This window comes from Pristis pectinata, chromosome 4 (genome assembly GCF_009764475.1).
Source record: "Pristis pectinata isolate sPriPec2 chromosome 4, sPriPec2.1.pri, whole genome shotgun sequence".
NCBI classification, from domain to species: Eukaryota; Metazoa; Chordata; class Chondrichthyes; order Rhinopristiformes; family Pristidae; genus Pristis; species Pristis pectinata.
In genome coordinates, this window is record NC_067408.1 from 86,398,829 (window position 1) to 87,357,573 (window position 958,745).

The following is a 958,745-nucleotide window of genomic DNA, read 5'->3' on the forward strand; positions in this document are numbered from 1 at the left end:
GAAGTTTTTTTCAGTCTAACACCAAAATCAAAACCAACGACCCTACCCCAAAGCAAAAATGAGAGCAGTCCAGGTTTAAGCACTGATAATCAGCATGGAACTTCCACACCTAATCGAATAATTTTTCAAAAAAGAAGCCTTTGATGAACAAGCTACACAGGTTATTGACAATGATAGCAAAGAAACTGATAGGAAACAGTGGAGACGAGCCATCCTGAGAGCCCTTCCACAGAGCAGGGATTTGTACATTCACAGCTAGATGATATGAATAAATTTGAGATTGCTCTCTCAAGCAAAGACAAACTAGTTCAACCCCGCAGGGACAATGCAAGGAAAGTGGAAGATTAGAGAAAGAACTTAATGGCTCAACTTGTACCACAGATTCCAAAACCTATCAGTAAGTCATTCTGAAATTATTACTTTTATTCCAAATATTATACAGTGTTTTGGAGAAATTCTGTAACCTACGATCAATGGAGATTTTATACATCTTTTCTGAAGTAGGCTTTCTCTTTTGATTTCCTGATCTGACAATTGTTCTATGTATTATCAACCAGGATATGGGTGCATTCTGACCCTAGATTTTGATCAGTGCGGTTTCTTGACGAATGTTGAAGAACTATGAGTGGAGTTGTAAGTGTCTTGTCCCAGTCAGTTTTCTTTCACTTTCCCAATATTATGTTTAGGGAATTGACTCTAGAATTGTCATGGGAAATCCTTCTTGACTATATTTGAAAATTGGAGGTAATTTAACCCCACCTTCCAGCTGAGAGCCGTCAGGGTCCACCCACATGTTATTGCTCTCCATTCAATTTAAAGGACAACATAAACAGAGCCCGGTTGCAAAGCCAGCATTGGATTCCACATATCAATTTACAAGTTAGCAACACTTGCATTTCCAATTAACACTTGCAATTCCACTGTATCAACATGATCTCAGCTAAAACTAGTTCTTATTGCCTTAACTAGGATTTTTAATTCAGTGAGACTGAAAACAACAAGATTTTCATGCAAGCATAATTTAACATAGAAATTCTGAGTTGCTATCAGTGCTTTTCCACACAATGTTCTCCAGCGTCAGAATCAATGGAAATCATTAGAACAGGCATGACTTTAAAGTTTTTACAAACTGGTGCTGCTCCTAAAAACCTTAAGTCTTGCCTTTAATTACATGAGGATTAAGCGATTTTATTTTTTGGAGGTACACCAAACCATTACTACTTGGCAAACTCTCTGGAACTAAAATATTTTTATGTACATGTTTTGTAATTTTATCTCATGAATATTTCAAAAACCTAAGGGATTCTAAAATTCAACAAATTAGGTCATTTATGAAATCGAAGCACCTATCTTGATCACATATTTGAGTTTTAATTTACGCCCCACAGCTACCTCGATTACAGCTCCTCCCACCCTGTCTCTTGCAAGGACGCTATCCCTTTTTCTCAATTTCTCCACCTCCGCCGCATCTGCTCCCATGATGAGGCTTTCCACTCCAGGACATCTGAGATGTCCAACTTCTTTACTAACTGTGGCTCTCTACCCCACCCCCACCACTGTGGTCGAGAGAGTTTCATACCCATATCTCTATATCTCTGCCATTTCCTGCACCTCTGCTCTCACTCCCACCCCTCCCAGACCAACAGGGATGGGGTCTCCCTTGTCCTCACATTTCATCCTACCAGCCTATGTATCCAAGACATCATTCTCCGCCCTTCCACCGTCTCTCAACGGGGCCCCACTACCAAGCATATCTTCCCCTCCCCAACCCTTTCTGGCATTTCGCAGGGACCGCTCTCCTCTATGACTCCCTAGTTCACTCCTCTTCCCACCCTGGGAACTTTCCACTTGCCCCTGCATAGGTGCAACACCTGCCCCTTACACCACTTCCATCCAGGGACCAAAAACAGTCCTTTCAGGTGAGACAGAGATTCACCTGCACCTCCCTTAATATCACCTACTGCATTTGGTGCTCCAAGTGTGCCTCTTCTATGCTGGTGAGATCAAATGCAGACTAGGTGACCGTTTTGCAGAACACCTGCACTCCATCTATAACCGCGATCTGCATCTCCTGTTGCCAGTCATTTCAGCTCCCCCCACACACTATCGTAGATATGTCAGTCCTCGGCCTCCTCCACTACCAGGAGAATTCCAAGCACAAACCAGTGAAATAGCACCTCATTTTCCATCTTGGAACCTTGCAGCCTAACAGCATGAACATTGAATTCTCCCACTTAAAGTAATCCCCCACACCCACCCACAACCATGCCTCTTCTTCTCTTTACTAGCCTATTTCTCTTTTCTTCTAACCCCCCCCCCCACATTTTTCCCTCCTTACCTTTGACCCATCCCCTGGTGGATCTGCTCTCCCCTCCTGCCCCGCACCTGCCTATCACTATCTTTTACCTGCATCTACCTATCACCACCTTGTGCCCACCCGCCTCCCCTCTTTTGTTCACCTATCACTGCTCTACTTTTCCCTCCTATATATTGGGTTCCCCTTTTCCTATCTTCAGTCCTGAAGAAGGGTCCTGACCCGAAATGTTGACCACCTGCTCTTCTCCACAGATGCTGCCTGGCCTGCTGAGTTCCTCCAGCATCATAATGTTTTTGATCTAGATTCCAGCATCTGCAGTCCTTGCTTTTCTCATTAAAAACTATCCAGTTTGTTTGTGGTCTGTGAGAAATCTGTGATGTATGTAACCCAAACCTTACTCTAGCCAATACTGCGTAATAATAAAGAAGAGGGACAAATCAGTATTAATGAACTTTTTAAAGAAGACGATTTCTGTCCTTTTGCTGAATGTTGTATCCTTCAATCATGCTTAACAATGGATTTAGCTGGATTATTGAAATTTGATGTGGGATCACTAGCAGCATTGCATTCTGCATATTTTAGGCATGCAAAAGCATTGTATCTAAATGCCCTTCCCAATGTGGAAAGTAGTACACATCCTACAGATACAATTATATGCATCAGTTGCACTTTTGGAACCATTTTGGCACCTGTAATACCCAAAACGTGCCAAGGACATAACATTTTGCAGCCCTAGTTGCTTCCCCTGTTCACAAAGTTTGCAGCTGCCTTGTAGAGGCCCAATTTCACACTTAATTGACCATAACTTGTTGGAAAACACCCTGTTAGAAAGCCATTGTGCAAGCATATATCTGGCAAATTACTCGCAACAATATTTAGCCCATTCTGATTAGTCTATTAATCACATTTTTACATTAATTCAGTTCCATAATATTATGTGCAGGTGGGCTGGGCATTATTCTTGAAATGGAATCTATTAATTCATTTGCTGTAGCAGTCTCGTATTCTCAGAATTTGTGGTGTTTTGGGAAATGATCAGAATGTTATGTAACTTGTTCAGTGGCATTCTATGGACATCTTTAGAATGACTTCTGTTTACTTTGAGTGAAGGAGTTATGGTTTTGGTATGCCCACCATATCAACAAAAGCAGTACATTTGTACAGTGCCTTTAATATAGGAAACTATTCCATCAATCATTAGAAATATTTAAAGTGGAAGTAGATAAATTTTTGAAAGATTGGGGAATTGAGGACAATGGGGAACTGGCACAGAAGAGTATTTGAGGCAAGTGTATATCAGCCATGATCATGTTGAATGATGGGGCAGACTTGAGGAACCAGGTTGCCTACTCCTGGTCCTAATTTGTTGTTCTTGTGCATCAAAGTGAAACTAGACATATACAGACCCTGGGCTAAAGGAAAAGATATTAAGGAGCTTAGAAAAAGGGTTGATCAGATACATTAGTGAGTTTTAGAGAGATTATGGGTAGAAAGATTTAGAGGAGGAATTCCTTTCTTTTTCAATCTTTTCATTAGTTTTCAAATTAATACAGATTAATATATCAATGTTTATACATGTAATACAAAGATCAGGAGAACAATCATGACATGGATAATCATAAAGAACAAAAAAGTATTTAAAAAATCTGTAGCTCCAATGATCTGTTAGTGAATGAATATAATATAAAAGAAAAAGATTTATTATAAAATATAGAGGGAGGAGTTCCATAGCTTAGTACATTGGTGGTCATGCCTTCAGCCACACATCGAACAAGCAAGGGAGTGGAGGCTTAAGAGGTATACAGTGGTCAGAGAGACCGCAGGGAGAGCAGATTACAGTGATGGGTGAGGTTAAGACCATGCAAGAGGTTAAACATTAGCAATAAGTGGGAAATGAGGGCTAGGTGAACAGTAGCTAATGTAGGTCAACAAGCAGAAGGGTATTGAGAAAACAAATTCCTCTTCATCTCTGTCTTCAATAGATAACTCATTTCTTGTCAAGCATTAGTCCTTGGTCACTATCTTCCTTAATGTATTTATTAAAAACCTTTGTGTAAACTTAATATCCCTCAAGTTTACTTCCACATTTTTTTTAACTTTTATATATTTTTGCTGCTCTTTATATCTCTCATTCATGAGATCTCCACGAATCTTTGTAACTGTGCAAGAGTCAACATAGTCTTATGAAAGGGAAATCGTGTTTGACAGATTTGGTAGAATTCTTGGAGGATTTAACAAACAAGGGAGATAAAAGGGAACCAGTAGATATAGTATATGTGGCTATCCAAAAGGGATCCATTTGGGTGCCACGTAAAAGGTTATTGCACAAAAAAAAACAGGTTGGAGAGAAGAAAATGTAGTGGCATTGTTGGGGGAAATTGGTTAAGTATCAGAAAACAGAGTTGGGATAAATGGGTAATTTTTGTATTTAGCAATCAATAACTAGTGTGGTGACACAGGGCTTGGTGCTGGGGCCTCAGCTATTTACAATTGATAATGACTTGGATGGTGTTACCAAGTATACTGTAGTCAAGTTTGCTGATAATATGAAGATATTGAAGGTGAGGGAAAACGCCAAGGACCTACAAAGGGATAGGGAAGTCAAGTGAGTGAACAAGAAGTTGGCAGGGGGAGTATAATGTGGCAAAATAAGAGGTTATCTGGTAAGATGATTGAAAAAGCAAATAATTATTTAAATCGAACAAGAATATAAAATATTGCAATGCAAAGGGACCTGGGAACCTAGTACCTGAAGCACAAAGGGTTGGCACAGCAAGCTACGAGGAAAGATAATGGATTGTTGGCTCTTACTGAAAGGTGTATGAAATATAGAAGTTGGGAAACACTTACTTAATGGTGGATAGACGCAAGGGGATGTTTAGCCTTTTCTTTCACCTGTTTCTTGTGTTCTTGTAAGTCTTCTCCTTTAGTTACATACTTTCATCTTTCTACTTGCCAAATGTTCCTTAATAACACTGATAGAGCTCTTGCCTTTAAGGTGTCTGGAGATGTCTTTGTACCAAATATTCCTTCGTGCACCTCTCTGTAGTGCAGCTAGTGGAGCTGCTGGCTCAGTTCCAGTAACCAGGCTTCAATCCTGATCTACAGCGCTGTCTGTGTGAAGTTTACACACTTTCCCTGTAATTGCATGACTTCCTTCAGGTGCTCTGGTTTCTTTCTACAACCCAAACATTGTGTGGGTTGGTAGGTTAATTGACTACTAGTTTCCCCTAGTGTGCAATTGAGTGGTGGAATCTAAGCAGATGTTAATGGAAGTGTTGGGATAATAAAAGTGGATTATTATAAATGAGTACTTAATGGTCACGATGGATTCAACTGGGGTGAAGGGCCTGTTTCTGGCCTGTATGACTCTGACTCACTGTTCACCTGTGGTTCTGTCTATTAACAGCTCCAGTTTGAGCAATTATTGTTTTCCCTCACTCAAACCTACCGCTTAAGCCTTGGGTTGGTGACTCACCCTATTCCTTTTCAAATCCCATGTTAATTGCAGTTGGGTGTTTCCCTACAATTGGATTATTTACTAATTCTGGCTCATTATTTATAGTTAAATCTATTATGTATCATCCTCAAACTGATTCAAGGGCATATCGTTCCAGAAAAAACTGGCTCAAGAAATTTGCTACCTTTGGGATTTGAAATGTTCTGTCTGCTTCTTTCATTCTGTCAAGGTTAGCTTCCAATTCTAGTCAATAGACTTGTTAAGGGAACACTGTCTGACTAACTCTTTGATGACATAACAAGGAGTGTCAATGCGAGCAATGAGTTTGAGACTGATCATTAAGAATTGTTAAAACAGCCTTTCATACCAGTGCAGACTCGTGAAGCCATAACTTGCTTCTTCAATCAACAACAACTTCAATCTTAATCCTAAAACTTGGTTAGTTGAAAATGTTTTCAAGAATGGATTTTAGTCATTCAGAGGTCAATTTTGTTGACATTGCTCCCACTTCTAAATCAGGTGTGCAGGCAAACAAGAATATGGATGTCTAGGAATTATAGTCCACCCATTTTGGTGAACTAAATAGGTGCTGTATGGTAGCACTAATGCCCAATTGGGAAAATATTTATAAATTTTTGAACAGTTTTTAGGGTGTTTTTTTTCCCATGAATAATGCTCAAAAACTTTAACCACACCTCTTCTAACTTCATCTGCCTGCCAAACTCCATCGTTGGCACACTGACCACTGGGAAGTGAGTCAAACCTTAAAGAACACACCTCATGGCAGCCATTGTACAGCAGAATAAAAGGTTACCATGGAAGTGAGGAGAAATGTGTTTTGGGTGGGGTGAAACATCATACACTCCTTGTGTCTGGAAACTTTCCACACAGTGATCTGGCCCAATCAACTTCTATACTGGATGAGACCCCAAGTCATTGGGAGGGCAGGCAATCACAGCATCTGGCACTGATGTGCATAATATAGAGACACCCTGAACTTTGTCAGTGATGGTTGTGGGCAAAAGTGAAGCACAGAAAAATAAGTCTGGCAAAGGTTAGAGGCAAAACATTGATATTCCAGTGAGAACTCTTTAATTTGTGATATCTTTCAACTTGCTGCTGGTTTGCTCCTTGTTTCACTGTCAGTGAAAAACACAGATCATAAGCCATACATTACTAACCAATTTCTGTAAGTAGAAGTGGACCAGATAATTCCTCATGCCAAACAAACATCAGGCATGCATTGCAATAGATGTGCTGTGGCCAATTTCTAATGGTTGTTAATCAACCCAGAAATTATCACAAGCATAAACTAACATGCACAAAATGACTATTTATACACGAAATTATGCATAAACTAGATTAGCAGGAGGGTAGGATCTCAAACATCAGGGAGGCAAATGAGAGGCTGGAAAGTGATGCAGAAGTCGGTGATAGCAAGTTGAATAGGCATGACAGGCAGGAGAATGGCCGAGAGCGAGGAAAGGCTATTGAATTAAATTGCATTTATTTCAATGCAAGAGGTCTTACAGGTAAGGAGGGTGAACTTGGGGCTTGGATAGCTATGTGGGGACTAGGATATTTTAGCTATTACGGCCACATGGCTAAGGGAGGGACAGGGCTGGCAGCTTAATGTTCTGGTATACAGGTGCTTTAGGCAGGATAGAGGTGAAGGGAAGAGAGAAGGGGGAGTTGGATTTTTGATTGAGGGGGATGTCACAGCAGTAGTCAGAGATGAAGTTACTGAAGGATCATCCAGTGAGGCTTTACGGGTGGAGCTGAGAAATAAGAAGGGGATGATCACATTGTTGGGATTGTACTATAGACCCCCAAATAGTCAATGGGACTTAGAAGAACAAATATGCAGGGAGATTGTGGAGAGTTGTAAGAATAATTTAACTTTCTTAACGTAGACTGGCACTGCCATACTGTTAAGGGCTTAGATGGGGTGGAATATGTTAAGTGTGTTCAGGAAAGTGTTTCCTTGGGCAATATATGGAGGGCCCTACTAGCGAGAGAGAAAAGCTCAACCTACTCTTGGTGGGACAGGTGACTGAGGTGACAGTGGGGGAGCACTTTAGGACCAGTGACCATGGTTCTATTAGTTTTAAAATAGTTATGGAAAGGGACAGAACAGGTCTACAGATTCAAGTTCTAAATTGGGGCAAGGTGACTTTTGATGGTACGAGACAGGAGCTTGCAAAGGTTGATTGAAGTTGGTTGTTTGTGGGCAAAGGGACCACAGGTAAGTGGGAGGCTTCTAAAGGTGAGATAGAGCTCAAGGTCTGCATGTTCCTGTTAGAGTGAAGGGCAAGGCTGGTAGGAGTGGGTGACAAGGAATATTGAGGTCCTGGCCAGGAAAAAGGAGGAGGCATGGGTCAGGTACAGACATCTGGGATCAAGTGAATCCCTGAAGGAATATAGGGAATGCAGGAGTGTACTCAAGAAGGAAATCAGGAGGGCAAAAAGGGGGCATGAAATAGGAGAAAATAGGCAGAGAAGATTAAGGAAAAACCAAAGAGATTTTATATGTGTATTAAGGGGAAAAAGAGTAACTAGAGAGAGAATAGGGCCCCTCAAAGACCAAAGGGGACATTATTGTGTGGAGCTGCAGGAGATGGGCAAGGTCCGTAATGAATATTTCTCCTCTAGTTTTACCGTGGAGAAAGACATGAAGACTTTGGAACTAGGAAAAGTAAATGGGAAGGTCTTGGGGATTGTCTGCATTACAGTAGAGGAGGTGCTGGATGTCTTAAAAGGTATGAAGGTAGACAAATCTCCAAGGCCTGACGAGATATATCCAAGAATACTGTGGGAAGCTAGAGAAGAAAATGCAGGAGCCTTGGGTGGATACTTGCATCATCGTTAGCCACAGGTGAGGTGCTGGTAGACTGGAGGGTAGCGAATGTTGTGCCTTTATTTAAGAAGGGCAGCAATGAAAAACTTGGGATCTATAGACCAGTAAGTCTAACATCTGTGGTAGGTAAGTTATTGGAGAGGTTTCTGAGGGATAAGATGTATGTACATCTGGAAAGACCAGGGTTGATTAGGGGTAGTCAGCATGGCTTTGTGGATGGGAGATGATGTCCTACCAACTTTATTAAGTTTTTTTATGATGAGGGCAGGGTGGTAGATGTGGTTAGGATGGACTTTAGTAAGGCCTTTCATAAGGTTCCACGTGGTAGGCTGCTCCAGAAGGTTAGATCGCATGGAATCCAGGGAGAGCTGGCAAATAGGGTACGCAGTTGGCTTGATGGTGGGAAAGCAAAGGGTGATGGTGGAAGATTGTTTCTCGGACTGGAGGCCTGTGACGATTGGTGTGCCTCTGGTCGGTGCTGGGGCCATTGTTGTTTGTCACCTATGTAAACAATTTGGATAGAAATGTACTAGGCATGGTTAATAAGTAGTATAGTGGACAATGAAGAAGGTTATCAAAAATTACAAGGGGATCTTCATCAGCTAAGTAAGTGGGCCGAGGATTGGCAAATGCAGTTTAATTTAGATAAGTTTAAGGTGTTGCATTTTGGAAAGTCAAATCCAGGTAGGACTTTCACAGTGAACGGCAGGGCCCTGGGGAATGTTGTACAGCAGAGGGGCCTTGGAGTACAAGTACATGGTTCACTGAAAGTGGAGCACAGGTAGACGGCGGTGAAGAAGGCTGTTGGCACACTGGCATTCATACATCAGGGCATTGAGTATAAAAGTTGGGAGGTCATTGTGCATTTGTACAGGATGCTGGTGAGGCTGCACTTGGAGTATTGTGTTCAGTTTTGGTTGCCCTGCTATAGGAAAGATGTTATTAAACTGGAAAGAGTACAGAAAAGATTTACAAGGATGCTGCCAGGACTTGACGGACTGAGTTATAGGGAGAGGTGGACTTTATTCCTTAGAGCATAGAAGACTAAGAGGTGATCTTATGAGGTGTATAAAGTCATGAGGGGCATAGATAGATTGAATGCACTCAGTCTCTTTCCCAGGGTTGGGGAATTAAGAAATAGAGGACATAGGTTTAAGGTGAGGGGGGAAAGATTTAATAGGAACTTGAGGGGTAATGTTTTTACACAAAGGGTGGTGTGTATGTGGAATGAGCTGCCAGTGAAAGTGGTTGAGGCAGGTACAATAACAACTTTTAAAAGACAGTTGGACAGGTACATGGATTGGAAAGGTTTAGAAGGTTATGGGCCAAATGCTTGCAAATGGGACTAACTTGGATGGGACACCTTGGTCGGCATGACCAGTTCAGCCAAAGGGCCTGTTTCCATGCTGTATAACTCGATGAATCTAAACGCATGCAGAAGTGGGTTCAATTTCTAAGTTTTTTTTTAAACCTTTATCTGACTAGTAGTAAAAAAATCTCTGAATGGCTTGTGCTGACCTTTGGTTCCAATGAATGTTCCTTGATATTAGCAGCAGGCTAGTGCCTCAGAACTATAGCACATGGAACTCAGCTAATCTATTATTAAAGGCTTTTTCACTTAATACATTATATTTGTTCGTGTGTAAACAAAAGACTTTTCTTTTAAACTGAGCCTCCATTATAAATATTGCTGTTTTATTTCTTTGTATAATGTTTTGACATAAAACACCATTTCTGCTTGCTGAATTTTATTCCTAGCACCCCAATGAGATTTAAAGCAGTCCCTGGAATGTTTTTGAAGAGGAGATAATACATTAGTTTACAAATTGCATAATAAGCCCTTATTTCCTGTGTTCCTCTTCAAGACCACATTGCACGTGTCACTCCATACCATAAGGGCAGCCGCTACAGCATTTTAAAACAAAAATGGCAAAAGATGGAAATACTCAACAGGTCAGGTGGTATATGTGGGGGAAAAAGAAGTTAACATTTTTGGTCAATGACCATTTATAAAAATAGTTGTGATCGTTCGGTGCTTCATAGATATTTCAATTGGCATCAGAGTAAAATGTGATTGTTATATTTGAAAAGGGCAAGATTTAACAAGAGACTGGGGTTTGGGAAGGAAGTCACTTTCCACAAAATACCCATCACAGTTTATTATTATTGTTACTTAACATTTTTACAATTTTTCTTGTGTTGAACAATTGAGTCGGCTAACCCTCAAAAGACCTTTTAGTGAGGCCTTCTATTGGTACTTTCATTTTCAAGTCAAAAGATTTGTTTATAAAATCCCCTCTGATTTCCTCCAGCATTGAGATTAAGATTTCAGTTATGAGTTGTGACATATCAGTAATTTGGTTTTCGTTTTCTTTTGGTTTAATACAGCATTCCAAATTGTACATAAAACAGCTTTTTTGTATTTTGTTCTTGGAATATGGCTGTCACTGACACGGTCCCATTTATTGGCATCAAGGATTCAACTAAGTGGAGTTGGGCTGGTTATGTGTCCTTTGTCATTATAAACACTCTCACTGCCCTGAAGAGCATTAACAAAACGTGGATTTTTTCTAAAGCTTGTACTGTTTTTTTGATGCTAGCCCTGAAATTATCATATTATTTTAATTGGTTTTCAGAACCTACCATGGATCTGAATTCATCTCTTCCATACTGCTATACCACTATCATAGGTGACCATTTACACAGTATGAAAGTACTAATTTTGTTCAATTTTCTTTCAACTAGAAAACTACAGAAGTTCAGTGGAACTATTTTAACGGAAAGAGACGTAGATTCAAATAAGAAAGCTGTTGATGAGAAAAACCCAATGAAACTGCAAACTACAGTTGATGAATGCAAAGAAAATGATCGGCACGTTTTAGAAAATGGAGCCAATGAATCAGTTAGTTCTGAGAATGGACAAGATGCCTCTCTTACACCAATCATCACTTATTCAACTTATCATGGAGCAAGGAGGATGAGAAGAAGGAGGTCTCAGAAGAAAGTATTTAGACCACTAAATGCCACAATCGCTGAAGTAGATGAAAAGAGTGCCATTTCGTTGGTTAATCAACAAATTACAAATCCAGTGAAAGAAGAAACTAACCAAGATAACCAAACCATGACTAGGATCCAAAGGCCTTTAGTGGAAAAGATACCCTTAACGAATCATGACAGTGAGAAGAATGAAGCCCAATCCAGAATCCACACAGCAAGATTTCCATCAAACGAAGTTGAGTTTGTGACAGACATGAACACAGAAAATGAAATACCTGCACAACAATCTTCTTTCACTGGCATTAACAGAGAAGTAGAACTGTCTGGCCAACAAAAAGAAGAAACAGCACTGAGAACAGACACAATAAACAGCACCAAGAAGCAAGCATTACAATTGGATACATCACTGTCAAATGCAGCTGGCAAGAGTTTCAGAACTGATTCAGGGGAATATTGCACTCTAACAGGTTCAAAGTTAGATGATACAATGAAACAGACTGAAAGAACTGAATATGTGGGGAAAGGCCTGACACAGGAAACAGCAAATGATGCTCCTGCTGCTATAACAAAAATTGTCTCTTCAACAGAGCCAGTGAAAATGGTCCACATGAGCAATGAGGTAGATGGGCCCAAAATATTACTCATTGACCCTAGTGATAAATGTGATTTGCAATTGGAAGATGCCAGTAGGACTCAAACAAATGAACATCTAACAGTGTCAGGAAAAGATAATGTAACAGGGATATCTACTGGGCTTTTTACAACTAACACAGAAAATGTAATAGAGGAACCATCAAGGGAACATGGTCAAACACAAAGGAAAGCAGAAACTAATATTAAACATGTAAATGATGAGCAATGTTCTGAGGTTTTGGAAAAGCTAATGAGTAAGAATTCATCTGTTGCTGAACTAATGAATGAAACCAAAAATAAAGACAAAGGTACTAGTACTAATATTGATGGCAAATTAACAACGACATTTGAGTTAACAGGTGAAACTGTCTTTGCAATTACTTCAGAAAAGGCTTCAAGTGTAATAAATTCAGCTGGAGTTAGAAGTTCTGAAGCCATTTCGACTATCGAACCCCAGACAACTGCAGAAGGCAACCATATACAGACAGAGAAATCATTCTACATTCAAAAACCAGACCAGTTGTTTAAAATTTCTTCTGAGAAAGAACATGATCCCATTTCAGAATTGTTCCTCTCTAATCAGGCCCCTTTGCCTGAACCTAAGGTTTCTAGAGAAGCCAGGCTCTCCTTGTCTAATGAGAGTATCTTCTACAGGTACTATCAAGAATCAGCAAATTCATTATTAGGTTCAGACAATAGACATTCACTTACAAATAGTGAGATTATTGCAGAGTCAGCCTTCAAAGAAAATCAGTTTGTTGGGGAAATGCAGGACCAGGGAAAAACATCTGATTTTATGAACTCTCAGAATGATAACAATAAGAAAGCCAAGGAAACAAATAGCATGTACAGCCCATCAGAAAACAGCCTGTGGTACAGATGTTTTCAACAAAGTTCTGGCTTGTCAAACATTGGAGGAAATGCACAGTCTGACATAGATGGTGAAACACATCTGGGAAACACACTGGCCAATGAAATTGTGCACTCAACAAAGCCATTTGCTTTGGTAGTGAATTCTGCTGACGGAGTAATTCAAGGCACTTCACAGGAATATGCACTAAATGATTCCAAAGCACAGAGTGAAGAAATAGCAAAGAGGATCAATACCAGTGAAAATGAGGACTTGAGTGTGCCACCTTCAGTCAAACCAAGAGGCAAGGAGTCCACTTTAAAAATCAGTGCGCAGGACAAAGAAGCCTCCGTACAATCAGAAGCAGAATTAATAAGAGATGTGTGCACAGTGGATGCATCCAATACTCAACCGGTAGAAACAAATCGTGGTGACACTTTGAAAGAAAGATCAAAAGAAACTGCAGGAAAGTTGATATTTTCAGCAGTACAAGAAACACCATATATCCAACCAATTACCACAGATATCAAAGAGAACATCACTAACAAGGATAGGGTTTCAAATCTAATAACAATTGTGAATGTAAAGGACACTATTGAAGATGTTGATTTGAAAGAAAATAATTTGGCAGTTGACCACACTTTTGAAGAGATACCCGTGAAATTAGAGGAGAGAGGACAAGCTGATGGTGAGAGAAGGAATGAAAGGGTACAGCCAGAGAGGTTAGAGGAGTCTGGAAATAACTTGATACACAGTGCTGGAGGAGAGGATAAAAGTTTGCCTCTGATAATGCAGGATAAAGTTTTTGAATATGTTCCGTCACTCCAGAATGCTGCTAAGAAAGACAGCTCAGTGATGATTAAATCACACGAGGAAGGCATGAAATCAGTACCTGTATTGCCTGTGGGCATCAGTCTTGCACCGAGACACGCTGCTGAAAATTTAACAAATCAGGAGGCAAGTACAAGTCTTACCACAAGTCCAGAATATGCAGTTACAGAATCGTTACTTAAAGCAGATGAGGACAAAGTGATTGATGGTCAGATACAAACACAGCAGCCTTTAGAAGAAACAGAACTGAGAGCTGAGCTGAGAAACACTGCAGATGGTGCAGAAGATTCCTGGCCAGAAACGTCTTCAAAAATGGCCTTTCATAACGCAGATTCCGTGGGCCAGGAATTAAGAGAAAAAGTATCGGAGCAATGTAGTATTATTGATCCAGCACAGAGTACAGCTATACTGAGATCTGATTCCGCAAACCTGCCCCAATCAAATGACTTCCAGGGCAATTCAGTTGCTGACTTTGAAAACAAATTATCAAACTCTGAAGAAGAAAATTTTCAATTGCGTTCTGTCCACTTAGAGATATTGAAGTCCACACAGTCAGGTGATCAGAGAGACTCTGTAAACCAAAACACAAAACCCAAGAAAGATGGAACAAGGACAGTTTTTGGAGTAAAAACCATCTCCAAATATCCATTACTAGATTTAGTTAAACCAATAAATGAAGTGGGAAAGGAAATGATTCCAAAAGTGGTACTGACCAACAAGGAGACAGAAGCAAACACCCAGACACTTGGTACAGCCCAGGTGCCTTTGCCAGACTCTGGGGCAGCTTTAGATAGTGATATTGACTCAGCCAGGCCATCAGAAGCAAACTCAGCTGTGGATCATCTGTCTTCCCCTAAAGCAGTAACCCCACATACCCAGCACAGTAATACTGTTATCAGTGAAGGAGGTACCACAATAGAAACAAGCTCGCATCCAGTAACAATTCCGAGCTTAAAGGATTCTGCTGAAGATGTTGATTTTAAAGAAAACACAAAGAACTTAGTTGCAAACAACACAGCCAAAGAAATACCTGAGGAATTGCTGAAATCAGTGCAACTTGAAGTGCAAGAGGAAGAGGTGATGCAGTCAGAGATACAACAGCAGTCTGAAAATGACACAATGTTCATTGCTGAAGGAGAGAATAACATGAATGACGGTCTGATACAAATACGACAGCGTATACAAGGAACAGAACTTAGAAGTGAGCTGAGAAACACTGTGGTTGGTGCAGAAGATTCCTGGCCGGAAACAGCTTTAAAAATAATGCAATCAGACAATGCAAACAATGATACTATGGGTCAGGAATTGATGGGAATAGTCTCAGAGCAATGTAATATTATTGATCCAGCACTGAGTACTGCCATATTAAGAACTAATTCTGCAACATCAATCTGTTCAAGTGATTTTCAAGAAAATTCAGTTGCCGATTTGGAGACGAGTGCAAAACATGCCAAGAATGAAAATAAATTTCAAACCGTTTCTGTCCAGTTGAGTATAACTGGGCAGAGTGAGTCAATTGACCAAGAAGAGTCCACAAATCAAAACACAAAGTCAGAAGATGGAACAGTTTCTGTAATAAAGCCCAGCTCCAACTATATAATACCAGAATTAATTAAGCCAGTGAATGAAAAGGGACGCAGAATGGTACAAAAAATGGCACTGACCAGCAAGGAGATAACAGCAGACACTCAGATACCAGGTGAAACCCAGCTGCCTTTGCCAGACTCTGGGGCAGTTTTGGAGAGTGACTTAACCATTCGGTCTGATGTAAACTCAGCTGTGGATCATGTGTCTTCCCCCAAACTGGTAATATCACATACTGAGCACAGTGGTGTTGTTATCGGTGAAGGAGATACCACTGTAGAAACCAGTTCAGATCTAATAACAATTACTAGATTAAAGGATGCTGCTGAAGATGTTGAGTTAAAAAAGAATGAAACTAATGGCAATAATAATGCCAAGGAAATACCTAAGGAATTAGTGAGGACATTGCAAGTTAGTGATGTGCAAGAGAAAGAGATGATGCAGTCAGAGAAACAAGAGAAGTCTGAAAATAACAGAATGTTCATTACTGAAGGAGAGTGTGAAGCCTTACCTCTGATAACACAGGGAAGTATTTCTGAATACATTCCTGCAGTCCTTAGTGCCTCAACAGCAACCGAATCACAGGAGGAAAGTTTGACATCTGCACCTTTATTGCCTGTGGACAATGACCATGCAACTATGGAGCCTGATCCAGAGCTAATAAATTATGAGCCAATCACAGGTCTCTTAAATCCTACTTCGACAATTAATCTACCTGACGTCACAGCATTGTTACTTAAAGCAGATGAGGACAAAGTGAGTGACAGTCAGGTACAAATACAGCAGCCTATAGAAGGAACAGAACTGAGAAGTGAGCTGAGAAACACTGTGGTTGGTGCAGAAGATTCCTGGCCAGAAACGTCTTCAAATGTAACAAAAATGGCCAATCATAACACAGATTCTGTGGGCCAGGAATTGATAGGAAAGGTTTCAGAGCAATGTAATATCATTGATCCAGCACAGATTAGTACCAGATCGAGAACTAATTCAAATTATTTTCAAGAAAATATATTTGCTGATTTTGAGGGAAGTAAGTCCAGTCAGTTTACTGAACATAGTGATTTCACAAGCGTAGAAGAGACTGAGCGAATTCCTGAAGTGCAAGCAACCTCTGACCTTGAATGTGTACATTTAACTGATAAATCTGATGGTGATGTTATGGAATATATTGGGGAATATATTGGAGAATATCTTGACAATGAGAATGGAATGGAACCTCAAGGTTCAGAACAGGAAGCATTAATCCTAGAGACATCATTGAGCCATAGCTTCAGAAGGAGGAAGTTTTATCCTTTTGCTTTACCACCAATATATGAAGAACAGGATGTGGAAAGTGAGGCAACAACAAAGACCTCTAACGTTACCCATTCTCTGACTTTAGAAGCACAGTATAATGCTAATGAATCTGTTGCAACGGTTCTTGAATCTGCAGCAACATCATTAAATATGATGCAGAGAGAAAGTAAACTTCCAGAAGTTGAGGAAGGTAAAGAAAATTCAACCAGTCCTGATTCTACTGGAGAAGTGAGCACAACAGTCTCCAGTGATCATTCGGAAAAGGCAACCAAACTTACTCAAGACAGAAGTGAGGAACAAAATTTGCCTGTACAGATACAAGCAGAAGTTTATGTAGTTGATTCCAATACCTCCCTGAAACCAATGCCATCTGCAGCAGTAAGTAGTCTACTCTACAGCTATTTCCAGTTGTCTAAAGATGACTTTGAAAAGGTTAAACCAGCATCATCGGATATGGCTGCTGAAGTACCAATTCATTTGCAGCAGAAGCTTCTTGAAGATGTAGATGTGTTAAAATATCCATCAGATTCAAAGGTAAGACACTTTAAATTCAGTACAGGACGCAGTCCCTTGAAGTAATTTTCTCTTTCCCTATGTGGACCTTCCTGAAATGTGAACAATCCGCAGCAAAAAGAAAAAGATCATAAATTCTTCACTATCTTTTGTCAGTCCCAATGTTAAGATTACTGCAAAGAGTCGTGCAGAGGCAGCTTAAGGAGACCTTCTCTTCTAAAGTTTCCTTATTTGGTTGCTATTTGGTGTTTTTTTGCATGGTTATGTATAATTGAGGAGTCGTAGACATGAAGCTGTCCACCACCAAACCTCTTCACTGTGTGCTGCCTCACTTGTGCAGCACTATGGTACTCCCCAGTACTTTTGAGTACATTGCAATTTGTTTGAAATATTTTACATTTATCACCCTGACAATTTGAATGTTTGTGCAAAATACTGCAAATGACACATTAAGCTTTGTAACTTATGAGCCTTTCTTTTGTCCCTCTTTCTCTTTGATATTTTCTCCTAGGCAGTGCACCATTTTTTTGGTGAGCCTGCTGAGAGTTGACATTATTTAAAGCTTTTGACAGTTACCAATAGCAACTGCACAGATGGTGTCAGGGCCGATACATCTGTAGATTTTCCTTTCTTTGCTCCAAAGAATTGCTTCCATGTGTCTTTGTTACTTGGGCAATGATCTTTGGGTAACTCTCTCCTACTGGGATGGTGAGAGTTAAATATATTTAGAATATTAAAAGCTGAATATTGATAGCTCAGTAACTAAAATCCATTGGGTTATGTTTATCCAAGATTCTACGTATTGTCTAATGTGCCCATAGGCTGTGCTTGTTTAATTGTATTTCATTGCATTTATCCTATGAGGTCTCTAGATGGAATGATAAGATCAACTACCATTGCTAAATTCAACACATAATCATCAAATATAAGCTGTTCTTTGGAATTAGTTAATATAAAGTACCATAATAGGTAGTAACAATTAAATAAGAATATCACACAAGTTTTTTATCAATCCCTGCCTTGAATATATTCAATGACTGCCTCTACAGCTCTCCAGGGTAGAGTATTCTAGAGGTTCACAATTTTCTGAGAGAAAAAATTCCTCGTCATCTACACAAGAAGTGGGCAAACAATGACTTCTGATTCTAGGTACCCCCTTTAGGGGAAACATACTCTCAGAGTCCCCCTTTTCTCTCAAAATCTAATGTTTGAGGAAGGTGGTCTCTCATTCTTCTATACTCCGTTGAGGATAGGCCCATCTTCTTCAATCTCTCTTCATACATAACCTCTCATCCCAAGAATCAACTCTGAGAACCTTCTCTGCATTACCCTTAATGAAAGCACTCTCCCTGTAAATACAGAGACCAAAACTCTGTACAGTACCGCAAGTGGGGTCTCAACAATGTTTTGTGAAGTTGCAACAAAACTTCCTTATTTTTACATTCTATAGCTCTTGCAATAAAGCCCAACAATCAAATAGCCTTCAAAATTACTTATTATGTCTGAATGCTAACCTTTTTATGTTTAATGTATTAGTAGTCTTTATAGTCTTGCTAAGCTTAAATTATAATTTGTCTTTTCATTCTTCCTTCTGAAGTGGATAACCTTACATTTTTCTATTATACACCATCTGTCAACTACCTGCCTACTCACTCAACCTATATATAAATGTCTGTAGGTTGGGTCCTCATTGCTTGCAAATCCATTAATCTTCATTTTAGCAAATTAGGCTACAAAGCACTCAGTCCCTTTACCAAATCATTAATATAGATTGTATATTAGCTGAGGTCTCGGTATTGGTCTCTAAGGCACCCCCCAGTTATCAATCCAAGTATCACCCATTTATCCTGACTGCACTGCTTCTTGCCAATATATTACCACAACCCCATGCACGTTTATCTTGCAAAGTAATCTTCTATATAGCATCTTATGGAACGTCTTCTGGAAATCCAAATCCACAATATCTACTAGTTCCCCTTTATCCCCCTTTGTGTTACATCATCAAAGAACTCTAGCAAGTTTGACAAAATCAATTTCCCTTTCATTGATCCATCCAGACTCTGCTTGATTATCTCATGATTTTCTAAGTGCCCTGCTTTTTTCTCCTCAGTAATGGATTCCAGATTGATCTTCTTTTGCTCATTCTGCTTCCAAAAAGCAAAGCCTGTATCAAGGGTCATATCCTCCCAGGTCATTGGGTCAAGCCGGGCAGACTGAGTATGATTTTTGATGCAGTCCTTGTCATGGAGTTTGGAATGACTAATCTTCCAACTTTGTTTCTAAATTCACTCTAACTACTCTTAGGCAGTGCATGACATGGTCAATGCAGATCATTTGTCTCTATGCCAGCATAGTTTCAAAAACTTGGCATTTACGCCGGTTGTATTACATCATCATTAGAGATTTTTGTCAGACCATTTCATTTCCACTGTGCAACATAGGAGACATTATTGCAAGCAGTTAACTTAACTGCTTCCATTATATAAATATATGATGTGTAACTGTACCAAATACATATCTAAAGTACTCAGCTGGTTAAATTCATGAGTATCATTTACTGCTTATTGTTGTAGTGTCCTGTTAAGAACAAAACCTTGAAAATCAACCCAAGGCCAGGGAAGGTAAGTCAATTCTTTTAAAAAAAAAACAAACTGAAAAATTAGATCTTTCAAATGTTTCACTTACTAATTAAAAGACCTTTTCCTATGGTGATTTAGATGGTTATTTATGATGAATTAAACTTTCATGGAAACAAACGTGAAATCTTTACTGATCAATCTGATGCAACAAGCTGGAATTTTTCGGAAGGACTCTCTTTAAATGTTGTCAGAGGATGGTAAGCAAATTATAATTTTGCCTAGCAACTAAGGTACCAGTTTTAGTTGGTTAAGGTGCATTTATCTAATTTGTTCACAAATTCCAACTTCGTTTCCTTACCACACTTTGCCCATCCATGATGCTCAGAATATTATCGCTGTTCCAAAACTTAATTAAAAGGGTTCTGTTTGTACCATTCCCTCTTTATGTCCTTTCACTCTAGTACAATGGTATTGTCCTTAAGGCTACTGCCATTCCATTTCTGTTTTTATTCCACTTGAATCTTATACGTTTGTCCCAACTGCAGCCAAGATTGACATTTACACACGCACACACTTACATACACATTTACACACACATTTTTACTGCAAGATTCTAAAATTCCACAACCACTAACACAACACACAACTTATCATCGTGTCACTAATCTTTGCCAGGTACTCACTGTTGTCCACTGTTTATCTAAGTGAGTTTACAGGCATTTTTGCAAACAAAGAGTTAATATAGGAGTGCATCTCAACAATGTTACTTGGTTTCTTAATTTCAGGCTAATGGTCTAAGTTCAAATTCTCACCACACCGGTTGAAATAGGAACTTATTTCAGTTTATTCTCTATCATATGCAGGACAGCAGCACCATTGTTTTTTTTGTTACAGGCATTGTTAATGGAAAAATGGTACATTCAGACCCAACTACTTCTATCAAATGACACTGAACTGACAGCCCCTCACTGAATAGATAACAGAGGGAAACCTTTTTCTTAACATGTCTTGTTTATCTTTCCTCATTCCAGTTGGATAATATATGAAAAGCCTGAATTTCAAGGTCAATTGCTTGTCTTAGAAGAGGGACAAAAGGAACTTAATAAACTCTGGGATAATAATAACATTTGCTTGGATTCTACACAATCAAAAATTGTGATTGGTTCCATTAAAAGGATTATAAAGGTGAGTTGTCCTCTCAGTGAAAAGAAACAGAACACTGGGTAAGCAGTCTCTCACTTAACAGATGAAATGATAATATTTCCTGTCTATGCTTCAAAGAATCAGTCTGAAGAAACAAGTATGGAAGTTTAGATAAAATGAAAAATGGGGAAGTTATTCAATAAGTTTTGGTACCTGTTGATAAGGAATATATTTGACGAGTAAAACAAGATTGCACCTTTCTTTTTAAAAAAAAGCACAGTGTGAAGCTAATTGATTTACTCTGAATTGATCCTCTTTTTAAAAAAAGTGCAACCAAAAATAACAATAATTCAGTTTGAGAAGTGTAAAAAAAAATCAATTAATCTTTATGCAGTAATCCAAAGAAAATGGTGATTGGAAAAAAAACAGTATTTTCAAGAAAAATGTTTCCCATTTGGAGCAAAATAATTAAGTTACTGCAACAAAAAAAACTTAAGGATGGTCTTCTTCCTAAAGATTATAGATGTTGAATATTTCTCTTTCCAGAATCATTGCATTCCAGAGATTGAAATCATCCAAGAACCTCAGCAAGGTGCCGTTAACGCTTACTTTAACGGTGAGGTAGCCTCCTTAGAGGAATGTAGAATAACGCCCACTGTATCTTCTCTTGTTGTCAATTCAGGAATGTAAGTGAAACTAACATAGTTGATTTTTTTTTATATATACAGAATATTTTTCATTCCAGACAACTTGTATGGGGTTTATTTCTGTTCATACTAAGCCTCCCTGCACTGCAAATATAAAAGCATCGAAAGCTCAAAGTTCCTGTCCTCGTTTATCATTTAACTTTTATTTGGAATTTCCTTCAGTGGCATAACTAACAATTGAAACCAAAACTTGCATGTTACTGCACTGATCAGCAATCTCATTAACCAAAATGTAAATAAACAAGCAGTTTACATGATACTAGGTACTTAGCTATTAGTGACAGAACCTCTTACAGGGGTCAACCGACTAGGTTATCTTGTTGGATGAAGCTGTGATTGATTCAGTCCAGATTCGAAGAAAGCAGATGAGAGTTGATCCACAGCAGTTCTGAGGCAAAGGGGAACAGTGAAAGAGGAAGTACAGTATATATTTTTTTCAAAATCATCTACAATGCCTGACTCCATTATTTGGATTGGGATTTGGTATTCTAAGCTTTTCGGCTTTATTACAAATTTCTGGCTTGTGGGACACAGCAAGCACCATTGACTCATGCATGAAATGGAAGTTCACAACTTCTACCATTTGTGTTTGTTTCTCAAATATAAATAAGATAGGATACTACAATGTTATGCATGATTATTATAATACAGTATATGTAAAGCCTTTTTCACTGATTTTTCCATTTAATCATATTCAAAATGTTTCTTTTACTAGTTGGCTTGCCTATAATAAGTCACATTTCTGTGGCCCCTATACCCTGCTCGAAGCTGGTAACAAGCCAGTTCCCGTATCAACTGAAGCAAAATCTAATGATATTAAATCACTACGGCCTCTGAAAATGGTGAGGAAATGTTTTATTAAGATATTTACTTGGAGTTTTATAAATTGTGTATTTAATCTATTTTAACTCAGCTTGGTCGATGGTGTTCTCATCTTTGTGTCTAAAGATGTTGGTTTGAGTCCAGTATTTTGTATTTAAGCCCATTATCTATACCAGCAATCCAGTTGTATTGTGGTTTGAATTAGAAATTAAACTGAGATGTGAGCCTGTCTGGGAAGGCACAGTGGATACTAAAGAATCTGAAGGAAATTCTTCAGATTCTAGTTTAGACTGTAGATTTCTGACTTTAGCAAGGCCTTTGACAAGGTCCCGGATGGCAGGTTAGTCTGGAAGGTTAGATCGCATGGGATCCAGGGAGAGAGAACTGGATGCATAATTGGTTCGATGGTAGGAAGCAGACAATGATGGTTGAAGATTGTTTTTCGGACTGGAGGCCTGTGATTAGTGGTGTGCCACAGGGGTCATTGTTGGGATCTTTGTTGTTCGTCATTTATTTAAACAATTTGGATGTGAATGTGTAAGGCATGGTTAGTAAGCCTGTAGATGATACTAAAATAGGTGTTATCATAGACAGTGAAGAAGGTTATGAAAAATTACAGGGGAATCTTGATCAGCTAGGTAAGTGGGCCCAGTATTGGCAAATAGCTTTCAATTCAGATAGCTATGAAGTGTTGCATTTTGGGAAGTTAAACCAGGGTAGGACTTCGACAGTAAATTGTTGGACCCTGAGAAGTGTTGTGGAACAGAGGGACCTAAAAGTACATAGTTTGCTGAAAGCAGTGTCACAGGTAGGCAGGGTGGTCAAGAAGGCAGTTGGTGAGACTGCACTTGGAGTACTGTGTACACTGTCTGTCAACCTATCATAGAAAGATATTTAAACTGGAAAGAGTGCTGAGAAGATTTACGAGGAAGCTGCCAGCACTCGAGGGCCTGAGTCATAGGGAGAGCTTGGGCAGGCTATGACTTTATTCCTTGGAATGTAGGAGATTGAGGGGTGACCTTATAGAGGCGTATAAAATCATGAAGGGTATAAATAGGGGTGAACACACATGGTCTTTCTCCCAAGGAAGAAGAATTAAAAACTAGAGGGCATAGGTTTAAAGGTGAGGGGTGAAAGATTTAAAAGGGAACTGAGGGGTAACTTCTTCATGCAGAAGGTCGCTGCATACATGGAATGAGCCTGCCAGAGAAAAGTGGTTGAGGTAGGTATAATAACACCCTTTAGAAGAGATCTGACAAAGTACATGGATAGGAGGGGTTTAGAGGGATATCGCAGGCAAATGGGACCAAGCGGTGGGCGTCATGGTTGGTATGGATAAGTTGGGCCAAAGGCCTTGTTCCGTGCTGTATTACTTTGACTCTAAGTTACAGTAAGTCAATCATTCATCCTCTCAAGTGATGTCGCAAAAACAAGTTAATTTATCACTCATTTTATGCTTGCTTCGGAGTTCATTGATTCATGAAAGGCAGAATGTCTGTCAAATTAGCTTCATTTGCATGTCAGTCATTATCCTTTACAATTGTACATCAGGTAAAGATGATTTGTAAATTGTACATTTTAAAACAAAAATATAAGAGAGCATGTCCGTTCATAGAGTCACAGATCAGACAGCATGGATACAGCCCTTCGGTCCAATGAGTCACCCATCTCATCCCCAATTTCTGCATTCGGGCCATATCCCTCTAAGCCCCGCCCCTATTCATATTCATACTTTCTTGGTGCGTTTAATCAGAAGGGAATTAAGTGTGATGCACTTCACTGTGTGTTTCGATGTACCTGTGACTAATAAAGAGATCTTAATCTTGTGTGATCAACAAGTAATGTGTGAGATGTATTACCTTTAATAAATTACATGGATGTGATTATGACATCACAGAAAACCAATTCCATGCCCAAGAACATTCTGTCCTAATTGAATATAACTGGGGGAAGATGTTAAAAGAACAATTTGTTTTTGCTTTAAAAAAGTGGTACAATAAAACACGTGAATGTTCCAAAGTGACATTTATTTTAATATCCATTAATTTACCAAACAATTAATTATCCAGGAAAAGTAACAGGCTAAGTGCATTTCTAATAGCTCTGAAACTCAAAGGGTAAGATACTAGATAACGTTGCTCCTCACTCAGGTAAGATATCTTTATTAGTCACATGTACATCGAAACACACAGTGAAATGCATCTTTTTGCGTAGAATGTGCTGGGGGCAGCCCGCAAGGTTCGCCACACTTCTGGCGCCAACATAGCATGCCCACAACTTCCTAAACCCGTACGTCTTTGGAATGTGGGGAGGAACTGGAGCAACCGGAGGAAAACCCAATGCAGACACCGGGAGAACGTACAAACTCCTTACAGACAGCGGCTGGAATTGAACCCGAGTCGCTGGCGCTGTAATGGCATTTCACTAACTGCTACACTACCGTGATCATCCACATTATGTAGCAGGGAGATGGTTTGGAAGTAGAATAAATATTGCAGAAAGATGATACTCTATGCTTCATAGTCTTGTCATAGCTTATTCTTCATCTCAACCTGTTAAGAACCTTGATTCTGTTTTATTTAAGAAAATAAGATTACTTTTCCTAATTTTTTTAGGGTGGACTAAAAGTGGAACGCCCTATGTCTCCCAGGGTATGTATGGATCCATGGATGTCAAAATAAGTCACACACATTACTTGAAGCACCACAGTACAAGTTGTTATGTTTCGATGACTTGCTGACATTTATCGCTACTGAAACAAAAAAAGACTGCATTAGAAATCAATTTCCGGTTCTTTCAGATGCATTTTAATGGGTTGGGTTATTACTGACTCTGCAGAAGTCTACTGCTAAATCACCTTTGCAAAATCAAATAGTACTTCAGTGCTTTGTAGGTCACTGCTGATTTTGAAGCAGTAAACAGGTGAAAATGAACGCTGCCTTGTATTTTTTATTCTGCACGCATGGGTATTAAGGGTGAAATAAACGCCACCGTTGCCTGCATAAAAGCTCAAATTATTTACATTCAGTGGTTTTCAATTTGGTCAACACACTCTATTACTGAGTGTGCCTGAGGTTTATTCAATTTGGCAGTAGAACTGCACAGCAGTAATGAGATCCTTTGGAACACGGGAAACTGGAATCCAGATAAATTCAGGTCAACACTTCAAGATGAAACCCTGACAGGAGGGCAAAAAACTGGTAATAGGACAACTATTACAAAAGTACAACTAATCGTTTCATTAGGCTGTTGCATCTGATGATAAATGCAAAATAAAATTCTGGTTATTAAAAAGGCAATGGGGACAATGATGGTTTTATTGTTTTCTGGATAAAATGGGTAAGTTTGGGGAATGATTTTCCTTATCTTCTGGTTTGAATTATAAGGTCCAGGTACAAGCAGAAGATTTTATCTGGTCATAATTAAGGGCAGATGTTTGAATATTCTTTCTAATCCAGTGGATGAATCTCTACTTGGTTCTTTGCCATCTCAAAGTTGGTATTTATTGTAAAGCAAAAAACTGCAGATGCTACAAATCTAACACTTAAACACAAACTGCTGGAAAAAACTCAGCAGGGTGGCAGCATCTGTGGACAAAGAAACAGCTAATGTTTGGGGTCAATGACTTTTCAAAAGAACTGGTGAAGTTTTGATGAAGGATCATTAACCTGAAATGTTAATTTTGTTTCTCTCTCCACAGATACTGGGTACCCTCAACACCTTCCATTTTAATTTGGTGTTTATTAGATTTTTTTTTAGCTTTAATTGTACTATCCTCACATTGCCAACCTTTTCAAGAGCTCTTTTATAAAAGAACCTCATTCTGTCACTGAAAGTGGCATTCATTAGAATTTTTATTATTGTGAAGTACAAAGCGGGCATTGATCTTGAATCTGTCTTCTCAAATGATGTTAAATGTAGTAAATGCTGTTTCTTATTTTAGATTGTAATATTTGAAAAAGAAATGTTCAATGGACATTTCAAGGAAATTTGTAAAGACGTACCAGATTTGAAGAACATTTGGGAGAATGCTACAGACCTGAATATGGATAATTTTAGTGGAGCAGGCTCCGATACGTGTAATTGGTGGAGTGTGAGTAAAACTAGGTTATGATAAATAGCTTCAATGAAAAAAATGACCAGTGTTTTCAGATGTGCATGTGTTGTACATTCCATTTTTTTAAAAAATAGATAACTGCAAAATGCAGTGAATTTTCTTTTAAGTAGCTTTATTTGTTTGTCCACAATTGATAGAAGTATCAATGACATTCAATGATCTGGAAGAGGCATTGGGCTTGACACATGGAACTGCCTTGAAAAGCTGTATATTTGATAGAATAATATAAAACTTATTTCATTGATGGTTTGTATCTCTGTTCATTGATATCTCTGGCACTGTTGAACTTGGTCACTCTTCTGCCCATATTAATTGGGAGTCTTATCAATTCATTTAGTTAAAAGCAAATACAACAGCAATAATTTAGCATGGGTATGTTGCTGGGTACTTTGTAGTAAGTTCCTTCTGTCAAAAGATTTGCAGGGAATTTTTAAAAAGTTAGCCCTTGTCCACGTGGGCTGGTCTTAATTTCAACAAATGCAAGTCATTGATAGATGCAATCATATTTGAATGCTTTATAATAAATTACAGTGTTGTTTACATACAACATGTTTTGTTAAACAACATCTGGTAATATGGGTTTATTGGTGGAAACTCTGAAATGTTTGCATCTCTCTTTTTTTCCCCAATGTTAAATATTGTTAGTTGTCTGAATGAGGATGGCAGAGAAACAAGGATAATTGACTGGAAATGTCCACTAAAATTTTACTGTGCTACATTTCATTTGTTGTAGAACAAAACTATTTAATCGTTGTGGTTGAATACAAAAGGATGTGCGTATGTTGCATCTGATCAAGTAATTCATTAAGGCTTCTTTTATTTTTTCTGACTTTATCATGTAGTAATTAAAATAACTATTTAAATTTGCATTTTAAAAGTTAAGGAATGAGATATGAACGATCAGATTTGAAATATGAAATGAATCTTCTGAACCTTACAAGCAATTCCCATTTTGATGATATAGCAATGATCTATTTCACTTCTGTAAACACTTACATTACATTCATGCATTGCATAATATATCATTAATAAAACTAGCGGAAAATTTTAAGGAGCATCGGTGTACATTAGGATATGTCTAAGAATTTAAAGATGGCTATCTTATTATCCCAAATATCAAATAATCTATCTTGGTATGAAGAATTTTTAGAAAAAACATCTTTACTCATTGAGTAAGGAATATCTGCTCTCACACCTATGGCAACTTTCAGTTTTGACACGAGTATTATAATGGTAATTGTGTATCAGCTGTACTTGCCTGACCTTCCTTTATGGCTTTAGTTGCAAACCAAATTGACCAGTGGCACATCTACAACTGTCAGTATCAGTGTCGTGTTGAATGTAGTTAAGTCCCCGTCACTTTCACACAATTCTAAAAGGCAAACTATCAACAAATAGGTCAAATATCCATTTGTTCCTTGACACAGAAGTCCAATCAGTTCCCCTTCATCAACACACTCATTCACCTGGCTGAACTCATTCTCACATTGAACAATTTCTTCTTCGACTCGAATACTTTTTCCAGAGTAAAGGAACTTGTTGGGCTCGAGTATGTACCTATCTTTTTGTGGCATGCATATTACCGTCTTTCAGTCCCACTTGGGCTCCCTCCCTCAATCGTTAACTGGTACATCAATTGACTACATTGATGCTGCTTCCTGCATTCATACAGAATTTAGAAATGTTATTACTTTTCCTTCCAATTCCCACTCTGCTCTCACCTACACACTGTCCATCTCTGACTCTTCCCTTTCTGAATCTCTCTGTCTCGATCTCAAGGGATCTGCTAGCTACAGACTCCCACAGCTATCCTTCCTCCCACGCTGCCTCCTGTCAGGACTCCACTCTGTTCTCCCACTTCCCCTCTCTGTTGTATTTGATCTGATGCTGAGACTTGCTTCACAGCTGTGCCTGACATGTCTTCCTTCTTCCTGAACTGTGACTTCACCTCTACCATGGTTGGCAGAGCTCTTGACTGCAACTCATCTACTTCCTGCAATTCCCCTCTCATCATCTTTCCATCTGGACAGAGAAAAGCTAGGGTTCCTGTGGTCCTTCTACCTGCATTCATTGATCATCCATTGTGATTTCAATCAGCTTCAACAAGGTTCCACCACCAGACTCATCTTCCCCTTCCCCCCTCTTTCAGCATTTCCATGAGACCCTTTCGTTTGCAACGCCTTGATCTGCTCATCCATCCCCACCAACTGCTCCTCTTCTTATGGCACTTCCCAGTGCAAGCACAGGAAGTGCAACATCTGTACTTTTACCTCTTTCCTTCTCACCGTCCAAGACCCAAACAGTCCTCCAAGTGAAGCAGTGACTCACTTGTACTACTTCCAATCTAGTGTACTGCATTTGGTGTTTACTATACAGTGGCATGCAAAAGTTTGGGCACCCCTGGTCAAAATTTCTGTTACTGTGAATAGTTAAGTGAGTAGAAGATGAACTGATCTCCAAAAGTCATAAAGTTAAAGAAGAAGCATTCCCTTCAACATTTTAAGCAAGATTATTATTTTTGTTTTGTACAATTTTAGAGTGAAAAAAGGAAAGGAGCACCATGCAACAGTTTGGGCGCCCCAAGAGATTTGACCTCTCAGAAAACTTTTACCAAGGTCTCAGACCTTCATTAGCTTGTTAGTGCTATGGCTTGTTCACAATCATCGTTAGAAAAGGCCAAGTTATGCAAATTTCAAAGCTTTATAAATACCCTGACTCCTCAAACCTTGTCCCAACAATCAGCAGCCATGGGCTCCTCTAAGCAGCTGCCTAGCACTCTGAAAATTAAAATAAATGATGCCCACAAAGCAGGAGAAGGCTATAAGAAGATATCAAAGCGTTTTCAGGTAGCTGTTTCCTCAGTTCATAATGTAATTAAGAAATGGCAGTTAACAGGAACGGTGGAGGTCGAGTTGAGGTCTGGAAGACCAAGAAAATTTTCCGAGAGAACTGCTCGTAGGATTGCTAGAAAGGCAAATCAAAACCCCCATCTGACTGCAAAAGACCTTCAGGAAGATTTAGCAGACTCTGGATGGTGGTGCACTGTTCTACTGTGCAGTGACACCTGCACAAATATGATATTCATGGAAGAGTCATCAGATGAAAACCTTTCCTGCGTCCTCACCACAAAATTCAGTGTCAGAAGTTTGCAGAGGAACATCTAAACAAGCCTGATGCATTTTGGAAACAAGTCCTGTGGACTGATGAAGTTAAAATAGAACTTTTTGGCCGCAATGAGCAAAGGTATGTTTGGAGAAAAAAGGGTGCAGAATTTCATGAAAAGAGCACCTCTCCAACTGTTAAGCACAGGGGTGGATCGATCATGCTTTGGGCTTGTGTTGCAGCCAGTGGCATGGGGAACATCTCACTAGTAGAAGGAAGAATGAATTCAATTAAACACCAGCAAATTCTGGAAGCAAACATCACACCGTCTGTAAAAAAAAAGCTGAAGATGAAAAGAGGATGGCTTCTACAACAGGATAACGATCCTAAACACGCCTCAAAGTCCACAATGGACTACCTCAAGAGGCACAAGCTGAAGGGTTTGCCATGGCCCTCACAGTCCCCCAACCTAAACATCATCGAAAATCTGTGGATAGATGTCAACAGAGCAGTGCATGCAAGATGGCCTAAGAATCTCACAGAACTAGAAGGCTTTTGCAAGGAAGAATGGGTGAAAATCACCCAAACAAGAATTGAAAGACTCTTAGCTGGCTACAGAAAGTGTTTACAAGCTGTGATACTTGCCAAAGGGAGTGTTACTAAGTACAGGCTATGCAGAGTGCCCAAACTTTTGCTTCAGGCCCTTTTCCTTTTTTGTTATTTTGAAACTGTAAAAGATGGAAATAAAAAAAAAGTAATCTTGCTTAAAAATATTAAAGGAATATGTCATCTTTAACTTTATGCCTTTTGGAAATCAGGTCATCTTTTACTCGCTTAGCCATTCACAGTAACAGAAATTTTGACCAGGGGTGCCCTAACTTTTGCATGCCACCGTATGTTCTGCTCTGCATTGGGTGACTGCTTTGCAAAGCACCTGTATTCAGTCTGCATGTGTGACTCGGATCTCCCTGTCGCTTGCCACTTTAACTCTCCGGTCCACTCCCATTCTGACCTCGTAGTGTTTTAACGATGCCCAACATAATCTCGAGGAACAGCACCAGGCCTTCCATCTGGGCACACTGCAGCCTTCAGGATTCAATGTAGAATTGTACAACTTAAGGTAATTTGCTTTCTTTATTTGTATTGGAACTGGCAATTTCTGCTGCAAGTTATCCATCTGTGATATTGGCTGTTTTTCCTCTTGCCATGAGCTGAGCATGTCCTACAGCCCTGCATGTCGCACCTTTTCAAGTTCGTTTGTTTGTATTCTCATCTTCTAACTGCTCGCATCCCATGACTTTCTGTTTATTTTCTTCCCCTCTGATTGCCCCGCTAACCCATCGGAATGACCTACAATTTATCACCATGGCAACCATAGCCCTCACCCCCCGCAACCTATCAGAGATATTCCCGATGTCCCAGCTTCTCTGCAAGTTTAAAACTAACTTGATTTCTCCCTTCCCAGTTCTGTTGAAGGGTCTTGCTAGTCTATTTCTCTTTCCATAGATGACGCCTGACCTACTGAATGTTTCTAGCATTTTCTGTTTTTTTATTTCAGATTACCAATGTTTTTTGATTTTTCAACAAATATTTCTTTCCTGCTGACGTACTGTCTTAAGCACTATTTTAATTGATTCATCTTTGCCATCTAGATGGGTCTGTTATGAAAAAGACTGTTACCAAGGACACCAGTACCTGCTGGAGGAAGGAGAGTATGAGGATTGGCAGGCATGGGGTGGATTTTGACAGTGCGGTACAATCAATGCGGTATATTCTGGCTGTGAGTTACTGATTATTTTAACGGTTTGACATTAATTAACTGAATACCAAATGTTATCTCCTATTTAGCTCTCCTTCCCATGCTGACACCTCACTTCACCCTGATCTGGGAATTTAGTTGGTCTGAGCCATACCCTGACTCCTCCTCAGGTTTTGGTCATTCAAGGATGTTTCTTCTTCTTTAGATAAATGGTCTCTCGAATGAGCTTTAGATGGCAATGTGAGCTGAGATACACAACATGATTACTAATTTTTAGTAAATGCAAGAAAATCCTAAAACAACATGTTGTCAGTTTAAAAATATACCTCAATTTCTTAATGCGAGTTCTAAATCGGTCATCAATTTTTACTTTCTTTTTCAATCTTTTTATTAGTTTTCAAATTAATACAGATTGATATATAGCATCAATATTTATACATGTACTACAAAGAGATCAGGATAACAATCATAGCATAGATAGTCATAAAGAACAATAAAATATAAAAAAAATCTGTAGATCCAACGATCTCTTAGTAAATAAATATAAAAGAAAGAAAAAGATTTATTATATAAATTTTAAAAAACCCAAATCAGTAAGAAAAATTGTAAACAATATAAACTAAACTAAACAAAGAAAATTTCAAAAAAAAAAACAAAAAAAAACAAAAACTGGGCTAAAATTTTTCAGTAGAAACAGAGCAATATTATGTCGTCAAGTTCGTTCCTCCAAGTTGGAAAGTTATTGAAAGGGGATCTACATCATGTGAAAATATTGAATAAATGGACTCCAAATATCTTCGAATTTAAGCGAAGGATCAACAGTACCACTCCTAATTTTTTCCAAGTTTAAACATGATATAGTTTGAGAGGTCATCAATTTTTAAACAAGAAATATACAATTTTGAATTGATGTTAATGATCTGCTATCCAAATGGAAATTCATCTGAAGTTTTTGTTTGCTGCTTATGCTTTTTATTAATGACATAGAAAATGCACTTTCATGTTGCCTGTGTCTTTCTGTGTATGCCGATAGCTAATTTATTATTAAAGGACCTTGATATTATTGGTTATATCAATGAATCCAGGTAGTGCTAAATCATTTTTAAGAAGTATTACTTTTGAAGCTATTATTGTAAACAGATGCACCTGCCAAAAACAGGTCACGTTTTATCTGAATCCCTGATCTACACCCTACTTAATTTCATGCTCCATTGATTGCCAACCAGCTAAAACTCAAGGGGATTTAGTTTGGGTGTCAGATCTTCATCTGCCCCGTTCTAATTAGGTTAAAATCAAGCTCAAGTTTGATGACCACTTTCACACTGACAAATAAGTAATATTTGAGAATGTAATGAATAATTAATCATCTGAATTAATAATCATGTTATGTAGCAGCTGTTGAAAGAGAAACTGAGTCAATGTTTTGGGTCCAAAACTCATCATCAGGATATTTTGACAGAGTTTTAAACCTGAAATGTTCAGTTTGTTTCTGGTTCCACAGAAGCTGTCTGACCTGCTCAGGGTTTCCAGCATTTTATGTTTTATGTGCAAAGTAGGATCCCATAATCAGTGAGATGAAATAACTACACGATCCATTGTTTGTTATATTGATTGAATCTCAGAACTGGAGTGGATACAAGTCATTCTCAGTCTTGGGGAACTGCCGATGCATTCTGATGAGACCAATGAGGCCGATGACAGAACTGCAGATTCTTCTACAGATGGGGCCCAGTAGAGTGAGCTGATAGAGTTTTTGAGGTGGTGCGCTCCTTTTGCCATTTTTGCATGGTTTCTGTCTGCTTCTGATGACTGCGGTTCTCAGTATAATCCTGAATGCTCTTCTCTATTATGAGTGGCTGTGGGCCAGCGATTGCAAGAGTCAGTGGGAATTTGCATATTTTCAAGGAGGCTTTGAGTACAATCCTTAAATCTGTTCCTCTGTTCTCCCATGAGTTCAGAATAGAGTGCCTATTTTGTGAGTCTGGTTTCTGCCATGAGAACAATAGAAGTAACTAGAGTAGAGTGTAACTCGGGCCTCCCTCCTGCGGGTGGTTGCCAGGGATACTGGTTCACTTATCTCCTCAGTGGATTTGTGAAAACAGAATTGGTGGGATCTTTCCAGTGCCTTGAGATGCCTGTTGTAGGTAGTCAAGTCTCAGAAGCAGGAGGAACTGGGATCATTGCTGCCTGGTAGACTATGGGTTTTGTATTAGGCTTTAAGTTTTGATCTTCAAACACCCCTTTCCTCAATCGGCCAGAGGCTCTGCTGGTGCATTGATGATGTAATTCACTATAGTCTTCAACTTTGCTGTGAGGCAGTTCCTAAGGTATGATATGTCTTCCAGGACCTCGCCATGATCCTTTATCAGAGTCATAGAGCACAGAAACAGGCCCCTTGGCCTGCCAACCATCAAGTACCTACCTATACTAATCCCACTTACAATGGTGTTGCAGTCTGGGAACAGGTTTTGTTGTGGATATTGAGTGTCAAATCCACCTCGCATACGCTTAAGTGAATGAGTCAATTATGGCTTGGAGCTACCTCCGAACTCGCACAAATACAAGTCTCATCTATGTACTGCAGCTTACTAACTTGGATCTTGTGTATAGTCACCATCAGTTAAATAGCTCTTAAGATTAGTTCCACTCTCACAGGAAGTTTTGTTGGAGGTGAGCTGAGAAAATGTTCAGAGCCGGAGCAATTCACAGCCCTATTTGATTAAGTATGTTGGACGGGGCAACCCCCATTCTTCTTCAATTGGAATTATCTTTAACATGCACTTAAAACAAAAGTTTAAAGTGTCTTCCAAAAAATGTATTCTCCAAATGGAATAATTATTGTGTAAAATATAGAATAATTAGTTGTATCAACAAACAGACCAGCTGGAATGAAGGCTATATTTGCTTTAGACTCAATAACAAAATTCCTTTGTAATAAAAATCCCGTTCCATTTTCCTGTGTTGTGATTAGATAGATGGCCTAATAAATAACATCATTCTGAAGAGCAGTAAATTCTAGAAAAAGGTCTGCACAGTAACGACAATCGCTGCCAAAGAACTGAGAGGCCAATTTAGATACCTAATACAAACGGTAATTTATTTTGCCTTCAACTTTTTTTTTAAAAAAGGTATATGTTTAAGTACCTAGTTAATATTAACGTGAAGGCCATACTTGGTGAAATTCTTCAAGAACATTGACAATGACGTAAATTAAGTTGATGTGAAGGGAATACTCTTTCAAGTCATTTAAAGTCAACTGTATTGTTGTGAGTATGAAGTCAGATATGTGGGTAAGGCGGATTTTCTTGCCAAAATGATATTAATGAACCTTGTATGTTTTAAGACACTATCAGCTTTTTATTCCAGACTTGATAAGTTGAATTTAAGTTACTCAGTTAGCTTTTTGAGATTTAAAACTTGCATCTCTAGATCATAGCTGTCCCTTTTGGATTACTAGCCCAGCAACATAACTGTCATAATCACATATCTGCCCATCCAGTTAATTCACTACATCCTTTAGGGAAGGAAATCGGTCCTTATCCAGTATGGTCTTAATACATCTGTGATTAAATCTGCTCTCTGAAATGGCCCAACAAGCCTCATGGATTCAAGAGGCAATTAGAATAGGAAGTAAACGCTGGACATTACTCATTCCTTTTTCCCTGCACATAACAATATTTTAACTGTTTTTCAACTAGGATTATATGAAACCTGAAGTCACTTTATTTGAGGAAGCAGACTTAAAGAATGGCAACAGCATCGTTCTCAATAGTGCGGTTCCAAACTTGGAAAGTAGAGGATACAAAACAGTAACTCGGTCAATTAAAGTCAAAAGTGGAGTGTATGTACATTTTCAATTATTTTGGCATATTATAATTGATATTTCATGAATTAATTTCATAATTAAATCTCAATGTTTCACTGTTAGGTGGGTGGCCTATCATGAAGAACACTATTCTGGAGAGCAGTATGTCCTAGAGAAAGGAGTGTACAGAACCACAATAGCTGGGGAGGATCAGACAAGCCAATCAAGTCCTATTCGCCCGATACTGCTGGTAACTTATTTTCTGTTAGTTTAAAAAGTGAATACTTGTTAAGTGCCTGGTTACTCATGACTGATGAATTCTTCAATAACAATGCCCATAATATAAACAAAGGAAATGCAGGAAATCTGGAAGGCATAATGTCTCAGTTCTATACATGAAATAATAGAAGCTTAACAGGTTGGGACTCTCATTCTCAAAAAATGGGAAGACTGAGACTGAAGACTGAGGTTTTTGAGGTTACAAGAAGGTTTGATGTTTAGACATGGAGATGCTTCTACCTATAGATGACACCAGAACAACTAGGCCTGAATATGGTGACTATTAATAAATCCAGTAAGATATTCAGGAGAAACTTCTTTACGCAGAGTGGTTAGAATGTAAAACCAGTGTTAATCTACTGGTCAAATAGGCACGGGGGGGAGCTATCAAATTTAGAAATAAGGCAACCTTATAGAGGTAGAGAAACAAAGGACTGCTGAGGCTGAAATCCAGATGAAAGACACTATGATGCTTGGAGGAACTCGGCAGGCCAGGGCAGCATCTGTGGAGAAAAGCAGGCAATCAATGTTTTGGGTCTGGACCCTTCTTCATGACTTCAGCAGTCCTGAAGAAGGGTCCTGACCCGAAACATTGACCGCTTGCTTTTCTCCACAGATGCTGCCTGGCCTGCCGAGTTCCTCCAGCATCATAGTGTTTTTTCAACCTTTTTATAGAGGTCTTACTTTTAGTTCTAGAAAGAACATTTTATAAACACAGAAATCTAAAGAATTCTCTAATTTAAATGTTTAACATAATAGTGGCCCATGGTGATGTAGATGTCACTATTTTATTAATAAAGTTTTTAGAAATCAGAAGAGGCCTGTGGTGACTTTGCATGTTTACTCAACCTTGCTCACAGACAAATTTACACAGGCAGGTTTCCATTTTAACTGTTGGCATAGAAATAAACTAAGAGCAAAATGTATTGCTTTCAAATGGGAACAAAATTGTATCCCCTGAACATCTATTTTTAGTTATTTATAATGATAAAATATTTTATTATTAAATATGAAATATTCAATAATACATTTATATAAAATCATGATAATAATGTCAGATGTCTATTCTAGAATTCAAAAAAACAATCTGCTCTGTTTTTAAAATTCAGCCAATTTTATCCTAATTGATCCATCAATGTTTAAAAGGTGTTTTATCAAAATAATAAAATATTCCTTCAGTTTGACTGAAACAAATACTCTATGAATTATATTACAGGAAGCTGTTGGAGGGAATGAAGCACAGTTTCAGGTAAAATTTGTTGCATTACATTATGTAGTATGAATATTTTTATCCAAAATCTTCACTTTATTGCAGTTGCTGGCACTAATTTTTTGAAATGAGGCAAGTTCCCTTCATCTGTTCTGCTCAATTGCAATAGTGATGTGTTGACTGGTGTCAACATCATAAGTATTAGTTAAGGAACCTTCTGAATGTGTTGTGGCAGTATTCTTTTATGCATGATGATATGTTGTTGGTAAAGGCACCTGGAAATTGCTCTCTTCAACACTCTCCTCCTTGGTGGAAGCAACACGATTCTGCTTTACTTATGGAGGAATCTCAAAGGTGCTGATTAGAAAGTACAATCAGTTGCTGATTTATATGGTTACATGTTTTCCTAATTTGTCTTGAACAGAATTATCTGATTTGCAGGATGTTGTGGCAATACTGGAGGTTTGCAACACTTACGTGACTTATTTTCCAAAATTATCTTGATCCCACTCAGAAAATGTATATGTTTAATAAATTATTTACTGCTTTTGCATTTTATACAAAAAGTGTTCTGATGTACTTATCATACAAGAAAAATGGCCAACTAAGCTGAAATGGAAAAGGATTCCTATCCTGAATCATATTTATTGAAGTAAATTACTGTTATCAAATAATATACTTGTTTCTAGATTCCTATTTAACATAGTTTCTTGCTACAACATTGTACACTTTTGAGCCTAGTATTATGTTGATAATAACAAACACATTAATTTTCTGTGATATTCTCTTGTGTGCTCTTTGAAGACCAAGGTTAAAGCCAGTTATTTTAACTATGTTTAAGACCAACATTAAAATAATGGATGAAAGATTGCTAGAAATGTTCATCTGAGAATAAAGGTAGCAATTGGAGTGTGTCCCAAAATTAATTTGGTAATATAGTACAGTATCAAAATAGCTTTCCACTGTAATCTTCATTAGGTGGTTGAGCACAGATGACCAATGAAAAAGTTAGTGTCAGTCAATCAGGGTGAGTTTTTAATGGCTTAATAAGTAATAATCACTGCTGAAGAACTATTTGGACCCTGACAAATTATGTTTACACATTTGGAGTGTCATTTTATCATAATAAAAATTAATGCAGCAGACTTCAAAAAATAGAAAAAGAAAAACAACTTTAATGTATTTCATTTTTTTCCTGTTTTTACTTTTTGTTTTCCAGTTTGTGTACAAAAGTGAACTTGTATTCACTCGGTCACAAATCCTGCAGTCTCTGCGGATACAACTAGGTGTAACTATATGAGAGTTGAATAACAAAATGCATTCCTTTTGCCACTGAGAGGAAAATCCTAGCCATTATGTATGAATAAGGAAATACAGAAAAATAAATTCTTTGAAAGATTTTTTGAAAAACTACTGTTATGCATCTATGTTACAGATCCAAGCATACAATGGAATTGACTTTCAGGGAGAAAGTGTTGAATTTGTAACAGAATTGCCCAGCTTACCACCTTTACAACCAAATGCATTTAAGGTTCTTCGTGGATGGTAAGATTGAATCAAATGCAAAAAAAAAAGTAAATAATTACTGCGATGTGTTACACCAGGGCATAAATGCAGAATTATCAATCTTCTGTGTCTATTTTAACCATAAAAATTAGGTACCCATCCAAGCAGTTGTCACCTTCATTTCAAAAAGTAATTTCTCACCTGACGATGCGTGGTCAGTGCAATGTTTGTAAAATTGCTCTGCTCAGGAGGAACATCATTTCCTGATTAACAAAAACAGGTTTTATGGTGCCAATGGGAATAGGTCCTCTCCAGGGACTTTTTTCTATGTTATATGTCAATGTTAGAGGATAAATAGAGTAAAATATGTAAGGCCTTCAAGAGAAATTATTTTTACAATATGTGATACAGTATTGTAGTGGGGGGGTGGGGTTCAACAGATTGGAAAAGTATGGATAAACTGAAAGGGAAGGAGAGTGCAGGAGAGGTTAATGAAATCTCCAGAATAAAGAATAAGACAGTAAGTTTAGAAAGGGATAAGAATTTCACTTCAGGCCACATGGAGACAAATTTGAGAAGAAAGGTGGTGAATACAGGACTGAAGGTGTTATACTCGAATGCAGAAAGTACACAAAATAACGTAGATGAGCTTATAGCGCAATTAGAAATCGACTGGTATGATGCTGGTGGACATCACATATTTGTAGTTGAAAGAAGATCAGATCTGGGAGCAAAACATCCAAGGATACACATCCTATCAAAAAGACAGGCGGGAGGCAGAGGGGGGTGGGGTGGCTTTGCTGGTAAAAAATCAAATCAAATCCTTAGCAAGAAGTAACATAGGATCGGACGATGTAGAATCCTTGTGGGTAGTGTTAAGAAACTGCAAGGGTAAAAAGACCCTGATGGGAATTATATACAGGCCTCCGAATAGTAGCCAGGATGTGGGGTACAAATTACAACAGGAGATAGAGAAGGCATGTAAAAAGGGCAATATTATGGTGATCATGGGGGATTTCAATATGCAGGTAGATTGGGAAAATCACGCTGGTACTGGATCCCAAGAGAAGGAATTTGTAGAATTGCCTACGAGATGGCTTTTTAGAGCAGCTTGTGGTCAAGCCCACAATCGAAAAGGTAATTTTGGATTTGGTGTTGTGCAATGAACCAGATTTGATTAGCAAGCTTAAGGTAAAGGAACCCTTGGGAGGCACTGATTGTAATATGATGGAATTCATCCTGCAGTTGAGAGGGAGAAGATAAATCGGATGTATCGGTATTACAGCTGAGTAAAGGTAACTACAGAGGCAGGAGAGAGGAGCTGGCCAAAGCTGATTGGAAGGGGACCCGAGCAGGGATGATGGTAGAGCAGCAATGGCAGGAGTTTCGGGCAGTAATTCGGAAGACGCAGGATCAGTTCATCCCAAAGAAGAAGAAGCATTTTACAGGGAGGATGAGGCAACCGTGTCTGACAACGGAAGTCAAAGACAGCATAAAAGCAAAAGAGAGAGCATACAATATTGCAAAAATTAGTGGGAAGCTGGAGGATTGGGAAGCTTTTAAAAACCAACAGGAGGCAACTAAAAAAATCAATAAGGGGAGAAAAGCTGAAATATGAAGGTAAGCTAGCCAATAATATAAAAGAGAATACCAAAAGTTTTATCAGATATATAGAGTAAAAGAGAGGCAAGAGTACTCATTGGACTGCTGGAAAATGATGCTGGCGAGATAGTAGTGGGGAAACAAAGAAGTGGTGGACGAACTGAATAAGTATCTTGTGTCAGTCTTCACTGTGGAAGACACCAGCAACATGCCATAAATTCGAGAGTCGGGGGCAGAAGTGAGTGTAGTCGCTATTACTAAGGAGAAGGTGCTTAGGAAGCTGAAAGGTCTGAAGGTAGATAAGTCACCTGGACTAGATGGACCAGGGTTCTGAAAGAGGTAGCAGAAGAGATTGTGGAGGCATTAGTAGTGATCTTTCAAGAATCACGAGTCAGGAATGGTTCCAGATGACTGGAAAATCGCAAATGTCACTCCACTCTTTAAGAAGGGAGGGAGGCAAAATACAGGAAATTATAGGCCAGTTAAGCCTGACTTCAGTGGTTGGTAAGATATTAGAGTCCATTATTAAGGATGAGGTTTTGGGGTACTTGGAAGCTCATGATAAAATAGGCCCAAGTCAGCATGGTTTCCTCAAGGGAATATCTTGCCTGACAAATGTGTTGGAATTCTTTGAGCAAGTAACAGGCAGGATAGACAAAAGAGAGTCAGTGGATGTTGTTTACTTGTATTTTCAGAAGGCCTTTGACAAGGTACAGCACATGAGGCTGCTAAACAAGATAGGAGCCCATGGTATTACAGGAAAGGTACTAGCATGGACAGAAGATTGGCTGACTGGCAGAAGGCAAAGAGCCTTTTCTGGTTGGCTGCCGGTAACTAGTGTTGTTCCGCAGGGGTCGGTGTTGGGTCCGCTACTTTTCACGTCATGTGTTAATGATCTGGATGATGGAATCGATGGCTTTGTGGCCAAGTTTGCGGATGATACAAAGATAGGTGGAGGGGCAGGTAGGTAGTGTTGAGGAAGCAGGGAGTCTGCAGAAGGACTTGGACAGGTTGGGAGAATGGGCAAAGAAGTGGCAGATGGAATACAGCATAGGGAAGTTTACAGTCATGCATTTTGGTAGAAGGAATAAAGGTGTAGACTATTTTCTAAACAGGGAGCGAATTCAGAAATCAGAGGAGCAAAGGGATTTGGGAGTCCTAGTGCAGGATTCCTTAAAGGTTAACTTACAGGTTGAGTCAGTAGTAAGGAAGGCAAATGCAACGTTAGCATTCATTTCGAGAGGACTAGAATATAAAAGCAAGGATGTAATGCTGAGGCTTTATAAGGTGTTGGTCAGACCACATTTGGAGTATTGTGAACAGTTTTGGGCCCCATATCTAAGGATGTGCTGGTGTTGGAGAGTGTCCAAAGGAGGTTTACAAGAATGATCCCGGGATGAAAGTGTTAAGGTATGAGGAGCGTTTGATAGTTCTGGCCCTGTACTCGCTGGAGTTCAGGAGGATGAGGGGGGATCTCATTGAAACTTACCGAATACTGAAAGGCCTGGATAGAGTGGACATGGAAAGGATGTTTCCAGTCGTGGGAGAGTCTAGGACCAGAGGCCACAGCCTCAGAATAGAAGGATGTCCCTTTAGAACAGAGATGAGGAGGAATTTCTTTAGCGAGAGGGTGGTGAATCTGTGGAATTCATTGCCGCAGACAGCTATGGAGGCCAAGTCGTTGGGTATATGTGGAGGTTGATAGGTTCTTGATTAGTAAGGCTGTCAAAGGTTACGGGGAGAAGGCAGGAAAATGGGGTTGAGAGAGAAAAATAAATCAGCCATGATCGAATGGCAGAGCAGACTCGATGGGCCGAATGGTCTTATACAGAAAATGTGATATTCATACAAAATGTCGTGAACTTTATTTTCCTTCTCTTCTCTGCAGCTGGGTTCTGTATGATGAGGAAGACTATAGTGGCTGTCAGTACGTGTTAGAGGAAGGTCACTACCCAGACCTTGATTCCCTGGGATGCCTGTCAGGCAAATCAATCAGATCTCTTAAGCCCATCATTTCTGTAAGTGAATTTTGTAACCTCTCAGTGCTATGAATCAATATCTATACATGTTTCACAACCAGGCTGACTCTCCACAGTCAGTTCTACCATGGCTTGCTCATCTGTCCTTTTCCACATGGGAAGTAATTGTAGGTTCCTTTTTATCTCTTTCAATTTCCCATTCCATTTTCCTTCTCTCATCAACTTTGATAGCAAATAACGTATGGATTCTTTTCCTCCAAAACTCCTTGCTTCTGCTTCCTTGGTTAAATATTTTGGCAAAAGTGCGTCATGATGGGGGGAAAATATATTCCAAAATTTCCAATGGACCCATAGATTACTATTACTGATGCATGACAGAACTGTATTTAAAGAGTCAAAAAAAAACACCAAGAGACATATAAATCTTCATTTGGATCCACTGCTTAGGCAACTGACAACATTTCTGGCAAGCAACCAATGTTTTTTTTATGTGGATTTCATAGACGTATCAGGTTTAAAAAGGATTACCATTGTTGATTAGTGTTCTGTTAAGTAGATAAGGAAATGTGGTTTAGATACTTACTTATAGGTCCCACAGCATGGAAAACAGAGCACTCTCTTGTGAGAATGGAAGGCCAAGAATCTTCAAATGGCAGGAGGTGGTGTAAGACTGAGGGCATCTTCATGACCAGAGCCCGAAAAATGGCAATGGTTTCTGTTCAGAGATGAGGGCACGGAGAGACAGGTCTGTTGACACCCAAACACAAAGCCTAGCCCAGAAAGCATTGCTTATGACATGGCACCCCAACTGCCCAGGAAAAGGCAGGATTAATGTCAAACACAATTCAGTGGCCTCAAGTTTGATCATTGTAAATGAAGCATAACGAGCCATGGAAGAGCTAAAATACTAGAATCTTCACATCAGACATAAACCATTGGGAAATAAAGGAACAATAGCATACTTAAGTACATAAGACACTTCACCGAGCTAGTCCCCATCTTTAGCAAGATGCATAGCTCTTCCCGAAGTTCACTGGTCCTTAACCCATTTGAGTATTTTGAATAAAGCAGAGATTGCTGGGTAGCTCACTGGTAAAAGCAGTCTCATGAGGCAATGTGTTTTTAATGATGATATTGCTAGCAATATATTTATTTCTCGTTCCTGGTCAAACTAAGATGGTGAGCTTGGGCCAATTTCTTCTTGAGTCATTACAACATGCATGGTAAATAAGATATCTTTATTAGTCACATGTACATCGAAACACACAGTGAAATGCATCTTCTTGCATAATGTTCTGGGACAGCCTGCAAGTGTTGCCACGTTTCCGGTGCCAACATAGCATGCCCACAACTTCCAAACCTGTACGCCCTTTTTGGAATGTGGGAGGAAAACCGGAGCACCCGGAGGAAACCCACGCAGACACTGGGAGAACGTACAAACTCCTTACAGACAGTGACCGCTGGTGCTGTAAAGCGTTACACTAACCCCTACACTGCCATCCCATTGAGTTATTAGATGGGGAATTTCAGAATTTTGACTGAAAATGAAATTAAAATAATCCAAATGAAAATGCAGCAATTGGAGGTGATGGTGTTTCTATGTATTTATGTACCCAAGTGTTACGTGAGGAATGCATCAATGATGACAGCAATGAATACTAAGGGAATTTTATCCAAGTGAACTGATCCATTTCTTATAGAGACACTGTTCTACTTGATATGACTGTTGACAACTTCTTCCATCACTTTGAAGATGATTACTTTCAAGTTGCTACAGTATAAATTAACTGGCACATTTAACCACATACAACATACATTTCTAAAATGCCTTTAATGTAGTTAAAATGTTCCAAGGCATCAAGATTGCAAAATTTAGATTAAAATGACCAACTAAAATTATAAGATCTTATGCAAAGCTCCAGCAAAATTAAATGTTACATGTTTAATGATAAAAGACATTAAGGTGCTATATTAAATGTAATTACTTTACAATTTGCACTTGGTATCATAGTAAAACATACTTTTTGTGCTTAATTGTTCTCTTTTCATCTTGTATATCTGTAGCTTTCAAGTAAAATCAACTCAGTGTGAACCTATTATTTGTTTTAGGATTTTTCTACACCTTCTATTGGCTTGTATAGCCTTGATTCATTTGAAGGTCAGGAACTGATTCTTACAGAAGGTGCCAGTTGCTTGAAGAAGATAGGATATTATCAGTATCCAAACTCGGTAAAGGTGAACAGTGGAACGTGAGTAGGCAAACTACTGAATGCGATTCAGATAGCTGGAAGGTAGATTACTTCTATTCTAAGGATTAAGTCCAGAGAAAGTAGTTGATTCTGGTTGAGATAACATCTTTGCAGATAAGCAGAATGATTTGAAAGTTGTAAAGTATTACAGTAAATCCATGGAAGATTTACACAACAGATGTCACGTGAATAGAGAGTCAAACAGTTGCATTTTTGAATATTATTTGTGGCATGTAGAAGAGGACATGAATTGATGCTAGCAACCAGGTAAACTTCTGTGATGTATGGTAGCACAACTTCCTCACATCTCCAGCAACTCTGGTTCAATCCTGAACTCTTGGTGCTGTCTGTGGAGTTCCCTGGGTGCTCTGGTTCCCTCCCACATTCCCAAAGATGTGCTGGTATTGTAATTGGCTACTGTAAAATACTCGTAGTGTTGATGGATGACAAAAGAATCAAAGGGGAATAAGTTACAGGAAAACAACAAAGGGTATGGGATTATTGAGATTGCTCTGTTCGTGGATTCTGTGAGTTGAGTGGCTTCCTGAGGTGTAGTAGGTAAACAAACTATTTATTCACTTAAATTATGTGTGATGTATAATTTTTGTGGAAACTCCACAGAAATGCACCCTTTTATCTGTCAAATTCTCAGGGACAGCTATGGTAGTTTTGAAGCGGAGTAAATGTTCCACTTTGCACCAACAACAATGTCACTTAATTTCAGTCCACAACTCAGCAGAACACCATTCACTGTAAAATGTAATATTTTCTACTCACCATCTATTTTTTGCTAATTACCATCAAATAAGTAGGGTTTTTAAAGTGGGAGACTGGAAATATTGATACAAATTAGCTTGAAGCGGGTTTAAGTGGCAGCACTCCTAACTAAATACCACAGGATTAATGTAACTTCAAATTAACTTATTATTTCTAATGCACCTATTGTGCATGCAAATAGCAAGATTGCAGCAGGAATCCATTGGACTATATCTGTTGTGAAACCTTCACTGGCCCATTATAACAATGGGCCGATAGTCCACATGCCTCAGACCTTCTAGCCTCTGACTCCTCAATTAGTCACTCTGACCCCTGGGCCCTCCTGGACTAACGCCAGACCTTTCCATCTCAAGCCACAGTGGCGGAGGCCAAACCGATTCCACCAATATCCAACATCTTCCCCCTAGTCGTGCCACTCCACCCTTCTTCACCTCCCCATCACTTCCACCACTCACTACCCTCTTCATGCAACGTCATTGTTCAAAAGAAGTTATGATTAGGTGTGGGTGATATACTTCACAAGAGCACATATACTCAAAGTCCCAGCTTCTATTCACAAACCTTCAAATTATATTGTTTGCATCTAATTAGATGGATAGGCCTATGAACATGCCAACTTTAGAGGGAAGCAGTTGGTTTTGCAATGTAGTGAAATAACCAACTGGAATAAATTCAGTGGATGAAAACAATTGGATCACTTCATCCTCTAAAACAGGTGAGATGCCAAGCTTTGCAACTTAAAGTATATAAATGATGTGACTAATTTTTGAGTTTTTGAATTCTATATAAGTGGCATTCACAAACATTTGAACTCTGACAGTTTTGACAGCCAAAAATCCTTGGCTGTGGCTTAAATAGCTGTCAAAGTATTTCTGTGGCATAGTATTTGATTTATGGCCAGTGGATTCTGCACTTTGCAGGGATTTGCTGCTTGAGGCAAGCGTGAACCTAGCAGGCAAGGAGACAATGTTAACTTTGGTTTCAAAAAGGTGACATTAATTGTGTTGATTCAAGTAACTTAGAGGAAAATATATCCCATATCACCGATAAAACTTTAACTTTTAGTGGATGGTAAATACATTCTAACTTCCTGATAGTTCAGATGGGTGTGTGTAATATCAAAATGGCTAGGAATAGAACATACAATCACAAGGTACAGAAAAGTATCTGGAAAAAATGTTTGTGTTGTTTTTTTGGCATCATTTCAGATTTGGAGGTGGGGCAGCCACTTTCCACTGCTTTACACTTCCTTAACCCTTTGCTTTATTACTACATCTCTTGTACACACGAACTACTGTTTAAATATAAATAATTACTGAGACTTCAAAACAACATAAGACCATCAACATTTGGAAAACCACATACTCCTTATTTTCTGTATTAATAGAATTTAAGCTACAACACCTAACAATTTGATTGAATGTGGTAAATTATTAACCCCTCTATTACCAAAATACAGATAATATTTTGAATCAAATTTAACATTCTGAAACAAGAACTCAACTAGCTTGAATCAATTCTAGTCACTCTGGACTTTAAAAAAGCAAAACTAATTTACTTTGATTTAATTTCTTTATCAACACTTGCCATTGCAGATCATTGATCCTCATCAGCGCCACACCTTACTCAAAAATTCAGCACTTAATTATAGTAAGATGGGAACAAAAAAACAGGCCATTTCATTACCATTTGTACTGCTAGGATAACATCTGAGGCACAGAACAGTCACCTAGGCTGAGTGAGATGAAAGAGTAAATGAAGTCAGCCTCGATTTTTTTTTCTAGATTCTGGCCTCCTCCCTCTCAGAAGAAAAAAAAACAGCTGTCTTGACCCACACTCAAATTTCCTCAAAACTTTGAACCACTACCTTGTCATTTGGGAAAGAAACATGTAAATCTGTGCTGATCTTTCTGATTTTTGTTTGAATAGTGGAAGGAACAGAGAAGTTCCCATAGTGGGAAGGGGGGGGAGGTGGTGGTGGTGGTGAGAAGGGGAAGTGGAAATTAGGACCATGGTGAAGAAGGGATGTAATGGATGCATTAGGGAGCTTTGTTTAATAAGTTTTTTTTTGATAGGATTTATTTGTATAGTCCAAGAGCAAGGTTTGAAGGACTAATTAATGAATAAATGTATAAGTATCAATGACCATTTGATATACAGTTAAATGCCATACTGAATTCTCACTTTATGCTATTCTTGTTTCATTAGCCCATGATGTACTTCAGAATTAAAAACAAGGCAACGAGAACATTTGTGACGGTTTGTGGAGACTCAGCAAACCCAAGGTGGTCTAAGTTATCTGTCTGTTCTTACAATGGTAAAACTACACAGGTGTGGTTTTATTGCAATGGACTTATTAAATCCAAGGTAGTGTACCTGTAGTTCTACAACTATTCCAGTTACACAAGCATTCTGCCGTATTACTAGAGAGAGAAAGGAAGAGGACTATTGTTACATCCCTTAAACCATAAGGCTGCTGTAAACAATAATTCAGATAATTCTATTGATTAGTGAAAATATTTAAATGACTATTCAACCAACATTATATCATTATAAAACAGGATAATTTAATAATTAAGTGCAACAATATTTACGCTATTGTCCCCAGTGGTCACCTGTTGTTTTGAACTAAAGCTTTAGGCTTCGTGCAAAGTCCAATACCAGAGCACATTTGGGAACCTAGCCAACAAACACAGGACTTCCCACATTTGTGCAGTATTCCAAGTTGCCAAAATTACTGGACTAATTTTTCACTTAACATCTTAAAGTTAATAATGATCTAAATTATCTACCTACAGGCTAACTATGCATGCATAGACATCATTGGCGGTCAAGGAAAACCTGGAACAAAAGTAAATCTTTGGACGGAGCATGGGCGTAATCATCAGAAATGGAGAATCAACAGCAATGGAACCATTACTTCTTTTCTGGATTTAAACCTCCGACTTGATGTTAAAGGTAATATGTTACTTTATCTAAAGAAACAGGAGACTCAATTTTCTACCTGGAAAAAAAAAGGCTTAATTTTCAATTTAGATATCACAAACTCCTATTTCCAACTTTCACAGTTCTGATACAAGATGATAGACCTGAAACATCACCTTTTGTTTTGTCACCACAGCTGCCTTGTCTGCCAAGTATACCAGCCGTTTCTGTTTTTATTTCAGATTTCCAGCATCTGCAGTTGTTTCTCCTCCTTTTGGATCATTACCACTTCTCTTCCTAGAATGCCCACCTTGAAGAAGCCCTATTCCTCTGTCAAGATTTCTGTTTATTCTTTACCTTATTCACCTTCATTAGTTTCTGGTTGCCACCCTGTTTTTGATAAGGTATTTATCAAAACTCACTTTCATTGCAACATCTCTTCCTCAGTGAACATCTCCGGCTCCCACTTAATCCACATAGATTCCAACTAAAATTTTATCCTTCACAATTCTGATTCAACCTTTATTATTAACAAATTTGAGTTATTCAGCCTTTCTCAAATCACTGTCAGGCACTGCCACAACCATGCTCTTTCCTGCCTATTCTCTCTAGCAGCACCCAATTACTCTGAAAGCTATCCTGATTTCCAGTTCCATTTCAATCTTCAAAACATTTGGTGCTTTAATAAAAGACTTTCTTCCTTCCATCCAGGTATCAAGGAGTGCAAATTTCAGAAGCACTCTAATTCAACATTCCTCTAGCTCCTCCTTCACCTTCACTTTAACTTTCCTTTAAGCCAATGTCTCGCTTCACTGTTAACCCTTGCCACATTTTCACCATCCCTTCCAATATTCTCTTCTCTGAACCCAATTCATCCTCAACCCCCTATAATCTCAACCTCTATGTATTGAGAAGCAGACATAATGTCGAATCCTTCCATTGCCTTTTGCCCTCATGCCCATTTCTTTGGCCAGCATTCTTCATACCAGTCATTCCCATCTTCAGAATTTCCAATCCACCGAGACTGTTCCCTCCAGTTTCTTAACCTATGTAGATCTGTTCATTACAAACTGCTGGCATGAAATTAACCACTTCAAATTTTCCACTCCACTTACTCATTCTAATCCACCTGCTTCTGAACTTGCTCACTTGGGACCACCCAGGCACTGTCATCAAGCCTGCTGACAAAGGCAGTGGGGGTGTTTAGCCGACTGACCTTCTACCTTGCAGGGGCTGAACACTCCTTTTGAACGCACATCAAGCAACTGTTTCCCAGTCACTGATCTCATTTCTTCCCTCCACAATCTCTAATCTCGTAGCCCCCCAACCACACACAACTACCACCTAGATATCATAGAAAATAAGACAGTGGGGGAGATCATTAGGACCATGAAGTTTTTGGCAGTCAATAAAGAACTATCCAGCCTAATCTCGTGTTCCATGCCATGGACTTGATCTGTAGGTCACAAAGCTCTTCAAGTGCACATGAAGGCAGTTTCTACCTTGAGCAGCCTTTTAGGCAGTGAGTTCAGGACCTCCTACCACTTTCTAGATGTTTCTCACCTCCCTTCTATCAATTATCTTAATTCTATGGGCCTGATTGCTGACAGCTCTAAGAGAAATAGATGCTTTCTATTTATTCTGTCCAGACTTCTCATAGTTTTATATACCTCAATTAAGTCATCAGCCTCCTCTGTTCTAAAGAAAACAACCATAGCTTATCCAATCTTTCCTCAAAGCTACAAATGTTCAGTCCTAGAAACATCCATCCATCCTTGAGGTTTGCATGTACTCGAGTCCCAGTAGACCTATCATTTCAGGCTATTCCTGTCCTGCAGAGCAGTGGTGCGGGGACTCTCTTTGTACAGTCTTTTCCCACTTGTATTCATAAGACTTCTGATTTCTTCCACCATTTGGAAAATTTCTTGGCCCCAGCTGGCTCATTTTCACTCCGGATGTCCCAACCTCTCTACAATTCCATCCCAAACCTGAAGATAACCTTCTTCACTTGGCTAAACTTGTATATTGAATAACTTTTCCTTTAATTCCCCATTTCTTCTAAATAAAATATGCAGCTTTGGAAACTTATGGATGTAAGCTATGCATGTCTTTGTGTCACATCTTTTAATCTTACTCAAGCCTGCTTTGTCCTCTTCCTTTCTGCTACATTGGCAGTGTGAAAACACAAAAAGCAGGAGCAGAATGAGGGTGGGTCATTTGGCTCCTTAAGCTTGCTCTGCCATTCAACAAGATTATGGTTAATCTTTTATTTCAAAACCATTTTCCTGCCCCTCTCTATATTCCTTACTTCCTCTAACATCCAGAAATCTGTCAATCACTAGAGTGAATGCCATCAATAACCGAGTCTCCAGAGGGTGAATTCTGTACCCCAAACACCTATGAAGAAATTTCTCATTTCAGTCTAAGCCCTTAGTTTGGGACTGGTATTGGTTTATTATTGTCACTTGTACTGAGGTACAGTGAAAAACTTTTCTTGCATATACCGATCATACAGGTCAATTCATTACACAGTGCAGTTACATTGAGTTAGTACAGAGTGCATTGATGTAGCACAGGTAAAAACAATAACAGTAGAGAGTAAAGTGTCACAGCTACAGAGAAAGTGCAGTGCAATAAGGTGCAAGGTCACAACAAAGTAGATCGTGAGGTCAGAGTCCATCTCATTGTATAAGGGAACCGTTCAATAGCCTTATCACAGTGGGGTAGAAGCTGTCCTTCAGTCTGGTGGTACGTGCCCTCAGGCTCCTGTATCTTCTACCCAATGGAAGAGGAGAGAAGAGAGAATGACCTGGGTGGGTGGGGTCTTTGATTATGCTGGCTGCTTCACCAAGACAGCGAGAGGTAAAGACAGAGTCTGAGGGGAGGCTGGTGTCCGTGATGCGTTGGGCTCGAGTCCTACTTTGCTTAGCCATGGGAAACATCTTCCCTATGTCTACCCTGTTGAGCCCTCCTAAGCCTTTGCATTGTCTCAATGAGGTAAGCTCATTCTTCAAAACGCTTGGGATAGAGGCCCTGCATACTGATTTCAGGACCTACTGGTGAATCCTCGTTACACTCCCTCAACACAAAGTATATCCTTTTTTAAGATGACATCAAAATTGTACACAATATTCCAAGTGTGGTACTATGTAATTGTAGTTGGACATCTTTACTTCTGTATTCAAAATCTCTTAAAGCCAAATAGTATATTTACCTTTACTGTAATTGTCTGCTACATTTGCATGTTAGCTTTCAGTGACTTATGTACAGATTGGGAAATGTTGATTTTCAAAGCAATCTATCTACTTGGTATTTGTGAATAACCCCACATTTTTCCATAAAGTGCTCCATCTGCCATGTTACTCACTTGCTCTGCTTTTCTACATTCCTTTGCAGCCTCTTTACATTCTCATCACTATTCCCATTCCCACTAGTTTCTTGTTATCAGCAAAGTTAGAAATGTTACATTGGACTTCCTTGGCCAAATCATGAATATAGATTGTGACTTGCTGGGCCAAGCACCACTCCTGCAATAGTGCTTGTCACAACATTGCCAAACCCAAGGACACATTTATTTCCTCCCCTTTGTTTCTTATCTATTAAACAACTCTCAATCTGTCCTAATCTATTATCCCCAATGACACGTGCTTTAACCTCCAATGTGGAACCTTATCAAAGCAGCTTGAAAATCTAACACCAATTCCAATGGTTCCCCCTCATCTACTCTGCTAGATATATTGCTCAAACATGATGCTCTTAACATAATTCCATGCTGCTCTACTCAATCATGCTTTGCAACTTTCTTCATGTCACATACTTAATATGGGGGTGGTGGAGTAGCACGGCAGATAATTCTGCTGCCACGCACTTTCTAGCAACACAGGTTCAATTCTGACCTTGGGTACTGCGTGTGGGTCTTTTCCACATTCACCCTGTGTCTGCATGGGGTTTCTACTGCATGCTCCTGTATTTCCCTACCCATCTGCCTGCCCCTCAATCCCAAAGATGTGCTGGGGGTTAACTGGCTACTGTAAGTTATTCATGGTGCAGATGAGTAACAGGAAAATCAAGGGGGAATGAATGGATACATCAGAGAAAATAAGTTACAGGGAAATAGATTTGGGACGGTTTGGTGGTGCAGTTAGTAGAACTGCTGCCTCACAGCTCCAGAGACCCAGGTTCCATCCTGACCTCTGGTGCTGCCTGTTTGGAGTTTACACATTCTCCCTGTGACCACAAGTGTTTACATAGGTGCTCCCACATCCCAGAGACTTCTAGGTTGTGAGGTAAATTGTCCCTTGTATATGTGGATGGTAGAATCTGAGGAGATTTGATGGGAATGTGGGGAGAGAAAACAAAAAATTAGATTAGTACGGCTGGAAGGGGCTGAAGGGCTTCACAAGATAAGGGAGCAGAAGCAGGCCATTCGGCCCATCGAGTCTGCTCCAAGGAAAAGCTTGTTTCTCTGTTCTGTGACTCTATAACTTACTGAGTTGTTGGCCATCTTAGAAGTTTAGCATAAAATATTTTTTCACCTTGCATTAAATCAAACACTGTTGTCTGTATTTTCCTTACCTGGAAATAAAAACTGCCTGGATATACAACTCTGCTGCTGCATAAAAACACAAATGGGCAGAGGTCTCTCCTCCAATCTTTGATTTGGTTTTTGCAAGATCAAGTGAGACTTGCACAGTAGGTTAAATCATCAGTGTTCCCAGAAACAATTCTATGCTAAGGTGATAATTTGGTATAATTACTCAAGGGATTATAAAAGATAACTCCTATATTTGGGAAATTAAAGAAGTAACCACAAGATAGAAACTCTTGCCCTCTTAAAAGAGAAGACCAGAGATAAACTAAATTGTTGTTCATTGCATACCAATTTTAGTATCTACAAACAATTTTTGTACTATTTTTCAGGTGGTGATTTCAATGACAAGGATAACGTCATTTTAAACATGGCAGAAGAAGAACAACAAACACAGTTCTGGGACATTGAAATGCTGAGATGAGGAAAACAGACAAACAAAAATATTGTTTGGATTGAGCAATTAAAACTGTAATCATTGCCAAAACTAAAAGCCTAATGCCTTTCAGGCAATTTAAATTTATACAGTTGAGGTTATTTCCAAGCCAAATAATCACAGCTGAGTAGCACCATTCTTTTGGCAAACAGATACTGCACTGGAGAGAAAACAATTGCACATTTACTTGCTTATTCTCCACTTAAACTAGAACTGCTAATTCATATTAATCAATCAAAGAGTCACAGAAAACACCACCATTCTCTACAATGCAACTTAGTGTTAAGGGCAAAGGACACAGATGTTTCCTTGAGTCCAGTATAATTTGGAACATTATTACATTGAAATCTAACAGTAGGTTCCAATGTAATCCAACTAGAATTTACAAGGCCCCAAATCAAAATAACCACATTTGAAAATGCAAAGCTCACTGCATCAGTATAAAAATCTCTATTGCATTGATAAACTCTATGTAGTTTGACATTTAACCTTATTTTTTTTAAGTATGTTAATTTTTTATACAACTATAGCTTCAAATGCTAAGGCTTACCTTGGATTAATGTTAATTTGTACTGATTTTTAAATTATTGTAAATAAGTAAAGATTGTATTTGTATTATGTTCTTGATCAGAAAAAACGGGATCAATATGTGGATGAATGTTTTCATACCAATTAATTCTCTAGGAAGTTTACCTGCCAGTTTCCTTGTACTTTAGAATGGAGGGAGAGAGAGGGAGCAAGCGAGCGATATGATATTTCATCTGCCTCAAATATATACCTGTGCCCTAGAGAAAGCTGACTCGGGTGACGATGTAATTCAATGTTAAATTTTAGCTAAGGTATAATAATAGATCTCTTGAACCACTGGATTAAAATATTAAAACGTTACCAGGAAATGTTTGATTTTCTTTACTAAACACAAACTAGAGCGGTCTTATTTTCCTCAGAATTAACTGGTCACTATACTTAAACATTCTCCCCATTTTAATCTGAATTTATCTGCTATTATATAGCCATTGCATCAACAATGCATGAATAGAACCTGCCTGAGAAATACCTAACCACTCCATTCTTTAGTCCCTACCAGTTTCCCAACCCAAGTCTCCCTCTTTGCATGTCCTTGTCTACCCACACTGGTCCTCAGCAGCCAACTGTGACCACCACCTTTTTTTTTGAACGACTACTGATCATGCAGGTCCCAATGCTGCCCCACTCCCCAACCCACAATGGCTCCAGCCTTCCTTCCTCTATGACATCCAAAATGGTAGAAGAAAGGCCTTTCAGTTGCAAGCCTTAAGCAATAGAATGAATGTTATAGCAGCGTACTCCAAACAAAACATCCATTGGTTTGCTTTATACCACTCTATTAATCAATCTAAACATCTGACATTCAAGTTTTACATTTAGTTAAACTAAACAACAGGGGTCGCTATAAAGTAATAGTAAAGCACACACAAAAGGTACATTAACAAACAATGATTTTTTCAGTTCAGTTCTATATGGGGGGGGGGAAGAGAAGAAATCATTAGAATTATTTTGTTTTATTACATCTTGGATTATGTTAATCATGGCAATAATGAAAAGGCCATCAGCTAAAACATGTATGAATATCATTTTATTTCCTAGACGTGGCATAAAATCTTGGGATTTTTGCAGCAAGATGAACATTCCATAAAATTAACACTATAGAAATGAAAGTGTTTATGTCACAGTTAAAAGGCACTCAAACCACAATGAGCCAATTCAAATGATAGTTCATTGCACTTCAATTAACTTTTCTGTCCACAAACACAATGCAAGATTTTCTTTTGCTTCATTAGAGTCTACCTTGAGATCTCGCACAAGAATAGTGTCACCAATCCAAGTTGTTTCAGTGCCTCCAAGTGAGAACAAGGAAATTTCAAGCCATGGGCCTGCATGGAAGCAAAACAATGACAAAATGAAATAACTTTTGACACAACTGATGGTGTTATTGGTGCAAAACCAAAAATAGGTGATACAAATGAAGAAATGGAACATAAAGTCCAAGTAATGACAACTCTATTTCCCACTGAAAGTTGGTGTTTTTGTTGGTACATGTGACAATAATAAACCAATTTACCAAGGTACAATGAAAAACTGTTTGCTTGCCATCCATACAGATCATTTCATTACAACAGTGCATTGAGGTACTACAAGGGAAAACAATAACAGAATAAAGTGTTACAGTTTCAGTGAAAGTGCAGTGCAGGCAGACAATAAGGTGCAAGGCCATAACGAGTTAGATTGGGAGATCAAGAGTCCATTTTATTCATACTAGGGCACCATTCAATAGTCTTATAACAGTAGGATAGATGTCCATGATAATCAGAGTTTACACTGTCTCTCTTACCTCCCTCAAAAAAAAAGCAGAAATAAAAACACATGACAAATACACCAATTTTGAGAATGAAGAACATTTCATTTTATAGGCAAATAGGTGCAATTCCTCTTGTTAGAATGATTCTGGGACTAGAGGGCTTGAGTTATAAGGAGAGGCTGGATAGACTGGGGCTTTTTCCCTGGAGTGTAGGAGGCTGAGGGGTGACCTAAGAGATATACAAAATCATAAGGGGCATAGATGGATGGACACACTGTCTTTTTCCTGGGGGTAGGGGAGTCCTAAAACTATAGGGCATAGGTTAGGAGGGGAAAGATTAAAGGGGACCCAAGGGGCAGCTTTTTCCACACACAGGGTGGTGGATACGTGGAACAAGTTGCCAGAGGAAGTGGTAGAGGTGGGTACAATTACAACATTTAAAAAACATTTGGACAGGTATATGGATAGGAACAGTTTAGAGGATGTGGGCCTAATGTAGGCAAATGGGACTAGCTCAGATAGGCAACTTGGTCGGTGTGGACTAGTTGGGCCAAAGAGCCCATTTCCATGCTATACAACTCTGACTCATGATCAAACAAAGCCTAACAATTTGATTGCCTTTTTTAAACAAACAAGAATACTGCATAGAAAGCTGAAATTCACATACTATCAGTGAAGCAAGTAATACTATATCCTTTAATGAGGCAGGATGTCACCGAAAGGAACCTCTGGATCTTTTCATTCAAACAGACAGATGCAAAAGTTGCCATCGGTTTTACATGAAAGTGACATTAAGCCTTGACAGTTTGGCTATCAATACAAATGCAAATTCTGTGCTAATGTGTTCCAGAACTAAGGGACTACTATTACTAGACTCAGTAATGAGTAATGAGCTGTGTTTAGTTAACAGCCAACAGTGTATAAACATTTATATAAGTTATGCCAATAATATAATTTGAGTTTAATGTTACATTTGACAGGGGAAAAACCAAATTAGTTTCCAAGATTCTACAAGGCCAATTTCAACAATCCATAGTTACCCAGGCAAATCTGTAAATGGGCAAAATAAAAGATTAATGGGAGATGCTTAAAAAAAGCAATGTGATAATACCCAAGAAGCAAAATAGAATAAATAGAAACACATAACACATGGCCAACCAAAGAGGCAAGGAACAATGTAAGACTAAAGGAAAAAGCATCAAGGAATACCAAGAATAGCTCATGTCCTTGCAAAGGGGAGAGATGCAAATGGCGACAAAGCAGTTAACGACAAAAAGAGAGGCTGAAAAGAACCTTGCAAAGAATAGCAAAATAATTTCAAATGATTTTTAAAGGAATGTAGGGATCTTAAAACCTGACAATGGTAATATTATAAATAAGGAAATGATATACTAATTAAATTACTTAGCTGTAAAAGAACAGCATGCTAGATATCCCATAAAAAAACATTGTGGATTTTGTGCACAGCAGCAATTTAGGGTAGAGAGCTCATTGGTTGTCTGCCCTCAACGACCACTCATACTTGGTGTGGATCTCTGGTGCACTTTCTACTGGGAATCAAGTTTCCAGCTGATTAGCAAGTGCTCAGAGCACACAAGGCCTTTACAATTGGAACCAGCAGGCCCAATCGCTAAATTGTTTGAGTGGCAGTTAACTCCCACTAACATTAAAAAACACTCAAACATTATTAAAAATACTAATTCAAAAATCCAAAACTAAAATTAAAAAACACAGAACCAGAAAACAATTAAATTCATTTAAATCAACAATTAAATGAAAAGGAAATTACCTCTCATACTTTATTTTCTCCCAATAAAATTATTAGGCCATCTGGAACAAGTAGATCTCCCAGCAAAGTGCAGGCCATTATTAAACCACACCTGGATCACTGTGTTCAATTCTGAATAGAACACCTTAAAAAAGGATATAATGGCCCTGGAAGTAGGTACCGTGGGGATTGCCAGATTGGTACCAGCACTCCAAAGACTAAATTTCTATGTGGGATTTTACAACTGGATTTATGTTCCAAGAAAATTTAGGAGATTTAGGAGTCATATGATTAAAATTTTAAAGTTATGTAAAGTCATGAGGCATAGGATCCATGGACTGCATGGATTCAGAATTGGCTTGCCCACAGAAGGCAGAGGGTGGTAGTAGATGGAAAGTATTTTGCCTGGAGGTCAGTGATTGGTGGTGTTCCACAGGGGTCTGTTCTGGGACCCCTGCTCTTTGATATTTTTATAAATGACTTGGATGTGAAAGTGGAGTGGTGGGATAGTAAGTTTGCAGATAACAAAAAGGAGGTGTTGTGGATAGTGCAAGAAGGTTGTCATAGGTTAAAACGGGATATAGACAGAATGCAGAGTTGGGCGGAGAAGTGGCAGATGCAGTTTCAATCTGGAAAAGTGTGAAGTGATACACTTTGGAAGATCGAACAAGGGGAATACAAGGAAAATGGCAGGATTCTTAGTGGTGTGGAGGAACAGAGGGATCTTGGATCCAACTCCATAAATCCCTCAAGGTCGCCATGCAAGTTGATAGGGTGGTTAAGGCAGCATATGGTGTGCTCACCTTCATTAGTTGGGGGATCGAATTCAAGAGCCACAAACTAATGTTGCAGCTCCACATACACTGGTTAGGCCACACTTAAAGTATTGTGTTAGTTCTCATCGCCTCACTATAGCAAGGATGTGGAAGCTTTAGAGAAGGTGTAGAGGAGATTTACCAGGATGCTGCCTGGATTAGAGAACATGTCCTATAAGGAAAGGTTGTGTGAGCTAGGGCTTTCCTCTTTAGAGCGACAGAGGATGAGAGGCGACTTGATAGAGGAGTACAGGATTATGAGAGGGATGGACAGAGTGGATAGCCACCACCTCTTTCCCAGGGCGGCCATGGCCAAAACCAGAGGACATCTGTTTAAGGTGAGTGGAGGAAAGTTTAGGAGAGATGTCAGAGGTAGGTTTTGTTTTTGTGGCGGTAGAGGCTGATACAATAGGGACATTTAAAAGACTCTTGGGATAGGCACATGGATGTTGGAAAAATGGAGTGTTATGGGCTGTGTAGGAGAAAGGTTAGGTTGATTGTGGGGTAGGTTTATATAGGTCGGCACAACATTGTGGGCCGAAAGGACCGTACTGTGCTGTACTGTTCTATATTCTGTATCAAGGAAACTTACGGCTGAGAGATAGCTTATTTCCATTAAATGTGGAATTTAAAGACTAGGGGTCAAAGCCTAGAAAGTAGTGACCAACCTTTCAAAAGTGAAGTTAAGCAATGCTTCTATACAAAAAGGGGATAGAGGTTTGGAATATGCAAATCTTGATGCTAGTCTATGGTTAATTTTTGATCAATGATTGACAGATTTAAATTAACTAAACAGGTTAAATTAACTACAGGTTTAAAAGGATATGTGGCAAAGGCGGGTGGAGTTTAGCCACATCAGCCATGATACCACTGAATGGCCAAACAGGCTGAAGAGGTGAAACAGCTTCCTCTTGTTCCCATGTTTCCCAACTTCTATTCTTGTATTATCATGATTCACTTTCCACCTTTCCAATGTAAGACTTGTGTCATTTTAAGAAACTCTCATCACATCAACAGAAAGATATTCCAACCTGAAAACATCCTTCTTCTTCATTGTCTTCAGACCCCATCATGTGGTTTTCCCGGCTATTTTTCAGCGAATGATAAACATAAACCATCATTTCTCGAGATTCATCCTGAAAAATCATTGCAACAACACGAATTACATATAAAATACAACTTCCATATTTGGAGTAATCCTAGTTCCGAGTACCTTCCCTTTCTCCTATCCCTTCCATGCACTTTTTTCCTATCATCCAACTTGTTTGTATCCGATGAAATGTTCTTTATTTCCATTACTAACATCGGTATTACAACCCAAAGCCCTTTATGCAAAAATTCTCTCCTGCTCTTTATCTTAAGTATTTTACGATTAATATCTAGGTCTTCTTGTGGACATGTCAAGCACTGGAACCACACTTTAACTAATCTGTCCTATCCCTATTTAAACACTTGTATCAAATCACAATTTAATCATCTTTTATTATGAAAATAATGCCAAATCGTTTTCTTAACAAAGGTTTAAGTACTTTCTCTATTGCACCTCAATTTTCTGTACCTTTTACTATTAAACCTCAATGTTCCATTAGCTTTCTGGTCATCTCATTTGAGTGCTGTTTTTAACATCCATGAGGGCAATCCTACCAATCAATCTGTTCTTTTGCATCAGCCAAGCTTCACCCATTTTATGTCTAATGGATTAATTTTTTTGGACCAGCATGCATCCCCTAATATTTATACTTCCAGTTAGCATCTTTTATTCCCCCATCCTACTTCTAATTTCCTTTTACCCAACATATGTTTCTGAAATTCCAGTTCAATGCTTCTAACTCTCTCTTTCTTTCAGTAATTTCATTTTTAAGTAATTGAAGATTTGAAAGCTTCCCCACAACACAAAAGAAAGCCAGTTTGTAATTAAGCGAGTTACCCCTCAGGCAAGCCATTTACCGAATAGGCCCATGACAAGTTTCCACACTCCATACAACCTTCCCCACTTTTGATGATCCAACTCATCAATAAAATCCCTTTACTACTACCTCCCATTGTTATCTAGCTTCATCTTTAATTGCATCTGTGCTGTTCACCACAACTACCCCTTGTACTGTAGTATTCTAACCAGTCCCTGGGCAAAAGAATTTCTCAAAAATACTCTTGTAGACTATTGGTCCCTAATTCTGGTCTTTCAGGCAACTGGCATCCACTTTCCATTAACCCTGAAGATCTATATCAATTACCCCTCAATGTTTGTCTTGAGAAAAGTAAAAGACTGCTGAAGCTTTCCTGATAATTAAAACCTCTTTGCTTTGGTGTAATACTAGTAAAGATTTTATTTTGTGTATTCCTCATGTTTTTCCAAGTAGTATGCAACCTTCTCATTACTCCTACCAAAATGTACCACCTCACACATCAATCATAAAGTTAACTTGCCAGTGCTGCATGCCCATTCTGGAAGTTTAATACCTTCCTGTACTTTGTCATTTTCTATTGTATTAGCCACCATCCTCAATTTGGAATCATCACAAACCTTGAAATTGTATTTCATGTCTAAATTGTTTAGATAAATGATAATGAATAATGGTCCTAGTACCAAATGAAATACCATTTCTTACCAGACTGAGTAATTTTGTTTTTAAACACAGAACCTGCTTTGTTTCCTTGCTAGTCTGCCAATTATTTTTCTATTTATCTCTTGAATTCACGTGTTCTAATTTCAATCACTTTTTTTTATATACATAACTCTTTTTGAAGTTCTTTTGGAAAACCAAATACACATACTCCCCAGGTTACATAATACTTGAATTACATAAATTCAACCTTAAACAAAAATTCCTATGCGAGTTTTTTTTTAAATGGATACACAAGCAGCAACTACTTACAGCCACTTGGGTAGGACACATGGCTCTCTCTCCTGATGCAGTCTGTTTTGGTGACCATATTGCTCAATTAGTTGAAGCAATTTCAAATGTTGCTATTGCAACCACTAATAAAGTTGGTAAAAAAACATTGTGCTATCATACTAGAGGAGAAATTTGATATAATGGTGCAATTTGAAAAATGGACAAATGTAACTTTCATTTTGCCTTTCCTGTGTATTGTAACATCCACTGTGAATACCACAATGAAGGACGAAGAACATGCGAAAGGCTCAACACCAATGAAATCCATTGTGATTACCAACCTATGATCAGGAGTGCTTTCAGAGGGAAAATTAACTCTGTGGGTACAAGATCAAAATTAATGCCACATGCCACTTAGCCTCATGATGATCTAGAAGGCGGCTTTATGAAGACTCGATAGCTAAGCGTGAAACAGAAGGAGCTTTTGGGCCAAGTCATGGCCAGTTTCATCAGTTGAAGGTTGTACAAACCTACATAATGTGAAAAAGGTAGAGAGACTGCTAGCGCTGATGTGGAGGCAACCAAAGAATTTCCAAAAATGTTGAGTGAAATTGTGAAGTAGGTTATTTGCCTGAGCAAGTTTTGACTCGACTGATTTATTTTGGAAGGAAGTGTCACATTGCACATACATTGCAAAGGAGAAAGCAATGACTGGCTTTAAAACAGACAAGGATCATCTAACTCTGTTTTGGGGATGGGGGGGCAATGCAGCTGGGGACTGCAAGCTGAGATCCTTTCTAGTGTACCTGCTGAAAACCCCTGGGCATTGAAAAGGGATTAGTCAGTGTTCTCTCCCCTTTATATAGGCACCTAACAGGAAGGCCTGGGTTAAGGTTGTGTAACTGATAGACACAGAGTTTATTGCAAAGGGAGGGAACAATGGGAAGACTTGAGAAATTTTGGAAGGGCTGCAATAGCTACAAGGCTATCAAGAACATTGAAGCTAAATCATTTTACATTCAGCTTTGAATAGGATTCGACTATCTTTCCTACAATTGAGCTCAAAAATTTAGTCCATAGCCCTCTAGTCACTCTTATAACATTATACAGCAAATAGCTACTGTGATCGCTAAATTTTTGGCACTGTTCCTTTTCTCAAATGAACGTTTTTAGTTGGTAATAATGACCCAGTTATGGCTTCTCTAACTTCTATTAATATCCACAGATGCAATCTGTTTGGGAAAAGGGGTCTGATCCACTCCAAGTTTATTAATTCATCAAACTCAACTCATCTCATCTCAAATACCTTTCCATTATTTTTGGCATCAATTACAGTAGTTGCTCAGGCACAAAGCAAGGCAAAGTAATTAAAATATTTTTCCATTTTGTCATTTTCATCTACAATACTACCTATATGCCTCAGCAGCCCTATGCATATCTTGATTTTCCTCTGATTTTTAGACATTCATAGGACTTCTCAAACGTTTTAATAATTTAGTTTTGCAATTAACTATTACCTTTTTAATTGCTTTGTCTTTACCATACTTGGTACTCTCTTTCCTCATCTCTGCTTTTTGCCCATCTACTTGTGAAATCTGTTTATTGGATAACTAATCTTACATTTATTATCAACTAAGGCACATTCTTAAATCGCCTACATTCATTTTATATTAGTTATAAACAAACACATTCACTGGAACAGAATTCACTGCATCTAATAAAATTAATTTGAAAAGATAAATATTAGATAAACTCATTTCACTGGGTTTTGGCAACATTAACATTGGTAATTCTACCTTTGTGTACTAGAATTTGTGCAAAGTGATCTGGAATGACATGCTAGTATTTAACCTGAAACCAAAAATGAGACAGATACACAACTATTGTCTATACTAACCATCCTTTCTTGATCATGTTCAAGGCAAAATCATAGTATGGTCTTTAAACCTTAATCTGATTTGATCATCAAGTTTGGGCAGTTTTCCAGCTGGAGGAGGGAAAAAAAGTTACCATAAATAACTGAACGCACAGAATATCCAACCAGCAGACAAGATGGCACCATATATAAAAAAATACACCAAAGCAGCATGATTTAAAGATGACAATGAATTGAAATATTTTTACATTGCTTATTTTGTTTTGCTGCAAAATTGTAATTCACAAATATTCCTTATAACTTTAAGATGTACATGATTGTACAATGATATTTCAAGACAAGCCAACACAGTTGGAATCTGATCCATTGGAAACACAGTTTAAAGCAAGTGTAAGAAAGTTCTGGACAGAAACTTGTAATTAGGGGTTAAGACTTCATTGTATAGCAGTATGTGAAGTTGTTTTTCTCTAGACCATAATTAAAGGACAGCCATTTACTTTATCTTAAAGTCTTCACTGCAGTATCTAACTGTCTCTGATATAGAACAGTGCAGCATAGGAATAGGCCATTCAGTCCAACAAGTCTGCACTGACCACGATGCCAATTTAACTAATCCAATCTACCCGCATATGATCCGTATCCCTCTATTCCCTGCCTGTTCACGTGTCTGTCCTAAATCCCTCTTAAAAATTGCTATCGCATTTGCTTCTACCACCTCCCCTAGCAGTGCATTCCAGATACCTACCACTCTGTTGTAAAAAAAAAACTTGCTCACACATCTCCTTCAAACTTTCCCCCTCTCACTTCAAACCTATGCCCTTTAGCATTTGATGCTTCTACCCTGGGTAAAAGATTCTATCTACCCTATCTATGCCTCTCATAATTTTATATATTTCTATCAAGTCACCCGTCAGCCTCTGACACTCGAGAGAAAACAATCCAAGTCCTCCAACCTCTCCTCACAGCTAATACACTCTAATCTCAGGAAACATTCTGCTGAACCTCTTCTACACCTTCTCCAAAGCCTCCACATCCTTCTGAGAGTGTGGCAAGCAGAATACCACACGATAACCCAAATGCAGCCTAACCAAAGTTTTATACAAGCTGAAACGTGACTTGCCAACTTTTCATACTCAATGTCCTGACCAATGAAGGCAAGTATGCTGTACTTCTTTACCACTCTATCCACTTGTGTTGTCATTTTCAGGGAGCTATGGACTTGCACCCCAAGATCCTTCTGTTCATCTAAAGGCCCTGCCATTTATGTATACTTTCCTCTTACATTTGACCTCCCTAATACAGATTAAACTCAATCTGCCATTTCTCTGTTCAAATTTCCAACTGATCTATATCCTGCTGTATCCTTTGACAATCTTCCTCATGTCCACAACTCCACCAATCTTTGTGTTATCTGCAAACTTACCAATCAGACCACCTACATGTTCATCCAGAGGTCCAAGCACTGATCCTTGCAGAACCCCACTGGTCAAAGACCTCACCACCCAGAGAAACACCCCTCCACCACTTCCCTCCGTCTTCTATGACCAAGCCAATTTTGTATCCAATTTACCAACTCACCATGGATCCATGTGACAATCTTCCGGACCAGACTAACACAAGGGACATAGTCAAACACTTTACTAAAGTCCGTGTCGACAACATCCCCTGCCCCACCCTCGTCAATCATCTGTTTCCTCCTCAAAAACTCGAGCTTAATTCCAGAGTTCTACATTTATTATGTTTTAATTGTTTACTGGCATTAGTCCCAATTTTGCCTTTTACCAACCTGAAACTTGTCCTACTTTTCTGATTTAACTCAAAATAACTTTCTGGAATTACCTTTATGTTGCTTACCTTCTCATACTTTCTAATGACACCCTTTCAAAGCCTGAAAACACCACAGCCTAGAAGTTCAATTGCCTACAACGTCTTACTGTAAACACAACTGATTTTATAGTTTGTAGCTTCAAAACTCAGTCTATAGCTTCCATGCACATGAGTGGGGAAGGTTGTGCCCTGCCCATGTTGGAGCTGGCTGAGTCTACAACCCTCTGTAGCCTCTTTCAATCCTGTGCATTGGAGCCTCCATAGAGTGGTTATTCTGACTGGTTGCATCACCGCCATACCAAGCAGTGATGCAACCAGTCAGAATAACCACTGTACATCTGTAGAAATTTGCAAGTCTTTGGTGACATACCAAATCTCCTCAAACTCCTAACGAAGTAGAGCCGCTGGCATGCCTTCTTCATGATTGCATCACCGTGTTGGGCCCAAGATAAATCCTCTTAGATGTTGACACCCAGGAACTTGAAGCTGCTCACCCTTTCCACCACCGACCCCTCAATGAATACTGGTGTGTGTTCTCCTGACCTCCCCTTCCTGAAATCCACAGTCAATTGGAGCTGACCAGATTTCATTACAAGTTGTTGGCACAATCTGGGTGGGCAACAAACCCACGTTTGCCTCTGCTTAAAAAACAAATCATTGCTGCAGTAGTGGTCACCCTGAGCCTCCAGCAAGTCCAGGAGATAGAGAGGGCCCCCAAGGAAAGGATGGGTTGCCAGAGAAGCCCAAAAGGAGTGGGATGCAGAAATGCTCCAACCATGAGCATCTTTCAAATGTGTTCCTAGCTCCAGCTGACCGAGGAGAAATGCATCTGACGGCTCAGGTTTGCTAAATTAGGGCTAACAGAACTACTACCTACTGCAGGGAAAGTCAAGCACTCATGTCTGAACTGTTCTGGATCATTCCAGGCATCCGCAACTGATATTGATCATATTTTGTTGTATACTGCAGCACATATGACGTCAAGGACATCTGGTATATGAGGTGAATTCATCTCCATCTCTGAGTAACAGGCATAATGAACACATAGATTTGTCAAGATTGCAGGCTTTTCAAATATGTGGAAAATGATAGAATGAATTTTAACCACCTGAACCCAGAGATCTTCAGGAACAGCTAAGGCCATCACTATCTGAACATGTAAGTAGTGGGAGATCATCAGCAGAAAATGCTATCATACCATGCATCCTGGAATCTCATATGTCACCACAAGCAGTCCACTGCATATGCCACCTTTCAGTTGCTTTGTCAGAGAAATGGACAGACATCATCATAGACATCTTAACACATTTTCCTATTCAATGCTAATGACTCTAACGCATTTTACATTAAATATCATAAATGTTGTCTTTACGCAATGTGCATGATTAAGGACATTTACTGTTGTAATACTTAAAGATCTTTGATGCATATGAAGCATAAAGGGGGAGAAAAAGCATTCATTTTAGTTTTTGACATTTTCATAAGTATTTACAAATATCTGAAAAAAAAAATCACAGATGGAAAGCCATTCACATGTCGAAGCTAAGCATCACCTTGTGTTAAACAACCCGATGTCTTGCTTGCATATGGAGGTAACCTGTTTAAAATAAAATCCTTTCTCATTTCTGATGATCTGGTTTCTTTTCCATTCTCTATCTGATCTGCCAATCCTCGGAGGAATCCACTCAATTTCTTTACTGGATTAGCTGATGAATTCATCTGCTATAAAACACAAAGCAGGAAAGAATCTCAACTTCACATGCTTCCTTTTCAATACATAAAAGGTCCAAAAGGACTTCACAGAATATCATTTTAGAAGAGAAAAAAAACTTATTTTTTTTTTAAAAAGAGAGAACAATTGAACAACATAGGATTTCCCACAAACAATAAAAGTGATAATTGAACAGTCAACCTAGTTTTATCCTGCTACTTCAAGGATGAGTATTGGGCAGGACATAGGGTTAGAAAACTCTTTGCACCTTCTTAAATATTGCATTTGGATCTTTCACATCTGCCTTAGAAGTCAAGTAGCCCCTCAGTTTTGCCGGGGTCACCATGGTCCAAGCTTAGGCCAAATATGGACCAAACACACCTGAATTCCAGACATGGAGGTGAGATTGACTGTCTTTGACATACAAAATGAGTATCACATGGCATCAACACTGCACAATGTTCCATTCTATTCACAATTCCTCAGCAAATTAAGTAATCCAAGTATGCAGGCTGCAAGATCATTGTGGGCTTTCCCTCAGACAATAGCTCTAAGAGTCTCTGGCATTCAGCAAAATGTTACCATCAAGCAGGTCCAAGTGTCAACTACATTACAGAATTCTCACAGACAAAAAAAAAATCAGGAAGCAAAAATCACACAACTGTTAACCTATATTTTAGAAAATTTCAAGATGAGAATAAAGATTGGAAGATAAAAAGTTAGGTTAAAATTGAAATATTAATCTTATTAACAAAGGAGAAATCTTACAAACTATTTGAATTTTGAAATATTTATCCAAAGGAATAACGACCCACAGATATGTTATTTTAAGAGCCAAGAGCTCGTTGCGAATTAATCAACACCTCATGAAATAAAGACTAACCTTCTCATGGGACTTTTTTTTAACTGCGAAGATAGTTTGTAGATATCTATTGTTCACATCACTGACTTCTAAAGATTACTGTGGAGAATCGTACTACACAGTTCTCTTTGCACAGGAGGAGGAAAACACAAAGTAAGCCCGGACTTCCACGTCAAAATGTGCGTGGAAATAATCTGGAAGTTGCCGTCAATTTCAAGGGGTAATGACAAATAACGCTGATGGCTTAGCCATAATTACAATGCCAAAATTTGTATTAATATTCAGCTTAAATGTTATCACAGTTGCTAATGTCTGGCCTGAACAGTTTCAGCATAACCGGTGGAGATATACCCATTTTGCAACACATAAAAAGGGTTTTAGTCCTTCAAATTTCATCTCAGAACATGTATGGAAATGTTCTAGCCATCACAATGAGATTGGTCTCAGATCCAACTGGATTAACTCCTTACATATATAAATTTGTTGGTTGTGGGATCCTAAACATAAAATTCACGTACAAATGGGAAGAGTTTGCTTGGTGCATCATCCACATAATTTTACCAACTCTCATCTGCCTAATAGCAGCCTTTAAACCCTAAAGCTTTAAACCCTAAACTTTAAACCTTATTTTCATCTGGACTGGAGCAGTATGTCACCTGGATCCACAAGAACAGAGTCACCCTCGCTCGTATGTCAGAGGTCCACCCTTCCCTCTGGTGTTCATCTCCCACCCACGAGCACCAATCTGGCAGATGGGTTTACAGGACAGCCATCTGATTTCCTAAATTTCTCAACCAAAAGAAGTGCCTCGTTGAGGCCCACTGCTAGCCCTTGTCAGTTTACATGTTGTAAGGAAAGAGTTAAATTAGCCAAAAGTCGTTTCTGATTCCTCCTTAGTATGTGCAGTAGTGTGTAACACAAAATGGCGTCAGCTCGGAATGTGGGAATGTTTTGAGAACTTGTGGGGGTACAGATGCACATCCTTGATATTTGACACTGGTGAAGAATGTTTTCTTCTTTACAGACCTGTTGGCTCTGTTTCTAAGTGTTTAGGCCAAGGGTCGTGAGTGATAAGGCTGTACCACTAAGGAATGGAAAAGTACTGGGGTAAAAGTTATGTTAAGTTTTTGAGGGGTATAAAAGGGGGCACCTTCTTATTGCAAATCTGGACCTTCCCTTAGGCTGGGTTGCAACTGGTGCTAAGACAAGGAGAGAAGGCAGCGTGAAAAGCTGTCGGACACCTGAGGCTCCCTCCAGCATTATACAGATCAGTTCATTGATTGGTTGGTAAGTATTATTTGCTTCCTTCTGTATTTTAAGTATTCTTCTTCCTTTTTGTATTTTATTTTTCATACAACTCTAATAAAGTAGTTTCTATAACCTTTAACACGTGTACAGTGCCTCCTTTATTTGCAAATACCTCTTGCTGCAGAATCAGGAAAGAACAAGGAACAAATTTTAAAATATTTTCGTTACACATGTAACGAAGTTTGACTTCAGCCCCAGGCCAGCAAAGCAGTGCACAGAAAAACTTACTACCATCTTCTTGCCAATTTTGTGTCCAAATCAAATCTTAAGACATAGACTATGTCGCCAGGACAGCATTTTCCAGACAAACCAATCATAAGAAAGGCTCTGTTAGTAAAAATGTATTTCGAGTATACATTACAGAACATTAAAAATGACAGAAGGCAGGCTATTGTTTTAATACCCATGTTCTCAAATTGCATGCAAATATCCAAGAAAAATAATGAATGTAAAAAAAAGTAATTAAAAGATTATTACCATAAGATATTGCCTAGGTAGGCCTCTGGACAGTTCAATATCTTCTTTCATCGAATCATACACTAGCCAAGGAATCACATCTAGTAAATAATCTCCCCAGGTACTGCAATGAGAAAACATATTTTTAAAATCATGCTGTAAATAAATGTGTTAATTGGTATTGCACTAATGAAATCCAATAGTAAAGCCTTCTGTGGAAATAGATGGAAACCATTTCCAAGCATCCTGGAAAACTGATGAAAGTAGTTTCAATTATTTTTTTCTGAATTTCCTTTGCATTGAATGGCAGTGATCACATTTATAGTTCTTCAAAATAATCAGTATTTCGTTTTGTCAAATTTAAATTTTATGCTATCAGTTATAATGATGATTTTAAGAATCTTACTTTCAACTACTTTTCAACATATGTGTTATCATTTTTGGCATACACATTACCCTTAAAAAAAACCTTTAATAGTGAATGATTTCCTCCACTTTTGCTTTAGGCCATAATTTTGAGATGAATGAGAAGTGAAAAAATGTAAGGCACTGCACATTAATTATATGTATATTTTACTTTGAACTTTGGTTAAAGTTCCTAATGTTAAAAAAAAAATGACAGGGAGAATTCACATGAGAGAAAAGTTATATATTTAAAAAGAGAAAGTCAAGGTCATAGAGCAAATTTAATGTTTTGGATGAAAAGAATGTGACAAAAAGGATAAAAGCACTCCAGCTAATACCGCTCCCCTTGCTAGCTCATCACAGCCCTGCAAATTATTTCACTTAGATATTTATCCATCTCCCTTTGTAACACTATAATTGAATTTGCTTCCACTACTATTCCTGGCAGTGCAGTCCATTCCTGACATTATAAAAAAACAGGTCTTCTCATGGCACTTTTGTTTTCTTTATATATCAATCATCTTCATTCCATAACCCTTAGTTCTTGACCCTTCCACAAATGGGAACAGTATTTCTCCATCTACCCTGTCTATACTCTTCTGTCAGATACAAGCTCCTTTATTTCAATGAGAATGGACCAATGATCAAAGACAAATTAAAGCAAAATGGTTAAAAAGTTAAAATTAAAATATTTTACTATAAAGAACAACACATTTGTAATAAGACAAACAAATGACACAAATTGAGTTGAATGAGTTTGATTTGATGGGCATCATAGAGACATAGCTGCATGATAACCACTGTTGAGATTTAAATATAAGAGTACTTTCCATTTAAAGAGATCAGATAAGATGGAAAATGAAGAGTGGGCATTTTAAGCTCATCAATCTCTTGGATCTGAAAGTCAGAATGTCAAGATTTTATGAAAAAAAACTACAGATGGAGTGGTTAAATTAAGTGATTCCCCAAAATTCTTGACATTTTGGGAACAACCCAGAAAAAAAAAGAGTGAATGTAACACCGCTATTCAAGAGGGAAAAAGGAAACAGTAAACTATAGACTATTTACGCTGACTTCAAATTATCAGAAAATTATTAAACACAAAAACAGGGCACTTGAAAAATTATAAAATGATTATGCAGAGCCACTATATATGAAAGGTAAACTGCATTTGACAAATCTAATGATTTTTTTTTAATGATATAACTAGCATGACGTATTAAGGGAAAAATCAGTGGGTACAATATATCTTGATTTTTAAATGTATGCCAAGAAGATTGTTAAAATATATATTGTTTCACTTGGTTGGGATAACATTAGCTTGGGTTAGTGATAGGAATAAGCAGGTAATTTTCAGGTTAATCAGCTACCTATAGTGGGTTCCCATAACAATCAACACTGTCTGCTCAGGTAATTACGGTTCATATTAAAGATCTAAATGAAAGGACAGAGTGCAACAGATCCAACTTTGCTGACAATACAAAGCTGAATGGGAAAGTGAGCTATGCAGTGAATGGAAAAATTCTGCAAAGCACTATATGAAAGGAGAGATGGTTAGCACTTCCCTTGACAAGTTAGAAAAGGGCATTACAACACACAAGTGATTAAGACATTGTCAGCCACCAGACCATTAACCAGATTTTGGGTAGTCTCAAAGCAGTGACCTATTTTTGATTTTGTTTGCAACGTAAACTAAGAGTCTGCAAAGGTACATAGATGGGTAAATGGAGTACAATCCATAAAAGTGTGTTTCATTCATTTTGGCAGTAAAAATTCTAAAAATATATATTAAATGTTGTGGAACTAGTGGTGCATAGGAGTAACTGTGTTAGGATTCGTAAAATTAGCATGCAAATACAGCAGATATACAGAAGACAAATAATTTGTTGGCCTTTATTTTTCATCATCATTTCGTATTTTTCGCATCTATTAATCATCCCTTGAGTGTTGAGTAGGGATGACTGGGAATTTGGACCCAGCAACAATGAAAGAATAGCAATACATTTCCAAGTCAGAATGATATGTGACTAGAAGGAATGTCAAGGTGCTGGCGGTAGTAGTTGCTGTATAAAGGTACCGACAGACTTGACTAAGTAACTGAAGTCCACACTCTAGCCTGGATAAGCTGGTGGTGAACAAAATGAATGATTATAGTTGTGTACAGTTTACTTCATCACCCAACAAAACCACATCAGTCTCCTGTCATTTTCTTGCCAGACTATCATATTCCTTAAAATCCATTATCTCAGCCTTGAACACCCCAATCAACTGCACTTCCACAACTCCCTGGGACAAGGAACTCCAGAATTTCATAACCTTCTGTTAAAAAAAATCTCAATTCTGCAAACTGCAGCGAGTACCGGATAAACACCATTTACTTTAGGCCAAATCTTAACTCCAGGAAGATTGAACGTTGAGTTTCAGCCTTTCACCTCCATCTCCAGAAACATCAGCCAGTGAGTCCAAATCTGAAGGGCATCCTCTCAGGACAAGAGGTCAGATTAGGACTAAAATGAGGATACATTTGTTTAATCAGAGTATTGCATATCCTTGGAATTCTTCACCCCCAGGTACCACAGACACTTAGCACCAAGTACATCTAAGAGACTTTGACAGATTTTTGGAAAGCTTACAACAGTGAGCAAAGAAATTTTACTTCAATTCAATCATCATCTACCTTGTAAATCTCTCTCAGAACCTTGAAATGAGATCACTTCTCAATCTTTATCAGCCAGTCTTAATCATTCCTCATAGGACAACCTCCATTCTGGAAATTAATCTGGATTTACTGATTTGATTCCCGAGATGAAGTGGTTGCCTCACCAGGATAAACTATATTCTTGCCTTCAATCACTGAAGTTTGGAAGAATGAGAGGTCTTCTCATTGAAAAATGATATTCTTTAAAGACTGGACAGGATGAATGTTGAGAGACTACTTCCTCCAGCTTAAGAGTTTAAATCTAACAAGCATCATCTCAGGATAAGAGGTCAGATGTTAAAATTAGGATAATTTTCCCTCCTCATGGAATTGTTTGAATTTTATATCCCAGACAGCTGTGATGCTTAGTTGTTAAGTACATTTGAGATAGATTTTAGGACAAAGGGAATTAAGCAACATGAGGATCTTATCAGTTAAGTGCCCTACAATAATGGTTTACCCATGATCTTATTGAATAGTAGGAGGGTCAAGGGGTTATGTGCCCTACCTTAGCTTCCATTTTTTTGTATTATAACACTCAAAGGAAAAAAAGATAAAATTTGGTAACTTCATGTACAAAGCTTTAATCAAAATAGAATGCTCTTACTTGTTTTGGTAGGTACTTATAGTAATGTGGGTAGAATATGAATCTCCAGCTGGGGTATCTGCTTGGTGGATTGTTCCTCTGGGAAAATATAACAAATCACCTGGCTAGAAAGGAAGGAAGCAAAAGGACATTTTTATTAGATCACATTTTAAACACTCTGCACAAGTCAATGAATAATAACGGACATTTTCCTATTTTTGTCCAAGCAGCTTTGTTTATACTTCTAATTTTATGGTTACATTCCATTTTCTCTCCATACCCATTGTGACTGTTATAACTTGTACTTGTATAACACTTATTATTTTGTTAAATATCCCAAGTTATAATTAAAACTAGCTGATCGTCCTATCACAAAGTACAGGAACATGGGAAATGTGGTCAATTCCATAACCATTTAATAAGCTCCTGAATGTCAAGGCTGGCTCTTGAGTGTTATATTATACAACTATTTTCATGATTACTGATTTTAAGAATTCACTTTAACAATTAATAAAACTTAGATCTGACCTGGTGGCCCAAGGTGATCTGAAAAGGTCTTTCAGTCTGCCAAGTTATTAATAGTCGCATACATTGTGAAAGGTATTTCTCCTAATTTTATATAACCCCATTATTTTCTTAAGAAACTGAGTTAAAGACATTAAATGATAATTAAGTAGCAACAGTTTCAGCAATTGATCATCACGGTTTCACGAGTTTTGTGCTTTACAAGGGCAAAATGTGTAAATAAACATTAGGTGTGGTACTTTAGCAGCAATGCCTAGGTCACGAGTTTACATCTCACAATGGCAAGATATGAAACTAAATTCAAAGTGGTCTTCTTCTGAGACAGTCCCTCAGAGTTGAGGATGACTTGTTCTTGCTCCAATTCAGCGGGTTCTGGAGCAGTTGATGAAGCCTATGTGGGACGTGAAGGCACCACCATAGGTGGAGCAGGAGGGAATATACTGAGTAAGCAGGTGGGTAGTTTGGGAGGTGGTGCAGCCCTCCTGCCATTTACCCTAGGCTTCCGCATGCTTCCAAAGGGTCTCGAGATTCTCAATGCCATGTTGAATGCTGCTTTTTAATCAGAATCAGATTTATTATCACTGACATATGACGTGAAATTTGTTGTTTTGCGGCAGCAGTACATAAAAATCTATAAATTACAAAAACAAATAAAGGAATAAAGTGCAAAAAAAAAGGAATAATGAGGTTGTGTTCATGGGTTCATGAATGGTTCAGAAATCTGATAACAGAGGGGGAGAAGCTATTCCTAAATTGTTGAGGTCAAGTCTTCAGGCTTCTGTTCCTCCTGCCTGACGGTAGTAACGAGAAGAAAGCATGTCCCGATGGCGAGGGTCCTTAATGATAGATGCCGCCTTCTTGAGGTACTGCCTCTTGAAGATGTCCCCGATGGTGGAAAGAGTTGTGTCTGTGATGGTGCTGGCTGAGTCTACAACCCTCTGCAGCCTCTTTCGATCCTGCACATTGGAGCCTCCATACCAGGCGGTGATGCAACCAGTCAGAATGGTCTCCACTGTACATCTGCAGAAATTTGCAAGAATCTTTAGTGATATACCAAACCTCCTCAAACGCCTAATGAAGTAGAGCTGCTGGCGTGCCTTCTTCGTGATTGCATCAATGTCTTGGACCCCAGATAGATTGTCTGAGATGTTGATGCCCAGCAGGAACCTGAAGCTGCTCACTCTTCCACCGCTGATCCCTCAATGAGGACTGGTGTGTGTTATCCTGACTTCCACTTTCTGAAGTCCACAGTCAGTTCCTTGGTCTTACTGACGCTGAGTGCGAAGTGGTTGTTGCGACATCACTCAACCAGCCGATCTATCTCATTCCTGTAAAACTCCTCATTATCTGAGATTCTACCAACAACAGTGGTGTCATTGGCGAATTTATAGACAGTTTTGAGCTGTGCTTAGCCACATAGTCATGAGGGTAGAACTAAGCACAGATCCTTGAGGTGCGCTTGTGTTGATAGGCAGCGAGGAGTTGTTGTTATTGCCGATCCACACTGACTGTGGTCTCCCTATAAGGAAGTCGAGGATCCAGTTGCAGAGGGAGGTACAGAGCCCCAAGTTTTGAAGCTTGATTAGTAGTACCGAGGGGATGATGGTGTTGAACGCCGAGCTGTAATCGATAAACAGTAACCTGATGTATGTCTTGTAGTTCCCTAGGTGCTCCAGAGCAGAGTGGAGAGCCAGTGAGGTTGCATCTGCTGTAGACCTGTTGTGGGAGTAGGCAAATTGCAGTGGGCCCAGGTTCTTGCTCAGGCAGGAGTTAATTCTAACCATAACCAACCTCTCAAAGCACTTCAACACAGTAGACATGAGTGCTACTGGGCAACAGTCGTTGAGGCAGCTCACCCTGCTCTTCTTGGGTACTGGAATACTTGCTGCCCTTTTGAAGCAGGTGGGAACCTCAAACTGCAGCAGAGAGAGGTTGAAGATGTCCTTGAATACTCCAGCCAGTTGGTCGGCACAGGTTTTCAGTACCCGGCCAGGTACACCATCGGGGCCTGACGCCTTGTGAGGCGAGGGTTCACCCTCTTGAAGGATGTTTGGACGTAGGCCTTTGAGACAGAGATCAGAGGGTCGTTGGATGCTGTGGGGATTCGCACAGGTGTAGTGTTATTATCCCTTTCAAAGCATGCTCCTTGAGCAATCATGGGCCAAGAATTCCCTAGGGACTGTGGAGATGTTATACTTTACCAAGGAGGCTTTAAGAATATCCTTGAATCATTTCCCTTTACCATCTGTGATCTCTTGCTCAGAGCTCAAGGTGGAGTGTCAATTTTGGCAAACGAAGTGGCCTGACATTAATAATGCCAAAAACAAATTAAATACTGTCACCATCACGAGAGAATTAATACTACCAAACTAATTGGGTTAAAGGCTGATACACTTCCTGTTCCCAATGGCTTGCATCCCAGGATCCCAAAAGAAGCGACTACCGAGATAGTGAACACATTGCTGCTCAAAAAAAATCCTTTGTTTTCCATTGTCATTTGTCACATCACAGATAAATAAAATCACAACAAAGAGAAAACTAAATTGAGTATATTTTGATACTATTAATTCTTTACCTTTAAAATAAACTCATGGGTTGGACTTCCAATTCGGTCTTCAGCTTCTGTGCTATATTCACGAGCTAAAGGGTTAGTGGGTTTGTAAAGTCGCCAGTGCTTCTCCCCTTCCAGCTGTAGAATAAAGACCTACCCACACACAAAATAACACACAAGAAATTTAATTAGTAAAGTAAAGCATTACAAAAATCTTCCTAAAATATACTACCCTTTAAGAAGAACTTTAAAAAGCTCTTCCACTTTACTTTCCTCAGCTCATAAATGATATTTTGCTGTTTTCACTATGGTGGGCCAAAGGGCCTGTTTTGTGCTGTATGGTTCTATATAAAATACTGGAATCAAAAAACACAAAATGTGTGCAATGGATGCCTGCACATGCATGCATACACACATTCATGCACACACAGACAAAAGAATATGTAGGAAGCAACGAATGGCTCACCAGAATGATTATCTATGCAAAAAAATATTATGAGCTGGCCATAAAATCAGTTGTTGCAAGAACACAATAGGATACAAATGGCCTAATTATTTCTGTTCAGAACAATACAAAGCAGATATTTCTTCAAACAAAATATGATTTATTTATTTAAAATCTTGAGAAGAGAGCAGCAAAGTAGCTGTTAGTCATACCTCAACATCGTCATAATGAGGTGGGAGACCCTGAGAACCTGGAGGCGTGATGTAAACATTAGACCCAACTAATGAGCCAAAGAAACATTCCAATGTTTCTTGGATCCTCCACAATTCATCCTTAAAAGAAATAAATAAAATATGTTCTTTGCACTAAAAAAAGGAAAGTTATAACAACTAACAATAAAAAACTTATATCATTCAAATAGTACCTTAAATCTTTGCGGCTGGTGAAATTGTATTGTAGCTTTCTTCTGTTCAAAGTCTTTCTTTAATTGAGCATGGTTAACCTTTCCATCTTTATTTAAAACTTTCTTTTTACCATTTATACAGCGACAGAAATTAATATCTCGACTGTAGAACACATCATTGCTGCAGATTTCCTTTAAATCATCAAACTTAAATAATGATTGGTAGTAAGCAGTTACTGAAGGATCATTCCTCTGAATTAACAGTGGCTTCTGCTCCCAATATTCCCCAAAGAATTCTTTATTACTAATGGGAGAGATCAGACTTTCAAATAGACTGTCAGGGCTCTGGAAGTCGAGAACAGTGCTGGTAACATCTGAATCTAATTTGACTCTTTTGCAATTATTGGGATCATCTTTTTTTGGTTTTCTACAAGCCTTCTTGAACATTTCTGCATGAGAGAGAAAAAATAATGTTAGCTATCATTTTAAGTTGAAAACAACCATTTTGTGGAAATCTTACTGATTATTTTAGCATTAGCTTTAAATGATGCCAATTAATTTAATTAAAATCAGAACTAAATTCTGATATTAATTAAATTAATTGGCATCAATTAGAGCTAAGAATACTGAACAATCTGTGATATGATAAAACAGACATGCTGGTGTTTTGAGCATAAATCTGCCTTACACCAGAAACACAAACAGGTTCATTAAGAACAAAAAGGGGCATATACAAATTAAGACACCAACTCAGAGACGGTGACATAGAATGATGTGACCAATCATTTTAATACTGTTATCTTGGTACACTATTCAGATATCCTCAAAACACCACAGGAATCGCAATGCATGATTAACCTATGTCAACTGATTTGATTATAGACAGCACACAAACTTCATGCTACTCAGCTGGCAGAAAAATGACTGTATGCAGCCGGGGCTAACTATAACTGGCTGATGCATCACCACAGGCCCCAAATTCTAACTTTCTACCATACCTAAAAGCTAGCCTGGACTGTGAAATGGAATGGGAGCAATCACAGGCAGCTGGACAAGAAATTAATAGAACCCAGAAAATGCTGGGAATACTCACCAGGTCAGGAAGCATGTGGAAAGAGAAGTAGAGTTGATATTTCAGGTTGATGAGTTATCTTTGTGAAAGGTCACTGACCTGAAAAACCAACTGCTGTTCTCTCTCTACAGATGCTGCCTAACCTGCTGAACATTCCCAGCATTTTCTGCTTTCATTTCAGATTTCCAACATCCACAGTTTTTGCTTTTCAAACAGAACATGACCTTGGCCTGTGAAATAATGAAGGATAGTAGAACATGAGAGATATGGAAAGTGACAGAGGCGGCCTCCATCTATACAAAAGGCAGAGATTTTTTCTGTGGATCCAATGCAGAAGTCTGGACAAAAGGAGTGGTGCAAAAAGTTCAAGAGTTTACACAGGTATCTTGCTCAGTGATGCACCTTCTAATACCATATCCTACCAACTGCTCCACCATCTCCAAATGTTCAAGCCACAACACCCCTATCACTCATATCTACCAATGATCATTAACCCTCAGCACTCACACCTTACAATTACATGCAGTATCATTGCTAGCCTTAGACCTACATCCCACAACTTACATATACTGTTAACACCGACAGTTACAATGATCAAATTGTTTGCGTGACATTCGCCAACATACCAAGCTGGCTGCATCTTCACATTCAATTCTCTTTCAGAATTTTCTCTGATTTTCAAGCAACAGATGGTGGAAAAATGCACCTCATAATTTCTATTCCCTCTGTGCATCACAATTTACCCTTGAGCCTTTCAGATACTCAGCAACTCCAAAGTAGCCAGTAAGGGAATAGCAACACATACCACCACTGGATTTCACACTGTAAATCAATATCCAAGACATTTGCTCATAATTTAGATAGCAGACAGGCAACCTGCTGCAGGTAAGTGTGTGAACTAGAGTGGTTGCACCCATGGCAGGATGCAAGTGCCACCTTGTCAGGATACAAAGTTTAACACAAGTTTTTCTGCAGAAAACAGCCTTCTACCGCCTATGTTACAGGCAGTTGGATAGAGCATCAGGGTAGTCAAAACCACAAAGAATACACACACACACACGGAATGTACTAATAGGGTTATTAGTTTACATTTGCATCCAATGACAGAATTTCACTTAAATCATATTTGTCAATATTTATTTTGTGGTGGTTCAGAAGTGCATATACGTGCATCAAACAATACCTTGGTCTCCAAATGCACACAGAACGTCTAAGCAATATGAGCTATCAAGCCTAATTCTGCACTTCATGACTTTAAACAGTGCAAATAACTGAGGAAGTGGGATCAGAAGTATAGAACAGTTAGAGAGATGGAACTCCTAGTAGTCAGGTAAAAAAGTAGTTTGAAAATAGGATGAGGCTGAGTCAACATAAAGGAAAGCTGCAGGGCACTTAAAAGAGATGAGATACTATTCTTGAAATTTAAGTTTGTGCAAGGTTAATGACAGGGAGTCCAGTGGGAATATTTTTGTATTCATTTTAGGGATGGCCAACACATGCAAGGCCAGCATTTAATGCCCATCCCTACCCTTGAGAAGGGAGTGTTAAGCTGCCCTCTTGAATCGCTGCATTCCTTCTGGTGAAGGTACTCCTACAGTGCTGTTGAGCAGGCAATTCCAGGGTTTAGACTACCAACGAAAGGATTGCTGATACATTTCCAATTCAGGATGACAGACAACTTGGAGGAGAAAACTGCAGGTGGTAGTGTGCCCCTGTCCCTGCTGCCCTTGTCCTTGATGGTAGAGGTCACATATTTGGGAGGTGCCATTGGAGTCGCCAGAGCAAGTAAATGCAGAGCATTTTGCAGATGATACACTATGCACTGGTGCTGTAAGGAATGAATGTTTAGGAAGTTTGATGTATACCAACTTTATGGGTAAAATAAAGCAGGCTGCTTTGTCCTGAAATGGCATCAATCTTCTCGAGAGTTGTTGGTGCTGCAGTAGCCCAAACGAGAGGAGAGTATTCCATCAGGCTTCCGATTTGTAGCTTCTAGGTGGTGAAAAGCACTGAGATGGCAGAAGGTGAGTCACTCAATTTGGATACACTGCCTCTGACCTGCTCTTGTAGCCATGGTATTTATGTGCTTGCCAAGTTGATTTTCTAGTCAATAGTGACCCCCCAGGATATTGGTGGTGGAAAGCTCAGCAATAGTAAGGCCATTGGATGACAAAGAAAGATGGTGAAATTCTCTCTTGTTGACAGACACTTGCCTGATACTTTTTTGTGGCACGACTGTTACGTGACATTTATCAGTCCATAGTCTCAGTCTTACTGCATGCTGAGGAGTTGAGAATAGAACTGAACACTGGGGCAGCACAGCAATTAATGACACAACTGCAGAGTTCCAGCAATCCTGGTTCAATTGTGACCTCAGGTGTTGTCTGTGTGAAGTTTGCACAAAATTCCCTGTGACAGTGTAGACTTCCCAAGGTTTCCTACTACATCTTAGGCATGCTGCTTGGTAGGTTAATTGGCTACTCCTAGTATAAGAGTTACCCCTGGTATAGGTTGTTAGCAGGATGATCGGAAGGGAAGTTGATAGTCACGAGAGAGAATAGGTTACAGGGAAGTAAGTAGGGATTAAAGGGAATGCTGAAAGAGTCAGTACAGACTTGATGGATTGAATGGCCTCCCCAGGTCACAAGAAAAAATGAGAAACATTTTGTAATCATCAGTGAACAACCCCATTTTTGATGTTCTAAAAGTCATTCATGAAGCAACAAAAGATGGTTGCACCTGGGACACAACCCTGAAGTATGCCTGCAATGATGTCCCGAGGCTGGAATGATTGAATGATTCAGCAATATTCTTTTGTATAGATTCCATCCATTAGAATTCAAAGGATGATACAAATGACTTGACAAGAGACCACACAAAACCATTTCCTTAAGTTGGAGGTCATGGCCTGCTGAGAAGATATGCATTGCATGATGCAAATGGCACAACACGGGTATTCAGGAAGAACTAAGAGATTGTGGAAAGCGAGGTCACAGGAAAAGAGGTTAATAGATGAGAGGGATTAAGAAAGAATAGAAATGGGAAGGAAGTAGTCTTGGGATAGAGTGAACGTTCAATCGGGAAGAACAGAAACATATGGAATGAGAGAAAGAATGCTCAGAAAGGAAAGAGAGAGAGAGAATGCATCACTGGCCTAATGACAAGAGGGAAGGGAAGGCAGAACCTTTGAGCATTGTGCTTAAAATATGACACCATTCAATCACAGATTCATAGTCATAGAGCATAGAAGCAGGCTCTTCGGCCCATCTGGTCCATGCCAACCAAGATTCCCATCCAAGCTAGTCCCATTTGCCAGCATTTGGCCTATATCCCTCTAAACCTTTCCTATCCATGTATCTGTCCAAATACCTTTTAAATGTTGTTAATGTACCTTCCTCAACCACTTCCTCTGGCAGCTCATTCCATATACTGACCACCTTCTGGGTGGAAAGGTCGCCCTTCTATTTCCTATTAAATCTCTCCCCTCTCACCTTAAACCTATGCTCTCTAGTTTTCGATTCTCCAACCCTGGGGAAAAGACTATCTGTGCCCCTCATAATTTTTATACAACTCAATAAGATCACCCCTCATTCTCCAATGCTCTAATGAAAAAAGTCCCAACCTGCTCAACCTCTCTCCATAACTCAGTCCCTCAAGTCCCAGCAACATCCTTGTAAATCTCCTCTGCACTCTCTCCAGCTTAATGGCATCTTTCTTATAAGCAGGGTGACCAAAACTGAACACAATATTCCAAATGCGGCCTCACCAATGTCTTGTACAACTGCAACATAATATCCCAACTTCTATACTCAGTGTCCTGACAGATGAAGGCCAGCATGCCAAAAGCCTTCTTCACCGCCCTGTCTACCTGCGACACCACTTTCAGGGAACCACGTACTTGTACTCCTAGGTCCTCCTGTTCTATAACACTCCCCAGGGCCTGACATTCTCTTGTCTTCCTAAAATGCAACACCTCGCACATCAGAATTAAACTCCATTTGTCACTATACACAGTAATAACATTTAACATGCATCCCCCCTATGAAAATAAAAACAAGACTAAATTGTGCACATGCGCAAAACACCATTGGTGTAGCCTCACCTGTGGCTGGTGGTGTGCAAGACAACATTGTGGCTCTCCTCTCTTTCTGAACGTCTCCCTCAATGGCAAGAAGCAGGTCTGGCCTGGCCAGAGCAGTTTATGTCTTCATGATATTTATAGTAATATAGGAACAACACCCAGCAGAAGGTCATCTAGCTCCTTAAGCCTGTCCCAGACTGTGCCTGATCTGTGACCTAGCTCAATGTATTTGCTCGTTTTCTGGCATTTTAGGTCCTTACAATAGAATGCACAAAACTATTTCCTTAAGTTTGGAGGTATTTGCCTGCTGATTAGACATACAGTGCATCCAGTATACCGCCCCTGAGGTCTTTTATCATTGGTCGAGACAGTGTAGTAGGATGGAACTTAAAGGATGAACTGAAGTCGTGGTGAACTATCGATTGAAGATGGGAGGGAGTAAGAGACGGTTTAAAAGACATCCGAGAGGACAAGAGGCGGGGGGTGCGGGTCAGGGACTGGCGGGGTTCGTTGCACAGAAGCCACCGGCGGCGGGGACTGAAGCAGAGGCCGCAGCCACCACGTTACTCTCCGTTCGGCATCGACCTCCGTCTAATCACTGACCGCGTCCTTCAGACCCCGCCGGCGTGCACCCGCCTCCAACCACCCCCACCCCGCCGGCGTGCACCCGCCTCCAACTACCCCCACCCCGCCGGCGTGCACCCGCCGCCTCCGCCCGCGTGCACCCGCCGTCCCCCCCCCCCACCCCCGCCCGCGTGCACCCGCCGCCCCTGCCACCGGGAGCCCGCCTGCCCCCACCCCCATGTGCACCCGCCCCTCCCACCGGGCGCCCCGTCCCCACCTGTCACCCCTCACCCTCCACCGTATCTTCCGAACGGTGACTGAGATCGGAGTCACTCTCCGCAGCTTCCGACAGACACCAACCCCAAAGAAATGTTCCGTTTCCTGCCACAAGACTGCGCTGAATTCGGTTGGTCCTCGGCGATTTTTTTCCAATGTTGAGAGGATAAAACAGTACTTTGCGGTCAAAAGATAACGGGAGTGGTGCCATTTAAAACGCTGGGTGACTTGTCTTCGATTTGGTGTTTAGTGTAATAATAATGACAATAATAATGTAATAATCATAAAGTGAGACGGCACAGAAACAGGCCGACCACGTCCATCCTGTCCATAAAGTTATCTATCTATACTATTGCCATTTACCAGCGCTGGCCCGTAGCTCCTGTGCCTTTGGCGATTTAAGTGCTCATCTAGATGCTTGTCAAATGTGGGAGGATCCAACACACTCTCATGTAGTGCATTCCAGATTCCAGCCACCTGGGTGAGAAGATTCTTCTTCAGATCCCGTCTGAACTCTTACCCCCTACCCCCAAGCCTGTATCCTCTAGTTTTAGATGCCTCTCTTATGAGGAAAAATTTCAAAATATCTAATCATCCATACCTCTCATAATTTTGTATACCTTTTTCAGGTTCCGCCCCCACACCCCCACCCTTCTCAGTCCCAAGGAAAAAGATCAAGCCTATCCAATCTCATAACTGAAGGACACTGTATTTTGCTTTTTTTAAATTGAACAATTTATTTTCAAGTTCAAAATAAAAACAGAATATGTTGGAGATATTCACCAGGCCTTTCATAACCACTCACTGCAGGACCCAGAGAATAATGAACATGTGAAATCAAACCTTCCCCCACTCTTCAGTCCAGCTCCATTGATTTACCCAATGAAACTTGCTTGACATTTTACGATTCTGGCATACTTATGTCTCTTCACGGACTTTTCCTGACTTGCTGTGATTTCTAGTAGATTCTGGGTGTATCATAGCCATTGGTGACATGACTTAATTTACAGGTATGATAAACATAATAACATGAGAAATGGGTGTCAGAAACAAGCCATTCACCTCCTCAAGCCCATTATGCGATTCAACAAGATTGTGGCTGATCTGCAACCTCAAATACCAGTTTCCTGTCTGATCATCATATCCTTTGATATCCAGAAATCTTTTGAATATAATCAGTGACTCAGTCTGCAGGCTAGAGAATTCCATAGACTTACTAGGTTCTGAAGAAATTTCACCATCTTTCAGTCTTAATTATAGGGCTACAGAGATACCCAAATCTACATACTCTAGTAAAACGAGGCACAGTGAATACCTGAGATATGTGATTCGGACAAGCAAATAAATATGAATTGGTAGAAGCAAGGTTCTGGTTTACAAAACAATCAGAACCTTAAATAGACAAGGCCCAAATTCTCATGCAATACTCTGTTTTATGATAAAACTAAAAGTAATGGTGAACCTGTGACACCTTAGAATACTGATGGGATGGAACGTTCTCATTTTTAGTTTCATACATAAGTATTGAGTCAACAGAGAGTACACAACAGATTCACCAAAATGAAGCTGTTTTCATTAGAGCAAAGTAGATAATTTTAAATTACTCTTTATGAAATGATGTAATAAGGTGGCTAAGAAATGTCTAAAATAGGTTATAAAAATGTAAAGATTTAAGGAAGATGTGAATTGAATGTAGACAAATGAGGCAATGGAATGCAACAGTGAAAAAATAACATTTAATATTTTACATAGGTATGAAAGAAATAGGTAATATTAATGATGAAGGGATCTATATGAAGGAGAAATATCAAGACTAATTGATAGGAATAAATGGCCTATTTCCTTCTGGAGGGCTCATACAGCGAGGCCATATGGGTAGAGCTAGGAACAAGAAAGGTGCAATCACTACGATGTGTTTATCTGTAGACCTTCCAATAGCCAGCAGGTGATAGAGGAAGAGATATTTAGGCAGATCATGGAAAGATGTAAAAACTACAGGGTTGTTGTAGTGACTAATTTTAACTTCCCCAACTTTGACTAGACCTGGCAGAATTTGTTAGGTGCATCTAGGAGGGTTTCTCAAAATAATATGTAGACAGTCCAACCAGGGAAGGGGCTGTAATAAACCTTGTACTAGGGAATGAGCCTGGCCAGGAGATCGAGGCTTCAGTGAGGGAGTATTATGGGAACAGTGATCATAATTCCATAAGATTTAAGATAGTTAAGAATAAGGAGAAGACTGTTTGTTGGGCGAAAGCACTAAAATAGGGGAAGGCTAATTACAATAGTATTAGGCAAGAACCGGGGAAAATAGATTGTGGGCAGCTATTTGGGGGTAAATTCACATCTGACATGTAGGAGTCTTTTAAGGGCCAGTTGGTTACAGTTTAGGACTGCATGTTCCTGTGAGGATGAAACGTAAGGATGGCAAGGTTCGGAAACCTTAGATAACAAGAGATATTGTGAGTTTAGTCAAAAAGGAAGCATATGTAAGATGTAGAAAGCTGAAATCAGAGGCCTTTGAGGAATACAGAGGAAGCAGGAAAGAATTTAAACAAGGAGTTAGGAGGGCTAAAAGGGGCCATGAAATGTCCTTGGCAAGTAAGATTAAGGACAATCCCAAGGCATTTTATAAGTACATTGAGCAAGACGGTAGCTAAGCAAAGGGTAGGTCCACTCAAGGACAAAGGAGGGAAATTAGGCATGGAGTCAGAGGAAGCAGGCAAGGTCCTAAATGAGTACTTTGCATTGGTATTCACCAAGGAGGACATGGATGATGATGAGATTAGGATATGTTATCAGGATCAAGATATGTTGATATTCTAGGGCAGTGGTTTTCAACCTTTTTCATGCTGCGGCCCCCCAGAACATGTCCTTGTTAGACGGCGGACCCCCAAAGCCTACAAAATCAAACAATTGATAATTCATGCATACAACACTTAAATTTCTGCACATAGGCCCTATTGAAATAGTGACTATTTCAATCACCGATAATTACCAGCGGTGTTTTTCAGTGTTCAGTGCAACTTTGCACTGCAGAGTTTGTCCAAACGTGGTGGTATGGGCGACAAACATACGTGTATGTCATCCTCAATATTCAGTCTTGATCTGTATTTGGTTTTCATGGCAGTGACTGCAAAAAATGCTATTTCGCACAAGTAAGTGGTTGCAAATGGTAACAGAACATTCATGGCTTTGCCGGACAGCAGTGGATACTCCTGGGAACATGCTGTCCAGAACGACAACAATGACATTCAGTTGAACTGCAAGCTTAAAGTCCAGTCAGATGACAGTTCAGCCAATTCTTCTTGTTCACGTCCAGTTAAATCAGTAAGCATGCATTCAAACGGATTTCGAATCCAATCAAACATGCTCATGTCATCGTCGCCGAAATACTCATGGAAATAATGTGACAGCTGTTGAATATGGTTCAAAACGGTGCTTGCAATGGCCTCTGTCTTAGTCTCGTTCACTGTCAGAAAGTCAGCCAGCAATGGAAACATATCATAGACGCCCTTGCTCACATCTTCCCTTCCAGATACGGAGTTTTTTTCTGGAAGGCATTGATTTTGTCATGCGTTTTCAGACCATTTGAGCCAGGTGATTTAAGCTGTTCAAAATGTTGAAAATATCTGCAAGATAAGCTAATCTGGCAACGCATGTCACATCTGTCAAGAACTGTGGCAATGATCCATTATGCTCATTTAGAAAAATGAGCAGTTCATCTCGCAATCCATATACACGCTGCACAACGCGGCCTCTTGACAGCCATCTGACTTCTGTATGTAGCCACAAATGCTTATGGTCGGCTTCCATTTCACGGCATACATTTTCAAACAAACGATGATTGAGCGGCCTGGCTTTGATAAAGTTAATGATTTTAATGCATGTGGAAAACACATCCACAAGATTTTCATCCATATCCTTTGCAGCCAAAGCCTCACGGTGAATCATGCAGTGGGTTGCTGCTACATGTGGAGCTACTTCCTTCACTCGTGCGACTAGACCCAACTTCCGTCCCGTCATTGCGGCAGCACCATCCGTGCATACTCCAATACACTGTGTCCACGCCAATGCCGATTGGACAAAAAAAGTGTCAAGCACACGGAAAAGTTCTTCACCAGTTGTACGCCCTGGGAGCGCCTTGCAAAACAAAAAGCCTTCCAAAACCTCTGCTTCCCAGCAATATCTAACATAAACCAACAACTGCGCAGCACTGGCAACGTCAGTACTTTCATGGAGCTGAATCGCAAATCTGACTTGCTGGAGACGTGCTATCAGCTGGCTCTGTATATCTTCCGCCATATCACCAATTCTTCTGCTTACTGTGTTATCAGACAGTGAAATGGCTTTCAGTTTTTGACTGGATTCTTTTCCCAGTACAACTTTGCACATATCTACTGCTGCAGGCAGTATAAGCTCTTCTCCAATTGTGTGAGGCTTTCTGGAACGTGCTATTCATAATGCTACCAAATATGATGCGCAAAGAGCCTTCTCATTTACAGTGGCGCAGGCTGTCATTTTGCCTTTCTGCTTGAGGTACAGCTCCTTTTGCCGCTCAAAATATTCCTTCGGTTTACTGGCAATATCTGGATGCACTGTTGTTAAATGGCGCTTCAATTTCACTGGTTTCATTGCATCGTTGGACAGTGTTTGCAAACACACAACACAGAGAGGTTGGTCCGCATTTGTCCCTACTGCAATGAAGCCATATGAAATGTATTCTGGATCGTACTTGCGTCGTTTTCTCTTTTGGTCACCCTTATCCCCTTCGTCATCAGCATCTTCCAGTTTCTGGTCAGCTTTTCTCTTCAGAAATTTCTCCATACTCAGCAATACACGCTGGACAGTTTAATTACTATTACTGATAAACAAAATTATCAAAACTAATCTAAAATTTACAGGCTTGCGCACTTTTCGTTTAACAGTGATGTCACTGTGGCGTAAATGCACGGTAAGTAGGCAATATTATTAAGGCACACCAACAACGTCACTCAGTCTCACTAACACTACAGTGCACAACAGAATAGTAGTGAGTAGTGAACACTACTGACTACTCTGATTACACAAATTGAATATTAAGCGGCAGCTTACCAGAAGGGAACACCGTCTAAATCTCTCAGATTGTCACCTATAACAGATAGAATAGATATGGCCGATTTTATGAATATTGGAAAACTGGAGCAAGCAAGTAAACTACGCCTTTGTAACAGGTCGCTTTTCCATTTTTTTCTTGGCTTGCTCGCGGACCCCCTGGCAACCCGCTGCAGACCCCCAGGGGTCCGCGGACCACAGGTTGAAAACCTCTGTTCTAGGGCATGTCGATATAAAGAAGGAGGTGTTCAGAGTCTTGAAAAACATTAAGGTGGATAAGTCCCCAGGGCCCAATGGGATCTATCCTAGGATACTGAGAGAAGCAAGGGAGGAGATTGCTGGGGCCTTGACAAAGATCTTTCTATCCTCTTTAGCCATAGGCAATGTCCCAGGAACCTGGACAATAGCCAGTGTTGGTCCTTTATTTAAGAAGGGCAACAGGGATAATCCAGGAAATTATAGGCTGGTGAGCCTTACGTTAGTGGTAGGGAAATTATTGGAGAAAATTTTTAGTGACAGGATTTACTTGCATTTGGAAAAGCGTGGACTTACTAGGGATAGAAGTGATGCATTTAGGGAGATTAAATGCCGGAGGAAAGTATATAATACGTGGCAGGACCATATATAATACGTGGCAAGGTCCCTCTGTACATCATAGCTGCCTAAAAGTGGCAACACAAATGGATAGGGTGGTAGGAAGGCATGCGACAAACTTACCTTCATCGGTCAGGGCATTGAGTGTAAAAGTTGGCAGGTCATGTTGCAGCTGTATAAAACTTTAATTAGGCTGTTGACCATGAAGGAATTAATGTTCTGTAAAACAGCTAACTGGAATGAGTCAAGGACAGTGGAAAATGACAAAACAAATGTCTGTTGTTGCCATGTGGTGGAAGGAATAGAAGCCACTATTTTGTGACTGTTCTTGCAACCACCATTTTGTGAACTGTTTTCTGAACAAGTTCTTGCTCAGGGATAGTGGATGAAAGCAATTGAAAGTGGACACAATGAAGCCCCTACCGATAACTAGCTGCAGACTTATGGAAGAACAGTCTGTGTCTGGGAACTGAAGTAACCTGAGCCCAGTGTCCAACTTGAGCAGGCTGTAACTAGTTTAAAATGACCTGACTCAGGGAAAAGCAAGGCAATGACATCAGAGGCAAGGTCCTTATTTGGGAGAAAGCAAAGAGGAAATGCTACCTGTAGCCTTGGGCCAGAGACAATGAAAAGTGGATACAGGCTAGCCAAATAAGCCGGAACCAATGGAAATGAAGCATAATGGTACAGAACTGATAAGAAAAGAGAATAGTAATGAAGGATTTTGGGTGTAGAACAGTGAGAACTCCAGAGATTAACTATTGCAAGGAAGAACCCACCCATGCCAGGGGCAGGGAGAAGGATCAATCGTTTGCTCAACAGAAGATCTCCAATTTTAGTGTTATATGTTGGAGTGATAGTCTGGGTGAGTACTGGTACAGGAGGAATAACAGCATTCAGAAACCTAAGTCATTGGCCCAGGGTCAATTGTAACAAAATACCTAGTTTACGTGGATATTTATGTTGATACAATAAAGTCCTAGTTTTGAATAAATTAAGATTTGTGTGGTTATTTACCTAACCCAAGTAATTGACCAGGGTAAGGGTCAACAAGGCTGCATTTGGAGTATTGTGTGCAGTTCTGGTTGCCACACTCTAGAAAAGGTGTGGATGTCACGTACCAGCAACAAAAGAAACACACTGAGTCATGTATAAGTGTTAAAAACTATTTTATTAATAACTACTTATGATAATAAGAAAGATAAAAGTAAATATGTTAGAAGTAAAAATGTTAGATCTTAAACATTAACCCCAAAAACTAAACTCGAAGTGTGTGTGTGGCAAATTCCCAAACTCCAAGTCCGGGAATAGTTCTCAAAGTTCAGTTCAGCAAGCCGTAAGGTGAAATGTGAGCAAAGGCCTCTTCAGTAACCACTGTTGACTAGAGACAAAACGTAGAGAGAAAATAGAGACATTACGAAATCCAGATGTTCCAAAATGGAACCCATACGACACCTCAGTGTCTACTCAGCAGTGACTACTCCACCGCTTTGTTCCGAAGCATCTGCCACCCCGAAAGGCACTGGAATCATGGCCATCCACACAAATACCTGTTTCCCACTACAGGTTAATGACAAAGTGGACTCCACTGCTTTGTTCCGAAGTATCTGCCACCCCGAAAGGCATCCGAGATTTGGCCATCCACACAAATACCTGTTTCCTTCTACAAGTTAACGACAAAGTGGACTCCACTGGATTATTCCAAAAATCCATACATGGATTGTAGTGATAGACACAGTTAGTGTTTCTCATCCATCGACAGAGACTAGCAGGCTGGTCTCTCTCTCTCTCTTCTCCTCTGACTGACTCCGCCTGTCTGCTCCAAAAACATCATTACGTCCTTACCTTCTGTTGACATAAGCACACCACACACACACACACTACTGTGCTCTATCTTGGAGGGACATTCCCAATAGTAACCTAGTCCGTAACATGGAGGCTTTAGAGAGGGTGCAGAAGAGGTTCACCAGGATGTTGCCTGGACTGGAGTGTATTAGCTGCAAGGAGACGTTGGACAAACTTGGATTATTTTCTCTGGAGCATTGGAGGGTAAGGGGTGACCTAATAGAAGTATATAGATTATGAGAGGCAAAGATCGGGTAGATACAATCTTTCTCCCACGGTGGAAAAGTCAAATACTAAAAGGCATAGGTTTAAGGTGAGAGGGGGAAAATTTAAAAATGTGCAAGGCATATTTTTATTGCAGAGTGGTAGGTGCCTGGAACATACTGCCACATAAGGTAGCAACATTTAAGAGGCCTTTAGACAGACATATGAACAGTCGGAATAGAGGGATACAGACCACTTGCAGACAGATGGGATTAGTTAGATTGGTATCATTTGAGAATAAAAATGTTTTTCCTTTATTTGAGGAAGTCCTTCCCAAGAATTCAAATCACACCCTATTTTTCTACAAAAGACCTCAAATTTAAAACATCAACTTGTTTAGATTTCTCTCCCCAACCGCTCCCGATAATCAGAAGTCCCCACGCCTAATACAATTCTCATAAATTTATTCTATAATCCCTCATCCCTGAAACAATTCAGTAATGTTTTTCCTAACTGTGGGAAGGCTAACAGTGTAACTAAATTTATATTTTAATTGTGACAATGATTGTGTATTTTTTTTGACAGTTTCTCATAAGATATTGTCATTTTACATAAGAACATAAGAAATAAGAGCAGTAGGCCATCTGGCCCATCGAGCCTGCTCCACCATTCAATAAGATCATGGCTAATCTGTCCGTGGACTCAGATCCACCTACCTGCCTTTTCCCCATAACCCTTAATTCCCCTATTATGCAAAAATCTATCTGTGTCTTAAATACATTTAATGAGGTAGCCTCCACTGCTTCCTTGGGCAGAGAATTCCATTGATTCACTACTCTCTGGGAAAAACAGTTCCTCCTCATCTCTGTCCTAAATCTACTCCCCCGAACCTTGAGGCTATGTCCCCTAGTTCTAGTCTCACCTACCAGTGGAAACAACCTTCTTTCCTCCATCTTATCTACCTCTTTCACAATTTTATATGTTTCTTTAAGATCCCTTCTCATTCTTCTGAATTTCAGCGAGTATAGTCCCAGGTGACTCAATCTCTCCTTGTAGGCTAACCCCTCATCTCTGGAATCAACCTGATGAACCTCCTCTGCACCACCTCCAAAGCCAGTATATCTTTCCTCAAATAAGGAGACCAGCACTGCATGCAGTACTCCAGGCATGGCCTCACCAGTACACTGTACAGTTGCAGCATAACCTCCTTGCTCTTAAATTCAATCCCTCCAGCAATGAAGGCCAACATTCCATTTGCCTTCTTGAGAACCTGTTGCACCTGCAAACGAACCTTTTGCAATTCATGCACAAGCACTCCCAAGTCCCTCTGCACAACAGCATGCTGCAATCGTTCACCATTTAAATAATCTGATCTATTTTTCCTTCCAAAGTGGATGACCTCGCATTTACCAACATTGTACTCCATCTGCCAGACCCTTGCCCTCTCACTTTAACCTATCTATCTCTCTGCAGACTCTCCGCATCCTCTGCACAATTTGCTTTTCCACTCAATTTAGTGTCATCAGCAAACATAGGTACGCTACACTCGGTCACCTCTTCCAAATCATTAATGTATATTGTGAACAGTTGTGGGCCCAGCACTAACCCCTGCAGCACCCCACTCACCACTGATTGCCATCCAGAGAAACACCCATTTATCCCAACTCTCTGCCTCCTATTGGTTAACCAATCCTCTATCCATGCTAATACATTTCCCACAACTCCATGCATCCTTATCTTATGGATAAGTCTTATGGATGCGGCACCTTATCAAACGCCTTCTAGAAATTCAAGTATATAACATCCACCTGTTCCCTTCTAGTCTCTGCACTTATATCCTCAAAGAACTCCAGTAAGTTTGTCAAACAGGATCTGCCCTTCCTGAATCCATGCTGCATCTGCCTGATGGAACCATTTCTATCTAGATGTCTCACTTTTTCTTCCTTAATGATAACTTCAAGCATTTTCCCAACTAGATGTTAAGATAACTGGCGTACAATAACCTGCCTTTTGCCTTTTTTTCTATATAACAGTGGCGTGACATTTGTTGTCTTCCAATCTGCCAGGACCTGCCCAGAGTCCAGAGAATTTTGGTAAATTATCACAGGTGCATCTACTGTAAACGCCGCCATTTCTTTCAGTACCCCAGGATGCATCCCATCAGGACCAGGGGACTTGTCTACCTTTAGGCCCACTAGTTTGCTCATCACTACCTCTTTAGTGACAGCAATTGTATCGAGTTCCTCACCTCCCATCGCATCTATAACATCTCTATTTGGCATGTTAGACATATCCTCCACCATGAAGGTGGACATAAAATTGTCGTTTAAGGCTTTGGCCATTTCCACATTACATTATTAATTCCCCTTCTCATCTTCCAAGGGACCTATGTTCACTTTAGTCACCCTTTTCCACTTCATATAATTATAAAATCGTTCACTATCTGTTTTTATATTTTGTGCTAATTTACTTTCATAATCCATCTTCCCTTTCCTTATTGCTTGCTTAGTTGTTCTTCATTTTTTTAAACGTTTTCCCAATCTTCCAGTTTCCCACTACTCTTAGCGACATTGTATGCATGAGCTTTTAGCTTGATGCCTTCTTTTATTTCCTTAGAATTTATTATTCAAGCTTTAAACAAGTTCTGAACTTCAAGCACTAATTTCTAAAATACACTTTTGCATTTTGTTCAATTGCTTTAAAGGAAGGCAGCAACATTTACAATATTCATGAAATATCTGGATGAGCAGTTGAAGAGCCATAACTAGCAAGAAAATGGATCAAGAGCTGGGAAATGGAATTAATTTAGAGTCTATATTTTGCAAAGAGTTGATGGGCCAAATGGCCTTCTTTATGATCTAAATATCCATGGTTTTCCTGTGTTGTACTGCCCTTGGTCAACTTAATGCACCCGAAATGTTGGAACAAACTGTTAGTTTACTTCCATAAATATTAATGTGGTTAATGCAAAAAATTCTGCAATATCAGTCTTGGTTGCAAGTCAAACAACCTCAGGTCACCTCAAGAATAGAGTTATTCAGAAATCAATCTTTATTTAAATTACATAGTTTATGCAGTTCCACAGTTTTAGAGATATCCATTATTGGTTTATAATGACTGGTCATCAATACTAAACTGCACAAATGTAACTTGCAGCAAATGACTTCCTGTAATGTTGATTTGTATGGGCAAATGCTGTAACTTACTGCAATTTGAGTGCAAGACAGGAACAAATGTTGTGGCACAGCTCTATGCACATTCCAGAACATCATAAATGGTGCAGTTTAAGTCTACCTTTAGTATATCTACTAATTTTATCCTTAATTACAATGACCAGTTATAAATCTCATCCACTTTTTCAGAGCTCAAATTGATTCAAGATTTCACTGGCAAAACAAATAGAAACAACAATAAGCCAGCACATTAAAAATCAGACTGAAAGCTGCACTGCTGACTGTACTTTGGCTTCTACTGTAACAAGCCTGAATTGCCAATCAATCCAGTTAATAAATTCTGCCTTTAATAAATTCTTCTTTACAGCTATTAAAATGATAGCTGCTGCTTTTTACAAGACAAAATTTATTGTAGTAGTTCCCCAAAAGTATATTGACTGTTACTAAAATAAATCAAAAGGATTATACTAGTCTACCATTTAGAAACTTTTTCTTCTTCCCATAGCAGAATATCACGTTTGTCTTGATTCTCTGTCAGTCACATCAGAATTAACACAGATCTGCGTATTTCCAAATACGGTATTGTTGTCCATGCCTTCAGGGAATTCCAATTTCTCACAGATCAGCTGTTTTAGAGGTAAATACTGCGAGATCTCGTTCGGATCAGTGAAAAGATATTGTGGAACATTCTGAAAAAAAATTTATTATTTATGTCTGGAGAGCAATCTATAGAATGTCCCACCAACCCCATCCAAAATGCTGAAAGTACACTATGGGATGCTAACATATGAACACATAATATATTCATTAATCCAGTTTGGACTAAATGGATTAATACATCTACACAAATTACAAAGTTGAATTCCATACTAAAGGGCTAAGCATTCATGTGTTATTGCTGCACATCTTAATTTTAGGGTCAATTTATAATGGGTATTTAATTGACCCAAGTTTTAAAAGGTACAGAAAGCTGTACAGACCACAAAATATTCATTAGTTCTTAACTACAAAGAACTTATTCAACAGCAGGTTTACATGTGCACTTCATGGTGCTCTTTGTCAAAATATGAATGCTGTGTAAAAGGTTTTCACAATTCACTTGCAGATGTATCTTTTACAGGAGGATTACCAGATTACTGCTTAAAACTGGGGGTGGGGGGGTGAAATTAATTCAATTCCCTCAAAGTCTGCTTTTGAAGATGAATTTAACAATCCAGACTTACATTTCAGAATAACCAAAGCAGAAAATGAAAACAATTTTGTAATTTACTGATGCATTGCCAACTGTCTACCAATTCATGGGTTATTCCATTCCAAATCCCAAATATTTGAAAAGTTACCTGAAGAGCTGAAATATAACTTTCCCGGGAGCTGTACTCAGAAAGAAGGTAGTTTTTGTCAGCCTAAGAAATAGAAAATGGGTTTAAGTAACTAATATTCTTTATTTAAAAAATGCAACAAGCTTTTATAATTCTTTACTTTTTAAACTTTATATTGAGTTTTTGCAATTTAGAAGAGGCTGGTTTCTTTTTAAACTGCAAAAGACTCCAATGCTTAAATCCTCTTTTTTTTTAAATCATGTATTCTTTTCCAATTGTTATTAAAACTGAGGTACAAAGCATGGGAGTTGTGATTTCTTATGAAAATATTATGCCTGGACCATCAACATTTTTCCTTCTGCACAGCAAATCGAGTATTCCTAAAATATTCTGCTTTTCTTCCAAATGTTCAGCATCTCAAACACTTTATTTTGTATTTTGAGTTCAATGATGAGTTAGAAATATCCTGGAATTTGAAAACTGGAAAATACTACTTAAATTTTCTCAAAGTAATATAAACTACTTTTTGAAAATCTTGAGACAATAATAAATAAAGACTATTAAGCCCACCCTAATTTATCTATACTGATCAAACCTACATTATTCAACCATTTCAATTTTTTCAAATGATCTCACACATTTCTTTGTCACTACTCTAACCAGGGATTTCAGATAATGGTGAACTCAAGATTAAAAACACTGAAGAGCTAAACAAAAAGTACTATCTTAAAAAGTCACATTTTTAAAAGTAAAATAGAAGACCTCTCAGAGCATGCAATAAAAATGCCAAAAATATCATGTACCTCTTGCAAAAGACCAATCTTACCCATGGCAAGACCTTATGGCAGAGTAGGACGTAAAACAAAATTATAGCCCAAATCAATTAAGTGACTGAGGAAGATAGTTTCAGCTCCAAAACTAGACAATTAGGTATTTAAATAAAGGAAACAGTTATTTTTATTATGCATAGCAAGTTCCCACAAACACCAATGTGATAACAACCAGATGATCTGTTTTAATGTAGTTGATTTAGGAACAACAGTTAAGACACTGGGATAACTGCCCTGATCTTCTTCAAAAATACCATGGGAATTTTTTTGCATCCAATTGAGAAGTGGTGCTAGGTGATGATACAAAAATAATGTATCAGCAACATATAACTATCCAATCCAAAGCTGAAAATAACCAAATATTCTGTGAAAAATAGAAGAAAGTGTACCAAGTTAAAATAGTTATGGGGACATTCAGTGATGATCTGATTAAAATATATATGTCCCAATGATACTTCCTAATGGGCAATCCATGAAGTATAATAGAGGTTAGTGTAACGCTTTACAGTGCCAGCGTCCCGGGTTCAATTTCGGCCACTGTCTGTAAGGTGTTTGTATGTTCTCCCTATGTCTGTGTGGGTTTCCTCCGGGTGCTCCAGTTTCCTCCCACATTCCAAAAACGTATGAGTTAGGAAGTTGTGGGCATGCTATGTTGGCGCCGGAAGCGTGGCGACACTTGTGGGCTGGCCCCAGAACACTCTACGCAGAAAGATGTATTTCACTGTGCGTTTCGATGTACATGTGACTAATAAAGATCTTATCATTAAGAATGAGTGACAGGTTTGCATATTACAAACTTAAAATTGCAGTCTAAATGCATTAAGGTAACTAATCAGAAGTTCGTGAATTCCTTAATTTTAATACTATTATACTACTGAAGTAGATGAGTGAAACAAAGTTATTTATCCATTCTTACCTCATGATAAACTCTCGTGTCATTTGTCCGAATGAGTACACCATCAACTCTCAAGAAAAACCTCAACAAAACAAAGAAACTAGATGGCATCACTCTCTGGAAGAGAAAGATGAATTAATTGATCAATTGTACTACACACATCAATCCCAATTTTCTAAGCCACAAGAACTTACTGAGCAATTTCATATTTATTTTACATATTTGATTTATAGTTTTGCAAAAAATCCACAGAAAATGTGTTTTGTAACAAAATTAAAAGGTATTTCAATAAAAAAAATTACCAGCAGAGAATATATGACACCCTTTAAACATATGAACACAAGGTGAACCGTATCAATTTTTTTAACTGCAGAATAAACTGCCTGAACAGTCTTGTCTCCCTATTTTCTTCAAAACAATCTTGTCTCCCTATTTTCTTCTAAACAGAACTTTTTAAAAAGTGCATCTTTAACTGGTCTAATTGTTGCAACTAGATTTTGTTTCAACAGGATAAAGATATCTTAATAATTAATTGGGAAAATACCATACACAGAAACTTGAGAGAACAAGTTGACAAAGTTGTTGAAAAGCATAACGATTCTTAGCATCATAAATAAAAGGCATGGCTGCAAAAACTTAGTCATACTAAAGGACAATTAAAATTATTAAGAAGCCTCAAGCTAGTTAACACCAACACCATATGGTTTATGGACATGATATAAAATGATTTCTACCCATAAAGAAGCATAACAAAAATCATTAGCAGTTAATAAATAGATTTCATTGTTCTGGTGCTCTTTGCAGAATAAGCAACAATTCTATTTTCAGCTTTCTTTGCATAAGGGATGATTAGCATTTTTTTTCCTCAAAAGGAAACTCATATAATACATCTTACCACTTTTACACTCAACATGGAAACACCATGATCATGAAGTTCATCTTCAAACAACAAAACTTCTTCAAAATACATGATTTGCTCTCTTGCTTTCAATTTCTCCAAATCAATGCGTTCAGTTGTGGGAGTGACCTACAAAAGAGATGAATGTATACCATTCATCCAACTAAAGAATGATGATTGATTGTTTAACATGTTACATTTACGTAGCACCTTTAACTTACAAAACATTGTAAGGTGCTTCTCAAAAGAAATAAACAAAATTTGACACCACACAGTTAAGGAGAAATTAGGACAAATGGCCAAAAGTGTGTTCAAAAAGATAGATTTCAAGGAACGTCTGACAGAAGGAAAGCAGTGGGGAGGTAATACCAGAGTTTGGGGCCTTGGCAGCTGAAAGCACAGGCACCAAGGTAGAAAGATTAAATTCAAGAAGCCTGAAGGTTTGATCAGAAATCAATGCAAGTCACCAATCACATTGTGAATGGGTTAACAGGATATCAGGAAAGTTTAAAGATGCAAGAGACTGCAGATGCTGGAACCTTAAAAAACAAACTGCTGGAGGAACTCAGCAGGTAGAAGTAGCATCTGTAGAGGCAATGGAATAGTTGACATTTTGGGTTAAGACCCTGCATCAGGACTGGCTGCTCCATTTAACTGATACTCAGGTTTCCGCAGATAACCTGATACAAGGAAGAATCAAACAGTGATTTGGAGGTAGAAATTGACAGAATAGGTGGTAGCCTGAATGCATAGTCTAAAGCTCATCTCGATCAAAAATGACAGCATGGCAGTGAACAATTTTGTTCAGTTTCATATAGTTTCCAATAGCTATGGTATGGAGTAGCAGTAGGTACCACATAAAATGGATTCTCTTTCCATTACTGTGATACTGAGTATCATGTGGAAAATAATTTTGTATTTTGTAAAGACGAGAAATATGAAGGGCCAAGGAGTAAGGCAGTTAAAGTAGAAATCAAAACAGAAAATACCGGCAAAACAGCAGGTAAGGCAGCATCTGCGGAAAGGGAAAAAAATTAACATTTCAGGTTGATGGTCTTTCATCATTATCTTAGCATCACATTAAGTGACACTGGCAAAAGCTGCTTATTTTACCAAGTGTACTCATCTAACAAGGGAACAGTCTTAAACATCAGTGACATAATAAGGGGGTTGAAGTTAACAACTTACCTTTAACTTTAAATTGTCACCAAGTAATGTTCCTTTATAGTTTGTGGTAAATGTCCAATCATAAGGTTTAACAACCTTTGAGTGTTCAGAGTCAGCCCTAAGATTAAAATATTTATGTTGTTTCAAAATAATGCAAAAACTATCAATCATTCAAAAAAGTCAAAATTCAAAATGATATCCCTTCTGAAAATCAGAATGATCATAAAGTCCACAATATAATTTCTTAGTTAAATTTCTCATTAATAAAATTAAAATCAAGTGCTTGTTTTAATGCCTGAAAAGTAATCAGAAACTCCAAATGTAAATTCAGCTGTATTTAATCAAACAAAAAATGAGCAATCATCATACTGCCAAAAACAAACTCACCTTCTGAACAAAAGGACAGCTGTAACACTTACAGTATTTCCTCACCTGCTCTCCTGCCATGCCTCTGCACAGGCTACCTTAACTGTACCATGCCCATTATCCACTGTCCTTAAGGCATCTGTTGCATTAAATACAATGCCAAATCCACCAGCATGTTGAACCTTTAAAACATTATCACCAAACAACATCTCCGGAAGGGAATGCATCTTCATTTCCTCAGCTAACCTGTTGGTTAATCATTCAGATTATATTATGAAAAGCTGCATCATTAAAATGTATTCACACAAGTTCAAAGGTCCATACAAACTCACAATTAGTGGGGAGAATTAGTTTTGCAGTTGAGTATAAATTAATTTAAAAATCCCATGGACTCAGACTGATCTGCTTCTCTTAACATGAATTTCATTAAGTATATAAAAAGATTTGACTAAATTCACCAAAATGATGGCTAAACACAACTTCTGTGCAAGTTTAATTTTACGTTTTATTCTACTCATATTCCACTATTCTTCATCTACAATGGCCAAAACAGTAAACTTACAAGAATTGACAAAAGGTTATAGCAAGTATAAGCAACTTAATCAAACAAGGTTAAATTAATTCCAACCTTGTCAATCAGGTCATTAAAGTATCCAAAGGACAGATTTAATGTACAGGAGGTCAAGTCCAGTTGTTCTGGAGTTGAATTCAAATTTTAGCACATACCAGCAAGCATGGAAAATAAAGGCAATAGAAAATAATGGTCATTTATCAATGTGGACAAGTTTATAGATTTCTTGAAAACGGCAGATGAATACGCACTACATTCATCAATACTTGAATATGCCGATCCAGGATATTAAAATACTTTAAACATAACAAATCGATACAGTTTAAAAAAAAAGGTACTCATTTCATACTTTTCAATATCCTTTGATTTCATAATATGACTTTTGTTGGCAGTGAGCTTCCATGGTCCAAAGTTAAACTCTTGCTTGCTGTTCTTGAAACTTTGTGTTGTCATAATGGTCAAGTGCCAGCTAAAATAAAAAATCCACAGTAACTACTATGAGTTATCTCAATTATACATGTAAAATTATAATGCAATCAATAAATTCTGTACTAATATACCTATTATGTGATTACAGCAATGGACATTGAGATAAGGAAGATTCTTGTAAGCGTACTAAAATAAGTTTGATGTAAAATTAATTCAACCTGACTTTACTGGGTTTTGCAGAGCTTCTTTTCCGATAGCTGAATGAAGAAGCTGTTTGGGCAAAGGACTTCAACTTCCTGAGTACACCAGCATCAGTCTCTGTAAGTACTCGACCCGAAAACTCCAAAAATGTAATTTCAGACTGTCCTCTCTCTAATTCCAAGAAATACCACTATCATTTGGAACTAGGTGGAAGCAAAAGGCATAAACCATTGTTTAAAATAAACAACTGGACTCAATTTTAAAATAATCATCCTCATGTTTAAATAGATCTCTTGAGATGAGATCGATATGAATTGTATGAAAATATCAAAACAAAAGCGCACTTTAACTTTATCTAAAGTAATCCCAAAAGGAAAAACAATGATTCTAACCATCTCCTCGTCTCCTGCTCTTTGTTCAAATTGGGACAAGGAAAACTATAGATTACCACTTACTGCCCTCCCTCACTTGAAGAATCAAAATTCCTCCATATTACACAACACTTGAAAGAAGCATTGAAAGTACCAAGGACATAAACAGTGCAGGGGACTTTAACATCTATCACCAACAGTGGCTCTGAAGCACCATCACCCACTGTGTCCAAAAGGATTGAGTTTGCAGAAAGTGGTGAGCCAGCCAACACAAAGGATGAGCATACTTCACCTTGTCCCCACACTACCTGTTGCTGATGCATACATCCATGATAACATTGCCAGGTGTGATCACCATTGATTCCTAAAGTCACAGTATGGGCACCCTCCATTGTGTTGCGTAGTGCTCCAGGTCTTCCAAGTCTGTTCACAAGCAGTCACTTACCTTCCAATCCAGGTGAATCTGCTCCAGGTCTTCAAAGTCTGCCCAGAAATCACTTACCTTCCAGTCCAGGTGAATCTGCTCCAGGTCTTCCAGGTTTGCCCTTAAGTAATCACCAGGTGGCTCCACGCCACGACTGACGAATCACAGCCACTTACCTTGGAAGCATGGTAAGAGGGCCGGGCTGCAGGTGAGGCTGAAACAGCATGGATACAAGATTCCCCCTCTCCAGCAAGCTACGAGCTAATGTCCAGGCCATTGAGAACAAATTTGATAACTAAAGGCAAGACTGACCTACCAAAAAGAACTGAGGGACTGCTGTGTGCAATGTCTCACCGAAATGTGGCTTACACCTGCTTCACCTGACTGTGCCATACAACCAGAGGGCTTCTCAATCCACCAAATGGACCATACAGCATCCTCAGGCAAAGTTAGAGGCGGAGGGGTCTGCTTCTTAATAATTCGTGGTGCGCAGACATTACGGCCTGGCACGCTCCTGCTCACCCAACCTGGAATGTCCAACGGTGAAGTGTCGACTATACTACCTGCCATGGGAGTTCACTTCAGCTGTCCTGATGGCAGTCTACATCCCACCCCAGACGGACATGAAGACTGCACTCAATGAACTCTGTGGTCAACAGCCTTGAAATAGGATACCCTGACTTCAACCAGGCCAACCTCAAGAGTGTGTTACCAAAGTACTACCAGCACATCTCCTATTCCACCAGGGACCCTAACACCCTTGCCCATTGCTATATAACCAAAGATACCTTCCAAGCCACCCCTCGCCCTCACTTTGGAAAATCAGACCACCAGGCTGTGCTCCTTCTCCTTGCATACAAACAGAAACTGAAACGGGAGCATCCAGTACAGAGAGTAGTGCAGTGCTGGTCTGAGGAGACAGATGAGCTTCTGTGTGACTGCTTTGAGTCAGTGGACTGGTCCATGTTCAAAGATTCAGCTGCTAGCCTTGATGAGTATGTCATTACCATCACGGACTTTATCAGCAAGTGTGTTGAGGACTGTGTATCAAGACGACAATACAGGTGTTCCCAAACCAGAAACCATGGATGAACCAGGAGACCCACTCCTTACTGAAGCCGAGGACTGCTGCATTCCAATCAGGTGACCCTGACCTTTACAAGAAATCAAGATACGACCTCCGTAAAGCTATTAGAGATGCCAAGAGACAATACCAGTTCAAAATAAGAGTCCCAGACCAGCTGTCAGTTGTGGCAGGGCTTACATGCTGTAACGGGCTACAAAACAAAGTCGGGCAGCATAGTCAACAACAGCGCATCCCTTCCTGATGAGCTTAACGCATCCTACGCACATTTTGAACAGAAAGGAATTGGTTTGTCACCACCCACCCTGACAGTCTCCAATGCAACTGGACCCATGGTCACCGTTGAGCACGCAAGATCAGTCTTCCAGAGTGAACCCGAGGAAAACATCTGGCCCAGATGGTGTCCCTGGCCGTGTCCTCAGATATTGTGCTGATCAGCTGGTGGGGGTATTTGCAGAAATATCTAACCTCTCCCTGCTTCAATTTCAGGTTCCCACCTGTTTTAAGGCCACTATCATCCTGGTACCTAAGAAAAACAAGGTAACATGCCTTAAAGACTACTGACCAGTGGCTCTGACATCCACCATCATGAAGTGCTTCAAGAGGCTGGTCATGGCACACATTAACTCCAGCCTCCCAGTAAACCTCGACCCACTGCAATTCGCCTACCGCCGGAACTGGTCTACAGTGGACACCGTCTCCCTGGCCCTACACTCATCTCTGGAGCATCTGGACAGTAAAGACACCTCCGTTAGACTATTGTTTATTGACTATGGCTCCGCCTTCAATACTATAATTCCAAGCAAACTCATCACCAAACTCTGAGACCTGGGACTCAACACCCCGCTCTGCAACTGGATCCTTGACTTTCTGACCAACAGACCGCAATCAGTGAGGATAATAGGCAGCGACACCTCTGGCACGATTATTCTCAACACTGGTGCCACACAAGGCTGCGTCCTCAGCCCTCTACTCCCTATATACTCATAACTGCATGGCCAGATTCTGCTCTAACTCCATCTACGAGTTTGTAGATGATACCACCGTAGTGAGCTGAATCTCAAATAATGATGAGTCAGAGCACAGGAAGGAGATGGAGAGCTTAGTGACATGGTGTCATGACAACAACCTTTCCCTCAATGTCAACAAAAGAGCTGGTCATTGACTTCAGGAAAGGGGGAGGTGTACATACACCTGTCTACATCAACGATGCCGAGGTCGAGAGGGTTGAGAGCTTCAAGATCCTGGGAGTGAACATCATCAATAGCCTGTCCTGGTCCAACCACATAGACGCCACAGCCAAGAAAGCTCACCAGCGCCTCTACTTCCTCAGGAGCCTAAAGAAATTTGGCACATCCCCTTTGACACTCACCAACTTTTATCAATGCACCACAGAAAGCATCCTATCTGGATGCATCACGACTTGGTATGGCAACTGCTCTGCCCAGGACCGCAAGAAACTGCAGAGAGTTGCGGACATGGCCCAGCAAATCACAGAAACCAGCCTCCCCACCATGGACTCTTTTCTATACCTCTCGCTGCCTTGGTGAAGCAGCCAACATAATCAAAGACCCCACCACCAGGTCATTCTCTCTTCTCTCCTCTCCCATCATGCAGAAGATATAGGAGCCTGAGGGCACATACCACCAGGCTCAAGGACAGCTTCTATCCCACTGCAATAAGACTATTGAACGGTTCTCTTGTACGATGAGGTGGACTCTTGACCTCACAATCTACCTTGGTATGATCTTGCACCTTATTGTCTACCTGCAATGCACTTCCTGTAGCTGTGACACTTTACTCTGTATTCTGTTATTGTTTTTACCCTGTACTACCTCAATGCACTCTGCTGACGTGTAAGATTGATATGCAAGACAAATTTTTCACTGTACCTCGGTACAAGTGACAATAATAAACCAATACTAATAGGATAGAATAACACAGATCAGGCAATTCCAGACTGGGCATCAATGAGGTGCAGCATTCAATCAACAGCAGAAATTGTATCCCACCACAATCTGTAACCTCATAGCTCATTAGCATCAAGCCAAAGCACCAACCGGACTCTATAGAGAGGATGATTATAACAGTACCAAGTGTAGCTGAAACTGAAGTTCCAACCTAATGAAGCTACAACACAAGACCATCTTTGTTTTACAGGAAAACAACAACACAATAGCAGAGCTAAGTGATTGCACAACCTGTGGATCAGATCAATGCCCCATAGCTGTGCCATATGTAGTCAATGTTGGTGGACATTTAAAACAGCTGAGAAGAGGTGGTGGCCCAAGAACATCCCCATCTTCAACAATGGCAGAGCTCACCATACGAATACCAAAGAGAAGGCTGGAGCACTTGCAGCCATCTTCATACAAGGAGATGATTCAAGTCAGCTTCTTTCTGAGATCCCGACCTTCACACAAAAATCAATCTTCAGCCAATATGATTCACTCTGGGTGATCCAAAGCAAACAACTGAGTGCAAGGACCAGATAACATACCAGCAATGAACACTAGTGGCAGCTCCAGCTCAGATGTTTCAGAAGAGTTATAAAAAAAACTATTCAACCATGTAGAAGTTTGCCCAGATGTGTCCTGCTCACAAACAGCAGGCTAAATCAAAGCCAGCTAGTTACCTGCCCTGCAAGTCTGTGGTTAATCATCATTGAAGTGATGAGAAGAGTTCTGACAAACTGCAATTATTCCTCATTAAACTATTCGCTGATGCTTAGTTTGGGTGTTGCCACACACTGTTTCTTCCACCATGCTCTCAAGTGCAATCTCCTGACAGGAGGCCAGCCTCCAGCAACCCACAGCTTTTCTGATTCTGCCCCGTCAGCTTGGCAGCTTGCAAGACTTCCATCCCCACCCACAGGCTCATTGACTGTTAGATAAATTGGTCCCTCAGATTCCTGTGCCATACCTTGCATCTTCCAAGAGAAAAACAAAGTGCCAAATGGCTCAATTGCTTTCCCAGACTTGGCAATTAAGCTTTGTCCCAGCCCAATGCTGATAGGACACAAAGCACTCTTGCTACTTTTAGCTTCAAATAAAAATTACTTTTGTTACCTTTTTGGCAGCAAAATGAAACTAATCATTGCTAGGATTTTAACCAAAGCGTGTCTTTGGAATGTCTGAGGAAATGGAGCACATGGCAAAAGCTCGTGGGGGTCACAGGGCAAATGTGCAAACTCCAGACTGGCAACATCCAAGGTCAGAATCAAGGTCAGGTATGCCAACTTATGTCAGCACTGGTTTAGAGGGCCATGGGCCAAATGCAGGCAGATGAAACTAGCTTGCTGGGCAACACAGCTGGCATGGATGAGTTGGGCCGAAGGGCCTGTTTTCATGCTATATGACTATGACTCTATGACACTGCCTGAATAACTGGTGGCAAGGGTCATATGCTCACTGAACGACTGGGTGATTCCACTAGGATATTTAGTTCTAAGGAGAGTTCAGCATCACAGCAAAGGCCCCTGCTGGATTAGAAGGATGTGGTCCAATCGAAAAGCCTTTTTAAGTGTTGGCTGTTCCATAAGCAACTGTCACTGGGCCATCAAAAGATATGTCCAAATATAAAGGAACTGATCATTAAATATTACATCAACACTACTGATAAAGGTCTGTCATTTTCACTATATTCTCTCTAATGTGTTGGCAGAGCAGTTATTGTTGTTCTTGGTTTGCAAATTTAATGTCCTACATAAAAAGATACAGTGGCACAGCATTTAAATGGTGTTGTCTCTGAGCTCCAGAGACTCAGGTTTGATTCTGACCTTGGATGTTGCCAGTCTGGAGTTTGCACATTTGCCCTGTGACCCCCACGAGCTTTTGCCATGTGCTCCATTTCCTCAGACATTCCAAAGACACGCTGATAGATTAATGGGCCACTGTAAACTAACCCTTAATGTAGGCAAGCAGCAAAAGAATGAAAATAAGGGAGTTGATTGCTATGCTAAGTGACAGCATTGTAATTTATAGGTAGATTAAGTATATTCACAAAAACTTCTAAAAGCTCATCAGTGGGACATTAAAACCTTATTGCACGCTGAGCTCTGGTTCAGCGTTACATCCAGTGACCATGCCAGCAGAGTTAATTCAAATCCACTTTCTGCATAGATTGTTCCCAAGCCAGGTACTACTGGATTCTTCACCATCCAAGTAGTATCCAATAACTGCTGCCTTTTTACCCAAATCCATGAATGCCTTCAATTTTATAAAAAAATTCCCCCAGCATATGAACAGCACCTCATTTACAACCTGTCTTCTGTTCTCCTCATATCCATTGCTATTATCCTGGTGTTATGGCTCTGGTTCCTTCATAAATGCTATACACTAAGCTACTACATGCCACACACTCTCCAATTTTTCCCCACGCTCTCCATTTTATTTCAAATCACATACTCAATTCCACAATCTGTTGTTAACTGCTTCACTCACTGTAGCTTATTCTCTTTAATCATTCTGAAGTTTGCTTTCTCTTCTCTTTAGGCTATGTCTGCCCCTTCTAATGCCACTCTCATCTCTTTATGTCTCCTCTGTTCTTTCAATACCCCATTCCTCATCATCTCTCGCATTTCTTCTCTGCTGTACCTATTCACCACCCCATCTTTTCACTCCTTTTCCCCATCACTCCTATTGCTCTCCCCTCCCACCCTTCCTACTTCCACACCACAACTCCTTCAACTCTCCCAAATCTTCCCACTCCTCCCTCATATCCCTTCCCCTCCCTGATCCCCGCACATTCCCTCCCACTTTTCCCTGACACCTCTACGCTCCCTCCCTCTCCTCCCAGACACCTCAATGCTTCCTCCCTCTCCTCAATTCCCCCTCCTCTCCTATTCTACTCCCTCTCCCCTCCCTGATTCCTCCTCCCATCCCTAAAACCTCTCACCCTTGATTCTCCCTTCCTGATTTCGGGACTCCTCACCTCCCTAATTGCATCCCTCTTGACCACCCTCCCCTCCCCAACTGCATCCCTCTTGACCACCCTCCGCTCTCTCTTGCCCTCCATTCCCTCTCCCTCACCTCTCGCACTCAGGTCCGTCGCGCCGCCACTGATCTCGTGTTTTCCCCAGGCCGGATCCGCCGTAATTCCAGCCCGACATCACCCCCAGACCGACCGAAAGTTCCGCTTTCTCACATTAAAGGTCCCAGCAAAAAAAAGGACAACTTCGTCAGGAAATAAATGAAAGTACATTTAAAACACTTTACTCGTTGGCTTGCTCCTGTTTGTGACTGAAATTATGAAAGACTCATTGAGTAATTAACTGAGGTCCTTCTGCTTAAAGTGTCCGTGGGACCGGAATCCGAGTAAAAATGTTTCAGTGCTAAAATCCAGGGGGTGGCAACATTGTTGTTATTTGATCAGAAACAGGACTGTTGAAACGGAGACGTAAAAAAGGTCATTAACCTGTTAACTCTCTCTCCACATATGCTGCTGTGTATATTCAGTGTATTTTGTTTCATTTCAGATATCCAGAATCTGTAGTATTTTGTCTTTGCTTTATTGTTCTGGAGAGATGAGTTTAAATCCAATTGCGGCAGTCGGGGGTTCAAGAAATGAACCATTTATGGATTAAAAACGATGACATCAGTAATCGTGACCATAAAATTACTGGGGGTTTTTTGGTTTTTAAAAAAGTGACGTTCATTAATGCCCTCAAGGAAGGAATTCTGACACTCTTACCCTTTGCCATGCGTCGAGACCCTTCATCTAGACTAAAAGAGGGAGGAGAGATAGTCACCGCACCGTCCGTCCACCTTGTTATACTGGCTATCTCCCTTCCATCTTTTAGTCTAGATGAAGGGTCTCGATCTGAAACGTCGACTGTCCATTTCCCTCCATGGATGCTGCCGGACCTGCTGAGTTCCTCCAGCGTTTTGTGCGTTGCTCCAGATTCCGGCAACTGCAGTCTCTTGTGCCTACCATACGGTTGCACTCAGATCCCCCTGAAATCCTCTTAGTTCAGGGGCATTAAGGATGGAAAATAAATGCTGGCAAAGCCATAAAAAATCGCAAATAATTCATTATCCCAGCGATCAATCTAATACTTTGCTGTGTCAGGGGAGTAGCCATGGTCCCGATTCAACGAGGCTCTTTCCATACCGTCTGAGGGTCGTCCAGACATTGCAAGAGAAATGTACACAAAACTGGCCCCTCTGAGATAGCAGCTACCTTAAGCATAACCCCAGGCAATGAATATTGAGCAATTTCTCACTGCTCATTCTAGGGAGTACCTCATAAGAGTAGTAAATTGAAAGCTGGAACAAGTAAATTAACTGGTACAAATCCAAGAGGTAGTTGCTGGTGAGCAGAATGGATTTTTAGTGCAGTTACTGGTGAGTACTATTGTGGAAATAAATACAGTTTGGTCAAATGAGTTAATTGCTGTGGTTCCTTTCAACTTTTGGCACTTAGATGACGACTGGGAAAACAGAAACTTCTGAGCGAAGACATCTGGCAAAAATCTTGGAGAATAAGAGGCTTTTTGAGGGTGTGAAGAGAAAAACAGACAGTTGTGAAATTAATTTTGGTGAGTGGTAGTTCTCAGTTATATTCATCCTATTCTAGATAATGCTTCTCCCATTATCCTTACTCTCATTCCTCATGTTGTGGGGTTACAGATGGTTTTCTTATCATAATTGTTGTCAACAACAGGTTCCAGAAGCATTAACTGTTTCATTGACAGGACAGGTGGTTGGGGAGTTTGGAGAGTGAGAAACTCCTTCTGCCATTTATACTAGGCCAGCAAAAGGACCTGAGGGTCTCAATGTCATTCCAAATTCTCTTTCTCCATTATGTGCAATTATAGGCCAGGAATTACCACGAGTCGATGGGGATGTTTCACTTTTTGAAGAACATCCTTAAATAGCTTCCTCTGTCCACCTTGTAATCTCTCTCCACCTGATAGTCTCTTGCCATTATAGAGTGGAATGTCTGTCTTAGGGCATCTGGTGTGTTTCTCTACAGATGATAAGGCCCACCCATTAAAGCCAACTGAGTGTACTTGGAGCCATAATGCTGGGGCTTTATGATTCAGTTTGATTGACTTTGATTCAGTTATGGCTGTGAATTTGAAGGAATTTCCAGAGACTCATTTGGTAGGACCTGTCCAGTGTGTTGAGGAGCCTGGTGTAGGTAGTCCATGACTCAGAAGCATACAGGAGGGCTAGGATCTCTGTTGTCTGGTTGGCCATAATCTTTGTGCTAAATCTGAGGTCTTGATCTTCATACACTCTTTTCCACAAATGGTCAAAGGCTGTGTTGGTGCAATAAAAGCTGTGGTGAATTTCATCATCATTGGCTGCCTTCGTTGAGAAGTGGCTTCCAAGATGTTGAAAGTGGCCCATGTTTTCTAGGGTCTAGTTGTGGACCTTTAGTATTGCAGGGTGACTGCAGTAGAGACGGGTTCATAGAGGACCTTGGCTGGTGATGAGAAAGGCCCTCTCCATCAAAATTTTATGTGTGGTTGACATATTGGCTGCACCACTCACCACCCTCATGACGGCTGCAGGACGAGACCAATGCTCATCTCATTAGAGAATGTGTCCTTGCCAGGAAGGTCTCAGAAGAAATGCAGAGATCCTGCATAACACAGGATTCTGTCCAGTTTGAGCTGCCCCAGGGACAAACAGTGAAACCATCTATGCTGGGAACTATCAATGAAGTGAAAAACACCCTCTGATATGTCTAAATTCACCAGTGTTCCAGAGCAAGGTGTAGTCCATGACTGAGTCCTGCAAACTGGCACACTCAAAGATCCAAGACTATATGCCAAGGGATGTGCTGAAGCTGGGTGTGGCAAGGGCTTTGTGGGGAAAGACCACAGTTTAGGGCTGCCCTGTCATTGCGTACATATTAATTGAAATATAAATTAAAGCTTCATGAACTAATAGCTTTAAGTTTTAAATGAATGATAATTGATGACGTACTAATGTTAAGTAATAGAAAGACATGACTCACTATGAAAATGTTAACTTGAATGTTCTGTATTACATATTTTTGATTTTTTGGAGTAAAGGATATTTTGAAGAAAAAGCTTGTATAGGTCCTTTGTTGCACATGTTTAAAGTAAGGCCCATTGTCTCAGTATGCATCAGTGAAAGAGTCAGCTATGATTTGGAGCTCTGCTTCTGAATGTGGGCATACACAGACATTGTCTGTACACCGCAGCTTGATGACTGAGGTTGGAGTGACCTTGTTTCTAGATTGAAGGTAACATAGATTGGACAGTTTCTCATTTATACTGTAGAGGTAAGGTGCAGTATTTCACTGAGAAAATTAGGGTGATGAAGCAGTTTTGCTTAATTCCAGTCTGTACTCAGATGGGCCTCTTGTTGAATTGTTGGTTAAGATCATGGCTAGCATACCATTGTAAAGCTGACATTAGAAGTATGATATAATGGAGCCCTTCCTGTTGATAAAAAGGAATTCATGTTAACCTTTGAGATGCATGTAAGTTTTACTAATTGTTCCCTGCACCAATGGGAAACAAAATCAAATCGATATAACTGCAAAGCTCTTCCTACTTGCTTCTTTGGTTACATTAGGAAGGAAATAAACTGTGAAGTTCCCCTTCAGGGAACACCAGTGGTTTTACTGATTGCTGTTATTACTTCTGCACAATCATTAGGGTTCTATTACTTTGTTAATAGAGAAACATACAGTAAGTAGAACTCTTTGATGCTCATTTAATTTCAAAGAAATCAATGGGGAATATTGATATTGGGTGGGCTTTTGAATAAAAACAAAATGATGATGTACCATTTTTTTAGTGGTTTGCCACACAAGTGCAAGTTTCTGTATACCTGTAAAAGAAATTCCTTAAATATTTAAATTTTGATGGTCAGGGCAGACTTGGTGGGCTAAAGGGCTTGTTTCCATGCAGTATTTCTCTGTGACTTGGATATCTGCCCCTTTACTCTAAATCTCTAAGCTTTAATCTTTGGTTAAGTCAGACTATTCTCCAATGTAGATTCATTTCTATAAATAGTCTGTCTCCGTTTTTGGGTAGAGATGAAAACTATTTTGGCACTTTTCAAAGAAGTTATGGAGTTCACTTCATGTTCTAACTGGCCTCAACCACTACAACAAAAACAGATTAATTAGTCTTCCTTCTAACCTTCTGGGGCTTTACTGCATACAAATCTGCTGCACATGTTTTGCTTAATGACGGGAACCACACTTCAAACTTAACTTATTGCGTGTAAAGTGCTTTGGTAGGTCCAGTGGATATAACAAGATGTTCTGTAAATGCAAGTTTTTAACTAAAACCTGCATAAGAATAATTGGCTAACCTTTAGTAAGAAATACAATACAGCACCTTATGCTTGGAAATTTATCTTTTTCTTTAATTTAAGAAAATGTCCATGAAATTTGGTATAATGTTCACATTATATACAATACAGAATATAATTCAAGCTTACATTCTGTTCTTTATTTCCAGTATAACTATCTTGAGAAAATCAACTGTATCAGATTCAAAAACAAATGAGAGTTAAATGGTTTGTTTCACTTGTCCTCCATGCTGTCATGCATTTGTCTACATGTGACTTCCATTGAGTTCTCTAATAGCTTCAGATCTTTTCAAGAATGTATGGTTATAAAAAAGTTTGTAACATGGCAGCATCCTAAAAATTACAATATCTTCTCAGAAAGGGCCAGAAAATAGTAAAAACTGAAGTGCTGTTTCCTGTATGATGTAACCTACCATTAGTTCAATATAATATTCTATGATCAAGAAATCTTGGAGCACCTTAAAATGGGTACTGCACTTCTAGACCTCTGCATACAATCCAGAAATAATAAATGATTGGGAATGATTAACGTTTATGAAAATAAGCACCAGTAAATGAAATTAAAAACAAGAAATGCTGCAGGAAATAAAACCCTTGAGTAAGTGTCAATAGCATGATTGTTCTTTATAATAATTTCGGCAACGTTCCCCTTAGTAGACTTATTTCTTCTTAATTGTTGACCATCTGGATTTGGGCTGGATGCACGTTCACTACCTTCAGTGTTTGGTACATTTAAGTGAGCATCAGCGTAGTGTGACAGATCCAGCTGACTATCATGGTAGCAACCATCGAAAGCCATGATTTGCGTCTGATTCAACCTAAAGGAATCTGAAAACTGAAAAATAATAATTCCTTTGTGATTCATGAAGAACTGAGACAACTATGAAAGCTTGATTATTTGAATGCATAATCCTTTTCTTAACTGTAAATCTGTTTACCACACTTATTATGTGTGTCTTCAGCTCTATAAATTTACTTCAATAAAACCAAATTATTTCAGTTTTATTTAAAATCAGCTTCTTTCCTCCTTTCCATATAATGGAGAAAAAAAATTCCACAAATGTTGTAAGTCCATTCGACAGAATTCTGGCCAGTGAAGTGATGAAATTTCTTGAGATGATCCTGGTTAGCTGGTGGAACTATGTTTCTGTATTTTGTTGATCAAATCTCAAAGGGAGTGTTTAAATGATGACAGATAATTATGGCTAACATTAATAAATTGATTAAGCATTAGGGTCTGGATTTTGTTGGTAAATGCCAGCATTTGCCCTAATGAATGCTAACAAATTCAAGGCTACCACCTGCTGAAATGCACCAGGTCTGGCTCTGGGAAACTTGGTGTCCAATCTTGCATTGGCTTAGATATGGTGCTGCATCTCTTAGCACCTTCATTTGTATGGTGATTTTAAGGCTGCAGGGAAGAAAGGTTACATGAGGTGAGTTACATTTTCTTTAATTATTTGTATTAGCTTTAAGGTTTTTAACTATTTGAATGTTTATGAGTTTTAAATTGATATGTTTATTTAATAATATTAGTTTATGAAGATCAGGGACAATCAGGAGCATTGAAAAACCATGGCAACTGTGACAATTGGCAAAGTTCAAGGTGTGGCTTTATTCTCTGTTAAACATTTTCAAGTGAGTTTCATGGATAGCACATGCTCTGCTATACTGCCAGAAGTTCAGGATTTCTTGCTGGCAACTGATGGGTTTCTGTTATCTGTTCTGTAATTTCTCCTTGTCCTTTTGAGTCGCTTACTGCTTTCACCTCAAAATTTTGAATTGCATCCTTCAGGATGAATATCACTGTATTGGCACTTGCAGTGTTGCAGACATTTTTACCTTGTACAATTCTGGTCTAATCCACCCAAATTAATCCATCCATAATGTGAAATGTGTTTGTTATTATTATACTGGTCTCCAGAAGCTTCTCTGGAATAAGTGCTTTGCCATTCAGATAATTGATTATATGTACCTGCAGCCTGGTCCATGGATGGACCTGAAAATCAATGTTCATTTCTTGAATAGGAACAGAAATTAATGGGGGTGAATTACCTTGGTCGTCATTTTAAGAAGGATAGCGCTGGAAATAGCATCATTTTTCCACTGAAGTCTGTGTGCATTTGACTGGTTAGTATTCTTTGTTACAACATGTGACTGCAGATCTTCTTTTGACCTTTATCTTCTTTTGTGATTTTCTGTCTTTCTGCAGTTGTTCTTTTTTTGCCCCATGTACCAGTGATTCTTCCATTTTTTGCCCAGTGTGTGTCTGTAGTTCACTCTCCCTGTTTCTATCTTTGTATCTTAAATTCTTTCTTTCTGTTTCACAATTGTTTTTTGTAGATAGTACACACTACAGCCCTGTCATGGAAGAGTGAATGTTTAGGGTGGCAGATGGCTGCCAGTCAAGACAGCTGTTCTTTCCTGGATAGTGTTGGGTTTCTTGTGTGTTGTTATAGTAAAACTCTGATAATCCGATATTTTGCTTTTTGTATTTCTGTTTCTTTATTGTTTGCCATTTCTGCTCTTCTTTGGGTCTGGTTCATCGTCATTGTTTAGATCAACTCTTGCACCCAACGATTATAAAGCAACAGCAAAGCATTTCTAAGTAATTTGAAGGGATAACTGTAGATGATGATGTTTCCAAGTCAGCTGTCTATGTCTTTCCTGATGATAGGGTTAAGGGATTTGGGACATGCTTTGGAGTAGATTTGACGAGTACCTGCTTTTTGTAGATAGTGAATACCACAGCCCTATCATGGAGGAGTGAATGTTGAGGCTTATGGTTGGCTGTCAGTCAAGTAAGCTGTTCTTTCCTGGATAGTACTGAGTTTCTTGTGTTGCTATGGTAAAACTCTGATAATCTGGCATGCTTGGAATCTTAGTGATGTCAGACAAGCAGATTGTCCAGACTATTGCATGTTATTCCTATTAATACCCCCAAACAAATTTTAATTCACTTCTTTTTGATGTCACATAGTAACATAATAAATTTCTCAGGTAGGTTTAAAGGTAGTGCTGGAAACAGGACCTAGTCATTTTAAAGAGAGAATGGGAACTGAGGACCCAGACTGTACCCAAGGTCAGGACTGAACTTTGGGTCACTGGCGCTGTGAGGTAGCAGCTCAATTAGCTGCTCCTCTGTGTCAAGCTGCATTCATTCAGGCAAGTGGAGAGTATTTTATCACACTCTTGACTTGTGGTTTGAGGGCGGTGTGAATCAAGAGATAAGCTACTCACCTTCCCAGCTTCTCTTTTGCCCTTTTAGCTATGCAATTTATGCAGCTGGTCCAGTTAAGTTTCAGGTTAATCATGGCCCTGGGAAGTTGATGGTGGGCAATTCAGTAATGGAGTTACAAAAGGTATTGAACATCGTAAAATCCTGAGCGAACATCCTCACTTCTGTCCTTATGAAGTTTATTGAAGCAGCTATTGTTGATTGGACCAAGGATAATGCATGAAGGAACTCCTGAACAGAGCTCTTGTTGCACTGATGTTTGACCTCCAAAAATCAAAATTTCTTTTTTAAATGAGTTGACTCCAACCAGTGGGTAGATTTGGGCAGACTTGAAATGCTGTCAACTCCAGACCTCATATCCTCTTCATTACCAGTATGCTTTAGATTAACTTTACTATCAGCTACTTCACAAGCAGATTGAATCACAAAATACAATATCATTCTCAAACTTCTTTACCCCTCCATCACTACTGTGTTCAGCCATGTCTCCCCAGTTCACAAAAAGCAAAGTCTCATTTGCCTCACAATACTGGACTCCCAAATCGTTTAACCTGACTCCAGAAATATACACTGCTTCTTCCTGTGTCCAGCACACTATCTGTGTTCATCTCAAAATCCTTTTATGGCCCCTTTCTTACTGATTTTCTTTCCTATTCTCCTGTGCTACTGGTTAATTTTAGTTGATTTAATTTTGCAGACTTATAAAGTTCTGCATTTGATGATTTTGATTGAAATATTCATAAACAGTAGTGTACTACTGACTGCAGCAAATACTGAGCCAGACAGATAAAATCAGTTGAAGAAGAAAAAACATAATGAATTTGCTTCATTTGCATTTTTTAAGATTATCCATGTGTAAGACAATTAATAATGATGTTTCCTATTTAAATAGAAATTAATAAACGAGGAGGATAAGATTGTTGGATTTTATAGAATTGATTTAAGATGTAATTATTATTGTAAAATGGATTGTGCAGAGCTCCATTAGCTTTTTGCAGTTTGTTCTAAATGTATTGCCACTGGGAAAATAATTCTGTCATATTTTGTCAAAATCACCACACATACTGGATGCACATACTGGAAATGGAAAATATATATGTACAATTTATGAAGTGAACTTCTAAAGAACTTTATCAATCTCTATTTTGCATACACTATTTTTAAAGTAAGATCAACCATCTTACCTTCTCTCTCTGTTTCATTTTCATCCTTTCTTCAACAGTGGTTATATAATTTACAGCTGCATATTCAATTATAGAAAGGAAAACAAAGAGAAAGCTGACCCATAGGTAGACATCCACAGCTTTAACATATGATACTCGAGGCATAGATGCATTCACTCCAGTTATAATTGTCGACATTGTCAGAATAATTGTAATTCCTTTCAGTAAAAAAGAAGACACAAAGATTATCGATGGTACAAAGCTGACAGTAATTAAAAGAACTTGGGCCTAAACTCTGGCTTGAATCAGGAGTAGGGAGTGTGTGGATAATCTACCCATTGCAGGAATCTCCAATTCTTTGGGGATTTTGTCCTTTTTCTTAATCAATTTATGACGGTGCCAGTTAAGACACTGCTACAGTCAAGAACTTATAAAGTATGTGGTCTTGAATCTTGTGTGACCAGCAAGAATATACATATAAAAATCTAAGCATATTTATGGGATGAGTATACAATGAGTATAGTATTTTAGAGAGCTCTTTCAAAAGATATGTACCAAACCAATTAAAATTGTAGACAGTTCAGGATAATGTATTAACATAAAAAATGAAATAATTCCATTTCAGTGCAAATGCATGGGATTTCCCCAATGCCACTTACACCTAGACTATTACCAGTTTCTGCGATGATGTTCTTGATTGGGAAGTTAAGTTTAAATTTTCTGCAGTGCCTACAGAATAGAGAGTGGAACATGTACACTGTTACTTCATTTTGATAACTTATTCTAAAAGTGTCTTACTTCTATTGCTGTTTTTCCATTATTTTTCAGTACAGGAGTTTTACAATTAGGAAAACCATTTCAGATGGTTGGTCTATGGCAGCGTATAGGGCAGTAGGAAATGTGAAAGCCTGAAAAATCACATGTCATTGAGTTTGACAGCACTTTTATTAAATATGGTGGTGACCTTAGCTAAAAGAAGAACACCAACTGCCTATCAGCTCCAGAAATCAGAATATCTAGTAACTCTGGACATGGAGCATCTAAATATTCAGGTGTAAATCTACACTAGCACATTTCTGGGAAAAATGTATTGAACTTGCTTAATTTGATCTATTGCTTGGGACAGAGCCAAGAAGTAATGTGTGGCTGAAAATTAGATGATGAAAACCTTTTTGTAACACTGGTGTAATTCAGTCATGGGTAAGATTTTTCATAAAAATACAGCTCAATCCCTTTTGTAACTTGATTATACCAAAAATTATAAGTAAATTTTGGGATGATAATTTCTTTAGATCTGGAGAGATATAATAAACTTTATAGATTAAGCCTGATGAAAGGTAGTAGAGGAAAATATTTTATTCTTTTAAAACAATATCCAGCAATCCACTTATAGAGGAAGGAGAGGTTCAGTACCTAGCAGCCTAGTGACATGTTGTATTAGAACACCTTCACACTCCTTTATAATGAAAATTCAGATTCACAGAGTTTTATGAAACTTCAGTTCAAATGTCCTGCTTGTCATTGAATATGAACCTGAAATTTATCCTTAATTTCAAGTACTCTCAAGCGATCCGTAACAGGAGGGTTTTAAAACTGAATTTTATTTCAGGGCCTTTCTGCTTATCCTACTATTTTGTCCAAATATATTTGCTAAATTAGAGCAATTTCATCCTTCTCTTATTCAGTAATGCATATTTTTCTGACTCTGCACTATCCCAGACCCAAACATTTAATTCTTAAGAACATTAAGAAATACAAGCCATGTTTTTACCCATTCATTCAACCCATCTATCCTCCTGAAGCCTCTCTGCAATTCCTCACCACCCACACTACCACCTACCTTTGTCTCATTGGTGAATTTGAATATATTACACATGAACTCCTCATGCAAATTATCAATATAGATGGTGAACAGCTAAGGCCCCAGCACCATTCGCTGGGGCATTTCACAGCATCCCAACCCCAGAACATACCTGTTTTTTCCTACTGTTTTCTATCCATTAACTCTCTCTCAAGCCATGTCAGTGTATGACCCAAATACCACGCACTCTAATTTCATTAAAAAATCTCTTACTGATGGCCTTCGTAAAGTCCAAGTACACCACACCAATTGGCTTACCTTGCCTATTGTGCCTACTACAACCTCAAAAAACTAATAGCTTTTTTAAATGTGGTTTCCCCTTCATGATTACATGCTGACTCTGCCCAATTTAACTATTACTTTCTAAGTGTTCTGTTATCACTTCCCTAATAATAAATTCCAATATTTTTCTTTCCTACTGGTGCCTTGCTAATTAGACAATAGTTCCCTGCTTTCTCTCTCTCTCCTTTAAATAGTGTGGTTACATTTGCTACTTTTTAATCCATGTGAACCATTCTAGAATTTTTGTGGAATTTTGCAAGATGACAGCCAGTGCATCTACCATCTCCACAGTCACCTCCTTCAGATCCTTGGGTCCTGGAAATCAATCATCCTTTCTCTAATGCTACTTTTTTCAACTGCTTCTCATTTATTCTCGATCTGTATTTTGCCACTATTTCCCAGAGGTTTAAGGTGTCATCTTCCTTGAAGGTAGATGCAAAATAATTATTTAACTTCTCTACCATTTTCATATCCCCCAATATAATTTCCCCTGTTTCAGTCTGTGACAAACCCATATTAACTTTTGTTCCTTTTTATATATCTATAGAAGCTCTTACAGTTTGCTTATATGTTTCTTACTAGACTACTTTCACACCCTACCTTCCTTTCCTTATCAACACCTTGATCCCTTTTTGCTGAATTCTGAATTTTTCCCAATTCTCAGGCTTACTGCTTTTTTTAAAAACATCATTATATGCCTTTTACTTTGATCTATGAACATCTTTAACTTATCTTGATATCCACAGCTGGAAACTTATGATTTTATTTTTGCTTTAAAATGGATACTTCTAAGCTTTGTATTAATTCTTTAAAATTATTGCTTGTTTACTGTCATACCTTAGTTTCAGATTGAACTAAATCACTTTCAATTTTTAAATAAAATTCTATCATTACAATCATTGCTCCCTAAAGGCCCCTTAACTACCAGTTCCCCAAACAAAAACCCTTTATGATTACACAATGCTAGATCTAAGCTCGCCTGGTTCCCCTATATATCTATCTACCAATCCTACTTTTTCATTTTCTGACCTTGCATCTTCTTTGAAAGGACTTTCAATTTTGCCTTTTTACCATTTTTCCTGTTCTCACTCTGATTGGAGGTGTACTCTGATGCTTGTTAATACTGTCCCTTCCTCCAAGATTCTGATTATCATACCATTTTGCTGCCTTGAACTATTGCTTTGCCCTTTCACTTTAATTTTCTGAATTTCCCATCTCAACAACTCCCCTATCACCCTTCCATTATTTTGATTTCAATTTGACACTGATCCCAGCTCAACAGAAGGGCTTCCTTTCTCCCCTAAACAATTGCCAGTGCCCTATGGATTGAAGCCCATTTCTCTCATAACAATCATTGAGGCATGCTTTCAATTTTCTGATCTCATTTATTCCCATACCTTTGCATCATTTCCAAGACCCTGTCCCTGTTTCAGGATCCCTATTCCAGCCTTGTCTCCAACTGATTTTCATATTTTCACTTTTGCAATTCAAGTCAGGAAACAGGCATAAGAAGTGAAGCGATTCTAATTACTTGAAATCAGTTTGACTGTAGGAATCAGCCTCAGTGCAATTTCTAATGAATGACAGCATCCAGAACAGAATTGGTTATAATTTAGAACCCACTGGCATTAAAATTTGAAACATGTTCGATATGATAAATGGAAAAATCACAGCCAAGACTGTGGGAAGTCTCCTTATGATTCTTTGAGGTAAATTCTTGCACATTTCATCTATTGTCCATTCTGACATTGGCTACATTGATATCCTTTACCTTGATAAGCATAAGAAGAAAAATAAATTACCCAATGAAACACGAGCTGGGACTGCTCTTCTGTCAATCCAGAAGGAAACCCAAGACAACATGACCATTAGCATGGTTGGAAAGTAGGTTTGTAAAAGAAAAAAGAAAATGTGCCTCCTTAGGATGAAATGAATAAACAATCTGTTGTACCAACCTGAGAAAAAAAAAGTTACAAAGAAATTATGGTAACATTTTCCTCGCACACATTCCTGTTTAATATTGAGCCAGAAATAATTTATCAAAGTAGGGTTAAAGGTTTGATTGTTAATGAGAAACTAATACTGTACAATTTCCAGCAACAATTTTATAAAAGATGGTATGCATTGTTTCAGTTTATGAAATAAATCAATAGATCTGAATAAATATGATAATTTTATTTGTTAATTTTGTTCGTTTAGAATTGCAGAATCATTCATTAATATTAAAATAAACTTAATGACTTTTCCTGTAATTGCTTACATATCTGCCAGTCAGTCATTTTTTATGTAGGTTTACAGAATATTTCTGGTCCTATTGTAATTGTAGTGAGAATGATGAGGTTCTACTAACTTTTTTTCATAATACAATTTTAACTTCTATCAATTAATTTTTAAAGCCACGTCAAAACAGGAAGGACAAACACATTCAAGAATATGTCAAGTGTTTTGTCTTATATCTATTGAGGGAAAAATCATGAAGAAAATTTTATGTGATCATGTTACCATTTATCAAAAGAATGCAGATGATGCAAAAGGCATGAATTAAGAAATATGATAATTATCACAATTCTTTGAGGTGGCAGATGAGGTAAATAATGAAGCCAGTCTTGCAGCAATAACATACTGGGTTTTTAGAAAGGAAACTATACCAGGTTTTAAAGAGATTAACTAAGTGGAGGAGAAAAATTTGTTACAAAGAGCTGTAACATTCAATAGACTGTTTTATAAATAAATTAATGATTGCTTTAGCCATAGAGAGGATATAAAGAGGATAAATTATTGTCTTGGGAGAAGTGACAGACAAAGTTCTTAAGTTCCTATTCATAAGTATCATGGTGAAAGGTTTTCATTATCTTATAAAATTTGCTTAAAACACAAATGAATGAGGCTAGTACAAGATATAACCTTGAATAACCAAGTATCCCAGCCAATATTTCAGCCAGCCAAGATGCCTTCAATTAAATTCTAGTAAGCTTGCGATCTCCTAATTAGCAATAATTAATCTTCCACAATAACCAGAAGACCAGAACACAAGAACTCTCTACCAATTACCCGAAACTTCCTACTAATTAATCTAAACCTTCGCCCTCTGGTTTTATATACCTCAGTCAAGCTATTAATTTAATTATGAAATTGGACTGAAGTGGTGGACAGTATACCTGCAAGCCCTTGGAATGATTCTGTCTTACAACCACAAGGCAGTTGCTTTTCTACTGATCACTTGAGCAGGATGTGCACTGAAGCTGATCGAGAACCAGGAGATATTATCTCTGGCTAAGGAGTCAATCATTTACAATTGAGATCAAGTGGAATTTCTTATCTCAGAGGCAATGAATCTTTAGGATTCTCTGCTCCGTAAGATCATGTGGCCTATACCTATTTGTTATGTTTTTAATAGTTTTCCAGTTTCTGGGTTTTTGCTTAAGATGCTAAACAGAAGATTTCTTGGATTTAAGTTTCTGCTGCATTATCAACTCTATGCTGAAGTCCACTGATTGCTCCATCTTGTGTTGAACTCCACTGCTGTACTGGCTTCCTGGGCCAAGCTGCACTGTTTCATTGAACTCCTGATGTTATATTATTCCACTGGGCTGGATTCTTGCAGTTCCATTCCCTTCATACTGCTGTCTCATTTGCTTCTTGAATCTTCATTCCCTTACAGGCCACTGAACTGGACTGCCAGCTTCATTGTTGCACTCTTTCATGTTCATTTCCCACATCATGGTGGTATTCTTACCTCTGTGACAGAGGATTCTGGGTTCAAGTCACAATCCAAACATATGGGTACAGAAGTTCAGGTTGGCATTCCAGAACAGAACTGAGATAAGTACTGCTGCCTCAGGAGGATGTAAAAGATACATGGCACTATTTTGAGAAAGAGCACTCTATCTGGTCATTTTTATGTTACTGTTTCATGAGCTTTTCACATTGCCAATTGATTACCTATTCAACAACAGTGTCCGTGCACAAAAGAAATCTTTTCATCAACTGTAAAACATTTTGGGATAACATGAATGGTGCTATATAAAGGATAAGTCCTCAAAAGTTGAGCTAGGTTTATTTCTCAGATAACTTGGAGCTTAAGAATCTTTATTGATTCTGCCATAGATTTCCCCTTCTGGCGGCTATTTGTATGTGCATTTGGTTTACCTATCTAGCAGCCTTCTCCCTTTTGTTTCAGAATTTTATTTCCTATTCTTACTTCTTCATCTTGTTCATTGTTTCTTTCATTTTACATTTACATTGGAATTCCCCTATTCTTCCTTTTTTTCATGATTACACCTCAGCCTATAAATTTTCTCACATTGCTGTCCACAGTTCAATTCTCTCTTGAATGAATGCATGGTCCTTCCTCGCATTTTACTCCTAAATCTGCTTCTGACCAATGATAGCATCTCTTCTGTTTCATCCTCTGTTCTAGGTGACCATTATGCTTATTCATTCAGCATTCTGTACTAATGCCCAGGCCTGTATTTTTTCCTGTGCTTCCACTATCACCTATAACTATTGGTAAATAATTAATCAGTTTCCTACTATGTACAGCCCTCCTGAATGTTTTGTTTATCACAAATTATCACCTTTTCAAAATTGAATCTTTATGTCATTCTGTGAACAACGACCTGGTTTATGAGCAGCCATTTTTTTTCTACTTTAGCTAGTTAAACATTCAATAACCTCCACTTTAGAAACTGCTGTTGAAGTCTCATAACAATTATTGTTAGGTACCATTAGGATCTAGTGAATGTTAGGTGAACTCCCCAAAGTATTACAGCTTTGTACCTTTCTCTCCATCAGAAATTGGGAATGATAGGAGAGCATTGAAACAGAGTGATGGAGAACAATACACAGAGATGAATGACTGGAGTGCAAAGTTCAAAAGCAAGAGTATGAAACAGATGGGGTTACTATTCTGATGACTGGAGATGTTAGGATGGACTTGATGCAGATTCTGAAGGAATAATAAATTTGTAATAATGACAGAAGCTCACCAGTACTGCTATAAAAAGCAAGTCCACTTGAAGCACGAAATTCTTCTATGAAGAACTGAGCGAGTAAAATCTGCTCATCTGTTTTAAGTGGTTCATTTTCATTCTTCCAGTGAAGCAGTAGATCTTTTTCATTGTAGGCATCTGCAGGAAAATAAACAGATATGATCAAACCACAATTAGACTGGGGATCACAAATGCAATAATTTTGCCTCTTCTTTCAATGCACTGGGACAATAGTCACAGCAACAACATATGGAAGGAAAGTACTAGTTGGATTACCATTTGCACGTGATTAGCAAAGTCTGATCTAATATAAAGGGCGTTCATTAGATCTTCATAAAAAGATTCAGGATTGATATTGTATTTTTTCATATATGACTAGATATTGCCTTTGAAACTCAAACAATCAGTGAACCTGACAAGAACTGACCATTCCAGAATGTGTTTACTGTTCTTGTTTTTAAAACCACTTTCATAAATCATCATAGCCAATACAAACATAATTAGGCAAAGAGAACATTTTGCTTAACATAAAAAATACTCTGCTTTGTAACAGATTTTTGTTAAAGCCAGAAATATTCCTTTGTGCAAGTGTTGTTCGAAGGGAAACCAAAATAAAAATATTTTGTTACAGATAATAATTACTGATGTATTTGAGAATGCCAGACCCAAGTAAATTAACGTGCTCTCCTTTGGCTGACAAATTTTATATCTGGAATATTTTGGACAGTGGGATTCATGGCAGTTTTTGTGCTATCCCAATGTTACTGAAAAATTTGAAGCATCCCTACCATCTTCCCAGTTGAGATCAGTTAACTCAGTACAAGTAAGGCATTACTTCCTCATGCCTATTATTCACTAGTCATGTGAGAGTTATTCAAGTCCTAGTGTCCTGGTTTTCTAAGATTAATTATAATTTCAGTTGTCAGCTGGTGCATGGTCTTTGTATAATAATATCCTGGTCTGTGGAGTGGCAGAATTTGGGGTCACCCGTGCAAGTGCCTGCCCTAACTTTCTCAAATAACTTGATTTTTCAGGGTAAGGCACCAAATAGAGGCCTTGGAGGACAAAAGGAGAAATCAATGTAAACTCGTTTCACTCTCAAACTTGGATACTTAGATCATAGAGCTGTATATGGAAACATGTACCTCTTATCCTCACAAAATGCTGGAGGAACTCAGCAGGACTCTGAAGAGTCCTGATGAAGGGTCTCAACCCAAAACGATAACAATTTATTTCCCTCCATAGATGCTACCTGACCTGCTGAGTTCTTCCAGCATTTTGTGTGGGTTGCTCCAGATTCCAGCATCTGCAGAATCTCCTGTGTCTGAGTGTGCACCTGCTTATCCTGGCGGACCAGGAGTAATGAACGGGTCAAGTTACTTAAAAGGAGAGAAAATTTGCAGCTGACTTAATGATACAACAGTGATGCTGAGATTTTTTTTACATTTTATCATCATACAATGAAAGTTCATGAAGATGTTTACTGAGTTCTTGCTTCCTAATTAGTCTTTGTTTTCTGTTATCTCTTCAATGCAAGTAAATGCACACCCAGAGAAACAACCAAAAGAACCATGCATTTTATCCAATGTCACATGCATTTTGATATGATTTATATCATATTGATTCCCTTTAAAAGAACTAATACACATTTCAAAACAATTAATGAAGTTGGTATCCTTTGACTTTTCCAGTATTTGACTGAGACATACTTTAATTGAATTCAATCTTCACTTGTCTGTGAGTAAAAGTAATAAAGGCAGTGATGGAAAGAAAGCAGATTTCTGACTGTGGTGGTTGCATACAACAAGAAACAAAACCAATATTTCAGGAGCGATTTAAATGTGTTGAAGGAAATAGCAAAGCTGGTAAAGGTTAGCTAAATAACAGATACTTACAACTTTCCAGTTCAAGTGAGCAGTTCTGAGTATCAAGAGGAAAGTTGCTAAAATCCATTGAACACATAGCAGTGACAGTTGTCCTACAGAAAATATTCATGATAATAAATAATGCTTTAATTTCATAAACATCAAAACAATTTGAAAAGCAGACTTACAGATTCTTGAGTTATGTTTGCTAAATTTGGTAATAAAGTTTAAGTTTAATCAACCCTAAAATATCTATCCAGTTTTGCCTTTTACTGTTAGTGTAGCCAATTGGTTAAGTGTTATTTATGGTATTTAATGCTCATCACTGATTGTCCCTGAGAACATGGTGGTGTGTGATCTCTTGAACTGCTGCATTCTGTGTATTGAAATTACAATGCTGTTAAATCTGGACTTCCTGGAGTTTAGTCCAGCATCAATTAATAATTAGCAATATTGAATGATGTTTGACTTGAAAGAGAAGTTTCAGGGAATGATGTTCTTAAGCACCTTCGTACTAATCATTTTGAATGGCAGAGTTTGGGCATTTGAGAGTTGATGTCAATGAAGCCTTGTCAAATTGCTGCAATGCATCTAGTTCATCTTGTAGATAGTGCACACTGCAGCCATGCTGTATGATGGATAAATAAGATCATGGCTGATCTAGTCTTGGTTTCAGCTCCACTCTCCTGTCTGTTCTCCAAAATCCCCAACTCCCCTATAGGTTAAAAATCCATCTCTCTCAACCTTAAATAAACTAAATGCCCCAGCCTCCAGAGTTCTCTGCAGTAGAGATTTCCAGTGATTCATTACCATCAAAAAGAAGAAATTCCTCATCTCCAACTTAAATGGGTGACACCTTAGTCTGAAGAAGTGGTACCAGCCTCTGGATTTCTCCACAAACAGAACCTTCCTCTCAGTATTTACCCTGCAAAGTCCTCTCATATATATTTCAACAAGAGCACTATTTTCAATATCAGTAACCCAGTTTCAATAAGTCCTGGATGGTATCAAGCTTCAAGTGCTGTTGTAATTTAATTTGTCCATGCAAAAGGAGAGCATTCCATTACACGATAGTGTAGCAGTTAGTGTAACGCTTTAACAGTGCCAGCGACCCTGGTTCAATTCCGGCCACTGTCTGTAAGGAGTTTGTACGTTCTCCCTGTGTTTGCATGGGTTTCCTCCGTGAGCTCCGGTTTCCTCCCACATTCTAAGGACGTACAGGTTAGGAAGTTGTGGGCACGCTATGTTGGTGCCAGAAGCGTGGCAACATTTGCGGACTGCCCCCAGAACACTACACAAAAAGATGCATTTCACTCTGTGTTTCGATATACAGTATATGTGACTAATAAAGATATCTTATAACTTTGGATTTGTGCCTTGGAGAGAGTCGAAATATTTTGAGGAGTGAGGAGATGAGTCAATTGCTGTAAAGTATCAAAACTTTAACCTGGTCTTGAAACCACAGTATGTATACAACCAGTTCATTAAGTTTCTGGTTTCATTGGCTCCCAAGACCCCAGATATTTATGAGGAGGACTACAAGCATCGGGTATACCTTTAGATTTTCCAGAGCCAGTGCAGTGTTCAGTGCCACAATGTCAGCCCAGTTTCAATCTTTCCTTTTGTAGCTATTTTTAAACAATGGAGTGGCCATTTCAGAGAGCGAATGCCATGAGCCGGGTGTCACAGGCCAGACCCAGAAAAGCCAGTAGATTTCCTTTCCTTACAATTATTATTGAAACAGAAACGCATTTTTCAATAGTTTTGTGATGATTGTTAATGATACAAGATCTTTATTCTAAATGTATTTGACTAATTGGATTTAAATTCCCCGGTTGTGGTGGGATCTGAACTTGTATCGGCAGACCATTAACTCGAGCCCCTGAATCACTAGTGCAGTACCTTAATCACTATATTGTCAAACCCCAGGTCAAAGCAATTATTTGTCACTTAAAATAGAATTAACCAAAATAATTTAAAATTATGCATTTTTTTTGTATCGTTGAAATGTTTCTATATATTTTATTTTGCTTCTTGTATTGAATCAGCTTGTTTAGAATAGTAGCATTTTAATATTTTCTCAGAAGAGAAGCTTTACTATATTCAGTGAGGTGTGACAATAGATATTCATGGCAAATAATACATGCTAACTGATCATCTCCTTAACAAATACCAAGCTGAATTGCTACTCAGGTCAAGAAGCAGGAAAGTTTTCTAATGATTCCAAATGCCACTACACAAAAGATCCTAATATACCCAAAAGATGGCGCATGGGTTCCTGTTTTAGATTGGTGCTATGCTTGGCAGGCTGCATAAGAGAGGTGACAAAAATAGCAGAAAACCATAAAATAGCACCCTTCTACTCCTCTAACAAATGTTTTACCTCAGGATGTTATTCAGTACCTTTGGATCACTGGAGAATCCACCTTTCAGCATTAAAAGATGCAGTGTCCACATGTCTCCATTGTGCTATTGTGGACCATTGGTTCATTTTCCATCTCCACCAAAATTTCTCCTGTGGAGTATTGCCAGACTTTATAAGCTGTTCCCAGCTCTTAAAGGCAACCCCTTATCAAGCGTACTGCAGATCAAGTTCTGTGGGAAAGCTCTCCTTTTTGCTGGAAACCAGTCAAATATAGAGGTGAAGCTTTGATCACAAAATTTGATACAGCATCTGAGTTATGTACCTGCACTTTGAGCCAAGGGAATTCCACATTTTTTCTCTGAATCAAAAATTGGACCTTTAGCACTTTGCTAAAGATGCAAGTAGTCCGATTTCTTAATTTTAGCTTAGTCTGCAATTAGTTCAAGGACTGATTTGAAGCAATATAATGAAAGAACAGGTGAAAGTGTTTTATATAATTATTATTTTTTTGCTGTAATTTGAAAGACTGTTGAAGTAACAGGAATTGAGCAATGCTTTAAAATGGTAGTATAATTTGCACTGTGGGTATGTTATCTGGGATAAAATAGTACGGGACTAATGTAATAGAAGATAGGTTTTCTGTTCTCTTGACATCAAAGAATAAACCACTTGGAAGGCATTTATGGAAGGAAAACTTGCTAAATCTGAATATGTCAAATCCATCCTCAAAAATACAAGCAAATTTTATATTAACAATACTTTACCTTAGACTGTAGAGTATGTGGCCATCTGGATACACCCTTAGCATGATATTCTCCATAGTGGTGTCATGTATGAAAGATCTCTTAGAATGAACAAAAAATACATCTGGAACCCAAATTTTCTTGACTAATCTTCCATCAAATGTCATACTTTTGTTGTTGGAACTTGGAAAAGCAAGTCTGCCATCTTTCCAGTAATGTCTTAGGTACAAGGTCATCGTAAAGTCCTAAGGACAAGAACCAAATACAGCCATGTGCATAAAGACTGTAAGAAATGAAGATTATTAATGCTGGTGCATGAGCCATCTAATGGGGATGGGGGGACAGTAAGCAAGAAAACATGATTATCAATATCTTTTTTAAAAATCACTGTCCCCTTATACCAACTAGTCCAAATCAAATAATAATTATAAAAGTGAAGTACATTGTGCTGTACCATACAGTTACTGTATGTACTGCTGTTTTATTGCAAATAGCTGAACCTCAGGCTTACCATATCAACTTCAGAAATGCTGTCAATGCTTTCAATCTGGACATCTATACCAACTCTTACTGCTGGTCCTTAAAAAAAAAACAAATAAGGGCAAATAAGTTGAATTTTAAGTTTTTTAAAATGTTTTAGTTTCGCATGTTCCAAAAGCAGCTGTTGTCCTACAGTGTGTGCCTTGTTTATTTTTAATAATGTGAACAAATAGGTGTTGCCTGATAGGGTGCTGGAGGCAAACTCATTGGGGGCTTTTAAGAGGAGCTTGGATGAGCACATGAATGAGAGGAAGATGGAGGGATATGGGCATTCTGTAGGTAGGAGGGATTAGCTATGTCGGCACAGCATTGTGGGCCAAAGGGCCTGTTCTGTGCTGTACCGCTCTATGTTCTAAATAGCAAAAAACATGCAGATGTATGAAATCTGAAATAAAAACATAAAGTACTAAAAACATTAAATAGGTCAGATAACATCAGTATAGAGAGGAATAATTTGATGAACTTTTCAATTATGGTCAAAACTAGAAATTGGCACTAATTTTGGCATTAGTGTAGCAGAAAATGAGATGAAGAATGAGATACAAATACGGCAGGCAGAAACTATGTTCCAAAGAGCGTAGGGAAAGGTACACATTACTCGGAACCATAGGGTTGCCAGAACGATAGTTTTTATTTGGAAGAAATGTGTGGAATCAAAGGGGATGTTGTTCAAGGGAAGGACAAGTTCAGCCAGATGAAACAGGATGATGCTGGATGGGATCTAGTTGTCCAAGGCAGTATTGAACAGCCTACAGGCCATCTTAACAGAATAGATTTGTTGAGGATCTCAATATCCAATTCTGAAACTATCTTGGCTGCCTTCTCATAACCACTCAGTTCTTCATCTCTGAGAGGGGTCTGTCTGTGAGGAATTTCACATGATTCTCCAAAGCATTTGTCTTTATTATGGCTATCCCCTGTACTGTTAGGTTACTGGATTCTTCTTCAACATGTCCAGGAATCTGTAGGCCAAGAGCCCAAGAAGAGAAACCTATTTTCTCCCTTGAAGAACTTTCTCCTATTTGATTTGAGGATATCATACCTCTTGTAAACTGAAGCTTGTGATTTCTGTAGCCAATATACCAGCATTCAGGAGAGAAAAGCCCTCTGGGGTTCTGTCTTCAGCAGGTCGTGAAAATGTCACAGTTCTAGGCAAGTTCATGAAACCTTACTTAATTACAGTTCTAATATCAGGCCAACACCACTCTGATGTAGGGCCTTGACCCAAAATGACAACCATTCTTTGCCTTTGCAGATGCTGTGTGAGCAGCAGTTTATTTATTGCTCCAAATTCCAGCATCTGCTGTCTCTTGTATCCTCACACCTCTGCACTATTCAGCAATCCTTGCACGTTGCAGTGATCTAGAAGCTCCCTTTAATTAATAGGTGTAAAGGTTTGTGTTTGATGAGACAAGAACAATGTTTGAACCTTGCCATACACTCAGATAGTCATGCTTCTTGAGTTGCCACCTCAACAACTTCCTCATTTCTAATTATTTGTGCTTCCTTCGTTAATACTTCTTTACCTTTATTCTTTAAATACCCTGGTATGAATATCTCTGAGCAGGTGCCTCTGATAGATTGATGATATACAGACCCATCATGTTGTATGATATTGGACAACACTGATACCTTCTATTTTATTTCTTGGACACACAAAAATGAGAGAAATATACATTGTGATAGTTCAACAGCAAAAAGCATTACATACAGATGACATTGCATGAACATGACACTCCATGTTGCTGATCTACAAAGTTTCTTACCCTAATGGTTAATTGGCAACTTATAGTGGGACCAATACTTAAAAAGAGAATACTAGTCATGTGGTCATACAACTCTTTCCAGCATTCCTTCATGTTCATCCTCAAAAGACTCTACTTTGACTATCCATAGACCTTCATCCTCATGGTAATGGCCCATGGATGGGAAAATTCCTTGAAACTTTCTTCTTCGACTGAACCTTTGTGTGCCAGTCACATTGTGCCCTGAGGTTGCATAGGAGTGAATGCACTGATGCCAGCCAAAATGTTCAGCACTACAAATGCCATTTTACATTTGTTTGTGATGGAGATAGCCTTTTCATATTAAACTTTGCACTTTGCCTATCTGTTCGGAAACCTATGAAGATGGAAATTCTGCATATTTTGTCAAGTGCTCATGCAAATGTTTTTGAGGCAAAGCATATAGAATGGTAATCATCCTTTACTATTCTTGCCTCATTAGGAGTCCTACCAAAACTCCAATTTTCTTCATGTATAGCTTCCAAGATTGGTGTAAATCAAATCATATTCAAATCTTTGCAACATAAATTCCCCTACACAACCAATTTTGTCCATTCTGAGCTCTTGGAACTCGTGCATTGAGTACATTAAAAAAAGTTTGAAAAGCTGACCTCTGAAACACCTGCCTTGCTCCAGTGTCATTTTGATCATTTATTACAGATTTCAGGCCTCTATGGTGTGTTTAAAAACTCAGCCCGTAGAAATTGAAATTGAACCAGCATTATGTTAACTGAGAATGGGATTGCAAGTTTCAGTGATGGGGGGAAGAAGAAAAGCAGCAGCGAGATATTTGCATTAATTATTTACTTTTTCATTCAACGGCTTAAAAACAGAAAATGCTGAAAATATTCAACAGGTCAGGCTGCATCAGTGGGAAGAGAAACAAAATTCATTGAAATGAAGGGTCTTTGACCTGAAGTGTTAATTTTGTTTCTCTTCACATACATACAGCCTGACCTGCTGAGTATTTACAACATTTTCTGTTTTTAATATACCGTAGATATATCTGCTGTTCGTCATGCACACACTCTTAGGCCAAGCCTCTATGTGCCTAAATTGTCCGAGAGCTCCTGCATAGTTCTCCCCCCGGTGGTTGCTGTATGATTGGTGGGAAGTTGCTGACTTAGAATGGAGGAGGTTGCAGGTGGGTGTGAAGGACAACCCCAAGCATCTCAGGGTTCAGAAGATGCCACTTCACTTGACCAACAGGCAACGCCAAGGCCACTGATGAAGAATGATGGGTGAAAGGATAAATGCTTTCATCATATGAGAAGTTGCAGGTCTGTGATCATCAAGAAGACAATCCAAAGAATCTTCCTTCATAGGATCCAGGTCCTTGGAACTAGGTTCCTGGCATCAAACATCCTCTGCAGCCTCCTTGACATATGCCTCGACAGTTCTTTGGCCCATTAGGATGTAGACATCTTTCCTGTCATCCATTTTGTCCACCATTGCCTCTGAGGAATGCAGAACTCACTCCTTTCCAATGTTGGCCATAATTTTTTCCAAATGAGTTGCAATCTGTGGAATGACTTTCAGTACTATTTTCAGGCAAGAAATATTGCTCTTAGACCTTGATTCATATGTTGCCGGCCAACTCTAACTGGTGCTAACCACTCCAGATATTGAAGACCGCCTATCAGCCTAAAGTAATAGTTGCATTAGCACTGGCCAATTATTCCAAATTCTTTGAGCTACTTCCACAAGCTGAATCAGGAGCAACCAATCCCACACTTCAACTGTTTTATAGGACAATATAATTTCTTCATGTGCAAAAGAAAAAATAAATATTTGTCAGAATTGAACCCAAAATAATTTTACAAAATTGTTGAAATTAATAAAACCAAATAATTTATAAGGCATCTATTTTGTTTTTATTATTTGAGTATACTTGCTTTAATTAATACCACAGTTGTTTAGTTTGTACTATTTTGCTATTTATATCAGAACTAAAATGCATTTGCATTTAGTATCAGAGATTATGAATTGGATTACATATCATTATAACATTGGAAAGCTTCTCATGTCTATTATTTAAAAATCTATTCTGTTCTAGAAATGAAAGAAAACATTTATATAGTGCCTTTTGAAGTGTAGACACTGTTACAAAATAGGAAACAACGGTCTACTGCACACATGTTCTCACATAAAGTAATGTGATAATGACCGGTTCTCCTTAAAGTTCCATGGAGATAAATATTGGCCAGGAAACCAGTGACAACTCCATTGTTCATTATTTATACAGTCACATGGAATCATTTATATCCACCCAAAATAACAAACAGGATCACTGTTGAATATTTCATCTGAAAGACAGCATTTCCAACAGTGTTGTACTTCCTTAGTAATGCACTGCAGTGAAGGCCTGGATTTATGTGTTCCCATTGTTAGAATGGGATTCGAATTTAAAACTACCTGACTCAAATGGCTCTAAGCACCAAAAAGGTTTTCCTTGTTTAAATCACCCTTCAAATGCCTTGACATGTTGTGTTAGTTGTATTTTAATGATAAGCAATTGCTCCCAAATCCAGTTATTTTTACTTCATATCTGGGAAGTTCACAATGCAATATTGCCATTTAAATTGGCCACTCCTTGTATTCTGTGAGCCATAGAAAAGACAAATTAGGTGTCAAATTAGGTGTTATGCTTTCAAAACCCAGGTAAAATAAATAATAGGATAGAACCACAGTCACACAGTCATAAACTACTGAATAGAACAGGAAAATATTTTACAAAACCTACCTCCAAATCCAGGTCTCATTGCAAAATCATGGTCATCTATTCGAAGGAGTTGTTCAGATTTTGTTAAGTGAATTTTGGTTGAATCTGATCTTTTGCTTTCCGGTCGACTAAAGGCAAGTAAGGCAAGTTTTTAACAATGTTAAGAATAAAGCATAAAACTAACTCTATTCAAAAGCACTGGATATCGGTTATTATATAAGATAAACGAAATGAGTTTCAGAATCATTAGAAAGCACTAACTTTTCTAATAAACCCTGCAAATAGAAAGCCAAAATTGTAGGGTGTGCAAGTGATGTCAACAACTGACACTGACAGGATAGGGTGGAACAAGTAAAATGAAGCCTTTAATCTACTGATATACCTTACACAAACACATGCACCTTTATCCAGGAGTTTTAGATAGTGCCAATGAAGAAGTGACACTGAATAAACTACAGAGCAAGGAATCCAGAGGAATAAGACAAGAGTATACCACCTCCAGTGTATAAAGAAAGCTGCCCATGGCTTCACTCATGGAACCCTGCTTTAATTAATGCTTGTCTGAAATTAAGGATAATCAAGGAACATTTGGAATGAAACTCAAGGAATGAAACTCAAGGAACATTTGGAATGAAACAATTGGAAAGAAAATCAAGCTAGTGTAAATAGGGGTACCAATTCATTGTCACCTTTCTTGTGTACTTGCTGTAGATCAGTTTCCACTCTCCCAGTTATTTGATAACTGATCAAATAACTTGACATGACAATTGACAGCTGTAACTGGATCCCACAAACTTCATTCACTATAATAGCATTGAAGACTTCCCTCACTGCAGACATCTGCTTCCCTAAAATATGTGAAAACTCTGCAGCCTAAACCAATAAATAATCAGTTACCAGGACCAATATGAGGGCTGCTATTTCTTGGGGATTCCAGGATGTGACAGCAGCTAAGAAACCAGGTATGCTGCTAGTCAGATGTGACTGATTCAGGACCTGGTAGAATGGAGATGGAAAGAGTGATTTGTGTAAAGCTGTTGTTTCTTATAGCAAGTAGCACATTACCAAGCATGCTGACTTTCCCTTCAGCCTATCATGCCCGTACAGAAGGCAAAACCAGGTCATTCATGCAAAAAGTTCACACTAATAGGTCTCTGAGGAGCAAATTGTCATTATGAAAGTATTACTTAAGCTTCATAGAACTTAATACAATTGAAGCATTCATATGATGTTAGCATTTGATACTGGATAAGAAAGGTTTAGAGTGATATGGACCAATTGCAGGCTAATGGGACTAGCTCAGTGAGGTACCTTGGTTGGCTTTGACGAGTTGGGCCGAAGGGCCTGTTTCTGTGCTTTATAACTCTATGACTCTTTGACCTGTGTGAAAAAGGCAAACGACTGTGGTCTCTTTAACCTGGAAAACTAATAAACATCAAAGAGTTTAAACCAGGAAGTGTATATCAGAATAGTTACTTCTGCGAAATAGAGGGAAAGAATGATGGGATTAAAAGGGGTTAAGAGACAAAAAGTAGAAGAATGTATATATGTTTTATCTTTGTAAATATCCATTTATAGTCAAAACCTGAAGGAATGAAGATTGTAATGAAGTAATTAAGACTTATATCATTAAAGCTTCCCTTAAGACCCCCTTGGGCAAGACCCAAGTTTAGTGGATATCTATTACACAATTACTGTAACTTTATGCCATTCAGTACTTTGCAATGCCCATGCTTCTCATTGACCCAAGGGTGATTTGGCATTTCTGGAGGGTCAAGCCACTCTGGCAACAATTTCTACATTTGACTGCGGTCATTCAGTTGCTGGAAGCTACCAACCACATTGTATTAATAATAGCAAGACTGTTGGTCTTTCCATTATTTCTAGTCCATGGAGTTGGTTGTCATGAAGGAAATGGTGCACATATTTCTTCCATCTTTATTCTGGAAGATTTACCTTAGAGTTGTCTCATGAAAGAATGATGGAATATGTAGACATAGTGGCAAGTTGAAGGTCAATGAGATGAAGAATATAAAGCACAGCAGTTCAAAGTACACTTCAGCTGGGGTACTCTTACCTCTGTGAACAGGATGGAAACTAGACAGGCAACATTCAGAGTTAATAATGGACATGCATGGTTCAGAGTTAGGTAGCAGTGATGCACTGAAGATCCATCATTTGAGATATTTATTCAGGATGATGAAGACAGTTACAATAGAGAAAACAATCTCATCTGAAACCTATCCTCACTCAGCATTCTAAGTCAATAAAATTGCTGCAGAAGCTTCCAGCTGAGCAATTTACGTAGGGCAGTCTTCATAGAGCTGGAATATGCAGACCCGCTGTAACAAAAGTACCCAAAATCAACCCATGCTACAAAAAAATGGCAAAACTGATCAGGTGATTGCCACTGAACAACAATGTAAGGAAAAAGCCAAGATGGGAAATGCAAATACTTAAACCTTTTTTGCCCCTCAGAAGGCAGCTTACCTTTCCTGCTTGACCTCCTGAGCTGTGGGCAGCTGGTGCTGTTTCCTGGTGTGACCGGCACTTCCAATCTCCATCGCCACTGGCAGCAGAGTGAGAAATATAAGCTCCCAAAAGATAAGCATAGCTTTTACTGCACGGGTTTCCTACACACAGAGACAACCAAAGTAACTCAAGGCGTCATGTCAATGTAAACAGACTACCCAAGAGATCCATCAGAAGAGTATCAGCCTGTCTGAAGATGGGGCACATTTCACCTTCTCAGTTTCTATTCGCCGATTCTGGAATCCGCTTTTAGTCCGGCAGGGAAAATTCTTCTTAAAACGCAAAATAAATTAAATAACCTTACAGAATTAACCCACTCTGATGGCTGGCTGGAATTGCCCTTTCTTATGATTCGGGCTTACTATTTTTGTTTGAAGATAGTCATTTTTTAAATCCGACTCCAGGGCTGGACCCAAAGATGAATGCACGCAAAATGCATTTCAGAAAATGAGGGGAAAGGAATGACCTTAATTCGTTTTAATCCTCTTTACCGCCATCCAAATACGATGCCAAAAAGAGTCCAATAACAGTGAAATCTGATGAAACTGGAAAGGAATCTCTAGAAAAGCTCACTGGGCTCCTCCCACTCGTTTGGAAAAATTCGGACACGAAAAAACTTGTAAAAGTGATTAGAACCACCAAATGAACCCATCCCATTTAGAAAAAAATCGTCAGTCGTACTTCATTAAGAAGACTTATTTTTAAAATATTTAATGGGCAAGTGTATTTTATGTATCCTATTAAATATTCTTGTGATGTTGTCATAAAATAATACAAATAACGTTGCAATATAAATTGTGTTGTTATAAATCGCAAATAGCATAACGTCAGCATTGGTTTATACAGTTATTGCTACATTTACCAGCACTAATCCCCGGGGCTAAAACTGGAATTAGGCAATTGCTCCAAATAATCGCGGATCCAGAAAACCTTGAAATCTTCAGAATTGGGAAAATCTATTTACTTTTGATGATTGGAAGGCAGTTAACTGGTGGCCTGGCGTGATTATATAAAGGTGAAAATTCCACCAGGCGACGGGGATTTGGGACAAACTGATTTAATTCTGCAGATCTTCCCAACCCTTTGGAAAGGAGAATTAATAATAAACAGCTTTTCACGAAGCGGTTTGGCGAGGGGAAAAGATCGCTGACCCCAGATTAAGTGCTCACAAAAGGCGGAATTCTGCACTAGTATTGACAATTAGGGGCAGACCCTTCTGTCCCCAAAATCGGCCGCAGGAGTGCTCGGTGGGTTTAAACTTGTCAAAAACAGGGAGGTTCTAAACAAACTGCTCCGAAAGAAGCAACGAGTCAGAGAGAAGCAAGTGGGGGTTTGCCTTACTAAAAGAGCGAGAGGATAGCTGTAAGACGAATAAACAAGGTAAAAGACTACAACAGAAACGGAAACATGCGAGAGATGCATTGAATAAAACAAAGTATAAACGCTGTATAGAAATGGATTTTTAATGCTCGACTGTAAAGGGAAACAAAAACAAGAAATGAATAGGAATATGTAATCGGAGAAAGGAATACTTGCGTTTTATATGCTACCTTTCATACTCAGGTGCCCCAAAGCACTTTGCAATTAATTAGTTTTGAAGTACTGTACAGTCTTTGTTGTAAAGTAGTAAACTTAACAGTGACGCAGCATTTGTTGCCTCACAGCGCCAGTGACCCGGGTTCGACCCTGACATCAGGTGCTGTCTGCCTTGAAGTTGCATGTTCTCCCTGTGACTGCGTGCGTTTCGCCAGGTTCTCTGGTTTCCTCCTACATCCCAAAGATGTACCAGTGGGTTAAATGGCCATTGTAATTTACATCTAGCGTAAGTAAACGACTAAAGAATCATAGGGGATTTAAAGGGCACGTTTGAGAGAGAATGAAATTTTGGGTTGCAGGTGAATAAGAGAGGGAATGGGACTGATGGGATTGCTCTGCTGGAAGCCCTGATGGGCCGAATAGCCTCCTTTTGTGTTGTAATAAGTGATCTGTTTTGTGATCTGGTTCCAAGGAGATCTAAAAACATTCAAGTGAGTTTTAGATATGATTTGATAAAGTAAAAGCAAACGTAGGTCTGTAAGGAAGCAGTAGGCAAATGGGAGTAAATAGTTCAGCCAAATAGCCAGAATAGACATCTGAAGCAAGATGCCTCCCAAAATGTTGTATGATTTTATATGATAGAAACATATGATTTTATATTTTAACAAGAATGTGAAATATTAGAAATTCTCAGCAAGTCAAGCACTAATTATGGAAAGAGGAACAGCTTAACATTACAGATCAGATATTTCCAGCATTTTCTATTTTTATTGCAGATTTCCAGCAAAGGCAGTATTTGTCTTTCATGTTAATGGTCAAATGCCTGATAATGATGGACATAAACGCAGTTTCTAACCAAGGATAGTTTGTTATTAACAATGCATCTTTTCTATTTCAAATAATTTAAAATTAATAAATTGCAAGCTGTAGATCTCTTATAATATTACTCAGGGCCTTTCTTCATTGCGTTAGGAATTCCTAATCTTGCAAGGCAGCTCTGTGGTTGAACAGTAAATGAGAATATCGTGGATTTTTGTAGTAGCCTCAATCAGTGAGACTTGCTTCATGGGCATAGCCATTTTAGTGTAGCTTTTGTTGCGTCATCAAATGGCATTACTTGCGATTTCTGCTTCCATGTAATCTGATTTCACTTGAAATCCAAACATTCTGTGTCCACTGTTAATATTCTGATGGAACGCATCACCAAAATTACTGATAACACTTGTTGTTTCCATTTTGGTAACTAGTATTTAAAATGTGGATTGAAAGTATTAACAATCTCTCGTATTTAACCACCAAAGAGGTTAATAGTTTTATTAGCAGTTCTGTAGATAGGCTGACATTTTCCAGAATAATCAGCTACAGAAGATTCATTCATCTGTGTGTTAAAGCTTTTCCTGAAAGGAGGTTTACAGCAGATTCATTCAGGGTGCTGCTTATTTGTAATCTCTCTTGTCCATCAGTTAATGATATGGATATATAATAAAAACATAAGAAGTGGTAAAATGCCTTTGAAACATAAATTATTTGTATATATCTTGGTATAATTACCTTTGCCATTTTAAATGCTTTACATGCATATATTTATAAACATAAATACCTATGCTTTGTAGTTAGTGCAAATTTCATATACCGGATGTTGGCATATTTAAACATTTGTAGTCATATCATTCAGCCTGAGTTCTCTTCAGAGCCATTTTGAACTAAACAGTAGACCTTTAAGTTGCCTGAAAACCTGCATGCTTGCAGCATCTCCAAGTTTGAACGTTCGACGTGACATGTTGTGGGAAGTAAATGCACATATGCAAAGGTGCGCAACACGTAGCTTCTCAAGGATGACTGGTTCAGCTGTTCATCTTCACAATCCGACATCATAATGAGTAGGCAATCTGGCCCTCAGAACCTACTCTATCATCATTAAGACCATGCTTAAAGACATGACCATATTTCCATTTTCCTGCACAATCCCCAAATTGTTTTGATTCCTTTAATATCCAGAAATCTATCTACCTCTGTTTTGAATAAGCCCAATGACTGAATGCCACAGACTGTTGGGGGTAGAGAGTTCCAGAGATTCACCACTCTTGGAGTAATTTCTCCTTATTTCAGTCCTAAATGGCTTATCCATTATTCTGAGACCATGCTTTGGTTCTAGATTCTACATCCAGGAGAAACATCCTCCCGACATCCACCCTGCCAATTCAAAGAGATCACCCCTTAACTCTTCTAAACTTGAGAGAATACAGACCTAGACTACTCAATCTATCCTCATGCAGCAAACCCACCATCCCAGGAACCTGTCAGATGAACCTTTGTTGCACTCCCTCGACATGAGTGCATCCTTTTTCAGGTTAGGAGACCAAAACTGAACCCACCAAGGCCCTATATAATTAGAGTGCAGCATCTTTATTTCTATACTTATAACAAGGGCCAACATACTATTTGCCTTTCTAATTGTTGGCTGCACATCCATGTTAGCATTCAGTGACCTGTGTACAAAACTCCCAAGTCCTTTTAAACATCAATGTTCCCAATCACTCACCATTTAAAATTGCGCTGTTTACTTTTCTCGTGCATGAAAATCATGAGTTCACATTTCCATCTGCCATGTTCTCTCCAACTCATTTGAAATATATTTACAATATTCTTCCTGCTCACAATCCCACCAAATTTTGTATCATCAGCATTTGGTCCCTTCAGCCAAATCATTGGTACAGTCTCAGCATAGCTGGGACCCAAGCATGCATCACTGCAGTACCCAACTAATCACAGTCTGCCAACCTGAGAAAGACCCATTTATTTCCATTGTTTGTTTTTTGTCCATTAATCTGTTATGAAGCCATGTAGCATGTAATCCCTCATTCCAAGTGCTTCAACCTTGTTGACCAATCATCTGTGTGGGACCTAATCAGAAGCCTTTTTAAAATCTAATTATACTACATTCACCGGTTCTCCCTTATCTAGAGCAAAAAAAGAACAAACTGCTGGAGGAACTCAGCTCCAGATCCCAGCATCTGCAGTCCCTCATTTATTCTGCTGGTTACACCTCATAGAATTCCAATGGATTAGTGAAGCATGATTTCCCTTTAATAAATCCATGCTGACTGTGTTCATTCCTAGTTTTCTTTTGTATGTGCTCTGTTATTACATCCTTTGATATAGATTCCAGCTTTTTTTCTACCTCCGATGTTTAGCTATAGGTGGCATCTGTTAGTCTCGCGAGACCATGGATCTGCGCATGGAGAGTCTTGCTTCAGTCGGTAGTGGTAGAGCAGTGTCTGTTGTGACCGTAGAGGCCTACACGAGAGTGACAGTCTCGGCTGCAGCAACTGCACTTGAAGGCGCTGTCCTCCTGTGTTGCTTTGCTGCTGTTTTTCCGGTGATTGCGCTTTTCTTCAGCAGCTAGCCTCAGCTTCTCTTCTCCTTGTTTCAGACCTCTGTGTAGTTCCAGCCTCCAGTGAGAGCGATCACTTGCAATTTCTTCCCACCTCTCGACATTCATGTTCAGTGACTTCATATCTCTCTTACAGACATCTTTGAAGCGAAGATAGGGCCGTCCTTGCACTCTCTTGCCGGAGGCCAACTCCCCGGGCAGCAGGTCTTTTGTGATCCTCCCATCTGGCATGCGATGTACGTGGCCCAGCCAGCGGAGACGACATTGTTGAAGCAGGGTGAAGAGGCTGGGTATCTGAGCGTGGGTCAGGACCTCGTTGTTGGTGACTCTGTCAGTCCACTTGATGTCCAGGATGCGTCTCAGGCTACGAAGGTAGAAGGCATTAAGACGCCACTCCTGTCTGGAGTAGAGGCTCCAGGTCTCGCTGCCATAAAGCAGCGTGCTGAGGACGCAGGCCCTGTAGACTGCAACCTTGGTGCGTGTTGTCAGCTTTCTGTTCTGCCAGACTCGCTTTGCCAACCTGGAGAATGTTGAGGCTGCTCGTCCGATCCGTCTGTTGATCTCGGAGTCTAGGGAGAGACTGTCCGTGATGGTGGAACCAAGGTATGTGAACTCGTGGACTACCTCCAGCTTGTAGTTGTTGATGGTAATGGCAGGGGGGTGCTCAACACCTTAACCTAAAACGTTCGTCTTCTTCAGGCTGATGGTCAACCTAAGGTCCTGGCAGGCTCTTGAGAAGCTGTCCATGAGGCTTTGCAGTTGCTCTTCAGAGGGTGTTGCCAGTGCCGCGTCGTCTGCAAACAACATGTCCCTGATGAGAACTTCACGAACCTTGGTTTTCGCCCTTAGCCAGGACAGACTAAACAGCCTCCCGTCCGATCTAGTGTGGAGGTAGACACCATCTGTTGATGTTCCAAAGGCGTGCTTCAGCATGACTGCGAAGAAAATGCCTAACAAGGTGGGGGCAAGCACACAGCCCTGCTTCACACCGCTGTGGATGTTGAAGGCCTCCGAAGAAGAGCCGTCAAACTTGGTGTCTCCAAGATTGTAATACTAACAGATCAGTAATTCTCTCTCCTTCCTTTCTTAAATAGTGGGAACACATTTGCTGCCTTCCACTCTGCAGGCACCATTCCACGGTCCTTAGAATTTTGGATTATGATAACCAGAGCATCCCTAATCTCTATAACCACCTCTTTCAAAACATTGGGATGTAGATCATCAGCCTTCAATCTCATCAGCTTCTCTGGTACTATTTGTAACTAAAAAAGCACAAAACTGCAGATGCTGGAAATCTAAAATAGAAACAAAGTGCTGGAGAAAGTGCTCAGCAGGTCAGGCAACATCTGTGGAAAGAGAAACAATTAATGTTTCAGGTCCAGGACCCTTTATCAGAACTGGGAAAGGGAGACACCAAGTTAGTTTTTCAGTGGCAAGGAAAGCAGGTGAGGGTGGGTAGAACAAGAGGAATATCTCTGATAGGTGAGACATCTTCAAGAGGCGGTGCCTCAAGAAGGCGGCATCCATCATTAAGGACCCTCACCACCCTGGACATGCCCTCTTCATGTTACTAACATTGGGGAGGAGGTACAGGAGCCGAACGGTCCATGAACCCATGAATACAACCACGTTATTCCCCTTTTGCACTATATTTTTGTAACTTATAGTAATTTTTTTGTCTTTATGTCTTGCATTGTACTACTGCCACAGAACATCAAATTTCACGACATATGTCAGTGATAGTAAACCTGATTCTGATTATATAAAGCATTATATTATTAATATGTTCACTAAACACCACAGTGATATGGGTCATGAAGTAGAAAGTGTTGGAAACAGTTAACACCTGCATATTTCAAATTCTAATTTGGCAGTATCTTTAGTTTAGAAATAATCTGTAAAGGGTAGATTCTTCTCCATGTGAAAACAGATAAAAAGGAAAGAAGAAAACTGAGATAAACCAATAAAGTTCCAAATTTTCAGCACCAGAGGGTGCTACCACATACACCCAGTGACATCCAAAACTAAACAGCCGCTGGGTATTTCAGTTCTCAAAATTCATTAATCATCATTCCTGGCCGGTCAAATCTTAGGAACATGACATGTTGGGATGTGCAGAATGAAAAACCATGAATTCCTCCAATGGTAATACATATAATCAAGCCTCCCATTTTATTTCTTCAAGCAATAACAAGGCAAAGACAAAAGAAGATCCATCTTAAGAGTAGTAAGAGTAAAGGATTAAGATATTTTTATTAGTCACATGTACATCGAAACACACAGTGAAATGCATCTTTTTGCATAGAGTGTTCTGAGGGCAGCCCGCAAGTGTCGCCACATTTCCAGCGCCAATATAGCACTTTCCTAACTTTCCTAACCTGTGCGTCTTTGGAATGCGGGAGGAAACCAGAGCACCCAGAGGAAACCCACGCAGACATGGGGAGAACGTACAAACTCCTTACAGGCAGTGGCTGGATTTGAACCCTGGTCACTGGTGCTGTAAAGCCTTACACTAACCGCTACACTACTGTGCCTGCCCGTCAAACATAACAGCCAAAGCATGGAAATGGATAGCAAAATGCATTCAAGGGAAAATTTGTTGCATAAAATGGGAAGAGAGTTATCAAGCCAGTGAGTGGTGAGAACAAAGGTGCAATGCGTTATTGTGTAAAATTGCAGTGGTATCATTGCCATCTTGGGAAAAGCTTCTGTTTTATCTCAAGTAAAGAGCAACTAGCAGAACAAACATGAGCAATAATCTAAAATATTATTGCTGTTTGGAGCTGCTGTTTTGAATGGCTGTAGTTATTATTGAAATAGTACAGTATATCCTATGCACAATTTGTTTACCCTCAAATTAGATGTGACAGCAAGCTACAAGTTGTGGCATATTTCCAATGCATACTGAGCTTGTTTCCAAAATGACGGGTCAAATGCTTGTGACTTTTACATCGGAGTGCATGTTGCTGTGTAGCTGCAAGAATTTAAAAGAATGTGTCTTGATACCTGCTTGCAACAGTACTATAGCTACCACTATAAGGGGTATGCCAATGGAACTGGAGGTTGCTTGTTTGACAATCTGGATACAATTGCAGCAGAAGTATTGAAAGAGAGTAAGAGTGTAAGGTCACCAGAATGTTTCATCTGATAATTCCAGGAAGACGTATTTAGAACATCTTCTGGTAAGAGGTCAGATTGACAGGGAGGGATTGAAACATTAAGAAAGGGAAGCTAAATGAAACAAAGAGAAACAAATGATGATATGAACAATGTTCTCTAGACTACAGCATAACATCAGAGGCAGACAATTGACAAGCAGTCCTGTCCCCTGCAAGAGATTGTGAAATGGATTGTGCTGGGAAAGAGAAAAGGTGAGAATCTAATTTTGAAACAAATTTTGAAGTACGGTTAGACCAAAGAACAGGAAAGAACAGTTGTGAATCTGAAACATTAACCCTGCTTCTCCCTCAAGTGCCTATCTGATCAAAGTATTTCCAGTACTTTATTTTGATCTGAGATAAAGAAGGAATTTGATCCACTCTTGTGAATGCAGGGAAGAAGGGTATCAGAGTAAAAACCTATCGTAGCTGTCACATGAGCCATAAAGAAAGAGGTGACTATGGCTGTAGATTGCCTAAGGAATACTTGAGCTCCTCCCACCTCTGTTGATAGTAGCAGTAATTCACCTACTCATAACTCACTTCCCATACATTGTAGTCCACTACTGTACTGCTGCCGCAGAACAACAAATTTCACATAATCCAAGTCAGTGATAATAAATCTGATTCTGATTCTGATTCAAAAGCATCATTTACATATGGATATACTGTGTGGCCTTTCCCAAAATATCCATCAGACAACACTATTCTAAGCAGAAATAACCAATGGGGTTTCACTTTATTGCAGGGCAGCCAAGAGAAATTTGCAGCTGCAGGGATATGTCTGTAATCCTTTGACCACTTCATGAAAGACCAGCACAACTAGTCCATTCATTATTTTCCTACAGAGTGAAAGGCTGCAAGTTTTGCAGGACCATCTGGAATAGTCAGTATTGACTATTGAAAAATATACATGACAACATCTAGGAGAAACAGAAGTGATATCCAGCTGATGTTTCTCATTGGTTTAAGGATATTTATGATACTGCTGTGATCTACTAACATCTGGTAACCAGAATCCTTTCGCACTAAGTAGGACAAGTTATATTCACGTCCCAGAGATTATTTCCCTTCAGAGCACAAGGGAGCAGTTCATGAGCTTTCATTAGAATCCTTCATCTTTTCAATTTGTCCAGACACCCGTATATAAAAAATCAGACAAGCAGCACTGTTCATTCCAGAATTTGTGGCCCTGGTGAAATCAACAGCTCTGTTCTCAGGTTTTATATTTTATATTTTTCATTTCACCAATCAGCAGCTTTCTATGTTGGATTTTCCAGCCCTTATGAGACGCATTGAAGAGGGTTTTTTGACTGGAGCATCAGTGGCATAAATGACAAATTCAAATAATGGTTGATTTAAAATGTTTGTAGAATGAAAATTGGCCAAAATGGGACAGAAAGAATAGAGACAGAAAAATAATAGTGATTCGACATAACATCAAATTCCAATTATTCTCTATGTGTAAATGCAATTATTACGGTTACAGTATCACTAGAATACCTGTTTGATCTTTAGTTCCTGTGGCTCCCTGTTGCCTATCATTACTGCCTATCTGTTGCTTGTATTTCTTGAGGAATTACATATTATGCAGTCAGAAATGGGTTTTACTAACTGGACGGTCTTTTGGAGTGGATTGATTCCATTCAGGTTTCTGAGTACAGAATTTTTCACTTATGAATTGTTTAAAAATATTTGCTGTAAAAATCATTATAATACAGGATTAATATACAGTATGTGAAGAGTAATAAATCCAAATATTTCACAAGAGTTTTGCATTCTATATAAAATACTAAAACAAAATACTGCAGAATAGTAATGCTAATAAATAGATGTTTCTTCAGAGTAAAGGTGGAAGTCCATGATATAAGAGCATAAGAAATAGAAACAGCACAAAGCCATTTGGCTTCACATACCTGCCTCATCATTCAATAAGATCATGGCTGATCTCTTACCTCGGTATTACATTCCTGCGCCAACCACATACCCCTTGATTTTTCTGAATATCCAAGAATCACATTCCATTATATTTTCATCTTCCATGTTCTAGACACTCAGTCAGCTTATCCATATCGTCTTGAACCCTTCTTACATCCTCTTCCATAGTCACCTAGTTTGGTATCATCAGCATACTTGGAAATATGATACAGACTCCTCAGCCAAGTTGTACCTAAGGAAGGATATACTTGGAACAGAATGAGTGGACCACAAGCACTGGGGTGGGAGAATGGGGTGGGGTGTTGTCCTATCAGGATAGATTAAGCAGACTGGACCTATATTATGTTGAGTTTAGAATGAGAGGTGATCCTTTTTGACCTCACAGAATTCCAACAAGTTGACTGAGTAAATTCAGGGACCTGACTGAGTATCTGAAACCAGAGGTCACAGTCTCAACCGCAGGGGTCGGCCATTCAGGACTGAACCAAAAAGGAATTTCTTCATTCAGAGGATAGTGAATCTGTGGAATTCTCTACCTGAGAGAGCCATGAAGGCTCAGTTGCTGGCCTGAGGACAGAGATCAATTGATTTTTGGATATTGAGGGAATTAGGAATATAGGTTTGGTGCAGGGAAGTGATGCTACAGTAGGAGATCAGCCATGATCTTATTGAATGGTGGTGCAAGCACAAGTGGCTTAATGACTACTCCTGCTTATTTATCTTATGTTCTTATTCCAGTGGAACTAGTTCTGCAGTATAAATCATGTCAAATCAAGTTTGTTGTCACATGCACAAGTACACGTATGCACAAGTGCAACGAAAAACCTGCTTGCAGCAGCATTACAGGCACATAGCATTATAGACGCAGCGTTCACCAAGACAAACATAACATAAATTATACAAATTTATACAAGAAAGAACACAATTAGAACAAAAAGATGTCCATTGTGGTGCAAAGTAGTCATAGTGTTACTATACCAACGCAGTGATTAGGGTTGTGCAGGTTGGTTCAAGAACCAAATGATTCTTGAATCTGGTGGTGTGGAACTTCAGGCTGCTGTACCTCCTGCCCAATAGTAGCTGCAAGAAGATGGTGGGGGTCTTTGATGATAGATGCAGCCTTCTTGAGCAGCGCCTCATGTAGATACTCTCGACAGGTGGGAGGAGCGTGCCCCTCATGTATTGGGCCGAGTCCACAGTTCCTGCACACTCAAGTTGCCGAACTTCCTTACCTTCTAAGTAGAGACGCTGGCGTGCCTTCTTTGTAATTACACCTATGTGCTGGGCCCAGGACAGGTCATCGATATGTTAACAGCCAGGAATTTAAAGCTGCTGATCCTCCCCACTGCTAATCCACCAAGGTAGCCTGGTGCATGTTCGACCTCCTTCCCCTTCCTGAAGTGAATTACCATAAGCAGACATATTTCAGGAAGGCAGATTGTTTTATCTTTCCAGGTTGCGCATTTGAAAACATAATGGATGGCTAGTTCTACTGCTTATAGGCAAAGAAAGGCACCTTAAAGGTCTGTAACTCTGGAACATGTGGTTTTGGTTGTGGTTGGGAAAAGAATACCTCAGAAAGCTAAGCTTCTCCCTGAAGGTTATTGGACAATATGTCAACAGTTGGCTGAGGACAAGAAGAAGCCAGAATGGTTTGCTTCATTCCATACCAACTGGCTAGAATTTCTTTACAATTGGATCCACCCAGGCAGCACCGGGTAACATTTTGTCACATTAGTTAGGTTGCTGAATATCATAATGTCCAAGTATATTATTGAAGCTTTTTACTGGATAGCTGTTCAATTAATATCTTTCTCTGTAGAAGAAGCTAAGGAGAGAGGTTCACCATTTTCCCCCTGTGAATATGTCAAAATTCATACACTACTTCGAAAGCTATGAAGTTAATCAGTGCAGTTGATGAATGTTGTAAAATAAAGCAGCCTTAGAACAAAAGCAAAATGTTATAGATGCTGGAACTATGAAGAGACGTTATGAACTGAAAGATTAGCTGTTTCTGTCTTCACTGATTCTGTCTCAGTGGCTGAGCAATTCCAGTACTTCTATTTTTATTTTAAATCAAATAGCCTGTTTCTCTACTGTAAAATTCTATGAAATTTGAATCCTAGTGCTCTGCTACTGCTTGCCCTTCTCCCCCCTGCCCTGCCCAACACCCACCCCTACAAGCATTTCCTACCTCTGCAATGTCTTTCTAACCTGCACATTTCGATGTGAATTTTCCATTTATCTCCAACAGAGATCCTCTCCTCTCAAAGATTCTACCTGGCATCCAACAAATTCTTTGATACTGATATGGTTTTTTGTCAATATTCTTCACATTCTTCCTTTGATTTCCTTAAATCTATCTTGACTTTTATTTTCCAATATTATCTTTCACTATTTACCATAATTGTGGATCTCATTGTCCCCATTCATTTTTATTTGTTCCTAACTTCCTTATTTAGCCATGACATTCTGAAACTTGCCCCTTTTAAATTTATTCTGTACCTTTGTGATATCCCTTTAAAATATGCTACTTTTGGTCAATATTACCAGTGTATAATTTCTTTCCTGATCATCTCAGGCACCTCTTTTCTTTCATGCTAAATAAATTAAAAATACACATAAACTAAATTTGTTATATATTTATAAACATATGCAGCTAGAAAAAAGTTAGAAGAGGCAAATATGCAATACTCTTGTGATATGCACAACAAGGGTTTAAATACAGGCTCAAGGTGAGAAAGTGGGAGGACAAACAAATGAAATATAATTACACATGGTGAACATGTAAAATAAGATGGAGACACAAAAAGTCCTGCAGATGCTGGAATCTGGAGCAATGCACAAAAAGTGGTGGAAGAACTCAGCAGGTCAGGCAGCATCTATGGAGGGAAATAAACAGTCGACATTTCAGCTGAGACCTTTCACCAGGACAGGAAAGGAAGAGGGCAAAAGCCAGAATGAGAAGGTGGGGGGAGGGGGAGGAGCACACGCAGGCAGGGGATAGGTGAGTTCAGGTGAGAGGGGGAAGATAGGTGGGTATGGGAGGGGGAGAAGATGTAATAAGCTGAGAGGTGTTAGGTAGAAGAGGCAAAGGGCTGAAGAAGAAGGAATCCAGTCGGAGAGGGCAGTGGGCCATGGAATAAAGGATGGAGGAGGGGAGGGGAGGAGATGGGCAGGTCATCAAGGTGGGGGAAGGGAGCCACGGGAATAACAGAAGACAAAGAAGTGGGGAGGGGGAAGAAAAAGGAGTGGGGTTACCAGAAGTTAGAGACATCGATGTTGAGGCCATCAGATTGGAGACTCCCAAGGCAGAATATGAGGTGTTGATCCTCCAACCTGCATCTGGCCTCAACGTGGCAGTAGAGGAGGCCATGGATAGACATATCCGTATGGGAGTGGGATGTGGAATTGAAGTGGGTGGCCACCGGGAGGTCCTGGCTGTTGCGGCGGACGAAGCGAAGGTGCTCGACGAAACGGTTACCCAATCTGCATCAGGCTCGCCGATGTACAGGAGGCCGCACCGGGAGCACCGGATGCAATAAATGACACCCTTAGACTCACAGGTGAAGCGCTGCCTCACCTGGAAGGATTGTCTGGGACCCTGAATGGTGGTGAGGGAGGAGGTGTAGGGACAGGTGTAGCACCTGGTGCGGTTACAGGCATAAGTGCCGGGGGGTTATCAATGGGGAGAGATGAGTGGACAAGGGAGTCGCAGAGAGTGTGGTCCCTGTGGAAAGCGGAGAGAGGGGGTGAGGGGAAGATGTGCTTGGCGGTAGGATCCCGTTGGAGGTGGTGGAAGTTGCAGAGACTGATGTGTTGGATGTGGAGGCTCGTGGGGTGGTAGGTGAGGACAAGGGGAACCCTGTCCCTGTTATGTAGGGGGGGAGGGGGTGAGGGCAGACATGCGGGAAGAGGAGGAGATACGGGTAAGGGCAGCATTGATGGTGATGGAAGGGAAACCCCGGTTACTGAAAAAGGTGGGCATCTCTGATGTCCTGGAATGGAAAGCCTCATCATGGGAACAGATGCAGCGGAGGCAGAGGAACTAGGAGAAGGGGATGGTGTCCTTACAAGTGACAAGATGGGAAGAGTTGTAGTCAAGGTAACTGTGGGAGTCAGTGGGTTTGTAGAAGATGTCTGTGGTTAATCTGTCTCTGGAGGTGGAGGCTTTTACTTCCTCCAGTACATAAGCTCTCTCCAAACCACACTCTCCCCCAACCATACCCTGTTGTTCCACCAAACCCTGGTCTCCTCCCACTAGCACTAGCACCAATAGTCAAATACTTGAAGATTAGTTCCTGGTTGATGCACAGATTGTTGATTCTTTTTACACCTTACAGCCATTTGTGAAGTCAATAAAGTGTGACAGAAGCAAGAATTTTGTCTTCAGCAACAACCTTTAGCTCCCAGATATGGGAAGTTGGGGTTACCACTCCCCTTGGGAAGCAGCGTGTTTGGGGAATGGGAAGGAACCTGGTGAGGAGGGAAACCTGATGGGAGAGGAAGGAAGGGACTGGAGAAGAGCCCTCAGCAAAATGCCCCTGGCACCAAAGATGTTCAGGGAACATTCCTTCTACATCCAGTTCACTGAGGAGCATTGTGTCAGGTATCTCCATTTCAATAATGAGGAAATATATTACATGCTGCAGCCATTAATACACATTTCCAATGGATGCAGCATGATGATCCCAGGGATGAATCAGATGGCCAACCCCAGTCCTCTTTCCTGAAAAAAATACAAAATGCAAATTCTTCTGACCCTCTAGTGATACAGTTTGCACAGCAAGATACACGAAACTATGCTGCACCTATTGAACCTGAAGCAAGAGTAATAATCAACAAAATAATAGTATGAATACTTAAACAGCTTTAAACCTACAAATGGACTACTTGCCTCTTAGATGGAATTTGAATGTCACTGGGGTGCTGAAGTGACAACACCCTAATTTCAGCTTACACCAACCATGCTGGATCAGTGCCATGCTGTGCACTGTAGATCGCTCAAGCAACATGTGGCATTTCATAACTACTGGTTAGTTTTCCTTGCTATTTTCTGGCTCCAAGATATTTGTAACAATGTTATTCATGTCTGCTCTCTGTGTAAAGTATCCTGAATATTACAGTTTAATTAAAATGAAGATTGGATATGTTCAACATTTTATTGCATGGAAGCAACATTGTTCTTTGTTTATAACAACAACGTCAAATGTAGTCTAAAAATTGCATCAATATCCCTGGATGTACAAAATACCAAGAAAACACTTATGACTTTTTTTCTATAAGTAACCCATTTCTATCTATAACATTGGCTTAGGATGTTTTTTTTCCATGTACTTGAGTTTTTTTTTAATGACAGTCCACAGTTTACATGTTGCTTAATACTCTAATTAAGCTGTAGCATAAGGCTGTAAACACACAGCCTGACTGGTCAACTGATCAAAGCCCACTGGGCTCCTACCTGTGAAGAACAGTTTGAAATTTAGTGGCAAGAACCAAAGGCTTGACAAAAATAGCATGGGTTGGATTATAAAGATAAATTCACTGTTTTGGTAGTTAAGGAACTGGTGCAGTTCAGTAAGTGAGCAAAGCATAGGAAGTGAGCTGTGAAATTCTTGATGAGTAGATGATTTTTAATTCATTTTTTGGAATCTGGGCATCACTGGCAAAACTACCACTTATTCCCCATCCCAAGAATAAGTTCTAGTGGCACTTGAAGCATGTGTCCATGAAGCATGAGCAGTTGGGTTTTGTGAATTATTTCAGTAATTATATTGAGTTGATGCTGCCTAAGATACCCTGAGCAGCATCATACGTATTTTAGGCAGAAGGATTTCAGGCTCCTCATCTCATTCGAAACAGCCCTTGGGTGATTTGGAAGAGGGAAAAAGTTTCGGGTAGCTCTCAGGAAACATGTGAAGTGAGGGTGGTGGTGGGGAAAATACCTGCACTTCTGAGCTCTGTGAAGGTGGGGTGGGGGAGGAAGGTTTAAGATGTCACTTGCATGGCAGCATTCATTGCAGGAAGCATGAGCTGAGCTGACCCTAACATTTGCTCTGCTGAGGGCACCTTTATTCCTCTGAGGGGATTTAAGACAGGGGTAGCATCCTTGTTAGCACATAAAAGAGCCCTACTCTTGTTAATGATGGCCATTTGGTCTCCTAAGTTTGTTTGACCACATTATAGCTTTGGATGGTTTTCAGATACATTTGAAGTGAAAGGTATAGTCCTGCAAAATTAAATCATAAGACATAGGAGCAGAATTAGGCCATTCGGCCCATCGTGTCTGCTGCGCCATTCGATCATGGCTGATTTATTTTCCCCTCTCAATCCCATTCTCCCACATTCTCCCCATAACCTTTGACGCTGTTACTACCTTTAAATATACCTAATGACTTGCTTTAAATATACCCAGTGACTTGGCCTCCACCGCTGTCTGTGGCAATGAATTCCACAAATTCACCACCCTCTGGCTAAAGAAATTCCTCCTCATCTCTGTTCTAAAGGGTCATCCTTCCATTCTGAGGCTGTACCATCTGGTCCTGAACTCTCCCACTACTGGAAACATCTTCTCCACATCCACCTCTATCGAGGCCTTTCAATATTCGGCAGGTTCAAATGAGGTTCCCCTCATCCTTCTAAACTTCAGTAACTATGGGCCCAGAGCATCGAACACTCCTCATACATTAACCCTTTCATCCCAGGGATCATTCTTGTAAACCTCCCTGGACTCTCTCCAATACCAGCACATCCTTCCTTAGATATGGGGGCCCAAAACTGCTCACAATACTCCAAATGTGGTCTGACCAACGCCTTATAAAGCCTCAGCATTACATCCTTGCTTTTATATTCTAGTCCTCTTGAAATGAATGGTAACATTGCATTTGCCTTCCTTACTACCGACTCAACCTGCAAATTGTAATCCCATTTTTCATCCAGAAAATAGGTGCAACAGAAATCTCCTAACAGTTTAATAGAATTCTTTCGCAGCAAGAGTCAAAATCAGAATGGAAGCAGTAGAAATGATAGCTTCAGAATTAAAGCCAATTTTGGTCATAAATAGTATATACCTCTGAAACTCATCGCTAGGTTGAACATACTGTGTGTGGTTTCATACAATCTGATTTAGTCTAAATTAATAGGTGAGAAAAGGCATGCTGTCAGTGACAAGGAACTAGAACCTAAAGTGGGCACTGAAAATGTTAGCTTTAGTTGTCTTGAACTTAAATTGGACAGTATTGTGGCCTATCTTTGTGGATGCTTGGCAAACAAGCCACCAGCACAGTAGCGGACATGTATTGAGGGCAGTGATTAGACTTGGCTATCATCAGCATGTATCCAAGTGTCTACCTTTGGAAGTTGTAACTGTGATAGAATATATAAATGAAAATGTAGGTCCAAAAGAGTCATCGAGGAATGCTGGAGGTAAGATTGTGGATGTGAAAAGCCAAGCAGTTTGGCTGTTTTCGTTATTTGTGGAAATTGCTATATTAGCAAGACAAAACACAGATTTTTGATCCTTCATAAATGTGTTTCTTAGAAACCCAAACTCACTGAAATATACAAATACGGATGGCACACAGCACGTGTATATACTTTGAGTTATTATCTTTATTATCTCAAGCGACTACATAGAAAGAAAATGCTTCGACTCCTATCGCAGTTATATGCTGAATATTTTCACATACGAGTAACGCCCGACTTGGAAATCCAATATTAATGGACAGTGCACTGAAATTTACACAATATAAACAAGTCTGTATTCTTTCGCCACCACTCTTGTTTTACTGAAGTATTTTTTTTGCATACGATTATCTTCTGGCCTTGATTTATCGACATTTCTAACCCATTAACTGATTACAATGAAACACGTAGCGAAGACTCGTCCTGTAGACTGTCTGGAGGCTCCATGACTCCCTCTACTGGAACATCCATGTATGTGGTTGTCGAACCACCCCTGTCAGCAGCAGTTTATCTGCAAATAGCACTGGAGGCTATGGAAGCATTCTGCTTCTCTCGTGGTTATTGAACCATTTCCCTCACCCACTTTCCTTTCGAACGAACGTGTTGAGGATGAAACCCCCGGGCGGAATCTTCGTCTCGGTGTTTCTCTTCGCCGCCGAGATGATGGCAGCCTTGTATCTGAGCAGCACCTACAGATCGGCTGGGGACAGGATGTGGCAGGGGCTCACACTCGTCTTCGCCCTGGTGCCATCGATCCTGGTCCAGTTCACGCTAACCTTCGTCCACCGGGATGTGAGTAGGGATCGACCGCTGGTGCTGCTCCTGCATCTGCTGCAGCTAGGACCTTTCGTCAGGTAGGCCTTTCAGTCAGCTGGAAATCAGCCTCATTTACTGGATGCCGGGCAGCTTCAGGGAACGGTTGTCTCTCTGAGTACCAGTGATGGTGATCGGGACAGGGCCCGGGATCTCTGAGGAGAGATGCTATGGATCACACTCGATGCATCGTTCTCACCGGGGCACAAGTATTCCGGTTCCTGCTGTTCGAGTGTCTCCGTGGTGTCAATGTCAATGAACATCCATGCCAATTAACTGGGAATAGAACCAACATCATTGACCAAGGATGTGAAAATAGTTGGCTTCACTGACCAAATTAACGCATTTTCCTCTGTAGCGTCATAACAGCAGCACATGTCGCACATACAATCTGCAGGGGAGGGCAATCAGCGGGAAAGGAGGGGTAAACTGAATCTTGTTTTTGGCAGATAACAGGACGAATGGCAATTATTTCATGGGTGTGATGCGGGGGCGGGTGGGTAGGGGCGACCAGGAATGAAGCATACGAGGTGAATAATGTGGATGTGTCTCACAAGGGCACACTGGACTCGCCCCTGCATTTACATTTCAGAGACCATTAGGAAGATTAGAAAAGATTAGATGCTTGAACGTGTGTATTAAAGGTTGTATTGAAAATCATCACACTACTTTTATTTTAACAGCAAAAGCACTAAGCGCCCATATACTTAATCGTTTGCTATTGTTCATTTTAACCGTTGAAACCAGGGTAAGGACCATTCACTGTAAACTGAACAGTGATGCATAATGCAGTGTGAATGCTGCACAGTGATACTTCTCCAAACTGCCGTACCTCCTTACTGAAACATTACGTTCGACCTTCTCCTTGATTTTTTTTAACATTGCCGCTAAAATTCAGAATTAATTCTGTTCATCCACCTGTCAGGAGACCGGTTACAGTTCCCCGTACTCTGCCTTTCAGGAATCAAGCCTCATGGGCTTGGAGCAGCAAGGTCTTTATCCATTTGAAGAATTGACCATTAATATAATCCTGTTCAGCACTTATCACTACAAAGCACCTTACTACCCGGATATTAGTTTTTTTAAACGCCCACTATTAATCGCAAAATGCATTTCTAGAATCGATCACTGAGAATGTTTCTATAATGGAGGGGTTAGCGTCGATATTAAGCAGTAGTGCAAAATAATTGATTTTCACAGTGATCATTGAAATATTTCTGTTTTGTCAACATTTAATCTTTGTTGTGTGTTACTCCGCAACATGCGCATGTTGTGCAGGCAGTCATCACGGCGCGTTTATCCAGGCCTGCCTCAGCATGCAGTTGCCTTGGCCCTCTGCCTTTTATCTGGTTCAGCTGATAGCCTTGGGTTAATTTTGACGGAATAAGTAAAATTGACATTTTCTTTACCAATATTTCATTATCCCCAATGCACGATTATCTGCATGATTATCTGATTATCTACCTGTTATCTGCATTTAATCGGGGCTGCAAGTAATAATGAACAAATTGTGCGATTTGTATTTAACCGTATTGGAGAAAGTTTGGCTCGCTATATATTTATAACCCCTTCCCCCCTCCCCCCGCTCTGATAACAGAAAATATTAATTATAAAGGGGCCTTAGCCATTCACATCTTCACCAGCCGACAGAATGGTTAAACAACAAAGTACCAGAAAAAATATACGTTGTATTACCTATTCATAAATTACATGTATTTGCTTCCACTAATTAAATTTTGTTGCTAATCCTCCTCTTGCTATATGTCAGTAGACCCTACAAGTCATCAAGATCAATGAAATTCTCTTTGAGCAATAATGGTTGAGGAGTTTGAGAGACTGTGTTTTGAGGGAAAAAACAGGGTAAAGAAAGTGGAATACATTAGTCTTGTGGGAAGAAGGCCGCACCATTGTCAACTGTAGGTCTATGGTGAATATTTCTCAAGCAATATTAACTCAAAAGTATCTACTACAGGTGACTCTCTATTGGAGAATGAGGGAGTATTCCTGCACAAAACCACAGCCATTGAAGACCTAGTAAGCAGCTAACGTTAGAGCGAAGCAAGAGTCACTTAAAGTATGGGTATGAAAGCTCAGGAAGTGATCTTCTGCCTGTTTATGAATAGACTGAGTTTATGATATAATTATTTAAAGAATTTAAAATCATTCATTATTGCTGGGCCTGAATTTTGGAATTCCCTACCCAACAACACTTCACCGTACTTTCGCCAGAAGGATTGCAGTATCAAGAAGGTGGCCTGCACCACCATCTCAAGGGTGATTAAGGATGAGCAATGAATGCTGGTCTTGGCAGTGGCAGCCTGTCTTGCAACATAAATCAAAAGCAAATATTAACTGAAGTATTGATAACATGAAAAGTTCATGAAAACTAGATGTTAGTTGGTCCTTAAAACAGCCAATATTAAAACCATCCTTTCAAAGTCCACAGAAAATATAAAATTAAGACTGATTAATTAGTGTGATGCTATTAGTTAAGCTCAGGCATATGGATCTCACAAGAGAAATGGTATGAAGATTTAATAACAGAAATTACATATGCAGAGAGTCAGCAATGTTCCTATTTTAAATTGTTTTAAAGATTCTTTATAATCCAAGTTTGTCTAAATTGAAGGAGCTTCTACAAATAATTATAGAATCTATGTTTCCATGTTGATATTGGTGAAATGCATTTGCAATAAGCCAGAGAGTCAGAGCTATACATATAGTGACCTGTATCTGACCTGTGGTATCATAGACACAATCCTTTATCTCATTATAACACTCATAGGTACACACTTTAAATAAGAAAAAAACATTATTAGTATTAAACTTCCACTGTTTTTAGCTGGCACATACAAATAGAATAAGCTGATGAAAGCCAATTATGATGCAGCAGAAATGAGTAGTAAGTCAGTCATTTTTTGAGGTAAATATTTATGGAGATAGGAAGCTGCTGAATGCTGTTAAAATTTCAGGATCATTAGCAAAGCAGCATGATTGATGGGTCTGACAATCTACTGGAGAATCTCCACTTTTGCAGTCATGTAGCACAAAATTAAATCAGTACTTGGTATTACAGTAATCAGTTAGCAGTGTGCCTCATGACATCCTCCTGCCAGTGAAAAGTAGAGAAAAACTTGGATTTTATAATATTTTACCAAATTAAAAAAGTGTTAATGTACTTTCTGTTTAATATTTTCAGATGTCTTGAAGCTTTTTGCATCTCCCTCAATGTTGGTAAAGTCGAAGAATCTTACGTCAGTATTACCAAAAGAAACAGATGAAAAAAAATGGCTCTTCTGAAGAAATTGAGAAAGAAGTGGGTCAAGCTGAAGGCAAATTATTCACACACAGAGCTGCCTTTAACCGGACTTCAGTGATTCAGGCTTCATAGGCTCTGCACCTCAACTTACTCTTCAGCTGTATGTAAGCATAAAGCAACAGATAGTAAACTCCTGGGAGAGGTGGGTATCATTTGAAATTCATAATGTAGGTTGGGCCCACTCGAAGGGATTACTTTATTTGGTAATGTATACAAATACAGACAACATTGTTTGTTTCAGGCACTTAACTAAACATAACTGCTAGAAATTGGACAGGATGCGAGTTTATCCTGTAGAAACAGGTATTCATAGTGTGTGTATGAGGCCTCTTCAGTGTTACCTAAAGGGGACTAATCTGACCAGGTTCCAGGCTATAGAGTCTAATGCTGGCAACATGCCTTAAATAGGTTTACTTATCCTTGTAACTTCAATTAATAAGATATCTTTTTGTAAAAAATAGCTCTTCTTTGGGCTTCCCAATTTCCTGAGGATACAAACCCCAACTTCCCACCTCCTAACCACTAAACTTCTGCCCGATTTCCCCTGATCACTGGCCAGCTGTCTGACCTCACCCTCTGCCACTGATCTCCCAGCCTGACTATCACCCCAATCCCCATACCCATCTCTCATCCCTAGCTTTTCCTAACCCTTACCAATCACCACAGCCAATTACAAATCTTCTCCACCTATCCTGGTGTTATATCCTTGATCCCATCCTCAGCATCCAACCCCCCTCAACTACCAGGTATCTCTCTCCCCCTTGATCCTCCAACATGACCCAGACCCGGACTTGTCTTACTTCCTTTGGGTGCCCTACAGTAATGGAGTGTCAGAAGGAAAGCCCTTTGATGGAATGAGGCCTGTTTAATAGTGTGCAATGTCCCAGTAACAAGGATGTGACAGGCAGTCATCAGTCACACCCATTCTTTTGACTCTTTGTGAGTGGCCTGTGTCTTGTACAAACACATCTTGTGTCTCCTTGTCTAGACCTTCATTTGCTAATGGTTGCATTTACTCTTCTTCACGATAACACAGGCAACAATAACTTTGGGAAAAAGCGAAATATTGCACATGCTGGAAATCTAAAATTAAATCAGAAGACACTGGAAATACTCAGCTGGGGAAGTAGCATCTGCAGGGAAAGAAACAGAGTTAATGTTTCAGGTTCATGACTTCATCAGAACCGGAAGAAGTTAGAGATGAAAGAAGTTTTAGGTTGCACAGAAAAAGAGTCGCCCAATATGCAACAAAACAGTAAGTGCTGGAAATACTCAGCAGGTATACGGAGAGAGAAGCAGAGTCAGTGTTCGAGGTCGATGACCTCTTGTTACCAATCCATTACTCAATCAGCATTTGGTTTCCCTGGTGTAGATGAGATAACATTGCGAGCACCAAACACTAAATTGGAAGAAGGGTAAGTGAATCCTTGTTTCATCTGGACAATTTGAAGAGAGGAGATAAAGGGCAGAAGTTGCACCTCCTGTACATGCTGTAAGGCATTTTATCCAACTAAGAAGATATTCTGTGACTCTTTTCTACCTGCTTCAGAAGCATTAGCTAAAACAACATGACCAGTTGCACATTCAGATGATTGGCATGAAATTTATATAGTTGGTAGTAACGGCAGAGAATTAAAACAGTGAAGATGAAGACATGTCATCACTCAATTTAACTCTCCGAGCCACCAGCTCAGACACTAAAACTGCACAAATTTTACAGATTAGCTCAGAGTTGGGATGTCTGCATGGTCTCAATTTTAGGCTGATGTCAACAACTGCTGTAGTCACAAAGCATGCCCCCTTTAAGGGGCCTGTTCTGTCATTAAGAACTGCAGGGTAGAGGTCTATTCAGGGTTTAAGATTAAAACCCAGTCCAAGCAGGGCCAATCTGTCCCCAAGAAAGCCTGAGGACTTAATTTTATGGATACCCAGTATGGCCCAACCTGAAGTTCGGATTGAGTATCAGGCTGCACTGCAGGATAGAGTTTGAGCTGTACTAGCACCTCACAAAATTAGGACTCTGTAAAAATATCAAAGCAAATTCTGATGAAGGACTTCTGACCTTAAACGTTACCTCTGTTTATCTTTCCACAGATGTTGCCTGACCTGCTGACTGCTTCTAGCATTTTCTGTTTTTATTTCAGATTTCCAGCATCTGCAGTTTATTGAATTTCATTTACTTATAAATTGACATGGCCCACACGCCCAACATCAGCAGCTTGCTTCTGGTATGTAAATGACACCCAATTTACAGCAGTCCTCCCCCTCTGGATGCATGATCTTTGCACTTGCAGCACTGAGTCTGAACCCGGAAGTGGGACCCAGAGAAAAATCCGTCACCGAAGATACTGATAACTGAATTCTACCACAGTAAAGATATGTTGATATTTACCAGTGGGAGGAGGTTCTTGCAAAGTGTAAGCACTGGCATGGACCAGTTGGGCCAAGCAACCTATTTTTTTTATTATAGATTTTGTAAATGACCTGAGAAATAGACACTGAGCAAATTAGTTTCTTGACCTGTGATTTTATTATTGAGAGAAGCCAGGATGGGAACATGACACATATAAATAGGGTGCAATTTTAACAAAATTAGTTCATTGCTTTTGCAAATGGATTATTGCAATAAAAAAAGTGGTATTGCAACTGGCTTTTCATGAGTTTGGTGGACCTAGTGCTGAGGTCAGTTCAGGTCAGGACGTAGAAAAGGTTCAGTGGAATAGTCCCAGGGACGAGGAATGTAAGTTATGTGCACATAGTGGAGAGGCTAAGGTTGTTCTCCTTAGTAAACAGAAGTTGAGAGGTCATTTGATAGCAGTGTTAAAAATCACGAAAGGTCCAAACAAAGAGAACCACAAATAAAACTTTCCCATTGGCAGAAGTAGAGAATCAACAAAAAATCGGGGGTGATATGAGGGAAGGCTTTATCAAATTGCAAGTAATCATGAAGTAGTGGGATGTTATGTTGCAGTTGTACAAGACATTGGTGAGGCCGGATTTGGAATATTGTGTTCCGTTTTGGTTACCCTTCTACAGGAAAGATGCCATTAAGCTGGCAAGAGTGCGGAGGAGATTTACGAGGATGTTGCCGGCACTCAAGGGACTGAATTATGGAGAGAGGTTGAGCAGGTTGGAACTTTTTTCATTGGAGCATAGGAGAATGAGGAGTGATCTCATAGAGGTGTATAAAATCATGAGGGGCATGGATAGGGTGAATGCACACAGTCTTTTTCCCAGCATTGGGGAATCAAGAAATAGAGGGCATAGGTTTAAGGTGAGAGGGGAGAGACTAAATAGGAAACTGAGGGGCAACCTTTCCACCCAGAGGGTAGTCCATATGTGGAATGAGATGCCAGAGAAAGTGCTTGAGACAGGTACATTAGCAACATTTGAAAGGTATTTGGACAGGTACATGGATAGGAAAGGTTTAGAGGGATAGGGGCCAAATGGGACTAGCTTAGGTGGGAATCTTAGTCGACATGGACCAGTAGAGCCAAAGGGCCTTTTACCATGCTGCATGACTCTATGACTCTATGACTCTATGATCTGGAACTCACTGCCTGAAAAGGTGGTGGACGCAGATAAGAATTGGAAAGATACTTGATAGAGAAGAAGATTACAGGGAATGAGCTGGGGAATGGGACTGACTGGATTGGTCTTGCAGAGAGATGCTACATTCTTGCTGGACCAAATGGCTTCCTCACAAAGAATCAGATGATTCTATATTAATGCTCCTAGTAGCCTTTTTTATTAGGAGTGGCTCTTTTGTGGAAGTACAAAATTTCTATTAAAGCAGGACCTAAAATTTTTAATAACGATTTGGTTCTGCTATTTTGAAATTAGATTAAAGTATATCCAGAATTAAGAATTGTAATTTCTGAATAGAGTCATCTTATATATCTACTTCTTCTACATTTTAATTCTTTGGTGGATGAAATTCTATGGTGATTCTCCTGACTGTCCATCATAGCTTCAGACAAAGTGAAAAATTCTCAGAAAGAATCTAAATATGGTTAGGCTGTTTATCTCAGTTTTCTTATCTTCCAGTTCCAGTGGACAATCAGATGAAATTTTACCCCTAAATGTCTTTGTTTTATCTGCCACCTTACTTTTTGAAAACATGTAGATTGTTCATTGCATTTTATGCATCAATACGCTCTGTTAGTACCTCAAGAATTTTATTGAATTTGACAGTGAGATTTTAATACACTTACATGAAAATTGATTCTCGCAACCCTTGCAAATTTATGGTTTGTTTTAACTCTATCTTCTAGCATGTATATAGACGTTACATATCCTGTTTCATTTTTAGGAGTATTAATGGTTATTTCCCTGCTCACCATTGTATATGGAGCCTTGCGGTGCAATATCCTTGCTATCAAAATCAAGTATGATGAATATGAGGTACATGTGAAGCCTGCAGCCTACATTTGCATATTCCTGTGGAGGAGCTTTGAGATTGCTACCAGAGTTGTTGTTTTAGTCCTCTTCAGCTCTGTGCTACAGATTTGGATCCTTCCTGTGGTTCTCTTGAACCTTTTCATATTTTTCTTCTATCCGTGGATATTATTCTGGAGCAGCAAATCACCTTTCCCTGAGAACATAGAAAAAACATTTACCAGAGTAGGTACAACAATAGTATTATGTTGCCTTACATTTCTTTATGCTGGCATTAATATGTTCTGTTGGTCAGCAGTTCAACTCAAGTTAAATGATTCTGATTTAATTAATAAGTCACAGAATTGGTATAGACAAGCTGTGTACTATATGTTTCGATTCATTGAAAATGCTGTTCTTATTCTCCTATGGTATATCTACAGAACTGATGTGTATAGCTACATATGCGCTCCTCTGTTGGTCATGCAGTTGTTAATAGGGTACTGCATTGCAATATTTTTTATGCTTGTATTTTACCAGTTCTGCCATCCATGTAAAAAACTTTTTACCTCCAGTATTTCAAAAGGAATACTAGCTTGTATTCATTTTACTTGCTTTAGATGTGATTGCTGCAAATCTTCTGAATCCACAGAAAAGGCTGTCTTGGAGCCAAACCATGCTAATGATCAGGAACAGGGCCCTGAACCCATCAGTAAATGTCAGGGTTAGAAGAAACTTCAAAATGCAAAAGAAACGGCCTTTTCTGTTGGATGTTTGTATCCACGTTGTATGGACGTGTCTCAGACAAATTCTGCAGTTTATAATTCCCATAAAAGGTGGGTGTTTTGCCATGTTTCAACTGCTTCACATTTCAGTGAGACATGAAAGTAAACTTAGCAATTCCAGGTTTCCAGCATGAAGCTCTACCTGCAAGAGGAGAGGTCTCGTACATCCAGACATATTTGATACAACTAACAGGCAGAAATTAGTTGGCAATGTGACCTCAGTTTCCACAATTTTCTCTTCTGGTGCTATCCTGCAGGCCAAACATTTTTTTAATGCCACATCCATCCAGTGAAAGTCAGCTTTCATTTTAGGGGTCAGCTTATAAGAAGTAATTGATGAGAAAATATTTCTCTGCACTTTTAGTTGATATGTATCAGCAGTAGAAAATGCTGACTTTTACATTGTGTATTTGTGATAAATTTATAAAATCCAGATTTCTTGGTTTCTGAGAAACATTCTCTTTAAAATGATTTGTCTTTCTGCTATCTTTAACAGAAGCCTTAGCCTTTATTTTATTTAGTTAAAATATAAAGTACAAGAATGTAGTTTTATTCATAATCATTTCTGCACTGTTGTTTCTAAGATTTAGGGTTCTTATTAAAATGTGAGAGCTCCATGCCAAAGTTCTTCAAAGAATATTCAAGCAAAGTATAAATAATAATAAGGGAAATTTTGTAATTTCAGTATGTGCTTTCAAGTAGAACAATAAATGCATTTAATAATATGTAAATTAATTATCTAACTTTTATTTTCAAAAAGTAATTAATTGCATCAAAGTGCAATCGAACTTTGGAATTTAACATCTAAACTGTTTGTTGTCTCTGCATATTTATTTACGCATGAGAGACAAATTTAATTTGAGTCAACACTCACACTTGAATTTATCAAAGAGGTAACAAAATGTATTGATGAGGGCAATGAAGTTGATGTAGTCTACATAGAATTTAGTAAGGCCATTGACAAGGTCCCACATGGGAGACTGGTCCAAATGGATCCAGTGATCAAGGGCAAGGTGTCAACTTGGATCCAAAAGTAGCTTAATAATATGGGGCAGAGAGTGATAGTGGAGGGTTGTGATTGGAAATCTATGACAAATGGTATACCACGGATCAGTGCTGGGACCCTTACTGTCTGCTGTATACATTAGCAGTTTGGATATGTAGGTCATATGGTTTGTAGGTTTGCAGATGACATGGAAATTAGTTGTGTTGTTCATAGTGAGGAGGATAGTCCTAGACTACGGAATGATATTGATCTGTTGGGCAGAGCAAAACGAGATGGATCCTTTAATCCTGATAAGTGTGAGGTGATGCAATTTGGGAAGACTCATAGGGGTAAGGCATATACAATGAATAGTAGCACCTTAGAGAGTATCGAGGAACAGAGGGATCTTGGTGTACAAATCCAAGGATCTCTGAAGGTGGCAGCACAGGTAGGTAAACTGGTGAAGAAGGCAGGGATACTTACTTTCATTTGTCAGGGCATAGAATATAAGAGCAGGAGCATTATGGAACAACTTTATATAACATTGGTTAGGCCATTGCTGGAGTACTGTGTACAGTTCTAGTTGCCACACTAGAGGAAGGATGTGATTGCACTGGAGAGGGTGCAAAAGAGATTCATTAGGATGTTGCCTGAGATGGAGTGTTTCAGTTATGGGGAGTGACAAATAGGCTGGGTATGTTTTCCTTAGAGCAGAGGAGGCTGAAGAAAGACCTGATGGAGAAAATTATGAGGAGCATAGATAGAGTAGATAGTAGGAAGCAGTTCCGCAGAGCAGAGATATCCAGAATTAATGGGCATTGACTTAAGGTAAGAGGTAAGAAGTTTAAAGGGGATCTGAGGAAGAACGTTTTCACCCAGAGGGTGTTTGAAATCTGGAACGCATTTAAAAAATATCTAGACAAGCACTTGAATGACCAATTCCTAGAAGGCTTCAGACCAGGTACTGGTAAATGGGATAGGTACTTGATAGTCAGCATGGCCAAAAGACCTGTCTCTGTGCTATATGACTCTGTGACTCTATGACTCCATGACTTACATAAATGCAAAGCATCGAACATGGGCATTAATAACAGCACTGGTGTGCCAACCTAATTGCCTAATAGTTTCTTGTTTTAACAGGACATCAAATGTTCTTGGGTTGAACATACCTTATATCATTAGATTGTGTTTATTGAAATGGGCTGCACAAATCAGATAAGTGGGCAGTGACCTAACCTATCACTGGTACAAGGAAAAACTAATGTAAACTATCTTTAATAAGGTTAAGAATGCTTTAACAAGTTAGAGTAAATCACTAGAATCAATATTGTGAGAAAAAGGTTGTAAATCTATTCACCTTATTTTCATTACATATTCTCTTAAAAATAATTTTAAGTGACTGAAATCTTTTTTGGATAAATGCATAATGCAACCTTAAATAGTTCAACCTTAGGGCATCTTCCCAAGATGCTGGAGTGCAAGATTCCAACACATCTGTGAAAACAGAGAAAATATACTACTTCAAAGACAACAAAAAATCTTGTAAATATTTGCAGTGAAAAGAAGATGAATTGTAAGTGAAATTTGTATATATTGATTTTTTTTGTTTGTATATATTTTTCAAATATTATTTCAAGTGTTCCCAAAAGTTGCTTCATGTTACGGATGCTCAACAATGATGTTAAATAAAAGGATGCATAACAATTTTGTATTTTTGTGTGGATTATTTTTTACATTTTATGTAAGAATAAATTAGATACTTAAATCCTGCAGCAGCACTCAAGACTCTCTACTCCACCATCAATAGCAAACTTCCAATCAGTGGTGCTACAACAGCAATTACGATTATTCAAGTTACATTCGGGGTGAGAATAGCAGGAAAGCCAACTGAATTGAATTTAGTAAGAAAATACAAATCATAGGCCCAGTGTTACATGCACTAACTTGTGAAATGTTCCACCTGCTGCACCAATCAGCTTCTACACTTCTTGAATTAGATCCCTTGCATAGTAAGATATCCACTGGAATTTCATCTGGAGTCAATCCCTGAACATTGAGGAGTTCTATGATTTTGAAAAGTACCATCTGAACTCAGTATATTGTTCCCCATTGACATAAAGCGCTCTTGTAATGCCGTGTGATGTTTGAAGGAAATCTTAATTCTGTTGCTCTCTGTACAGGAAGCGGTAAGGTTCAACTGAGTGTGAGCCATCTCCAGCTGTAGAAAGAACAAATATAAATTAGACACTGTGTACTTTGATAGTCAAATCCTGTGAGGTACTGTTCCTCTCAATAATTATTATTGTGGCTGACCTAGATGCCAGATCCTGTTGCAAAGCTAAATTATTGATGCCATCCTGCATCTCCAGTGGCTGCTGTGAACTATCACATCTGTCCGTTGCAAATATTATTCTACCACCTCAAAGTGGATTGTGCCATGGCAGACCAGGCCACCACTGTCTTTCCTGGTCTTGTATATTTCTGTGTGGTTTTAGACTGGCATCCATGCTCTCCCCTTGGGAACAGGCATCTTGCATTATTGAATGCTTCAGATTTGCATAGCTGAACCACAGACTTCCATTCTATTGAAATGTAATCTCTATTCTGCTTGCATGTAGCAAAAGCAATTTAATTTTAATGAGGAATGTTGACCTTTTTTTATAGATTGGAATAAGCTGAATAGTTAACAGCCAACTCTTAAAGGGACAAACCACAATACAAACAGCACTCTTTGAGTTACAAGAGAGTATTGCTACTGAATGATTGGATGCTCCAATGATGGGAGGACAGTGGGAGAATACTCCCAAGGAGTCAAGGAGACCCGAATGGCCTGATGAAAAACTCTGTCCATAGGATGCATTGTCTTTGTGCCATGGAGACCTTCCAGGGTTACTGCTAAGTGTTCCTGGCAGGTTGTTGCCAAAGAGGTCTCTGTAAGGATATGAATACAGTCTGTGAATGCCTGCACATTGTGGAAACCTGCAGTAAGGTAAGACAGAAATTGTCCTTGGTAAACTAGGCAAACTTGGCAATGTGTAAAACCACAATTCATTGGGAGGTATTCAAAATAGACTATAACGAAACTCAGCATCAACTTACAATGATAAGAACAAGAGGACAATAAAAAAAACAAAAGAAATGCAAATAAAAGGGAAACAAAAACACATATTCCAGCAACTGAAAAATATATGAAAGAAACTTTGAAAAGCAAAAAAAAAGCTGCAAATAAAAACACAAAATGCTGGAGACACTCAGCGGGTCAGATAGCATCCGTGGAGGGAGAAGTATAGTAGATAATGTTCCAGGTTGATGACCTTCCATCAGTTATTGACATGAAATATTAACTCCATTATACAAAAAGAAGCTTGCAAGGGATATCAAATCAACACCAATTTTTTTTTACAATTAGGAGAAAAAACATGGCAAGGGGCTTTGTGGAAGCTATTCTTTATCAGGATGTCAGCACCTGTGGTCCCACCACTGCCTTCCTGTCAGTGTCCTTGCTGTATCCTGTTATCATAATCCAGGATATGTTATCGGAGTGTTCTGATAGTCTGCTCAATTGGCATGTGGATAGTATGACAGTCATTATATGCACGTTTGTCTCCAGCAGGTGGATTTTGTGGATTATAGACTGGCACCAGGAGCTATATATCGTTAGCAGGTAGATGATTTTTGGTGATGAAAACCAATGTATTCTGCATTGTATTCTGTATTATGTATTGAGCTGTCCTACGTATGGTCATGGTGGATCAAATGCAGATGGTGCAGCAGACTGTTGCAGAATGATTTGCATGATGCAAAGAATATGGTCATGCACCAACTGGATTTTGAGGTTATAAAATCCCTTCTGATTGTGTACACCTCAATAATTCATATCAAATTTACTCCTTAGTAACAGTAAGGACAGATTGCCTTGCCATTACTTCTACTGCAAAATCCACTCTGCTGTGGACCATCAAATCAATGCCATTAATTCTATGCTCCACACAAATGTTGTTCTTTCACACTGACCACATCCTCTTTCCTGGTTATTGTCTCAGGGTAAACTGGATTGCTATTTCATGCAATTCTATCCCAAGTTGAGATCACAAACCTCTTTACAAAAAATAGCCCCATTTCATTTTGATAACATTGGTTATTTCCCCTCTACTTCAGTCTACCTCAATTAGGTCAAATCAGAAATCCACCTATCTACATCAATCTTCAAGTTTGCAGAACCTTGTATATTTGAAGATTCTAAAATAGAAAAATATGAAAAATGTAAATTGTATATTGACCCTTGCATTAATCCTTTCATGAAGAAAAGGCACATTTATTCCACAGCACTTTCAGTGATAAGGTTTACCTTTTATGAAAGGTCACTCCCTGGAAATATTAACTGTTTCTCACTTCACAAATGCTGTCTAGTTTACTGCATTTTCTGTTGTATCCCTGCTTCTATTCTTTGCGATCTAAGATTGCATCACACAGATGAGAATACCCAGTGCAAGTCACTATCTTTCCACACAGTGGCACTGCAAACTCATTCACACTCAGGATGTTCTCAAATATATAAAATGCTTTCAAGTGTCAGGGCTTTTTAAGAGAATTTATGGTGCAGAAAACAGAGCAGAACTCTTTATAGAAATCTCAAGATACCAACTTCTTACAAATGTTTTTATTCACGGGATGTGGAGTTCTATGGCACTGCCAGCACTTATTGTCCATCCTTAATTACTGCTGATTGTGGAGGTGGTGAAGCATCAAGCACTTTGATGTGCCCAGAGAATGTTACATACAAAACTGGCCACATGTAGAAGTTTCCTATCATGAAGGACGTCAGTCAACCAGGTGAGCTTTTGCAACCATCCACTAGTTTCATGACTGAGATGGGGAGCTTGTCCTATTCAAACATTGGACACTCAGAGGCCCTCGCAAATAGCCTGCAAAACACCCACCTGGATTACAACCACCTCCATATTTTGAATGTATTTACTCTCCTACCTCTGATATCAAACTGATTAACCTTTTGTTATTTGGTATATCCCTTTAACCTTTTATAAATAATGCTGAATGTCCCCTAATACTCCGGTAGGATGTCTGCAGTCAGGACCTTCTCTATTTTCATCAGCTTAACAGCTCAAATCAACTTCATCCAAGACTGTCAATTTATCCATCTTCAACAATCTTATAACCCTCAGTACTTCCCGTCTCACAAGATTTATCCTATCCAAAATTTCATATTCCTGCTCTTTCATTCTTTTTCAATCTTTTTATTGAATTTAAAATTAAATTTCAAATTAATATACATAACATTAGTGATTATACACATGGTGCGAAGAGATCGGGATAGCAAATAACAGTTGACATATACACTCACAGGGAGTAAAATATATAATCTGAACCTCCCAGTCTCTTACTAAGTGAGCCTGATACAAAAGAATTTGAAAACAAATTTAATTGTATGAAAAGAGAACCCCCAAATTAAAAAGAATAATAATAAACAAAAGCAAACCAAAAACTTCAAAAAAAAAAGCTGGACTGTTATTTCTTCGGTTAAAAAAAAACATTATTATGTCGTTAGCTCCGGTCCTCTATATTCAAAGGTTATTGAGAGGGATTCAAAAAAGGTCTGCTTATATCATATGGAAATACTGAATAAATGGACTCCAAACTTCCTCAAACTTCCTGCACTTTTACTACAATGTTTGTGTTGTCCCCTCTGTAATGTAGACATGAAAAATCAGAGATACTCACAAATATTTAATCCCTTTGACAACCTTGACAACCTGTATCCCTGGGAGGGTGGGCCTGAGTTAGAGTCATAGAGTCGTACAGAACAGAAACAGGCCCTTCTGTCTGACTTGTCCATGCCAATCCAGATGCCTATCTACACAAATCCCATTTTCTTGCATTTGGCCCCTATCCTCCTATTTCTTTCCTATCTTTTACCTGTCTAAATTCTTTGCGAATGCTGTGATTGTACTTGCCCCTACCACCTCCTTTGGTGACTTGTTCCATATACCCACCACCCTCTGTATGAAAAATTTGCACCTTAACCTTCTTTTAAATCTCACTGCAAGTTCTCACAAGTTCTCACTGAGTGGAGTGGCAGAGCTCGTTTGAGAGACAGTGTGAACTCCTCCTGCACCTATCTAATATCTGCTCTTCTTTGACTACATGTGGGATCTTTAATATGCTCCTGGCAGTGATTGCTTCAGTTTTTTGTCCCTCATTTCAACACAAATGGCTTTATATGATGATCCTTCTAGAATATTGTAACTTCTCAAATTGGCTTTAACCAATATTGTAACACCACAAAAACAACTCCTTCTCATTTGAAAATCCTGAAACCAATAACATTGGGTGTCATTCCTGGCTTTCTTTAAGCCAAGTTTGGACTACACCCACTTTACTCACTCGATGACTAACATTCAAATGTATGTCATCAAGCATCACCAATTTCTTTTGTTGTCTAGTTTATCCATCTACTTTTCCACTTATTCTGCTTATGAATTCTCTGCTTCCAGTTCCAGCTTTGCATCTCCAACTTGCACAATGTCCAATCCACCAGCACATCCATGGTTACTGACTTATTTGTATGCCTGGGTTTTCGTGCTTCAGTGAGTTTGTCCTTGTTTAATTCAATAATCTCCAGCCCTCTGAGACATTGATGTTCCCCAGTTTCTGGCATTTTGAGCATGCATCCACAGATTTGATTGTCCTACCACTGGTAGCCATGCTTTCAGCTACCTAGATAATAAGCTCTAGAATTCCCTCCCTAAATATCTCCACCTCTCTATCTTTAAAATCTTCCTTAAATCCTAACCCTTTGACCAAGGGATTGCCTTAAAATCTCCTTAAGAGGTTCTGTGTTAAGATTAATCATGCCTTTGTGAAGACTCTTGGTACTTCATAGGGTGCCACATAAATACAAGTTGTTTGAAAGACAGCAGCCTTCCACTAACCATGTCACAAGCATTGGGCTAGGACAGTGTTGGAGCAAAGTTTCTTGGAAACAGGCTTTGAGTGAATCCATGTGGTTGATTATATTACATTTCTATGCAATATGGCATGATTTCATTTATTTGGTACAGGTTTTTACTTCGGGATGGCTTTTGATTTTTTGCTGTGGCTCTAAAGGTCAGTGAGAGAGGGAAGTGTGGGACTCTTGGTGAATGGTGAAATTACAATTTAGTTAATTACTCAAAATATTATCTCATGAGCAGCCCAAGCTGGAAGATAGCTGTCTTCCTTCCTCATTCTCCTTAAAGATATGAGCCATGACCTCAATGGATAACATGTGACCATGACCCACCCTTGGTTTGCTGTTGTATTTAAGTGCTCCTGATAGACCAAAGCCAGATAAAGATTTGTGACTAATGCCAGGCGTCTAAGGTTTGCAAGACAGGCATCTTCACCTGCCTACCTACATTTACAATGGGCTGGTAATTGGAGGGATTTTTAGCAGATGACAAAAAAAACATTTTTTCTTCTCTGGTGAAATACCATGACTTGAGTTTGAGAGATTACAGTAAACTTAATCTAACAATTGACACTAAGAGCTCTTTCCCTTTTTCTCAACCCATTCAGCTATGAGCTGAACCCTACATGTACATACGGCCACCCCAGGAGTCATTCCACTGACAGTCCAAAGCAGCTCAACTTCTGATGACTGACCAGGTCACCCTTCCACAGACTGCAGCTCCCATCTCATTGGTCGACTACCAACGTCTGCTGGTGAGTGGCCAGATCTCCTTTTCTAACTGCAGGACCCCAATAGCTGAAAGGTTTACCGTCAAAGTAGAATCCAGGTGTCAGAACAGCTGGAATGGCAGCTTTCCTTTGATCCAAGTTTTGCACTACTCCTGGACGGAGTAAACAGACCAGATCTTTGGCCCTCCTATCTAGACAGGAGACAAATGTTTGATGCAGTTTTTAATGTTACAGGATCATTATTCCCATGTTTCTTTCCAGGTGGTCAAACACGATGTCAATGGCTACAATGGGATTTCACTTCGCTTTTTACGTCAACAAAGTTTCAAGTGAATAGAGAGTTTCAATTAAATTACATATTCACAATCAGGTACATTCAGGTGAGGAAATAAAAACATTCCCAGTATATATTCTTGATTCATACATACAGCTCCAATGTAGCAATTTTGTTTATTTGCATGACTGACGTGTTTTTTCTGGTTTTTTCCACAAATACCTCCTAACTCGATAGGTTTAGATAACCTGGAGCCAATTTTACACCAGTGTTGTAAATAGCACATCTCTGTGGACAGCCATCTCTCTCTCTCTCTCTCTCTTTCTCTCTCTCTCTCCTCTCTCTCTCCCTCTTCCTCTGTCTCTCTCTCTCCCTTTCACTCTCTCTCTCCTCTCTCTCTCTCTCTCTCGCTCCTCTCTCTCTCTCCCTCTCCCTCTCTCTCTCTCTCACTCCCCCTCTCTCTTTCCCTCTCTCTCTCTCTCTCTTCTCTCTCTCTCTCTCTCCTCTCTCTCCTCCTCTTCTCTCTCCTCTCTCTCTTTCCCTCTCTCTCTCACTTCCTTTCTCTCTCTCCCTCCCCCCCCCTCTCAAATGATCCCTTCAAATAGCACTGGCAGGAATGCATGCTATGGTTCTGAATGCATGCTCCCATGTGCAAGGTGAAGGGACAGCATTAGCTGTAGCATGAATTTCCAATATTGCAATGTGGCATCAATTCAGGACTGCACGCTCATTCTCAGCATAATCCATTGGCTCTTTACTGGCCTGTCAGACAGTCACTGCACATGTTCTCGCCCCTAGACTCAGACATCACGTCACCACAGCTATTACTTCAGAATTGTAGGGGTATTCACACTGATCGAAACAAGTTGTTCTATGTTGTGCCCGATTTATCACCTCTGGAATCAATCTTTGGCCTGTGCCATTTGAAATTCTCAGTGAGCAGAAGTGGACACATTGCTCAATCTGTTTGGCTTGTGCCATTTGAAATTCTCAGTGAGCGGAAGTGGACACATTGCTCAAGATGTGGTCTGACCAGAGCCCTGTGCAGTTTGATCTGGATGCTCACTGACCTTTTTTTCTGAAATTTAACATCCTGTTGATTTGGTTGAATAACAATCTCTGCTGATTGAAAAATTGAAAGTTTCAAGCACCAGTTAAAGTTAACCTGCGTTCTTCGCAGTGAGCCTGCAATTCAAAGGGAGAAGTCACTGTAGCTGTTGGATCTGCTGAGACCATTGGAAACAGCATGGTTTGTAACAGTCAGCAAAGGCCAGCCATGAAGGGAACACGAGAGCATCCATCAACAAGTTCAAGTGCTGCACTGGGGGGGGGTGGGAAAGAATGGTTGAGAGACGTTCCTTATCTTCCAGGTATTGGTGCACAGGGAACTATGGTTAGAGGGAGAAGGGACACAGCAGTTACATGCTCAGAAAGCAGTGGCAAGGAATTACAGAGGAGGCCATTGCAATCGTGCAGTGCAGGAGGATGTTTAATGATCTCACACATCAATCTATCTCTTAATGCCATATGCTATACACTGCACTTCTAGCCTCAATCACTATTCAGTTCACCAAGCTTCTACCATTCATCCATTAACAGTCTCTCACTGACTCATACTTAACTTGCATAGGCTCCATTGCACTCTCTAGCATCATTGCAAATCTCAAACCCAGATTTACAGCTTGCACATATAGCCTATTAGACAATCAGGTCACCTGTAACAGCTACACAGTTTGCATGATATTTTCTCGCCATCCATATATTCATTCCATTGAACCCCATCTTCCTTGCATAAAAATTGTAATTTGGTCCTTTTCCCTTTTTACCTGCCTTATGATTTAATAATTTATTTATGGTCATGGTGGTCATTTTAACATTGTATGATATTGTGCAATGGATGATGATGAATCATTTGCTTTGGGAATTTAATTGTCATCTCATATTTTACACTGTTGCCAAATGTCAAAATTGCTGCCATAATTTGTTTTTGCATTGTTGTTAGCCAATCATATTAATCTGAGAAGACAACAGCATTTCAGTGAATTGTTGAAATATTGTCATTGAATTCTTTCCTGTCCCCAATGATGTTACTATAAATTCTATTCCTTGCTATCCTATAATTAGAGTTGCAACACTGCTTTAGATGTGGTAGTTATATTAAACCTCTGTAACTTTGCTATTCAAGTGAATTGTCTACAGATAAAATTGCTTTCTTTGTTCTAATTTTAGTTGCTTCCTTTTTTTCCCTGCACCGAACATAAAGTAGTTGTAATGTGATCGTTATTTACAAGGTATTTTCAAATTAAGTTTTTGCTGAACTGTGCAAATTTTGGACTGTATATTTTGTGGAGGGCAGATCTAAGGCCAGAAGGCACCTCCTCCCAATAGCTAAGTAGAGTAAATATTGCTATCGACGTCAGAATGGATCTAAATAATGAATTTATACACTTGAGTCTTTAAATGAGTACATCACAGTTTATCTCTGCTTCTTAAAAATCTATTTATGGCTTTCTCTTTTTATGCTCTACAAATTATCCTTATGCCCAAAAGCATTTTTTATCATTATACTATTTTACAAAATATTACCTTCATTGCTATTACTAATCAAAAAAGGAAAAATAATATTGCCTTGAAATGAATCAAAATCAGAATCAGGTTTACTATCACTGACATATGTTGTGAGATTTGTTGTTTTGCAGCAGCAGTACAGTGCAAGGCATAAATCATAAAAATTGCTAGAAGAGGAATAACGAGGTAGTGTTCATGGGTTCATGGACTGTTCAGAAATCTGATGGCAAACAGGAAGAAGCAGTTCCTGAAACATTGAGTGTGGGTCTTCAATGGTAGACCCATGGCAGTAACATGAAGAGGGGATGTCCCGGGTGGTGAGGGTCCTTAGTGATAGATGCCGCTTTCTTGTGGTACCGCCTCTTGAAGATGTCCTCAATAGCAGGGAGGATTTTACCCATGATGGAGCTGGAAATGACCTTCATTTGTGCTGAGCTCATGGTGGTCAGGTGCCTTAATGGTTTCTGGATCTCAACAAGTATCATGGTGGACAAGAATTCAAACCCCATTCGTAACAACCTCAGAAATTATGCCAGGATTGTGCACTACCTCTCCCTCAGCACTGAGCAGCCATTAATTGTGAAGTCAGCAGGAGGATACTCCAGTGCAATAGACAAGAAGCTAGATGTTGCAGAAGATGCATCCTTGCCACCTGCCCAAATCCCAAGTAGGTGGAGGTGGGGGTAGAGAAGAAGTTATTTTGACAGTGTTTGCCTGACTGAGACCACTAGTGAAACTTCTGTGGAGGCCAGTATACTTCACATTATTGGAAGGATGCAGCACTCTGTAATGTGCTATGAATATCTCCTTTAGGTTCTTGCCAACTCATTCTTTCCTGATACTAATAGGCCACTCTTGTAGATGCAATTTGATGTATCACACCCAGAGCACATTGCTTCCTTACTTCCCTCACAGGTCCCTTCAAATGATCCTAACCCACCCAGCCGCTACTATCTCTTTCTAGAGCTGTCCAGTTCTCTTCCCATTGTCCTAGAAACAGTGCGAACCAGAGGCGTACATGCACACACACACACACACACACACACACACACACACAACACACACACACACACACACACACACACACAGAGAAATTTATCCTTACTTTCTCTTATCTGTCTGTACCCCGTCCAAACTAGATAAGATCTTGTTCAACTCTATCCTTGGACCTTGCTCCAAGGATAATAAATCTAATGTATCCAGTTTAATCCTGTAACTGAAGATCCTCATCCTTGGTATCATTCTTCTCTGTAGCCTTTCCAGGACTTTCACATCCTTCCTAAAGTGCAGTAACTAGAATGATGCAGTGTTAATTGTGATCCAACCAGTGTTTTATGAAACTTTAAACTCACTTCTCCACCTTTTCACTCTGCACTTCTATTTACGAAATCTAGATTCCCATATGCTTTGTTTAATGAAGTAGTCTTGACCCAAATGGGGAAGCCTTACACAGCTATGGGACTTGCAGATATGAATGATGTTACAGAAGAGGAAGGTGGGGTAGTGGATGGGTGTGGGTAGGGACAAGAACAAAAGCTGGTCCATAAAGGCACTGTAAAAACTTTGTCCAAGCTATGCTGCTGACTTAGTCAACTGTCAAATGCTACCAATATATCTGAATGTCTGACATGTAGAAACATACAAAATTTTCAATAGCTGTTAACCAATCAAAAACAAAAATAAAGTTATTGAAGGCAAACATAAATGGGAAACAAAACACTTAAAAGCTGAAATTTTAACAACTTATTAAATCACAAAATGTAAGTTTCCTGATACATATCTTGCTCCATTTCTCCTTCACCTCTGTTTAAATGAACTGAGCCATCCTAGTGCAGCACATCTAACCTGGCACACATTTAGTAGGCTGAATGGCCACAACATCTGTTGTTGGACTCTGTGAGATGAACAAGCGTGAAGTGTAGTCAGGAGTAAATATCCAACAGCAACTTACGAATTCCATGGGAACTTTGAACTTGATGACACAGGCCACCTTTCCAGCATTCCCAACAAAATCCACCCCATTAAGTACCCCCTGGACAGCTCAATTGCTCATAGAACATTCATACACAATATCTCACGGGCAATGGTTGTGTGAACACAAAATTGGCTAGGATTCAGAAAATGGAGAGTAGTAGAGTTATTTTTCAGACCATTGGTATATATAAACAATGTCCCACAGGATTTAAGTATTAGGACTTCTATTCTTTTTGACTTATATCAATGAGCTGGACATGGATATACAAGTAATAATTTCAAAGCTAGCTGATGAAACAAAACTTAGAAATGGAGGAACAGTGAGGAGGAAATGGAACAAACCTCAGAAAGGACATAACATAGACAGATATAAGGCAGATTAACAGAAAATGCTTGAAATACTCAACAGGGTTAGGCCTCATTTGTGGGAGGAGAAAGGAGCATTAATGTTTCAGGTCAAAAACCCTTTGTCTGAACTGAAGAGTGGTTAACAAAGCCCCTGACCACATCTTATCCACTTCCTGTGGCTCTACTCTCACCACCTCTCCTCCAGGACAGAATGAGGATAGAGTTCCCCGGTCCTCACCTTCCACCCACCAGCCTCCTCACTCAACGGATCTCTGCAATTTCTGCCACCTTTAAAGGGATTCTATCACCAGACACATGTTCCCCTCTCTTCCCCTTTCAGCACTTTGTAGGGACTTTTCCCTTCACAATTCCCTGGCCCGCTCTTCCGTTCCATCAACCACTCCACTTCTAAAGGCACTTCATCTTGTAACCGCAGGCAATGCAACACTTGTCCTTTCACCTCTCCCCCCTCCCACCATCTAGGGACCCAAACAGTCTTTCCAAGTGAAACAGTGATTCACATTTCTTCCTATCTAGTGTACCCGCATTTGGTGTTCACAATGTGGTCTCCTCTACACTGGAGAAACCAAACGCAGATTGCGTGATCACTTTGCAGAGCACCTGCATTCAGTCTGCAGAGGCGTCCCTGAGATGCCTGTTACCTGCCACTTTAATTCTCAGTTCTACTCCCACTCTGACTTTTCAGTCTGTGGCCTCCTATGCTGTTACAATGAGGCCTAATGCAAGCTCAGGAAACAGCATCTCATCTTCTGTCTGAATCAGAATCAGGTTTATTGTCACTGACATATGTTGTGAAATTTGTTGTTTTGCAGCAGCAGTACAGTGCAAGACATAAAAATTACTCAAAGTTACAAAACTAAATAAATAGGCACAATGTAGCCTTTTGGACCCAATATTGAATTCTACAACTTCTGGCAACTTGACTTTTCTGTCTGTATCAATAGACAATAGACAATAGGAGCAGAAGTAGACCATTCGGCCCTTCGAGTCTGCACCGCCATTTTGAGATCATGGCTGATCCTCAACAATCAATATCCTGTTCCTGCCTTGTCCCCATATCCCTTGATTCCCCTATCTATAAGAAACCTATCTAGCTCCTTCTTGAAAGTGCCCAGAGAATTGGCCTCCACTGCCCTCTGAGGCAGTGCATTCCACAAATTCACAACCCTCTGGGAGAAGAAGTTTTTCCTCACCTCTGTCCTAAATGGCCTAGCCCTTATTCTTAAATCATGCCCCCTGGTCCTGGACTTCCCCAACATCTGGAACATATTTCCTGTCTCTATCTTGTCCAATCCCTTAATAATCCTGTATGTTTCAATCAGATCCCCTCTCAATCTTCTCAATTCCAGCGTGTACAATCCCAGTCTCTCCAACCTCTCAGCATAAGACAGTCCCGACATCCCCGGAATTAACCTCGTAAACCTACGCTGCACGCCCTCTATAGCCAGGATATCCTTCCTTAAACCTGGAGACCAAAACTGTACACAATACTCCAGGAGTGGTCTCACCAGGGCCCTGTACAAATGCAAAAGTATCTCTTTGCTTTTGTACTCAATTCCCCTTGTAATATAGGCCAACATTCCATTAGCCTTCATCACTGCCTGCTGCACTTGCTCCTTCACTTTCAGTGACTGATGAACAAGGACTCCTAGATCCCTTTGTATTTCCCCCTTACCTAACCCCACACCATTCAGATAATAATCCGCCTTCCTGTTCCTGCTCCCAAAGTGGATAACCTCACACTTATCCACATTAAACTTCATCTGCCAAGTATCTGCCCACTTACCCAACCTATCCAAATCACCTTGAATTCTCCTAACTTCCTCTACACATGTCGCACTGCCACCCAACTTTGTATCATCAGCAAACTTGCTAATGTTATTCACAATGCCTTCATCTAAATCATCAACATAGATCGTAAACAGCTGCGGTCCCAACACCGAGCCCTGTGGCACCCCACTAGTCACGGCCTGCCATTCTGAGAAACATCCATTCACCCCTACCCTTTGTTTCCTATCCGCCAACCAGTTTTCTATCTATGTTAATACCCGCCCCCCAATTCCATGAGCCCTAATTTTACCCACCAATCTCCTGTGTGGCACTTTATCAAATGCCTTCTGAAAGTCGAGGTATACAACATCCACTGAATCTCCCTTGTCTATTTTCCTGGTTACATCCTCAAAAAACTCCAGTAGATTAGTCAAGCATGATTTGCCCTTGGTAAATCCATGTTGACTCGACCCAATCCTATCATTGCTATCCAAATATGCCGCTATTTCATCCTCAATAATGGACTCTAGCATCTTCCCCACCACAGATGTTAGGCTAACTGGACGATAGTTCCCCATTTTCTCCCCCCCTCCTTTCTTAAAAAGTGGGATAACATTAGCCATTGGACATCTGTATCAGTTGTCCATCTGTGATATTGGCTCAGCTTGTTTTTTCTCCCTTTTTTTTCAACTGGAAGTAGAGGACATATTGGACTGTCTTCCTGCCTTTCACAACTCCTACATTCTTTTATCTATATTACTTTTTCTATGTTCTCACTCTCCAACTGTTCTCATTCACTCATTGACCAGATAACCTTGTTCACAGTTTAGTCCCATGGTCACTCCAGTTTTACTCTATCAGAGACATTCCCCCTCCCCCACTTTCCCTGCATCTAACTAAGCTCCTTTTGCCTCCTTCGCAATTTTGATGAAGGGTCTTTGACCTGTACTCTGTTTCCCTTCCTCCAAATGCAGCCCTATCTGCTGAGTATTTACAGTATTTTCTGTTTTCATTTCAGTTTCCAGCACCTGCCATTTGATTTTCGTAAGGCAGATTAAATTTAATGCACAGAAGAATTAAATGATTCATTTTGATTCTTTCTGCTGCTTATTGATCAATATTAAGCCTATTTGTGCAATAATGAATCAGAAGGAACTCAACAAATCATCACTTAGAGACTCACTTTAGTTTTTTGTATTGTATCTAAATTAAGCAAAATAATTAGATGTGTTCATTTCACTTCATGTTGAATATAGAAGGACATTGGGTAAGTCAAAGATAGAATTCTCACTTCCTTATATGCTTGGTTAAATTAACGTTGAGCTAGTGAGTTGACAGTTACTTCAAATATGGGTAACTGCCTGGTGAATGAGGGAGTTTCCATCTTTGTGATTGTAAGTACTGCAAATGGTAAAGCAATGGGGAAGTGTTCGAGTGTATTACTTACCAATTTATTCTTCAAATTATATTAGTTGTTTAGCAATTTTGACATTTTGTAGGCTATGGAAGCAACATGTTTAATTGAAATATAAATACGAGAATGGTGATTTTGCTGATTCAATTTTTTCAAAGCTAACAGTGGTGGATTAAACTCATTGAACCTGTAGCTGTAATTTTAGATGACTTTAAAAGCAATGCTATACTTTCATATGTACACAAATAAAAAAAACTGGACAAACTACCAGTGATGTTCAAAAATTTAATTGTTCATTCTTCAGAAACTGAAAAATGACCACATAGAGAAGTAATTATAAAGTTGCTCAGAGTGGTGTTCTCATTTAGGAATAATTTCCTTCCAATGTTACTTTAGCTAATTACATGCATATTAAATATTTAGACTCAAAATATTTCCTTTAGATGTGCTCTAGGTAAAATTGATTTAATAACAAATAAAATGTAAATGTGTGTTGAGGCAAGAACAAACAGAAAATATATTCAATTGAAGGTAATGTTAGCTGCTTTATTTTGGTAAAGGAAACAAGCTCTGTGGTTGTTGTTATATAGTGAGTGCCAAGTATTTATTGTTGTTATCTAACTTTATAGCATTTATATTTTCCTTAGCAGTTATGTTGCTGATATAGTAGCCCTTAGACCTAGACTAATAACAACAGAGAATTTGAGATCGATTTCACTAAGGTATCTCTAGAGTTCAGTTAAAAGGTTAAAAAAAATCCTGAACTTATTGGATTTCCACAAAAACTTAACCCATTCACTAATGCCTTTTAAGGAAAGGAACCCTGCAGTTCCTGGTCTATATGGGACACCCGCCCTCAAACCAATAAGCTTGATTCCTAATTATCTTTTGAAGTGATTCTGAAACCATTCTCATCAAAACTGTTACAAAGAATAACAAGGAATGTACTGCTTTGTATTAGGAAGATACCTCCTCAGGGTAATTAGGCAATAATGAACAAACTTGCCAGCAATGCACAGATTGGGAGCTATCATTTTAAAAAGCTCTCCTATTTTTGATTAGCACTACTACTATATCACACAGGAGTGTGGAGAGCTTTATTCTATAAATGTTCTAATCTGAAGTGGACAGATTTCAAATTTATTAAAATGAGTTGTGCTAAATTTTTGGTTTTATTAATAACACGTGCAAGTAATGTAAATGACTGCACAGTGAAACAAGAAGTTTTTCTATTTTTATTCTGGTTGCAATTTCTGAAATTAACTTTTGTATAGTAGTTTGTAATGATATGGTCATTTGAGGAGGTGATCTCCCCCACAAAAGTATTAACATTGAATCAGCATTCAATCAGCTTTGAAAATTCACAAATTTTGGTGGCAATGGTTAATTTTCTCACCAATTATCATCTATATTAGCACTATTAATATTTGATCTTCGCCACAGGATGTGGTTTAACAGATATGGGACTGTCCTAATAACTGGCAGTGAGAGACTGCATAAAGGATCTTACACTTTCTACTTTCCTCCTATATACTGCCACCAGATTCAAGTCGTAATCTCTGAAGTTTCTTGTTTGATCACTTTGATGAATGAACATCCTGTCAGGAGTGCATTGTTGATCCATTTATGTATTTTAAGAGGCATGTCAGGAATTGAGATGTTAGACAAAATTTTCCAAGCTCTGGAGATGCTCTTGTGATTTGCCACCAAGATGTGCACCAGATGCAAGCACAGATCTGGTGCAATACTCAATCAAATTTCACCCTCAGTTTCAAACAAGTTTTATATTTCTGAGTAACATAAGATGCTTGGTGTTGCTGCTTATTAAGATGAAAAATGGGTGTTGTTGTGTCTTTTGAATCAAATTGTTTGATATATATATTATCCATCTACTACATTGAAGTTCAAAGCTAAAGGGAAAATGTAATCCATCCTGCAATCTTTTTAATTTTCTCCTATCCCCTGCGCTGTGTCTTATTTGTTATGACTGATAGAGTTCTCAATTAATGTTCAGTCTCACTCAAAATTTTGCATAATGGAAGAACAGTCCAAATTCACTGAAAAATTTTTGCAATTTGAGTGAATTTGTAAGTTTTTAGTTCTTCCTTCCATTTAATCTTACACTCACGTGGTTCAGCCTGATGTATATGATTTATCAGCAAAAGATTATGATATCAGTTGAAGAAGCGTATGGTGTTATCCATGCTATTCCAGTGAAGACCTTAATACTAAAAAACACTGTTCATTTCAGATTTATTATCACAGCTACTTTGGTTCATTTTTTTTTTGTTTTTTTGTTCTTTTGTTCTAAAAGGATTAAGGATGCTGGCTATATTAGGCTTATGTTACTTCTAGTACATAAGATCAAGGATCATCTAGTTGAAGCACTTAAGACAATAAAAGGAGCTCATTCAGAGAAATAAAGATAATGAAAATAAAAGATAAGGAGAACTGATTTCCTTTTGTCCAGAACAAGGGATATTTTTTTAAAAGTTGGATCAGACCATTCAGAGGTGATATCAAGGAGCATTTTTTCACACATAGCAATCTGAAGATGCTTTTTCCAGAGTATAGGTTCAAAACAAGAACATTTCAAAATTGACTGATAGATTTTTAGCCACCAGGGGTGTTAAGCGTTACAGAACCAAGATGAGTTCATGAAGTTAAGAGACAGATCAACCATCATGAAATTGAAGGGCAGAAGGACTTGGAGATCTGAATGACATATCTGCATCCCTACGTTGCTAGAACCGTCCTTAGAATGCTAAAGTTGTACACGTCACTGATAGGAAATATAGCTTACACTTAGATCCAGATATCAGCATGAGAGAATACTAATGTCTGAAATTTACATTTAGTATTTTTCATTAAATGGAATTATGGGTGCTGTTGGATTTATTTACGCATATTCTCAGCAATTAAGAAATACATCCCTAGCCAGTAATTCTGGAGACGCTGTTGAATCACATTAGTCTACTACATTTACCTCTGAATTTATTCCATTAATTTTAATCCAATGAATTTCTGAGGCAGAGCAGAATGTGCTACAATAAGCACGTTTAATACTACCAACTGTGGATGAATTTGTATAATAACACTATGCCTAACTCTGACCAAAACAGGTTGTAAGGATATGATCTGCCTACATTTCACAAAGTCATTTTACTTTAACACTTGTTTTGTTTCGTCATTATCATCTGCAGTTCAGAGTCATGGTTATTTTTATTAAGTGTTGAATTGGATAAGTACCTGCGTGAAAATGGTTGATTTTTAATAAACTAAAAGTTTATTTCATTGTTGGAAGTCCCGTAAGGTATGGTACTATAATTTGTATTATTTGTTAAGAAACCTAAGGTAAATCCTCATCAACATTTAAAAAGGAAGTCAAGAAATGATGCATGGTGAATTCATGATAACCAGTTTGAGTTTTATAGAGCCCAATGATTTCCTGAAGGAAGACAGGGGAGGATAGAGAGCGAAAACCCACTCTCTCAGTTTCCACGGTTCTCGAAGGCAATTGCTGGCAAAATGCCTGAGTTGCTGTATGTTGTGTTAGTTTTTCTGTTGCAATACCTGGACATGTATTATTGCCTGAACCAAGAGCTGTGAAGAAAACTGGACAGGAAAGAATGTGACACCACGTGTCCGATTATTCCTCCACTAATTTAATGAATGGAAAATTCATGGGATCTGTCCTGATTGTCAGTCCTCTCAATTTAAACCTGTCCACCATCAAGATGATGTTCTTCGCCTTGCTGGTATGGATAATAACCTGCCGCACTGGGGAAAATGGCACAGAAGAAGGGTGTCTGATGTAAATGCGAGAAGTTTCTAAAGGAGTGAGAAAGTTGAGAAGATAGACACCATGACTGTAATAATACCAATAGAACAGAGAGAGAGGAAAGAATTTTAATGGAAATGGAAAGAGTGAAATTAATTTAAAAATATAATCTTTCCCTTGGCCCAATCACTGAGGCATAGGAATTACTTCACAGAAGGAAGCAATTTGATCTTCACACCTATGCCAGCCAAAAAAACTTACAAGCTTAATCATATGCCCCAGTCTTTGGGCCTCAGTTTGTACCCTTTGAAGATTATTTCACATCAATCCAAAGAATTTTTAAATGTGTGAATGGCTCTTCCTTCACCACACTTTTAGGTCAGGTGGTCCAAAGTCCCCATCACCCTCTGGATGAAAACACATTTAACCCAGTCCCCTCTAATCCTTCTGTCAATTACCTTAAATTTATGTCCCCAGTTATTGATCTTATAAAGGAAATAGGTCCTGCCTATCCATTTTCTGTAGGTTCCTTCACAATTTTATACACCTCGGCTAAATCTCCCCTCAATTTTTTCTGTTCTGATGTAAACACCCAGGGTGGTGTTTCTTCCCTTACAGGCAGAACTCTCCAGTCCCGCCAAAATCCTTGTTAAGTTCCTCTGTATCCCCTCCAGTGTTATCACATGCTTCCTGTAATATGGTGTTCTGAACTATGCATAGTACTCAAGCTGTGTGACACTGGGTGTGTTCATTTCTCTTCTTTTGCAGCTAGTGTGGCTTGGAATAAATGCATTTCTCTTCGTTCATTACTTTTTTGTCTATGAAGATGGACAAAAGTTCTATTACACACGAGAGCTTGGTTGGGTGAGTTGGCATGCCTTTGGAAGCTATAATCTTGGGCTGTGGTTTTCTTTCCACAGATCCACTGGAACTCATGTGTATTTCTTTTAATCCACTTAGTCTGCTCTGGCATGGGCTCGCGCACCTGCTGCGTGTTTGAACTTTAATTGCATGCTGATCCTGCTGCCAGTCTGTCGAAATCTGTTATCATTCATGCGAGGATCCTGTGGGGTAAGAGGCTAAACTAAATTAAGATTGTAAAAAAATACTTATCTTTTCACTATTTTACTGTGTTTCTTCAGGTTTTTATGTCACATGTCATTTCTCATTTTGAGAAGGTCGGCCTTTAAGGAGTCTGCCAATGGTATTTTTGGTTGGAAATAGCCAAAAAGAAGCTCTGCAGGATTTATTTCAACCTTTTGTTGCATAGATAATTACTGTTATGCTGGTAGTAAATCAGTTACCCTGCCAAGTCAGGCATCAGCTGGATTATCCAACTACATAATGTCTCACATGAAATTTGGAAATTGCAGATAAGGTGCTGTGTTTGCTCTTAAGGCTCAGCACATAAGAACACCACAATGCTGCACCAGTCAATGAAAATCAAAACATACTGCAGATGCTAGAAATCTGAAACAAAAACAAAAAATGCTGGAAACACTCAGCAGGTCAGACAGCATCTGTGGAAAGAGAAACAGGGTTAACATTCCAGATTGAAGTGCAAGTGAATCACTAATTCACCTGGAAAGAGTGCTTGGGGCCCTGGATAGTGGGAAGGGAAGAGATTAAAGGGTGCGTGTTGCTATTGCATGGGAAAGTGCTATGAGAAGTAGAGTGCTTTGTAACCTCTGTGCTCATTTAGTGTTGCAGACGCACTCTCAGAAGACAACTGGACAGAAACATCTCCTTTCACAAACTAGTAGCGTACATGATTGCTCTGCATACAGGTAAATTATAGAGAACTTCCTTCTGCCATTCTAGCCAATGCATAACCCTTGTTATGTCTGGGTTTTACTTTTTCCTGAGTTGAAGTCCAGAAATCAGATTAAATTGGTTTCAAAAATTATGTACATTTTCTGGTCAAAAGTTAAATAGAATGTACATAATTAGAACATATGGGATTAAATCATTAAAGAATTTTGGAAGGAACTAATCAAAAGATGTTCACTGAAGATAATACAAAAAGAACTGTAACTGCACATCAGGAATTCTCCTGCATGGAACCACACCAGGTCATGTGCAATAATTCAGGTGAATGAAAAGATCAATCTTGTCTGAACATTTTTGAGGACTATGATTGTAATGTGTCAACATTAATACTTAATACTTTTAATAGAGAAGAATCCTAAACTCTGATGCAATTTTGGTGGTTCTGTTATCTGATTGAATCCTGAAATCAAAAACTGTAGCTTTATATGTTACAGTGAAAGGACTGACAGTATTATTAAGACTAGTATTCTAGTCGTCAGTTCAAATAACAAAGTGAGCAGGTCTGAGTTTTGATATCACTATAACACTGAAAGAAGAAGCAGTGACCTCAGTTGTACTAGAATTCCGCGACGCCAGACTCAGTTAAATGCTGTTTTCACTGTCAAGATCACTATTACCTTGGCTCTGGAATTCAGTACTTTTGTCCATTAACATTTCAGATTGAAGAAGTGCAGGTGAATCACAGCTTCACCTGGAAAGAATGCTTGGGTCCCTGAAGGGAAGAGATTGTAAGAATTATGTGCATTGTCTGGTCATTGCTTTTGATTGTCATCCGCATAATTATGTTAACGTTTTAGAGCTGTGGTCCCGGTTAAACCCAGTCTGAAGAACAGTACCACTCGATAGCACTGTTGATGACAACCCCTACCCCACCCCCGTTGCACTCCTGATGATTAAGTGTAGACTTTGGGGTGATAATTAGCCAAGTTGTATTTCCCTTGCTTGTTTTTGGAGACAAGGCACAGTTGGACGATTTTTACATTGTTGGCTAGTTGCCAGTGCTGCTCTATACTGAAATTCGGGCTCACTTTTTGTCAAGGATTCCATGAACATAGTCCTTTCCTTGACATCAGTTGGAGAGAATTAAATTGACCAAGTCTGGATTTTATGATAGTGAGGATTTCAGGAGAAGACCAAGATGGATCATACACTTTCTGGCTGAAGGTGGTTCTAATCATCTCACCCACGTCTTATGCACTCACTAACTGAGCTCCACCATCTTTGAGGATGGGAATGTTCCGGGAGCTTCCTCTTCCATACATGGTCATTACCATTCATGAATGGATATGGTAGGACTGCTGACTTGCAGAACCATCTTCATTCAATGTCTGATGGTCGATTACTCAACTTCCATAGCAACACAAATAGAAGCAATCCAACATTTGGGTGCTGCAATAGAATTTCAGACCTTTTTTATGGAAGCCCAGCCTGTTGCCGTAATGGCTCTAGATGCTCTGCTCAAAGGGGTTTGAATTCTTTCATGGCATACCAGCAATCTGCCCTAGAAACTACAAGGGTTGCTGAGGCTCCACCACGGGAGAATGTTAGGTGCTTTGGTGAAGATACACTGGACTATGATGGGTCAGACTGTGCTGTTCTAATTGATTGTGCATGAGATTTGTTTGTATAAATGATGTAAACTTTCAGTTCAGAACTATGTCCTGAGCTGGATTCATTGACCATTGCTCTTTATTATCAGTCTAGTGCGGCCAATGAACAAAAACTAATCCCGTTGATTTTGATTATCATTCACATAACTCAATATTATACAGCATTATAACAGATTGTGCATTGTTGCTTCACAGCCATTCACATCATTGCACACTTGTTCAACTTTGAGCGGTTTATGGACAGCCAGCTGGGTAAAAGTGGACGACTCAACACTATCTTATCTGAACTGGGAGGCAATGAAGGTTACCTGAATCCAATTCGATCCAACACTACGGTAATGTTCAATTGTCTTTTGATACCTTAAGGAAGTCACAGAAAATTCACCATATATAGTGTACAAAAGGAGAATGGAAAAAATGTAATAGCTACTAAACTAATTTCAGCAGAAAATGTACAAAGGAATAATTGGGTCTTAATTTGACCACAGTCTACCATTTCTTCCTTCTCAAGACTTTGCGCATGTACTTGGCTGGCGGCACCTTTTCAGAGGGCCAGATAAGTGTATATTTCCGCATCATGTTTTAGTTCTACTTTATGTCAAAGTCCACGCATTTGGCCTGAGACTGGCCAGAATTCACCTTGTTTTACTAGGACGGGTGCAGTGGTTTACAGGGCTGTAGGAACAAATGTGCTTCAGTTTCAGCAGCACTTGATTCCACCTGTGAAAGGCAGTGATGTTGCCACAATGTGCACCTGAATACAGAGGTCTGAGACCGACCAATAAATTCCAGGTTGCTGATATTAATTGACAGCTTGTCACATTGAAGGGGATCAGAATTAAGATGCTTGCTCCTTAGCACCTGGCCAGAAATATATCCTAGGGAGCAGGAGGGAGCTAAGGAATAATGTGAGCAAATTACAATACTGTGGAATTAAGTCAGCATATTTACTCATCTGTCATATTTTTTAAACATTGTAACAAGGAATTTTGCTCTGCAATATAAAGCCCATAAGGCTCCCCAATCATGTATGAAGCCCAGTGACTCTTACAGGTAGCCGTCAAGGACACTAAAACAATTCTGACTCGCTATTGGGAAGGGCACCAGTAATACTGGTGCCGTGTCATCCACTTTCTACCCTCACACTGCTTTATCTTGCTAAGCTGAACTAGATTGGATCGACAGGAAACATTGGGCTTTTATTTTTGCCCTCACATTCATAACTTTCCTTTTTGCTCTGCTTTTGTTTCTCTTTTCTTTCTCTTTTATTTTAATCACTGGTCAACATGTCAGTTGCAATTAGTTGTCTTTCTTTTCTAGAATCCTACTGAGATGGCATTCGTAACGATAGCAGGGCTGAGTGGGATAGCCATCACTCTGGCTCTGATACTTATGATAACATCGTCAACAGAAATTATCAGGCGATTGTACTTTGAGGTCTTCTGGTACACCCACCACCTGTTTGTGGTCTTCTTTGCTGGGCTGGTGATTCATGGAGTTGGGTACGTTGCATATATGGAAACTGAATAGCTCTTATAACAACTGATATGCTGTATTCATTTCAGTAAATCTCTTTAAAGTAATACATATACAGCAGTAGCACATTTATACCAATAAATGCTGAAGGTTTCTTTGCTGAGGAGAATTGGCAGATCAAGATCCAGCAACTTTTATCATTAACGATGTGAAGTTTCCACTTGTCATGCCATGTAAGTAGCAACCTTAGGGAGGTGCAGTGCAGAATTCTCTACCCCAGTTATGACACAGGGCCATTTGTAAATAGGGTCACTGTCGTGGCAATTATTGTACAGAGAAACACGGAGCCTGACAGATGAGGGAGCCTGATTTCAATAGTAATTATAATTAAAGATAATTATGTCATTGCCTTGGGCTTTGGGAAATTTTCATCAGCTGACTTAACTCATTGTAAAAGACACAGGAATTTTGTCTGCTGCATTTAACCAATATGTTCACTCAGTCTTCAGGAGCTTCAATGAGGCAGGAATTTAATGATGGAACTGCAAATAGAAGAAAGAAAAGCAAACCATCTGGCTACTGTGAGTGGCTGTTTGTGGCAGTGGAGGTGCAATAACCAGACAGAGAATCGGATGGGTAGGCAGCAGAAAAGCGATAACGTTTTACAGGGCTGCCGGTCAGTTAGGTTGCACCACAAGAAGGAAATAAAGACTGTCACACTGCACTTTAACAAATTTCAGTGTCGTAAGGAAATTACAATAATTAAAGCCTCCGTGTATATTATCTATAAGCACTATTGTTAATAAAGCAACCAATTTGTTCACAACTGGCTACCACAAGCAGCAAAGCTGAAGGCTCAAGAACCTATTTTGTTGGTGGCATTTGACAAATGAATGTTGGTTAGTGTATTGAGTTTAAAAAACTGCAAGGTCTCACTGAAACATAATCTTCTGAGGAACTGACAGGAAGATATTGAAAGAAGTTTGATAGGTTGCTTAATACTGAGATGAGGTCAGATTTCTTTACACAGAGGACTGTGAATCTGTGGAATTCACTCTATTGAAGGGCTGAAGATGCTGAATTTTTTAAGCATATTCAAGTCTGAGTCTGATTTATCTTTGGATAACAAGGGAATCAAGGGATATGGGACCTGGCATGAAAAATGACACAGGCAGAGAATTATTTTACTAAATGGAAAAGGTCTAATGGGTATTATTCAGGAGAAAATTCAGAGAGAAAGAGGCCTTATTTAATTTGCCAATATTACGTTCCATCAGTAAATCACTGGAGTGTCAGATTGTATTATGTGCATGGAACCTGAAATGAGCCTTATACATTTAACCTTCAGATTGTGAACAGTTGTTCTCAGGTGAACAGTTAATCACTAGAGTATAATAGAACAACAGTCATGTTATTGAAAATGCTGCATAGCTCCAGCAACCCAAGTGTAATCTTGACGTTTGTTACTGTCTGTGTAGAGTTTGCATGCCCTCCCCGTGACTATGTGTGTTTCCCTTGGGTGCTCCAGTTTCAGCCCACATTTCAAAGACATGATGGCAGGTTAATTGGCCATTGTAACTTACCCCTAATGTAGGCAGGTGGCTCTCCACTCGGCTTTGGAGCACCTAGACAACAGCAAAACATACGTTTATTGATTATAGCTCGGCATTCAACACTGTTATCCCCTCAGTACTAATCAGCAAGCTTCAAAACCTGGGCTTCTGTACCTCCCTCTGCAACTCGATCCTCATCTTCCATATTGGGAGACGCCAGTCAGTGTGGATTGGTGGTAACCTCTCCTCCTCACTGACAATCAACCCAGGCAGACCTCAAGGATGCGTGCTTAGCCCACTGCTCTACTCTGTCTACACTCATGACTGTGTGGCTAGGCACAGTTCAAACACCATAAATTCGCTAATGACACCACTGTTGTTGGCAGAATCTCAGATGGCAGTGAAGAGGCGTACAGGAGTGAGATAGATCGGCTGTTTGAGTGGTGTCACAAAAACAACCTTGTACTCAACGTTAGCAAGACTAAGGAATTGATTATGGACTTCAGGAAGGGGAAGTCGGGAGAACACATACCAGTCTTCATTGAGGGGTCAGCGGTGGAAAGGGTGAGCAGCTTCAAGTTCCTGGGCATGAACATCTCAGAGGATCTATTCTGGGCCCAACACATTGATGCAATCATGAAGAACTCCTTTATTAGGAGTTTGAGGAGATTTGGTATGTCACCAAAGACTCTTGCAAATTTCTACAGATGTACAGTGGAGAGCATTCTAACCGGTTTTATCACCACCTGGTATGGAGGCTCCAATGTGAGGCTGCAGTGGGTTGTAGACTCAGCCAGCTTCATCACGGGCACAACACTCCCCACCATCAAGGACATCTCAAGAGGCAGTGCCTCAAGAAGGCGGCATCTATCATTACGGACCCTCACCAACTGGGACATGCCTTCTTCACGTTACTACCATCGGGGAGGAGGATTACGAGCCTGAAGGCCCACACTCAACATCTCAGAAACAGCTTCTGCCCCTCTGCCATCAGATTTATGAATGGTCTATGAACCCATGAACACTACCTCATTTTCCCTCTATTGTAATATTTATTTATTTTTGTAACTTATGGTAATATTTATGTCAATGTCTTGCACTGTACTGCTGCTGCAAAACAACAACGTTCACAACATATGTCAGTGATAATAAACCTGATTCTGATGTTGATTCTGATTCTGAGGATCAGGAGGAGCTGATGGGCATTTGAGAGAGAATAGGTTAAGGGAAATAAGTGGAGGAATGAGGCTGCGTGGGATGCTCTGGGAGCTGGCATAGACTCAATGGACTGAACAGCCAGCTTTGACAAATAATATGAAAGTATAAACTCAAGAATTTAAAAGAAACTGAAATAAAAAGGTGGTATAAGTAATATGTGAATCATCATGTTTACTTACATATGCTGTCCTTATCAGGCCTATAATTGACCCCTCTGAAATGTTTCAGCAATCCACTCAGCTCAGAGGTAAGTTGCTCTGGCCTCAGCCAGCAATGCCCACACCCCACGGATAAATACATAGAAAAAAAGACCTGATACCTGACCCTAAGATATGAGATCCATCTGATAGACTTAAAAGAAAAAAAAGTGGGGACAAACAATGACAACAGTTTATATTAAATATGGCTGAAGACCTTGCGGGGTCTTGTTGACCCTCCGAAAACTGCCCACGCCAATTTTTCACTTTCAATTGGCAAATGGCAGCAGCAAGGCTTTTTATAAACAGCAGACAATAAGTAATGACTTCTTTGTGCATCCACATTTAATTGAAAAGTCAAGCCCAATGCCTCTTTAATACTTTATCACAAGCTACCTTTTCTTTCAGGCAAATTGTTCGCGGTCAAACAAATGCAAGTCTGAGGGAGCATAATGCCACTTACTGCAAGGACAAATATGCTGAGTGGGGAACTGACCCAAACTGCCCTCTGCCTAAGTTTTCAGGGAATCCACCAATGGTATGCATACATTACTTCACTTTTAGTACAATAACATCTCTTTAAGACAATTTATACTAATCCATTATACTGCACTTTCCTACCAAACCAAATTGATGCTTTTATAGACATGGAAATGGGTGGTTGGTCCGATGGCTCTGTACGTCTGTGAGAGATTTGTGCGGTTCTGGAGATCTCAGCAGAAGGTTGTCATTACTAAGGTAGGTATTTCTTTAAAAGAAGTTTCTTGGATAGCCTGCATCCTTGTCATACAAAATTCTTTCTACAGTGTGTGAAAAGCATGAGAGTTCCTGAGGTAGAACTCTTGTTATTATTTCTAAAGTAGAAAACTCTACAAGGAAAGTTGTGTTCTGAACTGCCCAATGCATCATGTTGTGGAATAGTTGAATCTGAGTTGCCATCACAATCCTCCTCTCACTGGGTGCATTAATAAAGTCACGATGTCCTGAATGGCTCCATTTTAGTGCTTCCTCACATAAAGCGCAAGGGAAAGCAGAGGGAGAATTTCCTGTGGCTTGTCTCTTCCACCTCAGAACAGTTTTGGAGTGGAATTTGAAGAGATCTAGAAGCAATTGGCCAATCTCCACTGCAAGCTGGGAAGCTATAATACTTGAGAACAGAGAATGAAAGATATCTTTTCAACAAAGAAAGAAAACAAAACTGGATATTAAAATACTCCTAACAGTGCATAGTAAATACAATCAATTATTATTTTATATTAAAAGTATTGATAAACTGATGCAAATTCTTTACTATTGTATTTGTCTTAAATAAAGGCTTTATATAAGTGAATAGAAATTGATCAGGCATTGCTTGCTTTTGTATTTAATCCTAGAATTCATTGTCCATTAATGCTGTGGTATATCTATCCGCAGGTTGTTACTCATCCCTCCAAAGTGCTGGAGCTACAGATGAAAAAACGAGGCTTTAAGATGGAGGTCGGCCAGTACATTTTTGTCCAGTGCTCGAAGATTTCAAGCCTGGAGTGGCATCCTTTCACACTGACCTCGTCCCCAGAGGAAGACCACTTCAGCATCCATGTGAGACGAGTGGAGACTGGACAGACAGTCTGTTCAAAGTATGTGGTGGAGATCAAAGGAATTCCAAGAGGCATGGAAACTCCCCGGTGGGTGATATATCTATTTGAAGCTATATCTGGCAGCCAATATTGCATTTTATATATTAACAGAATCATTCCTTTGAAGTCTAATTTAATTAGTGGTAAGTTAAGTTTAATTCCAACTGACAGTCAAGTGGGATTTTAATTCACACAGCCTGGTTGAAGCCTAGTATACCATGTCATGAAATGGTACAGTCTGAGTTATTACCTGCAGTTCTTATCATTTGAGTGCAGAAGCCAAGTCATGATGTTTTAAGAGGCCCATGTAAAACTAAATTAAATGAATCAAGGCCAACACTGGGCAGTGGAGGAGGCCACCTAGGTCAGACAAATGGCTCAGTAATATATGCTCACAGACGCCTATTGGCCAGAGCAACAAGGTGGTCACTTTAACCTGAAAAACCCCACCCAAATAAAGAGGAGGAGCCAAGAAGACAACTTTCTTTCTCTGGGACCCTCAAGGTAAGCCAGGAGCTCTGCAGCTCTGGACACACCTCTGGAATTCAACTCTTCTATTTATGTTTGAATCAAGACTGTGATGAGGTCTGCAGCTGAGTGGTCCTGTCAAAAAATGAACAGAGCTTGAGTGAGCAGGTTATTGGTGTGAAGGTGCCACATTCCATCACTATGGTGATGAGTGATAGCAGACTGATGGGATTGAATTTGCCTTGATTTTTCTGAAAGGATTCTGTGAGATAATTCTTTGTCAGTTAAATCTCAATGGTGTAATTCACTGGAAGAGGTTGTCAAAAGGCACATCTAGTTCGGGAATGTAGATCTTCAGTCAGGAAGATCTCACATCCTTAGTTGAATCTAATACTGTTTCTTCTTATGCTGAGTGGGGCACATTAAAGGAACCTGATGTAAATCATTCACTCTGCACACGCTTCGGTCTTGTCTTTGGCATTCACATGCTGGGCCTTGTGGGTGTTGCTGATGGAGAGGTTCTTGGATCCTCCTCCTCCCCTAGCTGTTCAATTGTCCACTACAAGCAGTGTTAATTGTTGATATGTGTTCTTTTGCTTCAGTATTGCAGTTGACGGCCCTTTTGGCACTGCCAGTGAAGACGTCTTTCTGTACGAAACCGCTGTTCTAGTTGGAGCAGGGATTGGAGTAACTCCCTTTGCATCTATTCTCAAATCTGTCTGGTACAAGTACACTCACTCTGATCCAAATCTGAAACTGCAAAAGGTAATGCACGTTGAACACATTGCTTTTGAGAGATTTCCTTTGTTTGCAAGAATTGGTTAGCAGAATTTATCTGATGCTTATTTTGATTCAATGATGTATAAATTAATACAAAAATAAGCATTTGACAGTTCGATGCACAGCTGATGTAAAATAATGCAGTAAGGAAGCGTTAGTGCCTCTGGCCAGCTGCTCTTGCTCTATCCACTGTGAATTTGAGATTATCGGAAATTCTGCTCTCTGGGACCTGGGATCTGAGTTTCCCGAAGCTTTATGGGCAGTCAGCTCACCACCTCCATGTCAGCTGAAGTTTGCCTATCCAGGGTGATTTCACATTTTTAATCTTGCTCAATAGGCTTGCAGGTTATTGAACTTCAAGTGCAAAGCCAAGTACGATTGACTTGAAGACTTCCCCCTTCTACCCCTTCCACCCCCCACCCCCCACCCAACAGCCAGTTCCCACTTTAAATGGGAACTGAGGCCCTGTTTCTCACTTAGTTTTCACATTAAAGGAACTCCATTATTTGAATCAGTTACATATTAGATGCTGAGCTGTAGAATACTTTAAAACCAAGTCAGCCCCAATGTTGGTGTTGGTGGCTCATTGAAGCCATGACCCCAGATTGAGGACTGTATAGTCAAGTGAGGGTGCACAAACTTTCCAATTCCATTTTATTTGTGATTAAATTCAACTGATGTCATAAGTTAAGGAGATCACAACAAAGGTCTTCAATTTAAGGAAAATTTGTGCAAACCACTGCTCGTTCATTGCCAAAAAACTGAAATATCCAATAATTTGAATAAAAAATCATAAACAAATGTGGTAAAATGGAAACGTAGTAATTAAAATTGGAATAGTTGACTAACTTACAACAAACAGCTTTTATTTCAATGGGAAGTAGAATATTACCATCTAGAGGAGCCAGTAATAGAAAGAAATAGCTTTATTCCCCTTGATAGTGTATGATGCTTAATCATTATGTAGGCATGTGCTTTGTTTTATATTGGGGAACATTGTGAATGGGAGGCTGTGGAAAATATAGAGGTAAACCACCTTTAAAATATTTACAAATGAGCAGTAAACATATGACCATCAAGTTTGGAGGTGGGATAATGACTCTCTCCAAGTCCAGACCTCTCCAGGGCAGCTAAATGTTCCAGTGAGATGTCCATCTCTCGGACTTCGAAGTTTATTAGATTTATATTTCTGTTTCAATTCCCTGTGTCTCCAATCAGTTTTGCGTTTTACCCGTACTACCTATTACTATTCCTTTACTAGCTTCATTAGTGCAAATTTTAATTAGATTCTGATGTCTCATAAGCCACATTCCCAGCTAGATTTGGAAGTGGAAAGTATAAAATCTATTATTGCTCCTGTCACATGGGGCTGTTTCAGCTGTTTCTCTCAAAGCTTTTAGAGCCAGATTCTGAAAAAAAAGTCTATTATACTTTCTTCCAACCATAATCATGTAACCGAAATTAAATCAATTCATCTTCCAAGCATGCTGAAAACCTTTGTTTACCTTCCCAATGTCCTGTGGCAATACTCTTCATACAAATGGGTTATTGTTATGCCTATTAATGATGAAATAAGGACCTGCCAGAAATATCCTTACTTTTTTTGTTTCATAAGACTTATTTAGTCTGCAGTAAATGAAAGCACCATTAAAATAAATGCAAAGTAATAACAGAGTGTTTTTTAGTTCAGTTAAACAACCAAGTAACAGGAGGTGGGAGGTGGAGAGGAGGGATGATATGCTAACAAGGAAAGCAGTTGTATTTTGGTTAAAGTAAAAGTGATGCTTATTAGAAGTGGCAGTTATACTTGATGGAAGAGCAGAACAGATTCATTGGAAGTTTCTGTGGCATATCAATCTACACATTTCATCTCCAATAATTGACAGTTAATGCTGTTGGAACAAATAGAAAGGTGGTGCAGTAAATAAAATTAAACTGTGGGATGGGAAAAGGGATAGATGGGAAATATTATATTGATAAATATAATTTATTATATTTATAAATTATAATATAATATAAATAGAATTGCAATTCAACAGAGGACAAATTGCATAGCAAACACTGAGTAAATTTAGTGCTATTAATTTTTCTTAGATCTATTTCTACTGGCTCTGCCGAGAAACCAGTGCTTTTGAATGGTTTGCTGACCTCCTTCAGTCCCTCGAGTCTCAAATGCTTGAAAGAGGCAATTCCAATTTCTTGAGCTACAACATTTATCTCACTGGATGGGATGAAAACCAGGTAATCATTTATTAATTTTACCAAACTCATTCAGCAGCCATTATCTTAGAAATCTGGATAAAAAAGCTCAAATCTGGAATCTAGTTTATCTCTTCCTGTGTTTACGTAACAATCAATCTGGAGAGAATGTGAGGAGATGTGGTGATATGAGTGGCAAGTTTTTCATGCAGAGAGATAAGTGTCTGGAATGGGTTAGCAGGGGTAGTAGTGGAAGCAGGCAGTTTGGTGGAGTTTAAGAGTCTTTTAGATAGACACATGAATATGAAGGGAATGGAGGGATATGGATGATACACAGGAAAAGGACATTTAGTATAAATTGGCATAAGATCGGCACTTCATCATGGGCCGAATGGCCTGTCCAGCACTGTACTGTTCTATGTTCTAATGAATCTGGCCCAGAGTTGCCCCTAAAAGATTCACCAAGTTGCATGGTGCTGGCCACATGATAGGAACGGACCCTAACTTAGTCCAGGTCAGCAGGACAGCAATAGAAACACAGTAGACAGAAATAGAGCCTGAACAGGTCAGACCTAAGTAGAGAACAGCGAGGGCTCCTGCTGTTATCTATGTACTGAAACCTGGCATATATTGAAATTATCAAGTATTTTTTTTCCTCTAGTATGATATCAAGCCTATGTATAATTCACCACAATAAACTTTAAATTTCAGTTGTTTAGCATTTTTTACTGTTGGAGGCAATTTGTGCTGTAGTGTAATTTCCATTTAAGGATTACATATAGATTAGCATTTTTGAGCGGGACGCTTGAAAAGAGGTGAGTCTCTGTGCCTGAGCTGGTGAGTTTCACCTTGCAAGAATCTAAGCAAGGCACAATTGCAAATAGTTACCTGCTGATTGGCTTATCAACAGCAGCAAATAAAGGTAAGGCAAGTATAAGCGTAGCAGCCATCGTGTGAGTGGCCAGTGTTAGAGTTGGGAGCTGAAGCTTTGGTTCAAGAGGCTTCGGTGAGAAGAGGCGAAGGTAAGTCTCTGGTAAGTTTCTTTCTTTCTTCTCTCTTTGATTTGGTGTTTCCTGTAGTGCAGAGTAGTGAGAATGGCTCCAGGGTCAGTGATGTGCTCAGCTTGTGAGGAGTGGGAGTTCTGGGAGACATCCAGTCTCCCTGATAACATCTGCACGAGGTGCATCCAGCTGCAGCTCCTTACAGACCATGTTAGGGATCTGGAGCTGCAGCTGGATGACCTTCGGCTCCTACAGGATACTGAGGAGTACATAAACAAGGGCTACAGGGAGGCAGTCACTCCGAGGCTGCAGGAGGCAGGTAGCTGGGTGACTGTCAGGAGAAGGATGGAGAATAGGCAGATAGTGCAGAGCACCCCTGTGGCTGTTCCCCTCAATAATAGGTATACCACTTTGGAAACTGTTGGGGGGGGTAGGTGGCCTACCAGAGGAAAGCTGCAGTGACCAGGTCTCTGGCACTGAGCCTGGTCATGTGGTGTAGAAGGGAAGGGGGGAGAAGAGGACAGCGGTATTGATAGGGGATTCCGTAGTAAGGGGGACAGGCAGGAGATTCTGTGGACGTGAGACTCCTGGATGGTATGTGGCCTCCCTGGTGCCAGGGTCAGGGACATCTCGGATTGGGTCCACAGCATTCTGAAGGGGGAGGGTGAACAGCCAGAGGTCGTGGTACATATTGGTACCAATGACATAGGTAGGAAAAGAGATGAAGTCCTGAAGAGGGAATATAGGGAATTAGGTAGGAAGCTGGAAAGCAGTACCTCAAGGGTAGTAATCTCTGGATTGCTGCCTGTGCCATGTGCCAGTGTGGGTTAGAATAGGATGATTTGGCAGATGAATGAGTGGCTGAGAAATTGGTGCTGGGGGCAGGGTTTCAGATTTGTGGATCATTTGGATCTCTTCTGGGGAAGGTATGACCTGTACAAAAGGGACGGGTTACACCTGAACTGCAGGGGGACCAATATTCTTCCAGGAAGGTTTGCTAGAACTGTTGGGGAGGGTTTAAACTAGTTTGGCAGGGGGATGGGAACCCGAGTGATAGGTCAGAGGATGGGGCAGTTGGTGTACAGGTTGATACAGTGTGTAGAGAGACTGTGGGGAAGGATAGGCAGTTGAAAGGGCAAAATTGCAGTCAATTGGATGGACTGAAGTGTGTCTACTTTAATGCGAGAAGTATCAGGAACAAGGCTGATGGTACGTGGAACTATGACGTGGTGGCCATTACAGAGACTTGGCTGTTGCAAGGGTAGGAATGGCTGCTGGATATTCTGGGGTTTAGATGTTTCAATAGGGACAGGGGTGGAGGTAAAAGAGGTGGGGGAGTGGCCCTGCTGATCAGGGACAGTGTCACAGCTGCAGAAAGGGAGGATGTCCTGGAGGAATTGTCCACTGAGTCATTGTGGGTGGAAGTCAGAGACAGAAAGGGAGTGATCACTCTATTGGGAGTATTCTACAGACCCCCCAATAGCAGCAGAGATGCTGAGGAGCAGATCGGGAGGCAGATTTTGGAGAGGTGCAAAAATAACAGGGTTGTTGTCATGGGTGATTTCAACTTCCCTAATGTTGATTGGCACCTCCTTAGTGAAAAGGGGATAGATGGGACAGAGTTTGTTCGGTGTGTACAGGAAGGATTCCTGACACATTTTGTGGACAGGCTGACAAGAGGAGAGGCCATACTGGACCTGGTACTAGGCAATGAGCCTGATCAGGTTTCAGATCTCTCGGTGGGAGAGCATTTTGGAGATAGTGACCATAACTCCTTGATGTTTACCATAGCCTTGGAGAGGGATAGGAGCAGACGATATGCAAAAGTATTTAACTGGGGGAGGGGGAATTAAAATGCTATTAGACAGGAACTTGGCAGCATAAATTGGGAACAGATGTTCTTGGGGAAGTGCACAGCAGAAATGTGGAGGCTGTTTAAGGAACACTTGCGTGGGGCTCTGGATAGGTTTGTCCCATTGAGGCAGGGTAAGGATGGTAGAGTGAAGGAACCGTGGTTGAGACGAGATGTAGAATATCTTGTCAAGAGGAAGAAAGAAGCTTACCTGAGGTTTAGAAAGCATGGATCAGACAGGGCTCTGGAGAGTTACAAGGTAGCCAGGAGGGAGCTTAAGAATGGACTTTGGAGAGCTAGAAGGGGGCGTGAGAAGTCCTTGGTGAGTAGGATCAAGGAAAACCCCAAGGCATTCTACACATATGTGAAGAATAAGAGGATGACTAGAGTGAGGGTAGGACCGATCAGGGATAAAAGAGGAAACATGTGCCTGGAGTCGGAAGAGGTAGGGTATGTCCTTAATGAATACTTTGCTTCAGTAATCACCAGAGAGAGAGACTTTGACGTTTGTGAGGATGGCGTACGACAGACTGATATGCTAGGGCATGTTGATGTGAGGAAGGAGGATGTGGTGGAACTATTGAAAAACATTAGGATAGATAAGTCACTGGGTCCAGATGGGATATATCCAAGGTTTTACGGGAAGCTAGGAAAGAGATTGCTGCGCCTTTGGCGACGATCTTTGCGCCCTCACTGGCCACAGGAGTAGTGCCGGATGATTGGAGGGTGGCAAATGTTATTCCCTTGTTTAAAAAAGGGAGTAGGGATAACCCTGGGAGTTACAGACCAGTGAGTCTTACTTCAGTGGTGGGCAAATTACTGGAGAAGATTCTTAGAGACAGGATTTATGGGCATTTAGAGAAGCATAAGCTGATTAGGGACAGTCAGCATGGCTTTGTGAGGGGCAAGTCGTGCCTCACGAGCCTGATTGAATTCTTTGAGGATGTGACAAAGCTCCATTGATGGAGGTAGAACAGTGGATGTGGTGTACATGGATTTTAGTAAGGTGTTTGATAAGGTTCCTTATGGAAGGCTTATTCAGAAGGTCAGGATGCATGGGATCCAGGGAGATTCGGCTGTGTGGATTCAGAATTGGCTCACTCATAGAAGACAGAGGGCGATGGTAGATGGAGCATATTCTGCCTGAAGGTCGGTGACCAGTGGTGTTCTGCAGGGATCTGTTCTGGGACCCCTGCTCTTTGTGATTTTTATAAAAGATTTGGATGAGGGTGTGGAAGGGTGGGTTAGTAAGTTTGCTGATGATAGAAAGGTTGGTGGTGTTGTGGCTAGTGTAGAAGTTTGCTGTAGATTACAACAGGATATTGATAGAATGCAAAGCTGGGCTGAGAAGTGGCAGATGGAGTTCAACCCCGATAAGTGTGAAGTGATACACTTCGGGAGACCGAATTCGAAGGCAGAATACAAGGTTAATGGCAGGACTCTTAGTAGTGTGGAGGAACAGAGGGATCTTGGGGTCCATGGCCATAGATCCCTCAAGGTTGCCACACAGGTTGATAGGGTTGTTAAGAAGGCGTATGGAATGTTGGCCTCCATTAGTCAGGGTATTGAGTTCAAGAGCCGCGAGGTGACCACACTCAGAGTATTGTGTTCAGTTCTGGTCACCTCATTATAGAAAGGATGTGGAAGCTTTAGAGAGGGTGCAGAGGAGATTTACCAGGATGTTGCCTGGATTGGGGAGGATGGGTTGAGCAAGCTAGGGCTTTTCTCTTTGGAGAGAAGGAGGATGAGAGGTAACTTGATAGAGGTGTACAGGATGATAAGAGGCATAGATCGAGTGGCCAGTCAGAGACATTTTCCCAGGGCAACAATGGCTAACACAAGGGGACATAATTTTAAGGTGATTGGAGGAAGGTATAAGGGGATGTCAGGGGTAAGCTTTTTTACACAAAGAGTGTTGGGTGCATGGAATGCACTGCCGGCAGAGGTTGTGGGGGCAGATACATTAGGGACATTTAAGAGACTCTTAGATAGACACATGAATGATAGAAAAATAGACGGCTATGTGGGAGGGAAGGGTTAGATAGATCTTAGAGCAGGATAAAATGTCAGCAAAACATTGTGGGCCGAAGGGCCTGTACGGTGCTGTAGTGTTCTATGTTCTAAATGCCCAGAAGTAATCTGAGCAAATGTAAAAATTGACTCAGGTCACATCTGCAGATTTGAAAAAGTTTTGTTATGATCTTCAACAGACATCAGCAATTTCAAACTTCCCCAAATGTTACAAAATTGAAAGTTTCCAGTCATTCAATCAGATGTCAAAATCTGGTAAATGTTAAACCACAGATAAAAATACACATACAGTATGTAGATTTGAGAAAACTTTGTTATATGGGAAATGCTTTGATTGTATTACATATACAAGACATATGTCAAAGAATCATAGAATGATTTGAGTAGAAAATTGGCGAGATCCACAAGGGAAATAAACTTGCAGGACCATGAGGCCAGAGTGAGAAGAATAATTGACTGGATTGGTCTACAGGAAGGTGACGTGCATTCAATGGGCCAAAAGATCTCCTTGTATGCCATAAAGGCTCTAGGGAAATAAACAATTAAGTCCATCATACCTGTGCCAGTTCTTTGAAAGAACTGGCCAATTCATTCCCTCAGCCCATATCTTTCACACCAAGATCTGCAAATTAGACCTCTCTGAGTGCATGCCCAGTTGCCTTTTGAAAATTCTGCTTCCATCACTTTTTCAGGGTCAGCACGTTCTGATCTCAACAACAACATTGTTGAAAAAAAAAATTTCATCTACTCTAGTTCTTTCGCCACTCATTTTAAGTCAGTGAGCCCTGGTCACCAAACCACTTGCCAGAAGCTTCTTTTCACTCACTCAGTCAAAATTACTCTCAGCATTTTGGATGCCTCTTTTAATGTTAATTGCAAACTCTTCTATTAAACTGTGAATAATCCCACCTTCATCTCTCATCATGACCAAAGACGTACATTCTTTGTAAATTCACCAATAATCTTTCAATGCCCAGGTATCCTTCCTATTGCGTGGTCCAGAATGCAACACAAGATTTCATCCGAAGCCCAACTGGAGATTATAAAACTGTGTAATCAATGTACCCTCTTACACAGCCAGTACCACAAACTTCTACTTAAGCACATTGTCAGCTTGTCCCACCACATTTGAAAGATTGTGAATGTCCACCTCCGTGTGCTCTATTCTTTTATCCTTTTAAAACAGAGCCATAATGCCCTCCATGTTATTCCTCCAAAAGTACATCACTTCAGACTTACATGCATTAAATTGCATCAATCACATATTGACCACATCTCCAGTGTATTTTCTTCTTCCTGGTCTGTTCCTATTTGCTTCATTATTTGTCATTTTGCAAAGTTTTACATCATCTGTACACTTCAAAATTAGATTTCCTTATACTGATACCTGGAGAACTTCATAACTTCTGGTGAGCCAGAAAAATATCTCAAGAATGTTACACTTTCTCTCTCCCTCAGACAATTACTATTGCCCCTTAATACCATGTGTGATTATTTTCCAAATAATTCTGTTATTTATTAACATCAACCACCTTTCAAAATTCCATATTAACATCTACTGCTGTATCTCTTTTACTTTATCAAAGAACAAAATCTGATTAATCAGATACCATTTATTACAATTATGATTTTACTTTGAAAGATCTAAGCAGATTGCTTCTTATTAATCTATACTTCCCAAAGTGAGAATTAATTAGAAGCACAGTGGTCATTGTGTACCTCTGCTCTCACAAGGCTTTTTTCTTTAGCTCTAATCAGACCCTTTAGCTTCCCTTTTAAGTTACTTTAACTGTGCTTTCACTTCGTTAGTGACAAAGGATCTTTAGCTTCCCCTTTGTTACCTGCTAACCTTTTTCTCTTATGTTCTATTTGCCCACATTGCAGCCTCCTTTAACTGCTCTTCTGTGCACTTTATATGCTGCCCAGATTTCTACAGTATTTTGCAGCTAAGCAATTGACACAACTAAACCAGCTCATTTTCAGTTTCTTTTATCAAACAGAATGAATTCGGTACTTGAACTCTTTAGTATGTCATCTCTCTGAAATATTTTACTCTTGAACTATACCATTGCGGCCATCAACCTTTACTCCTTCCCTGTAACAAACTTAAACACTTTGTAGCCAGCAATGTTTATTGCACTCCTTCCTAGGTTTAAGCCAGGTACTGCAACTAATCATTATAAATTTGTGCCTAAATTCCAACATTGACACACAGACCCATGCTGGTTTGTTTTGCTTTATTTTCCTTCAATTCCTGCACTTTCTACACTCTTCTCCATGTCGCTGCTGCTCGTTCCTTCTAATTTACAATGTACCATGCTTCCCTTCTGCATTGCTGAGTACTGGTTCCCCTGACAAACTATCTAAAACTCTCCCTCAGAGCACAACTTTACCGCCCCACAATGATATTAAACCTGGATCTGTTCAGGTGCAACCCACCTGATTGGAGGATCTTTCCTGGCTTTGAACTGGTCCCAATGCCCAAGGAATATAAAGCAATCCCTCCTGCACCACTTTTCCGTCTGGGTATTCACTTGCACCATCTTCCTGTTTCTGCACTAAACCTCAGTAATCCAGAGATCACCAGCTTTGAGGTCTTGTATTTACCATTTTATCCAGCTTCTTACATGCAGGCCTGCTGCACCTCAGGTTTTGTTCTTACACATGACATTGGCTGCAATATTGGCTTCTATTATTGGGCCTCCTGTTTCCCTTCCTCTCACTGGAAGTGCTGCATCCATTCAAACATGCAAGAAAAGAAGTCATCTTTTTGTTGATCGGTCTTTAGCTGAATTTTTTTATTGATCTAATGACGTATCCTTGTACATCTGTTAGATTGTATTGGCTTATAGGAACCTCACAGATTATACTCCAAGTAATATAAAATGAAAAGGCTGGTCCAGTGTTTCTGCCTTTATAAAACTTCATGTCCAACATGAGGAAAACATGGCAGATCTGAGAGCTGACAAGTACTATGTTATAATTGTAAAAGTGTTAAAAATACACCTCAGGTAAATCCAGATGTGAGAGAGAAAAGAATAGGTTGGTACTTCAGGTAATGATGCTCATCAACTTTAATTTTGGATAAGTTGTCACGTTTTAGTCCATTAGAGATTCAAATAGGGACTATTATTGTTAATGTCAGTACATGAATGATTCCACTCTTTGCTATTTTAACCAAATAAAGTAGAATTTTATATTTTACATGCCTTATGGAATTGTATCACTGATCAAATAATACATCCTCATATCTCTATTAATTTACTTACTGTTGTGCATTATTACATTAGTGTTAACCAAGTATATACTGTTGGATAATTATGTTGTTGCTTGATGTAGTGGCACTCACTAATTCAGATGCCAAATGATACTTTTACCACTCTTAGGCAACTCACTTTGCCATGCACCATGAAGCCCAAACAGATGTCATCACAGGACTCAAGCAAAAGACGTTGTATGGGAGACCAAACTGGGAGATCGAATTCAAAAACATTGCAACCAAGCATCCAAGGTAGGAGTAGTGGGCAGAGCAGCTGAACCTGAAGTACCTTACTTCAATTTTGACATTTTTAAATTTTGTGACAATGCGAAATATAGAGTTTGTGAAGTGGGTTGGTGACACAATCTTTTTTTACTGGTGCTCTGGTTGATACGAGAATTTGAATTGAAACTCCCTCTAATTAATCAGCTTGGATCTCCTCTTCACTGGCTAGACATTGATATGTGAATTACTCACTGCTGTAGGATATAGCTGCAAGGCATCAGGGAAAGTGTGGACATGACTTCCATTTGACCCCTTGGGGAACATAAGCTGGAAAATGACAAAATGCATTAGATAAAACCACATTAAGTTTAAATATTCCCTTTAAGTACTTGGTCGTAAAAAAAACAGAAGATAATCAATAATGTGGTGATGTCTACTTCCTATGAATGAATAAAAATAATTGTCATGGATTTAAGACTACTTTGGATTCCAGACATAGTGTTGTGTATGTCTGGATGTCACTAATATTGAACATGCTATATTTATTGGCTTTGATTTTTAAAGTCAGCATCCGTGCTCATTACTGTTCACAAAGAAAGATGTTCACAAATATCTCACTGTTTCAAAGGCAAGGATTTCCCCTGCATGATGTCAGTTGTCAGGCACCAGCTTAACCGGTTCTCCAGCATCCCGCAGCAGCAATGTCATCAAACAGGCTGAGCAAATACTCATATTAAAGGATACTTACTGATTATAAACCAGGAAAAACCAAGAAGCTTGAGGAAAGGACAATGCAATCTGCTTGACTGGCACCTCATCAACTACCCTAAACATTGATTCTTTCCACCACTTGTGTACATGGGCACTGCCATAGTTACTTGTCCAGGCTACTCCGACAGTACCATCCAATCCAGCCACCTCTACTACCAAAGAAAGATATGGGCAGTAGGTACATGAGAACAGCACCACCTAAAGGTTCTCCTCCAAGTTACACATTATCTTGACTTGGAAATATCTTGCTGGTTGTTTGCTGGATCTAAATATGGAACTCCCTGCCCAACATCACTGTGGAAGTACCTCCACCAGAAGGACTGCAGAGGTTCAAGAAGGCAGCTTCTCAAGGGCAATTAGGGATTGGCAATAAATGCTGCCCTTGGTGACAACCAGATTCAGCAACGGAATATTGAAAGAAAAGTAAAAAAAGCACAATTTGCAAATAGCATTTTAAAGATTTTAAACACTGGACAATCCTCATGAGGTTAAGTTAGTGGGACAAAAAAAGAAAATTTTTTAAATTAATTGTAATTTGTAATATTGTTCTGAGGCACTGACTGTACACATAAAATGAATATCTTAGAGCCAGATTAAAAAGTAATAATTATGGCTTGGCACACCATTTTCAATTTATGCAATGAAGCATAATATTTTCAGGGAGTATTTACAGTAACAAGTTGTTCTTAAATACCTGAAATTGTTGTCAGATCACTGATTTTTTTTTAATGAGTATACTGGAAGAGGCTGGAAAATGACGTTCCCAGTTGAGAAGTAGGGAGTCATTGACAAGAAGGTATGGATTTATTGAAATGTATTAACAGGAGACAATGCAGCTACAAAATCTGACAAATTTAAAACTTCAATGATGTTTGCAAAAGAGAGAAAAATAACAATGACATCTGCTGTAGTCGCTGATTAATTTTTTTAAATGCATCTGAGTGCTAGGCCCTGATTTCTTTATAAGCAGTGCCCAAGTAATGGTTCATGCCAGCAACAAGGAAGTGGAGAGAGGCTAAGTTCCCCTCCAAGATCCACACTAATATGACTTAGAAATATGTTGCCATTACTTTATCATTGCTGCTTAAGAATGAGAATGCTTCATGTCATGAAGCGGACCTTTCTTGTATCAGAAATCCTAAGGAAGGGTCTAAAAATTTTACAAAGTAACCATTTTACCATTCTGCCTTAAGTTGACTCCTGGTCTAAATATTGTAGGTTCCAGTCCAATATTAAGGTGCAACATAAACCTTATTAAATTTCTAGTTCATTATGAGGGAGCTTTATATTGTCAATATTGTTATAATGGCGGCACGGTAGCGTAGCGGTTAGCGCGACGCTATTACAGCGCCAGCAATCGGGGTTCGATTCCCGCCGCTGTCTGTAAGGAGTTTGTACGTTCTCCCGTGTCTGTGTGGGTTTCCTCCAGGTGCTCCAGTTTCCTCCCACATTGCAAAAAGACATACAGGTAGGTTAATTTGAGTTTAAAAAATGGGCGGCGTGGACTCGTTGGGCCAGAAGGACCTGTTACCACTCTGTAAATAAAATTTTTAAAAAATTAAAATTAAAAAAACAACTTCAGATGAATTTTTAAAATGGAATCCACCTCTCTGCACTGCATATTCGATTTGAACATAAGCAAGAATATTTTCCCCCAATTTTCTGCCCCCGCCCCCCCAATTTTCTGCCCAACACTTTTTCCCTTAATCAAACCTTGTCAATAGCTACTAATGCCACAAGAAGGTTACCACAAGGATTGGTGCGTATGGCCCAGTTATTCACAATCTGTATCAACAGTTTGACTGAGTGGAAGAAATGCCACATTTCCAAGGAAGTAAACATAGCCCATATTATTGTTTGCCCAAAATACCATCCAACATGGCAGAGGTATTTTAGGCAAAAAAAATTAAATGAAGGCAGAAGATGAAATAAATAATGTTCCAAAGATCCCACTAAACGAAGGCATAGTTAGGGCACTTGCAGTACCATACTGCATTCCTTTCATTTGAAGGAAGTGAACTGAGTCAAAATTGAATTTGCTTAACGAGACAAGGGAGCATGTTGGTAATTGGGGGTTGGTTGGCCTTTGAAGGAGAAAACAATGGGCTCTCAGACCGTTGTGGTGGACGATAGTGGTGTACAGCAATTGGACTCCTCTCTTGTCAAGGATGTGTGTTCTCTAATGGCTTTAGCCTTATTCAGGTCTCATCCTGCAGCACCTACACTCTTCTCAACAGTGAGGTCTAGAAATTCAATGCTCCCAATTTCTCAGACAGCAGCATTTTCCTATTCCTACTCCACCTCCTCTTGACCCATCTTTTGTTTATTGTACTATTAGCCGTGATGTTTGCCTTTTATCGTTATTCCCCTTGTCCTTTAACCTCTCCTGCCTTCCACCCTATCACAGACCTTTCCTCTACTCCCCTTTCCCCTGTCCCCATATTTGCTTTATACCTGTTACATCTCTAGGGGATACTCTTTTCCCCAATTCTGATGAGAAAGGTCATCGACCTGAAATGTTAGCTGTTTCCCTCTCACAGGCTCTACCTGTTCTACTGAATACCTCCAACATTTTCAGTTTAGATACATTTTCGACATCTTCAGAGCTATAATGAGCAGGAATGCTTTGAGAAGTATCCTGAATTTCTGTTTTAATTAAATAGAATGCAGAAATAATGATCTAATTAGAAAAAAATGAAGCTTGTTTTTTAAAAAAGGAAGTCACTGAAAAAGTACCTTTTATGTTACAGCACCAATGTGGGAGTCTTCCTCTGTGGGCCAGCATCTCTAGCCAAAACCCTAAATAGGATGAGCATTGCCCATTCATCTGGTGATCCAAGAGGAGTACATTTTATCTTTAACAAGGAAAACTTTTAAGTTCTGGCACCAAAATATTACTTCTGAATTCAGAGCAGGTTTTAACCTCTAGCAATGGACCTCACCAAATGGCAAGACATGAGGACCACACATCTATATTGACGAGTTTTTCATCAGTTTCTTAAAATAGCTCATATCTAATCTTTTTGTTTGTTTTATGCTTGTGTTGTATCCCGTACCAAAGGCTTTGGCATCATAGTTCCAGAATCGTCATTATCTCTATATAACCTACGTGGAAAAAAAATACAACTTTAAGATATTTATCTACTCTTAACTGTGTCATAAACATGGACTCATGGTCTTGTGAAATACTGTGTGAGAGAATGGAATTCAATTGATTATAGTTTGTGGATTTGAAGTATGCTGTACATTTATTCGGGCTTTCATTGTCTGTAGAAATTTGTGGATCTTTAGATCAATTCAACCCAGATAGGAATCCCATGTTCTTAGTTCTCCTGGATGCTAGTTTCTGATTCTTCATGCCCTCATGTGGGGCAACTCAATCAATAGGACAGAATGGAAATTCCATCACATCATGCCCATTTCCGATACAGTATCAACAATCTTCAAAGAACATAACCTAAGTGCACTCTTCTTGTGCACTTTAAGCAGGTGACATAAGCAATATTCCTGATATTCATCTAATATTTATTCATATAAATCTGCCCCTCAAATCTGAGCCCTGTTTCGAGAGGGAAATCATTTCGGGTGATGGAGATGTACATGAAGTCCACTTTGTATCATATCTGACAAAGTCAAGAATCAGAAATTTTGAAGATAAAGGTTTAGTAAACCAAACAGAACAATATAAGGGTATCCAAAGTTTGTGTTATGTGGAGAAATGACTATTTTTGTTTTAATATCCCACAAAATATAGGCTGGCACTATGTTGTACATCATAACTTGATTGAACAAATTGTATGGATATTTACATATTGTATAAACTTGTTTAAATCCTTTCAGTAATGAAATCTCAGCTTTTAGAGCATGCAACAATTTTCTTTAATATAGCAGGATTCTTCACTGTGTGGTCTCAATGAATAGAAGTTAAGAAACGTGGAAATAAAGTTCTTCCAAAATGCTATTATTGTTATTGATAAGCAAGTCTAAAATAGGAAAATGATTGCCTATGATTTCTTAGTGTTAACATATGACAGGTAATCTCAGTCATTTCTTCTAGACATGTGGAATGCTCTTCAGTCCAGCCCTACTCAGACACCTACCCTGACATTTTTCCATAATATTAACTTACTGCTCTTGAAGAGTGAATTAATTTTGTCTTAAATTTCCACTCCTCTCTTTCCCTTAAGAATCCTTTATGTAGAATTGAATATAGATCAGTACTATTTTCCTATCACTGCTTAGTGTAATTCTATAAAATATATTATTAGTGCTATATTTAAAATCCTCAATCAATTTACAGTGAAAACCCTGGAGCTAGGAGTAATAGGAGCTAGGATTAAGCCTGCTTCACCCTTCACCATTCAACATGATCATTGCTGTTTATCTACTTCATCACCCTGTTCTTGGCTTCTCTCCATAACCCTTGATCCTTTTGGCATTAAGAAGTATACCTATTTCCTTCTTGATTTAATTTAATAACTTAGCCTCCACTGTGTTCTGTGGTAGAGAATTCCACAGGTTCACCATAACCTGTGTGAAAAAGAATCACCTAATTTCTTTTCTTAATGACATAGTCAGTATTCTGATATTGTGACCCCTGGTTCTGGCCTCCCCAGTCATTAGGAACATCGCCACTGTATCTAGTCTGCCTGGTCTGATGGAATTTTACAGGTTTCTGTGAGATCCCCTTTCATTTTTCTAAACAGTGAATATAGGTCTAACAAAATTTCCAGTCAACTCCTTATCTTGAAATATAAATGCAAATTCCTCTACAAGGGATAAAACACACATTAGTCACTAACTTTAGAATTAGTCACTAATCTCTCATTTAACTACAGTAAACCACATTTGCCACTCGTGCAACTGGTTTAAATCACCTTGTGTGGCGACTCACCGTCTAGTCGGGCGAACCAGCTCGGCAGTCGGGTCGCACGGCGTCGGAGCGACGAGGCCCAAGATGGCGGCGGGCCTCGTCTTTCCGAGCGACGGGGAGAACCCGCGCGCGGGAAAGTCCTGATGACGTAGGACTTACGTCATTGCCGGTTTTTTGGGCGGGAGTTTTTCTCCCTTAAAGGGCCCGCACAAGGCGGGAAAATAAACCAGTTCTGTTTGGCAATCCTCCGAGTAGAGTCTTGTTTTATTCCGCGGTAGCAACCGCTACACTTGAAGCCTTTTTTCTTCCTCCTCATAGCTCACATTTCCATACCCCCAACCACAGCACAGCACCAACTGTAATCTAGAAATATTACATTTGGTTCCCTCATCCAAATCACTGACAATTCTATGTTTACTCAATTCTACACTGTTCCCAAATCCCAGGCTTACTACTGTTTCTGAAAAATTTATATGCCTCCTCTTTGGATCTAATCCTGACATTAATTTCTTTTTCAAGCCATGGTTGTGTTGTTATTTCTTTTGTGGTTTTGCTCCAGAAAGGAATGTAGAACTGTTGCAGTTCCTGCATTTGTTTTTTTTTAAATATTAGCCAGTGCCTATCCACAATCAAGCATTTTAATGAAGCTTCCTGATTTATAATAGCCACCTTCCTCCTCATACTTCTATAGTTTCCTTTGTTTAGATTTAGTATCCTAGTTTTGGCCTGAACCACCTCACTTTCCATCTTAATGAAGAGTTCTATCAATCTATGGTTACTCTTCCCTAAAGGACCCCATACAGCAAGATTATTAATTAACCCCTTTTCATTGCACAGTACCAGTCTAGGATAACCTCTTCCTTAGTGGACTCCTCAACTTATTGTTCTAAAAAAATCTCTCACATATTTCAAGAATTGATGGAGACATGATAGAGGTATATAAAATATTGAGAGGAATAGATAGAGTAAACAGTCAGCGCCTCCTTCCCAGGGCATCAATGCTCAAGACGAGAGGGCATGGCTTTAAGGTTACAGGTGGGAGGTTCAGGGGAGATGTCAGGGGGAGGTTTTTCACCCAGAGAGTGGTTGGTGCATGGAATGCACTGCCTGGGGTGGTGGTGGAGGCAGATACATTGGACAGGTTCAAGAGCTTGTTGGATAGGCATATGGAGGAGTGTGGGATGGGGGAATATGCGGGAGGAAGGGGTTAGGTAGTGTGAGGGTGGTTTGATGGACGGCACAATATGGTGGGCCGAAGGGCCTGTTTTGTGCTGTATGGTTCTATGGTTTTAATCCCCCATACCATTATTGCTAATTTGTTTTAGCCAGTCACCATGATTACTGATTCAATTAATATCAATAGAATATATCTAGAGTATATTTCCTCATCCACAATTACCTTGTGGTCTCCTGATATCACAATAATACTATGGCATATCAGCACTGTGGAGCACTCTCACAGCAAATTTATCTTTCAAAGAGAGAAAGCTATCTGGATCAGAACAGGACTGAGGGTTATTTAGATGGGTATCAACTGAGATGTTCAACTGATCCCAAGCTGTTAATATTCAGGAGGACATCTTCTATTTGAAAGGCAATTTGCCCATAACCTAAGTTACTTGAGCAAGGTAATGGAGGGTCTCTACTAGTCATAGAATTGTACCCTGGCAAAGCATTAACAGATTCAGAGAAGAAGAGAAAATGCTCAAGGGAACTGCTTTAGGAGATAGTTTCCTGAAACAAATCAGTCAATATGCACTTAAATCTATAGTCTCAACTGATTAGTCAAAATTAACAAAGAGATTTGCTGTGATGGAAAGTACATTACAGCGACCTAAAGATTGGTCATTGGAATTGTACGGATGATTGTGTAGGTTACTTAATTAGTTGGAAATGAATTAAAGTGATCAATTAAGTTCAGCTTATGTTTTTAATGCTCTTCTGATGTTTCAAAGTGGCTTGTATTAATAGGAATCCCACTTACCAAGTCTAATTGACTGGAACCCTGGATTTTAAGTAAGAAGTAACCTGATATTTTATGCATTTTAAATTTAAAATATTTGCATAATCAACAATGGATGGTGAGCTTGTATCACACTCATTGTCAGCTCTTTGACTCTCTCTCTTGTACTCTCAGACAGATTGAACAAAGATTCATGGCAAAGGTTTCTACAGGGGATTTAATGAAATGAATTTCTTATCCTAAGAAATTCCATTTGAATGTGATTTAAAAGCACTTACAAAAGCTTTCACTATATACTTCTTAGCATAAGGTTCACTAATAGGTCTGATAGAAAGATTGTCTTTTTTCTCTGCACAACTGCCACTTAAGAATAGGGTTTGGACATATGCAGGTGCTTTTCCTAGCAACACACAGCTAAAAGTGGCATGTTTGACAGAAGTGCTAAAATATTCTACCTCCTTTTGAACAATAAAAAGTGGTTGTAGATTTTACAGGTGGTTAATAATAAAATGCTAATTTCATTTTATATGCTTTAAAAATAATTTAATATAAAAATAGCACAATTGCCGACAACTGATATTTCATATGTTTATAGAAAGATGTGAAAGTAGCTATTAATTGTAATTTTCCTGCAAGCAAAGTAATCTTTTCACATTGCATGATGCCATAAGTCAAAGTGACACAGATTTCAACATAATTGACAATTTTCTCTGAGGCAAAATGACTAGCTTTTCAGTATTAGTATCTAGGAAAAGGTTCAATTGCACACGGTTGAGAAATGTGCTTTTTAAAAATAATATCACAGTGAAATCTGGGAGATTGAGGAAGAATTAGCACCCCATCTTTGCTCTCTATAACACAATAAAAAACACATGTAGCGGCTCGCGTAACGCTATTTGTATATTTCTCCCTGTGTGTCTGTGTGGGTTTCCTCCAGGTGCTCTGGTTTCCTCCCACATTCCAAAGACATATGGGTTAGGAGGTTGTGGGCATGCTATGTTGGAGCCAGAATCGTGGCGACACTTGCGGGCTGCCCCCAGAACACTCTACGCAAAGATGCATTTCACTGTGTGTTTCGATGTACATGCGACTAATAAAGAAATCTTATCTTATTTCTGGAAGGCTTGGCCTGTGAAGAATTTACCTGTAAAACAAAGACCCTAATACTTATTTTGTTAACATTTAGTTACAGGTTTCTGCTTTTTGAAATAGAGTGTTGGCTTTTATTGCAAAGGGAAGGTCTTTCTACAGCTGTGCAAGGCATTGGAATACTGGAGTACTGCGTTCAGATTTGGATTCCCTATTGAATGAGAAATACACTTGCATTAGAGGCAGTGCGGAGAAGGTTTACTGGGCGGATCCCCAAGATGAAGGGGTTGTCTTATGAGGAAAAATTGAGTAGATTGGGCTTACCTCAAGGATGAGAGGTGATCTCTTAGTAAAGTGTAAGGTTAACATGGGAGATGCTGAGAGAATGTTCTCCCTCTTGTGGGGGAATCTAGAGATAGAGAGCATAGTCATAGTAAGGGGTTGCTGATTTATGATACAGGTGACGAGAAATGTCTTCTCTGATATATTTGTGAATCTTCGGAATTTCCTACCCTGGGAGCTGGGAATATTTTCAAGGCTGAGATAGACGTTTGATGTGCAGAGAAGTCAAAGTTAGGGGAATCAGACAGGAATATGGAGCTAGGTTACAATCATACCAGCTGTGATCCTATTGAACAGAGAAGCAGGATCAAGGGTTTTATGGCCTACTTATACTCCTTTTTTTTAATCTTCTTATGTTCTTGCTTAGCAGTGTTTTGCTAGATGATTGCCGGCATGGGTCAGTACTAACACTTTTATATTTATGTCATAATGATTCTCTCTCTGCATCTCTTTCCTTGCCCCCTCACTCGTATTGCAGTCTGCCTTGCTCTCAACCAAACTTTCTCTAAGACACCCTCTGCTTGTTTCGCTCCATTGATACAACATTCTCTACTTATTTTCTGACTCCCTTTCAATCTTTCAGTCCTATTTCTCCCTCATTATCACTTGCTTTATCTCCCCCTCTCTCTTTCCCTCTGCCCTCTTTGTATCCCTCTCTCATTATGCTTTGTTGTACAATAACAAAGCACAGAAAGAAACCATTTAACACATCATACCATGCTGGTTTTTAGTTCTTTAAATTTCCCTGCCAATACCTTCAAAATCCTAATTATCTGATTCTTTGAATGTAATTGTTTAATAAGAGCATAAAAATATATTCGCACCTGTTCTGATATTCAACAAATTTATTGTGTTTTCTATCCTGAACGTACATCCAAAATATTCATTTAATACCTTACTCTTTTTTTTTAGTACCCTATTATCATTTCTCCTCCCTCTCTAATATCTCTTTGTATATTCTTGCAAACTGTAAGTCTCATTTTCTATCTAAACCCTCTTCAAGTTTTTGGTTATCTTTTGCAGCTTTGTCAAACTCTTCCAATCGTCATGCTTGCTACCTTTCTTGACAAGGTTTTGGGTTGTTTCTTTTAATGTAATACTATTCTTAACCTCTTTCATTTGGCACAGGTAGATAACATTCCTTTCTGAATTATACCTTTCTCAGCAACTATACAGTTTATTTGTTAGAAAATATGATTTTTTAAATGTTTAACGTCTTTTCTGTACCACTATACCTTCAAATCTAATTTCAAAATCAAACTTGCCTCTTGTATCCATGTATCTGCCATTATTTAAGTTTAAAATACTAGTATCATAAAACTTATTAAAAACCCATTCACATTGCAATCCCCTTTTCCCTTACTAGGAGATTATAATTAATTAAATCCTGAATAAAAATATTCATATGATTAAGGCTGTAGAGATAGGGAAGGCCAAGATTTGAGAACAAGGATATGAATTTCAATACCAAGTTACCATTGTAGAAGGAGCCAGTATAAGCCCATGAGAACAAATTATTGATTCTTTCATGTATTCATTTTTCAGTATATGGAATCATTAACAAGGCGAGCTTTTATTCCCCATTCCAAATTTCCCTTGAGATAATGGTGGGACTCACCTTCTTGAATTACTGCAGTCTTTCTGACGAAGATACTCCCACAGTGCTTTTGGGTAGGGAGTTCCAGGATTTAGACCCAGTGACAAGGAGGGAGTGGTGATACATTTCCAGGTCAGGATGATGTGCAACTTGGCGGGGAATTTGCAGACAGTGGAGTTCCCATCTGCCAAACGTCCTGTTCTTTGTGGTAGAGGTGACAGGATTCAGAGGCACTGTCAGAGTCGTCTGCGCAAGAAACGGCAGTGTATTTTGTAGATGGTGACAATACTGGCATTGATGGGAGTGAATGTTTAGGGGTCTGGTTGGAATAGCAATAGAATGGGCTGCTTTGTCCTGGATGGTGTCAAGGTTCCTCAGAGTCGGTGTTAGTTGTCACAGGATACCCAATCTCCGACCTGCTGATGTAACCGTAGTATTTATGTAGCTGATCAATGGAGATATGTAGATTTTTGGTGGTGGTATCTTAGCACAGGTTGGACACTGGCACTTGGTGGCAAAAATATTCCTTGCCACTTATCAGACCTCCTGCCAGTGTAAAGCATTTCCCATCAACCAAGGTAAGGCAGAAGGATTTGTTCAGTAAATACAACATTGAAGAGATTACACCATGAACAGCAAAAACAACCAGAATTCGTTCAATGTATGTAATTTACTTTTTCAATATGAAGATATGCCTGAGGCCACATTTCCAACGGTGTGGTAAGAGGCAACTTGTTATACCTTCAAGTATGCCTGGGAAGCACAGCTGAAAACTGAGATGGCAGAAAAATGAATATGAATATCAAAGTAGCAACAGTTCCTGCAGAACATACATTTCAGAGGGAGAAATATGCTTGGTGGTGGGATCATTGCAGGTCTTGAATTTATAAAAGTTGATTTAGTAAATGCTCAAACTGATAAAGTTGAGAATATGGTGAAGGGGTACTTTGGTCTCCCAAGATAATGGGGAAAAGGATGATAACAGAGATCTGGAGACTGGAGTGAGCACAATTGAGTGTCAAGTCAACTGTCAACAAGCAGAAATCTTAGCAGAAGAAATTAGGAAATTGGTGGATGAGATATTTCATAATATTTTTATGTTGGAGGAACTGCCAAATGTTAAAAAACCTGATCCAAAACTAAAATGTGTTTCCTAAGCATTTTTAGAGAATCTTTTAGCCTTTGAAAGATTTCAGTTCCATTTCTTTAACTCTGTTTAAACAAGTTTTAGGAAAGTGAAAGCTGTTTTATCGATTTGTGGATAATAAAATTGAAGAATTCTCATGGATTAAAAAAAAGCATAGGAAGTTATGATGTTGAAAATTTTAAACAAAATTTTGCAACATCATAATTGCAAATTTCTCAATAATCTTTAAAAATATTTCTGCATTAATCTTATGATGAGACTAAAAATTTACCAGAAATCACATTGATTCAAATTTCAAAAGATGACTCATTTCCATTCTTCTATGTCCTTCAAATACTTCTGGAAAACACAAAATCAATCCCCAAGGACTTTTCTTTCCTTTTACATGTATTATTGAGCTATGCAATCCATTCAATCTCCCTCAATTATCACTGGGATCAGGCATAGTCAATTTTTACTCGACCAAGCTATCTGAAGGTTACTAGCATTGGGGGGAACTGTATCCCATCAAAATGTGTGGGCATCATGAGTGGGGTACATTTTTTTTAAATGAAAAAACACTCAAAATAAATTGATAAAATAAATGAATACATGCCCATTATTGAGAATAATCAGTGAGAATAAAATAACAGGAAGCTGGTGGAAGTGTGATTGGGAAATACTCCTTTACTGCACTGTTGAATTCTACAAAGTTAGTTTAGGTGCAGTGTGCATCAGGTAAGAGGGCACAGATTACATTCATCCAAACAGATGAGCCAACAAAGGATTGTGAAAAAGAATTGTGCAAACTACATGTACAGCATTCCCTAACTTTTCATTTGAAGATCTGTAATCTGTGTGCAAGACAGCAGTGTCCTGACCTTTATCACTTTGTAGATGGGAATAGAAAATAGCATCAATCTGACCAGGTGATAAGGATCTGAGCCATATCACCTGATCCCACTGAGCTTGAGGTACACCTAAAAAATGGAATGGATGCAATCAAATAGTAAATTAGTATTTCATCCAATCGTATTTTTTGATCCCAAGGCCATCACCTTCTTTGCTGCATATTGGTTGACAGAAACTCATATTGTTTATGATCCCTTAAACATTACACAAATAATGAAGTAATCCATCTTTTCCAATAAGTGTAACATTTCATCTTGTTCTACCTAGATACTCAGTAAAAGTCTGGTGGACACATAACAAGGCCCCACAATTTAACAGTGTCCTACCTCACTCATCCCTGTATCTTCTGTTTGTATATTATATTTTTATTTTGGGTATGGAAAGAATACTTGGGAATGAGATATGGAGGGTTGTTGGGTATGGAAAGAATACTTGGGAATGAGATATGGAGGGTTGTTGGGTAGGAAGGGGAGGTTAATAACTGAAATGGAACATGGTCAAAGGAAATTAGGCACTGTAAAATGGGCTATTGTATGCTATACTAATTTCGTTCTCTTTCTGACGGTATTGTGAAGAAACTATGAACAAAGAAAAGTTGCATGAAATAACTATCAGCAATTAACACAAAAACAGAACTCATTTAAGGAAATGAAATTTTTTTTGGGGTAGTACAAGTTTCCTATTTTTGATACTATACAGCTGTGGTTACACAGCTAACCACTTCTTGTTAATTCTTTCCTCGAACATACTTCAGCTGTTTGCATGATTGGAATGAGAACAATTATTTGTCTATCAACTGTCAAATAAATCCCTGTTACTTTAGCAATGTAAGCTATTTATAACCTACAACATCAAAAGACTATGTAAGTAGGTTAAGAACATAAAGCTTTGTCTTCCGATGAAAGGGTTAAATATTTTGCATCTATTCCCTGTAAAATCTTACATTGTCTCAACCATACTCAATAACTTCTCTCCACTGTGTTCCTCTGCAGAAATAAAAGTATAAATTCTTACCTTGCTACTGATGTAGTTGACCTTGAATTAGAAAGTGCAAAGGAAATGAATCTTAACTGTAACCTTCTGTTTATAGAACAAGAGTCTAACAACTGAAACTGGTGAATCTATGAAAGTAAAATACTGGTGATGCTGGAAATCTGAAATAAAAAATGTGGATCTGCACAGCTGATTAGTAAGAGTCCTCGGAAAGAGAAACAGTTAATATTTCAGGGATGATGTTTCATCAAAATTCATGAAGTCATACAACACGAAAACAGACCCTTCAAATCACCAAGTTGACCATTGAGCACCTGTTTACACTAGTCCTACACTAATCCAATTTTATTCACCCCACATCGACATTCCTGCAGGCTGCAGTGATAGTGAATGTATTGGTTGAAATCTACCAAAGTTCCCCAAGTTCTGGAGAGGTCCCAGAGGACTAGAAAATTGCAAATGTAATGCCACTGTGCCAAAAAGGGGGAAGATATAAAGCAGGAAATTATAGGACCATTAGTTTAAAATCCATCATTGGGAAAATGCTGGAATCCATTATTAAGGAGGTAAAAGCAGGATATTTAGAAAAATCATAAGACTATCAAGCTAAGTCTACATGGTTTTATGAAAGGGAAATCGTATTTGACAAATGTGCTAGACATCTTTGAGAATGTAACAAAGTGGAAAGAGGGGAACCATAAGATGTAATATTTTTGGATTTGGGACAGCATATAGACAGATTCCAGACAGATAAAGTTCTGTATAAAAGATTATCAAGATAATCATGGGATGCTGGGTAAAATATTAGCATGGAGTAGCTAACTATAGGAAACAGAGACTTGGGATTTTTTTTTGGATTGTTAATCAATAACTATGGGGTGACACTTCAATCATTTTAGGAGACTCAAGTGTATATATAACCTATATGGATGATTTTGGATGAAGGAACTGAATGTACTATAGCCATGTTTGCTGATGATACAAAGATGATAGGTTAACAAATTGTGAGGAGGACACAAGGAGCCTAAAAAGGGATGCAGATAGGTTTTAAAAAAAGCTGGAGATCGAGTATAATGTGGGAAAATGTTTTTCCACCTTGCAAGGAAGAATTAAAAATCAAATTATTATTTAAATAGAATAAAACTACAAAATGTTGATGTACAGAGATTCTAGTTCCTGGTACAAAATGTTAGCATGAATATGCAGCAAATATTGGGGAGGCTAAAGGAATGTTGGCCTTTATTGCAAAGTGTATGATGTATAAAGGTAGGGGAGTTTTGATGTGACTTAACAGGATCCTAGCAAGACTACACCAATATTAGTCCATACAGTTTTAGTCACCATATCTAATGAAGGACGTGGTTACATTGGAGGGAGAGCAGAGAAGGTTCGCGAAGTTGATTTGCATATGAAGGAAGGTTGAGCAGTTTGGGCCTATACTTATTGGACTGTAGAAGAATGAGAGATGATCTTCTTGAATCATTGTGGAAGGGCTTGACCGGGTGGATGCTAAGACAATTTTTCCCCAAGTGGGGTTAACTAGAAGTAGGAGGCATAATTTCAGAATCAGGGTTTGCCATGTCAGATGGAGATGAGGAGACATTGCTCCTCTGAGGGTCTTTTGATATTCTCTGCCCCAGAGAGTTGAGGAGGCAGAGTCATTGAATACATTCAGCCAAGGATTGTCAGACATTTAAACGATAAGAGGGTTCAAGGAGTATGTGGAGCAGAAATGTGTTGCTGTGGCTAAAGATTGGATCAGCCATGTTCTTATTGATTGGAGGAGTAGACTCAAGGGACAACTGGCCTTCTGCTCTTTATGTTCTTGTGTCAGGGTGAGTAGTTCTGGTGCTGATTGCCTTTCTGACCTCAAAAGTCTCCTCCATTCTTGTAGCATAAAAACAGAAAATGTTGCAAAAGCTCAGCAAGTCAGAGGACATCTGTGGGAAGAAAAATAGAGTTAACATTTCAGGTCAAAGGCCCATTGTCAGAACCGGACAGGAGTAAAAAGAAGCTTGTTAAGTTGTAGGTCAGGCTGGATATGTTCTCCACTCCCAGAGGAAAGAAAAACCGGGAGAAAAGCTTAGCCAATTATCATATGGATGATACAGAGAATTCAAGTTATCTGAAGTTGCAGAAATGGTTTAGAGTAGGAGAGGGATGGAGATTTTTTTGTTTGTAGTGCAGATACTGAGGACATTCTGTGGCTGCTGTTGTCGGGAATTATGAGGCTGGCTGTAAGGTGATGATTAATTAGAGCTTTCACTGCAGCGTCTTTGAGTTGCTATTATTTGGTAACATTAAATTGCAACTCACCACCCCTAAACTTAAGAAAACCCCTCTGTGGGCTTAATTGTCTCAAATTATTGGTGTGTGCCTTTTAATGAATCCAAGGGTGTAATTTTCAGCAAAGCTTAGCTGATAGTGTTGTAATCATGCTGTAAACATTATCAGTATCACTATCATGCACCACTATTAACAAGAAAACAATGAATTATGTTATCAAACTGCATTAAACTTAAACAGAAATAGTATGGGCCTGTAGGAAGCAGAGATGTATAATCAAAATCAGAAAAAGTCAACTTCAAATTGGATTACTATGTATGTTAGCTGGGAAAAAGATGTTCAGTACACTCCTGTTAAACAAATGACTATTTACTTCAGTTCATGTGTGCCAGGAAGAAGACAAATGTTACAATGCAAATACATAAAATGAGGGTACTTCTGCATTTTTGCAGCATGAGCTGCATAAAAAAAGGGAAGACTATCCAGGGAAGGTCAAATCTAGGGGGAACAAGGGCAAAGGCAGAATACCAGCAATGGAAAAGGGCAGTTTAGGAGATGGAGCAGAAGCACAGTTGAAAACTCTGCTGTGGCGAAAACAAGCAGCACATGAACCATCTGGAGTTTTTGTATCTGCAGTTTTTTTTTGATTTTCGTGAACTACCTACCTTGGCTGCGCATATTTCCTGGAATGGCGTCCAGCAGGTGGAGTTGGTGGCAGGGATTCAAGCCTTCCCTATATTTTGCAAAAAGTTTCTGCTCCTCTGATATTAAACTTCAGAAAAAAACTGTTAAAACTACAAAACAGTGGAGTGATGCAGCAGCTGTTTCATAGGTAGACCTAGCATCAGCAAACATGCTCTTTTAAATGATATCACCAAGGTAGAATATAGACAAGGAACAGAAAGGGACCAAGAATAAATCTTTGAGGAATTCCAAAGAATGAAAATTTATTTAAATGGAGTGAACTGCAAAATAGTGCCCTACAAAAGGGATTTGGGTTCCTTGCATATGAAACACAAAAGTTGGCATGCAGATACAACAAATAATTAGGAAGGCTAATGGAATATTGGCCTTCATTGCAAAAGGTATGGAATTTAAACCTAAGGACTTCTTGAGGCAACTTTACTGGGACTGAATCTCAAGTACCAGGTAGTCTTAGTGTTCATATCTAAATAATTATACATTTGCATTGGAAGGAGTTCAAAGGTTCACTAGGTTGATTCCTGGAATGAAGGGCTTGTTGTGTGAAGAGAGTTGGAACAGGTAGCACCTATACTTGTCAGAGGTGAAAAGGAAAAAAAAACTGCAGATGACTGGAAATCGGAATTAAAAACAGAAAATGCTGGGAACACCCATTGGTCAGGCATCATGTGAGAAAGGAGTCAGCATTTCAGGTAGGAGATCCTTCAGCAGAAGTGAAAAAGTGCAGTTTTAAGTTGATGGTGGGAGGAAGGTGGCGTAGAAGGTAGCTAATTCTTTCCACCAAGACAGCTAATGTTTGCTATACGATTTTCTAAAGAGCATTCCTGTAGATTTCCCACCCCATAGCCCAAATATTCGTCTTTCTCTGTTTCAAATATTTATCAGAGAATCAAAGATACAGTAAGGAATCCATTCTGGAAGTTAAGTTAGCAGGTCCCGAGGTAAACTGTGCCAGTGGCACCCATTCCGCTGTAGCTTTCATGTTGTGCAATATCCTGTTACAGTTCCATTAGTCTTTTTATTTTCCTCAGCAGATTAAGGAACCCAATGTAACTTTTATGGACAAATGAAAATATTAAAAATTAACCTCTGCTAAACTGTCCCCTAGTAGGAATATCTTGTTGCATATAACAGAAAATGCTGAAAACACTTGGATCAGTCAGACTGCTATGTTCTCAGCATTTTCTGCATTTAACATGGATTACAGGGAAACTCATTGGACATATGGGATTGATCTGATGGGTGGGCATAGACTAAATGAGCTGAATTAGCTTCCTGTGAGAAGGAAATATGGAAATTTCCAGCATTTGCAGTTTTGATTTCCACTTAATTCTCTCTCAATTTACATGCCAAACTGCTAAATCTTGTTTAAGCATAATTTTCAAAAAGAATGAAGAATGGTAAACAAACTACAATAGTCAAATAATCCAAGCAAGCAACAAACTTTGAGAAACAGCAGTTGTAGGACTGTTCAGCAGTGTCACACTGCCGAGGGACTGCAGACAAGTACAGTGCCTGTACATTGTTAAGCAAACCACACCCCAAGATGGACCTGCTGAGAGTAAGCAAATTATTAAAATTAAACTTATTAAATTTCTTGCATTTAGCTTATTCTTTGAAAATAGAACTAGAAAACTTTTGGATTGGCAAAATATTCCAGTAAAGTCAAAACTTTTGGCAGGGCTGAGGGAAGATGCATTATTGATACACCAAGGTTGATTTTGTTACCCAAATTAAACTCAGTTGGTAATTCAAAAATTAAACAAACCACGTATCAGTCTTGGAGCTATACACATTGAACAGTATAAACCATGGTACCAAAGGAATGGGCAAACTCAGCCATGTTTGGATCCCAGCACACTTTTGATCTAAAGGATATCGAGTTAGTTCGATAATATCGAATACAAGATAAACCTGAAATTTGTATAAATGTACACCAACAATTCAAATGAAAGTTGAGAACACAAAAAATTGTATTAGCAGTTAAGATAGCCATTATAAGGGTAATAATTTTAGTATCCTTATGTAATTGTAATGTTTTCAGTTTGATGGATGAAGCTGGCTGATCAACATACGATATCAGTAAACACTTGGATATTGCTTCAAACTGCGCAACAATTCCAGCAAGGCCCAGGGCTGCTGCTAGGAGACATCAGAGCTCCATTAAATATCACCTTCCGGAGGGAGGAAAGAATATTGGGAGAGGCTACAAGTTGCACTTGCAAGTTTAACACTGTATTTTGACAAGCAGCAGCAGTATATTACTGACTTATCCACAACTGGGTATCCTCAAAAAAAAGAAAAAATTACATTGAGAATGGCAAAAGGAAATCCTCCAATGTTGGCATCTTGTTAAATAAATATTTTAAAGCAATTTCATTATGCATCGTAAGATCATCAGCCTACACTAAAAGTGGCCTTAATGGAAATAACTTCTGACTACAAGTACCATGACATCCATATCTTTCAGGAATAACAGGAATACAGTCAGAAGTTAAATAAAAAAAACTTGGCATCACCTGGGAATAAGTTTATGGGCCCACTTTTCCTAGCAAAAAAGTCAAAAGGAATAGCAGCCAATCGTCCAAAAAGTGAGAGTATACATGATGCAGATGTTGTACATGAAAAAAAGACTGGTCACTTGTCTTCATTTTTTTTTATTGAGAAATCCAAGTTTCTTAATGTTATCAGTGATACTCTAACTTCGCCATATAACAAAAACTAAAAGCAGCTGTGGTGTTCCTTTCCAAGGTCACTGCTGCAGCTTTTGTAGAATATTTGAAATAGGTTCAAGTAAAAGCACATGCTAGATCAAGGTACAACCATCAGTGAACTGAAGTAAATGCCAATTCTTGTGGTTGCAAGATGAATAAATGTTCAGTTATCATCTATACAAACTTAAATGAAAATACATCAATACATATTGCAAGCTTATGTAGTTTATGGCTTCAGCAGAAAACTATGTACAGAAACAAAGTAAACCAATGTATTTTAAAGGTAATCATAAACATCCATAAATAATCAGAATGCCATTCTTTACAAAATAGCAGTATTCTAGGTTTTATTATTTTGCAGCAAAATAGCACTTAATTACAACATAATTAGCTTTATGCTTTTAGTCCCTCAAAAGCTTTATCATTGTATTACACATCTTCATTCAGATTGCAAATCTAGACCTCTAGGCACTGCCAATGACTGCTGGGTTTCCAGCAACAACCGGAAACGATGGGTTATAAGATCTGTTGGACAGTTAAGACTAATCACATAAATACAATACAATAATGGAGCAAGAATTTAGGGAATCAAATGGCAAAAATAAATATGATGGATCAGTCAAGATTTAAGGATCAAAATGACTATTCTTTAATAACTCTGCTTTTGGCTATATTAACAGGAATTAAATGTTTAACATAATTTAACACCTTTTGTAAGGCTACACAATAAATGACTTTTTGTGCAAACTAGCCCATGTTCTTGCACGTGACTTGTATCAAAGTCAGGTTAATTTTGACAAATTGTGCTGTAAAAGCAAGAATTGACCAGTCTCTCATATTTACAGAAAACAACATTGCCGATGACAGAAGTCCAAAACAAAAGTACAATTCATTTAGCCAGTTAGGCAGCCTCTAGGGAAGAGAAATAAAATTAGTGTTCTGGTTAGATCATTCATCAGAAACTATTTTTCTTTTTCCCAGCTTTGCAAAATTCTCAATGAAGTTCTCTATAAACAAAATGAAAACAGGATTAAAATTTAGTTTAGGATAATTCTGTGCATTGAAAAATTCAAATGTACACCCTTTTCAATGTATTTACAAAATGAACAACAAAATACTCCACATTTTGAACACATTTAACCCAACTTTAATCCAAATGAACTGTTTAAGTTGTAGTCCTTCCTCCATTCAATATTTTATTGAGTAGCACTCTTACAGATGGAGCAAACCTAATCTCCTTTGGTTGCTTTGGTAAGAGAAAACATCAACAGTTTTCCAACCAAGTTAGTTTGAACAGATTCCTTTTGAAAAGGCTCTGTAATTAGACAGTTTTATTTATGGAAGAACTTAAAGTTATGTTTTAATTATAAGCAATCATGCATCTATCCAAGCAAAAACATTGAAACTATTTTAGTGCATCAGGCCTGATACAGTTTGATGACACAAAGCAGCACAAATATCCTGTTTTATAATCAAATCACCAGTGCAGGGCTACAAATCCAATTTAGCCTGCAATGATATTGGGACTGACTGTTTAGTGCTTAAAACATGTAACTTTTACATTGGTAGTGACAGTTACAAGAGACCAATCAGATAGAGGCAGTTGGGAGTGACTCAAGCACTAGATTTCAGAGTCCCAGGATGTTTTTAAACACCCATTGAATTCAAAAAACAAGTTTTGTATTGTCAACAGTCAGAAATTTGAAACTTCATTCTTGGTCATAAATACTCAGCAAATTCATTGCTGCAATAATAAAAAATGGATTTTATTTGATTGTTAAATTTTGTGGAAACATTAGGCTCTAAATATGACTTTAAAGATAAACAATGCTAAAAAAATGCAAATTCTGCGATACTCGTATTTTAACATAGTAGAGGAAATAGTCCAATACAATATAAATGTTCAGAACTGTGAGAGTCAATTAAGCAAGAGATAGTTACTCAAATTGACCCGGCCAGCTGCCAATTAGAATACATTTTAATACTGCACAGCTCACTCAAATGCCAGAGCAATTATGAAAAAGTAACAATTTAATACATAAAATCTCAACAATACCATTGCCAATTCCTGATATAATTCAAGCAGATGCTACAGCTGGTAACAATGATGTTTTAAGAGTCGCAAGTCCACTAGGAACACCATAAATTAAGCAAGATATTGCCTTAAGAAACTGGTTGCAGCTTTAATTCATACTCATATACATGCTATCATAACTTAATCACAGAATATATGTTAGCCCTATATCACATATAAATGGTCTTGCTTTTGTTATGTGCATCTTCTTTAAGACTTGTTACCTCGGAAAGATGATGCATACAGATTTTCCTTTACGTCACAGCATAATGCTGACAGCAAACACGCTGACAACACAATACATGGTCCTGTTTTCCCATCTCACGGTGCAGCTTCCTGCAAAAATAAATGCATTTCTGAACAAATTTACAGTCTACATATTAAAGCCTCACAGAATGCCTCTAAAATGAAACCTCAAACTGACATTCTGCATTAATTTAACAATCAAATTGAATCACTTTGTTTTCTAACTGATGCATTAATACTTTACCAACTTTCAGCTTTACTACTACTAGTTATTAACTCTCAAAAGTAGAACATAGAACAGTATAGCACAGGAACAGGTCCTTCGGCCCACAATGTTGTGCCGAACCAATTACGTTAGTAATAAAATGCCCAACTAAACTAATCCCTTCTGCCTAAACAGTGTCCTCATCCTACCATTCCCCTCACATTGATGTGCCTATCTAAGAGCTTCTTGAATGCCCTGTCATATTTGCCTCCACCACCAACTCCCCAGGCAGCACATTCCAGGCACCCACCACTGTTTTTACTGGCCCTGACATCTACCTTCCTCTCAATCCCTCCACTTTCTGACCTGGTGCTCTGGTTCCCATCCCCCTGCCAAACTAGTTTAAACCCTCCCGAGTAGCACTAACCAACCTCCCGGCCAGGATATTGGTTCCCATCCAGTTGAGGTGCAACCTGTCCTCCTTGTACAGGTCACCCCTGCCCCAGAAGAGGTTCCAATGTTCCAAGAACCCGAAACCGTGCCCCCTACACCAGTACCTCAGCCACTCATTCTATTCCGGCCCTGATTAGCATGTGGCACCAGGAGTAATCCAGAGATTACTATCTTGGAGGTCCTGCTCTTCAGCCTCTTTCCTAACTCCCTATACTAACTGTGCAGGGCTTCTTCCCCCTTTCTACCTACGTCATCGGTGCCAACATGCACCATGAACTCTGGCTGCTCACCAACCACCCCTCCCCCTTGAGAATTTTCTGCAGCCACTCTGAGACATCCTTGACTCTAGCACCTAGGAGGCAACACACCATCTTGGTGTCTCTTTTGTGGCCACAAAATTTGTCTGTCCCCCTATCGAGTCTCCTATCACCATTGCTCTGCCTGACTTCACCCTTCCCTGTTGAGCCGCAGAACCAGCCACAGTGCCACTGACCTGGCTGTTGTTGCTGTGTCCTGATAGGTCATCCCTCCCAGCAGTATCCAAATGGGTATACTTTTTGCTGAGGGCTATGGCCACAGAGGAACCCTGCACTGACTGCTTACTCCCCTTACTTCTAGTGGTCACCCATCTATCTGGAGCCTGTACCCTGGGTGTGACCATCTTGGTAAAAGTCTCATCTATGAGGTTTTCAGCTTTCCGGATGATCCTGAGTACATCTAACTCCAGCTCCACTCCCTAGACCTGGTCAGTCAGAAGCTGCAGCTGGGTGTAGCCATACAGATGTACACTAGAACATTATGATCGACTCCCACTGTCTATTACATCTTTGTGGACACAGGCAGAAGTGAAGGCTATGAGCATTTCAGTTTCCAGTTACAAGCCAGGTCTACTTAGACTCCAAATGTCAGCATATCAATTCACAGAATAATTTCCTTTCCTGCAACGCCTTCAAGTTACAAAATACACAACAGCAGGCACTGACTATACAAAAAAAAATCAGAAGAACTCATTCTTATGACACAGGAGGCCATTTAGCCCATCGAGTCTATGCTGGTTCAATGGCATTCACATCCACCCACTTCCCTGTAGCGTATTTTCCTATATGTCTTTATAGCCCAAGGCCCGACTTGCCGTTTATCAAGTGATAAATTACACACTCCCACTACAAAGCAACTACTACCGAGCCTTTAAAGTTTTGTTCGTCACTTCCCATAAAGCAATCTGAATTGAGTGGTAGCTACTTGTGATTCTGAATGAACTGACATTCGTTCACAGCTTCTTTAAGAAAGTCAATGAGGCACATTTGTTAACTATGGTACCAATTTCTCTTTCAACCTTCACTTTTGGTCCTGATTTGTAACAAAAATGAAATGCCACGACAGAAAGACTTACCATCAGTGCTGCTGTCCCAGTAACATGAACTTGCTGTGTGGAGACCAGCCCCACTTTTCTGCATTACTGCACAGGTCACTAGAATTACCAATAGATTAGAATTTCAGTGAGATAATTCTGTTACGAGGAACATTTTCCCCAGAATGTTGGTGGTAATTATATTTAAAAGCTAAGCTGATGATAACTTCCATGATAAGTTTATATTCTCAGGCTGTAATGTTCATTGGTGATTGCCCCAAAGTAGCAGATTGGATAATCTTCTGAAATTACTGGCATTGCTTTAATAACATCCATCATTAAGAACGCTCACCACCCAGGACATGCCCTCTTCATGTTACTACCATCGGGGAGGAGGTACAGGAGCTTGAAGACTCACACTCAACGATTCTGATAGCTTAAGCTAGAGAATTGATTTGGGACAATTTCCCAGCATTTACAGTGAGGACCATGCACACTGAACCTGCACAATCTTATACTGGTTTGGGAGCAACAACTCCATTCATTCAAATGGAGAGTAAAAGGCTGCATGGGAGCAAGACACATGTTAATTTTTTTAACTCAATGTTTTAAAATTGTTAGAATTATGTTTCAGGCATTAGAGTTTGAGATTTTTAAAAAAAACATTGTCTGAATTTAATTTTAAGAATAAGTGTAGGCCATTTGGCTTCTTGCGTGCTCCACCATTCAAAAGGATCATGGCTGATCATTTACCATTACCTACATTCCTGTAGTAACCCCATCATTTATTGATTCTCTTAATATCTAAAAATCTATCATCTCAAGTATACGCAGTGATCAAGTCTCTATTGTCCTATTAGGTGGTACAATTTTAGTGAAGAAATTCCTTCTCATCAGTCTTGAATGTTTGATCCATATCTTGACACCATCACCCTTGGTTTTAGGTACCCAGGATGAAATTTATTAGATAGCTTGGAAACATTATAATAATTACAGTATGTTATTGCTACAGATTGGTGCAATGTATCCCATGGTCACCTAATCACTCTCACTGAGGTCTATCTACATTTGAGGGCACAGGTTTAAGATGTTGGAGATTGAGGGGATCCAAGGAAGAGATTTACTCCCCCCCCCCCCCCCCCCCCCCCCCCACAGGGAGTGGGAATCTGGAATTCGCTCCCTGGAAGTAATGGTGGAGGCAGAGACATGTAAGTATCTTGTTGAGCACTTGAAGCACTGAGATAGATGGCTATGGGCCAAGTTCTGGAAAATGCACTTAGCATTCACAAGTTCTCAATAGTCAGCATGGATATGGTGAACCAAAGGGACTGTTTCTGGGCTGTATGACTATGACAATTCAGAGCAAACATTGCCTCGTGTTAAATTGGTTACCCTTTAAGAAAGGTCTAATTTTTCAATATTTCTGAGATTTCACAGCAAGCCAGCCAGGGGCAAAAGCTTAGATGGCTATGAAAGATTTTCAGCTATTTCATGGGTAGGACTTGCATTAGCCCTACCACATTATTTTGCAGCAAGTACTTGCCACCACATAAGGCAGTCGGTCATCTTGAGAGTGCCAGTTAATAGTAGAGGATCCACAGATGAGCTCAGATTTACCAGAGCAGCAAAAACAGATTGTCACCATCAGCAACTTCCGGCCCATAATATTGTGAAGATACTTGCTACAAGAGCAGCTTACTCCAAGACATTGCTAGTAGTAATGCTGACTGCAACCCATTTAAAATGCATGGCTAAGTTAGCATAAGACTTCAAAATCTATGACATTTACAACTTCCACAAACTCATTTCCAAGGTTCATGTCAACATTTATTTATTGAGCCAAACAAAGATTTCTTGTAAAGAAAAATAATTCTGTATAGGACAAGACAACCTAACTGTAGGAAGTTCATTTGAATTGTTGTAGAAAAACTCTATTTCTAAAGATTGCATTAAAGCTTATGACAAACTGCTTAAGTGCCATACAAGTACATAAGCATGCCTATCATTCATCTCATCAGCTGGAAATAACTTAGCAAAACATTTGATTTGTAGTGTAACAACAATGGACAAATGCACCCCACTGCATCCTACCAGATCTATTCAGCCAGTAAAAAAAATTGCTTGAGTATTAATATATACTCAAAATTCTAGAAGCTTATGTACAAAATAACCAAATTCTAACTATAAAGTTAGCAAGAAAATGTTGCATATCTCTCCCAAATCACAAGGTCAGCATCACATGGTACCCTGCATCTGTATTATATTTTTAAGTACAGAATAAAGTCAATAGATGGTTATCAATAATGCTCTCATTATGTAGTCTTTTACATGATTACAGAATACTTACCAATATATTTATATGGCTTTCCCATTTTTACCAAATGCATCAGGGATTGTTCAACTACAGCAGCAGTCCAATGATTGATCTTGCTGTGATTATAATCAACCCCTCCAATAATATTGTCGATGCACTGAAATTAAGATTTATAAAGTTAAACTGTATTTCTGCTAACATGTTTTATGCATGGCTGCAAGTGATCGAACAACTAAATGATGACATTTCAAGGATAAAAAGAGAGCACTTTGCAGTAACACTAGATGTAGATAGGAACACCGTTCAGGAAGTTTCAGTTGAACCATCCAGGAAGACTGCACAAGAATTACTAGCAACCGAATACAACTTTACAATGCCTTTGAAACAGTATTTGGATATTCAGCTCCCTTATTACCAACTTTTCTTCTGAAGAGAGAATTCTTGCACAATGTGTACACAGAACCCCAAAGGGCTCGGAATCATAAGCACAACATGATTAATAATACCCATTGAAGGACTGGCTGCAGACATTATTCAACAAGACAAAAATGTTGGTCTGGGTACAGACTCTCCTGATAATAACCTGCTCTTTATTGACTGCAAAAATGATCAATTTCAAATGAAAATTAAGAAACTGTAGATACTGGAAATCTGAAATAAAAACAGAAAATGCTGCAAAACACTCAGGTCAAGCAGTATCTGTGGAAAGAGAAACAGCTAAGGTTTCAGGTTTCCAGCTTAGTTTTTTAGTTCCAGTTTTAAGTTGCAGACAGGGTGTTGGAGGGGCACACAGACAAAAGGAGTTTCTCCAATAAGGTAAAGCCAATATTACCTTGACAAACAATGTCATCAGGGACAGTTAGAGAGCGAGAGAGCGAACCTGAACAAAGAATATAAAAGCTATGAAGTGAGGGGACTTAGAAAGTGAGAAAGGAAAACAAAAGTTCCAAAATACAGAGCAATACGACATACCCAGGTGAGGCTATAATCACGGAGAGAGAAAAACTGAACCAGTATCAGCATTCTCTATCTGGGGACATTGCAGCCTTCTGGAATCAATGTTGAATTTTACAACTTCAGGTAACTTACGTTCCCTGTCAGTCACAGAACTCACCAGTCAATCTGTGATATTAGCTCAGGTTTTCCTCTCTCCATTAGTACAGCTCGAGCCGCTGAGCCTGCCTTACTGCTCTGCATTTTGTAACTTTTACCATCTTTTATGTTCACAGTTGCCCTTATTTCACAACTTTAATGTTCCTTTGTTCAGTTTCTCCAACTGCCCACAATAAGCCACTGACTTGATGATATTTACAGCTTCCCCCCCCTCCCCGAGAGTAATCATACCATATCACTTTGGAGACACTCCTATCAATCCCTCCCCCACGCTCTCTACAATTTTAAACCTACTTGTCTCCTCTTCCCAGTTCTGAAGAAAGGTCTTCAACCTGATACATTAACTCTGATTATTCTCCCGCAGATGCCACCTGACCTGCTGAGCGTTTTCTACTTCAAGTTCAAGCAAAGAGGTGCGAATCAGCTTCAGCACTAGAATACATTGGCCAAACACTTCTAGGTCACTCTTTAAAACAGACACATAGAAAAACGACCTGCACAAACATACCTCTTTGACGACATTGTTAGTTTCATCCACGTTGAAGGCAACCTGAAAATAAACGATTCGGTGATAAACAACGAATCAGAAGGTTTCACATTCCGAGGAACCAATTTACTCTTTGTAGACTCGGAAATATGAATTAAAGCACTACAGAAAAATGATGGGTGCATGCAAAAGGTAATCTCTAGGCTGAGCATTACAGAGGGGGTGGGGGTGAAGAGTGAGGCGGGGAGGGAGGGCGATGCCCAGCAGAGGGGCAGCTGGGAGTGACCCCAACCCGGGACAGGGCCCAGGGCCGCCCGCTGCCGTCAGCTCCCAGCCACCACCGTGCCGCAGCCACTCCCAGCTTCAGGTGGGAACCCAGCCACAGCGAGACGTTACCCGGGCCTCGCTACCGTACTCGCCTCATCAGCGGCCTGGAAGTCGTCCATCGCTGCTCCCTGACAGCCCCACCCGTCCGTCCGTCAGTCCGTCCGGCACCCAACCCAGCTCCGGCTGCAATGGGCGGTGACGTCAGCCTGGCAGCCACAGCGCTATCCAGCGGCCGACCGGTGCAACTACAATGGAGGAGCCCCGCGGGGAATGGGGAGGGGGGGGGGGGCACAATTGCGTCATCTCCTGGATGGGAGAAACCCGCAATAAAACAAGGCAGGTGAACCTAATTAATATCTTGCTGGTTAGACGGTACCTGGAATGCTCTGGCCTCCCACCACACAGTAAGAGATGTTGGAAAAGGTGCAGAGGAGAGTTACAAGTATAATTCCCATTTTAAATAATCTTAGCTTAAATAGCTTCGATGGTGTTGGTCTACTTTGAATAAAGGAGATTACTCCACTTAAACAATGTGGGAGAACCAGGGGTTATGAGTTTAAACCATACATGGACTAAATGGGAAGTATTTATGTTCACAGAATGAAAAGTGTACCTGAGGTCTATTGATATTTGGTGAATGCCACTCTGCTAGTGATATAGATTTGGATCCCTTCTTGACTGGGCGGAGATGGCATCCTAGAGAGGATATGCATTTTTATCGATAACGTTTGGTCTGTGTGATATTCTGGACCAATTTCAGTCATTTGAGAGAGGATCTGAGTAATTTTCCAGGATTTCTTTTGCCTCTGTTGTGGAAGTTGCACCTTTTGAGGTTGGGTCAGTGATGTATTTGGTTGCACTGAGTAGAAATGTATTTACTATGTTTAATTAGCCATCACTGTTTTTTTTATTTTGTATACTAAAATTTCAATAAATCAATTTTAATCACAAGAACACAAATATGAGCAGCACAGTGACTAATGGGAGGCGCTAGTAGAGCCAGCCTCGTAGCACCAGTGATGGGGTTCAATCTTGACCTCCAGTGCTCTCTGTGTGGAGTTTGCACATCCTCCCTCCAACGACATGGGTTCCCTCCAGGTGCTCCAGTTTCCTTCCATATCCCAGAGACATATGAATTGGTAGGTTAATTGGTCACTGTAAATTGCCTCTAGTGTGTAGGTAAGTGGTAGAATCTGGGGAAAGTTGATGAGAATGTAGGGAGAATAAAATGAGATTAATGTAGGATTAGTGTAAATGGCCAGAAGATTGGTGTGGACGATGGGGCAAAGGGCCTGTTTTGATAGTGTATGTCTATGTGACTTTATGAGAAGAAAATAGGAGAAGGAGTAGGCCACCAGGCCCTCAAGCCTACCCCACCATATAATCATGGCAAACTCCGCTGGCCTCAGCTCCTCTTCTATGTGAGTTCCCATAACCCTCAATTCCTTGATCTTTCAAATAATTATCCATCTCCATCATAAATATTTATGATCTGGCTTCCACCATCCTCAGGCAAAAAATTCCAGAGATTCACTACCTCTGACAAAAGAAATTTCTATCTACTTTAGTTTTAAATGATCTTGCCCCTTATTTTGTTGCTATTTTCCTCTTGTTCATGACTTCCCTGTGGTGAAAACATCTCAACATCTACGCTATTAAGCCCCTTTTGGATCTTGAATAAAGTCACCTTTCATTCTTCTAAACTCCAAGGAATACAGACCCAAACTGTCTAGCATCTCTCGATCAGACCTCTCATCCCAGGAATCAGCTTGGTAAATCTCCTTTGGATTGCCTCATGGTCACTTCACTTTGCAAACCATATCTCTTAAGCAGCCAGCCCCCTGCTGTGAGCCAACAGCCTGTGCTCTGTAGACAGTACTGTTTGTTTATAAAGCTGTCCTTTTAACTTCACACTCATTTCTGCTTGCAGTTTATGTTAGGAACTGAAGACAGGTTCTTGTTTGAATTAATGTTTGCTATATTCACATAATTCCATAACTCCTGAATCCCTAACTCACCTTATTTATTAATAACTTCGATACTTCTTAGATTGTCCCTCAGGATTGAGGATGACTTGTTTCCATTCCAGACAGCAGGGAAGATTGGTAAAGACATTGGGGCAATGACACAGTTTCACATGACACCATTCTGCACTGAGATTGGTTCCATTGTGGATGTGTTGGTTATGATCAAGAAGCATGAAGCAGACGTAAGATGGAGATGAACTTCCTGAAGTTGGCCATACTTGAAGTGCCTGTTTCCATGCTGTACATGTCTACGACTCTATGGATTAGTGTTAATTTTCATAGCGACAAATGTGACTCTTAACTGCCCTTTGAAATATGGAATATAGAACACTACAACACAGTACAGGCCTTTTGGCCCACAATGTTGTGCTGACACTTTATCCTGCTCTAAGATCTATCTAACCCTTCCCTCCCACATAGCCCCCTATTTCTCTATCATTCATGTGTCTAAGAGTCACTTAAATGTCCCTAATGTATCTGTCCCCACAACCTCTGCAGGCAGTGCATTCCACGCACCCACCATTCTCTGTGTGAAAAAAAATTACCCCTGACATCCCCCTTATACCTTCCTCCAATCACCTTAAAATTATGTCCCCTCATTTTAGCCATTCTCGCACTGGGAAAAAGTCTCTGACTATCCACTTGATCTATGCCTCTTATCATCTTGTACACCTCTATCAAGTCACCTCTCATCCTCCTTCTCTCCAGAAAGAAAAGCCCTAGCTCGCTCAACCTATCCTCATAAGACATGCTCTCCAATCCAGGCAATATCCTGGTAAATTTCCTCTGCACCCTCTCTAAAGCTTCCACATCCTTCCTGTAATGAGGTGACCAGAACTGAACACAATACTCCAAGTGTGGTCTGATCAGAGTTCTATAGAGCTGCAATATCACCTCGCGGCTCTTGAACTCAGTACCCCGACTAATGAAAGCCAACACTCCATATGCCTTCTTAACAACCCTATCAACCTGTGTGGCAACCTTGAGGGATCTATGGATGTGGACCCCAAGATCCCTCTGTTCCTCCACACTGCTAAGAGTCCTGTCATTAACCTTGTATTCTGCCTTCGAATTTGATATCCTGAAGTGTATCACTTCACGTTTATCCGGGTTGAACTCCATCTGCCACTTCTGAGCCCAGGTCTGCATTCCATCAATATCCTGTTGTAATCTACAGCAACCTACTATACTATCCATAACACCATCAACCTTTGTATCATCAGCAAACCTACTAACCCACCCTTCCAAATTCTCATCCGAGTCATTTATAAAAATCACAAAGAGCAAGGGTCCCAGAGCAGATCCCTGTGGAGCACCACTGGTCACTGACCTCTAGGCAGAATAAGCTCCATCTACCACCTCCCTCTGTCTTCTATGGGCGAGCCAATTCTGAATCCAAAATGGCCACTCAGGGCAAACAGGAAAGGACAGTTAATCCCATTCAAGCAAAACTCACATCCCCTGAATGAATATTTAAAAAAATGTGGCACCACCCCTCCCCTTCCATTTCAACTAACTCAGCCCAAGAAAGGACTGAACAAGACCTTTATGTTTGTATGGTTCAATATCTCACTAGGTATACCCATTCAACTAACATGGTTAATCCACATTTAAAAAAAAGTAGAAAAATTTGATGCAGAAACAAATCACTTTTACTGTAAAGTTCTTGAACACGATTTCAGTTTCTTGGCTGTGCAGAATTCCATTCAAATGAATCTTGACGTGCTCCATGTCTTCAGGACTTAAGTGATTGTCACACAGAAAAATAAACAATAATAGCCACTTTTGTTCATAATCATTATAAGTTGTTTAAAAACTTTATTGGGCAATAATTATGATTGATAATAAATGTTAATTACATAAGACTAAATCAAACCCAATCTTATGTCCAACTGTTTATGAGAAAAGGGCATCAGGCATACCTTTCTGCTGTTACAGTTATGTCAAGAAATGAATAAACACAAAGGGAGACCTCACCCTATCCAGGTCCATTGAAAAAGTGACAAAAATTGCTGCCTAACACCAGCAGAGGGAGAAATTATAATTACTTTGAACAAAACTAAAATCCATCAAAATATTTTATGCATATCATTCAAATCCTAATCACTGTGTGCACTCCCCATAGGCAACTACAGTTATGGAAGTCCTTATTAATCACTGACTTCCAATACAATTTGCAAATTCTCATTCTCTCAGACTGTGTGTGTGTGTGTGTGTGTGTGTGTGTGTGTGTGTGTGTGTGTGTGTGTGTGTGTGTGTGTGTGTGTGTGTGTGTGTAGGTAATACAGTGTAGTCTTTCACAACCTGTGCAGAAAGAAAACTGTTAATTTCCATTTCTCCCATCCCCTTTCTCTTCCCACTTTGAAGAACACAGCACTGGACTGTGTACCAAAGAGGACAATACGGGTGTTCCCAAACAGGAAACCTTGGATAAACCGGGAGATCCACTCCCTACTGAAGTCAAGGACTGCTGCACACAAATCTGGTGATCCTCATCTGTACAAGGAATCCAGATATGACCTTTGGAAAGGTATCAGGGATGCCAAGACCAGCCGTCAGCAATGGCAGGGCTTACATGCCATAACAGGCTACAAGACGAAGCCGGGCTGTGTAGTTGACAACAGCGTATCCCTTCCTGACGAACTTAACGCATTCTATGCACGTTTTGAACAGAAGGGGAGTGCATTGTCACCACCCACCCTGACAGCCTCCAATGCAACAAAACCTGAGATCATCGTTGAGGACGTAAGATCAGTCTTCCGGAGAGTGAACACAAGGACAGCATCTGGCCCAGATGGTGTCCCTGGCTGTGTGCTCAGATCTTGTGCTGATCAGCTGGCAGAAGTATTTGCAGACATATTTAACCTAACCCTGCTTCAATCTCAGGTTCCCACCTGTTTTAAGAAGACCACTATCATCCCGGTACCGAAGAAAAGCAAGGTAACATGCCTCAATGACTACTGACCAGTGGCTCTGACATCCACCATCATGAAGTGCTTTGAGAGGCTGGTCATGGCACACATCAACTCCAGCCTCCCAGACAATCTTGACCCACTGCAATTCACCTATCACCAAAACAGGTCCACAGGGGATGCCATCTCCCTGGCACTACACTCAGCTCTGGGGCATCTGGACAGTAAAGACACCTCCGTTAGACTATTGTTTATTGACTACAGTTCTGCCTTCAATACCATAATCCCAAGCAAACTTGTCACCAAGCTCCGAGACCTGGGACTCAACACCTCCCTCTGTAACTGGATCCTTGACTTTCTAACCAACAGACCGCAATCAGTGAGGATAGGCAGCAATACCTCTGGCACGATTATTCTCAACACTGGTGCCCCACAAGGCTGCGTCCTCAGCCCTCTACTCTACTCCCTATATACTCATGACTGTGTGACCAGATTCTGCTCTAACTCCATCTACAAGCTTGCAGATGATACCACCATTGATACCACCGTATCTCAAGCAGCGATGAGTCAGAATACAGGGAGGAGATAGAGAGCTTAGTGGAATGGTGTCATGACAACAACCTTTCCCTCAATGTCAAAAAAACAAAAGAGCTGGTCATTGACTTCAGGAAAGAGGGTGGTGTACATGCATCTGTCTACATCAATGGTGCTGAGGTCGAGAGGGCTGAGAGCTTCAAGTTCCTGGGAGTGAACATCACCAACAGCCTGTCCTGGTCAAATCACGTAGATGCCATGGCCAAGAAAGCTCACCAGCGCCTCTACTTCCTCAGGAGGCTAAAGAAATTCGATTTGTCCCCTTTGACTCTCACCAACTTTTATTGATGCACTATAGAAAGCATCCTATCTGGATGTATCACGGCTTGGTACGGCAACTGCTCTGCCCAGGACCGCAAGAAACTGCAGAGAGTTGTGGACACAGCCCAGAACATCACGGACCCCAGCCTCCCCTCCTTGGTCTCTGTCTTTACCTCTCGTTGTCTTGGTGAAGCAGCCAGCATAATCAAAGACCCCACCCACCCGGGACATTCTCTCTTCTCTCCTCTTCCATTGGGTAGAAGATACAGGAGCCTGAAGGCATGTACCACCAGACTTAAGGACAGCCTCTACCCCACTGTGATAAGACTATTGAATGGTTCCCTTATACAATGAGATGGACCCTGACCTCACGATCTACCTTGTTGTGACCTTGCACCTTATTGCACTGCACATTCTTTGTAGCTGTGACACTTTACTCTCTACTGTTATTGTTTTTACCTGTACTACATCAATGCACTCTGCACTAACCCAATGTAACTGCACTGTGTAATGAATTGATCTGTACGATCGGTTTGTAAGACAAGCTTTTCACTGTACCTCGGTACAAGTGACAATAGTAAACCAATACCAATACCAATTGCTGGTATCAGAAAAATCAGTAAGTGGGCATTTAAGATTCACACATGATACTACAAAGTACCAACCTGTGATATAGGATGCTGTAACATTCGTGTATTTTGCCACAATGTCCTCTTACAGCACGTTTAAAAACAATTCTCTATATTGTGCAATGTTTAAAATTTTGGATTTTTTTCTCATATGAGAGACAGGGGAATTGCTGAAGAAAAATCAAAGTCCACCTAGTTCACTTCCTAATGTTCCAGCTGCATGGTTCATTGGCTGTGAAGCTGTTTACCAAAGGCACCAGGTCTATATCAACCATATAATTTCACTGTTCTGAAAATATAAAAATAATGAAAGCAAATCAGTGACTCCATTTCTATCGCAATTTTAATTGCCATTGTCTTCATTGGAAATTGGGAGATATGTAAATTTGCCTTTGCTCATTGCATGCAAGTCAAAATCTGTCCCAATTTGTCTATAACATGTAAGTCACAAGGAAAATCTGCCACCAGTGAAAACCTTTGGAAACCACAGGTTTGTATTCAACCATTTCTAACATCCTACACTTGGCATATTTCATAATGATCATTAAACTGTACTCCAAACTATACTACAAAATATAATTTATTTAAGAAAATCTGTCTAATTTGAATTCAAATTAATCAGTATATCCTCAAGGAGACTGTTGAAATAGAGTTTCTGCTAATTAATTTTTAATTTAACCCCACTTGGAATACAGGCTTCGCCTCTGGATTTACACTTCTGTGCAAGATGGAACAGCTTTTCATAAACTAAAATACCTTTTCCCTTTAGAATCATAAGATCAGCAATCACACCAGCAGCAGTGGGAAAATGGTCAGCATACATAATTGTTTCTCAAAATCTACACCTTTCATCTGCTCAGTAATTCTAGTTGCTCCCTTCTTCCCTCAGGAACAAGGATAACTTGCTTCCTGAATTCTGAGGAGACTAACGAATCCTATGCAGCATCTGTGGACTCTTCCACTGTTGAGGCAGGTGATGCTTGGAAGGGTGGGTAGTAGAGGCTTGATCACTGGAAGTATTTTAAGAGGAGGTGGATAAATGTTGGAAAGATTGGGGAATTGAGGGCCAGGTGAAACTGGCACAGAAGAGGAGCTGAGGCCTGTGATTATATTGAATGGGGGGACAGGTTTCATGGGCCAGGTGGCCTACTCCTGCTCCTATTTTCTTATGTACTTGTATGTCTGCGATTGCCGAGAGTTGGTTTTTAAGATATGAGACATGATCTGTCTTGTCTAGAATCTCATTGTGGATCTGGATTGAAGGGGTTGGGAGGGGGTGCTGGGCAAGGAGGTTAGCAAAGGACCTTTGTCTTGTAGATGTTTAAACTAACTCCCATCCTTTTGTATGTTTTGGTAAAGGAATCAACAATGGTTGGGAGCTTAACCTCTGTTTGCTCATCCACATGTGTTTTCTATGTATTGTAACTGTTGACTGAAGTTGAAGTGATTTTGGTTTGAATGAAGGCATCAAAGGTTGAATAGTTTATCTCATATCCTGTTGATTAACTCCACTCCAGTGGGGAGTTTGTTGTTGAAGTTAAGTATTGCAGAAAAGAAGAATGAGAAAAGAGTTGATGTGATGATACAGGCTTTCTTGACCCACTCAGGACTAGTGTTGGGGATGTGTTGGATTAGTTGGGAGGATGACAACTTGCACTTCACTGTGGAGCAGAGGAATGGTGATAAATATTTGGATAGCCAAACTTAAGAAGGATCTTCCATAATTTCTCTCTGTTGATGGGGTCAAGGACTTTTATGAGGTCAAATAAAGGCTATATACGGTGATTGATGCAGCTCCCAACATTCTTCTTGAATTAATGAAATTCAAGATCATTGTACCTCTCTTGATGGACAGAAACCACATTGCAAATCTGGAAGGATCTATTCATACACTGGGAAGAAGCAGTTGAGGAGGATTCTTGCAATGATTTCCCCTGTAAAAAGCAGCAGGGAGATTCCTCTGTAATTATTGTAATTGGCCTTGTCACCTTTCTTGAAGTTGGTGACAACTACTGTGCTTCTGCAATCCCCTGGCATGATCACCTTTTGGTAGATGAGAAAGATAAAGGCGTGTATTCACACAAGAACTGCTTGCCTCATGTTTTGTTACCTCTGCCAGGATAATGTCTGTTTCAGAGGACTTGTTTCTGCTGATTTTCTTTTCATTTTATATTCTCCCACCAGCTTAAGGTATTGACACTGTCCTCAAGTCTACTATTCTGTACAAGAATACTTAAAGATCTAATAATATAAATATATAAATTATCCCCTTACATTAGAATTTTCAAAACAATAATCACATCATTTTTCTCCAGAAGGGAATGTCATGTCTAGGTAATTGCTTCTCAAAGTCCAATCCTATTATTGTCTCTGTACTGTTTGTTGCTTTCATCTGTATCATCTCGGTCATTACCATATGAGTGCGGTGACCAAAACTATGCACACTATTCCAAGTATGGCCACAGAAGTAATTTATGAAGTAGAAGCCTTATGTCAATATTTCAGTTCAACGTTAACCTTCTAATGCATTGTCATATTTGATTTTTCTTCTCAGTATCAAGCTTTTATTGCTGTCATCCAGGAAACTCACATCTCCATTATTTTCCATAAATATTATTTATTTAAGTGTAAACATAATTGTTTCCTCAATTTTTGACACCTAAGGGATACGCTCACCATTGAACTTCATCAGTCATTGTCCACCCAGGTCCAAGTATACTCAGAAACTCTCCCGTTCAGCTTTGAGAGCTACTTTTCTGATATTTGGCTACAGCACTTATAGACCCAGCTATAGATTATATATGGAAGTTATTAAATATGATGTGATCAGTTTTTAATTTATTTTCATGACATTACCCACTGATAAGCCATTACTCTCTTCATGCCATTGCCATTAATTGAACAGGATTGCTTGATTTCAGCTACTGCAATTGCCATCTTGAATTGATTGCTGAAATTTCTATGTGAGAAAGGAGTGAATTTTTTCATTCTTCAGTGTTCTCTTCATCAATTCCATTGGCAAGTTTCATTTTTTTTCAACTTGACATTAACTTTGAATCCTGGGACAAAAATAACATAATTCATAGGAACATGGAATCCGAGTATCATGAGCATGTCCTGCCATACAATTAATTCATGTTTAATCTGTTTCAAACCTACCTATTTGGTTCTGTAACTCTTAGTATATAATTTAACAAAAATCTGTCAATCTCAATTCTGAAATTTTCAGTTGATTTAAGTTCAACAGCCTTTGGAAAAGAGTGTTACAGATTTTCACCCTTTGTGTGGAAGAATGCCTCCTGTCATCACTTCTGAACAAGCTAGGGTAATTTTAAAGTTATGCCCCTTTGTTCTAGAATTCCGTACTAGGGAAGTAGTTTCTCTGTGTCTACATTAACAAATCCTTCAATCATCTTAAACACTTCCATTAGATCATCCCGTTATTCTAAAAGGAAGAATACAATCCTATTCCCCAATCCCCAGCACACCCTTCCTCATAAATAAACCCTTTTAGGCATATGCAATAGTGGTAAATAGATACACTGCACCCCTCCCAGGCCAGAATATCTATACCAAGATGTTGTTGTCAGAATAGTATTCTAATAAGTTCTAACAAGAGCGTTGTATAACTACAACATTACTTCCACCTTCTGCAGTTCATATCTGCTTGCCTTTTAAAAAATACACTGACCTGTCTTGGATTCCTACACTGAACTCCACCGGCTACAATATTGCTTAGTCTATCAATTAAACTCAATCAATCAATTGCAAGGAGTTGAGTTACATTTTGCTGCATTGTGTTCTGTAAATAGTACACAACTCATTGTAGAGGGAATGAGTGCTCATGAATGTGATTGGATATCCATCAAATAGGTTGCTGTGTCCTGGATGGTCTCATTAAAAATGCATTTATCCAGGCAAGTGTCATCAATATACTCCTCACCTGTGCCTTTTTAAACACAAATGACTTTGTGTAGTCTGCTAAATTGGTTAATGTAGGACAGACAGCTTATTTACATTTGGTGGCATTTGAATTGCTATACTTATGCAAATAAACTATTTGCATGATGAAAATCAGGAAGTGCATTCCCATCTTCCAAAGACTAAGAGCTGCATAAAGTCACATGTAATGTACAGCACAGATGTAGGTCATTTAGAATGACTGGTCTGTGTCAATATTTATGTTCCATGTGAATCTCTTTCCACCCCTCTTCAATGGGACTAACAGAAATGGACTAACAAATATTTTTTAAATGCAATACACTTTCTCATTATTGTCACTGATTTTAGGTTCTTGCAATAAGGAGTGATACTTATGCTTCTGGATAAGTTGGCCATCCAGCTTGTGCACAAAGGTAGAGGAATTGGACAAATTTATCTGCTTCAGAAAAATAACCATGTGTTGTACTAAGCATAATGTTCAAAGAGAAGGTTATACACTTCTACCTTATGCTCCTAAAAATAATATCCTGGAAGCTAAAGGACATGGTTAACCTCTTGACAAGAAAATAAATAGTCCTGGCAACTATTCTGTGGCAAATTTCTACCAGTTTAAAAATGTTCTGAATGTCCTTACTAAATCTAGTTATATGTCTTGTGGGTTGCTTCTGAATATGTCTTAAATAACAATGTTGTTAGCAAAATTAGAGGGAAATTGGTCATATGACACAATAGTACCACTTAAAATTACTTGCATGCAGATTACTATATTTGGATGGGTGCTTCTTGCTGTTGGCATCAAGGTTTTCTCATGATCTGGCATTTTTTATATCCTTTTATGGGATGTGAGCATCTCTAGCAAGGCCTGAATTTTTTTGCCCATCACTAACTGCTTTTTAGCCACCACCTTAAATTGCTGCTCTCCTGCTTTTGAGAGTATTTCTGCAGAGTTGCTGTGTAAGGAGCTACAGAATTAATCCTAGTCACGGTGAAAATATTGGCATAAAACATCTGAGTCAGGATGATGAGTGGTTAGAAGAGCAACCTGCAGATGTTGGTGGTCCCAGTGCTTGTGCTTAACAACAGAAAAGTTCCAGTTTTGTGAGGTGTTGTCAGAGTAGATTGGGCGTGTAATTGTAGTACATTTTGTCTATAGCACATACTACAGCTGTGCTTAACTGGCATTGGGAGAGATGAAGGTTTAGTGCAATGGTTGAAGTGTTATTGATCTGGGCTAGTTTGTCCTGGATGGTGTCTAGCTTCTTGTGTTGTTGGAACTGCACTCATCAAAGCAATTGAAGAGCATTTCATTATGTTCCTAACTTGTGCCTTGTAGGTGGTGGAAGAACTTTGGATACCCAAAAGGTGAGTCACTCACTACAAAATGTCCAGCCTCTAACCTGCTTTGCTAGACACCATATTTGAGGCTACTGGACATAAGTTTAATGGTGATGCTATTAGGATGTTGATGGTGGGAAATTCAGTGATGGTAATGCCATTGAGAATCCAGAATTGGACTCTATTTGATTGAAGAATATCATTGCCTGGCACTTGTGTGATGCAACTGTCACTTGTCAATTATCAGTCATGCCTGAATGTAGTCTAGCTCTTGCTACAAGTGGGAAAAGGTTGCTTAATTTTCAGTGGAATTGTGAATGGAATTAAACATTGTGCAATCATCAGTGTACATCTTCACTTCTGACCTTATGATAGAGGGATGATCATTAACGTAGCAGCTGAAGATGGTTTGGCCTAGATCACTGCCCTGAGAAACCACTGCCCCACAGCAATATGCTAGAGCTGGGAAGGTAAAAGTCCAGCAGCAACAACCAAGGTTCTTTCTGCAAGGTTTCGACCAAGGCTCTAATGAGGTCCTGATAAAGCCCAACTTCAGCATCAATAAGCAGGTTATTGCTGAGTAAGTGCTGCTTCCCAATAGCTCCAATAGTAACATCCTCCATCACTTTTGTGATGATTAGAAGTAGCCTGATTGAACTTATATCTACCTTACCATGAACAATTCATTACACAACCCTAGAAATTTCATGTAATGATAACTGTTCCCAATAAGCCATTTTGACTCATCCTGTCAAAGATACTCCATTTGTACAGGAATCTAACTTGCATTTCTTTCTTTTCCAGTTCTGATGCATTGTTGCAGACCTGAAATATTGACTGTTTCTCTTTCCAGAGATGCTGCCAGACCTGTTGAATTATTGCAGCATTTTCTGCTTACGTTTTGAATTTATCCTGCTTTTGTGGACTGATAGACCTGGATAATTTTCCACATTATCAGGTACTAGAATATCTGGAACATAGATTTCAACTCTACAGCTGGAATGTTTTCCAAGCTCGTAGACAAAGCTACGTATATCCAATGCTCTCAATTTCTTGAGTAATACCAATTTCTTGATACCAAGTAATGGAATTGCTTCTGTGATTATAGGATTCTTAGGAAGAACTTGAGAAAAATTATATAAACAGTTAATAAACTAAACTACCTAAACATCAAAAATTCCAGGTTTGATCACCAATCAATGCTATGTTCGCTGATCTCAGCAGGAGCAGTTGTTATTATTTATGAAATTAGTCTCAGAACCCCTTGTTGGTGGGAAAAATGGTAGCCGAGAGGTTTCCCTTCTAGTTGGAGAGTCTGCACAGATGGATATTGTTGATAATCTTTCTGATTTAAAAAAAAATTGCATCTTCCATCTAGTGGTAAGTAATTGGGCTGACATGGATAGATTGGCCATTTATGTGAGATACTAGAAGTGTGCAAAAATAATAAAGGACTATAAAAAATGTATGGAGTTTCTTTGCTTATTGGTTCTTTGCATGAGGTGACCCCACCCTTGGCTTGGCAAACAAAAGTAGCTGCTGGATCCTTTCTGCATCAGGCAGCTGGATGTGTATGAAGTCCTCTTCCATTTGTGCAAGGATATATCTGGGGCAGGGTTGGGGTGGCAGGGGTATGGAAACCCCCAGGACCCCCAGTTAGCAACATTAAACATGAGCACATGTAGGTGTATGTATATGATGTTGGTGTGTAACATGTTCTTCTAGAAATGGTCAAATTTAAATCCCTGCACACCCTAATGTGGCATTATAGTCACTCATGAAATTTCTTCTTAAATAAGTTTAATTCACTGCTTTGAGATAGGAAAGTTTACAGCTGATAATCATTCTCATAAATTGCTAATTAAAGATTTTCTCCTAAATCTATTTTGATAAAGTTATCTGAAATGATCTCCATTCTTTGCAGGCATTCTACAAGTCGTGTAATGTTCATTGGAAGTCTTCTAACACTGAACTGATCCTGAATGACATACGGGTATCATCTGAAAGGGATTTGTTAAAAGTTATGGTACATAGCAACCGATCATTGAGACTCATGCAAATGTCCATTTTGGATGGTAAGAATCGTGTAAATTTTAGTGCTGTGTGGTTATTGTTTACTCCTTTATCAGAATGCAGGCATCACTGTCATGGTCAGCACTTATTGCCCATTGCTAATTGCCACCTTCATGCACCACTGCAGTGAAGCTAGTTCTTTTGGATAGGGAGCTCCATGATTTGGACCTAGCGATGATAAATGTGTGTTTCCGAGTTAGAATGGTTTGTGATGTAGGGGAACCTGTAGGTGGCAGTGATGATGTTCCCATTTACCTGCTTCTCTTGTCCTTGTTGGTAGAGGGATTATCTGCAATGTATTTGCAGATGGCATACACTGCAACCACAGTATGACAGTAGAAGAGGGAATAAATGTTTAAGGTGGTGGACAGTATGCCACTGAAGCAGGCTACTTTGTCCTGGATGAAGGTGAAATTCTTGAATGTTGTCAGAGCTGTACTCAACATAGTGTTTCACCACCTCAATAATTGAAAGGGAATAATACCCTTGATTGATGCCCATATTTTAAGTCTTTATTTTACATGTACATGTGTGATATGCTATTCTGCTTGCATATTACTACAGTCCAATATTCATGAAGTGATGTCCTATCTGACCAACCATCCTGGATTTCCTTCAAAGCTACTGATCGCAAGGTTTTGTAGTGTGATATAATACCGGTCACATAATTTACCAGTACCTACATTCTTCTGTTGAAGGTGTGATCGGGTTCTGGGAAAATTTTTTAGCACTGGCTGTATCTTGTCATTGTTTCTGTCCACAACCCAGCACTATTGTTTAGAATGGAGCTTTTCTGCCCAAATTTAATTTAAACTTTTGGTAAAGTTCTTAAATATATTCAGTGAATTGGCCTCAACAGCCTCCTGCAGTAGTGAATTCCACAGTTTCAACATATTCTAAGTGAATAAATTTCTCCTCTTATTTCAGTCCTAAATGGCTCGTGCTGTATCCTGTGACTGTGATCCCTGGTTCAAGAGCCTCCACCAGGGAAAACGTTCCCTGCCTGTTGAACTGTGTCAGTATTTTGTATGTTTTTCTGTGATTTCCTCTCGTTCTTCTGAACTCTAGTGAATACAGGGCTACCCAATTCAATCTCTTCTCATATGATAGTCCAACTGTCCCACAAAGGAGTCTTGTGAACATTCATAGCAGTCCTTTGTAGGAAAGGAGACCAAAATTGCACATAAGATTCTAGGTGTGGTTCCATCAAGGTTCTGTATAATTGAAGAAGGCATCCTTGATCCTGTATTTAAGACTTCTTGCAAGAAAGAACAACATACCATTTGCCACCTTAACTGTTTGCTGCATCTGTGTTTACTTCACTGCCTAGTTTACAAGGACACTCAGATCCCTTTCTGCATCAACATTTTTCAATCTTTCACCATATGTATATCACTGTTTTTGTGTTTTCCCTCCCAAAGTGGATAATTACGTATACTACATCTACATATGTATTTGTCCACTCACTCAGCTTGTCCAAGTCATGTTGAAGTCCCTTTGAATCCTCCTCACAATTTGCAATCCCACCAGTTTCATGCTGTTAGCAATATTACATTCAGTTCCCTCATCCAGATCCTTGATATTGTGAATAGCTGAGACCCAAGCATTAATTCTTGCAGTATCCCAAAAGTCACTGCCTGCGACAATGATAAAGACTCATTTATTCCATCTGCCTTTTCTGTTAATTGATTTTAGTTTAAAATGCATGGCAATATTACCCCCAATCTCACGTGCTTTAATTTTGCACACAAACTTCTTATGGTCTTCTGAAAATTCAAGTATGCCATATCCACTGGTTCTCTTTTATCTCTTCTACCAGTTACACCCTCAACAGCTCCTGTAGGTTTGCCAAATACTGATTTCCCTTTCATAAATCCATGTTGACTTTGTCTTAATCCATTGATATTTTCTAAGTGTCCTGTTTCACATCCTTTGAAATTGACTTTAGCAATTTCTCTCCTATTGATGCAAGGCTAACTGGTCTGTATTTCCCCGCTTTCTCTCTCCTTTTTTTAATTAACAGCGTTAAAATTTCCAGTCTCTAATCTGCAGAAATTGTCCTTAATCTACAGAATTTTGGAAGACAACTGACTCATCCATTATTCCTATGAATATCCCTTTTCATACTCTGGCACACAGATTTTCAGGGCCTGATTTATTGGCTTTCAGTGTCATTAATTTCTTCAGCACTTTTTTTTTTACTCATATCAATTTCCTTTAATTCCTACTTTTCATGAGACTCTTGGTCTTGCAGCTTTCCTTGGAAGTTATTTGTGTCCTTCTTCTGTGAAGACAGAGCCAAAGTATTTTTTAAAATTGCTCTGCCATCACTTTGTTCCCTATTATGAATTCTCCCATTTGTAAAGGACATTTTTCACTATTCTTTTTACATCCTTTACAAAAAAATTTTTCTAGATGAGTATCTTTTCCACTTTTCTGAAGCATTCATATTGTGAGCCAGCTTCCCAGCACTGTATACATTCTATAGTTAACATGCAACTTTTAAAACTGTTCTGGTCATTGTGGTCCACCTAAATAGTGTGAAGTCCCTTTAAAGAATCACTACCACTATGGGTTAATACCTCTAAGTAAAAGTGAAGTCAAGTTGTTCGAAAAATCTGTGTTTTATGAAGTGCCAATCACAGGTGAACTAAGAGTACAAGTGCTCTATTAGTCTGCTGATTCACCAAATCACAGGTGCACTTAAAAAAAAAGCAAAAGGAAACACACGAGTAAAAAAACTAAATTCTTGCAGCTAACCAGTGGCCCACTCAACAGGGAGCAGTAGATATGTCCTTGTCTTTAGAGCCTTGAGTTTGTTGGTAAATGAAAGCAGCTCTTAACAGAACTTCCAATATTTCCACCGCACATAGTCTCCTAAACTGATTCTCAACCTTGACTCTCTACTCCCATGGCATTCATCTGCAAACATTTGTTTACACCTCACAGCCTTGTTCCTCAACCAGGTGTTTGTGCTTATCCACATTAGCTCTCATTTCCACCAATTACTGTTCAATTCTTTTAATGACCTCCCTCTTCCCTGTCTCTATGAATGACTTACTTCGTATCTTCATCCTCACCAGTCACTTTGTCTTCAACCATCCAAGCCCTATATGCTGGAACACCATCTCTAAAGCCTTCTGCCTTTCCGTTTTTCAGACCCTCTCCAAAACATGACTCTTTGACCAGAACTTTACTATGTGAATAGGAGCAAGAGTAGGCCGCTAGGCCTTCTTGTAGTTTGCTCCATCATTCAACAAGATCATGGCTGATCTAAATTAACACAATTTTCTTTCTCTTTTCCATCTTCTTTGATTCCTCTAATATCCAAAAATCCATCACAGCCTTCCACAGCAGAGAATTCCAAAGATTCACCACCCTCTGAGTGAAAAATTTCCCATATCAATCCTAAATGGCCTTCTCCTTATTGTGAGACTGTGACCCCTAGTTCTAGACTCCTCAGCAGGTGGACATATCCTCCCCCGTAATCAACTCTGTCAAATTTTGATGTCTAAATGAGGTCACTTCTTATTCTTCCAAACTCCAAATGGAAGCCGAGCCTACTTTTCTCTTCTCATGATAGATCTATCATCTCAGGAACCAGAGTGGTGAACTTTTCCTACACTCTGAAAATATTTAAGCTGTATTTTTTTTTAAGTAAGAAAGATGATGAGGCCAAGATTGTTCACAATACACCAGGGTGGTATTCCCAAGACCCCATTATATTTGCAGTAAAGATATCAATGAAAGCTGATACACTATTTGCCTCCCTGATTGTCTGCAGTGTATTCGTAATAGCCTTCACTGACTTGTGTTCAGGGCTACCCTTATCCCTTTGAATACTGACCGTTTCCAATCCCATCACCATTTAAAAAAAATACTCGCCATTTCTGGGCTACTGACATGGAAAACCTCATCTTATTTCCCACTTCGTACACCATCTGTCATTTTGTTGCACAGTCACTCACCTTATCGATATTCTCTTGTAGCTTCTTTGTATACTCATCACTACCCATATTCCCACTTACTTTGGTGTCTTCAGCAAACATGGTAATGTCAGAGTTGATCAACTCAGCCAGATCATTGACATAGATTGTGAATATCTGGGCTCAACCACCCATTCTCTATGCTGTCCCACAAGCTGCAACCTGTCCACTCAGTAAACCCCTATTATTACTGCTTGATTTTTATCTGCAAAATAAATGCTCAATGCACACAAGTAGATTACCCCACCTCATGTTCACGCACTCTTTGTTCAGCAATTATCTGTGTTGGGAGCTTATTGCAAGACTTCTGAAGATCCAAATACACCACATCCACTGGTTTTCCTCATCTACTGGAATGAACTCCATCCTCAAAGAACAATAGATGTGTTAAACGTGATTTCCTCTTCGTAAACCCATGTTGATCCTGCTCAATCAGTATTTTCAATTTCTAGAATCTTCATATTTTATACAGTATCTCTGTAACTTTCTAAATACAAATTCAACACTGAATATTGTTAGTGACGCTGAAGAATTGACATTTGGTTGTAAACACATAAAATGGTGGTGAATTTCTCAACAAAGTATCTTATTGAAGTGTTGAGAATCATTGATCATCTGTAATTCACTATACATTCTGGAACTGCATTTGGATACTAACCAGTGAATGATCAATGGTAACAGGAGTGAAATTTATACGGAAGGCTTGTCAATGATCAGCCAAATTCGAATTACGGAACCAAGTCAGGTGATTTAAGATACTTTAATTGACTGGCTTGAGGGGTAATTGAAATCGGAAGGTTTCTGTGGATTAGTAGGTTGTGTCAATTGAATCAAGTTCTTTGTGTGAAGTATTTGATCAAATTCAGGAAATACTGTCTTGATGTGACAAGAGGCTAAAGTTTTGAGCCTTTCAGCAATATCAGTAGAATTGCTGGATTCCTGCAAGTCTGAAACTCGCCACAGTAGCGGTGGGAAGGACCCGCCCCTTTTAAGGCAGCGATCTCCAGCCCTGGAGGTTAATGTTCGGATCAGTGCGAAAGCAGGAATACGGAAGAGTAAAACACGATCAACAGCTGCTTCAGCCAAACCCCCGAGATCTCCGCCAGTGTCATAAGCACTTAGCACTGAGCCGAGCAGCAGTGAAAGAGAGCGCTGGATCCCGTCTCGGTGCCTCGCCATGAATACCGCGCTATAAGGTGAGACACCTCTGTATGGAAACTGGGTACGACTTGATTTGTTAGTGGAAGCAGCTCTTGCACAAGACGCATTGGTTTGTGTCTACTTCATTCAGGGTGTGGAAAGCTAAGTGTGAAGCGAAAGGAAGCAACGTGATCCTGCTTTCGCAGACAGCATTGAGATCGGAGAGAAAATTGGTGGCAGGGTTATGTGGTAAACCTTGTACAGTCGAGTTCAAGGCTGAGACATTCGGAATAGATGGATTTTAAACCATGATACAGTGAGTATGGATCTGGTCTGCCCCTTGTGGCCGTAAACATAATTTCTGGATGGATGAATGAATGGTCTGTGAGCACAGCTGTTGTGAAGCAGTCCCGAATTGGGGTAAGGGTGTTCCCTGGGGGTTGTATACGTTGCAGCGGCAGCTTGTGAGTCCGTATGGGGGAGAAGAATGGGGTAACTGGGTGTAGGAAGGAGGTAAGATGCATCTTACCTGAATATTGTCGGGTTTTGGTAGGATTTTCTTTCGGCTCCTCGGTCATTTTGAATATTGCATATGTTAATTACTTAATTCCGTTGCGATCTTTTGGTTAACATTATGTTGTTCAACGCTGTGCCTAGACCTTGCCTGTTTGCGTACTGTGGGGGTATTGATGCTGCAGATTGAGTATTGATCCCACTGATGAGCTGCAATCGGAACAGTGTAAACTCATCGAGTTTTCGTGTTTGTAGTTTTTCTTGCTGCTCTTTAGCATTTTCCTAGCTTGTCCATATGCCAAAGGCAAGTGGAGTCTTTATTTTTTTAACGTCAGTATCATTTTAATTTTGTTTTGCAAAAAAAAAGTTATCCCATTGAAATTGAGGCTAAGACTAAATGTTTATACTAACCTGTTTGTCAGAAACTGAAAATTTACAGAAGTCCTTCCTTCTGTTTCTGTACGGATAAAATCCAGGTTGTGTTTTTGACTGCAGAATCTTGATTTAAAACTCCCTAATGCTCTTTGTATGTCCTTCAATACATGGGGGAAAATGCACTGTATTTTCAGTAGTCTTGTTTCAGATTTCCAGCCCTAGTAGATTATTTTAACAATAACTCATTAATTGTGCAACACTTATTAAGTAAGAGTCTGTTGCATATTAGCATACAACGTCCATAGATTTGGGTTCAAATAAATATGCTGCATGCTGATTTTGCTGCACAAAGCTGCTTTTTTAAAAATTTTTTTTAAAAAAGCAAACAGAGGTTGCAATTGTAGCAGGTAGCATTGAACCCCCCCCAGTAGGTACTAAGAGCAAAATGTACTGTAGTTACTTGAGTTGCTCTGAAATCTCACAGACCTCTGACCTGTACTACTGGGCACCACCAGGGCAATGGGCACATATACCATCATCTGTAGGTCCCCTTCCAAGTAATACACTATCCTGATTTGGAAATGTATTGCCTTTCCTTCCTTATTGCTGAACATAAATCTAGAATAGCATACCCAAAAGCACTTAGTAGCTTCACCAGAAGGATTACAGTTGTTCAAGAAGCTAGTTCAGTGAATGCTTGCCTTGGCCACATCCTGCAAAATGAGTTTCTTTTTTTAAAAAAACAAGGACAAAACTTTTAATTGCATTGCAAGGGAACAAATTGAAATTTTCTTTAAATAGTGGCTATCTTTGCATTTGAACCCTTGTGTGCAAAAGGGAGAGATTATAAATCCTGGGACAGAATTTTGTATGGAGCAGAAATGATGTGTGAAGTGCTACTAATACCTGTGAATTCCTCAGATTCATGATATTAAATACTAAGATCCTGCTGTAGGACCTATAATTCTCATGACTTAAATGACATAATGTTTGGTATTTGTACAATTTGGCACCATTAAAACACTTAATATATTAAAATGATTACATTATTTTTTATGTCAGTCATTCTGTGGATTGTAGAAACAAGGTTATAATGTTGTAGTTCTACTACCTTCTCAATGCTTAACTCTATTTCCTACATTTAGTCACTGGGTGTGTCACCTCCATGCTGGAATTGCTGAGCTAGCCCTACCAGTGATGGTTTCACTACATTTTTAATGAGGGTAAATAGTCTAGTGGCATGAAGCTTGTCTATTTTTTTTGGAACAAAAACCTGGGAAATAACAGAAAGGTCAGGGGCATATAATCCTCAAATGGAGTTATCTCTATTAGATTTTAATGTGCCTACTTGTCAGCTAAACTGTTGATTCATTAATGAATCACAGTACCATGTTTGCTGACAATTTAGAATTATCAAGAAATCAATTAGCCTTGCATTTTTAATATAGTTTTACTCAAGGGGCATTTGTTCCATTAGCATAAAATAATCTCTTTCCCTGGCTATTTAAAAAAAATAAACTTTGTGGTCTCTGTGTACAGCCATAAATCAGACCATTCCAACTTGAATCAATGTCGGGGGTGGGGGGCGATGAAGCCAGCTAAAACAATTTAAAGTAGTGGGTTATGCAGTGCTGGAAGCCCTGCATAGAACAACTGCAGTTACCCTTGTAAGTATCAGCAAATTTGGGATTTTTGTTGGAATTGTAGAAGTCCATAACTTGCTGGGTGACCTTTTATGATTTCCTGGCCACACTGCCACATGCTGGGGAATCAACCCACTAAACCTGTGCCAGTTAAATCTGGTATAGAAGTGTCAAACATTCAATTGAATGGCTGTATAGCAGAAGGCTTTTAATTAAATAACCTAAAATACTTCATTTATGTGTTCCTTATTTTAAATTAATAAACATTTTTATATTCCTTTTATTAATCTTCTAATGTTTGTGAATATCAGGACCATTAAGAGAGTCCAAGATGTTGGCAGCTTTCATTCGTGGGATTAAGTTTTTTGTCAGCCTTTCCATGGACAGCTTCAGGTTTGGTGACTTGCAGGCCTTGCCATTTTTAGATCGAGAGTTGCCTTTCACAAATCCATCCTTCTGGATGTGAAATGGCTAATATTCACCTCAACAGGTGAAGTGTAGTTGGCCAGTCACATTGGGGAAAATACTGGGTTAACATTCTTGGTTGTTTTCATTTCCATTTACTTTTTTTAAAAACAGTACCTGCACTGCACAAAATACTTCAAATAGTGCCTGTATTTTGTGCCATTGTTGCAATGCAGATAACATGGCAACTCTTACACACAGAGATCCCATAAGCCACAATAAGACAACTGACTTGTTCTTGGTTGAAGCAGTGTAAAGAGAATTGCCTTGTACTGGACTGAGAGTTGAGCTCATTACCAACCAAGCTCCATATTTTTCCCCCATATGATTGCCAACATATTCTTTGCTGAACATTGATTAACTTAAACATCAAGGATGAGGAAGAAGTTTGAGCTTTAAATCTTACTGATTAAGGAGATAGAACAATTTACTCTGTTTCTCTCAGCAATGTTATCTGGTTACACTTTCAGAAATCTGCCATGCAAATTTTTATAATCTAAATGACAAGGGGAAACTCTTACAGCCGAGGTTGAATGTACTTGCACAGAAAATTATGGCATATAGCTTAAGTTTTAAAAGAGGGATTGTTAATTCCTGTCTCTTCTCCTGAGAACTTTCTGCCAACAGTGTACTACCCTTGCTTGGATAAACCTACATGTTTAGTACGCCTTGCCTTTCCATGCCAATCCTTGTCTTAAATCATGAGCCTCTGTGTAGGAGCAGGGCTTTGCATGATGTAATGTCATCATGTAGGTGGACCAAAAATCCAGTTCGTGAAACAGCCTAGTGAATTGTCAAACATGTCAATGATCTGAATGCTTTCAAATCTCCGATCATTCCAAAACATTCAATAATATTTACCAAACTATTAAATAAATGACGTGACTAAATTTAAGATTTTATAAAGTAAAGCACTTACACTTGGTGCAACAAACAATCTGCTGGAGGAACTCAGTGGGTTGAGCAGCATCTGTGGAGGGAAAGGAATTGTCAGCATTTCCGGTTGAAACCCTGCATCTGGATAGAGGGGGGAGTAGCCAGCATAAAGTGGAGCAGGGGAGTGGTGGGATGGAGGGCAGAGGTGATTGGTGGAACAAGGAACCTCTCCTCCAATGGTTCCCGTGATCACCTTCCTTGCATATCAGATTCCAGCACGCGCACCATTTGTGTTCCTGCTTACCACTGTCCAGCGGCTGTCTCCAATTTCACTCTCCCCTCCCCCCACTTCCCTGCTGGCTCCGTCTTCTCTTTTTTTTGTCTAATTCTATCTATCGTCCTCTGTCTCCCAACTTCAGCATTCCCCTTCCCCCTACTTGGCTAGATTTGCCCATCATCCAACAACTCTATCCCCCTCCCTCCTCAGTCCACCAATCACCTCTGGCCTCGTTCTCACCACTGCCCTGCTCCACTTTATACTGGCCATTTCCCTTCTCCACTCTGTCCTGATGCAAGGTTTCAACACGAAATGTCAGCAATTCCTTCCACCTCCTTCCCACGCCACCCCCCCCCCCCCCCACAGGTTCTGCTCGACCTGCTGAGTTCCTCCAGCAAATTGTTGCTCCAGGTTCCAGCATTTAGTCTCTTGTGTCACCTAAACACTTAAATGTCTTCATTGTTTAAATGTTGAAAGTAAATTTCCTACCTCTGTCTCCTGCAGCTATTCTTTCTCTTTGAAATGAATGAGCTTACTATTCCTATGACACAGACTCAGCGGAATTAGCCATTTAGCCCATTGAGTCTACTCCACCATTTGATCACGGCTGATTTATTTTCCCCTCTCAACCTCATTGTCCTGCCTTCTCCCTGTAACCTTTGACATCCTTACTAATCATGAACCTATTAACCTCCGCTTTAAATATACCCAATGACTTGGCCTCCACGGCTGCCTGTGGCAATGAATTCCACAGATTCACCACCCTCTGACTAAAGAACTTCCTCCTCATCTCAGTTCGAAAGGGAAGTCCTTTTGTTCTGAGGCTGTGCCTTCTGGTTGTAGACTTTCCTGCTAGAATGCCTCAAAGAAGCATGTTACAACTTTACTGCTTCAAATATGCAGATAGTGTCCATTGATGCCATCAATCAATACACAACCCAAGATCTGAGGATTTTGTGGGTTGAGCTTAGTGAACTGGGTTTCTTTTGACCTTTTCTGGCTTCCTAAGGGCCTTGAAGTGCAGGATTCAGTCTCTGATTCTGCATTAGGGTACACAATCCTGACTTTTTCTGATTAAATGCTTTTTTCTGTGATCCCTGCAGAAGAAAGCTAGAGGTGGCAGGTGATGTTTGATATGAGGGGTAGTTTGATATGCCACCATCATTAAGATCTGCAAGGCCTCTATAATCCCTAGACTAACTGGTATAGTCACCAGTATGTTGTCAGTAAAAATCAAGGCCTCATTCAGTCTCCAAAAGAATACTTCTTTATCATTGGAAAACATATCAACAAACCATGGGATGAATTTATGTCCAGCCAGGTTTTAAAACATTAGGGCAACTTTGTCAGATTGAGTTTTATTTTGTTGGCAACTCAGGACAATGTGTACATATCCTCTAAGATAGTATTTAAGGATGAACCTGTTGAGCAGTCTTTCAGTGCCTCCCCCAGTTTCCTGCATTCTCATGTCAACTTTGAATGTAAAATATTTTTAAGGTGTATGTAGTGCAGTATACTGCTTAGAATTTCATACATTAATCTAGTTTGAATCTTGTATTGAGGGAAAAGAATATCCAGTTTTGGAATTTTGATGGTTGATAAATTTCAATTGCGAATTCCTTTCTTATAATGCCAGAATTTTGTATATTATGTATAAGCATGTAGATTACCTTTGAACAACGTAATTTTGAAACTTAAATGTAATGGTATGGCAGGAGCAATACCTATCTAAACTAGGAAAGATGCTTGTTTTTTTTTGAAATGTTGTATATTGGTGGAAGTAGTGGAGCAACAAAGTGCTGGAGGAATTCAGTGGGTCAGGTGGTATCTGTAGAGGGAAATGGGCAGTCAACGCTTCAGGTCGAGGTCCTTTATCTGAAACCATGCTCCATTCCTGACTCTGACCAGTTGATGTAACCCTCGGGCACAACAAAGCACCACTGTTTGGGGAGCAGTAAGCTGGTAATTCAGTGCTGTCATTTGTATTTGTGGACCCACATCTAATTCTTTGCAATACGGTATTTGTCAGAGTTAGCTCTCAACGTTAACAGTGAATATTACTTGGATTTACAAAGATTGAGATACAGATGTCACCAATCTTTTTAAAAAAAAATGCACATCTACAACACCAGTAATGGAATTTTTTTTTTGAAGGGGTGCTTCTGGGGTACATGATCTCAAAAAGAGCAAAACCTTTCTTGAGTAAAATTAGGCAACACCTGTACACAAATAGAAAAGAATCTTGCAACTTTCCTCCATAAATTTAATTGATGCCTGATCAGTTAGTTTAAAATCTGAGATTTAAATAGCTTTATATTCACCGAAGTTATTAAGGCAAATGGAGGAAAAAAAACGGGTATATCAAGAGATCATAGTTCAACCATGACCTCATTGAATGGTGGAACAAGTTTGAGAGGCTAAATCATTCCTTTGCTTTTATGTTCTAGCTTTGTTTCTATGTTCTAGCATGCAAAAAATCAATGGAAGATTTGTGCCTCAATTCAGTAATATCTAATGAAGGACACCAGTGGAGAGTGAAGCTGCTTGCATTTTCTTGCTGGCAGACTGAATGGATTAGCTTACTTAGAGGACATGGTTCTAATTGGTTTTTGCTTTACTTCCCTGTGTAAATCTAACCATCAGAGTGTGCATGATGCAAAGTTTCTGAATTATTTATTTGAAAGCCACTGCACAAATATCTTAATTTATGATGTGCCTTTAATGAGAGATGGTGTGGATTTCTCATCGATAAGACCCTTGTAAATGCATTCTGTGGAAAAGGTATGATAGTGGTTGCATACATCTCAACTTTTGAAGGTTTTGTTTTAAATACCAGGGAGAATGGAAACCTGCAAAGAGCAATACCCAATGTAAGAAACATCTTGCCCATTATTGATTTGACGCAAATGTTGTCAAGGTGTCCATGTGAATTGAAATTGAAAACATTCATGGTTCAGTATATTTTAAAAATATATGCAAGTCACAACATGACACAGCTTACCCTTTTATAATAGCCTTTGTGATGATTTGATGATTCATAGCCATGCATCTCACCATCCCTGCGATCTGAATTTAACATTTGTGATGCTTGTGAAGCACCAGAGCATTGCATGGATTAATCCCCAAACCATGGAAATGCTAAAGGAAAAGAAATGATACAATAAATTATCTATTCATTTTACTGCTTGCTAATGTTCCACAGCTTGATTTCTCTGATCCACATTGTAGTTGAGAGTATAGATCTTCACTATCAAATAAAGGTCAAGGTGACAGGAAGTCAGAAATAGTCAAAAACTCCTTCAGCAAATACAGTTGTTAGTCATGCTATGACGTCCAAACAGTTCCACTATTGTTTATTTGAATAGTGAGGTGCCCAGCAGTGTTATGTAATATACTTTAATCATACCAGGCTATGGGCACTGCCTGTTGATGTTTTGTGATGCAAAAACATAGCCCAGATCAGTCCACATTACATCTCAAAAATCAAGAATTTTTGGAACAGCATTTATTTGTCAATGAGTATCACTGTCACTGCCAGCATTGTTTTCTACTGACAAAATTATTTTGAACATCAATATGGCCTTAAATAAACAACATTTTATTATTGTGGTTCTACATCTAAGGTATATTTTGGGTGTTCAGTTAATCTGACAATGATTACATGGGAGTTTTGTTTATGACCTAAGGCATCACAATTATTGAGCTCCATCCATGGAGGGGAAAAAAGCACAAAGAAAATGAGCTGGGAAAGAAGAAAAGTTTCATGTGCTCAATTTCTAAGCTTGTGGTAAAATCAGTTCTTCTAAAGTTATTATATCCCCGATCTGTGTTATCTTTCCTGTGAGTGTCATTGACTTTTTTTAAATTATTATTTCAGTCGTAGCCCAACATACAGGCAGGGACTATAAATCTTTTAATCCAGGGGGAAAAAAGATTTAGCTTGCGGCACCCAATTTTGTATGGAAAAATTGCACCAGCCACTTTGGGTGGTATTCGTGTATTTATCTTAGTAAAGTCCAGCTTATAAAACTTGTAACAGCTTATCCAGTGTATATCATAAATCATGGAAATCTTTGCATGTAAGAAGGCCATTTGGCTGATGGTAACTGCTGATTATTTAATAGATTTTATTATGGGTGTTTTTGGTGCATCTGATAAATTGGTGCATTCATTTTAATTTTAATTATGCTCCTTAATTCTATCTTGCCCTTCAATGGACTGTTCTGCATTGTTATATTTAGTTATAAACAAGAATCCTTCCCATTGCTTATTATTAGTACTACAGATTTCCATAAACAAGTATGATTAAATATTTTTCCATGATTTTAATAATACAAATAGTATTTTTTTAAAATCCTATTAGTAATTGTGCTTTTTGAAAAGCCAACTTGTGATTCATATCAGACTAAATTTGCATTTGGTCTCAATGATTTTGGAAGGGCTCATCAAATCCTAATTAGGACAACTATTTCTCTGGAATTTGTTTCCTTAATTAGCTGTATCTTAAGTAAATTATTTATCACTACCTCCAATTTTTATTACTCTATTGTTCCAGAAGGACCTGACATTTTGTCTAGAGTGCAGTATTTAATCTATGTTACTGCTAATAGATGTACTGTATTATCAATTGAGAGACGTCTGTGATTGTGTTGTGAGTCAGATCCCTCTTGTTCTGTAGTAACACCAGACTCTCATGTGCAGTGACCCTCTTGCATTGAAGATGTGTTTCCAGAGAATTAATCAAAATTTAATGTTTTCAGTGAGGACATAGCTGAGCAGTATCAGTTACACCAAAATTGACAAGCTCTTTTTGCTCCAGTGGCTATGATAGTTATGAACTTATCAGTTGGGACAGGAGTAGATAATTTGGTCCCTTGAGCCTGCTCTTCCACTTATAAAATAATAGCTGATGTGATTGTAACATCCATTCCTTATTGACCACTTACCTGTGGAACCACCCTCTTCCTTATCAAGAATTTTCCATTGCTGCCTGAACAATAATGAAAGATTTATGAACCTATTTTGAGAGAAGAAATTACACATCATCTGTCACAAATGGTCAACTCCTTATTTTTAAACAGTGACTCCATAGTTTTTAGATTCCCCTGCAAAGAGGAAGCACCCTCTCCATGTCCAGCCTCCCAAGATCCTTCAGGAACTTGTATGTTTAAATCTTCCAAACTTGAGCTGGATCATCTTGTACCTACTATTCATTTGGCAACCTGCCTAATCCAAGATATTAGTAAACCTCTGAATGGATTCCAATGTATTAGTATCCTTTTAATTCCCTTGCAGAAATGATTGATTTATTTCTTTGGTTCAGCAATAAGTTATTACATTACGATTAGAACAATTATAAGTGGTTGTGTGAGAAGAGAATAGTACCAGTGTGTAAAAAGGAAGAAATTTATGAGCAGGGGTGGGAGATGCCAAATATTTCCAAATCATTGGTTTTGGAGATGATTGGGGAAAAAAAACTGCAGTACTTTAGCTGAAAAGCAAAGATGCAGATAATATAAATCTGAAATAAAAACAAAAGCTAAGGATATTCACCAGATCAAGTATCTGATTAAGGATCATCGAACTGAAACATTTACTCTTTTTCACTCTCCACAGATGCTGCCTGACCTGAATATATCCAGCACTTTCTATTTTTATTGTTGCACTTTGAAATCTTGGAGTCTCTATGAGATTGTTTGTGTGTTAAGATGCTGTTGGAGAAATTAAACTTTTGGGGAGGTGGGCTTTATAGTACTGGAGGAGGTTACAAAAATGGATATGCTAAATGTTGCTGGGTTTAAATTTCTTTACAATGTGAATTGGGGATCTCAAAGCTTTTTGTGGGTTAGTAAGCAGAGGAGTGGTGTGTGTGGAGGGGTACGTTTCTATAGGAAGGACACTATTTAAATGTGTTGGATGAAAGGGCAGGCAGGGAACCACAGTGAAGAGCTAATGAAGGAATTAACTTCAGTGATATATTGATTGAATCAATCTTTAATGGATAGTATTTGGAGTAGGGATCTCCTGCTAGTTGAACAGGATGCAAGTTGGTTTGACTGCAGTGATGAAAAGATCTATGGAATGTAAGGTATGAGGAAGAGAATGACCTATAGAAACAAAGGACTGCAGATGCTGGAATCTAGATGAAAAACATGATGATGCTGGAGGAACTCAGCAGGACAGGCAGCATCTGTGGAGAAAAGCAGGCGGTCAATGTTTCCGGTCAGGATCCTTCCTCGGGACTGAAGATAGGAAAAGGGGAAGCCCAATATATAGGGGGGAAAGGAGAGCAGTGATAGGAGGACAAAAGAGGGGAGATGGGGTGGGTACAAGGTGGTGATAGGTAGATGCAGGTAAGAGATAGTGGTGGGGAGAGCAGATCCACTGGTGGATGGGTGAAAGGTAAGGAGAGAGAAGCTAGGAAAGGGAAGAAGAGAAGAAGCATAGTTGGTGGGTGGTTGTGAGGAAGGGGGAGAATTCAATGTTCATGTAGTTAGGCTGCAAGGTTCCAAGATGGAAGATGAGGTGCTGTTCCTGCAGTTTGCACGTGGAATTCTCCGGGCAGTGGAGGAGACCGAGGATTGACGTATCAGTGATAGTTTGGGAGGAGGAGTTGAAGTAACTGGCAATGGGGAGATGCAGATTGCGGTTACGGACAGAACACAGGTGTTCTGCGAAATGGTCACCTAGTATGCGTTTGGTCTCTCTGATGTAGAGGAGGCCACCAGTGATGGAAATTGCTCCTTATCCAGATATTGGATAAGCAGTCTGAGGTTGATCATGTGTCTACTGTTGACTGTCAGAGGCAGCTGATGTAAATGAAAAGAATGTTATTTGATATTTTTAAACATCGTTAATGGTAAGTGAATATTTTTGGTAGGGTCAGCATTTATTGCTCATCACTACTTGCCTTTGAGAAGGTAATGGTGTGCGTTAACTCCAGGAGCAATTGATTAAAGTGTGCCTACGTTGCTGTTTGGTAAGGAGTTCCACAGTTGGTCTCCATGATAAAAGATTTGGGATGTTTGTCTGAGTCAAGATGGTGTATGATTTGGTGACATTCCCTTGTGCCTGCGGCCCTTGCCTTTACTTCCTTGGGCTGTTTGGGTATGGAGAGGAGGAGATTTTAAAAAAAACTGACTGAAATTCACACCGGGGAATTTTATTGGTTTCATCTTTAATTTGAGGGTTTTTTTTTTATAAATTCTCTCACAACCTACTGCATGGTAGGCTGCTCCAGAAGGTTAAGCCACATGGGATCCAAGATAAGCTGGATGATTGTATCCAAAATTAGCTTGGTGATTGGAGGCAGAAGGTTGTGGTGGAAGGATGCTTTTCTGATTAGAAGTCAGCAGCTTGGTTTTTTTTTGCTCTGGATTCTAGCATCTGCAGTCTCTTGAGTCTCCATAAAACACCTAAGTTATGATATTCTGTTGTAGTTGTATAAAACTTTGGTTAGGCTGCACTTGGAGTATCATGTGCAGTTCTGGTTGCCCCATTACAGGAAGGATGCAGAGGCTTTGGCAAGGTTGCAGAAGAGATTCACCAGGATGCTGCCTCGATTACAGTGTATTAGCTATAAGGAGAGGTAAGACAAATTTGGATTGTTTTCTCTGGAGTGCCAGAGAGTGAGGGGAGACCTGATAGCAGTTTATAAAATTGAGAGGCATAGATAGGGCAGGTAGTCGTAGTCTTTTCCCTGGATAGAAATGTCAAATACTAGAGGGCATTGCTTTGAGAAGAGAGGGAGAAAGTTTCAGGAGATGTGTGAAGCGTGTTTTTTTTACACATAGTGGTAAGTGCCTGGAACACACTGCTAGGGTTGGTGCTAGAGGCAGATATGATAGTGGAGTTTGAGGCATTTAGACAGGCACATTAACATGCAAGGAATGGAGGAATATGAATCATGTGCAGGCAAATGGGATTAGTTTCATTCTGCATCATGATTGGTGCAGATATTGTGGGCAAGAGGGCCTGTTCCTGTGATGTACTGTTCCATGTTCTATATTTACTGGTTAAGCTGCCCTTAGAGTCTTGTGCGCCGTTCTGGTCGCCACACTGTAGGAAGGATGTGACAGCTCCGGAGAGTGTAGAGGAAAACTTACTAGGGCGCTGCCTGGATTGGAGGACCTGGGTTGTTGGTGAGGCCATATTTGGAGTATTGTGTACAGTTTTGCTCACCCTGTCATATGAAGGACATCGTCAAGCTGGAGAGGGTGCGGAAGAGATTTACGAGGATGCTGCCTGGACTAGAGGGCCTGAGTTATAGGGAGAGGTTGGCCATGCTGGATCTTAATTCCTTGGAGCAAAGGAGAATGAGGGGTGACATCAGAAGTTTATAAAATCATGAGGGGTATGGATAAGGTGGATGGTCTTAGTTTTTTTTCCCCCAGTGTTCAGGATCGGGGAATCCATAACTAGAGGGCACAGATATAAGATAAGAGGGGAGAGGTTTAAAAGAGTAGTGAGTACCTGGAATGGGCTGCCAGAGGAAGTGGTTGGGGGGGGGGTACAATTGGAAAATTTAGGAGGCATTTGGATAGGTACATGGAGGGGCTTGGAGGGTTATGGGCTGAGCACGGGCAACTGGGACTAACAGGGAGGATGCTGTGGTCGGCATGGACCAGTTGGGTCGAAGGGCCTGTTTCCACATTGATCTAAAATTCTAAAAGCTTTGCATTATAAGTATAATCGCACAGGAGATCATTCAGCCCATGGGATCCGTGCTGACTCCCAGGGGAGCAATCCCATTAGTCTCCCTGCACCTTTTATTTCCCTATACCCCTACAGCATTTTCTTGCTCTCAAATGCCCAGCAACTCCCTTCTATCATTTTTGCAATTAGCCTAACAGCAATATCTTTTGCATAAAAGGGGATAGAGGGCACAAAAAATGGTGAGGCTGGGCAAATTTTAAGCCTTCTAACATTTTGAATTCTGTGCATAGTTGAAGTCAACATAAATGTTTTAAATTCTGGAAAAAAGAGATGTGGGGGTAGAATTAGGTGACTTGTGAATATGGCAATGACTTGATTCTGTGCTCTAATGTTCTGTGTTGAACTAGTCAACCCACAGTCACTAGTCTTAATCCACTTCTGCTTAGTCATACTGCATTCCCCCTTTCTTGTCCATAATCCCTTTTGGTTTGGTATTACTAAATGTGACATAGCTTGAACATGGAATTCAAACTCAATAACTTAGTTGAGTAAAATAGCTGTGGTTGAGGCTTATGACTGTTGAACTAGTTGTGCAGGTTCTTTTGACTTGAAAGGGCAAATGCCAAGACTGCACAATACATTGTGCCTGCAGAAACTACAGAGAATGCATCAGGAGTACCACCGCTGGGGTAGAATGAGGGTAGCTCATGGGAAAGCCACAATCTCCAAGTTTCTAATCAACTTGCATCCCATCCACATGTATACAAATATTCCAGTTTATCAAATTTACCCTCATTGTCACTAAATCAGAATCCTGGGACACTCCACAGTATAGTACCTCTGAGAGCACCTCCACAGATGAAGTACCGCTATATAAGAAGGTCATGTTCTTGAGGGCAATTAGGGATGAATAGTAAATTTTGCTAGCAATGCCCACATGCCAGGTATAAATCTTTTATTTAAAATAAAACCACTAAGATGCTGGAAAAGTGATTCCAAAACAGAAAATTGTGGAAATACTGACAATTGTCAGAGGGGCCATTTTGCCACCTCTACATGTGCTGAGTATTTCCAGCATTTATTTCTCTCATCTCTATTTAATGGTACTTGAATGTTACTAAAAGTAAAGTTCCATTAATCTTTAAATGGAAATATTTGGGTGTGAATTGTTAAATATGTTAAGTATACTTTTAACAATTGAATACTACCTGTAATGATTTTAAAATATATTGTGCAAAATAGTCAGAACAGCCTAGCAGGTTTTACAAGTCACAGGAACAAAATCTGTACAGAATATTAATGCCCATTATTTGATATTCATGGGTGGTGGGGTAAAGTTTATTGTTCTTGTATCCCAAAGAGCCATTATTTGAAATGCTGTGTCGGCTATTACGTTGGATAATTAGAAGCATTTTGTGTAAAAACTGCTCTGGTGTACATGATATCTTGCCTTATTTGTTCAATGGATTCCCACAGATCACTTTTTATAAAGAAGAGAATATATAGTATGTTGATACAGCAGTGAATGTGCCATCATGCTAAGCAATGGAAGAATAATATGCACATTTTCACTCTTAACAACAGGAGATCAAATTCCACTGAATGTGGTGTTAAGAAAATGCCGTTAGATTAAGTTTCAAGTGGAATTCTAAGAGCATTACAGTTTGAAGATCTACTGTAAGATAAATAGTATAACAACAAGGCCTTAGGACCAGATGGTGTTCCTGGTAGTGATGAGCATTGGTCATGGGTGTATGATTTCATCATCCATATCTGGGAAGAGGAGCAGCGTGAATGCTGTAATAGTGACCACTTCAATGTGTCGGATTGTGGTACATGCTATCAGCCATAAGGAAAGCCATTGCCAGGCTCCTTGAGTGTCTCCTTCCAGTGGCTGATGAATTTTTCTTAAATCACCATGTGGATTCTGTCCATCCATCAGAACAATGGACATGATCTGCACCACATGGAGACTCAGAGAAATATAGGGAGCCATAGCAATCCAATTTTTGCGATTGTGGAACAAACTTTTCAGTTTCTGCTTCCCACAAGAAATTTATATCCATTTACATTTGCTTCATAATGGCTAGGATGCTAACCAATTGGTCTACAACAGAGACAATCTCTGCAAAGACTGGTGTTAGACAAGGCTCAGTCATTGCCCTGATGCTTTTCGCCCTTTTTCATGGCAGTGTTGCACCTGCCTCCATCAAACTTACTAAAGGAGTGGAACTTTTCTTCAGAACCAACATGAAACTTTTCAGTGCACAGTGACTGCATTCCAGAACCAAGGTCACCCAGAGTGTTGCCTGCATACTGGAACTCAACTAGTATTTTACCATGCCCAGAGGCTGAGCTCAAGCCATCATTGATCCATTCACTGAAGCAGGTGAGAGCATGGGATTTGCATCCAATGTTCACAAGACAAAGGTTAAACATCAGTGATGAAATTCACCATTTCCTTCATCTTTGTTTGATTTGAGAGAGTGTTTTTAAGGATTGATTCTTTCACCAAGGACCTTGTGCTAGGTCCATCAAGCAGCCAATGTCATGCTTCTGAGACCTGGATTACCCACAGCAGGCACAGGAAAGATGCCATCAAAGATGCAGTCTCTGCAAAATACCCCACCACATCAGGTACCTCCTGTCTAGTCCGTGATTCCCAATTTGACCTTGGAACCCACAAAACTGAAAAGGAAGCAAGTCATCCTTGATCCTGAGAGACTGCTTAAGAAGAAATGATAACAATCGTTATGATGTCGTCAGGAAAAAATTATCTCCTTTCCTCTTTAACATCCCTCCCCACCTCTGGTGTATCACAACTCATTACAAGGGAAACAGCAAGAAAAAAAAAGGCAGATTTCCCATTGAAAGAATAGTTAATTCCATCAATAACTGTCCTGTTTTCTATTGGTCGCTTAGAAAGGGCATAGGCAACCTGGTTCGTCAAGTGTCATGTATGCATTTGTGTGGTGGTCTTAAACTTTTACATTGCCATCTCACTGTGGAACTTGGATAAAACAAATTCAATGTGGAAAGTGTTCATTAAATCCATGCAATTATTGGTCTTCCCTTCCTTTACTTGAACTGAAACTGTATTAATCAGATTTTAATGCAGAAAATTAAGCAGAGCTAGCTATTCTATTGCACCAAACCCATTTTCCTCAAAAAAAAAAAGGCATAAGAGCCTAATATGGGAAGTAGCAAATGCATACGTCTCGGGCTGAGAGCACCATCCTCTATTAGGTCCACAGATATAGGGGGTAGATGTCCAAACTGAAAATAGAATATTTACAAGAATGCACAAAACATGAGAAAATTGGAGCAGGAGTAGGCCACTCGGTTCTTCAAGCCTGCCCTGCCATTCAGTATGATCATGGCAGAGGAGCCAAGGCCAGCACAGATCAGCCAAGTTCCCATAACCCTCAATTCCTCAATACTTTCAAATATTTATTTATCACCACCTAGAATTATATCTATTGATCTGGTCTCCAGTACTGTCAATGGCAGAGAATTCCACAGATTCACTACCCTATGAGAAATGAAATTTCTCCACACCTCAGTTTTAAATGACTCGCCCCTTTTTATATAGCTATTTCCCCAAACTGCCCATCATCTCTTGATAGGGCACCACTCTCATCCCAGGAGTTAGCCTGCAGGCCAAGACTCCACACAGTATTCAAGGTGTGGCCTCAGTAACACTCTATGAACTGTAACAAAACTTCCCTCTTCCTGTACTCCAATGGCTTTGCAATAAATGTACCATTTGCTGCCTTAACTACTTGTTGAACCCTCCTGTTAAATTTTTTGATTCATGCTCTGGAATGTCTATATCCTTCTGAGTTTTACTCATTTACAGTCTCTCTCCATTTAGATATTCTACCTTTTAAATTCTCTTTATCAAAGTGCATGACCTTGCACTTCCCCACATCAAACTCCAATTGCCATGCCTCCATACAGTCACTCTAAATACCACTGCAGAAACTACAATACAAATAAAAAGTAAATAATTGAGGGCCAAGAACCAATCCCTGGGGTACTCCACTAGGTGCATCTCTCTGGCCTGAAAAGGACTCATTTATTCCAACTCCTTTTTTCTGTGATGGCCAGTTTTCAGTCTGTGCTACCACACTTCCCCCAGTACCATGGGCTCTTTATTTATGCACCAGCCTCTTAAGTGGCACCTTGTCAAATGCCTTTTGAAAATCTAAATACATGATGTCAACAAGTTTTCCTTTATCACTTATCCTTGTCATATCTTCAAACAATTTGAGCAAATTTGTTAAATGTGATTTGATCATGTTTGACAAGTTTTGATTATATTCAACTTTCCTAAATGAGTAGTTATTTCCTCTTTGATTATTGACTCTAGCATCTTGCCAATGATAAATATTAAACTAACTGGTCTATGGTTGCCTGCCTTCTATCTTCATCCTCTTTTAAACAAAGGAATCACGTTGGCTGTTTTCCAAACTTCTGGTATCCTCCATGAACTCTGAATAAGTTCTGAAAATCTTCAATCAATGGGTCCACCATCTCTGCAGCCACTTCCTGCAAAGCCCTTGGATGTAGGCCACCAGGTCCCAGTGCTTTATCCACCTTTAGTCTCATGACTTTCTCTAATACTTTATCCTTCTGTGATTGGGATTTTTCACCAGTTCCTCCCTGTTAGTTGAAATTAACCCACCTTTTATCTTGGGTATATTTGCAGTATCTCCACAGTGAAGACTGATGCAAAAAAATTTAATGCATTTCTTCAACTCCTGTTATTATTTCACCAGCGTCCTCTTGAGGCTCCACACCAATTTTAGCTGCCTTCTTCCTGGTTCAGTATCCATAGAAACTCCATTTATCTTAAAATTGCATGTAAGTTTTCTCTCGAGATAACTTTCCCCATTCTTATGAGCTTTTTAGTCTTGCTGCTGGACCCTTGTAACTTCCCAGTCCTCTGGTCTTCCACAGCCCTTGCCACTTTGTATGCCTACTTGTCAAGTTAACATTATCTTTGACATCCTTTTGTGAACCATGGATTGTACTTATGGAATCCCACTTTCTAATTGGGATAAATTCCTGCTGAGTGTTGTGGATCATCTGTTTAAATACCTGCCACTGTTCATCTACTGAACTGTCTCTTAGCTCATTATCCCAATCCACCTTGGACAGCTCCACCTCAACACCATTATAATTGCCCTTGTTTAAGTTGCATATGGTGGTTATGATCCTACGTTTGGAGTGTTATCATGTTGTGGTCACTGCCTCTAAGAAGATCTTTAACCACATGGTCTTTTATTAATCCTTCCTCATTACTCATGATCGAACCTAAAATAGCCTGTTCCAAGGTAGGTTCTGTAATTCTTCTTGCCAGTTTGGTTCGTGCAATCAATATGTAAATTACACTTGGTTACCTTTTTTAGTATTCAAGGCTGCCAAAGTTAGTAGGCACTGTCTGCTTTCCATCACCATCTTGGTATCTCCCTCAACAAGTAACTTCCATTCTTGTGAATATTTGGGTTGCTTTCATATAATGTTTACTTCACAGTGGTCTATCACCTGGTTTCTTGACAGTAGTTGTGATTTATTCATGTCGCTTGTCCTCTGTGGTTTTATTCCAACCAGGCCATCAATTTTCAAGTTGCACGCTGTCAGTGATAATGAGAGACCAGTTCTTGCCTCAGACAGTGAGCAGCTGGAAGAAAAGGAAAAAATTAACCCTTCATGTTCTCATTAAGTCATGTGATTTTTTTCCCCCATTTATATTTATACAAAAATTGCCAGTGTACAAGAGGAAACAGCACTGTATGCAGTCTTTATAACTTGAGAACTCTACATGAATATTTATTATTTTAATACTGCAACTTTTGACATGTAACATTTAATTATCCTGTTAGTCATTCTCTGGTTGCTCATCTAATCGTTTTGACATATTACTTGGTGTGTGTATTACATAGTAGAGAAACAGGCTAAAAGAATATCCTTTTAAAATGCATTGCAGAAAAAGAAATGGAATTTTTTGAACAGATTTTGAATTCACTGAGGCACCACCTTCTCCCAGCTGACCTCTGCTTAAAAGATGCAAGAATTGCAGAAGCCACTGGGAGGACTCACCAAGATGAGGCCCTACCCATAGGTGCGGGCTTCTGGTTTGCAGGAATGTCATGGAATAGATGAAGTGAGCCCTATCCATGAAATGAGGCAATTAGTTCTCTTCCCTCCCCTTCCCCAACAGCCAGAAATGTCAGAATAGAATGTTGACATTGAAACTTCTATTACCAGTTGAACAAAAAGAAACAAACTTGAATCGCACACATTTGAAGTCTTTTTTTAAATTACCAAACCTCTACCAGAAGCACTCTCAGGTGCTCCCTTTCAAATTCACACAGTTCCACAAAATCTTGATATTGAACCCCAGCCCTCTTTGGGCTAAAATAAATAAATTTTTCTGTTATCTTGTAATAAGAATCCATGGAAGGCTCTCACTGGACCTCGGCCATAGAACAAAATGGTTTGCTATCTCATGACAGCATTTTTCCAATTTCCTGCTCTCAGCAGAAAGCCTAGGTAATCAAGAGTCCATGTTGGAAATTAAAGTATGTCATAGAATTGTACACACAGAAACAGGCCCTTCTGCTCACTATGTCCATGCCAACCTTTTGCCCATCTACACTTATCCCATCTGCCCACATCAGGACCATATCCTTCTATGCCACACTTATTTAAGTGGCTGTCTAAATGCTTGTGAAATATAAACATCTGTTTCCACCACTTTCCCTGGAGGTACATTCCAGATATCAACCACTCTGTACACAATAGAGTTATTTCTCTGTATGGCTTGAGTTGTAATTTTTGTTTCTGCCTCAATTGCATTTCTTCCTCTCCCTCAAGATTTGGCTGAACTAAGCTCCTTGGCATTCTGAGTTTTCTATGCATTAGAAACTCAAGTTTTATCTGCTTTTGAAATGTGGCATCATTCTCTAGCAATGTTTGCATCCAGGCAAAGGCTGATGAGTGGCATTAACATTCATGCCATGAAACTGTCAAGCAATGACCATCTCCCTCAATAGAAAGTTTAACTACCCACTTCTGATATTCATTGACGGTACCATTTACTCCGTCTGTCGACCCCCTGGGGGTCAGCTTTGACCAGAAGCTCAACTGGACCAGTGTATGAATGCTGTGGCTACAAGAGCATGTCAGGGACTGGGTATCTGTGAAGAGTGACTCTCCATTATCATTTGCTAAGATTATAGCTGATCCTCCATCTTAATACTATATTCCAACTCTCTCTCCCCATATCTATTGATGCCTTTTTGTGCCTAGAAACCAAATTATTTCCTTAAATGTATTTAGAAAGTTGATTTGCACTGCTTTCTCTGGCAGAGAATTCCACAGGTTCACCAATGTCCTGTGTGAAGTAATTTCTGCTTATCGCAATCCTAAATGTCTTCTCCTGTATCCTGAGACTGACTGCGCCCCCCCCCCCCAACCGTTTTGTAGAATTTTACATTCTCTCTCCCTCTTTTATTCCCCCCAACCAAACCCCCTTCACCAATGCCCTCCTCACACACCACATCCAGAATGTGGAGCCACATCAGAGTTTTCTACATTTAGGTGAATGAGAGGAGAACTATTCTCATCAAAACATCTAAACTCTCGTGAGTGCTGGCCTGGTTGACCCAATCTCTTTTCTGAGACAGTTCTACCATTCAAAGAATTGGTCCAAATCTCTGATGCGGGGTTTTGACCCGAACCATTGATAATTCCTTTCCGTCCCACAGATGCTGCTCGACTCTCCTCCAGACATTTTTTTGCTCCAGATTCCAGCATCTGTAGTCTCTTGCATCTCCACTGGATTGCAATACATTGGATGGTGATCTTAGTATTCTACCAAATAACATCCAGAGACATGGCAATTTTCCAACCAAGGTGAAATGTGGGATACTGTTTGATTGGAATTGTTTGACAATAATGTCACAAACTTGTCACACAATATTTAACCTAAGAAGGTGTCAAAACTGCTGCAGTGAGACAGTTTTTAATGAGACAATGTAGCTGCTGGCAGTCTAGCCTGACTTGTGATTCCTGGTTCTCAATTTGTAGCTCTCCATATCTTTGAATGGTTTAGGAATTGTATAATCCTGTCTTTTTTTTCCCCAAAATAAAATGTACTTTTTTTGCTTTCTCTGATTTGCTAATGTATTATACATTTCAGAATGCATTTCATAGGGACAAATGACTTTCTTGCTCTTAGAAATTAATGCTGGTGCCAAGAATGCACCTGCAGAACTAATGCTATCAGGTTACTTGCTCTTTTAAAGCATCCATACGTTCAATGAATTGAAAGGCTCATACGTGTGATTGCATTCACTAAGGCTGCCAATGGAACGAGCTTGAGTCCTAACAGCTATTTTGTCCTCTTGGGCCACTCCCACCAAAACCTGATGACATCAGACCAGATTATGTGAGATTTCCCTGCCGCAGACTGTAACTCATTAGGCTAACTACAGTCTTTAGTAAAATTCCCATGCTTCAGAAAGTCACTGTACTGGCCACACTGAATCTACCCTACTCTTCTCCAGGAGAGTTCTGCCAGCATTTTCCCTCATCCATGTTGTTTACCCCTTCTGTGTGGAAATTAGCAGGTATTCTCTCCTTTCTCTACACTTACCAGTAGATGCTTGGTCAGCCATCATAATGCTCACCAACACTGATGGTGTTTCAAAAGTGGAACTGTGATCATCAACTATTTCAGCCCATGGTTTAAGTTATCTTGGGCTGGCTTTCCTGTTTTTGAAAGATCTCTGGAGGGGAATGGATAGAACAAAGAGAAAATCCTTGATGGGGTGAGGCTAAGGTTCCCATGGGGATAATTTGAGTGCATTGGTGGAGAGGAATTGGCTCACCTTCTATTCAAGGAAGAAGCGGAGGACCCTCGGACTCTCCTGATGTAGGATGGGAGATGTGAAGAGATCGTGCTTCCTGGATAGTCTGAGGGCTCTCTGCTCTCTTGAACAGAGGCCCAACCAGTTCCCCTCCTCCTCCAGTCATTCATATGGCTGAACTCATTCCCACATTGAAAAACCTTGTTAACTCCCGTTGCTTTCTCCAGTTCAAAGGTGTAGTTATGCGAACTTGCATGAGCCTAAACAATGTTTGCCTATTTGTGGGATACATGGAGCAATCTTTGTTTTAGTCCATTTTGGGCCATCTTCTCCACACTTTTCTCTAGTATAGTGATAACTGCATTGGAGCTGCTTCCTGCACAGAACTAAGATTTCATTACTTTTTCTGCCAGCTTTCTGGATCTCTCCATCTCCATCTCAGGGGATAGGCTGATGACTGACATCCATTCAAGCTACTTGCTCCCATCCTTCTCCATGTAATGACTCTAATCCTTTCTCCCTATTCCTCCACTTCTCTGTACTGTTATTGTTTTTACCTGTACTACCTCAATGCACTCTGTACTAACTTAATGTAACTGCACTGTGTAATGAATTGACCTGTACAAATGGTATGCAAGACAAGTTTTTCACTGTACCTCAGTGCAAGTGACAATAATAAACCAATACCAATATTAGCTCCCAGTGATATGACTTTGCACAAAGGTGTACTTTGGATGTTTCTTCTGAACAGCGACTTTCCCTCTGCCATAATTGACAGAGCCCTTGATTGCATCTTTTCTATTTCCTGCACTTCTGCTTTCGCCTCCTCTCCTCGTGGACGGAACAAGAATAATAGGTTTCCCTTATGGAAAGATCACAACGGCTCTGCCATGCAGGCCTCCAGTTAACATAGCTGACCCATCCATCCAATGATGTCCCTGTAACCCAATCTGCAAATTTAAAGAAAGGTCCTATTAGTTTTCAATGGGTTATCCCTTCTACAAAGTTAAAATGGAACCTTTGCAAAGAATAGGAACACTGATTTTGATTGTCTATTTACTTGGTTTCTGCCAGGGCCATGCACTCAAAATGCTGTTGGTTTAAGCAATGTTTTGAAAATTTGAGCAGGTAATCTAGGTTGCCATATAATGCAGTACTTGGCGAAGAGTGGTAGATGCTGTGTTCTGAATGAGATGTTAAGCCAGTAGTGTATTTACTCTTGGGTGGATAATCTAACAATGTCTGTTCTGTGGAAGGCCCTCTGGTATTGAAATGTTTTGGAACCTCCCTTAAAGGCTTAATGTAATTGCTATTTCTTTTCCTCCCTTCCGCCACCCACACCCAACTAAATGCGCAATGTTTTTCCAAAATCTATAATTGCACAATTTGCTTATTTTCAGTGCTAGTCCAAATTTCTCTATTCAGCTGCAGAGCCCACTGTTCATAGTACACAAAATAAACTATATAATCTTTTTTGTGTAGTCAGCCCTTTTGATTAGCTTGGGATCCTCCCACACACCTCCATGCCCATGATTGACTTGCTTATCCCTTACTTAGAGTGGCTTTAATATTCTCCTCCAAACTCTCTCCTTTGTTACCCCACTATTGACCTTTACTCAACAAATAACACATCCCACAACTTCAGCTGAATTTAAAAGGAAAAAAAACCCTTTCTTTATACTTTCCCACAATGCATAAAAAGCAATTGATTTTAAATGTTAGAGAGAAAAAAAACTAATTGGAGTGGTATAGGTTAACTAAATATTGAATACGGTCTCAAATTCTTTTCAAAACATTGAAAATAAATATTAAGCAAGGTACTCCATATCACTCTCCCCTATTAATGTTGTCATGGGCAAATGCAGCATTGGTTTATTTCCCCAACTTGTTCATTTATCCACTCCAGATCCAGTCTGGCAACTATGTCCTTTAGAACTTGGCTGTAGATAAAATACTGTATGTTGCATAATATTGCTGAAGTACGTGGATAGTTTGAAGATTTTGCATGCAAACGGAGCAGTTCTCTGGCATAAAGTTAAAATGCAAGCTGAAATCGATATCTTGTTGGTTTCATCGTGCTCAAGAGGGAAGAGCTGCTTCTCTACTTCAGCAAATTTTAGTTGGTTTTGCTGCAAGCACTATCTCCAGCTTGCTCCACTTAATTGTCTGCCTGGCTCAAGTCACCTTCTAGCCTCATTTCCTGTGTTCCCTCCCAATTTGCTGGTGCTCAACCCTGGATTTGGCTTTGGCAGCACCCAGCAATGAAAGTCTTCTCTTTTTTTAAAAATAATGGTGGTAGAGGCATGATTTTTTTTGCCAAAGTCCACTCAACTCATATAATCAGATGATGTTGAGCTAGAGCCAGGCTCAGCTGCAAGCTGTCTGCTAGTCATAGTGACTGATATATTAAAGAAAGATTGAACTACTTTTTCCTTTGCACTATAAGTATTGAAAGTCAGAAGTGTATGAGTCAGTGTATCTTTCTGAGCCTGAGTAACAGGTTTGATTACTTGCATAATTACTTTTTCCTCTTATGAGCATAATATCAAAGGAAAATTTACCCTTGTACCTACCTTGTCGCTGTTTTTGAAGGGCATTGGCTCACACTCAAGTTTGAGAACTGCGTAACTTGTCTGTTGTATAGTTCTATGTCTAAAAAAACAAAATCAGGAGAGTTTGGAGTGAAGGATGTGACTCCCTAACTACTTATTCCCCGGACATCCTCTCCGTAAAAGAGCATTGCATTAAAAAAAAATGCATTTTCTTTTTGATTCAGACTGAAACCCAGTAGTGCAATAAAAATCTGGTAAATCCTTTTGAAATTTAAATGCTGATATATTTTATCCCTTTCAGTAATGCTTTTAATCTGCTGATCAATGCATTTGCATTGAAATCTTGACCATGGATCAGTGAATGTATTTAAAATAAAGTTTGTAATTTGCTGTGGCAGAGAACCTGATAAGATCTGTCATTAGTTAGACTTGCAATTTTTTTTTGAAACCCAAATGTAAATGGCATGGCAAATTGCGAGAAATAACAATGGAACAGTGAGAGATAACTGGGTATCTGAAATATGAATCAACAGAACCAGGAATATTATTAAAATGCATGGATTGAGAAGGAAATGTTAATTAGATAAATTCCATGCCAAATCAAGCAGAAACATTGAGCTGTGAGTCAACAAAGGAAATAAAAGTCAAATAATAATTTTTTACCACATTTAAAGTCTCAGAACAAGGGAGTACACTCAATAGTTCTCTTGTATGACAGTGGGATTGGCCAGGAATAGTCAAGTCTCCATTACTTATGTGCTTAAACTGAAATGAATAAGGTGGTGAATTTAGTTCATGATGTGCAAATAAAACTTCACTTGAACAAAGGAGAGACAAAATGGACAATGGCATTTCTGCAGAGATATTGGCAGAACAAAATTATTTGGACAGCAACTTCTGATTATTTGAATCAATAGCATGTTGCACTTTGCCTGATGATGCTGTATCACTGTTTGCAAATAATGATTAGAATACTGAGCCTCTGTTCAGACACCAATATGGCCACTGCTTCCAAGCCCCTGGATACATTTTGCACATCTGAAGTGTTTTTGTCATGCACAGTTTTTTTTCTTAAAGTTGGGCATTCATTTATCTACATTAACCTGATGTGATGAACGTTTTAAGCTCCTGCCACCTTTTGGGTTTATAAGAGTTTTTTTAAAATGAGTTTTTGCTGTGACACAGATTTGAAGCTCTTTTACTAACAGAAATTGCTATGAAAACTCAGTAAGCTTCATACCTCAGTAATATTAAGTCAATTTAAGTATTGCTTTCAACATGCAGTAGGGAAACCTTGTTAGGCTGCTATGGTTAGATTATCTAATTCCATCCTTGCAATTTCCAGTAAAGGTCGCTTATTGCACTTAGGAGCAGGAAGTGTTGAGTTTTGCCATCTATTTTAGTGGACAACTTGCTAGTAATGGTTCTTCCTTGTATATGGACCTGTCATAACAATTCAGTTGAGAAGTACATTGTTGTGATGTGACATTGAACCATGTGGACTCCAGCTTCGATCACATGACTTGGGTTATATTATTACAGATTACGGAGCCACTATTACTGGTCATAGCTCTTGAATTTGGGAAGTTCAAGATCAACACTGCTTTTCCTTCCTGTTTAATGAGCTTTGCTAGGAATTCAAACTATTACATGTGGAGTGAGCCCAAGTATGACTGTAGTGTAATGCTCTCAAAGCTGAAAGTTACTGTCAATGTTCAATAATCAATGAAAGGTAGTCATCTACAAGAGTGAGTTTCTCTCCTTTTTAAGTACACTGTATGCATTCCCAGTAAAATAACATTTCTATTGACAATTCCCCCAAAAGCCACTTGAGCTTAATTTCAATGTCAATGGCACTCTAGGCATTGAACTACAACTGTAATATTGTGTCCAATGCAAAAGATGTGATGATCCTAAAAAAGGGAGCAGAAAAGGTTAGTGGGACTGATTCCAAGGAAGAATAATTTGAACCAGGCGATTAACCTAGGGTGGTTCTCAGAACTAAAAGTCAAGAGATTTTATAGAAATGTACAACCAGTCATAGTTCTTGAACTGGAAAGGACAGTATCAACACTGCTTTCCATTCCTGACTGATTTAGATAGGGTGAGTAAAAATTATTTTCATTAGCTAATGGTTCAAGAACTGGTTTGGGGGTGAAGATTGGCGAAGAGATGTAGGAAAAAGATTTAATGTGCTTGGCAAAAGATTTGGAAAGTTGGGGTGGGGGGGGGGGAGGGGTTTGTGGGAATGATGTTCAGGAATTCTCCAGTGGGCCATCTCTGTTGCTGGCTTGGCACCATCTGCCTGTCCTGTACAGATCTGCCAGAAACATTTCCTGTAGATTTCCAACTATGGCCTCCTGCTGCAAATTCTGCCCTGCCCACTGGCTTAGGTATCAATCGAAAAGGGTATCAGCTGGGTCTCTTATTTAAATAAGTCTCATTTAAATGAGACCCCAGTATTGAAATCAGTAGGGTATCTACAGCTCCAGTCTTGCAGAGTTGATCGTTTGCTTTCTGGCTGCAGCCCACAGCTCCACCCCCCCCCCCCCCCCCCCCCCACAACCCCAATTGCCAAGTTAAACCCTTATCTCACAACAAATAGCAGGAGATTTTCTCTAAAACCATATATCTGATTTTGCTAGTCCTTCCCTGTACTGACATTGGTTTGATCAAACAGTTTCTAAAAGTGACAGCAAGGCCCATTTATCCACCTCAATGCATTATTTCAATGGCTCAACCAAAATAAAAAGAAAACTTGGCTTATCACTTTCTGCCAATAAACTATTTTCTCAAGAATTTTTAGCATCAACCATCAGTTTAAGTGATTTTTGGGATTCAATACACAGATGTTTCTTATCCTTGCAATATGGTTATGATTTATATACAGTAGCTTGCTAAGTGAATCATTGTGAGAACACTGGATTTTTTTCTACTGAATTGAGCGAATTTCCTGAGAGAAATGATTCATGGAAATAATCAATACTTAAATTGGAAGAGAATTAAATCAAGTGTACAATATGAAAATAAATCATTCAAAGTTCATGATTTTTAAATCCTATGGGAATGCTTGTGTAGAACTAACTAGGTCAGATCAGTTTTATGACAATGAGATCCATACCTTGATGGCATTTTAATGCTTTTCTTTTACTGTTTTGAATTCTGTGTCTTCTCAAGCCAAACTGAATGCAACACATTAAGTGTGGCATTTGTTCTTATGAATTGACCAGATTGTTGTGTGTAATTGACACTTGAATCACAAATATCTGAACTGAGCATATTACTGATATGGTGTTGTCAATTCACTAAGTCAAGGAATGGGATGACCTGATTTGTCTTATTTGTCAGCTTTCTCATTTCTGCTGTATGGTCAGCAAAAGCACCCAGCAGCACAATGTCGCATTGGCTTATCGTCACTTAGCTACAATTGTGCAATGTGGCATATGAAGGCATAACACTGCAGTTGCTGGAAATCCAACAGGGAATTGTTGGAAAGTTGCAACGAAGGATTATTACTGTGAAGCATTAACTCTTTTTTGAGAGGCCACAGATGCCGCTTGATTTGCTGTGTATTTCCAGCATATTCTAGCAAAAAAAATGTTTGTTTTAATTTCAATTAGAATGTCCCACTAAGTCCCAGGTGCATAGTTATGAGCTAAATAGTGGGTAAGTGGAAAGCTGCAGATCTCGTATGGTGTTAAATCATGTACAATCATGTTCTCATTGACATCAGGTTAAGTGCATCAAAGGGGGTGCTGAAGAAATCCAGTCTTCTGAAACCAACCTGTAACCTATTCTCTTCCAAAAACATCCATCTTCAACCTCCCTATTCCACTACTAAGTACTTTTAACTTAATCAAATCTTCCACATATGGGTTTACCTCAGATAGAGCTTGTTTGATTCTGTATTCCAACTGGCTTTCCTGTGTTTTCCATTTCTGATTAAAGTCATGACACCCATGCAATTGTGAAAAGGGTAATCCATTCCCCCTTGTCCTTCAAGCCTGTCTACAGCCTTTAACTATGATTGCCCTTGCCACCCACTAGTACTCCTATTATCAGGTAGTTAAATGTGAAATAATTTTGTCTGGCTCATTCACAACTGTCTTGTAACGAGACAATTTCCAATAATGGCTTCTCTTCCAACAACTACACCATTGCCTCTATGACGTGCATCCAGACTCTGTCTTAAATACATCACTGCTCCTCCAGTGGACTGGAGGGAGAGTCTAACAGAGTGATCAGTCAGATGTTCCAGCTGCTGACCTCCAGCTCATTTCAGACTTGCTCCTTTCACTGTGCGTGCAGATAAGTCAGATGTGCTGAGGAGTGAACAACCATCACTCGGTAGCCTGAGGCTAATTTATTTGTTGTGCTTGCTCTCCTTGTGCAGTTGAATGTTTTCCTTTGTGGTTTGTGACTGGACACCTTCATCACAGAGAGACTTTAGCTTTGATGGTTTGAAATATGAGCTGCTGTTGTTTTGTATAAACATGTTTTCATACTGTAAAAGTCTAGTTGCACAGCACGCTGCTAACCTGGTTAATGTTCGTGTATTTCTCATTTATAGAATACAAAACACGGGCTGTAGCAGGTGTGATCAGACTGTTTTTCTCTTTAGTACACAACACCTTTGCTTTTGGATAAGAAAACATTCAAAAACTTGGGACAACGTTCAGAAATATTCTTGGTTTGTATTCAAAGACGTTTGGAAAATCATTGTAAGAGATAGCCAGAAACAGGAAAGACCATTTTGGTTTTACTGGTATGAAGGCATCTTGGCAAAATGGGTACACTGCACATTACACCAAATTCCATTCATTGCACCTTTTCACTGGTAAGAAATATTACCTTTTAAGTCAGGTTTTAGCATGTTAAATTCCTCGCCATCTGCAACATGCTAGTCAAGAGTGAAGGAATACTCTCCAATTGCCTGGATGAGGGCATCTCCAACACACTAAGATGTAAGCATGCAGCTCCTTAAACTTGTTATGCTACCATCTACCTTTTGATCCATGTTCATGGATATCCTTGTTATCAAAAAAATCTGTTGATGTAGCGTCCATAGCCTATTTGGGGCAGAGGGTGTTAGATTTTTTCCTGTCCTTTTGTGAGTTTTCCCTTGATGGAGTAGCTCAACACTGTGGATTCCTCCTACAGGTAAAGAGATGAGCTTTCTCTATTTCTTGAGTTTAAACCTATTGAGGAGACTAATATTGCCATCTCCACACCAACTCAAGCATTTTAATTGCAAGAGAATACAAGTAAAGTTCTTTACATTTTTGGGAATACAGTATGGACATTGCTGACAAGGTTAGGGTTTATTATTCCTGCTGTATGGCCTTTTGTAAAGGTAATTCACTGCCTTGAACCACAGGTTTTTTTTCTCTAGTTGTTGAAGGTACTCCTGGTTCTTTTAGATAAAGAATTCTTGGATAGGCCTAATGGCAATTAAGAAAAGCCAATAGTGAATTTCCAGTTCTGGCTGGGTGATATGTGACTTAGAATGGTTGGGGGGGGTTGGTGGTGTGGAATTTGCAGGCTGTGACATTCCAATTTGCCTACTGGCCTTGTCCTCCTCGATAATGGAGGTCACAGGTTGGGGAGATGCTGCTGGTGTAGCCTAGGCAATAACTCTGTAAAACTCCAATAATCCATTATCCCATTATGTTCTGAATCCCATTAGTTCAGCATCTGTTGGAAAGTTTATTGTACTACTGTATAACATTTTCATATTTCTGTAATTAAATAGAAATTGATGCAAGTTAAGAATCAAAAAAGTTATCTTGAGCATATTGTGCTATATAGCTGTATTGAGCATATTGTGCTATATTGCTGCTACCAGCCAGAGGATAAAGTTTACAAGCACAAGTAGAGATTGTGCTGATGTGGACATGATAACTTATAACTGAAAGTTGACAAAAAGGTCTGACAATAGGAGAAGAGGTTCTGCACACAAAGTGAATGAAGCGCAAGATTTGTCTGAATGGTAAGCAAACAAAATATTTACTTTTTCAACAACTATTCACAATGAATTATATCAACACATTAAGTCTCTGCTTGTCATGTTGCCTTGAGTCATTCTCTGTGTATGTAGATTTTTCTGGAAACCATAGTCTACAGTGATGTGAATTTCATTCTCTAGCCACAGATACCAAGCCTCCTCTTGGCAGTTGGCTGAAATTGAACCAGAAGGAAAATTGATAAAGATTTATTGATTATCATTTCTTGTGCTCTGCATTCCCTTTTTCTTCAATCCCACCTCTTAAGTGCACCTTCCTTCTAAGTAATACATACCGAAATGTATCATCTTGTAGCAACTCACCGCACCGGCATTCGAACCGGCTGCCGACATCGCGACGTCGTCGGAGGCCCCGATCCAAGATGGCACGGGGCCCTCCTTCCCCAGCGTTGGGCTGGGAAAGCCCGCGCGCGGGAAGGTCAAGTGACCCGCACGTGATGTCAGCGCGGGAACTGTAGCGTGGAAACTTTTCAGCTGTTAAAGGCGCACCGCGCCCTGGTCGGCATTAGACCTCTGATTTTGAAACCAGCGACTCTGTGTCTTCATTTCATAGTGTGTAGCTAGCCGCTACATTGGTGACCCCGACGGGCCCAAACGTTTTTGGACCCACGATGCCTGCACGGCAAGAGATACAGGCAGTAGCCCTTCAACTGCCCACCTTCTGGACCCTCCAGCCCCGTGTCTGGTTCGACCAGGCCGAGGCCCAGTTCCAGGTTCACCGGATCACCAGGGACGACACCAAGTACTACTACATGGTGGGCACCCTCGACCAAGACACCGCCACCCAGGTCAAGAATTTCATCCAGGTGCCCCCGGAGGACGAGAAGTATGATAAGTTCAAGACCCTCCTTCTCGAGACTTTCGGCCTTTCCCGACGCGAACGGCCACCCGCCTACTTCACCGCGATGGGTTGGGCGACAGACCACCCTCCGCGCTCATGAATGAGATGTTGGCCCTGGCAGACGGGCATAAACCCTGCCTGCTGTTTGAGCAGATCTTCCTGGAGCAGTTGCCTAACGACATCCACCTGCTCCTGGCGGATGCCGATTCCAGCGAACCCTGGAAGGTGGCTGCCTGGGCGGATGTCCTTTGGCGGGTGAGGAAGGAGAGCGGGGCGTCCGTCGAGCGCGTTGCCACGCCACGTGCCCAGCAGGCCAGCCACCATGCAGGTTTCCGGGAAACGCCAGAGCCAGCCGCTGCTGACGGCTACGGTGGCTAGCCACCCGGATAGCCTCTTGCATGTGTGGGACAGGCGTTCCGGATATCGGTTCCTAGTGGACACTGGAGCCGAAGTCAGCGTCGTGCCTCCCACTGGCCGTGAGATTCGCAACTGCACACCAGGACCCACCCTCAGAGCTGCCAACGGCAGCGCCATTTGGACCTTTGGTACCCGGTTGGTACACCTCCAGTTCGGCACCTGCAATTTGGAGGTTCATCCTGGCTGCCGTCGCGCAACCACTCCTTGGGGCAGACTTCCTTTGTGCCAACAGTCTGCTGGTTGACCTGTGGGGTAAGCGTTTGGTACATGCCAGGACCTTCCAAACATTCTCATTGGGTGTGGCCAAGCTGCCAGCCCCATACCTCGACTCAGTCACCATGTCGACCAACGAGTTTGCCAGGGTCCTGGCAGAGTTCCCGTCCGTACTAACGCCCCAGTTCTCCTCCACCTTGCCCAAGCACGGCGTCCAGCATCACATCCCCACCCAGGGCCCTCCCCTCCACGCCTGCGCCCGGTGGCTACCCCCGGACAAGCTGCACCTCGCGAAGGAGGAATACAAAAAAATGGAGGAGCTGGGGATCATCCGCAGGTCGGACAGCCCATGAGCCTCTCCGCTACACGTGGTCCCCAAGGCAGCCGGAGGCTGGCGGCCCTGCGGCGATTACCGACGTCTCAACGACATTACTACCCTGGACCGGTACCCTGTGCCGCACATTCAGGACTTTGCTGCCAACCTACGTGGGCGGTCCATTTTTTCCAAGGTCGACCTAGTCCGCGGTATCACCAGATCCCGGTGCATCCGGACGACATTCCGAAGACGGCGCTGATCACACCTTTTGGCCTCTTTTGAATTCGTCCGGATGCCCTTTGGTCTCAAGAACGCTGCTCAGTCCTTCCAACGACTCATGGACGCGGTCAGGCGCGACCTTGACTTCGCCTTCATATACCTCCACAACATCTTGATCGCCAGCAACAGCCTCCAGGAACATTTCACGCACCTCCGCCAACTCTTTTCTCGCCTGAGGGAGTTCGGCCTGACCGTCAACCCAGCCAAATGCCAGTTCGGGCTGGAGACAATCGATTTCCTGGGTCATCGGATCGACAAACACGGCGCCACGCCCCTGCCTGCGAAGGTCGACGCCATCCGCCATTTCGCCCGACCCACCTCCATCAAGGGCCTGCAGGAATTCCTCTGTATGGTAAACTTTTATCACTGGTTCGTACTATCCGCAGCCCGCATCATGCGCCCGTTGTTTGCTCTCCTGTCAGGCAGAAGCAAGGACATTGTTCGGTCAGAAGAGGCTCACACCGCGTTCGTTGAAACCAAGCAGGCCTTGGCAGATGCGGTCATGTTGGTGCATCCACGCACAGACATCCCGACTACCCTCACGGTCGACGCCTCCAGCACAGCGGTCGGAGGCGTGCTGGAACAACTTATCGAAGGGCGTTGGCAACCGCTGGCGTTCTTCAGGCACCTTCGACCACCAGAGCTCAAATATAGCGCCTTCGACTGCGAGCTGTTGGCGTTGTACCTGGCCATCAGACACTTCCGTTACTTCTTGGAGGGCAGGCCGTTTACTGCTTTCACCGACCACAAGCTGTTGACCTTCGCCTTCCACCACTGACGTCTGCCATCTGTCGGGGAAAGAGAACGTGGTCGCGGATGCACTGTCACGGCCCACTATCCAGGTTTTGTCCCGGGGGTGGATTTCGGCGCCTTAGCGGAGGCACAGCGAACGGACATGGAGATGCCCAGCTATTGCACCGCAGTCTCGGGCCTGCAACTGCAAGACCTTCTGGTAGGCCCCGGTGAGCGCACCCTGCTCTGTGATATCTCCACGGGTAGACCCCGCCACATCGTCCCAGTTGCCTGGCGCAGACGGGTGTTTGATGTCATCCACGGCCTTGCACACCCATCCATCCGGACAGTAGTCCGACAAGTTCGTCTGGCATGGCCTGTGTAAACAGGTTTCCGAATGGGCCCAGTCCTGCACTCACTGCCAGACCTCAAGTACAGCAGCACGTCAAGGCCCCCTTGCAGGATTTTCAGCCTACCCACCAGAGGTTCGACCATATCCATGTCTACCTGGTCGGCCCCCTTCCAGTCTCCTGAGGAGTGCGGTACCTCCTCACGATTGTCGACCATTTCACCTGCTGGCCTGAAGCCATTCCCCTCACAGATACCTCCGCCCAGTCCTGCGCACAGGCCCTTTTGTCAGCTTGGGTGGCCCGTTTCGGTGTCCCGGCACATATCACTTCAGACAGGGGAGCTCAATTCACCTCCAGCCTGTGGTCTGCCGTCGCCGACTTGTGGGGTTCCCGGATCCACCTCACCGCTGCCTATCACCCGCAATCCAATGGGCTGGTGGAGAGGTTCCATCGCCACCTGAAGTCAGCGCTCATGGCCTGCCTTAAGGGGCCCAACTGGGCAGACGAACTCCCCTGGGTCCTGCTGGGGATACGCACTGCGCCAAAAGAGGACCTGCATGCCTAGTCTGCGGAGATGGTCTATGGCACGCCCTTAGTCGTCCTGGGCGAGTTCCTGCCAGCTCCTCGGGGGCCAGAGGACAGACCTGCCATGGTGCTCGACCGGCTGCGCGAGCGGCTTGGGAGCCTGGCCCCGATTCCCACCTCGCGACATGGAAAGGTCCCGGCCCTTATGCCGACTTCTCTCCAAGACTGTAAGTTTGTCTCTGTCAGGAGGGGCGCGCACTGATCACCGCTGCAACGGCCGTACGAAGGGCCATTCCGGGTCGTCAGGAACAATGGATCTACGTTCGTGCTGGACATTGGGGGGCGCGAGGAGGTGTTTACGGTTGACTGGCTGAAGCCGGCTCATTTAGACTCGGACCAACCCCTGGTGGTACAGCGAGCGCGGTGCCGGGGGCAGGCCACCCAAGTCGTAGTTTATTTCATTCCCGTTTCCGCGACGGTATTGCCGGTTCTGGGGGGGGGTGGGGTTGTTATGTAGCGACTCACTGCACCGGCATTCGAACCGGCTCCCGACATCACGACGTCGTCGGAGGCCCCGATCCAAGATGGCGCAGGGCCCTCCTACTTCCCCAGCATTGGGCTGGGAAAGCCCGCACGCGGGAAGGTCAAGTGACCCGCGTGTGACGTCAGCGCGGGAACTGTAGCGCAGAAGTTTTCAGCTATTAAAGGCGCACCGCGCCCCGGTCAGCATTCGATCTCTGATTTTGAAACCAGCGACTCTGTGTCTTCATTTCATACCTTGTTTTTCTCTCTCCATTGTCTCTGCTACCTGACCTGTTGAGGGATTTCTGAAATTACAGAAAATACTCATGATTTTTTTTACTCCACATCTCCCACTATAAGGTGGTCTATAAACTATATCTGTTGGTGTGATCTTTGTCCCTATAAACTTTTTTGTTTTTCGTATAGATGTGTTCCTTTCACGGCTATTGTTATCCCTAATAAGTACCAGTTGGCCCTGTTTCTTTATCTCACTAAATGTATGTACCCTGTGATATTCCCAGTCCTAACTTTACTTTAGGGACCTGTGGTCCCTAAAATGTCTGGTCCCTCCCAATTATCTGCAGCTTACCTTTTTTTTATTATGGGTGTTGTGTATTGCAGTACAAATAGTATAACTTCACTAGAATTTCTTATTATATAGTTAACCATCTTTTTAGACACTTGTTCTACAGCTCTATTTGTCATAAATGTCTTCCCTTGGGCTATTCTTTCCTATGCTCTTTTTATTTTGTTTACATTTTTATTTGTTTACGGGAGCATAGCGGTTAGCGCGACGCTATTACAGCGCCGGCGATCAGGGTTCGATTCCTGTCGCTGTCTGTAAGGAGTTTGTATGTTATCACGTGTCTGCATGGGTTTCCTCCGGGTGCTCCGGTTTCTCCCACATTCTAAAGACGTACGGGTAAATTAATTTGGGTTTAAAATGGGCGGCGCGGACTCGTTGGGCCGAAAGGGCCTGTTACCACGCTGTAAATTTAAAAAAAAAATTTTATAGATTATCTCTGAACATATCTTGCTACTTATCCTTTTCAATTGGATACAGGTCCTATTCCACTTCAGGCTCCATTAGTGCAACTCCTCCTTGTCCCAGAGCTGGTGCCAGTGTCCCATGAAATGAAACCCCTCTTTCCCACACTAGTCCTTCTTAGCCAATGAGTTTTCTTCTGATCTAATGCTGGATCTTGACCTGAAACATCGACCAACCCTCTGCCTCCGCAGTGGCTGTCTAACCTGCTGAGTTCCTCCAGCAGTTTTTTGCTCCAGATTACAACTTCTTCTGCAGCCTCTTGTGTCTCCCTTCTTCAGATCTATTGGCTTGCTTAATAAACCAACAATTATTACCTTCCAAAGCTGTTTTTCTTTAGCTTTTTAGAATCTCATTTGTAGCAGAACCTACTCTCCTTTCCTACCTATGTCGTTGTCAGTCACCATCTGACAATGCATCCAGGCAAGTAATAAACTTCAGACCTGATAGAAGTTTATAAAATTATGAGGCATAGAGTAGACAGCTAGTATCTTTTTTTTTCCCCCATGGTCAAAATGTCTAATACCGGAGGGCATGTATTTAAGATGAGAGGGGGTAAGTTGGAAGGAGATGTGCAGGACAACTATTTTACACAGTATGGTTGGTGCCTGGAGTGTGCTGCCAGGGGTGGTGGTGGAGGCAGATACGACAGAAGCATTGAGGCTCTTGGATAGGCACATGAATATTCAGAGAACGGAGGGATATAGACCATGTGCGAGCAGAAGGGATTAGGTGTCAACAGCTTAATTAGTTCAGCACAACATCGTGGGCTGAAGGGCCTGTTACTGTGCTGTACTGTATTATGTTCTATTAATCACACTCAACATGGTTCTACTTTATCAACACATGCATATATTGATTACTTGCATGGTTATATTTACTTTCTATTGCTAGGCTGAGATGTTGCCCGCACACTATAAACAGGCCAGATTCACAATGAGGGGCTTTCTTGACTCCTGTCCTAGATGTGGGGGATCGCCTCTTTTGATGGTTGGTCTCTGGAGTTGTCATTGCTGATACCTTGCGAAGTCTTCATGTTCTTTCACATACTCTCCAGATGCCTCCTGTTTTCATTATAACTTCTATGGCTATAAATCTATCCTTTTCCAGATAATGTACTTGTTTTTCCAACTTCTTTGCCTATTATCTCCACTCCCCACCTTGAGCTTCTCTCTCAACTTTGCAGTCCCATTCATTCTTAGAGCTCAACAAACAAGATTCATCTTGTGCAACACCTAATTACTCGAGGTCACTCCATGTTTGTCAAAGCTCTGAGTGTGAACTTTCAACCCAGCCAACTCCCTGATTGGAGAAGCTCTACTCCTACAGCCTGTTGGGATAATTGACATCTCTCTGAGTCTATGGCTGCTTAGACTGCAACAAATGGATTTATTCTCTCCCTTTCCAAATTCTAGTCCGGGCACTGGGCAGGTAACACAGCTTCTGGGCTTCTCACTCTTGGCTTCAGAGACTGACACAGGTTCAGAGGGCAAATTTCCTGGTTTAAATGCACGGAAATGGATGTTCCACTCCTAAACTCACTAGAATAAGTCCACAATTGAAGCATAATTAGAAGGACAGCAGCAATTGTCAGGTAAGGAAGTTCAAGATTTCAACATAATGGATTCTGTTTCAAATAGAACTGGTTGTTGTGTAAATTTTTGACACCAGCAGCCCTCATTTCACATTGGAATTTGGGTTTGGCTGATGCCCAAAATCCATTCACAGGTTTGAATCTGTATCTGCTTTATCTATTACCTTGGGCCCATTCTCAATGTGTAAGCATATGATGAGCAGTAGCAGGCTGACTGAGCATCTATGCCGGGCTTGGGTTTCAAGTGGATAATTGAGTGTGGATCCTTGGGTGAGTTTTCTGGAACAAGTACCTGGACTAGTTATAGTGGAGGGTTACATATCTTGTGATAGGAAGGGCCACTAGGCATGAAGGGATCTGTGTCTGCCCTTTGTGTAAAGCCTTGTATGTTGCCCTCACTTAAAAGTGGATGCATAATAGCTCCCCAGCACTGGAGCACCAGCTGGAAGGCCAATGCTGTGAAAGCAGGAGTGTGATTCCTGACTGAGTTGCCTATTGCCAGTGCTGAAGGTGCTATGGTTTTCACTAACTACCCCAGAAAAGGAAGTATTTAGCTAAAAATTCAGAATTGCTTACTGTTTGGTTGCTTTATGTATTGGAGTTGAGTCCAGATATTATGTGAATAAAGGGTTACATGCAATAGAACCTAATGGTGCAATCCAGGGTTACCATTAAAAATAAACATTCAAATACTAAGGGCCAAAGCTACAAAGAATACTTAATCTGAAGAAATATTTAAAGGGAGGACATAGGAGGAACTAGTAAGGCTTGCCATTTAATATTTTGAGTCAATCAAGAAACTGAGAAAAGCCAATTAGAAGTTGCTTCTGCAGTTCCTTGCTTGGTTATATTATGTTAATCTTCTACCATTCATAGCCAGAGTATGTTTTGAGCTAAAATGATGATGGCAGTGGAGTAGGCCTTTTGAGTGACATGTCTTCTTTGAGAAAGCTAAATTAGAATTGAGCTTGGAACTCTTTCCAAAACCAAATAAAAGTCTGCCTGATTCAAATGGAGCAGTGGTCAGTTCACGGTCAAATTTACTATTGCACTTTTTAAAAGTCCATTTTAGCATATGAACGAAGTTTTACCATGGAGGAAGGACTCGACCAGAGGTCTAGAATCAATAAACATGCCTTACTTTGAATAACAAAGTTGGTTTGATGCATTCATGCTTGATAGTAACTCCCAGTAGACATGTTTATTGTATCATTGTTTTTATTACACATCTCTTCTGTTTATTGAACATACAAGCCATCAATGGTATGCTTGCTTGCTTCTAGAAATCAGACTCCCATTCATTTACCATTAAAACTGTTTCAGGTAGGATTGGCAAAACTGGACTATGGCTAAATTTGACCCATGACAACTCTTGTCTTCGCCCATTGAAGATGACCATTCTTGAAGGGGAAGCTCTGACATTCCTGGACTGTGTGTGAAATGGCATTGGCACTTTTTGCACCATCTGCTGTTAGAGCAGAGATTATGAAGGAAGTAGTTTGGACAGATAAAAACAAATGTCACAATGCCTCTGGATTGAGAATCAGTGTAACAAAAAAATAAGGACAGAGGTTGATTCTTAAGAGAAGTGGGAGATGCTTAGGCATGCGATGTGGGGAGGAACTGAAGCTGTGATTGGGTGCTGGGGTGGACGATGGGGATAGGCAATCAGTACTGAAGGGAATTAAAATAAGGCACTTACCTGGAGGAAGAATGATTATTCTGATTTCCCAACTAAATATTATCAACTGGATGAAAGACTCTCTCTTCGGTCTGCCCGAAACTTGTTGGTCTTCCAGTACAATGAGATGTCATAAGAGAATGCTGCCGACTGACGCATTCCACGCTGCAGGAGTACGTGCTCCCAAACAATAAGTTTGTATCATCCCAGGAGGCCACATGAGTGGGAATGGTCCTGTGTACACAAAATATGCTAACGTTGCTAATATAGTATAGAACCAATAACACTGAATGTATAGACACAATGAATGCAAAGAGAACCACACACTTTTTTGTACTTGTGTATATATTTTTTTTAATGAATAAAGTTTATTTTTGAAATAAAAAAAACTCCTGGAGAAATAGGCTGCAGCCTTCTGGTTAAGACCTGCTGAAATATTCTCGGCGGCCAGAGGACTTTGCATGAGTGATGTGAAACAAATAGATCTGTGCACTTGCATATCATGTGCACACAAGTAGCTACTACTTGTTTGATTCAAACCCAAAAGTTTGAGCACTCCTGGTTTAGAGGCGAGTGTAATATAAAGAAAAGGCAAAATTCTTAAGTTCTGTTAGGTGATCTTATCATTAATATTGCAAATGAGTGTTGGTTTTATTCCAGCAATATTCCAAGGTGTGTAATATTCTGGACCATGTAACAATGCTGACTGAGGCACATAATTACGAAGTATTAGATTCGTGTATATATTTTTAAAAAAGTCTATTACTGCAGACATGAATATTAGTTATCCCAGTATGGGAACATTTTTACTCTTCTGTCTCATTTGGTAGCCTCTCCTTGCTCTGACCTGCCCCACCCTTTTGGGAATCTGATTCTTGTAAACCCTGTGGCTAATCTACCTTTGCAGTTGATAATACCTCTCCTCTCTGTCCTGGATTTGCACTGACAATTTCAGTTTTGAGTGGTGTTGAGAACAGACCAAGTATTGAACTAAGTATATGATGCTAATCTCAATAGATTAGGAGCAGAAATGTTGCTACAACATTTTAGCTGCAGCATTTAATGCAGATAGAATATTTGTACATCAGCTGCTGCATTTGTGTTCAATTATGGAATTTTATTATATAGAAAACCAAAGCAGAAGATTTAATTGTTGAACTGTTTGGAACCAGAGGCTGTATTTACATTCCAGCATATGTAAATTGGTAGCAACACAATGCTGGAGGAACTCAGCGGGTCAGGGAGCATCAATGGAGGGAAATGGACAGTTAATGTTTTGGTTCAAGACTCTTCATCAGGACTGGAAAGAAAGGGGGCAGAAGCTGGTATACAAGGGGGTGGGGTGTGGAGCAAGAGCTGGTAGGTGATAGGTAAATGCAGGTGAGAGGGGGTTGGTAGGTAGGTGGGGGAGAGTGGGAATGATTTTAAAAAGCTGGGAGGTATAGATGAAAGTGACAGAGCTGAAGAAGATTGGAATCTGATAGAGGACAGTGGACCATGAGAAGGAGGGGAACCGAAGGGAGGAAGGTGTGGGTGATGGGCAGATTGAGAGGGTGGAGGAGGGGAAAGCAGGGGTGATGGGGCCAGTGGGATAAGGGAAAACAAAGAGGGGACATGGGTGAGAGGTTACTGGAAGTTTGAGAAATCTATGTTCATGCCATCAGGTTGGAGACTACCAAGGTGGAATATGAGGTGCTGTTCCTCTAATCTGTGTCTAGCCTCAACATGGCAGTAGAGGGGGCCGTGGACAGACGTGTCGGTGTGGGGATGGGAAATGGAATTAAAATAGCTGGCCACTGGGAGATCCTGGCTGTTATTGGCAGACAGAGCAAAGGTGCTCAAATTGCATTGGGTCTCACCAATGTAGAGGTGGGAGCACCGGATGCAGCGTCGACTGTCTGTTTCCCTCCACGGATGTTGCCTGACCCTCTGAGTTCTTCCTGCGTTTTGTGCGTTGCTCCAGATTTCCAGCATAGTCATAGAGTACTACAGCACAGAAATGGGCCCTTTGGCCCACCTAGTCCATGCTGACATGATCTTCTGTCTAGTTCCATCTACCTGCACCTGGACCATATCCCTCTAAACCGTTCCCATCCATGCACCTATCCAAACGTCTCAAATGTTACAATTGTACCTGCATCTACCACTTCTGCTGGCAGCTCATTCCACACTTGCACCACCCTCTGAGTGAAGAAGTTTCCCCTCAGATTCCCCTTAAATATTTCACCTTTCACCCTAAACCTGTGTTGTCTAGTTCTAGTCTCACCTAACCTTAGGAGGAAAAAGCCTGTATACATTCACCCCATCTATACCCCTCACAATTTCTCTTACCTCTGTAAGACTCCCCTCATTCTCCTGCACTCCAGGGAATAACGTCCTAACCTATTCAACCTTTCCCTGCAACTCAGGTCCTCAAGTCCTGGCAACATCATTGTCAACTTTCTCTGCACTCTTTCAAGCTGCTTGATATTTTTCCTGCAGGTAGGTGACTAGAACTGCACACAATACTCCAAATTCGGCCTCGCCAACATCAAGTACAACTTCAACATAACATCCCAACTCCTGTACTCAATGCCCTGATTCATGAAGCCAATGTGCCAAAATCTCTCTCATGACCCTATCTACCTGTGACACCACTTTCAAGGAACTATGGATCTGTATTCGAAGGTCCCTTCATACTACCCATACCTCGGAGCTCTACTATTCACTGTACTAGTTTGTCCTCCCAAAGTGCAACACCTCACACTTGTCTGCATTAAATGCCATCTGCCATTCTTCAGCCCATTTTCTTAGCTGGTCAAGATCACAATGCAAGCTTTGATAGTCTTCCTCGCTGTCCACTACACCCCCAGTCTTGGTGTCATCAGCAAATTTGCTGATCCAGTTTACCACATTATCATTCTAAATCATTAATAAGATGATAAACAACAACAGACCCAACACCAATCCCTGCGACACACCACTAATCACGGACCTACACTCAGAGAGACCACTACCTACTACCACTCTCTGGCTCCTCCTGCTAAGCCGATGTTGAATCCAATTGGCTACCTCATCCTGAATGCCAAGTGATTTAATCTTCTGTAGCAGCCTCCCATGTGGGACTTTGTCAGAGACCTTGCTAAAGTTAATGTCAACAACATCCACCACCTTTCCTTCATTGACCTTCTTGGTAACCTCCTCAAAGAACTCTATAAGATTGGTTAGACATGACCTACCACGCACAAAGCCATGTTGACTATCCCTAATCAGGCCCTGTCTATCCAAATACTTGTATATCCTGTCCCTTAGAATACCTTCCAATAATTTACCCACAACTGATGTCAGGCTCACTGCCCTATAATTTCTCAGTTTATTCTTGGAGCCTTTCTTGAACAACAGAACAATTTAGCTATCCTCCAGTCCTCTGGCACCTGACCCATGGCTCAGGATATTTAAATATCTCTGCCAGGGCCCCTGCAATTTCTGCACTAGCCTCGCACGAGGTCCGAGGGGGACACCTCGTCTGGCCCTGGGGATTTATCCACCTTAATTCACCTCAAGAAAGCCAGCACCACCTCTTCCATAATCCGGATATTGTCCATGAGCTACTGTTCTTTTGCCTCAGTTCTATAGTCTGTGTCTGTCTCCAGATTAAATACAGATGCAAAATATTCGTTTAAGATCTTCCCCATCTCTTTCAGCTCCATGCGTAGATGACCACACTGATCTTCAAGAGGACCAATTTTGTCCCTGGCTACCCTTTTGCTCTTAATATAGCTATATAAACCCTTGGGATTCTCTTTCACCCTGTCTGCCAGAGCAACCTCGTGTCCTCTTTTTGCCCTCCTGATTTCTCTCGTGTTCTCTTGTATTTCTCATACTCCTCAAGCACCTCATTTGATCCTAACTACCTATACCTGATATGTGCCTCCTTTTTCTTTTACTAGTGCCTCAATATTCCTTGATAACCAAGGTTCCCTTGCCTTTTATTCTAACAGGAACATATAGATTCTGTACTCTCAATATTTCACTTCTGAAAGTCTCCCACTTACCAAGTATCTCTTTGCCGGAAAACAGCCTATCCCAATCCACGCCTCCCAGATCCCTTCTGATGCCATCAAAATTGACCTTACTCCAATTTAGAATCTCAACCTGAGGACCAGTTCTATGCTTCTCCATAATTATCTTGAAACTAATGGAATCATGATCACACGATACAAAGTGTTCCCCTACATGCACTTCTGTCACTTGCCCTGTCTTGTTCCCTAACAGGAGATTCAGTATTGCTCTCTCTCTAGTTAGGACCTCTACATATTGATTGATGAACCTTTCCTGAATGTATTTGATAAACTCTATCCCATCTAATCCCTTTACAGTATGGGAGTCCCAGTCTATATGTGGAAATTTAAAATCACCTACTATCGCAACCTTATTTTTCTTGCAACTGCCTGCTATCTCTCTCCAAATTTGTTCCTCTAAATCCTGCTGACTATTGGGAGGTTTACAATATAGTCCCATTAACGTGGTCATCCCTTTCTTATTCCTCAGTTCCACCCATATCGCCTCAGTAGATGAGCCCTTCAGTATGTCCCCTCTGAGCACTGCTGTGACATTTTCCCTGATGAGTAATGCCATCCCTCCCCCTTTTAATACCTCCTTCTCTATCATGTCTAAAACATTGGAACCCTGGAACATTGAGCTGGCAGTCCTGCCCCTCCTACAACCAAGTCTCACTAGTGGTTACAACATCATAATTCCACATGCCGATCCATGCTCTAAGTTCATCTGCCTTGGCTATAAACCTCCTTGCATTGAAATAGATACATCTCAGAATATTAGTCAAACCATGCTCATCAACCTGTCGATTTCTGTCTCTGCTTGTAGGCTTAACATCTGCTTTCCCCACAGCCACTCCACTTGCTGCCCTGCCACTCTGGTTCCCAATCACCCCATTCTACGCCCCGCCCCAAGCAGCACCAGAAAACCTTCCCGCAAGGATATTGGTTCCCCTCCAGTTCAGGTGCAAACTGTCCTGTTTGTACAGGTCTTGCCTGCCCTGGAAGAGATCCCAATGGACCACGACTTCTGGCTGCTCACCCTCCCACTTGAGAATGCTGTGGACTCGATCAGAGATGTCTCTGACCCTGGCATCTGGGAGTCTTGTTCTTGTCCACAGAATCTCCTATCTGTTCCCCTATCTCTACTCCACTCCTCTTCCCCACCCCCCCGCCCCCAAGCCACAGATCCAGACTCTGTGTCAGAGAACTTGCCACTGTGGCCTTCATCTGGTAGGTTGTCCCACCCATACCACCACCAACCCCCCCCCCCCCCCCCCCCGCCCCCCCACCACCACCAACTGTATCTAAAATGGTATACTTGTTATTGAGAGGAAAGGCCACAGGGTGCCCTGCACTGACTGCCTATCCCCTTTCCCTCTTCTAACAGTCACCCAGCATCTGCAGTCTCCATGTAAATTGGTGATAAAGATCACAAGACAAGGGAGAAGTAGGCCATTCCGCCCATCGAGTCTGCTCCATGAGCTAAACTAAAACTATTCCTATCTAGCCTCAATTTCTGGCCTTATCCCCATATCCCTTGATACCTTGACTACCTATCAATCTCCTCCTTGAATGCCCCCAATGATTGGGCCTCCACAGCTGTCCATGGCAAAGAATTCTATAATTTCACTACCCTCTGGCTAAAGAAATTTCTCCTCATTTCTGTTTTAAACCAGTACCCTCTAATTCTAAGTTAAATATAAGAGCTCATTTAAATATTATTAAAGAGAAATCCTTCGTGGCATTTGCCTTAAAAGAATGCAAGTTACATTTTCAGACGTCTTCTTTGCATCTGTGTTAAATGCAAATTTAGTTGCTTGTTACAGTTTTTAGAAATTTGGGTTAAAGAGCTATATAAATAATAGGGGAACATACAGAGCTGCAAGGAAAGAATGGTGGAGGGAACACAATAGCTCTGTCAAAAAGCTGGCATAAACATAGTGAGTTGAATGGCCTTGTTCTTCCTATATCATTCAATGATTTAAAGTGGAGTGGAAAGGACACACACGTTTTTGCTTGCAAGCTGGAAGGCCATTTTCATTGCACTTCACTGGTTGCCCAGCAATGGTGGTACTGGGTCTTCAAGTCACTGCAGCCCTTTACAACATTATGTGAGGAGTTCTATAATTCTGACCCAAAAGTGGTGAAGAGCCATAATTTGTATGTCTGAGCCAAATTGATGTGCAACTTGGAAAGGAATTTGAAGTTGATGGTGTCGATAAAACTTCTCCTTGTGGTTAGAGGCTATAGAGGAAGAAAATGCTCTAGCAGTTATCTCAGTGAATTGTTGCAGCCCATTTTGTTTTTTTTACACATTGGAATTGCTATATGTAGTAGTGACTCCAATAGCAAGGACACTGGTCAAATAGACTGGTTTGATTTGGATGTTCAAAATCTTGAATATTTTGACTGCAATTAACCAAGTGAATGCTGAGGTTGAAAGTAGATATTTTGCAGTTTGTTGACATGCAGTTTTGCACCATCTTTTAAGATTGTGAAGAGGTCTGGATCCAAATGTTTATGGCAGAATTCTAAGTGGAGTTGCTTGATGCCTTTTATTGATGGTATGGTAATTGGTGGGCTGCACTTTCTTACATTTTGAGCATTGACAATTTATGCCCGCAACAATAATTTGCGGGTCAGTGAGGGAAATGTATGTAAAGTATCCATGACTCTATAATGTTGAATGTTATCTTGCATTTACCCATGATAATTGCATCTAATTTTCCTATTTCTATTAAACAATATGTAGTCTGACTTGGCAGGTAATATGCACATTATCACACTTCAGAATCACTTTTGCATCATGTTTTTGTGCTGCTCATTGTCACAGACATTTTTTAAATACATTTATTAGACACTTGCCTGCCAATGTGGAATCTGGAGTAACAAACACTATGCTGGAGGAACTCAGCAGGTTAGGCAGCATCTGTGGAGGGACATCCAGTTGAGATGAAAGGTCTCGATCTGAAACTTTGACTATCCATTTCCCTCCACATATGCTGCCTGACCCACTGAGTTCCTCCTCCAGCATCTTGTTTGTTGCTACATTTATTAGACATTTATTTTACTCCACCTCAACAGGTCTCTTTCCATAGGGTTAATTTCCAACCCTGTGTCTTTGACAATGTCAAGTTAGAACAAGGATAAAGCGTCTTCAACTAAGCATGAATGTATGAATTTTTCAGAAGATTTTATTGACTACATCTATGAAATAACTTGTGGTTTCTGCTTCCTGCACTTTTTAAAGTGGTTTTATAGCTGGTTTAATAAATGTGCTTTGGTTCCGCTTCTCTAATAGCCGGTTCTTGATGGCCTGCTTCCCTATCCAGAATTGCCCCTCCTGGTACTCCCCATGCTGAAAATTAGTTGGGTCTAAAAGTCTCCCTGACCCAAACCCATTGTGTAGGAGCTTGATGTGGTCAATGGCATGGCCTGTGGTATTCGTACCCAAACTATCCTGAAAACTTTGACAGTCAACAAAACCCCACCCCCAGCTTTGTCAGTTGCAAATAGTGAGTGGTTTTTTGTCTTGACATTTAAAGGCACTTGAAAGTAGTTTTAAAATAACTTTAAAATTTAATTATTAGGAAAACAAAAGGTTAACTAAAACCTTCTTAGAAATAAATATTTAAGAGCATCAAGTAAATGAGACCTAATTTTAAAATCAGTCACTGACCTACGCCTTCTGACTGGAGTCTGTACAACCTCCCACTAATTTCAAGGGAACCTGGGATTCTTCTTGCTATCACCAACCTCAAAGCAGGACAGTTGCAACAAGACTGGAATCTGCTGCGAGACTCTAAGTGGGGTCCAATGGTGGAATGAACCATCAGATTCAGCCTTCCAAATGTGTCAAAGTCCAGGACCTCTGAATTTGCAACATGTGGGGAAAGTGGAGTTTGGTTGCTGTTTTACCAGCTAGATGAAGCAACTACCGGCTTTGGTCAGCAAGATCTGGCCCAGTGTTTAGACATTCTTCTATCACGTTGATCTGTCAGTCAAATGATGTCAAGATTCTTTTCTGTAACTTGAACGCCAAAGTAAGATGTTTATTCATTTCAGGAATGTAATCCAATTCTCCCATTCTTAAAGGAATGGATTCTATTTCAGTTAACTTTATTTTCATTCTAAAATGATGTGTTCTTTGATTATCAGGACAAATATAGCAGGCAGTTAGTTCCTTTTAAAATGCACTGAGAAATTCATTAGCACTGGAGAGGTTAGTAAATCAATGCACAGTGCATCAACAATTACAATTCAGTCACATCTAAGGGCCAAGTAGTCAGGCACCACTGAATCAGCCTTGCATGAGGAAAGGCTTTTAAGCTTGCACACCCAGGACTGGCTGAAAGTGTGAAGGAAAATTTCTTAAGGCTCTGTCCTGGATGCGAGATAAGTTGCAGGAGAGGGGGTGAAGTCAAGGAGGGACAGAATTGGGGATCCAAAGGTGAGTTGTGGTAAAGGACTGCTGCCTGTAATCAGTGATGATGGAATTTGTTGGGGGGGGGGGGGAAGAGTGGGGGCATGTCAGTGAGTCAGACCATGGGTGGGGTGGACATGGGGTGAACAGTGGGTGGATGGTCAAGTGATTGGAGTGTGGTGTGGCTGTGATCTAGTGAGTGAGGAAGTGAAAGGTGAGGACAATGGGAAGTCTGGGGAGCCAGTAAGTAAATAAAGGACTTATTGCCAGAGTTGGGTACAGAGTGCTGGGTTGGGACTTGCAGAGGGCAGCTCCTTTAAATCATTACTGCAGGCCTATGGAGGGTTGTGAGTGCTCAATCTCGTGTCCACACCTATCAGTCCAAATAGTGTTTACGCGGCTGCCTTATCAGGTTTCCATGGTGTGACTTGACACACAAACCAGTGTAACTACATTCCAATCTAGGAAACATTGGTATTCCTATGCAATATGCTGGAAAAAATGTGCAACTGAATTTCTACCAGGATCTTTTGTTGAAAGGTGAAATGGGTATTAAGTGCATACCTGTTAGACATCGTTGTTTGGAAAGTTTCCTCCTCTGATGTAGCAAAGCTGCCTTGGTGTTAAAATTGTTGGCAGTCCCTCACTGCTGACAAATCTTTTCAATGGATCAGTTATAGGTGTGAGTATTGATAACGAAAAGCTTTGACCTTTGAACCACAAACTCTGGCAGTAGTCGATGGAAGGGTCAATTTTTTATGTGGGGTTGCCTATGCACATCAGTAACCACATGGATCTTAATGGAAAAGAAACTTGTATCCAGTGGCAAGGGGTAGTGAGGCCATTGGCATTTCTCATCGGTTACAACCTTTATCCACCTTTTGCAGCAATTGAGGAATACGCCTTAATTTGTATCTGCTATTGTTGAGGATTTTTGTTGATATCTGTTCTTAATCAGGTATCTGACCTTTTGCTCTTATTGCATGGATGACCCTACCAGAGGTTTATAATTCCCAACAGTGTCACTGAAAGGGTCATCCCATGCCATCCCTTCAAAGTGGGAGTCCATGGGGTACCTGCTGATTTAACACGGATTAGACATAATTTTCCATCATCATTTACCTCCTGAAGTACCTACAGTGTCTTTCAGACCATTTCCATTGGTGTTGATTTTTCATGTAAGCAGTAGATCTAATTCTATTTGCTACTTTCCAATACCTCTCTGTTTTGGGTCTAGAGTTGCTAAGTCAACTTGCTTGGAGGTGGAGGATGTGGGCGAGGTCCTAAATGAGTACCTTGTGTCAGTATTTACCAAGGAGAAGGAAGCAGAGGATAGGGAGGTCAGTGTGGATCAGTGCTAGGACATTTTGAGATTAAGGAAGTAGTGTTAGGTCTCTTGATAAACATTTTGGGTGGGTAAGTCCCCTCGGCCTATGGGATATACCCTAGGTTATTGAGAGAGGCAAGTGGTGAGATTGCTGGGGCCTTGGCCAAGGTCTTTGTGTCCTCTTAGCTACAGGTGAGGTCCCAGAGGACTAGCGAGTAGCTAATGTTGTTTCATTGTTTAAGAAGGGAAAGAGGGATAATGTTGGTAACTATAGACCGGTGAGTCTCACATCAGTGGTAGGGAAGTTATTGGAGAGGATTGTTAGGGATAGGATTTAGGAGCATTGGGAGAGCCAAGGCTTAATGAGGGACAGTTAACATGGTTTTGTATGGGGCAAGTCATGTCTTACTAACTTGATTGAGTTTTTTGGGAAGGTGACAAAGGTGATTGAGGGTGGAGCTGTGGGTGTCTAATGAATTTTAGTAAGGCATTTGACAAGATCCCACATGACAGGCTCATCCAGAAGACTTAGATGCCTGGTATCCACGGTGACTTAGCCGTTTGGATTTAGAATTGCCTTGCCTATAAAAGAGAGGGTAGTGGTCAATGGAACTTATTCTGGCTAGAGGTCACGACTGCAGGTGTTCTGCAGGGATCGATACTGGGACATTTGTTGTTTGTGATATATGTAAATTACTTGGATAAAAATGTAAATGGGTGCATTAGTAAGTTTGCAGACGATACAAAGATTGGTAGCGTTATGGATAGTGTTGAAGATTCTCAAAGGATACAGCAGAATATAGATCAGCTGCAGATATGTGCAGAGAAATGGCAGATCAAGTTTAATCTGGCTAAGTGTGAGATGTTGCACTTTGGGAGTTTAAGTGTAAAGACAGTACACTGTTAATGGCAAGACCCTTAAGTGTTGATGTACAGAGGGATCTTGGGGGTCTAAGCCCATAGCTCCGTGCAGGTGGTTTCAAGTTGATACGGTAGTAAAGAAGGTATGCAGTATGCTTGCATTTGTTAGTTGAGGTATTAAGTTCAAGAGTCAGGAAGTTATGTTACATCTTTATAAAACCCTGGTTAGGCTGCATCTGGGGTATTGCATTCAAGTCTGGTTGCCCTGTGTGCAGGCTTTGGAGAGAGTGCAGAGGAAGTTTACCAGGATGCTGCATGGATTAGAGGGCATGTGCTATGAGGAGAGATTGGACAAACTTGGTTTGTTTTCTCCAGAGTGGCTGAGGAGAGACTGGATAGAAGGTTTATAAGATTGAGGGGCATAGATAGAGTAGACAGCCATATCTTTTTCCAGGTCTAATACTGGCAGGCATGCACTTAAGGTGAGAGGGGATAAGTTCAAAAGAGATGTGTGGGGCAAATTTTTCACAGAAATTGGTGGGTGCCTAGAATGCACTGCCAAGGGTGGTAGTGGAGGCAAATACAATGGAGGCATTTAAGAGGCTCTTAGATAAGCACATGAATATGCAAAGTATGGAGGGATATGGACATGTAGGCAGAAGGGATGAGTTTTAATTACCAGTTTAGTTCGGCACAACATCATGGGCCGAAGGGCCTGTTCCTGTGCTGTACTGTTCTATGTTCTGTGCAGACCTGCTTGCCTCTTTCAAATTGAGACCAAATAGTTTGGACAGTCTTTTGTGGAGTCATTGAGATCCAACATCCAGATCTTTCCAGGCACTTTTTTTTGCCAAAGTTAAAACTTGGCTCAAATCTTTAAGTTTAAGGGGACCTTAAGCAAGCAGATGGGCATTGAATGATTTCCTCCACAACATAACGTTCTCCATTTCTGCATATAGCTTTTCTTATCTATTTACATTCGTACATTAGTTCCAACTTTTTTAATTGGCCTTGTGATTAAAATTCATTTTTCAATTTACAAGAGATTTTTCTAACGATTTAAAGATGATTTGTTAAATGGAATAACAAGATTCTGAGTAATGATGGAATTCCTTTCGATCTCTGTCACAATTCTAAGAATGGCAAACATTGGAATTTAGTGAGCAATGCTATTAGCTAGGAATTTAATTTCCATCTCCTCTTATGCAAAGTTGTTCAGCTACATCTGCATTTTTTTTGTTTCCTCCATGGCATTTGTTCTGAGAACGTCTGGTTGGGAAAGGGTGGAGTCTAAGCTTCAATTTTTTAATGCAAAACATGACACTTACAGCAGAATCAGATACTGCTGTGCAATGTTACCAGAAGGTGAAACATTTGAAGTATCAGCAATTTGGTCCACTGACTTATCAGAGATCATTAGTAGCAGTGTCAGTGGCAGCATTCCTAACTCCATGATTTGAGATTATGGATTGGACCTTGTACTAGGTCTTGGGCATACGATCCAGACTAATGATTCAATTAAGTATGGAGAGTGGGCTATGCTGTTTGACATTTTGGATCACAAATTAAATGAACTTTCCCCTACCCTCGTGTAGATGTGACGGATCCTAAAGAAGAATCTGAAGGGGTCCTTTTTGTGAGTTAGCTAATACCCTTCAACTATCACTGGCAAAGTCTGAATACCTTGTTACTTACCTCATTATTGTTTGTAGAAAATTGGCCTACAACTCTACACCTGACAATACACAGGGAAGTATTTATTTGGCTGTGAATTGCTTTAGGTTATAGAAAACGAAAGGCATTGTACATATAAAAGCTTGATCCTTTTTTTAGTGCTTCTTTCACCTTTTTCTCATCGATGCCAGTCTTTTAAACTTAATCACTGAAAGCCATGGTGACTGAGAAATGTGTTCCCCATCAGTAGGAAAAGACATTGTAGCTCCTACAGAGGTCAAAGTGGCCTGTTTTCCATTTATTGATTCCCACAATATTAAATGCTTCCTATTCCTGCACTCATTTGGCCTCCTTCAATTTTGATTGTTACATTTTTGGCACGTCCAAAACAGATATGGAACATTGGAGGGAGATCTTAAGTAACGTGACAAGTTTTGGAAATTACCTTTTAAAAGTGTAAATGTTAGAATATAAACTGACAGAAGGTACATGCAGATACAAGGTTCTCAACAAACTATTTATTGATCTCCAGTGACGATGCTTAGGATGAATCAGAGGAGTTGATGTTTAAGAACAAATAAGGGTGTTACCATCACAGATAGCCATAACATCGTATTTTAATTGTATGCTGGAATTTAAGGCATCAAAACTAGGAAAGTTACTGAAGGATGTGCCAGAACCAGAAGTTTTGAAAATTCTTGCGATGCTACAGTGTAAAGTCACTATAAACACGAACTTTATGTACATGCATTATTGACCTCTCCAGATTAAAGTTGCAACGTATTGGGTAAGAATTTCCATTTTGCACAAAGGGTGAAATTTCATTAACCATTATTGATATTATTAGTTTTGGCACAAATGCGTAATATGCATGTATTAGTATCCCAATTTGCAGGAAACTTGACTCATGGGTGGCATCATTGTGCCAATAACAATTACGCTGTGAATCTGCATTTCTACCACATATTGAGCCCAGATGACTATCACAATGATATGGTCCTTATCACCATATTATGGCCTTGTCTTTCCCTCTACTATTATACCTTCTCCTCCCAAGCATTTTGCTTCGTTCTATGACTCTCCTTTTTAAATTTGCACATCTTTACTACACTCTCCTTTGGCTTGTGTTTCTCATCACAAACCTCATCCCTGGTGACTCTAAACTCCACTCCAGGTCTCCTTGCCTTCATTCCACTGAAATGTTGCTCTTCATTGTCCCACTCCCCATCGCCCCCCCTCCCCCACCATCTTGCCTCACTCCATTAACTTTCCTGCACACTTTAAAAGGTGATGTTTTAACTTTCTCAGTTTATGCAGCCTCTCTACAAGGCCACCTGTAATCACTTGGACCTCCCCACTGAATTCCTCCTCTTCCTGCTAAGCCCAGTCTTTGCCCCAGGAATAAACTTTTATCTTTGTCATTTAAAATTGTATTTTTAATTGTCTGACCTTTTGCCTGTGTTTTTTACATTTAAATATATCCTTGCCTCTCTACCTTTTTGGCAGTCTTATTTTCACTACATCCCTTATTGTCTAGCATCTCTTCATTACCAGCTAGCACTTCTTGTATATTTTGCGTCTCTGTCCTGCTCCTTCCACTTTCACCACTTTCAATAACATGCGCGATAAACTCGTGGATTACTACCATTGGGACCATCTGTTCAATTGCTTTGTTATCATCACCTACTTGCACTTGTAAAGCTTTTAATGTATTAAAACATCCTAAGGCAGATCCGACCTTTCCCCTTGCACACCAAGCCAAACTGTTTTCCTAAGGTTCTCTCCTGCCTAGCTCTGAACCTGTACCTGTGGCTCCCTCTATTTCTCTTGTCCCTTTTGAACAGCTCTTTAGACATGAGATTTGACTGAAATGACCAGAACTTTGCATTAATAATTGAAAAAATTGACTGGTAATATTAATAATAAATTTAGGTATAATTTCTGATCATTACTGAGTCTGATATATAAGTTGTAGTAAACATTTTTATAATAAACTTGTGTATCTGCTCATGGAAGATTATAAATGACTGTATTTCATGGGAATGATGTCAGAAATTACCAACACACTCTCATTAATGTATATCTATTGCTATGTTCCCACAAAGTCAGATTTTTTTTGGGTAGGGCATCTGCAAGCATTGGTTTGAGATTCACTGCTAGGAACCAAATGCAAGGCAGTTGAATTTCATTCTCAGTGAAATAAACTTGATTTATGTATTTCCAACTTTTAAATCCCATTTTATCATTGTCGATGAATGAGACAAAAAAAATTAAACGGTGTTACTACTGCACCAAAAACCAAGCAAAATTGGTTTGCAGTCTTCTGAAAGAAACATCAGGATTGTCATTGCCATAGAGAAGTATAATTAGAACAGCTGCACCTTATTTCATTATATGACAAGTGTATTAAAGATTATCAATTTATTTGAAGATCATACCCTTTTTAATACATCTACAATTATACCTGGATGTTGGAAATTACCATCATGACACAAAAATACATAATTATTTCAGTATTCTGCATTTCTTTTCCAAATATTAATTTTGATTCTTATCCTTGAATATTTTTAGTTTTTCAAATTCACTGCAATTAGTGTTCTACAGTCATTACACATTAAATTTGCATAACAATACATTGTTATGTATTATTTATGGGAAGTGATATATATTTGAGTAGGATAACCTCTATAGTCATAAGACTTACTAGGTATACAAGGAAAGGTACAGGCAGAGACTTTTTGAAAAGGCCATGGGATGGTTTTCCCAATTGATGCTTTGTTCTCTTACCTATATTGATTCTGTATATTAACTCACAGTAGTACTAGTCCAATTTTGCACATCTCTTTACAAATCAAAATTTATATTTTGAGTATTGCCTCCTGATTTAAAACATGGCTGTTCTCTTTTTTTGAACTGTGACTTTTTAAAGAGATGTTGACTTTAAAGAGTTGTCCTTATTGGGTTTGTTATATTTGCTGTGAAAAATTTGAGCAACTACTTTTATGGAATCCTGCAAGTCTACAGCCCAATTACACTTCTTGGGATTTTAATATTTAAGTGGTATATGGACCTTTGGTAACAATGTTAATTTTACACCAAATCAATCCTGGCGAAAAACCATTTGAATGGTTTCACATCTGCACTTAGTTTTGGAGTTGGTAGGCATCAATTCAACCCTCACTGAAAGCTTAACTGAAGAAACTGTCCCATTTGCTGAGATTCCAAGATTAATTGTATGCTATCTGAATCACTCACTTAATTGTGGCTGCTGCTCGTGCACATAAGCTGCCAGGTAACCCATGTCCCTCTCTGAAGGGCCAAACTGGAAACTCTCGTTGCCTCCAAATGCATAGCAATATCTGCTCAACCTTTTGCCTTGGTTTCTTCCTTTTGCTGTCTCTCCCTACCCCTGCCTCTGCTGTCTTGCAACCTCACCCTCTCAGTGCCATCTATCAAAATCCAAAAGCAGTTAAGCTACTAAACACAACATAAATTAAAATTTAAACTAGAAGTAGAATCAACTTAAAAATGTAACACATTTTTAAATTTTAAAACATTTCCTTTTGATGTGGGAGGTCATGCAGCCCATCAAGTCTATGCCAGCTCCCAGAAAAATCCCATCAAACCCACTCTCTCACTTATTTCCCTATCACCTCTTTCCTAAATGTCCATTAACTCTTTGATTCTACCATAAACTTAAACCAGGGTATCTTGCAATAGACAATTAAGCAATCAATCAGCACATCTTTAGGACATGGGAGAAAACCAGAGCACCCTGCAGAAACCCATGTGATCACAGACAACATGGAAACTCCACACAAGCAGTACTCTGGTTTCAGATCGAACCCAAGTCACTGGAGTTGAGGTAGCAGCATTACTGCTGAGCACGGTTGCGTGCACAACAAACCACAAATAATTTAAAATAAAAAGGAACTTGCCATACTCTTATTTCTTTCCATCTCCTGTGGAAATCATTTGATTTGCATTTCTTGTCTAACCTGGCAAAGAATCTATGGATCTTTTCCCTACTTTAAGTGCTGGAGAATCTGAGCAAGCTTCTGGTCCTCTGTTGGGGACCAACAGCAGAGAGCGTCTAGGAAATAGCTGGCTTAACTTGTCCGGTGAATGTGACACTTCTGTGTCTTGTGTAGGTCCCAAAATGTATGCTGAGTAATTTTGGTAGATTGGTACAAAACTGGCAGCACTTCCATGATAAATCTAAGGTACTGAGTTTGTAATGAGTGGAACGTTTAATTATTTTTTATTTCTATTCAGCTTTTTGACAGTACAAACAAGAAGATAGTGAACAAACAACATGGTCATGAGATCATTTTCAATTTTAAGTGACAACCCATTGTTACTGCCAATATTTAGTGAAAAAAGGAAATGCATTTACAACTGCTTACTTTGTGGTAAGAATTGCTGGTTCTAAAGTTAGTTTTTTTATGACTTGCTTCCATGACTCTTCTTCCCAGGATAGGGGAGTGTAGAACTAGAAGGCACAAGTTTAAGGTGAGAAGGGAAATTTGAAAGAGATCAGATGTAAATGTTTCCACACAGAAGGTGGTGAATATCTAGAATGAGCTGCCAGAGGAGGAGGTGGAGGCAGATACAATAGCAATGTTTAAAAGCCATTTGGACAGGTACTTGGATAGGAAAGGCAGAGAGATACAGGCCTCATGCGATCAAATGGAACTAGTGTAGATGAGCATCACATTTGGCATGGATGAGGTGGGCTGGAAGGGCCTGTTTCTGTGCGTGGTAATTGTGATCTTTGTGGGTATTTGATGACTGCAGCGCAAATGATCCAATATTGGGTTGATCCACAGATGGTAAGTTTTAAGCTTCGCATTTTCACTTTTGAAGTTTCTCAGAGAACTGCTTTTAGGGTTTAGGCTTTTTTCTTGAAGCCAGTTTGTACTGTTTTCCTAGATTAACATGTAAGCAGCTCATTCAATTTAATGAAATTAATCTGCAATTTTAGATGTTTGAAGCCTAATGATTTGTCACATCACCTCTCCAATAATAAGACTTTAAATTGCTCTCTGTTGGGTAGCACATTGAAAAGTCCCCAGATGCAGATCTTGCTCTGGTTTTTTTAAGCTGGGTATGATGAGCACATGTTGTTGTTTAGTCATTATCCTGAGGGACACGTGCAGCTTTGTTAATAGTCTGAGCTTCAGAAACAGCTAGCAACTCCAACAACATGTTTTTTTTCAATTCTATCTGCACTCAGCTGCTGTGTGGCAAAGGATCGTGGGATGCACTTAAGACACAAAGCTTTCCATCTGGGCAAGGGAATGACTGATTTTAATTGTCAGACTGGGGTCTGTGCTTGAAATTTTTAGAAACTAGTTTATGAGACTAACAGTAAAATTAAGTGATCAATTGAGCTCAGTTGAAAATGCTGAACTGTTTTTATCATTCTCCTTTGGGTTTCTCTTGTATATAGAATCTTGTCATTCTTTAAGTTGGAATTGGTTTATTGTTGTCGCATGCATCAAGGTACAGTGAAAAACCTGTCTTGCATACCGTTCATACAGGTCAATTCATTACACAGTGCATCAAGGGAGTACGAGGTAAAACAATAACAGAATACAGAATAAAGAGAAACAGCCACAGAGAGTGCAGTGCAGGTAGACAATAAGGTGCAAGGTCATATTGAGGTAGATTGAGAGGTCAATAGTCCTTATCATACTAGGGAACCATTCAATAGTCTTATAACAACGGGATAGAAGCTGTCCTTGAGCCTGGTGGTACATGCTTTCAGGCTTTTGTATCTTCTGCCCGATTGGAGAGAGGAGAAGAGAGAATGTCCAGGGTGGGTGGGGTCTTTGATTGTGCTGGCCGCTTTACCAAGACAGCGAGAAGTGTAGACTGAGCCCATGGAGGGGAGGCTTGTTTCTGTGATGTGCTGAGCTGTGTCCACAACTCTGCAGTTTCTTGCAGTCGTGGGCAGAGCAGTTGCCATACCAAGCCGTGATACATCCAGATAGAATGCTAAGGCCTACTCCTCCTCCTCTTTCTTGTGTTCTTATGAGTCACTACTTTAAAAACAAAAATGTTGTCTAACTTGTCTATTTCCTTTAACTTGACCCTTAAGAACAAAGTCAAAGACAGGGGGGAAAAGAAAAGTTCTAATAGCCAGCATTCTGAATGCACCTAAAAGCATTTAACCTTATCTGGATGAACAGTAAGTAGTGGGAAAACTGATGCTGTCTTCAGTCCTCTTCACAATCTGTTCCTTGACCACCATCTCCATTCTTGTCCCTGGTAACTGCCCGTAACTGAAATGACCATTTGCCAGCTTAGTGTCATATCTGACTGAAGGTGATCTTCAAACAGCATATTGATGTAATGGCTCAAGAATGCCTATTTCTACCTCTCTCACTTAACTCCGATCCTCTGCCCCTGAAACCAATCATGTTTTTATCATCTATGTGAAAATTTTGAAGACAGGCCCCTTTTCTATGTAAATAATGGTTGAACAACCACTAAGTGAGTTTACTTGCTGATGATCGAGGAGGTCTCCCTGGTTCAAGACTCTGCCGTTCACAGTTACCTTGTCTGTAACATGTTATGTCGTAAGCATGAAATAATTATATTCAGTCACCAGAGCTATTTGTTCAATGTAGGGGAAAGTGAGCGTCTACGGAGATTCCAGGTTTGAGGATCCAAAATCCTGACCAAAGTGCACATCAGTCACAATTAAACTAGATAGTAACCTGACAATCTTGGGAAAAATGGCAACATCCACAGCAAAATAATTGGAGAGACAAGCTATTCCACAAAGTGTGACCACTAAATCCCATAACATAGGATAGTGCACTGATCTATAGACGGACAAGGCAAGTGTTAAACATGTATCCGCCCTGTAGGAAAAAGAATTAAAACCAATGGGTTTTTAAAAAAAATTGTATATTTTTGTGCATAAATTTCTAAACACTGGTGTCCAATCCCATGAAGCTATTGTAAAAGAAGATAATGCCAAATTTCTAAATTTTAGACACGTTTTGCACAACCTTTCCTCACGAGACAAAATCAGAAATTACATACCCTTCACTTCAGAATGTGCTTTGAGCCATATGTTTATGCATTATGTTAACTTCCATCTCTGCACAGGATTTGCAATTTACATTATGGAACCCAGTGTGCCAATGCACAGTCATAGCAAAAGCTACCCACCATGATCCTACTTTCCAGCTCTTGCCCCTTAGCATTGTAAGTTCAAATGGTCATCCGAGTATTTTTAAATAATGGCTTCTGCATCTACTATCCTCCCAGTGAATAAATTCCAGAGGGAAGATGGGGTGCTATTCCTCAAGCTTGCATCAGGCCTTATTGTAAGGGTGCAGATGGCCACAGACTGATGGGTCGGAGTGGCATGGAGAACTAAGCAAAAAGCAAAGGGAAGCTTAGATTCACTCCTGTGGACTGAATGCAGGTGCTCCACAATTTACATTTGGTTTCTCCAACGTACAAGCAACCACAATGGAGTCACCTGAGAGGTACAGCATTGAAATGGGCCCATCAGCCTATTGAGTCAACTGTTCATTTGTACTAATCCCACAGTAATCCCATTTTATTCTCCCCAGATTCTACCACTCACCTACACTTAGTGACTAAGCAATTTAGTGACTAAGCAACCTAATAACCCACAGGTTTTTGGGACGTGGGAGGAAACCGGAGTACTCAGAGGAAACCTCGGGGTCACAGGAAGAATGTGCAAACTACACAGACACATGTCAGGATTGAACCCGGCACTTTGAGGCAGCAGCTCTACCAACTGCACCACTGGGCTGCCCATTGTGAACACTAAATTGAAGAAATTGCAGTACACTACATTGAAGAAATGTGACTGAATTGCTGCTTCACCTCAACAGACTGTTTAGGCCCCTGGGTGGTGGGAAGGAAAGAGTTGAAAGGGCAATTGTTGTATCGCATGTGGTTGTAAGGGAAAATTCTGTAAGGAGTGGTTGGTGGGAATGGAAGAGTGGACCATGGAGTTGTGATGGAAAGGTGGGAATTGTTGAGATTAGTGAGAGGAAGCAAGCTAAACATTGTGGAGTAATGCTAAGAGGAGAGAAGATGTGGTGTGCTTTTAGAGGTATTGAATTCTGGCTTGGTGGCCACATTCAGGAGATGATGTTGGTGGAACAGTCTGTACCTTCTGTCCAGGCCTGAACTAAGGTTTCCCTGGAAGAAGCCTCGATAAGTAAATATGCGCTTCTTCTACTGGTCTGGCTGTTGTACTGAATCAGCTGCAGAGGCTACAGCTGAAAGCAAGAACGTAATCTTGTTTTGAGATTATGCCAAAATTTATCTGATATTGCTACTTAAAAGATCAAAAGTTTAGGTTCACAGTTTTCTAAGTATTTGTGGTAATGTCCTACATAAAATAAAGGGGTAACCCATCATTTTAATATTGAAGAAGGAGCTTGCTCACTGCTTCTGAATGCAAAGCAAGACTACTTGCTACATTGTCAACTATTATGCTAACCTTCATGTTATTATCACAATGAAAGTGATGCATGGTATTTCCAGGGCCATTATTTCTGAAGTGGTTATTTATTTGGCTATGCTTCCTTGGATGTCTTGTGATAAATGGGTTGTAATGTGTGGTAAGGAATCACACAGGCTGGGTTCTTGGTTCAATGGCACATCGCTCCTAACTAAGTTGGTGATAATTCAATATAAGTGCTCTTGTGCAGGATGGGAAAAGATCCTGTTAACAATCACTTTCTGAGGGGATCTTGTTGGATAACGAAAAGAATTATGCTGAGCAACAATGCCCCTGAATCATCATTTATCAGCATTAGAGAACTGTCAACAGCATCCATTTCATACCTCAGGAAGAGTATGTGCCCTCAGTATATGGGAAAGTAAACTAAGGAAATAAATATAAAGCACTCTGGTAATAACGTTGGTGTCTGTGGAATTAAGCTCCTTTTTAGTCCATTACATTTGGTGAATTTAAATTGTTTTAGACATTTCCTGCATTTCACTGTACTTGGAGTCAAAGTATATCTTTCCTTTGGCTCAGAAAACCAAATGAGGATCTTTCTTCCAACAGTTCTTATTTGCTGAGTTTCCAGGGGCTCCTGGGACTGTGCTATTAGGATTAATTTAATTATGCACGTAATTTGTGAATTGGCATGTACCATGAGCACAGTTTAATTTTTATAAAATTATGAAACCACTTTTCAATGCATTTCATATAGTTCCTGGAGTGAGCAATGAGTTTAACAATTTGCTGTCTAAATATGATGACAATCCCTCAATTTGTCCTTAAGATCTGTGTTGCACAAATTAAATGAATATTTGATGCATTCACTTTATTTGATTTAACCAGGCACGTGTCAAAATAGACCTGTTTTAGTTTATCACTTTTTGATTTTTGTTGTTGGATAGAACAGCAGAGGCTTCAGTTGTTCTTAGTCTTGAAATTATTATCTACTTTAACACAATTTGTATGATTTCACTGCAGTGTTTGTCCAACATAGAAAGTAGTGTTACAGTCATTATATAAAGATCCACTTGAAAGTCAACTGTTAATCTAAATTAAACTTGTTTTATAACCATTCAGGAAAATGTGGCTTGTTGCCTCTTTCCTTGTAAGCTACTGCTTATCTTTAACTTCCTCCTCCTCTTCGAACCTGTGTTACACCAGTTCCAGCATCCTGCATGTTTCAAAAATCTGAAAAACTTGGCTGCCATGCCATCAGCCATCTCAACCTAAGTTCTGGAGAGCCATCCTTAATCTTCTGAATCACCCATCCTTTTTAAAAGTCTCATCTCTTTGAATAACCTTTCCTAATATCTCCTGCCCTAGAACAGCATTGAAATGTAAGTTTCTGTAGCATAGTTTGAGACTTTTTTGATCATTGTTTAAAAGTTTTATTGGCATTAAATTATGGAATAACTTGGGAAAACTTATCCATGCATTCCTGTGATATTCTTAATATCTTGAGTAATGGGCATTACAGCCCTGCACCACCAATTATAATAAAATTATTTCATGTTACCTTTTTGGCATCATCAGAGTTAATTGTCTGGCTTCTTTACAAAGGTTCTTGTCTGGTAACTTGTCGAGATAGATGATTTCTCAAGTAGGAGATGAGCAACAAGTGTCTGTCAGTGGCAAATAGCTAAGTCGGAGTTCTAAGCCAATCCAGGTTTGGTGATGATGAATGAGAGATAAATAATAGCCAAAACACTGTGGATAACTCAACTCTTCTCTTCAGAAAAACACCATAAGGTCTTCTGTAGCCATACAGAAAATGCAGGTCAGTCTGCAGAAAGAGAAACAGAGTTAACGTTCCAAGTCAAAGACCTCTTGTTTCAAGTTGTGGGGAGGGTGGGAGAAGGATGGAGAGGACCAAAGGAATATCTCTGGGGTGAAGCCAGGATTGCTATGAGTGACAGTTGGAGGTCATCTGGTTAATGGGTGCAGTTGGAAAAGGTGAACACGGACAAAGAAGTATGTAAGGTTGTGAAAGGTCGTAGGATACAGCCAGCAAGTCAAGAAGATGAAAAGCTGAGCCGGTATCATGGATAGATGACTTGGGGCAGAAATGTCCTGTTCTGATACAGATGGTGAAAGTGAGCTACCTGATGTTGTAGAATTCCATATTGGGTTCAGAGGACAACTATGCACCTGCCAGAAGATAGTGTTGTTGCTCACAATTATGTTGGGCTTTGTTATAACAGTGCAGAAGGCCACAGACACAATTCAGAATGCAGGATTGATGGGGAATTAAAGTGGCAAGGAACTGGCAGCTCAAGGTTGGCCCTGTTGATTTTTTTATGCGGGTGCTCTCGCCCAATCAGCATTTGGTTACACCAATGTAGAAGAGATCACGTTGTGAACACTTGATTGGAAGAAGTGCAAGTGATCTGCTGCTGCTTCTATTTGGACAATGAGTAGTGAATGGGTGGAAAGGATAGGTGTGTCATCTGCAGTTGCTTGGGAAAGTGCCATAAGAAGGGGAGTGGTCGCTGGAGATGAGAGCAGGCAGAGAGTCATGAAGGGAACAAACTCTTCATAATGCTGGGAAGGGGAAGATGTGTCTGGTGATAGAATCTCACTGAAGCTGCAAAAGTTGCGAAGGATAATCATTTGAATGTAGAGGCCAGTGAGGTGGAAGGTGAGCACCAGGAGAAGTCTTACTTTTGTTCGGTCCTAGAGGAGAAAGGGTGAGAGCAGAGGCACGGAAAATGAATGAGATTTGGTCAAGAAATCTGACAATTACGGTAACAGTAGAAGCCCCCTTCCAAGAAGAGGGAGATCTGAGGCACCTGAGTGGAGATTCTCATTATTGGAGCAAATGTAGATACAATTGAAATGGCTGGGAGAGTCTGTACACTTGTAATGTACAGAGTTTTCCTCTGGACCCAATGTAGAATTTTACAACCTTGGGTAGATCACTTTCACCATCTATCCCCTGGAGATGGAGAGATCCAAAAATGAAGGGGAAGAATCAGCGATGGATAATGTGCAAGTGCGAGCACAGTGGCAATTGAAGCAAAAGTAATGAAGTTTTCAATTTCCATATGAGTACAGGATGCAATGTACCAGAGAAAGACTTGAGGGAAGGGTTCTGAGGAGGACTGAAACAAAGACTGTACCACACATCCTTTGAAAAGACAGGTGAAGCTTTGGCCCACGTGAGTTCTTATAACTACACTCTTCTGATCTGTAGAAAGTTACCTGAGGTTAAAAAAAGAGAACGTGTTTGGCGAGGAGATGAGTGTGCAGATGGGAGCTGGTTGGACCTCTTCTCAAGGAAGAGGCAGAGAGCCCTTGGACCATTCTGGCGTGGGATTGAGATGTGGAGGGATTATGCGTCCATGATGAAGATCGGCTGGTAGGGACCAGGGAGCTGGAAACTTTCAAAGTTCCTGAGGGCATCCAAGGTGTGGCAAGTGCAAGTAGGAAGGAAATGGAACAGGAGAAAGGATGAATTCAAGGTAGGAAGAAGTAAATAAGTTCCAAAGGGCAAGAAGGGTCTTTGATCTGAAATGTTAACTCCATTTCTCTTTCCATAGATGCTGTCTGACCTGTTGAATATCTCCAGAACTTTCTGTTTTTATTTTAGATTTCCATCATTTGCATTTTTGTTTTTTCATTTTCTTCATCCTTGAAAGAACTGAGGGACTCTTGGTTCAAAACTCATCTGAAAGTCAGGACCTCCAGAAGTACAGCATTCCCATCAACTCTGATATGGCAGCATGGGATTTTGTGCTTGATTCGTTTTGTTGGTTGGAACCCATAACATTCTGACTCTGAGAAGAGGGTGCTGCTGCCAACAAAGCTTTGAAAGGGACGGAGCTGGGTCTAATTGGCAAAAATTAAAGTTGAGCCTTGGGATTCTAGAAATGGAAATAAGATTTCGGAATCTGTAGCTGGCAATGAATTGAAGCTATAGTTAAAACTAAAGACTTCAAAATAGTGTTCATAAATTTGCAGAATGGTTGTGTAAAAAGCAAATGAATTTTGATGAATAGCATTTTTTTTGGTTAAAAAGAAGAAAGGCCACAATTCCTTGATAACCAAGATTCTCAAATGGGTAGAGCAGTAAAGGGGTCTAGTAGCACAGGTTCATAAATCATTTAAAAGAGGCTTGTTATCTCCTCTCACTTGGGATATAAAAGATTCAATATTTGTTTTTTGCCTCCTTCCTTCTCATTGTCCAAGTTCTTTGCACTCCTTCCAGCTGAGTAAATGACTTACAGGTACTTTAAATTTGCTGTGCTCTAGTTATTGCACACTGAGCATTTGCATTTTCTGTCATTGTTGAAAGATATGGGGTTAGAAATTCTTTCGCTTTGCATATTTTTATAATACCCTACACAAAGGAATTTAATTGGGAATTGGATTGCTGGATGTTATCAGGTACATTGTGTGCTATGCAGTTTCCATACTTTGTTTCAGGCTCTTTACGTGTATGACATGCATAACAGTGAGAACGTGCGATGCATTTTTAATACTGGATGCCTGCTCACAACAAAAGCAGACCTTAAAGATTCTCAAACTCCTTATTGTGAGACCTGGAGGGGACCAGTTTTACCTGATCCTTGCTATTGAATCCAAGGCTTCTTCCTTCTCTGGTCTGGCTTAAGAAATGTTCTTGCTGAACACTTGCCAGACGATACACACTCTCGCCTCCTCTCACAGAAACAGAAAAGCAGGAGTAGGCCATTTGGCCTTTTAAGCCTGCTCTGCCATTCAGTGTGATCGTGGTTGAATTCCATCTCGATACCAATTTCCTGCTCTCTCCCCATATCTTTTTGATGACCTTTGACTTGAAATCATTCTGTCTCCTCCTTAAATATAGTTAGCGACCTTGGCCTCCACTGTGATAGAGTATTTCATATGTTCACCACTTCGAAGTGAAGAGATTTCTCCTCGTCTCTGTCCTGTACTCTGAGACTGTGACCCCTTGTTCTTGATCCTTAAATCTCCTAGCTAGGGGGCAATCCTCCCTGCATCCAGCCTGTCAGAAATTTGTATGTTTCAATGAGATCTCTCATTCTCTTGGGTCTAGTGAATTAAGCAGTCAATCCTGTCTCTTGTGTCAGTCTCTCATGCGACAGTCCCACTATTCCAGCGCCCAAAAATTCAGAAAATCTGTTAGTCTGTCATCACCGGAGTCCTGATAATGCTGGATTTTTGGAGTTTTATTGTACGTAGGGAAACATTGTCGTTTCCTTATAAAACTGCCAATGTTTCCACTAGCAGGATGTCACAAGCTAGGAGCCTTAAGGATAAAATAGGAAATATTGAATAACCATTAAATTTAGGAGGAACTGCTTCTCCCATAATTATTTGAAAATAAAACCTTAAATTGGGTGGATTAGTGCAGGCAAGTAATATGGATATCTTTAAGGGGAAACCAGATAATTCTGAGAATAGAATAGAAAGATTTGCGGGTTGGGAGATTGTTCATATGATCTGGTGGGATGGATCCCCAGCTTTTTGTTTTTTTTTTAACTCTAAATTCTGCATTGAATTTTTTGCCCATAAAATGGCCCTAATACCTGCATTTGTACAAAGGTGCATCTGGTTGTCATTCATTGTGGTGAATGCCACTCTTAACCACAAAAGTGCTTATATTTTGCAGTCCCATAGCTCCAGAAAGATGGGTGTTATGTGATCCAGTCCCTTGGCCTAATTTCTACCCTGCTACCCCATGAGTTTCAAAAGTGTTTTGTGATCTGTAGTTGCAAGAAATTGAGAATTGGATGATGATGAATTTTTAATATAAAAGGAACAGCAGAGATGGATGAACAAAAAGGAGAGAATACAATTCCAAGGCAATCAGAATAAAATGTAAAAAGTGTGGGTTGTGGGGGATGGAGGTAGGAGGAAGGGGATGTGAGGAAAAAGATACAGAAAGAAGTTATTGCTAAAAATCAGTGATTTAAAAATTTATGAACTATTAAGGAGTAATATTAGAGTGAATTATAAATACTGCAGTCAAACATTGAATCAAAAAGATATTGAGATGTAGAAATGGTTCATGTAGGATAGTCATTTTTACTGCTTTGGTACTGACTGAGAGGAAATCTCTTTTTGGGGGGGTGGGGGAGGGTGCACGTGGGAATGCTTGCATTCTTCATACAAGCATGAATACTCTAGTTGGTAACATCAGATAGAACGGATCAATAATTTTAGTTTCAATCATTGTTTGCCATAACATATGTCCAAGAGAATTTTAAATGTCTACTATTAGACTCAGCTTGCATGGTCAAATCATGTGTCCTGAAAAGTAAATAGGTTGCACCTCTTTGTATAGCAGCAGGTGGAGGTGGATGAGTCATACATGCAGTTACTTTTGCAAAGAACAAAACACTTATCGTATGTTTCCTCGCATCTAGTAGTAGGAGGACATTAGGCATCAAATTGGTCTTTTGAAGAAAGGATTTAGTGGGAAGCATGCTCCCTGTATTGATGATGGTAGAATATAATGGATGATTCACACTTCAGTAATGCAGCAAAATGGCTAACATCAGAATGTCAAGACATTCTGGATAGACTGGTGTCAAAATAACTTTATTGCATTAAGGTAAACAGTTAACACTTGCCTCTCTGGAATGTAAGATAAGTCATTGACAATATTAAAATGCAGTATGCCAGCTATTATTGCATCGAGTGGTGCTGTCTAAGATCTCTGTGTATATATTGCTGTCAGTGCTGGTTTTCATTTGTGAAATGCCTGTATATATTGCCTGTTTTTGGACATGTAGAGTCTCAGCCTAAAAATTAGCCTGGAGTGACTGAGGCCTGAGGTACACCTGATGTTGTATGGGACACAACGGTTAACCTTGCACTGAAGAACTTCAATTTATTTCTGTATTTTTCCATGAGCCTGGAAGTCAGAGAAGCAAATTGACAAAAATTGGAAATATACTGCATTTACTGTGAGTGCTGACAAAAACTTGAAGTGAAGGGTGGCCTGTTCACAAATGAGAAAAGGTGGCAGTATACAAATATCTCTGGCCCATACTTGGCAGTAGATAAGAAAGGAATTTTGCGGCTGGCACAATACTGTTAAGGTAAGTAGCACAATATTTCTCTAGTTAGCTGATGTTCTGGTTAAGGATTTGGCACATTTTTTTTTATTGCATCTCACTTTCCAACCCAAGTTCCCTTTTTCCAGAACAATTTGTTTTCATCTCTGTAGTTAGAGAAATGCCAAATAATGCCTATTTGTTGTCTTTGAAGGTGGTAGTGAGCAAAGCTCTTGCACTGCTGTAGTCATTCTGGTGAAGGTGCTCCTATAATGCTGTTGGGTTCAGTCCCAAGAAAGATGAAGCATTAGTGTTGTTGAAGCTGTGCTCCTCCAAGTAAATGCAGAGTATTCCATCAAACTTCTAACATGTAGACGATAGAAACATTGTGGTATTTTAGGAGGCAACTCACTTAATGCCAGGCACCGGGGCTGGGTGTCAAACCTGTGAGATGAAGGATGCCGGGCAGCTGGCATCTTCACTTGCTGAGGAGTTGCAAATGGAATTGAACATTGTGCAATCATTAGTGAACATCCCCACTCTTGACCTCATGATGGAGCAAAGTTATTGATGAAGCAGCTGAAGATACCTGGCCCTAAGACACTGCCCTGTGGCTCGGTTGGTTGACATCCAACAACCACAGTCCTGTTCCTTCCATGCAAGGTAAGACTCCAGCCGCTGGTATTTTCCTTCTAGATGCCCATTGACGTGATATCAAGGGCAGTGACTCTCACCTCCACTCTGGAATTCAGCTGTTTGGTCCATGTTTGAACCAAGGCTGTGATGAGGTCTGGAACCTAGTGGTCTTGGCAAAACCCAAACTGGGCATAGTCGAGCAGGTTATCATTGAGTAATTGCCACTTGATGGTACACCTTCCATTACTTTGCTGAGTCAGTCTGAAATGAAGGAACAGATATGAAAAACAAAATACACCAGTAAACTGATGAAGGATGCCACCAGTGGATCACAGAATTGAGTTTTAGTTCATGGACTTTTAGTAAAAGAGATTTGGAGGTACCTTTTTTCTTTTAAGACGAGCCAGCCTTTTATTGGAACCTGAGAACTTGCTGATTAAAGGACATGAGAGAAAATCCCAAGGGACCAGTCCTAATGTCAGGCTAGTAGTCATTCATTGAAGTTGCTGTTGAACACCAATAACCTGTATGTTGTCATCTGTGATAAGACTTGACCTGATCACTGAGGACAAGGTTTGCTGTGTGAGCTCAGTTACTCTAGTAGTATATTGAGAGAGATTCTTCTGATTTGATTGAGCTTCTTCTAGCCATCATTAATGAATGATGTCCTTCTAAGATGTTTTTAGTTACATCGATCATAAATTGTTCCTTGAACATGACCTTGCATTTTTGTCTTGACACACACAATGCAGATTGACTAGTAAGATTATTCCAAGAGCCATTTTCCTTAAATTTTTAAGAAGTGGGTGATTCTCTGATAGTGACATGTCTGAACAATTTTTATCATCGGAAATTTCCACCATTCAAGTGAACCAAAAAGTCACATCAGTGCTGTTATGAGAGTGAGCACTGTAAAGGTAGGGCTGGACAGGTAGTTTGATTCTTATATCTTTCAAAATGTCCTGCAAATTGTTAAGGGCAGGATTGTTTTTGGCCTTTTGGTGATAATACCATCCAAACGAATATATATAATTGACGGCTTGTCCTTGTATCTAATATTATTCCTTTGGGGAGTGGTGTTATCAATGCAACCCTAAGAATTAGCATTACCAACTGGTTTCCAACAGTAAAATTTGTTATAGGCTTGTCTGCCCCGCTCTTCAACTTGTAGTCGAAGTCTATGTGAAATATAATTGGCTTCAATAAGGGCACCAATAGTTCGGAACCAATTTCTGCTGCAAGGTATTATTCGCACCAGAGCAGGAAATATTTGCAATCATTTGATTAAGGGCAAATAGAAAGTCCGGGTAGATGCAATGGTCTTTGGGACTAAAATCTTTTTGGGAAAAAAAAATCTTGTTAGAGTTGGTCAGGGAGGAAAACATCTTTGTTTTGTCTTACCTTCTGCTTCAGTGCATCTTTCCATCTTATCTTCCCATGCAAAAACTGGATCAAGGGCTTCGCTGAACCATTTAGATTATAAACAGTGGTACAAAAAAATTGTCTTGTTTTTAACATTTGGCAAGGGAGTGGAATAGTCACCATAGTTGGAGAGATGAAAACATCTAAAGTCGCTGTGATAACAATGGACATGTACTATTTTGCCATAAAGGGAAAGTGCAGTAAGATATCCATCTAACATGGAAGAATCCTTGTCAAGAAATGGTTTTTCACAATGCTGTAGTCTAATGGTGTCAATGTCATCTTTCCATGACTGGGACCATTCAGCAACATAGTATCTATATTTTTCCTCAAGTGTAGAGGAATCCATGACAAGGGATTCCTCTCTGTTTGCCTTCATTCTCTGGCCTAGAATCTTTCAGTTTTGTCAAGGTATCATTAATTATTCTCACTGGTGATTCCTTGCCTTCCCATGTGTCTATGTTCATTTCTCCTGCAATGCGGTCAGAGTGAATATTTAGGTGGACGGAATAATCACCTTGCCAGAAACAAGGATTAGGGGTTCAAGTGTATTGACCAAGAGGTAGGGGCCATTTGGTGACATTTAAATTGGAATTATCATTGTTTACAGATCTCCTTGATCTAATATTTTCTGAGTCATTAAGTTTGGGGGTATCTGTGCCAGATGAGGCAATCTCCATAGTAAGTGCTACTTCATCTGCTAAAACACAAATAATGAGTAAACCAGCACTGAATAATAACGTAATAAGCATAAACATTAAGAAAAAGTATAGCAAGAGCAACACCTTTTGGAGAACGGGCCTTTTCTTATTCCAAAAACAACAACCCTTTTTGGGTGCATTATTCCTGGGCAATGTATCTATAAGAACCTCCACAAGTGAAAGGGAATTTTTGCATTTCATTTTAGATCTAAGCATGCATCTTATCTTTTGGATATATCTTACCTATGTCCCATCGGGATGTAGGGGTTATGTGGTGGATCCATATACTGGTTTAATATAGGGGTTCTAACTCATTATGAGGGTATAAATGCTTCTGGGGCAGGTTTAATGTTATCTATGGAGACAGATCAACTTACAGTCTTGTTTCCCTCCCAATCTTGATTACCTATTGTTGATAACCTGGGTAACGAGACAAAGAGGTTTCCATTTAGGCTGGAAACTAGGATCAAAATTATTTTTATGGAATTTCTTTTCTTGAACCCAGTCACCTTTTTGCGGTATCCAAACTTTGTCAGGTTTTTTTTTGTCATCTCTTGAATACCCAAAAAATCCCTCAACTCCTTGAGTGGAGTTGTACTGGGTGTAGGTGATGTTTGGCCTGAATTAGCGATTGGGGTGTATGCAAATGGACATTATACATTAAGAAATAAGGGGTAATATTCCTATGTCCCCCTATTTTTGCTAGTGGCACATTGTTTACAGAGAGCTGCACTTCAGGGATGTGTAGCCCGCTTTTGACCTCTAGAGTAGACCAGTTTTGCCAGGCCTCTTTTAATTTCCTGATTCCTTCTCTCCACTGCCCCACTTGATTGCAGGTGAAATGGAGTGCTGTACTCCATTTGTATTCCTACTTGTTCACACATGGCTTGAAAGCCTTTACCAATGAAGAAAGACTCTTGACCTGCATGTAAACAGGCGGGAATGCCAGCATGTGGGAATGTAGAGTTCTGGAGTGCTGTGACGGTAGCAGTCTCATTACAAGTGGTGGGGACTAACTACATATATCCTGTACAAAGATCAACTATCACAAGAATATACTTGTTCTGTTTCCCATAAGGTGGGTTGCCTTGGGATGCCAGAAATGGGCCTATATAATCAATTTGCCACATCTGCATTGCTGCCTTTGGCTTCATTTGTCTTTTAGGAGGTGGTCTTGTGACTGCTTCTTTATTATAGGCCAGACATCCTTTACAAAATTTGCAACAAATCGATTGCAATCAACCAGCGTATAAAGCCACCAGTATAACATGGCTATTTTCATATGAGTGGCTTGTCCACCACCATGATTATGTCCAAATCCTTAGTGAGCTTCTGGAATCAGTTCTTCCCACTTATTAGCAGGAAGTATTTGCTTCTTATCCTCATTAGGACGGCATACCCAAACCTTAACTTCACCATCAGCCTCGTATTTGTACTGTGTTGGAAATCCTTTGGGATTGGGTTTAGTAGTATCTAGGAGTATTCTTAAAATTTCATCTTGGTTATTTTTTATTTGTTGCTTAGTTACTACCATAACCCTGGCCTCCCTTACTGTAGCAAGTTCTATCCCGGCAGCTTGTTTTGCCTGTTTGTCGGCTAACAAGGCTGTGTAAATGGCCTTCAGTTGTCCCAGGATGTGTAACACCTGTACTAATGGTCGAGTCAATAATAGTTCATAGATATTTTTCCACGTGGACAAGTGTGGAAGTGGTTTTCCTCTGTGTTCTCCATCTGGTAGTTGACCAGATGGAGAGATTCTACTGCATTCCTGATGTAATTAGAGTCGGTGTAGATCAGGACTGGTTCAGTTGTACTTACTTGTCTGAAGCATATTTCTAGGACTCTAGCCTCAGCAAATTGTGCTGTATGATTCCCTAAAGGATGAGCTTGTGACTCATGAGGTTCACATTTTGTTTCAAATAAAAATTTACCTTTTTATAATCCCTGTTCCTGCTTGTAGTCTGGTAGATTCATTTTTCTGAACTCTCATTGCTGACCCATCACAGTACCATATTTCAGAGTAGTGTTTTAAAGGATGTTGTGCCTCATTAGGCTGTGGAGGAGATTGTTCTTCATCCTCCATGACTGGTAAGGATTGTAAGTCATAGTTTTCAGGAACATATTCCCATTGCAAAGTTTCATCTTGTAAAAGTGTTTGCCATTTCCCATACCTAACTGTGGTGGCTCTCTGTTCATTTGTTGGTAATTTGTTACCATTTTTCAGAGAAGCAAATTCAGTTTGTATGATCGGTTTATCTCCTTGCAGTGGTCTTACTGCAGCAAGTGTATGGAACACCATAGTGAGACATTGCTCTAAGGAAGTAAATTTTTGTTCTGTTGGGGTGAAATTATGAGGCATGGTGTACGGGGGCTTGTGTTTCTTCTCCCGTATTATAGCAGATGGCTATAGTGGATTTGGGAGAAACAACAACTCACAGAACAAGAGATTTTATTAGGTCTCTTGTCTGGAGTTCTATTGCTAGTTGAACTGCATTGATCAATTTTTCTAGTGCCTTATAGTCATCTGGAGTAAAGACAAAGGGTTTTTCACTTCTTGGAGTACATCTGTCATACAATGGCTTTGCTAATCGAGCATAGTCAGGAATGAAAGCTCTAGCATTATTTGGTAGGCCCAAAATTGTAAATCTTTTAGGGTCTTTGGATATCCTACATGAGCAATCTTCTGCTAAATTCAGGGGTTAAGCCAAGTCCTTTTATATGTTTAGAGTGTTGTGAATGATGAGGCGTACCCCGTGGTGCCTCTTCAGTTTGATATTCATCTCTATAATATTGATGGGGTCTCTGAATGTTCCCTCTATCCCATAATAAATTTTTGGTTTAAAAGTTTATTCCTCAAAATATGGGGTTGGAGGTAAAGATCCCGGCCTAATCCTCATGTCTAACCATCTAGTTTGTGGGTGAGTGTCCCTGCCTGAGGTAGGTGTTCCCCAAGGAATTTGTCTAGGTTGTTGCTTACCTCCTCCTTGCTGAGGAGCTGGTGTATGGGGATGCTGTGGCTGATTGACCTGAGGGTTGAGCTTGATGATGATTGCCTTGGTTCGAAGATTTTGTTACTAATCCTAAGTTCCCCTGAGGAGGAGATGGGGAGGACCCTCCTCTGCCACGTCGCTGCCCTTCTGTTGGAACGAGTGGTAATCCTGCTGTCACCATGTGGGCACATAGATTTCAGGCTGTTGAAGAAATCCTTTCTTGTATTGGTTAAGGGCCATTCCGCACATGGTGCGGAGTTGCTGACTAGGATAAGAGGGTAATGATATTGAATGAACTGGGTCCCAATCTGCTCATGCCATTTGTTCTCTTATTTCATAAGCTGTTATTAAGCCCTGGTTTCTAACTATATTCCCCAGTATGGTATTTTAAGTCCTTGGCTGACAAAACCACCGTTTGTTTGTTCATAAATCCAGGCATATATTTGACATGGATTTTCACTCATTTGGAGGTGGTACCAACGCTTATAGGAAATAACATTAATAGGAATTGCTGGTTATGCTGGGGAGTATGGTTTGACCAAAAGGCCTGTAACCTTTCCAGCATTCTGAAGTAACCACTTCAGAATTCCTTCAGCATCAGTTGGAGGTGCAGCACATACAGTCGATGGTCCAAAAACTCGATGGGGGACTGGTACTGGGGATGCCACATTGGCTCCCTTTGCAGGAACATGTATTTTTCTTCTTCCCACTATACGAGTCTCATTAATAAGTCTATCACGTGACCCCGCGCCTTTTCTCTCCAGGCTTCATTCGTACCTCTGGGGTTTGCAGACTGGTGAGCTACTTGATTTTGGAAGAAATACACGAGGTTCCCATGCATTGGAATTTACAAAAGGGTCACCTTGTTCTATTACATAGGCGTGTGGTCCCCACCCAGGTGCTTGCTTTCTATCTAAAAATGGGCCAATTTTTTGTCTCCAGGCATGGATTATTGCTACGTTATTGGGATCTGGTACAAATAGTGAAGGTCTGAATCCAGTAGGTATTAGACCAGGATTGGGTCTATGTTCTATCCCCTCATCATTCCAGTCTCTGAATTGAGAAAATATTCATCATACTTAATTTGGGGAGCATTGGGTGCATTATCCCATATTTCTGCGATACTATTAACACATTCACAATATTGACCAGCATTTGCTTGTACAACTACTGGAACCAGGATGTCAGCCATCTGTAGTACTAGGTGGTGTGCCATAGCACTTGTCGAGCATGGTGTGAGTTGGACTACTGCTAAATAATTCTTTTTTATTTTAAAAACATGCCCCACATTGGGCGTCAACTGTGATGATATTGAGTGTACCCATTCGAGAGCACTAAACTTAAGTCAAGACTTTAAGCCCTATCTGGTATAAGTATGTACAAGTACCTTCACTTTAGGAAGATTATACTGTATCAACTTGAATTTCTAGGACTAATTTACTTCACTGCTTTAGTCTCCTCCTGAAGGGGTTTATCTGTTAGTAATCACTACTTCAAGCAGTGGCTCCCACCACCCCCCCCCCCCCCGCCCCCCCAAAAAAAAACAAGGAGGAGATATTTTCAGCCAATGAAGCAGGTTAAACAGTTTATTTTTAAGTGAGGCACGTTTAATTCTGAGGAGTAATTCTTGACTAAGATTTATAACTTGCAAAGGATTTCTGAAACATAAGTACAATTCTTACAATCTAGAAAAACCTACCAATGGGTTGCAGATGAACAAGTCATCTGTTACAGAAACCAAGGCTGAGGAATGGATTCTGTGTTTTCTCTCTGTCATTCCTCCCTACCCTGACTGCCTTCTAACATTTATACTGTTTTCCTACTAGTTGACATCATCTGTATGTAATGTTCTTCAGCTACAGGTATCAGGTCAGGTAGATGGAGTGTTTAATTAGGCCATCGTGGACCACCTTATTTCTCTTGATTAGGTCATAGTTCAACTAGGCCAAGTGGACCCTATTGTTTCTCTTGATTAAGTCAAGAGGGTGAGCAAAGTGTACTGGTTAGAAGTTTAACTTGGTGAACAACAAACATCTTGAACCTTGGACAGTTTCTACTGCTGTGCTAAAAAGATGAGGTTAACAATAAGCCTTTTGGAGTGAATATCCATCACAGTGGAGTCCACAGGCTACTCTTTCCCACCTGCATACCACTGCATGTGAAGACTGGTTGGCATATGGAGGGGTGGGGTGCTAAAACACCAATGCTGCCAACACCCACTCAATCAAAGGAGCCTGTGGGCAACATTGTTCACCACACCATGGTTCTGAGCACTGAACTTCACATCTGTTCATGTTATCACTATGGAATGAGGAAGTTGAATCAGGTGATTCAGAAGAAATAAGATGCATGTTAAAAAAATTAATGGGTGTCTCTCTTGATTCATGGCCATGGAATTTTCCACATCAGTGCATGAGGCATCACACTGTTTATAAGAAAACTGAAAAAGTGTCGGTGTTAGCAACTCTTTGATATGATAAAGTTGGACCTTCATGGTCAAAATACCTGAGGCAAAAACACTCAAACTTTTAAACCTCCTAAATTCTATCATTGATGTCAGCCTTGACTTGAAAATTTTTCCAGGGTGAAAAAAGTTAAGCCACTCGTACAGGCAATCTGAGCATCTTCTATTCTAGATTGTGCTTCCCTGTCCTATATTGTTGTGCAACAATCAGTTTTATTGTAAATTAGGTTTACCGAGCTGGCAACAAAAAAATGTTTAGTCTTTCATGTGTGTTTCAAAATGCACGTAGCAAACATATAGTGGGATGAGGCAAGCTGAGATTATCAATATGTATTACTTCATTTTTGAGATCATATTGACAAAGTTGATCATTTATGTTCAACTTCATGTGATAGTTGAAATTAGTTACGGCACTGCACTTCTCCACATTTTGTTTGACCTAAGATGATTTGAAATCACTGAACTGGTTTCTAACCTTAGGCTCAGGAAAGTAACTGAAACAAAGCCAGAATGACTTACTGTATTTTTGCATACATAGCTTAATTTCCACTTATGCTTTGTTAACATTAGAATTGCATTGTTTCTTCCCTTTCAGTTTAGATTTTTACTAGTGTGTCCCATGTCTTTTTAAAATTTGGCTCCAATCTTTTCTCAATGAAACTACATAAGGTTTTTTCCTGCTTTTTTTAAAAACTCTGTGTAAGAATTGTGTTCACTTCATCTTGCCTATTTTCATCTGTCCACCTTGCCCACTAAGATGTTTTTCGCTTCCCAACTAGTCATTAAACCACTCCTTAATTTGGGTTGGCTTTGAAGCTTGCACTGCATAATCATGGGATTAGAGCTACATTCACCATTCATTGGTGAAAGACACAGTTTTACCTGTGAAACAATTGCTCTCCAATTCGTATGCTAGACCCTATGACTCTAGATGTGGCCATTATTTTGTACTTAAGAGAGAGCAGCAATAATTATCTCTCCTCAACGCAAACAGCGACTTCCTAATATAAATACTAAGCCTCCCATGTTGGAACTCTGAATAAATCTCCCTCCATTCTACCCCAATATCATGGTTTATTAGCCTTATTCTCAGAAGATCTCTCCCCTTTACAGTATTTGACTCTTGTCTCATATTCAATACAACACATCCTGTACTCTCTAATCGGGGTTGGAGCCAGTTTGGTACTGTTGTATGTTCTCATTACCACAAAATCCTTGTGGCCAATAAATGCTGAAGACTTTCATTCCATCAGCTTGAGATGCAATTTTACAAACCAACGTCTACTCCCTTGATCAAATTGGTTTACAATTTGTCAGTGAAAATTTGCACTTACACTTTGATAACCAAGTTAAATAAAATTACAGTTTTTGGTAATTGCAGGTAAATCATTGCTGAATTAAAGCGTTGTACAAGATTGCAAATGGCTTCCTAGTAACGTTTTCAGATGTGTCATTAATTTAATGTTCTAAGTTATACAGCTTCCAGGATAGTTGTGATAAAGCACTACTCTTGAATTTTTTCATTAAAAGACAAAAGAGGATATGTTCCTTGCATTTTAGCTTGTTGATATTAATGAATTTAGAGAATGTATTTTTGATTATTTTTGTTTTCCTTTTCAGCATTAAAGGTGGCTGAAGTTTACAAGTATATATGCCCAAGAGGATCAATACTTAGGAACGGGAAGACACAGAATCCATTTATGTCAGCTTAACAGCAACCTTTAAAACCTTCTTCAAAGGCCATACAACTAAGCTGTACAACCTCAAAAAGTAAAATGAGTTATCTTTGGAAATCCTGCAGTTAATCATGTTTGTTGGGAAGATTGGACAGATTTTCACCTTGAGCCAACACTTAAGATTCAACGCATTCACTTCATTGTTTCTCGAATTTCTCAGCAAGTAATTTTCTCCAAAGCTAGTCATCGTTGGCTGTATCGCCAGACCTAAGAGCACAACAAACATTGCTACTGCAGAAGCATGTCCAAAACCACTGAGATTGTCAATCTGTCATTCCTGTTGGAAAATGAGAAGAAAATGATTCTAGAAGTTTTGAACCGAGACGAATTGTTGAGAAAAGCTGAAGAGAAGAGAATAAGGTCAGTGGTAGAGGGGGCAGGGATTGGCCATTGGCTTATTTTAAAAATTCATTAATAGCAGTCAACATAGTGAAATGAATTTGTACCCTGGCCAAGAATTTATTCAGCAATGCAAAATGCTTTTGCACTTTGTACACACTATTGCTCATAGACAAACAACCTGGTAAGGCTTGTGCTTTTGCAGCTTTATGGAACACATTGAATTATGAAATCAAGGTGAGAGAAACATAGCAACAATGATATATTTCCACATCTGGAATTAGAAAGCAAGGCAATCCAGTCCACTTATGTGCATCTTTTGGTGGTCAATTGGTCAATTCAAAATCAGGAGAGACAAGGTTAAGTCAATTGACCCAACCCTCACTGGGGAATTTATGTACATAAGAGTTGAGAAGGATAAGCAGATGTGGACCATTCGGCCTCTTATTCCTGCTCTGCTATTCAAAAAGTACAAATACACCATATCAGCTTGTTTTCCCCTGATCTGCTAGTTACAACCTCAAAAAATCTACAGATTTGTCAGGCATGATTTCCCTTTCATAAATCTACATTAGCTTTGCCCATTTCTAATCTTTAAGTGCCCTGTTACCTCATCCATAATAATAGAAAGAACATGCATTTTCAATACAACTTGTGTCAGGCTAGCATGTCATTGGCTCCCTATTTACCGTCTCCCAAATAGTAAGGTTTGATTTGCTACCTTTCAATTTGTGGGTACCATTCTAGAATCCAAGGAATTTTCCAACAATTTTAATAGGCCGGCATGAGGGAGAATATGAAAGGTTTTATTCTGGAATTGTACATAATGGATGCAACAAAGTTTCAAGTGTTGTCTTTCCACAACAAACATTCATTGCATGTACCTACTTGCTGAGATTTTTATTTGCTTTTGTTACAATCCTAATTTTCTGTACCTAAGTTGCTATTGCATGAAATTGGAATGGTGCTCACTTTCAAGAAAACACAGCCATAAAACATCAGCGGCTCTGCGGATTGAATTTTCCTGCTGTGTGATGCAGTTCAGAATCACGTGGACTATAGGCATTCACTAGCAGTGATGTCACCAAGCAGGCTAAGCAACCAGTCAGACTGAAGAAGCATCAATGGCAGCAAATTGGGTTGCTATTTTTAAAAGAACTTTTTAAGAATAAAGTAAAACTGAGAAGCTAAAATATTAAGATTTTTTTATAGTTACTTTGGTTTTGAAATATTTTTTCTGAGGGAATCCAAGCACAAATATAAAAATATTATTGGAGACAAAGTCTTAAATGTAATTGCTTAACGTTGCATTAGAAAATTCTACTATATGTAATTCATCAAAACATCAGCAGTGAGAATGCTGCATTTATAAAAATAAGATGAAAATTTGCATCAAGTTAATGATTCTTCTGCGTTTGTCTCAGTGAAATCTGCAACAGTGCTTACTATTGAGAATTGATGCACCAAGCTCTATTTACACAATTAAGCATGTATTTACAAATGCCAAAATTGATAATTTTAAGGTAATTGCAGTAAACTCTGAAGCTACATTGCTGTGATTGTGATTATAAAATCTGTACCAGTATCTTGCAACAGTTTATAAACAGGCTTAAAAATACTTAAATTATTCGTTTATTGTCCATTAGTAAGGTCAAAGTTGCTCCCGAGCTATGTTGTGAAATTAATGTGATTAGTACTAAAAGACTGCACTGTATTTAGTTATGGCTGTTGATTACTTTCTCAGTGTAAGCCAGATTATTTTAACATGGTACCCTTAAGGTTGAAAAATTAACACTGTTTTTGAATGTTCATTGACATTTTTGCATTTTCTAATGTTAGGCAACTAAGGAAATAGTGGCATCATTCCCACACTAGTTTAGGGATGGAGTGGTACAGCACGGATACAGGCCCTTCGGCCCAATGAGTCCATGCCAACCATGGTGCTCACCCATCTCGTCCCAATTTCCTACGTTTGGCCCATAATCCCTCTAAGCTCCTTCCCTGCATGTACTGTATCTATCCAAGTGCTTCTTTAATGATACTATTGTACCTGCCTCAACCACTTCCTCTGGCAGCTTGTTCCATATACTCACCACTCTGTGTGGAAAATGTTGCCCCTCAGGTCCCTTTTTTACATCTTTTTTCCCCCCTCACCGTAAATCTATGCCCCCCTAGTTTTGATTCCCCTACCCTAGGGACAAGACTGCTACAATCCACCTTATCTATGGCCCTCATGATCTTATAAACCTCTATAAGATCACCTCTCATTCTCCTATGTTCCAAGGAGTAAAAACCTAGTCCTGGCAACATCCTCATAAATCTTTTCTGCACTCTTTCCAGTTTAACCATGTCTTTCCTATAACTGGGTGACGAGAACTATGTACAGTTCTGCAAGTGTGGCCTCACCATCGACTTGTACAACTGCAATATAATGTCCTAACTTCTATACTCAATGCCCTGACTGATGCAGACCAGCGTGCTAAATGCCTTTCTTCACCACCCTGTCTACCTGTGACACAGCTTTCAATGAACTATGCACTTGTACTCCTAGGTCCCTCTGTTCCATTATGCTCCTTAGTGCCCGACCATTCATAGTATAAGTCCTGCACTGGTTTGACTTTCCAAAATGCATCACCTCACACTTATCTGTATTAAAATCCACTTGCCACTCCTCAGCCCACTTCCCGAGCTGATCAAGATTCCCCTGTAATCTACAATAACCTTCTTCACTATCAACACCTCCTAATTTCGTGTCATCCACAAACTTATTGATCAAGCCTTGTGCATTTGCATCCAAATCATTTATATGAATAACAAGGGTCCCAACACTGACCCCTGCAGCACACCACTAGTCACCGAGCTCCATTCTGAGAAACAACCTTCAACCACCACCCTCTACTTCCTACCACTAAGCCAATTTTAAATCCACCTAACTAGCTCTCCCTGGATTCCATAGACCTAACATCAGCAGGTAGAGTGCGGGCAGTTTAAAAAGCAAACCGCCATATCCCGCGGGCAGCGGAGTGAGTGGGAGCAGAGTGATTAGGCTTTGGCTCAAGGGACTTCGGCTTAAAGGGGTGAGGCAGGTGAGTAGCTGGTAAGTAAAGGTAAGGTTTACCTGTTATCTGTTAGAAATATTTAAGTAGGAAAAAAGCTAGGTAGGGGGAATAAAAAGAATTAGTTCAGATGGAGGACATGGTGGTGTGCTGCAGCTGCTTGATGTGGGAGCTCGTGGACCTTGCTGTGGCCACATCTGCAGTAAGTGCTTGAAGCTGGAGGAACTTTGGCTCAAAATTGAACTGGAGTTGCAGCTTCAAACACTGCAGAGCATTGGGGAGGGAGAGTTATGTAGATACTGTACATCAGGAGACAGTGGACCCCCCCCACGCCAGAGCAGGTACTTCTGGTGTCCAGGAAGTAGATAGCAGGGTGACAGGAGAGAAAAGGAAAAAGAAAATGAACAGGCAGATAGTACAGAGGACCCCGGAGGCTGTTCCCCTCAATAACAGGTTTTCTGCTTTGGAAGCTGTTGAGGGGGATGACCTGCAGGGGCTTAGCAGCAGTAGCCAGGTCTTTGGCACTGGGACCAGTCCTGCTGCTCAGAAGGGAAGGGAGGAGGAGAGGAAGGCAGTAGTGATAGGGGACTCGATAGTCAGGGAAACGGATAGGAGGTTTTGTGGCAGTGAACATGAATCCCGGATGGTATGTTGCCTCCCAGGTGCCAGGGTCTGGGATGTCTCTGATCGGGTCCACAGGATTCTTGAGTGGGAGGGAGAACAGCCAGAAGTCGTGGTTCATGTTGGTACCAATGACATAGGTAGGAAGAGGGATGAGGTCCTGAAAAGTGAGTTTAGGGAGCTAGGCAGAAGGCTGAAAAACAGGACCTCAAGGGTAGCAATCTCGGGATTGCTACCAGTGCCACATGATAACGAAGGTAGGAATAGGAGAAGATGGCAAATAAATGCGTGGCTGAGAAGTTGGTGCAGGAGGAAAGGTTTTAGATTTTTTGGATCATTGGGATCTCTTCAGGGGAAGGTGGGACCTGTACAGAGAGGATGGGTTACACCCGAACCTGAGGGGGGCCAATATCATTGCAGCCAGGTTTGCTAGGGTGGTTTGAGGGTTTAAACTAGTTTGCGAGGGGAATGGGAACTGGAGGAGTAGGTCAGACGAAGAAGGATGGGGAAAAGTCGGATCTAACAGATAGAGACTTTGAGGAAGGAGAAGCAGAGTACAGGCTATAAAAGTAGTAAGGCGGATGGGCTAAAATGCATAAATGCAAGAAGCATCAGGAATAAGGGAGATGAACTGAGAGCTTGGATAAGTACATGGGACTACGATATTGTGGCTATCACAGAGACATGGCTGACATCAGGGCAGGAATGGATATTGAATATTCCTGGTTTTTAGTGTTTTAAAAGGGATAGGGAGGGGGGTAGAAGAGGAGGAGGGGTGGTGATACTGGTCAGGGACACTATTACAGCTGTAGAAAGGGTGGATAAAGTACAAGGATCCTCTCTAGAGTCAATATGGGTGGAAGTTAGGAACAAGAAAGGAGCAGTTACTCTACTGGGAGTATTCTATAGGCCCCCCAGTAGCAGTAGGGATACTGAGGAGCAGATTGGGAGGCAGATTTTGGAAAGATGCAAAAATAAAAGGGTTATTATAGTGGGAGACTTCAACTTCCCAAATATTGATTGGCACCTAATTAGTGCCAAAGGTTTAGACAGGGCGGAGTTTGTTAAGTGTGTCCAGGACGGATTCCTGTCACAGTAGGTTGACAGGCTGACTAGAGGGAATGCCATCTTAGATCTAGTTTTAGGTAATGAACCGGGTCAGGTGACAGATCTATCGGTGGGTGAGCACTGGGGGGATAGCGATCACTGCTCCATAACCTTTAGAATTGTCATGGACAGGGATAGGAGCAAAGAGGACAGGAAGATATTTAATTGGGGAAAGGCGTAGTATGAGGCTATAAGGCGAGAACTTGAGAGCGTGAACTAGGATGACATTTTTGAAGGGAAATGTACTATAGAGATGTGGTTGATGTTCAGAGATCTCTTGCAGGATGTTAGGGATAAATTTGTCCCGGTGAGGCAGAGAAGGAATAGCAGGGTGAAGGAACCATGGGTGACGAGAGGTGGAACAACTAGTTAGGAAGAAGGCGGCAGCATACATAAGGTGTAAGCAGCAAGAATCGGACAGGGCTCGTGAGGAATATAGAGCAGCAAGGCGGGAACTTAAGAAGGGGCTGAGGAGAGCGAGAAGGGGACAGGAAAAGGCTTTGGCGAATAGAGTTAAGGAGAATCCCAAGGCTTTTTACTGGTACGTGAAGAGCAGAAGGATGGCTAGAGTAAAGGTAGGTCTGATTTAAAGACGAAGGTGGGAAGCTGTCGAAGTGGGTGAGGTTCTCAATGAATACTTCTCTTCAGTATTCACCAAGGAGAGGGATCTTGATTTCGCTGAGCACAGTGTTGGTAAGGGTAATGTTTTAGAGTATGTAGATATCAAGAGAGGATGTGTTGGAGCTGTTAGAAAATATTAGGACAGATAAGTCCCCGGGGCTTGATGGAATATTCTCCAGGTTGCTTCGTGAGGCGAGGGAGGAGATTGCTGAACCGTTGGCTAAGATCTTTGAGTCCTCGTTGTCAATGGGAATGGTACCGGAGGATTGGAGGGTGGCGAATGTCCCCTTATTCAAAAAAAAGTAGTAGGAATAGTCCAGGGAATTACAGACCAGTGAGCCTTACGTCTGTGGTGGGTAAACTGCTAGAAAGGATTCTGAGAGATAAGATCTATGATCACTTAGAGAATCATGGATTAGGGACAGCCAGCATGGATTTGTGAAGGGAAGATCTTGCCTCACTAGCCTGATAGGGTTCTTTGAAGAGGTGACCAGGAAGATTGAGGGTAGTGCAGTGGATGTGGTCTACATGGATTTTAGTAAGGTGTTTGACGAGGTTCCGCATGGTAGGCTTCTTCAGAAGGTCAGATGCCAAGGGATCTAAGGAGGCTTGGCCATGTGGATTCAGAATTAGCTTGCCTGTAGAAAGCAGAGGGTTGTGGTGGAGGGAGTGCATTCGCATTGGAGGGCTGTGACTAGTGGTGTCCCACAGGGATCGGTTCTGGGACCTCTACTTTTTGTGATATTTATTAATGACTTGGATGAGGGGTGGAAGGGTGGGTTAGCAAGTTTGCAGATGAGACAAAGATTGGTGGTGTTGTGGATAGTGTGGAGGGCTGTCGAAGCTTGCAGAGGGATATTGATAGGATGCAGAGCTGGGCTGACAAGTGGCAGATGGAGTTCAATCCAGAGAAGTGTGAGGTGGTACACTTTGGAAGGACAAACTCCAAGGCAGAATACAAGGTAAATGGCAGGATTCTGGGCAGTGTAGAGGAGCAGAGGGATCTGGGGGTTCATATCCACAGATCCCTGAAAGTTGCCACACAGGTGGATAGGGTAGTTAAGAAAGCTTATGGGATGTTAGCTTTCATAAATCATGGGATTGAGTTTAAGAGCTGTGAAGTAATGATGCAGCTTTACAAAACTCTGGTTAGACCATACTTGGAGTACTGTGTCCAGTTCTGGTCACCTCATTATAGGAAGGATGTGGAGGTGTTGGAGAGGGTGCAGAGGAGATTTACCAGGATGCTGCCTGGATTAGAGAGTATGGATTATGAGGAGAGACTAAAGGAGCTAGGGCTTTACTCATTGAAGAGAAGGAGGATGAGGGGAGACATGATAGAGGTCTACAAGATATTAAGAGGAATAGATAGAGTGGACAGCCAGCGCCTCTTTTCCAGGGCGCCAATGCTCAATACAAGAGGGCATGGCTTTAAGGTAATGGGGGGGATGTTCAAGGGAGACGTCAGAGGGAGGTTTTTCACCCAGAGAGTGGTTGGTGCATAGAATGCGCTGCCTGGGGTGGTGGTGGAGGCTGATACGTTGGTCAAGTTCAAGAGATTGTTAGATAAGCATATGGAGGAATTTAAGATAGAGGGATATGTGGGAGGAAGGGGTTAGATAGTCTTAGGAGTGGTTTGAAGGTCAACACAACATGGTGGGCCGAAGGGCCTGTATTGTGCTGTATTGTTCTATGGTTCTAACCTTCCAGACCAGCCTACCATGTGGGACCTTGTCGAAGGCCTTGTTAAAGTCTAAATAAACAACATCTACTTCCCTACCCTCGCCTACCTTTTTGATTACATCTTCAAAGAACTCTAAAAGGTTTGTCAAGCATGACTTCCCACACACAAGGCCATGCTGACTCCTAATCAGACCCTGTCTATCCAAATGCTGCTAGATCTCGTCCCTCAGAATTCCCTCCAATAACTTCTCCACTATTGACATCAGGCTGACTGGCTTGTAGTTCCCTGGCTTGTCCTTGCTACCTTTTCTTAAACAGTGGAACAACATTAGCCACCTTCCAGTCTTTGGGAACACCAGTGGCTAATAATGGAGCAACTATCTCTGCAAGAGCCTCTGCAATCTCTTCTCAAGCCTCCCACAATGTCCTAGGATGCACTTGGTCAGGCCCTGGGGATTTATCCACCTTGGTGTGCAGTAATGGGTGAGTTGTGTTAATTGTAATTGTAACAATGCGGATGCATAAGTAAGTTGATTTACTGTTGTCCCAGATGGGATGGGTAGGGCAAAGATTTCACACAGGCTTGCATGTTTTTGTGATTAGTTTTTGTGATAGTGATTGGAGAATTAAATGTCACTATCTTTTCCACTTGTTTACATAACTCCTCACATTCCTCGAATTATGTTCCTTGCATTACATTTCAGTTTCTTTGCTGTGAAAATGAACAAAAGAACTTTGAGGAAGGCTTAATGTGGCTTGGTTGATATTCTCGTCAAAGGATAATTATTGACAGATCAAAGGCAGTTTAGTGCTTACAAAATTAAAATTGGCCAGGAATTTGTGGTTGCCTTAACAGCAAAAAGTGTAGCATTCACCATTATTACAGAGTAAAGCAAACAGCAAATTCTGCCCATCATTATATAAGCTTTATGGCACAGAAAGATTCAGTCCAACTAGATCGAGCTGATGTTTATACCTCATGTGAGTCTACTCTCATTAATCACTTCATAATCCATTAATTTTTGAATATCCCTCCACCATTTCTCAGGAGGAAAGATACCCAATTTGTCTGATGTGTACAAGTTCTGTTCAAACGCAGAAAACTTGAAGTTGCAGTCAGCGATGCTCTCTCCCACTATTGGGAAGGTTCCTACATACCAGCAAGTACAATTGAATAGAAACAGTGGTTTGTTATGAAATCCAACTTTTCCAGACTATTCTCACCATAAAAACATTTGTTGAATCTCTTATGTTAAGTTTTAAAACAAAATGTATTCAGACACAACTAGCTACTCAATGTCCTTGGCTCCATGGTTCATCTGTGTCTTTGATAATTATTGCAGCCTTTCAGCAGCTGAATCAGAATCAGGTTTGTTATCACTGACCTGTATGTTGTAAAATTTGTTATTTTGCAGCAACGGTACAGTGCAAAGACATAAAATTACTATAAATTAGAAAATAAATAGTGCAAAAAAAAATGAATAACAAAGTAGTGTTCATGGACTGTTCAGAAATCTGATCTAAGTCATTGACTATGGGTCTTCAGGGTCCAGTACCACCTCCCTGATGGTAGTAACAAGAAGAGGGCATGTCCCTGATGGTGAGGGTCCTTAGTGATGGATGCCACCTTCTTGAGGGACCACCTCTTGAAGATGTCCTTTGGTGGGGAGAGTAGTGTCCGTGATAGAGCTAATTGAGTCTACAACCCTCTGCAGCCTCTCATGATGCTGCGCATTGGAGCCTTCATACCAGGCTGTGATGCAACCAGTCAGAATGGTCTCCACCGTACATCTAGAGAAATTTGCAAGAGGCTTTGATGACATACCAAATCTCCTAAAACTCCTAATGAAGTAGAGCTGCTGGTGTGCTGCCTTCATTATTGCATTGATATATTGGGCCCAGGATAGATCCTCCGAGATGTTGACAACCAGGAACTTGAAGCTGCTCACCCTTTCCACCACTGAACCCTCAATGAGGACTGGTGTGTGTTCTCCCAACTTCCCCTTCCTGAAGTCCACAGTCAATTTCTTGGTCTTGCTGACATTGAATGCGAGGTGGTTGTTGTGACACCACTCAACCAGCCAATCTATCTTGCTCCTGTATGCCTCCTCGTTGGCGTCTGAGATTCTATCAACAACAGTGGCGTCATCAGCGAATTTATAGATTGCATTTGAGCTGTGCTTAGCCACACAGTCATGAGTGTAGAGAGAGCAGAGCAGTGGGCTGAGCATGCATCCTTGAGGTGCACTTGTGTTGATTGTCAGCAAGGAGGAGGTGTTATTACTGATCCACACTAACTGTGGTCTCCCAATAAGGGAGTCGAGGATCCAGTTGCAGAGGGAGGTACACAGGTCCAAGTTTTGAAGCTTGTTGATTAATACTGAGGGGATAATGGTGTTGAATGCCGAGCTCTAATCGATAATCAGTAGCAAGACGTGTCTTGCTGTTGTCTTGGTGCTCCAGAGCAGAGTGCAGAGCCAGTGAGATTGCGTCTGCTGTAGATCTGTTGCGCCAGTAGGCAAATTGCAGCAGGTCCAGGTTCTTGCTCAGGCAGGAGTTAATTCTAGCCATAACCAACCTCTCGAAGCACTTCACAGTAGATGTGAGTGCTATTGGGTGATGGTCATTGAGGCATCTCACCCTGCTCTTCTTGGGCACTGGTGCAATTCCTGCCCTTTTCAAGCTGGTGGGACCTCAGACCACAGCTGTGAGAGGTTGAAGATGTCCTTGAATGCTCCAGCCAATTAGTCAGCACAGGTTTTCAGTACCCAGCCAGGTACACCGTTAGGCCCTGATGCCTTGCGAGGGTTCACCCTCTTGAAGGATGTTCTGACGTCTGCTTCTGAGACAGAAATCACAGGGCTGCCAGATGCTGTAGGGATTCGCACAGGTGTAGTGTTATTTGTGTCCTTTCGAAGTGTACATAAAAGGCATTGAGCTCATCGGGGAGTGAAGCCTCACTGTCATTTATGTGTTCACTTTTGCCTTGTAGGAAGTAATACACAGCTGCCATGCATCCAATTTGTGTCTCTAACTTCACGCGGAATTGCCTTTTCGCTCTCACAGTGGCCTTCTGTAGGTCGTACCTGGCCTTCTTGTCAGATTCTGGATCATTGGTCTTGAACACCACAGATCTAGCTTTCAGCAGACTGTGAATCTCCTGGTTCATCCAGGGCTTCTGGTTTGGGAAAACTTGGTATGTTCTCGAAGGCACACACTCATCCATGTAGGTCTTGATGGAGTTAGATCCAAAGATGAATCCCTGAATATGGTCCAGTCCACTGATTCAAAGCATTGCTATAAATGCTCCTCTGCTTCCCTTGACCATACCTTCGCAGTCCTCCCCACTGGTGCTGCAGTCCTCAGTCTCTGCCTATATGCTGGCAGTAGAACTACAGCCAGGTGATCACAATATTGTTCAAATGATTGTCCATGTACAGTTACAGCATCACAATACAATTTGAGGGAGACTAGTTATATCTGATTTTATGTTCCTTGTAACTGCTCTTTAATCTTACTGGAAATATTGGTGAATTCCAAATAATATTTGCTATTTCCTTAGACTTTCTCATTCTCTCGCCACTTCACTAGGCATACACATGATGATTTAAAGTTGTTTGCAGACCAATGTTTATAATCAGTCCTTTTTATTTCAATCTGACAGCTCACTAATTGTTCTTTGAATATTATTGATAACTAATTTTTTTGCAACCATGAGCTGATGATGCTCCAGTCTTCAAAATTTTCAGTCTTCAATCAACCCAGAAAAGTGTGAAGTGATACACTTTGGAAGATGGAATTTGAAGGCAGAATACAAGGTTAATGGCAAGGCTCTTAGCAGTGTGGAGGAACAGAAGGACCTTGGGGTCCACATCCATAGATCCCTCAAGGTTGCCGCGCAGGTTGATAGGGTTGTTAAGAAGGCGTATGGTGTGTTGGCCTTCATTAGTCAGAGTATTGAGTTCAAGAGCCACGGGGTCATGTTGCAGCTCTATAGAACTCTGGTCAGACCACACTTGGAGTATTGTGTTCAGTTCTAGTCGCCTCATTATAGAAAGGATGTGGAAGCTTTAGAGAGGGTGCAGAGGAGATTTATCAGGATGCTGCCTGGATTGGAGAGCATGTCTCAATGCCAGGTTGAGTGAGCTAGGGCTTTTCTCTTTGGAGCAAAGGAGGATGAGAGGTGATATAATAGAGGTGTACAAGATGATAAGAGGATTAGATCGAGTGGACGGTCAGAGACTTTTTCCCAGGGCAAAAATGGCTAACACGAGGGGACATAATTTTAAGGTGATTGGAGGAAGGTATAAGGGGGATGTCAAAAGTAAGTTTTTTTTATACAGAGAGTGGTGGGTGCGTGGAACGCACTGCCAGCAGAGGTTGTGGGGGCAGATACATTAGGGACATTTAAGGGACTCTTGAATATGCACATGAATGATAGAAAAATGGAGGGCTATGTGGGAGGGAAGGGTTAGATTGATCTTGGAGCAGGATAAAATGTCAGCATAACATCGTGGGTCGAAGGGCCTATACTGAGCTGGAATGTTCTATGTTCTGTGTAATAGGATGTTATAGATTTTAATTTACAGCAGAAACTTTTTGCAAAAAATGAGGATTTTGTGCTATTGACTCTAGGGTTAGAATTTTCTTGTATTTGTATCTGTCTGCCATGAATTGGAGTAATCAGAAATTCTGGAGAAATGGTGCGTAAACAGATTATATCTGGCCGCTTCTGAGTTTCTGCTAATCTCAAAGAGGCTTAACGTTCCATACTGGAATAGCTGTTAGTTTCTTCCTGCTGGTTCCCATACAGCTCTGAATGCTTTTGCCTGCTATTGAATTTATCTACATTTCTTCCTCTATTTACATGTAATATTTGCTGACTGTTGGCTTCGCATGTCCTTCAGAACTCCTTGGGCACTCTGCACAACGCTGCTTGTGTCTGCACTGATCCCACAAATAGATGCGTTTCCACCCACCTATCTACACCATACCAATGGTCCTACCCCTACTCCCCTATTGGATCTGATGCTGTGCTTAACACCCAAAACCATCAAACTCCTCCGACCTGTCTTCTCTCCTGCTTCTCAACTCTCTGATTTTTCACTGGACAACTCCCACCAGCCCCCCGTCCAACTTCTATTTCCTTCACTCACATGCCCTTCCCAATCCCACCTCCTCCGACTGATTTAGGAAAAAGTCTAAATCTCTCTGCTTTATTTGCAAATTCCCAAATATCTAACCTAAAAACTCATTCCCCATTTTAATGCAATTCCTTAATTGTTAATTTAACTTCATTCAGTTGGCTTTGGCCTTGTCAAAACCTCCATCTTCCATCCTGAAAATTTTCTCTTCATTTCAGTCGAGAATTCATGAGCATATCTGATGCACACCTCTCTTAGTTGTTGATTACACCCCTGTCAGCGGGCCACGTCAAGCTCCTACTCATTATTCTAATCCTGATAAACACCTCCCAGCTGTTTTTCAGTGATAATACAATCCCACTTCAGCTTTCCCCTTTCAGTTGTACCTCCAACAAGATGAGTATACATAATGGATCCTCTAACGAAATAAGAACCATCTGCTTGGTTTCTCTGCTGTCCTTGTTTATCCATCCAAACCTTTGATTTTATTTCCCTAGCCCCAAATGTCATGCCCTTTAAAAGATCAGTTATCAAACATTTGCTGCTATCTTTTTGCTGCTTTTACTACAAACCTAATGATCACTCATCTTCCCTTCCTGCTGCCTATGTTTCCTGCCATTGTCAGAATATTCGTGGCAGTTGGATACCCCTTTTCCTTGGCCTTTGCAACCTTTGAACACATCTCCATTCTCCCTTTCATTTACTTCTTGTTGCCTTTTCAAATCCTGAGGAGTCAAGAAGCAAAATTCACTGTAATCACAACTAAGTAATTATTTTGGTTCATACCTGTGGTGTGTGAAGAGTGGAAACTGGAAGAGAAGGAATCTAATTCAATGCTTGGGTGCACCCAAGAGGTGATGGTATCTTTTGGGACTAAAACAGGTGAGAAACACCTCTATTAAAACTCCAGACCCATGAAGTGGTAGTGATAGGGAGAAAGCTGGAAGAAAGTGCTGCACACCCTCCTGGGAAAAGTGAAAATCCTAAGACAATCTATTTACAATTAGACTGTAATTGGAGATTGCAAGTTAGTGTACCACAACATTGATCATGCAAGCTAAATTATATATTGAATAAAAACCACAATTGATAATGCTCAGCAGGTCAGGGAGCATTACTGGGGAATAAAGAGAGAACATTTCAGTGCTTTTCTTTTGCAGAATCTGCTTTATTGATTTTTTTATTGAATTCTGATATTAAAGTAAGTTGAAGTAAGCTGATGGCATTAGAAGATTTTTAAAAAGGCATAAACAGTCAAAAGAACCTGGAGATAGCATTTTCAATGGTAAAGAGAGAAATAAACTTATCTCATGAAGGAACTAATTAAACAATACAAAATTGAGAAATTTTACACTCAACATTGATAGTAATGTAGACAAAAATCTGGAATATTCAAAAGATGTCACAAATATGATGTAAGCGGTGTGACAGAAGGATAGATTGTGAAGAGGTACAAATGATTAAGTTGTATTTATAGGCATGTAAATGACCCTAGGATTGTCTGGTAAGAATGTGTAGGAGGGTCTGGATGGGTGGTTTGTGAGGGTATGAGAAGAAATAATGGCCTACACAAAACTATGGGAATAATCTGATCAATTCAATCTATATTTTTCACTCCCCTCATTTCCTTGGGCCTTGCATTTGCAATAGATTGATTGCCAATAGATTGATCCTAAGCCCCTATTAGTTCTACTTTCAACTAAATGCTAGAAGATTTTCCTAGTGCAAATTAACAAAGGATCTGGCAGTGAGCATGATGGCCTAAGTCTGTGATACTTGGAAGGGTTCTATTTAACCAATCTTTGAAAAAAAATCTGAAAATAATAACATTAAAATTTGTTTTAAATATAGCCACAATGCAGAACAGCTCAACTAAACCCTTTGACCTAATTTAACTCAATACTTGTTGCAAGCATAATGCATACTGATCCTTTTTTATTTAACAGCAGACTTAGTGGGAGGAATCAGGAACCCCTTTTGAATAGATTGTGATTTGCTCAATTAAATTTGCACCAAAACTGGCAAGTGAGCATATCAGTGACTTCATCTGTTTATTTAACAGAAGTAAGAAATCTAATTTAGCCTTGTTCAAAGCCTGCATTGCTTGGCTGTTTCGCCTGCATGGCATTGGATTATCTGATGTTTGTGAACTTTCTTTTAATGAAACCTGAAAAGAAATAGGAAAGTAACTTCAGGTCAGAGTGCCTCTTTCACATCAATTGTTTCTGAGATGTCCCATACATTTATCTTATCTTCATTCCATGTCCTTGTATTCACCCTGCTCAGACCTGGGATCAATGATGACTTGCTTGGTCTACGTTTGTGTATATCGAGGTGGTCAGTGAGGCCTCTGTGGGAACAGCAGACTCGCATAGATGAGTCAGGAGGTGCCTGACAGGGTGGATAGTCTATTTTTCATATCCTTGCCCTCTCACTCAACCAGCTATATCTTTTTGCAGCCTCCTGATGTATTCTTCACAATGTAATTCCTACCTATCATCAGTGAGTTTAGCAACCCTACCTTTAGTGTCTTCATCTCAATGCTGCATCACTCAGTAAAACTCCATTAATCTGACACACTTGGGACTTTGGACTAAAAGATTTTCTGGACCATCAGATCTAATCTTATTGATACTCCAACACACATTAATTCACTCTAAGATGTTACACAGTAACACTTCCATGAAGCTGGTAAGTTTAAAGGGAGCATGGCCAACAGAACCAGGTAGTTGAGAAGGAGCATGGGAACTGGGAACTCGGCAAGTAGGTGAGAAGCACAGAAACGAGGCTCCCAGCGAGTGGATGGGAAGTGTGGCAAACGGCACCTGGTGAATCAGATGCCGAACTATTGGTATTTTTGAATGGTCGTCATTGTTAGTCGTCAAGTTTATTGTCATGTCCACAAGTACATGTATACACAGGTGCATTGAAAAACTTAATTGCGACAGCATCATATGCACATAGCTTTGGATACACAACTTTCACAAGAAATACAAATTAAACATTATACACAATTTTTACAGGATAGCAGATTATCGGAGTTTTACTGTATATTTTGCCAAGAAAAAAAGTGAAACATCCCAAGAAAGTTTGCAGAAGAAGTATCAGGCATATGCATAGCCACATAAGGAGAGAGTTACACAGACAAATGAAAGCTCAGTCACCTGAAAGCATTTTAAAGGAGGGAAGTTGTTGAGAAGCTGGGTTTTCTCAGCTAAGAACTGTGAAGTCTAAAGCAATGTTTTTGTCTATCATAAATTCCTAGCCACCATCTTCAGCCTTCTGTTCAAAACTGAAGCTGAACCAGATTCTTTGTAACCTTGATATCACATTTAACCTCAATGAGCTTTGGATCACACCTATGCTGTCACTAAGTTGTCTACTCCAGTCCTATTTGCTGAAACCTTCATCTATGGCTTTGTTGCCACCAGACTTCAATATTTTGATCACACTTTTGGCAGTGCCCCATTCCTTCTAACTTTTGTAACCTTGAAATAGTTAAGAAGCATTTATCACTCCTAAATTGCATCATCCTAACCACCCAATTACCCTGTGTTTGCTGCCCTGTATTTATTCTGTTTGATGCCTACATTTATTTGCAGTACAGTAATCCTCAAATTATTAAAACTCCTATCCTCGTTTTCAAGTTCTTTCATGTGTCTGTACTTAGCATTTTTTACAACTTAACTATCTTTACAACATCTATGCTTGACACCTGGGTCCTCAGCTGACCCAAGCTTTGGAACTCCTGTTCTACATCACCGTCACCTATCCCCATCTTTATTCAAATCTGGCCATACGACAAAGCTTTTGGTCATCTGTCCTATTAACTCCATATGTGGCTCTGACATAGTTTGTTTGGGAACATTCTTATTAAGAACTATTGGTTGCTATACAAGTCGCTGGGAATGATGGAGTTCGAGCCTTGAGGTCAGGCAGCCCAGCACAATTGCAACTAATAAGGGTAGTAAAAATCAAAGATATGTAAGTGGCCACAATTGATGGAGGACCAACATCTTTAAAGAGCCATGAGTATATAACAACTCCATGGGCATCTACAGTAGAACATGGAGTGGCACAAATCCTAACCATAGTGAAGTAACATAAAGACTTGATGTTGCCAAGGCATTTATCAGGCTCTGTTAACCAGTTTTAGCATGTGGGGATAAAAAAAAAACAGAATAATCCAGTACATCACTAATCTCATTGCTGTAATTGGGTCTGCAAGTCAACATTCTTTCCTGTGGTAGATTTGTCTTTGGGATGTTACAGCTACCCAATTTAGTTCTATTCATGTCAAAAGATAGTTGACATTCTTGTCACTAAAATGTTTTAGTCTTCCACACCAATGGTTATCTCGTCATCTTGTGCATAACTTGTCAACAAGTGAATAGAATTGATTTTTTCAATTCCACAGGAGATGAGTTCTGTGAAATTATCTTGGTTTAACCATTCCTTTATCTTCAATACTTTGAACACATGTTTCTGTGCATAGCTGTTGCAAAGATATAATTTAATGAAAGCAAAGCCTTGTAGCTGAGAAACTGGGAAGGCAGAATTCTGGAACGGTGCAAGTAATTCGCTTAATGCACCAATGTGCAACCAACATTGCTCAAAAAGGAAGATGAAGTTGATCAAAATCTGGAAGGAGCTGGAAAACAGTTTCCATTGGTTGGCAACAGATTTGTTACCAACTTTATCTTAAAGGGAAATAAATATTAGTGCCATGTCAGTTTTATCTCTTTTCAGTTTTTTATGCTCCTGTCATATGTAAGAGCATTAGTGTTCTATTAACAAGACTGGGAAAATGCTCCGGGTCTCCAGAAATGAGCTATTAATGAGGTTAAAATTTTAAAATTCAGTTCTCACAGCATCACACTCCTGAGATCTTTTCATGTGGTAATGGATCATTAAACATCACCAAATAAACAATTGTTCTGTATTAAAAGGAGAACTTCGCCTCCTTGTTCTTCCCCGCTGCCCAAAAAAACATTTACAAGCAGCAATGGTCCTGGAAACCTGTTCCTTAGTTCAATTAATTCTATCCACGTTCTCAATATTTCTTGATCCTTTTCTACTTCAAAAACTGTCTTTTGACCTAATATGTACCATCATATTTTAGTAGAGTTCTGCAGTAACTTATTTCACAGCTTGCTTTATACTTCGATTGGAAAGCAAAATGTTTATTACTCCTGCTATTTCCTATTATTGCATGTGTTTAGCTCCTTTGAATTGTTTTTCTCATTCTAAAATTCTACACCAGTAATGGTTTGTCATTAAATCTGACAACTTCAAAGCCAAATTATCTATTAGCAGATACGATGAAACAGATCTCATCACCATTTATTCTACTCTCTGACTTCCCAAAGCCTCTGTGCATTGTTGGTGATTATCACTTGCTTTGCAGATACTGCATACTAAAGTTCTTCTGAGATGAGAAAGGTGCTGTCAGAAAAAGTGGTAATCAAAAAGTTGGATGATATAAAAACCTAAGTGTTCTAGGTGTTGATTGGAACTGTCTGGGAACATTAGAGGAGCTAATACATGACGTAAGTGCTTCAATAGAGATTTTCTCATGTTGTGTTAGAAACGGGACAGGTAAATGATTGGAAAATTACTTTTTAAAACAAGATTCATTCTGGTAACTGCACAGCATTCCTCCAACAAGGAAAAATGCATTTTTAAGGAGATTGTCAAATGTAACATACAGTTTCACTGCCCCCACTCCCATAGCCCTCTAGAGTTACCGGAGGTTTGGGGAAAGTGCCATCTATTTGTTAGGGTTTAGTGGAAGAACTCAGCTATTTAGGATTGAAATGAAAACTTTCTTTGGAGGGCTGTAAATCTTTGGCTTAAATAGATTTTAGTACACTGACTAAATTGTTGGAAATGGAATGGGCCAGGTAGAGTGGACAAGACACGGGGCAGTCATGATAATATTGAATGGCAGAGGAGGTTTGGAGGCTACTACATTCTCTACTTATGTTCTTTGTTTCCCAGTGAACAAATGACGTGTTCACTTAGCCAAAAAAAAGCAGAAAAGTTTGGGCTTGTTTTGCATGGTTAGCTGATGAATTCTCTGCCAAGAAAAAAATTAAGGCACTAAATGCCTCAGTGCCTCTGTGTAAGGAATGTAAAATCAAACTGGATTCCTGCTCATCATTGGTATGAACTGAACACTGCTAGAAAGATATATGAAGTTAACTGTATCAGCTTGTCTGAGAATACCTCCATGTTTGGGAGTCTGCAACTATCACTCTTGTGATGAAAGGACACATATTAGGCATTACGAGGTTTGCAGAATCATATCACACCAAGGATCTATGCATTCTAGTAAAGATAGAAAAGGATCAATTTTGTTTTGAAGGAATTAAAAACTGCCCAGAATTTCGTTATCAGTATTAAATGTACAATATAATGGTGGATACAGGCAACATTCAGCTTCTGAAATTTTGTTCCATTGAAGTCATAGTGCAAAAGGCTGATTTCTCCTTCTAGAACTGGATTACATTCATCTTTGTTCTGTAGGATGTTTGTCAATCTCAGTCAGGACAAGAGATATTTGCAATAATTTTTCAGATTTTGGTTACCTGTGGGCTGCAGGATTAAATCTTTGAGTACCTTGTGGGTGCCTTGACAGTTTCAGCTTGACTGTGTCAGATAGCATTTGTTCCAAAGAATGAAAATCAAAAATAAAACCTGCAGATGCTGGAAATCTGACCTACTGAGCTTTTCCAGTGTTTTCTGTTTTTTGATCCAGAGACTTAAAATGCATAATCTTAAAAACATTTCACAGTTGCTAATTTTCCCTTTGTTGTCTACCTGTTGTGTCAATACATTATTCAACTAGCATTACTTCATTTTCCTCTCTTTAATACTTACGAATTTTTTTCTTTATGAGAAGTAGTTTAAAAGCTATAAACTGACATAGCTTGGGATTTGCAGTGACTTTAACAAGTTTGCATTATGACAATACAGTGGATAACATTCAAACACGTTTGCATCACTGTTGCAACTTTTGACAGATTAACTCTGATTAAATTTTGAACATGGAAGGACAGAGCAATGGTGTTGGTATTATGTGCAAAGCAACAGTTTTATTATAGTACTACTTGGAGATCATTTCACGTTTGTCAAACTTAAGTTGTTAAATCCATTTACAAGGGTGTGTGGTAATATAATGATTATATTGGTGGACTGGTAATTTATAGACCCAGATTAATGATCAAAATCCACATGCTTGAATCTGACAACTTCCACCAGCAGGAAGGATGAGGAGAAGGGCAGCAGCTCTGTGGAAACACCATTACCGGCAGGTCCCCTTCCTCATCACGTGGCATTCTGGCTTGGAATTACACTGCCCTTTCTTTGCTGTCAGGAGAGTGAAATCCTGAAATCTCTAATAAAACTGTTGCAGCTCACATAATACCAACACCATTGCTCTCTCCTTCCATGTTCAAAATTTAATCCTGAAACACTCTACCCAACAGCATTGTGGGAGTACCAGAAGGATTGCAGCAGATGAAGGCTGTAGATCACCACCAGCTTCTCGAAGGCAATTAGGAATGGTCAATAAAAGCAGAAATAAAAACAAGATGTTGAAAATATTCATCAGGTCAGGCCCTTCAAAGTGCCAAACAGGAGAAGCTTGCAACACAGAATTGTGTGCATACTAAACAGTGTAGGCACCAGGCCAGACAACTTTGCAATACACTTCCAATACATCTAATCTGTGATTCTCTGAATCCGTGGCTGTAGATCAAGATTCAATCAGTGGATGACACCAAAACTGACTGTATGGTGGACAGTGCAGAAGGTTGTCTAAGGTTACAACAGGATCTAGATCAACTGGGAAAGTGGCTAAAGGAATGGCAGATGGAATTTAACTCACCAAGTGCAAAGTCATGCATTTTGGAAGTTGAGCCAGCACTGGACAGTAAGTGACAGGGCCCTGAGGAATGTCGTAGAAGAGGGTTCTATGGAAGTGGCGACACAGGTAGACAAGATGGTGAAGGCAGCATATGGCATGCTTACCTTCATTGGACAGGGCATTGAATACAAGAGTTGGGATGGCATGTTACATCTGTCCAAGATGATGGTGAGACCGCACCTGGAATACTGTGCCATTCTGGTCGCCATTCTATTGGAAGGATGTGATTAAGCTAGAGAGGTGCAAAAAAGACTCCCAAGATTGTTGTCAGGTCTAGAGAGCTTGAGTTATAAGGAGAGACTGGATAGGTTGGCACTGTTTTCCCTGGAGCGAAGGAGGCTGAGGGGGTTACCTTAAAGAGATTTATAAAATCATGAGGGCTGTGGATAAGGTGGAGTCTTTTTCCCAGGGTCTGGGAGTCTAAAACCAGAGGGCATAGGTTTAAGGTGAGAGGGGAAAGATTTAAAGGGAATCTGAGGGTGGTGGATATATTGGATAAGCTACCAGAAAAAGTGGTGGAGGTGGGTACAATTACACTGTTTAAAAGACATTTGGACAGGTTCATAGATAGGAAAGGTTTAGAAAGATTTAGGCCAAATGCAGGCAAATGGGACTAGCTCAGGAGGGCACCTTGGTTGGCCTGGACGAGTTAAGCCAAAGGGCCTGTTTCCATTCTGTATAATATGACTATCACATCCTTTTGTGATTGGTAGATGCTCAAACAATCAATAGAAGGAAAGTGCTACATGAATATGTGTATCCTCTGATGGAGCCCCTCCCTGCCCCCTCCCCCGCCGCCCGGATAACTGTACAAGTCGAGGCTGAAATATTTGTAATCATCATCAGTCAGAAGTGTTATATCAATGAGGCTCTGCCAGTACAAGCAACTTTCTTCACTTGATATAACAAACATCCCAACAACCTGCCTGTAGTGCCGAAGACATGCCCCAGAATAAACCTCATTTCTTGCTAACCTGTGCCAGTGCAACTGCATAACTGGCATCTACACAACTAAGCGGAAAACTGCTCCATCTGATCCCCTCCTCTGAGGCAGGATTAATCAAATCCAGCCAGTTATCACTGCAGCAATGTACACTCAATTATCAGTAGCAAGTCTTTGACAGTGCTATAAATTGGCCCTCATTCGTGGTTCATGAATGCTCAGTTTTTGTTCAATTAAGATCTCTTTGGATCCAGGTTTCATTAAAGCCTTGGTCCAGGCATGAAGTGAGAATGACTGCCGTTGTCATACAGACATGAATTGACTCAGTCTTGCATCAAGGGGCTCTTGTAAAATTGAATTTAATGGAGACTGGGATATTTCCTCAATCTAGAGTCATATCTAGTTATAAAGAAAGATGATTGCATTTGTTATCCTAGCTGCAAGATATTGAAGCTTATCAGTCCATTTAAAATTCACTTGAATGGACAAGCCACAACTTTCCTATCATATTAAGTGGCTACCTTTGTATTGATGAAAGCCATACAAAGCTTTTTAAAAAAAAAACAAGAGAAACTGGACAGCAGCTCCCAACACTTGCCTGACCCATTTTACCTCCAGACAAGATTGTGAGATGGTTGTATTTGCTGGGGCATTGTCATGATCAGTCTGACCAGTGAAACTGTGGAAGTTAAAATGCTTTGGTATTCCCTCTTAGAATTACTAGTAGCATTACAGTGTGATTGATTTCATCTATGTAAAATATATGTACACCATGATATTTGGTTCAAAAATTTGAATCAATAATTGAGCTTGTCATTATTGTGTACAATTGGGGGGAGGGTGGATTCAAGGTGTTGAAACATTATGACAGCACCTTTAAAGAACACCATTAATTACAAAGAAGATGTGAGGAAGTAGAGCTTCTTGTTCCTTTTTAACAATAATTCTAAATTCTCTTGTCATGAATTCCATAATTAACTATGTAACATTTGCAGATTATGGGTGACACTAAGGTATGTTGATTTCTCAAACCTATATTCATTCTAGATACTGAATACAGATGATATAGCAGAATTCACAAGTGTTGCGGATTTATAAATCTAATTTGAATATGACTCTTGGCTGTACCTTGGACATAAAGAGATCTTAATAGTATAATTTTCCACTCTCAAGACTGATTTGTGCAAATCAGAAAATATCTGTAAAAGATAATGTCTCCTTTGGCAATATCCCAAGTGTGGAGAAGGCTGGTCATCTTGAGTTAATGTCAATCCATTTGTGACTGAAACTGCATGAATTTGTTTTCTCATTTCAATCTGCACAAATGTATCTTGGCATGAGCTTACCTATTTCAATTTCTCTAATTTGATCCAGAAATGTAATAACCTTTCAGCCATGTTCTGAATGCTGCTGTGACACAGTAAATGATCCAGCAGGAAAAGAATACGATTTTCTGATTCTGATTCTGAAATCCCACTGGGAGTGACTAACTACCACTAGACCAAATGATGCAGGATAAGTAACATACTGAATTATTGGGTATTCCATTTGGGCATCAAATAGCTAAGCTGATAATAAGTAGTGCAATGGCAAATGCTGAAACACATACTATACATATAAAGCAATCCTGATTAATTTTGGTCTGGTAGATGTCCTTTGAAAATGGGCACAATGCATGAGATCTTAAACTATTTTCTTGTGTAGCCTCCCTGGTAACAGGTTTGAGAGGGAGTTACCTGACAATTTTCAAATAGACAGGCTTCACAGTGATTAGTATGAAAGCCTAATTTTTTTTTGAATAAAATTCGTAGTTCATACATTCTAATGAAGATTGACGACATATCTGAAAGCTATAAAAATTGAGCAAATGTCAAACGGTTCTCCGAAAATGTTGTTACCTTGATGTTCATCTGAACTACGTCATAATGTATATAATTTGATGTCAAATAAGAAGTCTGACCAACACACTTCTTATGGTCAAGCAAAACGATAAAAAGCTAATTTTGGGTCTCTTCAGTATATGTTTCTGGTGGTATTCAATTTTACACTACACACCACACCAGTCTATAATGTCATCTAATGGAATGTGAATATATCAGATAATTTTCAAGGAACTGTTTGTTTTGTAACTCCCCTAAAATATCTCACTCCTCTACAATGACTTGTCTCGATGATTGCTGGGTAGTCTCTAGGCTATCTAATATGTGTTGCTCAGATTCCAATAACCTGCCAGGTTTCTATTTTGAGCATGGACCTTACTCCTAGTATGTCAATGAGGGATGGTGGTTAAAGTAGCCAGGTTTTTTTGTCAGCATCTCCCAAGCAGCAGGTTCAACTACACAAACAATCCAGAAAGTAAAGGCTCCCTACATTAAAATAGTATGTTTGTGGTTTCTGATTTGATTGTCACTCAGTAAGCAGTCTTTTTAAGAGGAGTTGGTTATTAATTTGCCTGTCGGTCAGGGGATTGAGTATCAAAGTTGGGAAGTCCATTGCTGCAGCTGTATAAAACCTTGGTTAGGGCAGACTTGGAGTATTGTGTGCAGTTCTGGTTGCCACACTATAAGAAGAATGTGGAGCCTTTGGTGAGGGTCCAGAATGTTGCCTCTATTTGAGAGTATAAGCAGAAGTTGGACAAACTTGGATTGTTTACTCTGGAGTGTTAGAGGCTCAGGGTGACATGATAGAAATATATAAAATTATGAGAGGATGGATAGGGTAGATAATCAGTCTTTTTCCCAGGGTGGAAATGTCAAATACTAAAGGGCATAGGTTTAAGGTAAGGGGGGGTTGGAATAGAAAGGAGATGTGTGAGGCAAGTTCTTTTACAGGGTGGTAGGTGCATGGAATGCGCTGCTGGGGAGGTGGTAGAAACAGATACGATAGTAATGTCTAAGAGGCATTCGGACAGAAACACAAAAAGGAAGGGAATAGAGGGGTACAGACCATATGTAGGCAGATAGGATTAGTTTAAATTGGCATTGTAGTCAGTGTAGTATTGATGGGCTGAAGGGCCTTTCCCTGTGCTATCCATCTTGAAACCCAGTGCCCTATTTTGAATTTAGGTCTCTAGATTGGTCTCACCCAAGATGTCTTGGGATTGTTTAACTAAAACGTGATTTCCTTCCCCTAGTATCTGGCTGCTTTGGGATAAGTACCAACATTTGTAAGTCTGGTATATAATTTTTGATTTTTTTTCTTGGATGTGAGCATTACTGTCAAGGATAACATTTATTGCTGTCCCTAGTTGTCCTTAAGAAAATGATGAGGAGCCACTGCCTTGAACTGCTGCAGATCTTCTGCTGATGGTACCCCCATGACACTGTCGGGAAGAGTGTTCCAGAATTTAGATCCAGAAATGAAGAAGGACTGACGATATAGTCAGGACCATGTGTTACTTGGGGAACCTGAAGGCTGTAGTGTTCCCATGCACCTCTCCTTCGCAGTGCTAGAAGTTGCAGGTTTGGGAGGTACTGTCTGAGTAGATAGATGAGGAACTGAGGGATATCTTGTCCAACATTGTGGCAAGCTTCTAGAATGTTGTCGGAGCTGCACGCATCCAGGCAACACTACCTGCACTCATCAGAGAGTATCCCATCATACTCCTACCTGTATCTGTGCACTGGATTTTAGACATTTTTGTACATGGACAACTAAATCCCATCCCTGCTAATCTCCCCAATAATAAAATACTCTGATTCGTCTTTCTCAGACAATAGACCTGCAATTTTAACAATTTTAGCTGTCATAGCTTTTGTAAACCTACCACCTTCTGTAAGCAGTTAAGAATGGACAATAAATACTAGCGCTGTCCACATCTTGTTTGCTTAAAATGGGTAAATATTAAAGTCATTCAGTCTTGTAAAAATCTGCATGCCCTATTTTGGGCACCTCTTGTCTGCAAATGTGGAACTATAGCTCTTTATCCTCCATCCAGGTCATTTAATATAAATGGTGAGAAATCGGTGTTCTTTGTGGGGACCTGGGTAAGATGCCCAAGGAACACCAGTTTTTGCATCAAATAATGAATCTTTTACCCTCAGTCTCAATTTTCTCCCTTTTGGAAATTAGCAAACGGCATTACAAGGGTATGTTCAATTTCCTTAACTATTATTTTTCTAGAATCGGTGGTGTGGAACGGTGTTAAATCTTTTCTGACAGTCTAGAGGGACATTGCCGTTTTTTGGCATTCTCAAGCCCAGCGACCTGTGACTGCTGAGTCCTTGAGTGCAAAAGAGAATTTTAAGGTAATATGAACCAGTCAGGAACATGGAGTTAAGGCAAATGATCAGATCAGCCAAGATTTGGATAGCGGAGCAAGCTTGAGGGGTTGTATGGCCTCATTCTGTTCCTCTACTTGTATCCGTGAGACTTATAGACACTGTTTTCCACCATGTTAGAGCCTATAAATATAAAACCATCTAGATTAATCAATCAGAACCTTTTGCTAATTTTCTCCTCTGAAATATTGCAGTAACTTCTCCATAATTGGATTTATGCTCAACTTATTCTCTCTACTGCTCTTTAAATATAAGATTAATGTTTGCAAATTTCCAAATCAAAAACATGGGATATGCATTTTATAATTTGTTTTAATACTTTGATATGCAAACCGGAGAATCTTGGATATTTTGCTATCTGCAGCCTCACTTTTCCCACATCTTTTTCTTAACTAAATCTATCAGTTCCATCCTGCAGCTTATATACCACTTCACTTGTAGTCTAACACTTTCTCCACTGTAAGAATGGATGACAAATGCTCATTTAACAAGCTTGCCAAATCCATATTGTCCATTGTAGTCTTGATAATATGTATTTAATGGGTCAACATGCCTTCTACTGTTCCTCCTCCTGAACATTTAAAAATCACCATCAGCTTTTATGTGCCTCTTACAATTTTCTTTCATGTTAACATTCCCTTTTCAAGCTTGTTTTCATTGTATCCCTGTGTTACTTTCATATCACTATCTGACTTTTATAATCCCAGATTCTCTTGCATTTGTGTATCTTTCCTTTAACATAATGTTGTTTGTTGCCTCATTTGTTAACCATGATTGTTTATTGTGGAACCTATTCTTTTTACATGTATACTGGTCTTGTATTGTACCAAATACTTTCTTACTCTGGTGTTCTGGTACCTTTTTGGCTCAGGAAAAAGCATTCAGCCTTTGCAAAGTCCAGACAAATTACACCACTTGCTGGGACAGGCTGCCTACATTATCAAAACAGATCTGCCAGCCTTAGCCACATTAGTTGCTTGCTGTTAGGCCTATCGATAATGGAAGATAAAACAATGTGACGTCGCTCCTTCAGTTCTGCCTCATTTGGTCACATTCCACTCCATGAAAGAAATCCCTTGTTGTGAGATTGAAATTGCCAAAGACCGAAATGGAGTGGCGCTGCACCCTACCAGCAAGTTGTGAACTTTTTAAAAGAAAAATTACCTCCCAATTTATAACTGAGTTAATGACCAACGTGCAACACTTCAAAAGACTATTATTTTTGTCACTGTCATAATATTGCAAAACCAAAACCATAGTAATTAATACTGACACAGGTAATGCAAAAGGAAATAATGACAGGAATTCTTCTCACAACAGAAGAGCCAAATTCCAAAATAAGCGCATTCAGATAATAAGGCAAAATTACATTCACCAGACACCCTCACAAGCAGTGGAAGGTTACTGAATCGGCACCCATTTTGACAGTGATAGAAGATTACTGTGATGTACGCTCTGGTGCTTCTTTGATTGATTTGAAGAGATAAACATGGTTATATTGGTCATTCACATTACAGTAGATATTACAGCACACAGCTGTATATATTAAGAGAAACATTGTGTGGAGTTCTGCATATTTGTTCAGAATGGTATTGTGATGTGGAAAAAGCTAAAGCTATTTGAAGCTGGTCTAAGTTTTTTTCAAACTTTTAGTCATTAAGTGTTTTAAACTAATCCATTATTTGTGAGATTGTATCTGTTGCCTTAAAATGCATACTACAATGTCCTGTTTTCATTTAGCAGTGTGGAAGAATGAAAGGATTACAAATGAGAGAACACTATTTTCCCAACATTTTTACATAACGAAAGATGTAGGAATGTTGCCCCACAAGTATTTCAGCAGTGATCTATTTTATAAGAGGTCTTGCTAAATAACACACAAGAATTTATTACTTAAGAGCCTGAAGACAATTATCTGGTTAGAATAGGATCACTGACTTTATACAGTTTGATGTCAATTCCATTACACAGCAACATGATTCATTGCACTTATCAACTTCTATCCACAGTACCACCTATTACACTACACGTCGTGATACAAAGCTTTAAAGGAAACTAGCATTTCCCATTGATGTCATTTATAGATGTTATTTTTTCCCAGTGACATTTTGTCAGACAGCTGGACCATTATCTTTGGGCTGTAGATTGGACACTGTTTTAAAAATCTGGAGAATCAATGGAAAGAACCAAGTTGTTAACTTTAGCATCACACATGAGAATCACATATTTTGCAGGCTTGAGTTTGTAATGTGCAGTGAATATCTTTAGTACTAAGAAAATAGATCTTGTGTTGTCTTGTATTTCAAAGTAAAAAAAAAATCCAAAAATCATTCCTCCTTTAGAAAGACAAAACTAATTTGCAGGGGAAAAAATGACAAAGTAGTTTGCATTCTGTCATTCCCTAAACACTTCATTGATGTTTTCCCTTTAATTCATTTGGGATCTAGCTGGTAAATTAAAGACTGAACAATTCAATTCAATTTAACCCACAAAGGAGATGAATTACTTTTGTTACGTTCAAGTCCCATTATAACACATGGCTTACTTCTTCTTCTTTCCTATTTGCAATACTGCAGCAACAAGACATTCACGTGATGTTGGTTCAAATGACCAGAATTTACAGGCTTTTCCAAAGTTTTTTTTTGTAGTTTTTGCCATCATACCTAATTTTTAATTTTCAATTGATATAAAAGAGAAACAACAAAAGGTGTTTCAAATCCTTTCCCCATCACACCATTCCTACTGGAATATACACTCTTCCCAAGCAGAATGTAATAGTTACCCAAATGAACCTTAGTGATATGAAACAATAAGTATCGTAAAGCCATTCATAAACAGCAACTCGGGTATAAAGTAACATCTAATAAATAGCACTAACACCTCATGAATGGTAAAACAGGGATTACTACCCTGCCCATGTGCTGATTTCCAGTGGGATAACCATAGCAGGAAAATGATTGGCTGACTGAAAAACTTGTTTAGGATAGAGGAGTTCGGCTCCGTCTGAGCCAGAGTGGGACTAGAGTCCTTGAAAAGAGGACTGTTAAAAGGACCGGGCTATGGGGGCAGGGATGGGGGTGGAATCTGATTTAAAAGAAAAATCCGAGAGCAAAATAAAATGAGAGCAAAGGTTCAAACCAAAGTAAAGTGGGTGGGGAAAATACAATTAGGAAAAAACACAAGTATAAAAGGATTGTAAAAATTTTTAAAAATGGACAGCCAGTACACAGCATTCAAGTGGATTATAACATTGAGCAGCCTTCAACAAAGGATCATATTTCTCAAACCATGATTAAAGTCAGATCACCTGGGTGTTGATGTGTGACTACAAGTGGGCATTGTACCCAGTTGAAGTCGATGATTATGCTTGTGATGGGAGGATTGGGGAGGGGATAGGAAGGGAAGAATTTACTTAGATGATCTTCCTGAAGCATTTTTCCATCCTGGTATTCCAAGCCTGGGTCTTAATAAGGCAGTTTCCCTTCAAGTAACCATGTGTGTTGTCAACTTCCACCCAAGTACCTGCGATAAAACAGATGACTAGAAGCAGAATGTTTGCAACTTGTGTCGATATATAAAAGTTCATACTGAGGTTTCTTTGCTTGCATCTCACCAGTTATTTTATGGAGGTTTAACAATTACTGCATCCCATGATGTAATCAAAGTACTAAAGAATAAAAGGAAGAGAAATTTAGCACTGCAGCTCCACCAGATTCCCAAGAAACAAATGCTTATTTCTCTGCTGTATTTCTGTATGGATTTGCCTTTTCTATCACTCATATTTTGGGAGGAATTGTAGATAATCAAAACAATTTAAGCAGTGAGAAAATACTTGAGTTTAACAATTATTTTCAACTGTTCTATATTTCAAAATCAGATTGGTTATCTTAAAAATATCCAAGTGATTAGGGGTGACACAGTAGCACAACAAATAGAGTTGTTGCCTCACAGAGCCAGAGATCCAGGTTCAATCCTGACATTGGGTTCTGTCTGTCTGCAGTTCGCATACTTTTGCTTCTGTTTCCTTTGGGTGTTCTGGTTTCCTCCCACATTCCAAAGACGTGCATGTTGGTAGATTAATTGGCCCCTGTAGTCCTTTAGTACTTTGATTACATCATGGGATGCAGTAATTGTTAAACCTCCACAAAATAACTGGTGAGATGCAAGCAAAGAAACCTCAATATGAACTTTTATATATCGATACAAGATTGTCCCTAGTGTGTAAGCGCATGGTAGATACTTGGGGGTGGGGAGAATGATACAAAATAGGGATTAATGTAGGATTACTCCACATGGGTGGTTGATGCCTGGTGCGGACCTGTGCCCATGCTGCTTTTCTCTATATTCAACCTTCATGCAACGCTTTTAGATATAAAGCCAACAATGATCATATTCCTGCTGTCAATCTGAATCAAGTTAGAAGCTAGACTCATTTCTTTACAATGATAATGCTTGAAGATTTTGAAGCAAAAGTAAATAATTTTCTGTATACGATTTCTGTAGCATTTTTGTTTTATTGGCTGCTGCAATTACGTAATTGTCCAACTGGCTCAAGAGATTTCTTTCATGGAAACTGCATATCTATGGAAGATCCTAGATGTTGTAGGAGCGCAGAAACCCCAGCTTAACACCTTTTACTATTTAACTACCTTCTATTTATTTCTTACTATGGTAAAACAGAAAGACTTCTAAATTTAACATGGTTGTGCATTAAGTAGCAGAGATTCTCACACTTAATGTGCGTGGGAATCTGGCCACTGTTCATCTGGTAAAGGCCTTTTCTTGAAGCTCTGCAGGTTGCCTGAAGTGAACGTGGGCCGTCTTTTGATACCAAAGTCAGGCTCCTGTACTCTTCAGACCCAGATTCCTGGATTTGTTTGTGCATCACAAGTTCCACAAAGGCCAATCTCCAATGGTGCTTTCGTAGTAGATTCATCTAATTAACAGACCTTAAAGAGACTGTTGGCACCACTCAAACAATATGCAGAAAAAATGCTAAATATGCAGTATTTTCTTGAGTGTTGAAGGAGCAACAGTTTACCTTAAGAGACCAGAAAACAATTGTAGCCTGTTACCAACAAATCTCCCATCTTTGTCTGATTGGCTCTTCTAACTTCCTTATTCCGATGGCCCGAACATGAACTTCATTCTTTGGGATTTTGTGCTCTGGTAAACCATCGAAAAGTGCCACCAAAGTAGCAATAGGTTTGTGGGACCAGGAAATTTAATGCTTCAAAGTATTTCAGACCAGTAGTTTGTGATGTTGCAAATTAGTCTTTATGTGACAGTGATGTAGCTCTACTGGAACATGGTCTTCAGGGTGACAACTAATTTTGCTGTAAGGTTAGAGATCTTTCATTGTCTCCCTGTAGCAACAAAAATACTGCTTTAAATTGCCAGATGTTCCTATATCAGGATAGGAATTGCACACTTATTCCTTGCTGATAAGATCAAAATGTCTCGAATTTCCCATGAAATACTTTTGGAACACTGGGCACTATTTGGTATAGTTGTGTTGAATTAGTAGTCTCCAGGAATGGAGGGGTGGAACCCTGGGCATAATCCAGTTCAATAAACTATTAAGGATACATTGAAGTATACCAAATTTCTCTCTTAATCAAGCTTTCCCTATTCTTGCTTGAGTATTGTGCATGATATTATTGATTCACATTTGCATGGGTCAGTGGATTGTCCACAAGAACAAAGTTGTCAAGTTAAATCCAAAATCAATATTGAGATTTGTGTTTCAGGCCTGTTTTTAGAGCTGTTGTGCTCTACTACCATCCACTAACATTTATTAAACTGAAGGGTGCTGCCTTTCTTGTATAGTGATGAATTGGAAACTGATTCTTGAAACTACAAAAGCTTGCGGTGTCTGTTTGATTTTTCATTTGAAAGCAAAATACTATAGATGTTGTAAATTTGAATGTTGGAAATATTCCTTAGGTTGGGTGACATCTTGGCAGAGAGAAAAGGAGCTTCCCTTTCCACAGATACTGGGTAATATTATTAGAGCATTGACGGTGTTACTGCTCTCATTAAACAACGCCAATCAGAAAAGTTAGTCTAGTGGTAATATTAGGGATTTTCCAAGCTGCAGTGTTTTGAATTTTCTCAGTCAACAGTAGCTGCTTTTATAAATTGATGCTTGAGTTTTCCAATTTGTCAGTTACTGACAGCATACTCTGGTTTATTATAGGAAATTAAAGAATGAGCTCATCAAAATCCGTGGTGGCGGGGTGAATCGAAGAAGGCAGCAAATTAATGAGAGAGTCTGTAAACGATGCCAGAAGACACTTGGCCTAATCTTCTTTAGAGGGGACCTGTGCCAGATGTGCAATGATCGCGTGTGTGCAGAATGTCGTGTTATAGTCAAAAACGGGAGCTGGAAATGCACAGCCTGTGCTAAAATTGCGTATGTATTTAATTTATATGCAAATATTAACCAAAAGAATAAGCCTAAAATTCTGCAATTCTGTTGGGCCTCTTTGAGATTTGGGTTTAATCACAGCTACAGTTAATTATTGTCACAATGAAGCATTATTGCTCTTGTCCCTGGTTACCAGTAGTCAATGTCCACATTATGAAAATGTAATATACTTTAACTTGTATGAGTGATTTTGGGGAAATAAAAGTCATCTATGTATGTGGTTTGATAATTAACAAGAACCGCCAAAGCTTCTCACAGATGCTTGTCATGAAATATTATTTGGGCGTTGTCATTGTGAAATATTTTTTGTGATGAGGCTTTATATATGGTAAAGGAGAAACACCACGAAAACCATGTTTACTTCATCTTCAGGCCACCATGGGCCTTCTGTTAAATGCACAGTTGTCCACATCATCATAGCATAGTTGCTAAAGTAAAACTGATTACACAATTTTTTTTTCATCAGATGATGCCCATTAAAACATTAAGACACCTGGTATAACTTATCCACAGGCAGCTGTGATATTAAGCAAGAATTATAATTACTACAGCACTAATTTTAATGTTCCAGTTTAAATGAAACCATCTTAAAAATAATGGTAATGGTCACTAATTAGCAACAATTGTGCCTTGGGTTTCCAGTGATATATATGGAGACTAATAAAGTCCTTTGAATTATGGAGTTCTTAAAAGTAATGTTAATATCTTTAAAAGCGATGAAGGCATGCACTGCACTTAAGCATAAAATCTGCCTTAACATTTGTCATTTATTGCTTTGAATCATGAAAATTTAGAAAGAGGTACAAGTAATTTTGTTTTCATGTCAGTATTCCTTTACAGAAAGTAGGGTAAATTGCCCCTGCTGCATGACTGAGGTGTAGAATCTGGGAGAGCTGATGGGAATGTGGGGAGAATAAAATGTGATTATTGTAAATGGGTGGTTGATAGTCAGTATAGACTCAGTGGGCCAAAGGGCCTGTTTCCATGCTGTATGACTCTGTGGGGGAAAAAAAGAGAAGCCCCCACAATGGTTCTGAGGGGAAAAGTGCACATTGCCTCCTCGATTCTTCTGAATAAATAACCGGACGTTGAAATAATTGGTGATAAATCAACCCTTGGCCTAAAGGATATTGATATGAAACAGTTCCATTTTCTTTAATTTGGCCCAGAATGTGCATCATAGAATACTGGTGATTATACACTTTAAACCCTCATTGGAATATCCTCCCTCTGCATGAAATGCATTTCAAAATATTAAGTCTCCAGTGAACAAATTTCAGGTGAACAGAAACCCAAAGAACACTGATACTGGCCATTGGGACCCAATCAGTTCATGCTAGAGTTATTCTCAACTTGAGTCTCCTCTCCATCCTTCCTCTTCCAGTTATCAGCATAGCATTCTGTTCTCTGTGCACTTACCTAGCTTTTCCTTAAATTAAGTAAGCCTGTATTCTGGATTAAACCATCTAGAAATTCCTACCCTTTTGTTTCCAAGTGCCTTGAAATCTTCAGCTCAAGCATGGAGCCACAGTGGCTGAAGGCAGAGTCGTTTCCTGAGTAAGATTTTCAGCCATCAAGCTCCCATATTCTATGTTTTAAGCTAGACTTCCCTGCCATCTCCTTTATTGTTTCTTGATGGTCTGATTTAAAAGGTGTGGCATCTATAAGCTCTTTTATATTACTGTTTAGTAGGGCAAGTAACAAGGATATTGTTACTAAATATACATCCTTTATTGAAGGCATGAACTCTTAACCAATAACCATGGCTGATTATAATAGTGTTTCAAAAATCATGCTATTATAGTGTATACATAAAATACAATATTTAAAGGCTTCGTATGTAATTAAACACATCTTTTACCTCAATTATTACATGTTAGTTGCAATATTTGTATTCTTGTTAAATTGTATTCTTGTTAAATAAATGAAGGCATTACCAACACAATAACAAGAAGTGCTGGGGAGAATCAGCAGACTAGGCAGAGAGAAGCAGTTGATGCTTAATGTCAATAACCCTTCATCAAAACTTGGCAATTTCTAATTTGGAATTACAGCATCTGCATTTTTTTATTTTGCTTTTCAACAGCTATCTGTATTTTCTATTGACCATTTGCATGCAATAATATATTTCAATGATTTACAAATATTCATGTTAATTCTACAATACAAAATAAATTTATCAGTCCAGTATCTACACCCAGTTGAATTACTGAATCCCAGTTTCATTTGTACTTGAGTACATCCTGTACTACAATTTGTGACCTCAACTACATATCGCAATGCATACACTTTGAAACATCAATTTAATTGTAAGCAGCCACAGATCAAAGCAGTAATTACAGTTATACATCATGGTAATTGAAAATATGTTGGAAATGAACTCAATAATAAATATTTCTGATCTGAATCTCTCGAGTCCCCACCCTATCTTTGCACCTAATATCTTGCGTTTTCACTTTCACATTGACTTTCCACAGATTAGATGTTTTTCTTCCCTGCTGCCTCTATAAGATTAGAATATTGCTGTCTCTGACTTTGCACCTTCAGATTGTTTCCAATGCTTGCACAATTATTTTTACTCTCCCTTGGTGTGCCTTGTTTACTTTGTGTTGAGACCACATAAGCAAGTCCAGGCAAAGTGTAGCATAACTCAAAATCTTCAGAGCTCTTGAATCACCTCTGCATTGCAACACGATCCTCCCTCAATACTTTCAGCTCAACCTGAGCTTGATTCAGCCCATTTAGTAACTCCATGAGCAGCAGGAATCCGGTAAGCACCACAGCCTTTTCTTGCAGCAACACCATCTGATGATTGAAATAGCCTTGCCACATCACCAGTTTCTCAGTTTCAACCTTATCAACGTACAGCCTTCATCCTGACATTCCAGTGAACTGGCTCTCTGATGTCATTTAAAACAAATCACAGAGTCCTCTACTTGCATCTGATGACTGACTGTGAATATTTCCAAAGCTCAGAAAAAAGCAAAATCACGGTTTCCACTGAACCCTCAGTTCAAACTGCTCTTCGAGAACTTTTCATCGCTCCAGGATGTCTTGCCCTAATCTGCATTTCTGATTCATTTGACATTGTGCTCTGTACCTCTACCTTTCCACCTTGTGGTAGCCTCTTCAGATGCTTCCACCAGAAACACCTGCCCAAGTATCTTGGCACCAATGTACTGAGGGATTTTTAAGATAAGATTTCTTTATTAGTCACATGTACATCGAAAAACACAGTGACACGCATCTTTGTGTAGAGTGTCCTGGGGGCAGCCTGCAAGTGTTGCCACGCTTCCGGCGCCAACATAGCATGCCCACAACTTCTGGAATGTGGGAGGAAACCCACGCAGAAACGGGGAGAACGTACAAACTCCTTACAGACAGCGGCCGGAATTGAACCTGGGTAGCTGGCGCTGTAATAGCGTTATGCTAACCGCTACACTACCGTGCTGCCCCTTGCTGCCTGTGGAAAAGTAAATGTGCACAGCTCTTGTTGTCCAACACTAGAATAGTGAGCACCTTGAATCCCTGGATTACAAATAATCTTCCTGTTAACTCCTTAACATCCCAAAAGGTATTAATGATACTAACTTGCATGTTGCACAGACTGACATGCAGCAATATAGATGTGCACACCAGAGAAACAAAGGACTGCAGGTGCTGGAATCTAGATGGAAGACATTATGATGCTGGAGGAACTCAGCAGGCCAGGCAGCATCCGTGGAGAAAAGCAGGCGGTCAACGTTTTGGGTCAGGACTCTTCTTCAGGACCGAAGATGGGAAAAGGGGTAGTCCAATATATAGGAGGCAAAAGCAGAGCAGTGATGGGTGGACAAAAGAGGGGAGGTGGGGTGGGCACAAGAGGTGATAGGTAGACACAGGTTAGCACACTGATCGGGGCAAACTCACTAAGATCACTATTAATGTACTGTTGTTAATCCGCTCTTCAAAGGTATAGTAAGTACCTATTTTCCCCACCTCACTCTGGATTACGTGCATGGATGGTACCCACTAGTATACCCAAAAATAATAGGAACTATTATTCTGGAAAACCCAGAAATTGAGCTGACTGTTCCAACATACCTACCAGTGTGCCTTCCTGGTTCCACTGTTCAAAAATTTGCTGTCATCCAAACTGCTATCCATGGTCTTCTATTTTTACTGAGATCTGAACTATTGACAACAAGCACCTCAACCCACTGGACATAATTTTCTAAGGCTTTTTCTGCAACATGACCCAAATTTAACAGAGGATAAATGAACCAAAGTCAGTATCCTCTCCTAGGCCAATAACCAGCAGTGAGGCCCAAATCACGCACAGCCAGGCCATATTTTTCACATGCTCGATATCGGGCTCAATTTCTCAAAAATCTCTGGAGATACTGGGTTAAAATGTCCTTTCAAACTTTTACAATATCCTTGCAAGAGATCTCACCCAAGATTCTTGGTGCGAATAAACTCATTAATCTTAACACTACTACCAGCTGCAATGTCGTCATCTCCATTTCATGTATGGTCTTGATTCTCTGTTCTGTCCCTTCTCCTGGAACCAACAATTTTGTTTGTTCCCCATTTGTACCACATACAAAAAGAATGGCCAACACCTCTCGTACTCCTCCAGCTAAACAACATATCTGCTCTTCCTGCTGGCTGCCTTCATAACTGCTCTATGTAGAGAACCCATCTTTTTTTAATCTCAAACTTAATGGCTGCCTTAACTGCTCTGTCAATCAGCAATTTCCCAAACATATCCCCAACTTGGCATCTCTAGGGTGCTCCAGTATCACTATTTCATAAGGCAAGTAACAAGGATAAAGCTACTAAAAAAGCGTCCTTTATTGAAGGCAGTCAATAATTAATTAACAACACTGCCGGATACGTAGATGGTCATTATATACTATATGAGGCAATTGGCTTTTGTTTAACAACTGATAAATTACTTTTCACTTGCCCTATGTACTTGCCTTCAACTGCTGCTCTGTACTTGCTGTGACATTTTATTTCATATTTTTTCCTTGCTTTACTTTCACTAAACTGTTTGATGTTACTTGTTCTTAGATGAGTATTGTGTACAGTTCTGGTCACCACACTATAGGAAGGGTATGGAGGCTTTGGAGTGGGTGCAGAAGTTATTCACCTGGATATTGCTGGGATTGGTATTGTATTAGCAGTAAGGAGAGGTTGGACAAACTTGGATTGTTTTCTCTGGAGCATTAGAGGCTGGGGGTGACCAGATAGAAGTATATAAAGTTATCAGAAGCATTGATAGGATAGAGTCTTTTTCCCAGAGTGAAAATGTCAAATACTAGAGGGCATAGATTTAAAGTGAGAGGGGGAAAGTTTAAAGGAGATGTGCAAGGCAATTTATTTTTTACACAGAGTGTTAAGTGCCTAGAACGTGCTGCCGGTGGGGGGGGGGGGGGGGGGGGGGGGGGGGGAGCGGTGGTAGAAGCAGATATGATAATAATGTTTAAGAAGCTTTTAGACTAACTCGTCAACAGGCAGGGAATAGAGAGACAGACCATGTGCAGGCAGATGGGATTAGTTTAGATTGGCATCATGGTCGGCACTGACATGGTGGGCCGAAGTGCCTCTTCTTGTACTATTTTCTTTGAAAATAAGGATTAAATATTCAGTCATATTTAAGATAAATGCTGTTTATTGCAATTAAATCTGTAGCTTAATTTCCTCTAGATTCCCTGCTTGCTTATGCAGTTTATAAATTTACCGATTTATTCTCTGGGTTTGTTTGGCTGTTGGATTGGCTGTTGGGCTTCTATAAATATTTTTAAACTGAAATTTAAAAAGACAGCACTGGAATTATTTTTCAACTCAAAAAGCATCAATGAAGAGAGAGCATATTAATGCTTCAGGTCAATGAAACTACTATGGTTCCCATGCTGTTCAACCACATCACTTGGGGAAAAATGGAAATCAAAGGAATGAAACTATGGAGACCTAGAAAGGCCAGGTGTTTCTCCTCGCTGTATAACTTCCCAGGACTTAAATGTGAAGATTGCCCTCATTGAATTCATACAAAAATATTACATTTATTAAAAAAATTCTCTGCATTGTGTGTAAGGGAATGGACAGTCCCTAAATATAATTTTTTTAAAACTCCAGGTTTTAGAAATCTGCAACAAATCCAGAAAATTCAATTCTGACAAAGCGCTGTAGACCAGTAACATTGACTACTTCTCTTTCTACAGATGCTGTCTGATTTGGCTAAGTTTTTCCAGCATACTCTGTTTTTGTGCCCTAAGAATACAAGTTTCTCTGAATTTGTTGTGTTACTGTTATTAAGCATTATCCAGAGGGATGTTGGGGAAGTGAATAAGTAAATGCAAAAGACTTGAAAAATACTGTGCATCTAAATGGTTTGCTTTGCATTCTGGAAAAGGCATTCGATAAATGCACAAGCTTGACATCTGGGGACCTGATAGAGATCAAAATATACAGTAAAAAGAACAAGGTGTGGGGTTGGGGAATAAACATTTAAAGAGGTAGAGAAAGAAAAGTCTGGAAGAAAATGTACAACTATTGAGATGAAGAGACAGAGAAAATGGGTGGGGGGAAGACAAAGGACAAGATGAAATGCAGCAGCGGGAAGAAAGGGATAATGTCAACTTGGATCAGTTGTGGAATTTTCACCTGCAAATCAGAAGGTTGATAGTTTTAGCACCAGTCTGGAGTTGAGTGTCTATTCCACAATAAAGGAGTGTTGTATTTACCAAATTATAAAAAGATCATTGCACAGCAAAAATAAGAATTCTTTGAGCTTCAAGGCAAGCAAAATATTTAGAAAATCATTGTGCAGACAGCCCCTCCCAACCTCACCCTGGTTCATTAAATAACACAACCTGGGTGTAGTCTGCTGCTCCTCAGTGCTGGAATCCACAGGATTTCTTTCCCTCAGCAACAAGATTGCTTTATTTCATTGTTCTGTTGACGATACATCATCAGTTCAATTTCCCATTGTGTTTTTGCAATAATCCAGCTGAACGTATTGAATGACCCATCAGATGTAGTATGGGGAATTTATAAAACAAAAGAAATTAAATAATATGAATTTAATGGGGAAAAATAGGATGTAAGGCACATGGGTGTAGAGAGAACACAATGCTTGGAGCTTTATTTTAAATAAATCTCGACATTCAATTGTCTCGGAATCTGATAACACCTTGACCATATTGTGATGTTAGCAGGCAAAAAGTTTCACATGAAAAAGAGATTTCAAGATGTAGAATAATAGTTTGACTATTGAGGCATTAAAAAATACTGATAGTATTTTGGGTTTTCATACAATATCTTAGTCACATGTACATCAAAACACACAGTGAAATGTACCTTTTGCATAGAGTGTTCTGGGGGAAGCCCTCAAGTGTTGCAACGCTTCCGGCGGCAACACATTATGCACACAACTTCCTAACCCCTATGTCTTTGGAATGTGGAAGGAAACCAGAGGAAACCCACGCAGATACGGGGTCAGATTTATTGTACAAGATCCATGCTAAAATCAATATTTGCCTGTGCCACAAAATGATGCAGATGGCACGTGAATAGGAAGTGGTTATTTATGACTAACAAGGGCCAATGCATTACTGCCCAAATGGATTTGTGCATTGCAGCATCTTTAATAGTGGAGGCCTTCCCAAAAGAAATATTGCTCAAGGAAATAGAGACCCCTGCATCCTGATTTTTTTTCATTAATTCTATGAACTACTGATGTTCGAAGTACCCTTCATTAATATTTCAACCTGCATCTTTTTAACTTTGTATGACTTTGAATGCAGTATTAATCAGTTTGTTTACCTTTTTATCTCTAAAATAATACTATTAAAACACAAAATCAATTAAGATGTGCCACAAAACACACAGTGAAATGCATCTTTTTGCCTAGTGTGTTCTGGGGGCAGACTGCAAGTATCGCCATGCTTCTAGCGGCAACATAGCATGCCCACAACTTCCTAACCCGTACATCTTTTGGAACGTGGGAGGAAACCAGAGCACCCGGAGGAAACCCACGCAGACACGGGGAGAACGTACAAACTCCTTACAGACAGCGGCCAGAATTGAACCTGGGACTCTGGCGCTGTAACAGCGTTACGCTAACCGCTACACTACTGTGCCTGAATCACAAAATAGCAACAAAGTTAAAAGTCATTATCTTTCTGAATTAAAGTTCTATTGTAATTTCTTTGTAATATCACCAATTATATGTTGCATATGATATGGTATGAATCTCAAGAATATTCAATAAATGAAAACTTATTTAGTAGTCTTAATAAACTCAAATATATTCAGAGACCAACACACCTTAAAATGTAAAAGTAGGATTTTATTTTGTTACTTTGCACAAAGGCTGCATTAACATTGTTCTTTCTTTCTACAGACAGTTGAGGGAAGTCACTGGTGAATGGTTTTTTGAAGAAAGAGCAAAGCGTTTTAAGAATGTCTCAGGGTTGGGAAGTGAAATGATCAAGCAATCCCTCAGGAACTCTACAGGTGGGACATCCAGATAATTCCTTTGGTATTTGCATTAAATGAACAACATCCCTTTCTTAGATCTTCAAAATATTTTAACAAATTTCAATTCCTTTGATTTCACAGGTCAGATAGTAATTGCGGTGCCAGTTATCAATTTGAGACTAAGTGCAGTAAAATTCTGTAATGATGAGGTTATTGCTAAACCTATCTGAATAGCCACAAATGGGGAGCTGTAGTGGACACTATTACAGTGAAAGTGCTGGCCTTGCCCAGCTTCGTTGAAGGCTGGTAAGTCGAAGGGCCATTCAACTGTTTTGTAAATGCAGTGAGTAGAACAGGAGGCAAATTTTAGACAAAGTATAGAGAAATACAATTAAACCAGGCTTTGCACCAGTGCCCCATGTTCAAATTGGTGAGACATTCAGTCAAGACCATCTCTCTGAGTTTTTGTGTTGTTACAGTGAAAGGTGCCTTTCTCTGGAGTCACTGAGTTACTTACCTGGATTTTGTATAGTCCAAACTACTTCTAATACCTGATGAACTCACTGTTTTAGTTCACCTGACCAGAGGTTGTGGTAAATAGATGGTGACTAAATCAAGTGTATCCTCTTATTGAGATAGTCACTGGAGGGAGTGAGAACTGAGACAACTGCAAAAAAAAGCCCCTGTCAGTCGGTGGAATGCCAGTCCTGGATTCTTTGCAGCACTTGTGGAAAAATCTAGACTAAAACCTTTTAAAAAAAACAAAAGGGTGTACTGAAGTTTAGCTTGGCTTGGCTGACCTAAACAACAAGTTTAGAAAATCAAAATTTGTGACATGTTTTTGGTCTACATTGTACTGTGGAGATAACTAATTATGTGGCAATTATATTGCAACTTCTGGCCACTGCATAAGTGCAGTTAAATGTGAAAGTCCAGTAGTTGCTGAATAAGATGTTTCTCCTCAAGCTCCCATAAAATGGTATCCAGTTATTAGGTGCCCTATTTGAATAAATTGAACAGTGTGAAATTGCAGTACTTGCCTTGTGCATGTGGGCTAAATCCTCTTTGGAAAACACTGGAGCATACCTGTTTCAGAGTAAGTGCCCTTTTTCAGCAAATCCAAATTACTGCTGAACAAATCTGCTTGACAATGAAAATAATTAAAATTAAAGATGTGAACCTCTATTCTGCATGGTCACACCTCCTGTGAACCAATAACCAATTAAAAGAGTATGTGTCAATGGATTGGCACAAGTGGGATGTTGTAAATCATTGTGAACACATACAACGCACTCATTTGAATGTTTTAAAAAAAATGATCTCAGATAACATAGAAATATCAGAACCTGGTTTCTTTTAAAAAGGAGTAGCTTTTCATCAAAGGGAGCCAAACTATTGCAGTAGTGTCATAAAGTAACATTCTTGAAATGTTGAAGAGGTTGCCTCAGTTCGTAAAATATCAGTATGAAAGAGCAGAAATGAAAGACTTTCCTGATGAATTCACAAGGATGACGCAGGCGTTAATTTGTATTTAACTAAAAATGCAACTTCTGAGTCTTAGCTGCATGATTTTCTGTTCCAATTTCAACTGAAAGTAGAACTGCAGAGATGAAATAGAATTTGTTATGTGACAATCAAGAAAGTGGAAATCATAAACTGCGGACGTTTGGAAGTCTGAAATAAAACAAAAAAATATGGAAAAACCTTCAGATAGCATAAGTGAAAAGAGGTACAGTTAACATTTCAGATCAAAGGTTCTTCATTTGAACTGGGAAAGAGGGAAAACAAGTTAGCTTTAAGTTGCAGAAAAATAGGACAAAAGGAATATCTCTGAGAGTGGGAAAGTTTGCCTTCATGATGAGTTGTTAATGAAGCCATCTAGTTGATGGATTTTAATGAGTTAGTAAAAACTGAAATGCAGGACAGAACTCTAGGAAAAGCCCAGCAGATCAGGCAATGTCAGTGGAGATGGAAAGGAACAATACCAGTGGATAATCTGCAACAGAACTGGCTAATTCTGATACAAATAGTATCATACTTAAATTGTTGAGTTTTATATAGAGTCCTGAAAGCTGCAATGTGTTCAGACAAAAGATAAGGTGCTGTTCCACAGGCTTACATCAGGCCTCGTGGAACAGTGCAGGAAGCCACAGACAGATAAGTCAGAGTTAAAGTGATGGTACTGGAAACATGGCATCATTCCTGCAAACTGGGCAAAGGTGTTCTGCAAAGAGGTCATCCAATCTGCATTTGGTTTTCTCCAGTGTAGAGATGACATTGTGACCACTGAATGCAATACAGCAGATTGGGAGAGGTGCAAATGAATCTCTGGTTCACCTGAAAGAACTGTTTGTGTTGCTGGATGGGAAGAAGGGATAAAGCAAATGAGCAGGTGTTGCATCTTCTGTGGTTGTAAGTGCCATGAAAAGGAGTATGGTTCACGGAGATAGAAGAATGGACCAAGGAGTTCTGTAGGGAAATGATGAAAGGTGGGTGCAGAGTATGTGGTAGGTGGTGAAAATTGCAAAAGACGGTCAAATGCATGTGGAGGCTGGTGGGGTGGAAAGTGAGAGTTTCGTAAACCCGATCCTTCGCCTATCCCAGAGGAAAGGGGTGAGCAGAAGTGCAGGAAATAGATGGGATTCAGTCATGGGCTGTTCCAACAATGGAACAGTAGAGGGGAAGCCACAGTTAAGGATAAAGAAAGGCATCACGGTGACATCTGCATGGAAAGATCTGTTATTGGAGCAAATACAACAGAGTCAGAGGAACTGGGGGAATGGAATGGAATCCTTACAGGAGGCAGGGTAGTTTGAAATATGGTCAAGATAGCTGTGCGAGTCTCTGGGCTTGTCATGCACATTTGTCGCTAACCCTATTCCCTGAGACAGAGATACAGAAAAGAAGGGAAAGAGTTGGAGATGGACCATGCTGTGACTTTTGAACTACTTTTTATTAAATACTGTGAAACACCCATTTACTGGTTCAAGTGTTGGCTTCCAAAAATAAGCTGAGCCAGTCTGTCAATGTTCTTCAAATACTTGATTCATTGCCCTGCTTTAACCTTCTAGATGCCTGCTGTTCAATCCTGCCATCCTGAACTTCATTCAATTCAATGCATAGTCTTGTTCTTAACCCACTTTTCCTGCTCACCAACAAACAGTTTCCTCTAGTCATCAGGGTGGAACTGCCAAGCCTGTCTTTGGAGCTACCCCGAAATAGAGGAGGGTACTATGTGTTTTCAAGTCTTTTATTTCGCCAAGTTAGGATCTTAATACACCCCTTTGAAGAAGAAACATTTGCTAAACATTAGATTGCAGTAGTAAACCACATGGTGAAAAATGCAAGTTCCTGGTGGATGAGATTTGCATGGTTCTACCAAGAAAATCATAATAGAAAATTATGGAAGGACTTAGCAGGTGAAGCAGCACCTATGGAAAGGGAAACAGAGTTAACATTTAAGTTCCATCAGCATGTGTCGGACCTGAAGCATTAACTCTGTTTCTCTTTCCACAGGTGCTGCCTAACCTTCTGAGTGTTTCCAGCCTTCTTTTTTAGTTCCTGTTTCCAGCATCCCCATATATGTCAAGAGAATAATGTTCAATGATGTTAAAATTATACTATTTCTTGATTTTTTGTCAAGAAACACACCAAATAATAAACATTCTTTTATCTTCTGTGTTAAACTGGAATCTTGCAGCTTTATGGGAGACACGAGAGACTGCAGATGGGAGTCCTTTGTGTGGTTCTCAGTAGGAATTGAAGTTAGAAGCACTCTAGCAGCTCCCTAATGAAAGTGTAGAACTACACATTCTGCTACAAATGGAGGATATAAAAACCCAGATATGATGCACAGCAAAATACACAATCTACTGGTGTTTGCTGGGAATCCTGAACTGGAGTATCTCAGCTTACAAATGAATCGCCTTATTTGTGTTCTTGTGTACATGAAAAATACTTTTAAAGTCCAGTTTGCAAATATTTTAATACTTGATAATGATCCAAGTCCATGACCTTATTTTGTTGTGATGCTTGTGGGAAACAACAGGTAGATTATTTCCAGAGCACTAGAAATGCAGTTTCCTCTTTTTGTTCATATTAGAAGACAAGACTGAGCAATCAAAGGGAAAAGCACACCAGAAAAATACAGAGGAAACTTCAAAGTCCTTCACAATGACCAGAAATGAGAAGAAGATGGTCCCAGATGCATTTAAAAGGTTGAAGTAAGTAATAGAGCAACTTTGAGGAGTTGTTACATTTTCTGCATTAATTCTCCCTTCAGAGGTTAAACCCAATGGAGTTATCTTATTTACCTTCATTCAATAACTAGATTTATTATTGGGTAAGAGTTGTGCGCATCGGCTGAGCTGCTTGTGCTATTGAGCAGAAAATTTTTCTCCCATTTTTTATTTATTTATTATCCTTTTATGAACTGACTTGTGGTAAATGCAGTTCCTTGGGTGCCCTCCAGAAATTCATCTAAGTGACTGCTGTTCATGTACAGTTTGAGCAAACCATTCAACTGGTTCTAATGCAAAAGGCAAATTTTAGTACAGATCAATGGACAAACTTCAGAGACAGCAAACCAGATGTATTCTCCGGCCATACCTTTTGCAAACAGGTCAGCCAGAATGTTTCCACTGCTGCCTAAACTAAAATTATCTCACACAGGATTGAGTCTGGCAACCTGCTAGCCATAGTGTACTTCTCTCTTCACATAGCCATTAGGTACACTTGCAGAAAAATTGTCTTCAAGTAGCTTACTAAACTGTATCGGTAATTCCCTCAAGACTAAGTAGTTTTTGTTTCAATGAAGCATGATTTCTTCACTGTATCTCATTCTTGTGCTGTTGCATTTGAACATTAAACTATTGTATATAGTTACGGGTTTTTAATTTGCGGTCGGGCTAAATTGCTTGTTGCTGTGCTGTGAATTTTATGTACTACAATGTCCCAAGAATAGGGCTTCATTTCAACTTCTTAGTTGTCAATGTAGGAGCATTTTATTGTTTGTCCACACCCAATGAATGATGTATTGCAATTGGCCAAGCTCATTCCATATAGTACCCTGGTAACAAGAGCAGACTTTCATTCCATAATTTGCACTGGATTGAATTCTAGTCCTTGGAATTGAAAGCATTACCCAATTCTTTTCTCTTATTCTAATTGTTCTGATGTATAAAAAGCATTTCAAATTTATTGATATTTAGTGGTCAATGCAACACGTTCAGAAAACAATTGATATAACTTGTCATATGCATATAAGAGTAAAACTTTGACACTGCAGTGGATATTCTTTTCACTTTGAGACTGAAAACAAAAAAATTCCCAACCATCCTTAATGAAGATAATTGTTGTTTACCTGGAGCTATCCAAGTTGTCGAGTTTATTGTCATATGCAGAAATACACATATGCACAGGTGCAATGAAAAACTTGCCTGTAGCAGCATCACAGACGCATGGCATCATACAAGCAGCATTCACAAGAAAAACTTAAATTTAACATAAATTATACACATCTTTTTTTTTTACAAGAAAGAACACAATTAGAACAAAAAAAAATCAATTTTAAGTGACCATAGTGTCGCTAAACTGTAGTGATTAGCATTTTGCTGGTTGGTTCAAGAACTGAATGGTTGAAGGGAAGTAGCTGTTCTTGAACCTGTGAGGCTTCTGTACCTCCTGATGTAAAAAGATGGCATGGCCCGGATGGTGGGGGTCTTTGATGATGGATGTTGCCCTCTTGAGACAGCGCCTCCTGTAGATACTACCGATGGTGGGGAGGGATGAGCCCATGATGTATTGGGCAGAGTCCACTACTCTCTGCAGCTTCTTGTGTTTCTGTGCATTCAAATTTGCCACACCAGACCAGGATGCTACCAGTCAGGATACTTTCAACAGTGCATCTGTAGAAATTTTTTAGTGTTCAGTGATAAACTTAACCTTCTAAGAAAGTAAAGAAGCTGGCACACTTTCCTTACGATTGCATCTATGTGCTGGGCCCGACGTGAAGGTGCATTAGGCTTTCTTTGATACTGGGGTTTGCCCATTTTGGGATGACTCTAGATCTGATTGCTGTCACTTTCTGATAGTAACACTCAATCCACCCAAATATAAAGAATGGATGAAACTAATGCGGCAAAGAAATAAACTCAAAACACATTACCGATTCCCCAATCCCGCCATTTATAATTATGGACAATGGAACTGTGTTCTTCTCTCAATGACAGTTTCCTTTCTGACAGAAAACGTGGCAAATCGAAGGTACAGAATGATCAGGGACTAGACACAAAGTTGGAGGATGGAAGAAGCAATGGCTATGCAGGCTCAGACTTTGAAATGGAAAGCATACATTCTACAACTCGCTCTGGCAGGTAATGGATAACACTTTTTAAAACCAACCTTGTATAAACCTCTGGGACATTTCAGGGATGTTATTTGCTTTATCTTGTTGCTTTCATCTGATAATGGCCTGGAGATTATGTTCTGCTGCCATATCTTAGTTTGCCTCAGAAGGTGACATTTACAGATATTTCTAAAAAGCACTGAGACAATTAGCATTTTATAATGTGAAATTGATTGCAAAATGCATTAAATTCAGTCTGTTATACAGATTTAACTGTTTTATTTTTCCCCAGTTATGTGTAGCATCAAAGACCTGACTGACTACAGCAGAATTCCCCCTGGTGAATGGTGAAAATGCTCATGTACAGGATGATCATAAAACAGATAATAAATGCCCTTTAGTTTAAAGGGAATACTGGATTCGCCAAGGATTAAACTGCAACCTGACATTTTTAAAATTTAAAAATAATTCCTGTTTTTTTTTAACTTTATGAAATTAGTATTTTAGAATGGAAATCTTATTAGCAACAATATTTTTACACCAGGAACCAATTTGACAACAATAACTGCTAATTTCTAGAGGTACAAAATACATTCTTCAGCCAGTTATTCAAAACAACTCGACCTTGATTTTTTTTCCAGTTTTTAAATCAACTCAAAATTGGAGAATGACTGTTTGACTATTGACAGTTTTTCTACTGGCTGTCCTTCTATCATTCAAAACTTTTGTGTGGCAGCCTAGAAAGTGTCAGCTTCTTTGTCCACCTACACATAATTTTCCAATAGGAATAACTAGCAGTCAAGAGAAGCAAACAACAGATTGTTACAATCCTCAGCCCACTGGATGTAAGACCAAACTGTTTCATCAGTGCCTTTCTGATTTGTGTATGATTCACTGGGCTTTGAAATTATTTAAATGAGACAAAGTGAGCCTGAACAGAAGGTTATGAAACATTTTTGTTGCACTCATTTTTTGAGAAACACCTCATTCCTTTGGTCACATGACTCAAGATGCTCTAGGCTGCTTGTAATGCCACTGTACACTGCTGATAGATTTAACAATTATCCACAAGTTCACCTGCAAAAGTAAGCAAGCAGAGGTAGGCGGCCTCCCCCAGTAAACATCCAAAAAGTGTGGCTTGTTCTCTGCCAAAGCTCCCCTCTCTCTCTCTCTGCCCACTATCGATCGTAATAGTTGCCCAATTTCCATAACAATAGAAATTATTTGAGTATGGTCATTTTTTTGAGATTTGTTATTTTATATACATTTATCCTTTTTGATACTTTTTTTCATCTCATGATCTTCTACACTTCAATTTCCATGAAAATCGACAGTCGATTATTACTTTCATTATTTCTATTACTTCCAGGATTTCTTTTTTTATATCTCTAATCTTGACCAAAATGAGTAGCCGGTTCGTTTTGACCTGATTTGATTCTGTTATTATTTAAAACTTTGTATGACATGTCTTCTCAGTCCTTTCTGCAACATTTGCAGATAGTTTAGGTTTGGTAAGCTTGTTCCGGGCTTTGAAATCATGATGTTTATTCTTCACTGGTCTTCTAGTGTATCCTTAAGCAGGGTTGCTAAAACTGTGTGTACCGAAACAAAGGATTAGCCTTACTATTGCTCTCACACAGGACAATAGAATGAGATGTAAAAAGATGACAACCGCAGCACTGTTTCATTGTTTGACTGTTGTGCAATGTAACATGAGTAATTTTATGGCAACCGCAAGTGTATCTCCAAGATAATGCATGCCATGTTGAATTAAGGCAGTGTGGCTGATTTCCAGTTTCTTATTTTAAAATGTTGACAGGAAGTCTAGAACTGATATTAAGAGTCTGAAGCCTCACAAGCAGTAGCTTAGACTTTCACACGACTATACACAACAAATAAGTGAGTTAGTATTAAAATAGATTCACAGCCATAATCAAAGCATGGATCATCCACGAACTAATCCTTCAATCTAAATATTAAGTCATTAACTGCATGTGCTTTAGATTGACGCCAAGAGAAAGTGGCTGTTACAATCAGGTGGATGTTTTGTATCTGCACTTTTTACTTAACAGCCCATCAGTACTGTTCCATACTCATTATTAGTGAAAGCAAGTTTTTATTTGTGGCAGATTCTGAAGGGCAGTTTTAATTCTGCCCGGCCAAAGGAAATCATTGTGCTTTCCTGACTGGCCAATCTAGTAGGTGACAGATTTGAAGCTAATCATTAAAAACCTAAAAAGGTAATTTAAGTTCTTTAAATTTTCCTCGAGTATTTATTCAGAACTCCCCTACCCCAGTCTTTAACTCGATATTGGTCATGCTACCTACTTCTAGCAATTTCTGAATGCCGGGCAAAGTTCTTTTGGTCCCCATTGATAATTTTATCCACTTTTGAAAGGACCTCTTATTATGTGTCGTTGACAGAACAGTAATTAAGAAATTCTTCCTTTCACTCTGAACAATGATGCTATGATGTGTATTTCCTTGGGTTGTACAGATAATGATGGTGCAGTGAACACTGGAGTTATTGACTTTAGTTCTTCAGGATTTACCATTTTTAATTGATGTCCATGCAATTGCTGATGGTGTAGATTGGTCTGTTCAAGGAGTAAAAGATATTCCTCAGAACTATTATAAATTCATGTCCCTGTATAGTTGCACATTTTGATCTATATCCATAAATAAGTAGCATTAGAGGTTTTTTACCCAGAGGAATGGAATACGCTGCCTGGGGTAGTGGTGGAGGCAGGTACGTTGGTTGAATTCAAGAGATTGTTAGATAAGCATATGGAGAAATTTAAAATAGGGGGATATGTGGGAGGGAAGGGGTTAGATAGTCTTAGGTGTGGTTTAAAGGTCGGCACAACATGATGGGCTGAAGGGCCTGTATTGTGCTGTACTGTTCTATGGTTCTATTATAACAGTCATAGAAAGAGATGTCATGGAAACAGGCCCTCCTGCTCATGCCAATCATCAGACACCCATTTTACATTAAGCCTATGCTAATTGTATTTTATTCTACCCACATTCCCATGAACACCTCCCGCATTCTACCAGGAAGTATGTACACTAGAGGCAATTTACAGTGGCCAATTAATCTACACACAGACACACTTCTGGGATGTGGGAGGAAACCAGAGCACCAGGAGGAAACTCATGCAGTCACAAGGAGAATGGTGCTGATTGTGTGGAGATTGCATGGAGGTTAGGACTGAACTATGGCATGGGAAATAAATTGATTCTAAGCTCAAACTAAGAAAATATTGCAAAGATTTTGAAAATCCACCATCTCTCCAGTTTCTGCTAATTTGCCTCGCCTCTCTTGAGATAGAAACAAATCACCAGGTCCCTTCCCACCATAACTTTGCAGCCCCTCCCTTCTCTAAGTTTACTTCATCTGTAAGGCTCACCTTCTGCTCCCTTATTTCTAGCCAGCCCGTGACCATGTAACTTCCTGTTGGTACCATTTAGACACAGCCAATAGCATCAGTTCTTCACTGACTTGACACCTTCCTTGCAAAAAACATTCTTCATCTTTCTTGCCCATGACCCCTCCATATTTAAAAACTTTGTTCAGGTTTTTGAAAAAGAGGTTTAGAAAAAACAATGTGGTTTTCTCTCTGATCTTCGTCTACAGCTACTTAAATACCTCCTAGTCAAATTTATCGCTTTCACCCAGTGCAGAAATATCCCCAACCAAAGTAATGTCATGTCCCTCAACCACTCTGCAGTCTTTGGCACAACCAAATACTAATTGTTCCTCTCCATTGGCAGCACAATTAAATGGCCCTCACTTAGTTCCAGTTTTACCCATTTAGTTGTATGTCACTTATCATTAGGGATTCAAAAGCTTAATTAATAACATTGGTATTATTTGCTTTATGTTCCCCTGGAACAGTATTAAGGGATTCAGCATGAATAAACTCATAAGTACAGAACCTGAGCATGCTTAATGAGAGTAGGGATGAAATTTACAGTTCTGACAACTATCCAGTGATGCCAAACAGGTTGCGGTAAAGTGGAAATGTGTTTTAGATACTATGGAAAATGCTAACCTTGAGTACCAAGTTAAACCACTGATGCAGGACAGGTGGCCAAAATGGTAACAAGTGTATTCCATTTGGGACAAATTCAAGGAAGTAATTTTCCATATAATACAATTTAATACCTGGAAAAGTTGTCTGGGCAGTGTAATAGAGGCAAAACTTCTGGGCTTATTCAAAAATGAGTTGGACTATCTGATGAAGACACCCTAGGTTTTCATGGAGGATTAACAGACTGAATGTCCTTTATTTATCAGTTGTATTTAAAAGCTGGTCTGCCAGCAATAAACCTTGTTTACACAGCATTTTGGTAGAGATTACCTGAACTACAGTGCACATGGCACAGACCTGCATGACCAGCAGCTTTCATATTAAATATTCATGCAGTATCAGTAGCAGGCAATTTGCTTTGGAATCCTGGCACACAGCTTCAGCCACCAAGACGGCACTTGGGGAAAATACCAGGTGCACTTCCCATGACATTTAAGGATAGAAAGTGTGCACTTTCTTTGCCCTGTAAAATTCATCCCCAAAAGTAAAACATGGTAAAGATTGGGGTTAGACTTGGAGTGTTGCCAAGCTGCCTTGTGGCTACCTCATTTACAGTGGAGGCCAACACAATACAAGCAGTTGTCGATAATCATGGTCCTCATTTCCGTTTGTTAACCACAGCAGAATGACAACACCAGGACCACAGCTCTCACCAGCATCCAGTAAACACAGCATTGTATCAGATTACGGGAAGAAGGTAAGTTGGACATCTTTGTCCAAAATTTCACATGATCTTGAGAAAACTAAATCAAACCAGGTTAAACATTCAGATTAATTCCTCATCAGAATTTTAATAAGCTCTATTGCATTGGTAGATTTTTTTTTCCCTACACTAGTGTATATTTGGCAACATATGTCACCTGATTCTGATATCAGATTTGAATTAAATATTTGCCAAATAAGCAGTAAATGCAATGTTGTATAAATCTAATTCTTGGTGAGGGTCAATCAATGTTTTTGAAAGTCTTGTATTTGAGGAAAACATCATGTATCCAAATATTCCTTGCACCTCAACTAAAAACTTTTTACTGCTTAGACTTAAGCACATGTTATAGTGTATTACCTGGTGAGGTAGCTGCTGACATGGAGGACACTGGTTTAATGTGCTGATTCAAGAGGGAAAAGGGTGCATGGGGCATGTGTAGAAAAAGATAAGGTGTTTGGATTAGGTCATGAAATGGTGATGGAAAAAACGAGCTGAATCTTCTTTCTTTGCCTTGAAATTCTTTTGATTGTGAATTGTGAAAGAAAATATTACAAATTCTAAAGCAAAGGAAGGTGCAAATATTTAATCCACAAATGATAGTGATCAATTTGAACCATTTTTTTCACCACCTCCCACTTTGAATATTACAGCTCTGAGGGAAATGCTACCTCGCACAGTGACCAGTATAAATATATGCCTGTATTACTTCCACAGAGGCTCAGAGTGATTTAAATGGTAATATTTTCTGAATACAGGAATCATTGCTAAACTTGGGAACTGAGTACTCCAACTGTGGTACATATTCCATACAATTCCCTATACATTGAAAATGTGTTTTGAAGTTTAAAAAGTCACACTTCTCATCTGTAAAGCACTATCATTATGATATATAAGGGGGTTTAAACAAAACATTTTTGTTGGAAAATTCTTTGAACAAAACCATTTTGCATGACTTTACATGTTATTCTTTGATTCCAGGCAGCATCTACAGAAAGTATTGACACTCTATCAATGAGTAACAGTGTGCCCGAGGGCCTGTCCAAGGGAAAGCACAATATGCCTACAATAGCAATTTCAAAATATTCAATTTCATCAGGTTTGTGTATATATTTTAATGCTTAATGATGTCATGGTTCATAACTGATATTGTATAGCTGAAGTTGAAGGTTGAAATTTTCACTCCTTAACTGGGTTGGAAGAAGTGATGGGTGGGTAATTTTATTGGTATGGTGTTTTTGCAATCCTTAAACAGGCATGGAAAGGACAAACTGAAGTGATATTTATACTGGTTTGCATCATGATTCTAGTCTTTTGGACCAATTACTTGTGATATTTTTACCGTCAGGACAGTACTTGTTTATTTCCAGAGACTTTCATCCAGGAAATAGTTTCAGTGAAGACACATACCTTTTTTACATACTAGCATCATTTTCTACCCAAAGTAACAAAATGCCTCTTCCTAAACATCTCAAAGCGACATTAGTCTACTTCACTTCTTTACCTAGGAGGTACAATGATTACAAATAGAGCCCTAAACTGTAACGTCCATCCCCCACAACACTAGTTCCCATATGACATAGAACAGTTGACTTCCAAGTTTGTATTAAATGACTACTGACTACTCTATGCCCACGTTTTAATGATTAGAAAATTACAAGATGTGTACTTAAACTTACCATTGAGCAACATTCTACTCTGTGTTAGTGTAAATTCAGAAAATTAACACCAATTTCTCAGGCGATGCAGAGAGAACTTTGGGGAAAAATGCAAGAACATTTGGAAGTTTGACAGTAATCACACACTCATCACAAAAGCTTTCCTTTACTTGAGAATAGTCTTGAAAGATGATCAACCTAGTTCTGGCCTGGGAAAGCTTAAAGGCCTGACCTCACCCAAACACCAATTAACCCAATTTAGAACGCACACATACAAAAGCTTCTAAAACAGCTTTTCTATTCTGGCCAAAGTAAATGCAAAAAACATGCAATGTAACTCATCAGCATAGCCACAATGATTTAGTACATGAAACAGTTGTGGACATCCTGAGAACCACACATGTGAAAGTACCAGGGCATAATCAAGATATTTGTGCTCGTTTGCAAATTCTGCATAATGTTAATACTGTCAGATGTAAATGACACTTTTATGCATGGCTATGTACGACTTTGGGTAGGGGAGAGAGTTGAGAAATGAGTAACATCCACATATTGATATTTTGACAATCAGGACAATAATGATTTAGCTATCAATATTATTATTTTTTGGTACAGATAGAAGTAAATCTGAGCTGGACTTGAGTGGATCCTGTGCATCAGGGATTGAAGATTCCATTAGCCTCAGATGTAAATCTGTCCCCAGAGGTCTCAATGAAGCCAAGGTCAGTTGAACACATTATTCATTCACTACTGAAATGTACACATTTCTTATAACCTCATCATTCCTAGAGGATCATTTTTCTATAGAATAAAATGACTGACTTAAAAAAAAGAATCTGGTAGTTTAGAAACGATGGAAGTAAAAATAGTACCCCCGGGAATATCGTCCATTGTAACTTCTGGGATGTACTGTATCCCCTTGTACTTTTAATTCCATTGATATCCTGATTTGTCATCTAGGAAATAGTTTTATTTAAAACACAAATCTTCTTCACATAATAGCTTAATTTTCTACCCAAAGTAACCATAAGATAAGACAAAGGAGCAGAAGTCAGCCATTCGGTCCATCGAGGGCAAAACGCCTCATTCTACTCTCAACTGCCTTTAAAATGAATCGAACAGTTAATATTAGAAATGAGTACACATGTCAGATTACAACCTAGATGTATGAGTAATTGCCATTCAGGGGATGATATTTTTGAGGAATGTTACCCATTTATACTGCTGCACATCTGGTGCTGACTAATTACTGGAGAAAAAGGTCAGAGCAATATTATATCCATAATGTATCAATTTAGGTCAGTTATCTTCTGCTGAAGGCTGGTTGTGAACTGCAATTCAGCTATTGCTAAGTAGCTGATCATCCCATTTGTGCAATGCTAAGACTCTTCCTGCCAACTCTTTACGACAGTAGTGCTTCTTTTGTCCACACGAGTATTTTTTTTGAAGAGTTTGTTCTTTCTAATTATGAAGATTCCAGGTTAGTATACCTTGATATTTTTAGCTTCTTGAATAACTTTATACATGATGAAAGAATGCTTCATGTTATATTGACATATACAGGAGGGGCTTGACTTGGGTTCCCAAAATAAATCACCAGTAAATGGCTAAATCTTACAGTGTAGACCTGTTTGGCAGAATGATGGCTCTGTAAGTGGATTTCAATTGTACAACAGCTTTGAACTTTTATGCTGCAAGTATATGCCATTGTTTATAACATTGTCATAGTGTTTTTCCGTTCTAACACTACCACACTGGCAATACGAGTGGCAGAACTGGGTACTGAATTGGAAGTGCAATTCCCTAAAATGAAGGTGTGCTCATTAGCTGCTCACATTTATTTGTTATGTGTTTTCAAATGTTCTGTTACTCCCTAGAATTTATCAATTACCTTGGCATCTTCATTAGCCTGTGACAAAGAGGGTGGATTTAGCTTGAATCCACTTTGGGCAGTTCATTGTGCGATGTGGTCAACCAGCCTGAGGGTGCGTCTGAACAATACATACAGGAATACCTTATCCATGGCAGTGACTGCAGCTGATGATCAGATCAAAGTTAGGGAAATTGTTCTCCCAGATGTTGGTCCGAACACCTGAAGCCCATTCAGCTTCTTGTTTAAGCTACAGTTTTTTAAATAATATTTTTAAACTCTCATCTCATGAAATATGAGAACATTACCAGCTACTGTTCCAATCTGAGTTGAAATCAGTGCAGCAGTTTAATAAATTGATTGCATATGTGACATAATGCAAACATTAACATTAGATTAAATGCTTGGGTTACTCAGATCACTCCAGCTACTGAGCACCAGCTAGAGTCCACCCATGAGTCACTACACTTACTACCTCAACAACAAACTGCTATCGATATTGGTTAAAGTCGATGAATATTTTTTTTCCCTTAATTATTAACAAAAATGAAATTGCTTGTAAGTTAGCCTGAAATAACTTCTGATTACCTAACCAATGAATGTTTTGTGCTGGAATTAAATATGCATTGTCACAGTGTAAGGGGTTTCTCTTACTGTTGAATATTTGAGTCCTCACTGAAAAGGAAATGGCAAAATGATTTCTTGATTTAGCCTTAACTATTATCTCCAGCACAATGATAGCTATGGTGGCTCTAGCTTCTGGTCACATAAGTAACATCAGCACACTGTTTACCTGTACTGGGATAAATCTTTCAATTTTGCATTGGCCTGTGTCAGATGAGACAAATGTATCTTCTGAATTGAGAAAATCCAGGATGGGTCGTCACGTGCTTTTAGTTCTGGTCTCATACGATGTTAACTATCTTAAATCCATATTTTTTTGCGAACAAAGATGTGTATTAAAAACAATTTCCCTGTATTCACTATGATGACATGTGACTTTCAGGATTACCTTGAAGAAGATGACTTTGATGAAGAAGACATTGATGATTTGGTCTCTATGTATCGCCCAAACAGCACAAGAAGCAGTCTGGGAAGTGGGTTATCTGTAGTAAGTTTGAAACTAATGTCAATGACATCAGTTGAATATTTACTATTTCACAGTAGATTACTGTGTTTATCTTTAATAATAATTGTAATTTGATGTTATGTGGCAATGGCTACATGAGATTTTATGGTAAATAGAAAAACATTTGCATTGGTGCAGGAGAGAGTGCTCAAGTGCTCATCTTAATTTGGAAATTGTACCAGGAGCTTTACTTTGTGCTTGACTCATCTGCAGTGGAGTTCTTGATCCTATTACTTGTGCCTGAAATGACATTGGATGTTCCCCAGCATTGACTTTTTAGGTTAATGAACTCAATGCACTGTACTGATGCCTTCTATGCACAGTTTCCTGATCTGCACTGCAATAATAACTTATGAAAAATTATAATTAGCAAATAATGTGCTGAATTACCAGCAGTGGTTTCCTCACTGCTCTGGATATAGACCACCTTAGTGAATGGCATACAACTAACCCAAACAGCAGCAAAAATATAATCTATTTTTTTAAAGTCAAAATTAAGATACGCATTTGCTAAAAGGGTGAAACAATTATTGGAAAATTCATAATCTGTATGTTTTGGCAAAAGGAGACTGAGAAACAGAAACGGCCACCACAAAATGTGTGAATGATTATCAAAACACTTCTCCCTTGGTCATGTCATTGGTTTCATTCTTTCCCTCCTTAAATTTAATACTTATTTATACTGCAGATTGGTTTAAGTAGTAATAGGCCACTGAGAAAACATTTAAAGAGAAGCTAAATGGACTCATTTTGATTTCATTTTAGAAGTCATGTTAGCATCTTTAATGTATTGCTTTATAAAAACTTTCCTTTTCACAAGAAAATGCACCTTTTAGAGTGTGTCTGAATTTCTTTTATTCCAAATAATTTTTTCATATGTATTAATGGTGGAAATCTTGACCTTGTGCTAATCTACTTTCAATGGTGCCCTTCCTTTTACTGCTGCCCTGTTTGCTCACTGTCACTCTGCAATGTCTTTATATTTTTCTTCAATTATCGCCATATGCTGTAATGCTTTCCCAGTCGGGCTCTGACAAGAAGTGGACATTCCTTAATGTACCTGATCACGATGCAGAAACCGTAAGTGGTCTTGCTTTCAGATTTACTAAGCCATATGTTTCTTGCTGTTTTCTTTTTCTACACCTTTAAGCATAGTGACTTACCCTCGAGTCACTTTCAAAATGCATCTTTTCCCAAAAATAAAAACATTTACATCTAAGATGTAACCTTTATAGGCAGAAAAGATTAAAAGTGCTTCTGTCACCTGTGAATCCACTCAGTTCATTGCTTAAATGTCATATACTGTTGGTCATTTTGTTAAAGATTTGTAGAACTCTACAGCAATTAAATGTACCATTTGTTTGAATATTTGCATCACTTCAAAAAGTTAGGAGCAGCCCAAAACCTTCCAACGAAAGATAGCCAAAGACATAATAAATGGCATTTATAAAGTCTATATTATAAAGTCTAAAATAAATGGCATTATACCATAGTTTGCTAATAAACAAACATTTATCTCATTGAATCACTTAACAGTTTTCAATCAAGAATAAATGCATTAATATTAAGTAAGGTCCTGTGGAACCAATTAATGATTTTATGAAAATATCTGCAATTAAAATATTATTTTGAGCAGAGTGTAGAGCAGTTTGGTGTACTATGACTGCTGAACTATGATGTTAGACCAGACTTTGTTAGGCCAGCTGACAACAGATTTTCTTTGAAGTGGAGCATTTAATCTTTGTAAGCCTGTGGACTGATACCATTGTGTGTTATTGGCATGGTAAATGTTATTTCAAACAGGAGAGCTTCTATTTTATCAAGACAAGTTTTGAATTCATTATTAATTATAGAATTCCAATTGTGATAGGGATTACATGTTAAATATTTATTTTCCTTCTGTTATGATCTTTCCAACCAACTCACTCTCACCAAAACAGAAGGCAAACAATTAATTTTTTCCCTAAGAGGAAGTGCTTGTGTTTTATAAAATTTCAGTTTCTTGGTACACCTTCCCAACACCCTAAAATTAGGACAGTAACAGTGTGAAAGCAACAGTGGGCACAAACCTGAATCCACTGACTAATTTCTTCATCACTTCATTCGCATGTTGATAACTTTCAGGTTTAAAGGAGAGCTCAGAATTTGAATATGGATGAGATTGAGTTTATGTTAGTTTATCTGAATAGTTTCTGATATCAACCAAGCAGAGACAAAAATAATTTCCATACTCTAATTGTACATTTATTAAACCACATTGAGTGATTGTGGTAAAGCTTTCAAGTCTAGACAAGAAAATAATACCCTGCAAACAGCAAGAGAGGCCAAGATTGTCGATAAATTTTAGATAACCACAAAAGGAAGCTACAAAAGTCAAGCTTTGTGTTTATTCATTCCTGAGTGGGTTGATGCTTTTAATAGATTAAATCATCTTCAATGTGTATGAAAGGTGAATAAACTTCACTACCAATGCAGAAAGATTATCTGCCCAATACAGAATCTGAAATTAAAGTAATAAAAATCAGTTGGGTCCTGTAAAAGGTCCCAGACTGTTAAATTGAAAATTCACCCATTTGGCCAAGTATATTTAAGAAATTTAAAAACCTGCTTGAATTTGTTTAATAATCTACATATGAGGCTTTCTGGATAGTGTTCTGTGACTCAGTAAGTTCACTGCAACAATGTTCTGTTTCTCAAAATGATACATTATAAATAAAGCCCTACCTAAATAATTATATTAGAGATTACCCAATATCAGGCCTCTAAAGCAAAGAGGACTGTCCAACTTTCCAACTTGATCCTCCTTCGACAATTTCTTCCATCCCCTTTGGCCATTTTCAGGGTTTGCTATCTTTCCACCCATTCCTAAACCACCCCCACCCCCACCCCCAATCTATCTGGTTCATCAGCAGACCCCACAAACCAATCATGTTCCTGGAATGGACCAATGGACTCCAGTGCACCAAGGGACAATTTAATGGCATACTTCTTAAAAAGTGTTTGTAGTTTAGCCTACTTGCCCCAGATAAAAATGTCAACTGTTTCTTTTTTGCAAATTACGATTATTAAAATATCTTTCTGCAAATTTACCTATCTTATCCACAACTCAGCCACAGCTTTTTTTTTGGAAGTACACCAGCAATTTAGGTAAGGCCTTCATTTAGTAGTTTTAGTTCACAGCCTACAAGCGTTTGTACTCTTCAATTATGGGATGCAGTAAACAGATACGTAATTTTACCTCATCCAGTTCATTTCATTACATACCTCTAGACCAGTGGTTTTCAACCCTTTTCATGCTGCGGCCCCCCAGAACATGTCCTTGTTAGATGGTGGACCCCCAAAGCCCACAAAATCAAACAATCGATAATTCATGCATACAACACTTAAATTACTGCACATAGGCCCTATTGAAGTAGTGACTATTTCAATCACTGATAATTACCAGTGGTGCCTTTCAGTGTTCAGTTCAATGTGAAGGTTGTGCCTGTTTTGCACTGCAGAGTTTGTCCAGACGTAGTGGTATGTGCGACAAACATACGCATATGTCATCCTCGATATTCAGTCTTGATCTGTATTTGGTTTTCATGGCAGTGACTGCAGAAAATGCTATTTCGCACAAGTAAGTGGTTGCAAATGGTAACAGAACATTGACGGCTTTGCCGGACAGCAGTGGATACTCCTGGGAACGTGCTATCCAGAACGACAACAGTGACATGCGGTTGAACTGCAAGCGCAAAGTCCTGTCAGATGACAGTTCAGCCAATTCTTCTTGTTCACGTCCACTTAAATCAGTAAGCATGCATTCAAACTAATTTCGAGTCCAATCAAACATTGCTCGTGTCGTCGTCGCTGAAATACTCATGGAAGTAATGTGACAGCTGTTGAATATGGTTCAAAACTGTGCTCGCAATGGCCTCTGTCTTAGTCTCATTCACTGTCAGAAAGTCAGCCAGCAACGGAAACATATCATAGACTCCTTGCTCGCATCTTCCCCTCCAGATACGGAGTTTTTTCTGGAAGGCATTGATTTTGTCATGCGTTTTCAGAACATTTGAGCCAGGTCCTTGCAATGATAGATTTAAGCTGTTCAAAGTGTTGAAAATATCTGCAAGATAAGCTAATCTGGCAACGCACATCTCATCTGTCAAGAAGCGTGCCAATGATCCGTTATGCTCATTTAGAAAAATGAGCAGTTCATCTCGCAATTCATACACACGCTGCACAACGCGGCCTCGTGACAGCCATCTGACTTCTGTATGTAGCAACAAATGCTTATGCTCAGCTTCCATTTCATGGCATATGTTTTCAAACAAATGATGATTGAGCAGCCTGGCTTTGATAAAGTCAACGATTTTAATGCACGTGGAAAACACATCCGCAAAATTTTCATCCATATCCTTTGCAGCCAAAGCCTCACGGTGAATCACGCAGTGGGTTGCTGCTACATGTGGAGCTACTTCCACTCGTGCGACTAGACCCGACTTCCGTCCCGTCATTGCGGCAGCACCATCGGTGCATACTCCAATACACTGTGTCCACGCCAATGCCAATTGGACAAAAAAAAGTGTCAAGCACACGGGAAAGTTCTTCACCGGTTGTATGCCCTGGGAGCGCCTTGCAAAACAAAGTCTTCCAAAGCCTCTCCTTCCCAGCAATATCGAACATAAACCAACAACTACGCAGCACTGGCAACATCAGTACTTACATGGAGCTGAATCGCAAATCTGACTTGCTGTCAGCTGGCTCTGTATATCTTCCGCCATATCGCCAATTCTTCTGCTTACTGTGTTATCAGACAGTGGAATGGCTTTCAGTTTTTGACTGGATTCTTTTCCCAGTACAACTTTGCACATATCTACTGCTGCAGGCAGTATAAGCTCTCCAATTGTGTGAAGCTTTCTGGAATGTGCTTTTCATAATGCTACCAAATATGATGCCTGAAGAGCCTTCTCATTTACTGTGGCGCAGGCTATCATTTTGCCTTTCTGCTTGAGGTACAGCTCCTTTTGCCGCTCAAAATATTCCTTCGGCTTTCTGGCAATATCTGGATGCACTGTTGTTAAATAGTGCTTCAATTTTGCTGGTTTCATTGCATCGTTGGACAGTGTTTGCAAACACACAACACAGAGAGATTGGTCCGCATTTGTCCCCACTGCGATGAAGCTATATGAAATGTATTCTGGATCGTACTTGCGTTGTTTTCTCTTGCGGTCACCCTTATCCCCTTCGTCATCAGAATCTTCCAGTTTCTGGTCAGCTTTTCTCTTCAGAAATTTCTCCATACTCAGCAATACACGCTGGACAGTTTAATTACTATTACTGATAAACGAAATGATCAAAACTAATCTAAAATTTACACGCTTGCGCACTTTTCATTTAACAGTGACGTCACTGTGCTCTCAGAAGGGAAGGGAGGAGAAGAGGAAGGCAGTAGTGATAGGGGACTCGATAGTCAGGGAAACAGATAGGAGGTTCTGTGGCAGTGAGCATGAATTCCCGATGGTTTGTTGCCTCCCAGATGCCAGGGTCCAGGATGTCACTGATTGGGTCCACAGGATTCTAGAGCGGGAGGGAGAACAGCCAGAAGTCGTGGTTCATGTTGGTACCAATGACCTAGGTGGGAAGAGGGATGAGGTCCTGAAAAGTGAGTTTAGCGAGCTAGGCAGAAGGCTGAAGGACAGGACCTCGAGGGTAGTAATCTCGGGATTGCTGCCAGTGCCACGCAATAGTGAAGGTAGGAATAGGAGGAGATGGCAGATAAATGCGTGGCTGAGAAGTTGGTGCAGGAGGGAGGGTTTTAGATTTTTGGATCATTGGGATCTCTTCTGGGGAAGGTGGGACCTGTACAAAGAGGACGGGTTACACCCGAACCTGAGGGGGGCCAATATTCTTGCAGCCAGGTTTGGTAGGGTGGTTCGGGAGGGTTTAAACTAGATTGCGAGGGGGAAGGGAATCGGAGGAGTAGGTCAGAGGAAGAAGGGGATGGGGAAAAGTCAGATCTGACAGGTAGAGAGGCTTTGAGGAAGGAGAAGCAGAGTACAGGCTATAAAAGTAGTAAGGTGAATGGGCTAAAGTGCATTTACTTGAATGCGAGAAGCATCAGGAATAAGGGAGATGAACTGAGAGTTTGGATAAGCACATGGGACTATGATATTGTGGCTATTACAGAGACATGGCTGACATCAGGGCAGGAATGGATATTGACTATTCCTGGTTTTCAGTGTTTTAAAAGGGATGGGGGGGGAGAAGAGGAGGAGGGGTGGTGATACTGGTCAGGGACAAGGTTACAGCTGCAGAAAGGGTAGATAATGTAGAAGGATCCTCTCTAGAGTCAATATGGGTGGAAGTTAGGAATAAGAAAGGGGCAGTTACCCTCCTGGGAGTATTCTATATGCCCTCCGGTAGCAGTAGGGATACTGAGGAGCAGATTGGGAGGCAGTTTTTGGAGAGATGTGAAACTAACAGGGTTATTATAATGGGAGACTTCAACTATCCAAATATTGATTGGCACCTACTTAGTGCCAAAGGTTTAGACAGAGCGCAGTTTGTTAAGTGTGTCCAGGACGGATTCCTGACGCAGTATGTTGACAGGCTGACTAGAGGGAATGCCATCTTAGATCTAGTTTTAGGTAATGAACTGGGTCAGGCGACAGATCTATCGGTGGGTGAGCATTTGGGGGACAGTGACCATTGCTCCATAACCTTTAGAATTGTCATGGACAGGGATAGGAGCAAGGAGGACAGGAAGTTATTTAATTGGGGAAAAGCGAATTATGAGGCTATAAGGCAAGAACATGGGAGTGTAAATTGGGGTGACATTTTTGAAGGGAAATGTACTATGGAAATGTGGTCGATGTTCAGGGATCTTTTGCAGGATGTTAGGGATAAATTTGTCCCAGTGAGGCAGAGAAGGAAGCGTAGGGTGAAGGAACCGTGGGTGACAAGAGAGGTGGAACAACTAGTTAGGGAGAAGAAGGCAGCATACATAAGGTGTAAGCAGCAAGAATCGGACAGGGCTCATGAGGAATATAGAGTAGCAAGGAAGGAACTTAAGAAAGGGCTGAGGAGAGCGAGAAAGGGACATGAAAAGACTTTGGCGAGTAGGGTTAAGGAGAATCCCAAGGCTTTTTACTTGTACGTAAAGAGCAGAAGGATGGCTAGGGTAAAGGTAGGTCTGATTAAAGACAAAGGTGGGAGGATGTGCTTGGAAGCTGTGGAAGTGGGTGAGGTTCTCAATGAATACTTCTCTTCAGTATTCACCAAGGAGAGGGGTCTTGATGATGCTGAGGACAGTGTAGGTGAGGGTAATGTTCTAGAGCACGTTGATATCAAGAGAGAGGATGTGTTGGAGCTGTTAGAAAATATTAGGACAGATAAGTCCCTGGGGCCTGATGGAATATTCCCCAGGCTGCTTCGTGAGGCGAGGGAGGAGACTGCTGAACCATTGGTTAGGATCTTTGAGTCCCCGTTGTCAACGGGAATGGTACCAGAGGATTGGAGGGTGGCGAATGTTGTCCCCTTATTCAGAAAAAGTTAGTAGGAATAGTCCAAGGAATTAAAGACCGGTGAGCCTTATGTCTGTGGTGGGTAAGCTGTTGGAAAGGATTCTAAGAGATAGGATCTATGAGCATTTAGAGAAGCATGGACTGATTAGGGACAGCCAGCATGGCTTTGCGAAGGGAAGATCTTGCCTCACAAGCCTGATAGGGTTCTTTGAGGAGGTGACCAGGAAGATTGATGAGGGTAGTGCAGTGGATGTGGTCTACATGGATTTTAGTAAGGCGTTTGACAAGGTTCCGCAGGGTAGGCTTCTTCAGAAGCTCAGAGGCCAAGGGATCCAGGGAAGCTTGGCTGTGTGGATTCAAAATTGGCTTGCCTGTAGAAAGCAGAGGCTTGTGGTGGAGGGAGTGCATTTGGATTGGAGGGCTGTGACTAGTGGTGTCCCACTGGGATCGGTTCTGGGACCTCTAATTTTTGTGATATTTATTAATGACAGATGAGGGGGTGGAAGGGTGGGTTAGCAAGTTTGCTGATGACACAAAGATCGGTGGTGTTGTGGATAGTGTGGAGGGCTGTCGAAGCTTGCAGAGGGATATTGATAGGATGCAGAGCTGGGCTGACAAGTGGCAGATGGAGTTCAATCCAGAGAAGTGAGAAGTCGTACACTTTGGAAGGACAAACTCCAAGGCGGAGTACAAGGTAAATGGCAGGATTCTGGGCAGTGTAGAGGAGCAGAGGGATCTGGGGGTTCATATCCACGGATCACTGAAAGTTGCCTCGCAGGTGGATAGGGTAGTTAAGAAAGCTTATGGGATGTTAGCTTTCATAAGTAGGGGGATCGAGTTTAAGAGCCGTGAAGTGATGATGCAGGTTTACAGAACTCTGGTTAGGCCACACTTAGAGTACTGTGTCCAGTTCTGGTCGCCTCATTATAGGAAGGATGTGGAGGCGTTGGAAAGGGTGCAGAGGAGATTTACCAGGATGCTGCCTGGATTAGAGAGTATGGATTATGAGGAGAGACTAAAGGAGCTGGGGCTGTTCTCATTGGGGAGAAGGATGAGGGGAGACATGATAGAGGTCTACAAGATATTTAGAGGAATAGATAGAGTGGACAGCCAGCTTCTCTTTCCCAGGGCACCAATGCTCAAAACAAGGGGACATGGCTTTAAGGTATTGGGTGGGAAGTTCAAGGGTGATGTCAGAGGGAGGTTCTTCACCCAGAGAGTAGTTGGTGCATGGAATGCGCTGCCTGGGGTGGTGGTGGAGGCTGATACACTGGACAGGTTCAAGAGATTGTTAGGTAAGCATATGGAGGAATTCAAGTTAGAGGGATATGTGGGAGGAAGGGGTTAGATAGTCTTAGGTGTGGTTTGAAGGGCGGCACAACATGGTGGGCCGAAGGGCCTGTATTGTGCCGTATTGTTCTTTGGTTAAATGCACGGTAAGCAAGCAATATTATTAAAGCACACCAACACCACCACTCAGTCTTGCTAACACTACAGTGCACAACAGAATAGTAGTGAGTAGTGAACACTACTGACTACTCTGACTACACAAATCAAATATTAAGCAGCAGCTTACCAGAAGGGAACACCGTCTAAGTCTCTAAGATTGTCGCCTATAACAGATAGAATAGATATGGCCCATTTTCTGAATACTGGAAAACTGGAGCAAGCAAGTAAGCTACGTCTTTGTAACAGGCCATTTTCCATTTTTTCTTGGCTTGCTCGCGGACCCCCAGAAGTCTGCAGACCACAGGTTGAAAACCTCTGCTCTAGACCCTTGTAATTGTTGTTAGTAGATATTTTCTTCTATATGGTTGCATGTTGTCTAAAAATAAAAAGTTGTTGCACAATTTCTTAAGTGTTTAAGGTCTGCAGCCATGGCTTTGTCATACTAAGGATGAAATATATTAACAATTTAATAGTATGATTCTTTTTGTATTTCTAACAACAAGGGATATCCTTGCTAAGAAAGGCAAAGTGAAGCAGGAGTTGTAATATGACCCAACTATATGCATGTTTATAATAATACTTGCCTGATATTCTACTTCATCCTTGGCATCCCTGAACAGTAAGTGAAATGCTAACTAAACATTGAAACCCCTCAATTTATCATCTATTAACACTATCTGCTTCTTCTTTTAGACCAGTTTAAATAGTATGATGAGTGTCTACAGTGAAACAGGAGATTATGGCAACGTGAATATCAGTGGAGAAATTCTCCTTGGAATCAATTACAGCTACAAAAGTGGGGCATTAAGCATTTCTGTGAAAGAATGCCGCAATTTAGCGATTGCTGACGAGAAGAAGCAAAGAACTGATCCGTAAGTAGTAATTTCCTTTTTATTTGAAGAAATAGCTTGGTCTTTAAACTAGAGAGAGAAAAAAAAACACAAGGTAGTTGGGTCAAATTGTTCCAAATCCTGCTAGGTCTCCAGTAGCTTTTTAACAGTCTCAAGAGAGTCACAGTCTGAGTTGTACAGCATGGGAACAGGCCCTTCAGCCCAACTCATTCATGCCAAATTGCCTACCTGAGCTAGTCTCATGTGCCTGCATTTGGCCCTCTTAACCTTTCCTATCCATGTACCTGTCTAAATGTCTTTCAAACATTGTAATTGTACCTGCCTCTACAGCTTCCTCTGGCAGCTCATCCCATGTACCCTACCACCCTGCGTGGAAAAAGTTACCCTTCAGGTCACCTTTAAATGTTTCCCCTCTCACCCTAAACCTATACCCTCTAGTTTTAGACTCCCTTACCCTGAGAAAAACGACTATGACTATTCACCTTATCTATGCCTCACATGGTCTCACCCCTCAGCTCCGTAAACTCCAGGGGAAAAAAGCCCCAGCCTATCCAGTCTCTCTTTAAAACTCAAGCCCTCCAATCTCAGTAACATCCTCGTGAACTTTCTCTGCACCCTTTCCAGTATAAGAACATCCTTCCTAATAGCTAGGCGACCAGAACTGCACACACTACTCCCAAGTGTGTTCTGGCCATTTTCTTGTACAGTCGTAACATGATGTCTCAACTCGGATGTACTCAGTGCCCCATCCGATGAAAGCAAGCATGCCAGATGCCTTCTTCAACATTTTGTCTACCTGCACCCCTAGATCTCTCTGCTCTACAACATTTTCCAGTGCCCTGCCATTCCTTGGCCCACTTTCCCAGCCGATCTAGATTATGTTGTAATCTTGGATAATCTTCACTGTCCACTATACCACCAATTTTGGTGTCATCCACAAACTTACTAACCATGCCACGTACGTTCTCATCCAAATCATTAATATAGATGACAAACAACAATGGACCTAGCATTGATCCCTACAGCACACTGCTGGTCATATGCCTCCAGTTTGAAAAACCACCCTCCAATACCACCTTCTGACTCCTTGCATCAAGCCAATTTTGTACCCAAAATTGGCTAGCTCACCCTAGATCCCATGTGATCTAACCTTCTGAACCAGCCTCTTCAAAAAAAAATTCAAATTCATGAGATACAATTTCTCAGGCAAAAAGCCATGTTGACTATCCCAAATCAGTCTTTGCCTTGCCCATGTAGGTAGATTCTATTTCTTGGAATCCCCTCCAGTAACTTTCCAACCTCTGATGTTAAACTCACTGGCCTGGAGTTCCCTGGCTTGTCCTTGCAGCCCTTCTTAAATAAAGGCATTATGTTAGCCACCCTCCAAGTCTTCTGGTACCTCACCCAAGGCTAATGAAGAAATATTTCTGCCAGAGCCACAGCAATTTCTTCCTTACCTTCCCACAATGTCCTAGGATATGGAATGAGCTGCCAGAGGAAGCTGTAGCAGCAGATACAATTACAATGTATCAAAGGTATTTAGACAGGTACATGGATAGAAAATGTTTAGAGGGATATGGGCCAAACGTGGACAAATGGGACTAGCTCAGATAGGCAACTTGGTTGGCATGGACAAGTTGGGCCAAAGGGCCTGTTTCCATGCTGTACAACTCTATGACTCGGTCAGGCCCTGGAGATTTATCCACCTTTGCTTTAAGACCTCCTCTGTTGTAATGGGATATGTTTCAAGATAAACTATTCTCTTCCCTGAATTCCCCAGCTTCTAACCTTCTCCATGGTAAATACAGATGAGGAATATTCATTTCAGATCTCACCCATCTCCTGTGGCTCCAAAATAGACAATCATATTGATCCTTAGGGGACCCTATTCTCTCTCTAGTTACTCTTCTGCTCTTAATATACTTAACAAATTTCTTGGTATTCCCTTTTACTTTATCTGCCAAGGCAGATAAAGCCAAAGCTTCCATCCTGATTTCCCTCCAATATCCTTTCTCCTCAAGGGATTCATTTGATCCCAGCTGCCTATATCTGACATACATCTCCTTTTTCCCGACCAGAATCTCAATATCTTTCAAGAACCACTGTTCCCTAATCCTACTAGCCTTGCCCTTCACTCTAACAGGAACCTGCTGGTCCTGAACTCTCCCCATCTCACTTTTAAAAGCCTCCCACTTGCCAGACATCCCTTCAACTTGTGGACCAGTTCTATCCTTTTCCATACTATGTTAAAACTAACAGAACTTCACAGTGCATATTAATAAACTCACTTGGAATTGTTTAATTGTTTCTCAGAACTGATAATTTTTATTTCACCTCCAGCTACGTGAAGATGTACCTCCTCCCAGACAAATCTCGTCAAAGCAAACGCAAGACCAAGCTCAAATCCAACACCACAAATCCAGTTTTCAATGAAACATTAAGGGTTTGTCATTCTGTTTTGTGAATAAACAAATCATTAACCAGCTACATTATGGAGCTGCTCATTCTCTCTCTAAATTATAATTCAGAACTGATTATTTTGAACCTCTTTTTGTATTTGCTTATTTGCTTGTCTTGTTAAGCCAATGTTTGTTATTAGGTTGTTAAGAATTTTTGTTTTTCTGGACACTGGTTTAGAAATACATTAAGGTGGCATCTGTTTAACAGGCATAAGGCAGATAATTGATGCCCAAAAGGGTGGATGATGAACACAGTGATTGCATACTCCGCCTTATGGGTAAATGCTGAATTATGATTCATAATTGAAACAAGTTTGAGCTTTTGCATGTGCAAATATGTTGTAGGTGGAGTAGCAATCACCTGTTTCTACATCTCTTCCTAAATACAGCTGGCATAATTCGGGAAACATCTACATGCAACATAACAAGTGGACCTTAAAGGCTCTTGAGATCCATCATCTATTTTTTAAAAAAAGTTTAATAGGATGCCTACCTTTTTGTTTTCCAAAAAATCAACAATATTTTTGTTTTGGTGCAATCATTGTTCAATAAAAAAGAGCAACATATCATTTAAACTTATGGAATATAATTCCAACTTTCCACTCACTTTAATGATGATCTTACACACACTCCTGAGAGATAACTTGTAATATTTTCACATTGAAATAATCAGCTTGAACAAAATAGTATTTTATGGAAGCTTGAAGTTATATTTTCTGATAAACATTTCAGTTTGCTGGATTTTATTTGGTATGAAATGATAGTATTTCAGTATGTTTCATGAAGACCGTGTGCCTTAACTAATATCTGTAAATTATTTCTTAACCATTTTGTAGTATGTAATCAATCACACACAACTGGAGACAAGGACTCTACAAGTCTCTGTCTGGCACTATGACAGGTTTGGGCGGAACAGCTTCCTGGGTGAAGTGGAAATACCATTTGACTCCTGGGATATGGAAAAACAAATTGAGGATTGGTTTCTACTGCAGCCTAAGGTGAGTTTGTAAGTCAAAGCTTGCATTGAACAGTTTAAGTGGGGGATAGGAATTGGCCAAGGTCAATGTGGCTCTAATCAGCTTTGAGATAGTCTAGACCTTATCACATGAAATGCCCATTAAAGTTCCAATATAATTTAAAACAAATGGTTGAAGTCCAATAGGGGACAGCACTTTGTTTGATCTCTAGAACACTCAAGTGTTAAGAAATATAGGAACCTTAAATGTATATTATTTTCTAAACTATTCTCCTCCAGCTAGTGACCTATACACTTGTATATCTTCCTGTACCTCACCTACTTGTAAATCTTTACCGGACACTAATGTAGTATTGCTAACTAGTAATTCAATTCCACATTTGAAGTGGTAGGTCTGAATGCTTGAATATTTTATTTTATGAATTCAAACAAAATTATGATCTATTCATCATTTATTTGGCTGAGAAGTTTCAGATATTTCTGATGAGCACCATCTGTATTTAGTATAATGCTATCTACAACTGAATTGAAACAATGCTTGCCTTTCTCCAATTAAAGCAGGTTATTATAACCATGGTTATAATACAACGCCCATCATGGCTCCTTGAGGTGAAGGATGTGAGTGCTATGAAATGGAATTTAAAAAAAAAATCAATGTCCATTCCATTCTATGGAGTACAGGCATAAACTTTTAATAGTATGTCCTTGGCCCAACTTCAGACAAGAAATGCTATTTTAGTTAAGGAGCAATTTAAATCCTAAATTGTTTTCTAACGTATTTGTGATGAAGGATAAAAGGGAAAATCACTATTTGGAATATTAGCATTGTTTGTTTCATTTTTAAATGTGCAACAGATAACAGGAGCTCCTCATCTGCAGTATACTGAGCAGCACAAGGAAGAACTGTGTGTCGTGGCACCATTCATCAGAGCATATGTTGGGCATTGCTATTCCCCATTAATTAGTCAATCCCATGTTGAGGGTATAAAGGTACTGCATCTATTCTGCAACCCAATCATGTTGTTGCTAGTTATTGAACCATTGCTATATTCTCAGTCATTGGGTTATTCGAGCTCTTACCCAACAGCAACCTGGAAGTACTTGAACCATTGCAATCCTTCTGGTGAAAGGTGGCAGCACTTAATAACTTTAAGCAACTGAGGATGAGCATTACTTGCTAGACTTGATGGCAATCATGTATGAATAAAACAAAGTTGAGGGTAGATAATAGGGTTACGATGAAACAGAACTGTATTGAGATCTGTTTCTTTGGCAAGTTCTGGTGAAGTCAGTAAAGTACTAATTTTAATTTCAATGTAATTTTATTGAACTCTGAAGAATGCAATTGTTAGATTATCAAATTACACCATCAAAGCTCTTACAGAGACGTTCAAATTAGTAAATAGGTGGGTTGTAATGCTACTTTTACAGAAATACTTGTCTTTGGTTTTAGATTGACCCTGCAATTGACAATGTCCTACAATACAAAGGGGAATTGACAATTTCTTTGCGTTATACCCCAGTTGGTCAGCATTTAAGCCTTCCACCAGAACAAGGAAAAGGTAAGCTCTTTAATTCATTTTTGTGGTCTGAGCAAGACCAGCACTTACTACCTAATTGCTGAGAAGGTGATAGATTTACATCAAATGATACAGCTTTACGTAGAGTTCAGGTACCCAATTGAACTGATTAGTGCAGGTGCAGCGTGGAGACTATATAGAATAATGATCATAAATTAATTTGTTAAGTTATCATTTTTATATTGCATGAGATCCATAACTGAGTCACTGTTGCCCAGAAGGTACTGGTTGTACACCAATAACCACTAATTGAATACAAGACTGTCAGGTTCACTGGAAAGAAGCATTTTTGGCTAGCGTTAGTGGGTCTCACATTTTTTGTATTGGACAATGCATCTGGTTCCAGAGGACCTGATTTTGAGGAAACCAAAGGTACTTGATGACCGCACAAAATGTAAGAGCAGACTGTGAAAAGATATAAAATGCAATTACAGCAGGGCGGTATACGATCACAATACATGACATTACTCTTGTACCGAAACTCCTTTGCAATAAATACCAACATACTATTTGCTTTCCAAATTGTTTTGGAACCTCCATTGTTAACTTTCGGTAATTCTTGTAAAGGACACCAGAGTCCCTCTGAACACCACATCTTCTAATCACCTCCCCATTTTAAAGAAAAATACTGCTTTTCTACTTTTTTTCAATCCAAGCAGGATGACCTCATTGTTACATCTGCCATATCATCAGCCATTCACTAAACCTGTCTACGTTCACCTGAAGCCTCTTTGCAGCAACCTCACAACCCACAATGCTAACCAGCTTTATTTCATGAGCAAACAGATGAGTGGATCAAGTTTAACATTAGTCGCTGATATAGCAAACAGCTAGGCTCCAGTATCATTCGCTGTAATGGACATAGCCTAAAAACACAAAAATAACCCATTTATTTTTGCTGTTTTCTGGCTATTAACCAATCCTCAATCTGTGCCAGTATATTAGTTGATTGATTGATTGGCACCTCCTGACACAGTATGTGGACAGGCCGACTGGAGGAGAGGCTATACTGGACCTGGTACTAGGCAATGAGCCTGATCAGGTTTCAGATCTCTCGGTGGGAGAGCATTTTAGAGATGGTGACCATAACTCCTTGACCTTTACCAAAGCCTTGGAGAGGGATAGGAGCAGATGATAGGGGAAAGTATTTAACTGGGGGAGGGGGAATTATGATGCTACTAGGCAGGAACTTGGGAATGTAAATTGGGAACATATGTTCTTGGGGAAGTGTACAGTGGAAATGTGGAGGTTGTTTAAGGAACACTCGTGTGGGGCTCTGGATAGGTTTGTCCCATTGAGGCGGGGTAAGGACAGTAGAGTGAAGGAACCGTAGTTGAGACGAGATGTAGAATATCTTGTCAAGAGGAAGAAAGAAGCTTACCTGAGGTTTAGAAAGCATGGATCAGACAGGGCTCTAGAGAGTTACAAGGTAGCCAGGAGGGAGCTTAAGAATGGACTTTGGAGAGCTGGAAGGGGGCGTGAGAAGTCCTTGGCGAGTAGGATCAAGGAAAACCCCAAGGTGTTCTACACGTATGTGAAGAATAAGAGGATGACTTGAGTGAGGGTAGGACCGATCAGGGATAAAAGAGGAAACATGTGCCTGGAGTCAGAAGAGGGTAGGGGAGGTCCTTAATGAATACTGAAGCAGAGACCTTGACGTTTGTGACGATGGCGTACGACAGACTGATACGCTAGGGCATGTCAACATAAGGAAAGAGGATGTGGTGGAACTATTGAAAAACATTAGGATAGATAAGTCACCGGGGCCGGAGGGGATATGTCCAAGGTTATTATGGGAAGCTAGGGAAGAGATTGCTGTGCCTTTGGCAACAATCTTTATGTCCTCGCTGGTCACAGGAGTAGTGCCTGATGATTGGAGGGTGGCAAATGTTGTTCCTTTGTTTAAGAAAGGGAGTAGGGATAACCCTGGGAGTTACAGACCAGTGAGTCTTACTTCAGTGGTGGGCAAATTACTGGAGAAGATTCTTAGAGACAGGATTTATGGGCATTTAGAGAAGCATAACCTGATTAGGGACAGTCAGCATGGCTTTGTGATTGTGGATTAGGGACAGTCAGCAGGTCATGCCTCATGAGCCTGATTGAATTCTTTGAGGATGTGACAAAGCACATTGATGAAGGTAGAGCAGTGGATGTGGTGTACATGGATTTCAGTAAGGCATTTGATAAGGTTCCTCATGGAAGGCTTATTCAGAAGGTCAGGAGGCATGGGATCCAGGGAAACGTGGCTGTGTGGATTCAGAATTGGCTCACCCATAGAAGACAGAGGGTGGTGGTAGATGGAGCGTATTCTGCTTGGAGGTTGGTGACCAGTGGTGTTTCTGCAGGGATCCGTTCTGGGACTCCTGCTCTTTCTTTGTGACTTTTATAAATGAACTGGATGTGGAAGGGTGGGTTAGTAAGTTTGCTGATCATACAAAGGTTGGTGGTGTTGTGGATAGTGTAGAAGGTTGCTGTAGATTACAACAGGATATTGATAGATGGCAGATGGAGTTCAACCCAGATAAGTGTGAAGTGATACACTTCAGGAGATCAAATTTGAAGGCAGAATACAAGGTTAATAGCAGGACTGTCAGCAGTGTGGAGGAACAGAGGGATCTTGGGGTCCACGTCCATAGATCCCTCAAGGTTGCCACACAGGTCGATAGGGTTGTTAAGCAGGCGTATGGAGTGTTGGCCTTCATTAGTCGGGGTATTGAGTTCAAGAGTCACGAGGTGATGTTGCAGCTCTATAGAACTCTGGTCAGACCACACTTGGAGTATTGTGTTCAGTTCTGGTCGCCTCATTATAGAAAGGGTGCAGAGGAGATTTACCAGGATATTGCCTGGATTGGAGTGCATGTCTTATGAGGATAGGTTGAGCGAGCTTGGGCTTTTCTCTTTGGAGAGGAGGTGAGAGGTGACTTGATAGAGGTGTACAAGATGATAAGAGGCATAGATCGAGTGGACAGTCAGAGACTTTTTCCCAGTGCGACAATGGCTAACACGAGGGGACATAATTTTAAGGTGATTGGAGGAAGGTATAAGGGGGATATCAGGGGTAAGTTTTTTTTACACAGAGTGGTGGATGTGTGGAACACACTGCCTGAAGAGATTGTGGGGGCAGATACATTAGAGACATTTAAGAGAGTCTTAGATAGACACATGAATGATAGAAAAATGGAGGGCTATGTGGGAGGGAAGGGTTAGACAGATCTTAGAGCAGGATATAATGTCAGCACAATATTGTGGGCAGAAGGGCCTGTACTGTGCTGTAATGTTCTATTACTCCCAATCCCATTTGCTCTAATTTTGTTTAGTGATCTCTTGGGTGGCAGCTCATTGAAGGCCTCTGAAGGTATAAATACATGATATCATAAGAACAGCCTATTTGGTCCAAGATGTCTGTGCCGACCATGATGCCAAATTAAACTAAACCTACCTACCTGCACATGATCCACATCCTTCCATGTTCATGTGTCTGTTTAAATGCCACTATCATGTCTGCTTCCACCACACCCCCGGCCAGCATATTCCAGGCCACCTACTGCTCTCTGCGGCAGAGTTTTTTTAAACACATCTCCTTTTAAAACTTTCCCCTCTCACCTTAAGTTATATCCTCTTGTATTGGACATTTCTATCCTGGGGGGAAAAAAAACTATCTACCCTATCTATTGCGTCTCATAATTTTATAAACCTCAATCAGGTCTCCCTTCAGCCTCTGACGCTCCAGAGAAAACAATCCAAGTTGGTTCAACCCTGTCTTAGAACTAATACCCCCTAGTCCAGGCAACATCCTGCTGAACAGTGTTGAAGAGCAGAGAGACCCTTGGGGTGCAAGTCCATGACTCATTGAAAGTGGCTACACAGGTAGATAGGGTGCTATGGAATGCTTTAATCGAGGTATTGCGTATAGGAGTCAAGAAGTTATGGTGCATCTTTATAGAACTCTGGTTAGGCTGCATTTAGGGTATTGCATGCAATTCTGGTCACCTCACTATAGGAAGGATGTCAAGACTTTACAGCGGGTGCAGACGCGTTTTACTAGGATGCTGCCTGCATTAGAACAAATGTGCTATCCAAGAGAGGCTGGACAAACTTGGGCTCTTTTCTCTGGAGCGGTGGAGGCTGAGAGGTAATCTGTTGGAAGTGTATAAAATTGAGGGGTATAGATCGGGTGGACAAGCAATATCTTTTTCCCATTTAAGGTGAGAGGAGGTAGGTTCAGAACAGACGTGAGGGGTACAATTTTTACTCAGAGTGGTGGATGCCTGGAATGCGTTGCTGATAGGGTGGTGGAGGCAACTTCATTGGGGGCATTAAGAGGGGCTGGATGTGCACAAGAATGAGAGGAAAATAGAGGGGCTCGGGCATTCTGTTGGTTAAGAGGGATTACCAATCCATAGTCTTTAAAGTCTGTTTTTTTACGTTTTCTGTTAGATTCCCTTGTATTTCCCTTCCTTATCACTGGACCACTTTCTGTGGGGTTTCTGTGCCTTAAAAAGGGTATATATTTGTCATTGACTATATACAGCTGTGCTGTGTGGTGTGTATGTATATATTCTTTATCTATTGGCCATTCCTGTTTGCCATCATCCCTTTTCAATGTAGTTTTCTAATCTACTATAGCCAACTTGCACTAATATGATGATTTATGCTGCAAGGGATGGTGGTGGAAGCAAACACAATAGTGGCATTTAAATAGATGGTTAAACATGGAAGGATATGGATCATAGTATGATTTAAATTTAAACTCCTGGTTTCACCACATTGATACTTTATATAAAATTCGATACATCTAATGATTACTTTTTCTTAACTACAAAATTAGTATTATGCAGAGATAATTAATAGATTTTAAATAGCCTGTTCCCTCAATATACTGATATAGAAAACCATCTCTTAAACATCCCATGAGTTTGTCCTCTACACTAATATTGCTAATTTACTTTGCCCAATTTTTATATAGATTGAAGTCCCCATAACTATTATATTACCCTTGTAATATGCTGTTTGTAATTTACTGATTTGTATTATTTCCCTACATTACCACTACTGTTTCAGGCTTAATGGCAACACTCAACAATGTTTTTTTTTGCCCCCTGCTGTTTCTTCAGTTTGCCCAAACTGGTTCTTCTCTATTTTCCAGCTATGTTCCTTTCTCTTTGATGCCTCGATCCAATCCTTTATTATTAAGTCTACTCCTTCTCCTTTTCCACTTTGTTATCTTTCAGGAAAGGAAGACAATTTTCAAATGCTTGGTTTTCAACCACTTATGTAATGGAGTCTATACTCATGCCTAGTTCTATTTGTGCCAGTAGTTCATCTGCCTTGTAATGAATGCTGTAGATGTGGTCACAATGGTTTCCATCAACTCCCACAAACCAGAGCTTCAATATATCACCTACCCTGCCTATGCTAAATTCACTTTTGTTAATTTAATTACTTTTTTAAGGCTGTGTAGTTACCCTTACCTCAAAGTCCCTTACTCAATCCAAGTCCACAGCATGGACGCTGCTAAAACACACTGTACCTCAGCAGAACCTAAAAACTTATGTACCCAGGTGCTATATGTTTGTGGGCAAGCTGACTTCATTTAACCAATTCTCACTGGTTACCCAATACCTGGGAGACTGGCAGCCTACAGGTTTAACACTTTATACCACTTAATTACAATACAAATAAAAACTACAAGGTTAAGAAATCTAACAGGAACAACTTAATTATACAAATAAAATGAAATCATTCTCTTATAATCCACGGACACACTATTCTTGGCTTAGCAGAACACAGTTTTATTCCCAGGTGCCTCCTGTAAATTAGACTGTGGTCACCTGTACCTTTCTGACCTTGATATTTCAATTTTGGAACTATCACTGCAATATTTTTAATCATAATATTTACTTTCTTGTAGTGATTGCCTCTGGTTGAAATATTACAGGTCAGTATTCTAAGTTGTGATCAAAATGTAGTGCTTCTCAATTTCCTCAGTATTGTGTGATATGTAATGATCCTTTGCTTTTGGATAGAAATACACTGCATAAGATGGGCCAGTTGAGACTAAAGTGTTACCATTTGTTTACAAATTAAATAATTTAAACTCCCTCATTTCACACAGCTAAAAGAAGTTTTATTAAAGGGAAAAAGGGTTCTGCCCAAGCATCAAATGGTGGAGTAGTGGAGGTGCTCATTAAGGAAGCAAGAAATTTAACTGCAGTAAAAAGTGGAGGAACTTCAGATACCTTTGTAAAAGGGTAAGTTTTTTTTAAAATTGCTATCACAAGCAGATTGCAAATCTGTACATCAACTATGTGACAAGTGGCCATAAATAATTAACTGGCATACAAGAGGAAGCATTTCTGAAACAGATAAGAAGTGCTTTATCATATTCCAGTTATCAGAAATTAAAATGCAACTCTAAAGTAAAACAGAAGCAGAGGATGTGTCACAAAATATGTTACAGTGGATAATTAAAGGCCATTTGGCTGCTCACCTACTCAACCATTCAATGCAATTATGGCTGATCTGCTCTCAGCCTCAGCTCTAATTGTCTGTTTCTTGACTCCCCTGTAGACCAAAAATCCATCTTCCTTGGCCTTGAATATAATTAATGATGTAGTGTCCACAGAATGAGATTGAGAATCCCCAAAGAAAGATTCATGGCCCTCAGAGCAGAAGATCCTCCATCTCCACCTTAAATGAGTGACCCACTTATTTTGAAATTATGCCCCAGTTCTCAATTCACTCAAGCGGAAACATTTCAGGCATATACCTTGTCAAGACACCCATCAGGATCTCATTTGTTTCAATAAGATCACTAAGTTTAGAAGAATAAGCTCAACATTTTATCATAAAACCTTCATTCCAGGAATCAAGTGTTTAAACCTCTTTGAACTGCCTCCAATGCAAATCTATCCTTCCTCAAATAAGCAGACCAAAACTGTACAATGATACAACTCATTGGTTTCCGTAACACCCTCTACTTTTATATTCCAACCCTTTGCAATAAATGCCAACATTCTATTTGCCTTCCTAACCATTTGCTATACAAAAACGTTGTTTCATAAACAAGGACACCCAAGGCCCTCTGTATAACAGCATGTGTAGTCATCACAATATTTCTGTATTCCTCAGATTAGTGTGATCCTGGGATTGACAAGGTTCCAATGCCAAGAAATTTACTAACGTATTTTACTTAGGAATTAAACTACCAGCATCAATTCATCATAGCAACTATTTTTGTATCACCTTTATCTAAAGTTATAAAATAGAAGACACCAACCCATCAGTAGATACAATTGTTGAGGATTTTTTCTGTTGTTGAACTGAAATAGTAATTTCTTGTTTCCTTTTTTGAATCAGATATTTACTTCCTGATGACAACAAAGCTTCTAAGCACAAAACGCATATTGTTAAAAAGAGCGTAAATCCCCAGTGAACACATCTTCACTATACCGGCTTACACCTCAGTGATCTACCAAAATGTGTCCCATTGAGCTAACTGTCTGGACAAGGAGTCACTTTCCAGCAATGTTTTCTTAGGTGGCATTCGACTTGGTCATGGCAATGGTAATTACTTTTCTTTTAATAAAGATCTCTAACTTTTTATCCTTCTAATTTTCTTGCAATAACCAGTTAACTGGTTTACAGGAATAGTAAGCAATACACAAAAAGTGCTGGAAGATCTCAGCAGGTCAGGCAGCATCCATGGAGGGAAGTAAACAGGTGACATTTCAGGCCGAGACCCTTTATCAGGACCCAGTGGATGGATGCTGCTGAGTTCCTCCAGCACTTTTTGTGTAGATTGTTATGAATGGGGTCAGTAACCCTCACTGAAAAGATAATTGATTTGTTTTTGTTACTTTTTCATGTGGTTTAAAATGAATGTACCATTTAATTATTTATTCGTATAAAAACTTTTAACTAAATGCTTCCCAACAATTTCTAAATGTCCCAGATCGTCAGTGGAAAAGACCTTTGACTGAACCTGCTTGACTCTTTAGAGGATACAAAGGAGCCCCCACTATCCCAATCCACCTTGGCCAATGGGTTGAAACAGACACACCTCTGACCACTGTTCAGCTTGGTTCTGACTCCTGCACCTACTGCTGAAATGCACTTGATCATCTGCTCCACTCTTGGACTTGCCACAGTCCAACAGTGATACTCAAACATTGAAGTGCAAGGGCAGATGTACTTCACATCTGGCCCTGCAGCTTTACGCCGGCCTTAATTAAAAGTAAACCACTTCTTTACATTCACAATAAGTTATTTTTATTTCATTGCTAATGGCTTATAGTCATACAGCACAGAAACAGGCCTTTCAGCCACCCATCAAATACCTAGCTATCCTGATTTCCAATACTTGGCCCAAACTTTTCCATGTCTTGGTGATTCAATTGCTTGCCTGGATTCTTTTTAAATACGATGGGAGTCTGTTTCCCTCAACCCCTCAAGGTAGTGTGTTGCAGATTCCAACCACCCTCCAGGGGGAAAAAAAAGAATACTTCCTCAAATGCCCTTTGCCATTGGGAAAGAGTTAATGATCTACCAACCTATCCCCTCATAACCTCAATCAGATGCTCCTCACTCCTAGAAACAAACTCAGCCTATCCAGTCTCTCCTCCTAACTCAAAGGCTCCATCCCAGGCAACATCCTGGTGAATCTCATCTGCCACCCACTCCAGTACAATCATGTCCTTTCTATAGTGTGGTGACCAGACCAGCACACAGTACCTCACATGTGGCCTAACCACTGAGGGTGTATCATGAACTTATTTAAAAATAGCTTATTATTTTAAAGTTGAACTGTTCTTGCATGTCTTTGTTTTATGTCTCTGATGAGCAGTTTGAAAAGCTCTTTGACAGAGGCAGACTTCAGGGCAGGGCCTCGGATCCACCAGCTGAGTCACTACTAGGGTGGGGCCAGGATAATAGTTTCACAAGGCACATGAAGTAAGTAAGGGTGGGGTGCAGGCTGGATTGATCAGGAACTGCCAATATTTTTGGACCAGATATACAGCAAGGTTGTGGGCACCTTGACTTTGGTTGAAGTCTTTCCCATTATCGGGGTGATACGAGGCAAAGGATGAAACAACAGGATATCAATTACTGAAAAGCACAGTAAGAAATTCCTGGGAACACCTCACTTTTCTCAATAAAACCTTCTGATTATCTATGCCTACTTACAATTCGGTCAGTTAATTAGTCTGTCTAGTCAGTGCTGCTGAAACAAAATCAGTCCGGGAAACGCCTAAAGATTGAATTCCACAGCAAAGACAAGTTGATGCAGACTTTGCTTTTTTTTTAAAAAAGGTCCATATCTATATCGTGATCTATCCAACATTATTTACATACTGCTAAGGAATCAGAAAAATGGCTATTTTAAACATACCAGTCTGATCAGATGATCTATTGGCCTGGTGTTTTGTTGGTAAGATTGAAGACATTACCAGCATAGTTCCTAAATATTTATGCTGTCATATATTTGTTGCTCAACAGGTCATAGCTATGGGATTGCAGTTGATTGGAATGATTCCCAAGGGGAGGAACAACACATCTGGCTTCAAATGATAGCAAACCCAGGTGTCTGGGCAGAGAGCACAATAATGCTGAGAGCCAGCATGGGAAAACGCAAATTTTGAGCCTGAACATGCAATGTAAAGTAACATATTATTGTCAAGCTACTGTTTTTAAGGTTAAAAATAGAGATTCATCTGTGAAAGGAAATATTAACTTTAGATGTATTTTTAATTTGTGTAAATACATTTACTTGGGTTGTTTTTCTAAAATTGTTCAGTTTTCTAAAAGAAATTTCAATTAAGGTCATCTTTACTGGTACAGCATTTGGAAAACTAAATACTGTCTAATTTTTCTGCTGTGTCCAGCTCTAACTTAATAAAGAGGAATTGTTGAAGGTTTTACTGCTTTTCAATAAAGCAACCAACTCCTCAATAGCACCACCAAAGAGATTAACTGTGGGTGAAACTGGGTTAGCAATTTAAATAAGTAAGTGAATACAGATGGTTTTCCTGCAGCAGCAGCTTGTGTAAGATGATAACCACAGATGTGAAAATATGATAAATAGAGGAAACCTCTCCCTAACCTCGTGACAAAGCCTGTTGTTATTTCTACTGTGTGTCATATATATATTAAAAAAATGATGTTATTTATTCCCTCTTTTGGGTTTTCTATGCTACATACTTTCTTATTGGGAGACTGGGCAATGCAAGCAGTGAAGGGGAAGGCCCTTCAATGTCCAACTTTGTCTCTCTCCTGCTTGACACTATGTACTTACAGTGGGTCATTGAAGCTGTGGTAATTACTTTACTGGGAAGTAGGATGGTGGTATTTAAAACTGGATACAATTCCAAAAATTACAGAACTAAATTTCAATAAAACTGACCTGCAGCAACTGAAACAGTCAGCTCAAGTTATCATGGTAAATTAATCCAGAAGATCATGTAAACATTAATTGCCTTCATAACCCAACAAAGACTGTGTTACTTACTATGTAAATATCACACTAAAGCCATGTTTGATCATATTCATGGATTCTAACATGATACAAATGACAAAAATAGAAATTAATCCAGCTACAGTACTCAGAGTTCTGAATTTACCCTTAGTAGAATTTTATCCAGTGTCAAACAAAATATTCTTATATTAAAAATATCCTTAATTCATGGGAAGGATGGAGTTCTCATTTGAGCCCTGGGGATGTCGATCTCAGGTGAAGTTGCCATATAGCTACCACTATTTGGCTTCAGTGGGCTTGCTTAACAGAAGTGTTGGGGTGGAAGGGGGAAGGAAGAGTGGGGAATGGGCACTCTATTTGTAATTTCCATACAACAAGCCTTATTTCAAGTTTTGGTGCAATTCTGCAAAGTTAGAGAATCATGTGGCCTCAAAGCTGAAGTTGAGAGAGAGAACCATATTCCACTCACAGCCATTGGTGGGGGGGGGGGGGGGGGGGGAGGAGGAGGGAGGGGAGTGAGAGATAAAATTAAAGTTCCAGCTCCATTAGAGGTATTATATAATTCTACAATCACTGGTTTCAGTAGGACCAATGTAATATTGATAGCTGTAATTATTTTGTGCTTTTTTTGTTTTTAAAGGCCAATCAAAACAAATGTTAACTGTACACCTTAAGTTAATTATGATTCAACGGGAGAGCAATCTCCCAGATTTGTATATTTTTAAACTGGTATTCCAGTTCTACATTATCACAGTTCTTTAGCTTCAATACTCTGCAAATTAAACTTGACATTTTCTACACTTTAGTAAATGATATTTGTAAAGAATTCCTTTAACATAAAAATATTCATTTATTCAAATGGCTATGAGAGTTATTTTTGTATTTAACTTTTGTATAAATATGGAAAGAGAAAATACTGCAAACATCATACTGTAGATATCCACAGTGGCTGATATTCATCACGGTTGTATGTCGCTGCTAGGTCTCTGCAATGGAATTAACAAATTAAACATTGCCCAAAATAAAATATACCTTTAAGTGATTCATGAAAGCATCAAAGAGAGGTTACTTAATGCAAAAATATTAACTGCAAATAAATATTTTTAGACATTCCTACTTGAAATGTAGCATCCAATTTAAACCTAATCTTCTGAAGCCAGCTTTAGAGGCTTCATCAATGACCTCTTCTGTCATAAGGTGGGAATGTTTGTTGATGATTGCACAATGTTTACTTCCATTCTTCTCAGGAAATTAAATAGCCATGCCAGCATACACCAAGACCTGGAACACATTCAGGCATGTTGAGTAGCATCACATTAGCACTAGTCAATGACCATTTCTAACGAGAGAGTGTCTAACTACCTACTCTTCACATTAATGCATCAGCCATTGACAAATCCTTCATTACAAATATTCTGGGAGTCACTATTCACTGGAAACCTACAGTATCTGTAAGAGCAGGGCAGAAGCTGGGTATCCAGTGGTGACTGAATCGCTTCCTAATTCCCCAAAGCTTTTTATCATCTACATGGCAGGATATGACAGGAAGTGTCTGGATAAGTTCTGCTCCATCAACACTGGAAAAAGTCAGCATCAAGTAGTCTGCTTGGTCACACAGCCACCAGCCTAAACATTCACTCTCTCCAGCACCAGAACACTGCAACTGCAGTATGTACCTTCTACTAGAGTTACCTGCTAAGGCTACTTTGACAGGACATCCCAAACTGTCATATAGCTTTAAAATGGAAACTACATTATATCTGCATCCTATGATCTGAATAACTCATTTTCTCACTCTGCTTCATCTGATGACTACACCTTTGAAAGTCCTTGATTTATTTATAAGAAAGAAGCATTAATCAAGGCTATTTTTATGATGTTACAAGGGTACATGATGAAAAGATAATTCTAAGCATAGCATGATAAAATTTTAAAAAGGTATAGAACAGGAAGTAAAGTTACACAACAGATTTGAATATTACAATAATCTATAATTCCTGCTACTATCAGCAAACTAAATCATTTGTCTTCAAGACCAAAAGTTATTTTTCCCCAATGCATTCCGTCATTAACAATTTTACCTTTTGAAGATTGCATATGATTATTATTGCAATCTCTATAAACTCGACACCCTGCATGCTGATACAACGGAATTTCATGGCATATCAGTGTACAATTCAGACTAATGCCATGATGGAGCATTCCAGGTTTACTGACACAGAAGATCAGTATATGTAGTGAGGGACATGAGGTCCTGCAAAAAGAAATTTCAGGAGTTAGGTTTAAAAAGTTAAAGAAGCAGGAGCTCCAGGATTGTTGTCTTGGGATTACTAACAGTGGCATATGCTAGGGAGGCCAGAAATGGGAAGACAGTACAGTTAAATGTGTGACTAAATAGCTGGGAGGCCTTCAGATACCTGAATCATTGAACTCCCTTCTTGGGCAGATGAGAACTGTCCAAGGGAACGGGTTGCACCTAAACTGGAGGGGCACCAATATCCTTGCAGGGAGGTTTTCTAGTGCTACTTGGGAGGGTTTAAAGCAGTGGGGCAGAGGAGGGCAGCATCAACCAGAGCAGTAGGTCAGCAGGTGGAGTTATTGAGAAGAAGGTAAAAGTTAGGTCAGGTAATAAGAAAAACACGCAGGGCCAGGATAATGAGCACATCAGGAATGATGGTCTGAAGTATATTTATTTTAATACAAGGAATATAACAGGTAAAGCAGATGAGCTTAGAGCCTGGATTAGTACACAGAACTACAAAATTGTAGCTGATACAAAAACTTGGTTGAGAGATGGGTAGGACAGGCAGCTCAACGTTCCAGGCTATAGATGTTTCAGAAAGGGATATAAAAGAGGTGGGGGAATTGCATTATTGATTAGGGAGAATGTCACAGCTGTGCTAAGAGGATGTCTTAGAGGGCTCATCCAGCAAGGCCATATGGTTGGAACTCAAGAATAAGGTACTACACTATAATAGGATTACACTGTCAGCCTCCCCAAGCCAGTGGGAACCAGAGAACATATGCAGGCAGATCACGGAATGATGTAAAATAACAGGGTGTTAATGGGTGATTTTAACTTCTTGAATACTTCTGGGACTTCCTTAGTGCCGGGGCTTAGATAGGGCAGAATTTCTTAGGTGCATCCAGGAAGGTTTCTTGAAACAATATGTAGATGGTCTAACTAGAGATGGGGACATATGAGACCATATATTGGGCAATGAGCCTGGTCAAGTGATCAAGGCTACAGCTGCCACACTATAGGAAGTATGAGGAGGTTTTGGAGAGGGTGCAGAAGTGGTTCACCAGGACGTTGCCTGGATTGAAGAGTATTAATTATAAGGAGAGGTTGGACAAACTAAGACTGTTTTCTCTGGAGGCTGAGGGGTGACCTGATAGAAGTATATAAAATTATGAGGGACATAGATAGGGTAGACAGTCAGAGTCTTATTCCCAGAGAGGAAATGTCAAATGTTAGAGGGCAAAGGGTTAGGGCATAGATTTCCCACCCCCCACCCCCCAGAGTGGTAGGTGCTTGGAATGCATGGCCAGGGGAGGTAGTAGAAGCAAGTACAATGGCAATATTCAAGGTTTTTTAGACAGACATATGAACAGACAGGATATAGACCACATACAGGCAGATGGGATTAACTTAGATTGGCATCATGGTCACCAAAGATATGGTGCGCCAAAGGACCTGTTCCTTTGCTGTCCTGTTCTATGTTCTATAGCCATAACTCAGTTGATTGTTATATGAAATTTTTATAAGTTCCTTTATGAAGGACAATATTTCCCCTAAAAAATCCTGTTCCACTTTATCTTTTATTCTAGGGACAAGGAAGTACTTAGTACTAGGATCTATGAGAAACAGAATAACATGTAGCTTCCATTACTAACTCCATTATATTCTGCACAATATGAGGAAAATACATTCTACTTCAATATCAAAGCATCTGCAAAACACTTCACACAACTTTGTTCAGTGACACAGGTAATCATTTTTCAAAGCTGAAAAAGCAGAAATAGAAACTGAAAATGAAGAACAAAAATACTCAGTAGGTGAGGCAGCATCTGTGGAGAAAGAATGTTTAAATTGCGGATTAATGACCCTTCATCAGCACCCTTTCATCAGTTCTGATTAAAGATCATTAACTTGAAATATTAACTCTATTTCAGCTCCACTGAATCATTAGGTCATCACACACAAAGTACTTTTTAAATGCTATTTTTTAAACAGATATCTTCTGAAATGTTGACCAATTCTATGATTCATGCTGATATGCAAAAGAGTTTGAGTAGAGTTGAGTTCAAAAAATCCTAAAAATACCATAACTTTCACCTAGATCACCAGGTGTATCTAAAGGACAAACTCAAGACCACCTTGACTTCATATTTACCTTAAAACCAAATAACCAATATTAATGAATCAGGCAAACATACCTCTTCCACATCACAGTGCTGAAAATACATACAAGGGGAAAGATAAAATAATAGCTTTAATGTTTTTGCCACTTTATGCAAAATCCTTAAATTATAATGCTTATAAGGTGGTAAAATAAGGCTATATTTACTGATTATTTAATAATCAGAACATACTTAATATTAAGTAGACAAAAATATAAACTTGCTTACTAATACAAGCTGTGGGTTAAAAAAAATAATTAACTTCTAATAATGAAATGAAATAGAACATACAGACAGTAATTTACAAATGCTGAACAGCAATCGTAACTGAATTTGCAACATTTCCTTATAATATCAACCTCAGTGTATGCAAGCAGCCTAGCTTCCATGTAGGTTAAAAGCTCTGCAGTCTCCACAACTGGCATTTGCATTTTAATTCAAGCAGTGCATCAGGTAAATCAATACAGGCCCAACTACTCAAGTCACAGCTTAATTCTCTAAACAACTCAGTACTTAAGTGTTTCAGATCCAGAATCTGGATTCAGCACTTCACTGATTGATCATGAGACTGATGTGAATACATAGCTAGGATTAATGTTAAAAAGGAGGAAAATATAAATGAGAAAAGCAAGAACCTAGCGATGTAGCAAATATCTATCTGACCAATGGTAATCATGGGTCTGTATTTTTCTAGTAAAAAATATTGACAATTTTTACTCATATTATTATATAGACTTAATGGGTTGCTCTCATAATTTGTATTAATGCATTTGCACTCTGCACAAAATATTCATCCTCAATGATGCAGCTTAAAGAAATAAATCTATCAGCTGAGTGGGAGTAAATAGGATAAGCAAAGTATTCAGCACTAATACTATTGTCCTCAATTTATTCCACAACCAGCTCAATACTTTAAGGACTATGTTAGTAAAGTTGCATCATTTAAGTATTTAACATTGCTTTGTATTCCGAAGATTTTAAAGCACAGTCAGCCTTTGTCAGAGCCTCTCCCTAACAACACAAGAAAAAGTGAATTTTGAAATCACAGTATGCCCAAATTGCATATTTGTCTGTTGTCATTACAAATAAAAGCAACAGGAGCCAGGTTGACGTCAGCATCATAATGGTGAATTTTCAGTTCTGATCGAAATGATTTATAACTCTACCTGTAGGGTTCTGCTGAGAGGACTTATTTCAATCTCCTTATGTTAAAATTTGTTTTCATAGCCTTGTTTAAAATTACTGATAAGTCAGTACCAATCTTAAGTAATACACACTTGCCAAATAAAAAGAGACCTATCACCAAATAAAGTTGAAAAATAACTTTTCCTATTTGAGATCACTTTAAGCACACGACACCATGCGAAAACCAAAAAACTGCAGATGCTGAAATAAAAACAGAAAATACTAATGAACTGTCTTCAACCTGAAACATTAACTGTCTTTCTTTCCACAGACGATGCCTGCTCTACTGACTGTTGCCAGCATATCTGTCTTTAGCACTGTTGGTTATTAAAGCACTATAAATTAATTAAGCATCAACAATTAATGGGCTGCATTACTGTAGCATGTATGTTGGCCCATTCCAGATTTCACAGTGTAAAAGTACAAAACCAGCTGGAAGTTGTGTGCGCACATCTGACCTCCCACTCTGTGCCTGGACTTACTGGCATGTCCAGAAGTGGGTCTGTAACTGAAGAAGTTGAGAAGCAGGACATACTTTGTATCAGGCCTCTCAGCCTCATGCCAGCCGTGGCTGACACATCTATTACAACCCAATTTACTTAACTTTATTAAACAAAGTGAAAGCATTTTTTTTTCTATTTTAGCACTGATGTACCTAATTTATGGCCGTTTAAGAATAATAATTTTTAAAATTTCTTTAATTATTTTTCAAATAGCTTTGGATGTTCCTAATTATCAGGATCACCTGAATTCTGACAGTGTGGATGCATCCTGGTTGCTGCTCATAGATCACTCATTCTGTGGGATGCATTGGGTGGAGGCAAAGCTTTGGGAGCCATTCAGTCACAAAGAGCTGACCATGGGGCACAGGCCAGGTCTAGCACCACCTAGCCTAGCAGATTTGCATTACATTGCTCAGAAACATCCTTATGCACATCAACCAATTAAAAGGGGTTATACTGAGCTACATTGCATTCTTTTAAATCCAGGGCCACAGATGGCAGGCAACAACCATGCCACTAGCATTAAAAAGGGCAAACAAAAATGCCCTTCACCCATATGGAACATGGTTAGCATATGCAAATAATAGGCCTAACACTTGTTCCAGGCATCATCTTTGCCTCAGGCAAAACCAGCAAAACCAATTAAAAATGACGTGCATATTATAATCACCATCTTGACTGCAATTTCAACTGGCCCAGAGCTCCCCATCCTCTAAATCCTGACTCTAATCTCCCTCTACCACAAACACTCCTTCATTGGCTTCAATACAGCCCAATTTCAGAAGTCGTGTTCATTGTACCACTGCCGTTATAACAAGCATGTTTATCACATGTGGACAATCTATCTAATTATCTTTTATGAATGTTATAGCATTTTTCAAACTAACACTACTGTAGTTCTATGAACTTTGAGAGTTTTAAAATTTAATATTTATAAAAGATGCAATAATGCAGTGATGATACTGCAACATTAGCAATGGTTTTAAAATTCATATTTATGTTGATATCTGGTACCTGAGGTGAAAAATGTAAATCTATCACTTTTCCCTCTCCATGTACGATGCTCAATTCAATTTCTTGGACAGACTTGAATCCTTACATGTCCTGAGTATAAATGCTACAATTTCTGGAATTCCTTTATTAAGTGAATAATTCGATCCAAACAGACACATATTGAAATTGACCAGACTTCTGTCAATTAAGACAGATTCAGTATTTCTACCATGCAAAATATTGCTTTGCATCTATTTCTAGTTCATCCAGATGAAGAAACTAATGCAAAACAGACCAGTGCAAAGTTTAGAAGCACTGCAGTATATAGTTTATTGACCAAACAAGCGTCATGGTGTGGCCTTAAGGTCTACATATTTAAGATTCAGACTAGCAGATGACCTGCTCAGTACATTTATTCCCTCTATCTAATATCCAGCATTAAATAACTTACTCCTACCTTAAATCTACATCCAAATAAGCCACCTGCCTTTAAATAGGGTCTGATGCCTGACTCTTATGCCATGTGGAGTTGAAAGGAATGTTGCCTGGTAATAGGCATCTGAAGCCTGTAGGTAGATACCACATTGCTCCCAATACCAAGAGGAGAATGACTTTGATGCTCAACCTCTGACTCACAATGGTGACTGCAGTCATGTCACCTTTAATTTTTCTAATGTCAGATGTCACTTCACTGTAGACATGCCCTGTATATTTTTAAATCTCACTCTTACTGCATTACTCCAGGGTAAGCCTGTCGGTCTATACTCATTGTTCACACAGTTACAATATCTGCAAGATATTGCTCAGTGTATTGTTTAAGCAACCTCAGCAGCAGGAATATACTTCCAAGCTGTCCAGAGACACTTGAGCAAAGCCTAGCCACCCAACTCACCCCAATGTAGGTGTAAATTGGCTGTGGTTATGTTGTGTTTTAATCTTAAACCTGAGCAAACCTCGATACCTAGAGCAGCCATTTTTTCTATGACTACATGTCAGTATAAAGATAAACAACACTTAAACTAGATCCTCACATTCACAACAAAACATTTTAATTAAATGTCCAGAATTGAGCAGGTCAATGTAGAAAGGATCAAGTGTGACAAATAAAAGGTGGCATTAGCTGGTAATGAGAACTAACAGTTAACATTCATCATGGTGGCAACACATAATCTACCCTGTCAGAACAAAGTGAAAACAATAAACTAATATTTGTAGCATATTTTCCAAAACTAGGAAAATTGTTCCATGTGTATTGTTTTCAAACTTATCTTCTGTGGTGTAGAGTTTTTTTTAAGGAAAAAGGACATAAATTACACCATGCACAGTATTTCACATATTCATAATAATAAAACGCTATGCTGCACCCAAGCAGAATTTTCAGCAAACAGAAAGTTTTACAGCATACTTTTTATATATTAATGGCACTTTCAAGGTACAAGAGTGCAACTTGAAGTTTAACGTAGCAAACTGCAATTGTTCCAATGAAGGATAAAGTTAGCTTTAGGAATCAAACACATGACTGACCACTTTCTGCTTGCAATTTGATTTCTTCTTTTCGCAAAGCAAATGTGTCAATCAATGTAAACAGTTCAGCAGCAGTAACTGGGAAAGGATAGCGTTCCTTATCCATGCCATATTTATCAATAAGGACCATGTTGAAGCTTGACTGGGAAATCCGGAGCAGCAACCTGTAAATTAATAACAAAACTTGAAGAGCAAATAAATAGACCCACAAACAAATTGACTCCTTTCCCTTCTTGACAACTTTTAATATTTTTGTCAACAATCAAATTGGTATCAAATAAAGTTTCTCACTGCCACTTTAATAAATATTTCTGACCACGAAACAACAGATTAGAGTTAACCAAGCCTAGCCAAACTCTGGTCGTCTTCTTCCAACCAGGGCAAAGATTAACTGAATGGGTTAACAGTCTCATTCACTCAACAACCTAATCTTCCAAACACAGTAACACAAAAATAATTCTTAAATGCATTATAGTACAGACGGACTAGTGGGCAAATGGTCAATTTCAATGTTACAGTCTCGACGTATTATGTGTGTTACTACCTGTGATGCTCTTTCTCCCCCTGGACATTTTCAATAAACTAATTCTCAATTTATTTCACTCAACTGATAATATTAAGATAGGCCAAAGACAGATAACAGGAATATACATTACATGGATTTATAATTCATCTGTTAAGTAGTACTTTTGGGGGTAAAAGCAGAGTCTATAAAAAGAACAATACAGTAGCTTGTAAAATCATGCGTACCAAGATAAGCACGTTGTACAATCATTATTTCAAAAATATCTCAAAAATGTGGGTGGTTTATTCTCTGCTATGTCGCATGAGATAAAGGCTCACACATTGAGGGTTGTGAATGTTGGAGGGAGTAGAAGAGGATTCAGAAAGATAGCATAATTAGGGATTCTTTCTCAAGGTAGAATTGGGCACACCTCATAGCAACTAGCTGCCAAGAGCTGCACTGATAGTAGCACAAGAAGATGCACTTCCCTTACCTTTGTACACTAGAGGTGCAATGGAAAAGGGAGATATATAATCACTTAAAGTGTCCATGCTCTCAAAGTAGGTCACAACAAAGATTTTTATTACAACAATAGACAAAAGATTATATAAGGTTTGTAATCATCTCAGAATAAAGCGTGTCTTTTCATTAGTCCTGTGATCAATTCCTCAAATATGAAGTCAACATGCAGTTCAAATAATTAAGGCGAGCATCTTGTATTTCAAACATTATTTGGGTTTGGAGAACTATCTTAAATCTGATACACAAGTCTGTTCTAAAACTGCAGAAAACAATTTACAATTATAGTATCTTACCTCAGTTGTAAAACAAGGAATGGTGACAGGAATTGTTCTCTTATCCTCCCTATTAGCACAGGGTAAACACCAACTAGTTCTATGACTGTCACATGTCTCAAGTCAAAGCCACATATAGCTTGCTGCAAGGAATCATACAAAATATGCTTCAACATACACAATGCAAATTTTGTGCAGTTTCATACGCTTATGCTCAACAGTTCAGTCTTTCAAGAGCACCATCTACCATCACCTCCTCAGAGCAAGCAGCACAATAAATGCAGCGTTACCTGTTTTGTCCAAACCAAAAATTAAATTCTGATATAAAAAAACTCAATGGATTGCAAATTTAGAACATTTATCTCGTCAATTTCCCTGTATCCCTGCCAGTTTTTCTCCTTTATTATTTAGTCAATTTCCTTCTAAAAGATATTACAATTCATATCCTTTTGAATGATATAATACAATCTGAAATCTGTAACATTCAATGCATTCCAAATGCAAACCACACACTTCATTAAAACAAAAGCATTTCCTCATTTTGCCTCCAGGTCTTTCAGCAAATAAATCTGTGCCTTCTGGTAATCAACCCTTCAGTATCTAAAATGCAATAAAATAAAACTGTTAAGCATCCTGACAGTGAAGGGTGAACAGTCTGCGGCTGTGATCCACACCAATACCAATGACATAGGTAAAAAAAAAGGAATTAGATCTTGCAGGCAGAACTTAGGAAATTGTAAAGAGCTTAAAAAGCAGACAATCTCTAAGAAACAATACAGCATTAGATGGAATCAGAATAAGAGGATACACAATAGGGACTAAGTTAGTCATACTGTGCAAACACATGAAAAATAATAAACAATATCAGTGATCTCCAGCTGCATAGAGCCATAAGGGAATATGATGTTGTGGCAAGAATGAAAGCCTGGGTTGAGGACTATACAAACCTTGTTACAAGGTGCCCAAGAGTGATAAAGAAAATAAAAAGAGCCAGGTGGCAATTTGATCAAGAAAAATATTGTGGTCTTGGTAAAGAGCCTGTCTTGGGATCAAGATAGAATCAATATAGATAGCGTTAAGAAACAAAACAGTAGCTAATACATTAGTCGATCTTTTCCAATGTTAACAACTATTGGGAAGGATACCGAGAAGCAAATCTGCAAGGAAATAACAGATGTGCTAGAACTACAGAGCAATGATAACATCACTAATATCAGTTACCATGAAATTACATTATTGTTAAAAACCCATTAGGTTCATTAATGTCTTTCAAAGGAGGATATGTGCCACCCTTATTTGGCATGTGTGGTATGTGATCTCTGACACAAAGTAATGTGACTGATTCTCAACTACACCCCAAAATAGACCAGCCGACCACTCAGCTCAGGGCCAATTACGGATAATATAAACAACGATACTCAAACCCTGTAAACAAATAATTATAGGGAGAGCCTCCTAACATAACATACTGCAGATTTAATAACAGTCCTTATTTTCTTTGACCAACAAGCTGCCCAAACTGACTAGCGAGACCTGTGCAGGATAGGACTTTTCTGACCATAAGTGCTAGGCCCAACCCTGATTTTGAGGTCACATATGGAATAGAATCCTCATGCCAATTTCAGTTCTGCTGCTGAGAAAATAAAACAGCCAGGGATGTAGTCAAAATGGCCACGTGACACTGATCCTGCTGAGAGTTGCAACTTAACCCAGTCTTCCCAGTGGATAAGAGGGGGCCTATAAGATGATGATTTTGGGAAAGGTGGGGTGGGTTCTTCTTTAAATATTCAGATTAGGCTGTAATATCATTATGGAATACCACAATTTTAACAGCACGACCTATCTGCAAGAACCAGAAGAGGGCCAAGAACCTACAGATTCTTGTTTCAGTCTACTTATAGAGTCGTAAAGCAATTCAGCACGGATACAGTCCCTTTTGCCCAACTAGTCCATGCCGGCTACAGTGCCCACCCAGCTAGTCCCAATTTCCTGCGTTCGGCCCATTTCCCTCTCAGTTCCATCATGTACCTATCCAAGTGCCTCTTAAATGATACTACTGAACCTGCCTCAACCACTTCCTCTGGCAGCTCATTACATTCACTCACCATTCTCTGTGTGAAAAAGTTGCCCCTCAGGTTCCTTTTAAATCTATCCCCTCTCACCATAAGTCAATGCCCCCTTGTTTTGGATTCCCCTAGCCTGGGGAAAAAGACTGTTACCATCCACCCTGTCTATGGCTCTCGTAATTTTAAACACTTCTGTAAGATCGCCCCTCATTTTCCTACGTTCCAAGGAATAAGGACCTAGTCTGGCCAACCTCTCCCTATAACTCAGGCCCTCTAGTTCTGGCAACATTGTCATAAATCTTTTCTGCACTCTTTCCAGTTTAACCACGTCTTTCTTATAGCAGGGTGACCAGGGTGACACAGTTCTCCAAGTGCAGCCTCAACAACGACTTATACAACTGCAACATAATGTCCCAACTCCTATATTCGAATCTCTGACTGATGAAGGCCAGCATGCTAAACACCTTTTTCACCACCCTGTCTACCTGTTACACTGCTTTCCACAAACTATTGCACTTGTACTTGGAGTAGTAGGGCACTCTGGAGTGTAATGGAACAGGACTTTGGAGTACAAGTTCTACGCTAGTTCGACTTTCCAAAGTGCATCTCCTCGCACTTATCTGTATTGAAATCCATTTGCCACGTCTCGGCCCACTTCCCAAGCCGATCAACATCCTCCTGTAATATACAATAACCTTCTTCACTATAAACGACACCTCCTAATTTCGTGTCATCTGCAAACTTATTGATCAAGCCTTGTGCATTCGCATCCAAATCATTTAAACAAGGGTCCCAACACCGACTCCTGCAGCATACCACTAGTCACTGGCCTCCTTTCCGAGAAACGACCTTCAATCACCATCTTCTGCTTCCTACCTCCAAGCCAATTTTGAATCCACCTAACTAGCTGTCCCTGGATTCCATGGAACCTCACCTTCCAGACCAGTTTACCATGTAGGGCCTTGTCGAAGACCTTGCTGAAGTCCAAATAGACAACATCCACTACCCTACCCTCATCTACCTTTTTGGTTACCTCTTCAAAAAATTCTAAAAGATTCATCAAGCATGATTTTCCACACACAAAGCCATGCTGACTCCTCCTAATCAGATTCTATCTATCCAAATGCTGGTGGATCCTGTCCCTCAGAATTCCCTCCAATAACTTCCCCACTACTGATGTCAGGCTGACTGGCCTGTAGTTCCCTGGCTTGTCCTTGCTATCCTTCTTAAACAATGGAACAACATTAGCCACCTTCCAGTCTTGGGGAACTTTACCAGTGGCCAACGATGAAGAAAGTATCTCCGCAAGAGCCTCCGCAATTTCTTCTCTAGCCTCCCACAAAGTCCAAGGATGCACTCACTCAGGGTCTGGGGATTTATCGAATTTAACGCACTGCAGGGCTTCAGATACCTCCTCCCTGGTAATATGAATTTTCTCCAAAACATCACCACTTGTTTTTCTTATCTTGAAGAACAATGATTTTCTCTTCAGTAAATACCAAGGAGAAATATTCATTAAAAATCCCACCCATTTCCTGCGGCTTGAGGCATAGACGGCCCTGCTGATCTCTAAGAGGATCTACCCTCTCCCCAGCCACTCCTTTACTCTTTATAGCTATAGAACCTCTTGGGATTTTCCTTAGCCTTACCTGCCAGATCCACCTCATACCCTCTCTTTGCCCTCCTGATTTCCCTCTTAAGTGTATCCTTAATCTTTTTATAGGCATCAAGAGATTCATTCATCGCTAACCTCCTGAATCCAATGTATACTTCCTTCTTTTTCTTGACCAGAGCCTCAATTTCTCTCGTCAGCCAAGATTCCCTAAACTTACCAGGTTTGCCCTAATAGGAACATGCTGCTCCTGGACTCTTGATTTTCCCTTCAAACAGACTTACCCAATCAACCTCTGCTAGGTCCTGCTTAATTCCCCCAAAATTAGCCCTGCTCCAAATTAGACACAAAATAAGACATTTATTTATTAGACACACGTACATCGAAACACACAATGAAATGCATCTTTTTGCGTTACTGAGAATGTGCTGGGGGCAGCCTGCAAGTGTCGCCACTCTTCTGGCGCCAACGTAGCATGCCCACAGCTCCTAACCTGTACATCTTTGGAAAGTGGGAGGAAACCGGAGCACCCGGAGGAAACCCACACAGACACGGGGAGAACGTACAAACTCCTTACAGACAGTGACGGGAATTGAACCCGGGTCGCTGGCGCTGTAATAGCATTATGCTAACCACTACAACATATGTGGACCTGTCCTATCCTATTCCATCATTATCTTAAAACATTTCACAAATTCCACCCCATCCAGGCCTTTAACACTCTGGGTAGCCCAGTCAATACCAGGGAAATTAACATCTCCCACTAATACAACCCTATTATTCTTACAACTATGAGCAATTTCTCTACACAGCTGATCCTTAAGTTCCCATTGACTATATGGGTGTCTATAATATGGCCCCACTAATGTGACCCTTTCCTTCTTGTTTCTAAAGTTCTATCTATGTGGCCTCATTGGACAATCCCCCAAGAAGTTCTGCTGTTACATTCTCACTGATCAAAAAGACAACACCCCTTCCTCACTTACCTATACCTCTGTCACACCTGTCGCATCTGTATCCTGGAATATTTGAGCTGCCAGTCCTGCCCTTCTCTCAGCCACGTTTCTGTTATGGCTATGACATCCCAGTCCTCAGAGCCAATCCATGCTCTGAGTTCGTCCGCCTTACCTGTTAAAACTCATGCATTGAAATAAATGCAGTTTAACTCAGTATTCCTAATAACTGAGTATTACCTGAGTATTAGCTACCAGACAGCATGGAAGTAGTTCATAGAATCATAGAAAATTTAAGACAAGGGAAGGGGCCATTGATCCCATTGTGTCTATGCAAGTCAAAAAAATGCTCAAACTCTTCTTCCAGCACTAGCTCATAGTCCTGCAAGTCACTGCTCTTTACTTGTGGATCGAAGAACTTTATCCATGTAATGAGACTTTCTGTCTTTGCCACTCTTTCAGGCAGTGAGTTCCAGACTCCTACCAGCTTCTCAGATGAAAAAAAATTCCTCATCTCTTCTCCAATCTTTGGTCAATTACTTTAAACCTACACCACCTGGTTTTTGACTGCTCTGCTAAAGGAAATAGGTAAAAGGAAGGACTGCTACCTAGTCTCGTCATAATTTTATCCTTTCAATTTAATTTCCACTCAGCCTCCACCATTCCAAGGAAATCAACCCCAGTTTATCTGATCTTTCATCATAGCTACAATTTTCCATTCCTGACAACATTTTCATACCGCCCAACTGCAATCACATGTGATGTGGTACATAGTACTCAAGCCGTGGTCTAATGAGCATTGCATATCAGTCAAGCATAATCGCCCTGTTCTTATCTTCTATGTCTTGCCTAATAAAGTAAAGCAATGCATGTGCTACACAGAACAGCCAAGTGATGACACAATAAGTTTGGTCAGCAGTTAAAGACAATGAGCTCTTGCTATCAGCCTGTTAAATGGGGCCAAAGAGTTCAAGCACTTAATACCTGCTTACAGAACAGCATTAACAGAAAGACAGAGACATGATACACAGCACTGGGTAATGGGCAAACAAAAAAGGGGAACCCAGCACATTAAATCAATGAATTCTTCATAGTAAAAGTCAGTACATTGCAATAAAACTTCAGATATTCTTGTTACCATGCACCGGTGGTAGTTAAAGGGTTACCAATTTTAGAAGGTAACATTACCTGGTTTATTCCTAGCTGAAATCGATAGTAATGATTGGCAGCAGTAGGGGTGGATATGATCAGCAATCGACGCTTCTCATAAAACTGCTCCAGAAGTGCCGCTGCTGTGGTAACACGTACATTAATGTTCATGGCTGTAAATTTAAAAGGAACCATGTATAAGACCTAAAGGTGGACCACGAAAAATATGGAAGCTAATACAACAGTGAAAGATGGGCAACAGTATCTCTGGAGGTGAAATAAAGAAAATAGTAATGAAGTATTTGTAGTCAAGTTTCCTGAAGGCAAGAGAGGTGAGAGCTGTGTTAATCAGTTGTAGAGGTCAGAGGTATCATTCCATTTCTGATCTGCAACATAAAAACTACAAAGGCTGAAATTCAATGAAACAAAAAAAAATGCTCGTATTATTCTGTAGGTCAGGTAGCATCTGTGGAAAGAATAGAAGAAAAGAATAGACCTAGGACTCAACACCTCCCTCTGTAACTGGATCCTTGACTTTCTAACAAACGGACCGCAATCAGTGAGGATAGGCAGCAATACCTCCGGCATGATTATTCTCAACACTGGTGCCCCACAAGGCTACATCCTCAGCCCTCTACTCTACTCCCTATACACTCATAACTGTGTGGCCAGATTCTGCTCTAACTCCATCTACAAGTTTGCAGATGATACCACCGTTGTAGGCCGTATCTCAAACAGCGATGAATCGGAGTACAGGAAGGGGATAGAGAGCTTAGTGGAATGGCGTCATGACAACAACCTTTCCCTCAATGTCAACAAAACAAAAGAGCTGGTCATTGACTTCAGGAAAGGGGGCGGTGTACATGCACCTGTCTACATCAATGGTGCTGAGGTCGAGAGGGTTGAGAGCTTCAAGTTCCTGGGAGTGAACATCACCAACAGCCTGTCCTGGTCAATTCACGTAGAAGCCACGGCCAAGAAGGCTCACCAGCGCCTCTACTTCCTCAGGAGGCTAAAGAAATTTGGTTTGTCCCCTTTGACTCTCACCAGCTATTACAGATGCACCATAGAAAGTATCCTATCTGGATGTATCATGGCTTGGTATGGCAACTGCACTGCCCAAGACCGCAAGAAACAGCAGAGAGTTGTGGACACAGCCCAGCGCATCACAGACACCAGCCTCCCCTCCTTGGACTCTGTCTTTACCTCCCGTTGTCTTGGTGAAGCAGCCTGCATAATTGAAGACCCCACCCACCCGGGACATTCTCTCTTCTCTCCTCTTCTATCGGGTAGAAGATACAGGAGCCTGAAGGCACGTACCACCAGACTTAAGGACAGCTTCTACCCCACTGTGATAAGACTATTGAACAGCTCCCTTATACAATGAGATGGACTATGACCTCACGATCTACCTTGTTGTGACCTTGCACCTTATTGCACTGCACTCTCTGTAGCTGTGACACTTTACTCTGTACTATTATTGTTTTTATCCGTACTACATCAATGCACTCTGTACTAACCCAATGTAACTGCACTGTGTAATGAATTGACCTGTACGATCGGTTTGTAAGACAAGCTTTTCACTGTACCTCAGTACAAGAGACAATAATAAACCAATACCAAGAATTAAGAAGGGGATTTTGACAAATGGTCTGTAGCCAAAGTATTAATTCCACCATTTGCTGTCGTTCTACACAGTGTCTCCGGATCACACTCTTACAGCACTGGGTTCTCAGCTTTACTGACCTGCCATTCTGGGTTTGGCAAAAGGTCGTTTTCCCCTGGTCTGATGGATTGTAAGCTTTATTTTCATTTTCTTCACTGCTTGCAAATCTTTGGAATTCTCTATCCAAGACCGCTGTGGATGCTCAGTCATTGAATATATTTAAAGATTTTTTTGATGCCAAAGAAATCAATGGTAAGAAGACAATACAGGAGGAGTAGCTGATATGTTCTATATGTGCTAGAAGAGATTATTACACAAAATTAGGGCTCAAGGGATTGGAGGTAATATATTAGCATTGATTGAGGATTGGTTAATAAGTAGAAAATAGAGTAGGAATAAATAGGTCATAACTATTACATATCGCCTGGATTACTGCTAGGTCCTCAACTATTTACAATTTATATCAATGACATAGATAACGAATTCAAACGTAACAGAGTGAAATACAGTTTAAATAAAAAAGTTATGAAGGTGATAAAGGAATAGACACTACAAAGAGTTAGAAACAGCCTAAGTGTGTGGGCAGTAACATGGCAGATGGAATATAATTTGAATAAAGTATCTATATTGGTATAGATAAAGCAATTATTTTTTTAAAAAAGCTAAGCGACAAGGAACGATTAGCTTTCAAGATGCGTCCAAGCACTCGATTCATGGTAGGTTAATGTAGATATACAGCAATTTGGAAAGCAAATGGACAGATAGTCTTTACTGCATGATGGTCAGAGAATGAGAGTTAGAAAGTATAACTATAATAATAGAGCTTTGATTAAACTACATGTGGAGTACTGTGGACAGTTTTGGTCTCCTTACCTAATAAAATAAATAATTGCTAAGAGAAAATGCAACAAAGATTTACTGAGATGGCCGGATGAAGGCAGATTAGCTCAATATTCTCTCTAGAGCTTAGAGAGAGAGGCAAATCCTTGTATTACAGATTAGGTTACTATTTGGTGAATGCTCCTTTAAGACATAGTACAGTTGTGTGTGTGCGCGCGTGTGTGTGTGTGTGTGTGTGTGTGTGTGTGTGTGTGTGCGCGTGTGCGTGCGCGCACGGCGTCATTACAACAACAGAAGATAATGATGTGTTGACGTTTTGGTTCAGTCAGAAAAAGAGAGAGGAAGAGAAAGACACCGCCTGCTGCTCTCTGAATCAATGAATGAAAAACAATAACTGTGTCTGTCACTACAATCCACATATGGATTTGTGGAGTAATCCAGTGGAGTCCACTTTGTCATTAACCTGTAGAAGGAAACAGACATTTGTGTGGACGGCCATGACTCGGATGCCTTTTGGGGTGGCAGATACTTCAGAACAAAGCAGTGGAGATCGTCAGTGACTGAGGTGTCATATGGGTTCCATCGCGGAACATTTGGAATTCGTAATTATTCTCTCTCTACATTTTCTCTTCAGTCAACGGTGGTTTTGCAAAAGCCTTTGCTCACATTTTACCTTACGGCTTACTGAACTGAACTTTGAGAACTATTCCTGGACTTGGAGTTTGGGAATTTTCCACACACATACACACTTCGAGTTTAGTTTTTGGGGGTTAATGTTTAATATCTAACATTTTTACTTTTATTTTTCTTATTATCATAAGTAGTTATTAATAAAATAGCTTCTAACACTTATACATGACTCAGTGTGTTTCTTTTGTTGCTGGTATGTAACACTTGACAGAGTAGGTGCTGGGAGGTTGGTTCACCAGGGTAGAGTCTAATGAGGTTGACCATTTAGAACTTGCATAATGAACAAGGGATAAAAATTCCCCTCAAAGGAAGGCAAACCTTTTCAATTCTCTACTCCAAGGTGCTGTAGATTCTGCTACCCAAGAGAATCGATACAGTGGGCATCATGTGGGAAGGCAAGTTTGAGGTGGAAGATCAGCCACAATCTTACAGAATGGTGGAGCATTGTGAAATCAAAGGATATTCTCTGTTGGACAGTCTCTATTCTGCCAGTACAGTCACTTACTACTGCTCCAGTTAGATTTTGCACTGTTCTTACTCTGAATTATTCATGTTGGATTCTGCTCATTGGATGCCAATTTTGCAGCGATCCACTTGCTTCCCATGGTCTCTGTGTCTGCACCACTTCACTCATCCTTCAGAATGCACTCAGCGACGGAAGCCCTCACTACACCTTCTACCCATCTCCTCTCCTTTTAGGCCTTCCCTAAATCGTAGCACTTTAACCACACTTTTAGATATGAAGAATTTCCAGGAATTCTCCAGCAATGGTGAGGTGAACTGCAGCAGCTCGAAGCCAGGTGCAGTTAGAAGGCAGGTGAGGGGAGTTAATGATGAGGTGAGACAACTTTATGAGGGTAACCCTAGAATTTGTCAGACCTTGGTTGGTTGTAAGGTGTAACACGGTAGGGGAGGATCTCTATTTCATGGCACAGGTGTGTGTATGTGTGTGTGTGTGGTTGGTGGTGGTAAACATGTATCAAATTTAAACATGTATCACTCCAAAGGCACTGAAGTGTCTCGACTGACTGTTGGAAAAGCAATACATTTCTTATTTTCAACCTCAATGAACCTACAGCTGTTTCACTAGGGGCCTAGATTTATTCACATCCCAATAGTACAAAGCAGCTGATTACCTGAGAACCTCATAATGAAAATTAAGCATTTGATCAAAATACAAAGCTGAAATTGTACATAACTTTTAAAATGAATTCAGCATGTTTTTGACATGGTCTGAGTGACTCACCTTCCAATCAACTTATAGAATCTTCCTCAGATAAAATTAATTATTATATTACTTTTTGCTCAAGGGTGAAAATAAATAACTGTGGTTGTGCTAGCATAAAGTAATTGGAATTACAAGACTTGTGATGAAAATGTTGAGTTGAATGATCTGTTTTATATTGTAAAAATTTATAATGAATAAGTTTTTTTTCTCTAATAAAGATTATATCTTTTCTGCTGTGCTATGAAGAATTAACATTAAAATCTGCCTGTGCATACTCACAGGCTAATTCTCTTGTTTTCTCTAGCAAAAGTTAAAATGATAATTGTTCATGAAACTTTACGTAACTTAAAACAAACAGTATTTTTCAGCACTTTATTAAACAAACTGGAGAAATAAAGCCCAGAAATCTGTTGATGATCAAAAAGTCACGGCATCACAGTGTGATACCAGAGCACTGTGGACAGATTCTAAGTGCATTGCTAACAGATCAGCAGCAACATTGCTCACACAAAATCAATGACTACGGTATTTTGTAAGTTAGGGAGCACAATACCACGCATAGTATCAGGCATTATTCTGCTTCTGCATCATAGAGTGTTCCTTTAAGGTTAAAATTTAATTGTAACAAATGTACAGAACAACTGCCAATCAGATAGTGATTATTCTTTAATGAAAATGTCAAATTATGAAATTAACATCAACTCAGAGATCAATTGCATTTTAATGGATGTTTGGTGAAGGAATTGGAATGTGCCGCCTTTTAAATAAATAGTTGAGAAAAGCACTGGATCTGATGAAGGCGGATCGACCCGAAATGTTAACTCTGGTTCTCTCTTCATGAATAATACCTGACCCGCAGTATATTAGGAGCATTTTCTGTCGAAACAATCTTAAAGATGCAATTACAAGATCTATTGTGGTTCTTTCATTGTACACTACACAGGGTACATGCACAAACGTTTTGATTCCTACAAGAAATTAAATATTAAATCTCTCAAATACACTTACGCGCACAGACTGGAGCAGGTGCTGACCAGGCACGGTTGTACTGACAGACGCTCGCTTTGCTTCCTTTCAGTTCGTAGCCACCCACACAATTAAATTCACAGGTGGCCCCATAGTTATCCCCATCACTGGTGCATCTCACGTAGCCATTATCTGGCGCAACGAGCTTCCCACAGCGTCTAACTGACAATAAAAATCATTCCAAGTTCAGTTATCATAGAAATAAAACACACCATCACTCAATGTCTTTAATTCATTTAGTAAACAATTTCATGGATAATACTGGCAGCAAATTTCTATAACAAATTTCTATTGCACTATTAATATCAGATCATCAAAGCCTTTCCATAATTTCATTGCCATCTGTTACTCAAATCTGAACACAAGTTAGAATATGAATATTTGAAATATAACTAAAACAGCTATTTAAACAGTTGAACCCTGCATTATGGCCATATCAGTAACAGAAATTTACCCTCACAGAATTCACAAATCACTACCTAAAAATTTGAAGTACGGAACAAAATTCGCTCTCACTGAATTTATGTGAAAAGAAAAAACATTTTTTTTCAACTCGTTTCTTGATGCATGCACAGATGGCACGTAAAAATCACGATACAGATCATTTTCTAGGAATACAAACCCCACGCCCTGAACACAGGGGTCACCTGCAGTCTCACCTGGCCAATGTTGACTGGTTCTACCAGCAGGCAATTAAACGTGCCACAAAACCAAGTATTTTTAAAGTCTGCATTCCAATGACATTCAGTTGAAGGCCCACAATATTGACATCCTTCAGATTTTCTCATGGACCAAATGAATTACTCTGGTTCTATTGCACTAACTGTATCTTTCAGCATTTAAAACATTAGGACAATACATTTTATCGAACTCCTTTGAGTTATAATCTTGATTTTATTAAAAGTCTTCTGCTAAGAAGACCCAAGTTATAATCTTATTTCAATTTATAGCTAGATGCTCTTGATATACAACTTATATTTATTATGATATATATTAATAAGCATCAATGGGCATTTTTAGCAAACCACATGTATTTCCCCACCCCCCCCCACAAAGAATAGGTTATATTGTATTCAATGGCATTCCTAGAGAACAAAACATGATAATGACTTCTGAATTAAAATCTTATAGTTAAAAGAATCAGAAATATCACCTCAAATGCACATTTCTGCCGAAAGTTACATGATTCAGGTAAAACAAAATGGTTCTGTCCTAATGTTATCCTCTTTGATGTCCATTTAACATTGTTTATTCAATTTTTAATACCAATAGCTGTGCAACCACTTTGCACCGTCTAAACAATAAACTTTGCTGGATTTAACTGACAGTATAACACATTTCAGTGAAAATAAAAACAGGAAAATATTACTGGGATTCAAATTACTGATGATGTTACTTACAGAGGGTAGTGATGGAGGGGTGTTATTCTGACCAGAGGTCTGTGATCAGTGATGTTCCTCAAAGGTCAGTGCATTGACCTTTGTTGTTCGTGATTTGTATATACACAAGCGACTTGGTTGAAAATGTAGGCTGATCAGCAAGTTTGCAGATGACACAAAAATTGGTGGAGTTATGGATAGTGGATTCAGTGGGACATGGGTCAGTTGGAAATGTGGGCAGAGAAATGGAAGATGGAGTTTAATCCACACAAGTGTGAGGTCCTGCACTTTGGAAGATCAAATGTATGAGGAAAGTATACAGTAAATGGCAGGACCCTTAGAAGCATTGCTGTACAGAGGGATCATGGGGTACAAATCCATAGCTCTCTGAAAGTGGTAACACAAGTAGATAGAGTGGTAAAGGCGGCATACAGCATACTTACTTTCATCGGTTGGGGTGCTGAGTATAAAGGTCGGGAAGTCATGTTGCAGCTGTATAAAACTCTGGTTAGGCCACACTTGGGATATTGTGTGCAGTTCTGGTCACTGCATTACAGGAAGGACGTGGAGGCTTTGGAGAGGGTGTTGTCTGGATGAGAGAGCATTTGCTATGAGGAGAGGTTGGACAAACTTGGATTGTTTTCTCTGGAGCAGAGGTTGAGGGGCAACACCACAGAAATGTATAAAATTATGAGAGGCATAGATGGGGTAGAATTTCAGAGCCTTTTTCCCCCCCAGGGTGGGTATGTCAGTTACTGGAGGGCATAGGTGAGGGGGGGGGGGGGGAGGGGGAAGTGTAAAGGAGATTTACGAGGCAAGTTTTTTTTTACACAGAGAATGATGGGCGCCTGGAACATGCCGCTGGGGGAGTGGTGTAAGCAGATAGGTTAGCAACGTTTACAAGGCATTTAGACAAGCACATGAATAGGCAGGGAATGGAGGGATATACACCATGTGCAGGCAGGTGGGATTAGTTTGGATTGGCAACATGTTCAGCACAGACATCATGGGCCAAAGGGCCTGTTCTATGTTCTAAATACTAAAGACATCAGAACTTACATCATTTGTATAGGCATTGAAAGAAAACCATTCAAATGTTAAATATTGGCAATTCAATAACTGGACTAGAAGGGTTACATTGCTCTCACTCTAGGTCTTGTTGGATTTTATTATGGCCCTCATATTACTGGATATCTTGGATAATTTATGTCCAACTGCTCATCAACAAACGTTCTCCTCTGCTTGGAAATGAACCAACTGGCACAATATTATAGGTACAGTGACAATATCAATATGCTTCAAGTGAAATTAATGAAATGGGATTTTCATTCTTCAGTGAAGTCAACACATCATTTGTTGCTTTAAGTAATTCAAAAACAGACATTTATCTATCCATCTAATAACAGTATTGAAAGTTATAAAGTCAAGCACAGAGCACAATGTGTAATCAAGAGGTCACCATTGAAAATAACCAGAGGTCAAAACAAACATGTGGAATTGAACTTGAAGGGAAAAAGGGGAAATTTCAAAATAAATTCTGCAGAAGCTTTCCAAAGGTTAAATAAATGGGCTTAGCATTTTACAATGCCAGCTATATGTTATCTGTAGAAGAACTACCTGGGTGCTCCCAAAGGCCTCTTCTTTTGTTAATATCATCAATTTGAGAACAAGAAAGATCTGCAGAGTAAAAATTCTTGTACAATTTTAAAGTCAAGCTTATTAATATTTTTTATACTTTAAATTTAAAAGGTATATTTTTCTGCATGCTATCGTTATATATCACTCCTGCGTGGCACTGTGAAAGACCAGTGCATGCTCTGCATGATATTGGGTTGGTCTCAGCCCAATGGGAAGTGGTGAATACTGAGCACAGACCTTTCCACAGAGAAAAGGAAAAACTTCAGGATCCATCTCTTTGGGGCATAATCACACCAGCCAATTATATTACACCAGCGCTGACTGATGTTTAATTGAGTGCTACTTCCCACTCACTTGGCCAGGAACACAGAGAGATTCAAGACAACTGAAAGGTGGAGATTTTTTTTAAAAAAGAAAATAAGGAAAAAGGGAAAAAGAGCAAAAAAAAACAGAAAAACCCAAGTACCGGGTACTTAATTCATGAGAATTCATTACTGCTCTTTCAGAAAATGAATTTAAGCATCAGAATCGCAATTTAAAATTACAACAAACCAATCAAAAAAGAAAACACGTTTTCTAAACATTAGATTGTTTGGCACTGAACTCCAAGTTAATTGAAATTACACACCACAGACTAACAGGAGCTGTTTTCAGATGATTAACCAATAAGTTACTGTTTGCAAATATAGTGTCACACAAAAGCTAGATCTTTCTGCAGAGCAGTGAGAGCAAATTATTTTGGCTTGCTCTCCTGCAGTTCCCTTTAGATGGGATTGGCAGAAACCCAGGGATAACTCATCAGCCAGCTTTTCCCACAGGGAGCCATAGGTAAGGAAAGTTCAAAATCGTCTCAGAAATATATTTTTCTCCAATGTTGGCCGCTTCTCTGCGCGTGGGCCTTTGTTTTTCTCTTTTGTCAACAGTTTAAATTCTTGGCAAAAAAAAACATATTTTTCCTTTGTGAATTAAATGAAGGGTTATTTATTTGGCACCCTTAAGTGGTATAAAACATCCCAGGGCAATTCACAGAAGCATTGGCCTGGATCTGCATGCATAACTGCCAACATTTCCCCGCGTAACTGTGAACGACTGCAGGATTTCCATGTGAACACAGGGATCCCGAGGTTGCATTGGTTTTGCGAATACATTCTGATGCTGGATTCCTTGGAGATAAGCATGGGAGTACAACATTGTGGTGATCCTCACCACTTCCAGTGAACATCCTGCAGTAGCTCAATGGAGAGGAACAGCTGCAAAGGGACCAAGCATTAGCTAATTCCATTTTTTTAAACATATCTTTAAGTGCTCAAGATTTTTGTTTTAAGTGTGTAAAAAAAACTTGTTAATAATTTTAATACTTTTTGAATATTTTTGAACATCTGAGAGAATCTGAAACATTCAATGTGTCAAACTGCAAGTAAGATATCTTTATTAGTCACATGTACATCGAAACACACAGTGAAATGCATCTTTTGCGTAGCGTTTTCGGGGGGCAGCCCGCAAGTGTCGCCACGCTTCCGGCACCAACATAGCATGCCCACAACTTCCTAACCTGTATGTCTTTGGAATGTGGGAGGAAACCGGAGCACCCGGAGGAAACCCACACAGACACGGGGAGAACGTACAAACTCCTTACAGACAGCGGCAGGAATTGAACCCCGGTCGCTGGCGCTTTAATAGCGTTACGCTAACCGCTGCACTACTGTGCCTGCCCACTCGGAGAACTGATTTAACCAACTGAGAAAGAAGTGTTTCCTCCCGTTTGTGAGCTGGAATATTCTGCCCCACCCCACCCTCTCCTCCGCTCCAGACCTCTCTTCTTCTTACGTAGTGGCATAATATCATAGAAGGCTTTGTCAACAAACGGGGCCCCGCAGAGAGGATCAGGTCAGCTTCCCTCATGTCTCGTTCAAGGAACCACACTAGATAAATATAAACTTCATTCAAGAGGTCAGCAATTAGTATAGGTGGCCAGCTACTGACTAAATTCTGGGCCATAAACTAATCAACACATGACACCAAGAGACATTCAAAGAGAGGTTGTGAAAGGTTTTATCTAAGAGGTAGATTTAAGAGAGCACTTTGAAGGAGGAGGTAGTCATTGAGGCAGAAGGTTCCAAATAAACCAAAGCAATTCCAGAAATAAGGCCATAAGCAGCCAAAGGCACAGCAGCAATGTTAACAAAATGGAAATTTATGACATTGAAGCCAGAATTGGAGGATAGCATTGGCTAGTTCACAGACTTGTTATGTGTGTTAGGATAGCGTACTGATACAGCAGTTAGTGCTGCTGCCTCATAATTCCACCGACCGGGTTCAATCCTGACCTCCAGTGCTGTGGTCAAGCTCTGGTCGCGTCTGGGGGAAGTTGATGAGAACATGGGGAGAATAAAGTGGGATTAGTGCAAATGGGCAGTTGGTGTTTGATGCGGACTCGGTGGGCCAAAAAGCCCATTACCATGCTGAATGACTCTGACATTGGTGGCTAATTTGATTCCTTTCACGGTATCAACTGTCAACTCAAGAGGCAAAAAGGAACTGAGGGGAAAAAAACCAGAAAATTATGTTTCAGTTTTGATTTTCTTTTGAACTAATTTTAGCTACCCTTGGTTACTGTATAATGCACATGTAATTATTAAAAAGACTTACCTTCCACTTTAATTGTAAATCGACATGAAGCCTTGTTCCCAGCCCTGTCAAAAACAGTGTACTGAATTTTATGTTCACCTTCAGGAAATTCTGAGCGAGGAGGGCGGCCCTTCAATATTACACTAAAATATTTAAAATAAATGTCAATTATCAACATTGTATTTTGCTACAACATATTTAAATTCAATTTAATGAAACAATGTATATTTTCAATTTATTGTGGAAATATATTTGTTACCTCAAGGTCAGCAGTGAGAAAATACTTAGAATAAAATCCCCACTGTTACCAATCTACAGCCTGTAGTACAAGATTTGGGACACTGTGGCACTGTTCTTTCAGGGATTTCTCTCGCACATCCTTTCTCCATATAATATGAACATCATCAGCCAACTTTTTTTGTCCATTTCTACTTCACTTTGAGAAAATGTTGTGTAGTGAGGGAATTCCTATAGTATTTTTCAGTTAACTAGTTCCAAAAGTTTGTCTCAGTAACAATGAAGAAATGGAGGCACAGGTGCATGCATGTAGATGGAGGTGGTGGTGTTCCCAAGTGCCCGTTGCCCTTGGTGGTTACTGGAGGTGGCTGGTTTGGAAGGTGATGTTGAAGAAGCCCTGGCAAGTTGTTGCAGTACATACTGCAGATGGCATTCACTGAAGTTACACTGAGCTTACGATGAAGGGAGCGAACATTTAAGTTGGTAAAACGGGCTAAGTGGGATACCTAGTCCTGGAATGTGCTGAGTTTCTTTACTGTTGTTGTGGCACACCCCCCCAGGCAAGTGGACTGTACTCCATCACATCCCTGACCTCCTACAGAATACCTTATCTCTGACAAGTCTTCCAGCCACAGTGTTAATGAGGCTAGCCCACTGAAATTCCTGGCAATGGCAACTCCCAGGATCCTAACAATGGGAGGTTCAATGATGGTTATGGTGTTGAATTTCAATGATGAATATAAATTGCTCAATGCTGGCTGCAGCAACTCATCATCTGATATTTTTCTCATTCTCAGTTGGCATTTTAATCTCCAGCAACTGGAAATGAACCATGAAGGATTCCATGATGATTCTCAAATGAATCACCAATCCCAGTAGCTTCTAAAGCAATACTGGAAAGTGAGTCTGCCAATAGGCCACAATAAGTTACTCATCAACATTCAAAGATAACTACTTTTATAGATAGAATTCTGAAACATTGAAGATTTTAGACTGATCAATCCTCATGCATGAGAAGAACTAACAGGTCTCAGTAACATGATACAGAATGAAAGATTCAGTTATCAATATAACTGTTAACTAATTACTGTACATAACCTTCTTCAATTCCCATATTGAACTCTGCTCTTATTTCTATTGTAACACACAGTGAGACACAGCACAATATTTGTAATTCAACAAAAGTGAGATCTCTTTGAAACCCTCTTTTCCTATTAATAAATGAAGAGTAATATAACTGAAACGCAAAAGATGCAAAAAGCAACCTTATGTAAAAAAAAGCAAGATCTTCATACACAAGATCCTAAATCTGCACATGCAAACAATTCATTTCCTTCACTTTTCATTGAGAAAGGAAAACAAGAGACGAGCTGCTTACACTTACATCATGTTTTGGCAAAATGCTGGATTCAGTGAATTGAGGACTTGGAAGAGGGCATTTAGAAATTACAATACAACTGGACAAAATTAGCATTGCTTTACAAAAGGGAAATTACGTTTGACAAATTTTTGGTTGAAGGATGGAAGAGGGCACATTCATTGGGGTGTAGTGCGGGTGGGATGTGTATTTGACCAATGAGAGTATGGTTGGCCTATAGTCCCTGGAACTCAGAGGAATGAGAAGTGATATCATTGAGGCATAACAGGATTCTGAACGAGAGCTGATTCTCCACAGATGCTGGCTGACCTGCCGAGTATTTTCAGTATTTTCTCTTTTCATTTCAGATTTCTATCACTGTTATTTACTTTCTGGAGATTCTGAGAGAGACTGACGATAGATGGACAATCTGAGCAAGAACTTTAGGGGACCTGAGGAAGAACTTTATCACCTAGAGGGTGCTTGGAATTTGTAAAGCACGGCCTGAGTGGATGGTGGGACAGATACTCTAGAATAGCACATGAATCGCCAATGCATAGAAGGCATAGGGTTTCAAATTCTCTACCCAGAAGGCTGCACATGCTCTGTTGTCAAGCATCTCCAAGGCCGACAGCAAAAAATATCTGAATACTAAGGGAATCAAGGAATTTAGGATGAGGCAGGAAGTGTAGCAGAGCAGTTGTGAAATGGGGAATAAGCTCAAGAAACACTTTGTGTTAATTTTGCTTCTATTTCTTAAGATTCTGTCCTTTTATTAATCCTTCCTTTGCCCTTAGGTTTGAAAGCATGCTCAGGGAGTGGTTAAACTGGGAAACATCAGACTCAGCTCCTTAACACCCCTTTGGATGATTGTTGGTGTTCGTATTAAAGTTAACAGAATGGCCGTTTCTGTTCTCCCAGTTTAGGGAAGCTTTATGTCCTCATAGTGAATCACACATCCACAGCTTGCTTTGTCCAACTTAAACACACAAAGCCAATTCCAGCTGCAGTTAGTAGCAACCAACAATGATATAACTGTGGTTGAAGTAAATGCTGTATCCTTGGTAGAAGAAGCTGGAGGAACTGGATTAGACCACAAGAGTGGCATAGTGGCACAACTATTAAAACTGCTACCTCACAACACTGACAACTCTGGTTCAATCCTGACCTCTGGTGCTGTCTATGTAGAGTTGGCATGTTCTCCCTGTGATCTTATGGGGTTCCCATGGGTACTCCTGCTTCCTCCTGTTTTTCCCTACTTCAACTCTGCATTCTTACACGACACAGAATGCTCAACCCATCACACCCTGGTTATCATTACTCACATCGCCTTTCTACATGATCAACCAGTTCTTTCTCTTTAACATTCTAAATTTCCCCACATATGAACCCACCACTGCACAACTTGAAGCTCATCTACAGCCCCAGTTATTCAATTCACCACAGCACTGGTGTTAGTAACCCATATATTGGAACCTATTTTTGCCACGCCAACGTTTGAGCCATGTAGTCAACTCACTGATCTCGCAGACCTATGTCAATTTACATGTGACCCAGATAGTAGTCAAGGGATTATCACTTCTGTGGTTCTGTTTTTTAATTTTGACATTAGCTGCTCATACTCTGTCAGCAGAAATTCATTCTTTGTCTTATCTATGTCAGTGGTACCTACACAGACCTCAACAACTGGACTTTTCCCCCTTCCATTCCCAGTCCCTCCTCACCCCTAACCCGAAGGGCGGCACAACTAATAGAGCTGATGCCTCAGAGCTCCAGTGACCCAGATTCAATCCCGCCCTCCAATGCTGTCTGTATGGAGTTTATTTGTTCTCCCTGTGACCACGGGAGTTTCCTCGGGGCGTTCCGGCTCTCTCCCACCTACCAAAGATGTGTGGGTTGGGAGGTAAATTGCCTGTGTGTAGATGAGTGGTAGAATCTGGAGTGGGGGGAGTTGATGGGCATGTAGGGAGAATACAATGGAGTAGAATTAGTGTAAATAAATGCTCTCAGCCCATAGAGGGGGTTGTAGGGCCCTTTTCTCTGCTGTATGACTCTATGGCTTAGCATTGGGCAGGCAGCATAGAAATTCTGAAATGATGGTCACAGTTGCAGGAAACAGTATCTATCCCCCTTACTGTACTAACTCAACCACTACTACAAATCAGTTTCACTTCCCCTTCCTGCGCTCTCTGTTCTCATCCACATAGGCTGCAAGACCCTTTTGGACAAGTGCAAAAGCTAAGGCTTCAAAGTTACATCGAAGGAAGGAACATAAATACATAAAATACTGCACAGTGAAAATTTCATTACTTACGATGTGCAATAAATAGACATTTGATTGGTCATGTATATAATACATTGCAACTCCTGAAAGTCTACAGAAAAGTAAGCTTCAGGAACCATTTCCCCACGGACTAGGAAGAATAAAGCAGTAGCAGAGTCCACAAACTCAGCACAACTCTGCTTTGGTTATCCTACTTGCAAACTGAAACCTGTCAGCCAGAATTCCCTGTTGTTTTCATCAAAAAAAGAAAATCTCTCTCTGAGGAAACCCTCGAAAAGAAAAAAGGTGAGATGGCTAGATTTCAACAAGAGATGGTGGAAGCAATAAAAAGAGAAATCTCACAGTCCCAGGGAGCTTTGTTGGAATGCAAGTTTCTCGTGTTCCACCAGCCCCAATCTCCAGCTTCATCGGTATTAATCATTAATCTTTTCAGCACTTGAATGATTTCTGCTTTCCTGTCCCAACGGTATCCTTTTCATCATGGCCAAATCCTTCCTCTACACTTCAATTCATCACCTTTGGTTCCTCCTCAAATATTAGACTAGCCATTCTCTATCCATTAATAACTTTATCTGTACATCAAAACCCATTCTCATTTTAACACCGTATACATATAGTCAATAACCTTGCTATAGGAACCCATAGAGATTCTAGCTTTGCCTGCCCTTTTGTAGAATGCTCTCTGCTCCAGTTCTACTTCTGTTAGATTGCTGACATATTTTTCATTACATTATTGACTGCCTGCGCTGCTTCCTGCTCTTGCTCCAACATATAGATTTTCACTATGTCTCAAATTTCCATCTGTTCCATACTTTACATGGTACTTCCTGGCTTTTCATTTTTCTTTTCCTTCCAAGAAACCTCTCTGTCTTGAACTTCTCTCTGTTTCTAGAATGCACATTCCAATTGACATTCATTTTAATGTCTATCACTCACACAATTAATATACTGTACATCTTCTGATTACGTTTCTTATTAGGACTCCAGTAAATCTGCTCCAATGATAGTTTCTGATGTGGCTACCTTCCTCAGTTATTGACTCTTCAACTCCAGCAGTCAGGATGCTTGAAAGCCATCCCATTTCCCAGTTCTCATCCCTCCCATCTCAAATTGAAATAGGGGTCTCCTCAGCCTCAACTTTCAACCTTCCAACCTCCTCAATTCTCCAAATTTGTTTCTTTTCACATTCCACATCATCCCAACCACCCAACATAACTTCCCCTCCCCTCTCTGCTTTTCACCATCCAAGATTTCTTTCTACACAGCCCCAAATATTCTTTTCAAGTGGCTATTTCAAATGTAACCTACTGCTATCCATTACAATGGGGAAACCAAATCAGGTTAGGTGACTACTTTGTACAACATTTCCATTTTTTTCTACCAGGGCAAACCCAAGCTCTGTATCATTTGCCAATTCCAACTTAATACTTTGTTCCAATTAAATTCTCTGGAAGCTCAAGTGAAAGCACTTTTTCATGAGGCACATCCAAGTCCTCTGAGCTTATCACTGCCATTTATACAAACAGTTACTTAAACAAGAGGTCCCATTTCCTTTCTGCAGGGAGACAAATGACATGTGAATTGATTATGACTGGGTTACTGAAGAACGGACAGGGTGGAGTTATTTGCAAGTTAGAACAGGAATCTTCTATCAGAGCATTGTTTTGACTGTGAGCGGTCTGCTCTCAGCCTTTCAATATCCTATTCCACTCTGCCAACATTTTTAATTACTTTTCTTTCTCTTTGCTCTTATCCTTCATCTTTTCAATTTCTATTACATTTACTTTTATCACGCAAGGACAATATCATTTCATCCATCATGATGCAGTTCAAGGTGATGACACAGTTTTGAGGGCAAGGGCCAAAATAATAGGGGAATAAATATCAGATAAGCATTAACAGATTGAATAGCAGAGAGCAAGAACCTCAAACTACTTGCCACATGAAGTGGTTGTAGGATGTAGTGGGATTTGGGGGTGGGGGTGGGGGGAGTTTGAAAGATACACAAGGATAAAATGAATATTGGGGTGTGAAGGCAGAGTGGTAAGAGTTACTGCGCATGGAAGGAAATATATTGAGCATAGGTGCTTTTGGGGTGAATGGCCTATTTGTGCAGTAGATTTAATATAATTTAACCATATTCTGTTTCCTAATCTGGTTACATAAGGGTGTTTTTCCACCTCTACCATTCACTTTTGCCTTCTATTCTTTTTAAAATGTTCACCTTTCATTCCCCCAACCCCATGCAAAATTCTGATGAATTGTTTGAACTTCCATCATTTGAAGTTAGAAATCATTTTCACAATATGAAAGCACGAACTGCAAAATACATTATGAATGTTTTTTTTAAAATCAGCCTTGATGACCCTGACATAAATATTAATCTTCCACAGAATTTTAGGTGGTTAACCCAACAATGGGTCTTGGTCATTTCCCTTCCCCTTACTTCATAAATAGCAATTACTTTGTCAAAATGCCATCTGCTGTATCTTTTCCTTCAGGAGTATCCCAGTTCACCCGGACAGTCAGCTTTTCAGGCTCAGCTGTCTTCTGCTTGAAGCTGGGGCACTTTATTTGTGGAGGGTCTACATCTGAAAAGCAAAGACAGATCTTTAGAAGTTCCTATACTATCACTTATTCTCAATCTAGAGATGCTGGAAATGTACAGTTCAGACAAATGCTTCAATCATATCAAGTTGTCACGATTTAGAGACTTAATATGGTTAACATCTCTTCAAATTCACATTTAAACTACCATTGAAAAAGATCTGAAATAATCAGACCACTATTAGGCCAGTCTTGTATTTGACGAAAACATAACATTATGAGTTCACAACATGTAAAAAGACAAGGGCAACAGAACCATGGGAACCCCACCACTGGCAAATTCTCCTCCAAATTACACACCAGCTTACTTGAATATATATTGTTAGAAGTTAAAAGGTAAATATGAAAAGGACAAATAGATGGCTGACAACCAGCTTTAAAATAGTTTAATTTGCAAACTCCAGGTAAAAGTTTCAAAGTTTGAAACTCCTTAAAATATTGTAAAACTTGCAATCAGCTGATCATAATGATAACCTTGAACTACTGTTTAAAAACAGGATTTTTTGGTTTACTAATATTAAGATAACAATTCATCTTTCATCCCTTTATTTCGCTTTTCCACAGACTTTGAATACTTACTGGAATCTCAACAAGTTTTAAATTGAGTGTGCCAACAGTGCAGCTGGTTTGTCTTTTTCATATTTACCTTTTAACTTCTAAAAATATATATTTAAGTAAGCTGGTGTGTAATTTGGAGGAGAATTTGCCAGTGGTGGGGTTCCCATGGTTCTGTTGCCCTTGTCTTTTTACATGTTGTGAACTCAAAGTGCTGTTGCAGTCCTTGCTTTTCCTTTCTGCTGAGGTGGACAAGTTCTTCCCTGTACCTCGGTACATGTTGCAGCTGGTTCTTCAAGATATATAAAGGATCACATGAAATGCATCCAAATTAGCAATGAACATAAATTGCTCGTCATATTAGTAACCTCACAGTCTAAGAAGCAAACTTGTGCTACATTGCAAAAGAAATGGCTTCACATCAACCTCAAAATTGTTCAAAAAATCTGTATCGAGGTAAAGAATTTAGTTTACACCATATTAATTATTTCTTTATTATGAAATTGATGCCATCAAAAAAGCTCAATCCATAGTTGTACATCTTGTGTTCAGTGGATAAATACTTGAAGCAGGGAAAATTACTGTGTTCTGGGGGTAGTCTGGGCCAATACAGGGCAAAAAGAATCCAAACCAGTTTGTCATAAAAAAACAACCTAATACCTTGAATGCTTTTCAACTATAAAGCAACTGCTAAATCATACTGTATTGAAATTCCTTCCTTATATACTTTATATACAACTACCACCAAAAGGATAAAATAAGCAGTAATTCTACTCAAGCAGATTGTACAAACCAGTCATGCCAGCAAAAAACATTATTTGGATTTTTTAAAAACTAGTAGATGAAGGGTCTTGACCCAAAACCTTGACTATTTCCCTCCATAGATGTTGCCTGACTCGCTGAGTTTCTCCAGCATCTTGTTTGTTGCTCCAGATTTCAGCATCTGCAATCTCTTACATCTCCTTAATGATGGGAAGACTGGCTAAGTCTTCCCACATTATGGTGTTTGATAACAGAGTATTTAAGATACATTTCTGGCCAACTGGAGGCCTGAACCATTGATCCAGAGGCATAGCTTTGAATCCCACCAAGGTAGCGGCATAATTTAAATTAAACTAATTTGGAATAAAAATCTAGATTGTAGTGTAGCAGTTAGCGTAACACTATTACAGCACCAGTGTTCAATTCCGGCCACTGTCTGTAAGGAGCTTGTACATTCTCCCCTTGTCTGCGTGGGTTTCCTCCAGGTGCTCCGGTTTCCTCCCACATTCCAAAGACGTACAGGTTAGGAAGCTATGGGCATGCTACGTTGGCACCGGAAGCGTGGTGACACTTGCGGGCTACCCCCAGAACACTCTGTGCAAAAGATGCATTTCACTATGTGTTTCGATGTACATGTGACTAATAAAGATATCTGATAAAAACTCATCAGGTTCTGTAACAGTCAAGGAAGGAAGCCTGCCATCCTTACCCTGTTATGGCTTATTGGTGGGTTTGGAGTCACACGGTTGACTCTTAACTGAGTCCTGACATGGCCTAGCAAGATTCATGGGGCAATTAGGATTAACTAATAAATGCCAGCCTTGTCAACCACCTCTACATGCTGTGAATGAATAAAAAAATACTCAGGTCATGAGAGATCATTTTGTTATTTTTTTTCCATCTTGCATTCATAGTTCAACTGTCACTAAATTATTTATCATTTTCAAATCAATGGCGACAAAAAATATAACATCCTCTGTTGAATATAAATTGATGTTTTTAAATAAGTCAACCATAAATGTCACAGAGAAGCTGTATCCATACCACCACCGTGTGGCCGACTTCTTTAGTTGCATTTGGCCACGTCTGTAGTTGTGAGTGACATGTCTTTTTCATAATATGAAACAGACACAGCCATCTTTCCCAATTTTTGGTTTATTACAATGGATACTCTATTGGTTCCACGCGACCTCACATCCTACAAGCTCCTGTGGTGTCTCATCTTCTGTATGATAACTAGGCAAATTATCTCATGATTGGAGAATTAATAACAGTGAATTTTTCCCACCAGTCACAGATTAAGAGGAATATTATTCTATACTAACTTGCAACTTATTCTCTTTATCAATATCAAAACACTGGTAATTGACAAGGCCAGTCATTGATGACCCTGAGCTCCTAGTTGACACAGAACTATGCTTCTATTCTGCTACCGCTTTTCCACAAAGTCCACTGAAGACCTCTTGTATTCCAACATTACCCCTTTAACCAATCTACCACTGAAACCTTTGTCTACGTTCTTATTACTTCCAGACATGACCAACCTAATGTTCACCATATCATCTGCAGATTCTCCATAAACTATAACTCATGTGAAACACTACTGTCTGTGTCCGAACTCCCATTCACTCATTACCATCTTGTTCTACGAGCCACACTAGCTCCAGGTCTCTTTATTTAAAAAAAATCTCAATTCCTTTCATAGCCCTCTTTCTTATTTCTCATCACTTCCACAATTACAAGCCTCTAAAGTGTCTGCATTCTTACAACTCTCACACATTCCCTTCATTCCACCAATAATGAATGAGCCTTCAGTTGTCCAAACCTTCAGTTTCTGAATTCCTTCCTCTAAATTTCCACTCCCTACATTCAAAGTACGATTTGAATCACCTGCCTTAATATCATCTCCTGTGGTGCTGTGTCAATTATTGACTTATTAATTCCTGTATATCACTCAATTTCAATAAACACGTTTTAACCTTTACCTCTGGTTTACCTTCTTTCACTTAAAGGTTAATTCTCCCAAACAGTCCTTCAAAAAAAAACATTCAGTTTCATATCCTTTTTCTTAAAGTCAAATTTGTAGCATCTTCATGCTTCATATGTTTTTAACCTCAAAGTCTGATGTCCTGCAGTTTTACTAAGCCAGGTATAAAAGCATGGTGGAAAAAAGCATCATGGAAAGTACAAGTATTCTTTACAGCACACACTAGTAAACTGTATGTGGCACTGCCTGTGGTCACAGCTCTTTTTTATTGAAAGTTGTCATGTTTAAGACAAAACAGGTATTCATGGCCTACAGATTAGGAAGCACAGGGAAAGTTTAGATTCTGTAAAAGTTAATTTCAGTTTGATGTTTTTAATTAACATATTCATTTGCAAAAAATCATTTTTAATTATCGACTTCAATTTTGAACTATTTTAAAAACAAAAAAACTTAAAATTACAGAGCTTTGACAGGAGGTAATGCTCTGTCCCCTGCTTTGTCTTCTGGCAAAGGCTATCACAGGAGATCCAGGGAGCCAACTTGTACTACGTTACCTCAGGCCTGGACGTGCCAGACCTTACCAAATGACTATAGGGTAAAGAGAGCCAGCAAGTTATCTTGAGTCCCATATAATCTATATAGTGGAGACTGCTGGTATTCAAATTATTAAAGGGGAGTTGAATATAACAGCTTCAGATGGGGATCTAGGGCTAAAAGACATCCCAATTGCCACTGATGCCTTTCAAAAACTTTAATTTTGGGACAATATAAATTACTTAGAAAAACATGTCAGAAGAAAACCAATGAATGATTTAATGCATTCACCACAATCAATAAAGGACAAACATTTATGTAGGAAACGCAGAAGGAATTGCACTAGGAATTTTAATTTTCAATGTTGATATACAACATGACAACAGGAAGTATATGGATAGGCTGAGCACAAGTAAGTCAGATTTGCAATGTAAAATTACAAATTACACTTTAATGATTAAAGATTCATATTTCCCCCTAGCTTTATTTTGGTTAAACATCTGATTGTATCATTTTAAAATATTTTTTAAATGCAACTCACCAAGACAAGATGGCTCCTTTCCACTCCACACTTTATTGTGCATGCAAATCACATCCTTTGTTCCCTTAACTTGATATCCAGGTGTACAATAAAACTCGCACTTCGATTTAAAATAGGCTCCATCTGAGCACTTTGCAGCCCCATGAATTGGCAATGAAAGCTTGGGACATCGTATTTCTAGAAAAGAAAAATATACTAAATGTAATAATGCAATCGTTTGAAGCAGTAGCTTTCTTTTCTCCTTCCCCACAGGAGGGTGGGACAGTCGGCACTGCCAGTAGAGCTGCTGCCTCGCAAGTCCAGTAACCAGTTTTCAATTCTGACCTATGGTGCTATCAGTGTGGTGCTTGCACATTCTCCTTGTGACCACATGCATTTCCCCCTAGTGCTCCAGTTACCTCCTATATAAGATGTTAGTAGGTTAAGTGACCATTGTAAATTGTCCCTAGTGTGTAATTGAGTTATAGAATCCGAGGAGAGTTGGTGAGAATGTGGGGAGGATAAAATGTGTACTTGATGCTCAGCATAAACTTGGTGAGCTAAAGGACCTTTTTCCATGTTATATGACTATATGAAGATAATATTATAATGATATAATTTCCTGTTGAAATCACGCAAGTCTCTGACTACATCATTTATAACGTATACAAGGCACAAGATGCATGACAGAATACTCTAACATTTGCCTGGATAAGTGTAGTCCAACAAGACTCAAGATGATCAGTGCCATCCAAGACAATGCAGCCTGTTTGACTGGCATCCGATTTGGCACTCTAAACTTTCATTCCCCCCATCTGCTGCTGTACCTAATAGTGACAAGATACACTGCAATTAGTCACCAAGACAATTCCGACAGCACTTCCCAAACCTCTGACCTCCATCATCAAGAAGAACAAGGGCAATGAGTACATGGAAACACTGTTAACTGACCTTCCAAGTCACTCATCATATGATCTGGAAATATAATGTTGATCTATCATTGTCACTAGGTCTAAATCCTGGAGCTCTCTACCCAACAGCAATGTGGGAGCACTTCATCAGTTCAAGGAAGCAGCTCACACCACTTCCTTAAGGGCCATCAGGGATAGAAAATTAATGCTGGCATGGTCAGTGATGCCCCCATCTCAAAAGAATTTTAAAAAGTAACAATATACTCATCATCCTTAGCCAGCTTCGATGCCAATACAGCAGGTAGCTCTCGATTCTCCTGGAGTCCATGAGGTTTGGGCAGAAAAATGGAAGAGACCAATGATCAGATCAGCCGTGATCTTACTGAATGGCAGAATAGATCTGAAGGGCTACATTGCTTTATCTTCTCCTGTTGGGAGTACTCACATTCCCAACTTCCTCCTTTACTTTCAGAAGCACACAGAGGCCAGCTTTCCAATCAGGACATTTTCTTTTCTCATATGTTGCACAATATTTAATTCTTTCAAAATAAATGTAATATTGTTAGCCACTGTTTAATTAACAAGTGGAATTTGTAAAACTGCTATTTGGTAGTATTTGTTCTAGACTAAGTATGCTTTCCCTGGAATAGAGGAGAGGGGACATGACTGAGATGTATAAAATTATGAGGACTATGAGCAAGGTGGGCTGCAGATACAATCCTGACCTCTGCTGCCATCTGTGTGAAGTTTGCACATTCGCCGTGACCCTGGATTTGCCAGTTTTGTCCCACATTCCAAAAAACTTTCAGATCGGTAGGTTAGTTGACTGTTATTAATTGCCCCTTGTGTGTAGTCGACTGGTAGAATCTGAGGATAGTTGATGGGAATGTGGGGAGAATAGGTTATGGGAAAAATTAGTGGGCAATGGGACTGTGCTGTGAGCCAACATAGATTCAACACGTTGAAATCCATGTCGTAAGGAGATATGGTATATGGTATTCCATACCTTTTCCTTTCAGATAGCATACAATTCAATAACGGTCTAGAAGTTTGCGTGAGAATAATAAACAGCTCTGTCCACCATAGGGAGAGTAGCGGGTGTCACAGCAGTCTCTGGTACTGAAGGATAGCTCACACTTTCTGCCACCAATCACCATCCAATGGCTCCAGCAGCAACCACAACTGTTACAGCAATCAAAGGTCAGGTTGCACAATGATGCTTTCCAAGATGAAATATTCCCAGGATAAAGTAGTATTCTTTGTGGAAACAAGATAGTGAGGAACGCATTGAATAACTGGTGTGCCATGTGCTCTCATCACCCTGGCTGAGAGTGGGTAATCCAGCATCAATTCTGATAAAGATGGGACTTTCCTGGTCTCCACAGCTCTCCACACTGGAGAGTTGGTGTTGTCCAGTGAGTTCACATGAGGTTATTTTTTCCCCAAAATCAATAAGCTTTGAAATGGGAATTCCCATGCACCAAATATTGACTGTGCATCAAAAACAAAGTGCAAAGTTGCTGCGACAACCTGAAGCTCTGGATAAGTGTTTTACTTCTTTCATGGAACAACAGATAATGCATTCACTGATTATTTCAATTATCATCTCAAAACCCAAGTGATGAGATTTCACTTAACCATTTACTTTATTTTGTTACTTTTTAAATGTTATATAATCTGACTTGGTTGTTTTAGAATTATGGGGTTCCCAATTATGCTGAATTGCAGGGCTTCCAGTAGTTTCAAACTTTGCAGACAGCCAAATGTAAGGAATTGTGGCATTAAGTGAATCAAAAAGGGTGGCATGGTGGTGCAGTAGCCAGTGTTACTGCCTCACTGCTCCAGAGACCCAGGTTCAATCTTAACCTCACATGCTGTCTGTGTCCAGTTTGCACGTTCTGTCTATGGGTTTCCCTGGGTTCTCTGGTTTCTCCCTTCATCCCAAAGATGTGCTGGTGGGTTAACTGCCTACTTTAAATTGCCGCTTAGTGTAGATTAATAGCAAGAAGTCCAACAGGAGTTAACGGACACACAAGAGAGAAGATAGAGGGGTTCAGGGAAATAAAGAAAAGCAATGAGACTGATGAGACTTTCCTCCAGGAGCTAACACAACCCAAAAGAGCCAAATGGCCTCTTTCTACGTTATTCTTATTGGCATCATATGTCAAAAAAGAAATGCCAAGCAAGTGATCTGATGTTCTGCAAAATGTATTATCAAACATCATAATGAGCACCTGCTATCTACCACCTCATGTGTGATGTCACGGAAATAAATTGCAAATCATTTATCTTTACTCAATGCATTACTCTGTTCCGACAAAACCAAAAGTTCATGATATCACCTACCTCTGCAAGTAACTGTTTGTGACCAGCGTTTGCTTGAAAGACAATGGACACGGCTAAGTCCATGAATTTCATACCCGTGCCGGCAAGAAACATCACACACTGTTCCCTGTGCATTTTGGTAATGTACACCTTGTGGTGTTCTGCACCTGACATAACCATTTTTGACTTTTAGAGGAGCACACTCTGGAATATCTGTAATAGCAAAAAACAGTAAATGTACAGCTAACATCTCGGCTCCAGATATGCATCATTTCAGGAAGCTTACCTTGGATAACCCACTGTTTACTGCAGAAGAAAAAGATGTTAGCAGTTCCACAATACTTCCCTAAACAAAACATCTACACTGTAGTCAGTAACTGTTCCTGAACATATTCTATTAGTAAACTGTAGTCAACCTCAGTGCATAGGAGTGAACCAATTATGAAACATGTCAGTTTAAAAATTTTACCTTGAAGACTCCTACTCTTCTTATTACCTGTTTTCCACTTGAACGTACCACATTCACGTTTTGAAAAGCAAAAAAACATTAGACATTGAAAATTGAAGTAAAAACAAAATTGCTGGAAATACTCACCAGGTCAGGCAGCATCTGTGGAGAGAAAGAGAGAGTTAATGTTTCAGAATCATGACCTTTCATCAGAACTGTTGAAGGCGTTCTGAATGAAGGTTATGGATCTGAAACACTATCTGTTTCAAGGCTAGTGGCAACAAGTGAAAGCAACACAAGGGAAACATCAACATGACCTTATCTTCACCAATTTATCACCACAGAACCAGCTGTCCATGACAGTTCTGGTAGGAGTAACCATCACATATTCCTTGTTGAACCAGAGTTTCAGTTTCTCACCAAGGATAGCCTCCAGTGTGCCATCTGACATTACCACTGTGCTAAATGGGATAGGCTCCAAACAGAATCACACCCATCTTAACTTGTCATTATATCACCGATCCTTCTTCATTGCTGAATCTAAACCCCAAAACTCCCTGCTACTGGCGTAGCTTCACTGCTAACACTGTGGTGATTCAAGAACCCCACCATCCCCAAGAGCCTAATTGGGGATGGGCAATAAATTCTGACATTGTCTGAGCTGTCCAAATCCCACAATGAACTTTATTGTTTTCATCCAAGATGATTTTTTTAAACATTTTTCAAACCCCACCAACTGATTTTCATGATCAGCTGAATTTTCAGCAAAGAAATATCCAGTTAAAAGTGCACTCCATGACCAAGGTATAAAAATTACCTAGAAACATGTAGAGAGGAAGAAATACACCATAAGGTCACAAGTTGATAGACAATCTGCATGTCCCCAAATCTAGTCTTGGAAAAAAATCTTGACATTAATCCTCCCAAAAGTTTCAGAAACTACTCAAGTACTTATCCCGATGCAAGAAGTTAGGACTGGTATTTCACAATATGAAAAAAAACCTCTTTAATAGTGATATTTATATTCCTGCAATGCTAATCGAGCCTAGAATGCTTTCAATAAAAACAGTGGGGTTTCATTGCTGCAGGAATTAAATGGAGGTTTATAAAACTTAAGATGGCGTTTTTAGTCTCTTTCCTTAACACAATCTTTATTTCCCATTTTTGTTTCTCTTTATGCATCTAACCTAATCTTATTTCAGGCTATTTCCTTCTGCTTCATTACCTAGCTTTAAATTCCATGGGTAGTAAAATAAACCATCAGTTCCATCACTTACCACGGTCCAGAAGGCCAAAAATAAACCTGCACCTACAGCAAATTTTCCACAAAATTAATGGAAGAAAGGTGAAGAAACAAAATTCATGTCACAACTCTCATTGCAAAATCCCCATTTCTGGCAAATTCTAGGCTCAAAGTTTTACGAAGAATCTTTGGAAGAGATAAACTATTTTTCTTAATACTAAAAGCTTTAACAATGTCTTTGCTGGACTACTGCTTTCACTATGTAGAATCAAGTCCAAGATATATATCACTTTCACAAATGAATTGAACCAAGTCTTACACAACCTTCATGCATACATTCAACTTAATCAAATGTTGCTACAGTTCTTCCTCATTGCGTACTCTTGAAATGCAAAATTATTTTGTTCTTTCCACATTTAAAAAAGTCTTCATTAATTCAGATGTCACACGGTTTATTGTGTTGACTTAAGTAGATTTTCCACAAAAACAAAAGTCATTACTTTGATACTTACATTGTTCCAGGATTCAGGCAGTGTCCATGATGGGAGGTAGATCATACACAAGATTTATTTTTTTATATGAGATTTGGATACATCACCCAACAATCTGGCAAGAGCAAATGAAAAGCAAGCAACAGCATGCATTGTGGAATGTTAACCTGTCTGGTAAGAAACTGTCACCACAGTGGTGTCCATTAATTATGTCCACTAGTGCTACTAGATTATGCTTGGTTCAATCACATATTAATTATATTTGTGTTAGAGAAGCATTTTAACTTCATCAACATTATGAATCGTTGATTACAAAATAGCCACTTGTTCAAGATCCTATTTGATGAACTCCCTAGGCCGAGACAGCATTCCAAAAAAAAATTACTATGGTATTACACTATATCAAGCATGCAAATTTAATCCTGCAAAGCAAATTAATCAGTGATTGAATGGTCACGTTACAATCTATTAGATGTTAAAACATTGCCACTGTTCCCGAGCAATGTTAAAACAATCATACCAGCAATGTGTGCAGTCTGTATCATCATTCCAATAACTAGATGTCTAAGGTCCAAAATGACACAAATTATTACTGGTATCTGATACATCTTAACTTGAAAGCTTGGAATGATTTCCCTCAAACTTTATATTATTTGGAAATATGTGTATTTAATACTTGTTTTTTTAAATATGACCAAAAGCCTACAGTCTTTATCTTTGGAGGATTGTTCTAATTAAAACTTATTTTGCAGAGGAATATTTATTCATCATCTTAATGAATAACTTTTGCAATATATTTTAAGGTTAATTATATGCATCGTCACATATTGTTATAATGTTAACTTTTGTTTAATTTATTTATTTTATCAAATAACAATTATAATGAATATTTTAATGTTTTCACATTGGAGGTTTAACTTATTGTGACAGAAAGATAAAATTGTTATTTATGGAGGGGGTGTAGATTCCCTTTGATTTATCAATACACATTTAATTAAGTTTCATGACATTAAATTATGTCATCTTACATTAGTCCAAACTGGCAGGACAGACATTAATCTAATTTCATTATAACTCTTGCATTTAGATACTGACAGAACAGTGTTCTTGAGTTTACTCTTATCAACAAGTTAGCTGCTAAGTAGATCGTGTTTCTTCTTTTTGGGACTAACCCGATTCTTTTGTTGGGCAACAGGGGACCATTGAGATTTCTGGAGATTAAAATACAGGTTTTTCTAGCAGACTCCATATATTTAAGGAAATCATTCCAATGGATAGTGTTAAATGGTCTGAGGTCTCACATCATGATAGAAGGGGAGATAGGAATTTGCGGCTAAAAACTTCCCATGATTTGCACTAAGCACTGCAAGAAAAAAAACTGAGTATTGCATTGGACATAAACAATATGAAATTAAATGGGTCTTTTGTGAAATCTGGTGAGATTTTCAGCTCTGACAGCAGCCAAACACAAGTAGATGCACCATTACCAGTATGATTGATGAACTGAAAAAGGACTCAACTCCTTTCAACAGTTACACATTAACATGTCAGTAAACCATTCACCTTCATATCTAGAGTAGCGTGCTTCATTTGCATAAATCTCTTCATCATCTTCTACTGGTGTGTATCCAGATCCTACAACAAAAAAATAGAAACTAAAACTGGACAAAGCAATTCTGTTAGAAGTAGTATGCACGTTATGAGCAAAAGTAAAAGATGCAGTTTGCACTTATGCAGTCCCTTTCATGTCCTCAGACCATTTATGGCAAATAAATAACTTCTGAAGTGCAATTATGGTAGGTGAAGTAAGAATTCTGATTATAAAATAATAGCTAGTATGTACAATACTATTTTAAACATTAAACATACCTATCACAGTGATGCCTTCAGAAGTTAATAGATGCACAGATGCATAATACATTTTCAGTGGAATGTATATTCAATATAAATATGCAAGAGACTGCCTTGAAATTATGCACCTCATAATAAAATACAATAAATTAAGGGGACATACTTCAATCTTTCATGGGTGGAAATGTATATTTGGGGATACTTGAGCTTTACTTTGTAAATCAGTATCTGTTATGACTGATTTGCACACATCAGATGATGAGTTGTTACAGCACCAAAATTTATTTCCTGACAACTTTATGGGCTGAAGTTTGTTCTCAGTGGGAAAGGACCAGTGCTTGCTGCCACTTTGCTGACAAGTGCCCACAGACATTTTCATGGGCTTGCCAGCTTCTTCGTGGCTAAGCTTGCGGATGACACCAAGATAGGGGGAGGAGTAGGGAGTATTGAAGAGATAGGAAGGTTGCAGAGGGACCTAGACAGTTTAGGAGAATGGGCAAGGAAATGGCAGATGAGATTCAATGTAGGGAAATGTGCAGTTGTACACTTTGGAAGCAGAAATAAGCGAGCAGATTATTATCTAGGAGGAGAGAAAATCCAAAGCACGGAAGTACAAAGGGACTTGGGTGTACTCGTGCAGGATACCTTAAAGGTTAACCACCAGGTCGGATCGGTGGTTAAAAAAAGCGAATGCTATGTTGGCATTCATTTCGAGAGGTATAGTGTATAAAAGTAAGGAAGTGTTGATGAGGCTCTACAGGGCACTAGTGAGGCCTCATTTGGAATATTGTGCGCAGTTTTGGGCCCCACATCTTAGGAAGGATGTGTTGACGTTGGAGAGGGTTCAGAGGAGATTTACGAGGATGATTCCAGGAATGAAAGGGCTTGCGTATGAGGAGCGTTTGTCGGCTCTTGGACTGTACTCACTGGAGTACAGAAGAATGAGAGGGGACCTCATAGTGACATTTAAAATATTGATCGGAAAGGACAGAGTAAATGTGGCTAGGCTGTTTCCCTTGGTGGGTGAGTCCAGGACCAGAGGGCACAATCTTAGAATTAGAGGGTACAGTTTCAAAACAGAGATGAGGAAAAATTTCTTTAGCCAGAGGGTAGTGAATTTGTGGAACTCCTTGCCACGTACAGCAGTGGAGGCCAGATCAAGGAGGAGATAGATAGATATCTAAATAGTCAGGATATCAAGGGATATGGGGATAAGGCTGGAAATTGGGATTAGAATAGTTTTTTCTTTTTTTCTTCTTCCCCCATTCCCCATTTCTCATTTCTATTTCCCTTTCCTTGGAGCAGACTCGATGGGCCAAATGGCCTGCTTCTGCTCCCTTGTCTTGTGATCATGTGATCTTGTGAATCAGTGTCCAATGTGGTGCCATCTGCAGGAAATCTGAACAGTAAGAGGGCACGTGGCAATAAGGCTCTTAACCCATTACATTATAATTACTTCATACCGGGTGGAGGGCAAACCAAGAAGAATAAAGAAATAAAACTAGATTCAAATGATGTAGAGAAATTTAAATAAAGATTAGGAAACGGCACTAAGATTAAGAGAAAAGACAAAAGAGTAATAGAAGTAACAGCATAATAAGACAAAATTAAAAGCCGTAGTAACAATTTTCTTCAGAAAAAAATGAGACAAAACATAATTAACATTTCACTTTTGAAAAGGCTGTATGGCAGTAATTATAATTAATTACACAAATAACAGCTTACTTATTCCTAAGTGCAACATCCCTTTCAAGCAGAGTCTGTGGGATAATATTGCTTCAAGCCATTACAGCAAAATCCGTTCAATACCAATATTAAATTTGCCATATTAGGTTTACCTGAATAAATACCAATAACTATACAAAGACAAATAATGTGTTCAGCAATTCACTCCAAAGTAGTAACTACACCACAAATGTACACTTTTGTAAACAGTAAAGGTCAACATATTAACTGCAGTTTAGTGTGTAATGTTTTATAATTTTTCATTGATAAATAATATACATCTAAATACAGGTGACCCCACATTGAGGGGGTGGAGTGGGGGTGGGGGAGGCAAAGGAGGTTGCGTTCCCAGGAATGTCCTACACCAGGGGGCATAGATTTAGGGTGAGGGGGAAAGATTTAAAAGGGACCTGAGGGGCAACTTTGTCACGCAGAGGGTGGTGAGTATACGGAATGAGTGCCAGAGGAAGTGGTTGAGGCAGGTACAATAGTATCATTTAAGAAGCACTTGGATAGGTAAATGGAAGGGAGGGGCCTGAAGGGATATGGGCCGAACGCAGGAAATTGGGACTAGCTAGGTGGACCACGTGGTCAGCATGGACTCATTAGGCTGAAGGGCCCGTATCCATGTTGTATATGAAACAGTCCATATTACGGTTTTCTGTAACACAAAGCCATGTCAATTGTGCACGAGTCAAGAAATGCAGGTTGAAAACAAAAGTTAATTATGTTTATTTTCCACAAATTCTGAGAGAGCGAATTTTATTTGGGTAGTGATTTGTGAATTCTGTAAGGGCTAATTTCCATTTCTCAAATGGCCATAACACAGGGGTTGCCTGTGTCAATTTTCGGAGAATGCAGACAAACCTGTAGCAGGAACGCATTTAAATAAACTCACGTTAAAGGGGTCAATTGTGAAGGCACTTCTGTGACTTCATGCACAAAAATGAACCATGTTTGATATTCAACATCCCACAAGGAACCGAGTAGCTCAAAAATGAAGTTTTAAAACAAGTTGCAAGCTGAAAGGAAATGCTGAAAGGAGCAATCCTGGCTCAACCAGCTCTGGATTCATTCCCAAAAGCCTTTGAAAATGTTATTGCTCAGAACACTGCTGGAGTGAAAACCATTCATCAGTTCTTCAAAATGCTGACAAGCCCACAACTTATCTCATCAAAATTCCTTTGTATGATAGTGATTGACCATCTATTACTCCACGTTTCCTCACTGACAATTGACCGGTTTACTTATGTTCTTACAACAAACAAACAAGATAATGATGTTGCAAACAAGCAGCAGAGGTGGGAAGGAGGAGGGAGATGGTAACAAAATGAGTTACAAGCAAACAGACGTGTAGAATCACCAGACGTATTGTCCTCACACCCAGCGTATCTTAATTGCACATTAGTGATCTATTGAATTGGAATGAGACAAACAGTAGGAGACACACAGTTTGGACTGAGTTCCCGCCAAGTACGATTCACAACCTGTGGCTTGGGGATGTTGGGAGTAGCACAAACTTTAGCAGAGAAACAAATGGGAAGCTGGGGAAACAGCTGATAAAGAGCCAATAGAATATTTCCTGAAAAATAACAGCCTTTCAGCTACAAAGTCACTGTCATCAGAAAGGGGTAACCAGAAGAAATACTTCAAGGGATAGTTGAATACATAGCTTTATGCTCATAACTCAGAGAAGGCATTGGAGGTCGCAGAGACAGCCATTACATTAAATTTTGCATTCTCTCCACTCAAGTAAAGGCAGCTCATCACTGAAAAGTAAATTCTGGTTGTCATCTTTTATTAAATCCTCACATTATACTCTTGCACAACCAACTGTAATTCAATCTCTGCCTGTTGCAAACATAGGTACAAACGGTGAAGATTCTTGTCCTACAGGGTTCAGAAAACATTTGGGAAGAGTCATTCAGCAGAGTGCTAACAGTATCATTCTGGCACAGATTTGCTCAAAATACAAATCTGGAGGCACATGAAGATCCATAAAGGGAAAGTTTTTTATTATATCGATCAATCCAATCACGAGCCAGCTAAATGATATAAAAATAAGTGACCAAAACCAAGATACTAACGTTCCAACCACATCGGTTTTATTGCTGGTTCACTCAATCCAAGCAAACTGCTTTCACATTGCTGCTGAGTGAGATACCCAAAACCACACGGCTCAGATTTTGTGAGAAAAGGTTCAGCACGACTGCCAGCACTTTCCAAAATTGTGGCCAGCAGTTCGCCATTGTTTCTGCAACCTGGAAATCTTCCTGGAGTTCCATGTGAAAGCCAGAAGTTGAGGCCATTTCCCCAGAAATTACAATGGGAAATCCACACCTTGCAGGTGCATGGAGTATTTCACCAGATTTCAATGGCTGAAAACAGCTGTAAGGGCTTTGGGTAAACGTTTTATAATTTAGCTTCTTTTTTTAAAACCGTAAATCACTCAAAATGATTATAGTTTGTGTTTCTGAATGCTTGAAACATTCAGCCTTTGACAGTTTAAGTCATGGAGCAAGATTTGCATTACGTCAAAGTTCTGTTTCAACTTTTTTGTGGGAGGCGTTTGTTCTGGCCCTCTCCATGCTATTTGATTACAGCATGGAAAACCTTATCATAAGGCCTCACCACAAGGAATCAGGGCATCTGCCTCCAGCAGGTTCAGATCACTGAAGCGAATTTTGTGTTTATTTCACAAAGCAATAGTGGACATGGGCAGTTCCCCAGTGAGTGTGAAGTACTCGCAAATATTATACTTTCATAGAGATGTACAGCACAGAAAAAGCCCGAGTTGGCACTGACCATCATCCACTCACTTACATTAATCCTACGTTATGCCCATACTTTTATTCTAACACATTCTCATCAATTCCACCCCACTCCAACCCCCACCTATTCTACCACTCAGCTACACAATAGGGCCAATCTACAGAGGCCAAATAACCTGCCAACATGCATGCCTTAGGAATGTGGGAGGAAACCAGAGCACCCAGATGAAAACCCCCATGTGGTCACCGGGGGGTGGAAGGACATGCAAACTTGACACCAACAGCACTGGAGGTCAAGATTGAACCTCTGTCTCTGGCACTGAGGCAGCAGCTCTCCTAGCTGCAGCACATTTTCAAGTTTAACTTTGCAGCAAGATCATATGTGCTCAAGTGTCAAAACTTCTGGGCTAAAGTGCAAACAATAAGTTAAGATCACTACAACATTTGGATCAAAATACAAGCCAGTGACAGATGAACAATTTCTGTATCTTTTATTTAAACATTCAGTCCATTAAGTCCTGGATTCATACAGGATCTATTAAACAGAATAGAAGGTATCACCCATATCGGAGAAAAGGGAAAATGCGGTACACGTTGCCTCAGGAGCACTTGAACTCTGACCCCACTAAGAACAGAAAAGTTTAGTTCAATCACTTCTGCTTGCTCTGTAATAATTTCTGCTGGATTATGGTTAACTCCAGTTTTAGCCACTTCAGGCTAAAATTCTGATTGTCACTCTGGAACTGTTGGCAAACAAATATAAGCACACAGTGCCGGACTTGCCTCCACAGTGACATGGAACCAGAATTCGTGGAACCATTTGAGAAATAACTGAATGTTTTAGGCTCTTTCCTGTTAGTAAGGTGAGAAAAATGGCCTTCCTCATCAATAATTATTTTGTGATCAGCTTCTTAGGTAATGCACCAACTTAACAATAAATGCTGAACTTAACCACGGAATGAGAACCTGAAGACAGAATGCATTAATCCATTATACTTCAACCATCATGTTTGTATGTGACAGGAGCCAGGACATCTGCATTTATGTATATCTGCATAACATGTCCTTTTTTTTTTAAAATCAATACCAACAGCTTACTTTTATCTAGCATGCTTTGGCAGTTAGATGTTTTACGAATGAAAGGACTTGTAGCTGCCTCTGACTTAAATCAAAAAGCTGGCACTGCAGCTTGAAACTGCTGCCTTGCGTTGGCTGCAGAGTTAGCAATGTCTAATATGTTACTGGTTTAAGGTCTGCTCTGCAAAGCTTGAGATTCTAAAAATCCAGTACATTGTTGGGCAAGATCTCTAGATACAAGAATTGATACTGAAGAAGTGGAATAGGGAACTCGGCCAAAATATATTCAAGAAACCCAAGTTGGATGGTTAGGCTGGGAGACCACTCGTGCCAGCCACTGACAGGAGGAAGAAAGATCACTTCTGCTTCCAAAGCAACATACCAAGGCTATGGTAAGTATTGCTTGCAAGTGAAGAACATGGAGATTTTGGTGTACAGCTTGTAAGTGGCAGTAACATTAAGTCACTATTTAAAACATCTCCCTTGAATCAATACTAAGAGGCCAAGTGAGATTAAGCTACTATACTAAACCAGTCTTAGAATTCTCAAAACATTATACTTCATCTTTTTATGTGAGACAGGAGTCACATTGCCTGTAAACCATCAATCATACTTTTTTAAAAAAAGTTAGGTTGCCTCAGGAGAACTTGAACCCTAATCTCAGCAAGAATTTACTTAACAGCAAGTCTTTGCAGCCTTAAAGAGATACAGTTGTACTTAGCAGTAGAATATTATTGGGAATGATGTGACAGGTTCCAGTGGAGGTTTACAACAATGATCCTGGGAATGAAAGGATTAACGTACGAGGAGCATTTCATGGGTCTGAGCCTGTACTCGCTGGAGTTTAGAAGGATGAGGGGGGATCTCATTGAAACCTATCGAATATTGAAAGGCCTGGATAGAGTGGACGTGGAGAGGATGTTTCCAGTAGTGGGAGACCAGAAGGCACAGCCTCAGAATAGAAGGACATTCCTTTACAACAGAGACGAGGAGGAATTTCTTTAGCCACAGGGTGGTAAATCTGTGGAATTCATTGCCACAGACAGCTGTGAAGGCCGAGTCATTGGGTATATTTAAAGTGGAGGTTGATAGGTTCTTGATTCGTTAGGGCATCGAAGGTTATAGGGGAAAAGGCAAGAGAATGGGGTTGAGAGGGAAGAAATAAATCAGCCATGATCAAACAGTGGAGCAGACTTGATGGGCCGAATGGCCTAATTCTGCTCCTATGTCTTATGGAGATACTCTTATCCCTATAAAACAGTGTATTATCTAATTAACATGGGAAATGGTACGTAGATCCAGATTGTTCTTAAGTATCCACAGATGCAAATTCCTAGAAATTAAACAAAATTCTGAGCATTCTATGAGTAACTTTGATTGAATGTAACTTTTGTAAACAAAGATTGGATTTACATATCACCTTTCACAACTTCATAATATCCCAAAAATACTTCACAGCCAACAAAACGTCTCTGAAACATAGCCATGATTAAAAAGTAGGAAATATAGCAGCCAATTTTGCACACAAAGCTCCACAAAAAACAATCAGATAATAGGCACAAAACACTTTTTTTTGTATAAACAAGGCCTGTTAAGGGGTAGTAAACATTGACTGGAACTCTGCTGCTCTTCTATGAAATGCTACCAGATGCATCACTTAAACATTTCACTGAACAGTTAAGCCTTCTCCCATTGTTGAACTGGATTATGTACTAAAAATCCAGAATTTTAAAAGAAAAATGTTAAAAATCAGTAAAAAATAAATCAGTAAATTCACTATATATGTCACTGTTTTCTTTTAGTACAGGAATTCTATATTAAACAAAGTACATTCATACCATTTTGTGAACTTTCTAACCAAATTACTTCTTTTAGTAAAGCCTCACAGGCCCTATAATCTTTGGTACCCAAGCTTGGGAACCCCTGCACTTGACAATCCAGTGATGCAATCCTCTGCAATTAGGGAAATATACATTAGAAACAGCTATAAAACTTGAAGCCATTGAAGAGGGAAGCATAACATATCAAAAAAATTCAGGAAATAAGAGACCCGTCCCCTTCCTCCCATCTACACAATCATTGCATCCACAGTAGAAATACATTTGCTTATTTAAATACAATTGCTGACAATGAGATGAAAATATTAAATTAAGTGTTACATTTTACAGTTCCACTTTCTGAAAAAGCATTTCGTCCATCAAGCTTACTTTTCCAAAGGCCAGGGTTAGCCACTACATGCTATCTCCTCCTTCTGCAAACTTAAAAGATTGCTTTCTGCTTAGTTTTTTTTACACTGGCAGTTGTTTCCCCTTCTGTAGCCAAAACAACATTAAAAAATTTGTGTTAATTTCAGACATTACTGCTAAAATGAGTTCCAGCCCTATCCTTGTGGCAAATGAAATGATTTCAGGGATGAATGTCTGCAATCCACTCAAACACCAATCTGGAATTGAATATCAGATTTCATTCTGGCAAAAAAAAGCTATTGTTGAGGTCTTAGTGCCTGGCATCTGGGACATTGGTCGCAGGACAAATCACAGTTTTAATCACATGACATGGAGCCAAGCACATCCAGAAAATATTCCCCTGGCAGCTCACCTAGTCCTGGAACTTACCACAATCTGAAACTCGAGCTTTACTAAGGAAATGTCCTGGGAAATTTCCAACTGGAGTTCTTCCATAATAATCAGAAAACCAGAATGTCTAAAAGTGGAGACATACAGTTGGACAGCTCTCTTGGTCCCTCTCAAAGAATATACTGTAACAACCCACTCAATTGGGAATGTATACAAGAGTGTTTCAGAGAGAGACACTGCAACTATCAACAGAGACTCCATGGAAAGACTTCCAGTTTTGAGGCTTGACCAAAAATATGCAACAACAACAATTTGATTTATATGGTACCTCGAATGTCATAAAATATCCCAAATAACTTCAGAAGTTTGATTGTCAAATAAAATTAGACATCAAACCATAAGGCGGCATTTTCGGGCAGGATGCTCAACACTGAAGTTACAGATCTGAACTTGAGCACAGACTCTATACCAACACTTCAAAATAGCAATGATGTAGCTTTGGGGATGATACTTTTCTGATAAGATGTTACTCCAAAACAAATTGCATTGAAGATGGTATGTGTAAGCATGCAAAAAAGAATGAGAATACAATGTGATCTTCCACAAATAAACAATGTTCTACAGGAGTATCTAGTTTGGTCATAAATCAAATCAGAGGAATTTCAAGTGTCAATAAGTATGCACATTGAATCAGAAAATCTCTCACTGAATGCTATAACAGGGAATCATGGATCTGTTAACTGCTGATTAAATAGTAAGATATAATGTTGATTTCCATACTGCTATATAATATTGTCATCCTTGTTCAAAATAATTATCTCATGCTGACATCAAGTGCGTACAACTACAGAAATTGTTACATCTGAAGATAACAAAATTAGAAAAACAGTCAGGCAAGTCTTGTTCAGCTATTGCTTCAAAAGAGTCAAAGAATCACCTAGTCCATTATGACCATTTTGTTTTTTTGAAGGAGCTATCCAGTTAGTGCCATTCCCCTGCCCTTCCTCATAGCCATACAATTTTCCTTCCTTTAATATAACCAATTCTTTTTTTGGATGATACTATTGAAACTGATTCCAACAGCCTTACAGGAAGAACTTGCTGTGTAGAAAAATGTCTTCCAGTTCTTTCATCTATTACCTCAAAGTGTGCCCTGATAACCAGCCATGCTGTCACAATCGTTCAGTATGACCCAATTTCATTTCTAAGTGGTCATTTTCTGTATGCAAGATTCATCCATTCACAAATGAAGTCTGACAATTCCACCGCCATTCTTCAACCGCTCAAGTACACTAAACAGCAAATTACGGTAAGAATCAGGGAAAGTTTATCTTCCTCCTCAACCAGTAGCCATTTGGCTAAAAAGCAGGAAACTCCACCGACATTCGGTACGAACTTTAGCACCAACCTTACCTATAGAAGTGCTTTGAGAGGTTGGTCATGGCACACATCAACTCCAGCCTCCCAGACAACCTCGACCCACTGCAATTCGCCTATCACTGAAACAGGTCTACAGCGAAAGTCATCTCCCTGGCACTACTCTCAGCTCTGGAGCATCTGGACAGTAAAGACACCCACGTTAGACTATTGTTTATTGACAACAGCTCCGCCTTCAATACTATAATTCCAAGCAAAGTCGTCACCAAACTCTGAGACCTGGGAATCAACACCTCCCTCTGTAACTGGATTGTTGACTTTCTGACCAACAGACTGCAATCAGTGAGGATAGGCAGCAATACCTCCAGCATGATTATTCTCAACACTGGTGCCCCACAAGGCTGCGTCCTAGGCCCTCTACTCCCTATACAGTCATGACTGCGTGGCCAGATTCTGCTCTAACTCCATCTACAAGTTTGCAGATGATACAACCGTAGTAGGCCGTATCTCAAATAACGATGAGACGGGGTACAGGAAAGTGATAGAGAGCTTAGTGACATGGTGTCATGACAACAACCTCAATGTCAACAAAAGAGCTGGTCATTGACTTCAGGAAAGGGGGCCGTGTACATGCACCTGTCTACATCAACGGTGCTGAGGTCAAGAGGGTTGAGAGCTTCAAGTTTCTAGGAGTGAACATTACCTATAGCCTGTCCAATCACATAGATGCCATGGCCAAGAAAGCTCACCAGCACCTCTACGTCCTCAGGAGGCTAAAGAAATTCGGTATGTCCCCTGTGATACTCACCAACTTTTAACGATGCACCATAGAAAGCATCCTATCTGGATGCATCAGAGCTTAGTATGGCAACTGCTCTGCCCAGGACTGCAAGAAACTGCAGAGAGTTATGGACACAGCCCGGCGCATCACGGAAACCAGCCTCCCCTCCATGGACTCTGTCTCTACCTCTCGCTGCCTTGGTGAAGCAGCCAGCATAATCAAAGACCCCACCCACCTGGGTCATCCTCTCTTCTTTCCTCTCCCATCAGGCAGAAGATACGGGAGCCTGAGGGCACATACCACCAGGCTCAAGGACAGCTTCTACCCCACTGTGATAAGACTATTGAACGGTTCCCTTATACGATGAGATGGACTCTTGACCTCACAATCTACCTAGTTGTGACCTTGCGCCTTATTGTCTACCTGCACTGCACTTCCTCTGTAGCTGTGACGCTTTCTCTGTACTATCTCAATGCACTCTGTAATAACTCAATGCAATTGCACTGTGTAATGAATTGACTGTACGATCGGTACGCAAGACAAGTTTTTCCACTATACTTCGGTACAAGTGACAATAATAAACCAATACCAATATATGGTTCAACTCACAATCTAACCAGTGGAAGAGATTCTATATTTGACAGCAACTGTTCTACTTGATCAGTAATTTTGTTAAAAATCTACTCAATTCCTCATATACTTTTTACTGTGTTTTGTAAAATAATCTTACATTTTTAAGTATTTTTGCTCAGCTGTTCACATGCTAGCGTCTTTTTATTCCCCAAGATATTTTATTTAAGAACATACTGTGGCAACATATACTCTGTAAAGCCAGAAATGCAAAATAACTTTCTGTGCCAACTGTTTTGCCCAATGGCAATTTCTGGTTTAAATGTCTTGCACAAGACACCATCGCCACAAATAAAATACAAATTCAGTCATAACAGAGTGCTCTGGAAACCTGTTATTAGGAAGGACTAAGTTTAAGATTTCAATAATTTTGTGAACTATTTGTTCCTGTGGATTTTGAGAGTTGGTGTTAAAAATTTAACTAAATTCTTCCAACTGTAAAGGCAGTAACATTATACTGAAATAACATAGCCTGTAAACTTATCACAATATTACACACTATAATTCAGAACTGAATAAAGAATGAACTGCTATTTTGCATTATTTGTTTACTTATATTTCCTCACCCAAATATTATCCTCTACATAAGAACTTGCATGTAGGACAGGATCCCATGGACATTGCTTAAAGCACAGTTGGAATGTCAGCAAAAAGTTTTTCCTATTTGGTACTGGTATTAGTTTATTATTGTCACTTGTACCGAGGTACAGTGAAAAACGTGTCTTGCATACCATTCGTACAGGTCAATTCATTACACAGTGCATTGAGGTAGTACAAGGTTAAACAATAATAAAATACAGAGTAAAGTGTCACAGCTACAGAAAAGTGCAGTGCACGCAGAGAATAAGGAGCATGGTCATAACAAGGTAGATTGTGAGGTCAAGAGTCCATCTTATCGTATAAGGGAACCATTCAATAGTCTTATAATGGCAGGATAGAAGCTGACCTTGATCCTGATGGGAGAGGGGAGAAGACAGAATGTCCTGGGTGGGTGGGGTCTTTGGTTATGCTGGCTGCTACACCCAAGGCAGCGAGAGGTATTTCATACCCTGCTGGATTGAAAAAATGAACTAATAGTGAATTACGTATATTGGTTGATAAGATTAAAGAAATCAATAAAAAATACTCTGTTGCTCCCAATTTGGAGCTTTATAAAGAGAGAATTGAACTTCAATTGCAACACAGTTTATTATTAATATCTCCAATTGAAAATCAACTACTCAAAGCTAGGAGTCAGTTTTATATACATGGTGATAAATCTGGTTAATTTTTGGCCAACCAACTGAAAGCTGCTTCGACTAAACGTCAGATTATTGAAGTTCGTAAACGAGATGGTAATTGCATGGTGGACCAAGATCAAATTAATAAATCTTTTCAAGAATTTTATACTTCTTTATATCAATCAGAATTCCCTGAAGATTCTACATTAATGCATGAATTTTTAAGGAAATTAAAGATTCTGAAATTATCACTTAATGTATGTTTAATATTAGATGCACCCATTTCGAAGGAAGAAATAAAGCAAGCAATTTCTTCAATGAATTCGGGTAAAACACCTGGTCCTGATGGTTATACAGTTGAATTTTTTAAAATCTTTTTCTGATCTTCTTTCTCCTTGGTTATGTAAAATTTTTAAAGATGCCCTATCAGTAGGTAAATTACCACAATCCTTTTATGAGGCATCTATCTCTTTAATTCTTAAAAAGGGTAAAGATCCTACTGAATGTGCATCTTATTGACCCATCTCTTTACTGAATGTGGACTCCAAAATTTTTTCCAAAATATTGCCTTCTAGACTGGAAAAGGTACTTCCACAAATTATTTCTGACGACTAGACAGGATTTATTAAAAATCGGTATTTTCATTTTAATATTAGGAAGTTAATGAATATTGTATATACCCCCTTCATCTACAATTCCAGAATGTGTTATCTCGCTTGATGCCGAGAAGGCGTTTGATAGAGTCGAATGGGAATATTTACTTAACACGCTTGAGAAATTTAATTTTAGCCCAAATTTTATATCCGCGATTAAATTGATATATCATATACCTTTGGCTTCAATACTTACTAATAATCAGAGATCCCCCTTCTTCAGGCTTTTTCAAGGCACTAGACAGGGCTGCCCTTTAAGTCCTTTATTATTTGATATTGCCTTGGAACCCTTGGCAATTGCCTTTCGGGACTCTTCTAACATACTTGGTATTACTCATAGAAAGGGGACGCATAAGATATCACTATATGCAGATGACCTGTTACTTTATATCTCTAACCCTGAGAAATCCATTCCTGCAGCACTATCACTGCTTGCTCAGTTTAGTGTTTTCTCTGGTTATAGATTAAATCTTAATAAGAGCGAGCTTTTCTCATTAAATATGCAAGTCCCAATCTATAGGCAATTACCATTTAGATTAGTGACTGATTATTTTACTTATTTGGGTGTTAAAATTACCAAGAAGCATAAGGACTTATTCAAAGTTAACTTTTTACCCTTAATCGATCATGTTAAACAATTGCTTACTAAATGGTCCCCATTGTCTCTATCATTGATTGGTCGAATTAATGCAGTTAAGATGAATATTTTACCAGAATTTTTGTATTTATTCCAGGTGGTTCCAACCTTCATCTCGAAATCCTTTTTGATACTATTGATTCTAAAATTCTTTCATATATATATATATATATATATACACACACACATACACACACACACACACACACACACAATATAGCAGAATAAAAACCCAAGGTTAAGAAAGAAATATTTATAGAAATTAGAAAAGGATGGCAGTATGGCTTTGTCTAACTTTAGATTTTACTACTGGGCAATTAATATTAGATATTTAATTTTTTGGACACAAGATTTAGATGTAATTCAATGTCCCTGATGGGTGTATCTTGAGCATGAGTCTGCGCAAGGGTTTTCATTAGCTTCTATTTTAGGAGCCTCGCTCCCTTTTGCACTTACTAAATTGAGTAAACAAATGATTAACCCAATAACTAAACATACAATACAAATATGGTTTCAATTTCATAAATTTTTTGGTTTGAATAAACTCATTTTATCAAGTCCTATCCAATCCATTTTTTTCTTTCAACCATCCAGAATTGACTTAGCTTTTTCTTTATGGAAAACAAAGGGAATAACATACTTTCGTGATCTATTCATTGATAATTGTCTTTGTCTTTTGGACAGTTGTCTAATAAATACAATTTGTCTAGATCACATTTTTTTTCGATATTTACAGATTAGAAGTTTTAAAAGTTATTTTACCTACTTTTCTGATACCACATAAAATTGAAATTACAGAAAAACTTTAGGTTTTAATCCTTATCAGAAGGGCTTGATAGCAATAATTTATGATCTGATTATGAAAATATGTCTAGAGACACTTGATAAAATTAAGAATGAATGGGAAAATGAACTTCAGATACTTTTACCTATAGAGGCATGGAAGGAAATTCTCCAGTTAGTTAATACATCTTCAATGTGTGCTAGATATTCTTTGATACAGTTTAAGGTGGTTCACAGGACCCATATGTCTAAGGATAAGTTAGCCCGTTTTTAATCACCATATAAATCCTATATGTGACAGATGTAATTCTGGAGGTGGCTTCCCTGACACATATGTTTTGGTCCTGTCCTCTTTTGGAAGAATATTGGAAAGACATTTTTAATATTATTTCAATTGTATTGAATATTGATTTACAACCTCATCCTATTACTGCAATTTCTGGGTTACCAATGATGGATTCTGGCCATCTAGCCGCTTCAGCTTGTCGTATGATTGCATTTGTTACATTAATGACCAAGAGATCCATTCTATTTAAATGGAAGGATCCTATACCTCCTACCGCATTTCAGTGGTTTTCTCAAACTATAACGTGTTTAAACTTAGAAAAAATTAGGAGTGGTACTGTTGATCCTTTGTTTAAATTTGAGAAAATTTGGAGTCCATTTATTCACTATTTCCATATGACGTAAGCAGACCTTTTTCAAATCCCTTTCAATAACCTCTTATTTGAACACAGAGAAGCGGAGCTAACGACATAATAATGTTTTTTTTAAACAGATGAAATAATTTTTTTTGAAGTTCTTGGTTTGCTTTTGTTTATTATAATTTTTTTTTAATTTTGGGGTTTTCTTTTCATATAATCAAATTTCTTTTCAAATTCTTTTGTATCATGTTCACTTAGTAAGAGATTGGGAGGTTCAGATAATGTATTTTACTCCCTGTGTTTATATATGTCAACTGTTATTATTGTAATCCCGATCTCTTTGCACCATGTGTATAATCACTATTGCTATGTGTATTAATTTGAAATTTAATAAAAAGATTGACAAAGAAAGAAAAGGCAGCGAGAGGTATAGACAGAGTCCATGAAGGGGAAGCTGGTTTCCATGATGCACTGGGCTGTGTCCACAACTCTCTGCAGTTTCTTGCGGTCCTGAGCAGTGCAGTTGCCGTACCAAGCCACGATGCATCCAGATAGGATGCTTTCTATGGTGCATCGATAAAAGTTGGCGAGTGTCAAAGGGGACATGTCAAATTTCTTCAGCCTCCTGAGGAAGTACAGGCACTGGTGAGTTTTCTGGGCCATGGTGTCTACATGGTTGGACGAGGACATGCTAGGAGGATGTTCACTCCTAGGAACTTGAAGCTCTCAACCCTCTCAACCTCAGCACCATTGATGTAGACAGGTGCATGTACACTGCCCCCTTTCCTGAAGTCAATGATCAACTCTTTTGTTTTGCTGACATTGAGGGAAAGGTGGTTGTCATGACACCATGTCACTAAGCTCTCTATCTCCTTCCTGTACTCCGACTCATCGTTATTTGAGACACAGCCCACTACGGTGGTATCATCTGCAAACTTGTAGATGGAGTTAGAGCAGAATATGGCCACACAGTCATGAGTGTATAGGGAGCAGAGTAGAGGGCTGAGGATGCAGCCTTGTGGGGCACCAGTGTTGAGAATAATCGTGCTGGAGGTGTTGCTGCCTATCCTCACTGATTGCGGTCTGTTGGTCAGAAAGTCAAGGATCCAGTTGCAGAGGGAGATGTTGAGTCCCAGGTCTCGGAGTTTGGTGATGATTCTCTTCCAGTTTGCCCAATCAGGAAATTCCTAGAACTGGTAAACTCAAGAGGAACTGTTATCAGGTGAGCCTTGGTCAACCCTGCAATAAATTACTTGTTTTATGTTGTCATATTACCATCTCCTACTTAACTGGTGAATAACCAGTAAATATGACAGATGAGTTGAAAATGGTTGACAGTTTGGAAACTGTAAAATTAAAAATAACAACAGCATAAATTGGCTTAAACTTAAGAGATTGGTTCCAGAATTACTTATATGCATTCTGTTAAGCCAAATTGGACCAAAACTTATTTGTAGTTCCAAACGAGCATTGCTCATCTTACCACAGCAATTAAAATAAAATATACAGCTCATGTAACTGTAGAATGTACAATTCAATTTGGGTATACAAATGTTATCACTTGCTTTCTACTCTAAGTATTCTTCAACAACAAAAAAAATCTATGCATGTAGGGAGAGTGTTATCACCTTCAGGTGTTAATGGAATTATGGAATTGGCTTAAGTCAATGTCTTGCTGCTCAGTTTAAAAATGACTGTCATTCTATATCTAATGGGAAACTGCATTACAATGGCAGCAACTCGTACAGATAATCAGACTACACCGAGTGAAATGTTGGGAAGTTGAGAAAGTTATGCACAAGGACATGGACAGGGAGATGGACATTATTCTAAGGCTGCATAATGTGTGCAAATTGTCTTTGGATTTTCAATAACAAGTGTGTTTCAAGAAGTGTTTAATTGGCCATAAAGTACTTAGAGACCAAGACAAAAGCAAGCTTTACTTTATGGAATGGAAGCAGTTTAGGCATTTAGAGAACATGTGCAAACTAAAACATTTCTTTTGACAACTGGAGGACTATACCATCAAAGTCAATGCACTGAGTGTAAAGTGCTATTAAATGCAAAAACAACAAATTATATTTATCATACATCTTTAATATCAAGAAACCCCAACAGCCTGAAGGGAAAATAAATACAAAACAGAATAGTTGTAATCTGCCAAAATCCCCTGGAGACTGGTGAGGAAGAGGTTAGGAAAACCTCAAATCTAACATCACTATTCAAGAAGAATCGCAGAATGCAAGGACTTACAAACATGTTAGCCTAACATTGGTCATTGCAAAATTTATTACTGAGATAATAAATGGGACATTTAGAAAATCATAAGTCAATTAAGCAGTCAAATTGGTCTTAGGAAAGGAAACTCACGTTTGACAAATTTGTGAAGGATCTTTGAGAATGTAACAAATAGGATGGATAAAGGGGAACTAATAGATGTAGTGTAATTGGATTTCCAGAAGGCATTTGATAAGGTGCCACACAAAAGTTTACTGTGCAAGAGTGCACAGAGTTAGGTTAATAATTTGGAGTTGACAGAGAAGTTGTCAACCAACAGAACTGAATAGGAATAAATAGGTTATTTTCAGAGTTGCAATTAGTAAACAGTGGGGTGCCATTGGGATCAGTGCTGGGGCCTCAACAATTAATAAACTACATCGGTGATCTGGATGAAGGGATGAAGTTAATTGTATCAAATTTGCCAATGATATAAAAATAAGCAAGTTAGCAAATTGTGAGGACAACTGCCAAGGGATGGAGATAGGTTAAGTGAGTCAGCAAGGAGTTGGCAGATGGAGTTTAGTGTCATCGTAGAGTTGTACAGCATGGAAACAGGCCCTTCAGCCTGACTCATCCACGCTGACCAAGATGCCCAAATACACTAATCCCATTTTCCTGCATTTGGCCCATATCCTCTATAAGGTCAGCCATCAGCCTCATAACTAATGCCCTCCTCTCCAGGCAACATCCTGGCAAATGTCTTCTGCACTCTTTCTAGCGCCACCACATCCTTTCTAATAGTGTGACCAGAACTGTACACAATATTCCAAGTGTGGCCTAACCAATGTCTTATACAGCGACAACATGTCCCAACTCTTATATTCAGTACCCCTGCTTATGAAGGCAAGCAATCTAAACACCTTCTTCACTACCCTATCCACCTGTGTCACCATTTCCAGGGAGTTATGAACTTGCACCCAAAGGCCCCACTGTATATCAATGCTTCCAAAGTCCTTGCCATTTACTCTATATGTCCGGCCAGTATTAGACAGCCCATAAAGCATCACCTTGCACTTTCCTGGATTAAATTCCATCTGCCACTGCTCTGCCCAACTTTCCAGCTGATCTATGTCCCTCTGTATCCTTTGGCAACCATCCTCACTATCTAAAACTTCACTAATCTCCATGTCATCAGCAAACTTACTTATCAGACTGCAGACCTTCTCGTCCAAGTCATTTATATATATGGCAAACAACAACGGTCCCAACTCCGTGGTAACCATTGGTTATAGACTTCCAGTCAGAAGAACAATTCTCCACCACCCTTTGTCTCCTATCATCAAGCCAATTTTCAATCTAGTTTGTCAAAACACCCTGGACCCCATGCATCCTAACTTTCTGGACCAGCCTACCTTTCAGGACTTTGTCAAAGGCTTTGCTAAAATCCATGTACTCCATGTCTACTGCTTTGCCTTCATCAATTTTCTCAGTAACCTCCTCAAAAAAGAAAATTCAATCCAATTTGTGAGGCAAGATTTCCCATGAATTCCCATAATGACTCCTACTAATCAGTCCCGACCTTTCCAAGCAATCATAAACCCCAATTCCCAAGGACTTTTTCCAATAGTTTTCCAAATAGTGACGCAAGGCTCATTGACCTGTAGTTTCCCAGCTTATCCCTACCACCCTTCTTGGACATGGGAATGACACTAGCTGCCCTCCAGTCTTCTGGAACCTCGCCTATGGTTAGCAATTATGCAAAAATCTCCACCAGAGCATCAGCATCTCCTCCCTTAATACCCATAACACCCTGGGACAGATTTCATCAGGTCCTGGGGATTTGTCCATATCTCTAACACTTCCCATACTTGATACACACATGCTCCAGACTTTCAGCATACACCTCCCTTAACTCTCCATCCATCTCCCCGGTGAATACTGATGCAAAGTATTAATTCAGGACACCAAACATATCTCCTGGCTCCACACAAAGACTTTTGTCCTTAGGGGACTTACTCTTTCCCTAGCTACCCTTTTGCTTCTAAAATACTTATAAATGGTTTTGGAATTCTCTTTAATTCTGTTGGCCAGGAGCACTTCATGTCCCTTTTGTTGCCCTCCTGTTTTCTTAATGTGGGAAAAAGTGAAGTTATCCACTTTGGAAGGAAGAATTAAAAAGTAATTTTTTTTTAAAATGGAGTGACACTACAAAATGTTTTGTTACACAAGAATCTGGGACATTTAGTCATGAAACCCAAAATGTTAGCCTACAGGTACAGCATTCAGGAAGGCGAATAACATGTTGGCTTTTATTCCAAGGGGTATAGAGTAAACAATAGGGAAATTTTGGTGCAATTTTGCAGGGCTCTGGTGAGGCAACACCAGGAGAATTGAATACAGTTGTGGTCTCCATATTTAAGGAAAGTGCTTGGATTGGAGGTTCTGCAGGAAAGATTCTCTGGATTGATTCCTGGGACAAATGGGTTAATGTATGAAGGTTGAGCAGGTTGGGCTGATACTCACTGAAGTATTGAAGAATAGGAAGTGATCTTATTGAAACACAATGCACTGAGGGAGATTGACAGGGTGGGTGTTGAGAGGATATTTCCCCTTAATGAGATCTGGAACTGGAAGACAGTTTCAGAATCAGGGGTTGCCCATTTCAGATGGAGACAGAGACAAATTTCTTCTCTCAGAGGGTCATGAATCATTGGAATTCTCTAGCCCAGAAAGCTGTCATTGAATGTTTGCAAGCAGTTCAAAGGGAACAGAGAGAGACTGAGAAAGTAGTGGTGAGTCAAATTATGAGTGAGCGATAGATTAGTCATGATTTTACAGAATAGAGGAAGTATTGCATGGATTTTGAAAGCTCACACATGACAGCAGATGACAACTCTGGGTGTTCCGCAGCATGTAGTAGCTTCTGCCAGTAATACAGAGATAATCCAAGTAACTAATCCTGATCACAATGCTGGATTTAGATCATTTTCATTCATACAAAATGCACGTAAAGAACTGAAGTACAGAAATGGACAGATCAAGAGCATCCCAAGCTATTCCCTTAGCTGGAGTGACTTCAGCCATGCTCATTAAGGTTTTGTTCCCCAAAGCCCCACCAACGTGAAACTAGTAGCTGCCCAGATGAACAAGAAGTTGCATATTCTAGCAAAGGTTAGATTTCAAAGTTTTATTCCAAATTTTATCAAATAAAAATGAGGTTGTCACATGGAATGTAATTCTGATTAAAACTGATTTTTGTTAACATCAACATATTCCATTTTTTTATTGAAATACAATGTATACACCTTGCATCACAAATGCATGCTTTTTTTCTTAAAATGGAAATATTATTTGTGGAGGGATAACCTTTAATATGCTTTAATAAACTTACAATTTAAGTAAATCAAATGGAGATACTGTATGCCAGAGTTCAGTACGTGCAATTAACAGGTCTTATTCTCTCAGAAACTGCAGCTCTGACATTGAGATTAAAATGACTGGGAAAAGATCAGCACTTATTACATTGTGGAATTGGCAGCAACACATGGAGTAGACATATGCACAAAGAAAAAAACAGACACCTAGTGATTCCCTGCTGCTCCAAAGGGTGGGTTGTTTATCAAAGAATCACTAAGCAGCAGCAACACCACAGGCACCGAGTTGCCAGCTCTCTGCAAGAGTAATGCAGCCAATGCCAATCTCCAACACGCTCTCCTTAACCTTCCCAATCCGTTCAAGTACTTATGCAATTTCTATTTGAACCTCTCTCTAACACCGTCTCAGGCAATACATTCCAGATGCTAACCACCCGTGACGTAAAATGTTCCTCATCATGTTACCTTTGGATTTTTTTTTGCCAATTGCCCCGAATCTGGGTTCTCCAGCCATCCACCGTGGAGCAGTTTCTCCACTCTGCCTAGATTTTAAGGAATGCATGCTCTTGCCAACATGCCCACTGCCCCAATCTCACTACCTTACCCTTAACTCTCTCCATTCCCCTATCGTCTCTGAATCTCCTCTCTTTCAGTGTCCCACCCACCCTCAATACCCCTCCTTCCATTCTCTCTCTGGCATCCTGCTCCTGGAACCCTTTTCCCCCTCCTTCAGCTGACCTTCCTCTCTGCATCTTTTCTTCCCCTATACGTCCTACTCAACCCCACTAAGTTCTCCGCACACCATCCAGCATCAAGTAAAACTGCAGGGAAACAACAGTCATTCAACATGGATTGAAATCTCAAGTTTCAGCTGGCCACCCAATAGTGCACGAGGCCAGCCTTGTGATTTCTTCTGTGAACCTGGGGACCACACTGCCCAAGGTCTGTGGTCTGGCAGGAATCACAACCTTTAAAACCTTGTTTACTTTTGGGCTACTCAATCCCTACTGTCCAAGGCAGGCAGCATGCAGTGTCCCATTCTGGAGTGGGTGGTTTAGTGAATCCTGGAGTATCTTCCAATGGGGAAGTATTAGTTCTCACTCTAGGGAGTGTGCAGCTCACTCTTCTTAGCTCGTCCACTTCTCGTCATAATGGAGAAGATCCAACAAGCCATTGGTAATCAGGACAATTATGAATATTTCACAGCTGACAAGATCATCAACAGCCCAAGACCTGTCCCAGTGAGAGGCAAGGGACATGAAAATCAAGGAAAAAGGGGCAGTCAGCATTTAACAGAAGGAACACTTCAATTGTGACTCTGAGGCTTGACTCCATCCACAGCAAATTACGTACCTAGTCCATCCTCACCCCAACAGACAAGAAGTCAAGGACCATATGTCGACTGAAAAACAAGGCCTAGGGAGCAGATGATATCCCTGAAGTTCCAAAAACTTGCTGGAGAGAAATTTCAGTCACAATCTCAGTAAGAGTAATATGCCAAAGAAAACAATTTTCATCTTCAAGAAATGTGACAAATTCAATTACCACAACTGCAGGGGGGGTGGGGGTCTCCCTGCTGTTACAGAAGAAGTCATCAACAGGTTCTCCTCCTCTTCCTCATGGCTGAAGAGTCAAAGGCAGAGATGTACAGCACAGAAACAGGCCCTTCGGCCCACCGAGTCCATGGCTGCCATCGTACCTGTCTACGCTAATCCCATTTACCCACATTTGCTCCACAGCCTTCCAAATGTTGATGATTCAAGTAATTTCCCAAATGCTAAATGTCATGAGAGTGTCTGCTTCGACCACCTCTTCAAGCAACACACCCTAGACTCCAACCTCCCCATTAAAAAAAAACTTACTCACTTTAAACCCATGCATTCTGTTTTATGACAGCCCTACCACAGGAAAAAGACTTTTACTATTTACCCGATCTATCCCCTCAATTTTACACACTGGCATCAGGTCACCCTCCTCTCCAGAATTGCATACAATACTCCAAGTGTGGCCTAACCACAGTCTTATAAAGTTGTAACGTGATGTCCTAGTTCTTGCATTCTACGTCCTTTTCACCACTTTACCCACTTGTGCAGCTACTTTCAGGGATTAAATGACTTGCACCCCAAAGTCCCTCTGTTCATCAACACTCTCTAGGTCCTTACCATTTACTGTGTACATTCTACCCTTGTTGTCTTTCCAAAGTGCATCATCTCCCATTTGTCACAATTAAATTTAATTTGCCTTTGCTCTGCCCAACTGTTCAGTGATCTATATCTATATAGGTTAAGCAACTTTCCTACTATCTACAACACAACCAATTTTCATATCATCTGCAAACTTACTAATAATAGAGACATACAGCACAGAAACAGGCTCTTCAGCCCAACTGACCCATATCCCTCTAAACACTGCCTATTCATGTTTATGTCCAAATGAGCTTTAAAGGTTGTATTGTGCCCACCTCCACCACTTCCTCTGGCAGCTTGTTTCATATACCCACCACTCCCTCTGTGGAAAAACCTGTCCCTCGGGTCGTCTTTAAATCATTCCTCTCCCACCTTAAACTTGTGCACTTCAGCTTTATACTCCCCTGCCCTGGGAAAAGGACTGTGACCGTCCAGTGGTCCTAATGTTCCTACCTTCACATCTATGTCATTAATGTATATCACAAATATCAAGGGTCCCAACACCGACCTTTGTGATACAAAAATCAGGAAAGCAACCCTCCACCACCAGCATTTGCCTCCTATTTTGGATCCAATTTGCCAACCTGCCCTGGATCCCATGGAGTCTTTAGAGCAGCCTACCATGTGGGACCTTGCCAAATCCATGCAGACTACATGAGCTGTTATCTCTTTATCAACAATTAGCTCCTCAAAAAAGTCAATCAAATTTGTGAAACAGGATTTTCCATCAGCAAAACCACACTGATTATCCTACATCAATCTCTGCTTTTACAAGTAAAGATGAACGCTGTCCCTTAAAATTTTTTTCAGTAGTTTCCCTACCAGTGACCTTAAGCTCACTGGCCTGTAGTTACCTGCCTTATCTCTGCCACCCTTTTTAAATAAAGGGACAACATTAGTTATCTCCCAATCACCCATGGCTAACAGAGAGCCCCAGCAATCTCTTCCCTTACCTCCCATAACGGCCTGGGAATAAACCACATTAGGCCCTGGGGATTTATCCACCTTAATGTTTCCTGAGACATTCAGCAGCTCCTTCCTAATGGTAACATGCTCCAGAACATCATCATCCATCGCCCTGAACTCTTCCTTTCCTACGTCCTTCTCCTTAGATGAGAAGTATGCATGTAGGACAACATCCAGCTCCATACAGAGATTGCATCTTTGGTTCCTCAGGGGACCTACTCTTTCCCTGGTTAGTTTCTTCTTAATATACTTATAGAATGCCTGGGGATTCTCCTTAATCTTGTCTGCCAATGATATTTAGAACACAGGTCAGTACAACACAGAAACAGGCCCTATGGCCCACATGTCTGTGTTGACCATGATGCCAATTTAAATTGCACATCTGCCTGCACATGGTCCATATCCCTCGACCCTCTGCCTGTTCACGTGCCTATCTGAATGTCTCTTAAATGCTGCCGTCTTATCTGCTCCCACCATCGTACCTTTTTGGCCTAATTTCCTTCTTAAGTACCTCCTATACTTTCTATATTCCTCATGGGATATAGAGAGCACACCTGTCAAATATTTCCATTTTTTTCTTTATCAACTCCTCATTATCCAGGGTTCCCTAATCTTGCCGTCCTTGCCTTTCACCTTCATGAGAAGAGATGCTCCCCAAAATGCAAATTGGATAATGCCCAACTGCAGGCACAATGGGCATGGCCTTCACCAAGTGACAACACTAGAAGAAATGCAGGTAGCAGCATCACTATACAGTGCCTTCTTTTACCTTGAAGTCTTTGACTGCATCAAGAGGGACTGTGGAGCACTGTTGTCAGAACCTAAATTCAGAAATTTGTCTCCTTCCTATGAATGAGACACTATGGCATGCAATCTGGACCACATGGTCTATGCCCCAGAGTTATGAAAGGGGCAGTTGAAGAGACTGTGGAGGCATTAGTAGTGGTCTTTCAAGAATCACTGGGGTTGGGTAAAGTCCCTGAGGACAGAAAAACGCAAATGTGACATCGCTGTTTAAGAAGGGGGGGGGGGGGGGTAGGCAAAAGACAGGAAATTATAGGCCGGTTAGCCTGATCTCAGTGGTTGGTAAGATTTTAGAGTCCATTATTAAGCATGAAATTTTAGAGTACATGAAGTCCCCGGGTTACGAATGAGTTCCGTTTTTGAGACAGTTCTTAACCCGACTTTGTATGCAACTCAGAACAGTGTCCGCGCACGCGCACTTGGGCCGGGGATCGTAGCCGCACATGGCCCCAGCCGCACATAGGCACTTGGCCTGGGGTTCCCCAGCTGCATATGCGCACTTGGCCCAGGGTTGAGCCAAAGAAGGTGTACCGCCGCCGTGGTAGGATCAGGGGCCGGGCCCGCTTACAAACTGACCATAAAGGTCAGTTCGTAAGTACGGGCGCTTGTAAGTCGGGGACTTCCTGTACTTGAAAGTATATGATAAAATAGGGCGAAATTGGTATGGTTTCATTAAGGGGAGATCTTGCCTGACAAATTTGTTAGACCTCTCAGAGGAGGTAACAACGGAGAGTCAGTAGAAGTTATTTACTTGGAGTTTCAGAAGTCCTTTGAGAAGATGCCGCATTCGAGGATGCTAAACAAAATAAGAGCCCATGTCATTAGAGGGAAAGTACTAGCAAGGCTAGAAGATTGGCTGACTTGCAGAAGTCAGAGAGTAGGGATAAAGTGGTCTTTTCAGGATGGCTGCTGGTGACTAGTGAAGTTCTGCAGGGGTCAGTGTTGGGACAGCAACTTTTCACTTTGTACATTAATGATCTAGATGAAGGAACTGACAGCATTTCGGCCAGGTTTGCAGATAATACCTAGATAAGTGGAGGTACAGGTAATGTCACGGAGGCAGAAGTCTGCAGAAGGACTTGGACAGGTTGAGATAGTGGGCAAAGAAGTGGCAGATGGAATACAGCATAGGGAAGTGTGGGGTTATGCACTTTGGTAGGAAGAATAAAGGTGCAGACTATTTTCTAAACAGAGAGAGAACTCAGAAATTGGAGGTGCAAAGGGACTTGGTAGTCCTAGTTTAGGATTCCCTTAAGGTTAACTTGCAGGTTGAGGCAGTAGTTAAGAAGGCAAATGCAATGTTAGCACCCATTTCGAGGAGACTAGAACATACAAGCAACAGTGTACTGCTGAGGCTTTATAAGGCATTGGTCAGACTGCATTTGGAATGCTGTGAGCAGTTTTGGGCCCCATATCTAAGGGAAGATGTGCTGGCATTAGAGAGGGTCCAGAGGAGGTTCACAAGAATTATCCCGGGAATGAAAGGCTTAACCTATGAGGAGCATTTGATGTTTCTGGGCTTGTACTCGATGGAGTTTACAGGATTGGGCGGGGGGGGGGGGGGGGGCGGTGGGAATCTCATTGAAACCCACTGGATACTGAAAGGCCCGGATAGAGTGGATGTGTAGAGGATGTGCAGCCTCAGAATAAAGGGACGCCCTTTTGAAACTGAGATGAGGAGGAATTTCTTCAGCCAGAGGATGGTGAATCTGTGGAACTTGTTGCCAGAGAGAGCTGTGGAGGCCAAGTCATTGGGTGTATTTAAGACAGATATCGATAGGTTGTTGATTAATAAGGGGGTTAAGAGCTACAGGGAGAAATGGGTTGAAAAAAAAAATTCGCCATAATTGAATGGCAGAGCAGACTCAATGGGCTGAATGGCCTAATTCTGCTCCTACGTCCTGTGGTCAATCTCTGATTTTAACCAACAGGTCCACAAGAGATCCGATCTCAGGGCAGACCAGTGTCAAGCAAGGCTCTGATATTGCCCCAAAGCTTTTCTTAACCTTTCTCATTCCAATAGGACACTTCACCTCCAAAGAACCTCCTGCTGGAGTGGAGCTAATCTCCAGCACATACAGGAAGCTGTAGAACCTGCATCACCTCCACTCCAGAACCAAGGTCACTCCCTCAGAAGTCAAGCTAGAGCACACAGATGACATATGAATGCACATCTTAGGACATCAAATGAGACTAGAACTAGGCGACATAGCATCAAGATTTGGGGAGTAGATTTAGGATGGAGATGAAGAGGAACTGTTTTTCCCAGAGAGTAGTGAATCTGTGGAATTCTCTGCCCAAGGAAGCAGTAGAGGCTACCCCATTAAGTACATTTAAGGCCCAGTTAGATAGATTTTTGTATAGCAAGGGAATAAGGGTTATGGGGAAAAGGGAGGTAGGTGGATCTGAGTCCACGGCCAGATCAGCCGTGATCTTATTGAATGGTGGAGCAGGCTCAAGGGGCCAGATGGCCTACTCCTGCTTCTATTTCTTATATTCTTATACTCCACATCATTTTTAGTTCATTTACTGAAGTGTATGAGAGAATGGGCCATCTACTAAATTTCCACAAAACAAAGGCCCTCTATCAACTTTCACCACAGTCTTTAGATTCCAAATATGCATCTCAAAACTAAAAGAAATGGAGTGGTGAAAATTATCCTTGACCCCAAGAGCCTATAATGTGACACTTTATCAAACACTTGTTTAGCACACATTATCAATATTCTCCATACACTCAAATCAGGTTAAATTAAACAATTTCCTTTGTAAATCTTCAGTAGTTTTCATGAATTAATCCATTCTCATTAAGTATCAGTTTCTAAATCTTTCCCCTCCCCCCACCCTCACACCCCCAGGCTGAAGTGACCAGCCTGTACTTACTGGGTTTATACTTAATCCCTTTTTTAAAAAAAATTCTGTAATCTCCTCTAGAAATCAGAGAACTGACAAGAACTTACCTACAAACTATGCTCATGTTTGAAAAGCTGAGAATATTACACTTTGTGGCATGAACTGTAAGAACACAGTTAAAAGTCACCAAGTCATAACTACTGCTTCTGAGATGATTTAAGATAACTTCTGCAGATAATCCATGTTTCAGAAGTCATCATTACTGCTTAGCAACCTCACTGTCTCCATAAATAATTTTACAAAGTATTGTAATACTCTAAAACTATTTTAAGGATTAAAATTATTTTTGTTTAATCATCAACTTCATGTATTTCCAATCTTAATTTCATTCTCCATAATAGTTGTGGAGTTTTACATTCTGATTCACTGTTTGTCAGAAGTATTGATGTGACTGGCTAATCAGCCAGCTTGGTGACATTTCATTGCTGGACTCTGGGATCCCAATGAACTGACACTACTGAGCAGGGCACAGTAGTGTAGCGGTTAGCACAATGCTATTACAGCGCCAGCGACCCAGGTTCAATTCCCGCTGCTGTCTGTAAGGAGTTTGTACGTTCTCCCTGTGTCTGCATGGGTTTCCTCCGAGTGCTGCGGTTTCCTCCGAGTGCTGCGGTTTCCTCCCGCATTCCAAAGATATATGGGTTAGGAAGTTGAGGGCATGCTATATTGGCGCTGGAAGAGTGGCAACACTTGCGGGCTGCCCCCAGAACACTCTACGCAAAAAAAAGTGCATTTCACTGTGTGTTTCGATGTGCATGTGACTAATAAAGGTCTTATCTTGATGTCAACCTATAGTGGGAAATTGAGAGTCCATGTCATAGAGATCGCTATATTGTTGCAGGCACCCTCATTTGAAATTGGCACAGGGCACTACCACTTTGCAGTTGCCCACAAAATCCTGGCCTGTTGGCAATTTCTGAAAAATGTTCTAATCTCACCTAAATTGCATATCATGGACTCCACCATTGCAATGCCTGTAAGAAAATACTTTAAATCAATTTGGTAATATAAAAACAAAACACCAGAACTAAACAGGTAATAAATAAAAACTGAATAGCAGCACCTGAAGCTCAACACTGAGCAGTACATGGCACCCAACTTGAATGACACCAACTAAAATAAACATTGTGGCTGACAAACCAGCTACAATTTGCACTGCAGTGATTTGCCAATGATTCCACGACAATCTCTCACAAACCACATCCTGTACTGTCCAGAAGGGCAAAAGGCATAAGAAAAACAACAAGGATGCCATTGCCGAGCTGAAGTCCTGTTCATTTCTATGAGCACCATGGGAGCATCTTCAACACATGAACTGCTGCTATCCAAGGCAGAGGGCCACCATCACTTTTTAAATGCTGGTCTTGCCAATATATACACACCACAGGAATGATTAACAAACAAAAGTGTTAAGCTATATCAGGGGTATACAGCTTTAGGAAATACCAAGTTATAATATTCTATGGTATTTAAATGGTGGATGTGCTCACTTTCCAACACTGTCATAGCTAATAGCATGGAAAGGGCCTCATTCTTTGTTTTGGACATAAAACAAATTTCTGATATACCATATACTCCTGAAACATGTAAAGTTCATCTTCACCCTGAATGACCAGATTTCCTTGTGGAGCCAAGAGACATCATCTTAAATTGGCAGACTTAAGAAGCAGTTTATTTTTGTGCCAACTTGTTCTCCTGAAAAAAATATTCCAATTACAAGACAGGATCCCATTTCAGTTAAAGCATGTAACTTAACCCGAGGAGCCAGCTGCCTGTTCCAACTTGCCACCAACGGCAATACAACATTATAGGAAATTAAACCAAACCACCAGTGTATATGACACAATAGTTTTTGGGTGTACAGTTTTCAGAAAAAAAATTTGGAGTCTGTTATTTAAAACAAAATATTGGTCACAGCATGTGGGTGATTCTGACCATTCCTGGTTGAAGAGACTGAGACATTACCATCTTTGCCTTGTACCACCATCCCTTTTTCACAGATGTTCACTCTTTCTTTCCCCCCCCCCCCTCTTTTTCTGTCACTGTGTTTGCTCAAAACCTATTGCATCCATAGCATTTTCCAATTCTGATGGAAGGTTACAGACCTGAAATGTAAACATCACGAAAGTAAAAGCAGTAGTCAAAAACTGTTAACAATGCCTTTACAATGATAAGGGTGGAAGTTACGTTTTAAGCTCCAGTGAATGTGGCCAACGTGGCCGAAAGCTTTACCATAAATGATGAGGTGAAGGTTTGAGTCACAGCACTGAACAACGCTGGAGCATGCGGTGATACTTGAAGTCACCACCACCAAGGGTTCTGTAGTGAGGCTGAGCACTGTATTCACTATGCGGGCTACAGGGTGCAAGGGTAGTGAACTGAACCTAATGAGATTTAGACGAACAGCGAAGTGTAACTTCTCCAGTAGCAACGGCCATTAATGTGCTCATTTTTAAATGATTTGGCGCACCCTACAATAAAAACCTATGCGCGGGTATGTGTGCCTCCTCACCCCACTTCAATGTTTGTTTTCAGTCTATATTTGTACAGTGGGCTGCAAATCCAAACCACAGTTATGTAACCCGAATTATTTCTGCAGCAAGAACGTGTGGGCAGATGCTCGGGAACTGGGATGAATTGGCTGCAGCGGGTGCCCGCGACCCTGCCGGGATCTGCACGCACGGCGGCGGCGACGGCGGCGGCGGCAGCTGCCACTCAGCGCGCCGCCGAGCACCGGGGACGCCCGCGAGTCCCCGGGCGACAGGTTCCGCGGGTTCCCACTCCTGCACACCATTCATAACTTTCGCTCGTTTCAACTGACAATTGTCTCGCTTTCTCTCAAATTCCTCCTGAGACCTGGTTCAAAATGCATTTCTTCAGAATCCTCTAGCCCAAGACATTAGGACGCGTAAAACTGTGCAACAAGCAACAATTTACAGCTATTCAAAGTCGTTCGCCCCACCCCCGGCCCGCTAATAAAATCAACACTCCAATAAAACATCCATTTCCATTTACTCACCGTAAAGTGGATGGGATTTTAGAACTAATTTTCCTCTTTAAAGCTTCCCAACTCTTAAAACACACGCACACATATCCACAATCAGCCCTGGAAACATAATCCAACCCCACTTTTGTGCAGGAAGCAGTTCGGCGAAGAACTAAACGCGACGGACCCTGTCCTCAACAAGAAACAAAAAGTTGTAAAAAAAAATCTGCAGCTCACAAAAGTTCACATCTCACATACCTGCGTCTGCCTCCGCTGTAAGAATGCACAGAGCGGACAGAAAAATGTATTTGGTATGAATGTCCATTCTGGGCTCTGGTAGTTCCTTTCCAACGTTTACGTTTTAAAAGAAAGTTTACATTAAAACTACTGCGAGTAAACGCCGCCTTTACCGGAAACCGCTTCCCGAATCAAGGCACAGTTGTCCACAGCTACCTGATTGCAGCTGAAAGTCTAGGCGCTGTACCCAGCTGCTCAAAAAGCTACAGCGATCGTGTGCAATGGGATGCTGGAATGGCAAACGCCACAACAACGTGTTTGGAATACGTTTCTGAATTTTACTAGAATATAATGTTTTGAATGGAAGGATTCAATTCATTGCAGAAATTAACACTGGGGACTTACAGTAGCAAACTTAAAACAAACACAATTAAAGCTATGACCAAAACAATTTTGCATTTTTATAATAATCTCTGCGCAATATTTTGAGAAGCCCCTGGTGTAACAACTTGGGATGACAAACACTGACACCTCTCCACATGAAACTACTTGTGTATTAAAAAATGAATTACTTTTTAAAGCTGTATTACACTTTTGAAACCAAATCAATTGTACATCTAAATATAAGGAGATACATTGTCTAATTTTCTATATTGCAAGAAAGAAAGTGTGCACAGAAATATAGTAATATTTCTAATTTATTGCAATTAATCACTAAAGGCAGGCAGGGTAGTGTAGCAGTTAGCATAACGCTATTACAGCGCCAGCGACCCAGGTTCAATTCCCGCCACTGTCTGTAAGGAGCTTGTATGTTCTCCCCGTGTCTGCATGGGTTTCCTCCAGGTGCTCCAGTTTCCTCCCGCATTCCAAAGACGTATGGGTTAGGAAGTTGTGGGCATGCTATGTTAGCGCTGGAAGTGTGGCGACACTTGCGGGCTGCCCCAGAACACACTACGCAAAAGATGTATTTTACTGTGCGTTTCGATGTACATGTGACTAATAAAGATATCTATCTAAAACATTTTTGACAAATATCACAAGAAGTCTTGATCATGGTGACCCAATGCTTCAAGATTGAGTTTATTGTCATATGCACAAGTACATGTATGCACAGGTGCAATGAAAAATTACTTGCAACAGCATCACAGGCACATAGTATCATATAAGCAGTATTCACAAGAAAAACATAAATTAAACATAGATTATATACAATTTTTACAAGAAAGAAGACAATTAGAACAAAAAAAAGCCCATTTTAGTGCAAGTTTAGTTCCTTATCCTGTTGGAATTTCTGATATCAACTTGCATTTATGTTCTTTAAGCATAGAAAAATATCTTAAGATATATCACAGAGGGATAATTAATAAGATGTATGCAGGACTAAAGAAATGATTAGCAAGGGATGTCCAAAGCTTGGTTGAAGAAATAGGTTTTAGGGATGATTAATTGAACCAATCAATCATCAGCATGTGATGGGGCATCACTGACATCACAACAGCATTTATTCAGTAATATTTACTCAGTAATTGACTGAAGGAGAGTTTGAGTTTGCCGGAAATGCCCAACTCCAGATCTCATTACAGCCTTGGTCCAAAGATAAACAAGATTTGACTTCCAGAGGTGAAATGAGAAGCACTGCACTTGACCTAAAGGCAACGTTTGACTGTGACATCAAGGAACCCTGGCAAGACTGCAGTCAGTGAGAATCAATGGGGAAACAAAAACTTTCTGGAGACACAAGAGACTGCAGATGCTGGAATCTGAAGCAAAAAACAAACTACAGGACGAATTCAGCAGATCAGGCAGTATTTGTGGAGACAAAGGGATGGTTGATGTTTCAGATCAAAACCCTGCCTCAAGACTTGCAAATTCCTGATACAGGGTCTTGACCTGAAACGTCAGCCATTCCTCTGCCTCCACAGATGCTGTGTGCCCCGCTGAGTCCCTCCAGCAGCTTGTTATTAGCTGGAAGAAAATCTTTTGATTAGAGTCATATCACACACAAAGATTGTTGTTGTTTTTGGAGGTCAATTATTTTACCCCAGGACATCACTACAGGATTTCTTCAGGATGGTGTTCTGGGAAACAAAAAAATAGGTTTTTTTTTTCTGCCTGTTTCTTAAGTACCAACAACTAGGAATGAGGTTCTGCTGAAGGAGTATGAACAACAGGGTTCCAAATCAAAGGGCAGAACCACAAACATAGTAATCTCTAGATTACTATGTGAGCCACATGCAAATTTGACTGTATGAACAATAAGGTAAGAGAATTGAATGCACGGTTGAAAAAAACTGATGTGGGAGAAATAGGTGTCAATTCATACTCCAGTGGCACCACAGAAAGAGAGAAATGCTCTGTAGGGAGAAGTTCCACTTAATTTGAGCTGGGCCTGGCAAACTAAATATCTAGAACTGTAGAAAATTCTTTAAACTAAATAGTTGGATGAGAGTGTTAGGATAGCTTATTCCTGAGAGAAAATTTAGAAATTTAAAGACAAAGGGTAAGGCAATAGTGCAGTGCAGGTTAGTGAAATGGTAATTAGAGTGTGATAGGAAGGGATAGAGTATACAAACATATGAGCATACCTTCAGTGATGGTTAGAGTCTGAGCAGGGAAAAACTGGGGGAAAAAGGACAGAATTGAAGGTTCTTTATCTAAACACATGCATCCATAACAAAGCAAATGATTTAAAGGTCTAAATAGAAATAAATTAGTATGATCTTATAGCCATTATGAAGAAACAATTGCAATGCCACCAAGTTTGGGAATTAATTATTCCAGGATATTTAACTTTTTGAAGAAAGAAGCAAAACAGAAAAGGAGGAAGGCTATTATCCCTAGCGTTAAAGGATGAGATAAAGATAATAGGGGGGAAAGATCTTAGCAAGGGAACTAAAAAAGTAGAGTCCTCAAGTTTACATTATTATAACAGTGCAAAAAGCCAGACAGACAGGTCAGAATGGGGACACAGGATGGAGAATTAAAGGAAAAGGCAACTGGAAAGCTCAAGGTCACTGCTGCAGACTGCTCTTATTAACCTGTAAAGTGATAGTTTCATCAACAGCTCATCATCATGGTAACCTTGGCCTCACCCAATCAGAAATATCCCCTGTATCTTATCCATCCCTCCCGCACCCTCTCTGCAACTTGTTTTCATTCTTTCCCAGTTGTGACAAAAGGTCTTCAACCTAAATGTTACATTAACTGCTTCTCTTTCCACAGATTCTGCCTATCCAGCTATTTGATTGTAGCATTTTCTACTCTTTTATTTCAGATTTCCAGCATCTGTTTTTGATTTTCATATTAATTAACATCGATCTTATCTTATTATTTTCTGTTGCTACCACATAAAGTACCAAATATGTTGCATTCAATTTCACAATTTGTTATAAATACATGACCACTAGGTTAGAAATCTACAATTAATGTATTGTAATTACTGGGGTGGAATAATTTTCCTCAGATTTAAAGGATCAAGTAGTGTGCCTTGTTAATAAGATCAGAGAGGAAGTTACAGGAGATAGAATCGGATCACACAAGGGAAGGCAGGGCTATTCCTATGAATGATTAGGTTTGGTGGGCAAAATAATGAGGTGCTGCAACAGAAAAAATTGGCTGGATGGGCTCTCTCTTATTGACAAGTAGGTCAATAAGTTCCATGGACTTTTTGTTATAGTGGTAAAGTAGAGGATATAGGGAAGACAGATTAAGGAGACAAGCAGTGGCGGAGTTTTCTTTGTTGGTCATAAAATCATAGGGAAATAGATTGATTTGGCAGAGAATGAGGACCATTGGGGTTTGCTGCAGTTCTGCTAGATCAGATGATGGGCGTATATACCAAATGCATTCAAGTTTGTGCTTTATTGTGTGTTGATTGAGGTAATGGCAGATGGAAAGACTACTGGGGAGATGGTAAAGATTCAACTGAGGAAAACATCACCACAGTTAAAGAGAAGGGAGTGCTTAGTTAAACTGACAGCAGCCATGATATTGAGACAAATGCAAGGTCGGGGGCTGGGTATTTTGGATTTGAAATGTAGATGCAAACATATTATAGATATAGCTATGATAAATCAGAAATAAACAGTTTTTACTTCCTAGTTTTTTAATATATTGAATTCTACACAATTTTTTTGCTTGCTTGAAAAGTAGAAGAGAATTACATTTACAATTGCAGCAAAAAGAACAAACCAGCTGAAACATTGTAAAAAGAAAAGATATTCATCTTTTATTCAATTTTACACTTAAAATTCAAAGACAGGTGTTGTTCCTAAAACAGCATATTTAAATTGTAAATTAAAATTGGTATGAATCATCAGGTATGAATGGGTTTGTTTCACTGTATAAAGACAATTCTGACCAATTAATTCAGTTCTGCTGAAATTTCATAAATTAAATCATATTACTTACTTATGGTGTGTTAAAAGAAATGAAAATTATGAAGAATCCTGGTTTATTCACGACTTGAGTTAATTTTAATGATTTACCATTCAAAATGTAAAACCCAAATTAGCATTATGTTTTAAACTACAGTTAAGTTATTCTGATGACAAAAATTTCAAAGGTTGAACAAACTGTATTTTTAGTTATTTATACTGAAAAGAAATGTAAGATAAGTAACTGTGTAGTTTTATAACAAGTGACAAAATTAGAAAAGCACCATTAAAGCCACTGTCCTGGGACATTCAAACTATATCTTATTCATACAAAAATATACTGGATCAAATCATTTATTGAAACATTACACAATTACTGTTATTGAATCCCTGAAAGAATAAAACATTCCCTTAGATTCAAATATTTCTTTGTAGGTCTTAAAATACAGTGATTTTGATAACACTGATGGCTTCATAGGCACATGATTACATAAGTAGAAAAGCTCCATTTTGGAACACCATACAATTAAAGTGCAACATGTTCTTCTGAATTGTTCAGAAGGACCTGCTATATCTCTTGTTGGTTACTTACACCAACACACAAGTAGATGATTTATATTTGCTTTTAAAGTTACTTGGTATTGATTTTTTGTTTTGATTAGAGGAAATGGTATCACCACTACCCTCTGATGAACAGTTCAGATTTGAGGCATTTGTTTCATCTCCATTTGAGTGTTCTTTGGTTGATTCCTCAGAGATTGTCTTCTTGCACTGTATTTTTCCTTCAGACTCTTTAGTTGAATTTCCCTTAAAAAGTGACAGCTGCAATTACACCATGAAACATCATTTATATCGGGGCAACAAGGTAATGGAATTTTAATGCAATAAGTACATTACATAATATGTATGTAATCAATATGAATACTCAGTAAAAAGGAAGAAGAGTTGATGGGCACATGTGAGAATAAGTTGCAGGGGTATAAGAATGAGTGACAAACAACAACAACAGCAAAGGGGTACAGGGAAAATAAGGAGAGAACAGAACTATGAACTGAAGGGGAAAATCAGGAAAGCACAGAAATGAAACCAGGTAAAATGAAAGAGGGAAAAAATGACTACTTACATTTTTAGTTCTATTGAGTAAACCATTTGACTTGTTTTCTTTTAAGTTTTTAATTTCTCCAGAACCTTCAGTATTTTCGTTTTCTTTTGCTTCTTTTGTATCCTCATTTTCTCCCAATTTTTTTGTGTCCTCGTTATCTCCTGAATTTTTTGCATCATTTTCTCCTGAGTTTTGTGTGTCTTCAATTTCACCTATACTATCTGCATCTTCATTTTCTTCTAAACTCTCTGAATCTTTGTTTTCTTCTAAACTTTCTGAATCTTCGATTTCTTCTAAACTTTGTACATCTTCCTTTTCTGCTGAAATTTCCATGATCTCACTTTTCTGAAAATCTTTATCAATACATGAATGCAGTCATCAATACTCTCTACTTGTGTAGTCATGACTTTAAAACATTAACAATACACGATTAAAGTTTAACATTTATACTGAAAACTTCAGCAAATACAGCTAGAAAAGTATACTTTGCTCGTGACATATTTTATTGTCATTATATCTTTATTGTATTTTATTTCTCCGAAAAGTTAATTTCTCTCATTTTTTAGTCTTCATACCCCTCTCAAAATCTGCAATAAATGGTTTGAATGCTTGCCTCAGCCTTCAACATTACTAGTCCAAAACTAGGAGATGCAAGTGAATAAAAATAGCTTGGGTACAACCTTCTTCCATCATCCTCTTTCATGTAAAGCCAGCAGCGATAACGATGGGAATTTAACATATGCCTATTCAGTGTGGATGTAAACCCAATTTTCCACAGGTGTCCCATTTTGTTGCACCTCAGCACTTTAAAGCATGATTTTTTAAATTCAAACTAATTCAATAACAAATGTATGCACTCTATTAAATACAGATTCAATTTCCGCTTAGTTGAACTGAGCCCACTTACAATCAGCACGTTGATTTACAACAAGATCTTTTATAATTGCTAAAATTGCCTCACTTATTTTTTTATTTCTGATTTCCAGCATCTGCAGTTTTTTTAAAAAATTTCATTTACTTTTAGTGTTTAACGAACAAAGAAAATGTCTACAGCAAAAGGCCATGGTCCAGCGACATCATTTGCTACCATTTTGGAAATTGTCTGACATGAGGAAGGAGTTATTGACAATCTCAGTAATCATTTATATCTAATATTTCTGCATCTTCAACAAAATTAGCTTTAAATTTATTTACCAACTTGAAGGAGAGAAAACTAATCTCAAATTGATGTGTAATAGTTCAATTTTGTGAACAGATTGATATAAAACTATGCAGCAAAATAACAAACATGCAAATGTTGCATAAACCATTACAAGTAGTTTACAATCAAAGAGAGAAGAAAACTAAGAACATAGACAATGATCAACTTGTCAGATATTCCAGAGATGAAGCTAAGTGTCACAGAGGATTCGGTAACCACCCACCCTCCACCCCAACCTGATTACAACGATCATTACAATGAAGATTGTCTACCCAAGTTATTATCAACAAAGAATGTCTTTGGTAAATCATGTTGTTATGGACTCAGTGAAAGTCCCTTTAACATAGAGTGTGTGTGTGTATGTGTGTGTGGGGTGTGCTTACGTCAATAGAAGATAAAGGACGTAATGACGCTCTTGAAGAAGTAAGAAGAAGCAGAAGGAGAGAGAGAGAGAAGGGAGAGAGACACCAGCCTGCTTGTTTTCTCTATCGATGGATGAGAAACAATAACTGTGTTTGCCACTGAAATCCATGTATGGAAGTTGGAAGTAATCCGGTGGAGTTCACTTTGTTGCTGACCTGTAGAAGGAAACAGGTATTTGTATGTGGACGACCACGGTTCGGATGCTTTTCGGGGTGAGGAAGTCACTACCGAGTAAACACTGAAGTGTCGTTTGGGTTCCATCGTGGAACATTTGGATTTCGTATGTACTCTCTCTATGTTTTTCTACATCTACATCTTATCTTCAGACAACGGTGGTTGTTGAAGAAGCCCTTGCTCATGTTTCACCTTATGGCTTGCGGAACTGAACTTTAAGAACCATTCCGGAACTGGGAGTTTTGGACTTTGTCACACACACACACGAAGAGTTTAGTTTTGGGGTTAACGTTCGAGGTTTAACATTTTTGAATTCTAACATACTAACATTTTTTTTTAACTTTTATTTTACGTATTATCATAAGTAGTGATTAATAAAATAGTTTTTAACACTGAATCATGCTCAGTGTGTTTCTTTTGTTGCTGGTTTGTGACAAAATTGGGGGCTCGTCCGGGATAGTTCCCAAGGTTAACGAGTGTCGTCCGGGATAGTTCCCAAGGTTAACGAGATTTGTTCGGGATTCAATCCAAAGATTTTTGAGGGAGGTCTGATAAATTCTTTTTAATTGGCTTGTGTGTGTGGAAACCAGCAGCAATGGATATTAAGGCATTTTTGGAGTCACCAACCCAAAAGGGATTGGAGGTGGCGAAAAAGGATGATTTGATAAAGATTGCTACAAGGCTAAACCTTACAGAAGTAAAGCAGTCTATGAGAAAGGCAGATATTCAGAGACTGATAGCTGGCCATTATGTGGAAAAGAAGGTGTTTGAGAAGGAAGTGTTAAAACAGTTTCCTGGCAGTGAAATAGCAATTTCTGAGGCACAGGTGCAGCTGGCAAAGATAGAGGCTGAACGAGAGAAAAATAAATTAGAAGCTGAACGAGAGCAAAAGAGATTAGAGGCTGAACGAGAACAAACCCAGTTAAAGATAGAGGCCGAACGAGAGAAATTAGAGGCCGAACAAAAGAAATTAGAGACTGAACAAAAGATAACTCAGATGAAGATAGAGGCTGATCTAGCAATGAAGCAGATGGAATTGAAGAGGATGGAGCTGGATAACGAGGAGAAAAAGAGGCAGCATGAGTTACAAATGAAGCGTAGGAGTTCGGAATCTGATTCTGATGATGGTTTTTCAGCCAGCAGGGAGGTTCGATTAGTCCCTCCGTTTGAGGAAGATCAGGTTGATCAGTATTTCCAACATTTTGAAAAGGTTGCTGTGAGTTCAAACTGGCCAAGGAAAGGATGGGCTCTTATGGTACAGAGTGTGATTAAAGGTAAAGCTCAAAAAGCTTATTCTGCTTTGTCTGCTGAGGATGCAGCTGATTATACCAAGGTAAAACAAGCTATTTTGAAGGCCTATGAATTGGTCCCTGAGGCTTATAGACAAAAATTCAGAGACTTGAGGAAATCTGCAGATCAGACTTATATGGAATTTGCCAATGGAAAGAGAATATGTTTTGAACGATGGTGCCTGGCTAAAAATGTAGATGGGGATTATGATAAATTGACAGAATTGATACTGGTGGAAGACTTTAAAAGATGTGTTCCAGCTGAATTAACAACATATTTAAATGAAAAGGCAGTGGAAACTTTACAAGAAACTGCTAGGTTGGCAGATGATTATGCTTTAACCCATAAATCCAAATGGGGACAACCTAAAACCTTTCAAAAGAGTTACAAAGACAATCCAGGTAAACCAGAGATTAAATTGGGAGGTAATCAAAAAGGAAAAGATGAAAAGAAGCCAGGGCTGGAGAAACCTGTTGAGCGTACTTGTTATTACTGTAGGAAACCTGGCCATGTGATATCTAATTGTGCCCTTTTGAAGAAAAAGAAGGAAGCTGTGCCCAATGCTTGCTTTCAGGCAATTAAAAATCAAAAAGGTTTAGGAGATGCTGTTAAAGATCAGTCCTTGCAAGAGGTAAAAGCAGAAAAGTTGGAGGAAGTGAGAAAGGAATTCCATTCTTATGTATCAGAGGGTTTTGTTTCACTGAATGATGAGTCACCTCAGGTGCCAGTGAAAATTCTTAGAGATACTGGGGCTAGTCAATCTCTCTTGCTGGACAGTGTTTTAAATTTTGGTGAAGAAAGTGACACTGGTGAAGTAAATCTAGTACGAGGCGTTACAGGTGAGACCATGTCTGTCCCTTTTCACAGGGTGATTTTAAAGTCAAAGTTCGTAGAAGGACCAGTCGAGATAGGGATAAGACCTAGTTTGCCAGTGGAAGGAGTTTCTTTGTTATTGGGAAATGACCTTGCAGATGGAGAAATTGTTCCTGTGGTACGGTTAACAACCAAACCAAGGATTGATGAGTCTGAGAATGATCCAGATGTTTACCCATCATGTGCGGTGACTCGAGCTAGAGCTAGAGAATTAGCCAAGACAGACAGTCCGGTGCAGTCTGATGTAGTTCCTTGTGACAGTCCTAAACAGGAAGAAAATTATGATGCCTTATCTGAGACTTTTCTGTCTTCACTGGAGGATCAACATCCTTATAGTGAGCCTGAATTTAAAGATTTGTCTTTGTCGAGGAAGGATTTTATGGTGGAACAGACAAAGGACCCTGAGTTGACAGAATTGAAAGAAAAAGCTCTCTCATGTGAGGAGATTGAAAAAGTGCCAACTGGATACTATGTCAAAAATGGAGTGTTAGTGAGGAAATGGAGACCTCCTCATGTTCCTGTTCCTGAGGAATGGGAAGTTATTCATCAGGTTGTTGTTCCAAAAGTTTATAGGGATGAGATTTTAAACCTGGCCCATAGTATGCCTTTGGGTGGTCATTTTGGTGTGAATAAAACTGTAGGGAAGATCTTGAAACAATTCTATTGGCCTGGTTTGAGAAAAGATGTGGTGATGTTTTGTCGAACCTGCCACACATGTCAGATGGTAGGTAAACCAAATCAAAAACCCCCTGTGGCTCCTTTGAAACCAATTCCTGCTTTTGGTGAACCCTTTTCGAAGGTGATTGTGGACTGTGTTGGTCCATTACCAAAGTCTAAGACTGGAAATCAGTATTTGTTAACCATCATGTGTGCCACTTCTAGATTTCCAGAGGCAATACCCCTTAGAAATATTAAGGCCAAGACGGTGTCAAAGGCTCTTGTAAAATTTTTTACCTTGTTTGGTTTGCCAAAAGAAATCCAATCTGATCAAGGTAATAATTTTATGTCAAAAATTTATATGTCAAATTTACATAATAATTTTATGTCAAAAAGTCTATGAGCTGGGAGCAAAGCAGATTGTATCATCTGCATATCACCCAGAATCTCAAGGAGCTCTGGAGAGATTTCATTCTACTCTCAAAAATATGCTGAAGACTTATTGCTTTGAAAACACAAAGGATTGGGACGAAGGTATCCATTTACTTTTGTTTGCCGTTAGAGAATCGATCCAGGAGTCAATAGGATTTAGTCCGTTTGAGCTTGTGTTTGGACATAGGGTGAGAGGACCTTTGGAGTTGTTAAGAGAGCAATGGGTTAATGAGGAAGTTCACTTGAGTCTGTTGGACTATGTCCAAAAATTTAAAACTCGGTTGGAGAGAGTCTGCCAGCTAGCGAGAGAGAATTTGAAAACAAGCCAGATAAGAATGAAGACATATTTTGATAGACGTGCTCGGCCTAGGACATTCGCAGTGGGGCAAAAGGTGTTGGTATTTTTCCCTAGCCAAAATAATCCCTTGCAAGCTCGTTTTTCTGGACCCTATGTTATTGAATCTCGAGTGACTGATCTAACATATATAATCAAAACACCAGATAGACGCAAGAAAACACAACTCTGTCATGTAAACATGCTAAAACCTTATTATGAGAGGGATTCAGTGGTGGCCTTGGTGGATGATGTAAAGGTTGTTTCTAGAATGCCTGATGTTGATGTTGAGGAAGGCCAATTTAGACCAAATATTGTTCCATCGAAACTAAAAAACCAAAATATCCTGGAGAACCTTGAAACGAAGTTGGACCATTTACAAGTTTCACAAAAACAACAGATGAGAGAATTAATTTTAAAATTTAAAAATCTGTTCCCAGATGTTCCAAACAGAACATCGATAATTACCCATGATGTTGATGTTGGGGATGCAAAACCAATCAAACAACACCCATATCGAATGAATGTGGAAAAAAGTAAACTTGTTGATCAGGAAATAAAATACATGTTGGAAAATGATATTATTAGACATTCTACTTCAAATTGGAGTTCGCCTTGTGTTATTGTACCTAAACCTGATGGAACTGTTAGATTTTGCACAGATTACAGGAAAGTGAATGCTGTAACAAAGTCAGATGCTTACCCTATTCCTAGGGTGGATGATTGCATAGACAGAGTGGGAAAGGCAAAATTTCTTACAAAGATTGACCTATTAAAAGGGTACTGGTGTGTTCCATTAACAGATAGAGGAAGGGAAATTTCAGCCTTTGTAACCCCTTCTGGATTGTATGAATACAATGTTTTGCCATTTGGAATGAAAAATGCTCCGGCAACATTTCAAAGAATGATTAATTCAGTGATTCATGGGTTAAACCATACAGATGCCTACATTGACGACTTAGTGACTGGGAATGATACATGGGAGGATCACATCTCTGCGTTAGAAAGGTTGTTTGAAAGACTTTCCAAGGCTAACCTTACAGTTAACTTGGCTAAAAGTGAATTTGGCCATGCCACTGTGACGTATCTTGGTTATGTTGTAGGTCAAGGCAAGCAAGCTCCTGTTCAGGCAAAAGTTCAAGCAATATCTGAGTTCCCTATTCCCACAGGTACGAGGACTGTTAGAAGATTTTTGGGAATGGTTGGATATTATCGAAAATTTTGTAAAAATTTTGCTGATATTGCTCTTCCCCTAACTAATCTTCTGAAGAAGGGAGTAAAGTTTGTTTGGACAGATTCTTGTCAAGAAGCATTTAAGAAGCTGAAAGCCATTTTATGCTACCATCCTGTGCTCAGAACACCTGACTTTGAAAAGCCATTTTCATTAGCAGTAGATGCCAGTGATGAAGCTGCAGGAGCTGTGTTGTTGCAGAAGGGTGACCTTGATGATATTGACCATCCTGTAGCTTACTTTTCAAAGAAATTTAATGAGCATCAAAAGAATTATTCCACCATAGAGAAAGAATTACTGTCGCTTGTTTTAGCCTTGCAACATTTCAGTGTATATGTTTGCACCGCTCAGAAACCATTGACTGTGTATACCGATCATAACCCATTGGTGTTTCTGAGCCGAGTCAAAAACAAGAACAGAAGGCTGTTAAACTGGAGTTTAATTTTGCAAGAGTTTGATCTCATGATAACTCACATTAAAGGCAAAGATAATGTGATTGCTGATTGTCTTTCCCGATGTTAAATGGGAAACATGTATCTGTACTAATCTGATAGTCTGTAGTTATGTAGCATGATAATTATTAACATTACTAACTGTATGCGCGGTTGAATTTTTCTTGGGAAAAATTTTTTTTAGGTGGGAGGTGTTATGGACTCAGTGAAAGTCCCTTTAACATAGAGTGTGTGTGTGTATGTGTGTGTGGGGCGTGCTTACATCAATAGAAGATAAAGGACGTAATGACGTTCTTGAAGAAGTAAGAAGAAGCAGAAGGAGAGAGAGAGAGAGAAGGGAGAGAGACACCAGCCTGCTTGTTTTCTCTATCGATGGATGAGAAACAATAACTGTGTTTGCCACTGAAATCCATGTATGGAAGTTGGAAGTAATCCGGTGGAGTTCACTTTGTTGCTGACCTGTAGAAGGAAACAGGTATTTGTATGTGGACGACCACGGTTCGGATGCTTTTCGGGGTGAGGAAGTCACTACCGAGTAAACACTGAAGTGTCGTTTGGGTTCCATCGTGGAACATTTGGATTTCGTATGTACTCTCTCTATGTTTTTCTACATCTACATCTTATCTTCAGACAACGGTGGTTGTTGAAGAAGCCCTTGCTCACGTTTCACCTTATGGCTTGCGGAACTGAACTTTAAGAACCATTCCGGAACTGGGAGTTTTGGACTTTGTCACACACACACACACGAAGAGTTTAGTTTTGGGGTTAACGTTCGAGGTTTAACATTTTTGAATTCTAACATACTAACATTTTTTTTTAACTTTACATTTTACGTATTATCATAAGTAGTGATTAATAAAATAGTTTTTAACACTGAATCATGCTCAGTGTGTTTCTTTTGTTGCTGGTTTGTGACAATGTGCTTTAGAAGGAATCTAACACTGAAGTATCTTTACAGTAGTTACCTAAACTACTCGATATAATCATCGTGCTACATAAAATGAAACCCAGTTAATGATGATACAATTACAGTGTTGTGTAAATGAGGATTCAGACCCTATTAATTAATACATTTTAGTAATTCTCACTCGCTAATCTCATTGTATATTATGCTCTTATATTTACATTATGAAGGTAGTGTTAGTTCAGATATCTTTGTGTCACAGACTTGAATCTTAGTTTTAAAATAGTGAAATGGGTGGGTTTAGAGTGGGTGGAAGGGGTTAAATATCCTGATTATCACTATGTGTCTCAACATATAACTTGATGCATGAAGCGATGTGCATATAACCCCTGCAGTAAACAGGATTGCTAGATGTGTCAGTTACTACAAATTAAAAAAAAACATAAAACATGAAAATAAGTTTTCTATTATATAAAAAAAATTAAGCAATGAAAGGAAGAGTGCAGAACCAAAGCAATGACTATCCTGAATTAACTGGGAACCCAATCTTAGAGGAATTTTAAGAAATTGTTAGGACAGTTATACGTCAACCACAATAGAGCAGTTTCTTCACAACTCAGAATCATAAGGAGTTTGATCAATAATCGATGTTTTGCAGGTAGAAGGTAATTTTTTTTTAACATTACCATGATCTCACACATTAGATAGGTAGAACAATAGTGAAGCACACAAGAATACAAACATCAAGACCTAGGAAGTATTTATCTCCATAATGAATTACCAGTCTTATGAGCAAATACCATGGGCAAATGTGATGACAGGGGTCACTTTAATTCACCCTTGTAAAACTGCAAGGATGTAATATTATACTAGAATAATCAAGACCCCTGAAGCAGTCCATTCTTTCCAGCACCAATGGTGCAGAGCAGAAAAAGACTGAAGGAACCCACTGGATAAAAATTATTCAACAATATAAAATATGATTTTATTTTAAACACATAGCTGGTTATATTTTGAACTTTTCTAGAAATGTAATAAATATATAAAAACATAATTAAAAGTAATGAGACCAAAAGATACAAAATGTCACAAGAAAGAAACTGCTTCCAATAAGTTTATTAGTTTTTATTTAATAAAAATTTGTTTCGTCAATTATTGAATGGCATATTGTGCCAGTGTGGAAGTAAACATAAGAACACAAGAAAAGGGAGTAGCAGTTGGCTGTACAGCCTCTCAAGCCTGTTTTGCCATTCAACAAGACCATAGCTGATCTGATTCGATTCAGTAAGATGCAAAAAACGATTAAAAATTGATTAATGAGGTGTCAGTAACATGTTGCCTGGCAACTCAATAATCAGTTATTTCATGTCATTAAAAGAAAGAAAGATTTGCAAAGTTAGCATTCAATTCATAAACAAATTGTAGTTACAACTACAGTTTAATGTTAAATCACCAATAAGAAATTGTAACCTGTGTAACTACAAACAATTGGTATAAATGAATTATTTTAAATATATTTCAAAAAAATATTTTTGCTTACCTTCCTCATCTTCCTCTGATCCTGATTGTTTTTTATTAATTGATGTTACCTTGTAAAAGAGTACAGGTATGGCAATTAAAAAAAATACTTGACATTCTTACCAACAAAGACCTTAGCAAATTAAAACCAATGCTGAATGCATGATCAATTATGTAGTTACAATCATTGTCCCGTGCAGCCTAACATTAAATCATGCAATTAAGAAGATACCAGGATCTACGTTTTCTACAAGTTGTGATAATTCCCAGGTTTTTATGAACTTGCATAAAAGATTGGAAGAGCTCCAAAGAATTTCCCAAATAAGAAACCATGATATACAATTCATACTCCAAAGTACAACAGTAAGCATATGATGGAAATACATCAACCAAAATATTTCACAATTTTCTTCCACAGTATCACTGAGCGCAAGTGTTTAATTATCACTGAGCACAACTGGAGAGAGAAGATAACTATCTATTATTCATCTTCCAAATTATCTATCTCCACCTAAACAGTCCCATCTAACATCTACTTCAACTACATCTGCCCCCACCCCTTCACCCACTGTTTTAAATCTTCATCCAACCACACTCTTCAGGTTTTCATCAGTCACTACTGCCCCATCTTCTCTTCTTCATTTGCAATCAGGATCAGCAGCAAATAAAATTATAAATCGTTGTATTCTCACTCGAGATTTTCCACTACTCGTATTCTAGCTATGTTTCTTGTTGCCACAAAGGAGTGTGTGATGTGATCAACGACATCTGGTATCCATTGAAAAGCATTCACAACTTGATATCCTACTTAACCCTGAGCTGAGCATTCAGCTTGATAACCCCTCTCAATCACAAAGATTGCATTCCTCTCTTTACATAATACCCCCCGCCTCCAACCCTATCTCACTCCATCTGTTGCTGAAATTCTTTTCAATGCCCCAGTCACCTTTATCAGATTAATCCAAAGGTGTGCCTCCATCCTCCAATCCCTGTAAATTTCAGTTCATGTCCTGTGTCAATCAATTACTTACCAGCTATGTCTTTGCTAGCCTAAACGAGTTTGCCATTCCCCAAAATGTCAATTTTTTCTTAACAATGGTCCATTATTCCCCAGTCTATTTGCTTGAAGATTGTACCTGATCTTAATTTGCTGTATGTCACACCATGTACAGTTAGCTATTAGTACATGATTAAAACTCCTGGATATTTAGCATTACTCCTGTCCAGATACCTTCCTTTCAGTTGTCACTATTTTAGGTTAACACATTTTATGGCAAGATTTATAATTGAGACTTCTGTCATATACACAACATATGTGTGGGAGAACAAGGAACCATTATTAAATATACAGTACATCAATATAATATGAAAACCATTCCTTAATTGTCATGCTATACCTTGAACAATAGTCATCGTTGGAACAATAGTTCAAGTCACCCAGGCCCAACTTCCACTTTCATCCAAATTTTTTTTCTACTAGAGAAGTAACTTCTATATTTAATTTTATCCATGAAATTATTTTAAGTACCTGGACACCAAATTATGTCGTTTCTGACAATGAATGCACTCCAAGATATCTCCAATGAAGTGTCTTGTATTTCTCATATAATTATTGTCTGTTGTCTACTGTATAATATAATTTCTACTCTATAATCATCTCTTGATCCTTACTTTCCTATAAAACAGTTTTCAGTATCTCTCCTCTGTTGCACATTGTTCCCTCCTTCCTCTCTTCTTTTTAATCTGTCCCTTTTAACATGCAGTTCATTTGCAATGTCTTTTAGTTCTAAGGAAAGGATAATAGCACAATACTTAAATTTGTCTTTCATATTCTTGATGAAAGCTACAACTAGTTGAGTGTCTCCAGGGAGTTTTGTCTTTTTATTACGTTCAATACATCCACCATCAAATTCAAGTTTGTAGTGATGGGTAATAAGTGTTGACCTTGCAAGCAACATCCACATTCCCAAAATTAATAAACTAGATTTTGTTTCCTCCCTTATTTTCTAAGACTAACTAAAGAGCTCTTTGCCTTCCACAGTTCTATCCTGTTTTCCATTCCATTTATACCAACTGCTTTTATTAATCACATCCAAACATAATGCATGATCCTCAATTCCACTTGCATCACCTCTGATAATGAAGGAGTTTGTCTGCATACAGAAAAACCTGGAGAATATTTAGGCATGGATTAATGTGGGATGGAACATCTGTATCACACAAATGCCCAGGCAATGACCATCTGTAACTGGAGAGAGTCCAGATCACTCTATTGCCACACCATCAACATCCAGGGGCCAATGACCCAAAGCAACTCAACTACTGCAAGAGCACATCAGAGGGTGGGCAAATGTTTATCCTCTGGCTCCCCAACATCTTTCCATCTTCTACGGAACAGAAGTCAGGAGGGTGATGAAAATATCTATTTGCCAGGATGGACATAGCTCAGTACTATCCAGGATAAAGAATTCATTTGATTGATACCACAACCCCACTATAAACATTTTCTCCTTTCACCACTGGAACATCATGGCTATAATGTCCACCATCTACAAAACGTACTGCTGCAACTTTGTCAAAGCTTCTTCAACAGTGCCTTCTAATCCCACAACTACCACCTAAAAGGATCAGAGCAACAGTCACATGGAAATGCTGCCACTTGCAGGTACCCACCCCCACAGATACACAACATCCTGATTTCAAATTATAGGTTCTTCTTTCATCACCACTCGGTCACATCATAAAAGTTACTACCCAAAAGCATTGCAGGTGTATCTTCACCAAGAGAAAGCCAATGATTCAAGGAGGTTTACCATCTTGACAGCAATTTGGACTGGCTTTACATAGAACAGTACAGGCCCTTCAGCCCACGATGTTGTGCCGACTGATGTTAGTCTTATCCACATTCAAACTATCCCCCTCTCTACTTCACCTCCCATAACCCTCTATTTTCTTTCATCCATGTGCCTATCTACTTCGGGGGTGGTGGTACGGACCGATATGATAGGGACATTTAAGAGTCTATTAGACAGTCTCTCTGTGTAAAAAAAATACCTCTGACATCTCCCCTGAACTTTCCTCCATGGACCTTAAACGGGTGACCTCTAGCATTGGCCATTACCGCCCTGGGGAAAAGATGCTGGCAGTCCACTCTTTTTATGCCTCTCATAATCTTATATACCTCTACCAAGTTGCCTCTCATCCTCTGTCGCTCCAAAGAGAAAAGCCACAACTTGCTCAACCTCTCCTCATAAGACATGCTCATCCTTGTAAATCTCCTCTGCACCCTCTCCAAAGCTTCCACATCCTTTCTATAATGTGGTGACCAGAACTGAACATAAGATTCCAAGTATGGTCTAACCAGAGTCTTATAGAGCTGCAACATTACCTCTTGGCTTTTGAACTCAATCCCCTGGCTAGTGAAGGCCAGCACACCATACACCTTCTTAACCGCCCTATCAACTTGCGCGGCAACTTTGAGGGATCTATATACTTGGACCCCAAGATCTCTGTTCCTCCACACTGCTAAGAATCCTGCTATTAACCATGTACTCTGCATTCAAGTTAGATCTTCCAAAGTGTATCACTTCACATTTCTCTGGCTTGAACTCCATCTGCTACTTCTCCACCCAGCTCTGCAACCTCTCTAAAACCCCTTGCAACCTACAACAACCTTCTGCATTATCTACAACACCACCAACCTTCATGTCATCTGCAAACTTACCAACTCACCCTTCTACTTCTTCATCCAAGTTATTTGTAAAAATCACAAAGAGTAGGGGTCCCAGAACAGATCCCTGCGGAACACCATTTGTCACCGACCTCCACGTTGAATACTCCCCTTTTACAACCACCCTCTGCGTTCTGTGGGCAAGCCAATTTTGAATCTACACAGCCAATTTTCCATGAATCCCATACCTCATGACTTTCTGGATGAGCCTACCATGGGGAACCTTGTCAAACGCCTTCCTGAAATCCATATATACCACATCAACTGCACTACCTTCAACAATTGGTCTTGTCCCTTCCTCGGAAAACTCTATTAGGCTCGTGAGGCATGACCTGCCGTTCACAAAGCCATGTTGACTATCCCTAATAAGACTCTGCTTTTCCAAATGCTCATAAACACAGTCCCTAAGAATCATCTCTAATAGTTTACCCACCACTGCTGTAAGACTCACTGGTCTATAATTCCCAGGATAATCCCTTTTCCCTTTCTTGAACAATGGAACAACGTTTGCCATCCTCCAATCCTTTGGTACAACTCCTGTGGCCAGGGAGGGCTCAAAGATTATCATTAATGCTCCAGCAATCTCTTCCCGGGGACTTATCTATCCTAATACTTTTTAGTAGCTCCAACACTGCTTCTTTCTTAACCTCATCATGCTCCAACACATTTGCCTGTTCTACGCTAACCTCACATTCCTCAAAGTCCCTCTCCCTGGTGAACACTGAAGCAAAATATTCATTCAGGACCTCCCCTACCTCTTTCGCCTCCAGATACATTTTCCCCCCTTATCCCTGAGTGGTCCTACCCTCAATCTTTAGTCATCCTCTTGTTCCTCACATACATGTAGAATGCCTGGGTTTTACTTAACCCTACTTACCAAAGCCTTCTCACGTCCCGTTCTAGCTCTCCCAAGTCCTTTCTTAAGCTCCTTCTTGGCTACCTTATAACTCTCAAGAGCCCTGTCTGATTTTTGATTCCTAAACCTTAAATATGCTTCCTTCTCCTCTTAACTAAACCTTCCACCTCTCGTTAACCATGGTTCCTTCATCCTACCATCCTTTCCTTGTCTCACCAGGACAAACCTATCTAGAGCCCCATGTAAGTGGTCCGCATTGGCTTTGCCAGGCATGCCAACGTTCCTTGAATGAAAGCAAAAATATAATTTTTTGCTGATCAATCCAATCTCCATTTAACTCCATTCAAATCATAATCCTTCAGTCCTTCTGGAATGTATCATCATAATTTTTTTATTTGACAGGTATCACTGAGAAGGTAATTATAGACATCAGTGATGGTCCATTTAATCAGCCTTGTAGGGTGAGATTGTAATAATGTGTGAATTAAACCAAAATACTACTTGCAGATTCCTTTCCATAAAAGACAATAGTACGACAATTGAGTTCCTATAAAAATCAGCGCATTTTCTTTGTTCTGAAGCACAAATTATGAAATGTGAACTGTAACCTTCTGGGTTGATAGTTCAGTACGAGAACTACTAAACTATCTTTTCCATTCAATATCTTCAGTGTCTTCTTTGGCAGAATAGAAATTATATTCCTTCCGATTCTTTTAAAATGGAACTTTTTCATGTTTCTCCTACATTTTTCAAACTTGGACCTTTGCTGACTCTGTCTTTCTCTTTTCAGTTAAGAACAGTGGCCCTTCTCTTGGTATTCTTAATTATTCAATAAAAATGTCTTCATTTGCAGAAGTACATACACATTAAAAAAAGATCAACATCATTTTCCATGCATTTAAATTGATACAGGAAAATTGATAATTTTTAATTTGAATTACATCTATTTGGAACTTTTACCATTGTGTGCATTTTGTTTGAAGTCATAGGGTGGCTGAGAGGATGAAATGCCAAAACTCCAATAGTAAAAAATAATAACAACCTACAAGTTCCCATTCGCAGATTAGAGTGACATCTGTAATACAGATGTGATGTCAATTTTATTTGTTCATAAATAAAATAGGTATCTTAATGAGGCATAAAAGCATCCAATTATTAGAGAAAATAGGACTTTCGGATTTACAAAATACAGCTGTTGCTTAAAGATTAATGGAGGAAAGAGTTTCATGTGCCGTAAGATGTTTATGGTTAAAGACCCGGACCGCACACAGCACATTATCATTTTATTTACATCAATGCATGGTGAGGTTTCTTGGTTTTCACCTTGTCCTCAACTGAGTGGACCTTTGCAATAATATAATAAAGGTTCTTATAACCAAAGTTTGTCTGGGTGACTTGAGAACACAACATTAATCATGACCACCAGCTTAATTAATGCAACATTATAGTCTTTTTTAAAAAGCATTCTAATGTAATGCACAAGTCAAAATTTACAAAACCAATCATATTGTGTTTTCAGGAGCTTTCCTGAACTAGTGAGATAGCTGAGGATTAAGGCAATGAAGATGAGATAACTAACTTGTTCACTAACCTCATTCTCTTTCTCATGAATAGCTTGTTCTTTACTTGCTTTTTCTTCACTATCATCCACCTCATTTATACCCCTTTCCTCTCCATCATCCTCATCTTTATTACTTGTTTCTTTTTCCACATATACAACTTCTTCATCTTCATCATTTTGAATTTCCTTCAACTATAAAAAATAATCAATTTAGCTTTTTATTTCCACTCAAAGGGAAAGCTAAGCTAAAAATTAAATGTTTCAGAACAACTGTTTAATAAATAGTAATAGTACACACACATACACATATATATATCATTGCTTATTTTAATAACAAGATGCTACATGTGGCAAAAATATAACTTATATGCTAAGCCCAATTGTGACACATTAAGTCAAAATACCATGTGCTGTACTGAGAAATATCTCACATTACTTTCAGTAGAAAGTGGTTGTGGAATACACTTTTCTCCCTTTGGAATTATGAAATGCAACAATGAAATTTTTTAGCGTTGACAGAAATTAAACACATCCATGCTCACCAAGTTAGTTATAGGTGAATCAGAGCTCCTTATACAAAATTGAAGCACTAGTGGCCAAGGTTCTGTACCTTTTCACCTTGCTGCAGTCCATTAATTGTGCATATCAAGTATTAAATAAGTTACATATTTGACACGATTTCCATTTCCCCTTAGATTTTAATCTGTGCACGATTGTTTTTACTAACAAATAGTGCTTCTAAATGACCTTTCAATCATGAAATCCTCCAATAAATACCATCTATCATTAATCCTTTTCAGACCTTGCAAAAATGCTTACTATTTCTTCAACTAAAATTATCAAGATTCATTTAGCAAATAATCAATTTTCTATATTGCAATTATGGTTTGAAATACATTTGTATCAATAGGAAACATACTTAACTATAATACCATTTTAATATTTCTGCAGTTAGGTTTAATTCAGCATTCCCCATTAAGTTCTTCATGTCTAAGTTCTTATGAATCCAAGATAATGAACTGTCTGGCAAGGAAATCACTTGAATGCATTAAAGGGGAGAGTCTTACTGGATTATTGTATTTTGGTTCATTAACTATTCACTGGAGTTTCTGGGAGTAATTCGGAAGATGCAAGATCAATTCATCCCAAAGAAGCAGTATTCTAGAGGGAGGACGAGGCAACCGTGGCTGACAAGGAAAGTCAAAGACAGCATAAAAGCAAAAGAGAGGGCATACAATATTGCAAAAATTAGCAGGAAGCTAGGGGATTAGGAAGATTTTAAAAACCAACAGAAGGCAACTAAAAAGGCAAAAAAGGGGAGAAACGATGAAACATGAAGGTAAGCTAGCTAATAATATAAAAGAGGAAACCAAAAGTTTTTTCAGATATATAAAGAGTAAAAGAGAGGCAACAGTGGACATTGGACTGCTGGAAAATGATGCTGGAGAAGTAGTAATGGGGAACAAAGAAATGGTGGACGAAATGAATAGGTTTTTTCCATCACTCTTCACTGTGGAAGACACCAGCAACATGCCAGAAATTCGAGAGAGTCAGGGGCAGAAGTGAGTGCAGTTGCTATTACTAAGGAGAAGGTGCTTGGGAAGCTGAAAGGTCTGAAGGTGGATAAGTCACCTGGACTGGATGGACCTCAGGGTTCTGAAAGAGTTAGCTGAAGAGATTGTGGAGGCATTAGTAGTGATTTTTCAGGAATCACTAGAGTCAGAAATGTTTCCAGAGGACTGGAAAATCACAAATGTCACTCTACTCTTTTAGAAGGGAGGGAGGCAAAAGACAGGAAATTATAGGCTAGTTAGCCCGACTTCAGTGGTTGCTAAGATGTCAGACTCCATTATTAAGGATGCGGTTTGGGGATACTTGGATGCACATGATAAAATAGACCGAAGTCAGCATGGTTTCCTTAAGGGGATATCTTGCCTGACAAATCTGTTGGAATTCCTTGACAAAGTAACAAAGAATAGACGGAGGAGAGTCAGTGGATGTTGTTTACTTGGATTTTCAGAAGACCTTTGACAAGGTGCCGCACACGAGGATGCTCAACAAGACAGGAGCCTATGGTATTACCAGAAAGGTACTGGCATGGATAGAAGATTGGCTCCCTGGCAGAAGGCAAAGAGTGGGAATAAAGGGGGCATTTTCTGATTGGCTGCTGGTGACTAGTGGTGTTCTGCAGGAGTTGGTGTTGGGTCTGCTACTTTTCACGTTATATGACAGAATTGGTGGCTTTGTGGCCAAGTTTGCAGATGATACAAAGATAGGTGGAGGGGTGGGTAGTGTTGAGGAAGCAGGGAGTCTGCAGAAGGACTTGGACAGGCTGGGAGAATGAGCAAAGAAGTGGCAGATGGAATACAGCGTAGGGAAGTGTAAGGTCATGCACTTTGGTAGAAGGAATAAAGGCGTAGACTATTTTCTAAATAGGGAAAGACTTCAGAAATTGGAGGTGCAAAGGCACTTGGGAGTCCTGGTGTATGATTCCCTAAAGGTTAACTTGCAGGTTGAGTCGGTAGTAAGGAAGGCAAATGCAATGTCAGCATTCAGTTCCAGAGGACTAGAATATAAAAGCAAGGATTAAAGTGGAGGCTTTATAAGGCGCTGGTCAGATCATATTTGGAGTATTGTGACAGTTTTGGGCCCCAGGTCTAAGGAAGGATATGCTGGCTTTGGAGAGGATCCAGAGGCAGTGTACGAGAATGATCCCGGGGATGAAAGGGTTAACGTACGAAGGTCGTTTGATGGCTCTGGGCCTGTACTCGCTGGAGTTTAGAAGGATGAGGGGGGAATCTCATTGAAACCTTTCAAATATTGAATGGCCTGCACAGAGTGGACGTGGAGAGGATTTTTCCCAATAGCAGTAGAGTCTAGTACCAGAGAGGACAGCCTCAGAATAAAGGAACAGAGATGAGGAGGCATTGCTTTAGCAAGAGGGTGGTGAATCTGTGGAATTCATTGCCACAGACGGCTGTGGAGGCCAAGTCATTGGGTTTATTTAAAGTGGAGGTCGATAGGTTCTTGATTAGTAAGGGTGTCAAAGGTTACAGGGAGAAGACAGGAGATTGGGGTTGAGGGGGAATAATAAATCAGCTATGATCGAATAGCCTAATTCTGCTCCTATGTCTTATGGTCTGGCACATTTCAGTCAAGTCTTTTCTTCCGAAGAAAGATTTTTCGCAAGTTTAGTCATATGAACTATTATAGTACTCACAACTCTCTGACAGGAAAACCAATTCTCAAAACCTCTGCATCACCTCAGGCAACACCTTGCTGATCTTGCTCATGCATGTTCAGCTAACACAAATTTTCTGACACAAGCTGCTAAGCTAGCAGGCAATTCAACCTTACAAGAGCTTCTCAGTGGGGAAACTGGCCTATTTCCATCAAAGTTCACTATTTAATAATGGTCTGCTTCTTCAGTGGGTTTATGCACGTGGGATGCCAAGATTAATAAGTAAAATCTACACAATAACTCTTTTAAGATAGGTTAGCTCCATTTTAACTTTTGAATAATAGCTTTGTAATGTTTGAATCTCCAAAATTAAAGCTAATTAGGCTTAAATTCACTAATCTGTTGAAATTCTTTTAAAGTCTGATATCAAACTAATACATGTTATTACAAAAGCAGTAACAGTAAGGCTGTATTGTGCCCAGTAAAATTTGAAGTAAAAAAGATATCAGATCTATGATGTGTAAAATGTTTCTATACCAGATATCATAAAATTCAATAAAGAATTATGAAACTGATTTACTGCGGTTTAAATAGCACACTTGTTTAGTCAATACAACCTTAAAGTACAATATTGGTACCTTTACACATAAGTCGCACACAATATTTGAAAATTATTGTAATGTATAAAGGTTCAATAATTACTTTGTTTTCAAAAAATTGAGCTGTTTGGACATCAAAACTAGGAAATGCTTTTGTCAACTGTTGTTTATTCTCTTTTACACTTTACTCAAGTAATGAAGGGAGAATTTTCCAAGTTTCCAAACGTCTGAACAATGTTTTCACACATCAGTGTTGTAGACACGGAATCAGTCAAGTGATGTGGACCAAGACAACAATTTGCAATGCAGGCTTGCAAAACCTAAGTTACATCAGGGAAAATGCAGCTAAAGTACGTGATAAGCTGACTAAATGGCTGAGGTTGATTCTAGTTGAAGTACACCAAATTTACTTTCTGGCCTGTATACTTGCAAGTCCATGGCAGAACTGGCAGTAAGTAATGCAAAAACTTGGAGTCAAACTGGAAATATTGAGATCTTAGCCCATAGCAGATAAAGGATGACCCACAGAAGTAGTTAAAGATATGACTGTCACACATTTCAGTTCAAGGAACATTCATTATCCACGTGGAGATCAAGTAACACAGTGACCCATGATGTTTAGCAGAAAGAGTACACTTTAAATTGTAATTACCCATTCTGTGATAGATTGTCTCTCATTAGTATAAAGGAAGCCATTTAAAAAGGTAAGAAACAAAAGCAGCAGTAGGCTATATAGCCCTTGAACATGCTCTGCCATTCAATTACACCTTGACTGATCCTATACCTCATCCACTTTCCCACCCAATCACCACATCCTAATTTCTTTAATGTTCAATGATTTATAACCCCACTGCATACGTAAATTTCCTATCTCAGTTCTAAGTGACCAACTCTTTATCCTATGTCCTCTTAATTTCTTATCAGAAAGGACATTGATCTGAAATATTAACACTGCTCTCCACAGTGGCTACCTGATCTGCTAAGTATTTCTACCATTTTCTGGTTTGTTTTAGATTACCAGCATCTGTAGCATTTACTTTCAAAAGGGAACTGGATCGACACTCAAGGTAAAACATTGACAGGGCTACAGGAATAAAATGGGGAAAACAGGATTAACTTCCACAAACAGTCAGCATGGGTCAAATGACTTCCTTTTGTGCCAGAAAGTAAATTAACTTTTTAAATATTTTTGCTGAGAACAAAATTAAGAATGGGATATTAAAGGTAGAAGCAAAAACATCAGAAATAAAGTTTAAAAAGTAATTTATTTAATTTTAAAAGTCATGGAATTTTGAAAAAAATCTGAATACGATTCCACAAATGTCTAAGTATTTAATCTGAGAGGGTGAAGGATGGGGAAAAGGTTATTACAATTACATTCATACTTTATTAAGACTCATTTAACAAAATGTAGTATTTCCATTTTTTTTCCTTGGAGAAGGTCGTATCGGTGCAGGGAATCACTGACAGCAACTTCTGGGTTTTTTTTTGCATTTAACTCTACGTGCCAGAATTTCCTTTTAGATTTCCTCCACTATAATAGTGAATACCGATAGTTTCGCTGTTAGTCTCATTACAAATTCTGTGCCAATATTTTGATCTATACTTCACAGTGGTATTACATACCTATTTTGAACCATCTGTGAACTGCATTAAAAAACGCATGTACTTCCCAGCCTATCACTATAAATTTGTGCTTTCCTTTTGGCAACATTACCAAAAATGGAAAATGTCTCCTCCAAATGAGGACTGTCTGTGCTGAAACTTCATGAAAACTATGGACTGTTTACTTCCCACAGGTTTATTTCATTTCTTACTTCAAAGACCGAATGAAAGGTCCATAATTTTCTCATAGATGGGCCCCCTCCTCTGGCATTATATTTTGGAGGAGCAGTAGAAACCACATTTGCGCATGTAATGATAGTTCTAGATCTGGATCAGCAATAGCTCCTTGGATAGTCTGGCCCATTTTCTCAATCTATAACCATTTAACATGGCACTTTAACACAATAAAATGTAACATCAATTATATATATTTAATGAAAACACCAAATCAATAAGAAAACAATAAATAAATGCAGATGCTGGAAATCTGAAACAAAACAGAAAATGCTGGAAATTCTCAGCAAGTCAGGCAGCATCTGCGCAAAGAGAAAAAGAAATGATGATTCATGTTGGAGACCCCTTGTCAAAACTGGCCTGACCTGAAACATTACCTCTGTTTCTCTCTCCATAGCTGCTGCCTGACTTACTGAATGTTTCTAACATCTATAGATTTTGTTTACTCAATCAGAGCCAATTCTACTGTAAAGCATATTAGATGGAAACTTCATTTCAATAAAATGATTTAAAGAAATTTTCTACTGATCCACTATGTTATCCTAAACATTTCAGTTCTAGGTCTAGAAACAGTTTTGAGTGGGAGAACAAAATGGTCTATTCATATTTAATTTTTACAAGATTACCACACTGGCAGCCATTACATACACATATGGCCAGTGTTTTCCGTCGTCATTCGTGAAAGAGAAAAAAATCCTGCCTGCTACTAATATGTGCAAGAATCATTTCTGTAAAATCCATTATGGTATTAAACAATCCATCACAGATCAGCTATATTTTCTTTATACTCCTTATATTTGTCCACACAAACATGCTTTAAATTTGCTGATTAGCAAAGATGAATAGACTCAATGTTCATTGTCAAATATAGTTAAAATCATGGAAACCCCTCAAAAGGTTCTCAGAATATGCTTACATAAATAAACAAAATGAAACTCTTGCAGAAAGCAAAATATAAATGGTTCTGTTTGAGAAAAAAATGTTGAAACTGGATTATTTAAACACTAGTCAAATCTCTTGTTTTCCCAAGTCGTTTTGTCATACAGAGCTGTGTGCAACTGAGGAACGTAGGCCTGAAAAATTCCATTTCCTTCTCTCCAGTCTGTACCAGTTTAGCTGTCAGATCACATGTATAATTTCGGATCCACCTGAGATACAGCCAGAGTTTCCATCTTTCTGGTGGCTGCTGTAAAATGCACATTTGAACAGGTGGGGAGAATTTTGGAATTGGAATATTATTGTCACATGTACAGTGAAAAACTTGTCTTGCATACTGTTCAAACAGATCAATTCATTACACAGTACATTGAGGTAGAACAAGTAAAATAACAGAATGTAGAATAAAGTGTAACAGCTACAGAGAAAGTGCAGTGCAGGTAGACAATAAGGTGCAAGGCCATAACAAAGGAGATGTGCCAAATTTCTTTAGCCTCCCGAGGAAGTAGAGGTGCTGGTGAGCTTTCTTTGCTGTGGCATCTACATGGTTGGACCAGGACAGGGCATTGGTGGTGTTTACTCCTCAGAACTTGAAGCTCTCAACCCTTTTGACCTCAGCACATTGATGTAGACAGGAGCCCCCCTTCCTGAAGTCAAAGACCAGCTCTTTTGTTTTGCTGACATTAAGGAAAAGGTTTTGTCATGACACCATGTTACTAAGCTCTCAATCTCCCTCCTGTACTCCGACTCATTGTTATTTGAGATACGGCCTACTACAGTGGTATCATCTGCAAACTTGTAAGAGTTAGAGCAAAATCTGGCCATGCAGTCATGAGTGTATAGGGAGTAGAGTAGCGGACTGAAGGTGCAGCCTTGTGGGGCACCCATGTTGAGAATAATCATGGTGGAGGTGTTGCTGCCTATCCTTACTGATTGCGGGCTGTTGGTCAGGAAGTCAAGGATCCAGTTGCAAACGGAGGTGTTGAGTCCCAGGTCTTGGAATTTGGTAATGAGTTTGCTTGGAATGATAGTATTGAAGGTGGAGCTGGAGTCAATAAACAACACTCTAATGTAGGTGTCTTTACTGTCCAGCTGCTCCAGAGATGAGCGCAGGGCCAGGGAGATGCCGATGTGTTTCAGTGGTATGCAAATTGCAATGGGTCTAGGTTGTCAGGGAGGCTGGAGTTAATGCATGGCATGACCAGCCTCTTAAAGCACTTGATGATGGTTCGTGATGAAACCTATGATACCCACATTCTGTATTTTCTGCCTGTTAACTGATCCTCCATTCATGCCTGCATCTTCAGCCTCACGAGTTAGTATCTTGCACATTATGTGGCACCTTATTGCTGGGATAAGAAGAATTGTATCAGTCAGTCAAAGATGGTTGAAATGGTGATGTTGTACGGGCATATAACCATCACTGAAGGAGATCCTCCATCAGTTCCACGTTAACATGCAAGTTGTAATCTTCACCAAGAGGTTCACCACAGATCTAAACTAGTGCAGTATCAGTGTCAAGCTCGGCTCTGTCATCTCATGAATCTTCTCCTCAGTCTTCCTTGGTGCAATACTTCACATCAACTCCAACAAACTCCCTGCTGGAGTAGAATTAATCAACAAGACTAGTAGGAAACCATTCAACTTCATCACTCCAAAACCAAAATTCATTGAGTTAGCATATGCAGAATTGGTGTGTGGCCATCCATGCTTGGAAGCCAAGCTACAAACAAGTTTTACACAATGAGGCTGGAGGAACTCAGCAGGCCAGGCAGCATCCGTGGAGAAAAGTAGGCAGTCAACGTTTCGGGTCAGTACCCTTCTTCAGGACTGAAGATAGGGAAAGGGGAAGCCCAATATATAGCAGGGAAAAGCACAGCAGTGATTGGTGGAAAAAAGAGGGGAGGCAGGGTGGGCACAGGAGGTGATAGGTAGACATAGGTAAGAGATGGTGATAGGCGGCTGCAGGGGAGGAGGGGAGAGCAGATCCACCGGGGGATGGGTCAAAGGTAAGGAGGAAAAAAAGGGGGGGGGGGTAGAAAAAAGAGAAATAGGCTAGGAAAGGGAAGTAAAGAAGAGGCATGGTTGGGGGGTGGGGTTGTGGGGATTACTAAAAGTGAGAGAATTCAATGTTCATGCCATTAGGCTGCAAGGTTCCAAGATAGAAAATGAGTTGCTGTTCCTCATCCCCCAGCTTATCTGCTCTCCCCTCCTCCCCTGCATCTGCCTATCACTATCTCTTAACTGCATCTGTCTATCACCACCTTGTGCCCACCCCGCCTCCACTCTTTTATCCACCTATCACTGCTCTGCTTTTCCCTCCTATATATTGGGCTTCCCCTTTTCCTATCTTCAGTCCTGAAAAAGGGTCCCGACCCAAAACGTTGACCACCTGCTTTTCTCCACGGATGCTGCCTGGCCTGCTGAGTTCCTCCAGCATCATAGTGTTTTTCATCTGGATTCCAGTATCTGCAGTCCTTTGTTTCTCTACAAACAAGTTTTGATTCCTTCACTGATGTGTATGATAGAATGGGCCTTACATGAAACATTAAAAGACAAAGGTTCTTCACCAGCCTGCCCATCACATGTCTCTGCCCCACACAATCCATAATGAGACCCTGGTCGATATTGATCACTTGCCATATTCTCTGGTGCCACCTCTCAGCATGGGCAAAGTCTGAATGACACAATCCATCACCACCTCAGTGCGCCAACACAGACTTTGGTTGCGAAGCGTACAAGGTGTTCAGAGACTAAGACTTCATACATTACCCAATGAGCTGCAGTGACTCCTTCCCTCACATACGCAGCAAAGACATGAACAACTTAGAGGGCACTCAAACCATTGGGAAAGTACTGTCAATGCTGCCTCTGCAAAATCTCCAAATCCACTGACAGAACAGGCAAACGAATGTCAGCACCAACATCCAGTCTCTGATCATGTTCAAGTAGCTTCGACGTTCGGTCTCATCATCTTCCTAACACCAGACTATCAAAACAAGCATTCTACTCCAAGTTCCATTGGAGCAAATGTCTTCCAGGTGGAGAGAAAAACATCTTAATGTCATCGTCAAAACCTCCTCAAAAAATGTAGCACCCTCAAAGAATCCCTGGCTCAAGGGCATTCAGGTAGACAGCACCAGGCACCTCACATCTCCAACCAGAGGTCAACCACATGCACAGGATGGAGCATACAACAATCCAAATAACCCACCCATTCGGCCAGTCAAGCTCCATCTGTCCCACAGAGTCTGCAGGCTTTGCAAAGGACTTATTACTCATTTCAGGACCCCCAAAACTATAATGGAAGAAATTCATTCTCAACCCTGAGAGACTGCTAGTGAAGAAGGATAAGGGTGGTATCACAGTGCAAATCTGACAGAGGGAAGGCTGCTGGGTATTGAATGTCAAGAGAGGGTAAGGTTAGTTGTATCAAAACACGAAAAGTAATGTTGGAAGGATGTAGGCTATTTTACATGGAGAAATAATTATAGGTAAACATGAAGAAAACGGTAATGAAGAAGTGATCAGAAATTACCTTGCCACTGATTAAGAACTCAGGTAGATCAAGGGCTTTAATGATGGCAAAATGAGTGATTTATCTTTATACGTGCAAATGCCATACACATTGATTTTGAGAGGACAATTATACAAATAGATCACTTTGTAGGAAGCAAACAGAACTTAGACTGAGGGTTAGAATCATTTGTCCTATGGGAAATGTTTGTTGCAAACAAAGTGAGCAACGAAGGGAAAAGATTTTCATTTGAGCATTGTGAGGATCTAAGAGGGTGACAGAAGTGAATTGAATAAAATGTTTGAGATTCCAAAATATTCCTCATAAGGAGGTCACCTTCCTATTAAGCATGTAGACAATGAATCAAAACACAATTCTAGACAGCTCTGTTGATAAATTGGGTAAACAGGATTTTTTTTGTTTTTAAAAAAACACAGAAGCCAAAGCCTCTGGACTCCTGAAAATCATGTCCATTTGATCCCCATATCTCAACTATCAGTTGTCAACATATTGAAAAAAAGGAAAGTTGTTTTAATTTTACATAAATACCAGCAGAAGCAAAATAATACAGTTTTCAGTGCTGGGGATTCCAACACACGTGAAAGGATCTTAAAGTCTACTGAGTGAATCCTTGCAGACCATAGAAAGTAGGGCAGGATAGGCTATCGGGCTCCTTGAGCCTGCTATGCCATTCAGTAAGATTGTGGCTGATTTAATCTTTAGCCTCAGATACACTTTCCTGTCTGATCCTAAAATCTCTTAACTCCCTTTCATCCAAAATTTTCTCAGTTTCGAATAAACTTAATGAGTCACTTTCCATAACCCTCTATGCAAGTAAAACTTCCAAAGATTCACAACCCTCTAAGAAGAAATTCTTCCTCATCTCAGTCTTAAGTGGCCAACTCCTTACACTGAGACCATGCTCTCCAATTCTTGACTCCCCACCCAGTTAAACTTTGGGCATATTTTCCGAAGGTATTGCTGGCACTTACAAATTTTTCTTTGTGGTAGTCTGGAAATGGGCAAAGGCATCCATTTGATTACTTCTGTTCAGCCTCCTGTTGACTCAGTCTCCCTGCAGAATCTCCTGACCACCGAGTCAGTGGACAACCCCGACCAACAGCAATCTAGGGAGCACCAACATGAGTCAGCCCATCTGGACTGCTAAATGGTGGGAGGTTCATCTGTGTTTTCTGAGGCTGGAAAATCAGACTTGAGTTGTTCCAGCCTCGAATCTGAGTAACTGGGCTCAGACCTGGGCTATCAATTGGCAGAGTTTTATTTTAAACTACTTCACACTGTACGCAATGGCCACAGGCTAGTAACATGTTCATTTACCTAGGCAAAGTTCATTGTTTTTTTTAAGAAATGAATATTTAGGATTGACCATTGAACATTTTTTTGTATTTCACTTTTAAAATAATTAAGAGAAAAATGGCGTGCAAAAAGCAAGGTAAGAAATGCTGGTACCTTAAGAAAAATATTCAACAGAATTCTGTAATGCTGCTGGCCATTTGATGACATTGAGAGTCACGGTGCCTATTGGCGAAATCTTACTGGCTATCAAGGCCACTATGAGGTACATCTGGTTACATACAGCTGGAAAGGCCCCGGACTGCACAAGATCTCACAAATCAGCTGGGGGCCTATCACCTGTTGGTGTTCTGTGATTGATAAGAAATATCCAGTAAAACATTATAGCAATAATTTGCATCGTTTTTGAGGTCTAGCTATCAAATCCAAAACCAAACTTAGCTCAAGACCATGGAAAAGCTGGAGAATGTGAATTTCCTACACTTCCATTATTTCTGGAAGTGCGTTTACTATTAAAATTTGAGATTGCAGTGGGATGCAAGTCATTGCTTATGGTGTTTAGCAGCAATTTTTCATGACAATGGTTTGAAAGCTTACTGAGAAATTCAATGTATTTTCTATGTCATTGGTTTCTCTTTTTTCTAATGGCACTGGAGAGTTATATTTTGCAAAAAGGCTTCCACAAGTACTGACATTTCTTTAAAAATAACACCATGCTGAATATGCATAATTTCTAGTTTGATGGCTTCATGTATTAATTTTACAACCTCACTAAGATAAAGAGGGACAAAAAAGAGAAATGCATGGCCAGCACGTTAATCAGACTATATTATTTGTAGTCATTTTAAACTGGTTTCTAATATTACCATGTGAATGGTACCAAGATAGAGACAACACCAAGATAGGTGGAGGAACAGGTTGTGTTGCAGAGGCAGGGAGTCTACAGAAGGACTTAGACAGGTTGGGAGAGTGGGCAAAGAAGTGGCAGATGGAATACAGCGTAGGGAAGTGTGGGGTTATGCACTTTGGTGGGAAGAATAAAGGTGTAGACTATTTTCAGAAATCAGAGATGCAAAGGGACTTGAGAGTCTTAGTTCAGGATTCCCTCAAGGTTAGCTTTCAGGTTGAGTCAATAGCAAAGAAGCAAATGCAATGTTAGCATTCATTTCAAGAGGACCAATAAAGAAAAGCAAGGATGTACTGCTGAGGCCTTATAAGGCATGGTCAGACAGAATTTGGAATAGTGTGAGCAATTTTAGGCCCCTTATTTACAGAAGGATGTTCTGGCCCTGGAGAGGGTCCAGAGGAGGTTCACAAGAATTATCCCAGGAATGAAAGGCTTAACATATGAGGAGCATTTGACGCCTCTGGGTCTGTACTCAATGTTCAGAGGATGAGGGGGTATCTCATTGAAACGTACCAGATACTGAAAGGCCTGGATAGAGTGGATGTGGAGAGGATGTTTCCATTAGTAGGAGAGTCTAGGATCCAAGGGCACAGCTTCAGAGTAAAGGGACATCCCTTTAAAACGGAAGAGGAATTTCTTCAGCCAGAATGTAGTGAGTTTGTTGCCACAGAAGGCTGTGGAGGCCAAGGCACTGGGTGTACTTAAGGCAGAAATTTATCAGTTCTAGATTAAGGGTTATGGGGAGAAGGTGGGAGAATGGGGTTAAAAAAGAAATCAGCCATGATTGAATGGCGGAGCAGTCTCGATGGGCGGAGTGACCTAATTCTGCTCCTATATGTTGTGGTCTTATGGGTTCTCCAGGAATTTCAGTTCACATAACCATCCATATATTTGGTGTAGAAACAGTTATGCATTTCAACAGAATTTTGCTATGAACTAGATTGAAGATATTCTCTTCCAATGTCTTGCAACCATTGTAATAAATCATCCTGACTGGTCATCCACTGTATCATTTCTTTTCTCATCGTTAAATCTTCAAGGCTTCAGTTCTCATTTGTTTCCAGACAGTAAGGAATTACTGTCTGGAATCAACTTTCTTATTGCATTCATATTAACATATATACTGCCCATGGTTTTACAATGTCCTGGACTATGCCCTTATGAATTAAAGAAATGAGTCTTTGAATCCATGAGCAGAACTTAAATGATAGGTCTGTAAATATAAAAACATGAGATGAAAACATGAATGTAGTGGTTTTGAAAGTAAAGTGAGAAGCAGTGAAGACAATCAACAATCTATTTCAAAAGATCTGTTCAAATTAGATAATGAGCAGCCTAAAGAGATTTCAAATGAAACTGCAGTTTTGTTCCAATTGTAGTCACTGTCAGCAGTGCTTGCTGATCAGAGTAAAGAGAATCACTGCAACATAAAGGAAAATTAAATGGCATTTATAACACGCAGCTGATTCACAACCTCCCTATTCTGGGCCCCTGCTGAAGTTTCATCACTCCCCCAAGTTGCTTGAGTTGCTGTGTAGAATCATCTAACAATATAACATGAAGTAACTTGATCCAGAGTATTTCTTTTCTCCTGGGATATGATTTAAGTGCTTTGAAAGACACAATGATCAATTGAAAAACTGGTGTATTAATTTAGATTCTCTAAATAAACTTAATCTTCCAAACCATTTCTGTTTGACAAAATGTGTATTGCTATCTTCATATGATGAAATCGCAAGACTTCACTTGCTGACAAATACAACTGCTAAATGTCAAAGTTCAGCTGCATAAAACGAATAATATCCCATTATATCACCAGAAGATTTTACTTTGGAGTTCGAACACAGCCTGCAATTTATTCTCCTATTATGGCTGCCAAGGAAAGCTTTACGGTTAATCCCATTGTTTTTGCTAAAGTATTTATTCGATCTTACCCGCTTGGTTTACAAATTTAACATCTGATAATATAAATCTCAGCAAAGCACGTCCTGATGTCAAGCAGCAGCAAATCGTAGTTGTTCAGAAACAATGAGCTGTTTGAATTAACATTATTTTTCTTTTCAAATTGTCAGCAGTTCCACCACTTGTTTAATTCCTGTATTCTTACTGTTTCATAAATAAAGTTGGAGGAAGTCGGGTCCAACAGTGATATGTACTTCCAAGTTTGTGCACATCCATCAAACACACTAGTGCTACTGGCATGGATTTTGCAAGACCTGAGGGCTACATTGTCATTTCTGACTTTATATATCTTGACATAAATGCCTGTTTATGTCAACAGGCATGGTAGTGTAGCGGTTAGCGTAAGGCTATTACAGCGCCAACCACCCGGGTTCAATTCCCGCCGCTGTCTGTAAGGAGTTTGTACATTCTCCCTGCGTCTGCGTGGGTTTCCTCCGGGTGCTCCGGTTTCCTCCCACATTCCAAAGACATACAGGTTAGGAGTTGTGGGCATGCTATGTTGGCTGCCCCCAGCACATTCCCAGTTAACGCAAAAAGATGCATTTCACTGTGTGTTTCGAATGCACATACGACTAATAAATATCTTAATATCTATATCTGTTTCCAGGTAACAAGACTAATTAAAATATGATACATTTATCTCTTTTAAATTACATTGTTTGCAGCCTAAGTAGAAACAAACATGGAAAATCATCAACATGAATTCTGGAGAGAATATATAAATATTTGGAACACTTGCATTCCATTCAACAGCAATGTAAAACTATCAACAGAAAGATACAATTGTATTGACACAATATGCAATGAAGGGATAGAATTCAGTTTATACCCAGAATTCCTCCTAACATAGCATGTTCAAGATCTTGGCCGTACCATATCAAAGAAACCGCTAAATTCCCACTATATACTTTCCCATAATGATGTAACTGGTGAAAAAACTACAAATCATCCAATGCTCAAGAATTTCTAACACTTACCTCATATACAGCACTTCAAGACATCTAACAATGTGGGATTGCTTATAACATTACTGTTTGATCATATTGTTACCTTTTCAGTCTTTTGGTCAGATGTCAATAGAGGATAAGAACAATCTAGCTATAGAGCTGGAGCAATTACAATACATAATATGGAATAAAAAATATTCATGCAAAAACCCTGGAAAATAGATTTAGAGTAGACATCACAGATATTCCAAGAGCAGCCTCCTGGAGGTAAATCAAGGTACAGAAGAATATCAGTCCACCTCGTGATATATGCATAATCCCATTCAAAACCCCAAATTTCTTCTGCTTATTTTGATTTGGATGCAAGTCATTTTGCTCCAACATCTTGTTGCAGTATAGCTCAGCCAACGGGCCAGTCAAAGTGTAAGTTTGTTCCTTGTCCAATCTATTTCTGTGAGCAAACCAACTCAAAAGCAAAACAGGCCTCACAACTGCCAAGATCAGATCCTGACACATACTGACAAATACATAGTACACTATGTATCTTGTATTGGTAGTGAGGTTGACAGAACTTGAGGGACTTCCAGCAGGTGCATTAACTGGTCAGTGTCATTCTATCCTATCTGCACAGTAGTGGGTAAACCCAAGAAGTCTGAGCTTTCAGTGTCCAATTGTGAATAGGTCATAACAGAGGAAGACCTACTATAGTTGATTTTAGCAGCCCTAAATTCTTACTCATCAAGTAACAGTGGATTTGTGTTACCAAGGTCAAGGAAGTTTGAGATTCGCACCTCTTGCATCAACCCAAAGGCACCAGGTAAAATGCAACAAAAAATTCTATATCATTGTGTTTTTTTACTTATTCATTTCTTTAAAATTTAAGCTCTAATATGAAGGAATAAGAAGGTCGAACATACTTATAGGAAACAACAATGTAATTTGTAAAACCTGTTGAGCAAGAAATTTAACAAAATACATTTCAAAATAAAACCAACAAATTTTGAAAGATTTAAAATTTCTCATTTCACTGTAATTCATTATACACAATTTCCAACACCATTTCAAAAGTAATTTGTTAAATGAGAATAACTTTATACAAGTGTACAAAAAATATGAAAATATAAATACATTGTTTATATTCAGTTACACTGACAACAGTTCCAAGTGTAATCAGATACAAATACAGATTGCTGCTTCTTAACTGCATTAAACACTGCAGTATTCAAAGATGTTGTGCTGAATACCTATGGTATTTTGAATGACAAACAAATGCAGTGAACAAGCCTGCAACCTTCCCCAAGTGAATCAGGTAATTGTCTCAGATGGGGTGCATGTTATCAATACCTTGGTTGCAGCTACACATAACTCAATGCTTATGAAAAACATTCCCTGATTTTAATCATAAGATTTGTGCTATTCTAGATTCTTCTGTGGGAGGCAGCCATCCATAGGTAAACCTATAGAATTTAAATCTGTGACTATTTCTCCTGAACTACTAAATAAAATCCCTGCGACAACAATCTAACTTTTGAAATGTTAACACTCAGTAGTAGTCAGCTGCACTCTCAAGCGATACATCAGTCATCCCAGTAGCACAGAATTATTAAGCTACTAGTGTACTTTTTCTTCTGTATCATTCCGTTGTTTTCATAAAAAATGTATTTATAGTTAGGATTGAATCAAAGCATTATCTGCTTTTGGTGGGAATTTAGTGGACACGCTTTTTGGGAAGGCAGAATTTGTTCAGATTTAGGTATTCTACTTGGGAGAAGGAAAGGTTCTGTGAAAGCTGGAGGTGGCAAGTGTCAGAGTTACCTTTGTGAGATGCTCTTGTCATATTTTGCTTTTCCAATTAGCTCCTCTGCTATACATTAATTGATACTCTTGGCCTGATAAAGATTGCAGATATATCTTTTAAATTTGAAACAAATACTTTTTTAATTCTACTCCTAACGTTCAAGTTTTATTTATTGTATATTTCCATTGTCATTTATTCTTGGCTACTCTTCACCAATGAGGCCCACTCACAAATCCATCAGTTGTTCTGCTGCCAACTATCATCATCCTCCCACCTGCTTTCACCTGTTGGCTTAGGTGGCCTTTGTGGCTTGGGCCTTAAGTTCCTAACCATAAAATGACCCCCAGATTTAATATTTAAAATACTTAAAGTGCCACCGTCTATTTTTATGCCATAAGTGCTCTTATGAAACAGATAAAATGTGGAATTATCAGTTTAGTCTTGGGATAATCAACTATAGGTTTGATGGGAAGTGAAAAGGAATAGTGGGGAATAAGGCTAAAAAACTAAGATAAAATATCGCTGGGAGTGGATATTAGATGAGAGAGGACATGGCTAAAGAGAACAAAGATAAGAAAAAGGCACCTAGGAGGCAAAGAGGAAACATAGCTTACAGTACAATAAGTGCTTCAACAGCAAACTACCAACTCCCCAGCATTACAAAATCAGCTTTCTGTCACTAAAATGAAAGTACAAAAAAAGAAATAGACAGAAAGAAGAGAAATAGAAATATAAGAAAAACTCAGGAAAAAAAATAACACCAAGACATTATACTATATTAATCATCCCAGAAATGCACATACAGCCATAATGTTATTTTTACTGCTTAACTGATCAGATATGGATTTGTTGAGAGGAGGTCATGCCAGATTAATTAGATTTTGACAATGATCACTTGCATGGTAAATAGGAGCATGACGATGGAAATTGTCTGAATGGACTTCAAGAAGCAAGAGTGCATAGAATTGGAGATACATACCCTGACGATATTAATTAGTAATTGATTAGGTCATATAGGCAACAAAATAGGGGTAAAGATAAAATTTTCCCATTTGACATGGAGTATGGGATCTTCAGTGGAGCCTCATTTTTTAACAACATATTTTATTAACTTGAATGAAGGAATAGAGTTTTAATTCAAGTTAGTAGGTGACATTAAGTTAGAAGGCACAGAGAGCTCTGTAGTGGAAGAAGGGACCCAAAGGGAGTAAATGGATAAAACCATGGCAGGGGATTTAATGTAATCATCCACTATGGAGCTGAGAAAGTCAAAACCAAATAATTTCTTAAAAGCAGGGGAACTAGAAGTTATGGAAGGGCAATTCAATTTATGCATCTATAGCTAGGATGGATGCAATGAGCTGACATCCTCCATCTGGGCCATAAATCTCCAAGATTCACAGTACAAAGAAAAAACCTCAAAAAAATCAGAAATCTCAAGACAACTGGAACTCAAAAGTAAGGATGTGATACTTCATCAGAACTGCAAGTTCCAAACAGTTGGCATGCATTACTCCACTTCAGAAACAGTAGGTAGTTTTCAAAGCACTGCAGCACCAGCATTAGTGCTCAGAAGATTATCTGATTTGCAAGTTCCACTGCTAATGACTCAGTGTCATCCTAAAACCAGATCTTTGCTGTGCTTACTCAAAACAGCAGCAAAAGTACTTCCTAAACCCAACCAAAAAACATCGGTACAGGGAGTTCTATTGAGTCATTATGTGCAGATATCACAGCTTTAGATATCATAGTCTGAAGCTCTTAACTATTTCTTCATCAAATTTAACTGAACTCCTTCCTCACTGCAATCCTCAACCTCACAGTTTGGAGCATCCAGCTTATCTTAAATGCAGTTTACAGTGCAACCCAATTACAGACAGAACTCTAGTTCAACAGCTCCTTTTCAGATCATCTCCAGCATTCTGTCATTCCACTTTAGGCCAAATCCTAATTTCCTTCAGAGGTTTCTAAACCATTTCACCTTATGACCTCTTTGCAACTAGCTCTGATCCAACATTGTTTGTCATTTGGGGGTCATTTTAACCTAGGCCATTCCAGAAGAAATTGACAGAATCAGAACAAAAACTGATTTTACAGCCTATCATATTCATGAAAAGCAGAAATCAGTTATAGCAAAAAGAGATCTCATTTTCTTGCTTAGGTTCCAGTAAGAAAATATGTCATTTATTCTGCTGTATGTTCTGGACAATTATTTTAGAAAAGGCACCAATTTAGTAAATTATCAAAGGAACACATGTGATGTGCAAAATGATACATTAGAAATAAAAAAGGACAGACCATGCAATAACAAAGAAAAAAGTAATTGGTAATTAAATAACACAATGCATGAAATACATAGGGAAAAAAAGGAAATGCAAACAGAAGAACACAGATTTTGAATTAGAAGTGGACTGAAGCAGAAAGGCACAAATTTACGCAAATAATTTGGCTCTGTGAGCAATCACATAGCACAACAACTAGCTAGTCAAACATATAACTTGCTAATTGTTTTGGTTTCGATTCTTATTTCAGTGTTAAATAATGAGGTAGCACATTATTCCAAAACTGCTTGGAGTTAGATTTCCCCTTCTTCCTGCCAGGCTTTTCATTCAGATTTTGTCTTCCACCTGGGTGTTCTTTCAAATCTGTAAACCTTTTTCTTTTAGTTTTTGTTTTGCCCCTCATGTCAGCTTCAGTGTTATCCACATTTATTCCTTCATCTCCTGCTTCAATACTTTCAGTCTCCACATTCCCTGTAACTTCATCATCATTAATTTCATCTTCATCATTTACCCCATTCCCTCTATCTCTACTTCTCCCTTCCCTACTCTTGTTTTCTTCAAAATTCTCTGCATCAGATTCCTCTTCTAAACTCTTTCCTTCCTCATCTTCAATTTCTCTTCTATTCTTTTCAAGTTCATATTTCCCACTTCCACCCTCCCCTTCCCTGTCCTCTTCACCACCTTCACCTTCCTCCTCTTTCCCACCCTCACCATCTTCCTCTTCTTCTACTCTCTCATCTTCCTCCTTCCCATCCTCTCCACTGCTCTCACCTTCTTCCTCCTCTTCCCCCCCTTTGCCTTCTTCCTCCTCCTCCTCTTCCCCGCCCTCGCCTTCTTCCTCCTCCTCTTCCCCGCCCTCGCCTTCTTCCTCCTCCTCTTCCCCGCCCTCGCCTTCTTCCTCCTCCTCCTCTTCCCCGCCCTCGCCTTCTTCCTCCTCCTCCTCTTCCCCGCCCTCGCCTTCTTCCTCCTCCTCCTCCTCTTCCCCGCCCTCGCCTTCTTCCTCCTCCTCCTCCTCTTCCCCGCCCTCGCCTTCTTCCTCCTCCTCCTCTTCCCCGCCCTCGCCTTCTTCCTCCTCCTCCTCTTCCCCCGCCCTCGCCTTCTTCCTCCTCCTCCTCTTCCCCGCCCTCGCCTTCTTCCTCCTCCTCCTCTTCCCCGCCCTCGCCTTCTTCCTCCTCCTCCTCTTCCCCGCCCTCGCCTTCTTCCTCCTCCTCCTCTTCCCCGCCCTCGCCTTCTTCCTCCTCCTCCTCTTCCCCGCCCTCGCCTTCTTCCTCCTCCATTTCTCGCCCTCCCTCACCTGCCTTCCCTTTTTCCCTGCTCTCACTTTCCTCCTCGTCCTCATCCTCTTCCCCACCCTCAACTTCTTCCTCTTCTTCTTCCCCACTCTCACCTTCCTCCTCTTCTTCTTCACTCTCACCTTCTTTCTCCTCTTCACTCTCACCTTCTTCCCCGCTCTCACCTTCTTCCTCCTCCTCTTCCCCGCTCTCACCTTCTTCCTCCTCCTCTTCCCCGCTCTCACCTTCTTCCTCCTCCTCTTCCCCGCTCTCACCTTCTTCCTCCTCCTCTTCCCCGCTCTCACCTTCTTCCTCCTCCTCCTCCCCGCTCTCACCTACTTCCTCCTCTTCCCCGCTCTCACCTACTTCCTCCTCTTCCCCGCTCTCACCTTCTTCCTCCTCTTCCCCGCTCTCACCTTCTTCCTCCTCTTCCCCGCTCTCACCTTCTTCCTCCTCTTCCCCGCTCTCACATTTCTCCTCTTCTCGCCCACACTCAACATCCTTCCCTTCTTCCCTGTTCTCAGTTTCCTCCTTGCCCTTCTCCTCTTCCCCACTCTCAGCTTCTTCCTCCTCTTCCCCACTCTCACGTTCTTCCTCTTCTGCACTCTCACCCTCCTCCTCCCCACTCTCACGTCCTTCCTCCTCCTCCTCTTTGCTTTCTTCACTTTTATTTTCAGTGCTTTCAATGGACTTGTTCCTACTTTTGTCTCTTTTTTCTTTATCCTCCCTGCTCTCACCTTCCTCCTCTTTATCTTCGCAACTCTCATCTTCTGTGTTTTTACCTGCCTCCTGCTCTGCCCCAGTTTCACTTTCCTCATCTTCTCCACTCTGACCTTCTTCCTCTTCATCTTCCCTGCCCTCAATTTCCTCTTCTGCCCTGCTCTTTCCTTCTCCTTCCACTTCCTCAGTTTCCCTTCTTTCATTTTCCTCTTCATTACTGCTCTCACCTTTTTCCTTCTCTTCTGCACTATTTTCACCTTCTTGCTCTTGTTCTTCCTCCACTTCCTCTACTCTGCTCTGACCTTCCTCTTTATTCATCCCAGCACTTCCCTCATCTCCGTCTGTCTCCAAGTCTCTTTCATAAACTCTATTTCTTCTTGCCTTTCCTTCCATATTATCACTAGCTTCTGTACTCTTGTCTTCTTCTCCATCCTCTTTATTCCCATCTTCTTCATCACTGTCACCTTCATGCCGTGTTTTAATTTCTTCCCTTGCTACTATCCGACTCTCTCTTCCTTCTCTCTGGTTTTGATCAGTTACATTTCTTTGGTTATAATTTTTTTCTGCATCATCTCCTGTTCCTTCAGCCTTTTTATCACTTATAGTTTTACCAATGGTTGTACTCTCCTCAGGTTGTTCCTGGTTACATTGATCACTTTTCTCGTCTCCTTCAGTATCCTCTTCATCTCTAGAAACCACTCTGCCTGTAGTCTTCTGCTCTTTAATTTCTTTTCTTCTTTCTTCTTCTGTACCCGTGCCTTCTTTTAATAATTTATATTCAATACTGGTCCTTTCAATTCCTCCACTGACAACTTTCAGAATGTTTTTCTGTAATTTCTTTTCTCTCGTCTCTGCATTTACTTCTCCCACTAAATTATCCCGTACTTGCCCTTCACAAGGCACAAACTTGGGTTTAATTTGTCCCTCTTGTTTCTCTCTTTTATCTAACCCCTCGTTTAGAAGAAAACATTTCATCGATTTATAGCCTTTTACACTCTTACTTCTATTTTCTTTATTAATTCTGTTGTCCGTATAACTACATCCACCTTTCCTGACATCACTGTTGTTTTCTCCATTGGTTTTCCTGCCATACTTTAATACTTCTCTTCCTTCCTTCGCTGCTGCTTCTTCACTTTGTTTTGAAATGTTTTCATCATTACTTTGCCTTTCATTTATAGTACTACTGTCATACAAGTGCTTGTCATTTGCTCTTGTTGGCTGTTTCTTTTTAGCTATTATATTTTCTTTGCCAGTTGTTTTTTTTCTCATTGTTAATGTCTTTGGTACTACATTTAGTGTGGTTTCCAGCTGCAATTGCTTCAAGCACACTTGTGTGCAGATTTTGTCTTGTAGACTGAGCTTGCTGTGGAGCTTTTGTGTGCTTTTTAACTTCCTGCTTATCATTGCCATTAATCTTACTTTGTCCACCCTGAGCAGAGTTTTTACCTTTCTTCTATTCCAAATGAAAAGCAATGAATGAAAAAGGGAAAAAAAAGAGGGTTATTAAAGGCAAAAGATGAATATATGCCCACACAAGTTCTGTGTTCTAAATAGTAACCAAATAATAAAAGAGAAAGATGAGCAAGAAAGCAAATTACGTAGGATCACATTATCAATAGAATAATTAAAGACAGGAAAGTGACAGATTCTGATTAAAAATTGATACTGTTTAGGACATACAGGCAACAAAGCAGATAAAGATAACATTTTCCCATTTGGCAAGGAGACAGGAACCTATAATGGAGCCTCATCAAAAATAATAATTAAAAAAAGTCAGCATAAATGAATAATACTATTTTGCAATGATTTTAAGGCAATGGTATTTTTCACGGTATAATGAAAAACAGCAGCAAAGACCAGAGACCAGTTGTAAAGTTATTCCTCTTCTGAATCAGAGAGCTTTCCATCATATGCTGTGTTTTCTCCATGAGCAAGCATTGAAGTCAAACCTAAATGGCACTGTTACAATATTTAGAACCCATAAGGTAAACCTTTAAATGAAAATGCATTCTTAATTTCTATACTGTGTTCTGTATGGAGAAATATCAGATATAAGCTTCACTGTTATAGCACTAGTTTCTCACTGTTACATTGAACTTGTTTGAATTGTTTTCCAAGAAGATCAACATTGCACTTACCTGTTCCTTGTGAACAGGTGATAAGGTCAGGGTCTTGTCATTAGGATTCACCATCATTGTATGTGTCTAGAAAGGAAAAATTTAACAAAGAAAGTTAAGATCTTACTGCAATGTAACCTGGTGTTGACCAAATAATGAACACCAAGAATATAATATCACAGTGAATGCAATTGCGATCATCTTAAAATTGTTCAAATGCCCAAAGATTAGTCAACATGATATTCCAGAACATTAGAAGATTCCTGTCAACATCCGTTGCTGTACTGTAATGTTTCCTCAGATGAGCAGATAATGTACAAGCCCCAGTATAGACTTGTTAATGTAAAAATTAAATCTGTGGTCACCTCCAAGGATGTTGGAGCCCAGACCTAAAAACAAGGGTCACTGCAACGCCTTGAACAAGCTGATGCAACCAATAGATTGGGGCTTCCTATAAATCACTCCAGTCCAGTATCCATAGTCTATTTTTCTGCAGACCAGCAAGACTTGTATGCTACCACAACAAAGTAGGGAGGTTAATAGAGCAGGCACAATCCATGTGCATCTCTGCAGTGCAAGATTCATCAACTCCTTTACTTACTGTCATCAACAAAGCAAATTTCCAGAATGCTGTACTGCCTGAAAGCCTCTTAACACCTCATTAAACTCTCTGCTGTATGTCTAAGGAAGGGATTCAGTCCATGACTGACATTGCTTTGAAAGGATTGAATATGAAGAGCTTATAGTTGTCATCTCTGGATGAAATGTGAACAATGCCACAGATGTATTTATTTCTCTCTTTGAGGAACTGGAGATTTCATGTCAGAAGACCAAGGTTGACTTCTATAGATAAACAAACTTGCAGATACAAAGTCTGTTCAAGATTTGGCTTTTTCTTGCTAGAGAAGTCTTCAGAGAATTGTCCAAAGAATATTTCATGGGTTAAAAAAAATGCAAAACAATTCATGATAAAAAAAATAGCATAAATCCTTGATGTGGATCCAGTGTAGTCTTCCACGTAGGAATGTTCTTTAAGGAAAACTGTGAATCAATTATATTAACACTTTTAAAACTAATTCTTTAATTGATTTTGGCCCATAATTTTTTTTATTTAGTTCTTTAGCACTACCCACATTTCAAATAGAAAACTTCAAACTTCAACTGCAAGGAAGCTCATCTGGAAGAAATCAGGACTAGAATGAACTTTCAGCAGATTATTTATTAAAGCCATTCTGAATCTAAAGAGTGATGCTTAGAAGAACTGAAAATAAAAGCAGAAATGCAAAAAATATTTAGCAGGTCAGGCAAAACCTATAGAGAGAGAAACAGAGTTAAAGCTTATGAGGCCATTGACCTGATATATTAACGGAATTTCTTTTACAGAGTCAGCCTGCTCTAGTATTTCCAAAGTTTTATGTTTTTATTTCAAGATTTCCTGCATCCAGTTTTTCACTTTTCAATTGTAGCTTCTCAATCAACCCACTGAGATTGATTAGCACAGCACATACAAGCATTTACGAATTTTCTCATCTGCATGCAACCAATGTACACTAGAAGAAACTATTGCAAGAATTGCTGAAACTTTTAATCAAAGTATGATTTAATATGTACTGAAATTCCATATTTTGCACTTCCAATATCTGACAATAGTTTATTAGTCTTTCTATAAGAGGACACAAAACAGTTCAGTTCTTACATGTCTCTTTGTTTCCTTTCTCTCTTTTTAACTTCCCTCCTTAATCTATCAATTAGATGACTCTGTAAACAGTGGAATTGCCTCAGCAATCCTGGCCTCACCAATCCTGGCCTCACCTTATCAGAAATATTCCCTTTGTTTTGTTCATTCCTCCACCATGCTTTCTGCAACTTAAAACTAACTTGTTTTCTCATGTTCTCAGTTCTATTGAAATGATAACTCTGGGTCTTTCTACAGATGCTGCCTGACATACAAAGCATTAACAGATTTTTCTGTTTTTATTTTTAAAAAATGATGCTTTTTAAAAATATTTTAAAAGATGTTTGGTGATTAGTTATTGTGAAACAAGAGTTATTAAGCAATGCTAATTTCTCAATATCTTTTAATTTGCAAAGCCATTTCAGACTAGGAATATAATTATATAGAATCTTTAATACAGGAACAAGACATACAGTGTATAGGTTGATGACGTATAGGCTAACCTCCAAACTATTGTCAACTTATTCAATGAAGTGTATGAGAGAATAGGCCCTCACACTAAGTATTCAGAAAACCAAAGCCATTTAGCAGTCTTCACCATTACAGAACACCCATGTCCATACAGCTAAACCCTCACATAATTTTAAAAACTAGCAGGTTTCCTTAATCATCTCCCTTTCTTTTTCATTGAATCTTATCTATTCTTGTAAATCAGCTCTACATTTTCTTCAAGTTGTATGTACAGAATTGCACATGATAATTCAAGCAAGACCTAATCAAGGTTCAAGATAAATTTAAAAATTACCTTGCTCTCTATCCTTCCAGAAATTAGACCCCAGTTCATTGTGGCCTTATCAATTTCCAACTTAATTATCTCTATTTCCAGATTGCTGAATTTCTCAGACTAATTTAGCAATTTACAATATACAAGTGGCCTCCTTACTCCTACTAAAATCTAACCTCTCTTAACTTTATTTGTCAATTATTCACTAGCTTTCCACAATACACTCTTGGCCATCCATTATATGTCCTTACCCTTTCATTATTTTATCTTACCATGTTTAGTGGATCAATTGTGTCACCAAGACCTTTGTCACTTTCCTCTTCTTCAGATTCCTCTTCATCCACACTTTTCTGGGCATCTTTGATCTCTTTGTCTTTTGGAAATAATTGCATGAATTTGATTAACATTTGATATATACAAATGAATTGCAGTTAATATTCTGAATAACCACAATCTCTAAACATGAACTTAACTTAGCCTGTGCTTAGTCAGCATTTTTAAAGAATGCATTAAGACATGACAGAAATAATAGATCTTGGTAGATCATTGTTTAAGATTTGTGTTGGTTTGATGGCTGAGCCATACATGAAAAACTGGTTCCAAACTAACTCTATTCATAGGGTTGTTATCTCGGCTATTTTTTAACGGTTATATAATCACTATAAATTAACTCCAGAAATTCTGAATTATTTGTGGACAAAATTGTTTGAGAACAATGATTAGGAATAGGCAGACAGAACTAAGCCAGAGTAAAATTCTAATAATGAGTCTGCAAATTCTCCCATTGATAATTTACTTGGGAAAAACTCAGCCCCGATATAGAACTTCCCTTAAGACTGCTTTTTCCAATGATTTTAGATGTAACATTTTCACTTGGCTATCTAATGAGCTACATTTTTCTGCACTTTCCCTGTATCCCTCCATTTTTTTTCCTTTTAAATTAGATATTCAACTCTCTTTTGAGATTTATTTATAAATAAGCTTCCTCTACCTTTTCAATCAGTGCATTCCAGATTATAACAACTGCTTGTATAACTTTTGTTTTCCTTCTGCCACCCTGGGTCTTCAGCCAGATACGTTTTATCTGCACCCACTGATAAGGAATCCTGCTGTCAACTTAAATTTATTTTTATATATTTTATCAAAACTCTTCCTAACTTTGAGTAACTTTGTCAAACTTTTCTTTAACCTTTTATCCTCACTGATTTAAAAAACATCAAATTGTTGACATACAATTTCCTATTTATAAACAATTGCTGGATTTAAGTTATTAACAGCAAAATACTAATTAATATGGAACTGGATTAATATTTCTCTAATTCTTGGGTTTCTCCCTCTCTCCTTTTAAAAGAAAAAGACAGGAATGTAACAATTGTATTTTGATTTAATTTAATAAAAACTATTGCAACAAAAAAAATATTTCATTCCAGTCCTGATGAAGGGTCTCGACCCAAAATGTCGACTGTTGATTTCCCTCCGTGGAGGCTGCCTGACCTGCTGAGCTCCTCCAGCACTTTGTGTGTATTTCTTTTTAAGTATTGTTTTATTAGAGGTTACAATAATTGGATTTTTCGTGCATTAGTTTGTGCCAGGCCTAAGCAAAACATACATCATATCAGCTTTCTTTCATTATTCAGTCATTTTGCAGTCACTTCACATTATTAACAAAAAAATAACTAGTCAAAGGTGCACAACACCTATCAGAGGTGTCATGCATCTTATAAAAACATATTTCAATGAATGTCATTAAAGGATCAGAACAATGTCCACAACTTGAAAGGTGAAAATCTAGTTAGAAAATGTACTTTAAATATCAATATTTAAACATTTATAAACGGTAAGAAAATATACAGTTTCAATTTAAATGTTAAGTGCTGACATGAATAACACCTTTCTCCACTGGACCAAATCCAGCTGTATTCTGCTCATCACTCAAACTTGCTACTTTTTCTGCCTTTGTCCCTGCACCTACAGATACAAGCACAGCAAGATCTCACTATCAAGCAGGCCTCAGGTGGAGTACTGCTGAGGCCATACCCTATAACATCCTGACAGCATGTCACAGGGGGCAAAGCTAGATGCATATTCCTCGCTTCTGTCAAGGGTTTATAACAGTTTTCATGAAGTACCTGATATTCAGAGACATTTAAAGACTACCAATTGCTTTGAATAATTTTTTTTTAAAGTTAATTTAATTTTAAAACAATGCTTATTTATGAAAAGAGAAACATTATTATGAAATAACTAAAATTATTAAAGACATTAAAAAATGAAGGGGGACTCTAAGCCTACACTTGAACTAGCTGGCATAGCTTAGAGGATGGATCACACGGCTAATCATAGCACAAGCAAGCTCTGTCAATGAATTCCATGTGGGGAAGAATGACAGATGCCAGTCCAGGATTTACTGAGAGTGGTTGAATTCCAGCAGTTCCCTGCAAAACAGCCACCCACACTTACTATGTTGACATAGCATTCCTTCATTCTGCATATTTAGCAAATGAGAAATGTGGAATGCAATTCCCAAAACACTTTCAAAATTGCTGTAATTTCACACAATTTTACTTATTTAGTCAATGCAATACAGAATACTATTATCAGTAGTGCAATTAATGAAAACAGAAATACTAGAAATGCTCAGCAAGTCAGGCAGTATTTATGGAAACAGAAATGTTTCAGGAATGACCTTTCTTCAGAACTGGGGTAAGTAGAAATGACCATCTTTAAAGATTCAGAGGAAGTATTGTATGTAAAGGAGAGAGCAAAAGGGAAGTTTATGATTGGGTGGAAGGCAGCAGAGATTAAAAATAAATGGGAAAATAGTGCAAGGCAAAAGCAGGTGGTACTGGAACAAGAAACAAAGGATCAGTTTAAAGGAGGTACAAAAAGAAGAGACAAAATAATTATAAAATAAAATACAAAGGATGTTGGAAATCTGAAGTGTACCTTACCTCTGATGGATAATGGTGATTCTTCATAGAGTTGAACATTAATAGTTGGCTTTGAGGCAATGAGATTTTTTTCAATGACTTTCACTCCAGGAATTGTCTTACTACTGGTGGGCAAAGTAGATTTTATGAAACTAGTTCCAATTGGAGGCAGTGTATGTACCATCTGACCAAACTGCTCTGGAGATTTTTCCTGGAAACAAAACTGTATTTAAGTGAGGTTTTCCATATTATAACTTAAATCTAGAGCTACAGAGCAGTCCTCTAAAGGTATGCTGATGAACAATTAACTATGATGTAATCAATTAATTTTCCCTTGTTCCAAACTAAAATTTGTGTAAGCTGCCATTATTACTTTGAAAATCTCTGGAACTCCCATAAGCAAGTTCAACATTCAGTCATTATTTCTGGCAGAAGGCAGCAGACAACACGTAACAAGGAGACATTCTCTTCCACACATCATTGTTCTACTGGCTAATGTAAACTTGCATTCAAAACAGATGTTAAGGAGTCTAGGTTCATTCTAGATTTTCCTTCCTTTATGAAAGAAAACTGCCCAAATCCATAAGAGGATTAATACCAAACTTGTTATAGAAATACAGACACAGACACAGATCATTTGGCCCGAATAGACCATGTCAGCAGTTACCCTGCACACAATCAATCCTAGTTAAACTGTGTTCCCATATTACCTTATTCTGTTTTCTCCCATTTATTTACCCAATATGACCTTGAATGTTAATTTGACCTGACTCATCTACATTGTTCCAAACCTCTTACACTTGGTTATGGCATTTGGTTTTGGATTCTTCAATCACTGCAAATCAGTTTGCTACTAAAGAACAAGTGTTAAAAGGTGCAATTTATATTTCATAGGATGGTAAATACAGTTTATACATATACCCTTTCTCGACGCCTAATACGTGCTGATAATGCTCGATGGAATGTGTTGGTTGTAGATAAATCACCCAGTGTCATGGAATAGGTATCAGTTAAATAGTTCTTGTTTATGTCATCACTTTCAATCACAACATTTTCTGAACCTCTTGGCCTGGGGGTGGCAAGCACGAGCATGTGGCATCCTCCACAAGCAACCTACAAAAAAAGGTAAAAACAGAAGTAGTAGTACTTGGGTTGGTTAACACATATGAAATACAGTTCCATAAACTTTGAGCATGGTTGTTTTTACTGAAACAGGAAGGATATAAATGGATAGCAGCAGTATTCCTACTATTTGTTTCTCAAAAGATTTGATTCTTCTTGTAAATTAGCCAATGTCAACTGTAGCCCCAAAGGCAGGTTTAGAACTTCTGCTACAAACCCCTTTGGACATAAGACAGTAGGTAATTTTATTCAAATCAGCAACACTATATTCTAGTTACCCTGTTGATAGCAGCATGAACTTTTCATTACTTACGAACTGAAATGATAACCTTGTGGATAGCCAGTTACCTGAGAATCATAAATAACCTATTGTGGCGACTCACCGTCTAGTCGGGCGAACCGGCTCAGCAGTCGGGTCGCGCGGCGTCGGAGCGACGAGGCCCAAGATGGCAGCGGGCCTCGTCTTTCCGAGCGACGGGGAGAACCCGCGCGCGGGAAAGTCCTGATGACGTAGGACTTACGTCATTGCCGGTTTTTTTGGGCGGGAGTTTTCTCCCTTAAAGGGCCCGCGCAAGGCGGGAAAATAAACCAGTTCTGTTTGGCAATCCTCCGAGTAGAGTCTTGTTTTATTCCGCGGTAGCAACCGCTACATTGGTGACCCCGACGGTCCAAACGGCTTTTGGACCCGCAAAATGGACGACAGCGCAGCAGCCAACGCAGTGGCCCTCAAGCTGCCCACCTTTTGGACACTTCGGCCCAGCGTCTGGTTTGACCAGGCCGAAGCGCAATTCCACCTTCGGCAGATCACCTCCGACTCCACGAAGTATTACCATGTGGTTAGCTCTCTGGACCAGGAGACAGCCGCCCAGGTTGGAGACTTCATCCAGTCGCCTCCGGAGGAAGATAAGTACCCGGCTTTCAAAGACCTTTTGATCCGGACCTTCGGCCTCTCCCGTCGTGAGCGCGCCGCCCGCCTGCTTCATCTGGATGGCCTGGGGGACAGATCCCCATCCGCCCTAATGAATGAGATGCTGGCATTGGCCGAGGGACACAAGCCATGCCTGATGTTCGAACAGGCCTTCCTCGAACAGCTCCCCGATGACATCCACTTGTTGTTAGCTGACGCCGACTTCAGCAACCCCCGTGAGGTGGCCGCCCGGGCAGATGTCCTGTGGAGGGCCAAGCGCGAGAGCGGTTCGTCCGTCAGTCAAATCACCAGGCCGCGAGCCCAACGCCCGCCTCGCCCGGCCCCAGCAACCGAGCAGCCACGCCCCAGGAACGCAGACGACGACACGGGTGACCAGCTGTGCTTCTACCATCAGAGGTTGGGTGTGGAGGCCCGTCGATGCCGCCCACCCTGCAAGTTTCAGGGAAACGCCAGGGCCAGCCGCCGCTGATGGCTACGGCGGCTGGCCGCCGACAGAGCCTCCTCTTCGTTCAGGACAAGAAATCTGGACGGCGTTTCCTCGTTGATACTGGAGCGGAGGTCAGTATTTTGCCCCCGACAGGCCGCGACACTCGTGACAGGCCACCAGGTCCTCTACTCAATGCCGCCAACGGTACAACGATACGGTCTTTCGGCACCCGTACGCTTCAATTACACTTTGGCGGCAGCCGTTTTACCTGGACCTTTACCCTTGCCACCGTCGCCCGACCACTCCTAGGAGCCGATTTCCTTCGGGCCCACAACCTGTTAGTCGACCTGCGAAGGAAGTGGTTAGTTCACTCTAGCACTCTCCGGACCTATCCCCTGGGAGAAATCAGCCCACCAGCCCCGCGCCTGGACTCCATTTCCCTTTCTGGCGACGATTTCGCCAAGCTCCTAGCCGAATTCCCATCGATTTTGGCACCTTCGTTTACAAATTCTAGGCCCACACATGGGGTACGACACCACATCATTACCACAGGGCCACCCCTTCATGCCCGAGCACGACGATTACCTCCAGACAAGCTCTGCCTGGCAAAGGAAGAGTTCCGTCACATGGAGGAGCTGGGGATTGTTCGCAGGTCAGACAGCCCCTGGGCCTCCCCCCTGCACATGGTCCCCAAAGCCACCGGAGGGTGGAGGCCCTGCGGCGACTACCGCAGGCTGAATGACGCCACCACCCCGGACCGCTATCCCATCCCTCACATCCAGGACTTCGCAGCGAACTTACACGGGGCCCGCATCTTTTCCAAAGTGGACCTCGTTAGGGGATACCACCAAATCCCGGTCCATCCGGATGACGTCCCCAAAACTGCGATTATCACCCCATTCGGCTTGTTCGAATTCCTTCGGATGCCGTTCGGCCTTAAGAACGCCGCGCAGACCTTCCAGCGGCTGATGGACGCGGTAGGCCGAGACCTAGACTTCGTGTTCATTTACTTGGACGACATACTGATCGCCAGCCGTAACCGCCAGGAACACCTTTCCCACCTCCGCCAGCTGTACTCCCGCCTCCACGATTTCGGCCTCATGATTAACCCGTCCAAGTGCCAATTCGGACTTGACTCTATCAATTTCCTCGGCCACAAAATCACCAGCGACGGGGCAACACCCCTACCCGCCAAGGTGGATGCTATCCGCCATTTTGCCCGCCCCAACACAGTCAAAGGCCTACAGGAATTCCTTGGGATGGTCAACTTTTACCATCGTTTCATCCCTGCAGCAGCCCGTATCATGCGCCCTCTGTTCTCGCTGCTGGCTGGTAAGGGCAAGGACATCACCTGGACTGACGAGGCTGCGGCTGCTTTCGTTAAGGCCAAAGACGCCCTGGCAGACGCCACGATGCTGGTACACCCCAGGACTGACGTCCCGACTGCCCTCACGGTAGACGCGTCCAACACCGCGGTGGGTGGGGTACTGGAACAGCTACTCGAAGGCCGCTGGCAACCCTTGGCATTTTTCAGCAAACACCTTAGACCGCCCGAACTGAAGTACAGCGCTTTTGATTGGGAACTTCTAGCACTGTATCTGGCGGTCCGGCATTTCCGATACTTTCTAGAAGGCAGGCCTTTCACCGCTTTCACCGATCATAAGCCTCTGTCCTTTGCCTTCTCCAAAGTCTCCAATCCCTGGTCAGCTCGTCAGCAGAGACAATTATCCTACATTTCCGAGTTCACAACTGACATCCAACATGTCTCCGGAAAGGATAATGTTGTTGTTGATGCACTTTCCAGACCAACCATCCACAACCTATCCTTGGGTGTCGACTACACGGCCCTGGCTGACGCACAGCAAGCCGACGACGAACTGCCCAGCTACAGAACCGCAGTCTCGGGTCTGCAGCTCCGAGATTTCTTGGTTGGTCCAGGTCAGCGGACCCTACTTTGCGACGTTGCGACTGGTCAGCCCCGCCCTATAGTCCCTGCAGCCTGGCGGAGACGCGCTTTTGACTCGGTACATGGGTTGGCGCACCCGTCCATCAGATCTACTGACGGACTGGTCGCCAGCAAGTTTGTCTGACATGGCCTGCGCAAACAGGTCAGTGAGTGGGCCAGGACTTGTCCGCACTGCCAGACGTCAAAAATCCAGCGACACACCAAGGTCCCACCACAGCAGTTCGAGCCTACCCGTAGGAGGTTCGACCACATACACGTCGACCTCGTGGGCCCTCTGCCGGTTTCAAGAGGAGCCCGGTACCTCCTTACCATCGTGGACCGGTTCACGAGGTGGCCTGAGGCAACCCCCCCCTGACTGACATCACAACTGATTCCTGCGCCCGAGCGCTGCTCACAACTTGGGTCTCACGTTTTGGCGTTCCAGCCCACATCACTTCAGACAGAGGCACCCAATTCACTTCCAGTCTCTGGGCTGCATTAGCGAACCTGCTAGGGATGCAGCTGCACACCACCACGGCCTACCATCCTCAATCAAACGGGTTGGTGGAACGTTTTCACCGCCATCTAAAATCGGCCTTGATGGCCCGCCTGAAGGGTCCTAACTGGGTTGACGAGCTGCCTTGGGTCCTGCTCGGCATACGCACTGCCCCCAAAGAAGACCTCCGCACTTCGTCAGCTGAGCTTGTATACAGGGCGCCACTAGTTGTCCCCGGGGATTTCATACCTGCCCTTCGGGACCAAGGGGAACAACCCCCAGCAGTCCTACAAAGACTGCGCGAGAAGCTCGGCGCCTTGGCCCCGATTCCCACCTCATGGCACGATCAAGCCCCATCCTGCCAGCCCAAGGAACTACGGGACTGTAAGTTTGTTTTCGTTCGCAGGGGCACACCTCGGGCGCCATTGCAACGACCATATGAGGGACCGTTCCGAGTCATACGGAATAACGGATCCACTTTTATTTTGGACATTGGAGGCAGGGAACAGGTTTTCACGGCGGACCACCTCAAACCGGCCCATTTGGATCTGCAACAGCCTGTCGAGGTTGCCACGCCGCGACGCAGAGGCCGCCCCCCTAAGCGGCAGCTGGCACAGCCCACGGACCTTGGGGACTGTCTCGCCGGTTCTGGGGGGGGTTGTGTGGCGACTCACCGTCTAGTCGGGCGAACCGGCTCGGCAGTCGGGTCGCGCGGCGTCAGAGCGACGAGGCCCAAGATGGCGGCGGGCCTCGTCTTTCCGAGCGACGGGGAGAACCCGCGCGCGGGAAAGTCCTGATGACATAGGACTTACGTCATTGCCGGTTTTTTAGGGCGGGAGTTTTCTCCCTTAAAGGGCCCGCGCAAGGCGGGAAAATAAACCAGTTCTGTTTGGCAATCCTCCGAGTAGAGTCTTGTTTTATTCCGCGGTAGCAACCGCTACACTATACACTCAACACAACAACAGTAAAAGCGTGTATTATCATCTAACTAATGTCAACTAGGGACACAAGAAATAGGAGCAAGAGTAAGCCCAGTAGCCCCTCAAGCCTGCTCTGTTATTCAGCGAGTTCATGATTGATCTGATCTTGGCCTAAGTTCCACGTTCCAGCCTGTTGCCTGCAAGCCTCAACTCCCTTATAGAGCAGACATGTATCTATCTCAGCTATTCAATAATACAGCCTCCACAGTTGTCTAAGTGACAACATCAAAGGTTTTTTAAATACTTACCGATTTGACTGCCAACTTCAAAAATCTGGTGCAAAGCGTAGGTTTGAATTGATTGGTAAAATTCTCTTCACCAAGTCCCAACTTGCCATGTCGCCCATCACCAAAGGTATACAAAAGGTTGTTACCTACCAGTGGAAGATACGTAAGAGCATAAATAAAAGCAACAGTAGCCATTCAGCAACACTTTCACCTCTGCCATTCAATAAGATTGTGGCTTGCCTTTTACCTTGTCACCAATTTCTTGCATTAACCCCATATCTCCGATTTGCTTAATATCCAAAAACGTAATGATCTTTGACTTGAATATATTCATTGACTGAGCCTTTACAGTCCTCTTGGGTAGAGAAATCCAAAGATTCATAGGTGAAGGCATTTCTTTTCATCTCAGACTTGAATGTCTGACTTCTTATTTTGAAACTGTGACCTTCTTAGCTCTAGACACTCCAGCAGGAAGAAACATCATTGCTGTATCAACCCTTTCAAGCCCCAAAGGAATGCTGCATGTTTCATCAGAACACTCAGTATCCTTCTGAATTCCAGACAACATAGGCCCAGACTGCTTAATCTCTCCTCAAAGAACAATATTCCAGTCCTCAGAACTAAATTAGCAAACAGAAGATAAAAGCTATGAAAAAGATTAATAGTGATAGACATCTGCTGCCATATATTTTAGCAAAGTTGACATGACTCAATTTTTTTTTAGGGGCATTTGACCCATGCTCGATGCCAATCCGTCAGTGATCCTGCCCTCCTTATTTCTATAATATCTTTCAGTCTGATAACCCACTAGAATCACCACGTTCTTCAAATTGAGCTTCCTGGGCTCAAATTGAGTTTCTTGGGCTCAAATTGAGCTTCCAAATTTATCTTCCCTTTCATGGGTTGTCGTAGCCTCCATCTATATCTGTCCAACCATGTAGATGCCATGGCAAAAAAGCTCACCAGTACCTCTACTTCCTCAGGAGGCTAAAGAAATTTGGCATGTCCCCTTTAACACTCACCAACTTTTATCGATGCACCATAGATAGCATCCTATCTGGATGCATCATGGCTTGGTATGGCAACTGCTCTGCCCGGGACCACAAGAAACTGCAGGGAGTTGTGGACACAGCCCAGCACATCACGGAAACCATCTCCCTCCTCCCATCATGAAGAAGAGACAGGAGCGTGAGGGCACATACCACCAGGCTCAAGGACAGCTTCTATCCCACTCTTATAAGAATATTGAAAGGTTCCCTTATACAATGAGATGGACTCCTGACCTCACAATCTACCTTGTTATGACCTTGCACCTTATTGTCTACCTGCAATGCACTTCTCTGTAGCTGTGACACTTTACTCTGTATTCCGTTATGGTTTTTACTCTAGACTACCTTAATGCACTGTGTAATTAATTGATCTGTACGAAAGGTATGCAAGACAAGTTTTTCACTGTACCTTGGTACAAGTGACAATAATAAACCAAAACCAATAACCAATACCAAGTAACAGTTTAAGAATAGGTCATCAATGTGCTATCCTAATAAATATATTCATTAAGGAAAGTCATCAGATGTAGCTGAGAATGGAGGTCAAAAGGAAGTTTGGGAAATTACCAAGAGTTGAATCAAAACACCACTAGATAGAGCCAAATTACTGAGAAATAATACAAGTTCCCAGCAGGAGAGAATCCACTAAATGAACAATAATAAAGAACTACAAACACCTACTGGTCATAACAACAGGGCACAAAACCAGTAGAACAAGATGCTTAGTGATAAAGGTAAGGGGAAAAATACAGGTGCATGACAGTGGGCTTCAGAGTAAGACCATCAGGCAGAGTTTATTTTATAATTTAAAATTGATTATTTCAAACAAAGTGTATACTTTCCTTCAAGTTGCTGTTTCACAGAACAATAAATTCAGATAAAGGCAACCTGAGCCAAATTGAAGACTTGATTCACCCTCTTTATATAATGTAGACTCTTTATTTCCTCCACAAATACACACACATTAATCCTTTCTGTCTCATAGAAATTGTCAGGTGAAGTATGGATGGAGTATGCTCGGACAAAAGGTTTTCATCCATTGGGCTCGAGCATCTGACCTACAAACCAGAAGTTACTGTTGTAACCACTGGTATTTGCCTGCATTTTGGGTCTGGTGATCAGCATGGTAGAGGTGCTTGCTAAACTGCCCCCTTTCCAACCACCCAACATGTTGATCAAGCTGGTCCCTCTCCAGATCGCTGCACTCGCACAGCATGTCACTGCCATTTTCCAAAGTTCTTACCAGTCCAATCACTGCTTTATATTCATAATGGATAGTGTGGAGGATGTCAAAGTGATTGTTCTACTCTCTGTTAATCATTGTCCTACTCTCTGATAATTACTGTGCTGCTTTAATAATTTCAAATGATTTGGATTCTTACACTCATTTTGATTACAGCTACTGTGCGATATTTATCTAACTGCAAATGATATATTTTGAAAGCAAATATTTTATGTCCCTATTTACTGGGAGCCTTAAATTGTACATAACTACTTGGAACATAAAGTTTTGTAATGAACAAGTTTGGCTCTGTCTTTTTCCATTTTTCATTTGTAATACAAAGTATATGTACAAAAATATCCTACTTTTTCTGAGAAGGTGTTCTTTATCATTGGCTCAGCTCTGAAAATAAACTTACTTATCTCTGTACTTATTTATTGCTGCTGCCATCACAATTGCATAGGTTTGGGCAGTGTCTTTAAATCTGATGTCATAAGATTGTGTGAATGATCATTGAACATCAGCTGTCATGGACAGGACATTTTATCCAAATGTTCGATGAAAGTCTATCTAAATAGCAACTATACTTCCGTGTTTGTCAAAGATTGAGGACTTGAGGGAGCCAGAGGAAATACTTTAAGATCACCTTCAATGAAAACATGAGGGTGGCACAGACGTCAGAGGGTCGGAAATATTGATTTAAGACAAGGTTCCATGGCACCACCTTGTATATGAGGGAAAATATCATTTTGAAGACAACGTTTTTGCCTTGGAAACAGAAACACAGGAAAGGAAACAAGACCTAGAGCCTCGTGTCTGACTCCTCCCTCTAACCACCATCTTTGGTGTCTGTCAGAGAGTGGCTTGAAGTCAGAATTTTCAACTAGCGATGTATCACTTATATCTCTATACCTGATCACTGAATGAAATTATCCTCGGCATAGGAGATTACTGACAATAACTAATTTAGTAGTCTTTGAGACATCTTTATTATCATTTGATGCTTGCCTATCAATTTTTTTTTGTTATTTATGAACAAGAGAAACAGCAGAATGGCTGAGAGGGAGCACAGCAAGTATTTTATAGCATACAGCAAGTTTAATTAAATGTTTCATTATTTAAAATGTTTTTTAAATTTTTTTTTAATTAGCCTTAGAATGTTTTTGAATGCCAGAGACACCCCCTTGCCCTCACCAACACTGGTGGGATTTTCATCAGCAAGGCTCTACCACCACAAGGGATGCTGCCACTGACACTGGGAATGCAGTGACAGAGAGGGATCCACAAATGGCAAGTATATATTTAATACATGGGAGCAGTGAATGAACAGAACAATATCACATACCTGTCACTACTGCAGTATGGTTCTCCCCACAGGAAATAAACTGTACATTTTTTTTCTTTAAGCCTTCTACCACCTTTGGCAATGAAGACTCAAAAATGAATGTGCCATGTCCTAATTGACCAAATTGTCCAAAGCCAAATGCATACACATCTTCCTCTGTAGAAAGATCAAATACAGGATATAGAGTGAAGCTGCTCACAAAAGTAAAAATAAAATTTAACCCTTTACCAAATAAATTTTAAAATCAAGGAACACTGTGTCTCTTTGCATTAGATATAGAGGATTTTAGCGCCATTTTGCATATGAATATGTTTACCTGAAACTGATTTCGAAACAGCGCAGAGAATTAACTACCTTGCATATATTAATGACTCAGACTGGGTGCACAGGGCACAATTTACAAATCTGAACCTGACATGGTTGAACTATGAGGGTGGTGGTAATGGACATCAACGGGTTTTAAACAGGCTGGCGGAATGGGCAGATGGATAATAGATGAAATATACTGCCGAGAAATGTGAAATATTACATTTGGTAGGAAGAATGAGAAGAGGCAATAAAAATTAGAGGACATAATACTAAAAGGAGCACAAGAACAAAAAAAAAATCTGGGGGTATATATGCAAAATGAATTGAAAATGTCATACAGATCATGGGCTTTATCAAATGTTAAAAAAAGCATACAGATCATGGGCTTTATGAATAGAGACATAAAGTACATGAGCTAGGAAGTCACTATTACCTTCATAAATTATGGCTTAGACACAAATGGAGTGTTATGTCCAGTTCAGGGCATCATACTTTAGGAAAGATGCAAAAGGTAAAGAGAGTGCCCAGAAGAGATACCAGGGATAAGGGACTTTAATTATGTAAATTATGCTGAGTTTGTTTCTCTTGAAACAGTGGAGATTTCAAGAGGATTTTACACAGGTATTTAAAACCAAAAAGTGGAGATGGTAGGAGATATCTGAAGGATTCATTCAGATATTCTTAAGCCATTCTGTTTACAAAAGGGGTTTTATGGAGTTTTAAAGCAGCTGCTGAAATGTGAAGTCAAGTAAGCATGAAGTGGGCAAATATCAAGATTGTAATTATAATATAAAAAGGATAGATGCCTGGAGTGAAATATGCAGATCCAAAGTCAAAAGTTGTTGTAAAGGACCACAGATGAACTAGCAAACAATGAAATGGTAGAGGACTTCACTAAATAAGGGTGGTCCAAAATCATGGAAGATGCATGGGCAGGCTATCATTAGCTATTTGGTCCTAATTGTAATCTGGTCTGTTAAAATTTGTATTTCTTGGCTTTATGTCTGTTTTGTTTAATGTGTGTGATGCAACTGTTGTCATAATTGAATAAGCAGGTTCAGCAGCTTGCTCTCAGCATATTAGCGTCCATTTAAAAATTTGACATGGAACTATTAACGGGAAATATGATTTTAGCAGTCTTTTACTTAGATGTCATTGTAACAGAGTGTTAAGCTTATTGAATCATATCCAATAACTGGAAGAAAATTTGGACTGCAGAAATATCAAAGTAATTAAAGTAATTTCAAATTCAGTATGAAAAACAATTTTCATTAACTCCAATACTTTGACAAATGCACAAAGCAATGAGGATTTTACTGTGAAATCTCAGGAAGAAGAGGCATTGTTATTTTCCCTTCATTAATAGTTTCACATAAATCTAGACAGCAACTTTAAGCCTAAAAGTAGTGAAACAATTCTTCTTTTTAAAATCACTATTTAATGTAACATTTGGATTAAGTTTACAAGCTGATGCATAATTTATCTGGCAGTGATTTTGATCTCAACTTTTAAGCATACCTGTAAGAACAATAGTGTGACCACCCCCACATGAAACTTGGATGACTTTTCCTGAAATATAATTGACAGGCTGTGGGATCCGATAATTTATTGGCTGATCAAGTGGTAATCCCAGTTTTCCATTATCAGATTCTCCAAATGTGTAGAGCTGCCCATCACCTGTGGAAAAGCAATAATAGTTGTTGTGGTTATGGATGCCCCTACTAAGTTAATTGTTGCAACTGTAAACAATGGTTAGCTGTTTTGTCACCAAGGTTAGAACTATCTGCTCTGCTGCCTCCCTTCTTTCTCCCAATCTACTTGGGCAAAATTCTAATGTTGCGCCAGTTCCAAACTTTCGTCTTTATCTAGTTTCTCACCTTTTTCCCCTCTGTGAATTCATCTTGTCCATGAGATTACCACCTACTACCTCCATTTTATTCCCACAGAAGTACTGACTATGCACCTTCATTTCCATTCCCATAAAAGTACTAACTATGCACCTTCATTTCCTGGCCACTGTGTTATGGCTGATGGTTTTTAATCTCCTCAGACCCGTCTCACTCTCAGTTGTTATCACCCATCTACTCAAAAATAATCAAATTTTGATGCTTCTATTTTTGCAAACCATCACCCCATCTCTGATCTCCCTTTCACCTTCAAGGTCCTTAAATGAGGTTTAACCTCACAAATCCGTGACATCTTACGTAGACCTTGTAAGAACCACATCATTCACATTCTACCAGTCACAGGCTAATGACATCTTATCAGATAATGACAAAAGTAATCTCTCCTCTCTTGTCCTTCTCTATCCATCTGCAGCCTTTGACCATTTCATCCTTTTCCAGTTCTTCTCCAGCAGTGTCCTACTGGATAGGACCAGACTCATTGGTTACTTGCTCTTCTCACTAATTGTAGCCAAACAACCATCAACAATGGCTTTGCTTCACATGCCCACACTCTTACCTCTACCGTCCTTTGAACCCTCTCTTAGCAAAATCATCCAAAAACTCTGTCAATTTCCACATGTTCAGTGATAACACACAGCCTTAATTCGAAACCACTTCCCTTGACCCTCCACTAAATCATCTGACACTTTGTCCAATACCCAACAGCAGATAAGCAGTAATTCCTTCCAACTAAACTTCAGGAAGGTCTAAGATGTTCTTATTCTTGTTTGTGACACCAGAAACTTACAATGTTTCACCTACTTTTACAGGAAAGAAAAGCTACACTTATTTTGAAATTTTAACAGGTGTCTATTCAAGAACTTTAGGAACACTTAGAATTAATGCACTTTATGTGAGTCACTATATAAAGTGAATTACTCTTAGACTGGAAAGTAGCAAGGAGAAGAATAATGAAATGATGCAGAGTTACTTACCATTCATTTTCATGTACATGAACTATGGCACATGTATACTTATTTGGATGTTAATTACATTAATGTATTAATTTGCACATTCAGTGCAGTTATGACAATACACAGCAGGAAATTTGGTTTAAAACTCTTCTCTCCATCAATGCACTACTGTCCGATTCCAAGACCTTCCAATATCTAATAAAATTAAAACTCTTGTACCTGTCGTCTACTATGTAATATCTTTCAATGTATTCACATTCAATATTACAAAAACTTACAAAAACTATGAGGCATGGATAGGGTAGAAAGTCCGAATCATTTTCCCCAGGGTAGAAATGTCAAATACCAGAGGACATACACTTAAGGTGAGAGGGGGCAAGTTTAAAGGAGATCTGTGGGGCAATTTTTTTTTTTAACACAGAGGGTGGTAGGTGCCTGGAATGGGCTGCTGGGGATAGTGGTGAAAGCAGATACAACAATGAGGTTTAAGATATCACACCTCAGTATAACATATCTCCAAACTTTCATCAATGCATTGGTTCAAGTAACCATTTAAATAATAAATGATTTAAATTCTCCGTATATAGGCCTACCCCTTTGTCTAAAATTTTCAGCTGAAACCAAGGACCGGCAATTTCTAGCTGCTGTGAACAATTTTAAGCATATGAGAGAGATGCATTTTGTTTAGCATATAATATTCAGAATTAATGTGACACTAATAACCAGGCTGATACCTTATGTACAATCATGCAAACGCAAGACAGGGAAAAAAAAAATCTAAGTCCAGTCTAAGAGTACTTTTTTCCAACATTTCCAACATTAAGCTAAAAATTAATTTGAGTAGCATGGTTGCTAAATTTGAGCATTATTTTGTATTGCACATTTGCACTGGGCCCAGCAGAGTCAATTACGGTAAATGACCAAGTGGAACAGTGCCCCCCAAAAAATCACTTAAGCAAGGTAAATTTTTGTTTATCAAGGATGTTGAGAAGGTGGTACTAAGGCAGATATTTTAGGTAAAAATCCAGTTCAACCTTGATCTAACCCAATAGCAAAGCAGACTCAGGAGAGTGAATAGCCTACTGATGTTCCTATGTTCTTACACAGAAAGCAAACAAGTGATATCAGTTTGTCACATTGTATTTTCTGTCATTAATACCTGTTACAAGAGCAGAATGGTAATATCCACAGGAAACCCAGGAGATCGGCTTGCCCACATCTACTTGATGTGGCAGACTGACATTGCTTTCAGAATCAAGGCCGATTTGTCCCTCAGAATTATCACCCCACATAAAGAGATTCCCATCCTCTAAACAAAAGAAAAATCAATCAAATTAATGAACAGACCAGAAGAAAAAAACAAAATTACAGCTCATGAAAATGTATTCATCAACTTTAAATAAATTGATATTCCACTTTTCTTAAAAAAGATAGTATCACACATTCAGTATAATTCCACAATTGCCTGTATCCAACAAATGACAGAAATAATCGAGGAAACACTATTGTATTAGCAGATTCCATTATAGTTAAGTTGGAAAAAGAAATTGCCAAAGATGCAAAATGTAGATTTGAAATTAATGAGTGGGAAGAACCAACAGGCAGTAAAATAAACATATTTAATGTATAAAATACTTGCAGGAATTGATGCCTGATAAATTTTAAGACTTGGGTGATTTCTACCCAAGTATTAAAAGTCAATCCCCTTTTTCTAGCATTTACAAAACATAATCAATAAAATTGCTAAACACAGTCTTCACCCCATCCACAAAAGAGTGATCTAGTTGATTAGCACCCCTATAACTCACCTAAAACCTGGACTACCAACATCAGTGGCACACTATAGTTATGATAAACCACAGAGTCAGAGTCATACAGCAAAGAAAGAGGCCTTTCAGCCCACCCATGTCCATGCAAGCCATTAAATGCCTGTCTATACTAATCCCGTCTTTCAGCACTTGGTCCATGGCCTTCTATGCCATGGCATTTCAAATGCCCATCTAAATGCTGACTAAATGTAGTGAAAGTACCTATCTCTACCACCCCACTCAGATAGTGTATTCCAGATTTCAACCAGCCTGAGTGAAAAAAATTCTTCCTCAAAAAACCTTTAAATCTCCTACTCCTTAGCTTAAACCCAAGCCCTCTAATTATAGACAACTCTGCTGAGAAGTTTTTCATTATTTAAAATAGCAAGCCCTTCATAATTTTGTGTACCTTATTCCGTACCCCCTCAGCCTTCTCTGCTCTAAAGAAATCAAACCTAGACTTAGTCCTCAGTACTCCCTTGGGCCATACCATTCATTGTGCATGTCCTAGCATTATTAGTCCTTTTAAAATGCATCATCTCATATTTATCAGGGTTAAATACTATCTGCCATTGCTGTGTCCATATTACCAACTCATCAGTATCATGTGTATTCCAAAACTACCCTCCTTGCCATCAACAACACCATCAATTTTTGTCACAACTGAGAACGTACTAATCATACCTCCTACATTCACATCCAAATTCTTAATCTATGTAACAAGCAGCAAAGACTACAGCATCAATCCCTGTGGCACACCACTGGACAGAGGCTTCCAAGTGCACAACAATGTTTGAGCATGATCCTCAGCCTCTGATTACCAGGCCAGTTTTGGATTCAATTTGCCAACTTGTCTTGGATCCTATGGGCTCTAACCTTTTAGTGCAATCTCCCAAGTAGAACCCTATCAAAGGCCTTACTGAAGTCCACGCAGACTACATCAACTGCATCACCCTCATCAATGTACTTTATTAGCTCTTCGAAAAATTCAGTCAAATGAATCAAACAGAATCTCTCCCTAAGAAAGTTATGCTGACTATCTTTGATTAATCCTTGCCTTTCCAAGTGTAGATTAATCCTGTCCCTCAAGAATTTTTCCAGTAATTTCCCTCCCACTAACTTTAGACACACTGGCTTTTTATTACCTAGCTTATCCCTACTTAGCTTGTTAAACAAAGATACCACATTTGCTGTCCTCCAGTCATCTGGCACCTCACCTGTGACTAGTGAAGATTTAAAAATCTCCATCAAAGCTCCAGCAATCTCATCTTGCCTTCCGTAGCAGCCGAGAGGATTCAACCACTTTTAAGCCCATCAAGACATCTAAAACCTCCTTCTTTACAATGTAAGTTTGTTCTAGGATTCTGCTACGTCACCCCCCTCTAAATTCTTCAACTACAATATCCTTCCCCATAATGAATGCAGATGGGAAATAGTTACTTGTGTATGTCAACCAGCTCCATCCACAGATTGCCCATTTGCTCCCTAATGGGCCCTACTCTTTCCCTGGTTAAGATCTTGTCCCTGATAGAACATGGAACAGTACAGCACAGGAACAGGCCCTTTGGGCAATAATGTCTGTGCCGAACACAATGCCAAATTAAACTACATCTCTTCTGTCTGCACATGATCCATATCCCTTGCTGCCTCAGTGAAGCTGCCAGCATAATCAAAGACCCCACCCACCCAGGACATTCTCTCTTCTCCCCTCTCCCATCAGGCAGAAAATACAGGAGCCTGAGGGCACATACCACCAGGCTCAAGGACGGCTTCTATCCCACTGCTATAAGACTATTGAACAGTTCCCTTATACGATAAGATGGACTCTTGACCTCACAATCTACCTTGTTATGATCTTGCACCTTATTGTCCACCTGCAATGCACTTCCTCTGTAGCTGTGACACCTTACTCTGTATTCTGACATTGTTTTACCCTCTACCACCTCAATGCACTGTGTAATGAATTGATCCGTACAAACAATATGCAAGACAAGTTTTTCACTGCACCTTGGTACAAGTGACAATAATACACCAATACCAATACCTCCATTCCCTGCATATTCATGTGACTATCTAAAAGCCTCTTAAATGCTACTATCATATCTGCTTCCACCACTACCCCGGCAATCCATCCCAGGCACCTACCACTCTGTGTAAAAAAAAAACTTGCCTCGCACATCTTCTTTAACTTTCCCCCTCTCACTTTAAATGCACGTCCTCTAGTATTTGACATTTCCACCCTGGGAGAAAGATCGTGATCGTCTCCCCCATCTATGCCTCTCATAATTTTATAAACTTGAATATCTTGCACTGTATTGCTGCCACAAAACAACAAATTTCACGACACACGTCAGTGATAATAAATCTGATTCAGATCTCCCCTCAGCCTCTGATGCTCCAGAGAAAACAACCTAAGTTTGTCTAACCTCTCCTTATAGCTCATACCTTCTAATCGAGGCAGCATCCTTTGTACCCTTTCCAAAACCTCTACACTTTCCTGTAATAAGACAACCAGAATTGCACACAATACTCCACGTGTAGCCTAACCAAAGCTTTATATAGCTGCAACATGACTTCCTTATTCTTATACTCAGTGCCCCAACCAAAGAAGGCATGCACACTATTCACCTTCTTTACCACCCTATCTACTTGTGTGGCCACTTACAAGGAGCTATGGCCTCGCACCCCAAGATCCCTCTGTATGTCAATGCTGCTAAGGGTCCTCCCATTAACTGTATACTTTCCCTAACATTTGACCTCCCAAAGTGCAAAACCTTAGACTTGCCTAGATTAAGCTCCATCTGCCATTTCTCCAGCTATATCTGCAGCTGATCTATATTCTGCTGTATCCTTTGACAACTTACTTCACTGTCCACAACTCCACCAATCTTTGTGTCGTCTTCAAACTTACTAACCCACCCGTTTTTGGTCCCAGTCCTGATCCCTGAGAAACACCACTGGTGATGGACATCTAGCCAGAATAATACCCTTCCACCACTACCCTCTGTGTTCAATGGGCAAACCAATGCTGAATCCAAATTACCAAGTCACTGCATCTTAATCTTCTGGATCAGCCAACCTTGAGGGACCTTGTCAAATGATTTACTAAAAGCTTTGGGATTTTCCTTAATTTTGCCCACCAGGTCTGTTTTCATTATTTAAGAAAGGATGTTAATGCATTGTTCAGAAATTTTCTGGACTAACACCTAAAATATGTGGGTTGCCTTATGAAGAAAGAATGGATAGGATAGACTTGTATCCAGTGGAGTTTAGAAGAGTGCAAGGGGATTTGACTAAAACATACAAGATTCCTGAAGTGTGATGTAGAAAGGATGTTTCTTCCTGTAGGAAAATCTAGAACTAGGCTCACTGTTTAAAATGAGGAATTTCCCACAAGAAAGAGATGAGGCGAATTTTTCCTGTGGAGGGCGGTATGTCTTTGGAACTCTCTTCTTCAAAGGACAGTGGAAACAGAGACTTTGAATATTCTTAAGGCAGAAGTAGATAGATTCTTAATAAGCAAGGAGTGCATAGGATAGATAGGAATACAGAGATGAGTTTATAGTCAGATTAATTATGATCTTCTCAAGTACAGAACAGACTCATGGGGCTCGATAATCTAAACTTGCCCCTAATTTGTATGTTTGTGTGCATGTTTGTACATCATCTACAAATTGTTATTCCCAGCAACATCCTCCCAAAACTTTCAGCCTCTACTGCTAAAACAAGGGCAGCTCATAAACAGAAACACCACCTACAGATACCTATTCAACTCATACACCATCTGATTTGGAAATATTGTTATTCCTTCATTTTCACAGGGTCCAAACACTCAAACTTACCAAAAGGACTGCAGTATTTCGTGGTGTTTACTGGCACCTTAAAACTATCGGGAATTGACAAGAAATGTTAGCCTTCTAGCAATGATCACAAATTAATTAATAAAAAGAGGTAAAAAAAACTTGAGAGAAAATCATCACTGAACTATTCAAACATTACAACTATGAAGTCTCTCTGGTTCATGCATAGTTAATAATGTTACCAAACCTGAATAATATTTCAAAATCTCTCACCAGTTAAGGCTGCTGAAATATTTGACCCAGCAGCCAACTGTTTGATCTTTTGTTTATCTGTGAAGAACTCCACACGTTGAAATACTGTTCTTTCTTCATTATCGCCCAGGCCCAACTGTCCTTCACTATTGTCACCAGCTGCATAGATATTTCCTTGCTCTGTAATACACATCAAGGTAAATTGAATATACAAACAATCCTTATAAATTCACCTTCAATTATGATTGATATTTTATAAAGTCCTCATGATAAACTATAGTTGCAGAAGCTACTTCGAAAATGATACTTTTGGTTATATATCAAATCCGTGAAACATCACCTGCCATTAACATTAAACATAGGAAACCGACAAGGAATGACACCACCATAATGAGCTAGATCTCAAACAACGATGAGACAGAGTACAGGAAGGAGATAGAGAATCTAGTGGCACAGTATCAAGACAACAATTTCTTCAATGTCAGAAAATCAAAGGAACTTATTATTGACTTCAGGAAGCTGGGTAGAGTACACACCCCTGTTTGTATCAATGGTGCCGAGGTGGAGATTGTTGTGAGCTTAAAGTGCCTAGGTGTAAATATCACCAACAATTTGTCCTGGTCCAGCCATGTAGATGCTATGGCCAAGAAAGCACACAACCGCCTCTACTTCCTCAGAAGGCTAAGGAAATTCAGCATGCCCCCGATGACCCTCACCAAATTTTACAGATGCACCACAGAAAGCATCCTATCCGGATGCATAAGAGCTTGGTATAGCACCTGCCCTGCCCAAGACCGCAAGAAATTGCAGAGAGTTGTGAATGCAGCCCAGTCTATCATGAAAACCAGTCTCCCCTGCATTGACTGCCTATACTTCCCGATGCTTGGGAAAGCAACTCACATAATCAAGGATCTCTCCCACCCCAGTCATTCTCTCTTCTCCCCCCTCCCATTGGGCAGGAGATAAAGGAGCTTGAAAACATGCACCACCAGACTCAAGGACAGCTGTTAGAAGACTTTTGAACAGACCTCTTACATGGTAAAGATGAATTCTTGATCACTCAATCTACCTCATCATGGCCCCTGCACTTTATTTGTCTATCTGCACTGCACTATCTCTATAACTGGAACACTAAATTCTGCATTCCGTTTTTTTTTCCCTTTTGTACTACCTCAATGTACTTATGTATGGAATGAACTGTCTGGATGTCATGCAAACAAAAGCTTTTCATCGCATCTTGGTACATGTGACGATAATAAACCAAGAAATGGAATTGAAGAATCCGATTCAGATTTATTGTCACTGACAAATAACGTGAAATTTGTTGTTTTGCGGCAGCAGTAAAGTGCAAAGACATAAAATTACCATAAATGACAAAAATAAATAAATGGTGCAAAAGAAAAAAGGAATAATGAGGTAGTGTTCATGGACCATTCAGAAATCTGATGGTGGAGGGGAAGAAGCTATTTCTGAATCATGAGAGCGTGGGAACAAAGAAGCAATAGAAAACAAGATTCTAAAAAATACACAATTTCTCCTTGTTTTAAAAAAGAGAAATGCCTAGGGGAAGATAAACATCTTAGTCTATTCTAGGAGAGACTGCCAACTTTGCTACCCTAGAGTACAAAACAGGTGTACAGAGACTAATTAAGGGGAATATTCCAATCAGAAACAAGCAAGTCCTTGCATAACCCACAAACATAAGTATTTTAATACATTAAAATGGACTACTGGTGTATTTTATCATCAGTGTTGGTTTACAATACACATCTTCTGAATTTATAACTACAATATTTATAATGATATATTTGAAAAACCAGAATCACCTGTTAATTATCATACCTGTCCAGACCAATGTATGGTTTCTCCCACAGGCAGCAAGTTTCACTCTCTCCGATTTCAGAGCTAAAACAAAGCATACATTGAATATGAAATTCTGTAGGTATTCTCATTTTAAATCTACAAAATGTATAGTTCTTCAACCTGAAATATATAGTTAAAAGATAAATATTTTCTCCCAGTGATTATGCACATAAGAACCAAGTATTATTCTGAAACTATTATTCTCATGAAGCCAACACGAAACAACTATAGATCATGAGATCATTGTTCTTTCTCAGACAGGATAGAAGGGTGTTTGGTATTACTGATGATGAAACACAAAACACAATGAGTATTAAGCTTACTCTTTCTTAGGCTGAACCTCAAGATCCAGGATGACTTGCTTCTACTCCAATTCTCTAGGTTATGAAATTGACTGATGACTTTGATGGGGCATCTGCCGATTCTACCACAATTGGGACAGAAGGTGCCTTACAGGACAGGTGGGTGAATAGCTTGTGATATGGTGTGCTCTTTCTACCTTTTAAACTGTGCATACTATAAGCCTACTGACTCACACAGACTTCACTTCTTTCATCCCACTTTCTTTAAAGATGTTGTTCCATTCTCCGTTTCTTCATCTCTAAGCATGTTCTGATGGCGCCTCTTCCAATCTTTTTCCTCAGCCAAGGATTTCTCCACACTGCAACTGATAAGGCCTTTGACCATACCCATTCCATTTTCCACATTTCTACTCTCATACTTCCTCCTTATTTATCAAGCCATGACAGAGTACGCCTTTTCTATCGAAATGAAGATCTCCTAACATTTCCATCCAGCTCGATGGCATTACTTTTGGGTCTTCCCCTCTCAATTCAGCATTCTGATTGGATTTTTCATTCTGACACATTCTCAATCACACCCAACAACTCTTCTCATTTACAGGGCACCTTCCCATTAAAGCACAGGTGACGGAACATCTGCCCTTTTACATCCTTCCTTCCTTCCTACCATCCAGGGCCTTAAACAAGCTTTCCAGGTGAACCTGTGATTTACCTTTACTTCGTTCCATTTAATATATTATATCTGCTGCTCACAATGTAATGTCCTCTACATTAGGAAGACCAAATGCAGCTTAAATGATTGAATTTCAGAATCCCTCATTTGTAAGTGTGTCCCTGCTAGTCTACCACTTTAATTCTCTACCCAGTTTCCAAGTTGCACTCCCTGTGCTCAGTCTCTTATAACGTGTCAATGAAATTCTGGCAGGTTACATCCTACGTATTAAATTCAACACTTTAAGATAATGATTCTGCTGTTCCTATGTATAGAGCTATTTATTGTTCTGACAAGAGATCGTGGGGGATAGGGGGTGAGGGATGGAGTGCGAGCTGTGAGGAGAATGCCAAGTGGCTCCAAGGTGATTTGGGCAAGTTGGGTGAGTAGGGAAATGAATTTCAGATGCAGTTTAATGTGGATAAATGAGAGATTGTGCACTTTGGTTCTTAAAAACAGAAAGTCAGATTATTATCTGAACGGTGATAGATTAGGAAAAGGGTGTAACAGACCTGGGCACACCATTTACTGAAATAAAGCATATAGATGCAGCAAGCAGTTAGGAAGACAAATGGTACATAAGCCTTCATTGCACGAGGATTTGAGTACAGAAGCAAGAATGTCTTACTGCAGTTGTGCAGGGCCTTGGTGAGATTCTATCTGGTGTTTTCCGTGCAGTTCTGTTCCCCTTGTACAATGAGAACTAGGAGAACACCTGGTATGATAAGATGAACTCTTGACCTCACAATTGACCTCGTACCTTATTGTCAACCTGCACAGCACTTTCTCTGTGGCTGTTACAACTTTATTCTGCATTCTGTTGTTGTTTTACCTTGTACTACCTCAATGCACTGTGTAATCAATTGATTTGTATGAACGGTATGCAAGACAAGTTTCTCACTGTACCTCGCTACATGTGACAATAATAAAACAATTCCAATTCCTTATCTAAGGATAGATGCTCTTGACATGGAGGAATGTTTACTAAACCGATTCCTGGAATGGCAGGGCTGATGTACAAGGAGAGATTGGGTCAATTGGGCTTCTGTTCACTGGAGTACATAAGAATACAAGGGATCTCATAGAAAGACAGCTCTCAACAGACTAGAGGATATTCTAGTATATATTCTATAATGGCTGGAGAGTCCAGAACCAGGGAAAACAGCCTCAGAATATACTGAGTATGTCATTTAGGACTGAGATCAGGGGAAGTTTCTTCACTCAGAAGGTGGTAAGCCAGTGGAACACTCTACCATAAAAAGCACTGGAGACCAAGTCATTAAATATATTCAAGATATATATTCAAGAAGGTAGATGTATTTTAATGCTAAGGGAGATCAAGGCTTATGGAGAAGGCAGAAACTAGGTACTGAAGTGGATGATTACCCATGATCACGGTAAACGGAGGAGGAGGCCCAAAGGACCAAACAACTACTTCTGCTCTTTTTTTCAGTATTTCCATTATATAAAAGAATGTCCATGCAAAAGAACATACCTTTTACACATGTAGGTTTGTTCATAGTGTTCTTTGTTCCCAAACCTAGCTGACCCCAGTTGTTGCTCCCAAAGACATACAACTTGCCATTTTCTGTCAAAAAAATGTGTATTATGTGAACCCTAAATTCTACATTTCACATCATTTTCCAACATTAACCATCTTATCTCTGTATTTTTTTTGTTCTAAATTAATCACTTAGTATTCAAGAGCTAGTCATCTGATTTTTCTGGTTGTTTTCCAGAATCACTGATTCAGTTCACAGTGCAAAGCCCCAATATGAGCTGAGCAAAGCAGCAGTGGCCCATCTCTAGCTGTAGCCCTAGTATTTTCTATTCTTCTCAAAGTGAGTTGCTGAATTCAACTGCATCACTGCAAGCAGGATCCTTTCATGCAAGGATAATCACTTCTCTATAAAAGGAAACAGGGGAAAAAAAGAATCAGGTCACCAAATTACCTAGCAACTGATCATGAGCAACCATAGTAGACGCCGGGGAATAAAATATTCAACCAAAATTCAATTGGGGAATTGGACACTCATCACTTATTTTTCTTGAAGTAACATGCATTTGGGATATTGTGTTCATTTTTGGTCACTCTGCTAAAGGAAAGAAGCCATTAAACTGGAAAGAGTGGAGAGGAGATTTACGAGGATGTTGCCAGGACTCAAAGGACTGAGTCATAGAGAGAGGTTGAGCAGGTTGGGACTTTTTTCATTGGAGCGTAGGAGCATGAGGGATGATCTTATAGAGGTGTATAAAATTATGAGAGGCATAGATAGGGTGAATGCACACAGTCTTTTCCCCAGGGTTGGGGAATCAAGAACCAGAGGGCATAGGATTAAGGTGAGAGGGAAGAGGTTTAATAGGAACATGAGGGCAACTTTTTCACCCAGAGAATGGTCAGTATATGGAATGAGCTGCCAGAGGAAGTGGTTGAGGCAGGTACATTAACAGCATTTAATAGGTACTTGGACAGGTACATGGATAGGAAGGGTTTAGAGGGATATGGGCCAAATGCAGGCAAGTGGGAATCTTGGTCAGCATGGACCAGTTGGGCCAAAGGGCCTGTTTCCGTGCTGTATGACCCTATGAATACAAATTTTCAATTAAAGGAAGATTTACATAAAAACTGTTACAAGTTTTTAAAAAATGAAGTTTAAAAATACAAATACTAGAAAAATGTTTTCAGCTCAAACATCTAAAGGAAAATATTTCTCTCCAAACTTAATCAGGTGATATCAAACAAAATTTAATGCTGAACCCTTAAGAGCTATGAGGAAAGATGACAAAGGGATGATCTTCTACATCAGGAGGTCAAGTTTTATGGAGGATCTTCGAGAAAATAAAATGAAAATCTGGAAAAGAATTAACCTCAATAATTGACCTTCAACATCCTCAGAAATGCATCCTTTTCAATCAAATTTTAATCCCACTTTTCTTTCCAAGAAAAATTAACTTCTTTGTTGAGATCAATAGACAGGAGTTCCCAGCTATTATATTGTTCAATGATGTGTAAACCTTGACAACAGTCAATGCCAAACTATTTGGTAATTACATCACAGACAGGTCCAAATCTGCCCTTATCCAGCGTTCATGTTCTCCACATTCAAGCAAGTATAATATGTCAACCTGGAATTGAATCCTGGCCAATTTATCTATCTCTTTGCCCCTTAAGTTGTCAGGAATCCTTCTACTTTCCTTGCTACCAGCTGGCATCAGCTAATTAACCATACCCTTGTGAAACATAGGTGCTAAGGCTCAGGTTCCAACATTAGTACCCACCCACTGCTTTCATAGAACACTGAAAAGTGATGGAATTTACAACAAAATGACAGAACTTAATTGTTTCACAGCAAGCATTAGAAACATATAATGGTAGTACAGTTGTCACAGAGAGACGTTTTGTTCTGAAGTTAAATTAGGCATCACACCTCCCAATAGAAATTTGAGGCACAAGACATCCTTATGCTGAAAGTCTAGGAGCTATGGTCAAGGTCGGGTGACAAAGGTTTTTCTATTGTATATTCCCCTTTATTCTATCATGAAAGAAATGTTCTCATTTGATCATTTCTTGTACAATTATGTGAACTTACATCATAAATAGTTAGCAAGGGGGCTTGTGCATAGTAAAAAAATTATTGAAGTCAGGTTCCAGGATGGATGCAGAAAGAAAGCATCATATGTTTTATTTTCCCCCACCAACTATTTTTTGACAATCCATCATGGTGTTACAAGCATCTGACAATACCATCCCCACATGACCAGTTAAAAAAGTTTGGAGTGTTTTTTAAAGAAAGGAAGTGAAGTAATAAATTTGTACTTCATTTCACTGATCATTTTCTGTTGTTTGATATTGAACGCCCAAGGCAAAAGAAAAGCTTTGCATGCAGAGAAAAATAAATCCACAGAAGAACTGAGAAGTACCTGTTATAAGTGCAGTGTGTTCATCCCCACAACTGATTGCAACAGCTTTATCATTTTTCAGCCAGAATTTGCTGGGGACATTGTCTGAGAATTTGCTTTTACCAAATGTAAAAACAGCTCCTGAATCTGAAATAAAAATGAATTAGATTTTGAAGGAACTGTTGAATCAATAATTTGTATTTATGCCAGCTGGATTATAAACTAAATTCTCAAAAGTTCTGCAGTTTTCTAATATGAATGAAACATATGCAGTGTGGATCCAAGATATACTACATTTTAATATCTTAATTCCTTTGTATTAATTTTATCCAAATGTATTAATAATAAAAATATATCATACTTGCCTCCACAATGTTTTTCTTTTATTCCCCCACTCTTCCATTTTTTTAAAGAACTACTTAAGTCACAAAGGTTGAATGTTTCATTTATTGGTTTTCCACTTACGTGCTAAATTCCTCACAAGCCAAAGTATGCGATAACAAAAATTATCAATCATGAACAGTAAAACTGACCATTGGCTACATACTCAGTCTGTGCTGTACAACATGTTGCATTATTGAGCATTCTTACTGTATTCAAGTCTGTAATTATTTAGAATTTAGTATCTGCATCATAATACTTATTTAAAGGAAGAGAATACATCCACTATTCTGACTTGCAGAGCAATGAGGGTGTCCTGGTGCTTGATTCACAAATGGCTTCTATGTAGGTACAGAAACTAATTAGGAAAGCTAACAGAATGTTATTGTTTATTGCCAGAGAATGTGAATAAGAGTAGAAAGGTTATGCTTCAGTTTGAGCACAAAATTTAAAATGACATTTCACTGCATTATGAGTCAAGTTCTGCACTATTAGAAATCTAGGCATTCCAAAGAGCCTCTGAGTCAAGACCCATCAGGTCAAAAATTTTAAAAAAATCCTGCGGCACAATCAAAACAAACCTGGTGTTGAAACCAACATCTAATTCTATTGCTAAAGACAGGCAGGTTCGTGGGATCCTATAATGCGCAAATTACTGTGCAGTCCCTATTGATTGCACATCAACAGCAGTTTATTGAATCAGAGCATTTTGGAAAGGCACTGTAAAAGTCTTAATTCACAGAACTCCTTTTGCCCCCCACTCTGATGACCTCCAACATGCCTTTGCAGCAGTTTTGTGGGTTAACAAATGGGCTTTGGGATTCTCTTTGATCATACACCATTTGAGCAAATGGGGTAGGAGTGTTGTAAAAGAGATCATTTTAAAACATGAATGTACAAGATTGTCACGGCATCATTTTCTTCACTATCCCTCATGATGACAACAATAGAATATTTGCTTTCAACATACAAGTTATATATAATGTACAAATAAATAATTACAAACAACCCTCCACTCAGCAGATGAAATGTAATGTAATAAAATATGAGGTCATCCACTTCAGTGTACAGTAAAGCAGAATATTTGTAAAATGATGATAGATAAGAACTTGCGTGTCCTTGTTTCAAAGCTAACATGCAGGTGCAGCAAGCATTTATAAAGGCAAGTGGTATGTTGGCCTTTATTATGAGAGGAGTACTGGAGAAAAGATGTCTTGCTGCAATTATACTGGACCTTAGTGAGACCACAATTGGAGTATGATTTTGGTGTCCTTACCTAAAAAGAGGATACATTTGCCATGGAAGGAGTGCAATGTAGATTCACCAGACTGGTACCTGGGATGATGTGCTTAACATACAAAGAGAGATTGAGTAGATTAGGCCTGTGTTCTCTGGAGTTTAGAAAAATGAGAGATGATCTACTTGAAACTTACAAAAAGGGCCTGACAAGCTGGATGTAGGGAGGATATTTGCACTGGCTGAGGAGTCCAGAACCAGAGGTCATAATCACAGAATAAGGAGCAGGCCATTGAGGACTGAGATTAGGAAAGATTTCTTCACTCAGCAGGTGGTGAATCCATGGAATTCATAACCCCGGAAGACTCTGGAGGCTCAATTATTGAGTTCATTCAAAACAGAGACTAATAGACTCATGGGTATTAAAGAATCAAGGTATATAGGGATAGAATAGGAAAATGGAGCTTAAGTACAAGATCAGCCATGATCATGATGAACGGCAGAGCATGCTCAAGGGGTCAGGTGGCCTACTCGCTCTCCTAATTTTTATGTTCTTCTGTATGTTCTCACATTAATGCATTTTAATATATCATGTTTCATTCCTCTCATAACAGCATCCTCAAGGTAAAATATGCTCCTTTAGCAGGGTTCATGCTTCAGGAGTTTCTGCTTAAAGGCAGTTCATAATTCTAATGAAAACCAGTATGATAATGATAAAAAACTGAAGATAAAAATAAATCATAAATGAGACCAACCAAAAGCTGGATAAGTTATTTGGTTATAATTAGGCTATATTTTCTTAAAAAAAAACATTATTTCAGTGCATAAGTATCCACTTTTAAAATAGTTAATAGTAAAATTTATCTCGGCTGAATTTACACCTAATTGGCTAAATGAGGAAACATACATACACTACCAGACAAAAACATTTCATTGTTAATGTCATTTCCAGGTGCCTTTAATTCATCTCATGTATCTCAATTCAGCATTCACTTGCATATCTGGCTAACCCACACAGGTGTCTGAGCCCCCGCTAATATCTATTCCAAGATTTTTCCAGGAAACTACAAAATGAAACCTGGATACTTCTACTGCAATCCATCTTTTTTAATTTCTCTCCCTTGAATCCAACATTGTGCACGAGCTGTTATGGACTTCTTTAACACCAAGACTGATCAGCTACCTCTGTCTGTCACCTTCCTCCCTTCCTCAGCACACCCAATACCACCACTTACATATAGGACAGAATGACAAGTCAGCACAAACAAACAGTAAACATGAGTGTAGCTCTCAATAGAACACTAAAATTTGGGGCAAGAAGCTGTTTGGTGATTTTCTGGGTAAGAGGTTAAGGCCTATTCTATCCCCAAGGTTTAAAATAGTACAGAATTTGTGGTAAGGTAACAAAAATATATTAAAAAAAGTAATTACATAAAGACTTAATATTGATGACGGCAGGACAAATGAGACTGCTGCTACATATGAGAGTTCCTGGATTCCAGTGTGAACACCAAATGCAAATACATCTGCAACTACTGTTTGTAGCTTGGAATCAATTAGCTGCAACATATCAAGGATGGGGAGGAGAGGGTGGGGTTACCTGGATGCTTTGTACATGGAGTGGCCGCACACCACAAGAGGTTCTTCTGATTTTGTCAATGGTACAGGACAAAGAAGTATGACTGCAAGAGAAGCAAGGGAACCAAGGGGCCAAGAATGAAGGGGCCTCTTTGCAATCGTTGAATGGGTTGGAGGTTCTTTTACCTTGTTTGGATGAGAGTGGGGGCTGCAAGACTGATGAGCTAACTGACCATGAAACTCTGGTACAGGAAGCCATTCAAGTGGGGGGAGCAAATAAAAATGTAGTGTTTTTGGGAATAATAACATGAGAGAGATTGACACTGTTCTCTGAAGCAAAGAGCAAGAATCCGAGATTTATCTGCCTGGTGCCAGGATTTGGAATAATTGCCCTGGCAGGAGAAGAATCTGTAAAGGGAGGGGAAGGATCTGGTTGTGGTACATATAGGTACCAATGATGGACAGGAAAAAGGAGGTTCTGCATGGTCTATATGAAGAGCTAGACACCACACTAAGATGCAGATCCTTGAAGGGAATAAACTCTGGATTACTGCCTGAGCCACATGTAAATTAGTTTCGGACAAATAAGACTGGAGAAATGAATGCATACCTCAAAGACCTGTGGAATGAGAATGGGTTCTGGTTCATGGAGCACTGGCACCAGTGTTGGGGAAAGTGGGAACTATACCTCTGGGTCGGTCCTCATCTGAACAATGCCGGGATAAATGTTCTAATGAGCTACCTGACTAGGGAAATAGAGGATTTTAAGCTAAATGGTGGGGACATGGGATCAAAGTTATCAAGATGTGGTCAATCAGATTAGTGATGAGGCTAGACAGACGAATATTAATATGTAATTAATAAACAAACTGACAGGAAGGGATAGGTTGTTAAAATCTAAGATTAAATCAGTAGATAAGACTAATGGCTACAAAAATAAAAGAACAAAATTAAAGGTGATATATCTGAATGTACATGGGTTGAAATAAAATTCATAAACTGAGCATGCAAACAAATATGATCCGATAGCCACCACAAAGAGATGTCTGCAGGATGACACATTGGGACCTGAACATCGAAGGATTCAAGACATTTCAGGAAGGACAGGAAGTTGTTAATCAATGATGGATCATCCCTCTTTGTTTTAAGACCAAGCCAGGAAACCAGGATGTAGAAGTGGTTTGGGTGAAGATAAGAAATCATAAAGGCAGGAAGTCATTGTGGGAAGTGTACAAGCTCCCTAACAGTAACCACATGGTAGGACTGAGTATAAAGGAAGAAATAATGGGAACTTGTCAAAAAGGTATGGTAATGAATCAAATGGGCAACAGGAAGCCTAGATGAGGACTTGTTTTTGCGATAGTTTCTTAGAACTGCATGTTCTGGAGCCAACCAGAGAAGAGGTTATACTAGACCTGGTATTGTGTAAAAAGATAGGAATAATTAATGCCCTCTGACTGAAGGCGCTCTGAAGTAACAGCAATCATGATTAATAATAGATCCAGGACCAGTACCTTAAGTAAGGGCAATTATGAGCCCATGAAAGCAGAGCTAGCAAAAGTGAATTACATATTAGGTAAGGGATTGATCAATCAAGATGCATTAGCAGACATTTAAGGGGACCTTTATAATACACAAAATATTTCAAAGGAGGAACCACCGCCCATGGTTAACCTTACTTTAAAAAATTAAACCTAAGGATAAAGCATAATCGCACAAAGACGTGGCAGCTCAGAAAAATGGACAGAATATTTAAAAGCAAAGATTTACCTAAAGAGGAATAACGAAGGAAAAAAATTAGGTTACAAGATAAAGCTGGTCAGAAATGTAAAAACAGATATTAACAGTTTCTATAGAGAATTAGAGTTAACAAAGTGAGTTTGGAGAACTAATAATAATCAGAAAGCAAATAAATTAAACAGGTTTTTTTTTGCATCAGTCTTTACTGGAAATGATTCTACATCCCAGAATTGGCTGTAAGTTCAAAATTGGAAGGGAGGAACTCGTGGACTGGAAAATAACAAAAATAATTCTTTTATTCCAAAAGAGAGACAAGAGGGGAACTTACAGGACAGTTAGCTTAACATCTGTCACAGGGAAAATGCTAGAAACTATTAGTAAAGATGTTATAACAAGGAACTTCTTTTAATACAAAAAAAATTAAGATCCGAAGGGGCCTTGACTAGGTGACTGTGGAATGGATGCTTCTTGTGGGAGAACCTAGAACTAGGGGTCACTTTTAACAAAGGGTCATAAGAGGTATGACAATCCAAGACAGTAGAAGTGCTCAGGTCAAAACCACCTCATAAATGGACAATGTCAGTCACGTGTTGATCTGCAATTTAGTCTGATCAACTCAAACTGGCCTTGGAATGAGGGAATACAGTGCTGGGAATATAGTCCAAACTGGACATGCACCAAAAACTGGGGAAGTATATAATCAAGGTGAAGAAGAGATTAGGAAGGTGGCAAAAGCAATCCCTCTTAATTGCCGGAAAGAACCTGGTCTTCATTTGTGAACTGCCTTGTTGCTCAGGTATCCTGTACCCTGTTCCTCTGCTGTAGCAGGCATCCAAACAAACTTTCACCATGTCGAGATCAAAAGTAAGTTTGTCTGCAGAGACACAATGTACAAATCTATGGAGGAGGAGGGAAAAGGTACCCAACATGCCTCTCATTCTTATAGCTACTTCTGGGTTGTGTCTGCAGGAGCCTGTGCATAGATGCCAAGTACACAAGCATCAAATGACACAACATGTTGAGGTTTTGTCCTCACTGTGACAGAATACGAGTCTGGTCATATCGCCACAGAACATTCCTTTCAGCTGTTTTGTGATAAATCACCTGCCCCTCGCAGAAAAGTTCATGCAGAAGAACGCCTTTTGAGCATAAATAAATTGGACAACGTTCTACAAGGAACATACTAAAGCACAATCCAAAAAGGTGATAGACCAGTTGGGTAGTTCCCCAAGTATGATCAAGGTCATCAGAAGTTTCGAACAACCACCAAGACCTTGTTTGGATGCTGGTGAGGACAACCCCTGTCAGATCATTTACTCGCAGCCAGAGTCTCATCTTCACTGACACTGCATTTTCAGGTGGCTGCTGTGGGATTGAATTGACATCCATCTACTTCTGAAATGTGCATTTGTTAAGATCTGAAAAGGGATGTGGCGGTCTTTTGAAATTCAACCCAAATAGCTGCATAATAACTCTGTACTAGGAGCATATTCCAAGACAAACAGCAACCATTGCTGGAAGGTTTTCAGCTGGGTGAAAGATGCCTCATTCCAATGCAAGGAGCTGCTCACAAAATTCCATGGTCCAGGACTAGTACGGATAATTGTCAAATCATTTGAAATATGTATTTAGAGTCAATTGGTCAAACATCCTGGCACAAGGAAGGACTCATTTTTCACTCAGCCTATAAGAACAAAGTATTAACATTCATTTGACTTTAATAATGGAAATATCAAGCCATTGCATAATTAATCATTCTATGACTATTCTTTCCTTTCCATACACCATCACAATATTTCATAAAGTCCCTGATTTAGAACTGCCATTATCTAAAACCTGGTATGAATGTTACCATAGAGAACACAGTGTACACAAGAGCATTTACTTTAACAATGCCAGCACAGCATTTGTATTCTATTTTATTTATTTTTCAGGATCTTGGTATTGCTGGCAAAGCCAGCATTGCCCATCCTTAATTGCCCTTAAAGGTGGTGATGAGCCACCACCTTTAAGGCTTGCAGTCCTTCTGAATATACTTCCACAATCCTGTGGGGTAGAGAGCTCTAGGATTTAGACTTGGGATGGTGTGAAACATGAAGAGGAAGCTACAAGTGGTAGTGTTCCAATATTCTTGCAGTCCTTAACAGAGAGACTACTGATATACCACTTAAAGTCAATACTAGGTGGTTAGACTCTCTCTTATTGGCTTGGCAGTTTTGTGGTACAAATGTTAGTTGCTGCTTATCAGCCCTCGCCTGAATGTAGCTTTAGCTCGTACTGTATGCTGGCATAGATTACTTCATCTACTTGGGAATTGAGAATGGAAATGAACATTGTACATTCATCAATGAACATACGACTTAAAATGGTAGCAAGATACCTGATCGTGGCTGATGATCATGGTTTGGCCCAGGAAGCTACCCTGAAGAACAACTGCAGTGATTTCCTAGAGCTAGGATGCATTACCTCCAACAAGCACAATGATCTTCCCCTATGTGAGCTATGACTCCAACCACTGAATTGTCATACACTCAACTCCCATTGACATCAGCTTTACCAGTTACTTAATGCAACATACAGTCAAATGCTGCCTTCATATCATAGGCAGTCACTCTAGCCTCGTATCTGGGATTCAGCTCTTTTGTCCACGTTTGGCCAAGTTGTCCTGACAAAATCATTCCTGGCTGAGGTGATCAGGTCATCAAGTTGGCCAAAGACTGGCTTCTTTGACAGTGCGACTGTCAAAAGGAAGTCAAGATAGATGATCTATTAAGCACTACCGGCTGAAAAGTTATGCCATTCACAATAAAGTTCCGAACTAAAAATTGTGTACATTTTATGTAATCTTTGAAACTATATGTACTTCCCTCTCCCTAGAATTGAAAGCAGCAGTCCACATCCCCAGAAGAAATACTATATACTTCATAATAATAAAGTAATTTACAAAATAGATAGTTTTGTTAAATTCAATGTGGCTCAAGGAAATTATTTCAAAACCTGAATTCTTGAAGTCTAAATTTTTGTCTGTTCATCAGCAAATTGGCAGACCTAATTCCAGACCATAACTGCAACCATGGGACAACCAGGTAAACATGACTGCCATCTATCTGCCTTTTTGTTCAACTCTTAACATCAAATCAGTGGATCGTGTTTTTGCAAAGTTAATTCATTCTGCAGTGACCACAAAAACTGCAAGAGAAAGTATTTTTCTGTTGAGGACATGCCAAGTCATGAGATTACTGAGTGTGGTGGCATACATTTCCACTGCTGCTGATGGTCCTTAGCATCTTGTGGATGCTCAAGTTTGAGCAGCCAGATCTATTCTGAGTCTGTCCCACTTTATCTTTTAGTCAGTGCCTTGGGGTTGAAGATGACTTATTTCTATTCTAGTTCCATGAGTTCTGAAGTGGCTCATGAAGACAGTGTGGAACTCAACAACACTGCCACAGTTTGGGCAGAAGATTCTTGAGGAGGCAATCCAGTGAGTAGTTTAGGAGGTGATGCACTTCTTCCACTAAGCTGTAACCTGTTCATAGTTACCCATTTTGCAATTCACTAGGATCCCTCGGCTCAAGACCTTAAAATGAACCCAAAGAGCTGAATTCATGAGGTGGGGCGTGAGTGATTAACCTTAACTTCAAAGCAACATTTGAACAAGCGTGGCATCAAGGAGCTGGTAAAACTGAAGTCAATGGGTATCATGGGGGAAACAGTCCAGTGGTTAGATCTGTAACTCACACAAAGGAGAATGTCAATCTTCCCAGCCCTGGATATCAAAGCAGGAGCTCCTGGAGGCAGTGTCCTCAGCCCAAATATCTTCAGCTGTTTCATCAATGACCTTCCTTCCATCAAAAGTTCAGAAGTAAGAATGTTCGTAGATGATTTCATGATGTTGAACTCCATATGCAACTCCTCATTAAATGAAGTTTATTTTTGCATGCAACAAGACCTAAACAACATTCAGAGATGGGCTGATCAGTGTCAAGTACCATAACCAACAAGAAACTATTCACCCTTGCTATTCAATGACATTACCATCACCAACTCCCCGCCACGTACGTCTTGGGAAATGACCAGAAACTCAATTGGACCAGCTACATTAACACTATGATTCCCACAGCAGGATAGCAGCTGGGTAACTGGCCAGCAGCTGGCCTACACCACCTGACACCCTAAAGCTTTTCCGCCAGCTGCACAGCACAAATCAGGAGTGTACTATGATATTCTCCACTTAGCTGGATAAGTGACTGAAGCTCTAACAATGCTCAAGAAGCTCAACACCATCAAGGAGAAAGCACCCATTTGAAGCACCCCATCCATCCCCTAAACATTCATTCCCTTCACCACTGCTGCATCATGGCTACAGTGTATGCCATTTACAAATTGCACTGCAGTTGCTCACCTGGACTATTTACAACAGCACCACTCAAATTTGCAGCCTCTACCAGCAAGAAGGACAAGGGCATCTTGGAAATACAATCACCACATGTTGCCTTGCAAATTGCACCTAATTCTGACTCGGATATAACACTGTCCCTTCAACATTACTGGGTCAAAATCCTGGAATTCCCTACCAAAATGCATTGTGGGAGGACCTTCACCAAAACCACATATACTGTTCAAGATGATGGCTCACCATCATCTTCCCAAGGGCAATTAGGGATGAGCAACAAATGCCTGTAAAGTTACAACCTAAAAATAAAATAAGCAAAATGCTACTGCCACTGAAAAACACAATCAATACACTTTCACCAACATCAGCAGAGCTCCACCATCACAATGCAACACCTAAGAAAATATTTGCTAACAGTTCACTCAAAACCTTAATAAAACGCCTTGTGGATCGTTCATACTCCATTAAATTTTGAAAACTAGGGATTCCCTTGAGAGGTCTAATTTTTCAAAGCCAATTTCTATCCTTTTCTTCTTCTTAGATCATTCATCGGGATGACTTGCTTCCATTCGAGTACTACGGAGTGGAATAAGCCTGTGTGTGAATTCTTTTAGGGTGGGTGGCCATTGCAAACCAGCTACTATACTCTTGACAGAGCAACCTTGCCAATGCACATACAAACTCTAAGCATACATAGATACATTCAAAGTGCACACATATGGACAGAGACAGTTTTAAACACAACCTTTCTTTTGATCTCTTCCCCCATATCTGCCTACCCTAATCCATTCTCTCAGATTCCCTCCCTTTGCCCCCCTTCACTCAACAGCCTCCCCATTCTGTTCCCTTCCTCAGTTCCCCTCTCCCTGTCAGAATCCTTGTTTTTCAAAATTCTTTCCTAGGCCCTTTCCTCTTCCTTTCTCTCATAATTTTCCTATTCTTCACCTCCTTCCCAGGCCTTCCTCCACCTGCCATCTGCCTGCAGTCTTCACCCACTGCTGCTCCTGCTGCTCACCCTCTTCAGTGCAGTTCCCCAATTGTTAATTGCCCTCTCCCACTGTCTCGGTAGCCTTGTCATCTGTAGTCTGTGGCCCTGCCAAGAATCCCCAGAATTCTCCCAGAAAGCCTCTTCAGCCACCTGCCTAGTGCTGCCCAGAGTTGGCAGGTTGTGGTCTCCCAGTATACAGAGGGCAGTTTTGTGGGATTTCCTGGCCAGTGGAGGTGGATTATCTCGTGGAAGTGGGAACATTTTACTTGGCCACCATCATTCAGCATGCACAGTGATTGTAAACTCACGAGATCGCCATCTCCAATGTTCCTCTTCAGCTCAGGAGGCCTCTTTCCCTATGCTCCTCATGCTAATGACAAATTCCATTTTGCAAAATGATTTACCATTACTAAAAGAGCAGAAGTATATTTAAATAGCCAGGCAGATAGTTTACCAAAACAACTTATTTCTCAACTAATTTGAGTCTTTTGACAGCTGCAGAAAACAACTTCACAATCTACCTTTCTTCTTCCTGATTTAGTGCTCAATTTTTTCCTTTCTGATTCCAAAGAGAATACAATGGATTTATTGAAATGAAAATCAAAAATTGGAAATGTTGAAAATCTGAAAATAAAGAAACCACTGGTAATACTCAGCACATCAGGCAGCACCTGTGAAAGAGAAACAGATTTACTGCTTCAGGTTAAAGACCTCTCGTCAGAACTGGGAAAGAAAGAAAACAAATTGGTTTTAGGTTTCCTTTTCCACAGATGCTGCCTGACTTTGAGTGTTTCCAAAATTTTCTGTGTTTACAACGGATTTCTTGTGGAAATACAACTGTTTGTATTGGAGGAAGGAGGGAGCAGTGCTTTACATTGCAGTATTTATACTGCAATTGGGCGTTAGATTGGAATGAAAAATTACCAAATAAATTGCTGGTTTAATTTGAATCCTGGCCTCTCCAAGTACTGCCAATGGATCCAATGCAAGAAGAAAATCCTCAGTATTTGTATTATACTGAGAATTACCATTGCTTTGCTGTCATGCATCTCCTGTGCTACCTGGCCTCCACTGGCAACTTGCAAATAAAATCAACAAATCAGTCTCTCCAATAAACCCAATAGAGAACATGCATTTCATTTGCTAAAAGCATTACATGATATATTTAAGTCCTTGAAAATGCAACATTTTGTTTAAAAGCAATAATTTAAATACTGCTGTCCTAAGCCCTATTAAGTCCAATTAGATAACAACTAATATTTCTATTGCCTTGATTGAGAAAGTGAGCACTTAATGGTGAAATTATTCCAAAATGATTTTAAAACAGTGTAAACATGTTTTTGGCAGCTTTACCAGAAAAAATAATAGTAAATTTAGATCATGCTGAATCTTGTTGCTAAAAGTTCCATTATAGAGATCATGTTTAATGGGTTTGGTGAATGTAACACTGTGAAGCAGATCTTAATTACGAAATGAACAGTAATTGTTTGGCAGCCTCTTTAAGTGAGCATACAAACAGAAAAGGAAATTGATGCAATTGAACCATCAAGAAATTGGCAAATGAAAACCACTACTTGGACCAGGATTTCAAGAGACCGGAGATAAAACTAGGAAACTCTGCATAAACAAAATTACAAATTAGTAACAACAGAAATATTTTTACTACATGTATTAAGCCTCAATAATGTGATGTTATTAGGGTGCAGCCAACAGAAAAAAAAACAATGTTGTTTCATGGTGTGGCCACATTAGATATTTATTTATTGGTCACACGTACATCAAAACACACAATGAACTGCATCTTTCTGCATTACTGAGAATGTGCTGGGGGCAGCCCGCAAGTGTCACCGCTCTTCCAGTGCCAACATAGCATGCCCACAACTCCTAACCTGTATGTCATTAAATATGTGGATTAGGAATTCTAAGGAACAGACAAAGCAGTTAGATTAGGACAGTGGAACAGTAAACTGTAAAAATGCACAATTATCTGGTAGCCATTGTAATTCTGCATCATGTGGAGGAACTCTGGAGTGTTTGGAAGAAACTTGTTGTGCGGTTAATCTTGGAGAAATTCTTCCACCCAGCTTATTCACTGCATTTCTTCCAAGTGCCTGTCAGACTTAATGGAAAATATTTTCTTGGAAAGGATACTCCTGACGAGTACAACAAAAATAATTACTTTCCTTGAATGGCTGTAGTTCTACTACATTATGCCATGCAGTATTCTTAATTGCACTGGGATGTGATTCTATTGGCGACCTCTCTAATCTGCACTTCTGTATGTGAGAGATAAAATGTTAACTTTTGTATTTATTCATTCACAGGATATGGGCTTCACTGGGTAGGCCAGCAAATATTCCCCATTCCCAATTGTCGTGGAACAGAATAATATTTCAGAGGAAAGTTGAGAGTCAAACACACTGATGGATGGAAACAAAAGAGACTGCAGATGCTGGAATCTGGAACAGAAAAACAGAATGCTAGACCAACTCCTGGTGGGGGGGGGGGCAAGGGGATGGAAAAGGTAGAGAGAGAGAGAGGGAGAGAGAGAGGGAGAGAGAGAGGGAGGGAGAGAGGGAGGGAGAGAGGGAGGGAGAGAGGGAGGGAGAGAGGGAGGGAGAGAGGGAGGGAGAGAGGGAGGGAGAGAGGGAGGGAGAGAGGGAGGGAGAGAGGGAGGGAGAGAGGGAGGGAGAGAGGGAGGGAGAGAGGGAGGGAGAGAGAGAGGGAGAGAGAGAGGGAGAGAGAGAGGGAGAGAGAGAGGGAGAGAGAGAGGGAGAGAGAGAGGGAGAGAGAGAGGGAGAGAGAGAGGGAGAGAGAGAGGGAGAGAGAGAGGGAGAGAGAGAGGGAGAGAGAGAGGGAGAGAGAGAGGGAGAGAGAGAGGGAGGGAGAGAGGGAGGGAGAGAGAGAGGGAGAGAGAGAGGGAGGGAGAGAGAGAGGGAGAGAGAGAGGGAGTGTGTGTGTGTGTGTGTGTGTGTGTGTGTGTGTGTGTAAAAAACACTGGGATGGAGGTTACCTGAAATTGGAAAATTCAATGTTGTAAGCTACCCAAGCAGATTATGAGATGTTGTTCTTCCTACTTGCTTTGCCTAAGACAGACACATCAGTGTGGGACCTGTAAACTGTAAAAGAGGGAAGGAAAGTTAAAATTACGTGCTTGAGATGGCCACTGTGAACAGAGCAGAGGTGCTCTGAAAGACAGTCACCTCGTCTATGCTTGGTTTCAGCAGAGTAGAGGAGGCCACACTGTGAGCACGGAATGCAGTAGACCAAGTTGGAAGAGGTGCAGGTAAACCTCTGCCTCATTTCGAAGGGCTGTTTAAGTCCCTGGATAGTGGTGAGGAAGAAGTTGAAAGGACAGGTATTACACCTCCTACAGTTGTAGGGGAAAGTTCCCGGGGGCGGGAAGGGTTGAATGACGGATGAGCAGACCATGGAGTGGTCCCTTTGGAAAGCAGTAATGGGTGGAAAGGGGAAGATGTGACTGGTGCTGGGATCATGTCAGTAGATGGACTTGCATACAGACTGGGCTGAGCAAGGATGGCAGACTTTCCTTCTGTAAAGGACATTAGAAAACCAGTGGGGAAATTACAACAATCTGATTTCATGATCATCATTACTGACACCAACTTTTTAAATTCCATGTTTATTTTATTACTGGAATATAAATTCTCCAGCTACCACTGTGAAATTCAAATTAAGTTCTCCAGATCAATTGTCCAAGTCTCTGAATATCAGTTCACGAAAAGCACACACCAAAAACTGATCTTCTCTCACATCTGATGTCCACCAACTTGTACTTTCCAGTGAGGGTCACTGGACACAAGGAGTACGAAACACTTCTTCACTGAGTTGTTCAATCAACTTATAGCAATCTCATTGCCATGCCATTGGAGATCAGCTGACTCAGTGGAAATATTGATAAAATTCCAAGAGTTTTCAGCCTGAGCACCAGACATTAACAGTACGCATGTGTCATTTGGAGCCTGCAGCCTGAAAGATCTCAGGGTGAGCACATTGGAAAAGTTCACAGGTAAATAAGATTAATTATCAGCAAAATGGAACACCAACCCCACAGGTGAGGAAAGCTTATCTGTGCAATGTTAAAGTCATAATTTACAATTTTGAAAATGTCCCATAGCATCATTATAATGCCATAATTATAGATCAAGCTTCATCCTAAAAACCAGAATTTTCTTCTTCATCTACTATTTACTTTACTGAGTGGGGCTGAGTTACATGACTTGGCAAACTTCATCTCAGTGATTCAACTCCTGTGAAATGTATTAAAGATTAAAAACAGTTATACAATGCATCAGTGTGAACGAGAACACCAGCAATGGAGGCTTGCAGAGGTCTCACACAAAGATGAAAACTTCCACATAATGGTTATTGGTGATCAGGAAACAAAGCAAGTCAATGGTAATATGGCAAATGGGCACCTGGACTTGATGTGGTAGGGAGAGCAGATAAGTTGGATGAAATTAAATGTATAAAGAATGAGAGTCTGGCCAGAAGAAAATGAAGTAGCCAGGTCTGAAGGCGACATGATTTATGGGGTTTTTAAACTGCAAATGAGCTGAGGAAGGAGTAGGGGGTAAGGTTAGTTGGCATTTGTAATAGAAATTATATAGGGTAATTTTCAGGTAACAGATAGTTTGGTTCAATATAACAATAATTATAGTGAGGAATAAAATCAGTAGCAAGGGTAAAAACACAATGGCTATTTATGAATTACTGGGCTTTGAAGAAAATAAAATCATAATTCCAGTTTTCACTATTATAATGATACTGTACATAACATTGTCAGATATGTACTTTTTTTAAGTTTGAATAGAAATGATACTTGGTGCAGAATGCTCTATCACTTCACCTCCATCTGACATAATTGGTGGAAGAATTCTGCTGTACCTTACTTTTGGGAAACATGCAAAGAATAATTTGATTTATCTTCTTCATGATGAGTTTATTCCCAAAGCTTTAAAACACACCTTTGTATGTCACATGAATGGAGAGTGGTTGTTTTGGTAGAACAGTTGATAACCAGAAAGCATATATTATAGTTGCTGAAGATAACTTAAAAAATAGAAACAGGATTAGAACATTTTGCCCTTTGATCTTGTTCTGCCATTCTTCAAGACCCTGGCCAATCTTCTTCACCATCATTGTCCTGCACTTTTCTATGTCCTTTGATTCTCCTAATCGTCAGAATTCTATCTGTTTTGAATTAACTCACTGACCCTAGAGCCCTCTAGAGTAGAAAATTGCAAAGATTTACCTCCTTTTGACTGAAGAAATTTCTTACAATTTCAGGCTTAAGTGGCTTATCTTTATTATGAGACTGTGGCCCTTAGTTCTAGATTCCTTAGCAAGGGGAAACATCCTCCTTGCATCCACCCTGCAAGAACTTTGTAAAGTGATCACCTCTCATTCTCCAAAACGGTAGAAATTACAGGCCCAATCTCTCCTTATAAGGCAAACCGGCCATCCTGGGAACCAATCTGGTGAACCTTCACTGCACTCCTTCTATGACAAGAGTGCAGTTTAACTCCAATAATCAGACACCCTCGGGCTTTGCTGGTGCCAATCAGCAGATTTTTTGGACAATTGGATATTGATCTTACCAATACCCCAACACGCGTTTAATTCACTTGTTTTTGAAGGTGTTACAAATGATATAATAAATTCTCCGGTGAGCCCAGTAAGTCTAAAGGGAGCACAGGCAACAGGGCTCCAGTGAGTATTAAGAAAGCATAGAGATCTGAATCCAGAGCCAGATGCTTAATCATCAGGATTTCCAAACAATGAGATACTGGATTATTGAAGTTTTACTGTATCCTTTTGTTAGGCAAGGACATTAAAACTGTACACAATACGCCAGGTATGGTATCACCAAGACCCCATAGTATTACAGTAAGACATCTGAACTCAAATTCGCTTGTAATGAAAGCCAACGTACCTCTTGCCTTCCTAATTGGTTGCTGTATCTGGACATTGGCCTTCAGTAATGTGCAGAAGGACATCAGGGTCCTATGAATATCAACATTACCCAGTCTCTCACCACTTAAAAAATATTCTGCTTTTCTGTTTTGTATACCAAAGTGATATCTTCCCATTACTCCACATTATATCACATCTGCCATGTTCTTGCCATTCATGCAGCATGTTTATACGACCCTGAAGCCTCTTTATATCATTGTCCCCGCTCACAACGCAACCTAGTTTAATGTCATCAACAGACTTGAAAATATAACTTTTGGTCCCTCAGTCAAATCATTGATATAGATTGTGAAATGCTTGGGCGCAAGCACCGATCCCTCTGGTTTCCCACTAATCACGGCCTGCCATCCTGACAAAATCCATTTTTCCCTCAATCATTGCTTTCTGTCCAATGACCAGTCCTCAATCCATTTTATTATATTACCCCCAGCTCCCTGTGTTCTAATCAGGTTGACCAATTTTCTGTGTGGAATGTTATTGAAAACATACTAAAAATCCAAATACACCACATCCACTAGTTCCCCACTTATCTATTGTAATTGTCACATCCTCAAAGAACTCCAGTCAGTAGATTAGTCGAACATGAATTTCATAAATCCACACTGATTCTACTCAATTGTGCTGTTATTACAGCCATTACAGACTCTCGTCTTTTTCTCTATAACTGACATTAGATTAACAGTTTGGTAGTTACCCATTTCTTTCTCCTTTCTTTCTTAAAGCAATGGGATCACATTCACTATCCACAGAAGCAATTCCAAAATGTAGGGAAGAAAGATTATTGAACTGAAGCAGTAACTCTGCACCTCTCTCCACAGATGCTGTCTAACCTATTGCCAGTACTTTTTCACATTTTGTTTTATTCAACATCTGCAGTATTTTGCTTTTGACGTATTGTGTGTAACTGGCAAAACAACCATAGGCAATGTGAGGAAAAGCCATTTTATACAACTCATTACTATGATTCAGTTTGGACTGACTGAGGGATACAGATTCAACAATAGCCTTTAAGAACTTGCAGGCTACGGGGTGATAGGTCTACAATGGGACTAGCTTGATCGCTTATGCATTGAGGCAGCAAAGACTTGACAAGCCAAAAAGCCTTCTTCCAAACTATCTATGGGGGAAAAGAATTGTTGGTGTTTTGGGTCAAAACCCTGCATCAGTACTGATGCAAAGTGTTGACCCAAGGAACAGATTTCCCCCCACAGATGCTACTCAACCCGCCGAGTTCCTCCAGCAGATTGCTTTTTTTGCTGCAGATTCCAGCATTTGCAGTCTCTTGAGTCGCCTTCTCTGCGATTCAAAAGCAATTTGGATAAATTGAGGGGGAGAAATAAAACAGATAATGCTGGAAATTCTCAGTAGGTCATGCGACATCTGCCGCATCCAAACTGAAGAGAGGGGCAAGAGGCTGTGCTTTGACAGGACCGCATGGGCGCAATGGGCCGAATGGTCCCTTTGCTGCGGTTCCTGCAACCTCCTTCGCCTTCCTCGGGCTCAGTCTGACACCTCCCCATCACCCACCCGCCTTCCCCGAGTCCCAGCTGACGGCAGGGAGCAACCCCACACTGTCCGGTCCCCCACTGCCCCCTTGGACCCCCTCGCCCGGTGTCCCCCCACCCCCCCCCCCCCCCCCCCCCCCCCGGACCATCCCAACCGCGGGTCATCCCGGCCGGGTCTCCAACGGCGACCCCGGTCACCCAGGACAACAGCGACGGCCTCTCTGACATCAGGCACTGGGACTGCCCAGGGGTACCGGGCCTGAGCCCGCTCTCCACGCCGCTGCCATCAGCCTCACTCACCCGGCACATCCCCGCCACCCGGCTCAGGCTCCGCCGCCATCTCCCGCCGCCGCCGCCGCCGGCTCCGGGAGGGACGGCTGCCGACCCGGAAGTAAACAAACCTGCCTGCCATTGGCAACCGAACAGACCAGGCGGCCGCAGCGCCATCCGGCGGTCCGGCTGAGGAACTACGGTTACGGCCGCCAGCGGCCCCTGGCGGCAGCACCGATGAGTTGCAGGATCCAGCCTTGACCAACTCAAGTCGAGGAACCATAGGTTTTGTTCGTCAGTTGTTCTCAAGTAAGATCATTACATCTAGTCTATGGTGTTTCGATGTGTACGAGATGGCTGATTAGATCAATCTGGGCTTGAAAATTCTTTTTACACAGGTGACAGAGGTGTAGGAATGCTGTAACATCAGTGGTTCTTGATTTTCGAAATTCTCTTTTCATCTTTGGCTCCTTCATTCTAACTAGTTCATATGAATGGGCACCAGTTTTTATGCGGGCATGCCAAACAGGATGATCCAATGTTGTTCCCGGTGGTATGCATCAATGTTGAAACTCTTCTGGGATGTCCTAAAAGAGTCTTTGAATCCTTTTTTCTGTTCATCATGTGATCGTTTGCCCTCAGTCAGCTCCACATAAAGTAGCTGCTTTGGTATTCTGTCATCAGACATCCTTCTGACATGTCCTGTCCACCTGATCTGTGATTCTTTCAGCAATATGTAAGTGCTGGGGAGGTTTGTTTGGGACAGAATCTGTGTCTGGAATCTTGTCACTTGATGTGAAGTATTCTGCACAGACAGATCATGCAGAAGTGGTTGAACTGTCTGGCATGTCTGACTGTACACTGTCCATGTCTGGCAAGCATAGAGTAAACTGGGTATGACGAGCATAATACATCTTCAGGCCAATTTCTCTTTGTTCCCACACTTTATTTCTCATTCTTCCAAAAGCAAAGCTGGCTTTTGCTATCCTGTTGTGGACTTCGTCATCAATGTTGACTGATCTAGAGAGTGCACTACCAAAGTATGTGAACTTGTCCACTACTGAAAGCATCTGACCGATCACAAGGATGTTTGGTTCTGTGTACGGGGTGTTTGGTGTATGTTGGTGCATAATTTCTGGGGGTTTTTGTGCTAATCGTGAGGCCAAAGTTGCCACAGGCACTAGCAAATTTGTCCAAGCTTTCCTGCACATCAGCTAATGAGCTTGCATTGAGTGCACAGTCATCAGCAAAGAAGAAGTCCCTTAAGGTGGTTTTTCATACTTTGGTTTTGGCTGAGAGTCTCCCTAGGTTAAAAAGAGAACCATCAATCCTGTATCTAAGGTTGATTCCAATTCTTTATCAGGGTAGGTATCAGAGAGCATTGCAGAGAACTTCATACTGAACAGTGTGGGGGCAAATGTGCAGCCTTGTTTCACACTATCAAATGAAAGAATGATGCCATTGTGGTTCAATCACTCTGCCAGTAATCCAGAGCTCAGGACTATTGATCCACAATTTCCACATCTAGATTTACTCATTAGGCACCATCATGAGTAAATACTATCTTGATCACTAACATCCTGAGAAAATTCATGACCTGTCCAGACCAAAAGCAATATGGTTGAGTCTTGACTCTTCTTTCTCCCCCTAATCCAGTCACTTCCCTCTGATGCCTTCCTCCACTTTGATAGTTTCCACGTTCTAACCAAATTATTTTCATCGTGAATGTCTAATCCCTTTACACTTCTGTACTATATCAGGAAGGCCTGAAGTACTTTCACTCCTTCCTTGCATAGAGATCAAACCAGACTCCCTTCACCACCCTCCTCCTTCACGTGGCTGAATATGTTCTGCATTGAAGCACTTCTCACTTAAATCTATCATGTTCTCAAAATCAAAGGTGTATCTATGGGTCCAAGCTATATTTAATTCTTTGTGGGATAAATGGAGCAGTCTTCATTCCTACTATGGCCCCCTTCCTCATCTTTTTTTCTGATACATGGAGGACTAATGGTGTTGTTTCCTGTAGTCATACAGAACTTGCCTTTGTTTCAAATTTCCACCCTGCTCTGATTTTCACATGGTCCATGTCTGACTCTTCCCTTCTCTTTCCTAATTTCTCCATCTTTATCTCATGGACATAAAAATAGGTGGGAAAATAAGTTGCAGGAAGATATTGATTGTTTAGCAAAATGGGGAAAATGTTGGCAAATGGAAAACTATGTAGGGAAATGTGAAGCTTTTCATTTTGCAATGAAAAGCAGAAGGGAGTATTATTTATTTGGAGAAAAATTGCAGAAAGGGGTTGAGGATCATTGTGGATGAGACGCAAAAAGCTGATACACAGGTGCAGCAGGTAACAGGGAAAGCCACTGGAATGATGCCCTTTGTTTCATAGGGGTTGCAGTATAAAAGTAGGGAAGTCTTACTAGAGAAGCACTAACTCACTTTGCTATGGGATAAACCAGATTATTCATCTCAATAAGGTCAATCAGTCGACATTTCTGTGACATCCTCTTTCACTGCTCTGTGATTTCTACTGCTCCATCGATCACTTGCCAGGTCTTGTCCCAACCCTCCCCCTCACCTCTTTATACGAGCTCTCTCCCCTCTACTCTTTCAGTCTAGATGAAGGGTCTCAAAACATTGACTATCCATTTCCCTCCACAAATGAAGCCTGACCTGTTGAGTTCCTCTGGTCATTTGTGTTTTGCTCCAAATTCCAGCATCTGCAGTCTCTTGTGTCTCCATTTTTCAAAGCTCTGAAGTTAATCTTCCAATATTGAAGTTCAGCCATTCTCTGAATTGCTTTTCTTTTTTATCAGAGGATACATATTCATGAATCGGAATAGGATTTGGTTTATTATTGTCACTTATACCAAGGTACAGTGAAAAACTTGTCTTGCGTACCGTTCATAGAGATCAATTCAGTACACAGTACATTCAGGTATTACAAGATAAAACAATACAGAATGCAGAGTAAAGTGTCACAGCTACAGACAAAGTGCAGTGAAGGTAGACATTAAAGTGCAAGGTCATAACGAGGTAGATTGCGAGGTCAAGAGTCCATCATCATACTAAGGAACCATTCAATAGTCTTATAACAATGGGATAGAAGCTGTCCTTGAGCCTGGTGGTACATGCTTTCAGGCTTTTGTATCTTCTGCCCGATGGGAGACGGGAGATAAGAGAATGTCTGGTGTGGGAGGGGTCCTTGATTATACTGGCTGCTTTACCAAGACAATGAGAAGTATATACAGAGTCCATGGAGGGAAGGCTGGTTTCCGTGATGTGCTGAGCTGTGTCTACAGCTCTCTGCAGTTTCTTGCGGTTATGGGTAGAGCAGTTGCCATACCAACCCGTGATGCATCCAGATAGGATTCTTTAGCCTCCTGAGGAAGTGGAGGTGCTGGTGAGCATTCTTGGCTGTGGCATCTACATGGTTGGACCAGGACAGGCTATTGGTGATGTTCACACCTGGGAACTTGAAGCTGTCAACCCTCTCGACCTCAGCACTGCTAATGTAAACAGGAGCATGTACATCGCCCCCTTTCCTGAAGTCAATGACCAGCTCTTTTGTTTTGCTGACATTGAGGGAAAGGTTGTTGTCATGACACCATGTCACTAAGCTCTCTATCTCCTTCCTGCACTCATCATTATTTGAGATACAGCCCACTACGGTGGTATCATCTGCAAACTTGTAGATGGAGTTAGAGCAGAATCTGGCCAGGCAGTCATGAGTGTATAGGGAATAGAGCAGGGCTCTGAGGACACAGCCTTGTGGAGCACAAATGTTGAGAATAATCATGGTGGAGGTGTTGCTGCCTATCTGTACTGATTGCGGTCTGTTGGTCAGGATAAGCAGCATGATTCATCCAGAGCAGAAACTATGGTTTCAGCATGACTTAGTCTGACTCCTACTGCTGTGGTTATGTAGAGCAGCATTTATTAAACTTATCTTTTCAAATCATTATTGGTATTGGTATTGGTTTATTATTGTCACCTGTACTGAGGTACAGTGAAAAACTTGTCTTGCATACCGATCGTACAGGTCAATTCATTACACAGTGCAGTTACATTGAGTTAGTACAGAGTGCATTGATGTAGTACAGGTAAAAACAATAACAGTACAGAGTAAAGTGTCACAGCTACAGAGGAAGTGCAGTGCAGGTGGACAATAAGGTGCAAGGTCACAACAAGGTAGATCGTGAGGTCAGAGTCCATCTCATCGTATAAAGGAACCGTTCAATAGTCTTATCACAGTGGCATAGAAGCTGTTCTTAAGCCTGGTGGTATGTGCCCTCAGGCTCCTGTATCTTCTACCTGGTGGAAGAGGAGAGATGACCCGGGTGGGTGGGGTCTTTGATTATGCTGGCTGCTTCACCAAGGCAGTGAGAGGTAAAGACAGAGTTCATGGAGGGAAGGCTGGTTTCCATGATGTGCTGGGCTGTGTCCACAACTCTCTGCAGTTTCTTGCAGTCCTGGGAGGAGCAGTTGCAGTACCAAGCTGTGATGCATCCAGTAAGGATGCTTTCTATGATGCATCGATAAAAGTTGGTGAGTGTCAAAGGGGACATACTGAATTTCTTTTGCCTCCTGAGGAATTAGAGGCACTGGTGAGCTTTCTTGACCGTGGCATCTACGTGATTTGACCAGGACAGGCTATTGGTGATGTTCAGTCCCAGAAACTTGAAGCTCTCAACCCTCTTGACCTCAGCACAGTTGATGTAGACAGGTGCATGTACTCCGCCCCCTTTCCTGAAGTCAATAACCAGCTCTTTCATTACGTTGACATTAAGGGAAAGGTTGTTGTCATGACACCATGCCAGTAAGCTCTCTATCTCCTTCCTATATCCCGACTCATCGTTGTTTGAGATTCGGCCTACTACGGTGGTATCATCTGCAAACTTGTAGATGGAGTTAGAGCAGAATCTGTCCACACAGTCATGAGTATATGGGGTGTAGAGTAGAGGGCTGAGGATGTAGCCTTGTGAGGCACCAGTGTTGAGAATAATTGTGCTGGAGGTATTGCTGCCTATCCTCACTGATTGCGATCTGTTGGTCAGAAAGTCAAGGATCCAGTTACAGAGGGAGGTGTTGAGTCCCAGGTCTCGGAGTTTGGTGACAAGTTTGCTTGGAATTATAGTATTGAAGGCAGAGCTGTAGTCAATAAACAATAGTCTAATGTAGGTGTCTTTACTGTCCAGATGCTCCAGAGGTGAGTGTAGTGCCGGGGAGATGGCATCCGCTGTAGACCTGTTTTGGCGATAGGCGAATTGCAGTGGGTCGAGGTTGTCTGGGAGGCTGGAGTTGATGTGTGCCATGACCAACCTCTCAAAGCACTTCATGATAGTGGATGTCAGAACCACTGGTCGGTAGTCATGAAGGCATGTTACCTTCCTTTTCCTCAGTACCAGGATGATAGTGGTCTTCTTAGAACAGGTGGGAACCTGAGAATGAAGCAGGGAGAGGTTACATATGTCTGCAAATACTCCCGCCAGCGTGATCAGCACAAGATCTGAGCACACTGCCAGGGACACCATCTGGGCCAGATGCTTTCCTCGTGTTCACTCTTTGGAAGACTGATCTTACGTCCTCGATGGTGACCACAGGTTCAATTGCATTGGAGGCTGTCAGGGTGGGTGGTGACAATCCACTTCCCTTCTGTTCAAAATGCTCATAGAATGCATCAAGCTCATCAGGAAGGGATGTGCTGTTGTTAACTCGTTTTGTAGCCCGTTACAGCATGTAAGCCCTGCCATAGCTGACGGCTGGTCTGGGACTCTATTTTGAGTCGGTATTGCCTCTTGGCATTCCTGATAGCTTTCCGAAGGTCATATCTCGATTTCTTGTACAGATCAGGATCACCAGATTTGTGTGCAGCAGTCCTCGACTTCAGTAGGGAGTGGATCTCATGGTTCATCCATGGTTTCCCCTTTGGGAACACCCGTATTGTCTTCTTTGGTACACAGTCCTCAACACACTTGCTGATAAAGTCTGTGATGGTGGTGACATACTCATCATGGCTGGCAGCTGAGTCTTTGAACATGAACCAGTCCACTGTCTCAAATCTCATCTGTTTCCTCAGACCAGCACTGCACGACTCTCTGTACCGGATCCTCCCGTTTCAGTTTGTATGCAGGGAGAAGGAGCACAGCCTGGTGGTCTGCATCAGTTGAGCTTGGTGATCATCAGATGCATTAACAACACCAGATCTTTTGACCATACTAAACTTGGACTCCTTGCTATTCTATCTCTCAGCTATATATGTCAACTAACCTATCTATTTTTAAAGTCATTTACAGATACAGGCATCACTGGTGAGACCAGCATTTATTTCCCATCCCAAACTACCTTTAAGAAGGTGGTGATCACCCACCTTCATGATCTGCAGCAGTACTTCCCATGCTGTTGTTGGTTCGGGAGTTCCGTGACTTAGACAAGTGATAATGAAGGAACTGTGGTCTATTTCTAAGCTAGGATAGTGTGTGACTTGGAGGGAAACTCAGAAGTAAAAGGGTCCCATGCACCTAGCCGCCTTTGTTATTGGAATTTCAGGCTCCCGAGGTGAGCAACTGCAGTGCATTTTGTAGGCAGTGCACACTGCAGTCGAGGTGCAGGATGGTGGAGGGAATGAACGTTCAGAGTCACAGACTGATTGGCCGTCGGGAGGGCTGCTTTGTCCTGAACACCTCGAGTGCTGCATGTTATTATTTTTATATTGTCTCCACAGATCACACTGTCTCTCCTAGTTTGATATCATCTGCAATATGCATTGAGTTTCTGGATCCAATTTAATTCAATTAAGGGTTTGGTGCTTAAATAAAAAGGTTTGTGCGGATCGGATGGTATATCCATTACTGATGAAATACAGCAATGAAAACTTTAAAACTTAAAACCAAAATATGCTCTCGTTATTAATTTGATTGAAGCAACTGCAAAATACTAGAGATGCAGGAAATGCAGTTGAGACAACAGTCAAGAATTTCAACATATCCTCAAAAAACTTAAGGTCTTTTGCCTGCTCTATCCACAGACTATATTTGGTCAGCTGAGTATTTCTGGCATTTGCCATTTTAAGATTAATACACAATTAACTCATGAATAATTACACACATGACCGCCAACAACATCAAGATCCAAAAGTATTCTTTTCACAAATGTCCCAGAGCCCCTCCCGGGAGCGGAATCGCTCAGGCCAGCCAGGTAGGTTCCCACTCCACTGCAGCTGTTTACCCGCCAGCAGCGGGTACGACCCCGGCGGTGTTGATTACATCAGACCGTGGGTCAGTGGAGCCACACAACTCAGCTCGGAGCGTGGAAACGTCTCACACCAGGCGGGAGTCGGTGCACCTTAGCAGCGCAACCCCAAAGCAACCATGATCTTCGCTTTAAGGAACCTCCTCGGGCGCTCGGTTTCTCTGAGCAACAAGTGCTCCGTGCGCTCGTTTCGGTGAGTGGTTTACTCTGATTGCTGGGAGAGCAGACCGAGTCCAAAAACACTTGTGGGCGAGATGGCGAGCTTGGTGACTACACTCGGCCCTCGCTCTCCAATTCCCTCTCTCTAATTTAGGTGTTTTTTTTAAAATGTATAAATAATCAGAGTTTTGTTCAGCCTAGTTTGAGTTTGTTTTCCATCTCGCGATGACTGTAACAGGATCTGCAGCATGGCAGTGGATTTAGAGGCAAGCGTTGCAGGGTTTCCCAGTGTGCGAGGGGTCACTGACTTTGGGTGCCACTGAACAACATACAGGCAACGTACCCAGTTATACCTCTCTCTCCTCGTTTGATTAAAAGAATGACCGCTTCCAAATTAAACTTTAAAGTAAAACAATGGCCACGCTCTGGGGTGGGGGCGGGGCAATCATTTGGAAAATCTTATTTGCCCATAACACGCTGCTTTAAATGTGTTTAGCAAAATGTTGTGGTGCAGCCAACGTGACAGAAATCACCAAAACCATTATAATACTTTGCCAAGGCCAGAGCTGTTCGTTATTGAAATTGCATCTGGGCTGCACACAACAGGCAGGAGCAAATTGGCAGCTCGTTTAAATCTTTTATGATTTTCTTAACTATTTTGTATCTTCTTGCCGAGGGTAATGAATCTCTGGAAGTCTCTACCCCGTCGGGTAGTGGAAGCTGGATCATTAAAAGTATTTAAAGTGGAGGTGAATAAATATTTGATGGACTGAGGAATGGAGTATGGGCATGAAGAAATGGTACAGAAGTGGAGTTAAAGCCGGCACATATATTAAATGGTGGGGCAGGTTTGAAGGGCTTGATGGACTATTTCTGCTCCTCTTTTGTTTTTGTGCATTTGCTTATTAATTTTTACCAAACTACTTTCATCCCAGCTCTGATGAAAAATCATGGACTTGAAAACTTGCCTCTATTTCTCTCTCCACCAAAGCAACCTGATTTGCTGAGTACATTCAGCATTTTCTGTTTTATTTCACGTTTCCATCATCTTCAGAATTTTGCCTTTAAACCAATTTTATCCCAGTAACTATTAAACAGCAACTGTTTCCCTGCTGTCCTCCACCTCTGATTTCCCCATCTTTCCACTCCCCTCATCACCAAAAGGTATGCAAACTAGCAGAAGCTCTTGGGGCTATTTTGTGTTGGTTTTTCCAGCACAAATTATCTGAGCTCAAGCTAACTGGCATGAAAGATTGCAAACTGTTGAGTGCAAGTTACACCAGATGTATAAATCCTCTTTTTGTGATTTTATTTTTAATGCTGATTAATAAAAGTTTGCTCTGGATATCTGCTTTGCCTGGGGAAATGAGTTTTGCCCCAGATCAAAATCACAGGGAGAATGGGTTCCTGTTGATTTGAGGTTGATCAACAATATTCTTAAAATAATCTCTACTATCTTTGAATTCAAAACATTAATTAGCATTGTTTAAAAGAGTTTAACCATTCAATTGATTTTATGAATTTGTAGCATGTGGATGACACAGGCAAGGCTGGAAATTATCATCCATTTCCTAAATTAAGCAAGCATTTAGGCAGCAGTGTTCCTACACATTTGCTGCCCTTCTCTTCCTTGGTGGCAAAGCTCACAGGTTTGAGAGGTGCTATTGAAGTAGCTGAGGCAAGTAACCGCATTGCATTTTATATCATAGAATCATACAGCATGGAAACTGGCCATTTGGCTCAATTCATCCATGCTGACCAGTGGGTACCCTTCCATATCAATCCCATCTCCCAGCACTTGTTCCATAACTTCCTATGCCTAAGCGATTCAAGTGTTTGTCTCGATACTTCTTAAATGTTGTCAGTGATCCAGCTTCAGCCACTCCCTCAGTCAGTGCATTCCAGGTATTCACTACGCTCTGGGTGAAGAAGTTGTCCTTCATATCCTGTCTAAATCTCTTCCCCCTTACTCTAAACCTATGCCCTCTAATTTTACCTACTTCTGATAGGGTAGCAGGAAACTTTTCCCCATATCTATGCCCCAAATACAAAAGCCTGAAAGCACGTACCACCAGGCTCAGGGACAGCTTTTATCCCGCTGTTATAAGACTATTGAACAGTTCTCTCGTACGATAAAGTGGACTCTTGACCTCACAATCTACCTCGTTATGACCTTGCACCTTAGTGTCTACCTGCACTGCACTTTCTCTGTAACTGTAACATTTATTCAGCAGTTTGTTGTTGTTTTACCCTATACTGTGTAATGAATTGATCTGTATGGACGGTATGCAAGACAAGTTTTTCACTGTACCTCGGTACATATGACAATAATAAACCAAATTACCAGTTTAACCTCATAATTTTTTTATACCTCTGTCATGTCTCCTCTTCACCTCCTTCACTCCAGGGAGAATAGACCCACCTTCTTCAGTCTCTCCTCATAACTGAACTGCTCCATCCCAGGCAACACCTGGTGAATCTCCTCTGCACCCTCTCCAGCACTCTCACATCCTTCCTCATACCTTGGTGGCCAGAACTCCAGCTGAGGTCTGACTAAGGTTTTATAAAGTTGGAACCTTATATGCCTTCCTATCCACATTTTCCACCTGTGTTGCCACCTTCATGGATCAATGAACTTGTACTCTGAGGTCCTTCTATTCATCAAAACTCCATAAGACCCTATCATTCATGCTGTATGTCTTAGCCTCATTAGTGCTCCCAAAATGCATCATCTCACCTTTGTTTGGATTCAACTCCATCTATCATTTTTCAGCCTATTTCATCAGAACATTGAAATCGCTCTGCAGCCTAAGACTACCTTCTACACTATCAACAGCTTTTCCAATCTTTGTGTCATCTTGTCTCCCACATCCATATCCAAGTCATTCACTTGTATTTGATGGACGGGACAAAATCCAGCCTTTGCACTGGTGATAGAAGAAATGAATGCTTAGAGTGATGGATTTGGGGACCAATCAGGCAGGCTGCATTGTCCTGGATAGATTTGAGCTTCTTGCAAGTTAATGGAACTGAGCAGATCAGGTGAATGAGAGTATTCCATTGTGCTCCTGATTTGTGCCTTGTATTTGGTGGAAAGTCTTTGGGGTATCAGATGAGGAGTCAGTCTCTGTAGGATACCCAGTCTCTGACCTGCTCTTGTAACCAAAGTGCTTATGTGGTTGCGTTCAGTTGAGTATTTGGTTGATGGTAGCTTCTCCAAAATGTTAATGGTGGGGGACTCGGCAATGGTAATGCCATTGAATATCAATGGTAAGTGGTTTGACTCTGTCTATAATATTTAATCTAAGTTTGTCACTGACAGTGGAGTAAACCAGGGTTCTGATTTGGGAGCTGCAACAAAGCAAATGCAATTGCTGCCGGCTTCAGAAAAAGCAGCCCACGAAGAACCAGCAATCTGTGTGCCAGGGATTTCGGTTTTCCAGCATTGGTTGTTGTCAAACATGAGTTCCACAAGGTCATCGGCATCCAATAGTTTGGTATCATCAAGATGGCAAATGAATTTGAAGAACTGTTACAACCAGCATATCTGGAAAGGAAAAAAAAAACACAATTTTTCAAAGCACTAAATAAACATACAAGAAGATCAAACATTGTAAATCATTGAAGAAAATAATTATTCTCTTATAATCCAATATTTTGAAATGTTTACATGAGGAACTTCAAATCACATGTAAAATGAGATTTTTAGGGGAGAGAGTTTGCTAAGCAGTAATTATGGTTTAGAATTCCATTAAAATTTCACCTAGACATGCAACAAATCACAACATTTGCACTTTATAAAACAACAAGGCTAGTCGTGAGTACCTTAAAATCTCTTTAATTTAGCTGATTTCCCTTGATTCTGGTGAAGGAGACTGCACAACAGCACAGCCTGTGGGGGCAAGCTGAATCACATAGCAACCTCACGATTCCCGCATTAAACTCAGCAGGCATGAAACTCTCAAAATGGCTCTCACTTTCACAGTGCAATGACACCAAACAATGATAGCTTTGCCATTATTGGGACCACAATACCTCTACAGAGGTAGTTGAAGCTGAAGAGCTTTCAGTTCATGCCTTCTGAGGTCCAATGGATTGTGATTTTGTTTCTGCCTTGTGATTATGGGTATGACTTGTGGAAATGTCATGTGGGGGACAGGGTGGGATTTCAGATGAAGTATGTAGGTCAGTTAGATTCAAAAGGTAGAAAAGGTCCATTTCATTATCTACAGATGCTAGTTATCATCTAAATATGGCAACATTTTCCATTTCTGTAATGAAATCTTGTCTGTATTTTGATGACTTTTCAGCAACTATTTCCTGCTTCCATTTTGGCACAGAATAAATTAAAGGCAAATTTTTGCTAATTTCCAAGTAACCCAGAATTCTGATTGCAGATGTGGGCAGGTTGTACTAGGCGCTGCTACTCTGAAAGGGCGTCATCTACTGTCTCTCAAGGATTTTAATGGAGAAGAAATCAAACAATTTTTGTGGACAGCAGCTGATCTGAAAATGAGAATAAAGCAGAAAGGAGAGGTAAATGGCAGATTAATAACATCACTTACACTATTAATACCGATAATGTATATATTTATTCATGTCTGCTTCTGAGCATTCCCACTTCTTTTCGTGTTGTTCATGCACACATCCCATTTTATTGAGGTTCTTTCAACAAAATTGAATACTTTAGGTGGTCTTCCATGCTTGGTCAGTCTCTTATTGTATTCTCCAATCAGAAGAGCAACATACATTTTTCTGTCGATCTTGGTTTGGTAAAGAATAATGATGGGAAGCTCATCAATTTGAATTCTGATCTGATATGGGCGCCCAAACACAATCCTTTGAGATCTATGAGAAGCTGCCCTCATAAATTGCTTTCTTTTGGCCATTCCAATTTAAAACAGGCCAAATTCCAAAATCTTAGTGGAAAATGAATTTAAATGTAACTATGCTTGGATGTTTCAAATTTTGAATATCACTGGTATATGCTCTCAGTGAACGTCATGCAGACAATGCAAGAGATAAGCTCTTGAAAAGCAGGTTTGAGTTGGGATTTGTTCCTTGATATTCACTTTTTCTCTAACAATAAATATATTGTCAATATTTGCTGTCATTACTGATATGGAGATTTGGTCCAGTAAAACTTCTAATCATATTTGCTTTTGCTCCCCATCCCTCTGAAAGATCCTCCCTCTACTTCAAGGAAAGTCTATTGCCATGATATTTGAAAAAAGAAGCACCAGAACAAGAATCTCTACTGAAACAGGTAAATTATTTCCCTTCAAAGAGTAAAGTTGACCTTGTCTAGAGTGACTGTATGCTTATTTTAATCTAGATGATCTCTAGTCACACAGTGGTAATTTTTTTTAACATTAAGAGCAAGGAGTAGACAAATTAACTTCCCAAAGAAAATACCTCCAATCAACAACTAATGTAAATAAAATGGAAAATTAAGACTGACTAGTCATCTGTGATTATCGGTAGGTTACACATCTGTGAAAGTCACTTAATGCCCAGACAAGCATATTTTTCTCTGTAGTAAAGCAAGAAATAAGCCTGAACTTTATTTTATTAGCCCCTTCCTAACCTGAGTATCTTAAGACTAACAGTCACCACTAACTCAACATAGAGCAGCGATTGAATGTAGGAACCTAAAAGTAGTTCACTTATACCATTCATCTTTCTTCTGCATAGACCACTGTGCTGGACACACACACAAGCACTCAAAATTGGCCCTTCTAGCATTTAGTTCACCATCATCTAGGGGCATGGATGGACTTTATTTCACCCATGAGATGTGGGTTTTGCTAGAAGGATCAGCATTTAATGCTAATCCATTGAATAGATCGTGGGGAACCCCCATCTTGAACCACAGCAGTCCTTGTGAAGGTACTCTCACAGTGCTGCTGGATAGGAAGTTCCAGGATTTTAATCCAGCAAAGATGAAGTAGCGGTGATATGTTTCCATGTCACGGTAATTTGTGACTTGGAGGAGGACCAGCAGGTGATGGCAAACCCCTGTTCTTACTGTAATTGCCTTCTCAGGTATTAGATGTTTTTGGGTTTGGGAGGTGCCACTATAGAATCCTTAGGGATAACACACCTGGGCTTCCTGGTCTTTTAGGTGTTTTGTATAAATTATATGACTTCCAGAGTTCACCCAGGTGTTCTGGAGAGGGAGCATGCTGATATCTTTGAGGTCATTCACTGATGGGGCTACCACCCCAGAATCAATTTCATTTTTTATTATGGTTCACTTCAATTGAAATAATTTATGATAATGCCAGCTCCCCTTTAAAAGTGACATCTACAAATTCGTAAATGTCGGTGACAATAGGAGCTTATTGAAAGCTGAAATCCTCATCCATGCCTTTGTTAGCCTCCAGCATTGACTTAATTTCATTACACCTGCATTCCTTCATTCTACTTTCCATATTTATTTGTTTAGTGTTTGCACATTCACCAGGCCCAACAATAGTATCCTTAGTGATCAAGTGAAGCACCCAGATCCCACTAGTGAGTTTAGTCGTTGACAATATGCATTGATGTTTGGACTGCACTGGAACTGCATTCTGGATTGTCTCAAATATCCCAAAGTTGTTGGCTGGTTTTGCAGAGGCCCTGTCCAGTCCTGTTGAGAATGACCCACTTCTGATATGAAAGGTCAAATCCTGGTGGATCAGCAGTGGGGTGTGTGATGAGGAACTGGTTGGCAAAGGGTTCCTCTCATCCCTTCATGGGGTCACCCCTGTCACCTTCTGGTGTGCCAGCCTCAACCACAGTGGATATTGTGAAGAAAGATATGCAGCTGGTGGGTTACAAAAACTCATTTCAAAGGTTAATTTATGTTGTCCCCTCCTAATGTGAAGGTAAGCAATGAGGCTCGAGAGTGGGAGCCAAGGAAGAGGAGTTAGTCAGGGAACTCCAGTGATGACTCACATGGTAGAGTTGAGTTGTATGTTCACAACTTTACTTTGCACTGTCCAGTTCCATACCAGGGCATAGCAGTCTGCTGTCATGTATAAGGTGACATTAGCTGAATTGGTTTAAGGAATCTGCACTCTACGTAAAGCCTGCTAGCTTGGGAAAAATTGTTATGTGTTTTGACCTTCTTTGCTATAATTGTCGGATGGCTTTCATATGTCAGTGTATGGTCAATGGTCATGGCCAGGTAAGCTTGGTATGCTTCTTACTTCAGCCTCTGGCCATTCAGTAGCATGTTCAGCTCTGTCTTAGTACTGCCAAGGTAAAGGTGAAACATATTTCTTGGCTTGCTGGCTCTGGGCTGAAGACTCCATGTATTCCTGTAACTAGCCACCTTTGCAATGTCATCACTTCAAGTGGTCTTCAACCACTGCAGCCAGAGCAAATGTCATCTGCATGATAGATGTGGTGGCAGGTCATTTGTGTACAGATTAAATAAATTTGGGTACAGACCTCTGGAGTACCAATTTTTGGTTTTCCCCAAGTGCTACCATGTGCGTTCTGATATGTCTGTCTTGGAGTAGAATATCAATGACATTGGTTATTGTGGGAGAACTCTTAATATTTTAATGAACAGACCCATCTGCCACAACATATCAGATGCTCCTGTGAGGTTAAAAAGATGGCACCCGTTTTCAGGTTTTTCTGTAAAACATTTTTAATGTATATAGTTCACACAAGTATTTGGCTGCATGTGTTTCAAACATGTCAAAAGCTTGCTTGATCAAGATTCCTCATTTTCCCCCTCTGGTGTTTGGAAAATTAGGCTCTCCAGGACCTTGAAATGAAGAGAGCAGTGGCTTTGGATGATAGCTTGATACCTGGTTTGGGTCCCTACTAGGTTATAGGAAGCAGATGATTTTCGACATGTACCAGATGTTTGGCTTTCTTTCTTTATGGTGGCCCTGTAAGGAACTGCACCAGGCAAAACTGAGCAACTGCAACAAGTTGTTTCAGAAATTCTGGAAGGATATTATTGTAGCTGACAGCAGTACCAATTTTGATGCTATGTAATACTCTGACTAGCTCCAGAAAAATGAAAAGCTCTCTGTGAATTCATCCAAAACTCTGCTGCCAGTGTACCAATTCAGACCAAATCCCATTGATGCATTGTGCTTATTCTTGCTGAGCTCCACTGCTTTAATTTTAAAATTCTTACCTTTATTTTCAAATTGCTCTAGGACCTTGTGCCTCCTTGCTGCTAATCTCTTCCAATCTTCCGAGATTTCTCTGTTCCTTCAATTGTGGTCTTTTGATTGTCCCCAAATTTAATTGCTGCACCATTGTTGTGGCTTCAGCCCAAAAACCCCAACATTTGAAAATGTTTCCCTCATTTAACATGTTCCTTAGCATCGACCCTTTTGAATGACTTCTGGCCTGGTACCACATCATGTAGTCTGGCATCCTGAGATGCTTTACCATGTCACAGGTGCTATATAAATGCAAGTTGGTGTTTACACTTATCAAGCTTATTTTACTGGAATTGTTTTTAATTATTCTATGCTCCTACCTTGCAAAGCCACTAAAGTACAAGGTTTGTCAGCTTTTTTTGACATTATAAATTTGCTCAGCTAACACAGTAGTTGAGTAGAGTAGAGGTGCCTGCAGATCTTTCAGTTGTACTAACTCTGAAGACCTCTTTTGCACCCTTTAAAAGCACCAGCACACCTACAGTCACCAAACAAAATAATTTAACACCATATCAAGATATTCTTTAATCTGTGGTTATCTGGTTACTGATTGATAACATTTCAAAATGTAGTTCCAAAGCCACTTAATAGAAACCTTGCAACATTATTTGCCTATTTCACAAAAGTAACAGAATCCTGGGTAAACAATTAAATGATTTACTTCTTATCATGTAGTGAGTCAACTATGGAAGGACAAAGACTGACGGTAAAACACAAACATTTCAGTAAGATTCCTGAGGTGACTTTTTACTGCTTGCTGGCACTGGTCTGCATTTAGGAAAGCAGAGCTCCACAATTGTACTTAAAATTGCTTTTCTGTTGGATTAACTAAAGAAGAAATACTTTAAAATGTCTCCCATCTATCATACAATATCTTTTTATCTAGTCTATATCTTCCTATTGGCAACAAATGAAAAGGAAAAGGGAAGCTTACACAAAAACGGAATTCCATTCATATGGAGAGTTTCAAACTATTTTAGCATTTTTATATTTCTTGAATTGTTTTTCAAAGATAGCCAGCAGTATGTAGACAAGGTGGCAGGCAGTTTGTACAACTATCAGCCCTCCATTATGTCCCCTCTGAGTTCAGCTGTGATATTGTCCCTGATTAGTAGTACAACTCCTCCCCCTCTTTTACCTCCCTGTTTATTTCTGTTGAAACATAATTCACTGGTTAATTTTCACATGGATCAAAACTAATGAAACCCACTGTTGAACACCGAAAATGACGACATCTCTGCCATTACAAAAAGAGCAGTTTTCTTTGATCTTCCATTTTTGTTTGATATTTATGGAATTGAAGGCATGCTATTGACTTGGCTAGAAAATTGGCTGAGCAGTAAGAGACAGAAGGTAGTATTTTTAGGCAGGTATTAAATGGGCAGAATGTGCTGACCCTCAAGGAAGTGTAGAGCTGCAACTATTCACCTTACTAATTAACAACAAATGGTAGAATTGAAGTCAACATATCCAAATTTGATGAAAACATAAAGATAAGAGAACATGGGCAAATTACTGGAGAAGTTTCTTAGAGACAGGATTTATGGGCATTTGGAGAAGCATAGGCTGAATAGGGACAGTCAGCATGGCTTTGAAAGGGGCAGGTCGTGCCTCACAAGCCTGATTGAATTCTTTGAGGTTGTGACAAACCACATTGATGAAGGTAGAGCAGTGGATGTGGTGTACATGGATTTCAGTAAAGCATTTGATAAGGTTCCTCATGGAAGGCTCATTCAGGAAAGTCAGGAGGCATGGGATCCAGGGAAACTTGGCTGTGTAGATTCAGAATTGGCTCACCCACAGAAGACAGAGGGTGGTTGTAGACTGAGTGTATTTTGACTGGAGGTCGGTGACCAGTGGTGTTCAACGGGGATCTGTTCTGGGACCCCTGCTCTTTGTGATTTTTATAAATGACTTGGATGAGGATGTGGAAGGGTGGGTTAGTAAGTTTGCAGATGACACGTAGGTTGGTGGTATTGTGGATAGTGTAGAAGGTTACTGTAGGTTACAACATTGATAGGATGCAGAGCTGGGCTGAGAAGTGGCAGATGGAGCTCAACCCAGATAAGTGTGAAGTGATGCATTTTGGAAGAGCGAATTTGAAGGCAAAATACAAGGTTAATGGCAGGACTGTTAGCAGTGTGGAGGAACAGAGGGATCTTGGGGTCCAAGTCTATAGATCCCTCAAGGTTGCCACGTAGGCTGACAGGGTTGTTAAGAAGGCATATCGTGTGTTGGCCTTCATTAATCGAGGTATTGAGCTCAAGAGCTGCCAGGTACTATTGCGGCTCTACAAAACTCTGGTTAGACCACACTTAGAGTATCGTGTTCAGTTCTGGTCGCTTCATTATAGGAAGGATGTGGAAGCTTTAGAGAGGGTGTAGAGTAGGTTTACCACAATGCTGCCTGGATTGGAGAGCATATCTTATGAGGATAGGTTGAGCGAACTAGGGCTTTTCTCTTTGGAGAGAAGGAGGAAGAGAGGTGACTTGATAGAGGTCTACAAGATGATAAGAGGCATAGTTTGAGTGGACAGTCAGAGACTTTTTCCCAGGGCAAAAATGGCTAACACAACGGGGCATAATTTTAAGGTGATTGGAGGAAGGTATAGGGGGGATGTCAGAGGCAAGTTTTTTTACACAGAGAGTGGTGGGTGCGTGGAACACACTGGCGGCAGAGGTGGTGGAGCCAGATACATTAGCAACATTTGAGACTCTCAGATAGCCACATGAATGATAGAAAAATGGAGGGCTATGTGAGAGGGAAGGGTTAGATAGATCTTAGAGCAGGATAAAATATCAGCACAACATTGTGGGCTGAAGGGCCTGTACTGTGCTGTAATGTTCTATGTTAAGTAATATAGGTAGCGGTACTAAAAAAAACAAATATATTGATAGATCAGCCCATTGGGAAAATTAGTGGCAAATGGATTACAGTTTAAGAAAATATGAAGTCATAGTCTTCAGACTTTAAAAAAAAGACAGAACAGTCCGCTTGCTACATTATCTAAAATTAGAAGCCGTGTAGGTCCAAAGAGACATGGAAAAATTCTTTTGCATATTTCATTAATAAGTCATGAAGAGGTATATTAAAAAAAAGCTCATGGAATGCTGGTACTTGCATCTCGCAGATTGAAATATGGTATGGTACAAGTATAACAAGCACTGATTTTTGCCTGAAGAACATTGAACAATCCTTAGGAAGATGTGTTGGGATTGGTGGGAGAGCAGACTAGATCCATCAGTGTTCTACCTGGACTCCAGGATTTAAATTACAAAAGCTTGGATCATATTCCCTGGAACTTTAGGTTAGGAGGTGATTTAATTGCAATTTCAAGATATTTCTAATGATTAGGAAATCTAGGACGAGGGGACATTGTCTGAAGGTTTGGGCTTTTTATCTGCAAAGAGTGTTGGAGATTTGGAGCTCTGTCCCACAGATAGCATAGCAATTGATGCTATGTCATTTATTAAATTGTAATCTGTAATTGATAGATTTTTTATTAATCAAAGGTATTGAAGGATATGTGAAAAAGGCAGGTTATATAAAACTGAATAAACCTTGGAGCTTGTATTGTGGATAAATCAACTCAAATTCAAGCCCATAAATCAAGAGATTCATAATATTCCCACTTAAAACATTGATTCCTGGATATATTTTAAATTTCCATGATCATGATTAGTTTACCCAAGAAAGGCATCGTGAGGCAGACAGCTGTTGGACTTCTGATGTGCCAGACCTTAAAAGCAGAATTTGGTATCAATTGCTTTCAGTGCTGTAGATTCATCCCAGGAGTGCATTTAAAGGTCGCACTTAAGAATCCCACACAAACCCAAACAACATCCATATGAGTAAAATTTGAGCTGATATTTTCTGTATGACTTCCAATAGGCTTAAGTCATCACGGATTAGGAATCCCTAACGTTCAGTGTAATTTGACTGCAACTGTGCAAAAGAATGTTCTGCTGATAGAGTGAGGACAAGGCTCAGTGAATGAATGCAATAGTCAGAAGGAATTAGAGGAACGAAGCACCACTGTCACAGCTTGGCATCTAATTCCCAGCAATTGTTGAGACGAACAACTGAAAAATTTCAAGTTTCTGGATTATTGATTTTTTTTAATGGATGAGGGAACTTGAGGTAATTCATATTAAGATGTTGCTGGCAAATTAAATCTGTCTTGCAATGAGGGGTTGAGATAGAGTAAATAGGAAGGACCTATTTCCCTTAGGTGAGGGGGCACAGATTTGAAGTAATTGGTAAAAAGTATTGGAGGAGAAATGAGGAAAAGTTTTTTCACCCAGAGAGGGGATAGGGGTTTGGAACTCGCTGTCTGGAAGGATAGTAGAGACAGAATCTCTCATCACATTTTAAAAAGAGCCATACACAAGATCCATCTATTGCTAGCTAGCTCTTGCCCCACCATTTCCGTCCACCTTTTTATACTACTATCTTCCCTCTATCTTTCAGTCCAGATGAAGGGTCTCGACCAAAAACATCAGCTGTCCATTTCCCTCCATAGATGCTGCCTGACCCACTGAGTTCCTCCAACATTTTGTGTGTTGCTCCAGATTCCAATATCTATAGTCTCTTGTGTCCACATTGTAAAAAGAGCCTGAGTGTGTACTTGAGGAATTGTTCCCTGCAAGGCTACAGGTATTGTGCAGGAATGTAGGGTTGGACTGGGGAGTTCTTCATCAAAAAGCACAGACACAATTGGCCCACTGCCCTCCCACGTCATAAATTTTCAATGATTGTAGCTCTCATCCTGGCATCTGAAATGCAGCCATGCAAATCCTCTTGGCAGAATCATGCTTCTGGTGTAATGCATCAGTTTGAAACAATAAGATTCATCAGCACACTTCAGATCAGGATTGTATGTATACTGTGAGGATGGTTTCATTCCTGTTAGCTCAGCAGACAGGGTTGCTGCCTGGCTGGTGTGATTGATTATTTAAATTATGCCTGAACTGCGAAAACTAGAAGAGATTTTTTGCTTCCTGTCTCTGTGGGACTTGTTGGCACATAACCAGGAGTAACTCGAACACAGTTTTAGAGCTGGCTAGTTTTAGTAAAAAATGTAGATACTCATATAATCACTATAGTATAAAAAGCTTTATTATTTACCAGATTGTCAGAATGTTAGGCTAAAATTCACTGTGTGTTCTATTTAATTTAGTACAGATAAATGAATCTGTTGTTTGGACTTGTCTAACCAGAATGTGCAGTTAAAGAGAAATGCGTGGGGGATAGCAACACGATTATAGTACACAATCTACTTAACAGAGTTTCAATGTTGTAGGCCAGAGGGAACATGATTGTATGACTAGATATTGGATAGTATCGGAAATCATAAAGTACACTGGATTCTTTTATTAAAGAAGTCAGTAACACTGAACCTGAGAAAGTATGGTAGTCCAGAATTTGAAAATAATTTAAAAATGGGAATTTTTCTCTGCACTAGATATTTTGTTGGCTGAACTTTGCATTGCACAACTTCAGTGGTCCTGACCCTTCAATCACGTACTTCAGAATATTTGCTTTGGTATTTTACAGCTCTTTTTGAATATTGTGGCAATTTTTAGTATTTTGCAGTGAACAAAGAAAATGCTCTAGGATTTTTTTCAAAGCTCAACAGACATATTCTGAGACTCATCCATCTGTGAGCGCATTCTCTAGGGGTGGACTTTGAAGTGAATTCTAATGTGCCAATTAATACAGGTGCAGAAACCTGTTTCACATGGCATAGAGACTGTACCGGGAGTTGATAATAACTGGAAATAGCAGCAGGAAATTTGATTTAATTAATTTATTGAAAAAGATTGTTGCACTTTTATTAAATTATTGTACAAACCTGCTGGATTCAGCAAAGTAACAATAAATTGCAAGCAATGAGTGTTTTTTTTAATGAAAGTAAAATTGTGGTGCTGCAGGTTTGGGATTTTTTGGGGGCAGTGGAATGTTTATCACTCATTGACTTCAATCTGACTTTTAAAAAAAGAGCTGTCAATTGCCTCAAAATTAGCCCCCCTCTATTTGTTGCACCATTATTGGAAGAGTGTCAATAATTTCTGGTACATCAAGTTCCTATGCTGCTAGATGCAGCATTTAATACTATTAATAAGCTGGGAGCGAATAATATATCAATGGAGAGTGAAATGTTGGGCAGTTTAAAACTGCATTCAATCCTGTTAGTCAGTGGCAGGTTAAAATAACTCCTTTAGTGAATGTAGGTACTCTCCACACAGCATACCATCTGTGCACAGGTGACAGGAAAGTCTAACAATTCCTGAGGACAAAGGGAAAGAGTTTGAATCCCAGTTGATGGGAACCAGGCAGGGGTCATTTAAAACAGAATGTTCTTTCCTGCCATCCTGCTGATCACCATTTTAACCCCTCATTTCTTTTAGGTGGCTGAGATACCTGCGGAAAGCTAATGGAATTCTCGTTAAAATATGCAAATAAAGGGCAATACATCAATGGGGCCTCAATTCCATTTACCTGGAATATCCTGGGCCCGAAAGGGAATAGTGTTTTCCTTCAAGTGAAGGACATAAGGTGGATGAAGAGATCCTTCAAAGTAAATGAGAAAAGTTTCCTTTAATGGAACCAGGAGGAGAGAGTGCTCAGAGCCTTACAAGAAACGTTATTGGCTCCTCGAGGAGACAGGAGCTCTGTAATAATGTTTAGCCAGCCTGAAGAACAGTAGTCTGTGCAGTCATTGAATAAACATTAGTTGTTTAACTAAAGGCTGGGGAGGCGTGAAGATTATATAACATTAACAAATTCTTGAATTGCCCTGGAGCAATGTGAAAACCCCTTGATGTGTAGTAACAAAGTCAAGTGTGAGCTTCCTGTTCTAAGAATGGCTGTGGCGGCACCACAACATAGGGAATGTCTGCTGTTGTTTTTTTCCCTTAGGGGATTTGTATGGTTAGTTTGCATTTAAACGTACATTATGTTCAGTCTCCAAAGGTTCATGTAATTGTCTTCCCGTTCGTTGTATTTTGCATGAATTGCAGCTTTCAGACACAAGAGGGAGGTATTAGCCTATTCAGTAGAGCAGACCACACAGCTCCATTGCGTTCATTTGTGCAGAACAACTATGTCATGTAATCCTTTCCTCCCTGTGCTAGAAATGCTAAATTTGGCTAGACTGTAGGCATGTATCTCTTCCCCCATTACACCTGTTAAAAGATTCTTTTTGCATGGAGCTTCTATTTCAAGTGCACAGATGGTCTGCAATGCCAGAGGCAAATATTTTAATGCAGTGACGCACTGATCAGGGAACGTACTTGATTCCTTCATGAGGCAGAACTGCTCCTAGATATACAAGTTTGAGATTGATTTTGATGAGGATGGCAGACAGACTACCAGTGTATCAATTCAATTGACACTCACTGGCGCCTGTATGTCATCCAACTCCCAAACAAAAAAGAAACAGAGCAAGAATTGTAATTGAATGAAATTTTGATGTCATGAATGTAAGCTGTGATTTAGATTTCAGAGTTCAAGAGGAAATGTAATATAACACTCTGCTGACAGAATTTGCAAAGTAATTTTATGTTTTTATAGTCCATTATTATATAGTCAGTGTTGCAAAAGAAATAGGGATGGTAATCATTGTCCATTTTGCTTCTTCATAATAATAGAGGATAAAGGCTTTGTTTCTGCTATTATTCAGGAACTCTCTATGTTCATTTCCTATTATCTGGTTTCAAAAATATATTTAAATATTATAATCATACTTGACAACAAAATTACCTTTGTAAGTGAGATGCTTCTGCTTGTGAGCAGTGAAGTTGAACCAGATGTGTTCACGTAGTTGTGGTGAATGTATATGGCTGAAGTGGTGTCACAGTGAATTCAATTTTCAGCCACTCAGGGTAGCACCTTATATTTGGTGGTGTTGGTGGCTTTGTGAAGTTGCTTTCAACACAGCTGTATAATCAGTCAAAGACCATTGTCCAACTCGAACCATAGAACCATACAGCACAAAACAGGCCCTTCGGCCCACCATGTGCCGAATGTGCGATGGAGTGTAGTTCTGTGAACTCGTGGTATCTGTAGTCAGCTCTCACAGAACACCGTCCTCATCAAGTCCACAGCTGGATGCAATCAGGTCTAAAGATAACATCATCATTTCAATTATAATGTTTTGTTTATTTGTGGTGAACATGGATCCATTAATGCACTAGAGTAAATGGATAGCTATGTTTCAATGTCATCAAAGACTAGATCATAGAATTGTTAACAGTCCAGAGGAGGCCATTCTGCCCAAAGTGTCCATGCCCACTCTCTAGCAAAGCAACTCACTGTTTCCATACCCTGGTCCCTTTTCCACAGCCTTGCAATTTTTTCCTCACCACTTATTTATCCAATTTATATTTCTCTAATTTCCTCTTGAAGGCCTGCCTCCCCCACATTCCAGATTCTAACCATACACTGCATTAAAAAAAAGTTTTTCTTCATTTCACTGTCAGTTCTCTTCGTCTTTCAGATTATAGTCCTTCTAGCAATCTCCCACTCTATGGTCTACCTAGACTGTCATCATTTTACATGCTTCCATCAGATCTCCCAGCCTTCTCTAAAACAACAGTCCTAGCCTCTCTAATCTATCCTTGTAACTGTAGTCCCTTATCCCAGGAACCATTCTCAGAAATCTCCTCCAGACCCCCTCCAACACCTCCACATCCTTCCACCAATGTAAAGCCCAAAATTGAAGACCATGCTTTTGCTGAGGGCAGACTAGTGTTTGAAAAGGTTCAGCATGATTTCCCTGTTTTTATATTCAATGCCTTTGTTGATAAAGTCCAGAAATGATGATATCTTTTAACTCCCATCTCAATCTGCCCTGCTACGTTTAATGACTTGGTAACCCATACGTCCTGGTCTCTCTGCTTCTGTACCCTTTTTAGAAATGTAACCCTTGCACTACATTGCCTCTCCTCATTCTTCCTACTGAAATGCATCACACCACATTTTTCCGCGTTAAACTTCATCCGACATGTGTCTGCCCATTCTATCAACCTGTTCATATCCTGCTACAAGGTATCGCTATCCTCTTCAGGGTTACCCGTTCTTCACCAACCTCATATCCATACTATCAATATCCCTTTTCTGCTATGTGCTTCAACTTTGCTGATAAGCCTTATCAAAAGCCGCCTTAAAGTCCATATGCCACCACATTGACTACATCATCATCATCATCTCTTTCTGTTATCTCAGAAAATTATATTGAATTGATTAAACATGTTTTTCCCTTCAGGAATCTTTGCTGGTTTGCCTTGTTTAATCTATTTTCCTCCAGGTAACTTCTAATTCTGTCCCGAACCATTATCTCGAAAACTTTTCCCACCACTGAGGTTAAGCTGACTATCGTTGCTGGGTTTACCTTTACTCCCTTTTTTGAACAAGGGAGTAACATCCCCCCACTCCAGTCCTCTGACACCACGACACTATCCAAAGAGCATTGAACGATTATGTCGGTGTGCCACAGTTTCCTCCTGCACTTCCTTAAAAATGCAAGGTTGCATCCCATCTAGTCCTGGTGATTTATCTACTTCAATTAATTTTTCTAATACCTCCATGCTATCACTTTTTAACGTAACTTTTATCTCAACTATCTTTTTCCTCACTATTACTTAGAAAGCATCCTTTTCTCTGATAGAGACAAATGCCTTTAGTACCTTAACCCTTTCCTCAGCATCTATGTGCAAGTTCCCATTTTTGTCCTTAATCGGCCCTACTCTTTCATGTATGAACTTGTATGTCTATACAACTCCTCTGTGTTCTCATTTATCTTGGTAACTAATCTTTCCTAATATGCTGTCTTTGTCTCTTATTTTCGACTTCACTACCCCATAATTCTTTTGCAATCAGGCTTGTTCTCGCTGGTATTTACAGCCCAACACTTGTCATCAGCAGTCTTTTTTTGCTTTATCTTCTGCATCTCCTTTTTCATCCAAGCAGGTGTGGATTTGTTCTTCCTTTCATGGGAACATGCCTCAACTGTACCTGAACCACCTCTTCCCTAGAGGCAAATAATGTTGTTGTAAACTTTTGCTTTTAATTTACCCATGCCAGATCTTCTCTCATCCAACTGAAATGAACATCCTCTTATTAATTGCTTTTACTTTTGATTGCTTCTTCTCCTTTTCTATAGCCAACCTAAATCTTGTGATATTAAAATCATTATCACCTAAATGCTTCCCTTCCAAAACTTGATGCACTTGACTCACCTCATTCCCTAAAACCAGATCCAGCAATGCCACCTTCCCACCTGGACCAGAAATATACTGTTCTAGACAGTTACCCTGGGCACATGGTAGAAACTTCTGGCAAGGCCCCACATGGTGGGCTGGTCTGGAAGGTTAGATCACATGGGATCCAGAATGAGCTAGCCAATTGATATGAAATTGGCTTGGTGGCAGTGGAGGGCTGTTTTTCAGATTGGAGGCCTGTGACTAGCAGTGCGCCGCAGGGATCAGTGCTGGGTCCACTGACGTTAGTCTTCTATATTAATAATTTGGATGACAATGTTGTTAACATGGTCAGTAGGTTTGCAGACAACACCAAAATTGATGATGTAGTGGACAGTGAAGAGGGTTATCTGAGTTTACAAGGAAATCCAGACCAACTTGAGAAGTGGAGCAGAGAATGGCAAATGGAGTTCAGCTCAGACAAGTGAAAGGTGCTGCACGTTGGTAAGTTAAACCAGGGCAGGACTTGCATGGTAAATGGTAGGGCCCTGGAAATGTTGTAGAACAGAGGGACCTAGGAGTACAAGTACATAGTTCCCTGGAAGTGGAGACACAGGTAGAAAGGATGGTGAAGGAGGTGTTTGGCATGCTTGCCATCATCGGGCAGGGCACTGATTACAAGAGTTAGGATGTCATGTTACAGCAGTACAGATGTTCATGAGACTGCACTTGGAATACTATCTACAGTTCTGGTCACCTGGGTATAGGAAGGATGCCATTAAGATGGAAAGGGTGCAGAAAAGATTCACAAGGATGTTGCTGGGACTGGAGGGCTTGAGCTACAAGGCAGGACTGTTCAGGCTGGGACTATTTTTCCCTGGACTCTAGGAGGTTGTGGGGTGATCTTTTAGGAGTGTATAAAATCATGAGGGGCATAGATAAGATGAATGATCACAGTTTTTTCCCCAGTTTAGGGGAGTCTAGAGCATAGGTTTAAGGTGAGAAGGGAAAGATTTAAAAGGGAGCTGAGGGGCAACTTTTTCCACACTGGATGATGGGTATATGAAATGAGCTGCCAGAGGAAGTGGTAGAGGTGGGTTCAATTACAACATTTAAAAAACATTTAGGTAGGTAAATAGATAGGAAAGGCTGAGAGGGCTATGGGTCAAATGCGGGGAAATTGGACTAGCTCAGGTAGACAACTTGGTCGGCATAGACGAGTTGGGCTGAAGGGCCTGTTTCCATGCTGTATAGTTCTTCACCCTTACTGCTCTTAACATTATTACTATCCCACTTTATACTGGGATATTTAAAGTCCACCAACTTAACTATGCTATAATTTTTGCACTTCTCCATAATCTTCCTGCATATTTGCACCTCTATATCTTCCCCACTTGTTAATAACCTATAGACTATAACCAGCAGTGTTCCTGTTAATGTTTCTTAGCTCTAACCTAACAGATTCTTTCATTAGTTGCTCCGTGCCGTCCCCTCTTTCCAGCACCGTATTCCAGCACAATATTCTCTTTAATCAAGACAGTTACCCCTCCTGAGCATTTTATATCCAGGAATATTTAATGGCTAATCCTGCCCCTTTTTGAGCCAAGTTTCCCTTATCATCATAACATTATTTTCCCACATGTCTCTCTGTATCTGCAGTTCACTAGCTACTTGCCGTTAGTTACATCCATTCCACTGACCCCAGTAAGATCCTTACACTTACATTATCTAATTGGAACTGTCTTCCACATTATTTTGCTTTTTGCCTCTAATTTTTTCTTCTGATTTTTCCTGACTATGAATCTACCATCCTGTAGAAGCTGGGAATGCTAAACGGGGAACTGAACTTGCCACCCACCAAGCAAGGTCCTGTGATTTTTGTATGATATCAAGGGTAGAAGTTGTTTGGTGAGCATCATTGTATCACATTTCACTGTCAAACAAAACTTGAACTGTAAATTATTATTACTGTGTTCTTCATGAAAGGGATTATTTTATTGCCAATCCAACTAAAATTGAAGGCCTTGATATTCTTTCACATAACTACAAAAATGGAACGACATAGTTGAAAATCATCTTAACCTGAGGTAGAATAATTTTGTGCCTAGGTCTGGTATTTTTGACCTTGTGTGGAAAATCAACTTCTGACTTCGCAGCAGGGTTTTCATTTGCCTTAGCTTTGTTTCCCTAACATAAAACTCCCCCAGTTGATGTCAATAGTTGTACCAAGCCTGAAAATCATCTATAATGCAAATTTAAATTCACTGGTTTGAAAAATGATAGTTTGTAGTTACTCACCTGATGCCATGCTGTTTAACACTCAAACTGCTTTCTTTGTCCACATTGACATCCATGATATTGTGAAATCAAACATGGTTTCATACGCGCCTCAACTGTTTTGCCTGTGGAGCTTAGGGTCACAGTAACTCTTAGCATCCTGGCCACAAGATCATTCCAAGCTGCTTTCACTGATCCATGTAACTTCTCAATATTTATTGCTCACTGCTATATTAGGGAGGTTACCCAAACTCTTTGCCCGAGGATAGAAGACTTCACTTGCTTTTCCTTCAGACCAGAAGAGCAAACACCGTGGGTATGGATGTGTCTATGTTGCATATTTCCCCAACCTGCAGGCATGGAGAAACCATACTGCTCATCTCCTCTGGAGAGTTACCTTGTCTCCTGGGCACCAAGAGCATTTTTCCTGAAGAAACTATCCACTAATCTTACCAGGTCTCTCCGATCCCCTGCTACTGAGCAATCCCCTCCACCCCCCAATCATTGCAACAGCCATTCATTAAGTAGCAGCACTTCCCTGTAGCTGGAAGAATGATGTTTGTTGTCTGTTCCTTTAAGAGCTATCTTCCTAGAGTAGCTCTTCAAGGAACAGTTGTAATAGAAACAGTTCAATAAAACTGATACAGTGACATTATATAGGAAATTCCAGCTACTTGTTTGTGAACCTTGGAATTGAAGATAATTTTTCTGGGACTTTCACAAACAGTGTTAGGGTGAACTGCAATGCTGTTTTAATGTTGTTAAAACGTAGCAAAGCAATCTCTTGGGTAAACTCTTCTAAAGAGAATTTACAGCTTTTGTTTGTGCTGGAAACAATGACTCTCTGATTTTTTTTCAACCAAAGTTGAAGGATTCAGATGAGACACCAGAGGGCTCCCTTTTCAAAGAAATGTCTCTAATTAATAATGAAGAAAAACAGTAATGCACTTCAAGGAATTGTATCTGGATAAGGATACAAACAGCTCCACACCCACTGTTTAAAAACATTAAGATAATAGTAAAGGTGTCTTATTTCGATATCACCCAAGGCCAAAAGATTATTGTGGGGGAGGTGGTGGTTACTTCTCGGAGGCAGGAGAAAGGCTATTAAATTGGAGACAGAATCTTGCACTTTCACTTCTAACTCTATAGTAATCCAACTAATGAGGCAGTGACAAGAGAAATGTCAGCTCTCAAATCGGAAATCTCTACAAATGAGTACTGGATCACATCAAAAATGCAACAAAAGCAGCAAATGAATAGAATTTTTTCTTAAAAATTAGATTTGAGATGATGAGAGTAATTTTAATCTAACTTGCAAACCAAGAAACTTAAAGAATTGTGCTACCCAGATCTTGCATCTCCATTTGATATTAGTATCTATTGACTAGAACTGGGAGTAAAATCCTCTTCCTCAGCAACTGACTCTTCCCATTTACGAAATGTTTACCAGCCCCTTCTTTCATCTCACATTCATCTTTTCATCATTTAATCTCCGCAGCCTTCCAGTCTTCCCTTTTGTTCTTTCCATCCCACCAAACCCTCTTTGCATCTTAAAATTTGTATTTAAACTTATCCCCACTACCTTAATCCTCAACTAACCTCATTGACTTGCTATGCACCTAATAATTGCTTCTCTCTGCCTTTTAAAACTTGGTTCCTACCCAATTCCTGCTGGTTATTAAACTGCTTACTTTTTTGAAACCATCACAGCAAATTTTGTGTGTTCTATATATGTTTTCGGTGCACACTATGCTGCAGATTAAATAGCAAAAAGAATGCTGTCTTTTCTTTGGACCGGCAGGGTATGGTACAAATGCATTATTCAATGGACATCTGTGATTTTGACCTTGAAGCTACCTCAGATTAATGTGGTCACACTGCTTGCAGCACTGCTAACAGTCCTTAAATGCCTTGTGGCAAACCATATATATTTCGCAAGCATTATTTATGTGTTGAAGATTTCAATAAAGATGCTACCCAGGAACCAAAAATGGTTTCCTTGACATTCACTTATTTTAATTTTAACCACCAAATTACTTTTTTTCCCTGTAGGATTTGCATTGCTTGGAGGGCACCCATGTTTCCTTACAACACAAGATATTCATCTAGGAGTGAATGAGAGTCGTAAAGACACAGCCAGGTTAGTAGCAACATAAAAAATTAAAGAAAATGGGTAAAGATAATACAGCATGATGCTGAATGTGTTACGGTAATAGAAATTACAAAAAAAAAACCTGCCTCTAGGACTGAAGTGAAATTGCAAGGGAGTATCTAGAATGCAATACTCTTCAGAATTTGTGGTCTTTAATAAAAACAAGCCATAGGAGTAAAAAGAAGTGACAAATAACATTTAAGTATCAAGAGAGAACCATGTGTCAGGTTACCTCTGCATATATCATCGGATCCCAGTTGATGAGACACATGCAAAGCAGTAATTTTCTCTTCTGGTTGACAATGCAGCAATAAGAAAAATAGCAGCACTTCAATTACATAAAGAACAATACAGAGTGCAAATTATAAAGAATAACATCATCTAGAATTTTTTCCTTATGTAAAATCAATGGCTAAATCATATTTTACCACTTTAAATTACACTTAGCCCAAATAGTTGGAAATTGCAAATTAAAATCATATCGAAAAAAATCAGTATTTGCTGGATAAATGCTGTAATACAGTTCCTCTAATAAAAACAACTCATACCTATCATAGAATGTGCAGTATTTTAAAAAAAGTCAAAATAAAGCAGCATTTCTTTCTAATGCTTTGAAACACTAATGTTTTGCATGTGTTTTCTGAATATTGTAGAGCAAAGTTGACTTGCTTCCCGCCTACCCTCACTAATTCTGTCCTGCCTCTTTTGCCTCAGCTAAATCCTCTGGCAGGAAGGACGGTTGTTAAATATACAGCCATTAACAGTGGTTCCCAACATTGGCTACTAATTAGTGTCTGGCATTGCCGAGAGTGGCTACTTTTTGAGTTTATACAGCCATATCCTACCAACACCTCAGACATAGCAAACATTCACATGGTCAACTGCAGCATTACACAGACAGCACTGCTGCAAGCCTCGCACCAATTCACAGACTGCCCATGCTTCTATGTATTCAGCCACAATGGCCACATCACCCATACACCTTTCACAGCACACTGGCACGCTTCCCTCTGTCTGGTAGGAGACGGTGGTGTATAACAAGAGACAGCTGGAGATGATTACACATCCTAACCTCCAAGGAGGAGGTTGCATTGACCATCGTTTGGATGTCTCTTAGTGAGGCAGTCACCCGTGATGATGCTAAAAATGTTCTAAGACTGCATCCTCAGACCTAATCCTCCTCCTCCCATCTGCCTCTCCTTCAACCCGACACTCTTTGGATTTACAAGCTGCTTATGGTGCCAGCATATACCTCCTACTTTACCTCCACATTGTTCCCATGGCACAACTCTTATGCCTTTCCACTTTCCATCTACCCAAAAATATCAGGGTAGGAAGTGCATGGACAGTAAGAAGACTGTGAGAATGAAAAGATATCTTCACTTGATTACGTACTTATGGCAACTAGGTTACTGATACTGAGTGTGACCTAGCAGAAAAGGTAGAGGAAGAATCTGCAAGTAGTGAGCTGGTTTTCAGCCAGGACGGGGGTAAAGAATAGTGCTGCTCCCTGTTTCTCGTTTGACAGAATTACACATTAGGTCTGCTGCAGAGAACCCCTTTGATAACTTCAACATGGCAGGGTAAAGAATTTTGGGTTCTTTAGCCACGTGAATCATTGAAATGCAGATATAGTTAATTGTACTCTTGGCTTATAACCAAAAAATGTATTAGACACATTGAGTGGATACATTGATCTTGGTGCCTATATTCACACAGAGTATATCATTGCATTGCTGCCTTTTTGTTTTATACTAAGAAGTAAAGCAGCGTATGATGGGGCTTTTTGATCATTGTTTTTCTTCTTTGGTGATTGCTTTATTGCTGCTGAAATGTTGTGTATAATGGGTGAAAACATGTCATGAAAATAACTGCATCAGTCCACGGAATGGGGGCCTCTTATCATGGTTAACTGGACAAATCAGATTAGCTGCTTCAGGTGCATAGAATATAACCCATCCAGCCATTAACTGGCTGCATCTTGTTGAGTGGAGTTGGCAGTTCTAATTAGAGTCAGAACTGTACAGCACAGGAACAGGCCCTTCGGCCCACACCGAACTAATTAAACTTGGAATTAAAAGCCAAACTAAACTAGTCCCTTCTGCCTACACAAGTCCATATCTCTCTATTCTCCCCCCACCTCCCCAGCCCCACGGCATTCCAGGCACCCACCACTCTGTGTTTAAAAAAAAAACTTGCCTCACCCATCTCCTTTGAAAGTCACCAACTTTCAGTTGTTTTAACCTCAGTAAGCCTCAGAGTCCCATGCAGGAATGGCCCAAAGCAATTCCAAAATTGACTGAGTGACAGATTTCCGTGCGTTTGTCACTTAGTTCCATTCCTGGACTCCACCAGTGGCAGTGCCCCACTTTGCTGGGGAATATCCTTCAGTGATCCCAGGCTAGTCAGACTTGGCTTCGTATCATATTTCCCATTCATTTGAGTTTAGGAGGTCAAATGAAACTAATGTATCTTATTTTTACTTGTTTGATTAAGTTGTAGTATTCATCAGAAACATTTATATTTAAAAAAAACTGAATCACTTTTCCCACTATGATAGGAAGCAGAGTTCCACTCCCAGCTATTAATACATTCCAGGACAGAGCCTCAGGACTGGCCAGCTGAGACCTAACCACTGCCAGGGTCACGCTGGGCTTCACTAGCTGATTCCTGGGTGTGGAGGATCAGAGGGATTGGTCCTCTACATCCAGACCAAATTAGTGCTTGTGGGCGGGATGCAGCTTCAGGAAGCCGGCCAGGTTCAATAAAATCTAGCCCAATGAGTAGTTCCAATAGATGCATCATGGCAAAAGACAAACTGTATTCAACTGTTTTCTGGATGAAGTACAGGGCAAGTCTGGTGTGCTGAGTTCTGTATCAACATCAGATAACATCAAAGGAGAGCAGGACAAGTACCCAAGAAATTGGCTATTGTGCTGCATCTGATTAAATTCCTGTTACAATCCCAAACATTGAAAGTGAATGATGAATACTCAGAAAATAGATTTTATGCTCATTTGGTGTGATAAACGGGGGCTGATGCCTTATCAGGGGACCCCAATAAATAGTAAAATTAGGGAAAATTACCTTTTCAAAAAATCATTGGTGTGGTTTCCACCCTGAATACTCAGTTAAAATATAACTGGTGCAACGACTGACAGCTGCTGCCTGCAGAGATTGCTACTGCCACTTCTTTGCCACCAGGTAACATGGGAAGTGTGTCACAGCCTTGAAGGACTCTCTCCATGGCAACCACAACACAGCAATGCAACACGTTGCTGTAGAGGTGAGGCAAGCCAGGAAAAGGGAGACACAGGTCTTCAGTACGTGGCCGTAAAATTGTCCCCACAAGTGGAGTCCTATACCACAAGTGGCCCCCTGCCATGACAAGATACAGGCTCATTATTCAAGCAGAGTTTACAGCATGTCAATATTTAGCAGGATTTGGAGAGGCTGCAGTAAACACTGTGAGACCTAGCAATGATTTAACAAAGACGTGCAGTGATGAAATGCCAGCAGGCACCTGCAGACAGCAGCACACCAGCATTCCATTTGGGACCCTTTAATTCATGTCTCTTTGCTGCCTTGCTGCGGAGTTTGCTTCTTATTTCACTGGTGTTAGAAACGAAGATCATAGGTTGCACGTTTTTGCTCCCACCTTTGGCAGAGGGGCAGAGATAAGTGTGTGAAGGATACCACGCTTTACATGTGTGAAGGCTGCCAGAAAAGCATTAACCAGGCTGACTTGAATCGCACCTGGAGGTGCCTGGATGGCTTCCTGACAGGCATGACTGCTACCAGTACTGGTCGCTGTTATAGTAAAAGATGTGCAAAACAGCTTATTTGTGCAATTAGAATATATAGAAGAGTTTAATTGGTCCGGCTTTTATCCATAGATGGTTAATAAAAAATGGATATGAAGCTCAGTCAGTGTTGCCATAACCTGTTACTGTGGCTGATTGCAGATTTTGATTTGATTGCAGATATCTAATTATGAGTTTGTGGGGTAAACCTAATTTATGACACTGTATGTAGTGTCACTAATCTGTGTTCTCAGCCAAGCATTTTCAGCAATTAAGATCACAATATAAAAAGTCAGAAGAATACCATCATCGCTTAAATCTTTGTTGCTTACTTGCCCATGCCATTGAACTCACTTGTCTAAGTAATGGCTTTGCATTACTGCAGATACTCACATATCCCAGAGTTCCATGTTCCAGTGCTGAAGCCAGAGTATAAATGCACTGAATGCAAGGTGATGGTATTCTGTTGCTCAGCAACCTCCATTACAGGGTTGTGCAGTCTACTAAATCTAATAAGGTTTACTTCAGAGAACAGCACAGAGCGAGCCACCCTATATTGCTTTATACTTGCCCTACCAAAGCATCCTCAGATTTATGTTATGGGCAGTGATCAACAATGACTTCAATAGAAGGGATAGAGCATTTTAATCACTGGATCGCTATTGTTGCTGAAAATGCATTGGTTATCTTTCTTGTATATGCAATGATAATCCATGAAATAAAAGAGAATGTCAAGTACGTCTTTCACATTTTTTGTTTTGGGCTCTTGTGGCAGTAAATGTAAATGGACCAATTTTCCCAAAGAAGCATTGTCCTGGGGCACAGCATTCTGGAAGTGTGTTGCGCTGTGAGCCTGAAACAGTGCACAATTTTGCCTTTGACCATCGTTACCATGGCAAGGGCAGACATTAGGAGCAATCAAAGCCTGACTATTGCTTCACTGCCTTTTTAGGAGAGAAAGTCTAAGTGCTGTCTGAACCTTAAAGGCAGTGGCTGTATTAAAGGGCAAGTTAAATAAAGCCCCACTGGTGAACCTGAAGCACAAGGTGGAAGAATTTTTATGAGGAGAGCTTGCAATAAAAGTGGAAAGTACTTTCATGTGTGGCAGAAGCCTTGGTTTGCATGATTGTGGTCTTCACTTTGATTAAAAGGTTTTATCACCAGAGAAAGTGTTCCAGCTTCTGTACCTGGAATATAGGCAAGAGCCCAGGAGTTCCCTGGTGATTAAACAACGTTAACTTTTTACTTCTTGTAGAAGATTGCTACAGCATTTGATGGGAATAAGAAAAAGCAGAATAGGCCAACATGTGGACAGATTTTCCTGGGTTTAGTGTCCATAGTCCACTTAATGCTAATATTATGCAGAGGCAAGCTTGATATAAATGGGAATAGCAAAGGCCCAGATTTCCTGTATCAATATCAGGTGGCTGCACCTGTAGGGACTGCAGCAATATAAACTTGGAACAAGAAAATGCTTCTGCACACAGAATTTTCTGGATCGTACTGGATGTAGTTCATAGCCAGTCTGCTCCAAGAAACACGTGATCCTACAACTCCTGGGACTGTTACTTTAGGCATTCTGCACCAAGGATATTGTATCTTTCACATCCCTTCCAGATGTGGCAAAGCACTTTTTCTTCCTGTGAAACATTGCCGTCATCTTCTGATGTAAAATGTCAACATCGCTTCATTTTTTATTCATCTTATTTCTTAAGTGATCTTTCTCTTTCTGAAACCAAGCTTTTGAATTCCTTTAATTCCTTTGGCATGATTTGTGTGATGTTTGGCCTTGCAGACCAAGATGCGCTCACTTTAAACTTTGGTCTCTGAGTTAACCAGCAATTGAGATGAATCACCAGGTGGCCTTGTTGCTCTGGACTAGGGAAAGCAAAACTCAACCTAGATTCCTGATCACTGTTAGGTAACGCCTGCTGAAAAATGTATTGTAAGTTCACAGCTGGTTGGCCTGCAACACTCACTGTGAGCAAGTATTCTGCAAACAGCATTTGTTCACATATAAAAGATGGCCAAGTACTAATTAGAGTACTAAAGGTCCCAGTACCCAGGGAAACATTATGTCAAGAGCATATTTCACATGAAGAGGACAGGGAGAAGAAAATTTATGAAGATAAGCATACTTTGGAATCCTGTGATAATTTGAATCTGTTTATTTCATTTACAAGTTTGATTTTTTTTATTACAGTAACCCACGTAATTGGTTACATTGACCTAAGTATACGTGCCTTACAGTTTGGTTGACTTTGTTTGTGCAATTGATCCTATACTAGCAGATTGATCAAGAAACACCAGAACATTTCTGCAGGTCCTTTGTAAATCGCGGCCTGTCAAGGTCACCAGTGTTAGTGGAACATATCTCAGACTACACTATCTCGCCAGAGAAGCTGCTTTTTAATATGAAATTCAAATATCTTTTTCCATCTGTGTTCTGGATTCAAATTAAGCCCAACAGCTGGGCTAAGATGTTCTCATTTGAACTGTGTAAGGGGGTCCCAAGTGAAATGAGGTTAACTGGGTGTTACGAATTGTTGGTTATGAATGTGAGTTCAGATGTAATCAAATATGATTGTCACTGAAGCAGACAAAAATCTTTTAAAAAAAAATAAAAGCTTAAGATATGCTGAATTACTTTTACATTTTGATGCTTTCTAATGTTGGTTTCTATACTTTATATTGTTCGGTAACATTTTGAGTCTGCCTGATTTATTTTCTAGGGTGTTGTCTGGAATGACTGACCTGATCCTGGCCAGGGTGTACAAGCACTCTGATCTCGAGCAACTAGCAGAAGATGGTTCAATCCCAGTGATCAATGGGCTGTCAGAGTTGTACCATCCGATCCAGATCCTAGCTGATTACCTTACCCTTCAGGTATCCTCAGAGAATTGCTGATGTTTAAATTTAACAATGGAGAAAACATTATACTATAGCAGTTTTCATCAGTTAAAGGAATGAGCAAACATTCCCTTATGCCTAATTGGGAAATTGTTCATTATTTTCATTGATAAAACTCTGTGCCGACAACAAACATCCAGTCCTTTCATTTTACTTCATTTTTGCTTTAGGATCGCCACATTGTCAATATGACTAACAACCAATCCTATTTGTTTGTGGGACTAGATGGTCAGTAGTGAAAGGCAGGAAATGTAAAAGGGAAACAAAATGAAGGTTTTAATGAAGGAAAAATTAAGCTAAATCCAGAATCAGTCTATATTTTTTATTGTTACTGATTTTGATAAAAAATATTCAAGCCCTAAATTAAGTTTAACTTGTCAAGTGATGCATTATTGTCTAAGGATACAGCAGGAAATAAATCAGCTGGAAAGTTGGGCAGAGCAGTGGTGGATGGAATTTAATCCAGGCAGGTATGAGGTAATGCACTTTGGGAGGTCAAATTCTTGTAGGACGTATAGAGTAAATGGCAGGGTCCTTTGGAACATTGATATACAGAGGGACCTTTGAGTACAAGGCCATAGCTCCCTGAAAGTGCCGACATGGGTGGATAGGGTAGTGAAAAGGGCATTTTGTATTCTTGCCTTCATAGGCTGGGGCATTGAGTAAGAGTTGGGACATCATATTGCCACTGTACAAGAGATTGGTTAGGATGGATATGGTAACAACAGAGAGAGTGCAGAAGAGATTCACTAGGGTGCCTGGAATGGAGGGCTGTAGTTATAAGGAGAGACTGGATAGGCTGGGTTCATTCTCACTTGAATGAAAGAGGCTGAGGAGTGACTTTAGTGAGGTGTATAAAAGTATGAGGGGAATAAATAGTCAGAATTCTTTTTCCCAGGGGAGGCAAGTCCAGAACTAAAAAGGGCACAGATTTAAGGTGAGAAGGTCGAAATGTAAAGGAGAACTGAGGGGTACGTTTTTCATGCAGAGGGTGGTAAAAATCTGGAATGAGTTGCCAGAGGAGGTAGTGGAGGCAGATACAATTACAATGTTTAAATGGCATTTGGATAGGTAGTGAGATAGCAAAGGTGTAAAGGAATTTGGGCCCAATTTGGGCAAATGGGACTTGCATGGATAGGCATCACAGTCAGCATGGATGAAGTGGGCTGAAAGGGCCTGTTTCTGTGTTGTGCATTTCTATAATAAACAACAGGGATGCAGTTCGTGGCAAGTAGATGTAATTTTGGCAGCTTTATTTTCTGCAAAGTTTTTCAGCCAATCTCTCCTTTAATTACTGCCTGTTTCACACTGCTCTTGCTTAGTCTTTCAGTGTCACCTACTTCCTCAGAGGAATGGAAGAAATCAACAGTCTATCCCAATGGCCCTTGTCATAAGGGGTGATGCCCTCCAGCATTGAGGAACTTGTAGCAGAGCTTCCTCTTCTCATCACCAATGTTGCTACAGATAGGCGAGCTTAATTACCATTGCATTCAACTATGCCAGATTTTCATACCATTCAGCATTATTCTTTCTGATTTACTATCTCAGAACAATCTATGCAACGGATTTAGAGGATGCCTTAAAGGAGACTGCATGGAAAGAGTTGATATTCTTCGATGCTACACTGGGATTAGATGCCTTGGTTTTGATTGTCTAACAAGTCTACTAACTTTGTAGATGAAATATTGATGCAAATGCAGGCCACATTGTGACAGCTTCTGGGATAGTGAGTGTTAACTTCTGTGATCTGCTGAACATGGGAATAGAAATCATTTTCTATTCATGTGGTCAGTGGCATTGTGTAATGGAACGGGAGTACAGACTACAGCCCACTGCGCTTCCAGGAATTTTTTCATGATGTAAAGTTACAAGGCCTCCTATGCTGCTTCCACTTCTTCATGTGGAAGAAGAAACTGCTTCCTTAAGCAAGCAAAGCTTTGGTCAGTTTCCTTTAGTTGAAGTTGCCAATGTTCCCAGGAGCAACTTAAAATTATCCCAAAGCATAACAGTGCAGCATTAGTAGTCTTCTCTTCCTCAGGTGGTGTTGTGTTGCTCAGCATTGACATATCATGTCCAGAACTTTCTGCCACTGGTTAGCCACTTGCAGTTGCCACTGATCTATGTTCTAACTGCTGATGTGTAATTTTCAACGTGCTCCCAAGCTGGCCCAATAGCAGGGCCTTGTACGTACAGATAGTGTCATGTGGGAGGCCAAAATAAGCCCCAGCCATGGAAGAGTTGAATGAAAGTTGAAAGCCAGCTAAACCAGACCCCTGCCATAACCTGCAGTCAAGAACAGTACATTTCTGAACATCTCTGAAATGTCAGCAGTTCCACACAGAACTGGTAAAATGTGTGCTTTATTTAGATTGTGGTCTGGAAATACCCAGTGGGTGCAAAAGACCACTCTTTGCCTCCTTTCTTCCTTCACAAAATGAAGATGTAGAGGGAGTCCCTACCACCAGGGCAGAAGCAATTGACGTAGATTTCCTGAAAGGCTTTTGAAAGGTGAAAGAGCGGAATGAAGTGAAATGATGGTTAAATGGCCTGAAAATTGTTCTCCAAAACACAATTTTTAGGCTATTTAATTGAACACTAATATATAACAGTCTCGAGTGACCTTCGCCATCTAATCATAATGATGGACGGATTAATTAAATAATCAACGCACAAGTGTGATGAAAATGTATGCATGTCAAAATTATATCACTGTAGCTTCCTGTGAGTACCTTCTTCAGATGTGCTTCCTTTGTCTTTATTTAATCTTTGCTCCTAGTTCTGATGAAAGGTCATCAATCTGAAGCATTAACCCCAGGTTTTTCTCCATAGATGCCACCTTACCTGCTGAGTGCTTTCAGCACCTTCAGTTTTTATTCCTTAACCTCTGGTTGCTGGTCTGCCCCCTTTGAGCTGCTGCAGCCATTTGAAAGCTGTAGCAGCAGCAGGAGATTAACTTCTCCCCCAGCCCCGGTGGAGGGAAGCAAATAAGGTATCAAGTAGTTATGGAAGATTGGCAGAGTTAGAATGGATTCACCCTGGCAGGTAAAAGTACAGATGTACTTCCTGTGGAAACCTCACCTGTGAGGACAGTTTAGTCTTATATCTGTGGTAAAAGCTTCAAATTTAGGAGGAGAAACGTTCTTCAGAAGATACAGATTGTTCTGTGTAGTTTAACATTAATCCTGTAAATGTGTTTTTAGGAACATTTTGGCTCCCTGAAAGGTCTGACTGTGTCTTGGATAGGAGATGGAAACAATGTGTTACACTCTTTCATGATGAGTGCTCCTAAACTTGGAATGCATCTACATGTTGCTACTCCTAAGGTATGCTTTCAGATGTAAGAGTTGCTTCCACTGAAAAAATGACCATGTGGTAATTCATTATAGAGATCTGCTTGTATAAAGTTAAAACCCAACCTGATGCAAACTCAACCATGGCCAGTCTGAAACTGACCAAAGCCCATGTACTTAATTTTTCTATACCTGACCTAACCATCACCATTAATACAGAAATCCCAAACCGCCAATTAATCTGTTTGAGAATGAAACACTAAATATTGATCAAGAAGAAAGAACATGTGTGCTAATACTCAGCAAATGAAACTGACCTGAATAAAGTATTGAACCAGGCTGACATGGCACAGCCCAACCCAGCTCCAACCTGAATGTTATATCAGAATGTGCCCCTAATCCAACCATGAACTCAAGACATCTAGTCGGGTTTTGTCAGGCTCAGGATCGCCAGCCAGCACTAATTCATTGTAACAAATATACAGTGATCTTGATGGTAATCATTTGCATATTCTGCAACCATATTAATGCCTGCATGGAAGATAGGAAAACCTGTGACCTGTTGAAAGAGTTATGACTGCTACAGGGAAGTACAAGATGTAGACTCACCCAAACATCACCGCAAATTTCACCGGAACTATAAACCAACTCAGTAAGTATAGGGACAGAAACAAGCAAGGTACTTGCAGGTTTTACAGCTTGCTGACTGGTCACTAATTGCACCCAAAACTCTCACTTTTTGTCTGGCTAACAATGTGGAAATACATGGTTTTAAAACGGGATCTTCATGAGACCATTGTGACAACCCATCCCTTTTTGTGTTTTCTCAGGTCTCCCCTTTCCTAACCTATATAGAGGGGTAAATATAATGCACCATGTCACTTGTGATCTTGCTGCAGTTATCTTCCCTTGTTGCTCCACATTCGTAACGTAGCTGTTGACCTGACCACAGCAAAGCTTTTAAGTTAGATTGGACCTAGAATTGCCATTTTCTAACTTCACACATAAGGCAACACATTTATTTTTGATAATAAACTAAGGTTACAAATGAAGCATTTATAATAAACTAAATTATGTACAGTTAAAGTGCAATTTTATTCACTTTTTACAGTTCTATAAGGAGGATTTTTCTTTACTGGGTGGGGTTTTGTTTGTATTGGCAATCGATCTTCAATGAATCTTGAGATCTAATATAATTCAGCCTCAGTTTCCCTCAACTGGTGCTTGGAACAGGACTGCTTGGTCACCCAGATGGCAGGCCTCCTTAACTTAAGTCCAGCAGGTCTTTGGACAGAAACCTAGTGCCCATAGGTGAACCAGCTGCTGTGGTATTCCAGCCAGAAGAATATATTGATGCACGGTGAGGGTCAACTTTCAACAAGATAAGGAACCTAAGCAACAGATGCCTGGACATTTGTAGCAAATTATTCCTATCCTTGAGTAAAAACTAGCATTCAGGAAATGGAGTAAGCTCTGTTCATAGGATCATTATCATCATTATGTGCCTGAAGTAGCTGCTTTCTTGCCCTCAAGGAAGTCAGTGCAACAGTACTACAAAGTCAGAGGTTAATCAGTTCTACTTCATGAGCATCACTAACACTGGCTACTCACAATTTATTTTACCACTGGCATATAGTATTCTGTTCAATCCTTACAACAGGATCCAACAGTGTTCAGAAGACAAATATGAATGAGACAAATTCTCAGTCATCTGGTTAGAATTACACAGTTTGAACTCAAAATCTTCTTAAACCCTATTAATTATTGTCTGTTATCAACATCTCTGCTTTGTGGATTGTGACTGAAAGACTGCAGACCTCTGTTTAATTCTTTGTGAAAACATGTACCATCATCAAAGGAGAAAGGTATATAAAACTATTTTCTCTTTTATAGTGTTTCGAACCTGATGCCAATGTCACCAAGTTTGCTAAGTCATTGGCTGAAGAGGTAATTTCTTTTGTTATCTTTTGATATATATTGTGAGGATTTCAGGTGTCAGTAATCTTTCCATTTTGAGGATGAAGTTGCATGTTTCTAAAGAGTTTTTCCTTTTTCATTTATTATTGATATTAGTGTGGAACCAAGTTGTTCTTCACTAATGATCCTCTGGAAGCAGCAAATGGAGCCAATGTTCTGGTAACAGACACATGGATCAGCATGGGACAAGAGGAGGAGAAAGCAGAGAGACTGAAGGCATTCCATGGCTATCAAATCACAATGAAGGTGGGGCATGTGAAATCTGAAAACTGTAAAAGAAAGTATGTTAGCCAGTTTCTCCTCATCATGTTTAATAATGATAATTATTTCCTCTATACTGCTTTTCTCCTTCAGTTTATAACTACTTCTAATCCTTTACCTCAGTGCACACATCCTCCCCCTTACCTCTATGATAACTGGATTTTCAATCAGAATTTTATTAATTTTGCTAAGATTGAACATCAGTTACTCAAATTTGGTTTTATCTAATACTGCATTTCACCGGTGCTGCCAAAGGCAGAGCCTTCACAGATTTTCATATGGACTTGTCAATCACAGCACTCTTTTTCATCTTGGTTTGTGATAAGGAGACTTTGGTTTTGGTCATGGATGGACTAGTTATACGATTGAACTGACCCCTAAGGTCTGCTTACAAAAGATGAAAGTAAAATCATTTTGCAGGCAGAGCTGAAAGATGTTATCATCTGTGAGCTACTGAGCACCCTGAGTTAATACGTTAAAGGAGTAGCATTCAAGCCTGCAGAACTTTGTCCTGATGGCACTTTTAAAATCTAAGTTCCTTTTCAGGTTTTATGACAGTGGCAAGGGTGTGAATGGAATTGGCTGGATTAAAGCTAAGATGTTTCTACATTGCTTCATTGTCACAAACCTACGAGGAAGCAATAGTAGCCAATAAGTCCCAGAACATGCTTCAGGGGTTCCATGGAATAGTGTCCTGGTCCAACCGTTTTCGACTGCATCATGAATGACCTTCTCTTCATGTTTGCTGATGATTGCGTAGAATTGAGTTCCATTTGCAACTCCTCACACTATGAAGCAACCATGCTCAATGCAGTAAGACTTGGGCAACATTCAGGTGCGGGCTAAAGGAATGGCAAGTATAATTCATGATGCCTCACAGCACCTTCAATTAGAATGACCATAATCAAAATCTGAGGGTAAGATGTTCATCTTTCACCATAAACTTAACAGGACAGCCACATAAATATTATAGCCACAAAAACACATCAGGGCCTGGGTGTTCTGCACCTCACAAAGCTTTTATTCAGCCTAACAGGAGCAGGTTTAGGAATGTGATGAATACTTTACATTTTCTGGATGTGCAGTAGTACCAACAACACTTAAAAGCTTGATACCATTACAAAATAGATCACTTGTTTGGCACCCCAGCTACCATCTACACATTTGCTCCCTTCACCAGCATTGCACCTTGACTGTACTATATAGCATCTTCAAATGCCTAGAAGGAATTTGCTAAGGCATTTTTCTTTTAACAGTATCTCCCAAACCCAGGAAGGACAAGGGCAACAGACACATGGGAATAAGGCACTGTTCTGACTGAGAAGTATTACAGTTGTAAGACCCTTGAGCTCCCTGCCTAACAGCTGTGGGAGTATCTTTATAAAACAGACTGGAATAGTTCAAGAATGCTGCAAACTCCCACCTTTGCAAGGACAGAAAGGGACGAATGGTAAATACTGGCCTCGAGAGTGACATATGCATTCTGAAGAAGAAACATTGAACATCTACCTCTTATTCTTTACATGAATCTCTTGTTCTATGCTTGTCTATTGCAGATTTTGTTTCAGTTTTTTTTCTCTGTTTATTTTTATAAGTCTTTGTCCTGGATTTTATGCCCCAAATTCACTTCATCCTCATGGTCCTTCGCTAATTTTCAACCAACTTTTAAGGATGAGATTGAAGAATTAAATCATTTCTGAATCCTTTTCATCTCTTGGCAAGGTTGCACCTTCAGAGACATAATCTATTACACCATTCTCTCTCAGAGAGCACCATCAAAATACATATGTGAGTGAAAATACTGCATTAAATCTTTGTACCACTAGATAGCAGCAAGAAACATCAACCAGTACGCATCTCACTACAAAAAAGTAGTATGATTTCAACATAAATTATTTGCAATACCAACTTGAGAGGCAAAACGCAAATTTTTTTTGATTTGTAACTTATTTTCATGGAAAATACAATACCTATATTGAGTTCACTTTCTATTAGCATTGCATTTTTGTTTTTTGGCCGATATGTTAATTATCACAGGAAGGCTTACCACTATCGAATGTGATCACCAGTGGAGAATTATAGGGAGTCCTTGCCTTATATATTGATAAACATGAAGTATTTGATTACTTAAGGGAGAAACAGATGGTTTCCATGGAGACCTGAGGTACCTGTCTAATAAGAATTCTCAGACAACAAAAAAAAGTTTTATGGCAATGCATATTAATGAGGCAGAAATGCAATAAAATAGACCTTTGACTTGTTGAAGAAACATTTTTATTTTTTGTATTAGTCTGATTGTGCCTTATGGAGAGACTGGAATCAAGATAATTATACATAACATTACAACTTTGCAGTTTAGAAATACATATATATCCCGGCCATTGGCAAGGAGCAAAGAACCTAACACCAGTAAAATGACGTTAAAGACAAAGCCAATATTCAAAGTCACAAAGGTGTAGTGGGCAATCACCAACCAAATCCAGAGTGTCCTAAATATATTTTCAAGTGCATTTGTCTGACTGTTTTTATGTATATTTTCATGTACAAGCCTTTTTTTTAGATTGCGTTTTGGAAAGATAAGTGGCTATAACCTTGATAATATGACTGACCATTTAGTTTTAAGTATAAGGTCTTGTAGCAGCATATTTAAGGGGTACATACTGTGACACCAATTTTGCTTCAGAGCCTTGAACTATATGGATTGGAAATTTTTGATGCTTACATGCCCATTTCCAAAGCTGTCATATTTTACAGTCAGTATTATAGACAATTTCAAGCACATTGATGTACGAGCATGCACTGGTCTCCTATATACTTAAATTATCATTATGAGTGGACTAGTGCTAAATGTCATAAATTGGGCAAGGCTCCAACCAGAGCTGAAGACTGATCAATTAAGCGCAGGCTGCACTATTGCACCAAGTTTCCTAAAGGGAGAAATGATTTTTTTTTAATGTTACTGTTCACTCACACTCACATTTTATTTTGCATTAGTTGGTTTTGTCATTAATCTCACACACTGATGGCCTTTCACATGCAACACAAACAGCCTGAATATAGCTCAGCGCTTCCAAATAAGATGCAAAAGTTAAATGAGAAAATAGAATTCCTGAGTTACCCACAATCAAATATTCTACTATAAGCTAACTAGTTAAATCCACACATAAACAATGGGCATTTATTATCATAGGATGAGTACTGACTCTGAAACCATACTCCATTTTGAATCATTAACCTTAGAAGGGGATAGCAAGTACTTTGTATATTTTTAATTGACTTTTTAAGTGCTTGAGGATAAGAGCATTGTGGGTAATACCACTTAAATATTAGTGGATATGGTGATTTTAATGCTATAAACAGCAAACATATATGGCCTCTTAGCTAATGGTTTTTGCAATGTCTGGTATCAGAAAGGATACACTAATTACAGACTTTTTTGGAAAACAGGGACATTGCAAAGGAAATTGCTCCCTACAAGGTGGTTAATTAGCACATCCTGTAGTATTTGTTTGAAGGATAGTCTGGTAACAGCTCTCTTCCAAGTCAGAATCTGCGATCTGCTAGCTTAAACCAACAAAGGGCTCAAGTGGTGTCATAAAGTGTAAACATTGTAATGCTATTTGGTATATTACATAAATTCTGAATACTGCTACCTCAAAAATAGTTAAATATCTTTATCGTACAAGTCATACACATTTGCCTTGTATTAGTTTGGTAAGTACTGATAATTGAAGTGGTTGGAGGTGATCAATAACTTTTGTGGGATTTTTTTCTGCTCTATAGACTGGAAAGTCAGCTGCCCCAACTGGACATTCTTGCATTGTTTACCACGGGAACCTGAAGAAGTTGGATGATGAAGTATTTTACTCTCCACGATCACTGGTCTTCCAAGAAGCTGAAAATAGGAAATGGACAATCATGGTAAGAAAATTGAGAACATTGGAAATCATATCAGTTTAGTTTTAAACAATTCTAACTGTGTTACAACAAAAGGAACCAGAATATAAAATTAATCTCCTTAAAATAATTATAGTCCACATAAAGACATATCCTAGAGTTAACTCTTCACTTCATGTATCATTTATGATATCTTTGAGATCTTTAAGAACAGTATACTTACCTATCAGACTGTATTAATGTCACATAATGATGAATTAGGGCACAGAGGGCACAACCTCACTATAAAAGGACGTCCCTTTAGAAAAAAGATGAGGAGGAATTTTTTAGCCAGAGGGTGGAATTCATTGCCACAGACGGCTGTGGAGGCCAAGTCATTGGGTATATTTAAAGTGGAGGGTTGATAGGTTCTTGATTAGTAAGGGTGTCAAAGGTTTATGGGGAAAGGCAGGAGAATGGGTTGAGAGGGAAAAATAAATTAACCATAATCGAATGGCAGAGCAGTCTCGATGGCTGAATGACCTACTTCTGCTTCTATGTCTTATGGAATGCTAATCACAGTACTTTCAGAAAGTGTTTATTGTAAATGAATCCAGGTTTTATTTGATGGACTTGTGCATTTCCCAAACTACTCAGTATGGTTTTCATAAGGAATACCTGGTTGCTTTGTACCTGAGGGTGATTCAAAATTTGTCAAGTCATGTACAACAGATTTATAAATTACTCTCACACTTAACAGGCTTCACGGCCACGGCAATGGATCTGCAAGTATATAATACTATCTTTTTTAAGAGTTTTTTAAAGTTTAAATATCCTAGTTATCTATTGGATCTCCATTACATTTCAATGTTAGGAAATTACACAATAGGACAGTTGATTCTTCAATAATGGTTAACTTTTCAATAACTTGAAGCATTACTGAGCAGACATTGGGACACGTAAAGTACACATGCAGTAAGGTCACAGGTATAGGTCAATATGAAGCTGACTGTAAAATTCATCACGAGCGGCTCATAGCAGTAAATCAGCAACATGCATCGAACTAAGATTGCTTCAAATGTTTGAAGTGTTTGTGTGATGCACACTTTCTGCATTAATTCAGGGAGACCATTGTTTACTCTACCTGCCAACAAGCACCTTCGGTTATCTATGTCACATACATCAGCTCAACAAGTTTCATGGAGTGTGATTGATTCTTGCTATAAATGATTCATATTAATCTATGTTGACATTATGATTTATTTCTAATTTCTTTTTTCTCTTCCAAATTCATCCTGCAGGCATTTGTGGCAAATATTACAATTTTTTTTTTCTTTCCAGATTGGGATAGGACTGTAGCTGCACACTAAAGTAGTTGATTTGCCTCTATACCTCTATTTAAAATCTCCTATTTTGACTAAGTGGCTCAGTTATCTTCTTATGTAGGCCTGTGTCAGACTGATAATTCTTTATTACGTCATGGGTGCCCTATAAATTCAGGTTGCTGTTGTTCTGGTGAAAATGGATTGAATGCTAAGTACCACTGTGTGAGAACTGATAACTCTCACTTCCAAAGGAAGCAGTCCACTAAATACATTGCTTATTTCAGTAATTTTTCTATTGGATAAGGATGGAGATTTAGATTTGTCCATAATGAAGAATTTCTGGCTTAAATATTTTATTTGTAATAATGAGGTAAACTGGAAGTCATTATTGAACCTGTTTAAAGTATTTGTATTAAGTCCCTTCACAAGAGTCCCTGTCATCTTCCAATCTTCTTAACCAGTGATCAACATCAGGGATACTTTACAGTGTGAAATGGATCTTCTTACTATTTAATCCATTCAGTTGCAAGGAGGTATTTTGTTCCCTGTCTCCAGTATGTTCTTCACCTTGAAGGTCAGTAACAAACAAGAACCTCTGAGCAGCAGTCCTAGATTATTATTGTTGTTTAAACCTCAACTTTGCCTAGTTTTTGTTTTGTGTTTTTCTTACAGGGGGCAATGGTGAACATACTGACAGATTATTCTCCACTGAGCAACAAGCCAGAATTCTGAATCCTGTCCTACAATTTAATATGAAATGCTTCAAACAGTTGTGTAACTCTGCAATTCTTTGATATTAAATTACACCATTTAACTAAATTATGATGCTGATGTAATTTATTAGTGGTAATTGAAGAGAGGCTGTCAGTTCATGAGACCATTCATCTAAAAAAGAAAAGTTGATGTGTGAGCATCTTGTCCAGTTATTAAGGGCAGGTACATCAGCTTGGTGATATTTTGAAGGCAACTACTGTTTGTTGATTAAACTGTATTATTGATTTGAGATATTAGTCTAAATTATCTCTCAATCATACGTTGTTGTTACCATTTAATCTTGAGAAATGCTAGTTAGAGCCTGACTGGAAGTAGGCACTTTGTATAGAATTTCCTCTCTGATACTGTAATTGGAGACAGAAAGATTGTGGTCTAATTAAGTTAAATCTTCCTCCTAATATTTTGAAGTCATCAAGGTGTTTGAACAATAGATTCATTCTAGACTTATTTTAAAGGGTAAACAAAGGCTATGTCTTGGCAGTCATGTTTAGGATTGATTACTTTAGCTCCAACACATGCCACCAACAACAACAATTTCCATACATTTAGCCCCTTTAACACAACAAAAATATCCCAAGGCATTTCCCAGGAAAAATATAGAGGTTAATAATCATATTGCAAGGTCCTAACACCAAGTCTGACCTGCCAAGGGTGCATCTTATATAATTATGCATAGCCCAAAATTTTCCATCAATTAATTTTAATGGATAGAAAATAATACAATATCTGTAAAACCAGGAGTGCAAAAACAAATAATGTACCCTATTGTCCACGTAGCAGAAATACTTGAAGAATTAATTTCACAGTAAACCAGCCAATGATACATCATACTCATTTAACCTAGTTCCAGCACCTTGGTTATTAGCTGCTGACATAACCTTCTCAAAAAACATATTGTATTCATCTTTAGGGACTCAAGGTCTCATTGCCACCTTTTATAGTCACTGTACTCTCCCCTTAGTTGAAGGACTTACAAAAAGTGTTGGATTGCCTTTTTCATAGATTATAGTATTTTAATGGCTTCCAAGGGGTCTAGTGCATGGCATTCTCCATCTGTTCAGTGCATGTCCTCATATCAGAAATAATTGCTCTGATTAGTTCCAGACATGAATTCAAAAGTGTCAGTTAGAACATACTCGTAAATTATAGATAATTTATGATAGAGAAGGTTGTCTTTAGGCCCATTGTGTCTAGTTCAGTCAAACAAAAGAGTTACTCAACCTAAGCTCACCTTCAAGAGCCATGTCCATAGCCCCAGCAGGTCAGGGCTCTTGATGTACACTCTTTATGTTCAGGTACAGTCCGTCCCCGGGTACCAAACAGGTTCCATTTTTGCAGACGTCTATAAATTGATTTTGTCTACATTGGAAAATACACAAAAATCATTCTTATGGTAACCATACTTCTACAGTATTGTAATGAATGCCATCAAAAACACATAATAAGGAAGATCACTGATAAGGAAGAACAACTACTAAAAGTGGAGAGAGAGGAAACTAGTTCTGCCATTCGTAGGAATGAACATACAGTATATTCATATGTCAGACTTTTGATATGCAGGGGTGTCCATAAGTTGGGCGTTCTTGACCCTTGGTAACTGTGTTGAGGATCTCTGTCTGTACCACCCCAACAGGCAGAGAGTTCCAGATACCTACCCCCCTGCCCTCTAGATGTAAACATTTTCCTAATCTCTCCTCTAATCCCTCAACAAACTAACCAATTTACCCCTGGTTTGGTTTTTCTTCTAAGGGAATTCAGTCCTTCCTATATACTGTCCTTCTGGCCCTAACAACATTCTCATGAATCTCCTCTGCATCCTATCAATTGCCTCCTTCCTGTAACATGGTGACTAGTTCTGCATGACTCAAGTGGTCTCACTTGTGTGTAAACAGTTCCAGCACAACCTCCACAACCTTCATGCCTTGTTTAAAGAAGGCATCACACCTGCTATTTTAACACCTATTGACGTATTCTGCTGCCTTTAAGGAGCTGTGGACACATAATCTAAGGCCCCTCTGTTCCTCCACACCACTCAACATACACCCACTTACTGGCTATCCCCTTCCTTGTTGCACCTCCCCAAATGCATCATCTCACACTTGTCCAGATTTCATTTGCTATTTTTCTTCTTAAGTGACCAGACCATTTCTTCCTCAATGTCAACCATGTGGATATTTTTGTACCAACTGCAAACATCTTAATTAAAGCCCCTAAATTTGGATACAATTAGGGCAGCAGTTAATCTTCTAGGCTAGTAATCCTGAGGCCTAGACGAAAAATCAAAGAAACCAAGTTCAAATCCCACCAGGGCAGCTGTGGAATTTAAATTCAGTCAATAGCCTGCAATTAAAGATTAAGAAAAAAATATAACTATGACCAGTAAACCACTGGTTTGTTCAAAAACCCACCAATGTTCTTCAGGGGAGAAAATCTGCCATACATATGTTGACTCCAGACCTACTAAAATGGCCCAGTAGGCTATTATGAATCATAACCAATCCATTGAAACAGAGAATGAATAAACCCTTCCAGGGGACCTGGTACTGAATTCAGACATGGCAAGGTCGCTCCCAGCCTAGTTGACTGAGTAGTTAATCTTGCAAATTCTTTCTCATAAAGATTTGAGGATTGGTGTCTAAATTGGGAGAGCTGTACCACAGACCATTCAAGCAACAACTTGATGTTTTATTCTCAAAAAATCACAACCTATAGGCAATGTATTGGATTTCTCCATGTCAATCGTTAAGTACATCCTGCATCACCCCACTAGAAGGGATGGCACAGTGCTTTACAGTGGGAAGGAATCGTCATGGAGACTTCAAACCATATTGCATTCATAATGTGATGCCAAATGTGGCAAGGAAACCACCTCACTACAACTTACCATCCTTCTTCAATGATGTGTCAGCACTCCACCATGTTGAACTACATTTGCAAGAAGCTCTGAAAGTAGCCAAGGCACAGAATGGGTGGGGGATTTCAATGTCCATTTCCAAGAATGACTTAGTAGCAATGCTGCTAACCTAGTCCTAAAGGACATGGCTTCCAAACTCTGTATTCAGCAGTTAATGAGTGAAACAAGTGGTAAACCTATTTGATATCATCCACATCAATCCATATGTAGCAGATGCATCTGTCCATTGCTACAATTGTAGAAATGACTATCGCACAATTATTGTTAGAGACAAAGTCCCATCTACCCACCAGGAACAGCCTCTGTGTGCTATCAGGCACTATGGTTGTACTAAATGGGGTATTTTCAGAACGTATCAGGCAGCTCAAAACTGGGCAAACATGAAGTGCTGTGGACCATTGGCAACAGTAGCAGATACGTACACCACTACAAATCTGTAATCTCACAGCCTGGCATATCCCATCCCCCTCTGGTACAATCAAGGCCAGGGATCAACCCTGATTCAATGATGAAGGCAAAAAGGCACGTCAGGAACAACATCAGACAAACTTAAAAATAAGCTGCTAGCCTGGTGAGGCTACAACACAGGAGCACATGCATAAAAAGCAGCATGCAGTAGACAAAGCTACCTGATCCTACATCTGACAAATCAGATCAAAACTCTGCAGTTATGCCACATTATTCAAAAATGGTGGTGGATAATGAAGCAGCTAATGGTAGGAAGAGATTTTAAGAACATCCCCAGCCTTGACAATGGCAACACGTGAATGGATGATTCATCTCAGTTTCGTCCAGCGATCCCCTCTGTCAGAGAAGCCAGCCTCTCCAGTCAATTCAATTCCCTCCACATGATATCAAGAAATGGCTGAAAGCACTGGATGCAGCAAAGATTATGGGACCAGATAATATCCCAACAGCAGAACGGAAGAGCTGTGCCCCTGATCCATTGCTGAGTATCCATCGTGCTACAGTAGCTCTAGCTGCACTCCCAGGAAAAATATTTCCCCTAATAGTATTCAGAACTGGATACTAGTTAAAGAGCAAGATGCCGTGAGGAGTCACTTGAACTACCTGCCTGCTCTTTTTGTCCTTTTTTAGGAGCCATATCTTACAATTCTTAACTTATATCAGTACCTGGCAAATCAAGCAAACTTCATTTTGAACAACAATAGCAAATTTTGATCATATATTTCTGCAGCATTAGTTGTATCAAGTATCCAGTGCACTTTACTGGACAATATCTGATATAGAAACTGAGTAGCAGTGGGGGAGAAAAGCAGAATTTCCTGGAAGGGGTAAAGATGGATTCACAAAAAAGCAACTAATGCTTTTGGGAGGAGGTAACAGGTCAGGACATAGTGACGGAAAGTTCAACCAGCAACACTGAAGTGAAAGGAACAAAATGCAAAGTAGATTAGGATGAGAAGAGCAGAGAATGTGAACAGGAACAAGAAGCTTGAGGAGACTGCAGAAGACCATTGAGTCTTAGACATGCCCTTTGCAAATCCATCCATAGCCCCATGCTTCACCACGAGTGACAACTACTTCAGCCATTATTTTTAACTTTGTCATCTTATTTTCTACCTTCACTGACCTTTTTAATAACCAACATTAGGACTGAGTAGCAAATTGTTCAGAGGAAGAGAAGCCCATTGTTGTATGCACCTACATGAAGTTTTGGATTAATCACTTGGTGATATGTAACCTAGTACACAGAACTGATCTGAATATCTAAAACATAGCCACCTCCCAAGATGACCTTCATTGGTCTTCCCATCATGGTCATCAAGAAGCTAATGAGGAAAGTGAAGAGGACATTGCTTCTTGGTGAAGTACAGGCGCTTGTGGAGGTCTGTACCTGCCATTGGTGGACTTCAGAAGGATAACCAGTTGCTGTTGAAAGTTCTCACCTTTAAATGGTAAAATTGCTGTATGGAGTATGGTTGTATCCTTAGTAAGCTCAGAAGTGTGCTAAAAATATACTCACATTTAATGGTGAATTGTACCTCTCAGGAGGATTTTTTGGTAGTCTCATATGTGTTTAAAGAATTTGAGTTAAGAGCTCTTGTCTAGTGACAACTGCTGAAATGAAGCTTTGAGTAGTAAAAGTGGCTTCTTTGGGTATTTTTGATTGGTAACTGAATTCCCAGACAAATTCTGGTGTCACCTGAAAAAGAAACAGAAGAAAAATCGAGAGTGCTTAATCAACAGGGTAATATTATTTCTCTTCTGGGAAAGACTAAAAGATGAATCAAAGAAACAACAGCAGCGCAAAGTTAGAATAGTGTTAGACAATAAAAGAGATAAAGAGAGGAAAAAGTAGACTATAATAAACCTAATTTTGTAAATGTCTACAAATACTGGTGATATTTTTCATCTAGCAACAAGATTCCAAGGCTGTATTTCTAGTGTGAAATATGTTCCATGAATAATGTGATGATATTATTTGTGGAACTATCATGGTAAATCTGGAGCAGTGCTGATGAAGGTTCAAGACATTTCAAGGTGTTTGCAGATGCAGCGTTTTAGGGTATTTTCTGCTTTTAATTCTTATTTCCATTATGTTTACATAGGTAGGAAGAGGGATGAGGTCCTGAAAAGTGAGTTTAGGGAGCTAGGCAGAAGGCTGAAGAACAGGACCTCAAGGGTAGCAATCTTGGGATTGCTGCCAGTGCCACTCAATAGTGAAGGTAGGAATAGGAGGAGATGGCAAATAAGTGCGTGGCTGAGGAGTTGGTGCAGGAGTGAAGGTTTTAGATTTTTGGATCATTGGGATCTCTTCAGGGAAGGTGGGACCTGTACAGAGAGGACGGGTTACACCCGAACCTGAGGGGGGCCAATATCCTTGCGGCCAGGTTTGCTAGGACGGTTCGGGAGGGTTTAAACTAGTTTGCGAGGGGGATGGGAACCGGAGGAGTAGGTCAGAGGAAAAAGGGGATGGGGAAAAGTCAGATCTAACAGGTAGAGAGGCTTTGAGGAAGGAGAAGCAGAGTACAGGCTATAAAAGTAATAAGGCAGATGGGCTAAAGTGCATTTACTTAAATGCAAGAAGCATCAGGAATAATGGAGATGAACTGAGAGCTTGGATAAGTACATGGGACTACGATATTGTGGCTATCACAGAGACATGGCTGACATCAGGGCAGGAATGGATATTGAATATTCCTGGTTTTCAGTGTTTTAAAAGGGATAGGGAGGGGGGCAGAAGAGGAGGAGGGGTGGCGATACTGGTCAGGGACACTATTACAGCTGCAGAAAGGGTGGATAATGTAGAAGGATCCTCTCTAGAGTCAATATGGGTGGAAATTAGGAACAAGAAAGGAGCAGTTACTCTACTGGGAGTATTCTATAGGCCCCCCAGTAGCAGTAGGGATACTGAGGAGCAGATTGGGAGGCAGATTTTGGAAAGATGCAAAAATAACAGGGTTATTATAGTGGGAGACTTCAACTTCCCAAATATTGATTGGCACCTGCTTAGTGCCAAAGATTTAGATGGGGCGGAGTTTGTTAAGTCTGTCCAGGGCGGATTCCTGTCACAGTATGTTGACAGGCCGACTAGAGGGAATACCATCTTAGATCTAGTTTTAGGTAATGAACTGGGTCAGGTGACAGACCTATCGGTGGGTGAGCATTTGGGGGACAGCGACCGCTGCTCCATAACCTTTAGAATTGTCATGGACAGGGATAGGAGCAAGGAGGACAGGAAGTTATTTAATTGGGGAAAGGCGAATTATGAGGCTATAAGGCGAGAACTTGAGAGTGTGAATTGGGATGACATTTTTGAACGGAAATGTACTATAGAGATGTGGTCAATGTTCAGGGATCTCTTGCAGGATGTTAGGGATAAATTTGTTCCGGTGAGGCAGAGAAGGAATAGTAGGATGAAGGAACCGTGGGTGATGAGAGAGGTGGAGCAACTAGTTACGAAGAAGGCAGCAGCATACATAAGGTGTAAGCAGCAAGGATCAGACAGGGCTCGTGAGGAATATAGAGTAGCAAGGAGAGAACTTAAGAAAGGGCTGAAGAGAGTGAGAAGGGGACATGAAAAGGCTTTGGCAAGTAGGGTTAAGGAGAATCCCAAGGCTTTTTACTCGTACGTGAAGAGCAGAAGGATGGCTAGAGTAAAGGTAGGTCCGATTAAAGACAAAGGTGGGAAGCTGTGCCTGGAAGCTGTGGAAGTGGGTGAGGTTCTCAATGAATACTTCTCTTCAGTATTCACCAAGAAGAGGGGTCTTGATGACACTGAGGACAGTGTTGGTAAGGGTAATGTTCTAGAGTATGTGGATATCAAGAGAATGTGTTGGAGTTGTTAGAAAATATTAGGACAGTTAAGTCCCTGGGCCCTGACGGAATATTCCCCAGGCTGCTTTGTGAGTCTAGGGAGGAGATTGCTAAACCATTGGCTAGGATCTTTGAGTCCTCGTTGTCAACGGGAATGGTACCGGAGGACTGGAGGGTGGCGAATGTTGTCCCCTTATTCAAAAAAGGTAGTAGGGATAGTCCAGGGAATTACAGACCAGCGAGCCTTATGTCTGTGGTGGGTAAGCTGCTAGAAAGGATTCTTAGAGATAGGATCTATGATCATTTAGAGAATCATGGACTGATTAGGGATAGCCAGCATGGATTTGTGAAAGGAAGATCTTGCCTCACCAGCCTGATAGGGTTCTTTGAGGAGGTGACCAGGAAGATTGATGAGGGTAGTGTAGTAGATGTGGTCTACATGGATTTTAGTAAGGCATTTGACAAGGTTCCGCACGGTAGGCTTCTTCAGAAGGTCAGAGGCCAAGGGATCCAGGGAGGCTTGGCTGTGTGGATTCAGAATTGGCTTGCCTGCAGAAAGCAGAGGGTTGTGGTGGAGGGAGTGCATTCGGATTGGAGGGCTGTGACTAGTGATATCCCACAGGGATTGGTTCCGGGACCTCTACTTTTTGTGATATTTATTAATGACTTAGATGAGGGGGTGGAAGGGTGGGTTAGCAATTTTGCAGATGACACAAAGATCGGTGGTGTTGTGGATAGTGTGGAGGGCTGTCGAAGCTTACAGAGGGATATTGATAGGATGCAGAGCTGGGCTGACAAGTGGCAGATGGAGTTCAATCCGGAGAAGTGTGAGGTGGTACACTTTGGAAGGACAAACTCCAAGGCGGAGTACAAGGTAAATGGCAGGATTCTGGGCAGCGTAGAGGAGCAGAGGGATCTGGGGGTTCATATCCACAGATCCCTGAAAGTTGCCACACAGGTGGATAGGGTAGTTAAGAAAGTTTATGGGATGCTAGCTTTCATAAATCATGGGATTGAGTTTAAGAGCCACAAAGTAATGATGCAGCTTTACAAAACTCTGGTTAGGCCACACTTAGAGTACTGTGTCCAGTTCTATTTGCCTCATTATAGGAAGGATGTGGAGGCATTGGAGAGGGTGCAGAAGAGATTTACCAGGATGCTGCCTGGATTAGAGAGTATGGATTATGAGGAGAGACTAAGGGAGCTAGGGCTTTACTCATCAGAGAGGAGGAGGATGAGGGGAGACATGATAGAGGTATACAAAATATTAAGAGGAACAGATAGAGTGGACAGCCAGCACCTCTTTCCCAGAGCACCAATGCTCAATACAAGAGGGCATGGCTTTAAGGTAATTGGGGGGGGGGGATGGGGGGAGTTCAAGAGAGACATCAGAGGGAGGTTTTTCACCCAGAGAGTGGTTTGTGCATGGAATGCACTGCCTGGGGTGGTGGTGGAGGCTGATACATTGGTCAAATTCAAGAGATTGTTAGATAACCATATGGAAGAATTTAAGATAGAGGGATATGTGGGAGGAAGGGGTTAGATAGTCTTAGGAGTGGTTTGAAGGTCAGCACAACATGGTGGGCTAAAGGGCCTGTATTATTCTATGGTTTATGTGGAATGTAAAATCCAATTCAAAAATTTGAAAAATCATTATAAACACATAACTATCTTACTGGAAAAGGAAATGTGCCAGTGAAATGCCTGATTTTTTTTGTAAAACATTGATTAGAAAATAGCCCATCTTTGTTGCAATCCTTTGCTAATCCTTAACATTTTTAAGACCACGAGGTTGAATGAGGTTAATTGAATGGATATTTGAACTGACATACTGAATGGGATGTGCTGCTGTTATCTGCCATGATATTTTGCATCTGGATCTGGACCTGTGATTGGTGATACATCTCGTGAATATTCAAAAACTGACCTAAACATAAAACGTGGGTTTTCCAAAGAACGGGCTTTTCAGCTAGACTAGCATTTCGAGATTTATGCAAGTACTTCTTTAATTGCTATTGATATAATAAGTGAAAGAAAACGAGGTTACAGCCAGGGTCCTGTGGCAGAGGATGAAAAAGACTTTGTTTTCATCAATAACGCCAAAGGTGATGTGAAATATAACCAAAGAGAGGTCGAGCAGGATGTTCAGTGCCTGCTGCAGAAAACCCTCGCTTAATTAAGAACACTCTGCACAGCACGGAAGTGAATGTAGAATTTTCCAATAGACACACCAGCAGAAAACTCGAACCACTATTAGTTTCTGTTCTGGAGAATTTCCAGGCAGTATTTATTTTAAAATAATATTTGCCGACATTGCTTTGGAACGAGGGAACGATAACGTCAAACTTGAAAGCTTTCCTGGAACCTGCTACAAAATAATCGTCGCGATGCTACAAAACGAAAGTTGGCGAATTTATCAACATCTTATTTAAAACTATTTTGTTCCGAGACCCCAACCCCAAAACCCATTTCTAACCTTCCTTGCATATACGATATTGAGTGCAACAAACCAGAAGCAAATCTTATTCGCTGTCAATTGATCTCCATCTCACACAACCACCGCCTTCCATCAAAAGAGCGCCTCAGCCGACGGGATTACTCGGCCGGATCGGGGAACTCGCGGGAACAGCGCCCATTTGTTGCAGTCTGGCGATTCACCTGTCCTATCAATACCCTTTGCCTCATTTTTATTTCGTATTCTCTTTGTTGCGTACAATCAAAAAAAACCAAAGCCCTTCTTATTCCACAATGTAAGGAGAGGTTCAACAATTATATTAGGGATAAAGAAATACATTAATTATTGGTTTAAAGTGGGAGGACACTCGCGCGGAACGCAAATATCAGCATTGAACAGATGGTGTTGCAAACATTACGTAAATATTTTCCAATAGCCTGTGTTTACGCATCCTGCTTCGATCGGGGTGGTCGTCCATTTTCCAGTAGTACATGCAACGACAATGACAGCTTGCACCAACATCACCTCGCCTACTTTCACTCCCAGCTCGCAAAAGCGAGCCTGGTCTCAGCGCGGAGCTGTCCACCCGCTCACCAAGCGCAGCCCAGCTCCTCAGCCGAGGAACGCTCCGGGCGACGGGTGCGCCGCCGGGCAGCGGACGCTTTGGGCTTATTGCGGAGCTGACGTAATGGGGATTGGTGATTGGCCCCGTGATGCAGCGCCGCCGCCGAATGGCTTGAGTGCTGCAGTCTCCTGGTGCTGGGAGGGGAAGTAGACGAGAGCCACTGGTGCGTAAACGTATAGATTATTATGGCATCGCGGCGAATGGAGACTAAACCGGTGATAACGTGTCTTAAAACACTCCTCATCATCTACAGCTTCGTTTTCTGGGTGAGGATAATGGATTATTTCCTTTTTCTAAAGGTCCCAAATATGTAAGATCGACTAAAATAATGAGAATTGTGTTTTGCTTTGCGGACGTGCACTTGGTACAAAAAAAAACCTTAAGGTTGCAAAGCGGGTCGGATCGCTTCTTTGCTCGCCAAGATTTAGGATGTTTTTGACACTTGGTCATTTTTACAGAAAATTCCGTGCAGTGATAAGATAGAAGGACAAATGGTGATCTTTGAAGAAGTCTTTAACCCTGGCGCACTGGTTGCTGAGTGATGCGCGAGGCTACTGCAGCAAACATGAAAGATCCTCAGTCTGATACAGAACCTGCCTCCCCATTAACCCACCCTACCCTGCAAGTTTGTTTGCTCAGTTTAAATTATTTCCCCACTGAGTAAACTGATCATTTATATTTAGTCGTATTTATTCTGTGAGTTAATATTTTCACTGATAGAGCATCATACCCGTTAGGATTCTTTGGTGACGAGAACAAACTAGACAACTTGCTTCATTTCCCCATTGTATTTAATTTTCTTCTTAGATACAGTTAGAATGCCGTGATTAATGCATTTAATTATACAATCCATCTTTCTTGAAATAACAGACGTACAGCAGTCGCATTGTTGTTTTTTTTAAGCAAATGCTTTGAAGTAATTCAGTCGACGTTATTCACGGTCTTATCTTTCGACTGCAGTGTTTTCCACCTGCATGATAGATTTGTCAGGTAGGCTTTTGAAAAGATAGGAATAACTTGAAGATCAACCCTTAATTACTCCGGAGTTATTACCGGTGCAACATTTTCTTCAATGGATGGATTTTACCATGATTTGATTAAAAAGGATTGAAAACTCAGTTAAATAAATGTATCCGTTTAGTTTTAGGTTCAGAGCAGAACATTGGAATCGTAAATAACCAATGAATGCTAGGTATGAAATATGGTTCTATTTAAAGCCTGTAATGTTTGAGGATTTTTATTTTAATGTGGGTAGTTAGCATTAGTAATTACATTGCTAATGAATGTTTTAATTTCAGCTATGTAAAATAGTAGTGTTTACAATATGGGCATTGCAGTTAATCCATAGCAGAAAGCATATACTTATATCCTGTTGTATGGTTTGTCTGGTTGCTTTGCTGAGCAAAGAACTTAAGACATAGAAATGTAAATGCATCTGAAAGGTTTACAGCAATGTGTGGTATTTCTGATTTCCTGCTGCAAGATGCGGCAGTGGGTAATCAGAGATAGCACACATTGCTGCACACAATTATGTTGGTGGTAGAATTGTGCTTTCTTTTACATAAGAAATAGTGCTGGAACTTGTGAATGTGGCAAAGTTGTAGATCTTCAATTCTTCACAATCACATCAACACTTGCATTTACGTACCATCTTTTAAATACGGTCAACAGGACCAAGGCGAGACAAAATCTGAAACCAAGCCACATTGTTGGAGATAGAATGAGTGATGAAGAGGTTTCGTGAGAGAATTCCAGAGACTGAGGCCACAGCAGCCAAGGGCATTGACGACATTAGTGGAATGATGAAAAATCAGTGATACGCAACAGGGCAGAACTGGACGAGTACGAAATTCCAGGCTTGGAGGAGTTACAGCATAGGGAAGGGGGAGTCCATGGAGGGGTTTAAAAAAAGACAATTTTACAAGATATGTAGGATTAAGAGCAAATGTAACTAAGCACACAAGAGGCATTGGTTGAATGGGACATTACAAATTAAAATATGGACAATAGACCTATGGATGCATGCAAGGAAGGAGGCCAGGTAGCAGATAACATGAGCACATAAGAACATTTAGAAATAGCAGGAGGAGTAAACCATCCAACCCTTCGTCTGTTCTGCCATTCATCAGAATCATGGCTGATATTCTACCTCAGCACAATTTTCCTGCACTATCCTCATATCCCTTGATTCCCTCAATGTCCAGAAATCTATTGATCTGCAATTTGAATGACACAACACAGCTTCCACAACTTTCCAGGGTAGAGAATTTCAAGGGTTCACTGCTCTCTAAGCTCTTTATGCTGTTAGTGAAAAAAAAATCTCCTCCTCTCAGTTCTAAAAAATCTACCCCTTATTCTCAAACTGTGCTCCCTGGCCATGGACTCGTCATTCAGGGAAAACATCTTCCCTGCATGTTAGCCTGACAAGGCATTTAAGAATTTTGTAAGTTTCAATGAGATCTCCTCTCTGTCTTCTTTACTCTAAAGAAAACAGTTCCAGTCTACTCCCTGTCTCCTCCAATGGTAACCCTGCCATTCTTGTGACCAGTTGAGTAAATCATCACTGCATTTCCTCTGCACTTCATCCTTTCTTAGCTACGGAGACCAAAACTATTTACAATACACTAGGTGCGGTCTATACACTTGCAATCAGCCTTCCTCACTCCTGTAATCAACCTTCTCAGAATAAAGGCAAATATATCATTTTCCCTCCTAATTGCTAACAAAAGTATCAGTAAGGATTTCAGCAAAGAATGAACGGAGGTCGGTGCGGTGACAGGCAATGTTATTACTTGCTACAACATGGAAGGAGAATACTCAGCCCATTGGGTCCATATTAGCTCCTGGAAGAGAAATCCATCAGTCCCATTCCCCATATTTCTATTTCCCTCTGCTCTGCATTTTATTCTCTCTCACATACCCATCAATTCAACTTTTTGATACTTTTGCCACTGAGGGGAGATTTGCAGTGGCCAATTGACCTACTAGCATGTCTTTGGGATGTTGGAAGAAATTGAAACACCTGATGGAAGCCCACACAGTTACAGGGTAAAATTGAACCCCAGTCACTGGAGCTGTAAGGCAGCAGCTCTAACAGCTACAACAATGTATTGCCATTACTTGGGTAGAAGTAGGTAGTTGTGGTCAATGAGTGGGTATGAATTTGAAAATTTATCTCGAGGGCATATAGGCAGCTAAAGGTAAAATAGTTAATACCATTAACCAGTGTTGCTGAACTATGAGGTTATATATTGCAGAAAGCTTTGTCTTTGATCATGTTTTTGGGAACTTGTCCTAATTCTTTGGTGCAGTAACACTTTTTGCCTGATTACGTTCCTGTGAAGTGTCTTGGAAAATTTTACTCCAGCTCATTAAAAGGTGCTATATTCGTGCAGTTTGCTGTGATGTTTGTAAATACACTGGAATTATAACTTAATCATCATATTCTTTATTTACTGTTGCAAAACCACTTGCATTGTATCCATTGCAATGTTTAGGATTATGAATGGTTATCACAACAGGCTGGCTATATTTGATGCATTATTTTTACAGTGGTTGTTTTGGATACCCAGAATATGAGAAACACTGGCTGCAATCTTTTTTTAAATGTTCATTCAAGACCACAAAATACAAGAATGGAACATGGTTATTTTCTTTAATGAAGTAGATTGACGTGAAGTGTCTATCAGGTGTGTCATCTAGTCAGCTTGATTAGAACCACTGCAGGGATATTTCCATTGCCTCAATGATTAGAAATGTTGAATATTTTACGATCTATTTAGTTTCCTGTCTGAGAAAGTTAATGGGAAAACACTGCTTTTCTAGTTACAATAAAGGTTCTACAATATATTGAGAATTATCAAGTAAGATGAGAAGCAAATTTGAATTCTTTTTTTGTTTTTTGTTTTATTGATTTTAATACCTATTCCACCTTCAGATGTGCTTACTGGTTTACAAGGCAGGGCATTGAATTAATTTTGCATCTCAGTAAAGAGAACATTTGAATTCCGTTTTAGGAAATTCAAGATTTCAATATTCTTAAGATTTCAGCAATTTACAGATCTTTTATGAAAATAATTATTTAGCTAATAATTCCTTACCCTCCATAAATACATAATGGATTCTCCTTACTCCATTTTGTTTACACCATTATGTAGGCCATACAAGCAATAGCTTTTAACCAATGCTATATACAAAACGTTGGGCATTAGCAAGTACAGTTTCTATTTTGGGCATAATTGGTATTCTGTGTGCAGATTAATTTGATTTCTACATTGACTTTCTCATTCAAATTTCCCCTCAAACAAGTGTATAATCATACCTAGCATCTACCCTGAATTTGTGCAAGTGAGGAATTTTCTTCTAAAATTAAAAGGTATATTTACCTGCTGCAGAGTAATGCAACTGGAGATGGTTCTATCAGAAAAATAACTAACTTTTAATGAGGTTCTGGTCCACCAGCTGTGAATAATGAATTTTAATAGCTGAAGTATACAGAACTACATAAAATTTTCAAAAAAAAAAATTGAAAATAATTCTTTTTTGAAATAAATATTTTAACATTTAAAATCTTGTAAAAGAGACCTATTATTGCTTATAAGTTCAAATAAAACTAAATTATAACAACCTTCTCAAAGCCTTGTAAATGGCTGCAGTTTGCTAAAAATACATTTGGGGATATGACGAGTTTGTGAGAGGGTCTGGCTTCCAATGTGATGTTTTTTAAAACAATGTGAAAGATTGCTGAAACTTGATTGCAGTTGGACCTAAAATTCTTTGTAATGCTGTGGCCTTTTTCTGGATAATTTTAATAAGCCACCAAAACCTGGTGGAATTTTTATCCAATTTATAAAGACAGAGAGTAGGGCTGTATAAGCAGCATTTATATCAACTGAGCTAACTAGGTAGACAAATGAACTGGATCCATTTGAGAACACATGGAATAGAAATAAAAGCAAGCCAGCTAGCACTTTGTAAGCCCACTCTGCTATTCATCAAGGTCATGGCAGATCTTCTGCCTCAACAGTTGTATTCCCAGAACCTTGATTCCCCTGATGTCCAGAAATCTGCTGAATTGTGTTTATTCAAAAGGCAATGACAATGTCTCCATAGCCCTTCAAGGTAGAGAATACCAAAGGTTTACTCCCTCTGTTTGAATAAATTTCTCCTCATCTCAGTCCCGAATGGCTACCTTTATTCTGAATCTGTGAGCATATCTCCGGCTGAAATCTCTCATTCTCCTGAAACTCCCATTCTACTCAGTTTGTCTTCCTTTGGCATTACTGTGTTCCAAAGCATTTTACAGCCATTAAGTTTTTTTTAAAATGTGCATCACTGCTGTAATGTAGGAATAGATTCGATTGGAAATTATTTGGAGGTTCTAAGATCCATGGGATATTTTTTAAAAGGCACATAGATACAAGATGTGTATCACTAACCTTCTTCAGTATAATAGAAATATTTACTTTGTGTCATTATTAGGTGGAATATAATCAAGGGAGTTATTCAGAAATTACTGCAGAGAGTTTTGGATTTATTTTAGTGTTAGGAATTTTTCCTGCTAATAAATCAAGCAATGCTTTGACCTTAGTCATGTTCAGATGGGGACCAAGATGATGTTAATGGCCACCCATTGCTAACTTGCCACATTTAGTTTAGCAGAACAGTTTGAATCAGCATTGAAAATATTTCTTTTAATTGGATTATTCCAGACACACACTTTCCCTTTAATCAGTGGTTGCTCCCCTGCGAGCTCTGGCAATGACTTTGCAGGCCAACAGGACAGGCCAGCAATGTCTGAAAAAGCACACAAGGGAATTTTTTTCCATCTTGCACTAAGTTAACTGATGTCAATTGGTGAAGCATCTGTTTTAGAGGTTAGAGGATGTATTAGGTAGTTCCTGGCCTTTCTCAGAGCCCTCTCATGAACCAATTTTGCAGTGTTAGTGATAGAGAGCTGGCAGAGCATCTTTACCATCTTGGTTAGGGATGGATCATAGTATGAGAAGAGCAGGAATGGTTTGTAAAAAAAAAGAGTCCATCTGATAGAAAAGGAACTGTAATGGTGAGTGAACTCCAACTTCTTCTTGGCAGTATAACAAGATGATTCATTCTGTATTCTTCTGTAGTGTAAAATGATGTCATTTATCCCAAAAACGTTTTGCATGGCAGTAACAGACAACACTGACAGTTTTGTTGTTGTTACAATTGCTACTTCTGGCCTACATCTTGAAAGTCTGTTGCTAATATTTTCCTAACAATTTCATATCCAGGATACGTTTACTGGTATTTTTCAATAGGCATCTTGACCATTAGTTTTATAAGATCACAGATATGTAGCTCTTTTGAGGAGCAAACAACTACATTCAGAGAATACAAAGCACAGAGGGTCCTACTTTAATCCACAGTCTTTGTTAGCTCAGAAGATTTCAGCAGAGCTAAAGTTGGGATGTGTTAATTGATAACTAGATGATCTAGTCTTTACTGCTGAAGCATTCATTAAAAAAAATCATGTGTGTCTGTGGTATTTGGTAAAGCTGTGCTTTATATAGAATGTACAACATAGGATGTACATTGTCCCAGTTAGTTTATTTAACACAAAGAACATTAATTAGCAGATTTGTACACAAAGGATTGACAACAGTAGGCCAGAATTTGCTGAAAAGTCACATCTCAAAAAAACTAGAATATTATTATTCAAACTGCCCAGTAACTTGTGTGAAGAGTTACTCCCTGAATTTCAAATAGTCACAAGTAGTTAGCTGTTTTGCACCATTATCAGCTTGCAATTCCAGCAGCTATTTAAAACCTAAAGATTCACAAACATGTTTCCCGAAGGAGGCACACTACAAGTTGATGTACTGCTCTGTTCTGGGCCAGAAGTTTATCTTCTATAATATTGACATATAAGCATCAGCTAATATAGTTATTTGGAAGTGTAAGAGTTGCTGAGTCAGTAAGTTATTCTTTTCAGTGCTGTTTCTGGCAAGCTATTAATCCTTCCTCGCTGTTACATGCAGTGCACAAAGTGCTACAGAGTTATTGAATATCCACATTTGTATTTCTGCAGCTCCAAAACCCAATGTTATCACAAACTCCAGCCACATTATTCAAGGGAATTTGACAGGCTGTTACTCCAAATTGTGTTGGTACCGTTTTACCATTTGCTGTCGGTAAGTTAGGATGAAAATAAAGGAACAGCTTTGTCATAACTACTCACAGCACAAAAACATGTGTGAGACAATGTCACATATCCAACTAACAGATAAATAGATGCATTTTTATCACATGCTGGGTAAAACATTACTGACAGTGATGTTGGTGTATATTCAGGTGACAAATATACAATCGCTCTGAAAGTCTTTTGTACTTTCAAATTAATGTGAATTCAGGGGAAAAACTTGATATTTAACTTGGTAAACATTAAAGATGGGAACTAAAGAACATAACTTTAATTATTTCAATGATCACATCTTTTTTAACATAACAATTTTATACTTTCTATGCAGGGATATGGTTTCTCCAGCGCCTGGTCTCTGTCTATTATCCAGGTCTGAGTGTTCGCAGGCAGTTAGATTTGGAGTAGGGTAGGAAGTGGCAGCACAAGTGAATTGAATTCCACCCATATCTACTTTTCACATGTGCACATTTCCCACAGGAATCACAGGTCACGTGCCAGCCAATGCTAACTTTTTAAAAGTTGACAGTAAACTTTACAATCTTACGTCAGCTTGACCAGTGTTGGAGGTAATTGGTGCCAACCCATGAAAACATTGAGATGGTTGCTTTAAGCTTATCAGAATTAATCAGAAGAGGTAGAAAGGTTTAAAGTGAGTGGTTTCAGAGAGCTTGTAATTACTTACAACAAGAAATCAAGGAACAAAATCTGAAAATGCTGGGAACATTGACAAAGTCTAACATGTCTTCAACCTGAAGTGTTGATTTTGTTTCTCTTTCCTCAAATACTGCCTCACTTTGAGTGTTTCCAGCAGTTTTTTTCAGATTTACAGCATCTGCAGTTTTTCTGATTTTCAAAAAAAGCAAGGAGGGTTGGCTGGCTGCTGAGGTGGGCAAATCTGGGGGTACAAAGCTCCTGTGCCCCTTGGGATGAAGCTGGGGTTGCCAGGGCAGAAGTGGCCTATGCTTTTCTTTTGGGGCTAGACAGAGCACTCCTGCTGCTTTCGGAACCACAAGGAAATAAATAAACTTGCCTGGAGGGATCACTCCTCTGCTGATCCGGTAATTTCTGTCTCCTGAGGAACCCACAACCTCTTCCTCTCTCAGGCCAACCTTAAAACAGCATTTGGGTCCCAAACATAACGTTGGGTGTCCTTTGCCATGCACATTTGAAAAATACAATTGGTAAGTGCTCCTGCATGGTTTATTCATCCAGACTACGAAAAAATAATAAAAACACGAATAATGTGAAGACTGGTCTATATGCAGATTAATTTCCTCATCACAACTTTGTATTTAAGATACGAAGACTTCCTACCTGTGTATGTGCATTAATTGCCTTACCAAATGATTCTTTGCTCTTGTTAAATTGCCATTTTTAAGCAACAAAATAATAAATGGAGTTGATATAGAAAAGAAGTCCCCAAACCAATGTTGAAGGGTCTTGCTTTTGCTCCCAAAACATCAATATGCAGTTATGTAGCAGAAAGTAAAACGTGGTGGCATTTTACTGAAGTGGTATTACCAGAATTTGACACTAAATCATGTAAGGAGATAGGAGAGCTGACGACTAAAAGCGTAATAAATAGAGGCTTTATAAATGGAGGCATAGAGTACTAAAGCCAGAAAACCAGTCATGATGAACCTTGATAAAACAATGGTTCAACCATAGCAGGAGTATGTCCAATTCTGGCACCAGACTATTAGAAAGATGTGAAAGCCTGAGGAAGGGTACAGGAGACCTAGCATAATTCCATGAATAAGGAATTTTACTTCTCTGGCTAGACTGGAAAAGCTGTGGTTGTTCTTCCTGGAGGGGACCTATTTAAAATCATAAAAGGCCTATACAGAACCAAAGAATAGAGAAGGAAGTTAAATGGCAAAGGAACCATAGTAGCTGAGGCTTGTATGGAAAAAAAAATGCAGGACAATTGGAATATTGTGAGCAGTTTTGGGCCCCTTATCTAAGAAGGATGTGCTGGCCCTGGAGAGGGTCCAGAGGAGGTTCACAAGAATGATCCCAGGAATGAAAGGCTTAACTTATGAGGAGCATTTGATGTCTCTGGGCCTGTACTCAATGGAGTTCAGAAGGATGAGGGGGTATCTCATTGAAACCTACTGGATACTGAAAGGCCTGGATAGAGCAGATATGGAGAGGATGTTTCTATTCATAGAAGAGTCTAGGATCCAAGGGCTGAGCCTCAGAATAAAAGGACATTCCTTTAAAACTGAGATGAGGAGAAACTTCTTCAGCCAGAGGGTGGTGATTCTGTGGAATTCATTGCCACAGAGGGTTGTGGAGGCCAGGTCATTGGGTGTATTTAAGGCAGAGATTGATAGGTTGTTGATTGGTAAGGGGGTTAAGAGTTACAGGGAGAAGGTGGGAGAATGGGGATGAAAAAATCAGCCATAATTGAATGGCAGAGCATACTTGATGGGCCAAATGGCCTAATTCTGCTCCTATATCCTATGGATGTATGGACAAGGGGTGGGGGAGTAGGGTCATCTTGATTGCTCTTGCTAAATGCAGCATGGAGCTGATAGGTTTCAGCATGGAAGGAGGCTATTTGGCCTTTCTGTGATTCTGCCAAAAAGGAGATAGAGAGTGAGGTAGAGAGACCTCGACTGGAAAGTCCAGAGCATTTGTGGATATGGAGAGTCTACAAAATTTGACAGTTAATACACATAAGGGCTTACATTCATACACAAAACTACTTTATGGAAATGACCAACTGGACGCTTTCCAATAGGACATACTGATTATTGTGAGAAAGGCATTAATACTCATAGATAGACACTTAAAAAGGATTGAGGTGAAACACGTGGGTGCTACAACAGAGTCTACGATCAAAAATTTGACATCTATGTTCCCAGTGTCATGGCTTACCTTTAGAACTAGAAATGGATGGTGGTCAGCAGCTTCATTCAGTACTGTCGGAACACCTTATGAAACAAAATGATATTAAACGTGCGTGTTCTTACGGAAAACTACTTTATGCTATAAAATTATTACCAATGATATTTCGGGTTGCTACGGACGAGATACTGCACAGTGCAGATAATTGACTGTGCAATTAAAATGAGGTACTAATTAGTCATATATACTGGGGGGAAATCTTGAAGTATTCAAGGTGTTAAGGCAGGTACACAAACACAATCTAAAGCTCTAAAACATTAAAAGTTCTTCTTGAACTAAAGGTAGATGCAAATGGAATGCAATTAGTTAATGAGAAAGTGAAAGCAATTGTGAAGGGATTGTCAAATGATGCAGTGGAGAGATCAATGAGAATTGTCAAATAGAGGGTTGCTTGTGTTTAATAATGAAATATTTTATTACATTCATATGTAAAAGATATTGTATTTATATTTTAAAAGTTGATAAACATTTGGTACACTACTGGACGGGGTTCACCACAGGTTTCACTCCTGCTGATTACTAATATATGGAAGACTCAGAACATAAGTAAGCTTAGTTCAGCCATATCTTGCAGGGAGAGCAGAAATAGTTGAAATAGAACACAACATTGATTGAAGCCACGGGGAGAGACATTTTAAACAGCATAATGGAGTTTATATATTGACGGCACCTAACGAATTTGACTTCCTGAAATAGGATATTAGAGTGACAAAGGAAGTATGTGATACAAATAAGTATTGTAAAAATAAAAGACAGAATTAAAAGTATATCACATAAATCAATTAATTCCTCCGAGACATACAAGAAACTATATATTGAAGAATTATTCCAGAAAAGACTTTACTTATTTGAATCAAAAAATAAATACACAGGTAATGCATGTATTTTGGAGAAGATCGCTCAGAAAACATATAGAGAGATTAAATCTGTAACCAATATGAAAATATAAAACTTTTTTTCAAAAAGGGGAAACCAATGTAGTGTATGTAAATGCATGATAAATGTATGACATTCACACGTTCTCAATATGATTGGAGAGAGTGGGATAAACAAGACACATATGTTTCAACAGTTCCCCATGTCTTAGTCTTCCATTATATTCCTGGCATTATGTACAGATAATTTAAGAACTCACATTTCCCCTCTTCCCCCTCTCTGTTCAATTGTTTACCCCCTTGAAATCCAGTTCCTAGTCTCTGTGACAGCAGGAGATCAGGGAGGAAAGCCCATTCTGCTTCACACAATGTGTTGGCCTTGTGCACAGTGGAATTTTTAAGCCTGGGGGCCAGGCACAAAACTTATGCCAGCCTGTGGCCTGCATGGCACTTCTTTAATTCACTTCTTTAGACATGTTACAATTTCAAGGCCAGGACATCTGTATTTAAATTGAGTGGGTTTGCCCCTTCACTTAGTACCTTTTAATAAATAAAATGTGTAGTATGTTATTGTACATCAGAATAAATGCCCATTTTCTGTGAGTGCACTCGGTTTATAACCCATATCCACGATAATAGTGATAGGTATGAGACTTCATAAACAAATTGCTTCTTTTTGGTACAGCCCTTTTCTTATTTCCTAAAGACTGAAATGCATGCAGGCAGTCTCTCACTGCTCATTTCATTGTTCAGTGAGATCTAGTTCCAGTCCCTGCCCTGGCTCTACATCCCTTAACACCCTTTTGTTGCAACAATTGATTTTTTTAAATTATTAATAGTTTTTGTGGGCCAGAGTTTCACACTGGCTACGCTTTATGTGAAGCGCATTTCCTGAATTCCTTTCTGAGTGGCCTGCACACTGTTCACCAGATGTGGATATTATGTAGTTGTAGGAAAACTTCATTCCCTTTATATTTCCTGCCTCTATTTCTAAAAGCATTGGCCTCATACGTAAGTGTGCTGAAAAAAATTGGTACATTCATGCAACATTTTTGTTAGTGCTATTTTTGCCTTATTTTAATTTTGTAAAATATGTCATTACTCTTGATTTTTTTTCTATATCTGATTATTACATCTTAATGATCTGTGTACATGGATCAACATGGACCTTCACTGTTCCTAGCTCTTTGTTATTTAAAAAAAATTGATCAAGGAAAATGGCCTTAGACTACACTGAAATTTATCTGCCATGCTTTTGCTTATTCATTTTATCAATCTCTCTGAAATTTTATGTTCCCATGTACACGTTCCCGTACCACCAACTGTTTTGACACTGGCACACTTGGTTACGTGGCTGTCTTTTGCATTATATTAGTAAAGAGTAGTTGAGGTACTAGAGCAGATGCATCCTATTTGGCTAAATGCACATTATCATTATACTGTGCTCTTTAACACTTAATCAATTTTCTAACCAGGTTGATATATTTGCTTCATTACCTTATCCAAAGGAGAACATGGTCAGAAATTATTTTACAGAAATCAGATGATTGTACTCTCCATGCAGTTTGATGCATTATGCATACTATTGAGATTTTGTAAGGAATATAACTAGTTAATAAACCAGCAGAGTAAGGATAATCTCCAAAATGCAAACATATGAGCTTTACTAAGAAGAGTCCCGATTTGTAAAGTACACTGACAAAAATTTAATATACTTATGCTACAATTTAGTCTCTGTTATTTTTTCCTTATTTTAAGTGGGCTAATATTTGTAATGTATGCAAGAATATAATACAAATGTACTAAATGAACATAGGAACATCCATCCTCCATTTCTATCTCATTTCACAACAGTAAATTTGTGGTCTTTTGTTTATTTACTAAATTTTCTCTGTGTTTAATTGCTGATTGGAATTAACAAATGAATACAAAAATGAAAACGATTTGAACCTGCATTGGAAAATCATTTACCAATTTTTGCATTCCCTTTACTTTTCCATCTTTACAGGTGTAGGTGGTAAAGCTATCAAACAAGAGATCCAAGTATGTTTTATGAATTCTCATTCTCATTGTCAGATAGTCTAAAATGAGAGTGATTGGCAGAAATGCAAGCTGAGATTTTCGATCTGCTCCTTGTTAAATATTTCAGATGACAAGAAACAATATTGCTATGTAGATATGGCTTACATAAATAATTATCTTGCATATTTCTTTATTTTGTTACAAACTTTACTTTCATCATTCAATTTTTTCAAGAGGAATATTCAAGATGATGGCTAAAAGAATCCTCAAAAATATCTGGCGAGGCTTTTGATTCATTCACTTCCTCAATTCTGTACACATCTTTTATTGACTGCTTATTTGGGATGTTCTGTTGAATCCATTCATTGGATGTTTGCATACCTGCAATGATTGGTACATTCTCTACCAAAAAGATTTGATTTGGTTGCAATTATCTGAATGCTAAAATTGAGTACTAGTGACATACACATTTGGATATCAGATGTAATCACTGAAATGTGAAAGGTATAGGCATTTGCTAAATGCCAGATTTATAAACAGTTGCTAGCCCCATTAGAAAAGCTACGGCCACTGCCAAAACCAACCCAACCCTAGCCAAAAGGACCCAACTGCAAACCGACCATAATCAAACCGAACCAAATTCAGCCTGAATACAGAGGGACCACAGCCAAACCAAACCTAACCCAATCACAGCCAATCCAAAACCGACCCGAGTCCAACCCGACCACAACCAAACCACACCTGACCTGTGCCTATAAACATTTAATTTTATTGTTACCTGATCCAACCTGAACTCAACATATATGGTTGGTCCTTCTTGAGTTTGTCCCAGATAGTTGGACTCTAGTTGGAGACCAATTAATGTCACCCTTGGCACATTGCTGCATTGTTCATCGGGTAGTTTAAGGCCCAAGCATTTTCAGCTCTTTCTTCAATGACCTTCCCTCTGTGATTAGTTCAGAAATGCAGATGTTTACTGAGAATTGCACCATGTTCAGGTCCACTCACAAAACCTTGGATAATAAAGCTGGCTGTGCCCCCAGCAAACAATCCTGTGAACATTCAGACTTTGACAGAGAAGTGGCAAATGATCTTTGATTTTGTACCTTCCATTGCGTAGTCGGGCGTGCTCTGCAAAACAAGCTTTCCAATTATATCATTTAACTGTACAAAATATTAAATTCTTTATAAATGAAGGTGCAGCTTTTCTATCATTTCTACGGACTACTGCTAATCAGTTAAATGAAAATATTAAAGTGTGATTTGGTTTTATTTTGCTCTTCCTGCTGATGAAACTAGAAGACACATTTAAGCATTGCATATGCCCACTCTTTTGTATGTGGGCCATTTTGAGGAAAGAAGCAGAAAAATAAGCTTATAAGTCCTTTAAAATGGAGGAAAATATATTCACAAATCAGTAGCGTGCTCCAGTTCACTTGTGAAACCTTTTAAAAGGCAGAACTTGTTGTGACATATATGGTTATATATCCACCAAACCCTTATCTAAGTTCATATCTAAATAATAGCTTGTGCTCAAATAGAATACGTCCCAGCATCTCATTAAGGTTGCCAATGGCAACAGGATTTCCACCAGATGTAGTCTCTAAGCATTGTAAATCGTGCCAATACAATAATCGAAGGGGGAATAGAAATGTGTACAGAATGCAAGGAGGTGAATTAACATCGTGTTGATTAAGAATATGTTTAGAGTCCTATAAATTATTCAGTTCTATTTAAGACTACTGGGAAAATGGCATCTCAGCAATTATCAGTATTGTATGATGTAATTGGCATGCAGAAAGGATGCTCCAGGGAGCTCTTTGTACCTTCTTTTTTCTAGATTCAGAAATATTTTGCCTGTGATGTATATTTTCCTAACTGCCACTGTTCCAGTACCATTCACTGAAGTGTATTTATTCATGACTTATGATGGCTATTCCTCAAAAATGTAGAAGGTACAGAAATGGGCATCTTGACCTTGAATTCAGCAGCTTAGCACGTCATTGATGTTTATACACATGTGCAGTACCATGCAACACCTATGGCGCTACCTTCATGATTTTCAGTTGTGCGTGCTTGGTGTTTTGATGATGCAGGCCACTCATGCAGAAGCAGCTTTCACAAGGTCTGTTTCATCTTAAGTTAAAGAAGATCCTAGCCTGTGAAGTTTAGCACTTGGATTTAGCATCAGCAAGGTCCACTTTAAATTAAAAGCATGCTCTGCCTCTGTTCCCACTCCAGTCAATTGATGTCTTGAAGGAGTTCCAAAAGGTAAAGAGCCAGAAAGCTTCAGAGTGCTCCAAGATCATTTTTTTGATCCAGAATCTAAGCAGTGGAGAGCAGGATGAGATGCTCATGTTTCTTCTTAGAAACAGATTCACAGATGTAGATCCTTAATATATTAGGCTGCAGGATGTTACTAAGGACAGCTCAGTAATGTCCTCGCAGCCTGACATATTGAGGATCTACAAATCCTTATATACCAAGCTATACACTTTGAAGACCACAGCAGCACAGCCTTCCAGAACTTCCTAACCTTTATCTCTGAGATTGTAGATGACAGTAGAGTATCCACCACCCTCTAATTCTGGATGAGCTGACAAGCTCCATATATTCTTTTGGGATGAATAAACTCTCAAAGCCAGGACTTAGTGGCTGAGTTGCACGTTACCCTATGGGATTAGATGGACCCACAGTGCATGGAAGTGTACAGCACTTTGCTTCCAGCTGCTAGCATGTAAGAATCCATAAAGACGGACATCAACAGCCTCATTCACAAGCAGAAGGAGAAACAGCAGAATTTGGTGACCCGTCTCAATGCTTATTCATACCTGGCAAAAAGATGTCTGACAGCCTTGCACTATTCAGGGATATAATCGTCCACGTACAAGACAAAGGGGTGGATACGTCCTTAATCAGCTTGTACCAGGAGATGAGCTCTGACAAAGTTTCACACATGTTCATGATGAATATGGTCTCCTAAATTAGGTTTGGGTATTGAATCTGAAATTAGATGCGTGCACTTTGCACAGGGAACAGGAGTGCAGTCCTAATTAACAGGAAGAAAGTAGAAAGCTTCTCAGTCAAACCTGAGTTTAAGCAAGATTGCCCAGTCTTGCATCTTGTTTGCGTGTTGTATCAGATCTTTTGCGGTGTCCATCAGGAACAGGCAGATGTAAGAGGGGTCATAATGCTCACAGCAGAGGCACTCAGTTCAAACCCTTCCTGTATATGAAGGACATTGTCGTCTCTTGCTTGGATCCACTGTTTCTCTACAAACTCAGCATCTACACTCGCTTTACGCAAAAGGACATGGTAGATTCTTCTGTATGTTTACCTGAGCAGGCTGTCAAAGCCATTTGGCAGAATGCCTCTTCACTAAAACTTTCCCAACCAGCACCAAAACCTTGCTTGGGTTGGTGGTGAGAAGGGCGATTCATGAACAGTCAGAGTCTCAGCCTACTGAATGCTGCCTTCAAGGTGGCTGTGTAGGGTTGAGGCCATTATCTACCCCCTTCTGTAATGTGTATGTGCCAAGAAACTCTGGAAAGAGATAAGGTGATCTTTTTTGAGGTTTATCCTAAACAACTATGTAACACAGAACTCAGCTCTATGGACTGTACCCAGGGACGCACCTTGAGACAAACTGCTCCTGGGAGATTATCACCTGGTGAAAGACACCCTTCAGATTGTCTGAACTTTGCTGGTCCCCCACTGTAAGGAGCTGCGCATGACACAATGTTGCAGAACTGCAGGCTGAGGGAAGCACTGAAGCTTGGTGTAGATGCCACAAAGGCTCTTGACGGAAAGGACACAGTTTAAAGTCCTGCCACCATTGCACACTGAGGGGCTGCAACCAAGGTAAAAATCACCCAGACTGTTTGATCATGGAATACGTGTAAAAGAAAGATTGATGCCATGCTCACATGATGCATATCTTGTATGTGGAATGATCTTTTGAACTGGGAGACATATGAATGTAAGGTAATATATATTTACGGACTTTATGAATAAAATATATTTTGGAAAAAAATTGTACATTTGTAGTGTACAATTTGTAGTTTTGTAGTGTAATTTTGTAGTGTACATCAGCAGTTAAATTCCCCCATTGTTGTTACCAACTCTCACCATCCCAAACCCCAACTCTATTGTGACTCTTTCAACGTCAGAAGATAGTTGCACTGACATAGGTGCCAGACCTGACCGTCGAAATCAAAAGCCTTCCTGAATGTATGTGGTACCCATATGTTTACTTCCTGTACCTCATTGACAGCACACCAAGATCCCTCTGAATATTAGATTTGTTTCTTACCGTTTAAAAATTAAAATGGATTGCACCAGTCTGTACCATTTAAAAATTATCCTGTTTTTCAATTCTTCCTACCCAAGTGTGTAATCTCTTACTTCCTGCATTATACTGCATCTACCATCTTCTTGCAGCCTCACTTAACCTAACTATATTCCTATTCACATGCTATGCCTCACTCTTTCAGCTCACTCTCTCACCTATCTTTGCACAATTAAGAAACGTGAGTGGATTTGTTATACACAAATCTTTTCATCCAGACCAGTAATATGAACTATGAATTTCTGTGGGCCCTGTGCTTATCCTCATCCCTGTGTACTGTCCCAGTAGTTTCATTCTGCCAATGTGAAAACTTTCCATTTATTCCTACTTTCTGTTTTATGTCCTTTAACCAATCTATCCATATTAATACATTATTCAATTCAAGAAGGCTCTCTGTTAGGTAGCAATTTTCATGTTGTGTCTTATCACCTGGTCTTTGAAAATTCTGGCTCCTCCATTTCCTTGGTAGTCCCTTAGGATTAAGGATGACTTACTTCCACTCTGATTTTGCAGGTTTTGAGGTGGCTGATGAAGTCAGTTTGGAAACTGCAGACTCTTCCACACATGGGACAGGTGGTGGTCATTGGGCAGGTGGGTGGGTAGCTTGTGCGGTGGTGGGTTCTGTGTGCCCCTGATACATGACCTTGAGGTTCTCAATACCAGCCCAATTGCTCCTTCTCCATCTTGTGGCCATGGGACAGAGCTTCACGGGAGTCAGTGGAATTGTTGCATTTCCCCATTTACCCTGCTAATTACAGCTTGAAAACAACTCCATTAGCTTTGTCAATTGCCATTCTCCATTCTTAGAAACATGTTGGCACTGTCTAATAACAAAAATGGTTTTCTAAGTACTTTGAAGGAATACTGCAATTCCCCATCAAATAATATGGGTTCAGCTATCTCGTTTATCATTCCAAAATTTTTTCTCTTCCTTTTTAAAGAGCATTGTTTACCTTTCTTACCTTCTGATCTGCTAGAACTGTTGCAGAAAGAGGGAATATTGGAAAATTATCAGTAATGCATCTTTATCTCTGTAGCCACTTATTTTAGAACATTGAGATACAGAGCATCTGCTCCTGGAGTTTTGTCTTGTTTATTTCTCTAGTACTTCCTCTTCATGATATGGCTCACATTTAATTTTGCTGCTCTCTTCCTTTTTGTGCAATTGTTGCTGCTCCAACATTCCTTTTTTGTACCTATTGAAAAAATTATTTCTTATCTCATAATTTCTCTTTATCAATTCTTTTGTCATTCATTGGTCCTTTCAAAAATAAACCACTGCACATCTTTTATAAGCCTCTTGCTTTAATCTAATACTATCTGTAAACTCCACAGCCACAGATCAATTTTGTAGAGATTTTAACTTCTCAAGGGGATGTATATACATGGAGAATTCTGATATTTCATTGAATGCATGAATTTGATTATCTATTTTTAATCCAATTTCTCTACTACTTTAGCCAATGCACCCCTCATTGCTATGTAATTGACTTTAAGTTCAAGTCTCTCTCCAGCTGAACTGTGCATCTCTTGAACTGCATGCAAAACTTAATCATATTATGATAAAATTATTCCCTAACATTACTAAAGGGTCCTTTATTATGAGATTATTAATTAAACCCATATCATTAGTCAAGTTAAGATTTGATATGGCCTGGCCTGGCCCTTCATCATTCAGTGATATATTGTTCTAGAAAATATTCTAAATGTATTCTGTGAACTTAAACTACAAATGACCTTTGTAAATTTAATTTTCCCAATCCACAGTATCTAAAGGTTGAAGTCTCCTATGATTATTGCACTAAAATTGCACTAAAATTGCACTAGCTTCTCTTACTTATTATTTCTCTCCCTCCAATTGCATTGGTGTTGTTGGGGGGGGGGGGGGCTTATAAATATTCCAACCAGTATTTGCATCCCTTGTTATTTCTGATCTCCATCCATTTACTGGTCACTATTCTTCTAGTCCAAGGCCATTGCTAACTACTGCTTTTATGTATTACTACTATCAGAGCTAACCACCATGGTCACACATACCTCCACACACACCACCACTCCTTTTCCGTTTTGCCCTTCCTTTCTAAATGTCAAATACCATGAAATATTTCATTCCTGAACTTGGTAACCTTGTAAATATGTCTCTGCAAGTTATTCTTCAAAAACAATTGTCTCTTTTGTGCCATTATTTCATCCATTCTCATTTGAATGCTTCATGCATTCAGAGACGATGCCTTTTGTTATAACTTCCCACCATTTTTTTTGAGTTAACTAAGTTTACTAATGAATTATTAACATTAAACTCTCTGACTCTTCCTGTCTCAACTTGCTTTTCATTATCCAGTTAAGTGCTTTGTTCTGTGGCCATGTCCATTTTCTTTTAATATTTAAATTTTCACTGACTTGATCCCTGCTCTTTCACCCACATCTCTATCCATGAATTTAAAGCACAAATATACAGCCTTTGATACAGAGTTTGAATTTGATGAACCCTCATATAAACAATTAAAATATTCTGTTAAGTTGCCTTTTTTTTATTTTGTCTAATATATTTCAAATATGCAGTAAAACTCCAATAATCTGGCACACATGGGACTTTGCTGGTGATGGACTGGAGACTTCACAGACTATTAGATATTATTCCTATTAATACTCCAACACATTTTATGCCACTTATTATTTAAAAGTTACATAGAAACGGGAAAAATTTTCTATTGAATCCGGTAAGCTCAAAGGGGGCACAGGAAACTTGGCTCGATGTGTTTAAAGGGAACATGAGAAACAGAATCAGGCAAGTTTAAAGGGACATGGGAACCGGGGTCCTGATCAGTTTAAGGTGACCCCAGGAACTGGAACTCCAGTGTGTTAAAGGGAGTGTGGGAATCGAACTGCAGTATATTAAAGGGAGGGCAGGAACCAGGACCCCAGTATGTTAAAGGGAATGCAAGAACTGGGGCCCCAGCATGTTAAAGGGAGAGCAAGAGCTGGGTGGGGCTCAATGTATTAAAGGGAGAGCAAGAACCAGGGTCCATTGTATTAAAGGGAGAGCAAGACTGGGGTCCAGTGTGTTAAAGGGAGAACAAGAACCAGGGTCCATTTTGTTAAAGGAAGCATGGGAACAGGGTTCTGCTACGTTATAAGGAGTGCAGGAACCAGGACTAAAGTGTGTTAAAGGGAAAGCAAGAACCAGGGCCTGGTATATCATAGGCAATGCAGGAACCAGAACCCCAGTGTGTGAGAGAGAGAGTGGGAATCAGCACTCAGTGAGCCAAATGCTGAACTATTTGAATTTCCGAACAATCAGCGAGCATATTATTGGAGTTTTACTTTGAAATCGATTCTAAGCAACGGAAATCTAAAAAAACTGGAGATGCTGGAAATCTGAAATAAAAGCAGAAAATGCTAGAAACGTTCAGCAGTCATGCAACATCTAAGGAAAGAGAAACATTAACTCTGATTCTCTTCCCACCTTTGCTGGCTGATCTGCTGAGTTTTGGTCTTATTTATTGTCAGTTACAAATTTAATCAATTTTTACTCCGGGATAATTCCCTTTCCCTTTTCCTCCAGGAAGGTACGGAACACTAGAAAATGAACAACAGAGTGGAATGAGTTCTGGATTAGTAGGTAGTCGGCATAGACGTGGTCGGATAAATGGCATCCTTGTGTGCTTAAACTGCAGTTCCAGCTGGGACATAACTACTTTGTCTAGTGCAAATACTATTATTGACCAAAATAATCTAACTTGATTACAATATTTCAAAAAAAATTCCTGGTATTCTGTTCAATATGAAGTGCTGAATAAAGAAAAAAATTGTTTAGAAATTCATAACTGGTTAGTAGTGTAAATTGCACAATGTGGTAATGTTAGCTTTTGTAATATGCTTCCAAAACTCATTCCAGTGATTTGAATGGAATGAGTATTGAAGCAGAGTATATCGTTCCTGTATAGAATGCTTAACCGGGGATGAATTTCTAGGTAGCAGTGGAATTATTGATAAATACATTCTTAACCAATTAAGAATTAAACATATGTTCTTGGAAGAAAATATTTATCATTGAGTCCTATTATTGAGCAAGCAGCAAATAGCTTTTATTAAATTTTATATTGGTCTGAATCAACATAATTCATTTACAGAATTGATTTTATGAATTTGGTTTATACATTTAATTTTCATCTGAGAATAATACGTGTTTTGAGTTCATGGATTGACAAACATTTAGATTTATTTCATTTCAGAGGACTTCACTGTTTCTTAGCAGTCAGTAAAACAGAATAGAACATTGAAGAGAAAAAAATCATTCTACTCAAAGGAAAATAAAAAATGGAGACCATTTAATCTCATCCCAACAGAAACTTTCTGTGCTTGTGTTCCATATGCTTGAGCTACATTATCCAACTGCTGGCATTTGTAAAGAGTCCTCTGGATCCTTTGTTCTACATTGACAGTCAGAATCGAGGGAGTATAAAGATCTGCAGAGTGTGACAGAACTAACACAATGGAAGTGTTATTTTTGCTCTTGCTGATCATGGTGTGCATTCAGTTGTGCTGTAGGTATACAGCACATATATAAGGACTGCAGATCTACAGAATATCAAGAGAGGAAAAGTCTTCTGCATATATACTGAAATTGACAAATGTCCGTAACTCAGATTTATGAGAATGTTTATAGAACTTGAGGGCCAGGGTTACAGGGAGACATTGAGCAGGTGAGGACTTTATTCCTTGGAGTGTAGGAAACTGAGGGGTGACTTTATAGAGATGTATAAAATCATGAGGGACCTCGATAGGGTGAATGCACATCGTCTTTTTCCCCAGGGGAAGGGAGCCAAAAAACTAGAAGGCAAAGGTTTAAGGTGAGAGAAGAAAAATTTAAAAGGAACCCAAGGGGCAACTCTTTCATGCAGCAGGTGGTCAGCGTATGGAACAAGCTGCCAGATCCAGGTACAATAATGATATTTAAAAGACATTTGAATAGGCATATGGATGGAAAAGGTTTAGAAGGAAACGGGTGAAACTCGGGCAAATGGGACTAACTTAGGTGAGCATGGTCCAACGGATGAGTTGGGCCAAAGGGCCTGTTTCCATGCTGTGTTACTCTATGACTCTAATAATTTATTGCAACATTTAAAAACTAGTATCATTTATGTGGTCTATAAATTGTGAACGGGATTAAGGAAGAAAAAGAAATTGAAATTGTTTACAAAGTATTATCCAGAAATTGGATCAATTAGTATCCATCTTTTCGGTGCTAAGTGCACAAATATAAATTTTACCTGGAGTAGATTGTTCTAATGATAATTTCTGGGTGAAATTACAAGCACTGCACAATTGGATTGGCTGTGAACAGTTGGGACCCACACTATTGTGCCTGACCTAAATGTAACATCAGGGGCACACATGCAATGAAGTCATAAGTTCAGCACAGCATCTGTCATTCCCTACTGAGGAAAATTGACAGAGAATGACTATCATATGACATCCACAAAAAAAAGAGCAAATTTCACTGAAAATTGGCACTGAGGTGCGAATTAAAATATTTCCATTCTTACATTGTTGCAGGCAGCATCTGCCAGCCTCATTCTGCAATGCTCGCAACAATGACAAACTCAATGATTGCAGCCTTTATGTTTTACGCACTTCAGGGCAACATACAGCAATCCCCGCCTCACTGATCATACGACTCTGGGCCACTCACAGTATGGGATTCCACCAGGGCAGACAATCACCCGGGAGATGGCCACACACAAAGGAGATCACCATGTTCCCCTCCCCCATATTTTCCTTCACTTACATGGTAACATATAGTGAAATCAGATCAATAAACTATTATATTTGATACCCAAACTAATTACTTTTTGGGCTGGGGAACAAGGAAAGAACTTAGAGGGACAAATTCATCTTTAATTACTAGCACTAAACATGGTTTTACTGGTTTTACTCAAGCCCCAACATTTGGTTTCATTGAACAAACATTTAGATTTGGTATTGAATGTGGTTTTGAAATACTGACAGCTGAGTTACATGGAGGACTTACCAGCAAAGTGAAATGTGATTGATTCACATTGCAAGTTAACTAAGTTTTTGAAAAGATGCATATTTGAGCATCCAGTGGACATTTTACTTTGTTTGGAATTAGATGGAAAAATAGTTTAACTAGTATGCTCTCATATATTAATGCTTGTGATCAAAGATGAATTTCTACTATCTTTATAACGCTCATTTTGTGATCTTGGAAGAGAGAAAAGTTGATCGCAACTGAAGAGTTATTTAAAAAATGGGGACATTGTTATTTTGTGGGTAGACATGGCAAATAATGTACAAACCAGTTGGAAGCATTTCAGGGAAAGTGTACTTTACTGATATCCAAAATGGGCAGATTGATAATATGAAGAAAGATTGCACAGACGAAGCTTAAAGCTAGGATGGATGTGAAGAGGATGTGTGCTCTTTCGGGAGAATGTAGAGGTAAGGCTCAATTTTAAAAATAAGGGGTCACTCATTTAAGACAGATGAGGCAATTTGTTTTCTCTCTGAGGGTCACGAGTCCTTGAAACTCTTCCTTAAAGGTAGATGGGAATGCAGATACCTTGATACGTATTATAAAATATAAGAGTAAAGCTTAAGCAATTTATCAATGTCATCCCAGCTCAGAGATGCCTTATCACTTTGTGATTATTATTTAATTACAATGCACATGTGTCAAACTTGTGTGCTGCAGAGACCAGTCAGGTAGAAGTGTTGGGTTATTAGCATTCTTAAAGCAGAACTTCACATTACAGGAACATATTGAAATTTTGGCATGGAGATTAGTGCGTCAGGCAAGCTAAGTTAGAAAAGTGCCCCATATAATCTGTTCTTATGAATTGTCATTAGTTTTTTGTAGTACTTAGTATTGTGCCAGACCATGTACATATGGTTAACCGGAAACAGGTGTCATGCAATCAAGAATTAATTTACTGCATATTACAAAGAAGTAACATGTGGAAGTCTGACCACATCTCTATAAATGCTGATACCATCCTTCTCACTTGATGCTTGTACTTGAAAGCAAAAGATTATTTTTGTTATTTTTATACCTAGTCATGTGTCATTCAGCTGTTCACTGGCTCAATTCTACATGTCTTAAATTTTTCACTTAAGAATCTCCTTGACAGCTTAGTATTAAGTTTACTGTTTGTCAATAGACACCCTGAAAGCGGTGCATGGAATTATTTTACAGCATGTTTTTCTTTGCTGATGAGCTAAGAGAGGATGAGATAATTTTTCACTTGAACACACCAGTGAACAAACATTGAATCATAAGCATGGAGGTATAATCAAAACTGAGTTAGTGCATTTTATTTATCTCCTCCATAAGTTAAAAGATTACTCTGAGCTTTTTGAGAATTTATGTTCTCAGGTAATCAGGGCAGTAGAAAGGGCTTCAAACCAAAATAGCTGTGTGGAAGTGGCAGGGGAGGGGTTGATTGCGTAGTGATTCGGTGAAGGAAAACTTAGAAAGTTGAAGAACAAGATAATACCATAGTGTAGCAATATGGGTAATATGAGCATTCCCTTGCAGGAGAGGACAGAAAATGTAACGGTAATACTTAACCCTTAGGTTTTATTTATCCATTTGTTCTGTCTTCTCTTCCATCGGGTAGAAGATACAGGAGCCTGAAGGCATGTACCACCAGACTTAAGGACAGCTTTTACCCATCCTTCTCACTGTGATAAGACTATTGAACAGTGCCCTTATACAATGAGATGGACTATGACCTCATGATCTACCTTGTTGTGACCTTGCACCTTATTGCACTACACTTTCTCTGTAGCTGTGATACTTTACTCTGTACTCTTATTGTTTTTACCTGTACTACATCAATGCACTCTGTACTGACTCAATGTAACTGCCCTGTGTAATGAATTGACCTGTACGATCGGTTTGTAAGACAAGCTTTTCACTCTACCTCGGTACAAGTGACAATAATAAACTAATACCAATACCAATATGGGCATCACTGGCAAGATCAGCATGTACTGCCCATCCCCAAATGCTGTTGAACAGGCGATGGTGAGCCACCCACTTGAACCACTGCCGTTCTTCTGGCAAAGGTACTCCCACAATTCTGTTGGGTCAGAAGTTCCAGGATCTGAAGGCATTGACAGTGTAGGAACAGCAATATATTTCCAAGTCAGGATGGTGTGTGACTTTTAGTGGAATTTATAGATAGTGTTCCCAAGAGGTTGCTGTCCTTGAGCTTCTTGGTGGTAGAGCTCACTGTTTGACAGCAGCAGTAAATAGTAAGCAGTCAAAATTATTCTTTGATTTAAATATATGAAGCAGAACAGACTCTGGGCCTGTGTCTCCCCAGTCTCCCAGACTCCAACTCCCCACTTTCCAGACCATACTCCTGCTTCCCCGCTCCCCCCTTTCTGTGTTTGTGTCTCTCCCTACAATGCCGGACACCCACCCATCCCTCCATCCTACACCCCTTTGCCACCCCCACCCCACTCACCAGGCCTGTGTCTCCCTACTCTCCCTTCACCAATAATAATAGTTTCCTTTCCTGCATAATCATCCTTGAAATTGAAGAGAATGTGAAAGTGTCTCAATTTAGCAAAGTGAAACAGTGGACATTTAAGAGCTTTAATATGTGACATCACATAATTGTTGGGAATGTGAGAAAAACAGTTTTCACGGAAAGAGTGATTATGCTCTGCCAAAGAAGGTGGTGGAAACAGACTCAAGTGGGGCCTTCAAGAAAGGATTCAATAGGCATTTGAGGGAAAATACCTTGCAGGCCTAGGGGAAAGAGAGGACGAATGGGATTGACTGGGTTGCTCTACAAGGAGCTGCAGTGGACTCGATGGGCCAAATAGCATTCTTCCATGGCATCACAGTCCCATGACACTAGACTTTAATGGCTGTTGTTTGAATATGTGTGCTCCCAACATTTAGAATTCCGATTTGTATTTTGATTTAAGATTTTTTTTAATCACTATCCAGATTGTGTCCCAAAACAGTTCATTCCTGGTTTTATCTTGCTGGTTTTCCCTTTTTAGCATTGTTTTCTTACACTTGTTTAAACCTTTATTATTCTCTAATCCACTACAGTTGTTAACCTCAAAGATAAAATACAGGAATTCAGCAAACAGTCCTTCAAATGCAACCAGGTCATGTAGTATTTGCCACCTACGCACTATTCTTTTGTTCTCAACAAGCCATAAATTGTTTGTCATTCTCTTTTCAACAAGTAGATGAGATTTAAGGGTTAGCTCACAGCAGATTCCAAATTTGCATTTACTATTTATGTTTGTTGAGTGCTAATTAAATACATCCATACCATTAAACTGAACTAGCTGCAAACTTTTTACAAAGCACAGATTGAGTAATAGCCAGCAGGTTCTTTCTAAGGTGTTGACTATTCATACCGATGAAAAGGGTCAGTAAGGGACAGAAGTTGTGTCCAAATATAGAAGTGCTTTCATTAGATGGGAACTGTGGAATGTAAGTTTGAGTCAGTGTACACAGACTTGCCTATTATTAATTCCTTTGCACAGTTTTGAGAATGAAATCAGCATCACAATTGAATAAAATCAGCAAGTAGGATGGTTTTATGAAGGTTAAGGAGGGAGAGGATAAAATAAAACAGGGTGAAGAAATGAAAATTATTTGTGTGACATGAGAATAGAATTATTGGAAAGTATACATAATATTGAATATCTGAAATGGCTGTTCCATTTTGAGTATGTATAACCCCTTATAAAAAAAAGTTACTTTTTAAATGCTTTATTGTTCTTTACAGCAATTCTTTTTATTTTTTTGCCCTTGCCTTCTTGAAAGTAGAAAGTTGTACTTTGGTTTCTCGCATATTGTCTGGTGTTGTACTTAGACTGCTCCAGTTCTGAAAAAACAACAAGATGCTGGAGGAACTCAGCAGGCCAGGCAGCGTCCGTAGAGAAAAGCAGACAGTCAATGTTTCGGGTCAGGGCCCTTCTTCAGGCCTGAAGATAGGAAGAGGGGAAGCCCAATATTTATGGGGGAGAAACAGAGCAATGATAGGTGGACAAAAGAGGGGAAGCGGGGTAGGCACAAGGTGGTGATAGGCAGATGTGGGGGAGGAGGGGTACATCTCCTCTCACCCTGTCTCTTGCAAGGACGCTATCCCTTTCTCTCACTTTTTCCGCCTCCACCGCATCTGCTCCCATGAAGAGGCTTTCCATTCCAGAACATCTTGAGATGTCCAACTTTTTTTTTTACTAACTGTGGCTTCCCCCCTACTGTTGTTGAGAGAGCTCGCACCCCCATCTCTGCCATTCCCTGAACCTCTGCTCTCACCCCCACCTCCCCAGACCCAAAAGGGGTAGGGTCCCCCTTGTCCTCACATTTCATCCCACCAGCCTACTTATCCAGCACCTCATTCTCCACCACTTCTGCCATCTCCAACGGGACCCCACCACCAAATATATCTTATCCTCCCCATTCCTTTCTGCCTTTCACAGGGACCGCTCTCTCCGCGACTCCCCAGTTCACTCCTCCCTCTCCACCCATGCAGCTCCCACCCGGGGACTTTCCACTACCCCTGCCATAGGTGCAACACCTGTCCCTACACCACCTCCATCCAGGGACCCAAACAGTCCTTTCAGGCGAGAGAGAGATTTATCTGCACCTCCCTTAATACTATCTACTGCATTCGCTGCTCCAAGTGTGACCTCCTCTACATTGGTGAAACCAAACGTAGACTAGGTGACTGTTTCGCAGAACACCTGCACTCTGCCCGTAACCGCGATCTGCATCTCCCCATTGCCAGTCACTTCAACTCCCCCTCCCACTCCATCACTGATATGTCGTCCTCAGCCTCCTCCACTGCCAGGAGAAGTCCAAACACAAACTGGAGGAACAGCACCTCATTTTCCGTCTTGGAACCTTGTAGCCCAACGGTATGAACATTGAATTCTCCCACTTTAAGTAATCCCCACAACCCCCATCCACCCACCCCCAACCATGCCTCTTTTCTTCCCTTTCCTAGCCTTTATCTCTTCTGTCTCCTCACCTATTTTTTTCCTCCCCTCCCTCCATGGGGCACCTGCCTCCATATCTTTGACCCATCCCCTGGTGGATCTCTCCCCTCCTCCCCTGCATCTGCCCACCCCACCTCCCCTCTTTTGTCCACCTATCACTGCTCTGTTTTCCCCCCTATATATTGGGCTTCCCCTTTTCCTATCTTAAGTCCTGAAGAAGGGTCCTGACCTGAAACATCTGCTTTTCTCCACAGATGCTGCTTGGCCTGCTGAGTTCCTCCAGCATCTTGTTTTTTTCCATCTAGATTCTGGCATCTGCAGTCCTTTGTTTTTCTTGCTCCAGTTCTGTTGCCTGGTAGTACATGTGATGGGAGAAATAGCCTCAGTATCACTGCTCTACAGAGAGGAACACTTAGAAGCACAAGAGCAGACAAATAGAAGCAGGAGTATGTCATTCTGCCGCTCAACCCTGCTCCATCATTTAGTGCAATCATGGCTGATCATCCTTCTCAGCACAGTATTCTCACTTTCCCCATGCACTTCATGCCTTTCACAACTAGAAATGTATCTTTTTCTTTCTTAGACTTCAACTGTATAACCCTCTATGGCAGTGAATTTCACAGGCTCACTACCTTCTCAGCGAAGAAATTTATCTTCATCTCAGTCTTACACCATAAGACACAATAAGACTCAGTCTTCCACTAGTTTTAAACATTGACTTCTCATTCACAACACCCCAGCCAGGGGAAATATCCTCCTTGCATCCAGTCTGTCTAACGCTGTCAGAAGTTTAACTTTCAATTAGACTTAGTTAAGCTCTGCTTCTGTTTGCTATCTATTAGTCATAATTGAACTGTGGATGCTTTGAGAGATTGGACACAGCTGTGATGTTCCTTACAGTTGAAATGATTAACACTTAACTGTAAAGAATAACACAATGTCTTTCCATTAGGGTGCAATATCAGAATGCGACCAGGACCCATGGAACCATGATCCAGCAAGATGTTAACAGCTTTAGAAGAATCTGAGGAGACTGGATGGAAAGCAAAATAAGCTGCACTGAAATATTAATTAAAATATCCAACAAAATTTCAGTGAGAATTCCCCAGCTTATTGTTTGGAGAGAATGAGCATATGGGAATTGAACATTACATTTATTAAATTGATGCAGATTTACCTCTGCAAGTCAAATTTGATTCCAGCCCTAGTTGTGGGTAACTATATCTCACTGCTCAGCTAGCTCTTAATGAAATTATTCACATGGATTTACAGCAAAATTGTCCATAATTTGATATTAATTGTTTGTCCCATTCGACTTATTAATTGATTGAGATTTTGGAAGGATTATTGTGTTCATCTGGTACTCTATCCTCTTCAGTTTAGGTTGGCAACCATGGCTGTTTGTACTAAGCTCAGAGGTTAAACAATGGCAAGTGTTGCTGCTCATTGGAGCCAGAATTCTTTGCCAAATTGGAGCTGGAATCATTGATGGGATTTTCTTGTCACTGCAGCATGTTCATTAAGGTCCATTTAATTTTATGTGTTGTGGAATTGCTTTGCTGCTGGAGCCCTCTGCTTACCTGTGTTTACACACCCCTTATCTTGCACAACCTATACACTTTATTCACCAGAATTCACCCTATTGATGCAAGAGTTTAAAAACCTGAAAGGAAATACAGACATCACGAAACCTGATGTCAAGCCACCCACATTCATCTGCCATCTCAGAAAAGTTAGTCTAGGTGTGACAATAGTGCCAAGTATTGGTCTCTGAATTATGCCCTTTTCTAAGACCAGACTTGAGGCCAATCCAGTCTGATTTAGCCTGGCCTATGGTTCTTAGAGTGACCTTAATCCTGAAACTTCTCCTGCTTGAGGAGCTAAAGGAAATTACCAGAATATGTCATTTATGCACATGTGGTGAGTCAATGATTGCACATTTGTCTGAATGGGGAAGTCTTGGTGAGCCCAGTGATTCTTTGTATTTATGGGTGAATAAGATGGAAGGAGTAAGTAAGCTAGTCTAGAAGTCATTTGGCTCCTGGAGAGCCTAAGACATCATGAGGTATAGCTTAGGCCTTGCACACTTTGTCTTTTAAATGTTCTGCCATTGTGGAGCGTACAAAGGAAATCAGGGAAGTCTCTGATCAGGTCTGGTTTTTGGGCCGGTGCGGGTGGGGGGGGGGTGGTTGGGGGAGGGGAGGCAGGGGGAATGGATGTAGGGGGAGTGGGGTGGTGATGGAAGAAATTGGAACTCAAGGGTCAGATTGGGTCATCATTTGGAGGGATGTGGAGGGAGACGGGCCTTGTGGGGTGGGAGAGGATGTTCCTCAGTAGATGGGGATTGGTAATTCTCGAGTCAGACTGGGTCATTGGAAGTGAAGGAGACAAGCCAGGAGATGGTCACCATTTGTTGGGGAGTGTGGAAAGGTGTAGTATGTGTAATAATGGTTGTGAACAATGATTGTTACTTTAAGGCTGCCACCTTTTTTAGGGTGTGTCACGTTCTCTGGGTCACAACAACATTTGGAGAGAATTGCAAACTAACAGTCTTGAAAAATCCTTGAATGAACTTCACATACTTCTTGTGTATCACATGTCAGTACACCTTGCAGTGGATTTCATTTGAGGTTAAAAACCTAGGAAGCACATATACTTTACAGAATGTTAAGGGCCAAACTAGTTACTGAGACAGGACTCATGATCACCTGATAGGGTGAGGGTTGGGTTCTCAATCAGGGTGGGTATCAGGTCTCAGGATAAGGATTTGGGGCGGGAGGTAGATGTATGTCAAAGATCAGTCCCACGATCCGGGATGGTATTGTGACCAGGAGGAGGTTCAGTTTATAAGCTGAAGTGCATTTACCTGTGGCAGCAGTCCTCTCCTGGAGTCAATGTCCCAGGGCCCACTAAAATACAGTTTTAAGTAATGTCAGAGCAGGCCTTAAATGTTCTGTGATGACCTACCTCTGCATGGGTGGCACATGCCATCCTCACACCACACCGGAAAATCAGGGAAGTGGTATTGTTGGGTATCATTGTTTCTGTTGTGTCCAAACCTTTAAAGTATCAAATACAAGAAACCTTGTAATATCCATTATTTAAATTAAGACTGAACATTATAATGCATATAAAAATTGGAGATCAGGATAGAAATTCCAGACTACCATATCTTAGTTTTGTGCTAAGCCCTCACTGTTTAAGACTGAGATCTGCATTTGTATATATTGCCATCAAACCTCAGGAGCATATATCCAGAGAAGCTTTCTTTTATATAATTTACAAGTTTCAAGGATGTAACCTTTACCATTATCATGACTATCGATGGTCTTTAAACAAAGGTGGTTGAATTTTTAGGATGTGGCATTCTGTATTTCACACACATTGGCACTCTACCCCATGGGTGGGGCATCCCAAAGGAGCAATTACCACAGGATCAATTACTGGCTGCCTTCAGTGTAGGTAACAACAAGCCCTCTGCAGCATAGGATCCACTTGCCTAATAAATAACAAGCTAGGTAGAATACTCAGAGCAGAAATTCCCAAGCAGTTATTGTGCAGTATCTTAGGAGTGAGCCAAAAATTCACATCACCTCTCCCTGTGCATCTTCTTTTCAATCAGCTGATAAAATCTTGGATGTAGGTATTGACTCAAATTGTGTCTAAATGGCAAAATAGCATCTACTTCCACTCTCTACAAATTATCATACTTTTAGATTAATATCTTTATCCTTCAACTCATTGAATTCTTGAAGGGGTATGGTTTCATTGGCACTCATTTTCCTTGATAACCTTCCTGAGTTCCTGAGCTTAGTGCATAACAAAGCAGCAAACTGAATGAATTAATAAGTACGTGGTTAAGAAATGAAGTAATTATATTTTGATGAGGGAAAAGACTTGTTATGTGAAGGAGGTGAAGGACTTGAAGATTCAAGCTCACTAAACATTTAAAGCAGCATCTCAAATGAAAATGTTAATGAAATATTGGATTTCCTATAAAGAATTTTAAATTATAAAAGTAAATCATTCCGATTCAGGTTGCAATGATTAATTGGTATCAAACTTCAGTACATTGGAAAGAACAGAAACATAAGGAAGAGGTGCAGGAGCAAGGTCAACCGCTCTCAAAGCTGGTCCTCCATTAAATGAGATCATGGCTGACCTCAGTTAGTCTCAATTCTACTCTTCTGCCTCAACCTTGATTCTCCTAAAGTTTACTGACCAACTGCATTAGCCTTGAATATACATAGTGACAATGGGGCTGACCTGGCTAATAGGCAGCAGATCAGCTTGGAGCAAATTGAAGTGCTGCTTTCTGTTCCAGCATGGTGTTGGCCTTGGGACTCCTGCTCTGTGTTGGTGGACTCCTCATGGACAACACAAACTTCATCAGATTTATGAACTTGAATGCTGGAAACCTACCTTGAGCTTTGTGCAAGCAAATGGCCCCATTGAAATCATTGGGCTCTCCACAGAAGTGATGGGTAAATCCCAGTTCTGGCGAAGGAATGCAGACCCGAAATGTTGACTGTTTCATGACCACAGATGCAGCCTGGCCTGCTGAGCTTTTCCAGTTTTTTGTTTCAGGTTTCTAGCATCTGTACCTTCTTTTGATTTTCATGATGTGGATCATTGAGCTTGATTTATTTCAAATTATTTAACATAGTTAACTATTTTTAATGTACGTGCTTAACCTTTTTACCTTATTAAAAATAATTTTAATTCTTTATTATTTGTTGTGCTTTTGAATGCTTGTGGATGTTAAAGATGTTCACAAAGATTCATTCTCAGTTGGGGCTGTCAAAACTATACAGGGAACACATGGAGAAACCCTGTGCCACAATGCACCTTCCAACGAGAGTGGGACCACTTTGGAAGAAACAACTTAGTCCAAGGTTGGTGCAGTTCCATTCAGTTGGACAATGACTGAAACAATAGAATGGTGCAGCATTAATTCACTCGGGTGCTGCTGGTGAGAGGATATTTAAGAACAAAGGAATACTTCAAAAATTGTGCCTGTTATTTGAACAGACAGAGGCAATTAAAATCATGAAATAAGGAGACAGAGTACATAGAAACAGACACTTTATAATGGTTAGGATTTAAAACAAGGAAGCATAGATATCAGGTTAAATGTAAACGATCTAGCACAAAGAACAGGAAAATATTTTTTTTACAAAACAGAAGGTTGTGAAATTATAGGTGCGGAGTAGGTAATTAAGTTGAGACCACTATTTAGGAAGAGATATAGGAACTGATAAGGGACAGGGGAATCAGTCTACTGATTATGTAAAGAAGGATAAACCTTGGTAAAAATCAAATGTGTCAGATAGCCTGACTTCATTTAGAAATTTCAATGAAATACTTTTAGTTTTTAAACTGTAGTCAGATTTAGGCTGGCTCTGTGCCCAAATTGAACCATCAAGTTGCATTTCAGTTTAGTTGCCATTTTGGTTTATGAGTCAGAAAATGTGTGACTTTGGCAGTGAACCTCTTCCAAGAATAAGTGTTAGCAGATTTGAGAGCATTGCTCTTTCACAAGCACTTGTTAAATATCCAAAAATAATCGAACAATTGAAAAGGTAACCCTATAAGTATCTAACATGCCTGATTCCCATTTCACAATGGAACTTGCAATGAATATTGAATTGCAGTTTTTAATTCAAATAGGATAAACTTTTATAAATGAAATTTCAATCACGTGGAAATAACTTTTGCCCCTTTAATTTCATAAGGACACAGGTAAGTCTGCAGCTCCTGATGACATGTCTGTTGAAATATGTAGGTAAATTTTGCTGTCTTGTTCAATAAAGGTGCATATTAGAGTATTGGGATGATAATATTGCAACCTTATCTGACTTCCACAGTTCTAACTCAACACAAAACATTGACTGTTTATTTCCCTCCATAGATGCTGCCTAACCTGCTGAGTTCCTCCAGCATTTTGTGTATGTTGCTCCAGATTCCAGCATCTTCAGAATCTCTTGTGTCTCTGAAATTATCCTTGGTGTCTTAGTACAGGTTTTTTTGTTTCCTTTCACAAATCCTGCAGTGAAACACAGGAGATGGAGTGGTATTGTAACAATGGAGATATTACCCCTGGCTTTAACTATAGTGTCATGCAGTGTGTTTGAGCCAAGTGTGTATGTTGGTTGAATGTATGGTAGTGTGTGCAAAGTGTGAGGTTTGGATGTGAGGCTTGGATTAGTATGCATGCAAGGTATAATATAACAGGATGTGTTGAGATGAGTAGTGTGTGAAATGAATGGTCAGTTAATGGAAGGTTTGATTTGAAGATGCTTTCACTAACCCAGACCACGTGAAAGTCCACTGAATTTCTCAAGACACTGAAACCATGCTTTTGAGGCTATTCTCCTTGCATTGAACTCAACAGCTGTTTCTTTCCAGAGATCCTGCAGTGTGCACCTGCAGATTTTCATAGGCATCTGTGAATAGATAAACTCTTTCTTCCACTCTATCAAGCCCTCCGCTGCTGTGTCTGAAAATCTGAACGTCTGCTCTCACCAGTTTCACCAATGGCTTCAGCAAGTGGCTCGGACCTTTGTAATGGCTTCCACTGCCACTTTCAACCATAAAGCACCTCCCCTTTAAGAGCTGCTGCATAACTTTAATCAACATTAGCTAGTTCGAGCTAATTCTAATAACGTTGTGAAACTGGTGATGTACAAAAGTACTAAGCTGCTTTTGGTAGTAATACTGGTTGGTCATTGAAATTTTGCTGGTGAAAACACAACATGAATTTTGAGTAGATACGGCTTATTGCATGGTGTAATCCCAGTTTATTTTCCAGCGCCATCCAATATAGCCCTCAATAGATCCAAAGAAGAGATATTAGAGTAGAGGTAGAATTGAAACATTCCTGGTTAAAAGTACTCAGGGTGATAACAGTAGAGACAAAAAGACAGAAAACAGGCACTATTTTTCAAGGGAAAATAAGTTTGTATTGCTTTAATTTAATTTGTATAGATTATTATTAAATGAATGTTTTGATATTGTTGGAATTACTTTTGGCTTAAAACTAGTTAACTCTCATAGCCAACAGAAATGGACTGCAGGTTGTTGCTATGGTAATTAGGAATGTTAGTTAGTAAACAGCAGGGATTATTGCATAATTAGCATTTCACACCATACTGATAAAATTATTTCTCTCTGGTACTTTAAATTTCTGAGAATTGTTTTCATTCCATGCTCCCAGGAGAGGCCTTAAATAAAAGAGTCTGTATCTTGCACTCCCACTTCAAAATAAAGGCACTAACTGCTAACTTTAACAGCTTGCTGGGGCATTCCCCTGAAAAGAGTTAAGCAAAGGATCATTTCGGCTTTTACTTCTCTTTGAGATGTTTGTTATTTTATTCTTGTGCCCACTTACAATCATACTCTTCCTCTCACTTTGTCAATTCCCTTCCCCTTTATTATTCTCCCACTGCTATATTGCTCTGTCTCAGTGCTCCTGCCCTCTCACCCACCCTTTCATTCTTTCTCATCCATTCCTCTCTCAGTTCCCTCTCATTCTACCTCTTGTCCCTCTCTTGCCTTCAAGTACACTCTCTCACCCCACCCTTATCTTGCAACCATCTGTACCATCTCCTGCTCTTGCATCTCTTGCTGCTGTCCTTAAGATAAGGTATCTTTATTAGTCACATGTACATCAAAACACACCGTGAAATACATCTTTGCGTAGAGTGTTCTGGGGGCAGCCCGCAAGTGTCGCCACACTTCCGGTGCCAACGTAGCATGCCCACAACTTCCTAACCCATACGTCTTTGGAATGTGGGAGGAAACTGGAGCACCCAGAGGAAACTCACGCAGACACGGGGAGAATGTACGAGCTCATTACAGACAACGGCGGGAATTGAACCTGGGTCGCTGGCGCTGTAATAGCATTACGCTAACTGCTACACTACTGTGCCTGCCCACTTTCTGAAACTGTGGGAGATCATTTTAACACATTATGAAGCCAAGATGGCACCTGCCTACCAGAAGGAAACTGAGCACATAATTTCAGCCAACAGTCAAGTGCATAACTGAGGGAGTGTTGTATTGCCAGAGATACTATCTTTTGGATGAGTTATTTAAACCAAGACACTATTTTCTTACTCAGGTGGACGAACATGCCCACTCTTGTCATCTATATCTTCACCTCTCATTCTTTCCTGCTGTTACTCACACCCACTCTTGCCAGCTCATTCACTCTGTTCCACCCCATTCTTTCATCTCATGTCTCCTTATCTCTCCCTCCGTCTATCCCATTGCTTTTAACTCCTTACTCCCTCTCTCCCAGATCTTCCCTCTTGTGCATCCACTTTAAACTCCCTCTTCCTCTCTCCTTTCTACGACTATTCAAAGAGGAGCATTTTAGATCGTTTGATCTTACTAATTATCCTTCAACCAACCAAGCCACAACAAATTGTCATGTCATTTGTCTCATTTTCTCTTTGCAGGCCCTATTATGAATAAGTTGGCTGCTTCATTTACCTCCAGCAGTGACAATTTTTAAGTGCATTGAAACACACTTATTTGCCTTGCAGTCATGCATGTCACTCTGTAATCACAATTTTTTACTTGCTTCCCTCTCCCTTGCCATCTCTTATTTCTATTTTTTCCACTTACTTTAATTCCTCACCATCACACAAATATGCTGTCCCCTTCCTTCTCTTTCTCTCACCATCATGATATGAATCAATGCAGCTGGAAAAAGGAAGAGATACAGCTTGAAGCTCTTGTCCTGACACCAACCCAGTTTATCTTTGTATTGCTTTTTTTTAAAACAGATTTGTACCAAATTAACATATCTGGACATATTTTAGAACCTTTCTGTTCATGCATTTTATATAAATTAAACTCATTTATTGGTTTACAGCAAGGCTTTATATTTATTTTAGTCTATTTTTCCGTAAAGGCAAGGAAATGCACATGTGGTGTTGTCAAAGCCAATATCACAGTATTATCTTTAGTTCATGCCATCATCTAATAGATTTGGAGCAGAAATAGGTATGCTCCAGACTATAGGGGGAATGGTATTCGCTTATCAAAGTTATCAGTAGTTCTGAACTGAAAAGCACATCTGGCAGGGAGCACAGAAATTATATCCAATATAATCCATGTAGTTGCAGGCCAGTTAATCTAATCTAAATTCCTGGGACCATATTTCGAACTGAAATACATCTTTATTCTTTCTTAAATTCATTCCTTTTTCATTTATGGTAAACTCACAATCAAAACCATACATTCCTGCATGGTTTGTAGTTGGTCTTAGGAGGAAAAAATTGTATTTCCCTTGCATGTGAAATACAATTCTAGGTTTTGCACCATACCCATGAATTACTCTGATGGATTTAACATTTGCAAAGGTTAACTTCTAACATCAATGGTCAAAAAAACTCAAGTTTTAAAAAACATATGGAACTACTATAAAACACTGCTGGCTGTGAAAAATTTATTTGACCTTGAAATACTTCAGTTTCCAGGTAAATGTTTGCCTTTCAGGGTTTATAGTGTGTTCTTGTAGTTTATGTAAACAGAGGCAGCTGCTTTGACAAGTGTCTTGTGTAATGAATGACCTGACTGAAAAATATACCAAGAGCATAAAGGGCAAAAAAAAATTAAGGTCTTTGGAATGTCAGGCCTTTTTATCTAGTTTGAAGTACTTTTTTTAAACAAAATATCAGTGAGTGTGGATTTATTTCAAATGTTATAATTCAAAGCAAGTTTTGTTTCAATCAATTTTATAAATGAAATAAGTACATCTGTTGAAGGATTTGAATATAGTTTAATGCAATTTTGAATAAAAAGATGTGCTTATATACTGCCATCACAAATTCAGGATTAGTCTAAAATTCATTTTATCTACAAAGGTATCTTTCTGAAGTGTAACCATTGCTGCAAAGCAGGAAACACCACAGCCAATTTGGGCACAGGACGGTACCACAAATAGCAATGTGAAATAAGATAAGATATTTATTAGTCACATGTACATCAAAATACACAGTGAAATGTGTCTTTTTGCGTTACCGAGAATGTGCTGGGGGCAGCCCGCAAGTGTCGCCATTCTTCCAGCGCCAACATAGCATGCCCACAACTCCTAACCTGTACGTCTTTGGAATGTGGGAGGAAACCGGAGCACCCAGAGGAAACCCACGCAGACACAGGGAGAATGTACAAACTCCTTACAGGCAGCGGCAGGAATTGAACCTGGGTCGCTGGCACTGTAATAGCATTACACTAACCACTATACTACCGTGCCGCTCCTATACTACCATATGTCTAGATAATTTGTTACAGTGATATTGGTTAACAGATAAATGTTAACCATGATTCCAGATACATTTCCTCTGCTCTTCTTCAAAATAGTACTGTGTAATCCCTTATATCCATTTGAGAAAGCAGACATACATCTTGGTTTGCTATATCATCTTAAAAGCTGCACATACTAAGGGGCAGAGGCCTCTTAATACTGTGCTCAAATGTCAGCCTTGTTTCCGAAGTGGAATTAATCTACAACTTCCTAACCCACATCTGAAGCTTAAAATATAACAGCAATTGCTTGAGAGAATGAATCACCAATATCATACATAATAGTAATCAAATCTAATCTATTTGGCTTATTACATTTTATGAGCTTTTTATATTTATTTGATTCTTATTGGATTTGCACTGAAAATAGCAGTGGATATTGAAGACAAATTCAGAAGTTATCTAGTTACAGTTTATTTAGCTTTCAAGTTATATAGCTCTATTCCATGTGATATTTTATGAAAACATCTTAAAAATGAACGAGAATATTTTCTTTTGTAGCTTTCCTTTTAAATCCTTTCTGTCATCATCCCATTTTTCTACATTTGAAAAGATAATATCTGTCTTAAATATAGCTTGGATCACCATTGATACAAATCTGGATGAGTTCCTGAGAAATGGAAATATCTTTAAATATTTTTTTATTTAATTTTCCTTTATCCAGATAAAATATTCTTTATTATAAAAGAAATGTTTGAAATTATGGCTGTACTTGCTTAAGTACAGGGAATAATTGGGGTTAGATCGTACCTAGAGATTTACAGGAAAAATTATAAGGAACAGATAGCTCAAATAGTTGAAAGGCTGCATTTATAATAACTGCAGATATTGGTTAACAACTCCACATCATTCCACTTATCTTTTTGAAAAAAGCAAAATATTGTTTGTTAGAGACCAAGGGAATAACATTTACTCAATTAAATGCTACTGATGCATCCTGGAGAATCTTACAGTGAAGAAAAAACTAGGTTCACCAGACACTAAAGACAGAAATGGGGCTCCTCCATCCACACTGGTCTTGTGCCTAAATATTTTAGCACATGGGTGGGGCCAGTTAAGCACTGTAGGATTCCAAAAAAAGAGACAAAAGCTTGCTCCATCTCAAAAAGTTTTCTTTAGGAGCTAGATAGTAAGTGGGTTCACCAGAGTGAGTTGGGCACTGAGAAAGAGCACCTGGTGATGAGATGAAGGAAACACTAGCTATATACAACTTTTATGGAAATAAATTTGGTTACAATTTACTTCAGTTGTAACCTGGCAGCTTCTTGGCATACTTTAATACAGGATTTTAGCAGTTGGAGCCAATGGAACCCTCAGTGAATTTAATGCAGATGCCAATATTCTGGGGTTATTTACATGGCCACTGAGCTGTGTAGTTATGGAGAATACTGTTAATGTTTTGGGTGGGATTGTGAGTCTTCAATGAAAGCCTGCCAGATGGTTATTATAGCTTTAATTTCCTTAGACTATAACTGTGAATACTCTTCAAAAGTATTTTATTGGTTGTGAAATTCTTTAGTATGTCCTTAGGTCATAAAAAGGTCTTTTTGTAAATGCAAGTTAATTCTTTCTTTGTGGAAATGATTTAGCAGAAATCACCTAAGGCTCATCATTTTCACCATATTTATCACCTTGGTAAGAGTGAACAGTTTCCTTCTCTGAATACACCTCTTGCAAAGTTAATTTGCATAGACTTCTGCAGATGCTCGAAATCTAAAATAAAAATAGAAAATGTTCGAAATACTTAGCAGGTCAGGCAGCATCTGTGGGAAGAGGAACAGAGTTAACATTTCAGGTCAAAAACCCTTTGTCAAAACTGGGGCGGAGAGCTCATTAAACTGCAGGGAAGGTGGGGACGGTGGGAAATGTCTGATAGGGTAAAACTGGAGTCAGTTGAACTCCACTCACTTTCTCCAGATCAAAGATATAATCATGGGCATTCACAGGGGCCCTTGCTATGCCTGTCTTTTTTGGAATTTGTGAAACAGTCTTTGTTTCAGTCCTACCTGGGCTCTCTTCCTCAACTCTTTTTCTGTTACATAGATGACTGCATTAGTGCTGCTTCCTGCACTCATGCAGAACTCTGTAATTTCATTACTTTTGCTGCCAAGTTCTACCCTGCCCTCACCTTCCTTTTCTGGATCTCACCAACTCCATCTCAGGAGATAGGCTAACATCCATTCCAAGCCTACTGACTTCCACAGCTACCTCAACCACCCTTCGTCTCACCCTGTCTCCTGTAACTCTTCCATTCTCTCACTTCCTCTGTCTCCACTGTATTTGCTCCAATGATGAGATTTTCAGTACAGGTGCCTCTGAAATGCATTCCTTCTTCCTGAACTGTGGCTTCCCCTCTACCATTGTTAACAAAGTCCTTGACTACATCTCATCCATTCCCTGTGCCTCTGTTCTCAACCCCTCTCCTCTGAGACAGAACAAGGATAGAGTTCACTGTCCTCAATTTCCACCCCACCATCCTCTGCACTCAACAGATCATTCCCCACAATTTTCGCCAGCTTCAAAGAGACGCATCTTCCCCCCTTCTCCCCTTTCAGTATTTTGCAAGGACTGTTCCCTTCACAACTTCTTAGTCCACTCTTCTGTTCCAGCCAACTACCCCCAAACTTACAGCACTTTCCCTTGCAACCGCAGGTGATGCAACACTTGTCCTTTCACCTCCCTTTTCCACTGCCCAGGGACCCAAATAGTCTTACACATCACTTACACCTCTTCCGATCTAATGTACTGCATTCAGTGTTAACAATGCGGTCTCCTCTACGTGGGAGAAACCAAATGCAGATTGGGCCACCTCCTTTTCTCTGTGAAACTTTTACTTGAGTGAAGGCTTTCTCTTCACTCAATTCCCTCCTTTTCTAATCAATATTTTCATCTTTTACTGCTTTCCATGACTCTCCCAGTTTCTGGTTGGCAGCATTATAGATATATTTTAATTGAATATCAGACAAACAAAGGACTACAGGTGCTGGAATCTAGATAATAAAACAACAAGATGCTGGAGGAACTCAGCAGGGCAGGCAGCATCCATGGAGAAAAACAGACGGTCAATGTTTCGGGTCAGGACCCTTCAGGACTGAAGAAGGGTCCTGACCTGAAACATTGACTGTTTTTTCTCCACGGATGCTGCCTGGCCTGCTGAGTTCCTCTAGCATCTTGTTGTTTTTTCAATCAAATATTATCCTTAGCTTCTTTACTTAACCATGGATAGATCAATTTTCTGAACAAGTTCGTATTTCTTAGTGGAATGTATACTAGCTGAGAATTGTGAAATATTTGCATAAAAGTTTCCCTTGTTTATATATCAACCTATTGCCCCGGAAATGTCCTCCTTCTTCCCCTCTGCCATAATGCATGGAGCTCTCAACCACATTTCCTCTATTTCCCACATGTAAGACCGTAAGACACAGGAGCAGAATTAGGCCATTCAGCCCCTCGTCTGCTCCACCTTTCGATCATGGCTAATTTATTTTTCCCTCTCAACCCCATTGTCCTACCTTCTCCCCGTAACCCTTGACTAATTAAGAACCTAAATACCTCCACTTTAAATATACCCAATGACTTGGCCTCCAATGCCATGTGTGGCAATGAATTCCACAGATTCACCACCCTTTGGCTAAAGAAATTCCTCCTCATCTCTGTTCTAAAGGGACATCTTTCTATTCTGAGGCAATGCCCTCTGGTCCTAGACTCTCCCACTACTAGAAACATCCTCTCCACATCCACTCTATCCAGGCCTTTCAATATTCAGTAGGTTTCAATCAGATCTCCCTCATCCTTCTAAACTCCAGCGAGTACAAGCCCAGAGCCATCAAATGCTGTTCTCTCATTGCCCTCATCCCCTTTCCGCTCTGCTCTGTCTGCTCTCATCCCCTCTCCCCGAGGGCACAGAACAAAGGGACAATTTCCCTGGTACTCACCTTCCACCCCACCGTTCAACGTATTTGGAATTTCCATCAGCTCCAATGTAATCCCACCACCAGTAACATCTTCACCGCTCCCGCCATCACTGACGGGACCCCCACCACCAAGCATATCTTCCCCTCCCCAACCCTTTCTGCTCTCTCCACAACTCCCTAGTTCACTCCTTCCTCCCTCACCCTTCCCGCTCCCACCCCGGGAACTTTCCACTGCCCCCGCCATAGGTGCAACAACTACCCCACACCACTTCCATCACCTCCTTCCAGGGACCCAAACAGTCCTTTCAAGTGAGAAGGAGATTCACCTGCACCTCCTTTAATATCATTTACTGCATTCGGTGCTCCAAGTGTGGCCTCCTCTACATTGGTGAGACCAAACGCAGACTAGGTGACCGTTTCGCAGAACACCTGCGCTCCATCCATGATCGCGACCTGCATCTCCCCATTGCCAGTCACTTCAACTTCAACTCCCCCTCCCAAACTATCACTGATATGTCAGTCCTCGGCCTCCTCCACTGCCAGGAGAATTCCAAGCACAAACTGGAGGAACAGCACCTCATTTTCCATCTTGGAACCTTGCAGCCTAATGGCACGAACATTGAATTCTTCCACTTCAGGTAATCCCACCTCCCACACCGCCCCCCCCCCTCCCCCACCACCACCACCATACTTCTTCTCTTCTTCCCTTTCCTAGCCTCTTTTTATTCTATCTTTTTTCCCTTTCTCTCCTCACCTTTGACCCATCCCCCAGTGGATCTGTTCTCCCCTCCTCCCCCGCAGCTGCCTGTCACTATCTCTTACCTACATCACCTATCACCACCTTGTGTCCATCCCGTCTCCCTCTTTTGTCCACCTATCACTGCTCTGCTCTTCCCTGCTATATCTTGGGCTTCCCCTTTTCCTATCTTCAGTCCTGAAGAAGGGTCCTGACCCGAAACATTGACGCCTGCTTTTCTCCACGGATGCTGCGTGGCCTGCTGAGTTCCTCCAGCATCATTGTGTTTTTCATCTAGATTCCAGCATCTGCAGTCCATTGTCTTTCACCAGTAACATCTTCCTTTCTCCTCCCCTTTCTGTATTTGACAGGGACCACATACTTCATGATTCCTTGGTCTGCTCTTCTGTCCTCACCCACCACTCCTCATCCCACAGCACCTTACCATGAAATGGGAGGAGATGCAACACATGTCCATTCACCTCTTTCCTTCCCACTTTCAGGGACCAAATAATCATTCCAAGTGAGCAGCAATTCACTTGCACTTCTTCCAATCCAGCCTACTGCATTCATTCACAATGTGGCTCTTCTACATTGGAGAAACCAAAACTAGATTGCATGATAATTTTGCGGAACACCTGCGCTCAGTCCACGGGTGATCCTGGCCCTCCTGTTGCATGCCACTTTAATTCTCAATCCCACTCCTATTCTGACCTGTCTATAACTGCAGCTTGCAATGTAACCGAGAAGAACAAAGCCAGTTAGCTCATTTCAGAAAGTTGCAAAGTGCCTAGAAAGAAGATAAATAAAGTGAATTACTTCTGTATGGGGTCTATCAACCTTCTGGAATGAACAGTGAATTTTCCAACTTCAGGTAAACTGCTCTCTTTGTTTTCCATGATCATGCTTGTGTCCCTTTCTCACCCTGTTCAATAAGATGCATTGCTAAAGGTCAATACTCATGCTCCTTATCACCTGATCTGTCCTAACCAATCTCCATATAGACTTCTGTCTTATGCCTCACTCCTCCTCCCCACCCCAACATCCCCGGCTCTGCTTTGAAAACTGACACCCATCTGCTCTTCCCCCAATTCTGAGGGTCTTTGCCCTGAAATGTTCTCTTTCCACAGATACTGCTTGACTGGCTTAGTTCTTCCAGTATTTCTTTTTTTTTACATACCAACATGGCTTTTAATCTAGTTTCCGGATGTACCATAACAAAATTACTCCATACCTATGTGACTTCAACATTTTATTTAACACAAAGCTCTAGTTTTGTACTGAAGTACACCAATCATGAACATTAAAAATATCATATAATGAGCAAAAATACAAACTGCTGGAGGAACTCTGGGTCAGGCAGCATCTGCGGAGGAAAATAGTTGACATTTCAGGTCAAGACTGCAGTCTCTTGTGTCTCTATCACATTATGACCTCTTATGAGCTCACTGATGAACCATTGCACCTTACACTCATTACCCTGTCCTGCTTACACTAGTCCATGGTCTTAACTTTTCTCTTCACGTTTATAAAATATATCTGTAAAATTCTGTTCTCCTCTCCTTGACCACTAACCAAATCCACACTTTTTTCTAACCTAACAGATGTGTAAGCCTTCAGGCTCAAACTCTAAGCCCTCACTAATGAATTGCAGTTTGCTGCTCAGAGGCCAGGTCAACAGTTCTAAACTGAAGTTTCTCAAGATGCAGATTTACTCACTCAGTGCTGGGCTCCACTAACTCCACACACCATTTCCCTTGCAAACCTTGTTTATATATTTTATTAGGTAAGATTTTTATTCACAATAGATTTGTTTTATTAACTAACTAGTTTACCTAGTTAAAGTTAAAATGTTATTAAAGTAATATACATATTTTTCCAGGTCTTGGTTTAATTATTGCCCTGGCCTAAAGACTGAAAGGAAGACATGATTGCTACAAGCTTTTCCGTTACTCACTGTCTCTTCTGGTCAAGCTCTGCTTATTGTCATGCAGATTGTTAATTTGCTCTGTGATCTTGACGTTTTAAGTTTATAAACTTTCCCTCACCTGAATCCCCCAGATTATCATTGTTGGTTTAAAGCCCTTGTCATTTGATTGGCCAGGACATTGGTCCCAGTTCAGTTTAAGCAGCATTCATCCCAATGGAACAACTCCCCCTTTCTCCAGAACCGACATCAATGTCCTATGAATTGATTCTCTTGTCCTGCACACATTCTTTGAGCCAAGCATGTAACTCTCTCATCAGTTGACCCAACAAGTGTACCTCAGTTAACGATTTTGAGATTTTTATCTGTGGAAGTTCTGTATTAGGATTATCCTAACTCTAAAGTTTTTTTTCAATAACAAGGCCATTCTTTCATGGCTCCTTATATTACTGTTCAACTTTCTCTTGCTGATTATTATGTCCCTGGCAGTCTTGTTCATCTCCGGCTCCGCCACTGCTCTTCTGCCACTCTTTACATCCCCACTCCTTTCTCTTGGCTGCTACCTCAAATACAATGGAAAGATATTGGCAAAGGACCAGAGGGTACACAAAAATCAGCTGTTGTATGGTCGGACTACTAATTCTTATTTTGTAATCAGAATGATAGAGGCAGGAAGATTGTTTCCACTGGCAGGTGAGACTAAAACTAGGGAACATAGCCTCAAGATTCAGGGGAGTAGATTTAGGACGGAGATGAGGAGAAACTACCTTTCCCAGAGAGTTGTGAACCTGTGGAATGCTCTGCCCAGGGAAGCAGTGGAGGCTACCTCATTACATATATTTAAGACACAGATAGATTTTTGCATAGTAGGGGAATTAAGGGTTATGGGGAAAAGGCAGGTAGGTAGAGCTGAGTCCACGGCCAGATCAGCCATGATCTTATTGAATGGTGGAGCAGGCTTGACGGGCCAGATGGCCTACTCTTGCTCCTATTTCTTATGTTCTTATGTTAAATATAATTTACTATTTATACACCAGTTTAAAACTTGATTGCACACTATAGTAATATTTTAAGGTGTCTTAATATGGAAGGAGAATTTTCAGAACACAGTGTGATTGTTGTATCAAAATTGAATGCAATGACCAGAGAAGACCATGGTTTCAGAAACATTTTTGGCGACACCTTTCTCAGAAGTGGACAAAGAAATGTTTTAAATAGAGAAAAGGTGAACAAAGACGTTGATGCAGCTGCATTGCAGACTACTCAAACACCAACTACCAATTAACATATTACAGTTTATGGGCTTGTGTTCTTTTCTCATTTATTGAAGCAGATGGATGACATCTGGTGAACAGTTGGGTTGAGAAGAACATGTTGGAATCTTAATCCATTCTGACCTTCCAAAGATTACACAAAAGTCTGTTAGGAAGGCATCATTTTAGTGTGTGATAGAGATTTCCCAGTTAGTCTTTTCAAGTTCCAGATCATTCAGGAAGAGCTGGAGTAGAAGAAGGGAACAAAGAAAGCGACAATTATAATAGGTCAATTGTTAGATACCAATTTTAAAACTTGTATCATACCTTTTTAATCAGCTTTTAAAATTTGTTAACCCAGTGTGAATTGCTCTCCAAGTTTCAGGTTTGACCTATTTTTTTCATAGTGCAACATAGCAATTCCCCTTTGTCAGTAGTTCGGTGGCACCATCCTATTCATTTCTATAGGACCAATGAAATTTCCATAGAACCATAGAAAGTACAGCACAAAACAGGCCCTTCGGCCCACCATGTTGTGCTGACCTCTAAACCACGCCTAAGACTATCTAACCCCTTCCCCCCCCCCCCATATCCCTCTATTTTAAATTCCTCCATATGCTTATCTAGCAATCTCTTGAAGTTGACCAATGTACCTGCCTCCACCACCGCCCCAGGCAGCACATTCCATGCTGCACCACTCTCTGAGTAAAAAAAACCTTCCTCTGATATCTCCCTTGAACTTTCAGAACTATCAAATCTGGAACTAAAGATATAAATTGGATTCAACATGCAGTTTCCCAGAAACAGGTAGGAAATCCCACCCGTTTTACTGGTGTGCAGTTACAGTATTGCCAAACTGAAAATTGAAAGTGTAAAATTAGCACTATTGAAACAAAACAGAGGGCTCGCAGTTAACAAAGACTTATTGAGTAATTTGTAATTAAATATTGCGATTTGTTTTAGCCTTCCATCCATAAACAAAATACAGAGAATGCAAGAAAGTGTGAATGTAGGTTGGCTTTCAGGTGTTCCATAACAGAATGGTAGGCTGTCAGTTTACACTGCTGATTCTCTACTGGGTAATTTTCTGAATCTGCTTGTACTCTAAGGGCCAGGTGAACTGGTCAAGCTCAAGTATGTCTATTAAATCTGTTGCCCTTTCTCAGCTTGAATCCAATTTCTCATTATTAGGTGCTTCATGTTTGAGTTAATTTAACACAGGATGCAAAAGCAAAATACTGCTGATATTTGAAACCTGAAATGAGAACCTAGAATACTCAAAATATTAAGGCAGATGAGAATGCAGAGTTGAGGTTACGATTAGACTATCCATGATCATACAAAATGACTGGCCAAGTGGCCTACTCCTGCTCCTAATTCATATGTTTGTGTGCTAATTTGCTCCTAGAACTGTAAAGAGCACTTCTGAAACACCATGGCAATTTGTCTCAACTTCACCAAGACTCAGTCAACATTCATTCTGAAAATTCTCCAAGGTCTCCAATGTTGTGCTACTAGAAATCTTACAGAAATCACCAAGAAAATGGAATGCTTTGTCAGTGACATCTTTTGGGGATCTTCCTTCGTCAGGGCAAAGAATGAGAGGAAGGAATGAGGTGGAGTAGCACCAACTGATGCAGGCGAGAAGGAATAAGGGTGAAATTAACTTCTTCAGAATATCTAGGTGCAGAACATCTCCCCTCCTCTGGGTCTCCAATTTAATACCCCCTCTCCCACCACTCTGAAACTTGCCAATGGGCATCAGTGAAGGCACTCCACACATCAGTGGAAGTGGAAATATGGAACCCAGATATAGCACTGCATGAAAATTATGTCTAACCAGCACCTGAGTCTGTAGGAGTCTGATCTACTGCCTCCATTCCAGGCAAGTTCATATAAGGACAAGCTGCAAAACTGTATGCTGATACCGGACTTAAAAATACAACTATCATAATACTCTGGCAACCACTTAGCATCTGCTTTCACCATTATACCAAATAACCTGAAAGTCTGTTCAGCCAGTCAAATGAGAGAATTTCTGGGTCATTTTTAAATGCAGCATAGAAGCTTAAGAATAATTGTGATTTGTTTTTAGGATACATAATTATAAATCAAGTACCACTGATTTGTTCATTTTACGTACAATCATTTGGAGTCAACTTGAGCAAAGTACAATTTAAAAATCTCTAAACAGTATAGCACTTTCACAATTTTCAATGTGCATTTCTATTTGTGTGTGTGTGTGTTTATGTGTGAATCTGTGTTTATGTGTGAATGTCTGCGTGTGTCGTGGGGGGGTTGGAAGAGAGAGACAGAAACCCAGCAGTATAATTACATATGCTGATTATTCAAACTCTGATTATAATGGGGAGCAATATTTTGAGGTGTATGACATTAGGAGGAAAGCATTGATGGTTGTAAGTCAGTCCATGATGATAGTGGTGTTGAAAACCATTTGAGATACATTTCATTACTTTCAATATATATTAGTTAATTTATTATTAATTTTCTGATCAATGACACTGCCCAATCAATGTTGTAAAGCAACTGCTTGCTGGTACACCACAAATAGAACCGCATCAGGAATAAAGTACAATTAGGGTTTGCAATAAGGCAAAATATGCAGAGCTTTAAACCATCAGCAGCTGAGGAGAAAATAATTGCCCTGAAATCTCCTTTAAAGCGAGCAGTAGTGTTTCAAGGACAACTGTAAGGTTGAGGCAGTATGACAGCATAAGTTTGACATTGATCTCCCTCTAATGTGACATCAAGATGTGATCCTCACCCTCTTATCTGTTATTCCTGAAGTGATGACATGTGACGGGAGGTTCAGAACAAGTTGTCTGTTCCAATGCTGACTTTGTCCAGCATTTCATCAAAGTAGATTGTCAGAATTGTTTTCCCATGGAAGGGAAGAAAAACAAGAGGGCATAAGTTTAAGGTGAAGGAAGGAGTTTTACCCAGAGAGGGGTTCATATCTGGAACTCACAGCCAGAGGAGATGGTCGTGTCAGATACAATCACTACATTTCAGTGACATTTAGAGAGACACTTAAACAGGCAAGGCAGAGAAGGATACAGACCTAATGTGGGAAAATGGGATTAGTATAGATGGGCAAAAAGGTCGGCGTGGACGCAGGTAGGCTGAAGGGCCCATTTCTGTGCTGTACAACTCTGACTCCACAAAGCAACACAGATACTGTAAGTGCATCACACAAAGTGCTGGAGGAACTTGGTGGGTCAGGCAGCATCTGTAGAGGGAAATGGACAGTTGATGTTTCAGGTTGAGATCCTTCATCTGGAAGGATGTCTAGATGAAGGGTCTCAACCCTTCTGATTTGTTCATTTTATGTACAATCATTTGGAGTCAATTTGAGCAAAGCGCAACTTAAAAATCTCTAAACAGTATAGCACTTTCACAATTTTCAATGTGCATTTCTATTTGTGCGTGTGTGTTTAAATGTGAATCTGTGCTTATGTGTGAATGTCTCTGTGTGTTGTGGGGGGGGGGGAGGTTGGAAGAGAGAGACAGAAACACAGCAGTATAATTACATATGCTGATTTCTTGTGTTTCCACAGATAAGTGCATTACCGTTTACTGCATTGAGGGTTCATTGAGAAATTTAGTGGAATATATTTGCAGCTGAGTAAATTTTCCTGTCATTAACACCAAAATTCATCAGTCTCTTCAACTTAGAACAAACTAATTTAATGTTTTTTATTTATTTTACTCACGTTTTACTTACCTATTTTTATGATGAATGAATTCAAGTCAATTTTTGTATTCTCCAACTAATGTCAAATAAATTAGCAATGATACCACTGCCTCACAAATGTAAGCCGCTTACAATTTAAGATTTTACTTCTAAGCACATTAGGTTTTCAAGAAAATGCTAATAAAATAAAAGAATATTCTTTCACACCACCACCTCACAACAGCTGAGTATATGGACCCTATCTGGTAATATATTGGGCTATTCTAAGTGAAAATCAAATGTGAGTATTGATCGTAAACTGATTTCCAAGAGGAAATTGCATGTGTGTGTCCATCAGTGAATTTAGTTGACACTTGCCTTGAAGGTTGACACCTGAAAGTTGGCTAACTGGTTGCAATAAATTTTTGACAACAGTGGATTGTGCTCTAAAAAGGAAGAGGAGGAACTGAGTGTTGCCATTTCATGTTCTTTAAATGGCCTTCTCCCTCCACTTATAGTCCCAGAACGTCCTTTCTTTCCAAAAGATTAAACCTTTCTGTACTCTTTCTTCATAGAAGTAAATAGCAAGGGAAGTAATCTTATGAAAAAAAATTTTTAAAACTTGCAGATGTGGAAATCTGAAATTAAAACAAAAATGCTGTAAACTCTCAGCAGGTCAGGCAGCAACTTGCACAAAAAAAGAGTTAACATTTCAGGTCGAAGATCCTTGATCAGACCATTTCACTCTGAAACATTAACTCTGTTTCTCTTGCAGATCAGATGCTGCCTGATCTGCAATGCATTTTCTGTTTTTATTTGAATAAACTTATGAACTTAACATATTGCAAGCCATGTTTTAAAACCCAGACCTAGATACAAAATGTACTGCATTCATTTGACCAAAGCAATTAATGTCTTTGATTGCCTTTTAATAGATTAATGAATGCAAAAAAACTTCCAATTCAGTGACCAACACACAAGATGCTGGAGGAACTTAGTGGGTCAGGCAGCATCTACGAAGGGTAAAAGACAGTTGATGTTTCAGGTCGAGGCCATAATTTGGTTATTTTTATGAAATCTCTTGACCTCTCTGTCTAAGTAAAACAATCCCATCTTCTCTAATTTCTCTACGTACCTGACTTACAAAGTGTGACCTCACTGTCATCAAACTCTCTTGCAGGTCATTTGGGTCTGAGTATGAAACACAACTGTCCAGACAGCATCCACCACAATCCAGACTTTCCCTACAAAATACCAGGTTATAACCCCATAATCTGTGATGCTACTTTCTGTCCAAAACCCCGAATTAGCAAATCTTTTATCAAATCTCCAAACATAATTTGGGTTCCACCCTGCAACATCAGACATCATATACATTTAGAGAAAAGATAAATTGCAAGTTATAACAGACTTTGGCACCAACATTGGTCAAACAAGATTCAGAGCATTCCATTGTACTGTAATCTTCTCGTCCAGGACACGGTGATTACAGTGATATTTGGTTGAATCTTAAATGGGAAGAGTTCTGTGTGAAGAATTAAAATTTATAAAATCTGAAAGAGAACTTGAATCCATTTGCAATACACCTACTTCTAATTATAAAGGAATATGGAATAGAATTAAAGGGCAATCTACTCAAAGGAACTGGGTTGATTTTGTAAATATTATAATCTTGTTATTAACCACAGGCCTTGGGAAACTCAGCAGGGGACAGTACTGAATTGATGAAATAAGTCTCTCAGCTAATGGGCCATGCGAGTGTTTGTGTAAGCCCAACAAGCTGTGCTTCACTTGCTTCATCTGAGGTTTGACTGTTCACCCACTCCCATCCTCCAGCCACTATTTCGTACCATGCCCTGGTATCTCTCGTGCTCCTGATATATTACCAGCGTTCATTGGCTTTATGAAGCAGTTATCTTAGTGAAGGGCCTCCCTTGTCAGTTAGGTTCCCCAGTGGGTATGAACTCCACCTAAAGATCTCTGTAGTTGTATTCTACAGAATACTTAAGAAATCTGTTGTAGACTCATAGACTTATACAGCATGGAAACAGGCCCTTTGGCCCAACTGGTCCATACTGACCAAGATGCCCCATTTGCCAGAGTTTGGCCCATAACCTTCTAAACCTTTCCAATCCATGTACCTGTCCAACTGTCTTTTAAAAGTTGATACTGTACTTGCCTCAACCACTTCCTCTGGGACCTCATTCCACACAGGTATCACTCTTTGTATTAAAAAAGTTGTCCCTCAAGTTCCTATTAAATCTTTCCCCTCTCACCTTAAACCTATGCCCTCTAGTTCTCAATTCCCCAATGCTGGGAAAAAGACTGAGTGCATTCACCCTATCTATACCCCTCATGATTTTATACACCTCTATAAGATCACCTCTCAGTCTCCCATGCTCCAAGGAATAAAGCCCTAGCCTGTCCAACCTCTCCCTATAACTCACTCGAACTTTTTCAGGTCCTTCGACCTCAGATCCATCTCCTATCTTGAACTCTTCTCTGTCCAGGGGTAACAATCTGTGGCACTTTATCACCAAAAGCAGTCTATTTGTGATAACTACCTTGGGAGCCTGCCGTTAACTCAAAGGCTTTCAGATCCTCACAACTTCAGCATTGATAATTAAGGCAATTGTATCCCAACTTGTTTGTTCCCACAGATTTATCTATTTCCTGTGCAAGGCTATCTGCTCAATGCATACAAGACAGCTCACACTGATTAACTGTTTCGAAATTATATAGCTCAAGGTTATGATCTCTTGTTTTTCAGGCAAACAGCAACATTTGCCATAATCAGAACACTTGTTCTCTGGAAAAACAATGCACAGCATATAAACCAGAAACTTCCATCATTATCAAATTCGCAGCAAGATCTCTGCTGATGTCTTGTTTACCTTTTCCATTATGTTCTATTTTGTCACCAAAGTTATTATCCACAATTTCAAAACCTGCAGGTTCTCCTCCAGATCACTCCCTATCCTGGTTTGGAAATATATCACCATTCTTTCACTGTTGGTTGTAAATTTTTTAAACTCCTAACCCAGCAACATTGTGGGAGTACATTCACCAGATGGACTGCAGTGGTTTGAGAGTGGCTCTCCTCCACATTCTCAAGGGGAATTTGTGAAATTCAATAAATGTTGCCCTCTCCAAAGACATCCATATTCCATAAAATGAATGGGAATAAAATCCTCCGTAGATTTCTAAATTTTCACATTTATGTGGCTCCAGGTTATTCCTTCTCCACAACCAAAGAATAAAGATAAAATTTGAATATGTGTACAGTGTTACATGGTAATACCAATTGTGAGATAAATGGAAATTCTATTTTTATTTTAAGAACTTGTGGAAAAAAAAGCTAAGATTAGTTTAAAGTTTAAGGAAATCATACTTGAAAAAATATAGGCTAGAAATTCAACAACATAGAAAGATGCTTTTATGTGCTACACCATCATATTTTAGCAGAAAGTCAATTATATTTAGTACACAATTCAGGTAAGTTGCTGTTCTCTGGGTCCTTGATGCATTTGATGCACTTATGCATAGAGGTGCCTGAATAGGCACAATTGTGTCAAATAGTGTTCAATGCATATTCTGATGTTATCTGCTGAAAATGCTTTTGTACACACATAACCCATGGACAGTTTTCACAATACGAGTGAAGGTGGGGAGCGGTGGTTTCAGTACAAGCTGAAGGTGAGCTGCCTTATTTAGTTGATTGCCATGGAGTTCAATGTCTTACCAGGAGGTTCCCTTTAAGTACTGTAACACTGGATACTCATAGAGAGCAGTGGAGAAGTGCCAACTACCCTAGCAGCTTTCCTGGGGGATCTGCTCATTGAATGTGTATCAGGTTAGACTTGGTATAGGATCATCATCTTCATTTCAATGGAGAGGAAGGGCCACAGGTAAGACTCAGATAATTTAGGAATTTTGGAATTCATTGAGTTAATTTAAATGCATTTCATTGTTTTGTTTTTATATTTTCGCAATATTGTGTTTTGATTACTTAAATGTTAAATATTTTAAAATTATCGAATTTAACTTGTAAAATATTTTATTTTTTTATTGGTTGTTTTTGAATGCTAAAGTATATCAGAATTACTCACAGGCAGTCATTTGACACTTTAACAGCTGGTAACCTTGGGGGTTTGGCTTCACCATCTGTCAAGAGAATCAGGGGCAGGGCATTGCTACTTTCAGAGGGAAGACGTTTACTCCACTGGGCCTTCCTGAACAGGTGCGAGCTTCAGGGATCATGTGGCCTCCACAGTGGATAGAGAGCCACAAGTGCAGGCAGAATCTACGCTCTTATGCTGTGCTCTTGAACTTCCCCCTAACCTCCAAACCTCACTATAGAACCCCCAATACCAGACACCCACCCAATTCTACCCCAGTTTCTCTCCCTGGAAGTTAATTATGTTCCCAAACTCTACTACCGGCTGATATTGACTCCAGCCACAAAACCATAACCTATGTCACCCCCCCCATCCCCCCCCCCTAAAATGTTTGGAACTGACCCTCTTGTCCCAACCTCGTCCCCCAACCTCCAGGTTTTCCCCATCACCCCTGCCCAATGGCCCATAACTTGTGACCTAATTAGGAAAAGGCCTTTGTGTGAATCAAATGCACAAGGCCATTTATATGCTGAAAATAACATTGTAGCGGGGTGAAGGCATGCACAAAATATGCATTGGCCCAATGTACATTGCCAGATTAATGTGCCTTGGAACAATTTCAAGGTCACTGCTTGATAAAGCATTACTGGGCTGTAATTACAGCCTAGCTCCATTAGATGGTGCCAAAGTATAGAAAATGTATTTAACTATTATTGGATCGCTGTAAATCTTCAATTAATAGTCGGTACAATTTAGTCCTCACCCACACACAAAAAAATTGTATTCACTTATTTATCCGAAAATAATGTGTACATGAGATGAGAAATATGCCGTATGTTTAACTGATATATATGTAAATATATCTATAATCGACCATTAAAATTTTGTTTGGTAGATGTGGAAGGGTCAATAGGTGGCACATCTTTCTCCAGAGGAATTGATGCGAGTAGTGTCTGTCTGTTGAAATTTCAGTTGCAGAGGATCAATTTAAATATCTGGGAGGATGAATTTAAACATTCATGTTTGTGAAATTTGACATTTGCCAAATTTCATCACCTTATGTAATGCTCTTCACAGTTTGTTCTTTTACAAAATACTTACAGATAATGTAAGAACATTTTGAAACGTTTTGGAAAACCGTACTATTCTCCACCCCCATTTCTGCATTTTGTTGTTTCTAAAATATGTTCAAGGTTTTCATTTGTATCACCCCGCTCAGATGACTGTTCCTTTTGCTGTTACAGTTGAATGTGGCCCTACTGAAAATGATTTGAATTCATGTTTTGGCACTAGTTGTCAGCCTCTGTTCATGTGTTACAATGTTAGAGTTTGTAATGTCAATCTTGTAAATGAATTGTATGCTTTTAGTTTTGATTTTTTTTGCGACCAAAAATATCACCATAATGCTTACACTCTGCACATTCAGCAAAAGGATCTTTAGAAATTCCTTTCATTAATTTACCTTTATTTTTTTTTCTCTTGTCAGTTTAACGACTATTTTGTATTGTGCCCTAAAATGTAGTTTGTTATGACCTAAAGCCTATAACTTGTCTTTTGGGCTTGCATTGAGAAGCAACCGCTGTATTGTACCTAGTAATTATTATTCACATGCAAATTCTAACATAAAGACTATGGCGATCTATGATAGCAAAACTGTGACAAAGCAGCAATTCCAAAAGTGAGGCACTCACCTCTGCCATGGTATTAGGATCAAAACACTGGAGATACACCACTAACAGTAGCTCTACAAAATCCTCAAATCCATTGTAAGGGAGGGTGAACCAACGTCAATGTTCTCTCACAGACCAACATCCCCAGCACCAAGGATAGAATTATACACAGGCAGTTCTGATGGTCAGGCTGAATTGTCTGCATGCCCAACACCAACTCCCAAAACAGTCACTCTTCCCTGAGCTCTCATAGTGAAGATTACCAGGAGAGATGAAACACAACTTTGAGAACTTTCTTAAAGCCACCTTGGAAAAATGTAACATCCTCCCTGGCCTACAATACCTCAAAATGGAGGAGGGCCACCCAGATGGTACTGAGAACCTGGAGTCTCTTTGTTGGGAATATGCAGGATCCCAGTGAAAATGGTGGCAGTGGCAGACTACCTCCCGTACTACCCACCCCATGAAGCACCCACCAGCCCCACCTGTGGCAGAGTCAGTGTTTCCCACATTAGCCACATGATGCACCTCAGAAGTCACAGAATTGGTGTGGAAGCAAGTCATCCTTGATCTTGAGGGATTGCCATGGAAGAAGTATATTGGGTCAATGAATTTAAATCAGTGGATGCCCAAATATGCCATGATACAGTGGTTAGTTACTTCATACATCTGGAGGTGGTGATCACAGACTGGAAAAAACTTGTGGGCCCTACTTTTGCTCCTACATAATAACGAATGCCAGTCGCTTATTGGTGTGCAACTGGCACTCATGAGGTAAAATCAATGGAGGATCTGACAGATAACACCATACCAGTGGCTCCACATAATTTTACTTTGCCAACCTCTGAAGAACAGACACATGTTCCACTAACCTCTGCCCTCCCCACAGAATATGCACAGCATTACCAGGCTATATGTGAAAGTTTCAAATGAGATTGAATGGCCTCCTGAACTTACATTATGCTCTTTTCTTATAAGGGTTTTATTGCTGATCTGAAGTAGACATTTCAAGGAAGTGCAAACTGTTGTTTGTTTTATTATCAATTCAGCAATTTGTAAGAAGTGAATCAAATTTAAAAGGTTAAAGGCGTCTTCTCCTGCATGGTCACTGGTATTGTAACATGCTTTCAAGCAGAAATTCACAAAAATTGTCCATCGTTAAAATGGTTTCTCTAAAAACTGAAAAGTAATCAGTTTGTTTAAAAATGTGCATGAAATCTATAAGAACCTAAATAAGTTGTGCCATATAAAGAACATATTCGTCAAAATATTGCTTAGTATCTCTTTGCAGTGTTTTGTATAATTACATCTACTTTGTGTGAAGAAACTGCTGCACAAGTAGATGGAATCACGTGATTACTCTGAAACAAAGCAGAGCTTTCATGGAAAAGTTTAATCAAGGCAGCATTGTCAGAGTTTATGTCAGAAGCTCCAGACAACATAATTGGGTTTTCACTTTCTGGGCTACACATGAGGCCAGAATCCTTGTGGTACCAGGCTCGCACTGGATAATCAAATCATTGAAACAATCAGTGCCTTGTCGTTAATTCCATACACCACAATGGTCAGGAATTGAAAGAATGTAAAATAAGGAATAAATTTCAGAATTTTTGGGATTTTATTTATAGTCATTAAGTTATGTAGTTCCCCTCTAGGATGATAACGAAGTACGATGTACTGTAACAGTACGATGGCACATACTGTCAGGAATGATCAGGCCAAATAGGGCAGGTTGACATTGAGGGTCACTGTTCTTGATTTGTTTCTTTTATGACACATTTCCACATACTCTTATTTACATAATTGTGTTGATCAAACATTTTTTCTCCAATAATCATGAAGAGACAAGTTTCTTTATGATTAATTTTGTAATTAAGTTGTTGTCGACTTCTATTATTGGTCAGATGGCAACAGAGAAGTAAAATGGCTTTGAACACAGAAGCATATATTAGACCTGTTGCTTTTACTTGATGTTTACCTGGACAGAACGGTGTTCCTATGATAATTGACCACAAAAGATTAATGGTTCACCAGGATAGTTACAGAAGTGAGTGTTTCTCCCCATCAAGAGATTTGTGAATTTCTTTCCTCTGGCACTGTGGAGCAGCATGATTTACTTAGAATGAGTTACATTTCGGTTCTATACATTTGCATCAGTTGTGCTGAGGCATGGTGCACAATGAGCACAAATGGTGCTTTAGACGCCTTTAACAACTTAATTGTACCATGGACTAAAATAGAAAGAATAGAGCTTTTTTTTTTGCTGCAATTGCTATCACAGAAGGGAAGAAGAAATCCATCTTGCTCTCAGCTGTAGGTGCCAAAGTACACAAGTTGATACAAACGTTATTATCACCAGTCAAACCAGAGGTCAAGACACATGAAGGGTTGGTTAAACCAGCTGAAGAGCATGAGTGCACTGCCTCCCGCCCTGCATTGCAATGGTGCAAGTTTAACAACTGAAAATCAGCATTCACATGAAACTGTTGCTAACTTTGTAGTAGATTTGAGACAGAATACTGAACACAGCAAGTGTAATACATGGAAGGAGGAGATGCTGCAGTGCACATAGCTTGTAGAATCTGTGATGTGTGTATACAAAAGGAGGCTGCTCAGTGAGACAAATTGGCCCAGCCAAAAGAGAATCCAATCAAGCAAGCCCTGAGCAAAAGTTAACTAGAAAGGGCCTGGGTCTAAGAAATTCTATTTTAAGAGCAAAAGGGTATCTAGGGAGAAAATAGGTGCTCTCAAGATCAGTGTGGTTGTCTATGTGTTTAGCCACGGGAGATTGGCAAGATCTTAAATGAATACTTCTCCTCTGTATTTACTGTGGGAAAAATCATAGAAACTAGGGAATTCAGGGAAGAGAACAGTGATGTCCTGAAACGTATCAATATTACAAAAGAGGAGGTGTTAGAGGTTTTGGAGACGTATAAAGGTGGATAAATCCCCGGAGCCTAACCAAAAGGTTTCTGTAAACGCAGTTCAGACTATGAAAGATGGACTGAAAAGAGGTGAAATCAAGAGAAAGGTTGCATGTTTGTTACTTTGACACTGGGATACACCAAGTACAACAAAGAATGGATACCCGTTGATTTACTGTTGGGGTGCCTTGACAATATTCATTTGGATTTGGTGAAGCCGGAGCTTGCTCCTGCGTGTTCCAAACAAGGAAATCAGAAGAAACAATGTAACCTCAGAGTTTGTGATTGAAACTTTGAAGTTGACGATCTTGTGTTAGTGAGTTGTCACGTGAGGATGCTGGATATGGGGACACATCATTAATTGAACTGTACAGGGTTCATTTTGTTTTATTTGTTTGGATAATGGTTGCATGATGGTTTCAAAACGTCAGTCTTCAAATGAACCAGATTAGGATTTTTACCACTGCAAGAAGTTTTGAGCTACTGAAACTGGTGTGGTGTAGCTCAAAAAGATATGTTGTCACTTATTGACGCTGTCCCAGCACCAACTAAGCTGCATTGCTTGCAACATGCAAGGAAACCATCAGAGAGATTGAACATAAATATAGAAATGTTAGTTATATAGCTTGCTTTAGTATTATATGTATTTACTGTATGTTGTGCATGTATGTTTTCATCTACGTTATGCAGGGAATAGATGTTGTAACCTTTTAAGAGTCAAAGTTTCTTAAAGAAATGTGGTTGTATTTTTTTTGCTCCCTCTAGTGGACAGATGATAACAGAGTAATAGAATGGCTTTGTAGAAACGTGAGGACTACTGATCTACAAGTATTTTTACATGATGTTTGCAGAAACAAAATGTGCTGTTCTCATAGAGGTAACACAAAAACAAAAATTCTGGGTATTTCCAAACAAAGCCTTTTGAATTTCCATTATAATAGCCACCTCCTGTCTCAAGTATAATATTCGCTGTCTCAAGTTCAGGTGATTTTGTTGCTATTTAAGCTTGATGTTTCTCAGAATCCTTTTGGCTTTTCACCAGTGATTGCTTTCTGCTCAATTTCATCTTCCCACCGTTGACTTAAGTTTGTAGATGTGAGGTGTGCTCGCTGTGAAACTGTTAGCATAAGTGTTTGAAGGCAGTTGAGAGCTTATTTTAGAAACTGGAGGGAAATTAATGACCCATATTTTCTAGACAGTGAGATGTATGGTACTCACTCTGACCTTGTAGAAATCTGTGAACAAATATATAGCCTGTATAGCACAGATTTCCCCTTCCCACATGACACTTGCCATCTGTTCTATCCAGCAACAGTGATGTAATAAAACAGATGATCAATGAATCAGATTCAAGCATTTTTGTAGTTAGTAAGTCAAGAAGTAAACACTACTGACTTCATCTAACCTCATAAACATTTTGCAGAAAACAAAAAAAAATAAAGTTTGGGTCATGCACATGAGTTTAAAATGGATGTTGTAATAGCTACAATTTAAAATAATTGTTTATCTTATTTTCTAAGACCTATGGAATATTTTCATCAAGGGTAGAGCATAGCACCTGTAAACTTAATTCTTACGAGAGGCTGCTCAGCAGTAATTATAACCCAGTACAGCATTAAAAACTAATTTATACTTCATTCAACAGGTTCTAACATTTTCAGTAGTTTGTAAAATGAGAATGGCACTTAAAATTTAAAGCTCACATCAAATTACTAATTCTATGTTAACTTGCGAGGATTGACAGGATATCTGACAGCAACTTCTAGATATCCAAGTTTAACTTTGTAAATCCAAGTGCCATGAGTTGCTGTTAACTTTATAGAGTAATGGTGAATAATGACAATTTAACTACAAATTTCAGGCCATTGCATCTTTCACATGGTCAGGAAAAAGGAGGCTGATGTCACATATAGGCAGCTGGGATCAAGCGAATCCCTGAAGGTGTATAGGTGATGAGGAAATATAGGAATATAGTGGAGCCATGGGAAATGGGCGCGGTCTTAAATGAATACTTCTCTTCTGTATTTATGTGGAGGAGGTCATGAAAGTTAAGGAATTTGGGGAAGAAAGTATTGATGTCATGGATCATATCTACATTATGAAAGAGGTGGTGGTGGTCTTGAGGCACATAAAGGTGGGAAATTCCCCAGGGCTGACCAGGTGTATCCTACGACATAGTGGAAAGCCAGAGAAGAAATTTCTAGGACCCTGGCTGAGACTTTTGTATCTTCCTTAGCCAAGGGTGAGGTACCCAAAGACTGGAGGGTGGCTAATGTTGTGCATTTATTTAAGAAGGGTTGCAAGGTTAAGCCAGGGAACTACAGGTCAGAGAGCCTAACATCAGTGGTGGGTAAGTTACTGGAGGGGATTCTGAGAGACAGGATCTTTCTGCATTTGGAAAGGCAAAGACTGATCAGGGATAGTTAGCATGCATTTGTGCATGGGAAATCACGTCTCACAAACTTAAGTTTTTTGAAGAGGCGACAAAGAGGATTGATGAGGGCAGGGTGATAAATATCTACATGGACTTTAGCAAAGTCTTTGACAAGGTCCTGCATGGTCAGCTGATCTGGAAGGTTAGATCACAAGGGATCCAGGGGGAGCTAGCCAACTGGATTCAAAATTGGCTCGGTGGAAGGAGACAGAGGGTGGTAGTGGAGGGTTGTTTTTCAGAGTGGAGGACTGTGACCAGTGGTGTGCCACAGGGATTGGTGCTGGGTCCACTGCTATTTATCATATGTACTAACGATTTGGATAAGAATGTAGGTGACGTGATTAGTGTACAGTGAAGAAGGTTGTCTAAGATTACGACCAGATCTAGATCAAATGGAAAAGCGGGCAAAGGAATGGTAGATAGAAGTTAACTCTGACAAGTGTAAAGTGATGAATTTTGGGAAATTAAACCAGGCAGGACAAACACAGCAAATGGCAGGACACTTGGGAGTGTGCAAAACAGAGAGACTTCGGTGTACAAGTACTTGGTAGAAAGTGGTGGCACAGACAGGTTGGTGAAGAAGGTGTATGGCATTCTTGCCTTCATCAGATAGAGTACTGAGTACCAGAGTTGGGATACCATGCAAGACTGCACTTGAAGTATTGTGTGCAGTTCTGGTCACCCGACCATAAGAAAGATATGATTAAGCTAGAGAGGCTGCTGAAAAGATTCACAAGGACATTGCTGGGACTGGAGGGCTTGAGTTTAAGGAAAGACTGGGTAGGCTGGCACTGTTTTCTCTGGAGCAAAAGAAGCCAAGGGATGTTTAGAGGTTTATAAAATCATGAAGGGCATTGATAAGATGGATGGTCACTGTCTATTTCCCAAGTTAGGGGAGTGTAAAACTACAGGGCGAAGGTTTAAGGTGAGAGGGGAAAGATTTAAAGGAGATCTCAGGGACCTGTTTTTCACACAGAAGATGATGGGTATATGGAACAATCTGCCAGAGGAAATGGTAGAGGTGGGAACAATTACGACATTCCGACAGATGCATGGATAGGAAAGGTTCAGAGGGATATGGGCAAAATGCAGGCAAATAGGATGAGCTCAGGTAGGCACCGTGGTCGGCACAGACATGTTGGGCTAAAGAGCCTGTTTCTGTGCTGTATAACCCTTATGACTCTGTTGCTAGGACTTGATAAGTTGTTGTCTCTCAAATTTATTTTTATAATGTTTTAACTGAAGTGCTGGTTAAGAAGCTAACTTTGAAATTATTCTTTAAATAAAAGTATTCTCTCAAATTATGCCAAAATTACCATTCAAATTTTCCCAAATTTTTGCAATGTTATTCATTCATTGTTGTATCAAGGAAAGTGTTCCCTTCTGAAAAGTGCTTTAAAGGTGTTCAGCACTGCAGTCAATGTGAGTACAATGTGCTCAGTAAGATAACAAAACTAAATGCTGCATGAATGAGTTGGTGCAGAATTATGACAATCAACATTTAAGTTAATCAATGAAAGTAAGGAAGCAATAACCAAAATCAAGCTTTCTTATTTACTCATGCATATGTGCCCTTGAGACTGCCTTTAGTCTCCATTTGCACATCTCAGTTCATCATAGCAACCTACTTCTTAAATCTATAGTTTGTGTAAAACATCTGATTCTTGTATTACTCCAGATGTGCTTCTGCTATTCAACAAATTTCATTTCAATGCAGTACCCATTGGGTGTAATATCAGAAATTTAGTACAAAATAGACAAATATAGAGTACATCACAATGCTGTTAGGCAAGTCATAAATAAATGTAAATACAGCCAGTTGAAGGTCACGCCCAAATTTTTGTACACTTTAAAAACTAGTTTTAGTAATCTTCATATAATTAAAAAAAAGCCAATTTTGTAAATAACTACCATTTAAACATCACACAGGCAATCGGAGGCCATTAAGCAGCTATATTTTTGATACTTTTTCCCACTTGCATTGTGAATGCTAGGATAAAGTTTCTTTAAATAGCATTTTCATACTCTTTCATTAAAGAGGGAGAAGTGTCTAATACAACACTGGAACACCAGTCGCTTTAGTCCAAGACAGACATGTTATATTTCCAGCACTTAAATCAAGCAGTTCTGAATAACCCCAGGCCTTCTATAGCTATGGTTGTGTGGTTGGCATTCTTAAACTGGGATTAATAAGAGATGTTGATTCATCAAAGAAACTTTACAGTTGGAGAACTAGAATTACATCATCAATATTTTCCATAAATACTATTCAATTATGGCATAATTAAAGCTTAATCTTAATGCACTTTTTGTTCCCTTGCAGAATTTTTTCCAACCTTGTTTGATAGAACTTTATGTTGATGGCACTTTTTTCCTTCTGCAGATCACAGGTGTTGTCCTATTGGCTGTTGGAGTATGGGGTAAGCTCACCTTGGGGACTTACATCTCTCTTGTTGCTGAAAATTCCACTAATGCCCCATATGTACTCATTGGGACTGGCACCACCATTGTCATTTTTGGCCTATTTGGTTGCTTCGCAACATGTCGTGGAAGCCCATGGATGCTGAAACTGGTGAGTGGCACATAAATAGCTTCACTACATTAAAGGCTGATATCATGTGCATATAAAAACAAATAAAATAGGTCCTTAATGGAATCGTTTTTCTCAAGTGATGGTTGTAAGATTAATTATGAAATTGTTACTTTGCTAACTTAACATAATTTGAAAAGAGAATTATTCAAGCATTTTGGCAAATATGACATTCTGTCAAATGTGGTGAGATGATCTTATTTCAAATGTGATATGAAGACGGATGGTCTGATGTTTGTTCTTTGCTGTCCAGTTTCTCAGACAATGCATCGTACAACGGTAAATTCCAGCAGATTATCTTGTTTTTGCTTAAACATTCTCAGTCATACTTAATCCTACAGACAGGGTGGAAATGTGGAGGACAGCTCATATTCAGGATTTATTTTCTCTGCGTTACAACATACAAACTAAATGGTCAGGAAGGGGAAAATCAACATAGTCACCAAATTAAAAGGTAAAAATACTCATCCTAAAGATGCCAACCAACCTGTATCTAAAGTATAAAAAAAGTGGACATAATAGAATGTGCCCTTTTCTATCGATTACTGTAATTTAAATATTTTAAAATAAGCGAGAATTATGTTCTTCTTTTCCTTCTGTATGTCTACAAGTGGCAGGTAGATTCATGCCACATGGAAAACAGGCCCCTAACTCTCAAAGTCCATTCCAATTTGTCAATCACCCATTTATACTAATCCCTTTATATTGTCCCCACATTCCCATCGACTCCCTCCACCCAAGATTCTACCGCTTACCTTCACACTAGGGGCAATTTACAGTGGTCAGTTAACCTATGAACCCTAATGTCTTTTGGATATGGGAGGAAACAGGAGTATCCAGGGAAAGTCAGGCAGGCACAGGGAGAATGTGCAAACCACACAGATAGCACTGGGGTCAGAATTGAATCCAGGTTGCTGGAGCTCTGAGGCAGCAGTTCTATTAACTGCACTGCTATGTTGTCCCAGGGTAAGGTGGTGAGTGAGCAACTGGTAATTTAATGTCTGCAAGCAAGTATTCAAATGGCATACAAAATCTCGATTTTATGTGCAACTTGTTCCTTATGAGCAGATTCTCACCACCCATAGCAGCACATATAAATCTATGAACAATATAGATGTCAACCCACTCACATGATCACATCCCATATCTCTGAGATGCTGAGTCGATGCTGCATTACATTTATTTTTAAACACTTTTTTAATATTCATCTAATGTACCTACTCCCACTGAGACTGACTAAAAGTGCTATTTCCTGTTCCCTGCTCAGGGTAAAGTATGTATTTTTTTCTTTCCTACTCCCCTTGCATATTATTGTGCATTGTTGATGCATGTTGATTTGGGATGATATAAAACTCCACTAGTACAGTGATCAGTGTTACATGGCTTTCCACTGGCTCATTTGGTTATGGCTGAGCCACACCAACCATGTGGTGTGCACTTAGAACAGATTTAGATTTTCTGTTGCTGGCATCAGCATCTATTATAACCAACTGAACATACCAAGGCAAGTAGAAAGTGTAGGCAAATCCTCTTTCCTGATAGTTAGCCAGGAAGGATCTTTACATTCTGGAAAGACTCTGGGTCCGGATGCATTTCCTGGAGAATTCTATAAGGCCTTTTCCTCTTTTGTTTATACCTCATTTATGTGCTGTCTTTTCAGATTCTTTTAAATTGGGTAGACTACCACAATCTTTTTATGAAGCTTCTATTTCACTTATTCTTAAGAAAAATAAGAACCCAACAGAATGTGCTTCGTACAGACCAATTTCACTACTTAATGTGGATGTTAAAATTTTATCTAAAGTTCTATCTCGTAGATTGGAAAATATCTTACCTTCAATTATATCCAATAATCAGACTGGTTTTATTAAAAATCGATATTCTCATTTTAATATTTGTCGTTTATTGAATATTATTTATTCTCCTTCTAAGGAAATATCGGAATGTGTGATATCTTTAGATGCTGAGAAGGCTTTTGATCGGATTGAATGGAATCACTTTTTTAAAATCCTAGAGAAATTTAATTTTGGGCCTGACTTTATCCAATGGATTAAATTACTTTATTTATCCCCTTCTGCTCAAGTTCTTACTAATTTTCAAAATTCTAAACCTTTTAAACTTCAACATGGAACCAGACAGGGATGTCCTTTGAGCCCTTTGCTCTTTGATTTGGCCTCAGAGCCTTTAGCTATTTCTTTCCGAGAATCTAGAGATATCTTTGGTATCTCCAGAAGAGGTATTAACCATAAAGTTTCCTATATGCTGATGATTTATTACTTTTTATACCTAATGTTGAAGCCTCGTTACCTCCTATGCTTTCTTTACTTTCTCGCTTTAGTCATTTTTCAGGCTACAAATTGAACTTATACGAAAGTGAACTTTTTCTTCTGAATAACTTGGTACCACTTGATATTAACATTCCTTTTAAAATTGTAAGAAATCATTTTACCTATCTGGGGGCGTCAATTACTAAAAATTATAAGTATTTATTTAAAGAAAATTTTTCCACCTTACTACACTATGTGAAAAGGGTTTTATCAAGTTGGTCTCCCCTTTCTGTATCATTGATTGGCCGAATTAACATTATTAAAATGAATATTTTATCTAAATTTATATATCTATTTCAGGCCTTACCTGTTTTTATTCCTAAATCCTTCTTTGACTCTCTTGAGTCAATTATATCTTCTTACATATGGAATAATAAACATCCTAGATTAAATAAAGTTCATCTTCAGAAGGTTAAAAAGAATGGAGGTTTAGCCTTACCTAATTTTAGATTTTGTTACTGGGCAGTCAATATACGAAATCTTACGTTTTGGTTACATTACATTAATCAAGAGGCTTGTCCAGTATGGGTCTCTTCGGAAATTAACTCTGTTAAAAAATTTTCTATTATCTCTTTGCTTGGTTCTTCACTTCCAATATCATTAAATAAACTAACAGATAATTTAGTAGTTAAACATGTCTTGAGGATATGGTTACAATTTAGAAAATATTTTGGTTTATTGAGTTTTTCTTTTTCCAGTCCCATTTTCTCTAATTACTTATTTAAACCTTCTATGACTGATGTAGTTTTTAAAGAGTGGGAGAAATTAGGTATTACTTGTTTTCAAGATCTGTTCATTGGAGGAAACCTTTCTTCATTTGAACAATTGTCTACCAAGTGTAATTTACCAAAAACTCATTTTTTTAGATATTTACAAATTAGAGATTTTCTTCGATGTCAATTACATTCTTTTCCTTTGTGTCCTGATAAGGATTTATTAGATGTAATTTTTAATTTGGAACCCTTTCAGGATGGCTCAATATCTAATATTTATGACAGATTATTAGGAATGAGTAAGGTGCCACTAGATAAAATTAAAAACGCTTGGGAACAAGATTTGCAGATGTCAATTTCCGAGGAAACTTGGAATGAAATTTTCAAGTTGGTTAATACTTCATCATTATGTGCTCGTCATTCTCTCCTTCAATTTAAAGTGGTCCATAGAGCTCACTTGTCTAAAGATAAACTATCCCGTTTTTATTCTGATATATCTCCTTACTGTGATAAATGCAATAATGGAGTGGCTTCCTTAATTCACATGTTTTGGATGTCAGAGTCTTAAAAAATATTGGAGAGGTCTTTCATACTTTTTCTATACTTTTTAAAATAAATTTTAAACTTAATCCTTTGACTGCACTATTTGGGATTGTTGGAGAAAAAGATATAACTTTGAAGGCTTCTGATTTACATATTCTGGCTTTTATTTCTCTTATAGCCAGGAGAGCACTATTGCTTAAATGCAAGGAAGCTACTCCGCCTACGCATGTTCAATGGTTACGGGATGTTATGTCATACTTGAATCTAGAGAAGATTTGCTGTTCAGTTTTTGAATCTAACCTAGACTTTCAAACCCTGTGGGGACCCTTTTTGAATTATTTTCAAAATCTCTGATTTGGGGACCAAAACGCAGATATTGGCTGACACTGTTATGTTTTTTAAGGTTTTTCCTTGCTGTTTCTTCTATCTAACAGCTTCGGGTTTTGGTAGTGGGTGGAGATTTTTTTGAAATAAAATATTTCAATTTTTTCTTACTTTATTAACTAACTACTATATGTGATTATTGATTTAGAGTATTGTAATCCTAAGTACGATTTAACACAATGTATTCAGTAGTATTTTTACTCTCTTGATGCATGTACTCTGTATTTTTTTTCATGGATTTAATAAAAATATTGTAAAGAGAGCCAGGAAGGTACGTGTGGTCATTATGTGAAGAGATGATTGGGCTCAGCTTGAATACTTCCTGATGCACAAATGACATGCTGACATTCACTTGCTGGCATGCATTGAAGAAATGTAATTTGCTTGAGGTGTAACAGGCATCTGTTGATCTTATTTGACCAAGTAGAGGAGAAAAATCTAGCTGCAGAGCAAGGGGTAAAATCTTCATGTTCCATGGAAAATCAAACTCTTGAAACTTATCCTGATATTAGTTACACAGTGAAATACCCCAGAATGTCAGGTGCTTTGGTATGTATTTTTGGTTTTATCTGGTCAATGATCTTAAATATAACTAACTTTTAGACTTCCCTGTTTTTAGTATGCCATGTTCCTGTCCTTGGTGTTCTTGGCAGAACTGGTTGCTGGCATTTCTGGATTTGTATTTCGACACGAGGTAGGTGTGTTTCAAAGTAGCAAGGAGTACTGTTTCTATAGACCACCAGACTTGGGATTTTGAACTGGGAAGTTTTAAGAGTTGCTCTCTTTCTAGAATTTAGTTAGGATTTGCAGTAACCATTTAGCATATAATTTAATGTAACTTCTTTCATGGTATTTCTTGATGTTTAACATGCTGCTTATTGGTGGCAGTTGCATCGTTAATTGGATGGCTTGCTAAAACTGGTTGAGTAAGTTATTGAATAAAGACATTAATTGCAATTGCTAGTTTAAGATAGGACAGGGCAGGTTGTCTGTCTGGTCTGAAATGCGTGCAAGTTTGTGGATGGCAAGACTGTCCCGAGCAAACATGTTTATGGAAAGTGTTTACATCTCAAATCACTCTGACACAGAAGGGACGGAATGAATTTATGGACAGTTTTATGCTCCATATATTGTCATATCCCAAAGAAAAGCACAAATTCAGGAGGAGGAGTGTGTGAACCTCAGGGAGTCAGCTCACAGGATTTGCAAGAGGTGGAGTGAGAATTCCCACAGATGCTTGTCTTGTCTGACAAGTACATCCTGCCTGTTACCTTTAAGAATAGTTCTTCTCCTTAAAGGTTGGACATGTAAATGCAGACCTGGCACATGGCTGAGTAGGATGTCCAAGAGTGATGGCAGGATAGTGGGTGAGGAAAGTGATAAAGAGCAGAATAGAAATGTACTCGTGATAAGGGATTCTTTAACTAGGGAGATTATAGCTCCTTCTGCAGCTAAGAAACAGAATCCCAAAAGGCATGATAGACCCAGTGCCAGGATAAGGGCACAACTGCTGGGGAGGAACTTGGAAAGGGGGGGAATAAATCCAATTGTCATGATCCATATTGGAACAAATGACATAAGTAAGAATAGGGAAGAGGTCCTACTGAAAACATGTCAGGAGTTAGGCTCTACAATAAAAAATAGGATCTTAAGGATAAAATCTCTGGATTATTGTCCAAACCACATGCATACTGACAAATAAATAGACAAACTGGGAGAATTCCTTTGCAGGGAGCAAAGGCACCAGTTCTGGAATGGGAAAGAGGTGTGCTGATGGGATGGGCTCCACCTAAAGTGGGATGGGACCCTTGTCCAAGCAGAAATGATAAGTAGGAATGTGACAAAGACTTTAAACTGATAAGAAGAAGGTTGGTATTTGGAAGCAGTCTAAGCATAAACTGAACAGGAAAAGAGATTGTGGAAAAGAATAAAGTAAGGAAGGACATTGACAACAAGGGAAAGTTAGGGAACAGGAGTCTAAAAAAGACAATTTACCATAAAATATGAGAGGAAATTCTGTTATAAAATAGTTAGACCATTTGTAGAATAGTGCACACAGTATCCAGAAATAAAACAGGGAAGCTGAAGATAATGAAAAATATGATGATGCTGGAAGAACTCAGCAGGCAACATCTGTGGAGAAAAGCAGGCAGTCAACGTTTCAGGTCAGGACACTTCTTCAGGATCCTGAAGATAATCGTGGATAGGAAGGAACCAGACAGATGTTGTAGGGATCACTGAAACTTGGACTTGTAATTTGAACACGAGGATATAATATATTGAGAAAATATAGGTAAGCAACAATGTAGACACACAACCTGCCCTCCCCTACAATGGGAAACACTTAAAACAGTGCTTAACAGAGTGGAGGAAAAATATTCTGCTAAAACAATAGAAAAACCTCAACACGTGAAAGTGAAGGCAGAAGAAATCAAATGGGGGTAAGGAAAGTGGTAGACATTAAGTACGTAGAGAGCAGACTAGTGTGTGTTAAAAGAATAGGAAATCATTAGGAGAGAATTAAAAAAAAATAGAAAAATAAGGAGGAACCATGTAATTAATTTATCAAGGAACATAAAATAAAATAGGAAAATACATTATTGACATAGCAATAAAAAGGAATGGTTAGGATGGGAATAGGACCGCTAAAAGACAGATAGGACTATCACATAGAGAAATGACAGAATCATCATTTTGCTAAGTATTTACCTTGTGGATATGAGATTTTATGATGAGTATTAAGATAAGAGCATTTTTATTGGAGAAGTGTTGATGAACAAAGGAACTGTGGTGTACAAGTCCATAGATCCATTAAAGTGGCAGCACAAGTGGATAAGGTGGTGAAGAAGGCATGTGAGATGCTTGTCTTCCTTCATTGGCCATTGCAAAGAATATAAGAGCTGGGACATCAGTTACAGCTTTATAACACATTAGTTAGGCTACACCTGGAGTATTGTCTGCAGTCCTGATTGCCACACTATTTGAATGATATTATTAGGCCAGAGAGGGTGCAGAGGAGATTCACCAGAATGTAGCCCAGATTGGAGCATTATAGTCATTAGGAGAGACTGGATAAGCTGGCTTTGTTTTCCCTGGAGTGGAGGAAACTAAGGAGTGACCTGATGTAAGTACGTAAAATTATGAAAGGGATTGATAGGGTAGATAGTAAAAGATATTTTCCCATGACGGTGGTGTCTAAGAGGTTTGGGATATTCCATTATGCAAAAGGTATTATAAAAGTAATTTCAGCAGCATCCTTTGTCTAAACAACATACCTTGTTTTTGTCCTTCTGCAGATCAAAGATATTTTTCTCAAGACTTACACTGATGCCGTTCATAACTACAATGGAAATGATGAGCAAAGCCATGCTGTCGATGATGTGCAGAATAGTGTAAGTATATCAAATATTTGTCAAATCCAGATCTCATTTCAAAGCAGACCACTAATGGCAGCTGGCTGAAATAAATAGGCATAGTTTATAAAATATGAAATCAGAGTGAAAAATTTTCCTGACACAACTGTAGTTTGGATATTGTCATTGCTCATCTCTGCTCCTTTGTTTTGGCATTTATTTTTAAGATAAATCACTGTCTGCAGCGAACTTGTGTGGTAATTGCAATTGTTCAGCATAATTAACGGAAAGTTAATATTATAAAGTCTTAGCTGAAGTCATAGTTGGGGCATTAGAGTTGATATGCCAGGTTAAGCGGGAGGAAATGGAGGTGTGAGGATACTTAATACTTGTATCTCCCAGTCTCTGATATAATGCTAGTTCATTCACTCACAGGCTGCTTGCTATGAAGAAACTTCATGATTGCACTGCAATTAAGAAATATCTCTCCCTCTTTAAGACCACTGTAAAGTTTGGTATATTATGTAGTCAGGTTTTCTCCCCATTTTCTCTTTCCTTGATTATTTCCCTGATTCTCACCATCGGCAATGACAAACTCATGCAAATCAATTGTTTATCTTTTCCAGCTGCGCTGCTGTGGTGTACAGAACTATACAAACTGGAGCACAAGCACCTACTGGCCTGACCATGGCTTTCCTCGCAGTTGCTGTATAAAGAGTAGTGACTGTAACCCTGAGGATTTACGGAACATGACTATTGCTGCCACCAAAGTCCACCAGCAGGTATATATTTAGCTGTGCCAAGTTTAAAAACATATAGGGAACTTGGGCATTTTTTTTACTGTTGCAAAGATTTACTTTTATATGTAATACACCTCTAGTTTAGAATCTACACAGAAAAAAGAAATGTTAGAGAAAGAACTTTTGATCATATTGCATTCCAATACCTCCAGATACCAAAGATCACTTTGCAATTAACTATGTAGTCATGTATTTTTCATCAATAAAATAGCCAATCTATGAACAAAGTCCCAAAAGCAAATTTATGAATTAATCAGTTTTTGTGGTCATTCCAGGGGGAAAGAATGTTGTTAAACAGAGACAGAGGGATTATCCTATGAGATGAGATTGAGTAGATTAACCCTATGCACTCCTGGAGTTCAGAAGACTTAAGGGTGCATTGAAACATTATTAAAGGGTTTGACAAGGCTGTATCCTCTGGTTGTGGAGTCTTAAACCAAAGGTCACAGTCTCAGAATAAGGGCGGATTCATTTTGTGAGTGAATGGATGGTAAATCTTTGGAATTCTTTACCCCAGAGAAGTCTGGACACTCAACTATTCAAATGTTCTTCTTGAGAGTATATTGAGTTGCAAATATTCACAATTCCCTCGATACTCTGATGGATTAGGAGCGTCCTGGTGCAACATGAGGCTGGCAGACTTGAAGGCACCAAATCCAGTCTCAGAGATACACAGCCTCAGCTAGGTTACAGCAGATTCAATAATAACATTCTGAAGCAAAGTGGATAATGTACATAAAAATAAAAAAATTGCAGAGCTACTTGGAGAGTTGGTTTGTGAAAATAATTTGGTAATTCCATTAAATAGTTGGCATAGGCACAATGCACCAAATTAACTCTTTCTGTTATGTATGATTCAGTGGAACCAGATGGCAACTGCTATGCATGTTGCCATTCTCCACAAAGTGTAGCATTCAAATGGGAGAAAATTTGAAAGAAATAAAATCCACATGTATCAAAAAGAAAGGCATGGTCTAATGCTTTACTGTAATTCTACATAGAATGGAGTAAATATATTAGTGAAAAGGATGAAAATAGAACATCTCATTTACTTGTTCATTGATTTCATTTACAGGGCTGCTATGAGTTGGTGACAAGCTTCATGGAAACAAATATGGGAATTATTGCTGGGGTTGCATTTGGAATTGCCTTCCTACAGGTATAAACAGTATAGGTTTGATCCTCTGATTATGCAACCCATTGTAGAACTTTGCTTACCAGAACCAATATTGGAAACTCTGACACATGCCAGAAAAGTGAATTCATTATTTCACCCATTATAGCTGCAGTTTTGTTTTTCTTCTTGTTTCAAACACAGTTGAATTAATTAAATTTTAAAGTTATCTTCCTTCCTCTCCATCCCAAGGAAAGATTTATATCACTGTAACAAATCACCTACACAAATCTCTTTCACAGCCCCCTCTACTCTTACCTCCAACCAGCTAATCAAGTTGTCTTCAAGATTTAAACCATTTATAAATCAGTCTGCCAGCATCTCAACCTCCTTCACAGCATCATACTCTTCCCCTATCTTTTCATATCACTCATGAAGCCCAACTTATAGTGATCTTCTCTTAATGTTCCTCCCAACTCCCAGTCTGCCATTCTAAATCTCAAGTCATCTGCAACCTTTTTCCCATTAACCCATTCCACTCACCCTGTGCTTTTGAAATCCTTCAATGAATGGATCCACAATCTACTTTCCTTCCATATTGCATTCAGCTCTCAGTGGCAATCAGTTTGATTGACAGTATCATCCTGCTTCATCACATCAGACAGTGGTAATGAAATTTAACGACACTTTTAGTTGCCTGGGCTATCTGCTTTGTCTTGGTATAGTCTTCCTCCTAGAGCAAAAGGATTAGGTAGACACTTGCTGTGATATTTGTTCTCATATGATTAGATTCTCCCATTGTAAACAAATGGGCCCAGATTCAAAATATAGGTGTCTGTATTTAATGGTGTTTTACTGTACATGTTAAAAAGTTAATCATTTGTCAGCCCTGAATTCTATCATTTTAGTCACAAAAATGCGCCTAGGTAAAGGAAATTTAATATTGTTTAAATACAATTTATTTTGTATATTTTTTTAATCTTTGCAGTTAATTGGAATGTTACTAGCCTGTTGTTTGTCCCGATTCATCACTGCAAACCAGTATGAAATGGTGTAATACATGCAAAAAGAAGGTAGGTTCTTTTTGTAAGTAAATTTTATCTGTGGTTTCAATATAAACAAAATAATACCCACATTCAGCAGATTCATGCAGCAGAGATGATCAGGAAATGTTGAGAAATGGCAGGCACGGTAGCATAGCATGGTAGCATAGTGGTTAGCATAATGCTTTACAGCGCCAGCGACCCAGGTTCAAATCCAGCCACTGTCTGTAAGGAGTTTGTACGTTCTCCCCGTATCTGTGTGGGTTTCCTCTGGGTGCTCCGGTTTCCTCCCACATTCGAAAGGCGTACAGGTTAGGAAGTTATGGGCATGCTATGTTAGCGCCAGAAGCGTGGCGACACTTGCGGGCTGCCCCCCAAAATCACTACGCAAAAGATGCATTTCACTGTGTGTTTCGATGTACATGTGACTAATAAAGATCTTAAATGGTTTCTGAAGTGGCTGATAGTATATGATTGAGCATTTAATGTCCAAACATTTCAGATCCCAGATCTCAGTGACAAGGAAGTGTCTCTCATTTCAGAAACCTGCTTTTCCTTTTGTTTTAAATTGAGGGAGAAAGAACAAATTTGGATTTTCTGGTGTAACCCCATTAAATAGCTTCAATTGCCAGCAGTGCTTAAAATCTCATTACTGATAAAGATGCTTCCAAATGTTTTTTTGTTAAATAGAGGGAAAATAAGAAGAGGTATAATTTCTAATCCCTTTTAGATGTTGTGCCATCATGTTATTATCCTGATTGGATCAAATCATACAATTTGTTGGAATTTGCTATTGTCCTCTAAGAAATAGACAGATTCAGGAGTCTTTGATATATTACCAAGCTTACTTTTTCCTCAGGTAATTAAAGTGGAGAGGTCTGGAGGAGATTTATGAGCATGCTTCCAGGAGTGAAAAGTTTTATTTATGAGGAAAGATTAGATAGACTGGGGTCACTTTTTTGGAACACTTTTCCACACACGCTCAAGAGTTATTACACAAAATTACAGTACGTGGGATTGGGATAAATACAATGATATGGATTAAGGATTGGTTAACAGACAGAAAATAGACAACAGAAATAAAAGGCTCATTATTGTGTTGGTTGGCTATAACTAGTGGGTGCAGTAGGGATTGGTGCTGGAGTCTCAATGTTCACAGTCTACAAGAATAATTGGATGGGGCACCTGTTGTAATATATCCAAATTTGTTGATGATGGAAAGCTCGGGCCAGGTTGTGAAGATGTACAGAGGCTTCAGGGTGATAAAAATAGACTAAATAAATGGGAAAGGACAAGGCAAATGGAATATCATGTGGAAAAATGTGGGGTGATCCATTTTCCCAAAATAGAAAAGTGGAATGGTTTTTCTAGGGTGAGAGGTTGAAAGGTTTTGATGTTCAGAGACCCAGGTGTCCTCTACATGAATAAATGAAAGCTAACATGCAGGTACAGCAAACAATTAGGAAAGCAAAATGCATATTAGCCTGTATTTCAAGAAGATTTGAATTCAAGAGTAAAGATATCTTACTGCAATTATATAGGACCTGGCTGAAACCATGCCTGTAATAATGTTTACAGGTCTGGTCTCCCTACCTATTTGAATACTAAACCTGTGATAGCAGGAGTATAATGAAGGTTCTCCAGATGAATTCCTGGGACAGGTGGGATTCAGGAGGACTTAAACAGATTGGACCAATAAAGTTAAGAAAAATGCAAGGTGATCACACTGAAATATATAAAATTCGTAAGGGGTGGAAATGCAGGGATGATGTTTCCCTTTCTAGGGTGTCTAGAACTAGGGTCACAGTCTTAAAATAAGTGTCAGTCACAGAGGACAAATGATTAAAGGCCTAGTCAAAGAGAGAAGCTTTAGATGAGTGGAGTATGGAGCATTTTAGAGAATATCATAAATTTCATCTGGAATTTAGTGTATCTATTTTGGGAATAGGGAAAATTATTATGTGCATAAGGAAACTGAATGAGGAGCTCTGGAATTTCTCTCATCTTTTATTTATAGTGACAAATAATGATTATTCTCACGTAGGTTTTGATTTATTTTCATACATTACTGTTGTTCTGCTACATGGACTCAGAAATGGGGAAAAAAATGAATTACTGGGGGAAACAATATAGTTGCGATGTAGGGCTTGAAGGGAAGGGAATGAGGTTATGTTTTGGGTGCTAGTGTAGTGAAATAGTTGATTCTCATTGGCCAGGATCACAGGAATTTATTGATAATTTGTGTGATGTATCTTTTCTGCCATGAAATTAAATACTGCTTTCATTAATGTGTCAATAAGGTAAGGAAAGGCAGGGAGGGAACGTTGACAATAAATGCCAATGCGTTCATTCTAATAGACTCAAAAAAAAAATTCTTGTTTACAGTTTTGTAATGACCTGTTTTGTTTTGCAGGAGACATGATCTAATTAGGCAGTTTCTAACGTAGGATTTGTAGAAGACAAGCCGGCATCCTAAGAACTCAAACAGAATAATCTTTCTATTATTTGTGGTGCACCATTTTTTGTCATTCAGTTGTGTGATAAAGGGTAGCTTCTTTTTACATTGAACATTAAGGCTTTTAAGATGCTGGAGATTGCAATAGTTTATTTACTTGGTCAACTTAATGGAATTCATACTGTGATACAACAGGTACCATAATTGCTTTATGTGGATCTGCATGTAGAAACATGAGTTTTTGGGGATGGGATGTGCAGGTGGGTAGAGGCTGTTTAGCAGTGTCACTGGAATTTCTCATATCTTTTATTTATAGTGACAAATATTGATGACTATTTCACGTAGATATTCAGGTTTTGATTCATTTCATACGGACTTAGAAATGGGGGAAAATGGATTACTGGGGGAAATATATTAGTAGTAATGTTGGGCTTGAAGGGAAAAGGAAAGTGATTTCCCTGAATCTAAACTACAATTCAAGTTTTGTAATTATAGTGTCATTAAACATTACTGCTTATGGCACTGTATGTAGCCTCCTGTCCTTTGTAAAATGTAGTTACACTGTTTGTTACGTGAACCCAGTAAATAATATTGCTTCAGTTTTAAGTATTTGTATGTTAGCATTTACACTGTAAGTAGAAGGCTGTCAAGCAAGCATCAACATGTTTTTTTTATTGCCTTATGTAGCAATTGATGATCCCACAGAATAGGTTATTTAATAAGATGGGACAGTGTTAAGCAAGTCAAAAGAACATTACAGAAGTAAATTGTAGTTGAAACTAATGCATTTTAAAACTGCCACCAACCAGCATGCCAACATGACTGCAACATTGTGAGCTTTTGTGAATTCTGTATTAATAAAAACTGTTAATTACAATTGTTTTCAGGTCTCTTTTTATGGTTGCCATGCTGTGAATTATGTATAATGTTTAAAGATACAATATTTTCCTACAAAACAAACTCTAAACATTTAGTTAAGCTGTTTTAAAAACCAGTGATTAAAATTGTTACACTGTGAAGCCAAAATGATTTTAAAATGACATGTCCAAGACTTGGTAGGCAAATGCATAACTTGAAGGATTTTATGGGGGAATTGTTAAATTTTGACTTTTAAAGGGTAAAATCATTAAGTGTATGTTTCTACATTGTGTTTCAGAGCTTCTAAGTCAGAGTTCTAACATGGTAGCATCTTCTATTTATTTAGCAGCATCAGTTTCCCCTTGGCAAATTTTATCTTTAATGCTCATTTGGACTAAAGTAAAAGTAGATGAAGTCTTCACTCCCTGAGTATAGAGCATGGATAACATCTCTAACACAGCAGTGAGCAGTAGTCTGTGAGATTTGGTAGACATCAGCAGCAGCAGGCTGGAATGTTTCTGGCAATGTTGACCTCTAGGCATATGTATGAAGCTATATCTGAGTCACAGGAGGTCATAGATTTCAGTGAGGACAAAGAGTGCAGTTTGAGTGCTGGACCTTTTAAATAGCACAGCTTCAGGGTGAAGCTTTACTTTTGACATTTTGCCCCAGTGTCCTGCTTCTTTGTAAGTTTCATTGGAATATGCAAATGAATGCTTGATTTGCCAACAGCTTTCACTGTGCCTGCATCTTAAAGCATTCAAGTGTACTTGGCCATTGGTCCAGAGCGTAAAGTGTCCATGGATTGCTTTGTTACCATGGCTAATAATTTATTTGATTTCCCACAGCACCACTACAACTAACACCATTCTTCCACAGAGCGAACTGTTGGAAGGCTAAAGCAATTTCTCAGATACTGGGTATCAGAGGTCTGCTTGGGTATAACATTAAATCTGATACTTTGCCACAGTTATTTTGACATCCACTAGTAATTTAATCATTGCCTGCTCTTAAGTTGCAACTGTGGATTCTACAGATGCAGAACTTAGTGATCATTGCTGTGGCCTCAACTTCATATAATCTATATTCATGGCTTATATGAAAGGACAGACAATATTGAACCCAAGTTCACTGATCATACAAAACGAGGTGGAAAAGTAAGCTAGGGGAGAATGACGAGAGTCTGCAAAGAATTTTATTTGTGCATTAATACAAAGGCAAATGCTTTATTGGTCTTTTTTGCAAAAGAGATTATTGCCTATGGAAGCCTTACAGCAATTATATAGGGTTTTTGTAAGATAACATATGGAGAACTGTATGCTGTTCCTGCTTCTGGTTCATCTCCATGTCTAGGGAAGGACATGCTTGCCTTGGAAGTGGTACAACGCACATTCATTTCTGGGTTGAAGGGTTGATTGACAAGAAGAGATTGAGCAGAATAGGCATATATTCACTGGAGTTCAGAAGAATAAGAGCTGATTCTATTGAAATTTGTAAGGTTTGTTGAAATTGGTTAGGGGGATTAACAGGATAGATTTTTAGTAACTTTGGCTAGAGAATCTAGACTCATTGGGTAAAGTATCAGGATAAGGGGTGGACTATTTAAGATAGTGATGAGATTAGCCATTTGATTTCAGAGCACTGCGAATCTTCGGAATTTTTGACTCCAAGAAGGCTAGTGATGCTCAGTCACTGAATGTATCCATGGTTCAGACTGACAAGGAATTAAGGGATATGGGATTAAGCTGTAAAGTCAACTTGTAGTACAGGATAAGCCATTATTATTTTTCCCCCAAAGAACCACTCCTACTGTTTTCTTTTTGTGTTCTTATGACATCTTTACTGATGTACCTCACAGAAGGTCACATTGGAGAATTATTCCCTTAATGTCCTGATGAGAGGCCTTCTTTCCATTTTCCCACTCTCGCTTCCACTTCCAGTAGCTTGCCTCCCCTCCACACATTCTCCCTATCATGTACTGTTTTTAAAGGAATCATAAAGCTTGGATGATTGTGTCTTTGCAAAAGGTTTTCCAGCCTATCCCACCTTCCAGCACAAGATCTCTAGCCCTTCAGCTCTTTAAGCATAAATCCAAATATGATTTAAATGTTGAGAGAGGTTCTGTCTCTACAACCCTTTCAAATAGTGACCCCTTACAACCTCTGCATGAAAAGCTTGTTTCTCATCTCTTTAATCCTCTGCCATTTATTTTGAATCTATGCCCTCCAATTTTTGATCCCTCTGCGAAGAGTAATAGGTCATTCCTCTTTATTCAATCTAGACTGCCTGCTTTTCTCCACAGATGTTGCCTGGCCTGCTGAGTTCCTCCAGCATCATCTGTTTTACATCAAGATCCCAGCATATGCAGTCCTTTGTCTCTAAGAAGGACAGCCCTAGCTTCTCCAATCTATCCACAGAAGGAAGGTCCCTCATTTCTGAAATCATTTTCATAAATCTCTCCAAAGCCTTTCCTGAAAATCTGGCACCCAGAACTGGAAACAATACTCCAACTGTGGCATAACTAGCATTTTATAAAGGTTCACCATGACTTATTTGCTCATATGCACTTGGCCTCTATAAAATGCAGCGAGTTTGAGCAGAGGAAGCTGAGGGGGGACGTGGTAGAGGTATGCAAAATTATAAGAGGCATAGTTAAAGTAAACAGTAGGAAACTTTTCACCATGGCAGAGGCATAGGGTAAGGAAATAAGAGGTTTAGAGGTGTCTCCTCTACATTGGGAGAAACCAAACAGATTGGCGATGGTTTTGCAGATCACCTGTATTTAGTCTACAGGGGCAAAGCTGTTTGTTGCCTGCCACTTCAATTCTTCATCACACTCCAACCTATCAGTCTGTGGTCTCCTGCACTGTTACAATAAGACCCAATGCAACTTGAGGAACAGCACTTCATCTTCCATCTGGGCACGACGTAACCTTCTGGACAATGTTGAATTCTACAAGTACAGCTTGTTTGTTTCCCCACCACCATTTCTCTTTTTTTTTCCCCTCTGGGAGTGGAGGATATGCCCAGCCAGGCATGCATTCCTGCGCTGCATTCCGCAGTTTCTCCATTCTTTTGTCCATGTTCTCACTCTCTTATTGCCCCCATTCACTCATTGTCCAGATAACCTCATTTACAGCTTATCCCCACTGTCACCCAAATTTTACCCTATTGGACATCCCCAAACCCCATCTTCCCTGAAGCTTAACAAGCTTCTTTGTCTTCATCCCAGTTCTGATAAAGGTCTTTGACCTGAAACGTTAGCTTTCTTTCTCTTCCCACACATGCAACCGAACCCACCGAGTATTTCCAGCTTTTTGTCCTTATTGTAGATTTCCTGCATCTGCAATTTTTGATTTTGATTTTCAGGTTTAGAGGGGATCAGAGAAGCATTCTTTTTCGCCCAGAATACATCTGGAATGCACAGTCTAAGCAACTGGTGGAGGCAAGTACTCTCACAATATTTAGGAAGTATTTAGATGAACACTTGAATCTCCAATTGGCTTCAGACTAAGTGCTGTTAAATAGGATTAGTATAGATGGGTATTTTTGATGGTTGGCTTGGAAATGGCAGGCTAAAGGGCCTGTTTCTGTGCTGCATGATCATATGATCCCAATCTATTTATTACATTCTCTGTTGGGAATGATGCTGAAATGTTTTGAATAGCACTTTATAAATCCAAGTACTTTTTTAACTGAATGTCTTAATCCTTCACTTTCTTCCATGTTCACACACCCAGAATTTCCCAAATCAAAGTCCCCTACTCTTGAATGACCATTCCTGACTGGCAAGATCTGCAGTACTCTAAATGTTAAAGCTGTGGTACAGGGAGAAGAGGCAAACATGTTAAAAATAGAAAGTTACTGAAAATAAGAAAACTTTCACCATCCATGTGCTATGCAGATTATCTGTGAAAATGGATAAAGCTGTCAGAAATATATCAGAACCCAGGAAAAGTAATTCATTGCTGGTCAGGGTCCAATCAGCATCAGATCAAGGTTACAGAAGGAGCACTTGTTGATTGCAGCTGAAAGACCAAAGGAAATTGATTGAGAGAAATAACAGGGAAAAATTTTAAAAATTTATAACATTAAAGTTTGCAATAGAGTCATAGAGCTATACAGCACAGAAATCAGGCCCTTTGGCCCAACTCATCCATGCCTATCAAGTTGCCTAACTGAGCTGGTCCCATTTGCCTGCGTTTGGCCCATATCCCTCCAAACCTTTCCTCTCCATATACCTGTCCAAATGTCTTTTAAAATGTCGTAAGTGTACCCACCTCTACCACTTCCACTAGCAGCTTGTTTCAATATCTTCACCACCCTCTGTGTGAAAAAGTTTGCCCCCTTTTAAATCTTTCCCCTCTCACTTTAAACCAATGCCCTTTAGCTTTGGACTCTTGGGAAAGTAAATTTCTTCTGTAATTTTAATTTTAAAATTATTAAGATTCATAAAAATATTAAAATTGTAAAGTGTTTATGAAATTTTAAAAAGGTCAAAAAATCTACACTTGGAAAAAGACAGGCTATTCACCTTATCTATGCCTGATAATTTTATAAACTTCTATATGGTCACCCCTCAGCCTCCTACCAGTTTAATGACATCCTTCCTATAACAGGGCGACCAGAACTGTACACAGTACTCCAAATGTGGCCTTAGCTTGTCATCTTGCACAGCTGTAACATGACGTGCTAACTCCTGTACTCAATATCCTGACTTATGAAGGCAAGTATGCCAAACACCTTCCTGGTTACCTGTGCTGCCACTTTCAAGGAACTATGTACCTGCATCCCTTGGTCTCTGTTCTACAACACTCCCCAGGGGTCCTACCATTTCCTTTGCAGGTCCTGCCCTGGTTTGCCTTTCCAAAATGCAACAATTCGCATTTATCTGAATTAAACTCCATCTGCCATTTCTCAGCCCAGTGGATCAAGACCCTGTTGTAATCTTAGATAACTTTCTTCACTGTCCACTAAATCACCAATTTTAGTGTCATCTGCAAATTTACTAACCACACCACCAACATTCTCATCCAAATTGTTAGGATAAATTACAAGCAATTGAGGCAGCACCAATCCCTGCAGCACACCACTGGTCACAGGCCTCCAGTCTGAAAACAACCTTCTACCACCACCTTCTGTCAAGCAAATGTGCTATTTTCTCAGATTTCAAAGAGTGACTGCAAATATTGTCTGCACTGACAAATTAAGCATGTTACTAAAGTGGAGGAAAAAAGTCTAAACATTGAACACTGAACCCTTGATTATATGACTTTCTAATGTGAGCCAGGATTGTGTCATCTACATCACAACAGAAATCAAGGTCCCCCTCTAGACTGAAAAAACAGCCTCCCTGAAAATAAATCTATAAACATTCCCCTTCCCAACTGTTGCTCTCAAGTCTGTTCAGTTAATACAGAAGTTTGTAAAGAACAATGAAAGTGATGCAAAATAAACTTACCACTTTGCCAATTTTTTAATTGACTGTCCAAATTTAAAATAGTCTTCTCATACAAATGCAACATCAGTTTGTAATTTCTAAGATAAAATCTTGTTTTCCAATATGGACTCAGGTGTAATATTAAACTGTAGGGTAGTGCATCTATTACCATTTAAAGCACAGGTGATATGTCTTTGCTTTATTGAAATATCTCAAGAAAAACATTGTTTTAAAAGGCAATAAATTGTTCTAATTGAATTAGATACATTGAATAATGATTTTAATAATTACTGCAAACTCAGTGGTATAGTCAATATTAATCAATATGTTACAAGTGCCAGGCAAACTCTAGACTTTTAAGGATGAATGAGTCAAAACAAATCTGATTTTGTGGCAGAGAAGGAAAGTGAGATTAAAGTAGCCATTGTTTCTCAATGCTTAGAAAATGGATTTTTTGTATGCTAAATGTGTTCTCTGCATACCTCTGACACCCACTCAGATCTCCCAAGCAGATTTATGAAATTGGGCAAAAATACATTAAAAGGACTACATTATTATGTGCACAGAATCAGGTCCCAAAACAGGACAATGCAGATCCCATCTGGAGTGCACACTAGGTTTAAAGCTGCTGCATCATTATCATGCTGAACACTGGGGAGCTAGGCAGAGTTTAAAGAACTCTCCTGTGGCAACTACAGCTGCTGAAAAAGACCTGAAGCTTTCCTTGTGTCTAGGAACTTCTCACACAATAGTCCATCTTGATTAACTCCTGTGCTGCATGTAGCCCCAAGCCATCGTGAAGTACAGACTGATCAAGGGGCCAGCCATCACAGCATGCAGCTCAGAGGTGATCTGAACAAAAGCACTGAACAGTGAAGGGACCACACCTGAATCACTTCGCCTTACACAGACCATCGACAACTGAGGTACTAGCTCTTGTCTGAAGACATCAATGTCACTGTGCAGATCCTGCAATTGTTATCTCGCTTCGAATCCCCACACAATGTGCTTCTAGCTTTTTGTGATTGATCACCGAAGGTCATCGTTGCCCCCAAAGGTTAAGGTTTCTGCTGATACTGGAGGAAACTGTTCAACTGGTGACATCGTTAAGTATGCAACTAATACAGAGCAAACATCTGCATGCTTAAATGAACTGTGTATGGAAGTACCTAGATCAATTTTCCAAAGAATGCCATTTCACCTGGAAGTGATGGCTAGCATGATCTAGCCTGGGTAAAACTACTCATGCAGGATTTGTGCATAAAAGTGATGTGCATAACTCAAATATTTGAGCTCAATTTTTTTAAAACTGGATGGGAGATGATTTACTTAAACATACTGCTGACAAAGAAAAAATAATCTGCTTTGATAATCCAGTAATAAAACTAAGCTCTTCTACCATAATTCAGCATGCATACTGTAGATATCATCCTCTTATAATAACTTCTACAGCTATTCTGCTTCTAAAGTAGTCCAAGTTTGTGATTTTAAGATGTTATTTATGACCACTTACATGGTCAGAACAACTTCTCTGATATTTGGAGAAGGTTTTTACAAGGCCAAGATCACAAATCACTACTGACTTGATTGAGATCCCATGTTGTAATTATGTAATTATAATCTGCTGAACAATAGAAGTACAACAAAATCAATAGCAGATACCGGACTAAACGTACTATATTTAAATGCACGTAGCATTAGGAATAAAGTAGATGACCTAGTGGCACAACTACAGGTTAATAAATACCACATTGTGGCAATCACCGAGTCATGGCTTTATGATGGATGTGATTGGGAACTGAATGTCCAGGGGTACACAGTGTATAGGAAGGACAGGCGGGTAGGCAGAGGGGGAGGTGTGGCCATGATGGTTAGTAGTGATATAAAATCAATAGAAAGGAAGGACATTGGGTCAGAGGAGGTGGAATCCTTATGGGTGGAGCTAAGAAATAGCAAGGGTAAAAGGACAATAGTAGCAGTCATATATAGGCCCCCTAATAGCAGTCAGGAAGTGGACAATAAGTTGCAGTTTGAGATAGAAAAAGCATGCCAGAGTGACAATGTGAAGATAATTATGGGGGATTTTAACATGAAGGTGGACTGGGAAATCCAGCAAGGCGGTAGAACTCAGGAGAGTGAGTTTGTGGAATGTCTTAGGGACGTTTTTCTGGAGCAACTTGTTGAAGAGCCCACCAGGGGATCGGCTGTTTTGGATTGGGTGCTATGTAATGAACCGGAGGTGATTAGGGAACTAAAGGTAAAGGAACCACTGGGAACCAGTGATCACAATATGATTGAGTTCAGTTTCAAGTTTGAGAAGGAGAAGCTGATAACTGGTGTATCGATATTTCAGTGGAACAAAGGAAATTACAATGGTATGAGAGAAGAGTTGGCCCAAATTGGTTGGAAGAGTAAACTAGCTGGAGGGACGGCAGAGGAGAAATGGAAGGAATTTCTACAGGAAATAAGGAAAATGCAGGAGAGATATATTCCAAAAAAAAAGTCTTTGAATGGAAAAAAGGCACAAATGTGGATAACGAGAGAGGTGAAGGCTAAAATCAAAGCAAAAGGGGCGGCGTACAAAGAAGCAAAAATTAGTGGGAAAACAGAAGACTGGGAAGCTTTTAAAAACCTGCAGAGAGAAACTAAGAAGGTCATTAGGAAAGAAAAGATGAATTATGAAAGGAAGTTAGCAGATAACATTTGAAAGGATACTAAGAGTTTTTTTAAATACATAAGGAGTAAAAGAGAGACACGGGTTGATATAGGACCAATTGATAACGGTGCAGGAGGTATTGTAATGGACGATAGAGAGATGGCAGAGGAATTGAATGAATATTTTGCATCGGTCTTCACCGTGGAGGACATCAGCAATGTGCCGGTTAGTCAGGAGACTCACGAAATGGAACTGAGTTCAGTTAAGATTACTAGGGAGAAGGTGCTAGGAAAACTAAATGGGCTAAAGACTGATAAGTCTCCCAGACCGGATGAGGTGCATCCCCGGGTTCTGAAGGAGGTGGCTTTAGAGATAGTGGAGGCATTGGCGATAATTTTCCAGGAATCGATAGATTCCGGCATGGTTCCGGAGGACTGGAGGGTCGCAAATGTAGTTCCGTTGTATAAGAAAGGTGGGAGGCAGCATAAAGGAAATTGCAGACCTATTAGTCTGACGTCAGTGGTGGGAAAATTATTGGAATCTATCCTCAAGGATGGGGTTATGGAATACCTAAAGGCGCAAGGCAAGATACGTGCTAGCCAACATGGTCTTGTGAAGGGAAGATCCTGCCTGACCAACCTATTGGAGTTTTTTGAAGAAATCACAGGTAGGGTGGATAAGGGAGAGGCGGTAGATGTTGTGTATTTAGACTTTCAAAAGGCCTTCGATAAGGTGCCTCACAAGAGACTGATTAATAAGATGAGAGGTCATGGAATTACGGGTAGGATAGCAGAATGGGTGGAGCATTGGCTGGTTGGCAGGAAGCAAAGAGTGGAAATAAAAGGATCTCGTTCTGGTTGGTTACTGGTTACTAGTGGTGTACCGCAGGGGTCGGTGTTGGGACCGCTCCTTTTTACCTTGTACATCAACGATTTGGATAATGGAATAAATGGTTTTGTGGCTAAGTTTGCAAATGACACCAAGATAGGTGGAGGAGTAGGGAGTATTGAGGAGATAGAAAGGTTGCAGAGGGATCTAGACAGTTTAGGAGAATGGGCAAGGAAATGGCAGATGAGATTCAATGTTGAGAAATGTGCAGTTGTACACTTTGGAAGCAGAAATAAGCAGGCAGATTATTATCTAGAAGGAGAGAAGATTCAAAGTACGGAAGTACAAAGGGACTTGGGGGTACTCGTGCAGGATACCTTAAAGGTTAACCACCAGGTCGGATCGGTGGTAAAGAAAGCGAATGCTATGTTGGCATTCATTTCGAGAGGTATAGTGTATAAAAGTAAGGAAGTGTTGATGAGGCTCTACGGGGCACTAGTGAGGCCTCATTTGGAATATTGTGCGCAGTTTTGGGCCCCACATCTTAGGAAGGATGTGCTGACGTTGGAGAGGGTTCAGAGCAGATTTACGAGGATGATTCCAGGAATGAAAGGGCTTACGTATGATGAGCGTTTGTCGGCTCTTGGACTGTACTCACTGGAGTACAGAAGAATGAGAGGGGACCTCATTGCGACATTTAAAATGTTGATAGGAAAGGACAGAGTAGATGTGGCTAGGCTGTTTCCCTTGGTGGGTGAGTCCAGGACCAGAGGGCACAATCTTAGAATTAGAGGGTACAGTTTCAAAACAGAGATGAGGAGAAATTTCTTTAGCCAGAGGGTGGTGAATTTGTGGAACCCCTTGCCACGTACAGCAGTGGAGGCCAGATCAGTGGGGGCGTTCAAGGAAGAGATAGATAGATATCTAAATAGTCAGGGTATGAAAGGATATGGGGATAAGGCCGGAAATTGGGATTAGAATAGGTTTTTTTTCCTCCCCATTCCCCATTTCTTTTTCCCTTTTCCTTGGAGCAGACTCGATGGGCCGAATGGCCTGCTTCTGCTCCCTTGTCTTGTGATCTTGTGATCTTGGTAGTTAATAAATAGATAAATAGTGTAATAGGCAATTGGAATGCTAACCATAACAGGCACATTCAAAGACAAATGTTTAGCTGAAGCTAAAATCAATTATTTTATTTTTAAGTTCTTATTGAGCTCTTGTACTGACTTCTTGTTCCACCCCATTTTAAAGCATTATTTTTGTCTGCTAACCATTCCCTAGTAATCCTACATAGCTAAAACTGACATAAGCACTTTGGTTCCACTATAAACAGCAGCAAAGAAGGACTGGACAGAGAAGTAAAAACAGAAAATGCTTGAACAGGCAGAGGGTCAGGCAGTATCTATGGAAAGAGATGTTAATTCAGAGAAACAAATGTTTCTCTTTCCATTGCTGCTGCCAAACAAGCTGAGTGTTCCTATTTCAGATATCCAGCATCTTTAGTTCTTTCATTATCAATCACATCTGGAGAAGAACGAGTTTCTGATTTGGAGATAAATTTAAGAACAGTTCAAATACCCAATAATAGCAGTAAAAAAATGTACTAGAAATAAATAAAACCTTCAAGACAAAGTAAAATAAGTGAAACACTTACCAGCACTTTTTTTTAAAAGCTCAAATATTGATCCCTACACTAGTCAGCACTGGTATTCAGCCGCTTTGTTTAGTGCATCCATGCTCTGCTGTTGGGATTCAGCAGCAAGTCCAACAGCAAAGCAGGAGGTTTGCTACGCCAGCATCTGACCTCCACTTCATCTCCAACTTCTGCATCTCAATGCACAGGCACACAAGTGGGAACCTATGGAAACACAAGCTACATTTGAGTGTAATCCAGCCCATTTATTATAAATTCCATTACAGTTCAATATTCAGTGTCTGTCCTGATATTTAATAATTGGAAAACTGATGTCAGGAGCTATACATGACATGGCATAAATCAATAAAGTTGTAAACTTGGTGCTTTTTTTCTTCCAATTGTGCTTGCTCATAGTAGCACTTAACATAGAGTAGCACTGTTTACCTTACATACTGTACAAGGGATGAATACCAGACGAGATGCAAGAGAGGCAAGCATGCGTAGAACAGTATTCAATAATAACTCAGTATTTTCAGCTCAGGAAGAGGAAATTGGAGAGAAATTTCCTTTTAAACTAGTTCTTAAAATTAGTAACATAAACTTCTACTACCAGAAAGGAACGTACAGGTCCTCCCCAGGTTATGAACACCTGACTTATGGACAACCTGTACACAGGAACAAGTGTTTTTGACAGATGTAATTCGAAGGTGGCTTCCCTGACACATAAGTTTTGGTCCTGTCCCCTTTTGGAAAAATATTGGAAAGATATTTTTAACATTATTTCATCTGTATTGAATATTGATTTACAACCTCATCCTATTACTGCAGTTTTTGGGTTACCAATGATGGAATCTCGCCATTTATCTGCTTCTGCTTGTTGTATGATCGCCTTTGTCACATTAATGGCCAAGCGATCCATCTTGTTCAAATGGAAGGATCCAATACCTCCTACCACTTTTCAGTAGTTTTCTCAAACTATAGCATGTTTAAACTTAGAAAAAATTAGGCGTGGTACTGTTGATCCTTCGCTTAAATTTGAGGAAGTTTGGAGTCCATTTATTCAATATTTCCATATGATATAAGCTGACCTTTTTCAAATCCCTTTCAATAACCTTTGAAGGCAGAGGAGCAGAGTTGACGACATAGTAATGTTTTTTTCTCTCTTTAATTGAAGAAATATCAGTCCAGTTTCTTTTTGAAGTTTTTGGTTTTTTTTGGTTGATTATCAATTTTTTTTTGATTTGGGGGTCCTTCTTTCATATAATTAAATTTCATTTCTTTTCAATCACTTAATAAGAGAACGGGAGGTCTAGATTACTTTTTTTAAACTCCTTGTGATTATATATATTAACTGTTATGATTGCTATCCTGATCTCTTTGTACCATATGTATAATTACTAATGTTATATATATTATTTTGTACTAATTTGAAAATTAATAAAAAGATTGAAAAAGAAAGAAAGTGTTTGGGAGACTGGTGGGATGGATTTGCTAGCTATGGGGTATTTCCTAGTGCCTTCTCTCCTCACCACCACCAGCCCCCAACCCCAAGCCGCAACAATTTGACCATAAGACCATAAGACATAGGATCAGAATTAGGCCATTTGGCCCATCAAGTCTGACCCACCATTCTATCATGGCTGATTTATTTTTCCCTCTCAACCCCATTCTCCTGCCTTCTCCCCATAGCCCTTGACGCCCTTACTAATCAAAAACCTATCAACCTCCACTTTAAATATACCCAATGACTTGGCCTCCACAGCTGTCTGTGGCAATGAATTCCACAGATTCACCACCCTCTGGCTAAAAAAATTCCTCCTCATCTCTGTTCTAAAGGGAAGTCCTTCTATTCTGAGGCAGTGCCCTCTGGTCCTAGACTTTCCCACTACTGGAAACATCCTCTCCACATCCACTCCATCCAGGCCTTTCAATATTCAGTAGGTTTCACTGAGATACCCCTTATCCTTCTAAATTCCAGCAAGTACAGGCCCAGAGCCATCAAACACTCCTCATACGTTAATCCTTTCATTCCCAGGATCATTCTTGTTAACCTCCTATGGACCCTCTCCAATACCAGCACATCCTTCCTTAGATATGGGGCCCAAAACTGCTCGCAATACTCCAAATGTGGTCTGACCAACACCTTATAAAGCCTCATCATTACATCCTTGCTTTTATATTCTAGTCCTCTCAAAATGAATGCTAATATTGCATTTGCCTTCCTTACTACCCACTCAACTTGCAAGTTAACCTTTAGGGAATCCAGCACTAGGACTCCCAAGTCCCTTTGCTCCTCTGATTTCTGAATTCGCTTCCTGTTTAGAAAATAGTCCACACCTTTATTCCTTCTACCAAAGTGCATGACCATACACTCCCCTATGCTGTATTCCATCTGCCACTTCTTTGCCCATTCTCCCAACCTGTCCAAGTCCTTCTGCAGACTCCCTGCTTCTTCAACGATACCTGTCCCTCCACCTATCTTTGTATTATCTGCAAACTTGGCCACAAAGCCATCAATCCCGTCATCCAAATCATTAACATATAATGTGAAAATTAGCGGACCCAACCCCGACCCCTGCAGAACACCACTAGTCACTGGCAGCCAACCAGAAAAGGCCCCCTTTATTCCCACTCATTGTCTTCTAGCCAATCTGCTATCCATGCTAGTACCTTTCCGGTAATACCATGGGCTCCTATCTTGTTTAGCAGCCTCATATGCACCATATTGTCAAAGGCCTTCTGAAAATCCAAGTAAGCAGCATCTACTGACTCTCCTTTGTCTATCCTACCTGTTACTTCCTCAAAGAATTCCAACAGATTTGTCAGGCAAGATTTCCCCTTAAGGAAACCATGCTGACTTCAGCCTATTTTATCATGTACTTCGAAGTACCCTGAAACCTCATCCTTAATAATGGATTCTAACATCTTACCAACCACTGAAGTGAGGCTAATTGGCCTATAACTTCCTGTCTTTTGCCTCCCTTCCTTCTTAAAGAATGGAGTGACATTTACAATTTTCCAGTCCTTTGGAACCATTCCTGAATCTAGTGATTCTCGAAAGGTCACTACTAATGCCTCCACAATCTCTTCAGCTACCTCTTTCAGAACCCTGGGTGTAGTCCATCTGGTCCAGATGACTTATCTACCTTCAGACCTTTGAGCTTCCCAAGCACTTCCTCCTTAATAATAGTGACTACACTCATTTCTGCCCCCGACTCTCTCAAATTTATGGCACGCTGCTGGTGTCTTCCACAGTGAAGATTGACGCAAAATACTTATTCAGATGCTGCCTGACCTGCTGAGTTCATCCAGCACTTTTTGTGTATTGGTCCAGATTCCAGCATCTGCAGAGTTTCTTGTGTCTCCACTTTTTCAGTTCATCCGTCATTTCTTTGTTCTCCATTACTACCTCCCCATTTGGCACTGGGTCAAGCTGAGAGCATGGAGCAGACTCACTCACACACTCACTGAGCCACTGAGGTCAGCTGGCAGCTGCTCTTCCCACGTCTGTTTACTCTCCCATCAGAACCGTTTCAACCGTTCCGACTTACAAACAGTTCAGGCTATGTATAGTTCTCAGGAACGGAACCATACTGTAACCTGGGGACCACCTGTAATGCTAAAATGTTACAATCCTACAAGGTAGTTGAGATACGATTAATGAATGACCTTCTAAATTCACATTATCGTGTGAACTTAAGAACATACTAGCACAGTGGAAAAATTCTTATGACATGGTTTGTGTTTGCTTTGCCCATTCCATTACTTACACGAACAGTAACATGAAAAGCACAGTTTTCAACAACTTTTCCTTGTAAATGATTAATGCTTTCACTGCTCAACAATTAACTTTTTAAATCAGTCATCTCAATCCGTAACTAGACTGGGAGAAACTGTGTGAAAGTGAACCCATTTCATGTTGGACAAAGCATTTAAAAGTTACTGAAATAGCAAAAGATGGAAAACAAATCAACCAAAGCTACATTTCCTTTGAAAAGAGCAAGAATTTTAGAGTGAATTCCTTATAGCAAATCTTCCAGGTTTTTGTTCCCCTTTTGTGACCCCATTCCCCTCCCCCAACTCCCACTCAATGGCAAGATAACAGTTTGAATGGTAATTAAAACAATTTGGTCATGATTTACAAAAACTGATTTTTCTGGTTGCCATGACAATGGAAGGACTGGAATGAAATGTATTGGGTAGTCAAAGCAATGGCTTTTAAAAAAAATCTTACACTTGTCCTACTTCAATGAGTGCTCATAATCAATTGTGTCAATTGGCTTTCTGTTTTACGAGAAGCAAATTAATGGCCTTTCTCTCCACTCAACATCTTCCTCACTAAAATCTTCCAAGCCATTTTAGATTTCCTCCCATTACCACCCCCTAATTCTGGATGAACCTGTAAAGTTTTTTTTAAATCACAACCAGCTAACAGCACTGGAGTTGTACATGGGAAATAATTACCATGCACACGCCATCGCCAGGCATTAAACATGGATCTTAGGATGCAATGAGAACAGTAATTCAAGAAATGCCGGATACAGGCAAGAACACATGGACTGGGATCAGGAGTGGGCCACTCAACCTCACAAGGATGCTTCAATATTTAATAAGATCATGGCAACTTTTTACCCATTTGACTCAGTTGTAGAGTTGTACAGCACAGAAACGGGCTCTTCAGCCCACCACGTCCATGCCAACCATTTTGCCTGCATTAGGTCCGTATCCTTGTATAACTTGCCTGTTCCAGTGACTGTCTAAAATGTCTCTTAAACTGTGATTGTTTCCGATTCCACCACTTCCCCTGGCAACAAATTCCAGATATCAACCACTCTGTGCAAAACAAAACTTGCCCCCTCAAATCCTCTTTAAAACCTTCCTCTCACCTTAAGCCTATGTCCTTTTGTGTTTGATACCTGTACCATGGGGAAAAGATTTTTATAATTGTATGCACCTTTATTAGGTCACCCCTCAGCTTCCTTCACTCTAGGGAAAACAAGCCTAGCTTTTCCAATTTCTCCCCATATCTAAAGTCATCTAATCCAGGCAATCCCCTTGTGAATCTCCTCTGCACTGCCTCCTGTGCAATCACATTCTTCCTGTTGTGTGAGAACCAGAACTGCACAAAATACTCCAAGTGCAGTCCAACTAGTTTTTTTTACAAAAGTGCAACATAACATCCTAACTTTTGTATTCTATGCCCCGACCTAAGAAGGCAAGTATGCTATATCCCTTCTTTGCCACCCCATCTACCTATGCTGCCACTTTCAGGGAACTATGGATTTGAACCCAAGGTTCTTCTGCTCATCAACATTCCATTGTGCCCTACCATTTACTGGTCCCACCTCTATCTGATTTCCCAAGATACATCACCTTACACTTGTTAGGATTAAAATCCATCTGCTAACACTCCACCCAACTTTCCTTCTGATCTATATTCTGTTGTAGCCTCAGACAACCATCCTCGCTATCCACAAAACCACCAATTTTTGTGCCATTCAAAAACTTACTAAACATTCATTTACATTTACATCCATTATCAAGTACCTATCTAGCTCTGCCTTAAAAATAATATGCTTTCCACTGTCCTTTGAGGAGTAATGCCAAAAACTCTTGACAATTGGAGAGAATTGTTTATCAAAATATTCATTGACCTGAAACATGAATTGTTTTGTTCTCCACAGATGCTGCCTAATCTGCTACTTCCATTGTTTTGTTTTTCATTCCCAGATTTCCAAGTTTTTTTTCGCTTTTCATTGAACCATACATTATGTGGAAATAGTAATGTTAAAATACCCAAAGGAAAAAAAAATTACATACCAAAATAGAACATAGGGAAAAAAGTTGAAGCACAACTATAGTTTTAAAATACCAGCCGCCCCACCATGGACTCTGTTTACACATCTTGCTGTCTTAGTAAAGCAGCCAACGTAATCAAAGTGACTGTCCCCACCCTGGACATTCTCTCTTCTCACCCCTCCCATGGGGCGAGAGATCGAAAAGCCTGAAAGCACGTACCACCGGACTCAAGGACAGCTTCTATCTCGCTTTTATAAGAATATTGAACAGTCCCCTGGTATGACAAGATGGACTCTTGACCTCACAATCTACCCCATCATGGCCTCAACGTCTGCCTCGACTGCCCTTTCTCTGTAACACTTTATTCTGCATTCTGTTATTGTTTTCCCTTGTACTACCTCAATGTATTGTTGAATGATGTGATCTGTATGGATAGCATGTTTTCACTCTACCTCAGTACATGTGACAATAATAAACCAATTTACCAAATTTAATTTTATATCATTTGGCAATTCGGATTGCTCTGGACCAAGGTCGACAAAAAAACCAACTTTCTTCAACCTGGAACTGGGGGATTGAAGTGGGAGGCGGAGGAATTCCTTCAGTTTGCCTTGAAACACTCAGTAACCTAAAAAGCCCCTTGATATATCAGAGCACAATCTTAATAAATATGTAAAATGTATTCAGAACATGCATAACATTCACTTCTTGTTTAAAGTAAAACTATCTCTCTCCCTTTCTTTCTTTCACACAAGAGAAAAAGTAACCACGTACGAACAAACACTGCAAAAACACTGACTGCTTTGATGTTTTGAATGAGAAGCCCCGCTTCACCGGGGTACCCAGACTACGTCTCATTCGCAACCTGTCCTTGTCCATCAGCCTGAGGGCCTCGGTTGCTGACAGATCCTCCAGTGACGCATGTGGCTATTTGCTATTGGTTGCTTTGCAAAACGGGACTAATTACCATATTGATCTCACAAAGGACGCGCAAAGCGATTGGCTTGGACCAAAAGGGTGACATTGATGTCATGACGCCGGCCGGCCTTATTTGTTGCCAGGAGATAGGGCGTTTCCCCCTCGTGTGCACAGTAGGACCGGTCTGCAGTTGGGGCCGCACAGTCACTCCATGGAAATCGGAGCATGAAAGCAGCCGACCGGCCCGGAAACAAGAAGCGAGGCGCTTATTATAATTATATTTGGCTCAGTGCCCGCTGTCTAAGTCATCTTACGGCAGGTTCCATCTTGCTTTGCAAAATCTGCCAAGTAACACCTTTATAAATCCGCTGAGGAAGTGAATTGGTTGCAGTGCAAAGAGCGGCTCAACAGGGAGGCATTGCAAGAGGAAGTTGTGAAGCTTAAGAGTTTGAAGGATTCCACATAGGAAGGCGAAAACAAACAGCGTTAAGGAAAATGATGCAAATTATGGATACGTACAATCAGAAGCACTCCTTATTCAACGCCATGAACAAATTTATAGCTGCGGTTAATAACATGGACCAGACAGTGATGGTGCCTAGCCTTTTGCGGGATGTCCCTCTTGAAGACGAAAGCAAGAGCGAAGTCAATGGCGTCTCAAGTACTGGAGCGTCTAACTATTACGCTGATAAGCGGGATATGTACAACTACTACGTCTTGCTGAAATCCATCAAGAACGATATTGAGTGGGGTGTGGTGCAGCTGGACGATAGGAAAAAAGATAAAGCCGCCACCATAGACCTTAGAGTGGATGAGGTGGAAGGGGAAGAAGACTTGCAGAAACAATTCCATTATCATCTAAATGGATTATACACCGTCCTGTCAAAACTGACCAGAAAAGCTAACATCCTAACTAACCGCTACAAACAAGAAATTGGATTCGGTAGCTGGGGACATTGAGCACAGATCAAGTTACAAGGACTAACCTCCTGAATGAAGTTAAGCCAAGCCTAACTGAAGTTGCAAGGTTGTTTTCTGCTCTGTCCTAAAAAACGATAGAGGCAACGACTTAACTTGATCATTTAAAATGCCCCTTTTTCTGTGTTATTTCACGTCTTATTTGCTGGGAGAAGGGAAGGCTTTTGTTGGTCGTGCTTAATAAATCTTTCATTCATGAAATGGAAAGCTTGGCTGTGAGCGGCTATGCCGGCGGAGATTACATTTTACTTTGCACTACTTTGTACTATGTGTGATGTATAAAATTGTAATGTCTTGTATACCGTTTACTCGTTTTACAAACGCACGAGATAGACACCTATCTTTCTACAATCTCCACATGGTACACGAAGTTCCTAACAAAATGAGGTTGTTGAAAAAGCCAATGACATTAAAGCTATATAGTTCTGTGGGTAATTTGCTGTATGGAACCAACTGAAAAATTCTGATAAAAGAATAATGACGAGGTTTCCTGTGTCTACAACGTATTTTTCGTATTTAAACCATACTTTTGTACAAACTGATATATTAAACCAATGTTTAAAAATAAAAAAACTAGTTTTAAAAAAAGCTTGCAGTAATTTTGAAATCCTTAACCACTATTTCGGTGTATTTTACGCTCCGGGTCGAGGCGATCTTTCGGCCTAATGCGGTTTAGGGCGAGTCTCGCACTTCTCGGTTTTTACGTTGCCGCCCAGTAACCAGCCACAGACGAGTGTCTGCCAGCCCGGCTGCAACACAATGTACTGCCCAAGTGAATCCAGCTTTGGGTGGGTTGTTTTAGAATGTGCAAGCAAGCATTTGCCAGTTCTACCGCATTCCTTTCCTTAGTTTAAAAAAACGCCTTTTACAACGGCAAGAAACCCTTAAACCGGCATCTCCAATTTGCTTCCGTTTCAAACAAGAATATGTTCCTCCCACAGCAAATAGTTGTCTCCTTGCGTTGGCCTGCGTCGATGTGTACCCTTGAGCATTTAGCATTATCATCAATTATTGCAAAATCGTTCCGAATTACAATGGGGTGGATGTGGTCTTGTTAAAATGAAGTTCACGAGTAGGCTCATGTATGGTCAGATGGCGTTAAGGGGAATGTAATCCGCCCACAAGGTCTGCGTGAGTCAGACAAAAAAGGAAAAAGTAAAGCAAACAAAGGATACGGGAATGAGAAATCTAATTGAAATGTATGTTACATTATATAAATCAGTACTTCGAGATGAGCTGTGCGCCCCTTAAACATGTTTGATATAAAATAAGTGAACTCTATAGCATGCAGTCTTTAAAGGGGATGATATACCGGAACATTATCGTTCCCTTTGCGCTGGGGATAGAGTTTGGGAAACGTGGTAAGACATTGGGCTGGAAATAAAGCTACGATTTTCACGCTTAATTTTGCTTAAGTATATAAAAACGTTACTTATTTCAATTTGAGAAACAATTTTAAGGTTCTACGTTAACCTAGTAAACAATCAAGATTAGTTGAATTTTGCAGATTGCATACCAATCATAAACGTATCAAATATCTTCTCATTCGAAGCTCCTCCCTCTTCTCCACCATTAGCTGCTCAATCTCCAGCTATCCAGCTTCCTCCCCAGCGCTAACCTCTACTGTATTTAATTTTTATTAACAAAATTACCTCCAGAGACTAGGATTTTGACCAGGTTCCTTTCCTGGTGTACTTTACCGTGAAAAACAATTGTCATTATAGACTGTAAAACTTCCAATCATTAAGGCAAGTTGTTATACCAACATGTCTGCGATGTATTTTCAGATGCATTCCAAAGAAAACACTGGGTTATCAAATGGGAGCGCACTTTAACTGCACATAAAAGTGATGAAGATAAATTATTTTGGCATTACATATTGTCCTTTGCAATGTTTTCTGTTTGCATTTCAGTTTTCTGGCAGCGTCGTTCGTTTGAAATTAGCTTTGGCTCCATTGATTTTTTTTATTGTTAGCTTTTGTGATGTGTCCTGGTTAGTTTTATATGTTAAAGGCACTGTTTAAAGCAAGTTATTGAAGGTTAGTTCACTCTTTCAGGGCTATAGTTCCATTTCTATATGAAGTTCTTTAAGATTTATAGTTCCGTTTCTATATAAGGATTGAAATTATATATTCAGAAAATCGTTCCACTGTAATTTAAATTCTAATTTAGAAAATAAATACTGGGTGTGGGCTTGGCTGAGTTGACGGTACTTACATTTGAGAAGACTGGGTTTGAGCCCCTCAACGTAATGTTTTGGTTCAATACATATACATTGGTGGAGGTTCTCTGCTTCATATATGACATTAAACTATGATATCTATACATAAAAGATTCAGTGGTATTATTTAAAGATCTAGGAGTTCTTCTGGAATCCCAGCCAACATACTTTTCTCAACCAGCAGCATGAAAAACATTTATGTTGTTTGTGCCATTTTGGTCATTCAAAATTGGCTACCTGTTTTTTTTAATTTTCAGGAAATGGACAGCAATGGCAAGGCTGCCATTTATTATTCAACCTTAGATGACCCAAGACGATGGCACCTTCTGGAACCACGGACAGTGGTTTTGATGCTATGGATTCTCTTACTAGAACCTTTAAAGGGCAGTTAAGAGTTCCATGTGGGCTAGACTAGGTAAGTGAACAAATTGGGATTTGCAGTCATTTGGCAGCTTCATGACAGTTTTATATTTTCTGATTTTTTTTCAAAAACTGAATTAAATTGATCACATCGAAAAGTAGAATTTTAAATTTGCATTCTCTGGATTACTAGTCTAATAGCATAACTACTATACTCCTGTACTCCTTATCTACATACTAATAAGAGCATTTCAAGTACTTTGTTAGCTCGCCACAATTTTGATTTTATTAACGAATCCTTTTTTGAAAATATTCAATGCTGGGTGAATGCATGTACTTTTTATAGCCAATGGTGTAGTTGAAATGATTTTTAATATGGTCATTGACTTTCTGTTTCAAGGATTAGTTGCTGTGCATGATTTCATTCACTGGTTTAATTCTTTGTCTACTTGTAGCCAGAGAATTTCCTGGAATAATTCTCTTCCTGCTCCCACAATAATATTTTGAATCTCCCAAGGATCTGTCTTCAGATTCCTCTTCTTCCTTATTCAGAACCTGACCTTCAGTGATATCATGTGAAGATGCAACATCACTGCCCATAAGTATTGCTAAGTACATCAAGCTCCACTTATGTAGTACCTCTCTTGATCTCTCCACTACCTCAATGTTATCAGAGTGGCTAACTAACATCCAGTCCAGGGTAAACAAAAACTTGCACAATTGAACAGTGGGAAGAACAAAGCTATTGTCTTCGACCCAGCCATCACACTCCACTTGCTACTCACTGATTCCATGCCTTGGACTGAACCAGAGTGTTCTAGTCCTTAGTGTCCTGAGACTGAGCTAATCCCGTATCTGGTCCATCCCTAAAGACTTGTGAGGCTCCTTACGTGAAACTCTTGAATTGGTTGACCCAAAATACCATGGCAAGGCACCTTTAAAGAATTTGGAAACAAGAACAATAACAGAATATTTCCTGTGGCTTCTGGATTCAAGATCCCACGAGGTTCTGATTTTCAGTTCTTGGCTGGCAATGCAATGTAATACTGAATGTTGTATTATCAGAGAAGTTTTGAAACTCAAGGAATATTTGCTTCTGGTGAGGACTAAGGACAGGATGGTACTACTAAATGAAGAACTGAGAGTTCTGATATCTTGGCCAACATCCTTCTTTCAGCCAACACCAGCATAATCAGAATAGCTGATTCTGCTGGTATTGCTGAAAGAAGAAAGTTGCTTCAAAAATATCTAACACGTTTATTGTTGCTTCAAAAATATCTAATAAATCTGCTTGCGTAAAAATAGATTTCAATAGTTTTTTTTGGTAGAATGGTTGCAGGAATGAGAGATTTTTGCGATAATGGGTTAGGTTATGTTTGAGCCAATCCACATGAGAACATAAATTGAAGCAGGAGTCAGCCATTCAGTCCCTCATGCTTGCTCTGGCATTTAATAAGATCATGGTTGATCTTTTACTTCAGTGCCAATTTAGGAGGAAAATGATAAGATAAAATTAAAGGCTCTTTATCTGAATACACATAACATTCAAAACAATATAGTTGAGCTGATGGCACAAATAGAAATGAATGGGTTTGACCTGATGGCCAATATAGAGATTTTGCAAGGTGACCAAGACTGGAAACTGAATATTCAGGGGTATTTGACTTTTTGGGAAGAATAGGAGGTGAGTAAGTCTGTTGATAAAGGATGGGATTACTACAGTGGTGAGGAATAATTTTGGCTCGGAAGCTCAGGATTTAAAATCCGGGTGGAGAAAGAAATGGTAAGGATAGGAAATTATTAGTGAGAATAGTTTAAGGGTCCCTAACTATAGCTATACTCCAGGACAGAGCACAAATCAAAATATAGAGGGAGCTTGTAAAGATAGATACTGTAGTAATCATGGATGATTTTAATTATCATATAGATTGGACAAATCAAATAGGCAGAGGTAGCCTTGATGATGAGTTCATAGAGTGTGTTTAGGATAATTTCTTAGTGCAATGTTTTAAGAAACCAACCAGGGAGCAGGCTATTTAAATCTGGTACTATATAATGAGAAAGGATTAATAAATTAGCTCACATGAAGGATTCCCTAGGAAAGAATGATCATAGCATGATGCAAATTTCAAATTCAGTTTGAGGACGAGAAACGTAGGTCCGAAACTAGTGTACTAGACTTAAATAAATGTGATTACAATGGGTATGAGGTATAAATAGAGAGAAGATGAAATATGAGAGTAAACTAGCAAATAATATCATAAGTATTTCTACAGCTTTATAAAAGGAAGGAAATAGTTAAAGTAATCCTTGGTACCTTAATGAGACTGTGAAATAGTGAAATGGCAGAGATTCTAAATAATTATTTTGGATTGGCCTTCAAAGTAGAAAACACCCAAAATATCCTAATAATAATAAGCAATCAAGGGCTTATTGGGAAGCAGGATCTCTAAGCAATCTCTAACACGAGAGATAAAGTACCAGGCAAACTAATGGGGTTAGTGGCCAACAATTGCAATGTATGTGATGCCCACGTCCTCAGGTCTTAGAGGAAATGGCTGCGGAGGTAGTGATTGTTATCTCCCAAAATTCTCTGGATTCTGATGAGGAACCTAAAAATGGGAAAACTGCAAATATAATGCCACTATTCAAGACAGGAGGGTGAGAGAAAGAAGGAAACTGTCAGCCAGTTAGCTTCACATCTGTCATTGGGGGAAAAAAGTTTGGATCCATTATTAAGAACAGGTGGTTTTTAATGCAGGGGGGGTTGGGGGAAAACATAAGGAACTCTTGCCACATTTATACAGGGCTTTACTGAGACTGCACCTGGGGTAATTTGTGCAAATTTGAGTTCCATACTTAAGGAAGAATATATTTGCCATGAAAGTGGAGACTTGCAAATAAAAGAATCTGGGACAATCTAATTGTCCAGTAGCACCCTTGTACTAGCACCAGAACACATAACTCGTGGTTTCCAGATATTCTTGCTTATTTATTTATTATCTTGTTTTCATTAAAAGATTGAAAATAATTACTTCATGCTTGCCTGATTTATTCATTTTTAGTACTTTTCCATGCTTGTCATGATTGGAATTTTGTGTGCTCCTCCACTTTCCCAACTTTGATGTCATTTTTCCTGTTCATTCAGTTTATTTTCCATTCTGTGTTATGTTCTGATGTGCTTGCAGTTAGACACTTCTGTCTGTTCCCATAATACGCTGCTTTTCCAATAAACTAAGGCATTGACGTCCAAGAGATTGAGACATGCACCTATAAAAATTTATTACCCACTAATCTGCTTGTGTTGTGTCTGTGACATAAATGTTGAATTTCTTCCTTAGATTTCCATTGACAAGCTTATGCTTTTACTCTGGTTGATCCCTCACACTAATTATTTGCTGCCTGTCCTACAGCTTTTAACTGATGTCCTCTTGCAATGTTTCCCCTCATGTTTACTCTGTCTACTCTCATTAAGGCTCTTCCGTCATTTATCCAAGTTTTACCCATTGCATTCTTCCAATCTTTCTCCTCAGGTTTGCTCTCTCTACTTTAATTGACTCTCTTGATGTAAGTAGAAATGACATAAGAGAGAGATGCATAACTGCTAGTGAATCCAATTTTGAAATTATCCCCATAGAAGTATTGGAATGTAGAATGCTTTATGTAAATGGGCATCAATACCAGATTGATTGAAACCCTAAAATAGCCAGTCTATAACTAGTTAAGGATAGTGTGAAAATAATGGTAGAAGTTTGCAAAATAGGAAGGGAATTTGGTTTAAAAAGACCACGGAAGACTCCATGGTCTGCAGAGCTAAAAATTTATGTTTCCGCATGGTGAATATCTTCTCATTTCCTCTGGGATCAGAATTATCTGCTTCTACTTCATTTCTGTGGATTCTAAGGCAGCTGGTGAGACCAATGTGAGATATACAGACTCTGCACAGGTGGGTTAAGCCCCTGGTGGAGAGGGTAGGTAGGTTGTATGGAGGTGATGCCCTCTTACTATTTTTGCAGAGATTCAATGAGCTTCCAACAAATAGACTTGAGGCTTTCACTGTCATCTCAGATACACCGTCTCAATTTTGAGATTCCCATGAAAGGGTGTTACATTTTTTCTTATGTTCATTTTCAGGATCTGGGCCTTGCCAGCAAGGCAAATATTTATTGCCATCTCAAAGTGCCCTTGAGAATTTGTTGGTAAGCCAACTTTTTAAACTGCTGAAGTGTTTCTGGTGAAGGTACTCCCATAGTGCTGGGAGTTGGGTAGGGAGTTCCAGGATTTAGACCCAGCAACAACGAAAGACCAATGATAAATTTTCAAGTCAGGATGGCATGCAACTCAGAGAGAAACATGCAGGTGCTGCTGGTCCATACGCCTGTTGCATAGGATCTTGATGGTGGAGATCATGGGTTTGGGGGATGCTGTCAACATCGTCTGGCTGAACATGCTTGCAAATGTTTCAGCCCTTTCTTTAGTACTAATATGCTGGCCCCCCCCCCCAATCATTGAAGATGGGGATGTCTTGAAGCCTTTACCTCCTGGTAGCTGTTAACTGTTCAGCACTATTGATAGTTAGATGTGGCAGAAATTTCAGAGCTCTGAGATGATCCAAGAACTTCAGTTAAGTGTTTGCTCTGACCTCTTAGTAATCCCTTGCTGTGATGGAGCTTGAGTCAAGTACCTATTTTGGGATTATGGTGTTGGATAGGTGAACAAGTGCTTTGGAAATGAATTTATTTGAAAAAAATGAAGAAAGGAAAAGAAATTGACTTCATTGGTCTGGAATGCCTTCTAGTTCCTTCGGTGGCCAGTGTTTGCAGTAGGTTTCAAGCATGCCAGTGAACAGCACATATTCCCTCTCCAGGAAATAATTGCCACTACTTGTTTGTAATAAATAAGCACAATTAATTTAATTGTGCCTCTGAACTCAAATATTTAAGTTCCATGAGCAATCAGTTAAAATGAGTCATTCATAAGCAGTTATCCTAAAACATTCCTGCCTGTTGAAATGAAATTAACAATGCACTTAGCCTGCCATATCACAGGCAAATAATATAGCATTGCCAGTATAATTGCATCAGCAGGTTATACCTGGGCAGGAAAGGATTCACACAATAATGGGCATGCAAGTAGGCACCGTTCAGCATATATGCACTTAATGCACTTAAGATGCATTTCACTGTGTTTTGATGTACATGTGACTAATAAAGATATCTTTCATCTCTAAACACATACATACTCATACGCAGGTGAGCTTGAATAAAGATGACCGTTGTTACCCTCATAATTCTACAAATTTCTTAAATATACTTCAGCTTGTTGATAATTGTGGTTGCAATTCTGCAACTTTGTAATACTCCACTTCATGACAATACCAGACAGGATTTTGTTATTTGATTACACCAAGTGGATCTTCAAGGCCTTTCTTTACTCATGCAGAATCTATTTAATAAGAACATAACTTTAAACTATTTGATAGGAAATAGTTTTTGTTTTAGTTCTCTGAATTTCAAAGTAAAATGGACCTGCTAGATTTCACTGCTGATAACTCTCCAATAACATTTCCTGAAAGCACCTCTCAAATGCTGCATGTAAAAGTGCTGTTTTCAGCAAAGCAAGTGAAAAGGAAACTCTTAACCAACCATCACTGAATATATTCTGCAGAGTGTTCAGTGCTGCAGCCCATGTGTTATTTTGGTTAATGCCAAATGTGGTTACATTTAGCTGCTGAATACTGTCAACTGATGTCAGCAGAATATTGACAGTGTTAACAATGGAGGATGTCAAGCACAAGCTGGACAAATTTCAGAATTCTATTGTGATAACGGCATCATACTCATTAGGTCACTAAGTATTTTTCTCTTCTAATATGCATTTACAGTGTATTCTAAGCACATTCATTACAGTCGTGCAGATAATTCAGGCATGATTATTGTGGAACAATATTATGCGGTGTGATTAGAGCAAGCAATCTGAATACATTTGAGTGGAAGTTGTACTGATAAATGGAGAAGAAAGGAATAGATAGTTATATTTACAGGATAAGATGAGGAGGTTTGCATGGAGCATTGGGACCTATATAGTTTATTTTTTTTATTTTATGAGATGCAAGCATGACATTTATTGCTCATCCCTAATAACCCTTAAAAAGGTGATGGTGAGCTTTGTCCTGGATGGTGTTGAGCTTTTGAGTGTTGGAGCTGCTCTCATCCAGGCCAGTAGAATGTATTCCATTATGGTTGTGACTTACGTCTTGTAGATGATGGAAGGGCTTTGGGATGTCAGGAGGTGAGTGGCTCATCACATAATAACCAGCTTCTAACCTATTCGTGTAGCCCCAGTGTTAATGTAACTTGTACACTTGAGTCTTTGATTGATGGTGATGTGAGTCATTTGACCCTGTTTCTGTATTCTACACTTTATGTAACTTTAACACTCAGATATAAGATAAATGTATGTAGGACCATTGTTGAATACCCTTTCCTGTCCTTTCACATCCATGTATTGATCTATTGGTTTATTATTCACACTTGTACCGAGGTACAGTGAAAAGCTTGTCTTACAAACCGATCGTACAGGTCAATTCATCACACAGTGCAGTTACATTGAGTTAGTACAGAGTGCATTGATGTAGTACAGGTAAAAACAATAACAGTACAGAGGAAAGTGTCACAGCTACAGAGAAAGTGCAGTACAATGAAGTGCAAGGTCAGAAGAGACAAAAAAAAGGGGAAAAAATTGGACTGAAAAGGAAAAAGAAGAGTTCATCTCTGACTGCTGAGATAATGGAAGTGTGTCCAGAAGATCAAAATGACTAATTTTGCTATTCAACCACTTTATATGATATGGATCTCTGCTCCAGTCAAGAACAGGTTCAGCCCCCGTTTGAAGGCAGGCAGAGAATCAGCACACACTGCCGACTGCTCTATGGGATAAGAGTAATCTCCATTTCACTCTAAAACAAATGCATGAAACTCTTTAAGTTTATTTGAGTATTATATTTCTTTAAGGTGGGAATCATTTCTGATTCACCTGTGAACTTTTACCAAGATGACCACGTCATACATGGTATTGCATAGAATGGTTCTTATGCTCCATGTGAATGCTGATGAAGGATCATCAATCTAAAACATTAACTCTGTTTCCCTTTTTACAGATGCTACCTGTCCTGCAGAGTATTTACAGCAATTTCTATTTTTATTTCAGATTTCCAGCATGTGTAATATTTTGCTTTTGCACTCGAAGATTGTTATCGACAGTACCAGCAGCTATCTCTGGAATGGTTCCTGACTCACGATTTGCAAATGGAATGTGAACCTACTGCTTTACCTGCAAATGTTCCTTCCTGTAAGACTAATGGGAGACTACCTAGCTTCAAGTTGTTAGCAACTCTAAAGCAAATGCAGCCATTTTAGATTTGGGACAATAAGGTATGCAACAAGTGATTGCACCTGAAGATCCTCTGTGTAACTTCATTGGGGTTTAGGATGTACTGTATGTCTGAATTAGTCTTTTGACAATGTTTATGCAGAGTTTATCTTTTTGCTTTTAGTATGCATTTTCCCAGCCTATATTATATTCACAAATAAATATTTTCATTGATATCACAGCTGGATAGTTTTTACATTATTTGACTGAAAAACTTCATGTGATTTGATGGAATCTGCAACATGGTTGTGGTGCTTTACCTACAACAAGGAAACCTTGTTGATTCTAGCTTGTCCCTTTGAGGTGACTAAAGGCTATCCGGAAGCTAATGATGTCGGCATTTTTGCCAATTTCCAAACTGGCAGGTAGCTGTAAATTCCAGTTTTTCAAAAAAAGTTTTTCAAGGTCACACAAATGAGTCGGCATTGTTTTTTTCTTATTCATTGTAAATATATCTGTTTACTTTGGTTAGATGTGCCTTATGAATGTGAGAGGAAAGAATTTTATATAATTAATTACATAAATTCTAGGTGTCTTACATCAAACTTCCTTACAATTCCGAAATGTCAAGAGGTAATGAACCAATAGTTTCCTAATGAAAGACTATTTTGAAGATGAATTTAGTGGTTAAATCACTTAGTTGCAGATTTTTGGAAATCTTCAAATGTAATGAGTTTTTTTCCCAAAATATTTGCAATATTCTAATGCAAAAAAAACTAGTTTGAACAAGCCTTGTTGTGTTCTGTGGAAAGTGTCTGAAGCAGCAGCTCGTGAAATAACGCACTGATGAAAGCGGCACGGTGTTGTTGGTATGGTTGGAAATGATGAAAACGGTGCCACTCGGTTGTAGATGTAAGAGCGTCTTTATTTCTTGTGTGTTGGAGGAACCTGCCAGTTCTCCTTTTGGGGCATGTTTACGCGAGGAGGTGAGGTGCTGGAGCTCGGGCCCGAGCGAACTCGTTAGTCCCAGAGCGGATGCCGTAACTTTGTGCCTGTTAGTGTGGCGGCGGCAGCAGCTTTTGTAAGCCCGGTTACCATGGAAAATGAGCCGCCGCAAATCACCACCGCTGCCAGCAACCTCACCGGCGTGCCGAATTTCCGCTGCACTATGTTTAATTCGGACTCGGAGGATTACAAATGCGTGAGTATGGCTTCGGCCGTGTCGTTGATCTGACTTACCCTCCGCCAGCCTGAGCTGCAGGCCCGGCTAAACAATTCAAAATATCATGACGAAATAAATAATTGCATAGCTCGTTTCAACAATTCCTTCAGCATTATGGCCTTTTTAAAAAAAAATCTGCGTTATTACTGGTGTAAACGATTTCGGGCTGTGACATAACTAAGTTATAATTTTAAATAATATTTAAATTAATATTTTCCTCTGGGCAACGTAATTCCGAACACTTCCCGTTACCTGCTATCTGTTCACCCACCCCCTGAGCAAAAGCTGGCATTAGTGGCATGAGTGGAGTACCTTGGTCATGAATTTTATTTTTTTTGGCAGTGTAACCACAAAATTAATGATTCGGCTAGACCAATTAAGACACGTTGTTCCTTTTAGTGACTCAGTGCATTTGATGTCTTCACATATTTCTATACAAACAATCATTTGAATCATATGAAGAATATAAAATAATTGAGGTGCCCTTTCTTATCAGTTGTGTCATGTGCTAATATCTTCCCTAAAATGCTGATACCTTCTCTCAGATGAAGGGTCCAGATGAAGGGTCTCCACCTGAAACATCAACTGTCCATTTCCCTCCACAGATGCTGCTGGACCTGCAGAGTTCCTCCAGCAGTTTTTTGCTCCTACTTTCTCTAAGACACTGATCAAATAGGCTCCAGAGTAGGGGTGATCTTCTTGTGGTGAGGGCCCATACTAGACATGCTAAAGTATAAAATACTTCTTATTAGCTAGGATTTGTATATATGTGCTGTATTATTGATTCATACAAGTCAAGAAAGTTGCAGGTTTGATCAAAATCTGTGTTATGCTGGCTGCTATCAGCAGAGAGACTTGGTGATGGAAAGAATGAAAAGCATCAGTCCTCATTTCTCAGAGACACTGGCTACAGATTCTGTAATCTGGAGCTAAGGACAAACTGCTGGAAGAACTCAGCGGGTCAGGCAGCGTTTGTGGAGGCAGAGGGATAGTCGACATTTTGGGTCGAGACCCTGCATCAGGAGCCTGCACCCTGTATCCTGATGCTAGGTCTCAACCTGAAACGTCAATCATCCCTCTGCCTTCACGGATACCGCCCGACTCACTGAGTTACTCCAGCAGTTTGTTTTTTGATCCTCATTTCTCAATGCTAGTCAAGAATATTATTTGGGGCATGCATTATAAATCGAGTGTGCATAATAAGGTCAGGATTGAGCCTGTCAATGATGCCTATGCAGTTAAATATCCTGCTAACTACAGTTTGATTATAAATGAAGAATGGCACCTCTGAGAAATTCTGGTGTACTGCTAGTTCCTGTGGAACTGGCAGTCTGCAATATTGGGAAAATCCCATTTTAGGTCTGAATTACTTAATGACCACAACACCATTCTGTATATCAAGGGTGTCATTATAAATGAAACATTCAAAGGTGCTTGACAAGAACAATTCAAACAAAGAATTGACATTCAGTCAAAAAAGAAGTTCATGTGGTTGATGTAAAGGATGAAAGTGACTAAAGAGAAATGTCTTTGGAGAGAATTTCATGGCAGTTGAAGGGATTAAATTCTGGAATATGCAAGTGTCTAGCATTAGTGGAGTGCAGATAACTTGAAAGGTTATTGTGCTGAAGAAGATTAGAGATAAGGAGAAGTAAGAAAATGGATTTGAAAACAAATGAACATATTTAAGTTGAGGCATTACTTAACCAGGAGCTAGTGTAAAGGTAGGTCTGCAAGTATATGGTGAATGGAATTAGGTCTGACTTATTACATATGCAGCAGAGTTTTGGATGGCCTTGAATTTATAGGGAATAAACTGAGGAAGGCCAGTCAGTCATGTCTAAAGGTAACCAAGGGTTTTAACAATACATGAGCTGAGACAAGGGAAGAATCAGGTACTGTTATCTTGCTGGAAAAAGACAGTCTTTGAGACGGCACAGATATGAGGTGAAGCTCAATTTGAGATGAAAATTACTACCAAGGCTGTGTACAGTCTGGTTCAGTTTAACATAGTTTGCAGGGTGAGGGCTAATGTTGTGTCTGGGAACAGAACTTTTGACAGGATGATGATAAGATCATGCATTTCCTTAACATCCTGTTTTACGTTAAGAAATACTCCCTGCTGCTGATTGCCATTATGCCGTTACACATATGTGGACAGCTAGTAACGTCAAGGGAGTATTGCAATGATATCTTGTATGGCATAAAGAAATAGTGCAGGAAGAGGCCATTGCACCCTTCAAGCCTGTTCTGCCATTCATTAAGTGTATGACTGATCATATACCTCCGTGATTTTTAAGCATTCTCTGGTCCTTTTAATCCATCTAATTGAAAAAAAATTGTCAATACGAACTTAATATTTTCCCTGAGTTTATTATTGATATTAATTAAATATCTCCAAGTCTATGCTTCTCAAAAGTATAAACAAAAGTTTGTCCAAGTAGCTATAAACAGGGACACAGCCTTTTGGTGCCTTTGGAGCCTTCCAGTTTATCTTTTGTTGAGACTACATTGATTGGAGGGATGTTGTTGAATTTCTTGCTATTGGGCAACACTGAGTGAAAGTTTCTTAATTGGTGAGGTCTATTTTAAGTTCATTCAACAGTTGTGGCAAAGCCAGCATTTAACACCCATCCATAATTGCCCTTGAACTGAATAGCTTGCTCGGCTATTTCAGAACTTGTGGAAATCAGCACTCTTCACCTCTCTTCATAGTTATCTTTTTCACAATAGACTAATTTCTCTCCAGAGATTTTTTTAAAATATGTGATTTTATATATGCAAATTTAATTTTCATACCTACATACCTTTCTTTTTTAAAAATAAAAGCTTAAAAATAAATTGTCTTTTACTATTTCTCAATACATGATGGATGTCTGTAAACCACACTGAGATGCCAAAAGTCAAATTGAGGAAAATTTAATAAAATTCCTATTAACCCGCAGGTCGTCATCATTGCAGTAAAGCGGGCCTCTGCTGCTTTCTCTCTCATTGGATGGTAAGTTTTGTTTCACTTCATTATCTCTGATTAAACAAAATTCTCTTATTATATTTTGACTGTTGTGCTATATATGCATCACATATTTGTGAATCAATTGTGCTTGCAGAACAACAAAACCTTCCATAATGCCTAATATTAATAGGAAATTATTAAGAGGAAAGTAGACCCCTTGAAGTGACTTTAATGAGTGGATGGCTTTGCAATCCACAGCAGAAGGTTCCTGTGTGTGGATCCCTGATTCCTGGTGAGATTGTTGGTTTTAGTTAGGCACCGATATGTTCATTCTGTACTGACACTAGGTCTCTTGCAGATCCATTGGTTCTTTTGTGGATCCATTGGTTAAGATTACACCTTGCATGGAAACTCCTGTCTCATTAATGTGAGTTTTTTGAGGAGGTCACTGAGATCGCTAAAGGCAGGGAGGTAAATGTTGTCCATATGGACTTTAGTAAGGCATTGACAAAGTCCCACATGGTAGGCTGATTCAGAAGGTTAAAGTAAATGGGATCCAACATGAGCTGGCTGATTGGATTGAAATAGGCTTGTTGATAGGTTGTAGAAGATGGTGGTGAAAGGTTACCTTCCTGATTGGAAGTCTGCGACCAGTGTGTATCACAGGGATTGGAGCTGGGACCCTTATTGTTTGTTATATGTTAGCAATCTGGATGTGAATGCAAGAGGACTGATTAGTAAGTTTGAAGATGAAACAAAAATTGGTGGTGCTGTGGATAGTGAGGAAGGTTGCTTAAAGCTACAGCAGGATATAGATCAAATAGAAAGTTGGGCAGAGCATTGGCAGATGGAAATTAATCCCAACAAGTGGGAGGTGATGCATTTTGGGAAGTCAAATAGGGGTAGGACATGTACAATAAATGGTAGGATGCTAAGGATGAACAAAGGAATCTTGGGGTTTAAGTCCATAGTTCCCTGAAAGTGGCAACACGGGTAGATAGGGTGGCAAAGAAGGCTTATGGTATGTTTGCTTTCACAGGTTGGGGCATAGAATATAGAAGTTTGAACACTATGTTGAAACTTTGCAAAACACTGGTTAGACTGTACTTGGGAGATTGTGTGCATTTCTGGTTGCCACACCATAGGAAGGATGTGGTTGTGCTGGAGGTAGAGTAGAGGAGATTCACAAGATATTGCCTGGTTTGGAAGAATTTAACTATGAATAGAGATTGGTTAGCTGAGCTTGTTCTTCTGTAGCGCAGGAGGCTGAGGGTGACCCAATAAAAGTATATAAAATTATGAGAGGCATAGATAGGATAGATAGTCAAACTCTTTTTCCTGTGGTAGGGGTATCAAAAACAAGAGGGCATAGGTTTGAGGTGAGAGGAAGAAGTTTTAAAGGAGATTTGAGGGGAGTGATTGATAGGTGGAACTTGCTGTCAGAGGAGGTTATGGAATGAGATACACTCACTACATTTAAGAGACATTTAGACAGGCACTTGAATAGGCAAGGCACAAAAGGATACTAACATAATATGGGCAATCGGATTAGTGTTGAGCAGAAAGTTTGGCATGGATGTGCTGGGCCAAAGGGTTGTTTCTGTCCTGTACGACTCTATGACTATTATGAAGCAGATGCAAGATGGAGACAAATTTCTGTGGGCAAGAGACTTTTGTGTAGAAAAAAATATGGTTGATGCAGCTCCATGGATTCTTCTTAGACATTCCCTGCCTAGGTCAGGGGCATTGAGTCACTTATAGCACCACTTTTGCAGCTCCTGAGATTATAACAGTTACAGGTATTAAACCAAGGACCTTTGTAATCTGCACCGCTCAGCTGCATGCTGGATAAGATCTGTGAATTCTTGTGATGCAAAGGATCAGAGATTTCATTAACACTCATGGAGAATATGTACTAACAATTTTGTTGTTTTTATTTAGCTTCTTTATGCTTCTTGTGATATGGTTATTTCGGAAGTACAACTCTTTGGCTCAGGTAAACAAAAAATATAAAATTTAAGATGCTTTATTATTAATATGTTCTGCCAACCACAGTCTCTAAACACTGTTACATCTTTAGATTTATCACATTCTTCATTGATGTCCACATTAGGTACCCGTAAGCAAGGAGGGTTGCAAAGGAGAAAACAGAAATATTCACTCTCAGGTGGTCACATCAATAGGATGGACATTTCATTAATTTGCTTATCTGTGCCATTTTGTGGCCAGTTATGTTGGTTTGGTAAAATAAGTGGTCTCTTGCTTGAACTGATACCAATTTTTGTTTTATTTGCACTTTGGATAGAATGGCAAAAGAAAGAAGATACTGTATGTGTCATGAATGCTCAGAATGCAGAAGGATTGTGTATTTTGTTTGTGATACATTATTGTTTACCTCAAACTTACTTTAATGAACAAAGCAATAAATAATTCTGTTGTTCAAGCTTGTATGTAAAAGGCTTGAGAAGGAATAGATTAGTAAAAGTAATTGGTGGATTTCTTAAAGGCAAAGGAGATTTTAATATAGGAAAGGAAGGGGTATTATTCAGATTTTGTACGTCACTACTGAAGACTGAAAACATTCAGCATATAGTGAGGATCCTAAGTATCTAATGAGAATGAGAAACATGAAGAAAATTCTGATGCTACCAGAGAAATTAATGGGACAAAAAGTTGAAAATGATGCCTGGGGTGATGCTAGGTTGTTCTTCTTATATTTTAACCAGCTTTATATTCATGCTAGTAAAACTCAAGTCGGTGGGAATCCAAAGGAAAATTCTCCATTAGCTGGGTTCATGCCAGACACTAAATGACGTTTGTGGTTTTTAGAAGCCAATCATTTCAGCTTTCGTTCATTATTGGAATTACACAGGGAAGTGAAATAGGTCTAACTATCTATTGTGATTTGTCGTAAATGGGGATGTTTCTCAATGTGTGCTGTACAGTTCTATTTGAAACTCCTCTGGATATAGTAATCAATGCCCAGTGCGGTGAGACCTGGATAATACTTGGGCTGATAGGTGGTACAGTTATCAGGATCAGATTCACAACTACACAAAGAAACAAAAAGGTCGTTGATTGCTCATTTTTTAAATGATGAGATTAGTAGATACTGAGAAATGACCTGTAAGATCAACATGTAGCAGTTTGGTGGAAATAAGGAACAGTAAGTATTTGGGCATAACAGTAGCAAAATGTAGTACAAGTCAAGAAATAAAAGGGTCTTCTAAGAAAGCTACAATTATTGCAGTACATGACTTGCAACTGGTGTGGTCAGGTGTGTGGCCTGAGCTGGAGCTTGGTATCATTAGATATGCGAACAGAGCAAGGGTGGGCCCAGGGTCCTGGCTAGGTGTATGGCCAGATCCAGGGATTAGTGTGCAGGACCAGAAATGCAGTTAGATGTGTGGCCAGAGAAGGAGGCAAGGAGTATGCACCCAAACTTGGCAGCTAGCAGTCAGAGCATAGCTAGGAGCATGGGCAAGAAACATGTTAGAAGCCAGGAGGAAGGCATTGGGCAAGGGCTCCTCTTTCTGAGCCCATGTGTGTATATGTGTGAGCAAGTATATACATGCTGGACAGCATTTCCATGTGTATCCCTTAACATCTGACCAATACGCTAGATCATTAGAGCGTTTGCTCCAACTCTTGGAGATTCGGACAAGGCTAAAGAGGACTTCTACTCTAACCTTAAACCCTTTGTCTGGATGCCTCGGGGAGACAAACTGATCCTCGGTATCTTCAAAGCCAGGGTGGGAAGGAGAACGACCTCTGGCAAGGCATGATTGGCAAGGATTCAGTGTGGAAGGACAACTCCCGCAGAGTCTTTATCTTGACAAAATGCTTGGTGCACAGACTGGTCATAATGAACACCTACTTTATCTGATGGACAAACACAGCATGTAGTGGCAACAACTCCAGTCCAAGCATTAGCATGAGCTAGATTATGTCATCGTCCAAGTAAGGGACCACAAAGGTGTCTACATTACCTGTGCCAAGACAGTTGCAGATGACTGCTGGCCTGACTACACCTAACTTGTCCTATAACCTCCTTCAACCATCTCCTCCACTAGCCCATCTCCAGCTCTTTCAACATTTTGAAGACACCATTCTTGAAGTGACACATTGGTCCTCTTCTCCCTTACCATGACATTGAAGAAGATGTGACAGCTGCCCTTTACCTCCTCCCCATTGCCCAGGGCACCAAACACTCCATTAGATGAACCAAGCAACGTACAGGTCCTTGCCAGCTTATGAACACCCGACTTACGTACAGCCCATACATATGAACGAGCGTTTGGAAGGCTGGCAGGATGGATTTGCCAGCTGGTGTGGGATTGCAGACATCTTCTGTGTAGGAACTCAATCGCATTTCCAACTTTTGGGTTACAAACGGTTCACAGGAACAGAACCCTGCTGTCACCTGGGGAGGACTTGTACTTGCACTCTCTTCAAATTTGCTTATTGTATTCACTTTTCACAATCCAGTCTGTTTTACTTTGGGAAGACCAACATGGATTAGATGATTGTTTTTTGGATCAGTTCCATTCAGTCTGGTTCACTTGTCATCATAATTATCTGCCTCATACTTATTAGAATCATAGAACGGTACAGCACAATACAGGCCCTTTGGCCCACAATGTTGTGCCGACCTTTAAACCTCGCCTAAGACTATCTAACCCCTTCCTCCCACATATCCCTCTATTTTAAATTCCTCCAGATGCTTATCTAGCAATCTCTTGAATTTGACCAATGTATCTGCCTCCACTGCCACCCCAGGCAGCGCATTCCATGCCCCAACTACTGTCTGGGTAAAAAACCTCCCTCTGATATCTCCCTTGAACTTCCCACCCATTACTTTAAAGCCATGCTCTCTTGTATTGAGCATTGGTGCCCTGGGTAAGAGGCGCTGGTTGTCCACTCTATCTATTCCTCTTAATATTTTGTATACCTCTATCATGTCTCCTCTCATCCTCCTTCTCTCCAAAGAGTAAAGCCCTAGCTCCCTTAGTCTCTCCTCATAATGCATACTCTCTAAATCAGGCAGCATCCTGGCAAATCTCCTCTGCACCCTTTCCAACGCTTCCACATCCTTCCTATAATGAAGCGACCAGAACTGGACACAGTAGTCTAAGTGTGGTCTAACCAGAGTTTTGTAGAGCTGCATCATTACCTCGCGGCTCCTAAACTTGATCCCACGACTTATGAATGCTAACATCCCATAAGCTTTATTAACTACCCTGTCCACCTGTGAGGATATGAACCCCCAGATCCCTCTGCTCCTCCACACTACGCAGAATCCTGCTATTAACTTTGTACTCCACCTTGGAGTTCGCCCTTCCAAAGTGTACCACCTCATACTTCTCCAGATGGAACTCCATCTTCCACTTGTCAGCCCAGCTCTGCATCCTATCAATGTCCCTCTGCAATCTTCGACAGTCCTCCACACTATCCACAACGCCACCAATCTTTGTGTCGTCTGCAAACTTGCCAACCCACCCTTCTATCCCCTCATCCAAGTCATTAATAAAAATCACGAAATATTCTGACCTCTGTCTTTGGCTTTCAGTGAAGCTTGAGAAATAAATTTTCTGATAAGGCACTTTACAGCCTTCAGAATTAACTCTTTAAGTATTACAAGTTCCAATTGTAATTACCATCCCCAACCTTTCTGAAAGCAGCTGTTGGAAATAACTGCTCTATTCCATTTATCTTGTTGCTTTATTTCTATTCAGTCCCCCTCCTTCCCTCTGTGCTTGGTTGATACTAGTTAATTATTCAAGGTTAGATGCAAGGTCATTGATTTAAAGCAACTTCCTGTCTCGCATAGATGCTGATCAACCTGTTAAGTTATTTAGCATTTTCTATTTTAATTTCAGATTTCCAGGATCTGCAGAATTTGGCTTTTGCATGTGTTGGAACATCTTTGTGCATAAGATAAATCCCAGAGGAAAGTGAAAAGTTTTGCTGGTGATGGATCTCTGAATGGCTATCAGAATTTTTAAGAAAATTTATTGTCTCAACAGAGCACTTAACGGTCCAGCCAAATCATTAGAAGTATTTAAACTGGAGATAGATACATTTTTAGAAGATCAAGGTACTGAGGGCTATGGGGAGCTGTGGGGCACACAAGAGGAGTTGAGGTGTGGTGTAGATTAGCCATGATCATTTCGGATGGCGGTGCAGGCTTGAAAGGCCAGGTGGCTTACTCCCGCTCCTATTTTCTTATGTTGAACTTTCAGGAGATAGGAGAAGTGCGCAGAATCATGTCTCTCGCTGTTGTGAACAGCAGATCATGTTATAACACAACCAAGTATTGAGCAGTGAATGTAATTTGCTATTTGTGGATGTGGAACCAGCTTATCACAGAGACATGCAGATATCTAGTATGGACCAGGAATTTGGAACTGACTCCATTTTAAGTGTTTATAAATTGCATACCTTGGAGAAAGTTTCAAAGGTCTTGCATTTACATCTGGAGTTCTTTGTGACCTGAAACATATAATTTATATTTCAAACTATAAAACAATTCAATCCTGGAACCAATTCTGCAGAGAACCACAAAGCTGACCACTAACATCAGAAGATCGAATTATAAGGAGAGAGGGAAAAAAGAACTTGTACTGAAAGGTGAATGAGAAGAAATCTGCTGGAGCATAGTATGGAAACGACAAATTTGGAGTATGGTTTCAAATTAAACTGCAGGTCAAAGAGTTGCCAGTTCAACCTAGTGGAAAACAAATTTGGGACAGATGTGTGAAGGAGAACTTCGTGACAAAGAATTTTCAACACAGAGAATGGACACAGGTCCTGCCTTACGAGCCTGATTGAATTTTTTGAGGATCTGACTAAGCACATCGATGAAGGGAGAGCAGTAGATGTAGTGTATATGGATTTCAGCAAGGCGTTTGATAAGGTACCCCATGTGAGGCTTATGGAGAAGGTGAGGGGACATGGGATCCAAGGGGACATTGCAGTGTGGATCCAGAACTGGCTGGCCCACAGAAGGCAAAGAGTGGTTGTTGAAGGGTCATATTCTGAGTGGAGGTCGGTGACCAGTGGTGTACCTCAGGGATCTGTACTGGGACCCTTACTATTTGTGATTTCTATGAACGACCTGGATGAGGAAGTGGAGGGGTGGGTTAGTAAGTTTGCGGATGACACGAAGGTTGGGGGTGTTGTGGATAGTTTGGAGGGCTGTCAGAGGTTACAGAGGGATATAAATAGGATGCAGAGTTGGGCTGAGAAGCGGCAGATGCAGTTCAACCCAGATAAGTGTGAAGTGGTTCATTTTGGTAGGTCAAATATGTTGGCGGAATATAGTATTAATGGTAGGACTCTTGGCAGTGTGGAGGATCAGAGGGATCTTGGGGTCCGAGTCCATAGGATGCTCAAAGCGGCTGCTCAGGTTGACTCTGTGGTTAAGAAGGCATATGGTGTATTGTCCTTCAGTTGGGGAATTGAATTTAGGAGCCGTGAGGTATTGTTGCAGCTATATAGGTCCCTGGTCAGACCCCACTTGGAGTACTGTGCTCAGTTCTGATCGCCTCATTACAGGAAAGATGTGGAAGCCATAAAGAGGGTGCAGAGGAGATTTACAAGGATGCTGCCTGTAATGTGGAGCATGCCTTATGAGAGCAGGTTGAGGGAACTCGGCCTTTTCTCCTTGGAGAGACGGAGGACGAGAGGGGACCTGATTGAGGTGTATAAGATGATGAGAGGTATTGATAGGGTAGATAGAGGCTTTTCCCCAGGGCTGAATTGGTGGCCACAAGAGGACATAGGTTTAAGGTGCTGGGGAGCAGGTATAGAGGAGATGTCAGGGGTAATTTTTTTACTCAGAGAGTGGTGAGTGTGTGGAATGGGCTGCCGGAAACAGTGGTGGAGGCTGATACGATAGAGTCTTTCAAGAGACTTTTGGATAGGTACATGGAGCTGAGAAAAATAGAGGGCTATGGGTAAGCCTAGTAATTTCTAAGGTAGGGACATGTTCGGCACAGCTTTGTGGGCCGAAGGGCCTGAATTGTGCTGTAATTGTTCTATGTTCTATGTTCTAGAATGGATTTCTGATGAAGGGAGTGGATACAGAAACTTGGGAGTACTTTTAGATTAAGTTACATAGAGTCTGAAGGTTTTTATAAATGAATGGAACATATGATCTTCCATTTTTGTATTTTAGCTGTGACCTTGTAAAAGAATTTTGCAAGCTACATGCTCTGTGTTTGTGCATGCTTGAATTAATGAATATGCCTATCTAAAGGCAGTGCTCGTTATGTCACAAAAATGTTGATGTGCATCATACAATGTACCACGTTAGGATGACTGACTTGGAATGATTGATTAAATAATTAAAATATTACATTTGTTTAACTACTTTTTTTTGTCCTGACATCAGATGATAATAGGGAATTTGTTTCATATTGTATTGGGCAGGAGAAGGAAAAAGGATATGATATGATTTACTGTTGTTGGGAGAGGAATCTAAGAGTGTGAGATTTGTAACTTGGAATGAACAGCATGGAGGAACAGAGTGTTATTAGTGTTTGAAGACAATTATGGCCTGGATCTAAGGGTAGTGGAATATTGCCAGCATGTTTGTGTAGATGTTTTAGAATGGGAGTAATGGAGATGATATTTTTCAAATATCAGAAGAATCCTGTATACCTGGTGTATGGGCAGTGTGAAGCTGGTCAAAGTCTTGTACTAAAAAAGCACTAGCTGTTGCTCAGATAAAGGGATGCTGTCTGTAAAAGATTTAGAAAGATACATTGCAAAATGAGTTACACAATTTCCTCCTTATTAGAGGAAACTTTGGAACGCTCCTAAAATAAAGGTTAGAATCATTTTTGGCCACAAGTAGAGCCAGTAAGTGGCAATATGGGGGCTGCCTGGTTTATGAATGATCTGACTTATGCAAATTTTCCCATAAATTTTTAAAGCATTTTTCAAGCTGGTGATAATAATAAAATGTTTTATGGTATTCGTTAATGACTGGATACAGTATATATTTTATTAGATTAATTATGGGTAGTTCAAAGATCATTCTTTAATGAAATGAAAGAATTATAGCAAGTGTATATAGAGCAATACATTATGGGTTATTACAGAAAACGGACATTTCTGCCTTAAGGAGAAATTGGCTAACGGACAGTTTTCATGAATGGAACCCTTACTTAACCTGGGGACTGCCTGTACATGAAATCCAAATTTCTTTAAAGTATATTTGGTGATGATACAGAATCTTCAGAATGAGAGAATTCCACTCTTACAAGTAAGAAAAGCTGTGTTCATCACTTTGAGCAGCATAGTGATGTAGCTAATAGAGCTGCGACCTCGCAGCTCTGATTACCTGGGTTTCATCCTGGCCTCTGGTTCTGTCTGTGTGGAGTTTGCATTTTCTCCTTGTAATTGAATGGATTTACTCCCGTGTCCCAAAGACATGCTGATTGGTTAGTTAATTGACCTACGATAAATTGCTCTTGGTGTGCAGGTGAGTGGTAGAATCTGAGAGGAATTGATGGGACTGTGGCAAGAATAAAATGGGATTAGTTCAGGATTAGTGTAAATGGGTACATGATGCTTAGCGTGGAGTCAGTGGGCCAAAGCTATATGACTCTGTGAGTGCAGGAAATTTAGTTATTGTGCACCTCAGCCCTGGAAGAAAGTGTGCGTGAGTTGGATTTGGCATGGGAAATGGTGATGTGTAAATGGCCCAAAACTTAACTTGGGAGAAATAGAGAATGTGAGAGGAAAACTGAACTTTGGCCAGTGAGAGATGCAGAAAGGCCTAAAAGGCCTAAATTGTGGTGCTATCATGGAGGGGTGTGCTACATATGTGGCTATCTGCCATGTATAGAGAGAAGCAGGATGATGTTAGGAACCCTAGAAGTAGTATGATGTTTAAAAAATGTTCCCAGAAGTAACTGAGAAGTAGCCTTTTAATACTGATATTGTAGCGACTCACCGCACCGGCATCGAACCGGCTCCCGACATCGCAAACGTCATCGGAGGCACCGATCCGAGATGCCGCGGGGCCCTCCTTCCCCATCATCGGGCTAGGAAAGCCCGCGCGTGGGAAGGTCAGGTGACCCGCGCGTGATGTCAGCGTGGGAACTGTAGCGTGGGAAGTTTTCGGATATTAAAGGCGCACCGTGCCCCTGTCGTTCATTCGACTTCTGATTTCAAATCAGCGACTCTGTGTCTTCATTTCGTCGTGTGTAGCTAGCTGCTGTAATATATTATTATCTGACCATTGGTACATGAAAGGCCTATTTAATGTTGAAAAGTTTTAATCACAAATCTCCTTAATGCAATGATGGTACACTATAAAGTAGTGTACAAAAGAAGCTGTGGTTGTTACAGAAGTCAAGTCAAATCAAATCAAGTTGAATTTATTGTCATATGCACAAGTACAGAGAGATACAGATAAAATGAAAAATTTGCTTGCAGCAGCAGCATCACAGGCATGTAGGTACACATGGAATATAAATTATTCATAAATTATACAAGACAGTGAAGATAGAGAGCAAAAACAAGACCTTAGTGCAAAAAAAAGACACAATCAGAGACAAGTCCATGGTAGTGCAAGACGTCCGTAGTGTTCCATTGCTGAGGTAGAGTTAGGGTTGTGCAGGTTGGTTCAAGAACCTGATGATTGTAGGAAAGTAGCTGTTCCTGAACCAGGTGGTCAGCAACAGCAGAGTGATTTAAAAATTTTTTAAAATGAACTCTGTACAGGTCATCGCCAAATACGGCAGGGTTTGTAACCCAAACAGTTCACAAGTCAGTAATGTGGCTGCAAACTGAGTTCCAACATGGTAGGAGATGCCTGCAGCTCCACAGCAGCCGGCAAATCCAAACTGCCTATCTCCCAAATGCTCGTTCTCATGTACAGGCTGTACGTAAGTTGGGCTTTCATAAGCTAGGGAGGATTTGTAACTGGAGAATTTAAATAAAAATGATTCTCTGAATGGACCCTGAAAGTCCTCTTTCTCAGAAATCAATATAAATCATACATATCCTCTTAATGAAATAGACGCTCAGCTTGCCAGGCATTAATGAGTTTATTAATTCATAGAATGCTGCATAAAATATAAGTTAATACATTTGTAAAGCAGGAGGTGTCCAGTAAATTATTAAAGATAAAGATACTGTAATAAATTTTAAAAAGATGTTGGAACAATAAATCATTAAATTATTAGAACAGTAAAATTAACGAATTAATAATACATTTGACCTGTGTCACTGCTGTCTCTCTTCCAAAGATTTGCAAACTGATTTTTACTCGTTTCTTGGCACCTTATATTTCAATGTCTACGAGCAGTTAGAGTGTATTTTCTGGCTGTAAGTATGAGTTGAGCATGTCTTGAGTCTCCATTATTTAAATATGAAGAAACTTTTAGTTTACAAATTATGTTTTAATTAGAATATGATAATTGAGAAGGAAGTCGAGGTGGCTTAGAAATCAAAAAGAAAATTTGCTGTGAGGAAAACTTCCAGGAAATAGATTTAAAGAGGTAAGGGAGATTAATGGCGGGGCGATTGTGTTCAGGGTTCAAATGAGGATCAGGGTAGCAATGTAGCCAGGAGTCGCAAGATCAGGTATTGCAAGGTTATGAGACCTAGGCTATATTATATAAAATTAGGAAAAGTAAACATAAGCAAGTTCCAAAATTAGATTATCATAGAAATGGGACAGGACCAATGAGGTTAGGTAAGTCCTAACTCAAAATAAAGCTGCTGTGTGGATCAGATAGGTTATGGTAGCCCACAGATATGTGGAGTAGTACTTGAAACAGGAATGAAACAAAACAGCTACAGGAATGTGTGTTCAGTAAAGGGGAGACTTGCAAGTGCCTACGCCTGCATGTAAAATTGTAATACCAGAACAATACTACCTTGTGGAAATCTGGGCAGGTTACCAAAATGTATTGGACTCTTTGCAGCATTATAAACAAATTCAATCATTCTTTTACCATTAATGCTGTTATATTGTGAGCTTTCAAATAAAGGTCAGGTGCAGGAATTTTTTCAAGTTTCTCACCCAAACATATTAGGGCCAGTGGCTGTGCACTGGGTAAGTTAACCAACTCAGCTATGGTACTAGAAAGTGAAAGTTTGACCTTATTTTGTCAGTACTTTGAAGTGGTAACATGGAGACAGTGGGACAAAGGCTCTGTAGAATGCCCATCCAGTGTATACAGCTGTTAATGAAGTTACTTTTATTTGAACATTGTTATTTTGGGGTCTCTTATTCCCTGAATAAATATTTACAGAAAATCCTGCAGAAGGCAAAATTTTTGATAATTGTGCACCACGTTCATGCCTTCGTGAAACAGAATTCATATTTGGAGTGAGACCATTTTAGTAGATCACCTTGCCTACTGTGGCAGGTTTTCAATAAATCAGCATAACTGGGTATGTTATTGATTCTAATACAAGATACATATCCACACACCGACTTGACATTTACACTTTCTATCTACGTGTAAGACAGAATTAGTTGTTGAAGTACTTCCTCATAGTGACATATAAAAGCTCATTTAGTTATATCAGTCAGCAAATTGTGGCATTATATATGGGGAGTCAAAAATCAAATCTAAATTTGAAGTGGAGACAGGTTGTTAGGGATTGCAACAATTGGACTTTGATATATGGATGTAATTGAGTTCCTTTTTTAAAGTCATACATGGAAATGCTTTTATAATTCTATTGGATATTCAAATGTTCATGAAAAAAACAATTGCACATTTGAAGTACTTCCTTACGTCCAACTAGCTAGTTAGTTCCAGCATGCCAATGACTTTTTATGGCACTACACCCAAACTCATTTAAGGTTTATACTTAGACATCAGGACTAGGAATTCTGACCAGTTTACTCTTCTCTAACCTGAAGATATTGACATAAATTGCATTATACTGGCAATATCTTAAGTAAGCAAAATCCATTCTATAGCTATAATAGTTTTAGAGATGGTAATCCCCTGTGTTTATATGTAAAATAGCATATGTTTGCTGTTCTTGCTTACCAGCATTGGCTGTGCTTCACAAAGAGGATGGCCGAATGAATCCCATGCATGTGGATTGACCAGGTTTTTAAAGAGCAGGTCAGTTAATCAACAAAGGTGAAACAAGTACGGCAACTTTTACCTCTGCCTTTGAAAAATAAGTTAAAACATTACTAAATAATTTCCTGTCACAGGGGCTCAGAGACTAAGCAACAGAATAATTTAGAATGTGTTTCAGAATCCTACGTCTCGTGAGCACTTCATCTGTATTTTCTTACAACAAACTATCAATGTGAACAAGTTCTTTCTGGAGAACCCCTTAATTCCAGTTGTACGTATGATGTTGCAGAATTTCCTGAGGAAGATTTCCCATCTGTTCCTGAATATTGTTTCGGACTCAGTGAAAGTCCCTTTAAGATAGAGAGTGTGTGTGTATGTGTGTGTGGGGCGTGCTTACGTCAACAGAAGATAAAGGACGTAATGACGTTCTTGAAGAAGTCAGAAGAAGAAGGAGAGAGAGAGAGAAGGGAGAGAGACACCAGCCTGCTTGTTTTCTCTATCGATGGATGAGAAACAATAACTGTGTTTGCCACTGAAATCCATGTATGGAAGTTGGAAGTAATCCGGTGGAGTTCACTTTGTTGCTGACCTGTAGAAGGAAACAGGTATTTGTGTGTGGACAACCACGGTTCGGATGCTTTTTGGGGTGAGGAAGTCACTACCGAGTAAACACTGAAGTGTCGTTTGGGTTCCATCGTGGAACATTTGGATTTCGTATGTACTCTCTCTATGTTTTTCTACATCTACATCTTATCTTCAGACAACGGTGGTTGTTGAAGAAGCCCTTGCTCATGTTTCACCTTATGGCTTGCGGAACTGAACTTTAAGAACCATTCCGGAACTGGGAGTTTTGGACTTTGTCACACACACACACGAAGAGTTTAGTTTTGGGGTTAACGTTCGAGGTTTAACATTTTTGAATTCTAACATACTAACATTTTTTTTTAACTTTTATTTTACGTATTATCATAAGTAGTGATTAATAAAATAGTTTTTAACACTGAATCATGCTCAGTGTGTTTCTTTTGTTGCTGGTTTGTGACAATATCAATGTAAGACTACAGCTGGTTGACCAAATGAGTGAAGTGACTAACTGCCAAGCAACTAGATATTGCCATCGAAACATCTGTTTTGGGAAAGTGTTTACCGAAGGACATGATGCAATAAGAGTGTATTTTTAATTTAGTTTCAGCATGTGGATGTTGTTGGCAAAGCTGGACATTTATTATCCATCCTTTGTTGTCTTTGAGAAGGTGGATTGGTGGCCTGCTTGAGCTGATTGGCTGCCTACAAAGTCTGCATGGTGCTCCCAGAATGCTGCTACAGGGATTGGCAAGATTTTTATAAAGTATTGGTGAAAGATTGCTGAAGCAGAATAGTATATGACTTGGAAACTTGAAGGTGATCATGTTCCCATCAACCAGCAGTCCTTGTTTTTCTAGATGGTGAAGCTCACAGATTTGGTCAGTACAAGTATGTCCCACTCCAAATATTTCCTGCATATTTTTGAACCCTTCTTGTGGCATCAAAAAAGTAGTCAAGTAATGAACATGAGAATGGAAGTAAATATAAATTGGTATTCATATAAAGCAATGTAATAATATATACAAAATTGTAGCAGAATTGTTCATTATGAAACGCTTTCAGGAATTATTAGTATTTGGCTTTGGAACATTTGACAGACTTGGCCAGTTTCAGCTGGAAGTCCAGATCCAAATTATCATTAAAATGAGCAAAAAACTGAAAGATGGAATACAGTTCTTTGTGCTCTTTGATAAGCAGGCTCTAAATGTCTTGCTTGATTCAGTACCTGTACTCTTCTGCTCTATCTGACAGTTTTTCACCTCACACAAGTAGCTGATCAGTTCACTCTGTTCAGAGTCTGCAAAGATTGCATGGTGCATATGCTCAACCACCTTGAGCATATTCTGCCATTAAATGAGATCCAGGCTGATCAGTGTACTCTACCCACATTCTTTATTAACTTCAGTTAACAGAATGCTGACTATCTCAGATTTAAAATGAATTAAGGTCCTAATATCAATTGCCATTTTCAGAAGAGCATTCCATGTTTTTTCCTCCTTTTAGAATGTAGACATATCCTTAATTTAACCACTGAAAAACTTGGCTCTTTTGTTTTAGACCAAGTCCTCTGGTTCTAGCCCCAATCAACAATACTAGTTTCTATCTCCCTTATCCATTCCACTGACTATGCAGAAAACGTTGATCAAAAATCATTGCTTAACCTTGCAGATTCCAGAAAATACACCCTTGTAATTTTGTCACCTTGTAACTTAACCTTTGTAGATTTACCAGAATGAAATCTGGACACCAGTCTGTTCACTCCAAGACCAACATATGTTGTGTCCTGGACTGCTCATAGTTCTCAAAGTGTGGCCTAACCAGAGATTTATATAGCTGCAGGATAACTTTTATCCCCTTATAGTCCAATCCCTAAATACAAAGGTCAGTGTTGCTCAGCCTTTCTTTTGTTATTTTCTGTACCTCTCCATGATATTTCAATAATGATATATTTAGGCCCTTTAAGTTTCTTTGGATTTGCATAGTTTCTAGCTTTTCATAACTTACAAAGTACTGCTATCTCTTTTTAGGTCTAAAGTGAATGTCCTTGCATTTGCCTACATTGTATTTCATTTGCCAGAGTTTTGTCCATTCACTTCACAACTACTATCTGTAATGGCAGGGATTATTTTAGGCCTAGTTCACTGATCAGACTTGTCCCTCGTAGTCCACACATCTACAATTTTTCTAGATGTGAAGAGCTGAACAAGCCTGAGCCTTCATGCTTGACAGGTGTCCAGCAAGGCAGAGAAAAATGGTGTAGAAAAGTAGGAACATCTTGCTACATCTGTACAGCACTTTGGTGAGACCACGCCTGGTGTACTGTTTACAGTTTTGGCCTCTAAACTGCCTCGAGTGTAACTATACCCTTCCTGAAATAAGGAGAAGTTTCACAGGGTTGATGCCTGGGATGAAGGGGTTGACATGAAGATATGCTGAGCAGATTGGGCCTGTGTTTATTGGTGTTTGAAAGGATTACAGATGCTCTTATTGAAATGCACAAGGTTTTAAGGGAGCTGAACAGAGTAGATGCTGAAAGGATGTTTCTCCTCTGCGGGTAAGGGGGGAGGGAACTATAATGAGAAGGCAACTAGAATGAGGAGCACAGTTTCAGAATAAGGGGTCATTTATTTAAATTGGAGGTATGGAGGAATTTCTTCTCTGTGAATTGTGAACCTTGAATACTTGCTATGCTAGTGAGCAGTGGAGGCAGTCACTGTATATATTTACCAGCACAGGCAGATATTTGGTGTAAAGGAGAGTGGAGAGTTGTGGGAACAGTTAGGAGGATTGAGCTTAGACCAAGAACAGATTGGCCCTAATCTTCTGGGATCGGAGCTGGGTGGAGAGGGATATGGTCTACACCTCCTTTTTTCATATGTTCTTGTAAATAAAGAACTAGAAAATGGAGATGCAGATGCTGTAATCTGAAGCAAAATCTGAATCGGAATGAGTCCTGGTTCAGAGTCTCAACACAAATCCTTAACACATCCCTTTTGCCTCTACAGATGCTGTTTGATCTACTGAGTTCTTCAAGCAGTTTAAGTTTTGCTCAAGAACTAGAATATCTCTTATTTTAAAAGTTGAAGAGAGGAGTAAAGTTAATCCAGGTTCCCCAGATGTCTATCTAGTAATTGTTGCTGTAATATTTTCTGTTGCAGATATTGATTGAGAAACAGGAATGACTCAAAATGTCCTTGTTTCAATAGAGCAATGTGGAGAAAACTGCAGCTTGCTCTCGAAGCAGGAAATGGTAAGACAACTCGTGCTGTTGTCTCATTTCCCCGAAGCATTGATTAGTGTAGCAGTATCAGAGGACTGGACAGGGATTTTTTTTCCTACTTAGTTAAAGTGACGATGGGTTGGGGAAGGAAGAATTTAGTTTCTAAATAGGCATTAAGATTTTTGTACAACCTTTCCTAATCTTTCTGGGTTTTCAGGGGCTAACAGCATCCAAATTGCAGGAGTTTCTGAGGATGCATCTTCTGTTTAACTGCCAAACCAAAAAGAGAAAGACGCACTAAGGTGACAGATTTACAAAGCCTTTGAAATGACAGTTTTGGCCCTTTGAAGCGGGTGGGGGCTTAATGAGATATAATTGCATTGTTTGATTGAGAAGGACTGGATAGGTGCTTTTTTAGCCTATGATTTCAATCTATCCAGAAATATGGTGGTTGTATTGAGTTGAACTAAATTGGTATAGGGGCTCACCATTATTACGAATGACTTGACATTAAGCAAATTCCCCTGTACATTGCTGAAGCATTTTTCAAGCTAGTAATAATAGTAATAAAATGTTTTATGGTATTCATTAATGACTGGATATAGTATCCAGTTAGCAGAATCCAGTTAACTTGGGGGAGTTTAAACTAGAATTGTTGGGGGGTGGGATCCGAACTGGAGAGACTGGGGAAGAGGTCTTTGGCTCTCAAATAGAGAAAGCTAGTAGTAGGTACGAGAGGGAGGATAGACAGGTGATAGAGAAGGGACGTGCTCAGACCGGCTTGAGATGTGTCTATTTTAATGCAAGGAGTATTGTGAACAAAGTGGATGAGCTTAGAGCTTGGATAAATACTTGGAGCTACGATGTGGTGGCCATTACAGAGACTTGGATGGCTCAGGGACTGGAATGGTTACTTCAAGTGCCAGGTTTTAGATGTTTCACAAAGGACAGGGAGGGAGGCAAAAGAGGTGGGGGAGTGGCACTGTTGATCAGAGATAGTGTCGCGGCTGCAGAAAAGGTGGACATCATGGAGGGACTGTCTACGGAGTCTCTGTGGGTGGAGGGTAGGAACAGGAAGGGGTCAATAACTTTACTGGGTGTGCTTTATAGGCCACCCAATAGTAACAGGGATATCTAGGAGCAGATAAGTAGCAGATCCTAGAAAGGTATGATAATAACAGAGTTGTTGTGATGGGAGATTTTAATTTCCCAAACATCGATTGGCACCTCCATACAGTGAGGGGTTTAAATGGGGTGGAGTTTGTTAAATGTGTTCAGGAAGGATTCTTGACACAATATGTAGATAAGCCTACAAGAGGAGAGGCTGTGCTTGATTTGGTATTGGGAAATGAACCTGGTCAGGTGTCAGATCCCTCAGTGGGAGAGCATTTTGGAGATAGTGATCATAATTCTATCTCCTTTACAATAGCATTGGAGAGAGATAGGAACAGACACTAGAAAGGCGTTTAGTTGGAGTAAAGGGAATTATGAGGCTCTCAGGCAGGAAATTGGAAGCTTAAATTGGGAACAAATGTTCTCAGGGAAAAGTACAGAAGAAATGTGGCAAATATTCAGGGGATATTTGTGTGGAGTTCTGCATAGACATGTTCCAATGAGATGGGAGTCATGAGAGGATACAGGAACCATGGTGTACAAAGGCTATAATAAATTTAGTCAAAAGGAAAAGAAAAGCTTACAAAAGATACAGAGAGCTAGGTAATGTTAGAGATCTGGAAGAGTATAAGACTAACAGGAAGGAGCTTAAGAAGGAAATTAGGAGAACCAGAAGGGGACATGAGAAGGCCTTGGTGGTCAGGATTAAGGAAAACCCCAAGACATTCTACAAGTACGTGAAGAGCAAGAGGATAAGATGTGAAAGAATAGGGCCTATCAAGTGCAGCAGTGGGAAAGTGTGTATGGATCTGGAAGAAATAGTGGAGGTACTTAATGAATACTTTACATCAGTATTCACTATGGAAAAAGATCTGGGGGATTATAGTGAGGACTTGCAGCAGGCTGAAAAGCTTGAACATGTAGATATTAGAAAAGAGGAGGTGCTGAAACTTTTGAAAAGCATCAAGTTGGATAAGTCGCCGGGACCAGATGAGATGTACTGCTGTGGGAGGCGAGGGAGGAGATTGCGGAGCCTCTGACGATGATCTTTGCATCATCGATGAAGACGGGAGAGGTTCCAGAAGATTGGAGGGTTGCGGATGTTGTTCCCTTATTCAAAAAAGGGAGTAGAAATAGCCCAGGAAATTATAGACCTGTGAGTCTTACCTCAGTGGTTGGTAAGCTGATGGAGAAGATCCTGAGAGGCAGGATTTATGAACATTTGGAGAGGTATAATATGATTAGGAATAGTCAGCATGGCTTTGTCAAGGGCAGGTCCTGCCTTACGAGCCTGATTGAATTTTTTGAGGATGTGACTAAACACATCGATGAAGGGAGAGCAGGAGATGTAGTGTATATGGATTTCAGCAAGGCGTTTGATAAGGTACCCCATGCAAGGCTTATTGAGAAAGTAAGGAGGCAAGGGATCCAAGGGGACATTGCAATGTGGATCCAGAACTGGCTGGCCCACAGAAGGCAAAGAGTGGTTGTTGAAGGGTCGTATTCTTCATGGAGGTCGGTGACCAGTGGTGTACCTCAGGGATCTGTTCTGGGACCCTTACTCTTTGTGATTTTTATAAACAACCTGGATGAGGAAGTAGAGGGGTGGGTTAGTAAGTTTGCAGATGACACAAAGGTTGGATGTGTTGTGGATATTATAGAGGGCTGTCAGAGTTTACAGCGGGACATAGATAGGATGCAGAGTTGAGCTGAGAAGTGGCAGATGCAGTTCAACCCAGATAAGTGTGAAGTGGTTCATTTTGGTAGGTCAAATATGATGGCAGAGTACAGTATTAATGGTAGGACTCTTGGCAGTGTGGAGGATCAGAGGGATCTTGGGGTCCATAGGACGCTCAAAGCAGCTGCACAGGTTGACTCTGTGATTAAGAAGGCATATGGTGTATTGTCCTTTATCAATCGAGGAATTGAATTTAGGAGCCGAGAGGTATTGTTGCACCTATATAGGTCCCTGGTCAGACCCCACTTGGAGTACTGTGCTCAGTTCTGGTCACCACACTACAGGATGGATGTGGAAGCCATAGAAAGGGTGCAGAGGAGATTTACAAGGATGCTGCCTGGAATGTGGAGCATGCCTTATGAAAGCAGGTTGAGGCAACTCGGCCTTTGCTCCTTGGAGCGACGGAGGATGAGGGGGGACCTGATAGAGGTATATAAGATGATGAGAGGTATTGATCGGGTAGATAGTCAGAGGCTTTTCCCCAGGGCTGAAATGGTGGCCACAAGAGGACATAGGTTTAAGGTGCTGGGGAGTAGGTATAGAGGAGATGTCAGGGGTAAGTTTTTTACTCAGAGTGGTGAGTGAGTGGAATGGGCTGCCGGCAACGGTGGTGGAAGCAGATGCGATGGGGTCTTTTAAGAGACTTCTGGATAGGTACATGGAGCTGAGAAAAATAGAGGGCTATGGGTAAGCCTAGTAATTTCTAAGGTAGGGACATGTTCGGCACAGCTTTGTGGGCCAAAGGGCCCGAATTGTGCTGTAGGTTTTCTATGTTTCTATATGTTCCAATACAGGCCGTCCCCGGGTAATGAACGGGTTCCATTTTTATACAAGTCCATATGTCGATTTTATCCATAAGTCAGAAAACTACAAAAATCACCCGATATGCAACCATACCTCCACAATATTGTAATGAATGGCATTACAAGCACATAAGACTGATAAGAAAAAACAATTCCTTAAAGTGGAGAGAGAGAGGAAACTAGTTCTGCCATTTGTAGGAATGAATGTATGTAAATATGCATGTAGGACTTCTGAACTTAACATTATGGGAGCTCGTTCGTATGCAAGGGTGTCCATAAGTCAGGTGTTCTTAACCTGAGGACGGCTTGTAATTTAATTCTGGGTAGTGTTAGGGTGATTATTGAATGTGTTACGGACTCAGTGAAAGTCCCTTTAAGATAGAGAGTGTGTGTGTATGTGTGTGTGGGGTGTGCTTACGTCAATAGAAGATAAAGGACGTAATGACGTTGTTGAAGAAGTTAGAAGGAGAGAGAGAGAGGAGAGAGAGAGAGAGAGAAGGGAGAGAGACACCAGCCTGCTAGTGTTCTCTATCGATGGATGAGAAACAATAACTGTGTTTGCCACTGAAATCCATGTATGGAAGTTGGAAGTAATCCGGTGGAGTTCACTTTGTTGCTGACCTGTAGAAGGAAACAGGTATTTGTGTGTGTGGACGACCACGATTCGGATGCTTTTCGGGGTGAGGAAGTCACTACCGAGTAAACACTTAAGTGTCATTTGGGTTCCATCGTGGAACATTTGGATTTCGTATTTACTCTCTCTATGTGTCTCTACGTCTACGTCTTATCTTCAGACAACGGTGGTTGTTGAAGAAGCCCTTGCTCATGTTTCACCTTATGGCTTGCAGAACTGAACTTTAAGAACCATTCCGGAACTGGGAGTTTTGGACTTTGTCACACACACACACGAAGAGTTTAGTTTTGGGGTTAACGTTCAAGGTTTAACATTTTTGAATTCTAACATACTAACATTTTTACTTTTATTTTACGTATTATCATAAGTAGTGATTAATAAAATAGTTTTTAACACTGAATCATGCTCAGTGTGGTTCTTTTGTTGCTGGTTCGTGACAAATGAAATGAAAGAATTATAGCAAGTGTATGTATAGCGATACAATATGAGCTACTGTAGAAAATGGACACTTCTGACTTACAGAGAAATCACCTTGCGAACAGATTCCAGGAACAGAACCCTGACATAACCCGGGGACTGCCTGTACTCAATAAATTGATCTTTTTTTCTGTATGGCCACCTGAACTATCAAAAAGCTGCAGTATTTGGGGGATTTAAAGAATAGCTTTACATTTAAAAGTTCAATTTTACTGTATTAATATTTCCATTTACGTTCGTATTGAAGGTAAATGGAAATATTAATTCAGTGAAACTGAAGATTACCATTCATCCTAAATTTTATTTTAACCACAGCCACCTTTTATGCATTTTCTTTACATTCACTAATTTTAAACCTTACAACATGAACTGTTAAGAATTACAAGGCAAATCCTTGATGCACTGTGTACTCACTTTGTTGCAATTACCATAATCAGTTGAAGTTGTTAGGGGATTTTAGTAATGGTAAGTTAGTCATTGATTAATATGGTCAATAGTAAATTGATCAATGGAGGTCAAAAAAAAAGTGCTGGAAAGTTAATTTAAACAGAAATCACTAGAGTCAGGCAATGGCCATGAAAAGCAAGGTAGGGTCTGTAACGTGTCAGGTCATTGACCTTTCATAAGTAACTATGATCCTTTATCTTTATTGCAGTGATGAGCGCTTAGTGCTCAGTGTTCAATGGTGCTTTAAACAGTTAATTAATCATTTGTCAAATGTACAGTTCAAATTGTTAGTGTGCTTATTCTTTTGTTCCATTCATCATTGGCCCAGAACCAGCATTCTGAGTGGAATTAAATTCTGCAGGCATTTTATCAATCCATGGGAAAAAAAAGTGGTAACATTTTGAACAGTTTGTTAGGAAGGAAGGATTAAGCAGCTGGCTGATTAGTTGCTTTTTGCTCAGCCGATTGAGGTGCCTTTGAGCAGCACTGCTTATTTGTTGATTGGTGCAGCCTCACAAGCATGTAACTAATTTGTGCAATTGATGAACATTTTCAGATTAGTAATACAGGCAACCCTGACATTATAGCCATTCAGGTTACAGAAATTTGCCCTTTCGGGATTCACAAATCACTACCCAAAATTCAGAGAGAGGCAATAGAATTCGCTCTTATGCATTTTATATGGAGAAAAAAGTAAATAAATACACAATGCAAAAAAAACAGCAATTTTTATCTTTTTTTTCCAACTTGCATTTTTTTGACACATGCACATATAATGTAGCGTTATTTTTAGCACTGTAGGTACATTTTGCTGTAGAGCGGTTTTTTTAAAGCATTTTCTGTAATTTATACAGTATAAGCAAAGTCTGAATGACAGCTGAAATGTTGCTGTGGTCCTGGATATTGAAAGGTCATGGTAAATGATAAATTGATTCTCATAGAGTCCATTTGCGGTGGAAAAATGAACACAGTTGCCAAAGGCCGGCCAAGTCCACATGTCGAGGAAAGGACTTCCTGACGTGATATCCAGACAATAAGACACAAACAATATAACCCATAATAAAGGAATTTATTGAGGAAGTGGGCCATTTAGGTACAGAAAGATAGATAGGTGGGAATGAAAAACAGGCTGGATTCCAATCAAGGATAATAGATATAATCAGGGAATAAGTTTCAGGCTAGAATTTAATCGGGGAGTTGTGGAGGGTGAAGAGAGGGATAGAGATTGGGAGGATTGATATAAAATTTATCAGATAGTTGGGAATGAGCTATTATTTACCATCCAAATGTCTGAAACAGGGCCAGCATGTTTAAGTGTAAGTTGTAAAGCTAAATAACCACTGTGTTGTATCATTAAACTATCTTACCTATATTTAATTAGTTTTTAAAAGTTTATGTCTCCATTCTAACTGAAGACCAGAAGATGATAAGCATTTGCAGTCGTTTGTCTCTCCAAAAGCAGCTGCTGGCCATTTAAGATATTACCTTGTCAGTTTTCAAAGCAAATCTCTTAAGTGGCACCCTCCCCCCCCCCACCGCTGTGAACCAGCAGCTGTGATATTCATCATTATGTTGAGAGAAAAACACTCTGTAGGAATGCAACTTCACTTATAACATGGGATTCAATGGGAAATAGAGTTTTGCATTATGAAAAATCATGATGGTTTTATAGGAACACAACCCCTCCTTAATGTGGAGATTGCCTGTATTGAATACAGTGTCCATTTGATCTCTAAAAAGCAGGACTCCACCATAGGGTGCAGAAAGGATTTACAAAAATGGTACTTTGTTAATATGGAGAGACGAGAGATCAGGGATTGCTGTCTATGGAGTGGAGCGGTTATGATGAATTTTAAAAGTGCTAAAAATTCTGAAGAATTTTGATTCATTAAGGGCAAACTGTTTACTTTGGCAGGAGGCATGGTAATCAAAAAGCATGTTTTATAACCTGGAATCCTCTGTGTTAAAAGCAGATTCAATATGATTAACAGATGTTAATAGGATATATAACTGGAAATGAAAAAAATTGCAGGTATTGGGGCAAAAGCAAGAGAATGCAGTTAATTGGATTGTTCTTTCAAAGAACTAGTTTAGGTACAATGATCTGAATCGTATGTGGTATGGTACGATGACCATTGATTAATTTATTTGAAGAAAGTAATTAGGTGATACCAGTCTTCTAATCAGAGCACTATTCAAAAGTACAAGATGAGGTTATGTGTAATTTTAGTGCATTGGGAGTTACGAGCATTATGACTTCATAAAATGGAAATGGGAAGAAAAATGTATATTTTCTAAAAGCATCAATAATTGTAAGTAATATATGATAATATATTCAGTCTGTATGTTGCAATATGTTTAGAAATATTATTGTCTCAATAAAGCTCGTTTATTAATTAACTTTATCGATGTTATGTTAATATTAAAACCTTTTTGAAGAATTTCCTTGAAATATTGTCCTTGGCCAAATTAATGGCCAAATCTGGACAGTAATGACACCTACATTAGACTTTAGTTTATTGACTACAGCTCTGCCTTCAATACAATGATCCCAAGCAAGCTTGTCACCAAACTCCGAGACCTAGGACTCAACACCTCCCTCTGTAACTGGATCCTTGACTTTCTAACAAACAGACCGCAATCAGTGAGGATAGGCAGCAATACCTCCGGCATGATTATTCTCAACACTGGTGCCCCACAAGGCTGCGTCCTCAGCCCTCTACTCTACTCCCTATACACTCATGACTGTGTGACCAGATTCTGCTCTAACTCCATCTACAAGTTTGCAGATGATACCACCATAGCAGGCTGGATCTCAAACAGCAATGAGTCAGAGTACTGGAAGGAGATAGCTTAGTGGAATGTTGTCATGACAACAACCTTTCCCTCAATGTCAACAAAACAAAAGAGCTGGTCACTGACTTCAGGAAAGGGGGTGGTGTACATGCACCTGTCTACATCAACAGTGCTGAGGTTGAGAGGGTTGAGAGCTTCAAGTTCCTAGGAGTGAACATCACCAACAGCTGTCCTGGTCAAATCACGTAGATGCCACGGCCAAGAAAGCTCACCAGCGCCTCTACTTCCTCAGGAGGCTAAAGAAATTTGGTTTGTCCCCTTTGACTCTCACCAACTTTTACCGATGCACCATAGAAAGCATCCGATCTGGATGTATAATGGCTTGGTACAGCAACTGCTCTGCCCAGGACTGCAAGAAACTGCAGAGAGTTGTGGACACAGCCCAGCGCATCACGGACACCTGCGTCCTCTCCTTGGACTCTGTCTTTACCTCTCGTTGTCTTGGCGAAGCAGCCAGCATAATCAAAGACCCCACCCACCCAGGCCATTCTCTCTTCTCTCCCCTTCCATCGGGTAGAAGATACAAGAGCCTGAGGGCACATACCACCAGACTTAAGGACAGCTTCTACCCCACTGTGATAAGACTATTGAACAGTTCCCTTATACAATGAGATGGACTGTGACTTCACGATCTACCTTGTTGTGACCTTACACCTTATTGCATTGCACTTTCTCTGTAGCTGTGACACTTTACTCTGTACTGTTATTGTTTTACCTGTACTACATCAATGCACTCTGTACTAACTCAATGTAACTGCACTGTGTAATGAATTGACCTGTACGATCGGTATGCAAGACAAGTTTTTCACTGTACCTTGGTACAGGTGACAATAATAAATCAATACCAATACTTACTATTGTCAGTTTTGCTGGAAGTCTGGAACATTTCAGAACCAAATTATAATAGTCAATTCTGCTTTGGTTTTATAAAGTCACAGAAACAGGCCTTTCAGCCCAATGAGTCTGTGCTGACCATCAAGCACTCATATACACTAATCCTACACTAATTTCAGTTTATTCTCCCTACATTCCCATCAACTTTTCCCTGGATTCTATCACTCACCAACACTTAAGGGATAATCTACAGTGGTCAATTAAACCACCAGCGCATCTTTGGGATGCAAAGGGAAACTACTTTGTCAAAGAGAAAGTGTGTAAACTCCTCACAAATAGCACAGGATTGAACCTGGGTTGATGGAGCTGTGAGGCATCAGCTCCACTCGCTGTGCCATTGTGCCACCCATTGTATTAAGACAAATATTTGGTAACGGATGCAAAATTGGTTGGCAGTTGCCTGTATAAAAATTCAGTAAAGTGCAAGGGTTATCCATCTCAGAAACACTTCCCAACAGATAGAATACCTGGTGGAATGCCCCAAGAAACAATCCTTGGCCCTTTATTATCCATATTAATGATTTGGAGGAAGGGGAAGATTATAAGGTATTCAAGTTTGCTGATGACACAAAAGTAGGTGGGAGGGCATGTTGTGATGAGGACATTTGGGCTCTACAACAAGGTACAGATAAGTTGAATGAGTGGGTGAAAATTTGGCAAATAGAGTTTAGTGTAGAAAAATGTGAGGTCATGCACTTAAGTAGGAGGCATCAAAAGGCAGAATATTATCTAAAAAGAGAGAAACTGCAAAAGAGTAGAATACTGAGAGATGTTTGTGTTCTTGAGCATGAAATACAAATGGTCAGCATGGAGGTGCATCTGGGTAATTAAAAAGTAAATGTCATAATTGGCCTTAATTACCAGAGACTTGGGGTTAAAAAAAATAGGGAAGTATTGGTACAATTGTACATAGTGTTGACGAGACTACACCTGGAACACAATGCGCAGTTTTGGTTCCCTTATTTAATAATGGATATACTATAATTGGAGGCAGCCCAGAAGAGGTTCAGTAGACTAATACCCAGAATGAGAGGTTGGCCTTCATGAACAGCTAAAAATGCTGGACCTGTTTTCATTAGAGTTTTGAACAATGAGGGGTTATCGTACTGAAACACATAAGATCCTAAATGGATATGACAAGATAAATATTGAGATGTTTCCACCGACAAGAGAGTCTCAAAGGAAGGACATTGTTTCAAGATTTGGGGTAGTTCATTTAAAATGAAGGTACACAGGAATTTCTCTTTCAGAGGGCGGTGAACCTCTGGAATTCTCTACCCTGAGGGTTGTGGAGACTAGCTCACTCGAGGTATTTCAAAGAGAGGTAGATACATTTTTGAAAGTTAGGGGAATTGAGCGTATGTGGATCCATCACAGTGTTGGCTAATGGTAATTGTGCATTCAATGAAATTGGCTAACAATGTTGCATACTTGATGTTAACTTAAATAAATATTTAATTTAGAACCATAGATCAATACAGCACAATACAGGCCCTTCGGCCCACCATGTTGTGCCGACCTTTAAACCACAGCTAAGACGATCTAACCCCTTCCTCCCACATATCCCCCTATTTTAAATTCCTCAAAATTTATAAATCTATAAAATCTATAAATTAGAAAAATAAATAGCGCAAAAAAGGAATAAAGATGTTGTGTTCACAGGATGGGAAAGAGAGAGGCCATGGGTGGGGAGGTGGGGGTTACAGAGGTGATCTGGGGATACTCCCAATCTGTGATTCTCCCTTCCAGAGTAAACCAATTTCAATATTTAACAGGACTAGCGCGGCTCCGTCAAACCTGTCGGGACATTAAGTTATAAATCTGCCACTCTTTTTTGTAATCTCTTTTCCCCTCTCCCCCACCCCCATCAACCTGTCTGTTAACTCTTGTTAAATCTGAAGAGGCGCGGAAGAGAAATAAAGAACCGCAGATGCTGCAATCCAGATGATAAAACCTTTACCTCTGTTCTCAACAAAAATTTTAAGTTCTCAAATTAAGAATGAACTGAGAAAGCAGCCGAAGGATTTTTACTGCTCATCTATTTTTCAGAAGAAATTTGTTCAGGGAGTAATAAATCCTTGGAAGTGATTGCAAAGCAGTAATCCAATCATAGACACTTAGATGATAAGAGAACACAGTGTGAGTAGTTGTAGTTTATAATTATTATCTAAAGTCTGCATTAGATTACTGTATTGAAACATTCCAGTGTTTCTTTGGCAATGGTTTGTTAATTTCATGACACCTTGTGCCTGATTTTCATAGATTTTCATAGTTTATATCAGATGGTATGGAGAGCATCTACATGCAACTTGGAATTTGAAGCTGTATTTCATGACTTAGCTTAGTCGAGCAAGGTGGACAAGAGGACACTATAGTTACCATCATTTGGGCTTTCATTTTGTGCAGCATGGGGAGGCAGACTTTTTCAGCTGCAGCTGCTGCTGCAGGTATAACGGTCTGTGATTAGTTATGACAGAGCAGGGTACCCTACTTTGAGTCAATAGAAGTCTTACTTCAGCAAGTGAAGCATAGAAGGAGATTTCTGTCACCACCATATTTCAGCAAGTATAATATAAAGCTTTCCTAATGTAAGTTTTCATCTTTTTCCCAATAGAAAATGATCCTGAGCCTGACTTTGGCTGCATTATTTGACAGTATTGCCTATCTAATGGTAAGTGGATAATAACTTTAATGGACCATACCTGAATTATAGATTTTTTCCAACCTTAAACCTTCAGAACTTACTGTACTATGGTTCAGTTTATAATTTATTCTAATACTTTATGTTATACAGAAATTTATAACAATTTCTATTTCACTTGCACATTTTACAAAAAAAAGAAAATATCTGACACTGTGCCTTCTGTTAGATTAAAGTAAGCAGGTATTATGTAATAGATGCAAGCTACATGCTATGTTTTAGGTTAATGGTACTAGAAAGATTTTTTTAAATATATTCTTAAATGTATTTGTGCTATTACTTGCATTTGCCTTTTCGAAATGCTATATCTTTATGTAAGCTCTACAAGATGGAATTAAAATTGATGTTTGATGGTGGGCACAGACATGATGGGCTGAAGGGCCTGTTTCCATTCTGTATCTCTTTGTGACTCTACAACTGCAAGTTATATAGCAAATTAACCCCAAATATGTGTATTTTTTAAATATATAATTTTATTATTTACCAAAATGTTAAAGAAAAATGCCACATTATGCCAATATAGTACTACAAAATTTTGAAGGTTTTAGAATATTTGAGTAGTTTCTTATTTCTATTAATTTAATTGATTTTTTAACCAAAGTAAAAGTAAATGTATTCTCCTTAGACAGCCCCACGTGATTGAGGATAACTTGTTAATCTACTCCAGTTCTTTGGGTGATGAGGTGACCAATGTAGGACATACAGACTGGCACAAGAGAGGCATGAATTGCTTGATGGGGTGGGTGGATAGGTAGATAGTTTGTGAGGTGGTGTGTTCCTTCCGCCATTGACCAGATGGGCTTCTGTGTGGTGCTCATGAATGGACTCAAGATTAATGCCTTTCTGCAGCTCCTCCTCCATGTTGAGAATGTCATGGGTCATGGATTACCATAAGTGTAGGGATATTACAGTTTTTCAGGGAGGCTTTGAAAGTAATATTGAAGGCATCCTCCTTCCATGTGGAAATATCTTGCCATGATGTACGTGCGATGCAATATGTATATTTCTCCATATAAAATAATCTGCATGCTTTGGAAATTGATTTGGTTTCTGTTTAACTATATGAACCTCTGACTTAAAAACAGAAAATGCTTGAAACACTGTGCAGGCCAGGCAGCATCTATAGAAAGAGACACAGTTAACATTTCAGGTTGAAGATCCTTCATGAGAACTGAGAAAAGGAGAAAGCAAGTTGGTTTTAAGTTACAGAGAGCATGGGGGAGGGATGGATAGGACAAAAGGCATGGTTACCAGGCGGATAAGTTGTAAATGAGATCATCTGGTTGATGGGGGAAGTTAGGTGGAGAGGGAGAAAACCTAGTCAAAGGAACATAAAAGCTATTGAATGAGAGCAGTTAGTGAGTAGAAAAACAAAGGAATACAAAAGTTGCGAAGTGCAGCACTGTAAGACATACTCGGCGGGTCAGACCGTGTTGATGGAGAAATCAAGCCAATACCACAGTGGACTGAAAAACATGATGATGCTGGAGGAACTCAGCAGGCCAAGCAGCATCCGTGGAGAAAAGCAGGCAGTCAATGTTTCAGGTCAGGACCCTTCAAGGGTTTTTTTTGAAGGTGGTGGAAATGTGAAGGATGATGTATTGAACGTGAAGACAGGTGGGGTGAAAGGTGTGGACTGTGGAACTCTCTCCTTCAAGGGTCCTGACTCAAAACATTGACTGCCTGCTTTTCTCCATGGATGCTGCCTGGCCTGCTGAGTTCCCCCAGCATCATCGTGTTTTTCATCTAGATTCCAGCATCTGCAGTCCTTTGTTTCTCTAGTATTACCACAGTGGACTAGCCAGTTCTGATAGAGACCAGAAAAGTGAGTTACCTGAAGTTATAGAATTCAGTATTGGGTTGGGAAGACTGCAATATGCCCAGATGGAAGATGGGCTGCTGTTCCTCAAGCTTTCCTTAGGCCTCGTTGAAATAGGACAGGAGGGCACAGACAGGCAGGATACAGTGGGAGCTGGGATGGAAACTTGCAGACACATGGATGCTTAATGTTGCTCCTGCAAACTGGACACTTAGTTTCCTCTTTTTTTTATTGCCCTATTTATTTATTTTTGTAATTTATAGATTTTTATGTCTTTGCACTGTACTGCTACCCCAAAACAACAAATTTCATGTCATATGTCAGTAATAATAAATCTGATACTGATTCTGAGGTGTTCTGCAAAGTGTTCACCAAATTTGCATTTGATTTCTCCAGTGTAGAGGAGACCACATTGTGTGTAACAAATGCAATACACTAGATTGGAAGAAGTGACAATGAACCTCTGTTACACCTGGAAGGACTTATCAGAAGTTTTAGAATTCATTGTTGAGTCCAGATGGCTGCAATATGCCAATGTGGAAGATGAGGTGTTGTCCCTCAAGCTTGTGTTGGACCTCATAGTAACAGGCAGATTAGAGTGAGAATGTTGTGGGGAACTAAAGCTCAGGCTCATTCCTGCAGACCAAATGTGGTGTTTTGCAATGCGATTACCCGATCTACATTTGACTTCTCTAATATAGACGAGACCACATTATGAAAATGGAATGCGGAGCAGTAGATTGGAAGAAGTGCAAGTAAATCACTGCTTCACCTGGAAAGATTGATCAAGTCCCTGGATGATGGGAAAGGAAGAGGTGTCACATTTCTTGTAGTTGCATGTTGCAAGTAGAGGAGTGGTTGGTGAAGATGGAAAAGCATAGTAGGAATTGTGAAAGGAATTTTCCTTTTGAAATACTGCAGTGGGAAGGGAAGATGTGTTTGGTGGTGGAATTTTTTTGAAGGTGGTGGAAATGTGAAGGATGATGTATTGAATGTGAAGACAGGTGGGGTGAAAGGTGTGGACCGTGGAACTCGCTCCTTGCTCTGTCCAGGAGGAGAAGAACTGAGAGCAGTGGTGTGGGAAATAGATGAGATGTGGCCAAGGGCTCTATCAATATCTACTACAACCAATATCTGTAGTTTTTTACTGTATGAAACTTTGCCTTTGATACAGGGAGAAGTTATCCCGGATGGTGCCCTGTGCAACTTCCAAGCCTGGTGGCTTACATACTTTGGTGAGTAGTGTGCTTCTTTTTGTGTACAGAAACCCTAAACTTGTCATACTGATTTCTAATATTATTTACACATAACAAACAAATCTTTGTGTATCTTCTTCTCTTTCTGATGTATATATTTGAAAACATCTTCTGTTCATCTCAATATGCTGGAATTGCAATCTGCTAGAAATTGAGTTTAATGAAATGTCTTCTTAGTCTTTTCATTTGTTACAGTGAGGTATGCAAGTATCTTTTGTAGCAGATTGTGTGGCTTTATTGCTTCTGTAATTCATTAACATTTCTGCATCACCATAAGCTTTTTGTGCCTAAAGGCACTCTTGGCAATTCTTAATCTTTATTACTACATTTGGCAGGTAATATGGAAAATTTTTATGAGCTTTATGATATGTTTTTGTAATACTTGGTTAAATGTTACATAGTGGGCTACATTCCAACAGAGACCATTTTTCGAGGAATGAAAGGGTACATCTGGAGAAATGCATTGTCACTTTCGCAATCCTGGAAGGATATGATAACAGTAGGAATGAATACTGCTTATAATAAATAGATATTTTATGATGTATAGATATTTCAACCAAACACTGTGAAAAAAGTGTAAGGGATTCCAGGAGAGAGTGGCCAAGGGACTTGAACAGTACAGCACAGGAACAGGCCCTTTGGCCCGCAATGTCGCAACATAACATGCTGACGAACTAATTTTCTTCTGCCACAGGAATGTAAAAGGAACACAGCAGAGAGAGATACAGGGAGCTTAAAAGGAATGTGGTAAACAGAACCCCTGAGCCTCAGGTCATTATTTCTTCTAGATGAAGATGGTGACCAAGAGATTTGCCCTCTCTCCTGTAGGATGAATCCGCTCCCATCCACAGGAAAATGGCATGCTGGGACCCTGTAGGAAACCATAGTTTGCCTACATTGAGGAGATGAATACTCTCTTGGACTTTTTGAGAGAGGTCGGGTTGTTGTGGGTTAGGCTGTGGGTTTTGGGTGGGGTGACTGCTGGGCAGGACAATTGGAAAAGTGGGAAGCTTCATTCTTTAGAGAGACAGAGCTATCAGCAGCTGGAAATTGGGCAGCAGTAAGGGTGGAGTGCAACTGTGGGATTCAAGAGAGAAAGGTAGGGGTAATAAGCTAAGCAGGATGGAAATCAGCAGAGAGGGTGTGAGCGGAGAGGGACTGGAACCAAGGGAGTGGGGAGGTTGAGGAAGACAGTTAGGAGTAAAGGGTCAGAGATAGGGAGACTGAGGGAGAAGTACTGAGAAAGAGCTGGTAAGATTATCTGTGTCTGTGATGAGTGGGAGATCAAACTACTTTTGTGTACTTTGTGTATATTGTGCATGCATGCGTGTCTGTGTGCACGTGCTTAGTCTGTGTAGCAGAGCCTGGTCTCCAATTATCTTGGACCTCCTTACCATAGGACCTTGCTTTGTCAGGATCTTGGAGATGCAGGTGTGCAATCCCACGTTTTAAAAAAAATCAAACACTGGTACTTCCACTCCTCATTGGAAGCAAGTTATCCTCAATACTGAGGGTCTGCCTAAGTAGAAGATATACAGCTATTAACTTACATGATATTCACATGTTGTAAATCCTCTGCATTCTGCTTCCATGCATTGTAGATATCTGCAGGTTTCAGTTGTAGCTATTTATCTATAATTTAGTGCAAACATTTTGAAACATAAACAATTTTTAAAAATATGTAATTAATACTTGAATGTTATATTTGGAAAATTGTACAATGGCACAGACGATTGATGAGTTTAATGAAATGCCTTATTATCCTTTTCATTCTTAGAATCATAGAGTCAAACAGCACAGAAGCAAGGCCATTTGGCCCACTGAGTCTTTGCTGACTATAAAGCATCAATTTACACTAATCCCATCTTCTCCCCACATTGCCATCAATTTCCCCCCAGGTTCCACCTCCCACCTACAAACCAGGGGCAATATACACCTGCCAATTAACCTATGAACCCACAAGCCTTTAGGGTGTAGGAAGAAACTGGAGCACCCAAAGGAGACCCATGCAGTTACAGGGAGAACATGCAAACAGACAGCATTGGTGGTGGGGATTGAACTTGGGTCACTGGAGCTGTTAGGCAGCAGCAGCTCTACTAGCTGCATCATCATGCCACCCCTGGAGATGACCTGAATGCTTTTTGTTTTGTCTGCAGTCAAAAAAGTATTCTTTTTCATCAGATTCCTTTTCAACCTTTTGTTGAAACCTAAAGACTCGTGAGAATCAATGTATGGATAGTATGAATGCTACATTTAACAGCTCTTGTCTTGAATTAATGACTTCTCACTAAGTAGCAGCTTTTTTGGATTACTGTAGAAAAGGTAAAGGTTAAGGAGATAAGAGATGGGAAATTACAAAGTGATGAGGATTGTTTCTGGTTAGAGAAGGGAATTAATGGCTGGTTTTAAAAGTGTGGATGCATTTTCTGAGGTAAACTAAAATTTAATGTTATTTGGCTTGGGAACCAGGAAGGTAAATTGGCAGCTGGCTCTATAGTTGAATGGATCAAAAGGACAAGAGGTGTGAATGCTGAAGTGGAAAACAAACAAAAAGCAATAGAGAATACAGATTCAACAGAACGTGGCATTGAAGATGGAGGTTAGTGTTAATGACTTTGTCCTAGGAAAAATACACTTTTCCGTCAAATATGGAATGTTGCAAGAGAACCAACCTTCACGGTCTAAGTATTAGTAGATGTTGTTGAAGGTTGTCTCCCCTTGGATACAGTTTCCTTCCCCTTCACATCTGCTGTTATCTCCCCTCCTCCCCAGAAAGAACACCAATGACTCCTCCTTGCCAGAGGTGAGAACTTGAGGATGCTTTGAGCAGGGATGGAGGCAAAATTAGATATGGAAGGTGGTGGATTAGAAAGTGATAAATACTAGAAACAGGATTGGGCCATTCAGCTCCTCATTCTGGACCTCCATTCAGTAAGATCATAATATTTCATGTTAGTGTTGCTTTCCTGCAATAACCCTATATCGCTTGATTTCCTTAATATCTAAAGATATGTCAGTCTCTAACTTGAATAGCCTCAGCATCTGAGCCTCCATGGTTCTCTTGGGTAGTGAAGGAATTCCTTCTCATGTCTGTCCTGAGTGGCCAACCCCTTACTTTGAGAGTCTCAAAATAACTCTGATCCCTGATTCTAAATCCCTCAGCCAAGGGGAAACATCAACACCAAAGGTATAGAGGGTACAGAATTTTTGAAATGCATTCCTGAAAATGTTCTTGGCAGGCAGCAAGTGAGGGGGCAACTTTGGACATTGGAATGAAACTGAGGCTTATAAATTTTCTATTAAAGGCTTACTTGAAATGACTTATAAAATGTAAATCAGCCAGACCAGTGGACAATATTCAATTTAGAGATGGTGAGAATTCATAGAAATGCTTTACCATATAAGAAAAAGATGGGATTCCCAATACTTAGAGTTCTTGAATGAAAAAAGAACATACAGGTTAGGATAATGTGATGAAAGAAAGCATGTAAAATTCTGAGGGTGTAGAAAGTCGAGAGAAGAACAGAAAATGTGGGGCTGAAATGAAGGCAGATAAAGTGCAGGAAAAACATCGCCAAGAATGTTTTAAAACATAAAAGGCGGGTGGGTAACAAAGGAAAGACCTTGGGCCTGTCCAAAACTGAAAGTTTAACCTGAGTGTGACGAGAAACATGGCTACGGTCATAAATGAATATTTCGTTTCTGCCTTCATGAGGGTACTCTTAAAATCATTGTAGTTAAAGAGGAACAGTTATTAGAAAGGATCCTGAGTCATGTAAAATGTAAGAAAAATCTTCCGTATCTGCACTGCCATACATTTTAAGCAGTAGAAGCAGAGTAAGTGATAAGTATCATTAAGTACTTCTGTTCCTGATTCATTCCAGTGTAGTTTTCAGTTGTCATCTATCTGCAATATTCCTTGCTTCAGCAGTAGTGGTCAGTAAACTGCTTTGTTCTCCTGGTACTGTTTCACCTATTTAAATGTTCATAAATGGAATTCATGTATGAAATGTAATATATGAGGAAGAAATACTCATCCGTTGAAAGTCCATATGCCAGGAAGTATTTTTTCACAACTTGATCCAAAATGCTGAAAGTTACAAAGCAGAGAATAGATTGTCTAAATGCAGATTATTATGATAGCAACCATATCTTTGCTTCATTGTTTTGTTTGGATGTTGTTACATTAGTGAAATGCTTAGTGGCACACAGGAATCCATAAAAAGGCTTTGCACAAGGATTCTTCATTTTCACTTCATGACATGAAACTTTGCAGCTGTTTTTTTTATTCCAACTTTTGTGTGGTTATAATGTCTGTACTGTTCCTTTGCTAGAGGAACATTGTTGAGGATAAGGTCAAAAATAGTTAAGCTATTGACTCTTTATGAATGAGATGGCATGTTGTGTCACCGCAGCCTTACTAACTTTGGCCTTTTTAGCAACACCTCATTTATCTTTCCCAGAAAGATGTACCAGAAACATAAAGAGAAAACTGATAGAGATGGCAGGAGAAAGAATATACAGTGGCATGCAAAAGTTTGGGCACCCCTGGTCAAAATTTCTGTTACTGTGAATAGCTAAGCGAGTAAAAGATGACCTGATTTCCAAGAAGCATAAAGTTAAAGATGACACATTCCTTTAATATTTTAAGCAAGATTACTTTTTTATATCCATCTTTTACAGTTTCAAAATAACAAAAAAGGAAAAGGGCCCGAAGCAAAAGTTTGGGCATCCTGCATGGTCAGTATTTAGTAACACCCCCTTTGGCAAGTATCACAGCTTGTAAACACTTTCTGTAGCCAGCTAAGAGTCTTTCAATTCTTGTTTGAGGGATTTTCACCCATTCTTCCTTGCAAAAGGCTTCTAGTTCTGTGAGATTCTTGGGCCATCTTTCATGCACTGCTCTTTTGAGGTCTATCCACAGATTTTCGATGATGTTTAGGTCAGGGGATTGTGAGGGCCATGGCAAAACCTTCAGCTGTGCCTCTTGAGGTAGTCCATTGTGGATTTTGAGGTGTGTTTAGGATCGTTATCCTGTTGTAGAAGCCATCCTCTTTTCATCTTCAGCTTTTTTATAGACGATGTGATGTTTGCTTCCAGAATTTGCTGGTATTTAATTGAATTCATTCTTCCCTCTACCAGTGAAATGTTCCCTGTGCCACTGGCTGCAACACAAGCCCAAAGCATGATCGATCCACTCCAGAATTTTGGTGAGAATTAGTATCCTTGCAATCAGGGTAGCAGTTGACACAATGTGGTATCAAGATGTCCTTATAAACTTGAAATCAGTCGAAATTGGGGAAATTGCTCCAATTTCAATGTGAACTGAAGAGCTGTCAGGGTTGGGCAAGAATGTGATGAGTAACATCTACATCATATCACAGACGTGGCAGCCATTTACTATCTTTTACAACAGGGAATCTAACCATCTTCCCAAGACATTTAATGGCATTACTATGATCCGATCCACCATAAACAATATCCTGAGGGTAACCATTGACCAGAAAATTAATTAAGTTTTGGCACTTGATTACTAAGGCTACTTGAGCACATCAGATGGTCAGCTGGGATTGGTGATTTACATCCTGCCTCCTTAAAACCTTTTTACCACCAACAAGGCTCAAGTTAGGAGTGTGATATTATTGTACTCACTTGGATAAGTGCAGCTTCAACTACATACACAGGTGGTAAGAGGGATTCAAAACACAGTTGATGGTCAGCTATGAAAAGAAAGAAATTGTATTTATTTTGTGCTGTTCACATGCACAGGACAGCATGTGGAAAATTTTATACCCACTGCCAAATTGTTGTGAAATACATTAGCTGATTTCCCATAAGCAGCAATGTGTATTTGTTTTGGTAGTGTTGGTTGAGAGTGAAAACGTTAGCCAGATTGCCTAGAGAAGTTCCCTTCTCCAAGTAGTGTAAAGAGGTCTTTGATAATCATCTAGATTTTAACAGTTTGCCTTAAAGAAGCCATCCTTTTGATGTAAACTCCCACAGTTCTGTAATGTAGTTGCTGTCTAGATTATGTGTTTGAATCAAAAAACAAAAAAAAACTGCAGATACTGAAAACATTGAAATAAAAAGCTGGGATCTTGGAAATATCTAGTAAGTCAGTAGCATCTGTGATGAGAAAAACAGAATAATCTTTACATCAACAGCAGGAAAACTTAGAAATTAAACATGTTTAAGTGCAGTAATCGAGGAAGGACAGAGAGAACAAAGGGGCTGTCTGTAATAAGGCAGAGACCAAGAAAGACTGAATGGCTCAAGTGGTGGTGGTGCTTGCTGAGAGAGACTGTTGAAGACTTTTTTTTGCTCTCCTAGTTTTTATCATCTGCTTCTATTTACATCTTCTCCAAACAGATCATCCACAATTAAGAAGCTTCTGCAATCGTCTCTCAGCCAACATTGCAACTACTTGCATCACTTTGTCTCTTTTTGTCTCCGCCCCTTCACAGACATTCCCTTTAATATCTCCAACCTCCTCCCTCTAATCTCACCCCACCTCAATTCTCTGCAACTTTAAATATATTTAATTTCTAACTTTTACTATTTTGATGAAAGATCATGAATCTGAAGCATTTTCTCTATTTCTCTCTTGATACATGCTTCCTGACCTGTTGAATATTTCAAGTATTATCTCTTTTTATGTCCTTGAGTATCTAGAGTGGTGCTTGAGTTCCTGACCTGATTTAAGAGTCAAGGCTGCTGCCACTACCGGCAGCACATTGCTGTGGGCAGCAGAATAGTGTAGCTAGTAGAGCTGCTCCCTCACAGCTCTAGAGACTCAGGTTTGATCCTGACCTTTGGTGTTGTCAGCATGGAGTTTGCACATTCACCCTGTAGCCATCTGGGTCTCCTCTGGGTTTTGCACATTTCTCCTATATCCCAAAGGCGTGTGGTTGGTTAATTGACCGCTGTAAGTTGCCAGTAGTTGGTGATAGAATCTATGGGAAGTAGAGGGTAATGTGAAGAGAATAAAATGGGATTAGCATCAAGTTGGATAAGTCGCCAGGACCGGATGAGGTGTACCCCAGGCTGCTGTGGGAGGCGAGGGAAGAGATTGCGGAGCCTCTGACGATGATCTTTGCATCGTCGATGGAGACAGGAGAGGTTCCGCAAGATTGGAGGGTTGCGGATGTTGTTCCCTTATTCAAGAAAGGGAGTAGAGATAGCCCAGGAAATTATAAACCAGTGAGTCTTATCTCAGTGGTTGGTAAGCTAATGGAGAAGATCTTGAGAGACAGGATTTATGAACATTTGGAGAGGTATAATATGAGTAGGGATAGTTAGCATGGCTTTGTCAAGGGCAGGTCCTGCCTTACGAGCCTGATTGAATTTTTTGAGGATGTGACTAAACACATCGATGAAGGGAGAGCAGTAGATGTAGTGTATATGGATTTCAGCAAGGCATTTGATAAGGTACCCCATGCAAGGCTTATTGAGAAAGTAAGGAGGCATGGGATCCAAGGGGACGTTGCAGTGTGGATCCAGAACTGGCTGGCCCACAGAAGGCAAAGAGTGGTTGTTGAAGGGTCATACTCTGCATGGAGGTCGGTGACCAGTGGTCTACCTCAGGATCTGTACTGGGACCCTTGCTCTTTGTGATTTTTATAAACGACCTGGATGAGGAAGTGGAGGGGTGGGTTAGTAAGTTTGCAGATGACACAAAGGTTGGGGGTGTTGTGGATAGTTTGGAGGGCTGTCAGAGGTTACAGAGGGACATAGGTAGGATGCAAAGTTGAGCTGAGAAGTGGCAGATGCGGTTCAACCCAGATAAGTGTGAAGTGGTTCATTTTGGTAGGTCAAGTATGATGGCAGAATACAGTCTTAATGGTAGGACTCTTGGCAGTGTGGAGGATCAGAGGGATCTTGGGGTCCGAGTCCATAGGATGCTCAAAGCGGCTGCGCAGGTTGACTCTGTGGTTAAGAAGGCATATGGTGTATTGTCCTTCATCAATCGGGGAATTGAATTTAGGAGCCGAGAGGTATTGTTGCAGCTATATAGGTCCCTGGTCAGACCCCACTTGGAGTACTGTGCTCAGTTCTGGTCACCTCACTACAGGAAGGATGTGGAAGCCATAGAAAGGGTGCAGAGGAGATTTACAAGGATGCTGCCTGGAATGTGGAGCATGCCTTATGAAAGCAGGTTGAGGCAACTCGGCCTTTTCTCCTTGGAGCGACGGAGGATGAGGGGGGACTTGATAGAGGTATATAAGATAATGAGAGGTATTGATCGGGTAGATAGTCAGAGGCTTTTCCCTAGGGCTGAAATGGTGACCACAAGAGGACATAGGTTTAAGGTGCTGGGGAGTAGGTATAGAGGAGATGTCAGGGGTAGTTTTTTTACTCAGAGAGTGGTGAGTGTGTGGAATGGGCTGCCGGCAATGGTGGTGGAGGCGGATACGATAGGGTCTTTTTAAGAGACTGTTGGATAGGTACATGGAGCTGAAAAAAATATAGGGTTATGAGTAAGCCTAGTAATTTCTCGGGTAGGGACATGTTCGGCATAGCTTTGTGGGCTGAAGGGCCTGAATTGTGCTGTAGTTTTTCTCTGGTTCTATGTTTCTAGTATAAATGGGTGCTTGATGGTCAGCATGAACATGGTGGGCTGAAGGGCCTGTTTACATGCTGAATGATTCTGACTATGACACTCATCTAGTGCTAACTCTCATAAAAGCTTAATAGCGGGGAGTTAAAATTTGATGGGACATACAGCATGTTTTTATTTTTTTGTCGAATGCCCTATGCTAACAGAAAATTTCTCTGCATTTGAAATAAAAGCATGGTTGAGTTTCTGATGTAAAGACATACTATTTCAACATTTGGTACTGACGAATACAACAACAGCATAATTTCCAATTGTTTGTCTTTAATAAAATTAAGTTCCTCATTTAAGACTTGGACCACCATGATACAGTGTTATTAATTATTAATTGACATTCTTAGCAGGAAATACCAATTTCTTAAATGTCTTTGTAAATTTTTTGTATTAATTGATTTTTATATTAAACCGCAGCTCCAACCCTGAATAACCAGTTCATTTTCTAAATAGTTGTAGGTGGCCATTATGTATGTTCCTGTAATATTTCAAAGTTATTCAATGGAATAGAATTTTGCAAAGATAAATGTTTAATTGCAGATATTGTGGACTGTTATAAAAAAGCAGCAAGCCAGTTCTATCTTTTAAGAACAGTTGTTTTGAATAAAGCAAAATCTAAATTCAAAGTAAGTGCTTTCAAAGTAAGTGGCCATCTGAAAATCTGTGCTTCTCATTTGTGTGCCTTTATCAGACCATGGAAACTTTCAAATACTGTTCTGTATTGTAAGTATGAGAGTGTTGAATTTATCCAAAAATATATGATTTTTTTTATTGGGTACTTCTATTTTCCTAAACTTTGTGATAGGACCGGGAGTTCTTGAACAAATAGAGGACGTGCATGTAACAAATTACTATATAAGTGCAAGGGGTAAATTTGTTTTAATGCCTGATAACCAGCAGAAAAATTCAAGTTGCTTTAAAATCCTTGCCGCAAACTATGTTCCCTAGCAACTGATTTCCTGCCAAAGTTGAGGCTGAACCTAGCCTTTTTGTTGTATTTGCTATAGGTTGGTGCTATGTTTGACTGAGTTAACCTTCTGACAAAATAATCTCTCTACGTTACCAAGATAGATTACCTCTCACTCAGTGCCAAACTCCACCCTTGCCTTCACTCATCTATTATGAAACCCTCATCTATGTCTTTGTCAGCTCTGACTTTGATCTCTTGGTCAGCCTCTCATCTTCTACTTCTCCATAAACTTAATTCATTCATGGATTATCTCTAATAAGGTGCAGCCAGGATTGCCATGGGGATAAATTGTGGAGGTCATCTGTTTGATGGGTTAATGGGGGCAATTTGAGAGAAAATGAATGAAAGTTATGAGAGGAGGATAGTTAGGAGACTAGACTACAAACAGAGGAATATAAAAGTTGCAAAATGCAGGGCTGTGGGACACACCCAGCAGGTAGGGACAGGCTGACCTTCTTGGCATAATCTGCAGCCTTGCATTTCACTACTTCTATGCTCCATTGTTTGTGTTCTCACTACCTGATTTCATAGCTTTTGTTCACTTTCCCTCTCCTCACTTATAACCAGATGACTTTATTTTAGATTTCCAGTATCTGCATTTTTTTTTCTAATTTTTCAGAAAAATGAGGATGATGAGTAGTTGAGGAACAAGAGCAGGCAAAATACCTCAATATTGAAGTGGGTTCTTTTTCATCTAGTGTTAATATTTACTGGCTTATGACTTCATTTTGAACAGTGAATGGTTGAATTCAGACAGGGTATTAGAGTGCGGTAATATTGTGATCATATTTGCTGAGGGAGCTGTTTTCCATTGTTTAAACAGTACATACAGAGAATGGAAAAAACACAACAGCTTGTTCTGAATGAATGAGGTCGAGCTGGAAAACTGACATATTGACCTGAGCATTGTCCTTTTTTGGCTAGTATACCATAGTTAATAGAAATTTTATTTAATGGTTAATTGGACCAGAATTAAACACAATTAAAGGTCCTAAGTTATAAAGCAGTAAATAATGCTAAAAAATACTCAGAATACTGACTTCTAATGAATATCAGACAAAGGTGTTACTGTGGGTGTTGGAAATCCAGAGTAAAGAAAAAAGGAAAATACCGGACTGAAACTTTCCATAGGCAGGCAGTATTTGTGGAGAGAAGAGGATTTAACGTTTCAGGTCCAACCTTGCTTCAGAACTGGAAAATATTGGAGATTAAATAAGTTTTAGGATGTCCAGAAAGAGGTTGGAGAAGGTGGACCAAATGGGAAAGAAAGCAGTGATTAAAGGACAAAAGAGATGATAGTACAAAGTAAAGAAACAAAAGATGGGATGAAGGAGGTGTATAAGTGAATAACCAAATGGTTTTTTGGAAGTTGTTGAAAGGAATGTTATTCCTGGTTGAATGGTCAGGTGCTGTTTCTCACACTTACTTTCAGCTTCAGTGGAATAGTATAAGAAGCCAAAGACACAAATGTCAGAGTGGGAATGGGACAAATATCCATAGTAACAGACAAATGGAAGCTCTTGGTCAAGCCTGCAGTCTGAATGGAGATGTGCAGCAAATCATCCACTCAGTTTTTTTTTGGCTTTCCCCATTGCAGAAGAGACATAGCAAACTAAATTGAAAGAAGTACAGTATAAGTAAATTGTTATTTCACCCTGCAGGTGTGTTTGGGGTCCAGGGCAGGAAGGAGGAAGTAAAAAGGCAGGTCTTTCCCCTCCTGTGATTGCCCTAGAAGGTGCCATGGAAAGAGGAATAAATCATGGAGTCTTGGAATGAAATGGCCCCTGAATGTGAAATGGGGAGAGGAGGTATATCACATGGTGGCATCCTGTTGTCATGGAATATGAAAAGGTAGCTGAAAATTGAGGCCAAGCGGTATAGTATTGTAGTACTGAGACAAGGGAAAGGGTGAGAGCAGATGTGGGTAGTCGAGATTGCAGTTTGAGAACTTGAACAGGGGCAGCCTATCGATCAGACTATGCAGTACCACCTGACTCGTCAAAAAAATTATGCAGAAGACCTCAAGTTAATTGGGCAGAAAACTGTATGGGAAAAGGAGATTGTGCATTACTGTCTACAAACAAAAACAGAAATGCTGGAAGAACTTGGCCAGTCAAGTGGCACCTGTGAAAAGAGAAACCAGTTAATGTTTCAGGTAGAAGATACTTCGTCAGAACTGAGAGAAAGAGAAAACAAGTTAGTCAAGTAACAGAGAAGGTGGGGGAGGGCAGTCGATGGAACAAAAGGATTGTAATGGGGGAAAATGGGGTAACCATTGAATGGGCAGTTAAGCTCCTTTGTCTGTGTAATGTGTTAATGTCGCTATGGTCTGGCCGACTGGGATGTGCTGAGTAAGCCAGAAATATACAAATAAAAGAAAAAAATGGGTGAGGGACAGCAAGTACAAACGGCCAGTCCTGATACAAACAGAAAAAAAGGGCAAGTTAACTGAAGTTGGAGAATTCGGTATTGCGTCCTGTAAGCTGCATCGTGCCCAGATGAAAATTGAGGTGTTGTTCCTCAAGCTTTTTGTAACAGTACAGGAGGCCAGAGACAAGGAAGTCAGAGTGGCAGTGCGATGGTGAATTAAAATGGCAGACAACCAGAAGCTCAGGGTCATACCCACAGACTGAGTGCAGGTGTTCCACGAAGCGATCACCCAATCCGCATTTGGTTTCTCTGCTGTTGTGGACGCCACATTGTGAACGCCAAATGCAGAATTACTTTTCTTAGAGTCTGTGAGGAGTTTTGTGTTGAAGCTAGATAAACCATGACCATGACATAGTTTCCAGAATGCATTAGGTAGAGTATTACAGGGAGAGTTAGATAACTATGCAGTGAAAAACATTATAAACTATACTTTGCACTAGTATGGCTGCATGTGTATAAAAACACAGTGCATGGTCAGTCTGCAATTTCAAATAAACTACAAATTAATTATCAACTATATTCTGAAATTATTGTCAACTTGCGTTATGAAAATAAATTGCCCATTTTCTGTTGATGTTGTCAATCAAAATAGATATGTTAACAATCATGCGATGTTTCTGCCTGATGAATTCTGGGAACTATACCATCATTTTAGGCATGTATTCAGTATGACTTCAATACAAGACTTCTCAGAAATTTTAAAAGAAAATTGCTTATGGCCTTGAATAACCTAAGAAGTGCTCTTGTACAGGTACTGTTCTGAGAGGTTATGTAATTCAGGAAATTTGTCGCAGACATGAAAGCAACACAGGGATAATTAATAGTCTGCACAACATCCACTCAAAGCATTATCCACTGCTTTAAACCATCTTATGAGATTAGCCCTTCCTGCACTAAAATAGGATTTCAGTACCATGTTTACTTGACATGGCAAGGTCAATTATTAACTCCTCCCCTACATAAAACAAATGTTCCTTCCTTTCTCTGTCCCAGGTCTTTCTGAATCTTGAGTTTCCTTTCTTTTGAGGCCTTAGCTTCCCACTAGCTGCTAATAAATATGCTCAAAGTGACTCCTGCTCTATTTTTTCTTCCCATCCATGTGACAGTGCACAAAGCTTCTGCTTCACTAAGCCAGTACACACTGTGAATTGAAACTTCCACATTACGCATAGCAGTCTACAGTGATTACCTAAAGCTCCATAATGTGCAGTGGTTTTGATTAACAGTAATTGTCAACGTAAACTCCCAACAATATTTGCTTAAATCTATTTTAATATTGTATTAGAATACTAAGCTTTGTAAATTGAGCTCAGTAGAATTTTTATGGCCAATTGTTCAGTTATAACCAAGACAGTGCACTGATGAAATCAGAACCAATTTGCCTTTTTTAACTGGAACAATTAAGAGCACAAGACATTTATTTGACTCTGGGGATAAATTGGCTGTAATTTGAGAGGAAGTAGCAGTATCTTTAACTAACTCTACAGGTTTTCCAATTCTAAGTTATTAACGTATTCAGATCATTAGTAAGATTCATTAGTGTTGTGCTGATTCTTGCACATTCTTTGTCAACTCATGGAACAGGTTTTTGTTTGGTGTAGATTTTTTTGGTATTTAATGGTATACGTTAAATTATCCAGAATCTATTTATGGCATATTTTTAAATCCAAGGTAAAATAGAGAAGATTGCTTGGAATTTTTTTTAAAATCTATAATATTTACAAAATAAATTGAGATAAATTTACAAACTTTGTCCTGCATGGTTTAAATTATTGTATGTACCTTTCCCTAGGTACTCAAAATGGTTAATTATTTTCTGAGGCTTTGTTTACAATTGTTTCTGCACTAAAGGAGTCCAGAATGTAGAGGCATAAAGGTTAGAATTAAAAGTGGTCTGTTGGAGACAATCAAAGAGCTTTGAATGGAAAGAATGTCTGCAATGACAAATGTTGTTAAGCTCTTAGTGAGTAGAGTTTCTGCTTCTAGTGCAATTGCATTTCTGGCATTAAACCTTTAAAAATAGATGCAATTTTCAACCTCCCTTACCTTCATCTCGTCACTACCTAATCATCCCTCCCTCTGAATTTCATAGTCATATAGCACAGAACAGGCCCTTTGGCCTAACTTTTCCATGATGACCAAGTTTTTTTACTTGAGCTAGTCTAATTTCCCTGCGTTTGGCCCATATCCCTCTAAACCTTTCCTATCCATGTACCTGTCTAAATGTCTTTTAAACATTGTAGTCGTACCTGCCTCTACAGCTTCCTCTGGCAGCTCGTTCCATGTACTCGTGCATCTCACCTTCAACCAATGCCCTCGAGATTTTGACTCCGCTACCCTGGGAAAAAGGATTGTGACCATTCACCTTATCTATGCCCTTCATGATTTTATAAACCTCCATAAGGTTACCCCTCAGTCTCCTATGCTCCAAGGAAAAGAGTTCCAGCCTATCCAGTGTCTCCTATTAGCTCAAGCTTTCCAGTCCCAGTAACTTCCTGCTCAACATTTCTGTTTAACTTTTTTGCATGTTACAAAATTAAATTAAAATACCATGAATTAGTGAAATCTGGCAACATTTAAACAATGTTTTCAAAAATATTACTTTATTTTTGAGCGGTATCTTGGTAAAATGTATTTAAGGTATCTGAAAAGTGACATTGCACGAAGAAAAACTGACAGTCATCTCTGTGGTTAAGCAAATTTTAAAAATTTGAAAACTTTTAAAAATGATATGAAACTCTTTAGTTAGATTAGGGTATAGTCATTGGTAGTCCTATTGAATGATTTATCTTTTTAATTGTCTTTGCAAATATTTTTTATTAATAAGCTTACACCCAAAATTTTGGAGCTTTCATGAAAGCCTGTATTTTTCGGTGCCTTTAGCAGCAAAATAGTTCAAAGTGCTTCACAGAAGTGTTATCAAACAGAATTTTATGCCAACCAGAAAAGGAGATATTACAAAAAGGTTGGTCAGAGGCAGATTTTCAGGAACATCTCAACAGAATAAAGAGAGAGAAACACTCACTTTTATTGCCTTAGAAACTGAAGGAAATCACAAATAGTAGGGCACTTAAATTGAAGGATGTTCACAGGACTAGAATTGGAGGAGCAGAAGTATATCTGTAGATTGTAGATGTAGAGGAGTTTGTGGGATTGGAATGTCATAAAGGGGTGTGAAAAAAGATAAGGACTTCCAGTTATCTCGGGAGATTGGAAATGCTTAGACTAGAGAAAGTTAATGAGATGCCTATGTCATTTAGAATTTATGAAAATTTTGATAAAAGAAGTAGAAAAAAAACTTTCCTCTGATAAGTTCATTGGTAACCAGAAGTCACAGGTTTAAAATAATTGGAAAAAGATGCAAAGGTAAAGCAGAAGTTTTTTTTAATAGACTTTTGGGATGATCTGAAATGCACTCCGTTAAGAAATCATGGAAACAAATTCCATAGCAGGTTTCAAAGGGCAATTGGAGATGTACTTGAAGAAGTTAATCTGCAGTGTTAAGGGGAAAAGTTAAACACTTCAAAGACCTGGCATTGGCCAATGATGTCATTAATTTGAGGAAAGAGAGGGAAAATGTGCTTTTCCTTCTTCAAGTCAATTGTCCCAAAATGACTTTTAACGTATCTTTTAAAAAATATAGAAGCAGAACTTTCCGATAATCTAGCAGGAACTCTGTACCTTGTATTGGTTTGAAGTAATGTAAATCAGTAGGAAGCACTGAAGTGACAAAAGTAATTATCTCCTTAAGAAAAATCAACATTTTTACTTTCTTGGTGGGAAAATTAACCTGCCACATGTATGTAATGGAAAATCAATTTGTCTTGTGCATGATTTTATAGCCATTAATTTAAATTGCAGTTGACTTTCAGAAGTCCATCTGATGTGAGAGGAGTTCCCTTCTGGAAACCTTAAGGTAGAAAATGATTGTTTAAATCTGTATGTGTATGTTTGTCTTTCCCTTTTATTGTGTAATTTATTTCCTGTTTATATACAGACTGGTGTTCCCTGGCGTGGGTTTGTTGCATTACGGTCAACCTATATTTCAACTTGGTGAAAGAAACCAGAACAGATCATCTCGCAGTGTGAGTGTTGAACAAGGTGTTTATTTTCTCTTTGAACTTCCTTCTGTAGATTAAAATAATTTGAAAAGAAAAAGTACACCAAACTGCAATTTTTTTCTTACATGTTCTAACCTTATCAAAATCTTGTTCCAAACATAAAAATCACTGAAAGCAAACATGCAGTGCAGCAAGCAGTTAAGAAAGCAAATGGTATATTGGCCTTTATTGCAAGAGGTTTTGAGTACAGGAACAAAGGTATCTTGCTCCAATTATACAAGGCTTTGGTGAGATTACATCTGGAGTATCATGTGCAGTTTTAATCTACCAATCTAAGAATGAATATACTTGCCAGAGAGAGAGTGCAGCAAAAGTTCACTGGAATGATTCCTGTTCCTGGGATGACAGGACTGTCTCATGAGGAGAGATTGAGCCAACTAGACCAATATTCATCAGAATTTAGAAGAATGAGAAGGGATCTCATTGAAATGTGCAGAATTCTGACAGAACCAGACATCTTGGACACAGGAAAGATGTTTTCCTCTACTGTGCGTGCCTAGAATAAAGGGTCACAGTCTCATGATATGTGGGGTAAGACATGTAGGACTCAGAGGAGGAGACATGTGGAATTCTTTATTACAGAAGACTGTAGAGGCCAAGTCATTGAATATTTTTAAGAAGCGATAGATTTCTAGACACAAAGGCATCAAGTGCTATGGGAGGGAGAGTGGAATTATGGTATTGAGATAGAGGATCAGCCATGATCCTGTTGAATGTTAGTGCAAGCTCAGCAGGTTACCTGGCCTACTCCTGCTTTTCTCTGTTACTATGGCACATTAGCATCCAGGGAGCAGTGTGATGTCATGGTCACTTTCTCTGCTATAAATTTATATGATTCATTAACATAAATTACAAATGTTCTGTTGTGCTCATGGTTTGATGCAATTCATTTTACAATGTGCTCTTCCTGTTATAGAGTTTAAATAATTAAATAAGTTTAATTATTTATGGAAGAAGGTTTTAATATAGCTATCTCAACTTCCCTCATAATAATGGACACAATGTTGCCAACTAAAACCTCTTTTACCCAATAATTTCCAGCATATACCTGTCCAAACAGTTGTACTTATTTTTGTGAGCCATAATCACCAAATTATTGCATTTCTTTTCTCCTTGCCTTACTTCTCTCATCCACCTTTTAAAATGTTGGTGGTTCTCTGTGTCACCCTCTACTCCTTTTATCCTTGAAAAAACCTCTGTCCTTCTTTCCATCAGTCTTTGCCCACATTCCACATTCTAAGTTTCCATTGCAGGTCCTCCAGCTGACTGTCTAAATCCAATGACCACCTATTTATCTTGAGATCACTCCACCCATGCCCTCTCCACAATCATAGCACCTTCCTTGACCTGCTCCCATGGTCTTCATCACAATCGAAGTCATTTCTGATTTGCTTATTTCATTCCCATTTCCAACTCTGTTTCTTTTTGCTTAGCTCACTGGGAAAGAAAGGCTGATGAAATAATTTACAATTTTACTTTCAAACTTCCAGCTATCCATATTTACCTCTAATAGTATCTACAAGGGAGTCTGTGGACTACTTTGTACCAAGACTGAAACTGTCCCTTTGACATCTCTCTTCTTCCTCTAAACTAAACCTCCTGTTCACTTTCCATAACCCATCTTTCCATCTATTCCTGAATCTTTTCTTGGAAAGTGGTCATAGAATTATACAGCACAGTAAGCAGGCCCTTCAGCCCAACTTGCCTATGCCAACCAAGTTGCCTAACTGAGCTAGTCCTACTTGCCTACATTTGGCCCATATCCCTCGAAACCTTTCCTATCCATCTGCCTGTCCAAATGCCTTTTAAGTGTTGTAATTGAAACTCTATCACTTCCTCTAGCAGCTCATTCCATGTACAGACCACCCGCCATGTGAAAAAGTTGCCCTTCAGGTCCCTTTTAAATCTTTCCCCTCTCATCTTAACCTATGCCCTCTAGTTTGGAACTCCCCTACCTGGGGAAAAGATTGTGGCTTTTCACCTTATCTATACCTCTCATGATTTTATAAATCTCTACAAGGTCACCCCTCAGCCTCCTATGCTCCAGGGGAAAAAGCCCTAGCCTATCCAGAGTCTCCTTATAACTCAAACCCTCCAGTCCCAGTAACATCCTTGTAAATCTCTTTTACACCCTTTCTAGTTCAACAACATCCTTCCTACAGCAGGGTGACCAGAACTGTATGCATTACTCCAAATGTGGCCTTACCAACATCTTGTACAGCTGTAACGTGACGTCCCAACTCCTGTACTCATTGAAAACTTAAACAAAGGAGCCTTTTATCAAGTTTTAAGATCTTAATCACTACACTACTGAAAGTTGCATGATATAATTACCTATTCTAAATTAAAAATGTTGAATAGCCTATAATGTGCCATCACAAAAAAATTCATAATAACATTTCTACAACAATTTTCATTAATATAGCATCTGTAACATGGTAGAAAATATCCCAAGGTATCATAGAAGTGATACCATGCATGTAAGAAATAGAAGTAGGAGTAGGCCATTTGACCCTTTGTGCCTGTTCTGCTATTCAATCAGATCATAGCTGATCTTCTGCCTCAGAACCACTTCCCTACACTAACCTCAGATCCTTTATTCTCTTAAAATCCAAAAATATTCAATTTCTAGAGAATGCATGTCCTGGGGACACCATCCATAACTTTTTATTTTCTTTATAAATTTTTATTTTATGTGAAAATATATTGTACATTTGTCATTACTGGATCAATTTCCTAGAGTTCCCTATCCAATGTAGCGTGACCACACTTCTGCTATCCAAGATAGAGCCTAGATAAGACATTGTGACCCCAGATAGAGAATGGCTCCAAAAAAGTTCCATGCTTGTGAAGCAAGTCCCCTGATGGTCAAGCAGATCTACTGGTGAGCAGTTGGTTTTGAAAATAGATAATGGATTGGTTGGTACATTTGAAAAACACTGTTTATCTCTCCACACATAAGCCTCTTGAATTCGTCTAAACTTTTTTAAAATGCTAAAGTATTATAACGATTTGTAAATTTTGAGAATTGTGTCATAGCACAGCTGTAGAATCTCCAACTTGTGGTATTAATAAATAAATGGATGATTGATATTTGATTAAAATTATGACTCAATTAGGTCAGAAAATATAAAATAGCAAAGTAAAACCATTGATATATAATTGAACTCATAACTATCTCATAAGAAGTCACTCAAATGCATCCATTATATTTATACACTGAAGTTCATGGTCTGATTTAATTCCTTGGACCCTAGTTTTTCAGCAGCTGCAGAGCATAATGCAGATCAAGTAGATTGCATATCTTTGATGCATCCTGAAGTGTACACTGAAAGACCAAGGATGGTAACATATGTTTTTGGTGGATCAGCTTGTATTACAACACATTTTAAGGACATTTTTTTTACTGGCCTTTGGTAACTTTATAGCTAACTTTATGAGTGAGGTATATATCATGTCTTACAGATATGATCAGAGATGCAATTCCTGCTCTGTGCTGAGTTCGCTAATTTCATCTGGGGCAACATCTGAGCGGTTTAATTGGTCTTAGCGACTGTAGGCTAGTGAGAGAGATAAACAGGCAGAATTTCTTCTCGTCATTATCCTTCATGGAAAATGTACAAACAAGATTCGGTGAAAACAGACCCTTGCCTGTGATGGTTTATTTCCTTTCCTAGAAGTCACTTTCCATGGTGAAAATGTTTATGGCTTTTAATGGAAGATAGATAAGGTTTCTTGACTATTATAGTCAATCGCTGGTGATTTAGTGCTATAGGTAGCTATATACATCGTTTGTCTTGCTTTTAATTCAGCTCAAAGGAGGCCGTAGGTTGGACGTTGGAGTACTTTTTAACCCTTTGAAATTTGGGTGGCATTTCTGTGCCTCATGGAGCCATTTGGCCTACTTGTGTCTCTCTCGTTCCTTTGTTCTTATGTTGTCATGGAGTTGTAGAAAGTTTATAACACAAGAAGCCCATTCAGCTCATTGTACCTGTGCCAGTTATATATGCAAATAAAGGAACCAAAGTAAGGTTGCTGCCTGCAATAAGTCATGAAAGGCTGAATGCAGAACAATTGGCGAATAGTTATACTTCTGACTTTTTAATGGAGGGAAGCAGCTGAATGTGGCTGGGTTGAGGATGCTGCCTTGCACCAGTTACTGGATATTTGGGCAAAGCTGTGACAGGATCTGCAGTTGAATGATTCTGCTGGAACTAAAAAATGCACTGATGATTGACTGTTAATGAGTTTTTGCTACTTAAATGATGTTGGTTTAGGTGCCCTCTTTTCCTCTTCCTGGGAACTGGTTTGCTTTGTTTTACAAGTATAGTTTCGATTACAATAGAATGTAGTAATGTTACAAATATTTTTTCCAGCTTATTTCAGGTTCCACGCAATCCAAACATTAGAATTGTAGTTTTAAATTTAAGAACTGGTCAATTAGATACTGTCCAGAAATTTTACATTGTTGTAGAATTCTTTTTCAGGAGCGAAGGACATTAATACAGATATTTATCACTTTTGAAATATTTAGCCGTATTACAACAGTGACTATATTTCAAGAAACTTTCATTAACTTTAGTACACTTTTGGACAACGTAAGGGCTGAAAAGGTCCTATTCAACTGCTAGTTGGTCTGCCTTTTCGTTTTTTAAACCTTTCGGTGTTCTGTACGGAAAAGACACTGCCCACATGGCAAACATGCTTGTTGGTAAAACTATTTATTAGTTAGGGTGCACGCTCTGTCTACAGGGTGTAAAAATAAACTAAGGAGATTGTTATTTGTTTCCTGAGTTAATCTTGACAATTAATCCATATAGTGATAAAACTGTTCAAGATGTACATGTAAAACTTCATACCTGAATGAAAATGACAGCAGGGTTTTCAAGATAGTATTATTAGATACTATCATTTTTCTTTGCTGATTATATTAATTACTTGGAAGTAGAAAGTTCTCTGCATACCAAGATAACTCCCAAAGGAATCATAACAGTAGTCAGATGTGGAGCACCAGTTTGAGTTTTCTGATTTACACACTGATTATCCCTGTGGCGTGTTTTAGTTAAGTTATAAAATTATAAGCATTTTTCTCATAAGGACCTGTGTTCAACAGGAGCTGGTTTAACACTAACTACCTCACAGGTCACTTACAACCAGTAAGGATGGAAAATTACATTGCATTTTTCCTGACTGGTTTTAAGACAAGATCATTGAGACATAGAGTTTTGTAGCATGGAAACAGACTCTCACCGACCAAGGTGCCATCCTGAGCTAGTCCCATTTGCTTGCATTTGGCCCATATCCCTCAAACTCTTTCCTATTTATGTACCTGTCCAAATGTCTTTTAAATGTTGTAATTGTATCCACTTCTACCACTTCCTCTGGCAGCTCATTCCATAAAGCCATCACCCTCTGTGTGGAAAAGCTTGCCTCTCGGGTCCCCTTTAAATCTTTCCCCTCTCACCTTAAACCTATGCCCTCTAGTTTTAGACACCTCTATCTGGGAAAAAGACTGTGATAATCCATCTTGTCCATATTCCTCGTGATTTTATAAACCTCTATCAGATCATCCCTCAGCCTCCTTCGTTCCAAGGAAAGGAGTCCCAGCCTATCTAGTCTCTCCCTATAACTCAAGTCCTCCACTCCCAGCAACATCCTTGTGAATCTTTCCTGCACCCTCTTTAGTTTACTCACATCCTTACTAAAGAATGACGATCAGAACTGCACACAATATTCCAGGCCTCACATCTTGTTCAGCAGTAACATGACATCCCAACTCTTCAACTCAATGCCCCATCCAATGAAGGCAAGCATGCTTTATGTCTTCTTCAGCACCTTATCTACCTGTATCATCACTTTCAGAGAACTATGTACTTGTACCCCTTGGTCTCTCTGTTCTATAACGCTCCAGGGCTCTGTCATTCACCGTGTATGTCCTGCCCTGGTTTAACTTCCCAAAGTGAAGCATTTTGTATTTGTCCAAGTAAAATTCCATCTAGCATTTCTTGGCCCACTTTCCCCATAGATTTAGATCCTGTTGTAGCCTTAGACAGTCTTCTTCACTGTCCACCATGCCATCAACTTTGGTGTCATCCACAAACATACTAATTATGCCACCTACATTCTCATCCAAACTGTTAGTACGTCATTGAGATAAAAAGTTTGTCTGCCAGTCACTGTGACATGTATTTCACACCAAAAAAAATTCTTCAATAGGTGCATGGGAAGTGACATTGTAAAATCTGCTTGAGTACAGTTGGAACAGTGGATTTTCAGTCACTTTTAATTTAACCAAACCAAAATATCAAAAAGTAATGCAGTGAGTTACTTTTGTAGCCAAAATGCTACCTTGAACCAAAACGGTTTCCTGGGGTCGTTTTTTTTTCCAACTTAATTTTGCTTCTGTTGGCTCAAAGAACCTAAAATGAAGCAAGCACAAGAATGACAAAACTAAATTCTAAGCCTTTGTTTGTAATCATCTTTTCAACAATTTTCTTTTTATTGAGATAAATGCTATAAATTTTGTTGGAATTTCCAAGTTTTCTCTTTAACCACAAATCTTAAATTGTTCTATATATATTTCAAGTAATTTATTTGGCAAACAAATTAGTTGTAATAATAACTTATATTCATATAACACCATCAATGTAGAAAACTATCCCAGGTTTGCAATCAAGCAAAAATTGACACAGATCCAAAGAAGGAGATATTTTGATTGGTGATTAGAAGTTTAAATTAAGGTATTAAAGGATAAAAGAGTTTTGTGGAAGAAGTTCCTGAGCGTAGTGGCTAGATACCAGAGGTTCAGACACAGTTAAGGGGCACAAAGGAAATGGAGTTTGCACAACAAGGAATGTATAGCTCACTGAAGGTTTTAGGGCTGGAGAAAATTGCAGAGATGGGGAAATAAGGCCATCCAGCTCTGAGTGTTCCTGTCCATTGTGGCTTAAAGCCTTCATTTCTTGAATCAGTACAAGCCCACCCTAGAGACTTGAGCACATAAATCTAAACTGGCACCCCAGTGGGTACTGAAGGAGTGCATGACTTGAACATGGCACAGTACAGCTCAGCCCTTTGGCGCACGATGTCTGTGCAGGACATGATACCAAACTAAACTAAATCTCTTCTGCTTATATGTGATCCATATCTCTCCATTCCCTCCATATTCATATGTCTATCTAATAGCCTCTTAAGTGCCACTATTATATCTGCTTCCACTACTACCCCTTGCAGCCTGCTCCACGCACCTACCACTCTCTGGGTAAAAATAATACTTGCCCCACACATCTCCTTTAAACTTTCCCCCTCTCGCTTCATATGCATGTATCTAGTACTTGACATTTCTATCCTGGGGAAAAGATTCTGACTGTGTACCCTATCTGTGTCTCTCATAATTTTATAAACTTCGATCAAGTCTCCCCTCAGCCTCTGATGTTCCAGAGAAAACAACCCAAGTTTGTCCAACCTCTCCTTAAAGCTCATACCCTCTGATCTAGGCAGCGTCCTGGTAAACTCCTTATGTATGCCTTCCAAATGCTTCACATCCTTCCTGTAATGGGGTGGCCAAAATTGCACACAATACTCCGAGTACAGCCTAACCAAAGTTTTATATAGCTGCCACATGACAACCTTACTCTCAGAGTCAATGCCCTGACCAATAAAGGCAAGCATGCCATTTGCCTTCTTTGCCACCCTATCTACTTGCGTGGCCACTTTCAGAGAGCCATGGACTTCCACCCCAAGATCCCTCTGTATATCAATGCTGCCATAAATTGTATACTTTCCCCTTACATTTGACCTCCCAAAGTGCAACTCTTCACACTTGCTTGGATTAAACTCCATCTGCCGTTCCTCCACCCATATCTGTAACTGATCTATGTCCTGCTGCATCCTTTGACAGCCCTTTACACTGTCCACAACTCTGCGGGATGCCACTGGTCGTGGACCTCCAGCCAGAATAACGCCCTTCCACCACTACCCTCTGTCTTCTGTGGGCAAGCCAATTCTGAATCCACGTCACTGTAGATCCCATACGTCTTAATCTTCTGGATCACCCTATGAAGAGAGACCTTGTCAAATGCCTTATTATGGTCAAATGCCTAAGGACTACAGTCTTTTGGATGAGGTATTAAAGTGAGGCCCTCCTCTCCTCTCTGAATTGGGCACATTTCAAGGAAGAGCAGAGATGTTATTCCTAGTATTGTGGCTCATATTTGTTCCTTACCCAGCATTGCCAAGTTGGGCTTACAGTTGCCTGTACTATAATTTGCCATTTTACTCCCACTCTGACTTATCTGCCTGTGGCCCATTGCACTACTCTAAGGAAGCCCAACTTTAACTTGAGGAATAGCACCTTGTCTGAGCATGTTGCAACCTTCTGGACTCAATATCAAATTCAACAATTTCACTTAACCTCCTTTCTCTGTTTGTATCACAACTTGTCAGTTCTGCTGTAGGTTAAGCATCTTAAGCAATGATTCACTTGCATTTCCTACAATTCAGTGTATTGCATTCGGTGCTTATGATGTCATCTCCTTTATAATGGAGAAACCAAACACAGATTGGTTGACTACTTTGTGGAGCACCTGCATTCAGTCCACATGTGTGACCTTAAGCTTCCAGTTATCTGTCACCTTAATTCTCCATCCCATTCCCACTCTGACATATACGTCTGTGGCCTTGTGCACTATTCTAACGAGGCCCAATGTAAACTTAAGGGACTGTGCCTCATCTTCCACTGGGCCACATTGCAGTTTTCCAGATGCAGTATCAAATGATATAATTTCTTGCAATTTGCATAGTGTCATAGAGTGGTACAGGCCCTTTGGCCCACCATGTCCATGCCAACCATTGTACTTATCTATACTAATCCCATTTACCACAGTTGGTCCGTAGTCTTCTTTGCCTTGGTGATTAAAGGCCTTATCTAGATGCTTTCCTGTTTATTGTCGGAAATTCTACAGTAGATTATTCACCTTCCAACTGAAATTCCACCCTCCCCATTGTCAATTTTTTTCAGTTATTATTGCATTGCTGTTTGTATGTGCTTCCTCTGTATACTTTGATTGCTCTACTATATACTGTATATATTACAACAATGATTACCAATGATTGCAGACCCTGAATGATATGTGGAAGACTTATTCTTTCACAAAGGACTTGAACTCGAGGAATAGAAGTTATGAATTTGAGGCACCAGTGAACTAGGATCCATTGTAGACGAGAGGGAATAGGAATGGATTAGCAGCACTTTCCGATGGCCAGATTGCGAGCAGCAGAGTTTTGGATGAACTTTTGGGATTTGGAGAATGGGAAGCCACCAGGAGTACATTGAAATTGTCATATCTAGAGGTGATTAATTAATTGATGAGTTTAGGTATGAAAGAACAAAAATGCTGTTCCTTTCACAGCTCCTGTTGAACATCACTTCAACTCCCCCTCCCATTCCCACACCGACCTGTCTTTTCTCGGCCGCCTTCATTGTCAGGGTGAGGCCAAATGCAAACTAGAAGAATGGGACATCATATTCCACTTGGGTGGCCTACAACCCAATGGCATGAATATTGAATTTTCCACTTTCAGGTATCCCACAACCCCAGTGTTCCTTCACAACTCCTACAGGTTTACTTAGGTTCTCTCTCCCTTTGTTCACCTTTCCCATTTTCATCTACCCATCAACCACACATTCTATCCACCTGGGTTTCTTCTCTACTAGCATACTCTCTCTTTCCCCTCCCCCATCTGGTTCCATCTGCCCATCATCCTTTCCCTTACCTGATTCCACTTATCACCTTCCAGCCTCTATCTCTAACTTCTCCCTCCCCTCCCATACCCCACCTGCCCATCAATCCCCACCTCATCTGGTTCCATCTATCATCTGCTAGCCCCTGTCTCACCATTCCCTCTCCCTCTTTATACTGACTATCTCCCCTCTAAACTCTCAATCCTGATGCAGGATCACGACTCAAAATGTTGACTATCTCTTAGCCTCCACAGGTGCTGCTTAACCTGCTGAGTTCCTCCAGCAGTTTATTTTTTTATCCAAATTCCAGCATCTGCAGTCGCTTGTGTCTCTATTTTAGTAATACTGGTTGAGGAATAAATATTGACCCAGAGAAGACCCTGCTTTTCCCAACAGGGTGTGGGATCTTTACATCTATCTGAGAAGACATAGACAATTTCTGTTTATGAGTCATCAACAAGGTAGCAACTCTGAATGTAGAGCATTTGCTAAGTAGCATATTGAAGTGTCATCCTAGATTGTGCCAAGTCTTTGACATGGGACTTGTTTCCACCACCTTTTGACTTGAAGAGTGCTGACACAGATCCATGGCACTGAGGTAAAAGTGGAGATGTATGACATCATAAAAACTGTGAAGAAGTGAAAAGGTTTGGGAGTTGAGCTCAGTCTAGCAGTCCATAGCAGTGGGTGGACTGATTGGTGAGAAGAGAGTTCGTGGTAAGGTCTTCTGAGTATTTAATTGAAGGAAATAATGGCTCATCCAGAACTGGCTACTGGACAAGAAGGGTGACAGCAGAAGAGCACTGGAAGGGCTCAGAGAGTTAGTGTCATCAAAGTATAAAGCCTGAAGACATATCTTTCGATGTGCAAATCATCGGATAGAGTGTAGATAGCCAAAAGCAGGTCAAAATAATAGGGTGAGCAGAGAATCAGTTGCTGGGGATCCACTCCCAACTATTGAATACGTAAGAATGGAATTAATTAAGCGAAATCCCACTTAACTGGGTAATGGAGGTGAGTCATTTGAAGATGAAGAAGCTGCAGAAAAGTTGAGAAGGGCTAGTGATAGTGGGACATAGTCACAGAGGCTATCATGAGTTGTTTCAGTTTCAGCAAGAAACAAATTGAGGTAGCAGGAGAAGTAGGGGAAAAGTTCCTTTCATATTAAAATCTTTATATTAATTTTTGTTTAGTTAAGAGTTTAGAAAGATAGAAGCATAAGGCTGACCTGCTCATTAAAGTAAAATGCAGCAAAAATTATGCTCTGCTTTACCAGGAAACTTAATTAAAGTAAATATAAGTAGTCACTGAACAACAAATTATGTGGGAAAACACATCTGTGAATATATCATTCTTTTCAAGATGGAAAGAAAGTTATTTAAATTAAAGATGGCTAAAGCAGAACAGGGAGAGTTTTTAGCAGATAAGAAATTCAGCAGCAGACAAGCAAGTTTCCTTTGTTATGGGATATGTGGCTAGGGATGATTTCTTTCAAGGACACGTCTATGTAAGGCAAGTGATAAAGTTGCCAATAGTGGGCCATTGTTTATGAATCTCTCTGTTACTCGCTCTAAGTTAATTGGACTTAATTGGCTAACAGGAGAATTATAGTTAGTAAAATGGTAGTCATCAGTGAGGGTTAACAGCTAATTGAATCAGATAAATGATGAAATGTGGATTCTTATGTAACTGAGTTGGAAAAAATAAAAAGTTATTTTTGGAAGAGATATCTCAGTGGTTAAAAATGCCTGAACAATGTGAACTTCATAAGCTTGAAAACTGTAATATGTCAATTTTCCAAAGGACACCACATAATGTCACATGTGTATGTATAATAATTACAATTATTTGATTACATTAAGCATTAAAAGGCCCTGCTGCAGTCTGTCAAAATTGCTCACTGTTCTAGATCCTCCTGGAATTCAAAGATAAGCTTTAGCTTCTTATATCTACTAAAACTGCCTTCTTAGACAGCTCTTCCCAATGCTCCATCATGTATTTCAACAAATTGATAAAGTCTAGTCTCTCACATAAGATGTTAGCTAAAGCTGAAACTCATGAAATTGAAGGCAGGCTACAGACCTGAAAGAAAATAGTGGAGTGACAAAAAATAGAAACTACAAAAAGTGAGAAGGTGCTCAAATTGACATAATGTGACATGGTATCTTAGAAGGATGGGGCCACAACTTTTCACAATATGATGAGGCCTCAAATGACTTAGATGATAGCATGCATGACCACAAGTTTGTCAGCACAGCTTAGGTAGATATTATTGTAAGTATTGTGAATGGATGCATTAAATTAGAAAGCAATATTAATAGATTAAGTGAATGGTCAAAACTGTTCAGAAATGTGAGGATATCATCTTTACCGCTCTGTCCTTATTTATACCTCTTCCAGTCAGATCAGCAATGATTAACAAACATCCATCACCCTTTCTTAGGTGGCACCAAAAGCATTTGTGCTATCTGGATTCTCTTGTCTCTACCCTATCACAGACATTCCCTTTATTCTTTCTAATTCTTCCCCCTCAAAACTTAAAACATATTTGTTTCTTCCTTTTCCAGTTTTGATGGAAATTCATGGATCTAAAACACTAACTCTGAAGTTCTCTTTGGAATTCTCTACTTAAGAGGGCAGTGAGGTTCAGCTGCTGAGCAATTCAAGAAAGAGATTGATAGATTTTTAGATATTAAGGGAACCAGTGGTTAGTAAATGAAAGTAATGTTGAGGTAAACGGTCAGACCTGATCTGAATGAATGATGGAGTAGGCATGAGGGGCAAAAGGCTTCCTCCTGCTTCTCATGTTCCAGTTTCACCATATTATAAAATCTCCCTGTCACTTATCTATCCTTCATTTGTGCTCGTTCTTTACTTTCTGGTTTTCTTCCTCTCTTGCTTTCACTGCTTTATATTTCTTATTTCTCATTCTGCCTTTTTTTTACAGGTATTTCAGTAATAAATATTGGATATAAAAATGATGCCCAATGTTAGGACTGCAAAAGTACTGCCAGTAGAGATGGTATTATATGTGCAGGATGACAAATTGAAAATGCTGGAGCAGTATTTTAATTTACCTGACAAAATGCTAATTCATTGTATTAGTCTTGCAAAAAGCAGTTAAGTTTAGTAGATTAAAATAAAAATCAGCATAACATCCTGAATTCTGTATTGGTTTATCTAAAACAAACCATAAAAGGAACAAAGTAAATACAAGTCTTGCAAAGTGCATGTATGAATTTTTTAAGAACATTTATTTATCATGGCACAAACTTGATGGTGTACAATGAGAGCAGGAAATATTAATGTGGCTCTCTATGAAGAAGAATTGTAAGAACTGAGGACTGGGTTGCCAGTCAAAATAGCAGTTAAGCATTTTAAGGGCAGATAACTGTGAGCAATGTAAAAGTAATTGTTCATTAGCATTGCCATGGCTCAGTCAGTGAGAATTGGTAACAACGTCTCCTCCTCACTGACCATCAACACTGGTGCACCTCAAGGATGCGTGCTTAGCCCCCTGCTCTACTCTCTGTACCTCCGATGGCGTGGCTAAGCACAGCTCCAATGCCACATACAAATTTGCAGACGACACCACTGTTGTTGGACTAATCACAGGTGGTGATGAGTCAGCTTATTGGAACGAGATAGGACACCTGGTTGAATGGTGCCACAACTACAACATCTCACTCAACGTCAGTAAAACTAAAGAGCTGATCATTGACTTTGGGAAGGGGAAGGAGGGAGAACGTGCACCAGTTTACATTTGGGGATAGGCAGTGGAGAAAGTCAGCAGCTTTAATTTCCTGGATATTAACATATTGGATGGCCTGTCCTGGGCCGTGCACATAGATGCAATTACAAGAAAAGTGTGCTAGCATCTTTACTTTCTTAGGAGATTAAGGAGGTTCAGCTTGTCACCAAACATGCTAACAAACCTCTACAGATGCACTGTTGAAAGTATCTTGACTGGTTGCATCATGGTCTGGTACGGCAATTCAAATGCGCAAGAACATAAGAAGCTGCAGAGAGTAGTGGACTCTGCCCAATACATCACGGGCACATCCCTCCCCACCATCAGTAGTATCTACAGGAGACGCTGCCTCAAGAAGGCAACAGCCATCACCAAAGATCCCCACCATTTGGGCCATGCCATCTTCTCGCAGCTGCCATTGGACAGAAGGTAGAGAAGCCTGAAGTCCCACACCACTGGGTTCAAGAACAGCTACTTCCCTTCAACAATTCAGTTCTTGAACCAACCGGCACAACCCTAACCACAGTTTAGCAACACTATGATCACTTCGAACTAAAATGGACTTAGTTTTTTTTGTGCTAATTATGTTCTTTCTTGTAAAATTTGTTTTTAATTTATGCTTTTCTTGTGAATGCTGCTTATGTGATGCTATGTTCCTGTGATGCTGCTGCAAGTAATTTTTTCATTGCTCCTATGCATAAATGTACTTGTGCATATGACAATAAACTTGACTTTGACTTTGACTTTGACCTGGACATCTACAATCCACTCCTCCTCACGCCTGAGCAGGAAAATAAAGGCAGCAGCTCAGGCAGCTTCCCCATTCATAGTTTTGTATGAATTGTTAATAGGTTCTCCCTTACCAATCCCAATTTCTGTTGTGGCATTTGCGCCATACAAAGACAAACAGTTGGTCAGTACTTTTGTGCCAGTGTACAAGAATAGTGTTGAGAGGCCCACTAGAAGCTGCATTTGTGGTAGCAACTTGCACTAATTATTTCAGTAAATTTCTTGTCCATCTCTTCCTCCTTCACTATCTCCTTTTCCCAAATATCAGCTGTACATTGGTGGTAGCACTTAGGTATTTGAATCAGAAGACTCTGTTCAAACCACACTCGATGCAGAATCAAAGGAATATAGTTCCTTAGAGTCAAGGATGACTTTCTTCCACAGAGTAGAAGATACCTATATGCAAATTCTTTTCATGTCCAGCTACAACAGAGACTTGACGAGTGAGGACATGGTCCAATGATGCACACAGACGCGCGCATGTGCACATCTGTACACACTCTAACCTCACGCATGCGCATTCTATCCAGACACAGACAAACATGACCAAACATGGACACAGATACATTGACACACATGGATGCACACAAATGTGTACATGAATATTTGTGGATGGAGGCAAACGCATGTCTAGCCCTCATTTGCCTCCCCCCACCCTCGCATGTCTCGCCCGCCTGCCCTCGGCTATCTCCCTCCCTCCCTGCCTGCCTGCACTTTCCTTTCTCCACCCCCCCCCCCCAACTTGTAGTGCATAGCATCATCATGGAATTGAATTGTATGGCCTTGATTAGTATTAACATTTGAAATAAACGTGTATACTATCTCAAGAAGAAAGATGCAAATTTCAACATGTGAATTTTGCAATAAGCAAATTTGTTTAAAAGCTACATTTGTTAGGGAATGAACTGTCCTAATTTCAAATGAGAATTTTAATACGCATTCTTTCTGCTAGGCTTTTCCTTTTCCATAAATGACAGCTTTGAGTTTTCTGCTCAAATGAGCCAAAAATTATAAACTGCTGAATATAACATTTGAGGAAAAAACACAGCTTAAGAGTTTCTTCGGTATCCACCATCATGAGTGATAAATTGTCACAAAATCATGTAAGGATATTACTTTTGTACATCCACTTAAAAGAATGTTTTTAAGGATGTGAATCTGCAGCTTGATGTTGGTGAAATTTTAGTGGAATAATTCAGCAGTATATGTTTCATTTTGCAGTTCAACCCTATTCAGTCTATACTTACCATAAGTGCAAAGATGTCATGGAAAAGTGGCTCAGCTGTGTTTTTCTTTAGGATGAGGGTTATTAGTGCAATATGCATGTCAGAACTTGATCCATTCATTAGAGCTTGATTTCACAAAGCTGCCGCGCACACCCCTGTAACTTGGTAGCTGATTGGTTCCTCAGCAAACTTTTGCTGCATGCAATTACAAAAGTGAAGGGCAGAACCATGAATAGGCTCTGAATATACAGTTGACACATGTCTGGTGATTTTCCTTCCTGGGCAGCATGCCAGTTCAAGGTTGTGTGGTCCTGAGTGGGTTGCTGGTTCAAACACCTGGTAAAATTACAGAGTTTCTTTGTTGCAAAGCCAGAATAACTCTTAAGTGTTGGGCAGAATGAAATGCACATGAATAATTGCTGATAGCGATATCTTGAAGCTTCCTTATATATCTATTTTTGACAATTAATTTTCCAGCATAATAGCAAAAGTTCCTGTTAATATTTGTACTTTGCTGTTGGAGGTATGCATTATCCCTGTTTATGTTACTTGAAACTTATTCAAGAAACTTAGCATAATTATTTAATAGTTAATTTACATGACATACTTAACAAGGAAAAGATGATCTCTCTGAACAAGAAATGTGTGTAACCGTGGGTGAAAAATAACCATTTTCAGTAACGTGTATTAGCGGAGTCTTCCAACTATTTATTTAACTCTTTCCAGTTCCAGAAAAATCCTTTGCTCATATGTTTTCCTTAATTTAACGATGCTGATCAGGATATAGGTTCACAGGCATCAATTGCCTTCAAATACCAGCAAAGGTTCTTATTGTTTATTTGCAAGCCTTGATTTTGGGTGTTGATAGACTAATTAACAAGAGTGGCATTACAGCTGAATTTGATTCTGTTTTCATCTGATCCTTACAAACGGAAATCTTGATCAGTTGTGAAATCCTGCCACTAAAGCCACCTATCTCATTTCAGTAATTTTCCACAGGGCCTGCCTGAAATAGATTGCTCAACTACTCACTGTATCAGCTACCTGAGTCATTGGGAAACTCTGCCTTTCCTTTTTGTTACGAAACACTTGATCTATTCTGGGCAACTCCCACAAAGTCAGTGCTGAGATTTTAACAAAGCAGATACCAAGAGCATGGCACCTATTTATTGAAATTTATATTTTTTTCCAAAAAAGGCATATCTATCATATTCCCTTTTACTAAACTGAATAAGCAAACCTATCATATTTTATTACAAGAAGATTCAAGGATCATTACAGGATCTATGATAAGGAAGCTGATTAAAACCAGAACATAGGGTATGGTCTCAGAGTTTCTGTGCTTAAGATGAGGAATATCAATTAGCATTCTATCATCTGCCCCTTAGCAATATCATATGTATTTAATTATCATTTATCAAGTAACTCCTGCTAGAAAGTACAGAAGTTTGAACATTAAAATCAGAATCAGGTTTATTATCACTGACGTATGTTGTGAAATTTGTTGTTTTGTGACAGCAGTACATGACTAAATACCCTTTAGACAATTGTGGGCCAAGTTTTCATTTATGGTTTGATTAGTTTGTTGAGCTACGAATAGATTGTCTGATCCCGGTAAAAATTAGCTCTCCAAATGTGGATGGAGAGAAATTAAAAAGGAAAGAAAATTTGCCAAGTAAAATACATTGTGAACACTTGGAAATGAAATTTCTATATAGAGATAGTAAAGTAACTTGCAATTAAATTGTTTGTTTTAAAATATAAAATATCCCAAGCTGTTCATAAAAGAGAAGGGAAAACTTCAACATCAAACATGCTAAAAGAGGTGGATTTTAATACATTCTGAATGAAAAATAAGTGGTAGAGAGACCTGGAGCTTAAGGGAATGAGATTCCAAAGTATGGTGGTAAATGGTTACTAGCACATATCTACAGTGGGAGAGAGCAGAATGCACTTGAAACTGTAGTCAAAGAATTGGAGTATGTTGCAAATAATGTTCTACCTCAGGAGGTGGATTTAGAGTTAGAGAAGGACAGATCAAAGGGGAATATCATTCCAAGGATATTCTTTTATTATTTTGTGGGATTGTCAGACCGAAGGCCTATTGTATGAATGTGGGAATTCATCTACTATTGGGAATGGGCAGCAGAAATTCACATGAGGGAAATTTTACAGAAAATGTTGGAGGATAAATTGGCTAGCAGAGCAATGGAATAAAACAGGAGTAAATCAAGATGAGGCTCTCATTTGTAAACAGGATGAAGTTGGATTAGAGAGTAGCAAAATTATTAAGGTTAAAGTCTCTGAATAAAAGCATATGAGGAAGAAGCTGTGCTGACGGTCGCCTTGAAGATCTGCATTCTGATTTAGTCTAAGATATTCACTTGGGAGCTGGTGACGAGGGAATTAAATCTGTGGTACAGACAGATGATGCTTTCATTTTTCCCAGTGATTAAGTGGAGAAATTTTTACCTCATTCAGAGCTGATTTTTATTAAAGCAGACTAACAGCACAGAGGGAATGGAGGGGTTGAATTTAAATACACCTATGATATTGACAAGAGAAGTCAGGGCTTTGAAAGGATGCTTTGGGGATTCTTGAAATAGTCATGCATGACTGGGATAAGAAGCCATTTTTAGATTTGATAGCTGAGTGAAGATGAACAAGGGAGGTCTATAGCAAATGCCGCGGAAGTTGGAGAATTAAAGAGATAATGCATTGAGAAGCGGAAAATTACCAGATACGAACCAGGAAATGAAATGTGGGGACTGAAAACATGGTCAAAAAGAGATAGGGAGTCATTAAAAGCAGGGTGGGAGGAGGGCAGAAGGATTCAGAGAGAGTTTCAGATCAGAGGCATGATACAAAAAGGCTGGCCACTTTTTGAGCAGGGGGAGAGGGCAATAAGGAGTTAATCTGGTATGACAAGATCAGGGGTGTCTATTTAGAGATTGCTGGAGGCAAGCGATTGTAGATGCAGGAAATCTGAAATAACACAAGGAAATTCCAAAAATGCTTAGCATCTGACATGCTAATAAGCCTTTCACCATTTAACCATCTCTTGTTTTCCATTTAAGTACGCAGGTAATTCTGTTTCTTTTCCTGTCGGCTTTTCCCTTTTCTTTCTTCTTATTCTTTTAAACTTGTATTCATCTGTAATATTTCTCTATTTTGACAAATAGTCTCCATCTGCAACATTCATTAATAGAGAAATTGAATGGAAAGAAACCACGGGTTATTTGGAAAAAGAACACATCTTAAAAGTAGTTTGCTGCATGTGGAGCTCAAAGCCTTGTAATGAGAGTATGTGGCATTCTGCCTGCATATTTGGCTGTGCTATTTTGTGCTTAAGCTTATGGAATTCTGTATTCCCTTTAAAAGAAACCTCAGGACAATATTCGTAACTTAATCAGATTGATAGCTGATATTGGCAAAAGGAAGAAGGGATGTGATTACTGGCAAATGGAAGATTTTACTTCCCACCTTGGTGCAATCCATGATCTCAGTACAAATTACATCCAAAATTGGACTAATTTTTGAGATTCTTTTTCTTTCAAGTTATCACTGAAACTTGTTTGCATTCACTGAATGTAAAATTTAGCATGAACGATGCAATTGAATAATCTTTTATAATGTAATTTTGTGCTTTATATAATACTTCGCATCAGTATATATTTCTTGATGTACTTAGGAATGATCAACTGGTGCAATTTGATTGAATGGGTTTATCACGGATCAAAAAACATTTTAAACTATATCTAGTCCACCAACTTTGAGTAACCCAATTTTAAACAATTGAAAATTACTTTTTCAGAAAAAGGCAATGCAGAACCATTTGTGTATTGGTATTGGGGGTACTGTAATTAGTATCTTAATAAATTAAAATAAATCAAAAGCTTTTAAAAATGCCTAATAGCAGTTTTGATCAAAAGTAACTTTGCCTCATTAAAGGCTTCAAATGTTGGAATGCGCGGAAACTATGGTTGCTAACCACCTTGTTTTGTCCTATATCTAAAAGTTAACAACTGCCCTGTATGATTTTGATAGGGGATCCCAGTTTTACTGTATACCCAACAGAGAGGCTGCAATGTGAAACCAGGAATTCCCAGTCCAGCCCAAAGTCTATTAAAGGAGTATCCAGTCATGTAACCATCCAATAGGTGGAGGGGCAGGTAGTGTTGAGGAAGTAGAGAGTCTGCAGAAGGACTTGGACAGGTTGGGAGAATGGGCAAAGAAGTGGCAGATGAAACACAGCGTAGGGAAGTGTGTGGTCATGCACTTTGTTAGAAGGAATAAAGGCATAGACTGTTTTCTAAACAGGGAGCGAATTCAGAAATTGGAGGTGCAAAGGGACTTGAGAGTCCTAGTGCAGGATTCCCTAAAGGTTAACTTGCAGATTGAGTCGGTAGTAAGGAAGGCAAATGCAATGTTAGCATTCATTTCGAGAGGACTAGAATATAAAAGCAAGGATGTAATGCTGAGGCTTTATAAGGTGTTGGTCAGACCACATTTGGAGTATTGTGAGCAGTTTTGGGCCCATATCTAAGGAAGGATGTGCTGGTATTGGAGAGGGTCCAGAGGAGGCTTACAAGAATGATCCCAGGTATGAAAGGGTTAATGTATGAGGAGTGTTTGATGGGTCTGGGCCTGTTCTTGCTGGAGTTTAGAAGGATGAGGGGGGATCACATTGAATAGACTGGATGTGGAGAGGATGTTCCAGTAGTAGGTAAGTCCAGGACCAGAGGGCACAGCCTCAGAATTGAAGGACATCCCTTTCGAACAGAGATGAAGAGGAATTTCTTTAGCCAGAGGCTGGTGAATCTGTGGAATTCATTGTCACAGATGGCTGTGGAGACCAAGTCATTGGGTATATTTAAAGCAGAGGTTGATAGATTCTTGATTAATGAAGGCATAACCTTTGATGGGAAGAAGGCAGGAAAATAGGCTTGAGAGGGAAAATAAATCAGCCATGATCGAATGGTGGAGCAGACTCAATGGGCCAAATGGCCTAATTCTGCTCCTGTGTCTTATGGTCTAATTTGCAATAAACTTAAAAGTCCCTTGTGTCACAAACCAGCAACAAAAGAAACACACTGAGCATGATTCAGTGTTAAAAACTATTTTATTAATCACTACTTATGATAATACGTAAAATAAAAGTAAAAATGTTAGTATGTTAGAATTCAAAAATGTTAAACCTCGAACGTTAACCCCAAAACTAAACTCTTCATGTGTGTGTGTGACAAAGTCCAAAACTCCCAGTTCCGGAATGGTTCTTAAAGTTCAGTTCCGCAAGCCATAAGGTGAAACATGAGCAAGGGCTTCTTCAACAACCACCGTTGTCTGAAGATAAGATGTAGATGTAGAAAAACATAGAGAGAGTACATACGAAATCCAAATGTTCCACGATGGAACCCAAACGACACTTCAGTGTTTACTCGGTAGTGACTTCCTCACCCCGAAAAGCATCCGAACCGTGGTCGTCCACACACAAATACCTGTTTCCTTCTACAGGTCAGCAACAAAGTGAACTCCACCAGATTACTTCCAACTTCCATACATGGATTTCAGTGGCAAACACAGTTATTGTTTCTCATCCATCGATAGAGAAAACAAGCAGGCTGGTGTCTCTCTCCCTTCTCTCTCTCTCTCTTTTTTTCTTCTTCTTCTTCTTCAACCACATCATTACGTCCTTTATCTTCTGTTGACATAAGCACGCCCCACACACACATACACACACACTCTCTATCTTAAAGGGACTTTCACTGAGTCCGTAACACCTCCCACCTAAAAAAAATTTTCCCCAAGAAAAATTTAACCGCGCGTACAGTTAGTAATGTTAATAATTATCATGCTACACAACTACAGACTATCAGATTAGTACAGATACATGTTTCCCATTTAACATCGGGAAAGACAATCAGCAATCACATTATCTTTGCCTTTAATGTGAGTTATCATGAGATCAAACTCTTGCAAAATTAAACTCCAGTTTAACAGCCTTCTGTTCTTGTTTTTGACTCGGCTCAGAAACACCAGTGGGTTATGATCTGTATATACAGTCAATGGTTTCTGAGCGGTGCAAACATATACACTGAAATGTTGCAAGGCTAAAACAAGCGACAGTAATTCTTTCTCTATGGTGGAATAATTCTTTTGATGCTCATTAAATTTCTTTGAAAAGTAAGCTACAGGATGGTCAATATCATCAAGGTCACCCTTCTGCAACAACACAGCTCCTGCAGCTTCATCACTGGCATCTACTGCTAATGAAAATGGCTTTTCAAAGTCAGGTGTTTTGAGCACAGGATGGTAGCATAAAATGGCTTTCAGCTTCTCAAATGCTTCTTGACAAGAATCTGTCCAAACAAACTTTACTCCCTTCTTCAGAAGATTAGTTAGGGGAAGAGCAATATCAGCAAAGTTTTTACAAAATTTTCAATAATATCCAACCATTCCCAAAAATCTTCTAACAGTCCTCGTACCTGTGGGAATAGGGAACTCAGATATTGCTTGAACTTTTGCCTGAACAGGAGCTTGCTTGCCTTGACCTACAACATAACCAAGATACGTCACAGTGGCATGGCCAAATTCACTTTTAGCCAAGTTAACTGTAAGGTTAGCCTTGGAAAGTCTTCCAAACAACCTTTCTAACGCAGAGATGTGATCCTCCCATGTATCATTCCCAGTCACTAAGTCGTCAATGTAGGCATCTGTATGTTTTAACCCATGAATCACTGAATTAATCATTCTTTGAAATGTTGCCGGAGCATTTTTCATTCCAAATGGCAAAACATTGTATTCATACAATCCAGAAGGGGTTACAAAGGCTGAAATCTCCCTTCCTCTATCTGTTAATGGAACACACCAGTAGCCTTTTAATAGGTCAATCTTTGTAAGAAATTTTGCCTTTCCCACTCTGTCTATGCAATCATCCACCCTAGGAATAGGGTAAGCATCTGACTTTGTTACAGCATTCACTTTCCTGTAATCTGTGCAAAATCTAACAGTTCCATCAGGTTTAGGTACAATAACACAGGGCGAACTCCAATTTGAAGTAGAATGTCTAATAATCATTTTCCAACATGTATTTTATTTCCTGATCAACAAGTTTACTTTTTTCCACATTCATTCGATATGGGTGTTGTTTGATTGGTTTTGCATCCCCAACATCAACATCATGGGTAATTATCGATGTTCTGTTTGGAACATCTGGGAACAGATTTTTAAATTTTAAAATTAATTCTCTCATCTGTTGTTTTTGTGAAACTTGTAAATGGTCCAACTTCGTTTCAAGGTTCTCCATGATATTTTGGTTTTTTAGTTTTGATGGAACAATATTTGGTCTAAATTGGCCTTCCTCAACATCAACATCAGGCATTCTAGAAACAACCTTTACACCATCCACCAAGGCCACAACTGAATCCCTCTCATAATAAGGTTTTAGCATGTTTACATGACAGAGTTGTGTTCTCTTGCGTCTATCTGGTGTTTTGATTATATATGTTAGATCAGTCACTCGAGATTCAATAACATAGGGTCCAGAAAAACGAGATTGCAAGGGATTATTTTGGCTAGGGAAAAATACCAACACCTTTTGCCCCACTGCGAATGTCCTAGGCCGAGTACGTCTATCAAAATATGTCTTCATTCTTATCTGGCTTGTTTTCAAATTCTCTCTCGCTAGCTGGCAGACTCTCTCCAACCGAGTTTTAAATTTTTGGACATAGTCCAACAGACTCAAGTGAACTTCCTCATTAACCCATTGCTCTCTTAACAACTCCAAAGGTCCTCTCACCCTATGTCCAAATACAAGCTCAAACGGACTAAATCCTATTGACTCCTGGATTGATTCTCTAACGGCAAACAAAAGTAAATGGATACCTTCGTCCCAATCCTTGGTGTTTTCAAAGCAATAAGTCTTCAGCATATTTTTGAGAGTAGAATGAAATCTCTCCAGAGCTCCTTGAGATTCTGGGTGATATGCAGATGATACAATCTGCTTTGCTCCCAGCTCATAGACTATTTGTTGAAAAATTTTTGACATAAAATTACTACCTTGATCAGATTGGATTTCTTTTGGCAAACCAAACAAGGTAAAAAATTTTACAAGAGCCTTTGACACCGTCTTGGCCTTAATATTTCTAAGGGGTATTGCCTCTGGAGATCTAGAAGTGGCACACATGATGGTTAACAAATACTGATTTCCAGTCTTAGACTTTGGTAATGGGCCAACACAGTCCACAATCACCTTCGAAAAGGGTTCACCAAAAGCAGGAATTGGCTTCAAAGGAGCCACAGGGGGTTTTTGATTTGGTTTACCTACCATCTGACACGTGTGGCAGGTTCAACAAAACATCACCACATCTTTTCTCAAACCAGGCCAATAGAATTGTTTCAAGATCTTCCCTACAGTTTTATTCACACCAAAATGACCACCCAAAGGCATACTATGGGCCAGGTTTAAAATCTCATCCCTATAAACTTTTGGAACAACAACCTGACGAATAACTTCCCATTCCTCAGTAACAGGAACATGAGGAGGTCTCCATTTCCTCATTAACACTCCATTTTTGACATAGTATCCAGTTGGCACTTTTTCAATCTCCTCACATGAGAGAGCTTTTTCTTTCAATTCTGTCAACTCAGGGTCCTTTGTCTGTTCCACCATAAAATCCTTCCTCGACAAAGACAAATCTTTAAATTCAGGCTCACTATAAGGATGTTGATCCTCCAGTGAAGACAGAAAAGTCTCAGATAAGGCATCATAATTTTCTTCCTGTTTAGGACTGTCACAAGGAACTACATCAGACTGCACCGGACTGTCTGTCTTGGCTAATTCTTTAGCTCTAGCTCGAGTCACCGCACATGATGGGTAAACATCTGGATCATTCTCAGACTCATCAATCCTTGGTTTGGTTGTTAACCGTACCACAGGAACAATTTCTCCATCTGCAAGGTCATTTCCCAATAACAAAGAAACTCCTTCCACTGGCAAACTAGGTCTTATCCCTATCTCGACTGGTCCTTCTACGAACTTTGACTTTAAAATCACCCTGTGAAAAGGGACAGACATGGTCTCACCTGTAACGCCTCGTACTAGATTTACTTCACCAGTGTCACTTTCTTCACCAAAATTTAAAACACTGTCCAGCAAGAGAGATTGACTAGCCCCAGTATCCCTAAGAATTTTCACTGGCACCTGGGGTGACTCATCATTCAGTGAAACAAAACCCTCTGATACATACGAACGGAATTCTTTTCTCACCTCCTCCAACTTTTCCGCTTTTCCCTCTTGCAAGGACTGGTCTTTAACAGCATCTCCTAAACCTTTTTGATTTTTAATTGCCTGAAAGCAAGCATTGGGCCCAGCTTCCTTCTTTTTCTTCAAAAGGGCACAATTAGATATCACGTGGCCAGGTTTCCTACAGTAATAACAAGTACGCTCAACAGGTTTCTCCAGCCCTGGCTTTTTTTCATCTTTTCCTTTTTGATTACCTCCCAATTTAATCTCCGGTTTACCTGGATTGTCTTTGTAACTCTTTTGAAAGGTTTTAGGTTGTCCCCATTTTGATTTATGGGTTAAAGCATAATCATCTGCCAACCTAGCAGTTTCTTGTAAAGTTTCCACTCCCTTTTCATTTAAATATGTTGTTAATTCAGCTGGAACACATCTTTTAAAGTCTTCCACCAGTATCAATTCTGTCAATTTATCATAATTCCCATCTACATTTTTAGCCAGGCACCATCGTTCAAAACATATTCTCTTTCCATTGGCAAATTCCATATAAGTCTGATCTGCAGATTTCCTCAAGTCTCTGAATTTTTGTCTATAAGCCTCAGGGATCAATTCATAGGCCTTCAATATAGCTTGTTTTACCTTGGTATAATCAGCTGCATCCTCAGCAGACAAAGCAGAATAAGCTTTTTGAGCTTTACCTTTAATCACACTCTGTACCATAAGAGCCCATCCTTTCCTTGGCCAGTTTGAACTCACAGCAACCTTTTCAAAATGTTGGAAATACTGATCAACCTGATCTTCTTCAAAAGGAGGGACTAATCGAACCTCCCTGCTGGCTGAAAAACCATCTTCAGAATCAGATTCCAAACTCCTACGCTTCATTTGTAACTCATGCTGCCTCTGTTTCTCCTTCTCCTCTGCCTCAAACTTTGCCAGCTGCACCTGTGCCTCAGAAATTGCTATTTCACTGCCAGGAAACTGTTTTAACACTTCCTTCTCAAACACCTTCTTTTCCACATAATGGCCAGCTATCAGTCTCTGAATATCTGCCTTTCTCATAGACTGCTTTACTTCTGTAAGGTTTAGCCTTACAGCAATCTTTATCAAATCATCCTTTTTCGCCACCTCCAATCCCTTTTGGGTTGGTGACTCCAAAAATGCCTTAATATCCATTGCTGCTGGTTTCCACACACACAAGCCAATTAAAAAGAATTTATCAGACCTCCCTCAAAAATCTTTGGATTGAATCCCAAACAAATCTCGTTAACCTTGGGAACTATCCCGGACGAGCCCCCAATTTTGTCACAAACCAGCAACAAAAGAAACACACTGAGCATGATTCAGTGTTAAAAACTATTTTATTAATCACTACTTATGATAATACGTAAAATAAAAGTAAAAATGTTAGTATGTTAGAATTCAAAAATGTTAAACCTCGAACGTTAACCCCAAAACTAAACTCTTCGTGTGTGTGTGTGTGACAAAGTCCAAAACTCCCAGTTCCGGAATGGTTCTTAAAGTTCAGTTCCGCAAGCCATAAGGTGAAACGTGAGCAAGGGCTTCTTCAACAACCACCGTTGTCTGAAGATAAGATGTAGATGTAGAAAAACATAGAGAGAGTACATACGAAATCCAAATGTTCCACGATGGAACCCAAACGACACTTCAGTGTTTACTCGGTAGTGACTTCCTCACCCCGAAAAGCATCCGAACCGTGGTCGTCCACACACAAATACCTGTTTCCTTCTACAGGTCAGCAACAAAGTGAACTCCACCGGATTACTTCCAACTTCCATACATGGATTTCAGTGGCAAACACAGTTATTGTTTCTCATCCATCGATAGAGAAAACAAGCAGGCTGGTGTCTCTCTCCCTTCTCTCTCTCTCTCTTTTTTTCTTCTTCTTCTTCAACCACGTCATTACGTCCTTTATCTTCTATTGACGTAAGCACGCCCCACACACACATACACACACACTCTCTATCTTAAAGGGACTTTCACTGAGTCCGTAACACTTGCCAACCACTGAACAGGTTCACTGGCCGTGCAGCAGAGGTAGGAGGACTAGGGTTTCTTTATTATTATAGTATTATCAATCTGGGGTGCTTCCTTTATTGAAAACCTGCTGTCCTTCACTCCCTGTCTCCCCCAGTGTTGGGGTTGGGCCTGCTTACGTAGCCATGGTCTCAAGTGATATCAGTCCCTCTCAGGGGTCAATCTCCAGAAAGGTGGGGTTTCACCCAGTCAGTGCCCATACATGCCTTTAGCAGAATCTATGATCTGCAAATCACAGGTTATTATAGGTTAAAGCTACACTCCAGGGAAGGCATGCACAGTCTAGGAGATACCCTGGAGTAGTTCTGCATTAAACTAAGCTTCAATAAATTATTCATAGGAAAGTATCCCATCCTCAATGGAATCAGAATGCCCTACAGAATACTTTGTTTTTTTTCTTACCTGCTTGTTGTCAGAGTTGACATTGTTGTTCACAGACCCTACCCACAGCAGGTACTTCCCACAACTTGTCCCTTATTTTCAGGAAACGATTTTGGCAACCCAAGTGGAAGTACACAATGATGATTAAGTTTACGTGAGTGGTGTCAGCTTTCATCACGGTGTTTTTTAAAACTGACAAAAATTTTGGGGAAACTATTTGCCTAGGAGATAATTTTTCTGTAAACTTCCTCAATTTTGTAACCATTTTGGTTAAACGGAAAGTCCTTGTGAGCATTGACTATGTTGCATTGTAGGATTAAGCTCTGAATTCTACACTGATAATGTTGATCAACCTAACCTCTTCCACTAATATTCTCCTCCCTCCTGAATAATATTTTTTCTAAGTAATATTGTCGATGGATCAACACTGAACAACTATCATTTTATACTGTAGATATATGTTCAATAAGCTGAAATTGCTGAATTTATTTCCGCTTGAACATTTATGCATGTCACAGAAAGGAAATTTAAATGGAAGTGCCAGAGAAAATACAGTATTGAATTGCCCTTTAGATGAGTTCTATTTTCTGTTTCCAGCCTCTAAGAATTTTTAAAACAGCTTCTCAATTTTTCTTTGAATTAAAAAAAATTATCATGGTTATTTTTAAGAGAGCACATAAAGTTAGACATCTAATAAAACTCCTAAATTGTACCTTTGTCTATCAGAAGAAGAATAAAAAGAAAGGAAAAATCCAGGTAGGGCGGGATCAGAAGGAAAGGACAAGAAAAACAGGAATCCCTTATTTTTGACCAAGCAAATAACTGCTGTGTTCATTGCTGTGGAATGTTATTCCATTGTGCCCATACCCTGAAAGGTCAACTGCAGATATCGATTTTTAGTTCTTCGGTATGATAGCATTATCAACTAAATCAGCTTAGTTACAAAAATTATTGCCACAGGATTGATGTAGGATAACAAATAATTATTCAGTGCAGCAACCATGGCCGATAGTTCTTTTGGAAGTTTATATGCTAATCTGATATAGAAAGCACTGTTAATGTTTACAGGAAGGATGTCTGAGGAACGGTCCTTAGTCTGAAACATTAACTAGTTTATCTTTCCATGGATGCTGCTTGACTGGCTGAGTTCTTCCAGATTTTGTTAAAAATTATTTACCCAACTTAATGACAAGGAAATCATGATCACATCAAATCAAAAACAATTGCATAAAAATTGTTTGGTTACATTATGCACAAGAAATGTAGTTAACAAAGAGTTATTTTCATGACACAAAAAATGGTATTTCTCATGAAAAACTACAGTGTTTGTGTGAGGCCCACAGAAACAATATTCTATCATGGCCCAACACATCATGTGCAACAAAATAGTACTTGTGAGCTTAAAAGAATTAAAAAGGCAAACTCTGCCATTGCAATGATCATAGCAAGAGTCAGTTAGACACTGGATTGAGGGATGGTTGGTGAGGATCATGCTGAGGTTGGGTGAGGTTAAGGAGAAGATGGAGTGGTGGAAAATTAGTCAGGAAGGTGATCAGTGGTGGGTGTGTCCTGCGTTCAGTCAGGGAAGCAAGAGGGAGAGTTAATGGGTTTTGGTCAGGGTCATGGAGAGTAATTATGGGATCTGATGACATCAGTATTGCATTGAAATGGTGGAAACAATCACTAAGAAAACCACTTAAAAGAGAACCTGCCTGGAAAATGGACACGTGGGATCCTAACAGTAAACTAGGTAAGATCCGTTTCCCTTTAACCAATGTAAAAGCAAAACAGTCAATCCTCCAGTTAGGGTTGTCTTTATTATGCAGAATAACTTGCACAAGTAACCTCAAAGCATGTATTGCATCCCATTTGATGTTACTCTGAGTGTCTCATGACATCAGTATTGAGACTGGCAGTCTCCATGTTCATGAACATAGAGCCTACATATTCAGATTTTTGATAAGATCCCTCCACCTAGTACGTAGAAACAATGCACAATGAAAGAATTTCAAAAACACCAAGACTACATTTTTAAGTGGATGATGTATTCCTACAGTGTTATTTTCCTGACAATGAAAGGAACTACAATCTGATGGTTGTAATGAAGAATGTGTTGCTTCCCACTCAGGCTCCAAATGTGCACATTCTAACCAGTCAGCCTATCAACCACGTTCTCTCCTTGCCAGCTATTCTTTAGTTGGTCATACATATTCTGAACTGAAAATAGGATTTCAAAAAAAATTGAAGGAATGGCAAATACTTGGTGCATAAAGTCAAAACTGCTGTCTGTTTTGAAGATATTCAAATTGTTCTAATGTACAACCTGGTAACACTTATCCAACTATACTAAGCCAAGGTATCTCATAGCATATTGGAGTGACTGTAATTTGGCACTGCCAGGTCCTTTGAATGATCTGCATAAGATCCAGAAGCACCTGTTTTCTGATAGCTAATCTAACGGGCAAACAAAAAAATCAAATCTAACACTTTATGCTAATTGGTTACATATAAAGACTAATGTTATTTCAGTGATACAAAGATTCAAGGTGGAATTTGAATGTTGTCAGTCTTTTCCAAGAGTTGTTGAAATGTTTTTGAATAAGAATGAGTTATCAGGGAAAAAAATGGAATGAAAGGAAATGCATATAGATGCACCTATGTGTCTGTAGCAAGTATTCATAAACCTTTATGGTGACCCTAGTGGTAGAGCTCATAATAAATTATTTATCTTCAACTACGAGTTCATCTAGAGTATGAGCCTTGTCTATAAAAAGTGCAGTGGGTGTTTTGAGGTGTCACCCACTGATACAGACTTTTAAGGAAAGGATTTTGTGTTGCAAATACTCTGCTTTTTTTTTGGAGTTGCCTTCATCTGGAAAATCCTCCATTTTGTTTTGTTTCCCCCTCATTGGTGATTCTTAGCTTCACTCTGTGTTGCCTCTATCATTGTATTTGCATCATCTCCTTTGCAGAAAAGCATGTGAGTCTGAGAGGTGAGAAAGTACAAAGGTAACGACTCTAAAGGCAGTTGATTGCCACCCTCAGTAAATATGGACCCTTTCTCCAATCTCCAGTATTCCCAATCCACCCAGACCCCTCCCTCTGGCCTCTTACTTTCTCTAGGTTTATTCATTGCGGCTGCTGAGTGGACTTTAATTACTTGTCCTTGGTAGTTTTGTGCTTCTTGAAAGTTGTTGGAGCTACACTCATCAGGATCGGTGGAGTGTATTCCATCATGCTGTTGCCTTGTCCCTCGGAAAAGCCTTGGATTGTCAAGAAGTGAGTCATTTACTTTTGATCCAACCTCTGATCTGCTCTTGTAGGTGCAATATGTTGGTGGCTGGTCTGGTTGAGGTACTGGTCAGCGGTGACCCCAGAATATTGAAACTGGGGAACTCAGCAATGGTAATGCAATTGAATGTCAAGGATAAGTGATTTGATTCTCTATTGATGGAGATATTCATCGCCTGATACTTTTGTGTTGTTAATGTTACTTGCTGAAATGTTGTCTGGATCTTGTTGCATGGAGACATGGGCTGGTTCATTTGCTGAGGGGCTGGGAATGGAATTGAATATTGTGCAGTCATCAGTGAACCCATCCCCACATCTAACATTTTGATGGATGGAAAGTCATTGAAACAACAGAAGATAGTTGGTAGTTCCTTAAGGAACTCTTGCAGTGATGTTCCAAGGCTGTGATGATTAACTTCTAACAACCACAATCATTTTCCTTTGTGTGAGGTATGGATGCAACTACTGGAATGTTTTCTGTTTGATGCCATTGACCAGTTTTACCATGGTGCCTTGTTGCCACATGTGGTCAATACTGCCTTAGCTAGTCCCTTTTGCCTCCAGGATTCAGCTCTCTGGTCCATGTTTGATCCAAGTTCTGTAATCAAGTGGTAACTGAACATTAGTGTGTAGATTATTATGGAATGACTGCTGCTTGATAGCACTGTCAGTGACACCTTTGATTAGAGGGTAATTAGCCAGAATGATATGTTCTTCTTGTTGTGAATCTGGGATATTTTCCACAATTTCAGCTTGATGCCAGTGTTGTAACTGTACTGGAACAGCTTGGCTAGACACATCTCTAGAGCGCAGATCTTTAATATTACTGCTGGGATACTGTGTAGTTCCATGGCTTTTGCTGAGACTAGTGCTTTCAGTTGATTCGTGATATCATGTGGAATGAATCAATTTGGCTGGCTTCTGTGATGGTGGGGATCAAAGGAAGAAGCAGAGATGGATCAACTGTTCTGCACTTCTGGTGAATATAGTTGTGAATCTTCAATATTTCCTTTAGAACATGCTGGCCCCCATCATAACTGGGCTTAAAAAAAATTCTTGCAGCCTCCTCCTCCTGTTAGTTATTTGAGGAGAGCATGACTTAAGAGGATAGGTTGAGTGAGTTAGGGCTTTTCTCTTTGGAGAGAAGGAGGATGAGAGGTGACTTGACAGAGGTGCACAAGATGATAAGAGGCATTGATTGAGTGGACAGTCAGAGACTTTTTCCCCAGTGCAAAAATGGCTAACACGAGGGGGCATAATTTTAAGGTGATTGGAGGAAGGTATAAGGGAGATGTTAGAGGTAAGTTTTTTATACAGAGAGTGGTGGGTGCATGGAATGCACTGCCAGCAGAGGTTGTGGGGGCAGATACATTAGGGACATTTAAGAGACTCTTACATAGCCAAATGAATGATAGAAAAATGGAAAGCTATGTGGGAGGGAAGATAGATCTTAGAGCAGGATAGAATGTCGGCACAACATCGTGGGCCGAAGGACCTGTACTGTGCTGTAATGTTCTATGTTCTAATGACCACCACTATTCATGACTAATGTGGCAGGTCTGCAGAGCTTCAATATGGTCCATTGTCTGCGAGAATTACTTAGCTCTGTCCATTTGCTCTTTAGCACACGGTCTTTTGATATTATTGCTTTTTAATTGTTTTCAGTTTTCTTTCTTTGCACAAATCAGTATGATGTTGAAATGGTTACCTAAAGCTCCAGATATGGGGCACTGATCATAGTCAGAAAATATAAGGTGCAGCAGATTTCCTGCTTTCTAGACCCATCACTGCTTAAGCAAGACTTTGTGCTAGAATAATGTCTCCACAGTTTGGGAACTAAATGTCTTATGTTTTAAAGTGTATTTCATTTTAGTTTATTTGTTCAGGATGAAACATGACCAAGTTATTTATCATGCATTATCTCTTGCAGGGTGTATTATGTTGCCGCCTGGGGTGTGCCATTCTTTCTATCCTGTCTTCCGCTGTTTGGAGATTACTATGGCCCTGCTGGAGCATGGTGGTAAGGATCTGATTGTGCAAGCAGGTGATACAAATTCTGCTTAGAGGATGTCAACTTTTTTTTAGCAGAAAAAATGAATTAATGCGCAAAGAAAATAGCTTCAGAGATTGGGTCATATTTTGAGTTATAAATTTATTGTAATTGAGGGCCCTGTACAAAGGACATCATACATTAAAAATTGTATCTGTATAATATCTTTACTAAAAATAATATTTTTGTCATTTTCAGGGGAGGCAAATTATAAAATTGGTTTTTTTTTGTTTGTTGCTTTTGCTCACTTTTCATTTCCTTCACTGAAGTTAGTGAAGCATATTGAGTTCATGGTTTCATAGATCAGCAAAAAATCTTTGGTGATAGCAGTTACTGTATTATGTTGATATACATAATAAGAATATTCCATGCTAAGCAGCTTGAACTAGTTTGAGAGGTGGCAACACAAGTAAATCTGCAGTAAGGCTTCTGAAAGATACCAAGTGGAAAAAAAATGAAGGTTTCTCCAGGTTCTGGGTACACTACAATGCAAATAACACACACATGTATCAGAATGAAGAACAAACACTTCTATTTCTTTGCCTTTAAAAACAAAGAATAAGTGTTGCAAAGCACACAGCTTCAGTAAAACATTGCTTGCAGAATCCTGACGTCAGAAAGCTGTTTTGTCAGGTTCTTTTGTTTCTTTGGATTGAGGGTGATTTACTTCCACTCTGATTCTATGGGTTCTGAAATGACTGATGAGGTCAATATGGGAACTGCGGATTTTTCCACAGATGGAGCAGCAAGTTGTTGATGAAGTTAGAAGGTGGGTGATTCATGAGGTCATGTACTCGTTCAATTGTTTACGCGGGGCATCTGTGTACCCATGGACTTGAGGTTCTCAATATTATCCTAAATGCCCCTTCTCCACTTTAAGCAGGGATTCCTAAGAGTTTATGAGAATGTTGCATTTTTTTCAAGAAGGCCTTGAGTACAATCTTGAATCTTTTCCTCTGTCTGCCTAGTGGCTTCTTGCCATGACAGAGCTTGGAATACAGTATCCCTTTTGGGAGCCTGGTATTGGGCATGTGAGCAAATTAGCCTACCCAACAGAGCTGATGGAGTGCAGCTAGGGGCTCAATATTGTGGATGTTGTCCCAGGAGAAAATACAAATGATGGTTCACTTATTCTTCCAGTAAATTTGGAGGATTTTGCAGAGATAGAGTTGATGGTATCTTTCCAATGCCTTGAGGTGTCTGCTGTAGATAGTCCAAGTCTTAAAACAGACAGGAAGGCAGGGATGGCCTCTGCCCGGTTGACCATGAGTTATACGCAAGTCTTGATCCTCAATTGACCAAACGCAAGGCTAGCATATTTCAACTACAATGTCTGGCTGTGCCAAGTGTTAGCTTCTGGGATCTGAGAAGTTGACTGCATTTTCCAGGGTTTCACTATGAATTTTTATTGTTGGAGAGTAGTGTCTTACAGTGGGGATGGCATGTTAGAGGATCTTTGTCTTGGAAATGTTGGGTGTAAAGCCCATCCACGCAAATGCCTCAGTGAACAGGTCAACAACAGCTTGGAGCTTAGCCTTTTGAGTAAGCATCATTTTGCATATTGCACTTGATTACTGAGTTTTGGGTGACTTTGGTTCTGAAATATAGATGCCATAGGTTGAATAGTTTCCCACCAATTCTGAAGATTAGCTCCAATCTCACAGGAAGTCTGTTGGAGGTGAGGTGCAGCAATGCAGGAAAAAAAGTTGAAAGAACTGTTGTGGTAAGCCTTGTTTGATGCCATTCTCCACTGAGATTGGCTCTGTTGAAAAACTCTTGGTCAGATCTTCGACAACATTCATCAAAGAAGCTGCAATCTGGATGTTTATTTGAGAATGGACTTCATTTATAAACAGAACCACTCGCCTTTAGGCCACAACTTGGAACAGGACCTACAACTTTTCAAATCTGTCTGCTGTTTCTGCAGTACCATTGTGAAAAATTACATCCCTTCTGTTATTTTCACACCGTTTTCTTAAGTTTGTAAGTAAATATCATATAAAAGCTGGTAACTCACCAGAGTTAGTACTTGTAATTTAACTGTGATGCACACTAAACTATTTGGGCATGTTTCTTCTATGCCAATAATCTAAGGGCAATATTACCATTGCAAAATCAAGTCCATATTTGATGTCAATGTATGCCATTGCCAAAGATCTATCCACTCCCATTTTTTTTCCCAGGATCACAAATTTGGGTTTAAAACATGGGTCAATCTGGTGAAATTATGACTGTAGTTGGGAAGAAATTCCTCATGTACACATTTCAGCAAAATGGGGAAAAAAATCTTAAGGAGCAAAAAAAAACAGCTGGAGGAGCTCAACGAGTTGAGCAGCATCTGTGGAGGCATCCAGTCTTAAAGCAGATTTTTGCTTCAGATTCCAGCATCTACAGTCTCATGTGTCTCCAAAAATTATTGAGGATCATTCTACAGCAGTCAGATGTTATTAACAGGAATGCGCAGGTTTCTCTGCAAAGTAATTTGGTAGGCTCTCCTCTTCTGGATATATCATGTGGTCATGGGTGGGTTCGTGAATTACAACATAGACATTATCTGGTAATTGCTTTGTAAAATTACTGGATCGGAATTGCATGAGACACTTTAAATGTATTTCGTAATCATTCTTTTTGCCTGGCTCAATAAGGTGTTTAGTAAGTGATAGAGTGAACATACCTCAGGTAATTTGTATTATTATCTTTGTTTCAGAATGTAACAAATGTGGCTACACTGGTTCAGCATCTTTCTCCAGCTGGTTGTTAAGATGTTGTGCAATCTCAACTCAATTTTTAAAAAATTTACTTTGCATCTCTTCAATCTTATAAATTCACTTATAAAATCCATTCATCTTCTACATATTCCTTGTACACGATAGTGTAGCAGTTAGCGTAACACTATTACAGCACCAGCAACCCGGGTTCAATTCCCACCGCTGTCTGTAAGGAGTTTGTACATTCTCCTCGTTTCTGCGTGGGTTTCCTCTGGGTGCTCTGGTTTCCTCCCACATTCCAAAGACATACAGGTTAGGAAGTCATGGGCATGCTCTGTTGGCGCCGGAAGAGTGGTGACACGTGAGGGCTGCCCCCAGAACACTCTACGCAAAAAGATGTATTTCAATGTGTTTCGATGTACATGTGACCAATAAAGAGATCTTAGCTTATGTAAGTCAGCTTTGTCTTTGTGAGGTCACTTTCACTTCTGAATCTGCTTGCATTCTCCCTTTACAATTGTAAGTTCCCCTGGAAAATGGGGAAGATTATCCAAGCACATACTTTGGATACCAGAATGTTTGGGAAAAGAATGAACATTTGTCCAAAATATTAATTTTTAAGTCATTAAGAATGGTCACAGTTGTAATCAAATAATGAATGATGAATCAATACTTGCCAACATCTAGTTTTTAAATGGATGAAATTCAGTTTGGCAGGGACATGATTTTTACAAAACTTGCCAATTTACCACCTTGTGCACCATTTGAGTTTTATTCAGCAGTATTTAATGCCAAGACATTCTGATTTTGAGAAGTAGAGTCCAATAAATTACATATAAAGGAGTAGTAACATTTTTAAAATACTTTCGCAGATGAATTTCAAAGTGTTTTTGAACCATTGTGAGCTGTTGTAAACCTACATGCGGACGTCCTTTTTGGCACGGGACTTTGGGGATTCGCGCTTTTGTCTCCGTCAGCCTTCTCGTTGCTCTCGCACTATAAGTTGCTTAGTTTTTACCATGACTAACATGTTTCAGTAAAACAAAACATTTATTCTACTGCATCATTGTCATTCTTGCTCCGTGGATACGTAACAATTGGAGACGGATCAAAACAAAAAAAAATGGCCTCTCCACTTCAAGCACCCAATCCATTTTGGGCCACAACTATGGCAAAACCAACACCAGAAATCTGGCCACAATGTAAAAAAACCGTCCAGGACTACATCAAACTTCTCCCAATTTTAACACATGGCAGAACTAGAGGAAGCAACGAAACAGCTCGTCACAGGGGGGCAGTCAAGAGAGGCCTTACGCAGATTCAACCATCTCCATCACCAATTATTCAGTCAGTACTGGAGCGAGAGCTCCGTCCTGAAAACGTCAATATTTGCCAGCGTTTGCCAGCCTGCATCTCCCATTCAAAATTATGCCAGCCTCCACAGAGATACCATCGCTGTGGTGAAAGTCACGTCCGGTGGCCCGACTGCAAGCATCAAAAGACAGTCTGCTGGTTCTGTCAGAAGGTAGGACACCTCAAGAAGGTGGGCTTTGCAAACCAATGGACCTGAGAAAACAACAGAATTTGACCAACTCCCATGCAAGGAGACGGCCGATGCAAAGAAGTGGACACTATTTTCCAAACCCATGAAATGGGCAATCAGAACTAGCTCCATACTTGGTTACGCTCACAGTGGACAACCAGACTGTGAAATTTGAGCTGGATTCCATGTCACCCATCACCTTGGTAAGCAAAATATTTTTACATCAGATCCCAAAATTACAATCCCCAAACTCGGTCTTCTGCAGCTACACCGCAGATAGCATCGACGTACACAGCATATTCACGACAGAAGTGATCCACCATGGAGACCTGTTCCACTTACCAGTGCTTGTTGACAGGGGAGACCAACAGCCTAGTTTGTTGGGCAGAAACTGGATTAAAAATATTCCATTGGCGCTGTACTGCATTAATCGTATCGACAGAAACCATGCATTGAATCCTCTACTACAGAAACACCAGCGTTTTTTCCAAGCTGACGCTTCGGGTCAATGCCATGGTCCGGCGGCTGAGTTCAAATTTAAGGAGAACTGTCAGCCGAAGTTTTATAAGGCCCACCCAGTGCCCCTTAAACCATGGGCCTGACGCAACTCCCCATGGAAGCACATGTATATTGAATATTTTGGACAGTTCTGGGGACACATGTTTCTGGTCATTGTGGATGCCCATTCGATGTGGATAGAGGCGTTACCCACTTATACTTTGTGTTCCTCAACAACAACTATAACTAAACTATGGTCGGTCTTTGCTACATTTGGTATTCCAACAATGGCCCGGCTTTCACAAGTGCAAAATTCAAGGAGTTTGAAGAGAAGGATGGTATTAGGCACCTGACAACAGCTCCATATCATGCAGCATCAAATGGCTTGGCTGAACGAGCAGTGCAAACAGTGAAATGAGACCTTTCTAAATAAACACAGGGTGACGATGACGAAATTAAGCCGTCTTCTCTTCCATTACCGAATTACCCCAAATGGTGCATCCTTCACCACATTAATGTTCAAACACACTTTACGCACCAGATTCGAACTTCTACAGCCAGTCGTCCAGGAATGAATTTGCAGCAAATAAGAAGCCATGAAACAAAACTATGATACTCACACTAGGCCACGAACATTTGGTGCCGATGACAAGGTCTACACTCGACTCATGCACGAAGAAAACGCAACCAGCCGTCATCCAGCATTGTAACAGTCAAGTTGCAGAACTTGAACTGACAGACGGATGAATTGTCAGGATGTCCTTTTTGATGTGGAACTTCGGGGACCCGCGTGCTTTTGTCTCCATCGGCCTTCTCATTGCTCTTGCACTATAAGTTGCTTAATTTTTATGTAATTAACATGTTTCAGTAAAAAAAACATTCTACTGCACCGTTGCCGTTTTCACTCCGTGCATACGTAACAGTTTTCAGCTCTCAAAGTAAATCACTGGCAAACTTACATGAAACCAAGTTTATTCTGGTAAAATAGAATTGGCAAATTGAAGTACTTTTAGTTTATAATCATCTTGGATTGAACTGCTTGTGGTAATATAATGCAATTCTTTTTCAAGGTATATTATTTCTTCTTTTAACTCAAGTTGTCTTACAAAATTATGATCTACTGAATGGTTTGTCTGTTGTAGCATCATGTCTATAAAAATAACTTAATTCTTTAAATTCCATCCCTATTTCCATGTTTGCTTTGTTCAGTAAATTCTTAGGAATTAGTATTACCAACTCTACCAGCTCTCCATTTCCAAAGGACATGCACAGTCTTGTTCCTTTAAATCAGAAGGGCTGCAGACTCTGACACTCTAACACATCAGCTAGTTGAACCCCACATTTGGCTTGAACATGTTGAACATTACTGTACCTTGTTCCGTTTGGCTAACTTTTCTCCTACTTCACAATCATCTGGAAGCTAACTATAACCCAAGGCTGATTTCCTTCCTGTCTGTCCGTCTTCTCGGCTGCAATTCGAACCCAGAACAATTTTTAGATTTCTTTCCTTTAAAATTGAGGACTTTTCTGCTGCCTCCTTTGCTGTTGTCTCTTTGACCTAATTTTCTCCTCACTTTATTCATTTTAGTAATTATTTCCCTTCAGTCCTACTGCCTTCCATCACTATTATTCCTCCCCCCCCCCCCACACACACACACACACACACACACACACACACACACACACATTGTAGTTTCTTTCACATCCCTGCTCTCAATCCCAACGTCATCTCGAATCTCACCTTATCTGTGAGGTCCACTTTCTATTCACTTTATTTTTTCTCTGCCCTTTAGGCATAGTGATGTTTTTAATGGCAGTATTTGCTTGGATAGTTCTCATCTCTTGAAAATACTCAGTTTGACATCTTATCTGTGAATGGCCCCTTTTCTGACTACCCATTCCTCTTTATGATCCTTGATTGTCATGGAACAACTTTTTATTGCTATCTCTCAAATTCCTTTAATTTCCATCACTTTGGCTTCTGATGTTCACAGTATCAAGTCCACTGAGACCAGAGTCACCATTGTCATGATTTATTATCTTGACTCAGGTGAGTTATTTATCCATGTCCTAAGTAGGATGTTTATTTTAGAGCTTTATTCCTCTGTTGTCCAAGTTCATGAATTCCTACTTGTGATTCCACTGCTAGCTGCCCAAATGCAATAATGCTTGTCCACAGCAGCTTTATTTCCCATCTGCCTAAAAGTGTTCAAACAATCTGTTCCTGGCTTCCTCCTCTTCCTTATCTCAATGGTACCTTTTGATGAGCTCATATACATGCATGGGATCAGTTCCCACATGCCTGCCTGTGATATCCAGTACTACTTCAACAGCAAAGTCAGCATTTTTAGCCCCAAAAGTTCTACTAATTTGCCTGTCTCCATCATTCTGTCCAATATTATGTCAGACTGCAGTAGATTAAACAAAATGCTGTGTTTCAAATAGAGCTTCAAGCCCTACATCGGCATGATAACTCCTGACTCTGTAACATTGCCTATCTCTGCCCCTACTTGTGTTTGCTTTTGTTATGTCTTGAATTGATAGGTTCAACGGCCTGCATTTGAGCATCCATATACACCTTCTGTAATTTCAATTTATCAAAAAAGAATTTGCATAGATTTAAAATGGCTGCATTTTCTCTGTGGTAACTCGTCCCAAATTCAGTGTGAAAATAATGAGCTTTTTGAATTGCAACATTCACTCTAATGAGGCTTGCTTCAAATTATTGATCTGAGACATACCTCATCTCTTGCGTGATTTATTCCTGAAACAATATGCAAGTTGGGTCGTTTTTAACACGTGCAGTGCGGATTATAGAAATGGATATCCATTTGGGAGCACTGGCATGAGCTTGATTTAAGTCAATTTGCTTTGCACCATCAGCTGTCATTGGGAACCAGATTATTTTTATTGAGCTGGAACCATTGCAACATATTAATTGGCACAATTTTCATGTTACATCTTGATGCACCTTGGCAAAAAGATTACATACTCAACATTAAGTTTGCATGCCTTATTCACCTCTTCAGAAGTCTGCAATTTTCCCGATAATATACACAGATGCTGCTGTCTCCTGCAATAGGACCTGTTCCCAGAAAAGTAAGTCTCAGAAAGACTTGAGCAGATTAATGAAATTAGTAGGCACATAACAGATGAAATTTAATCCACATACAGGCCATCCCTGGGTAACAAACAGGTTCGATTTATACAGATGTCCTTAAGTTGATTTTGTCCATAAGTGGGAAAATACACAAAAATCACTCAATATGGTAACCATACCTCCACAGTATTGTAAAGAATGGCTTCAGAAACACATAAGACTGATAAGAAAGAACAAATACTAAAAATGCAGAGAGGGTGGAAACTAGTTCTGCCATTCGTAGGAATGAATATACAAAAGTAGGTCAGACTTTTGAATTTAATAATATTATGGGAGCTTGTTTGAATGTACAGGTGTCCATAAGTCGGGTGTTCTTAACCTGGGGGACAGACTGTAAATGAGAAATAAAACATTTGGGAAGGCAGAGTGAGGAGAGGCAATATAAACTAAATTGTATATTTTTAAAAGGGGCTACTAATCCTGGGAATCATGCATCCAAGTTTGAAGGTGGCAGAAACATTTGGTAGATCTGTTAAAGGGCATACAGAAGCCAAGGTTTTCAAAGATATAAACTACAAACATAAGGAATTTGTGCTGTACCACATTGGTTAGGTCTCAGATTGAACCTGTGACTCCCACCATTTAGGTAACATCTGTAGCCCCAGGAACAGATGAAGAAGACAAACACTTGAATGGTACCAGAGATAAGAAATTTCAGTTATGTAAAGTGTATAGAGAAGTACTGATTGTTCTTCATAGATTAAAGTAACATTTTATAAAGCTATACAAAATTATGAGAGGATTTGGTAGAATAAATAAGGAAAAGGTTTCTGGTGGTGTGTGAGATCAGTTATCAAAGGCTACAGATTTAAGATCAGTGGCAAAAGAAAGAGTGAAGATGAGAGTTTTTTTGCTGCTCTAGAATGCATTGTCTGTAGGAGTCAATGATAACTTTCAAAAGGGAATTGGATATTTTCTTGAAAAGGGAATATTTCCAAGACTGACAGGAAAAAATGTAGAAATAGGGTAGTTTGATTTTCAAAGAGCTAAAACGGGTATGATAGAACAAAAAGCTTCTTCTCTGTTGTTATCATTTTTTAAAAACGAATCACTGGATATGAGGGATCTGGTTACTGCTGGAAACCCTTGAGCTCTCCCTTGCTAAGTACTGATTAAAAAAAGTGTTGGGTATATACTGCTTCATCATGCTAAACAGGATATTAGCAACCCACTTAATGCATCTGCGTACTCAAGATGTCAGTGGCTTATCCATAGCAACCAGAATTTGAAGGCCACTGGCACAGTGTGTTGCCACGAATCAGCAGGCAGCAAGTTCTGTTTGCTGGAATAACTTGTTTGCATTTGTCATAAACAACTTTTCTTCATTTTAGTTTGATCTTAATTTCTTTAATCATCCAGGAATCTGTAGCTTTAGATGACCTTCCTTCCTCACTCATGTGATTATGTTTATTTAGTACCTGACCTTCTTACTGAAAACTTCTGATTGCACATTCACTATTTTACCTGGTGATCATTGCTTTCATTCCTTCTCAGCTACATTGAGTACACCTGTAAGGGCACCAGAACACCAGGCAATAGCAGACATTAAACAAGAGACCATGACCACAGTGTGTGGTTAGATACCCATTTCTACACTTCAGTCTGTTATCGTTCGAGACCAGCACTTTCCTTTAAATGGCTCTCAAGGATTGCAAGGATAGGTTATAATCGTGCCTTAAGAATTGCTTTGCTGTTTTAAAGTAGGTCTTGAAAAGATGCATTTGATGTGGGCAGGCCTTTCACTTTGCAACACCATGAGGAGACTGTCAATCTTACTAAAGTGAGACTCACAAGATAAAATTGATCAGTCCTCGGTCTAGAAGTGTCATCATGTCTTCAGTCCATGCATGACTGGTCCTTCACAGGGTGAGAATTGGGTCTCTTGTCTAACAGCATACTTAATTCCAAATAGGAAACTATTGTCTTAATCTCTTAGCTCCTATCACCAGTTTGTTTCCCTTCCATGCTCACAGGGCTGGATCGCCTGACCCGCCACATGATGGCTTCTTTCCTTGCAGTACATGCCTTTCAACAAACCCTCATTGACCTTGCTAGACTCCTTATGGATGATCTTACTAGTGAAACCTGTACACCATTGGCTTCAGCAGTGTGCGGGAGAGATTAGTAAAAGGGCCCCTCATGAACATGCTGATGATGTCATCCTTACCGGCACCCTATCCCACCACCTTAAAAAAAAATGGATGTTCAAATTCATTAATATTTGATTTCCTTTGTTGAGCTGCTGCTGTCCAGGTTGCTCCTGCTGCAGCACAGGTAAGTTTTGTAATAATTAGTTTTCAGTTTTAAGGTGCTGAATCCTGTATTTGAAAACACAACTTCAGCCAGGAATATACAGTTACACCCCTGTGTTATGGGAGGGATTGCGTTCCTTGAAAACCATGATCTTCCATAAAGCGAACCCCTGATAAATATTCACTAAATTTTTTGTTTCTTTTGCCCTTTGTGTTTATTTAATTATTTCTTCTCACATAAATTCTGTAAGAATGATTTTCTTTCTGTATCTCAAACATTTTGGTTGTGATCCAGTAAGAGCAAAAATCCTTTACCCGAACTGCCATAATGCGGGGTTACGTCCTGGGCGCATTGGGTGTCATGGGGAGGCCTGCTAATTTAGATAAAGGTTAGACAACAAAGATTCACTGAATTGTACATTATTATAAGATACATTAATTTTTCCAAAAGTATCATCCCTTTCCATGGTACTGTCAAAGGCCATAAGGGGTGGGGTGGGGAGGACAAGGATTACTGTGAAACAAAATTGAGAGGGTGTAGTGGGGGAAACCATGGAAGGTATATTGCCATCTCAAGTCCTGCACCCAGGAGCCAAGGCATTCACACCGAAGTGCCTAAGCTGCTGCAAGCCCTCCAGCTGGTCAACTTGAACGGGAAATGACCAGCACTGCATTCCCTCAGCAGCTTCCAGTTCAACTTTCAAAAGACCCACTGATAGAATAGCAGGCATAACTAGCTTCCAACATTCCTCACTGGATCCAGTAATTATTCATGGGCAGGGCACAAGAAATAAAAGACAAATAAGTAAAGGCAGACGTCATATACAGGCAGATATTACATAACTAGCGCTGCTTCCACCATGATCTGAATGGATAAAGAGGTTGTGATGTCTTTCAAACCAAAATATAGCTTCCCAAAATAATGTTCGAGTGAGGGTTTTTGGCTAGGTTTAATGCAGCAAAGCAGTTTACAAAGTCCAACATCCTGGCATGCTTTCTCAACCATTTTCTTGGCCTGCCCTACCACTCCACTTGCAATAAATCATGCACATTTATGCTAGTTCTTGCTGTCTCTGTCCCCTTCTTAAATTGTGTTCTCTAGTTTTCAGTTATGCCTCAATATTTGATCATCCCAAATGTAGCATTTGCATGTAGCATAGGGTGCCAGACCTATGAAAGGGATGCTGCTTTTCAGAAGGAGTGTTAAACATAGACCACCTCTACATTCTTGGGTGTGTTTAAACATTATTTGGAGAAAAGGAAGGGGAGTTCTGCAACTGCGCTAGCCACTTTTTATCCCTCAATTAATATCAGTAAAGCAGTAAAGAGTCATAGAGTTAAACAGCACGGAAACAGGCCCTTTGGCCCAGTTCATCCATGCTGACCAAGTTGCCAAATTGAACTAGTCCCATTTGCCTGCATTTGGGCTACATCCTTAAGGACCTCCTTCCTATAGCTAGGCAACCAGAACGGCACACAGTATTCCAAGTGTGGTCTCACCAGCCTCTGATACAGCTGTAATATGATGTCCCAACTCTAGTACTCATTGCCCTGACCTATGAAGGCAAGTGTGGCAAACACCTTCTTCATCATCATGTATACCTGTGTTGCCACTTTCAGGGATCTATGTACTTGTACCCCTAGGTCTTTCTGTTCTACAACATTCTCCAAGGCCCTCACATTTACTGTGCAAGTCTTCCCCGGTTTAACTTCCCAAAACACAACACTTCACACTTATCCGAGTTAAATTCCATCTGCCATTCCTTTGTCCACTTTCCCAGTTGATCTTGATCCTGTTGTAATCTTAGATTATCTTCTTCACTGTTCACTATACCGCCAATTTTGGTGTCATCTGCAGACTTACTAACCATGCTGATTACATTGTCATCCAAATTGTTAAGATTGGTTATTTATGTAAACAGTATATAAAGTAGTATATAGTATTTATATAGCAGCATTAAGATGGCAAAAGTTCTAAAGGACTTCACAGCAGTGTTATTGATAAACTTTGCAGGTGATTTTTCAGCCTATTGTTGAGTAGTCTACACTGAACGGATAGCCTCATTTAGGTGGATAGTAAAAGAAAGTTGTGGGAGGAGTATTGTATAACCAACCATTCTCAGAGTCTGCAGATAATAAGGGCATAAATTATCTTTCTCCATTTGCGGTCACATAAGAAATCATTAGTGACATTGAGAACCATTTCTGTGGAGTGACTGTGGAGAAACCAGATTGAAGAAATGTAGGTAATGTATTCTGGGAAAAATATGTACAAACTTGGATTTTGGAGAAGGCAATGAAGTTGGAGATGTGGCACTAGATGGATGGACCATGGTATTTTTTTTCAACAATGTAGGTGATTATGATAAATTTGAAGATGAGTGGGTCAGTTAACAATAGCAGGTAACATGAGGGTCAGGTAGGGAAGTTGAATAGGCAGCAATATAGTGGGAATAGATTTTGTGGACAACATGGATCTGGGCAGTTTACTACATGATTGAGTAAATGCCAGTGTTGTATGCCAACAATTTAGATCAACATGCTACTAGATTATGTGCATAATTATAAGCCCCATTGTTGTTTATGGAATATTGCTACATTTAAATTGGTTGCTGTTTTTGTTACCTCCTCTGACAGCAATTCCTCGGGTTTAAGGATAACTTGTTCCAATCCAATTCTGTGGATTCTAAGGAACTGTGGACTCTGTCCTAGATGAGAAAGGTGATGCCAGATGGTGTCAGAGGCCAGGGATGAATTGGTGAGGTTGTTACATATTTTTCAAGGAAAATTTAAAAATGTCCCTGAAGAACTTTCTTTGCCCTCTTGGAAATCTCTTGCTATTGCAGAGCATGAAGAGCTTGCTTCAGGAACCTGGTGTCAGGTATGTGAATGATGCAGCCCACCTAGTATGGCTGGCTGAGTGTGATTATGGCCTTGATGATGACGATGTTGGCCTGGGAGAAGGGTGCTGATATCAGTTCACCAATCCCATCAATGGAGTGGAGGATTTCATGGAGACAGTTTTGATGGTATTTCTTCAGTGCATTTTATATCATTGGAAAAAGTACCTAAACACAAAGCTTCAGTATTGTTTGAACAAATTATTCTGAATTCATCTAGACTATATTTCCAACTTTGTTTCCTGTTTCGAAAGGGGACTTTCAACAAATGATATTTAATTCTGAAATATGTACCAGATGGATACATATCATCATCTGCAACGGCTTTCTAAATCCACCAGGGTCTGAAATATTTCACTTTGGCCTTGGGCTTGATTCCAAAGCATGAAAAGATATTGGTCGGAAATGGAGAAGATTTGTTTGTCTTTTGGTTGCACCAATTGATAAGACAATCACATTGAGAAGTGGTATTCTTTAATTAGAATATTATGTAACATAATCCCTAATTTTGAATCCTAACACCAAGACATTTGAACATTGAAAATAGATTTCTGTAATGCAATGACAATGCAGGTACTGTTTTTTGTTTCATTTTCAGTTATGTTTATCAATTAATTACCACCAAGCACATTTCAGAATTCCCATTATTTCCTGTTCATATTTATTATCTCATCTATCTACTCTCGGTAACTGAGAAGATTTCTGTTAATTGTAAATTAAGGTCCTCATTTTTTGATGATGTCACATATATACTCTATATACTTTATGTGGCTAAATAGAGGGTAAGTATTCAGATTTAAACTTATGGAATTAAGCCTGACAAAAAAATGTTTCTGCTGAAGCTATTTTCTTCTCTTTATGGACCAAGCACAGTAATCATATCTTTGAATAGATGTTTAAGATATTTTATCAGTTATGTTAATTAACTCTTCCGTTGTAAATTATGTTGATAATATGCAGTGAATTGATTACAGAGACATGGGACTGCAGATGAATTGATTATGTTATTCGTAGATTTTAAAAAGTTGTGGATTGTGTCCATTTTCTTTGAAGCATGTAAAATTAGATTATTACTACAAATAGTCTGCACCTTGCATTTATTGTGTTATGTACTCAGTAATTTTAATGGTTTCAGCTGCTCTTTATTTCTAGTTCCTAATTAAAGAATACTTTGTTCTTTCCAGCTGGATTACAGATGAACATGTTGTCTGGAGATTTGGCATGTAAGTATACTTCAAGTCATTCAAGCCTGTTAATAAAATCAAACTTTTCTCTGTCAAAGCATCTTTGTTGTGCCTTTGGTTGGATATCAAATAAGCCCTTATCAGGCAAACATGATGGAAATGGTAAAGTCAAAAGGGATGATTGTGTCAATCAAATTGTCATGGTTGTGAGTTTTGGATAATAAGAGACTCAAGAGGGTGTGGCAATGTAACACCCTGAGTAGTTGCCATGGTAAGTGCTTTCTAAAATAATCTAGAGTTTAGCAATAAGTAATATTTAGTATTAAAAGGTCACAAGCAGGTTTAGAAGGTTATGGGCCAAATGCTGGCAAATGGGACTAAGTTAGATGGCATCTTGGCCAGCATGGACCAATTGGGCCGAAAGGCCTGTTTCGTGCTGTATGATTCTATGACTCTATGACACATTAACATTCTCTTTTCTCCCAATCTTTATCTTTGGATAGTCATCTTAATGTACTCTTACTCATCAAATATAGCATTATAAAAATAATTTTAGCATATTTTATTTAAGTAGAACTTGTCATACTTTAATATTGAAGTTTAGTGAAATAATTGCCCTTAAAGGATCACATCCCTTAAATCCTCATATGTAAATGATGTATGCTCCCTATTTCGCTGCCACCCCTCAAAGTGTTTTTGAATGAGGCTTTTTGCAGGGAGCATACTTATATTTCATATTAAAAATGGCGAATGGTCCCAAGATGCCAAAAGTTATGCTCCAGTGTAGTGTAATAAACAAAACAGACTGGAATTTACTCAAAAACTTATGCCATGACACTGGTTTGTCTATGATGTAAACCTGTCACCTGCTGGAGAAGGAAAGTGAATTAAGCCAAATTCCTTGGACTCTCGTCCTGCTTCCTGGGACTTTTCCAATAACCCACCAAGATTTATCAAATTGCTTCACACCCATTCAAAATGATGGTGAATGTAAAATTTCCAAGATGGAAACTGATTTTCTTGCATTGCCCTGTTTTGCCTGGGTTTTTTTATATCTTAAATATTCCTGACCTGGGCACCCATGAACATTTGAAGCTGATACTTTTTTGTAATCCCATTTCATTGTTCGGATGCATAGAATGATGGATGTTAACATTAGAACAGAAAATATATGAGTACTTCAGTTGTTGATATTCAATCTTAATTCCACTTCCATTGACCACAAGATCTTTCCTACAAAGCATTACAAAGCATAAAGATCATTACTTGTACTCTCTTTCCCTTTCCCAAATCCAGCAAAGCTGCTTGAGAATCGGGCGGTTGTGATTTTATTTTCTTCGGAGGGTTCCCTTACTTCCAGTCATCATGGGCAATAAAAAGATGAATTTGAGGAATTCAGGCCTAGTTGTGGAGCCATTTTTGCCACATGTGCCTGTGCTTCCTCTCCTTCGTTGTGTACAGTTGCAAAAGAGTTCTCAAAGCCTGACAAGTGAGTGGTTATGGAATAGATCACAGCAGCTTCTGAAGGATATCATTAGCGATGAATAGTAAGCTTGATGTGCATTTCAGATGTATCTTGGGAAATTATAGAATACCAACCAAATATCAGGGTCCTTCCAGCTGTTTGTAGGTTTAGGCTGATGTCTCTGGGCAGGTTCCATTGCTGAGGGGAGGTGCAATGAGGATTACTTTTCTCCATCATAATTGAGATGACTATTGAAATTCTCATCATGCTTTACATGCCTGGATCAGTTGTCATAGCACCTCTCTTCAGTTGACTCCATAATAATTCAAGTGGGTTGCACAATATGTTTCTGGCAAGAACATGGATACATTAAGGAATCCCAAGAGGAAATGCCAGATGACAGGTCCAATGTGGTCTCTAGTCACATTTAGTCAGAAAGGATCTCTCACCAACAAACCTGTGCTGAATATCGCTGATCAATCCCTGTGTTTCCAGTCATGCCCCTCAGAATTTTCTCCAGTACAGTATACTCTAAGCCATCAGGCATCCATGGGACTGCCGGTTGCATGAGAAAAAAACATTATTGTATATCACACACTGGTATTCTATGGCTAAACCTTTAAATAAATTGCTGAACTACATGTCATCTCCTTACTCCTTTAAATAACATTATTTTACACTGCACTCTGTACTTTGAAGCTAAACAGTATTAATGTAAAATGCAGAAAAAATTGAACCATACGGACAAACCGTACGGAGAATGCGGCAGATGCAGCGAATGCACATGTGTGCACCTGTGCGCATGCCAGTTGGTCAATCGTCCAGCGGATCGATGGTGCGAATGTGACAGTACACATTTGCACGCCTATGCACATGTGTGCACTGGCTGGCCGATCGCTCGGCGGAGCAACCACACTCTCTGACGCGTGCAATTTCACTTCTGGCGTGGGACTTTGGGGACTTACGCGCTTTTAGGTCTCCGCAGTCCTTCTTGTGGATCTACAATTGTAAATTGCTCAGTTTCTGTATTTTGATTAATGTGAATCAGTAAAGATGTTTATTCTACTGCACTGTTGTTGTTCTTGCTCTGTGCATACATAACAAAAATAAACTAGATGAATGACTGAACTCATCATTGCATGAAGTGCCAAATCTTCAAAGAATGTTGCTACTTAATCAGCTTACAACTGCACTGCCCTTATGTATAAATTTAAATAAACTAAAAATGTCTTTTCACACTTATTTTGCTAACACCTGAAATACAATTTGCTGTTTTGGTTTATTTTAATGAAAACAAAATGTTGCCATTTGCATGAGAATTCCAGATGCATGAATGCCAGATAAATGAGAGTTTACTGTAATTTCCCTACCACTAACACTAGACTAACTGCCTCTAATTACCTGACTTATCCTTGCCACCCTTTTTGAATAAAGGGACCACATTTTCTGTCTTCCAGTTATCTGGCCCCTCACTTGTGACTATGCATTCTCATGGTACAATTTTAAGAAGGGGTGAGGAGTTATTCCAGTGTCTTGGCCAATATATATCTTGGTCAATCAACCTCACAAAACAAACTATCTGTTCACTGTTTGTAATTATGCTGTTTGTGGGTGATTCTGAGAACAAATTGACTTTTGTGTTTCTTTGTAAAGCCCTTTTGGGTGTCCTCAAGTTGTGAAGGTGCTATATTTTTACTTTCTCCTTTCCTGTTTTTCACACTACCTCACTGACTTTGAAGTCGCTATCTGTTACTACTTAAGTCAGTAGGTTCTTGTTTAAAAAATATATTTTAGGCATATTGTTGCATTAATGCTGAAACCATATATGCTATGTGCTGAAATCCTGCATATATTTTTTCATTGGACTGTAAAGGGAATTTGGAATGCTCTTTCTGTAACCAAAGGCAGAAGTTAATTGTGGTAGCATACTAGATGAGTCCCTGGTAATATTTTGTTCCCTTGTTTTCCTTTTACTTAAATATGACCTGAATTGTATATCTTTGCATCTTGTTGCATTCACAAGCTTAAAACATTTAAAATCCTGTGTATTTTATTGCATATAACATACTCTTCATTTGTCAGTCTCCCAAACTTTGTTCATGATATGATAGTGATAACATATGGATCGTCCCTGGATCTTCAATGTTGTGGTTAGTTGTTGTTACTGTTTAAGAAAAATGTAATGCCCCTTTCAGTAGAAAACAATGCTGCAAACTGTCATGTTGATTTTGTTCAATTATTTTTTTGCAGATGGTACATCCCATTGTTTGTCCTCATCTTTTCGATGATGTCCTGCTACATTCACATATTTTATGTGGCCAAACAGAGGGTAAGCATCCAGATTTAAACTCCTGAAAAAAAGTTTGACAAAAAAGAACAATGTTCAACATGTTTAATTGCTCCTGTTTGAATCTATTTTCTCTCTGTATAAGTAGTTGATCAAGATATTTTGTTAGCTATGCAAGTTAACTCTTCAGCCATCAACTAATTTAGTGTAATGGATATCATCTGAAATGAATTGATTGTGTTGCTTTATTACTTTCTGAGGAAAAAAACTGGATTATAACAATTATATGCAGTATGTAAAATTGGAAATTTACTGTAAGTATTCTGCATCTTGTACAGGAATCCCTCTCCCTGGCAACCATCAGAAACAGAACCAGAATCTTTGTGTTAAATCTGTCCCTGCAATAAGCTTTGAACCACATATCCAGAGTATCACTGAAAATGCCTGTTTCCACAGATGTAACAAACTTAAATTGCAGAGACAAAATAGAAGCACTCACATTTTGCATAGTATACCACCTGCCATGATACAAAGTGATCAGTCGTAGTTAGGTTTATGGCTTCCCTTTGTTTTCTAAATCCCAGATCCAGGGTTCCTCCTTCAGAGTGTTAGTCCTGGATTCTCTCAGCGACCCCAAATTCTTGTATTGTTCCAGGGTTCAGTAAGGAGTGAAATCTTGTTTTCAAGACCATTTCCCTCCTGTTCCTTCTGTTTTCTTCCAATGAAATAGTACCACATCTTTACTCCAGTCCAGGTCTGACCCATTTTGTGCATTTTCATCCCATTGCAGTTGGACTGTTGCCTGTCCATTTTTCACATCAATTGTATAGCATCCTCGTTATTGGTACTGAGTGAATCAGGCACAGAAGAACATGGAATTGATTGCTTCTGATAGTTTACCCACATGTATATTGTGACCAAGTGTATAGGTATTTTGCTGTCTTAACCTAGGCCTCTAGTTATCTCTTATTGCCGTAGTAACAGCTAGCTCTTCTGCCCACTGTTAGAGGCCATGGATGCCATGGCAGATGTTTTAGAGTGGACCCATTATTTCTTATCTCACTACAAACAGATGGCCGCTGTCTTACTGTTTTCAACTTATTAGGCCTCTGAGACCCAGCGAAGCCAGGCAATTCCCCAATGAGACTAATGAGAATGAGAGTTTGTTACTCTGCAGCATTGTTCCTTGATATCATGATGGTCTGTAGTTATGTCTATTTCATAGTTTAATCACCACTAATGGCTTCTCAAAACAGTTCCTGATTGATAAATCTGTGATCAGTCAATCAATACCCAGAGATACATTTTTTCATTTGTCGTTTTCAATCTCCTTATATTTTCTTAGCATTCTCAGAGAACTTCATGGATCAGTAACCGTCCTTATATGTGGCAACTTCCAAATGTTTATTCAAAGTGAAAATGTTGTCCATTGTTCTGCTCTGGAGTGGTTGTTTTAACCGTTTGACTATTACACAGGGAAATGAGGAGAGAGAAAATGGGACTTATGGTATTGGTATTGGTATTGTTGCTTTGTTGGGAGCCAGATGGACCTGATGGGCTGAATAGCCTCCTTCAGTATCATAAATAAGTAATTTTGGCCTCTATTTTGCTAAAGTGTAATTGCTGCACCATTGCTAACTGTATTTTACTTTTGTTTTGCTTTTTTCACTCAAGGTATTGAGTTCTGGAGTTTTTTACTTAAGCCTCCCTACCTCTCTTTTTCAATTTGAGACACTCCTTAAGTATGTCCTTAGGATGCTGAGTGTCAAATGTTGTATAAGTACTACGTTAAACATTTTATAAGAATAGAAATTATTTTGTTTGATTAAAACTGGAGTGTAGATCATTCCCAAATAATTTGTATTTATATTTCACTTTAATTCTTCTACTTTCACCCCAAAGAACACAATATACAACACATTCTTTTGAGGTTCATTGTGAACTTTTAGTTATTAGTCGTACCTTTTTGTTCATTAGTTATAACTTGTAACTTTTCTGTTTTTTAGCTATTTGAAGTTATGTTTTATTATTAAATCCTGGAATGTTTCTGGTAGCTCTTATTTACTGAAGAAAAATATTAACTTTATGTTAAAAATATTAAAAACGTCAAGTAAAATGTAAATAACTTTTTTAACTTTACCAGCCTTGAACTCATGAAATTGTTTTGGGACATTTTTTTCAGGAAATGATTCAGTGTACTTTTTTTTAAGTGATGATTTGTCAATCTATTCTTTTATGGGATCCATCTTTCCATAAATAAGTTCAATGCTGATTTTCCCCCCTCTCCCCGCCCCCACAAGATCAATGCTGATTTTCTCCCCTCTTTCCCCCCTTCCCCCACCCCACCAACATTCACTCCAACTTCCCACCTGCCAGCTTTCAATAAGCATAACTTTAGATTACAACTATTCAGGACTATCCCATGTAATTCAGTGCAGCAGTGAAAGTAATTGATGGGCATTTGGTAATGATTTTTTTTCAAATTGCTGGATAGCTGTGTTCCTAATGGAAGGGGACACTGTGTGTATTTCTGCCCTCTACAGGATCAATAAAACTAACAATGCCTGGCCTGAAGAGCTTGTACATTTTTCTGAAAGCTTCTTTGTGATAATAAATTGCCTAGGGTTGTCTAAGTTAGTGCCTCCCACTGAATCAACACTCAGACACTCACCTACCATGTAGTCTGCTTAATTTCTACAAAAAGCCTTACAAGATCAGTGTTTTGTTCATGCTTCCTTCATTGTTGACCTCTTGCTGTAATCCGTGTTTAACATCTGTTTGTTGGGAAAGAAGAATAGTTTTATATTTTTATCATTAAAAGGTGGCATTATTAAGTAAATTTGATTTAAACCTGTGCACAATGTATTTTCCATGAGGATTCTCCTTTGTTAATTAAATTAAAACATTTGTTTTTAATGGTGCATCTTTTATTTTTTTCATAATATTAAACACCATAGATCCTTACATAACCAATTATATGTAAAAATGCAATCAAGTTCAACACTGCGAAGTTCAATTTCTTGGATGGTGGTTGTTATAAAGCAATTTTAAAAAGCACAATCTTCCAGCTTGTGATTGACAAATTTATGTTTTTGCTCTTTTGGTGCAGATTTCAAAATTAATAGAGCTTAATTCTTAAAGAAAATGAATCAGATAAAGATGAATATTTTAATATTAGATATTTCCTTTAATAATAGGTAAATGAAACCTAAAGATTAAACATTTTAACTAGATTATTGTGATGTCAAATGTAAATTATTCTTAGTGGTTTATGAATTGATTAATTTTAGAACATAGAACACTACAGCACCGTACAGGCCCTTCAGCCCACAATGTTGTGCTGACATTTTATCCTGCTCTAAGATCTATCTAACCCTTCCCTCCCACATAGCCCACCACTTCTCTATCATTCATGTGTCTATCTAAGACTCTCTTGAATGTCCCTAATGTATCTGCCCCCACAACCTCTGCAGGCAGTGTGTTCCACGCACCCACCACTGTCTGTGTAAAAAAACTTACCCCTGACATCCCCCTTATACTTTCCTCCAATCACCTTAAAATTATGTCCCCTCATGTTAGCCATTGTCACCCTGGGAAAAAGTTCTGACTATCCACTCGGTCGATGCTCTTATCATCTTGTACACCTCTATCAAGTCACCTCTCATCCTCCTTCTCTCCAAAGAGAAAAGCCCTAGCTCGCTCAACCTATCCTCATAAGACATGGTCGTCAATCCAGGCAACGTCCTGGTAAATCTCCTCTGCACCCTCTCTAAAGCTTCCACCTCCTTCCTATAATGAGGTGACCAGAACTGAACACAATACTCCAAGTGTGGTCTGACCAGAGTTCCACAGAGCTGCAACATCACCTTGCGTCTCTTGAACTCAATACCCCAGCTAATGAAGGCCAACACTCCATACGCCTTCTTAACAACCCTATTGACCTGCATGGCAACCTTAAGGGATCTATGGACGTGGACCCCAAGATCCCTCTGTTCCTGCACACTGCTAAGAGTCCTGCCATTAACCTTGTATTCCTTCAAATTCGATCTCCTGAAGTGTATCACTTCACACTTATCTGGGTTGGACTCCATCTGCTACTTCTCAGCCCAGCTCTGCATTCTATCAATATCCTGCTGTAATCTACAGCAACCTTCTACATTATCCACAACACCATCAACCTTTGTATCATCAGTAAACTTACTAACCCACCCTTCCACATCCTCATCCAAGTCATTTATAAAAATAACAAAGAGCAGGGGTCCCAGAACAGATCCCTGTAGCATAGTGGTTAGCATAATGTTTTACAGCACCAGCAACTCCGGTTCAAATCCGGCCACTGTCTGTAAGGAGTTTGTACATTCTCCCCGTGTCTGTGTGGGTTTCCTCCGGGTGCTCCGGTTTCCTCCCACATTCCAAAGACGTACAGGTTAGGAGGTTATGGGCATGCTATGTTGGCGCCAGAAGCGTGGCGACACTTGCGGGGTGCCCCCCAAAAATCACTACGCAAAAGATGTATTTCACTGTGTGTTTTGATGTACATGTGACTAATAAAGATCTTATCTTACCACTGGTCACCGACCTCCAGGCAGAATACGCTCCATCTACCACCACCCTCTGTCTTCTATGGGCGAGCCAAATCTGAATCCACACAGCCAAGTTTCCCTGGATCCCATGCCTCCTGATCTAATATCCTTATTTCTTTTTCTTAAATGCTCCAAGTGTTATATCAGAAGTGTTGACTAATTGCCTGTTTTTAGTTAAAGTGGGTTGCCATTGCAAATGCATTAATGTTGCATTCATGTGTACATTATCAGCATGTGAAAGAGGATAATATTTTAATTCTCTGGATCTTGTTCATTTATTTGATTGTTTAATTTTCTAAGGTAGGGCACTAAGTTTTGATGATTCCTAAAAATGGTGGAGGAATCAGCATCTGAAATTAGCCTGGACCCATTCATTCCAATCCAGGCAGCAAGCCAGCATCTTTCTGCATGCACATTATAATGATTGCAGCTACAGTGCACTTCCATTGCTGCACATTTCAGCAAGAGGCCAATATTGTGAGTGAATAACACCAGTTACTATTAATCTGCATTCCTTAAAGATAGCTGGCCACTGGCTAAAATGAAGGGTTAGACCAGGTGCTGGCAGGCATATTATGTGTGTATCTGATCTGGGAAAGAATGAAGAAGTTGCACTACAACCAGAAGAGCATACTACAATGATTTTGGACACTATGTTGGAGTCCTTGTTGGAAGGGAGGGCTGTCTAGTAAGTGGAGGAGGCCACAAGACCTTCCACACACATGCTTAAAGGCTGTGGAATCAGGTAGTCCTGGATGTCAATGCAACTATCTGGATGCAGTCCTGCAATAAGTGATTGACCTCACATGTATGATCAAGGTCAGTGAATGCATCTTCAAATGCAATATCCTACCAATTGCACAACCAGACACTATTCCATTCATCACAATTCCATTGCTCATCTACCAACAATCTCCATCAGCCTAAACTCATGCCTAATATACATTTGCTCCACTCCACTCTCACACACTTAGCACAACGAAATCTCAGCTTGTAGCTCGCACACACTGCCAGCTATTCAGCCATGGCAGCCATATTACCCCAGCGTGATATAATCACTCAATAACACACTTCCATTTCTCTCAGAGGATATGGTGATGCACCAATGGAGGCAGCAGGAGAGGGATGCATTTATCATAGATATTTATACTTCATTCTCTAAACACCTCTCACATTCCTCCACTTCACTTCGTGCATTGCAGTGTTATCTTTGTAACCTCTCCTTTCTGATGTGTGAGAACTACAACTTGGGTGGTCAGCAGAGGAAAAGCAAGAAGATACGAATGATTATTTCCATTTGTAGTTACAATCTCAGGTACTTACATAATGTTAATTTAGAAGAGAGCATGGAGGTAGATTCTTTATGTATGAAACACTGAAGAAGAAGTGCTGGTGCTAAAACATCCTGAGAATCCTGCATCTTTATATTTGAATATCTTTCTTTTGGTTAACTTTTTCCATGAATATTCATACTGTATATGCTTAGTGAGAAGAGAGTTGTAGACCAAGGAATTTAATGGCGCCTGTTTAGGCACATTAACATTGTTTAGCAGCATTAATGTCATGGTGCACAGTGGCTCAACAAACATTTTATTTATTGACCCACTGCAGTAAAATTCAGTAGCGTATAAGGCCCAAGGCCTTACAAATCAAGCAATCAAAGGCATTTCTGTTGCAGATAGCAAAAAGGAAGTGGGTTAATTCTGGGCCCATGATGCATTGGGAGAGTAGTCATAGGAGGGAGAGGCTGGATGTGGGGTTGGTGGGTCAAGGTCAGTTTGCCTTCAGAAATCATGGATGGGGGTGATTAGTATGAGTGTTAGCTAAGGGATCAGTGGGGGACAGGGACTTCTGTGTCATATTTGTCATCAGGTATGGTGGAATGATCAGAAAATTAGTAGTTGGGGTACTTAGATGAGGACTGTTGCTATTCAGGGTCACAACTGGGATTGGCAGTGGTTCCTTTGCACTATATTACCTGAAGAATATCCACCCGAGATAGATTCCCTGTGACAGATTTTACAGCCTGGGTCAAAGAGCCTGGAGCAAAAATGATGTTGTAGAGCTCTTAGTGAGATCATGATTTTTCTTTGTGAAGATTGTCATTGAAATTGAATTGCATTGTAAGTTACAGGATCCAACTTCAGAAAGTAATACTGCCACACCACTTAGTTTTGTCCTTCCATGATATGGGAAAGAATTGACCCTTGAAGATGGATGTGATGTAAAAGACTGTAGGGGAGAGGAAGAAAGAAAACTAAATTAGTAAAACCTAGCTATTATCTGAAATATTGCATGGAACCCAAAACCAATCTAGCTCCACAAGAATGTGTGAACAGAAGAAGAACTAATATCTTTTCAAATTAACAGATATGCATATGGATTATTGCATGACAAAGTTGCCCTGTATCTCTTCAGGATAGTGACAATTGGTTTATCTGAACTCCATAGGCATTACATTATAAGAAGATTCGGAGATTAAGTAAATGTAGAGGATTTCAGATTGAGTTTTTGAGATATCTAATAGGTGAGCCTGAAGCAAGAGCAAGAGGGTAATTTTGAGCTCATTCATTATTTATTCATTCACAAGACCTGGATATCACTGGCAATGCTATCATTTATTGCCCACCTGAAATGAAGAGGCAGTTAAGAATCAACTGCTTTGCTATGTCTGGTGTCACATATAGGCATAATGGAAAAGAATGGCAGATTCTCTTCCCTGAAGGACATTAATGAATCAAGTGGATTTTCATAGTTATCATTACTGAGATAAGATTCATATTAATTCCAGATTTGTAACAAATTTAAATTCTTCCCTGCCATGGTGGGATTTGAACTTGTCACTCTGGATCATTGGTCCAGAAGATTTGTTGCTAGTGCAGTAACACCACCACAATATAACTTTCCCTGAGAATAACAGGGGAATGTAAGTCTACATTGTACTCTGGAAATGACTGCTCAGATAGTAGAATGCATCAAGTCTTGTCTTGAATGAAATATAATCACTGGATTATTTTGGACGCTGAATGGTTAATGGCCATTTGAGTACTTTTGGATCAAGCCATGATGCAGAGTCTGATGAATGATGTCATAGCTTCCATTGCAGTATGAGCTGCATCCTTCCAACATCAGAGTGCTGCAGTGGAAGCTGCAGCTGTTGTCATTCAGGTCACCTTGATGCTCTGCAGGCTCAGCCTACTGGCATGATAGCTGTGAATTACAATGTGCAAAGGGACTTGCAAAATTTTGAAAGCAGGCAGCAATCTGATCTTCAAATGATTACTGCATCCTTAAACTCTCCAATTTAATAGCAATGGCTTTATGGAGCATGAATCTGTTGTCTTTTCTTATGTAACACCATTTTTGGATTTATTCTGCCACTTTATCAGTACCCTTGCAGTTAGCCATTACCCAGTCAACCAGTACTGCCCTAGTCTATACCAAGATAGTGCAGACTGAAGCCAGGCCTTTTAGATACACTGCTGCTTAATGTCATCTGATGGTTGTCTGTCTTCTCTTTGATTTAGAGTCAGAAGCCTCCCACCAACCAAACTGAACCCACGGGTTAAAACTAATACAAGGGAGAAGGCGCACAGAAGATAAAGTCTTAAAAAAAACTGCACCAGGATGATTAGTTGGCTGTTGTATGAAAGATGGCATGATTTATTTATAACTTTGGTTTGAAGTGTTTATTTTGTGGCAGTTTCTTTTCCCATTGTGTTTAAGTGACAATGTGATGGTCAGTGATAAAGGGAGGAAAGGTGTGCTAAGTGGAAAATTGAAGTTGCAAGTCCTGAAATCTGACTTGGATGTGTTGTTCATGAGTAGTTTGGGCAAACAAAAAGGCCATCTAGGTTTTCTCTGCCCTTTTTTCTGATCTTCCTTCTCATTTCACTATTTCTCAGTTATCTCACTGATAACAATATCTAGCATGCAGAAGACACCAGAAATCTAGACGACTGCTCTGCCAAGTGCTGCAGGTCTCCTCCCGGCACGTTATTTTTTGTTGTTCTGTGACATTTTGTGTTATAGCATGGCTTTCATTGGAGACATCCTGATTTCACTTGGTGGGTTGCACTTCAGAGTCATCAGACATGTTGTCAATAGATTGCATTTTTACCCCACCTCCACCCCCCACCCGATAGCCACACTTTAGTTTGCCATGATAATTCAAATGCAGCTTATATTGCAGACTGTTGCAGAATGAAAACATGAAGACTGCTTTCAAGATTCCAGATACTGACCTTCATGATGTGCACTGTTTATGGTCAGATAAAAAATTGGAACTGGAGTAGTGGTATCCCTTTCAGTTCTGGTAGTGAAGAGTTGTCATGTGATTCACAAAAATCAATGTAATCTTGAGGAAGGATGCAATCCCAATGAAGTTGCACTTACTCTCTTCACCCACTTGTCTCTTGTAAGAGGGAATAAAGTGTAGTTGGCTCCCTTTGAATGTAGTTGGCCAAATACAGTAAACTAGCAAGACCCACATTCCAAGAAGGAGCCAGACATGTAAAAATCATTTCCACAGTCACCTCAATAGGCACTGAAACTGTAGTTCTTGCTCAGCTCTTGAGTTTACAGCTATGGCTGCAGCAGGTGGCACATTTCAGTGAAGTTGTCCTTGTGGAAGCATGGCAATCCCTGTGTTTCTCTCTGAGTTTGAGGTGGGAGAAAACCCTCTTTCTCCTTTTTCTCTTCCTCCTTTTTTGGTACCTTTTCCTGCTCAGATCCTCTGCTCATTCCACCAGTAATACCGGTTCTTTCAGCATATGCATCATACAACTTGCAACAACCATCAGTAGAAATCACCAAGCATTGGTAGAATTGCTCCATATGCCAGAATAAATCAGCCAGCAATTAATGTATTAGTAGAAGATCCCTTCAGAAAACTCAGGGCCCACCAGCTGCTAAACTAGTGTACTGCAGATGTTTTTAAGAGTGTTAGCTGGTAAATATTTAACTCTAAAATTGCCGTGCTGTTGTCAACCAAGCATTGTACAGGGACTTCCTGCAGGAATTCCATGGGTGCACTAATGCCCTCACCAATGAGATATACCAGAGATATCAAAATTAGTGCCCAAGCAATGAATGCAATGGATCTGAATGTCGCAGCATTTGTTCTCTGAATCTTTTTCAGTGTCTTGTCTTTCTCTTACAGGTTTTAACTTGGTCTGGCCCATATGATCCTGAAAGAGAAAGAAGCAAGGTACATTTTTGATGAGACTACAATTTACACTTAAAAATAAGCTATATATTAGTGGTTAAAAAAACACCCATATCTTCCAATATGGTGCAGATAAAAACATTTTAAAGCAATAGAAACATTTACAGCAAGCAAAAGTTGTGGGTTAGATATTGGTGTTTCATCTCAGGTTGTAGGTATGAGGATTTTTTTTCAGTATGCCTATAGTTAAGGACTCCTCATGAAATTCTGGGTTTTTTAATTCATTCTTAACGTATGGGTCTTGGTAATTTACTGTGTTAAGAGTCATAGAGTCATACAGCACGGAAACAGGCCCCTCGGTCCAACCAGTCCATACCGACCAAGATACCCATCTAAGCTAGTCCATTTGCCCGCATTTGGCCCATTTCACTCTAAATCTTTCCTATCCATGTACCTGTCTAAGTGCCTTTTAATGTTGTTAATGTAGTTGCTTCAACCATTTCCTTTGGTAGCTCATTCCATATACGGACCACACTCTGGATGAAAAAGTTGCCCCTCAGGTTCCTATTAAATTTCTCCCCTTTCATCTTAAACCTATGCCCTCTAGTTCTTGATTCCCTGACCCTGGGAAAAAAGACTGTGTGTATTCACCCTATCTCTGCCCCTCATGATTTTATACACCTGTATAAGATCACCCCTCATTCTCCTATGCTCCAGTGAATAAAGTGCTGGCTTGCTCAACCTTTCTCTATAATTCAGTTCCTCAAATCCTCATAAATCTTTTCTGCACTCTTTCCAGCTCAATGGCATCTTTCCTATAATAGGGTGACCAAAACTGAACACAATACTCCAAATGCGGCCTCACCAATGTTTTGTACTATTGCAACTTAACATCCCAATTTATACATTCGATGTGCTGACTGATGAAGGCCAGCATGCCATAAGCCTTCTTCACTACCCTGTCTACCTGTGATGTCATTTTCAGGGAACCATGTACTTGTACTCCTAGGTCCCACTGTTCTACAACACTCCCCAGGGGCATACCCTTCACTGTGAAACTCCTACCCTGATTTGTCTTTCCAAAATGCAACACCTCACACTTACCCAAATTAAACATCATTTGCTATTTGTCATTCCATCGCCCACTTACCAGCTGATCGAGATCCCGCTGTAATTCTTGATAACCATCTTCACTGTCTACAACACGACCTATTTTAGTGTCATCTGCAAACATACTAACCACACCTCATACACTCTCATCCAAATCGTTGATATGGCTATCAAATAACAATGGGCCTAACACCCTGACCCCTAAGTCACAGACCTCCAGTCCAAAAACCAACCTTCCACCATCACCCTCTGCTTCCTACCATCAAGCCAATTGTGTATCTCATTAGCTAGTTCTCTCTGAATCCTATGTTATCTAACTTTCCATAGCAGCCTACCATGCAGAACCTTATCAGGACCTGAAGTCCATGCAGACTACATCTACCACCCCACTCTTGTCAACCTTCTTGGTTACTTCTTCAAAAAACTCAATCAAATTTGTGAGACATGAACCCCCATGCACAAAGCTGTGCTGACTATCCCTAATTAACCCTGTCTTTCCAAGTGCATGTATATCTTATCCCTCAGACTCCCCTCCCGTAACTTACCTACCACAAATGTTTGGCTTACTGGTCAATAGTTCCCAGGTTTTTGTTTGCAGCCTTTCTTAAATAAAGGCACAACATTAGCCACCCTCCAGTCCTCTGGTACCTCACCTCTGGTTAACAATGATTCATATATCTCACCCAGGGCTCCTGCAATCTCTTCTCTAGCGTCCCACAATATTCTTGGATATATCTGACCAGGCCGAAGATATGTGTGTTAGATCTGTGATGTGGAATATATGGATTTTGTATACCATACATAGATGTGGAAAAGCAAGTAGGGAGTTGCTCTGTTGGTTATACACGGCTCTAACATATGATCATTATATAATTCTGATAATACAACGGTTAATTGCTGCAGTTACTATTAGCAAGGCATTATTGTGTTACTTTCTGTGCTTTAGGCAGTAAGCAGCAATCTCAGATTATTTTTTTATTTGGAAAATAGAGTATATTCTTTACTCTTAGGTACATCCATGTATGTATCAAGGATAATTAATATTTTTCATTATCTGGATGCACGCTATATTCCAGTTGTGAATAAGTGTATTTCTTATGAAGAAGGAAGGCAGTTTCATCGCTTGTTTCTGGACAGCATCAAAGTTACAGGTCTTAAATACGCATTTGTATTTGGTATATACTTTGGTATTAAGAACTGAAAATCCAAGCCTGGGGTAGCTCTATGGCAGTAAAAGGTGAATGCTGCCACTCTGTGGCTTCTGATAATACTGCCAACTACATTGTCACCAAATACCTGCATCTTATTTTTGTGGATAATCTCTAAAAGAATGTACATTTAAATGCAAAAAATTTTATTCACTGCATATTTTTACTTTTGTCCTAACTCCAAAATATTGAGCCTTTTCAAGGAGAATTGCTGGATATTAAATTTTGATTGACAGGAGTGATTTTTTTGATTAATTAGCAGATACCAGAATAATTAGCTCCTTCACAAAATCCACTTAATGGACAGACGTGTTTTTGAATATTCCATCGATAAAACATAATAATCCATTTATAGATGGAATTATAAAATAAAATAAAAATAATTTTAACTTTAAAAAAATAATCGAGACTATGCTTTTAAAGCTCTACTATACATTAACTGTGTTGTATTCTAACAAGGCACCTCTGATCAGTCAGTTTTTCTTTACAAATGTTCAAACACAGCCATCTAATCTTTTATAAAATAATGAATGGCTTTGTTTATATATCAGTTAGTGTTTCAATCTTGACTAACTGAAGCACTCCTGCTATGGTTTGCAAAATGTGGCTTTAAATTTAATATGCCTCATAACCATTGCATACTCATACGTGTTCCTCTGAGTTATTACATTTGTCCACATTAATAATTAATCTATTAATATGGGGATTAATTTTCTGGAAGCTGAATGTTTAGTGAGCAGTGAATATTACTAGTTTAAAATAGATACACAGGTTGGCCTTCCTTTTAATTAGCAATGTCAACCTTTTGATAAAATTATCTTTGTAAGAAATTATTTACAACTGACAACCACATCTGTTTAGAGATTACTGTTTTTCTTTATAGATTTTATTAGCTCTGGAAATCAAGCCACTTAAGTGGTACCCATCTGTATACCTGGCAGTGTCCCTTTTCCCTCTCATTAACAGGTGAGTGAAAATAAGTGTTGCTGCTGCTTCTGGAGCTTAATAAAGCTACTGTAATTATAGATTATTGTGGCCAAGAAGCATGACTGCTAGATGATTACTGTCAGATTAAAGATGAGTCATTCTATATCTTCTGTGGATTGGGTGGGGGTGGGGGGAAATGGGATTTTATTTTCTTATTTAAGAGGAATACTTTGATACCTTGTTCAAAAATTGCAGAAATAAATGTAATTTTCAAGTTTTGAGCCTGTCTTTCAGTCCATAACACAATAAAATTTCTGAGCCAATGCTGTAATTTTTAAAAACAAAGCAATTTCTTGTGATTTGATAGACTTTCCAAACTCACATGTGCCCCTTATTCACGTTTGGAATCTGATCTGATACATGTGATGGAAGTCCATTCAGTTTCTTGATTATAAAAGTTTTAATTTGTTCAGAATTTCTGTCTGCAAAAGAAGAATCTTCTGGTTAAAAGAGCAAATGAGCAATCAGAAGTCCAAGAAAATATCTGGAAGTTAATATTCTATGTGCTTATCTTCACCCCTCAGACACTCCTCCAAGAATACCTTACACTAAAAGAAAGTATCAGAATTGAAAATGTAATATTTAGATATCAGATGTGACAGAGTAGAAATTAGCTCTAGGTCTTGAGCTAAAAATACAATATTGTAATGGTTGCATGTTCTTCTCCACTTCCAAAATTTGATTCAATAGACTTAAATGGAACTGAATTCTGGAAGTGGAAGACAAGGCACCGATGCTCAGAATATTGAGGATGAATTTCTACCCGAAGAGGATCTTGTATCTTTGGAGTCAGTATCCAAGTTTGAGTTAAAAATCCAAGTCCATTTAGAAACTAAGCCACATCATCTTTTAATCTCAAACCCATCATGACCTTTGGGAAAACTTCACAGATGCACCATGAAAATACACGTGTAAAGGAAGAAATAACTAACAAAGGACTTCATAAATTAAGAAAAATAGTTGACATTATCAGCCTATTCATCAATGTTTATGGACTGTTTTGAGCACATAACCTACGGGGTGCTGACAAATGCAAGCACCAACTGGCAGGCTGAGGCTGGCCCGCTGCTGTTCCTTTTGACAATATAGCATACGCATTTGAAGACAACAAATAATGGACTGCTTCCCTCACTGGCAGCAGCCCAAATCCATGGAGAGGATAGAGTGGAGTAACAACAGGATGGGGACTGGTTTGAGAATTGTGAAATCAAAACAGTGCCATAGCAATGGTTTTTATTTACAGTGTTAATTCTACCTTGTGGTAGCAGTTCTGTATGCCATAAACCAACTTCCATCTGTAGGAGAACTAACGCCTGTTTTAAACGATCATCCAAGAAAATGAGTGCCCCATAATTTTAACAATATCCCAAAGGCACGCACAGATGTTCAAGGCTGTTTCACAGTTAATTTTGACAATGCTTCACCTGTTATATGCCTTAAAAAAATCAGCACAATACATTATAACATGTACTTCATTATTCCTTCAAGTTTTTTTTTGGACTAAGGACTTAAAATTTGATATTATCTTCTAAGCAACAAGAATAAAGTGTTCCAACATATTTTCTGCCCTGAGAGTAAGATTATCTAACAGAATTTACATTACCTCTGACCTCAGCTGAGGTTTTCACCTTGTTCATCACCATTTGCCAATTCCAAGTGCTAACATTTGATCTAACAATGAGGGAAATGGTACATTGACAATAGCAGTTTTACTGGAGAAAGGCAGGTGATACAGTTTGGAATATAACCTTTGTATTTGAATAGTCCCACAATGATCAGTACAAAAAGCATAGGTACAAATACTTTATTCCTTTGAGCTTTCTGTTACCCATTTCATGACATGTAGCAAAAAAGCACCAGTACTCAGTGTCCACGTGGTTGTTTTTGTTTTTGTTCACAAAATTGTTTTTCATACCCTACGTTCTGATCACTCCCTAAAGGATTTCAATGCATACAGCTGTTCCTGTTGCAGCTATACTTGCAGACATTACGCAAGTCACATAATACTAATCTTAATATTGAATGTTTGTAATGATTTCTGAAAATTGATGTCTTCTCTATGTATGCTAGACTTGTTACCTTTGCTTGTGTAGTTTCAAGTACACTTCTTAATCATTTTGATTTGTATCCCAAAGCCTTGTTGACCATCTGAGTCATGATGTAGGGTTTTGGCCCAAAACATCAACAATTCCTTTCTCCCACAGATGCTGCTTGACCCATTGAGTTCCTCCAGCAGTTTGTCTTTTGCTTTGTTAACCATCAGTCTGAGCAAATATTTCTTAGGAATTAAGAGTTCCTGACATTTGTCCTTCACTATACTGTGAATAATTACAATTTCTATGGAAAAATTATTAAGTGCTCTAATGACAAAAAAGAAGTAATGCACAACAATTTCAAGAGTATGGAGATGGTAGAGCAACACATTTATTTCACCCTCCATAGATGCTGCCTGACCAGCTGAGTATTTCTGGCATTTTCTGTTTTTACTTCAGCTTTCCAGAATTTGCAGATATATGATGCAGAACCATTACACCTTACAGAAATTTCTATGACAATAATAAACTTTGTAGATAAAGCTATTTTTCTACCATCATGTCATTCTACTTTTAGTCATCCCATGGTAGCTCAGCCTTTTGTTTATTGAAGTAGTATAGCTACTACTACTACTGAAATAGTGTACAGTTTAGAATAATAAGTGTATCTGGCAGTGATTACAAGACAGTAATCTAACAAAAGCTTTCACAATCCTCAGTGCTAGTATAATGAAGCTTGAACAATTGTATTACATTTGAACCACAAAATGTATCACAGCCTTGTAATCTCCAGTTGGTACTGTTTCTAAAATTATAGTGTTTCTACCATGTTTGATTTTCACTTACTTTACTTTGTATTCACATTTTACAGAATAATTTCTGCAAACCTTTTATATTGATGAGGTCCTGTAATGTAAGGCTGTTGTCAGTTCACTAAAGCCTATTTTGCACCCCAACCAAAGCTTAATTTCATCCCCATCTCTTACAATTTCTCAAATATATGAGTTTATGGTTTATAATTTTGTTTGCTTAAAGCTATAACATGATCTTTGCTTTAAATATATAAAATGGAATAAAACTTTTTAATGAAAAACTTAGCAACATTTTTTCTATGAAATTAACAGCCTCCCAATATAAAATTCCTGAATCTATCTGATTTTAATTTTCACTTTGGTAAACTATTTTTCAAAGCTCCCACAATTTAGTTAGCAGACCATTAATTTAAAATTGCATCCCAGCTCCAATTAATAGCAATAACATACGTCTTTCAAATTTTGGGCTCTTTAGTAATGATTGGATTCACTACTTGAGTCTCCTGAAATTGGTTATGTTTTTGATATAAAAAGATAATTTGTGTCCATCCTTGAACCATCTTGAGGTGGAATAAGTGTGCAGTGGCTGAAAAAGATGCACAATCATTGCTGATATTTTGTTTAATTACCCCTCATCCTTTTTTTCTCTAAGGATAATATTTTCAATATAATTTCTCAAATATTTTCAAAAATTGCAGGTACAGATAAAACCTGATACAGCAATAGCTAATGTTGTATTGAATGTTACCTTTGAATTATGAGTATAACTGGACCTTTATTACTAGAAATGCAAACAAAAATGAACAATCTGGGAATGGTTTCACGACCATTCATTAATTGTGAATGAACCTGAAACAACATGAAGCACTGAACAGAAGCATACACCAAACATTACACCAAAGTGATGGGCTTTTGTTTAGAAGATAGTGCACAAAACAAACTGCTGGAGGAACTCTGTGGGTCAAGCAGCATCTGTGAAGATCGAGGGATTGTCAATGCTTCGGGTCGAGACCCTGCATCAGGACTGAGAGTGTAGAGGGGAGATAGTCAGTATAAAGAGGTGAGGGGAAGAGGTGTAGTAGGAATTGGCAGGCTATAGGTGGTGGGCAGATGGAGCCAGGTGAGGAGAGGGATGGGCAGGGGTGGGAGGTAGAGTCAGGGGCTGGAAACTGATCTGGACACAACAATGGGCTGCAGATTATGGAAACTGGTAAGTAAGGAAGGTAATGTGGAACCAGATAGAGAGGGATGATAGGCAGATGGAACCAAGTGGGAGAGGAGAAAGAAATTGGGTTAAAGGGGGTGATGGGGGTGGAAAGGGGGTATTGAAAGAACCTGTGTGGATCAAAAGGAGAGGGAATGAATACAGATGGTGTGGGTTACCTGAAATTGGTAAATTCAATGGATTATAGACTACCCACACGGAATATGAAGTACTGTTCTTCTAGCTTCACGCCCTGGCTGTGAAGCTAGAAGAACAGTACTTCAAGGACAGAGAGGACAGTGTGGGAATGGGAAGGGGAGTTGAACCGGCATGCAACCTGGAGCTCAAGATGGCCATTATGGACAGAATACAGGTACTCAGCAAAGCACTTGCCTCATTTGCGCTTCGTCCCCTCTACACTGTTAGTCCTAATGCAGGGTTTTGACCAGAAACATTTTCTATCACTCTATCTCCACAGATGCTACTTGACCCACTAAGTTCCTCCAGCAGTTTGTTTTTTTTTGCTCCAGATTCCAGCATTTGCAATATCTTGCCTCCTGGAGACACAGGAAATTCTTCAGATGCTAGAATCTAGAGCAATACACAAAATGCTGGAGGAACTCAGCAGGTCAGGCAGCATCTATGGAGGGAAATAAACAGTCGACGTTTTGGCCCGAGACCCTTCAGTGTGTCTCCTCTTTGTCTAGAAGATGTTTCACAGTAGATTGATTTACTTGGCGTCCATAACTTAAAATCTAATAATCAGGGAACTTTTTCTCCAACCATGAGTTTATTTTTAAGTTGTAATTGTATCACATTCGGAAGTTATGCGGAGCAACACACACAAAATGCTGGAGGAACTCAGCAGGTCAGGCAGCATCTATGGAGGGAAATAAACAGTCTTTTTTTATTCCAAAATAAACTTTATTCATAATAAAAGACAAACTATATACAATTATAAAACAGTGCAAGCCTTTACATTCTTGTACAGATCATTCATTAGTGCTACCTTTTTATATAAAAAAAACAGCACCGATGCCACACGTGTGGCTCCCTGGGAGCTACCCAGTCCCGTATTTACAATATTTAGGGGCTTTCTCGCCTGACCCCACCCCTCCCTCTCCAGTAGCAGAAGAACCCTAAACTGTAGTCCTTGCCCACCAAGCCCTTGCATTGGCTGCACCCAGCTTCAGTGCGTCCCTCAGCATGTACTCCTGCAGCCTGGAATGTGCCAGTCGGCAGCATTCCCCTACGGACATCTCGCAGTGCTGGAAGACCAACAAGTTTTGGGCAGACCAAAGGGCACCTTTCACCAAGTTGATGACCTTCCCGCAGCAGTTGATGTCCATCTCTGTGTGTATCCCCGGGAACAGCCCGTAGATCAGAGAATCCTCTGTTACGCAGCTGCTGGGGATGAACCGTGACAAGGACCCTTGCATCTTTCGCCACACCCTCCTCGCAAACCCACAGCCCGCAAAGAGGTGGGCGACCGTCTCGTCCCCAGCGCAGTCCTCCCGGGGGCAGCGCGTGCTGGGAGTGAGGTTCCGACCATGCAGCAAGGATCTGACTGGGAGGGCCCCTCTCACCGCCAGCCAAGCAAGGTCTTGGTGCTTGTTGGTGAGTTCTGGCAATGAGGCATTCTGCCAGATGGTCTGGACAGTCTGCTCAGGGAACCACCCCACAGTGTCCATCCAGTCCTTCTCCTGCAGTGTCTGCAGGATGTTCCATGCTGACCACTGCCTAATGGACTTGAGTTCAAAGGTGTTCCGATGTTTCCGGTCGAGACCTTTCATCAGGACTGGAAAGGAAGAGGGCAGAAGCCAGAATAAGAAGGTCGGGGAGGGGGAGGAGCACAGGCTGGCAGGAAATAAGAGAGTTCAGGTGATAGGCGAGTGTAGGTGAGAGGGGGAAGGTAGGAAGGTGGGAGTGCCCCAACCTTCTTATTCTGGCTTCTGCCCTCTTCCTTTCCAGACCTGATGAAGGGTCTCGACCCGAAACGTCAACTGTTTATTTATCTCCATAGATGCTGCCTGACCTGCTGAGTTCCTCCAGCATTTTGTGTGTGTTGCTCCAGATTCCAGCATCTGCAGAATCTCTTGTGTCTAAGGTGAATACATGGTATGTATTGGAATTGTGCCTTTGCCTCAGACTTCTGTTTGGTAGCAGTAATTAAATTTAATGACAAACATATTGAGCCAGATCATGCTTCTACAATTATCTGGACAAGATGCGGAGGGCACATTTACCAGCCCTCCCACCTTTGCATCCAGTGGCGAACTCAGGAAGGCGAGCAGACCACAGGCACCATAGTGGAGTGATCCAGCTCCCCAAACACCTGCGAACGTCTCTGACAAAAGGCAAGGCTGCTTTCTGTCAACGCTGCCATTGAGATGCCTCTGACATGCAGACAAATTTAAAGATTATAAAAATTGAAGTAAATGAAAAATAAAGTTAGATTAAAACACATTACAGTACTTAAAACATTAAAACAAAATAATGTTTAAAATAGGCCTCCCAATCTGCAGATCTAGAATTCCCATTAAAATCAGTGGGGTTTTGGACCGTGTATCGGGAGCAAGATACAAATGGCGATTTTTCCCAGCGTAAAACTGCTCCACCATTGGATTCCTGAGAGGGTCCATGGGTGGACTGAAGTGAAGTATCGACCTCCGAGTCTCTGTCGTTAAATCCCCTACTCCCAACGAATGTGCATTAAATCTGGCGTTTATTTCCGTGTGAATGGCTTAGTGCTGGCGGTTCAGTTCATTGTGGGCATTATGATTGAGTTTGAAGCCATTGTGCAATGTCCCAGGAAACATAGTCAAAGGAATGGCATGTGGTTCTTAGATTTTTTTGAGCTTTCGGAAATCTAATGTGTGATCTTTGCTTGAATGTTCCTTCTTTTGCTGTTTCAGCGATGCAGCTGCTTGACCTAATGTACCAGAATAACTGCCGTACCGTGTATTAAAGCCACATATTCAGTAACTAGAGAACCCTACGAATACGACTTCAGTCTTGGTAAATTTCGCTTACTGAGAAAATATAATTAGACTATGCCATTTGATTATTTAATCTGGCATTTTGCTATCAAACATCAAACCGTGTGCTCCCTCTGGTGGTGGGAAAGTTAATCAGCATCCAGTGAATCATCAAATATAAATTAAAAGCAGAAAATGCTGGAAATACTCAGCAAGTCAGGCAGCATCTGGGAGAGAGAAACAGAATTAACTTTTCAGGTTTATATCCTTTCATCAAATCTTTAGCAGCTTTAGAAAGAAGATAGTCATTTTTCAAAGTTATTATGTACATCATGTATTTTTTGTATACTGATAATTTTATTCAGTTTGATATTAATTTTATTTAAACTGCACTGCAACTGCTGCTCTTCACATTTCCCCCAAGTTAAGTAGACATTAATTATACTATATTGGGTCCTCTGCTGCAAACACCTCACTGTGCAGCATCCAACAGTCAACCAACTATATATATTAAACTATTTGAAATCATGCTATAGTGTATATGGAAATTCATTTTCTAATACATGAATATGAGTTCAAATTGTGCCACTTTCAGTAAAGTTTCTCTTCACCAATATTGTTGCTTGTTGTTACATTATAGCAGCAATGGCCCACTATATCAGCTGTCTGGTATCAGATGGAAGAAAATTATGTTTAATTGTGATGTAAGAATGCTTTCATATCAATAGCTCATAAGGTTAGGAAAAAAATACATTATTGATAGAATCGGAGTTACATCATGTTATTTGGTTGAATACTTTTGACAGAAACCATCTGCAGCTAAGGCTTGTGATAACCATACATTGTAATAACTTCCTGTTACTTAACTGAAATCAATAATTCTAGTTCAGAGTTAGGGTATTGAAAGTGTATACAAGGTTCCCTTAAAATTTCAATTAGTTGCCTTTTTTTTGGTTGTGGGTGAGGAAATGATTTGTAACCAGACTCAGTGCTCATAGTGGATAAGTATTTGATTTTGTAATGATTTTCTGTTTTTTAAATTGTAATGGTATGTTGCTGAAAGTTAAGTTAGTTGTTGGACTTTGAGTCTATGGAATTGGTTCCAAACTGATGAAAGCAAGAGCATCATTATCCATCATCATCCATCTGCCTCTTAGTGACAAAAATTAAAATAGTAGTTTCACAGATCTTCAGATTTTACACTAAACCTCTGTAGATGATAAGTTTATTTTATTTTCATGCTGCATCTATGTGGATAATGTTGAAGAGGTGCTTTAAAGCATGAACAAAACAGAAGTATAAGGGAAGACTGATATTGACTTATTTGAATGCAGGCAGGATCACATACCGGGTAGTTGAAGTATTGATAGCTGATTTGAAACAATGTGAGTAGTGTCACAATAAGAGTTGCATTATATTGTTAAATTAATGTACAACCATAAATAAGATTGTTTAAACATTTTTTTTATGGTCAGGAGAAACAAAAGTTTCACTGTTAAAGTACCCAAAGCAGTTAAAAAGATTCTAATACTTACAGTAAAATGAATCCACTGACTCAATAACACAGCTGTTTCACTGTGCCCCTCCCACTCCACCCATTCCCTACTGCCAGATTTTATCCATTTTTAAAGCTATAATCTGAGCTGTAGGCAGGAGTCTAAAAGGATGTGGATGACAAACCACCGGAAAAAAATATAACATACAAATTTTTTTTTCTGTTGATTTTTTGAAAAACTCTTCATAAATAAAAGAATTAAAAGTCCTGAAACTACCTTGGATTTTCTTCCTTGATATGGTACCACAACATTATTTTTTCCCTCTTAATAGAAAAACATTTCTCACTTACATAATTTCATTTGTCCAAAGCATTTTGCTGCAAAATGATTAATGTGGCTACTCATTGTTTTTCTCACTGCTATTTTATTGACCATGGTAAAACTGTACTTATTAGTTGTTTGTAGTACAGTTAATGGGTCAGTGATAGGATCAGTACAAATTGCGTTGCACAGATTTTTAAATATTAAAATCTGATTTCCACAAATTTGCAACCTTTGTAGAATTGCAGTCACACCTTCTAGATGGATATAAATTTTAGGAATGTAAAATCCTCTTCCCCAAATTGTGAAGCTTCCATCTCTGTAACTGTTCCTTAGCATAAGCATTTGAGGACCTCTGTTTCTATGGATACAATCCCAGCTATCAGTCTGGGAGTTGCACAAGATCAGGAGGTTTCTTGTCTTCCAAGTACAAGTCAAACTAATGGATCAGTTTTTCACTAGTATTGATTGAGATAGACAACTTGAGACAGTGTCACTGCTCTGTGGTTTCCCACAGTATTTAATGAGAGAAATAATGTTGATGCGGCTTTTTATCCAGTATTGATTGTCTATCCTTTGCACTAACTGAACTTTTAATCAAAATACTTAATTGTGGGTTTTATTTGTAGTGTACCAGTCAGTTAAATCTACTAATTTCTGTCTTCATTTTCCACTCCACACCACCTCTACAATTATTTGTTAACAATTATTTTGTGGACATAGTTCAGTGGCAGAACATGATTTGCAGAATGATTGAAAGTATATTTAGCTGTAAAAGTCGCGACAGATGATTAACTATACACAACGTGTCAGCAATGCCTCATATTATGACAGCAAGATAAATGGCTTTGCCACACGGGACGTATCTTGGAATTAATTTCAAAAAGCACACTGCTGCAGATTTTGGGCTTTTTTAATATTTTTTGACTTCCAGTACCTGTTAAAGCTGATCAGTTTGCCATTGTACTAACTTTGCAGAAAGTAAGATGTTTTAAAGAAATATTTCCCTGAAACAGAAGCAAATTGATATGCAGTAATGTGCCATTAAAAAACAGGGTGCCAATCAAGCAGTCTGTGCAGAATTAAACATGTCAAACGGTTGATGCAGGTATACAAATTGTCACCAGTTAAAGATTACATGATGACATACACAGTGGGAGGGTCCAGCTGTTTGAGGAGAGAGCAAGCCATCAGAATAGTTGGAGAATTTGAACTTGCTTAATAATATGAAGTATATTGCCTGTAATAGTTGCAAGCACGTTATATAAGCCTTTGTACTATATTTCAGCATGACGTGCTGATGTTAAACTGTACTTTCTACTTAGAAGGGTTTCTGTCCGACCTCTATTTTAAGCCAAAGCATGATAAATCTGGCTATTACTCCAATCAAGTCATGCTGGCATCAGCATGGCAAGATCAAAAACTCATCTGAATTATTTTCAAAGTTTGTTCTTGTGAGAACTAGTCACAAGAAAAGAATAGATTTGAAATGAGCTATCACTTGCATCTTAGCAGTTACTCACGACAAAAAAACGATATTGATATAAATAGTCAAATGACAATGTACAATCATTTGAAACAATGAAGATGAGTTTTCTGAGTTGTAACATTATTTAAAAATGACTAACTTTTAATGCATATGTTGACGGTCATCAGTTGCAAATCAAAGATTACATTACTTTGTTCATGAGTTTTCTGAGTTGTAACATTATTTAAAAATGACTAACTTTAAATGCATATGCTGACGGTCATCAGTTGCAAATCAAAGATTACATTACTTTGTTCATTCATGGCTCCAGGAAAACAAAGGAAAGGTGACTCTGATCTCCTAGTGACTAATATTGTCAAATATCATGCAATAGGTGCCTACAGTATCAATGTGTAGTATATTCTTTCTGCAGTAAAGAACATCTTGCATCTATAGATTGTCAGAAATTTAAGCTGTTAATGAATAGTGATAGGGATTCAATAGTTAAGAGAACATGTGTCAAAGATGTGACTCTGTATGTTGTGCCAGGGTCAAGGAGGTCACTGAACAGCTGCAGAACAACTTGAAGGGAAAGGGTAAAAGCCAGAGGTTGTGGTCCATATTGATACTAACTACATGAGTAGAAAGAGGGATGAAGTCCTGTAGGCAGAGTTTAGGGAGCTAGGAAAGAGGTTGAAAAACAAGACCTCAATGGTAGTAGACTCCAGATTATTACCAGTGCTGCATGTAAAAGCAGAAATAGGAAAATAGCCAGATGAATGGTGGCTGGAGAGATCATGTGGGAGAGAAAGCTTTAAATTCCTGAGGGATTCTGGGGACAGTTTCTGGGGAGATAGGACCTCAACAAGCAAGACTGGTTCCACCTCAGAAGGAACATGACCAACATACTTGTCAGGGAGTTTGCTGGTGCCACTGGGGAGGATTTAAACTAGTTTGGCAAGGGGAAACAAAAGATAGGGGTTGAAATGAGATGGTATTCAGGAAGGCAAATAAAAAGGAAAAGGCAATAGTGCAGAGCGATGGCAAGGCCATTGACAGCCAGAGTATATCGGGAGGGGCAGAGTGTAGAACCATAAGGTGAACCAGCAAGTGGAGTCAGAGTAAACAATCAGATTAAATTAAAGGTTGGTTCTAAGGAATGAGTGGGTCAAGTGCACCAAGTTTCAGAAGAGGAACATTTACAAGCTAGTGATTATAACATTGAAGATTTAGGTTAGCCATAGAAAAGGAGGAGCAATCCAAAGTAAAAATAATTAACTAGAGGAAGGGCAATTTCAATGGGATGAGATTGGATCTGGCCCAGGTAAATTGGAACCAAATTTTGACATGCAAAACTATGGCAGAACAATAGGCTGCCCTTAAGGAAGAAATGGTTGAGGTATGGTTGAGGCATGTTCTCCTAAGGGACAAAAGAAGAACAAATAAACTCAGAGCTCTCTGGATGACCAAAAAATATTATACAAAGGAAGATAAAGTGAAAAAAGGCCGCTTATGACAAGTATAGAACCATAGAACAATACAGCACAGAAAACAGGCCATTCGACCCTTCTGCTCTGTGCTGAAACATTATTCCGCTAGTCCCACTTCCCTGCACCCAGTCCATAACCCTCCAGACCTCTCCCGTCCATATATCTATCCAATTTATTCTTAAAGCTTAAGAGTGAGCCCGCATTTACTACATCGGATGGCAGCCCGTTCCACACTCCCACCACTTTCTGAGTGAAGAAGTTCCCCCTAATGTTCCCCCTAAACCTTTCCCCTTTCACCCTAAAGCCATGTCCTCTCGTACTTATCTCTCCTAATCTAGGTGGAAAGAGCCTACTCGCATTAACTCTGTCTATGCCCCTCATAATTTTGTAAACCTCTATCAAATCTCCTCTCATTCTTCGACGCTCCAAGGAATAAAGTCCTAACCTGTTCGATCTTTCCCTGTAACTCAACTCCTGAAGACCCGGCAACATTCTAGTAAATCTCCTCTGCACTCTTTCAATCTTACAAATATCCTTCCTATAGTTAGGTGACCAGAACTGCACACAATACTCCAAATTTGGCCTCACCAGTGACTTATACAACCTCACCATAACATCCCAACTCCTATACTCAATACTTTGATTTATGAATGCCAGGATGCCAAAAGCCTTCTTTACAACCCTGTCTACCTGTGACGCCACTTTCAGGGAATTATGTATCTGAACTCCCAGATCCCTTTGTTCCTCCGCACTCCCCAGTGCCCTACCATTTACTGTGTATGTCCTACCTTGATTTGTCCTTCCAAAACACAACACCTCACACTTGTCTGCATTAAATTCCATCTGCCATTTTCTAGCCCATTCTTCCAGTTGGCTCAGGTCCCTCTGCAAGCTTTGAAATCCTTCCTTGCTGTCCACTACACCTCCAATCTTAGTGTCATCAGCAAACTTGCTGATCCAATTTACCACATTATCATCTAGATCATTGGTATAGACAAAAAACAACAATAGCCCCAGCACAATTCCCTGAGGCACACCACTAGTCACAGGCCTCCAGTCTGAGAAACAACCATCCACTACCACTCTCTGTCTTCTCCCACACAGCTAATTTCATATCCAGTTTACAACCTTTCCATGGATACCTAGTGACTGAACCTTCTGATTTAACCTCCCATGTGGGACCTTGTCAAAGGCCTTACTAAAGTCCATGTAGACAACATCCACTGCCTTTCCTTCATCTACTTTCTTGGTAACCTCCTCAAAAAACTCTACAAGATTCGTTAAACACGATCTACCACGCACAAAGCCATGCTGACTATCCTTAATCAGCCCTTGGCTGTCCAAATACTTGTATATCCGATCTCTCAGAACACCTTCTAATAATTTACCTACTACTGATGTCAGGCTCACTGGCCTGTAATTACCTGGTTTACATTTAGAGCCTTTTTTAAACAACGGAACAACATGAGCTACCCTCCAGTCCTCCGGCACCGCACCCGTGGCTAAGGACATTTTAAATATATCTGCCAGGGCCACTGCAATTTCTACACCAGTCTCTCTCAAGGTCAGAGGAAATATCTTGTCAGGCCCGGGGGATTTATCTACCTTTATTCGCTGTAAAGCAGCAAGCACCTCCTCCTCTTTAATCTCTATATGTTCCATGACCTACTGCTTGTTTCCCTTCCTACCATATCCTCTATGCCAGTTTCCTAAGTAAATACTGATGCAAAAAATCTGTTTAAGATCTCCTGCATCTCCTGAGGCTCCACACATAGACATCCACTCTGATCTTCTAGGGGACCAATTTTGTCCCCTACTATCCTTTTACTCTTCATATACTTGTAGAAACCCTTTGGGTTTACCTTTACATTATCTGCCAAAGCAGCCTCATGTCATCTTTTTGCCTTCCTGATTTCCTTTTTTAGTATTTTCTTACATTTTCTATACTCTTCAAGTACCTCATTTGTTCCTAGTTGCCTATACCTGCTATACACCTCTCTCTTTTTCTTAACCAGAGCACCAATATCTTTTGAAGACCAAGGTTCCCTATGCTTGTTAACTTTGCTTTTAATCCTGGCAGGAACATGCAAACTCTGCACTCTCAAAATTTCGCCTTTGAAGGCTTTCCACTTACTGAACACATCCTTGCCGGAAAACAACTTATCCCAATCCACTTTTCCTAGATCCTTTCTCATTTCCACAAAATTGGCCTCTCTCCAATTTAGAACCTCAACCCGAGGACCAGACCTGTCCTTATCCATAATTAACTTGAAACTAATGACGTTATGGTCACTGGACCCAAAATGCTCACCTACGCATACTTCTATCACCTGACCTGTCTGGTTCCCTAATAAGAGATCAAGTATTGCATTCTCTCTCATTGGTACCTCTATATATTGATTTAGAAAACTTTCCTGAACACATTTGACAAATTCTAAGCCATCCAGCCCTTTCACAGTGTGGGAGTCCCAGTCAATATGTGGAAAGTTAAAATCCCCTACTATTGCAACTTTCTGTTTCTTGCATCGGTCTGCTATCTCACGACAGATTTGTTCCTCCAATTCTCTCTGACTATTGGGCGGTCTATAATACAATCCTATTAGTGTGGCCACACCTTTCCTGTTCCTCAGCTCCACCCATATGGCCTCTGTAGACGAGCCCTCCGGGCTGTCCTGTCTACGCACAGCTGTGATAGTTTCCCTGACTAGTAATGCCACTCCTCCCCCTTTCATCCCTCCCCCTCTATCACGTCTGAAACAACGGAATCCTGGAACCTTAAACTGCCAGTCCTGCTCCTCCTGCAACCAGGTCTCACTAATAGCAATAATGTCGTAATCCCACGTGCCAATCCACGCCCTAAGCTCACCTGCCTTACCTACAATACTCCTTGCATTGAAATAGATGCACCTTGGAACATTTCTATCATGTACAAACCTTTTGTTTCTGTCTATACCTGCAGTCCTCGCAGGTCCATTATCTTCCTCCACCTCACTATCTGCTCTAACACTCCGGTTCCCCTCCCCCTGCAAATCTAGTTTAAACCCCCCGGAGCAGCACTAGCAAACCTACCCGCAATTATGTTAGTCCCCCTCCAGTTCAGGTGCAAACCGTCCCGTCGGAACAGGTCCCACCTTCCCTGGAACAAGGCCCAATTGTCTAGGAACATGAAGCCCTCCCTCCTGCACCATCTCCTTAGCCACATATTTAGCTGCATGATCCTCCTATTTCTAGCCTCACTAGCACGTGGCACGAGTAGCAATCCTGAGATTGCAACCCTGGAGGTCCTGTCCTTTCATCTTTGCCCCTAATTCTCTAAATTCTCTCTGCAGGACCTCCTCCTCCTTCCTATCCGCGTCATTGGTCCCTACATGGACCATGACATCTGGCTGTTCACCCTCCCTCCTAAGAGTATTGAGAACTCGATCCGAGATATCGCGGACCCTGGCACCAGGGAGGCAACAGACCATCCGGGATTCTTGATCTCTCCCACAGAGCCTCCTATCTGTCCCCCGACTATCGAATCCCCTATCACTACTGCTCTCCTTTTTTCCCTCTTTCCTTTCTGAACTGAGTATAGGTTGTAAGTACCAGCAGGAATCAGGTTGATCACAAAAGAATCAAAAAGGGAGGCACCTGCAAAAGTAAATTGATTAACTAATGCAAACATACCATCTCCCTAACAATAGAAAATATGGTAAATTAAAACAAGTCTCATCAAAGTAATTTCCATTTCATGAGCAGTGTTTTTAAATGGGGAGGGGGTGTGGTGTAATTTCAGATTTAAAGTTTATATCTTTAAAATGTTATTTTACATGGGCTGTCATATCAGCATAATCCCAATCTGTTCATAATAATTTATTGGAAATATCTGTTAGGAATCTCAATTTATTGCTATTAGCATGCTCAGTTAAGGTAACACAGATTAATATGTTTAATTGCCCCACCACAGGTTCTTTTTAAAAATAAAATGAACAACATTCTGCCCACAGGCCACATCCGGCCCTCTAACCTCCACTCCTGCTGTGATGGTGATCGTAGAACGGAGGTTTTTGTTTGAGAAACTCACTAAGTACAGCACCATGACCCATAGCACAGTTGGAGATGCCAGTGTCCTCGGTCCTTGAGAGAAGATGTTGTTTGAAGTTTCTTTGAATATAGTAAATCACCTCTTAATCCTTGTGGCATAGTACTTGCTCGATGAAAAGTAGTAACTAACCAGCTGTTCTATCCCCTGGCTGGGGACCTCTCAGACCCAATCAGTCAATAGTCACAAGAATTGAATCCACTGGTTTTATAGGTCAATCTTAGGGAATATCCAGGGCTCCTGGCCTCTGCCTTTTTTTCTGAGTTAACATCGTAACCAACTGTTTAGAAAAGAACAAAATCAAAAAGTCCAGAACCTAAACTTGATGCAATGATTTGTCACTCTAAACTCTCAGAGGGAGAAAGAAAGAGATACCAACATTGAGACGGTAATAGTGGACACTTGGGCAGTTAAAAAGTATCTTTGCTTGGGCATGAATAACAAGTCATTTTTTGTTGTGCAATGGGTCACACTAACTCAAAAACTGGCAATCTCATTATGGCATCAGCAGAAGCAGAGGTATCAGGTCAGCAGCTTTGAGCAGGCTGGTTGTGGACCATGAACAATATACAGTGTTTTTTTAGGGCCATGTCACATAATTAACATGCAGTTTTCTGTTTTCTGTTAATTGTGAACATTTTAATCTCACAGTTAATTATGACATTGAACTATTCTTTTAACAATGCATGGAAAGAAACTGTATCAGATAACAGGCTGGAATTGAACATTTTCTTTTAGCAGTCCTTGCTCCACTCAAAAACCCATTTCATGTTTTGCACATGACTGCTAAAAGGACTCGGTAGGATAATGCTGTAGTGCTGAGCACTGACATTCAGTGCCCCAGAATATCATTCAGTTTTGCTTTGACCTGTATTATGCTGACCAGGAGCAGCAGTGTGTCCCTTCAGGGGAAGAAAAATGTTAGAGGGTGGGTTTTGCCTAGTTTTATACCTAGCATCTTATGTTACAGCTGATTATGAGAAAAGAGAAATGAGGATTAAGCAGACCTGACAATGGGATAAGTTATAATCAGACATAACAAAGATGAAATTATTTAAAAATACAATGTAAACTCTTTTTAATTATAAGTAAGTTGAGGTTAAGTTTTCTTTTTCTCCTTCTTCATATGTCTTGCCTGGTGTCACTGGTACTAAGGTGTAGCCATACTCTGTTTTGAGGTCGCTGCCTAGGGCTCTCAACTGGCAGTCAACAGGTCATAAAAGATCTCCAGGTTTTAGTGCAAGTTGTTGCAGCCTCCATTTGGTATCTTCCATTGGAAACTACAAGGAGTGGAAGCTGTCATTGACAATCCAACTGTACGCTCACTGAAAAATGTATCATTACACTAATAACATTTAAAAAAGACAAAATATACATTTTTCTATTTAAACTTTGTTCAGAAAATAGGTAAAGTACAAGCCACTGTGAAGCCTAACTTCCAGTCATGCAAGTCATTCCAGTCATGCATTTAGTTGCAGTCTGTAATTTTTCAGGTTTAACCACTGGATAACCAGTAAATTCCTGCTATTATCTCTTTGTTTGCTACCCAAAAATAATTAAATAATAATAAGCATTAAACACAAATCACAGGTTTCACTTCTCTATCATATAACAACAGAACATTTTAGTCAAAAAGTTTGTAATTTTAATAAGTACATTTTTCATTGTAATTTTCTACCAACTGTCCTTCATTCAAAAAGCTAGAAGTAATGCCTGTATATTCTATAGCTTGAGATATCAGGTTTTTGGACCATCCTCCTTAAACACTGCCTTACTCTTCACTTCATGTACCACTACTCTTCTACAAAAATGACATACTATCATATGCCAGTACTGAGTGACATGCCCAATCCGCACTGGTAGAGAGTGGGGGGTGGAGGGGGTGGTGGAGATGAGCATGGTGTGAAAAATCTCCCATTTGTAAGGAGCTGGTGGTAAGTCCAAGTCTGTAGTGCTAGGACAGCCAAAATATCGCCACCAAAAGTGTTATTCAGCTCCAGAGAGGCCAGTAAAAGTTTCCATAATCTGAAGATTTAAAACCTCTTTTATTTTTTATTATTTTATTTTTCCGGATCTGGGTGTCATTATCAATCCCAGCATTTATTGTCTTTCCCTGATTGCCCATGAGGAGGTAGTGATGAGCTGCTTTCTTGAACCTCTATGGTCTGTCTGGTAAAGATACACAGCGCTGTTTTGCTGGGTATTATAAAGTGATAGAGTTAGACTCGTTCCAGGATTTAGACCCAGCAACGATGAAGGATTCATGTCAGGATATATAACCAAATCAAGAATGGTTTGGGAGATACTGTCAGAGTAGCCTAGGTGACTAATTGCAGAGCATTTTGTAGTGTTGTGCACTGCAGCCACTATGTGTTAATAGTGGAGGGAATGAATATTTAGTGTAGTTGATGAAGAGCCAATCTAAAGGGCTGCTTTGTCTTTGGTAGAGTCAAGCTTCTTGAAAGTTGTTGGCCAGGCAAGTAAAGAGTGTTGTGACTGACTAAACTGATCCACACGGAAACCAGAAAATATACAAGTCTTCATTGAACAGAGCAGATCTTCTGGAGAGAATGTTTTATGCAATATTTTATGCTTTTCAAACACAAAGATAACAATAAACAATTAACTACAGATTCAATGGCTATAATTACCTACTTTAACATTTTGAATACAGACAGGTAACTTTGTGGAATTACATATTTACAGTGGCAGCACATCTCAACCAGCAGAACTCCTTTGAATTTTCAGTACTGGTGGCTGGTCGAAAAGCTTCTCAGCACAAACTCCAGACACCCAAAATTTACCTCTTTTGTTATAGAATTGAGGGATGGCTCCCTGAGTATACAACTAGCCAGAATATTAAGTGACAAAACAAACCAAACCTGGACTATGCATTAACTGGCAGGGATACACCTTTAATAATATGCTAATATAGGAGATTGCCACTTAATGCCTTCCCTGATCTCATCCTGAACTTTTCAATGACCACCAATTAACATGAACATTCATTTATTGTCTTCCCCTGGGTAGTTTCAATGGTACAGAACCAGAATGTCCCACACCCAACGATTGGTTTCAATAGTAAAAGGTAAACCAATACAGAATGCAGAATAAAGTGTCACAGCTACAGAGAAAGTGCAGTGAAGGTAGACAATAAAATGCAAGGTCATAATAAGGTAGATTAAGAGTCCATTTTATACTAGGGAACCATTCAGTATTATAACAGCGTGCTAGAAGCTGTCCTTGAGCCTGGTGGTACGTGCTTTCAGGCTTTTGTATCTTCTGCCCGATGGGAGAGGAGAGAAGAGAGAATGTCCAGGGTGGGTGGGGTTTTTGAATATGCTGGCTGCTTTACCGAGACAACAAGAAGTATAGACATAGTCCAGGAGAGGAAGCTGGGTTCCATGATGTGCTGAGCTGTGTGCACAACTCTCTGCAGTTTCTTGCGGTCACGGGCAGAGCAGTTGCCGTACCAAGCTGTGTTGCATCCAGATAGGATGCTTCTGTGGTGCATCAATAAAAATTGGTGAGTGTCAAAGGGGATATGCCAGATTTCTTTAGCCTCCTGAGGAAGTAGTGGCACTGGTGAGCTTTCTTGGCTGTGGCATCTATGTGGTTGGACTAAGACAGGCTATTGGTAATGTTCACTTCTAGGAACTTAAAGCTCTCAACCCTCTCGACCTCAGCACCATTGATGTAGACAGGTGCATGTGCACCGCCCCCTTCCTGAAGTCAATGACCAGCTCTTTTGTTTTGCTGACATTGAGGGAAAGGTTGTTGTCATGACACCATGTTACTACATGTTACTCTCTATCTCCTTCCTGTACTCCGCCACTCATTATTATTTGAGATATGGCCCAGTATGGTGGTATCATCTGCAAACTTTAGATGGAGTTAGAGCAGAAGCTGGCCACGCAATCATGAGTGTATAGGGAGTAGAGTAGGTGGCTGAGGACGCAGTGTTGAGAATAATCGTGCCGGAGGTGTTGCTGCCTATCCTTACTGATTGCGGTCTGTTGGTCAGGAAGTCAAGGATCCAGTTGCAAAGGTGGGTGTTGAGTCCCAGATCTTGGAGTTTGGTGATGAGTTTGAAAAACACGATGATGCTGGAGGTACTCAGCAGGCCAGACAGCATCCGTGGAGAAAAGCAGGGGGTCAACGTTTCGTGTCAGGACCCTTCTTCGGGTCCTGAAGAAGGGTCCTGATCCAAGATGTTGACCACCTGCTTCTCTCCACAGATGCTGCCTGGTCTGCTGAGTTCCTCCAGCATCATCGTGTTTTTCATCTAGATTCCAGCATCTGCAGTCCTTTGTTTCTCTTAGTGATGAGTTGCTTGGAATTATAGTATTGAAGGCAGAGCTGGAGTCAATGAGCAATAGTCTAGGTGTCTTTACTGTTCAGATGCTCCAGAGATGAGTGTAGGGCCAGGGAGATGCATCTGCTGTGGACCTGTTTCAGCGGTAAGCGAATTGCAGTGGGTCAAGGTTTACTGGGAGGCTGGAGTTAGCGCATGCCATGACTAGCCTCTCAAAGCACTTCATGGTGGTGGATGTCAGAACCACTGGGCGGTAGTCATTAAGGCACATTACCTTGTTTTTCTTAGGTACCGGGATGAAATGGTCTTCTTAAAACAGGTGAGAAACTCAGATTGAAGTAGGGAGAGGTTAAAAATGTCTGCAGATACCTCTGCCAGCTGATCTGCACAGGATCTAAGGACACGGCCAGGGACACCATCTGGGCCAGATGATTTCTGCGGGTTCACTCTTCAGAAGACTGATCTTATGTCCTCAATGGTGACTCTAGGTTCAGGTGCATTGGAGGCTGTTGGGGTGGGTTGTAACATTCCAATCCCCTTCTGTTAATACATGCATAGAATGCGTTAAGCTCATCAGGAAGGAATGTGCTGTTGTCGGCAATGCTGCCCAACTTCATTTTGTAGGCTGTTATAGCATGTAAGCCCTGCCACAACTGACGGCTGGTCTAGGACTTGATTTTGGACTGGTATTGCCTCCTGGCATCTCTGATAGCTTTACAGAAGTCGTAAGTCGATTTCTTGTACAGGTCAGGGTCACCTAATTTAAATGATAGACTTCCGTAGGGCGTGGATCTCTGGGTTCATCTATGGTTTCAGGTTTGGGAACACCCGGATTGTCCTCTATGGTACACAGTCCTCAACACAATTGCTGATAAAGTCCGTCCTGGTGGTGGCATACTCACCCAGGCTGGCAGCTGAGTCTTTGAACGAGGACCACTCTACCGATTCAAAGCTGTTGCATAGAAGCTCATCTATTTCCTCAGACTAGCACTGCACAACTCTCTGTACTGGATCCTCATGTATCAGCTTCTGTTTGTATGCAGGGAGAAGGAGCACAGCCTGGTGGTCTGACTTACCAAAGTGAGGGTGGGAGGTGGGGGGGGGGGGGGGGGGGCTGGTAAGCTTCTTTGATGGTTGTGTAGCAATGGTCAAGGGCATTTGGGCCCCTGGTGGGACAGGAGACATGCTGGTATTATTTTGGTAACACACTCTTGAGGTTGGCCTGGTTGAAGTCACCAGCAATGATGAAGACGGCCTCGGGACATCCCATTTCAAGGCTGTTGACCACAGAGTCATTGAGTGCAATGACGCAATAGCTCATTGAGTGCAGGCTTCACGTCCGTCTGGGGTGGGATGTAGACTGCTGTTAGGATAGCTGAAGTGAACTCCTGTGGCAGCTAGAAGGGGCGACACTGCACCATTAGATATTCCAAGCTGGGTGACTAGGAACTTGTCAGAACTGTCATGTACAAGCACCACGAGTTACTGATTAAGAATCAGACCCCTCCACCTCTAACTTTGCCCGAGGACGCCATACAGTCCATTCGCTGAATCGAGAAGCCCTCAGGTTGAATGGCACAGTCAGGTGTAGCAGGTGTAAGCCACGTTTCAGTGAGACATTGCACACAGTAGTCCCTAAGTTCTCTTTGGTAGGTCAGTCTGGCCCTTAGTTCATCAACTTTGTTCTCAATGGCCTGGACGTTAACTAGTAGTATGATGGGGAGGGGGTTCTTGAACCCACAGTGTTTCAGTCTCACCAGCAGCCCAGCCCTCTTACCATGCTTCTGAGGTAAGTGGCTGCGTCTGATCGGTCCTGGAAGTCCTGCAGTGGAGCCACCTGAACTGGAAGTTAAGTGACTTCTTAAGGACAGACCTGGAAGACCTGGAGTGGATTCAGCTGGCCTGTGAGATAAGTTGTTGTTCCCATACAGGTCTGAAGGTCCTGAAGAGGAATGGGCTGCCCCAGCAGGTAAGTGGTATTGGTATTGGTTTATTATTGTCACTTGTACCAAGGTACAGTGAAAGCTTGTCTTACAAACCGATCGTACAGGTCAATTCATTACACAGTGCAGTTACATTGAGTTAGTACAAAGTGCATTGATGCAGTGCAGGTAAAAAACAGTAACAGTACAAAGTAAAGTATCACAGCTACAGAGAAAGTGCAGTGCAATAAGGTGCAAGGTCCCAACAAGTGATGTGAGGTCATAGTCCATCTCACTGTATATGGGGAACCATTCAATAGTCTTATCACAGTGGGGTAGAAGCTGTCCTTAAGTCTGGTGGTATGTGCCCTCAGGCACCTGTATCTTCTACCCAATGGAAGAGAAGAGAGAATGTCCCGGATGGGTGGGGTCTTTGATTATGCTGGCTGCTACACCAAAACAACAAGAGGTAAAGACAGAGTCCAAGGAGGGGAGGCTGGTGTCCATGATGCGCTGGGCTGTGTCCACAACTCTCTGCAGCTTCTTGCAGTCCTGAGCAGAGCAGTTGCCATACCAAGCCGTGATACATCCAGATAGGATGCTTTCTATGGTGCATCGGTAAAAGTTGGTGAGAGTCAAAGGGGACAAACCAAATTTCTTTAGCCTCCTGAGGAAGTAGAGGCGCTGGTGAGCTTTCTCGGCTGTGGCATCTACGTGATTTGACCAGGACAGGCTGTTGGTGATGTTTGCACCCAGGAACTTGAAGCTCTCAACCTACTCGACCTCAGCACCATTGATGCAGACAGGTGCATGTACACTGCACCCTTTCCTGAAGTCAATGACCAGCTCTTTTGTTGAGGTTGAGGGAAAGGTTGTTGTCATGACACCATTCCACTAAGCTCTCTATCTCCTTCCTGTACTCCGACTCATTGCTGTTTGAGGTCCGGCCTACTACGGTGGTATCATCTGCAAACTTGTAGATGGAGTTAGAGCAGAATCTGGCCACACAGTCGTGAGTGTATAGGGAGTAGAGTAGAGAGCTGAGGACGCAGCCTTGTGGGGCACCAGTGTTGAGAATAATCGTGCCGGAGGTATTGCTGCCTATCCTCACTGATTGCAGTCTGTTTGTTAGTGGGGGCGTCTAGGGGGGCTCAGCGTCGGAACTTGACCCCGGGTGCTCCGTAGGGTCGGGCTTCCGATCCGGAGTGGCCCCAGCGTCGGGCCTCGCGTCGGTTCGGGCCTCAAGCCCCGGCCTCTTGCTGCCTCATTGGGCCCAGGGTTGGGCCTCAGGACTCGGCCTCCGATGGTCAGATATCGGTAAAATATCAGTTGAAGTTAAATTGTGAACAGGTTTTATTTCCTGAAGACTGGTTCTGCAGTCTCTCGTGTCCTCATTTTATTTAATATCTGCTATCCTTAATTTCATAACTCCAGAATAATCCCTAACAAAATATTTGAGCACAATCCTGATTTCTAAATGATTGAAAGGCTTTGGGGTATCAGGAGGTGAGTCACTCTCAACAAGATACCCAGCCTACGACCGCCTATTGTAGCCATGGTATTTACGTGGCTGGTCCAGTTGAGTTTCTGGTCAATGGTGACCCACAGGATATCGGTGGTGTGGAATTTGGGAATGGTGATGCCATTGATTGTTTTTGGAGATGGTCATTTTCTGGCATTTTTGTGGCAGTGAATGTTACTTGTTACTCATCAGCTCATGCGTGAATGTTGTTTAGGTCCTGCTGCATGTGGGCCTCGCCTGCTTCGTTTGCTAAGATGTTGCAAAGAGAACTGAATTTTGTGCAAATATCAGTGAACATCTGCACCTCTGAGCTTATGACAGAAGGACGATCATTGGTGAAGCCGCTGAAGATGGTTGGGCCTAGGACACTGCTTTGAGGAGTTTCTGCAGTGATATCCTGGGGCTGGAATGATTGACCTCCAACAGCCTCAACAATCTCCTTTTTGTCTGAGGTATGATTCCAACCTCAGCAAAATTCCGATAATTCACTATCCAACCAATCAGGTATCCCAGTGCTTCTGCCTCAGTCTCACCGGGTGCAGATTCCCACAAGTCTTCCCATTGACTGGACCCTGGTTCCCGTGCTCCCACTCAACTGGGCCCTGGTTCCCGTGCTTCTACCCACTGGGCCCGAGTTCCTGTGCTCCTTTCCACTCAGTGGACCCTGGTTCCCATGCTCCCATTCACCGGGCCCCAGTTCCCGTGCCCCACTCACTGGACACTGGTTCCCATGCTCCCATTCACCAGGCCCCAGTTCCCGTGCTCCCACTCACTGGACCCTGGTTCCCATGCTCCCATTCACCGGGGCCCTGGTTCCTGTGCTCCCTTCCACTGACTGGGCCCTGATTCCTGTGCTCCCGCTCACCGGGCCCTGATTACTGTGCTCCCACACACTGGGCCCTGCTTCCCATGCTCCCTTCCATTTACTAGGCCCCAGTTCCCGTGCTCCCACTCACTGGGCCCTGGCTCCCATGCTCCCTTGAACTGTCCAGAGCTGCAGTTCCCATGCTTACTTTCACTCACTGCGGCCTTGCTTTCTGAACTCCCTTTAAACTTGCCTGGTTCTGTTTCCCACACTCCTTTGTAACTTACTAAAGTCTTGTTTGCTGTGCTCCGTTGAAACAGGATTCACTGGAAATTGTATCATTCTACTATGTGACATTTAAAAAAAAAGTGAATTGAAAATATATTGTAGCGTTAGTAGAGAGGCATCTAATATTCCAGAAAATCTGCTCAGCATACACCAAAGCCCTGAGCATGCTGGATTAATGGAGTTTTACTACACTGGTGTGTTTTCTCCTTGTTGCCCATTGACTTTAATTTTTCCAGGGCTGCTTGAGGCCACAGTTGCTCAAATGCTGCCTTGAGGTCACAGGCAGCCTCAGTCCATCTGCCTTAACAGATCTCAGCAGATACAACTTTTTAAATTCAGATTACCTTGAATCTACTGCTAGTGTAAAAGTAGGAAGTTTGGTGCTGCAGCAACATTGCTTGTCATTCCAATGCATTAAAATATGGACAGTGGATGTCACTTCAGAGGGCAGGAAGAGTCATCCACATTGTTTTGGATCTGGAACTGCAAATAGGCAGACTGGGTTAGGGCATCCAGCAAACTTGGCTGAAGAGTCTAATGTGCATAGGCTCAGGACAAGAGGCCAGTTACTTAGGAATGCAAATAGTAGTTTGGTCTATATTAAAAGAGTTTGAAGTATGGCTGTAAATCTACTGGGGAAGGGATAGTCTTTTAGGTGTTGCAGAATACATTCATGATTATGTGTGAGGGTTGTCTAAGGGAGTGGTGGGTGAAGGTCTGGGGGATGAAGTGGAGGGGTAGAGTTTAGAGGAATGAAAGTTGCTTTCATTGATATGTTTAAGTTCTGTGAAGGGTTGACAGGGTGGATGCTAAGAGGTCGTTTCCATTGATGGGAGAATCTAATCAGCATAAGGAGCCAGCCATTTAGTATTGAGATAGGAGATATTTTCTCAGAGGATTGTTTTTCTTTGCATGTGACTTTTAAAACTAGGAACACTTTGAAGACTAAAGGAAGCTTACAGGAAATCAAATTGGATTAAAATTAGTTAAAAGGGTCTCAGAGGCCGATGTCCGAACATCCTTCAATAGGCTGAACCCCCGCTAGGGTCAGGCCTCGAAGGTGTATCTGGCCGGGTACTGAAAACCTGTGCCAACCAACTGGCTGAAGTGTTCAAGGACATCTTCAACCTCTCACTGCTGTAGTCTGAGGTTCCTACCTGCTTCAAAAGGGCAGCAATCATTCCAGTACCCAAGAAGAGCAGGGTGAGCTGCTTCAACGACTGTCGCCTGGTAGGACTCACATCTACTGTGATGACATGCTTCAACAGGTTGGTTATGGCAAGAATTAACTCCTGTCTGGACCCACTGCAGTTCGCCTACTGTCACAACAGGTTTATAGCAGATGCAATCTCACTGGCGCTTCACTGTGCTTTGGAGCACCTAGACACCTGCAAGACATACATTAGGCAACTGTTTATCGATTATAGCTTGACATTCAACACCATCATTCCCTTGGTACTAATAACCAATGTTCAAAACCTGGGCCTCTGTACCTCCCTCTGCAACTGGATCCTCGACTTCCTTATCGGGAGACCACAGTCAGTGCAGATCGGCAATAGCATCTCCTCCTTGCTGACTATCAACATAGGCGCACCTCAAGGATGCGTGCTCAGCCCACTGCTCTACTCTCTCTACACTCATGACAGGTCAAACCATCTATAGATTTGCCGATGACACCACTGCTGTTGGTAGAATCTCAGATGGCGATTAGGAGGCTTGCATGAGTGAGATAGATCGGCTGGTTGAGTGGAGTCGCAACAACCTTGCACTCAATGCCAGCAAGACCAAGGAACTGGTTGTGGACTTCAGGAAGGGGAAGTCAGGAGAACACACACCAGTCCTCGTTGAGGGGTCAGCAATGGAAAGGGTGAGCAGCTTCAAGTTCCTGGATGTCAACATCTCAGAGGATCTATCCTGGGCTCAACACACTGATGCAATCACGAAGAAGGCACGCCAGCAGCTCTACTTCGTTAGGAGTTTGGGGAGATTTGGTATATCACCAAAGACTCTTACAAATTTCTATAGATGTACGGTGGAGAGCATTCTGACTGGTTGCATCACAGCCTGGTATGGAGCCTTCAATGCATAGGATCACAAGAGGCTGCAGAGGGTTATAGACTCAGCCAGCTCTCCACCATCGAGAACATCTTCAAGAAGCGATGCATCGAGAAGGCAGCATCCATCATTAAGGACCCTCACCATCCGGGACATGTCCTCTTCTTGTTACTACCATCAGGGAGGAGGTACAGGAGCCTGAGGACCCAAACTCAATGACTTAGAAACAGCTTCTTCCCCTCTGCCATCAGATTTCTGAACAGTCCATGAACCCATGAACACTACCTCATTATTCCTTGTTTTTTGTACTATTTATTTAATTTTGTAACTTATAGATTTTTATGTCTTTGTGCTGTCCTGCTGCCGCAAAACAACAAATTTCACATCATATGTCAGTGATAATAATTCTGATTCTGAATTCTGTAGGGCTGGTGATGTGCAGCAATGACCCACATTGCTCTGTTTTGCTGCACTTCTCTCAAAATATGCATATCAATGATTTAAATATAATACTTGAGGATGTGGTATTCAGATTTGCCGGTAACAAAAAGGTCAGAGGCATCTTACATAATTCCAAGTGAGGAAAAAAGTGGCAGATGGAATTCAATATTAGTAAATGTGAGGTAATACAGTTTATCTTTCTTTAGCATGATATAAGGGAATGTCAGAGATGTCACAGTTGAAATACTGTTCATGGAGGATTAGTGGATATAGGAGCAGAGATGGACCAAAGAGCCTTGTTCAATATTATTTCCATTTGTGTAATTAAGAGCTATTATTAGATGATATGAGAACACAATTATTCTGATTGAAAGCTTGTTGTTATTGTCTTAAACCTGTTGATTAAGTCATATTTCAAGGTGGTGGTAACTGTTACTATGGAAGCCCACCTCTTTCTGGCTTATTCATTCAGCACTTACCTCCAGGTTTGCTGTATATTCCAAAGGTGAAGATGTTTCAGTGGATTTCACTAACTTATCCATCCCCTTCATATGTGAGAAAGCAAAACAGGAGACTGATGGTCCAGCCTACAAGACTTCTGACTGTGTTAATTTTTTTAAATGCATACCTATAAAAAAAACTACTTTTAAACCCACACAGAAGACTATTTCTTTAGATGAATATTCCAGGATGAATTTATTGTGGAGTTTTTCCTTGGACGCATTAATATTTATCAAAAAATATTTTGCAGGGGTATCTCAGTAAGGTGAGGGACAGTTTTATATCGGGAACTGGTGAAATAGAGATCTAATATTTTCCTTGAAAGACTAACGTTAAGGGTACCAATACCAGAGAAGTTTTGTCAGCTGGGGAAATTTTGATAGAATATTTTAAATTAAGGACAATGGGGGTGAAGTCATGGTGATAGACTTAGAAATAATTATATTTCATTTGACAAGAGATTAACCTTCTCTTGCATTTAGATCAAGTAGATGTAATTTAAGTAGTTTTCACAGAAAAATGGCTGTTTTGAAATAATTGCCTTATTAAATAGATCAATAAATGCCATAGAGATGGTAGTATGCGATTCTACTACCATTTTTCTTTTTTAACAACTGCACATTGGAAAGATAAACATAATGAGCTCAAAATCCAGTTTTCTATTGTTACTATCCACTGACTGTAACAATACTGAGTAGCTGTTATACTGTTTAATGACATTGTGTAATTTTTGTGTCTGAGTTGGTTTAAAAGTCTGTTGATTCAGTTTCATCCACAATTTCTTACGTTAGTAACACTTCGGTGTTAATCTTTTAGAGGGCGATAGTGAGAACAATTTCAAATTGTCAAAATCACATCAACCTATGTAGTTCAGTGGGTGGGTTCGTGCAGTTCTTTCACTTCAGTGCGATTAAATCTCATTTGGTAAATTAGTTGAACATTTTTCAACCAACTTTAATGTTGTAAAAAGGAACTGTGTGGAATCTAAATCTTGTTAGCCACAGGAAAATGCATTGCATGTTTCATTGCTTCAAGTGGAGAAAGGCATTTGCACTAATTCAGCTGGCTATTTTTTTGAAGGGCAGTCCTAAATAACGATGCTTTTTTTTGTTCTGACTAACAAAATAGCTTGAGTGGCACAGACTTAGAAAGTAAAGCCCAAGCAAACATTTTGAAAATGGGCGGCTTATCTGTGACAAAAGGCCAAGCACTTAACTTCAAAGAAACTAATTTAAACGTGTAGGTGGTCTGTCAGAAGTAGATGTTACTTCTCTCTCTGAAGCGACACTACAGGCACCCAGTAGGGTTGCTTAAACAGCTCTTGTATGCAAGTGCAGGAGTTTGCCATTGTTTGGTGTCTTTTCATTCCACTTACTGGTTCATATCAACTGTGTGTTAACTCTTTTTGTAACTACAAGCTTGTTTACACTACAGCTTTATCCTAAATTTTATAGCTGTGGTGAATTAAAATGGAGAATATGCAAATAGTCTGAATTTATTTAATCCGATTGTGCACAAAAGTAAAAGCTTCCACCTCCTCATGCCATTTTAAATTTGGTTCTAAAGGAGATGGATTTGAACTGAATCAGTAGCTATTGCATATTTCTGATAAAATACAAACTCAAAACCATCTTGCCCATTTTCACAGTGAATTTGCCTTGCTTTCAATGCCTTGATCGAGTTGAAACACTTACTAAGTTTCTGAATTGAATTATACAAAAGCAAGTTGATTGTACTGTATCCATTTTGATAATTACCCATTTTTACTTTTGCACAATAAAAATAATTTTTATATAATATATTAATGGAAATTGATAGACTGCCCAGCAACCAAATATTTATCTTCTAACCACATTCCTACCTCATGGTGATGTTTCCCAAGGAAATTCAGCTATATAAATTGAATTGGGCCCTTGAAAATATTTGTCAAAGTAACATTTCGTGTTCCCTTTCCAGCTATATTCTACTTGCGTGTATATTTTTCAAATTCTATGCAAAGGAACAAGCAGATGAGGCCAAACAAACTAATTATCTAATGTTTGTTACTGGTTGTTTTTACTGTTGCTCTTTACCTTTTATTGGTACACAACTCACAAGACTTAAATTTATATAGTACCTTTCATACATTGGGATAAACCCAAGCTCTTTAACTCCATGAAGCACTTTAGATGTGTAGTCATAATTGTCATATGGGAAGTAAAGTCATAAAGTTATTTTATTTCATAAAGGGATGCACTTTACAACAGGATCTTCTGCTATGAGCACAAAATAGAAGCTGCTTTCAAGTTGACTTAATTCAAGGTTGATTTATCATTTTCACCAAAAATGTAATAAATCCACTGCACTGTTTAGTAGTTTATGCATTTTTGTATGCTGTGTCCAATTTAAATGGTTATTCTTTTTGGAGAATCATTCAAGTAACTCTGGACTCATGAAAATGTTATGATGTCTCACTTTGGGATCATTATTCACCATTGTTATTCTCCAATCCATGTGCACAAAAATCCATCTTTCAATAGTTCTTAAATGAGTCAATTTGAGGAGATGATCTGTTAACAGGAGACCTCAAAGTTTGAAGTGCTCTTTATCGATGAAGCTGTTGATGAAACAATATTTGTACCTCAAGGAAATGTTTCAAAGAGTTAATGAGGAGATTTTTCTGTGTCTTGACTCAGAAATAATTTAAATTATATGGCCATGGTGAACATTGGAAAACTGTCTGTGTCACTTTGTACAAATATGCTGAAATCAGATCACTTTTAGGATATTTATTGCATCAAAACTCCAAGAGGATGTCCCCTTATTTTGACTTTGACTTCTCTTCCACTGTGTAAAATAATGCGTCCGTCAAATATAAATTGATAAGGAAATTTAGTCCTTAGGTTTTTGGTAAGTTTGTTAAAAGTAAACACAATTTGTTCATTGTTTTCTGTTCTCTCTTTTGAATATTAGGTTGCACAATGCATTTGATCCTAACCATCCTGTTTTTGTCCTGACGCTCCTGCACGTTATTACTGCTCCACTTCATGGACTGGCCAATGCAATTGTGTTTGGATTTGACCGAGAGACATGGAGCCAGCTGAATTTAACATCCCTGCAGGTAACAATCATTGATCAGTAAAAACTCCTATACCTGTCTTAAACATTTAATTTGCTTTCCTGCCTTTCTTTCTCCTGAAGAATCTTCTGTAGTGCTTTCAGAAGTTACAATTTTTTGCCACTAATATCCAGTTTTGAGAGATTAGCAGCCCTGTCCCTTTAGGTAGCTATTAGAACTTTGAAACCCAAGACAGTGAATAGCTTCCTACCCTGCATCGATGAGTCACAGGAGATCAGCTGCAGTATTAAAATTAGGCTGACTGCAAAAGCTCATGAATGTTAGTGCAATTCTCATAATTAGGTGGGTGTGATTCTCACAATGCAATTCTTATTGGCTGCAATCTCACATCTTCACCCCCAATTATAATACCAAAAAAAAGCATCATTTGAGCTTTTAATACAACAGAGAGTTTTCTTCACACAATCTTCAGAACTTCAATCTTCAACCTTTAAAGTGACACCCTTGTTTCAATACCCAACCATTGTCATTTATGAGATTTTTTTTCTCAGCTGCTAAATATATTTCATAAAGGTACAGTTCTGAATAAAGATTCATACATGATTTTTTTTTCCTGGGCGTATGTGCTCTACTGCTATATGTATCGCATTTACATTTTATAAAGTTACAAGCTGTAGAATTTATTCAAGATAGTCTTAACTAAAATTCCACAGAAATAACAAATAGCCCCCACATCATTTCTCCAGGCTTCTGTCGAAGGGAGAGAAAACACAGTGATTTTACTTCCAAAAGTTGAATGGGGTTGTATTGTGCCTGGCAGGGATCTCAGTTGTTGACTAAATTTCATATGGTCCCTCCATTCAAATGTCATTGGAGGACAGAGACCATCTAGCCACCAAAGAGAGCACAAATTGTTAAGCAGGTTAGCCCATGAAGGGTCATCAGGTCAACCAGCCGAGAAAGAATTATAATCTCCCCAAACGACACCATTTGCAAGAGGATTATTTAAATAATGGATCTTGATCTGGATGTCAGGTTTTGTGGCAGCCATGTACTCCTTTGCTCACTACCATCAAAAAATACCTTGCATCTCAGAGCAAAGGACATAGGAACATCCAGAATTGTATCCCAAGCCCCTTCCACTTACATACCTATCGTTTCAAGACAGAGGTTCAGTCTGTCACATTGCATCACTAAGATCTAAAATATCCGAATCCTCATCTATTCTCTGGCTTTTCAGCACAATCCTTCAGAGTGACTTAAATGGCTACAGGCTTTTAACAGTAACTTAATAAATGTTGCAGAAACTTACTTTAAATAAAAAGGATAATCTTTTTGCTTTTTTCAAAGAGTGCAAATTGTTCAATATTTTTCCATGTAACCCACACACAAAGATTTGCAAACTGTTGGTCCTGCATTGCCATTGTTTATAATCTCTCTTCTTCCAGTCCAAAGCCATGCAGACCAGCAGAGTTGATAAGGAAAACTCATTTCATATCAGAGATTTGCCCTTTCAGCTTTTGTGAATTTTGAACCGCCTGTTGTGGCTGTACAAAGTCTGGAACAGCTCGACAGAAGTTACTATTGCTTACTGAAGGCTGTGTGATTATGCCAGGAATAGAGCTGCTCCTACTTCTGGAAAAAGGGGAAAATACATTCTAAGATAAACTTCACATAGAGTATTGACAACAAATATTAATAGCGTGCAGAGAGACGTTATAGAATTACAGAATGTTTACAGCACAGGAGAAATCCAATTAGACCCCTTATGTTCCCACTCATTGTCCCTGTAACTCCTCAGAAAAGAATCAGACTTTCTAAAATTTAAAAGTAAAATTTACCATCTTTCTCTTAGGCTGGATTACTGGAGCATCCTTGAGATCACAGGAAATCTGTGACTTGCCTTTTGATATATCAGTGTGATCTCTGTGCTTCCAATGAGCAAAAGAGTCAAAGCCTTGAGATACCTGTGTTTATTACAGTTATCTCCTGCTGCACCCTGCTGTTATGCTAGTTAATAATAATGTAACAAAAAAAATCACTCGTCAACACAGTACTTAACAATATCTCATCAGGCTGATGATCCAATTCAAGAATTTCAGCCAAAATTAATAGAATTTCAATGTGGAAATACATTTAAGGCTTTTATTGGATACTGTTGCTGTTATGCCTGGTCATTGGCTTCATCAGTTAAATAATTTGTTATTAACTCTGACCTTCAAAGTAATCCTTTAGTTTCCTTATCTTTATAAACATTTTTACAATCTTTTTCCAGTAAATCTGATTTTATTGTTTATTTCCTGGTTATCTCTAATTTTGATTCTGGCTTTAATCATTTTATTTTAGTGCAGTCTCCCAACATCAATAATGTGGCTTGTATGTTGGAAATGATAATATGACACTATTGCATCAGTGTTTAACCCTTTTCCTGTTCACCAGGTCAGAATTGTGTTGCTGATTTTTCTTCATTAAAAATCCTTCATGTATTCTTAGAACAGTTGAAAGGATTAAGAGATCTTTGTGGCATAAACTGTTATTCTATGCAATTTATTTGGCATGATCTATTTTTACTATAAAGTATTTTATTAAATTTTATCACAAAGGCTTTTTTGGAAAAAAAGACATAAAACTCTATCAAGTATGTCCCTGAAATCATTGCTTTATTGCAGTGCATGACATGTTAAATTTTTCAGCTTGCTTTCCAGTCCAGATTTTCTGATACAACATTGATTATGGAGTACCAGCCTGGGCCAGTGCGCTACACGGCCCATTTGGAAAGTGATTCCTCAGACTCATGTGACGATGGCACAGGAGCAATTTATTCATCCACCATGACGTCTAGGGACAGGAGGCCCTGACAACAGAAACACCCTTCAACTGAATATGTGCACTGTTGGACTCCTAGACAAAGGAAGAACCCCTCTGTGACACTAGAGATGAGCTGTCAACCTTCATTATTAATTCTAGGCTCTTAATATTTAATGTCATAAAACTGGAACAGAAGCTTCAGATTTACAGTGGAGGCATCGTGCTAAACACAAACACATCAGTTAAAGAGATTGTTCCTTTCAGCTGCCTCTGGTAGCTGTGCTTCAAACTAAAAAAAAAGATAAACCAATACAAAAATGAAGAAAATAATTTGGAGTAAATTGATGTAATAACCTAAATGAAAGTATTTACATATTTTTTCTGAGGATGTTGTGTTCAATTTGTTTTTTGTTTACATAAATTAAATATGAACCTTTTTTCATACCGCACATCCTCAATTTAGCAGGTTAAGCAATTTGGTTCAGATTGTGGAGCAAATTATGATGTGAAACTATAGTGTTCGTCCTTATATAGCACTCTCTGTGGGGAAAATAGGCTATTTGTTGGGGTAGAAGAGGAAAGCTGAAGAAAGTTGAAAATACACATTTGCAGAACCATTAACAGAAAACAGTGACAAGATGGTGGAAAGCCAGAACTACTTGTCCACTTTTCAAAAATGTTTATAATTTTATTTTAACCTCTGTTACTTAAAGTGCCAGAATACTGAAGAGAACTCTTTTCAGAGACTAAGAAAACATTGCAAATGTCTAAATGTTCAGGTCCACAAAACTATAACTGATTTGCTCATTTTAATGTCGTAATGTTGGTATGTTTCTATTCGTGATGAGCTTTTATTTTATTCTTATGAAGTTATTGAACACATTATTTTTAAACTGAAGATTTCCTTTCAAAAGAGTTACAGAATTTTCATGGACTGAAAAGGTCAAATCTGCATTAGAACCATTTTTCTTTTGACTTTGCTAGTTTTATTTGTAGATTTATAGAAAATATAGATAATATTTAACAAGGTGGTGCAGCACTGTGGCAGTAGTAAAGTATGAGGTGAATTAGCCTGCACCATAAAGTCCTGTACTGCACTACCAGGCACTCAGCTCAGAGTAATGTTTTGAAAGCTTGGCTGCAGATAACCTCTTTGCTTTCTTGGTCCCAGTTGCATTATTTAAAGAAAAACTAGAGGAAATTTAACCTTTTTTTTAAAAAAGCAATCAATCCCTTTATGCGGAGAAATTTTGGACACTGGTAATACAAAAATAAAATATTGCTGATGCTGGAAATCTGAAATAAAAACAGAAAATCCTATTAATACTCAGCTGCTGAGACTGCACCAGTAGGATACTAGTAACCTTGCTTTGTGATGAGCTAGCACCACTCAAGAAGCATTAAGTAGGAATTCATCTCAACTTATTTTCATTCCTTCCCTGTACTTCCAATGAACCTGTAATCTAGCCCCTAAATGTTCACCAATCAAGCCTGTTCTTGCTGACCTGTGTTAGCTCCAAGTTAAGCAATGCCTTAATTTTAAATTTCTCATCCATTTGCATATCCCTCCCTAGCTCTGAATTCTTCTCAGCATTTAAAACTTATACCCCTTCAGTGTGGCCTCTAGATCATCCCCAAGTTTAATTGGACCAAGGGGGACACAAAAGACTGTAGACACTGGAATCTGGAGTAAAGAACAAACTGCTGGAGGAATTCTTGTCCTGAAATGTTGACCAACTCTTTGCCTGCACAGGTGCTGCTTGACCCATTGAGTTCCTCCAGCAGTTTGTTTTTTTTTTACTTTAATTGAACCAACATTGGCCTTGTGCAAGGCCCTAAGCTCTAAAATTCCTTTCCTAACTTCCTCTGCCATTCTATCTCTCTTTCCTTATTTATGATGCTCCTTAAAACCTACCTCTTTGACCAATTGTTGGTCATTTTCCTAATATTTCCTTTATGACTTGGTGTAATGCTCATGTGAAGTTGCTTGAGATATTTTACTGTTAGAAGTGTTTATAAGTTGTCCTTGTAATATCTCATATCCAATCAGTTTCATGAAAGCTGTCTAAATCTTTGCTTTATAAAATACTTTATTGATACAGCACAGTAACAGGCCCTTCCAGCCCAACAAGCCCGCGCCACCTAATTACACCCATGTTAACCTACTAACCTGTCTGTCCTTAAATGAAAATAAGAGAGTTCATTAGAACAATAGATTTCGTCTTTCAAGTAAACTGGGTGTTCAGTTCTTTATTCTTTCTTTATAAACTTAAACATTTGGACCATCCTTTAAAGCATAGGGACTGAAATTCAACTTTGGTGGGATGCAAAGTGGGTAGTATCAAATCAGGTTCCCATTATGCATCCTGCCCATTTTTCTTCATGATTGACATCAGTGGAAAGCAAAATTGGGTGCAAGTCCTCCCCAGGTTATGAACACCCGTACATATGAATGAGCGTTTGGGAGACTGACAGGATGGATTTGCCAGCTGTTGTGGGGTGCAGGCATCTTCTGCCACCTGGGAACTATGTTTGTGGCTGCATTTCTGACTTATGAACTGCCTGGGTTACAAACAGTTCACAGGAGTGAAACCCTGCCGTAACCCGGGGAAGACCTGTAATATAAAGGGTGGACATTTCAGTAATTTAAACCCCTACCAAGGTTGAATTTCATCCCATAGCAGAACTGAACATAATAATGACTGTTTTACTATTTTATTTGTGGTGACAGAATGTATACTTCTAACACAGTGTTCTTGATGTTAAAGGAACTTCTCACAATTTCACTATCTTCCAAAGCAGTGGGAGAATCCGCTGCTCCTGAAGTAGATTCACAGAACCTCTTATATCCACAAGAGAGCAATTCAACATCTAATTTAAAAGAATGTCTGAGATAGTATGGCACTTCCACAGTTGTGTACTAAAATGTCCACCTAGGTCTCTGAAGTGAGGTTTAAACTCAGAACCATCTCACTGAATGATCAGGTAGTTATCTTTGAGCCACAACTTACATTGAAATGGAATTTCTTAGTACTCTGGCACAGCGTCAGAAAGAAGGAATGCTGTCAGTTCTAACCCTGCTCATTCAGGACAGACAGCCTGTTTGGCAGTCATAGAATTGTATTGATAGAATCTTTAGATTTTCTCAGTTCATAGTATTGCACTTCATAAGATGGTGAAAACTATAAGATGGTGAAGATTGTTGAAATTTGTAAAGAGTAATGCAGTATAGAAAAATATATTTCAAAGGGCATAATAAAAGAGCTATCGACATTCCACATAATTACCCGTTTCATATGAGAAATGACTGTTGAAAGATATTGTAAAATTTAGTCAATGGCATGCTGATTTGAAAAACGCTGTTGTGTAATCATGTTGTTTTCTAATAACTTTCTTTTGCATGTTCAAAGCCTGCTCAAAAGAAGTGGGTATACCATTTTAATCTTCCCATATTTATTAAATGTAGGTAAAATGGACTAAGCAAATTGTGTCACTTTCTGAATTTTTTTCCCCATTATGGAAAGGGATGGTCCAATGGCAGGAGGGGAGGAGTTTTTGACAAGAAACTATCTGGGTTTCCACACGTGCTGTGGAACTTTAACTCCATTGTGTCTGAATTCGTTCTTAATGGAATCCCAGACATCTGCCTGATTTGTAAGCTTGGCTTCCATTCAATGATGCGTCGAGGAGCATGCACCTGCTAGAGTTAGCCTGAGAGGGAATTGGGGTTTCCATCCCTTCTCTCTGGAAAGGTTCTGGTCCCTGTTTGGGAATGGTTTGTCTGGAGGTATTCTGATCCAAAGGAATCAGTCCGTTAAGCCTGGAGAGCCAAGTAATGTATTTGTGCATCTCTGAGCCCAGTAACTCTGCAGCAAAACCACATTTCTTCTCTCACATCCGTCCTCGCCTACCTCATTTCCGAAGGCCTGGGAAACCAGAGCAATTGGGATTAATTATGTTGTTAGAACAAGAGCTTTAATCAGAGGGTCCAAGCTTCATTAGTCTCAGTCCTTTAAGTATTGTTGCACTTAGTTGCTTGTAAACTTTCATCCATGTCTTTCTGTCCTATAGAAGACTTAAGTTCTTCCAAAACTTCTGTCTCTATGCTATGCCATATACAGTCCTAATTGCCCATTTCCTCTGCTCTTGTTGAACAGTTTGAGCTCTCAGTGTCTCAAATTTGTATACTTTTGTCCGCAGTTTGCCTCAACCTTCCCACTTACTTCATGTAACTTTCACCAGCAGTACAATTCTTCCTCTGCCCCCCCATTCCCCCCACCCCCAGTTTTACTCTTCTCCTCCTCAAACCTTATGGTCACGCTGCACCCTTTGCAGCACCATTGGTAGCCAAGCTTTCGGCCTGCAAGATTCCATGCTCTGAAATTTCTTCCCTCAATCTCTCTGCATCTTCCAGTTCTTCTAAGAATTTCCATGAAACTCTGTAACCAGCTTCAGATCACTTCTACTATTGCTCTTCTGACTTTGTTTCCCCAGTGGTACCTGTGTGAAGTACTTAGGAACATTTTTCTGTGTTAGAAGTGCTACTTAACATAGGATTTTGTAATAATTAACTTTTAAACTGTTACTTCCAAATGCAAAAGCAGTCATTCTATAAATGAGACTGTGAGTCAAACACACCACCATGCAATGCAATATTGAATAAATTCTTATTGATCAATATACTGTTTTCACTTGAAAAGCACTAGCAAAGTACTCTCTTATTTGGGGGGGGGGGTGGTGGGGGTGAGGGCTGAAGATATAAGTAATGAAATCCACAACAAATTTTTCAACTATTGTGTAATTGCGCAAAATTCCATTGTTACAAAATCAACAGAACAGAAAATTTCAAAAATTCTTATAAACCTAGGTAAAGAATTTGGGATACTTTTTAGTCTACTAAGCTAGTGTGAAATGGAGAATTTAACGTTATTTTTCTCTGTGTGCCTGATTAACTTGCATTTCCAGTATGAGAATAGTAACAGCCAAGTTGAAGACAGAGGAAAGTAAGTCATAATTGAGTGATGCCAGGCTTAACTTTTAAAAGCCAGTTGATATTAGAAAGGAAATATGAACCAATTCCACAGTTAAGAGGCCATGTGAAAGAATGACTTACGGTGGAAGACAGCTTAATGAGACTTGACTACAGCAAAATAAAGATGCAGGGTGGAGAAACAGCACGTAGGATGTCATAACTGGCACTGAGCTGTTTAAATTTAAACTTAATCCTAAACTCCCCAATTCAGTAAAAACAAGAAGATATTCTTTTTTGTTACAGGGGTTTTCCAATTTTATATTTTAAATAGGATTGCCACTGATAAATTAACAAGGATTTTTACCTGGCTGTTTTGTTTGAGTGCGTTTGTGTAAATAGATAAATGTTCCTTTTACTATTGTCTTTGCTTTTATTGCAAAATAAAATAATTGGAAATTGTAAAATAGAGGGGAAAGAAGAATATACCTAATCACAGTAAGGCCCAAATTCTTAAGCTCAAAATAAGTAATATGAACATAGCAAGAAATTTGTAAACTGACAAACACTGCAGAAAGAGGAAACATTGCAACATTGCATTTGATGTTATTGGGTCAGTAAAGAATACAAATGCCTTTGGGCTTTGTTTCACTTGTAAATCAAGATGACATTTTTATGGTGGTTTTGTACTAAGGTAAACTGAAATGACAACCTCCAATTTTTTAAAGAAAACACTAATTAAAATTTCTTTAAACTTGAAACTAAGCACTTTCAAAAATAATTGTTTTAACTATAAATCTGCCCACACTCCTCATAATAGGTGAACTGACCTAATAAACATTCAGCACAAAATTCTGCAGTCCATGTGTGTGCTTTTTGATTGGTAGCCCTAACCTGCCAGATTCCATGGCATCAGGTCAGTTACTTAATTGCATTGTTTCTCTGGATTGCCTTGACATCTGGTTAGCCAGACAAGAATCATCAGGAATCTGTAGAGCGTCAAGGACTGAATGACAATTCCTTGGAATCCTGGGGGAGTATTCCCACATCTATACAATGCAAGTAGTGATGCCTTCCAAAATCTTCAAAGAATAGTAGTGTCATCAACTGTCACAAAAAGATTTATCGAGCAGAGTAGCTGGCATATCTTGCATGCACCTGCACTATTCAGTTGCGATGGTCCAAAACCATCTAACCATTGATGGAATAAACCCCTTTCAGTTCATGTATGCCAGGAGTTACGTGGTACCTTCAATCAGAATATAGATATTGCAGTGATATCTTCAGTCATGGGATCCTGGCCATCTGGTATAAATGATTTAATCTCTTCCATTTTTCCCTCCTTTCTACTGGCAAAGTAGCAAACATATGTTCTTAGCATAGAGGGCTACAGCATTCCTTTTGATGCTGCATTGAATGGTCAATTAACAAACCTGCCTTTAAATGATTAAGTTACATGAAAGTTCATTTCAGTAATCCTAATTACAATAAATATTGCTTTGTTTATACGATTTTTTTGCAAGCCTCAATATATGCCACCTGCCTCCCCAGCTGCCTCCCAGCTGAAGCATAAGGTCATCCATGACATGTCCAAATTCTTGTACATTATAATTCTGTTAATGCCTGTGGATGGGTGCCAGGTGCCTGTTATGAAGATGTACTTCCTTTTCTTCACTCCGCATTCCTTTCACTCCTCCACATCCAAAACTACCATTGGCAAGCTGATTGGAATGTCATTGCTAATAACTGCAGGGATGGCAGCAAAAACGATAGCTGTGGAAAGTCGACACTAAATAAACATACCACTTAAAAGGAAGCAGCTCAAAGATTAAACACACTGATGCTCAAAGTTATACAAATCAAAATCCAAGCCTCATAAATATGCTAATATAGTTTTAAATGGAATTTTTCTTCAGAGAACAGTGTGCAAATTCCTACTCCCTTTTTAAATATCTGTTCAGGCAAGCAACATGAAGAATTTATTGTGGGACCTATTTAAATCAATTTACATTCATTTATAATGAGCAAAGTGGTCAGCTTGCACACAACATGCTGCTCATAAAACTTTCTCCCCATGGAAAATGGAAGTCCAGCCCCATGTGCACTGAGGCCTGCCTTCTCAATTCTGTGGACCGTAAAGGTCAAAAAAGGAATAAGCCAAATCTACATTGTAGAATCATCCCAAATTATGCTTGGTTACCCACCCACATTATTATAAAGAAATAATAACCTGTTGTCTATTATGTTTTTTTTAGTCTTGATTCGAATATTAGAACACCAGAATTGTATAAATAAATGTAACTCATCAATTTCATCACCTTTGCCACCAACTTCCATTGTGCCCGCAAAGTCACCAGAACTATTTCTCATCTCTGGATCTTTCCATCTCCATTTCAGGAGACAGACTTGGCACCAGCATCTTCCATAAACCCACCAACTCCCATTGCTACCTCCACAATACCTCCTCCCACCCTGCCTCCTGTAAGGATGCCATCCCTTTTTCTTAATTTCTTCATTTCTGCTGTATCAGTTCTATTCTAAGGCTTCTGAAATGCCCTCCCTGCTTCCAGGAACTTGGCTTCCCCTTGGCCATAGTCGATGGAGCCCTCACATACGTTTCCTCCATTTCCTGCACGTCAGGTCTCAACTGCCCCCCTCCCCAGACAGAACAGCGATTGAGTTCCCTTAGTCCTCACCTTTCACCCCACTAGTCTTCACATCCAACACGTTATGCTCTGTCATTTCCAGCAGCTCCAATGTGATCTGACCACCACTAGTCACATCTTGCCCTCTATCTCCCCCTTACTGTTTTCCACAAGAACCACTCTTTTGTGACTCCCAGTTCTGCTCACCCCTCCCCACCCACCCATCCCCTGGCACTTTCCCCTGCCACCAAGGGAGGTGTAACATTTGTCCCTTCAACTCCTTCCACACCACCATCCAGGGACCTAAACAGCTCTTCCAAGTAAGACAGAGGTTCACCTGCACCTATTCCGACCTCATCTACTGCATTCAGTGCTCATGATGTGGCCTCCTCAACATTGGTGTAGCCTAGGCGATCGCTTTACAGATCACCTGCGCTCTTTCTGCAACAGCCATCCCAAGCTTCCAGTTGTTCGTCATTTTAACTTTCCATCCTATTCCCACACTGACCTGTCCATCAATGCAAATTGGAAGAACAGCATATTCTGAGAGGTTAGATTACAACCCAATGGTATGAACCTTGAATTTTCCAATTTCAGGTAATCCATACCCCCGGTGTTCTCCCACATACACTTACAAAGCTTTTCAACAGGTTATCAGAACAAGTTCACTGCCATGTATTCTCAGCTTTATTTTACTATTGAACTTTCTTTAATTTTGTTATGTTCATTAATATACTGATTTTATGTGCCTTTTACTTTTGGGAGTAACTAATAGCAGAATATTGCCACTGTATCAGAATCAGACTTATTATCACTGACATTTGACGTGAAATTTGTTGTTTTGTGGCAGCAGGGACAGTGCAAAGACATAAAAATCTATAAATTACAAAAATAAAGAAATAGTGCAAAAAAAGGAATAACAAGGTAGCGTTCATGGGTTCCTGGACCATTCAGAAATCTGATGTCAGAGGGGAAGAAGCTGTTCCTAAATCGTTGAGTGTGGGTCTTCAGGCTCCTGTACCTTTTCCCAGATGGTAGTAATGAGAAGAAGGCATGTCCCAGATGGTGAGGGTCCTTAATGCTGCCTTCTTGAGGCAGTGCCTCAAGTTTGTATTTCTATAGTTTGTAGGAATTCAACCTCTATAACTCAGTTTAAATTATCCTGCTGAATTTAACCCTCTGTTGTGAAATATCTGGGATTTTCAATGACTCAGTTGCCATGATGAGGAATGCCGTTGGAGCAGCAATTTGTTGTATCATTATTTCCATCCTTGACCGCAGGAAGATCCCATTCTAGCAGAAACAAACTTGCTTACTTATTACAACACAGAAGGAGACCGTTCAGTCCTTTGGGTCCATGCCAGCTCCCAGTAGAGCAATCCCATTAGTCCCATTCCCCTTATCCATGCAGTTTATTCTCTCTCACATGTCCATCAACTTCTCTTTGATTCTTTTGCCATGCCTACACTAAGGGATAACTTAAAGTAGCCAATTAACTCACAAGCATATTTTTTGGGATGTGGGAGAAAAGCAAACACCCAGCAGAAACCCACATGGTCACGAAGAGAACATGCAAACTCCACACAAACAACCCTTGAGGTCAAGATCAAACCCAGAGCTGTAACATGGCAGCACTAACTGCTGCACCACCATGCCACCCAAACTAACATATCCATAGTATGAGACATTGCCAGTGATTTCAGAATATAGCTGAATAGGCTTGAGATTGGGGTTAATGTCAGGGGATGGGATGAAAGCAGCTTCTAGTGACATCAAATTGTAGCAGCTATTTGAAATGAACAACTTCAAAACAATGCTTTGTTCTAACCCTGAGTATAATGATACAATTGAAGATTAAGCACAATAATCAAGTGTTCTTTGATATGAATGTACTCACATTTGCAACTTTCTGCATTTGTGAGGAATGAAATTTAGGACTGTACAATACTTGGAAAACACTGCCTATTATATTCTTTATAAATGTGCTTCCCACTGCTATTAATACCAGTTGGAAAATGCCTCAAGTGTTTAACCCTCTAGGGGTCCAATGAGTATTAGCTCCAGACACAATGAGTTAAAATCAGAATGTTGCAGACCTCTATTCTTGACATACTATCTGCAATCTTGTTCAGTGAGGATTCATGCTCAAAGCACGGTTTTACAATTTAAGGGCTGTGCTCTGAAAGCATTTCATTTTTCCCTGTAATTTATTGTAAATACAGTCATTCACACTCAATTTACCTTATGCAAAATGCTATTTATACAGAAACTAACATCCTTAAATAATCGCTGTACTAGTAGTTTGCAGGGAATATTCTCCTGAGAATATTCTATGCCACAATAAACAGAAATAGAAATAAAAATATACTTTTTTCTGCAAATTGTGTTCAAAGACTAATACATGATTTTTTCTTTGAAGCATTGTCAGATGAATTGACAATCATTCCACATTTCTCTGTAGACTATGCCTACTATATGAGTGCCCTCTACACTGCTATCTTCTCTGCTGTGATGATCTAACATTCTAACTTTAAAAAAAATCATATTATACACCTCTGCCAGAAATGTCTATAGATTGGGGTAAAGCAGCATAACCTAGTGGCAGCATTGCACCTTTGTTTCTTTATTAGTTGGAATCAGACTATCAGAAGTGTTGTCTCACCTTTCTCCTTTACCCCAGTGATGATGCTTCCAAGAAATCTCAGCTGACATATGATAAATGCAATGAAGATTGTGGGTTGTATTCTTTTAGCTCTGAGAAGAAGCTCAGTCTAAAATTTCCTGACACAAATTTCACCTGATTTTTTTGCTAATTCTCTCTCTTTCCCACCTTTCCGTGATATAAAAATGCTTGCTTAGGAACCATATACACTTAGGAACTATACACTTCTCTCACCCTCCCTGATAGCACTTAGTTATGCCAGGGTTTTTACTGTGAATTATCAACATTCAGCCAAGTCCAATACTGTTTATCCATACATTTCCAAAGGGGCTGCTCTATAACTTTTGGCAGCAGATTCTCAGGCTATTTTTTCCCCTCCATAATCCAGAGTAGGTGAAGACAATTGAATTGAGCTAATATAGCACAGAATGAATCTCCTTGAATTCAGTTGCTCACTGGACCACTTGGGGACTTTCACCTCAGTTGTTTATCAGTTAAGCAGCTTGAATTGTAATATTTAGATGGCTACACAGTGCACTAAATGAAGTCATTAAAATGTCAATGTTTTATTTTTTTTCCCATTTATTTTTCTTTGCACTCCATGGATCTATGGCACCACATATGCTTTTCCTCACTAAAAATAAAATATGTCACTTAATCCCAGGGGTCTGTGAATTCCAGTGTGAAATAAACCATGAGAGTGACCTCTCCAGAACACTTTGTTGGTGTAGATTGACACTCCTGTTTTATTTTTGATTACCTCAATCACACTTCTTAAATCCCTTCCATCCTGCTGACAGGCTATCCGAGGTTGAGTAAGAAAGAAAAACAGATTTACATTTATATAGCACCTTTCACAACCTCAGCACATTCCAAAAAACTTTATACCCAACAAGCTACAACATTTTCTATGTTACAAATTAATGCAGGAAACAGTAGCCAGGTTAAGCACAGCAAGTCTTCACAAACTGCAATACAATGATGACCAGATAATCTGCTTTTATGATATTATTTGAGAGATAAATATTAGCCAAGATGCTGTTGATAATTTTCCTTCAAAATACTACCTTGGCATCTTTTAGTTCGAGCCGCAAAAGGCAAATGGGTCTTAATTTAACATTTCAGTTGAAGGATAGATAAAGTCAATAACTTTTGCAGTATTTGAATTTTTTTTCTTAACACTTCTTCATAATCACATTATTGCATTGGCAGTTTTAATTGCAAAGACGTACGGGTAGGTTAATTGGGTGTAAAATGGGTCGCGTGGACTCGTTGGGCCGGAAGGGCCTGTTACCACGCTGTAAATAAAATTTAAAATTTAACTTTAATATATTTTTACAGTTATCTTTTTTGAAAGTTATTAATATTCCTAACCTGTTAAATTAAAAAATAATAACATTAGTTTCTACTTCTAATCTACTTTTAAATTTATTGTAGCCATCCAACCCTTCAATCCGAATCAGGGGTTAAAATACATTCTAGACCTATTGAATAAAATTTCTCCCTGCGAGCTGTTAAATCCAATGTGAAAAGTCTCAGTGGATGAGTCTCCATTTTCTGCACCTGACCCACTTCCAGCATAATGTCTTCTAAACTAGTGCAAAAGATTGCAGAAACTCCATTTGCACTGAACAGAATATGAACCTAAAACTCTGAAACCTTTGACTGTGTTATGCCAATTGTGGATGAATTGCACTGGAAAAAAATCATTGCAACAGAACAGAAACTCCATCCCATAATATCTGCCCCAATCAATAGAGGACTTTTATCTATAGGATAAAAAGTCAAAATCATCCTGAATTGTTTGAGTTAGTTTCTTCTGCCTGCTGGCTGGAAGAATCCTCAAAAGAATTTCAACCGCTACTGACCATGTCATCATCACATGAAATAATTTCTTATTGACAGCTATTAAATGTAATACTGAGTGTTTTTCATGACAAATTTAATGTTTCAGCACCACTTTTTCTGTGTTAAGTTTCATCCAAAGAAACAAATAAGATTTGTAATTTAAGAAATGTTATCGGGTATAGTGCAGATGAACTTTTGTGTACCTTTGTAACTTTAATAATTTGTATCATAAACAAAATAAATATTTATGATGTGTGTAATAAGTTTACTGCCAACATATGAAACAAATTTTACCTTAGCTATTTTTGAGAATCATTAGCATTCTGTTCTGTACACAAATAAAACTGGAATAAGATAAATGAATATTTAAAATAAAATTCCTTCAGCTTATGAAACTGTTAATTGTCTTCAACTAATATATTATCGTAAAAGAAAGAACATGTGCAACAAAGTCTTGTATTTTTCTCTAATCCATGTGTTCTGAGCAAGAGGACCTAAGAGTTATTCTGATTTGTAAATCATTTTCAGGACAGTGAACATTATTTTATCTTTAATTCAGGTCTTTTGCATGAAACATCATTTAATAATTAACCACTGGAAGGTATCTCTAAGTATATCTTGAGCTGTCAATTGATTGCCTTATTCACTTTTGTGGAGAAGTACATTGGGCAATGTCATGCTCAGTTCGGCCTTGTTTTGTGTTCAGAGTCAAAGAGTTACACTGCACAGAAACAGGCCCTTCGTGTTCACGTTGTGCACTATCCCTGTGATCACGCTAACCATTTTCAGCCCCAAGGGTCCAAATGAGCTTAAGGCCTCACTGTCCTAGCTGTCCCGCGATATGGAATACTTGGCCTCAGGTGGTGGATACCAAACACTTAATAGCCTGTACACATCTCATGCAGGTAAAAGCCTTTTCAAATGTTTCTAAAATAGTGGAAATAATTTTAAATAATTTGTAAAAAAAAATTATTTAAAATCAAGAAATAAAAAATTCACTTAGGTGAGATTAAGAAATTAAAAACAAACTACTTACCTTCACTTATCTTTTCCATTTAGATTAGCAACCCCATTCAAGTGGGTTGGCAATAAAGCTGAAAGGCCAAGTACAAAATTATCCAGCCCCTCAGTTCGCGATGGCTGAGCTGCGTCCTTGGACTCAACAGGAGGTCAGTTCTGCTTCTGACTTCCAAGCTGCAATGCACAGGCATGAAATCAAGAACATGCTAACCCACAAAGAATACTTTGCCAGCAATTTTCTTCTGAACCACCAGTAAAAGGTAAATGCATTTTGTCAGATTGTTTCTTTGTATTCTCCAAGAGATCATTGAAATGCAGTGGCACACAGGTTGAAGCTGCAGTGCACTCACCAGCCACCTATTTGTTACTAAGGAAGTGTTTTCTTGTGTGGTCATGAATATGTTTAGTGGATTCCCCTTGGGCTGGTTGAGAAATTTGGACAGAGTCAAGATTCACTAGATTTTGCTGCACTTTCCACTCTAGCCTAGAATGCATTGGGGTGGACAGATAAGTCTTCCATCCACTTGTTTACATTTGGCAGATGCCTTGGGCACGTCTATGGTCTTCTTGGGCAACTTCCAAAACTCTGCTGGTATATTATCCAATAGGTGCTATAGGAGCTCTGCATCCTGAGAGCTGGTTTATGTCCTGTCATGAACCCAAGAGGAAGTCTGCATAACTGCTGCAACAATAGAAATGAAAAGCCCCATGTTTGGGTTGGACATCTAGTGGAGATCAATGCCCAGGCCAAGAAGTTTGGCATTGTCTCACTTTCTCAGATACCTGATAGATGAATGCACCATGAGGTTTAATATTAAGCCACACAGACTAGGAGAGTTTCACACTTACTTCCCCCAGGTCATTGCCTCATCAACTGACAGTTAACTAGAGCAGCTGTTCATTCACCTCAATTGGTGCCAGTATGACCAAGCTGTGAGAAGGGAAAAGATCAGCCAAGGTTCTTCCTCCATGCTTTGCAGGAAAGTTTGCATGTGAGAAGTTTGGGAAAAGTGATTCAAACTCAGAAAGCATGTTAGTATTTGCTCTCCAGATCCATATTTGAAGTGCAATCACTAAGGTGTGTTACCCAAGGGTTTCTGATGTCCATTGAACTGTTATCTGCGCCACAGTCAACATACATTTGTTGAATAATATAAATCAATTCAGAATGTATAAAAGCTAGAGCTAAAGTGGCAAACCATTTGGACAATTATTCATTGATCTCTCTGAAGATTTCAATAGTTTTAGAAAGCACATTCATTTTGGAAGCAGAAGATTGTGTGAATTAAGTGAAATTTAAGAGAATGGGGAAAATTGATGGGAAGTGTCACAATAGATAGACAACAGCTCCTGAAGCCTTTGGAAAGATTTTATATGAACCTTAGTCCATTAGCAACCCTTGTCAAGGCTGAAGGGATGGGAAACTGAATGGCAAAAATGATCAGAAAATAAACCTTTGGTTCAGATATAAGGCAATGCCCCCACCTGAAACTTATCTAACTGCTGTTGATGTGATGATGCTGCATGTGATGGTTGTGAAGAGGATTGCTGGCAACATCCCTCAGGTTAGAATTTCAACCAGTGAGACAAATAGTCAATACTGTCACTGGCTATGTCAGGACTATAATCCACGTTAGCAGGTGCCCTCACAGCAAAGGGTATTACTGAACCTGTTTGTCCATTGACTCATGGGCAGAGAGGTAGTTTCCATGGTTGTAGTGGAAAGGTGCAATAATGTCTGCACCAATGGCAAGTGACAATGTAAGATGTGAACTAAGATGGAATATGATGGGATACAGGCCTCTCAGACCCAGGACAGAGCTGGAAGAAGATGCTGATTTGATAAACAGAGCAGCAGTAACCCTCAGATAATGCCCTCAAGTAAGCTATTGCTGTAGTGAATAACTGGTTTGCTACACAGTGATAAACTGGTGATCTGCATCTTACTTCCCTTTTCTTCTTGCTGGGTTCTGCCTCCATTCCTTCATAAGCAAGTCAAAGCATCCTGGGATAAATGCTATTATTAGCTTCATCCTGTAGTTCCCCACAATGACACAAACAGGAATGTTTTATATGAGTGACATTCCTAACCATCCCTTGGTGTAACATTAATGTCTGATTTCAAGAACCTATCCACATAAAACAGTGACTCCACTGTGATGAGAAAAAGCAAACTGGCAACTAATGCAGTGCTGAGAATGACCACATCTTTAATAATATTCTGTTGTTAAAAGAAACATTACTGGCAGTATAATACAATGAACTCTGTAAAGAACACTTCAGTTTCTCTACTGTAGATCACATGGGCTAGTAATTCAGTAGTGGGATATCTCTGATGTAATTGGTAACCTCATTTGTCTTATGACAAGAACACCAAGAACGTATCAAATGGGTCGTCTTTCTCCTCACAGAAATGCACAAAAAGTACCCTAAAACAAATATGTGTTAAAATAGATTGTGGCATACTCACTTCAATGCAAAATTTCTGTTGCATTTTCACAGACTTTTCCATTCAAAGGTGCAAATACTGCATTTTAATTGAGATGTAAACTTCATGAGAATTATATAATGTTTAATCAAATTGCTTTATTTGAGGGAAGGATAAAAATTGGATTTCAATGTGGATATTCAAAAAAGAAGGTTGGATGATGTAAACAGTTATGGGGAAGTTAGATGGAATAAGTACACCAGTTTTTCCAAGTACTTTGTGTCCTGCCGCACAGTCTGCAAAGATTAAAGTGGGTTGGATAATGTCCAGTATTCTACTGCAAATCCTTATTAACTCTTTGGGCCTTTGCAGTAACTGCTTTTTACCCATATCACTGCCTGGCACAAGTAAGAGCCAATGGCAGCTTGACTGTAATTCACTTCTTTCCAGCTCTCATGGCTGAGACTCACAGTACACTGTTTTGTTTGTTCACATCCCTCCCCAGAGGTATTTGCCAACGTACCAACATTTCATTCAACTGAGAGACTCAACAGATTTTCCATCTATTCATCTTTAGACTTTACGTGCAAGAGCAAATTTGTAAAATCAGTCCTAATTTTCAGTGGAAATCCAAGTTGGATAAGTCACAAAATAAAGAGGCATCTAAACAATCAGCTTTGACTTGAATTTTATCTGTTCTGTCACCACACAGAAACCACAAGAGTCCAAGATAAAAATGGCAAACCAATAGTCTGATTTAAAATGATTGAAACATAGACTTCTAATTGGTAGTTGTGAAATGTTTGGACCTAGAAAAAGATCAAATATGTCAAAGAATTAAAAAAGGTTATTGGTCTTCAATAGGCTGTGGTGGCATTGAGACCTGATTTTATCAGATGTGCATCTGAACCCTGCTATCCAAATGAATTTTGTTTTACTTAATTTTCTGTGATTGAATGGAACTTGTACTCAGCAAAACCTACAAATTGGGATGAATTCTGACCATGCTTAGTCTCTGCACCATAATGATTGAGCCACTATTTGTGGTCAGGTCTCAGGCTTTCTGTCAGTGCTATTGGAAGCTGATAATCACTTGTTAAAATTCATTGCAGGAATACCAAGATTTCAGATCAGCAATCCCATTACACCAAATAACTCACAGCCAGGTAAAAGAGTTTACAGTACTGCTGTTGCCAGCATCAGCTGAAACAGGCAGAATTGGTGATTGCTGGACTTGGAGCCTGTGGAGATGATTTATTTTCTGTGCACAGATTTGACTCTGCTTCTAACACCCTGAAGGCTTGAAAGAGATTACAGAGACTTTTTTTTTTGCTCACTTATGATGTAAGAAATGTTGAGCTACGATTATGGGATTCCCAAGGGATTTGCTAAGAAAGAGGAACAGGACAGGATGGGTGAAATGTGAGTTAGGCAGTGTTTGAAGAAGGTGCATCCCATAATTCCCCCACCTTCCCCATTAACCCTCATCCTTTACCCTTCACCCACCACTGCAGGCTCTGCATATATTATGAAGATTTAGGGAGAAGCTCTTGCTTAGAAATTTATTTAGGTCTGAGGGGTGGGGTGTTTGGTGCATGTGCCTGCTTACATGCTCATGGGGACCATGTCAAATTGGTACTGCAAGCTCATTACAATGACTCCTTGCTGTGCATTTGTGTGGAACAGATTACAGAAAATTGAAATTCATTGATAGTATTTAATGGCTGTGAACATCTCTTAAAGGGAAGGTGCACATGGATGCCAATAGAAGAGAACAATTGTATGGAAAGAATTGATTGCAGTCCCTGCAAACTGTCTCGAGTCCTTCAGTGCCTCATTGGACCCCGTAGTTTAAGAGGAGAAGAACAAGAAGGGGAAAAGACAGACATTGAGGATGACAATTATTTCTTACATCTTTAGGCTTAGGTTTGCCTGACAACTTTTTCCCCTTACTGATCAGACACCAAAGTGCAGAAATGTGAAAGTCTGGCCCACTGAAAAGGAATTACATGAAGAGTTCAAAACCTGACTCTACCAAAATCACAGCCTGTTTATCCTGCAAGATAAACCCTCATGGCAGCTTTGTTTCTCATGTTCTTATTGAAAATCTAACCATAGGACAATTTAAAAACATCAATAAAGTAAGACTTCTCCAATTTCAGATCATATCTAATATTACAAGGGTCTTTTAGGAAGGCTTTATGATACCTTTGGTAAAATAAGAATAAACGTTCTTTTAAACACATTAGAAAATATTAAAGTTGCCAGATAAATTACTATTTATCAAATTACCAGTACACCGTATAAGACCATATGACATAGGAGCAGAATTAGGCCATTCGGCCCATCAAGTCTGCTCTGCCATTCGATCATGGCTGATTTATTTTTCCCTCTCAACCCCATTCTCCTGCCTTCTCCCCGTAACCTTTGACGCCCTTACTAATGAAGAACCTATCAACCTCCACTTTAGATATACCCAATGACTTGGCCTCCACAGCCGTCTGTGGCAATGAATTCCACAGATTCACCACCCTCTTGCAAAAGAAATTCCTCCTCATCCGTTCTAAAGGGACGTCCTTCTATTCTGAGGCAGAGCCCTCTGGTCCTGAACTCTCCCACTACTGGGAACATCCTCTCCACATCCACTCTATCCAGGCCTTTCAATGAGATCCCCCCTCATCCTTATAAACTCCAGCAAGTACAGGCCCAGAGCCTCCTCATGCATTAACCCTTTTCATTCCTGGGATCATTCTTGTAAACGTCCTTGGACTCTCTCCAATACCAGCACATCCTTCCTTAGATATGGGGCCCAAAACTACTCACAATACTCCAAATGTGGTCTGACCAACGCCTTATAAAGCCTCAGTATTACATCTTTGCTTTTATATTCTGGTCCTCTAGAAATGAATGCCAACACTGCATTTGCCTTCCTTACTACTGACTTAACCTGCAAGTTAACCTTTAGGGAATCCTGCACTAGGACTCCCAAGTCCCTTTGCTCCTCCAATTTCTGAATTCGCTCCCCGTTTAGAAAATAGTCTATGCCTTTATTCCTTCTACCAAAGTGCATGAGCATACACTTCCCTACGCTGTATTCCATCTGCCACTCTGCCCATTCTCCCAACCTGTCCAAGTCCTTCTCCAAACCTGTGCAAGTCCCTGCTTCCTCAACACTACCTGCCCCTCCACCTATCTTTGTATCATCCGCAAACTTGGCCACAAAGCCATCAATTCCATCATCCAGATCATTAACATATAATGTGAAAAATAGCAGACCCAACAACGACCCCTGGGGAACACCACCAGTCACCAGCAGCCAACCAGAAAAGGCCCCCTTTATTCCCACTCTTTGCCTTCTGCCAGTCAGCCAATCTTCTATCCATGCTAGTACCTTTCCTGTAATACTATGGGCTCCTATCTTGTTTAGCAGCCTCATGTGCGGGACCTTGTCAAAGGCCTGAAAATCCAAGTAAATAACATCCACTGACTCTCCTCTGTCTATCCTGCCTGTTACTTGCTCAAAGAATTCCAACAGATTTGTCAGGCAAGATTTCCCCTTAAGGAAACCATGCTGACTTTGGCCTATTTATCATGTACTTCCAAGTATCCCGAAACCTCATCCTTAATAATGGACTCTAACATCTTACCAACCACTGAAGTCAGGCTAACAGGCCTATAATTTCCTGTCTTTTGCCTCCCTCCCTTCTTAAAGAGCGGAATGACATTTGTGATTTTCCAGTCCTCCAGAACCATTCCTGAATCTGGTGATTCTTGAAAGATCACTACTAATGCCTCCACAATCTCTTCAGCTACCTCTTTCAGAACCCTGGGTTTAGTCCATCCAGTCCAGGTGACTTATCTACCTTCAGACCTTTCAGCTTCCCAAACACCTTCTCCTTAGTAACAGCTACTACACTCACTTCTGCCCCGTGACTCTCGAATTTATGACACGTTGCTGGTGTCTTCCACAGTTAAGACTTCTCCAGCATCATTTTCCAGCAGTGTGATGTCCACTCTTGCCTGTCTTTTACTCTTTATATATCTGAAAAAACTTTTGGTATCCTCTTCTATATTATTGGCTAGCTTACCTTCATCTTTCATCTTTTCTCCCCTTATTGCTTTTTCAGTTGCCTTCTGTTGGTTTTTAAAAGCTTCCCAGTCCTCCAGCTTCCCATTAATTTTTGCATTATTGTATGTCCTCTCTTTTGCTTTTATGCTGTCTTTGACTTCCCTTCTCATCCTCCCTTTAGAATGCTCTTCTTCTTTGGGAGGAACTGATCCTACTTCTTCTGAATTATTCCTAGAAACTCTTGCCATTGCTGCTCTACCATCATCCCTGCTAGGATCCCCTTCCAATCAACTTTGGCCAGTTCCTCTCTCATGCCTCTTTAGTTACCTTTACTCAACTGTAATACTAATACATCTGATTTTACCTTCTCCCTCTCAAACTGCAGGATGAATTCCATCATATTATGAACACTGCCTCCTCAAGGTTCCTTTACCTTAAACTCCCTAATCAAATCTGGTTCATTGCACGACACCATTTCCAGAATTGCCTTTTCCCTAGTGGGCTCGACCACAAGCTGCTCTAAAAAACCATCTCGTGGGCATTCTACAAATTCCTTCTCTTGGGATGTAGTGCCAGCCTGATTTTCCTAATCTACCTGCATATTGAAATCCCCGATGACCACATGCCTTTTTTATCTCCTGTTGTAATTTGTACCCCACATCCTGGCTACTATTTGGAGGCCTATATATAACTCCCATCAGGGTCTTTTTACCCTTGCAGTTTCTTAACTCTACCCACAAGGATGTTACATCTTCTGATCCTGTGGCTCCTGTGTCACTTCTTGCTAATGATTTGATTTCATTTTTTTAGCAACAAAGCCTCCCCACCCCCCTCTGCCTGTCTTTTTGATAGGATGTGTATCCTTGGATGTTTAGCTCCCAGCTCTGATCTTCTTTCAACTACGAATCTGTGATGCCCACAATGTCATACCTGTCAATTTCTAACTCTGGTATAAGTCCATCTACGTTATTTCATATACTGCGTGCATTCAAATATAATACCTTCAGTCCTGTATTCACCACCCTTCTCAAATTTGTCACCATGTGGCCTGAAGTTAAATTCTTATCCCTTTCTAAACTTTCTGTCTTATTCTTTATTCTGGAGACTTCAGTAACTTCTCCTGCACTCTCCTTCACTTTTACTTTATCCATACTTTTCAAATCTGTTGAATCCCCACCCCCTTACTATTTAGTTTAAAGCTCTATCCACAGCCCTAGTTATGCGATTCGCCAGGACCCTGGTCCCAGCATAGTTCAGGTGGAGCCCATCCCATCGGAACAGCTCTCTCCTTCCCCAATACTGGTGCCAATGGGAGGTTTTCTGCTGGTTGACTGATTACAGTTCCAATGATGAATCACATACTTGAGTTTTGCATGTATGTCTGGAAAGGGAAAAAACCTCACAAGACTCTTCAGATTTGCTATCTGCTGACTAGAACTGCATTCCTCAGTCCTTCTCCAGGCTGGCAAGTGGCTGACTAAACTGCAAGCTGCTTCACGATAGTTATTTTGGATGTTTTTGGGAGGGAGCTTCCCCTCATTCAGGGAATTGGTGATAATTCAAAATTATTTTAAACTTGTTCGGCCAAAGTAATTAATTGTTCCAACACTGAGCTTTACTTGGGTTATAATTACCATTTTAAATCCCCATTAGAACTTCCCTGAAATGTACCCGAACCTCTACCTCAGAAAACTCGTCTTCCTCAAAATCTGTTTAAGTAATATCAACAAATTCATTACAAAATATTATCTCTTTTGCTGTGAGTCAGTGTCTGGACTGACATCGTCCAGACTCCACTTGGATTTTTAACTTTCTGCTATTTATCTCAATTCACATCTTGCTCTCACATTTAGATGAGACTATCTACACTAGATTGTGATCAAAATCAATCAGATTTATTATCACTGACATATGGCATGAAATTTGTTGTTTTGCAGCAGCAGTACAGTGCAAAGACGTAAAATCTATAAATTACAAAAATAAATAAATAGTGAAAAAAGGAATAACAAGGTACTGTTCATGGGTTCATGGATCATTCATAAATCTGATGTCAGAGGGGAAGAAGCTGCTCCTGAATTGCTGAGAGTTTGGTTCTTCAGGCTCCTGTACCTCCTCCTTGATGGTAGCAACGAGAAGAGGGCACATCCTAGATGGTGAGGGCCCTTGGTGATATTTGCTGCCTTCTTGAGGCTTGAAGATGTCCTTACTGGTGGGGAGGGTTGTGCCCATGATGGAGTTGGCTGAGTCTACAACCTTCCGAAGCCTCTTGCGATCCTGTGCTTTGAGGCTCCATACCAGGCTGTGATGCAACCGGTCAGAATGCTCTCCACTGTACATCTGTAGAAATTTGCAAGAATCTTTGGTGACATACCAAATCTCCCCAAACTCCTAATGAAGTAGAGCCACTGGTGTGCCTTCTTTGGATTGCATCAATGTGTTGGGCCCAGGATTGATCCTCTGAGATGTTGACGCCCAGGAACTTGAAGCTGCTCACCCTTTCCACCGCTGACCCCTCAGTGAGGACTAGTGTGTGTTCTCAGGACTTCCCCTTCCTGAAGTTCACAGTCAGTTATTTGGTCTTGCTGACATTGAGTGCAAGGTTGTTGTTGCAACACCACTCAACCAGCCGATCTATCTCACTCATGTAAGCCTCCTCATCGCCATTTGATATTCTACCACCAACAGTGGTGTCATCATCAATTTTATACATGTTGTTTGAGCTGTGCTTAGCCACACAGACATGAGAGTAGAGAGAGTAGAGCAGTGGGCTCAGCACACATCCTTGAAGTGTGCTTGTGTTGATTGTCAGCGAGGAGGATGAGTGTAGAAGGTTATGAAAAATTACAGGGGGATCATGATCACCTCGGTATATGGGCTGAGGATTGGCAAATGGCTTTCAATCCAAATAAATGTGAGGTATTGCATTTTGGGAGACCAAACCAGGGTAGGACCTGTACAGTGAATGGTATGGCCCTGGGGAGTGTAATGTAACAGAGGGACCTAGGAGTGCAAGTGCATAGTTTGCTGAAAGCAGCATCACAGGTAGATAGGGTGGTAAAGAAGGCATCTGGCATGCTGGCCTTCATCTGTCAAGGCAATGAGTATAGGAGTTGGGAAGTTATGTTGCAGTTATACAAGATGTCAGTGAGGCCAGACTTGGAGTATTGTGCACAGTTTTGCTCATCCTTTTAATAGGAAGGATGTTATTAAACTAGAAAGAGTGCAGAAAAGATTTACCGGGATATTGCATGGACATGAGGGCCTGAGTTACAAGGAGAGGTTGCTAGGGCTTTATTCCCTGGAACATAGGAGATTGAGGGGTGACCTGATAGAGGTACATGAGGGGCATAGACAGGGTGAAAGCACATAGACTTTTTCCCAGGGAGGGGGTGCTAAAAACAAGAGGGCATAGGTTTAAGATCAGAGGCGACAGATTTAAAAGGAACATCAGGAGAAGCTTCTTCGTGCAAAGGGTGGTGCATATTTGGAATGAGCTGCCAGAAATAGTGGTTGAAGTGGGCACATAAGCAACATTTAAAAGTTATCTAGATGAGTACATGGATAGGAGAGGTTTAGAGGGCTATGGGCTAAACATGGGCTGATGGGACTAGCTCGCTGGGCAACACAGTCGGCATGGACGAATTGGGTTGAAGGGTCTGTTTCCATGCTGTATGACTCTATGACATTTAATTTACATGAGATCAGCTAGTGCTTGTTCCCAAGGGTGAGAATGTCCATAACTGATGGCACAATGAAAATCTTGAACCTCAATCTGTGCTCTGCATTGCTTTGGTGAAATCTTAGCTTAGGACCACATGTATTTGCTTCACCCCACTCTTGATTCCATGTAGACTTTAAGATCCGATTTACATTCCATGGCACTGAAATTTCTGAGTTCAGAGAAGGCATAAATTGGTACCTGGGTCTATGGACTAAACTTGCTTTCTAGCTCAAATGCTCAAATTCATTGCAGGCCATTACCAACCCACTTGATGCCACCATATGTGACTTCTGCATTCCCATCTGCTTTCTTGTTTGTTCATCACTGTATTGCAGACAGAACTGCCACATCAGCTTATCTAGATGGAAGAAGTCGATTAAAATGAAACTGCTGAAGGTGAAATCACTTTTGCAGACTTTGAACCATTTCTTGGGCTTAATTGCATTCATCATCTGTGGAGATCTTCATAATTAAAGGTAATTAGGGAGCACCTATTTGAAGGTAGTAATCCCATTTTACATGATATTCTTGTCAGAGGTAAAGGAAGGCGAGCAAAAGGAGTCTCAGAAAGAAGCAGAATACACCAGAAGAGATCCCTGTGGTATACATCCAGCAGGATGTCATGCTGTGTATACTATAACATATTGCGTCTCAGGAAACTGCATTTGTTCATTACTGTAGCCAGGTTTCCAACCAAGATCCATGACACTGACTGTGACAATTTTTATAATGCAGGCTCATTCCTGGGAGCAACAGGATGCTGTGTCTGACCAACTGATTAAATTGAAAAACAGAAAACAGTTTTTGATGAAGGAGCTTCGATCTGAAAACAATTTATGATGATGGATTTTCAATCTGAAACATTACCTGTTTCTTTTTCCATAGATGCTGCCTGAACTACTGAGTGTTTCTTGCATCTTCTGTTTTTTAAGATTTGTAGCATTTGCATTTTTATGCTTTTCAATAACCAGTTTGTTGCACGTTCATCTATGCATGTCACCCATGCTGTTTTCAGCAGGACACCTCAATTTATATACATTGACACCAGACCCAGGTGTATGTCTGAGCGCACAATAATAATTATTCAGAATCTACGAATCCCCCAGGGTATGCAGGCCTATTGATCACATTCACAAGACATTGTGTTTCAAATATTAACCTAGTGTTTACATCAATTGCAAAGATAAGCTTAGCTCAGTGATGCTAGCAGTAGCTGTGATGCTTCTTTTAACATCATCAATCCAATATCCCAGCATCTCAACAGCAAATCCCATCACAGGTGGAACATGTTAGCAGGTACAGAACAGAACATATGAAAAGAATATATAATTAATTTATGGGGAGAAGTATAGAGGATTTGTTAATTTTCCTTATTAAGTTGTTTCATGAATCCAAATGTGAATAATAATTAATAATATTTTGCTCTACTTCACTGTATCTATTGCAACAAACACATTTATACATAATTTTGTCTCTTTCTATAAGGGCAAGGAAATCAAGAAAAATGTTTGGCAAAAGTTTGATGGGAAAATTATGCAGAAAAGCTGTTCCAGCACTTTAGTCATGCACACTGATACATCAAGGAGGAGGTTTAGCAATATCATTTCTTATTAAGTTAGTCTTCTAAATTTATTTTCTCTCCCAGAATGTTTTCATGTGGGTACAGGAAAAAAATGGCCTTTGTTGCTGGTCTCTTGGTGCGTGTTGTCAAAAGTGCTTTTCATTAGAAGCAAGAAGAATCTTTGAAATAATTAAGACAAATGCTTGGATACTGCAATTCCACATGGTGTGCCGTACCAGCTACATATCAATGGAAAATGAGCTGCACCTGCTGGTGTTCTGGAGAGTTCTTCACACTTGAATTGAATGGGTCAGCTTATTTACATGTTCACTGGTGTACTGACTAGCATATAACTTGTAAGAGTGTATTCCTGTGTGAGAACTCATGGAAATTGTCTTTTAAAATGATGGTTTTGACTGAAGTTTGCAGCATATACATCTCAGTCACTTGACTGTTGGCCAGGTTGACTGGATGTCTTAAGGCTAGTTTTATGGTACTCTGTAAGATTAACTAAGATGAGAAAACATGGCAGAAATAATCAAAGAACATGCTAAAGCAAGCCATCTGCAAACTGGATAAAACAGAATACAAGAGAAACAGGATACAAATTTTCCAGGGCAAGGTTAGTAAATGAATTTCTATTTTGTTAATATGTACTCCCTGTAAAAGAATCACAAGGCCATGGCTCTGTTCTCTTAAGCCTAAAGGAGGAATGCTCAGCCATGCTATCCATTTCCCAGATCCACAAGCAAAAAGGGAAGCAAAGAAGAAGTGAATAATGACAATGAAGAATATAGGCACACAAATTGTCAAAACTATTGTAAAGATGAAAAAGCTGAGGAACATGATGGAGAAGGAAGAATGAAGCCCTGCCCACTTCATGGAGCTGGCTGAAAGAAGACTGCCCACTGACTTCAGTTATGGATCTCAGAACTCATCCGAAAAGGATGTTCAAGAAATATCATACTAATGTGTAACAAATTTTCCATGCATGTGTAGGAACTAATAAGTCTCATTTCTAGGAATCCCAGGAAACATTTCTTCATTACAGACATCAGTCAAGTTACTACTGGTGTGTCTCAGGGGTCGGTGCTGGGCCAATTGTTGCTTGTCATCTATATCAATGATTTGGAGAAGTATGTACAGGGCATGACTAGTAAGTTTGCAGATGACACTAAAATAGGTGGTATTGTGGACAATGAAGAAGGATATCAAAAATCACAGGGGGACCTTGATCAGCTGATTAAGTGCGGCAAGGAATGGCAAATGGAGTTTAATTTGGATAAGTGTGAGGTGTTGCAATTTGGAGAGTCAAATCCAAGTAGGACTTCCACAGTGAATGGCAGGGCCCTGGGGAGTGATGTAGAACAGAAGGACCTTGGAGTACAAGTACATGGTTCACTGAAAGTGGAGCACAGGTAGACGGCGGTGAAGAAGGCTGTTGGCACACTGGCCTTCTTAAGTCAGAGCATTGAGTATAAAAGTTGGGAGGTCATGGTGCAGTTGTACAGGACGCTGGTGAGGCTGCACTTGGAGTATTGTGTTCAGTTTTGGTCGCCCTGCTATAGGAAAGATATATTAAACTGGAAAGAGTACAGAAAAGATTTACAAGGATGCTGCCAGGACTTGAGGGACTGAGCTACAGGGAAAGGTTGGACAGGCTAGGACTTTATTCTTTAGAGCGTAGGAGACTGAGAGGAGATCTTATAGAGGTGTATAATATCATGAGGGGCATAGATAGGGTGAATGCACTCAGTCTTTTTCCCAGGGTTGGGGAATCAAAAACTAGAGGGCATAGGTTTAAGGTGAGAGGCAAAAGATTTAATAGGAATTTGAGGGGCAACCTTTTATACAAAGGGTAGTATCTATATGGAATGAGCTGCCAGAGGAAGTGGTTGAGGCAGGTATAATATCAACATTTAAAAGACAGCTGGATAGGTACATGGATTGGAAAGATTTAGAAGGTTATGGGTCAAACGCTGGCAAATGGGACTAGTTTGGATGGGGTATCTTGGTCAGCATAGTCCAGCTGGGCAGAAGGGCTTGTTTCTGTGCTGTATGACTCTATGAGTGAGTTTAACTGGAATCTGCACCCCAACCCACAAAGTTACTAAGGACCAATTGCTCTCATTATGGAAACAGACAGCAGTTCTAAAGGCAGTGGCAGAAGGAATATGTAATTCCTTTAGACTGGCTTTCAAACCGTGCCCACAATGTTGATTATTGCCTATGGGGCTTCAGAATTTGATTGCTGCCATTAAACCAGTCATTTCACAGTTAAATGAAGACACAAATCCAGGTTGTAGTAGGATGAAAATGATTGACATGCCCAATACTGCCATTTCCCAGGTCAACAGTCATAAACCTGAAAGCAACATACTCTGAGATGACATTGAACATCCAGAAATGCAGTCAGCAGTGGCTTTTTGCCAGGAGTAATATATCATTAGAGAAAGATCACCTCTGTTCTATGACTGTTCCATAGAATATAAGTAACCAACTATTACACAGGAAAGACAAAATATCAAATTTATTTTCAAATCCCTTCATGAGATCGGGGGATATTTCTGTAATCTCTTCCATCCCTGTTACACTTCTGAGATACTTGTGCTCCTGCAAATCTGGATTCTTATTTATAACAGATCTTTATCACTCCACTAATAGCAGTTTTGCCCTCAGCTCACAAGACTCTGTACGGAATTGTATCCCTAACATTCACATCCTATGTGTTAGAACATAGAACAGTATAGCACAGGAACAGGCCCTTCAGCCCAACATGTCTGCGCTGACCATGATGCCAATCTAAACTAATCCCATTTGCCTGTACATGGTCTGTTTCCTCTAATCCCTGTCTGTTCATGTATCTGTCTAAATGCATCTTAAATGTTTCTATCATATCTGCTTCTACCTTCTACCACTCTCTGTATGAGAAAACTTGCCTCACCTTGCCCCAACTGATAAAGGCAAGCATGCCTTATGCCCTTCTTTACTACCCTATCCACTTGTGTTGCCACTTTCAGGGAACTATGGACTTGCACCCCAAGATCCCTCTGTAATCAGTTCTCCTAAGGGTCCTGCCATTTACTGCATGTGCTTCTCTTGCATTTGACTTCCTAAAATGCAACACCATCCACTCGTCCAAATTAAGCTCCATCTGTCTTTTCTCCACCCAAATTGCCAACTGATCTATATGGCGCTGTATCATTTGGTAATGTTCCTCACTGTCCACAGCTCAAAACCCAGAATGGGAAATGGGTGGACAGAATGTTCACAGTTTTGAGCTGATGGTTAATGAAGAAACAGCGGAATCTTGTACATTCTGAGAGGAACAACAGCAAATTTAGCAGGTGCTGGAATTCTGAAAAGTTCAAAAATACCTGGAAATATTCAGCAGGTCAGGCAACACATCAGGAAACAGGATTTCGTGTTTTTTGTTGATAACTATTAATCACTGCTCAAGATTCTGAGAGAGATTGACAGAGTAGATGCTGTGTGGATCGTTTCTGTAGTTGGGCACCTTGAACTAGGAGGCATAGTCTCAGCATGTGGGGTTCTCCAGATTAAAGGGGGATAAATCCCTTTCTCTAGAGGATTATAAACCTTTGAGGGCTGTCGATGCCTAGTGAATATATGCAAGACTGTGACCGATAGATTTTTGGACACGATAGGACTTGTGAGTGAATGCTACCAAGTTTGGGATTTCCCTAGAAATTCTGAACTTGTTTCTAACATTTTGCTGTGTTCTGTTGTTGGACTCCTTAGCAGCAGTAAATCCATTCATTTCAATGGAAAAGAAGGCTGCAAAGGGAAGTTATTAGATACTGTATGAATTAAATGTTTCTTTAAGTATTTTAATTGTTAAGGAAGTTTTCAGATGTTAATTGTTTCAGCGTTTAATTTTGATTGTTTCGTTGATTTTTAACAGTTTTTGGTTGTCAGTATTCAGAACATTAAAATCCTCGATAACTTTTATTGCAAGGGATTTTTTCCCAGCTGTTTCGTGTTTGATCTGCCCTATTCACGTGATAATATTACGTCATAAGTAGTGCTCATGCCGGGCTTGGTCATGCAAAACCAGGATAGGATTTACTACCGTGAACACTAACGGATCCGCAAAAGTTAAATATGTATTTACCACATGAGTTGCTCACAAAATGACAACAGGTTCGAAGCAATATTTAGTTAGTTTCTGCTACTGTTTCTTATGTTCAAGTCAAGTAAATAGATATTTGAAATACAAATTCGCTTTGGCAACTTCCAGCGCAGCTCATGTTGACTGTCGGAACCTTTGCATATTTTTATTATTAAAAAAAGTCTATTTCAAGTAATGAAAATCCTGTGGAGGAACTTGAGAGAATGTTGCTGGGAGTTTGCAGGAAGTTATGAATGCACGCTGAAATTCCAATGAAATCAGGACTGAACACCTGGGCTTAGACGTGTGCTGTGAACTATTTTAAAGAATAGAATCAAGCTGAAAATGGAAGGTAACACATCGACAAGAATTCCAATTAAAAAAAGCAACTCCTTCAGTGCTCCAAGTGTGCCTTCCCCGGACCGGGAGGACCACCGCGTGTCACGGGTTGCAGCAACTGCTGGGGGAAGACCAGCACCGGGAGTTGTGTGTTGGCGGAAGAGCAGCACCTTCCACTCACCTCGGGTAAATCACGTTTACTTTCACTTTTCGGTGGCGCGAAAATGTCTGAAGGTCCAGTCACAACAACGCTGAGCAGTTGCAATGCGCAGCTGCCTTCCCTGGTTTAGCGCCAGCGCCGCTGCCCGGGCCGTCCACATGACGTGAACCGAGAAATTCAGCTGAGTTGGTCTCATTTACGTCGGGATGGCGGGGAGGATGAAAACCTGTGCTCGTCTTTGGTTAGTGATAAGTACTTGTGTAAAGGCCGCCTTGAGTCCCTGCGGACTTGGGACATTACCCCCCAAGAATTCCCAGTAGGTGGGTTGTCTGAGCGCCCTGGGGCCTGGTCCCAAGTTACTGCACTTGCTGCTGCACGCTAATGCTCAAACCAAACACTGGACTCCGTGTGGGATGCAGAACTCAATAAATTTTCAAAAACAAAACTTAACGCAGTGTGCTGGGAATTAACAAAAGAAACAACATTTTGGTGCATAATTATTTGTAGGAAGAATATCTGGCCAGCAACTTTTATTGCTTAAGGTGATGCAGTTACTAAGATGCTGTAATAGTAACATTGGCGTCACGTTAAAAACCCAGTTCGGTAGGACAAACTTCTCATGGCAATTTCATAGTCCCCAACTTCACACTGAGAAAGTGATGGCCATTTAAATTGAACACAGACTTGACCCTTCACTACACATCTGGTTAAGGTCGGCCCCTGATTTGGGGAAGATTTGTACTAATCTATGCTCTGGATTGAAAGGTTGTGGTGGAAGCACATTTCGCACCACTTTTGATGTCAGTTTCAGGAAGCCCCAAAATATTTTGCAAACAATACAGTGCTGAAATATTGCCACTTAGAAATGCAGCAGTCATGGAGCACAGAAACAGGCCCTTTGGCCCACCAAGTCTATGCTGACCATCAAGCACTGAATTAGACTAATCCTACCCTAACCCATTTTGTTCTTCCCATCAACTCCCTCCAGGTTCTAAAACTCACCTACATTAGGGGCAATTTACAGAGCCGATTAATCTAACAACCTACACTTCTTTAGGAAATGGGAGCACCTAGGATAAACCCACCTGGTCACAGGAAGAACATGTAAACTCTGCAGAGACAAAACTTGAAGTCATGATTTAACCTGGGTAGCTGGAACTATGAGGCAACAGCTTTGCTAACTGTTCCACTGTGCTGCCCCTCTCCAACAAACAGCAGCATAAAGACGATACAGGCAGCTCTGGTATTACAGAGGGGTTGCATTACTAGAAAACAGTGTGTATCATGATTTTCTGTGACTGTGATGCCATGCATCAAGAAAAGCAAGTTGGAGAAATAAAATTGTGTTTATTTTTTTTACATAAATGCATAAGAGCAAAAATTACAAATTTTCGGGTAGTGATTTATGAATTCTGTAAGAGCAAATTTCCATTACCTGGGCGCTGTAATGCAGGGGTTACCTGAATTAGCACAGGTTGTCCTTGTGGTGTTCTTTTGCTTGAACTTGCCACTTGTGGTCCTCTCCTACCCAGACTTCCTTTTCCCAGATGCAAAGGGCTGAGTTGACCCTCTGCACCCAGCTGCAGTCCCACAAGAGAGAGTGGGTTTCAAGTAGTAAGGAGGCCTGTGGCATTTTATCCTAGAACTTGATGGCCTTTGACAACTTGCCAGCTGTCAATTTTTTTTTAATGTCTCTGATAGAAACATTTACAACCCTAGTCAAGTGACTGTAATCCTTGTTTGTTCAGCAGCTCGGTCTGGCTTAAACCTGAGGGTTGAACCAGAAAACCTCTCCTGTATACCGCTGCTCTGCTCCTGGGCTTGATGGAGTAAATCATCACCTGTGTGCACCTGACAACACTTATACCTAGCATTTTGATCAACCATGAATTTAATTACTCCACCATCCTCGCCTTTGTCTTCAGCTGCCAAGGTCCTAAGCTCTAGAATTCCTTCCCTAAATCTTTCTACCTTTCTTTCCTCATGACATTCCTTTGAACGTATCTCTTCAATCTTTTTGTTATCTGGCTTAATGTCTCCTTGTATGATGGTATTGATGTTTTGTTTTTGATAATACTGCTTTGTGGCACCTTGGGACATTTTTTACTATATTAAAGAAGTTCTATAAACTTCTTGAAATTTATGACCAAAAGCCCCTACCTTTTTAATCTCTATTGTATGTAATTAGAAGAAACTGAACCATTTCATATTAATATTTGATTTTTTTTCTTTATTTTTCTCCTGGATGTGACACTGAGTGTCAAATTAATGCTTTCCAGTTTCAGGTGTTTAGCAATTGTATACATTTTGCCTATTGTGTAACATTACCAAAAAAATCAATGAAGATGCAAAATCTTGATTTGCATCACTTGAAAACTCATGCCTTTACATGTGTCAGTATGAAAGTGTCTTTTGTTCTTAAAACTTATCCTATTATGCTCTCCATTCACAAACACAGCAAAATGTAGAATATATTTAAGATCAATTCTGGAAATATCACTCAAGTCTTGTTTGTAATCCTCAACATTGTTGACAATGAGCAATATTAATATTGCTCAATATTAAAACAATCCCAGCCTATCCAATCTCTTCTTATAACTCAAGTCCTTCAATCCAGGCATTGTCCTTGTGAATCTTTTCTGCACCCCCTCTCGCTTAATCACATCTTTCTGTAGTGTGATGACCAGAACTGCACACAATTAACCAAGTGCAGCGTAACCAACATTTTATATAACTGTAACATGACATCCCAACTCTTTACTCAGTCAAGCATGCCATATCTGTCCACCCTGTCTACCTGTGTTGGTACTTTCAGGGAACTATATACTTGTACCACTTGGCATCTCTGTTCCACAACATTCCCTGGGGCCCTGCCATTCACTATGCACTTCCTGTCCTAGTTTAACTTCCCAAAATGCATCACTTCATATTTGTCTGAGTTAAATTCCATCTGCCATTTTTTTTTGCCCACTTTCAAAATTGATCTTGATCCTGTTGTAACCTTAGACAACCTCCTTCGCTGTCCACCACTCCTCCAATTTAGGTGTCATCTGCAAACTTGCTAACCATGCCATGTACACATAAATCATTAATACCTATGACAATCACCTCGATGCACTGTTGTAATGAATTGATCTGTATTAATGGTATGCAAGACAAGTTTTTCACTGTACCTTGGTACATGGGACAATAATAACCCAATTTACCAATCAACAAAGGACCCAGCACTGATCCCTGCAACACACCACTGGCCACAGGCCTCTGGTATGAAAAGCAACCCTCCACTACCACCCTCTGCCTCCTACCACCAAGCCAATTTTCTATCCAATTGGCCAGATCACCCTGGATCCCATGTATTCTTACCTTCTGGAGCACCCTGATCATGCAGGATCTTGTCAAAGGTCTTCTTAAAGTCCATGCAGACAACGTCTACCGTCCTCCCCTTGTCAATCTTCTTGGTCACCTCTTCACAAACAAAACTCAATTCTGTGAGATGTAATTTCCCATGCACAAAGTCATGCTGACTATCCTTATTCAGTCTTTGCCTTACCCAATGTAAATATGTCCTTAGGGAACTTTGGTTATTGAGACCCTGGTAAAGAGAAAAAAGGAAGTGCATATCAAGTATAAGCAGTTAGGTTCAAATGAGGAGTATAAGACATGTAAAGGAACACTTAAGAGAGAAATCAGGAGGGCTAAAAGAGGATATGAGGTTGCTGTGGAAGACAAGATAAAAGAGAATCCCAAAGGTTTCTATAGCTATATTCAGAACAAAAGGATAGCAAGGGACAACATTGGTCCTCTTGAAGATCAGCGTGGTCATCTAGGTGTAGAGCCGAAAGAGATGGGGGAGACCTTAAATGAATTTTTTACGTCCATATTTACTCGAGAGACAGACACAGAATCTATAGAACTGAAGAAAAAGAGTAGTAAGGTCATAGACCATGTCTGGATTACAGAAGAGGACGTGCTTGCTGTCTTGAGGCGAATTAGGGTGGATGTATCCCCAGGGCCTGATGAGGTGTCCCCTTGGACCTTGTGGGAGGCTAGTGCAGAAATTTCAAGGGCACTGGCAGAGATATTTAAAACTTCTTTAGCCACAGGTGAGGTGCTGGAGGACTGGAGGGTAGCTAATGTTGTTCTGTTGTTTAAGAAAGGCTCTAAGAATATGCTGGGAAAGTATAGGCTGGTGAGCCTGATGACAGGATGTATAAGTATTTGGATAGACAGGGCCTGATTAGGGATAGTCAACATGGCTTTGTGCGTGGCAGGTCATGTCTAACCAATCTTATAGAGTTTTTCGAGGAGGTTACCAGGAAGATTGATCAGGGGAAGGCAGTGGATGTTGTCTACATAGACTTTAGCAAGTCCTTTTTCAAAAGTCCCACATGGGAGGCTGGTCCAGAAGGTTAAGTTGCTTGGCATTCTGAATGAAGTAGTCAATTGGATTCAACGTTGGCTTCGTGGGAGAAGCCAGAGAGTGGTAGTAGATGGTTGTCTCTCAGATTGGAGCCCTGCGACTAGTGGTGTGCCTCAGGGATCGTTGCTGGGCCTGTTGTTGTTTATCATCTATATTAATAACTTGGATGATAATGTGGTAAACTGGATCAGCAGATTTGCGGATGACACCAAGATTAGGGGCGTACTAAACAGTGAAGAATGCTATCAAAGCTTGCAAAGTGATCTGGACCAGCTGGGAAAATGGGCTGAAAAATGGCAGATGGCATTTAATGCAGACAAGTGTGAGGTGATACACTTTGGGAGGACAAACCAAGGTAAGACTTACACAGTGAATGGTAGGGCCTTCAGGTGTGTGGTAGAACAAAGGGACCTGGGAATACAGATCCATAATTCCTTGAAAGTGGCATCACAGGTGGATAGGGTTGTAAAGAGAGCTTTTGGCACTCAGAGGGTGGTGTGAGTGTGGAATGAGCTGTCAGCAGAAGTGGTGGATGTGGGTTCAATTGTAACATTTAAGAGAAGTTTGGATAGATGCATGGATGAGAGAGGTATGGAGGTCTATGGTCCGGGTGCAGGTAGATGGGACTAGGCGGAAAACCAGGACGGCATAGACTGGATGGGCCAAAGGGCCTGTTTCTGTGCTGAGGTACTCTGTGACTCAGAATCCATTCCAATAACTTTTCCACCACTGATGTAAGGCTCACCAGCCTACAGTTCCCTGGCTAGTCCCTGCTGCCCTTCTTAAATAAAGGCACAACATTAGCTATCCTGCAGTCTTCTAGTACCTCGCCTGTGGCCAACAAAGTTACAAAAATCTCCCCTGTTGCTTCCCATAAACATCCTAGATACACCTTGTGCTGCCTCAGGGATTGATGCATTTCAATACCTCCTCCTCTGTAATGTTGATGTGCTCCAGAATATCACTGTTCTCTCCCCTGAATTCACTAGCTTCCTTGTCCTTCTCCACAGTAAATACAGACGAGTAATATTGTATTTAAGACCTTGCCCATTTCCCACACGGATTACCACATTGATCCTTATGGGGGCGTACTCTCTCCCTAGCTCTTAATATACTGATAGAATCTTCTCGGATTCTCCTTTACTTTATCTGCTAACTCACTAAGTAGTTGAGTAACTTCTGGAATATGCATCTCTGCAAAATCTGTTTTCTGGTAGAATTGCTGTTTATTTCTAGAAACATTGGACCTCGACAGCAGTCCAAACAATGAAAAATTCCCTCACAGTTGTACATTCATAGTCATAGAGCAATATAGCATGGATACAGGCCCTTCGGCCCAACCGGTCCATGCTGACCACGGTGCCCACCCAGCCAGTTCCAATTTCCTGTGTTCGGCTCGTATCCCCCTAAGTCCCGCCACTTCATGTAGTTATCCAAGTACTACTTAAATGATAGTATTTTACCTGCCTCAGCCACTTCCTCTGGCAGCTCATTCCATATGCTCACCACCCTCTGTGTGAAAAAAGTTGTCCCTTGGGTCCCTTTTAAGTCATTCCCTTCTTACCCTAAACCTGTGCTCCCTAGCTTTGGTCTCCCCTAACCTGGGGAAAAGACTGTTACTTATCTGTTATCTATGCCTCTCATAACTTTAAACATTTCTATAAGGTTGCCCTCATTCTCCTATGTTCCAAGAAATAAAGACCTAGCCTGGCCAACCTCTCCCTATAATTCCGGCCCTCTCGTCTGGGCAACATCCTCAACATCATTCCTGCTTTGACTCTGGCTTTCACCTTGTTCCCTATTACTTGCTCCTTGCACTTAATCATTGCAAAGTATTTCAATGCTGCCAGTATTAAGTATTGCAGGATTACTCTTTCAAATACCATTTTAATGTCTATATTGGAAAAAGTCCATTCTAACAAAAATTCAAGACAGAATTTTCCTCATTTTGTATATTTGAATGAAATTTCTAGCTATCTACTATTCTTCACTGTTGCTTTTCGTTGAATGGCCCATTTGAGAACCAGCAAAGCTTAGAAGTGATGGCACCTCAGTTTGAATGCCATTGGTAGTTTAAAACAGAGCTGTGAATGTGTATTTGTGGTATTAGGTTAGTTTAGACTTATAACAGCTAACCTTTCACAAAGCACTATAATTATTATTTCCTGAAAATCCCATTGATTTCTAAGGTAAATCCTTTTGGACATATAGTTGGTTCATTCCAGTTCATCTTCTTTCTCCCCAAAGGCAATGTCCACAGATGCTTTCTCATGAATGAGGTCAAAATCCAAGACAAGCTAATTGGATCAAAACAAATGGTGTGCATCAGTAAGTGCTGAAAGACAATGGACATAATTTATGAACCACTCAAACACTGGGGAGGGTCCAGAAGAATTGAAACAACACAATTGTAATGCTCAATTGTGAATTTAAAACAAAATAACTTGGTTCACAGAAGCAGGTGCTGTTTTAGAAGGGGAAGATCCAGTCTGACTAATGCCCTTCAACTTCTTTGAAGGTTGACATTCCAAGTGGGCAGTGGTAAAATGTACAATGTGGCATAACTCAAATTAGAGTGTCCTTATAACAAAGAACAAGAAAATCCACTTACTAAATTCAAAGCTTTGGCAATTCAGGGTTAAAACCTAGGAATGGATGAAACTAATTGAAGAATTCAAACAATAAATACTTAAGTGGTCATGTAATCAAAGGGGAAATAATGATTTCATTGCTGAAGGGCTATGGAAGAGGAATTATGCATTGAAAGTTCGCTTCTTTGGCCCACATCAGTACATTGGATTGCGGACATGGGCTCTGGTCAGCAATCTACTAAAGTCCACAAGAAGGAGGTTATAGCCTCCAAAGGGTAGCTCCAAAATCCACAACAGAATTTCAAGAAATGATGGAGAATCCAATGTAGATTACAGGTCAATTTATGTTTGTGATAAATGGTCATAAATATATAATTCCCCCTCTTCCTCCTCCCTTTTAATAAGATCTACAGCATTTTCCCACTGTAACTTGCCAAGCTTCTCAGGTTGTTTGGTACAGTAGCATACTGTTAAAATTGCTAGATAAGCATCCAGAGGGATGAACTACTGGTCCAGAGATGAGAGTTTGAATCACATCTTGGGAATGTGGAAACTAAATTCAAGTAATTAAATAAAACTAAATTAAAAATGTAGTATCAGTAATAGTAACAATAAAACCACCAGATAATCAAAGACAACACCTGGCTCACGGTCTTTCGGAGGACAAAATCTGCCATCCTTGCCTGGTCTGGCTTGTATATTACTCAAGATTCGCCAACCAAGTCTTCAGTTAAGGGGCAATTAAAGTACTAGTAACTGCTGGCATTCACATTCTGTGAGCAAGTGAAAACAAACTTTAGTTATCCAAATGCCAATTTCTCTTAAAACTGCTTGTGGAGAGCTCAGTGATTTGCAGAATTGAAAGTTGATTGAGGGCTTGATGGAAAACAAGTAGCTGAAATTTTTTTAAGGTCTCCTTCAGAAATAATTAACCAAGGTATCTGAAGAAAGGTCTCTGAAGGTTCATGGAATGCAATGCCTGTTGACACTCTCAGCAATAACCCTGGCAGAATTTGTAGGGTGAGCAAGAAAACATCTTAGTTGAATTGGTCACAGGCTCTATGATGCAGAGGGATCTGGATTTCCTAATGTATGATTCACAACAGGATAGTGTGCATGAACAGCAAATAATTACAAAAGCTACTAGTATATAATTGTTTATTGTGAATTTGTATGTTCATGTGCATCTTTAACCACCTACAAAAGTGATGTCATTGTGAACTACACAAATATCTTGTAGATGAGAAAGGGAGCTGTTCTATTTGTGTAGCATTGATATTGTAATGCAAAATTATGTTGTTGCTGCTTTTGATTGCAGAATATAGTCCTAATCTGCATTATAATTGTGATGAGTAAACTAATTATAGTGGGGGGGATTTGGGTTCCTATGTGTGTGCATATTACCTGCTTTCTAAAATTCAAATGTATTTCTCCCATGAAAAATTGTACATCCATTATTATATTAGTTTGAGGTTTACCTAGCCATAATCATAGTCATGGAAGTCATTGAATTGTGCAGGAAACAGGCCATTCAACCGAACTTGTCCTCACTGACTGGAGGGTACCCTTCTGTACTGATCCCATCTCCCAGTACTTGGTCCATAGCCTTCTATGCCCAGGCAATTCAAGTGCTCATGTAGACGCTTCTTCAATGCTGTCAGCAACCCAGCTTCAACCACTCTTTCAGGCAGTGCATTCCAGATACTTGCCATTCTCTGGGTGAAGGAAGTCCCCTGAAAATCTCTTCCCTCTTACCTTAAATCTACATCCTCTAGTTTTATCTACCTCTGATCTGGGCCAAAGTTTCCTGCAGTCCACCCCACCCTATTATACCCTCATAACTTGATATACCTCAATCATGTCCCCTCTTAACCTCCTCCCCTCCATGGAGAATGGACCATGCTTCTCCAGTCTCACCTCTTAATTGAACTTATCCATCCCTGGCAACATCCTGGTGAACCTCCTCTGCACCGTCTAGCATTTTCACATCCTTCCGATGGCATCATGGCCAGAGCTGCACACAGTACCCAAACTGGGGTCTGACTCAAGTTTTATAAAGTTGGATCATAACCCCCCTACTTCTGTATTCAATACCCTGACTGATGAAGGCCAGTATCCCATATACCTTTCTTAACCAGGTTGTCTATCTGTGTTACCACCTTCAAGGATCTATGGACTTGTACTCTGAGGTTCCTCAAACTCCCAAAGGCCCTACCATTCACGATGTATGTCCGAACCACATTAGTACTCTGAAGTTGCGTCACCTCGCATTCTTCAGCCCATTTTGCTTACACATTGACATCTCTCTGCAGCCTAAGACTGCCTTCCAAATATTGAGAACTCCCCCCAATCTTCACGTTATCCATGAACTTGCAGATCGTGCTTCCCACATCCAAGTCATTCACAAACACTAAGGGTCCCAGCACCGATCCCTGTGGGACACCACCCGTCTCAGGCATCGAATCGCGAAAAACAACCCTTTACCATCACCCTCTGTCTCCTATTGCCAAGCCAATTTTGAATCCAGTTTGGCAACTTGCCCCAGATCCAATGGATCCTAACCTATAGAACTATGTAGGACCTTGTCAAAGGTCTTACTAAAGTTCATGTAAATCACATCTTTCTGCCCTGCTCTCATTGATACACTTTGGTACCTCTGCAAAGAATTCAATCAAATTGGTCAGACAGGATCTGCCCTTGACGAAGCCACGTTGGCTGGCTGTGATTAGTCCCCACCATTCCAAGTGATTGTTAGTCCTATCGCTCAGAACATTTTCTAGTATCTTCCTGACCTCTAATGTTAGTTACCAGGTTTTTCCCAACTGCTTACTTGAATATAGGGACCAGTGACCCAGTACTGCAGTTGTGTCCAGCAGAGATTTAAAAATCTGAGCCAGAACCCCAGCAGTCTCTTCCCTTGCCTCTCAGATCAGCCCGGGATATATCCCATCTGGTCCTGCGCATTTTTCCACCTTTGAGCCTGCCAAAGCATAATTACCTCCTTATTTATTGAGGCCTGCACTAGACTTTAACCTACCCCTTCAATGAAGTCTGTTTCCTTTGTGAATACTGATGATAAGTATTCATTTAGGACCTCACCTATACCTTCTGGCTCCATGCACAAATTGTCCATGTTGCCCCTAATAGACCCTCCTTTTTCATGATAATTTGATAATTTTTTTGTCCTTAATATACTTGCAGAACACCTTTAAATATACCTTAATCCTGTTTGTGAGGGAATTTTGTGACCCCCCCTTAGACTACCTAATTTCCTTTTTAAGTGCCTCCCTACATTTTTTATACTCCTGACAGGCCTCGTCCATCATTAGTTCTGTATATCTATCATACGCCTCCTTTTTTCCTCATCCAACCATCGATATCGCTCGACATCCAGGGTTCCCTGTACTTGTTGCGCTTGGCTTTTACTGGAACATATTGGCCATGAACTCTTGCTGTTTCTCATTTGAATGTTTCCCATTGTGCATATGTAGACTTGCGGAATCTACCTTTGCAGGTCCTCCCTTACGTTAATGATATTTGTCATCCCTCAGTTTAAAACCTTTATTACTGGTCCACCCCTGTTCTTTTCCATAACCAATTTAAAATATACAGAGTTATGGTCACTATCTCCAAAGTGATCTTCCCAACACTCCCTCCACTTGACCAGCTACATTCCCCAAGATAAGGTCCAATAATTCACATTTCCACATTCATTCATTTATCTATATACTGCATCAAAAAGCTCTCCCGGGGACACCATAAAAATTCCATCCCCTCTGATCCTTTAATGCTAAGGCAATCCCAATTAATATTTGGAAAACTGAAACCTGCCCCCGCCCCCAATCCAGTAACCTTGTTGCATCTCTCTGATGACTGCCTACATATCTCTGTCTCCTGTTGACTGTTGGGAGATGTGTAATACACCCCCAGCAAAATGACAGTATATTTTTTGTTTCTAATCTCTACCCATATGGCCTTGTTTAAGGAACCTTCTGGGATATCCTCCCTAAATACTGAAGTAATGCAATGTTTGACTAAGAGTGCAATATTTCCTCCCCTTTTACTCCCACTCTACCGTGTCTGAAAACTCTACCCTGGGATATTGAGTTGCTAGTCTTGCCCATCCTTCAACCACCTCTCAGTGACAACAACAATGTCATAGATCCTCGTGTTAATTAAAGGTTTGAATTCATCTACTAGTGATACCCCTTGCATCAAAATATTTGCAATTTAGCTTTAAATTTCCTTAATGTGCACTTACTCGCTTGTTCTGTCTATTCTTAACTATTTCTTCTCTAGGTGATTGCACTTCACCCTCTGGACAACAACTCTGAGCCCCATTGCCCTGCCAGTTCAGTTTAAACCTTCCCCACATGCTAACAAACCTCCCAGCAAGGATGTTGGAACCACTGTGCTTAAGTGCAACCCATCACACTTGTATAGGGCCCATCTTCCACAGAAATGGTCCCAAAGATCCAGGAGCCTAAAGGCCATTCTCCTGCACCATCCATTCAGCCGTGAATTCATCTGACCCATCCTTCAGCCGCTCTGAGACATCTTTGACCCCAGGGACGCAACGTACCAACCTAGAATCTCTTCTGTGGCCACAGAAGTGTATATCTGCACCGCCCCCCCCCCCCCCGCCCCACCAATGATTGAATCCTCTATTACTATCACTCTTGCAGTCCTGATTTTTTTTTTCCCTGCCAATCCGCCCCCCCCCCCCCCCCCTTCTGTACAGCAGTACCCACCATCGTGACATGAGTTGGCCTTTGCTACTGTTCTTGTCTGGGAGGCCATTACCCCCAACAGTATCAAAGACTGTATACTTGTTAGAGAGGAGGATGATCACAGGGGATTCCTGTACAATCTGACTCCCCTAACTGCCCCTCCTGGTGGTCACCCGTCTCCTCTTCCTGTACCTGTGGCTCACTAAACACATTGTCTACTACATTCTCTAAATCCTGGATGCACCATGGTGAATCCATCCACAGCTCCATCTGCTCTTAGTCGTCAGCCAGGAGCTGTAGCTGGCCACGCTTCTTGTAGATGTAGTCATCCGGAACATTGAAAGTGAACCTGATCTTCCACACCCTGCAGGAGGAGCATACCACTGTGCTAACCTCTCATAACCTTTATGACTGCTCCCTTCAGCTAAGACTCTGGATATGCTAATCAATGTGGATATGCGAAAGAAAATTTTAAACTTGCATTTAAACTTGAATTTTATACAATGTTTTTCAGTGTTTTTTAACCAAAGTTTTGCACAGCTGCAATGTAATGTCCCATACTCTTTATACTTTTATACTCAAGGCCTCAGCCTATGAAGGCAAACATGCCAAATGCCTTTTTTACTAACCTCTCTACCTGTGTCACCATTTTCAGAGAGCTATGGATTTGCAACCCAAGGAGTCTCTGTATAAAAATCCTTGTAAGGTTCTGGCCATTTACTCTCTCTTTCCTCGCAGAATTGGACTTCCCAAATTGCAGTACCTCACGTGGGGTTAAATTCCATCTGCCACTGCTCTGCCTAAATTTCCAGCCAATCAATGTCCTACTATATCCTTAGACAACCTTCTTCACTGTATCAATTTTTGTGTCGTCTGCAAACTTAGTGATCATAATTCTCATCCAAGTTACATCTATTACAAACAACAAGTCTTAGCACTGACATCCTGGTACACCATTTGTAGACTTCTAGTCAGAAAAATGTCCATCCACCACTACTGTAAGCCTTCTGTTACCCAGCCAATTTTGGAACCAGTTTGCCAACATGCCTCGGATCCCTTATACCTCAACCTTCTCCACCTGCATACTATGCAGGACCTTGTCAAAAGCTTTGCCGAAGTCCACGTAAACCACGTCTACTTCTCCGACTTCATCAAAAAAAAACTCGATCGGATTTGTAAATGCAAGTCTTAAACTAATGATAGTGTGTTTTTATTTATCTTTTCTAATTACTTGCTACAACTGCATATTAGCCTGTTGCAGATCATGCAGAGGTATTTGGGTTTTCTCGTGCATCACAACAGATAGACAGCCAGTGACCAATTCAACTGAGATGTTTTTTGCTCACTCTGTAAATTCTTTCAGACTTGCTGTTTTCTCTCTTCTTCCAGCCTGGAGATCCTGTAGTATTTATAGTGGCTTAACTGCACAAGACAAAGCACTCAGAGCTTAAACCTAAAACAGAAAAGCACAATACTGCAGAGGTTGGAAATCCAAAATAAAAATCACAAATATTTAAAACAATCAGTCAATCTAGCAACATATGTAAAAATAGACTGGTATCGTTAATATTTCGCGCGAATGGCCTTCCAAATTAAACTAATGTTGCTGCTTGCACATCTTGGTATCAAACCAGATGGTCTACATATCTTGCCTTCACGTGCTCCATCTCCAATCTTCCTCTTTGATTTACTTTCTCTGTTTCCACTGAATCTGCCCACCAACATGTACTGAGATTTTAAAAAAAACTTTGCTTTTACCATATTTCTTTTTAAAAATTGTCTGTCTTGGTCTCATTTTGAGTGTTCATGATAATGTCAGGAGCCTATGTTGCATCTTCAGTAACTTGCAACCCTAGAAAGGAGTCGGGTATATGACCAGGCTAGGCCAGTCAGTAGATTTATCATGCTGACTGTTCTGGAGAAAATGTCCATGCCACAGATGTCAAAATATCTTGAAGAATGAGGGGAAGGATTTTGTAATATATGTATTGTCACATTACTGTTTCCCAAAGGTTTAATGATTATCATTTATTTGTAACTGACTTTGAAGTAACTCATGTATAAAGTGAAATATGTGCATTCATTGAGATAGAAAACTTGTTTGTTGGTGTAATTTGTACCTTGTCAACAAAACTTCTGGTATATGCAAAACTCACTGAGATGAGTTCATAATTTCCTTTTTAACCCTTTTCTTATAAGAATGCTTTCACAAGATCAAGCAATTCCAGCAAAAGCCATTCCTTTTTCCACATGAAAATTAGTGGGATAGCACAGTGAAGCGCTGAGTCTGAAGATAATTTTCAATGGCTTTTAAACTGACCGTTTCAATGCATGGATCTGAATGTAATTCACAACTTCCAAAACAACATTTATGATTTGGGTCAAATTTATATGTTTTGACACCGACTCCTCCCAATGAATGATAGAATTACAAGTTCGCATTCAGGAAACTGTTATTAGCTTTATAAAGTCCCATTAATTTGCCTACTGATCCCATCATTGCTGTCATTCTTTCTCTAGAAATAGCAGGAGGTATCCAGAATGTATTGGTAGCTTTCTGAACAGCCAATCATGCAGCAATGTAGAATTTTGAAAGACTTGTATGCCATTGAAAATGCTGTCTTTCTATGTTAATCCTGGACCCTGTTTCACTCGAGGTGTCAGTACAATTGGGCATGCCTTCAGGAAGCTAGTCTCCACAAAAGAACTCACTCCATTAACTCTTGTCGATACAATAGACTGCAGATGCTGGAATCTGGAGCAAATAACAAACTACTGGAGGAACTCCTTAAATTCGTGGGTCTTTGTGTCCTTAAACCCATGGGTCCTTGTGTCTCTGCCTCCTCCTTTGAGCAAATGTCACTTTTTGCCAAGGTGTCATACAGGTTCTTGTTGGTATATAAGATCCTATCAGCACTTGGTGTTCTGTCTAATATTAATCCATCCACTAACATCACTGAAACAGGCTATATACTTGTTGATGTTTGTCTGGGAACTCTATCTGCTCATTTGGTTTCACCTCAACCTTTCACCTGTTCTGTTTTCTCTCCTTTTCCCCAATTTTACCTATCCAAGCCATTTCTCAGATGTTACATCAACTCTGCTTTAATCATTTTGTATGCAGAAAGAGTCTACAGTCATCATGGTGATGGTGGATTAGATAGTCTGTTGTGCCAATGATGATTAAGGAACAGATATTGACCAGGATATGTTCAAATGGTGCCAAGGTATTTTTAATGGCCCACTAGGACAAAACTGGTTTAGCATCACACCTGAAGGTGGTACTGCATTGCAGAAATGTTGTACTGAATTGTCCATCGATGATGAGGTCAAGTTTCTTAACCACCGATGTTTTGACTAGAAATGCTATTGCTCAACCAAATAAGCAAAGGCATCATTGAATTTAGAAGGTTCATATTTTCTCTCCAGGGAGAAATTGAGTTCAGAGCATTATTTGTTGGTCACAAAGAAGCTTCAAGTCCAAATGTCAAGTTTACTACCCATTGTTCTGTGAACTTTCCTAACACCTTTACTTTCTAGCATTAATGTGGAAAGAGGCATTTGCTGAAAGTTTATTTAGCTTCATTAATACACTGCTGCACTACTAAATTTAAACAGTAAATTGCTTTGGCAAAAGTTTTGGGTGTCTTTTTGACCTTCTGGATGGGTGGTAGTACAATTCTACAGCAAGAGATATTGCACTTCCTCTGTAGAGCTAGGATGGCTATAATAGGTCAGGATCTTGTGTGTGATTAAAAGCAATAAGCAAGACGTATTTTGGATACCCTGTGCTTCAAAATATGAGCGTCTTAGAAAAATGGTTGATGATTCAGACTAATTCAAAGCTTTACAATGGATTGAAACTGTTGACTAAGTTGTATGTTGTCTTTCCTTTGTTTATGGGTAGAGCATTTATGTAATGAGGATGAACTTCATCCTTCTGTTGGAAATCTTAGAATTTGAGTCACCATTCATTAATTCTTCTAGAGAAATTGACAAACACCTTTTGACTTTTACCTACATGGGTTCTGAACACCAAGGTAATTTATCATTTTAAACCAAGGAAAAAAAAACTCAAATTCTGCAGTAAACGTCTCACTTTTTACACAGTTCAGAGAAGACTGTTTGCATATTTAAAGAATAATGCAAAATACTGACAGTATTATCTGGCAGTTTTTTTGAACAATGTTGTAGTAAAAATTGGGGAGAATTTGAGGCAATGTGAATATAAATTTATTGGCTCCTAAGCCTGTGAGTAATTGGCTTTGCTCTGCTTTTGGAACATGCAGAGGAAGAAGCTGATGAATTTTTTTTGCTTATGGAACTGTGTAGGGTCAGCAGTGTTTTTATTGTATCTGGAAGCTTGAGGTTTGTGGTGTAAGATGCTGCACTGTGCTTGAAAATAATAGATGCAAATATGACACAAATCATGAAGTAGTGATTAGATAATGGACAAGGGACTTACAAACCGGTATTTTATCTGGCAGGGAACACTGAAGGAAGTGTGATTACAGAGAAATAACAAGAAACAATGCAGATGGTGTCCTAGGAATTCTTCAGAAACAAAATTGAATCTGTGAGACATTTGGAGGCTGGAGGGTTTGAGATTTTGTGTGGAGAAAGCCTGCTTGATCCAGTCCTCAGCACCGTGGCCTGGCACCAGCTCAGCTGGGCCCTTGTTAACTCATCAAAAAGCAGGCCTTGTTATACATCTTGCTTCTGTGTGAGTGGTTTGCTCCGTGCTCAGGCCATTCGTGTACAAATGGAGATCATGGAAGTAGTGAGCAGATGTGCATTGCATGCTGGTTGATGCCGCTACGTGTGTTTGAGCACCCTGGTACATTGACATAGCAGCCACAAGAAGAAAAACAGTAGATTTTGCAATCTGTGATCAGTATACAATTTTATTTAATGCAAGTTTTGAAAAAAATTTAATGGGTATTACAGATCATTATTTCTAGATGTTGACAAGCAAAACTTGAATTTGAGTGACAGTGAAAGTGTGAAGAGGATGTATGATGATATCTAGCTCGGAAGGAGCAAGCGAGGAAAACATTGGCCGAGATTTTGCATGTGCATTGGCAGAGGAAGTGTCAGTGTTCGCCATTATTATTGTGTAAGCTTAACAGCAACTTTTGGCATCTGCATTTGCAGTTTAAAGCAAAAAAAAGGAACTTGTCGCCAGTGATGCCCTCCTCCGCAACTTTTTTTTGTTGGAATCTTCACAAATGCAGTAGACAGAGAGTTACTTATTCTTCAAATATTTGCACACTACCTGTTTTTAAAGAAGAGAGGAAATTTTTAATCAGAAGGAGGTTTCACAGTATACTGTCATAATTAATGCCAATCATTTTATCTGGCCATGAAAATATAATTGTTAAGTCTCAGTCACTCAGAAGGATACCTAAAAACTTTAAAATTTAAAGTTTCATTTTATTTAAAGTGTGTGTGATATTTTAGACTTTCACCATCCTGTGGTTTTTGTCTCAATGTTTACTTTGCTTTCTGTCCAGTGATTAAAATGAAATTCTATTCCTTATTTTTCATATTTTGCGTTGTTTACTCTGAGAATTCTTCAGTATGATTGGCTGATTAGCTTTTCCCCTGCCTAATGCTAGATGCTCTGGGTCTCCTATAAATGGCACCAGATTCGAGGTGATATTGCAGTAAAGGTAATCCACATGATAGAGCCTCCTAAATAACCTCTGGAGTCACCTCTTGCTGATTCTAACGTGAAACCCCATTGATCAGTCCTTTGGGATGCAATAACATCGATGTACAGATATCAGTGTTTCTACCTCATTTTGGAGCATTGAACAGCATAAAGTCATCCATCCCTCTCTGAAACTGACAAAGGCTCAAGGCAAAAGGCCTTCTTAGACAGTCACTGGGAGTCAAAGGTGGCTAGTATCCATTGCAGTTCTGTGGATTTTGAGATGGCTTAGAAGGCCCAATCGTGATCTGAAGACTCTGGCAAAGGCTGGGCAGGAGGTGCTTGACAGGTGGATTATTAAGGAAGTTCTGTATCCTACCACTTGCGCATTATGACACAGAAGGAGGCAATTCAGGCCATTTGTTCCCAGCAGAGCAATCCCATCAGTCCCATCCCTCCCTCCTTTATTTCCTTCTAGCCCCTTGTACCCCCACTGCAGACATCAATTAACATACCAGCACACCTTTGGGATGTGGGAGGAAACCTCAGCACCTGACAGAAATCCATATGATCATGGGCAGAATGTGCAAACTCCACATAGATAGCAGTGGAGGTCAGGATTGAACCTGGATTGCTGGAGCTGAATGGCAGCAGCGCTCACCGCTGCACCAATGCGCCCCACAACTGCATTTGCTTCTGTCAAAGAGACTCGATTCTCAGTGCCTTTCTGGGTGCTCTTCACCTTTTTGAGAAGTTGAGCCAGAAATTCCTATGAGTCAACAGGATGTTAACATTTTTAAAAGGAGACCTTTTAAGAATATCTTTGAAACAATCTTTCTGGGCTCCTGGAATTGTCTTGCTGTGACGGATCTCAGAGTAGAATATCCATTTCAGGAGTCTAGTGTCATGTATACAGATAATATGGTATGTGCATTTGAGTTTGTAAGTTATCATTGGATCGTCTACTTTGGCTGTTGGCCTGAGGGAAGATAATGACAGTGGTTGGCTTGTCCTACCAATGGATCTGAAGGATTTTATGGAGACAGCAATGATGGTACTTATCCAGTGCCTTCTCTGGGCAGTCCATGTCTTCGAAGCATACAGAAGGGTAGGAATCCTTACTGCTTGGTAGACCATGATCTTTTAAGGCTGCTTTTGAGGTCTTGATCTTGAAATGTTTTCTTCCTAGATAGCAGAGCTATGCAGTGGCAAATATTGACATCGATGCCTGCCTTTTCTGAGAGGTGGATCTGGGCATATGGAAAGTTGTCCACATTTTCCGAGGTCTCACCGAGCACCTTTATTGTTGGGGAATAGTGTTGTGTCACAAGTGTAGATTGCAAGAGAACCTTCAGTCTTATGGATGTTTCACTTTTTTCTCAGTGAATAGGTCAACAATGACTGGAGCTCTGCCTCTGAGTATGCACATATTGTCTGCAAAGATAGTTCTTCTCCATCAGCACCTTGCAGACAACCTGGGGCTCCCAACCATCAGGAGCCACAGAATATCGTTTGTCTGGACTGCTGTGAAGTCTACCTTCTAATTAATACGTGTGAATTGATTCTCAACTTTTCTACCTGAAAATTACCGAGAGGTTCCCCCAAGCACAGCGTGTACTTGGATTGGAAGTTCCAGCACATATCAAGGGGTGAAATGAAAATGGATCTGTGGGCACCTGAAAGCTGAGATCCAACAGAAGACTTGTGACCTAAAGAAAAGTTGATGGATGGAGGGAGCACAGCGGTATTCTGAAAATCTGGCACGCATGCATTCTTTAGTGTTATGGTGACCATTACAGACCAAACATCCATTGAGATGAATGGAGCTGAAATAGTGCCTGCCAGAGAGAACAATTTGAGGAACTCTTCAACTAAGACTTGATAGAAAAGAACCATTACTGTGGGGCCACTCAATACCCTCTTTCTTGCAAAAGCCTGGAACCGTGGATGAGGGACTTGAGCTTCACGGTAGGTGAACCGTAACATTTGAGAATAACTGCAAAAAATTTTTACTGGATCAGGCAGGGTTTAGCTAAAGTTATTTGGCCTGGTAGTTTGGAATTAATGTGATCTGTAACCCATTGAGAAAAGACAGAATGGCAGGTGAATTGTGGGGCATACTAACTAATCTGAGCAAATACCAGGGGAAGTGTCACTGGCTAGGCTGGGTAACTACCAGAGGCATGGATACTGGTTGGTTCTAGTAAGCGCCAGAGCATATTCCAGTTGACAGGATATTCACAGAGACTGTGGTTCTCCTCAGAATGCAACGTAACATGTACCTTGTAGCACCCTACTGCTTAAGACACGGTGATGTGTTTTGCATGCCTTGAGTAAAAACTGGAGCTGTTGTCACCAATATGAGGCAACCAAAATCCAACAGCCATCAAGGTTGAAGTGTTCAAATGTTTCTAAACCTTCTGTGTCATCCAAAGGGGAAATTACCAGAGATGACTCTTATATTCCCAATCCATTGGCATCAGCTGCTGTCCTTGAAGTTTAAATTTCTGTTGCACCACTAAGTTATGATTTTGCTGATTATTTTGGGTAGAGCATATCAACAAAGAACTGCAACAGGAAAGAGCAAATATCGAAATAATTTCCTTCTAATAGCTGATAGTCATATGCAAATTCAGATACTGGACTGCAGGCTATTCAACTACATGGGACATCACAGTCTATCTCAATCTATCCTCTCAGTGTTCATGTATCTGGACAACAGAAATCACAAGCGACGATTGTAGTTGAAGTTCATCTCCCTAACTGATGACCACTGAGGTTACTGGCAGCAACCTTCCTGCTTTCAGCTAACTCGGTGGATTAGAACTTAAAACTTTCTACATGAAGTGGGTCAGCAACAAGCCCACTAAACACTGTGCAACATCAGGATTATGCTGTGGTTTTATCATGAAAGCCAGTTCTTATTTTAGTCTGTGCCTAAACTATAGTGAGGCAACAAATTTCAGAACAAAATTACAGCCATGGTGCGTGTCAGCACCTCCCCTCTAATGTGTTGTGTTGATAGTCATTATACTTGCAAGCAATAATTTTTTTCTGTATTGTTCCATTTGAAATGCAGTTTGCACCCACACACTCTGTAATAAGTATGATTCTAGGTTGTGCTTATCTTTTAATCTAAGTGCTCTCTTTAAGATCTTCAAGTACAGCCCTTAATGGTTCTTCAGAGGCCACTCTCTCTCTCAGTGTACAGTGTCTAGTGTGGTTTTGAGTAATGCATATCTGGAAAACTCCAGCCCTGTCCCTGGCCTGCTCTTGCTTCATATTTCATAGGTATTTCAGTTGACAATGTGGAACAAATATTATTGGAACTTATGTGAAATTCAAGTTAATTTTATTGCCACTTATTAAAATTTGAAATCCCAGTTCTTATTTCAATTTTACCTACTTAAGTGATTTAAAACACAATCCGTGATCTCCGCTGATCTGTGAGTTGGGTGGCTCGGAGCCCATGTGCTAGTGAAACAGCACAGTCAATTATGAGCCAGCCTTTGTAAAACTGCAGGAAACATTGGGATTTATTGATAGAAAGGTCAAACATAAACTGATGAGATTTCCAGTGATCTTCTGTTAAGGTTATAGAAATCAGTGGAAACTCCTTCCCTTCCCCCTGGAAAATACCCAACAATCCTTCTAAAGAAATCCCCAATAGAAGTCTTAAGGTTTGTATACTAGGTTAGGGAAGGTTAAAGTCAGCCAGATTTTGCTGCTGTTTGTTATCCAGTGAGACCCACTGGAAACTACAAATGTGGATTTTAGGTGAAGATAGGATTGATTTTGTTATATCTTCCATGAGCAACCTTTGCTAACGTGTCTTGCATATTAAGAATTGACATATACTGGAAGCATTCTGGCACAGAAGCTGTATTTGGCATCTTCAGAACAGGAAGGGAGAAAATTAAGCAAAGTGACCTAGAATTTTCTGGAAATTACTGTCATTAATGCTGTTGGCCAAATGATTGCCATGCAGAAAATTCCCTTCTTCTGTCTCAAAAGACATAATAATGTGTAAAGTAAATAAGTTGATTAATTCCTTTATCTTATAGCATTATTCTTTATTATATCATATTGGATATTACATCTATATCATATTATATCCAATATGATATAATAAAGTATAATATGATATAATAAAACTGTTGTACTAATATCCCAGGAAAGGGTACCTTGTTTGTGATTTCGTTGCTTGTGAGTTACATTGATCAAATAAGTTTACCAAGGTTTGACATTCTTGTATTTATGAAGACCCTAGGACATGTTTCCTGACCTGCATGATAGTTCATGTACTTCATATGTTCACACTAATAATATGATTTTGTATACCCATCAACTCTTTGTTTTATTCTCACATTCCCTTCATATTCTGACATGTCTCGTTCCTAGCTGGAGCTAATCAGTAATGACCTTGTCTCTTCTTCGTCCAGGATCAAATGTAACTTGAACCTGGCTGATAGCATCTAGGTTGGCAGTTATCCTTGTCTATGTGGCTCAGTACAAAGTCCACCTACCATCAGAACTGTTGGGGAGTTTTGCAATCTGTGGGTTTGTTTTCCTGGTATGAAGTTGAATTTGGCTGGGGTTGAGAAATTGGTCAGAGTTTGATTGCATAAATGTCTCATTCATTCTGGATACTTTTTTTTAAAAAGAACTTCCAGTTAAGCTTTATTATGCATGAATGCAGGAAAACATAATTTTAGTACAATGACATACTTTTAGTGAGTGCAATGTCTCATGAGTCTCTGGTGTTGTAACTGAATTCCCACGTCGACAATAGTGAAATGAGCAGACATGTTCTGGGTTAATAGGAAGGAGTCATTTAAGTGGCCACCTGCTGCCCTTTTGATAAGAGCATAGGAAAATGTTTTACTTTGTACCATATGTTTTCAAAGCTTAAAGTAGAAAGTTATTTTTTTTGAGTTAAATTGCATTACATTAAAGATGCACCAGCCTTGCCTGCCTTCATCTGCAAAGCCATACCTACAGATAGAAGCACACCCACCCAGGGTTGTTAAGTGGCTGCACTTCACTGACAGAGAGTTGGTGGAGTTTCATTGTATCTGAACACCAGCCAACCTTCATTGCATATCAAAAAATGTATTCGTGAGTGAAATCTGTCATTTTTCCCACGCAGCAGTCAAAAGAATCAGAGATCTATCCAGTCACTCTGTTACTCTTCCCATAGATGCGGTCTGACATGCTGAGTATTTCCTGTGTTTGTTTCCTGTATTTCCTGAGCATTTTCTGTGTTTGTTTTTGACCTCTATGGTACTTTTCTGTGTGGGGGTGGTTGAAGGTATGATAGAAGTTTCCAAACTTTGAGCAGTCAGCACCATTTGGCCCTGCGGGCTCCATTGCACAATACCACATCTCTGTGACTCATGACTTCCACTTCGTCAACAAGCATATAGTCTGTGATTATCCAAACAGTAAGATGAAATGGATTGGTCACTTTTCATGCTTCATTTTAAAGGGATCCTTTATGACATGATTATTTGCAAAGTAAAGTGGAATGGTGGTGTCTGGGAATTTTAGGATATTCCCTCCAGCACTAACTTCTGACACTCTGGAGACAGCCCTGCAAAGCACAGATATGATAAGATACACACAGTCATTAGAATCATTACAGTGCTTATTCTTAAAGGTCACCTAGACCAGGATCTCCCAATCATCGTAGCCTGTTGCATGCTCCAATCCTGTCATCATGTCTACGGCAGTGACTCTTGACTGACCCTGCTTGCTTTCAGGCATATCTACACTCATTTGAAGAATGTGGCTGGAGAAGTAACATTCTTTTGAAAGATGCTGGTCTCATCTGTGCCAATTCAGGCATGAACTGTCACAAACCAGCAACAAAAGAACCACACTGAGCATGATTCAGTGTTAAAAACTATTTTATTAATCACTACTTATGATAATACGTAAAATAAAAGTAAAAATGTTAGTATGTTAGAATTCAAAAATGTTAAACCTTGAACGTTAACCCCAAAACTAAACTCTGTGTGTGTGTGTGTGTGTGTGTGTGTGTGTGTGTGTGTGTGGGGCAAAGTCCCAAACTCCAAGTTCCGGAATGGTTCTTAAAGTTCAGTTCCGCAAGCCATAAGGTGAAACATGAGCAAGGGCTTCTTCAACAACCACCGTTGTCAGAAGATAAGACGTAGATGTAGAAAAACATAGAGGGAGTACATACGAAATCCAAATGTTCCACGATGGAACCCAAACGACACTCCAGTGTTTACTCGGTAGTGACTTCCTCACCCCGAAAAGCATCCGAATCATAGTCGTCCGCACACAAATACCTGTTTCCTTCTACAGGTCAGCAACAAAGTGAACTCCACCAGATTACTTCCAACTTCCATACATGGATTTCAGTGGCAGACACAGTTATTGTTTCTCATCCATTAATAGAGAACACTGTTACGGACTCAGTGAAAGTCCCTTTAAGATAGAGAGTGTGTGTATGTGTGTGTGGGGCGTGCTTACGTCAATAGAAGATAAAGGACGTAATGACGTTGTAGAAGGAGAGAGAGAGAGAAGGGAGAGAGACACCAGCCTGCTTGTTTTCTCTACCGATGGATGAGAAACAATAACTGTGTTTGCCACTGAAATCCATGTATGGAAGTTGGAAGTAATCCGGTGGAGTTCACTTTGTTGCTGACCTATAGAAGGAAACAGGTATTTGTATGTGGACGACCACGGTTCGGATGCTTTTCGGGGTGAGGAAGTCACTACCGAGTAAACACTGAAGTGTCGTTTGGGTTCCATCGTGGAACATTTGGATTTCGTATGTACTCTCTCTATGTTTTTCTACATCTACATCTTATCTTCAGACAACGGTGGTTGTTGAAGAAGCCCTTGCTCATGTTTCACCTTATGGCTTGCGGAACTGAACTTTAAGAACCATTCAGGAACTGGGAGTTTTGGACTTTGCCACACACACACACACACGAAGAGTTTAGTTTTGGGGTTAACGTTCGAGGTTTAACATTCTTGAATTCTAACATACTAACATTTTTACTTTTATTTTACGTATTATCATAAGTAGTGATTAATAAAATAGTTTTTAACACTAAATCATGCTCAGTGTGTTTCTTTTGTTGCTGGTTCGTGACAACACGAGCAAGCTGGTGTCTCTCTCCCTTCTCTCTCTCTCTCTCTCTCCTTCTTCAACAACATCATTATGTCCTTTATCTTCTATTGACGTAAGCACATCTCTCTCTCTCTCTCTCTCTCTCTCTCTCTCTCTCTCTCTCTCTCTCTCTATCTCTATCTCTATATCTCTCTCTCTCTCTCTCTCTCTCTCTCTCTCTCTCTCTCTCTCTCTCTCAACATCGGGAAAGACAATCAGCAATCACATTATCTTTGCCTTTAATATGACTTATCATGAGATCAAACTCTTGCAAAATTAAACTCCAGTTTAACGGCCTTCTGTTCTTGTTTTTGACTCGGCTCAGAAACACCAATGGGTTATGATCTGTATATACAGTCAATGGTTTCTGAGCGGTGCAAGCATATACACTGAAATGTTGCAAGGCTAAAACAAGCGACAGTAATTCTTTCTCTATGGTGGAATAATTCTTTTGATGCTCATTAAATTTCTTTGAAAAGTAAGCTACAGGATGGTCAATATCATCAAGGTCACCCTTCTGCAACAACACAGCTCCTGCAGCTTCATCACTGGCATCTACTGCTAATGAAAATGGCTTTTCAAAGTCAGGTGTTTTGAGCACAGGATGGTAGCATAAAATGGCTTTCAGCTTCTCAAATGCTTCTTGACAAGAATCTGTCCAAACAAACTTTACTCCCTTCTTCAGAAGATTAGTTAAGGGAAGAGCAATATCAGCAAAATTTTTACAAGATTTTTGATAATATCCAACCATTCCCAAAAATCTTCTAACAGTCCTCGTACCTGTGGGAATAGGGAACTCAGATATTGCTTGAACTTTTGCCTGAACAGGAGCTTGCTTGCCTTGACCTACAACATACCCAAGATACGTCACAGTGGCATGGCCAAATTCACTTTTAGCCAAGTTAACTGTAAGGTTAGCCTTGGAAAGTCTTTCAAACAACCTTTCTAACGCAGAGATGTGATCTTCCCAAGTATCATTCCCAGTCACTAAGTTGTCAATGTAAGCATCTGTATGTTTTAACCCAAGAATCACTGAATTAATCATTCGTTGAAATGTTGCCGGAGCATTTTTCATTCCAAATGGCAAAACATTGTATTCATACAATCCAGAAGGGGTTACAAAGGCTGAAATCTCCCTTCCTCTATCTGTTAATGGAACACACCAATACCCTTTTAATAGGTCAATCTTTGTAAGAAATTTTGCCTTTCCCACTCTATCTATGCAATCATCCACCCTAGGAATAGGGTAAGCATCTGACTTTGTTACAGCATTCACTTTCCTGTAATCTGTGCAAAATCTAACAGTTCCATCAGGTTTAGGTACAATAACACAGGGCGAACTCCAATTTGAAGTAGAATGTATAATAATATCATTTTCCAACATGTATTTTATTTCCTGATCAACAAGTTTACTTTTTTTCCACATTCATTCGATATGGGTGTTGTTTGATTGGTTTTGCATCCCCAACATCAACATCATGGGTAATTATCGATGTTCTGTTTGGAACATCTGGGAACAGATTTTTAAATTTTAAAATTAATTCTCTCATCTGTTGTTTTTGTGAAACTTGTAAATGGTCCAACTTCGTTTCAAGGTTCTCCATGGTATTTTGGTTTTTTTAGTTTTGATGGAACAATATTTGGTCTAAATTGACCTTCCTCAACATCAACATCAGGCATTCTAGAAACAACCTTTACATCATCCACCAAGGCCACAACTGAATCCCTCTCATAATAAGGCTTTAGCATGTTTACATGACAGAGTTGTGTTTTCTTGCGTCTATCTGGTGTTTTGATTATATATGTTAAATCAGTCACTCGAGATTCAATAACATAGGGTCCAGAAAAACGAGATTGCAATGGATTATTTTGGCTAGGGAAAAATACCAACACCTTTTGCCCCACTGCGAATGTCCTAGGCCGAGCACGTCTATCAAGGTATGTCTTCATTCTTATCTGGCTAGTTTTCAAATTCTCTCTCGCTAGCTGGCAGACTCTCTCCAACCGAGTTTTAAATTTTTGGACATAGTCCAACAGACTCAAGTGCACTTCTTCATTAACCCATTGCTCTCTCAACAACTCCAAAGATCCTCTCACCCTATGTCCAAATACAAGCTCAAACGGACTAAATCCTATTGACTCTTGGATTGAATCTCTAACGGCAAACAAAAGTAAATGAATACCTTCGTCCCAATCCTTTGTGTTTTCAAAGCAATAAGTCTTCAGCATATTTTTGAGAGTAGAATGAAATCTCTCCAGAGCTCCTTGAGATTCTGGGTGATATGCAGATGATACAATCTGCTTTGCTCCCAGCTCATAGACTAGTTGTTGGAAAAAATTTGACATAAAATTACTACCTTGATCAGATTGGATTTCTTTTGGCAAACCAAACAAGGTAAAAAATTTTAAAAGAGCCTTTGACACCGTCTTGGCCTTAATATTTCTAAGGGGTATTGCCTCTGGAAATCTAGAAGTGGCACACATGATGGTTAACAAATACTGATTTCCAGTCTTAGACTTTGGTAATGGGCCAACACAGTCCACAATCACCTTCGAAAAGGGTTCACCAAAAGCAGGAATTGGCTTCAAAGGAGCCACAGGGGGTTTTTGATTTGGTTTACCTACCATCTGACATGTGTGGCAGGTTCGACAAAACATCACCACATCTTTTCTCAAACCAGGCTAATAGAATTGTTTCAAGATCTTCTCTACAGTTTTATTCACACCAAAATGACCACCCAAAGGCATACTATGGGCCAGGTTTAAAATCTCATCCCTATAAACTTTTGGAACAACAACCTGATGAATAACTTCCCATTCCTCAGTAACAGGAACATGAGGAGGTCTCCATTTCCTCATTAACACTCCATTTTTGACATAGTATCCAATTGGCACTTTTTCAATCTCCTCCCATGAGAGTGCTTTTTCTTTCAATTCTGTCAACTCGGGGTCCTTTGTCTGTTCCACCATAAAATCCTTCCTCGACAAAGACAAATCTTTAAATTCAGGCTCACTATAAGGATGTTGATCCTCCAGTGAAGACAGAAAAGTCTCAGATAAGGCATCATAATTTTCTTCCTGGTTAGGACTGTCACAAGGAACTACATCAGACTGCACCGGACTGTCTGTCTTGGCTAATTCTTTAGCTCTAGCTCGAGTCACCGCACATGATGGGTAAACATCTGGATCATTCTCAGACTCATCAATCCTTGGTTTGGTCGTTAACCGTACCACAGGAACAATTTCTCCATCTGCAAGGTCATTTCCCAATAACAAAGAAACTCCTTCCACTGGCAACCTAGGTCTTATCCCTATCTCGACTGGTCCTTCTACGAACTTTGACTTTAAAATCACCCTGTGTAAAGGGACAGATATGGTGTCATCCGTAACGCCTCGCACTAGATTTACCTCACCAGTGTCAGTTTCTTCACCAAAATTTAAAACACTGTCCAGCAAGAGAGATTGACTAGCCCCAGTATCTCTAAGAATTTTCACTGGCACCTGGGGTGACCCATCATTCGGTGAAACAAAACCCTCTGATACATACGAACGGAATTCCTTTCTCACCTCCTCCAACTTTTCAGCTTTTACCTCTTGCAAGGACTGATCTTTAACAGCATCTCCTAAACCTTTTTGATTTTTAATTGCCTGAAAGCAAGCATTGGGCACAGCTTCCTTCCTTTTCTTCAAAAGGGCACAATTAGATATCACATGGCCAGGTTTCTTACAGTAATAACAAGTACGCTCAACAGGTTTCTCCAGCCCTGGCTTCTTTTCATCCTTTCCTTTTTGATTACCTCCCAATTTAATCTCCGGTTTGCCTGGATTGTCCTTGTAACTCTTTTGAAAGGTTTTAGGTTGTCCCCATTTGGATTTATGGGTTAAAGCATAATCATCTGCCAACCTAGCAGTTTCTTGTAAAGTTTCCACTCCCTTTTCGTTTAAATATGTTGTTAATTCAGCTGGAACACATCTTTTAAAGTCTTCCACTAGTATCAATTCTTTCAATTTATCAAAATCCCCATCTACATTTTTAGCCATGTACCATCGTTCAAAACATATTCTCTTTCCATTGGCAAATTCCATATAAGTCTGATCTGCAGATTTCCTCAAGTCTCTAAATTTTTGTCTATAAGCTTCAGGTACCAATTCATAGGCCTTCAATATAGCTTGTTTTACCTTGGTATAATCAGCTGCATCCTCAGCAGACAAAGCAGAATAAGCTTTTTGAGCTTCACCTTTAATCACACTCTGTACCATAAGAGCCCATCCTTTCTTTGGCCAGTTTGAACTCACAGCAGCCTTTTCAAAATGTTGGAAATACTGATCAACCTGATCTTCCTCAAAAGGAGGGACTAGAGGGACTAATCGAACCTCCCTGCTGGCTGAAAAACCATCATCAGAATCAGATTCCGAACTCTTTCGCTTCATTTTTAACTCATGCTGCCTCTGTTTCTCCTTCTCCTCACTATCCAGCTCCATCCTCCTCAATTCCATCTGCTTCATTGCTAGATCAGCCTCTATCTTCATCCGAGTTATCTCTCATTCAGTCTCTAATTTCTTTTGTTCGGCCTCTAATCTCTTTTGCTCGGCCTCTATCTTTTTTTGTCCCAACTCCACCTTCAGTCGTGTTTGTTCTAACTCCATCTTTGCTATCTGCACCTGTCTAACAGGAATCTCTGACTCACTCCCAGAAAACTCTTCTAACTGTTCTAATTCTTCCTCCTCCAGATCCTCCAACTCCACTGGTTGAAAAGTCACATCAGAAATCACTGGTTTACTCTCAGGAAACTCAACTACCTCACTCAACTCAAACACTTCCTTCTCCAAATAATAGTCAACTATCATTCTATGAATAACTGCTTTTCTCATAGACTGCTTTACTTCTGTAAGGTTCAGCTTTGTAGCAATCTTTATCAAATCATCCTTTTTCGCCACCTCCAATCCCTGTAGGGTTGGTGACTCCAAAAATGCCTTAATATCCATTGCTGCTGGTTTCCACACACACAAGCCAATTAAAAAGAATTTATCAGCCCTCCCTCAAAAATCTTTGGATTGAATCCCGAACAAATCTCGTCAATCTGGGGAACGATCCCAGACGACACTCGTTAATCTTTGGATTGGATCCCGGACGAATCTTGTTAACCTTGGGAATGATCCCGGTCGAGCCCCCAATTTTGTCACGAACCAGTAACAAAAGAACCACACTGAGCATGATTCAGTGTTAAAAACTATTTTATTAATCACTACTTATGATAATACGTAAAATAAAAGTAAAAATGTTAGTATGTTAGAATTCAAAAATGTTAAACCTTGAATGTTAACCCCAAAACTAAACTCTTCGTGTGTGTGTGTGTGGCAAAGTCCAAAACTCCAAGTTCAGGAATGGTTCTTAAAGTTCAGTTCCGCAAGCCATAAGGTGAAACATGAGCAATGGCTTCTTCAACAACCACCGTTGTCAGAAGATAAGACGTAGATGTAGAAAAACATAGAGAGAGTACATACGAAATCCAAATGTTCCACGATGGAACCCAAACGACACTCCAGTGTTTACTCGGTAGTGACTTCCTCACCCCGAAAAGCATCCGAATCGTGGTCGTCCACACACAAATACCTGTTTCCTTCTACAGGTCAGCAACAAAGTGAACTCCACCAGATTACTTCCAACTTCCATACATGGATTTCAGTGGCAGACACAGTTATTGTTTCTCATCCATTGATAGAGAACACTAGCAGGCTGGTGTCTCTCTCCCTTCTCTCTCTCTCTCTTTCCTTCTTCTTCTTCTTCAACAACGTCATTACGTCCTTTATCTTCTATTGACGTAAGCACGCCACACACACACACACACACACACACACACACACACACACACACACACACACACACACACACACACTCTCTCTCTATCTTAAAGGGACTTCCACTGAGTCTGTAACAGAACCTTCTCCTGGGCAATCGGCCAGTTGATCCAGTTAACTGCATGCATAATAGGAATGTAGGAGCTGGAATGATAAGATGAGAATAATGAACTTTGCATAAAAGTCATTCAGGGACTGGATACCAATGTTTCAAAACCAGTTGTGAGTTTGACTCTGTGCATAGGACCTTGTATTGGAAGCTCTGCTGTAGTTGGCCATAAAATTGCCATGTGCTACATGATGGACTGCAGTTCTCTTCAATAGCGATGCATGACTGTACAGATGCAGTGGGAGATGATCACCATCTTTTCTTAAACAATGAAATAACTGATGCTTTTTAAAAAAATTTTGAATGTACATCCCTTAGTGGTTCTGGCCTAGGGGCTGTATAGTGCAAAAGAAACTAAGATGGCAATTCTCAGCATCATGAGTAACTTGAGTGAAAGCTCCTGTAGAATTTTCAGTGCTTGCTGACGGCAAGTGGTAATATACTGGGTTCTTGGGCACTCCTGGGACTTGGTTTCCCTTTGGAGAGAGACCAATAAAGTAGAATATGGGATTGAATTTCAACTGGGTTTCTTCCAATGATTGACCATAACTTGGGTGATAAATAATATAAACGACATAAACACAATCTTGTATCAATTCTCTAGGCTTTCTGTGTTTGTGAGATAAGGATATCGTTGACACATAGGAATTAAACATTATTAGAATGTTGGCAAAAGTGACATTGCTCTGTGACAGAAGTTACATTTTTGTCTCTTGCTTCAATTAAATAATGGGAGGGAGTGAAGAGATAGTGAGAAAAGGATAGCAATTGCTTTGTGGTGACCTTGGCTTTACTAAGTCTCATTTCCTCTGTTTTCAGACCAGTGTCATGTTTTTTTCCATATTGAATTTGGGGTCTGTAAAAGGATACTGATTTGATTTAATGTTTTGTCAGCAAAATAGGAACGTAATACAGAGATTTTGGAAGTTTGAAGAGCATGCAGGCAGCAAAAGCCATGTGGCCACCCTCTGTTCTGCCATGCATGTGATCAAATAAGCTGTTATGTTAAGCGGTAGCTTGGCTTGGCAGTGGTGGTGGAGGTTGGGGTTATCTTTTGAACTGATTGCCATCACTCTAGATTGAAGGGACATATAACAAATATGCTTGGTTGTAGAATGGACATGTATCCTTTGTAAAGACATCTTTCCTAATAGTTTAGCTTTTGGCCTCAGTCAGGGAGGGATGAGGTAAAAGGAAGCATTGATTTCCATTCCATGTTTGTCCATTTGTTACAATGGAATCCTGGTTGGCCTTGCTTCATAAGACCTCTGTAAGCTACTAATCTATTTTCTTCACCAGTTTTCACATCCTTTTTGTTTTAGAAAAACTTTATTTATACAACACGGTGACAGGCCCTTGCGGTCCAACGAGTTAAACCTGTGTTAACCGAGCCATACATCTTTGGAATGTGGGAGGAAACCCACACCGACATGGGGAGAATGTACAAACTCCTTACAGACAACGATGGGAATTAAGCCCCGATTGCAGGAGCTGTAATAGCATCACGCTAACCGCTATGCTACCATGCCACTGTGGATGTTTTTTCTCTGTTGTCATTTTAATTGCCATCTCCTGACAAGCAATCTCTCATCATCATGACCATTCGTTTCCACCTCCATTTGGTTATCTGTCTAAGACCTGCCTTGGCTCATCAGTTGGTGAAACACTTTAACTTGGTTACTTCTTGATTTAACTGTTTCAATGGTTTCCTGGCTTGCCTCCATCCTTATAAACTCTGTAAACTTGAGCTCATCCAAAATATTTAGCCTGCACTCTCTGGTGTAACCCCAGTCTGGGATTAGGGGAATGAAAATGTGGGGCAGATCAAAGTGCCAGTCACCAGTGAGGATAATAATCATGGGTGATGAAAATAACAAACACGCTGGGCAATGGGAGACACTGGAGACTGTAGATGCTGGAATCTGAAGCAACAATCTGCTGGAGGAACTCAGTGGGTTGAGCAGCATCTGTTGGGGGGAGAGGAATTGTTGACATTTTGGGTTGAAACCCTGCATACGGGCAATTGCCCTGCTGCTTGCAAACTGACACTCTAACTGGTACTAAAATGTATTTTCCCATCGTCCATATATTTATCAACCTACATTTGCTCCCATTCAGACAACACATCAGTTTAAAAGTTCTCGTATTTGTTTTTAAATCTTTTCATGTCTTGGCCCCATCCAAGTTCTGCAACTTATTCAGCTTTGCAAACCTCCTTCAGCCCTGCACTCCAAAACCTGCCCCTTGTGTATCCACAATTTTCTGTTGCTGGCCACATCTTCAGCTACAGGGGATTCACGACATTAATCTTTGGAATTCGCTTCATTCGTTTATTTGCCTCATTTCCTCACTTAACTCTTTTTAAAACACGCCCTAAAACCTGTTTACTTGACCAGGTTCTATCAAATGCGGTTATATGTTAAATTTTGTCTGAAGCTGCTCCCATGGAGAAAATTTGCATGTTTTACCTTCTGTGGTGGCGTTACTTGCAAATTAATATTTTGTTGATAGGCCAACCTGGATACCAATTATAGACTTTCAACCACAGTTAAGACATAATCATCTCCAGAATGCTGGGTGCTTCTGCACACAAGCCCAGTCTGGGTTTGGATCTTGACATAAGATCACTCCAGCAGCATTTACTGTTGCAGTGGGGAGGGGGGGGCAGGGGAGAGAAATTCCTCCTGTTGTAATATGTAGTCGTAAAAAAAATTAAAATGGATGAATTTTGTAAAGCCCAAGATAAAGGAACCGAGGGGTTTGGGATTAGTGCAGGAAACTGGCACAGAGTTTAAAAAAACAGCCACAATCTTATTGAATAGTGGAATAGGTGTTTGGGGGGGGGGGGGTGCTGAAAAATCTACCCCTAATTCTATTTTTTATGTTCATATGAAGGACACTGCCAGAGAGGTACAGATTAATATGTTTACATATTTTATCAGTAGCAAACAATTTTGGATCGGGTGTAGCTTAGGCTATATTCAAGACTTATTAGCTGTCCCAGGTATACGCCTTAACTCAAACATTATGGTTGGAATAGATTCTGAAATTGAATAAAATGTTTCATTAAAATAATTTCAGGTTGTTAGATTGATCACGTTTCTTAATTGTATTAAGTATAGAAATGTTTCAATTGCAAAGACAAAACAGTGTGGTGCAACTGTATGTTGTGCTACCACATAGCTCAGTACTTGTACTCAGTCAAATGTCAAAGATAGTAGCGCTGGCCTTCATGTTATTTTGGTGCTGGTATTCACATTCCTCTACTGTTACCTAAAAGACATTATTTCATGTTGCAAGTGAGTTTTTCATTGTATTTCCAAGATGCAAGTTTCACATTGTTTTTCTTTCCTTTAGTATTACTCAAATACGTTTTTGGTTGATGATCTTTGAACTTTTGGAATTTCCTTTAATCAAATAGATGTAAACGTGACAATTTGAATCTTCATCATAAACAGTAAATCAGTCTAATCTGATGAACACATTTTAAAAAAATATTTAAAAAAACAAATTGTCCATGTTAATTTGTACATTGGGAGGCTTTGCGCATGATGCAAAAGTTTAACACTATCTAATGTCAGCTATTATCTGCCAACTAATTTTCATTTGTGATAATTTTAACAGTGGGTTAATTGTTATACAAGTATGTATTTATAAATATGTTTGATTGTAAGGACCCAGGCAGCTTCACTGGGTGATTCAATTAGCTGTTTCTGTTCTTGCATTTTATTTAAAGTTATTTTATTCTTCCGTTCCTTGGAATTTCCTGTCATAGTGTAATTATTCAGTGATTGATTATGTTTCCCTTGTGCCTGATGGGAAGCTTGGCAATTCCCAAAAATGACCAGCGTGAAATATACCATCAGGATACAGTGATGAGCAATTTCTCTGTAGTTGAGAAACTTGAATCCTAAGTCAGTTCCAACTGTGCCAGTGTACCGAGTCTGAGCTTGGCAGACAACTGAATGGAGTTTGTGCAGGGATTGTGGTATGTTGTAGTTGAGAATTTATTGAAAACTTTAATAGCTACTTCCTCCATATGATGTCAAAAGGGATAGAACCAAATGCTCTTGCTTTACATGGTTTTTTTTCATCCAGTTTCTATTTTAAATTCCTTTGTGCCACTTGTGTACTTCCTTTATTGCCTTCCAAGGGGAAAATAAAAATTTCCATGAATGGGCATGACTATCGTATTAATATTTTTATTCTGAAAGAGTAGTTCAGCTATTGCTGTTATTAGACTGGGTCCATTAATGTAGTTTCAATCACTTAACCTACCATAAGTGGAAATACTTTGGGAAGTAATGACACTAATAACAAAATCTGCTGTCTTTACCTGGTCTGGCCTATACTTGATTCCAGACCCATTACTATGGTTGACTCTTAACTGTGTCCTTGGGCAGGCACGGTAGTGCAGCAGTTAGCGTAATGCAAGCGACCCAGGTTCAATTCCAGCCACTGTCTGTAAGGACTTTGTACGTTCTCCTTGTGTCTGTGTGAGTTTCCTCTGGGTGCTCCGGTTTCCTTCCACATTCCAAAGACGTACGGGTTAGGAAGTTTTGGGCATACTATGTTGGCGCCAGAAGCGTGGCGACACTTGCAGGCTGCCCCCAGAACACTCTACGCAAAAAGATGCATTTCATTGTGTGTTTTGATGTACATGTGACTAATAAAGATATCTTAATCTTAAACATTTAATGAACGAGTGTACAGTAATTCAGCTCAAACATACATTTTCTATGAGATATCTCCCATGTTGCAAGCAGACTCAGTGAAAAGGGTAGAAAAATTACTAAAATTATAATTCTTCTGGTGAAGCTGGATTCTTAATGAGAACATGCATTGATGTTGAGATTTGCTTTAATCCAAATTTGTCTGACAATTGCTCTCTTTATATTAGCTGTGTCCATGTAACACTCTAAAAGTTTCTCATCTGATGCCTTGAAATGATGGGCTGCGTTCAGTGACATGGGGCTGGAATTGTAATTTGTTTTGAGAAGCGTGATTGCCAGTTGGTAAATGCCTAGTGATTTCATAAAGCGGTTTTAGTTCACTTCAATAAGATAATGACTGAATTTATGATTATTGTTTAAATAGTTCATTGGAATTCGTGTAGAAATTAGTTGTACCATATGCACAACTTTTAGCCACTTAACTATTTGCAGCAGGCAGGAATCTATCGAACTCTGGTTAAAGACTCAATTGTTACCAGGGTGTAGGTTTTCCATGCTGGATAGTCAGTTGTGAACAACTTAGACGGTGACTCAAAACTGCGCTGCACACAACTTGTCCTCCACCCAAGTCTTGTTCACTTCTGTTCTCACTGACCTACGTTTGCTTCTAATTTCCTAATGCTTCCCATTTAAAATTCTATTCTTATGTTTAAACTTCCTTAATAGGCTTGCAACTTAATGTCCTCTAGCCTGACAAACTGTTCTTCTGATTGGCCTTTTGTGCATGCCTATCTCTCTGTCTCTGCTTCTGCTGTTGTGTTAGTGGCTATGTCACCTTACCAGCAAGACTCTCTGTCCCAGAAATCCCTTCAGCGCTATCCCAGCCCTCCATCCACCTCTAGCTCATTCTATAAGACTTGCCTATATATCCATTAGAGCTATATATTGGGCTAAGCTTTTTGCATTCACTTAATATTTCCTCCTCTTACTATTGATAGTTATACCTCCATTAACTATAGACAGTATATATCTGACAGAACCCCCTTCTGTCTTTTTTGCATTACAATCTTAGTGTAACAATAATGTAATTGATATCATTACATTAATATTGTAATGCAGTTGTGAATTTTTGATGAGGAAAGGACCAGAACTGATAAGGCCATGCAATGATGCTAGGAGCTCACAGAAAAAAATAGTCTGCCCATTGAATATTTAATCATATTGTTAAATATTTCTAAAAATATGTAAAATTTAAAGGATAAAAAGGATCAAAATTTCCTGGTATTTGGCTCTGTTCTGTTGAAAATAACCAATGCCTTTATTGGACTAAAATTGAAAATGTTTGTTAATTTCATCAATTGTTAGAGTTTTGCACATAATGCTCAAAGATCATGTGAAACAGAATGGTATCTATTGGGTAAATTTGCAAACCACATTTGTTGGATTGCATTGTGTGTACTCTGCTCTCTCTCATCTGCTCTTTAACTAGCAATTTACATAGTTTGAGCTATTGCCATTTTCCCCCAAAACCAAAAACAGCATTGCTTAAACATCTTCATCCAATTTGGATAGCAATACATCACAAAATGAGGCCAATTACGAGGATCTATCTATCATTCATTGTATATCGCATACAGTTGAGGGAGACAAAAGCAGCTATTAGAGAATCACAGATCTCTGGGAAAGGGTGGTGCACAAATGTTATAATAATAGTGAAAGCTTTTTCAGCTGTGTCAGGGGTCAGAGGGCTCTTTAAGATCATCTAGAACCACTGAAAGAAAGTTTAATGCGGTCAAATGTTTCCAGGTTATAGCAGAGTAATGATTACTTCACATATGCCTATACTCTTATCAGTGATGCCATGTTCCACCTATAAAATGACATTTATTGAATTGCATTGTAAATATTAAAGCAGCCACAATTTGGATAAATAGGAAATATCAAAATAGTGGATCAGCTCCAGAGGCAAGACAAGATGGATTCTCTGCAGCAATAGCGGCATTTCCCTTTAGACAGCGGGTGATTGATGTACTCTTATGAAAATCAAAAGTTCAAAAATTAGCCCAGGCACTGCAGGTCCATCAACCCAACATCTATCCTCAGGCAAATGTGTAAAAGGAGCCAGAGATGCTCTCTATGATCATTGGGAAGGAAGGGTCTATTAGAGATATCAAACTTGACCTTAAGACAATTTTTGTAACAAATCATTAAGCAATTTGACAGATTTTCTAGTTTAGTTGAAGAGTAATCTGGTTACCATTCTATCTGTGGCTTTGCAAA

At 39.8% G+C, this 958,745-nt stretch overlaps 16 protein-coding genes, 2 long non-coding RNA genes and 1 pseudogene across 27 annotated transcripts; 11 read left to right on the forward strand and 8 right to left on the reverse strand.

The window, feature by feature from the left end:
* The first annotated feature begins 307 nt into the window (after nt 1–307).
* On the forward strand, nt 308–35,407 carry LOC127569384 (uncharacterized). The gene is made up of 11 exons (XM_052013979.1): nt 308–397; nt 11,380–17,359; nt 19,912–19,959; nt 20,056–20,174; nt 20,949–21,102; nt 21,607–21,746; nt 22,483–22,609; nt 25,205–25,240; nt 26,533–26,682; nt 31,461–31,588; nt 35,266–35,407. The coding sequence occupies exons 2-10, from the start codon at nt 11,462–11,464 to the stop codon at nt 31,473–31,475; spliced, it is 6,687 nt and encodes a 2,228-aa protein (XP_051869939.1). The 5' UTR covers nt 308–397; nt 11,380–11,461; the 3' UTR covers nt 31,476–31,588; nt 35,266–35,407.
* On the forward strand, nt 31,523–45,039 carry LOC127569659 (beta/gamma crystallin domain-containing protein 3-like). The gene is made up of 7 exons (XM_052014459.1): nt 31,523–31,588; nt 35,266–35,408; nt 35,496–35,622; nt 36,868–36,900; nt 38,297–38,406; nt 41,858–41,987; nt 44,058–45,039. Exons 1-7 carry the CDS (start codon nt 31,523–31,525, stop codon nt 44,199–44,201), a joined length of 753 nt encoding a protein of 250 aa, XP_051870419.1. The 3' UTR covers nt 44,202–45,039.
* Nucleotides 45,038–53,811, forward strand: LOC127569386 (beta/gamma crystallin domain-containing protein 3-like). The gene is made up of 4 exons (XM_052013982.1): nt 45,038–45,689; nt 47,183–47,341; nt 47,773–47,932; nt 52,820–53,811. The coding sequence occupies exons 1-4, from the start codon at nt 45,654–45,656 to the stop codon at nt 52,909–52,911; spliced, it is 447 nt and encodes a 148-aa protein (XP_051869942.1). The 5' UTR covers nt 45,038–45,653; the 3' UTR covers nt 52,912–53,811.
* A 712-nt stretch (nt 53,812–54,523) lies between these two features.
* Nucleotides 54,524–82,131, reverse strand: riox2 (ribosomal oxygenase 2). Its single transcript, XM_052013980.1, is given in 11 exon segments — nt 54,524–54,836; nt 58,876–58,980; nt 62,579–62,605; nt 62,607–62,668; nt 65,938–66,106; nt 68,743–68,845; nt 72,432–72,535; nt 75,511–75,639; nt 76,144–76,263; nt 76,356–76,783; nt 81,509–82,131. Coding segments are annotated over 11 exon segments (1,365 nt in total). The 5' UTR covers nt 81,537–82,131; the 3' UTR covers nt 54,524–54,746.
* Nucleotides 70,658–70,769, forward strand: LOC127570105 (uncharacterized; annotated as a pseudogene).
* A 10,961-nt stretch (nt 82,132–93,092) lies between the features above and the next one.
* Nucleotides 93,093–107,057, reverse strand: tiprl (TIP41, TOR signaling pathway regulator-like (S. cerevisiae)). The gene is made up of 8 exons (XM_052014225.1): nt 106,823–107,057; nt 99,633–99,752; nt 98,779–98,958; nt 98,368–98,464; nt 97,177–97,308; nt 96,303–96,398; nt 94,578–94,640; nt 93,093–93,926 (listed from the first exon to the last, which is right to left on the reverse strand). The coding sequence occupies exons 1-8, from the start codon at nt 106,900–106,902 to the stop codon at nt 93,750–93,752; spliced, it is 945 nt and encodes a 314-aa protein (XP_051870185.1). The 5' UTR covers nt 106,903–107,057; the 3' UTR covers nt 93,093–93,749.
* Nucleotides 107,058–111,626: 4,569 nt separating this feature from the next.
* On the reverse strand, nt 111,627–132,756 carry LOC127569509 (gamma-aminobutyric acid receptor subunit rho-3-like). The gene is made up of 8 exons (XM_052014226.1): nt 132,670–132,756; nt 128,114–128,181; nt 127,624–127,847; nt 124,525–124,607; nt 122,627–122,767; nt 119,441–119,593; nt 115,517–115,713; nt 111,627–111,929 (listed from the first exon to the last, which is right to left on the reverse strand). Exons 1-8 carry the CDS (start codon nt 132,686–132,688, stop codon nt 111,627–111,629), a joined length of 1,188 nt encoding a protein of 395 aa, XP_051870186.1. The 5' UTR covers nt 132,689–132,756.
* Nucleotides 132,757–152,889: 20,133 nt separating this feature from the next.
* On the forward strand, nt 152,890–164,595 carry LOC127569510 (endoplasmic reticulum membrane adapter protein XK-like). The gene is given in 6 exon segments (XM_052014227.1): nt 152,890–153,524; nt 156,683–156,747; nt 156,750–156,863; nt 156,866–156,944; nt 159,057–159,058; nt 161,118–164,595. Coding segments are annotated over 6 exon segments (1,296 nt in total). The 5' UTR covers nt 152,890–153,279; the 3' UTR covers nt 161,909–164,595.
* A 14,252-nt stretch (nt 164,596–178,847) lies between these two features.
* Nucleotides 178,848–208,859, forward strand: LOC127569280 (cytochrome b-245 heavy chain-like). Its single transcript, XM_052013775.1, is given in 15 exon segments — nt 178,848–178,996; nt 183,566–183,661; nt 183,758–183,868; nt 184,500–184,584; nt 186,433–186,572; nt 187,558–187,739; nt 191,090–191,219; nt 191,327–191,419; nt 192,095–192,263; nt 192,266–192,310; nt 192,313–192,349; nt 193,368–193,530; nt 195,640–195,786; nt 204,015–204,139; nt 207,634–208,859. Coding segments are annotated over 15 exon segments (1,695 nt in total). The 5' UTR covers nt 178,848–178,951; the 3' UTR covers nt 207,761–208,859.
* A 14,548-nt stretch (nt 208,860–223,407) lies between these two features.
* Nucleotides 223,408–232,299, reverse strand: dynlt3 (dynein light chain Tctex-type 3). 2 transcript variants are annotated; one of them, XM_052013984.1, is made up of 6 exons: nt 232,143–232,299; nt 231,745–231,786; nt 230,157–230,280; nt 227,852–227,929; nt 225,779–225,890; nt 223,408–224,487 (listed from the first exon to the last, which is right to left on the reverse strand). In XM_052013984.1, exons 1-5 carry the CDS (start codon nt 232,167–232,169, stop codon nt 225,814–225,816), a joined length of 348 nt encoding a protein of 115 aa, XP_051869944.1. In that variant the 5' UTR covers nt 232,170–232,299; the 3' UTR covers nt 223,408–224,487; nt 225,779–225,813. The 2 variants fall into 2 exon arrangements, with proteins under 2 accessions (XP_051869944.1, XP_051869943.1); XM_052013983.1 differs by having other exon boundaries at nt 223,408–225,890; nt 232,143–232,259.
* An 18,339-nt stretch (nt 232,300–250,638) lies between these two features.
* sytl5 (synaptotagmin-like 5) lies at nt 250,639–406,195 on the forward strand. The gene is made up of 16 exons (XM_052015040.1): nt 250,639–251,005; nt 327,393–327,868; nt 359,432–359,647; nt 368,055–368,167; nt 372,234–372,354; nt 374,377–374,505; nt 379,193–379,268; nt 380,256–380,373; nt 381,548–381,654; nt 383,809–383,913; nt 393,579–393,757; nt 396,077–396,179; nt 397,032–397,193; nt 398,625–398,733; nt 404,867–405,002; nt 406,111–406,195. Exons 2-16 carry the CDS (start codon nt 327,750–327,752, stop codon nt 406,184–406,186), a joined length of 1,869 nt encoding a protein of 622 aa, XP_051871000.1. The 5' UTR covers nt 250,639–251,005; nt 327,393–327,749; the 3' UTR covers nt 406,187–406,195.
* Nucleotides 406,196–417,331: 11,136 nt separating this feature from the next.
* On the reverse strand, nt 417,332–484,923 carry srpx (sushi-repeat containing protein X-linked). Its single transcript, XM_052014367.1, has 10 exons — nt 484,702–484,923; nt 453,833–453,904; nt 450,109–450,300; nt 446,873–447,049; nt 442,351–442,477; nt 436,030–436,151; nt 430,346–430,525; nt 424,953–425,086; nt 419,155–419,276; nt 417,332–417,998 (listed from the first exon to the last, which is right to left on the reverse strand). Exons 1-10 carry the CDS (start codon nt 484,766–484,768, stop codon nt 417,818–417,820), a joined length of 1,374 nt encoding a protein of 457 aa, XP_051870327.1. The 5' UTR covers nt 484,769–484,923; the 3' UTR covers nt 417,332–417,817.
* A 3,849-nt stretch (nt 484,924–488,772) lies between these two features.
* Nucleotides 488,773–578,371, reverse strand: LOC127569961 (X-linked retinitis pigmentosa GTPase regulator-like). 5 transcript variants are annotated; one of them, XM_052015061.1, is made up of 17 exons: nt 578,239–578,333; nt 560,142–560,267; nt 557,716–557,808; nt 555,186–555,248; nt 553,365–553,523; nt 548,643–548,792; nt 546,142–546,300; nt 544,315–544,470; nt 540,720–540,844; nt 535,495–535,686; nt 534,595–534,784; nt 531,916–532,016; nt 529,206–529,271; nt 505,825–505,986; nt 499,670–499,718; nt 490,180–490,511; nt 488,851–489,863 (listed from the first exon to the last, which is right to left on the reverse strand). In XM_052015061.1, the coding sequence occupies exons 1-17, from the start codon at nt 578,276–578,278 to the stop codon at nt 489,645–489,647; spliced, it is 2,382 nt and encodes a 793-aa protein (XP_051871021.1). In that variant the 5' UTR covers nt 578,279–578,333; the 3' UTR covers nt 488,851–489,644. The 5 variants fall into 5 exon arrangements, with proteins under 5 accessions (XP_051871022.1, XP_051871021.1, XP_051871023.1 ...); XM_052015060.1 differs by having other exon boundaries at nt 488,852–489,878; XM_052015064.1 differs by lacking the exon at nt 488,851–489,863 and adding an exon at nt 491,743–491,937 and having other exon boundaries at nt 490,493–490,511.
* A 7,036-nt stretch (nt 578,372–585,407) lies between these two features.
* otc (ornithine transcarbamylase) lies at nt 585,408–626,696 on the forward strand. The gene is given in 12 exon segments (XM_052013908.1): nt 585,408–585,661; nt 590,025–590,163; nt 590,812–590,893; nt 608,336–608,423; nt 614,971–615,124; nt 618,349–618,471; nt 620,332–620,385; nt 620,512–620,661; nt 624,460–624,472; nt 624,475–624,524; nt 624,526–624,597; nt 626,550–626,696. Coding segments are annotated over 12 exon segments (1,059 nt in total). The 5' UTR covers nt 585,408–585,587; the 3' UTR covers nt 626,610–626,696.
* On the reverse strand, nt 622,939–637,018 carry LOC127569351 (uncharacterized). Its single transcript, XR_007956186.1, has 4 exons — nt 636,720–637,018; nt 631,553–631,732; nt 627,883–628,010; nt 622,939–624,571 (listed from the first exon to the last, which is right to left on the reverse strand). It is a non-coding gene; the product is annotated as an uncharacterized LOC127569351 (long non-coding RNA).
* A 3-nt stretch (nt 637,019–637,021) lies between these two features.
* tspan7b (tetraspanin 7b) lies at nt 637,022–714,451 on the forward strand. The gene is made up of 8 exons (XM_052013909.1): nt 637,022–637,192; nt 700,636–700,824; nt 705,429–705,503; nt 708,106–708,201; nt 708,789–708,944; nt 710,038–710,121; nt 711,065–711,149; nt 713,533–714,451. Exons 1-7 carry the CDS (start codon nt 637,112–637,114, stop codon nt 711,131–711,133), a joined length of 750 nt encoding a protein of 249 aa, XP_051869869.1. The 5' UTR covers nt 637,022–637,111; the 3' UTR covers nt 711,134–711,149; nt 713,533–714,451.
* Nucleotides 681,300–731,693, reverse strand: LOC127569352 (uncharacterized). Its single transcript, XR_007956187.1, has 4 exons — nt 731,566–731,693; nt 725,011–725,214; nt 710,620–710,809; nt 681,300–683,657 (listed from the first exon to the last, which is right to left on the reverse strand). It is a non-coding gene; the product is annotated as an uncharacterized LOC127569352 (long non-coding RNA).
* A 178-nt stretch (nt 731,694–731,871) lies between these two features.
* On the forward strand, nt 731,872–733,275 carry LOC127569426 (mid1-interacting protein 1-B-like). The gene has a single exon (XM_052014059.1). The coding sequence runs from the start codon at nt 732,205–732,207 to the stop codon at nt 732,667–732,669; it is 465 nt and encodes a 154-aa protein (XP_051870019.1). The 5' UTR covers nt 731,872–732,204; the 3' UTR covers nt 732,670–733,275.
* A 586-nt stretch (nt 733,276–733,861) lies between these two features.
* si:dkey-100n23.5 (cyclic AMP receptor-like protein A) lies at nt 733,862–896,429 on the forward strand. 5 transcript variants are annotated; one of them, XM_052014813.1, is made up of 14 exons: nt 733,862–733,886; nt 735,166–735,323; nt 746,807–746,859; nt 748,756–748,810; nt 775,263–775,319; nt 778,343–778,403; nt 794,430–794,517; nt 826,960–827,049; nt 841,325–841,363; nt 845,040–845,118; nt 854,821–854,868; nt 858,028–858,110; nt 888,819–888,966; nt 891,618–896,429. In XM_052014813.1, the coding sequence occupies exons 4-14, from the start codon at nt 748,763–748,765 to the stop codon at nt 891,780–891,782; spliced, it is 906 nt and encodes a 301-aa protein (XP_051870773.1). In that variant the 5' UTR covers nt 733,862–733,886; nt 735,166–735,323; nt 746,807–746,859; nt 748,756–748,762; the 3' UTR covers nt 891,783–896,429. The 5 variants fall into 5 exon arrangements, 4 of the variants coding, with proteins under 4 accessions (XP_051870773.1, XP_051870774.1, XP_051870772.1 ...); XM_052014814.1 differs by lacking the exon at nt 733,862–733,886 and adding an exon at nt 733,999–734,048; XR_007956251.1 differs by lacking the exons at nt 733,862–733,886; nt 735,166–735,323; nt 891,618–896,429 and adding exons at nt 743,472–743,840; nt 864,204–864,298 and having other exon boundaries at nt 888,819–888,956.
* The last annotated feature ends 62,316 nt before the right edge of the window (nt 896,430–958,745 follow it).

Coding starts and splice junctions, on each gene's coding strand:
- srpx (XM_052014367.1), bottom strand. CDS start 484,768: ATGGACATTCATACCAAATACATTTTTCTGTCCGCTCTGTGCATTCTT. Junction 442,478..446,872: donor AAAGGAGCCATCTTGTCTTG/GTGAGTTGCATT, acceptor TTTGCTTTTCAG/ATGTAGACCCTCCACAAATA. Junction 430,526..436,029: donor ATTTACAATTAAAGTGGAAG/GTAAGTCTTTTT, acceptor TTTTATTGTCAG/TTAGACGCTGTGGGAAGCTC.
- LOC127569384 (XM_052013979.1), top strand. CDS start 11,462: ATGAAACTGCAAACTACAGTTGATGAATGCAAAGAAAATGATCGGCAC. Junction 22,610..25,204: donor CACTACGGCCTCTGAAAATG/GTGAGGAAATGT, acceptor TAATTTTTTTAG/GGTGGACTAAAAGTGGAACG. Junction 25,241..26,532: donor AACGCCCTATGTCTCCCAGG/GTATGTATGGAT, acceptor TTCTTATTTTAG/ATTGTAATATTTGAAAAAGA.
- LOC127569426 (XM_052014059.1), top strand. CDS start 732,205: ATGATGCAAATTATGGATACGTACAATCAGAAGCACTCCTTATTCAAC.
- si:dkey-100n23.5 (XM_052014812.1), top strand. CDS start 743,736: ATGGAAAATGAGCCGCCGCAAATCACCACCGCTGCCAGCAACCTCACC. Junction 845,119..854,820: donor TTTATGTGGCCAAACAGAGG/GTAAGCATCCAG, acceptor TTTCTCTTACAG/GTTTTAACTTGGTCTGGCCC. Junction 858,111..888,818: donor CTTTTCCCTCTCATTAACAG/GTGAGTGAAAAT, acceptor TTTGAATATTAG/GTTGCACAATGCATTTGATC.
- sytl5 (XM_052015040.1), top strand. CDS start 327,750: ATGTCCAAAACCACTGAGATTGTCAATCTGTCATTCCTGTTGGAAAAT. Junction 327,869..359,431: donor GCTGAAGAGAAGAGAATAAG/GTCAGTGGTAGA, acceptor GGTTTATTATAG/GAAATTAAAGAATGAGCTCA. Junction 383,914..393,578: donor TGGGAAGTGGGTTATCTGTA/GTAAGTTTGAAA, acceptor TTCTTCTTTTAG/ACCAGTTTAAATAGTATGAT.
- LOC127569659 (XM_052014459.1), top strand. CDS start 31,523: ATGAGGATTGGCAGGCATGGGGTGGATTTTGACAGTGCGGTACAATCA. Junction 35,623..36,867: donor CTATTCGCCCGATACTGCTG/GTAACTTATTTT, acceptor ATTATATTACAG/GAAGCTGTTGGAGGGAATGA. Junction 38,407..41,857: donor TTTAAGGTTCTTCGTGGATG/GTAAGATTGAAT, acceptor TCTTCTCTGCAG/CTGGGTTCTGTATGATGAGG.
- LOC127569509 (XM_052014226.1), bottom strand. Junction 124,608..127,623: donor CACATACTCTACAGTCTAAG/GTAAAGTATTGT, acceptor TATTTTCTGTAG/GACAACTGTCACTGCTATGT. Junction 122,768..124,524: donor CTCACTTGAACTGGAAAGTT/GTAAGTATCTGT, acceptor ATTTTCCTGCAG/ATGCCTACAATGAAAAAGAT.
- LOC127569961 (XM_052015060.1), bottom strand. CDS start 578,278: ATGGCGGCGGAGCCTGAGCCGGGTGGCGGGGATGTGCCGG. Junction 544,471..546,141: donor TCACACTATTGTTCTTACAG/GTATGCTTAAAA, acceptor ATCTTTCTACAG/AGGAAGATGTGTATGCATTT. Junction 489,879..490,179: donor TACTCAATAGAACTAAAAAT/GTAAGTAGTCAT, acceptor GTGTAATTGCAG/CTGTCACTTTTTAAGGGAAA.
- tiprl (XM_052014225.1), bottom strand. CDS start 106,902: ATGTCGGGCTGGAATTACGGCGGATCCGGCCTGGGGAAAACACGAGAT. Junction 98,465..98,778: donor GAGGCATGGCAGGAGAGCAG/GTGAGGAAATAC, acceptor TTTTAATCTTAG/GGCTGACTCTGAACACTCAA. Junction 94,641..96,302: donor ACACGAGAGTTTATCATGAG/GTAAGAATGGAT, acceptor TCTATTTCTTAG/GCTGACAAAAACTACCTTCT.
- LOC127569386 (XM_052013982.1), top strand. CDS start 45,654: ATGAAAACAATTGGATCACTTCATCCTCTAAAACAG. Junction 47,342..47,772: donor ATGGACTTATTAAATCCAAG/GTAGTGTACCTG, acceptor ATCTACCTACAG/GCTAACTATGCATGCATAGA. Junction 47,933..52,819: donor CCTCCGACTTGATGTTAAAG/GTAATATGTTAC, acceptor ACTATTTTTCAG/GTGGTGATTTCAATGACAAG.
- dynlt3 (XM_052013984.1), bottom strand. CDS start 232,169: ATGGACGACTTCCAGGCCGCTGATGAG. Junction 227,930..230,156: donor AAAGCCATATAAATATATTG/GTAAGTATTCTG, acceptor TGGTAATTCTAG/TGACCTGTGCAGTAATGCAG. Junction 225,891..227,851: donor CTGGGACAGCAGCACTGATG/GTAAGTCTTTCT, acceptor TTATTTTTGCAG/GAAGCTGCACCGTGAGATGG.
- tspan7b (XM_052013909.1), top strand. CDS start 637,112: ATGGCATCGCGGCGAATGGAGACTAAACCGGTGATAACGTGTCTTAAA. Junction 637,193..700,635: donor TCTACAGCTTCGTTTTCTGG/GTGAGGATAATG, acceptor TTCCTTCTGCAG/ATCACAGGTGTTGTCCTATT. Junction 708,945..710,037: donor CCACCAAAGTCCACCAGCAG/GTATATATTTAG, acceptor TTTCATTTACAG/GGCTGCTATGAGTTGGTGAC.